The sequence below is a fragment of the Typopeltis vanoorti genome, chromosome 18 (genome assembly GCF_054136105.1).
Source record: "Typopeltis vanoorti isolate ZY-2024b chromosome 18, IOZ_Tvanoo_1.0, whole genome shotgun sequence".
Taxonomy (NCBI): domain Eukaryota; kingdom Metazoa; phylum Arthropoda; class Arachnida; order Uropygi; family Thelyphonidae; genus Typopeltis; species Typopeltis vanoorti.
In genome coordinates, this window is record NC_143566.1 from 40,091,464 (window position 1) to 40,962,500 (window position 871,037).

Genomic DNA, 871,037 nt, shown 5'->3' on the forward strand with positions numbered 1-871,037 from the left:
CTCCACTCTGGTGAACCGTAAGTTAATGTGGGTCTTACAATTGTTTTGTATATTCTTAGTTTGTTTTCTGGACTGACTTTGCTTCTTCAGTTGAGTAGAGGGTAGAGTTGAGCTATTGCTGAGTTAGCTTTGTAGCAGGCATGAGAGATGTGGGAGTTGAAGTTGAGTCGGTTATCTAGTTTGATTCCCAGGTATTTTACTTCTTTTTGCCTTGGGATATCAGTATTGAACATTGTGACTACTCCGTGGTGGTTTGCTTTCTTTTTTGTAAAGAGTATGGCTGTGCTCTTATCTGCATTGACGTCAATTCTCCCTTTTTAAAACCATTTTTCGAGATTTCTTGCTGCATTTTGTAGTCGTTGTGTGGCTAGGTGTGGCCTGAGTGATCTGGCTAGTATCGCTATGTCATCTGCATAAAAAGCCTTGATGGTTGATGGAGTGTTTTGGACGTCTGAGATGTAAATATTTAAGAGTAGTGGCGATAGAAGGGAGCCTTGCGGGACACCTGCTATGATACTCCTTGCGGAGGATCTGAGGCCACGCAGTTTCACTTGTGTTTCAAGTGTGACCACTTGAAACCAAGTTTTCTTGCGACCAAGTTTCACTTGGTCAGTCTATGATTTGGATGAGGTTTAGTGAGTATTTTGCTGTTATTAGTTTGTGAATGAGGCCTTGTGCACAGTGGCGCACTTAGGATTTAATCTTGGAGGGGAAGTTGAGTAGACGATTTGAGAATACACACTACGCATTGCATAAGAGCTATGACTGAGCATCTGCCAATACATTATACCCGTGATCTCACCTGGCCTGGCCCGGGCAAACGAAGTTGAGCCCGAGCACTACTTCGTTTGCCTTGCGTTCACAGCGACCAGGATTTCCGATCGCTATAGAGCATTCCCACTTTATTTGACCGCTAATTCATAAGTAGCATAGAAATAGAAGGCAAGACACAACATAAATTTAAAAAAAAAAATGAATGTTAATTAGGAAAAGATATTTTTGAAATTTTTCTAGTGTTTTTATCTTTTCTTTTTTTTTAATTTTTTTTTCTTTTGCGGGAGACAGGGCCCACTGGCAATTTCCATGGGTGCGCCAATATTTGTGCCACACTTTATCGAAGATTTTCGCCACGTCCAGGAAGATTGTCACTATATGTTGTTTCCAATTGAATCCGGTAGTTATGTATTCTATAAGTCTGTGAACCTGTTGAGTTGTGCAGTGACCTGTTCGAAAACCAAATTGTTCATTTGGGATTATGTCTAGATTGTCCGTTTCGTTTTGTAGGCGTTTTAGTATGACTTTTTCTGCTATTTATCCCATGCCTGACAAGAGGCTGATAGGTCTGTAATTCTGGAGGAACTGAGGTGCTTTTCCTGGCTTGTGGATGAGGATTATATCTGCTTGCTTCCAGCGAGTGGGGAAGTAGTTGAGTCTTAGCATTGTGTTGATGATAGCCACTAGATGCATTATTGTTTTGTGAGGGAGTGCCTTTATAATTTGTTTGAAATCTGATCAGGACCTGGTGCTTTCCTGTTTTTGAGGTTCTTGATGATTTGGAATATTTCCATTGGTGTAGTATAGCTTACGTTATCATGGCTGGTGGAATGATGAAGTGCACAGCGTACTTGCCTGTAGATTTTTTCGATGAAGCGCAAGTCCACATGAGTGTAGTTTGATTGAAATTGCAGCTCCATGGCGTCTGCAAAGGCTTCTGATTTCTCATCGTCTCGGTAGACTATGTCTCTTTCTCCATGGATTGGGTATATGTAGGGGCGGTCGCTGCGAAGGGTTTTAGTCATTTTCCATAATAAGTTGTCTTCGACGTTTAGTGATCGTAGTTTCTTCTCCCATAACTGTTTCTTAGTCTTTGATCGCATATCGGACTAGGTTTTTCACCCTGTTTAAATTTTGTTTATACTGGGGCGATAGAGTTGCATGGTAGCGACGTCTGATCCTGTTTTTGTTGTGGATAAGCTTTAGAATCTCTTTTGGGAGCAGATTAGCTGGAGCTGGACGGGTAACGGTGGAGGCTGTTGCACAGCCAGTTTGGATTATGCTTTCCTGTATATTGATTGCTGTTTCTACTTCTTTGGGTGAGGAGGTGGTTGGGACAGGGCCTGTAATGTTGCAGAGAGTTGCGTTGAGCTTTTTAAAATTTGTGCAGGACTGGTTGGGGATACTTTCTGTTTCCCCAACTAGGCTTAGTAGAACTGGGTTATGGTCAGAGCTGTGATCATTAACAGCCTGTAACTGGAATTGGTACGAGGTGGTCCTGAAGATGGCTATATCCAGCACATCAGGTTTGCCCAACGGTCCGTAGTGTATTGGTTCGGCAGGACCTGCTATGGTGATGTTTCTTGTCATAGCAAACTTGTGTAGGCTCCTCCCATTGTTGTTGGTGTTTCTACTATTCCACGCTGGTTGTTTAGCGTTTTAGGTCTCCTGCCATTATTGTTGCTTCATTTGTATCGAGGAGCTGGGAGAGATTTGCGGCTAGTAGTGATTTGCTTGGAGGGTTGTATGAATATAGTTTTAATCTACCTGTATTGTTGGTGTGTATCTCAATTCCAGTTTCTTCCAAGTTTGTGGTCGTTAAATTACTTGATCTCATTGTATCTGATGTCTTTTTTTGATGAAGATAGCTGTGCCACCCCTCTGGCGTTGAGCCTTTCATTCCTTAGTAGTGTGTAGTATCATAGTTTGGGGTTATCACATGGCCAGAGGTGAGTCTCGTTGATTTAAAGGATGTCAACTCTATAACGCGCAACAAATTGTTCCAATTCTAGGTGATTATTGTTTAATCCATTAGCTTTCCAGAATGCGACCGGTATGGAATTTATTGTGATGGTCGAATTATCTATTAATGATTGAGAATATGGCTTGCGTATTTCTAAGAAATCTGTTTGTATCTGCCTGGTTTGGATTTGATTTGCTAAAAGCTGTTAGCATTTCTCCTAATATTATAGTTTCTGCCGATTTCGTGTGTGAGGAGACCACTGAGGCGCACGATGTGTTACTTATAGAAGCTTGCGAACGGTTTTCTGGTGTAGGAGGTGTAGCATGGTTCTTAGTTGATGGGACTCCTGTTTCTCTAGCTTTAGACAGAAAAGATGGATGGGATGAGCAACCTTTGTAGTTCGCTGGGTGTGGCCCACCGCAATTTGCGCATTTAGCGGGAGTAGTGCGTGGTTTAGAACATGTATGAGAGGGATGATTGCCTCCACATTTAACGCACTTGTACTCTGCTCTACAAAGCTTCTGCGCATGCCGATATTTCTGGCAGCGGTGGCATTGACCTGCAGATGTTTTCCTTCTGAGTGGCTATGTCTTAATTACTAGGTTGCAAACAATTTTTAGGTCACATATTTCTCTCTGGTCTTTACTTATTTCTACTAAAACCAGAGGCATGGGACGTTTGTCTGCATGGTACATGCGCGAAACTTTTATAGGTTCTAAGCCTCGTGACTTGAGGCCAGTGGCTATCTCCTCTGACATTATGGTTTCCACGAGACCTTTAAGTTTTTCTCGATTTTTAGCTGGAATGTATGATATGGAACTTTCAGCTCGTCCATAAATTTAGTAAGCCAAAGGTAGTCCGATGCTCCTTCTGGCTGAATGCGGACACCTTCATCTGAATTTTTAGCTGAAGTGAACTTGATTTCGGTGTTCTTCATTACCTCCGCTACTGTCGACCATTTGTCTTTAGATCTAATCACTGGTGGAATTGTTTCTTTGGGCTGAACTGTTGTGTTCCCTGAAGCTGCTCTTTCAACGGGCTGTACGGATGTGTCCATCTGTGCTATCACATTTTTGGGCTGAGCCTCTGCTTCTGCAGTTGTTTCAGGTTCTGTAACTGAAAGACTCCTTCTTGCGCTTTTTTCTACTGACCACCTGATAGTCTGTACAGTCATCTGAGTCCTAGAGCTGGCAACATAATCTCCCTGGTGTTATGTTGAGAAGTGCTGGAAAGTGGATCAGGGGGTTGGTAGTCCTCTGATTCGACTTCAGTAATCTGGTGTATCTCTACCCTACTGGGCCATTTGGAGTTAAGGAGGTATCCAACATGTTTGAAAACTGCAAGGAGTTCCTTAAAGTTTAGGTCATCATATGGGGTGTTCATGATTAAGTCTAATCTGTAGTTTAAAGGGCGTTTCGCGTGAAACAGGACCTGCCTTGTCCCTTCCTACCACCGAGTGTAGACCGACAGTGGAAATCTCCTTTTTAAAGGCAGAAGACAACTGCCAGGCACTGGGCAGGAACAGGAGAGAGCCTGAGAAAATTTCAGTCAGATAAAATCTTACCTTGAACAAAATATAAATGAAAGAACGCTGTGTTGAAGATCACTATCAATCAAAACACTCCGACTCGAAAAATCTACCGAGCACGATCGTAATAAATTTTTCACAACGCAGTAAATATTTCCGAACGTGCTTGAGATCAGGCCTGTTTGGTGAGTAAATTTTAGGTTATTTATACTGAGGCGGAATTTTCTTATAATGTGAAACCCTAATCTGTAACTTGTCTAGCTTATTCATAAATCCAACCCTCGTTCCAGCCCTTATTGAAGGGGTTACTGTATACTACAAGTATTACAAGATTTACCGTTCTACACTATACGACCCACATGAACTTTGCACAATCCATTCCTCACTACACCATCCACTGTACAGTATTTTTGTCTGTTAACTTTATGTGTTCTCTGAACGATTTGTCCGCCTTATAGAATGAAGAACCCGAGTTTCAAGGAGGGAAAAAAAATCTGTTACCTGCCTAACAAATATCGGCTAACTCACCTTCAGCTGAAAAGATTCTTCTTTGACATTATCAGAGTGGAACTCAAGTCTTTTAGAAGGGCGTAGTCGGTCTTCTAAAGGCACAAAGAAAGAAGAAAAAAAAAGTGCAATTTTTTTTCCCCATATATGTCCAGTTTTTTACAGTAACTTTCTTCACTAGGAGTCAAACGGAATCTCAGTTTTCTGGAGTCTAAACAAAATTAATTCGGCGCTTTTTTAAATAAAAATTTTAAATCGACCAGTTTTAAAATCACTCTATTTAGTGATTTGTAATTTAAATTCAATTTTTTATTTTTATTTATAAGATATAAATATCTAAGAAACCAGACAAATATTTGCTTAATTTCTAGCTGCATCAAGTAGCGTTCATTCCATGACACTAGTTTTCTTAAGTGTGTAAAACATGCTTTTAATTTTAACATTTTAATTTTAAAGCAATTTCCTTGAATTATAGGAGAATAATTTTGTTTATTATAAAAGTTTTTGGGTATGCGTAACTAAGCTTAATTGAATAACCATTCGGTAAAATTTTGACCTGTTAATGGTTTTTCCCGTTAACACATGATCACTTTTTCTTATTCAATGCGTTCACAGTAGAGGCAACTGTACACAGAGCCGCACTTCTATTTCTTGTGAAGTATGCTTCAACCTCATATTCCCGCGTTAAATGTAATAATTTTTTGTATCCTTTCGCCAACGACTTGTGTAGGTGTAAATCATGGGTATTTAAACTCCTTCTTCCGAATTTTCTTAATCATTTGATTACTGCTTTACATTTTAGAAGAATACATATGCAAACTTAAAACTTCGTATAAGTAAAAACAAAGTTCTATTTCATTAAATGTGTCACTGCTCAAATTTATATTATTCTATTTACTTTAGCGGATATATATCTTTAGAACTATCAGCTGACAGGAGATAAAATTTCCCGCCAGTTATTGGTAAAGGAGTCCTCGGTGGTAGACTTATTACGGAGTGAAATTTTTTGTATATGTCGGTAATTCTGAGCTTGTATATTTTTTAGAATGTCAAAAATTAGCATTTCTAATGCTGTAGATCAAGATGTACAAAAGAGGATACAGGAATTATGTTTTGAGCTAAACATGGATAAAAATGCTTCCGACGAAGCGTGGCAATCATTTCAGAGAATTAGTACAACTTATACTTTAGAGGTAAGATTTTAATGAATAGCGACTTTTAAAATAATCAAGTAAGTAATTTGTGGATATGGAGAACTGGGGTGATGTTATGAGAGGTTAGTGCGAGTGTAAGCAGAAGCATCTCATTTAAATGTATGTATCGGAATAGGAAGATCCATTAGTGCTTCTTGGCATATTTATAAACCGGTATTCAATGAAACGAGAACAACTTATAATAAATATACTCGGCTAACTCTTGTAACTGCAGACAGCAATAGACAACGTGTGTGTGGTTTTAATTTAAGAAATGCTGACTGATCTCGGTCCTTATGTGATATTAAAAGTCGTCATCATTTAGGCGTACGTAACAGTCAGCTGTAACGTGGTATTAATACTAACGTTTTAAAAATTATAAGCTTCTAATATATTTCTAAAATCTGCGGCATTGTTGATAGTCTTTCCATACATGGAAATTCTTATGTGCAAATTTCGACATTTATGTCAATAACTGGATCTAAGAAATATGTTGTGTGGTAGGTTTGTGTGTTTTCCACCTCGGATAACATGCAAACCAACTAGAGAATACACCCAATTTACGTACATGACATATTCATTTGTCATAATTGTTTGATATATCAATCAACTGTACCTGCTTTTTGGCCCTCCATTGATTTCTGTGATGGTAAAATATTTGTTGCTTTTGACTGGTGTGCGAATCCAGGCAGACAGAACTAACTACAAACCATATGTTCATGACAACATTTTTCTCATTAAATGTCATTGTTTAGAAAATAATTGTAATTGATTAACTTTAAAAGTTTGAAATGGTAAAAAATCTCCTTTGTTATAAGTGTGACTTTTATTTTAAGTAATTTTTGGAATAAAGTGGCTTTTACTATTCCAAGCAGAAGCACAGATGAAAATATTACTTTATTTAGATTGTTTTAGAATTGTATAAATGTGTGTTTTGTAGTATTCCTTTGCATTAGAAACACAAACCAATCATAAGATATTTTGTGATGTGAATATCTAATTGTATGTTAATATCGTTACCAATTCTAAATGATGCTGTTGTCACAGGAGATTCAGTTTAGCTTTTCTTGTGTATCTTAAGTTCGTTGAGCATCTCAGAATGTGAGCACTACTTATTCATATGACATGTATGTACCCTTTAGTTATCTTGTATATTATGCTTAACAAGAAATTATATTCTTATTTTAATCCTTTACCTAAGCATCAGCAAAGAATGTTTGCATATTAAGTATCTTTACCACAACTTGTCTATTTACATATAGAGGCTGTTGACTTTATATCAGCTTGTCTTGGTTACCTGCTTGTGCATCTTTTCCCCTTCAGTAATTGTTACAAGAAATTCAGGTGAATTAATATGTGCAAGATAATCCATGTGGAATATAGTTAAAGCCTTATACTAAAGCTGTATAGCATTAGTATTATTTTCCTCTCTTTATGGAGTCGAGATTCATGGCAGAAGCAAAACTGCAAATCTTATCATTATACCTTACATTGAATATATAGAGCAGTGGTACATTCATCATCCATTCTGACACTGCATCTACTACTCCAAATAATCTTTTTTTTACTTCCTTAACCATATTATCATTACAGAGCTTCTAAAGATGATTTTGCACTACTTATTATTACCTGACATCTCCAAGGACTTATTGTAGGAGGGTCCTCCATCTACACACATCTTGTCACTATCTACTGGCCACTAATAATATTTCTTGTGGCATTGTTCTTCCTCCATCTGTGGAATGGACCCTCTTAGTAACCTATGGCTCAATCACGTCACCTTTTCTCTTATCTGCTAAGCTTTGACAGCAATCCTTCAAATCTGCTATATTATAATTAACGTTCCAGTTCTGAGGCAGTCACTCCTTTAGCTACTCTGATTCTCTCTAATGCTGCATGATCTGTGCATAGAAATCTAGATATAGCCTTATCAATGCCACTATAAGGCATTGTCACTTCCTTATCAGTGACTTCGCATGGACAGCAGCTTTCTGAATAATTTTTTGCAATTTTTGTTTTTTGTTTTCTGAACTTCTCTGTTCTCGCTATCTCCACAAATCCATTCGTGTTGGAGGTTTAATGGAATATTATCAGCACTGAGAAAGGATTAAAACTAATTTTAATGCTTCCAATATTTTGTCTCAATCACAGAGACATCTTCAGGGATTACAATAGCTTTTTGTAACAACACACACAAATACAATACAATGATAAGTAAAAGAAGTGAGTGAAATTAAAGTCCTATTTAGGTGGTGCACCCTCTATGGGCATTTGCAGGTGGCCTAAGATAGAGAGATCTCTGATAATTAACGTTTGCCAAATTTCGGGAAGTTTTATGCAACTTATTTGTTTAAATTAGGTAGATTCCTGAGTGCAGATGCAGATTCAAAAAACAGTCTCTTTTTTGAATTTGAACACAAGTCATACATTTGCAATCACAATTATGATCAATCTGGCCTTGCAGACCATGTTTTAGATACAACTCACAGGATCTCCTGGGAAAAAAACCACCATGCTCCACCATAGTAAATTAAAAAAAAAAAAAAGACTGTTTTTTTGAATCTGCATCTGCATTCAGGAATCAACCTAATTTAAACACATACGGCTGCATAAAACTTTACAAAATTTGGGACTCATTGATTATCAGAGATCCCTCTTTACATCCTAAGCCACCTTTCTAGAAATTAGGGTTCTCAAAGGAAATACAAACAGGAAGTTGCCGAGGACAAGTGTATCTTAAAGAAGAAAGAATTAAAGTGAGTAAGATTTGCATGCCTGGGATCCGTTAGCGATATGAAGAATTGCTGTTCAGAATATGGTTAGGAATCAGAGACTTGTCTAAAATATGGATTGCTATAAAAATTGAGACATAATAGGAAGAATTGAGGTTTAATTTAAATGACTTTATTTGTAAAATTTTCGACTAAGTTTCAAAGCCATTGTCAAAACAATTATAGGAAAACACAAAAAAGATAACAATTCAGTTGAAAGCATGATATTATGTGCACTGTCAGCTGCAGGAGAATAGCTCTATCTGCATAGATATCCTAAATAAATTACAATAAAATAATTTAACTAATAAATTATTTTTAAATATAAACAAAAAATTAATTACAAAATAATTCATACATGAATGGTGAGTATTAGTCCATATAACTTTCCAAAATTGAGAACATTTTAGGCAATCATTTTCGTTCAGGTTTGGGTTGTGAATGTGTTTCACAGCTTTCCTTGTACAGTCTTTTCAGAAGAAAATAACTTTTGTGTAACAGTTTGGTTTTCTTCTACTCAATCCTATTTTTTTTTTTTTTTTGTAGATAACTAGTGGCTGGCTAAACAGAATTTATTGGTTATTTAAGTGAAATGTATTCCTGAAGACAGATCTGTGCAGAATGACCAGTCTATCCATAATAACATAAACCACAACAGCAGGGGATTCTGTGAACTATTATTATTATTCAGGCCTCCATTGAGTCAAAAGACTCATCGTGGGAGGTCCTTCCTAAGAACATAAAGTCTGTCAAGACTCATCAAGGGGAGGTCCCCACTAAGAATCACAGTCTATCATACCACTCCTTAAATTCATTGACCGTTCTCGCTCTCACCACTTCATCAGGCAATGCATTCCACGTTTCAACCACACTCCATGCAAAGAAACCACTCCTCGCCCTCTTGCTCACATTTTCCTTTCGTAACTTCCAGGGATGGCCTCTTGTCATCACTCCCTCCCGCTGTTCAACCAAGCGAAAGAACTCCCCAGTGTCAACCCTGTAACCACCTCTCAACAGTTTAAAAGTCTCAGTCATATCACCTCTCCTTCTATCCACCAAACTCTGCAGTCCACATTCCCTCAGCTGATCCTCATCACCAAAATTGTACAGTCCCGAAACCATCTTTGTCATCAGTCTCTGTACTCTTTCCACAGTTAATTTATCCCTTTCAAATCCTGGGGACCAAATCTGAGAACAATAGTCTAAGTGTGGTCTGATCAAAGACTTAATACAACGTAATGATAACCCTTTTATCACTGCAGGTCAGTGTCATTCTCGTAATTGCAGCAATCCTCTGTGTTACCTTCACCTTTGCAATATGTCCCCTAAATTTCAGGTTTCTATCAATCATCAACCTCAGATTTCTTGTCTCCCCTACTTCCTCCAGTATAACCCCTCCTATAGAGTATGCTGCATCCCATCGATGTTTCCCAAACCTCAAGACCTTACATTTTGCTGCATTAAACTGACACCCCCATTCATTTGCCCATTTATCTAGCTTATTCAAATCCTCTTGCAGGGCTACCACATCTGCACTATTATTAATAATCTTTCCTAGCTTCGCATCATCCGCAAACAACTGAATATCCCCTTGCAATTCACTGGCAATGTCATTGATATAAAGGTTAAACAATATAGGTCCTAGTACTGAGCCCTGTGGGACCCCACTTGTAACCCTCTGCCTCCTTGAAACTGCTCCACCATACACAACTTTCTGATACCTATCAGGCAGCCAATCCTGAATCCAGTTGACCAATCGGACATCCAGACCCATGTGTTGCAACTTAAATATCAGCTTATCATGTGGCACCCTGTCAAATGCCTTCGCTATCTAAGAAAATTGCGGTATATGCCTTTCCCTCATGTAATGTTCTTGTAACTTTATTATAAAAGGCTAGCATATTGCTAAAACAAGAGTGCCCCTTCACAAATCCATGTTAACTCTCACAGATAACATTACCCTCATCTGCCCAATGCTGTATATGGTCCCTCACTACTTTCTCCAAGATCTTACTAACTACTGATGACACACAAACTGGCCTATAATTAGACACTTCCAGTCTGTTACCACCCTTATGCAGTGGCACTATCTTACCTTCCTTCCATTCCCTGGGCACCTTTCCCACAGCCAGACTTTCATTGAAAAGCCAGGTTAAAGGCACTGTCAATTCCCTAGCATATTCTTTCAAAACTCGTGGTGAAATACCATCCAGTCCCAAAGCTTTACTGACATCCAGAGTACTCAGTATCTGAAACACACTCTCCTCCTCCTGTAGCTCTAAACCTCGAACCTGCCCTATCCCTCTAACATTAAAACTGACTCCTCTAGGATGAAATACTCCAATAAAGTGTTCATTGAACAATTCCACTATGTCCTCTGCATCAGTCACTCTATTCCCATTTTTATCCCACAATATCATTCTTCCACAGTCATTTCTCCTCTTACTGGCCACATAGCTAAAAAATTCCCTAGGATTGTCTTTGTATCTTAGGGCCAATCTTCTGTCATATTCCAGTTTTGCTTTCCTTACCACACTAGTCACTCTCCTGGCCTGTGTCTTATATTCTTCATGCATCTTCTCTTCACCTGTCTCCTTATATCTCTTCCATAGCCTCTTTTTCGCATGCAATTCTTTTTTAATATTGTAACTATATTGTAACTAACTATAGGATAGAAAGAGGACGATATTTGTTTAGGTGAGATAAGGAAGGTATTAAGTTTGTGAACTGTATGGAAAGAGACTTGTAAGTTAATTATTTTTTTTTTTTCCCAAGACCTCATGGAGTCAAAGACTCATCCGGGAGGTCCTTTTATCACACATCTCATCATACCGTGTCTTAAACACACTCAAACTCCTTGCAGCACCGCACTCTCAGGCAAGGCATTCGAATCATTCACAACTCTGTACAAAAAAAACCTGCCTCTCACACCCTCTTTATACAGTTTCCAGGGATGACCTCTGGTTCTCCCCTGACCTCCCACTATTCTCTGTAGAACTTCTCCACCATTGATCTTATAACAGCCACTTACCAACTTGTAGGTCTCTATCATATTTCCCCTCTTCCTTCTCTCCACCAGACTCTGCAAATTCCATCTTCTGAATCTTTCCTCATACTCAACATTCCAGAGGTCAGAAACTACCTATGTCAGTTGCCTTTGGATCCTTTCCAACATCTCTTCATCCTTCTGAAAACCCGGTGACCAAATCTGGGCACAATAGTTCATGTGTCGCCTAATCAAAGCCGTATACAATGGAACAAGACTTTCCCTACTTCTACATGTCAGTGTCCTCTGCATCATTCCCAGAAGTCTTTGTGTTGTCTTCACAATTTTGGCGAAGTGTCCCCTAAATCTGTCAAAGTAGTCTTATTATTTTTTTTTTTCAAAGTTCTTTAACCTCCCTACTGGCCGAGGTGGATGAAATAGTGAGACCCAGTTACACTACTTATCCATGTTATTCAATAGGTGTTACAGAATCATATCCAGATTTAGCTGGACGTCTATAGACATCATCGCTGGTTGGGAGTTAACATACAGAATGCAAATTGTAATAATTTCTTATCGCAGGTTAAGACGATGGCATTTTATTGATTATTTTTTCGATAGTTTTTGCATTATAACCATTAGAGATATAATGCAAAAACTATGATCTGATAATAAACAGTTATTTATTATTATTACCCTAAGACCCCATGTAAAAAGTCTCATCTAGGAGGCCCTTTTGCAATACGCACAGCTCATTATACCATGCCTTAAACATTCAAATTCTCTGCTGGCACCACCCTCTCAGGAAGACATTCCAATAATTCACAACTCTGCATGCAAAAAACCTCCCTACTCTCTTCCTTACTCACTCTCCTTACACACCTTTCAGTGATGATCTCTGGTTCTCCCCTGATCTCTCACCATTTTCTGTAAAACCTCTTCAACATTGATCGTATAACATCCCCTTACTAACTTGTAGGTCTCTGTCATATTATCCCCTCTTCCTCCTATCCACTAGAATCTGTAAATTGCATCTTCTTAACCTTTCCTCATATTCGACATTCAAGAGACCTGAGTCAGTCACCTTTGGACCCTTTCCAATAGCTTATTGCCCTTTTGAAACCCAGGTGATCAAATCTGTGCACAGTAGTTTCATTGTGTCAAGAATCCCCTTATTTCTACAGTCGGTGTCCTCCACATCATTCCCAGAATTCATTGTGTTGCCCTCACAATTTTGGCAATGTGTCCTCTAAATTTTAGATCCTTATGTATTATCACCCTAATTTGTCCCCACCAAACATAAATTCCCCATTTCATCTTTGTTTCCCAAAATTTAGAACTTTACGTTTTGCAACATAGAACTGGCATCCCCATTCTCATTCACTCAATCTATTCAAATCTTCTTGTAAGGCCACAACATCACCTACTCTTCATAGTTCATCCCAACTTTGCATTATCTGCAAACAACTGAATATCCCCATCCAAATCTTTGCTGATATCATTAACATACAGGTTAAACAGCAATGGCCCTAAAACAGACCCCTGAAGTACACCACTAGTTACTTTTCTCTTCCTGGATATTGTTCCCCCATACACAACTTGCTGATACCTATCAGATAACCAGTCTTCAATCCAATGCCCGAATTTAATATCCAACCCCATCTGCTCTAGTTTCACTATCAACTTATGCATTAATCTATCAAAAGCCTTTGCTAAATCCAAGTATATTGCTGTGTATCCCTCTTCTCTGTCCAGTGATGCTGTCACCTTATTGTAATAAGTAAGTAGATTACTAAAACATGACTTCCCTTTAACAAATCCATGCTGTCCATCAAAGATAATATCATTGTTGTCAACCCAATTCTGGATCCTGGTTCTCACCAGACTCTCCAACACCTTAACCACTGGTTAAGGTGTTGGAGAGTCTGGTGAGAACCAGGATTTCATATGACGTGGCACAATCTTGTCCTCCTCCTGCTCCTTTGGAACTCGACCCTTTACAAGACTCATATTAAAAGAATGTCAAGAAAGATACCAGCTTCCTGGCATATTCCTTCAAGATACGTGGTGATATATTAAGTCCCACAGCCTTATTAACATCAAGTTTGCTCAATTCCCCATATACCTCTTGCTCACGTACAGTCAGTTTCTCCTCCTCATCAACTGCTCTCAAACTCCATGATATCACATTCACAAGAATGAAAGACCTTTGTAATAAAGTGTTATTTTCCAATATTATTATTATTATTACCACCCAAAAATCTCATGGAGTCAAAGACTCATCTGGGAGGTCCTTTTATCACACACACAGGTCATCATACAGGTCATCATACTTTTAAACACATTCAAACTCTTTGCAGACACCACATTCTCAGGCAAGGCATTCCAGTCATTCAAAACTCTGCACGAAAAAACCTGCCTCTCACTCCCCTACTCACACCCTCTTTATACAGTTTCTAGGGATGACCTCTGGTTCTCCCCTGATCTCCCACTATTTTCTGTAGAACTTCTCCAGCATTGATCCTATAACAACCCCTTAATAACTTGTAGGTCTCTATCATATCTCCCCTCTTCCTCCTGTCCACCAGACTCTGCAAGTTGTATCTTCTCAATCTTTCCTCATACTTGACATTTCAGAGGTCAGAAACTAACTTTGTCAGTCTCCTTTGGACCCTTTCCAACATCTCTTCATCCTTCTGAAAACCCGGTGACCAAATCTGAGCACAATAGTCCATGTGTGGCCTAATCAAAGCCTTATACAATGGAACAAGAATCTCCCTACTTCTACACGTCAGTGTCCTCCGCATCATTCCCAGAAGCCTTTGTGTTGTCTTCACAATTTTGATGATGTGTCCCCTAAATTTTAGATCCTTATCCACTATCACCTCTCTTATTTCCTCTACCTCCAACAATATATTCTCACGAAGCATAAATTCTACATCCCATCTTTGTTTTCCAAATTTTAAAACCTTACATTTTGCAACATTGAACTCGCATCCCCATTTGCTTGCCCAATCACTCAATCTATTCAAGTCTTCCTGTAAGGCCACAACATCTTCACTACACTTCACGGTTCGTCCCAACTTTGCATCATCAGCAAACAATTGAATATCTCCATCCACATCTTCACCTATATCATTAATACAAAAGTTAAACAGCAATGGACCTAAAACAGACCCCTGAGGCACTCCACTAGTGACTTTCCTTTTCCTGGATATCGCTCCCCCATACAACTTGTTGATACCTATCAGATAGCCAGTCTCCAATCCAATGCACCAATCTAATATCCAACCCCATCTGCTCTAGTTTGACTGTCAACCTATCATAAGGTACTCTATCAAAAGCCTTTGCAAAATCCAAGTATATTACTGTGTATCCTTCTTCTCTGTCCAAGGAACCAGTCACTTTATTGTAATAAGTAACTAAAACATGACCTTCCTTTAGCAAATCCATGCTGTCCATCAAAGATAATACCATTATTATCAACCCAACACTGGATCCTAGTTCTCACAAGCTTCTCCAACAACTTAACCAAAACACCTGACACACAGATAGGCCTATAGTTTGATGCTCGAGTTCGATCACCTCCTTTATGAAGTGGTACAATCTTGCCTTCCTTCCTCTCCTTAGGGACTTGACAGATTGCAAGACTCATATTAAAAAATATGTCAAGGCAGGTGTCAACTCTCTGACACATTCCTTCAGAATATGCGGTGATATATTATCAAGTCCCACAGCCTTATTAACATCTAATTTACTCAACTCCCCATACACCTCTTGCTCACCTACAGTCAGTCTCGCCTTCCCATCATCGACTGCTCTCAATCCCTCCATGAAGTCACATTCACAAGATTGAAAGATCTTTATGAACTACTCATTAAGTATCTCCACCACACATTCTGCATCAGTTGTCTTTATACTATTTTCTCCAATCAATGTCATCCTTCCATAATTATTCTTTCTTTTGCTAGCTACATATCGAAAGAACTCCTTAGGATTCTTTTTGGCTTCATTAGCCAACTGCTGTTCATACCTCTCTTTAGCTACCCTCACCAACCAAATCACTCTCCTTGCCTGGTCTTTGTAGACCTCATGGAATTGGTTATTTCCACTTCTCTTATGCTGCCTCCACAATGCCCTTTTTCTCTGTATCGCATGTTTAATCTCTTTATTCATCCATCTCACACCCACCTTATTTAACCTTCTCACCCTTGAAATACATTTAGACATTGCATCTGCTAAACAGTTTTTGAAAATCCCCCAAGCTGCATTGATCTCTTTTCCAGCTAACTCCTTGTTCCACGCTACACCTGCAAGCTGTCTCCTGAGCTCTTCATAATCACCCCCCTTGTAGTTCCACATATACCCTTTTCTCACAGAGGTCCTTGCACTGCTGGCAACCACCTAGGTAATCACCTCATGGTCACTCTCACCAATTGGTGAGTGATTTGACACCTCATTTATAATTACATCCTCTGATGAGATGACCAAATCCAAGACCCTCAATCCTTGTGTGCCCTCTGTTACATACTGTCTGAGGTAGTTATCCCTCAAAAACTCAAGAAACTCATTTTCTTTACTTCCAGTTGCTATCTCATCATTCCAGTCTATATTGCCATAATTAAAATCACCCATAATGATCACCCGTTTCTTATTTACTTGGCTAATTTGATTGTACATTTCATTATCACCACCATCCACATTACCTGGTCTATAACAACATCCCACCAAGTATTTGATTCCATTCACCTCTATCTCACACCATACTGCCTCAAAACCACTGGCACTATTTCCCTCTTGCATCTCTACTTTATATGGACATAACTCTTTCTCTATCATCAATAGCACTCCCCCTTCCTTTTTACCCCTTCTGTCATCACGAAACACATCATACCCTTCCATCTCTATTCCTGTCAGGATGTCATCCTCTTCCAACCATGTCTCACTTATTCCGACAATCTTTGGGTGAACAGACGTAATTAGTGCAACCATTTCATCTACTTTGTTTCTTATACTTCTAGCATTTGTATACAAACACAATAGTTCATTTCTGGATCTACAGCTAGTTTCACTGATACCACTCACTCGATGTGATCTCTCCATGCTTGACTGGGGCCATTTCCCTTTCTGCTTCTTCATTTTAAAACCCTTTTCAATTCCAACTGTTTTCTCTTGATCTCTGGTCATCCCATTCGTTTCCTGCCTACACATGCTCTCACCTCCTCTTGGAGCAACCACCTTTCTCATGCTGTGTACCCCTGTTCACACTGATCCTCCACGTTTCCCTGCTCCTCTTGCACACCCATTCTCTTATTTTATTTACTCGGACCACTCACTTTCCCATTCATAACCACCTCTTCAATCTCTCCTGTCTTACTCTCCCGCTCTTCCACATCACTTCCCACTCAGTCTGATTCATTCTCTTTATTCACTTCTCTACTTTCGAGCAGCAGTCTCTCCAATCGACTCACACCATAACCACTCAATTGCAGTCCATCGCTCCCATATAGCTCACTTTTGTCCCTCAAACTCATTCCACACATTAACAAACTGTACTCCCATCTCCTCACACATTTCAGCCAGCATATCATTCATAATCCTTGCTCTCTGCCTCATTTCACCACAGTCATACCTAGGCGACACGCTAACTACCCTTCCTGTCACACTATTCTCTTTTATCCTTCTAAGCAGCCTCCTGATATCCATTCTGACACACTCTTTGTGTCAGAATGGATATCATTCATACCAATTAATACTATTAATTTGTACGAATTAATTCAAATCATTTGTACTTATTAATACTATTAAGTCTTTTGCTCGCGCCTGCCTCATATCCAATGTCTCAATCACTCGACTCATTTTAGCGCCTGGAAAACATACCTTGTGCATTCTATCCTCCAGCACACCTTTAATAATGGAGTCACCATACAACGCCACTCGCTCATCTTTCGTTAACTCTTTCATGCCATCATTATTTATTTTAATAGTTTTTACCCGAATTTTCTTAATTTCATTTCACATCCATTTCATTTCTTGCCTCATCCAATTCAACTTCCGAATCTCATGGCACATTCTCTCTATCATTCAATCTTTCTAACTCTCAACCCCCTCTTCTCACTTTCACTCTCATTTATCCTTCTTTGTTTCTGTACTTTCGGTCCCACATGCGTCCAACTTTCACTATCATTCTTCCCATTTTCACACTCATTAATCTTTCTTTGTTTCCATGCTTTTGGTCCAACTTTCGCTATCATTCTTCCAATTTTAACACTCATTCATCTTTCTTTATTTCTGTACTTTCAGTCCAACATGCGTCGAACTTTTGCTATCATCCATTCTTTCGATTTTTGTCACTTTCGATTTCTGCATCACGCCAGTTCTAGTTTCATTTGTTCTCTCAATTTCGTTTCCTTCCGCCACTCTCACCTCACTTTCGTCCCTTTTAACATCCGTTATGGTTTTCAAATTGCTCTTTTTCTTTTTTTTACTGATTTTTTAACAGTTTTTTGCCTCTCTTGCTCACCATCCTTCTCTTTCAAGCATGCACTGATTTTCCCTGCGTCATTCTCGCTACTAACACTTTCTGTCATCAATTTTATATTTGCATTCATCAATTCCTCGTTCAGATCACGCTTCGCACACAACCTCCTTCCATCCTCACCAAATATCCACAAATCATTTATGTAATCGAAAGAATACATATAACAAACCTCATACTTAACGAAACGACTGAAATCTAAATTAAAATGACAATGCCACCGCCATTCTTTGCAAGTTACTAAGTCTAATAATAACAATTTCGTAATTAAGTTTTGGCAAAAAATAATCCCCCACACTAATAAAACTGGTAGCGCACAACGTTTACAGCCTCTCTTACTCAAACAATTATGCATATATATTTATTATTATTATTATTATTATTATTATTATTACGGGTATCTCCATGGAGTCAGTAGACTCATCGCGGGAGACCCAAACTAGCAAAACAATATCTGTCATATCTCTTCTTGAATTCATTTACAGACGAAGAGCTCACAACTAAGTCAGGCAATGAATTCCACTCATTCACCACCCTCCAGGCAAAAAACCTTGTTCTGACACCTTTGTTAACCACACTCTTCTTTAATTTCCAGAGATGACCTCTTGTTCTTCCATCACTTTCACACAGCTGAAACATTTCCCCTGCATCAATCCTATAAAAACCTTTTAGTAATTTGAATGTTTCTATCATATCCCCTCTTCTTCGCCTATCAACCAATCTCTGCAATCCACAAGCTCTCAATCTATCAATGTAGGGAGCATTTTTTATATCACTCACCAACTTGGTCACTCTTCTCTGAACCCTCTCCACAGCCTCCTCATCTCCAAGGAATCCAGGTGACCAGACCTGAGCACAGTAATCCAAATGTGGAAGTATCAATGCTTTATAAAGGGGAATAATAACCTCTTTATCTCTGGATGTCAGTGTGTTCCTCAACAACCAAGTAATCCTATGTGCAATCTTGGACACCTTGGCAATGTGTCCTCTGAACTTCATCTCCCTATCTACCAATACCCCTAAGTCCCTAGCCTCATCAATCTCTTGGAGTACCTTTCCATCTATGTAGTACACAGCTGGTAATCTTTTAATCCCAAAATGCATGACTTTACACTTTTCCACATTGAACTGACATCCATTTTCTTTTGCCCATTTTACCAGCTTATTTAAATCCTCCTGCAAACTTTCAACATCAGCTTGATTTTTTATTGCACTACACAACTTTGCATCATCAGCAAACAACTGAATATCTCCCTTTAAGCCGTTTCCTATATCATTTATATACAAATTAAACAACATTGGCCCAAGCACAGAGCCCTGAGGCACACCACTGGTCACCTAATTATTCCTAGAAAACTTATCCCAATCAGGAGCTCTTCTTATACATGTCTGCAGCAGCACTAATCTCAATATTATTTGTATTATCTCTTGGTTTATTTTTTTATATATGTAATATCTCTTTATCTTTACACTAATGTCTTTATTTTTTTTTTCTGTGCCTTATATACCGTTATTCTTAAAATATTTATCTTTATACTTTATTCTAATTAGTTGTGCATGCTTTCTCTCTCCGAATCTTTCTTGCTTATAATACTATGTACTATGTTTATCTACTCTTCGCACTACTGCCTAAGATACTAGAAAATTTATTTAATTTAGGCTGCGCCACTAATATATGTATTAGTGGCGCAGCCTAATACATATATTAGTGTATAATTAGCATAAAATTCAATAATTAGCATAAAATTTAATTAGCATAAAACTCAATAATACAGCTGGCAGATTTCTCTCTCTAGCACAAATTCCTTCAATAAAACTTTACACAAACAGTCATGGTCTATTCTTTTACTTAACTTTACGCTTTGGCTATCGCACTTAGTTTCCCACTCACAAGTCCGATTTATTTAGGAACAGTGCAGTTGTAAAAATAAACAATTAGGCAGCACTCCTTTAACAAAAAAATCAAAACTCATTTTATTTACATTACTATGAAATATACATGAATTAAACAATAGGGAGATTGCTTTCTTTATCCATTTATAAAAATTCTTTAGCACAAATTAAACTTTTTTACTTCAACATTAATTAATCTTTTTAACTCAAAAATCTATTAACTTTGCTTACAAATTTAACTTATTAAACTCCTAGTTTACTTGCAAAAAGATTAGAGTTATTTTTACAAATTTGATATCAATTTCCAACATGCCAATTGACTCTTGTTAAATCTGTTTTTCTACTTTTTATATCTTTATACTCAATTAGTTGTTTATTTAAATCTATCCTTTCTTACTTAAACCTTCTTCTATCAAAATCCTACCGGCTGCTCAATTGTTATATATTTATCTTTCGTTATTTATTCTTTCTTCTCTTACTTTAATCTTATTTTTATATCTAGGATTGTTTCCTCTTCGGATACTGGCAAATTTATATTTTTGCTGCGCCAGCCAGTATCCTATAGCAGAAAAGATCCTTGCTCAGGGATACAATACTAGAGTCTGAAGATTACCTACACAATATCTTATTTTAACTGCCGTATAGATTCAGATTATTGCAGTCGTAACCTAAATCTATATTTTATATTCACTCTCTAAATCCTTCCCGCCAAAATAGGTTCTATTTTTATAAGTGATAATTTGCAATCGTAATCAGGCATGACTCAGGTTCAGGTAAATATTATTATTATTAAACAAGACCCCATGGAGTCAAAGACTCATCTAGGAGGTCCTTTTATCTCACACACATCTCATCATACCATGTCTTAAACACATTCAAACTCTTTGCAGACACCACACTCTCAGGCAAGGCATTCCCATCACTCACAACTCTGCACGAAAATAACCTGCCTCTCACTCCCCTACTCACACCCTCCTTATACAGTTTCCAGGGATGACCTCTGGTTCTCCCCTGATCGCCCACTATTCTCTGTAGAACTTCTCCACCATTGATCCTATAACAACCCCTTACCAACTTGTAGGTCTCTATCATATCTCCCCTCTTCCTCCTGTCCACCAGACTCTGCAAGTTGTATCTTCTCAATCTTTCCTCATACTTGACATTTCAGAGGTCAGAAACTAACTTTGTCAGTCTCCTTTGGACCCTTTCCAACATCTCTTCATCCTTCTGAAAACCCGGTGACCAAATCTGAGCACAATAGTCCATGTGTGGCCTAATCAAAGCCTTATACAATGGAACAAGAATCTCCCTACTTCTACACGTCAGTGTCCTCCGCATCATTCCCAGAAGCCTTTGTGTTGTCTTCACAATTTTGATGATGTGTCCCCTAAATTTTAGATCCTTATCCACTATCACCTCTCTTATTTCCTCTACCTCCAACAATATATTCTCACGAAGCATAAATTCTACATCCCATCTTTGTTTTCCAAATTTTAAAACCTTACATTTTGCAACATTGAACTCGCATCCCCATTTGCTTGCCCAATCACTCAATCTATTCAAGTCTTCCTGTAAGGCCACAACATCTTCACTACACTTCACGGTTCGTCCCAACTTTGCATCATCAGCAAACAATTGAATATCTCCATCCACATCTTCACCTATATCATTAATACAAAAGTTAAACAGCAATGGACCTAAAACAGACCCCTGAGGCACTCCACTAGTGACTTTCCTTTTCCTGGATATTGCACCCCCATACACAACTTGTTGATACCTATCAGATAGCCAGTCTCCAATCCAATGCTCTAATCTAATATCCAACCCCATCTGCTCTATTTTGTCTGTCAACTTATCATGAGGTACTATATCAAAAGCTTTTGCGAAATCCAAGTATATTACTGTGTATCCTTCTCCTATGTCCAAGGAAGCAGTCACGTTATTGTAATAAATAAGTAGATTACTAAAACATGACCTCCCTTTAGCAAAAACCATGCTGTCCATCAAAGATTATACCATTGTTGTCAACCCAACTCTGGATCCTAGTTCTCACAAGCTTCTCCAACAACTTAACCACAACACCTGACACACAGATGGGCCTATAGTTTGATGCTTGAGTTCGATCACCTCCTTTATGAAGTGGCACAATCTTGCCCTCCTTCCACTCCTTAGGAACTTGACCAAGTGCAAGACTCATATTAAAAAATATGTCAAGGCAGGTGTCAACTCTCTGACACATTCCTTCAGAATACGCGGTGATATATTATCAAGTCCCACAGCCTTATTTACATCTAGTTTACTCAACTCCCCAAACACCTCTTGCTCACTTACAGTCAGTCTCTCCTCCCCATCATCAACTGCTCTTAATCTCTCCATGAAGTCACATTCACAAGATTGGAAGATCTTTATGAACTGCTCATTAAGTATCTCCACCACACATTCTGCAACAGCTGTCTTTATACCATTTCCTCCAATCAATGTCATCCTTCCATAATCATTCTTTCTTGTGCTGGCTACATATCGAAAGAACTCCCTAGGATTCTTTTTGGTTTCATTAGCTAACTGCTGTTCATACCTCTCTTTAGCTACTCTCACCAACCAGGTCACCCTCCTTGCCTGGTCTTTGTAGACCTCATGAAATTGGTTACTTCCACTTCTCTTATGCTGCCTCCACAATGCCCTTTTCTCTGTATTGCATGCTTAATCTCTTTATTCATCCATCTAACACCTACCTTATTTAACCTTCTCACCCATGGTATACATTTAGACATTGCATCTACTAAATAGTTTTTGAAAATCCCCCAAGCTGCATTGATCTCTTTTCCAGCTAATTCCTCATTCCATGCTACCTGCAAGCTGTCTCCTGAGCTCTTCATATGACATGACTTGTTTATTGGAATATCTAAAACACAATACAGAATTCATACACTCAATATATTCATACGCTCAATACTAAATAAAACTCGAACTAAGACATTAACACATTCAAACTATTTAAAACTTATAAGGCAAGCTAAACACAGTAATTACACATTGGGATATAAAGTAAGCGATGTTAAATTGAGCATATTCCTTTCAGTAGTATTACTCGTAAGAACAAAAATAACAACCATTTAAATGTTACTGAGATACTAAATTCTACTTTTCTTATCGTATCAAGTTAATCCTATCACATACAAAAAGATCTCTTCTAAACGATTCTTCTTACTCACAAATGAGGTTAACTTTCTGATTAGAGACTGTTCACAGAGTTCCTTAGAATAAAGTTCTAAATTTCACAATCGTAAACAATCTTCTTTCTTCTAATGAACATTTACACAAAATTAGAGCAATTACACCTTACCGACTTTTTCCGCGTCGTTCTGCACCACGTGTTTGTCTGGATATTTCTCATCTATTTTGGCTGTCTATATGCCAACGTAGGGGTTACGCTATCTTCATTCTTTCTGCTGGAAACGGACTCAAAATCTTTGCGTTTCAGGAACAACTCGATGGGGCTTTTTAGTGACGGCTTGATTCTGCTAGGACTGGAATTTTTACCTTTAGCTTTGCATAGAATCCAGCTTCATTTCTTTACGAATGCTCGCTGCCCGACATCGCAGACTTCACCCCCCCCCTTACACAAAATTGCCCGCGAACTTTCGAACCACCCAACAGGAAAACGATACGACAAGAGATCAAGAGAATGCCCTGTGTTCCAGGCTCAACCCACTTTTATACTCCTATAGGGCACCCTCTTTTTCAGTCCCTTTTTGCACACGATCCTTACTAATTTCACCCTTTGGCTTATCCTTCGTTTTTATTACGATGCTGTTATCTTTGGATTCGCAGAATACATGGCCATGTAATTTTCTGAGTAAGCTATAGCCCCCCAGCATTACACTGTACACGTGTAGCTTTAGGCCTTCCAGGAATTAATACTTAGCAGCTTTATGATGACTCACAGTAAATTTTACATAGCTTACGTAAGGCTTAAATTTAAATCATATTATCCCTCTTTTAAAACATACAAAATAATGAAATCTTAATATAATCACCACAGCTTAAATATAAGGTACTTAAAATGAAGAATACAAATTTTACATAAAGTGAAGGTTCACTCTTAATTACAACTGATGTGCAGGTATTTCTCTATGTTTGCAATTTTTATGTTAGACCTAAATGAATGATTTCTTTCCAAGATTCCTTCATTTAGGATCTAACACTCTCTTAATGACACTTCTTATCACTATTAAACAAAAATCTTAAACGTCCTTCTGTAACAACTATGAGAGGGAATATACAAAAGTGTGTAACTTACAAAGGCCCTGTATTGCACATTCAGTCAAAAGTCTTTCACTAAACGTTCTATGGCAATTCTTTCATCTCAGATCTCTTCAGGAAATTTGGCCTCAGTAGTATCTCATCGAAAAAATAGCTGGCTGTAAACAGCGACCTGCGGTACTCATGCAGCTCCGGCAAAACGTTGTTCTCCTACAGCAAAAAGAAAAAATTCTGAGTGAAGCTGCTTTGTGTAATTTACATCGCCTTTTCTCCTCTGCTTTGGCTCGCTGAAAATGCCTGGACGACTGCCGTCTCAAGTAGCTCCCGCCTTTAAGAAACTGTAATTGCTGCCATCTCTCTTTTGACTCTCGAATGGGATCCCTCTCTCTTCTCGGCGACTGGAAGCTCTTCCAATAACTGAAACTGTTGCCAGCTCTCTGTTTTGGGAATTTACATCGGCTTTTCTCCTCTTTCTTGGGATCGCCGAAATGCCTGGACGGCTGGAAGCTCTCTGGTGACTGGGAACGGTGAGCTCTGTCTGCGGCCTCTGGAAACCCTCTCTCTGAACTAGAAGTTGTCTCTTTCTAGCGACGTCTCGAACCGGGAAGCTGCCTATGCTTGGCTCTGTCCCTTTTTATTATGCCTTCTCTGAAACTTCGCATGAAGTTTGTAACCCCCAAAGAACTCGGCATGACTCTCATCTTAAGTTTCAAATTTGGCCTGCTCTTTGTTCTCTTCTGTGCCTTCTTTTGATTGTAAGTTGTTTGAACCTTTCTGACTGACTTTGGAGTGTTGATGTGCAGAGCTTGTAAGCCTTTCTCATACACACAAAATTTATAAACAACCTTTCTTATGCTGCCATGTAGATCTATTACATATAGCTCTGCAGGCAAAAACATTGCCTTTGTTTTTAACACTCTAACATATTCTTATTAAAGGAGTATATACAGTTAATTTCCAAAAGGCTAGTTACAAAAACATCTATTACAAAATATACAGAGACAAACAAGGTTTAATTTTACATCATTCTTATGGGACTTGACCTAAGTAAAAAATCGATGTAAATGTGCTTTGGAATATTTAAGCTACAATAGAATTTTTACACCTTTATGAACTGCTCATTAAGTATCTCCACTATATCTTCTGCAGCAGTTCTTATATCATTTTCTCCAATCAGTGTCATCCTTCCATAATCATTTTTGCTGACTACATATTGAAAGAACTCCCTAGGATTCTTTTTGGCTTCATTAGCTAAACTGATATTCATACTTCACTTTTCTTACCCTTACCAACCAAGTCACCCTCCTTACCTGTTCTTTGTAAGAAGAGAATTGGTAGAACATATTTTATGAGCTGTGTTGACTAAGATTTGATTACACCATATTTCTGACAAGGGATATGATGTGAGTTTGAATCAATATATTTACTAGTATGAGTTGGTTTTCAATATACTGTGAACATCCAGAAAAAGAAGACAATTGTTGTCTTCTACGTCCAAGTTAAATTTGATTCTTGTATTTATTGAATATTTTCAAGGAATTCATGAATATCAGACAAAGAGGAGTTCTGTACGGTAAACACATATTAGGAACACATTTTTCTTCCAAACCATCCATTTGGTACGGATATCTTGATGGTGTGTTTATTTTTTTATGTAGCTCCTACCCACGAAAAGTAATTTTACAGACCTATAGTACCTTTCGTATCCTGGATGGACTAAGGATTTTTTTATCAGTTTTATATATTTTTTGTATATCTAATTTTTTTTTTTTACATAGTCTGGAAATCCTGCTCTTGAGACTAAACATCGAACATGAAAAAGTTCGATGTTTAGTCTCAAGTTTTGTTTTTGTTCCACTTCAGGCTTCTAGTAAGCAGGTTAGTGGATCTCCCATTGGTCAATGAAATTCATCTCCCAAATTTATGTAATATTTGTAATAACAGGTTTAACTAGTATGTAAATAAGCTATTATTTAATGAAATTTGCTTTTTTCTTAACTGTCTATTGTTAAGATATATGTATATAAAACTTATATTCTATATAAAATTTTATTAAAAATTATCCTATGCATTTTACTTATGTTTTATATACTTGTACATAATGTTTTGTTTCTGTTCTAAAAATGTTATCATACTATGAAGTAAAAATATCAATAAGTATGTTTTATGTTAGTTTATTTTAGTTCTTAATGTTTTAATTTTCAGTTTATCCAGCTAGCAGAAAAAGAATACCAGCAACTAGTATTTTCTAAAAAGAGCACTGACAAAAATTGTTCTAAAATTCGAAAAAGCACATCTGTATATACTGAGTGCATAATCTTAATGGAGTGTCATACTTCACTATAACATTTTTTGTACCTATTTTTGCACTTCAGTAATACCTTCATGATATATCTTGCCACCTTGTATAAGATTAGTTGAAATATTAAAGGTTTCTTCTCTCTTACTGGAAATAAAGAAATCTAAGTAATACATAAATGTGAGGAAATAGGTAAAATTTGGAGCGCCTGAAGAAATACTGAACACACATTGTGCTAAATACGTATACTCTGACAGTTTGTGTATTCAGTGGTTTATTCCCAGGTATATATGTTTGTTGCTAATGCATGGCTTGAAAAGATTTCACTTGTGATTTGGGGTTGGGTGCTCAGAAAATCACTGTCAAGGAAATTTTTTTTAAAAATAGTAAGTAAACATCCACTGCACTAAGATGCTCCCAGCATGCTTCACATTCAAATTCCTAGGAATATGATATGCTTATGTGATCCAATTTAACATGCACATATCAGTCAACTGATCTTGAATATAGGAGTTTATCCTAATTCTGAATAGCAAATGTGATATATCTGCTAATATGCATGTATCAGTCATCTGATCTTGAATATAGGAGTTTATTCCTTCTCCTCAAAGTATTCCTTATTCCCCCTGCTACACATCATTCCTGTTTTGTTTATAATTGATGCTTCATTAGGCCACATTCATGTAAATCTAGCATCTTCAAATCACACGCACATCATTCTACTCTAAGTTCAGAAGTTTTGAGAATTCAAGAATAAGAATTTTGCTTTAAAACTTCAAGATTTTGAAGATAGCATTTTTATCTATTAATTCTTAATAATTTTCTTCTTTATATATATAATTAGGAATTTTGTTGACAATTGTTGTCTTTCTTATACTAGGATGGTGTTTTTTAAAATGCTTCTGTTATTTGTATTTTAATATGTTCCTTTGCCTGTCATTACTGTACTGAGGATATTTTTTATACTAAGGTAACAGTTTTACATATTTGAAATATTGATGCCTATTAGACAAGTATCCACTTCATTATCTAATTCAATCCATCCCAAGTTCTGGATCTTAATCCTTGTTGTCACTGACCAGTAACAGTAACGTTAATGACAACTGCAATTATACCTGCTTCATAATTTGAACGCAGACCAGCATCTTAGAATCTTATATAGAAAATTTCCTCATTTATTATTTTAAGACTTGCTGCTAATCTCTGTACTATTTCCTTGCTTTTTGTTTTGCACAAGGATGAAATATGTTTATAAATTGCCGGTTTAATATTTCAACTATATTTTCTCTCTCTCAGTTGAGAACTAGTTTCTGATATCACCCCATTATTTCTTCTTCTGACTACAGCCTTCAGAAGAAACTATGATACGATATATTAAACTTCTATGATTCTTTTTCTGGGAAGTTGATTGGTTAAGTGCTACTTGTAGTTAGTTCTTTGCTTTCCTTACCAATTGAGTCACTTCATTTGACTATCTTTCCAACCATCTTCTGCCTTCACAATGCCCTTTTCCAGATTATTTCATTATCTTTCATCCATTGAAAATACTAGTGGTGCTAGTGGTAGGTTAAGGTGTTGGTGTGGATGCTGGTATTTGTGGTTCGTTAAAGTTGGTGGATGGAGTGGTGAAAACAGAGTTGTAGAGTAGGTGATCTCCCTCGATGTGTCTTTGCACTCCCTTGAGGTGTATCCTAATAATAATTTTACTCCTGTTTAACCTTGTGATTTTATGGGATAGTCATTGTCGACTGAAATTGACCAGTGCCCGTTTGAGGATTGTGTGTATTCTTGTTATGAGTTATAATACAACTCATGTAGAGTGCTACTGGTATGTTAAGTATATATTATTTTTAAATGATAATCAGCTGAAATTGCTCCCACCTTCATATTTCTTTTCACCTTATTGTATGCAACAGAACTAATGGTACAGTTGTTGAATCTATTGCACAAATGCAGTTTTCAGTGCTTGCTCAACTTACTCATCCAGAGTAGATTTGTAAGGTTCCTGACTGCCTCAGCACCTTACCCATTTCAAACAATATCATAAAATAACTCCATCACTAAAGTTTGTACAGGAATTATGTGTTGGAAGGGAAGGTATGATTGTACCATCTTGCTTGAAGTCTTCATATCTTTGAATATTGATAAAACCCTTTGTTTGAAATGACCTTGGTCCCAGTTCCATCTGGGACATGAACCTTTAAGGGTTTTCAGCTGAAGATGAGTTTCTCATATGGAGTTGCTGGGCTGGAAACTATAGGTTTTTACTATAAATATACTAAGATGCAGATGAATGGAAAGATGAATAGACATGCAGGAGTATCAAAGAAAAGGGAACATATGTGGAATTATAAGACTGGTGACTATAATAGTCTTAGATATATATATATATATATATATATATACAGGGTGTTCGGGATAAATTTGACATATTTATAATTAATTATATTTTTCCGTAAGTTACATGTATTAACACACACTTCTCTTCATTTAAAAGTTTGGACCCTTCTTCATTCATATACAAGATGTCAGAAAGGATGGATAACTGGAACCCACCTGAATCATGGAAGAGAATAACTTGTATCATGATGATTCGTGCCCGCCATCAAAATAAGGATATTACGACTGCTGCCCAATGCTCCCTGAATACAGTAAAAACAATCAGGCATGAACTAGAGACTTGCAATGGTGACTACGAGGATGTAGCAAGAAGAAAGATCCCTAGCAGACGATCTGATTGCGTTCGTACAGCAGAATTCCTCGCAAATCTGCAGGAACAGGTGTTGAAGAACCCTGGCATTGGAATTCGGGCTTTGTTCGTGGAGTTGCTAACTGTAGTCAAGCCCTGGATAACAAGGGTAGCCAATGGTAGGCCGTATGTATGGCAGCAGGATTCGGCCCCTTGCCACACCTCTGGGAAAAGTCAAAAATGGTTGTCTGAAAATTTCTACGACTTCACCAGTCCAAATGTTTGGCCTCCAAACTCCCCAGACCTTAACCCCATGGATTATTTTGTATGGGGCGCAGTTGAAAAAGACACCAATCGCACTTCCAGTAATACAAAAGCCCAGTTAATGGATAAAATTAAAACAGTTTTTGCGGCCCTTCCCAGGGAGACTGTAGCATCAGCTTGTTCGAGGTTCCGAAGCAGAATTGAAGCTGTGATCGATGCTAATGGTGGTTATTTTGAGTAAATCTTGTTGATAGTATTGTAATTAACTCTGCCTGTAATGTTTTTTTGTCAATTCATTAAATTTAATAGATACAAAGAAGATTTTCTTTTTCCTTACGAAACTGTCAAATTTATCCCGAACACCCTGTATATATATATATGAGGGCAGTCTGACAAGTTCTCGACCATAGATGGCAACACCATGGGCAAATTTTTTTCCCCTGAGTTGGTACATCTGTCATAAGCATCCATGTGAAATTGCAAGTCATTCTATCAAGTTTTTTTTATATAGCTGTCTGAAGCAAAAGTGTTGTCTGTATCCCTTGAAATGGATAAAATTGAGTATCGTGCAGTTATAAAATTCTTTGTAAAAGAAGGTTTAACGACAAAAGAAATTCATTCTAAGTTCATTAAAGTTTATGGGCACTCTTCTCCTTAGTTTTCGACAATTAAGAAATGGACTGCCGAGTTTAAACATGGCCGTACCAGCCTTGAAGATGATCCATGTGAAGGACGTCCAAAAAAGTGTAACAACACTAGAAATCATTGAAGTGCACAATATAGTATAGGATGACCGGTGAGTCAAAATGTGTGAAATTGCTGACACTATAGGCATTTCAAAAGAACGTGTAGGATATATTTTGCATGAAGAATTGCAAATGAAAAATCTTTCCGCAAGGTGGGTGAAATCTGCATGAAAATCTCTGAGCAGTGCTTGGAGCATTTTAACAAGAATAAAACTGATTTTGTGTATCGATTTATTACTATGGATAAGACTTGGATTCACCATTACACATCAGAATCAAAACAGTGGACAGAAGCTGGTTGTTCAGCACCAAAGAAGACAAAGTTGGTTCCATCAGCAGGAAAGGCCATGGCATCAGTGTTTTGGGATGCTAAAGGCATTTTGTTTATTAATTATCTTGAAAAGGGTAAAACAATAACTGGTGGGAATCTGCAGCATGGATTGTTGGAACATCAACCCTATTCCCCTGATTTGGCTCCCTCTGACTTCTGTCTCTTCCCAAAACTAAAACTCTTCCTTGCTGGTCAGCGTTTTTCTTGGAATCAAGAGACAATTGCAGCTGTAGAGGGATATTTTTCAGATTTTACTGGTAACCACTACAGGAATGGGATAATGGCCCTGGAATAAATGTATTAGTCTTAAGGGAGATTATGTTCAAAAATGAAAATAATTTCGAAATTATAAATTCGTTAGGCCGAGAACTTTTCAGACCACCCTCATATATATCTAGTCTAGTCTATACTATATATATCTTAGATATAATAGTCTTAGATAACTTGGGGCAGTTCCATGGAGGTGGAATTGGAAGGCCAGGATGTCATTAGTGCTTGGGGCATTGTGAAGGGATATTTGTTAAGCAGCAATAGTAAGTTGTATTCCACGAGTGAAGAAGCGGACACAATTTGGTGTAAAATGGATGACAAACAGTATCAAATAGGAACTGCAGGAGAAAAAGAGGTTATGGAAGAGATATAAGGAAAGGGACTGGAGAGCAGATGCAGGAAGAATATAAGACACAGGCCAGGACAGTGACTAGTATGGTGAGGAAGATAAAACTGGAATATGAGAAGTGATTAGCACTAAGATCCAAAGAAAATCCTAGTGAATTTTTTAGTTCTGTGGCCAGTAGAAGGAGAAATGATTGTGGAAGAATGACATTGCAGGATAAAAATGGGAGGAGTAAATTTTAATACTAGAGTGATAGGACAGTTTAGAGGTGCAGGAGGAGGGCATGTTCCAAATACTGAGTACTCTGGATGTCAGTAAAGCTGTGGGACTGGATGGTATTTCACCACAAGTTTTGAAAGAATGTGCTAAAGAACTGACAGCTCCTTTGACCTGGCTTTTCAATGAAAGTCTGGCTATGGGGAAGGTGCCCAGGAAATGTAAGGAAGGTAAGATAGTGCCATTACATAGGCAGTAGCAGTCTGGAAGTGTCTAATTGTAGGTCGATTTCTGATCACAATGTGGAAAAAGTGAGACAAGGTGAGTTATATAATGGCATGCTAGAAACATGCCATTACATGATTATTTCTGGGAGAAGTGATCTTAATATTCAATGCATTTCCAGTAGCAGATACATTTTTATCTTTAGAATTGAGCTTGTAATACTTCAGAATTTGAAAATTAAATTGTCACTTAGTCTCAAATTTTGAGACTGTGGACAATGAAAAAAAAAGGTAAAATGAGTACTTATTATTTTAATGTCTTGCATTTATTGGCCAAGTAACACTAAATATGTGTAATGTATTTTTTTTAGGGTGATAGTCTTCAATGGGTTGCATGCGCTCTTTATGTTGCTTGTCGTAGTGGAGCTATTCCCACTGTTGGAAAAGGTTCATATGTCGAAGGCAATTGTGTCTCATTAACACGACTTTTACGGTCCTGCAAGTTAAGGCAAGTGTTTCAAAAAATGTTTGAAAAAATTTAATAAAATTATTAATGTTAAATTGCCTGCAAAAGCTTCCTTATAAAGAAGCTTTTGTAGTTTAATATATTACTAAATCTCATCCTTAGATTTGTCTATTATGAATATGTTACATTCCTTTTTATCACTGAATTTATTTATTTATTCATATGGGGTTCCCTCACCCCTGTTCCTTCATCACCCTTTAGGACTGGTTGAGCCCTCCTAGTGAGAGAGATTAAATATCTATTTTATGATTGTAGATCCAGTCACTGTAGATGTATTCACAGGCTGGTTTGCCTTTTATGAGGGATAAAAAAACCAGAGTTTTCGAATGAAAAAATCCTCTACCTCTGTATGAGATCAGCTAACTCACCTTTAGTTGAAAGAGACCAGATAAAGCTTCCTCACATCATGGATGGGAATCAAATTTAGGTCTTTTCGATTAAAGGGCAGAAGAAACTTTATCACTGAATTTACATTATGTACAAAAAGTCACATCTAAAACAGGCTTGTCCAGGTCTTGGCATGTAAATCAGAATGCTACACACTAAAGTTTTAATCAAGTCATTTATATTATCAAATTGGTGTAAAAAAAAAAAAAAAAAAAAAAAAAAAAATTGATCCTAAATTCATAAAAGTTTTATATGATAAAATATCTTTTTAGTTTATGCAGATTATCACTTAGTGAATGCAAGTTTGTGATAGATATTGTAATGTACAGTAAATTACTGTTTATCCGACCACATTGGGAAGGCAACAATTTGCCGTTCTAATAATTTAAGTACAATTACATGAGAATATACCTGATGTTGTACCAGAGGCTGTACCAGATAATTGAATCATCATTCATGTGTAATTTATGTTTTCTTAGTACTAGTGCATATGTTTAAGCCATAGAAGCTATAAATCGATCTCTGCCTGCATAGCCCATAATCATCAACACACTTTCTTTGTTGCTTTGATCATTTTTTAACTTCTTTGAGTTGAAATTTCAATGACTGTAATATGCACAGTTCTAACAAGCTGTCTTTTCCACTTATGCCAATCCTGTTTGAATGAAGGTACCAATTATTAGTAATAAACTCAGCTATGTATATAACCATTGTACCAACATTGTTGTTTGTCTTAATGTCTTTTTATTTTTTTTATGCTAATTTAGCATGTGCTACATTTGGAAACACATTGTACTATACTTCTGTAAAAAAAAAAAAAAAAAAAAAAAAAAAAAAAAAAAAAAAAAATGATGTGCTATTAATACCATTTCTGATTCAGTTAAGATAATAAACTTCCTTTATCTTAGAATGTGGTCTTACAAATCATTATCTTATATAAGTGTCCCTTGGCACTGTTATGTAGTGCCAAATATGATAGGTTAAAATAGATTTCTTTGGTTGGGCTGTTGGTTTCAGTTTTCCAGTCCTAAACTTAATGTATTTTTAATATTATTATTATAATATTGTATCTTCATGGAGTTAGGAAACTCACTGTGTGAGTCCTGCACTTCCAGTATACTTTCAGTGTGATAAACATAATATAATCTTTCATCTCTAAATGCATAACCTTACAATTTATAATATTGAATTGACAATCATTACCCTTCACCCACACTATCAGTCATCCTGCAGGATATCTGATGATGATGATTAGTTTCATCTGTATGGATGATAGGGGCAGCTATGCTACCATACTAGGGCAGTGACTATGAGCAAGGTGGTTTCTCGTTGCCTTCCTTGCCATACTATCCTATGGTTGTGTCCGGTTTGCCTGTTTGTGAGATGAAAAACCCCAGAATAAACTGGGGAAAAAACCCTACTGTCCATGCCTAAGACCGGTTAACTTGGCTATGGCTGAGAAAGATCCTTCATCTCCTCATGTCTCTGATGGGAATCGAACTTAGGACACTCCTTTCCCAGGCATATGGTTGCGAGGTGCACAGCCACTAGGCTAACTTTGCGGATTCAGGATATCTACATCACCTTTATCAGCTGTTACCAATGTTCCTTCTGAACTGTACACATATGAAACCTAGAGTGCACATGCCTGGTAACTGCATGCACAAAATTTCTGCTTTTGGAAATTCCAATTTATAGTCGATAATTTTTCAATGTACTATTAAAAAAGAAAAAATCATATTAATCATTATAAATCATATTGTCACTTGTTTTATTTAGTAATTTCTCCACTGTCTTCACTCCAATGTGACCCCAATCCATTCCAACTTAATACACCCTGATTCAGTGTTTTCCAAACGTTACTAACCTCAACCTACAATAAAAAAAATATGCGCTACTTCCTCACTTAGAATGCATGCAATTACTAAAATAAGAGCCAACAGGCTTCACTTCGGTGAAGTAAAATATTCAAAATTAAGTGGATATTGAATACCATATTATTTCTTAGCCGAATAAGAAACTCAAAGATAGGAAATCTAATCTAAGAGTTTCATGCCAAATATAGAAAACTATATAAAGTTCGGCGAGACCAAGTGTAAGCCAACACCTGGTTGTGCAATGCTGGCCAACTTGTAAAGGTGGAGTAAGCTCCACCTTTGCATGCAATACCAGAGGACTGAGGTACAGTATTAGGCAACTCACAGGAAAGGTGGATCAAGCCTGAATCACTTTGCCACCTTCCAAAAATCAATTTAATATCTGATACCCAATTGCCCAACATATAAACTTATTTTTGGAAGACAGCAAAGCTTACTCCCACAAATGAAAAGTGTGTGTGTACTGACCTGAAACAAAAGTTCCCCAAAACAATACATGTCCTTACTACATATAATAAAGTAAAAAAAAGTAATAAAGTTTAATGTCAAACATGAATTTTATTAATATTTAATAGAAAATAATTCAAACAGTAAAAACAGAAATTAGGAAATGTTTTATTTAATGTTGTTGCAATAAAACAGGATTCATTTTATTCATAGGAATAAACAGTTTTGCTCATTATACCTATTCTTTTGTATAATATGTTACTGTATAGTTCTAAATATCCTCTCCTCAACAGACATCAACTGCAAGAAAATGAAGTAGGTTTCTTGTACCACTAAATACACCATGAACACTATTAGTCTGTGTACTATATATAACAAAATGACCTGACTCTTGATAATGATAAACAATTTCCCTCTCACATACAGGATACATTAAGACAGTATTTATTTTATAATAAAAATTTAATCAAACTGCTCTAATTAGTTACTTTTAGCCAGTGCTATGTGGGCAAATGTACAGTTATCAGCAATTTGCAGTGGCATATTTATTTAGTGTGTGCTGTTTAGACAGACATTTTTTGAACCAGTTATGGTCATAACCACCAGTTTTTAAAAATGACATATAATAGAAAAGATCAGTGTCTCATTGATTTCTTAGCTTTAACATGTTCATGCTGGGCAGTTTCATATCCAACATATCCCTTCAAGAGGGGGAGGGGGACGCACTTGACAGTACATTATCTTCCTCGTTGAGCAGGTACATTTTTATGAGGTTTTAAATTTATATGGATTGTTAGTTTGAATGTTTTCAGTTAAATTTTAATTGTAAAACTAGTATCATTTGAATGATAATGTATATTGTCTGTGCTAAAAGCATATGAGGAGTGTACTCAATGGGTGCTGTTGGGCAGGAGGTCTAAGAATTAGTGTGCCAGACAACCATATTTATTGAGATTTGGTTGACTTTTAAATCTAAAAGAAGTCTTTCAGATTTGTGAAGTATAGTATTTTTCTTCCATTTCATTCTGTGCAAGATGTCGAATGCATGGACAGCCAGACCAAACTGTTCATACATAAGAAAGCAGATGCATTTCTTATGTTCTTCTAGGCATATATTTGCAGATTTCCCAGTTTGACTATAATATGATAAGTTACAAGAACAAGGAACTTAATAAAACACCTGGAATGGAAAGAGGAGGTAGAGAATTCTTAGGAGAGTGGACGAGGGCAGCCAGCTTCAGATGACGTTTGAATGTAGTGTAGAGATTGTACTTTAAAAAAAAATTTTTTTTTTTTAGAGTTCTGTCTATTTGTTCTGAGGTGCCCTTGGATATAAGGAACAATGATGGCATTACCATAGTCAGCATGTTAGGAGGATCGATTAATTTGTTGATCTTTTTGGCATTAAACCATTGGACAAGATCTGGAAAATAATGGAGTGTTCATCTGTAAGTTTAGCTTGGGTCAAACAGGGATTGGGGACTTTATTAACCAGGTTTTTGATAATACCATATTGTTGAGAGTAGAAGATGATGGGAAAGTTTATCCGCCTGTGTTCGGTGCAGTAGTGGAGAAGGAGTGTTGTATAGTAGGTGTCCTCCCGCGATGAGTCTTCGGACTCCTTGGAGGTGTCACGAATAATAATAATATGTTGGTGGGTTTTTTGTAAACAAAGAAGGAAAGGGTGCCATTGGGAAAACGTGATTAGAATAGCTAGAAAAGGTAGGCTATTATTTTTGTTTTCTATAGTGAACTGAATTCTTGGGTACTGTCTGCTGAGATGGAGAAGGAAGGAGTCTAGTGGTCTGAACCATGTGGCCAAATAGAGAACATATCAATGTATCTTAGCCAGAAAGAAGGTTTGAGAATAGCAGTATTAAGAGAATTGAAGGCACTACCATGGGTAGCCCTCTGTCTTCACCTCTGTCTCATCCATTCATCTCCGATCCTCTGTGGTTTTGTTATGTCGATGACATTTTTGCTGTTTGGCCTCATTCTAAAAAAGAATTTACCACTTTGGATCAATAGCCTTCACTCACACATTCATCATGGTAAAAGAAAAATGTTTGTAGTTTACCATTCTTGGACATCCTTGTGTAATTTGTGCCAGTCAGTAACCTGCTTTACTGGCAGATATATTCATCAAAAGTCTGCTCATCATAAGGGTTCCAATGCTTTATATTTCTGATATCTTTGAAGCTATTGGTAGAATTTTAAGAATTATCCTACATTTTCCTATCAACAAAATTTCTCATTTGTTACCATCTACAAAAGACAATGTCACTTATATTTTTAGTTGATGTTGTCTGCACAGTTAGCCTAGTGGCTTTGCGCTTCGCAACCATATGCCTGGGAAAGGAGTGTCCTAGGTTTGATTCTCGTCAACGATGTGAGGAGCTCAAGGAACTTCCCCAGCCATAGCCAAGTTAGGCAGTCTTGGGCATGGACAGCAGGAGTTTTTCCTCCAGTTTATTTGGTGTTTTTCATCCCACAAGCAGACAAACATCTGAGGACACACACGGATTACAGTCAGGAATACTGACCCAACCATAGGTCTAATTCGTCAGCCTATGCCGGTTCCAGAGCCCGGATAAAATTTGGGGGGATTAGATGGTACTATGAACTCACGGATAAAGGGGGAACGCTCTATCATCACACGGAATTTATTTATTTTAGCTGATGTTTACCAGATTCCTTGCAAACATAATTTGACATACTTTGGGCAGAGACAGGCCAGTCTGTGGAAAAAAAAGAATTAATGAAACCCCAAAAGTCTGGTCTGGCACAGCATAGTATTGACACAGTATCTTGCAGAATGAAACTTGTTTTCTCCATAGAAGCAGTTTTAAATATGAATACCTTTTCAAAGAAAGTTTTGAGGCGCCTTTACATCAGCTTAACCTGAATTGAGCCAAAACATACCCAGGGGCTGATATTGAATCAGACCCTGGGTATGTTTTTATCATACCCTGTGGTTTATAATGCAGCAATAAAATTAAAGAAAATAATGAAACCTATACACATATGATCTTGGCTCCCTTAAAAAAATCAAGAAATACGAGATATATTTTTAAAGGAACTGGCACAATCCACTGCTGTCGATGTTCTTGATTTCACCAAGTATTGTTACCTTGAAGATGAGATTGAGGATAGATAGCAGAAATTTAAAGAGGGCATTAAAAAAGAAAGCAGTAAAACAAATCATTCCCAAATTTGAGAAGATGAGTAAACCCCCGGATGAATGACAAGATACTGAAAATGATGGAGAAAAGAAAGAAACACAAAATTGAGAAAAACTGAATACAAGGCAATTAGGGAAAAATGCTGGTTTGCAAAAGAACTATGGCTCAACAATAAATGCAAGAAAATTCTTGCGAGAAATGTAAGAATAGCTTTGGACAAAAAACACGAAACCAAAGAACTTAATGAGAAAGTTAGGGAGCTAACTAGCAAATCTTGGAAAACTCTAGGCTCTCATTGCATTGCAGGTGCCAGTGAAAACATTCTAATAGAGAAAGACAAAATAAGGGATAGATGGGTAGAGTATTCAAAGGAGCTGTACAATCATGATAGAATAGATAAGCCATGGCAAGAAAATCTGGCGGGGGCTTACTATTTTTACTTGGGAAATAACAAATGCCATTAGGAAACTGAAACCAGGAAAAGCTCTAAGAATGTATGGAATTATGGCAGAATGCCTACTGGCTTTAAATGATAAGGCCATAAGATCGCTGACTGACATATGTAACAAAATATATGCAAATGGCCCTGCCAAAAGATTTTAAGTACTCGACATTCCTACCAATACCTAAAAAATCTAAGACAAACAAATGTGAAGAGTACAGAACAATCGCTCAGATGGCAAAAGTTATTCTATATATCATCCTAGAAAGAAATATTTATAAAATGAAATTGGCAATTAATAAGACACAGTCTGGTTTTCAGGAAAATAAAGGGACTAGAGAAGGACTCTTCAATGTTAGAACTATTATAGAAAGATATCTGGAGAAGCAGAAAGAAGTCTACTCATGTTCTGTTGACCTCACAAAGGCCTTTCACAATGTAGAACTAATTTTTTGATGCATTCTGATAGAATGCATCAAAAAATTAGGAGTAGATGGCAAAGACCAGATTATTGATAAATCTATGTTGCGAGCAAACTTTCCCAATAAAAATTGCAGAGAAACCTCAGAGGAATTCCCAGTAAAGAAGGGTGTCAGACGAAGCTGTGTTGTTCTTTCTTTTCTCTTATATTGTTTTACTTCTGTACTGAAAATATCTTCCAAGAATTAGCAGAATTTAAAGGAGTCAACATAAAAGGCAGAAATATAAACATCTTAAGATATGCTGGCTGAAAACAAAAAAAAAAAAAAAAAAAAAAAAAAAGAAAAACAAATCTTCGAAGTCTACTAGAAGAGACACTGAAACTAAGTGAAAAATATGGTTTTAACTTCAATTTAAAAACAAAACAAAACAAACAAACCTATATGGAAGCAGAAACCTGGAGAATATCAAAATATTGTGAAAATAAACTAAAAGCCTTTGAAATGTGGATCCTCAGAAGAATCCTTTATTCTCATGGACTGCCAAAAAAACTAATTTAGAGATATTATAGATAATTTTAGAAGAAAGGACCGTTGAAAACCATTAAGAAAAGGAAAATCACCTTAAAACCAAGGCATGAATCCCTACAAAACAATTTTAGAAAGAATGATACAAGGAAAAGAAGAGGAATACAAAGAACAGATTGGCTGGGAAATATCAAAGACTGAATCTTTTTGTTTTATGAAGAATATAAGAGAGAAGCACAAAATCTTATATGGTGGAAGTTCATTGTAGTCAACCTCTTGGAAGGAGATGACATTTGATAAGAAGAGAAACTTGATGTACTGTTATTTTCAGTACAAAATATCTGTATTTTCATTAAAGTTTATTACTGTGGTTATAGTGTAATTTTATTGTTTTATAGCTAAGCCACAAGTACCTTTTTTAAAGATTCTCCTTACACTCTCTTGAACTTGCATTGAGATTATTCTTGTTCTGAATTCTGATTAACTTATTTTCTGAAACTTAAACTGCCACTCCTGAGATATCTACAAATGCTCTCTCAGACTTGTAGCGACTTCTGTACAGTACAGTTGTTTTTTTTTTCATATAATCCAGTGTGATGGGGGGTGTATCCATTGCACTGTCAGGAAGTCCTGACACTTTTAGGATCGATGTTAAAGGATATATTGGTTTGCCAAAGTATGCTAAATTGCTGGTACCATTGAATATGATTCACGCCATAAAGTAGTGGACAAAGAGCTGATCCTTGGGACAATACATGAAGGTTGCTAGTTGGATACTAGCAACCTTCTTGATGTATGGGGGTGCAATATCCAGGAAAAGGAAAGTCACTAGTGGAGTGCCTCAGGGATCTGTTTTAGGGCCATTACTATTTAACTTGTATATTAATGATATTGGCGAAGATTTGGATGGAGATATTCAGTTGTTTGCAGATGATGCAAAGTTGGGACGAACCATAAAGAGTAGTGAAGATGTTGTGGCCTTGCAAGAAGACTTGAATAAATTGAGTGATTGGGCAAGCAAATGGGGGTGTGAGTTCAATGTTGCAAAATGTAAGGTTTTAAAATTTGGAAAACAAAGATGGGATGCAGAATTTATGCTTGGTAAGAATATATTGTTGGAAGTAGAGGAAATAAGAGATCTGGGAGTGATAGTGGATAAGGATCTAAAATTTAGGGGTCACATCGCCAAAATTGTGAAGACAACACAAAGACTTCTGGGAATGATGAGGAGGACACTGACGTGTAGAAGTAGGGAGATTCTTGTTCCATTGTATAAGGCTTTGATTAGGCCACACATGGACTATTGTGCCCAGATTTGGTCACCTGGTTTTCAGAAGGATGAAGAGATGTTGGAAAGGGTCCAAAGGCGACTGACTAAGGTAGTTTCTGACCTCTGGAATGTCGAGTATGAGGAAAGATTGAAAAGATGTAATTTGCAGAGACTAGTGGAGAGAAGGAAGAGGGGAGATATGATAGAGACCTACAAGTTGGTAAGGGGTTGCTATAGGATCAATGGTGGAGAAGTTCTACAGCGAATAGTGGGAGATCAGGGGAGAACCAGAGGTCATCCCTGGAAATTGTATAAAGAGGGTGTGAGTAGAGGAGTGAGAGGCAGGTTTTTTTCGTGCAGAGTTGTGAATGATTGGAATGCCTTGCCTGAGAGTGTGGTGTCTGCAAGGAGTTTGAATGTGTTTAAGACCCTTTATGATGAGATGTGTGTGAGATAAAAGGACCTCCTAGATGAGTCTTTGACTCCATGAGGTCTTGTTTAATAATAATAATAATAATAATAATACGTGGTGTGAAAGTAGCATGGAGATGATATTTACTGTCTTTTAGAATTGTACCCCAGATATAAGAAATATGAATAGTTTTATTGTGATCTTTTGTGTCAGGTGAGGGAGGGATGGAGACGTGTTATTTTTCTATTTTATAAGAATTATCTGAAAGATATGTCTGATGTCATTAGGACAAACATATAATCATAGTTCTGTGTTGTAGAAGTATTCTGAGGATGCTGTACTTTTGTGTTATGTGGGTGATAGTGTGATTGCTTTTGTAATTACCTTGTGTGTGTCTGTAGATATTCTAAATAAACAGGATACTAAGATAATAAACCATTTGGATGACCTTTAACCAGAAAGTTCTCCTTCTATTAAGTGTATTTTTGGATGTTGACTGTTTAAATGCACTACAAATGTATCTGATGTATCCATGCGATGAGACGTTTGGTTAAATATGCAAATACATCTACATATAGCCAGACTGCTGGGATAGATATTATTATTATTATTCAGGCCTCCATGGAGTCAAAAGACTCATCGTGGGAGGTCCTTCCTGAGAACATAGTCTGTCAAGACTCATCGAGGGGAGGCCTCCCCTAAGAAACACAAAGTCTATCATACCACTCCTTAAACTCATTGACCGTTCTCGCTCTCACCACTCCATCAGGCAATGTATTCCACGGTTCAACCACCCTCCATGCAAAGAAACCACTCCTCGCCCTCTTGCTCACAGTTTCCTTTTGTAACTTCCAGGGATGGCCTCTTGTCATCACTCCCTCCCGCTGTTCAACCAAGCGAAAGAACTCCCCAGTGTCAACCCTGTAACCACCTCTCAACAGTTTAAAAGTCTCAATCATATCACCTCTCCTTCTTCTATCAACCAAACTCTGCAGTCCACATTCCCTCAGCCGATCCTCATAACCAAAATTGTACAGTCCCAAAACCATCTTTGTCATCTGTCTCTGTACCCCTTCCACAGTTAATTTATCCCCTTCAAATCCTGGGGACCAAATCTGAGAACAATAGTCTAAGTGTGGTCTGATCAGAGACTTATACAACGGAATGATAACCATTTTATCACTGCAGGTCAGTGTCCTTCTCGTAATTGCAGCAATCCTCTGTGTTACCTTCACCACCTTTGCAATATGTCCCCTAAATTTCAGGTTTCTATCAATCATCAACCCCAGATCTCTTGTCTCCCCTACTTCATCCAGTATAACTTCTCCCATAGAGTATGCAGCATCCCATCGATGTTTCCCAAACCTCAAGACCTTACGTTTTGCTGCATTAAACTGACCCCCATTCATTTGCCCATCTATCTAGCTTATTCAAATCCTCTTGCAGGGCTACCACATCTGCACTATTATTAATAATCCTTCCCAGCTTCGCATCATCTGCAAACAACTGAATATCCCCTTGCAATCCACTGGCAATGTCATTGATATAAAGGTTAAACAATACTGAGCCCTGTGGGACCCCACTTGTAACTCTCTGCCTCCTTGAAACTGCTCCACCATACACAACTCTATGATACCTATCAGACAGCCAATCCTGAATCCAGTTGACCAATCTGACATCCAGACCCATGTGCTGCAACTTAAATATCAGCTTATCATGTGGCACCCTGTCAAATGCCTTTGCTAAGTCTAAGAAAATTGCAGTATATGCCTTTCCCTCATGTAATGTTCTTGTAACTTTATTATAAAAGGCTAGCATATTGCTAAAACAAGAGCGCCCCTTCACAAATCCATGTTGACTCTCACAGATAACATTACCCTCATCTGCCCAATGCTGTATATGGTCCCTCACTACTTTCTCCAAGATCTTACTAACTACTGATGACACACAAACTGGCTTATAATTAGACACTTCCAGTCTGTTACCACCCTTATGCAATGGCACTATCTTACCTTCCTTCCATTTCCTGGGCACCTTTCCCGCAGCCAGACTTTCATTGAAAAGGCAGGTTAAAAGACTGTCAATTCCCTAGCACATTCTCTCAAAACTCGTGGTGAAATACCATCCAGTCCCAAAGCTTTACTGACATCCAGAGTACTCAGTATCTGAAACACATTCTCCTCCTCCTGTAGCTCTAAACCTCGAACCTGCCCTATCCCTCTAACATTAAACTGACTCCTCTAGGATGAAATACTCCAATAAAGTGTTCATTGAACAATTCCACTATGTCCTCTGCATCAGTCACTCTATTCCCATTTTTATCCCACGATATCATTCTTCCACAGTCATTTCTCCTCTTACTGGCCACATAGCTAAAAAATTCCCTAGGATTGTCTTTGGATCTTAGGGCCAATCTTCTCTCATATTCCAGTTTTGCTTTCCTTACCACACTAGTCACTCTCCTGGCCTGTGTCTTATATTCTTCATGCATCTTCTCTTCACCTGTCTCCTTATATCTCTTCCATAGCCTCTTTTTCGCATGCAATTCCTGTTTAATATTGTTTGTCATCCACTTTACTCCGAATCGTGTCCTCTTCCTCACTTGTGGTATACAACTTACCATTGCTGCTAACAAATATTCTTTCACAATTTCCCATGCACTAATGATATCCCGATCCTCCAATTCCTCCCTCCATGAAACTTCCTGAAGTTGACGTCTAAGACTATTATAATCACCTGCTTTATAATTCCACATAAGTTCCCATCTCTTTGATACTCCTGCATGTCTATTCATTTTCCAAGTCAAAATCATATGTGTATGTGTGGCAGTTTTGAGTGCTTCATTTTTAGAAATTTCATATAGAAATTAGCAGGGGAGTGGGGAAAAGTATTGCATTTTCGTTTAGCTCTGTTCAATTTTTTCCTTTTCATTAAAAAGAATGTATTAATTCAAATATGTCACAGTGAAATGTAACTTAAGGTTAAAGGTTTGTAAATTATACATTGGTGTCCAAAAGCTAAGGAACAACTAAATTTTTAAGCGTACATGAAAAAATTTTCATGACTACAGCCAAATGTGGACATAAATTTATTGCCAGCATACTAATAAATTATATTACACAAAAACTGTGTTATAAATCTCTTACAAATTGAATTGCAGTACATTTTTTGAAAAAGTTGCAGATTTCCTAAGGACGTAGTTAAACAATTAATGTACAGAGTGCTTACAGAACATTATGTGGAGAGACATTTCAGTATGGAATATATCCATCCCAAATTGCAACAATGCAGCTCTCACAACTCAAGAACTCCTCAGGAGTTTTTGAGGCAAACAGGCCCACTCCTCCTTCAGAGCAAGGATAAGATCTTGTTTATTTTCTGGAGGGGAATTTCGAGCAGCAATTCATCTCTTTATTGCATCTGGTTGGCCAAGTGGTTAGCATATCCGCTCTCCAGCCAAAAGGCTGCGGGTTCGAATCCTGCCGTGGGCATTAATGTATTGTGAAAATACTAGTGGTTGTGGGCGGTAGATGGTGTTGATGTAGATAACAGTAGTTGGTGGAGACAGTTGGAAAGTAGGTCCCCTCCTTTAATGAGTCTTTAGTCTCCCTGGAGGTGTCACATAATAATAATAATCTCAAATGTGTTCTATGAGATTTTGAGATCTGGGGAGCATGCTGGCCACTCAATTTGATTAATATCCTCATTTCCCAGAAGTAGCTATGCTGCTCATGTACAATGTAGTGTGGCATTGTCATCTATAAAAATGAATTCTTCACCTACAGCACACACAGAACAATTGAGCATGACATTGTACAACTTCGTTGCAGTAACATCCATCATAATCCCTTTCTCCAGCACTTGTAGCTTAGTGCATCCATTAAGCATAATGCATGCCACAAACCCAGCACAGCCATATCCATTCCTTTCAAGAACATCCTCACGATAGTAAACAGTTCTACTTTCAAGTGTCGTCTAGAATTGGAGAAAAGACTAAAATGACACATCTGTAAAGAGTACATTAGCCATTGGTGTCTTGTCCAATTTTTATGGAAACACCACTGCAAACGTGCTCTACAATGAGCTGTGGATAAAGGGATGCAAACTACAGGCCTTTGGGCATATAGGCCTACTTGTTCCACATCTCTTGTCACAGTTTGCGTGCAATTCGAAAATTTAAACGTGTACCTACTTTCAACTTGAAATTTTCACTTATACAAGTTACTCCAAACTGATTCATCTGAATTTGTGATTGAAATCTTCAGAAAGTGTTTGTCCTCAGGTATTGGACACTAGTGTATGTTAGTAAATAAGCAAGTGATATCCAAGCTGACCATGATGTTTGAATTGGAAGTTTGAGTTGTTATCCAAATTTGGCATGCAATAATTTCAGTAATGAATTCCAATAAGGAAATTATGAACTAGAGCAAATCATAAAAAGGGAATTCCAAGTTGCATTCTCTGTCTTGGGGGAAAAAAGGTACATTTTCATGTGTCAGAGAATGCCAGAACTAAAATTTCATTACATGTAGCGGTGGATCCATTTTTAATGTTAGTATTAGGCCACAACATTAAAAATGGATCCACCGCTTTCAGTTGTTCACCTTTCCTCTCCCCCACTCATGATCCACAAGAATAGCTTATCTTTGGTTAATGGGAAAGATGAGTTAAATACAATAAAGATAGGCAGTTGGTAATGCTTGTGAAGGTGTTGTCCACATCAACTTAGTCTGATCATATTTGGTCTTGGAAACGTTCCTTGGATATCTTTAGGCTTCAAGAAATCACTGCACAGTAAGGTTGCAGCATTATTTGCTATCTCGAAAGCCCTCCTGATTCGTTACCATCATTTTCTCTTTCACATGTCTATCATCTATGTGAAACCACATTTTTGCCATTCTCTACATTTAGGGTGGATGAGGGTGGTTTGGTTGCTGCAGGATGTTTGGTACATCCTTGAATAGTACTTCGACACTGCATATAAAAAGGGTGTTGGGTGGGATAGCAGTGATAAACTGAGCCTTCCTTAGTTTCTTTTTCTTTAGTTGTTATAGAGACTGAACATGGCTACACCTACCACTGTCTTCAAATAAGCAAGTTGGTGATATTTCATTGGTTAATGAGCCATCTATCACCAAAAAGCCTAGTTAGCATTTCCCAAAAGTAGAGAAGGTATGCATTCATAATTGCAGTATTCTCTTGCAGGAGTTTTATTTGTGGGAAATAAAACTCCTGCAAGAGAATACTGCAGGTGTGCAGGAGTGTTATTTGTGGAAATAGTTCACCCATCAAGCAGGTGAGTTCCATTGCCCTGAAAGAGGGTGGTTGATAAATCTGAGTTTAGTGGAGCAGTCTCTAGGTGAAGGCATGTGATCAGTAGTGTATAAGGCTCCATAGTAGTAAATAAAGGTGATGGAGAAATCCAGTGGAATTGAATGGTATGGACAAAGGATAATAATTGCCATTTCAGTGTTGCCAAGTGTACAGTTATGGTTGGAGTGAGAAGATTACAGCTGTATGTTAAATTCATGGGATTGTGTTGCAAGGAATTGAATGAGGCTGAATTTGGCAGTGAGAGTTGAGGAGTTAAAGTTTGGGATGACATATTGTGAAAGTGGGCAAAATAGCCCAGATGACCACTTAGATGTTGAAAAACACTTCCAGCATAATTGGCTAAGTAGACATCACTTCTGCTTTTTAATCAGTAAGTCATGGAATTGAATTCCTTAATGCATACGGTAAATGCATTTTATTGCCTAGTATGTGTGAGACTACCATGCTGCTTATTGGAAATGTGACTTGATCTGATGTGAAAGAGTTCTGTGTTAGGTCCGTTTAGAGCATAACTTCCAGATTATCTAACATTTATCCCACCCGCTGTACTAAATATGTACAACCTTTGAGCAAGCATGGTTGAAAGGCATGAGAAAGGCGGCATAACAGGAGTTGGTGTAGTAACTAAACCAAATACTCCAAGTTATGGACTGCTTTTATTGCAAGTAGTATCCTTGACTTTTTGCAGTTCTAGTTCTAAGTTGAATGTTATCAATTTGACAGATATATTCAACAGAATGCAAACATACCATATGTGAAAGATTTGTTGAGTGTTTACTCTAAATTTGTTCAGAACAGATTTATAGTTTATTATTGAAATAAATACCAGCGTAACCAGAATATAATAAAGGAGGGGGATATGCTACTTCTGCAGGTTTCCTTATTCATATAATTTTAATTGAATTTGAAATAGTTTAATTCTTATATCTTGATGCTCTCATGAGAATTTCAGTCCAGTTGATGAAAGGGATGAACTGTAAGAGAAGGACAAATGTGGTTCTTAACCCTTTTACACACCTCTGTAGATTGTCAGTTTTGACCATATTTGGAAATAGCTGTTTCAGAAATTGCTTAAGATCCTCTGAAATGGTCTAGGTGGACTATAATGGAAACGAGAGAATTCTAAAGGTGTTGAATCTTACATTGATACAAGTAGCCTTATTTAGTTTCTACGACATTTGAAATATGTTTTATGTTTGCTAAAGATCTAAGAACTCGTCTTAACTGAATTGGCAGCTGCATATTCCAAAAATCTTTTACTTCTAAATGTCCTGTAATAGAACATGGTGGTTTTATTCATTTGATTCTGGGTGTGGTATCCAAAGCATGGTTTGCTACGCTTGACTGTAATCACGATTATGGATGTAATTACGTGGGTGGTCTGAAAAGTTCTTGGCCTCGACCATAGATGGCAACACTATTGGCAAGATTTTTTTTTTCTAAGTTGGTACATCTGTCATAAACATCTGTGAAATTGCAAGTCATTCTATCAAGTAGTTTGTTTTATACAGCTGTCTGAAGCAAAAGTGTTGGCTGTATCCCTTAAAATGGATAAAATTGAGTATCATGTGGTTATAAAATTCTTTGTAAAAGAAGGTTTAACGGCAAAAGAAATTCATTCTAAGTTCATTAAAGTTTATGGGCACTCTTCTCCTTAGTTTTCGACAATTAAGAAATGGACTGCCGAGTTTAACATGGCCGTACCAGCCTTGAAGATGATCCATGTGAAGGACATCCAAAAAAGTGTAACAACATTAGAAATCATTGATGAAGTGCACAATATAGTATAGGATGACTGGCGAGTCAAAATGTGTGAAATTGCTGACACTATAGGCATTTCAAAAGAACATGTAGGATATATTTTGCATGAAGAATTGCAAATGAAAAAGCTTTCCGCAAGATGGGTGAAATCTGCATGAAAATCTCTGAACAGTGCTTGGAGCATTTTAACAAGAATAAACTGATTTTGTGTATCGATTTATTACTATGGATAAGACTTGGATTCACCATTACACATCAGAATCAAAACAGTGGACAGAAGCTGGTTATTCACCACCAAAGAAGACAAAGTTGGTTCCATCAGCAGGAAAGGTCATGGCATCAGTGTTTTGGGATGCTAAAGGCATTTTGTTTATTAATTATTTTGAAAAGGGTAAAACAATAGCCGGTGAATGTTATTCCGATCTTTTAACCAGACTAGACGAAAAAATTTGTGAGAAAAGCCCCGGTTTGCAGAAGAAAAAAATCATCTTTCATCAGGACAGTGCATCTGCCCACAAAGGTGTTTTGGCAATGGGATAATTAAGGGATCTGCAGCATGAATTGTTGGAACATCCACTTATTCGCCAGATTTTGCTCCCTCTGACTTCTATCTCTTTCCAAAACTAAAACTCTTCCTTGCTGGTCAGTGTTTTTCTTTGAATCAAGAGGTGATTGCAGCTGTAGAGGGGTATTTTGCAGATCTTACTGAGAATCACTATAGGGACGGTATAATGGCGATTCAGCATCGCTGGAATAAATTGGCTACTCTTAAAGGAGATTATGTTGAAAATAAAATAATTTTGAAATTATAAGTTCGTTTTTTCATTGTTAGGCAGAGAACTTTTCAGACCACCCTCATGTTTTTTGTGTGGATGGTGGCTCATCTTCATTCTTTCCATAGTAGGCAGTTTACAGGAACACTGATCTTTGTATGCATCAGGAAGGAGATAGTTCTTTGGGGGAATGGATAAAGGGAACCAGTTACAAGTGAGGCTGAAAGGCAGTGCACAGATTGTATTTTTCTCAAGTTCTGGCTATTTTTCAGACATGTTAATGACACAACATCTTGCAATAGTGTTAATGGAAATGCAGGATAATAATTGATCCTGATTTATTTTTCATTATTTCCAGATACACCATCTTGAATGTTTTTTTTTTTTACTGACTCATTAAAGCTTGGCTTTGAAGGCTATAGGCTGTGCTCTGCATACTTGGAAGTAAATATCCTTCTCCTTCAATAATATTTGCTATCCATATGAAAGAATCCTTTGAGAATATATCTCTGTTTCTTAAATACACTAACTATAATGAATAAAAGACAGAAACATTTGAAGTAATCTTAAAAGGAATCCACTTTTAATGGGCATGTAGCTAGGCTTCATGATGCTTTTCTCCCATCATCTTAGGTCATCAAGCCGAAGACTGCACAATTATGCAGTTAAAAAATCATCAGTTTGAAGTTCATTGCCAGAGGTTAAAAGTGTTTCACATCCTTTCCTGTGTAACTGCTCAAGAAATGTTTTCCTTGCACTTGATTGAATGAAAAATTGTAAGGCTTCAAATAAGAATCATAACATTTTCTGATATTTAAAGGCAAAGTTCCAAAGTGGTCCAAAAATTAAAGGAGACAATTTTATTGGCTTACAAATGGTCATGTTTTTGATGGCTTCTTGAATGATGCTGAAAAATGATCGATGATTTTCTAAGCTACTGCCAATCTCTCACAATGTGCTAAAAGAGTCTTATGCAGAGATTTGCAATACATTCCAGATAAAGCAGCGAGATTGCAACATGTGTTACATATTGAATTTCCACCTGCACATTTGGATTACTTACCTTCTCACTTGAGTGCCATCTGAGTGCAATATTGCGAATGATTCCATCAAAAAGTTTATTATATTAAACACTAGGTACTCAGGTAAGTATAATTCAAATATGCTTGTTGATTTTTGCTGATTCTTAAAGAAATTTCTGATGTCCCCTTTAAAATCAAAATAGTTACAAAATTAAACTCGTGAACATGTTACTGCATGTTCATATAAAATGTAATCGGTATGTCAGCATATTTCGATTGCTACACCGTTGCTGAATGTAGCAATAACCTTTCTACCTTCCTCTGTTTCTCTCTATTTTCTATATAATTTCTATATCTGGCTTTTCCCGTTGGTATCTTTCCTGCATTGGGCTTCTTATTTGACGTCTGTTTTAAATTGACCTGAAGACTAAGAAAAGCTAAACCTATGGCCAGAAGGTTTTACCCCCCCCCCCCCCACTAGGTACCTGTTCATGATGGAAGGGGAGCTCCTAGTGATGGTACTGGTCCTTTACATTCCTCTTTCTTTGCTTTTTTTCCCATATTCTGCAATCTACTTCTGAGTCTTTTCACTTGTTTCAGTAATGAAATTAATGAGTAGGCATATTTAAATAATTATAATACTAGGTTAAAACTCGCGTATTGTATTTTATTACCATAGAATTTTTGCCTAAGTATCGTAGGCATCTTTGGTACAAGAACACATAAAGACATTTAAACAATAACAGCCATTTTTAAAAAAGTGTCATCTAAGTAGCTGATGTACGTTAACTGAAAAGGTCAAGAAATTTCCTAACTTGTTAAAAAAAAAAAACAATTCTATATATATTTAGACAAAATAAAGTTAGAAAAGATTAGCTGATTTGAAAAGTACTATTTCTCACAAAGGGAATAGACATAGACCATTGGATCCGTTTAAGTTAGGAGAGTGAAGTAAAGTTTCACATGATTCTTTATAACAGATTTATAATGATAGCCCTGCCGAATCAGAGGCAAGATGAGTGGTCCTGGGCAGGGTGACCACATCTAGTACTAGATCTAGTACGTTTTATAAATTTTTAGTGTTCTAGTACATTCACCAACAGATCTAGTACTTTCTTCCTTCCAAATAATAATAGCAACAACATCAGAGTTAGACATATGAGTTTAATGTTTTTCTCTTCTCTCACCTCCGCATATGTCACATTCAATGACACAAGAATGATTTCTCTTTTTTTCCTATCGCCAGTCTTCTCTCGCCCTCGATCCCATACTCACGCAATCCGACTGGCATTAGCCAATGAAAACATGTTCTTCGCTGTTCAAACACTTCTCATGCGTTATAAGAAGTCCAGTGTTTTTATTAATTTTATTAACAAAAACTTGTTTAATTCTTCATCGAAAATATTATTTAGATTTTACTTTTAAACATGGACAAGAAAAACTTTCTAAATTTAAATTTGATTCTAAATCTCAGGGGAAAATGTGTAGTGCGTGAGTCCGTAAAGTACATAAACAAACCACTGAAAATGAAGATCTCAATGCCAGCCCTTCCCACTCACAAGAAACCACTTCTGACACAGGTAATTCAGATAAAAGAGAAAATGATAATAGTTATGATTCAGATTCAAGGTTCATCCAAAAAGACGAAAAAAAAAATCATATAAGCAAAAATTCAAAAAAGACTGGTTGGAGGATCCCATTCTTAAATCCTTGATTTATTCAAGTAAAAGTAAAGGCGACACTGCTTATTATAAATTTTGTGATATAAGCATTAATGGTAGCAAATGTCTGTTGATTCGTTATGTAAATGCTCCAAAACATTAGCAGAATGTAGAATCTAAAAGAAGTCACCAGGTATAATGGCATTGTTTAAATCCAGTTCCAAATGCCAGTCGGAAAAACAAATTAAAGAGGCAGAATTAAGATTATGTGCATATGATGCACACAGGTCCCTTCTCTTCGGGGGTGCAAAGAGTACAATGAACCTAGGTGGCACAATTTAGGGGCAATATAATCGAACACGTTCATAAAAAATAGGGAATGAATAATACACTGAACTGTTTGTGCATATTTGTAACCTTCCAATGTGAGAGATTTCAGTGAGGGGGCTGAGTCGCTGGGTAGTTAAATAAATGGTACTAGCTTCAACACAACTTACTTTAATCACTGCTCTCAGCACGCTGAACAAACATTTAGGAGTTTCTTGTGTTTTCTTCTTGATGGACCTGTGTTTCACTCAGGATTTCTCCATGAGTGCAGGTTACAAAGATGCCTCTAACGATCTCGATCTTGAGCCTCTCTCTTCCATGTTACATCCATAGATTTCACTAGTGGATCTTCTCATCTTATAGGTGGTCTTCCTGGTTTTCTCTTTATTCCTGTTGCCAGTCTTGAGTCTGGCTATGTGACCTGCCTATCTCATCCTGCTTTCATATACTGCAGTTACCATATCTTTTATGCCTGATCTCTTTTTTAGTTCTGTGTTTCTAACATGTTCCGTTTTGCTGATGTTACAAATCCTACGTTCTATTGCACGCTGAGTTATTCTGAGAGTCTCTTCTTTTCTTGTCGTGATCCATGTTACATTATAGGAGTATGTTTGTTTATTATATAAATAAGTTTTTTTTTTTTTTTTACTATTTGTGTTTTTTCTTTATTTTGATATACATTCCTCTTAATGTGCAGTATAATAAAATGATTCGAAACGTGTTATTGTACTTCGGGATCCTTTAATTTTTAATGGAAAGGGGGCACAAAAATTTTGCACTCAGGAGTTGCAAACCCACGGAACGGCCCTGGATACTCTTCTTATGGATACCCTGGATACTCTTCTTATGGATACCCTGGATACTGTGGCTTATGGATACTCTTCCAACTCTATTGAAAACAAATGCTCCTGATAGTGAAATTGCTAAGAAAATACAGTCTGGACGCACTAAATGTAACTGTCTTATAAAAGATGCGTTGGCTGTAGATTCACACAATGAAATCTCAAAAAAAAAAAAAACACCCTTGATGAATGGACTCCTTTTGACAAAAGAAAAATGGAAACATTCATCAGCTACAGATTTTACTGTTTCTGAAGAGTTAATTTGGCAAAATCTGATAAAAATAATGAATAAATACTTCCAGTGTTTTTCTTGTGGGTGGGAACACCTGTATATATGTAAATAGCATAATAAATAACTGAAAAGTTAATGTTAAATTACTTTAAACACTAAAATGAGACTAAAATTATATTGTAAATTAATACACATGTGAAGTACTAGAGTTACAATTAGGACTTCTGTTATGATGATTGACAACTGCAGCTCTTGGACTCATAGATGATACAGTGAGGTGAGTTTTGACTTTTTTTCTTTTCATATTTGTTTTACATTGAGTTCATCTATGATAATAAGGTAGTAATATCGTACAATGCCCTAAACAGAGTGAAACGAAAACAAATGAAAATTTAGTACTTTTTTTTCAGATCTAGTACCTTTTTCCTGCATAAGTTAGTATAAAATATTTTTGCTGGGTGGTCACTCTGGTCCTGGGTGGCCTGGTCAGAATCAGTCGACTAGTGGGATTGCCTGCAAGGGTTGTCAAGGGTATTGCTGTAAGTCTCTCGCCTCATGGTCTGGAGTCGGGATTCAAGGCTTGCTGTGGTGCTGGTATAGTGTCCTGGGTGGCCGTGCTGTTCCACTCCCGAGCACAGTCATTTCTTGCTAGCCAATGGATGTCTGTGTAGCTTCATGATGGGTGGGGAGCTCTGGTGCTCCCCCACCTCAAATGTTTCAGGATCCTAACAAGCTCCCAAGTATTGATTAAATACTGATAATACTGAAGATACATCATTTGATAACAGAAAGAAAAAACAAAAGATGTGATATCATGTAGATGTACCAATTTTTCTGATTATCCATGCAACAGGTGAAAAGCCAATAGAGAAAACATCACCCTTTGTTATTTAAAAGGGTATAGAATGACTGTCAGGCTTTACAAAAACAGTTAATAAACTATGTTCTGCTGATTTTCTTGAAAAAATGTCAATAACATTCTGAAAAATGACTCGAAGCAACATCAGTGGGTAGAATACCAGTTACAGTAATACCTCATAAAATATTCAACTCTTTTAGAGGAGTGATCTGAGAATAGGATCTCCTTGATCTTTCTGATGAAGAGACACGTTCCTAACGTAAAGATTAGGGAGTGAAAGGTATGAGGCACAACTTGATTCGTAGGGATGGTCATTGGGTTCCAACCAGGAACATCATCTTACTTTTGGCTGTAAAAGCAGGGTATATCAATTGTCCTGTTAGACTGTACATAAGTAATCTACTAAGATTCTTCAAGCCACATTGTTAAATAAAGAGCATGACACATCTTGTTCTGCAAAGAAAGCTAAATATGTCGTCTGTCAAGGGGATCATCCAGCTTACTCCTGCAGAAGTGGAAAGATGAAAAAGAAACACAAAAGATTAAAACAGAAGAAAATATATCAGGATGAAAAAAAAAAGGAAGTTAACCACCACCACCACACCTGTTTTGAGATCCTCTTATGTTAAGTCGCAGTTAAGAAAATGTCAGCAGCATCTCAGATTCATATTTCTATCCTACCATCTGATAATTTCAACATATCTGAACTTTATTATCATCAGTGCTTCTCTATTCAGAAAATCAATCACATGACATGTGGTCTCACTCAGAAACAACTCTAAAAATGATTCCATTTGAGAACCCACTTTTCAAAAAAAATGACAAGAATATCATTTAAAGATAAACTTCCAAACATTTCCACTGAAAGTAAATTAAACTTGCCAATTCATAACGACACATCTGATGATGTATTGGATTTTTCTTTTAGTGGAAGAAATGGACACTGGCTGTCCATACTTCTCAAAATCATTTGATAGATATAAACATGATAAAGGTAAATCCTTGGTCTCCCTGAAATCGGACAAGTCTACAAAGCCAAAAACATTAGGAGAATTTTTACAATGGAACTGTCATTTTTTTTTCACCAGAATATCAGTGATATTATGATTTTTCCTGCATAAACACAACTTTCTGTTTCTATCTGTAGGAAACATATTTAAAACTTGGTGTGAAGACCCTATCTTAAGGAATGCTGTATGCAAGGACAAATCTGGAGATTGTCATGCTCATGGTGGATTAGCTATCCTAGAGGGCAATCAGTCAGATGGATACTCATTTCCATCTGACTGACTGATTTTCCCTTTTCAGTCGTTTCCGACCATAGGCGACTTTGTAAGCTTTTTGCCCACAAAGTATTCCTGGTGAGATTTTTACAGGGTAGTTCACCCCCCCCCCCCCTCCATTTTATCCAGACTCAGGACTGGCATATGGCTGGGACTTATTCATGACTGTAATCCATGTGTGTTCACGTGGCCTGTTCTGGGCGGTGAAAAACCTAAGTTTCTGGTTTTTCATCCATTTCATGTAAAAAAAAAAAAAAAAAAACCCTACCTCCATATGAGACTGGCTAACTCACCTTTAGTCGAAAGAGACCAGATAAAGGTTCCTCACGTCACTGACGGGAATCAAACCCAGGTCTTTCCGACCAAAGGGCTTAGTCTATACTGACTGAGCTGCAGGGGCTCACTCATTTCCATCATGTCTAGCTTAATACTGTTCTGTAAGCACAAATAAGCGATTCACTTATTTGAGCATTCTATCTCATTTTTAAGTGATTTGATTTTAAATGAGATGGAATTTGATAATCTTATGTTACCACTACCTTAGCCTATACTTTTTATGGGTGATTTTAATGGACACAGCACTCTGTGGGGTAGTGACAACACAAATGGATGAGATCGTGTCGTTGAGTGAGTCCTTGATAATAATGACATGATATTTCTTTTGTATAATGGACTCATTACCTGTTTCCACATACCTACTCACTCATATTCTGCAATAGATTGCACAGTCTGTTCTCTTGCTATTTTTCCACTGCTCACATGGGATGTTGAAGAGAACATATATGGAAGTGGTTATTTCTGTCCTTTGTGCAATGTCTTTGCAGGAACCATGCTCTCCTGCATGGATTGCCATGTGAAAAATGGAATGCTGGAATGCCTTTTACCATCTTGCCGAATTAGTCAAAGACCTATCTGTAAAGGATGTAGCAGATTGTATTGTCCAAGCAGCAACAGCCTGAATTCCAAAACATCTAGATTCCACTCTGTCCAAAGCTTTGGTGGAACCCAGAGTTGCCAGGTAGCCAAAAAAGAGATCAAGATAGAGAATGTTTTTTTTTTTTTTTATAGATACCCACCTCATCTAACTTAATAGCTTTTAAACATGCTCAGGCCAAAGCACATTATGTGAGATGTAATGTGCTTTCAACATAAAATTTTTGCACAAGTTGTTTGAATAGTCTTAGATCCATTTTACCTCATTGATTAAACTGTGCAAAAATTTTATGGGATAAAATCTTGAAAATGAAAAATAGATACCAAACAGTGTTCTGTACCTTAGACCTTAATGGATGTGTTGTTGCTGATCCAAAAGCTATCTCCTGAGTTTTAATATTGAAAGAGCAACTTAGAGAAACATCAGCTAAATTTTTCTACTAGTGGATTTTTGCCATACAATCAGCCATTTGTTAAATAGAAACTAAAGAGCTATTTTTTTTTCTCTCACCACAGTGCAGTGGGTCTATGATATCCATTATGAAATGATAAGACATCTTCTCAAATCAAATTATTTCCAATGGAATGGGAAAATCTACAAACAAATCTGGTTTTGCAGTGTGAAGTTCTTTATCTTCTCCATGTGCTGACTTATTCATAGAAAACTTTGAAAAAGATTTGCTACTATCTACAAATCCACCATCACTTTGGAGGAGATACATAGATGTATAATCTGGAAACAGTGTGGCTGAGTTGTGTGTTTTCTTTCATCTATTAACTCCTTCCACCATAAAATTAAATTCACTTTAGAACTTGAAAATGGAGGAAAATTACATTTCCTAGATTTTAATTTGAAAAAAAGCAGACGGAGGCCTCTCCCTTAGCGTACAGCAAGCCCATTCATACAGGTCGTTACCTACATTTCTCTTCATTGCACCATATATATCACAAAAATTAGGTATCATGTATACACTGAAATAAAAGAGGTGACCTCTATTATAGGAGATTAAGAAACACTAAAAGAAGAATTACATTCTCTTCTCCAACTATTGGTGAGCAATGGATATTCTAAAAAAATAGTACAAAGAACACTATTCTCTACCCCTTCTCCACAATAGATCCCTGCGCTACAAAGCCTTCGTTTCCATCCTTATATTGGCAAACTTTCTCTCAAAATTGCCAGTCTCATGATGACTGAACAGTTCTGTTATGTTCACTTAAGGACTACAACTCTTTGAACAAACATCCTGGAATTCGCAATACAGACAGCACCTGGGTTATGTACAACTTGACTTACAACGTTCCGTACTTACCAACGAGCTTTCAAGGCTCCATATAAGGATAATTAAATTAATAATTTGGGAACTACTTTCTTCCGCGCATGTAAACAAACCCGCATGGCGTTGAGTGGTCAGAGCTATGGAAGACAATGTGATGACCTTGAGAGAGATCTGGAAGAATTATAACTTCTAGGATGCCATCAAAAACATTGCTGATTCTTGGGAGGAAGTGAAGCAATCAACAATTGAAGAGGCTGTGGAACAAACTGTACCCTCAATTCTGTGATGATTTTTGTGGTTTCACAGAAGAAGAAGAAGGCATTGCTGAAGTCAGAAAAGCAATTCCTTGCCTCTTCTCTCCATGTGAATTTGTGCACATTTTTATGTTGGAACATGGTGTTAGTAATAACCAGTCCATGTCCTGAGCAGAAATCCAACAGGTATTTGCCATTATTATTAGCTTTGCTCTTTTCTCCAAATTTTCCCAAAATATTTTTGTATGTCTCACAATCATTTCCTACTGTGCTATTTAGATCCCCAACAAGGACCAACTTTTCCTTTTTCATTGTGTCAGTTGCTTTTTCTAAAGCATCAAAAAATTCCTCCACTTCTACCTTAGTAGAACCTTCTGTGGGACCGTAGCCACAAATAAGTCTCATTGTCCAGTTCCCCATTCTCATATTTGCCCACATTACTCTACTTGAGACTGACTGCCATTCAAGAAGATTAGCCTCTTATTTTGTGTTGAATGCTATGGCTACTCCTTCTTTTCCTTGATTGTCATTGCCTGAATATAACATTTTGTATTTATTGCTCAGAAACATCTCACCAGTTTTTGTCTTCTTTGTTTGTCACCCTCTATTATGTCAATCTGGTACTTATCTAATTCCTCAGCTAGCTCCATTTCTTTGCCATTCAGGCTTCTTATGTTGATAGTACCGATTTTTAACTCTGGTGATGTTGAGTTGGGGTGTGTTTTCAGATTTGTTCCAGTAGCTGACTTTTCGCTGTTCGCACCTGGTTCCCTGGCGAAAACAACGGGGGCCTTGTTTAACCGGGCGACGCCCCAGCTGGCATGAAATTTTGTCATGTTGTACCATCATGTTGCATTCAAACAAACAGCAATAGAATCAAATCCTGTTTGTTTAAATGAAAAGAAAGAGCATAATAATTTCTGTAACTTATTATTATAGTACAGGGGTATTATTATTATTATTACAGTATTACACTGTATTATTATTACTGCCACCATTATAGTTTTATTGTTATTATTATTTTTATTACTACCGCATGTGCACTATTCATCAGGGATCTTGTCTGTAACCCGAGGACTATCTGTGCTCCATGTTTTTTGTGGCCTTGCTTACAAAGGGCAGACATCTAAAAGTTTGGAAATTAGGCAAAAAGATCATATTGGAAACTTCAATAACAACAGAGAAGATAGCTCATGCCTAGCTTTGCACTTCTCCCACACTCTCAGCAATATTGAATTGGACAAGAGCTCCATGCCTTACATACAAGAAAACTTCAGTGCCTGCAATATCAAAGAGGCTATGATGGTTATCCACTCACAAAGCACATTCAACAGAAACCAAGGAATGATTTTATGGGTTATTTGGAAGTTATTTATTAGATCTTTCAACACGTCAGACTTTAACTTTTCTTCTTACTATCATGCCTATCTACTGAATAATGACTGACCCTTGCCAGTTTCCATAGGCTATGTGTTTCTGTGTTTACTTTGGTATAACACTTCCTATATGTTGGTTTTAGTTGTATAATGGTTCATGTTTACCATTTATGACGAAACTAATTGGTTATATTATGACCTATTAAACCCAGTATTAATTATCGTTTGTCACATTCATTTTTTGGTCAAGAAATCTACATACTCATCATATAACAGAATAATTATAGAGGAAGAGCTTCTAGGTCCTTGGCATAAGTCAGTTGTCATTGCTATCCCCAAACCAGGAAAAGATCCAACAAGCAAACGTGTTTGATTTTTTTTGTGTTGGATCCAATGTGTTTCTGTGTTTACTTTTGTCTAACAGTTTTTACATGTTGGTTTTAGTTATATAATGATTCATGTTTACCATTTATTGTATATTTTTTTGTTCTTCCTAACCCAGAAGAAGCTACCAGCATAAATGGCAAAACTAATTGTTTGCACTGTTTATATTATAACCTATTAAACCCAGTATTAGTTATCATTTGTCACATTCGTTTGTTGGACAAGAAATCTACATGCTCATCATATAACAGAATAATTATAGAGGAAGAGCTTCTGGATTCTTGGCATAAGTTAGTTGTCATTGCTGTCCCCGAACCAGGAAAAGATTCGACACAAGCAAACAACTATCGACCTATTACTTGACAATCTATCTGCCTTTGTAAGATATTAGAGAAAATGGTTAATGGCCAGACTTCTCTCCAATACACAATGTGGCTTTCTTTTGACTTTGGACCATTTAGAAATTTGTATAAGAGACTCATTCCTGAAAACAAAATCTGGTTTCAGTATTCTTTGATGTGGAAAAAACTTATGAAACAGCTTGGAGATATGGCATCTTAAAAGACTGCTATAACCTAGGTCTCAGAGGACTCTTTCCTGTATTTATTAAAAATTTTGTCTAGCTGAAGTTTTAAAGTCAGAATGTCAAGTATGCTATCTCAACTATATCATCAAGAACAGGTTGTTAACTAAGGTGGCTGTCTAAAGTACATTTTGATTACAAAGTTAACTCAATCACTAAACAGCTTCTTCCCACTGTAAGCAATACTCTATATGTTGATGACTTCACAGTTACTGTCACTCTCATAATATGAGTGTAATTGAAAGACAACTTGAACAAGCAGTTAATTATTATTATTTATTATTATTCAGGCCTCCATGGAGTGAAAAGACTCATCATGGGAGGTCCTTCCTAAGAAACACAAAGTCTATCATACCACTCCTTGAACTCATTGCATTCCATGGTTCAACCACCCTCCATGCAAAGAAACCACTCCTCACCCTCTTGCTCACAGTTTCCATTCATAACTTCCAGGGATGGCCTCTTGTCATCACTCCTTCCCGCTGTTCAACCAAGCGAAAGAACTCCCCAGTGTCAACCCTGTAACCACCTCTCAACAGTTTAAAAGTCTCAATCATATCACCTCTCCTATCCACCAAACTCTGCAGTCCACATTCCCTCAGCTGATCCTCATAACTATCATTGTACAGTCCTGAAACCATCTTTGTTATCTGCCTTTGTACCCTTTCCATTAATGTATCCCCTTTCAAATCCTGGGGACCAAAGCTGAGAACAATAGTCCAAGTGTGGTCTGATCAGATCTTATTCAATGGAATGATAACTATTTTATCTCTGCAGGTCAGTGTCTTTCTCATTATTGCAGCAATCCTCTGTTATCTTTGCCATCTTTGCAATATGTCCCCTAAATTTCAGGTTTCTATCAATCATCAACCCCAGATCTCTTGTCTCCCCTACTTCCTCCATTAGGGGAGACAATTGTGTCTCTTCGTGGGCTCTTAGTGATGGGTTCAGATTTTTAGCACAAAAGTTGTCTATGTGCACTTCTTCTAAAAATACACTCTTCACCTAGATCCTATATTAAGAATGGGACAAACTGTTATTTCAGTAGCAACAGAAGCCAAAGGAAAAGTGCAAGAGAGCATTGAATATTTTTCACCCTATTCTCTACTGAATGGGGTGCTGATATATTTGCATTATTTAGTCTTTATCATGCACTTATACATTCAAAGCTGGATTATGGGTCTCAAGTCTATGGTTCGGCAAGGCAGAGTAACCTACAATGGTTGGGTACCATACATCGTTAGGGTATATGGCTAGCTATAGTATGCCCACACTTTTGAGATCTCCACTTGGAAACTTGCCAAGAATAGTCAATTCATGCTGAAGGGGAGAAAGATATGAAGGACGTACGGATTGGTTGCCAACATGTAAATTTTTTCAACTGTTATACAAGCAACATAGTTAACTACAATGATCATAAAACAGAAGTTAATTTTCCGACGCGTAATAATAAACAACTCATCCTGCAATACAGATTGATTACCCTATTATCATAATGGATTCTCCTTTTTTGTGACTATCAATCATCAACCCCAGATCTGCAGAAGTGTCGAAGGATTTCTAATCGGTGGGCGAACTATACTGGTGCCTTTCACACATTGCCCACTCAAAGCTTTTAAGTTGAAGCAAATGCACCAGACATTGGGGGACTCAGTATGACACACATCAGACTGCTATAGGTCCTTTTGGTATGTTTTAAATCTCTTTAAAGATTCTGGAAGCTATTAATATGAATGTTGACAAAATTACCTGCACTAAACATAATGGCATTCCTCCATGGCAGGTTTGCACTGGAGCCTGCAACACCTCACTTTAACTATGCAAGTTTCATACACCATGTTTTTATGTTGCTCCCACCTGCAAAAGGTGATTTGTGAACCTGTAGTACATTTTGTTCCATGGGTGGCTAAAGATCTTATTTAATCTTTCATATTTTTTTGTGTATTTTAAATTTATTTATATAACCAATTCTGTTTTTACATGGCATTTTTTGCATGATTTCGAAATAACACGGTATAGAGAACAAAAAGAATTCTATTTTTACATTGTATATTTTGATTTAACACAGTTCAAATGGCTCATTTTTAAATTTTCTGTTTGAATTCAGTTCTGTTAAAAAGGGTATTTCCATTATAATTATCATTTCCTAGTACGGTACATATGTACTTAAACTTGAATTTTGGGGAACTTCCCTCAATGTTTTAAATATCAGGGATTACTCTACACTACAGAATGTAGACAAATGCCAAGTAGAACTTATATAGCGAAATCACAAAAAAGGGTGGCTTTAAAGCAGCTCAGGATCGTGTGACTCTATGATTTTGCAGCAATATTTCAGGAGATTGTGTACGAGTATTAAAACCATTACTCATTAATTGATCTCTACGACCATAGGTATGAAAGATGTGGATTTTAACATGTTACCAGTGTACTGGAAGGCAAATGAAAAAGGTTGCGTTACACAAGAAATTTTTAATGAATGGTTCCATGAATGTTTTGTTCTAGAAGTTAAACTCTATTTGATGGGTAAAAAATCTGGACTTTAAAGTTTTATTGATTATAGACACCTTGCCTGTCCATTCTGTTTTAGAACACCCAAATGCAGAATTTTGTTTTCTTCCACCTAATACAACCACTAGACCAGGGTGTGATTGTTACCTTCAAAACTTGCTACATAAGAAGAACATTCCAATACATTTTGGATAAACTAGATAAGGATAATTTACCGACAGTTATTGATGTGAAGAAGAAATTTTCTATTTTGGATTGCATCAGACTTGCTATGCTGGCGTTATCAGAATTGAACGATCAACTTTAAATGGATGCTGGAAAGCTACCTGGCCAGAATGTGTGAAAAAGAAAAACCCTATACCTTTGCATACAACTGAATATCCCAATATCATCAGATTAGCACATGTAGTTGGCAGAGAAGGATTCGATGATTTTTCATCTGCAGATGTTGAAGAATTGATGGTTGACAATGCTGTTAGTGATGATGAAATAATAGAAGCTATCCTTGAGAATCTCAATGAAAAAGAAAAAAGTGATGATGAAAAGATTCCACTCGCTGCGGGATTAATTAAAGAAGAGCTTCAAATGGCTAGTAAAATTGCAAAGTCATTTTCTTATGCATGATCCAAATACTGAATGAGCTGCAGTTTAAACGTGAATTGAAGTTACGTGTGGTGCGATAAAGAATTACACAAAGATCTAGTCAGAACAGGATTTCAATGATTAATTAGAGTTCATGGTAAAAAAAAAAAAAAAAAAAAATCAATCTTCAGAATTATTGGATTTAGTTCCTTTTACTGAAGAAAACGTTTCATCATTGCAGTATAAACAGGACGACCAAAGTGTTCCAAGTGATGGAAGTGATTTAATTCCAGTCTCTCACAAAAGAATGCGGCTACTGTCAGAAAGTGACAGTGAATAAAATTAATAACCATATGCACAGGTGTATTTGGACCTTTTCGAATTTCTGTTATATTAGTGACACACTATTTTCTTTAAGAGATGCATATATATATATATATATATATATATATATATATCTACTCTATACTATAAAATGATAAGCTGAAATTGGAAACGGATGTTGGCTGTAACGTTTTTGTCAAGTTATTTGAAACTCAGGGGCTACCCTGAGTGTCGAGTCTTCAAAATTCAAGGAGAACCGCCTACCAGTTCGGAACATGGGGGGGGGTGCCGTAGGCATCAGGGGCGGCAACCCCTAGCGTATATGCACACACACACAGTCATCCCTCGACTTGCGTTCCATCCGGCAGGATGTAAGTCAGTACATTAAATTAACAGAGTTATAGGGGTTAGGGACTTAACCATAATAAGTATACTGTCATTTTAATTGTAGAAAGTATTTTACCTTAGGTATAATAAATGTTAAAGATACCAAGCTATTTTAAACCTGGTTTTACTCCATTTCCCAAGTAAGCAAACAGACAAACAAGTCAAGTTTGCGACTGCAAGTGTTGCAAGTCTAGCTGATTCTACACGTAGTGCAAGACCAAGGCAACTCATGGTAAAAAGTAGAATAAGCTCTGATCACTCTTAATATTTACCCTTAATGCAAAGCACATCTCCTGGAGGAGATGTATGATGTTTTGTATTAAGTGGCCCCCTTGCCTTTAATACAAAACATCATACATCTCCTCCAGGAGATGTGCTTTGCATTAAGGGTAAATATTAAGATTAGTGATCAGAGCTTATTATACTTTTACCATGAGTTGCCTTGGTCTTGCACTATGTGTAGGATCAGCTAGACTTGCAACACTTGCAGGCGCAAACTTGATTTGTTTGTCTGTTTGCTTACTTGGGAAACCAGGTTTTAAATAGCTTGGTATCATTAACATTTGTCATTTTAATTTTAAAACCTTATAAAACTGAACCTACTATGCGTTACGGGCACTAGAAAAGAGGAGAATAATCACCGAAACCTTCCTCCGCAATCATACCTTCATTACCTTCCCTATGTGGAGGACCAGGCTGCGGCACTTCTGGTGTAACCTTTTTTTTTTTGATGAAAATATCCAATGTGCTTTGCTTATTCCTCTTCTTCTTTTCATCATAAATTTGTTTATAGCAAGCAAACGCATGATGTACTTTCGTTTCTACTAATAAGTAGCGTTCAACATCGAGGTCCATGTCTTCAGCCATTTTGAGAACATTTTTTGCAAGACCTTTCACTGTGAATTGTTTAACTAACTCTTGTTTCTCTATTCCCTCTTGCTTTTTTTCGTTCTTCCTCTTCTGCCAACACGTTGTTCCTCCAGTTCGACCAATTCTTCGTTGGTCTTCAGGGGCACTTTCCATAGGTTGAAATATCATCATTCACTTATTCAGATTGTTTGCTATGCCTACTATTTCTTCACTCAATTTACAAAGGTCTTCGTTTTTTCAAGACTTCCAAAATCATGCACAAACCTTTTTAGTGTCTTTTTCCATATACCATTCATACATTGAGAGGTCACTTTGTCAAGCCACAGCAATATTTTTAATAGCATGATAAATATTGAATGCTTTCCAGAATTGCATGAGAGTGTGGTCATTTCCTTCAGTAGTAGAAACGGCTTGTGGTAAAAAAAGTTCTCCATAGGTAATACGCCTTAAACACTACAAGAACCCCTTAATCCATCGATTGGATCAATGAAATAGTGTTTGGAGGGAGAAACATCACCTTGATCTCGGTGTGAAGATCACTGATGTAAGGTGGATGACCTGGAGCATTATCTAGAATTAATAAAATTTTAAATTCTACATTTTCTTTCACACGATAGCTTTCCATTTCACTTGCATAACAGCTTAAAGGAATCCCCAAACAATTTTTGAGTCATCCACGACTCCTTATTGCTCTAATAATGAATGAGAAGAGTATGCTTCCTAATGTTTTTGAAGGCTTGTGGACTCTCACTGTGCCATATCACAAATGTTTTCAGTTTATATCCAGCCACATTATCCCCTAACAAAATCGTAACATGGTCTGTTAGAGCTTTGAAACCAGGTATAGATTTTTAGCTTTTTGTGGATGAATGTCTGCTCGGGCATTTTTTTTTTTACAAAACAAGGAGGTTTCATCCATATTAAATATTTGCTGTGGCAAATAATTTTATCCAATTTCTCCACAAACTCCTTGGCAGCCTTCTCATCGGTACTTGCAGATTCACCATATATTTTCACTTTATGCAACGCAAAACGCTGCTTGAATCTCATGAACCAATCGGAAGAAACATTGAATTTGTAATTATAATCGGACCCTGCTTTCTCTTTCAATATGTTCAAGAGACTTAGTGCTAAGGGGTATGTGGTTTTGGTTCATGTCTTCTATCCATGATGCAAGTATCTTTTCCATATCAATGAATAGTACCTTGTCGTTGCTTTGTTACTATCGGTGATTTAATGGAAGCAGATCATTTCACAGGCTCTATGATTTTATCTTTATCATACTTATTTTTCAAAATGGTCATCACTGTGGAATGAGACTATCCATTCATTTGTGATCACATTGACTGGCTTACCAGCTTCATGTTGATTTATAACTTGTAACTTCGTTTCAAGATTAATTGATTGCCTTTTTTTCTGTGATTCTTCACTAGGTTTTTTGATTGGCTGTGTAGGAGCCATGTTCATAAAATATTGTGAAATATTTAACAATAAATACACAAATAACCTATTTCTCAAACACAAAAGGAACAGAGGAACTGTTGAAGACACATTGATTGTTGAGGGAGATTGCAGCTGAATGCGCAGTTGCCACTGCGCGTGATGCAATGATGCTAAATAAAAACAATTTTATTTTGCGCTTGCTGGTGTCTTGTTCAAAAGCCTCCAATATAATTCGCACCCCTGATTTTACTTTACAAAAGGTAGAGAAACATTTGCAGTCTGTGTAATATATTTCTCCACAAATAGTGCATTTAAAGACAACTGGAATAAAAATGGCACTAACTAATGAGTCACATGTCCCTCTCCCAGAGAAACTGCTGTATAGACTCGAGCAAAACCATATGCTGCACTGACAACATATGGTTTTGCTTGACACCACCCTGTCGTGGATGTATTAAAACTAAGATATGTATAGCGAATGTGTTTCAGATATTATGGAATTCGATTGATGAAAATTAGCATTTCAACTCAACAACTGTTGGCTTGCTTTGTCATTTGGTAGCGTGATCTTTTGTTAATACTGGATCAATCATATGCACTTCTTCAGAGCTGCTCTATCTCTACTGGCCTACCATTGCTGTCTATTTCATTCTTGCTTTCATTTCTCATTAGTAATTTGTGAAGGATTGTTCTTTAGGTATCTCAAGTCTAAATTACTGGTAATTTTTGCTTGAAATAATGAGAAAGATGACCTTGACGATGCACAAGGGAACTACTCTCGAGGCCAGAAGTAGTGTTATCGAATAGGAGATTCTTGGAAAGTCATATCCGTTTTCAGTTTTTTCCCTGAAAAGTAGTTTCCGAAAATCTCAGCATATATCTCACACCATGATTTTTTAGTTTTACTTTTGTGGGTGGAAAAGCGAAAGTTATATTCGAGTAAATACGGTAGTCGATGTTGATTCCCTTATGGCAGGGGTGTTCAACCCGTTGATCGCAGAGCAATTTTTGGTCGATCTCTTGTGTTTCTCCTTACTTACAAATTTAATTAAAACTGAAAATATTTTATTTATCATTATTTTGTATTATTTTTAATTCGCTTTAAGTGTATTGCTATTGTTTATTTATTTTTCATTAAAATTGTCAAATCAGTAATTTCTTATAAGTACGGGTAAATGAATTAATTTGGATCAGTGGAAGTCAAACAGCGAGCCGAGTGAATTCAATTATAAGCAAAGTGTAAAAACTCGATTGTAGCTTAAATATTAAATATTCCAAAGCACATTACATCAATTTTTTACTTAGGTTAAGTCCCATGTGAATATTGTAACAAAATAGACGTTGTTTGTCTTGGTATAGTTTGTATTAGATGTTTTTGTAAATAACTCTTTTGAAGCTAACTGTATATACTGCTTTAATAAGAATATGTTAGAGTGTTAAAAACAAAGGCAATGTTTTTGTCGCCGAAGCTGTGCATGATTGCATTAGAAAGATTGTTATTGAAACTTGTATGTATGAGAAAGGCTTGCATGCTCTTAAACATCTCCAAAGTCAGTCAGAAAGAGTTCAAACAACTTTCCGATGGCCGGGCAACTTACAATCAAAAGAAAGCGGAGGAGAACAAAAGGCATGCCAAAACTTGAAACTTAAGATGAAAGAGACTCGTACCAATTCTTTGGGGGTTGACAAACTTCATGCGAGGTCTCAGAGGAGGCCTAATAAAAAGGGACTGAAGCAAGCAGAAGGGATCCCGGTTCCAGAATTGCTGTCAGAGAGGAGACTGCCCAGTCCAGTGTCTCCTTCAGAGAGAGACTGCCCGGATCCACGTTGCTTGAGAGAGGAGTTTCCCACTTCCAGAAAGGGCTTCTCAGTTCGAGACATTGCTAGAGAGAGACTACTTCTAGGCTGCAGACAAGGTTTCAAATTGCCAAAGAAAAGTTTCCAGGCCAGGTTAATGTCAGACATTCACCAGTGTGTTGCGTTTTCATTACAATTTGATGAATCAAACGACTTTATTGATATTGCTCAGTTAATGGTATTTATTCGCATGGTATTTCAAGATTATGCAAGTAAAGAAGAACTTTTGAAAATTATACCATTGTTGGGAAGGACTAGGGGAGAAGACATTTTTTCAGCATATGATGAATTTGTGAAACAACACAAACTTCCGCTTTTTAAACTTGTGTCTATTACTATTGATGGTGCTCCTGCAATGATAGGTAATAAATCAGACTTCATTTCATTATGTAAAAACTATGACAAATATCCAGATTTTTTACATACCACTGACTGTATTATTTACCAACAAGTACTGTGTAGTAGAAGATACCAGAGGAATGGAGGAAAAGTATTCTCGTCACAATCTACAAAGGAAGAGGAGATGTTCAAGACTGTGGCAACATAGAGGAATCAAGCTGATGTCACACACACATTAAAAATATGGGAAAGAGTAATTGAAGCAAGGTTACGGCAGGAAACGAAAATTGGTGAAGAGCAATTTGGATTTATGCCGGTAAGAGGGACAACGGATGCAATATTTGCGCTAAGGCGATTGATGGAGAAATATAGAGAGATGCAAGTGGATCTGCACGTGGTGTTTATAGATCTGGAAAAGGCATACGACAGAGTGGCCAGGCAGGAGGTATGGAGGTGTATGAGGAAGAAGGGGGCGGAGAAGTACGTGAGGTTGGTGAAGGAGATGTATGAGGGAACAGAAACTCAGGTCAGGTCTAGTGTCGGCATGACAGAAGGGTTCCCTATTGTCGTAGGGCTACACCAAGGGTCAGCTCTGAGCCCCTACCTCTTTGACCTGGTCATGGATATACTAGTGGAGGATGTCAAGAAGGAGGCACCATGGAGCATGCTGTTTGCCGATGACATTGTTCTATGCGAATCATCCCGAGAGAAGCTTGAAAATACCCTGGAAGAGTGGAGAAAGACATTGGAGGAGAGCGGCATGAGAATTAACCGGGTGAAGACTGAATATATGTCAACGGGGAGTGACGAAGATATCGTCATACGACTCCAGGGTGAAAGGCTAATTTCAGGAAGAAATTCAAGTACCTTGGGTCGGTTGTCGAGAGGAATGGTGACCTAGATGAGGAAATACAGCACCGAATAACATGCAGTTGGATGAATTGGAGGAAGATGAGCAGGGTCCTGTGCGACAAGAGAGTGAGTTGTAAGAGGAAAGGAAAGCTCTCTAAGATGGTGGTGAGGCCGGCGATGCTCCATGGTGCAGAGACGTGGCCTATAACCAAGGCACAGGAGAGGAAGATGGAGATGCGGATGTTGAGATGGATGAGTGGTGTGACAAAGAAGGACAGGATAAGGAATTACTACATCATAGGGATGGTTAAGGTGGGACCAATTGGCAAGAAGATACAAGAAAGTGGGCTGAGGTGGTTTGGACATGTTGAGAGGAAGGGTGAGGAGTATGTTGGTAAACGAGTGGAGTGTATGGAGTTGGAGGGAAGGAGGAAAAGAAGCAGGCCCAAGCTCAGGTGGAGGGATAAGATGACAGAGGATCTTAGGGAGAAAGGATGGAGTCCGAAGGATGCCCTGGACCAGAGAACTTGGAAGAGGAAGGTTAAAGATTGGTGCGCCGACCCCGTTTAACATGGGATAAGGCAGAGTGAAAGAAGTAGACTGTGTAGTAGAAGATTAAACACAAAAGATGTTTTGGATATTGCATTTAAAATTGTAAATTCTGTTCGAGGAAAAGCCCTTCACCGGCGCTTATTTAAATTACAGACAGATGATGATAGGGAACTTCCGTTGTACAATAATGTTCGCTCGCTCAGCAGAAGTCAATTTTTAGAAAGATTTCTTGTATTAATTAATGATATAAAAATTTTTCTTGATGAAAAAGAAGATATTTATCCACAATTGAGTGATAAAAGATGGTTGTTACACATCATTTTTAGTAGATTTCTGTACGAAATTAAGCAATTTAAATTTAGAGTTACAAGGTAGAGATAAAAATTTAATTGACATGTTAAGTTCAATAAAAACTTTCCAACAATACTTACTTTTATTAAAGAAAAATATAAATGGCTTAAAAATTAGTGGGCTGTTTGATATAAACCAAGCTGAAGTAGAACTTGAGATAATAATCATTCAGAATAGTTTACATTTAAAATCAATAAACAATGAAGTCATTTGGACGTGTGCACATAAAAAATTCCCAATATTAACTGATATTGCGCAAAAAATTCTGTTGCGTTTCGGATCGATATACTTGTCAGAATCCGCTTTTTCAAATATGACCATCATAAAAATCAATTAAGAAACCAAATTACAAATGATCATTTGGATTATTGTCTGCGATTTGCCACTTCTTCACATCAACTTGACTATATGAAAATATTGCGAGGTCCAAACAATGCCAAATTTCACGTTAACTTTTTTTTTTTTTTTAATCAACCAGCATTTCCTGTAACTTGTGAGTTTGTAATCAATCTGTTGTTTTTTCTAACTTTGGTTTTCCAAAATAGAGAAATATTTTATTCCAATATATTTTTTTTTTTTTTTTGTTGTTGTATTAAAATATTTGTTATATTAAAATAATTAAAAGTGATAAATAAATTTTTAAATACACAAATAAAGTTTTTAGTTGTTTATTTGTGCATAATCAGATATCAGGTTGGGGGAACGTGATCTATATAAGAGAGTAGATCGGCGAATAACTTTTTTATAGAAAAGTAGCTCGCATAGTAAAGGTTGAACACCACTGCCTTATGGGATCATGGACATATCTTTGAGCGGACGTAAGTCGAGGGATGACTGTATACACATGATTTTTTTTTTTGCAAGTAACTTATTGTTCGTATCGAGTTTTCACATCTGGAATGATTCTTCTATTTTTTCATATGCACTGTGTCCTTTTTTTACATGGTTTTCATTTACACGATTTTTTCTGAAATCAATCTACTGTGTAAATGGAGAACTGGGTGTATAATCTGGCAACCCTGCTCTCTAGACCAAATGTAATTTTTTTGCAAGCCACTTCAGGTCCCTAATAAGCAGGGTGGTGATGTTGCATCAGACAGTTAAGTCCACCTCCCTGCTAAGACAGTTGCAGACATTCGTGCCCATGGTAGAATTCTAACCTGCAGTCTGTTGGTTGGAGAGCAGTTATGCTAACCACGTGGCCAACCAGGCTGTCTACCTTCAATTGTTTAATGCACACAGGACAGTCACTCTGATTTCTTCATCTATACTGATGGTTCAAGATCAGGGATCTCTGTTAGCTGTGCTGTTGTATTTCCTGATTTTACTATTTCTAACTGGATCCCACTTGATATCTCCTCTCCTGTTTATAATCCATATTCAGTGCTTTGTGAGGTTTGCAGGCTACTGTACAAAATGAATACCTTAATTTTGATGTTCGGTTGTGGTGGATTCCCAGCCACATTGGAATTAAGAGAAATGATGCTGCTAGATCAGCTCATACTTTTTTTCTTCTTCCACATACTGTTTGACAGTTCCTTATACAGACTGCAGACATTTTATAAGATTTTATAAGATACATTTTATAGGATGTTCACTATCTTTTCCGATGTACCTGTGATATAGGGAATAGAAATGGTCATGTTGTATTCTTGTGTATTAGGGGAGGGCAGAGTAATGGGCCTATGTAGTATTTTATCTATTTTGTAGGGATTGTAGCCGTTGGCTAAGAACGTATGGTGCAGGTATTAGAGTTCAGTGGTCAGAGTTGTATCGTTAGAACAAATGGCTCTGGCTCTGTGTGTAAGTGTTTTTAAAATGCCGTACTGTTGGACTGGATGATGATGTGATTGTTTATGTAGGTATCTTCCTGTGTGTGTGTAGGCTTTCTGTAAATAGAAAAAGATAGTGCACCATCTGAAAGGCAGGTGACTAATGTGTCAAGAAATGGTAAACAGTTATTTGATTCTTTTTCTACTGTGAAGTGAATTTTGGGGTGTTGGCTGTTTAGGTAGGTGACAAAAGCATCCAAAGTGTCTTGTCCATGGGGCCAGATGGCAAACACATCATCTACATAGCGTAACCACACTTGTGGCTTGTATGTAGCTGTGGTAAGTACTTTGTTTTCAAAGTGTTCCATGTAAAAATTTGCTAACGGGGAAGAGAGAGAGGGGGGAACCCATGGCAGTACCATTAATCTGTTTGTAGAATTCCCCCCCCCCTCATGTAAAGTAACCTGCATTCATGGTAAATTGAAATAATTCAAAAATATCTTGGGGAAATTTAGACTTGATTAAATCAAGAGTGTCTATAAGTGGTACATTGGTAAATAAGGAGGTGACATCGAAACTAACCATTATGTCTGAATCTTTTCGGATTAGATTTTTAACCAGTGTTTTGAAACGGATTGAATTTTCTACAAAAGTAGAGGAGTTGCCAGTAAGCGGGGCAAGTGACTTGGCTAAATGCTGGGCCAGTTTATGTGTGGGACTATCTATGCTATCAACTATGGGGCGTAGGGGAATATTAGTTTTGTGGATTTTTGGTAATCCATAAATACGGGGTGGTTTAACATGAATTGGTTTTATTTTCCTGATGATTTCTTTGGGCCATGATGTCACTTTTTTCAGTAATTTTCGGACTTTTTTCTTTTGAGACATCGTAGGGTCTCGATGTATAATTTGATATGTGGAACTGTCACATATGAGATCTTGCAAGTTATATAATAATAAAAATATTATTATTACAAAAGCCGATAAAGGAAATGCAACAGTTATCATGAATAAAGAAGAGTATAACAGAAAAATGCAAGATCTCATATGTGACAGTTCCACATATCAAATTATACATCGAGACCCTACGATGTCTCAAAAGAAAAAAGTCCGAAAATTACTGAAAAAAGTGACATCATGGCCCAAAGAAATCATCAGGAAAATAAAACCAATTCATGTTAAACCACCCCGTATTTATGGATTACCAAAAATCCACAAAACTAATATTCCCCTACACCCCATAGTTGATAGCATAGATAGTCCCACATATAAACTGGCCCGGCATTTAGCCAAGTCGCTTGCCCCCCTTAATGGCAACTCCTCTACTTTTGTAAAAAATTCAATCCATTTCAAAACACTGGTTAAAAATCTAATCCGAAAAGATTCAGACATAATGGTTAGTTTCGATGTCACCTCCTTATTTACCAATGTACCACTTATAGACACTCTTGATTTAATCAAATCTAAATTTCCCCAAGATATTTTTGAATTATTTCAGTTTACCATGAATGTAGGTTACTTTACATGGGGGGGGGGAATTCTACAAACAGATTAATGGTACTGCTATGGGTTCCCCCCTCTCTCCCCCGTTAGCAAATTTTTGCATGGAACACTCTGAAAACAAAGTACTTACCACAGCTACATACAAGCCACAAGTGTGGTTATGCTATGTAGATGATGTGTTTGCCATCTGGCCCCATGGACAAGACACTTTGGATGCTTTTGTCACCTACCTAAACAGCCAACACCCCAAAATTCATTTCACAGTAGAAAAAGAATCAAATAACTGTTTACCATTTCTTGACACATTAGTCACCCGCCTTTCAGATGGTGCACTATCTTTTTCTATTTACAGAAAGCCTACACACACAGGAAGATACCTACATAAACAATCACATCATCATCCAGTCCAACAGTACGGCATTTTAAAAACACTTACACACAGAGCCAGAGCCATTTGTTCTAATGATACAGCTCTGACCACTGAACTCCAATACCTGCGCCATACGTTCTTAGCCAACGGCTACAATCCCTACAAAATAGATAAAATACTACATAGGCCCATTACTCTGCCCTCCCCTAATATACAAGAATACAACATGACCATTTCTATTCCCTATATCACAGGTACATCGGGAAAAGATAGCCAAAGTATTGTTGAAACATGGCCTTCGCACCACTTTCAAACCTCATGTCAAGCTGGCAACTCTGATCCGCTCGCCTAAGGATAAACTTCACCCTTTAGCACACCCAGGAGCGTATGAAGTTCCGTGTGACTGTGATTTGGCCTATTATGGGCAAACAGGAAGATCAGTGAACATCCGCCTGGAAGAACATGAAAGATACATTCGCTACTATTACTATGGCAAGTCGGGACTGGCAGACCACGCTTTGGACACTCCTTCACACAGGATTAGATGGAGGAAAACGAATGTGCTATTTAGGAGTCGTTATAGATCTGAAAGATTATTTTTTGAGTCAGCAATGGCTTTGAAGAATTCTCCCAACCTTAACAAATATGGTTGCATTAATTTGCCAAAAATTTGGGAGACGGTTATCCTAAGAAAAACTCCTGGATAACTGCTGTTTTTTTTTTTTCGTTAGAGGGCGCCAAAAATAAGACTTTAGATCTTTTGTCTTTTGCAATTATATTGTTTCACTCGCTCACTGTCTCGTTTACATGTGTGTTGTGCTCTGATGATGCTGAGTTGAAAATCAGCGAAATATAAGCGTTAATAAAACATCTTTGTTGTTAAAAGTGTTTGTGGTGTTAATACCGTGAAAAATAAGTCATGAATAACCATCAACACCTAAGCTTTAGCCTATATCTGTTAGAGTGGAGGAGATCAGTTAACCATATAGGAGCAAAAGCATGAAAAATATGTTCTGTGTACACACTGTCCAATTTGAATTTCACCTTGCAGGCAAGTTTATTTTAATTAATGTTTTCGATCTTGATGTTTACTCACTGTACATCTTTATTATCTTTATTTCCCGATCTTTGCCCACCTAGTTAAATGTGAATAACATTGCTATTTTGTGGTCAAACAGGATCGTAGGTTCAAATCCTGTTGTAGCATAGTTGTTTATGGATGTCTCAATTCATGTGGACAGAGTTTTTATTTCCTTGTATATAGTCACCACTTCACTGGTTGGTAGCTGGTAGAAATGGTTTAAAGAGCCATAGACCTTGACTTTTTGCAGTATGATCTAACCTTTAGCCTATGTTATTTTACTAATGCAAATAGAGAATAATAGTACTGTGAGTGATAATGACAAAATGAGAATGCAAAGTAGATGTTGGAAGTAGTAGTCAATGCATGCATGCATGAGGATAATCAGTATGGAATGAGATGACCTGGGTGTACAGGGTGTAGTTGAGTCTGAAGAGATAAAGAAAGTGGTGATAAAGGTAATCAGGGATGTTTAGATATAGAGAAATCACAACCTACAAATGGCATGGGCAGGACTGCATATAGACCTAAAACTGAAATGCTGTTAATTTACAAATGCCAGGAGCATCAGAAATAAGGGAGATGAAATGGTTTAATTGATGGTTGGATAAGGATGATATTCTGATGGGAATAGAAATGGAAGAGTATGAAGGTGTTTCATGAGGATAGAAAGGACAAGAAGGGAGGAGGATGAGCTTTTGATGAGAGCAGGCAGAATTATGTCTGCACAAAGTGGAGATGCAAGATGTAAATAGTTGCAGTGGTTTTGAGTCAGTATGATGTGAGGTGAAGGTTGGTGAGACATTTAGTTAGATGCTGCTATATGCCTTGGAATGTGGAGAGCAGTGACGAAGAAATGTATAAGCAACTTGGATTAATGAACAAGTGAAGGGTGATTATAGGTGATTTTAATTATGGCAGTATAGATTGGAATGGAGAAAGCATTTGGAAATACGAAAAATAAATTCTTGAGAGACAGCTTTTTTTTTTTTTTTTTTTTTTCACACGAGAACAACATCTTAGGCAGTATGTGAAGAAAGGCACATGAGGATAGAGAGTTTTGTAACTGATTGTTTCATTAGCAGATGTGATTGTGAGTGAACATGAAGTGATCATCTGGATTGTTGCTAGCCATATGAATACTTCTGTAAGAAAAGGATATATGTGGAATTAGAACGCCGGTGATTATGAAAGCCTTACGTGAGAGCTTGCACTATGCAAAATGGAATAAGGTGTTAAGTGGGAGAGAGATAAATTCTGTGTGTCAACTAACCAAAAGTTATTTACAGCATTGATGTACGGATGTATTTTGAAGGTCAAAAGACTAAATAAGGTAAATGTCAAATTGATGAATGAAGGGATTAAGCATGACATTTGGAAGAAGAGAAGGATACTGTGTTGTAGCATAACATGAAAAATGGCAGCAATCAATTGCACAAGGAGTATAAAGAGCAGGCCAGGCAGGCGACTCAATTGGTACGAACAGATAAACTACAGTATGAGCAAATCAGGCCAAGAAAAATCCTAAATTGATTTTCAGATGTGACAAGTAGAAGAAAAAAATAATTATAGTAAGATGTTTAATAGATGAAAATGGTAGAATGGTTACTGCTGTAGAAGACAAAGTTCAAGTATTTGGTGAATAATTTGAGGGCGTTTTGTACTCATCGGGGGAAAAAAACTGAAGTGTAGCAGAAATAGGTGAGGATGGCTTAATTGTGATGAGTAGGAGGTATATGAAGAAATAAGTTCGATGGCAATAGGATTTGATGACATCACCACATGTCTAAAGGAATGTTCCAGGGAATTAACAGTAGCATTGGTAGGACTGTTTAATAAGAATCTTACAACAGCACAGGTCCCAAGAAAGTGAAAAGGAGGTAAAATTGTTCCATTTCATAAAGGTAGTGATAAAGCTTTGGCTACAAATTATAGGCCAATCTGTATATCTAGAGTTGTGATTAAGATATTGGAGAGATGGTGAGAACCAGGATAAAGGAATGGGTTGATAACAGCAGTATTCTCTGATTGTCAGCATGGGTTTGTTCAAGAAAGGTAATTTTTTACCTATAATTTACAATAACAAGGTGACAAATGTATTGGACAACAGAGATGCATAATGTGGTGGTGTATTTAAATTTTGCAGTAGCTTTTGGTGCCACATAATCTGTTGATGTACATAGGGTAAAATGAAATGGATGGGATTTGATAACAGACTAGCAAGTTGGATCTGTGACTGGCTGTCAGATGGGTATCAGAAAGTTGTGTGTGTAATATCCCAAAAGAGGAAAGTCGTAGGTATTGCCATAGGGGTCTGTACTGGGGCCATTGTTGTGCACTTTGTATATTAATAATATTGGGATTGAGTCAACTAGTGATATACAACTGTTTGCAGATGATGCAAAATTTGGGGGAGCAATGCAGAGTCAAGCAGATGTAGCTTTTACAGAATGACTAGAATAGATTGGATGGTCATTTCAGTTGATTTCCGTTTGCCATTGAGTGAATTTTTAGTGCTGTACCTCTTTCTCTAATTTAAACTCATCTGCATCAGTGGAAATTTTGTAGCTTAATTGGTATTGACAGTGCCTTGGGTTGAAAAGATCCAAGTTCAGATCCTGCTTAAGGTATGAAGAACCTTTATAAGGGATTTCTATTTGAAGATGAGTTATTTAGTGTCATACAGAGGTAGTAGGATTTTCCTTTTGGAAACTCTGGCTTTTCATGGAAGAGATATTCAAAACGATGAAATATATTATTTCATCTTCTTGGATATCTCTTCTTAACTGCTGATGCTAAAAGCAATACAGAATTCTGGCCTAAGCAATTAAAGCTATGAAGAACAGACATAATACATCTGGCTTTATAGCCTTAATTGCTTAGGCCAGAATTCTATATTGCTTTTAGCATCAGCAATGAAGAAGAGATATCCAAGAGGATGAAATAATATAATATTTTGCAACTGTTTGGGGTGAAACCTGTAATTGTTGTTTAACTATTAAAAAAAAAATTGTGAATTTTTTTCTCCCTTTAATAACTTGGAAAATTTTATAAATCTTATTCTGACATTATAACCTTATTTTAGAATTTTAATTCAGTATTCATTGATGTTTGCTGTTCATTACATTTAGTGAAGAATGGCACACAGCTAAGTTGCAAGAGAGAACAAATGTTACTCGTTGACACAAGTGAGTGAATGTCAGTAACATCAGCCAAACACAAAAATTAGTTTAATTCTTCAAGTATAGTTTGTTACATGTAATGAACATTGTTTTTATTTTCAGTTTAGTACAGTTCTTTAGTAAAATGAAAAAGTGGGCTGACATGGCAAATTTGCCACAAGATATGAGACATAAAGTTGATCGTTTGGAGAGAAACTTCAATGTTTCTACTGTGATATTTAAAAAGTTTGAGCCAATTTTTTTAGATATTTTTAAAAATCCTAGTGATGATCCTCCAAGGCCAACTAGAAGTCGAAAGCAAAGGTATTTGCAATTATGTTTGGTTTTTGTACTTTTAAGAATAGCTTCTTTTGATAATTGATCATGAATGTGCTATTACAATATGCATTTATCCTATAGTGCTATTTTAACTTAAAACATTTTTGTTTTTATGTTGAGTTAATGAGGTAAAAAAAAAAATACCTTACTGCACTTAAAGAAAGTCTCTGTAGCCCAGTCAGTTTCAATAATGCCTTTTGGTTTGAAAGACCTGGATTCAAATCTCATGGGATGTGAACAGCCTTTTATCAGTGCTTTTCAGTTGATGGCAAGTATTATTATTATTATTATCTAAGACCTCTAGGCTATATGTTTCCCAAACCAGCTATCATTTGCTCTAAATGTACTCACGACTACAACAGACAAACTATTTAACTCAGTCACTGCACTGTGAGAGAAAAATTTAGATCTTGCTCCTTTCTTAACTGCAAATGATCTTAACTTCCATGGATGCCCCAGTGTTCTATCCTCACCTTCTATATAGTGAAAAATTTCATCATATGATATCCTATAACACCCATTCAGAAGCTACAGACATCTGTCATATCATCCCTCTTTCTCTTGCTAACCTATCTGTAGTCCACATACTTGTAATCTGTCCTCATAATCTAAATGATATAATCCGAAAACTTCCAGGTCAGGCACATTCCACCAGATTGAGTATTCCTAGTAATTCCTAGTGGATTCACAGAAGAAACATCAACTCATTTGGATGATTTTTTGGAGACCAATGAGGAGAACTCACTAGAAATGCTTTGGGAAGGAGTCAAGGTGAGAATACAGGATACAGCGAAGAAGTATCTCAGCCCAATAAGAAGACCAAGAGACCCATGGATATCAGGTTCAAAATGGGAACTAATCAAAACAAGGCAGTTGGAAAAACAAAGGGACACATGGACTGAAGAATATAACAGATTACATAGAGAAGTCAAAAGAGCCATCAAGCAGGACAAGAAAAAGTTCTATACTAATAAATGTGAAGAGATAGCATTCCAAATGAGGAGGCACAATTATAAAAGGATGTTTTATTTAGTTCATGACTTAAAGCACAAGTTTAAGCCCAAATTGAATGTCATCAAAGACAGGAAAGAAGCATTAGTAACAGAAGAGTTGGAAATCAAAAACAGATGGAAAGAATACTGTGAGGAACTGTACAGCAGAGTGGATAAAGAAAATGTGGAGCCCTCTTACCAGGAAAATTTTGATTTGGAACCTCCTCCACTTAGGCATGAAGTTGAAAGAGCAGTTAAGCAGCTTAACAGCGATAAGGCCCCAAGTGCAGATGCAATCCCAGCAGAGTTAAGGCCACAGAGGATGGAGTGATAAGAGTGTTTCATAGATTGATTACAAGGATATGGGAGACAGGATCATGGCCTAGAGACTGGAAAAAGTCTGTTTTCATACCTCTAGGACCTCTACATGAGAAAGGTGATATGAAGGTGTGCAAAGAACTATAGAGCTATTAGTATAATATCTCATGCAAGCAAGATTTTACTGAAGATCACGTTAAATAGGATTGAGGCTAAAGTTGAGGCAAAGATGCCCAAGGAACAAGCAGGTTTTAGGAAAGGTAAGGGCACCAGAGATCGGATACTTTGCCTTAGACAGATCATAGAAAAATATAAAGAATCCAGACTCCCTCTTGTAATATGTTTCTTAGACTACTCTAAAGCTTTTGACTGTGTTGAGCTTGTGAAACTGTGGGAAGTAATGAAAAGAATGGGTTTTCCTCAACACACTATCAGGTTGATAGCTAAGTTGTACAGTGAGCAAGAAGCCACGGTAAGAACAGGTGTTGGATTGACTGACTGGCTTCAAGTTGGAAAAGGAGTTAGGCAAGGATGTTCACTTTCTCCTTGCTTGTTTAGTATATATGCAGAGGATATCATGTGTGAAGCATTGGATGAGCTCAAGACAGGAATTAGGATAGGAGGTAGATTGATCAGTAATCTGAGGTATGCTGATGGTATAGTGCTCCTTTGTAATGACATGGAAGAACCTAGGACTAATTCTTGACAAAGTTAACAAGATCAGTAATAACAGAGGACATCAACTCAATCCTAGCAAGACAAAGATCATGGTTCTCAAAGGAAATACAAACAGGGAATCTCTTGAGAAATAAGTGTACCTTAATGGAGAAAGAATTGAGGAAGTCAGCAAGTTTGAGTACCTGGAATCCATTATTAATGTGAAGAATTGTTGTTCAGAAGACGTCAGAAGGAGGTTAGGAATGGCCAAAACAACAGTTAGAGACCTGTCTAAAATCTGGAAGGATAGATCTATTTCCATGGGAACAAAGTTGAAGATTTTGGGTGCAGTTGTTTTTCCAACAGCGACTTATGGATGCGAGACTTTGAACCTAAAGAAGTCTGATAAGAAACGGATATCTGCTTTTGAAATGTGGTGTTACAGAAGGCTGAGGATATCATATAGTGAAAGGTGTACAAATGAATGGGTGTTAGAAAAGATCAGTAGAACTTTAAAGCTCTTTAAGGATATTGACAGAAGAAAGTTAAAATATTTTGGACACATTGAAAGGATGGAAGGGGGACTTCTCAAGAACAGTAATAGAAGGTAAAGTTGCTGGAAAAACAGGAAGGGGTAGACCATTAATGAGGTAGATGGATGGTGTGTGTAGTGACTGATCTTCAGAGAGTTGAGGCCTCCAGAAATGCAAACAACAGGACTACATGGCGAGGCCTGGTATGGCACATAACCGAACATCGGAGTGATCATACGGGTTCACTGGGCATCTTAGATGCCCAGTGAACATATAGATAGACTCTTCTTTGCACCCTTTCCACAGCTTCTTTTATTGTCTTGGAACCCAAGAGACCAAATCTGCACATAGCAGTCCTGTTCTGGTTCTTATCAGGATCTTGTAAAGAAGCAAAATTGCTTCCTTATCCTTGCATATCAAGGTTCACTTCAACATTGAAGTTATCATCTGAGTGGTATTTGCAATTTTTACTTGTGTGACATTTGGAGTTCTAATTCCTATCCACCATTATGTTAAGATCTCTAACCTCATCAGTTTTTTGTAGCATAACCCTGCATAATATAATATGCGCTTGGAAAGCTCAAATATTAAACTGATAAGCCATTTTCATTTACCCAAATATTCAAATTATTCTGTAAGTGCTAGATATCAGTATCGCTGATTGCCATGTCTATCTGTGCAGTATCAGCAAACTATTGAACATCTCCTGTTAGATCTTTCCAATTGTCATTAATGTATAGATTGAACAACAATGATCCAAGGACTGAACCATGGAGTATGCTACTGGTTATGTTAAATCTGGCAAATTCTGCCCACCACACAACTATTTTGGACATCTCTCTGTCAACCATCCACTTATCTTAGGCAAGAGTTTATATTTCAAACCCATATTCTTCAGTTTATGCAATAGCCTTTCATGCGATATCCTATCAAATGCCTTAGTAAAATCCAACAGTATCATTGTGTATTCATTCCCTTTATTCATCTCGGCTGTAATATCATTATAAAATTGAGCAAATTGTTAACACTTAACCTCCCTTTAGTATACCCATGCTGTTCCTTGCATAGTATAGCCTGTATGTGAGTTCTTGCCAACTCGTCTGAAATCTTCACAACCACAACAGATAATCATAGGCAATTGATGTGAAGTCGTTACCCCTTATATGCAAGTAGCCCAGTCATTAAGATACTTCATGTGCCACACTTTGATAAAGGATGAAACCAAGAATATAATTTTTAACATCTTTAATTTATAGATATACTCATAGGTTTGTAGTTACACATTGGCTTTGCACCACCCTTGTACAAAGGAACTATCATGCATTTTTTCCCCCCATTCTTGTGGTATATTTCTCTAGCTCAGGCTGAAGTTATATAAACATGTCAGAGACCAAGCTGATTTGGCTGAACGTGCATTTAGCATACTTGCTGATATTCCATCTGTCCCTATTGCCAAATTCTTATCCAGGTTATGCAAAAGCTCTTCAACCTCATTTTCACGCATTTCTAACTCTTCACATGGTGTAGTATCACTATGCATCACGTTACATGCACTCTGGTTGATTATCTTAGCAAAGTGAGCACTCATTAATTGAACAATCAATTCAATAATAATCTGACTGGGTTGACTTTAGCCCATAGCTAATTTTTTACATACACTGATTTAGCTTTATGCCTAATATTCGTTACTTTTCTGGCCCGCACTTTACATATTTCATAACTCTTCTGATTTTCTTTTCATATGATTATATAGAGATTTCTTGCTTAATTAAGTTGCACATCCATTTTACCTCCTACCATATCTATTCTTCGAACTGTAGGGATACATTCAGATACTGCCTCACTTAAGCACTTTTTAAAAGATTCCCATGTATTGATGATATCTTTCCCATTCAGTAACTGATACCATGGGACCAAAGATAGTGTTATCCTAAGTCGGTCATAATTTTCAGCTTTGTAGTTCAGCATGTAACCTGTCCTAATTGAAAGGTCAATATAATTAGCTATCTCACTGGAGTTAGTATTACTTCCGAGCCTTCATGGAGTCTGAAGACTTATCACTCACAGAGTACAATAACTATCATGCCTACCTTGAAGACATTCAATGTTGGAGTACTCATCACTCACTCTGGCAATGCATTCTGCTCATTAACCACCCACCAAGCAAAAAGTCTCGTTTTCACTTCATTAATCACATGATCTTTGTACAATTTCCAGAGATGATCTTTTTCTCACATCTCCCATTATTCTATCATTAGTTCCTCTGTTGGGTACAGAGAACCCAACTTATAGGTTCAATTATATCACCCCTTCTCCTCATATGTGTCAAGCTCTGAAGACCACATGCACTCAGTCTGTCTTTATACTCAATTTGCCAGAGTCCTGAGACAGTCTTTAATTATTCTCCTCTGCATCTTCTCCTATGTTTACTTATCACCAATATAGCCAGGTGAATAGATATGTGCACAGAAATCTAGATAAGCCAAATTAGTACCTTATACAGTGGAACTATCACCTCTTTATCCATATATACCAGCCCCCCCCCCGCGTGGTCCAGACTGGTAGGCCGGTTCTTATTGAATTCTGATGACTCGAATTTTGAAGACTTGACACTCAGGGTAGCCCCTGTGTTTCGAAACGTTTCAAATAACTTGACAAAAACGTTACAACCTACATTGGTTTCAAGCCAACGTCACATCAGTTTCCAATTTCAGCTTATCGTTTATAGTATAGAATAGATAACAGTGAACCAAGGACTGATCCGTGTGGTACACCACTGGTTACCTTAAATCTTGCAGACTCGCATCCCCCATATACCATTTTTTTGACATGTCAGTCAGCTATTCTCTTATCCATGCATATTTTCCAATTTATGTAACAGTCTTCCATGCTGTATTCTATTAAAAGCTTTACTAAAATCGAAAAGTATCATGGTTTATCCATTCCCCTTGTCTACCGCATTGGTAACGCTATTGTAGAATGTGAACAAGTTGCTAAAGCATGACCTTTCCTTAGTAAACCCATGCTGTTCATGCAAAGTAGAGATTCTCCGTCAACCCATTTCTGAATGCAAGCCCTAGGTAATTTTTCCAAAAATCTTCAACTCCACACCTTTGATACTGATTGATCGACAGCTGGATACATTGGTCTTTGTATCACCCTTGTGCTATGGGATTACCATACTTTCTTTCCAATCCTGCAGAATCATCCCTGTTCTGAAACTCAAATTATATAGACTGACTAAAGGAATAGCCAGTTCAGCTGAATCTTTTAGCATCCATGCTGATATCCATTCAGTCCTTACTGCTGAATTCTTATTCAGTTTGTGCAACAGCTCTAATACCACCTCCTCATACACCCGAGTTTCTTCATCCAGTGAGCTCAATGTTGCATACACCTGGTTGATAGCTTTTAGTGAAATGAGCATTATTAGTTGAACAGCATCTTCTGCATCTGTCACCCTCACACTATCTGCATTCAGTAGTTATTCTTTCATATTCATTCTTTCTTTTACTGGCAGTATGTTGATAGAATTCTTTGGAGTCATCTTTAGCTTGCAGAGCAGTTTCTTTTCGTATTCAGTTTTCGGTACAACAGTTGTGACTCTTCTGGCCTGCTGCTTATAATTTTCATAATATTTACTAAATGTCATCCTTATGCATACAGTATTCTTTCCACATCATCCTTTTCTTATGAATTTCTTGCTTAATAAGATTACACATCCATTTGACTCCTACCCTATTTATTCTTTGAACTCTCGAGACACATTCTGATATTGCAATGTTTAAGTATTTTTTTTAAATGCTTCCTATGACCTATTAGTATTCTTCCAATCCAGCAACCGATTCCATTGCCCCAAACTAAGTATACTCCTCAGGTGTTTATATGTTAAACAAAAGTGGGATATATATATATAAGCTATATCCCCATCTGACACCCTGATTTATTTCAATGACCTCTGTTAATTTATTACCTAACTGTAACTGTATTTTTGTATCTTTATATAAACTTTGTATAGCTTGTACCAAATGTAATGGATATCCCTTTTTTCATTATATTCCATAATTTATCTCTGTTTATTTTATCAAAATTCTTGTGTAGAGGCTTAAGTGCTGTGAGGACATTATGTTGGAGGTTTAATGGATTTTTTACAACACTCAAAAAGAATTAAAATAGAATTTAATACTTCCTATATTTCGTCCTAGTCACTAGGACATCTACGGGGATTACAAAGACAATTAATGTAACATGCACACAAAAACTTACAATACAAATCAGTATTGTAAGTTTTTGTGTGCATGTTACATTAATTGTCTTTGTAATCCCCGTAGATGTCCTAGTGACTAGGACGAAATATAGGAAGTATTAAATTCTATTTTAATTCTTTTTGAGTGTTGTAAAAAATCCATTAAACCTCCAACATAATATTTTATCAAAAGCTTTCTTGTAATCTATAAAAGCCATACGAGTCTCTAAATTAAATTCTTGTCTTTTTATGAAGAATTTGTTTTAGCACATAAATGTTGTCTATACATGGTCTTCTATGTCTGAAACAATTTTGCCCTTCTGAGAGTAGATTGTTTGCAATATTTTTAAGTCTTTCATTTGGGATTTGACTAAATTTTTAGACTGTTTAGTCCTCTGTAATTTCTACAAGTCTGTTCTCTCCTCCCTTTCAGTTCCATCATCCTACTTCTGCTTTTCTGTTTCATTTAATATTCAAAATGGATAATCTATTTCAGTGATATTTCTATTTTTAAGGGATTTTGTTATTCACTGAAAACTTTTCAGTTTAGTGCTTACATCTATACTGAAACTTTCAATTTTGTTTATTATTGTAAATTTGCACTTTTACAATATTCATGATGGTAAAGTGGAAAATTTTAGACTAAACATAAGCCAGAGGATTTTGCAAGAGAACTTGCTTTCCCCCTCCCCCCTCTTGGGAAAAAAAAAAAAAGTATGTCCATAGTTCAGAGAAAGGAATAAGGCGATGTACATATTCTTCACCAATGTATGAACTCGTGTAAAATTTTCCAACTGTTATACAAGCAAATTAGTTGCTTCAGGATTTGACTGTAATGAACTTGGTAAAATTATTACACGTCAGAAAATTTTTCATTGATCGATTACGCTATTATCGGAATGGTTTCTGTTTCTGGCATATGCAGAAGTGTCGAGGGATCTCGCTTCTCTGCTTGAACTATACAGTCAACCTATTTGCAGTACTGATGCTCTTCACTCATTAAAATATCAACTATGATTAGTGTTTGTCTAACAAACACTAATCATAGTGTTTGTTAGACAAACTCTTCTTATTTCAGAAGTTGCTTATTACCAATCATAATTATTATTGCAATAATCTTACATGTGGTTTTAAAATTTTCATTCTATCTTCTAATATACAATTTGCATGTATTTACTAATGAAGCTGTCATTAATATTTTATTTTTACAGAAGGCTTCCTTGTACACCTGCAGAAGTTTTTTCATTTTGTTGGACTTTATTTGTTCATGTCAAAGGTTTGTGCCAGTATCTTTTGTGAATAAAATGGTTACATAGTAAAATTTTCTAAATATAAATCATATAATGAAGTATATTTTTAATAGTAGCATTACTGAATAAAATACACGTTTCTTAAGTTTAGATTGACTTATAAAAAAAATCAAATTATTAGACTTGTTTGATAAATGAATATCTATAAAGGACTTCATTTAAAGGAGCTCTTCTTCCACCAAATGCTCTACATCTTTATCATCTCCAACTGTAACTCTAGTTAGCAGCACTATTTTGTCACCAATCTGTTGTAAGGCTTCTCATCCTGTGAATTCTGAACATGTATTTTCAATAAATTCTTCCAAATATCATTCATACACTTTGCTTTCCCACGCTACATACTGTATCTGTGAGATATTATATTCCAAAAGTGTGAGTGACAAGTTTCTCCCCTTCGTTAGCCTGAACAGAATTATTTCTTAAATGATATGTCTTGAAAATGGCAATAACATCCTTGTCCACAGGTTACTGGAATGAGATGGCATTCAGTGAATATGTTAATGGAGTGTAGTATGTCCCACATGTCATAAAGTTGAGGATCAATTGCATTTCATTATAGTATATATCATCTGCTCCTCATAACATGCTAGAACTAGTTGTTTTGCACAGCTAGCTTGGCTTCATATAAATTTAATTAATATCACAGTAGTGTATTTAATATTTAGTCTGCTAATTGTATACAATCTCAGACTAGTTCATCTGTTTCAAGAGATAGAAAAGGTTGTTAGAGGAAAGTCTCTTGCCATTTCCATTTGGTCAGAAGCCTCATCAGTTTTCTGCATTCCTTTAAAAGGCTATGTGGAGGTCTCCTCCCAGTTATACAGCTTTGGCTCCTAAGCACTCCACAAATCAAAACAAAGCAGTGTATAAAAGCACCAGTTAATGTACATGCTGATGCAGAAGACAAGAACTTTTGTTCTTGTCTTCTTGTCAAACAATTTGTTCTAATCTAGATATTTCAATTATTTATATTTATAAATAAATATAAATAATTATATTTATTTATATCATCAATAGCAGAAGCATTACAGCACTGTTATTAATGATATAAATAAAGATAACTTGACATTTGAAATATCTAGATTAGAACAAATTGTTCGACAATCCACTAGAGAATTAGAAGAAATTGAGAAACGTTTAAAAACCTCAGATAGGATAAGAAAAATGAGCAGAATAGGAAGAGACCGGATAGCAGTGAAGTAGGTAAAATAGCAATAATGAAAATAAAGTAAATCGTTTACTTTTTTTTCTGATGACGCTACTGCTTTAAGTTTCCTAGGAGTGAAAATTAAAGATATGACAAATGTAATTGAGAAACAGAAAAGAAAAATAAGCCATGTACTTGGGTGTGAGTGTTGAAAGGGAGTTGCTTTTATAGGGCATATTGTGAAGATAACCAAAACAACACTTCAGATTATATGATTGTTGAACATACTGACAAGCAGGTATAGAGGTTATTGTTCTCTATATAAGGCCACTTGTGGATTACTGCGCACAGATCTGGACTCCCAGATTCCATGGGAACAACAATGTTGTGGAGAGAATTCAGAAGCGAGTGACAAAGATTGTGGAATGCTCTGTGAGAATCGATTGGTCTGTAGGCTTCAAAAATTAGCCGATAGGCAAAAAGAGGAGACATGATAGAAACATTTATGCTTTATAGGAGTGACACTGAAGACTTCTTTTTCTATTTCATAGCAGGAAGGGAGATGAGAGATAATTCATTGAAATTGTGTGGCAGCGTGGTTAGCAAAGGTGTTACGATTAAATTTTGTTTCTTGGAGGATGGTGAATGTGTTGCCAGAGGTGGTTGTAGGTGCTTCATCAGAGAATGAGTTTAAGGAGAGGTATTGTCTGAATAATGGATCTCCCAAGATGAGTCTTCTGACTCCATGAAGATATCTATATAATAATAATAAAGAGGGTATATACTAAAATAAAGAGCCAAAAGGCTTTACTTCGGTGATGCAAATTTATAAAAATTAAGTGGATATTAAATCCAGCATTATTTCAAATCCGAATATAGAAACAATAAAAGTTTTGTATGAAATTTGACCAGAGAGCTTACAGGAATACACTCGCCAATATTTACAAGATACCCTGGCCGGACCTTATAGGAGAGATGATTGCTGCCTTGTAATTTTATAATAGTGGTAATTAATTTGCGGAATTAACAACGCATATAAAGTAAATTAATTAAAGATAACTTTAATGAATCACTTCTATATTTCGACAATGTCACATTGTCATCTTCAGGAACATAAAGATATGGTATGTGCACTAAAGGAACTAACAAAGCAAATGAGGAAGAAATTAAGACACTAATTTTGTTCCTAAAGTCCTAATGGTGCCCTCTTGCGGGCTAATTTGGTAGTCTTGGCCGTTGGGCTGAAGTTCTCATAATGAAAGTCTCCCAAATTTGGGGCAGTTTCATGCACCCAAATTTGTTGAGGTTAGGAACGTTTTTTAGAGCTGCTGAAGATTCTTTGAATAATCTTTCGTATTTAAACTTGCTGCGATGGATTATTTTTGTCTTCTTCCAACGAATTTTATGGTGGGTATCTAAGGCATGGTCTGCCAGCCCAGAGCGGCTGTACTGGTGAAACCGGATGTAGTCTTGGTGTTCTGAAATCCTGATATTTGTTGTTCTGCCTGTTTGGCCAAAGTAGGACAATTTGCAGCTGCAAGGGACCTGGTATACACCAGGTAGGTCTAGGGGAAGTGGTTGGTCTTTGGTAGAGCGGATAAGGGATGCCAACTTTTTATATGGTCTGTAACAGGAAGTAAGGTCATATTTCTTGAGGATATTAGTTATTTTTTCAGAGGTGCCCTGGATGTAGGGGATAGTGATAGACTTGGTGTAGTCTTTATTGTTGAGGGGGGGAGGGGGGGGTTGTGGTTTTCAGGTTTTAGTATTTTTTGGATTTTTTTGGGGTTATAGCCATTGGCTAAGAAAGTGTTGAGGATGTGGTTTAGTTCCATAGTCAGGGCCTTGTCATCTGAGCAGATTAATTTTGCCCTGTTATATAGTGTTTTTATCACCCCATATTGTTGTGAGGGGGGGGGTGGGATTGCTGGTGAATGTATCTGCCAGTGTGGGTGGGTTTTCTGTAAACAGAGAAAACCAAAGATCCATCAAGCTGGCGGGTGATTAAAGTGTCTAGGAAGGGGAGGGTGTTGTTTTCCTCTTTTTCTAAGGTGAACTGGACTCTGGGATGTTGGTTGTTTAAGTGTGTTAGGAACATCTGACGTGTGACGTCTCCTCCCTATTCACTAATGTCCCACTCAAAGAAACCCTTGAGCTCATCCAAGCCAAGCTTCCTCCCGATATCTCAGCCCTATTTCAGTTCACAATGAACTCAGGCTATTTCGTTTGGCAAGGAAAGTTCTACAAACAGATAGAGGGGACAGCCATGGGTTCACCACTTTCCCCACCCTTGGCCAATTTCTTTATGGAGACATTTGAAGAAAAAGCCTTAAACTCTGCCCCAAAAAACCGACTATTTGGCTTCGTTATGTGGATGATGTGTTTGCTATTTGGCCACATGGCTCAGACTCACTCCACTCCTTCCTAACACACTTAAACAACCAACATCCCAGAGTCCAGTTCACCTTAGAAAAAGAGGAAAACAACACCCTCCCCTTCCTAGACACTTTAATCACCCGCCAGCTTGATGGATCTTTGGTTTTCTCTGTTTACAGAAAACCTACCCACACTGGCAGATACATTCACCAGCAATCCCACCACCCCCCCTCACAACAATATGGGGTGATAAAAACACTATATAACAGGGCAAAATTAATCTGCTCAGATGACAAGGCCCTGACTATGGAACTAAACCACATCCTCAACACTTTCTTAGCCAATGGCTATAACCCCAAAAAAATCCAAAAAATACTAAAACCTGAAAACCACAACCCCCCTCCCCCCTCAACAATAAAGACTACACCAAGTCTATCACTATCCCCTACATCCAGGTGTAGGGGATATCACTATCCCCTACACCATTTTATTAAGCATTAATAAAAATCTCTGGAGGAGATATTGATGGGAATAAATTTTTAACTTGGGTATATTGTATATTAGGATAACCAAGCAATTTTTATTAAAGAGATTTTTATTAAAGCTTAATACACCTTTTTGCAACTTATATAGGTAAAGTTGATAACGCTCTGTTATTACTAAAACCTTGGTATTTAGGGTCTAGCTACTCACTGAGGAGACCTCAAAAAAGGTTGAAACCGGTCTGGGTAGTGACCCCACCCATAATGCATTGCAGTATACGTCTTCTAGTGAGATGTACTTTACATTATGGGAAAATACTAAGAATAGTGATCAGAGCTTTACCCACCTTTACAATGAGTTGCACAGGTGTTGTACCATCTTTAGACTTGAACTTTGTTTCAGGCGCAAACTTAATTGTTTGCATACTTGGGATTAGGAGCTAAAATAACCAAGCATATAAAATTGCTTGGTTATCCTAATATACAATATACCCAAGTTAAAAATTTATTCCCATATATATATATATATATATATATATATATATATATAAAATTTAGACTCTCAGGGGACCCTGTAACCCCTAGAGAGCGCGTCCCCTGGGTGGCGGATAGGAGAGCCCACCATGTGTGTGTGTGTGTGTGTACATGCGCGTGCGTGTGTGTGTGTGTGTGTACATGCGCGTGCGTGTGTGTGTGTATATATGGTAGGGTCCGAATATACTGAATAAGGACTCGTGGACCAACAGGGCCATAAGGGGCAATCGTCTTGATTGTAAGGGAAGCGGCTCTCCCATGGACTCCTAGCTGGATCTATCCTCTCCTTCTTCTACTTTGAGGAAGACCCACTTACTTTAATCCTTCCTATAAGGCCTTATCAGCCAACTCTTCTTACTTTATGACCCTTGTGCTATTAGAGTACTCGAGGGCCATGGGGTCTTTTCATTTCTGGCCTTACAACTATGTCCTCTCTATAAACCTTACTATATTTCTTCTATAATCTACCCTTTCCCCTTCAATATACCCTATTCCTCCTATGGGTTTAAATTCGGAAGCCTTAAGGTAGCAGCCCTACCACTGAACTATTCCATCGTCAGGCTAGTCCCCTGACATGGAGAACATAACCATACTTGTAAGCTGACAAAAAAAGATAATCGGATTGAATCTATGGGAAACGACCCTAGAATGGAAAAGGGAAAACGAAAATGGTAACGACAAAATATAATACACATAGCAAACTGGAATGTAAGAGGAATAGCATATAAAGAAATAGAATTAGACCAGTTATTAAATGAAAGAAATTTTAAAATAGCAGTAATCACTAAAACAAAAAAGAAATTAAAAGGAACTATGAGAACTGAAAATTTTAATGTGATATACAGTGGAGTTGACAGAGACCAAAGAGCACAAGCAGGAGTCATGATTTGGATTCATAACTCCCTTTCAAAACAGTTAAAACACTATAAATTATGGAATGAAAGAATATTAGAGGCTAGAATAAAAATAGATAGAGGCTATTTAACAATAATTGGTTTATATGCCCCAGAAGAAGGAAGAGAACAGGATAATATTGATTTTTATAATCAGCTACAAATCATATATAATAAAATAAATAAAAATGATTACATAATTTTAGCAGGAGACTTAAATGCAAGAATTGGAAACACGAAAATTAATAATAATATAGGAATACATGGAGAACACACTCTAAACAGAAATGGTAAAAAATTGATTGACTTTGTAGTTTATAATAACCTAAAAATAATGAATTCCTTCTATAAACATAAAGACATACATAAATATACTTGGGCAGCAAGAGGATGGAAATCAATATTAGATTACTTCATATTAAATGAAAAGACATCAAAATTTTCACTAGATGTTAGAGTTCACAGAGGATATGAAATAAGCAGTGACCACTTTCTTGTTAAAATAAAATTAAGATTACCACCTAAATGGCTACAAGTAACAAGAACAGAAAGAAAAATTGAAACATTTGTTTATAAAACTAGGCTATTGAATGACACAAATGTACAATGGCTATATGAACAAAGAATTAACCAGTATCTAGATAAAATAAAACAAAATGAAGAAATAGAAATAGAATGGCTTAATATAAAAATGATACTAAATGCAGCAGCAAATGAAAGCTTAGGAAAGACCAAAAAATTCAATAAAAGAAAAAAAACTGAAGATCTGGGATGATACAATCAAAGAAATAATCAAAAAGAAAAAAGAAGCCTATCACAAATAGTTAAGCAGTAAAAGATTAGAAGATGAAATAGAATATAAAAGAATAAGAGCCATAGCTAAAAGAGAAGTCAGAAAAAGACATAGAGAATCATGGAATAAATTTGTTTCTAATTTAGAACATGATTTATATAAAATAAGACCCAATGTATATAAGATTTTGAAACACCTAAATGCAGATACCAAAGAAAACATAAAATTAAACACTGAATTGAAATTAGAAGAATTTCTAAATTACTACACAGAACTGTGGACAGACAAATATTTTAAAAAAGACAACTGGCAAACAATTAACAAAAATGAAAAGGAAATAACTGAAGAAGAATTAGAAATCAGCCTGAAAGAAACAAGAAAACAAGAAACGGAAAATCACCTGGAGAAGATAAGCCAGGTTCAGAACTATATAAATATGCAGGAACAAGATTCAAAGGAAGACTCTTATTATTTTTAAATAAAATTTACTCAACTGGTATCCCCCCAATAGAATGGAAAAAAGCAATTGTGATTCCTATTTTTAAGAAAGGTAATAGAGATGACCCTAAAAACTATAGAGGTATCGGTATACTAAATTCATGTTACAAAATATATAGCAGAATCTTAAATAACAAACTAATGAAATATTCCGAAAACTTTATTCTAGAGGTACAAAATGGATTTAGAAAAGGACGATCATGTATAGACCCAGCCTTCTGCCTAAAATTAATAATAGAGAAAAGAAGAGAATATAATTTAGAAACACATATTGCATTTATTGACTTTGAAAAAGCATTTGACAAAGTTAAAAGAAACATATTAAAAGAAAGACAAATACCAAATAATATCCTAAAAGCTGTCACAAGTATATATGAAAATAATCAAATACAAATAAGATTAAATCACAAGCTATCATATACAAGAGAGATAAACCAAGGGGTCCGACAGGGATGTCCCCTCTCAGCAACTCTTTTTAATATCTACTTAAATGAAATAATAATAAAATGGAGTAAAAACTCACATCAAGGAATTAAACTTTCACCTACAGTTAACTTAAACACTCTCCTCTTTGCAGACGACCAAATAATAATTACAAATTCTGAAGATAACTTACAGAAAGCTATTCTAAATCTAAATGAGATATCCAAAGATTATGGTATGATAATATCAACGGAAAAATCAAAAACTATGGCCTTTAAAGGACAAGATCCAGCAAGAACTAAAATAGTATTAGATAACAAGATCTTAGAACAGGTGAATTCATTTAACTACCTAGGATGTATGATCACTTATGAAAATGAAAAAGATATAAACATAAAAATTGCAAAATATTTAAAAATAACAGGAGTAATTAACTCTATATTTAAACCAAACCTAGTTCAAAAACAAACCAGGCTAAAAGTATACAATACATTAGCCCTACCGGTCTTAATGTATGGAAGCGAAATCTGGACAATAAAACAAAAAGACAAAGATTAACAACAGCAGAAATGAAGCTTATGAGAAAAACTGCAAAGTATACCCTATTTGATCACAAAAGAAACGAAGATATGAAAGAATTAAACCAAGAACCAGTAATTGAAAAAATTAAAAAATATAAACATAAATGGATGGAACAGGTTCAAAGAATGAAAACAGAAAGATTACCAAAACAAGCCTTAAAGTACGAGCCATTAGGGAAAAGAAAACCAGGACGTCCTCTTAAACGATTCGACGATGACTTTTAAGGCCATACTAGGCCTAAATCCTTGATACGTATGATGATGATGCTGATATAATTTAGAATAATGCAGTTGTTAAACAAATAAATTTTTCTAAATTGCATAGTTTCAGAGTTGGTAACTTGTTTATCGTGGATAGACTAATAACAAACGTCATCACTAGCAGTGCGAACTTAAAGAAGATTATAAAGAATTAATAGCGAGGTCTATGTTAAGCAGATTATAGTTTTATTTTAGTAAAGTAGAAGAAATAAGTTGGGACTAAAGTGCACGTTTAAAAGAAATAAAAGGCGTGGTTGATAACAATATAAAGTTGATAATAGAAAATAACAATATTACAATGCCGTCGACAGTATATATTTACAGACTCATCATCAAATTCCTGACATGTACCCTCAAGGGTTGTCCAGGATATCATGATAGTACTACATGAAAGATCATCATTATCAATTTCCTGACATGTACATGAAAAATTTACATCATTACTAACTTCCTATCTACAATTTTCCTCCAAATCAGTCTGTTACTTGTCAAGACTCCAACATTATCAGATCTTGTATTTCTGTTGTCTAAGGCACTTTGTACCGTATCAATCCACCTATATCTTGGTCTTCCTCTGGGTCGTTTTCCTGCAAAGCTGGCAGAGAACACTTGTTTTGCTAATCTTTCCTCGCCCATTTTGTTTAAGTTACCATATCACCTGAGATTAAATCTGCTAATGCATTCCTGGATGCTGACAATGTCAAGTTCTTTCCTAATATCCTCATTTTTAATATGATATTGCCATTGATGCCATCTGTTCACTCTTCTAATCTTTCTCAGGACTCTCATATCTGCAGTTTCTAGTCTTTGTCAAGTGTTTTACTTCTGATCCAGCTCTCAGATCCATAAGTTAAAACTGTTTTGAACACTGTCTTGTATATATACAGCTAATTTAGTGTTCCCACTAATTTATCTCTTATTCCATATGAATTTATTCAATTGACTTCCTACCATACCAGATTGTTGATAGTTGACATTTTCAGCAATTCTACCGATTTTCATTGTCTTTGTCTTTTTAATGCTAACCTTCATATCATATCTATTACAACAGTTATTCAATTTAGTCAGGGAATCTTGCAAATTTATAGCAGTCGTATTTAGAAGTATAACATCGTCTGCATAAAGCAAAGAGCTGACATTAACATCTCCAATTTTGATATCATGTTTAATACCACTTTCCTTCATAATGTGATCCATATAGATAATGAATAACAGAGGGGATAATGTACATCCTTGTCTCACACCAAATTTAACATTAAACCATCTTCCTGTGCTTCCTTCTTTTCTAACTGCTGACTTACAACTCAAATAAAGACTAAGTATTGCTTGATATAATGCCCCATTGACACCATATAATTGTAGCGTATTGAATAGCTTCTCTCTTGGCACCTTGTCATATGCCTTTTCCAGATCGACAAAACTTAAATACAGATCTTTGTTATTCCCATGCTTTCTCAACTGTTTGTCGTAAAGTGAAGATCTGATCCTGACAGCCTCTATTTGGCCTGAGTCCAGCTTGTTCTTCCACAATTCTTCTCAACCATTTCTCAAGTATACTTACATAGATCTTGCCAGGAACACTCAGTAGGGAAATACCTCTGTAATTCTCACATTCAGTTTTATTTCCCTTTTTATATATGGGTACTATGAGAGCTCTACTCCAATCATCGGGAATTCGTCCCTCTGTCCAGGCTTTCTGAACTATGCAGTGCAGCCACTGGAAGATTTTTATACCTCCATACTTGAGCATTTCTGGTCGAATATCATCTACTCCTGCTGCCTTTCCACATTTCAAGCCTTGGATGGCTTTTTTCTACTTCAAGTATGGATATGTATTCCTGACTTTGTGCCTGTTGAGTGTTTTTTACCACTGTGTGGTCATCACTGCTTGTTTCATTTAGCAGTTTTTCAAAGTAATTACTCCATACTTCAAGGATATCTCTTTCTCCCGTTTTCATGTCACCTTTATCATCTCTATCTCCTTTTACAGCACTCTTTCCTCCATTTCTAAGCTTCTTCAACAACCTCCAGAATACTTTGCCACATTCTTGATATTTATTTTCTATATTCATTCCAAAGTCCTCCAATGAATTTTGTTTAGCTAGTTTTACACAGTGTTTAACATTCTTGCATTTGTCTCTGTATTCTCTAAGAGCACAAGCTGACTTATTTGCCAGGAACTTTTGATATGATTTCTTCTTTTCCTTCACTGCCTCTTTAACTTCCTGTGTCCACCATGGAGTTCTGATTTTTCTATCCTTGCAGACAACCTCACCACATGCCTCTCTGGCTGAATCAGTCAGGGTTTTCTTTAAGGCTTGCCACTGAATCTCCATGGTTTGGTTCCTGTTCTCAAACTCTTTCATTTTTTCTTCAATAATCTTTGTCTACATGAAAGATTTATGTCATTATTAACTTCCTATCAACAATTTTACTTCAAATCAATCTGTTATCTGTCAAGACTCCAACATTATCAGATTTTATATTTCTCTCTTTTAAGGCACTTGACTATATCAATCCACCTATATCTTGGTCTTTCTATGGGTCTTTTCTTTCCAACCTGGCCGATAATCTTTCCCATTCTGTTTAAGTGACCATATCACCTGAAATTAGCTCTGTTGTCACGTTCCTAGGCAATGTTAAGTTCCTTCTTAATATTATTGGTGTTTTAGATCTGAGGAATAAAGTTACTTCATATATGCTTTCTTGACTTAAGTAACAAAAAAAAAAAGCATATATACAGGATGTTCGTGATAAATTTGACAGTTTCGTAAGGAAAAAGAAAATCTTCTTTGTATCTATTAAATTTAATGAATTGACAAAAAAACATTACAGGCAGAGTTAATTACAATACTATCAACAAGATTTACTCAAAATAACCACCATTAGCATCGATCACAGCTTCAATTCTGCTTCGGAACCTCGAACAAGCTGATGCTACAGTCTCCCTGGGAAGGGCCGCAAAAACTGTTTTAATTTTATCCATTAACTGGGCTTTTGTATTACTGGAAGTGCGATTGGTGTCTTTTTCAACTGCGCCCCATACAAAATAATCCATGGGGTTAAGGTCTGGGGAGTTTGGAGGCCAAACATTTGGACTGGTGAAGTCGTAGAAATTTTCAGACAACCATTTTTGACTTTTCCCAGAGGTGTGGCAAGGGGCCGAATCCTGCTGCCATACATACGGCCTACCATTGGCTACCCTTGTTATCCAGGGCTTGACTACAGTTAGCAACTCCACGAACAAAGCCCGAATTCCAATGCCAGGGTTCTTCAACACCTGTTCCTGCAGATTTGCGAGGAATTCTGCTGTACGAACGCAATCAGATCGTCTGCTAGGGATCTTTCTTCTTGCTACATCCTCGTAGTCACCATTGCAAGTCTCTAGTTCATGCCTGATTGTTTTTACTGTATTCAGGGAGCATTGGGCAGCAGTCGTAATATCCTTATTTTGATGGCGGGCACGAATCATCATGATACAAGTTATTTTCTTCCATGATTCAGGTGGGTTCCAGCTATCCATCCTTTCTGACATCTTGTATATGAATGAAGAAGGGTCCAAACTTTTAAATGAAGAGAAGTGTGTGTTAATACATGTAACTTACGGAAAAATATAATTAATTATAAATATGTCAAATTTATCCCGAACACCCTGTATATATATACACACTCAAATAAGTGACAGTCAAATAAATATGAATAGAACAATGTAGGTTTATCATCTCAAATTAGGAGAAAACATCAGAATTGACTATTGTGTTGGAGTGTGAGGTTTTCTATACTGACTTTAAAGTGGACTGAGTGTTTTGTGTGTGAAGGTGTGTTGCCAATATATCATTTGAGTGCTTTGGGTAATTTGTTTGTGGTTGAATCAGTGCCATCCACAATGGGGAGTAATGGCCCATTTTGTTTATGTAACATATAAGATACCTTAGACTTCATCCAAGCCATATTTACTGGCCCTGTTGGAGTGATGTTCTCAAAAAAATGGCTCTATTATAAAATCTGCTGTAAAGCTGCACCAAACAGTAATTTTCAATGAATGTGATGGGAGTGCATGGGGTGATTCGGAAGTCCAAATTTGACTATTTTGGGCATTTACAGTTCAGTTCAGATTAAGATGCTTCGCATCTACCCACAAAATTTTCGAAGGCCATGTGTTGTCACCTGCCAATCTGCCCAGAGATGTTAGAGCAAATGTTGGTTGCTTATCATAATTGTGTAGCAGCTGCTGTATGCAGCAGATCTTGTATGGATAAAATGTAATAATTTTGTGCAAGACTTTCCATACCATGGAATATGGCATATCCATTTGTTGTGCTACTCTACAGGCACTGCTATTACAACAACATTTTCATGTGATCATGGCAGCTTTGGAAGTTTGAAGAAACATGATCTTTTGAAGTTCAACTGGTGGTTGAACTTCCAAAGATCCTGTTTCTTCAAACTTCCAATGTCACCAGTCTGTGTTAGCTGACAGTGGATCTTTATGCAGGTTCTGGTGGGTCCTAAGCTCTGACTGGTTGATGCATTATACTCATTAAGGTAAAATAACTTTACAGGTACTGCTCAGTAAGTAAAGTGAAGTGCATTTGTATTGATAGCATGGCTATCAATACAAATGCATTTGTGAAGTTTCTCTTTACTCTATGTCTTATGATTCCAGCAAAACAGGTGTTCAACTTCATTTTATGCAAATTATCAGTTTCCTGAACTGCAACAGCACCATATTTCCCTATCAGTGACTTTCCAAACTAATTTTTTTTTGTGGAATCCTTCTTTCTGTGTATTGATTAGTTTCACATGTCTTGATTAGTCTCACATTCAAGTAGACAAGCATGGTCTTTGTTGCTGAGATTGGATCCCAGTGCAACAACATCTAAGAGACACAATCTTTTGATGTCATGTGAAGGCAAAACATATATGCAACTTCTAAAACACCCTTATGATCGCCAGTCTGTAAAAAGCATCAACATACAACTGTTGAATTTGAAGACATCTTTAAAACCAAACCCTACCCTTTCGAGATCATTTACGATTCAAGAGGTAAATGAGGCTATTAAAATACTTAAAGATGGTAAAGATGCTGGATAAGATGGAATTTTTGCAGAATTTCTTAAAAATTGTGGCAAGAATGTCATAAAATGATTAACTAACCTATATAATATCTTGGTTTCAGGAAATCTTCCCTCTCTCTCTATAGAAGAAAGAAAATAATAACCATTCTAAAACCAGGTAAAGATCCATCACCAGGAGCTAGCTACCAACCCATAGCTCTGTGAGTGTTGCTCTTAAACTTATGGAAAGGATTATATACAACAGAATATCTCCCATTATAAACAACCTAATACCTCCTGAGCAAGTAGGCTTCACACCAGGAAGAGGATGTTGTGAACAAGTACTGGCTTTTAGATCAATGATTGAGAATGGTTTTGAGAGACATTTGAAATCTATTGTTGGGTTTATTGACTTAACATCAGTATGGAGAAATGGCCTGCTATTTAAATTTCTGAAGATGACTCCATGCAGAAGACTCGCCAACATATTGAACTTAATAACAGATGGATACAGGTATTCGCATGCAATTCAAAAAGTTGACCTTGCAAACTTCATAATGGACTCCCTTAAGGCTCTGTACTATCTTCATTGTTGTTTAATTTGTATATTTATGATCTCCCTCAAACCAGTTCAAGGAAATTTGCTTATTCAGACGACCTTGCAATAATCACACAAAGCACTAAGTGTAATAAAGTTGAAAAATAATTACGAATGATTTGAAAATTCCGGAATCATATTTCAAACGGTAGCATCTAAATCCAAACCTATCAAAAACTGATGCGTCTACCTTCGATCTTAATATCAGGCTAATTTCAGACCTACTGTCTTCTTCAGAGATACATTATTGAACTTGAACAGTACACCTAAATATTTAGGTGTTACCCTAGATCAGTGTTTCCCAATGTTTTTTGGATCATGCTCCACTTCAACGCCTCGAAGATTTTGAAGCCCCCCCCAGCATAATAGTCAGCCAAGTTCTGAAAAAGTATAATATAAATATGTACTTTAAATAAAAAAAGGAACATAGGTGAAACTGTTTTTAATTTGACTTTCTTCAATGAATGTAAATTTTATATTACACTTTGTATATTATAAAACATAAATCGAACTGAACTCGGGAAAATAAAATCCAAGTTAATGCGATCCTTGAGCTTGATGTTTGTTGCAAAGAGTTTTTATTTGTGGTGCTAATTTAGTCATTTTCAATCTGAAATCCCCATGGTTTATGATATCCAGATGATTTCTTTTTTTTCAGTAGCAAGTCATTTACAGCACTAAAGCCACATTCAACTGAACTTTATTGAACTTTAACAGTACACATTTAGGTGTTTCCCAATGTTTTTTGGATCATGCCCCACTTCAACGCCTCAAAGATTTTGATGCCCCCCCCCCCTCGCATAATAGTTAGCCAAGTTCTGAAAAAGTATAATATAAATATGTACTTTAAATAAAAAAGGAACATAGGTGAAACTGTTTTTAATTTGAATTTCTTCAATGAATATAAATTTTATATTACACTTTGTATATTATAAAACATAAATCGAACTGAACTCGGGAAAATAAAATCCAAGTTAATGCGATCCTTGAGCCTGCTGTTTGTTGTAAAGAGTTTTTATTTGAGATACTAATTTAGTCATTTTCAATCTTGAATCCCCATGGTTTATGATATCCAGATGATTTTTTTTTTCAGTAGCAAGTCATTTACAGCACTAAAGCCACATTCAACTAAATATGACGATGGGAAGGGAAACATTATTTTTTTTTTGCAAAATTAGTTGAATTTCGGTATTTCTGTCTCATCAGAAAGCCATGCCATTGTTCTTTTTATGTTGAATAAAGTTCTAATAGACTCATCATTTTGCTTTTCTGAGAGTTCTTCTTGATTTATGTTGATTGCTGTGCTATATTTATGTTGACTGCTGTACTAGCGATGTCAGCTTTTTTTCTCGGAAAGTCAGGGTTGCAACATCGACAATTGCGAGTGTTTTTGAGTATATCAGTGATGTGGTGACGAATGCAACATCATTTTCTAATGACCCCCTGTGGGGTGTATGCACCACGTTGAGAAACACTGCCCTAGATAGAACACTCGTTTTTAAAGAACACCTAGTGAAAAGTAGTTCAGAAAATAAAAACTCAATATAATTCAGAAGCTGGCTGATTCAACTTGTGGCATAGATGCTGAAGCCTTATTCCTATCAGATTTGGCCTTGGTTTATTCGACTGCAGAGTACTCCTCCTTAGTTTGGCTCAACAGTGTTCATACATAAGGTGGACACCCAACTTAACCAAACAATGAGAATAATAACAGGAGCTATTAGATCTGCACCAAATTATTGGTGCCTCCTGTCATCAGTAACATTTCACCTCCAGATTTATAAAGAAAAGCACCTCTTGCTAAATTATGGACAAATTTAACCAATAATGTTAACCTACCTATCTACAAAGGCATACAAAATCCACCCTACAAGGAGACAAATCAAGAAATCCTCATTGGAGAACAACAACAAAGGAATTAATAAGTCAATCTTTCAACTTGCCTGATAAATGGAAAGATGAATGGTACCAACACTATAACAATCCCAGATTAGCCATATCAGACACTACATCTAAACTACCTGGATTTGGACTACCATATCATCTTTGGACAACCTTAAACTGCATTAGAACTGGTCTTTGCAGATGTAAACACCATCAACATAAATGGAAATGGACTGACTCTCCTGCTTGTGACTGCAGCTATCACTCTCAAACTATTGACCATATTCAGTCTATACATTAATGATATTAGGAAGGATTTGACAAGCGACATACAGCTATTTGCTGATGATGCAAAGATAGGTAGGGTAATCAGGAATGCTGCTGATATGCAGTACTTGCAGAATGATTTGAATAGGCTGTGAAAATGGATGTCAGTAAATGTAAGGTCATACACTTTGGTGTGATTAGATACTCAATGTTGTATTATATTGCTGGGATTATACTAAAAGAAACTGATTAGGATAGGGATCTTGGAGTTTTGATAGACAAGAAGTTGAAATTCAAGGTTCATATAGCAAAAATTGTAAATACAACTCAGAGAATAATTGCAGTGCTGAAATGAACCTCAACATGTAAAGATAGGAATGTCATTTTGTCTGTTTACAAGGCTTTGATAAGACCTCACTTGGACTATTGCACACAGGTCTGGTCCCTGGTTTCCTTGCTGATTCTGGTACGGTGGAGAGAGTGCAAAGGAGATAATCAAAAATGATATTCAGATTATGAAATACTGATTATGATGACAGATTGAGAATTTGTCAACTGCAAACACAAGCAAACAGGAGAAAGAGAGGGTGATATGACTCAGACTTACAAACTTCTGAAAGGTTCATATAAGATTTCAATTGATGGAATTTTTCAGTTTATGGAGGGTGTTGGATTGTGATAGATTGGAATTTTAGGAACACCAATCTTATCACAGTCGAACATGCGTTTCCAAGCAAAAAAGGAATATAAATACATGTGATTGCCTCTGAGTATTAAATTAATGCTATATAAATATATCAAGCAAATTTTACTATGAGAAAACAAATAAGTGTGCATTTAGTACCACTCGCAAATGAGTTAAAATCAATAGTGGAAGTGTAAACCTTTAGCAGAGTTTAATAAAGTAATATGTATTAAAAGATATAGAATGTTAGCACAAATTCAAGATGGGGGAGAAGTAAAGTCCAAATGTCACGGAGCAGTAACGAGGGAGCGCAATAGCGTGATGTCAGCGCATGTGCGATATAGCGGAGAAGGCTGGACGCCGTGACGTAAGACCACTTGAGGGTGTTGGCTGGACATTACGGAATGTGAGAATCGCTGAGAAAGAAAAGTGAAAATATAAGGGTATAGCACCCCTGAGAAAAAGCTTTTTGTTCCTGGATCTCCTGGTGTGTTCATCTCGCGGTACTGTGAAGGGTGAAAGTGCCTCCATTCCGGAGGGTTTCGATAAAGGCAGCTGCAGAACTCGGCGGTCGTATCTCCACAGAAGGAATAAGCCCAGCAGTCCATAGAAAGCCAGATTGGAGCACGTGGACATTTCTTTTATGGAATGGCAGATTCCGGTAGACCATTGACGCGATACAGAACAAAAGGGCAGATAAGTAGACTTTATTTGTATTTTACTGATTGTGAATGAGAGATTTGTGCCACATAAAACACAGAAGAAAGAACATTAATGATATTAATTAGGACTGTGCTGCTATGAGTTAGAGAGGGTTACCTTAAATCTTACTGTCTCCTATTGTGATAGAGTTGCATAATATGTTATAGGAGGTTACTAATATGTCTAGAGTGAGGAATTGCTAATTTATGAAGGGATTGTAAAAGATATAAATGCTATCTTGTGTGGTTTGATTGCACTACTGAGAAATAGAGAGTTATTGTGATAATCATGCATGATTAAGGTATTTAAAAGTATAAATAAGAATCTTACTTTAGAGAATTACAGATTAGTCAGTTTAAGTACACTTATAGTATTGTAATGTTTTAACTCTATCCTGAATGCCAGGAACTCCTTTAAGATGGGAATTATGCTTATCGTATTGTATATACATATTTATGATATCTAATAAATCTTGCTTTTGTATCTAACTAAGACTATCTATGATTTTTGGAATCCGATGTACCTCTTATAAAAGTAATATGAACCTATGCGGGGAGACTAGAGAAAAGTAGAGTCTGGCCACGTCTGCAAAGTTGCAAGGTATCACTTAAGTACTGTCTTGAGATCACCTCTTGATTGATAATATTGTTTAATCTAATAGCGCTAAGTGGCGCAGCGAAATATAAACTTCCTTGGCGTTTTACGAGAGGTAGATCTCAGACACTCTGATACTCTGGTGTTGCGATCTTGAGGCAATTCCATTGTACCCCAGAGGTACCACATTATACCCGTATGAGAGTTTAATGGGGATCTGACCCAAAGACTAAAGGATAGTTATATGAGTAGAAAGCTGACACAACAAGGGTGGAAAAAGGACAAGAGGACATCCTTGGAAGCTGAGAATGAATGAAGAAGGGGATGAGGGCTAATTTTTCTCTCATAGGGTGTGTGTGACTGGAATGGATTGCCATTGGATGTTGTGAGTGCAAGCAGTGTGAATGAATTCAAGAATAAATATGATAGCTGGTGCTTGTAGTATGTGGCATCCCTTGATGAGTCCCTTACTCCCTGGAGGCCTCCCTTAATAATAATGGTAATAATAATAATATTTTACTGGACTGCTTGTATACATATGCTTTTGAGGACACTATACAAGATATAATGTTACAACAGAAGCTATAAACCGGCTTTAAAAATTTAAAATTTCTTTGTAAAAATTACTTTTATGTAGCTTTTAGTTGTCATACATCTGTTACATTGGTGTATTATGTTGCTCGCTGTATTTTACCATCATGCAATAAATAAATTAGTCTCCCCACTGAATTTGGTGACATTCCGGTTGTTAGATTGATCTACATAAAGAATGTAGATCAATTGAGCTCCGAATAGAGAAAGTTTAATTTTTGGCCACCCTGTAGAAGTGTATATCATCAAATTCCTGATATATACTCCCAGGGGATGTACGGGATGTTGTGATAATACTGTAAGAAAAAACTACATCCTTATGAACTTCTGATCAACAATTTCCCTCCAAATAAATCTGTTGTCTGTCTGGACTCCAACATTATGAGATCTTATATTTCTGTTGTCTAAGGTACTTTATTTTACTGTATCAATTTATTTACATCTGGGTCTTTTTCCTGCCATTCTGACAGAGAACACACGATCAAATTCCTGAAATGTATGTATCCTCAGGGAATATACAGAATAATTATGATAGTACTATATGAAAAAGTTACACCATTACAAGTTGTAAATGATGTCATGTCTATTTAATTATTTTATTTTGAGGTAACCAGATGCAGTCCCTTTCTTATAAAACGTAGGATTTATTCTTATCAGGAAAAAAACAATTTTTTTTTTTGGAAGATTGGAATGCTGATGTCACAATATTAATGAAAAACATTCCCACTAACCAACAGACACCATTCTGCAGTGGAGGTGGGGGGGGGAACGGCTTTATTGTATCATTAAATACAACATGGAGACAATTAGTCTGTGTACTATACATAATATACACCTGCGCCTGAATGCATTTGGTATCAGGAGTCTAAAAAAACTTGCAACTAGTATGAGACCTAACACAGACAGTCAGGGAAACTAAATTACAAAGGGAGGAATGGTGTGAATGTGAGTGTAAGAGCGACAATGTTATATAACTGTGTTAATGATGCGAATGGGCTTTGTCATGGAAATGTTGATGAGGAGAGAATGATTTTGGTTTTATGTTCGTCCGGTTCAGACCATCATGTGTGCAAAGATGTCTAGATGTGTAAGACATTAGAGAATAGAGATTTGCAAGTTGTCCAATTGTGTCAGGCAGACTGCAGACAAGACAATACAAAAGAACCAACAGGTAGATTATTATTATGTCTATACACGAATGCTAGAAGTATCAGAAACAAAGGGATAGAGTTTGTTGCCTTAGTCAATATGTTTCGACCTCAGATTGTAGGTATTAGTGAGACCTGACTGGTATCGAGTCAAGGGTAGTTTTTAGGAAGGATAGAGAGGATAGAAGGGGATGTGCTGCTAATGATATCAGACGACTTGAATCCAGTTAGAGTTGAGAACTATGATAGTATTATTACTACTAACAGTATTTCATGTGGCACTGAGTTTCAAGCCATCTGGTGTGAGGTGGAATCTAACAAGATTAATTACATAGTGGGGTGTTGTTACAGATCTGGTGGATCGGTTGCTAGTGATGAAAAAATGCATCACCAAATACAAAAAATGAGTGCAAAAAGATTAATCATAATGGGAGACTTTAATTATCCAAATATTGATTGGGTAGCAATAGAATCTCATGAGAAGAATGAAAATGTATTTATTGAGCTGTTGCAGAACAACTTCCTCAAGCAGCATGTGACAGAAGGAACTCGAGGGCAAAGAGTGTTAGATTTCCATTTTTGAAAATTATGGAGACAACTACCGTGTTTGAATAAAAACTTTAGTTTAATGTAACTAAAATCTACATTTGACGTTTCGACCTTTATGTCAAGTCATCTTCTGGACCCAACGTATTTCCACAACCAACAGATAACACTAATAATAGGACTCTAGTGTTGATGTATAATTTTTTTTTTTTTTTTTCCACCAGAGGTCAGGCCAACAATTGTTGTAATGGTTGGTTAGTGTCTTTAACAAACCAGTTTGATTGTAGTGTAGCTTGTTTCCTGTGTATAGTTGTATGCTCCAGAAGTTGACCTTGACATAAAGGTTGAAACGTCGAATGTAGATTTTAGTTATATTAAACTAAAGTTTTTATTCAAACACAGTAGTTTTCTCCTTAATTTTCAAAAATGCATTCGGATCACCATGTAAGCCTAAAAGAAAAGTGTTAGATTTGATTATAGTCAGAGGGCATTTCAGTTAAAGGCGTAACTATTCTGCCTCTGGTTAGTGACAGTGACCTTGTGGTACTCACTTGGGAAGTGACTAAGTTTATGAATGTTCCAATCAGGAATGGTTACATGCTGAACTACAAAGCAGGAAATTATGACCAACTGATGAATATACTGAGTTCAGTGGAATAGGATCGATTGCTGGATGGAAGGAATATCGACAGTGCATGGGAAGCATTGAAACAATACTTAAGTAATGCGATATCAGAATGTGTCCCGAGAGTTCGAAGAATAAATAGAGTAGGAGTCAAATGGATGTGTAATTTTATTAAGAGATTCGTAAGAAAAGGACGATGTGGAAGGAATACCATTTGCATAAGGATGACGTCTGTTATGAACGTTATAAGCAGTAGGCTAGAAAAGTCACAACTATTGTATGGGAAGCAAAGTATGGGTATGAAAAGAAACGGGCTCTGCATGCTAAAGGCAATGCAAAAGAATTCTATCGATATGCTGCAAGTAAAAGAAAGAATGAATATGAAAGAATAACTCTTCTAAATCCAGATGGTATGAGGGTTACAGATGCAAAAGAAGTTGTTCAGTTAACGAGTGCCCATTTTGTTAAAAGCTATCAACCTGGTAAACACAACATTGAGCTTACTGTTACTTCTTCAATAGATGAAGAAACACAGGTGTGTGAGGCCTAGGTATTAGAGCTGTTGCACAAATTGAATAAGAATTCAGCATTAGGGACTGATGGAATATCAGCACCTGTATTAAAACAGTGTTCAGCTGAACTGGCCATTCTTTTGACCAGGCTGTTTAATGAGTCTCAGAACAGGGAAGATTCTGCAGGAATGGAAGGAATGTATGGTAATTCCATTGCACAAAGGTGGTGCAAAGACTGATGTATCCAACTATCGACCAATGAGTATCTCAAGAGTGGTGGTGAAGATTTTGAAAAAAATTGGTTAGGGCTCGCATTCGGAAATGGGTTGACAGTGAATCTCTACTTTGCAGTGAACAACATGGGTTTACTAAGGGAAGGTCATGTTTTAGCAACTTGCTCACATTCTATAACAATGTTATATTCTATTAATGTCATATTATGTTAATTCTGTAACAATTGAACTAGACAAGGGGAATGGATACACCATGATACTTTTGAATTTTGCTAAGACTTTTGACAGAAAACAGCATGGTAGACTGTTGCATAAATTGGAGTAAAATGGGTTTGGGTTATACGATATTAGCATGGATAAGAGGATGGGTGACTAACAGATATCAAAAAGTGGTATATGGGGGGATGTGAGTCTGCAAGGTTTAAGGTAACAAGTGGTGTACCACAAGATCAGTGCTGGGTCCACTGTTCTTTAATCTGTAAATTAATGATATTGGGAAGGATTTGACAAGTGACATACAGCTATTTGCTGATGATGCAAAGTTAGGTAATCAGGAATGCTGCTGATATGCAGTACTTGCTGAATGAATTGAATAGGCTGAAATTGTGGGTATGGGAAAATGGGTGTCAGTCCATTGGCAAATTAACTCAAGTTCAATGTCAGTTCACTGCCATTTGGCAAAGATTGCAAATACAACTCAAAAGATAATTGCAATGCTGAAATGAATGTTCATATATAAAGATAAGGATGTTATTTTGCCTCTTTACAAGGTCTTGATAAGACCTCACTTGGACTATTGCGCACAGGTCTGGTTTCCGTTTTGATTAATATATTGGAGAAAGTACAAAGGAGAGTGTTAAAAATGATATCAGGATTGTGGAATACCGATTATGATGACAGATTGAGAATTTGCAGACTGCAGACACTAGTAAATATGATTGATATGATTGCAAACTTCTGAAAGGGTCATGCAGGATTTCAATTGATGAAACTTTTCAATTTTTGGAGGGTGGGTAAAGGACGAGAAGGCATCCTTGGAAGCTGAGAATGAAGTCCACCAAGAAGGGTGTAAGGGCTAATTTTCTTTCATAGGGTGGTGCGTGATTGGAATGGATTGCCATTGGATGTTGTGAGTGCAAGCAGTGTGAATGAATTCAAGAATAAGTATGACAGCTGGTGTGTGTAGTATGTAGGCCTGTCTCAATGAGTCTCTGACTCCCTGGAGGTGTCTCTTAATAATAATAATAATAATAATAATAATGACAGCATAAATTGAGACATCTGGAATGAAAATAATAACCTGCTTAATGAAAAACAACTCTCTCTCACAGACACAATATTGCATAATATAGACAAGTGAAATAGTTTTATTGTAGTACCAAACAGTAGTGTCTAACTAAATAAATTATCTTAACAACCTATTGCAATTTTCAGTGACATAAAATATATGCTCCCCTCCCCCAATCTGTTCATAATGACTGCATTAATTAATAAATTTAGTTTAATCCTTTATCCAAGTGTAAGCAAACAAAGTTTGCTCCTGGATTATCTTCAGGACTGAGGCAACTCATGGTAAAGGTGGACCAAGCTCTCATCACTCCTTGTCTTAGTATATAATTAGGCATCTGAGTTTTTCTGCAGGATTAAAGACATTTCACCAGTACTAATTTTACAAATAACATTTAATCGGCTTTCAAGCTGGCATGGCATATACATTTGGAACTCTTTCTAAAAATGCAACTACTTGTCACGGATGGGACATAATAATATACCATTAAATGATCTCTCACTAAAATATGCAGGGTATGATACAGCCTACTGTGAACAAGTAAAAACTGTAGAATCTGAGATACTCTGTTATTTTATATTCTATTTCATTAAAAAAAAATGCTGGTTGTGAACCTGCAATTTGAAAAATACGGCTTTAGTTTGCATGATGTTTCTTAACATTATTTATTTATTTAGCATATGATGTACAGGTCTCAGTTACATACATATTACATAAAGCAGCATAAAAACAATTATAAAAATGATATTAAAAAGGGTACAATAGGTTGAAATGATTAAACATCAAAATTAAGAGTTAATGAACATTGAGTTTATGAACAAATGGCATTGCTTAATCTCAACTAACTTGAGGCAAAAACAATGATATTGTCTTCAGATGAGTCCTTTAATTACATTCTCTATCCCTGCAAATACAAGTAGAGATTGTTAAAAGAGAGAATGCAGACATCACTTTTTTTTTTTTTTTTTTTTTTTTTTTTTTTTTTTTTTTTTTTTTTAAATCATAAAAACTGATTTTCAGATTCAGCTTGTTTGGGAGGAAGGAAAGCAAATAACATTGCTGTTTTGCAATAATTTTCATCTCCAGGTAGTCAAGTGTTCTCAGAATTTCAAAATTCTCCCCTATCCAAGGTATATGGCACCTTGTTATAGTACATAAGTAAGTTGGTGATCTCCTCCTTAACAAACCCATGATGATAACCACATTGAATACTGCTGTTATCAACCATTTCTATAGCCTACTTCTCACCAGTCTCTCCAGTATCTTCACAACTCCAGATATACAGACCAGCCTATAATTTTAAGTTACATCCTTATCACCACCTTTATGCAGTGGAACAATTTCACCCTCCCTTGGAACCTGTGCTGTTGTATATTAAACAGGCATGCCAGTGCTACTGCCAATTCCCTGAAACACTCCATTAAGATGCGTGGTGATATGTCATCAAATCCTATCACCTTATTTACATCAGTCTTGTTCATTTCCTCAAATACCTCCTACTCATTTATAGTTAAGCCATCTCCTTCCATGTCCTCTACACTTAAGTTCCTCATGATTCCACCCTGATCAGGATGAAACATGCTTATAAATTGATGAATACCTTAATGTCTTCTGCAGCAGTTACCATTCTGCAACTTTCATCCATTACCTTCATCTTATCATAATCATTTTTCCTTCTACTTGCCACATATCTAAAAAAAAACCCTCTAGGGTTTTTCTTTGTCTCACTTGCCAATTTCTGCTCATAGTCTACTTTTGTTTTCCTTACTGAGTCACTCTCCTGGCTTGTTCTTTATACTCTTCATGTTACTGATTATTACTATTATTCATCTTGTACTTCCTCCAGAGTACTTTTTCCATATTTCATGGTTAAGCTCCACATTCATCCATTTTACACTTACCTTATGTATGACAAGCTTAGGAGACAGCTTGGAGCTATAACATGGAATGAGGAGTTGAGCAGTAATGAAATAAATGTTGCATGAGAACTGATAAAGAAACAGATTCAATGCGTGAATCAATGTGTGAATGTGAATACATTCACACATTGAATCTGTTTCTTTATCAGTTCTCATGCAACATTTATTTCATTACTGCTCAACTCCTCATTCCATGTTATAGCTCCAAGCTGTCTCCTAAGCTTGTCATAATCACCAGTCTTATAATTCCAGGTGATTACTTCATGACCACTTTCACCAACTGGAGGAAAGTATGAACCCCCCCCCCCCTCACAATCACATCTTCTAATGAAATAATTAGATCTACAATTCTCAATCCTTGTGTGCTCTCCTTTACGTGCTGCCTACGTCATCTTTCTCAAGAACTCTAGAAATTAATTTTCCTTGTTCCCAAATGCTATCTCTTCTTTCCAATCTATACCTTCATAATTAAAATTACCCATAATAATTACTCTTTCTTTGTTCACTAATCCAAGTTTATACGTTTCTTCATTACCACCCTCCACATTCCCAGGCTTGTAACAACATCCAACTGAATATAGCTACCTCCACATTACACCACACTGCCTCATAACATTGCCATTTGTGGACTTAATTCCCTTGCTATCGTCAGCAGCAACACACCTCCTCCCTTCTTGCTCTTTCTATCCTCGTGAAAAATACTGTATCCTTCCATTTCTATTCCTGTTACAATGTCATCTTCATTCAACCATGTTTCACTTATTCCATTGATTTTGGGGCGAATAAACTCAATCACTGAAACATTCCCATTATTTCTGATACTACTGGCATTTGTAAACAAACACAGCAGTTCATTTTTAAGTCTATAGCCAGTCCTATTCAAGCCATGTGTTGGTTGTGATTTCCCCACCGCACCTGCCCAATCACCTTTATCACCGCTTATCACATATATCTGCTCAGTCTCAACTTCCCCACCCACATCACAATATGCTCCATCTTCAACATTCACTGTCACTTTCAATATCCACTCTCCCTATGCCACGTCTCCCTGTCCATCTGAGCTCTCCCCGTTTCCTCTTGCATTCCCATTCTCTCTTCATTTTCAGGACATGTTGTGACATTCTTGATATTTGTCTTTTCATGATTTTGTTTACCTGCTGTTATGAAAAACTTAGATGAGTTGCATTTTTTTTTTTTTTTCATTCATTCTCTCTGAGTCATGCTAACTTACTTGCCAGGAACTTGAGCATGGTTACATTATGATCATAACTTTCAGATTTCTACATGATCTTCAAGCACTGTTTTATAGGATGTTTGTTACAATTCCTGTGGTCCATATGAGTTTGTTGTAGTGAGTGTTGAGTGTATACATGTTAAAGCATTCTTTACCAGAAAATATAGGTTATAAGCAAGAATCTAATTACAATATTGTGTGAGGTGATCCACATTGTACAGTGAAGTTAATGTAAATATTTGATTTTATAAAATAAAATACTTATAATTTATTAGTAAATCTTGAGCAAACATTTAATTATGTAGTTTGCTAAATGGTTCTTATTAGTATCTGTTGCCAATTTAATAGCCACCAATGGTGAAACTGTTTCATTTGATTCTATTAACATTAATTTGGAATTTATTTAGTTAACAGTCAATACTGTACTTGTATATTTATTTGTTTGCAGTTCACATACAAAGAAGAATTACAATGTAAAGTAGAAATAATTCATGACACCAGAATCTACAGGATATTTAAAAATTTCTTTCTTATCCATATAAATTTGTTCAGCTAATTTCCTACCATACCAGTTGTCCATTTCCATATTTAATTTACCACCTTAACTAAAAATTGTGACTAGATAGCTGAAATGTTTCATTGTTTTATAGATTCACCATTCAGATACAATTGATGTGTTCAGTGTTTCTTCCTATTTTTATTGCTGAATTTCAAACCAAATTTATTATGATTATTCAGTTTAGTCAGGGAATCTTGCAGACTTTTACTGGATTTATTCAGGAGTATGAGATCATTTGCATAAAGTTAAGAGCTGAGATTATCATCACCAATTTTGATATCAGATTTAATACCACTTTCTTCATAATGTGATTCATATAGATAATGAATAATAGTGGAGATAATGTGCACTCTTGTCACACACCTGATTTTACCCAGACCATCTTCCTGTACCTCCAAATCTAACTGCTGACTTAAAGCTTAAATAGAGACTATGTAATGCTTGATATAATGTTCCATTTACACCACGTGTTTTGAAGAGATTTCCTCTTGGCACCTTGTCATATGCATTTTCCAGATCAACAAAACTTAAATACAAATCCTTGTTTAAATTAAGGGGATATTAAATCCCACATTGTTTTAAAATCGAATAAGAAACTCAAAGATTGGAATCAGAGAGTTTCATGCAGAATATAGTATAGTAAACTATAAAAGTATCGGCGATTACTAGCGTGAGCTAATACAAGTAATCCTAGTACGTAGTACAATCTCGGGCAACTCGCAGCAAAGGTGGTAAAGTTCTGATCGCTATTCTTGGTATTTTCCATAATGTAAAAACACATTTCCTAGGAAATGTATGCTGTTATTACATTATGGTGGGAGATCACTACCCAGACCGGTTTCAGCCTTTATTGAGGCTTCATCAGTGAGTAGCTAGACCAAATAAATACCAAAGGGTATAGCGAAAAGAACTTATATACTCTGCTATACGAGTTGTCAAAAAGGTGCAACCATTAAGTTACTTAAATATAAAGAGCCAGTAGGCATCATTTCAGTGATATAAACATTTAAATTAAGGGGATATTAAATCCCATATTGTTTTAAAACCAAATAAGAAACTCAAAGATTGGAATCAGAGAGTTTCATGCCGAATATAGTATAGTAAACTATAAAAGTATCGGCGATTACTAGCGTGAGCTAATGCAAGTAATCCTAGTACATAGTACAATCTCAGGCATGAAACTCTGTAATTCCAATCTTTGAGTTTCTTATTCAGTTTTAAAACAATGTGGGATTTAATATCCCCTTAATTTAAGTAATGTTTATATTGCCGAAATGAAGCCTATTGGCTCTTTATATTTAAGTAACTTAATGGTTGCACCTTTTTGACAACTCGTATAGCAGAGTATATAAGTTCTTTTCGCTATACCCTTTGGTATTTATTTGGTCTAGCTACTCACTGATGAAGCCTCAATAAAGGCTGAAACCGGTCTGGGTAGTGATCTCCCACCATAATGTAATAACAGCATACATTTCCTAGGAAATGTGTTTTTACATTATGGAAAATACCAAGAATAGCGATCAGAACTTTACCACCTTTGCTGCGAGTTGCCCGAGATTGTACTACATACTAGGATTACTTGCATTAGCTCACGCTAGTAATCGCCAATACTTTTATAGTTTACTATACTATATTCGGCATGAAACTCTGATTCCAATCTTTGAGTTTCTTATTTGGTTTTAAAACAATGTGTTGGATTTAATATCCTCTTAATTTAAATAATGTTTGTATCGCCGAAATGAAGCCTGTTGGCTCTTTATATTTAAGTAACAAATCCTTGTTATATTTCCACAATTTATCAACTATTTGTTTTAAAGCAAAAATCTTATCCTGACAACCTTTATTTGGCCTGAATACAACTTGTTCTTCACCAAGCTTCCCTTCCACAAATTTCCTTTGCTTTTCTCAAGTATACTTGATAAATCTTACCATGAACATTCAGTAGGGAAATGTCTCTAGAATTCTGCCAAGCCTTCTGAATTATGTAATGCAGCTGCTGTAAAACTTTTATGCCTTCATATTTGAGCATTTCAGGCTGAATTTCATCTGCTTCAGCTGCCTTTCCACATTTCAGGTTTTTGATGATGTTTTCTACTTCAAGTATGGATATGTATTCCTAGCTTCATTCCTGTTGGGAGTTTTGTACCCTTGTGCTGATACTGCTTGTTTCATTTAGCATTCTTTCAAAGTAATTACCACAGACATCTAGTATATCTTTGGTTTTCATTTCACCTTTATCATATCTGACCCCTTTTACAGTAAGTTTCCCTCCATTTCTAAGCTTTTTCTACAGTCTCCAGAAAATTTTTTTCTGCCACCTTGATATTTATTTTCAATGTACTTACCACAATCTTCCCATTACTTGTTTTCTTTAGTTTTGCAGGCTTTTGATGCCTTTTTCTACTTCAAATATGGACATGTATCCCCGATTGCATGCCTGTTGAGCGTTTTTACCACTGTGCCGTGACTGCTTGTTTCATTTAGCAATTTTTCAAAGTAATCACTATACATCAAGGATATCTTTTTCTCCAGTTTTCATGTCACCTTTACCATTGCATTATCATTACCTCTTATAGCATTCTTTTCTTCATTTCTGAGCTCTTTTTTAATAGCCTCCAGAATATTTTGCAACTTTTCTGATGTTTATTGTCTGTTTTTTTACCAATCTTCTTATGACTTGTTTAGGTAGTTTTGCATAGTGTTTAGCTTTTCTACGTTTGACTCTGTATTCTCTAAGAGCACAGGCTGATTTATTTGCCAGGAACTTTTGATATTCTTCTTTTCTGATTCTGATTTTTCTATCCTTGCAGACAACGTCACCACATGTCATTCTGGCTGAATCAGTCAATGTTTTCTTCAGGGCTTGCCACTGAATCTCCAAGATTTGGTCCCTGTTCTCAAACTCTTATTTTTTCTTAAATAATGTTTGTATTTTAGTCTGTTGTTCACATCTGAGAGCCAACCAGCTTTTATTCGCATTAAAACTTTCTTACATGTTCTTCTTTTGAATATGAAATTCAATTTTATCCTGATGAAGTCTAAATGGTGATCGCTTCCAATTTCAAATCCTCTTTACACTCTAGTGTTTTGCACCAGTGAGAAAACCTCACTGTCAACAATAACATAGTCAATGATACTCTTACTTTTTTGTCTCCCTGTAAATTTGTGTACATTTTTATGTTGGAACATTGTGTTAGTAATAACCAGTCCCTGTCCTAAGCAGAAATCCAACAGGTATATGCCGTTATTATTAGTTTTTCTCTTTTTTTTCCAATTTTTCTTAAAATATTTCTGTATATCTTACAATCATTTCCTACTCTACTATTTAGATCTCCAACAAGGACCAACTCCTAAGCCTCAAAAACTTCCTCTACTTTCTACCTTAGTATAACCTTCTGTGGGTCCATGTGCACAAATAAGTCTCATTATCTAGTTCTCCATTCTGATATTTTCCCACTAGAAAAGGAAGTGTGTTCTGCCTTTCAATTGTATGCATTTGTTGAAAGTTTATTTTCCACTTGGTTAGAGTATAATAAATTTAGTTTAATCCTTTATCCAAGTGTGAGCAAACAAAGTTTGCGCCTGAAAGTATCTTCAGGACTGGGTTAAGGTGGTACTACACCAGGGCAACTCGTTGCAAAGATGGAGCAAGCTACCAACACTCCTATCCTAGTATCTCCCATAATGCAAAACACATCTCCTTGCGGATATGTCTAATGTTATGCATTAAGGGAAGGGCCACTACCCAGACCGGTTTCGACCTTTATTGAGGTAGAATGGGAGTTCATGTCTCTCATCATTGGCCTTTGGAGAATAAAGCATGCTGAGGATCAGCAGACAGTAAAAGAGGAGTATGATATAAGATAGAGTAGGATAGTAGGAGGTAAAAAGAGGCCTCAGTCAACCTGTTTAGCCTTAATGGCTAATTGGTCTGTAACATAACTCAATTTATCTGTTAAAAAAAAAGGTTAAAGATGGACTTTTGTCTATAGTTCACGTATTATTTTATCTAAAGTAATGATTTACTCCAGTGTTAATGGAGGTTCTTTTTATGTTACTATATATAATATCCTTATTTTTATTCCAGGTAATTTTTTTTTTTTTTTTTTTTTTTTTTTTTTTTTTTTTTTTTTTTTAAACAAGATGTAAATAATAGGACTTATTTAAATATTTATTTTAAATCTAAAATAACAGGACTTAAGGTCCGGTAAGTAGGAGTGAATAGGAACTTTCTGAGGAACTTGTATACCTGGTACCACTGGGACTTAGAATGGGGAAGAGACTGGCCCGGGAGATGCCGCTCACGAGGAGCAGCACCGCCTCGCAGTAAGCCTTCGCCGCCCGGGTTCTCAGCTCTCCCCCCCTTGTTTGGAGTAAAGAAACCGTGCCAGCGAAAGCTTTGTGGCTAGGGGAGACAGAGTGGTTATTCTTTTTCCTGGGGTGGGGGGGGGGGGTGATGGTGGGTTTTTTTGGGTTCTAAAGAGATATACAGGGCCTGATGCGTCCCTGTATAAGAAAGCATATTGTCGGTGGTTTGCAGTATTGATTCACAAATTTAAAGTCTCCTAGTAAGTGCCTTTCTTGTGCAAGAAATTTGGGTAAGTAGAAAAAGAAACCTTTTCTTATTCTTGCATACATTAAATTTGCGTCTCGTACCTGGGATTTTTTCCGTACTTTCCAGATGTGATATTTTAGTACATTGATTAGGAAGATAGTGAACTTTTGGGTTTTTCGGACTGGTGGAGGGAATTGTAGTCGTACGACCTCTTCTACTGTCAGCATGGGGATTCCCAATGCTGTGCTGAGTCTCCGCCAGATGCGTTGGGCTGGTGGGCAAAAATAAAAGAAGTGGTCCACCGTTTCCACGTCCCGGCAGACATCGCAGAATGGGTCGCACGGGTTAGGTACATGCCGGGATTTCACCAGTTTCACCGGGAGCCGCCCGTAGGCTATTCTCCAGGCTAGATCCCGATGAAAAGGCTGTCCCCAGCTATTTTTGATGTTTCTGAAGAGAATTTCATTATTTGTACTAAGATTGGGTGTATCACGCCTGGAAAGTTGGAAGAAATCCCAGTATACTGCTTTGGGTTTGTGTGTGAGGATTGCTATTCCTCTGTCTCTGAGTGTTGTGATCGATTTCACTACTGTACGGTACCACTTGGGCACCCCCCTTGCGCGGGGTCCAGCATAGTCCGTGATCCCAAAGAGGGGGAGGAAAAGTCCTATAAAATATCTAATTAGTAGGCCAGAAATGTGGTTGGAGTTTAAGGCCTTCCGTACCGTTTTGAACGTGTTTGCTTGTAGCAAGCTTCTGTGATCGGGCAGAGCATAACCCCCTTCTTCCTGTTTGAGTTGTAAGTATTCTTTCTTTACTTCGCGTTTTCTCCCATTCCAGAAGAAATCCAGGAGTTCTTTGGTTAATTTATTTTCTTGTGCCAGTGTGATGCCTGTGATATTGACAGTGTGCATCAGCATTGGGGTGACGATTGTTTTTATTACTGTCGCTCTGCCATAAAAGGAGAAGAAGGTTGGTTTGAACAGCCTTATCCTTTCCCTGCTTGTCTCCTGCAATTTTTGGATTGGTAGTGCTAGGGTGTCTGAAAAGGGCACGCCTAGTATAGTTAGAGGCTGTGTCTGTAGCGTTAAACCGTAGGGAAGTCCAGTGCTATGGAAATTTCCGAAACTTTTGATTTTGGTTTTTTGTGCGTTAACGCGAAGACCACTGACTATGCTGAATTTTTGCAGCGTGTGCAGATAGATATAGATGGACTCAGAGTCTCTGAGTGTAGCCACTACATCGTCTGCATATGCCACTATTTTGCATTGTCTGGAGCCTTGGGGCAGTGGAATACCGTTAATTGCGGGGGTGTTATCAATTCTTTTGATTAGGGGTTCTAATACTAGGGAGAAGAGGAGGGGATTAGCGGGCAGCCTTGCCTAACCCCTCTCTTTATGCGGATTGGTTCTGTTAGAAACCCATTAATAGATAGTTGGGTCGTAGCTTCCGCATACATGTTTTTAATTGTACGCCGAAGTCTCGGGCCCACGCCTGTTTTTTGTAGGATGTTCTGCAAGTACCTGTGGTTGACGCTGTCAAACGCTTTCTCCAGGTCGGTGGAGAGAAGTGCCAGGGGGTATTTTTTCTCTTTAGCCAGATTGATCAAGTCTCTTAACAAAAAGAGATTGAATTCCATAGATCTACCAGGGATCCCGTAGACCTGTGAGCTTGTTAATTTTTTTTCGATACCGCCCTTAAGGCGCGTACAGATAATTTTTGCAAAAATCTTGTAGTCTACTTTGGTTAGGGAGATTGGATGCCAGTTGTTCGACAAAGTCCGATCTCGGTCTTTCTTGGGGATAAAGATGGTGTGGCACTTAACGAATTCCTCTGGGATGTTTCCCGAAGTGAGGAATTCGTTAAAGATGTTTATTAACGCTGCCAATGCAAATTCCCAGATAGATCTATAGAATTCTATCCCCAGTCCGTCTGGCCCTGGGGTCTTCTTTGTTTTCATCATTCTGCACGTGGCCTTTAATTCGGCTGCAGTTATCGGCCTGTCCTGCAGGGCACTAAGATGATCGGGAAAACGTGTTGCGTCCCACTCACTGAAGTCATCCGTGCCCTGCCGGTCAGAGAAGATACCGATATACTGCTGATGAAAGTGACGGAGTATTTCGTGGGTTGAGCGTAAAATCTGGCCCTTCTCCTCGATCTGGTGAATCGTTTTCTCATCATTAGCCGCCACCCGTTGTTGGTTGTAGAATGCGGCGGAAGGTGTTTCCAAATGTCTGAGATAGAGTCTCGTTCGAAAGTCGAGGTCCTCGACTCTACTCTGCCGCTCTTGCTGCAGTTCTATTTCTACTTGTCTGATGAGATCTCCGCAGGGAACTCTGCTCCGTTCGTTTGTCCGGTACCAGCCGAGTTCCCTGTAGAGATCCCTCAGCCGTTTGCGTTTTTGGTAGGCCCTTTCGCGTCCACATTTTTGGAACAGTTCCCTAGCCTGCCTCTTGAAGGTCAGCCAGTTTTCCCAGTCCCAGTTGGTGTTTGTCCATCTGTCACAGAGGTTCTGTAGCTGGTCGCTGAAAAGACTGGGGAAGGTGGGAGGGAGCCTCCAAGGACCTCTGGCTGTTTCCATCACCTCTGGGAGCGTGATTTTTAGAATGACCATCTTGTGGTCGGTTGTCAAGTTATGCACTGCGGTGTGACGTATCCTCTGAACATATTGTTCCAGGTTTTGGGACACGTACACCCTGTCTAGTCTTGTCGATATCTGGCCGCGGCCCCACGTAGTTTCTACTTTGGCGGGGTTATTCCGCCTCCAGATATCGACGAGGTCAAAATTTATACAGCATCGATTTAAAGCGGCAATGCCGCCAGTTCCGTTGTTTGCGTTCCCGCCTATTTTGTCTAGACGTGTGTCTTCCACACAGTTCCAGTCTCCTGCAACTATTAGGTGTTCTGCTCCCAGGAGATAGTTTTCAAGGGCAGAGAAGAAACCACTTCTGTGGTATGGATTGTTCGGGGCGTAAACTGCAGCAAGTCGGATGGTCCGGCCACCGTACTTCCAGTCCACCGTTACTAGGCGTCCTGCGGTGTCTTTTTGGATGTTGAAGAACCCCCCCCCCCGCGATTGGGGGGCGAATTAGTATCCCCACCCCTCGCGAGTGAGCGTCCCCGAAGCACCAGTAGCTGGTGACCGGATAGCTTCTTGAGAAGTTCTCCACGTCCCAATGCTTATAGAAATGGGTTTCTTGTATCAGGAGGATATTAATTTTGTGTGTTAACATTAGCCTCCAGACAGCGCTTTGCGCAAAGGGGTTGCGTAGTCCGTTAGTGTTTAAAGTTGCGATTTTAACTTCCATGGTGGTGTTAGAATGAGGGGGGGGGGGTGTTATCTGGTGTTTGTTTTATGAAAGCCGGTTCTGGTTCCTCGTCGTAGCTGGTTGCACTTTGAGCATCCGAGACAATGACGAGCCTGTCTGTAGAGTCCCTGTCTTCGTCAGAGTCCATTTCGTGGACTTGGGGTTGTGCCACTTGATCCATTACTGGGGGTAGGCTCTCTAACATTGTAACGTCAGTGTCGAGGGGCTTTGCGCCTATTGTTCGACGTTGACCTGTGGTCTCTGTGTACTCTGTTTCGTCCTCCGATGAAATCATGCTGCTTTGTTTCGCTTTTTTCTTTTCCTGTGATTCCGTTTCTCTTGCGCGCTTTGTTGGGGCGCTAGGTGTGACCTCTTCCTCTTTCCTGCAAGCTTCATGGTTTGCCACATTGATGCTGGTGATGTTCTGTGTGTGGCGACTTGCCTTGGGTATCTTTGGGGTTTTCGTTTCCGTTGCTGCTTCCTTTTCAGCCTGCTGGCCGAGCTCCGGAAAATCGCTCCTTGATATTTTCTCAGGGTTCCCGATGGGCGTTGCCCTAATCGGTGTTATGGTCCCTCCTATTGCTTCTGAGTGTGTCTTGTTCGGACATGTGTCCAATTTGTGGGTCAGAGCCCCACACTTAATACAGGGTTCTGTACAGCTTTCCATTTTATGCTTTGACGATTTTCCATTTCTGCATTGTATTCGAGGGCAATCTGCCCCAAGGTGTTCCTCCGAATTGCATCTAAAGCACCTTTTTTTCACACCTGGGTAGTTCACCATTACCCTCGTTCCCCCCAAAAAAACAAAATTGGGGACTTCTTTTTTCATGTCAATCAGGATTTCAACGTCTCCTGTTTTCCATCCTTTATAGTCGGCGTGCTCAAGTGCTTTAATCTCATGGATTTCCCCCCATTGACTGAAGAATTTCTTGACTTCAGGTTCATTCTCTAGGTATTCTAGAGGAAACCTAGTTATTTTTAGCGTTTTGCGTAGGCTTCCTACGAGGAATGGTCTGATTGTTTGTCCACAACAAATAAAACCTTCTAGTAATTTCTTTTTTGTTTGGTCGTTTTTGACCACTACTTGAAATCTATTGTTCCCATATGGTATGAATCCGTATATATTTTCAGCCCCTACTGTCTGGATTAGAGCTCCCGCTAACGTCCGCTGATCTACAGGCTTCGTGAGCTCAATACCGAGCGTCTTAGTTCTTGGCAAAAAATGCGACATAGTTACAGAAATTCCTGACTACAATTGTAGAGAGGGGATGTAAGGGAGGGCAAAGTCGAGGAACGCAGGGCGTTCCTCGCGGCAAACAAAACGAGACCAGAAAATGTGGGCAAAACAACAGATAAGGAGAGAAAAAAAAAAGAAAGGTCTTACCAAAGCTTGGGTTCTACAGAGGAATCTGAGCATGGAGCTCTCTCTTCGGGCCGCAGGAACTGGATCCTCTTTTGGACTGGTAGGCACAGGTTCTTTCTTCTTCGAACTGGAGCTCTCTTTGACGTCTTGGCGGAAAGGTCTCATCAGTGAGAAGGTTTTTCCACAAAGAAGAGAGGATCTTATTGAGGTCTCTTCAGTGGGAGCCAGGCCCAAGTCGAGATATCAGGCAGAAGCATTAGCAGGTCATCTCCACCTATAGGAATTGCCAATTGGTGTGCCACCCTTTTTTAATAAATTACTCTGGATTTAGAGAAAGATGTTGAAAGTTTATTTTCCACTTGGTTAGAGTATAATAAATTTAGTTTAATCCTTTATCCAAGTGTGAGCAAACAAAGTTTGCGCCTGAAAGTATCTTCAGGACTGGGTTAAGGTAGTACTACACCAGGGCAACTCGTTGCAAAGGTGGAGCAAGCTACCAACACTCCTATCCTAGTATCTCCCATAATGCAAAACACATCTCCTTGCGGATATGTCTAATGTTATGCATTAAGGGAAGGGCCACTACCCAGACCGGTTTCGACCTTTATTGAGGTCTCTTCAGTGGGAGCCAGGCCCAAGTCGAGATATCAGGCAGAAGCATTAGCAGGTCATCTCCACCTATAGGAATTGCCAATTGGTGTGCCACCCTTTTTTAATAAATTACTCTGGATTTAGAGAAAGATGTTGAAAGTTTATTTTCCACTTGGTTAGAGTATAATAAATTTAGTTTAATCCTTTATCCAAGTGTGAGCAAACAAAGTTTGCGCCTGAAAGTATCACACTTGGATAAAGGATTAAACTAAATTTATTGTATGCATTTGTGTTGTTTGTTTAGGTGGCTTAGGAAGGTGTCTATATCTGGCAGCCATGGGACCAGATAACTTCTAGACAGAACATGCTTCCTTTTCTAGATACACTTGTCACACTTCTTCCTTCTGGTTTCCTTCACTGTTTACTGGAAGCCTACACATACTGGCCAATATATACAAATAAACTCCTGCCACCACCCAACACAAAAACTAGTGTCATTAACACTAAAAACATGGCTTAGAAGATTTGCTCCAATCAACAAGCACTTAAAGATGAATTAAAAGGTATTAGCAATACCTTCCTAAAAAAAAAATGGCTACAACCAGTGGTGAGCTATAAGGGGCTTGCCCAAGCCCTTTGTTAAATTTTTCTCAAATTTTCGAGCCCCTTATTCTTGTTTACTTTTATTTTTTCAAAAAGAAAAGAAAACAAAAAAACATAATTGTTTGAAATATATTAAGCGACAAGCTCATACGGTAACCTAACAAAGTGATTTTATTAAATAAAATTATTATTATTATGTAACACTCCAGGGAGTCCGAAGACTCATTGAGGAAGGGCACCTACTCTACAACTCTCCATCTCCACCAGACGCAACTACCTTCATCATCTACACCAACGCCATCTACCGCCGACCACTTCCAGTATTTTTGTAAAAATTTGATGTAGCTTAATAATGCCAGAAAGCCTCGCATCAATTTTTATAGAAGTCAAGCCCAGTAAGATTGTAACCTGTATGTCTATGTATAGTTAAAATTGTTAATGTAAATAATCCCTATGGGAATTGTCCTTACTTGCTGCCCTAAGACAAATTCTAGAATGTGTTGAACTAAGGCAATACCATGCCACCAGAAAACCGTATGTGTTAGCTCCTTATAAGGACATAAAATTTGTTCAAGTGCACCTGTAAATACTCAAGGTCAGTGTTAAATGGACTGACATACTTCAGACGAATGTCCGCAGCCCGAATCAAATAGGATTAGAGGAGTACACCAGAAGAACAAAGAAAGGGTCTGTGTCAGTGGAAGAACAAGGGACCGCAGCGAAATGTTCGGGGTCCCATATCTTCGTGCAGGGATATGAAAGAAGGCGAATAAAAGGTATTGGCCCGAAGATAGAGTATCGGTTGTCGAGAGGTCATTATCAAGAAGTCGCCAGTGGGTGTCCGTCAGATGTAGGCCATCAAGGACACGACTCCAGGAGAAATCATGCCAGTGATCTAAAAGAAAGATGACGGAGGGGGCCGATCTGTCAGGCAAAGCAGATATTTGATGACAAATTGACAAATCTTCGCCAGGAGCTGCTGTCTGAGGGAAGAAATTGCTCCATTAGTCCAACGCGCATGCAAGCATTCCACAAGCCGATAATCTTCGTCCGAAGTGCGGCGAGTACAGCGTCCCAAGAAGCGTCAGTAAATCTATCGGCGGCGTAAAGGGGGAGAGAAAAAATGGTCAGGACTCCAGTTCGAAGCCAAGTACACAGTGGGTAGCAGCCATAAAGTGAGTTGATCAGTTTATTCAATTTTCATGAATTATAGGAGAATTTTTTTTTTTTTTTATTTATTTATTATTTATATATATATATATTTTTTTTATAATAAGTTTTTTTTTTTCACCAGAGGTCAGGCCAACAATTGTTGTAGCGGTTGGTCAGTATCTTTAACAAACCAGTTTGATTGTAGTGTAGCTTGTTTCTTGACATAAAGGTCTAAACGTCGAATTGTAGATTTTAGTTATATTAAACTAAAGTTTTCATTCAAATACGGTAGTTGTCTCCATAATTTTCAAAAATGCAATGAATTATAGGAGAACTTTATTAGTGGACTGTTGAGTTGAGACTGATGAATTTGAGCAGAGTTAATGGTTGAAAATTAGATGTTTTATAATTAATAGAAATTTATATGTGTAACAGTCAGAGGGTAACTGTTTGTCAATGGTGCATTTTGCCTATAGAATTATCTTAATATCGGAAGGAAAGAGCTTTTGTGTGTGATGATATTTTTTATGTGCATAACAGTTAAGAAGTAACAATTTATTAATAGGTACCATTGCTTAGGGTAGTAACTTGTATTTGGAAGTGAGTGGTTAATTTTGTGACATAATTTTTATGAATTAAAAAGGGCATTTTAAGCTAATTATTTAACTAAGCAAATTTTTCTTTATTGCAATAATAGTGTAAATTGTTTCGTGGTAAATGTGTTGTTTAAATGTTAATAGAGTGTTGCCTGATATTTAATTCTTTGATGCACTGTTCCAAAAAAATATTAGAGCCTATTAGCTGGAACCCAGGAGAAAGGATAGTAAAGGATAGAGAGTAGACCACGACTGCAGATATTAATTAATCAGGGATAATTTGAATGTAATAGGAAAACTACTGGACACATTTTGCACTTTTTGTTACTAGAAAACAGACATCAGTGGTGCAGCTTTTAATCAAATAAATTTTCTGGTGTTCAAAGAATAAGAAGGCAAGTGCGGAAGGCAGATCCAGAAAGAGATATTAAAGGGATAAAGAGATATCAAAGAGTGATAAGGAAGAATAGTTAGAAGTACATAATAATTATTGCATTAACGTATATACATAGAGTGGATGCAGAGATAAGATAAGCCAATTAAGGAAAATATATAATTAGAGATATAAAGAAGGGGGCCGATATAAATAAGGCAAGATATATAAATAATAAATAAATAGGACCCCCCCCCCTCCCGTTTACATTTTCACAGACAATCGCAAACATCCATGGCAGGATTCGAACCCGCAGCCTTTTTGGCTGGAGAGCAGATAATATTATAGTTACTGTTACCCATTTTACAAATGAGAATTCACTTTTGGTAATCGCATATAAATAAATAGGATTATAAAATATGCCCCTTGATTGGTACCATTGATTATCACTTGAAGTATAAAAACAAAAGAAAAATATAACTTACTTCAATATTATTGTGTTTAGATAATATTTATTTATTCTTTATAGATTGTTTGTCATAAAAACTTCTATCACAAACAAAAGAAATTTATTTTTTATAAAAAATGCGGGCTATTTCATATGTGCGATTATAAAAGATTTTATTCTTATTTTATTTTGATACATAAAAAATGTTTTTCTTATGTAAGATAAATTAACACAGATGATTGTTTAAAAATGTTAGCCTTCACAGGTTGATTGTACCCTCATACTTTTTGATTGACATTTGTACACAAGCTGTATTAATAAGTCTTTGTGTGAAATACGGTTTTTTTTTTTTTTGCTCGACGATGCGAGCCCTTTGTTAAAATTTCCATAGCTCCCCACTGGTTACAACCAAAATACTATCAACGAAATTCTTCACAAGACCTCGCCCAAAAACAAAAATAAACTAAACTACAATAAAACTGTAACCATTCCATACATTAAAGTGATATCACATAAAATAAACAGAATACTACAGAAAGACAACCTTAAAGTCACCTTTAAACCTCCTGCGAAATTAAAGAACTTGCTTAACTCATCCAAGGATCCATTTCCTCTGCTGTCCCACCCTAGAGTTTACGTATTCATTGCACCTGTAATTTTCCCTATTTAGGGGAAACAGGACCCATGATTCCTGTCCAAAAAAAAAAGGAACATGATCCGAAAAAAGAAACGGCACATTAAATTTAATAACTATTGTATAGCCGGCCTTTCTGATCATGCTCTGCATAGAATTGACTGGAAAGGCACTTGTTGTTTACATCATACCAAAACGTGGTATGAATGTAAATTTAAGTAGGCCTGTAAAATTCTTATCAACCACCCTAATCTTAACAATAATGATTAAAAATCCCAAGAATATGGAAGCCACATATTCTACATGCATAACCTTTCTGCCTAAAAGTCTATTATAAATACGATTATAGGTAATCCAGGATAACTCTAATATATTCTCATGTTAAATTAGGACATCACTTTTGCTGTAGTAAAATTATCTATATGAAATTGTTATCTGATGCTGTCATGAATAATTATAGCTTTGATGTGGTTATTTTGTTTATTTAATTTTTTTTCCCACTACAAGTCAATCCAGTAGAATAACCATTGATCAAATCATTGTCTCTTTGGCATACAGTGTGAAATGTAACATGGCTTGTCTTTATTTCTCTCTGTGTGTGTGTGTGTGTGTGTGTGTGTGTGTGTGTGTGTGTGTGTGTGTGTGTGTGTACACTCCGGATGATGACTTTAATAGGAAGGTTGAAATGTTGGGAAATTAAAATAATTATTTCGAACACAGTTGTAGTCTCCATAATTTGTCTGAAATGAAATATCGAAATAGACAACAGATTTAGTAAATCTGGTATGGTAGTAAGTCAGCTGAATAAATTTATATGGAATAAGAAAGAAATTAGTCAAAACACTAAATTATCTGTATACAAAATGGTGAACCAATTTTAACTCATGGATCCAAGAGCTGGGTTAGAAATATGACCTCTGATATGAGAGTTCTGAGAAAGATTAGTGTAGATAGTTTTCGGTATTGAGACCACATATTAATATAAAGAGTTTATTGAAAATAAGTGATTAAAAAACCTGACAAGTTTCGTGCATCGTAAGACTTGCATCATCAGGGGTAATGGTACATAAGTTTTACACAACAGAAGCTTATTGACATTTAATTACACATTAGATGTGTTTAGTAACTTCACAACTGTTAAATAATTGAGAAACCAGAATACAAATGATATATTCGTTAGTGTATGTGTGCTGGAACATTGCTAGTTGTCACTTTCTTTGGTTCACTATATTTGGTTTTGCTATATCCTAGGTCCGTGGCAGTTAAATTTTTGAAGGCAGACCACATGATGTAAAATCAAGCCTTGATTTTTATTGCACTGTGTAGGGATCCTAAGCATTTGTGAGGCTTCTTTAAATTTTCTTGTGAAACAATTATTATCAACATATGACATGTTTGTCTGTGGCCAGAGTACTTGATGGCCAGTAGTAGTTGTGTGAAATGCTAAACCTGATTTGTGCTCCCTTCTTTTTCAACGTCTTTTACATGCTCAGACATGCGGATCTCTCCCGACCTTCGTCTGGCCTACATAACAAATGCACAAGAGCAATGAATCTCATAGACGCCTGGTTTTTTCATGGGGTGATGTGGTGGATGTAGGCATCTTGATATTTTTTGTAAAGGTAGAAATGCCACTTTTATGTTGTACTTGCGGATCATCATAGCCACTTTGTCCGTGACCTTTTTTTGATGTACGGCAGCATGATTGCATTCTTAAAATCTTGTTTAAGTAAAGATTAGTGTAGTCAACAGATGGAATCAGTGGCAGTATCACATCAAAAATTGAGGATATTAGGGAAGAACTTTCTGTTGTTAGCATTCAGGAATGCTAACAAAATGTTAGAGCTAAACTCAGGTGTTATGGTCACTTAAACAGAATGGGAGAGGAAATATTAGCAAAACAAGTGTTCCTTGCCAGTTTGGCAGGAAAAAGACCTAGAGGGAGGCCAAAGATCTAGATGGATTGATACAGTAAGAAGTGCCTTAAAAGACAGAAATATAAGTTCTGATAATAATAACAGATTAATTATTGATGGGAAGTTAGTAATGGTGTAACTTTTTCGTGTGGTACTATCATGATTAGCCTGTAACATAACATATATTCTCTAAGAGCACAAGCTCTTACTTGCTAGCAACTTTCTATATGCTTTCTTCTTTTCTTTCACTGCCTCTTTAACTTCCTGAGTCCACAATGAAGTTCTGATATTTCTATCTTTATAGACAACCTCACCAACATGCTTCTCTAGCTGAATCATCCAACGTTTTCTTTCATTTTTTTCTTCAATTATGTTTGTTTATTTCAGTGTACAGTTCACCTATGAAAGCTGCTCAACCTTGATTTGTTTTGAAACTTTCTTACACACTCTTCTTTTCAGTATGTCAAATCCTTTGTATATTCTTATGTCCAGAGCCATAGGAAAACATCGCTATCAACTATAACATAGTCAGTGAGACTTATTTCTTGCATCTTCTCTCCATGTGAATTTGTATGTTGGGACATGGTGTTATTAATAACTGATCTATGTCCTGAACAGAAATCCAGCAGGTATTTACCATTATTATTAGCTTTGTGCTTTTCTCCAAATTTTCCCAAAACATTTCTATATATGCTAATGATTTTCTAATCTGTTGTTTAGATCTCCAACAAGAACCAACTTTTTCCTTTTTCATTGAGCCAGCTGCCTTCTCTAATGCCTCAAAAAAATTTCTCCATTTCTTCCTTGGTAGAACCCTATGTGAGATCGTAAGCACAAATAAGTCTTATTGCCTAGTACCCCATTCTGTTATTTGCCCACAACCCTTGACTTGAATTTGCCTTGAAGATGATTAGCTTTGTATTTAGTTTTGAATACTATGGCTACTCTCACTTTTCCCTGATTGTTATTCCCAGAATAAAACGTTTTGTATTTGTCACTTAGAAAGATCTCGCCAGTTTTTGACTTCTTTGTTTCACTCATACCTATTATGTCGATCTGGTACTTATCCAATTCTTCTGCTAGTTCCATTTCCTTTCCATTGATGCTTCTTATGTTGATAGTACCAATCTTGAACTCTGTTAATGTTGAATTAGGACATGTTCTGGGATTTATTCCAGTAGGTAACTTTTCGCTGTTCGTCTTGGTTCATGATGAAAACAACGGGGCCTTATTTAACCAGGCATTACCCCAGCCAGCATGAAATTCTGTCATGCTATAACATCATTTTTTACATTGTGGTTGAAGCAGTAAGAATACAATTTGGTCAACTAATTCTCAAATTTTCAACTCATTCTCATTTGTTCATTATCCAGATAGATACCTATCAGGGTGCACCACAAGAAGATGAGGATTGGACATTAAGTCAGAAGACTCAGTTGGTTCTCTGCATGGTACAACAACCTTAGCTGTTGTACCACCTGTTATATCTACGATAACAATTATTAACCTAGTGGAAGGGGAACAGAGAGAGAAATCCTATTTGGCGATGAGGAAGGGAGCAGCAGTGACTGCTTCCTCTCTGAATATTTGCTTGCATGTTCAGAATGATGAATCTCACAAATTACATTTGAGAATTTAAGAAATGAAGAAATAGTCGAAGGCTTGCCAGCTGCTCAGAAATTTCTCTTTCACAGCATAATATGTGCTCTTTAAAACAGAAATTTCTGAAGTGATTGATGGCTTGGCTTACAAAGTTATATCCTAATTAATTAGTATATAAAACATTTATTGGCATCTCTTTTTAAGATAATGAAAAAAGATCACGATATATATATGAAGTCTCTTCAGAAAGTAATGGAACTTAATTCATTTAAAATATATATAAAAACTTATGAGCTATAGGAACATATTGGCTTCAAAATATTTTCCTCCTGTCTCAGTACACTGTTTACAGCATTTTCCCACTTTTAGAAGAATCTCTGGAACTGTTCTAAAGGAATGGCTTTGAGCTGCTTGATATTTTCCCAAAAGTTGAGTCATTAGATTGTAGGTGCAGGATGTTGATGGTCATCTAGAGTGAGAGTTATCTTCAGTCGAAGTTCGACCATTTTTAAACCCTTCAAACTACTCAAATGTCTTTGAACAGCTTTAGGCATTATTCCTAAAAGCTGTTTTAAGCATTTGATAAGTTTCTGTGGCTTTTTCTTTCTTTTTTTTTTTTTAAACTAAACTTTGATACAGACACACATTCTTTATGAATTTCTGATATTGGGACACTCAGAAAGAAAACTTGTTCATTCATCAAAGCACTATGGGTGAATTATATGACATAATAACTTAGCTAAACATACACACATAAACCACGGTTAAATTTTTAATAAGTAAATATTTCGTCCTAAGTATCTTAGGACATCGTTAGTACAGTTATTTCTTACAATACTAGGAATAACATACAGTTAGGGCACATGCTTACAATGGAATCCCACTATGCATGCAGTAGCGTGTTATAGAATTAAATTAAAATGTCTGATAAAAGATAAATTAGATTCATTTTACGGTTATATGAATTGGTATCTAAAACAACAGTGGTATATCCCTTGTCAGCTCTCATGATGACTAGGTTTTTATTTCATTTTAAGGAGTTAAGAGTTTTCAATTTTGATGGTGTGATGTTCGTGTCTGAAGGTTTGGCATCATAGATTACTTTGGCTATTTCGAAATGAAGTCTATTGGCTTCCATATTGAATATGGAATACATTTAGGCGAAATGACAATCTTATGACCTCATACTAATACATTTATTTTATCTTCTGTTAACGGATGGCTAGATAAGTTGACAACCCATTTTCAGTTGGTAATTTTTCTTTTTCTTAGATCGTTCTAACAATGTAAGGTATTTTTTATGTCGATTAAGATTCCTTTTTTCAAATGTCAACAAGAGAAATACCACTGTTGTCTTAGATACCAATTCATATAACCGTAAAATGAATTTATTACTTAGAGATCGAAATACATACACCCAACTTGATTATGATCCTACAAAAAGACAGCTCAAGTTACTCGATGAAACCACTTCCTTAGATCAAAAACCATAAAAAAACTCAGAACATACCATCCTAGGTCTCCTAGAATATATGGTTCATCTAAGCTACACAAAAACAACATTCCACTCAGACCCATTGTGGATTCTGTTAGCAGCCCCACTTACAAATTATCAAGATTTTTGTCGAACCTTCTCCGTCCTGTCATAGGCCACTCAGCCTCATCAATTAAAAATTCCACAGAGTTTCACACAAAAATAAGATGTTTAACTGTCAGGTACTGACATACTAATTAGCTTCAACGTTGTCTCCCTCTTCACTAATATTCCCTACAAGGAAATAATAGACTTGCTAACTCAAAAATTTCTAACTGATATTGTGGAATTATTCAAATTTGTTATTACATCCAGATACTTCATGTCAAAAGAAAAAATTTACAAGCAAGAAAAAGGAACAGCAATGGGCTCTTGCTTATCACCAAACTTAGCCAACCTTTTTCTGGAACACCCTGAAGAAAAAACTTTTTAACGTTGTTAACTCAAAAATTTGGCTATGATATGTTAATGACGTCTTTATCTGGAGTCATTCTGAACAAGAACTATACCTGTTTCTAGATGAGATCAACATTCTTCATTCTCGCATCAAATTCACACTAGAAAAAGAATCTTTACAAGGTATCGCCTTTCTGTGTTTACACATTCAACAAAAACAAGATGGTTCCATCTCCACTTCTATCACAAGCCGACATTTTCAGCTCATCTGCCCACCATCCATCTCAAAAATATGACATCACTAAATCATTAGTAGCCACACCACACAGATTTTGCTCCTCCAAAGAATCTTTAAACTAAGAATTAGAAATCATCAAAAATACACGGGTACTAAATGGATACAATCCAAAAACAACTCAAAAAATCATCAGTCACTTCCCCCTGCACATCAACTTAGACAAGATCAAGCCTGTAGGATTCCCATACCATATGTCAAAGGCATCTCCAAACGCCTGTCAAAAATTATGAAGAAATACAAACTTGTTGCTACCTACAAGCCAATCAACCAGATCTATAATTTGCTACCTTCTCCTGAAGACAAACTCTCACCTTTGATGCTACCTGGCATTTATGAAGTTCTATGTTCCTGTAAGATGTCTTACTACAGACAGACAGGAAGATCTATTAGTAAACGCATCTCCGAACATCAAGACCATATCCGTCTTATCCGCACAAATCTGGCCTCGCACCCCACTGAGTTGAAAACCCAAACCAATAGGATCCAATGGAAAAACACCAGACTTCTACACAGATCCTTATATAAACATGAGCGTTTATTTATATAAAGAAAGTGCTGAAGCTACATCACAGACTCAATTTAAACCATAATGATGTTCTTACTATCCCTAAAGTATTTGAAATTGTCATCCTTAATTGTGTAAAATAAATTTATGTATGTTATTTTATTTTAATTTAATCTAATTTATTTATTTTTTATCAGATATATTTTAATTTAATTCTATAACACACTATTGCATGCATAGTGGGACTAGTGGGAATCCATTGTAAGCATGCACCCTAATTGTATGTTATTCCTAGTATTGTTTGAAATAACCGTACCGACTATGTCCTAAGATACTTAGGATGAAATGTTTAATTATGAATACTCCACAGGTTTCATTATATAATACAATAACTTAGGTCTTGTTTCATCATGTCAAGATGAGTGTAAGCATATCTGATTACAAAGCATACTAGTCTGCCCGTTTTCTTAAAAAAAAAAAAGAATCAGCTAACGCCTTTTTATTCCCGTATATAGGGAGTAGGCGAGGTCATTTAGCCCTATCTAACTTTTGGAGACTGAGTGGGCAGTTCAATCTCCATTGGTACCCAATCAGAAGGGAAAAAAAAAAACAGCTAACGCCTTTTTATTCCCTTATATAGGGAGTAGGCGAGGCCATTTAGCCCTATCTAACTTTTGGAGACTAAGTGGGCAGTTCAATCTTCATTGGTACCCAATCAGAGATAGCTGGCCCAAGGCTATCACTAATTAAGCGGCACGCAGTGAAGAGAGACGGCTCAACTTTATTATAATAATTGTCACAGTTAATTTTTGAACAGACCTCATGTATATAGTAATCTGCCATTTATCCAACATTGAAAACAGCAGCACTTTAAGTAACTGACCCTTGCATGTCAGCCAGCTTTTAGTACAGTGCCATTTAATTGTACTTCAAATATCCAACCCTTCAATTATCAGAATAGCAAATTGTCTTCTCACAATGCTTGGGTAAGCTGTGTATTACTGTAATCTGTTTATATTTTGAGATATGCAAGCACTTTATTTCAAATTAATTGTTAATTTTTCTGTAGAAACATTAACAAGGAAGTTTCTCAATATATGCAAAATTATATATATATATATATATATGATTTTATTGTTTATTGATATTTTGATGACATTATAGGAAATCGATGTTACTCTCCTCTACAGGTCACTTTCCTGCAATTTCTGATGACCTGGTGAACTCTTATCACTTGTTGTTATGTTGCATAGATCTTGTTTATGGTAATGCACTTTTATCTGAACGACGGGATTTGTTAAACCCAAGATTTGCAGGTTAGTCCAATTGTGATATCAGATTTGCAGGTGCGTTTGCTTTAGATATAGCTTACTAATACTTGTTTCCTTTACCTACTTGTAAAATAAGTACGATTGCCGAATCACTTGGAGTTTCTGAATCGTTGTAGGTCTATTGACCTTATTCCTCAATTTGCTAAAGGGGGGGGGGGACCCTAAACGTATGCCACCACACAATTTGAGGGCTAGTAGTTCTCTAGTTACTCTTCAGCATATTGTAAAATTCTCACATAACCATAAATTATTTATTTTAATAGAATAAGTTTTATGTTCTAAATAAGTAAAGTAAATAAAGAAGTTCTAAAATTTTCATTAACAACAAGAATTTATTACTCATTAAAATATGTAAAATGCACCTACTAGTTTCATTGCCTAAAATAGAACTTGTGGCTTCTTCAGAACTTAAACATCAAAAATATAAATACATAACTACAAAGTTGACTAAACACTAAAACCCATTACAAGACAAAAAAAATTCATGCAATGAATAAACGTAAAATCGCGTGGCATGCATTAACTGACTGCAGTTAATGACAGAAGGTGACTGTAGGCAAAGTTGAAATCTCTGATGTTAAAAGATTTAATAAGCAATTTCCATGTGTCACTTAACGGCAGTCCTTGATTTTTATTCAGTGATCTGCATGAGTGTTTAAAAGATTTCCTGTAAAGTCTGGAATTAAAAGTCTTTTCTGCATAAGGCTTGGTTGAAAAGTTCCAGTCAACTGTATGGTTGGTATTATTAGTATGGTATGCCAGACCAAATTTATCTTTTCTTTCTTTCTTTGTGTTCCTTCTTTCTCATCTCAAATTTGTCTGTTGTATGTAAGCTAAACCACAAGAGCCTGAGATTTATAACTCAGGCTATTTCTAGCAGAATGTGCTATCTTCAGGAGAACTCAAGAGGCTGCTAATGAGTTGGTTTAAAAATTGCTCTGATGTTGTGATTTTTGTAAAGAGATACTTTTAATTGATAGACTGCCACTATATAGAATTGTGTTTGAGTCTCTATGTTGAATATTGTTTATTTGAGAGTGCAGTAGGATTCAAAAATAAAATCCTGTCAACTATTTTTTTGGAATAGCCATTGAGCACAAAAAAAAAAAAGTCTGAAGTTCTGTCTTGAGTTGATTTGATCGTGATTTTGTATAATAGAAACAGCTAGATTCTTTTGGGTATGGATTGTGACTAATTTTTGAGAGGGATGGTTAAGGGTTGAGGCATGAGGATAATGTCCTGTATGTCTTGGTTTGTGATACACTTCGAAAGTAATACCATTTTAAAGATTTTTAGTTATGAGAATCAAGTAAAGGTAGCTTTCCAACTTTTTCAAGTTCTAATATAAATATAATAGTTTAACTGTCACCTTATGTGGTAAAGTATTCCTCTGGAATGCTTTATCTCCAATCAGGAGTATATATATCAATCCTGAGGTGGAAAATGCCATCAAAAACCTAAAATGTAAGAAGACTGTTGGAGTATATGATATTCAACCAGAAATGTTCAAATATGGAAGTATAAAAGTTTTGCATTGGCTACACTACATAATCAGAAGATCTGGTTAGATGATCAAATTCCAGATGATTAGAGTAGAGCTGCTATAGTGCCTATCTATAAAAAGGGAAATAAAACCAATATGAGAATTGCAGAGGACTACTGAGTGTTACTGATGAGATTTATTCAAGTATACTTGAAAAAAAGTTAAGAAAAATTGTGGAAGTGAAGCTTGAGATTTTCACTTTAGGACAGAAAAATTGAGATATTTTGGCACTATAGCAAGGATCTGTATTTAAGTTTTGGAATGAGGAAAAGTCATATGACTGTGCCTGGACTAAAGCTGTTCAAAAGGCTGCAGTTATGCCATAGATGGGACATATCAAGCAGCACATATTCTATATGAATTATAACTTATCAGTTATAATTGACGAAGGTATGGGAAGATAGTTTGCTGTTAAATCACAAGGGTTTATGTTATCTGCACTGTTATTCATCTATATGGATCGCATTATGAAGAAAAGTGTCATTAGACCTGATATCAGAATCTTAGCTCTTTATACAGATAGTGTTATACTCTTTAATAAGTCCAGTACAAGTGAGCAGGATTCCCCAACTAAATTGAATAACTACTGTGTTATAAATTTGGTATGAGAATTAACAATAAAGAGACAAATATTATGAAAACAGACAACAGAATTAGTGAAGTTGGTGTTGTAGTGAGTTAACTGAATCAATTTATATGGAATTGAGAAAAATTAGTTTAAATACTAAGCTATAAGACAGTGTTCGAACCACTTTTAATTTATGGATCTGAGAGCTGGGTTAAAAAACAAACACCTGATCAAAGACTGGAGACCAGATATGAGAGTTCTGCCTATTAACAAACAACAAGAAAAGTAACAAATACTTGGTTTAATGCATATAAAAGATGTATATGGAAAAATCCAGGTTATAACAAAAGACATTAATCTAATGTTAGTTCTGATCATTGTCTAGTTAATATGAAACCATGCTACACCTTAAAAAGAAGAAAAGGAAATGAAGCAGAAATGAAACACGGAAATCAAATCCTCAGGCTAAATTATATAAGAAGTGGATTCCAAGAACAACTGAAAAACAAACTGCCAAGAGGAAACAAGATAGTAGAAACCACTGGAGGTTAGTTTTTAAGGGAATCAGTTATTACAATTTTCCCTCTAAATCACGAACAAATGCATAAATCATGTCTTCTGAGCGACAATTGGGCTGATCTTGGTGGGGGTTGAAAAATAAATAAATAAATAGCATACTTTACATTTATAAATTCCCAGAAGCGTAAAAAAAAAAATGAAATTGCATAGTTTTGATTCAGCTGAAAATATAATTCTACATACAATACATAATCTCAGTTTCATCTAATGCATTTAGCTCAATAACTTAATCTTTCTGTGCCTTTTATTTTCTTAGTATCATTGTCTTGCACCAATCTTTTGTAGCATATGTTTTAGCATTTTTGCAGATCCAGACTTAAATCACACACACACTACTAGTCTGCTACTGTGTTAATACTGTGATAACAAAAATCCACTTTTTTAGTTTGTCATCTTTGACAGTGAGTAGGAGACTGAACCTTTTGTACATGTGTTGGATGGCTACTGCCCAGCTGCACATGTGCAGCTTAGTGGAGGCATTGATTACAGCTGCTAAATGTGGCATTGGATGCAAAGGAAAAACCAAGTAAACTTTGGATTTTCAAAGTACTAGACAGTATAAAGGAGTGTGAAGGGAAAATAGAAATAATATGAAAATGGCAAAGAAGAAATAAATTGAAATTGAAATTCACAAGTGCATGGAGGTTTGTTGTCTTGACACAAAAACTTAATTATTACACAAAGGAATCAAATGAATACAAACATAATGATGATCTGAAACTAATTGAATAACGGAGTTTCATTAGACAGTGGAAGGAATACATAAGAGCTCTGAGGAGAAAGATGGGATTTTATAAAATGCAGAGGAATGTATTAGTGACCCAACACAGACACTCAAGATGAATTCTTACCAGAAATGACCAAAGAGGAGTTTTTGATGGTATGTTGAAATCTCTTCCAAACATATGCACTAAGGATAGATGGAATCCTAATTGAATAATTAAAAGGTGGAGAAGATGATTCTTAGACTACAGAAACTTTTGATTATAATTAATGGAAGACAGTTGGCTGCAAGATTATTATTATATGGGTACCTCTGGAGTCTGAAGACTCATTGCCAGAGACCCAAACTATCCACACAATCTATGATACCGTTCCTCAAACCCATTAACAGACTAAACACTCACATCTGACTCTGGCAACCCATCCCATTCATTCACAACTCTCCAAGCAAAAAATCTAGTCTTCACACCCTTGCTAACCACACCTTTATTCAACTTCTAGGGATGGCCTTTGTTCTGGCTCCCTCCAGCCAAGTGCTGCAACATTTTCCCCTGCATCAATCCTATAAGACACTTTAAGCAACTTAAATGTTTCGATCATTTTTTATCAACCCCCTCATTTTTTATCAACCAACTTCTGCCATTCACATACCTTCAATTTATCTTCATAGGGAACATTTCACTGACCATCTTGGTCACATTCTTCTGAATCTTCTCCATCACTTTCTCATTCCCAAGAAACCCAGGAGACCAGATTTGAATACAGTAATCCAGATGTTCGTATCAAGGCCTTATTAGGAGGAATAACAACTTCCTTATCTCTACTTGTTTGTGTGTTCTTCAATGGCCAAGTAATCTCACCTTAGCAATATGTCCTCTAAACTTTAACTCTGTCTTCCACCACTCCTAAATCTCTAACTTCATCTATTTCCTGGGGTACAGTGCCATCAATGTGATACATAGCTTGTAATCTGTTTATCCCAAAATACTTAACTTGATGTTTCTCCACATTATACTGACACTCATTATGTAACTTTTTTCTTGACCACTTGTATTAGAAACTATAACTCATTTTTTAGGAATGTTAATCAAGTGAGTAATATATATGATCCGACTAGTTTCATCGATTTTTGCTATCGGCATCTTCAGGGATACAATTGGTAAGCGATATGAAGGTAACAGACTAGGTTTTAACTGACAGTTCTAATTCATAATTCTAATTCTAATTCATGGGACTTGTTCCTAAGAAACATCACTACGTTGTTCAATCATTGTTTAACTTCGAACTATTTTGTTTGGCAAAAAACCATCTACAAACAACTTACTGGATTAGCCATGGGTAGCCCTTTCTCTCCTTCTTGTGCTGACTTATTCATAGAAGTCCTAGAAGATAAAATCTTATCTCAAATTACCCCAACATCTACAACTTAGTACAGATATGTAGATGACATCTTTATCATTTGGAATCATAAGAAAGAACTAATGGAATATTTCAACAAAATTGATGGTTTCCACCATACTATCAAATTCACATCAGAAATTGAAAAAGATGAAAAACTTCCATTCCTAGACATCCTAATATAGAAACAAACATAACAGTATCAACCTGTCTGTGTATAGAAAACTTACGAATACTGGACGTTACCTCCATTTCAACTCGTCACATCATATATCCCAGAAACTTAGCATTTTCCATATGCTTAAGAAAAGGGCTATACAGTATACCACAAACCAAGATGACTTTCAAGAAGAATTAACTACAATATCCAGAGAGCTATCCTTAAATGGTTATCCTAAAAGAATCATCAACAAGATTCTCTTTCCAGATATACCACAAAGACAACGTGATGACACACAATACATCAGCACTGTAACTATTCCATTTGTTAGCACCATTTCCAAAAAATTGGCTATCCTTCTAAAACCACACAAGATTAGAGTAACATTCAAGCCAGTCAACACTATTCGGAAATTTTTAAGATCACCGAAAGACCCTCTCTGTTCTACAAGTACTCTGGAATATACAATATGCCTTGTTCCGGTGGTGTTAGTTACATTGGTCAGACCTCTAGAAGCTTCGAAACGAGACAGAAGGAACACATAGGCTTTGTTAGAAACAACAGACAAGATATTTCAGGCCTTTCTTCCCATTTCGCCACTACCAACCATCTTATTGAGTGGGATAAGAGTTATATGCTCTATGTAGAAGAGAACTACCATTCCAGAACCTTCAAGGAAGCTACTATAGTCACCCGTTCAACAGGAAACCTAAATAAGAATCAAGGTCTAATCCTACCTGATATTTGGAAAACTTTAATTAGATCACTAAACACTAAAGAAATGAACTTTCACGCCAATTACATTATGTCTCTCAACCGATAAATCATGTACCCGCGACATGCGTATTGTCTCACGCACAATACTAATTTTGTATGAATTAGAACTGTCAGTTAAAACCCAGTCTGTTACTTTCATATCACTTACCAATTGTATCCCTGAAGATGCTGATAGCAAAAATCGGTGAAATTAGTCGGATAATAAATATTACTCACTTGACTAACATTCCTAAAAAATGAGTTATAGTTTCTGACACTCATTATCTTTTCCCCATACTGGCAGCCTGTCTAAATCGTCCTGCAAGCTCTCTGCAGATTAACTATTATTCTACCTAATTTTGCATCATCAGCAAACAACTGAATATTTCCTTTCAAGTTATTTCTGATATCATTTATGTACAAATTAAACAGCAGTGGTCCCAGTACTGAACCTTGAGGCACACTGTTGGATTCTGATTATATAGAGATTGAAGTAATTATTATTTGTTTCAGAATCCAACATGATCTTCCATCACATAGGCAAAACTTGTAAATATTATTTAATGTAAATCACTTATTTTACAATTAAATATTCATATAACTACCTTAATTTTGTCTAATATTAAATTAATTAATCAAAGATATATGTATTAATAATGAAAATACTGTATTAAATATTATTAAGTTATTTTATTTATTACTATGTTAATATTATAGAATTTGTACTTGATAATTTTAACTGCATATTAATTGAAATGTAAATATTCTCTATTTATTTCTGTTATAGAAGTTTAGAGTTATGCAAAAGCTCAATTTTATTATTTTATTTGTTGTCATGGAGACGCATGAAGAAGCGAGCGCGAGTGGAACAGAGCGTGAGCTAGGACAAGGATAATAAAAAAAATTATATAGAGGTAACAAGAGAGAGTTGGAACGGAAATTTTGAAGTGAAAGGAAGCAAGGGTATAAACTAGAGAGGTGGAAGTAAATAAAAAGTTCTCAAGGGCAGAAGTTAAAGGGGATAATAATTATAAGCGAAAAAAGACGAAGTGAATTTTATAGTTAGCTGAAAGTAAAGTCAGCAATGATAATTAAAGGAATTTAATGCCGCAATCAGATAATATGAAGAAACTGGACGTTCAGTGCAGAATTCTGATTAAACCCAGTTAATCTAGAATTGCGACTTAATTCTAAATCGCCCTAAGCAGAACTGCACAGTGTTTAATTATTTAATGAGTGGTAACAAGGATAATCAAAGTACCTTACAGTTGATATCCATAGTCGTGAAGCGTGATTAATAGTGTTTTAGTTATAACTGCGGAGAAGTCTTATAAATGTGTTCTTAAGTGCAACAAATATATTTTGAAAGTTATTCGCAACGTAATTGATGTACTAGGAACTGTTTCTGGTAAGCACTAACATATTGATCATTTTCAATGTATGAAGAATTGAATGTTAGTTACGCTACGTTTAACCTAACTTTAACTGTGGAATTTCTTTGCAAATGAGAATTTGAAAATAAGAATTGTTGAGAGATATTTACAGCAATTAGTGCCTGCGGTGTTCTTTAAGCATATAGCATAGCTGAGAACTGTGTGGAAACCATTCAGATGGGAAGTTCTATTGTATTTAATTAAGTGTAGGAATTTTGTGACTCAGAAACTGAGAAAGTGTATGTAATCTTTGGAAGATTGAACTAATGTGATTGACTTGACCTAATATTTAACTTTATTCTATTGTTTAAAATTAGAGGTAGAATTTATGTATGTGTCATATAGCTTATATTAAATGTTTTATTTTGTTAATCTAATTATTGTGTTTGCCTGAATTCCTTTTTATTGCACCGTTCATAAAAATTCGAATCTTGTGGGAATCCCAAGGGGAAAATAAAATACCTCGGCCAGAATGAATGAGGAGACTGCTAACTAACTATGAATTGATCCTGCTATTTTATATAGACTAATCTAAGGATAGAGTGGCGCAGCATAATAGAAATTTCTCTACCCTTGGATTGGTGATCAATTTACAATTAGTTGTTTTTTTTTATGAAAGTGACTTGTAACAAGATGGCGGATTCGAACATGAAGAAGAGAACGTCACGACAACACCACTAGTCATGTTTTCGCCTAGATTCTGACCCACATATACCACTTTTTAATATCTGTCCAGCAACCACCCTCTTATCCACTTAACCAGTGTCATATCCATTCTCATTTGTGCAGAATTCCATGTGGTATTCTATCAAATGCCTTTGCAAAATCTAGCAGAATAATTGCATAGCATTTCCTTTATCCATCTCTGCTGTTACTCTATTATAAAAAGATAGTACATTAGTAAGGCATGACCGACCCTTCACAAAGCCAGTTTCCCCTCATACAGTATCATAGTTTTATCCAGCCATTCTTGAATTCTCTTTTTCACCAATTTTTCTAGTACTTTTACCACTATGCCTGAGATTAGTCTATAATTTGTTACTGTAGTCTTAGAATCTCCCTAGTGCAAAGGAATTATTTTGCCCTATTTCCACTCCCTTGGAACTCTACCAGAGTTGAGACTTAAAGAACCTAGTCAGAGGCATTGTCAGTTCCCTTGTACATTCTCATAAAACAACAGCTGATATCCCAACTAATCCCACAGCTGTATCCATTTTGAGATTCTGCAATATCCTAAGAACCTCTAATTCATTCACCTGTTCCCACATTAGTATCTGTTACATATGTTAAAGCAGTAATGTTACTAGGATGACATACCCTTGCTAATTGGTCACTCAGTAACTCAACTATATTATCTGCTTCAGTCTCTTAGTGACCATCACTCATTAAGGTTAATCTTCCATACCCATTCTTCCTTTACTTGCCACATAACGAAAGAACTCTTTGGGATTTCCTTTCTTTGGCCTGTTTGGCTAGATTCTTCTCATAATCCGATTTTGCCTTCCTTGTCATGCTGGTAAGGAAGGCAAAGAAGCCTTGTACTGTTCATGAGTTTGCTGCTCACTTTTCTCTTTATATGCCTTCCACAGCATTTTCTTCTTTTGCAGCTGGTGCTTAATGATATAATTCATCCATCTAATTCCACCTGATTAACCCTCCTTAGGTATACAATTTAATATTGCATCCTCTAGATGACCCTTAACTATCTCCCATGCACTACTAACATCTTTACCCTGCATGTTTTATGCCATGGTATAGATTTAAGCTTCCTACTGAGCTTGTAATCACCTGCCTTGTAGTCCACATATACTCCTTGTTGACAGAATATTCCTCATGTTTCACGCTCAACCACGTCAAGGCTGCATGGTCAATTCACCAATCAGAGGCAATGTGGTCACCTTGGTTAAGGATAGCTCTTCTGATCCCTTGATCAGGTCCAGTACTCTTGTACCTCTAGTCTCCTCCAAATGCTGCAGTGATTATTATTATCTGAGAACTCCAGGGAGTTAAGGACTCATCGAGGGAAGCTATAAATTACCCAAAGCATCTGTCATACCTTCCCTTAAATTCATTCACACTAGATGCAATCACTACCCCTAAAGGCAAACTATTCCACTCACTGACTACTATGTGAGAGGAAAACCTAGCTCTTATCGCTTTCTTGACTGTGAACAAACTTCCATGGATGCCGCTGTGTTCTCTCCATATAATGAAAAATTTCATCAGATGCTATCCTATAATGCCCATTCAAAAGTTTATATCACTCCTTTTTCTTCAGAGTCTGTAATCCACATACTTGCAATCTGTCCTCATAATCTAAATCCCATAATCCACATAATATTTGAAACACTTTTTATTTATGCCCTATCCACAGCTTTATCCCTTTGAAGTCTGGTAGACCAAATCTGTGCACAATAATCCACGTGTGATCTTATTAAAACCTTATAAAGAGGCAAAATGACTTCCTTATCCTTACATGTTAAGGTTCACTTCAACATTGCAAGTTATCCTCTGAGTTGTATTTGCAACTTTTGCTACCAACCTTTGAACTTCAAATTCCTATCCATTATTATGCCAAGATCTCTTGTCTCCTCAATTTCTTGTAGCATAACACCACTAATATAATATGCCACTTGAACTCTAATCACACCAAAGTGCATAACTTTACACTTACTAACATTAAACTGACAGCCATTTTCATTTGCCCAGATTTCCAGTCTCTTCAAATCATTTTGTAATTACTGAATATCAGTAGCATCCCTGATTGCCCTGCTTGATGTCATTAATGTATAGATTGAACAATAATGGTCCAAGGACTGAATCCTGAGGTATACCACTGGTTACCTTGAATCTGGCAGATTCACACCCACTGTATACCACTTTTTGATATGTGTCAACCATCCCCTGATCTAAGTCAATAGATAATATTCCAATCCCATATTCTCCAGTTTATGCAACAGCCTATCGTGTGGTATCCTATCAAATGCCTTAGAAAAATCCAACATTATCATAGTGTATCCATTCCCTTTATCCAACTCTACTGTAACATTGTTATAAAATATGAGCAAATTGCTAAAACATGACCTTCCTTTAGTAAACCCATGCTGTTCCCTGCAGAGTATAGAATGCTTATCTACCCATTTCTGTGTGCAAGTTCTCACCAACTTCCCTAAAATCTTCACTACCACACCAGAAATACTGATAGGTCGGTTGTTAGACACCAATTTTTGCACCACTTTTACAATGGAACTATCATATATTCCTTCCATTCCTGTGGTATCATTCATGAGCTGAGTCTCAAGTTATACAAACATGTGAAAGGTCTACCAATCCAATTTGGCTGAACATTCCTTTAGCAAACAGGCTGATATTTTTCTGTCACTGTTGACAAATTCTTATCCGCAATATGCAACAAATCTTTAACCTCATTTTCACACACCTCTAACTCTTCTTCCAATGTAGCAGTAGCACTGTGCACCATGGTTTATATATATCTTAGTAAAGTGAGCACTTATTAATACAACAATCTCATTAGCTTCTGACACTCGAGTACCATCTGCATTCAATAAGGTTATTCTTTCACATTCATTCTTTCATTTTGCTTGCAACATAATAAACTCCTTATGAATTGTAATAATAATAATAATCACTCAACCTCTACTCATACTAATTTGCCAATGCCTGTCTTCCAGATCATCCATGGAACTTCCTAGCCTGTAGCAACAAGCAACTGTATATTTTGTCTTACTGGCCTTAATCTCACACCAGACTGCTTCAAATGGACAGCCACCCTTTCCCCTATCTCTTATTCTTTTTGTTTGCAGTTCATCCTATCATCAGCAGTACCTCCCCCTCCCCATCTTTTCTGTCTTCCTTGAAAATACTAAACCATTCTCATTCTATCCTTGTAACTACATCATAAGCTGTTAACCAAGTCTTACTAATTCATATAACATATAAGGTGAGGTCGCACTAACCAATGCCATAAACTCCTCCTCCTTGATAATTTTGGCATTAGTATATAGAATTTGCAGCATCCCTTTAGGCTCTACCTACTTTTACTTTCTGAATTGACTATCCTATTTCTAATCATCATTTCTAATAATCCATTTCCTAAGGAAGTTGCGATCTTTCAGGGGTATTATTGTCATTATGCCTTATGCTTCCAAAAATACTATTGAAAATAAAGAACAGAATTGATGTTGTTATTGAAAAGTATATTAACAGTTTAGGTTTTGAAGCGGGTGGGGGGAGCAATAGCATCTTTTGGAATATTGGGACAGTTCGTATCAGCAAAAATCTGCACATTTTTGTTGACTTTTAAAAGGCATTTGACATAATATACCATTGAGGAGAATAATAGTATTAATCAGAATGAAGGAAAAATTAATAGATCCTGTTAGAAAACAGATTCCCAAAAGAAACCTCTTCTACCAAAGGCAAAATGCATTGGTTTTTTTTTTTTGGTTTTTTTTTAGCCAAAGACTTTGTAAACATCTGGAAAGGCATCGGGTATGGTTGTCTGATTATTACCACTCATACTTTTTGCAGATGACATAATAGAAATAATGTTTAGGAAAGAAAGAAACGAGGATAAATACCAGATTTAAGATAAACTATATAAAATTTTCAAATTTTATATAGTTTATCTTAAATCTAATTATTGGCAGAAATGAAATTCAAGAAATTGCAAATTCTGGTATTTAGAAGCCTTTTCACAGAATAACTTAGTTCTGGGGGGGGGGATGAAATCGAGAATAACTGGATAAATCGGTATTCATTGCTAAGAAGAGCTTTTACTACTATATCAAATATAAACAGATCCTTAAGGAGGAGAATGGTAAACTTGTCTGTGTGGTACTATATCTGTGGTGTGGGCTTTAGAAATGTGGATGCTGAAGAAACGTGAGAATTGGAAGTTTTCAAGATATGCTGCAGGAGAAGGAAAAGTTGAGCTGGATGGAGGAAAATAAGTTTTAGAAAGAAAAGGAAAGAAAAATTCTCACAATATTTCGATGAAAAGATTGAAATGGTTGTGACATCACCTCAGACATGACTGCTTGCATGTTTTGACAGGTATCAAAGGAAAACAGCCACAATTTCCGCAACAAATACCCACAACAGCCACACATTCACCACAATTCCCGTATAGATTATACGGGAATTGTGGTGAATGAAGTGGAGGTGAGTAGTCTATTGCATAACCTCAATGTCAATACATCTGTGGGGTTGGATGGTATACCAGCTCGTGTAGTATGAGAAGCAGCTAATGAATTGTCAGTACCCTTGACCATTTTGTTTAATTTGAGTCTTGGGTCTGGGTTAGTCCCAAGCGGGTGGAAGGAGGGGAAAATAGTTCCACTGCATAAAGGTGGTTCCAAGACCGCTGTTGTAAATTACCGACCGATTAGCATATCAGGAATCATTGTCAAGGTCTTAGAGAAATTAGTCAAGAAAAGAATACAGGATTGGATAGATGAAAATGGGATATTGTATGGGGGACAACATGGTTTTGTGAAGGGTAGATCATGCTTCAGTAACTTGCTCATGCTTTATAACACAGTGACAGCTGAACTGGATAGGGGTAATGGGTTTACAGTGATACTACTGGACCTTGCCAAGGCCTTTGACAGGATACCACATGGAACCCTAATCAGTAAACTGGAGCAGATGGGGATAGATATAGGGTTGGTAAGATGGATAGGAGGGTGGTTGAAGGAGAGATATCAGAGAGTGGTTTATTCAGGAGTGGAGTCAAAAAGACGTCTTGTGACTAGTGGAGTGCCGCAGGGCTCTGTTCTTGGACCACTGCTTTTCAATTTGTTCATCAATGATATTGGAAAGGATTTGAGAGGACGTGTTCACTTGTTTGCTGATGATGCAAAGTTGGGTAGAGCAATTGTGAGTGCACAGGATGTCAAAATTTTACAGGATGATTTGGATAGTTTGGGGGACTGGACTAGGAAAAATGGATGTCAGTTTAATGTGGCAAAGTGTAAGGTTATGCACTTTGGGGTGAAAAGAATAGCAGCAGTATATCGCATAGGTGGAACCGTACTCCAGGAGATTGATGAGGCCAGGTATTTGGGAGTGCTGGTGGATAGGGAGTTGAAGTTTAGGGGGCATATTGCAAAAGTAACTAAAACAGCTCACCAAATCACTTGGCTTATGAAAAATACTTTAACATGCACAGAGATGTTCCTCTGTATCGAGCCTTGATAAGACCCCATCTGGACTTCTGTGCCCAGTTATGGGCACCAGGGTTTCTTCGTGATGGGGAGGAAGTGTAGAGGGTCCAGAGACGAGTGACCAAGATGATAGCAGGTCTGTGGAATGAACCTTATGAGAATAGGTTGAGGATTTGTGGGTTGCAGAAATTGGACGATAGGCGAAGGAGGGGTGATATGATTGAGACATTCAAATTACTGAAGGGTTTTTATAAGATTGATCCAGAAGATATTTTTGAAAATATGACTGGTGGTGGGAGGACTAGGGACCATGCATGGAAGCTGGGCAAGAGTGTGGTTGATAAGGGTGTTAGAGCTAGGTTTTTTACTTGGAGAGTGGTGAATGAGTGGAATAAGCTTCCAGAGTCTGTTGTGGGTGCTACGACCGTGAATGAGTTCAAGGCAAGATATGATAGATACTGTGTGAATGTTGAATAGTTGTTCCAGACATGATGTTAGGGCCTCCCTCGATGAGTCTGTCGACTCCTTGGAGTTTCCCGGAACAGTAATAATAAAAAAAATAAAAAAACTGAAAGAAATAACATGTAGATGCCAAAGTAAACCTTTATCCATCAATTGCAAAATGGCCACTTTACCTAATGCTGCCATTTAGTCCTCCACAGATTCATTTTGGATTTCTTCACTCATTTATTTCTATCACTTCAATCAAAATTAGTTTCTCTATTATAGTACAAATTACTGAAATTAAATTATTAAGTGTATAGTAATGCATGTGTAGCATATATTCACTATTATAAACTAAAACAAGTATAATGAGCAGAATTAATTATCACAAACTGTTGGTGATGCTGTGTACATTTTGGCAACAAGTAAACTGTGATTTGTTTTTAAATCTTAGGATTGCCAAGCAATTTTGATAACAAGGATTATAAGCCTCCATATGACCCCCCCTGTATAATTGATTTCTTGTGTAAAAGCCATCAGGGTATAGCCGTAGAAGCTAAAGGAATCAAGGAACATTGGTGGAAACCACATATACGCAGGATGATGGAGAAGAAGGTAAGTGATTTGTTGAAACTGGAAATATCCTAAGTGTTTTTATGTTTTTTTAAAATTTTTTTTTAATATAAATCAGCATATTTTCTAGTTACTAACAATAATTACTAGTTTCAATATGCATCATATTGTCAGTTTTTGCATATTTTTAAAATTTTGTTTCAGTCCCATTCACAAAAAGTAAGGAGAGCTGTAGTACCTTTTAATTCTTTGGATGAAATAGCTGCCAGATAGTCATGAAACATTGCTCTGTTATACCGAACATGGTACTTCTAGCCACTTCAGGCTTCCATTAAGTATGGTGTGGGCCACATTTATTGGTGACCTGAAGTGGGCTCTACTATTTTCTTGCTTAGTGTTGCCTCCAGTGGTTAGTTGGCAAAGAAAATCCAACACCTAAGATGTTTAGAAATCATTGTCACATAGGGATATGAAACCACAGCAAGTTGAGTAAAGAGTTGTGATGTGCCACAACAAGTTAAGTGAAGAGTTGTGATGTATTTGTAGTTGTGATCTATTTGCTCAACTAAGCTTTTTGAAAATTTAAAGCAGGGTTTGATAATACAGGCTCAGGAAGATCATGCAACTCCAAGAATCCTGAAAATTTGTTTGGTTTGTCAAAAAAAAACAACCTATAATTTTATCACCTTTTCCCTACAATTTTATGTGGGAGGATTGCTTTTAAACTGTTTATATTTCATTACTGTAGATAAAGAAAGCTTCCTTTTTTTAATACTGCTGCTCATTTTGACATGAAATTCTAATGAGTGCCTGCATTTGAAATTATTATAATAAAACAAACCTCCGTGGAGTCAAAGATTCTTCATTACGATATTCACGTAAACATTAACATATCATCAATCTCCTAATATGTATCCAGAATGGAGTGTTCGGGTTACCATGACAGCACTATGTGATTGAATTTACATTATTATTAATCCCCTATCGACAATTTTCCTCCAAATCAGTCTGTTACTTGTGAGAATTCCAATATTGTCATATCTAACATTTCATGTTTCTAAGGGACTTTTAACTGAATCAATTCACCTAGACCTTGGGCTTCCTCGGAGTCTTTCTCTTGGCATCAAACACCTGTTTTTCTAATCTTTCCATTCAATTTAAGTGGCTGTACCACCTTAGATTAGTATTTTTTTTATTAATTTTTGAATGCTAATAATATCAAGTTTCTTTCTAATATCTTCATTTTTAATATGATTGTGGCATTGATGCTGTCTGTTCACTCCCCTAATTTTTCCCAGAACCCTCATATCTTTCTAGTCTATGATCAAGTGCTTTATTTTTCACCCAACCCTCAGATCCATAACTTAAAACTGGTTTGAACACTGTCTTGTATACTGCTAGGTTAGTGTTTTGCCTAATTTCTCTCTTATTCCATATAAATTTATTCAGCTGGCTATCCACCTTACCAGCTTTGCTTATTCTGTTGTCTATTTCCAGATTTAACCTGCCATTTTCACTAAAAACTTGGCCTGAATAGCTTTAATATTTTACATGTTCTATAGGATCACCACTCAGAATACAGCTGAAGTTTCTATGTTCTGCTTATTTTCATAATTTTGGTCTTTTTATTGATCATTTTCGTGCCAAATTTGTTGCAGCTGTTATTCAATTTAGTTAAAGAATCCTGGAGACTTGCACTAGATGTGATTAGGAGTACAGCATCATCTGTATAAAGCAGAGAGCTAAGGTTGACATCTCCAATTCTAATACAGTGGGTGATCAGTTAACGAACAGTTCGGACAACGAACGCTTTCGCGAAAGATTTTTATGTTCGGATAACGAACACCTCACAGAACAAACACAAGAAGAAGCGACACTCTGTGTAAGATTTGTAGAACTGTATTTTACTGCCATCTATGAATGGTTTCTGGAACGAGACTTTGACAGTTGTGTACATAACCTTTTTGTGCACTAGTTGATTTCTGTTCTTTGAATTTTTGTAAGTGCCCTTCTGAATTTTTTATTTAAAAAAAACTGATAATATTATGCAGCCTAAAAAGAGTGGAGTGTCAAGAACTGTGCTTACCATAGAAACCAAGCAAGAGATAATAGCCAAGGTATAGATTGTGCAGAAGATGTGTGATGTTACTAGGCAGTATGGCTTGAACAGGTCTACAGTAGGCACAAGCTCAGCTAAGAAAGATATAATCAAGAAGACTCGAGCAGCTAAAGGAGTAACGAAAATCACATCTGAGAAACAATGATGTGCCATCTGTGAAAAAATGGAGAGATTGCTTTTAGTTTGGATAAAAGAAAGGGAAATGAAAAGAGTTGTAACTAGTATGACTATCATTCAAGAGAAGGCTAGAGAAAGTTTTGAAGAACTGAAGAAACAAACTCCACATTCGTCACATGAGGAGATAGAATTCAAGGCTTCCACTGGATGGTTTGCAAAGTTTAGAAGAAGATATGGCATTAAACATGTGGTAATGCACGGTGAGTCTGCTAGTGCAGATAAAGGAGAAGCTGAGAAGTTCTGTCTCAAATTTCAAGAATTCATTAAAAAAAAGGATATTGTCCACAACAAATTTTCAGTGATGAAACTGGTTTATTTTGGAAGCGCATGCTGAGCCGTACCTACATCACGAAAGATGAGAAAAATATTCCTGGGCATAAACTCATGAAAGACCAATTGACGCTACTTTTGGGAGCTAACGCTAGTGGTGATATGAAGCTTAAACCGCTTCTTGTCTATCACTCTGAGAACCCTAGAGCAGCGCTTCCCAAACTGTGGGCTGCGGCCCCCTTGGGGGCTGTAGGTTTTGTTGAGGGGGGCCGTGAAATAATGAAAACACATTTAAAATGTTTTAAGACTAAGTATATTTTTTTTATTTTAAAAGAAACGTATTTAACTTTTATTATTTCTTTTTTGTTATTTTTTATATTTTAATGGAAAAATTCACACATTGGTGTTGGTTCACAAGCTTTGCTTCCTGCGTATTTCGGCGCTTAACGAATATTAGTAAATATTGCTTATTCATATGTTTCATTTCAAAGCAGTGGTTAATTGTATTTACTTCGAATGTTCTCCAGGGAAGTTCCAAATCTTTCTGTCCCTTTCATAATGTGTTCGTAATCAGGGACTGTTGATATTGACTTTATATACATATCGAAACTCGTTTTATATTATCACTGTCATCCAAGCTAGCTTTCTGTTACCAATAAAAGTTTCGCATATACTTCACACATGAAAAAAAGCTTAAACAAGTTCATGTGGGGATATAGTAACTCGCTTGCAGTGGTAAACAACACGCCCTCCCTAAGAGCCACTATACTGCAGAGGCAATAAAAATAAGTACTTTTATTATGCCAGTGAATAAGGTATGAGGAGTCCGTGTAATATATTTCTCAACAAATAGTGCAATTAGAGACAACTGGGATAAAAACACACTAATTAATGAATCACATGTCCCCTCATACAGAAACTATGCTGTATAGACTGAAACAAAACCCTATGTTGCATGGGCAAACATAGTATCTAACTAAAAACTATTGTTATTAATTAGATGTGTGCGAGTTCGATTTCCCAAGGCAGCAATAAAATTCAACCGAACGTGTTAAAATTCGTAAAAGTGTTAAAACTAAGTAATATATATATATATATATATATATATATATATATTAAATGTTATGGCAGTTTCACATATGGAATTCGGTTGAAGAGAGTTAGCATTTCAACTCAATTGTCAGCTATGCTTTTATCTTTCAGTTGCGCGATCTTTTGTTAATACCGCACCAGTCATATGCACGTTTTAATAAACAGACTGCCTTTGCTGTCTGTTTCGCGTTAGGCTTAATTACCGTAAAAGGAGAAATGTCACAAAAGTGAAAAATGTTCCTGGTCCGGGGATTCCCATATTCAGGTAATATTCACTAATTTCATGTTATCAGTCTGTGGTGTGCCAGTATCGGTAAATGGTGATATTATTTGATCTATTCTACGTTAAAAAACTTAACCCTGAGATGGATAAGTGGTTGATAAAAAATAAAAAAAAAATCCCGCGAACAATCAGAAGAAGCAGAAACAGACTAAAAAAAAAAAGGACAGTATTTCATATTTTACCAGAACAGACCGTATCGTCTTCAGAACCAAACGGTAAGAGGCAAAAAATGTAATATATGGATTTGATTTTTGCAATATTCGCTGTGTATGTTTTGTATTGAATATAAATACAATAAATATAATAATAATATATCTCTATTACGATTTTGTTTCGAGGGGGGGGCGTGAAATATTTTAATTTTTGCAAAGGGGGCCCTGACATCCAGAAGTTTGTGAAGCACTGCCCTAGAGCATTCATCAAAAATTCCATAATTAAAGAAAGATTGCCAGTGATGTGGAGATCGAATGAAAGGGCATGGGGCACAGGTTCTTTTCAATAAAGTTTGTGCCCCAAGCATCAAGGATTGCCTTCAGACCAATGAATTGCCATTGAAAGCACTGTTGCTATTGGACAATGCACCAGGACACCCAAAAGACCTTGAAGATAATTTGCTGGAAGACTTTCCCTGGCTGACAGTTCAGTTTCTGCCTCCAAATACCACTTCGTTGATTCAGCCAATCGATCAGGAGGTTATTGTGGGTTTCAAGAAATTGTACACTCGCGTGCTGTTTCGTCGCCGTTTTGAAGCATGCCAGTTCTCCTCAACAATGACATTAAAAACATTTTGGAAAGAAAAATTTGATATTCTTGAAGCTATCCAGACACACATATGTATTATTCAGGGGGACAGAGATGGTGTCCCTGAAATTATGGATAAAATTGTGACAACTGCTAGAGATCTGGAATTTGAGATGAATGAAGATGACATTGAAGGGCTCATAATGGAACATGAAAATGATCTAACTCCAAGAACTCTTTAATGAAGAACACCAAAAAACTCGGCGAGATGTGTTTTCTTCTGAAGAAGAGGAAGACGAAAGAGGACCAATGCCGACATCTGCTATTAAAGATCTTTGAAGAAGTGGGAGGATGTCAGAACAACGGTCTTAGAATGGCACCCAAATCAGGTTGGGGTCAATAGGCTTGGGGATCTCTACAACGACAATGCTATTAATCATGTCTGAAAAATCCTGAAGAGAGAAAAGCAACTGACATTGGACAGATTCTTTAACGCCCCACAAATGGGGAAAAAAAAAACATGACCGATGAAAATGTATGTATGTATTATTGTTATTATAAATAAACGTAGTAAGAAATTGTATAATTTATTATTATTTTTTCTTTTTGGGTCTCCAGAATGAATTAATCAAATTCCCATAAAAATCTATGGTAAATCGACGATCGGTTAACGAACAATTTGGGTAGTGAACATCGTCTTTGAACGGATTATGTTCGTTAACCGATCATCCTCTGTATCAGGCTTGAAGCCACTTTCTTTCATAATGTGCATCCTTGTCTTACCCATGATTTATATCAAACTATCTTCCTGTATTTCCTTCTATTCTAATTGCTGACTGACAACTTAAATATAGACTATGTATTGCTCTGTATAATGTTTCATTCAGCCTATATAATTGTAGTGTTTTGAAAAGCTTTTCATATGCCTTTCCCAGATCTACAAAACTTAAGTACAGATTCTTGTAATATTCCTACGATTTCTCAACTGTTTATCTTAAATTGAAAATCTGATCTTGACAACCTCTATTTGACCTGAACTCAACTTGTTCTTCTCGAAGTATCTCTTCCAATATTTCTCAACCTCTTTTATGCTTGCATAAATTTTACCTCGAACACTGAGTAGAGAAATTGCTCTGTAATTCTTGCATTCAGTTTTATTCCTTTTTTTCATAGATGGGTACTAAGAGAGCTCTGTTTGCCCTTCTGACCAGGTCCTCTGAATTATGCAGTGTAGTCACTCCAAAACTTTTATACCCATACTTAAGCATTTCTGGTCAAATATAATGTACTCCAGCTGCCTTTCCATATTTCAAGTTTTTGACAGCTTTAATATTAATATTTAACATTGACATTAATATATCAACACTATTTTTTTTATTAAAGTAATAACTTGTTCTCAGAATTTTGTGCTTCTTACTTAAAAGGATTATCAGCACAAAAGTATTAACACTTTAAGGTTCCGAGGAGTGACAGTACCTGTTATGTATGGAACCACTAGTTATTTTTAAATTCCATTAATTTTTTGCATGTCTTGATAGAGCTTCTACAAGCCTGTGAGTGCCCAAGTGGAAGGAAATCATAATTCCCCCCCTCCCTCCTTGCATACAATATACACAAGGAAGATGAATTGCATCCTGATTACCTTTTGCATTAATCCAAAAGAATCTGTCATGACAAGCTTGACAGAGATTTCAAAAATTTTTGAAATTGGTCAGTCATTTTCCTTTTTAAATCATAACTGAATAACACTAAGTGGAAACAGATGTGGTTTAGTTTAATTCCCCACTTACTGTATCGTGCTACATATTGTAGCATGAGCCAAGATGTATTTCCAGGGTAATATATCTTGACTGATGTGTCTAACTATCAACCTATCAGTATTTCTGCTGATGATGACAGTAAAGATTTTTGGAAAAATGGGTGAGATCATATACAGAAATGGATTGACAAATAATCTATACTTAGCAATTAACAGCAAATCTTTGGAAAGATAGACTAAAAGTGAAAAGGTTTAGATACAAGTGAATGTGTAAAAACCTCAATGTAGCTTGAAAATACCAAAGTGCTTTACATAGATTTTTACAGAGGTCAAGTCCCATAAGAACTGTAAATAACCTTGTTTGTTTCTATGTTTTTTATGCTAGATATTTTTACAAGTAACCCTATGGGGAATTAATTGTATTTACTCCTTTAACTAAAGTTTCTAAATGTCAAAAACAAAGGCAATGCTTTGCCATCGGAACGTTGTGTAACAGCTATGTATAAAGAGCACAAGAAAGTTGTTTTTGATAAAGTGTGTGTAAGAGGTGGTTGTGGGCTCTGAGCATAAACATCTTCGGAGTTTGTATCAAAGAGATCCGCTAGTTTTAGAAAAGTTTCCGCTGCCCGACAAAACAAGGAAAAAAGGTGCACAGACGAGAAGAAAGAACAGGCCGGCCTTATCAAAAGGATCAAGGAGAAATGCCGATTTTCTTCTGAGTTTACAATCCTTAGTGCAAGGTCCCGTTATCGCAAAATAAAAGGGGACTGAGCCGAACATCGAGAGACAGAGGCAAGGCCCCAGTTACAGAGGAGGGGCAGTCGTCGGCAGAGCGTCATCAGAAGTCGGCAAGAGGGGAGAGGCAAGGCCCCAGTTACAGAGAAAGACAGTCGTCAGCAAAAGAGCAGTCGGAACCAGAGCAGAGGCGAGCTGCAGACCATAGGTGGAGTGTTTATCTGTTGGTCTTTATAGGCTTTTTCTAAATGGAGATTTTAGTTTTTCAAACAAACAAGTGAGTGTTACATCAAGAAAAGGAAACAAACCTTTAACTTGCTAGTTTAGCTGATGACATGAAAACTGAAGATAAGGATATCCTAGATGTCTGGGGTAATTACTTTGAAAGACTGTTAAATGAACTAAGCAGTGACAGAACTATACTAGAAAAATTTCAAGAATACAAAGAGGAGTACATATCAATACTTGAGGTAAAAAAAAAGCCATCAAAAACTTAAAATGTGGAAAGGCAGCTGGAGTACACTGCATTTAGAGGGCCTAGTCAAAAGGTTGAATTTCCAGTGATTGGAATTGGAATAGAGCTCTTGTAGTACCCATCTATTTAAAAAAAAAAAAAAAAAAAGAGAGAGAATAAAACTGAATGCAAGAATTACAGAGCAATTTCTCTACTGAGTGTTTGAGGTAAGATTTATGCAAGCATACTTGAAAAGAGGTTGAGAAGGATTGTGGAAGAGAAACTTGGAGAAGAACAAGTGAGTTCAGGCCAAATAGAGGTTGTCAAGATCAGATTTTCACTTTAAGATAAATAGTTGAGAAATCATGGGAATATAACAAGAATCTGTACTTAAGTTTTTTAGATCTGGAAAAAGGCTTATGAAAAGGTATCTAGAGAAAAGCTTTTCAAAACCCTGCAGTTATATGGCAGTGAATGGAACATTATACAGTGCAGTACATAGTCTATTTTTAAGTTGTCAGTTAGTGAATTGAAGGAAATGCAGGAAGATATTTTGATGTAAAATCAGGGGTAAGACAAAGGATGTATATTATTTCCACTCTCTTTTATCATCTATATGGATCCCATTATGAAAGAAAGTGGCACCAAGCCTGATATTAAAATAGAAGTTATCAAACTTAGCTCTTTGCTGTATGCAGGTGATGTTGTACTTCTAAACATATCTAATGCAGGTCCCCAGGATTCTTTAACTAAATTGAATAACAGCTTAACAAATTTGGCATGCAAATGAGCAATAAAAAATGACCAAAACTGCAAGAGCATAGAAACTTCATCTGTATTCTGAATGGTGATCCTATTGAACAAGTAAAATAATTCATCTGTTTAGGCACAGTTTTTAGTCAAGATGGCAGGTTAAATCTGGAAATAGACAACAGGAAATTAACAAACTATTTCTTTATATATTGTTTTTATTAAAATAAGTCACTATTCATGCTATGGTCCTGTAAATGTGACTCAGTTTTTGTATACAGATTAATTCAGCAGTGCAGAAATCTTTCTCAGATTTGACTGTTGACCAAATGCCCATTTGGAAATGAAAAGCTGTTTTAAAATATTTTACTCTTATTTTTCTTCTGGAAAATACAAAGCCAAAAAGAGTAGAAGTGCATTAGGAGGACAGGGATGCAGAAGGCAGCTCATTTAAGGCTATCTGGTGTGGGATAGTCCTACAGGACAAAATATAATTAGTTGTTGCTATAATCCAAAGGGTATAAGAGAGAATTTAGATGCATGTATTGGCAAATTGGATGAGCGAAAGTAGAGTAATTATTATGGAATATTTCAACTATCAGGACATAGATTAGGAGAAGGAATGGTCACATGCAGAAGGAAATAGAAGTTATACAGCTCTGCTGAGAAATAATTACTTAACACAACATGTAATGGAGGGAACACAAGGTTTGAGTGTGTTGAATCTGGTCATAGCATCAGAAACCTTAAACAATAAGGTCTCTGTTGAGAGGAAGCAGTCATGTAGTCTTGACCTGGGAGATTGCAAGGCATGAAGAATTTTCTTTTACGATGGGGGAATAGGTGGCATTGCAAAGTAGGTCAGTATCACAAAATGAGGAGTTGGCATTCAGCAGTGCCATGGCAATTTGTAAGGAAGAGATTAGTGGTGTGCATGGGAGGTAGTCAAGGAGTGTTTGAAGAAACCATTATCAAACTCTGTACCAAATGTAAGTAGAATAAATCAGGTAGGAGACAGATGGAAGGATGGATAGCATCGTTAAACAGAAGTTGCAGAAAAAGAAAAAATTGTGGAGGAAGTATCAAGAAAAAGGCCATGTCCATGAGCAGTACAGGGCACAGGTAAGATTGATCAGTATGGTAAAGAAGGTGAATGCTGATTATGATAGAAAGCTAGTGGATGAGGCCAAAAGAAATTCTAGAGTTCTTTCACAATGTTGCAACTAAGAAGATTAATGACTGGAAGGATGACTTTAAAAAAGTGCTGATGGTTAATCAGGTAACAAAAGCAAGCCAGATAGTCATTTTGCAAGGTGGGCCTAGGTGGTGATAATGGTAATTCTCCCATTAGTCAATGGCATCTAGGTGGTGGGCATGCCATTGACTAATGGGAGAATGGAGTCTGAAGAACTGTAGGTGTTTAGGATATTGCTTAACCTTATTGTGAAATAGTCATCTATTAATAGAATGTTCATAATGTTAAGATTGACACTGAAGACTTTTTTTCTCCTAGTATATGGCAGGAATGAGAAGAACGAGGAGTTACCTGTGGAAATTGTGTGTGGTTAGCAAGGATGTTAGGACTTGATTTTTTTTTCGCATGAGGGTGGTGAATGGTTAGAATGGGCTGCCAGTGGGGGTAGTGAGTACTACGTCAGTGATTAAGTTTAAGGAAAGGTATGGCAGTTAATGTCTGAATAATGGGCCTCCCCACAATGAGTTTTGCCTTCATGTTGATACCCAAATGATTAATAATACTATTAACAGACTATTGCAGTTTTTTCTTCTTTGATAACAGCTTATTGAAGGATATGTCTGAAGTTGCAGCATTCTTGAATTTGGAATATCAAGCTACTTCAATTTCTTTCGTTGTATTTACTGTTGTTATTATTAGTAGTATAAATGTGTTCTAAAACGCCAAGTATCTTCATTATTGTATTTGCTGGTTTTATTAAAAATTTCATAATCTTTATCGTTTTATGTTTTGTGTGCATAAACATTTCAGATATATTTTAGCATTACATCCGTGACATACAAATTCATATTTTTGCAACATGCTTCAACAAAATTTATTGGCTGCATTGCTAATATTGTGTGAGAGAGCAGTTCACGTTCATTATCTGTAAAATTGGTCAGATTTCGAATTTGTAAGGCTGACACAATTTTAATCAATGAGAAGCTCTCAAACATAGCTATCAAATTATTCAATCTGTTGATAGATTGAACCTATTCAATCTATTTAACATACTCAACAAACTGAGTTTTGGAATACAGTATTAATGAAAATTTGTCGAATTCTTCCTGTGTTTTTGAAGTATTTGATTATTTGTTAATGATCTGTGGAACATTTTCACTACACATGGTATTTTTTGTATAAAAAAATACCATGCTGAATTTACATTAAAAAAAATGTTTTTAATATCTCTTTATATCAAATCACAGATATTTTAATTCTTTCCTTTGACTTTTCACTATGTAAACAATTGACACTGTCACAGTGATTAATCAGTACAAAAATCACCAAATATAATTTTATCTTTAATGTAGCCTCAGAATTAACATGTAATGGTCTATAATGATTATTGCTTGATACTTCAGCAGTTAATACTACAAAGTTAAATTGATCACAAAATATTTGAAGTAATATTGCTAGCTGTCAACTGCTAACATTACCATGTCGTTGCACAAACCATGACTCTTTGGTCAGAGTGCTTTATTTAAACAAGGAACTTTATTTTCCAAAATTAGTCAATAATGAAATTATTACAATATGCATTCAAATGTTTTTCATTTTAGTGAGTTTAATAAATGTATATTTTTCTTCTTTTGATTGTATTCTTCTAAGTGCCTTAGAAGAATGAAATGCTAGATATTGAAGTGCTGACAAGTGATAGACTAATTTGTTGGAAAATTGTTGATAGATTAATAATGACGTAAACTTAATCACATTGTGCTTTTGCCCTCTTTAGGGTACATGTCAGGAAATTGATGTTTTTCATTTACCAAAATACTGGTATAAAACGCCAAATTATTGGTAAATTTTTAAAGGATTTTTGTCCTGTTTACTGGTAAACTGGTTTACCAGTATTGAAAACACTAGTCCAGATTATTATCTAATCATTTTCTGGAATGTTTTGTTTCTTGTACGTCATTTTAGTAATTACATTGCATATTTTGCGTTAGGCATGAAGCATTTAATATTGATAATATAAATAACTATTTGCCAGTATGGAGTTCTTGTCAATTTATACTGACTCTAGATAGGCATCTTCTTTCTTTCATTTGCTCTCCCCCCTGCTCCAAATACTGCAATATACTTCACCATCTCAATATTAAAAAACTAAACCTGACTAACGCAAAATATGCATTGTAATTACTAAAATGACGTACAAGAAACAAAACATTCCAGAAAATGATTAGATAATAATCTGGACTAGTGTTTACAGTACTGATAAACCAGTTTACCAGTAAACAGGACAAAAATCCTTTAAAAATTTACCAGTAATTTGGCGTTTTATACCAGTATTTTGGTAAATGAAAAACATCAATTTCCTGACATGTACCCTAAAGAGGGCAAGTTCTCTGAGAGCACTATGTAAATGTAAATTTTTAAAGGATTTTTGTCCTGTTTACTAGTAAACTGGTTTACCAGTATTGAAAACACTAGTTCAGATTATTATCTAATCATTTTCTGGAATGTTTTGTTTCTTGTACATCATTTTAGTAATTACATTGCATTAGTCAGGTTTTGTTTTTTAATATTGAGACGGTGAGGTATATTGCAGTATTTGGATCAGGGGGGGGGGAAGCAAATGAAAGAAAGAAAGAAGATGCTTATCTAGAGTCAGTATAAATTGACAAGAACTCCATACTGGCAAATAGTTATTTATATTATCAATATTAAATGCTTCATGCCTATGACTAAGCTCATTGACTGCATCTTCTAAGAGAGAAGCTGTGACAATAGATTTTACTGTTGAAGAGATGCAAATTTTTTTCAGATGCAGTTCTTAACCATTTCAAATTTCTTAGTAGCAGCATTTTGTGAGATATTGTACAGAACAAACCACAGTTCTTATTTTAAGGATTTTCAAAAACTCTTCCTTTAATGTGGTGATAGCATCATTGAATTTAGCCAACTCAACCTGAGTGCTACTGATCTGTTCTCAAATCATTGCAACACTTGGCCACATGTAAATACAATTAGCTTTTGCCAAATTGAACTGCTTTCTGAATCTTAGACAGTTTGGAATGGTATTTGTGGCCTGGCATCGTTTTAGGAAGGCCAACCAATTGAGTTGTCACAACAATTAAAGTTTCCATTTACTTAGTTATTGTGCTTTGTGTGCCGCTTGGAATTTAAATACATATGGAAAGGCTTAGTTGTCGTTTATTATTATTATTTTAATATTCACTTTAGATTGTGTGAAAGATGTTTTTTGTGTGGATTTGTTTCCTGGCATTGTTTTAGTAAGGTTAGCCAATTGAGTTGTCATGACAATTTAAGTTGATCTGCTTTGTGTGCAGTTTCTTCTCTGTGCAGAATTTGAATATATATGGAAAGTTTTAGTTGCCATTGATTATTTTAATATTTACTTTTGATTGGGTGACAGAAGATGTTTTTTTGCAGAATTATGAATGACAGATTTTTGTGACAAAGGTTGTAGTTGGAATGGTACTGTAGTATAGGAAGTAGTTGCCTGTAGTTGAGGTTTGCAGAAAATTTTTGAAATGTAATAAAGAATTTTCTTCAGTGATGAGTAAGTTGGAAAGCTTTATTCAAGTCTTTGGTCTTCAGTTTATCTTAGTCTCACATAAAATTTGTAAGTTGTGTGAGAGGTTGTTAGTAATGGTTATGAGAAAGTTTATCCTGTGTATGATGTGGTATTATTGGAGAGCTGATAAATACCAGACTAGTTTGGATGAAATTGTTGATAGGAATTTAGTAATATGTAAAACCTGATTTTGTAGTACTATCGTGGTATTTTATGTTCCTTGAAGATACATATCAGGAATTGATGCTACCTGCACAAATCTTACCACCTTCTCTATCTGAAAATGTCACCCACAGCCAGTTTCATAACATTGTAAAAATAATCATATTAAAAATTCTGAATATTTTTACGTATTAATTATGCTTGTTAGTTTTTGTTTTCATACACGCAGTGTCTGCACTTGTGATGTGCTCGTTATGAAAATGTTATATTAGAAGTAACATGTAAGGAAGTAAAAATATTGAAGTACTTACTAAACTGATTATTTATGTTACTTATAAGAAAGTTTGTTGTATTTTAAAATGTTGAATTTTGTGTTTGTGAAAGACTTTCTTTTAGCGCTGATGGATACAGCGAGTCAGCCATTTTATTTCAGTGCGTAGTTTCTGACTTTTGTGAAGTGCGCATGCTCCCGGAGAGAACTTGATGTGTGATTGACAGCTGACAAGGAAAGCGTTGCGTATCCAAGTTACAGTTGTAAACAAGAGAGCGTTCGGTAAGTTTTTAGAACACTGGCTGAGATATATTCAAGTTGGAAGGAACTTGATTTTTTTTGTGCGACAGTCAAAAGGAAATTTCATAATATATTCCGAAAAGGGAATAGTGAAAATAATAGGTTTCAAGCAGGAATAAGTAAAGAATAAAAAGGAAATCTTGAAACTGTAAGTTTTTATAAATTGGCCGATAAATATTCAAGTTAGAAGGAACTTGATATTTTTTTGTGTGTGGCAGTCGGAAGACATTTCATAGTGTGTTCCGAGAAAAAGGAATAGTGGAAATAATATGTTTCAAGGAGAAATAAGTAATGAATAAAAGGAAATCTTGAAACTGTAAGTTTTTAAGGTGGAATAAGTTAAGACTGTCAATTTAGTATTGTGAATGAAAGGAGAACTTGTTGCTTACATTCTAAAGTGAATGTTTTTCTTAGAGAAAATAATGATAAGGAAGTTTTATAAGTATTAAGAATGCCTGAAAGTGAAAGTTTAGAAAATATATTGAATTAAGAAGATTTTTAGGTATTAGAAGTGCCTGATCTGATGAGTATTACTACTAAAAGGAAAACAGGATATAGTCAAGAAGACTTTGTGTGTTATATTGATTGATGAAAAGGATCCTGATAATGAAGTACAGAGCCTTGTAACTTCTGGAAAAGAGCCTTAACAGAAAGAGAAAAAGACTATGAACATTTTTTTTGTGATTGTGAAAGAAAAAGTGTTTAGTCTTAAGAGTAAGCTTATATTTTTAAATAAGGCCTTGGATCCATATAATATGTAGTTATAGTTATGTATTATTACTAGAAATGTATATATATTGTTTTAGTTTTATTAAATGTGTTTATTTTGTACTTGGTATTGAGTCAATGATTAGTTGGATTCTGAAAGAGTGAGTTAAAGTCATTGCACCAATTGGAGTGAACTCTTTGTGCAAATATAATAACATATAGGGACACTCGGAGTCAAAATAAAAATAATTGTTAGTAAAAGAAATTTATATAATATTTCATCTCATAAGTATATATAGAGAATAATAATATACATAAAGAGGGAAGTATATAAAAATACATGATAAATAACAATGGCGCAGCCTATAGGATAATTGATTATGATAACTAACAATGGCGCAGTCGACAGGATTCGATCCTGTGCAGGGAAACCCTAATGGATTTCCATTATGTTAGTTATAGGCTGCGCCATTGTTATTTATCATGTATTTTTATATATTTGTTTTGTTTGTTTTTAATATTGGCATATTATCCTCTACACTCCTTGAGTGTATCAAGAAATTAATAAGAGAATGAATGAAAGTAAGATGATGATTATGTGTAAGTCCTCCTGTATGTTGGTGGTGATTTTCATCATGTTCTACTTGGTTTTTAAGCATAGTCATTTCATATTTGAACTGTGAGTGGTTTATCTTTAATGCTATGGTTCTCTCACAAACACAAGAAGTGATGAATACACGTCCATATATATATATAAAATCATATTTCTAAATTTTATTAGCTTTCCAATTTCAGAAATAAAGGAAAAGTTTCTGGTCTTTTGTCACATTTTAAAGAATGCTTAACAGTTTATTGATTACTCCAACCTTTAAGTTTTTTCTCACAGTTCAAATTTTTATAATTTTTTTTTCTGTGCCTGTTATTAGCCACATAAAATTATTCACCACTCTGAGATTTCTGCTCACATGATAATTTAAATACTTTCAATTATCACAGCTTTCTATCTGTTGATAACTCATTAGCAATCTATGAAACTATCATTAGTGAAATATTGTTTTGAAATCTGATTTTCTCTTACAATTTTATATTACTGAAACACAGACATTTATAACCTTGTATTTGTTACCTGTATCTATTAACTATTATTTTTAAATATTAATTTCTTTTAAATGATAAACATTGGAACTTATGATATGTATTACATTGCTAGTTGCCATGTAATGACTTTCTCTTTAATTACTTGCTTTCTTATGAGTATTATTGATTTTCAGATATTAAAAGGGAAGATCGAGACATTTTCTTCACTGTTGGACATTAGTTGGTTTGAGCTTAATAAGTAAGTGATGGCTGCTATGTTTTTATCATAAATGTTGGTTTTTGCATATTCAACTCTAACTAATAGCAAACAATGTTATAACAAAGTCCTTTCCAAGCACCACAAGCAGTCGTATTCTGAAGGGAATTCTCATTACTCCTCCACAATAACAAGCCATCCTGTGTTCTCTGTGAGTTTGCTGTAGTGAATTATAACAAATTGCTCTCAAATAGTATAATTTTATTTTATTACTGGGTTCCAAGTTTGAGAATGCTTTCAGATTCTTGGCATGTTCTTTCAAATTTTCTGAAAGGAAAACGTGCATCTATACTAGTTCTTCTAAATGTTCCTTTCTTCAGTCTGTCACCTCAGTAAACTGCAAAGTCACCACCTGGATGATATATCCCTTACAAAGTGACACTTAGTAACTGAACTATTTCTTCTGCTTCTGTCACTTTCTTATCATCTGCACTGAGTAAAGTTATTTTTCCATAATAATTCTTTCTCTTATTTGCTATGTAGCGAAAAAACTCTTTTGGATTTGCTTTGGCCTGCTTAGCTAATTTTTTCTCAATCTGATTTAGCCTAACATACCATACTAATTACCTTTCTTGCCTATGCTTTGTATTGCTCATGAGCATGCTGATCACCTTTTTTGTTTATCATCCTTCTACTGTGCTTTTTTTTTTTTTGCAGCTCCTGCTTTTTATTGCTAGTCATCCACTTAATCCTCTACTTGGTTTATCCTCCTGACTCTGGGTATATACTCTGATACTGCCTTGCTCAAACAATCCTTGACTGCTTCCTATGCAATAAAGACATTCATTCCATGTAGTTTCTTATGCCATGGCACTGCTCCAAGTTGCCTCCTAAATTTGTTATAATCACCAGCTTTGTAGTAGTTCTGCCTATACCCTTTCTTGACTGAAATTTCCATGTTGAGCAACCTCCCAGGACAAGACTGCATGGTCACTTTCCCCAATTGGAGGTAGAGTTTGCTACTGTAGTTATAAATTTTTCTGATGCTGTTACCAGATCCAACACTCCCAAACCCCTAGCCCCCATCATAATGTGCTGTTTCAAATAATTATCTCATTATTGAAAGGAGGAAAGGACAAATGAAAATGGAATTTTCATTTGTCCTTTCCTCCTTCCAATCTACATCACCATAGTTGAAGTCTCCCATGATAATTGCTTGAGATACACTCATTATGCTAATCTGCTGATGCATGTCATCTACATCTTCTTCTGGAACCCCAGGTCTATAGCAGCAGCAACAAGCAATGCATTTTGTCCTATTGTCTTCACTCTCACATCAAACAGCTTCAAATGAACTATTTCCATCAGATCTGCACTCTTCCTTAACTTCTATTTCTGTTGGGCAAAGTTCTTCAGCTATCATTAATAATAACCCTCTTCCTGCCGTATTTCTCCTATCTTCTTTGAAAATGTAATATCCATTACATTCTATCCCTGTAACTACATCATTCTCTGACAACCGGGTCTTGCTGATGCCAATAATTTTTGGGCATGTTGAGCTGACAATGCGAAAACTCCTCTCCTTTATTTCTGATACTTCGGGTATTCATGAACATGCATTTCATCATCCTTTAGGCCCACAATTACCCTTATATAATCTCATTCAGATTCGAAACCTGGGAAACTGCACCAAGCTCTTCACAATCATTCCTGCACTCATATTTATCCCAGGAATGGTTATTTCTGCACAGTCATACCTGCACTCCTACTGATTTGTTATAGAGGTGGCTAGTCACATGCTTGTTTGCTTCTTCCCTAATATATCTAGTTTCCTTGGTTTGCACTTCCAAACTCTCATTGAACAACACTTTCAATAAGCACTTAACTCCAAAACCATTGAAGTGCATTCCTGAGATCCTTACATCCATCCAATTCACTCCACATCTATAAAGTGCACCATTTGCACTGTATTGGCTGAGTATGTTTTTTATTACTTTGATATATATTTTTTGTATTTAGTTTTTTTTTTACATAGTCTGAAAATTCTGCTCCAGGGACTAAACATGGAGCTTTTTCCAAGCCACTTCATGCTTCCAATATTTGTGGCAGTGAAATCATCTCCCACCTACTGTTCGCAAACATTCATGCTCACAGTGGAATTAGATTGCACAGCAGCATATTAGTTTGACAGCAGGTATGCTAACCATTCAACCAACCAGTCTGGCTAAATAATTTAAAATAATCATTTAATAATCTTTCAAAGTAATTAATCCAGACAGGATACCTTCATCTTCTGCTTTTATGTAATCTTATTTCAGATTCCTTTTATTACAGTAGTCACCTCCATTTTGAGGTTTTTTTGATAGTTATCACTCATACTTATACACATAGCTACACATAGCTGTTTTACAAATCTCTCTTTATTCTTTCATGTCACCATCAGAAACCATTTTAAAACAAACAACTCTACACCTCTACCTGAATCAGTGTTTTCTTCAGCTTGCCACTAATACTCCAAGGCTTAGTTCTGATTTCAGACTTTTATTTTTCCTTGAATATTATTTAAGAAAGCTTTATTGAATATGGAGGATGGTTGAACCATGGAATGCATTGCCTGATAGTGGTGAGAGCAAGAACGGTCAATGAGTTTGAGGAGTGGTATGATAGACATTGTGTTTCCTAGGAGGGACCTCCCACAATGAGTCTTGATAAACTTCTTAGTTTCTTAGGAAGGACTTCCAGTGATGGGTCTTTTGACTCCATGGAGGCCTGAATAATAATAAGTATTATTATTATTATTTAAGCAGCTTTTATAACATCTCTTAAAAGTTGCTAGACTTTGTTTTACAACTTTCTTATGCACTTTTCTATTAAATATGGTATTCAGTTTCAGCCTGCTCAAAACTAAATTGTAATTGCATATTTCAAATCCCATGTATGCTTTCCTGTCCTGAAGTAGAATGAAGATATTGTAATAAACAATGTATCAATAATTTGTCTATTTCTTCTGTCTTTTCTCCATAAGAATTAGTACACATTTATGTTGGAATGTGAACGTTTAGTGCACATTTATGTTTCCTATGCTCATCTGCTTTTTTTTGTTGTGATACTTATGGTGATAGTCTCATCTTCAGTTCCACCAGCATTTTCTGTTAGTTGACTTCTTACTGTTCATTCTGTCCCTGAAAACTGTTGGATTTAACTGTGGGATGGCCTTGCTTATCTTTTTGTACCATTATATTTGTGTGCAAGTGATTGCAGAAGTTTCCTTGACGCCCATGAACGGATCATGTCGCAAAACAGGTTTTGTACATTTGGTTAGATACCCAGTCAGAGTTCTGTATTCCTGTTTTTTTTTGGGGGGGGGGGTATTCTCCCAGTTGCCTAGGTTTGACTCTTAAGCTGGTAACGCATTAAGTGTAAATTGTTTTTCTATGAGTAAAGAAATTATTTTTAAATTGGTATTCCATTTTTATTTAAAATTCCAACTTTTTTCTCATTGTAAGTATGTCAGAAGTCACATAGTACTTCTGAACATTATTCGAATAATTTAGTGTAAATATTTAAATTTCTTGTGACACATAATGAAACTGCAGTTTATATTTCAGCAAAGCTGTTAACAAAGAATATGAAGAATATGTCCTCAACGTAGGTGATTTTGACGAACGCATTTTTCTGGGTGAAAATGCAAGTGAAGAAATTGGTACTGCCAAACAGTCATATTTTAGTGGGACCGAGCTTGCTGACAGCATGTTGATGAAAAAAAAATTACAGAAGCACATAGAAGAGGTGTGTGTGATATGTTTCTCTCCAAAAAAATTAATTTATTTTGTTTTGTTTTTCTGTATAATGAAATCTATGTTCCCTTCAAACTAAAGGGAGTCAAGTAAATATTTCCATAAAATTACAATAACATAAGTTTTCAGTCATATATTAAGTCATATATAATATCATATAATATCTCATGGATGTTACAGGAATACTAGGCTAGTTCAAGCATTAAGATTTTTCTACTCATTTCTTGTCAGTAGTTTTCCATCCATTACTTCTGTCTTTCATGACATCTTAAGGATCAATTTATCCACATCTTGCTATTTTCCCAATTAATTTTTTCTACCACAAAACCTTTGCCTGTTTTAGTGAACAGTTATCATTGATCACATTGTTGGTCTCCAATATGAATGAACTGTTTTATTTAGAAACTAAAAGTTTAATTCACATATCCATGTTAAAATTGATCTGATCTACAAATTGCTATTCCAGTTATTATTAAGGTGGATTTTTGATAAATAATACTGAAGTTATTGTTCTAAGATATGCCCACTTTTGAACACTAATTCTATATTGAATTAATGTTCAGCAATACAAGGAACTTTTTCAAGTCACTGCAGGCTTTTAAGAAGCAAGACAGTGGTCTCATTCTTTGAGACCACTGTCTATGAATTCATATTTGACTTAGACTTGGAGAAGAAAATTTGTATTAGTTTCTTTCCCCCCATCCACCCAGAGTGAGCATCAGTAACACAGCTGATGATGACATGTGCTTGAGCTAAAAAACCCTAGATTGAAATCCCATCTGAGATACAAAAAACTTTTATGAGAAATTTTCAGCTAAAGGCAATCTAGCATGTTCCTATATGGAGGTGGATGAGTTTTTCATCCCAGAAACTGGTTTTATATCATTTTGCAAGGCAGCTATCAGAAAATTTGCATAATTGACAGACGATAGCAAACAGATAGCTAATCCTGTCTGTAATACAGATAGGATTAGCTACCTTGTCTTATAATTGATTAATTTTATATGAAGCCAAGTTTAACCTATTTCATTCTGTTAATTTCTGTATCTTTAGGCGAAGAGGTTCTACTAGTAATTATCCTGGTCAATTCAAAGTTCATTCAAATCTCGAACCTCCAAGACAGGTTGTCTCATGATTACAGGTTTAGGTAATTAATGCAGCCAGCTTGCCATTCTTCTGCTGTATTCCCTAAGGACAAGTATTTTGTCTGTGGATTTGTGTTCACAGCACCAGTTTGCCTGTTCTATAGAATGTTCCTTCCAAAAATGTTCAATTTGTATGCAATACAAATTGAACTTTTTTTTTTTGTTGTTTAATTTTGTTATAATTTTCTAGTTTGCATTAAAATGCGTTGGATACGGTGTTTGTTATTTTCTGAAAGTTTTTCAGAAAATATATTTTCATTCAAATATTAATTTTTTTAGTGTTTTTTTTTAATCAAGTATAATTTGTGTATTTTAATATACGTCTTCTTGAAAAATAAATGTTATGAACACATTGTTTTTAATGTTCTTTGTTAAGCACCATTTGCAGTGTGGGCAATCAGACAATTCACATGTAAGTAGAAAAATTTTATTAGCAGAACATAATATATATGGAGAGTATGTATAGAACATATTTAGATGCACAGCAAAAGGCTAGTGTTTAAAGAACTTTTCGAAGTGCTATCCATTCACATTAATGCAGTTATTAAGTCTTTTCACCACAGAGTTGTTTAATTTCCTTAATTGTCTCATGTTTGCGAGTACCACATTCTTTAGTGTGTGTGTGTGTGTGTTGCAGAGGAAAACTAGTGTGGAATAGGATCTGGTGATCAGGTACGATGCTCAACTTATCAACAATGATACAGTAATGGTCTAGAGCTGCAACCACATTACATTGATATTTGGATAGGTACATTTCATGTAATTTATTGATTATATATATATATATATATATATATATATATATATAGTGTTGTCTATATTGTAATTAAATGGGATCAACAAAAGGTCACTAGTGAGCAACAAGGACTCCCCCCCCCCACACACACAAAAATTATCTAATCTGTAAACTAGTCATCATAATTACTTTATTATTATAATTTATTATTAACATCAAATGAAAGAAACTGAAATACAAGGTACATACAGCAATCAGGTTACCAATTAAAAACTAGTGTTGCATGCTACAAATTAATATATTAATAAATAATATTATTAAAACTATTTTTGATGGTTGCATAAAATGAGAATATCCCAAACTTTTGAAGAGAGAGAGAGATAATCATTCTGATTCAGATTTGGCCGATGTAAAAGTGCTTCGCAACTTTCTTTGAAAAGGCATTCATATTTAAAACTGCTTCTATGGAGAAGACAAGCTTCATCCCACTAGATATTGTGTTTAGTGTCAATACAATGTTGTGCCAGACCAGACTTTTGAGGTTTCATGTATTTAATATAATACTGATGTTCATTAATTCTTTTTTCCAACAGAATGGCCTGTCTGTCAGTATGTCAGACTGCATTCGCAAGGTATCTGGTAAATGCCAGCTAGTGATAGAGGTGACAGTTTATCACATGTTTTAGAGGTATATTTTCAATGAATGTATTTGCCAGTATAGGTAGGTTTTCAATAAACACAAACAAAATAAATTTTCTCAAGAAAATGTGTGGAATTCCTGATGAATGATCTGGATTGAGGTAGTTAATAAATGTGATAGAAATTTAGCAATTATATAGGTGGGAGAGTCAACACAATTCATGATGGGTCTTACTGGATAACCTTCTTTATGAATTTTTGGGAGACCATATAAACAAGGAGCTCTTCCAAAATGAGTGCAAAGTATTTTGATCCCAACTAACAATTCATCAAGCAGCTTATTTGTGTTTTTGTAGGTTTGTTATAACTAATTTCTTGATAGGTGTTATCAAGTCTTTAATTCATAGAGCACTTAATGTGTGCTCTTCTCCCTCAAGCTTACAACAAGACCGTCTCTCTATCAAAACTTGAATGGAATTTAATGGCTATTAAATCTGAATCGGAATGATTGTCTCTCTCTACGAAAAGTTTGGGAGATTTATCTAACCATCAAAAATGCTTTTAATAATAATATTTATTAATATATTAATTTCTAGCATGTGACAACAGTTTTTAATTGGTAAATTGTTGTTTAATTGTTGTATGTACCTTGTATTCCCCTTTCTTTGATTTGCTTGTTTCTACACACTGATGTACTGTTATTTTCAGCACAAAATATCTGTACCTTCATTTCATTAAAGTTGATTACTGTGGTTATCATGTAATTTGTTGTTCATAGTCATGCCACAGGTACCTTTTATATATATATATATATATATATATATATATATATATATATAATGACTAAATATATTTAATGGCTAGAAGATCAGAGTTACCAAAATAGAAAAAAATGCTGTTCATTATTTGAGCACACGACTAGTTTTGTTTTCTTAGAAAACTTCATTGGGTGCGTAACATGAAAGGAGAAATACAAAATACAAAAATACATTACAAGAGGTAGCTATAAATTAACTTGCAAACATATTGCTGACATGTGAAGGTGTTCTGGATGGCATAGTATTACTGGGCACATTCATGCTGGCATGATTTCATGTATGTCGAAGTTGGATAGCTGAAGAGTGACAATTAGATAGGTTATTGCTAAAGTTAGTATTAAGATGATTCTTATTTTTAGAGGAACCTGTGGCATAGTATAATTATTAAAAACAACACATAAGTCCACAGTAATAACTTAATTAATAAATAAGGTAGATATTTTGTACTAAAACTAATAGTACATCTTCAGTGTTATAAACAGATGGGAATAGAATACAAGTAACAAACATTCGGTGGATCACCTATTAAAATACAATGTTGTTGCGAGCTAGGAGATGAAAGAAATTAATAAATAATTAATATTTAAGATAATTAGTTTTTTAATGATTACATAAAATGAAAGTCTCCCAGATCTTCGAGAGAGAGAGGCAATCATTTCGATTTAAATTCGATCGGTGTAAAAAAGCTTCACAACTTTCTTTAAAGAGGCGTTCATATTTGAACCTGCATCTATGAAGGAGAATAGCTTTATCCCACTGGATATTATGGGTAGTGGTAATACTGTGTTGTGCTAGACCAGACTTCTGAGGTTTGTTGTAATCAATGTAATATTGATGTTCTTTAATTCTTTTTTCCACAGAACGGCCAGTTTGTCCAAAATAAGAAACATCGCATTCACACGGAATTTGGTAAATGCCAGCAAAAGACAGAGATGACAGTTTATCTTTTGTAGAAGGCAATAAGGAAGAAATTTTGTTGATAGGAATATAAGTGGGAATCGATTGGTACTTTTTTAAAATTCTATTTATAGGTTCTGAGATTCCTGGAATGTAGGGGATTGGAACTCTGCGAACTGTTGAAGAAACCTTAGGTATTGGAACATAAGATTCAATTATCTGTTGGATTTGATTAAGGTGGTAATTATTAGATTCCATTAACTTTTTAATGATGGAAAGTTCTCGTTGTAAGATTTCTGGAGAAGAGCAACGGGTACATAAAGTTTTGGTTATTACTAACATGGTGTTAGTAATAACCAGTCCATGTCCTGAGCAGAAATCCAACAGGTTGCCATTATTATTGGCTTTGCTCTTTTCTCCAAATTTTCCCAAAATATTTTTGTATGTCTGACAATCATTTCCTACTCTACTATTTAGATCCCTAACAAGGATTTAGATCCCTTTTTCATTGTGTCAGTTGTTTTTTCTAAAGCTTCAAAAAATTCCTCCACTTCTACCCTAGTAGAACCTTCTGTGCGACCATAGGCACAAATAAGTCTCATTCTCCAATTCCCCATTCTGATATTTGCCCACATCTCTCTATTTGAGACTGCCTGCCATTCAAGAAGTTGAAAGTTTATTTTTCACTTGGTTAGACTATAATAAATTCAGTTTAATCCTTTATCCAAGTGTGAGCAAACAAAGTTTGCGTCTGAAAGTATCTTCAGGACTGGGGTAAGGTGATACAACACCGGGCAACTCGTTGCAAAGGTGGAGCAAGCTAACATCACTCCTATCTCAGTATCTCCCATAATGCAAAACACATCTCCTTGCAGATATGTATAATGTTATGCATTAAGGGAAGGGCCACTACCCAGACTAGTTTGTTTACCCGTGTGTTGTACCACCTTACCCCAGTCCTGAAAATACTGTCAGGCGCAAACTTTGTTTGCTCACACTTGGATAAAGGATTAAACTAAATTTATTATTGCAATTCAAGAAGATTAGCCTCGTATTTTGTGTTGAATACTGTGGCTACTCCTTCTTTTCCTTGATTGTCATTTCCTGAATATAACATTTTGTATTTATTGTTCAGAAAGATCTCACCAGTTTTTGTCTTTTTTTGTTTCACTCACCCCTATTATGTCGATCTGGTACTTATCTAATCCCCTGCTCTTTAGTCAGAGAAAAACAGTGAAAAGTCGGTTACTTGAATAAACTCAAACTCAGCAGCTAGAAGAAGAATAAACTGAATCAGCAGAGCTATGGACAGGACCCATAGCTCTGCTGTATTAGAAGTATTAATGGAAAGGAAATTTAACTTGCAGAAGTACTAGAAATGTACCATATGGATATAATTGGCATTACTAAGACAAAACAAAGCGAGATCTTACTAAATAAATATAGGATGTTATATTTGGGCAATAACGATCAAGGAAAGGAAGGAGTAGAAATAGCATACACCAAACGTGAAGAATTTGATTAGAAAGCAATTTTAAGTCGTTATGTGGACCAACTTCAAAAAGGAAAAATGGACATTGAAACTTATTTGTGCCTATGGACCCATAGGATGTTCTCCTAAAGAAGAAGTGCAGGAATTTTTTTTGAGATATTAGAACAGGCAGCTGGCATAAAGAAAATGGAAAAAGTTGTCCTTGTGGAGATCAAAATAGCAGTTTAGGAAGTGAATCCCACTAGGCATATAGAAACTTTTTGGGAAAATTTCAAGAATAGGGTGAGGCAAATAATAATGTTAAGCATCTGCTCTATTTCTACTCAGAATATAACAGAAAATTTTGAGAGTTGGGCTATAAGTCAGATAGACTAGACTACAAACATGAGAAAGAGAGTGCTAAGAAAATTTACAAGTATTGTTAGCATTCATTTGTGTGACTAAGAGTGGATTGATGCAGTTAAAAGTGCCTTAGAAGACAAATATTAGATGTAACCAGTTGGAGATGCAGTAAATGACAGATTAATTCAGAAAAAAATTGTTAATAGGAAGCTAGTAATGCAAATTTAGTTATGTATTACTTTTATCACAGAGGTGGTTCATATCAGGGTTTCATGATAAATTCTGATGAACAGTGATCATGGAAACACTTGTAGGAATGCAAGCATCAGAAACTGAATGCTTATGTGAAAGTGATTGGAATTAAATGAGAAATTGGGTTATTCATTAACCTATTTTACTTGCTTCTCTGCTTATATTTAGTCCTTTTAGTCTCTACTTATTTTTAGTCCAGATTTGTGATTTGTATCTTTGTAATAGCTATTCAGAGGTGAAGTATGTCTCGACTGTGAAAGAGATCCTAATTTCTTAGGTTCTGTGAGGTGATATTTGTAATATGTGTATGATGAGAAAGATTGGTTATCCTGAGAGAAATGTGTGTGTTAAAAGTAAAACTGGAGGAGTTTCTCTTTTGAAAGAAATAGAGAGGATTTAGTTTTACTCGCACTGAAATTAACATAGTTATAAGAACCCTCACTGGTCTGATTGGCCGAGTGGATTGTGTATCTTCTCTCCAGCCAAGAGGTTGCAGGTTTGAATTCCACCTAGAGCATGAATGTTTGTGGTTGTCTTACTAACTCTTTGTAGAGTTAAATAACCCAATGAGGTGCAGGAGTGACCATAGGATATCAAAATGATGTTGCATGTGAATAATTAACTAATGAGAACCCTCTGTCGAATGGTTTAGATATCAGAAATGATGGTCATAGAACTTGGTATTCTGCAGTTGTGGTGATTTGTGTTGTGCAAGGTTTAGGAATGAGAAATAGGAGTGCAGTGTGTAGTAATCAAAATTTTGGATTGAATCTGGACAACGTTATTGATTTGTAGAAGGAAGATTGTAAGTGAAAGAACAGATCCTTCTGGAATGCCAGCAGTAGCGATTTGAGGATAAAGATCCATCGAGCATCATGGGTAATGTGCATCCAGACAAAGTTAGCAAGCTGGTTGCAGAAGTCGTAATTCAGCATATAAATAGGAGCTTACTAAATAAGCCTTTGTTCTAAACCTGATGAATTACCTTATAGAAACCCAGAGCAACTGCCTGTTCCCTAAATCTTAAAGTATTTTCTGCAGACGGGTGACATGAGCAAGATCCTCCTGTTGATCATCACTAGTGGAATCCATACTGGCAAGTATTGATTAGTTGAAAAGTTTCTATTAGTTTAGGAGACATATAAAAAAAAAAAAAAAAAACGGATAGTAATTTGTTCATAAAGATTGCTTGCTCTCCTCAGGAACATGTTGAATGTGAGCTGATTTCCATTCTGCAGGATATCGAAATAGGTAAAGAATAAAAGATACTGTTAGCACAGGAAGGAAACACCGCTGAAGCATCAGATATTTATCCTGGAGACTCATTTCTAAGGCCACATTTACCATGACTTCATTTCTACAGGCCCCTAGAGGGCACTTGTTAGGACATTTCCTGTGGTTTGTAAGACAAACCACAGAAATCAGATGTACATTATTCCCTCTGTTATTCATTATCTATATGGATCACATTATGAAGGAAAGTGGTATTAAACCTGATTATCAAAATTGGAGATGTTAATCTCAGTTTTTTACTTTATGCAGATATCATACTTTTAAGTAAATCCAGTGCAAGATTCCCCGACTAAATCGAATGACTGTTGTAATAGATTTGGTATGAAGGTCCACAATAACGAGACGAAGACAATGAATATAGGCAGAAGCATCAAAAATATCAACTGCATCGTGAATGGAGAAACTAGAACAAGTAAAACATTTCTGTTAATTATGCACAATTCTTAATGAGTGAAGATGGTAAATTAAATATGGAATAGACAGCAGAATCAACAAAGCTGGTAAGGTAGGAAATGAACTAAATAAATTTATATGGAATAAGAGAGAAATTAGTCAAAACACTAAATTAGCTATATACAAGACAGTGTTCAAAGCAATTTTAACTTATGGATCTGAGAGATTGGTTAGAAATAGAACACTTGACCAAAGAGTAGAGACCACAGATTAGGATATTAGGAAAAAACTTGACATTGTTAACATCCAGGAATGTGTTAGTAGAGCTAATCTTAGGTGATATGATCACTTAAACAGAATGGGAGAGGAAAGATTTGCAAAACAAGTGTTCTCTTCCAGGTTATCAGGAAAAAAGACTAAGATAGAGGTGGATTGATACAGTAAAAATTGCCTTGGAAGATAGAAATATAAGATCTAATAATGTTGGAGTCTTGACAGGTAACAGATTGATTTGGAGGAAAATTGTAGTTGGAAAGTGAGTAATTAAATAAGTTTTTCATGTACTATCATATCCTGTACACACACCTAGAGGGTACATGTCAGGAATTTGATTATGGTGGCATTTTGCAACATTGAACTGGCATCCCCACTTCCGTGCCCATTCACTCAATCTATTCAAATCTTGTAAGGCCACAACATCTGCTCTGCTCTTCATAGTTTTTCCCAACTTTGCATCATCTGCAAACAACTGGATGTCTCCATCTTAATCTTCATCAATATCATTAACATACAGGTTAAACAGCAATGACCCTAAAACAAACTTCTGAGGCACACCACTAGTGACTTTCCTCTTCCAGAATGTTACTCCCCTATACACAGTTTGCTGCTATCTATCAGATAGCCAATCTCCAATCCAATGCACTAATCTAATATCCAACCCCGTCCACTCTAGTTTGACTATCAACTTATCATGCAGTAATGTGTCAAACATTTGCAAAATCTAGATATGCTATTGTGTATCCCTCTCCTATGTCCAATGAAGCCATCGCCTTATTGTAATAAGTGAGTAGATTACTAAAGCATGATCTCCCTTGAGCAAATCCATGCTGTCCATCAAAGATAATACCATTGCTGTCAATCCATTTCTGGATCTTAGTTCTCACCAGCCTCTCCAACACTTTAAGTGCATCTGATACACAGGTATGCCTATAATTTGATGCTTGAGTTCATATATAAAATAAGTGGAAAATGAAGAATCGGAAGACCAAGAAAGAGATGGCCTAAAATCCATGTTAGGAAGAAGAGTTATATCACCTCCCTTCTGAAGTGGCACAATCTTGCCATCCTTCCACTCCTTTGGAACTCGACCCAGTTCGAGACTCATATTGAACAAATATGTCAAGGCAGTTGCCAACTCTCTGGTACATTCCTTGGTGTTATATTATCAAGCCCCACAGCCTTATTAACATCAAGCTTGCTCATTTACAGTTAGTCTCTCCACGTCATCATTAACTGCTCTCAAACTCTCCATGATGTCACATTCACAAGAATGAAAGACTTTTATGAACTGCTCATTAAGCATCTCCTTTATATCCTCTTCAGCAGTTGTCCTTATATCATTTTCTCCAGTCATCATCCTTCCATAATCTTTTTTTTTTCTGACTACATATTGAAAGAACTCCCTAGGATTCTTTTTAGCTTCATTAGCTAACTGTTGCTCATACTTCATTTTCTATCCTTACCAACCAAGTCACCCTTTTTGCCTGTTTATTTATTTATTTTTTTTTGTAATACTCATAGAGTTGATTATTATCACTTCTCTTATGCTGCCCCCATAATTCCTTTTTCATTTCCTCACTGAGGTCCTTACACTGCTGGTGTAAGGACCTCTGTGAGGAAATGACCTTGAAGTGATAACCACTCAGGTAATCACTTCATGGTCATTTTTGCCATCTTGAGGGTGATTTGATTTGACACTTCATTTATAATTACATCCTCTGATGAGATGAACAAATCCAAGACCCTCAGTCCTAGTGTGTCCTCTGTTACATACTACCTGAGGTAGTTGTTCCTCAAAAACTAAAGAAACTCATTTTCTTTACTTCAAGTTCTATCTCATCATCCCAGTCTATATTGCCATAATGATTACCCTTTTCTTATTTGCTAGGCTAATTTGATTATACATTTCATGGTCACTACCATCCACATTACCAGGTCTATAACAACATCCAACTAAGTATTTCATTCTTTTCGTCTCTATTTAACACCATAATATCTCAAAACTACTGGTACTATTTCCCTCTTGCATCTCTACCTTCTATGGGCATAACTCCATCTATCATCAATAGCACTCCTCCTTCCTTTTTACCCTTTCTATCTTCATGAAACACATCATACCCCTTCCATTCCATCTCTATTCCTTTCAGGCTATCATCATCATCTAACTATGTCTCACTTATTCCAACAATTCTTGGGTGAACAGACTCAATTAATGCAACCATTTCATTTGCCTTGTTTCTTACACTTCTAGCATTTTTGTACAAACATAGCAAGTTCCACTGATACCACTTATTATATTTCACTTCTCCATTCTTAATTCTTAACTTGAGCTATTTTTTCTCCTTATTCATCTTAGAACCTTCTTCAAATCCAACTCTTTGACCTTGATCCCAGGTCATCCCCTTCCCTTTTTGTGTACATCAAGGATGTGAACATAAACCTTTCTTATGCTGTGTTCCCCTGTTCACCCTGAGCCACCCTGTTTCTGTGTTTGTCTTGCACACTTGTTCTCTCATTCTCTATACTCATGTTACTCACTTCTTCATTCATAAAGTGAATGAAGAATTGAGTAGCATGCACTCTCTGCACTCATTTCTAAGTTCCAGCAGTGGTCTTTCCAAGTGACTCACACCAAAACCATTCAAATGCAGTCCCTCACTCTTATACAGTTCAGTTCATCGTTCAAACTCATTCCACACATTAACAAATTGCCCTCCTTTCTTCTCACACATTTCTGATAACATATCATTCACAATCTTTGCTCTCCACATTATTTCATCGCTGTTATATTATACCTGGGTAACACACTGACTACTTTTTCTATCACACTACTATCTTTTATCCATCTCAACAACCTCCTGTTATCCAGTCAAATCATTTGTCCCTATTACCACTACCAACTCTTTTGCTTACTTCTTTCATGCTGATATTATTGTTTTTATCGTTTTCACTCTTCCATACATATCTTGAATTCTTTTCTCTTAACTTCACTCTGCATCCATTTCACCTCTTGCCTCATCTTAACCAACTCAACTTTCAAATCTTACTTCACATTTTCGCTTTCATTCACACTCAAGTTTGTTGCCAGCCATACACACTTGTTTGCAATTAACTCCACTCGTCACCTTACCTTTAATTGCACTGTGTTTTTCAATTTTCGTTACATTCATATCGCTTTCGTCTTTCTTACCATTACTTATGTTTATCAGAACGCTTGTTTGCTTTTTTCCAAACTTTTTACCATTTTTTTTTCGTTGCTTTTTTACCCCATCCCTCTTCTCTATCAGTCAAGCACTCATCCTCCTTGTGTCATTCTTGCTACTATTACTTTCGGTTACCACTCAAGTCCTCATTCAGCTCACACTTTGCACACATCCTCCTTCCATCTGCCTTAAATATCCATAATTTATGTATATAATTGAATGAATACATGTAGCACATCTCACATTTTGCAAAACGACTGAAATTAAAATTAAATTCCTGCAAAGACAAAGCTGCTGCCATCTTTCCTTCTCTGGTTACTGTATTAAGCTCTAAGTATAACGATTCCATAAACAAACTTCAACAAGCCCACACACTTAAACACTGTAAGCGAATAACTTATTCATGGCCAAAACTCTGTTTTTCATATTTTAAGATTGCATAATATAAATTAAAATAAAAACGTCAGAGTGCTTTTAGCAAATGCAACAGGGCTTTTTATGGATTCATGCAAGCTAAGTGAATTATTTCCAAATACTGAAGCAAAACCATATATTTGGCACATCCTAATTAACACATTCCTGAATGCTGATAATGTGAAGTTCCTAACATCCTGATTTTTAATATGACTCTGCAACTGATGCTGTCTGTTCATTCTCCTAATCTTTCACAGAACTCTTATATTCGTGATCTCCAGTTTTTGATCATGTGTTTCATTTCTAACCCAGCTCTCAGATCCATAAGTTAAAACTGGTTTGAATACTGTCTTCTATACAATTAGTTTTTAGACTAATTTTTCTTATTCTCTATATAATTATTCATTTGACCTACCATATCAGCTTTCCTAATTCTGTTTTCTATCTCCATATTTAATTTGCCACCTTAAGTAAACATTGTACCTAAATAGTTGAAATGTTTTACTTGTTCTACAGATTTTATACAGGATGCAGTGGATGTTTTCAATGTTCCTGTTTTTTTATTCTTTATTATCATACCAAATTTATTACAGCATTTATTCAGTTTAGTTAAGGAATCCTGCAGACATGTACTATATTTATTTTAAAGTGTAACATCATCTGCATTAAATAAAAAGCCATGATTGCATCTTCAATTCTGATATCTAGTCTAGTGCCACTTTCCTTCATGATGTCGATCCATAAAAATGATTAACAGTGGAGATAATGTGTACACCTGAAAATCAGACCATTTTCCTATACCACCTTCAATTCTAACTGCTGATTTAAAGTTCAAATATTGATTTTATTGTTTGCTGTATTGTCACATTTACACCATATATAATTGAAGTTTTTGAATAGCTTTTCTCATGTTTCTCAAATGTTTGTCTTAAAGTGAAAATCTGATACTAATAAGTCCATTGACTCACACCTAACTTGTTCCTCTCAAGTATACTGCATAAATCTTATCAAGAACGCTCATTAAGGAAATTCCTCTGTAATTCTCATATCCAGTTTTGTTTCCTTTTTTCGCAGCTTCAGTTATGAGAGCTCTGCTTCAATCATCTGGAATTTGGCTCTCTCAACAGTTCTTTTGAATTATGCACTGCAGTAATTGTAAAACATTTCAATGTTTTTTTCAGCATTTTTGTTTGAACATCATCTCCTCTAGCTGCCTTTTCACATTTGTAGTTTTGATAGCTTTTTCATGTGACTGTTGTTACATCACTTTTATTAAATTTAGCAATCTTTTAAAGTAATTATTCGAGACATGTGGAATAACTTCGAATAACATGTAGAATAAAAATTAGAACTCCATGTCGCCTTTATAATTCATTTTATCCTACTCTTTCCTCCTCCATTTCTAAACTTTTTCAGTAGCCTCCAGAATATTTTGCCACCTTCATGCTTTTTCTCCACATAGCCTTTAAAGGAATGCAGAGAACCGACCAGGGCTTCTGACCTAATTTCCAATCCTCACCTTCTCGTGGTGCACCCTGTTGGGTATCTACTTGGATACTGAACAAACGAGGATGGGCTGGCAATTTGGGATTTAGCCGACCAAATTGTATTCTTATTGGTTAAACCAAAATAAAAAAAATGATGGTACAACATGACAAAATTTCATGCTGGCTGGGGTGTCGCCCATTTAAACAAGGCCCCTGTTGTTTTCACCAGGGAACCAGGTGCAAACAGCAAAAAGTCAGCTACTGAAACAAATCTGAGAACACACCCCAACTCAACATCACCAGAGTTAAAGATCGGTACTATCAACATAAAAAGCCTGAATAGCAAAGAAATGGAGCTAGCTGGGGAATTAGATAAGTACCAGATCGACATAATAGGGGTGACTGAAACAAAAAAGACAAAAACTGGTGAGTTCTTTCTGAGCAATAAATTCAAAATGTTATATTCAGGCAATGACAATCAAGGAAAAGGAGTAGCCATAGTATTCAACACAAAATACAAGGCTAATCTTCTTGAATGGCAGTCAGTCTCAAGTAGAGTGATGTGGGCAAATATGAGAATGGGGAATTGGACAATGAGACTTATTTGTGCCTATGGTCCCACAGAATGTTCTACTGAGGTAGAAGTGAAGGAATTTTTTGAGGCTTTAGAAAAAGCAACTGACACAATGAAAAAGGAAAAGTTGGTCCTTTTTGAGGATCTGAATAGCACAGTAGGAAAATGATTGTCAGATATACAAAAATGTTTTGGGAAAATTTGGAGAAAAGATCAAAGCTAATAATAATGGCAAATATCTGTTGAATTTCTGCTCAGGACATGATTATTAGTAACACCATGTTCCAACATAAAAATGTGCACAAATTCACACGGAGAGAAGAGGCAAGGAAAATTGTTGATAGTGATGTTTTCTCCCTGGTGCAGGACACCAGAGTGTATAGAGGATTTGAAATTGTAAGTGATCACTATTCAGTCTTGAGCAGAATAAAATCGAATTTCATATTGAAAAGAATAATATGTAAGAAAGTTTTAAAGCAAATAAAAGTTGAGCAGCTCTCAGATGTGAACTGTAGACTAAAATACATAAAGATTATTGAAGAAAAAAATGAAAGAGTTTGAGAACAGGAATCACACCTTGGAGATTCAGTGGCATGCCTTGAAGAAAGTCCTGATTGATTCAGCTAGAGAGGCATGTGGTGAAGTTGTCTGCAAGGATAGAAAAATTAGAACTCCATGGTGGATACAGGAAGTTAAAGAGGCAGTGAAGGAAAAGAAGAAAGCATATCAAAAAGTTCCTGGCAAATAAGTCAGCTTTTGCTCTTAGAGAATACAGAGACAAATGTAAGAAAGCGAAACACTGTGTAAAACTAGCTAAATAAAAGTCATGGGATGACTTTGACAAGAACATAGAAAATAAATATCAAGAAGGTGCTGTGATATTCTCGAGGTTGTTGAAGCTTAGGAATGGAGGAAAGAGTGCTGTAAAAGGAGTTAGAAATGGTAAAGGTGACATGAAAACAGGAGAAAAAGATATCCTTGAAGTATGGAGTAATTATTTCGAAAAATTGTTAAATTAAACAAGCAGTGATAAAACACTCGACAGGCATACAGTCAGGAATACATATCCATACTTGAAGTAGAAAAAGCCATCAAAGGCTTGAAATGTGGAAAAGCAGCAGGAGTAGATGATATTCGACCAGAAATGCTGAAGTATGGTGGTATAAAAAGTCTTACAGTGGCTGCACCTGCATAATTCAGAAAGCCTGGACAGAGGGATGAATTCCCGATGATTGGAGTAGAGCTCTCATGGTACCCATATATAAAAAGGGAAATAAAACAATGTGAGAATTACAGAGGTTTCTCTACTTAGTGTTCATAGCAAGATCTATGCAAGTATACTTAAGAAATGATTGAGAAGAATTATGGAAGAAAAGCTGGGTGAAGAACAAGCTGGATTCAGGCCAAATAGAGCCTCTATTTGGCCTGAATCCAGCTTGTTCTTCACCCAGATTTTCTTCCACAATGTCAGGATCAGATCTTTACTTTACGACAAATAGTCGAGAAAGAATGGGAATATAACAAAGATCTCTATTTAAGTTTTGTCGATTTGTAAAAGGCATATGACAAAGTGCCAAGAGAGAAGCTATTCAATATGCTACAGTTATATGGTGTTCAATGGGGCATTATATCAAGCAACACTTAGTCTTTATTTGAGTTGTAAGTCAGCAGTTAGAATTGAAGTACAGGAAGGTGGATTAATGTTAAATCGTGTCAGACAAGGATGTACATTATCCCCTCTGTTATTCATTATCTATATGGATCGCATTATGAAGGAAAGTGGTATTAAACATGATATCAAAATTGGAGATGTTAATGTCAGCTCTTTGCTTTATGCAGATGATGTTATACTTCTAAATAAATCTGCTACAAGTCTGCAAGATTCTCTGACCAAATTGAATAACTGTTGTAATAGATATGGTATGAAGCTCAGCAATAAAAAGACAAAGACAATGAAAATAGGCAGAATCATTGAAAATGTCAACTGTGTTGTGAATGGAGAATCTGTGGAACAAGTAAAACATTTCAGCTACTTAGGCACGATTTTTAGTGAAGATAGTAAATTGGATATAGAAATAGACAATAGAATCAGCAAAGCTGGTATGGCGGGAAGTCAATTGAATAAATTCATATGGAATAAGAGAGAAATTAGTTGGAAAACACTAAATTAGCTGTATACAAGACAGTGTTCAAACCAGTTATAACTTATGGATCTGAGAGCTGGGTCTGAAGTAAAACACTTGACCAAAGACTAGAGACCGCAGATATGACAGTCCTGAGAAAGATTATAGGTGTGAACAAATGGCATCAATGGCAATATCATATTAAAAACGAGGATATTCGGAAAGAACTTGACATTGTCAGCATCCAGGAATGCGTTAGCAGAGCTAATCTGAGGTGGTATGGTCACTTAAACAGAATGGGTGAAGAAAGATTTGCAAAACGAGTGTTCTCTACCAGGTTGGCAGCAAAACGACCCAGAGGAAGACCAAGATATAGGTGGATTGATACAGTACAAAGTGCCTTAGACGATAGAAATATAAGATCTGATAATGTTGGAATCTTGACATGTAACAGACTGATTTGGAGGAAAATTGTAGATAGGAAGTTAGTAATGATGTAATTTTTTTCATGTAGTACTATCATATCCTATACACTCCTTGCGGGTACATGGCAGGAATTTGATGATGATGACTAAAGTCTTTCTATGATGCTTGTTTAGCTATATTGCACAGTGCATCACTTGCTTACATTTTTTCCTGTATTCTGTCAGAGCACAAGATTGACTTATTTGCAGGAACTTCTCAATAAGTTTTCTTCTTTTCCTTAACTGCCACATGAACTTTGAATCTACCAAGAGTTTGCAGAAAACCTCACTGCATGTTTCTCTGGCTGAATCAATTCATGTTTTCTTTGGGGTCTGGTGCTCAGTCTTCAAGGTTTGGTTCTTGTAGAATAGTCTTCAAACCTAATTTTTCTGCAATGATATGTTTGTGTCGAATCTTTAGAGGTACCTGTGGCATAATAATTAATAATGGAACATGTATAGACCACAGTAATAGCTTTAATTAAATAAATAAAGGTACAAATATTTCGTACTGAAAATAACAACCTCGGTGTAGAACAAACAGTTAAATGAATGGAATACAAATTATAGAACAGTCAGTGGATCACCAAATAAATTGTTGCCACATACCAGAAGATTAATTACTAAAATATTATTAAATAATTCTTTAAAGATAATTATTTCATTGATGGTTGCATAAAATAAGAGTCTCCCAAACTTTTGGGGGGGAGAGAGAGTCATTTTGATTTAAATTTGGCCGATGTAAGATGGATTTGCAATTTTCTTTAAAAAGGCATTCATGTTTAAACCTGCATCTGTGGAGAAGACAAGCATTATCCCCTGGGTATTATGATCAGTGTCAATGCTATGTTGTGCTAGACCAGACTTATGAGTTTTCATGTATTCGATATAATATTGATGTTCTTTCATTTTTTTTCCCACAGAACGGCCTCTTTGTCCAGAATAGGATAAATTGTATTCACATGGTACCTTGTAAATACCAGCCAATGATAGAAGTGACAGTTTGTCTTTTCTAGATGGCAACAAGTGAGAAATTTTGTTGATAGGAAAATATGTGGGAACAAGATGATACTTCTTCAAAATTCTGCCTGTAGGTTCTGAGATGCCTGAAATGTAAGAGATTGGAACTCTGCGGTCTGTTGAAGAATCCTGAGGTGTTTTAACATAGGAGTCAATTAACTGTTGGATCTGATTAGGTTTGTAACCATTAGATTCCATTAACTTTTTTATAGTGAAAAGTTCTTGTTGTAAGCTTGATGGAGAGGAGCACACTTTATGTGCTCTGTTAATTAAAGATTTGATAATGCCAATTTTTTGAGAGGTGTGATGAGCAGAATTTTGATGAATGTATCTGCCAGTAAAAGTAGGTTTTCGATAGACACTTGCAGACAAAGTACCATAGGATGTGCTTGTAAGGAGGATGTCCAAGAATGGTAAACTACCAGCCTATTCTTTTTCCATGGTGAACTGAATGCGTGGGTGAAGGCTATTTATCTGTTGTAGAAATGTGGTAAGTTCCTCTTCAGCATGTGGCCAAATAGCAAAAACATCATCGACATAACGAAAAAAGAGGGTTGGGGATGAATGGATGAAAACATTGTGTCTTCCAGATGTTTCAAAAAATAGTTTGCCAAAGGTGGAGACAGAGGGGCTACCCATGGCAGTACCTTAAACTTGTTTGTAGATCTTGTTTTTCCAGCTGAAATAACCTGAATGTGTAACGAATTCAAAAGTCTTTGCAATGTCCAGAGGGTAATCATTATATAGTAAGTTGACACTGTCCACTAATGGAATATTGGTAAAAAGGGAAACAATATCAAAACTGACTATAATAAGTGAGACTCTTTGATTTGAACATCCTTGATTTTTTCGAGAAAATGTGTCAAATTTTTGATGAAAGATCTAGAATGTCCAGTAAGGGCAGTTAATGAATGTGACAAAATTTCAGCAGTTCAATAAGTGGGAGAGTTAATACAATTCACGATGGGTCTTACTGGATAGCCTTCTTTATGGATTTTTTTTGGAGGCAATATAAGCGAGGAGTTCTTCCAAAATAAGTGCGCAGTTTATCCACGAAAGTTTTGATCCCAACTGATAACTTCATCAAGCAACTTATTTAATTGTTTAATTTGCAAATTTGTAGGATTATGATTGATTTCTTGATAGGTGGAGGTATCGTGTTAAAGGCTGGTTAATTTTCTCTCAGTTAGTCTTATCCATGATCACAACAGCTTTTCCTTTATCGGCTTTTGAAATAGATATTTCATTATTTTTTCTTAATGAAGTCAGTCCATGGATTTCAGCACTCGATAAATTACATGGTGGTAACTTGCTTTTAAAAAGAGAAGCTGCAACTTCAAATCGTAGTTTATTATCATCTTCACTAGAAAGTCCTGACAGATTATGTTCGATATTATGCAAAAAATCAAGATATGGAATGCGCTGTATTACAGCAAAATCAAGGCCTTTAGCTAATGCACTAGTTTCAGCGTCAGATAATGGGTGTCCAGAAATATTACCAATCCATTTATTCGTAGGAGTGTTGTCAGAGATAACATTTTTCTTTTGTTTGTGGTATAATGATTCATATTTTTGCATAAGTTTGCAAGAATGTTTTTCATTGGAATGGGCTAAAGATTGTTTAGACACCCGAAGAACTATATCCAGTAATTCGTCATCCAGGACAGCTGAAATTTTTCTTTCAAGATCCAAAATAGAATTAATATTAGATGCTAAATCTTTTTTAGTCGCCCGAAGTTGGTTCCGTATCAAGGAAAAACTTGCACGAATGTAAATTGCGTGAATTTCTTAATTATTAAATGATTGAGTAATTATTTAATAATCTATCTTATTGTTCTAGTGATTATAACAACCTCTCCCACTAATGTCTTTTCAGCTTTTGATTTAATTGAAATTAACATTACACATTTTTCCCAGTGAAGATTGTTGATGAGTTTGTAGAATAGTTTATCCTTTTGCCTTGATTAATGCAACTACTTTTTATAGACAAAGTCTCTTGCACCAGCCACTCCGTTGACTGGAAGAAAATATCTCAAGGATAAGGAAGCTGCTTATGTAACTCCTGTTTCAACTGCCACTCAAAGTGTTATTCATTTACAGTCAATCCTGAAAGGTTATAAAACTTCTCCCAGTGATAATTTGATTGAAATTTTCAAGTAAGAAAATGTATATTTTATTCATTTAAAATATTGTTCAGAGCACTCTTTAATGTAATCCATGATTATGTAGTTTAACCTATATTTACAAAATGATTGCATAGCTTACGTGCAATTTGGTGTTTTATCAAATTTAGATGTTTTTGGAGAATTCCACTTTTTAGAAAAAAAAAAGGTTATGGATTATTTTTCCATTTTGAAAGATCAGTAAGTCACCTGAACTTCATGTATATGTCTGTACTTGTACTTCTTACCCATAAGAAGTATACCAGTGTTTTTACTGTGCTTGTGCTAATCATTGTATAATCTTGACTTACTCCAGACACTAAACTTTGAAATTTTTTGAGCAACTTCAGTCCTCCAATAAATAGGTAGGGTGGTGTTATTTACGTGCAATTTGGTGTTTTATCAAATTTAGATGTTTTTGGAGAATTTCACTTTTTAGAGAAAAAAAAAAGGTTATGGATAATTTTTCCCATTTTGAAAGATTAGTAAGTCACCTGAACTTCATGTGTATGTGTCTGTACTAGTGCAACTAGATGGAATAGGATCATAGCTGAAGAATAAGATAGTGCTGCATGCATTATGGAGGAGTTGGTGTGGAGGGGATTTCCAACTGTGGTCTTTTGGCAATGCATTATCTTTCATGCAGAATGAAATTTTGTACCAGGATGCAGTTCTTGTTTTATCTTTTCTTTTTTTCTGAACTACTGCAAAAATTTATTGTTCAGGATACTTGACAGTAATTAACCTCTCCTTTGGGACAGAATTTGTCATTACTGCTTATTCAACAATTCAAATTTCTCTGTGTGTGTGAAATGGGGGAGATAGGGAATTTGCATCATTTGTTGCAAGTAATAAGAAAAACAGGTTCAGAATTATAACGAATAAGCAGGCTCTTAAATAAACTAATAGAAGTTTTGCATTTTAGACTAATAACTCATCATTAGTACTATGTAGCAGATTATGTTGCGTGGTCTGCCATAACATGATTCATCGTAGGCCTATTTGTCTACTTGACTCCTAAGCACCAATTCCTTTTAATTCTTTTCAGATTCCCACATAATTGGAAACCAACTCACAGTTGAAAGTTGCATGTTTTTTTTTCTCCTTTCAGTAAAAAAACTTGATTAGTTCATTATTCTTCTTGCTTAAAAGTATCCATTTTCTATTATTGAAAACACGTTTATTATTTACCATGAGCTGGCCAAAAGATATTGTCATATGCATATTTCCTGTGTACAGGATTATTATTCCTTACTACACTTTCCCAAAAAATTTACCAGTTGATTCATAAATATGATTATGAAGACAATACCTTTTAATTAATATGTTGCTTCTTTCAATCACATTGTGTTCTTTATTGACAACTTCCAAAGATTGAGGAATGGTGGCAGTATAAGAAGAAAATTGGCAATGAAATGTTTATAAATATTGGAAAAAGCAGTGTTTGGATTCTTTAAAGTTTTATCAATGTCAAAATGTATGCTCTGTCCATAAATGCACACAAATCCTTTTTCACAGCTGGAGTTGTACACCAAAAAAATCTTCATTGTTTATAAGAGGAAATTTCATCTAATTGACTGATCTCATAACTCTATCTGCTCCATAGACAGGTTGGTATACTGGCATTCCCATAGTTCCTCTTCCACCCACTAAGCCTATAATAACACAAACAGCAGCTGTTCAAAATCCATTCACAGTCCAACTGCAGACTTGCCATACCTGTACTTTCATTCTATCTTTTACTGTACTCTAACAGTCTTTAGCATTTTCAAAGGACTTCCAGTTATTAATAAAGAGTGGTAGCAGATTTTCTTTTTTCTTTCTTAAACTTGTCCATTTGGTATAGACTACAGTCTACTGTGGATTAATATGAAATTTTTATAGTAATGACTTATTGCTTTATCGCATTACAGAAATAGACATACTAATGGGATGTTCAGGCTTTATCTAGATATTTGTGATATTTTCCGATAAATGTGCACTTCTTAGGCTCATATTCTCAGCAAAAGAGAGCAATTATCTATTTCTAGTTCTGTCTAGTTTTATATGAGAAATTGACTTACTAATGTTCTTTACCATTCTCATCATCAAATTCCTGACATATTCCCTCAGCAGGTGTACAGGATATTATGATAATACTACGTGAAGAACATATATCATTACTAACTTCCTATCAACAATTTTCCTCCAAACCAATCTGTTATCTTTACCATTCTCATGGTTTAGTAAATTAAAACTGAAATTTTAGAGTTGCAGCTAGCTGAAATTGCCACTTTGGCTGCTTGAGTATGCACATATATATATAATATGCATATGTTGTGATTTTATGTTTTATAACCAGTTATAATTGCAGATTAGATTAAAATCATTAGTAGGCCTTTTGCAATATGAGTCTTTAGTTGGAATTTATAGTTGGAATCCAACAAATTCAATTTTGAATTTGTTGGATTTTTTTTTAAATATCAGTTAAAAAGGACCGTACACTTTCCTTTTTAACTTTCACAGTTTTAGTTTTATTTGAATTTAAATTTAATGGTTTTACTGTAAATTTTCTTATCCAAAGCCAGTTCACTATAGTAGACATATTTATTACAAACTACTGCAAGTCAGATCAAAGTAATTGTCTGTAATTTGTACAGATAACCTTGTTTATATTTTTCTTTTATAATGAATGTTAAATATTAGGCTAATTTACCACCCTTGGGATTAAGAAAAGCTCTTAATTTATGAGTTCATATTTCTCACAGTTCATTTCTTGACTGATACAATTACTTGTGTGTGTGTGTGTGTGTGTGTGTGTGTGTGTGTGTGTGTGTGTGTGTCATGTTATAGCTCCATTTGTAAAGAAGTGTGCTATTTTTTCATGGAAGTTTTTTCACTTGGCTATGCTACCAATTATATATTTGGTTTAATCCTTTATCCAAGTGTAATCAAACAAAGTTTGCGGCTGAAGTATTTTCAGGGCTGGGGCAACTCGTGGCAAAGGTGGTATAAATTCTCATCATTTGCCTTAGTATCCCATAATGCAAAACACATCTCCTTGCAGACATGTATGATTCTACACATTAAGGGAAGGGTCACTACCCAGACTGGTTTTGGCCTTTATTGAGGTCTCATCAGTGAGAGCCAGACCCAGAGGTGGTGATACTAAGATGGAAGTAATGGAGAAGTCATATTTCTATACGAGTTGCCGAAAGGTGTTGCACCTTATCATTAAAATTCTCTGGATTAGAGATAAGTTGCTGGAAGTTTTTTTACTTGGCTATGCTACCAATTATATATTTGGTTTAATCCTTTATCCAAGTGTAAGCAAACAAAGTTTGCGCTTGAAGTATTTTCAGGACGGGCAACTCGTGGTAAAGGTGGTATAACTTCTCATCACTTGCCTTATTATCCCATAATGCAAAGCATATCTCCTTGTGGACATGTAAGATGCTATGCATTAAGAGAAGGGTCACTACCCAGACCAGTTTCGACCTTTATTGTGCTTTGCATTATGGGATACTAAGGCAAGTGATGAGAAGTTATACCACCTTTGCCACAAGTTGCCCAAGTCCTGAAAATACTTCAGGCACAAACTTTGTTTGCTTACACTTGGATAAAGGATTAAACCAAATATATAATTGGTAGCATAGCCAAGTGAAAAAACTTCCATCAACTTATCTCTAATCCAGAGAATTTTAATTATAAGGTGTCACACCTTTTGGCAACTTGTATATGGAAATATGACTTCTCCATTACTTCCATCTTAGTATCACCACCTCTGGGTCTGGCTCCCACTGATGAGACCTCAATAAAGGTCAAAACTGGTCTGGGTAGTGACCCTTCCCTTAATGCATAGCAAGATGTGCTTTGCATTATGGGATACTAACACAAGTGATGATAATTTATACCACCTTTGCCACGAGTTGCCCCAGTCCCGAAATTACTTCAGGTGCAAACTTTGTTTGCTTAAAGGATTAAACCAAATATATAATTGTTATTTTTTTCTGTTGATTAATATCATTAGTTTTTCACCTCATATATTTTGAATAGAATAATAGAATATATTATTTCATCCAGGGGCGGCTCATGCATAGGTACTGCAGAACTGCAGCACCCCCAGTTTTTCTCAATATATAAATATACTTATTAATATATTTACATAAATTTATTTATATTTGCTTGTAATATTTAATTTTATCATCAACAATCCTATACAATTCTCTTATTTTGTATAAAAAATAATAACTCCATCTTGTAGCACTTAGGAGGGCGAAAGACGCTAGCAGCACTGTGTTTACCACAGTGTCATATTGCTATGCTCGCAAGCATATGCATGTCATAGTGAGATAAGAGCTATTAGCCTGATGCGTCACTGTCTGTCGTGCAGTTCCACTGTTGTTTATATGCAGTTTTCACCAGTAGTAGAGTGTTCATAGTGCTTATCGTGTTTACTCCGTCTCTTTAAATATTTGGACTTTACAATTAAAGACATAAAATTTGTTATAGTTTTTATTTTAGAACATTATTGGGGTTATGATAATGAATTTTATTTTTAAGTAATTTTGAATTATACTAAACTATATAATTTTATCGATAATAAACAATATTTTTTCATGAAACAAAACAAGAATATATTTTATTTTTAAGTAATTTTGAATTATACTAAATTGTATAATTTTATCGATAATAAACAATATTGTTTCATGTTTCATTTTTTTTTTAAATTTTACCATAATTTTGATATTTTATCCAAACATGTATACACTGCACTTACAGTGCATATGTATATTTCAAATTGCAGCACCCCCACGATTTCAAGCCACGAGCTGCCACTGATTTCATCCACTGTTCATCTTTTGCTTCATTTTTTAAAACATTTTAAATTCTCTTTCTGCTTATGTTGTATTTCTTGTATTATCTTATTCCAGTCATCTGAATTTTGCTAATTTCCCTACCATCGCTTACATTTATTTCCTTATAAATATTCTTGGCAGCCATGCCTAATCTGTTAATCACAGAATAAAATGAAATCACATGGAATGCTTCCATTGTAGTAGCTGCCACAAATGTGAGTGTCCTTTTTAAATCCTCATTCATTACTCTACAGCTAATTTGTTTATTTATTTTTATAACCTTCCCGTCAGAGGTTATTCAACTTATAGTACATTGATACTATAAGTGAGAAGAAAGTAAAGAGAAAGAAGAAACTTGTTAATGTTGGATTTCAAGCTGGTAAGTTGCAACTACTCTTTAGGAAATGAGAGAAGACAGTTCCAAAAATGCAACAGTAAGAGGAAAATAAACGAGGAGGGAGAAAAAAAATTGTTCTGGGTGTGGAAATTAACTTTGATGGGATATTGAATAGCTACATGTATTTTGAGATTTAGAAGAGGTGAATTATTGATACCAGATCTGAACAGTGTATGAAATATTTGTAGAATGTGCAGGTAGCAGACGCAGCCTCATTGTGAACGAAAGTGAATTGTTGAGAAGGCGGTATATGTAATTTGTCAAGTGAAAGATTAAAGATTAGAGTAATTTCAAGAAGAGAAATCTTGTCTAAGAGGTTTTTTATACTTGAGAAACAAAACAAGATTGAGTCTTCCTAGCATTGAAAGTAACATTTATTATCACCCCATTTATTAATGGTTTGCATATTTGAATTGTATATGTTAATATTCTTGAAGTTTAATTTGTTAGTGCAAGATTTTCCACATAAGAAAAAGGAATGTATCATATATGTTTACCAGAAACTATGTATTAAATGTAGTTAACTGGAGAAAGTGTTTGATGAAGGAAGAGATCAGGTGAAAGAACTGAAGCTACTGGAACACCAGCATTGGTTGCAAAGTTTGAGAATAAAGCCCCATCTGCCATCACACATAATAATGTCCAAATAAAACTAGCAACCTAATCATAGAAGTGAAAAGAGACCAATTGATTCGAACTTATTAAATAGATCTTTGTGCCGATATGATAAAATATTGTAGTTATGTGAACAACCGTTACATTCCTCAAACTTTTCTGTGGTGCCCTTTATGCACAGGTGGGCAACTTGGGGTTGAAGGTCTGTTGTCGATCAGCTGTGGCCGAATCCATATCTGCTACCATCTTTTATTGGTTGAGTTATTGAGTAGCATATGTGTTAATTTTTCTTCATCGTAGAAAGAACTAAAATAAATAAATAAAAACTGCTAATGCCTTTTATTTCCCAAAGGCAGTAGGTGAGACCATTTAGCACTAACTTCCAGCAATGCGCATCCAATCTCTTCATGAGCCAATTACGGACAGCTTGACTATCAGTGATTTTTAATTGGCATCTGGGAAGGAGACTACAGCAAACAACTGCTACCATCTTGTGATCCCCGCCACTATATATTGTCTGAAAGGGTGAGAGTTCTACCGTCGACTTTCTTGAATTTGAGATGAAAAGCTCAACTTGTCTATACCAGAGATTGACTAACTAGGGAACCAGTCACAGAAAGATTGAGGTTTCTATAATTGCCGACTAGAATCAAACTTAAAATGGTCTTTCTTTGTGCAGTCTAGCACTGAGAATGCAAACTCCATTTCCAGGGCTACACTGGCCAATCTTCCTAAAAAAAACTAAAGTGTGTGAGATTGATGATTTCTTGTTGGGTGCCTTTGGAATGGATTGAATAACTATGGGTTAATTTCCAGTCTGCAAGATAGATATTAGAGCAAAATATGAGAATAAAAAGTGATGTTAACAGGCATGAGTATTGGAACATCACAAAAAAAAGTTATGGTTAATAACCTTGCCAAAAACAAAAAGCATCATGGCTGATTTTATCCCTTTCAAAATCATTTTCACATGTGTTGATAGTTTGCATGCACTTATTTTGGGCTTTAGTATGAACAGAAAATGAAGACAGATTTAGATGAAAGGCCATTGAGATATACCTGGTTCTTTCTATACAGCCTTGGTCCATTTTCTGGATAACTTTAAATAAGGAATGAAAAAAATGTGGAATGGGGAAATAAATGATTCTATGCAATATAAATTGCTGCAGTGTTCACTGTAAAAGACTGAAAAAAATAATCCAAGTCAAAATCTCATTGGAATTCTTTAAATGCTGACATCACATGAATGAGAGTGACTGTGCAAATATTTTCCATGGGAGAAGTCAACAACATATTGTGATCTGAATTGTCAAGCAAACAACATCCATGATGTAAAAATCTCTAGTGAAGAAGAGATTTCGTGTTCAGAGTGATTTAGGGTTATCTGGTGGTCATGTAAACAATTTAACAGTAAGTCATTGGTGATAGCAAATCTCTCATATTCTCAGCTTGCTTGATCTGTGAAGTTGGAATAGTAGAACCAGTATTTTTGAACACTAGAAAATCTCAAAACGAAATCCAAAGTTCAGAATGGTTGATGGCATTAGCTGAAATGTTCCCTTAGGGAAAATAATTCAGTTTTTGCAGGCAAGGACAGAGTTTCTAATGAGTTTTTGAAAACTTTAAATTTCTCATTAGAAACTCTGTCCTTGCTTCCGCCACATCTTACACTAGAAATACTTTATTTCTATACGTTCTCTTCAATTCATGTCTGGGTAGCACATTACATGGTATTTTTCTTTGTCATTATCCAGATCAGTTGAAAGCACCAGTTCTTGTCTGATTGCTGAAACTAAGCAATCCTAATCCGATTTAATACTTAGGAGAATACCTGGCAATACTGAATACTGTTGGCAATGAGATTTTCTTTCTTTTCCTCCCAGATACTCTGGTTTTTCATTCAACAAAACAGCCAGCTTGATGTATACACACATAATTAACAGACAATTTGATCTGGGTAAGCCTTAGTTACTTCATCCATAATTTCAGACAACTGCAGTCTTTCTTGTTTTAAGTAATCGGTATATTATTTTATGTCAATAGTTTCATTTTAATAAATGTTGTCTAATAACAAGGCATCAGTCGGGCTCCAATATTTATTTCTGCAAGATACTGTCTTAAAGGTTGCATTATTGAGCACTTTTTATAAGCTGATTTTTCTAGTCTCATAGGTTCCTCTTTCTTTCTTCATAACTTTTTTTACATTTTATTTGCTACCAAAGCACTTTATGGAACCCTAAAGAATATCAGATTTGCAAAATATTTACTTTGTTCTACCTTATTTATTGGAGTGCTTGGAGTAATGTTATAGGATTCCTAACAAATTTATGAAATTCGATTCAGGCGTACCCAGATCAGATGTATTTGTACCTTATTACAATCAAATACAGGAACAAAGAACTGGTACTATGGTATTGCCTTACATCCAAGGTTTCATTTAGCAGCTATTTTGTAAAAGTTTTAAGCTACATGTATTAGATATTGAGCTCATTTCTCTGCAATTTGTAAGTTATTTATCACGCTGTTATTCACTGCTGGGTGTTATCATTTTTGTGTGATTTTACACCTTCGTCTTGCACCTGAACTAACATCCAACAATCTTCCTGTATCCCCTTCATTTCTAATTTGCTAACTTAAAATCTAAATATAGACTATATATTGGCTGATATATTGTCCCATTTATCCATATAACTAACATTTCACACAGATTTTCCCTTGACATCTTGTCAGATGCCTTCTCAAGATCCACAGAACTTCAGGATTTCTCAACTATTTGTCTAAAAGTGAAAATCTAAGTACAACCTCCGTTGACCTTGAACCCAGCTTGTTCTCAGTTTCTCTTCAACTTTTCTTAGCCTTTTATGAAGTAGACTTCTATAAATCTCACTAGGAATGCTCATTAAGCTAATTTCTTTGCAATTCTTACATTATTTCCCTTTTGCAGCCTAAATTATGAAAGCTCTATTCCAATCATCTGGAATTTGGCCTCTGATTATGCCTTCTGAATTGTGTAGTGTAGGCACTTTTTTTATCTCCATATTTCAGCATGGTCGAATATCATCTACTCCAGCTACCTTTCCACATTTCAACTTTTTGATGCCTTTTTCTATTTCTAGTTTTGATATACAATATAGTCCTGATTGCTTTCCTGTTGAGTCTTTTCTACCACCATTGTGTCACTGCTTGTTTCATTTAGCAATCTTTCAAAATAATTACTCCAGATGTGTAGAATATCAATAGTTTCCATGTCACCTGTATCATCTTTGTACTCTTTCCTCCATTTCTGAATTTTTTTCACTAACCTCCAGAATATTTCACCATCCTGATATATATTTTATATGGTATTACTAAAAATTTTGCACGAGTTTTGTTTAGCTAGATTTACACAGTGCTTCACTTTCTTACATTTTTCTCTGTATTCTCTAAGAGCACAAGCTGGCTTACTTGCCAGGAACTTTGATATTTTCTTTTCTTCTTTTCCTTTGCTGCCTCTTTACTTCCAGAGTCCATCGTGGGTTCTGATTTTTCTATCCTTGTCGACAATCTCACCACATCCCTATTTGACTAAAAACAATTAATGCTTTCTTTAGAGTTTGCCACTGAATCTCCAAGGTTTGTTCTTTTTTTTTTTTTTTCAAACTTTCATTTTTACTTGAATAACATTTGAGTGACATTTCACCTCTGATTTCTACTCAGAGGTGAAATGTCACTTTTAATACTGTTTCTTTTCATATAGAAAGTTTAGATAATACCTGAATTCTGCTAGAATTCAGACATTATCAGAACTTATGTGCATCGTATACACTGCTTATTCTCCACTGATTCTCTGTTCAAAACAGAACCATCTTTTATTGGAGCTACTTTAATCTTCAGTGGTTACATCATCATCAATAAAATGATGAATAATTTTTCAGTGATTCTTCAGAGAAAGTTTCTATTGTTTCTATTCTGTATGTCCAAGGTGTATCTGAAAAGCATGCCAGATGTCTATTGTCAGTTTAACCTAGAAGCTTCTTTCTTCTGGTTCACAAAGCAAATTTATTTTTGCTTTCAACAGGATAAAGATTCCCTTCTCTATCCAGAAGTTTACAGAATTCCTTGCTCATGAATCTTCCTGTTATGGAGAAAGACAGTATTGTTTGCTCAAATACATGTAGAAGAATAACAGGATTACATCCAGCTTCATGATTATGTCCAATTTTTCCACTCATGCCATGTCTGCTGGACACAACATTCATTGGAATAAGACTAAAATGTATTAGAATAAGAATTACGTATTAGAAATAAATTATTGTTATTATTATTTAACACCTCCAGGGAGTCTAAAGACTCATCGAGGGAGAGTGTGCCAACAGCAACGAACGATTGAACCCCTTCCAACTACTAACCGCACTCAAACTTGCTTAACTTTTTTGCGGAGCCATTAGTAGCAGAGGTTCTACCAATCGACCAACCTTTGCTTATTCCAATAAATATTAGGGTATTTATTGGTGTAAGACTAAAATTTATTTTCTAATTAACATTGGCATTTTATAAAAGTTGAAAAAAAATTTCATTTAGAGTACAATACAATTTCATATAAGAATACACTTTCAAGAATTGACCCATGCTCAGACTTTTAAGAAAAGTTTTAAATTAATACTTTTTAATCTGTGAATAAGTCAGCTTGTTCTAGCCTTCTGGAAGTGTAAATTTTTTTGCTTTGCATTGAACCTTTAATTTTTATGACAAACATCATTTGAAAATATGACCATTTTCATACCTATTCGACTTTTTCATTACATTCGTCACTGAAATTCTATAGATTATGTGCTGAGTTAACATGTTTTGAAAACACATTTCCTGACACATACATACTGTCATCTTGTTCAGTAGATATAACTAAACAACAACAACAAAAAAAAATCTTAATTTATCTCACTCAGTTTTTTCTACAAAATAAAGGGGCCCTAAATATTGAACCATCCTGCTGTCTATACCAGTTATTTGTTCTGTACTTAGTATCCCTTTTCCACCCACCAGTTAATAAAACATTGTATCATGTGTATTTGTCATTTTTGTTTATCCTTTTTTCCATGATATTAATGCTTAGTGGTCTTGCTACTGGGATAAAGCTTGAGATTCTTTGAGAGACAAAATAAATTCTACTAATATTAAAAAAATATTAATGTAACTGTGTGTAAAATGTGTCTGACCAGAGCTTTTTAAAATTCATTCTTATAAACTAATTATCTAAAAGGCCTACAAATTTCACAGCAGAATATACAACTGTAAACATCTTACAAAATTGCTTCTAGTTTCCTTCTTAAAATGACAGGATTTGAAAAGAGAGAGAGGGGAAAAAAAAAGTGAACACTTGTTTTTTTGCTTCTCGTTCATGGGTTAATTTCAGTTTAATTACATGTCTTAGACTTGTTTCTTGCTTCAAATAAATTCATACAATGCACCACGATACCCGAGTCTAGAAGAAACATTTTGAAGCATTTCTTTCCTAGGAAACATAGCACTAAGAGAATTTTCAAGTTATTTTTTTGTTCTGAAAATTCTTTTACTATCATTAAACATGAAGTTCATCTTCCTTATTGAAAACATTTTAAAGTTGACTATTTAAAAAAAAAGACATCAGGAAAATTGTAGAATCCCATTTCTGGACAGTTTTATGCACATTCAACTTATTGTGTTTTAAAAAGATATTCATCTCTTATTACTGTTTGCTGAAAAGTTATTTGCTTCTCTCCTAATGACTTTATCCTCTAGTTGACCTTAAAAATGTCACTGTATTTCATTGTAGAAATACCATTTTACTGTATTTCTACCCCCTCCCCTTTGGGGGAAGGACTCCTTATAAACAGTATTGTTTTCCATCAACTACTGCTGTCAGTGAATATCAAAACTTCCCATTCAGAAATCATCTTAGCATAAATGGGTTTTTGCTGCCAAGCAACATGGTGATCAAAATGAGACATTTATTTTTATAAATATGGATACAATTTTTCAGTCCATAAAATGTAATTGGATATTTAATATTTATTTTCCTGTCAGGTTTTTAAATTGCTAAAGTGAACATTTTGACATGAGTCCTTTATCAATAAATATAAACAAATAGTGACAAGACCATAGATGTACAGCAATACTCCACCTAAAGATGCTTCACTTTATGACAATCCACTTGTACTGTGCTTTTCAGTTATGACCAATGCCCATTATTTAAAGAAGCCTCATTTGCTCATGTGATAGTTTTAGCAACATGACACTGCTGTAAATCAACTGATCTGCAGTAGTCATGAACTTTTTACTATTTACATCATTGCTCACTACATCTTTCCATGTTTTGGTGTTTGGCTGTGAATCATAAACTATTTATAATTTTATTTTACTGTAGTTAATAATGGCAAATAAAATTCAAAATACAGTTAAAAGAAGATGCACAAGCTGATTACTTTGTATACTAAGTTTAAAATTAAGTGATGAAAGATTTATTGAACACTGAGATAAATGCAGGCTAAATTTACCTTTCACTACTGTTGTTACAATTCTTTAAAGTAAAAGTTCTTAGTGAAGTGAAAAGTGCTACAGTCATCTATAAACATGACCATCTTGTTGTCAAAATGGGAAAACTTAATGGTGTAGATTGATGACCACAAATGCGGAGAACCGTCCACCAGGGCTTCTGACCTAATGTCCAGTCTTCTGACCTAATGTGGAATTTTTGATGCTTTTGAGAAAGCAACTGACACAATTAAAAATGAAAAGTTGGTCCTTGTTGGGGATCTAAATAACAGAGTAGGAAATGATTGTCAGACATACAAAAATATTTTGGGAAAATTTGAAGAAAAGAGCAAAGCTAATAATGGCAAATACCTGTTGGATTTCTGCTCAGGATTTAGACTGGTTATTACTAACACCATGTTCCAACATAAAAATATGCACAACTTCACATGAAGAGAAGAGGCAATGAATAAGAAAAGTCTCATTGACTGTGTTATTGTTGATAATGATGTTTTCTCCCTGGTGCAGGACACCAGAGTGTACAGAGGATTTGAAATTGGAAGTGATCACTATTTAGTCTTGAGCAGGATAAAATTGAATTTCATATTGAAAAGAATAACATGTAAGAGAGTTTTAAAGCGAATTAAAGTTGAGCAGCTCTCAGATGTGAACTGTAGACTAAAATACACAAAGATTATTGAAGGAAAAATGAAAGAGTTTGAGAACAAGAACCAAACCTTGGCGATTCAGTGGAAAACCTTGAAGAAAACCCTGACTGATTCAGCCAGAGAGGCATGTGATGAGGTTGTCCGCAAGGATAGAAAAATCAGAACTCCATGGTGGACACAGGAAGATAAAGAGGCAGTGAAGGAAAAGAAGAAAGCATTTCAAAAGTTCCTGACAAATAAGTCAGCTTTTGCTCTTAGAGAATACAGAGACAAATGTAAGAAAGCGAAACACTGTGTAAAATTAGCTAAACAAAAGTCTTTGGAGGATTTTGGCAAGAACATAGAAAATAAATATCAAGAAGGTGGTAAGATATTCTGGAGGTTGTTGAAGAAGCTTAGGAATGGAGGAAAGAGTGCTGTAAAAGGAGTTATCATCATCAAATTCCTGACATGTACCCTCGAGGGGTGTACAGTATGATAGTACTGCATGAAAAATTTACATCATTACTAATTTCCTATCTACAATTTTCCTCCAAATCAGTCTGTTACTTGTCAAGACTCCAACATCATCAGATCTTATATTTCTGTCGTCTAGGGCACTTTGTACCGCATCAATCCACCTATTTCTTGGTCTTCCTCTGGGTCATTTTCCTGCCAACCTATCAGAGAACACTTGTTTTGCTAATCTTTCCTCGTCCATTCTGTTCAAGTGACCATACCACCTGAGATTAGCTCTGTTAACTCATTCCTGGATGCTGACAATGTCAAGTTCTTTCCTAACATCCTCGTTTTTAATATGATATTGCCATTGATGCCATTTAACACCTCTGGTCTTTCTCAGGACTCTCATATCTGCTGTCTCTAGTCTTTTTGTCAAGTGTTTTACTTCTGACCCAGCTCTCAGATCCATAAGTTAAGACTGTTTTGAACACTGTCTTGTATACAGCTAATTTAGTGTTCCGACTGATTTCTCTTTTATACCATATGCATTTACTCAATTGACTTCCTACCATACCAGCTTTGTTGATTCTGTTGTCTATTTTCATATTTAATTTACCGTCTTCACTAAAAATCGTGTCTAATTAGCTGAAATGTTTTACTTGTTCCACAGGTTTTCCGTTCACAATGCAGTTGATATTTTCGACGATTCTGCCCATTTTCATTGTCTTTGTCTTTTTATTGCTGACCTTCATAACATATCTATTACAACAATTATTCAATTTAGTCAGGGAATCTTGCAAACTTGTAGCGGATTTATTTAGAAGTGTAACATCGTCCGCATAAAGCAAAAAGCTGACATTAACATTTCCAATTCTGATATCATGTTCAATACCACTTTTCTTCATAATGTGATCCATATAGACAATGAATAACAGAGGGGGATGATGTACATCCTTGTCTCACACCACATTTAATATTAAGCCATCTTCCTGTACTTCCTTCAATTCTAACTGCTGACTTACAACTCAAATAAAGACTAAGTATTGCTTGATATAATGCCCATTGATACCATATAACTGTAGTGTATTGAATAGCTTCTCTCTTGGCATCATGTTGTATGCCTTTTCCAGATCGACAAAACTTAAATACAGATCTTTGTTATATTCCCATGCTTTCTCAACTAATTGTCGTAAAGTGAAGATCTGATCCTGACAGCTTCTATTTGGCCTGAATTCAGCTGGTTCTTCACCAAGCTTTTCTTCCACAATTCTTCTCAACCATTTCTCAAGTACACTGGCATAAATCTTGCCCGGAACACTCAGTAGGGAAATACCTCTGTAATTCTCACATTCAATTTTATTTCCCTTTTTATATATGGGTACTATTAGAGCTCTACTCCAATCATCAGGAATTCGTTCGTCTGCTCAGGCCTTCTGAACTATGCAGTGCAGCCACTGTAAGATGTTTACACCACCATACTACAGCATTTCTGGTCGAATATCAAGTAATTACTCCATACTTCAAGGATATCTTTTCCTCCCATTTTCATGTCACCTTTATCATCTTTAACTCTTTTACAGCACTCTTTCCCCCATTTCTAAGCTTCTCCAGAATATCTTACCACCTTCTTGATATTTATTTTCTATGTTCTTGCCAAAGTCCTCCCATGACTTTTGTTTAGCTAGTTTTACACAGTGTTTTGCTTTCTTACATTTGTCTCTGTATTCTCCAAGTGCACAAGCTGACTTATTTGCCAGGAACTTTTGAAATGCTTTCTTCTTTTCCTTCACTGCCTCTTTAACTTCCTGTATCCACCATGGAGTTCTGATTTTTCTATCCTTACAGACGACCTCATCACATGCCTCTCTGGCTGAATCAATCAGGGTTTTCTTCAAGTTTTGCCACTGAATCTCCAAGGTTTGGTTCTTGTTCTCAAACTCTTTCATTTTTCCTTCAATAATCTTTGTGTATTTAGTCTACAGTTCACATCTGAGAGCTGCTCAACTTTTATTCGCTTTAAACCTTTCTTACATGTTATTCTTTTCAATGTGAAATTCAATTTTTTCCTGCTCAAGACTAAATAGGTATCACTTCCAAATTCAAATCCTCTGTACACTCTGCTGTCCGGAGAAAACATCACTATCAACAATAACATAGTCAATGAGACTTTTATTATTCCTTGCCTCTTCTCTCCATGTGTATTTGTGTACATTTTTATGTTGGAACATGGTGTTAGTAATAACCAATCCATGTCCTGAGCAGAATTCCAACAGGTATTTGCCATTATTATTAGCTTTCCTCTTTTCTCCAGATTTTCCCAAAACATCTTTGTATATCTGACAATCACTTCCTATTCTGCTATTTAGATCCCCAACAAGGACCAACTTTTCCTTTTTCATTGTGTCAGCAGCTTTCTCTAGAGCCTCTAAAAATTCATCCACTTCTACCTTAGTAGAACCTTCTGTGGGACCATAGGCACAAATAAGTCTCATTGTCCAGTTTCCCATTCTGATATTTGCCCACATCACTCTGCTTGAGACTGCTTGCCATTCAAGAAGATTAGCCTCGTATTTAGTGTTGAATACTATGGCTACCCCTTCTTTTCCTTGATTGTCATTGCCTGAATATAACATTTTGTATTTATTGCTCAGAAAGATCTCACCAGTTTTTGTCATTTTTGTTTCAGTCACCCCTATTATGTCGATCTGGTACTTATCTAATTCCTCAACTAGCTCCATTTCTTTGCCATTCAGGCTTCTTATGTTGATAGTACCGATCTTTAACTCTGGTGATGTTGAGTTGGGGTGTGCTTTGAGATTTGTTCCAGTAGCTGACTTTTTGCTGTTTGCCCTGGTTTCCTGGTGAAAACAACGAGGTCTTGTTTAACCGGGTGATGCCCCAGCCGGCTTGAAATTTTGTCATGTTGCCCCAACATTTTGTATATTGGTTTAAGCCAATAAGAATACAATTTGGTCGGCTAAATCCCAAATTGCCAGCCCATCCTCGTTCGTTCAGTATCCAGGTAGATACCCAACAGGGTGCACCACAAGAAGATGAGGATTGGACATTAGGTCAGAAGCCCTGGTCGGGTCTCCGCATTCCTTTAAAGTTATGTTGAGGTCTCCTCTCAGTTATACAGCTTTTGACCCTTAAGCACAGTTAGAGATTATAAAGATGACATGAAAACGGGAGAAAAAGATATCCTTAGAGTATGGAGTAATTACTTCGAAAAATTGCTAAGTGAAACAAGCAGTGATAGCACTGTGGTAAAAAAAACACTCGACAGGCATGCATTTACGAATATATATTCATACTTGAAGTAGAAAAAGCCATCAAAGCTTGAAATGTGGAAATGCAGCAGGAGTAGATGATATTCGACCAGAAATGCTGAAGTATGGTGGTATAAAAGTCTTACAGTGGCTGCACTGCATAGTTCAGAAAGCCTGGACAGAGGGACGAATTCCGGACGATTGACGTAGAGCTATAATAGTACCCATATACAAAATGGGAAATAAAACTGAATGTGAGAATTACAGAGGGATTTCTCTTCTGAGTGTTCCTATCAAGATCTATGCAAGTATACTTGAGAAATGGTTGAGAAGAATTGTGGAAGAAAAGGTTGGTGTAGAACAAGCTGGATTCAGTCCAAATAGGTCCTCTATTTGGACTGAATCCAGCTTGTTTTTCACCCAGCTTTTCTTCCACAATGTCAGGATCAGATCTTCACTTTACGACAGATAGTAAAGAAAACATGTTAATATAATAAAGATCTGTATTTAAGTTTTGTCGATTTGGAAAAGCCATATGACAAAGTGCCAAGAGAGAAGCTATTCAATATGCTACAGTTATATGGTGTCAATGGGGCATTACATCAAGCAATATTTAGTCTTTATTTCAGTTGTAAGTCAGCAATTAGAATTAAAGGAAGTACAGGAAGATGGTTTAATGTTAAATCTGGTGTGAGACAAGGATGTACATTATCCCCTCTGTCATTCATTATCTATATGGATCACATTATGAAGGAAAGTGGTATTAAACATGATATCAGAATTGGCGATGCTAATGTCAGCTCTTTGCTTTATGCAGACGATGTTATATTTCTATATAAATCCGCTACAAGTCTGCAAGATTCTCTGACTAAATTGAATAACTGTTTTAATAGATATGGTATGAAGGTCAGCAATAGAAAGACAAAGACAATGAAAATAGCAGAATCTTTGAAAATGTTAACTGCGTTGTGAATGGAGAACCTGTGGAACAAGTAAAACATTTCAGCTAATTAGACACGATTTTTAGTGAAGACGGTAAATTAAATATGAAAATAGACAACAGAATCATCAAAGCTGGTATGGTAGGAAGTCAATTGAGTAAATTCATATGGTATAAAAGAGAAATCAGTCGGAACACTAAATTAGCTGTATACAAGACAGTGTTCAAAACAGTCTTAACTTATGGATCTGACGGCTGGGTCAGAAGTAAAAAACTTGACCAATTACTAGAAACTGCAGATATGCAGATAGAGTTCTGAGAAAGATTAGAGGCATGAACAGATGGCATCAATGGCAATATCATATTTGAAAATGAGGATATTAGGAAAGAACTTGACATTGTCAGCATCCATTAATGCGTTAGCAGAGCTAATCTGAGGTGGTATGGTCACTTAAACAGAATGGGTAAGGAAAGATTAGCAAAATAAGTCATTTTCCTGCCAGGTTGGCAGGAAAACGACCCAGAGGAAGACCAAGATATAGGTGGATTGATACGGTACAAAGTGCCTTAGATGATAGAAATATATGATCTGATAATGTTGGAGTCTTGACAAGTAACAGACTGATTTGGAGGAAAATTGTAGATAGAAAGTTAGTAATTATGTTAATTTTTCATGTGGTACTATCATATCCTGTACACCCCTTGATGTACATGTCAGGAATTTGATTATGATGATGATTGTTTTAAGCTTACCTTAAACCATTCTGTATAGAATAACTTTCTTGCTTGCATATTTTACATAACTAAATACTTTATTTATGTGAGTTATGCACATATATGACTGCTTAAAAATGTTATTAAAACATTACATGCATCTACAAGTGGAGAGAAGGAAAAAAGGCAGCCATTTGGTATATGACAGTGGTCTGGAACCTAATGTCATATGACAGCCTTATGCCTGTACGTAAGGATTTTGTGTGTGCATTCCCAAAGTGCACTGAAGAAATATCACATTAAATTTTTAAATATAAAATTGGACTAAAGGTTATTTGCTCTTTCAAATAAGTTTTTGTATTAAGTTCAAAAAATGTGTAAAACTTAATCAAAGGATTGTATAGCTTTCTGAAATAATGAACAGTGTTTAAAATTTGTGAGCAGTGATCTTGATCTGCTTACAATGTTTAAGGCAGATTTAAATTTCGTGTTTATCAATAGCAGAGTTTCCAGAAGAAAAAAGGGAACTTTAAAATTAATGTATTTCCATGTTTCCTAGGAAACAAACTGAATTTGTTTCACAGAGTAATGTTACCATGTTCAAGATGTGCAGAACTTAAAAACTCATTTAAGAACTTGGTGACATGCATGAATTTTTATTTGCAAGAAAAACTACTATGTGATGTTGGAAGTTTTTTCCCACTTGGTCAGACTATAATAAATTTAGTTTAATCCTTTATCCAAGTAAACAAAGTTTATTCCTGAAGTATCTTCAGGACAGAGGCAACTCATGGTAAAGGTGGATGTGCTTTGCATTATGGGAGATACTAAGACAAGTGATGAGCATTTTGTCCACCTTTACCACGAGTTGCCTCAGTCCTGAAGATATTTCAAGTGCAAACTTTGTTTGCTTACACTTGGATAAAGAATTAAGCTAAATTTATTACAACTATGACATATTTGGCAGCCTGGTTGGCTGAGTGGTTAACATATCCACTCTTTGCATCCTGCTGTAGTGGATGTTTGTGATTGTTTTTAGGTGGGAGATGAACTTCATTGCCTAGTGTGAGACCATTGCCTGACTTTGAAGACTTGAAAAAGTTCCGTTCTTGGTCTTTAGTGCAGTATTTCTGGACTGTGTAAAAAAAAAATAAATACAGAAAAAAGATAAAAAAATTTTAGATCACCCACAGTAATATACTACAGGTTTACAATGACTCATGGAAGGAATGCACATAAAAGTAAGAAACCGTTCATTGTTGAGAGAAAGAAGCCAGTGTCTACCAAGATTAAAGGAGCTAACTGTAGTTATACTTATTTATTTTTCTTTTCAAGTCTTGTGATTTTAAAGAATAAATTGGAAGCAGTTTTGTGTGACGTTTATTTTCAGAGTTCTGCTGTATAGTTTCTAAAATGTATATGTGCTCTTAATACACATTTTATGCCTATATAGATTCCTGCCACTACAATTACATATATTTTTTTGTAAATCATGATGTTAATTTGAATTAATGTATTCAAATGTTTTGCAGAGTAATGTTACCATGTTCAAGATGTGCAGAACTTCAAAACTCATTTAAGAACTTGTTGACATGCATGATTTTTATTTGTTTGAATAAAAGAATAACAAGAATAACAATTCTTTATTTGTTATTCTTGTTATATTTGTTATGAATATTTTATTTTGTTTTTCATTCTGTCTCAAGTTTTTTCTTTTATAGAACTAAGCATTCTTGTCTTGAAAATAAATGAATAAATAAATCCCCTGGATAGGAAACCATGTTTTATTGTATGAGGGAGCGAATCTCATTAGGTTAATTACTTGATAAACAGCTGATACTATTTCAGTAGTTTGTATTCATTTTAATAACACTTTCTTTATTATATATATACTAGGGGGAGCTATGCCCCCTGGCAGCTACGTCGCCCAACCCTCCGAGTTCCTGACTGGTAGGCAGTTTCTCCTTGAATTCTGATGACTCGAATTTTGAAGACTCAACACTCGGTAGCCCTGAGTTTCAAAACATGACATTAAAAAGGCTTATCATTATATATATATATATATATATATAGGATAGATATATATATATATAGGATAGATATATATTAAATTTATTTAGCCAGAACCAAAGCCTTTACCATGAACTAATATAATTTGGTTATATGCATACTTCAAGACTTTAATAAAGAATTCATAATATTTAATATAATATTAATGATTTTAATTTGATTTATAATTTTGGAATTTACTGCATTCATCATAATTGGAAGTGTAATAAGTTTTATTCTAATTTTAGAGAATGTAGTAGGAATCCTCAAGAAATGATCATGAAAAGAATCAAGGAAATGGGTGAAACATTTTCCACCAGTTATGCCCAAGTTAGTGCAGACCGTTTGCATCATTATGATATGTTTAGTTTGTGTAACAAATGATTCAAACATAGTTATATTCAATATTTGTTTACTTTTTTTTGCATATAATCATGTTATGTTTATTATTTATATACAAACACAGTGCAAAAATTCTACAGTGACTATATATATTGCTAAGTAACTTCTGACTGTAGCCCACATCACACTTTCTTATCTCACATGAAATAACTTGTTAGTTTAATATTTTCCTGTAGGTTATTTGTATAAGTGCCATACTCTTAATGGCAAACAGGGACTATTTGAATAGGATACAGCAATTATGTTTGACCTTTTAATTTTATTGCAAAATTAGGAGTGAGGTTCTTTTAAACCTTTTTCAGTCCTTTTTTTTCTTCTTGTTCTTTTTGTCACAAGAACCTCTTCTGCTGTTTGTTTTTATTAATTTGCTTGTTTATCCATTCTTCCTTTATGTCAGAAGAAACAAGAATTTGAATGAGTGCTGACTCAGTTTCGATGGAGATTTTTAATACTATCTTTATGGAGTAAGTTTTAGAGTTTCCAAATTTTTCTTTTCATTAGATTCCCATGGTTTTTGTAATTTCCATCTTGCTTACATTGCTATTTTTGAAATTTACCAGAAAATAGTCTGAATATATGTCATTACATCTGCAAACTATTGTCTCTTACTTGTGAAGATAACTTTTTGTTTATGATTATGTAATCTATTAATGATTGTATTCCTCTGGCACTCTAAGTATATTTATGGGTATTTTTTTTTTTTTTTTTTTTTTTTTTTTTTTTTTTTTTTTAAGAAAAATATGTTTGATTTTTAATTCATAAAATGATGAAAAATCTCAATTTATTTCCATTTTGATTTAAATGTTATTCTCTGTATCTAACATTATTGAAGTCTTCTGCAATTATTAAATAACTTCTATTACAATGTCTCATCAGCTTTTCTGAATCATTGTAAAATATTTCACTTCTATTTTTCCTTCTTCTGGAGCATAAATTCCTATTATTTTTAGATAGCTTATTTCAAATTTCAGTCTCACAGCTGCTGTTCTTTCATTAATAAAAGTGTGGTTCCCAATTCTGGTCTTCCATTTTTGAACTCTCATTATAGCTACATCACATCTTGCTCTTTTATTCTGCGCTATGCCACTACATATCATTACATAATCTGCTATTTTTACAGTCTCCTTTAAATTTTTCTTAGTTTCAGTTAATGCTACTATATTTATCTTTTGACTACTTGTTGAGATCTGTTTTTTCCCTAGCTAAGCCCCTAACATTCCTAGCAGCAACATTTAATATCTAGTATTCAAATTGTTTGCTCTTTTTTCCTTGCCATTGTCGTTTTCAGTAAATCCCCCCCCCCCCCCACTCTCCCCATTGGGTACTTCTGAGTTTATCTGTTTTTTACAAGAAGAGGTTATCAGCCTCTTAACTCCCAACTTGGAGGACCAGAATATGTTTCTCTCTTAGTCTAGCACTTCTTCTGTAATTTTCCCAGCTAGGTTGGCCCTACTGGCAGCATAGCTCTCAGGGTCACTGATACATGCAAGCACCTCACCACAAAAAGGTGGAGATGCTGTCAAGGAGGGTAATTAAATGGAGGGCCACAAGGAGACTCATAGTGATAACCTTTTACAAAATTTAGCTAATAATAATTTATTATTGTTAATAAACTTATAAAGTAATCAGTTGTAGTTTTTTTATATGGGTGTGTGATAGACTGAATTAGTCTTATGTAAAACTTCTATATTTGTTTAAATTAGATATTGTTGGTATGGCACCGGTGTGGTGGCATCTGTAATGTCCTTGTGTAAATTGAATTGTGTGTGTGTCATGAAAGATGAAGGATTTGTGAAAAGAGAGCATTTCCTGGTTAGCAAGTGGGCAATGTTTTGAGAGTAAAGGTCAAGAGAATGTAGAGAAGAACCTCAATAATGAAATAGCATGCATATATGTAATCTTTCATATGAGCAAAGCACAAAATTGAAAAATTACAGAAACGTCAAGAGATCAGCAGAGCTGAGAAGAGAATAAAATAGGAGGTCCAAGGTAGGGAACAAGATCTTATGAATAAATAAGAGAAACAGTTGAGCGAGAAAATCTTACCCAGTAAAGAGATTCTATGATCAGAGGACTGCTTAATAAAAGAGTAATAAAATCTTATTTCCCTGACTCAAAAGTTAGTAGTAGTGATGCTGTCAAAAGACATAGAGAAGCAAGGTAAAATAATTGTTTTAAAATATTTGGTAAAAATGACCTGAGACATGAGAAATAGTCTATGAGAGAGGATGTGAAGTAGTCATTGGAAGAAGGAGGGAAAAAAAAGGAGAAAAAAAAAAATGAGTGTGAGAGTGAAGATTGTAAGTCTCTTGCCACACTTTGATAGAAGCAAAGTGAGTACGAGGAGGATGTGGATAACAAATGAATCGATATGCTGATTGTACAGAAGAAATGGAGAGCTTAAGGATCTGTGGTCTCAATTTGAAGGACAGAAGGATTTTTGTAATGCTCAGACTGCACTTAAATCAGGGTCATTGTCTACAGAGAGTTTTTACTGACAGTCCAAAAAAAAAGAAGTGCTCCATGAAATGAGCAAGTGCAAAAATGACCAAAATGTGAGTAATCTAGTCTCTCAAACTGTGAATATTAAATGGGGTAGTAAGTTCAAGATATAAAGGTGTTTGGGGATACTATAGTTTCTATATACTAATGCCAGAAGTATTAGGAAGAAGAGAGAGTTTGGGGCATTGGTTAGTGTAACCCCACTAAAAGTTATAGGTATTAGTGCGACTTGACTAATAGCAGATGGCATATTTACAGGGATGGAATGTGAGGGGTTTAGTATTTTCAGAGAGGATCAATCGGACAGATGGCAGTTCTTTTGAGATTAATTTGGTGTGATCAATCTGGTGTGAGATTGAGGCCAGGAGGACAAGTATAAAATTGTTTGCTGTGATAGGCCATCATGGAGTGCCAGGGATGTGAAGGCATGCATCAGCAGATTAGTACAATGAGTGTAGATTGAGTAATTATCATGGGTCAGCAGCTTAACTTTGGAGACATAGGCTGGAAGGAGCACTGGCAAGAAGGAAATGAAATTTGCACATTTACTAAGAGATAATTATTTAAAGCAGCGTATGATGGAGAGGGGACTTAGGGTGCAATAGTGTTTATCTGGTTATAGGATCAGAAGTTTTGTCCATAAATTAGTGCCTACATTGCCTCCAATTAAGATGAGTGATCGTGCAGTCTTAACTCGTGAGATAGTGAAATATATGAAATTTTTAGTTAAGAAGGGGTATGTGTGGAACTACAAGACAGTTGATTATGAAAAACCTAGGAGGCAGTTTGAAGCAGTGTCATGGCATAAAAATATGCAAAGGAAGGATGTTCACAGTGCATGGGGATATTCAAGGGATATCTGGAGGAAGCAATATCATACTGTATGCCCATGCTCAGGAGACTAAATTTGATAGGAGTTAAATGGCTGAGGAGTATCATTAATTAAGCATGAGCTAAAAAAAGAGAAAGACAGGGAAAACGTTGTGGAGGGTGTATAAAGAAAAATGTGACCAGTAAACTCGCGAACAGTGCACAGGTAATCAGTGTGGTATGGAAGGCAAAATCAGATGAGAAGAAATTAGCTGAGCAAGCAAAACTAAATCACAGAGTTCTTTTGTTATATGGCAAATAGGAAGAAGAATGACTATGGATGAAAAACTTTAATGAGTGCTGATGGTAGATTGATGAAAGAGGCTGAAGAAATAGTGAAGCTACTGAGTGACCACTTTGCAGGCTATAGCATCCTAGTGAGGCTTTTGCTGACAAAGACTGATGCAGAACAGAGGTTGATGAATTGGAGGTACTTAGGATATTGCAGAAACTGAATGTAAATGCAGTTGTGGGATTAATGGGATATCAGTTCACGTTTTATGAGAACATGAAAGAAAAATAGCAATGCTTTTGACTAGGTTGTGTAATTTAAGTCTCAGCTTTGGCCAGTCCCAAGAGAGAGAGAGAGAGCAAAATATTTTCTTTGAATAAAGGAGTTAAAACTTAGCTACCGCTAAATCTGTGGTAGCAACTTATAGGCTAATCATTGTCTTAAGAGTGGTGATAAAAGTAGTGGAATTGTTGGTTGGAATTTCAAAAAGAGAATTCATGAATAAGTGAATAAGAATATGATATTCTGAGGTACATCATGACTTTGTGAAGGGTCAGTCAATGCTTAATAATTTACTAACTTTTTATAATAGTGACAGCTGATTGGGATAGAAGGGATGGTTATGTGATGATACTTCTGGATTTTGCAAAGGCGTTTCACAGGATACTACGTGGAACTCCATTATGCAAACTGTAACCATTCGGGATGAATATCAAACTGGTGATATGGATACAAGGGTGGCTGATAGACTGCCAAAAAGTAATGTATGCAGGAGCAGAATCCAGGAGAAAGCAGATGACTAAAGGTGTGCTACAAGGCACTGCCATTTAAACTTGTACATACAGTTGAATTTTTTGTAATGAGCACTGAAACTTGGGTTTTTCATCCAGTAAACACAAGAAAATTGACCGTAGAACCCACACTATTATTTCAGACAGTAAGTTGTCATGTAAGGAATCAAAGATACCAAGAAATTATATCTCTTCTTCTTCTCTTCTGTCTAAGACGGGTTGAGTCTTCTCTTGAGCGGGCTTCTCTCTTCCAGTCTTCTCTATTCCTTGCTGTTCGAAAAAGTTCCTTATATGTTCTGCATCCCGAGATGTTCTTTATTAATTTCAGCAAGGTAATTCTTAGTCTTCCAGGTCTTCTTTTTTCAGTTGGAAAAGTATTGATTAGGATGTTAGGAAGTCTGTCTGCATCCATGCGTACAGTGTGTCCAAACCATCTCAGTTGTTGTTTTCTAATTTTTTCTATTGTTGTCTTTTTATACAATAGTTCTTGTCTGACTGTGATGTTTGTTTTCTTTTCTATCCAACTTGTTCTGTTTATTTTTCTTAAGCATTTCATTTCAAATGCCAGCAGTTTTTTCTCCTCTCTTTTTTTAACTGTCCATGCTTCTGCTCCATAGATGACTGTTGGTATAATTATTGCTTCATATAATTTGCTTTTGGCTTGTTTAGATATCTTGTTTGTTTTCCAGATTTTCTGTAATTTTCCCATAGTGGTCCATACTATCGCTATTCTGTGTTTGATTGTTTTGAGTTCATCTATTGTTTCTGTTAGTTTTGATCCAAGGTATATGAAGTTGTCTACTTGTTCTAATTGTTCTCCGTTTAGGGTGGCTGAGATGGTAGTTCTGTTCCTCCCTATTTTCATCACTTTGTCTTTTATATATTTATTGTCATGTCATATGTTTTACAGGTTTCATTTAGCTTGTTGATCAACTTTTGTAGTTCATTTGGGGTTCTTGCAAGAAGGACGAGATCATCTGCATATTTGATATTATTTATGTTTAAACCGTTGACATTGATTCCAGGCTGATTGTCTATTGCTTTCTTTACAACTTCTTCTAGATATATGTCAAATAGGCATGGGGATAATGAGCATCCTTGCATTACTCCTTTTTGGATCTCTATGGGTTCTGTTGTGAGTGTGTCCTTTTTAATTATTGCATTTGTCTTAGAGTAATATTTTATCAGAAACTGTATTATATATTTGTCTATTGCTTTTTTTAGTAGAATTTTGAGAAGAATTTCTCTCTTGATGTTATCGAAAGCTTGTTTAAAGTCCACAAAACAACAATATAGTTCTTTATGGTCTTCCCAGCTGAGTTCTGCTAGTTGGTGCAATGTGAAAATTTGGTCTATTGTTGAATAGTTTCCTCGGAAACCAGCTTGTTCTATGCCTATCATTTCTTCATAGGTGTTTTTTAATCTATTTTGTATAATTCTTATGAATATTTTATAGGTGTGAGGGAGTAAATTGATTGGTCTGTAATTTCTGCAGTCTCTTTTGTCTCCTTTCTTGTATATTGGGATGATCTTTCCAGTTCTCCAATCATCTGGGCTCTCTCCTGTTTGTATAATTTTATTGAATAGGGTTGTTAAATATTCTATTGATATGCTGCCTCCATATGACCACAGTTCAGTAGGGATAGTAACAATGCCTGGTGCTTTAATGTTTTTCATCTGTTTTATTGCATATCTAACTTCTTCTTGTAAAATTTTTGGGTGATCATTATTTTCTTCTATTGTTGGCATTGTAGTTTTGTTTCCTTGGTGGAAGATAGTCTTAAAATGGTTTGACCAGATTTTTCTTATATATTCAATATTCCTGGTTTCAGTCATCTTGTTGTTTATCATTGTTACTGCTTTTGCTGAGAATTCCTTTGTAATTTCTCTTACAGTATCATGGAAGACGTTTAGGTTGTTTTGTTGGTATGCTTCTTGGCATTTCTTAGCTTTTTCTTCTAAACATTTTTCTTTGGCTTTTTTGCATAGGTTATCAACTTGATTTTTTAGTGCTCTGTATTTTTCTCTACATTGTTTTGTTGGTTTACAAGTATCTTGGCCTCTCTTTTCTCTTCTATGGTAGCTATGATTTCTTGGGTTATCCACTGTTTGTTTATTTTGGGTTTGGAACCTAGAGTGTCTTTTGCAATTGATAACTGTTTCTTTTCCTTCTTCCCAGAATTTTCTGCTGTTCTGTAAGATGGAGGGTTTTAATTTCAAGCACATCTGTTCTAAAAATCGACTTCTGCTTGAGCTATCTTTTAGTTTTGATAGGTTGATGTTTTCTTCTTTTCTGATATTATTTTTCCTGTTGAAATTTATCTTCACTTTGGCAGTTAATATTTCGTGGTCAGTGTCAAAATCAAAACTTCTTAATGTTTGTACATTATTTACTGATCTTTTCCATTGTTTGTTTATGATGATATAGTCTGTGCAGTTCTTTATATTACCATCTGGGGATGTCCATGTATATTTATTATTAGGGCGTTGATAGAACAATGTGTTTGTAATCATTAGATCGTTTGCTTTACAGAAGTGGAGTAATTGTTCTCCTCTGTCGTTAAGCTCTCCGTATCCAAATTTCCCCATCACATCTTTTTTGTCTGCTGTGAACTGTCCTATTTTAGCATTAAAATCTCCCATCACTATCATGAGTTCTCTATTTTTGGGATTATCTATTTCCTGTTGTAGTTCTTCATAGAAATTTTCTATTTCTTCCTCTGAATGGTTACTGTCTGGTGCATATATTTGGATTATTTTAATTGTTTGACCTTTTTCTTTTGCTTGAAGTTTGGCTGTTATTATTCTAGGAGACACTGGGTTTATTTCAATTACTGAGTGTGTAAGTTTCTTTTCAATTAGTAATGCAACTCCTTCTCTGTGTATGTTATCTTTTCTTCCTGAGAAGTACAGTCTTCCTTCTGGTAAATCCATGAATCCATCTCTGCACCAATGTGTCTCTGATTAACCTAAAATACTCCATTTCAGTCTTTTTAAATTTTCCAGGTCAGTATAGTAATCTTATGTTGAGGGTGGCTACATGTTTCACATCCTTGGCTGACCACATTGCTGATTTCTCACCTACTCTATGTGGTCTTTGAGTAGGTGCATCGGTTGTCCCGTACGCAGTAGCACTATCTCGGTTTGTAGACTTTCTCTTGCTCATGAAAGTTACTGGCATAATAATGTAGCCAGCTTGCCATGCCTCTGCTACATCCTTTGGTCCACGGCTCTTTATTCTTTTTTTCAGAGCGACCCATTTGGGTTTCCTCCATCTGCCACCCGGGGGATGCGCCCGGTAGGAGTGTGGTCTCCCCCCAAGAGAAATTATATACTTGGTTTAATCCATTATCCAAGTGTAAGCAAACAAAGTTTGCACCTGAAGTATCTTTCAGGACTGGGGCAGCTCGTGGCAAAAGTGGTATGAGTTCACATCATTTGCCTTAGTATCTCATAATGCAAAGCACATCTCCCCAAGGAGAAGGAGATGTGCCAAATGAAAAACTTTCAACAAATATCATCTTAGGGTTAGGTACCAAGAGATGTCAGCACTTGTTTTCCAGTCTCTTCATCAGTTGCTGCTTATAATTAGTAATAGTCATGTGGCCATCTGTCTGTGATTGGCTTCCAGTGGAGATTGAGCAACCCACTCAGTCTCCAAAAGCTAGATAGGGTTAAAAAGTCTCGCCTACTCCCTCTAAATAAAAGGCATTAGCTGATTATTATTACATTCTGGATGCAATATGTACTTTTGATTATTATGGTCACTTTGATTGACCATATTAACCACCTAACCGGCTATTATGGATAAAATATGCATCTTCATACGCTTCATATCCATCATATATTTCAATGTAATATCAATGGTATTACAATTTTAATATGCACTTTGCATCCATGATAACCTTGACATCTATAGACGTCTTGGCCAGTAGTGTGGTTAATATATCATCCTATTGGATTATCAAAAGCTTATTAATAATGATAAATCTGCTATCTGCTAATGCCTTTTATTCCTGTATAGAGAGTAGGTGAGGCTGTTTTAGCCTTTTGGAGACTGAAGTAACCAATCAGAGATAGCTGGCCCAAGACTGTCACGAATTATAAACAGCGTCCACTGAAGAGACAGCTGACAAGTGCAAGTGGTCCCTAATTCTAACACTATATTTATTGTCTGGAATGGTGTACTCTATAGCTGATTTACTTGCATTTCTGGGATGAAAAACTGACTTTCCAGGAAGAAAAATTCACTATTCTGTGCCAGAGATTAACACACTTGGGAGCTGGTCAAAGATGGGCTTAGAAAAAGTTCTTCTAGCATTATCGTTGTAAAAATTGAAAAAATAGTTACATTTAAAAAAAAAAAAAAAAAAAAAAAAAAAAAAATTGGAACTCATAATTAACACTTCTTGGATTGCTTTAGCAGCTATCAGAGAAAGTTACGAATCCTCCTTTTGCCTGATACTTGGCTTTGTTAGTCTTCTGGTTATTTCCTAAATTAAAGACAAGGTGTCCATTTAGAAAATGATGAGCAAGTCAAAGCAGAAGTGAGAAAATTGTTCTAGAAACAATCAGAGGAGTTTCATATCAATGGCTTTGAAAAACACACAGTGAAATGCATGACATGCAGTTGGGGATGTCCAAGCCACTATCATTCAGCTAGTAGGCTTGCCTGCAAGGATCAATTGTATTACATTGGCTATTTCCACAAGATCCAAAGCTTGTTTGTAGTGATATTATGGCATTTGGGTGTGTGGTAGGGTTGAAATACCAGGTATTTCACTTGAATTTAGTCATTGCTTGCTTGATAGCATCCATGCCTGGCTCCATGGCAAGTAGGGAATTCCTCACTCAGCTGATAGTTTTTTGTGATAAATGTAAGAATGAAAACTGAATTGTTCATTCTTACCGTTATCAGGGCCCCTCACAATACACCCAGTAATCATATGATATACAAACAACAAGAAATAGAAGATATCTAAAAGCATGCCTCCTATAGTATCCAGAGCACTCCTTTTGTCCCTTGAAAAATAAGGGAAAGAATGTGATTTTTGGTGCATAACCTACTCATATCTTCAGCAGGTCTCCAAAGAAAAATCCTCTAGTTGATAGAGTAATGTCAGTGAGGGAAGTCGGCAACACAGATCTGTAACTTTGAGACTGGGATTGGCTCTGAAGACTGGGCCAATCAGACTTGGGGATCTGAATCAGGTATGGTAATGTACTAGTCTGGTTGAAACAGTTGATGTGATAGAATGGTTGATCCCCAACTAGCATCAGGGCCTTCTTGTGGAATACCTCAGCTGTGTGGCATGTTGGATGGCCTGTCTGGAATGACTGTTTCAGCTGGCAATAAACAATTTTTCCACAACTCCTCCATATTAGTGTTTACAAACACTAATATGCATGTAGACAAGTCAGTTATTTCCAAATACAAGAAATAGCACCTTCTTCTATATGCTTACCGAAATATTCACTGCTATCTACATAATCTCTTCTCCTCCCCTTTTCTGACTGGTTAACTGAGTAGTCAAAAATTACATCAATGGAAGTGATCATTTTCCCATGATATTCACTCTTTTTACATGTGCAGTTTAGTATTTCATTGTGGATTATCATATTTTGAAAATAAATCAAACTGACTAGAATACTTTATCATCCTTTGCAGAGTTTGATTGTGTAAAAGTCAGCTCCTTTTCCATCAGCAAAGCAGAATATTAGAGTGTATAATACAAGATGCATTAGCCATAAAACCTAGAACATCCAGCTGGTTTTTCTGGCTTTCTCCAGTCCATGTTGGAATGTATACATACCAGCTACTGAATTAGAAACTTTAATTTAATATCGTGTTGGACCTCATTTAGTGTTTTTACAAAGAATTAATTTATACAAACACATTTGATTATACATTTTATCAAAAAAAAAAAATCAGCTAATGCCTTTTTATTCCCGTATATAGGGAGTAGGCAAGGCCGTTTTAGCTCAATCTAACTTTTGAAGACTGAGTGGGCAGTTCTATCTCCACTGGTACCCAATCAGAGATAGCTGGCCCAAGGCTATCACTAATTAAGCAGCACACAGTGAAGAGAGCAGGTGCCGCCATCTCAGGGTCCCTAACGCTCGTATTTAATTTCTGAAATAATGTGGGTTCTACAGTCGATTTTCTTGAGTTTACAGGATGAAAAAGCAGAGTTTCTTTGAGAAAAAACCCGCATGCCCTTGCCAGAGAACGACTAACTCGGGAACCGGTTGAAAAAAGGCTTAGAAAAATTTCTTCTAGTCGCCGACTAGATTCAAAACCAAGAAGTCTTCCTTCATGCGGTCATGTGGCGTATACGTTTTATTTCATGTAAATACTGCATTGCTTAACTTAATTTTTGCACATAAGTATTATTTACTAATTTACTCTTGACTGTTTATTAATACCTTGTGTACTGCTGTAACTTTCACTGTAGTACAGTATGGCCTTTGCTGTCCTTGCACCAATAAACAAACAAACCAAGCTCTTTTAGCAACTGCCAGCACCTATTCTCTTCAATTCCCTGTGTATAGTTTGGTAAGATATTGGTTGGGAACAGCATTTCATTAAATGCTTGTCATTTGCTGCACACAGTAATTCTGTTTGTCCGGACAGACCTTCTCAGATGACTGCAATCTCGTTCCTGATAGATTGTCTTAAACTCACAGTTATGCCTCTTAGATAAGCAATGAAAGTTATTTTTACACTGATTAAACACTCAGGATATCTTCACCTTTTGAGTAACCAGTCAGCATTTTGCTGTGTTTCAAAATTGTGCCTCCAGCCAGATGGGCACCTACAATAAGCCTTTTATCAAACTCCAAAAGATTTTTGTTTTTCTATTTTGATCAACACTAATGATGATTACTTGACCAGCAACAGTCTTAAATAGTTGCCTAGAAAACGTAATGCTCATGAGCAAGTATTTTGCACATATGCTACATAAGTGTAGCATATGTTTTCATACATATGCATAAAGGTTTCTATTTCATTGGCCAGTATGTATAGAATGTACAGCAGCCAAGAAAGCCCAAAACAGAGCTCTGGGTATCTTCCACAAGTTATTTTCAAACATGCTACTTGTGCTTGAGTGCACAATACCAATTGCCATGAAAGGAATCTTGGATACAATTGACATTTGCTATAACCAGATAAATCAGCATGAAAGTGGTTGTCTGGGAAAAAATGTGTAAATAGATAGATATACGACCCATCCTGTTTTGATCCTTAAATACGACAGATGCGCATGCGCATTCACTAGCATGAAAGCAGTTGCTGATACTTTCATGAGGTGTGTTTTACAAAAAGTTGGAAGTTTTTTTTTTTTTTTTTTTTCCTCCCCAAATTCTGTTCTCTTCAAACTGTGTGGAACTTGATAATCGGCTATTCAAGGAACACAACGTGAAAGCTATTATGCTGCAAAGTAAACCAAGTGTTGTAAGATCAGATATCGTTCATCACAAGGCGTTCAAATCTTGTATGAATGCTATCTGTCACTGTAATCATCTGCTCTATCTCTATAACAGAATCTCTGAGAAGGAATTTCCAGATTGTTGGCAAAAGTCAAATTGTCATTGCCTTTTCATAGCCATTTAAGGATCCAAAATATTCCAAGTTATCATCCTGTACTTCTGATTGTGCAAGATCTTGGAAAAAATTGTTTAGTCATATCTTCATGGTTACTGGAGAGCAACAACTTTTTTCCAAGGCACAGTCTGGCTTTTGCAGAAATCATTCAACATTCGATTAGAGATGCTTCACTTAAAAAACACTCATCTGTTTTCTTTGACAGAAAGGAACATAACATACATGACTTGGAAGTTTAGTATACTTAAAGACCTATACGTTCGTATACTTAAAATATCTATACATTTTCATGAAAAGAGAGAGGTAGGTTATCAAGACCCTTGATTACAGGTACCAAGTTATGCTGCTGACCTGCATGCTATAGAGTTTGCACTTAACTCAAATTGAAACAACTGTTAATGTCAAACATGAAACTTTTTGAAGCCATTTCAGGCCTCCAATAAGTGGGATGGTGGTCACACATCAGGTGATGTCATTCATCTTTCAAAATAAGGACAATCACAAACATACATGTTTGTGATTGTCCTTATTTTTTTTTTTTTTTGTCAAGCATCAAGAATGTTTATGGTATTTCTTTGATGTACTATCCCAAATGCAGGAAGATTATCATAAGGTTAAGTGAGTTTTAAATTTTGCATTGAGAAGTAGCCAAGGTGTTACCTTGAGAGGAGAAAACTAGTATGGAGTGGGATTCTCTGGGCAAATAATCGAATCCTTTAATTAGGTAAATAATTACTTTTGCAACTGGCTTTGTTTTCTTCAGTGGTCAGCTTACTTGCTCTTCAATTAGTGGTCTGTGGATATGAATCCCACTGTGGGCATAGATGTTTCCTAAATGTTTGCAGACAATAGACTCATTTTTCATCTGGTGTAAAACCCCATCTTGGTTATTGAAGGCATGAAATGTCTTGAAATTTTTCCATATTTTGGTATCTAGAGCAGAATTCTTGATTAATACATTAGTAACCTATGTTACTAATGTATTATAAGCTAATAACCTGCAATGGTTAAGGAAAACATTACTGACTTTGAACCCCCTATTTAACAAAAACGCCAAAAAGTATACCACAAGGATTTTAAGCTGGAGTATATTCTGTCTGGTAGCACTTCTGGAATTGGAAGGTAATTATTATATGCATTCCCTTTTCATTTCTTTTTTAAAATCCACCTCTTTGTATTCACACTGATAAGATATGATAGATGTCTTGAAATGTGTCATTATAGTTAGTGTTATATCATGTTATGTCTCAACCACATTGGAGTGGGATTCTCTGGGCAAATAATTGAATTCTTTAACTTAGATCAGGACATGGACTGTGATATGGGACTGTGTGAGGAATTCACCTAAAATTCATTACACTTCCATACATTGGGTACACACCAGCTGAGCACCAAAGATGGATATTTGTTTCTAAACAGTACCAGACTAGTCTAGGATCCTGATTCAAATATTTTAGAGGCTTTCTTCTAATTATTTCCATGTATGTAGCAATGTGTATTATTATTTCAGTGACTACAAAATATAGAACAAGTCCTGATTTCTTAAAGAATTTTAATAAATGGGAAAAGAGCCTTTTATATTCTGATAAAATTTACATTTTGAGTTGATCTTTCTTGGCCTGGGACACTCATGCAATTGCTGTCTAGCAAATTAAGTTTTTCTGAAGCACAGTTGGAAGGATAGCCAATTGTTTATAATTCCCTTATATCAAGGGAGCAAAGATTTACTCACTTGACTAAACCAAGTAATAAGAACCATTGTATATGAAACAGAAAATTGTTAATCGTATCTGTTGCTGGTTCTGTGTAATAGATGAACATAACCACTTATTGTAACTGGTCCCATACAGCTTTGAAAAACACCAACAGGTTGAAAAATCTTATATGATCACCTTTCATTCCTATTTTTATAATCTGAGTGATGAGAGAAAATTAACTTCAGAATTCTAGATTATCTAACCCTTATCTCATGTATGTTACTGATGTATTATATGTTAATGACAAGTCATGGTTGGGGAAAAGGTTACTTACTTGAACCTCCTATTTAGCTAAGTGCCAAAGGACACGTACTGTTGGTATGTGAGTGAATGGGACACCCTACTCATGAAAGGTTGTAAATCTATTGTACATTAGTATTAGGACTGTGCCACAAAGCTGAAGTTATATTTTATTTTGCAACAGGAATAAAGCGATAACTTGAGAATAATGCTTTTATATAAATGTATTTATTTCTTATTTGTTTTTCAGTGGTACCACTGTAATTTGAAATCAAGCAATTGGGCCTCATTTCAGGTGAGATATTAATGGGAAAGTTCGTAGACCGTTAATGTATGTGAACCAGATTGAACTCCTACCCATTCAAAATTGGACTATCTATATGTTGTATTTCTTTCTTAGTTACCTGTACCTGCATGTTGGTATAAAATACTATTCTTAGTGTTGGTATTATCTTGAAAAGCAGAATTCTCTTCCAAAAAATTAGTGGTTAATGTAATTTAACATGAAAACTGAGCATAGTATCAGTTTATTCAGCAGTAGAGAAGAGACAACTGCCAAAGGTGTTGAAACAGGATTTGCACCAGCCTTTAATTAGATTAAGCGCATTGCCTCCTACCCACGTCATATTCTATTTCAAAGTTATTTAGAAATTGTCTTTAAAAAATATAATGTTCAGAATTTTGTTGAAATGAAAGAAGTCGAGTAACTCTTTACTGTTAAGACTCATTGAAGAAATGAGATCTGAAAGTTATAATATATACACAGTGTCCAAAAATATCCAGTTCACCCATGAAATAAGTACAGTAAAACCCCAAAGTTATGCGGTAGGTGGGACCAACAAAAAGCGCGTAAGTCGAATTCGCGTAACTCAGGGTATAATTTTTCATGTAATTTATATATACAAACATACAATTGGGACCAAAGGTTTACAAAAACACCTATATTTTTTAAGAAATATAATCATAATTATAGTTTTTCTCACATAAAAAAAAAGAAAGTTATTTCGATGTCGATGGTTTCATAAAATCTAATAGATTTGTCTGATGGCATAATGTCTTTTTCTTATCGCACAAAATTTCTTCATAGCAAGCTGATGATTTTTTTATTCCTTGCCTTGTGGCTATAATTCATTCCTCGTTAGAATCTATGTCCTCCAAAATCTGTCAACCTTCCTTTTATGATTGTTCTTACTGTGGATTCCTGTAGATCGAACTTCTTTGCTAGCTCACAAATTTTCATTCCGCCTTCAAAATCCTTAATAATGTTGAGTTTTGTTTCCAAAATCAATGTTTTTCTTCTCTTGCTAGTAGTAGAAGAATCGGACTTCCTTTTTTTGGATGACATTATTATTTTTTATGTGATAAAATTTTTATCAAGAACATAACATCAAACAATCACAAGGTTTGTAGACTATAAAAATCGTGTATGAATGGAGACCGCACGAAACACGTCGGTGCTTGTTCACATCACGTGCGACACTGGCGAATGCGGCCGGTGCCTAAAAGATACGACTAGTGGTGAGGTGTGAAGCGGGATGGGAATATGTACATATAAGAAACCGCGTAAGTCTGGGTATGACTGTATTTTACTTCTGGCATTTATATTCTCATTTAAATTTTTTTAATATTTTTTATTAAATTATTCAGGACTAAAAATTGCCAAAAACCATCACACATCAGAATTCAGAAAAAGCTCACCAATGACCAACTGTATGTGACAGCTTGTCAAAATAAGCAGTTTGTGGTTGGAACTTGCACTTAATCGAGGCATAATGATGATATGCTGCTTCCTACCATTTCATCAAAATGATGAAACAACATTTTGTCACATGAGCAATAGCATACCCTTCTAGATATTTTCTGTGTGTTATCTGATAGTATGTTGTGTATTTCAGAGGAATGGTAGAAAACAATATTCTCCTACACATTTTGTGTTCCTCATTTACATGCTATAAAGTATTGAGGAGAGGGTTAATAAAGAAAAATCACTGTTTACCCAAACTGGTCTGTTGAGAGCTGCTATTAAAAAGAGGGGAGGGTGCAAAATCTTGACCAATGATCATACCTACCATGGAAGCAAAAGTATTACATCCTAATTTCAGAATGAATGGTTGAAGATATGTTACTAGAAGGGAAATCAATATCTCATTTTAGATTGGCTGATTATCATTTGAGGAATTTAAGATAGTAGTAGTTTAACCCATAAAATTTTAAAAACAGAATTGAAACTTGAAGCACTAGAGAAGTTCTAAAACAGTACTCCATTGTTACTAGTTTCTGTCATGACTAAGAGATACAGGACATGTCTTGATTTCTTAATGGGAAAGTTCTTAGACTGTTATACAGCTAGATTTTTTCAATAAGAAAGAACAAAAATTTCTTATCTGTTTTGTGAATTGCATGACAAATTTTGGTCTGATTCACATTATTTAGCTTTTTTTAGTTACATACATGATAAATAATCAATCATGCAAATGTAGGTTTCTGTGGATTAGCACTTCTGAGGATTTTGGTATTGAAACCACATTATTATGTAATTAAAGAGTTTAATAAAAATAAGCAATTAAAACTCGACAAGTTTCGTAAGTCATATAATTTACACTGTCAGGGGTACTGATACCTAAAAGTTTTACGCAACAAAAGCCTATCAATTGATAACTTCGACTGTAACATATAATCGATAAACCAGAATACAAATGGCAAATTCGTTACTGTATACTTGTTACTGGGTTGGAACATTGCTAGTTGTTGCTATCAGGTCTCATGGTGTCATTCGTGTTTTATCCTAGATCTGTGATAGTTAAATTTTTGATGAAAGCAGACCATACTGGATGTAAAAAATTAAGCCTTGATTTTATTGTATTGTGTAGGGATCCTAAGCATTTACAAGGCTTCTTTAAATTTTCTTGTAAAACAGTTACGATCAATATATGGCATTTTTATTTGTTTGACTAAGGTACTTGATGGCCAGTGGTTGTGTGGAATGCCAGAGCTGATTTATGCTATCTTCTTTTTTCGATGTCTTTTACATGTTCTGACATGCGGATCTCTCAAGATCTTCCTGTCTGGCCTACATAAAAAATGCCACAAGTACCATGAATCTGAGATGCCTGATTTTTTTCATAGGGCGATGTGGAAGTTTTGGTGTATGTATGAATCTTGATTTTTTTGTAAAGGTAAAAAAGCCACTTTTACATTGTACTTGCGGAGCAACACTGCCACTTTGTCTGTGACATTCTTGATGTAAGGCAACGTGATTGCATTCTTGAAATCTTGGTTAAGTGAGGGAGTTGCAGGAGATGCATGAAGAATTTTTCTTATCATCTTGGGTTCAAAATCATTAAGTACGAGGTTTTGTTTCAGGTAGTGCAGTTCTTTTTTCCTTTTAATTGACGTGCATGACATAACGTATGTCCTGTCTTGTAAAGTTTTAATTATGCCTTTCTTTTGCAATGGATGGTGGTGTGAAGCCGCATTTAAAAATCTTCCCGTTGTGGTAGGTTTTCTGCATACGGACAACAATAACTTTTTTCCTCATTGTTTACTTCGATAAGGATATCAATTAAAAAAATATCTTTATGATCAAAACATCCATTAATCCCAAGAATTTATAGTGCTCCAAAAATACACAAAAAGGAATATTCTTATGGCCAGTTGTAGATGGGAGAGATTCTCTGACCTCAAATTTAGCAAAATATCTGTCAAAGCTGATATCAACCCCCTCCACACACACACACACACACACACACACAGGAAAAACAGAATCATGTAGTTGACATTTGATTGATAAAGTAAATGATATAAATATAGAACCTTCAGACATCTTAGCAAGTTTAGATGTCAGTCTCTTCACCAGTGTACCCAGAAATGAAATATTTCTCACTGGACATAGGGCTATTCAAACACTGTATGAAAAACATTTTCTCATATTTCAAGACAAATATATGGAATACAAAGAAGGACTTGCAATGGGTTCCCCTCCTTTCTCCAGCCTTAGCCAACTTGTTTATCAAAACTAATTCAATTAAAAAACTGTTAGAAAAAAACCAAAAATTTGGTTACCTTACATCGATGATATTTTTGTCATTTGATCAGGAATGGTGGATGAACTGACTGCTTTCAAAGATTATTTTGAACACCTTGCATCCAATATAAAATTCACTCTTGAACTAGAACAACACAAAAAATTGCAGTACCTTGATATCCTTGTCAAAGCAAATGATGAGGAAAGAAGGTTATCCTTTTCTATATACAATAAAACCTACCACAACACGGAATATTTTTAACTGTCACTTCACACCACTATCCATTGCAAAAGATAGGCATGATTAAAACTTTACAAGACAGGACATACGTTATGTCATGCACGTCAATTAAAAGGAAAAAAGAACTGCACTACCTGAAACAAAACCTCGTACTTAATGATTTTGAACCCAAGATGATAAGAAAAAATTCTTAATACATCTCCTGCAACTCCCTTACTTAAACAAGATTACTAGAATGCAATCACATTGCATTACATTAAGAATGTCACAGACAGAGTAGCTGCATTGCTCTGCGAGTACAGTGTAAAAGTGGTATTTTTACCTTTACAAAAAATATCAAGATTCATACATCCACCAAAACCTCCACATCACTCCATGAAAAAATCAGGCATCTGTGATTCATTGCACTTGTGGGATTTTTATGTAGGCCAGACAGGAAGATCTGGAGAGATCCACATGTCTGAACAAATAAAATAAGAGTGCATAAATCATTCCTGGCATTCCAGATAACCACTACTGACCATCAAGTACTTTAGCAACAGACAAAAAATGTCGTTTATCATAACTCTTCACAAGAAAATTTACAGAACCTTGCAAATGCTTAGGATCCCTACACAATGCAATAAAAATTAAGGCTTAAGTATCCAGTATGGTCTGCTTTAATCAAAAATTTAGCTGTCACGGATATAACACTCATGATACCACAGAACGTGATAGTAACAACTAGCAATGTTCAAACATGCATACAGTAATGAATTTGCTATTTGCATTCTATAAATTATGTTACAGTTGTGAAGTTATCAAGAATATTAATATGTATAATTAATTGTTAATAGGCTTTTGTTGTGTAAAACATTTAGGTACCAGTACTTCTGATGATGTTAGTCATATAACTTAGAAATCTTGTCAGGTTTTAATTGCTTATTTTTTTTTTTTATTAAACTCTTTAATTAAATAATGTTTGAATACCCAAAACTTTCCACAAATAATCAATCAGTTGTTCCTCAATTATCTCAGAATTGAGTTGATTCAGAAGTACAAGAAACAACTGTTGTCTCTTTTACCTTCACTTGAGTAACCCATGATTGCAATGATTAGGATTTAATGATTTTAATATTGATATATATATTTTCTCAACCTCACAGACAAGAGGCTTAAACATCCATAATGCTTCAGTGCCATGTGTAGACAAGTTATTTGTTTCCCGAAGAGTTTGTCGTTGTGTACTTTGGGGAAAGCAGTAGTGGGTGGACTGTCCCAAAGAACAGCCCTCACTCTACTGCTCCCTCTTTTTTTCTACATAACGTATATGGATTAAAAGAAAAGGGTGAGAATTTGGTTAAGTAAATATCTGGACCATATATGGATCTTTACCTATAGCTGCCCATATTCATATGTATAGGAAAAGTGGGAAAATGGTGGTGGTTAATTTAGTTGAGCAGCCTCCATGAAAACACTTAAAAAATAAAATTAAATTAAAAAAAAAAAAGACAATGCAGAAATTGTTTATTGGAAAGTAACTTGAAGAGGAAGGGGTTAAATCTGGAAATAAACAACAGAATATGAAAAACTTATATGGTGAGTAGCCAGCTGAATAAATTTATATGAAATAAGGGAGAAATTAGCATAACACCAAACTAGATATGAGGGTTCTGAAAAAAATTAGAGGAGTAAATCAATGGCAGAATCATATCAAAAATGAAGATATTAGAATTGAACTAGACATTATTAGCATTCAGGAATGTCTCAGCAGAACTAATCTAAGGTGGTATAGCCATTTAAATGGAATGTGTGAGGAAAGGTTGGTAAAACAGGTGTTTGATGGCAGGAAAGAAACCCAGAGGAAGACCAAGGTCTGGGTGGATTGATTCAGTTAGAAGTTGCTTAGTAGCACAATGTTAATATATTGAAAGTTTATTTTTCACTTGGTCAGACTATAATAAATTTAGTTGAATCCTTTATCCAAGTGTGTGCAAACAAAGTTTGCGCCTGAAAGTATCTTCAGGACTTGGGTAAAGTGGTACAACACTAGGCGACTCCTTGCAAAGGTGGAGCAAGATACCAACACTCCTATCTCAGTATCTCCCATAATGCAAAACACATCTCCTTGCGGATATGTATAATGTTATGCATTAAATGGGAAGGGCCACTACCCAGACTAGTTTCGACCTTTATTGAGGTCTCTTCAGTGAGAGCCAGGCCCAAGTGGAGATACCAAGGCAGAAGCATTAGCAAGGTCATCTCCTCCTATAGGAGCTGCCAAACAGTGTGCCACTTTTTTGTTAAATTACTCTGGATTTAGAGAAAGATGTTGAAAGTTTATTTAGGTTGAAACTAGTCTGGGGTAGTGGCCCTTCCTATTTAATGCATAACATTATACATATCCGCAAGGAGATGTTTTTGCATTATGGGAGATACTGAGATAGGAGTGTTGGTAGCTTGCTCCACCTTTGCAAGGGGTCGCCTGGTGTTGTACCACTTCACCCCAGTCCTGAAGATACTTTCATGTGCAAACTTTGTTTGCTCACACTTGGATAAAGGATTAAACTAAATTTATTATAGTCTGACCAAGTGAAAAATAAACTTTCAACATCTTTTTCTAAATCCAGAGTAATTTAATAAAAAGGTGGCACACAGTTTGGCAGCTCCTATAGGAGGAGATGACCTTGCTAATGCTTCTGCCTTGGTATCTCCACTTGGGCCTGGCTCTCACTGAAGAGACCTCAATAAGGGTCGAAACTAATCTGGGTAGTGGCCCTTCCCATTTAATGCATAACATTATACATATCCGCAAGGAGATGTGTTTTGCATTATGGGAGATACTGAGATAGGAGTGTTGGTAGCTTGCTCCACCTTTGCAAGGAGTCGCCTGGTGTTGTACCACTTTACCCCAGTCCTGAAGATACTTTCAGGTGCAACCTTTGTTTGCACACACTTGGATAAAGGATTAAACTAAATGTTAATATAGATTTTATTTCTGGAAAAATTCCCATGTTACCCCTCTAAGTAAATATTAATTTTATGGCTATTTAGCCTATTTTTGTTTAGTAGTGCCCATTTTTATAATATCATTGGCTTTTTACTCGATTTTAGGGCATTACTGAAGTTTAACATAGATAAATATATGAAGAATATAAGAAGGAAAATTTGGACATGCCTTTGTAGGATGTTGCAGGCTGTCTTCTTATTCAGCAGCATCCTGGTGTGTGACGATATACATTCATCTCCTGTTTGATGGGAGTATGATTGAAAGGAGTGGGGGGGGGGGGGTTGGAAAAGGTGGGAGAGTTATTGGTGAGGCAAGGGGGTGTGTGAATCTTTGTTTGAAAAACTGGGTTTTTTTTATATATATTATTATTAAGGGTGGGCAGAGAATACTTTTGGATGGGGTGAAAATAGAAACAGTTTTTTTTTGGAGAGGGGGAAGGATATGATGTGATAGAATAGGTTCAGGGGTGGGAGTAACGAGGTGCGAGCCGTTTCGACAGCGCGTCATCTCATGGGGAAGTGGAAGCTATGTCCTGTATGGACATAGCCTCCAATGGTATAGATGGTAAACTTCTGTCTTCCTCTTTTGGAATAAGCTGGATATGTGATTGTTTCCATGTGTTGGGATAAGTACCAGCTACTTATATTGAAAATTATAGAAATGATACAAGGCAGATGTTAGCTCTAGAGCACTGTTAGCATATAGTTTGGTGATTTGATAATCTGTGCTGGATTTGGATGAAAAGATTGATTTGTCTAGAGGTCACCTTTGTCTTTAGGTGCTATAGTTGTGCTATCTGAATAAGAGAGAGAGAGAGAGAGAGGTGGATGTTCACATGAGCAGAATTTTCTCTGGTGGCTTTACCAAGGTATGGAATACATGGCTTCTATTTATGCACGAAGCAAGTTTTCTGCTGTTGCCCGTATTAAGATTTGCCCTTTTAGAAAATATGAAAGTTCTTTTTTACATTTACTAGTGATTGTTTTGTGTTTCTTGTGTTCTTGAGCATAGGAAATAGAGTATGGAACTGAGGTTCTTGATGCGAGCTACCTGCAGTAAGCTGAATTTTATCTTCAGTCAATTTTGTACACTTTCTGTTGAACCAGGGCTTGGAAGGTGAATGAAAATATTAGGTAGAATGAAGGCCTTCATTCCATTGAGGATAATAGCTGTCATTCACTTGGAACAGGTGTTTAGATATGAAAAGCAGAAGCAGTATCGGTCCATGGAAAGGAATAGTAGAAATTCTGGAAGTTATCTCTTTGTAACTTTGTTAGTACCAAAGGACACAAGGTTGGGAGCAGTTGGAGGAAGGATGTTCTTTGAGAGAGAAGGCTTGCACAAGATTGTAATAGGAGTTACCAAGAGGTGGGGGGGGGATGACTTCTATAATGTATCTTGATGGAGACCTAGATAAAAAGAGATGAAAAGTAGTTGTTGTTGAGTCAAGAGGATTATCAGGAATTTGGGTAGGTAGATTTATGGTTTGCATTAGAACATTGACTTATGCTGCTTGTAACAAAATGGGAAGAAGGATTATCTTGACATGTCTATGGTGTCCAAAGTCTTATCATGGGAGGCCCACACTAACCATCATTCACAGGCCTGTTATACCTCACCTTAAACTCAACTGAAAACTTGTTGCCCTTTTTCAGTACTCTTCAAGCAAAAAATCTAGTTAAAATTATTAGAAACATATTCACAAGAATTAATATAATTTTATTATTGCAAATATTTCATCCTGAAACTAACAGGCCATCATCAGTGGACACTGTAGAAATACTTTAACACTCTTTTGAACAACTGCTCAAACTTAAACTGACACTGGTATAACAGGAGTTTGTTGGACCAGAGGATATTGTGTTCACTGTCCACTTTGTGCTGTGCCAAGCCAGAATTTAAGGGTTATTGTGGGTGATGTAAGATTAGTGTTCCTGCAGTTGTTGTTTTTCCAAATATTAGTGTAATCAATCACATTGGACCTTGTAACCACCAAGGATATCTTTTGTGGAGACAGTGCAGGCTCTAGGGTCCTGGCGCCACGATGCAATTTTAAGTTGAGTGCCCCTTAGTTTTTTTTATGCAATTTACAAGGTAAAAAAACTCAAACATATATTTTTATGTAAAATTGTGTACAATGAAAAATGCATATATTAACCTCCCAACTGGCCAGGATGTCTATGTACATACTCAAAATCTGGATACAATGCATGCTATCTGTTGAAAGAACATGAATAAGAAGTGTAATTTGGCTGTCATGTCCATTAGAAGGTGCGATAATCCTTTACACTGAAGAGAACACTTAACCAGATTATCTCGCAATCATAGCTGCGTCTCAGTTGCCTATAACAAGAAATGCAGTTCCTTGTTCCCTACTGGGTAACTGGACTTTTAGTCATGTTCGACAGAGTAAAAATGTAGAAATTATTTTTAAATTCATGATACCAAGAAATTATATACTTGGTTTAATGCTTTATTCAAGTGTGAGCTAACAAAGTTTGCGCCTGAAGTATTTTCATGACTGGCGCTTCAGGCGCAAACTTTATTTGCTTACACTTGGATAAAGGATTAAACCAAGTGTATACTTTCTTGGTATCTTTAATTTATAGCATAACCAAGTGAAAAAACTTCCAACAGAAATTATTTTTATTGTACAATTTTTAATGCCAGGACAAAATAAGAGATCCTTGCATACATTTTTCACTTAAATATTGGGGAATTGGAAACCTTGGAGAACCAATGTCATTTTTAATTTTTTGTGCTAATTGTGTCTAATCGCTTATTCAGTAATACATTTTATTTGTTCTCGAAGAACTTAATTCAAGGTAATTATTTGAAATAAATAACGACAGCCTTCACCCCGGGGGGTGGGGGTAACGGGCTGTCATCATTCCAGATTGTTATTTTTATTTTCATTCAAAGTTAAGTTTCGTAGCATACTTCACAGATTGCCTGTAGGATGCGCTTTGATGACTTTACTTTATAGATAATATAAAAATCTTTAAGCATATCAAATGTGTAGTGTACATACTGTGAAAAGTATGAAATACAAAATTAGAAGAGAGTAGATATTTATAATTCAGTTACTGTGAGCGGTCGCAGCAGCAGGAGATGGGGGGGGGTTAGAATACTTCTATTCCTTTCTCTATTTTCTATTCCTTTTAAGTTTTAGCCATCAAAAAACTTAAAAGGAATAGAGATATTATTATCTTCCAAGCAGACAAGGGCAGTGCAATGGTCGTACTAAATAAAACAGTTTATTGTAAAAAAAATCCTGACGTTACTAGAATCAGATACCTACTCTGAACTAGACCAAGATCCAATGAGAGAAATACATAATCGAATAAACAATCATCTCCTTAAGACGACAGTGGAACTTCTAAGAAACACACGTCTTTCTCTTTGGTCCTTACATTCACTTATTCCAAGATTATATGGCATTCCAAAGGTGCACAAAGCAAATTGTTGTCTGCTCAGGTCAATAGTTGATAGTATTGATTCATCGACATATAAATTATCAAAATATCTAGCATCCTTCTTAAAATGTCTAGTAGGAAAATCTTCCTCTTACATTAAAAATTCAAAGGATTTCGCTTCTAAAATTAAAGATATAAAGCTGAAGAATTCCGATATTATGGCAAGCTTTGATGTTGTGGCACATTTTTACAAACGTTCCAATGCAAGATGTTCTCAGTATTTTAAAAAACAAGATCTCTAAAAAGATTTTTGCTCTCCTCTCACACTATTAATTCGGTGTATTTTAAGTTCGAAAAGAAAATTATAAACAGAACAAAGGATTAGCTATGGTTAGCCCATATCTCCAGTGCTGGCCAACATTTTCTTCGAGGAGAAAGCCATCTCTAAAGCAACATTAAAACCTAGAATATGGCTCCTCTATGTGGACGATATATTCCTTATTCGGGAGCATGGTGTAGAGAATCTTCACATCTTTCTAAATCATTTAAATAACTTCCACCAAGACATAAAATTTTCCGTCAAGATTGAAGAAAATGGTTCCCTTTCATTTCTAGACATGAAACTTACAAAGATGTCTGATTCTTTAAAAATCTCAATCTTCAGGAAAGCAACACACGGATAGATACCTAAATGCATCCTCACATCGCTATCCTGCACAAAAGTTAGGTATCATTTCCACATTGACTCACTGTGCTCGCTCAGTATTGTCTGATGAAGAAGAACTAAAATATCTAGAGAGAACTTTCTTAAATAATGGATACTCTTCCAAAAACATTAAGATGCAATTATACCAGTGTCCTCGAAACAACAGAGATCCCTAACAACCCCGAGGTTATATTTCTTTTTTCTTTACCTTACATCAGCTCGCTCTCCCAGCAATTAGGAAGATTTTGAAAAAATTTAATATAAAAACTTGTTTTTCAATTCTTCCAAAATGAAGTTTAGTTCTAAGCCACACAAAACAAGCTCATAACCATCTTCAGTTCCCCGGTGTATATAAAATAATATGTGATTCTATATGATAGAATCAGAGCAAGTGCACTCTCAAGTCACGTCTTATTTTTAGTGAACACAAACGATGAAGGCTGCCAACACGGAGTAGATTGGAATGTAACATCAAACGTTTATTTTTGTCACGAAGTAGAACGCCGCATAGTTGAATCCAAAGAAATAGTCCTAGACTCTTCTCACATCAGCAGCAACCTCAGTTTATAGTCTATCTGATTTGCATAGTTCTGCCATTAGATACTGGCGTACGCTTGAACTCATACGCTCGCATTTGCACAACAGTAGAACTACAGAACGGACTATAACGACAATTCAAATTTAACTTCAGTTTACAAGTCTGTTATTATAATGGCACAGTGTTTTTAATTTGCTTTAAGTGTTGCCATTCCTGAAGAAGTCATTTTGATGAAATGTGTGCTCCATTAAATGAACTTGTCTATTTTCTCGGTTTCAGTCAGTCATAAAAAGATGAATATATATTGCTTCCACCCGTGAAAGGTTATTTTACAAAGGTAAAGAAACAGCATTATTATTGAAATGATCACTCTACAAATAACAATAATAGTAACAGTTTGTTTTTTTCAACTGAGAATTCATTTGAAATACTACCGAATATTATTTTGCGATATTTTAAAATTAGCTTTGAAGTAAGAACATAAGACAGTTTACATCTCTTGTTCATAAAAGCAGAAAGAAATTCTCTCAAACAGCAGCAGTATATCTAAATCTGTAAGCATAATAAGGTGACATGCATATTACCTTGCACTACATAGTAGTAGTGCAAGGTAACATAAAAAGTAATGTTCAAACCTTATTTATTGCAATAAATTTTGCTTGGTAGCATTTTCTAATTTTATTTTTTTTTTTGAATATTTTAAAAGAATTCTTTAACACGTGGAAATTAGCAGGAAAATGATTTCCACAATATTTTTTGTAACACATCTTCCAAAATGTTCACTTGGAATTTCCTGATGGAGGAAACTCCAGGTAACACAGGGGTTCCCTCTTCTAAGTCAAGAGATCATAAACATTACAGTCCGCTACAGTTAGTCATTCTCATTGTTTGCGATGTTCAGTTGACAAATTTTAATTCAAATATGCACTTTCATTTTAAAAAACACACAAAGAAAGTACATTATAAATCGCACTTCATTCTGAAATCACCACTCAATGAAAAAGAAAATACTACTTATTTTCTTCTTATCATTTCTTTTAGTACAAAGATGAAATCACCACATATTTGGAAAAGATTTTTTAAACTAGTTTTGATAGGTGGCAAAGTAGTTATGCTTTTACTACAGTTTTAGACTAAAATGTGTAAAACTGTAGTAAAACTGTCTTGTGAACAGTTTTGAAAATAAATTTCAAACATCAGCAGGATGAATTAGGTGGGTCTTGCTCCCCCCCCCCCCCCAAAAAAAAAAAAAAAAAAAAAAAAAAACTGGACACTGGTGCAACACATCACGTATTTTTTTTTTAAATTCAATTAAAATATTTGATTATTTCTTAAATAACTGCATCAAATAATTTTTAAGTTTTTGATAATAAAAGTGAAACTGTGAATAAAGAAATTATTTTGACATAAATATTGTATCAGGCTGTAAGAGAAATCTTGGTATTTCAGTTTAGGATATAATTGATGATGTATTATGCACTACTACTTTGAGGCTCTTTAGTGTGACTTCTGAAGTGGTCTTTCTTTCTCAGTAGCATTGAGAGTAATCTAAGCCTTTACCTTCAGCTGAGAAGATTGTCTAGTATTTCTAAGACAAAAGTTATTTCCAGCAGCAGTAAAAGTTGTCATATTTGGAATTTTTATCATCATCATCATCAAATTCCTGCCATGTACCCTCAAGGGGTGTACAGGATATGACAGTACTACATGAAAAAATTACATCATTACTAACTTCCTATCTACAATTTTCCTCCAAATCAGTCTGTTACTTGTCAAGACTCCAACATTATCAGATCTTATATTTCTATCGTCTAAGGCACTTTGTACCGTATCAATCCACCTATATCTTGGTCTTCCTCTGGGTCGTTTTCCTGCCAACCTGGCAGAGAACACTTGTTTTGCTAATCTTTCCTCTCCCATTCTATTTAAGTGACCATACCATCTGAGATTAGCTCTGCTAACGCATTCCTGGATGCTGACAATGTCAAGTTCTTTCCTAATATCCTCATTTTTAATATGATATTGCCATTGATGCCATCTGTTCATGCCTCTAATCTTTCTCAGGACTCTCATATCTGCGGTGTCTAGTCTTTGGTCAAGTGTTTTACTTCTGACCCAGCTCTCAGATCCATAAGTTAAAATTGGTTTGAACACAGTCTTGTATACAGCTAATTTAGTGTTTTCCAACTAATTTCTTTCTTATTCCATATGAATTTATTCAATTGACTTCCCACGATACCAGCTTTGCTGATTCTGTTGTCTATTTCTATATTTAGTTTACCATCTTCAGTAAAAATTGTGCCTAAGTAGCTGAAATGTTTTACTTGTTCCACAGGTTCTCCATTCACAACACAGTTGACATTTTCAATGATTCTGCCTATTTTCATTGTCTTTGTCTTTTTATTGCTGACCTTCATACCATATCTATTACAACAGCTATTCAATTTAGTCAGAGAATCTTGCAGACTTGTAGCGGATTTATTTAGAAGTATAACATCATCCGCATAAAGCAAAGAGCTGACATTAACATCTCCAATTTTGATATCATGTTTAATACCACTTTCCTTCATAATGTGATCCATATAGATAATGAATAACAGAGGGGATAATGTACATCCTTGTCTCACACCAGATTTAACATTAAACCATCTTCCTGTACTTCCTTCAATTCTAACTGCTGACTCACAACTCAGTTTTTAAGGGGAAAAAAAAAAGTAACTACTTTTTTTTTTTGCATACACATAAACGGTGTTTATATGGTGAAAATATAGAATAGAATTTCTAAAACTTAGTAGTGTCAACAGACAGCTGAACAAATAATTGTAGATTGCAAAGAAATAGTCCAGAATTAGAAGTATCTGCTTTGGGAGATAAAACAATATTATTGGCTTACTTTTTTTTATCAAAGTAAAATAAAATAAGATATTAAATACTGTCATAAAAATTTCAAACCAGTAGAAAATTAGATAGAGTAGTTATTTATAATTCAGTTCCAGGAGTTCCATTGTGAAATAAAAAAAATTTGGTAAGGCAAAAAATATATCGAAATAAAAAATTAAAAATAAATACTTAAAGAAATGCATAATTCTTTTTAAAATTTGTTAAGACTTAGGCTAAAATTTGAATCTGTTGACCTCAGTGTGAATTAAGTACACATTCACTATGTTTAGCAATCAGCAATTCAATAATTTACAAGCAGTGCCTGAATGTCACTTCGTAACTGGGTACACATGCGTGCCTCACATCCTAACTGGTGAATATGTGGTGCAAAAAAAAAAAAAAGACTGTAGTGAGGGAATCCCCGTAACGCAATGCCTCGGGTGAACACCATGCTTGTCTAGTGCTTCCACAAGCTCTATACTACACATAGCGAAAAACAACTTGCAGTGTTTGCTAAATGCTATTAAAAGTCACACTATTTCTTACAATATATTTAGTGCATATCCATATTTAATAAACGCTAATATTAAAATGTGGTTTTATTTTATTTTTTCTACTCACTTCAGCTCCCCAATGCGATGCATTGCCTGCTTACTGTGTGGAGGGTAACCAGGAGGGATTTTTTTTTTTTACAGTAAAGAATGCAAAATAAACTCTTTTCAGGATCTTTGCAATTGCTGTACAGATACCTGTGATGTATAGAATTGAAACTTGCTGCATAAGTTCAGGGTTCCTAGGGACAGGTTTGTAGCACCACTGATGCATCTAATCTTCTTTAAGGGGAAGCCATTCTGTAGTATGATTCTTGTATAGATGGTAATTTATCTCTAAACAAAAAAAATTTTGTTCTGCCTAACTTTTTACAGTAATCCACTCCAGAAATTTGAGAGAGTTTCATCCTATTATATTGCAATCAGTAATTCCCCTCATCTTTGTTCTTTCAACCATGTAATTCGGTTATTTTTAATTTTAATGTCATGTTATTTTTCAATCCCCCCCCCCCCCCCATTGTAAGGTGGTACTCCACCACATGGCTCAGATCTGTAAAGAGGAATAACATTCCATTGTGTTTGTGGCTTACCTTGTGATTATGCTTGTGCACTGATGATGGCTTGTTAGTTTCAGGTGGAAATGTTTGTAATAATAAAATTATTAATTCTTGCGTATAATAATCAGTCATAAGTGCCATTAAAAATTCATTTAAAAACTCTAGTTAGCACCCTTGCTAACTATGAGGCTTTGCTGCACAATTTTCATGGGTGGCCCCTTCTCTCCCTCATCTTGTATCAAAAAATTTCTTTTGTATCAATCATATAAAACCTCCTTAGTAACTTATAAGTTTGTCCCCCTTTTTGTGCCTATCAAACAAATATTGTAACCCACAAACCTTCATTCTATCCTTATAGCAAGCATTCTACAGACCTATCACTATCTTTGGTTACTTGTTTCTTGATCCTCTTCATCTACAGAAGACCCAGATGACCAAAAATCTGCAGTCAGAAAGTGGTTGTATATGTAATGCAACTTCCATACATTGAAAAATTCGTAAAAGAATGCTTAGTGGTGACCCATCAGTGTAACCTTAAAAATCAAGGGATGACACCATTATCTCTGAATCTTAAAAGAAATATTAACTTGTTCCAATTTTTTTTTTTGTTTGTTTGATTCTTAGTTTTTCAGATTTATTCACCTTTGAGATCAGTGACTCACCTGAGATTGAATATCGTTGCATAAGCTTATGTGGAAAGATGATGTACTAGGTTTTCTTTTGTTGTTGTTAAGGTAAGTGAGAAATTCTTCCAATTGAATAATAGACCTCGACCAAATGATGAAAAAGTCACTGACGTATCTGACCCAAATTTTAGGGGCTCAGATGAGCGTTTCTTCAACTCCATGAACAGATTTGCTAACAAGGGAGAGAGAGAGGAAAGAGCCCATTGCTAATCCTCTCTTCCTTTTCAAAGTATTCACCTTGGAATATGAAGTGAGTGCTATTGATGCAATGTTCAAATTGATTGATTGGTCTTGAGGTGTCTGGAAGAAAGAGGTCTTGTAGTATTAGCAGCAGTCGTGTGGTTTCTGTTCTTGGTTTAGGACTATGATGGCTTAAAGGTAGATCAGTAGATTTATTGTAATGTTTTGTGCACTCTATGAAGTGTCATGTTCTTTATAAAAGCTACTTTTGTCGATGTGTGGGCTTAGCAGGTTTGCTAGATATTTGAATGGCAGTGAAGTTGGAGAATATTGTGCATCAACAATAGGTCTCAGTGGCAAGCCCTGTTTGTGGACCTTGGGGACCCCTTAGATTCTTGGAACTTTTTTATGTTGGACCGATATATGAGAGGTTGGCTCGTCAACCTATAGTACATTAGTACCATATATGGGTAGTGGGTTGGGAAAGGAGAAACTTGTTTACATTTGATTTAAAAGCCTGTATTGTATTCCTTGGGAAATACATCAGGGGGGAGATTATTCCGCAGTGGCAGGGATGAAGGAGGAGGAAAAGAAACTTGTTCTGTGGGTTTCAAGGTGTACCATGAAAGGATGTTGGGCGGTAGATGTACATGTTCCAGTGGGGGAATTATTGATGCTGTTTCCGATGAACATTTCCCATGGAAATATTTATAGAATATACAAATTTCAGAGATCAAGCATCTATGTGAAAGTGAGGGGAGCGAGTTGGTGAGAGATAGGGTATCAGTCTAATTGCTCTCCTCTGTATTGAGTCGAGCATTTTGAGGGAGGTTTTAAGAGCCCCACCCCAAATGTGAGAGCAGTATTCGATAGCTGGGCAGATTTGTGATTTGTGTAATGTTAACAGCTGTTTAGAGGTGAAGTAGCGTCATGAGCGAAAGAGAAAACTTGGTTTTTTGGAAGCTAAGGATGCAATGATTGTGAGGTGTTTATGCCAGGAGAGGCTTGATGTCAGGGTAATTCCGAGAAGAGAAATCTCATCTTGTCTGGGAATTTGAGTATCATCAAAAACAACGATGGGGGAAAATGGTTCTTTTTTGTGAGAAATAAGACAGAACTGTGTTTTACTAGCGTTGAAGCTGACAAGGTTTTTCACCCCATTGGATGATGGCTTGGAGGTCAGAATTAAGGGCAGTGGTGGTTGAAGTGAGTTGTGTAGAGTAGGGTTTGTCAAATGAGAGGGAGGAGTGTAATGTGCTGCCTGCAAAACTGTATTGGGTTAGAGGTCATTGATATATAGAAGGAAGAGGGTCGGTGAGAAAACTGAACCTTGTGGGACCCCAGCATTAGTTGGATGGTGAGAGGATAGGGAGCCATCTACCATCACACATAGTGTTTGTCTAGACAGGAAGCTGCAATCCATTTGCAGAAGTCCTGATACAGTGCAAATGATTGGAGTTCGTTTTGTAAGCTTTTGTGCCAGACCTGGTCAAAGGTTTTAGAGATATCAAGTGCAACTACTTGGGATTCAGCGAATTTCTCCATGGCATTTGTCCAGCGATGGATGATATATGAGAGTAGAACTCCTGTTGATCGGCTTCGACGGAATCTGTACTAGTGGTCGCTTAATAGCTGGGTACCTTCAAGGTAGAGTAGGAGTTGGGAGTTGGTTTTTCTCCATCATTTTAGATAGGACTGAAGTGAGCAAGATAGGGCGGTAGTTAGATGGCAGTGATTTGTCACCCTTTTTAGGAATAGGTTGAATATAGGCCAGTTTCCAGGCTTTGGGATATATATACCAGTGGGTTAAGAGTGTGTGTACAGATGGCATAGGATAGGAGTCAGTTCTGGTGTGCAGACCTTCAGGACAATTGGAGGAATGCCATCAGGGCCAGGAGACTTTTGTGTCTAATTTAGACAACAGGTTTATGATATCTTTTTGGCAAAAGGATACAGGGGGCATTGTATGTTGGGCAGTTGGAATGACTGGAGGGCATTGTCAGTTATGTGTGCATTGGAGGCAAAGTGTGAAGCCAGGAGGTTAGCTTTTCTGTGGGTAATGTTGCAGTTGAGTCATCTGGGTATGATAGAGATGGGAATAGTGTAGGGAAAAAGTTACGACCAATTGCCTTGGCAAGAGACCAAAAGGTGTGACTGCCATTTGGACAGGTTGCAAGCTTCCTGCTTTTTGCTTCAAATTCTGTTTTAGAAGCATTGATAATTTTCTTGCATCTGTTTTGGGCTTCAGTATAGGCATTGAAGGAGGATGGGGGTTCTTGATTTGAGCTAGTTGTAGTATGCCTGATTTTTCATTTGTACAGTCTTGGCACATCTTTTGGAGAACCAGAGTTTAGTTAGGGGCAGCAATTCAAAGTAATGTTGGGGGAATGTATGTTTTCATGCTAGTGAAGATTATTTTGGTGATACGTTCGGTGCATATGTTTGGACTGGAAGAACCGGAAACAATAATCCAACCATGGGAATGAAGCATAGTTGTTTCGGAGACTGTCCAATTTGGCATTGTTGTAATGCCAAACTACCCAAACGTAGCCTGAGTAGCTCAGTGGATGTGGCATTTGCACACCACAGCGTTTAAGCGCACGAAGGAAGACTTCTTCGTTTCGAATCTAGTCTGCGACTAGAGGAAATATTTTGCTGGCTTCGTTGGCCGAGTGGTTAGTGTATCTGCTCTCCAGCCAAAAGGCTGTGGGTTCGAATCCCGCTGTGGGCATGGATTATGATGCCAGCCTGGCTGGTCGAGTGGTTAGTGTACAGGATATGATACTACATGAAAAATTTACATCATTATTACCTATCTACAATTTTCCTCCAAATCAGTCTGTTACTTGTCAAGACTTATGTGCGCATAAGCTCAGTCTGTATCTACAATTTACAATCAGTAAATTTAGTTCGCCAGCCGACAGTTGGTGACGCTTCGGTATTCTGATGTTTCCGGTGCACAGCTGTGCAGTTCATATTGCAATATAGATGGAGACAAACTAACGTACGGCTTATAAAACCTGTTTATTTGTGCTTGTTGTTAAATCTGTATTATATCAATACTATCGTTTAGAATTGTTCATAACTTTTGAGTGTTGCTTTCATACGAAAGTTCATCTTGTTGAATTAAAGTTGTAAATGAAATTATAATTTCATTTACAACTTAATTAAGAGATTAAACTGCAAGCCATGTCTTTAACAAAGAGTAAAAGAAAAGGAAGGACGTGTTTTTCAAGATAAATGGGAAACTAACGTACGGCTTATAAAACCTGTTTATTTGTGCTTGTTGTTAAATCTGTATTATATCAATACTATCGTTTAGAATTGTTCATAACTTTTGAGTGTTGCTTTCATACGAAAGTTCATCTTGTTGAATTAAAGTTGTAAATGAAATTATAATTTCATTTACAACTTAATTAAGAGATTAAACTGCAAGCCATGTCTTTAACAAAGAGTAAAAGAAAAGGAAGGACGTGTTTTTCAAGATAAATGGGAAACTAACGTACGGCTTATAAAACCTGTTTATTTGTGCTTGTTGTTAAATCTGTATTATATCAATACTATCGTTTAGAATTGTTCATAACTTTTGAGTGTTGCTTTCATACGAAAGTTCATCTTGTTGAATTAAAGTTGTAAATGAAATTATAATTTCATTTACAACTTGATTAAGAGATTAAACTGCAAGCCATGTCTTTAACAAAGAGTAAAAGAAAAGGAAGGACGTGTTTTTCAAGATAAATGGGAAATTATGTACTTTTCTCGTGTTGTGCGCAATAAAATTGGGTGTTTTATTTGTAATAAGGGAATATCAGTTCCAAAAGAATACAATTTACGTCTCCATTACGAAATGAATCATGAAGAAAAATTTGAAATGTTGGAAGGCAAATTGAGGGAAGAATAGTTTCTGAAATCTGGCTTACAATGACAACAAAATTTTTTTACTGAAGCAAATAAATCCAGTGAAGCAACAGTTCACGCAAGTTTTGCTCTCGCGCACATCATTGCAAAACGATCAAAACCATTTACTGATGGCAAATTTCTTAAAGGTTGCTTGATTAAGTCTGCTGAACTTCTTTGTCCTGACAAACAACAATTATTTAAAAATATTAGTTTGTCAGCCAACACGGTAGCAGAACTTATTAATGAAATCGCTAGTGATTTTCGATGTCAGTTAAAAGAAAGTATAGATTTTGCAGCATTCTCAATAGCAGTTGATGAGAGTATTGACATCACAGATATAGCACAACTTTCTGTTTTCGTATGAGGTGTTACTGATGAATTTGAAGTAATTGAGGAATTATTGGAAATAATTCCTATGAAAGGTAAAACTTTCCTTGCAAGGGATATTTTTTCTGAAATAAAAACTGTAATAGATAAATATAAATTAAGTTGGGATAAAATGGTTGGATTTGCAAGTAATAGTGCAGCTGCTATGGTCGTTAAAAAAAAAATGGAGTAGCGGTAAAATTTAGAAATATAGTCAAAGAAGAAAAATTTCGGAATATATTTTGCACTATACATTGCATTATTCATCAACAAGCACTGTGCCAAAAGTTTGCAGATGGATAATGTTATGGAAACAGTAACTAAAACAGTAAACTTTATCTGTGGACGAGCTCCGAATCATCGAGAATTTGTTGCATTGCTTGAAGAAATTGAAAGTGAATACGGAGAAGTGATTTATTATAACGAGGTGGGTGGTTAAGTCGAGCTGTATTAAAATGGTTTTTTGATTTAATAAATGAAATAAAAATTTTCATGACACAAAAAAATAAAATCGTAGACAAGCTACGTAATGATACATGGATAACAGATTTTGCATTTCTTGTTGACTTAACCAGCCATTTAAATATTCTCAATAAAGAACTGCAAGGAAAGAATAAACTTATCACTGACATGTATGATTGTATTAAAGCTTTTAAAGTTAAATTGCAATTATGGGAAACACAACTGGAATCAAAAAATTTCGTACATTTCCTACATCTTAAATCCTGCCTATTATTTCAAATGAAAAATCTCAAGAATACGCAAGAAAAATGTCATTATTATGACAAGAATTTGAGGAAATATTTAAAGATTTTAATGATTTGAAGTCCGATTTTACATTATTTTCATTACAGTGAATAACGCACCAGAAAATCTACATATGGAGTTAATTAATTTACAGTGTGATATAAATCTTATTCAAAGATTTGAAGATACAGATTTGATTAACTTTTATTCGTACTGGTCAAAAGATAAATACCCTCAGTTACGAATTTTTGCAATAAGAATAATCGCTTTGTTTGCGAGTACATTTATATGTGAACAGTTTTTTTCACAGTTGAAAATTAATAAGTCTAAGAAAAGAACCCAACTGACTGATGAGCATCTACAATCCGTGATGAAGATAATTTCTAGTAAATTTTTTCCAAGGTTACAAACTTTATCAGAATCGAAACGCCATCAAGTGTGAAGTTGCAGTAAGAAATAAAGAAGTTTATAATTATTTACATACAAACATGTGTCGAAGAAAAATTTAATAAATAAAAGAAAGAGAATAGGTTGTCATTATTTATTCTCAAGTTATAAAGGTTATAAAAGGGTTTCATAATTATAAAGGGGTGATATCCATATAATAGGGTTCAATATATATATATATATATTCATATTCGCTCTCATTTTGTTAAAAAAAAAAAAAAAATTCCGGCCTGTCAGCTGCTTTCACATTGTGTTCGGCCCGCATGCAATTTGAGTTTGAGACCACTGGTCTAAGGCACTTTTTGCCGTATCAATCCACCTATATCTTGGTGGATTGATATGGAAGATATCTTGGTCTTCCTCTAGGTTGTTTTCCTGCCAACCTGGCAGAGAACATTTGTTTTGCTAATCTTTCCTTGCCCATTCTATTTAAGTGACCTTACCACCTGAGATTAGCTTTGCTAACACATTCCTGGATGCTGACAACGTCAAGTTCTTTCCTTATATCCTTGTTTTTTAATATGATATTACCATTGATGCTATCTGTTCACGCCTCTAATCTTTCTCAGGACTCTCATATCTTTGTTCAAGTGTTTTACTTCTGACCCAGCTCTCAGATCTATAAGTTAAAACTGATTTGAACACTGTCTTGTATACAACTAATTTAGTGTTTTGACTGATTTCTCTCTTATTCCATATAAATTTATTCGGTTGACTTCCTACCATACCATCTTTGTTGATTCTGTTGTCTCTTTCCATATTCAATTTACCATCTTCACTAAAAATCGTACCTGAGTAGTAACTGAAATGTTTTATTTGTTCCACAGGTTCTCCATTCACAACACAGTTGACATTTTCAATGATTCTGCCTATTTTCATTGTCTTTGTCTTTTTATTGCTGAGCTTCATACCTTATCTATTACAACAGTTATTCAATTTAGTCAGAGAATCTTGCAGACTTGTAGCAGATTTATATAGAAATATAACATCGTCTGCATAAAGCAAAGCACTGGCATTAATATCTCCAATTTTGATATCATGTTTAATACCACTTTCCTTCATAATGTGATCCATATAGATTATGAATAACAGAGGGGATAATGTACACCCTCATCTCACTCCTGTTTTAACATTAAACCATCTTCCTGTACTTCCATCAAATCTAACTGCTGACTTACATCTCAAATAAAGACTAAGTATTGCTTGATATAATGCCCCTATTGATACCATATAACTGTAAGCGTATTGAATAGCTTCTCTCTTGGCACCTTCTCATATGCCTTTTCCAAATCGACAAAACTAAAATACCGATCTTTGTTATATTTCCATGATTTCTCAACTATTTTTCGTAAAGTGAAGATTTTAGCCTGAATCCTGCTTGTTCTTCACCAAGCATTTCTTCTCAACTGTTTCTCAACTATACTTGCATAAATCTTACCAGGAACACTCAGTAGGGAAATACCTCTGTAATTCTCACATTCAGTTTTATTTCCCTTTTTATATATGGGTACTATGAGAGCTCTACTCCAATCATCGGGAATTTGTCCCTGTGTCCATGCCTTCAGAACTATCCAGTGCATGCTGCTGAACAGATATCAAAAAAGTGGTATATGGAGTGGCAAAATCGAGGCAAAGACAGGTGACTAGTGGTGTGCTGCAAGGTTCAGTGCTGAAACCATTGCTGTTTAATTTGTACATAAATGATATAGGAAATATTCAGTTGCTGATGATGCAAAATTAGGTATAATAGTTAATCAAGGCAATGTGGAGAGCTTGTAGGATGATTTAAATAGGCTGTCAGTATGGGGAAAAGATAATGGGTGTCAATTTAATGTGGCGAAATGTAATGGTATGTATTTTGGGATAAACAGATTACAAGCTGTGATGGTTGACAGAGTTAAAGTTTAGAGTACATATTGCTAAGGAATAAGGAAGTTGTTATTCCTCTTGATAAGGCCTTGATGTGTTCACACCTAGATTACTATGTCGAGCGGTCGCCTGGGTTTCTTGGGGATGAGGAAGCACTGGAAAAGATTCAGAGGTGAGCAACCATTATTATTATTATTACAGGCAACTCCAAGGAGTCCTTAGATTCATCGAGGGAGGCTCAACATCATGTCAAGAATAACTATTCAACATTCACACAGTATCTATCATACTTCACCTTGAACTCATTTACAGTCATGGCATCCACAACTGACTCTGGCAGCTTATTCCACTCATTTACCACTCTCCAAGTAAAAAACCTAGTGCTAACCACACTCTTACCAAGCTTCCATGGATGGTCCCTAGTCCTCCCAGTACCAGTCCTATTCTCAAAAAATCTTCTGAATTAATCTTATAGAAATCCTTCAGTAATTTGAATGTCTCAATCATATCACCTCTTTTCCGCCTATTAACCATTTTCTGCAGCCCACAAATCTTCAACTTGTTCTCATAAGGTTCATTCCATAGTCCTGCTATTATCTTGGTCACTCATCTCTGAATCCTCTCCACCTCCTCCCCATCAAAAAGAAACCCTGGCGCCCATATCTGGGCACAGTAGTCTAGATTGGGTCTTACCAAGGCTCGATACAGAGGAACAATAACCTGTTTGTCTCTGCTCATTAAAGTGTTTTTCAGCAACCAAGTGATTTGATGTGCTGATTTTGCCACTTTTGCGATGTGTTCCCTAAACTTCCTATCCACCAACACTACCAAATCCCTGGCCTTGTCAATCTCCTGGAGTACAGTTCCACCAGTGTGATATACTGCTGCTAATCTTTTCACCCCAAAATGCAAAACCTTACATTTTTCCAAATTAAATTGACATCCATTTTCCTTAGCCCAGTCCTCCAAACTATCCAAATCATCCTGCAAAATTTTGACATCCTGAGCATTCACTATTGCTCTATCCAACTTTGCATCATCAGAAAAAGAAAACCAGGACGTCCTCTTAAATGTTTCAACAATGATTCTAAGGCCAGAACAGGCCATGCTAGGTCTAAATCCTTGATAAGCATGATGATGATGATGAACTTTGCATCATCTGCAAACAGATGCACAGTTTCTCTCAGATCCTTTCCTATATCGTTAATGAACAAAATAAACAGTAGTGGTCCAAGAACAGAACCCTGCGGCACACCACTAGTCACAGGCCGTCTTTGGATTCTACTCCTGAATAAGCCACTCTCTGATATCTCTCCATCAACCACCCTCCTATCCATTCTCATATGCTGCAGTTTACTGATTAAAATTCCATGTGGTATCCTATCAAAGGCTTTAGCAAGGTCTAGTGGAATCACTGTAAACCCTTATCCAGTTCAGCCATCACTGTGTTATAGAACGTGAGCAAGTTACTGAGGCATGATCTACCCTTCACAAAACCATGCTGTCCCCATACAGTATCCCATTTTCATCTATCCAATCTTGTATTTTCCTCTTTACTATTTTCTCCAAGACCTTCACAACAATTCCTGATATGGTGATCGGCCGGTAATTTTCAACAGCAGTCTTGGAACCTCCTTTATGCAGTGGAACTGTTTTCCCCCTCTTGGGATTAACCCATACCCGAGACTCAAATTAAACAAAATGATCAAAGGCACAAATCTTTAGCTGCTTCTCGTACGACATGAGCTGGTATACCATCCAATCCCGCAGATGAATTGACATTGAGGTTTTGTAATAGACTATTCACCTCCCCTTCATTCACCACAATTCCCGTATAAGCTGTTGGTTCTTCCATTTCTGCAATGTCACCTGATGATATGCTCTTTCAAAGTGCTCACTCAGTATTTTGGTAGACTCACTCAGGGTTTTGATAGACTGGAGATAGTAGTGGACACTATTAAGGTTAGAGTTGAGGCCACAGGTGTTAGTGAAGCAGATATGTAAGGCTCTGTGAAACATATATTTGACCACAAGAGTATTACATGTTTTTCTTATACACTTCCTGTATACTGGTCTTCATGGGGACTGCTAGTGGTGTCATCACTTGATTTCCTTGTATATAGTTGATGACCCAACTGTTGTCTCCATTTTGGCATTTTTCTTAGAGTTGTTGTCCTTATTCTCTGTGGGTGAAAGTTAAGTCAGGTCAAGCACATATGCACGATTGGGGGCAAATGCCTTTTGAACTTATGTGCTTGTCTGTATCACAAGGCATGAAAAGTTTGTTCCATCCTTTTTTTATTTTAGTCCAAAATGATGGCACCTGACAATATTTCTAGAATCAAAGTTGCATTCACCTCCAAATTTGCTGATGTTTTAGTTATTTGCCAGTTTCCATCAGATAGTTCAGAATAATTGCATTGAATTTCTTGATTTTGGCCTCGATTGAGTCATGTACTGTTCATGCAATTAGGTCATGGAGTTTGTAGCGTTGTCAGTTGTGTTGTGGTGCTGATAGTCAAGTAATTCAGGCTTAGATTTCTTTGTTCGAATTTTGGAGGAGAAAGTTTCATTCATAGTGTTAAGGTGCTGCTTGATATTTTTGACTTATTTACATAAGTTTAGAAGCTGCTTTATGGAAGGGAGGCACAGTGAACAGAAGAATGGCTGGTTGGGATTGATAAGTAGTTTGTACCCTAATTCCTCTATTTTTGCACATGACGCATGTAACCAGTGACAACAGAAATCACACAATATAACCTTTTTCTTATCGATAACATTAATTTTACAGCTGGGGCATTTTATATTATCGTTGGTCTTGTTGGTGATCAGTGGTGCAGCACTGGTGAGATACAATTTGCTCTTCCATCATTGGCCTTTGTTACTGCCTTCTTTACTTCACACGGTGGTTATTGAGTGCTTGCACGTGGCTGATTTTTAATTGAAAAGATAACTGATGCACTACAAATACTTATAGGTTGTGCAGTAGTTTCTTATCGGCTTCTTAGTATCTACTGTTGTGATTTCTGTTTATTGGTTAATTTGAGCAAAAAGCACTTATAATAATGACAAAATGGAGCACAAGTTCAGAGTAACTTATTCACAGGATCAAATGTCATTTAAATGTCAAATGATGGTGGAGTTTTGCTCTTGAGCCACTCATGTATGCTGGATTTTGTTTCCTTGACTGCATATTCACACTCGAAAACCACACCTTAGATAATGATCAGGGCTTTGGGGTGGATTGAGAGATGCAAGCCTTGATTCTAGTGACGATTATTTCTGTTGTTCGGTCTTAGCAAGTGTTTGCATCAGAAGGACGTAAAGCAGTAGTTAGACCCCGATAGGAGGAGGAGTAGAAGTTGGATCATGCCATTTGGTAACCTTGTAATACCAAATAAGGTTTTTTTTGGATAAGAGTACCCAACTTGGACTTTATGGATCTTTTCATTTTTACTTGGTGTGGATAATCAATCTAAAATTTGATAATGCTAAATCCATTATCCATTTATATATTATCAATCACAAAAAAGTTGAAATTTGTCTTTTTTTACTATTTGTACTTCTTGATCATCTTTATTAATTATACTGTTTATCATATCTATAATTCTAACACTAAACATAATATTGAATTTGGATTTAGAAAATATGTATTGGAGGTGAGAAACTGAAAAACATGTCACCAGTGCAGAACCAATCATGGCCTGACACACACACACAAAGAAAGAGAATTGAATGGTTTGGTCTGGATAACCAAAATGAACAAACAAGAAAGACCTCGAGCAAGATGGGTGTGGGTGACCATTTCCAGATTCAGCTTATGATAGTGATATCATAAGCTGAATCATGATATCACTATCATAAGCTGAATCTGTGCGGCCTGCACCAGGTCTGACATAAATACTGCAAGTATTTACCTGTGATTATGGGTATTACATCTAATTACTAAAGTCACTGAGAGATAATGCATAGACATTAAATAAAAATTATGAAGTTCAACAAAATAGGTTTCAGTTTTATGTAGATTTTTTTTTCCTCCCTTTTGTAATTTATTTTGCAAAACGTTTCAGATGTGAATGATTTCAGCATTTTGTAAACAATTAGCAATGTAGAGGATGTTTACAAGTTGCATTTGATTGTAGATATTTTTATACTTGTTCATTTCCTTTAAGTGTTTATATATTATAAATAATTCACATTAGATTTATTGAACATAATTTTGAATTAACTTTAATATAATTATTCTCAACAACTATAAAATAATTTGCAACATTTATTTTAGCCATCTGATGATCATCCTGGATCTCACCTAGAATTTGCTAAGAAAAGACTTCAACTGGGAGAAAAGTTATATTTTAAAACACTAGAAAACATCATGCTTCTTGAAAAGAAGAGGTTTCCACCAAAAACAGACCTTTCAGTAAGTCTTATACATTTGGTCTTATGTTTATTGCATTTTGAATTTCTGAGTTGGAGGTTTTTGTTTGTATAGTTTTGACAATTTTTTTTTTAAACTATGTTGTCTGAATTGCTTTGCTTTTCCTTCAGTGAGGTTTTTAACATATGAATTGCTTAAATTGCCATTACCCAATTCCTATAATTATGATAACTTAGTCATTCATTAATCTTTAAAGGTACCTGTGGCTTGACTGTAAATAATAAATTACACAATAACCACAGTAATTAACTTTAATGAAATGAAAGTATACAGATATTGCGTACTGAAAATAACAATACATCATCAGTGTCTAGAAACAAGCAAATCAAAGGAACCGGAATACCAAGCACATACAGAAGTCGGTGGTTTACCAATTAAAATCTGTTGTTGCGTGCTAGAAATTAATATTAATATATAACATTATTAACAATATTTTAAATTTAAAAATATAACATTATGAAAAACTGTTTTTGGTGGTTACATAAGAATTTGGGAGAGAGATATAATTGTTCCGATTCAGATTTGGCTGATGTAAAAGGGCTTCGCAACTTTCTTTGAAAAGGCGTTCATATTTAAACCTGCATCTATGGAGAAAATGAGCTTTATCCCACTGGATATTGTTTAGTGTCAATACTATGTTATGCCAGACCAGATTTTTGAGGTTTCATGTATTTGATATAATATTGATGTTCATTAACTCTTTTTTCCACAAAATGGCTCGTTTGTCCAAAGTATGTTAGATTACATTCACACGGTATCTGGTAAACGCCAGCTAATGATAGAAGTGTCAGTTTGTCTTTTGTAGATGGCAACAGATGAGAAATTTTGTTCATCAGAAAATATGTGGGAATGAGATGATACTTCTTCAAAATTCTACCAATCAGTTCTGAGATGCAGAAATATAAGGGATTGGAACATTGGAGTCAATTAACTATACATACACTTGTAAACCAAAATAATTAAATTATTTTTAATAAGTAAATATTTCCCATACATCAACCTAAACAAGAACAAGCCAATAGGATTCCCATAATGTATGTCAAAGGCATCTCCAAACATCTGTCAAAAATTATGAAGAAATACAAACTTGCTGCTATCCACAACCCAATCAACCAGATCTATAATTTGTTACCTTCTCCTAAAGACAAACTCACCTTTGATGCTACCTGATGTTTACGAAGTTCCATGTTCCTGTAAGATGTCTTACTACTGACAGACAGGAGGATCTATTAGCAAACGCATCTCTGAACATCAAGATCATATCAGTCTTATCAAACCGCACAAATCTGGCCTTGCACAACATGGAGTTGAAAACTTAAACTGTAGGATCAAATGGAAAAACACCAAATTTCTATATAGATCCTTATATAAACATGAGCCTTTATCTAAAGAAAACGTCACAGACCCAATTTAAAAAGCAATGATGTTATTCCTATCCCTAAAGTCTGGGAAATTGTTCCTTAATTGTGTAAAATAAATTTATATATGTTATTTCATTTTATTTTAATTCTATAACATGCTACTGCACACATAGTGGGATTCCATTGTGAGCATGCACCCTAACTGTATGTTGTTCCTGGTATTGTTTGAAATAACTGTACTGATGATGTCCTAAGATACTTAGGACGATGTGCATGGTACTCAAACAGGCTTAGTTGGCTTACTAGGGAAGGCTGGAATCAGTTGCCCTGTATTACACTGCATTATACATCAGGAGGCTCTGTGTGGTAAAATTCTGGAGATAGAGGATGTTATGGAAACTGTAATGAAGTGTGTGAATCTAATTAAGGGTGGAAATCGGGCCTTAAGACACTGCAAGTTTCTTTCTTTTCTAACAGAAATGGAGGCAGAATATGCCGATTTAGTGTTGCACACCGAAGTACGTTGACTAAGCAGAGGGAACTGTTTGAAATGGTTTTTTGCTTTGAGAAAGGAAATAAAACAGTTTTTAGAGGAACACGAGAAGACAGAACTAATCACAAAACTATGTGATCCTCATTTTAACAGCTTACTCACCTTTCTAATAGACATCACACACACACACACACACACACACACACACACACACGAATGAACTCAGCGTGAAGTTACAGGAACATAACCAAACAATCTCAGATTTAGTTGGACACCTAGATTAGTTCATAAGTCGACTGAAGGTTTTTAAATTCACCCTAGTCAGAGGAAACTTGATACATTTCCCTTCCTGCAGGGAGTTGATGGATGAGAGCCATGACGACTTCAAGTTTTCTGTGCCAATATTAGACCAACTTTGGAGCAATTCAGTAAGCGATTTTCTGACCAGTGACATGCAGCCACAACTGACATTATTTAGCAACCCAATGAAATGTGACATTTCAGAACAGCATGACACTATTGAATTGGAGTTGTGACCTTCAAAGTGACCTCTTTTTCCAGTCAAGGGTGGAGATAGACATTGACTTTTGGAAACTGGTACCAAGGGGAAAATATCCTGCAATGAGTGATTTTTGAGAATTGCTCTAAATAGTGTGTGTGACGATATTCGTAACAAATCCTGAAGGTGGTCATCAGTGCAGAGCACTGATGACCACCTTCAGGATTTGTTACGAATATCGTCATCATCGTTGAATCAACTTTGATGAACTTGTTGCTGCACATGAATGCCCACAGTGCTCTCATTAAGTTGTGTTACAGGTAAAAAAAAAACCCAGAAATATGTAATTAAATTTAATTTAACAACTTATATTTAAATCAATCAAGTATTTTATATTGTTCTACCAGTAGTAAAATGAGTTAACAAATATAGTAATTCAATACATATAACTATTGCCTTGAAAAAATGCAGAGTTTATTTTTATTTAAGTTCTATCCAAAAGTGTGCAGCCCGTGATGCTACCACTCATCATATATTGGTCCTCGTATAGAATGAAGTTAACCACGCTGGTGTAGTTTATTATTTTTAGTCCTTTCCTTCATGCTTACACAGTGATCAGAATACATTATGAAAAATTATGGAGGTAATTACCATGTTAGAGCAAAACTTTAGTTTAATATAAACCAAAATGAACACTCAACATTTCAACCTTCATATCAAAGTTGAAAACCTTCATATCTGGAGCACACACACACACACACAAAGAAGCAAGCTGCACTACAATCTACATGGTTTGCTAAGTTACTGACCAACCATTACAACAATTATTGGCCTAACCTCTGGTGAAAAAAAAAAAAAAAAACTTTACTACATCCAAGCTAGAGTCCTATCATTATTATCTATTAGGTTACAAAATTAAATTTGGCTGGAGAGCAACATGTTTACATAGTTAGTTTTATATATATATATATATATATAAAACTATGTAAGTATACATATAAATTTCAACCAACTGGCATGGAATAGTTTCCAATAAAAGCTTTAAATTGCTTAAAGTCCTAAAGTCAGAGTATGCTGGCAACTAAGTAGGCTGAATATGTGCCATCCAAATTCTTGAAATTTTTATGCCACCATTATGTTGAGATTAGGGTGGTTAATCAGAATTTCACAGGCTTCTTTAAATTTTTGTTCATACCAGGTTTTTGTATGATGTAAACAGCAGATACTTTTCCAATCAATTTGGTGTAGGGTGTTGAGAGCATGATCTGAGAGGCCTGCTTCACAAAAATTGTTATATTTAATGTGTCGTTTGTGTTCTTTTTTACGTATAGGAATTGTACGTTCAGTTTCACCAATATAAGGTAAGTTACAGGTGCAGTAGATGCAATAAACTCCAGGATGTGCCAATGGGAGAAGAGTATCCTTAGAGGAGTTGAATATGTTTTTTAATTTTATAGGTGGTTTAAAAGTGGCATTAAGATCATAATGGTGTTATCAGAAAAAATCAATAGATTTTTTCTGATATGGGATGTATCAGAAAAAATATGTATGGGATAACTATGGTTTTACTGTAATCTATATTCTTTTTTGATGAAATTTTATGAAGAACTTTATTAATAGTATTTTTGTTATAGCCATTATTTATAAATGTATTGCTAATAATCTTTAATTCTTGTTTAAGAACTTGTTCATTAGAACAAATTGTTATAGCTTTGTTTTTTTAAGGGTGTTAATGACTCCAGATTTTTGTGAAGGGTGGTGATATGAGTTAGCATGTATATATTGGCCAGTATGTGTCGGTTTGTGGTAAACTGTGAAGGATAGACTGCCTGAGGGAAGATGTGTGACCAGTGTATCCAGGAACGGGAGTGAGTTCTGATTTTCAATTTCAATAGTAAATTGTATGCGCTCATGTTGTTTGTTCAGGTGGCTAAGGAATGTGTTTAAAGTTTGTCGACTGTTTGGCCAGATAAGAAAAACATCGTCAACATATCTAAGCCACACTGTAGGTTTTAGAGTAAAGGAATCAAGAGCACTTTGCTCAAAAGCTTCCATATAAAAGTTAGCAATTGGTGTGTGTGTGGGGGGGGGGTAGTGGTGAGCCCATGGCCATACCTTCTTTTTGTAGGTAGAATTTATTTTGCTACACGAAGTAACCAGAATGTAGTACGCAGTCCTCTTTGTCCACATACTACGTTCCGATATGAAGGTCAAAACGTCGAGTGTTCGTTTTTGTTTATATTAAACTAAAGTTTTGCTCTAACTCTGTAGTTGTCTCCATAATTTTTCATAATGTATTATTTTTAAGAAATTACCAAAAGAAAATGTCAAATCTTATTCAACAACTAACTAGTAAAAATAAACCAATAAACATATACTGCTGCTTTTTTTTTTTAATTTCAGAATTACTTGTAGAGGAAAAAATAAATAAAATAAAAATATATATCGCAAAGGCTTTCAGTAGATTACCACGTGACAAACTAGTAGTTAAATTGGAGTAAATGGGGTTGGATAGTAGATAGTAATGTTGGATTGGGAATTGGCTGTCTAATGGGTATCAGAAAGTTGTGTATGGCAGAGTGATATTCCATAAGAGGAAAATCACTAGTGGTCTGTTTTGGGGGCCATTGTTTAATTTGTATGTAAATGACACTGAAAAGGGCTTAAATGGTATATACAGTTGTTTGCAGATGATGCAAAGTTGGGGAAGGTTAAAAAGGATAATTTGTTGTCTTTTTCAATTTCCATGGTGAACTTGATATGAGGATGTAAAGTATTGATTTTGGCTGAAAAGGAAGGTAAGGAATCTCTGTTGTGAGGCCACACTGCAAAAATGTTGTCTATATATCTAACCCAAAATGAAGGTTGAGGGTATATAGATGAAAAAGGATGTCTTCTAAATGAAAGTTGGCTAGAACAGGGGAAAGTGGACTTCCCATGGCAGTTCCTTCTACTTGGTTGTAGAATTTGTTTTGACATAAGAAATATCAGGAGTGCATTACAAAGCCGAATAATTTTACGATATCTTGTGGGAAGATGTCAGTAAGTAGTTGTAAAGTCTCTTTGAGAGATACATTTTTTAATTTGTTTATGTCATGTAAAAATAATAATTGCAAGTTAAATTTGCCTATATGTGATTTTAATAAGCTCGTTAAATATTTGGCTATGCAGTAAGTAGTTAAATTAATATACAGTCTACAATAGGACGGAGAGGAATGTCTGTCTTGTGGATTTTTGGTAGACCATAAAACCTAGGAAGTCTTGCAAAATGAGTTTCTGAGCTGCATCTGAACTTATAACCTCATCTAGAAGGGAATTTAATTTCTTCAGTTGCCTGTTAGGTTTTGATCCAGTTCTTGGTATGTTGAGCGACCTCGTAGTAAAAGAAGTTTTTCTTTTGTAATTTGAAGAATCCATAATTACTGTAGATTTTTCTTTGTATGCTTTAGTGATAACAAGGTGACTGTTGCTTCTTAGGGAATGTAGAACAATACTTGAAATAAAATAGCTTCTCCGAAAAGACTACACAACATCTTCGACTCCTACAAGCCAAAACAAAACAAAGAACGAATATGTCGAGTTCCAATCCCATATATCTCCAGAATTTCAGAACCAATTTCAAGAATTTTGAAAAAATGATCTAATAGCTGCTTATATTCCTATTAATAAAATATCCACCTATTTCCCCCTCATCTAAAGATAAACACTCAACTGTCTCTCTTCCTGGTGTATACCAAGTTCCACCTGGCTGACATCTTTCTTACTTTGGACAATTGGACTCTCTATGGAAAAAAGAATACAAGAACATCAATCTTATATTCTTCATAACAAATCCGATAAGTCTGGATTGACGCAACATGGAATAGAGACAAACCACAACATTATCTGATCCAAAACTCACCTTCTACACTGATGTCGGTATAAATTCGAATGCCTATTCAAAGAGAGTGCTGAGGCCTTACTTCAATGTCCTAACCTGAATCAGAATGACTGCCTATCCATATCAAAAATATGGGAAAGTTTGATCTGAATAACACATTTTTTTTTTTTTAAATTATGACCTAGATACTACATCTGTCTAATGACATCGTTATGATTTATAAATTAAGGTTTTTGTATGACATTGTAAATTTATACATGCAATTTTTTCTGCACTCTTATGTTTACCTTTCTTCAGTGAAACGATTTCATGATTAGCAATGTAACATTACTCGACTCATTCTAATTTTGAATGATCAATTGTTTTTATTCTACCTTGCAAAAAACTGTTTTCTGTCAATCCACTGATGATAGTTCGTTATTTTCAAACTGGTATATCAATTGTGCTAACATGTAGATAATTCTTAATTTCATGTCAGACGTTTCTCTCAAAAATAGAATAATGTAGATTTAGAATAGTTGGATTACTGATTCCTGTATTTCACGAAAATTGCATCTTCATGGAACAGTACACGTACATATACCCAGTAACTAAGTGGATGTGAAGAAACAAAGCAAAGTCTGAAGTCCTAATTTGCTCTGCTTAGTAGTCTTAATTAGTTGCTTTTGTTCAGCTGATTTCCTAATGATGAGTTTTTCCAGATTTTAAGCACTTTTGTGCATCCAATTTTAAGTTTCAAGTATTCAATATTATGTTGATGTTTGCTAATTCTGTTTTCCACAGAACAACCTGTGTGTTCAAAATATGTTAAATTGCATCCACAGGTGATCTGCTAAACACCAGGTAAAAACAGAGGAAACAGTTTATATTTTGTAGATAGCAAGAAAATGAGAAATTTTGTTAAGAGGAAGATATGCGAGAGTGAAATAAAACTTAAAACGGGGTGCCTATCACAGAAATATGTGATGGCACCCCGCAGCCTAGCAAAAAATCCTTTGGTGTCAGAACATAGGAATCAGTTATCCTTTAGATTTGATGAGGATTATGCACTATTAATTAATGACTTGACAAAACTAATTTTTGGGAGGTGTCATAAGCAGACTTTTGATACGTATGTCTGGCAGTAAAGGTAGGTTTGCAATAAATACTGGTTGACAAAGCACCAGAGGCCATGCAAATAAGGATGTTCAAGAAATATTATAAAATATATACACGTTTAAAGATATTAATTTCTGAATTAATATCTTTAATTTAATCATGACTCTGATAAAAAATGTTTACTCTTTTAATACTTGGCGATATGACATCACGCGGCTCGTTCTATTTGTGAATGATCAATTGTTCGTATTCCATCTTGTTTATTAAAACTATTCCTATGTAGCCACTGAAGATGGTCTGTTATATTCAGATTGAAATATTTGGCAAATTAAATAATATTCTTGTGTATACGTGTATATATTTTATAATCATAATGTCACAAGTATCATTAAAGAATCAAACGATATTTAAGAAAGGTAAACTACCTGCACTTTTCCCCATGGTGAACTGATTATGTGGGTGAAGGTTATTAATCGAATGTCAGAAGGTGGTTTGTTTTCAGAATGAATCTAGATGGTATAAACATCGATGGATGAATCCAAAAAGAAGGTTGAGGTTGATTGGATGTTAACAAGTAATCTTCTAGGTTGGTCAAATAATAATTAGTCAAAGATGGATACAGAGGGGAAGAGAGTGCTACCTGTGGTTATTCATTCAATCTGTTTAGATGTCTTGCTTTACAGCTGAAATATCCTGATCCAAATATCGTCACATCAGGAGGAAATAATCATATAAAAATACTAAAAACTATTGGAATTGGATTAGTAAATAGAGAAATATGGTTAATGACAATGTCTAGTTCTTTTCTTGTAAGGCTTGGATAAAACTTGGAATAGCAAATAAATGTTTTGAAACCAATTTAAAATTGCTTAACTGATACATTCAGATTGCAAATGTTTGAATCCAAAGGCTAAATAAACTATCAGACCATTGGAATGAGGCATAGAAGTCATCGAATTTTGGCATTCTTATAACAGCACATGGATGAAAAAGAGGAAGGGTTGTGTGAGTGTTCTTCCTTTTGAGAAGAAATGCAACACTAGATTGTGGTCTAAATGGCCTAGAGGACAAATAACATCCATGATATCCTCAGCATCTTTACCTACTTCATCTTTGCAGTTTGGAAAGAAAGGCCAATTTGAGTTGTGAATATTAACTTCTCTAAGGAAGATGATTTCACTATTAGGAAAGTTGGACTATTGAAAATTGGCATTTAAAGAAAACAAAATAGAGTTCACAGTGGCATTAGAAGAGTGATAGTAAATGAATTTGATAGAATAGAACAGGGAGATTTATAGCTAAAGAACATCAAAAAGAGGAGATGAGGAGATTCTGAGTTGGAATCCCTCTCTGACTTGGTATACCCCAGCAAACATATGCACCAATGCCACCTTTGAGAGACAAGAGTTGTGTGTAATTTGAGTAACCCTGTGATAAGTAATGCTTGAAGAGGCTAAAATTTGAGTTTCTTTTAAGAAAATTGTAGTTTTGCAGACTGAAGATGAAAATGAACATTGTAGAGGTCAGAATTCAGACCACTGTTAATCCCTTAAGGCATTAGAAGTTTTTTCTTATTCACATTGATATGATCAATAGTTTTAGCAAGTGACCAAGAAGAATGACTGTCATTTGGATATAATGAAAGGTTCTTACTTTTGGCTCTTTCAAAATCAAGTTTCGATATGTAATAATTTGTTTGGAAATATTTTTTGACTGTTATTATTGGCAGGAAAGGAAGCTGGAGAATTCAGTGGAAGCCTTTTGTTTTTGTTTTGGCACTCTTCTTAGACTACCAGGAGTTTGGGTTCAAGAATTTAAAATGAAATATGAATGTTTATATGATAAGAATTGTATAATGCATTCAGTACATGTGTTAGAAGACCAAAAAAAGAATCATCCAAAATAAGTCTTCAGGGGTTTCCAATGTTACTTCATTAATACAACCAACAGATCAAAGAGTAACTTCTTATGATCTTGTTTACATTTGCTGACCAGTGCACAGCTGTTACGTATTTTGCACAAAGCTCACTGAATGACTGAATGAATGTTAGAGATGATATGGTAATTGCTGCTCTCAGGAGTTACCAAGCAGCTGTCTATTTTGAAATGCTACTCGTTTGACTTACATGCGGCATGCTAAGCTGCTGTTGTGTGAAATTGAGTACCACTGATAAAGCTTTTCAAAAAAGAAGGGCTTTCTCCAAGTGCTATCAAACAGCAATTGAATTTGTTTATGGAGAAGCTTCTCTTTCATATTCCAACATGAAGGAATAATGGATTAAACACTTTGCCTAGGGAGAGAGCATTGAAGATCCTCATGATGGTCCGTCTGTGGAAGTGATGACTGAGGAAAATGTCTCTTTTGTTGAATAGGAACTGCTCATTAACAGATGTCCGAAGCTCAAAGAAATCTCAGCAAGGTTGGGACTTTCTGTAATAACCATTTCTTGCATCATTCATGAGAAGCTTCACATCGCAAAGGTCAGTGCAAGGTGGGTGCCCTGACTTCTCACTTCGGTTCATTGCTGGAGAATTGACCTGTGTGACCTGCTCCTGCAAGTTTTTAGAGGTTTGCGAAGGGGAATCAGAGAGAAATGTTGGAATCTTTTGTCAATGGGGATGAACCATTGTCCTTTATTATGATCCTTTTTCCAAAAGGAAATCCATGGAGTGGCACAAACCAGGCAAAGCATTACCGAGAAAAGTCAAGGTCACTCAGTAAACTAAGAAGATCGTGGCAACAATCTTTTTGCCAAGGAATTCTCTTGATTGAATTCAAGGAAAGGAATACCGCCTGTGAATGTGGAATATCATGCTTCACTCATGCACAAACTGCATGACTCCATAAAGCAGAAGAGATGAGGAATTCTGAGTCACAGTATTCACCTGCTTTGCAACAATTCTCCAGTGCATATGACTATTGTTGCAAATCCTGCATTGAAGGACTATGGCTTCCAGGAGATTGAACACCCACCTTACATCTAGGATGTAAGGTGGGTGTTCAATAGCGCCCAGTGACTGCTACCTCTTCTGAAAACTGAAGAAAGACCCTCAAGGAAGAAAATTTGCAGATCACAATGAGGCGAAAGATGCAGTTTTAGATAATTTTGCAGACAGAAGTACAGACTATTTTGTCAAGAGCATAGAAATGTTAATTCAAAGATGTGAAAAGTGTATTAAAGTAAAGAGATTATGTTGAAAATTGACAACTGTTTTCTTTCTATCACCTCTAAAAGTTAGTCAGGCCAGAAATATCTGCACTAAATACGTGCACACTAATCTTGTTTAATTATAGCCAATCAAAAAAAAAAAAGCTACACTTGATAAGTTCCTACAAAATTATTAACTTCTAAGAACTTCATGCATGATACAAATGAAATTATTTTAATATCAAATATTTTACTTTAATTAAAGCCAATTGTTAAAGTCTGTCAGTTAGTAATTTTGCTATGCAATAAATGAAAAGTGTGTTTAAACTTGCATTTTGTGTTATATACCTTTTAAATCCTTAACATGCAACTTTGTTTAATTGGGACAGCCACTTAATTGGACCAAATTATGCTATTCCTTGTGTGACCCAATTAACTGAAATCATATGAGAAAATGACATAAAGTGTTCAAAATTGTTGCTTTCCTTTAATCTTTCTTTGCTTTATCTGTTTATCATTTTAGCACAATTTTTATCATGACTTTCTTATAAATCCTCAATCAGATGAAATTTTCCATTTTTTGTTTTGTTCATTTTGATACTGTGATTAAAAGTTGCTGGATGTCTTCAGGCAGTTCTGAGGTAGTTGAATATTTTAAACACCCTCATTCACATCTTGTGTCACACATCATAAATTTTATTTTTTTGTGCAGAGATTTATTTTGTATCTTTTCTGGAAAATTTAATAATAAATTTTTACAAAAGTAATTTTTTTTATGTAAATTTTGTATAAACTTCATTTTTCTATTAAAAATTAACATTTTCAGTAGCATCTGTAATCCATAATTCAAGTATTTCGGGAATAAACTGTGTAGACATGACACTGCTTAACTTATAAAAATAGAAGCATGTTTATTTCAAAATGGATGTGGCGTGATAATTTCCCAGCGTACAAATTTTGATTTGATTCTACCTCTGGCATGGACTTGAGGGTATTTTTGATTCATCCCACCTATAAAACTTTGGTGCTAGAGTTAAATAATCTGCTCTAACAAACATGGAAGAACGTTAACTTTTTTTTTTAATAAAAAAAAAGGTCTCAAGGAAATAGAATTGGTCTCATGTTCTTCCTTTAGGTAATGAAATTCATCTGCCATCTAAGACACATAAATACCCATGCCATAGTAAAACTAAAACATGGCAGAAACTATCTACACTGCTGAACAGGCAGTAAATACAAAGCAATTGGTTCTTTTGTCCTAGTTATTCAGTTCTTGATGTATCTTTCAGGAGTAGATAATATTACATAATTAAGTTAAAATTCTTTCAAGAGCAAGACTAAATAACTTGGAGAGACCTACACATAGCCTGTTAGAAATGCAGAGAACTGACCAGTGCATATGAATTGATGTCTAATTTTAACTTTTTTTTTTTTTAATCTTATATCCCTTTTCTGTATATAAGCTCCTTAGCTATAGGGATGTTAAAGAATTGTATTGCTTCTCTTGGTTTGTACCTTGAACCACTTTCCCTGTTTTATATTCATTAATTTATATTCTATTGTATAAAGTACTTATGTCCCCAGATTGTGCTAATTGACATTTTTTGGGTTTTCCATATTTTTTTTTTTTTTTTTTTTTTTTTTTTATTTTTACTAAAGAAAGTTAAACCTTGAGCAACACATATTTTCATGGTCTAATGTAACCACCATAGTGCTTATTTGTTGTCCTGTGCCATGAGATGTTTCTTCAACTAAACATGAAAAAACACAAGGGATAAGTAACATTATTTATTTAAGGCCATATGTTTCAACCTGAATATTACTGGCCATCATCAGTGGCGACAATAGTTAATTATAAATTAGAATGCAAACAATAGATTGGTATAACTGAGGAAATATTGTAATATTAATAATTCATTGGATATTTAAATATATATTGGTGTGTGATTAAAATAAGGCTTTTCCTATATCTTAGATAGAGGCAGCTCCAGTTTAAGTTCAGATGGTGAAGTAAGGTATCAGTGAATTAAGTTTGTTTCACACCATAGGATGTTGTGGTTTGTATCTATTTAATGCTGTGCCAAGCCAGATTTTTCAGATTCAATGTTGCTAATGTAAGATTGGTGTTCTAAGTTATAGAAATGAAATCTTTCTAGATGAAGTCTAGAAAGTCTTCATCTAGAAAGAGTTCACTGAACTCTTTACTAGAGGAAGTTGTTGTTTAATCTAAGTCTCGGGTCTGGTTTTAGTCCCGAAGGTGTGGAAAGAGGGGAAAATAGTTCCACTGCATAAAGGAGGATCCAAGGCTACTGTTGCAAATTACCAACCGATCAGCATATCAGGAGTCATTGTCAAGGTCTTGGAGAAAGTAGTCAGGGGAAAAATACAAGAATGGATTGATGAAAATGAGCGGGGGACAGCATGGCTTTGTGAAGGGTAGATTATGCCTCAGTAACTTGCTGAAGTTTTATAACACAGTGACGGCTGAACTGGATAAGGGTAATGGGTTTGGAGTGATACTGCTGGACCTGGCTAAAGCCTTTGACAGGATACCACATGGAATTCTAATCCATAAACTGCAACATATGGGAATGAATATAGGGTTGGTGAGATGGATAGGTGAGTGGTTGATGGAGAGATATCAGAGAGTAGTTTATTCAGGAGTAGAATCCAAAAGACGGCCTGTGACTAGTGGTGTGCTGCAGGGTTCTGTTCTTGGACCACTGCTGTTTAATTTGTTCATTAACGATATAGGGAAGGATCTAAGAGGAATGGTTCATTTGTTTGCTGATGATGCAAAGTTGTGTAGGGCAATAGTGAATGCAGAAGATGTCAAAATCTTGCAGGATAATTTGGATAGATTGGAGTTCTGGGCTAAGGAGAATGGATGTCAATTTAATGTGACAAAATATAAGGTTATGCATTTTGGGGTGAAAAGATTAGCAGCAATATACCACATTGGTGAAACTGTACTCCAGGAGATTGATGAGGCCAGGAACTTGGGAGTGTTGGTGGATAGGGAGATGAATTTAGGGGACACATTGCAAAAGTGGCTAAATCAGCTCATCAAATCATTTGGTTGCTGAAAAATACTTTGACGAGCAGAGACAAGCAAGTTATTGTTCCTCTGTACCGAGCCTTGATAAGACCTCGTCTCAACTCCTGTGCCCATATTTGGTCACCTAGGTTTCTTCTTGATGGGGAGGAGGTGGAGAGGATCCAGAGGCAAGTGACCAAGATGATGGCAGGTCTATGGAATGAACCTTATGAGAACAGGTTGAAGATTTGTGGGTTGCAGAAATTGGTTGATAGGCAGAAAAGGGAAGATATGATTGAGACATTCAAATTGCTGAAGGGTTTCTATAGGATTAATTCAGAGGATATTTTTGAGATCAGGACTGGTGATGGGAGAACAAGGGGACATTCATGGAAGCTGGGCAAGAGTGTGGTTAGCAAGGATGTTAGAGCTGGGTTCTTTACTTTACTGTTAAATGAGTGGAATAAGCAGCCAGAGTCTGTTGTGAGTGCTATGACAGTGAATGAGTTCAAGGTAAAGTATGATAGATACTGTGAGAATGTCGAATAGTTGTGTGGACATGATGTTTAGGGCCACCCTCGATGAGTCTAAGGACTCCCTGGAGTTGCCTGTAATAATAGTAATAGTAAGTATCGATGGAGACACCATAGAAAAACTTAGAAGTTATTTTGCTAGACCCCCCCCCCCCCCCAGATTCTATGCAAAAAAAAAAAAAAAAAAGACATTTCTCTTTGTTCAGTTGTCGACTGCATAGATTCACCTACTTACCAAATAGACAAATTTTTAGCACACCTATTGAAAGCTCATATTGGCAACTCCTGCTCATTTATTTAAAAAAAAAAAAAATTCTTCCAATTTTCTAGTTAAAGTAAAAAATGTTTCCCTACAACCCACTGATATAATGGTTAGCTTTGGTATAGAATTTCTCTTCACAAATATTGCTCTTGAGGATACACTACATCTACTTTCAGAAACATTTCCACAGGATATAATGAAACTACCCAAATGTATTTAATTTTTATGGCTATTTTGCCTATTCAAATTTGTTATGCACTATGGATATTTTATTTGTTAGAATAAGTTTTACGGTCAAGTTGAAGGAACGACAATGGGAAGTCTGCTCTCTCCCCAGATTTTCTAACGTTGATTTAGAACATTTAGAAGACATGGAATTAAACTATCAAATAATATACAGCTAAATATAATACTTTATGCAGATGATCAAGTACAGTGGTGCCTTGTAGTTCATATTTAATTCGTTTCAGAAACCCATTTGAATTATGAATCGTTCGAAGTCCGAATCAAAATTTTACATAAGAAATAATGGAAAACGAAATAATCAGTTCCCATATCCAAAAAATTTCAATAATATTTTTTATTTTATCTATTTTAGTTTTTTAATGTTAATAACTTAGAAAAAATTAAACAAAATAATCTTATATTTATTTTATTAATTTTAATTATTACAACTTAAAAATAACAGTGAAGAATATTTTTTTAATATAAAAATCACAAAGACAAAAATAATGCTCCGGTTGTTAAGCGTCTTCTTTCTGCTTCTTAGCTGGAGTTGAGAATGCTTCACATTCTCTTTCTTCTGCAGAGAAGAATCTATCTAATGTTGTTTGGCACTGATGATTTTCTTTTGATATTTTAAAATAACCCATCACGTTGTCATCGAATAAGTTGATATTCCTGATCACTACTGTCTTATTAGGGTGCCATTTTTCCACAATAGCTTGTGTTCTAACCCAAACAGAGAATAATTCTTGAAGGTCAGCATTGGAAATGCATCCTTCCATAAAAATTTCTTTTTGTTGTTGATTGTGAAGGTGTTGAAGTTCTTGTGTGCTGAGTTCGGTTTTATGATCATCTATTAACTCCTCTACATCCTCATCACTCACCTCTAATCTCATAGTTTTACCCAAAGACACAATTTCATTTACAACAGACTTCTTCACAGCTTACTACTTCACTGACTGAAATACAATCTGGCCAGAGTCTTTTCCAAGCAGAAATCATTGTTTTAATAGAAACTTCTTTCCATGCCTTATCGATGATCTTTAAGCAATGAAGAATGTTTTAATTCTCTTTCCAAAATACTTTTTTAAGAGTCAGTTCTATGGCATTGGTTATTTCAAAGCACTTTTGAAACATAGCCTTAATATACAGTTTTTTGAAGTTTGAAATCACTTGTTGGTCCATGGATTGTATGATAGAAGTGGTATTAGGCGACAAAAACTTTATCTCGATGAAACTGAATTCACCAACTAAATCATCCTCTGGTACGATTTAGTTAATGAATGGTCTGAGCAGGAACATTGTCCATCACTAGAAGAGCTTTTAATGGTAGATTTTTTTCAGTAAGATAAGCTTTTACAGTGGGAGCAAATTCTTCATAAATCCACTCAGTGAAAAACTCTCTGGTAACCCACACTTTTGTGTTGGCCTTCCATATAACACCGAATTTGCTCTTTATGACATTGTTCTTTTTAAAAACGCATGGATTTTGAGAATGGTGAACAAGCAAAGGCTTTATCTTACAGTCTCCACTAGCATTACCACAATGCCGCAAAGTAATTCTAAGTAATTCTATCTTTCACCGGTTTATATCCCGGTGCCATCTTTTCTTCTTTTGTGATATATGTCCTTTTGGGCATTTTTTTCCATAATAGACCTGTTTCATCGCAATTAAAAACCTATTGAGATACAAATCCCTTACTATCCACGTACTCCATAAAGGTTTTTGCAAATTTGTCTGCTTCTTCTACATTGGTACTCGCAGCCTCTCCGTGCATGACAACACAATGGATCCCAGTTCATTTTTTGAATTTATTGAACCAGCCTCTGCTTTCTTTAAACTCCCCATTTTCAGTATTGGTCTCAGTTGTGTGTTTCTTAAGTTCACTATGCAGATGTTTGGCTTTCTCACAAATAATTCTCTCAGTAATAATGTCACCTCGTAATCGCTTCTTGTTTATCCACACTAAAAGGAGTTTTTCTATCTCTTCAATAACATGTGATCTCCTGGAGGTCAATGTTGTCACACCTTTAGCCACATTTGCTGCTTTTATTGCTTCCTTATTCTTAAGAATGCTACTTATTGTTGACTTTGACATTGTAAACATTGTCGCCAGATCCGTCAAACGTGTACCACTTTCGTGTTTTTCATGATAATTTCTTTTTTCATCTCATGTCTGTATTACAACTTTTCTTTTAGGTTTTGTTCTTTCTACATTCTTGGATGTCATGGGCAATAAAAAAAAAAAAAAAAAAAAAAAGCCAAAAACAGTTAAAAATTCTCTACACAAACGTATCGTGCAATGACTAGACTTTGTAAAGTATGGGACAATGCACAGTGGACTGAGACAGACAACACACTGCATAGGCACGGGGAAGTAAGTGAGGGAAATTAGTGGGGGAGAAGCATGCCGAAACTGTCTAATGCTTAATACTTTGCTTAATACTTAATATCCTGAGTTATTTAATTTAGTTCTGTTTGCTTTCTTATTAGAATATGGTAGAACATGATATGTTTCATCGATCTCTGTTTGTGTGCTGTCTGGAGATAGTGATTTTCTCATATAATTCTCAAAGGTAAGTGGTCATTTAATTTTAAGTTTTCAGTAGCAGGATAAAAGCACTGTATCACACTACACACACACACACACACACACACACACACACACACACACACACACACACACACACACACAAGGGATGTCCAGAAAGTAAGTTCCGATGGGCTGTCAGAGAAACAAAAATATACTTACAAAAAAAACTTTATTGGAAATTAAAGTAGGCATCTTTCACTACTTTTCTACATAATTTCTGCCATTGCTCAGGCACTTATCATAACGGGGCACCAAGAGTTGTATACATTCGTCGTGGAAGGTTGCTGCCTGTGACGCAAACCATGTATTGACTGCTTCTTTGACCTCATCATCTCGAAACTGCTGGCCACCAAGGAAAGATTTCAGATGTTTGAACAGGTGAAAGTTGCATGGCGTGAGGTCAGGACTATATGGGGGATGACAGAATTGTTCCCAGCCGAAGGTGGCGAGAAGTAGTTGTGTCATGCCAGCCGTGTGTGTGGGTGAGCGTTATCATGAATCAAAACAACGCCCCTCATTTATTCTGGATTGCATGATGCAGTTGCTTAAGGTTTGGCAGTACATACTCATGTTGATGGTGGAGCCTTGACCCAAGAAGTCTACCAGCAAAATTCCTTGTCTGTCCCAAAACACAGGGCACATGATTTTCCTAGTGGAAACCGGTGTCTTCAATTTCATCTTGACTGGTGATGAGATGTGCCTCCACTCCATGGACTGTTGTTTGGATTCAGGGGTTGCATGCGACACCCAAGCCTCGTCTCCGGTGACAAATCTGCTCAGGAAAGCATCGCCATCCCCAAACTTCTGGAATTTGCTTCGAGAGTGACGTCATATTGAATACCCTATTCTGTCGAATCTTCTCTTCAACTGAAAGCACCAAATCATCAGTCACTAAAGATGGTCACCTGCTCCGTTCATCATTTTGCACACCTCTCCTTCCTTCATTAAAAAATCTTGCCCATCTTCGTACCATTGAATCGCTCATTGCATGTTCTTCATAAACCTCAATAATTTGCTGATGAATTTCAGCTGCTTTAACATTCCTCGCATTCAAGAAACGGGTAACTTACCTAATTCCAATTGTGGAGGGTGATTCGATTTTCTTTGACATTATAAACACACACTAAGAAGCGTACACACTGTGAGAATGTCTGAAAATGGCACCAACGCCTTGCTAAGGAATCAACAAACTCGGCAGACATGCGCATTGCGATCGCAGTGCTGCAGTGAAAATATTTAAAAATTAAACTTCTTTCTGGACATCCCTCGTGTGTGTGTGTGTGTGTGTGTGTGTGTGTGTGTGTGTGTGTGTGTGTGTGTGTGTGTGTGTGGATTTCAACTTTTTTTTCCTAAATTACTAATGAATATTCTGTAAAGCATAAGATTTTATCATTCCAATAATTTAGTACCATTTTAATGGAATAACTATCTGGTTTGATTGATTTCATTTGTTATGATGATTAATTAATATTTATCTAATACAAATGTTAATTCATAAAATTTGTAAAAATTTCTGTAATGATACTGTGTGCTGGATGTTGATCCTATCATTGTCAGAAGTTCATTTTTTAATGCCATTGTTAATGTGCTTCATAAGAATTTAAATAATAATAACAAATCATTTGAAATAACCGAAAGGAAATATTCAGTGGTTTGCTGATGATGTGAAGTTAGGTAGAGTAATAGTTAATCACCCTGCAAGCTCTCCACTAACAATGTGGAGAGCTTGCAGGATGGTTTAAATAGGATGTCTGTATGGGCAAAAGATAATGGCATCAGTTTAATTTTTAAAAATGTAAAGTTATGCATTTTGGGATAAATAGATTACAAGTTGTGTATGACATTGATGGAACTGTATTCCAGGAAATGAAGGTAAGGATTTAGACAGAGTTCAAGTGTAGAGGACATATTGCTAAGGTTGCCAAAGTAGCTCATAAGATTACTTGGTTATTGAGAGCACAAGAACAATTAGAGATAAGTAAGTTATTCCTCTTTATAAGGCCTTGATATATCCACATCTGGATTACTGTGCTCAGATCTGGTCTCCTGGGTTTCTTGACAATGAGGAAGTGGTGGAGAGGATTCAGAGGCGTGCAACCAAGATGGTGAGTGGTCTGTGAAATGTTCCTTGTGAGGATAGATTGAGGGTGTGTGAACTGCAGATGTTAGTTGATAGGCAAAAAAGAAGGGTGTTATAATGATCTTTAAGTTACTTAGAGTTTTATAGGAGTGATGCAGGGGAAATGTTTCAGTGCTTGGCCAAAAGGGACAGAAGAAGTCTGGAAGTTGAGTAAATGTGTGATTAGCAGAGGCATGAGGACTAGATTTTTTGCTTGGAGAATTGCGAATGAATGAATGGAATATGTTACCAGAATCAGTTTAGCACTTAGTCTGTTAATTGGTTCAGTGAGAGCTATGATATATTGTAGATAGCTTGGGTCTCCCTCAGTGAGTTTTCGGACTTCGTGGAGGTGCTTGTACAATAATAATGATTTATGAAAATGAAGGGTTTCCAGAGATGTTAATGCCTCTCCGCCCCGCCCCACCTCACGTTTTTTTTTTTTTGTGTGTGTGTGTGTGTGTGTGTGTTTTTTCTCCCAAAGAATGAGTTTGAGAAGAGATATGATAAATATTGTGTGTGAGTAATGATAAATTTTTGTTTCCTACAAGGATTTCTTGTATTCTATGAAGTTCTGGTATAATAATGATGATTATTATTGCAACCTATATAGCATCCAGAACAGGATGGCAAAAACTCCAACACAAGAAAACCTTAATATAAGAGGTCCATAGAGATGTGTTTAATGTAGTTCTGCTGTAAAACTTTATTTTTATTTGTTACATTTTTTTATCTGTATATTATTATAGTTATATATAATTCATTTTATTTTATTTTTATTTTTTTCACCATAGGTCAGGTTAGGGTAAACTATTAAAGCATTTAAATATATATTGCTTTAGTGTCACGTAGCTTGTGTCCTTTGCATATGTATGTTTTTCTGATGATTACCTTAATACAGAGGTTGAAATGTCAAGTGTTATTTTTGAGTTTTGAACTATAGGAACTGGTAATGCATAAACTCCAAAATGAAACACTTCAGTTTTATTTAGACTTTTCTCTAAATGATGTGCACAGTACCACAGAAAAGTCTACTGACAAGTGAGCATGGGATTTGCAACATCTACTTACAGTTTATGTATGATATCATTGAAAGGTATAGTGCAGAGAGAGCAGTGGAAGCTTACTAAGTTTTCTTTAATGTATTTTTTCATTCATGAGATGGAGGAAGGATTGGTCACAAATAATGAAATAATTGATGAGTCTCTTCCTTGCACATTGAGTGACCTGTTATATTTTGGTTTAAATTTTCTTTGAATCAAGTTTTTTTTTTTTTTCACTATGTCTATCAACTCCACACACACAAGTGTAACATTTGTTTCATGTGGGTGATTAGAGAAAAGACAGGAATCTGTCAATGTAATTGTCAAAGAGGTGGGAATGATACAGAGAAGATTTTTCCATATACCGCAGAGTTATGTGGAATAAAGGAAGACGATGAGTAATTAACATACTACTTAATTGCACAACTAAAATATATCTATGTAATGTAAAGAATGTTTCTAAATATATTTCTTTCTCAAATACATTTAAAAGATTTGATTACTTAATAAAAAAAATGCTTTCTAAATTATTTTTTCTATAACAGAAATATTTTTCTGATAGACAACTTGCAGAGGATGCCTATTGCTTCCCGTTCTCTCTCTCTCTCTCTCTGTATATTTATGTCTTTGTGCATGTACAAGTTTACATATTTTAATCTAAGGAAATTGGCCATGCCGTTAGATACTTTCTGGTTATAATTTCAATTTTGGCTTTTCAGACATAATTTTTCTTTTTATTTTCCAACATAGAACCTTTCCTTGGATTCTTCAGATATTTGATCTCCAGCCATATTATTTTTATAAAGTAATAGAACTTCTAATCAGAGCCGAAGATGGATTGTCCAGAGATGTCATAAAACATCTGAATCATGTAAGTGTAATTCTTGTCAAAATTTCCACCTCATTTTCGGAAAATTAAAGAAATAAATTCAGTTTTGATTGTTAATATTTGGTCCTTTTTTATACTAAATATGAGACATTTTCTTTGGATTTTATTGAACCACGATTCTTTATAAATATATGTATACAATCGTCAACCAGTTCTGTCAGCTTGGGTCTGTCTGGTTTCTTCAGGACGAGAATGGTTACACTAACATTAAATGCTTCAACAGAAGAATGCAGTAACGACCTTAAAATCAGTTAAAAAAATTGAAAGGACACGCGACATTAAGAACATAAAGCATGGAGAATTAATCATTGTTAGTAGATCGCGTTTTATAGTTTTTCGCATAATTCAGTTCTGCTAAACATTAGTGAATTTATTAAGCTTTTCTAAATGTCTTTTAATATCATGACTTGATTTCTATTGAGATTGTATCCTGTACAGAGTACCACTGCAGCTTCTTTAAAGTTTCTACATTTGAAATCTTCTTCAATATACGGCATGGAGCTGTTTTCCCAATCAATGGAATGGTTCGAAATTGAGAAATGATGGACTAATCCTGAGGTGTCTGTTCTGTTGTTGTTGACATCTCCGATATGTTCTTTTTTTCAGATTTCTAGGCTTCGTGATGTTTGGCCTACATAATTCAGTCCACAGAAACATGGGATGTTGTATACTCCTGCATATTTGTAGAAAGCAATGATGTCCTTAGGAGATCTTAACATGTGCCATGTAGTTAAAATAGGTTTAAAGGCAACCCTGATGTTGAAAGACTTCATGATTTTTGCTATTTTGGTAGAGACTGAGCCCGCAGACCTGGACATTATCTTCATTTTTAAATCTGCTCATCACTATGCACAAAAACTTAGCATCATACATATGCTCAAAAACAGAGCAATAAATATCATCACGGAAGAAAAAGATCTACTTAATGAGCTCTCACTCATATCAAAAACTCTATCCAAAAATGGTTATCCACAAAATATAATTCAAAAGATTCTCTATAGAAACAGCCACAACCTCAAGTGACACAGTACACATCGTCATACCTTATGCAGGCTCAGTCTCCACCAAAATAGCAAAAATCATGAAGTCTTTCAACATCAGGGTTGTCTTTAAACCTATTTTAACTACATGGCACATGTTAAGATCTCCTAAGGACAGCATCTCTTTCCACAAATACGCAGGAGTATACAACATCCCATGTTCCTGTGGACTGAATTATGTAGACCAAACATCACGGAGCCTAGAAATCCGAAAAAAAGAGCATATCGGAGATGTCAACAACAGAACAGAAACCTCATTCGAACCATTGATTGGGACAACAGCTCCATGCCATACATTGAAGAAGATTTCAAATGTAGAAACTTTAAAGAAGCTGCAGTGCTACTCCATACAGGAGACAATCTCAATAGAAATCAAGGCATGATATTAAAAGACATTTGGAAAAGCTTTAATAAATTCACTATGTTTAGCAGAACTGAATTACCCAAAAAACTATAAAATGCGATCTCCTAACAATGATTAATTCTCCACGCTTTATGCTCTTAATGTCGCATGTCCTTTTCAATTTTTTTAACTGATTTTAAGGTCGTTATTGCATTCTTCTGTTGTAGCATTTAATGTTAGTGTAACCATTCTTGTCCTGAAGAAGTCAGACAGACCCAAGCTGGTGAAACTGGTTGATGATTGTATACATATATTTATAAAGAATCGTGGTCCAATAAAATCCAAAGAAAATATCTCATATTTAATTAAATTCAGTATTGCAATTCGATGTATTCCTTCAATATTCATGTATGTGTGTACACACTCTGTCAAGCAATAACGCTGACAAGAATGGGCTCTTTTGATTCATTATCCATACTATAGAATCAGAAGTTTTCAGATATAAGGTTTTTATTACATACAAATTTACCACTGGGTAAATTAAAAAAAAAAAAGGATCTTCCTCAGCCATAGCCAAGTTAGCCAGTCTTGGGCGTGGACAGCAGGGTTTTTTCCTCAGTTTATTCTGGGGGTTTTCATCCCGCAAAGCAGGCAAACTGGCCTTGAGAACTTAACACTACAGGCCATAGGATATACTGGGGCATAGGGCTGACCACCTTATCCTGTAAACGGATTGAGGTCTGATGATCAGTGTACCCTCGACACCACAAGGTAAAAGAGGGTATAAAGAAGATGAGATGAGATATTCATAAAAGTTGATTATGTTTGAAACAGGATGGTGATAGAATAAGGCATGAAGATAACCATATACAGACATATATCTGCATATTGTATGCCCATCTGAAAATTTTAGAATGGTCAGCACATCCAAACATTGAGTCATTTGTAAGTATTTTAAAATAGTAAACCATATTGGCTTCTAGTGTGGCTTCACAGTTATCTCTTAGCCCATTTACAGTAATAATATGTCCGTATCTTGGATACACAGTTATTCATTCTTAAGCAATACCAAATAAGTCATCTCTAAACCACTAACACACTAAATCACTGAAAAACATTTTTTTTCCCCCAAACCTATTAGGAGTTTGTAAGACAATATGCAACAGGATCAGGACACATCATGAATTGGGTAACACATACATCCAAACTGTTGTAGTGCTCTCTTCTCACAGCATATCATTGCAGGTTTTGCAGTATATCAGGGCACATCATGTTCATATTACACTGGAGCATATCACTAGAATTACCATAGTGTAGATTACTCGCAAGTGTCTATAATAACATTTAGAGTAATGTTTAGTTTCAGCTACCCCTTCCATGGAAACAAAAGTTTCCATATAAGGGTTAGCTCAAACTAAAGTACTCTTGGATATGTTTGTAAACAGTTCATCCTGTTTGATATGACCTTCACTGGGTTGATGAACTGTTCTAATTGTGCTACAGTCACATACTGAGATTACTAATATGGTAGCATGTAATCCTGTGCCCCCATTTCCTGTATTTTGCACCACCAGAGCCATTCTGTTGCATTTTTATACCTTTGCTTTATAACATCATCATCATCAAATTCCTGGCGTGTACCCTCAAAGGGTGTACAGGATATTATGATAGTACTACATGAAGAACTTGCATCATCACTAACTTCCTATCAACAATTTTCTTCCAGATCAATATGTTATCTGTCAAGACTCGAACTAAGGCACTTTTTACTCTATCAATCCACATATATATCTTGATCTTGCTTTGGGTCTTTTTCCTGCCAACCTGCCAGAGAACACTTATTTTGCTAATCTTTCCTCTCCCATTCTGTTTAACTGACCATACCCCCTGAGATTAGCTCTGCTAACAATGTCAAGTTTTTTCCTAATATATCCTCATTTTTAATATGATATTGTCATTGGTGCCATCTGTTCATGCCCCTAATCTTTCTCAGGACTCTCATATCTGTTGTTTCTAGTCTTTGGTCAAGTGTTTTATTTCTAACCCAATTCTCAGATCCATAAGTTAAAATTGGTCTGAACACTGTCTTGTATACAGCTAATTTAGTGTTCCGACTAATTTCTCTCTTATTCCATATGAATTTATTCAATTGACTTCCTACCATACCGGCTTTGTTGATTCTGTTATCTATTTCCATATATAAATTGCCAACTTCACTAAAAATTGGGCCTAAGTAGCTGAAATGTTTTACTTGTTCTATAGGTTCTCCAGTCGATTATTTTCATTTCTTTGTCTTGTTGTTGCTGATTTCCATACCAAATTTATTACAACGGTTATTCAATTTAGTCGGGGAATAAAAAAATCCAGTACAAGTCAGACTTTGTACTGGATTTATTTAAAAGTATAACATCATCTGCATGAAGTAAAGAACCGAGATTAACATCTCCAATTTTGATATCAGGTTTAATACTGCTTTCTTTCATAATGTGATCCATATAGATAATGCATAACAGAGAGGATAAAGTACATGCTTGTCTGACAGCAGAATTTATATCAAACAATCTTCCTGTACTTCAATTCTAACTGCTGACTTACAACTCATAAAGTATTGCTTGATATAATCCCCAGTGATACCATATAATGGTAGCATTTTGAATAGCTTTTCTCTTCGCACCTTGTCATATATCTTTTCCAGATCTACAAAACTTTAAATACAGATCTTTGTTATATTCCCACAATTTCTCAGTTATTTGTTGTAAAGTAAAAATCTGATCCTGACAGCCTCCATTTGACTTCAGTCCAGCTTGTTCTTCACCAAGCTTCCCTTCCACAATCCTTCTCAGCTGTTTCTCAAGTAAACTTGCATAAATCTTACCATAAATCTAGCCGAGTGGTTAGCGTATCCACTCTCCAGCCAAAAGGCCACAGGTTCAAATCTTACTGTGGACATGGATGTTTGTGATTGTCTGTGGAAATACTAATGGTGGTGGTCAGTGGTAGATGGCGTTGGCATAGTTAGTGGATTGAGTGGTAGAGACAGAGTTGTGCAGCGGATGCCCTCCCTCGATGAGTCTTTAGATTCCCTGGAGGTTTCAAATAATAATAATAATAAAAAGGAACACTCAGTAGGAAAATACCTCTATAATTCTCACATTCAGTTTTATTTCCCCTTTTCGTATATGGATACTATGAGAGCTGTACTCCAATCATCTGGAATTTGTCCCTCTGTCCAGGCTATGCAGTGCAGCCACTGCAAGACTTTTATACCTCCATATATGAGCATTTCTGGTCAAACATCTACTCCTGCTGCCTTTCCACACCAGGTTGATAACTTTTAACAAAATGGGCACTCATTAGTTAAACAATCTCTTCAGCATCAGTAACCCTCATGCCATCTGCATTTATAATCTTTCATATTCATTCTTTCTTTTACTTGCAGCATAACAATAGAATTCTTGTGGGTTGTCTTGAACATGTAGAACCAGTTTCTTTTCATATTCACTTTGCTTTCCGTACGATAGTTGACTGTTTCAGCCTGCTGCTTATAATTTTCATAACGGTCATCATCCCGATGCACTTGGTATTCCTTCAGCATCATCCTTTTCTTACGAATCTCTTGCATAATAAGGTTACACATCCATTCGACTCTCCTACACTATTTATTTTTCGAACTCTTGGAACACACACTGATATTGTGTCATTTAAGTATTGTTTAAATGCTTCCCATGCACTAGATATTCTTCCCATCCATCAACCAATCGTATTCTACTGAACTCAGTATACTCCTCAGTTGGTCATAATTTCCTGCTTTGTAGTTCAGCATGTAACATTTTCTGAACATTACATTCATAAACTTGGTCAATTTCCAAGTGAGTACTACATGATCACTGTCACCAACCGGAGGCAGAATAGTTGCATCTTTTACTGAAACGTTCTTGGACGCTATAATCAAATCAGACACTCTTTGACCTTGAGTTCCTTCTCTCACATGCTGCTTGAGGAAGTTGTCCCGCAACATTTTAATAAATGCATTTTCATTCTTCTCATAAGATTCTACTACCACCCAATCAATATTTGGATAATAAAAGTCTCCCATTATGATTACTCTTTTCACATGCATGTTTTCTATTTGGTGTTGCATTTCTTCATTACTAGCAACCGATCCACCAGGTCTGTAACAATACCCCACTATGTGATTGATCTTGTTAGTACTACAATCATAGGTCTCAACTCTAACTGGATTCAAGTCATCCGATATCAATTAGCAGAATGCCCCCCTCCTCTCTATCCTTCGTAAAAAAATACTGTACCCTTTACACTCGATACCAGTTAGTATGTCTGAGTCTTATAGCCAGGTCTCACTAATGGCTACAATCTGAGGTCGCAACATATTGACTAAGGCAACAAACTCAACCTCTTTGTTTCTGATACTAGCGTTGGTGTAGAGACATAATAATCTACCTGCATGTTCTTTTGTTGAACTGCATGCTCACGATGCCTAGCGGCATCATTGTAACTAGAAAACACCTGTCAAGTTCAGATTCCATTTATTTTTGGGTAGTAATGCTACACTATAGTAATGTCACATTCATAAATGTAGCATTACTATAGTGAACCACCAAATTCACAGGCCTTGGGGATAAAACCTATAAAGTTAGTGGTAAACTTATTTACATTGTAAAATAGGATTGGTGAACCAACTTTAACAAAGGGTGCAGTTGACAGGATTCAAACTTGTGTGGAGATAACTCAATGGATTTAATGGTACAATCACTGAGATGATTATTAAGAGAATATTAATCAGTTAAGAAATAGTGTTTATCATATCTTGTGTAGTTTTAGTATATTAGAATGATTATGAAAATGAATAAGTCTAGTGTAACAGGTGAAAGTTCTGCATCTTCATGACAAAATGAAGAATTTTTGAAGTATATTAACTTGAGTCATGCTATATCAAACTTTAATGGTGATTTTAATTAAAATATTGAATCAATTTTTGAAGATGCAGAATCAGTTAAAAAAAAAATTAGGTAGATGGTCTGAAGAGCAGATGCTATCAATTTTAAGGTCCAAACTGTAATGTTAAGCTTAGCATTTTGCTCAGAAGATTAAGATTAACTTCAGACTATATAACTTTAAAAGTAATTTGATTTGGGGAATTTTTCAGGAAAAAGGAACTTTATCCTTATCTTTGGAAAGTTCACGAATGTTTACAAATGCAAAATGAGTGTTTTCCCAATCTTATGATTGGTCAACTGTTACATGATTAAAAAATTTGTGATTATGGTATTGAATTTTTGGAAATAGTCCCGTATTTTTTTTTTTTTTCATCAATTCAGAAATGGATTGAAGCCTGAATTAAAAAGTTTCAGTTTACAAACAAGGGATTTATGATATTAAAAGAGCACTTGAAGCTGCTCAAAAGGAAGAGTCACTGATTCAGAGTTTGCATCCAAGCTAAATTTATTAATGCACTTGATGATTTAACTTCTCGATATCATACAAGAAAAATCCTTGTAAATCTAAGAGTATCTTCTCATGACAATGGCCCTCAAATGCAGAAATTTGATAAGCAGTTCGAGAAGCTGAAAAATGAATTAGAAAAGAAATTAGATAAGTAGTTATTTTAAAGACACAGGATGAAAATTTGAAATTAGTTTCAGAGCTTCTGTTTTTTATTGATCCCACACATGAAAGGTCACAAGACCTATAATACTACAGTCCCATGTGTGGGCAAGTGATTAAGGAGAAAAATGTAGCATTTTGCTATGTCATAAAGTGTGTGGGGGAGGGGTATACTTAGTAGAAAAACAGTATTGAGGAGATTGTTCCAAAGAACAAAGGTGGGTGGAATGAAAGAAGTTGATAAGAAGTTAGTTCACCGTGTTTGCAGCTGGGCACTGTATGGGTGTTGGCCAGTGGTGCTCCAGTTCTTCTGTAGTTAGAAAAAAGTGGAGGAATGGTAGCAACCAATTCAGAGGAACAGTACTCATGAAAGTATCTCAAGAAAAGGCATAGTGCTGAAAAAAACAACCACCTATGATAAAGTGACTGAAGGGGAAGGAAGAGTGTGTGTGAGGGAAGGGTCATCTATTAAGTGGATTGCCTGCTTCTGAATACCATCAAGAATTCTTAGGTCTTGGATGCTGCAAATTAGCTTAAAGCTTATTTGAAACCTGCTATGTCAATCATTGATAACAAGATAGGAGATGGACATGTCCAGGCAGTTACCATCTTTCCCTATATAGATAAATGGCTACAACATTGTAATGTAGTGCATATACATTAGAGGAACAATTGTTAAGCAAATACATGATAACACTTCCATGTGCTAACCTACATTTTCACTGGTAGTGACTTAATAATTTGTTCTCCATCTCTTTCCTCTGCTTCAATAGAAAGTTGAAAATAACATGTATGAGAGTGACATTTTCCCCATGACATCCAATCTTTTACATGACCAGCTGTATACTTTATAGATATTGCAGTGGAAAATTGAGCTGACTAGAACACATCTCATCTTCAACAGAATTTGATTCTGTAAGTCTGATCCTCTCCTATCAGTGATGCCATGAATTGCATTACACAGTGCCGCAACTGCAATATTCAGAACATTGAATCATTGTCCACTTTTCCTAAAACCACAATGGAATGCAGAGTTCACAGCAGCTGAGAGAACTCAAACTGTTTTCCACAGACATCTCATGACAAGAAACTTACTTTCATACTTGTTAGTACAATGTGCTACTACTACTACTACTACTACCCACATACCTATCGTATTCCTATCCATCCAGTCCTGAATTTTGCTTATAACTAAATTCTTTGTAAACCCTCACCACCGTGACTTGCTGAAATGCTGCTCGGTGAGTAAGTCGCTACTTCTGTCTTCAAGTCTCCTTTATGCGTTGTAATTATTTTCCTCTACTTCATTCTCTTGGGTGGGATCCTTTCTAAGTAGCATCTTAAACACATTAGGCACGTGGCATTCCCAGTTCACTTTCATATTCTCATAATAAGTTAGCTTCCCTCTCACACACATATGTTACTGTAATATCTCTACCTGGATGATACACTGCACCCTTGCAAAGTGATCACTTGGTAATTTAACAGTTTCATTTGCTTTTGTGATTTTCTATCATATCAATATTCATTAACGTTATCTCATCATAATCATTCTTCTTTTTACTTTCAGTATGCCAAAAGAATGTTTTGGGATTTTCTTTGGTTCACTCAACTAATTTCCTCTTGTACTGTGAATATGCTTTTAGGCTAGTCACCATTCTTGCCTGTGCTTTGTATTGATGAGCTTGCTAATCTCCTTAAATTTCTTCCATGATGGTACTCATTTATTCATTTAATTTCCATCTGATTTATCCTTTTGACTATGTTTACACTCTGACTTCTTTCCTGTTCTTTTGGGACTACTGCATTTCTCATGCACTACCAATGTCCTTCCCATCAGTTTCATATGGTATGACATTGCTCCAAGCAATCCCCTAGGTTTGTCATAACTACTAGCTCTGTAATTCTACATATCCATGAAAATTCCACACCTTTGGCTACCTTTCAGGTTATTTGGTCACATGGTCACTCTCTTAGTTGTGGCAGTAGCTGTGAAATTCCATTTCCTGCTTACCATGGTTTTGTCTGATTCTGATTTCTTTAGTTGAAGGCCACTCCTTCCCAGTAGTAGTAACTCTTTGGGTGCATGACTATTCCATTCAGGATTATTACCTGCAGAACCAAATTCAGCCTTTTTTTCCCCTTCATTTTCACTTGTTTCAATAAACTAGTGTTTGCGTGCGTGTGCATGCACACACACACACACTACTTTCATTGTGAGACGCACACACCTTCCCAGTGGCTCTGTTTTCCCTGATTTTGAATTTGCATCTCACATTCAGCAGTGCTTTTTTTTTTCTGAAAGCTCTATTTTTTTTTCCCTCTCACATGAGAAGTTCCGAGAGCTATACCATGACAATGACATGTGGACAAGCAATTAGAATGAAGAAAGGAATTTGTTGCGTTTTTTGAAGACCTTGTTACGTCGTCGTTTTCGCCAATAATTCACCTTTATTGTTCTTCTTTGTGCCTAATGAGATATAACTTCTAAACTGACCTTCTGGGGAAGTTTCCCGTTTTGAGCTCTGACAAAATTTATTTGTTTATGCTGCGCCAGTCAGAGCTCTAGAATAGAAATTCTTATCCAGAAAAACCTTCCCAGAAGTCAAGTAATACTTTATCTAGTTTAAGTAGTTAAGTAAATTTAAGAGTTCTCAGTGTACAGTCATGGCCTTGACAATCTTAAATTTCCCCTTTTCCCTCTAAGCATAGGTTTGATATTTTCGTGAGTGGCAAAATTCAATCTCTTAATCAGGTATACATGGGAAAGCATGCTTATTAATTATCTAAGAACTTTACAATTTGAACAACACATATATTCAAAGCTAATCAAGATCAATACTAAATTACATGTAAATCAAGGTAATGGTGATCAAACAGGCAAGTTATTTATACATACTCATGATTCATCTAACTCACAAACATGGCTCTCGATATCAAACTAGATTACTGCTACTAACGGCCGATACACATTAACTTGGGTTTAGGCAATTTATGAACGTAGACTACCAGTCCAATTCAATCAACATAGCACAGGAAACTGTCTCTAAAATCTCACTATCTTGTTTTCTAATCTCTGTCCATTTTACACATTCGTCACTAATAGATAATACATAAAATGAAGATTTGTACGTTACCACCTTGTTAGACGATTTCTCGATCCTTTCGTCTGTTCTTTGTTATGGATTGTTCCTCTGTATAGTGATCTGCTGTCATGTGGGAGTCACATGCTCATGCTGAATTAGCTCCCTTGTTTCTTCTGGGCTTATGAACTTTTTGCATCTCTACTTTTAACACAGTTTACCTTCAAAGGGAATCCTTTGCTGCTTTCTCATCAGTTAAATCCAGACTGATGGCCAAAACTCGAAACACTGCCATCATCTCATGCTAAACTTCTTTGATTCGTGCCACTCAGCAACTGGAAACACATTGCCGCTATGCCAGCTTCAGACATCTTATCGGATATCAGCCATGCTGACCCGCTTTGGAACTATGAGCCAGAAACCCACGTGGAGGGCACATGCGACTGGGGAACACCACAGGAAACAAAACCAGATGTGTAAAAGGAGCCAAAAGAGAGAGTCTCAAGCCATGTGAGTTCATTTTTAAACTCTTCTATAGCGCCCCTCTTCCGTACTCCAAGCTTGTCTACGACGCTTTCCTATTTGCTGTCACCGAACGATGTCACCTCCTCGCTGAATGAGGATTGCTCTCTTCGGGGAATGTGAATTTCGAGCGCCTTCCACGAATGCCTACTCATCGTTCGTTACGTCATCTTTGGTGGTCAAACTGCAACCTTTGAACTTTCATTCGCACGACAATATGCGATTTTATACATGCCATAGTTTAATATTGATGTTTTTGAAAGTTTAAGATTTCCATTTACTTAACAATACTTTAAACATAGTACAACCTAATACTTATTTCCTGCTTCGATTTCATTTTAATTTAGGATTCAATTTCTTTCTTTATATTTTAATTCCCTTCTTAAGCAAAGTTAACATCTGCATTTTCACATGTTATGTCTGTTTTGCCAAGAGTACAAGTGTGCTTTTGCTTGATATTGTTGTTCTTGTTAAATCTTGAATGGTGCAGTTCTATTCTTGATAGAACCATCATTCAAGATCTAACAACCTAAAGGTTATAATCATTGGTGCAAATAGTATGGGGAAAACTGTTGAAAGTTTTTTCACTTGGTAATACTATAAATTAAAGATGCCAAGAAATTATATTGTAGGTTTAATCCTTTAACCAAGTGTAATCAAACAAAGTTTGCATATGAAGTTTCTTCACAACTGAGCTACTTGTATGTAGAGGCTAATGACTTCACATCAATTGCCTTAGTATCCCTAGGTTAAAGGATTAAACCTAGAATATAATTTCTTGGCATCTCTAATTTATAGTATTACCAAGCAAAAAAACTTTCAACATCTCTCTCTGATTCAGAGTGTTTTATAATAAGGTAATACACCTTTTCAACACTTGTATATGGGAAATATATGACTCCTGCATTATTTCAACATTGGTATCTTGGAAGATGATTGCAAGATGGCAGCTCGCGTGTTAGTGTTTCATGTCGTGTATTATTGATGGTGAACTGTGAATGAATTTGACTGATACGTTTTTAGAGATTTATGCATATTCATTAGTAATATCAGTTAATTGCTTGCTGCCATAAACAGGCACTTTATTTTCCATACTGGTTCATCCAGGTAAGTCAATTGAATTTACAAGGGCGATACGCTAGGGCCTACTGCCGCTAGTATCGCCATTGTTGTATTTCATATCGTAACATCTTATTGCTGGTAGACACCTTAGTGTGTCTACAGGATTTGCTAGTGGACCCTCAAAAGTCCACAGGATTATCTTTACCTGCTCGGAACACCTGAGCAATCTCTATTCTTTCTCCATCCATGTCTTAACACATTTTCAAATTATAGTCATGGCAAAACTGCTGAATGAGGCCAAATTTGAGGAAGTATACTTCGAATTCCTCAGACTAGGAAAGCTGCTGAGTGATAATTAGCCAGGAAAAGTCAAACTCTTTGACACATTCCCCCCCACAGCAGTCTCAGGGGATAATATGGTTGACATGAGTGAAGAGCCCATAACTCTGACACAATCAGATTTAGTACACTCCCCAAGTATGCAAGATGCTACATCACAAGACAGCAGTTATCATACCTTGGAAACAGATACAGAGTTCCAATTGGTGAAAAAAGAAGAGGAAAATCTCCACCAATGCGGAAGAACCCAAAACAACAGGGAACAGTCATAAAGAAAAGATTCCACCAGTAATATTAAGGGATAAGGAAAAATGGATCCCTGTCTCATCAGCCCTAAGAGAACAAAACATCTCATTCTTATGGGCTAAAAACTCAGATGAGGGAGTTAAAATACAACCCACTATTGTCTCGGATTACAGACAGATGACCAGATTTATGGACAATGCTAACGTCCCATATAACACCTTCACTTTACCCAGCGAAAAGAACCTGAAGGTTGTTCTACGTGGAATAGCTGAAGGTATCACTCCTAAAGATGTGTCCACTGATCTCTCCAGACAGGCCCTGTCCCCAGTTAAAGTGAGCAGAATGCTCAGATCAGATAAAAGACCATGCCTTTGGTGCTGGTGGAAATAAACAACACACAAAAGCAGATCTATGAACTGACTGTAGTATGCAGTCTCAAAATTTCAACTGAGCCACTCAGGAAAAGAGCATCTGCAGGTCAGTGTCATAGATGCCAAAGGTTTGGTCATGCCCAAAAATTATGTAAGGCAGCCTTCAGGTGCTTGAAGTGGGGCGAGGGACACCAGACCATCTCTTGCACCAAACCTCGCACAACTCCAGCATGCTGTGCAAACTGCAGAGGACCTCACCCTGCCAACTACAAGGGATGCCTTTCCAATCCAAAAAATCGAGGACCAACAAAAGTCAGTCTTGCTCCGCCACGTAACAATGTTTTAAGCAACCAAACAAATCGTCTTCCAGTCCGAAACTCCTTTCCTTCTACCTCACAAGAAGGAACAACCATGACCAAAACATATGCTGAGGCTGCAAGAACTAAGCCTCCTACATCTCTCGAGCTAGAAAGCTCCAACATAACATCCATTTTAACAGCCTCACTTGCCACTATGCTGCAAGAATTCAGCAAGACATGTCCCTCAACATCTTCCAGAAAGAGATTCCTACAAAGCACTCAAAACATTATAACAGCCATCTGTCATGAATAATAAATTCAAACCAAAAACTCTTAAGATAATATGATAACTAATAATTAAGGAATTGACAGCGTACACTAGAAATATAAATTAAATAAACTTTAATATATACTTTCCGATATTTTGGCAAACGTCACGTCGCCATCTTCTTGGGAACTTATTACAAAGACAAGTGCACACAAGTACTACTTAACAGCAAATGAGAACTGAAGCTAGGAAGCTAACGTTTTCCTAAAGTCCTGATGGTGCCCCCTGGCGGGCTATATTGGTAGTTCTTGGCCTTTGGGCTGAAGTTCTTCTGATAAATGTTTCCCAAATTTGGGGCAGTCTCATGCATCCAAATTTGTTGAGGTTTGGCATGTTCCTAAGGGCTTGGAGGGTTATAAGCAGATTCCATGAATAGTCTTTCATATTTGAACTTGCTGCGGTGTATTATTGTGGCTTTCTTCCATTTTATTCTGTGGCGAGTATCCAGAGCGTGGTCTGCAAGCCCAGAGTGGCTGTACTTGTAAAATCGGATGTAATCCTTGTGTTCTGAGATTCTGATATTTGCTGTCCTGCCTGTTTGGCCAAAGTAGGACAGTTTACAGCTGCAAGGGACCTGGTATTCACCAGGTAGGTCTAGGGGAAGTGGTTGGTCTTTAGTGGAGCGGATAAGGGATGCCAATTTTCTATGTGGTCTGTAACAGGTGGTCAAGTCATGATTTTTTAAAATTTTGTTGATTTTTTCAGAGGTGCCTCGGATGTAGGGAATGGTGATGGATTTAGAGTAATCTTTTTTTGTGAAGGGGAGGGGATGGTGGGTTGTGGATAACTGGGTTAAGTATTTTTTGGATTCTTTGGGGGGGGGGGGGTAGCCATTGGCTGAGAAAGTGTCATGGATGTGATTTAGTTCAGTGGTTAGGGCTGACTGTCCTACTTTGGCCAAACAGGCAGGACAGCAAATATCAGAATCTCAGAACACAAGGATTGTGTTCTGAGATTCTGATATTCTGATATTTCGGCAAACGTCACGTTGCCGTGACGTTTGCCGAAATATCGGGAAGTATATATTAAAGTTTATTTAATTTATATTTCTAGTGTACGCTGTCAATTCCTTAATTATTAGTTATCATGTATAACCAGCGTATAAGCCTCTCAACAAGAACTTAAGATAATAGCATGGAATGCAAATGGATTGATGAACAAGATTTTGGAACTTCAAGAATTTTCAACTCGTCTCAGTGCTGATATCATCTTCTTTGGTGAAACACACCTAAGACCAGTTAATAACCCAAAAATCCGTGGATACACTATGTACCGAAATGACAGAATTGGCACAAGAGGTGGAGGCACAGCCATATATATAAAGAGTTATTTGAATCATAATACAATAGACAAGCCCAAAACAGTAAACTTGGAGGTGACCGGTCTGGAGGTACATACCTTCAATGCTTGGAGTCTCAAGATCTATGCTGCTTATAACCCTCCAAGCATTCCTCTGCTGACAACAGATCTGGACTCCATACTTGGTCCAAATGACTCCATAATAATAGCAGGAGATTTCAACTCAAAACACACATCTTGGAACAACTCATCAACTAAAACCAAAGGCCACACACTTTTCAACTATGCAATGCTCAACTCTGTTGTAGTGGCCGGCCCCAGTGAGCCCACCCATTTCAGCCCTTCGGGTGGCTCAGATGTGCTGGACATTGTCATCATTAAAAATTTAAGATACCAATTCAAATTGGAATCAGTCAACGAATTATCTTCTGACCAGAGTCCCATAGTGCTTAATCTAGGTTCATCAGATCAATTCTCTCCTCTGCACACATTCATACCATGGGTCAAGTTAGCCAAGGGTCTTCCCGATCATATTGGTCCGGTGCCCAATATCAGTAAAAAGGAAGAGATTGACACAGCAATAAATAACTTAACCATACAAATTCAGAAAGCAATTGAATCAGTCAGACAATCCACTGTCTTCAACCCAAACCGTATCCCTGAAGAAATCATGGATCAAATCAGAGCAAAAAATAGCCACGAAGAGATACCACAATACAAGAGCCCCACAAGATAAAAAAGTATTGAACAATCTAAAAAGGCAGGTCCGAGAAGCTCTTCAAAAGCACAGAAACCATCAATGGGAAACCAAATTGGCTAACATCAACACTGAAGATCATTCTGTATGGAAATTCTTAAGAGCAATCTGCACCAAAAAGCAACTCATACCCCCTATACAAACCAAGAACGGGACAGTTCACAAAGATGAAGAGAAAGCCGAAGCACTAGTAGATAACCTAGAATCTCAGTGCAACCCATCGTATACAAATTTAAATATCAACCTTATGTACAAGATACATCGTCATGTTAGGACAACCTTAAGACAGAACACAGGTAACTCCAAACATATTACTCCTACAAATCCAACAAAAATGATAAATATCATCTCCCATCTAAACAATAAAAAAGCTCCAGGACCAGATGGCATAACTAACAGAATAGTAAAACTACTTCCAAGAAAGGCTATAGTCCATCTCATCAACATTACAAATGCCATCTTTAGATTCCAGCATTTCCCTACTACATGGAAAACACCACAATCATACCACTGAAGAAGCCAGGAAAAAATGCTCACCTTCCCGAAAGCTACAGACCCATAAGCCTATTATCCAGCCTCGGAAAGGTGACAGAGAAAGTGATCCTCTCAAGATTCCAAGCAGAAACAGATAAGTTAGGAATTTTGCCTAATGAACAGTTCGGATTCCGTAGGGCCCATAGTACAGCTCAATAAGTGCACCGGCTGGTAGAAATCATTACTGAAGGTTTCAACTGGAAACTCAATACAGCTGCCATCTTCATCGACACAGAGAAGATGTTTGATAAAGTATGGCATCAAGGTCTTCTCTACAAACTGATAAAATTTAATTTTCCAGTCAGGTTAATAAAGGTAATACATTCTTACCTAAAAGACAGATATATGCAGGTCAGGGTAGGCAAAACGGTTTCGACCAGACTCAGGATCTCGGCAGGCGTACCTCAAGGATCTCTTCTGGCACCTCTCTTGTTTTCAATCTATGCAGCAGACATCCCTCTGACCCCAAGAACAACATTCACTGCATTATATGCAGATGATACTGCACTGATGGCAAGATCACTCAGCCCAAAATTGGCAACTAAAAGACTATAATCTAGCATACACACTTTAGAAAAGTGGATGGCAGACTGGAGGATCCAAGTTAACCTCCAGAAAAGCTCAGCTATATTGTTTACTAGAAAGAAAATCCATACAATGGAGGATATTTATTTATTGGGAATAAAGATTCCATGGCAGACTGGAGTTAAATATCTTGGAGTGATTCTTGATAATAAACTCCTATTCAGCAAACATATTAGTTACATTACCTCAAAGACATCCAACGTCTTAGCACAGCTCTACCCTATGATCAACAGACAAAGTAAACTGGACACGCAAACAAAATTAACAATTTACAAGATGGTAATTCTACCAGTTATCACTTACACATCGCCAGCAGCATGGAGCTACACCGCAAATTCAAACATTCTAAAACTTCAGAGATTACAGATTAAGTGCCTGAGGATGATTCTGGATGCCCCTTGGTTCATAAGAAACACCCAGATCCATAGAGAAGTTAATATCCCTTATATCTCTTCCTTTCTCATAAATCTAGCTGAGAAGTTCTTTACCAAGACAAGTAACCATCCAAACCCGTTAATCAAGGAAGCCTCGGAATATAATGAAGAAGAAATCAACAAATATAAAAGACCAAAATCTATTTTAAGTTAAGCTGAACACAATTAACTTCACTGTCCTCAATGGGTGAGCATATAGCTCACAAACACTCCATTCAAAGTTCTTCCATTACAAGACAAAGGGGAATATGAAAAGCAATTTTGCTTCACCCATCTAGCCAGAAATGTTAATGTTAAACATTGGTATCTCGGTTGTTTGCATTGCTGGAGTTGTGGTGATTAATACCCTTGGAGGGTAATGGATGGCAATGCTGTAGCCAATGAAGTTCTAACAGAGGCTCGGCTATTGCTGTTACCCTCCTGCCATGATCAGTGCTTTAACAGCATAATAACACCTTATCCCTACACTGTCCTCTACAGATAATGGGGAAGATGAAAAGCATTCTTGCTTCGCCCCTTTAAGCCAGTCCTTATAAGGATATTGGTATCTCTTCTGGATCTGGCTACCACTGATGAGACCTCAATCAAGGTTAAAACCATCTGGGTGGTGGCTTTTCCTATAATGCATAACATGATACATGCCTGAAAAGGAGTGTACTTTTGCACTATGGGATACTAAGGCAATTGATGTGAGGTCATTTCTCTATATACAAGTAGCCCATCATGAAAATGCTTCACATGCAAACTTTGTTTGCTTATACTTGGGTAAAGGATTAAACTAAGAATATAATTTCTTGACAGCTTTAATTGATAATAAGAAATGTTTACTTAGACACTCAGCTAGTGTAATGAAATCACTGTTTCATATCGGGAGATAATACTGAATAAAAAATTATTCAGTATTATCTGAATAATTTTTTATTCAAACTGGAGGGAGTCTTCCTGGAAGATGAGATTCACCCATTTGTCCTCACACCACTAGAGAATGGCAAATCTATTTAAGTAACTTCAGTTTAAACTTCATGAAGGTAGTAATCAAAGAATACAATAATAAATTTAGTTTAATCCTTTATCCAAGTGTGAGCAAACAAAGTTTGCACCTGAAAGTATCTTCAAGACTGGGGCAAGGTGGTACAACACTGGGCAACTCGTTGCAAAGGTGGAGCAAGCTAACATCACTCCTATCTCAGTATCTCCCATTATGCAAAACACATCTCCTTTTAGATATGTATAATGTTATGCATTAAGGGAAGGGCTACTACCCAGACTAGTTTCTACCTTTATTGAGGTCTCTTTAGTGGGAGCCAGGCCCAAGTTGTACCACCTTGCCCCAGTCTTGAAGATACTTTCAGGCGCAAACTTTGTTTGCTCACATTTGGATAAAGGATTAAACTAAATTTATTATAGTCTAACCAAGTGAAAAATAAACTTTCAACATCTTTCTCTAAATCCAGAGTAATTTAATAAAAAGGTGGTGCAGAGTTTGGTGGCTCCTATGGGTAGAGATGACCTTGCTAATGCTTCTGCCTGGTATCTCCACTTGGGCCTGGCTCCCACTGAAGAGACCTCAATAAAGGTCGAAACTAGTCTGGGTAGTGGCCCTTCCCTTAATGCATAACATTATACATATCTGCAAGGAGATGTGTTTTGCATTATGAGAGATACTGAGATAGGAGTGATGTTAGCTTGCTCCACCTTTGCAACGAGTTGCCCTGTGTTGTACCACCTTGCCCCAGTCTTGAAGAAACTTTCAGGCGCAAACTTTGTTTGCTCACACTTGAATAAAGGATTAAACTAAATTTATTATAGTCTAACCAAGTAAAAAATATAAACTTTCAAAATCAAAGAATACTTTTAATTAGAAATTCTATAATTCAGGAAAGTTGGTTGCATTACTAATAAATTGCTGGTTTGCTTTTATAAAGCTATAAGGAAGCCTTTGTTAAACCAAATTCTTTTTAAGGGTGTGTAATGGGTAAAAAAAAAAAAAAAAAAAAATGAGGAAACCCATAACAAAAAGAAACATACTTTTGTTTGTTGTGTTACCTCAAAAATGTGTTCAGTTTTATAGCTTGAAACTTGTATTTTTATTATGAATGCTGAATAACTGGTATTAAATGATTTTGTTAGATTGAGGAACAAATTCTGGAGAGTCTTGCTTGGAAGGCAGAATCTCCATTATGGGATTCTATTAAGGCATCTCAGTCTTTGGTTCCATCATGTGAGGAAGTAAGTGTCTGAAGCTTTTTTGTCTTATTTGAAATACAGAATATCATTTATTATTATTAGTGATTATATTGGAGAGGTTATTTTAGTGGTGGTATTAATTATAAATAACTTTCTTCGGATTTGTTTGATTTTCATTGTTATACTGTTCTAAATACAAGAAGAGATATGATTTTAAGTGTTATCAAAAATTCACTTAGTTAGTCTGTCTGTTACAAAAGTAAGAGTTTTTAATTTGCTGCTTCAGTGTTATGGTGAAATGTTATCTCAGTTATAGCACAATTCCTGATTGATTTTCCCCTTTATAATAAGGAATACTTTTATAGTTTTATTATATTATTCAAAATGTATTTTGCAATTTTCCATTCCCTGAAAATACTTGGATATGCATTTTGTAACACAATAGTTTTCAGTTATCCTTCCCAGTGCTTGAATTCTTTCTTATTATTATAGTATATATATATTTTTTTTTTTTTTCAAAATTCATTTTTACTCTGAATATTATAAAAAAAAAAAAAAAAAGTTTTTTTTATGTGTGTGTGTGTGTGTGTTAATTTATGCTAATATACAATTCTTCATATAAAACAAGGAAAATTATACATTTCAAATTGGGGTGATATTTAACATTGCATTTTCATGTTATCCAAATCATTTGACTATTTACTACCAGCTGTCTTTGATAACTTTAAACAGGTAAATACGTAATCACCATAATCACATACACACATGGTAGACACTCTTAAATTGCAAAATAGTATTGCCTAAAATCCATTAACAAGATTTCTTGTGTTGTGGATTTTCTACTCAGGTTTAAATGAAGTCTCATGATTTGAATGAAGTTTCATGATTAAACCTCGGGTAGCAAAGATGAGTACATTTCCTACCTGTAATTGAGAAAGGTAAGCAAATGTGTCATTATATATGAGGGACGTCCAGAAAGTAAGTTCCGTTTTTTAAATATTTTCACTGCAGTGCTGCGATCGCAATGATGCACATGCATGCTGAGTTTGATTCTTTTGCAAGGTGTTGGTGCCATTTTCAGACATTCTCGCAGTTCACACACTTCTTGGTGTATATTTATGTCTAAGAAAATCAAATCGCCTGCTGCATGTGGAATTAGGTCAGTTATCCGTTTCTTGAATGCGAGGAACATTAAAGTAGCTGAAATTCATCGGCAAGTTATTGCGGTTTGTGGAGAACACGAAATGAGTGATTCGATGGTACGAAGATGGGCAAGACTTTTTAATGATGAACGGAGCGGGTGACCATCTTTAATGACTGATGATTTTGTGCATTCAGTTGAAGAGAAGATTTGACAGAATAGGGGATTTACTATGATGTCACTCTGGCTGCAATTTCCAGAAGTTTCATGTTCATGTCTTCAGGAAATTGTGTCAGAGAAACTGAATTATCAGAAATTGTGTGCACGCTAGGTGCCTAAGTTGCTTACAGAACAACATGAAGTGAATCAGCTGAGCAGTGTGTTGGAATTCTTGACTCTCTACCATGAGGATGGCGATGCTTTCTTGAGCAGACTTCTCACCAGGGACAAGACTTGGGTGTTGCTCGAAATCCCTGAATCCAAACAACAGTCCATGGAGTGGAGGCACATCTCATCACCAGTCAAGACGAAATTGAAGACACCTGTTTCCACTCGGAAAATCATGTGCACTGTGTTTTGGGACCTTTCTTTTAGTGTTACACGGTGATCAGCATTCATTTTTGAAATTATGGATTCTACAACCGTGTTAAAATAACTCTTTTTATTATCCCAACGTTTCGATCTTCATATCAAGATCATCATCTGGAGCATACATAAATATACAAGACAAGCTGCGTTACATTTCAAACCGTAAGCTAGAGAAACAATGATTTGATCACATGCTAATCACTGGCATGACCTCTAGTGAAAAAAAAAAATTTTTTTTAATTAAAAAAAACATCAAGCTAGATTTAATTTATGATTACATGAATAAACATTCTTGCTTACAGATGATTTTCCTTCCATTACAATGATGTCCTATTTCTATTATTACAATTGTTATTTTTGATTTTAAAAAAAAATATTTATAAATTACAACATGAATAAACATTCTTTCTTATAGATTTTTTCTTTAACGGTGATGTCCTATTTTTTAGTATTAAAGTTATTTTAGAATTAGGATCCTGGATTTTCTACAGTCCTGTTTATAGTTGTTCTTAGAGAGGAAGGATTTGTAGGACGAATATATGTTTTCCATATGTATGGGATTTTTAGACCATCATTATTGTTTAGATTGGGGTGGTTCAAGCTTCCTTAAATTTGCGTTCACACCATGTTTTGGTGTGATGTAGACAACTAGTGCTTTTCCAGTCATTCTATGTAAGGTGTTCAGGGCATGATCAGAAAGGCCAGCTTCACCATAATTATTATATTTAATGTGTCGTTTATGTTCTTTTTGTCTGATAGGAATTGTGCATCCTGTTTCTCCTATATATGGTTTGTTGCAAGCACAATAAATACGGTATACTCCAGGGTGGGCTAGTGGAGGGAGTGGGTCTTTGGGTGAGTTGAGTAAGCTTTTTAATTTTGTAGGAGAAGAATTGTATCATTGATTGGGATCAATGACACACAATTCTTCTTTTACAGAACAAATTTCCTCCAGATATCACAGCGCTCTTTGCTTATGTATTACGTTCTGGTTATTTTGTATGGCAAAACGCTTCTTTCTGCCTACAAAAAGAAGGCAGAGCCATGGGCTCACCATTAACCCCCCCCCCCCCCCCGATTGCTAACTTTTTATATGGAACATTTTGAACAACGTGCTTTAGGTTCCTCCCTTTTAAAACGCAAAGTCTGGCTTAGATACGTTGATGATGTTTTCGCGATCTGGTCTCATGGCCGCTAGACGCATTCCTTAGCCACCTAAACAAGCATCACAAACGCATACAGTTCATAATTGAGATTGAAAAACATAACACAATGGTGTTTCTAGATACACTTGTTGTATGTCTTCCCTCGGGCAATCTTTCCTTTACTGTTTACCGGAAACCGACACATACTGGCCAATACATACACATAAAAATGTTGAAAGTTTATTTTGCACTTGGTTAGACTATAATAAATTTAGTTTAATCCTTTATCCAAGTGTGAGCAAACAAAGTTTGCGCCTGAAAATATCTTCAGGACTTCGGTAAGGTAATACAACACCAGGCAGCTTGTAGCAAAAGTGGCTAAGCTACCATCACTCCTATCTCAGTATCTCCCATAATTCAAAACACATCTCCTTGTAGATATGTATAATATTATGCATTAAAGGAAGGGCCACTACCCATACGGTCTCATGAGTGCGAGCCAGTCCCTGAAGTGGAGATACCAGGCAGAAGCAGTGGAAAGGTCATCTTTACTTATAGGAGTTGGCATAAGGTGTGCCACCGTATTATTAAATTACTCTGGATACTCTGGATTATAGTCTAACCAAGTGCAAAATAAACTTTCAACTTTTCCAAACTTTGTTTGCTTACACTTGGATAAGGGATTAAACTAAATTTATTATAGTCTAACCGAGTGCAAAATAAACTTTCAACATCTAAATCCAGAGTAATTTAATAATAAGGTGACACACCTTATGGCAACTCCTATAGGTAAAGATGACCTCTCCATTGCTTCTGCCTGGTATCTCCACTTCAGGGCCTGGCTCCTACTGACGAGACCTCAATGAAGGTCGAAACCGGTATGGGTAGTGGCCCTTCCCTTAATGCATAACATTATACATATCTGCAAGGAGATGTGTTTTGCATTATGGGAGATACTGAGATAAGAGTGATGGTAGCTTGGCCACCTTTGCTACGAGTTGCCTGGTGTTGTTATTAGCTTACCTCAGTCCTGAAGATATTTTCAGGTACAAACTTTGTTTGCTCACACTTGGATAAAGGATTAAACTAAATTTATCATATACATAAACTCCTACCACCACCCAACCCAAAAACTAGGTGTCATCAATACCCTAAAAAACAGGGCTCTGAAGATCTGCTCCAATGAACAGACACTTAAAAACAAATTTAAAGTGATCAGCAATATTTTTCAAAAAAATGAATACATCCAAAACACTATTAACAAAATTCTCTACAAGACCTCAATAAAAAACAAAGACAAACCAGACTACAGTAAAACTATAACCATTCCCTACATTAAAGGGATATCGGACAAAATAAACAGAGTATTACAAAAATACCACCTCAGTGCCACCTTTAAACCTTCTACAAAATTAAAAAGCTTACTCAACTCATCCAAAGACCCACTCCCTCTGCTGGCCCACCCTGGAGTATGCAGTATTTACTGCACCTGCAACATACATAGGAGAAACAGGACGCACAATTCCGATCAGACAAAAAGAACATAAAGACATATCAAATATAATAATTATGGTGAAGCTGGCCTTTCTGATCATGCCCTGAACACCATATATAGAATTGACTGGAAAAGCACTAGTTGTCTACATCAGCGCTTCCCAAACTGTGGGCCGCGGCCCCCTTGGGGGCCGTAGGTTTTGTTGAGGGGGGCCGTGAAATAATGAAAACAAATTTAAAATGTTTTAAGACTAAGTAGATTTTTTTATTTTAAAAGAAACGTATTTAACTTTTATTATTTATTATTTCTTTTTTGTTAATTTTTATATTTTAAAGGAAAAATTCACACATTGGTGTTGGTTCACAAACTTTGCTTCCTGCGTATTTCGGCACTTAATGAATATTAGTAAATATTGCTTATTCATATGTTTCATTTCAAAGCGGTGGTTAATTGTATTCACTTCGAATGCTCTCCAGGGAAGCTCCAAATCTTCCTGTCCCTTTCATCACCCGTTCGTAATCAGGGACTGTCGATATTGACTTTATATACATATCAGAACTCGTTTTATATTATCACTATCATCCGAGCTAGTTTTCTGTTACCAATAAAAGTTTCGCATATACTTCACACATGAAAAAAAGCTTAAACAAGTTCATGTGGGGAGATAGCAACTCGCTTGCAGTGGTAAACAACACTCCCTCCCTAACAGCCACTATACTGCAGAGGCAATAAAAACAAGTACTTTTATTATGCCAGTGAATAAGGAATGAGGAGTCTGTGTATATTTCTCAACAAATAGTGCAATTAGAGACAACTGGGATAAAAACACACTAATTAATGAATCACATGTCCCCTCATACAGAAACTATGCTGTATAGACTGAAACAAAACCACATGTTGCATTGGCAAACACAGTATCTAACTAAAAACTATTGTTATTAATTAGATGTGTGTGAGTTCGATTTCCCAAGGCAGCAATAAAATTCAATGGAACATATTAAAATTCGTAAAAGTGTTAAAACTAAGTAATATATATATGTAATGGCAGTTTCACATATGGAATTCGGTTGAAGAGAGTTAGCATTTCAACTCAATTGTCAGCTATGCTTTTATCTTTCGGTTGCACGATCTTTTGTTAATACCGCACCAATCATATGCACGTTTTAATAACCTGCCTTTGCTGTCTGTTTCGCGTTAGGCTTAATTACCGTAAAGGGAGAAAAGTCACAAAAGAGAAAAATGTTACTGGTCCAGGGATTCCCTTATTCAGGTAATATTCACTAATTTCATGTTATCAGTCAGTGGTGTGCCAGTATCGGTAAGTGGTGATATTATTTGATCTATTCTAATTAAAAAATTTAACCTTGAGATGGATAAGTGGTTGATAAAAAATATAAAAAAAATCTTTTACATTCATATTTTGCCAGAACAGCCCGCATTGTCTTCAGAACCAAACAGTAAGAGGCAAAAATGTAATATATGCATTTGATTTTTGCAATATTCGCTGTGTATGTTTTGTATTGAATATAAATACAATAAATATAATAATATCTCTCTCTATTACGATTTTGTTTCGAGGGGGGGGGGGGGGGCGTGAAATATATTAATTTTTGCAAAGGGGGCCCTGACATCCAGAAGTTTGGGAAGCACTGGTCTACATCACACCAAAACATGGTATGAATGCAAATTTAAGGAAGCTTGTGAGATCGTTATCAACCACCCCAATCTAAACAATAATGATGGCCTAAAAATCCCATACATATCGAAGGCATATATTCGATCCACGAATACTTTTTCTCTAAGAACAACTATAAACAGGACTGTAGAAAACCCAGGATCCTAAATCTAAAATAACAACTTCAATTCTAAAAAATAGGACATCACTGTTAAATAAAAAATCTATAAGAAAGAATGTTTATTCGTGTTGTAATTTATAATTTTTTTTTTTTTTTAAATCAAAAATAACAATTGTAATAATAGAAATAGGACATCATTGTAATGGAAGGAAAACCATCTGTAAGCAAGAATGTTTATTCATGTAATCATAAATTAAATCTAGCTTGATGTAATTATTTTTTTTTTTCACTACAGGTCATGGCAGTGAGTAGCATGTGATCAAATCATTGTTTCTCTAGCTTACGGTTTGAAATGTAACGCAGCTTCATCATCATCAAATTCCTGCCATGTACCCTCAAGGGGTGTACAGGATATGATAGTGCTACATGAAAAAAATTACATCATTAATTTCCTATCTACAATTTTCCTCCAAATCAGTCTGTTACTTGTCAAGACTCCAACATTATCAGATCTTATATTTCTATCGTCTAAAGCATTTTGTACCGCATCAATCCACCTATATCTTGGTCTTCCTCTGGGTCGTTTTGCTGCCAACCTGGCAGAGAACACCTGTTTTGCTAATCTTTCCTCGCCCATTCTGTTTAAGTGACCATACCACCTAAGATTAGCTCTGCTAACGCATTCCTGGATGCTGACAATGTCAAGTTCTTTCCTAATATCCTAATTTTTAATATGATATTGCCATTGATGCCATCTGTTCATGCCTATAATCTTTCTCAGGACTCATATCTGTGGTCTCTAGTCTTTGGTCAAGTGTTTTACTTCTGACCCGGCTCTCAGATCCATAAGTTAAAACTGGTTTGAACACTCTCTTGTACAATAAAAAGACAAAGCTAATTTAGTGTTCCGACTGATTTCTCTCTTATTCCATATGAATTTATTCAATTGACTTCCCACCCTACCAGTTTTGCTGATTCTGTTGTCTATTTCTATATTTAATTTACCATCTTCAGTAAAAATCGTGCCTAAATAGCTGAAATGTTTTACTTGTTCCATAGGTTCTCCATTCACAACACAGTTGACATTTTCAATGATTCTGCCTATTTTCATTGTCTTTGTCTTTTTATTGCTGACCTTCATACCATATCTATTAAAACAGCTATTCAATTTAGTCAGAGAATCTTGCAGACTTGTAGCGGATTTATTTAGAAGTATAACATCATCCGCATAAAGCAAAGAGCTGACATTAACATCTCCAATTTTGATATCAGGTTTAATACCACTTTCCTTCATAATGTGATCCATATAGATAATGAATAACAGAGGGGATAACATACATCCTTGTCTCACACCAGATTTAACATTAAACCTTCTTCCTGTACTTCCTTCAATTCTAACTGCTGACTTACAACTCAAATAAAGACTAAGTATTGCTTGATATAATGCCCCATTGACACCATATAACTGAAGCGTATTGAATAGCTTCTCTCTTGGCACCTTGTCATATGCCTTTTCCAGATCGACAAAACTTAAATACAGATCTTTGTTATATTCCCATGCTTTCTCGACTATTTGTCGTAAAGTGAAGATCTGATCCTGACAGCCTCTATTTGGCCTGAATCCAGCTTGTTCTTCACCAAGCTTTTCTTCCACAATTCTTCTCAACCGTTTCTCAAGTATACTTGCATAGATCTTGCCAGGAACACTCAGTAGGGAAATACCTCTGTAATTCTCACATGCAGTTTTATTTCCCTTTTTATATATGGGTACTATGAGAGCTCTACTCCAATCACCGGGAATTCGTCCCTCTGTCCAGGCTTTCTGAACTATGCAGTGCAGCCACTGTAAGACTCTTATACCACCATACTTCAGCATTTCTGGTGTCGAATATCATCTACTCCTGCTGCCTTTCCACATTTCAAGCCTTTGATGGCTTTTTCTACTTATAGTATGGATATGTATTCCTGACTGCATGCCTGGTCAGTGTTTTTTACCACTGTGCTGTCATCACTGCTTGTTTCATTTAGCAGTTTTTCAAAGTAATTATTCCATACTTCAAGGATATCTTTTTCTCCCATTTTCATGTCACCTTTATCATCTCTAATTCCTTTTACAGCACTCTTTCCTCCATTCTTAAGCTTCTTCAACAACCTCCAGAATATTTTGCCACCTTCTTGATATTTATTTTCTATATTCTTGCCAAAGTCCTCCCATGACTTTTGTTTAGCTAGTTTTACACAGTGTTTAGCATTCTTGCATTTGTCTCAATATTCTCTAAGAGTAAAAGCTGACTTATTTGACAGGAACTTTTAGTATGCTTTCTTCTTTTCCTTCACTGCCTCTTTAACTTCCTGTGTCCACCATGGAGTTCTGATTTTTTTATCCTTACAGATAACCTCACCACATGCCTCTCTGGCAGAATCAATCGATGTTTTCTTCAGAGTTTGCCACCGAATCTCCAAGGTTTGATTCCTGTTCTCGAACTCTTTCATTTTTTCTTCAATAATCTTTGTGTATTTTAGCCTACAGTTCACATCTGAGAGCTGCTCAACTTTTATTCTCTTTAAAACTTTCTTACATGTTATTCTCTTCAATATGAAATTCAATTTTATCCTGCTCAAGACTAAATAGTGATCACTTCCAATTTCAAATCCTCTGTACACTCTGGTGTCCTGCACCAGGGAGAAAACATCACTATCAACAATAACATAGTCAATGAGACTTTTCTTATTCCTAGCCTCTTCTCTCCATGTGAATTTTTGCACATTTTTATGTTGGAACATGGTGTTAGTAATAACCAGTCCATGTCCTGAGCAGAAATCCAACAGATATTTGCCATTATTATTAGCTTTGCTCTTTTCTCCAAAATTTACCAATATATTTTTGTATGTCTCACAATCATTTCCTACTCTGCTATTTAGATCCCCAACAAGGACCAATTTTTCATTGTGTCAGTTGCTTTTTCTAAAGCCTCAAAAAATTCCTCCACTTCTACTTTAGTAGAACCTTCTGTGGGACCATAGGCACAAATAGGTCTCATTGTCCAGTTCCCCATTCTCATATTTGCCCACATTACTCTACTTGAGACTGACTGCCATTCAAGAAGATTAGCCTCGTATTTTGTGTTGAATACTATGGCTACTCCTTCTTTTCCTTGATTGTTATTGCCTGAATATAACATTTTGTATTTATTGCTCAGAAAGATCTCACCAGTTTTGGTCTTTTTTGTTTCAGTCACCCCTATTATGTCGATCTGGTACTTATCTAATTCCTCAGCTAGCTCCATTTCTTTGCCATTCAGGCTTCTTACGTTGATAGTACCGATCTTTAACTCTGGTGATGTTGAGTTGGGGTTTATTTTCAGATTTGTTCCAGTAACTGACTTTTCGATGTTCGCCCTGGTTCCGTGGCGAAAACAACGGGAGCCTTGTTTAACCGGGCGACGCCCCAGCCGGCATGAAATTTTGTCATGTTGTACCATCATTCTATATTTTGGTTTAACCAATAAGAATACAATTTGGTCGGCAAAATCCCAAATTGGCAGCCCATCCTCGTCCGTTTATATCCAAGTAGATACCCAACAGGTTGCACCACGAGAAGGTGAGGATTGGACATTAGGTCAGAAGCCCTGGTCGGTTCTCCGCATATGCTCCAGATGATGATCTTGATATGAAGATCGAAATGTTGGGATAATAAAAAGAGTTATTTTAACATGGTTGTAGAATCCATAATTTCAAAAATGACTGTTTTGGGACAGACAAGGATGCTGGTAGACTTCTTGGGTCAAGGCTCCACAATCAATGCAAGTATGTACTTCCAAACCTTTAAGAAACTGCATCATGCAATCCAGAATAAACAACATGGCATGCTTACCAGGGGGCGTTGTTTTGATTCATGATAATGGCCACCAACACTCTACTAGTGCGACGCAACAACTTCTCACCACATTCGGCTTAGAACATTTCTGTCATCCCCCATATAGTCCTGACCTCACGCCAAACAACTTTCACCGGTTCAAACATCTGATATCTTTCCTTGGTGGCCAGCAGTTTCAAGATGACGAGGTCAAAGAAGCAGTCGATACATGGTTTGCGTCACAAGCAGTAACCTTCTACGATGAAGGTATACAACACTTGGTGCCCCATTATGATAAGTGCCTGAACAATGCAGAAATTATGTACATAAGTAGTGAAAGATGTCTACTTTAATTTCCAATAAAGCTTTTGGAAAGTTTTTGCAACTAATGAAACTTTGGTGTCCTGCACCAGAGAGAAAACATCACTTTCAACAATAACATAATCAATGAGACTGTTCTTATTCCTTGCCTCTTCTCTTCATGTGAATCTGTGCACATGTTTATGTTGGAACATGGTGTTAGTAATAACCAGTTCATGTCCTGAGCAGAAATCCAACAACTATTTGCCATTATTATTAGCTTTGCTCTTTTCTTCAAATTTTCCCAAAACGTTTTTGTATGTCTGACAATCATTTCCTACTCTGCTATTTAGTTCCCTAACAAGGATCGCTGTCCAGTTCCCCATTCTGATATTTTCCCACATCACTCTACTTGATATTGCCTTCCATTCAAGATGATTAGCCTCTTATTTAGTGTTGAATAGCTTCTCTTTCTTTTCCCTGATTGTTATTGCCTGAATATAACAATTTGTATTTATTGCTTAGAAAGATCTCACCAGTTTTTTCTTTTGTTTTAGTCACCCCCCTGTTATATCGATCTGGTACTTCTCCAATTCCTTAGCCAGTTTCATTTCTTTGCCATTCAGGCTTCTTATGTGAATAGTCCCAATCTTGAATTCTGGTGATGTTGAGTCAGAGTGTGTTTCAGAATTTGTTCTAGTAGTTGAGTTTTTGCTGTTTGCCCTGGTTCCCTGGCGAAAACAATTGGTGGTGGGGGATTGTTTAACCATTTCATGGTTATACAGCTAGCATGAAATTCTATCATGTTGTATGGATAGGATTGAGTTGGTAAAAGAGAATCTTGTGTGAATTTGGATTTGTGGTGGAAAGGGGTGTTGGGTGACAGCATTACATTTCAATGAATTTAGTAGAGAGGACAATAATTATTGATATTTTTCATGTGAACAATTTCCATCAAAATATTTGTAGAACTAAATGCCTTATTGAAAGTGTGTAGAGTGAATTGATGAGAAAAGAAAGGTCATTAATCAGCCTAATTGTTCTCTTCTGTATTAAATAAAGTATTTTTCAGGAGCTCTTAGGGACACCGCTCTAAATCTGAGAACATATTGGGAGGTGATTCAATAGTTAAGCAGATTTGTAATTTGTGTAAGATTAATAGATATTCAGAGGTAAAGTAATGCTTTAAGAGAAAGAAGAATCCTAACTTGTTTGGATGCCAAGGAGGAAGGAGGCAATGGTTGTAATGTGTTCATGCCAAGAGAGGCTCGATGTTGTGGTGGTGCTGAGAAGCAAATCTGACCTTGTATGGGAATTTGAGTGTTTTTTAAAGTAATACTAGAAGAAAACAGCTCTGTATTTGTGGGAAATAAGGCAGAACTGTATTTTGCTAGCATTGAAATTGTCAAGATTATCTGAGTCCCATTGAAGAATGGCTTGGAAATTAGAATTGAGGATAGTGAGGTTGATGCTCTCTCTCTCTAAGTTGTGATTTGTGTAGTGCAAGTTTGTCTAATGACAAGGAATGCAACATGCTGTCATTAGCAAAACTGTATATTAGGTTGGCAGCCAAGTCAACTAGGTCATTGATATACAGAAGAAAGGTGACAGAGAGAGAGAACATCCTTGGGAACCCCCCCCCCCAGCATTAGTTGCATGGCTAGAGGATAAGGAACCATCTGCATCCAGTCAGAAAGCTGGCAACCCAGTTGTTAGAAGTTGTGGAGCAGGCCATTATGGAAACTTGCTTAATAGGTCTTTGTGACAAATAGTCAAAGGCCTTTGAGATGTGAAGTGCAACAACTTGAAATTCACAATTTTCCATAGTGTTAGTCCAGATATGGATTACATATGTAGAACCTCAGCTACTGGGCGGGTCTGCAGGTGGTGGATAGCGGAACAGCTTGCAGGTATGTAAGCTAGCTGCAATGAGGGGAAACTTGATCAGCCCGAACCGAGGCGGTAGTGCTAATAGGGCACTAACAAACACTGTAACATGGTCAGGTCATCATATTGCATCGTCCATCGTGCGCCGTTCGGTTTTAGGCAGAAGGACCGGTTCGAAAAATATGTTATAGTCTCCCTTAGACACCATTCCTCAGCACTCTGCTAGAGGAAACTCCATCAGTGGGCTTGATACATGTTTGGGGAGGTGTTTAGGGGCAGCGCAAATAAATGGTTCTGCAAAAGGATGGAAATGGCAACGGCACCAAGCTATGGCTTTAGGCAACTGGGACATCTTTTCTCTGACAGGGAAGGAAAAGGAACTGGTCGAGGAAGCCAAGCGCTACCAACTAGATTTAGTCGGGCTTTCTTTGACCAAGAGGAGCAGTTCTGGAACTGTCGACCTGGATGAGGAGTGGAAGCTCTACTACTCTGGTGTTGAGTCCGACAATGTCTACTCAGGTGGGTGTGGGGATACTCACAAACCCCCAGCTGTCAGACTGTGCTGAGTGGATCCCATTGGTTGGACAGGTATGTGTGTTAAGGCTTCAGATGAAAAACCACAACTCGGCTGTAGTGCAAGCCTATGCACCTAATCTGGAGTCAGAATACTCTGCCTTCTTAGAGGAAGTAGTTGCTGCTTTTTGACAGGGTGGCAGACATGAAATCAGTCCTGTTAATGAGTGATTTCAATGCACATGTTCGAACAGATGACCAAACATGGAGGTATGTAGTTGGGAGGAATGGAGACCCTGACCTTAACGTGAATGGGTTGAAATTATTGGACTTATGCTGTACAAACAGCTTGTCCATAATGAATACCTTCTTCCAGCACCAAGAAGTCCATAAGTATACCTGGTACAGGGATACACTTGAACAAAGGTCTCTGATTGACTTCTTTATAGTCTCAGCAGATATATTTTCCTCAGTACTGGACATTCATGTGAGGCAAGGGGCAGAACTGTCAACTGACCACCACCTTGTTGTCTGCACTCTATGGCTACAGAAACCAAATGCTACCATCAATGCTGGTAGACCTCAGCTATACTGCTTGAAATGGGAAGCATTGGAGAATGAGGCTGTGAGGAAGAAATTTACAGATAACATCTCCATGTTCAAAGAGATTCCCAAGACCTGTTTGTTTTACATGCTTGTTCTCTCATTCTTTACACTCATGCTACCCACTTCACCATTCGTAAATGCCACTTCAATCTCTCTCTCTCTCTCCTTCCTTGCTTTCCTGCTGTTTCACATCACTTCTTAGATGTTGAGGAGGAGTGGGAGCTGTTTAGAACAGCTGTCACTGCCTCTTCACTCTCGTGCTGTGGCAAAAAAGCGGCTTGGCGTGGTGATGGGCACCAAAAGGTCCAAAAAGCTGTCCGGGCAAAAAAGGAGTCCTACCTAACATGGCTTAGGGTCAGGTCACCTGAGGTGCAAAAAGCTGCTGCTAAGGCAGTAAAGATAGCAAAACAGAGGGCTTGGGAATCCTTTGGAGAAAGATTAGACTCATCCTATGCAAATCTAGACAAGGTATTCTGGGACCGTCCACCGTCTTCGAGGGAGGAAATCATGCACAGCAAGGGCAATTAAGGCCTCTGATGGTGCACTTTTAACAACCGAGAAGGATTAACAACTTATTTGTTAATGGAATTAATTAACAACTTAGTTGTTGAGGGAATCCTTCTCAGTTTTAACAACTGGGAAGTTGTTAAAATTTCCCTCAATTTCCCTCCATTTGTGGATGGAATCCTTGAAGGATTCCCTCCACAAATGGAGGGAATACTTTGAGAGAGCCTTCTTAACCTGGGTGGCTCGGCAGCTGTGGACATCCAAGAGGTGCAGATCGGGGCGATGACTAGTCTCACAGCAGAAGAGGTCCATTTAGTAATAAAATAGCTAAAATCGTGCAGGGCTGCTGGTGATGATGAAATTCGGCCCAAAATGCTAAAAGCTTTAAATCGGGATGGCGTTCTCTAGCTGACTCGAGTTTGTCAGGCTGCTTGGATATCTGGGTGAGCACCAAAGCAGTGGCAGACAGGCATAATAATACCAGTCTTCAAGAAGGGAGACCAGAGAGATTGCAGCAACCATCGTGGCATCTCTCTGCTCAACCTGCCTGGAAATGTATATGCTAGGTGCAGGAGCATAGTTGAGTCAAAGTTCCAAGAAGAACAATGTGGCTTTCATCCTGGTAGAAGCACAACTGACCAAATATTCACTTTAAGGCAAGTCTTTGAGAAATCTTGGGAATATGCCAAGGATGTCTACACATGTTTTGTAGACTTGGAGAAGGCATATAACCGGGTTCCTCGGGATAAGTAACTATTAGCTGCCATCAAGTCCCTGTGTGAATGCCCAGAGTTTTGTGTCAGGGTAAACAGCACAAGGTCTGAACCTTTCAGTCTCTGTTGGTCTCCTCCAAGTGTGTTCTGCCACCCCTCCTTTTCATAATATTTATGGACTGGATTGACAGGCACAACCAAGGCAGTGAGTGTGTCAAAATTGGAAGATGTAGCATTGGACGTCTGCTTTTTGCAGATGACCTTGTCCTGCTTAGCTCTGCCACAAATGACCTCCAGCGGACCCTGGATAGGTTTGTAGCTGTTTGTGCAGAAGCCGGGATGAAGATCAGTGTGGCCAAAACGGAACCATTTGTGATTTCAAAGCAACCATCCCAGTGCACTCTATATGTGAGTGGAATCCCACTGAGGCAGGTGGAGAAGTTTAAATACCTTGGGTCCATATTCACGAGTGATGGAAAGTGGAACGTAGAGCTAGATACTCAAATTGGCTCAGCAAGCGCAATATTGCTGGAGCTTTGCTGTTCGGTAGTATTGAAGCGGGAGTTAAGCCAAAAGTCAAAGCTGGCCGTCTTCAATATGGTCTGTCCCCATTGTCACCTATGTTCATGAGAGATGGGTAATGACCGAAAAAATGTGGACACAAATCCAAGCGGCTGAAATGATGAAATGAGGTTCCTTCGAGGGGTTGCGGGGGCTGACAAGACTCGATAGTCAGAAGCTCTGCAATTTGGGAACCCTCAGTACTCAACCACTGCTTCTCCATGTTGAAAGACACCTGGTCAGAAGTTATTGAAGGTATCTGGTGTTATGGTGGGCATGTGAATGATTTGTGTATTTCAAAGTAAATATCTCAGCATTTCTACCTGCTTGCTCTGTGCTATTAGAAGAGTAATGCCAGTTGGTGTTGTTAACATTAAAATCTCCAAGGATGCTAACTTCACTGTTTGAGGAAAGTGGGACTAGAGAAAATTAACATTCAGAGAGAGGAAGTCAGAGTTCAAAATGGTCAGTAGCATTAAGAAATCAACAGAAACAGATGAATTTGCTCAGTGGGGCAGAGAGATTTTCATCCAAAGAATATCATAGTCAGTGATTCTAGGTTGATTCTTTGGCATAGTATGTCAGAGCAAACATGCATAGACACTGTGAGATGAGTGAGTGCTTTGAGTTTCTCTCAGTAAAAGTAATTTGGGTTTTGCAGACTGAACACAGATGTTGGAACTGACACCATGTATAATTGTGAAGCGAATTAGAAGTTTCTCTTGTTTTTGACCACTTATGTCATGCACTTTTTCCATGTAGTGCCTATATTCTGGCTTTCACAGTGACTAGTAGTAGAATTTGACTTCTGCACTAATATTCCTTTTTTTATTATTATTATTATTTTATATATATATAATCATTAATCCAACCTCAATCATGCCTTAGCATTTTTCTTTTAGTTGTTGAAGTTGATGCCATTGTTCTTGACAGGTGAAAGTAAAGTTGGTCTGGGCTTGTGATTGGGGAAGTACCTTTGAGCTTGCTGCTCACTACTGATGTGCTTCTTGATGCATCACAGGTCACTTTTATGAGGCGAGAGAAGTTTGTCCAGTTTTGTATGAAGTGGTGGCACTAGCTAACTTAATGATATCATCCTTTGTCACATTGTGACAACATCAAACTTGTAATTTTTTATAATGTATCATTGATGCAATGAGGTCACAGACTTTGATATCACTACTTTGCTTAATTGGAAGCTTGAAGTGCCTGAAAACCATTGACACTGTAGAGCAGTGGTCACCAAAGTGGTTGATATAACATTGTTAGGAGTCGATTCGGGCTCAGGGGTCGATAGAAAAATATAAGACATCATTGTACGGGTAATATTTAATTCGGTTAACTTAGATTACCTCCATCCTGAATGACAATGCAATTAAGAGTGAATCGTGGGAACAGTGACATGAATAGGACCTGTAAGATGGAGCAGGGTCATGAAAATAATTACAGAGGCCAATCATGTAGGCCAAAATGACGTATTTACCAATAAACAGATGTCCATGGTTCCTGCCCGTGGTACATCCTATATATACCTATAGGAAGCTTGTATTATTATTATTTTGTTATCTAAATTAAATTTTATATTTTACATATTATTTATCCCTCCTATCAAATATGTAATGTTAAGAAGGACGTCAAAAACAAAAACGTATCCCTTTGACGTTAAGCCAATATAATAATATATACTATATTATACATACAAGAAACACTGTAACTATAAAATAAAACAATCTAAAATCTCACATAAGCATCTTTTTTGCTTGTCCTATTATAATTACGTAATAGTAAAATAGAGGGGGTCGATAAAAATTCAAGAAACTCTTGAAGGGGTCGACGGTCAAATAAGTTTGGCGACCCCTGATCTAGAGCAATGGATCAGGTGTTCTTTTGCTTCTCATTTCTTTCAAATCAGCATAAGTGGTGTTTTCAAAGTTATGTCATACATCTGAAGAAATCCAGCATAAGTATGCAAGATTCCCTGACTAAATTGAATAACTGTGGTAATAAATTTGTTATGAAAATCAGCAATAAAAAAAGACAGACGATAAAAATAGGAAGAAACATTGAAAACATCGACTGTATCCTAAATGATGAACTAATAGAACAATAAAACATTTCAACTATTTAGGCACAGCATTTAGTGAAGATGGTAAATAAATATGGAAATAGCCTACTGAATTAGTAAAGCTGGTATGGTAGGAAGTCAGCTAAAAAATTTATATGGAATAAGAAAGAAATTAGTCAAAACACTAAGTTAGCTATATACAAGACAGTGTTTATGCCAATTTTAACTTATGGATCTGAGATCTTGGTTAGAAATAAAACACTTAATCAGAGACTAGAGACCTCGATATAAGAGTTCTGAGAAAGATTAGTGGAGTGAACAGATGGCAGTATCACATCAAAAATGAGGATATTAGGAAAGAATTCACCATTGTTAGCATTTAGGAATGTGTTAGTAGAGGTAATCTCAGGTGGTATGATTTGTCACTTAAACAGAATGGGTGTGGGAAGATTAGCAAAACAAGAGTTCCTTGCCAGGAAGACCAAAATGTAGATGGATTGATACAGTTAAAAGTGCCTTAAAAGGCAGAAATATAAGATCTGATAATATTAGAGTTTTGACAGATTACAGATTAATTTGGTGGAAAATTATTGATCCGAAGTTAGTAATGGTGTAACTTTTTCGTGTAGTACTATCATAATTATCCTATACACCCCCTGAGAGCACATATCAGGAATTTGATGATGTCACAGCATCGAGATCCCCAATGTTTCTTTTTGAGGATACAGCTATAAAATGGTTATTCCACAAATCGGCTGCTAGATAGTGTATTAAATATCATTTTAGGAGACAAAATTCTAGGTAAAGATAGCTAGTTTTGCTGCTACTATTCTGCCAGGTGTGGAGGAGTCTGAGTATTGACTAAGCTGGATTTCCGGATGAAAGGTGTTAAATCATGCATCCCTCAATTTCAGCTCGAACAAATATGAAAAATTGGCAAAAAGATTTAAATAGATTATACATGAAAAAAAGTTGAACTTTCTAGAGCCATTTACTCATATCATAAACATTCATGGTCTCTAATTCCTGACCCAAAAATGTTTACTTGTATTTCCAAATCAGCAAAACCATGTTTACTTTTCCTATTAGAAAGTAAATTTTTGCTTTTTCTAGCCTTATTACCCTCTGATACTTCTGTGTCAGAGGTGGAATTTGTGCATGTGTTCACTGATTTATATGGCAGTGAATGTATGAACATAAAGTGAATATATGTTCATGCATTCACTGTTTATGTATTACATTTTCTAACTTAGTTTCTCCTCTTTTTTTTTTTTTTATCTTTAGTTAAATATCTTGGCTCAATTTTATCGAATTAATTTGTTTTATTTATTACTTCTTTAATGCCATCAACCTTTCTGAAAATCATCTTTATTTTTGAATATTGATTATTTGCAAACCACTTTTCCTAATAGTGAAGTTACTTTCTTGAAGATGTTAATGCTTACAATGGCTTTCCTTTTAAAACTGCATTGATCCAGCAATTATACATGACAAAGTATTTATCGCCAACATACTCACAGATATTGTTTATCCTCCAAGCAGTCAGAACACAATCTAGCAGTAATACTTCTTTCATGAAAGAACATTCACAAATTCATCCAATTCTTATGTTATTAGAATATCAAGTGGGACTGAATCATGATTTCTGTACCTTGTTTCTTTGGTTGGATTGTTTTCTGTCTTTTGATCCAAACATTTCTTGATTGCATCACTAAAACAATTATTATTAATATAGGAACATTGGTTTGCTGATTCTACTTTAAATTCTTATCCCTTATCTTAAGCATTGGGGTATGCCAGAGGACTGTAAAAAAGAAAGAATCGAGTATATATCGTAGTTAGCTTTCATTGAAATTTCAGTGAATGATAAATGTCCTACCATTCTGGATAAGCTTCTTTGATCTTTCACCATAAAGTGATTATTAGGATCTTGTCCAGAGCAGATGTGTCCAGGTTTGATAGATTTTCTCCAGATGTTCTAAAGGCTTGTGCATCAGGGTTGACTCATGTTTTTTTGTCGCATTTTTATTTTTTCCTTTTCCACTGAAAATTATCCTGCAGCCTAGAAATAAATCCATTCAACCCATTCCTAAGACAAGCTGTATATCATCCAGTTTTCTCATTTTGGTTCTTGCTAAAATAATGGAGAAAACCATTGATAGAATTTTTATACTGGCTGAAAATCTCAAATAAACGATTACTAGTATGTATCACTGTTAAACAACAGGAGATATCCTTTTTTGTTGACTTTTGATAGCCTTATTAATTCCAGTGCTAGCAAAATTCAATCCTGTTTTATTTTTCAAACTTTTGTCTTTTAACAAAATACAGTAATCCCTCGATTAATGCGACCCCGATTAGTGTGTCATTTTTTTATAGTGTATATAGGCACACTAATTGTGTGCCTATATACATCTTAAAAATAAATGTTACAGATTTTAAAAATTTTCTATCTATACATTTTTATGGCTATGGCTAACTATTTTAAAAAATCACTCACCAGAATGAAATAATTTAGTTACCGATTTAAAACATTTTACAAAGTTATTTTTAATGATATACTACACTACTTCCCTATTTATACTATGTTCCAAATTTTTACTGCCAAAATTTGTCGTCTGCTATGGTACGCCCACAGATTCGAGACCCTTTGACACTTCTGTGCATCTCACAAAAAGGAGAATCCATTTCGATAATAGGGTAATCAATCCATCTTCTGGGATGAGTTGTTTATTATTACACATTGGAAAATTAACTTCTCTTTTATGATTATTGTAGTTTTTAAAGTGTTAACTATTTTGCTTGTATAATAGTTGGGAAATTTTATCTATAAAGCACGTGATTTCGCGTGTTGGCAACCAATTCGTATGTCCTTCATTTATTTCTCCCCTTCAATGATAACGTCCAAGAGTTAATTAAATCTCATTTTGAGGAATTGAGTGATTCCGACCTGCTAAATTTTGTGCACAGCTGGAAGATCCCGAAGAATATGAAGAAAATTTAACCACTGATAGTCAGCCAATAGAGATTTCACAGAAACAATTGGAAAATATTATTCCAAAAATAATAATAATAATATTATTTTACGAAATAATTGTACGAAAAATAATATTTTTCGTACAATTATTTTTAAATCAAAGTTTTTAAGCAGCAATGCTTAGAGGCTGACCCTGATGAAGAGAGAAGCAGTAAAATTTGCAGAAGAATAGAAGAGGCAATAGGGCCATGCCGTAAGTTGTATAAAAAAAAGAAACAAAATGCCTGCCAAACTACTTTACGTCAATTCATTGTTAAGAAGTAGAATAATAAATTTATATTCTGAATGTTATATTGTCTTCAGCTTCATGGTTTTCCTTTAACTAGACCCTGAGACATACCCTAATACTTTTATATAAAAAAAAAAATGAACTGTCAAAAACGAAATCTGAGAAACGAATTATACATTTTCCCATAGGTTATTATATTCAATTAGTGCATTTTAGATTAATGCGCCTGTTTTAAAGAACTCATTAGGTGCACTAATCGAGGGATTGCTGTATTTCTCTTCTTTGGATTACACCAATCTATAGTTCTTTTTTAGCATACAACATATTACAAATATAGCTTCTTCAGCATTCAAAAAAATTGTTTCCTCTTTTGTCCAAAGCATTACTTTACCTCTCAGTGAAATCCATGCAAACTGGTTCAACCATTGTGTTAATGTTCTCAAGTTTGGGGTGGTGCCTTTAAAAGCTCTCTAAAAATACTTTTTTCTGCAGAAGAGAACAAATAAGTTAATGACTCAAGCTTTCAGATGCCATTCAGTTTCTGCTGCTTACATGCTCTGCAAATACTTCCATGAACACTGTTCATCAGAATTGGCATTGATAATTCTCTTTCTCTCTTCGGAAATGGATTCAGGCATGTTCAGCAGCTACTCAATACCCCTTCATATCTGTGTTTCGGAACATGTGTTAGTCTTATATATTTCTCAAACAGTGTATTTAAGACCTTCAAATCTGATGGTAATAACTATTCTTCTTTCTCTTTAGTTTTGTGCCCTTTCATGGTACCAGTATAGGATTATCAATAAAAAAAATATAGTTTTAATGACTGCTAATTTAAAGAAAAACTTGCTATTGTGTAAGTCTAAAAAATTCCTTTTGATAAGCTATTTCTCTTTTTTTTTTTTTTTGGCAGAATGATGGGTAATTGGATACACAATTCATTACAGAATATTTATTGGATAGCTTCCATCACCAAACGATAGCTTCTTAAAATGACTAGAAAGTATTACTACAAAAAAATTTAGAAACATAGATGGGGAACAAAGAGAACAGTGGAAATATTTTAATTAGAATAGGCCATATATGTATGCAGTTTCATTGTTATTGATCTGATGAAATAGTTGGCTTAAGTCACATGTATCAATGTTTTTCTAGCAATTTTACTCAAGAACGATGTAATTTGCAGAGCTTTCATCTGGTAAACTGGAGGATAGTTAATTGTAAATGACTTAGCTCTGCTCAGTTAGCTAGTTGGATAACAAACCTTTTACTATAATATTATATATTTACATATTATAAAGTTGATTTAGATTACATACTTATGGCATTTTATCTCTGTTTTGAAGGGTAAATATTCTGAATTTTTATGTATTTTTTTTATATTAATAGAAATAATTAAAATTTTTCTACTGAATTCAGAAAAGCAAAAAAAAAAAATTTTTTTTTAGGTGTCCCTGCCTAGTCATCCTGGGTCCTCTACAGGAATAAATCAACCAGTGTCCTCACCTCTTGCCCATCCTGCTCTGCGCAGAGTTACTGGACATGAACGAAATCTCCCGTTACGAGGTAATTTTTATTTTGTTGTGTTGTGGCAGTCCAAATGTTGATGCAGTTTTTATATATATATATATCTGTACTTTTAAATATAAGTTATGGGAGAAGTTGATATACAGACCATAACATTTAATTGCATATTGCTTATTTGCATTTTCTGACACACTTTGCAATGTTTTTAGAGACTTTTCAGTTTGCTGGTGCTTCAACATCTTTTCCAGACTTAGACATAAATACTGTATGTGTAATGTGGCATAATCTGTTGTAAAGTACCTGTGTGTGGCCTACAGGTGTACTTTCTGGAATCAAGAATACCAAATGCAATCATATTTTAAACATTTTCTTTTTACTCAGTAATGTCACTGATATCATGGATTAGGCCAGTAGCTCTTGCAAGAAATGGCAAAGTATGGAATATCACAATCTCAAGTATCTTGAAACTTTTTATGTAAAATGTTTTTGTTTTCTCTCTTCCCTCTTTCAAGAAACAGATATGAAAAAATTATTTGTGTTGTAAATTTATGTAATTTATCATTACATAAACAGATCATTAGTATAAACATCTTCTATATGTACATGCATGTGGAAGATATTTATACTGCCAACACATGCACATATTGGCAATATACATTAATACAGTGTATCTTATCAAGAAAATTTACCCACCTCAGAAAAATTGTTTACAAGGGGAAATACAGAATAAACTGTTGGCTTGACAACAGTTGTCATTTTTTTAACAATCATTTCATACATGACATCAGTTCCTTTCTTTTGTCAGATTTTCAAACAATGTTCTGTCTACAAATTTGTCTGACTTTAACAAGTGCAGGTGGACAAAAACACGATAGAATAAAGCTACTATAGATTGTGCACTTTCCAAACTTTACTACTCCTGTTTAATCCTTTAGAGCAGTGCTTCCCAAACTGTGGGCCGTGGCCCCCTTGGGGACCGTAGGTTTTGTTGAGGGGGGTTGTGAAATAATGAAAATAAATTGAAAATGTTTTAAGACTAAGTAGATTTTTTTATCTTAAAAGAAAGGTATTTAATTTTTATTATATATTTTTTATTTTTTGTTATTTTTTATATTTTAATGGGAAAAAAATCCCACATTGGTGCGGGTTCACAAATTTTGCTTCCTTCGTATTTTGCTGCTTAATGAATATTAGGGGGTGCTTAAGGGTCAAAGCTGTATAACTGAGAGGAGACCTCCACATAGCCTTTAAAGGAATGCAGAGAACCGACCAGGGCTTCTGACCTAATGTCCAATCTTCACCTTCTCATGGTGCACCCTGTTGGGTATCTACTTTGATACTGAACGAACGAGGATGGGCTGGCAATTTGGGATTTAGCCGATCAAATTGTATTCTTATTGGTTAAACCAAAATAAAAAATGATAGTACAACATGACAAAATTTCATGCCGGCTGTGGCGTTGCTCGGTTAAACAAGGCCCCCGTTGTTTTTGCCAGGGAACCAGGGCGAACAGCGAAAAGTCAGCTACTGGAACAAATCTGAAAACAAACAACAACTCAACATCACCAGAGTTAAGGATCGGTACTATCAACGTAAGACGCCTGAATGGCAAAGAAATGGAGCTAGCTGAGGAATTAGATAAGTACCAGATCGACATAATAGGGGTGACTGAAACAAAAAAAAAAGACCAAAACTGGTGAGATCTTTCTGAGCAATAAATACAAAATGTTATATTCAGGCAATGACAATCAAGGAAAAGAAGGAGTAGCCATAGTATTCAACACAAAATACGAGGCTAATCTTCTAGAATGGCAGTCAGTCTCAAGTAGAGTAATGTGGGCAAATATGAGAATGGGGAACTGGACAATGAGACTAATTTGTGCCTATGGTCCCACAGAAGGTTCTACTAAGGTAGAAGTGGAGGAATTTTTTGATGCTTTAGAAAAAGCAACTGACACAATGAAAAAGGAAAAGTTGGTCCTTGTTGGGGATCTAAATAGCAGAGTAGGAAATGATTGTGAGACATACAAAAATATTTTTGGAAAATTTGGAGAAAAGAGCAAAGCTAATAATAATGGCAAATATCTGTTGGATTTCTGCTCAGGACATGGACTGGTTATTACTAACACCATGTTCCAACATAAAAATGTGCAAAAATTCACATGGAGAGAAGATTAGGAATAAGAAAAGTCTCATTGACTATGTTATTGTTGATAGTGATGTTTTCTCCCTGGTGCAGGACACCAGAGTGTACAGAGGATTTGAAATTGGAAGTGATCACTATTTAGTCTTGAGCAGGATAAAATTGAATTTCATATTGAAAAGAATAACATGTAAGAAAGTTTTAAAGCGAATAAAAGTTGAGCAGCTCTCAGATGTGAACTGTAGACTAAAATACACAAAGATTATTGAAAAGAAAATGAAAGAGTTCGAGAACAGGAATCAAACCTTGGAGATTCAGTGGCAAACTCTGAAGAAAACATTGATTGATTCTGCCAGAGAGGCATGTGGTGAGGCTGTGTGCAAGGATAAAAAAATCAGAACTCCATGGTGGACACAGGAAGTTAAAGAGGCAGTGAAGGAAAAGAAGAAAGCTTATCAAAAGTTCCTGGCAAATAAGTCAGCTTTTACTCTTACAGAATACAGAGACAAATGTAAGAAAGCTAAACAGTGTGTAAAACTAGCTAAGCAAAAGTCATGGGAGGACTTTGGCAAGAATATAGAAAATAAATATCAAGAAGGTGGCAAAATATTTTAGAGGTTGTTGAAGAAGCTTAAGAATGGAGGAAAGAGTGCTGTAAAAGGAGTTAGAGATGATAAAGGTGACATGAAAACGGTAGAAAAAGATATCCTTGAAGTATGGAGTAATTACTTTGAAAAACTGCTAAATGAAACAAGCAGTGATGACAGCACAATGATAAAAAACACTGACCAGGCATGCAGTCAGGAATACATATCCATACTTGAAGTAGAAAAAGCCATCAAAGGCTTGAAATGTGGAAAGGCAGCAGGAGTAGATGATATTCGACCAGAAATGCTGAAGTATGGTGGTATAAAAGTCTTACAGTGGCTGCACTGCATAGTTCAGAAAGCCTGGACAGAGGGACGAATTCCCGATGATTGGAGTAGAGCTCTCATAGTTACCCATATATAAAAAGGGAAATAAAACTGCATGTGAGAATTACAGAGGTATTTCCCTACTGAGTGTTCCTGGCAAGATCTATGCAAGTATACTTGAGAAACGGTTGAGAAGAATTGTGGAAGAAAAGCTTGGTGAAGAACAAGCTGGATTCAGGCCAAATAGAGGCTGTCAGGGTCAGATCTTCACTTTACGACAAATAGTCGAGAAAGCATGGGAATATAACAAAGATCTGTATTTAAGTTTTGTCGATCTGGAAAAGGCATATGACAAGGTGCCATGAGAGAAGCTATTCAATACGCTTCAGTTATATGGTGTCAATGGGGCATTATATCAAGCAATACTTAGTCTTTATTTGAGTTTAGTCAGCAGTTATTTATTTAACTGCTGACTTTATTTAAGTCAGCAGTTAGAATTGAAGTACAGGAAGAAGGTTTAATGTTAAATCTGGTGTGAGACAAGGATGTACATTATCCCCTCTGTTATTCATTATCTATATGGATCACATTATGAAGGAAAGTGGTATTAAACCTGATATCAAAATTGGAGATGTTAATGTCACAAAGATGTTTTGGCAATGGGAAAATTAAGGGATCTGCACTATGAATTGTTGGAACATCCACTCTATTCCCCAGCTTTGGCTCCCTCTGACTTCTATCTCTTCCTAAAACTAAAACGCTTCTTTGCTAGTCAGCGTTTTTCTGCGAATCAAGAGGTGATATTACAGCTGTAGAGGGGTATTTTACAGATCTTACTGAGAATCACTACAGGGATGGGATAATGGTGCTGGAGCATCACTGGAATAAATGTATTAGTCTTAAGGGAGATCATGATGAAAAATAAAAATTTTGAAATTATAAAATCGTTTTTTCAATGTAAGGCCAAGAACTTCTCAGACCACACTCGTATTGAACGATGAACAAGGACAGACTGAATAAATTCAAATAACCAAAGGAATTAGACAAGGTGGTTCATTAAGTGCCTTGATGAATCACCAAAGCTGGGGAATAGAGTGGATGTTCCAACAATTCATAGTGCAGATCCCTTAATTTTCCCATTGCCAAAACATCTTTGTGGGCAGGTGCATTGTCATGATGAAAGATGATTTTTTTTTCTTCTGAAAACCGGGTCTTTTCTCATGAATTTTTTCTTCTAGTCTGGTTAAAAGATTAGAATAATATTCCCTGGTTATTGTTTTACCCTTTTTAATGTATTGATGGATGAAATAATAAAAAAAAAATAAAAAAATGGAAAACTGTGGAATACAAATTAAGACTTAAAAATTATGTATACTTGGATATTAAGAATATTAGACGGTTGATGAAATTCAGATGTTTAATGCGTAATTTCTCTAGTAACTTTATTCTAAAAGCACTCACCGTGATGTTCTAGTGGTAGACGTAAGTTTCTGTGGTTTAGCAATTCATAAGAAAGATTCCGGTAATTGGAATATAACTGTCTAATATTCTTAATCCGATGTAGAGATAATGAAATCGTACCTAAGTTCATCCAAATCAAGCATGCATCCCATACGACCAAAGCTAACAGAATTTACCAAAGAATGGAACTAGCGATTTTGAGAGAAAGGATTACAGCCACTAGATCAGAACAGGCACAAATGAGCCAAGATACATTTATTCACCACAATGAGTTAGACACATCACTTCCATCCAACCTGTGGAACAACATTGACAATATCACATACAACAAAGCTGCAGCGATTTCTGAACAAAAGAAGCGTAATTTAATTAAAAAATTTAATGTACTACTTCACGAAAAAGAAAAACAAAGACAACATCTAGATTACTCTAAAGTAGTAATTAACCTTTCTTCAAGAACAGAAAAAAAAAATCTACTTCTGAAAAGTTTCAACTTCACTTTAAAGGCACGCTACTTACCAAAAATTGACATCATAGCTCAGATAGAAAAAGGAATACGAAATTTGCCTGGTGATACATCGGATCTCATCTGTATGCAGAGCACAGCATTGCTATTACAAAGCAAATTACCACCCAGGAACCTACCTTACACGGAATATACAGCTCTCAAAGATCTAAAATCAGACAAAATATCGTTATACTTAAGGCTGATGAAGGAAATACAACGGTAGTTTTGAACTCTGAGGATTATAACAAAAAAAATGAAAACTCTTCTTGAAGATTCTAATACCTATACACCTTTAGACAGAGATCCTACCTGGCATGCTCACAATAAAACCAGTGATCTAATTAAAAAGATACCCAATGGGACTGAAGAACTAAAAAGAACTCCACAATCAAAAAAACACCCATTAGTTCCAAGAATATATGGTGTTCCAAAAATACACAAGATAGGTATTCCTTTAAGACCGATAGTGGATGGAAGAGACTCTCCTACCTCCAATCTGGCAAAACACCTCACCAGCATGATCTTACCACACATAGGAAAAACAAAATCTTTCATTAAGAACACTACACATTTCATTGAGAAGGTAAAGGATATATGCATAGGACCTTCAAACATTTTAGCAAGTTTGGATGTAATCAACCTGTTTACAAATGTTCCCAGAAATGAAACAGTGAATCTCCTTGAAGACCTTATTCCTCCGGACATCGTTGAACTTTATAAATATTGCATAAGAAATACTTTTTTCATGTATCGAGACAAATTTTGGGAACAAAAAGGACTAGCTATGGGCTCTCCCCGGCTTTAGCTAACCTGTATATGGAACATTTTGAAAATAATGCTTTAAACAATTATCATAAAAAACTGAAAATTTGGCTACGTTATATAGACGATATTTTCATCATATGGCCAGGAACGACAGAAGAACTAACTGCTTTCAAAGATTACCTGAATAATATACACAATAACATAAAATTTACTTTGGAACAAGAAGAGCATAAAAAACTTCCCTTTCTTGGTATCCTAATAGAAGTCAATGAAAAAGATAATAAATTATCCTTCTGCATCTATAGAAAACCCACCAACACGGGAAGATTTCTTAATGCGGCCTCATACCACATCCTCTCGCAAAAAATAAGTTTAATTAAAACCTTGAGGGACAAAGCTTATAATATTTCCAGCACAGAAAAACAAAGAAATGAAGAACTTCAACATTTAACACAGATCCTCAAAAAAAAATGGTTATGAACCTAAGACAGTAAAAAGACTCATCAACACACCTCCTACAAGCATCTCACAAAAGCAATTTAAGAACGCAATCACGCTTCCATATATATTAAGAATGTTACAGACAAAATGGTCAAATTACTAAACAAACATAACATCAAAGTTGCTTTTCTACCTCTGGAAAAAATTTCAAGATTTCTACATCCCCCAAAAAACCTCCACATCATCCTTTAAATAAACCAGGTGTTTATAAAATTCATTGTTCCTGTGGCATCTGCTACGTAGGCCAGACGGGAAGATCAGGGGAAATTCACATGAACGAATACCAAAACAACGTGCAAAAAAAAAAGAAGAGAACACAAATCGGGCCTAGCATGCCATACAACTTCCACCAACCATAATGTACTCTGGCAAAAAACAAACATGTCTTACATTGAAAAAAATTGTTACATAAGAAAATTTATAAAGTAAATTCTGCAAACATGCTTAGAATTCCATTGCAATGCAACAAGAACCAGTGCCTAATTCTACACCAAGTTTGGTCAGCATTGATAAAAAATATACCCAAGTCAGACTTCGGACAATATGAACATGAACAATAGAACATGACAGCATCCAGCATTGTTCAAACTTAGCATTACACTGAATCTGCATTCGGATATTTAATTTAATGAACAGTTAGACGGTGAAGTATTTTGAGTAATTTTTCATTTCTTGTGTTTAAACTTTTAGTTGTCTTTGACTCCTGAAGATGTAAGTCAAACAACTTACGAAACTTGTCATTTTTTTTAATTTTTTTTTTTTATTGTTATATATCTTAATAAACGTGGTCAAATCACCGGAATCCTCCTCCTTATATTCTTCATATATTTATCTATGTAAAACTTCAGTAATGACCTAGAACTGAGTAAAAAGCCAAATACATTATAAAAAGGCACACTCCTAAACGAAAATAGACTAAATAGCCATAAAATTAATATTTATTTAGAGGAGTAAAATGATAATTTTCCCAGAAAGAAAACTCTCATATCGAAAGAAAGCAAGATAACAGATGGGTAAAGAATTGTACACCCAAGAGAAAGAAAGCAGAAGACTTAGAAAGATGGCTAGTGTGTGTGTGTCCACACACACATCACCACCATCTTCTTAGGCTTCTTCTCTGTTGGTGGTCTTGAATACAGTGTCACTACAAGCAATTAGGCTTAATAGTGAAGAAGAAAATATGATAAACTGGTAAATTCAAAAATACCAGCATGCAGTTAATGAACTATTAGTCAACACTTAGGTCATATCTGTAATTGACTCCTCCATTTTGGGGATTAAAAGATCAGATAAATTATTATATATATGTATGCAGGGATGAATGAAAAGTATTTTAATCATTGTTTATTGTGGTCATGAGTATTGTTATATTAAAAAAGGGCACATAGAGAAATGTGACAAATAAAACTTTTCAGAAAGAGAAAATAGTGCAAATTATATTTGCATTCTTTATAAATAGCTGAGCAATTTGTAAAGAATGAAAATTTATTTTATTTTGTGGGGCTCAATTCCATATGCAGCCAGGTCCTGGCAGGGAGGGAGGAGCATTTGGAAGCATTCATTCTATACTTCACTGTTATGAGTAGCATATATGTATGATCTGAAATGGAGATGTTTGTTTATATCTCAAATGTATGAGAGCAAATTTTGAAATGTAACTGCTGTACACATGAATTATATTTGTTCTATATATTACTTATCTGTTGAGTTGTACTCTGGAAATGCATTGTTTTATTTCATTCAACTCGTTTTCACTTATTTCAGATACATACCAATCTCCTGGAGGACCAACAATTACAGATCGCTTTCAGTCACCTTCTACAGGCAGTGCTCCATCTTCAGCAAGAAGACGACTTTTTGCAAATTCACCATCGCAACCGCAATCTAATACTGTTGCTGTAGCAATATCGCAGGCTTCAACTACTACTATGGCAGAAGCTGTTCAGACTGTCACCAATAGTTCTCTAATGAGTCCAGGAAGGACGTTGTCCATAACAGTTCAGAGTAAGATCACATATATATTTTATCTTCTTGCTGAAACTTGGGAAAACAATGTTTCCATAAAATTTTAACATATTTTTGAATAATACCCAGAATGTAAATTGTTCTAATATCAAAAATAAGGAAATATAGTTGTGGTTTCTTTTGATATAAATGTTTCCACATGCCAAGAATGAAGAGGTCCTAATCAGACTTATGTTACTCTCTCTATGTTCACTGGGCATCTACAGATGCTGTAACATCACTCCGATGCTTGGTGATGTTCCACACCAGGCCTCGCCATCTAGTCCTGTTGTTTGCTTTTCTGGCAGCCTCAACTCTCTGAAGATCAGTTACTCCACACACGCCATCCATCCATCTCATTGATGGTCTACCCCTGCCTCTTTTTCCAGGAACTTTACCTTCTATTACTGTTCTGAGAAGTCCTCCTTCCATCCTTTCTATGTGTCCGAAATATTTTAACTTTCTTCTGTCAATATCCTTAAGAAGCCTTAAAGTTCTACTAATCTTTTCTAACACCCATTCATTTGTACGCCTTTCGGTATATGATATCCTCAACAGCCTTCTGTAACACCACATCTCAAAAGCAGATATCCGTTTCTTATCTGACTTCTTTAGGTTCAAAGCCTCACATCGACAAGTCGCTGTTGGAAAAACAACTGCATCTAAAATCCTCAACTTTGTTCCCATGGAGATAGATCCATCCTTCCAGATTTTAGACAGGTCTCTGACTGCTGTTTTAGTCATTCCTAACCTTTTTCTGACATCTTCTGAACAGCAATTCTTCACATTAATAATGGATCCCATGTACTCAAACTTGCTGACTTCCTCAATTCTTTCTCCATTAAGTCTACACTTGTTTCTCAAGAACTTCTCTGTTTGTTTTTCCTTTGAGAACCATGATCTTTGTCTTGCTAGAATTGAGTTGAAGTCCTCTGTTATTACTGATCTTGTTAACTTTGTTAAGAATTAGTCCTAGTTCTTCCATGTCATTACAAAGGAGTACTGTATCATCAGCATACCTCAGATTACTGATCAATCTACCTCCTATCCTAATTCCTGTCCTGAGCTCAACCAATGCTTCATGCATGATGTCCTCTGCATATATACTAAACAAGTGAGGAAAAAGTAAACATCCTTGTCTAACTCCTTTTCCAACTTGAAGCCAGTCAGTCAATCCAACACCTGTTCTTACTGTGGCTTCTTGTTCCTTATACAAGTTGGCTATCAACCTGATAGTGTGTTGAGGAAAACCCATTCTTTTCATTACTTCCCACAGTTTCACATGCTCAACACAGTCAAAAGCTTCAGAGTAGTCTAAGAAACACATTACCAGAGGGAGTCTGAATTCTTTATATTTTTCTATGATCTGGCTAAGGCAAAGGATCTGATTTCTGGTGGGCCTACCTTTCCTAAAACCTGCTTGTTCCTTGGGCATCTCTGCCTCAACTTTGGCCTCAATCCTATTTAGCATGATCTTTAATAAAATTTTGCTTCCATGAAATATCAAACTAATAGTTCTATAATTCTTGCATACCTTCATATCACCTTTCTTGTGTAGTGTTATGAAAACTGACTTCTTCCAGTCTCTAGGCCATGATCCTGTCTCCCATATCCTTGTAATCAATCTATGAAACACTCTTATCCCTCCATCCCCTGTGACCTTAACTCTGCTGGGATTTCATCTGCACCTGGGGCCTTATTGCTGTTGAGTTGCTTAACTGCTCTTTCAACTTCATGCCTAAGTGGAGGAGGTTCCAAATCAAAATTTTCTTGGTGGGAGGACTCCATATTTTCTTTATCCACTCTGCTGTATTATGTTACTAACATGATTCAAATTTAGGAATCATTTGAATGGGCTGGAATTGTGGGCATGGGAAAATGGATGTCAATGTAAAGTCATTCACTTCGGCATGATTAGATATCCAATGTCATATTATATTGGTGGGATTATGCTTGAAGTTACTGAGACTAGGGAGGAGTTAAAGTGTTAGTAGATAGGAAGTTGAAATTCAGGGGCCATGTAGCAAAGATTGCAAATACAACTCAAAAGATGATTGCAATGCTGAAACGAGCTTTCACATATAAAAAGATAAGGGTATCATTTTGCCTCTTTACAAGGCCTTGATAAGACTTCACTTGGACTGTTGTGTGCAGGTATGGTCCTTCTGGTTTCTGATGTGATTCTGATATATTGGAGAGATTGCAAAGTCGAGTGTTAAAGATGATATCAGGATTATGGAATACTGATTATGAAGACAGATTGAGAATTTGTAGACTGCAGACACTGGCAAACAGGAGAAAGAGGGGTTATATGATTGAGACTTACAAACTTCTGAAAGGGTCATAATTTCAATTGATAGAATTTTTCAATTTATGGAGGGTGGGGAAAGGACAAGAGGGCATCTGTGGAAGCTGAGAATGAATGCCACTAAGAAGGAGATGTGGGCTAGATTTTTCTCTCATAGAGTGGTGCATGATTTGAATGGATTGCCATTGGATGTTGTCGGTGCAAGCAGTGTGAATGAATACAAGAATAAGTATGATAGATAGTGCATGTAGTATGTGGTCTCCCTTGATGAGTCCCTGGAGGTCTCTCTTAATAATAATATAATGAACAAATTCCTCCTTTTTTGAAAGATCTGTAGAAGCATCTAGAAGACTCACTCTATTGGAGTCTTTGATTTCCTTAACCAATTATTGTTTAATAACATCAACAATAACTGACATTTTGGTATCTTAATTCCTTCAAAATTATGTAAGATTATCTCCTGGTTGGAATTACAATTTATTTACTAGATTCATTATCAACTGCACCTGATAACTTGAGAGTGAATGAGATGTATTAAAAATAAAAAAGCTATGTAAGTTACAAAAGAAAATATTTTTAATGCATTTATATAGTTCGCCCACCATTTCTAGATCCCTTCTTGGCTTGGTGCCAAGAATAGTCGATTCATGCTGAAGGGGAGAAAGAAATGAAGGATGTACGAATTGGTCGCTGTACTAGTACTAGTTTGATTTTTGTTGTTCTCTTTTTGCATTATTTTTTTATTATTAATTTGTATGATGGATCCAGTACAGTCAACAAGTTCTGTTGTTAAAAGTTTCAGTAGCTCTTGCAAAAGAATATTGAATAATGTGCTGACATTCTGCGAAAAAGAATCGTCAGAAGGCCGTCTTCTTGTTCCCCTTTCTCAAGTCATAAAACGGGCAAGTGCAATTGCGGGCGTATCGGGGTCGACTGTTAAAAGAATTCGTAGGGAATCAAAAGGTGAAGGTAAGCCAAAATTTAAATCTCCTAAAAAAAGCGCCAGAGAAAGAAAACCATCGAAACCGTAGCTTTGAATGATTTTGATGTAGACGTTATAAGAAGAGCTATTCACGAATTTTATGTGGTCGAGAAAAGAGTGCCAACTGTTCCAAAATTGATTCTTGTGCTTAAAGAAAAAATTAATTTTCCTTGGAAAAGAGAAACTTTAAGGAAAATACTTCATGAAATCGGATTTTGTTTTAAAAAGTCCCAGAATAAAAGGAAACTTATCATTGAGCGAAGTGACATTGTTTTATGTAGAACGCAGTATTTGCACGTATTAACACTCTACGTACATTTTTCCAACTGTTATGCAAGCAAAATAGTTACACTTTAAAAACAGCAATGTTCGTAAAAGAAAAGCTAAATTTTCCGACCTGTAATAATAAAAACAAACTGAGTTTGTTTATTATTACATCCCAGAAGACAGACTGATTACCCTATTATCGGAATGGATTTTCCTTTTTCTGACATACGCAGAAGTGTCGAGGGACCTCAAATCGGTGGGCGAACTATAACTAGGCTGAAAATATACTCATCACTTGTCTCTGATGACGCTTGTGGCGAGTGGATTATTGGTTCCCTGTTGCTGATGCATGATATCTAAGGAAGGGGGGGCAGGGATAAAAGTTCTGATAACCACCTAGAACAAAAATTATATTAAAGCAACTGGATATAAACACAAGAAAGAACATATCTTGAAGCCCTTTAACTCCCATGTTTTTATCAACTTTTAATAATTTATTCTTTTTCTTTTAGAATATATAACAAGAGTCACTTTAATATCATTTTTGTTCTAGGTGTTTATCAGAACTTTTCACCTCCCCCTCGTAAATAGTATGTCACCTTCCAAGTTGCACAGTGTCTAAATAATACGTACCTATTATTTAAAGAATTTTTTCTTAATGTGACTTGCACCTATGAAAGGTGTGAACTTATAGTATGTTAGTACTATAAGGATTTTGCCTTGCCCTTGATACCAAATATGGAACCTTTTCAAGCGTTTTCAGATCTCAAATAAACAGGGAATGGTCTTACACTTCATTAAGTTGATCTAATGCCTAATAACAATCACAAACATCCATACTCATCGCAGGATATGAACCAACAATCTATTGCTTGGAGAGTGGATATGCTAACCACTTGGCCAACATGTACATTATCTTTATTAATCTCTACCTTTCCTCCATATGGTTACCACCATTATTTTTTAGTGTATATTGCAGGTCCGTGGAGTTAGCCTAGTGGCTATGTACTTCACAGCCATATGCCTGGGGAAGGAGTGTCCTAGGTTCGATTCCCATTGATAACGTGAGGAGCTCGAGGATCTTCCTCAGCCATAGCCAAGTTAGCCAGTCTTGGGTGTGGACAGCAGGGTTTTCCCCCCCAGTTTATCTGGGGTTTTTCATCCCGCAAGCAGGCAAACCGGCCCTGAATATCACCCTTAGGGGGATGCAGCAGAGGAATGGCAAACGGGCTGCATAACCCCTCATTAGGAGGGGACTCAACAATGTATAGGATATGATAGTACTACCGAAAAACTTGCATCATTACTTACGTCCTATCTATAATTTTCCTCTAAATCAATCTGCTACCTGTCAAGACTAAAATATTATCAGATCTTATATTTCTGTCTTCTAAGGCACTTTTTACTGTATCAGTCCTATATCTTGGTCTTCCTCAGTGTCTTTTTTCTGCCAACCTAGCAGAGAACACTTGTTTTGCTAATCTTTCCCTTCTCATTCTGTTTAAGTGACCATACCACTTGAGATTAGCACTACTAACATATTCCTGGATGCTAACAATTGTCAAGTTCTTTCCTAATATCCTGATTTTTAATATGATATTTTCATTGATGCCATCTGCTCACGCCCCTAATCCTTCTCAGGACCCTCATATCCGTGGTCTCCGGTCTTTGGTCAAGTGTTTTATTTCTAACCCAGCTCTCAGATCCATAAGTTAAAATTGGTTTGAACACTGTCGTTTATACAGTTAATTTAGTGTTTTAACTAATTTCTCTCTTATTCCATATAAATTTATTAAGTTGACTTCCTACCATACCTGCTTTGTTGATTCTGTTGTCTATTTCTATATTTAATTTACCATCTTCACTAAAAATCGTGCCTAAGTAGCTGAAATGTTTTGCTTGTTCTATAGGCTCTCCATTCACAATGTTGATATTTTCGATGCTTTTGCCTATTTTTACTGTCTTTGTTTTTTTATTGCTGACCTTCATACCATATCTATTACAACAGTTAAATCTAATGTATAGAGGTCACTTTTGTTTAAAAAAAAAAAAACCAAAGAGCATGTGTAGAGTCTATGCCATTACATTTAGCTGTAGCAATGATGTTGACTTTGAACATTATTTTTGTTCATACAGAGTTGAGAGGAAATGGTCCAAGTTTGTGACATGTGAAAAGGTTGTTCGTCATTTATGTAAGCATACCCCATGCAATAATGTCACCATCGCCTTAATCGAGAAGTTTCAACCTACTCGAGATGTTTTGATGCAATGCAAAGGGCACTCGGGGAAACCACGAACTGTTAACACAAACAACAATTACTGTTGTGTGTGTGTGTGCTGGAGCAAGTTTTGCAGTCAACATTGAACACTGGGTGCCTTTTTGTATGTCATTCAATTTGGTCAGTGTTTAACAACAATGGATTATGCTGCATAGCTGGAATACTGTTCATGCATGCTAGCCAATGTCTATGAAGATCCATCCTTCCTTCATAATGTCTGGTTTTCAGATAAAGTGCACTATGTGGTGTGCAGTTTCTGGCCATGGCATGATTGGGCCCTACTTCATTGAAGAGGATGGTGCAACTGTGACCTTGAATAGCAAATGCTACATTGAGAATGTTTTGGTTCCGTTCACCCAGGATTTGCCTAGGATGTGTCATGCAAAAAACATTCCATTTCATGCAGTCATGTGGTTCTAGATCCTATTTATCAGAACACTTCCCCTGGACGCCCATTTCGAGGTTCGCAAAATTCCTGTACCTTTCACGTTCTCCTGATATCACATCACTTGATGCAATCGTTTGGAGTATGTTGAAGGAATGGGTATTCCACCATGACTCACCTTCAAACCATGATGAACTAAGGGGTGAAATTACATGATGTGTCCAACGGATTCCCTGACCCTTGTTAGCCAAGTAGACAGAGAACCTTCGCATGCGCTACAAAACCTTTGAAAGACAAGGTGCCCATTTTGAGCATGTAATCTACCATTGTAATGCTTTATTTGACTAATATTCTACTGATAGTTATGGATGTACATATCATGAGTAAACATATATTTCTTTGTTAATAAACCCATTTACTCCATAACACATATCGTGTAGTTATTCAGTACTGGTGTTTTTGCCATACTGTATATTCAAACTTAACTTTATATAAATAATTTGGAAATACTTATAGTAATGAGGCAAATTATTTGAAAATAAATATGATTCAAATTAATAATTGTTTTTTGTTCTGTTTATTTGGCTGTAGCAGTGCAGAGTGATAATGGAATTACTTACATATTGCCGGCCCAAATTACTAGTTCATCTGTTTCAAATGCAACTTCGCAGTCTTTACCTTCAACAGTACCAAATTCATTACCTTCCAGTGTAACTAATACAGATACGTCTGGAACTACTACTTCAACCACCACCCCTGCTACCGCTAGTAAAACTGGAAATGAAAACAAATCCAATAATAAACCAAAGAGAACAGGTTCACTAGGTCTTTTTTTCAGGAAGGTAAACTGGTGGTTAAAATATGCTCTTATTACCATTTGTAATAAAATTAGCTAACATTAGTGGATACCATAAACCAGTGTTTGTTTGAAATATTTTGCACTTTTAAAATAACTTTTGAACTTAATTCATAATGAGATTTTAGGAAATATTAACATTTGTACTAAAATTATTTAACATTAATGAATATCATAAACTAGTTTTTGTTTGAAATATTTTGTGCTTTCAAGTAACTTTTGAACTGAATGAACTGACCGTCACATTCACTTAATAAGCTACATTTCTGTTTTACTCTGATAATTGTTTATAGTGTATGTTTATCTCTGACTTGCATCATGGATATCTATTCATATGAATAATACACTAGATTTATTTAACACTCCTGAGTGTCAAGAAGTTCATTTTAATGGAATCATCCAGGATTGGTTATAAACTTGTCTAGAAATTTTGGCCAATTAGAGTGGAAAAAGAAAATAAAATGAAGTAAGGGAAACAAACAGAAAAAAAATTTGTCTATACATTTTTTTTCATGAATTATTTATGGCTACATGCCACTTGTCTGGAAAGGAGACCTAAGTTTAAATTTCATCTTAATGGGGCTGACGAACAGACAGTTTTGGTTATCACCTCCTCCCTGGATACGATGTGTTAATTTTAATTGTTTTCTACCTAATTCATTTAATTTGGTGTTAATCCTGGCCATTCGATTAGAAACTGAGTGTTCATGAGCAAAATAAGGAAATATATAATGTAAAACTTTCACCCATATAATTGGTATTCAAGTACTGACTAATTGATATAACAGAAGAATCAATAATGCTAATAAAAAAATCATGAGTTTGAATAGAGCAAGTCTATACGCAAGTCTCTTTTTTATTTGATACATTAACCATCATCATCATCAACTTCCTGACATGTACCCTCAAGGGGTGTACAGGATATAGTACTACATGAAAAATTTACATCATTACTAACTTCCTATCTACAATTTTCCTCCAAATCAGTCTGTTACTTGTCAAGACTCCAACATTATCAGATCTTATATTTCTGTCGTCTAAGGCACTTTGTACCATATCAATCCACTTATATCTTGGTCTTCCTCTGGGTCATTTTGCTGCCAACCTGGCAGAGAACACTTGTTTTGCTAATATTTCCTCGCCCATTCTGTTTAGGTGACCATACCACCTGAGATTAGCTCTGCTAACGCATTCCTGAATGCTGACAATATCAAGTTATTTCCTAATATCCTCATTTTTAATATGATATTGCCATTGATGCCATCTGTTCACGCCTCTAATCTTTCTCAGGACTCTCATATCTGCGGTCTCTAGTCTTTGGTCAAGTGTTTTACTTCTGACCCAGCTCTCAGATCCATAAGTTAAAACTGGTTTGAACACTGTCTTGTATACAGCTAATTTAGTGTTCTGACTAATTTCTCTCTTATTCCATATGAATTTATTTAATTGACTTCCCACCATACCAGCTTTGCTGATTCTGTTGTCTATTTCTGTATTTAATTTACCATCTTCAGTAAAAATCGTGCCAAAGTAGCTGAAATGTTTTACTTGTTCCACAGGTTCTCCATTCTCAACACATTTGACATTTTCAATGATTCTGCCAATTTTCACTGTCTTTGTCTTTTTATTGCTGACCTTCATACCATATCTATTACAACAACTATTCAATTTAGTCAGAGAATCTTGGAGACTTTTAGCGGATTTATTTAGAAGTATAACATCATCCGCATAAAGCAAAGAGCTGACATTAACATCTCCAATTTTGATATCATGTTTAATACCACTTTCCTTCATAATGTGATCCATATAGATAATGAATAACAGAGGGGATAACGTACATCCTTGTCTCACACCAGATTTAACATTAAACCATCTTCCTGTACTTCCTTCAATTCTAACTGCGGACTTACAACTCAAATAAAGACTAAGTATTGCTTGATATAATGTCCCATTGACACCATATAACTGCAGTGTATTGAATCGCTTCTCTCTTGGCACCTTATCATATGCCTTTTCCAAATCGACAAAACTTAAATACAGATCTTTGTTATATTCCCATGCTTTCTCGACTATTTGTCGTAAAGTGAAGAACTGATCCTGACAGCCTCTATTTGGTCTGAATCCAGCTTGTTCTTCACCAAGCTTTTCTTCCACAATTCTTCTCAACCGTTTCTCAAGTATACTTGCATAGATCTTGCCAGGAACACTCAGTAGGGAAATACCTCTGTAATTCTCACATTCAGTTTTATATCCCTTTTTATATATGGGTACTATGAGAGCTCTACTCCAATCATCGGGAATTCGTCCCTCTGTCCAGGCTTTCTGAACTATGCAGTGCAGCCACTGTAAGACTCTTATTCCACCATACGTCAGCATTTTTGGTCGAATATCGTCTACTCCTGTTGCCTTTCCACATTTCAAGCCTTTGATGGCTTTTTCTACTTCAAGTATGGATATGTATTCCTGACTGAATGACTGGTCAGTGTTTTTTACCACTGTGCTGTCATCACTACTTGTTTCATTGAGCAGTTTTTCAAAGTAATTACTCCATACTTCAAGGATATCTTTTTCTCCAGTTTTCATGTCACCTTTATCATCTCTAACTCCTTTTACAGCACTCTTTCCTCCATTCCTAAGCTTCTTCAAGAACCTCCAGAATATTTTGCCACCTTCTTGATATTTATTTTCTATATTCTTGCCAAAGTCTTCCCATGACTTTTGTTTAGCTAGTTTTACACAGTGTTTAGCATTCTTGCATTTGCCTCTATATTCTCTAAGAGCACAAGCTGACTTATTTGCCAGGAACTTTTGATATTTCTTCTTCTTTTCTTTCACTGCCTCTTTAACTTCCTGTGTCAACCAGGGAGTTCTGATTTTTTTATCCTTGCAGACAACCTCACCACATGCCTCTCTGGCAGAATCAATCAATGTTTTCTTTAGAGTTTGCCACTGAATCTCCAAGGTTTGATTCCTGTTCTCGAACTCTTTCATTTTTCTTCAATAATCTTTGTGTATTTTAGTCTACAGTTCACATCTGAGAGCTGCTCAACTTTTATTCGCTTTAAAACTTTCTTGCATGTTATTCTTTTCAATATGAAATTCAATTTTATCCTGCTCAAGACTAAATAGTGATCACTTCCAATTTCAAATCCTCTGTACTATCATTTTTTATTTTGGTTTAACCAATAAGAATACAATTTGGTCGGCTAAATCCCATATTGCCAGCCAATCCTTGTTTGTTCAGTATCCAAGTAGATACCCAACAGGGTGCACCACGAGAATGTGAGGATTGGACATTAGGTCAGAAGTCCTGGTCGGTTCTCCGCATTCCTTTAAAGGCTATGTGGAGGTCTCCTCTCAGTTATACAGCTTTGACCCTTAAGCACCCCTTGATACAATAACAAAAAATAAAATTCATAGTCATTCTAACGAGCATTATCTTCCTCAGTGGGGAGGGGGGTAAAGAAAATCATCAAATCGCTTAAGATTTGGGTGATAGAGCAATGCTTCACAGTTTCTTTCATATAATCTTTCCATGAAGAATCTGTTCTTCTGCAGGTGATATCTAATTCCATTATAAAGAGTTGCTTAAGGATCAAAACTAAATGACTGTGAGAAAAACTTCACATGGAATTTTAATAGATGCAGAAAACCAACTGATTTCTCGGGTAATGTCCAGTCCTCACCTTTTAGTATGGGCTGGAAATTTAGCTGACTAAATTGTACTCTGCATTGGCTTAAATCAAAAGACAGTGATGGCAATACATGATAAAATGTCATGCTGGCTGGACCCATTGCCAAGTTAAAACAGATCCTGTTGTTTTCATTGTGGAATGAGTGAAAACAGCTAACAGTGAAAAAGCATATACTGAAACCCAAAATCAACAGAATAAAAGATAAGCTACAATCCGCATAAGAAGTATAAATAGAAAACAAGGGAACTAGCAGAATTAAAGAATAACTACAAAATGTTATATTTAGGCAATGATCAGGAAAAGGGAGGAGTAGCTATAGTATTTGACACTAAACATGAAGATAATCTTTTTGACTGATGTAGGCAAACATGAAAATGACAAATTCGTCGAGACTTCATAAGAAAGATTCCGGTAATTGGACCACATGTTTATTACAATAAATAACAATAAAAAACAACCCGACAAGTTTCTTAAGTCGTATGACTTGCATCTTCAGGGATCAAAGGTAACTAAAAGATAAAACACACGAAATGAGAAATTACTCAAAATAGTTCATGCTTTGCAGTTGTCTAACCGTTCATTAAATTGAATATCCGAATGTAGATTCAGAGCAATGCTAAGTTTGAACAATGCCGGATGCTGTCACGTTGTGTGGTTCACGTTCACATTGTCCGAGGTCTGACTTGGGTATATTTTTTTATCAATGCTGACCAAACTTGGTGTAGAATTAGGCCCTGGATTTTGTTGCATTGCGTTGGAATTCTAAGCATGTTTGCAGAATTTACTTTATAAATTTCCTTATGAAACAATTTTTTTCAATATAAGACGTTTGTTTTTTGCCAGAATACATTATGGGCGGTGGAAGTTGTATGGTATGGTCAGCCTGATTTGTTTTCTCTTCTTTTTTGCACGTCTTTTTGGCGTTTGTTCATGCGAATTTCCCCTGATCTTCCCGTCTGGCCTACATAGCAGATGCCACAAGAACAATGAATATTATATACACCTGGTTTTTTTAAAGCATGATGTGGAGGTTTTGGGGGATGTAGAGATCTTGAAATTTTTTCAACGGTAGAAAAGCCACTTTGATGTTATGCTTGTTTAGTGATTTGGCCATTTTGTCTGTAACATTCTTGATGTATGGAAGCCTGATTGTGTTCTTGAAATCTTGCTTTTGTGAGATGATTGTGGGAGGTGTGTTCAGGATTTTTTGATAGTGTTTGGTTCATAACCATTTTTTTTTTTTTTTTTTAGGATCTGTGTTAAATGTTGAAGTTCTTCATTTCTTTCTTTTTCTGTGCTTCAAATATTATATGCTCTGTTCTGCAAGGTTTTAATTAAACCTATCTTTTGCGAGGGGTGGTGGTGTGAGGCTGCATTAAGAAATCTTCCTGTGTTGGTGGGTTTTCTATAGATGGAGAAGGATAATTTATCTTTTTCATTGATTTGTATTAAGATATGAAGAAAGGGAAGTTTTATATTCTCTTCTTGTTCCAAAGTAAATTTTATGTTATTGTGTATATTATTCAGGTAATCTTTGAAAGCAGTTAGTTCCTCTGTTGTTCCTGGTCATATGATGAAAATATAGTCTACATATCATAGCCAGATTTTCTTTTTTTTATGATAATTGTTTAAAGCATTATTTACAAACGTTCCATATATAGGTTAGCTAAAGCAAGGAGGGGAAGCCCATAGCCAGTCCTTTTTGTTCCCAAAATTTATTTCAATACATGAAAAAAAGTATTTTTTATGCAATGTTTATAAAGTTCAACGATGTCTGGAGGAAAAAGGTCTTCAAGGAGATTCAGTTTCATTTCTGGGAACATTTGTAAACAGGTTGATTACATCCAAACTTGCTAAAATGTCTGAAGTTTCTATGCATATATCCTTTACCTTCTCAATAAAATGTGTAGTGTTCTTAATGAAAGATTTTGTTTTTCCTATGTGTGGTAAGATCATGCTGGTGAGGTGTTTTGCCAGATTGGAGGTAGGAGAGTCTCTTCCATCCACTATCGGTCTTAAAGGAATACCTATCTTGTGTATTTTTGGAACACCATATATTCTTGGAACTAATGGGTGTTTTGATTGTAGAGTTCTTTTTAGTTCTTCAGTCCAATTGGTATCTTTTTAATTAGATCATTGGTTTTATTGTGAGCTCGCCAGCTGTGATCTCTGTCTAAAGGTGTATAGGTATTAGTATCTTCAAGAAGAGTTTTCATTTTTTGTTATAATCCTGAGTTCAAAATTACCATTGCATTCCCTTTATCCGCCTTATTTATAACGATATTTTTGTCTGATTTTAGTTCTTTGAGGGCTGTGTATTCCATGTAAGATAGGTTCCTGGGTGGTAATTTGCTTTGTGATAGTAATGCTGTGCTCTGTATATGGATGGAATCTGATGTATTTGCCTGATGCATCACCAGGCAAATTCCATATTATCAGATCTCATCCAGGACCTTCAGACATCTTAGCAATTTTGGATGTAATCAACCTGTTTACAAATGTTCTTAGAAATGAAACAGTGAATCTCCTTGAAGACCTTTTTCCTCCAGACATCGTAGAACTTTATAAACATTGCGTAAAAAATACTTTTTTTCATGTATCGAAACAAATTTTGGGAACAAAAAGGATTGGCTATGGACTCTCCCTGGCTTTAGCTAACCTATATATGGAACATTTTGAAAATAATGCTTTAAACAATTATCATAAAAAACCGAAAATCTGGCTACGCTATGTAGACGATATTTTAATCATATGGCCAGGAACAACAGAGTAACTAACTGCTTTCAAAGATTACCTGAATAATATACACAATAACATAAAATTTACTTTGGAACAAGAAGAGCATAAAAAACTTCCCTTTCTTTATATCCTAATACAAATCAATGAAAAAGATAATAAATTATCCTTCTCCATCTATAGAAAACCCACCAACACAGCAAGATTTCTTAATGCAGCCTCACACCACCACCCCTCGCAAAAGATAAGTTTAATTAAAACCTTGAGGCACAGAGCATATAATATTTCAAGCAAAGAAATGAAGAACTTCAACATTTAACACAGATCCTAAAAAAAAAAAATGGTTATGAACCGAAGACTATCAAAAAAATCCAGAACCTACAATCATCTCACAAAAGCAAGATTTCAAGAATGTTACAGACAAAATGGCCAAATTACTAAACAAACATAACATCAAAGTGGCTTTTCTACCGTTGAAAAAATTTCAAGATCTCTACATCCCCCAAAACCCCCACATCATCCTTAAAAAAAAAAAACAGGTGTATATAATATTCATTCTTCCTGTGGCATCTGCTATGTAGGCCAGACGGGAAGATCAGGGGAAATTCGCATGAACGAACACCAAAAAGACGTGCAAAAAAAAAGAGAAAACAAATCAGGCTGAGCATACCATACAACTTACTAAATTACTAAACAAACATAACATCAAAGTGGCTTTTCTACCGTTGAAAAAATTTCAAGATCTCTACATCCCCCAAAACCCCCACATCATCCTTAAAAAAAAAAACAGGTGTATATAATATTCATTCTTCCTGTGGCATCTGCTATGTAGGCCAGACGGGAAGATCAGGGGAAATTCGCATGAACGAACACCAAAAAGACGTGCAAAAAAAAAAGAGAAAACAAATCAGCCTGAGCATACCATACAACTTCCACCGGCCATAATGTATAGTGGCAAAAAACAAACATGTCTTGTATTGAAAAAATTTGTTACATAAGGAAATTTAAAGAAGCTGCAAACATGCTTAGAATTCCAACGCAATTCAACACCAAGTTTGGTCAGCATTGATAAAAAAATATACCCAAGTCACACCTCGGACAACATGAACAACACAACATGACAGCATCCAGCATTGTTCAAACTTAGCATTGCCCTGAATCTACATTCGGATATTCAATTTAATTAATAGTTAGACAACTACATAGAATGAACTATTTTGAGTAATTTCTCATTTCGTGTGTTTTAACTTTTAGTTACCTTTGACCCCTGAAGATGTAAGTCATACGACTTAAGAAACTTGTCGGGTTGTTTTTTATTGTTATTTATCGTAATAAACATGTGGTCCAATTACTGGAATCTTTCTTATGAACTGATAATCCACAGAAAGGGGTGCTTAAGGGTCAAAGCTGTATAACTGAGAGGAGACCTCCACATAGCATTTAAAGGAATGCGGAGAACCGACCAGGGCTTCTGACCTAATGTCCAATCCTCACCTTCTTGTGGTGCACCCTGTTGGGTATCTACTTGGATACAGAACGAACAAGGATGGGCTGGCAATTTGGGATTTAGCCGACCAAATTGTATTCTTATTGGTTAAACCAAAAAAAAAAAATGATGATACGACACGACATGACAGAATTTCATGCTGGCTGGGGCATCACCCGGTTAAACAAGGCGCCCCCACCCCCGTTGTTTTCGCCAGGGAACCAGGGCGAACAGCAAAAAGTCAGCTACTAGAACAAATCTGAAAATAAACCCCAACTCAACATCACCAGAGCTAAAGATCGGTACTATCAACATAAGAAGCCTGAATGCCAAAGAAAGAAATGGAGCTAGCTGAGGAATTAGATAAGTACCAGATCGACATAATAGGGGTGACTGAAACAAAAAAGTCAAAAACTGGTGACATCTTTCTCAGCAATAAATACAAAATGTTATATACAGGCAATGACAATCAAGGAAAAGAAGGAGTAGCCATAGTATTCAACACAAAATACGAGGCTAATCTTCTTGAATGGCAGGCAGTCTCAAGTAGAGTAATGTGGGCAAATATGAGAATGGGGAACTGGACAATGACACTTATTTGTGCCTATGGTCCAACAGAAGGTTCTACTAAGGTAGAAGTGGAGGAATTTTTTGAGGCTTTAGAAAAAGCAACTAACACAATGAAAAAGGAAAAGTTGGTCCTTGTTGGGGATCTAAATAGGAGAGTAGGAAATTATTGCAAGACATACAAAAATATTTTTGGAAAATTTGGAGAAAAAAGCAAAGCTAATAATAATGGCAAATATCTGTTGAATTTCTGCTCAGGACATGGACTGGTTATTACTAACACCATGTTCCAACATAAAAATGTGCACAAATTCACATGGAGAGAAGAGGCAAGGAATAAGAAAAGTCTCATTCACTATGTTATTGTTGAGAGTGATGTTTTCTCCCTGGTGCAGGACACCAGAGTGTACAGAGGATTTGAAATTGGAACTGATCACTATTTAGTCTTGAGCAAGATAAAATTGAATTTCATATTGAAAAGAATAACATGTAAGAAAGTTTTAAAGCGAATAAAAGTTGAGCAGCTCTCAGATGTGAACTGCAGACTAAAATACACAAAGATTATTGAAGAAAAATTGAAAGAGTTTGAGAACAGAAATCTAACCTTGGAGATTCAGTGGCAAACTCTGAAGAAAACATCGATTGATTCTGCCAGAGATACATGTGGTGAGGTTGTCTGTAAGGATAAAAAAATCAGAACTCCATGGTGGACACAGGAAGTTAAAGAGGCAGTGAAGGAAAGGAAGAAAGCATATCAAAAGTTCTTGTCAAATAAGTCAGCTTGTGCGCTTATAGAATACAGAGACAAATGTAAGAAAGCTAAAGAGTGTGTAAAACTAGCTGAAAAAAAGTCATGGGAGGACTTTGGCAAGAATATAGAAAATAAATATCAAGTAGGTGGCAAAATATTCTGAAGGTTGTTGAAGAAGCTTAGGAATGGAGGAAAGAGTTCTGTAAAAGGAGTTAGAGATAATAAAGGTGACATGAAAATGGGAGAAAAAGATATCCTTGAAGTATGGAGTAATTACTTTGAAAAACTGGTAAATGAAACAATCAGTGATGACAGCACAGTGGTCAAAAACACTGACCAGGCATGCAGTCAGGAATACATATCCATACTTGAAGTAAAAAAAGCCATCAAAGGCTTCAAATGTGGCAAGGCCATAGGGGTAGATGATATTCGACCAAAAATGCTGACGTATGGTGGTATAAGAGTCTTACAGTGGCTGCACTGCATAGTTCAGAAAGCCTGGACATAGGGACGAATTCTCGATGATTGGAGTAGAGCTCTCATAGTACCCATATATAAAAAGGGAAATAAAACTGAATGTGAGAATTACAGAGGTATTTCCCTACTGAGTGTTCATGGCAAGATCTATGCAAGTATACTTGAGAAACGGTTGAGAAGAATTGGTGAAGAACAAGCTGGATTCAGGCCAAATAGAGGCTGTCAGGATCAGATCTTCACTTTACCACAAATAGTTGAGAAAGCATGGGAATATAACAAAGATCTGTATTTGAGTTTTGTCGATTTGGAAAAGGCATATGACAAGGTGTCAAGAGAGAAGCTATTTGATACGCTGCAGTTATATGGTGTCAATGGGACATTATATCAAGCAATACTTAGTCTTTATTTGAGTTGTAATTCCGCAGTTAGAATTGAAGGAAGTACAGGAAGATGATTTAATGTTAAATCTGGTGTGAGACAAGGATGTACGTTATCCCCTCTGTTATTCATTATCTATATGGATCACATTATGAATTAAAGTGGTATTAAACATGATATCAAAATTGGAGATGTTAATGTCAGCTCTTTGCTTTATGCGGATGATGTTATACTTCTAAATAAATCCACTACATGTCTGCAAGGTTCTCTGACTAAATTGAATAGCTGTTCTAATAGATATGGTATGAAGGTCAGCAATAAAAAGACAATGAAAATAGGCAAAATCATTGAAAATGTCAACTGTGTTGTGAATGGAGAACCTGTGGAACAAGTGAAACATTTCAGCTACTTAGGCACGATTTTTACTGAAGATGGTAAATTAAATATAGAAATAGACAACAGAATCAGCAAAGCTGGTATGGTATGAAGTCAATTGAATAAATTCATATGGAATAAGAGAGAAATTAGTCGGAACACTAAATTAGCTGTATACAAGGCAGTGTTCAAACCAGTTTTAACTTATGGATCTGAGAGCTGGGTCAGTAGTAAAACACTTGACCAAAGACTAGAGACCGCAGATATGATAGTCCTGAGAAAGATTAGAGGTGTGAACAGATGGCATCAACGGCAATATCATATTAAAAACGAGTATATTAGGAAAGAACTTGACAACATCCAATAATGCATTAGCAGAGCTGATCTCAGGTGGTATGGTCACTTAAACGGAATGGGCGAAGAAAGATTAGCTAAACAAGTGTTCTCTGCCAGGTTGGCAGCAAAACGACCCAGAGGAAAACCGAGATATAGGTGGATTGATACGGTACAAAGTACCCTAGACGATAGAAATATAAGATCTGATAATGTTGGAGTCTTGACAACTAACAGACTGATTTGGAGGAAAATTGTAGATAGGAAGATAGTAATGATGTAATTTTTTCATGTAGTACTATCATATCCTGTACATACCTTGAGGGTACATGGCAGGAATTTGATGATGATGATGAACCAGAAACCTTTGCATTCAATCATTGAGACTTGTTTGTGGTTATAATCCACAGAAGGTTCTGTGGAAGAAGTGGAGGAATTTTTCTAGTCATTAGAGAGAGCAGGAAGTGCATTAACATAAAATTATTGCTTTTAGGAGTGCTGAACAACAGCATATCATCACCCTCCCCCCCAGCACAGACATTTTAAAAAAGAATCAGTCAAACAAAGAGTTTTCAGATGTGAACTTATAGAGTCAAATATACAGATATTTTTTTAAAAAAAGAGATTTGAAAATGCTGATTCAGCCAAATGGGCATCTGGTGAAATTGTCTGCAAGGTAGAAAAATTAAAGCTACTATTATCACGAAGTTAGAGGCAGTCCTGAAAAATATGAAAGTATATTGAAGGTTTCTAGGAAGTAAATCAGCATGTCCTCTTTGGAAATGCAAAAAAAAAATTCAAAACAGCATATAAGATGAAGCAGTGTCTAAAAGTAGCTAAACAAGTGTAATGGGAAGAATTGTAAGAATACTGACTATATTGTTCTGCAGATGAGAAATGAATATAGAAGGAAAAAACAGATGGTGAAGGTGGCATAAAAATGTTAGAATGAAGTACGCTGGATGGTGGTTTTATGTAAAATAAGGCATAATTCAAGGGTGTAGGCCAGTGATCTTCAACGCATGGCCCACCGGCCATTTTGAAAAAAATAACTACTTAACATTAAAACGCGATTAAATAAAAAAATAATTTCAATGAAGTCCACTGGCCACTAAGCTATACTGCAGTATTTGGAATTGTAAGATGCTTTCCAGATTCACATGGAACGCTATGCATTTGATACTTTACATAAAATCCTATAAAAATTAAATATTAAATAGACATGCTTCTTCAGCCATCTGCGAGCGCCAAGCAGTACTTAAGTACTAGTACTAACATTGCAGGTGGATGACTGAAGCAGTAGTTCGTTTGAGTGCTCTGTCTAGTGCCTTCCAGATACATCTCGATACTTCATTATTTTCATATAAATGCAAGAGGATCTCATCCACAGTCAGTCGTGAACAGTGTGATATTCATGTATAAGCACACGTAGGTTTGTCATGTCAGCCATAGCTTATTGTGGTTTTATATTGCCAGACATTTTTCATTAGTGTGAGACATATTCAGTGGATAATAACTGTTACACCATTTTGGATCATTTTTGGGTTCACCTTCCTTCACTATGGCGTCTACGAGTAAAAAAGTATAAATCAAGTGATTCTTGTCGGGTTTTTAATGAAAAGTGGACCAATTTGTACTTTTTTGTGCCGAATGATGATAAGCCAGTGTGTTTAATTTGTCGTGAGTCAGTGTCAAAAGAATATAATATAAAATGACACTATGAGACAAAGCATGCATCCAATTTCGATCACCTTCAAGGGTGATTGAAAGCATATAACACATAATTTATTTCAGTAATTATTTAGGTGCAGTTTTTAGTGAAGATGGCAAATTAAATATGGAAATAGAGAACAGAATAAACTAAGCTGGCATGGTAGAGAGTCAACTAAAGAAATTTGTATGGAATAAAAGAGAAATTGACCAGAACACTGGCAATATAAATAACAAGACAGTATTCAAACCAGTTTTAACTTATTGATATCTGAAAGTTGGATTAAAAATAAAAAGTTGTAGACTAACACAGGTATGAAAATTCTTAGAAAAATGCGGGTAAATGAGCACATGGCATTATTAAGATTGAAATGATGATTTTCCTTTGTGTGTGTTGTATTCATCTGTTTTTTTATTGCTGAAATATTAATGAACTTCCTCCTCAGAAAATTGTATTACTGATCTCAGATTCAAGTGTTCATTTCATTACATAGAAACTTTATTTTATCGTGGTCATCTCTTAAGTATATCAAAGTAAATAATTTAATCATTAAAATGTTTACAATAATAATCATATACAACTCATTTAGTAAACATATACACAAGTTATTATACTGTAAACTATAAATTATTAATTTAATGACTTCTCTATATATGTTTCAATAATTTCAGTGCAATAAATCTGTACATGAGCTCAACTGAATTAAATACAATTCATAATTAGAATCATATAAGCCAAGAAATAACATTACAGTAATTCATCAGACTGCACTCCAAGCACCTTAAGTGGATTAAGCAGAGCAGCTAAATTATATCACTCTTTATATGGAAATATCAGTTTTGCTCTGTTGTCCTTTTCTTTTTCTAATGAGAGAGAATATTCATCAAACACTACTCCCATGCAATATTGTGATATTAAGAAATGACATTTTTACATATAGTGTAATGGAAGCATGCATTAAAATAAATTCTTTTCTTCTAATGACTAAATTATTAATTTGGATTAATTATCAAGAATTGCTTTGTTTCTTCGGTTAAAGAAATTCCTGTAAGAGGTGCTTTAAAAATGGCAGTACATTTGCCATTAAACAGCTGTATGGCTGTGTACTTTTTAATAAACCTTACATTTCGTTACAGATTTCCACTCTCTCTCTTTCTCATCTCAGCTGTTATTTTCTAGCATTTGATCATTGATAATCATACACTGCATGATGTCATGTGGGTTGCACTGCCACATATTGGGTTTTTCACATCTATACTTACCATTATCAGTGTCAACATGTGCCTTTGACAAGAAATAAATAACTTCAATAAAATGTATTATTCACATTTTTGGCATGTGGGTTGCACTACCACATATTGGGTTTTTCACATCTATACTTACCATTATCACTGTCAGTATTTTCTTGCACCATGCATTTGAAATCCTCCACCACACACTAAAAAAATTAGTTTCAGTTTTGGAATCAATCGCATACACTCTAAATGGCATCAGTTCATTACCCACTTTCATATTATCAGTATTTCACACATTACAAAAAATGTGTTATAAATAATTAATTAATCAAAGCATTGTGAATAAATGTTCAAGAAATGCATAGCATCAATTGCAAATCTTATTAGAAATTATATTAGGAAGTTGACTTTGTTATTATTCACAAAAATCTGAACTGAGCTGATCTCAGTCTTTGGAAACTTGTGTGAACTCCCCTTGTAGGTTTCTAAACCAGAAATATTTCAAGATGTATATTAAACTAGTAGCATCTGAGAAATAAGTGATTTCTGAAATGTTGTAGTTCTAATTATATTAAAGTAATATCTTTACAACCTCAAATACTTTACTTTGGCTGCCTTAAAAGATATCGTATCTGATAGGCCATCATGAGGAATAAAATCATTATCAAATGATCTACATTAACACCCCTTGCTAAACTGAACTGCCAAACGGAAGCTTTTAATGATATAATACAAAACTTCTGCTTAAGGATCTGTGATTCATCTATAATTTACTAGTAATGAAATCTCCATCCATTTCATTTTATAATTTAACTAATATTAATAATTGACATTTTTCAGTTTATCTCTAACTTAACACTGCTATGAAGATCAAAGATGCTTTTTTTGATTTTATAATAATACATCAAAATTCTTCCTTCCACTCATTTTTGCTTTCAGTTAAAGCAATTTCAATTAAAGCATTAAATGGAGAAAAGATTTAAGTAATGCACTTGGATTACTTAAATAAATCTCTTGCATTCATTTCAGTATTAAGATATGAATCACAGTTGTGGCAAAAAGTATAGCTAGAATAAGTAAATGGAATAAAAGGATTAAAAACTGAAATCATGTTTCTTATAATTGTAAATATTACTTGAATTGATAACAGCATGAATTTTATTAGAACAGATGGCTTAATATTTCTCTATAAATGGTATTCCATGTATTATAAAGTTGAATCTGGTCACCACTAATAGAATCTTTTAATGTAATATAAGGTGATATGCTTCATGTGATGAAGCTGTACAGTGTGTAAATGAATATTATGTACTCAAAAGGTTATTCATCAAGGAATTAAATGACTAATTGCAAGAATGTCATTCTTCATACAGTCAGTTCTCACTATAACAAAATTGTCACATTGAGTGAATTCACAACAGTAAAGTTCTGGCTAAATACCATGACACCAGTACTAAATTCATTACAACGAACTATTCTTTGTCTCCATACAAGTTCACTATAGTAGAAATTGACTTGATTTGTACCTTTCCATCTCTGAATTTCAAACTTATGGATATGCTTGAACATTAATTCTGGAAAAGTGTCGACTTTTAATTGATTTTTCCAGAAACCATAACATCAAACATGATTTCATTTCGGCTGCTTTGATGATGCTGAACTTAGGTCATTCTTTATTCATTATCATTGTTTATTAACTTCCAAGCTATTATTTCTTAAGACTTGAAAGCAGTAAAAATACTTGGTTACTAAACTGGACATAAGGTGTTCAGTATTCAGGCTGTTAGTCCATCCTTTCTGGATACACCCTAGCTAGATAAACCAAAAAGTCAGCGTGGTTAGCCAAGTGGTTACGTACTCTGCAACCATATGCCTGGGGAAGAAGTGTCCTGCGTTCGATTCTCGTCACTGACATGAGGAGCTTAAGGATCTTTCTCAGACATTGCCAAGTTAGCCGGTCTTGGGTGTGGATAGCAGGGTTTTTCTCCCCAGTTTATCTGGGGTTTTTCCTCCCACAAAGCAGGCAAACTGGTCTTAAGAACACAATGCTTCACAGACAATTAAACATGGTTGAGCATGGGGGTGACGATCCCACCTCGTAGTGAGTTATGAAACCCCAAAAAAATGGGAGGCCAAGGCCCTACATGGAGCTGTAGTGCCGAAGAAGAAGATAAACCAAATGAAATGTCTAAAGCTTGCATTCTGGAAAAGTGTCGACTTTTAATTGATTTTTCCAAAAACCATAACATCAAACATGATTTTGTTTGATGTTATGGTTTGCAAGTACTGTGAAAGCTTCCCAATGAGGCAGTCCTAAGACCCTTGGTGGGTCTTTATGGTTTCCATTACAACTCTGGATCCATAGTGTCTACTCTACTTCATTTAGACTTTGATTGACATTGAGATTGGATATTTCTATACTTTGAAAATTAAGAGAAACAGAATAAGACATAACATCACCCACAAAGGTAGGAACAATATGAACAAACATTCAAGCTTCATCACTTATGTCATAGTGTTTTATGTTGTTCTCTTGTTTTTAAAATCAGCATTTCATCTTTTGCATAATTGATATTAATCCTAATCAGTGGCATTAGCTAGAGCTTTTTCTGCCCCTTTCAATAACACCAAAAATATTAGAAAAAGTCAAAATGACGTATAGGGAAATAAATTAAAACACTTTGTTTATATTTTGAAGTAAAACTTTAATTTCAACATTCTAAAATGTTATTTTTCTTGCTTTTCTGTTAGAAAAATAGTCAATGACATTGGCAAAGTCTATTTCATAGTAATGTAGGTAATTCTTAATCAATTTTATTTAGAAACTCTCCTCTCACAACTAGCAACACTTACAGCAATTGTGAAGAAAATTCGCAGTAGTATTACAATATTTGGAACTGAGTTCTCGAGACTGTATTGAGAATTAACTGCAAAAGGTTCAAAGTGCCGCCCTTGGACCCCCCCCCCCCCCCACAGCTATGCCACTGATCTTAATTCGTTTATGTGTATATTCATTCTGAACACATGATTGGCTTTCACTGAATTTCACTTTAGTCATGATGTCCACCATGCCCAGTCACTTTTGAAATGTGGACTATGCAGTTATGTGATGTGTATGAATGACTACACCACACCAGGCATGGAAAGAATTTTGAATTATGCTATGAACTGCATACAATCATGTTATAGATTAATATATCGATTTATGAAGCACATAAAGTCAAAATGACTATGTGCTTTATGTGCAGCTCTCATTAAAACTTAAAAAGTACCCTTGGCAATTAGTGCTAACTCAATGAAAGCGACGACAGTAAAACTTTCAGTATAATAAAAAAAACTTTCATTGTTCACTCTAAATTCACTCTAGTAAGAATTTGACTGTACATAAGAATGTATGAATAAAATTAAATGGTAGGTTTGTTGCTTGTCTATCGATATAAGAGTGTCCATTTTATCATCCATTTATTATTATTATCTGATACCTCAAATTGTTTACTGCACATAATTATTATTATTATTATGATTCGTGACACCTCCAATGAGTCCGAAGACTCATCGCAGGAAAAGTCCATATAAAGATTTCTCCCATCATGATGAGAATTGAACTTAGGCCTTTTCTAATCGAAGGGTGCAACGTACCGTCGTTCTTCCACTTGAGCTGCGGAGGCGCTAATATTTGTACTAATATAAGTTTCTTTCAGGTAACCATTTTTTCCAGATCACTTATACTGTGTGGGATATAAAAGTTTGGCTTGTTTTGGCTGATGTAGTTCTTGTTAAAACCAGCAAAAGCCATATTTGTATTATTATCTGAGACCTCCAGGGAGTCAAGGACTCATTGAAAGAGTCTATAAATCACCAAAACCAGCTGTCATATCTTCCCTTATTTCATTCACACGAGGTGCACTCATTGCTCTGTGAGAGAAAACCTAGCCCTTTACCCCTTTCTTGACTGCAAACAAATTTAATTTCTATAGATGACTCCATGTTCTCTCCCCACCTTCCATATAGCAAAAAATTTCATCAGATGATATCCTATAACATCTATTCAAAAGTATATAGATCTCTATCGTTTCTCCCTTCTTTCTCCTATTAACCAGAATCTGAAATCCACATGCTTGCAATCTGTACTCATAATCTAAATCCCATAATCCAGATATAGTCTTTGTACCCCAAGAGACCAAATCTGTGCACAGTAATCCAGGTGTGATCTTATCAAAGCCTTATAATGATGCAAAATGACTTCCTTATCTCTATGTATCAAGGTTCATTTCAACATCACAATTTATCCTCTTAGTTGTGTTTGCAACTTTTGCTATGTGACGTTTGAATTTCAAGTTCCTATCCACCATTACACTAAGATCTCTATCCTGATCAGTTTCTTGTAGCATAACCCCATTAATATAATGTGCTGCTGGAAATCTCATCATGCCAAAGTACATAACTTTATACTTACTAACTTTTAACCGACGGCCATTTTTGTTTGCCCAAATTTCCAACCTATTCAAATCATTTTGTAAGTACTGGATATCAGTAGCATCCCTGATTGCCCTACTTATCTTCACATCATCGTCAAACAATTGCACATCTCCTGTTAGATCCTTCCTAATGTCATTAACTTATAGGTTGAACAACAATGGCCCAAGGACTAAATCTTAGATATACCACTAGTCACCTTAAGTCTTGTAGATTCACACCCAGCAATACCACTTTTGATTGTCTGTCAACCATCCACTTATCCAAGTCAAGAGTTTATATTCCAATCCCATATTCTCCAATTTATTTAACAGCCTTTCATGTGGTATCCTATCAAATGCCTTAGGAAAATCTAACATTATCAGAGTGTGTCGATTACCTTTATTCAACTCAGCCATAACATTATTATAAAATATGAGCAAATTGCTAAAACATTACCTTCCTTTGGTAAACCCATGCTATTCTTTTCAGAGTATAGCTTGTTTATCTTCCCATTTCTTTATGCAAATTCTTACCAACTTCAAAAAGTCTAGCCAATTCGGTTGAACATTCCTTTAGCAAACGTGCTGATGATATTCCTACTGTCCCTATTGACTAATTCTTATCCAGGTTATGCAACAGCTCATCTACCTCATTTTCATACACCTCTAACTCTTCATCCAATGTAGCAGTAGCACTATGTGCCATGTTATATGCACCTGGTTGATATCTTAGCAGAGTGAGCACTTATTAATTGAACAATCTCATTAGCTTCTGACATTAGAGTACAATCTGCATTCAGTAAAGTTTTTCTCCCACATTCATTCTTTCTTTTGCTTGCAGCATAATGATAAAATTCTTTTGGATTGCCTTTAGCTTTCTGCACGATACTTGTTACTTTCCTGGCCTGTGCTTTATATATTTCATAACTTATCTCACTCTTATTCTCACGATATTCTTTCCATACCTTGCGGATCTCTTGCTTAATAAGGTTGTACATCAATTTCACTCCCAACCTGTTTATTCTTTGAACACTATGGATGCATTCAAATACTACCTCACTTAAGCACTTTTTCAAAGATTTCCATGTATTGCTGACATTTTTCTCATTCAGTAACTAATACCATGGGACCAAAGCTATAGTATTCTCCTAGGTTGATTATAATTTCCAGCTTTGTTGTTCAGCATGTAACCTGTTCTGATGGTAACATCAGTGTAATTAGTTACTTCCCAAGAAAGCACAGCATGATCACTGTTCACCAACTGGTGGTAAAATAATCATATTCTTAACAGAGATCACTCCCCCCCCCCTTCTGGTGCTGTGAACAAATCTAACACTCTTTGATCTCAGGTTCCTCCTTTCACATTCTGCTTGAGAAAGCTGTCCCACAACAATTCAGTAAATTCCTATTCATTCTTATCATGAGATTTCTCTTCTACCCAGTCAATTTTGGATAATTAATCACCCATAATGATCACTTGTTTAGTACACATAAGGCTAAATTGGCAATGCATTTCTTCGTCCCCTGCTGAGCCACCAGGTCTGTAGTTACACCCTACCTTATATTTCATTCTGTTAGCCTTAAACTCACCACTACATGGGTCATTGTTACCATCATTGTTTTCTTGCATTTCTACTCTAACTGGACTTAAGTTGTCTGATATCATTAGTAGTAGTACTCCTCTCCTATCTTTTCTGTCATTTATAAAATTAGTATACCCATTACACCCGTTCCCAGTTACCATATCTGATTCTGATAGCCAGGTTTCACTAATACCAACAATCTTAGGCCACATCATATTCAATAAACTTTTGTTTCCAATGCTCCTTGCATTTGTCTATAGACATAACAAATTACCACCTAGCCTGTTCTTATAATTAGATGTGCAATCTATTTAGCCTTGCTATAGAACTTGCTCTTTTCTCTCCCAAGACATACTCAAAAGTTCTAATCCAAAGCATATATTTCCACCCCTTCACCAGATGCATAAGGATGTTCAAAGCCATTCATATCTTTATCATGTTTGCACACCATAGCTGAACTTTCACATATATTTTCCCATTCCTCCCTTGATCTACTTTCCCTGACTCTTTGCATTAGGTCTCATCCCAATAAGTAATTATTCCAGGCTCCTGATGCTCTGCCAGCTAACATACCCCATACATGTTGGAAGTTTTTTCCACTTGGTTAGACTATAAATTATATATTTAGTTTAATCCTTTATCCAAGTGTAAGCAAACAAAAGTTTGCTCCTAAAGTATCTTCAGGACTGGGGCAACTCGTGGCAAAGGTGGACTAAGTTCTCATCACTTTCCTTAGTATCCCATAATGCAAAGCACATCTCCTTGCAGATAAGGTGTGACACCTTTTGGCAACTGGCATATGGAAATATGAGTTCTGCATTGCTTCAACCTTGGTATCACCTCTGGGTCTGGCTCCCACTGAAGAGACCTCAATAAAGGTTGAAACTGGTCTGGGTAGTTACCCTTCCCATAATGCATAGCATTATACATCTCCACAAGGAGATATGCTTTGCATTATGGGATACTAAGGAAAGTAATGAGAACTTAGTCCACCTTTGCCACGAGTTGCCCCAGTCCTGAAGATACTTCAGGCACCAACTTTGGTTGCTTACACTTGGATAAAGGATTAAACTAAGTATATAATTTATACCCCATACATCTAAAAACTTGGATCCAGTTCTTCTACACAGCCTGTGTATGGAATCATTTGCTATCATTGCCCTCCTTAACTTGGTACTGTCATATCTTGGTAGCAAACCTACAATTTTTACTCTCTCACATTTCTTTCTTGCTTCTTCTAACAGATCTTTCATATCTTCTCTTATACTATATTTGTCGCTACTTAAATTATTAGTTCCTACAAGAATTGCCATCTCTTTTCTGTTTTTCGATTATGTTTGTCATATCTTTAATTTTATTCCCAAGGAAACTAGAAGTAGTGATTTCCTTGGCAAGTGAAAATTTTATGATTGAATCATCATACCATATTACCTCTTTTGTTTGTTTCTTAGATTTTAATTGACTTACCTTGTTGTTATTATGATTACTAAGTTCATTGCTTTCCTGCCTCTTCTTGTTCTGATCCTTTTTCTTATCCTGTCTGGTCAATTTTCTAATATTTTTTTATAATCAGATATCTTCAATGTCAGATTATCCTCAGATATATTATCATCATCATTGCAGAAATGCTTCTGCACAAGTTTAACTTGTGCTCCCTGTTGTGACTAGTAGTTTTTGGTGCTTTTCTTAAGAATAGTAAAAACTAAAATTATTTCTGCAATTATGTTATTAAATGCTGTAATACAATAAATACACTAAAAATACACCAATAAATCTAAGAAAACACTCAGTAAATCAAAAATCACTTCTTCTTTTTTTTTTTTAATGCTTGCACATAGTTCTGCAGGCTTTTAAAACTGAATAGAATCTAGCAGAATAGAATGCTTGCTGCACATTCCTCTGTGTACTGTGCCTATCAAGTGTGTGTATATTTTCTGGCTAGGTGAAATGAAAAACTCAATTTCCAGGAAGTAAAACCCTGCTACCAGTGTATGAAACCAGTTAACTCACCTGCAGTTAAAATGCCTTAGAATTTCATTTGAATCCGGGCATTTTCACTACCAACTGAGCTATAAAGGCTAAATATCTGTTATCCATTGAAAAATCTACTGCTAATTACTCTTAGATCAGAACCACTTTAGCAGATGTTTAGCCTTATTTTGCAATTCATTCTGTGAAGTAGCTTTAACTTGTTAGATATACAAAATTGATCATTCATATTGCATAGCAATTTGAAATAAGTTAATTTCTTACTTTTCAAGTAATCATGTATGTCTGTAATATATATAATTACTGTTTGTAAGTATATTCTGATTGTTTTCAAATTGTTAGGTTTATCACCTTGCTGGAGTTAGAATGATAGATCTCTGCGATAGATTAAACATCATGGATGATGATTTAAGGCGGAAAATATGGACGTGTTTTGAATATTCTTTGATGCAGTACATTGAATTAATGTGCGATCGTCACCTTGACCAGTTAATAATGTCTGCTATTTATGTAATATGTAAGGTATGAATACAATTTTTTTTTTCAATTAAATATTCCATCTTTAAATTTAGAAGCAGCTGTTTCTGTATTTATTGTTAATATTATCTTAAAATGGTAAGATATTACTTTGTGTAAGTTATATTTTTATATTTCCATCAGAAGCATTAAATGACTCATTGTCGTTTAATTGTCATTAAATGATTATTGCAGGCTTGAACTAGTTTCAAAAAGCACCATGTGTAGTTTCTAGAGCAGGTTTCCCAAAAAGTGTTCTGCGGGAAATGAATAAGTGTTCTGTGAAAAATTATCAAAATTAATATGAGCCTGGAATGGTTTTAAATGCTGCGATAAGTTCAAACATGTTTGAAAATCAGGTGCTCCTCATTTTGCATGTGGATTGTGCTGTTAAGGCCAGAATGTGCTGGCCTTGACTCAGCCGTCTGCAGTTGTCGACACCTCTAAGCGCGAGTGAAGTACGGAGGTATCTAGTATTCCAGGAAACGTGTGGTCACAAGCATGGTCAATGCGATACGCTGCAGCCTGGCACATCTGTAGTGTGTGCTGTCGCATTTTTGTAATACAGCCTGTTTCGGCGATAGTGTACGCTTAGCTTTACATTGAATACCAGACTGATGATACTGGACTCTAACCAAGGTGGTCCATCATAGGAAAAATTTGGGAAACTTTGCTCTTGAGCAGCGATTTTCAACCGGTGTGCTGTGAGATTTATGAAAACAAATTAATTGAAAGAAATAATGTCATAATTTGCACATTTATTTATTAGTGTCTGGTCTTCCATCTTCTTTTGTGTGTAATCAATCAATCAATCAAAATTATGCCTATTTTTTTGCCAGATCATCAAAAAAATTAAAAGAATATATTTTTAGTGTGCCCCAGAATTTTAATAATTAGTCTAGGTGTGCCGTGTTATGTAAAAGGTTGAAAATCACCACTCTAGAGTATAGTTATTGGATTATCAAATGCTCAACACGTCTGCAGTTCATAAGCAAGTGCTGCAGGTTTGACTTTTCTCTTGTGAATGGAATTTGTCATAAAAATTTTAAATTTGTTCATGTTTATTTGAGATTTCGCATTTAAAATTCAGTACTTTGCTTGTCTACTGGTTTATGAAGTAACAAATGAATGAATGTTATTTTCCATTATTTTGAATGAAATAACATTGGAACTTCCAGTTCTTCATTTAAAAAAAAAAAAAAATACACACACACACACACAGTCATCCCTCGACTTGTATCGGGGATCCATTCCATCTGGCAGGATGTAAGTCAATACATTAAATCAACAGAGTTATAAGGGTTAGTGACTTAACTGTAATAACTGTCATTACATTAAAATACTGTCATTTTAATTTTTAAACCTTATAAAACTCTACTGTGCATTACTGCCACTATAAAACAGGAGAATAATCACCCAAATCTTCCTCCAAAATCACATCTTCATTACCTTACCTATGTAGATGATCAGGCTGCAACTCTTCTAATGTAACATTTTTTTTTTTTATGAAAATGCCCAATGTACTTTGCTTCTTTTCTTGTCTCATCATAAATTTATTTATAGCAAGCAAATGAATCATGTACTCTCCTTTCTACTAGTAAGTAGCATTCAACATTGGGGTTCATGTCCCTTCACTGTGAATTGTTTAACTACCACCTCTTGTTTCTCTTTTTGCCCTTCCTTTTCTCATTTTTCCACTTCTGCAACATGTTGTTCTCCCAGTTTGACGAATTCTTCGTTGGTCAACTCTTCAGGAGCACTTTCTGTGAGTTGGACTATGTTGTCGTCATTCACTTTGAGATTCAGATTTTTTTCTAGGCCCACTATTTCTTCACTCAATTTACAAAGGTCTTCATTTTTTTTCAAAACTTCCAAAATCATGCACAAACCTATTTAATGTCTTTTTCCATATGCCACCCATACATTGAGAGGTCACTTTGTCCCAAGCCACAGCAATATTTTTAATAGCATGATAAATATTGAATGCTTTCCAGAATTGCATGAGAGTCTGATCATTTCCTTCAGTGGCAGAAATGGCTTGTGAAAAAGTTCTCCATAGATAATAAGCCTTAAATAACGAAAGAGCTCCCTGATCCATCAGTTGGATCAATGAAGTAGTATTTGGAGGGAGAAACATGACCTTGATCTTCGGGTGAAGATCACCAATGTAAGGTGGATGACCTGGAACATTATCTAGAATTAATAAAATTTTAAATTCTAAATTTTCTTTCACACAATAGCTTTCTGTTTCACTCGCATAACAGTTGATTAAGGCATCCTCAAGCAAATTTTGAGCCATCCATGCCTTCTTATTGCTTCAATAATAAACTGGAAGAGTATGCTTCCTGATGTTTTTGAAGGCCCATGGATTCTCACTGTGCCATATCACAAATGGTTTCAGTTTATATCCAGCCACATTACACCCTAACAGAATTGTAATATGGTCTTTAAGAGCTTTGAAACCAGGCATAGATTTTTCAGCTTTTTTTGGGGAGGGGGAATGAATATCTGCTCAGGGATTTTTTTTTTTTTTACAAAACAAAGAGGTTTCATCCATATGAAATATTTGCTATGGCAAATCATTTTCCTCCATAATAATTTTATCCAATTTCTCCATAAACTCCTTGGCAGCCTTCTCGTTGGCACTTGCAGATTCACCATACATTTTCATATTATGCAGAGCAAAACGCTACTTGAATCTCATGAACAAACCGGAAGAAGCGGTGAATTCCAAGTCATAATCACACCTTGCTTTCTCCTTCAACATGTTGAAAAGACTTGGTGCCTTAGCAGTTATGGTCCTAGTGCTAAGGAGTATGTGCTTTTGGTTCAGGTCCTCTATCCATGATGCAAGTATCTTTTCCATATCACTGATAGGACCTTTTCATTGCTTTGTCACTATCGTCGATTTAATGGAAGCAAATCCTTTCACAGTCTCTACGATTTTATCCCTATTTTTCAAAATGGTCATCACTGCAGAATGAGACCATCGTAAATCATGTTGCAATCACATTGAAGGGCAGCTTCATGCCGCTTTATAACTGGCAACTTCGTTTCAAGATCAATTGCTCATCTCTTTTTCTGTGATTCTTCACTAGGTTTTTTTTTATTAGGCATGTAGGGGCTGTGTTGCACAAAACATTGTGAAATATTTAACAATAAATACACAAATAACCTATTTCTCAAACACAATCAACAGAGGAACTGTTAAAGAGATGTTCCAATTGCTGACTTCCGAGGGAGGTTGGCACTGTTGCCACTGCATGTGATGCATTGTTGCTAAATAGAAACCTTTTTTACTTTACGCTCACTTGCATCTTTGGTCGAAAATATTATTTATTCCCTTATGGGATCACGGGCATAACTTGAGCAGACCTAAGTCAAGGGGTGACTGTGTGTGTGTGTATATATATATATCAGGGGTGAATATTCAGGGTATGCATTGCTCATCCACTGAATAGCGATATCACCGATATTATATTTTTTCATTTATTCCCATTAAAGACTCCCCTAATTGTTTCTTCGCTTCGTGTGATTCCTAAAATTAAAGATAATATACTAATGCTTCATGAAGAGGACACTTTTCGATGCATAAACATTGCATTATATTCGTGTTAATACTCTGGGTGTCTGTTCAAAATACATACACCTTTGAAAAGATGTACAGATGGCACAGCAGGTGAGATTCTTAGCATTCTAGTAGTTTTAAACTGCTCAAAAGGCAAGGCAGGGGTGATTTCTGAGACGATAGCACCTAGAGTCTGTGATTGGTTATTGTGTCAACTAATCCAATTGAACATTGTCATGAGTTGCTGTTTTTGTTTTCTGAGTTTCATCTATTTTGCATGCGTAAAGTGTGAACTGACGTGGTAGACAGGTTTTTATATATAATATGGACAAATTTTTAGTATACAATTTTTGATAAATTTATAACTTCTTTGTTCAAATTTACAATGGGAAGCAATATTGTAGTCAAAGGAGGTAAGCCTCATCCTCCTCTTCCAAATTTTACACCTTTGAGTAATTCAAATATGCCAACCAAATCCAGCATTCTCCTTCATTATTGTTTTCTAATATATCTTTACATCAAACACATTGTCCCCCACTCTGCGCAGATTTGGTTAAAATCAATTGCATTGGACCAAATAAGATGAACTCTGATGTGCTATGCACTTTTAAAACTATCATACATCGATAAAAGTACAATCGTATGCTCAAACTGACGTGAATTTTGTAGCGTGGGTTGCATAAGCCACAACACCACACCCAACTGAAATGACAATGCAATCCCACTGATGTGTGTGTATCAGGTGGGTATTACCATAACTAAGAGAATATACGAGTGGTATTGCACTCTCATATGGGACAGTAGGGTTTTTCATCCCAAAAATGAACTGGCCAGAGAGCACATGCAATTAATAGATATAAGAGACCACGAGATGGCGGCACTAGCTTGCCGCCTTCTTCACTGCGTACCAATGAATCAGTGATAGCCCTGGGCCAGCTATCTCTCTGATTGGCTACCAGTGGAGATTGAACTGCCCACTCAGTCTCCAAAAGTTAGACAGGGTAAACGGCCCCGCCTACTCCCTATACGGGAACAACATAGGCGTCAGCTGATTTTTTTTTTTTTTTTAGCTGAATATATTGCCCTCATAGCTTTAGTTGTTTCAGATGGCAATTCACGCTTGACGGAATTCCAAGTAGTATAAAAACATTTATTATAGTGGATTTATTCAATTAAGAGTTTATCATTGAAATTTTAAAGGGTTTTTTTTATCTGATCCACACACGAAGACCTATAATACACTAGTGGTGTTGGGGGAGGGAGTGTAAGGGGAATAGAAGAAAGGAGGAGACTGTTCCAAAGTACAGAAGTAGATGGAATAAAAGATGAGACAGCGAAGTTGGTTTGGTGAGTTTCAAGATGAACTATAAAAGGGTGTTCGGCAGTTCTGGACAGAATTGAGCAATCCCAGAGAGGATTTTGGTGCACCGCTCCAAGCAATATTCCATGGCTGGGAAGATTTGGGCTTTGTATAAGGTTAGCAGCTGTGAAGGTGTGTAGTGTCTTGTGTGAAAAAGTACAAGATTTTTGGCAGCTGCAGGAACTATAATTGAAATGTGGTTGTCAGGAAAGATCGGAGTTGCGAGTTAGTCCAAGAAGATAAATTTGATAACTTTTGGATATCTCAATATTACTGAAGGTAATGGGGAGGGATGCAAGCTCTTTCTTGTGACAGATCAGACCGAACTGAGTTTTGGTGGCATTAAAGTTGTATAGCTAGGAGATCTGGGTTCAGGTCCCTGATCAATGTAGATCTTGAGGATTCTAATACTTGAGCATTAACAGGTTTGTTGAATGAAATGGGGGAACAGAGTGGACTGTTGTCAGCAATGCTATGGTTAGGATTGGAAGTCTGTTAAAGCAGATCATTTATATACAAGAGGAAGAGAGTGGGTGAAAGAACAGAACCCTGGGGTACTCCCACATTGGTTGGAATACCTGAGGAGAGTAAGCCATCAACATGTAGTGAGTGACCAGTGAGAAAGTTGGCCATCCAGTTGCAGAGTGAGGAGGGCAGATCATAGGATGGCAGTTTGATGAGTAGGTCCCTGTGCCAAACCTGATTAAATGTCTTTGAAATGTCAAGGGCAATGGAGATATTCTCTAAATATCTCCATGGCCCGAGTTCAGAGGTAGGTGGTGAAAGCAAGATCAGCTATAGATTGCAGGTGGCAGAATTCATACTGCTGGTCACTGATTAGTTGGTATGTCTGTTGGTGGTTGTTGATGACCGTCTCCATAATTTTAGAGAGAAGAGAAGTGAGAGCAATTGGACGGTAGTTCATTGGTTGACTTTTATCACCTTTCTTTCAAATGGGCTGGATATGGACCTGTTTCCATGTTGTGGGGTAGATGCCAGTTGAATAGGATAGATCAGTGTTTCTCAACATGGGGCGTACACCCCACGGGGTAAATTTGAATATTTTGGGGGAAATTAGAAAATGTACATATACATATTATACTTTTTCAGAATTTGGCTGACTATTATGATGGGGGGGGAGCATCAAAATCTTTGAGACATTGAGGTGGAGCATGATCCAAAAAAGGTTGAAAAACACTGGGATAGATTAAAGAGATGATACAGGATAGGTGTTAGTTTGTGGGCACAATTTTTTAACACCATAGGTGGGATACCGTCAGAATCAGATGCCTTGTTTGTGTTCAGGTTTTTAAGTATTCTTCGAATTTCTTTTTGTCGAAAGGAATGAGAGACATGGAGTGGAGCGAACAAATCATCACTGCAGGAATTGGAATAGTGTTGTCAGTAAGTTAGTCTTGTCTTTTGGTGAGGTAACTACATTACTATCAGGATGTGAGAGTGGTGGAAACCTTGATGGACAGTCGTGCTCAATGGCCTTGGCAAGGGACTTGAAAGAACGACTGCCATTTGGGTAAGAGGCAGGTTTGCAGCATTTGACCCTTTTAAAGTGTGACTTGGACTTGGTGATGATGCTTTTGTAACTGTTGTGAGCTGCAATATAGGCAGAGCGGGCAGCAGGAGTTTTGTTCATGAGTTATTCATGGTAGGCAGAGGTTTTTTCTTTTACAGCATTCGTAGACTTTTTTGAAAACCAAGGCTTGGGTGGTGTTGAGAATTTGTAGTGGAATAAGGGATGAAAGCCTTCGTTCCTGTGAGGATGATTTCTGTTATTCAATCTGAGCAGGTGCTTGGATCAGAAGAACTGAAGCAGTAGTTGGACTTTGGGAAGGAGGAATAGAAGACTTTCTGTGGCAAAAGAAGACTTGAATAAGCTTCTGGTCTGAATTACCAATATTATAACTGACAACCCCAGTATACCTGAAAGGGGAAGCTTGTTAGGAAGTGGTCAAGTGTGTTGGCAAATTTGAGGGGGTTGTCAGGTATTCTGTTAGGAAGATTGATGATCTGAGTTAGGTCATTGCTGATGGCAAACACCTCAACATCCCTGCCTGCTTGGTCGGTCGGTGAAACAGAAGGGGAGCAATATGTATTTGTGGACATTGAAGTCCCCAAGAAGTATGACCTCATCATTGGGATATTTCAACTGTAGAAAGTCGAGCTTTAGAGAGAGAGAGAGATAGTTGAAGTTAGAGTGTTTGATTTTGGAGAGTGTTAAAGGGAGCATGTGAAAAGGGCAGGTTGATTTAGTAGAGAAATTTTGAGCCAAAGCAACTCAAACAGTGGGGATTCAAGGATTAGCAGTCTTTGGCCAACCTTTCTAAGCCCAAGGACCAGTAAAATGCCTAAAACAATTCTACGGACCACTGAGTTACAGAGGTGTGGGGTGGGCATCCGCCCTGGGCAGCACTTTTTTGGCATTTAAGAAATCTTGCCATACTGGCTATAAAACAGCAACTGAGTGATGAAATTGACTTCAACAATGTCATCAACGATTTTGCAAACAGAAAAGCAAGAAAAATAATATTTTAGAATGTTGGAATTAAAGTTTTACTTCAATTTTTAATTTATTTCCCTATACATCATTTTGACTTTTTGTAATTTTTTTAAAAACTTATGTAGGAATTACCAACATTTCGGAAAAACTGTGCCATTTATAACACATTAAATCTAAAAGTAAGTTTTGAATACATATGGAAACATAAATTAAAAGTGTATCATCATTGAACAAAGTCTTAATTTTTATTAAACAAATAAATAATATGATATAATTATGTTACTACTTACGTTTAATGAGGTGGTTGAGCTTCTTATCCCTTGCAGAGTTGCTGGATATCTGGCTCAATATTGGTCAACTTCAGTCGAAGATCGGCAGCACACTAAGACGATTTCTGTATTTTGTTTTTATTTGAAGGGCGATAAAAATCCTTTCTCACAAAGATAAGTTGTAGAAAACTGCATGATGATTTTCAGTACTTCTTTATATAATTCAGGAAATTCACTTCTCACTGAAGTCTAGATCAAAAATCGAGCCAAACCAAGATCACGGAATTTAATTTTAAGTCCACTGTCACTTGAAAGCTCAATTAACTGTTCTTTTTTCGATAACGAAAGGTCGTGCTTGTGATTGCAAGCCTAAAATGGGTCGCGAAACCACAGAAATTTCTTATAAAAGTTATTCGGAAAATATGTTTCAAAATTCTGTTTCAGATTTTTGAGGTTGTCACAAACTTTTTTCCAGAAACTCAAAATCAATAAAAATATCATTTTCCTAAAAAGGATTCCAATGTTGGAAAAGGTGCAAATTGTCTGTCTTTTACATAATTAATCCATAAAACCAGTTTTTTCTCAAATGCCTTTATTTTATTGTAGGCATCAAGAGCAGTTAAAAAATTTCCCTGAAGGGAGAGATTTAGTTCATTTAATTTCAAAAAAATGTACGAAAGATAGGATAGTGTTAATAACAATGCTTTGTCAACAAGGAGTGATGCAAAATCAGAATTACGTTCATTTACAAATAATAAAACTTCGTGCCTTAATTGAAATAACCTTCTTAGTACTTTGCCCTTGGAAAGCCAGCAAATTTCAGAATGAAGCAAAAGTTGTATATATTCACTGTCCATTTCATCGCAGAGCACTGAAAATAACCTGTTATTTAACAGTCAAGCTTGAATAAAAATTAACTAGCTTTACAGTGTTGTATAGCACAGTTTTAAATTCTGGTGGCATTCCTTTGGATGCTAATGCTTCCCTATGTATGAAACAACGTACCCAATTCATATCTGGAGCTACTTCCTTGACCATAGAAACAACCCCACTATGCCTGCCTGTAAGGGTGCAAGCTCCATCTGAACAGAAGCCTATACATTTTTTCCACAGGATCCCTTTGTGCATCATCATCATCATCAAATTCCTGTCATGTACCCTCAAGGGGTGTACAGGATATGACAGTACTACATGAAAAAAATTACATCATTACTAACTTCCTATCTACAATTTTCCTCCAAATCAGTCTGTTACTTGTCAAGACTCCAACATTATCAGATCTTATATTTCTATCGTCTAAGGCACTTTGTACCGTATCAATCCACCTATATCTTGGTCTTCCTCTTGGTCGTTTTCCTGCCAACCTGGCAGAGAACACTTGTTTTGCTAATCTTTCCTCTCCCATTCTATTTAAGTGACCATACCATCTGAGATTAGCTCTGCTAACGCATTCCTGGATGCTGACAATGTCAAGTTCTTTCCTAATATCCTCATTTTTAATATGATATTGCCATTGATGCCATCTGTTCACGCCTCTAATCTTTCTCAGGACTCTCATATCTGCGGTCTCTAGTCTTTGGTCAAGTGTTTTACTTCTGACCCAGCTCTCAGATCCATAAGTTAAAATTGGTTTGAACACAGTCTTGTATACAGCTAATTTAGTGTTCCGACTAATTTCTTTCTTATTCCATATGAATTTATTTAATTGACTTCCCACGATACCAGCTTTGCTGATTCTGTTGTCTATTTCTATATTTAGTTTACCATCTTCAGTAAAAATTGTGCCTAAGTAGCTGAAATGTTTTACTTGTTCCACAGGTTCTCCATTCACAACACAGTTGACATTTTCAATGATTCTGCCTATTTTCATTGTCTTTGTCTTTTTATTGCTGACCTTCATACCATATCTATTACAACAGCTATTCAATTTAGTCAGAGAATCTTGCAGACTTGTAGCGGATTTATTTAGAAGTATAACATCATCCGCATAAAGCAAAGAGCTGACATTAACATCTCCAATTTTGATATCAGGTTGAATACCACATTCCTTCATAATGTGATCCATATAGATAATGAATAACAGAGGGGATAATGTACATCCTTGTCTCACACCAGATTTAACATTAAACCATCTTCCTGTACTTCCTTCAATTCTAACTGCTGACTTGCAACTCAAATAAAGACTAAGTATTGCTTGGTATAATACCCCATTGACACCATATAACTGCAGCGTTTTGAATAGCTTCTCTCTTGGCACCTTGTCATATGCCTTTTCCAAATCGACAAAACTTAAATACAGATCTTTGTTATATTCCCATGCTTTCTCGACTATTTGTCGTAAAGTGAAGATCTGATCCCGACAGCCTCTATTTGGCCTGAATCCAGCTTGTTCTTCACCAAGCTTTTCTTCCACAATTTTTCTCAACCGTTTCTCAAGTATACTTGCATAGATCTTGCCAGGAACACTCAGTAGGGAAATACCTCTGTAATTCTCACATTCAGTTTTATTTCCCTTTTTATATATGGGTACTATGAGAGCTCTACTCCAATCATCGGGAATTCGTCCCTCTGTCCAGGCTTTCTGAACTATGCAGTGCAGCCACTGTAAGACTCTTATACCACCATACTTCAGCATTTCTGGTCGAATATCATCTACTCCTGCTGCCTTTCCACATTTCAAGCCTTTGATGGCTTTTTCTACTTCAAGTATGGATATGTATTCCTGACTGCATGCCTGGTCAGTGTTTTTTACCACTGTGCTGTCATCACTGCTTGTTTCATTTAGCAGTTTTTCAAAGTAATTACTCCATACTTCAAGGATATCTTTTTCTCCTGTTTTCATTTCACCTTTATCATCTCTAATTCCTTTTACAGCACTCTTTCCTCCATTCCTAAGCTTCTTCAACAACCTCCAGAATATTTTGCCACCTTCTTGATATTTATTTTCTATATTCTTGCCAAAGTCCTCCCGTGACTTTTGTTTAGCTAGTTTTACACACTGTTTAGCTTTCTTACATTTGTCTCTGTATTCTGTAAGAGTAAAAGCTGACTTATTTGCCAGGAACTTTTGATATGCTTTCTTCTTTTCCTTCACTGCCTCTTTGACTTCCTGTGTCCACCAGGGAGTTCTAATTTTTTTATCCTTGCACACAACCTCACCACATGCCTCTCTGGCAGAATCAATCAATGTTTCCTTCAGAGTTTGCCACTTAATCTCCAAGGTTTGATTCCTGTTCTCAAACTCTTTCATTTTCTTTTCAATAATATTTCTGTATTTTAGTCTACAGTTCACATCTGAGAGCTGCTCAACTTTTATTCGCTTTAAAACTTTCTTACATGTTATTCTTTTCAATATGAAATTCAATTTTATCCTGCTCAAGACTAAATAGTGATCACTTCCAATTTCAAATCCTCTGTACACTCTGGTATCCTGCACCAGGGAGAAAACATCACTATCAACAATAACATAGTCAATGAGACTTTTCTTATTCCTAGCCTCTTCTCTCCATGTGAATTTGTGCACATTTTTATGTTGGAACATGGTGTTAGTAATAACCAGTCCATGTCCTGAGCAGAAATCCAACAGATATTTGCCATTATTATTATTAGCTTTGCTCTTTTCTCCAAATTTTCCCAAAATATTTTTGTATGTCTCACAATCATTTCCTACTCTACTATTTAGATCCCCAACAAGGACCAACTTTTCCTTTTTCATTGTGTCAGTTGCTTTTTCTAAAGCCTCAAAAAATTCCTCCACTTCTACCTTAGTAGAACCTTCTGTGGGACCATAGGCACAAATAAGTCTCATTGTCCAGTTCCCCATTCTCATGAAGAAGAAATATTTCTTCTTCAGTTGTTCTGGATGGTAAAGTTCTACAAAACAGAATATCATGAATGTTGTTATCGTGCGCATATCTTATGTAGCATATTAACTGTGCATCATTTGTAACATCAGTAGTCTCGTCTATTTTTAATGCATAATAAGAGCTCTTCTTAACTCTTTCGATTAACTGAGATTCTATGTCACCTGCCATATCATTAATTCTGTGATTGACAGTGTCATTTGAAAGAGGAATCATATCAACATCTTTTAGTAACTTGTTGCCAAACATAGTTTTTACCACATCTTTTATAGCTGGAAGTAGCAAATTTTCCCCGATAGAATGAGGTTTCCTTGTTTTTGCTACGGGCAAACTTTTTTGTTTGCCCATAAGATGCTTCCAGTGCCTTGCTATTAACGGAACCCATGGCCGAAACTATATCTTTCCCATGATTTAATGTCCCTAAGCATCGCTGAAAAATTCAATTGGCTTATTTTTCACATCACAATGTTCAGTTTCTAAATGTTGTCAGAGTTTCGCAGGTTTCATGCACTCGTTTGACAACACTTCATAACACAAACCACATTGATGTTTCTGTTCACTTTCATCTCCACACCAAGTAAACTCAAATGCCACATATGAACTGTTATATTTCCTACTGTATTTTTTCTTTAAGCTGCATGTTTCTTCTACTTGGTGTAGAAGAAACAAGCAGCTCAAAATATACTAACAAAAAATACTAACCTTAATAGTATCAGATTTACTCGCCGTTACAACACGTATATCACAATTAAGGTTAGTATCACCTGTTTCAGTTGCTCTTCTTTTCAAAGTCCTAGTTCTAAGCCACTTTTCCATTATTAAAAAACGTTTCTGAAAAATATATAAATATTGGGATTAACTCATGACACACTTTGTCCAACTATCACTTATAACTTCTGAAGATATAGTGAGCCTTGGTTGAAGGGGGAAAACCATCAATAAACAACAACCAATTGGTTGAAATGTGGATAACACATGTTCACTTCAAATCTGACAAAATAGCAAGAGAAGGCGGAAGCAATAAAACTATATTGTTGTTCACTTCATCCCTCTTTTATTATTTGTCTTTCAGCGGCAGAATGATGAATAATAAAAAGAGGGGTGCAGTGAACAATATAGTTTTATTGCTTCCACCTTTGAATATTCTGATGCTATTTGTAGGATTTTTTTTTTTTTTGTTTCCATTTGATTTCAGTTACTTATTCAATTTTAATTTTCGTTTGGCTAATTAAAAATATATATTTATTTAATTAATTTAAGTCTTCCTATGGCCACCTCCCTCTCCCATCGTCGTGGACCACAGGTTGAGAAACATTGGCATAGTATGTCAGTCCTGATGAATGCACACATGCCACCCTTGTGGTGGAAAGAGTTGTGCAATGTGTAATTTGGGCAGTGGCTGTTGATAGAAATAGTAGTTCTGGTTTAGATGACTCTAGGTGATGGTGCACATCACCACCTACTTGTTTAGGCCAGAGATATTGGGGAAGTGGATGTAGAAACTTTTTGGGGGGGTAAGAATTAGTGTTGGTGGGTCGTTTGGTTGGATTTCTAATGTTTTTTATTATATTTTTTTAAGGATTTTTCTGAATTATTTTTTGTAGGAGAATTTTTGAGATCTGCAGTAAAATTGCATTTCTTTAGTATGTGGTGTAGAAGAGATAAAGAGGTAGTGGGGCATGCAGTGATATGTGATAGATTTGCAAACATACCACCCACACAGAGGGAATTCACTCTCCTGTCCATACGTGGCTCGACAGTTCCCCCTCCAGTCACAAACTGGCAAAATACATGGTTGCTGAATTTAACTCTAGCAGATTGGGAAGCCTCCAGATTCGTTACTAACTGGTTGGATCCCGTGTACTTTCCAGCAGCTTGCCTGCAGAACTGTTTTACTGCTGTACCTTTGAATGGGGCGGGAAGGTCTGGTCCCCTACAGTGAGGTTAGTATGTCATTGAGGGTATCACTCTCACTGCATGTGGGAAGAGTTGGATGAACAGAAACCTTAACCCTTGCCCTGGTGACCAAACATCGCTGCAGCCACTTCAGGTCTCTAATAAGCAGAGTCGTGGTATTTCAACTGGTGATGAAAGACATCTACCACTTAGAGGTCTGGTTGGCATTTCCTCCAACTAGGGAAGATATTCATTTGTGTGTCTGTGGTGCTCACCAGAGCCCCGTTTCTGGAAACAGGCTATACTGCGTGAGGCTATATATTGCACATCAACAGCCCTTAAGTAGCCCAATAATGGGAACTAGGAAATACAAATAATAGCATAATTGATGGATGTTTTTTCACTTGGCTATGCTACCAATTATATATTTGGTTTTATCCTTTATCCAAGTGTAAGCAAACAGAGTTTGTTCCTGAAGTATTTTCAGGACTGGGGCAACTCGTGGTAAAGGTGGTATAAGTTCTGATCATTTGCCTTAGTATCCCATAATGCAAAGCACATCTCCTTGTGGACATGTATATTGCTATGCATTAAGAGAAGGGTCACTACCCAGACCGGTTTCGACCTTTATTCAGGTCTCCTCAGTGGGAGTCAGACCCAGAGGTGGTGATACTAAGGTGGAAGCAATGCAGGTCATATCACTATATACTATGGCAAGCGATCAGAATTTATACTACTTTACCACGAGTTGCCCCAGCCCTGAAAATACTTCAGACGCAAACTTTGTTTGTTTACATTTGGATAAAGGAATAAACCAAATATATAATTGGTAGCATAGACAAGTGAAAAAACTTCCATCAACTATCTCTAATCCAGAGAATTTTAATAATAAGGTGTTGACACCTTTTGGCAACTGGTATATGGTTATATGACTTCTGCATTACTTTCACCTTAGTATCACCACCTCTGGGTCTGGGTAGTGACCTTCCCTTAATGCGTAGCAATATACATATCCGCTAGGAGATGTGCTTTGCATTATGGAATACTAAGGCAAGTGATCAGAACTTATACCACCTTTACCACGAGTTGCCCCAGTCCTGAAAATACTTCAGGTGCAAACTTTGTTTGCTTACACTTGGATAAAGGATTAAACCAAATATATAATTGGTAAATAATAGCATAAGAGGGGTTCATTACAAAGTAAAAAAAAAGAAGACTTTGAAAAACAATTCATTTCTTAAGAAAGAACAATTGGACACTAGCAATTCAGTGATCCGCTCTGTAAGTACAATAAATGTTGTGTTTCAGCTGTCAGGTTGGACTTAACAGTTAAATAGTACTTAATTTAATTCCATATAAAAACAAAAGACAATGATGTAGTAAATGTCTACTTTTTAATGGATAATTTTTTTAGATGTTGGGTGTTTTTCTGCTGAAGTAATGCTATTTGAACAAGGTGGCTGTGAAGTTCTTTCTTTGAAATAATTGCACATTACATTTTGTGAGCATTATTGAAATTACTCTGCTTTAGAATAAAGGTATACAGTTACGTAATGCGACTTACATAAATTCACAGTTATGTAATAAATCTACTAGCGTGTATGAACATGTTTGCAGCGTTGCGCGGGTGCATCTTTGACAGCCTTATTGTAGCACAGTAGTAGATGCCTCGTGCAGTTAGCTCAGTCACTTTTTATCACTGCTAGTTTTGTTGTTTTTTTACCCTTAAATTGGAATGCAAATGCAAAACTGAATGCACTGGTAATAAATCTAAAAAACAAAGGTCTGTAATTACTTTAGAAGAAAAGTTGAAAATAATTCGTATGTATGAAGTTGAGAAAATTCTATCAACAATAGCTCGGGAAATAAATCGACCTATTTCGACAGTGAATAGTGAAGGATAAAGTTTGCATTGTTGAAAGCTCGAAAGATGTGGTAGCATTGAAGGGCACAGTTATTACCAAGAAGAGGCTGGGTCTGATAGCAGACAATGACTGATATGGGTGCTGAGTTTGACACAAGAATTACAGCAGGTGATGGAGACGTGTGTGTGTGTGCAACTGGCACAGCAATTAGAGCTGGAAGTGGATAACGGTGACATTAACAAGCTTCTTTTGAGTCATGATGAAGAGCTAACTAATGATCACCTTATTCAGTTGGAGGCATTCCAAAGAAAATAGTTATCTGATTGGAACCACCAGACATAAAGAAATTTACAATGAAGGGACTAGCTGAGGTTTTTAACTTGATAGACATGCTGTTAACAAAATTAGAATCGATGGATCCAAACACTGTGCGGTTTGAAATGTTAGCTGTCGTATCTATTCTGATATGTCTAGCTACAAGGACAAGAAGCATGTGACCACACAATCTACTCTAGACATGTTTGTGAGATGCCGTTCACAACAAAGTCAAGATGACAACTCAGGCGACCCCGACTATCCTAGCCTTCAACATTGAAACGGGTAAAACTTTCCACAGAACAGCCAACTTAGCCATCACAAGACCTTTTTTTATTTCACTGTGAATATTTCAGTTTTTTATATTCTTTTAAAAAACAAATATTTCAGTTTGTTTTTATATTATTTTATATTATGTATTTTTCATACTTTCATATTTACAGCATGTATATTATTCAAATACAATTGATAATTTTTTTAATCATCCCAAAAATGAAAAATATTAAAAATGGAAAATATCTGATTAATGGCAAAAAAAATTAATGTGAGACAGCAGTATTGAGTAGCCATTGAACATTTTCAATGTATGTTTGTAATTTACAAATTCTACTTATGTAAAATTCGAGTTATGTAAAGATTTACGGAATGCATTACTTACATAGCTCGAGGTGTAACTGTATATAATTTCTAAATTTCCTTTTTTTCACATTTTACTGTAACTGTTATGATAATGTTGCTGTATTCTCACTTATGTAAAGATATTATAGGTGCGCATTTTCATTCTAAGTTCATATTTAATAGTTCGATATGTAATTGAATTGCAGGTTTTTAACAACTTAAACATATGCAGAAAATTTTAATAAATTTAGTTTAATCCTTTATTCAAGTGCAAGCAAACAAAGTTTGCACCTGAAAATATCTTCAGGACTGGGGCAAGGTGGTACATCCGTAGGCAACTCGTAGCAAAGATGAACCAAGCTCTCATCACTCCTTGTCTCAGTATCCCCCACAATGCAAAGCATATTTCCTTGCAGACATGTAAGATGCTATGCATTAAGGGAAGGCCCACTACCCAGACCGGTTTCAACCTTTATTGAGGTCTCGTCAGTGGGAGGCAGACCCAGAAGTGGTAATACTAAGGCAGAAGCAATGGAGAGGTCATATTTACCTATATGGGTTGCCAACAGGTGTACCACCTTATTATTGTATTACTCTGGATTTAGAGAAAGATGTTGGAAGTTTATTTTGCACTTGGTTAGACTATAATAAATTTAGTTTAATCCTTTATTCGAGTGTAAGCAAACAAAGTTTGTGCCTGAAAATATCTTCAGGACTGGGACAAGGTGGTAAATCCGTAGGCAACTCGTAGAAGATACCTGCCCCAGTTCTGAAGATATTTTCAGGCACAAACTTTGTTTGCTTACACTTGGATAAAGGATTAAACTAAATTTATTATAGTCTGACCATGTGCAAAATAAACTTCCAACATCTATACAGGGGATTTTTCAACCCTTGAAAACCTGTAGATTGTATACTTCAAGAAATACATAACAAAGAGAAGTTGTTTTAAATGGCAGAAGAGGATACCTCTTCTTCCTATGGCTCTACAGCTGAAATCCAGCCTTGGCTGTCTGGATTTTTTTTTGCTTCCAGCCCTCTCTTCTCCAGTTTGGATATTGCAATATTATGTTGCTATCTTGACTAATGGAATCTGTCCATGTTGTTCTTGTTTTCCTTTTGGTCTCTTTCCCCCCAAAATTTACTATTTATAGACTCCTTAAGTGTTATTTTTAACTATATAAAAACATGCCCTGCCCACTGCAAGTTTTTGAATTTGATTAAACTAAATATTGTAGGTTCTTTATAGAGTTGATATAACTCATGGTTGATCCTCCAGAGACCATTACCATTCACTGGACCATATATTTTTCTAATGATTTTCCTTTCCAATGCTGCAATCATTAGAAAAATATTTAGAAGAGAGGAGGCAATGCTGATGCTCAATTCTTAGTAACAGAAATGTTTAGAAAATGCAGACATCAGAAACTGAAAACTTACCGTATATTATCGCGTATAATGTGATCCACGTATAATGCGAATTAGAAATTTTGTTTGAAAACTAGCCCTAAAATGCCATGTCCACATATAATGCGATCTGTTAATCTTGTTCCATAACATTATAAATAATACAGTATGAATTAACGAAAGAAATATTTGTTTAAAAACAAATTGTCAAAATACAAGACGAATTAACGAAAGAAATATTTGTTTAAAAACAAATTGTCAAAATACAAGACGAATTAACGAAAGAAATATTTATTTTAAAATAAAATGTCAAAATCCTTTAAATTCTTCTTCATCTTTTGAGTCGTCAAACATTTCATTTATAAATTCATCTGTAGGGATTGCGTCATCAGTGTAGCAGTTGTCGTCATCGTCTTCATGCTCTCCAATTTGTTGTGCGTCATCCTCGCTTTCGTATATGACGTGATCTTCAGATCCATCCATTGAATTACTTATTCCACATTTAAGAAATGAGCGTTGAATCATTTCAGATGGTATCGAATCCCATGCTTCTTTAACCCAGCTGGTGACTAGGGTGATCTCAGGCTTCTGAAAATTCCCACCCTTTGCCATCTTCACCAAACCAGATGACATCCATTCTCTCAATTTTTCACGAGTGATCTTTAAATGGCTTATTCAAGCTGACATCAAGCGGCTGCAAAACAGAAGTTAGACCACCTGGTATCACTGCTAGGTCTGTACGTAGCTCACGTGCTTTCTCTTTGCTTGCCTCTGTTAAATGCGCCCGGAACATATCCCAGACTAGCATGTTTTGTTGACATAACAAGCTACCTGGACGTATGTTCCATACTTGATCCGGCCACGATTGTACACCTTCTTCATCCATCCAACTTTTCTGATTTGGCACGAACAATTACACCTGGTGGAAATTTCATATGCTTCGGAATTTTCTTCCTTTTAAACATCACTGTTGGCTTTAATTTGGTTCCGTCTGCCATACATGCTAGAACAACAGTAAAATGCGTTTTTTCATGTCCCGTTGTTTTTATGAAGACACCCTTTTCACCAACTAAGTTTACTGTTAGATTCCCAGGCATATCAAAGTACATGGGCGTCTCATCCATATTGCCAATTTGGGAAAGTTCATATCCGTGACACTTACATAATTTTATGATAAATTTATGGAAGGACTGCACTTTTTCTTCATACTTCTGCACAATTTTTGTTCGGTGTCGTATTGTTAATGCTTTGCGTTCCTTAAATCTGTTACACCACCCAGGCGAAACAAGAAAAGATGAAATACCTGGTGTGTCCTTGAATTTACCATTCTTGAGTTGTAGAGCTCGGAAAAGAATTGCATTTCTTGTTACTATAATGCATTCTTGTCGTTGCGTCAAAATCCATTCATTTAGCTCTTCTTCGAGTTCTGGAAAGGATGCTACATCTCCATGACAGGCACGTTTCGTTTTGGGGATTTTTTCAAGACTGTCTTTTTGCTTATGCCAAAGTCTAATATTACTCTCTGCTATACCAAATTCTCTCATAGCAACACTGTTATTATGTTCTTCTGCAAACTGCACGACATGCAATTTAAATTATGCTTCAAAAATGAACGTTTATGTTTCTGTTGGCTCATTTTCAGGCTAGGTTTGTTTAACGAATAATATTTAAAATGAACTGTGGTTAAACCGATATACCTAACTGTGCTCTATCATTCGGCGATGGAGAGTGCATGCGCAAATACGATGCGCGCTCGGTTGCCGAATGCAAGTGGGTCAAGTAGATTTGGTTGCATAGGCATTAGGTAGTATATATTGTGTGTGCAAGTCTAATAAGATGTTATATTTTTTAGGATCCGCATATAATGCGAAACCCTAAGTTTAAGTAGTATTTTTTTACCATAAATTTTTTGCATTATACGCGATAATATACGGTATGCTGAAAGTAAATAGAACAGATTGGTGAGAGAAGGATTATAGATTGCCTAATTGATTTCTTCTCTACTGAATTAAGAATTATTAGTTACTTTTAGATTAGCTAAAAATGTGAGAGCAGTATTCATTGGCTAGACAGATTTGTGCGGAGTTAATAAACTTCTTTAACAAACTTTTGTGGTGTATATTCATTTGGAAGGTATTCTGGAAAAAGCTATATATAAATAAGACTACATATTTTATTGCTCTATTAATTTCACATTCCATATGATAAGCTTCTTCAGGAGGAAAAAATGAAAAATCATATAAACTATTACACTTTTTTTATAATGTTAGTCAAGTGGCTTTTTAATTTATCGTCCTACATGTTTCGCCAATTTTTCTATCGGCATCTTCAGGGAATACAAAATTAGTAAGCTATATGAAGGTAACAGACTAGGTTATAACTGATGGTTCTGATTCATACAAAAATTAGTATTGTGTGAGACAATGCGCTTGTCTCGGGAACGTGATTTATTTGTTATGACTCATGATGTAATTGTCATGAAAGTTCATTTCTTTGATGTTTAATGATCTAATTAAAGCTTTCCAAATTTCTGGTAAGGTTAGACCTTGATTCTTGTTTAGGTTTTCAGTTGTGCAGGTGATTGTAGCTGCTTCCTTGAAGGTTCTTGAATGGTAGTTTTCTATATAGGGCATAAGGCTCTTATCCCACTCAATGTGATGGTTGATAGAGGCAAAGTGGCAAGAAAGGCCTGAAATGTCTTGTCTGTTGTTTCTGACATACCCTGTGTGTTCTTTCTTTCTCATTTCGAAGCTTCTAGAAGTCTGACCTACATCACTAATACCACATGAGCAAGGTATATTATATACTCCAGAGTACTTGCAGAATGGATGAGAGTTTTTCAGTGATCTTAAAAATTTCATGACAATTACATCATGAGTCATAACAAATCACATTCCCAAGACACCCGCATTGTCTCGCACAATACTAATTTTTGTATGAATTAGAACCATCAGTTATAACCTAGTCTGTTACCTTCATATAGCTTACTAATTTTGTATTCCCTGAAGATGCCGATGGAAAAATTGGTGAAACATGTAGGACGATAAATTAAAAAGCCACTTGACTAACATTATAAAAAAAAGTGTAATAGTTTATATACATAATAGTCTTGAAAAAATACCACACAATGAACAGGATCAACGAGATCACCAAACGAAAGGTACGCAATCTCGAAGGTTTAAAATGCAAAAAAGCTAGGTATTTAAACCATCTGACTTTTTTAAAAAGATGTAGAGACAATAGCGTGATCCCAAAATTTCTTCGTCTAAAACAATATTATAAAACTAAAAAAGCTAACATGATTTACCAACGAACTTCGTTTGCACTTCTCAGAGAAAGAATTAGCCATACGAGATTCTTGCTTAGCAAAATAGACTCACAGTGCTATAACTTATTCACAGATGTCTCTAATAACCTTGACGCAGAGACATGGCAACTATTAGATAATATGATTAGCAACAGTTTTACCAAAACCTTTAACCACAGCAAAAATGACACAAATTGATAAATTCAACATGCTGTATGATAATCATATCAACTACAAACCGTCTCTACCAAATAACCAAGTGATAATTAACCTATCTAAGCATGTTTTAACAAAACCTGAGATCTCAATTCTCAGAAAAAGGATTCAATTTTGCCTTAAAACCCACTGCCATTCCTAAAATAGATTTCATCTGCAACTTAGAAAAAGCTTTCTCATTGCTACCACTTCTAGTAGCTAATGACTTACGTTTAAAAAGCAGCATAATCCTTTCCGCTCCATCAAGATCTCCTAACACCAACTCTAACCAAATGGAAAGAAGAACGCTTCTCAAATTAAAGAATAACAAAGACAATCATACTTAAAACCGACAAAGGCAATAATACAGTTATATTAAATACTAAAGATTATGAAGAAAAAATTAAAACTGTGTTATCTGACACGTCTGTCTGTGAAGTTCTCAGTATGGATCCTACCCTAAAAAACCATAATGACACCAATGAACTATTATGTGGAATGACTAACTGGCCTATAGAAGTAATAAGAAAGCTAAAATCAATGCACCCGCTAACTCCAAGATTGTATGGCGTTCCTAAAATTCATAAAGAAGGTATACCATTGCGTCCAATAGTTGATGGAATCTATTCTCCTACTTACCAACTGTCCCAAGTACCTTGCAAAGATTTTACAACAACACATTCACGTCTTGGATACTTATATTAAAAACTCACAACATTTTATAGATAAATTAAAAAAACATCCCTATCTATGAAGATGATATACTAGCAAACCTGGACATTACATCTCTGTTTACAAACATTCCAGTGGTTGAAGTCATCAACATCTTAGACAACTTGTTCCCAAGAAACATCACTACTTTGTTCAATCACTGTTTAACTTCTATTTTATTTGGCATCTACAAACAACTCACTGGATTAGCCATGGGTAGCCCCCTCTCTCTTCCTGTATCTAGAGGATAAAATCTTATCCCAGATCATTCCAAAACCGAAAATTTGGTACAGATATGTTGATATCTTTCTCATTTGGGATCATACGAAAGAAGAACTAATGGATTACCTCAACCAAATCAATAGTTTCCACCATACCATCAAATTCACATTAGAAATTGAAAAAGGTGGAAAACTGCTATTCCTAGACATCCTAATAAAGAAACAAACCAATAATAGTATCAACCTATCTGTGTATAGAAAACCTACAAATACCGGACGTTGCCTCCATTTCAACTCGTCTCATCATATATCTCAGAAACTTAGCATTATCCATATGCTCAAGAAAAGAGCTATACTGTACACAACAGACCAAGATGACATAAAAACGGAATTAACTACGATATCCAGAGAGCTATCTTTAAATGGTTATCCAAAAAGACTCTACAACAAGATTCTCTTGACTGATATACCACATAGACAACATGATGACGTCCGCTACATCAGTACTATTACTATTCCATTTGTCAGCAGCATTTCCAAAAAATTGGCTAACCTTCTAAAACCACATAATATCAGAGTAGCATTCAAGCCAGTCAACACTATTCAGAAATTTTTAAGATCACCAAAAGACCCTCATCCATTCTACAAGTACTCTGGAGTATATAATATACCTTGCTCATGTGGTATTAGTTACGTAGGTAAGACCTCTAGAAGCTTCGAAATGAGAAAGAAAGAAACACATAGGATGTCAGAAACAACAGACAAGACATTTCAGGCCTTTCTTGCCACTTTGCCTCTACCAACCATCACGTTGAGTGGGATAAGAGCCTTATGCCCTATATAGAAAACTACCATTCAAGAACCTTCAAGGAAGCAGCTACAGTCACCCGCACAACTGAAACCCTAAACGAGAATCAAGGTCTAACCTTACCAGAAATTTGGAAAGCTTTAATTAGATCATTAAACATCAAAGAAATGAACTTTCATGACAATTACATCATGAGTCATAACAAATAAATCACGTTCCCGAGACAAGCGCATTGTCTCACACAATACTAATTTTTGTATGAATTAGAACCATCAGTTATAACCTAGTCTGTTACCTTCATATAGCTTACTAATTTTGTATTCCCTGAAGATGCCGATAGAAAAATTGGCGAAACATGTAGGACGATAAATTAAAAAGCCACTTGACTAACATTATAAAAAAAGTGTAATAGTTTATATACATAATTGTCAAGAAAAAATACCACACAATGAAAAATCATGTTGCTATAGGCATAGAAAACTGGCAGCACATTCAAACAGTAACATAACACTGTGATAATTTTACATTTTCAAATTTTACATTTTCACTTGTGTTACTGTATCAGTCATGTGTAGCATTGTTAAGATGCAGTGTGTGATGTTCATCATATCCTAGTTGTGTGTGTGTTTAGTCATTATTTAATGAACAAAACCAACACAGTTTGATATAAGACATTGCTTATTATTTCATTCATAACATTTTGGAGTGAACATCTTAATGTAGCTGTTGTAAATGGTGTACTTGATGATCCCAGGTTGTTATTGTATGGGAAGCACGATGCAACTTAGATTTTCTTTTCAATATTTTTAATGCATTCTACAATGCAGAATTCTTTCAAGTGGCCACGTTATCTTACATAATAAATGCATCTTGAGTAATAGATTTTATGAATTCTTTTTTTTTTATGGATGAGTGTTATAGTGGTTTGGAAAATGACATGGAAGTGTGATTCTGCATTGGGAATAAGGACAATCTATACCATTGTCCAGGTTGTTCTGACTATTTGAGATGCCCTGGGAGATTGTTGAAAGCTATTTTTCAGTTTTATGATTATAACTTTTTTGATATGATTATACCAGGGAGCTCTTTCTCACTTAAGATGTGTTGTCTGTCATGTTGGTTTCTGATTATGCTTTTTGTGCTGGATAATGGTAGGTGGCATATATTCCTTTAGACTGCATCAATTTACCCTTTAACTCCCATGAATTCTTCAATTTGTTTGGAATCCTAACTGTGAATGATAACAAATGTTAGTGCACTGAAGCCGAATCTTTAAAGGACTTGACATGACAGTTCTTTAAAGCCTGTCTTAGAAAGATCTCCATAAATAGCTTTGCTTGTAGCAAAGCTAGCCTGGTTAGTCTAGTGGAATGTTTCCCAAAATGATGTATGCATACTCTTGGGAGTATGTGAAAGGTTTTTAGGGGACACAAGGAACTTTTTTCTTTAAAAAAAAAATAATTTTGGATTACTTATTATATTTTTGTTGTCGTATTATTGTAGTTAAAGCTATTATAATTAATTAATTAGAATAATAGAATTTTTAAACAAAATGTGCCTATTGGCATGTGTCAACTGACCTCTGTTAATGCTACAATCTTGTTGACATGATCACGTTCCAGTGACATGGGTCAAACTGTTTGTATTAAAAGTATAAGTTCAAATAGTTTGAACCACATGATTGGAACTCTGCTAAATTTCAGAATTATTCATATCTTAAATTTTATTTGTCCTAGCGATTGTTTCACTACCTGTGCATGCATCCAGTGCTGTCCCTTAGTCAGGCAGAAGGGACTGTTACTCCAGGCACCATGCTTTAGAGGACACTGCATAACACATGCAAAAAAAATTCCTAAATAAAGAGGCATTAAACACAATATTCAGAATCAATCTTATAGATAAATAAATATTATGCAATAATAATTATGAATTATCTGTCTTTATTTTATTACTCATTCAAACATCGATGGCCCACAACAGAAACCCAGACTTGTGCAATAATAATTAAATTTTCAGCTTTGATATTTTGATATACAATCATAGCTTTACACATTTTTTAAAAAAAAATTTTGTTGTTATAAAGGAATATTTTTTCAAGGTAGTGACCTAAATAGTAACCTACATTAAGTAACTAAATATTTAGACATATAGTATTGGGCTTGCAAATGCTAGGGCAGGGCCTGCACGCATCTATTGGGTTTCTGCCCTTGTGGATCTCAAAACAAAAAAGAAACTGTCTTCTTGGTGTGGAGTCCCATCTGTAGCTGAAAATTTAAAAAAAAACATAATACTTATTTCACCAAAGTAACTCCATCCCGACAGAAACAGTTTCAAAAAAACATAAAATTTAAAAAATCAAAAATTTAAAAAAACATAGAGCTTATTTCACCAAAGTAACTTCATCCTGACAGAAACAGCTTCATTCGTCTTTTAACTTTTATTGTTGAAAATCTAAATTTCATAATTTTGTTTTTATACTGTATGTATATTGGATTCGTATAATATTTAATAAGTAAAATGCTTTTCTGTAGGAGGACATACTAAAATTTTTGCCAGTATTACTCCACAAGAAAGAATCAAGTAGCATAGAATACTATTTTATTGACAACTCCCCTAGTTTAATGAAAATTTTTCTGTTTCACATCAGGATAAATATCTGAATAAACTAAAGAATGGGTTATGACAGGTAACGTACATAACAAAAATATTTGAATAGGAATAACAGTGAACAGCAGCACACATTTGTTATGATGTTTGCTAGTTCATGGTCTGCTGCATACAATTGGTAAATAAGTGTCGTTGTGTTTAATTGAGAATACCAGTCTTGATGTAAAATCATCCCTTGTTTTTTGTTGCACTGTTGAGGATGTTTGATCATTTCGGCTGATTTTTTGAATGCTCTTGAGAAAGATCTGTAATCTATGTTGATCCCCCATAATACTTGATGTTTGGTTTCAGTTGCATGTGCTGTCAGTCCTGTCTTGTGTTTTTCGTTCTTGACATCCTTGGTGTTTAAATTGGTGTACCTCTCTCAACCTGTTTGTCTGCCCTATGTAATGTATTCCACAGCTACAGCTGATCTTTGAGACACCTAGTCGTATAAGATGTGCATGTGGAGGTTTTGGAAGTTTCAGAGGATTAGAGATCTTTTTTTAATGGGGTACAAGGCAACCTTTTGTATTTTGTTGATGCTAGTATTCTCGATATTTTATGTAGCTGATTGTATATAGGGGAGAATCACTGTTCCTCTGATATCTTTGTTGCTCATCTTCATCCAACTGACTGTCTTAAAGGTTGACATAGTATTTTGTTGACTAATGTTCTATTGTAACCATTCTTTGGTAGAATTATGCTCAATAATCTTGAAGAAATGCAACCAGTGATTGCATTCCTTCAGGATATTAGTTTTTCAAATTGATTACCCTACACATTCGGGATATTGTTACTTTCAGTTTTTTATATCACTTATGATCTTGCATTGAATTCCTACTGTGTGCTGTCAAGGAGAGTATACAGTCATAGTATTACATTGTAGTTTATATATTACTTGCTTTCTTTTTAACAGTTTTCTTCTAAATTAATCTGTCAGGACTAATTTTTGATTCTGTTAATTCTGAGTTTGTTCCAGTAGATAACTTTTCACTACTCATCCTTGGCAAAAGACAAAGGCCTTGTTTTTAACTAGTCAGTGTCCCAGATATTAAATTTTATCATGTTATATCATTTTTGGCTTAAGCTATATAGAATACAGTTTAATCAGTTAATTTCCAACCTATTCTTGTTTGTTGATGTCCAAGTGGATACACGATCCTTGTGATTTTTATGACCTCTTTTTGAACTTTTATTTTTTGTAGTATTATTTCCTTCATTTCTGAGCTTTCCTAGTAGTCTCCTAAACATTGCTAGCTTCATGATGTTCTTCTATGTTCATTCTAAAATCATGCATGCTGTTTATCATGTCACGTTAGTTTAGTTTAGCTACGTTTTATAACTTTGTGTCCACCACCATGGATTTCTTTGCACACAACTTTCCTGTCTGTGTCAATGAGCATTTTTCTTGATTTTGCTACTTCTGATTGAAAACCACACTCTTTACCTCCATCCCAATAATGATGTATTTTTGATTCAATAGTTGACATTGGAGAGTTATTTGCTTTATTGTTGGATTTTTTTTTTTTTCAATGATGTATTCATTTTTATCTTACCCAACTTAATTTACGGTCACTTATTGTTTCAGATCCCTTGTACAAGTAACTTCAGTCAGTTTGAAAACATTATTAACAATAACCTAATGACACTTTTGTGTATATATAAATATATATATATACAGCACCCCCTGTCCAATGATGTTTTGCTTTACAACAATCTACTCTTCTGATAATTTTCAAATATGAATAGTGCTCATTTATGATGGTGTCTTGAATCAGGTTATTTAAAACATCGATGCTTGCTGTATCTCTCTCTCTCTCTGTGTGTGTGTTTAAAATCACCATATTGGAACATGGTGGTAGTAATGACTGATTCATGTCCTGAACAATACTTTTTGGTATTATTAGCCTTGCCATTTTCTCCCGACTTTCAATGACTGTTTTTGTATGCCTGCAATGAGATATTCAACAAGAACCAGCTTTTCTTTATATCAGCTACCATTGAAAAATTACTCCACTCCTTTCACACTAGTACCTTCTGCAGGCACAAATAAGTCTCTCCTATTTTGCCTTCATTTTATGCATGAGATAAATTTGGAGGGTTTGGTATACATTATTTTTAACATATGAATCCCACAAATGAAAGGTTTTAAAATTTATAGCACATTAATGTCATGTGTGGAAACAGATTAACCCCTTAACGCACTCGACCAAGTTAACTCGGGTCCAAGAAACTGAATTTTTTCCGCTCACCTGAGTTAATACGTGTGACCGTGAATTTTGGTTTTACATATAAATACAACCGAATATACACGCTAGACAATTTTGTGCCTATTTCCTTTCAGCCGAGAAAAGTTGCCAATGGCGTATATCAGCTATTTCGTTTGCGTTTGCACATTTTTTGTCCATGATTATAACTGCCTAAATTTCTCTGAGGTTTTTTTTTGATCAATTGATTCAACGTGTTGTGGATGAAACAAATAGATATGCGAGGAGTCGTACCCATGGTAACGAAGACATCTTGGTATGACACAAATCCAAATGAAATCGGAGTATTTTTGGCTGTTGTACTTTTGCAAAGTATAGTAAGAAAACCCGAATATCGTCATTATTGGATAAAAAATCCATTATTATATACACCGTTTTTTCCAGATTGTATGAGCGAGAAACACTTCGAAGCCATAAAACAATTTCTACATTTTTCAAATAATGAGGAATTTGATCAGCAAATCACTCTCACCCAAAACTCAATAAAATCTGGCCAATTTATGAAGATTTTGAATAGAAAATTTGGCAGTTTGATTGTGCCAGATAAATTGATGACTATTGATGAAAGTTTATTGCTTTATAAAGGTCATCTGTGATGGGTGCAATACATTCCTCTCAAAAGGGCCAGATTTGGCATAAAAACATACTTATTATGTGAATCACAAAGTGGGTATGTCTATAATTTTATAATCTATACTGGCAAGATTACCATTCTGGACAGAGATTTTAGCAATCTTCCAATGCCTTTGCAAGTAGTGATGACTTTGATGAAATCTTTATTGAATAAAGGTTGTTTGACTGTGGACGATTTCTATAATTCACCTGGATTAGCAGATCTATTGATAATAAATAAGACTGATGTTTATGGAACATCACGCGTATCATGAAAAGAAGTATCCAGCGAATTGAATAAAAAATTGAAAACTGGAGAAGTAATTGGTTTTCAGAGAGGGAAAGTGTGTGTAATGAAATGGAAGGACAAGAAGGATATCTCCCTTATCCCTACCATTCACACTACATCAATGGTAGATATAGAGAAGTGCAAAGGAAGAATAAAAAAAATGCAACTTGTGTTGGATTACAACCATACCATGGGTGGTGTTGATCACGTTGATCAACACCTGCCTTCGTATGTTGTACCCAGAAAGAGAGACAAGAAGTATTATAAAAAGATTTTCTTTCATCTTTTAGACCTGGCACTATGGAACGCTTTCGTGCTTTACCAAAAATCTAGCGGTAAGATGGATTCACTTGATTTTCGCCTCAAAGTAATCGAACTCTCCATTAAAAAATATAAAACTACAAGCATTTCAAGATGTGAACGTCCATCAATTATCCCAACACCACTGAGATTATCTGCACAACATTTTCCATCTTTCATACTACCAACAGAAAAGAAAGAAAATCCAACTCGCCAGTGTTTCCTCTGCTCAAGAAAAGGGAATGAACACAATAAAAGGGTTTGCAAAGAAACAAGATATATGTGTACTGACTGTTTACTAACTTGGTTTAGCGAAGTAGATGCAGTTTAGTTAACTTTTTTTGCAAAAAGAGAAATTTTTTGTTTTTTTTTCCAAGATTTGTTAATGTTCTTTTGTGTATAAAGAAAATAAAGAATAGAAAAATTGGCAGAAAAACCTCTTTCTGATTTTTAATTAGTGCATTAAGGGGTTAGTGAAAAAGTATAAATTTATATATTTCTCAAACAGCTGCCCTCATGCTGTCTTTCCTTTCAAACACAGCATGAGGAGAACATTAATCCTGTACTTTGTATTTTGAAAGAGTATTATTATTACAGAAGAAGCATCCTATAACATGAACAATTCCACTGTCTTCACTACATCACACGCACACTAGCCACTGCATAGTTTGTTTTCTGGCTAATGTGCATCTTGGTAGGACAAACATGTGAATTTCTGGGAGTAGAAATCCTGCATATTTCTACGTAAGATTGGCTAATTCACCTTTGGCTGAAAAGCCTACGTAAAGATTTCTCTCATCATGACAAACCTTTGACAGTTAAGACACATCTCCCGTGGGTGAGAGACAAATTTCATTGCATGATATGAGACCACTCACCTGTTTATTGGAGACCTGAAGTAGCTTGAAAAAATTCCATGTTTGGTCTCTAGAGCAGGGTTTCTGGACTATGTCAAAAATAAGTAAAAAACAGAAATAAACTCCACAAATAATTTTTTTTTAGTGGGAGCCACATAACAAGTCTCATCATTCTTCTAGCTGCACTATAGAAGTGCTTCTATAATGAGTTCATATAGTATATTTGAAGGTAAACAGCTATTGAATGTTAACTTGCTGCTAATCTTAAAATGGATGGTGACCAGATCAGTGGACCATTTCCATAAAAATACCCATAGAAGAATAAGGATTCTCTGTTTTTAAGAGAAACAGAGCATCTATGATAAAATTGTAAATCTGTGTTCATATGTGAGGTCATATTTAAATGGATAGTCCTGTTCTGACTAGCACAAAGTTATCCAGCTCTCAAGTAACATATTTTTTAGGAAGGCCTCTGGAAGATGCATGTAGTGCTGAAAGCTATACAGATCAGAAGTACTCAGTGTCTTGAACATAAGTTTTTTGGAGTCTGAAAAAGACTGATGTGGTGTTGTAAGTCGACCCAAGACAAATTAATCTTGAATAGAGAATTGGGTATTATCAAAAGGGATAGTAAAGTGAGATCTTACAGGAAATAAGATTTCATTTCACAAGAGGTGTGAGTCACTCCAAAAAGAGAATAGAAGTGAAACTGCATTTTGGATAATGAATAGCTTCAAATGAATCCAATTCATTCCTTTGAATTGGTCATAGTGTGTAGCAGTATACTTTGAAAGATCAAGTTGATACAGTACCACATTGTATGGTTGATATTCTGATCTAAGGATTTAGTGAAGCTCATGTATGTCAATGAAATCCGTGTTGGCTCCAATTACTTGACATTAAAATTGATTTTTAATAAATTTTTGATCATGTTGATATTTAATGGTAGATCAATTTCACCTAGAGACCATCCCACCCTATTTATTGTGCATAGATTGTCTCCAGAGCCCTGCTCTAGAGATGAAATATGCACAATAATCTGGTTGTCTAGGCTACAGAGCAGGTAGCCTAGACAATCCACCTGCACTGCTTGGGTGTGTTGGTGGATTGACAGGCAGTTTAAATAGTATAGCCAAGATAAAAATAAAAGAAAGAACATGACAGTATTCAGTGTTTAGGCACCAGAAATGAAGAAAAAGAATAAGGAGTAATTTTACAATTTCAAGAAATAATTAATGCAAAAATGTCACTGTGATCTAAATGCAAGAATAGGTAAGAAACTAATTAAAGATTGTATGGGAGATAATGGGGAAACCATATCAGAACAAGAATGGACTTTGCTTATTTAATAATTTGGAAATAGTAGATTCCATTTATAGACATAAAGAATTACACAAATACATGTGGGAAGCAAGAAGACTTAAATCTATTATTGATTGCATAATAGGAAATATAAAAATAACAAGCCTAATAACAGATGTCATACTTTAGAGAAATTGACATTAAGACAGATCATTATGCAGTTATTGAAAACATGTCAGGATCTCCAAAATGCCTGAAGATGAAGACAAAAACATTACAAAGTGTATTTGAAATAAAATTGTTACGGGAAGAAACTCTCAGAAAACTATACCAAAGAAAATTCAGACAACTGACTAGAAATAAAGTTTAATGAAAATATTGAAAATTAATGAATATATGCAACAAAGAAAGCTGCCAATGATTGCCTACAAGAAAAGAGACATTTGCAATTGGAACAAAAAATTAATAATAAATGAGGGGGGGGGGGGTATGGAAAATGATTATCCACTGAAAATAAAATTATAGCAGGAAAAAATGGAAATAAGAACCTTACATAGAAAAAACTGGAATAATTACATAAAGAGCTAGAAAGAGAGTTAAATAGAACATTCATCAGCATATAAAATCCTAAAGAACCTGAACAAAGAAATTAAAAGAATGAAGTAATATAGATAAGGAAAAATGAATGGAATAATTGCTAACATTTATGGAATGATTTTAACTTTCACAGTAGCACGTTAGCAACTATAACATTAGATTAATTGAAATACTAGGGAAAATGAAACAAATTTGGAAATGATGCTATAAATATGCTTATTTAAATGAGCAGTTATGTAAATTTAATAATTAAATAAGCAATAAGGATTTAAATATGATGCCTTGGAACTACATAAGATATTAAATCTATTAAATAAAATTTTTAGATCACAAACAGCTCTAGATGACTAGAAGAAACCTGCTATATTGCTGTTATCGAAGGAGAGGATGGGATGGGATGAATGTGCCACTGCATAAAGCACTGTTCAGATCATACTAGTACTATTGTGCTCAGATTTGGTCACCTAGCTTTCATTGTGATGGCTAAACATTGGAGATGGTCCAGAGGCAAGTGACCAAAACAATATCAGGACTCTTGAATGTTGACTATGGAGAGTGGTTAAAGGAATGCAAATTACTGAGTTTAGTGTATAGGAGGTAAAGAGGTGATATGATAGACATTTGAGTTGGTGAGGAGATTTTATCAAATTAATATAGTGAGGATTATAAAAAATAGAAGGTGAGAGGAGAAGAACCAGAGGCCATCTCTGGAAGTTGTGTGTGTGTGATGATGAAGGATGTGAGAAGTGGATTTTTTTTACATGGAGAATTGTGAGTGAATGGAACATATCAGAACATGTTAATGTAGGAGGTGTCAAGGATTTTAAGGTTCAGCATGATACATATGTTGTCAGATGAATGAACCTCCCACGATGAGTATGCTGGCTCCTTATAAGTCATGATAATACATGGCAGTACTGAAAAATGATTATATAGAAAAACATTTAGAATAACAAAATGAATTTAGAAAGGGTTACTCATGTAATGATTTAATGTTTTAATTTCCATTTAAGTTATTTCCTATATCATTGATATACAAATTAAGTAGTGCTTCAAGCAGTGTCCTGTGGTACATCATTGGTCACTTGGCCTTCTCTTAAATTTTGCTCTTCCATTATACCTACTCTTTAGTATTTTCCATCAGCCACCCTCCTATCCATATCACTTCATAACCATCCCCATTTGTTCCAGTTTGTATTAACAGAGCTCCGTGTGGTATTCTGTCAAAGGCATTGACAGGATACCACTCCATAGAGTATTATTCTTATTCACCAATTCCTGAATCAACTTTGACCAGCTTCTCTGATATTACTACTCGTAAGATTCTGAATGATCTATAACTTGTTACCTGTGTGTTGGAGGTTCCTTTATGCAACAGAGCTGTTTTTCCCTCCTTACATTTCAAACTACACCAGAACTGAGGCTTATGTCTTAGTTAGATCAATGCCAATTTCTTTGCCCATTCTCATAATATGTTGCCTATATCCTGTCTAATTCCATGGGAGTGTTTGCATTGATTCTGCACTATTCAATTACTCCCAATTCATCAACCTCTTTGCCCACATTTCCTGTGAGATCTCATTGCAGTATCTTCATTTGGATGATAGTACTTTATTTCACTTTTCCTTATCCTTATCTCATTCCAGTATCTTCATGTGGATGATAGATTCTTGCAGAGTGTTACTCTTAACTCAATTATTTCATCCACTTCTGTCATCTCCCTACTATCAGCACTACTTAAGGTTAACTTTCTATAGTCATTCCTTTTACTCACCACATAGCAGAAAAACATTTAAATGAAACAGTTAAGTGTAAAACATAAATTCAACTTAAATATTCATATCCTATATCCTATTAATAGATTATGGGGAAGAGAAGGAAAAAAAATCTTTTTGATCTATTAAAAAGAAATAAACTGAAATATTAGTCAAAATCTCACAATTAATAAAAGCATTGGCAATATGCGTGACAATAATAGTGGCCTTTGATTGGAAAAAACCTTAGTTTGATTTCTGTAATGACAAGAGGAATCTTTACATATGGACTTTTTCAATTAAAGGTGTTAACTGATCTCATATGAAAAGGTAGCAGGGCTTTTTCATCCTCCATGCAGGCAAATCAGCCATGAGAATGGGCAGTAGATTGCATTGATGATAGTTGCGTGCAGGGAGAGAATTAAGTAGTGGGTACACGGTGAGATGTGTGTAGCTGAATGAAGTAGAGTGCCCTCCCACAAATGACTCCTTGGAAGTATCAAGTAATAATACTATAACAGTAAAACAGTGGTATAACTAGAGAATGGATAAAAACAGGGCCAGGAATAGAGCTTGTCTCTTTTTAATGTATGTATGTATGAATTATTGAAAGAATGGCAGGGTTATTTATGTTACATTATTTATCAAATAACGTGAACGAATACAATTAGAATGAAATTACCAACCTAATATGTTATTATATATATATATATATATATATATATATATATATAGTTTGAAGTTTTAATTACAGTAGCTGAACTGTAGTTACTTGTACACAACCTTGACAAGATCGTTACCTAGTATGACATGTGTGATGGCATTTGAAGGAAATCAGTCACTAAGAAGCAAAATAGTTACGTAACAAAAAGTAATTTTAATTATCTTAATTGTAATGCAAGCTACATTGAAGAAGAAAAAAAACAGATTCAAAAACTCAATTTACCAAAATTATAGGCATGGCTAATGAGATATATAAACCAAATTTAGTACAAAGAAATACAAGATAATGAACATTAATACACTATTTTAGCTAACCTCTTATATGGAAGTAAAATATGAACATTGAAAAAAAAAATAATAAAAATAAATAAAAAAGAATAGCATTAGCAGAAATAAAAATTTTGAAAACAGCAGATTGCACTAAACTAGACGAGAAACCTAAAAATTTTACAAGAACTAACTTTATAAACAATAGATAATTGTAGGAACAATTGAATATTCAATATTTTAATAGAGGTGCCACCCAAATAGATTACCAAAAGAAATAGAGGAATGCTTTAAAGAAATAGAATAAGACTGGTATGTACACTAAGCCTGATTATTAATTAACTTAAGGAATTCACAACATACACTAGAATATAAATTAAATAAACTTTAATATATATTTCCGCAACGTCACGTCGTTGCTATCTTCAAAGGAACTTAAAATGAAGACACGTACACGCAGGCACTACACACAGTAAAAATGTTTACTGTGTGTAGTGCCTGCTTGCACGTGTCTTTATTTTAAGTTCCTTTGAAGATAGCAACGATGTGACGTTGCGGAAATATTGGAAATATATATATTAAAGTTTATTTAATTTATATTCTAGTGTACGTTGTTAATTCCTTAAGTTAATTAATGTATAATCAACGTATAAGCCTTTCTACGAGAAGTACACTAAGCCTGATTCCTGTATATTTTATATACTTCATTGATTGATTTGATTGTTCCTTAATAATTTAAGTCATTGTTTTTAGCAATGAAGATGCTAATATTACACTAGAGAAATATTGCCTTTAATGAAGCTATTTTACTGAGTTCCTATTTAAATCCATTAGATATTATTACAATAATGTGATGATGAAAATAAGTTTAAATGCAAAATCTGTTTCTAATTTTTTTATGAGAACATTTTTTTATTTTAATTCAAAAATTTTACTTAACTCTTTTTATTATTTAATCCTCTTATTCTGAGTTGTTGAATATTTAATATAATTTTTCTGCTTTCTCTTCTTTATGACTGTATCACCAACAAAAGATTGAGAACATATATTAGCATATTAGTGGATTAGGTAAATTGACAATCCTACTCTAGAAACACTTGTTTCTTTTCATACTACTTTATAACTGCATTTAAACAGAATGGTGATTCTTGCAGTGGAAATAAATCTGCTTCCTAAAGATGCTGTTATCAAGAACCTCTTTCTTGCATTGTTATCATCAGAGTAATCTTCTAACTTTACAACTCTTTTAGTTTTAGCTTGCAAATCATCAGAGTAATAAACCTGTTTATGCTTTTAGACATGGAAAGATCACTAGCCTCTTACATAACTCACTAGTCTGTATTACTCAAGTATTCTTGTTAGGCTTATGACATTTGTCTTGTTCATCTGGTAAGGTCCTATTATTAGTTATTATTATTATTATTACCATCCCAAGACCTCATGGAGTCAAAAACTCATCTGGGAGGTCCTTTTATTACACACACACAGCTCATCGTACCGTGTTTTAAACACATTCAAACTCTTTGCAGACACCACATTCTCAGGCAAGGCATTCCAATCATTCACAACTCTGCACGAAAAAAAACCTGCCTCTCACACCCTCTTTATACAGTTTCCAGGGACCTCTTGTTCTCCCCCCTGATCTCCCACTATTCTCTGTAAAACTTCTCCAGCATTGATCCTATAACAACTATCCTATTATATCTCCCCTCTTCCTCCTGTCCACCAGACTCTGCAAATTACATCTTCTCAATCTTTCCTCATACTCGACATTCCAGAGGTCAGAAACTACCTTAGTCAGTCTCCTTTGGACCCTTTCCAACATCTCTTCATCCTTCTGAAAACTCGGTGACCAAATGTGGGCGCAATAGTCCATGTGTGGCCTAATCAAAGCCTTATGCAACGGAACAAAAATCTCCCTACTTCTACACGTCAGTGTCCTCCACATCATTCCCAGAAGCCTTTGTGTTGTCTTCACAATTTTGGCGATGTGTCCCCTAAATTTTAGATCCTTATCCACTATAACCTCCAGATCTCTTATTTCCTCTACCTCCAACAATATATTCTCACCAAGTATAAATTCTGCATCCCATCTTTGTTTTCCAAATTTTAAAGCCTTACATTTTGCAACATTGAATTCACATCCCCATTTCCATGCCCAGTCACTCAATCTATTCAAGTCTTCCTGTAAGGCCACAACATCTTCACTACTCTTTATGGTTCGTCCCAACTTTGCATCATCTGCAAACAACTGAATATCTCCATCCAAATCTTCGCCAATATCATTAATATACAAGTTAAACAGTAATGGTCCTAAAACAGACCCGTGAGGCACTCCACTACTGACTTTCCTTTTCCTGGATATCTCACCCCCATACACAACTTGCTGATACCTATCAGATAGCCAGTCTCCAATCCAATGCACTAATCTAATATTCAACCCCATCTGCTCTAGTTTGACTGTGAACTTATCATGAGGTACTCTATCAAAAGCCTTTGCGAAATCAAAGTATATTACTGTGTATCCTTCTCCTCTGTCCACAGAAGCAGTCACTTTATTGTAATAAGTAAGTACATTACTAAAACATGACCTCCCTTTAGCAAATCCATGCTGTCCATCAAAGATAATACCATTGTTATCAACCCAACTCTGGATCCTAGTTCTCACAAGCTTCTTCAACACCTGACACACAGAATGCAACAACCAACATATTGCTTGTGATATATATTAATTTGCATTTAGGTGATGTAGGGGGAACCTGTGTAAAAAGTTCAAATTGTTTCAGGAATTTTCCCTATGGTTATATTAAGATTTATTGAAATTAGGGTACATTGTATTTTGTTGCTGCAACAGAAATTATTGAATAAAACATCTTTATCTCCAGAATGATGTCATTTTGAAAGTTTGTGGTTGCCTTACTGATTAATTTCTTAAAGGAATTTTATTTTCAATAATGGTTTTTGTAATGTTTGGTCATATAAATAAAATTTTTTCATAACATATATTTTTTTTTAACTTCATTCCAAAAATAAATTTATTTCTGTACTTCTAATAATTTTGTCTTCCATAATTTTCCCCTTGTAACTAACAAGTATGTTTTTACATATAGGCACACAAGTGACTATTATATAGTGACTAATATATAAAATAAGTTCTGCATACCAAGTTACAAAATCTATAACACAAATAGTATAGATTAAAAAAAGTTAAGAAGAAATAAGCAAAGTTTGTTTTTTTTTCCAGAAGTCAACAGATTTCATAAGTCTGTCAAAATGTCATTGTTATGGACGATTTAAACCATACAAGACTTACAATATCTTTTTTTTTTTTTTTTTTTTTTCTGGGGAGTAGATTTGAATCCATTCATTGTACTGTGAATTGGCTTTACTCCTTTCAGTTATTCATATTCCATTTAGATTTTAGCAGTTTTAAGTGGAATACTTAGCCTCCATAGCTCAGTCAGATGATGATGACCTTTGGTTGAAAAGACCTGAGTTCAAATCTCATCTGGGATGTGAACCTTAATAAGGGCTTTTCAGTGAAAGTTAACCCATTTAATATAGAGGTAACTAGACTATATGAAATTCTCTGACAAGATTTTTTTTTTCAGCCAGTAATAATACATAATGTGTCTGTGAGGGTGCTAGTGGTGGTGGGCGGCTATAGATGGCATTGGTGTAGTTGCAGTCAGTTGGTGGATTGTGAGTGGTGGAGACAGAGTTGTAGAGTAGGTGCCCTCCCTCAATGAGTCTTTGGACTCCCTAGGGGTGACAAATAATAATAATAATACATTGGTTTAATTAAGGTGGTCCTGATATGCCCTCATGATTTTAACTGTTGTATCATATGCTAATTAAATGTTCTTGCTTTAATTTAAACTACTTCTGTCTGAGCACAAGACATTGATGATATATCTCTAACATAAAAATATAAATTATTCTCATTAGGTAACAAATGAGGATAGAAGTTTCCAGGAGATCATGAAGTTTTATCGGTTACAGCCACAAGCAGCTAGTCATGTAAGTATTTAAACAGCACAGAGTTTATTAAAGTATGACTCGTACCTTTCAGATCATAAGCCTGCAAGAAGTTACATATAAACACAGTATATTCTCAATTTAACATACTGACTGGGGAAAGGGGATGTCCTTAAAATCAGTTCACTAAATCAGAAAAATTCATAGAATATGATCTATGTAAAAGGTCTGTTGAATAAATTTAGTTGGAAACACAGCATGATCCTGGCTGAGTTCAAAACAACAAATTTCACTATATATAACATACTGTATATATTGTATTTATTATTTATTGCATAATAGCTACTTCATTAGGCAATAACCATAACATACATCACTTAAGTTTTTAACTGATCTTTAGCTATACAAATGTTTCAACCATTTATTGCTTCATGCCATATTCTTTACATGTGGTTCGAATTTCTGTTTTTTTTTTTTTTTTTTTTTTTTCATTTTCTATTTATCATGGATTAATTTAAGGGGGTAAAAAAAATTGTGACATTGAATAATAAACATGGCATTTATGTATACAAATCCATTAACTTCATGTTATGATTGCAGCATTATGCCCACTGGCAGCTAGCTTCCAATTTACAAGTTTTCTCAGTATTTCTTGAATTTGTATGGTTCTTTTAACTCAAATTTACCGCTTAAATTGATTAATGATATATAGATATCAGAGCCTATTTATTTACATATTAGACAAATCTTGGTTGCTAGTAAACAACACCCAACAGAAAACTTGCATTAATAAAGTCTGAAATCCAGAGTCAATTAAATAGAGGATATACTGTATCTTCTTCTACGCGTTATTCCCGCTTCCTATGCAGGGTCCGCGTGTTACTTTTAGATGCAACTTCTTGTTAGTACTACTCCCAACCGACCCGTCGCCTGGTCTGCCGCTGGGGGGGGGGGATATATTTTTGACTGTAGAGGCGTATGTTCACGGGGCCAATTTGCCTGTTTGCAGGATGAAAAACGGCAGATAAACTGGCGGGAAAAACCCTACTGACCGTGCCCAAGACCGGCTAACTTGGCTATGCCTGAGGAAGATCCTCAAATTCCTCACGTTTACAATAGGAATCGAACCTGGGACACTCCTTCCCCAGGCATATGGTTGCGAAGTGCAAAGCCACTAGGCTAACCGCGCGGTAGAGGATATACTGTATATATATATATAAAATCATGAAATGTTCTTGTTACTAAACTAGAAAATAGGTTCGCTGGACTTTTTGTTAATTATTAGCTTACACCTGGTTTCATCTATATGACATGGCTCTTCGTGGGTTGAAAGGAACATGAAATATAAGAGTTTATAAAATATGTCATAAAATATTACTCACAAACATTAAGAGTATGACAACAGCAAATATGGTATTGTAAAATATTTTGTTGTTATTTATTTATGATATGTTAATTAATTTGTTAATTGTTTTTTCTTCAATATCTGTGTCGTGCCTTTTGTATGTATTTTTTTTCTTTTGTCTTTAACCTTCCTATGTTACTGTACCTCTACTCTGTTAAATCTTTCGCTAAGTACTCTTTACCTTGTTCTAATTTTAGCCGATTTATTTAATCCCCACTTAGGCAATTCACGGTTACAATTAACTATCTTCCACACTATGTAATTCAGGGAAATTTATATTATTTTTTCGACTATGCCACCCCGAATTAATTTTATAGCATGAGAAGTTTAGTTAACACTTATAGAAAATATCAGTTTCTAAAATAATTCCTTAATTAGTCAGTCGTGGCAATTTCTCTGATTTAAGCACACAGGTTTGGTTGTTTTTATGAGACTGCATTGGTCAACGGTCAGGCAATAATTTAAGCAAACAAAACATGTTTATTCTATCTTAGGCATCTTTACAATATGATACACAGTTAACAATTTCTCTCTGATACCTATCTTGAGATCAAATTGTAACCTTACAAATTAGACCTGCTATTCACAATACTTGATTAACTTGCTGTACAAAATCTAGGCAATTACTGGCTGTTACAAACTATATCTTTGGCTAACATTCTTCTCCATATATATACTAGCTAATTCTCAGCCTCAATTATTTCTTATAGCAACTTATTCAACTATTTTAACAAAGCTACATTCAGCAGACATACAATTCTTAATCATTACCTCAGCGTTAATACAATAGAATTTACTCATAAATTCGTAGAAACATATACAGTCCTATCAGCTTTGAAGATTTGTGGTGGTCCTGTTGACTGCTGTCCTATATACTATCCTTTGCTGAACGGCTTTTGTTCGGTTGTCTTGGTGTAGTCCTCTTCCAGGAATTGTGGCATAGCTCACCGTCGTTCTGGATCCACTGTATCTGGGGCTTTCTTCTGCTCTTCCCATCATTATTCTCTCGTCCCTGACATGAGGTTCCTTGGAGTCTTTAGCCTTAAGTTCTTCCAGTTGTTTTATAACTGAATCAAGCTGTTCAATCATATGCTGATATAGTCTTTCCACCTCCTGTTTAATAAATGAACGCAACTTCCCCATGTTAGTGGTGGAGTCTACCTTGGGATGGTTAGTTTTTCGTCCTCTATTTTGTTAATGTTAAATGCATTATCTTGTCCTCATTTTTATCCTTTTGATTTATCTGGGTCCTTCTTGTGCTTAGCTTCGCATTTAGAATCATTCTCTTTCTGTATAGCATGCGAGGTCGCCTATCCTATCCCCTCTCTTTATTGCAAGGTAGCCTCTTCTAGATTCCTAATCTTTTTCTTGTATGCAGTCTCCCTAAGCTCTTCTCTTACTCCTAACCTGAATTGTTGGAATACAGCCCAGTCAAGATGGAGTTTTTCTTCCTTGGATACGCTCAGACTATTTGCCAGGTTTAATAACCAATTGTAAAAGTCTGAGACAGTCTCCTTCCTTTCCTGAGCTCCTTTTTGTAGTTTCCATAAGTGGACTTGCGTTTCGTACTTTGGAAAACTGGGAAATCATGGTGTCCTTGAACTTGGTGTATTCTAATGTGTCTCGAAGAATAGGAGATGAATGCAAAAAGTTCTTGGCCCTTCCAACCAGTTTATACCACAGCAGAATGAGAAGTTGAAAGTCTGACCAGTTTCCTAAATTCCCTAACTCTTCAACGAAATTGAAAAATGATAAAACGTCATCATTGTCGTCCCCAGAGAATTGAGGGATGATGAGGTGAGAGTTAACTGTTCTGAAAAACTCTGTCACCCATTGTAGCAGTACTTATAGAGTCAGAGTTTACACTTCTAATGCCTTGATCTTTATCCAAAACAGTCTCAATTCACAATTGCACAATTTAATTAGTTTGGATTACATCCTGTCAACTGCACTATTGTAAAATAATGTTATTTATTTTATATGTTGTTATTATGTTATTTTTCCTCAATATTATTTTATTTCAATATATCTATCTATGTCGCTCCTTTTGTATTATTTTTACTCTTCTTCTTTTGTCATTATCCTTTCCTATGTCTACCTTACTTCTACTTTGTTAAATCTTTCTGCTAAGTACTCTTTACCTTGTCTAATTTTAGCTGATTTATTTAATCCCCGTTTGTAATCCTTTATACTTTCCATGAGGGTTAGGGCTGTTAGTGAAAGGCCTCTGAAATAGGTAATTCACGGTTACAGTCAACTATCTTCCACACTATGTAATTCAGAGAAAATTTATATCGGTTTTCGACTGCACCACCGTGAATTAATTTTATAGCATGAGAAATTTAGTTATAACACTTATAGAAAATACCAGTTTCTAAAATAATTCCTTAATTAGTCAGTCGTGGCAATTTCTCTGATTTAAGCACACAGGTTTGGTTTATGAGACAGTGCATTGGTCAAAGGTCAGGCAATAATATTAAGCAAACAAAACATGTTTATTCTACCTTAGGCAACTTTACAATATGATACACAATTAAACAATTTCTCTCTGATACTTATCTTGAGATCAAATTGTAACCTTACAAATTAGACCTGCTATTCACAATACTTGATTAACTTGCTGTACAAAATCCAGGTAATTACTGACTGTTATAAAGTATATCTTTGGCTAACATTCTTCTCCATATATATACTAGCTAATTCTCAGCCTCAATTATTTCTTATAGCAACTTATACAACTATTTTAACAAAGCTACGTTCAGCAGACATACAATTCTTAATCATTATCTCGGCGTTAATACAATAGAATTTACTCACAAATTCATAGAAACACATAGTCCTATCAGCTTTGAAGATTTGTGGTGGTCCTGTTGACTGCTGTTCTATATACTATCCTTCACGGAACGGCTTTTGTTCGGTTGTCTTGGTGTATTCCTCTTCCAGGAATTGTGGCATAGCTCACCGTCGGTTCTGGATCTACTGTAGACAGCATGTATCTCGTCACACATGGCATGTTTCGTTACTGAAAATACATCTCTGTAGAATGATCTGCCTCTCCTGGTTTTCCCCGTGCCTAGGGGTCACGATCCAAATGAAATATGGAGGTCCGGACGGGCCAACAAACTGCAGCAAGACGAAAAGCTCTCACCTTTTCTTACAGGTTCTCAAGACCTCTTTTATATGATTCCGAGGTTCCTTGTTTTAATGTCGGAGACACCCGAATCTTCTGTAAATAACTGACGTCACTATTGTCTTGACCTTCAGTTTTGGCAGCAACATTTCCATATCTGAATGACCTTCAATACCTTTGTTCACTATCAAGTCACCAACATAATCTTGTCTAATCTCCTTTTTTGCTTGGGGCAGAAATACTTTTACATTCTGTTACCCTTACAACTTCACATCAGAACTTAACCCTTTAACTTCTGACTTTATATTCTACTGACATTGTCTCATGTGCTGAATTAGTTTTCCAAAAAATTTATAAATAAAATCGGTTAACATTCTTACTGAAGTAAGAAGTCCGGACAGCATCATACATTCCTGATATACACTTATTCATTCACAAAAATGGCAATAATAGTGTTTTATAAAATTTGTATAATCAAGGGGTGTCCACTTGATTATGCAAATTACACACATTAATTTATGTAGAATCACCAGGATCTTCATCTGAACACAATTCGCTTAACTTGGGCAACCCATTTGTTGTTAACAATATATCAATTTGATCATCAGTAAGATAACACGGATATTTACTGGTAGACACCATATTGTGATATCCCGGAAATCTCCGCATTCGCGTGGTTTATGCATCGTGCTGCATATTATTATTATTTGTGACACCTCCAAGGAGTGCGAAGACTCATCGTGGAAGGACACCTACTGTACAACTCCCAGTCTCCACCTGAACCTCTACTACCAATCATCCACATTAACGCCATCTACCGCCCTCCACCACAAGTAGTATTTTTTTGTCTGTAAATTGCGTGTGTTCTGAAGGGCCGATTTGTCTGTGTGTGGGTTGAAAAACCCAAGTTTCCGGGAGAAAAAAACTCTGCTACTTCTGTATGAGATCAGTTAACTCACCTTCAGTTGAAAAAGTCCATATATAAAGATTCCTCCCTTCACAACGAGAATCGAACTTAGGCCTTTTCCAATTGAAGGGCGCAATGTACCGTCGTCCTTTCAATTGTGCGACGGAGGCGCTTAATATGATTAGTTGCACCAGTTCAAATTTTTCTCTTTAGATGTCATACAAGGACAGAAACCCAAGTCAAATAAACTTCAATTGGTTGATAATAGATGAAGGAACCTACCCACAAAGTTTGAATATCTTATGAAGATTCTTTCCATACTAAAAATTGTCTGAATATGGGAGGCACGCCAACTGTTCAAATCGAGTTAACTTGATCGTAGCAAGGTCGCCATTTTTTTCCATGCTCGAGTTAATTCGACCGTAGCAGTTATTAATATTAAATCAACTTATTGTATAATTCTAACCTTTACATTTGTAGATAGGCTTATACATTGGTGACACATGACTATTAAATTATTTAAGGAATTTACAATGTATACTGGAATATTAATTAAAGGAACTTTAATAAATACCTCCTATATTTCGGCAATGTCACATTGCCATCTTCATGGGAACGTACAACTATGACACGTGCACGCAGTCACTACAAAAACAAATGAAGCAGAAGAGAGAAATTACTGTTGTTCCTAGAGTCCTAAAGGTGCACTCTAGTGGAGTATATTGGGCTGTCTTGGCTGTTGGGCTGAAGTTCTCAAGATGCAAGCTTCCCAAATTTAGGGCAGAGTCTTGCACCCAAATTTATTGAGGTTTGGAAAGTTTTTTTAGAGCTGATGCTGATTCCATGAACATTCTTTCATGTTTAAATTTGCTGCAGTGTATTAACGTGGCTTTCTTCCAATGTATTCTGTGGCGGGTATCTAGAGCATGGTCTGCAAGCCCAGAGTGGCTGCACTGATGAAACTGGATGTAGTTTTTGTCTGAAATCCTGCCTGTTTGGCCAAAGCAGGACAGACCTACCTGGATATAGCCCATGTAGGTCTAGGGAAAGTGGTTGGTCTTTAATATTCCAGTATACGTTATAAATTCCTTAAATAATTTAACAGTCATGTGTTACCAACGTATAAGCCTATATACAAGAATTATGATCATCCACGGAGTTCTATCACACTCAAGGCCCTCCAATACGGCAAACTAAAGCTGAAGATATCGAGACAACTAAATCGTTTGACCTTCTTAAAACGCTACCAGGATAATGAGGTAATCCCAAATTATGTAAAATTAGAGCACTGTTTCACTTCACAGAAGGCTCTCCGCATTTATAACCACGCAAGCTTCGCCCTACTACGAGAACAAATTACCGCTACGCTTATTCTCCTAGCTGACGTAAACAAAGCTATTCGGGCGCTAAAGTAGGAGCTTTCTGACATGCTGAACCACGACCTTTTGGACGATTCTCTATGACATCTCGTGTGCTTCAGTAGCAAAAGAATTTGAAAAGATACGAAGTCAGCATCTAAAAATTTGAAAACTTGAAAAAGGACTCTACCTCCGAACCTCAACAACCACTCAACACTGTAATCAAACTTTCTTCCGTTACTTTGAAGCCAGAGTCACTCAACGCACTGGCACGTGCCCACAATTTCGCCATATCTCCTAAGAAAATACCGGCCGAAGAAATAATGATTCAGATAGATGTTAGTATCCGCAATCTTCCAAACCATATCGCCAACAATATCAGACTGGATGTGGCCAGCATTCTCACCAAAAACCAATCTATCCAAAGGAGAATATAAAGCTCTACAAGAAATGAAGAAAAACAAAGAAATAGTAATCACCAAAGCAGATAAGGGAAATGCCACTGTGGTTCTCAACCAAACCAACTACACAGGTAAGCTTAATGCTTTATTGTTAGATCGGGCTACCTACCTCCATGTTGAGTATAATCCCATCAGAACACTCCAAATTCTCCTTAAGATGGTCACTTCTTGGCCTGTGGAAGTTACCAACAAACTAAAACCTTTTGACTCTTGACCCCATTTTACAAAGTTATTTTTAATGGCATACTACACTACTTCCATGTACTCTGTGTATACCATGGTTTCCCAAACTGTGTTCTGCAAGAAGTTCCTGGAATTTGTCAATTTAGTTTTCTAAGTATTTTTTATGAATAAATATTTTATAGTGGAAATATTCTGAGGAGAATAATATTCGAGAATATGTCGAAAAGCTCGGGCCCAGAACGCCTAATAACATTTGTGTATTGTTAATTTTCACACATCGAAACCTTACAACATTTGGGAAAGAGAATACTGCTGTTTATGATCGGTCATAAAAATTGCCTGCAAGTGGATTATAACAATCGGATGCGTATAATATTTTTCGTACAAGCGAAGTTTTAAAACAGCAATGCAGAGGCTGACCCTGATGAATTGAAAAGCAGTAAAATTTGCAGAAGAGGCAATAGGGCCATACTATCGGTTGTATGAAAAAAAAGAAACGAAATGCCCGCCAAACTATGTTAGCTCAATTCTTTGTTAAGAAGTAGAATAATAAAATTTATATTCTGAATATGTTTTATAGTCTCTCAGCTTCATGATTTTGCTTTAACTAGACCCTGAGACATACCTTAATTCTTTTCTAGTAGCAAGACTTATACGTTGGTTAGACATAACTGGTAATTAGTTTACGGAATTAACAACGCATATAAAGTATATTAATTAAAGGTAACTTTAATGAATAACTTCTATATTTCAGCAACGTCACATTGCCATCTTCAGGAACATAAAGATATGGTATGTGCACTCAGGAACTAACACAAAGCAAATGAGGAAGAAAGCAAGAAACTATTATTGTTCCTAAAGTCCTAATGGTGCCCTCTTGCGGGCTAATTTGGTAGTCTTGGCAGTTGGGCTGAAGTTCTCATAATGAAAGTCTCCCAAATTTGTTGAGGTTGGGAACGTTTTTTAGAGTTGCTGAAGATTCTTTGAATAATCTTTCGTATTTAAACTTGCTGCAATGAATTATTTTTGGTTTCTTCCAACGAATTTTATGGTGGGTATCTAAGGCATGGTCTGCCAGCCCAGAGCGGCTGTACTGGTGAAACCGGATGTAGTCTTGGTGTTCTGAAATCCTGATATTTGTTGTTCTGCCTGTTTGGCCAAAGTAGGACAATTTGCAGCTGCAAGGGACCTGGTATACACCAGGTAGGTCTAGGGGAAGTGGTTGGTCTTTGGTAGAGCGGATAAGGGATGCCAACTTTTTATATGGTCTGTAACAGGAAGTAAGGTCATATTTTTTGAGGATATTGGTTATTTTCTCAGAGGTGCTCTGGATGTAGGGGATGGTGATAGACTTAGTGTAATCTTTATTGTGGAGGGGGGGAGGGGGGTTGTGGTTTACAGGTTTTAGTATTTTTTTGGGGTTATAGCCTTCTTGCCGATGAAAACAAAACCTTACGGGCGCTAGAGGAAGAGCTTTTGAATACACTCGGCCTTGATCTATACTTCATGACATCTCATGCGCATCGGCAAGAAAGGAATTCGAAAAAATACGTAGTCAGCACGTGAAAAAATACGAAAACCTGACAAAGACTTCTACTTCCATACCCCAGCCACCACTCAACACTGTAGTCAACCTCTCGTCGGCAGTTTTAAAGCCTGAAGCACTCACCGCACTTTCACGTGGTCACAATTTCGCCCTAGCTCCTAAAAGGATACCTGCTGAAGAAATCATGATCCAAATAGAGCGTTGAATTCGCAACCTGCCTAACCATATCGCCAACAATGTAAGACTGGATGTAGTCGGTGTTCTCTAATTTCATCTCTAATTTTGATATCAGGTTTAATACCACATTCCTTCATAATGTGATCCATATAGATAATGAATAACAGAGGGGATAATGTACATCCTTGTCTCACACCAGATTTAACATTAAACCACCTTCCTGTACTTCCTTCAATTCTAACTACTGACTTACAACTCAAATAAAGACTAAGTATTGCTTGATATAATGCCCCATTGACACCATATAACTGCAGCGTATTGAATAGCTTCTCTCTTGGCACCTTGTCATATGCCTTTTACAAATCGACAAAACTCAAATACAGATCTTTGTTATATTCCCATGCTTTCTCGACTATTTGTCGTAAAGTGAAGATCTGATCCTGACAGCCTCTATTTGGCCTGAATCCAGCTTGTTCTTCACCAAGCTTTTCTTCCACAATTCTTCTCAACCGTTTCTCAAGTATACTTGCATAGATCTTGCCAGGAACTCAGTAGGGAAATACCTCTGTAATTCTCACATTCAGTTTTATTTCCCTTTTTATATATGGGTACTATGAGGGCTCTACTCAATCATCGGGAATTCGTCCCTCTGTCCAGGCTTTCTGAACTATGCAGTGCAGCCACTGTAAGACTCTTATTCCACCATATTTCAGAATTTCTGGTCGAATATCGTCTACTAATGCTGCCTTTCCACATTTCAAGCCTTTGATGGCTTTTTCTACTTCAAGTATGGATATGTATTCCTGACTGCATGCCTGGTCAGTGTTTTTTATCACTGTGCTGTCATCACTGCTTGTTTCATTTAGCAGTTTTTCAAAGTAATTACTCCATACTTCAAGGATATCTTTTTTCTCCTGTTTTCATGTCACCTTTATCATCTCTAATTCCTTTTACAGCACTCTTTCCTCCATTCCTAAGCTTCTTCAACAACCTCCAGAATATTTTGCCACCTTCTTGATATTTATTTTCTATATTCTTGCCAAAGTCCTCCCGTGACTTTTGTTTAGCTAGTTTTACACACTGTTTAGCTTTCTTACATTTGTCTCTATTCTACAAGAGTAAAAGCTGACTTATTTGCCAGGAACTTTTGATATGCTTTCTTCTTTTCCTTCACTGTCTCTTTAACTTCCTGTGTCCACCAGGGAGTTCTGATTTTTTTATCCTTGCACACAACCTCACCACATGCCTCTCTGGCAGAATCAATCAATGTTTTCTTCAGAGTTTGCCATTGAATCTCCAAGGTTTGATTCCTGTTCTCAAACTCTTTCATTTTTTCTTCAATAATCTTTCTGTATTATAGTCTACAGTTCACATCTGAGATCTGCTCAACTTTTATTCGCTTTAAAACTTTCTTACATGTTATTCTTTTCAATATGAAATTCAATTTTATCCTGCTCAAGACAAAATAGTGATCACTTCCAATTTAAAATCCTCTGTACACTCTGGTGTCCTGCACCAGGGAGAAAACATCACTATCAACAATAACATAATCAATGAGACTATTCTTATTCCTAGCCTCTTCTCTCCATGTGAATTTGTGCACATTAAGCACTTTAATGTGCACAAATTTAACCCTTAAGCACCCTTTAGAATTATCATGTGTTAAATAATTTTCCAATATCAAACATTTTTTAAGCAGTTCTGCTGAAGTAATTTTTTGAAATTCATATATATTTAAAAGAAAACCAAACTTTTCGTTAATTGTCGACATGTGCTTGAATTTTTCATCAACAGATGTAATTGCGGTATCAATAATTGAAAAAAAAAAGGCGTGCTTAAGGGTCAAAGCTGTATAACTGAGAGGTGACCTCTACATGGCCTTTAAAGGAATGCGGAGAACCGACCAGAGCTTCTGACCTAATGTCCAATCCTCACCTTCTCGTGGTGCACCCTGTTGGTTATCTACTTTGATACTGAATGAACGAGGATGGGCTGGCAATTTGGGATTTTGCCGACCAAATTGTATTCTTATTGGTTAAACCAAAATAAAAAATGATGGTACAACATGACAAAATTTCATGCCGGCTGGGGCGTCGCCCGGTTAAACAAGGCACCCCGTTGTTTTCGCCAGGGAACCAGGGCGAACAACGAAAAGTCAGCTACTGGAACAAATCTGAAAACAAACCCCAACTCAACATCACCAGAGTTAAAGATCGGTACTATCAACGTAAGAAGCCTGAATGCCAAAGAAAGAAATGGAGCTAGCTGAGGAATTAGATAAGTACCAGATCGACATAATAGGGATGACTGAAACAAAAAAGACCAAAAGTGGTGAGATCTTTCTGAGCAATAAATACAAAATGTTATATTCAGGCAATGACAATCAAGGAAAAGAAGGAGTAGCCATAGTATTCAACACAAAATATGAGGCTAATCTTCTTGAATGGCAGTCAGTCTCAAGTAGAGTAATGTTGGCAAATATGAGAATGGGGAACTGGACAATGAAACTTATTTGTGCCTATGGTCCCACAGAAGGTTCTACTAAGGTAGAAGTGGAGGAATTTTTTGAGGCTTTAGAAAAAGCAACTGACACAATGAAAAATGAAAAGTTGGTACTTGTTGGGGATCTAAATAACAGAGTAGGAAATGATTGTCAGACATACAAAAATATTTTGGGAAAATTTGGAGAAAAGAGCAAAGCTAATAATAATGGCAAATATCTGTTGGATTTCTGCTCAGGACATGACTGGTTATTACTAACACCATGTTCCAACATAAAAATGTGCACAAATTCACATGGAGAGAAGAGGCTAGGAATAAGAATAGTCTCATTGACTATGTTATTGTTGATAGTGATGTTTTCTCCCTGGTGCTGGACACCAGAGTGTACAGAGGATTTGAAATTGGAAATGATCACTATTTAGTCTTGAGCAGGATAAAATTGAATTTCATATTGAAAAGAATAACATCTAAGAAAGTTTTAAAGCGAATAAAAGTTGAGCAGCTCTCAGATGTGAACTGTAGACTAAAATACAGAAAGATTATTGAAAATCAAATAAAAGAGTTTGAGAACAGGAATCAAACCTTGGAGATTCAGTGGCAAACTCTGAAGAACACATTGATTAATTCTGCCAGAGAGGCATGTGGTGAGGTTGTGTGCAAGGATAAAAAAATCAGAACTCCCTGGTGGACACAGGAAGTTAAAGAGGCAGTGAAGGAATAGAAGAAAGCATATCAAAAGTTCCTCTCAAATAAGTCAGCTTTTACTCTTTCAGAATACAGAGACAAATGTAAGAAAGCTAAAGAGTGTGTAAAACTAGCTAAACAAAAGTCATGGGAGGACTTTGGCAAGAATATAGAAAATAAATATCAAGAAGGTGGGAAAATATTCTGGAGGTTGTTGAAGAAGCTTAGGAATGGAGGAAAGAGTGCTGTAAAAGGAGTTAGAGATGAAAAAGGTGACATGAAAACTGGAATAAAAGATATCCTTGAAGTATGGAGTAATTACTTTGAAAAACTGCTAAATGAAACAAGCAGTGATGACAGCACACTGATAAAAAACACTGACCAGGCATGCAGTCAGGAATACATATCCATACTTGAAGTAGAAAAAGCCATCAAAGGCTTGAAATGTGGAAAGGCAGCAGGAGTAGATGATATTCGACCAGAAATGCTGAAGTATGGTTGTATAAAAGTCTTACAGTTGCTGCACTGCATAGTTCAGAAAGCCTGGACAGAGGGACGAATTCCCGATGATTGGAGTAGAGCCCTCATAGTACCCATATATAAAAAGGGAAATAAAACTGAATGTGATAATTACAGAGGTATTTCCCTACTGAGTGTTCCTGGCAAGATCTATGCAAGTATACTTGAGAAACGGTTGAGAAGAATTGTGGAAGAAAAACTTGGTGAAGAACAAGCTGGATTCAGGGCAAATATAGGCTGTCAGGATCAGATCTTCACCTTACGACAAATAGTCGAGAAAGCATGGGAATATAACAAAGATCTGTATTTGAGTTTTGTCGATTTGGAAAAGGCATATGACAAGGTGCCAAGAGAGAAGCTATTCAATACGCTGCAGTTATATGGTGTAAATGGGGCATTATATCAAGCAATACTTAGCCTTTATTTGAGTTGTAAGTCAGCAGTTAGAATTGAAGGAAGTACAGGAAGATGGTTTAATGTTAAATCTGGTGTGAGACAAGGATGTACATTATTCCCTCTGTTATTCATTATCTATATGGATCGCATTATGAAGGAAAGTGGTATTAAACCTGATATCAACATTGGAGATGTTAATGTCAGCTCTTTGCTTTATGTGGATGATGTTATACTTCTAAATAAATCCGCTACAAGTCTGCAAGATTCTCTGACTAAATTGAATAGCTGTTGTAATAGATATTGGATGAAGGTCAGCAATAAAAAGACAAAGACAATGAAAATAGGCAGAATCATTGAAAATGTCAACTGTGTTGTGAATAGAGAACCTGTGGAACAAGTAAAACATTTCAGCTACTTAGGCACGATTTTTACTGAAGATGGTAAATTAAATATAGAAATAGACACCAGAATCAGCAAAGCTGGTATGGTGGGAAGTCAATTGAATAAATTCATATGGAATAAAAGAGAAATTAGTCGGAACGCTAAATTAGCTGTATACAAGACAGTGTTGAAACCAGTTTAACTTACAGATCTGAGAGCTGGGTCAGAAGTAAAACACTTGACCAAAGACTAGAGACTGCAGATATGAGAGTCCTGAGAAAGATTAGAGGTGTGAACAGATGGCATCAATTGCAATATCATATTAGAAATGAGGATATTAGGAAAGAACTTGACATTGTCAGCATCCAGGAATGCATTAGCAGAGCTAATCTCAGGTGGTATGGTCACTTAAATAGAATGGGAGAGGAAAGATTAGCAAAACAAGTGTTCTCTGCCAGGTTGGCAGGAAAACGACCCAGAGAAAGACCAAGATATAAGTGGATTGATACGGTACAAAGTGCCTTAGACAATAGAAATATAAGATCTGATAATGTTGGAGTCTTGACAAGTAACAGACTGATTTGGAGGAAAATTGTAGATAGGAAGTTAGTAATGATGTAATTTTTTCATGTAATACTGTCATATCCTGTACACCCCTTGAGGGTACATGGCAGGAATTTGATGATGATGGTGATGATAATTGAAAAATAAAAATCTACCTTAAATTTTTGTTTAAAATCTGTTATGAATTCATCCTCTGCTTCATACACAAATTGTTTCTTTTTTTTTTTTCTAAGTCTAGCTGTTTCTTGTTCAAAATTAGGTGTTACACCTTAAACCTCAGTGATTTTTTCCACATCTGTGAACTTTTTTTCAAATTCATCCTCATTTTGGATTTTCATTAAGAAATTATTTGTATCATTAATACAATTTATGGCACTATTTATATCAAGGCTTGTTTATTTCAAAAAGTATATTATACTACATTACTAAGGATGCGATAAATTTGAACTTCCTTAAAGTTTTAAGAAGACTGCTTGCATCTAATTTCATGGTATTTCCACTTAATCCACATAAACTATCATCTTGAGATATTTCTTCCAGTGCTTCACAAACATCGGACAAATTATATCTTAGGGGCTTTAATGAGTCAATTCGACTCTCCTATCGTGTATCACAGACTGGTTTGAGTGTAAAATTACTTATGTGTCTTTTGAGGTATTCCCATTGACGAGCCGAATCGGAAAAAAATATATATAGACGATGTATGTCGAAAAATGCTGTGGCGTCTAAAGTATTTGCAGTGCAATTCACTACTAAATTTAATGAATGTGAACTACAGGTTACATACATTGCTCTTGGGTTAATATTTGAAATTCGTCACTGCACACCTTTTACATCACCTTTCATATTACTGGCGTTATCGTATCCTTGACCTTGTAAATCTTGTAGTGGTAATGAAAATTTGTCTAGAGTTCCTAGTATTTCATTTGATAAAAATTCTCCAGTGGTATTTTTTATTTCTATAAATCCCGGAAAGTGTTCTTTTATAGAAACCGTGCTATTACTAGTGTCTACGAATCAAAGTACTATGCTCATTTATTCTGTGTGATGAATGTCGGAAATACAGTCAATAATTATGGAAAAATATTTTGCAGCAACAACAGATTCTAAAATTTTCTTTTTTATCGCATTGGCGAAGATGTTTATCATTTCATTTTGAATATCTTTTCGAAGATAATGCACATATGTATCTTTATCTTTTATTCTTCAAAAATGTTCATTCATTATTGCAGTGGTCTGCAATTGGAGGGCTGCATGCAGCCCAAATGTGCATTTTTTATGGCCAATAAAAGTTTGACCATGCTTACATGGCATGTGGCCCATAAAATTTTATCATCAAGAAAAGACGTTATGGACATTCAAGAAGATGTTATCTACTACTTAACTGTTGGATGGTTAAGTATAGGTGCTGTGCTAAAAATATTTTTTAATTTCTGTGAAAAAATAGATATTTTCATGACGAAACATGAAAATACTGTCCCACAACTATCGAATAAAAAATGTATTATGTCTCTTGCATTTATGGTAGACATAACAATTACCTTAATGAACTTAATTTGACCCTGCAGGACCAAGGTAAATTACTAGCAGAACTGTTTTCTGACATAAGATCTTTTTAAAGGCAAACTATGTTGTTGAAGAAACATGATGGAAGAAAATGTACATCAATATATTTGTTGCAAATCTGCATCTACAGTTGGATGGCAAACAAAAGGAAACTTTTGTTGGTATTGTTGAAGATTTACAAACATGATTTTCAACAAGATTTGTGGATTTTCATAAGAATAGCATCGAATTGCGATTATTTTTGCACCCTTTTAATGTCAACATTGATGATGTACGAAACTGACTATAGACGAAAGTTTTGGAATTACAACTCAATGAAACATTAAAGAATACATTTTCGTTAGAAAATATCCAAAAATTTTATCAATGCTTACAAAAAAAATGTTGAGGTTTAATCATTTTCTCAAAGAAGATGATGGTCACAATGTGAAGCACATACATTTGTGAATAAGCATTTTCTGCCATGAGTTTTATAAAAAAAAAAAAAAAAAAGAAGAAGAAGAAAAAAAAAAAGAAATTTCTTCTCGACTGACTGGTGAACATTTGCATGCTTCGATTCGAATATTCACCTTAGGTTATCAAGTGGATCTAGATAATTTGGCTGAGGGAAAACAATCACAAAAGTCACATTAAGCAGGGAGACACATATTATGATGCATAAACTATATTACTTTATTTTTGTGATAATTTTTCATTGAGTTTCATTGTTTCCTATCTCGTACTTGAAATTGTGTGTTTTAAGATTGATATAATAAAAATTGATAACTTAAGTATTTTTTTCACTCACTATTTTCTATTAATTAAATGCTTGCGGCCCAATTATTAAAATAAAATTTGAATGTGGCCTGCAAGTCTGAAAAGTCCGATCCCTACATTATTGGATCAAACTTGACTAGAAATTCGACAAATTTCAAAAAATTTCCATTTCCATGCGAAAACAAAGTCTCATTTGTTCCTCGAAATGATAAATTTTGAATAGCTAACATCTGAACTAAAGTAAAGAGTCGTTCTAATACTCGCACCCAATGTTTCTCCTCTTTTCTAATAACTAGCAAGTTCTCTTCATCGATGTTTTTCTTTTCTTTTATTCGAATTTCTAATTCTTTCCACTTATGGTAATTTTCAATGTGTTTTTGACTTTTTTCATGCGCAGCTAAAATAGAAGCATTTTTCCAGTCCCTCAATCTAGAATCAGCAAGATTAATCTGCCATTGATCAAATAATAAACAACAGAAGCAAAATGCAGAATCCATGAATTTTGAATACAGTAACCACAAACGCTGCATTGTCTCGTCGTTAAATAGTCTTCGAGTATAATGAGTCATTGAAAATCTATTATTGTTATCATTCGGAAAATCAAAATTATGAATCTGTTGAGGTCTATGTTCAACTAAATAGTTGACGTAATTGATTGATATTGGAAAGTTTTACAGGACACCAAGTTTTGGATCATAATTTAAATTTGTAAAATCAAATCCTTTTATGATTGGATCTGTAGAACAACTAGCTTCAGAATCAGCAATACTCACATGATCTGTAGAATTCTCCTCCAATTCATTAATCGAAACTATAGACGAATTATCCAACGAATAATCTTGAAGAATTTCTTCTTGTATGTGATTACGATCTTCTTGGCAAAGATATTTTAAAAATGCACCTTCTTGTTTTTTCAAACTTTCTTCCTTTTCCGCTTTATGTTTGCGATATTGAAAACCAGATTTCTTTTTATCCATTTTCAAAATCCAGTAACTGAAATATTTATAAATAAAAATAAACTTAATTATATTATAAAAACTATGCACTTTAAACTATTCAGTAATTCACAAATAAATTTTTATATATTTACTTAATGAAGTAATTATCAATTATATATACCTTTTAAGTTATAACTATATAACTTATCTATCATACATTTATAATATAATAATTCAACAATATCGTTTTCTATAAACATAAGTGAGAAATTTCTCAAATGCATCTGACTTAAAGAATTGTGTAAATATTTTTAACGCGTTTAAGTACAGAAAATGAGCGTTCACCGCTAGCATTACAAACAGGCAGTGTCCAGGGCTGCATTTATACTTTTGGAGACCTGAGGTGCAACATCATTATGAGGCCTCAAAAATAAGCACTTTTTAGTTTATTGAAAATAAAAGTCAACATTTCCATGATAACTAATTTTAATGACACAATACAACATTGGTATACGTATATTTAAATTTTAAAAAAAAATCAATAACTAAAAGGTTTTTTTTTTTCTGGCTTTGGTTTTAGCAAATATATCCATAATGTCATCATAATTAATCATATCTGATTCAAGGCATAATAACGACAGGTCACTTGTTTTATTTTGGTGCATGTTGCTTCTTAAATAATTGTATAAGGATAAAAGTTTTTTTTTAAAACAAAAAGAATTTAAATGCGATCAAATTAAGTTTGCTAATCAAGGTAAAAATAGGAACTTCATCAACTGTAAAGTTGAGATATTCTCACTAAAAATAAAAATTTTGAATTTACGGTAATAAAAATTGTAGCAAAAATAATTATATTTATGGAATTGCAACATGAATCTAAATATAAATATAAAACGTTTCAGTTTGCAGTAACATGCACAGTATGCCTCCCTGGTTGACAGATCTGCTTTCCAACCACCCAACTTTAGGTGAAAGGTAAATTTTGTCGCCTAGTGCGAGACCACCTTACTTACTGGAGGCCTGGAATTCACATAAAAAGCATATAATATATATACAGTCATACCCCGACATACGCGAATCCGGAGTTACGCGGTTTCTTATATGTACATATTCCCGTCCCGCTTCATGCCTCACCGCTAGTCATATCTTTCGTATCTCACCACTAGCTGGCCGCATTCGCCAGTGTCGCACATGCTGTGAACAATACTGACGTGTTTCGTGTGGTCTCCATTCATACTCGATTTTTATAGTCTACAAACCTTGCAATTGTTTAATGTTATGTTCTTGATAAAAATTTTATCACATAAAAAATAATAATGTCGTCCAGAGGAAGCAAGTCCGATTCTTCTACAGCTAGCAAGAAAAGAAAAACATTGACTTTGGAAACAGAACTCAACATTATTAAGGATTTTGAAGGCGGGATGAAAATTTGTGCGCTAGCAAAGAAGTTCGATCTACAGGAATCCGCAGTAAGAACAATCATAAAAGAAAGGTTGACAGATTTTGGTGGACATAGATTCTAACAAGGAACGAATTGTAGCCACAAGGCAAGGAATAAAAAAAATCATTAGCTTGCTATGAAGAAATTTTGCATGACAAGAAAAAGACATTATGCTGTCAGACGAATCTATTAGATTTTATGAAACCATCGACATCGAAATAACTTTCTTTTTTTTTATGTACGAAAAACTACAATTATGATTATATTTCTTAAAAAAATAGGTGTTTTTGTAAACCTTTGGTCCCAATTAACTAATATTTTGTATGTTTGTATATATAAATTACATGCAAAATTATACCCCGAGTTACGTGAATTCGACTTGCGCTTTTTTGTTGGTCCCACCTACCACGTAACTTCGGGGCATGACTGTATATAGGATTAATTCAGTTCCAACTTTATTGCACAATTATTGAAATTTATCCAACTCCAGATTTGATTTTTTTAAGTTGCAGCAATAAGCATAATAATTCCAGCTTTAGTTAAAACATAGAGGCAATCAATAGTAACGATAACTTGCTGTGCTCGCTAACAACCTTTAGGTCTCTAGGAACAACAGTAGTTTTCTCTCTTCTGCTTCATTTGCTTTTTATAGTGCCTGCATGCATGTGTCATAGTTGTATGTTCCCACGAAGATGGCAATGTGACATTGCCGAAATATAGGCGGCATTTATTAAAGTTTCTTTTAATTAATATTCCAGCATACGTTGTAAATTCCTTAAATAATTTAATAGTCTAACCTTTACAATATTGCATAATTTATGAACAATTCTTTTTCATTCTTTAGACAGTTACCTTTACAAGTTCACAATCAGTATTTCACTGTTAATATACACTAATGTACAATTTTATTCCTTTTACATGATTTGTGACTTCTGTAAAATTGATGTCGGAAATTTTAATAAAAATTTCACTGCATCGAATTTTACAATGTTAGCTCTGAAGCACAATGTTTGAGAACAACTGGGGCAGATACCATAGGACCAGAAGAATTTTTAGTATTCAAGTTATTTTGTAATTTTCTGATGTATTTTTTCGAAGAACTATAGGGGGGAGTGCTTGTATTCTGGTATGACATGAGCTGATTTCCCTTGGTCATTTATGCGGGAGTTTGAGGAAAAGGGTAATGCCAGGAGGTCAGGTTAGCAAGGGACCTTTGTTCCATTTGGACAAAGGCAAGTTTTCTGCTGTTGGCCTTTATGAAATCTGATTTGTATATATTGCATGCTTTGGTGTAGGCAGAGTATGAAGCTGAGTTCTTGATGCAAGAGGCATACAGTAAGCTGAATTTTTTTCATTGACTGCTTTGACACATTTTCGGATGAACCAGGGTTTGGAAAGCAAGTGTAGATTATGATTTGAATGGGAGATGAAGGCCTTCATACCAGTGAGAATAATTTCTATGACTTGTTCACTGCACATGTTGGGGTCAGGTGAGTGGAAGCAATAGTCAGACCAAGAAAGGGGTAGAAATCCCAGAGGTCATCTCCAGTTGGCTCCTTTGTAGTGTCAGAGGATGCAAGGTCAGGAGTGGTTGGAGGACATTCTGTGGGAAGAGGAGACTTGTACAAGATTGATCTGTGTTGTTGAGAAGAGAGGTGACTGCTATGGTGTACCTGGAAGGACATTTGGTCAAAAAGAGATCTAGTGTGTTTCGGGAGGTAAGAGGGTTATCAGGAATTTGAGTGGGTAGATATACGATTTGTGTTTGGTGATTACTTAAAACAGATATTTCTACTTCTTGTCTTGCTTGATCAATGATGTTGGAGTAGGGGAGCCAGTTGGAATTATGAACATTGAGGTCATTCATGACCTCACTATTTGGATAGCATGATTGCAGGTGGTCGAGTTTCATGGAAAATAATGTGAAGAGATCTGAGTGGTTATCAGTGTTTGCAGACTGGTAAATTTCCAACAAATGAATGTTACCAAATGGGATAAGAAAATCTTGAGCCAGAGAAGGTCAAAATCAGGACATTCTGAATTAGTCATTCTCTGGCAGGCTATGTCAGATTTCACAAAGGCACAGGTGCCATCCTTGTGTTGAAAAGAATCATGATGCATGTGTAGTTTGGGCACTGGAGGTGGATGGTAGTAGCTGTAGCTGCAGTCTGAGTTTCTGTCAGGAATAAGATGTCTCTCTGGATCACTGTAAGTGATGGTACAACATGATGAAAGATTAGTCCAGTTGGAACAAAGATCGTATTTTCATCAGATAACCAGGGTGAACAGTAAAGAGTTAGCAGTGGTAGAAAATATTCAATAATGTGTTATTTGGGTTATTTAGAATTACAGCCAAAGCAACTTGGCATCAAATTCCTGAAATGTGCCCTCAGGGGGGATGTACAGGATGTTATGATAGTACTCCGTGAAAAAAAATTAATCATTCCTAACTTCCTATCAACAATTTTCCTCCAAATTAATCTGTTATCTGTCAAGACTCCACTATTAACAAATCTTATATTTTGGTCTTGGGGTGCTTAAGAATCAGAGCTATATAACTGAGAGGAGATGTCCACATAGCCTTTAAAGGAGTGTGGAGAACCGACCAGGGATTTTGACCTAATGTCCAATCCTCACCTTCTCGTGGTGCATCCTGTTAGGTGTCTACCTGGATACTGAATGGACGAGGATGGGCTGTCAATTTGGAGATTTAGCTGACCAAATTATATTCTTATTGGCTTAAACCAAAATTTCAAATGATGGTACAACACGAGAGAATTTCATGCCTGCTGGGGCGTCACCCATTTAAAGCCCCTGTTAAAGGAACCAGCGCAAACAGCAAAAAGTCAGCTGCTGGAACAAATCCTAAAACCCAGCCAACTCAACGTTCAAGATCGGTACTATCAACATAAGAAGGCAAAATCTGGTGAGATCTTTCTGAGCAATAAATACAAAATGTTATATTCAGGCAATGACAATCAAGGAAAAGAAGTGGCCATAGTATTCAACAATAACTACGAGGCTAATCTTCTTGAATGGCATGCAGTCTCAAGTACAATGATGTGGGCAAATATCAGAATGGGGAACTGGACAATGAGACTTATTTGTGCCTATGGTCCAACAGAAGGTTCTACTAAGGTAGAAGTGGAGGAATTTTTTGAGGCTTTAAAGAAAGCAACTGACACAATGAAAAAGGAAAAGTTAGTCCTTGTTGGGGATCTAAATAGCAGAAAAAGATTTTGAGAAAATTTGGAGAAAAGACCAAAGCTAATAATAATGGCAAATACCTGTTGGATTTCTGCTCAGGACATGAACTGGTTATTACTAACACAATGTTCCAACAGAAAAATGTGCACAAATTCACATGGAGAGAAGAGGCAAGGAATAAGAAAAGTCTCATTGAATATGTTATTGTTAATAGTGATGTTTTCTCCCTGGTGCAGGACACCAGATTGTACAGAGGATTTGAAATTGGAAGTGATCACCATTTAGTCTTGAGCAGGATAAAATTGAATTTGATATTGAAAAGAAGAGCATGTAAGAGTTTTAAAGCGAATAAAAGTTGAGCAGCTCTTAGATGTGAACCATAGACTAAAATACACAAAGATCATTCAAGAAAAAATGAAACAGTTTGAGAACAGGAACCAAACCTTGGAGATTCATTGGCAAGAACTGAAGAAAACACTCATTGATTCAGCCAGGGAGGCATGTGGTGAGGTTGTCTGCAAGGATAGAAAAATCAGAACTCCATGGTGGACACAGAAAGTTAGAGGCAGTTAAAGAAAAGAAGAAAGCATATGAAAAGTTCCTGGCAAATAAGTCAGCTTGTGCTCTTAGAGAATACAGAGAAAGCTAAACACTGTATAAAACTGGCTAAATAAAAGTCATTGGAGGACTTTGGTAAGAACATAGAAAATAAATATCAAGAAGGTGGTAAGATTTTCTGGAGGTTGTTGAAGAAGCTCGGAAATGGAGGAAAGAGTGCTGTAAAAGGAATTAGAGATGACAAAGGTGACATGAATACAGCAGAAAAAAAAGATATCCTTGAATTAGTGGGGTAATTACTTCGAAAAATTGCTAAATGAAACAAGCTGTGACAAGCACAGTGGTAAAATACACTCAACAGGCATGCAATCAGGAATACGTATCCATACTTGAAATAAAAAAAGCAATCAAAAGCCTGAAATGGGAGAAGGAAGCAGGAGTAAATGATACTTGACTGGAAATGCTCAAGTATGGAGGTATAAAAGTCTTACAGTGGCTGCACTGCATAGTTCAGAAGGCCTGGACAGAGGGATAAATTCCAGATGATTGGAGTAGAGCTCTCATAGTACCCATATATAAAAAGGGAAATAAAACTAAATGTGAGAATTACAGAGGTATTTCATTACTGATTGTTCCTGGTAAGATATATGCAAGTATACTTGAACGGTTGAGAAGGATTATGGAAGAAAAGCTTGGTGAAGAACAAGCTGGATTCAGGCCAAATAGAGGCTGTCGGGATCAGGTTTTCACTTTACGACAGATAGTTGAGAAATCATGGGAATATCACAAAGATCTGGAAAATGTATATGACAAGATGCCAAGAGAGAAGCTATTCAAAACACTGTAGTTGTATGGTGTAAATGGGGCATTATATCAAGCGATACTTAGTCTTTATTTGAGTTGTAAGTTAGCAGTTAGAATTGAAGGAAGTACAGGAAGGTGGTTTAACGGTAAATCTGGTGTCAGACAAGGATGCACATTATCCCCTTTGTAATTCATTATCTATATAGATCACATTATGAAGGAAAGTGGTATTAAACTTTATCAAAATTGGCGATGTTAATCTCAGCTCTTTGCTTTAGCGGATGGTGTTATACTCCTAAATAAATCTGCAAGATTCCCTGACTAAATTAAATAACTGTTGTAATTGATATGGTATGAAGGTCAGCTGTAAGAAGACAAAGACAATGAAAATTGGCAGAAGCATTGAAAATATCAACTGCTTTGGGAATGTAGATCTATAGAACATTTAAAACATTTCAGCTACTTAGGCACGATTTTTAGTGAAGATGGTAATATTAAATATGGAAATAGACAACAAAATCAACAAAGCTGGTATGGTAGGAAGTCAACTGAATAAAGTTATCTGGAATAAGGGAGAAATTAGTGAGAACACAATTAGCTGTATACAAGACAGTGTTCAAGCCAATTTTAACTTATGGATCTGAGAGCTGGGTTAGAAAAAAAACACTTAACCAAAGACTAGAGACTGCAGATATGAGAGTCCTGAGACAGATTAGGAGCATGTACAGATGGCATCAGTAGGAATATCATATTAAAATGAGGATATTAGTTAAGAATTTGATATTAAATTCCTCAACTGTGTTTACAACATCTTTAAAAAGACCACTAGGCATTCTATCATCACTTACGTCTGGTGAACTTTAAATCCGATGATCCTTTCGTGTATTTGCCCATTACGGACAAAACGGGAAAACAGTTGATAGTTGCGATTTTGACATGACATCAGATGTTTCATCCAAAATAATGGCCACAACTGTAGCGGTAGCAATTTCTTTTTTTTTATAGCATCTTTAATCACATCAGATATAGCACTAATAATATCATTTTGTACTGTGGAAGAAGTTCCTTGAAATACAGTTGAATCCTTTAAATGACTGTCTAAAAGAGGATCATATTCAAGGAGCACATTTAGAAATTCTATATAATTTCCTCGATTAGCTGAATCTTCAGATTCATCATGACCTCTGAAAGGAAGCCTTTGCTTAGCTAAATGGCGTACAGTATCAATTAATCTTTTTAAAATGTCTCTATTTTTCTTTACCTGTTCATTATGACTGGTAACTTCAGTCTTTCATTGTTTGTTGATGAGAGTGTCAATTCTTTGTTTTCCAAACATCTTGAGATTTAGAAATGGTTAAACGTGATTGGGCGCGCTCATGTTTTTGCACTGCTGCTGTTAAGCGGTTAAAGTCAGAATATCCATGCTTATTCCAAACACCTCTCTCTATGAAAAATAATAAACATGGCAAACAAAAAAGTCTTGACCTCACTTCACATCCAGTTAACCTTCTACTGTACTATATTGTGAAACAGAGAAGTGCGTCATATACTCAGTTTTTGCATCTTTGTGCATGATCTGTAAATTTCGAAGAGGAGGACGAGGTTTACTTCCTTCAACTACAGTAATACAATCCGCAAATGTTCTGGCAGAAAACGGGACATTCAATAGATCCTCAACACTGCTTTCCATTGCAAATATGGGGAAAAATTATAAATCTATGGAAAATTATATATTAAAAACTTGTCTATATTATCATGTATAAAAACTTGCCTACCACGTCAGTTCACAATTCACACAAGCTGAATGGAATGAAACTCTAAACAAAAATGGAAACTCATGACAAATGACAATGTTGAATTGGATTGGTTGACAATAACCAATCACAGCCTGTGCTGAGTGAGCTTAAAATTTTAGCTTACCCAGTCTCTCCTTCTCAGTGGTTTTAAAATACTAGAACTGTAAGAATTTGACCAACTGCATCCTCTTTACATCTTTTCAAAGAGCTCAGAGGTGTATGCATTTTTAAAGCACACCCGGGCTATTAATGTGAATGTGACGCAGTGTTTACGTGTCAAAGTGCCCTCTTTATGAAGCACTAATGCTTTATTACCCTACTGAAGAGGGCAATAAAGCATTAGTATATTGTGTTTAATTTTAGGAATTACACGAAGTCTGCAAATAGGGGATTCTTTAACAGGAATAAATGCAAAAATATAATATCAGTGATACTGATATTTCGTGGATGAGCATTGCACACCAGGAATATTTGCCCCTGATATATATATATATATATATATATATATACAGGGTGTTCGGGATAAATTTGACAGTTTCGTAAGGAAAAAGAAAATCTTCTTTGTATCTATTAAATTTAATGAATTGACAAAAAAACATTACAGGCAGAGTTAATTACAATACTATCAACAAGATTTACTCAAAATAACCACCATTAGCATCGATCACAGCTTCAATTCTGCTTCGGAACCTCGAACAAGCTGATGCTACAGTCTCCCTGGGAAGGGCCGCAAAAACTGTTTTAATTTTATCCATTAACTGGGCTTTTGTATTACTGGAAGTGCGATTGGTGTCTTTTTCAACTGCGCCCCATACAAAATAATCCATGAGGTTAAGGTCTGGGGAGTTTGGAGGCCAAACATTTGGACTGGTGAAGTCGTAGAAATTTTCAGACAACCATTTTTGACTTTTCCCAGAGGTGTGGCAAGGGGCCGAATCCTGCTGCCATACATACGGCCTACCATTGGCTACCCTTGTTATCCAGGGCTTGACTACAGTTAGCAACTCCACGAACAAAGCCCGAATTCCAATGCCAGGGTTCTTCAACACCTGTTCCTGCAGATTTGCGAGGAATTCTGCTGTACGAACGCAATCAGATCGTCTGTTAGGGATCTTTCTTCTTGCTACATCCTCGTAGTCACCATTGCAAGTCTCTAGTTCATGCCTGATTGTTTTTACTGTATTCAGGGGGCATTGGGCAGCAGTCGTAATATCCTTATTTTGATGGCGGGCACGAATCATCATGATACAAGTTATTCTCTTCCATGATTCAGGTGGGTTCCAGCTATCCATCCTTTCTGACATCTTGTATATGAATGAAGAAGGGTCCAAACTTTTAAATGAAGAGAAGTGTGTGTTAATACATGTAACTTACGGAAAAATATAATTAATTATAAATATGTCAAATTTATCCCGAACACCCTGTATATATATATATATCCTAAAAGATAAAGAACAAATTATTGCAATGTGATGAACCATGATGGTTTAAGATATGTTCTTTCTTGTGGTTATATCAATGACTTTAATGTCATTTATGCTCTACGTGTTTCAGAACTTTTCAGCCCTTCCCCCCTGCTTATAGTTATCTTTAGAGTGTGCTCAATTGTACCATGAGATTATCAATTAATGGCGACACTGCATGCTAAAATAAATATGCAGCAGTCAGTGGTAATTATAGACTCAAGGTCTCTTGCTTTCCGTGTGTATTTGTGTACTTTATGCCTATAAAAGGAATTTGCTATTTTCACATTTTTGTGGAAGATGAATTTCATTGCGTGCCATGAGATCACAGCCATACCTATTGGAGGCCTGAAATGGCTTGAAAAGATTCTGTGTTTACTCTTTAGGGCAGGGTTTCTGGACTTCATAAAAATAAATTTTAAAAATCCATATCCCACTCATGGTACTATCATACTATAAGTTTATAACCTTTCATGAGTGGGAATTACAAAAAATAATAATAATTAATAAGCTCATTTCTTACTCAGTGTTGGAATATGCAGAATTTGACTGTTAATGGTGGATATTAAAACTTGAAAAGTGGAGAAAGTTTCCTAAAATCTTTCTTGATGTTGATTCTAACCGAAGTGTTTTTCCCCTTGATGAGTCTTGACAGACTTTATGTTCTTAGGAAGGACCTCCCACGATGAGTCTTTTGACTCCATGGAGGCCTGAATAATAATAATAATAATAATAATAAAATAATAATTATTTTCTGATTTGCTTGTGTCATATGACATCACTGACCCTGTCCATCCCATTGCTTCTGTGCCACTCAGAATTAAAAAATGCACCAATGTGGTTATATATGTGGATCTAAATGTTTTTATTGTTATTATTTATTGAAAGTTTCTATGATACTGAATGTTTTGAACATTAGTTTATAATGGCAGAGAAGAAACTGATTTTTTTCATTAAGTGATCCAAATTATATAGTAGGTGTTAGCAAAAATGTAGCTAAAAAATAGTATCATTAATAAAGTTTTTTTAAAAAAATATTTTTGTATCACTTATAAAATACAGGAATATTTTCTTCACCTATGGTAGTTATGCAGGGTAAAAGTTAGCCACAGCATTAACAAAAGGCTAGATCTGGAATTAAGTGTACAACTTATATATTAGGTGACCATGGTAGGGTATACCCAGGCTGACATTTGACTAGTGAGATATGTGCTTCATGTTTGGTTAGCCAGCATAAAATTTTTCATGTTTAATTATTTGCTCAAGTTGTTTGTAAAATTCATCTGATTCTGCTTCATTTTCTTCAGGGGCATAAATGCTGAATTCTGTCATGATTCCTCTTTGTTTTAATCTTGCTCCTGTTATTCTTTCATTCTAGTACTAAATAGTATTTATTTTATTCTTTCAACTTTTAGATATCATTAGTATTGTTCCTTATTTTGCACTTTTAGATTTCTCGACTCTATATTTGAATCCTTAATCCAAATTTTAGGTGGGAGATGAACTTTATCAGTGCGAATCTCACACTGGGTGATAAAGTTCATCTCCCACCTAAAATTTGGTTAAGAAATGCTTTATTTTGCTCTTTACTAACCTTTGTAGCCCATATTTGACGCAATATTGTTATTGTGTCTAAATATCTAAATTTTCTTAAAGAAATGATTGTCAGTGTCCCTGCTTGAAAAGTTGTATAATTCATTTCAGAATTTGAAAGTTTCTTTCTACTACCAAAGACTATTGGTTTAAAGTGTTCTTTTTGCTTGAGTACAGAAGCACACAATCATTTGAATTATACACAAATAGACATTCTCACCAAATTTAAGTACAAATAGTGAAACTTGTGATAAGGCAACATGCAAATATTTAAATCTCTCTTGTTCTGTGAAGTGCACTAAAGGTTTGATGAGATTCCAACAATTTGGAATGTATTTCCAAAAGAAATTTACCATTTCTATATATCCATACCTGCCTCAGTGATTTAGGTGGCGTTATGCCATCTTTATTAATTACATGTCCCAGCTCTTCGACTTCCCTTTAGGAAGGGAGAGCAAATTATAATAATGTTTAAATTTCCTTGGCTGCAGAGCTAGAAATCTGCTGTCTTGTGATAAAAGCAAATACTTGCTGTCTTCCTTCTTTAAAGGAATTTGAAAATATACTTAATTCAAATCAAGTTAGGAAAAACATTTTGCTTCATCAGAACTCACCAATAATTGCTAAATTTTACACAAAGGAAAGTCAGCAGGTTTGGTGAGCTTATAGCTCTTAGGTTCTAAAATGAATCTTCAATTTTCAATTCCATTTGGTTTTTCAATCAAAATAAAATGGACTGTTCCATGGTGAATTAAATCTGCCTTCTCATAATCCTCTTGGAATTTTTTTCCATATTTACATAAATTGGGTTCTCGAAAACATTTATAGAAAAGATTACTGTATATGTGGGTCTATAAGACATCATTTGAAGTTTAAAAAAATTTTTTAAAAATTACTGAAACAAGAGGTCTTTTACTCCATGTGCAAAATCTGAACCTTTGAATTCAGTGATGGAAAAACATTGTTAAGCAACCATCTGACACTACAGTAAGGGGTGTAGGGATATTATGTTAGACACATGTACTGTGTTCTGTTAAGCTTTTGCTTTTATAATATGTTAAATAGTGTGTTTATGTACTGATATATTAATATACTTTGTGTATAAATATTTGTGAGGCCTGTGTAGCTCAGTGGAAGTGGCGTTTTCATCCTCTGTGCTACGCTGCCTGAAGATAGACTGAGTTCAACTCTAGTCACTGACTAGTGGAACTTTTTCCAAGCTTTTCTTCAACCAATTCCCAAGTTAGTTGACCTCTGGCATGGGCAAGCAGATTTTTTTCTCTTGGAAACTCAAGAAAATAGACTGTAGAACCCATACTATTTTAGACAATAACTAATTTGTTAGAGTTATGGACCATGAGATGGCAGCACTTCTTTTACAGTCTCTTCATTGGTTGTCACTTATAACTAGTGATAGTCTTAGTCCAGCTATCTCTGATTGGCTATTGGTGGAGACTAAACTGCCCACTTAGTCTCCAAAGTTAGCTAAAAACAGCTTCACCAATTTCCTATAAGGGATTAGTTGATTTTTTTAATAAAAATATTTATATTTAATAAATGTATTCAACAGGGGGAGTATGCAGTTATTTCATATAAATCCTAGTGAAACCTTGCTTTTGTGACAACATGAATTATGATATATAAAACCAAAGACTAGTGTAAACATGACAATTTCCTGTCATCTTGCACAGGAAGATATCATTCATAAATTGCAGTAAAGAAAATGTCTGCTGTAATTTCAGTGCCTGCATCATGTTAAAGTAAAATAATGTGTAAAACGTGGTCAGCAGTAACTGTAAAATTTGTAGTAATCCAACAGTGAGTATAACACAAAAATGAGCAAATATATCGAAAATAAATTTTAGGGGTTGTCTTATATGCAGCACATACAATAATTAAATTTAGAAGAAATTTTAAATGCCATTTCATTCTTACTAGATCAGACATGCCTGTTATTAGATGAACACGAACATCTACTAAGTGCAATTTTTTTTTTTCCTAGTCTTTTTGTACAAGCCTTGTGCCCCTCATGGTGTAAGTCCAATAATGTGTGGAACTAGTTGGGTTATGTTTTATTTTAAGAAACCTGTTTTATGTTTAGAAACGCATCTCAGTACCAGAAATTAAATGAAAAAAATGCCTATTATTATTCTATCATTTAGTTCCCTGATTGCCAAATCTCTATCATTTGCAGTATTTTCAACAGATGGCAAAAATATGACTTTGTTCATCAAAAGAATCTTCAAATATAGATCTCTGTAATTGATTAATTGAAATTGCTACTATATTATTTACATAATTGGAAACAAATCCATATTTTTGTAGATCTGAACCACGTATAATCTGAATTGAAAGATTTTTAGCAGCAGGTGATACTTATAATTGACTGTTAACCTTAAGAGAAAAACATGGAAGGGAGGGAGATAGACATTTACAAGTTTTATAACTTATAATGCTAAGGCTGCAATTCTCTTGAGCTTCACTGCCTCACATAGATTATGAATATCCTTTGGAATAGTATCCTTAGCCCCCCCCCCCAACCACTCATGACGCTTATGACGTCAAGCTAAATCTGGATGCAATTCTTATCCATGTCACCCATTGGATGACATGGATAAGAAGTGCAATTTGGTCTCACTATTTCATCCACCTCGACCAGTAGGGAGGTTAACATCTCTGAATAAATTTCAAATTAATATACCGGGTGATCGTGATCCAAAAGTAACAGAAAAAGTAATAATTCGAAAAGTATAGACAGTAGCACGATGTGGTTTTCACAGAAATGCACAGAAAGACATGGGATTTTTTTTAATAATGAAAAATTTTATTGCTTGAATAGTTACATTTGCCACCGACAGGTGGCGCTTCAGTTGTGTCAGTAGTTTGTACAGTGGCCCAACGCAGCTAGGATTACAAATGTTCAATGTGACGCCGTCATTCATGAGAATGGCCATCAGACGTGGCACGACACTCTGCACAGCACCGAAGAGGGTTTCAGCTGTAATTCCTGTCACATGATGGCGAATAGCTTCTTTCAACATGGCCAATGACGTCGGCAGACCTCTGTACACCTGTGACTTCAAGTAGCCCCATAACCAAAAGTCACAAGGTGTAAGGTCTGGAGACTTTGGTAGACATTCGTGCGGGAAAGAGCGAATGAGGACATGGTCATCGCCAAATGTTGATCGCAGTAGGTGCTGAACAGGACCTGTGATGTGTGAAGGCGCTCCATCCTTCATGAATGTTACACTATGGAGCGCTTGCCTCTCTTGTAAGGAGGGAATGATGCTCGTCTGTGACAGAAACAGTTCAAAATGTACCGCTGTGGACTTCCTCAAAGAAAAAGGGGACTATAATGAATGACGCAGTGAACCCGCACCATGCTGTTGGCTGATGCAAATGGGTTTCCACAATCATGCGTTCTCTCTCGCCCAGATGCAGCAGTTGTGTGCATTTACACTTCCATTAAGTGAAAAGTGCGCCTCGTTAGTCCACAGGACATTTGACAGCCAGTCCACATTGTTTTCCATCTGTTGAAAAGCCCAATTTGCAAATTCATGATGTCTCTCAAAGTCGGTTGGTTTCCGTTCCTATATGTGTTGGATTTTGTAAGGATACCTTTTGAGGATGATCCTGTGTGATCGCCACAGTCCCGTATGAAATGCCAGTTCGTCTTGAAATTTCACGCGCACTGCATTCTTCATGTGTGGAAGCTGCCAATTGTTTGTCAGTCTCGTGTTCGACCTTGTGCACAACTGCAATAGTTTTTTTGGGTCTCTCGCTTCTTGCACGTTCTTCCAAACTGCCAGTGTCCTCAAACCTTTTCATCATAGCTATCAGTGAGGAATATAGATGCAGGTCCCTTTCCCTGCATTGAACGATAGGTGCGCAAAGCCGCACTTGCACATTCGGAGTTCCGATAATACAGCTTAACTGTGAAAGTGCTTTATCTCGTAACGATAACATGCCTCACCTTGACAGAACGTTTAACTTCGGTAATAAACGTTAAATGCTGAAATTTAACTTCAGTATTCTCTACATCTGAAATTTACTTACCTCATGGTTTAAATAGCGACAGGCAGCAGCTCCGGGACCGCTACAGCACCACCTGTCAGTGACAAGTGTAACTATTCTGGTAATAAAATTTTTCATTATTAAAAAAAATCCCATGTCTTTCTGCGCATTTCTGTGAAAACCGCATCATGCTACTGTCTATACTTTCAAATTATTGAATTTTTACTTTTACTGTTACTTTTGGATCACCCAGTATTTAATCATATCAATCTCTTTCCAGTTTTTTTATTATTATTATTATTTTATTTTAAGATTGTATGATACATAAATCAGTTAATTTGTTAAAACATCTGTTTGTCTGGAGTGGTGGTCAAATTGTTAGAGAGGCTAGGAGGATCAAGATTCAGAATTGGGTTGAGAAAGAATGATTAGGGAAGGATGATACTAGTTTGAGTAAATGGTAGAATGATAACCACTGAGTAGGATATAGTGGAGATGTTAAATATAAAGCTTTGATGAAACTGCATATGGATTATTGTGACAGATTTGGTCACCTGGTTTTCAAAAGGAGGAAGAGATGTTTGAAAAGGTCAAACAATTGACTAAGGTGGTTTCTGGTCTGTGGAATGTAATCTGCAGAGTCTAGTGGATAGAAGAGTGAGGACATGATTGAGATGTATAATTTGGTATGTGATTACTACCAGACTAATGCAGATGAGCTTTTTCATAGATTGGGTGGAGAGAGAGGAGTAGGCTTTTTTTGAGTGGGAGAGCAGTAGGTGGTTAGAATGCATTGCCTAAAAATGTGGTGTGTATGTGATAATGGATCTTCCATGATGAGTCATTTGACTCCATGGAGGTCTGATGATGATGATGATGATAATAAAATGTAATGTGTTTGAATGAAATTCAGTTATCCTTACATACTCCAGAATGTGGAAAAATGAAGTTTGGAGAACAAGTGAAGCTGGTTGTATTGTTTGAAGATTACATTTATGAAGAACTTTAACTATCTTTTCAATTGTGCCCCAAATATAGGGAATAGTTTTGTTGCGATCTTGTGTCAGATGTGGGAGAGAGAAAGATTAGTGGGGGGGGGGGGAACAGTCAGGATTTTGTCTGTTTTATAGGAGTTGTAGCCATTGGCCTGTTATTAGAATAAATAGCTCTATCTGTGGCTTTGTGTGTTTTGAGGATGCTGGGATGGATGCTTCTTATTTAAGTACTTTCCTGTGTGTGTGGAAGACTTGCATCCCGTTGGTTGGACAACTTATACATTAACCACTTAGCCAATCACGCTTTACTTTGAAAGATTGTTAAATGAAACGAAGCAACAAAGTAGTGGTGTATTCAGGAGTACGTATCAGTAACTGAAGTAGAAAAAGTCATAAAAAACCTGTAATGTGGGAAGAGGTAGTTGAAGTTGATATAAGACCAGAAAATTGAATGTGAAAATTAGAAGATGAAAAACTTTAAAAAAAATTCACTTTGAAACAGATAGTTTCAAAGAAATCATGGGAACATACCAAGGATCTGTGTTTTGTTGATCTTCAAATGTACATAATAAGGTGCCAAAAGAAAATCTATTTAAAACACTACAATTATATGGTGTAGATGGGATGCCAGAAGTTAAAATTGAAGTCCAGGAAGATTGCGTGATATAAAATCAGGTGTAAGACGGGGATATCATTCATCATCTATATGGATCACATTGGGAAAGAAAGTGACATTGAAGACGGCATCCAAATTAAAGATGTTGATATCAACTCTTTACTCTTTGTACAGATAATGTTATATTCCTAAATAAATCCACTACAGGTCTGCAGGATTTCTTAACCAAATTAAATAACTAATAAATTTGGCATGACCAATAAAAAGTGATTTGATAAAGACAATTTGGAACTTATTAGAATGTCAACCACATCCAGATACTGTTAATAGGAAGTAAATAGCTGGCTTCAATGGTAGAACCTTATTAAAAATGAAGATGTTAGAAAGGAATGTGATATTGTTTGCATTCAGAAATGTGTTAGTATAGCTAATCTCAGGTGGTGTGATCACTTTAAATAGAATGGGAGAGAAAAGGTTGTCAAAGATGTGCTTGGTAAAAAAAATATCTAGATTGATTGCATTTTTGAAGTCTCTCTGAAGAGCCAAAATATAAGCTCTGACAGCATCAGCATCCTGAGAGATAAAACTAATTTGGAGGAAAATTGTCCATAGGAAATTAGTCCAGAAAGAGTTTAACCTATTACTATATTAGTATCATGTACATCGCTTGAAGGTACATATCAGGAATTTAATGGTCAAGTATTATCAATGCTGATTATAATTTTGAATTTCTTAGTTTAAGATTTTTTTTTAATTAAAAATGAGTAGAATTCTTAATGGAGGGAGATTTGCCCATGAGGCAGGGAAATAATATGTGGGGTTAAAAAAGATTTTAGCCATACATTATTATTGTGTGATGCCTCCAAGGTCTCATCATTGGAGGTCACTACTTCACTATAACTCACTGTCTCTCTTACTTATTCCTCCAACTACACAACACTACTACCTTCAAGAGCAGAACTATTTACCATCACTAGTATATATTGTCTATAAATTGTGTGTGTGTTCTCATGGTCAGTTTGCCTGTATGGTGCTGAGTTTCTGGGAGAAAAAACCCTGCTACCCCCATATGAGATCACTCAACTTACCTTGAATCGAAAAAGTACAAATAAAGTTTCCTCTCGTCATGACAAGAATCAAACTTGATTCTTTTCCAGTTGAAGGGTACAGCGTACCGTTGCTATTCTAGTTGTGCTGTGGAATCACTATTAGGTATAGTTTAACATTTGATTCCCATCCATAAAAGTTTGTAAGCCTACACCACACTAGTACAGTTGGTGGGATAAGGATTTCCATCTTTATCATCCCACCAACATGTTTTTTTTATAAGTATATATATAGTTTGTATTTTTTATTTTTTTTTTCACATAATCCAGAAACCCTGCTCTAGAGACCAAACTTTTTCAACCCAAGTGAATCAATTGTCTTGCACCATGCATGAAATCCATTTCTCACCTAAAGATAATCACAAACATCCATACCTGTAATGGAATTTGAACCTGAAACCTGTTTTTTGGCGAGTAGATAGTAACCAGGCTGGCAATGTGGTAAGATTTTGGTTTTTTTGAGAATATCATTAGGACATCATTTAAGTTTTCAATAAGGCTGCTGTTTCTCTTTGTGAAATGTTGCTCTGGGCAATATGGAATTTATCAGAATGTCAGCCACATCCAGATATCATTGTGGGAGATAAATTGTTGTCTCACATTCAATGCTGGTCCTCATTTCTAAAACATACTTCTACAAGTGCTGGCAAAATTATGACCACAACTTTTGAATGTGTTGACTGCATCTTATGTTAAGTGACCATCATGATAAATTTGCTGCTTAGTTACTGCTAGGATGTTTTCCATTGTTGTAGGGTTTGGGATTTTTTTGTCGTGCTTCACTCCTTTACTTACCTTACATGTTTCTAAAAAATAATTTAAGACTGGTATTATTTCTGGAAAAATTTATGTTTAGGAGTATCCCTTAGGGCTACTCCTAAACAAAAATAGGCTAAATAGCTATAAAAATAATATGATACGACTGTTTTGGTGGTGTTGAAATTGACTACATTATTTTCACTCCACATTAGATCACTCTTTATGACATTGATTTATTGATTCTTTATTGATTATAGATCTGGAAACTTGAATCATTGGAACTAGAAGAATGAAATATATTGTCATCAATGAAACTATGAATAGGATTTGAGTTCAGTAAGAGAGGGTCATTAATGTATAAGAGGAGGGTTGCTGTAAGCACTGAGCCCTGGGTATCCTATCATTGATAGAGAAATCTAATGAGAGGAAATGAGCAATCCAGTTGCAAAGGGCATGAGGTTTCATGAAATGATTGCTTGGTTATAAGGCATCATCAGTCCTGATCAAATGTCAAGAATAACCACATTTCCCCAAACTTTTACATGGCTTGTGTCCAATAGTGGGTTTGCTACAAGTTCTTCTGTGGAAATAGCACAATCCATATTGACAGTCACTGATTAACTGATGAGGCTCCAAATACAGATGTTGACTGACTTTTAATCACTTAATTGACTGTTTATGACCTTTACCATTACTTTCAAGAGTATTGAGGTTAATGCAATGAAATGATAGTTTGATGGCTACATTTCTATCTCTTTAGGGACAGATGTTAAACATCTGTAGCAATACAGGAAGCATACTAATTCTTGAATGCATAATTGAGAGCTCAGAACAAGATTTATTAGTGTTTAGAATTATTCAGGATATTTCTGATATTTGTCTGTCTAATGACAGATTAGCTGAGACAGGTATGTTCTCCATGGCATAGTTATTGTGAGGGCTGGCTGAAAAGTTCTCGGCCCCGACCATAGATGGCAACGCTATCGGCAAGATTTTTTTTTTTTTTCTAAGTTGGTACATAAGCATTCATGTGAAATTGTAAGTCATTCTATCAAGTAGTTTGTTTTATACAACTGTCTGAAGCAAAAGTGTTGTCTGTATCTCTTGAAATGGATAAAATTAAGTATCATACAGTTATAAAATTCTTTGTAAAAGAAGGTTTAACACCAAAAGAAATTCATTCGAAGTTCATAAAAGTTTATGGGCACTCTTCTCCTTTGTTTTCGACAATTAAGAAATGGGCTGCCGAGTTTAAATGTAGCTGTACCAGCCTTGAAGATGATCTATGTGAAGGACGTCCAAAAAATGTAACATCACCAGAAATCATTGATCAAGTGCACAATATGGTATTGGATGACCGGCAAGTCAAAGTACGTGAAATTGCTGAGACTATAGGCATTTCAAAAGAACATGTAGGATATATTTTGCATGAAGAATTGCAAATGATAAACTTTGCGCAAGATGGTTGCTGCGCTTGCTCACAAACCGCAAAATATCAAAACTGCAATCACATGAAAATCTCTGAACAGTGTTTGGAGCATTTTAATAAAACTGATTTTGTGCATTGATTTATTACTATACACGAAACTTGGATTCACCATTACACACCAGAATCTAAACAGCAGTCAGAACAGTGGACAGAAGCCGGTTCAGCACCAAAGAAGATGGTTCCATCAGTAGGAAAGGTCATTTCATCGGTGTTTTGGGATGCTAAAGGCATTTTGTTTATTAATTATCTTGAAAAGGGTAAAACAATAACCAGCGAATATTATTCCAATCTTTTAACCAGACTAGATGAAAAAATTCACGAGAAAAGACCCGGTTTGCAGAAGAAAGAAATCATCTTTCATCAGGACAATGCACCTGCCCACAAAGGTGTTTTGGTAATGGGAAAATTAAGGGATCTGCACTATGAATTGTTGAAACATCCACCCTATTCCCCAGATTTGGCTCCCTCTGACGTCTATCTCTTCCCAAAACTAAAACTCTTCTTCGCTGGTCAGCTTTTTTTTCCCTTCAAATCAATAGATGATTACTGTAGAGGGGTATTTTACAGATCTTACTGAGACCCACTACAGGGACAGGATAATGGACTGGAGCATCGCTGGAATAAATGTATTAGTCTTAAGGGAGATTTTGTTAAAAAATAAAAATAATTTTGAAATTATAAATTCATTTTTTCATTGTCAGGCTGATAACTTTTCAGACCACCCTCGTATGTTCACATCTGAATATGAGAGAAGTGGAAGATGGGACAGAAGTTGCACTTTCCAGTAGCCCAAATAGGATCACAAAGCTAGGCTGATGTTTGAACAGTAGGGGATGCATTTTTTTTAGACTTTTTCAGCCAAGAATGTCAGAAAAATGATACAAATATGATATGTATGTTATTGTTTTATGTTAATAGTGAAAAATGCATACTCTATATGTGAGGTTTGGTTCACTTATGGAGATGTTAAGCAATGAAGCATTAACTATACTGTATAAGTTATGTGTATAGTCACTTCATTTTTGCATGAATCCCTGGTCTACATATATCTGTAATTTGCAACCAGAAAACTGTGGGTTCAAATCCCATCATGGGCATGTTTATTTGTTGAATGGCTTTAGGTTATAGACTGTCTTTATTACCTAGTGTGAGACCACCACTCTGCCCTTTTTCATTATATGTCTGGTCTTCAGAGTTGGGATTGGGTTCTGGCATTTCTTAGCCCATCTATGGGAATGTTCTATAGGATATTAGTACCATATAGGTTAGCTTTTTATGGGTTGAATTCACATGGGGTGAAAAATATGATTTGATAGGTGTGAATAAAATGAAGAATTAATACAGATATTCCTAAATTTTATTGGAAAAAGCATTCCCATTTAATCACTGGATCATATTTCTTGCATATTATTAAGTATTATATAATGTTTGAGGGAGGAAGAACTAACAGTTAGAACATATAGTAGATATAATTATTAATTATCACATTTGAGAAGTGGAGATTATTTTAGATAATAGCTTGTGCGGTGGAGGGGGGTTAATGACTAAATAGCATCTCAGTTTTTTAACCTATGGGCTCTAGATTTGACTTTCAGTGTTAATTATGGCATAGATTTGTAAAAGCAATTCAGTCATAGATGACGATTGCTTATTGGAACTTGAAGTGACTTGAAAAAGAACCATGTTGGACCTCAAAAGTGGCACATTACATTTCCAGATTACTCAACTTTGCATAATTGAGCTGATGATGCTATCAATTGCTATCCTTTAATGGATGGAATTATCTTTGCAAAAAAGTGTTGGGAACAGGATGGATGAATTCTGTAATGCTTTTTATTTCCCTAGAATGTGGAGGGAAGTTCTTATAGCCCTGACTACCCAAGTAAGTGTGATCAGCAGCTGTTAAACTTTCCATTCAGAAATGCATCATCTTGGTGCAAACACACTTCTTCCTGGTGATGTAAAGCAACATGGATGTGAAAAAGTGAAGCCATAGCTTGCTGCAAACAAGGATACAGTTTTACAATTGCAAAAACTGAGCAAGAAATTATAATATTTTCCTGTCAAATTCTTAAGTGACAGAAGTAGAAATTTTGAGGTGAATCCTTTTTGCTTTTTTGATATTAATATAAAATACGGGTAACTTTTTTAATTCTTTTTTTTTGTAAAAAAAATTGGACATTGATAAAATAAAAAAAATTAAAAAAAAAGAAAGAAAATTATAAAGTAAGGCACTATAAAATATCTGCTAAAAGCAGATACTTTATAGTGTCTTACTTTGGTGGGGGGAAAAAAAAATCGTGCATCGCTCATGCATCATGTCTGAAAACTAGAATCATGTTCGAGAGACCATCTGAAAACTCTCTGTTCACGACTTGGATATCTTGCAAAAGTCTATCCTATGGCAATTCAAAAGGAATAGTTTTCTGCCTCGTAAGACTTCTTAAGGAGGCAGACTTAAGACTGATAAGACTTCTTACCAGCAATGGTAAGAAGTCTTCAGATATCATCATAATATGATTAGGAACAGAATATGGTTTGTAAGGAGAAAGAAGTTTGGGGGAAAATATAGTGAAAAGGAAGGACTTTAAGCTAGAAAAGAGGAAAAAGTCAGAGGGAAGCAATTTTCTTGAATTTAACTGATGAATTTCTTTTATTTAAAGAACATTAAATTGAAAATGGGATAAATCTGATAAGGGATTGGACAGTCCTAATTTAAAATATGTGGGTAGCATTCTTATTGTGGTGAAAATGTTTTGAGTAGGAAAGAAGATAAATTTCATGCTTGAGGATAGCAAAGGAATTTTTCAAAAAAATTAGTTAAAGAAAGAAAAAGGAACTAGAATTATCTTCCTGCTATATTTTCTAGGAAACAAAGGAACTACGTGTGTTTCTTTTTGAACAGAGTAATTATGTCACATTCACATTGTGCCCTCTAAACTTCAACTCCCTGTCTGCAATCATCTCCCCCTCCAAGTCTTAGGTCTCATCAGTTTTCTGCAGTCCAGTTTCAATCTTAAAAATTCCCACTATCAGTATAGTACACAGTATGATCTCTTCCCAAAGTGCATCACCTTACACTTGGCCACATTAGACTGGCAGTGATTTACCTTTGCCTGTACTGCTAGTCTATTAAATCCTCCTGCAGGATCTCTGCATCACCTTCATTCCCAGTTTAGCATCATCAGCAAACAACTGAATATTTCCTGTCAGATCATTTCCTATATCATTGGTATACAAATTAAACAGCATAGGACTGAGTCCTGTGGCAACCACTGGTCAGCTGCCTTCTGGACTCAACTCCTCCATAAACCACTCTGTCTCCCATTTATGCAACCAAGTTTTATGTGAAATCTTATCAAATGCCTTTGTAGTCTAGCAGTATAACTGAGTAGCCATTTCCATTATCCAACTCCATTGTCACTTTATTATGAAAAGTAAGCAAATTGCTAAGACAAGACCTATCCTTCACAAAACCAACTTGTCCCTTTTAGAATATCATATCCACACAGTCCTGAATTCTGTCTTTTGCCGATTTCCCCAATACCTTAATCACACTTCTGAGATGCTGATTGGCCTATAATTTGCTACTTCTGTCTTGGAGCCTCCATTATGCAGTGGGACTATTTTGTCCTTTTTCCACTCCATTGGCACCTCAGTACTGAGAGTTAAATGGTACATCCTTGCAAAGTGCTGACTCAGTAATTCAACTATTTGCTTTATTTCTGTAACCTCCCCACCATTAGCACTTTTTAAGGTCATCCTTCCATAGTCGTTCCTCCTGTTACTTGCTGCATAGCAAAAAAAAAAAAACTCTGGAGTTCTGTGGCTTCATCAGCTAGCATTTTTCTCATAATTAACTTATTCCTTTTTTTACCTTTTATCAGCTAGCTTTTTTCTCATAATTAACTTCCTTTTTTTACTACTCATGAGCACGCTGATCACCTTTTTCTTTATATTCCCTCCACAACTTTGTCTGCAATTCTTGATTAACGATCATATTCATCCATCTAACTCCTACCTGATTTATCCTTCTGACTGTGGGTATACATTCTGATACGCTTTCTTCAAATACTCCTTGACCATCTCCCATGCATCATCTCTTCATCCCACCACTATCTCTTCCCCTCCAAATTCTTATACCATGATACTGTTGAAAGCAGATTTCTCAGCTTTCAGAAAAGGAGTCAACAGTGGGGCTTTTTTAGGCTTGTTTGTAGCTCCTTGGTAGTTTAACCTATGAGATTTGATTTAAAGTTTCATTTGAAGTCTTGTTTTAGGGCTGCCTTAGCAAATAAATTGTCCTCTGATCTAGTTATAATAGTAGTTTTAAAAGGTTGTGCTCTTGAAACTAGTAGGATCATGATCCAAAAAAGAATGTATCTAAGTAAAATAGTTGATGGATTTTGTTGTCATACTCATCTGCAACTCTGGGAACACATTCTCTAATATCACATCATTTAAGTATTTTTTTAAACACTTCCCATGCAACAACTGATACCATGGTTTTTTTTTTTTTTAAATAACGAAACCTGTGGTGCGATCATAATTAAAAGAAACACGTATTAACCACAGTGAAAATTATTTAATTGTAAATATTTCATCCTAAGTATCTTAGGACATCATCAGTACAGTAGTTTAAAACAATAATAGGAATAACATGCAGTTAGGGCGCATGATTACAATAGAATCTCATTAAACGTGCGTAACGTGTTATAAAAAAAAATAATAACTATTTAACAGAATTTTGTATGACAATTTCCCATACTTTAGGAATAGTAAGAACATTGTTGCAGTTTAAGTTTGGTCTGTGTAGTAGGACTTCAGAACTTTCTTTGTATAAACGTTCATGTTTATATAAAGATCTATGTAAAAGTTTACTTTTCCCAATGGATCCTACGGTTTGGATTTTCAATTCCGTGTTGAGAGAGGCCAGATTTTTGCGGTTTAAAAAGACGAATGTGGTCTTGATATTCTGAGATGCGTTTCTGAACAGACCTACCTGTCTGTCCAAAGTAAGACAATTTGCACGAGCATGGAATTTCATAAATGCCAGGCAACATCAAAGGTGAGAGTTTATCCTTAGGACAAATTGTTTTTTTTTTGTAACACATTACGCACGTTTAATGAGATGCTATTGTAATCATGCGCCCTAACTGTATGTTATTCCTATTATTGTTTTAAACAACCGTACTGATGATGTCCTAAGATACTTAGGATGAAATATTTGCAATTAAATAATTTTCACGGTGGTTAATATGTGTGTTTCTTTTAATTTGATACCATGGTGCAAAACCCAGCATACTCCTCGGTAGTCGTAATTTCCTGCTTTGGAGTTCAGCATGTAGCCTTTTCTGACTGGAACATTCATAAAATTACTCACTTTCTAAGTGAGTACTTCATGATCACTGTCACTGACCAGAGTCAGAAGACTTATAAACCCACTCTAACATATCTCAATAAATTCAGTTTCATTCTTCTCATGCAATTTCACAGCTCCCCAATCAATGTTCAGATAATTAAAGTCCCCTATTATGATTTCTCTTTTTGCACCCATCACCTGTATTTCATTATCTGTGTTGCATTTCTTCATTAGTAGCAACTGATCCACCAGGTCTGTAACAACACTCCATTATGTATTTGATCTTGTTAGACTCCACCTTACCAGATGGCTTCAAATTCACTGCTACATAAAAAAACTGTTACTATTATTATACTCATAGGTCTCAACTCTAACTGGATTCAAGTTATCTGATATCATTAGCAGCACGCCCCCTCCTCTCCTCCTTTCTAAAAATACTATACCCTTTGCACTCGTTATGATTTAGTATGCCTGCTTTTGATAGCCAGGTCTCACTAATGCCTACAGTATGAGGTCCCATTATATTAATCAAGACAACAAACTCGACTCCTTTGCTTGTGATACTTCTAGCATTCCTGTACAGATATAATTAGTCACTTGTATGGTTTTTTATGTACTCTTGTCTGTGATCTGCATGACACGTTTGACAACTTGCAGATCTTTGCTCTTATCTAGTTCCTTATGTATGCAGACATCTTTATATATGCTTTTTATGTCCGAACTGGATGAACGCAGAATCGTTCTCTATTCATAATCATTTCCATCATTAACACAGTTACCTATCATTGTTGCTCTTACACTCATATTCTATGATTCCCCTATCATAATTCAGTTTCCCTGAGAAATGTTAGGGCTCATAATAATTAATTTTTCAAGATTCCTGATTCCAAACTGCAGACTGTGCCTTCTGCATAGCCTATGCATTGAATCATTTGCCCTTCATAATTCATTTCCATCATATCTAGGTAATATACTAATGATTTTTTACTTTCTCACTCTTGACTCTCGCTTCTTCCAACAACCTTTTCATATTTGGGTGTCTGTTCACCCAAAGATTGTCGGAATGAGACATGGTTAGATGAGGACGAGTCTGACAGGAATAGAGATGGAAGGGTATGATATGTTTCGTGAGGATAGAAGGGGTAAAAAGGGAGGGGGGAGTGCTATTGATGATAGAGAAAGAGTTATGTCCATATAAAGTAGGGATGCAAGAGGAAAATAGTGCTTTTGAGGCAGTATGGTGTGAGATAGAGGTGAATGGAATCAAATACTTGGTGGGATGTTGTTATAGACCAGGTAATGTGGATGGTGGTGATAGTGAAATGTATAGTCAAATTAGCCAAGCAAAAATAAGAAAAGGATGATCATTATGGGTGATTTTAATTATGGCAATATAGACTGGAATGAAGAGATAGCAACTGGAAGTAAAGAAAATGAGTTTTTGAGGGATAACTACTTCAGACAGTATGTAACAGAGGGCACACGAGGATTAAGGGTCTTGGATTTGGTCATCTCATCAGAGGATGTAATTATAAATGAGGTGTCAAATCATCCACCAATTGGTGAAAGTGACCATGAGGTGATTACCTGGGTGGTTGCCAGCTGTGCAAGGGCCCCTGTGAGAAAAGGGTATATGTGGAACTACAAGGGGGGGGGTGATTATGAGTAGCTCAGAAGACAGCTTGCGGGTGTAGCATGGAATGAGGAGGTAGCTGGAAAAGAGATCAATGCAGCTTGGGGGATTTTCAAAAACTATCTAGTAGATGCAATGTCTAAATGTATTCCAAGGGTGAGAAGGTTAAATAAGGTAGGTGTGAGATAGATGAATAAAGAGATTAAGCATGTGATACAGAGAAAAGGGCATTGTGGAGGCAGCATAAGAGAAGTGGAAGTAACCAATTTCATGAGGTCTACAAAGACCAGGCAAGGAAGGTGACTTGGTTGGTGAGAGTAGCTAAAGAGAGATATGAACAGCAGTTAGCTAATGAAGCCAAAAAGAATCCTAGGGAGTTCTTTCGATATGAAGCCAGCAAAAGAAAGAATGATTATGGAAGGATGACATTGATTGGAGGAAATGGTATAAAGACAGCTGTTGCAGAATGTGTGGTGGAGATACTTAATGAGCAGTTCATAAAGATCTTCCAATCTTGTGAATGTGACTTCATGGAGAGATTGAGAGCAGTTGATGATGGGGAGGAAAGACTGACTGTAAATGAGCAAGAGGTGTTTGGGGAGTTGAATAAACTGGATGTAAATAAGGCTGTGGGACTTGATAATATATCACTGCATATTCTGAAGGAATGTGCGAGAGAGTTGACACCTGCCTTGACATATTTTTTTAATACGAGTCTTGCACTTGGTCAAGTTCCTAAAGAGTGGAAGGAGGGCAAGATTGTGCCACTTCATAAAGGAGGTGATTGAACTCAAGCATCAAACTATAGGCCTATCTCTGTGTCAGGTGTTGTAGTTAAGTTGTTGGAGAAGCTTGTGAGAATTAGGATCCAGAGTTGGGTTGACAACTATGGTATAATCTTTGATGGACAGCATGGATTTGCTAAAGGGAGGTCATGTTTTAGTAATGTACTTACTTATTACAATAAAGTGACTACTTCCTTGGACAGAGGAGAAGGATACACAGTAATATACTTGGATTTCGCAAAAGCTTTTGATAGAGTACCTCATGATAAGTTGACAGTCAAACTAGAGCAGATGGGGTTGGATATTAGATTAGTGCATTGGATTGGAGACTGGCTGTCTGATAGGTATCAACAAGTTGTGTATGGGGAGTGCGATATCCAGGAAAAGGAAAGTCACTAGTGGAGTGCCTCAGGGGTCTGTTTTAGGGCCATTACTATTTAACTTGTATATTAATGATATTGGCAAAGATTTGGATTGAGATATTCAGTTGTTTGCAGATGATGCAAAGTCAGGACAAACCATAAAGAGTAATGAAGATGTTGTGGCCTTGCAAGAAGACTTGAATAAATTGAGTGATTCGGCTAGCAAATGGGGATGTGAGTTCAATGTTGCAAAATGTAAGGTTTTAAAATTTGGAAAACAAACAAAGATGGGATGCAGAATTTATGCCTGGTGAAAATATATTGTTGGAGGTAGAGGAAATGAGAGACCTGGGAGTGATAGTGGATAAGGATCTAAAATTTAGGGGACACATCGACATAATTGTGAAGACAACACAAAGACTTCTGGGAATTATGCAGAGGACACTGATGTGTAGAGGTAGGGAGATTCTTGTTCCATTGTATAAGGCTTTGATTAGGCCACACATGGACTATTGTGCCCAGATTTGGTCACCGGATTTTCAGAAGGATGAAGAGATGTTGGAAAGGGTCCAAAGGCGACTGACTAAGGTAGTTTCTGACCTCTGGAATGTTGAGTATGAGGAAAGATTGAGAAGATGTAATTTGCATAGTCTGGTGGACAGGAGGAAGAGGGGAGATATAATAGGATAGTTGTTATAGGATCAATGCTGGAGAAGTTTTACAGAGAATAGTGGGAGATCAGGGGGAAGAACAAGAGGTCATCCCTGGAAACTGTATAAAGAGGGTGTGAGAGGCAGGTTTTTTTCGTGCAGAGTTGTGAATGCCTTGCCTGAGAGTGTGGTGTCCTGCAAGGAGTTTGAGTGTGTTTAAGACTCTGTATGATGAGATGTATGTGTGATAAAAGTACCTCCCAGATGATTTTTTGACTCCATGGGGTCTTGGGTAATAATAATAATAATATCCTCTCTTATACTGAATTTATTGCTAGTTAAGTTACTGGTACTTACAAACTCTTTCACTTTTCTTTTCTGTTTTTCATTTTCTTGCACTATATTTTTAATTTTTGCTCTGGGAAAACTTCACATTATAACCCGCTCAGCAATGGCATGTTTTATGATAGTCACCATACCAAATAACATCCTTCTTTTTACAATCAACTTTACTTACTTGATTTTCATTATTACACACCAGCTTACTTGATTCAGTGTTTTGTTGTTTTCCATTTTACTGCTTAACTTTTTTATTCTCCTTGCGTTCCTCTAAACCATAGGTTCCCAAACTTTTTCGGGCCACCGCCCACTTTGCAAGACATAAATTTTGTAACGCCCCTCATTATAACAGTTTTCCGCGTTCGAGCCGTTTGATATTTTTGACGTAAATAGCAACTAATGATACATTATGCCATTAAATTTTTAAAAAGAAGTGGCCAATATGTGCTTCATCTTGAACACAGTTATTGCTATACCGATTTTGGTGAAGCATAGCCCATATGTAAAGATTGTAAAATGTATGCTCGAATAACATTATACACAGTTTCATACAATGGTTTAAATATGAAAATGTGGAATACAATTAAGAGATTGCATTACATTAGTAAGAATCTTATTGTAATAATTAAAACACCATCAAATGTATTAGATGGTTTATTTCGAACTTACAAAGTAAAAATACAAAGAAAAAATAACAAATTAATGTGAAGAATGAGCCTGGTGCATTTTTAAAAGTTTGTTAATATCGGGCTCAACTTTCGTTAAAAACAGTCATAAATCGCCATGCTCAGTTATATGCAATCGGTTCCTTTTCTTAGATAGTAAATTCACTACAGCACTAAACCCATGCTCAGCCAAATAAGAAGATGGAAATGCAATTAAAAATTTCTGCACTATTTCCCATAATCCAGGGTATGTCAGTATTGATTTTTGAAGCCAAAATTCTTGGTATCCAGTTTTGAATTTTATTTTTAGTTCTTCATTTGTTGTGAGTTCTATGAGTTCCACTTCTGAATTTGATGATCCTGCTTTGCTTACCTGTGAGTAAGGATCTAGAACCCAATTTTGTATATTCATGTTTAGAATATCCTTAAATCGCTCATTGAAATCAGAATGAAGAACCTCCAAGTGTTGGCAGTATGCAAGTAAATCTTCCTTTTTGAGAGACACTGCTGATGAATTTGAAAAGTGGCTATATTCCCCTCGGCCCATATTCTGCTTGAACAGAAAAATTTCCCAACAAAAGCGGCAATAACCTTTTTTGTTTTAATTCAATTCATCATCTTGTAGTTGTAGATTGACTTCATTAAATATTTTATAGAGGTCTGTCAAATAAGCGATGTCATTTTTGATGTAATCAGGTTGGCCCACAATCTGTCGTCTCTGTTTTCTAGGAACTCTAGTACTGAATCAAGCAAATTGTAAAATCGATTCAGACAAATACCTTTTGAAAGCCAGTGAACTTCTGTGTGAAGCACCAAACAATTGAAATCTTCATTTTCACTACAAAGTTGGCTAAACAATCTGTCACTCAATGAATTGCTTCTAATCTTGTTGACTACTCTAATAACGTAATGTAGCGACGTGTGCAGGTGGTCACTTAAATTTTTCGCAACCAAATGTTGACGATGAAGAACACAATGTATAGTGAGTACATTTGGTACTGCTTGTTTCAAATGCACTATGAAACCCTTGTGGCACCCTGTCATTGCTCGAGCACCATCAGTATCAGCAGACAAAATATTACGAATAGGAATGTCTTTCTCTTGAAAAAACTTATTCATGAGATATTAAACATAGATTCTCCCTTTGTATCTGCTTCCAAGTTTTTTTTAGCAAATAATTCTTGACAAACTTTTTCTTCTTTTATGAATCATATGTATGATAAGAGTAGTGGTTCATTATTTGGGAGAGTTGATTCATCAAGTTGAATGGAAAATTGGCATGTCTTCAAATAATTGCACAATGATTTTTCAACGTCTTCAGTCATTTCATCGATTCTTCTTTGCACTGAATTATTGCTCAAAGGAATTTTCCTGATGATATCTGATGCTGGCTTATGAAGCACAGTGTTTATTACTTCTTTTACTGCCGGCAAGATTAATTCCTCACCAAATGTGTGTGGTTTTCCTGCTTTTGCGATTAATAATGAAATATTATAAGAAGCTTGTAATCCATCATTATCTTGTTTAGTGCATGACGTAAAAAGTTTTGATATAGTTAGACATAAATAAAATAAATCATCTAACGCCTTTTTATTCCCGTATACGGGGAGTAGGCGAGGCCATTTAGCCCTATCTAACTTTTGGAGACTGAGTGGGCAGTTCAATCTCCACTAGTACAAATCAGAGATAGATGGCCCAAGGCTATCACTAATTAAGCAGTACACAGTGAAGAGAGACGGCTCAAATGTGCCGCCATCTCGTGGTCCCTAACCCTAACACAATATATTTAATGTCTGAAATAATGTGGGGTCTACGGTCGATTTTCTTGAGTTTACGGGACGAAAAACCCGAGTTTCCGGGAGGAAAAACCCACTTGCCCGTGCCAAAGATCGACTAACTCGGGAACTGGTCGAAAAAAGGCTTAGAAAAATTTCCTCTAGTCGCCGACTAGACTCGAAACCAAGTCTTCCTTCGTGCGGCCAAGCACCGTGGTGTGTAAACGCCACATCCACTGAGCTACACAGGCTCCTAGTTAGACATTTAAAATATTTTTCTTCTAGTACTTGTAAATAGGACAAATCTTTATCCTTTTTGTCAGCATGCATTTTAGTCAAATGTTCTTGTAGCCTAGAAGGCTTCATTGTTTCATTTGAAAACACGTTTTGGCAAATCAAGTACATGGGTAATAATTGGTTTGTAGGAGACTGAATAAAACCATATTTCAAATACTCAATACTGTACTGTCGACATTTCTTCTTGTATTCAGACATAATGAAGTAATAAAATTTGCAAAAATATTTACAAAAAGATTTAATTTACACTTTGTATGACTCCACTTATCTATCACACTTTCGACTGATGATTGTTGGCAAAGCACACAAAAAATAATGAAACTTATTCCTAAACCACTGGTATTTATAGATTTGAAATCTAGCCTGAATCGACTTGCATGCATTGACTTGTTTGCGGTACTCGTGCTTTGAACAAGTCACTGCAAGCACCCATATTCCTGTCAAAACGTGCTGAATTGAGTGAATTACCTACGTAATAGTTGACCGACATACTACTAGTTAACACTCATCTGCTGCGTCGATAGACTAAAGCCTATATGGCATGATCAATTTTTACAATAGCAAAAAATTAATAAATTTTTTAAGTATATAAAAAATAGAAGTTAAAATATCCTCTATGACACATTCAATTTTTTATTTTGCACGCAAACGCATTTTGTTCGTCTGACCACAACATTGTCCGAATAATTATAAATAATAATTAATAAATAAAATAATTACACAAGATATAAACAACAAACCTACAAAACATAACCACAGAAAACAGTATAATAAGCTTCGAATAATATTTGCTTTGTTTTTTCCCCTCTAGTTAGCAATATAAGTTAGTACTAACTAGGCTAACTAAAATTTATGATTTTATTTCTTTCTTGCCATTATTATTTTTACTCGTAATATTAAATTATATAAAATTGGGTTTATCTTTGTACAAATCAATTAGAAAAGTGGTTTTATATATTTTATATATATTTTGAAATGAAATATAACGAATATATTTGCTACTGTAAACATAACCTATTATACACACATATATACATGCTCTGTTTTCTCATTGACATCTATTTCTATCTGACATGGTAAATTTTCAAATGATTAAATAATTGAAATAGAAAATTGATAAAAAAAAAAAAAAAATTGATTGTAAGACGGGCATAAGATGAATTAAAATGCAATATTTAAATTTTAAATGATTATCTAATCGCAAAATCACGAAAATAATTAATTTTTAAATATATATTATTAATTTCTTCTATAAAGAGCCACTGACCCCTAGACTGCCTGAACGCCCCCAAATGCTTCTGATCCCACTATAGCTCCCCCCCAGAAGGCTTCAGCGCCCACTTTGGGAACCTATGCTCTAAACACTGTTTGACTTTCTGTAATTCCCTCATCGTCTGTCTAATAATCTGCTTTAACCAAGTGATTTTGGAGGTTAAACAACAACAAACCTTGTTGTTCACTACTTTACTGTGTTCTTATTAACATTCCTCTGCATTTTTGGCACCATTTTGCAGCTGAATTTAATATTGCAATGTCACAATAAAAATGTTATAAATACACTAAATAATCAAAAAAAAAAAAAAAAAAAAAAAAAATCTACTCTAATATACTATTATAAAACGCTAATTTTCTAAGGGAAAAAAACACAAAGTAGATAAAAAAATCTCCAATTTTGCACTAGTGCTAAATACACTGACCACTCCAATATAACCTAGAACCCAGACTCAATTCCTGAGTAAACCTGTAACTTTGACAAATTAGATTGGTAAGATGAAAAAGTAGGGTGGATAAAAAATTAGTCAGTAAATAACATTTGTGAGTGAATTTTATTTCGACATTTCCCACCTTGTGTTATTTGTTTTAATCCTACTACATACATAACATGAGTCTTAATTTATAATCTAACTACAAAAATATGGTGAAGATTGGGCGTTATGTATAACATATCCTTACAATAAGTAAATTACATAAAATAAAATACTTTGAAGACTTTCTGTGAAATAATTTTGTTTTTGATTTAAATGGTAATTAATATACTCCTAGAAAAAGAGCTGGAATTCTGGAAGGGTTGATAATATAAAGTTTTTCTTATCTGTAAAATGTTTCGTTATAAATTTTTAATTTTTTTATATTGCCCGTTAGGTTTATCGTAGTGTGCTATTAAGTAGCAAAAAACGTCGTAATTCAGGAAGTAGTGATAACAGTAAAAATGGATCTGGTTCAAGTTCTCCAGTGCCACCTGAAAGGGATGAAAAGGAAAGAGGTAAAACTTTATTATGAACATAAATATATATATATATATATATATATATACTAATTGCAATTATGTGACATTCGGCACAAACTGGATTCAAACACATATAGTACAGTTATTTGTGGAATTTATTTTGTGATATTTAAACACCAAAGTGAAGATGTCACTTTGATGTTGGTTCTTTGCATGTGTAAAGTAAACAAGTAATTTAAATTATTCCAGTAAAGTTCAACATGACATTTAAAGTAAATCTCATTTAAAAACTCCTCATGTATCGTAAAATTTGAAAATTAATTCCATTCCCATGCTGAAAGAATAGTTTTAATGATGATACTCAAAAAAATTTATGTTGTAATGGTTCGTTTATTTTTAATGTTACTAATTTTTCATTTGAATGCTAAATGTACTCTTATTGTCCATTCTAATTAATTCAAAGTTTAGCCACCCAGGAAATCATCTTTCCATAAAACAGGTCAAACTTGTACTTTTGACCAACTTCTGGTCAAAATAGTACAAGTTTTGACCAACAAACCAGCTGCCCATGTGCCATTGCTGCCCGAAAAAGTAGAAAGAAATGATTTTAGACATAATTTGTGTTAAGTTGTTTTTATTTTTTTGTGTAGCTCACATGCTCTGCATTGGACAAACTTACAGATGTATAGGATGTCACTTTTATTTATTTATTTTTTATAGAATTTTGAGGTAAAATTAATGTTTTCAAGTTATTCCATTGATTGTTTTCTTAAAAGGCACTATTTCCATTTTAAAATACAGTAAACTCTCGATTTAACAGACTATTAGGGGCTAGGGGTCGTCCGTAAAATTGAAAGTGAGTTAAATCACGAATCTTATGTATTGAAAGTAAAACACTTTCATTGGTATGGTATTAATATATTTTAATGAGAACATTTTTATGTAAATACCATTTTACTGAGGATTGGGCTTGAAAAAAAGTATCAAGTTTCAGTTGCTTTCCACTTTTATACTGTTTCTTAATAATTAAAGATCGAAATTGCTACAAATGTTCATAATAAGCAATCACCTCTGGATCTGAAGATGCACCTATGAACAAGATGATGTCGTCCATGTGTTCTCTAACTACCAATAGTTTCAAACCACTGGAACCACTTCTTCTTCTTCCCCGTTGTCAACCTCCTGATCTCCCCACATCTTCAGCAATCTCTTCCTGGCTGAGAATTTGGTAGGGTCATCCTTGTCGATGTCTAGCCATTGTTCAATGTCATTCTCACTGACATAACTAGCACATATCAAAGTTTCATGGAAATCAGAGGTTTCAAACCCTCTGAAATCATATTCTGGTTCACTCCCATTCTGTAACTTGGTCCAGACATTGGCTAATGTTGTAGTCTTTATCTCCTTCCAAGCAGCAGCAAAATTAAAGATGGTGGACTTTATGTTGTATGCATGCAAATTTTGAAGTGTTCTAGCTCCTCTTATATCTTCTTTGGGATTGTTTTCATTCTCCAAGACAACCATAACCTCTTAAAGAAACTTCTTCTTATACAACCTCTTGCAGGCAACAGTGACTCCCTGTTTTATAGGCTGTATTATAGAAGTGGTGTTTGGAGGAAGATACATTTTATTCTTCCATTCCTACTAACCAACTTCTCAGCTTTAGGATGGGCTGATGCATTATCAAGAAGTAAAACGGCTTTTACATCTTCAGGAGAGATTTTCAGGACCTCTTCTTGGTAGTTTTGCACTTCAGGTATGAAGTGATTGAAAAACCAGTCGGAAAAAATGTCACTTGTAAACCAGGCATTCCATGAGCTGGAATAGATGACGGGCAACTGGTTCATGACATTCTTCAAAGTGTGAAGCTTTTGTGCTTTTCTTGCTTGAGGCAATGCGTGGCATTGGCACAAAGTAGGGCTGAAATGCGCTCCTTGTTTAATTTGCAGCTAAGCATGCTAATCTCATGTTTGTTTGCAAAGCTATTTTTGGGAACAGCATAATAGAACAGGCCAGTCTCATCTGCATTGTAAACTTGAGACAAAATAAGCCCCTCAGATTCAATGATACATTGATGTATTTTGGCCCTCAGATACATTGATGTATTTTCTGAAGGGCTCAACTTGTTCAATATCGGCGCTCAGTGCTTCACATGTTTGCCTGCTCGTAATGCCATGGTGTTTACAAAAGCATCAAAGCTACCCATAACTCGCCTGGAACTGTGTGTTGTGCCTATTTTTCAGCAGCCGACCTTAGTTCAACGTCACTAAACCGCTATTGAATAAACCACTTGTAAACTCCTTCTTCTTCTAAATTCTTATGCTTAGCCAACTTCACATGTTTCTTATCTGTCACAGTGAAACCACTTTTGGAGCTCTCAATGCTATATTTTAGCAAAAACTGAGTAAGTTTGTCTTTATTTTTGTGTATGTCCGAAACTGTTTGCTTTTTCACCACATAAAGTTCACAAACATGAGCAACAGATGCACCACTTTCCAACTTGCTTATTAACTCAAGTTTCTGTGCTATCGTCAAGTTTACTCATTTTCTTTTAATCCCAGTCATATTAACTGAAATTAATAATGATCAGTAACAGTTTAACTAAAAAATTAGTTATTCCAGCAACAGCCTAAACACCACATGTTTTGCGCTAGCAACATTACTGACGCTGTGCTACCAAACCAAAGCACATGCACACGTGTGAGCTATTACAAGTGCGCATGAAATATTATGAATATATGCAAATGTATCCAAAGACGTAATTTATAAACACTGCCAATCGCTTCTGATTAACCATTGTATTATATTTTTTTTATATTAATTATTTCATTATCTGTATTTATTTGTCAAATTATGTCCGTTAAATCAAGAGTTTACTGTATTTATTACCAAATGATCATTTGGTTTTGAAATCACTATAGTGAAAGTAAATATGCATGTGTAGTAAGATATAACTTATTTCAATAGCATCCTTGGTGCATAACAGCATTTTTTACAGAAAACATTAGTCAGATAATTGTAGAAACAATTCATATTGTAACAGAAAAAAGAGTTTATTTTGTCAAAACCTCTATGGCTGTTGGGTAGAATATAGTCTTACCCAAAATTTGGAAGAAATTTCTCCCAAATTAATATGTGAATTAATATGTTGAGATCAGATAAGTTCATTGATGCCAACTCAAAAAATAGTCTGACTTGTAATGTCTACTATAATGCCACTGCTCTCTAATCCTCATTTACCATATGGATTTCCTCTCCACTCTCTAACTAGCAGGTGGGAATTCAAATGATACTGTGGCATAGATATTTATGTAAATCTTAATTGACATTTTCATAGTGTGAGACAACCATCCTACATATTGGAGATGAAGTGACTTGAAAGCACATCAGTACAGTGTGGCTAAAAAGTAAGAGGGTAAAAAATGATTTGAGATTCAAGGAACTTGCTGACCATATTTTGGCAAAGACAGAGTTAGGAAAAGAACAGGTAGATGTAACAAAAGAAAGGAAGAGAAGTTGTTTCTGTAAATTTCAAGCCATATAGTAAATGGTTATAAGCTTCTTGGGTTCTTACAGTTTTAGAAGAAAATGGTGGAATGATGGTGGCTAGTTCAGCAGAACATTGGCCATGTCAATATCATGAATTAATCGAGTTGCTCTTCTGGGTACCATCAAACAACTTCAGAGGAGTTTTATTTACACATCCGTTTGGAATATATATAGGTATGAAGTGTAAAGTAGAGAGGTATACTAGGTTTCTTGGAGTCTGAAGAAGCTGTTGCTGAGTGTGTTTGTGCTAGGAGGCAGTGCAGAGTGGCAGTACCATCAGAACCGCACTTGTTATCTAATCAGGATTCTTCTGATGAAAATCATTGGAGATGTGCAGCAGACTATTCTTTTTTTTTTTTTTTTTAACATAGAAGAAATTGCAAATCTGAGAGACTTTTTCAAGTCAGGAAGTGCTACCTCATCATAAACCTTCACCTACACAAAAAACAAGCCAACATCCATCATCATTTTTCTGCTCACAGAATTGTAGTACTATAGATATTGCACCTTCTTGTGTGAGGATATATAGTACATATATACTGTACTTTTAAAGGCATCTCCACTACTCAGTAGGTGCTTGTAATCTCCTCATCCATTCCAGGAGCATTCTTGCAACTTACTGGCTTGCATCACCTTCACAACTCTTCCCCATGTGACCACTTCTCATGCGGTACCTGTCTGTGGTGCAGAAGGACCTCCTGGTGATGGTACTTGCCCCTTTTCTTTGCTTTTCTTCCTGTATTCTTTGCTCTACTTATCCTGAGTCTTTTACACTATCCTGTCTTCCAGAACACGATCACTGGGATCCAATGCCCTGCAACCATGCTTGCAACCTGTGAACATCCAGAAAGGGGGGGAGGGTGTCATGGTAGTTTTACACTACTTTAGCCTCTAGTTCAGCAACATGGACAGACCTGAATTGCCCAGCCAAGATCATTCAGCTAGTGCACTTGCATGTAAAGATCAGCAGTGCTGCAGTAAGTCTCCCACCCCATGGTCCAGGCTCAAGGCTTGCTGTGGTGCTGGTTTAGCATCTGTAGTAGCCCTGGTGTTCCTCTCCCAAGTGCAGTCATTGCTTGCCAGTGGGTGGGCATTCATGTGTGGCTCTGTGGTGGATGGAGATACTGCAGCCTGTTTAAAGCAAAAAAAAAAATGTTAGATGTAACATTTATTATCAAAAGATGTAAAATTTTCATACAGATCTGCTAGTCTGTTGTTACACTGTTCGAAAGCTATGTTTAGGCTTTGTATTATGGGATGGTTTGGTTTATATGAATAAATTTTGTTTCACTGATGAAAAAAAGGTTAGCCTTTTTAAAGTTGCAAATTTATACCAAGATGCTATAGATGATTTTTAGATATGCTATTTGGAATTTGAGAAACATAGTGAGAAAAATAATGATTCATTTTTCAAGTACTGTCAGACTCCAAAACTGAGGGGGGGGGAATCGAACAGTGCCAGAGAATTGTTAACAATTGTTAGCAAACTAACATACTAATGGATATATGATAAGCATAGAGACAGATATATGATTCTCTTCTTTTATGTATAAAAGGGTATTTATTGATCAAGGGAAGTTAAATATCTAAAATTAAAAAGACAAGAATTATAAGTACATCATGTAAACTATTACTTTTGTGTTAAACTTGGTTAGAGCTATCAGTGCTGGTATTTTATGTACTGAAATTTTGAAAATACAACAATAAGATTTACTCATAATTCCTTTTCATTTTAAGAATCAAGGAGGACAGAGCAGTTAAGTACCATTCGTTCTTCCAGTACATTGCCTGTTCCTCATCCTAGTAGCCAGCCACCAACACCAACTCGACTTGCAGGAGCCGGAACTCATTTTGAATTTGAAGAGAGGGGTGATCTTATAATGTTTTATAATACAGTGAGTATTCTCCCACCCTGATTTTAATATTTATTTATTTAATATGGTTTCCTTTGTAATATAACACTGTCAAATGCCATTTGCACAAATGGCAGTATAATAGTATCACTAATATTCTTATTAAAAAGCAAAAATTACATTTGTAAGTTTAATTCATGTTATATTCAGAAAAATGTGTCCTTTGGTTAGACCTAGATTCAAATTCTGTGTAGGATGCGAGGATCTCTTATAAGGGTACGTCAACTAAAGGTGAGTTACCTCATAGAAAGACATGCACACAACACACTTCCTAGAAACTCATATTTTTGTGTATCAATTGCATGCAGTTGACGCGATATATATCATCATCATCATCATCAAATTCCTGACACTCAAGGGGTATACAGGATATGATAGTACTACATGAAAAATTTACATAATTACTAACTTCCTATATACAATTTCCCTCCAAAAGTGTATTACTTGTCAAGACTCCGATATTATCATTATCAGATCTTATATTTCTATCGTCTAAGGCATATTGTACCCTATCAATTCACCTATATCTTGGTCTTCCTCTGGGTCGATTTCCTGCCAAACTGCCAGAGAACACTTGTTTTGCTAATCTTTCCTCGCCCATTCTGTATAAGTGACCATACCACCTGAGATTAGCTCTGCTAATGCATTCCTGGATGCTGACAATGTCAAGTTCTTTCCTAATATCCTCGTTTTTAATATATTGCCATTGATGCCATCTGTTCACGCCTCTAATCTTTCTCAGGACTCTCATATCTGCAGTCTCTAGTCTTTGGTCAAGTGTTTTACTTCTGACCCAGCTCTCAGATCTGTAAGTTAAAACTGGTTTCAACACTTTCTTGTATACAGCTGATTTAGTGTTCCAACTAATTTCTCTCTTATTCCATATGAATTTATTCAATTGACTTCCTACCATACCAGCTTTGCTGATTCTGTTGTCTATTTCCATATTTAATTTACCATCTTCACTAAAAATCGTGCCTAAGTAGCTTAAATGTTTTACTTGTTCCACAGGTTCCCCGTTCACAACACAGTTGACATTTTCAACAATTCTACCTATTTTCATTGTCTTTGTCTTTTTAATGCTGACCTTCATACCATATCTGTTACAACAGTTATTCAATTTGGTCAGGAAATCTTGCAAACTTGTAGCGGATTTATTCAGAAATATCACATTGTCCGCATAAAGCAAAGAGCTGACATCCAATTCTGATATCATGTTTAATACCACTTTCCTTCATACTGTGATCCATATAGATAATGAATAACACAGGGGATAATGTACATCCTTGTCTCACACCAGATTTAACATTAAACCATCTTCCTGTACTTCCTTCAATTCTTACTGCCGACTTTCAACTCAAATACAGACTAAGTATTGCTTGATATAATGCCCCCATTGACTCCATATAACTGTAGCGTATTGAATAGCTTCTCTCTTGGCACCTTGTCATATGCTTTTACCAGATCGACAAAACTTAAATACAGATCTTTGTTATTCCCATGCTTTCTCAACTATTTATCGTAAAGTGAAAATTGATCCTGACAGCCTCTATTTGGCCTGAATCCAGCTTGTTCTTCACCAAGCTTTTCTTCCACAATTTTTCTCAACCGTTTCTCAAGTATACTGGCATAGATCTTGCCACAAACACTCAGTAGGGAAATACCTCTGTAATTCTCACATTCAGTTTTATTTCCCTTTTTATATATGGGCACTGTTAGAACTCTACTCCAATCATCGGGAATTCGTCCCTCTGTCCAGGCTTTCTGAACTATGCAGTGCAGCCACTGTAAGACTTTTATACCACCATACTTCAGCATTTCTGGTCGAATATCATCTACTCCTGCTGCCTTTCCACATTTCAAGCCTTTAATGGCTTTTTCTACTTCAAGTATGGATATGTATTCCTGACTGTATGCCTGTTTTACCACTGTGCTATCACTGCTTGTTTCATTTTGCAATTTTTCGAAGTAATTACTCCATACTTCAAGGATATCTTTTTTCTCCTGTTTTCATGTCACCTTTATCATCTCTAACTCCTTTTACAGCACTCTTTTCTCCATTTCTAAGCTTTTTCAACAACCTCCAGAAGATCTTACCACCTTCTTGATATTTATTTTCTATGTTCTTACCAAAGTCTTCCCATGACTTTTGTTTAGCTAGTTTTACACAGTGTTTAGCTTTCTTACATTTGTCTCTGTATTCTTTAAGAGCACAAGCTGACTTATTTGCCAAGAACTTTTGATAGACTTTCTTCTTTTCCTTCACTGCCTCTTTAACTTCCTGTGTCCACCATGGAGTCCTGATTTTTCTATCCTTGCAGTCAACCTCACATGCCTCTCTGGCTGAATCAATCAGGGTTTTCTTTAAGGCTTGCCACTGAATCTCCAAAGTTTGGTTCCTGTTCTCAAACTCTTTCATTTTTTCTTCAATAATCTTTGTATATGTTAGTCTACAGTTCACATCTGAGAGCTGCTCAAATTTTATTCACTTTAAAACTTTCTTACATGTTATTCTTTTCAATATGAAATTCAATTTTATCCTGCTCAAGACTAAATAGTGATCGCTTCCAATTTCAAATCCTCTGTACACTCTGGTGTCCTGCACCATGGAGAAAACATCACTATCAACAATAACATAGTCAGTGAGACTTTTCTTATTCCTTGCCTCTTCTCTCCATGTGAATTTGTGCACATTTTTATGTTGGAGCATGGTGTTAGTAATAACCAGTCTAAATCCTGAGCAGAAATCCAACAGGTATTTGCCATTATTATTAGCTTTGCTCTTTTCTCCAAATTTTCCCAAAATATTTTTGTATGTCTCACAATCATTTCCTACTCTATTGATATCCCTAACAAGGACCAACTTTTCCTTTTTCATTGTGTCAGTTGCTTTTTCTAAAGCATCAAAAAATTCCTCCACTTCTACCTTTGTAGAACCTTCTGTGGGACCATAGGCACAAATAAGTCTCATTGTCCAGTTCTCCATTCTCATATTTGCCCACATTACTCTACTTGCGACTGCCTGCCATTCAAGAAGATTAGCCTCGTATTTTGTGTTGAATACTATGGCTACTCCTTCTTTTCCTTGATTGTCATTGCCTGTATATAACATTTTGTATTTATTGCTCAGAAAGATCTCATCAGTTTTTGTCTTTCTTGTTTTTAGTCACTCCTATTATGTCGATCTGGTACTTATCTAATTCCTCAGCTGGCTCCATTTCTTTGCCATTCAGGCTTCTTATGTTGATAGTACCAATCTTTAATTCTGGTGATGTTGAGTTGCAGTGTGTTTTCAGATTTGTTCCAGTAGCTGACTTTTCGCTGTTCGCCCTGGTTCCCTGGCGAAAACAACGGGGGGCCTTGTTTAATCGGGCGACGCCACAGCCGGCATGAAATTTTGTCATATGGTACCATTTTTTATTTTGGTTTAACCAATAAGAATACAATTTGGTCGGCTAAATCCCAAAAATCTAGCCCATCCTCGTTCGTTCAGTATCCAAGTAGATACCCAACAGGGCGCACCACGAGAAGGTGAGGATTGGACATTAGGTTAGAAGCCCTGGTCGGTTCTTCGCATTCCTTTAAAGGCTATGTGGAGGTCTCCTCTCAGTTATACAGCTTTGGTGAAACATAAAGATAGTTGTTTTAGTGAATAAACAATTAAATATAATTATTAAATTGAGGTCTTTATAATAACATAAATTTTAATTAAAAAAAAGTATTATGTCAGAGAAACATGAAGATTGTTGTTTTAGTGAATAAACAGTTAAATATAATTATTAAATTGAGGTCTTTATAATAACATAAATTTTAATTTAAAAAAGTTTTATTCTGTCAGAATTTTAGAATGCTTAAAGACCCTTCTGGTTCCTAAGTCCATTGGGCATGACTTGTGTCCACCCATTTCCATTGCTCTCATCCAAGTGGTACTATCGTAATATCACCCAAAAGACAAGTCTGGCCTACTAGCATCATTCATCTCTTTCAGTTTTCTGCTTTGATGACTGTGACTAAGTACCCCATTTTACTAAGAATTCCTCACTCTATGCTGCCTTTATTTTTCTGCAGAAGAATCCTGAAACCTTGAACACCAAAATATCTGACTCTGATAGTGTATTATGCTAAAAACTAAATACCTTGCCTATTTAGCTAAAATATTTTACTTATTCTGTACGCTCTCCACTGAAAGTGCAGCTGACATTTTCCGTGTTCCATTCAGTTGAGAAATCATAGGCATATAAGAGCAATCTTTTTAAGTTTCTTCCAATGAAGAAAGCTGCTCAAAACCCTAGTTATGACATAGAGAAGTATACAGAGCAATATACAGTATATCTTATACTCGAGATGTAAGTGCTGGCCTGGTTGGCCGAGTGGTTATCGTAACCGCTCTCCAGCCAAAAGGCTGCGGGTTTGAATCCCGCCGTGGGCATGGATGTTTGTGATTGTCTGTGAAAGTACTAGTGATGTTAGATGATGAAGTTGGTGGAGTAGTGAGACGAAGAGTTGTAGAGTAGATGCCCTCCCTCGATGAGTCTTTGGACTCCCTGGAGGTGTGATGTAATAATAATAAAAGTCATCTGTTAGAGAAAAATATACACAAAATTGTGTAATGTGAAGTCAGGAATAAGACAGAAGGGCATGCTATCTCCACTCTTATTCATTATCTTATGCATTGCCTAATGAAGGAAAGTAACATTTTAATCTGATACTAAAAATTGAGATATTATGCAGTTTTTTATTATACTACTAAATCAATCTACTGCAAGCTTTCAGAATTCTTTTAACTTTATTGAATAACTGTTAGACTTGTAATAAACTTGTCCTAGAAACAATAAAAAAGATAAAAACTGGATTGAGAGGCATATAGAAAATGTTAGCTGCATTTTCAGTTTACTACGTACAGAATAAGTCAAATATTTCAGCTGTTTAGGCAGTCTGTTGAAGATGACAAATTAAATAAATAGATAAGTGAATAATAAACTAGTATGTTTCAGTGACAAGCCAGAAGAGATGAGGAAAAATACTTTAACCAGGAATACCAACAAATAGAAGACCAAAACAAGAGATATTTTCAAAAAGATCAGAGAACTAACAGGGAAGTTTAGTGCCAAGGTGACAGTATTGAAAAGTAAACACAAAGGATATCTTACAGAAGCTGCAGACGTCAAAGAAAGATGGAAAGAATATACAGAGTCCCTTTACAGAAAGAACTCCAAAATTGCTGAGAAATTTGAAGAGCAAGGATTATACACAGGAGCCAGTACCACTGGAGAGTGAAGTGAGGTGGGCACTGCAACAACTATCCAGTAAGAAAGCACCAGGAGGAGATGGAATACCCATCGAGCTTCTTAAAGCCCTGGGAGAAGAGGCAGTTAAAATTTTAACAGTTCTATGTCAGCGAATTTGAATCACAAATCTTTATTGAAGAAAGGCGATGCAAGAGAGTGCGAAAATTACAGAACTATAGCGCTGATTTCTCATGCAAGTAAAGTCTTAAGATCATTCAGAAAATACTGGAACCATTCATGAAGAGAGAAATGGAACAATGGGAGTCCCAGAGCATTTCATTATCCTTCTGAGGAATCTTTATTATGAACAAGAAGCTACTGTCCGAACAGATCTTGGAGAAACTGAGTGTTTCACAGTAGGCAAAGGGGTGCGACAAGGATGTATTTTATCTCCATACCTGTTTAACTTATACAACGAATACATTTTAAGAATGGCAGGGCTGGAGGAGTTTCCAGTTGGAATTAAAATTGGTGGAAAAAATATTAATAATTTGAGGTATGCAGGTGATACCATCATGCTAGCAGAATGCAAAGAAGATTTGAAGGAACTTATTATGAAAGTTAAAGAAGAAAGTGCTAAATTTGGTCATAAACTTAACCTCAAAAAGACAAAAATAAATTCTACCTGCAAAAAGAAGGTACGTGACCGTACCTTCTTTTTGCAGGTAGAATTTATTTTGCCACACAAAATCTCCAGAGCGAAGTATGTGGGCAAAGAGGGCCATGAAATCATGCAGAAATATGTTCTGTATTAGAAGAATAGTATCATTGATTGGGACATTAGAGAAAAGGGCAGTTATATCAAACTGACTAATAAATCTTCATTGTCAAGTATGATGTTTTTAATTTTGTTTACGAAGTGTTGTGTGTTTTTTTTATGTAGGAGGGAGAATGACATACCAACTCCTTGAGTGTAGTCGCTAGTTTCTTGGCTGAGTCAAAAGTAGAATAATGTAAAACCTTGTAAAAAATGTTGTAGAAAAATATTATGCTTTCAAATATTTTGAGTGAACTATAATAAGTGACAAGTAGATTAGGACCAAACTCTCCTTGCTGAATCACAAAAGTTAAAGAAGTGATTATTGTGGCTGTCAGTTCCTTCAACTGTCGGTCATAGTGGTGTGTGTGTGTGTGTGTGTGTGTGTGTGTGTGTGTGTGTGTGTGTGTGTGTGTGTTTTGCATGTTTTAGGCATGCCATAAATTCTGGGAGCATGGGCATAAAGCAGTAATAGCTTTTTAATTGTTTCCTCTAGCCACCTGATCACTGACTTGATTAATTCTGTGGTTTTCTTTTTGATGTGGTTTGTAGGATTGCAGTTAACCAATTGGTATATGTTGTGATCAGACACGAATTGGTGCATTTTTCAAGGTAAATATAATATTAAGGCAACCCTTCAACTTCCTGCATAATTAAGAAGTATGTTCAGCTCATCCAAAGAAGCCTTTCCCTACCTTGCCCACCCGGAGATTTACAAAATTCAGCGCATCTGCAACCTACCCTACATAGGGGAAAGAGAGCTCACCATCCCAGTAAGAAAAGATGAGCATAAAAGGCAAATTAAATTCCTCCACTATGGTAAAACAAGCCTGTCAGGCCACGTACTTCAAACATGTCACAGAATCAACTGGAAAAGTACCAAGTCCCTATACCGCACCAAACTTGGTTTGAAAGAAAGTTCAAAGAAACCTGTGAGATGCTGAAACATCATCCAAATCTTAACAGGATTAAAAATTCCAAAAATCTGGAGGACCCATCTGCAATCTATATAGCATCCAGAACATGATGGCAAAACCCCATCACCAGAAACCCATAATATGAGGACTTCAGAGATGTGTTTAATGTAGTTCTGCTATAATTTTTTTTTTTTTTTACTTAGGTTTTTTTTTCTGTAGATTAGTATCTTCTTCATGTAGCTTCCTTGGTGAGAGAGTGCAGCACCATGTCCTTCCAATTCTTTCTGTTGGTGGCTTTCCTTTTCGTTTTTGCATAGCCATGTCCTTTGTTTTTTGCCTCTTGATTCTTTTCCCATGATTTTTCCTTCTAAAACTGTTAGTATTTCTGTAATGCTGAATCTCTCAGTACATGTCCTGCCAATCTCATCTTTCTGTGGATCATTTCCTGTAATAAAGATCTCTGTGTTCTCATTCTCTGTAGGACATCTGTATTTGTCACATGTTCTGTCCATGGGATTTTCAGAACTCTCCTATAGCACCACATTTCAAAGGCCATTATCTGTTGCCTTACTCTCTTCTTGAATATCCAGGTCTCACTTCCATATGTGAAAATTGGCCACATAATGTTCTTATCATTCTTTTCTTTGTCTTGATACTCACAGAACTTCTGAGCAGATCTTTATTTTTCCAGAATGCATCTTTAGCTATGGCTGTTCTTATTTTTATTTCTTTATCTTGCTTTCTGTCTGCAGTAAAGTAGGTGCCTAAATATTTATGTTCTGTTGTATGTTCAATTTTCATATTGTTTATGAATATTTCTGGCTCGGATCTGCTTTCTTTTGAGATTTTCATAAATTTGGGGGTTTTTTTGCATTAATGTTTAATCCAAATTCTTTACCTTCAATTAGTTGCTGCAGTAATTTGATTAATTTGTTTCTGTTTTCTGCTATTAGAATGGTATCATCAGCATATCTTAGATTATGGTATTTTATACCATTGATACTAATTCCTGTTTTTTGTTTTTCAGTCTTTTTCATCACTGTCTCACTATAGATATTAAATAGATTTGGTGAAAGGATACAACCTTGTCTACCTCCTCTTTTTATTTTCACTTCAGAAGTCTCAGAGTTAAACAGCTGCATTTTCTGTTTGGTGTAAATCATTTTTATAATCTTAAGTACATGATCTTCTATGTCTAATTTATCTAATATATTGAACATTTTATTATGTTTTAACCAGTCAAAAGCCTTCTGAAAGTCTATGAAGCATATGTAAATGTTCCTATTTCTTTCAAGTGATCTTTCTATTAGTATTTTTAGTTCCAGGATAGCATTAATGGTTCCCATTCCTCTTCTGAAGCCTTTCTGTTATTCACTCAATTCACTGCTTATGGTTCTTTCAATTTGTTTGTTAATGATGGTTAAAATAATTTTAGATGCATGGGATATTAGGCTCACAGTTCCTGTAATCCTCACAATTTTGTACATAATGTTTCTTTGGAATTGGTATGCAGATGGATGTTGTAAAAACTTCAGGTAATTGTATTGTTTTATAGATGTCCTGAATGGATTCCACTAAATAATTGTTATTATTGCCAGTCAAAGCTTTCAGCAGCTCAGCCGGAATATTATCACACCCAGGGGATTTATTATTAGGAAGATTCTTAATTACATGTTCTATCTCCTTTTTTGTGGGTAGAGTGGTATCTGTTGTTAGTTAAGGTATCGTGAATCATCTAGATTAGTATATTGATATGTTTAAAAAATCTATTTTATTTTATTAATTTATATTTTTTGTATATATTTTAACTATTATTTTTTTATTTATACATTTTTGTCCACCAGATGTCAGGCTATGGTAAATGATTAACGAAGCATTTAGATTTATCTTACTTTTGTGTAGTTAATGTAGTTTGTGTTCTGTACATATGTATGTTTTCCTGATGATGACCTCGATACAGAGATCAAAACATCGAGGGTTATTTTATTTTCTTAATTATAAATAAAGATGTGTGTTTGTGTGTCCATAAATACTTCACTATGAATGAGAACATCATCTGAGAATACAATATGAGATGTAATACATATACAAAAGCAACACAAAATTAAGTGAAACACGTGGACAAAAGATGAGAGTAGGGTGCCCTCTGGGATATCCCACTCTCATGTTGGCAGTCTAGGATGTGAACTGGGATCTCAAAGTATTAGTGTTTACTATATTTTGGAAAGGAGTGTACTGTCAATCAGCAAAACTATGGATAGGGTTTGAAGTCAGCAAGAGCAGGTCATTTATGCACAAGAAAAAGAGTGGGTGAAAGTAGAGTCCTGGGGTACTCCTGCATTGGTGGGGAAGAGTATTTATGCACAAATCTTTTCTGTACTAACTGAAAATTCACTTATTAATTTTTTTTTTCTCTCTTTTTCAGTTTCTTATCACCTAGAAAAATTTGTATGCACATTTTTTTCCCTTTTTCTAAATTAGTATGTTGACAGCTCTGTACTCATTGTATTTTATCTTCTAATCAAGGTTTCTGAATTACTGCATAGCCACTGCAAAACTTTTATACTACAGTTTTTCTGGTTGAATATTCTACTCCATCCCATACTTTCTCCCACACACACACACACACACTTCATGTACTGATATCTTGAGTTTTTGTGGTACTTTTCATGCCTAAGCCTTCGTTGTGGCCTCCAAACTAACACTAAATCTTGCAGTTTTCATGACGTTATTTTCTAGATTCTTTCTAAAATCTTCCCATAACTTCTGTTTAGCTACCAAATTTTTTCATAACCTGTCCTGTTTAGAGGAGGAAACACCCAACTAGGGATAATAATTGACTTCATTTAGTGATTAAATTATTAAACTAGTACTTTTGCCTTGGTTGCTAAGACATCATCCTGATCACAGATACAAACTATGCACATGTACCAAGGTACACTAGCAAGAAAGATAAACACAGGCAAAGCAAAGGTATTCATGAAGATACCATGGTGTTATTTAGTACTAAGGCACACATCGTAGGAGGCAAGAATTAGACATTAGACATCAGAGATCCCAGCTCAATGTCTTCATTTCTCATAAGCTACATAATATCTCTTTCAGTGATATTATAAACTTAAATATAATAGTTATAAATTATGTCTCTTCACTATATCATTGTATATCTTGGTTAATTTTTTAAATAAAAAATCATTTAAATCTGCACATGTCATTATAGATCTTTAGTGTGGAGAGTTCAGTTACATAGGAGTTAACTGTTTTGTATCTTGTATTTTTTTAATCATCATGGGACCTCATAGCATGAAACTATAATTAATATATGTGTTAGTATATATCATTATGAACTTCAAGAATTTGATCTCACTTATACAGCTTTCATTCTCACTATAGTAAATTCATAGGGACCACTAGTATGGTTTGCTATAGTGATTTTTTTTTTTTTTTTTTAAAGCATAGTATTGTACCTATGTGGTTCTGGTCACAATTTTTAAATAGTTTGTAGTCAGTGAAGTTGCTATAGCAAGATTCAGCTGTGCTTATAAATTATAACTTTTATTAAAACTTCAATTATAATAACTTATTATGACTGCTGTTTTGATGTAGTACTATTTACACATAAAACTAACCCTATTGTTTGCTCTTGCATAGGTATATGTCTATCACCTACAAAAATTTGTGTGCAAATTCTTTCAAACATCCAATGGAGTAAGTATCATTATGTATCTTTATTATTTCTTAAAAGGAGTGAATAAAAATTGAGAAACAACTGTTACACTTATCATATACATTGCTTAACCCAAAAATTAACCACCTAACACATTTGTTGAATTGCATGCATTTTGCTGTCTTTATGAAAATTGGATACAAAGCATTTGGCATTTGGGCAATATTGCTTATATTGAAATAACCTTGGAGAGGATGCAGAAACATATACAAAAATATCAGGACCATGCAGATTGATTATGAGGATAGAGTGAAGGCTTGCAAATAACAATTTGGTGGATAGAAGCTGGAGGGGTGGGGATATAATTGAGACATTTAAGACGTTGAAAGGTTATTATTGGATTGACTGAGAAGATTTTTCATATGATAGAATGAAGGGAAGGAAAACAAGAACAAGGGGCTATCTCTGTAAGTGGTGAGAAAGAGGGTAAGAAGTAAGATTTTTCCATGGAGACTGGTGGGAACATACACTGCATTACCTGAGAAGGTGTAGCAGTGCAAATTGGGATGAGTTTGAGTGATATGATAATGTGTTGTCTAGCTTTGACCTTTCCCAGTGAGTCTTATGATCCCATGGAGGTCAGGAAAACAATAATAATAAATAATATGGATGGGAAGTTAAAAGTATTATGTTTATTAGATAATGTCATAGTTTAAAGTACTCTGAATGTAAGTTACTCATGTTGTCTGCAAAGGCTGTGTTTTTTCTATGCATAGTAGAAGAATAGCTCATGTGAGTTATGCTAAAAAGCTTCAAACAGATATACTATACTTACACACCTTATATATGTGTGTGTATATATATATATCAGTGGCATTGTGTACCCATTTCAGTTGGGTGTGCTATCATGTGGCTTATGCAACCCACGCTACAAAATTCACCTTAATTTGACCGTGCAACCATACGGTCGCATAAAAGTTTTAAGAGTGCATAGAACATCAACGCTCATTTTAATTGGTCCAATGCAATTAATGGTAGTTGAATACTTTAATTTGTCAATTAATTGTAATCAAATCCGCATTGAGCGGGGGAATGATGTGTTTGTTTTAAGATATATTAGAAAACAGAATGCCATATTTGGTTGGTAATACTTGAATTACTCAAAGGTGAAAATATGTTAACCATGATTAATTAGTCATATGATTATGGGATATGTGAAGGAAAGAATAAGTGAGTAGAAAGACTCATTAATAGTAAGTGAATTACAAATAATTAACATTTGTGATGTGTGCCCTATAAGTTGCTGTGTAGAGCGAATAGCATGCGATCCTATAAAGTCTAGACATGAACAAGTGAATTTATGATGGCATAATTAAAAAAAAACTTACAAGGAGAGGAAAAGAGATTTGTTTGCAAAGTATAAATAACTAATCAATAATAAACAGCCACTATATACATTTAGTAGTTCAGTTAAAACTATAGGGAGAGCTAATCCATTGAATTAATAATATTGATCAGGTAATTCATTTAGGCATGGCAGAGATACAAGTGGTTGGATGGAGTAGCAAATCATCTTGTAAAATTTGTTGTGCATGTTAGGCGTATTTCTCTGGTTTATGTATATTTCGCCTTGTTTCTAAGAATTTTCTTTTGTTTACGAAGACTCAGTATACATTTTACACAATAGCAGGATACATAATGATATCCAATCAATGTCGGAATTATCCACACTTTCAGGAATCCTACATTCATTGGTTGTTATTTTAGTGTCAGTGGCTCTTCTGTCTTATCCATAATAGATATCTCACTTATGTTAGTATTTTGTTGTAGATCAGCAACTTCTTATAATACACAGAAGTATTCATTTTTATTCAGAAATAGATGAATTTTACTATGCGTGTTGTTTCCAAGACTAGAATAAAAATGTTCCAACCTCAACAGATGCAACTGCACATGCAAGAAAAACATCACTAAATACAGTAAACAGACATTTAACATCTGTGTGCTATATTTAGGAACAATTGATGTAATTGGAAAAGCACTCCACTCTCACAGACTATGCTGCATGCTTGCAAAGAGAACAGATTTACTGTAGCAATAAACATAGTAGCCAACTAAACGCATTTGCCCTAACAATAACCAATCAGCGCTCACCCAGTCTTGTCTTCTGGGTGATTTAAAACCACTGGAACGATAAGAATTTGACACCCTGCACATTCTGTACATCTCTTCACAGGAATAAATGCAAAAATATAATATTGATGATACTGCTATTCCACAGATGTGCACCACATACCTAGCACACCCTGAATGATCGCCCCGGATGTGTGTGTGTGTGTGTATTTCTGTTTCATAAGGGGGGGAAAAAAAGAAGGAAAGATGTTGAAAGTTTTTTCACTTGGTTATGCTATAAATTAAATATGCCAAGAAATTATATTCTTGATTTTATCCTTTATTCAAGCGTAACCAAACAAAGTTTGCACATGAAATAACTTCACAACTGGACTCAGCAGTGTAGCTAGAGTTTTTGGTGCCCCCTCTCAATACACACACAACAAAAATACTGCAAAATGTCAAAACGATGTATAGGGAAATAAATGAAAACACTATGTTTATGTTTATTTTAGTTGTAAGTATAGTTGTTAAAAATTAATTTTTAATTAAGTAATAAAAATTACTAAGTTAACATAAAAAAAAGAATCGTCGAAAAATAAAATTGTCTCATATGAAAAGTGCCATCCAGGACGGACCACTCCACAGCTACACTACTGACTGGGCTACTTGCATAGGAAGCTGATGCCTTCACATCAATTGGCTTAATATCCCATAATGTAATGCACATATCCTTACAGACATGTATAATACTATGCATTATGGGAAGGGCCACTTCCCAGACTGGTTTTGACCTTTATTGAAGTCTCATTAGTGGGAGCCATACCCAGAAGTTTTACACTTGGATAAAGGATGAAAGATGTCAAGAATATAATTTCTTGGCATCTTTAATTTATAGAAAAAAAGAAGGGCTTTTGTACCACAGTGATTATTGTTTTTATTGTAAAAGTGATGTGTGCCTTCAAAGTTGCCCCCAGATATGTATAATGCATTATGGGAAGGTTTACAACCTAGACTGGTTTCAACCTTTATTGAAATCTCATCAGTAGGAGCCAGACCCAGAAATTTTGTTTGTTTGCTTGCACTTGGATAAAGGATGAAACTAAAATATAATTTCTTGGCATCTTTAATTTATAGAAAAAAGGAAATTGCTTTTGTACTGCAGTGATTATTGTTTTTAGGGATAACATACTTCCTTTCAGGTGTGTATGTTGGTATGCCAAATCTAGTCAAATGGATTTGACCATGATTTTGCTGTTATGTATTAAAAATCATAATACAGATATGATCACAGTGACACCTGCCATCATACCTATACTTGCTTCTGAAGCAAGGTAGCCTTCTTGCAAGTATAAGACAATTTCTTTGTTTCCCTCTATGAGCAGGTACAGCCCCAAGACAGTTCATCCCTGTTAAACATAAACATCGTTAAAATATCAAAAGTAAGTTTAGAGTAGCTTTTCCCAGATTTTTCCTACGACGGAACACATCTTGGTTATTTTGTAATGTATTAATAATTAATTATGGCATAATCATAAAGAGTATTAGTACACTTATGTATATGGTGTGACATGTTGACGATATAAAATTACATTTAAATCAGTTATCAATCACTGAACTAATGAAGTCTTGTAGCATATTGTAGAGTCTTCAGTCCAATATCATTAAATTAATTTGTGCTGATTTTCATTGACATATACAATTCTGATCATCAAAAATTTATAATATTATTATAAGTATCAGTAAGGAAATACCGTGAGTAGACATATTACTAACTATTATAATAACGGAATTAACTCACGTCAATTATTTATTATTTTATTTTAATTATTTAAATTTAATTATTTAGTTATTTAATTATTCAATTATCATAATAATAAAATATATATATGTGTGTGTGTATATACAATTATATGTTAGGAAAGATTTGCTGCTTTATAAAGTACTATCTCCCACAGGGGGGGGGAAAGACGTAAACCATCGGATCTGTTTAGGTTAGGGGGAGTGAAGTAATGTTTCACATGTTTTAGGAACCGACTTTTGTGAATGACTTTTGTCTTGTTCCACTTAACTCTATGTCTGGTGTTGATGGCATGTTCTGCAATTCCAGACTGTTTGGATTCAAGGTACTGGATGTACGACTGGTGTTCTTCTAACCGGACCTGAGCCGATCTTCCTGTTTGTCCAAAATATGATAATCCACACGAGCAGGGAATCTTGTAGACACCTGGATAGCTGAGATGTAGGTTCTTGTCCTTTGGAGATATTAGGAAAGTGGAGATTTTTCTGACGGGTTGAAAAGCCACACAGATATTTAGTGGTTTTAGCACCTCAGCTATGCGTTCACTAACCCCTTGTATATAGGGGATAGGTATACATGTAGGTTCTTCTGTACTTGAAGAGGATGCTGGAGCATGACTACTTACAGCTCTTTTTATGAAGGACTTCTTATAGCCATTGGATATGAAGGAAGAATTAATATACTGTAATTCTTTTTGTAAAAGTTCTTCTGAAGAACAAAAGAAGTTGGCTCTATGAACTAGTGTTTTTATAGTACCTGCCTTTTGGCTGGGATGGTGATGTGATTCAGCGTGGATGTACTGGCCTGTATGAGTCTTTTTCCTATAGACTGCGAATTGTAGATAACCATCTGGTTGGCAAAGAATCAAGAGGTCTAGAAATGCTAACTGCTTATTTACTTCTACTTCTAGGGTGAACTGGATCCTTGGATGAAGTGCATTAATTTTTGAGAGAAACAGTTGTAGTTCTTCTGAGGTGCCATTCCATATGGCAAAATTTCTTCCAGACATTGTCAAATTATTTGAATTTGTAATAAAGTCCGGTTATTTTTCCTTCAAAAACCAGTTATACCAATAAATCGAAGGGACAGCAATGGGTAATCCAATATCTCCTGCTATTACCAACTACTTCATGGAGCATTTCGAACAGCATATCTTTAACAACATTACACCCAGACCTAACATTTGGTTCAGATATGTGGACGACATTTTTGCCATATGGAAGGGCACCTCAGAAGAACTACAACTGTTTCTCTCAAAAATTAATGCACTTCATCCAAGGATCCAGTTCACCCTAGAAGTAGAAGTAAATAAGCAGTTAGCATTTCTAGACCTCAATTCTTCGCCAACCAGATGGTTATCTACAATTCACAGTCTATAGGAAAGAGACTCATACAGGCCAGTACATCCACGCTGAATCACATCATCATCCCAGCCAAAAGGCAGGTACTATAAAAACACTAGTTCATAGAGCCCACTCCTTTTGTTCTTCAGAAGAACTTTTACAAAAAGAATTACAGAATATTAATTCCTCCTTCATATCCAATGGCTATAAGAAGCCCTTCATAAAAAGAGCTTTAAGTAGTCTTGCTCCAGCATCCTCTTCAAGTACAGAAGAACCTACACGTATGCCTATCCCCTATATACAAGGGTTAGTGAACGCATAGCTAAGGTGCTAAAACCACTAAATATCCGTGTGGCTTTTCAACTCGTCAGAAAAATCTCCACTTTCCTAATATCTCCAAAGGACAAGCACCCACATCTCAGCTATCCAGGTGTCTACCAGATTCCCTGCTCGTGTAGATTATCATATTTTGGACAAACAGGAAGATCTGCTCAGGTCCGGTTAGAAGATCACACCAGTCGTACATCCAGTACCTTGAACCTGAACAGTCTGGAATTGCAGAACATGCCATCAACACCAGACATAGAGTTAAGTGGAACAAGACAAAAGTCATTAACAAAAGTTGGTTCCTAATGGAACGGCTATACAAAGAAACATGTGAAACATTACTTCACTCCCCTAACCTAAACAGATCCGATGGTTTACATTTCCCCCCTATGGTAGATAGTACTTCATAAAGCAGCAAATCTTTCCTAACATATAATTGTATACACACACACACACACACACACACATATATATATATATATATATTTTTTTTTTATGATAATTGAATAATTAAATTTAAATAAATTTAGGAAATTTAACCTTAGCCACTTAGGTTGCGCTTTGTGAATATAACAGTTATTGTTTAATTAGCCTTGTACCTGATGATGTACTGATGATGATGCCTGCGATACTCAGGTGAAAATTCTACGAATAAAGAATAATTGACGTGAGTTAATTCCGTTATTATAATAGTTAGTAATTATTATAAGTACTTACAAGTGAATGCAGACTTTTTCTCCTGTGTTCTGGAGATCGTCCTGGAGTGATTCATCCACCTCCAGCCCTTTGTAGGCTGGAGATGGATGAATCACTATCAGTTGCATCACAAACACCTTCAATAAGAGATTTCTTAACAACAAAAATAAACAAAGTTCCTTCTCTCTTATTCATATTAGAATTTAAAATCTGTATTCCTATTACTTTAAAAAAAAATCATGGCACTACGGTTTCGAAATGGGCACTTTCACCCTACAATACGAACTTGCGAAGAAAGCATTCAGTGTTACTATATTCGAGAACCGGATACATACTACCCTGATCTTCAATTTCAGTGGAAAAATTTTCTTTATACTTCCTTGCTGATTGGTCACTAACATTTGCAACACAGATGTTATTTTGTTCAGTTTTGAGAACAGATGATGTGCCACCCATTATTGTAATCAGCTTGCAGGCAATTTTTTTATGACAGTCATAAACAGTGGTATTCCCTTCTCCGAATTACTTCCATGTTTAAAAATACACTGCTTGGTCACTGACATCATAGAACACTTATTCACTTTCCACAGAACACAATTTGGGAAACTCTGGTTTAGAGATGAGCCTCTATCATAGAATTTATAAGCAGAACTTATCTCTTTTGTTATATTATATCTATATGTTTCTTTGAATTTTCTCTAGGGAGAATCTCCTCCACTCTCTCCACTGCCAAGATTAAATGCCAATCCTTTATCACCATGGAGAAGAGTATCATCTAAACATTCAGTTTATATTTCACCTCTTACAAATGCCAATTTTCCACCTTCACCTAATAGACCATTATCATATAGTTTTAATAGGAGTCCAGCAAAGGTGAGTCACTTGTTAATTTTTGGTTGCAAACAGCAGATATGCTGAATTATACGTTTATTTGAAGCTGCATAAAACTATTTTAAGTGTTTTTACAAAAATGTTAATTATTATTTATTTACATCTGCCCTCCATAGAGTAAGGACTCATTATGGGCGGTCTATACTCTCACTGCCCTCTACTTTATGAAAAAGCTCCACATTAATCTGGTAACAACCCTTCACCAACATATATGTCTCAATATGCCCCCCCCCTTCTACTTATATGCACAAGACTGTAAGTTGCATTCTCTCAATCTCCTCATATCTAACATTCTGTAGACATGACACTAACTTAGTGAACCTTCTGAACCCACTCCAGTACATCCTCATCCACCTGAAAATCAGGCAACCAAATCTGTGTACAGTAGTCCATATGTGGCCTGATCAAAGCCTTATAAAAGGGAACCATAACCTCTTTGCTTCCATATGTCAATGTCCTCATTATTTTAATAATCCATTGAGATGTTGTTACAATTTTAGCAGTGTGCCTCCTAAATTTCAAGTCTGTTCACCATCACTCCCAGTCTCGTCTCTTCCTCCTCCTTCAAAATTTCTCCATTAATTGTATCCCAACCTTGAATACCAAATTTCAAGACTTTGCAATGTTAAACTGATAGCTTCACTCATTTGCCCACTCCCATAATCCATTCAGATACTCCTGCACGGCCTCAACATCTGCACTACTTATAGGTATTGCATAAGGCCTTGATTAGGTTTCTGTGCACATTTTTGGTCTACTTCTGAAAAGGACACTGATATATATATATATATATATATAGAGAGAGAGAGAGAGAGAGAGAGAATAGTTAAGATGGTGTGTTGCATTATGAGGGCAGGTCATTTACAAAGGTTGGTAGTCAGATGGAGTGATATAATTAAAATATATAAGTTGGTAAGGAGGGGATTGTTACCAGATTAACATGAATGTGATTTCCATAAGGTGGAGGGAGAAGGTAGAACAAGAAGCTCTCTCTGAAAACACTGTATGTGGAAAACATAAGCAGGGAAGTGAGTAGGTTTTTGCATCAAGTGGAATGCATTGCCTGAGAATATGGTGAGTGCAGAAACAGTGAATGATAAGGCATGGTTTGGTGAACTTTGTGACAACCATCATGGTTTTCTTTGTGTTTAAAGTAGTGACGATAATTATCTTCATACTAGACCTCCATGGTCTGGTATGAAGATACTGATCGTCATTGGTACTTCAGTCTCTTGTGACATAACTGGCCAAGTATCTTTTGCTTTCATAGCCTTAATTTAGAAGAATAAGGTGGTTAGGCTTATCCTACTGAATATATTTTGTCTGTAAATTGTGTTTCTCATGGCAACTTTGCTTATTGAAAAACCAATTTACTTGGCTGGAGAATCCTGCCACAGCTAATTTTACACAAACATGACAGTGCAGTATCTGTGAAGTTGATGTAAAACAATCTATTACACGCATAAGCACAAAATGTCTTTTGTTTCAAATGATCTGAGTCAAAATTCTGTCTTGAATACAAAGAATCTTTTATGAGAGCTTTTCAGTTGAAAAGCTCTCATCAAAGGGAATTAGCTGCTCTTGTATGGAGGTGGAAGTTTTTCCTCCTAGAAACTTAGTTTTTCATCATATTACTGAGAGAACACACACTAAAAGACATTGGTCCCATTGCCTTTGTTGCTTTGTACAAGTACAAACCATTAGGAAAAAGAAAACCAGGACATCCTCTTAAAAGATTCAACAATGACTTCTAAGGCTGGAACAGGCCATGCTAGGCCTAAATCCTTGATACGCATGATGATGGTGCCTTGTTGCTTTGGCTGTAATTTTGATAAAATCAAACCAAACGTGCACAACAATTATGGAATTAAGCATGATTCACATATGAGTTCTGCAGAACCAACAAAAATCAATCATATCAAGAAAAAGTAATCCTGGTTAAAACACATTCTTCAGCAGATTCTTTTGGATATGGAAGATCCTTCCTTCCTTGCTTATTTCCAACATAAAAAGCTAAAATATACAAGTCTTAGCTTGATCATGCTGCTGAAACAATAGAATCTGACAGAAAAGTATAAGTATAGATTCACAAAAGACATAAAAGGATATGTGCACATATCCTTTTATGTCTTTTGTGAATATGCGTATATATATATATATATACACACACACACACACACACACACACACACAAAAGACATAAAATAATTTGTCAAATCCTTTCGAAATTATCTAATCATGCTGTATCCTAATTGATAAATTTTTGGAGTACTGCAAACTTATAAACCTGAACAGTTTGCCCTGGTTAGCCATGTCAGAGGATGAGTCTCAAGAGATCGCAGTATGGTGGCTGCTCTTCTAAGCACAACACCCAGATCAGTACCTAGATTGTCTGCAAACAATTTGGTGCCCACGTGTCACACCTGAATGGTGTAGGTTGGGAAGCAGTGCTCGCATAGTCTCAACAGCTGTCTTGACACTTCCATTCTAGTGGCCTCATCACCAGAGTGATTGCACCATAACAGTGTGAAAGCAACTCTGGCTAGCGTTGCCTTTCAGTGTTCAAGGCACGAACTGTATTGCTGCAGTGGCGAAGCGGGATTCTTACTTAGAGGCGTAAGTAAGAATTAGTTTAGCAAGATTACTATCGCAACGACTAGTCATCAGCAGTTTGGACTCTCTCTTGGCACTGACTTAATGGGCAATTTCCTATCATCTCACATTAAGAACCTAAAGACGTTCAGTTCTTATTAAGTGATACATGAATCTAATAGCATTCAGTCATCATCCCACATCTCGAACCTAGAGACATTAACTTGGTAATGTATGTGAAGCATGACATGACATGACCATGCTCTTGCCAACCTTGGTCTCCTTTAACATTAGTACCATAGGGCAATGATGGAGTCCGACACCTCACTAATGCCAGGTGTCGGATTGCCCAGGTCAGGGCCAACCAGGGATTCAGCCAATCGAACTTGCACCCCTCCAATATCTCATTATTTTCTAAGCACATGATTAACATTCCCATCTTAACTTAAAAACTACCTTAAATCTATCTTATGTCTAGTTGCTATATTCCCCGCCTACTCCTATTTGAGAATATTATATTCATAATATGGATGTTATTCTCACATTAATACATTTGTGGCAGGTTCATGTTATGAAACACTAAATCAATCCAACGAGATCACTATTGCTAGAGAGTCAGACAAGAAGGTTCCCAATAATTGCTATGCTGGGACAGGATGTTAGAATTGAATGGAGTACGCAACCTCCTCGAAACCTAATGATGGTCGCTAGATAGCCAATTTTCCTACGAAAGGTCGGTGCACAGGTAGGGTAGCCAGTTCCTATGTTTCTAAGAGTAGTACTCGGCATTCTGTCTAGAGGATCCTCAAAGAGGTGTGCCAGACCTGGCCAGGCACAGGTTTTTGTTAAGTTCATTTCATGCCCTATATAACCAATGCAGTCTGGTAAATTACTCTTGGTAGAAAGCTGAATCTAATTTGGCTAGTTTATATGACCAGCAAGACCAGGGCTCTACCTGCCATGTCTAAAGATCGTCCATCTCATTGAAAGTCATGTTTACTCCCACCATATATCCCCAACCTTGATTGATATTCTTTCACTTAAACATTCAAAGCACTGGCCAGAAAGCACATTGGTGGCAACATCTCTCAAGCGACCATCAAATTGCTTTGTTGTAATTAGACAGTGTCAGATTCCCCTGGTCCGTTCCAGTTCTGAGTCGGCTGTTAGTTGCTGGCCGAAGCGGTCACACCAGACAGGCCATCTGACATGCCACGCAGTTGAGGCATTCCACAAGAAGGCTCTGATGCTGGTCTGGGCTCAACCATTCCATCACTGGTGAGTTTTGCCCAGTTCCAGTACAGTGCCATGCTCGCTTCGAACCTTAATCCTCAGAGCCAGTCCTTGTCCCATGGTTACAGATTCATCATGCTGACTTCCCTTACCTACATTACTCTATCAACTAGAGGCTGTTTACCTTGGAGACCTGCTGCAGATATGGGTACGGTACGGCATTAAAATTGCACTCTCCCCCCTCAGATATTCAAGGGCTGACCGGAGTGTTCCAGGCACTGTAGGAGGCATGGTGCTTAGTTCTTGAAGATGAAAGCTATCTATCCCCACTTCCATTCACTTCAAACTAGGAAGTATGGTTTTGCAGTCATAATACTCACCAGTTTCTTTAATGAAATGGGGCAATATCAACAAAGAAGTAGGCATGACAACTGACAAGGAGAGCCCATATACTATCATCATCATCAAATTCCTAACATGTACCCTCAAGGGGTGTACAGGATATGATAGTACTATATGAAAAATTTACATTACTAACTTCCTATCTAAATTTTTCTCCAAATCAATCTGTTACCTTCACAGGTAACAGATCGATGTTACCTGTACCTGTTACCTCTGACATTGTCAGATTGTATGTATATTTCTATCTTCTAAGGCACTTTTTACCTTATCAATACACCTATATCTTAGTCTTCCTCTGGTTCTTTTTCCTGCCAATCAGGCAGAGAACACTTGTTTTGCTAATCTTTCCTCTCCCATTCTGTTTAAGTGACCATACCACCTGAGATTAGCTCTGCTAACACATTCCTGGATGTTAACAGTGTCAAGTTCTTTCCTAATTTCCTCATTTTTAATATGATGTTGCCATTGATGCTATCTGTTCACACCCCTAATTTTTCAGGACTCTCATATCTGTGGTCTCTAGACGTTGGTCAAGTGTTTTACTTCTAACCCAGCTCTCAGATCCATAAGTTAAAATTGGTTTGAACACTGTCTTGTATACGGTTAATTTAGTGTTTTCACTAATTTCTCTCTTATTCCATATAAATTTATTCAGTTGACTTTTTACCATACCAGCTTTGTTGAATATGTTGTCTATTTCCATATTTAATTTACCATCTTCACTAAAAATCGTGCCTAAGTAGCTGAAAAGTTTTACTTGTTCAATAGGTTCTCTGTTCACAATGCAGTTGATATTTTCAATGCATCTGCTTATTTTCATTGTCTTTGTCTTGTTACTGCTGACCTTCATACCATATCTAATACAACAGTTATTCAATTTATTGTTGTTTATTATTTTAACGGTATAATAGAACACAGAAACTAAGTAAATAATTAATTTATTAACTTGATGCTGATATTTCGCTGGTATTATAACCAGCATCTTCAGAGCACAAAAACACTGTTTGTGCTCTGAAGATGCTGGTTATAATACCAGCGAAATATCAGCATCAAGTTAATAAATTAATTATTTACTTAGTTTCTGTGTTCTATTATACCGTTAAAATAATAAACAACATGTTCGACGAACACATAAGTCTGTCCACACGTTTAAGTTATTCAATTTAATCAGGGAAACTTGTAGTGGATTTATTTAGAAGTATAACATTGTCTGCATAAAGCAAAGAAATGACATTAGCATATCCAATTTTGATATCGGGTTTAATGCTGCTTTCCATCATGTGATACATATAAATTATGAATAACAGTGGACATAATATACTGACTTAACATCAAACCATTTTCCTGTACTTCCTTCAGTTCTAACTGCTGACTTACAACTCAGATAAAGACAAACTATTGCTTGACACCCCATTGACACCATATAACTGTAGCATTTTGAATAGCTTTTCTCTTGGCACCTTGTCATATACTTTTTCCAGATCTACAAAACTTATATTCAGATCTTTATTATATTCCCATGACTTCTCAACTATTTATCGTAAAGTGAAAATTGATCCTGACAGCCTCTATTTGGCCTGAATCCAGCTTGTTCTTCACCAATCTTCTCTTCCATAATCCTTCTCAACTGTTTCTCAAGTATACTGGCATAAATCTTACCAGGAACACTCAGTAGATAAATACTTTTGTAATTCTCACATTCAGTTTTATTTCCCTTTATATTTGGGTACTATGAGACCTCGACTGCAATCATCTGGAATTCGTCCCTCTGTCCAGGCCTTATGAACTATGCAGTGCAGTCACTGTAAGACTTTTATACCTTCATACTTGAGCATTTCTGGTTGAATGTCATCTACTTCTGCTGCTGCATTTCACATTTCAGGCTTTTGATGACTTTTTTTACTTCAAGTATGGATATGTATTGGGAACCCCTTGAGCATTATGAGTATCTCAATGAACAAAGCATATAAGGTGCCCCTAGTGTGTTCTTGTGTTCAAGTACACCAAAAAATTGTATTCCTTCAATTTTCATATTATCACAAAACATGGCAATGAATACAAATACAGATTGGCAGCAGCAAATAAAAAGCAGTTTATGAAAAAATAAAATTTTAAAAATCCAGAGAAAAGCAAACAAGAGAGGGGGGGGAGGAACTCTCATAGGTTTATTTATTTATTTTTTTTTTCCCCTAAAATTGAAAATTCACTTCACCAATATATACTGACTGGTTTCTAAATGTGAAGTTTATTTCCATCTCCAAACCTCAAGGCTGCAGTTACTCTTCTCATTTGAAACCCCGTTTTCAACTTTCTTGCCCTTTTTCCATAATTCTCTTTTTCCCTTGAAGTAAAAATAGTTGTATGTGTCTACTCTGATATCATGTCAGATTATGTAATATAGTCTTTACTTTTTATTTATCTCTGGCTTAAAATTTCCTTACTAATTATTATTTGCTTTTTCTTACCTTTTGAAATGTTTAATGCTTATGGAACCCTGAATACTACATGTGGACAAAGAATAGATAAACTAGCAAAATGAACAATGGTTTATGTTGAAAATTTTTAACCCATAATATTGTGCAGCTTGTTCATTTAAAGGTGACATAAGCCACATAGCATGCAGTTTGCTACTTGTGTTTGTCACAGTTGTGTGAGAAGGTTTGAAGAGAATTTTCCATGGAAGTAATCCACAGTATAAATGAAATGATAGAAAAGAATTAGCAGAATTACTTGGATTTATAGTGAATACATTTGTTATTTTGTTTGGAGTTAATGTTGATGGCAAATGTTTTTTGATATTATTATTGTACAGGCAACTCCACAGAGTGCTAAGACTCATCGTGGGAGACCCACGATATCTATACAACCCATTCCATTCATTCACCACTCTCCAAGTGAAAAATCTAGTCCTCATGCCCTTGCTAACCACACTCTTATCCAACTTCCAGGGATGACCATCTTGTTTTGCTTTCTCTAACCAAGTGTTGAAACATTTCTCTGCATCAAAAAATTAAAATCCTTTAAATAACTTAAATGTTTCTATCATATCCCTCCCCTTTTTTTTTGCTTGTCAACCAACTTTCAGAATCCACAAACCCTCAGTCTATCCTCAAAGAGAACATTCCTCAGTCACTTGCCTCAGGATCCTCTCCAAGAAACCCAGGTGACCAGACTTAAGCACAGTAATCCAGATGTGGTTGTATTAAGTCTATAAAGAGGAATGAAATACTGTGAATTTTTTTTTTTTTTATTGAAGAGGAGCTTTGACAGGAGTCTTGAGATTTTGTAGATGGGGCTGCCTAGGAATCCACAATAGGTCTAAGTGAACAATTACTTTTGTCTCGTTTTGGAATTCTATATATTATGGATGAGGGGCATCGCATGGTAGGTTCTGAACTTTTTAATAGTTTCTTGGTCCATAGATGCTGTTTTGCCCATTAGTTCAATCATCTTGTTTAGTTGGCTTTATTAATATAAGAGTATATATTTCAATCTCGTAGAATTAGATTCATTTTCCGTTCATAGGATTTGGAAGTCTGGGACTACTGTGGTGTTCCCTTTGTCAGACTTCGTGTAAGTATATTATTGCATTTTAAAGACCTCAGTTCACAGCTTTCAATTCAGATAGTGGTATGTTTAGTTACAGTGGGTGGGGTTCCCGTCATAAATGACTTTGGCAACCTCAAAACAGTCTATTAGCTTGATCACTGGAGTGACGATTGATGTTCTTTGTAGTGTTCTACATGAAGTTGAGATAGGGAATTTGTCTGGGAGAAATGACACATGGTCCTTTACCAGGACATTGTTCATCTTCTGTTAATGGTTGGCCAGATAGATTAACTATCCATTTGTCTGCAGTAATTTGGGTGTGTTTCTTTCTGCGATCATCCCAATAAGGTTGCTTTTTTTTCTTTATTAAGATTAACAGTACTTTTTTTAGAGTTCTTTTTTGAGATATTAATAATAACATTTACTAACTTAAATGTTACTTAAAACGTAACTTAAAACCGGACTTGAGGTGGTTGACAGATCTGCTTCCATTTCTGCGATTTTTATAATATTTAAAGCTAATTCTTTTTTTGAAACTTGTAAGTAAAGCAATAAAGAATTGCTGGTTTTAATACACATTTATGATCATCTGGTGATTTAATAACTTCTTTTATCTTAGCAGAGGTTGGTATTAGTTTCATGTGTTTGCATTTCTTTAAAATTGACATTACAGCACATAACTTACCTTTTTTCAGTTGTATCTTTCCTAGTAGATCACTCTTCTGTACTGTAAACTCCCTGTATAGGAATAAGGCTTCCTTGTCAAAATAAATAGAAAGAACTATTTTAATATAAAATTTTAACTTAAGTGCCATAGTTATCGGCAGTATAGGATTTTTTTATATTTATTTTGTTTATGCTAACGCTCAGTATTCCATTATTGAAACAAAGCTTCCATATATTGTTAGACCTGTGAAGTTTCCATACTTATATAATTGCACATGTGCCACAATGGAAAAATTATATTTATTTTACAAATATTTCGCCTTAAGCATCATAAGCCATCATCATTGTGAACAAAGAACAACAGTCAGGAATTTGAACAGTAGAGCACAAGTGCCAAATTAGACTCCCTCTATTTGTTGAGTTAAAAACTATTGTGCTGAAAATGATAACTAAGTTAATTCATTTTAGAAATTATGGACTTTACAACCGTGTTATAAATAACTCTTTTAATTTCCCGACATTTCGATCTTCATATTAAGATCATCATCTGGAGCATATACAAATATACAGGAGAAGCTGAGTTGCCTACATACAGTAAGCTAGAGAAACAATGATATGATCACAGGTTATTCTACTGGCATGACCTCTAGTGAAAAAAAAATAATTATTATTTTTATTTAGAAACTACATCAATCTAAAGTCTATTTATGATAACATGAGGAAACATTCTTTCTTATAAATAGTTTTCTTTCAGTAACAATGATGTCCTATTTTTAGCATTACAATTGTTATTTTTGATTTAGGATCCTGGATTATCTACAGTCCTGTTTATAGTTACTCTTAGAGAGGAAGGTTACGTGGGTCGAATATGTGCCTTCCGTATGTTTGGGATTTTGAGACCATCATCATTGTTCAGATTGGGGTGGTTGATGATAATCTCACAGGTTTCCTTAAATTTGCGTTCATACCATGTTTTGGTGTGATGTAAACAACTGGTGCTTTTCCAGTCAATTCTATGTAAGGTGTTCAGGGCATGATCAGAAAGGCCAGCTTCACCATAGTTATTATATTTAATGTGTCTATGTTCTTTTTGTCTGATAGGAATTGTGTGTCCTGTTTCCCCTATATATGGTATGTTACAGGTGCAATAAATACAATATACTCCAGGGTGGGCCAGTGGAGGGAGTGGGTCTTTGGATAAGTTGAGTAAGCTTTTTAATTTTGCAGGAGGTTTAAAGGTGGCTTTGAGGTTATATTTTTGTAGTATTCTGTTTATTTTATCTGATGTCTCTTTAATGTAAGGAATGGTTATAGTTTTATTGTAGTCTGGTTTATCTTTGTTTTTTATTGAGGTCTTGTAGAGAATTTTGTTAATAGTGTTTTGGTGTAACCATTTTTTAGAAAAGTATTGTTGATAACTTTAAATTTGTCTTTCAGTGCATGTTCATTGGAACAGATCTTCAAAGCCCTGTTTTTTAGGGTATTAATGACACCTAGTTTTTGTGTTGGGTGGTGGTGGGAGTTTATGTGTATATATTGGCCAGTATGTGTCGGTTTCCGGTAAACAGTGAAAGAAAGATTGCCAGAAGGAAGACTTGTGACAAACGTATCTAGAAACGGAAGTTTGTTCTGTTTTTCAATCTCAATTGTGAACTGTATGCGTTTGTGTTGTTTGTTTAGGTGACTAAAGAAAGTGTCTAGTGTCTGGCGGCCATGGGACCAGATCGCGAAAACATCGTCGACGTATCTAAGCCAGACTTTGGATTTTAAAGGAGAGGAATCTAAAGCATGTTGCTCAAAATGTTCCATATAAAAGTTAGCAATAGGGGCGATAATAGTGCCCATGGCTGGGCCTTCTTTTTGTTGGTAGAAAGCGTTTTGCCATACAAAATAAGCAGAACATAATACATGTGCAAAGAGCGCCGTGATATCTGGAGGGAATGCCAGTAGAATAACCTGTGATCAAATCATTGTTTCTCTAGCTTACTGTATGTATTGTAACTCAGCTTGTCCTGTATATTTGTATATGCTCCAGGTGATGATCTTAATATGAAGATCGAAACGTCGGGATATTGCTGATCACCGTGTAACCTTAAAAGAAAGGATAACTAAGTTAAATTACTTATAATACAATCTATTCAACACAATTGAATATAACAATTTCCCAAATCCTGTGAACAAAAATGAAACTACACTTACGAGATTATAATACATACCCTTACATTAATAAACATCATACCGAAAGCTAGCTTAATAAGCTATTGGAGGAAACATTTATAGACCAAGAAACTATTTTTAAAAAAAAAACTGAGAAAGAACTACCATGCAAGCACCCCTCCTCCACACCAGTAATATATACAGCACCAGAACTACACAAAAGTATTTGTCCGGTTAGATCTATTGTGGAGTCCATGGGCAGTCATGTCTGCAAAATCTCAAGACTCCTGTCAAACCTTCTCCATCATATCATTAGTCACTCAGCTTCTTCATTAAAAATTTCACACAATACAAGACATTAAACTGACATCTTCAGATAGATACGATGATGAGCTTTTACATAATGCCCATTTTCACGGATATTCCTCATACCAAAACAATAGGCATTCTAGCCCAGGAGTTTCCAACAGAAATAGAATACTTAACACAGAAAGAACATCTATACCAGCAAGTGAAAGGAACTGCAATGGACTTGCTACTATCACCTAACCTAGCAAACATTTATCTGGAACATCTGGAAGAAAGAATCTTTTGCTCATCCTAAAAATCATCTATTTGGCCACAATACATATGCCATATTTGCAATATAGAATCACACAGAACTAACTCCTTCATTCTTACAAAAAATTCACATTAGATAAAGAATCGAGAAATTTCCTTTCTGGATGTTTGTATCCAATGAAACCCATATGGATTGCTTTCTACTTATGCCTACGGGAAATTGACCTTTCATACTCATTATAATAAAGGATTAAAATATTATTTAATTCTTTCAGTATTTCATCTGTCTGTGAGACATTGTCAGGGAGTATAATATGTGACTTGTAACACAAGCACACGAAGATAACACAAAACTAGGTGGAACACCCTCTGTGTATCTGTACACAGTTTCAGATGTAAACTGGAATCTCGAATTATTAGTTTCAGACATTTTGGGAAGTTTTTTTGCAGCCATATTAATTCAGGTTAGGCTGATTTCTGAAAGCAGCTGAGGATTGTAAAAATACACTGGTGTCCAAAAGCTAAGGACGAACTACATTTTTACCTGTATATGAAAATATTTTCCTGACTACAGCCAAATGGGAACATAAATTTATTGCCAGCATATTAATAAATTTTATTACACAAAAAATGTGTTATAAATTTTGTACAAATTAAATTGCAATATGTTTTTGGCAAAAGTTACAAATTTCCTAAGGATGTAGTTAAGGAATGAATGTACAGTGCTTACAGAAAGCTATTCAGAGAGACATTTTAATATGGAATATGTCCACCCTGAACTGAGATGCAGCTCTCGCAATGCCATACCATTCTGGAAACTGCCAACTTCTCCTTCAGAGCAAGAATAAGGCATTGTTTGTTTTCTGGAGGGGAATTAAAAACAGCAACATGACTCCCTATTGCATCCCAAACATGTTCTATGGGGTTGAGGTCTCAGGAACATTCTAGCCACTTGATTTTATTAATATTCTCAGTCTTCAGGAGTATCTCTACTGCTCGTGTATGATGTGGTATGGCACTGTCATCCATAAAAATGAATCCTTCGTTTACAGAACAATCGAACATGACATTGAAGACCTTTGTTGCAGTATCGTTCACCAGTCATATCCCTTTTTCCAGCACTTGTAGCTCAGTGTATCCATTAAACATAATGCTTCACCACACCTTGACCTCAGCACTGTCATATCTATCCCTTTCAAGAACATTCTCGTGATGGTAAGCAGTACCACTTTCACACCAGATGAAGTGTCGTCTAGAATCAAATGAAAGACTAAGATGACTCTCATCTGTATAATGCTAGCTGACTTGCAATAGAGTACATTGGTGTCTTATCCAATTTTTATAGATACATCATTTAAAACGTGCTCTATGATGAGCTGTGGATAAAGGGACACAAACTACAGACCTTTGGGCATAAAAGCCTACTTGTCGCAGACGTCTTGCCACAATTTGTCAAGATATCCATGTATCTGTTTGAAGTTTTTCTGCTTGGTTATACTATAAATTAAAGATACCAAGAAATTATATACTTGGCTTAATCCTTTATCCAAGTGTAAGCAAACAAAGTTTGCACATGAAGTATTTTCAGGACTGGGGCAACTCATATATAGAAGCTAATGATTTCACATCACTTGCCTTAGTATCCCATAATGCAAAACACATATCCTTACAGACATGTATAATGCTATGCATTATGGAAAGGGTAGTACTATGCACTACTTGGACTGGTTTCAAACTTTATTGAGGTCTGACACCTTAGGATCACCTCTGGATCTGGCTCCCACTGATGAGACCTCAATAAAGGTTGAAACCAGTCTGGGTAGTGACCCTTCCCATAATGCATAGCATTATACATGTCTAAGGATATGTGCTTTGCATTATGAGATACTAAGGCAGGTGATGTGAAGTCATTAGCCTCTATATACAAGTTGCCCCAAACCCTGAAAATACTTCAGGCACAAACTTTGTTTGCTTACACTTGGATAAAGGATTAAGCCAAGTATATAATTTCTTGGTATCGTTAATTTATGTCCATGTACCTGTTGCTTGAATTTAGCTGACTTGCAAGCTGAGCTTCCATAGTGGGTTGATTACGTTTTGCTGTTATAAATCCATCTGTCTTCATGCTCCGTGGTAGCGCAAGGACAACCTCTTAGCAAACGTCTGGAACACATTCCATTGGTTTGAAATGCTGCGCAGAGCTTGGATCAACACTATGTGAGATGTCAAACTCTCTGGCAATATCAGTAATTCTGCAGCCTTCAAGCTTTCCAGTTATTCTTTCCTGTGTGAAATCATCTAGGTAATGTCTTTCAGATTACGAGACATCCAGGTACAACTTTATTCCTTCATGAAATATGATTCGCTTAGTGTAGTCTTTTGCCTTTTATCTTGTTGAGTGCTATCACACAACCCCTTTGCACGTAATTTGAATGTTTACTCACTTTCTACTCAAAATTGTCAGTTATACAAATTGCCACAAGCTAATTCATCTGGATTTATGTTTATAATCTTCAGAAATAGTGTTCGTCCTTAGGCTTTGGACACCAGTGTAGTCTTTCTCTTCTAAATTTACTGCGATGGAGCATTGTGGTCTTTTTCCAATTGATTCTGTGAGCTGTATCCAAAGCATGGTCTGCAAGGCCTGATTGACCTTAGTTGTGACTGCAGATGTATTTTTTGTGTTCTTTCATGCATATGTTGACTGATCTTCCTCTCTGTCTATAGTAGGCCAACTTACAGGAACAGAGCACTTTATATATGCCATGCACAGAGAGAGGAGGGAGCTGGTCATTAGTAGAATGTATAAGGGTACCAAGCTTTCGATGGAGCATTAAAGCTGTGCAGAAATTATTTGTTTAAGACCCAGGCTATTTTTTCTGAAGTGCCTTGGAATCAGGCCTGCCACAACATGAAATTGAAATCTCAAACCATAGGATCTAATTGGAAAACACAAACTATTGCACAGATCTGTGTATAGATATGAATGACTATTCAAAGAAGTATTGAAGTCCCACTTTATCGACCAAACCTTAATTATAACGACTGCATTAAATTATTATAATTTAACTTAATTATCATTTGCAACCCAATAGTTTTAACTTGACAACTGCATTTATAGAGTGATTTTAATTTGGCATGTGCACTCTGCTGTTCTATTGTTCAAATTCTGTACATTTTGTTTTTAGCTCATACTGATAGTATCTTACAAATACGAAGGACGAAATATTTGTAAAATGAATATAATTTTCTATTGTGGCACACATGCGACTGTATAATAATGTGTAGTTTGTAGTGTTTTTGTTGAATGTAGGATTTTTGAAGTTATTATTAGTGTGTTGAAGTCTGCATTTTCCAAGAAAGAAGTGAGCATATCTTACTTCAGGGAATTACAGCTTCCTTTGTGAAATTTGTAGTCTTTGATCTCTTGAAGAAAATTAAAAATAAAAAAAAAGCAGTCAGTCGCATTAATTAGATACAGAATTTTAAATGTTATTTTAAGACCATTTACAGTGCATACAGTTAGAGAATAACAGTTTAAAATTTCAGTACTTGTTTTAATACATGATTTTAAATGCAGTAGGAGAACTTGATCTGTTACTATTAGAATTCAGGAAAAGACACTGCAATTAAAATCACGCTATTTAACAGTCATGGGTTGAGCAGGATACTTTCCCAAAATTGTTAAAATTTTAGACATATCTGTTCAGGTTGAGGTGATGAATATTGGCTTTTGGCTGTCTTTTGACAATCCTTCTTATAAAAATTGGCTTCAGTGTAAAAACTGTGTAGTCTTATTCCAGTGCATCCTGTATCTGGTGGAGGTGGTATAATCTCTGTTCTTCCAAACATTCTTGAGAAGACTGACTTGCCTATCCATAATATGAGAGACTGTACAAGCAAAGAATTCTGTGTGCTCTTGGAGTGTATGGCCCCCTCCTCATTGGGCACCTGTCTGTAGTGAAGGGTACTGGCCCTTTTTGTTCTTCTTCTTTTTCTTTGCTTTTCTTCCCATTTTTGTCGCTCTACTAATCTTGTATAACAGTTTAAAATTTCAGTTTAGAATAACAGTTATATTAATAACAGTGTCCTTTCTTCCAGACCCCCACCAACACCTCTCTCTCTGTTTGCCATTCAGTGTAACCTATGGAATCCTCAAAGGGAGATCCTGGTAGTCTTACACTGCATTGGCATCTGATTTGGCAAGACAGGATGTCCTAGATGGGCTTGGCCAAAATCAGTGGGCTTGACTGCAAGGGTAAATGGTTTTGTGGTAAGCCTCCTACCTCATGGTCCAGCATAACCCTGACATTCCACTCCTCATCACAATCATTACTGGTAGTGGGCTTCCATGTGTGGCTTTGTGGTACATGAAGAGCTCTGGTGCCAAACAAAAATAAAAAAATCTCCAGAGCATAAATTCATCTCCAAACATTTCATGTGCCTCAATGAGGTCCCAACTAAATACTGGTACTATAGATACATCATTTGTTAACAGAAATAAGAAACAAAAGACGTGGTATCAGTATAAATGTACCAGTGTTTCTCATTATCAATGCAACAGGTGAAAACCCAATTGGAAAAATATCATCCTTCTTTATTCAAAAGGGTTAAGAACTGGTGTGATCTCCCACAACAGTCAAGAAACTACATTTGGGTGATATCCTTATGGAAACATGCACAACACTCAGAAAAATTACTAAAGGTAATATCAATTATAGTTGACACTTCATAAAACACTAAACTCTTCTAGAGGAATGTGATTTTTTTGATGTTCCAGATGAGGAGATATGATCAGAGCTTAAAGATCAGGGAGTGATAAATAATGAGGCATACATCCTAATATGTATGTATGCATGCATACCTCTATTTTGAATCCACCCAAGTCTCCAGTATCTATAAAAGCAGGGTATTTTAACTGTCCTGCTAAGCTGTATATCATAATGATCATGGTAAAAAACTTGCTCTGCAAAAATAGCTAAATGTTAACTGTTAGTGAGATCATCTAGCCTACTCCTGTGCATGTCAGAAGTGGAAGGATGAAAAAGAAATACAAAAGATTAAAACAGAACAAAAATATATCAAGATGCAAAAGGAAGTTGCTACCTTCCTTTTTGGATGGTAACAACTTCCATTGCTACTTCCATTCCAAGTAATGGAAGTTGCTACTTTCATTACCCCCACACCTTTCCTGAGATCCTCATATGCCTATTTTACCATCTAATAATTTCACAATACCTGAACTTTATGATCATGAGTGCTTCTCTGCAGAGTGCATCAATCACACGACCTATGGTCTCACTTCAGAAAAAAACTCAAATGGTCCAGTTCAATGAGAACCCACTGATTAAATAAATTATGATAAGGATATCACTTAAAGAAAAAGAGATACTTTGTTATCCACTGAAAGTTAATTGAACTTACCAAATGATCCTGCTGTAAAATCTCGATGTATCTTTAAAATACCAAAGCGCTCTACATCGATTTTTTACAGAGGTCAAGTCTCGTGAACTGTTACAAAAAATAATCTTGTTTGTATGTATGTATTTTATTAATGTAGTTAACCCTGTGTGAAGTGAATGTATTTACTGTTTTAATGTCGAAAACAAGGGCAATGCTTTCCCAGGGGAACTTTGTATATAGTTATGTGTAAGAGTGCAGGAAAAGTTGTTTACTAGTTTTGTATATAAGAGTTGCTTACTGCACTAACACCTTTAAAGATAGTATCAAGAGTGCCTCTAGGTTTAGAGAAGTTTCCGCAGCCCCGAAAGGAGAAGCAAAGTATCAAAGAGGTCAGCTAGTTTTAGAGACAAGTTTCTGCGCCCGGCAAAATACGATCAAAAGATTGCACGGAGGAGAACAAAGAGCGCGTTAAACTGTAAAGAAGATTAAAGAGTCATGCCGAATTCTTTGGGGTTTATTACCCTTAGTGCAAGGTCACGAGATCGCAAAATAAAAGGGACTGAGCCAAGCATAAGAGGCAGCCCGGTTCCAGTCATTGCCAGAGAGAGAGGACTTCCAGATGTTGCCGAAGAAGGAAAGGCTTCCAGACGCCAGAGAGAGGGATCCCGGTTGAGAGTTGGAAGCGGCAGTTCGAGCTATTGGAGACTGCAGTCATCCAGGCATTTTCGGCGAGCCAAAGCAGAGGAGAAAAGGTGATGTAAATTACCTGAGACAGCATCGCTCGGAAGTTTTTCTTTTCACTGTGGGAGAACAACCTTTTGCTGGAGTGGATGAGTACCGCAGTCCACAGTCCGTTATTTTCCCGATGAGATATTACTGAAGCCAGACATTCCTGAGGAAGCTCGAGATCTGAGATGAAAGAACTGCCCTAGAACTTTTTGTGCAAGACTTTTGACTGAATGTGTGATACAGAGCCTTTGTAAGTTCCATACTTTGCACAATTCCTCTTATAGTATGTTATAGAAAGACTTTTAAGAATTTGGTTAATAGCAGTAAGAAGTGTCATGAAGAGAATCGATTGGCATATTGGAAGTTGATATAAAAATTGTAAAGATAACTTAACAGAGAGTTAGCTAACTTCTTTGCAAGTAAACCAGAAGTTTAATAAGTTGAATTTGTAAGCGGAGAGTAAATAAGATTGTAAGTTGAAGAAGTTAATTAGTATTAAAGTAAAAAGGTTATAATTTATGCTAAAGATTTTATAAATGGATAGAGAAAGCAATCTCCCTATTGATTAATTCATGTATAATTTGCAAATAAATGTGTTTTAATTATTTGTTAAAAGAGTGCTGCCTGATCTTTTATTTTACAACTGCACTGTTCTTAAATAAATCCGACTTGTGAGCAGGAAGTAATTTAAGGCAATAAAAACACAGTTCAGTTACGTACGAACCACAACTGTTAAAGTATACATTGATAAAAGAAAGTTCGCTCGTGAGAGAGAGGGAAATCTACCGGAAGTTTTATTTAGTCTTATGCCAATTAAATGATATATTGGTGGTGCAGTCTGACAAATAAATTTTCAGTATTCATAGGCATTTGACTAGTAAATACAGAAGGTGGATAATCATAGTACGTAGTAGAGTAAGTGAGAAAGGTTAAGAGAGAAAAAGCACATTAGAGTAAAGCTATTATTTTAAAGTAAAGATATTACATATAAGAAAATAAATCAGATATTACACTGCCACGTGAGATGATATATTGAGCATTTTTCCAGAGGAAGAGATGGACATTAGCCATTCAAACGTTCCAAAATCAATTGATAAATATAAAACTGGCAAAAGTAAGCTCTCAGCCTCTCAAAAATCAAACATGTCTACAAAGCCAAAACAACAGGAAAATTTTTACATACAGTGTAACTATCATTGATATCATGCCAGAATTTCGATGATATGAAGATTGTGCTGCAGAAAGAATGTTTTCTGTTTCTGTCTGCAGTAAACATGTTTAGAACTCAACAAGAATCATATCTTAAGGAATTTAACTTTTAATAAGTACTGAACAACCACAAGGTTGTGAGTTAAATGAGATTGAACTGTATAATCTTATATTGCAAACTGCCAAAGCTCATACTTGTAACAGGTGCCTTTAATAGACACAATACTCTGTGAGATAGTTCCAACACAAATGCATGAAAACATATATCATTGAACAAATGATCGACAATCCTAATCTTTCCAATCTTAATAATGGAATCAGTACTTTCTTCCACATGCTTGCCTGCTTATGTTCTACAATTGATCTAACAATCTTTTTGTCATCCTGCCATCTTCCCAGTGCTCGTGTAACTTGTCGAAGAGAGAGAGAACATCTATGGAAGCGATAATTTTCTTGTTATTTGCACTCTGTCTTCACAGGAAACTTGTTCTCCTACACGAATGTATATGTGGAAAGTGGGCAAAGCTGACTGAAGTACTTTTTTCCCATCATTATTATTATTATATATGGCCATTCCATGGAGCCAAAAGACTCATCAACAAGAGACCCAATCTATCCATCAACACAGTTTCGATCATACATCTCCTTAAACCTATTCACTGTTGGGGCACTCATCACAACCACCTCTACCAATCCATTCCACTCATTCACCACTCTTCAAGTAAAGAACATAGTCTACACACCTTTAAGTGTAAAAGTAATATATTGCATCCCTTGTTTTCCCCATACTCCCCATGTATTGAAAAATTTCTTCAGTGTCAATCTTATAGAATCCCTTTAGTAAATTTAAGTTTCTATCATATCCCCCTCTCCTCTGTCTGTCAGCTAAACTCTGCAACCCATGCATCCTCACAGAGAACATTCCACAGACCTGTCACCAACTTGGTCTCGTTTCTGAATCCTCTCCACCACTTCCCGATCCCCAAGAAATGCAAGTGAGTGACCAAATCTGTGCACAGTAGTCATCATGTGGCCAAATCATAGCCTAATAAAGAGGAATAATAACCTCCATATCTTTACTTGTCAATGTGTTCTTCAGCATCCAAGTAATCCTCTGAGCTATTTTGCCAACTCTTGCAATATGTCCTCTGAATTTCAGATCTCTGTCCACCCTTAGAGACTAGGGATCACCTTTATATCCCTAGCCTCATTAATTTCCTGTAAACTAGTACCAGCAATATGATATAGAAGTGTGTTATCTTTTCATCCTGAAGCCTTACATTTTGCAACATTGAATTGATAATCATTGTCCTGTGGCCACACTGCCAATTTATTTAAATCATTCTGTAAGATATCTACATCATATCAACTGTTGCCCTCCTTAGTTTTGCATCATCGACAAACAACTGAATATCCCCCCTTCAAATATTCTACTATATCATTAATGTACAAATTAGAATAGTGATCCTAGTACAGAGCCCTGATCCACTAATCACCCTCATTTGCCTTGATTCCACTCCACCATACACCATCCTCTGATATCTCTCAACCGTGCCACCAGCCTTATATCCATTCCCATTTGCTCCAACTTATGTAATAGTTTTCCATGTGGTATTCTGCCAAATGCTTTTGCAAAGTCCAGCAGTATCATGGTATAACCATTTTCTTTATTCTGCTGTCATCTTATTATAGACCGTGAATAAATTACTGAGTCAGGACCTACCTTTTTACAAACTTATGCTGCCACATATAGAGTATCATATTTCCTATCCACCCATTCCTGAATTTTACTTTTAACCAACTTTACCAATACTGTAACCACCACCACAGAGTTACTAATTGATCTGTAAGTTGCTACTTCTGTCTTGGAGTCACCTTTATGTAATGGAACTATCTTACCCTCTTTCCGCTCCATTGGAACCTTTCCAGAGCTGGGATTAAACAACTTTATCAGAGGTACTGCCAGTTCACTTGCACATTGTCGTAGCATACAAATTTACATGCCATCCAGGCCCACTTCTGTGTTCACATTGATATTTTTCAATATACTTAATACCTCCAGTTCATCTACCGCAATGCTCACATCAGTCTCTGTTACCTCAGTAACTGCAAAATCATCACTTGGATTATATACCCTTGCAAAGTAATCACTTAGTAATTGAACTAATTCTTCTGCTTCTGTCACTTTCCTACCATCAGCAATGAGTAAATCTATCTTTCCATAATCATTACTTCTCTTACTTGCTATGTAGCGAAAAAAATTCTTTTGAATTTACTTTGGCCTGCTTAGCTAATTTTCTCTCAAAATCTGATTTAGCCTTCCTTACCATACTAGTTACCCTTCTTGTGCTTTTTTTTTTTGCAGCTCCTGCTTTATATTGCTAGCCATTCACTTAATCTCTGCTCTGTTTATCCTCCTCACCTTGGCTATTCACTCTGATCTGCCTCACTCAAACAATCCTTGACCACTTCCCCCATGCACTAATGACATTCATTCCATGTAGTTTCTTATGCTGTGGCATTGCTCCAAGTTGCCTCCTAAGTTTGTTATAATTGCCAGCTTTATAGTTCTGCATAAACCCTTTCTTGACTGAAATGTCCACAGGATAATTGGAGTTGCTACTGCAGTTATAGATAGATCCTCTGCTGCTATTACCAGATACAACACTCTCAAACCACTGGTCCCCTTAAATCATGTGCTGTTTCAGACAATTATCCCTTAGTAAATGTATAAATTCCATTTAGCCATGTGCCCTTCTCTCCTTTTAATTCACCATAATTGAAGTCTCCCCTGATAACTGCTTGGCATGCGCTTGTGCTAATCTGCTGATGTAAGTCATCCACATCTTCTGGACCCCCAGGTCTATAGCAGCAACCAACAATATATTTTGTCCTGTTGGCCATTGTTTGCAAAACATAATGCTCAAGGAGTCAATCAAACATCTATCAATGAAGCTGTGAAGTAGGTAACCAATTTAAATTGTACAGGTAAGCAATGGCCACAATTCCAAAAACATCGTGCATAGGTCACAGTCATCTTGCACATTAGTATTTACTGAGCACTGGTGACCTACCTGTGTGCAAACAGTGCAATAAGCATCTCACCATTTGTCATATTTTGGTGGAGTGCCAGCACTTCACTTGAGAAAGGAATGAATTTTTTGCTTATCTGTCTGAGCCCATATACCCTCAAGTAGATGTTATCAATTTATCCAAGTTATCAGACTTGGATAAATTGCGAAAAGTTTTTAACTTTTAAAAAATAATTAATTTATACAAACAAAACACACGCAACTTTTATAGTTTCTGTATTCGGCTTTGAAATTATGTTGGATTTAAAATCCACTTAATTTATATAATTTTGCATCGCCGAAATGAAGCCTTTTGCCTCTTTATTTTAGCAAAAAATTTGTTTGTTCTATTTATATGTAGATACTGATTTGGTTAACTTTTTTTTTTAATTTAAATTTTTTAAAAATGATTTGTGTACATAATGTCCTAATTTATATCTTTATTACTGTTTACTATTACATTTAATATTAAACTCATATTTAAAATTATGAGTTTATGTTAGTATATTATTAGTTTTGATTTTATAACACGTATTATTGGCACTTGCCATGTGCCTGTTATTGATATTATTGTTGTCAAAATAAAATGTAAACCATTTGAAAATTGATGTACTTACCAGAACCTGATAGTTGTGTTACTTTCAATCCTTTTTATTCTAATTTAAAATTATTAAGTGTTGTGTTTTGAAAAGACATTCTCATTACACTAACGGAGACAACGTATTAGCCATTATGATTATCTTCTTACTTCCCATTTATATGGAATGCACATGCTCGCTGAGGAGTTTAATGGGTGATTGACGGAGAGAGCTAATGGAAGTTTAAGAACACATAAAACTAAAGAAATTTTCATCTTAGGAAGTTGTCAAGTTCTATGTGACAGTCGGAAGAATATTAATAGAAGATTCCGAAAAGTGCCTCCGTAGCGCAGTTGAAAGAACGATGGTACGTTGCATTATGATGGGAGGAATCTTTATATGGACTTTTTCAATCAAAGGTGAGTTAGCCGATCTCATACAGAGGTAGCAGGGTTTTTCTCCCGGAAACTCTGGTTTTTCATCCCACATACAGACAAATCGGCCCTTCAGAACACACGCAATTTACAGACAAAAAATACTAGCTGTGGTGGTGGGCAGTAGATGGTGCTGATGTAGATGATTGGTAGTAGAGGATCGGTGTAGTGGTGGAGACTGAGAGTTGTACAATAGGTGTCCTCCCATGATGAGTCTTCGGACTCCTTGGAGGTGTCACTAATAATAATAATAATAAAAGGAATCGTAGAACTGTGAGTCTTTAAACTGAATATTATTGAAAGTTGAGACTGTCAACAATTATTCAGTAAATAAAAGAAGATATTGCAGTTGATGTTCTAATTGTATATTCGAGGAAATGCTGATTGGACAGTTTCATCTGTCTTAAGGACCGGATCTATTTGCTATTTCTACTGGAAAAGGCAACGGAATTAGCTCAACTTAGATATGTTGTTTTGAAGTAGAAGAAGAAACTTTTATTTCTCCAGTATACAAAAATTAGTAATTTATACATCAAACTGAATGCAGAACGTTACTGTCTATAAGGGTGAAGTATAATGCTTTTAATCCCTGCTATCTGATAAGGTTACTGTGTAGGGAGAAATTTATGAGCTACGTGCTCAGCTCGAGTTGGGCAAGTTATAGATCTTGAAAGGGAACTAGAATGGCCTTAGATCGTCTATATTTGCATAATTCCAATTCATCATAATTTGCTGCTTGTTGGACTAATTCATTTGGATGTGAGGACGATTTTGAGAAGTACTTTACTGCAAGAGATTGCAGGATGTAGATAGAAGGGACATATGTGTCTCGATGAAGTTGAACGTTTCTGATGTACCATGGTGCATTTAAGATCATGCGTAAGCATTTGTTTTGCAGTTTAAGGATATTTGAGCTTGAAGTATGGCTCCAGGCAGGGGACGCATAAGTGATAATGGGACTAATCATCAACTGGTAGAGGAGCAATTTGATTTTAATATCTAGTTTGCTGTTCCTGTTGATAAGAGGGTAAAGCTGTGATATGACTTTTGATGCCTTTGCACATAAGGATTTTATATGCGGGGCTGAAGGTAAGTTTTCTGTCTAGCAGTATGCCGAGATATTTGGCTTCTGTTTTCCAGGGAATCCTGATGTTAAATAGAAAGATGTCTTCTTTGGGAGATATTGAATTTTTGTGAACAGAAGAGCATTGCTTTTTTGAGGGTTTACTTGCAGTCTCCAAATGGAGAACCAGTGTTCCAGTTTCAGCAGGTTATCTTGTAGTTTCTTTGTAACAAGAAGCGGTTTAAGAGATCTGACCAAAATTGCTGTATCGTTGGCATAGAGAGCAATGATAGATGACATCGGATTATGTAGGATGTCCACCATGTAAATCGAGGAAAGTATCGGCGCCAGGAAGGATCTTTGAGGCACTCCAGCCAATATCCGCCGCTGGGTAGATTCCGCCCCATTTAGTTTAACTTGCATGCGTCTTCCAGAAAGAAAATACTTAATGAGGTGGATCAGATCCAATAGAATGCTGGCTAAAATCAGCTTCTATAGGAGTTCAAAGTGCCATAATTTGTCAAAGGCCTTTTCTAAGTCAAGAAAGATTGCTCCGGTGTATTGATGCCAGTTGAAGCTGGTGGTAATGTATTCAACTAATCTATGGATCTGTGGAGTTTGCAAAAACCAAACTGCTCTAAAGGTAGGATATTTAGCTTGTTTACAGAAACTTGAATTTTGGAGAGGATGACTTTTTCAGCGATTTTGCCCAAATTGGAAATCAGACTGATGGGGCAATAACTTTGTGGCAGCTGTGGGTCCTTACCAGGCTTATAAATAGGGACCACATCTACCAACTTCCAAGCATAGGGAAAGTATTTGAATCTAAACATGGCATTTATTATTGTTGTAAGATGTACGATGGCCTTTCGGGGTAGCAGTTTAATAACTTTATTAGGGATGCCGTCAGGTCCAGGAGCTTTTTTATTTTCTAAATTTTGTATGATGTCGTAGATTTTGGCTGGAGAAGTAGATGTGAGTTGGCTGGTACAGGTATCACACTGTTTTAGTATGTATCTGACGTGGCGGTGGATTTTATAAATATGATTGAAGTTCAGGTTATCATATGAAAGGCTGCACTGCTTTTCTAAGTTTTTGACTATAGTTTCAGCTTTATAAGCATCTGAGTGAATTATGCCTAAATCCGATTTGAGAGGAGGAAGAGTTTTATATTTGATATTTCTTAACAGTTTTCAAACGGTTTGATCACTGGGTGAAATGGAAGCTAATTTATCTTCCCATAGTTTGTTTCTGTGGGCCTTCAGTGCATCTCTCACTGCACTATTCAACCGGTTGAGTGACTTTTTATCTTGGGGAGCCCTGGTATTAAAGTATCTTTTTCTTGCCTTATTTTCTCCCTGATCAAGCTCATGATATCTTCTGGAAGTCTTTGAGGCTTAGAAGTAGGCGTATTTGAGGTGATAGATGATAAGGCTGCATTGATTTGTTGAGTAAATTTATTGACTGCAGAATCAATTTCTTCTTTAGAGTTAATATGAGGAACAGGACCAAAGTAGTTTGGCAGCACATTGTATAATTTTTTCCAAGGTGTGAGGCAGGGGGAACAGTCCCTTCTGATTGCCTAATTGGAGCAGAATAGGGTTGTTGTCAGAAGTTAATTCGTCAAGTGAATCCAAGTTGTACTACAATTTGACATTTTGGAGGACAACTATAGCTAGGTTGAAGGAGCCAATTGGACTGAGATGAGTTGGCATTGAAGGACCGGCCACAGCTATGCAGTTGGAACTTGAGTAGTTAAACAGTATGCGACCATTTTTGTTGGTAGATTTACTGTTCCAAGCACGATGTTTTGCATTGAAATCTCCAGCGCTGATGACCGGTCCTTTTATGCCAAGGATAGCATCCAGATCTGAGGTCAACGATGTTTTTGTTGGAGGGTTGCAAGCAGCAAAAATTTTTAGGTTTTCAACTGAGTTTGTGAGGACATTAATGCCTGTGATTTCGAGGTTGGTGGTTGCAGGGTTGGTTATTGAATGATGGTTTATATAGTTTTTGATAAGGGTGGCTGTACCTCCACCTCTATACCCAAATCTGTTGTTTCTGTAAACCTGATACCCTCTGATTTTTAGGTTGTCAGCAGGCTTCAGGTGAGTTTCATTGATTAGAAGTATATCTGAATTATATCTATTATTGAATTCCTGCATTTCCAACACTTTGTTTTGGATACCATTGGCGTTCCAAGCGATAATCCTAAGCGAATCTGGAGTGATTTTTTTCTTATGCATCAGAGAGTGCAGATAATATGGATTGAGTTTGCTGTAAAAATCTTTTTGTAACACTTAGTGATGGTTTTGTGTTGCTGAAATCTTGCAGCATATTTGCAAGAGAAGAGGTGATAATAGCTGATAGATTTGAATGTGGATTAGCCAGGTTCTGGTTTTGTACTATCTGTTTGAAGCGGGCCACATCGGCATATGTTCTCGTTTGATGTTGAAGCTTCATTTTCTTAAGGGGCTCAGTTAATGATGGGCGAGCATCTGTTGTCATATTCTTACTTTTGGAGGACCGAGGAGCTTGAATTTCAGGAACTCTCGTACTATATGATCAAGAAGAACCTCATGCTCGTAAGAAGCAGAAAACTCTCGCTTCTGAACCAACAAATGAAGTTGATTCGGACGAAGACTCTTGAATTTCAGGAACTCTCGCACTATACGATCAAGAAGAAACTCACGCTCGTAAGAAACGGAAAACTCTCGTTTCTGAACCAACAAATGAAGTTGATATGGACGAAGACGCTCCCAATTCAGACTCCTCCGCCTCTCCCAATGAGAAGGTTCCACCGATTATCCTACGGGAGAAGCAGAGATGTACATGGCTAACCTACAAATAAATTGTAGATTGGCCAAAAATGTAGATGAGGGCATAAAAATTCAGCCTGCCAAAGTGGCTGATTATAGAAATCTTACAAAGGAGCTGGACGCAATCAACTTCATTTGTTGGTTCAGAAGCGAGAGTTTTCTGCTTCTTACGAGCGTGAGTTTCTTCTTGATCAGTGAGATTAGAGGCAGACACTAGTAAATTGAACTTTTCCTCCATTTGAGGAGAGTCTTCATTTTCTTCATCATCAACTTTGGGTAAAGAATATAAGTTTAAGTAGCCGGGCTATTCTTGTTCAAATTTTTTAAAAAGCTTTTTAATGAAAGTGAGTGCTAGGACTTTGTCAAGAGAGTCGACGATGATGTCGGGATCAATCAAGTCAGCAGGCCATTTCAGTTTGAACTTCTTTTGAAGTTTATTAATAAGTATGATAGCCGGCTCTTCGTCAAGCAGGTCAGGCACACTCATATCGATTTAATTGCGTATGAGAGCAAATATAAATCCTGCAGGTCTAGAGATATGCCTGCAAAATTTATGTAGAGAATCCCGTAGCCGTAGAGAACTGCCAGCAATACCAAGCATTTACTAATGCAATAGTCTACCAGCTAAACAATATAAGTGCAAAAATAGTCACAAAACGAAGAAGCTTACCTCTAAAAATCATTGGGAATTCCCAAAAAAATATCACATTAATCAAAATGCAAGATTAGTAACAAGTACACATAAACTCTCTTCATGATGAACTGCAAGAGGTAAGAGTATTTATACTTCAGTGAGACAGGAGAAATGATATTGTATGCCACATAAAGGAGATGAGAAAGGATCTCATGGAAAAGAAGAAGAAAATGTTTATATTTTTGGAAAAGGCCCTAACAAAGAAACTGACTATGAACATTTTTGTTATCATGAAAACAAGATGTTTAGTTTAGTAGATGTGATTAAGTATATGTCAAACAATCCAATAATAGAATGAGTCAGAGAATGGGTGATATTTTTGGATAAGAAAATCTCTAAAGTGTAGATTATTTTAGAAGGCCTTGGATCCAGTATTTTGTAGTTATGTAATTTTATTTAAAGTGTATATATTGTTTTAGTTTTATTAAATGTATATTTTTTTATTTGGTCTTGAGTCAGTGATTTTCCTAATTCTAAAAGAAACGGTTAAGTCATTGCACCAATCGGAATTGAACTCTTGTGTTAATAATAAACACTCGGAGTATAAAAGCAATCTTTACAGATTAATAATCTTTACACAATGAGTACTGCTATAACCATTGACTTGATGCAATATAACCTTTGATATCCTGGTGCCAGTTAACTTCTAATTAACCAACCAACTCCTGGATAGGAAAGGGGAGAATGTTTATCCTTTGGTGAGTGCTAGAATGAATTTAGTATTTAATTTGCAAATAGGACAGAAAGGGAAACTTGAATACTTGTGTGGCATAGAAATCTCAGTCATCACACCTTTGACATATGAAATGGCAAAGCTAACTTTCCTTTGAGGAAGGACTGGGTTTATTGCCAAAATTATTGTGATTGTGGTCACTAGAGATGAAAGTAGCTGCAATGAGAGAGAGGTCTGTTTCGTCTCCAGTAGCTGCAATCCTAACATCTCTAAAATGACTGATAATTTGAGCCTCCATTCTGGTCTTTCAGAAGAAGTTTCTGGGGTCTCCATTCCATATGCCAAGTGTCAGTGAAGCTTGCCAGTCATGCCATATCTACTAGACACAGAATTCACTGATATAACTAAAGTTTAACACAAAGGCCTGTTTTTATTAGAAAGATTTTATAAAATAAGTAGTGAATTCCATATTCATCATTCAAAACCAAACAAATTATTTTTAATACCTGCTCAGCTTTGGGAAGTGATCCTCCCCATTATCTATCATGAGTGTATTAAATAATTATTTGATATTAATTTTAGTTCTTTTCCGTCATTTCTAGTAGTTACATATCAAGCTCTCTTCCTACTAATTTAATATCATATATTATAACACTTTCAGTTGTTTTATTCAATTTTGTCCTTAACTGTGTACACTGAAAATGGTTTTGAAATTAGACCAAAAATTCTACTTATTAAATTTGTTTCCATTGTAAGTGACTTGCATATCTATATCCTGCAAAAAAGCAGTCAGAATACACTTTTGCAAATAATTGCATTATGGCACTCTGTGAAAGTATAATTTTCCAGCCTATTATGATTCTGTTAGATTTTTTCATTTATTTTAAGGAAAGAAGAAGAAAGAAAAATCTGTGCCTATATGCAGTTTCATCTGAAAAATCATGTCTGTAAAACAAAATGCTAATGTTTCTAACACAAGAAGAAAATATAGTATTTATGTTATACGATATGAAAATTAATATATTAATACTATATTAAAATTTTAATTTAATTTAATTTTTAATACTATATTAAAGTATAGTATTTATTATTATAACAAAAACATTACCAAACAGAGCTGTCAATCATATTTTTCGTTTGATTTTTGTTTTTTTCAGTCCTTATTTTTATTATAACTAAAGATATTTATATTGCATGTAATGAAACTTTGCAATTGAAACATTTGAGACTGCTTTTGATAGTTAATTTGCTTTTTTTTTCTTTTGAAGGATTTGAGAGTAATTAACAATTATGTTAAATTGGGAGAGAAGAAAGTTGGAAAGAGGATTCTGCAAGATGATTCTGACAGTGAAAACCCAAAACGGTTATCTCCTGACCTTGCAGTGCGTAAGATCCAGAATGTTATTACTGAGCGACAGGGAGCTGTTGCTGAATGAGTGTTCAGAATGCCGGTTACATTGCATTCAACAAAAGTGTAGGGTCCCAAATGATCTTTGGATCTTTATAAAGTGAACAGTAGAACGTTATGGACTGGTTTGCTAGTGCTCATCCTAAAAACTAGTCTTAAAACTGTGGGTGTTTGTCTGCACATGTATTTACATGTGCATTGAAATGTATATAGCCCTACACTTTTTTTTTTTTTTTATATATAAAGTTCTTTATAGTATCATTAAATAGTTCTTGAAGTCATCTTCTGAGCTATTAAAGATTGCAGCTTCTTGTTAAGAAGTGCCGTTATTAAACAGTATTCTTATTTGTTCTTATTCTTGTTTTAAAACAAGCAGGGAAAACAAAATCATATGGAGCTGCAAAAATGTTTTTATTAACTCTACTTTTGGGGCAATTTTTTTTTCTTTTTAATTTAAATAAATAGGATTGAACATTGATTACTTGCTATTTGTGCAAGAGAGCATATTTTTTTAATCTTCCTTGGTGACTTGTTAATATCATTTTTGCTGGTTGATCAAGATTAAACCAGGTGTTAAACTTGTTCTAACCTCGGTCTTTTTTGTATGTGTATGTATCAAATCAAGTTTGATGCGATTGTTGATTCCCACATGTTTTAGTTTTGTATAATAGTTTTAATCTTTTTTTTTTGCTATTGCATAGTGTATATAGTTTGAAAATTCTAGAATAATAAGTGGGCGACGTGTATAATTCTTCAACACTAAATAAAAACTAAATACCCAACTTTTTTTTAGTGTATCTTTGTGAATAAGAGTGCCTTCTATGTAAAAATAGATTTGAAGGCAATTGTTACAAAAATTCTAAGCTATTCTACTGCCTCCTATGATAGATGACATTGGACCCTAACATTTGCACTTAGATATAATTATCATACTTATGCAAGTTTCATTTGTACATACTTATGGTTGATGTTTTTTCAGCAGATTTTAAAATTTTTTGATACTCACCTAGTCTGATTATGATCATATGAGATGATTATCAGACTTGCTACCACTAGTTTACTTACTGAATAGAAGTGGTACTTTAGATGGTACTACAGCATTCAAAACTTAGATAAATATGTATAATATTTAAATTTTCTCTGTTAAAAATTAAAAAAAAATTAAATTCTATACTGATTATTAAATTTGCTTATTTGCTAGTACTATTTCAAAAATATGGTATGCTAGACCTGTATTTTTAATCATTGATCAAAATTATTTTAATCAGTTGTTTAAATAGAAATTGTGCTATTTGTAGTGTAATTTTTAAGTCTGTTGTATATATTATTAAAAGTATCATGAATTTTAACTTCCTAATATATAGGAATTGCTAAATTAGCATGTAAATTTGATAGATTTTTAAACAAATGAGTGTACCGATTTGAAGAATCTCTCCTCTAGCAACTTCAGAAGACCTTAGTGTTTTTGCGATCTTGAAAACTTGATCATTGATGAGGATCTGAGATCATTTTCTTGGGTTAAAAGTGCCTGGTTTTCCTACATAATAAGGCTCCTTTTCTCAGATTCTCTTGATGCCCTTCTGATGCACTAAAATGTTTTTTTTTTTTTGTTTGTTTGAAAGCTTTGAATTTGAATCCCACAAAGAATGTGAAGAACATTTTCGATGTGTTTTGAACCTGAAACAAAGTTAATAATCCTTGGATGGAAATGGAAGTCCCCATCCTCCAGCAATTCAGCTTTTTTTTTCCTTTCTCTATCAAACAAATGAGTACACAGAGTTGACAAGCATATTATATACTAGATTTGTGGCCTTGGTTTACCTCAGTTAATTATAAATTCCATTCCATTATTGTAGCTAGTGTGTCATACCAGGTAGCCCTCAGCTTTAATACTAAATAAGTTGAATTTTGTATAGCATAATTTTTACAGCTGTATTATAATAAAACAAGTAGCATGATACTCTGAAACCAATTATGTATCAAATTCCCAAGAGAGCTATATCATTGCTCTACATTTACTGATATAGGCAATATGAAGTGTCTTCAAAAGTTATCTTAACATCGTGTATTATAGAGAGGTCCATGAAATCTTATTGTATTCACCTACATATATCGCTTTCCTTCCATTTTTTTTTTCTCTCCTACAATAAAAAATTTATTTTGACTGCGATTTGAAATAGCAGTATTTACAGCTGCAACATTTCTCACAAAGTTGTAAAACTTATCGATCTAAACATCAGAATGTAAGCAGACAACATAATGATAAAATTATTATACAGTAATACTCTGGTTATAGGAATGTGCTCTTAGAAAAACTAATTTATTCCTGGCAATTTAGCTGGATGGTTTTCTTTTTTATCATGGCAGATGGATGTTCTAAATTCTAGGGGGGTTTTAATGTGAATCACACCTATGAAAAGTTAAACTGATCATGCATCAGTACTATGGGTGGGCTGAGGATCAGATAATATGAAAACCTTACTATGGAGACCAAATGTAGAATGTTTTGTCCTGCCTCAGGCAGTAAGCATGGTGGAGTCTTAAACCAAGTAGTTGATACTGTACATACTCTCCAATCAACAGCTTTTTCCTGCTTATTGGAGGTCTGAAGTGACTTAAAATTTCATGTTTGGTTTCTAGAGTAGGATTTTCAGATTATGTAAAAATAAATAAAAGTAATAATTTTTAATTCTTTTTTTTTTATTACTTTTATTTATTTATATAGTTGCTTAAAAGAACTACTTGTGATTCTACTCTACTTTAGCAGAGTTGTTTGTGCTCATCACATTACAACTTTTGTGGGAGATGGTACATTTCTGCACTTCTCTCAGATATTACTGCTCCCCTCAAAAAATCCTTGATCATTTCCCATGCAGTAATGCATAGGAAATAGTCAGGAGTTGTTTGTAGGAAGTAGTATCAGATTCATGGGTCAGAAGTATAAACTATCTGGAAATTAAATGAATAAGTACCATCATAAAGCAGAAGCTGCAAAAAAAGGGGGCGGGAACAATTCTGGAGGGAATATAAAGAAAAAGGTAATCAGCATGACCATGAGCTATACAAAGCACAGGCAAGAAGGGTTGACCAGCATAGTAAGGAGGGCTAAATCAGATTATGATAAGAAATTAGCCAGTGGAAATTTTCGTATTTTCGCTTTGTCAAGAAAAAGAATGATTTTGGAAGGATAAATTTAATCATTACCAGTGATAGGAGAATCATAGAAACAGGAAAAATAGCTGTTGCTAAATGATTAATTTGCAGAGGGTGGAGGTATTCGTTGCCAGTGTTACAGAGACTGGTGTAACTACTTAAGGTTGGTGAGCTAGGTGCTCAGCTTATTGAGAAATAACAGTGTGAATAGAGCAGTGGGATTGGGTAGCATACAGGGCCCCATGTATTATAGCAATGTGCAAGAGAACTTGCTGTGCCTCAAGTCTCAGTTCTGGCAAGGTTCTAATCAAGTAGAAAAAAAAGAGACAAGATATTTCCATTATGTAAAGGAGGCTCTAAGACAGAAGTAGCAAATTATAAACCATTTGGTATCTGAGAAATAGTGACTAAGGTTTTAGAAAAGATAAAGGGTAGAATTCAGTAATGGATTGATGAATAGGAATGTGATGCTCGGTGGTGGGCAGCATGGCTTTATGAAAGGTGAATCCTGCCTTAATAATTTACTCATATTTTATAATGGTGATAGCTGAGTTGGATAAGCGAGATGGCTGCACTATGATGATTGGACATTACAGAGGCATTTGACAGAATACCACATAGAAGACTATTATGTAAGTTGAAGCATATGGGAATGAACATTAAGCTGATGTCATAGATTAGGAATGCAGGATAGCTTGACATATCAGAGAGTAGTATATGTAGAGAAGAATAAAAAAAAAAAAAGAGGACTAATGGAGTGTCTGTTTCTGCACTAGCCAGCACCATTTGATTTCTGTTTTAATGACATAGGAAGTGATGTGAATAGAAACATCCAATTGTTTGCTGATTATGCTATCCAGGGTGTGGAGAAGCTAGTAAAGGTGATGTGGAAATCTTGTGAGATGATTTAAATAGATTGGTAGTGTAGGCTAAGGATAAAGATTGTTAATGTGGCCAAATATAAGGTTATGCACTTCAATATGAAAATATTACAAGCTGTGTATACATTGATGGTACTGAATTGCAAGAAATTGACATGGGTAGAGATTTAGGGGAATGTAGACAAGGACTTAAGGAGTTGGTCATAGAGAATGTTGCAAAAGTGGGTACAATGAATCAAAGAATTACTTAAATGTTGAAGAACACCTTGAAAGTATTGATAAGGAAGTTATTAACCAAAATCTTTATAAGGCTTTGATATGTCCACATCTTAATTATTGCACATAGGTATTGGCTACCTTGGTTTTTTAGAGGATGAGGAAGTAGAGAGGGTCTAAATGTGAGTGATCAGATAGGTTTGTGGAATGCTTCCTGTAAAAGAATGATCAAAGGCTTGTGGGTTTCCAAGTTTGGTTGACAGGCAAAAAAGAGAGGACATGATAGAAACGAAGTTACTCAAGGAGGGGGAGCGTCTATAAGATGAAAGAAAAGAAATTTTTAGTACATGACAAGTAGAGTGAAAACTAAGGGTGACCCTTGGAAGTTTTGTAACAATGTGATTAGTAAAAGTTCTACTAGATTTTTTTTTTTGCTTGGAGAGTGGTGAATGAATTACCAGAAGTAGTTGTGAGTGCTCCAACAATGAATGTTTAAGGAGAGGTGTAATGGATAATGTGGGAGTGATGGCTGGTGTGGCTTTTGACTCTGTGGAGATATACCATAATAATAATGATTTTCAGAATAATCAGATTTTTCTTTTTAATTGTATCTAATAGTACTTATCTTTACATTTTTCTTGCATGATTACTTAGTTGAACGTATCATCGCTGTCTTGTTGAGACCTTTCTATGAAGTTAAAGCTTTCATAGCTAAATATAATGCAGTCATAAATATTTCATCACAACTCATCTTCCCTTGATTGCATTTGGATAGGGCAGATCATAACACATTAAGTTAATCTTGTTACCTATACTGTCATCCAGTTAAGATCACTTCATATTAATCCAATTAATACCACGATAGGCCAGTTGATCCTCACTACATAGTCAATTGCTTTGTGTACCATTGTATTCTCTGGCCAGTTTGGGATGAAAAACCTGTGTTTCTGAAGGAGAACTAAGATTTTTCATTCCTTGCCACTTCTGAATGAGTAACTCACCATCACTTAAAGCAATTGTAAAGGTTCTTTGCATCTTACACAGAATTTGAACCAGTCTTTCTAACACCGCCGGCAAAGGTTGGTCGATTGGTAGAGCCTCTGCTACTAATGGTTCAGTTAAGTAAGTTTGAGCGCGATTAGTAGTTGGAAGGGGACCAATCGTTCGATGCTGTTGGCACACTCTCCCTCGATGAGTCTTTGGACTCCCTGGAGGTGTTCAAATAATAATAATAATAAACTCTAGAAATTAAAACAGTTCATGTTTTACATTCTTTATCTAATTTTTTTCATGGATATATGAAAATGATAATGTGGCTATCAGAGAAACTGAATAAAAAGACAAGCAGTTTTAGAAAAAAATGTTGCAAATACAATTGCTAAGCAGTATTGAATTGCTCAAAAAAAAAAAAAGAAAGAAAGTGGGATTTGCTAGTCACAAATTGGGAGAAAGAAGCATTTTTCTTACTTGAAAACCAGAGTTCAGGAACAGTGTTCAAACCAATTTTAACTTATGGACCTTAGAATTGGATTACAAATTAAACACTTCATCAAAGTTGACCACAGATATGGGAGTTCTGAGAATTAGGAATTAGGGAGAGATGAACAGATGCATTAAAAAAAAAATGAAGATATTAGGAAGAAATTTGACGTTAGCATTTGGGAATGTGTGAGCAGAATAATCTAAGATTGTATGATCACTTGAATGCAAGAAAGGTTAGCAAAACAGGTGTTTGGTGCTAGGATAACAGGAAAAATCCAGGAAGAAGACCAAGATCTAGATAGATGAATTCAGTTAGAATTGCCTTAGAGGGCTAAAATATAAGATCTGACAGTCTTGGGGTCATGACTGATAAGGCTGATTTTTAGTAAAATTGTTGATGGGAAGTTGGTACTGTCATAGTATCCTGTACACCCCTTGTGGATACATATCAGCAATTTGATTATGAGAAATCAGAGTAGGAAAGTTAATATTTTGCTTTGATTAAATAATCAAAATTAAATAGCTAAAGCTTATTGTATATTTTTAATTATAAATAAATTAAAATTTCAAATAAATATTAATAAAAGCAGGAATGTTAAAAAGTCAAATATTTTTCAATCATCCTCTTAAAACTAAAGCCTGGATCTTCTAAAGCATTGAAGATCACGTATGTTCATCTTCAATAGAGAATGTTAATTAATCACTAGCCACTAATATGAACTCTGCCAGCCAAGATCCAGAGCTGATCTCCTCCTTACATATTTGCCTCAAGACATCATCTAAAAGGTTTGGATAAGCCTCTGCTGTTGCACTTTATATTTCAAAAGCATTTGATAGGGTCTGGTAAAGTGCTTCTCAACAGATTTACGTCTCTTCTACAACTTTCATTTCCATACCATCCTTCAATGAGGTGATGACCATCTGTCACCTTTAAATAATAAATTAATGAATCCAAACACAATTTCATCTTTTTTTTTTCCCTCGGAAAAAAAATCCTTTGTTCCTCTGTATTCCCTTATGATAATGCTCAGCTGAGCAGTCAGACCAGTCTTCTTGCTCAAACACTTTAATCTTAGCTTTTTATGTCCAGTTAGGACCTTTAGCCATTGGTTAAAATATATGAAGCCCTTTTGAAGTTTGTCAGTGGTATACTTTAGTTATGGCAACATTGGTCTGTTTGTTGTATTGTTTGGGTAGAAATGTGTAAAATATGAACTTTCTCTAAACTTAATGCAGTTGGAATTTTCCATGTGAATTCTACCCATTAAGGGCAGTGTTGATGAGTGGATGGACTGAGGGTTAGTTAATCTGGAAACTCTGCTCTAGAGACCAAACATTGAACTTTTCAAGCCACTTTTGGTCTCCAGTAAGCAGTGTTTATATCACACCAGGCAATGAACTTCATCTTCCACCTAGTGACATTAGTAAACACATCTTTGCCCATAGTGGGATTTGAGTCCATAGCCTGTTGATTGAAGAGCAGATACACTAACCATTCAACCAGACAACTCAGTGAAAATATCTAGGAAGGATCAGACTTTGGGATTTTCTCTTTCTGTGGTGATATTAGCTATGGAGATTCTGTATCATAGTTCTAAATGGAAAGTACAAGTTAAATTGGAAGTTCAAAATTTGGAATGGGGTTAAAATATCTCTAATGGGGAAAATAACTTCTTTTCCCTTCTCCTGTTTATGAAGCAGGTGGCAGTTTTGAAATCAACCATGATATCTGAATTATTTACAGTTTGGAATGTGGGATTTGAAAGATGTATGATTGTTGGGGGTGCTTACTTACATTTGCACTTGTTTTGTCTACAACTTCACAGTTGCAACTTAAAAGTTCTGGCATAGACCTTATATAGAGAATGGGATATTTTATATTTCTGATAGAAATTCCCAATTCTTCTTTTTCAGAACCAATGTGCTGCTTTAAAGTTTGCATTGAAAGCCAAGCACCTTAAAAGAATCCTAGAGTCCCCAGCACTAATCCCATCAAAACAAGAATAAAAGAAGTAAAAAGCACCATGACCCTCTTTCATTTCCATATACATTCCAAAATTACACAGACCTAACACTACTATAGCCATGATGTTAGCATAAACATCCCCTCTTACAGGTTATCTGGACAATTAGATCACTCATCTTGTCATATAAAAAATTAAATCCTACTGAAACTTGCAACCTAGAACCTAATCAAAAAAAGAAAATTCATAACATTGGTTTTTGCATTATAATTTCATGTAAAAAAAAAAGGTACTATTTCAGACTTTTTTTTTTTTTGTATATATTCTCTTAAAAAGATGTTTTATTCTCCAAAAACAGAAGTTCTACAAATTTGCCATTCTTGCTGACTGCTTCACTTGGAAGAACGTGATTTAGATATAGATAGATTCTACCAGACTGCTATGGGCAGAGTATGAATTCTACAGTTGAAATGTCCTTATGAAAGTTCATGCTTTATGTCAAAGGTGAGATTCATGCCCAAGTCTTTTCAACCAAAGAACATAATTGTTAACAACTCTGCTATAGAGGTTCTTGCAAAATCAGCTTAAGTGAACAAATAAAAAAATATCAGTATAGCAGCCATACTATACTGAAGCTGGTATATTAAAATGCTTTTCATAGAAAGTGCTTATACTTGGTTGCAATATATATTGTACTTGACAAGAAATTATATTGTTTTAATCTATGCCCAAGCATAATTGTAAAGTAACTTCACAGCTAGGCCATTTATATATAAAGGCCAATGATTTCACATCAGTCACCTTAGTATATGACATATTAACTTCTTGTATACATTTTTAGCTAGGACTAAGAAAAGTACTCAGTTTTTTTTTAATTTCTTTTTAAAAGCAGAGGATTAGTGAAATAATTTGGCAGTGAGTAATATAATATATAGAAACTAAATTGAAAAAAAAAAAGATTTAAGTAGTTTAATAGATGAAATTAACTTGTGTAAAATCGTGTATCACCATGTTTTAACTAAATTATGGATAATGCATTCAAAATCCATGGAAAGTTTTTTTGCAATGGGTCCAGTAAAAACTGATTTTTTTGGATAGTTAATCATAAATACACAAAAAAAACAAGGTATGTGTTGTATTTCAAGTGACATGCTTTCTAATGTATTGAATATTTGGATTGAGTATTGAATACAACTCATAGTGAAGTTCACTTTTAGTATACCAAAAGCACCATAGTCAGTATAATTTTATATGCAAACATGCTTACTTTTGTTTGTGTATAAAGTATTCCTGATTATTTTTAAAATGTCAGCTGAAATGCTTTGATAATATATTAGAACATACATCACGAATATTTGAGAATGCAGAAAAACATTGCCTGCATAAGTTGATATGTTTTAATTTACATCTTTCTCTTTTTATGTCACTAAACTTGTTCATTTCTTACATCATTAGTTTTGAATACCTGGTGAGCATATAGAATGTTCTCTACATTTATATATGAAAGATGACATTCTGCTTGTTATTATTAAACATGATTGTTGTTGCCCAAACAATTTGTGTGCAAATGAAATAGGATGTTAAGAAAAACTGTGTTAAATGTGCAACATATATAGTTAATTGACCATTATTGTTAACTTTTTTTTTCCACTGATCTGAATCTCAGTGTTATATGTTGCATCTGCAATATTGTTATGGAATTTATAATAATAATAATAATAATAAAAAAAGTTCTGTTTCAAAATTGCATCCCAGCATTTTTTCCTGGTTCCTGATCAGTAGAGATGATAATGTGTTTATGAGTTCAATAAATTTTGCTTTCTTTTTTTCTACCTTTTCTTGTATGGAGTTTAAAAAGAATGATTTTTTTTATACATTATTCCGACTTATGCATTGTCTTAGCATATTTCTGTAATTTTTGAACTTTATTTTCTTTACATTTTTATGGAAGTGATGGTTTTGCTTTATATGAATTTTAAATGTTGCTGCGTTTTCTTATTTAAAAAAAAAAATAATTCCTTTAATATATAAAACTATTTCTATATAGTAAAATCACATTTAATTTCAGGTTTTATTTAATTTGGTTTTCATTTTACATGAAAACTAAAAATTAGTGCAAGTTTGTTGTTCTGCACCATTAGAATGTGGTGGAGCATGTAATTTCTTTTCACATATAATAATTGTACAATTATGAATGCATTATACTATGCAATTTAAAAAGCTATCCATATATGAAATTTTGGAACAAGGTTCTAGTGTAAAGTTTTTTGGTGAATCCTTTATGTTCTGCAGAACATAACTGGAAACTGAATTATCACTTATTAGCTTTACATGAAATTTCAATTAATGTGACTTTTACATTCAGGGCAATTATAAAGTAAGTCTACATATTCAATGAGCTGTACGTCTAAACTTATAGGCACATAAGTAAAAAACTATGCAGTTATGCAATCTGTTGTTTAACACTAGGTGTCAATATGATTTGCTTCTTATATGTTGGGTTGTTGCAAATGAAATGGCCGTTGAATGACTTTCAGGTTTCTACTGGTTGCTGAAGAAACCAAGCGCTGAGGTATATGCAAATTTTTTATGTCATGTGACAGCGTCACATGTGGTTGATGCAATTGTAGTATTTGTTTCGTTCAATAAGCATTAAACGTTGAATACTACCGCCATCAAGTCAATCATGGAACCCAGTCAGTTAAGGTTGCTATACCTTTACGAGTTCAAATTGGGAAATTCTGCAGCAGCTGCAGTAAAAAACATTAATAAAGCATTCGGTGGAGGAACAACTAATGAGAGATCCACTTGCCGTTGGTTTGCAAAATTTTGCTCAGGAGATTTGAGGCTGCAAAACGAACCCCATGGTCATCATCCTTCCTCCATTGATTCAAATGAATTAAAGGATTTAATCAAATCAGATCCACAACAAACTGTACGAGAGATTGCCTAGACACTAAATGTACACTTCTCATCTGTTTCACAACACTTGGCAATAATAGGAAAAGTAAGGAAGCTCGACAAGTGGGTGCCTCACAAACTCACTGATGAAAACAAAGCACGCCGTTTGGAAGTGTGCTCTTCTCTCTTAAGAAGTAAAGAAGAAAGGTTCCTGCAACGAATTGTGACTGTGGATATTCTACGACAATTGTTAACGTTCGTCGCAGTGGTTGGGAGTGAAAGACGCTCCAGGAATGACTCCAAAGGCACCTCTGCATTCAATGAAGATGTTTACTGTATGGTGGTCTTCTGTTGGTGTTATTCACTACTCATTCCTTCCACGAGGTGAAACGATAAATGCAGCTCGATATTGTACAGATATGTGGCAAATGCATGACAAATTGTGCCTTGAGCAACCAGCACTTGTGAATAGACATGGAGTCCTACCATACAGCAAATCAACAATTTGGGATACAAAATTGTGCCTCATCCTCCATACTCTCCTGACATTTCTCCAACACATTACCATTTTTTCTGGCACTTGACCATTTTTTGTCCAAGAAATGCTTTGGCAACGATGCATCAATTTATCGGTCAGTTGAGGACTTCATCACTTCCAGGTATTCTTCTTTTTATTCTCTTCTTTTTCAATCATCCTTAAAATCGGCCATTTCATTTGCAACAACCCAATATATATATAATGACATTCAATTTATGTGCTTCCATTATCCACAAGTTGGTTGTTTCTAGATGAATCAACATTTACAGATACTCACTTGAAGTCATATCTCTACTGGTGGAGTCCTGGATCTCCTGAATACGATAGACTTTCAGCTGTTGTCATATCATTGATCCACTGATTTCTGCTATTTTGTTTACTCCCAACAGAAATGACATGAAATGATTCAGTTTTTCACAGAGTACTGTCAAAAAATGTTCATTTTATTTTATCGTTAACATTCAAACAGCATCTTTCTGTATGAAAATAATACAGGATAGTATGTTTTGTTATTGTAATGTTATAATTCTTTCAGAGGTGTATGTAAGGGAGACTAATAGAATCAGTCTAGTATTCTTAAGATGTTTACTGATATGAATGTTTCATCTATGTGATATTTTATCAAGTTATTTGAAACATCTTTCATAAATGACTAATTGGACAAATCCATACAGAAGGTTGGATGCTTGTTGGTGGCTTGATTGAATCTAATAGCAACTTCGGCCATTAGAAGTTGTCAGGTGTGTACTTATGTACAGGCAAACCTCTACTTACAAACTTTCAAGAAACAATTTATATTTAGAAATATTGCATGAACTAAAAAATTGTGACTCCCAGTTCATTTAACAAACACAGAGCCCTGCTCTTAAAAACATTTTATGTTTGAAGTTCATTGATATAGTATTTTATGATGTGCAATGGAAAATATTCAGTCCACTAATTGCTTCCTCATTCTGTGACAGTATATACTGAATCTTTATTTGAACATATTCTATGCATTGATATGTTCCTTTTTTTTTTTTTTTTTTTTTTGACACCCAGTTTCATATTTCACCATGCAAAACAAATGGAGACATAGTAATTGCAAATGTGAACCTAAACATGGGTGGGGGAGAGTCAATATCAACAGAAACTAAAATGGACATAATTAAGCATTCTGAAAGCTGCAAATTGCTTGCTTTGACTGGTTGGTCGTGGTTCATTTTATGTCAGTCATTTTTAAAAAACAAAACAAAAAATAAATTGTGGTTATTTCTGAAAATTATCTTCATTGAAGAAATGCTTTGTTTCATGGAATGCTGTTTAACAATTTGGATTCGGGATCAGAAGAGAAAAATGCTTGGTGTTTCTGCAAAAATGTTAGTAGAGAGTTGCCCTCTACAAACAAATGTATGAAGAATTTTTTTTAATAAAAATTTAAAAATTTAATTATTTTCAAATTATATATTTTTACTATGAACTTATTAGAATAAATTATTTTTAAATTATGCATTTTTTTATGTTTTTGTATTAAGGTAAGCCATTTGAGTAATGCATTAGCAAATTTAAAAATATATATTATGAAAAACATAAATTCAATTTATGAATATTCAGCTTACAAACATATTTCCATGAATGTTCGTAACTTGGGATTTCCTTTTCAGCTTTTGAGCCATGCTCTTGTGGTGCTTGCTCACTTTTATGCTACACTAACAGTTGACAGAAAGGGAGAATCAGTAATTTTATTATACCAAAGGATAATAATAGCATCAGCAACTCAATCTTTTAATGAATGATACCTATGTGAATCCCACTCACAAAAGGTGGTAAAACATATGGTTCATCAGTACTATTGGGGGACTAAACATTAAATAAAACTCTGCGAGACCAAACGAACTTTTTCAGACCACTTTAGCTTGTCTTCCCTATAAGTAGAATGGTGATCTCACACAAGGCAAGAAATTCATCTTCCAGCTAAAACTATTCACAATCATCCATGTATACAGTGAAATTCAAACCCACGGCCTTGTTTGTGGGTGTCTGTGGCCAACCACTCCATCAAATTGAATATGAACTGAAGTTGCACATGCAGATGAAACCTCTCTGTCCAAAATTTGTGATGAGAAACTTTTGCACTGTTGCAAACACTTGCCTTGTGCTCAGTTATTCAGTTGCTCTTATAAACTTCATTTATAAGTTTGAGCAAATTGTTTTCAGTTATTTTTATTTCATACTTATCAGTTGTTCTCTGCAATTGCTTTAGATTTTTTCTTACAGGTACAAATACTTGACCATTAAATTAAATTTCATAAAATGTATAAGTAACATTTCAATTTGTCAGTTTGAGCATTCATATCTGGATATAAAATTAGCTTAGAGAAGAATAGCTTTATAAAAAAAACATTTTTGCAGATTTTAAGATTGTTTCTTTATTCTTGTACTCTTACTTGTACTCATATTTACTAAGCCTTGAAAAAGTACACTTATGGGTTCTAGCTACTAACAAGCTTTTCCTGTCTCCCCTTCTCATTTTTCTCCTAATTTCATGATTATCTTATTAGTTATTTAGAGATGGCCATTTATTATTGTAGTTATTGATCCTATTAATAGTTCCTTGTAGCAGACATTGTTTATCTTCAGCTTTTGACAAACAACTGCATCTCCTGTAACTACAATGTTGTGTTACAGTTGGGATTTAAGTTCTAAATTTGTTTAAAACTGTCTGTTCTGAAAATTATTGAGATATTAGATTAGATATCAGATATTGGTTTTAATATTATCAGTCTTCTTTTTTGTGTTATAACCCAAGTTTCCATTACATCTTAATATTTTCTATGAAATGGTCTACTGTTATGTCGTTTTTTTTTCCCTCATTATTTTAATTGATTCTACACTCAACCATACAGTTATTTCTCCTCTGGTTTCTGTTATACTTTTTCAATCAAATCCAGTAATTCAGCTATCATTCTCTTTTCCTTAATCAAGCTATGATTCAGCCGTTCCTAAGATTAGTCACGTGTGTTTCTTTCATTCATTAGAGGCCTTGTCTAAGTTTGGGACAAAGCCCTTAATTTTACCTTCTGAGACAGTCTCCCTGTTAAATATTGACAAATTTCTATTATGCTGTGCCAGCCAATACCAGAGGATAGATGAGACTCTTATCCAAGGTGGCTCTCAGAATAATACACAGTAATGGATGTTCTAACACTCTTACTTAACTCATTCTACTCACTAATTCAGTTCACCTATTTCACTTTACTTTTGCATGCAGTCGTGGCCCATAAATTCCAGTTATAATCCTGTGTCCCTTCCGCTAGGTTCTGTAATTTTTTTATGAGTGGCAATTCAAATTCATATGACAGGCTGAATTCAGGTAAATGAAATAGGATATTTATTGAGGTCTAAGAATTACACATGAGATATATATCAAGCACATGGTTAACTTAATCACTTTCCTAGTGAAATCTCTACTAACACAATAGGACATGAATAATAACTTGCTCCACAGAGTTATCCATTAAATGTACAAATTACTGGCTTAAGTTATTAGATTTTAATCACTCAAGTCATTGATCATATCTCACAATATATCAGTTAATTCACATACAGATCACTTTTTGGGAGACTTTCTTCAAATGGGGGACAGGTCACTGCCAAATGTGGTAATCTCTAAAGTTCTCTATCAAATGTGTACACATAAATTAACATATAGAGTCCATTCATATCTCTAACTGAAAATAAGACTTAAACATTCTACATTACCACCCCATGGAAAGACTCTCTGTTCTATCAGCAGCCTTGTCTAGACATCAAGACAATTTTGTAGGCTTTCGTCCACGAGGTCACTTATGATGGCTGCACTGCCTGGTCTCCCCGAGTCGATATGGCGATGTGCCGCTTTGGTACCGCTGGCATTCATCTGTTTTGTCAGTTACTCGATATTGCTTAGCTACTCTGCTATGAAGAGTTAGCTAGCCTTGACTCATAAGCTACGGCAGACGACTCATGACCTCTACGACCGATTCGGAATCACCCCGTTGACAGAGGGAAAGCCAATGTCCAAGAGCACAGGAAACAGGAACCAAAAGACCTTGAGAGAAGGGGGGGACAAAACCCTTTTATACCACCTCCTTTGGCGCCCTCTCTTCACTACGTTTTTACCGTACGGCACTCGTCTATCGCGTGTAGCATCTTTCCGAGAATGTGTTCGAGCTTCACTTTCCGTATAAATTCTCCTTTCCTCAGGCCATAAGTTATACTGGATGGCTCAAGTGTGACCTTTGGACCCCAGCCTACATTCAACTTACTCTCATACACTACATAGGATAGGATATTCTAATTTAACTATAATTTTATATAAATTCCCCTTTTTGACTCTGTACAAAATAGGTTAAGTTTCACATTTCTAAATTAAACATTTCTTTAGTTCTGTTTTAAAGTTAGAATATACATATTTCCTTGCCAAAGTACAAGTTTCTCTGCCTACAATTAAGATTTGTTAGATCCTGAATGAATTAATCCTTGATCCAAATTTTGTTCATTCAGGACATAACACTACCACTTCCCATTTCTATAGTTGATAGAGATAACTGAGCTCTCATTTGGAAAAGGTATACATTTATTAACACTTCCTGAGATTTTACAATACAAGATGAAATCAAATCAACTAAATATCATATAGTATTTAAAAATTAACATCATTGGAAGGAAACCTCAGAAAGTTGTATACTGGCAGATTACAATGAATTTATTTTATTTGTGTTTTATTTATACTATAGGTAAATTGAGTGGAATTAAAATTTTTCTTGCCTGTTGTTTTTCTCTCTGTCTATTTTGTCTGTTACATTTTAGATTTATTTTAGATTTGTTTCAGACAGTCAATTTATCTCCTCACCTTAATGTGTTTGTTAGGCTCTCTGGTTTGTCACAGTGAAGTGATTAAGAATTAACTGTCCTATCATGTAAGCTTAATACTATGATGGGAAGTTTATCTTGTCTGCATAGCTTGCCATATTATTACATTAATTAGCATGTCATAGCAAATCAAATCACTTTCCATGAAGGAAAATTTTGCACCACTTATGAGACTGGCAAACTTGCCTTGTTGAAAAGACCTAAGATTTATGACATCCGAGATAGGATATGAACTCTGTTTTTTTTCCAAACCAAAGAGCTTCATTGCCACTGAGTGGCAGTAATTATATTCAAGCAGAATCGATTATGTATATTGACATAATTGTGTGTACACATAATCTTTTAGTGTAATATGCTGTACATTTGTAACTATTGATTGTAAACCTGGTAGGAAACATGCTCTTAACAGTTATAGCTTAATTCAGCTTTACTTAAATGTTGTTCTATAAAGTGTTGAATTCATAATGGTGGAAATAATTTTCTTTCGCTTAATTCTAGTATGGCACATTCTGTGGTGTATATTTTAAAAAAATTAATTAAATAAAAATTAATTAAACAAATCCATCAAATATTTTTCGTTGTTAAACTTGTAGGAAACTCACTGTTAACAGTTAATTTCTATTAGCAAGTTGTATTTTTTATGCCCTTTCTCTCTGCTGAAAAAAGACTTGGAATAAATCTTTAATTGGGAAATATCACTATTATGACATTTGAGTCATATTTTTAAGCTGCATGAAGGGCTTGTGCTACTCTACTCATTACTAAAAGACCAATACATTTTCATTTTATCCAAAGCAGTTTACTGCAAATATTTCATATTCATCTTACATTTTCATATTAATCTTTTCTGATTATGCTGTATTGTTCTGTTATGGTTGTGCAGATAAACTATTATCAAATTCTGATTCTTTGAAATGGGAGATTAGGTCTCCTCCTTAAAACATAGTTTTCTTATCTAGTACCGCCATCAAAGTTCAAACTTCAAAATATTTCTATTTATGACATAATCTAAGCATCTAACTTTTCACTGAAGTACATATTAAATAGTTTTAATTGAACATGTGTATCAGACAGATTTATAGAAATTTTCACAGATTACACATGTTAAAAAATATAGAATTTTATTCAAAAACTGATATTTCATCCAACATAGTATGGAGTTTTTGAATAAAATTTATATTAATTTTTTACATGAAAGTTTCTATAAATATGAAGGTACATATTGGCAAAGATATAACTTGCAAAATGAGGTTTCTTTAGTATTTTCATTTCTTGTAACTTTTAGCCTATGAAAATATTTACACATTTCACTGATTTTTTGAAGGTTTTTGCTTTCATGATATAACATATAAAAGCAGCTTATGTTTCTGGCTTTCTTAGACCAGATGAAACCATAAACTTTCAATACAAAACAGAACATCAATAATTGCCTGTGTAATTTTTTATAATGTTGCTAATAAATATTGTGATAACGTTGTATATGCTGTGTCAGTCACATCATGGACTGATAAACAATCAAATTTACATATATATTGAAAATTGTAAGCGATATTTTCATCGACATATTTTAAATATGCCCTTTATTTTTCATTTTTGCTTTGAATTACATTTTATCATGATCTCTAATATGTGATCTTTGCAAAGTGCTTGACATACAAGATCATGTCTATCCATGAGTTAGTATTGGGATTTAAACCATTTGATGGGTTTAATCAAATTTCTATGAGGACATTAAACCTGTCCTCATAGGTTGAGAGCATACTCTCGTATGCTCTCAACCAACCAACATGCTGCATTTGAATCCCTCTATGGCATGGATGTTTGTATAGATCCTTAATAGGTGATAGACATTTATCATCACCTGATGTGAGCTACAACTCTACTTATATTGGAGGCCTGAAATGGCTTCAAAAAATACATTGTTTTGCCTCTAGAGCAGGAGTTCCAGATTATGTAACTTAGTCAACAAGCTAATTTAATAATTAATATTTTCAATTTATTTATTCTTCATTTCTCTCACAGAACACATTCGTTATAAAATGAAATTTGGTGGAAGTAAATCTGTATTCTACAAATACACTTACGTGTCCATGTAATATATAGTAATTTTTATTTTTTGCAGTTCTGTTATATTTGCCTCATATTACTGTGACATACAATAGGTTTGCAACCTTTCATAAATGGGAGTCATATTTTTTTTAAAAAAATCATGGAGCATAGGCAGAATAATCTGTCTTTCCTCTGCTGATTTTTTTTTTCAACTGAAAGTTATTTAATCAATCTCAAATAAAGGTGGCAAGTGGTCTTCCTCCTCCTCAAAACAGAAAAACTGGCTGATTAGCACAGTCAGTAGACATACATTTATAACTTTTAGAGTAATATTAACACATAGTAACTAACTCAAATATTCAAGCAAAATATCAAATTTTCCTAATAATGTACATATGCAAAAGTGACTAACGTTATTAATTGTAATGAAGATATTAGTGATATCCATTGGTGATATTAGAGCCAAAATTGTTCCACACAATTTTCATAAAATTGAATTCAAAGAAATTTAAACTTCTTACCCCCATCCCTTTCTGCAAAATCAGTAGTACTGATATCACTCATTGTTTCCTGACTTTTCTCTCATTTCTGTCTTAGATTATGTGTGAACAATTCCTACTCCCTAATGTACTTCTATACAGTAAATCAAATTTTACGGTATGTTTTAATGTGATTTTTATTTATAAGGCTACAAAAATAATGACACCAAAACAAACTTATTTAGTAATTAATGTTTTCAATTTATTTATCCATTTCTCTCACAGAACGCATCAATTATGATTTTAAATAAAATTAGTGTTTTATTCCTTTATTCTACAATAGAAATTTACATGTCCATATAACGTATAGTAATTTTCATTTCTTGTAGTTCCATTATATTTGCCTCATAATACTGTGGCATTCAGAACCTCTCCCCCTTCCTTTCCATCAATCAAAAATTTTGTTTCCAAATCAGTCTTTTATTTCAATTTATCTGCCTTTTCTTTGTTCTAAAAATTTTTATTCCATTTATATATCTATAAACTGTGGTAGAGGATTTTTAATGCCTGGTATTACCTTACCTCCTTATTTATTGGAAGGACTAATGTGATGAAAGTCATATTAGCCTGCACAGCAGTATTCTAGTATATCTGACACTTGCTTTGCACATAATACTATTGTACTGTATATAGGTTTTTAATATTTTTGTGAGACAGGTAAAAATTAATAATTTTTGAACTTTTCTTTTATATTTGCATATTGCTGCATTTGATAATATGAAATATGTATATAAAATTTTAAGAAATGAAATAAGCTGCATTTTTTTATGGAAAGCAAAATAATTCATAATTAAAGCATACAGCTTAGTTTGGAAGTTTTTCAAATGCTAGATTTGGGAGGTTAATTGTTTTGAATTTTCAAAAGAATAATAAAACAAAATTAAAAATGAACTTTTATTTAATTTTAGATAGGCAGTAGTTTTTTTTTGTTAATACAAGTATTTCATGTATCTAGATTTTTATTATTCATTGTTCGTGTGTGTGTGTGTACACTCAAAAGTGCATGACATGTTTAGAACATGTAGAATAAATTGAACTGCTGCCCAGGAACTCTTTCTGTTGTATAGCAAAACATTTTTATAATTGTTTATTACATACTGCATTTACTTATGATTTTTTTTTTATAAGATGCAGGTTAGTTACAAAATAATCAAATATAAAATTAGTTTAGGCAAGTTGTAGTTCAGAAGTTAATATATGTTCAATCTCCATTGGGCACTCATATTACTAAAATAATATTAGGTTGGCATATCATTACAAATTCAGTTCATTAAAGTCTGACTTTTGAAATATAAAGGCATATTTCCAGTTTGTAATGCTTAAGTGTTATTGTTCCTAACCATTCTACTGCTAAGAAAATAGAAGCCAGGCAAACTCTCCTTGCTGACTTATTTTCAATTTTATTTTTTTAATGTAAATTATAATGCATAGTGGAAGAAGAATGTAAATTAATAATGTGCAAATCTTTAGGTTACTTGCTTTGAAATCAAGGTTAACTTAACATATGACACATGAACATTTTTTTTTTAAAGTCTTGCTTAGTATTTTTACAATGCTGAATATTCTGAATTAACCTCTATCACTCTTTCAAAATTTTTGCATTGTATATATATATTTTTTTTAAATGGAGTGGGTACACACATAAGCAGTATAACATTTGTCACATACATCTGTTTGCTCTTTTTTTTTTTCTCTCTTTCTCTCTCCAAGTGAAGTGTGTTTGAACAGTGCAATACTTATTAGGATTTTTCTTGGTTCTAGAACAGCCATAGTTGGGAAGTGTCTTCCTTTTCAGTCTTTAAGAGATTTATCACCAGGTAATAAACATTCCATTTTAGTGTTTGCTCTCAGTGAACGGAAACTTCAAAAAAAAATTTCCATCATGAGAGTGAGTTGAAAATTTGCAAGTATTATGTTTTTCTTTATACATCTGAGCAATGTGCAGGCAGTGAAAAAAAAAAAACTTTCTGTACTACTTCAAAGCATTATGCAAACATTCAGCAGAAGTACTTGTCTGACCAGTCAACTGGTCAGATATCAGTAGCTCTATCAATTTAACCTCCAATATTCTATTATATTGTACAATGGAGCTTCATTATTGGCTGGTTGGTCTGTCTTTCCTGATTATTTCACATAATTTTCAGGACATTGCACTCTTCCTGCTATTTTAACTATCTGTAGATAGGTGCAGACCATTTGACACATCAGAAAATTTTTTGTATGTGCACCATTTTCTTCTAGATAGTCATTGCTATGGTTGAACTGAATTATATTCAAATTGATGTCGCCTAATGCCTACAAATTGAAAATGTGTTTTTGGCAGCAGTTTTTTTAATACAGGTGTGCTCAATAATACTTGCTCAGCAAGGATACCATTTGTAAGCTGTTAGATGACTCAAGCTTAGCAGTAAAAAGGTTAATAACTACAGAGAAGTCTGACTTGAAGAAATTTTCATATGATTGTTTTTAATTTGCAAGAATTTGCTTCAATCAGTAATAATTCATTCTTTAATGAATGACTAAATTTCTTTTCATTCATTGATAAGCCAAAAAAATTGCATCAATTCATATTCTTATCAAGATATTGTTATTGAATATAAAAATAAATTAAATGTATGTTCGTGAAATATTAATTTTCAATAAGTTAAGAACATTCTCATATATATTTGCTAAAATAAAATCATAGCAATTTTTTTATTAATGGCTCTATCCTGATTTATTTATAAATAGTTATTGTTTTATTTATTATAAAACTTCTTCACTTCTATCTTTGAATATATTACTTAACCTAAAGTAGATTTGGAGGCTGTATCCAATGCCTTGTACAGGAATTTTATATAAAATACTAAATATTTTGCATTTTCTACATAAAAAAAAAAAAAAGTACTTGAAGGATTTCAGTAAAGACATGCAGCAACATTTTCTTATTAATTGGGTATCATATTTGTTAGTGGTTGGAGTAATTATGTAATTTTCATTTGTACAGAGTAAAATTTATGTATTTTATATATATGGCATGTAAATTTTTGAGAAAGGGTTTTGTAATTGGAATCTGGCATACAAATATCTGTTCTGATTTGTAACATAAAACATTAAAATGAAAGATCCCAAATGAAAAATTAAATAAGTGGAGTGTGTTTACCTCTTGTAAATTTTATAAATACATTCTGAAAAAAAGTGATTGTTTCTTTCATTTCACTGCCAAGACACAATTGTTATTACACTGCCTTTATTTAATTGTTTCTAATTCTCTATATGCTATTAATTATTATTATTATTCAGGCCTCAATGGAGTCAAAAGACTCATCGTGGGAGGACCTTCCTAAGAACATACAGTCTGTCAAGATTCGTCGAGAGGAGGTCCCCCCTAAGAAACACAGTCTATCATACCACTCCTTAAACTCGTTGACCGTTTTCTCTCTCTCACACAACTCCATCAGGCAATGCATTCCACGGTTCAACCATCCTCCACGCAAAGAAACCACTCCTCACCCTCTTGCTCACAGTTTCCTTTCGTAACTTCCAGGGATGGCCTCTTGTCATCACTCCTTCCCGCTATTCAACCAAGCAAAAGAAATCCCCAGTGTCAACCCTGTAACCACTTCTCAACAGTTTAAGTCTCAATCATATCACCTCTCCTTCTTCTATCCACCAAACTCTGCAGTCCACATTCCCTCAGCCGATCCTCGTAACTATCCTTGTACAGTCCTGAAACCATCTTTGTCATCTGTCTTTTTATCCTTTCCACAGTTAATTTATCCCCTTCAAATCCTGGAGACCAAATCTGAGAACAATAGTCCAAGTGTGGTCTGATCAGAGACTTATACAACGGAATGATAACCCTCTTATCTCTGCAGGTCAGTGTCCTCATAATTGCAGTAATCCTCTGTGTTACCTTCACCACCTTTGCAATATGCCCCCTAAACTTCAGGTTTCTATCAACCATCAACCCCAGATCTCTCGTCTCCTCTACTTCCTCCAGCATAACTCCTCCCATAGAGTATGCTGCATCCCATCGATGTTTCCAAAACCTCAAGACCTTACATTTTGCTGCATTAAACTGACACCCCCGTTCATTTGCCCATCTATCTAGCTTATTCAAATTCTCTTGCAGGGCTACCAAATCTGCACTATTACTAATAATCCTTCCTAGCTTCGCATCATCCGCAAACAACTGAATATCCCCTTGCAATGTTGTTGATATAAAGGTTAAACAATATAGGTCCTAGTACTGAGCCCTGTGGGACCCCACTTGTAACCCTCTGCCTGCTTGAAACTGCTCCACCACACACAACTCTGATAGCTATCAGACAGCCAATCCTGAATCCAGTTGACCAATCTGACATCCAGACCCATGTGCTCAGCTTATCATGTGGCACCCTGTCAAATGCCTTCGCTAAGTCTAAGAGAATTGCAGTATATGCCTTTCCCTCATCTAATGTTCTTGTAACTTTATAAAAGGCTAACATATTGCTAAAACAAGAGTGCCCTTTCACCAATCCATGTTGACTCTCACAGATAACATTACCCTCATCTGCCCAATGCTGTATACGGTCCCTCACTACTTTCTCCAAGATCTTAACAACTACTGATGACACACAGACTGGCCTATAATTAGACACTTCCAGTCTGTTACCACCCTTATGCAATGGTACTATCTTACCTTCCATCCATTCCCTGGGCACCTTTCCTGCAGCCAGCCTTTCATTGAAAAGCCAGGTTAAAGGCACTGTCAGTTCCCTAGCACATTCTCTCAAAACTAGTGGTGAAACACCATCCAGTCCCAAAACCTCGAACCAGCCCTATTCCTCTAGCATTAAAACTGACTCCTCTAGGATGAAATACTCCAATAAATTGTTCATTGAACAATTCCACTATGTCCTCTGCATCAGTCACCCTATTCGCATTATCTCACAATATTCTTCCACAGTCATTTCTCCTACTACTGGCCACATAGCTAAAAAATTCCCTAAGATTTTATTTGGATCTTATGGCCAACCTCTCATATTCCAGTTTTGCTTTCCGTACCACACTAGTCACTCTTCTGGCCTGTGTCTTATATTCTACATGCATCCTCTCTTCACCTGTCTACTTATATCTCTTCCATAGCCTCTTTTTCGCATGCAATTCCTGTTTAATATTGTTTGTCATCCACTTTACTCCAAATTGTGTCCTCTTCTTCACTCAGGGTATGCAGCTTACCATTGCTGCTAACAAATATTCTTTCACAATTTCCCACGTGCTAATGATATCCCGGCCTTCCATTTCTTCCCGAAGTTGACGTCTAAGACTATTATAATCACCTACTTTATAATTCCACATAAGTTCCCATCTCTTTGATACTCCTGCATGTCTATTTATTTTCCAAGTCAAAACCATATGGTCACTCTCTCCAACTGGTGGGAGAGATGTCATCTCGGTTATCAACTCTTCTGATGCTATAACCAAATCCAAAACTCTTGAACCTCTGTTACATGTTGCCTAAGACATTTTTCCCTCAAGAATTCTAGAAATTCCATTCCCCTATTGCTACATGCATCTTCCTCTCTCCAATTTATACTACTGTAGTTAAAATCTCCCATAATCATTCTTCTTGCACTTGCCAAACTTAACTGTCTAATCATCTCCTGGTCCCCATCCTCTGTGCTCCTGGGTCTGTAAAACTCTACAAGCTATGAACTGTTATAACTCCAAAGAAGTGAGAGTGGAACCAGATCTGTTTAGAACTATGCCCAGATAAATATTTAACAAATCGTTCTTTAGTTTTAACTATTCTTAAAAACAGCCTTTTAAAATAGAGTAAAAAGGAGAAAATTGGGCTGTCTGCAATAGTTGCAGGACTCAAAGGAAATGTCCCCATATTAATAACAATCACAAAAATAATTGAGATGCAAAATATTCCAAAAGTTGTAGGTGTAGGTTTCTGTAGTTTAGTTCATAAGAAAGATTCTGGTAATTGGACCACATGTTTATTAAGGTAAATAACAATAAAAAATAAAATAAAAGTTTCATAAGTCGTTTGACTTACATCTTCAGGAGTCAAAGGTAACTAAAAGTTTAAACACAAGAGAAATTACTCAAAATAGTTCATTCTATGCAGTTGTGGCTGTCTGTTCATTAAATTACTAAGTTTGAACAATAGTGGATGCTGTCATGTTCTATTTTTCATATTTACATTGTCCAAGGTCTGACGGGTATATATTTTTTATCAATGCTGACCAAACTTGGTGTAGAATTAGGCCCTGGTTTTTGTTGCATTGCGTTGGAATTCTAAGAAGCTGCATGTTTGCAGCTTCTTAGAATTTTCTTATGTAACAATTTTTTCGATATAAGATGTTTGTTTTTTGCCAGAGTACATTATGGCCGATGGAAGTTGTATGGTATGCTAGGCCTGATTTGTGTTCTCGTCTTTTTGGTGCGAATTTCCCCTAATCTGGCCTACGTAGCAGATGCCACAGGAACAATGAATTTTATGAACACCTGCTTTTTTTAAAGGATGATGTGGAGGTTTTGGGGGATGTAGAAATCTTGAAATTTTTTCCAGAGATAGAAAAGCAACTTTGATGCTATGTTTGTTTAGTAATTTGGCCCTTTTGTCTAACATTCTTAATGTATGGAAGTGTGATTGCATTCTTGAAATCTTGCTTTTGTGAGATGCTCGTAGTAATTGTGTTGGGGATTCTTTTTACTGTCTTCGGTTCATAACCATTTTTTTTTTTTTTTAGGATCTGTGTTAAATATTGAAATTCTTCATTTCTCTGTTTTTCTGTGCTGGAAATATAAGCTCTGTCCCACAAGGTTTTAATTAAACTTATTTTTTGCGAGGGGTGGTGGTGTGAGGCTGCATCATTAAGAAATCTTCCTGTGTTGTTGGGTTTTCTATAGATGGAGAAGAATAATTATCTTTTTCATTGACTTCTATTAGGATGTCAATCAAGAGAGGGAAGTTTTTTATGTTCTTTTTCCAAAGTAAATTTTATGTTGTATATTATTCAGGTAATCTTTGAAAGCAGTTAGTTCTGTTGTTTGAATTTGTTCTGTTCTGAATTTGACAAAACACCTCACCAACATGATTTTATCGCATATAGGAAAAACATCTTTCATTAAGAACAGTGCACATTTTATTGAGAAGGTAAAAGATATATGCATAGGACCTTCAGACATCTTAGCAAGTTTGGATGTAATCAACCTGTTTACAAATGTTCCCAGAAACGAAACAGTGGATCTCCTTGAAGACCTTTTTCCCGACATCGGACATCGTAGAACTTTATAAACATTGCATAAAAATACTTTTTTCATGTATCAAAACAAATTTGGGAACAAAAAGGACTGGCTATGGGCATCCCTCTCTCTCTGGCTTTAGCTAATCTTTATATGGAACATTTTGAAAATAATGCTTTAAACAATTATCATAAAAAACCGAAAATTTGGCTACGCTCTGTGGACGATATTTTCATCATATGGCCAGGAACAACAGAAGAACTAACTGCTTTCAAAGATTACTTGAATAATATACACAACATAACTTTACTTTGGAACAAGAAGAACATAAAACTTCCCTTTCTTGATATCCTAATAGAAGTCAATGAAAAAGATAAATTATCCTTCTCCATCTATAGAAAACCCACCAACACAAGAAGATTTCTTAATACGGCCTTACACCACCCCTCGCAAAAAATAAGTTTAATTAAAACCTTGAGGGACAGAGCTTATATTTCCAGCACAGAGAAATGAAGAATTTCAATATTTAACACATATCCTAAAAAAAAGGTTATGAACCGAAGACAAAAAAAGAATCCTCGACACAACTACAAGTATCCCACAAAAGCAAGAATGCAATCACGCTTCCATACATCAAGAATGTTACAGACAAAATGGCCAAATTACTAAACAAGCATAGCATCAAAGTTGCTTTTTTACCTCTGGAAAAAATTTCAAGATTTCTACATCCTCCAAAACCTCCACATCATCCTTTAAAAAAAAAAACAGGTGCTTATAAAATTCATTGTTCCTGTGGCGTCTGCTACAGGAACAATGAATTTGCTAGACGGGAAGATCAGTGGAAATTCGCATGAACGAACACCAAAAAGACGTGCAAAAAAGAAGAGAATACAAATCAGGCCTAGTATATATACCATACAACTTCCACCGGCCAAAATGTACTCTGGCAAGAAAAAACATGTCTTACATTGAAAAAAATTGTTACATAAGAAAATTTAAAGAAGCTGCAAACATGCTTAGAATTTCAACGCAATGTAACAAAAACCAAGGCCTAATTCTACACCAAGTTTGGTCAGCATTAATAAAAAATATACCCAAGTCGGACCTCGGACAATGTGAACATGACAGCATCCAGCATTGTTCAAACTTAGCATTGCACTGAATCTGCATTCGGATATTTAATATTTAATTTAATGAACAGTTAGATGGCAATAACTGCATAGAGTGAACTATTTTAGTAATTTCTCATTTCTTGTGTTTAAACTTTTAGTTACCTTTGACCCCTGAAGATGTAAGCCAAACGACTTACGAAACTTGCTGGGTTTTTTTTATTTTTTATTGTTATTTAACTTAATAAACATGTGGTCCAATTACCGGATTCATTCCAAATGTTGTCAATTCTACTTCTGCACTTGTCATGCCAGGTGCAAGTTATTTAAACTAGGTCACTAGCTATTTTAATATTTTTATATTTACATAGGACATAACGGTGCTGTGCATTATGGGACACAGGGTAGCAGTGAAGTAAACTGGTTGATGTGCAGGTGGCATAGTTGTGAAGTAGTTTACCCTCATAATACTGACATGCTATGTGTTTTGCTGTCTTTTCCTTTTCAGTAATATCTTGGATATTAAAAAGGGAGAATAATATATTACATGTAAGCTTCCGTTTGTTTACACTTGGGAAAAAATAAGTAGGAAAACATTTTTCATTAGTGTGATGTATAATTACTCTGACAAGTTAAATTTGTCAGTCCACTAGTGATGATTCTAATTTATCTAAAGGAAATAAACTTTTTGGAGGGTGTAGTGAGGGGTGAAAAAAATAGTTGTTTTTAGATGAATGGTTATCAAACTGAGGATCATGAATCATCAAATTACATATCACTTAAAAATAATGCAGTGAAGGCATAGCAAATTATAGCTCTGATGATCATTCAGACTTATTAAGGCATGAATGATCATCAGAAAATTGAGAAACATACTTGTTCTGTATAGTTATTATTGAGCCTTTGGGGTGGGGGGGGGATCAACAAGAGAGCAGCTGCCATACCTGTTCTTGAATTCATTCACAATACATGCACTCCCCACGTCCAATAGCAAGCCATTCTATGAGAGAAATATCGAGCTCTCAACCCCTTCATGACAGCATTCATTCTCAACTTCCAAGAATACCTTCTAGTCCTTTCCTGAAGCGGGCGCCGCTGCTGGGGTGCAGTTCATAAATTCATTTTCAAGAAACAATTTTTTATCATGAAAACAAAAAATTCTTAGAATTATCAATATTAAAATAAGGCCGGATACACCGAATAAAAATTTTTAAAAAAATTGTATATTGCCGCCTCTTTGATCAACTGGCTGTTTACAATTTTGCAGCGAGAGAAGGCTAAATGCTTGCCTACAGAATGTTGTGTCTACTGCAGTCTATCGAAAGTTAAACGGTTTTTATGCTCAGAAACGAATTTTCGTACAAAACATTTGTTGCTAGTTAACCAGTCATATGGTACGGATCTCAGTAGGCTACTGACAGTAGCGCAGTGCGGACTATTATTTCTTCTCTGTGTCGTGTTGTGTAATAATTTCTTGAGGGTATAAAATAGAAATGGAATCAAAAATTTTAAAAAAAGTTATCCGGTGCACAAAATCGTAAGCGTCATGCTGCGAAAGAAGCAGATGTTAATAAATTTGTTAAAATATTAAAATATTCTGATGCAGATTGTAACCAACTCGATACATCAGAAATCAGAGTTGAAGAACCGTGCACATCATCCAGTTTTCATGAAAGTACTATGGCAACTATTGAATAAGATAACAAGACGCATGATTTAAGTGAAAAACAGGAGAAGAATTAGTTGTAGTTGACCACGATACTAACACATTTTAAGTCTGCAAATTTAGAAGATCCATGTGAATGGGGAAATAGTGATGAAAAATTACGAGTTGTTTTAATTGAAATGGGGCCTGTTCAAAAGAAAAATATAACATATCCCAAAGATACGTATGGTCATAAATTTGGCGACACATATTATAATAGAAAAATGGAAAGCCTGTGTCAAGAACATGGCTCATTTATTTCGAAACTTTAAATTATGTTTTTTGCTTTTGTTGCAAACCTTTCGCACCTACCGAATCAAGAAGTCTTGTAGAAGGCTATAACGATTGGAGAAATGCAAGTACAACTTTGCATAGACACGAGACTAGTTTAACTCACACTCACATGAAAAAATTCTTAAAATGGAAGGAAGTTGATAAAAATTTAAAAAACAAAACTACTATTGATTGCCAGACTCAATGGAAAAGAAACATTGGGCGAGTGTTTTAGAATGCCTGATTGAAATTATAAAATTCCTTGGTAGCCAAAATTTAGCTTTTTGCTGATAATCTGATAAATTATATGAAAGGAATAACGGCAATTTTTTTTAAATTAGTCGAACTGTTTGCGAAGTATTATCAATTCGAAAATCTAAATATTATTCTATAATTTTAGATTGCACACCTGATGTAAGTAAAACAGAACAAATGACCATTATTATTCGCATTGTTTCCTGTAACAATGGAATTGTCAAGATCAGAGAAAACTTTTTAGGTTTTGCAGATATATCAGATTCCACAGGATGTGGTTTATGTGCAATAATAATGGAACAACTGGAAAAATGAAACATTCCCATTGAAGACATGCGAGGTCAAGGGTATGAAAATGGGGCAAATATGAAAGGGGAAAAATATGGGCTCCAAAATTTGCTTTTAAACAAAAATCCTCGAGCTTTTTACGTGCCATGTGTTGCTCATACTCTAAATTTAATCATTAACGATGCAGCCAAAGTGAATGCAGATACAATTAGTTTCTTTGCAATTATTCAAGGAATATACAATTTCTTTTCGTTCTCTTACAAACGTTGGGCAATCCTTTTCAAGTTCGTAAAAAATTAACATTGAAACAGCCATCAGAAAAGTGATGGGAAAGTAAAATTAATGCAATCCGCCCTCTATGATATCTGTTACGAGAAATTTACGATGCACTTTTTGGAATTTTAAATAATGAAGATTTTAATAAAGAAACTCAGCATGAAGCACAAACATTATATGCTAAAATAAAGGACACCACATTTATTTGCTCTCTTATAACTGGGAATGATTTACTTAACAGAATAAACCCTGTGAGTAAAATGCTTCAAGACAAAAATATGAACATTACATTAGCTTTAGTATCTATCGAAAACTTAAAAATATTCTTACAAGAGTATCGATCAGACACAAATTTTAAAGAAGTTCTAAAACGGCAAAAGAACTGAGTGAAGAGGTGGACGGAGAACAATAATTTAAAACTGGTACGGAAGTCCGACGACGAAAGAAGACACGACAATTTGACTACGAGCTTAATGACGAAACGCCACAATTGCCAGAAGATAAATTTAGAGTGAATATGTTTTATACAGAGTGAATGTGTTTTATACACTTCTAGATGTTGCAATGTGTTCGTTAATAGAACTTTTTGAACAACTAAAAACATATAATTTCAATTTCTTGTATAGGTTACTACAATTAATAACGAAGATTTACGAAAAAATTGTGACGATTTAGAGATTCTCTTGACGGACGGCGACAATAAAGACGTAAATGCAATAGAACTATATGACGAGGTATGTGCTTTCCGGGATATTTTTTCGGAAGGATGATTTAAATATTCAAAACCCTTTCAATATTCTTAATTTTATTGTGTCCAATAATTTATCTTTCCCTAACTTTTCAATTGCTTTAAGAATACTATTAACCTTACCTGTTAGTGTAGCGATCGGTGAACGTTCCTTTTCCAAGTTGAAATTGATTAAAACTTACTTAAGAACAAGCATGCCACAAAAAGGGCTTGTTAGTTTGGCGTTAATAGCTACTGAAAATGATATGTGTGCGGAATTTGATGATAAGACTATGATTTCTAATTTTATGTATATGAAATCAAAAACCCTAAAATTTTAATTTAAAAAATTTCGAATATATTTATGTAATTTAATTTATTTTCTGTTATTCTGTAAAGATGTTATTTTTTGAATAATTATATTAAATGTTCTAATTATTTCTGAATTATTTTCTTCTTTTCTCATCTATCTTGAGCTTCTTTTATTTTCCTAAAAGATAGTTTCACTTATAAAAATTAAAAAATTTTTACAAGTTACTAAGAATTTAGTAACTGGATCAATAAACCTGTACTTTATCTAACTTAGTTCATTTCACTGTATTGAAAATGGGGATTAAAATATGGATTTATTAAATTAATATTAAATAAGAATAATCAGAACTAATTAATGACTCATTGCTGTATTTAAAATATAATTAGTTTTGATTGATATTTGGTATAGTTCGTTATGTTTAATTTTTCTTAACAGTCAATAACATATTGGGAAAGTAATAAAAATGCAAGAATTTTTTATAATTTTGTTAGTGAGGCCTGTGTAGCTCAGTGGAAGTGTCGCTTGCGTCCTCTGTGCTTGGCCGCTTGAAGTTAGACCTAGGTTCTAGTCTAGTCGCTGACTGGAGGAACTTTTTCTAAGCCTTTCTTCGACCGGTTCCCGAGTTAGTCGATCTCGGGCACAGGCAAGCGGGTTTTTCCTCCCAGAAACTCGGGTTTTTCGTCCCGTAAACTCAAGAAAATCGACCGTAGTACCCACATTATTTCAGACAGTGACATATCTTGTTAGGGTTAGGTACCAAGAGATGGCAGCACTTGTTTGTAGCCTCTTCATCGGTGGCTGCTATAATTAGTGATAGACATGGGCCAGCTATCTCTGATTGGCTACCGGTGGAGATTGAACTGCCCACTCAGTCTCAAAAGCTAGATAGGGTATAAAGGCCTCGCCTACTTCTTATTAGGGAATAAAAGGCGTTAGTTGATTTTTTTTTATTTTGTTAGTGATTCGGGTCGGTTAGAAGGCTATAATCCCTGTATCATCATATTCAACGATTAAAGTGAATCAGCTTTATCAAAATTTGCTTTAACTTTTGAGAATTTTTTGAATATTCGGATTTTTAACGATTATCCTGCCTAGTCAACACCCCCGGTTTGTTACATTTAGCGAACCAACGTGTAGCTGTTATGTCAAAATTTATTTAAGAAATTTCAAATTATTTAAATTTTTATTATCGTAAATGAACCACACATGTCCGGATCGTTACTGGGCCGCTTAGATAGACATTGCATGCGGGTGGCAAAAGACCCTAGCGCCGGCTCTGCCTGATCCTCTGTAAAATTATATAAAATTTTGTCTACTCATATTCCACACATACCTGCTGCTGAATTAGTAACCTTTATGCAGATGTATATAAACATCACTTACACAGCATATATACAATATAATTGATCATATTTTCTAGGCAGCCATTTAAGAATGCTGCTGGTCAGTAATCATTAATATGCTAATCACAATGGACAGAACAAAGGATCTTCTTGAGTTGGATAAAGGACATATAGTGGGTGCCTGTATGGCTGGAGCCACAATTTTGAAAACAGCAGAACTGACTAGTTTCTCAAAAGGTGAGATATCCCAAGTGTTTCATCACTAAAAAACACGTACTAACCCCAGTAATGACTATTTAATTTGTAAATATTTCATCCCAAGTATCTTCGGACATCATCAGTACAGTAGTTCGAACAATACTAGGAATAACATACAGTTAGACCGCATGATTACAATGGAATCTCAATATGCGTGCAATAACGTGTTATAGAAGTAAATGAAATATAACTGGAAAAAAAAAAAATATATATATATATATATAAAGATTATTTTACACAATTTTGTATGAAAATTTCCCATACTTTAGGAATAGTAAAAATGTTATTGCTATTTAAATTTGGTCTGTGTAGTAGGGCTTCAGCACTTTATTTATATAAACTTCCATATTTATATAAAGATCTGTGTAAAAGTTTTGACGTCTTCTAATGGATCTATGGTTTGGATTTTCAACTCCATGTTGGGAGAACTAGATTTCTGCGGTTTGAAAAGACGAATGTGGTCTTGATGTTCTGAGATGCGTTTCTGAACAGACCTACCTGTCTGACCAAAGTAAGACAATTTGCAGGAGCATGGGATCTCATAAATGCCAGGTAACATCAGAGGTAAGAGTTTGTCCTTAGGAGAAGGTAACAAGTTATAGATTTGGTTGATAGGTTTGTAAGTATTGGCAAAATTGTATTTCTTCATAATTTTTGAAAGACGTTCGGAGATGGCTTTGACGTGAAGTATGGGAATCCTACGGACTTCTTGTCTGGGTTGATGTGTGGGAAGGTGACTGATGATTTTTTCAGTTGTTTTAAGATTATATCCATTTACTATGGCTGTATTTTTGATTATTTCTAGTTCCTGGTTTAGAGAATCTTCAGAGGAGCAGAATTTGAGTGCTCTGAAAACTAGTGATTTAATGATGCCAAATTTCTGAGATGGATGATGAGCGGAAGAATTGTGAATGTAGCGACATGAAAATGTAGGCTTGCGATGGAACCGTCTTCTTTTCTTTGAATGTGTAAATCCAGAAAGGAGATACCCTGTGGAGATTCTTTTTCTAGCATAAAGTTGATGTGGGGGGGTGAAGAAGGTTTATTTTATCTGGAAACAGTTGTAATTCCTGTTCGAGATGATCCCAGACTGCAAATATGTCGTCAACATATAATTAAATTTTTGGTTTGGGTTCAAAAGTGAATATTTTTTTCTTCAAGGTGTTCTAGAAACAGGTTTGCTAAGTTTGGTGATAAAGGAGATCCCATTGCTGTTCCTTCTTCTTGCTTGTAAATTTGACCTTTCCAGGTGAAGTAACGGGATGTAATAACATTTGAATAATTCAACTATATCAGAAGGAAATTTTTGAGTTAATAATTCTACGGTTTCTTTGTGGGGAATGTTCGTGAAGACGGAGACAATGTCAAAAGTAATTAACAAGTCAGTTTTTAACAGCTGAATATTTTATTTTTGCATGAAACTGGAATTTTTGATTGAAGAGGCTGAGTGGCCTATGTGAGGATGGAGAAGATTAGATAAGAATCTTGATAACTTGTAAGTTGGACTGCTGATAGAATCTGAGACGGGTCTGAGAGGAACATTCCACAGAGTTTCATGAAAAATAAGACATTCAACCGTTAAAAACTGACTTGTTAATTAGTTTCGACGTTGTCTCTCTCTTCACGAACATTCCTCACAAAGAAACAGTAGAATTATTAACTCAAAAATTCCCTTCTGATATAGTTGAATTATTCAAATTTGTTATTTCATCCGGTTACTTCACCTGGAAAGGTCAAATTTACAAACAAGAAAAAGGAACAGCAATGGGATCTCCTTTACCACCAAACTTAGCAAACCTGTTTCTAGAACACCTTGAAGAAAAAAATATTCACTTTTGAACCCAAACTAAAAATTTGGTTACAATGTGTTGATGATGTATTTGCAGTCTGGGATCATCCTGAACAGGAATTACACTGTTTCTAGATAAAATAAACCTTCTTCACCCTCGCATCAACTTTATGCTAGAAAAGGAATCTCCACAGGGTATCTCCTTTCTGGATTTACACATTCAAAGAAAAGAATACTGTTCCATCGCGTCTGTCTATAGCAAGCCTACATTTTCAGGTTGCTACATTCACAATTCTTCTGCTCATCATCCATCTCAGAAATTTGGCATCATTAAATCACTAGTTTTCAGAGCGCACAAATTCTGCTCCTCTGAAGATTCTCTAAACCAAGAACTAGAAATAATCAAAAATACAACCATACTAAATGGATATAATCTTAACCTCCCAACCGGCCAATGTGGATGAAATAGTGACACCAAATTGCACTTCTTATCCATGTTATTCAATAGGTTTTAGAGTTTCGTATCCAGATTTATCTAGACATCGTGGCCGGTTGGGGGGTTAAAACAACTCAAAAAATCATCAGTCACCTTCCCACACATCAACCCAGACAAGAAATCCATAGGATTTCCATACCTTACGTCAAAGGCATCTCCGAATGTCTTTCAAAAATATGAAGAAATACAATTTTCGCACGACTTACAAACCTATCAACCAAATCTGTAACTTGTAACCTTCTCCTAAGTACAAACTCTCACCTCTGATGTTACCTGGCGTTTATGAGATCCCATGCTTCTTCAAATTGTCTTACTTTGGTCAGACAGGTAGGTCTGTTCAGAAACGCATCTCAGAACATCAAGACCACATTCGTCTTTTCAAACCACAGAAATCTGGTCTATCCTAACACAGAGTTGAAAATGCAAACCATAGATCCATTGGGAGAAGTCAAAACTTTTACACAGTTCTTTATATAAATATGAACGTTTATATAAATAAAGTGCTGAAGCCCTACTACACAAACTAAATTTAAACCGGAACGACGTTCTTACTATTCCTAAAGTATGGGAAATTGTCATACAAAAGTGTGTAAAATAATCTTTATATATATATATGTGTGTGTGTGTATATATATATATTTTTTTTCAGTTATATTTAATTTACTTTTATAACACGTTACTGCACGCATGTTGAAATTCCATTGTAATCATGTACCCTAACTGTATGTTATTTCTAGTGTTGTTTGAACTACTGTACTGATTATGTCCCAAGATACTTGGGATGAAATATTTACGAATTAAACAGTCATTACTGTGGTTAGTACGCGTTGTTGTGTCGGAAAAAGTGATGAGTCATCCCTTTTTCACACCCAACGTTACGTTACCTCAGAAGGAAGGGATAAGGACATGCTTATACCTCCTGATGGGAAGTGTACCGTATAATGTCCTAAGAAAATGTAAACATCCAGATGTGTAAATTCCAAACATTGTTAGATAGCCCATATGTTTATTAAGATAGTAATTGTGAATGAATTAAAGTAGAAAGTTATGTAATATTAACAAATAAATATGTATAAGCTAAGTACAAGTTTTAAGGCATGTAAAGGCCATTCGTAGCCACGGCGTCCAATCGGCTGCCGCCGTATGCGTGACGACACCGCCGAGTGAGGGAGCTGTTCCGGAGTATAAAAGTTTCGGCGGGAGTTCGAATCGCTCTCTGAAACACTGGGCGGCAGAAATGCGAGTCGGTAGTATGTTCGAAATTAGCGAGTGTTTCGTATCGTGTATTATTGATGATAAACTGTGAATTTAATTGATATGTTTTAGCGATTTTTTATGTTTATTCATTGTAATAGTAGTTAATAGCTTGCTGTTATAAACAGTCGCTTAATTTTCGTCAGTGCATTATCCAGCGTCAACAGAGTGCTCGATCATCAGAGCAGGTAAGACTTTTATTTCATCTTCAAAAACATTTTTCAGGCCCTCTCCTGTTCCCTGCCCTGTGCAGCACTTGGTGGTTGAAGGGACAAGGCAGATCCTTCCCCCACTTCAAGCCTAGATTTAATTATGGATTCACCATATGAGGATCTCTCTTTCAAAGAACTTCTAGCTATTTTTCGGCAAATTGGTAACATTTTGCACACGAAATGGCCAGGAAGAGTTGAAGTTCATCAGATTATGGAGGTCGAGACAGAAGACCCTCAAACCTCCGAAATTTCTCCTCACAATACACATGACAACGTCACAACAACTGACATAGATTCCAATGATTATCAGGAAGTCAGCAGAAAGAAGAGAAAGAAAGAGTCTATTGCTGCAGAACCTGAATTTGTACCTCAAATGGACACATCAGCACAATCTAGCGCAAGAACAGAGACAAATATACCGACACAGCCCAAAGAGAGGATCCCACCAGTAGTCTTGCGATCTAAGGAGAAATGGTCATTGCTTGCAGAGACGATGAAGAAAAATAACATCAAGTTCTCATCAGCCAAAAACACAGATGACGGAGTCCGCATACAGCCTGAAGGAACAACGGACTACCGCCAGCTCACCAGACTTATGGATGATCATAAATTTCCATACCATACTTACCAACTCAAAAGTGAAAAGAACCTCAAGGTAGTGATCAGAGGATTGGTAGAAAACATAACATCAGAAGAAATAGCTACTGACCTTAGATTACAAGGCTTGGAGCCAATAAAGATTTCTCGAATGTATCGAGCAGACAAGCGTCCCATGCCTCTGGTCTTAGTAGAGATCAGTAAAGATCAGAGAGAAATTTATGATCTTAAAATAGTCTGCAATTTGGTCATCAAGACCGAGCCACTAAGAAGAAAGGCATCGGCTGGTCAATGCCATCGCTGCCAAAAATTTGGGCATGCACAAATGTTATGCAGAGCAGACTACAAGTGTGTGAAATGCGGTGGCAACCATCCCTCGCACACTTGCGTCAAACCAAAGTCCACACCTGCTAAATGTGCGAACTGCAGTGGCCCACATCCTGCTAATTACAAGGGCTGTTCTCTCTATCCATCCAACCTTCAAAAACCTAGACAGGAGTTAATTCAGCCCACACAGAAAAATATTGTGAGATATGTGCCTGAAATCAAAGCACGAAAAGTTACACCAGATAAATCTTATGCTTCTGTGGTTTCCTCACGTAACACCGAGGCACTCCCTGCAGCTAGCAGTCAAAATTCCTCAGCAATTCTTGCTGCCTCACTAGGGGAGATGCTAATGGCCTTCAGCAAAACAAATCCAAGCCAGGCCGATACCAACAAATTCCTTAGGAATACTCAAGTCATCTTCTCCATGATTAATGACTAATTCAGCTTCAACATCAAATTCTATACAGATAATATTCTGGAATGCAAACGGTCTCAACAACAAAAGTTTGGAATTACAGGAACTTACAGATCATTTACAAATTGATATTCTCCTCATAAACGAGACTCACCTACGTCCCTGCGATAATCCCAAACTCAGAAATTATTCATTACTTAGAAATGACAGACTCAATGCCAGAGGAGGAGGCACTGCCATCTTTGTAAGAAGAAACATCCGCTATAATGAGATTAAGAAGACTAATACGTCTAACCTCGAGGAGACAGGCATAGAAATTCATACCAACAATGCAGGCAGCTTAAAGATTTATTCTGTATACAACCCCCCTGGCAAACCTTTACTCCCCTCTGATCTCTCTCAGCTACTAGATACAAATGAAGCAATAATTGTAGCAGGAGATCTCAATTCTAAGCATCCTTTATGGAACAGCAAGAGTTTTAACAACAACGGAATGATCCTCTACAATTTTGCCTTGAAGAGAAATATTGTTATTGCAGGCCCAATCGAGCCAACACATTATGGAGCGATCGGCAGACCTGATGTTTTGGATATTGCTATTTTTAACAATATTTGTCATCAATTTCAACTTCAAGTGGTTGACGAGCTCAGCTCAGATCACAATCCAGTACTCTTAAGTTTAGGGGGGGAGCCTGAGCTCATTCCCAACCAATCTCACACTAATTTTGCAAAATTCAAGGCTAAAATGAACACTATCATAGACTCAGTACCTACTATCTCCACCTGTGAAGAAATTGACGTGGCAGTCAGCAATCTTGAATGTAAAATACGCGCTGGCTTATCCGCAGCTTGTTCTATTTCCACCCCAGCTCAAGTCAACTCACTTCCTGAAGAAATCCTTGTTCTGATCAGGAACAAAAATAGACTCAGACGCTGCTATCACAACACACTATCTCCGCAAGACCGTCGAGAACTAAATAGAGCATCCAACCAAGTTCGTTACGCATTAAAAGATCACAAAAACCAGCAATGGGAAAGAAAACTCTGTTCTCTCAAAGCTGAAGATAATTCTCTGTGGAAGTTGACTAAAGCTCTCCGTACAGATCGCTCTAACATCCAGCCCATTCACGGAGAAAGAGGTCTTGTTTACAGAGATAATGAAAAAGCCGAAGCTTTCGTTGATGCCCTCCAGCTTCAGTGCCGTCCTAATTATACGCATGCTGATCTGACCTTCATAGAGAGGATACACCGTCGTGTACGCTCTGCTCTTCGGAAACCTTGTAGCTGTGAAAATATCTGTCCCGCCTCACCTAAAGAGGTCTATTCAATCATTAGGAAGCTTAAAAACAAAAAAGCCCCTGGTCCAGATGAAATTACCAACAAAACAATTAAAGCCCTCCCACACAAAGCTGTCATGCATCTAGTAGCCATTATTAATGCAATTCTGAGATTAAATTATTTCCCCTCAAGATGGAAACAAGCTGATATATTCCTTATTCTCAAGCCTGGTAAGGCACCTCAAATGACACAGAGCTATAGACCTATCAGTCTTTTATCATGCTTAGGAAAAATCGCAGAAAGAGTCATTCTCAACCGACTTAATGAGGAGGTGAATAAAAATAACATAATTCCGAAAGAACAATTTGGTTTTCGTACCGGCCATAGCACTACACAGCAAATTCACAGACTGACTGAATTCATCACTACAGGCTTTAACTGGAAACAGCATACAGGAGCTATCTTTTTAGATGTTGCAAAAGCATTTGATAAGGTGTGGCACAAAGGTCTCATCTATAAATTAATTACAGCCAACATCCCTCTTTACCTTACCAAAATTATTAACTCCTTTCTACAGGACCGTAAAATCCAGGTCAAGTTGCGCGGAATTCGATCCTCAATGAAAAAAATCACTGCTGGTGTCCCTCAAGGCTCGCTGCTCTCACCGCTGCTTTTTAACATCTTTGTTTCTGATGTTCCTAGCATATCACTAACCACTATAGCTAGTTATGCGGATGATATGGCAATTCTTAGCAGATCTCTCAGGCCTAATATAGCTACTCAGCGATTACAAACTGCAGCAAGAAAATTGGAGGACTGGTTCAGAAAATGGAGAATATCTGTAAATGCCGATAAAAGCACTGCCATTCTCTTCACAAGAAGACAAGCATCTCACTCTGGAGAAGTTAAACTTTTTAACACAGCCATCCCATGGAGATCTACTACCAAATATCTAGGCATTCAGCTTGATAACCGTTTAAACTTTAACTCCCACATAGTTTATGCATGCAAAAGGGCAAACTCTGCAATTGTACAACTCTATTCTCTCCTCAATAGAAGAAGTCAAGTTAGCACTGAAAACAAACTACGGATCTATAAAACAATTATCAGACCATCGTTAACTTACAGATCTCCAGCCTGGGGTCACACTTCCCCCACCAACATCAACAAGCTACAAGTTATTCAAAACAAGTGCCTCCGTATGATTTTTAACGCTCCGTGGTTTGTCAGAAATGCTCTCTTGCACCGTGATGCCGATATTCCAGATATTCCCACGTTCCTCCATAACAGTGCTGCTGCTTATTTTGCCAAAGCAGCTGTTCATCCAAATCAACTCATTCGAGAATCTTCTAACTATGACGAACACGACAGGTGGAAACATAAGCGCCCGAAAACAGCTCTCCTTATCGGTTCAGGTTCCTCCATACAGCTCTAAATAGGGTGAGCCAAGTGCTCGCTAATCTTTAATGCAAGACTATTTCATAGAGACAAAGGGATTGGAGTCCTTGGGACTGATATCCATCATGCCACATCAGTTATCAGTTATCAGAATCGCTCTCTGGACTTTCAGGAGAAAAAATGGCGGCCCGTGTGTTAGTGTTTTGTGTAGTGTATTATTGATGATGAAATTAAAGAGTCAGCTGAGTCATTGTGTTGTTAATTAGTGGCGATAGTTTTGAATGATAAATGATATATACAGAGGTAAGTGTTCTTCATTTTCTAAGGTTTTTTAAGGTGAAATATTTGCTACCGTTGCTGGTAGATCGATTTGATCTACGGGATATATATATAATAGAGTAACATTTTATTGCTGGTAGACACCTAAGAGTGTCTACGGGATCTGCTAGTGGACCCTCAAAAGTTCACAGGATTGTCTTTGCCTGCTCGGGGCACCTGAGGGACCTCTACTCTTTCTCCATCTGTGTATCAACACATTTTTATTTCTTGAAATGACAAAACTTCTAAATGAGACCCAATTCGAAGAAGTCTACAGGGAATTCCTCAGACTGGGAAAGCTACTGAGTGATAACTGGCCGGGAAAGGTTAAACTGTATGACACGTTTCCCCCTGAATGTGTCTCAGACGCTGTCGCTGAAGATCATTTAGAGTCGATGCCTTCTACTCCTTCAGACTTTGCAGAAGTGCGTGCTCACAAAGTCGTCGCTGAATATCATTTAGAGTCGATGCCTTCTACACCTTCAGACTTTGTAGAAGTGCGTGCTCGCAAAAAGCGAAGAACAACAGAAGAACCGCACAATGACAATACTGTAATGGAACAGGATTCTCAGGGTTCGGACGCCGCTACCTCTCCCAAAGAAAAGGTGCCTCCGGTCATCCTTAGAGAAAAACAAAAGTGGGCAGCTTTACGATCCACAATGTCCAATCTGCATATTGGCTTCATTAAGGCCAAAAACATGGATGAAGGCATAAAGATTCAGCCAGCAACAGTGACAGACTACAGAAGGTTGACCAAGGAACTGGACAACAGAGGCATCCAGTATCATACCTTTGCGCTCAGTTCAGAAAAAAATTTAAAAGTAGTCCTTCGTGGTGTCTGTGAAGACATTGACACAGCAGAAATCGCTGCTGACCTAAATTCTCAGGATCTGCCACCAGTCAAAGTGAGCAGAATGTACAAAGCAGACAAAACTCCCATGCCATTAGTCCTTGTTGAGATTCACAAAATATATAAGGATATCTACAACTTAAAAACAGTCTGTGGTCTCATCGTCACACCGGAACCACTCCGTAAAAGATCATCTTCTGGGCAGTGCCACAGGTGCCAAAAGTTTGGCCATGCCCAGAATCTATGCCGAGCAGAATATAGATGTTTAAAATGTGGAGACAGCCACCCAACCAATACCTGCACTAAGCCAAGGACCACCTCGGCCAAATGTGCCAACTGCAGTGGCCCTCATCCGGCGAACTACAAAGGATGTACTCAACACCCAAAGAACAGACGGATGGAGGCAATCAATCAGCCCTCCTCCTACAGTACAAGAACACCAGCGGCCCAGACATCAAAACCGGAGACTCAGCGACCACAGTCGGAGACCTCCAACCAAAAGCAAACAAGAAGTTATGCCGATGTGACCCGTACAATTAGGCCAATTCCAGAACAAAATCAACCAAGAGCACCTAAAAACCTAACAGCTATTATCACGGCCTCACTAGCAAACATGCTACAAAATTTTAGCCTATCAAACCCTACTGAAACCTCCACTAAAAGATTTCTTCGTGAAACACAGGTCATCCTCACAGCTCTCATAAATGAATAGTAACAAACTCATTCCAGCATCTCTTCAAATAGTTGCTTGGAACGCAAATGGCCTCAAAAACAAAATCCTGGAACTCCGTGCCTTCACATCTAGGTATCAGCCAGATGTCATTCTAATCAGCGAAACTCATCTAAGACCCTCAGACAATCCTACAATAAGGGGCTATCACCTATACAGAAATGACAGATTACTCTACAGAGGCGGTGGCACTGCCATCATCATTAAAAACTACATTAAGCACCACTCTGTGAGCATTCCTTCAACCACTAACCTTGAGATCACAGGAGTGGAAGTAGTCACCAGCTCCACTGGCAAACTGAAAATCTACTCAGCTTACAACCCTCCCCAAAAATCTCTACTTCACTCTGATCTAAATTCCATCTTAGGCATCAGAGGGCCCACCATTATTGCCGGGGATCTGAATTCCAAGCATCCTGCCTGAAATTGTTCAACCACAAACAAGAATGGTTGCATCCTTCTCAATTACATAGGATCAAGCAACGCTGTTGTGGCAGGCCCCACCGATCCAACCCATCTCAGTACGTTCGGCACTGCTGACATCCTGGATATAACTATCCTGCAGGATATTAAACTTCAGTACAGTATCATATCTATGAATGAACTATCATCCGATCACAATCCAATTCTGCTGCAGCTGGGAAATCAGGAATTCCTGTGTCCTCCTTCTCACTCCTACATTGTATGGGAAAGACTGTCAGCAGCACTCAAGGATTATATTGGACCTGTTCCTCACATACGCACAAAAGAAGTAGAAACTGCAGTTACAAATCTCACACAACAAATTAATTCTGCTATAAAGGTAGCTTCCTCCTACAAATCTGCCCGCAAGCCAGATCGTTTGCCTGAAGACATCATGAACTTAATCAGAGATAAAAACAGAGCTCGAAAGAGATTCCGTAACACGTGTGCACCACAAGACAAAACAAATCTAAACAGACTAATGGGGCAGTAAGAGATGCACTGAAAGCTCACAGACTATGTATGGGATGAAAAGTTATCCTCCATTTCACCTAGTGATCACTCCATCTGGGGACTACTGAAAAATACCAAAAACAAAGGCAGATCCCTTCCCCCAATATAAACTGATCAGGGCCTTGCTCACACAGATGTGGACAAAGCAGAGGTTATAGCGCACAGCTTGGAAGAGCAATGCAGGCTTTCGTATGGAAACCTTGACTTTGACCACATACATAAGATTCACAGCAAGGTCAGACACTCACTCAAACTTCCTATCACCAGCACTGACCATATTGCATCAACATCACCTGCTGAGATATATGACATTATTAAAAATTTAAAGAACAAAAAAGCTCCTGGACCAGACGACATTACTAATCGTGTGATTAAACTTCTGCCCCGGAGGGCAGTAGTGTACCTGACCAGTATAATAAATGCAATTTTAAGATTTCACTATTTTCCTTCCACCTGGAAACTGGCTGACGTAATTCCCATACATAAGCCAGGCAAAGACTCACACCTACCTCAAAATTATCGTCCAATCAGTCTCATCTCAAATCTGGGTAAGGTTGCAGAGAAGGTCATCCTCTCACGACTTCAAACCTCAATAAATGACCTAAACATCCTTCCAAAAGAACAGTTTGGTTTTAGGCAACACCATAGTACTACCCAGCAAATCCACAGAATTGTTGAATACATCACAACCAGCTACAACTGGCGCCAGTGCACAGGCGCTGTTTTCCTAGACTTATCCAAAGCATTTGACAAAATCTGGCATTTTGGACTCCACAAGCTTATCTCACCTAAAATGGTTCATTTAATCCACTCATATCTTCAAAATAGATCAATGCAAGTAAAAATCAACGGTTCTACATCCTCCCAGCGCCACATCTTTGCTGGAGTGCCGCAGGGATCTCTACTGGCTCCATTCCTGTTCTCTGTATACATGTCAGACATCCCACACAATCCAATGACTTCCATTTTGGCCCTATATGCGGACGATACGGCAACACTAACCAGATCTCTCAGACCCCTTTTCATTACCAGAAAGCTTCAAGAAAACATTCTAAAGCTGGAGGGTTGGTTCTCTAAATGGAGATTAGAAGCCAACCCCCAGAAAAGCTCAGCCGTTCTTTTCTCAAAAAGGCCAATGTCTCCTGTAGGAGATTTGTTACTATTCAATATTAAAATTCCCTGGCAGTCAGAAACAAATTACCTGGGTGTAATTCTCAACAAAAAGCTATCTTTCAATCAACACACCAAGTCTGCATGCACAAAGGCATCTAAAGCCATAGCACAGATCTATCCGCTAATTAATAGAAATAGCAAGCTCAGCAACAGAATCAAATTGCAGCTATACCAGTTGACGATTCGTCCTATAATTACCTATGCCTCTCCGGCCTGGAGCCACACCTCTAATGCTAACATCAAAATACAGCGAGTGCAGAACAAGTGCCTGAGAATGATTTTGAATGCCCCGTGGTATGTTAGAAACACTCAACTCCACAGAGACACAAATATTCCCTATATCTTCTCTTTTCTACGATCCTTAGCCACCAAGTTTTTCCTAAAGACGTCCACACATCCCAATGATTTGGTTCAACAAGCTACAGCATACGATCCAATGGACATATTCAAATACAGAAGACCAAAAGCTATATTGGCCTCCTTTAGTGATGCATAATCTCCATGCCCAATCAGGGCGAGCATTCTGCTCATAAATTTTACCTTCACTGCAACCACAACAGATAGCGGGGAATATGAAAAGCATCTTGCTTCACTCCTAAAGACATAAATGTCAATGTCAATTGTCAATTGAATCGCTCTCTTTTCTCTTATCTCTGGTGTCTCGTCTTCGAGTTTCGTCGGTACCAAGTTTCCCATAGGAGAGCTATGTAGAGCTTGCCTCCACGTGTAGCAAGGATCTCCCCTTGCTATGCATGTTACATCGGTCAAAGCTGCAACTACAATGTGTTCAACACATAAGGAGAAAGAGTTGCTGATGAAATCTACGTCAGCGTACAAGTCTGTGTATGAGTGCTTTCAGTTCGTGTAGAACAAAGGGAACAAAGCTCACCATCAGAGGAGATACAGTGAACAGATCAGAATACCTAGTCAAAGCAAGAATGGTAAGCGAAGATTTTCTTATATTAATGTAGGATTAAAGTATCCGTGGAGTAAAGACACAGGAGTTAAGAACACACGCTATTTACGTGTTGTGCCACAAGAACAGGCTGCAATTTGGACACTTGTGTCTACTGTTAAGACGAAAACATATTAGGCTCCAGCCGAACAGGAGGCCAAGCTCCGAACTGTTTAAGTGATTTAAGAAAAGTAATGTCATATGATCAGAAAGTGATTAAGTGTTAACAGATATTTTGGGGGAGAGAATTAAGTAGAAATAAGTACTATTGTCCCAGAGAATTGCATGTCAGATTTATTGAATTGTCTAGTGTTTATATGTAATGTTTCATGTATGATATTATCAGGTAACTTAATTGTGAGCGTCTGAGGATAGATATATGTACAGAAGTGAGGAATTTATGCCCAGTAAGAGATCATAGTGCAGAAGTTTAAATGTGTTTAATTAAGTAAGGGGAACCCAGACTCTTAAGGTTAAGAATTTAAATAACATGTATACTTGTCTTTGTGGAAAAATAAATGTTTCTTTTTACATAATCAATTGAGTTTGTCATATCTTCTGCGGATTTGAATTACCGTTTGGAAAATTTCGTACCACTCATTTAAAGGGGAAACCAATAGCGATATGAGAATAGGGACCACTACTGCATATATCTTGATCCCTACAAGTTTCTTTAAGTATTTTAGATAGCGCATCAGAATTTAGTTGCTTGCTGGCGCAGTCTTAAATCTATACAAATTTATCGGCAACTGAAATCTGAGAATAAGAGATACAAAACTTAATGTTAAAGTTAAATAAAGTAAAGGCAATTAAAGATATTAAAGATAAAACAACAAGAAAAACGAGGATATAACAGCGTGTTTTTTAGTGATGAATTCATCACAGGTTTCGTTATATATAAAAAATCCAAAGTGTTTATTCAGTGGAGGAATTACCCACTTTGCTTGTCTAAGAGGTGTACCTGTAGTCTTAAGACAGTCTGTCAGGATCAAGATTGCTGGTCTGAGGGGCCTTTATTCCCAACTTATATCTCACCAAACTGTATACAGGAAACTGAAGATCGGTATTGGCAGTCACATGTCTATAAGGAAATCGCTGGTTTCTGCAAAGAACCAGAAAGTTTGTCTAGAAACACCAGAAAGTGGTGTTGTCAGGAGCACCATGATTGCATGCTAGAAGAAGGAAAAAGTCATGTGATCCGAGTCATGGTACATCTTGGTCTGTACCAGCAGTATGCAGAGTTTGGTAGGGTTCCCTGTGAAGCAATCAATGCAGCTTGCCTTGTAAACATGAAGTTTCTGGAGGTGGGGCATTTTCTGTTGGTATCAAATGGATTCCTTTATATTGCTGGATGGTCTGGTGTCCTTCAAGGAATATCTGAACATTATGGCCGATCAAGACCATCCTGTAATATCGACTTTTTATCTAGCAGGTGATGTTGTTTCATAGACTACAATGCTACTGTCCATTGCTCAAGAATTGTTTCTCAGTGGTTCCGTGAACATTACAGCGATTTCCACCATCTTCCCTGGCCACCACTAAGCCCAAATCTGAAACAGTTAAAGGACCATTTGGTGAATTCCTAGTATGTTGTAGAATGGAATCTATGCCAAACAGCATATGTGTTGTAATTCAGTGGCTGGTATGTGTATATAACCCATTCAGAAGTTTGTAAGTCTTAATTATATCACCCGTCTTTCTCTTGTTTACTAGTGTCTGCAGTCCACAAATTCTTGATCTGTCTTCATAATCTGTACTCCACAATAATGATATCATCTTTAATACTTTCCTTTGCACACTTATCAGAATCGCCACAAAAACCGGGTGACCAGACCTTCATACATCGAGGCCTCCTCATCTTTATATGTCAAGATTTGTTTCAGTATTGCAATTATCCTCTGGGTCGTATTTACAACTTTTGTTAAATTGCCCATAACTTCTCTACTAACATTCCAAGATCCCTAACCTCATCAGTTTCTTCTAGCATAATCCCACCAATATAATATGACATGGGATATCTAATCACACCAAAGTAAATGATTTTACATTTACTGACATCCATTTTTCCATGCTCAATGCCAGCCTATTCAAATCATTCTGCAAGGTACTGCATTCCTGATTACCCTGCTAATCTTTGCATCATCAGCAAATAGATGTATTCTCCTTTCAAATCTTTCCTAATGTCATTAATGTATAGGTTGAATAACAATGGAACAAGGACTGATTGCTGGAGTACAGTACTGGTCACCTTAAATCTTGCAGACTTACATCTCCCATACACCACTTTGCGATATCTTTTGGTCAGCCATCCTCTTATTCAAACTAGTAGTTTAAATTCAAATCCCTTATCTATCCTTCAACTTATGTAATAGCCTTCCATGTTGTATTCTGTCAAAAAGCCTTGCAAAATCCAAACGTATCGTGGAGTATTCATTCTCCTTGCCCAACTTAATGGTAACATTATAATAATGCAAGGAAGTAGTTCAAACATGATCTACCGTTAGTAAACCCATGCTTCATTGCAAAGTATAGATTCTCTTTCGACCCATTTCTATATGAGTCCTAACCAACTTTTCCAAGATTTTGGAAAAGTTGGGTAGGGCTTCCATTGCACATTGCATTGGTGCAAATACTGATAGGTCGATAGTTTTTTCAACAACTAGCTCTTATCCACAGTATCTTAATAATAAGGTGTGACATCTTTTCACTACTATATGGGAAATATGACTTCTGCATTACTTCAACCTTGGTATCTCTTCTGGGGAGTAGAGAGGTTCTGCTCAATGACAGGTTTTTGCCTGTCACTGGGTGTAGCCACTGCTGAGTTTCCTGTCCTGGAGCAATTCAGGTCAGGAGTGATCCCATAATACTTAGCATTATAGTTGGATATGTGTTTGCACCACTTTTGTGCAATGGGAATTACTATGCATTCTTTCCACTCCAGTGGAATCTTTCCTGTTCTGAGACTCAAATTATATAGCCTGGTCAAGAGAATAGCCAATTCAGTTCAAATGAACACTTTTAGCATTCATGGTGATATCCCATCAGACCCCATTGCCAAATTCATATTCAGTTTGTGCAACAGCTATAGTACTACCTCCTCACATCTGAGTTTCTTATTCCAGTGGAGAGGAAGCAGTGAGTTCAGTGTTGCGTACACCAGGTTAATAGCTTTTAGCAAAATGGGCACTTATTAGTTGAACTATCCCTTCATCTGTTGCCTTCACATCATCTGCATTCAGTATATAGTTATTCTTTCATGTTCATTCTTTTATTTGCAGTATAATGATAGAATTCTTTTGCATTGCCTCTAGCTTACAAATCAGTTTCTCTTTGTGTTCAGACTTAGCTATCTGTACACAACAGTAGTAACTCTTCTGATATATTCCTTATAATTTTCATAACTGTCATTATCCTTATGCACATGATATTCCTTCCACATCCTTTCCTTATGAATGTTTGCTTAATAAGATCATACATCCATTTCATTCCTACCTATTCTTTAAACTCTAAGGACACATTCCAACATTGATAATTTAAGTATTTTTTTTAAACTCTTCCCCTGTACTGTGGATATCCAACATTCCATGCCATAGCGCAGAACCTAGCATATCCCTAAGTTGGTCATAATAAATCATATAGGATAGCAAGATATGTACACACTGAGTTAACTCATTGACATTAAACAATAGTGTAAAAGGAGTTGTAAGAGGGAAAAGCAGAATTGCTGCAGTTTACTATTTTATTTCCCTATTTCCAGAAATAGGGAGTTCGCCAAAAAAAAAATTAGCTTCTTGCAGAGCTCAGATAAAACTATGGAGTGGTGCCTGATGTGATCACTCTTGATACTCTAATGCATTTGGCTCAAAGGCTCCCATGTCATATAGCAGCTTATATAACAGTATAATTTACCAGCTTTCTCTTTTTTCATACATTATGTGTGATGATGGATGGATTTTATCCTCAAACTTTTAGGATTAATACTATTATTATTATTATTCAGGTCTCCATGGAGTCAAATGACTCATCGTGGGAGGTCCTTCCTAAGAAACACATCCTATGCAACACCTATGCAAAAGCTGCCCCGGTCTATCAAGACCGGGGCAGCTTTTGCATAGGTGCTGCAGCACCCACTTTTCTCGATATGTAAATATGTTTATTAATTTATTTATATTTGCTTGTAATATTTAATTTTATCATCAACAATCCTATACAATTCTCTTATTTTGTATAAAAAATAATGAAATTTCATCTTGTAGCACTTAGGAAGGTGAGGGACACTAGCAGCACTCTGTTTACCACAGTGTCATATTGCTACGCGCCCAAGCATATGCACATCATAGTGAGGTGCGAGCTATTAGTGTAATGGGGCACTGTTGGTCACGCAGTTCCACTGTTGTTTATATGCAGTTTGCGCCAGTTCTAGAGTGTCCGTAGTGCTTAACGTGTTTACTTTGTATCTTTAAATATTTGGACATTACAATTAAAGACAACATTTGTTATAGTTTTTATTTTAGAACATTATTGGGGTTATGATAATAGACTTTATTTTTAAGTAATTTTGAATCATACTAAACTGTACAATTTTATCGATAATAAAAATATTTTTTTCATGTTTAATTTTTTTTTTTTTAATTTTTACCATAATTTTGATATTTTATCCAAACACATATACGCTGTACTTACAGTGTGTGTGTATGTATATTTCAAAAGTTGCAGCACCCCCAGGATTTCAAGCCACGATCCACCACTGATCAAGACTCATCAAGGGGAGGTCCCCCCCCCAAGAAACACAAAGTCCATCATACCACTCCTTAAACTCATTGACCATTCTTGCTCTCACCACTCCATCAGGCAATGCATTCCATGGTTCAACCACCCCTCCATGCAAAGACACCACTCCTCACTCTCTTGCTCACAGTTTCCTTTCATAACTTCCAGGGATGGCCTCTTGTCATCACTCCTTCCTGTTGTTCAACCAAGCGAAAGAACTCCCCAGTGTCAACCCTGTAACCGCCTCTCAACAGTTTAAAAGTCAATCATATAGCCTCTTCTTCTTCTATCCACCAAACTCTGCAGTCCACATTCCCTTAGCCGATCCTCTATCATTGTACAGTCCTGAAACCATCTTTGTCATCCGTCTTTGTACCCTTTCCACAGTTAATTTATCTCCTTCAAATCCTGGGGACCAAATCTGAGAACAATGGTTCAACTGTGGTCTGATCATTGAATGATAACTGTTTTATCTCTGCAGGTCAGCGTCCTCATTATTGCAGCAATCCTCTGTGTTACCTTCACCATCTTTACAATATGCAATATGTCCCCTAAATTTCAGGTTGTTATCAATCATCAACCACAGATCTCTTGTCTCCCCTACTTCCTCCTGTATAGCTCCTCAAGTAGAGTATGCAGTGTCCCATCGATGTTTCCCAAACCTCAAGACCTTACATTTTGCTGCATTAAACTGATATCCTCATTCATTTGTCCATATATCTAGCTTATTCAAATCCTCTTGCAGGGCTGCCTCATCTGCACTATTACTAATAATCCTTCCCAGCTTCGCATCATCTGCAAACAGCTGAATATCCCATTGCAATCCACTGACAATGTTATCGATATAATGGTTAAACAATATAGGTCCCAGTACTTAGGCCTGTGGGACCCCACTTGTAACCCTCTGCTTCCTTGAAACTGCATCACCATACACAACTCTCTGATACCTATCGGACAGCCAATCCTGAATCCAGTTGACCAATCTGACATCCAGACCCATGTGCTGCAACTTAAATATCAGCTTATCATGTGGCACCCTGTCAAATGCCTTCACTAAGTCTAAGAAAATGGCAGTATATGCCTTTCCCTCATCTAATGCTCTTGTAACTTTATCATAAAAGGCTGTCATATTGCTAAAACAAGAGTTGCCCTTCACAAATCCATATTGAATCTCACTGATAACATTACCCTCATCTGCCCAATGCTGTATATGGTCCCTCACTACTTTCTCCAAGATCTTACTAACTACTGATGACACACACAAACTGGCCTATAATTAGACACTTCCAGTCTGCTACCATCCTTATGCAATGGCACTATCTTACCTTCCTTCCATTCCATGGGCACCTTTCCCACAGCCAGACTTTAATTGAAAAGCCAGGTCAAAGGCACTGTCAGTTCCCGAGCATATTCTCTCAAAACTCATGGTGAAATACCATCCAGTGCCACAGCTTTACTACATCCAGAGTACTCAGTATTTGAAACACACTCTCCTCCTGTACCTCTAAACCTCGACCCTGCCTTATCCCTCTAGCATTAAAACTGACTCCTTCAGGATGAAATACTCCAATAAAGTGTTCATTGAACAATTCCACTTTGTCCTCTGCATCAGTCATTCTATTCCCATTTTTATCCCACAATATCATTCTTCCACAGTCATTTCTCCTCCTGCTGGCCACATAACTAAAAAATTCCCTAGGATATTCTTTGGATCTTAGGGCCAATCTCTCATATTCCAGTTTCGTCTTCCTTACCATACTAGTCACTCTTCTGGCCTGTGTCTTATACTCTTCATGCATCTTCTCTTCACCTGTCTCCTTGTATCTCTTCCATAGCCTCTTTTTCGCATGCAATTCCTGTTTAATATTGTTTGTCATCCACTTGACTCCAAATTGTGTCCTCTTGTTCACTCATGGTATAGTTCGCCCACCGTTTGTAGGTCTCTGCTTTGCGTCTTTCCAAGAATAGTCGATTCATGCTGGAGGGGAGAAAGAAATGAAGGACGTCCGAATTGGTCACCAACACGCGAAATCACGTGCTTTATAGGTAAAATTTTCCAACTGTTATACAAGCAACATAGTTAACTACAATAATCATAAAAGAGAAGTTAATTTTCCGACTGGTAATAATAAACAACTCATCCCACAATACGGACTAATTACCCTATTATCGGAATGGATTCTCCTTTTTCTTACATAGTATCTAACATAAGTATCTCTAATCGGTGGGCGAACTATATACAACTTACCATTGCTGCTAACAAATATTCTTTCATAATTTCCCACGCACTAATGGATATCCTGGCGCCTTCCAATTCCTCCCTCCATGAAACATCCCAAGTTGACATCTTAGACTATTATAATCACCTGCCTTATAATTCTACATACGTTCCTGTCTCTTTGATACTCCTGCATGTCTATTCATTTTCCAAGTCAAAACCATATGGTCACTCTCTCCAACTGGTGGGAGAGATGTCATCTCAGTTATTATCAACTCTTCTGATGTTATAACCAAATCCAAAACTCTTGAACCTCTTGTTCCCTCTATTACATGTTGCCTAAGACATTTTTCCCTCAAGAATTCTAGAAATTCCATTCCCTTATTGCTACATGCATCTTCCTCTCCCCAATTTATACTACTGTAGTTAAAATCTCCCATAACAATCATTCTTCTTGCACTTGCCAAACTCAACTGTCTAAACATTTCCTGGTCCCCACCCTCTGTGCTCCTGGGTCTGTAGCAACACCCCACTAAATATCCTGTCTTGCCCACCTCTACCTCACACCATATGCTTTCAAAATCATTAGTGTCACTGCATTCCAAAGTTCCACTCTTAGAGGGCATAAGTCGTCACTTATCATAAGCAGTACTCCACCACCACACTTCCCCTTTCTATCCTGCCGAAAAATGCTGGCCAACAACTTCTATCTATTCCTGTTATTATATCCTCTTCTGTCAACTACATCTCAGTGATCCCAATAATTTTTGGCCAGGCTGATGCTATCTGCGCCACCAATTCCTCTCCCTTATTCCGGATACTCTTGGCATTAGTATAAAGAATATAAATGCCGTTGTTTCTATACTCAGCATTATCCCCTCTACTCCACTAGAGGGGATAATGCTCTATCTAGACTCCACTGGGCTCAGTGTTACCTGATGTCGTCCCCCTTCTCCCAAGTACCCATTCCCACAAGAGGCCACCCTTGCTACCATCCTCCCTGTGACGCACTGACTTGTTCATAGTGCTTCATTATTTCACCTCTATTATTTCCTTCTGTGTATTAATGACTTCATCCAGTTAACTAAAAGTTTACTTTATAACCAAGAAAAAAAACTACAAGCTATCTCTGATCCAGAATGTTTTAATCATATGGTGATACATAATTGGAAAATATGACTTCTGCATTGATTTAATCTGTATCCATTATAATTATTACATGACATTTTCCTCAGTTTAGTTCCCACTGAGGCCTCAAAGTTTAAAACTGTTCTGGGTGGTGGCCTCTCCCATAATGCATAGTAAAATACACTTCTGACAAGAAGTGTGCTGCTCATTTTGAGATACTCAGGCAACTGGTGCAAAGTCAATAGCCTATAAGTACAAGTAACCTATTCAGAAAGTTACTTCACATACACAATAAGCATGGTTTGTATGTAGAATTGATGATGGCAAAACACTTGTATTGGAGTGATTTGGAATAAGAATTAGAAATAAGGAAATTATTCCTCTTTATAAGGCCTTGATACATCCACACCTGGATTTCATGAAGATGATTCAGAGGCAAGTGACCAAGATGGTAAGTGGTCTGTGGAATGTCCTCTATGAAGACAGATTGACAGTGTGTTGATTGCAGAAGTTGGTTGATAGGAGATAGAGAAGGGCTATGATAGTAACATTTAAATTGCTTAAAGGGTTTTATTATAGGATTGATGCAGGGAAATGTTTCAGCACTTGGCTGGTGGGTCATCCCTAGAATTTGAATAAAGTTGCAGTTAGTAGGGGTGTAAGGAACTGTATTATTTGCTTGGGGAGTTTTGAGTGAGTGAAATGGATTTCTAGATTCAGTTTTGACTGCTTTGTCTGTTAATGGGTTCAAGAAGAAATGTGATAGATTGCATGAAAAGTTAGGATCTCCTGCAATGAGTCTTTAGACCCCATGGAGGGTGCCCTTGCATTAATGATTATATAGAGGCTGAAATGGCAAGTGTTATTTGCTTATTTGTAAATAAGGCAATTATTCCAACAGGAGTAATTTGCCTCCATGAATTCTATACAATGAATGCTGACTACCGCATAACCTTGAAAGAAACTATGCTTGTTTGAATTTTTTTTTTTTAACATAAAATCATGCTCCTCTTTGTTTTTCTCTCCTTTAACCATCCAGTTGGCCATGATGTATACATGTCAAAGTTACCATGGATGTACATATTAAACTTGTAATACCATTAATATTACATTGAAATATATGATGGATAAAAGTGTGTGAGGAGTGATGTATTTTACCCATATTGACGTTGATGTGGTTAATAGACATATTAAAAAAAAGTGATTTTTTTTTTATATTTCTATGTCTCTAACAATGCTATGTCTAAACTGCAGTTTTCATAAATGATGCAAAATATGAATAGCATTGTGGTAGAGTTTTTGGAGCCCTAAAATTAGCCCTGTCCCCCATCCCTGGTGAGTAGATTTTGCCAGCTGGCAAGTAGCAGAAGACTGGACAAAATAGAATTTTGTGCATTGAATTAAAAAAAACTTTCTGAACAATACTTTTAAAAAAACAGATGCAGTAGCATTAATCACTTGATTGAACTTCTGTCAACTTACTGGGGCATAAAAATTTTTCTGCCTGGGATGCAAAGAATTCTTGGCATCCTAGGAAATAAAGTTAGATTTTGCCAACTAAAGTGCATATATATCTCTGATCAGACCACACTTGGACTATTGTTCTCAGATTTGGTCCCCAGGATTTGAAGGGGATAAATTAACTGTGGAAAGGATACAAAGACGGATGACAAAGATGGTTTCAGGACTGTACAAGGATAGTTATGAGGATCGGCTGAGGGAATGTGGACTGCAGAGTTTGGTTGATAGAAGGAGAGGTGATATGATTGAGACTTTTAAACTGTTGAGAGGTGGTTACAGGGTTGACACTGAGGAGTTCTTTCGCTTGGTTGAACAGCGGAAAGGAATGACAAGACCATCCCTGGAAGTTACAAAAGGAAACTGTGAGCAAGAGGGGTAAGGAGTGGTTTCTTTGCGTGGAGGATGGTTGAACCGTGGAATGCATTGCCTGATGGAGTGGTGGGAGCAAGAACAGTCAATGAGTTTAAAGAGTGGTATGATAGACTTTGTGTTTCTTAGGGGGGGGACCTCCCCTCGATGAGTCTTGACAGACTTTATGTTCTTAGGAAGGACCTCCCACGATGAGTCTTTTGACTCCATTGAGGCCTGAATAATAATAATAATATATATATGTGTGTGTGTGTGTGTGTGTGTGTGTGTGTGTGTGTGTGTGTGTGTGTGTGTAGAAAGTATCTTACCTTGGGTATAATAAATGTTAAAGATACCAAGCTATTTTAAACCTGGTTTTACTCCATTTCCCAAGTAAGCAAACAGGAGATGTGCTTTGTATTAGGGGTAAATACTAAGATTAGTGATCAGAGCTTATTCTATTTTTACCAAGAGTTGCCTTGGTCTTGCACTACTTGCAGGATCAGCTAGACTTGCAACACTTGCAGGTGCAAACTTGACTTATTTGTCTGTTTTCTTACTTGGGAAATGGAGTAAAACCAGGTTTAAAATAGCTTGGTATCTTTAACATTTATTATAGCCAAGGTAAAATACTTTCTACATTTATATCTCCTCCTGAGATTTTTACTTAATAAGGTTAAAACACCTTATGGTAACTTGTTCTGGTAAAATACTTATAAGCTCTGTATTACTAAAATCTTGGTATTTCTAGCCTGGCTCCCACTGATGGGGGCTGGCCTTGAGAGGCTCTGCTTGGGGATAGGTTTTTGCCTGTCTCTGAGTAGGGCCACCGCTGAGATTATGGCTCTGGCTGGTGGTGGGGTGAGCCTGCCACTGGGTAGAGCCAACGCTGAGAAGTTCTTCTCGGTGATGGAGTGAGTCTGTCACTGAGTGGAACAACGCTGAGTTGGACGGTCTTTCGGCCATTATTGAGTGGTGTAGGGATCGTCCTAATTTTTAGAGAGGTCTTTACTTAAATACACCTCAATAAAGGTCGAAACTGGTCTGGGTAGTGGCCCCCTTGCCTTTAATACAAAGTATCATATATCTCCTCCAGGAGATGTGCTTTGCATTAGGGGTAAATATTAAGATTAGTGATCAGAGCTTATTCTATTTTTACCAAGAGTTGCCTTGGTCTTGCACTACTTGCAGGATCAGCTAGACTTGCAACACTTGCAGGTGCAAACTTGACTTGTTTCTCTGTTTGCTTACTTGGGAAATGGAGTAAAACCAGGTTTAAAATAGCTTGGTATCTTTAACATATATATATGTGTGTGTGTGTGTGTATCATACAATCATGGAGATTTAAAAAAAAAAGGCATTAAACTGAATGATAAAATTTTGGAATGGTTGTTTTGTGTATGGCAATTTAGTCATGAAGAGAAACATGGATTAACTACAAAAATCTTCAAATTACAGCAAAATTTTAATATGTATACCTACCATGTCTTTCACTGAAAATGCTGAAGATACAAGCCACTGGTATTGCATTACATTCCACATCGTGAGAAAAACCTGAATCTCACATTTTAACCACATCCTTAATTCAACTTCAGGGATGGCTGTGTAACCCCCCCCCCCTCCAACAATCATAAAATCTCCCTTGTTTATGTTTTAGAATCCACTACTAACTCATATATTTCTGTCATTTCTTTTCTATTAGTCAAAGTTTAAAGATCACTTTCCCTTCAGTCTTTCCTATGTATAGTTATATAGACCACATAACTTAGATACATGGCACCTAGATCTCAAGTTTCTCCTCTGAACTCAACAATCATATTTGAGCATAGTCAAGATTTCATCTTATCAAAGCCTAGAAAAAATTAGAGAGTAACATTGTCTGTTAGTGAAGTCATCACCTCAATAACTAATGTGATGACTTAACCATCTTAGTAATGCTGTCCCCTAACTCTTCACCATCTTCCCACTCTCAAGGCCCAATTTTATTGATCAATTCTAGCAAATTACCATTTGTATAATACTCTTCCTGCACTGTCCTCAGTATAAAATGCATTATTACCTTAACTTTACATCATTGGCAAATATTTAATCCAGTCCCAGGTGGCATTCATATGATGAAAGCCAGGATATGTGATACTGTGGGGGGGGGGTGACACACTGTTGAAATGCTAAAGGCATGTGGGGGCGGGATCTGACAAACTTCAGGGCTTTTGTCTAGTTGGAGACATGGCCAAAGCAACAAAGACTATGAGGCTTATATATATAATGTTAGTTTTGTATGTCCTAGCCAGGTTGTTTTGCAGGTTGAAAACCCAAGCTTCTTGAAGGGGAAAAAGCTGCCGCTTCCATGTGAGACCTGCTAATCAAAAATGTCATGGTTGTAATGTAACAGTTGAAGAATAGCAATATTTAGGAAACTGCAAATGTAGGATGTTCAGAAGCTGTAGTTAAGATGTTCCAAGAATCAAAGAAGGGGGAAGATAAATTATCCTGCCAGTAGTGGTGGGCACCTGACCTCATTAGTTCTCATGGTGAATGCAGCTGGTTCCATCTGATGCAAGTCCAGATGAAAAACTGGAACAGCTGACTATGGAATTTATCAGAGAATAAATGGCAGTGTTTCTCAGACCACAAGCTTCTAAAGTAGGTGTCCAGTTGAAGAACCCATGCTTATTCTTAATTATTGATGATCATGTTAGTTTACATCAGAGACACCATTGAACTATTGAAGACTTGGAAAAGCTAGCTTTTTAAATGAACCTCATTTCCAGCCATGCTATGGTAGATGGAGGGTTAGTCAGAAATACTGAGAGAATTTACCCTGATCTAGCAGAAACAGGTTCAAGGTGGCAGATTGATGGTATAGCACAAATCTTCCATGGATCATACTGTGAATGCTAAAAAGTACCTATCCCTTAAGGCTCTGATAAGGTACACCTTCCTTGTGGTGATGACTATCTTCCCTGATGACACAAGTGTGCTCCATCAGGATGATGTGTTTTGCTATTATCCGCATTGAGAGTAGTTTTATGGAACACAGCAACCCCTTTAGCAACATCTGGGCTTTACCATGGCTGCTAGCTTTAAATCCTATAGATTATCTTTGGGATTATGTGAATTGAGAGAGAGCGAGATCTGCATTTAAATCCACTCTGAAGTAATCCTGATTGCATGAGATAGCATACCTGCTGCAATATTCAAAGTTATCCATACTACATAACATAGCATCTAGGGAGGGGGTGAGGGAGAGCTTACAAACTTCTCCCTGAAAGAAGCTCATTACATATTGAGCAAAATATATAGGACTCATAAGTTATATTTTGGTTTCTCTTACATGTGTGAAGCCGTTATGTCTATTAAACATCTAATAATCTTCTGTTCTAGCTCCACCCTAGAGTAATGGAATTGTCTTGCCTTCTACTCAGGAATTGTGCAGGTGTTGAAATCAGATTGAATAACTAAGTCAGAGGTAGTGTTTATTGGCAAGGGTGCTTATCCAAGAGAATAAACAGTGCCTTCAAATTAGTATTTAATTTGAGTCTTAATATAACTCTAAAAAAGACAAGGCAATTCCATTTTACAGGGGTGGAAACAGAACAAAAACATAATTATATTTGAATGAAATTAATAAAGATCACATTATCTTCACTCATTTATTTTAACCTCATTAGAAAAAATATGAGAACTGTAATAAAAAAAATTGTTTAATGAATATAAAAAATGTACAAATTTAATTTCAGAAATAACATATAACACTGCTTGGACAGCAGACATCCCAATGGGCAAGGTGCATGTGTTTATAGCCAGTAAAAATTGGAGGAATATGATGCTCCTAAGTCCATGTAGCAATGAAATGGCTGCGAGAATTGGAACAGATGGAGTTTGAAAGAGGCATTATGATAGGATGCCATGCTGAAGAAGCCTATCTGTTAGACAAATTAGGCTATTCTGGATCAACGAGTAATACCTTACTGAGATGGAAGCACACAGCAGTGGACAACTCGCTGAACCTGACCACTACAGTCAGGTTCAAAAAACATTCGTTGGCCGACATATTGAATGCAGAGTTCCTGGCATCATCTAGAACACAAATCTGCAAAAGCAGTTAGAACCTGAAGCTTACAACATGGGTTTCCATGGTAGGACCACAATAAGTAACCCCCACATTAACCAAACTAATATGCAGCATCGTCTTCGGTGGTGTAAAGAGCCTGTGCAGTAGTAAAATTTTTTTTAAATTTTTTTTTTTTAAACCTTCGGTCGTCCACCTAGATTGTATGGTCTTCCAAAAGTTCATAAACCAGGCATTCTGTTAAGACCAGTCGTAGATTGTATAGGTTGCCCCACTTACAAAATCTCAAAATTTTTATCAAATTTACTCTCCTCTTCAACTAGAAGAACTGATACGTATATAAAAAATACTTTGGATTTCAAAAATAAAATTTCAGATCTTCATTTGGACGTTTCTGATATCATGATCAGTTTAGATGTTGTTTCTTTATTTACAAATGTGCCTCTTTCGGAAAGTATTGAATTACTACAACAGGAATTTCCTTCAGACATTGTAAACGTATTTGATTTTGTAATAAATTCTGGTTATTTTTCCTTTAAAAATAAGTTGTATCAACAAATTGAAGAAACAGCAATGGGTAATCCTCTTTCTCCTGCTATCTCCAATTTCTTTATGGAACATTTTGAACAACGTATCTTTGACAACATTTCTCCCAGACCTACTCATTGGTTCAGATATGTCGATGACATTTTTGCTGCATGGAATGGCTCTTCGGATGAACTTCAACAATTTCTCACTAAGTTAAAAGCATTTCATCCTAGGATCAAGTTTACCCTAGAAGTAGAATCAAATAAGCAGTTAGCTTTTTTAGATCTTCTAATTCTTTGTCAACCAGATGGTAACCTACATTTCTCAGTTTATAGAAAGAAGACTCATACAGGCCATTATATCCATGCTGAATCTCATCACCATCGCAGTCAAAAGGCAGGAACTATTAAAACACTGGTTCATCGGGCTGAGTCCTTTTGTTCTTCAGACGATCTTTTACAGAAAGAACTACAATATATAACTTCTTCCTTTCTATCTAATGGTTATAAGAATTGCTTCATTAAAAGAACTTTGAGTAGTTTTAATGTCTTCCTCTTCAAACACAGAAGAAATAACGCACATTACTATCCCTTATGTACAAGGTATCGGTGAACGTATAGCAAAAGTTTTAAAACCACTGAATATTTTTGTTGCCTTTCGACTGTTTAGAAAAATCTCCACCTTTCTCACTTCTAAGGACAAGCGTTCACATCTTAATCATCCAGGTGTCTACCAGATTCCGTGCTCTTATGGATTACTTATGGATTATCTCATTTCGGACAAACGGGAAGATCTGCCTCTATTCAGCTAGAAGAACACCAATCTTATATTGAATACTTTAAACCTGAAAAGTCTGGACTTGCAGAACATGCCATCTTCACTAGACAGAGTTCATTGGAGAAAGACGAGTTCTTCACAAAAGTCAGTTTCTCATGGAAATGCCTTTATAAAGAAACGTGAAACTCTACTTCATTCTCCTAACTTAAACAGATCCGATGGCTTACATCTATCCCCTTTATGGGAGATAGTACTTTACAAATCGGCTAATCTTTCCTAACTTTTTATTGTATTGATTTTTTATTATTATTTTTTTTTTTTTAGGAAGGTTATTGACCTTTTTAGTTATCTTGCACCAGCTACTTAGGTGGCGCTTTTTGGAATTGTCAGTTATTATTTAATTTGAGCTTAATGTACTGAAGATGTCTGTTACACACAGGCGAAAATTATACTATTAATTAATCTTTGTACGTGAGTTTTTTTTTTTCCCGTTATTAATTTTGTATCGATATGTCTACTCATGGTATACCTCTTTTAAAACCTGTGCGGTAGGACGTGGAAGCTTGGAAGTGCTGTGTATTGGAGTGGCACCTGGTGAACATCTCTTACCAGAATGCGTAATCCCAACTATGAAATTTGGAGGTGGTGGTGTAATGTATGGTTTTTCCTGGTAAAAGTTTATAAGGTAGACCACTAGAATGTCTCTTACAAGTGTGTGTGCAACGCGAAATATGAAGGTGGTGGTGTGATGGCATGTCTCGGTTTGGCTTTGGACGTCAACAGGTTAGTGTTTCTATGCTGTTGTAAAATAAAATGTCTGGTATTCTCATATTTATTGAATTTAAAGAAAAACTTCTTTGCATTCTTGAGAATAGAAAATTACACCTTTTTAATTTAATATATTTCCAAAGAAATTTGACATTAATTTCTGGCAAAATGTAACTTCTATTCTCAACAGACAAGCAGATAGAATTTATGAATATAATATGCCTCTATAGCTTGGTGGAAGTGGTGTTTACACTCCTCAGCACTAAACCGCCTGCAGAAAGTGAGCCACGAATTCGATTAGAGGAGCTTTTTCTGATTTATTCGACCGATTCTCAAGTTAGTCGATCGCTGGCATGGGCAAGTGGGTTATTTTCTTCCATAAACTCAAGAACATCGACCGCGGAACCCACACTGTTTTCAGACATTAAAAATATTGTGTTAGGATTAGGTACCACGTAATGGCGGCACTTGTTAACCGTCTCTTCACTGCGTGCCACTTAATTAGTGATAGCCTTGGACCAGCTATCTTTGATTGGCTACAAGTGGAGATTGAACTGCCTACTCAGTCTGCAAAAGTTAGATAGGGCTTAAACGGCCTCGCCTGCTCCCTATACGGGAATAAAAGGCATTAACTGATTTTTTTTATTAAAAAAAACAACTAAATTCGTTAAAAAACGAAACACTGAAGATAAAACCTCATAATCAACATTTCGATAAAAAAAACAGTTTTTACTACATCAAAGCATGTCTTATCTATGGTAGAACAAGTTGTTTTCAGCAAGGGTGTACTTTGCAGTCAACCCTCGGAAAGTACCTAAAGAAATTTTGTTAACAAAAGTTGAATGAGCTACATCTATCTTATCTCCACAAGCGTCATCAATGGTACTGTTAAAATCAGCACTTGCTATAAATGCAGCGAAACCTAATTGATAATATTTCATCTATAGAACAAGCTGCTCTGAATAATCTTAGAAACAATTCTAACATAGTGATCCTGCCTGCAGACAAAGGAAACGTTGCGATTATCCTTCACTCAGATCATAACGACTATAAACTTAGACGCCTTGTTAATACTGACACTCCATTATGGATCATGACGTTAATAGAGATCTTCAGAATCGCACCAATAACCTTTTGTAAACAATCTATGATTTAACAGAAAAATCAGACTAGCTTTCCGATATATATATATATATATATATATATACATACATACATACATACAGTCGATTCCGTTTAATTAGGGCAGGAAAAAACGTGGCGTCTGCACAAGTTGGGCGCATGAGATATAAAATGGCGGCTCGCGTGTTAGCGTTAAAAAATCTGTAGATTAGAACTCTCCATTTTAAGGTGAAATGTTTGCTACCGATGCTGGTAGATCATTTGATCTACGGGATATTTATATATGGAGGTAAACGTTCTTCATTTTGTGAAATATTTGCTACCGATGCTGGTAGATTGATTTGATCTACGGGATATTTACATTGGGCTCTAGGATCCATTTCTCAAACTTTATTCTAATAGATAATAAAGGGATAAAAATCCTATGTTGTTATATAGCCAGTAAGTGAAACTAGATCGAGAACTACGATCTATGCGTTTCAATGCCGAAAAACTATCGGCGAAGGCAATATATATATATATATATATATATATCATAGATCGTAGTTCTCGATCTAGTTTCACTTACTGGCTATATAACAACAGGATTTTTATCCCTTTATTATCTATTAAGTTGCCAGAAAACTAGCCGTTTGGCTTTTCATTTTAATTACAATTTATTCCAATAGAGTTGTTGCCTTCTATCAGACATGACAAAACCTCTCAATGAAAGCTTATTCGAAGAAGTTTACAGAGAATTCCTAAGATTAGGAAAACTATTGAGCGACAACTGGCCAGGGAAAGTAAAGCTGTTAGATACATTCCCCCCTACAGCAGTCACAGAAGATAGGATGGATGATTTTAATGATGGAAGTATGTTGACTGAGCCAGAATTAAGTCACTCCACGAATATAGAGGATGCTGCATCTCTGGATAATACTCTGCAGTTTTTGGAAACCAACACAGAATTCCAAACGGTCAAAAAGAAAAGGAAAATCTCCTCTACTGCAGATACACCCAAAACAGTGGAGATAGAACCAGATAATGTAATTAAAGAAAGGGTACCCCCAGTAGTCCTAAGGGCCAAGGAGCACTAGACGTCCGTTGCATCCACACTGAAATCTTCAGATATCACCTTCATTAAAGCCACAAACACAGAAGAAGGGATTCGCATACAACCTAAAACATCATCAGACTACAGAAAAATCACCAAACTTCTAGACAACAACAATTTGCCATACCACACTTTTGCACTCAACAGTGAGAAAAATTTAAAAGTAGTATTAAGGGGAGTAACTGAACCATTACAAATAGAAGACCTCACTGCCAACCTCCAACTTAAGGGATTTAGCCCAATTAAAGTCAGCCGAATGCGGAGAGATGATAAAACACCATATCCCCTAATTCTGGTGGAAATAAGTAAAGACCAAAACATATATACAATCCCCAAACCATTGTGATCTAGTCATAAAAGTTGAGGCATTGAAACATAAATCAACTACAACCCAGTGCCATAGATGCCAGAAGATTGGGCATGCACAACGATGCTGCAAGGCTGAATTTAGTTGCGTAAAATGTGGTGGCAAACATGCATCAAATGAATGCCATAAATCTCGTACACTTCCAGTAAAGTGTGCAAACTGCGGAGGAGCACACCCTGCAAACTATAGGGGCTGTATAGCATTTCCCCCAAATCAAAAGATAGAACTCAAAACCAGTAAACCTCTTCAAGAACAGGCTTCCTCCCACCAAACCATAGTCTCCACAACGGATGGAAGATCGTATGCTGAAGTTACAAGATCAACCTTCCAAAAAGACCCAAAACCAAAGCAGTCACAGCAAACCAACAAACCTACCCTACTGAACATAACAAGCCACTTAGGTGAAATGCTTGCTGAACTCCAACAAACCAATCCAACTCAAGAAGCCAAGGATATCATGTTAAGGCATACACAATCACTCTTTATGGAAATTCTTAATGGATAAATCTAAAAGAAAACCGAAATCATTACAAATTGTTTCATGGAATGCAAATGGTTTATCTATCAAATTAAAGGAGCTGCAAGAGTTTGCAGCAGAAACCCAAGCAGACATCATCCTCATAAATGAAACACATCTTCGTCCAAGTAACAAAATCAGAATCAACGGTTATAGCACTTACCGTACAGACAGATGGTTTGCTAGAGGTGGAGGCACTGCCATCTTTGTGAAAAGAAATATAAAACATAATTCAATAGCAGAAACCCAAACAGAACACATGAAAACTACAGGAATAGAAATACATATGGAAAACAAGCAGCATTACGATATATGCAGCCTACAACCCCCCAAATAAAAAACTCCTTGAATCTGACTTAGATGTGATACTAAATACAGGCAGAGCAGTGATTATAGCCGGAGATTTTAATGCTAAACATTCAGTCTGGAACAGCAGAAACTCGAATATTAATGGAAGAATACTCAACTCTTACACCACTTCAAGAAATATAACAGTAATAGGACCCACTGAACCCACACATTACGGAGCTACCCGACCTCCTGATGTACTAGATATAGCTATATTAAAAAACATAGCGCATAGCTATCAGATACAAGCAATCAACGACTTAAGTTCTGTTCATAACCCCATCATATTACAACTAGGCACCATACAAGATTTAACAGAAAACACCACCACATTTATAAATTGGAAACAACTTCCCTTAGTCTTCTAGGAAAACTTTGGTCCAATACCGCTTATAACATCTGCCGAAGATGTAGAAAAAGCAGTGAAGACTCTTGAAAAACAACTGCTGACAATTAACACAGGTAACAAATATAACCAAATGTACACCATCAAATAAACTCCCAGAGGATATAAAACGTCTTATCCAAGAGAAAAACAGATTAAGAAGACAATATGAGAGATGTGGATGCAGTGAATAGAGCAACAAACCAGGTTCGATATGCCCTAAAGCAGTGCTTCTGGATGTCAGGGCCCCCTTTGCAAAAATTAAAATATTTCATGGCCCCCCCTCGAAAAAAAATCGTAATAGAGAGATATATTATTATAATATTTATTGTATTTATATTCAATACAAAACATACACAGCGAATATTGCAAAAATCAAATCCATATATTACATTTTTTGCCTTTAACCGTTTGGTTCTGAAGACGATGCGGGCTGTTCGGTAAAATATGAAATACTGTCCTTTTTTTTGAGTGTTTCTGCTGCTTCTGATTGTTCGCGGGAATTTTTTTATATTTTTTATCAGTCACTTATCCATCTCAGGGTTAAATTTTTTAACGTAGAATAGATCAAATAATATCACCATTACCGATACTGGCACACCACAGACTGGTAACATGAAATTAGTGAATTTCTGTTGATATCAACAGAATATTACCTGAATAAGGGAATCCCAGGACCAGGAACATTTTTCTCTTTTGTGACTTTTCTCCCTTTACGGTAATTAAGCCTAACGCGAAACAGACAGCAAAGGCAGGTTATTAAAACGTGCATATGATTGGTGCGGTATTAACAAAAGATCGCACAACCGAAAGATAAAAGCATAGCTGACAATTGAGTTGAAATGCTAACTCTCTTCAACCGAATTCCATATGTGAAACTGCCATACCATTCATTATATATATATATTACTTAGTTTTAACACTTTGTATGAATTTTAACACGTTCGGTTGAATTTTATTGCTGCCTTGGGAAATCGAACTCACACACATCTAATTAATAACAATAGTTTTTAGTTAGATACTGTGTTTGCCTATGCAACATATCGTTTTGTTTCAGTCTATACAGCATAGTTTCTGTTTGAGGGACGTGCTTCATTCATTAGTGTGTTTTTATCCCAGTTGTCTCTAATTGCACTATTTGTTGAGAAATATATTACACAGCCTCCTCATACCTTATTCACTGGCATAATAAAAGTACTTGTTTTTATTGCCTCTGCAGTATAGTGGCTGTTAGGGAGGGGTGTTGTTTACCACTGCAAGAGAATTACTATCTCCCCACATGAACTTGTTTAAGCTTTTTTTCATGTGTGAAGTATATGCGAAACTTTTATTGGTAACAGAAAACTAGTTCGGATGACAGTGATAATATAAAACGAGTTTTGATATGTATATAAAGTCAATATCAACAGTCCCTGATTACGAACGCGTGATGAAAGGGAGGACAGGAAGATTAGGAGCTTCCCTGGAGAGCATTCGAAGAAATACAATTAACCATTGCTTTGAAATGAAACATATGAATAAGCAATATTTACTAATATTCATTAAGTGCCGAAATATGCAGGAAGCAAAGTTTGTGAACCAACACCAATGTGTGAATTTTTCCATTAAAATATAAAAAATAACAAAAAAGAAATAATAAATAATAAAAGTTAAACACGTTTCTTTTAAAATAAAAAAAATCTACTTAGTCTTAAAACATTTTAAATTTGCTTTCATTATTTTACATTATTTCATTATCTCAACAAAACCTACGGCCCCCAAGGGGGCCGCGGCCCACAGTTTGGGAAGCGCTGCCCTAAAGGACCACCGTAACCAACTCTGGAATAACAAAATTTACCAATTAAACACAGAGGATCAATCAATATGGAAAATGATGAAATCACTCCGTTCAAAGCATTTTACATTTCCTCCAATCCAAGGTGAATCTAATGTTGTCTACAACGACGTGGAAAAAGATCAAGCATTTGCTGACTGTTTAGAAAAACAATGCAGCCACAATTATATCAATACAGATATAAATTTCATAAGTAAAATAACTCAATGCCTCAATCCAATCCAATAACAAATCCGTGTCACCAACAGAAGTATATGAGATTTTAAGAAAACTAAATAACAAAAAGGCTCCGGGTCCAGATGGAATAACAAACAAGGTACTCAAGTTATTTCCCCGCAAAGGGGTTATGCATCTAGTAGCCATCATTAATGCCATCCTCCAGCTAAATTATTTCCCACAGCGATGGAAAATTGCCGACGTTTTCCTAATTCCCAAACCTAGAAAAAATAGTTTCCTGAAAATTACAGACCAATCAGCCTTTCATGCATAGGTAAGATAGCCGAACGTGCTATTCTCACACGGGTTCAAGAGGCAACAGATATCAACCATATAATTCAAGATGAACAATTCGGCTTTAGGAAATATCACTCCACAACGCTACAAATGTACAGAGTTATCGAACATATAACCCAAGGGTATGAATGGCACCAACACTGGCGCAGTTTTCATGGACATCACTCAGGCATTTGATAGAGTGGCACCATGGACTAATTTTTAAACTACACGAAGTTGGTATTCAATTGTCACTAGTTCTACTTATCAAATCATATCTAAATAACCGAAAATTTTAAATAAAACTCAACGGTATCAGATCCACAGAGAGGAGAATCACGGCCGGAGTCCCTCATGGCTCTCTGCTATCTCCCCTACTCTTCTCCATATACATGGCAGATCTCCCCAAACTGTCTCCAGCTATCACCGCTATGTATGCCGACGAAACAATCATTATAGCCAGATCCCTCCGTCCACACCTGGCCACAATCAAGCTGCAGAGAGCAGTCAATGAATTGGAGGATTGGTACACCAAATAGCGTATCGCAATTAATCCAAACAAAAGCTCTGCAGTACTTTCACCAGACATAAAGCAGAACTGAATATAAGCATACAAATGTTTGGTAAAATCATCCCTTGGCACAATTCTACTAAATATCTGGGAGTTCATCTTGATAGACGTCTGAACTTCACGTCACATATGGATAGTGTTGCCACTAAGGCAAGTCAGACTATAGCACAGCTATATCCACTTTTGAATAGGAACAGCTTCCTAAGCATAAGCAACAAAATCCTCCTTTTCAAATCGGTAATCAGACCGCAACTAACTTACGCCTCTCCAACCTATGGTCACACGACTAAAAGCAACATCAACAGACTTCAGATAATACAGAATAAATGCCTAAGAATGGCATTTAATGCCCCATGGTTCATCAGAAACATCCAGTTACATCAAGAAGCCAATCTTCCAGATATTAAGACCTACATGACAAGCATTGCGGAGAAATTCTTCACAATCACGGATAATCACCCAAATCAGCTACAGGCAGCGGACTACAAGCCCTCAGATCGTTTCAAACATAAAAAACCGAAATCCACCATCGCAAGAGAAAGCTGATACAGCTTCAATGCTCACAATGAGCAGGTAAATTACCCACAATAATCTCATCACCCACAATCTAAAATCCAGATGAAGGGATGAAGAGTCAAGGACTCGGTCCATCAACCAATTAAGTTCAAAGTTAATTGGGGCAGCCGCTTTTTTGGGCCAAATCTCAAAGAACGGAAACCAAACCAACATATGAATACATAATTTAAACGCTTAATTGGGACAGTAGCTGAAAACGAATTTAGTAATTTTTGATATATTTTATGGATTTTTCGAAAATATGGCAACACTAGCGTGATGCGAATCAATTATCTTTCGTAGTGCGTCTGCTTAAGAATCTACCCAGCGATATCGATTTATTGTGTCAATTTTATTTAAAATTTTTAAATCTTTGCCAAGATGCCATGAAATGATTTTACACTTTCAAGTAAAATTGCTTTGCTGGATAAAATTAAAAGCTAGCCATTATATACACGCCATCGTAGACTTGCTGATATAACTGGTGTATCAAAATCTACCATAGCGCGTCTCCTACAACAAGAAAATCAACTGCATGAGGAGTGGACATTACAGAAAGAAATTCCAGGAACATCCAAAAGAAAGCGTGATGGAAAGGATCCAGAAGTCGAAGAAGCATTAGATCAATGATTTTCTATAGTTAGCAGGCGAGGCGTGAATATCAGCGGCCCAGTGTTGAAGGCGAAGTCAAAGGAGATCGCTAAAAAGTTGAACCACAACGATTTTAAAGCAACTGCTGGTTGGTTGTCAAATATCAAATTTAATTTGATATTTGACACAATATCAAATTTAAAAAAGCGCATGGCGAAAAGGGCTGTGCCGACAATGTAAGCGCTCAACAATGGCAAAATACTAAAATCCTTACTTTTTTAGAGAATTCTGTTCAGATATTTACAACGCTGATGAAACCGGCCTCTATTATCGTGCTACGCCAGACGGCTCCTTGTGTTATAAGCACATTGCACTGTCAGGGTATAAAAGGGCAATGGACCGCATTACTATGTTATGCTCTGCAAATATGTCGGGTACGGACAAACGAAAACTACTAATCGTAGGAAAAAATGCTAAGCCGCGATGCTTTAAGGGGTTAAGAATAGAGAGTTTACTAGTAGAGTACCATGCCAATAGTAATGCGTGGATGACTTCTGAAATTTTTCGGAATTGGCTTACGAGTTGGGACGTAGAATTACAACGTAAGCAGAGGAAAATTTCGTTGCTTCTCAATAATTGTGCTGCACACCCTCATTTAGATAATCTAAAAAATATAAGGCTGAAATTTCTTCCTCCTAATACAACCTTAGTGCAACCAATGGACATGGGATAATAAAAAATTTAAAGACGTTGTATCGAGGAAAATTGGTTAATTACATACTGGAATCCATTGATGAAAACCTATTAACAAGTTCATCAACAGCCAGAGAGATCAGTGCAAAAATTTCAATTTTGCAAGCAATGCAGTTTGTCTCTGACAGTCGAGCTATAAAAAGCAGCACAATACAAAACTGCTTGGTTTTTGCGGTTTAAAACATTTGGAGGTTCTTGAAATTTTGAGTAGTGATGCAAGCTCCTATCATGAATAATGAAGAATTTTCAACAATAGATGACAATTTACCATGTTACGATGAAAATGAAAACTTTGAAGATGCAATTGTTGAAGTCATTAAATCCAAACGTCAAAAATTTGACGAAGAATGCGATGGATTAGTCCCAACGTGTCCCATTTAAGCGGAATCGACTGTATATATTTTGTATTACTTCCTCCACGTCTACCTGGGAGGCCCAAAATTCATAAAGTACTCGTAGATTGTGTCGTAAACAACGAAAATGTCGACATTCGAAATTTCTGTACAGTTCTTAAACCTATATTGTTGGCAAACAGTTATGTATAGAGTATTCTGTTATTGTACATCTTTTCATTATTCTCTTATTTTCAAGAGTGCTTTAATTTTCGTTGTAAAGTCAGTTCTCCTTAGAATTCAAGGCTGATTGATATTTTATTTAAATTCGTTATCATTTTTTTATTGGCAAAACCATTTCAAATTATAATAATCCATCCTCCGCTTGAAGACATTTAATGATTTGCATCTATCCACTACTAAAATACACATCTCTATGTCTAATAGTAGAAGGAATAGATTCTCTGACTTATCTTCTTGCCGAATTTCTATCTCAACTACTAAAGGACCTGACAGGAGAATCAACTTCCTTTTTTAAAAACTCCGAGCATTTGGTTTCGAGCATCAGCAATATATCTTCTTGCCAAATTTCTATCTCAACTACTAAAGGACCTGACAGGACTCCAAGCATCAGCAATATAACCCTTAATGGACATGACATTTTAGCAGGGCCGGTCCGAGAGTATCTGATACCACTAGGCAAAGAAAATTTAGGCGCCCCTATACATCGTCTCTCTCTATATATTTTGTCATACTCACACAAGCACATATACACCTACACATGTGGATATTTATAAAAATAATATCATTATGAACATTTAAAAAATTTATTAACCAAAACCAATACATTTGTATACATATATGATTACTCCTAACAGGGCTTAATCTAAATATTAAGTCTATAGGGAATGAACATAAGAATGAGAACAGTTAGTTAGTCGCGACCACTGATTGTTAGTTTGAGGGATACCCCGGAACTTCCGCTCATCTTGGGACACATGCTAGAAGGAGGAAAAATCTCTGCACTTGAGGTTAAGTATACAAAGAGCAGGGAAGTGGAGAGAAAGGCGAAAATAATGTAGGATCATCAGCGAGCACCAGGACGGCTTGACTTATTTCAGTTTTTTTTTATTATTAATCAATGGTTTATTAATTTTTTTCGAAGGTTGTAATATTTCCCCGAACTATGTAGGCAAAATCTGGCGCTCTGAAGTCTTAGCGCCTCTAGGCGATTGCATAGGTTCACCTAAGGATAAAACCAGCCCTGCATTTTAGCAAGCTTTGATGTTCACCAATATTCCTACTGATGACCGGACATTTTACTATCGAGAGATAGAAAAATCAATTGAACGACGCATTAAAGGACACATTCGAGTTATTGAATACCATAATGAGTGAAGCCTCAGCTTTATCATCATATGTGCTTTCTTCAGCTGACTCACAAGAAGCTTTGTAAAAAGACATCAAGTTTTATGGGATAAAACTACTTGCACTTCTAAAAGATGAATTGTCTAAGAAGAGTATGGTACTCTTCAAATACTATATCATCTGAATATTTCAAATATAAAATACAATATACAAATAGAACTCTGGTCTAGTCATGGGTACACTGCCAGTTTTTAGCAAATCTTTATATGGAAACATTCGAAAACGCGATCCTAGAAGAATATCATCATGAACCAAAATTATAGAAAAAAGATACATTGATGATATATTCTTAATCTGGAACCAATGGCTACCTTAACTTCTGCTTTTTCTTGAGTACATGAATCTTCAACACTGTAACATAAATTTCACCTATGAAGAAGAATCTAATTTTTCACTTTTTTTCTGGATCTTCTACTATTAAATCTAGTAAATTAAAAGTATTTCGAAAGCCTACACATACTGATATACATATGCCTCTTCCCATCATTAAAGATGGGATCACTACTCCGATCCACAAAAACCTCACCTCGATACAGCCCACTTCAGTATCCGGGTGTTTATCGGCTATTGTGCGATTGCCGAACATTTTACTATGGAGAGACAGAAAAATCAATTGAACAATGCATTGGAGGACACGTCCGAGTTATTGAATACCATAATGAGTGAAGCCTCAGCTTTGTCATCATATATGCTCTCTTCAGCTCACCCACGACACACTTAGCAAAGAGATATCAAGTTGATATCAGTTGGCCCACTCAGTGGTTGATATCAACCAATGAGTGGGTTGATAGCATTTTAGATAGAAATTCACTTTTTGCTCTATTCAAGCCTTCAAGTCAGCAAAGGTTGGTCGATTGGTAAAGCCTCTGCTACTAATGGTTCAGGAAAAAAGTTAAGCAAGTTTGAGCGCGGTTAGTAGTTAGAAGACGACAATCGTCCTGGAGGTGTCTCATAATAATAATAACAATATCGTTGCTATGATACAACGGTGAGAAAAATCTGGTAGTCTTTGGAAATGGTATTAGATCCTAGACATCTAAATATTAACCCACGTATCAACTTGTCTGAGTAAATCCTAGCCTTCATTAGCCAATCACGTTCACGTGAATGAGTAAACGAGCAAAGTTCTGAACAATTAGAAATATTTTAAAATACCATCATTCTTCGCTTTTATAACCGTTTTGGTTATTTACCAATTTGTATTTTTACACTGGAAGAAATCCTGCGCACTTCGGTTAGGCGTCGTGCTTTCAGTTAAAATATGTTATTTTAACATTTCGGTGTTCTGCCTTTTAAACTCTTAGTCACATACTTTTATATATCCAATGCATTATTTTATATATATATATATATATATATATATATAAAGATAAGCCGAAATTTGAAACGTTTTTTGTCTTACCGACTTACCAGCTCGGGGCTTGGGCGTCGTAGGCGCCAGTGGAGGGGGCGATTTTCCCTAGTATATATATAAAAATGTGTGTGTTCTTTGACTTGTTCAAACAAAACAAGTCTTATGGTAATTATTTCTAGAAATTAAGTTTGTCTTTTCATTATATTCAGTTCCAAAAGAAGTCATCTCACTCCGATATTCAAATTCAAAGATAATATGATGATATGATAATCTTAGATAATTTTCTTTCTTTAAATTGGAGAAATAAAAAAATCCCCACCTTAATAAACTTTAGTGTAAACATCTTATCAGAAAAATTACCTTGCTTCAGCAAATCGTCCAGGAGGAGAAGCGCTTAGAATATGCTGTTGGCAGCTTGACAGTTTTCTAATAAAATAATTTTAAAAAATCCTTTTATACTGATGAAATCAGTGTTTTTTTTTGTTGTTGTTGTTCAAAGAGTTTCTTTTTTATTTGTAATATCAGGCGGAAACACAACTTTCTGTCTTGAAATAAAATGGTATCTTCAGGTTCATCTAAAGAAGAAAATAATCAAAGGAATTCACTTATTATTATTATTATTATTACGTAACGCCTCCAGCGAGTCCAAAGACTCATCGAGAGAGGGCACCTCTACAACTCTCCGTCTCCACTAAACGCAACTACCTTCATCATCTACACCCACGCCATCTACCGCCCATCACCACCACTAGTATTTTCAAAGCAATCACAAATATCCATGCCCAAAGCGAGATTCGAACCCGCAGCCTTTTGGCTGGAGAGCGGATTCGCTAACCACTCGGCCAACGAGGGCGGCAAATAATTAATGCCAACAGCACCCAGGTTTCTCAGGTCCTCCCAAGGACCTGAGAAACCTGAACTGGATTCAGGTTTGCTTAACTTCAGTGATCAGACGAGAACTGGTACTTTCAAACAGATGGGACCGCTTTTTTTTCCAAACGAGTACTGTTTACAACAATATAAAGGACCTAGATTTTTATCTTCTGCGGTCATTCACTGCATGAAAGAAAATACTTAGATAAATTTATAGGTTTCTGATTCTTTAACTTTTTAAACTCTTTCCCCCTCTCTTCTCTAAGAAGGAATCTTCCTTCTCATCCCAATTTCCACACAACGAAAACTCATAGTTGCACTATTTCCTCAGTGTCTGCTAATGCATATACTCTTATCAGGCAGCCAGTTTAAACTCAATAGCGCTTTCCAGTAGGTGGGTAGGGGGGAGCATATTTAATATCAAGTTTCAGTCTATGTAAGAAATATAATAATTTCTTCAAATATGTTGGCAGAAATTAAACGCAGTTCTTGAACGTGTACGCTGTTAATTTCTTTATCTCCGTCACCATTACGAAAAATGACAACAGAGATAATTTGAAAATTTTATAAAAAGATGACTTAGTATTTATTAAAATAAAGAGCCAAAAGGCTGCACTTAGTTTACTTAGTGACTCACATGTCACGTAATTTTGATACTGTATGGTCACTTCTGTACCTCACTGGATTTTGTGAGTAAAGCCTTCTGCTAGAATTTTTACGGTCGCAGATGTCCTTTACATAGTGAGTTAGAAGGACAATCATAGACATTCATGCCTCTGGTAGGATTGAAACCTGCAGCCTCTTGGCTGGGAAGCGAATGCACTAACCACTCTCACAACAATAAAATGATTTATTAATGTAATTTTTATTCTCTTTGGGAGATAACAACTGATATAACGATAAAAATTAAATTCATGATAGAGCATTAAGAAAATGAAATGCACTATATTACTATAAATGGAGCGGTGGAGAAATTATGTCTCATTATTATTATTGTTATTATCAGCATTACACCTACATGGAATCAAGTGACTCGCTTTGTGGGAGGTCCATCACGCACAGCTCATCATACTGTTACTTGAATCAATTCATTGTCTCATCACTTCCATGGAATGAATTCCATCCACCCACCCACAACCTTCCAAGCAAAAGATCCTAGCATCCTGCTTTTACAGCTTCTAGAGATAATCTGTTGTTCTTTCCCTGTCCCTACCCATTCTACGAAATATCTGATCCAAATTCAGTAATAATCATTGAACAATTGGTTTCGATTATGTCTACCCATCTTCTTTTTATCCCCTGACTGCATACTTAATGGTCCAGAGACCAGAAACCACCTTAGTCAATCGACTCTGAATAGTTTCCAACAACTCATCCTTTTGAAAACACTGGGACCAAACTGTGCATTGGAATCATGTCAGTGTTCTTCTCAGCATTGCCATAATGAGTGTCTTAAGTGCTTGGAAAAACGCATGCTAGAAGTTTAATGGAGTGAAACAGGAAGAGAATAATAAATAGTATTTAATTCTTCCAATATTTCGTTTCAGTAACAGAAATATCGTCAGAGAGTACAATATGAGACTTGCACACACAGAGGCAACACGAAAGTAAGTGAAACTTGTGGACGAATGTCCACATCTTTCCCAAAATATGAGAAACGCTAATACTTAGAGATCCCCATTTCCATTCTAGGTCCCCTACAGGTGTCCATAGAGGGGCTCCCACCTAGTTAAGACTGTTTTTCGTCCATGTAATCTCACTTAGTTTTGTGATACTGTAACGTAATGCTGTTTATTGCGTTATTGTAACGAAGGCTGTTTTGCCTATATTGTAATATCTTCTTTATTCTTTATACCTTTCTCACCTATTCTATTGCGTACTCTGTTTATCCACCTTTACTGTTTATTAGTTGTATGCCTATGAACACTGGAAAATTTATTTGTTAAGACTATGCACCAGTATTTCTATATAGGGATAAGACTCAGTAATACGTCCTGTAGATCTCTCTCTTACTAGCATAAATTCCAATAAATTCCATAAATACTAGCATGGATACATTCCAGGTGCATCTTTATATTCTCGTACTTCAGTCTAGAAGAGCTCAGTGTTTTCTATATTTGTCCATTTATTTAAGTGGATGGTATTGTATTCAGCAGCAACATCTTTTTCTGTTTTCAGCATTATTTCTAAGATGGGAGTTGCAGGTTCTTTTATATGTTTTAGGATATTGTCAACAGAAAAAGATGACATCATTCTTAAAATATTCAAGTTTTCAGGCAACCTTTGCTTAAGCTGTTTGAAGAGACCAAGAAGAAACTGTCTTGCTCTACTTCTAAGATTTCGCTCATCATTTTGCATTATTTTCTTTCGTATCATCAACTCTGAATTTTTCTTTCAAATCTCTAACCAAGATTTGGACTGAGATCCAAATAGCCATCAATCTCTGACTCTAGAGGGTCGACTGTGGATGATAGTAGCACTAACATATTAGCAATAGAGCGAATCAAACGAGAAAGCTCTTCAAATAATCTCATCTTATTTGCACTGTTAGATGTGAAAATTTTGTTAACTTGCTGAACTTGAACTAGAACAGGATGCAAAAATAAAAGGTACAACAGATTCCTTTCATCTTTGTACATCGCCCACAAAATTTGAGCTTTGTAATATTTCTCGGTCACACTCACGGCTTCGAAGTGAGTTTTTAATTCCAACCACTGGCTGAGAATTCTGTCTACTGCAGGTTTAATGGAGAGCCACCTTGTTGCACAATTGCTTACAATTTTCAGAGAAGCATAATTTTCGTTGATAGTTTGATACAGCTCTTTGTATGCTGCTTTTCTTGAAGAATGTGAAAACCACTTATGTTTCGGCAACTAAAAATTCTAATTTTTTTGGGAGAGATTGTCCACAGGTGTGAGACATTGCTAGTTGTAATGAATGGCATACACATCTAATTAAAATTATGGAGGTAATATATGCCTTCAGTTGTTCATAAACGCCATCATTGACACCAACCATAACACTGGCATTGTCTGTACCAATTGCAATGAGATTTTCAATGTCCAGTTTCTTGGTCAAGAGCTCTTTTTTCATTGCAGCTACAATACCACAGCTTCACACTTTTCTAGAACCACCATGCTCAGAAATGTATGCATAATTTTGTTGAATTTCCTGCTATAATAAATGATGGCCATTCCTAAAATCTTATTCACTGTGATATCATTCGATTCATCTACATCTCCAATGTCCGAAATTAGATCTTCAAAATGCTCACTTAGAATATTCTTTACAATTGCAGAGCACTTAGCTCGGTGCATTTTTATCTTTGGCATAATTTGACTGTCTGGGATGATATTTTTGCAAAGATCTAATAGATGATCGCAACTGTTGAATGATGAGTGACAACAAAGAAATAATGCTAACCTACCTTCAAAGTTCGCGGTCTCATCAGACTTTTCACAAGCATATTTGTAATAGGAACAGCCTTATATGAAACTGCAGCAAGATATTTCTTAGTTTCGCTATGCTTTACAAGCTGACAATATTTAGCAGTTATATCACATCTGCAAAACTTATAGTGGCATTTTGTAGCGTCACCAGGAACTTCACACAACCATTTACTAAACATTCCAATTTGTATCCACTCCCTCCTAAATTTTTGCTTGTAAGCTTTATTTTTCTCCTTGCTCATTTTTGAAGAAGGGTATACAACTTTACTGCAGTGAATTACGACCAGACTTTGAAAACTTCCCACTCGCTATCGTAACTACCAACCAGAACACCGTGCAAAGACCAACTTTTAGCGGTGCTATCAACTTTAAAACGACAAAATGGCAGTCTGTTGGGCAACGTGACTGATGACGTCATCATGCATTTGAAACGTGTACGATGCTCGTACCAAACGTACAATACAATTCTTTATCAAATGTGAACATCTGGAAATCTTTTAAAACAATTTCTTTAACAGTAATTTATAAAAACAACTAAAAAGAGCTGAAACTAGTTCTGAAGGAGCTAGGGAAGAAAAAAAAAGAGCCAGATCTAGCTCCAAAAGAGCTAAATTGGCAACACAACACTACTACCTATTTTTTATTATTATTATTATTATTGTTCCGGGAAACTCCAAGGAGTCAACAGACTCATCGAGGGAGGCCCTAACATCATGTCAAGAACAACTATTCAACATTCACACAGTATCTATCATACCTTGCCTTGAACTCATTCACAGTCGTAGCACCCACAACAGACTCTGGAAGCTTATTCCACTCATTTACCACTCTCCAAGTAAAGAACCTAGCTCTAACACCCTTGTCAACCACGCTCTTGCCCAGCTTCCATGCATGGCCCATAGTCCTCCCACCACCAGTCATATTTTCAAAAATATCTTCTGGATCAATCTTATAAAAACCCTTCAGTAATTTGAATGTCTCAATCATATCACCCCTCCTTCGCCTATCGTCCAATTTCTGAAACCCACAAATCTTCAACCTATTCTCATAAGGTTCATTCCACAGACCTGTTATCATCTTGGTCACTCGTCTCTGGACCCTCTCCACTTCCTCCCCATCACGAGGAAACCCTGGTGCCCATAGCTGGGCACAGAAGTCCAGATGGGGTCTTATCAAGGCTCAATACAGAGGAACAACAACTTGTTCGTCTCTGCATGTTAAAGTAATTTTCAGAAGCCAAGTGATTTGGTGAGCTGTTTTAGTTACTTTTGCAATGTGCCCCCTAAACTTCAACTCCCTATCCACCAACACTCCCAAATCCCTGGCCTCATCAATCTCCTGGAGTATGATTCCACCAATGCGATATACTGCTGCTATTCTTTTCACCCCAAAGTGCATAACCTTACACTTTGCCACATTAAATTCACATCCATTTTTCCTAGCCCAGTCCTCCAAACTATCCAAATCATCCTGTAAAAGTTTGACATCTTGTGCACTCACAATTGCTCTACCCAACTTTGCATCATCAGCAAACAAGTGAACATTTCCTCTCAGATTCTTTCCAATATCATTGATGAACAAATTGAAAAGCAGTGGTCCAAGAACAGAGCCCTGTGGCACTCCACTAGTCACAAGACGTCTTTTAGACTTCACTCCTGAATAAACCACTCTTTGATATCTCTCCTTCAACCACCCTCTTATCCATCTCACCAACCCTATATCTATACCCATCTGCTCCACTTTACTGATTAGAGTTCCATGTGGTATCCTATCAAAGGCCTTGGCAAGGTCCAGTAGTATCACTGTAAACCCATTACCCCTATCCAGTTCAGCCGTCACTGTGTTATAAAACGTGAGCAAGTTACTGAGGCATGATCTACCCTTCACAAAACCATGTTGTCCCCCATACAATATCCCATTTTCATCTATGCAATCCTGTATTCTTTTCTTGACTAATTTCTCTAAGACCTTGACAATGATTCCTGATATGCTAATCGGTCGGTAATTTACAACAGCAGTCTTGGAACCACCTTTATGCAGTGGAATTATTTTCCCCCTCTTTCCACCCGCTCGGGACTAACCCAGACCCGAGACTCAAATTAAACAAAATGGTCAAGGGTACTGACAATTCTTTAGCTGCTTCTCGTACAACACGAGCTGGTATACCATCCGATCCCACAGATGTATTGACATTGAGGTTATGCAATAGACTACTCACCTCCACTTCATTAACCACAATTCCTGTATAATCTACTGGTTTATTCGTTTCTGCAATGTCACCACCTGGATGATATACTTTTGCAAAGTGCTCACTCAGTAACTCAACTATCTCAACTGATTCAGTTACCTCCCTACCATCAGCATTCTTTAAAATCAATCTGCCATGTACATTTTTCCTTTTACTTGCTACATATCTAAAAAACTGTTTAGGATTCTCTTTAGCCTGCATGGCCAATGTTCTTTCGTAATCTTTTTTTGCTTTTCTTACCACACTCGTCACCCTTCTGGCCTGCGCTTTATACCGTTCATGTGCCTGCCGGTCACCCTTCTCCTTAAATTCCCTCCATAGTTGTTTCTTTTTTTGCAACTCAAGCTAAATGGTGTTATTCATCCATTTAACCCCTACTTGATTTATTATTCGGACTCTAGGTATACAGTCAGCCATTGCTTCATGCAAGCACTTCTTAACTACCTCCCATGCACTATCAACTTCTAATCCTTGCAGTTGTACATGCCATTGCACTGAACCACTTTTTATTTCACGTTCTATTTGTTAGACTTTTAGCATAAAGATACAAACTTTCCCTTTTCAATAGTAAATGGCTATACAATATAATTACTCAATTACTTCTCTGCTTATTAAATCAAATAATTGAAACTAATTTACTCACAAATAGGTAAGCTAACTGTGCTAAGTTATTTCACAAATCTTATGAGAATTATTAACATGCCAAATGACTCTCTTCTGGACAATTCTTATTACAATTAAGTTAATTCTTATCAGTCCATCTATAACGTATCCCCTAGATTACAAAAGGAATGTACAACAAAAGATGGAACAAACTGAGTCTCTGTGTCGCACACTCATCCAAAGGTCTTGCACTAAAGTCGTCCCTATGCTTTCCTTTCATCAAGAGGCGTTTCGTCGGGATATAGGCAGGCTTTGGACTGCAATTTTCCGGTACTCAAAAAACTTAGGCTGATCTCCTGTGGCAAAAAGACATCCGACCGACACTGCTTCGGGTATTTACATTCGCAATTATATCGTCATTCCGATCTGCTTCTCCTCTGGCATGAGTTCGCCATAACGTCTTGTCCTCCGGATCCTACTTCCGGTATTTCTTCCTCTAACTTCCGACTTCTCTGCCGAGCCTGATAACTCCGCCTACCACGATGTTCGGCTCAGTCCCTTTTTATTTCACGTTCTCCGAAACCTTGCACGAAGGGTTGTAACCGCCGAAGAATTCGGCACGACTCCTTGATTTTCTGTTAAGACCAACCTGTTCTTTTTTCTCCTCTGTGCACTCCTTTAATCTTATCTTGTCGGGCAGCGGAAACTTGTCTGAACGTTGCCAATCTCTTTGACGCTGACTTTGAAAGTGTTCATACGCAAAGGTCGCAAATAACTTTCTTATGCCCTTGCATAGAGCTATTATACAAAGTTCTGGTGGCAAAGCATCGCTTTTGTTTTTGACATTCTAGAAATTTTTGTTAAAGCAATAAGTACAGTCAATTCCCATAAGGTCATTTACATTAATATTTAGCATAAATCATATAGAGGCATACAAGGTTATTTTTGTAACAATCTCATGAGACGTGACCTCTGTAAAAATCGATGTAAAGCGCTTTGGTATTTCCAAGCTACATCGAGTTTTACAATACCCTTCTGAATATATTACAAGTCTGATGTTGTACTCCCAGGCGGTGTCTCAGTGACAGAAGTCACTCAGTGGAAGAGTTAAATACTAATTTTCATCTTTTCCAAGTGCTGTTTCACTTCATTAAACTTCTAACATGAATTGCCATGATGCTCTGTGCTGTACTCACAATTTTAGCAAAATGTCTCAGAAATTTCAGGTCTCAATCTGCCAACATCCCTCATTTCCTCCTCCTCTTCTAAGATATATCTACAAAATATATCTCTCTGTTTCCAATTTTTTTGTTTATTATAAGATTGCTTGACAGAAAATCGCTAATTTGTTAAAGCATAAAAGCTGGCACCTGAATGAATTCTATCATTCAGAACGGAAGTTCGACGACGAAAAAATACACGACAATTTCATTACGAGCTTAATGACGAAACGCTACAATCGCTAGAAGATAAATTAGAGTGAATGTGTTTTATACACTTCTAGACGTTGCAATGTGTTCGTTAATAGAACGTTTTGAACAACTAAAAACATGTTATGATAATTTCAATTTCTTGTATAGATTACTACAAATTAATAAGTTCTTTTGCTGTTTTTAGAACTTCTTTAAAATTTTTATCTGATCGATACTTTTGTAAGAATATTTTTAAGTTTTCGATAGATTCTAAAGCAAATGTAATGTTCATATTTTTGTCTTGAAGCATTTTACTCACAGGGTTTATTGTGTTAAGTAAACCATGCCAAGTTATAAGAGAGCAAATAAATTGGAAGTCCTTTATTTTAGCACATAATGTTTGTGCTTCATGCTGTGTTTCTTTATTAAAATTTTCATTATTTAAAATTCCAAAAAGTGCATCGTAAATTTCTCGTAACTGATATCGTAGAGGACGGATTGCATTAATTTTACTTTCCCATCGCGTTTCTGATGGCTGTTTCAATGTTAATTTTTTTACGAACTTGAAAAAGATTGCCCAACATTTGTAAGAGAATGAAAAGAAATTGTATATTTCTTGAATAGTTACAAAAAAACTAATTGTATCTGCGTTCACTTTGGCTGCATCGTTAATGGTTAAATTTAGACTATGAGCAGCACATGGCACGTAAAAAGCTCGAGGATTTTTGTTCTTGACTTCGCATGTCTTCAATAGGAATGTTCCATTTTTTAGTTGTTCCATTATTATTGCACATAAACCACGTCCCGTGGAATCTGATATATCTGCAAAACCTAAAACGTTTTCTCTGATCTTGACAATTCCATTGTCACAGGAAACAAAGCGAATAATAATGGTCATTTGTTCTGTTTTACTTGCATCAGGTGTGCAGTCTAAAATTATGGAATAATGTTTAGATTTTCGAATTGATAATAAAATTGTATCCCTGATTGCGTTACTTAAAGTTTCGAATATTTCATTTTGACTGTCTTTACTCAAATAGTGTACTCTATTGTTTCGTTGTAGGGCCATTTCAACATGATTTTCCATAACAGGATCATACTTCGCAAACAGTTCGACTAATTTTAAAAACTTTCCTTTCATATAATTTATCAGATGATCCGCAAAAAGCTAAATTTTGGCTACCAAGGAATTTTATAATTTCAATCAGGCATTCTAAAACACTCGCCCAATGTTTCTTTTCCATTTCATACATGCTTTGAGTCTGGCAATCAATAGTAGTTTTGTTTTTTAAATTTTTATCAAGTTCCTTCCATTTTAAGAAATTTGTCATGTGAGTTAAACTGGTCTCATGTCTATGAAAGTTGTACTTGCATTTCTCTAATCGTTATAATCTTCTACAAGACTACTTGATTCAATAGGTTCGAAAAGTTTGCAACAAAAGCAAAAAACCGAATTTAAAGTTTCGGAATAAATGAGCCGTGTTCTTGGCACGAGCTCCCTGTTTTCCATTTTTCTTTTATAATACGTGTCGCCAAATTTATGACCATATGTATCTCTGGGATATATTATATTTTTATTTTGAACAGTCCCCATTTCAATTAAAACAACTCGTAATTTTTCATCAATATTTCCCCATTCACCTGGATCTTCTAAATTTACAGAGACTATCAAAGTGTTAGTTTCGTGTTCAACTACAATTAAATCTTCCCCTAACTGTTTTTCACTTAAATCATGCGTCTTGTTATCTTGTTCAATAGTTGTAATAGTACTTTCATGCAAACTGGATGATGTGCACGGTTCTTCAATTCTGATTTCTGATGTATCGAGTTGGTTACAATCTGTATCAGAATATTTTAATATTTTAACAAATTTATTAAGAGCCCTAGTTTGTTTCTTAATATCTGCTTCTTTTGCAACATGACGCTTACGATTTTGTGCAGCGGATAACTTTTTTTTAAATTTTTGATTCCATTTCTATTTTATACCCACAAGCAATTATTGCACAACACGACACAGACACGAAATAATAGTCTGCACTGCGCTACTGTCAGTAGCCTACTGAGATCCGTACCATATGACTGGTTAACTAGCAACAAATGTTTTGTACGAAAATTCGTTTCTGCGCATAAAAACCGTTCACCGTTTCACTTTAGATAGATTGCAGTAGACATAACATTCTGCAGGCAAGCATTTAGCCTGCTCTCGCTGCAAAATTGTAAACAGCCAGCTGATCAAAGAGGCGGCAATATACAATTTTTTTTAATTTTTATTCGGTGTATCTGGCCTTATTTATTTTAATATTGATCATTCTAATTTTTTTTTGTTTTTATGATAAAAATTTTGTTTATTAAAAATGAACTTATGAACGGTGTCCCGGCGGCGGCGCCCCATTCGTAGCGACGCCCGCATGCACCGTATGCTTGGTTCCACAGCCCTGCCTCTCACCATCTTGGTCACTCGTCCCTAACTCCAGGAACTGGTCGAAAGGATTCAGATATAATATTCAACCTTCCTAAATAAACCCAGGTGACCAAATCTGTGCACAGTGAAGATGTGGCCAAATCATAGCCTTATAAATATGTCCTCTGAATTTCAACTCTTTATCCATCAAGTCCTTAGCTTCATCAATTTCCTGCAAACCAATACCATCACTATGATACACCATATGCAACCTTTTCAGCCCTAAGTGCATAACTTTACATTTTGCAACATTAAATAGACAATCATTATACTTCGCCCACGATGCCAATTTATTTAAAACATCCTATAGGATATCGACATGACCTTTATCAACTATTGCTCTCTCCAGCTTTGCATCATCAGGAAAGAACTGAATATCCCCTCTTAAGTCGTACCCTATGTAATGGACTAGTGGCCCTAGTATTAAACCCTGAGGTTCTGCACTTATCACCATCATTTTCCTAGATTCCACTCTACTATGTGCTACTCTAGCTGGCCCTAGATTATCACTAATTATAAACGGCAACTGAAGAAGAAACTGTAAAACAACTACCCTCTCTTGGTATCTAACACTACCAGGAGATGTTCTTCTTGTCTGAAATAGTTTGTGTTCTACGGTCAATTTCCCTGAGTTCAGGGGAAGAAAAAATCCGCTTGCTCGTTCCAGAGATCGACTAACATGGGAGCAGGTCGAAGAAGGCTTACAAAAATTTCCTTCAGTCATCGACTAGATATAACTAAGTTTATCTTCGGGTGGCCTAGTGCAGAGGATGCTAGCATTATTTCTGCCGAGCTATAGAAACATAAAAATAAAAAATACATACATAAACACAGTTTAAAGATATTTAATCAGATGCTTTAAATTATACAAATATTTGAACAAAAGTATTTTAAAACATCATAATGTAACGAGTTAGAGCCTCCGTAGCGCAACTGAAAGAACTACGTTACTTTGCGTCCTTTAATTGGAAAAGATACGAGTTCTATTCTCGTAGTGAGGAGGGAAATCTTTATAAGGGGTTTTTCATTCTGTGTATAAGCAAAATCGGTCATGAGAACACATGCAATTTATACAATGCTACTTGTGGTAGATGACATTAATTGTTGTAACTGGAAGAATAAGTTGGGTGTACAGGAGTACGAGGCCTCGGTCTCTTCCCCCCCCCCCCCGGGGTCCTCACGTAATAATAATATGCCCTTTAAACTTCAGGGTACTGTCAACCATCGCTCCTGGATCTCGAATCTCATCCCGTTCCTGTATTATATGCATAGTTTGTGTCATATGTTTTCATAATTAAAATATTTTGCTGGTAATGGTTCATAGTCATGATTCCTTTCCAATAATTGTTTATGAAATTTTTCATAGGAGTTCTGCACTCTCAAAAAGTTTAAGAAACACTGGATTAGATGTTGTAATCCTATCCAGGTAATTGTTTGATGCTCTGTCGCAGGCTACTTGTATTGTGACCTGGATCTGCTTTTGGGGTTAAATTTGCATACTCACCAATTGTATATCTTGAGAAAAATTGATGTAGTGTTTCTTCGCAGTAACGTATAACCTGATAAACTGAAGTATGCGCAGAAAGTGCGCATACATGCCGCGGAAGACTACACAAATCAGAAAAAGTCTACCTGATAAAACTGTTGAGAAGTTTTATGCGAGAGAAAAGTTGGTGATAATAGACGTCGATAGCCAAAAATTAGATTTTTTTTAAACATTTTCCCTGAATACCTCTTAAAATGACTCAGAAAGCTTACAGCAAAGGTAAGGTAAAAATTAAGTTCTTGGGCATAATACTTCCTTTCGAATTTCCAAATGGTTTACTTGCTACAAACCTTTTGGAAATTCGAAAGGAAGTATTATTATTGTGTCATCATCATCTGAAACCTCCATAGAGTTTCAGGATTCATCACAGGAGACCACCACCATACAACACTCTTCTGCCATCTCGATTATACGATTTACTGTCAATGTTACATAATCGTTTAGTTCGCTACTGTGTATTTTACCCCCGTTAATTGCGTATATCTTTTATTTTATATTTTGTTACTTATTATAATATAAAATAAGCCTTTTTTCTATCTGGAGTTTTAACGTACAGTAGGTTTACAGCTTTATGTTGGCGAGATTGACATATAAATGTGCAAATATCGAAGCAGATTTTAAACCACAGTGAGAGGGGGAGGGGATAATACAGTGGTTCTTCAGATGTGCAAAATTTGCAAGTAAAGTATTGTTATTATCTGATAACCCTCCAAAGTGGAAGCAGTGAACAGTTATATGAAGATTGTGTGTAAGCTAAAAGAGTGGCAAGCTAGTAAGAAAGAAGAAATTAAAGTAGTATACAAAATAGGCTCAGGGAAATCCTAGAGAACTTTTCCCACAGTGTCACTAACAAGAAAAAAGAAAATGCTAGAAAAGTTTGTTGGCAATGGTGGTGAAGTGACTGAGGGACAAGTTTTAGTCAAACTAATCTATGATTATTTTGTTATGTATTTCATACTAATAAAAATGTTCTGATGCAGCATACTTGAGGAATTGGCAGTATTTAAATTATGTATTCTTGATATAAATTAGGTGGTGTTGTTGTACTGAATATTTTCCAACCATGAGCATAAGGATGTGATAATACCTTATGTATTCAAAAGTATTCAAAATTATGTATATAAAAGTATTCAAAATGAATGCAGTGGGAAAAGGCAGTATTAAACTGTTGCATGAGAATTATTATTATTATGGGCAACTCCAAGGAGTCATTAGACTCATCGAGGGAGGCCCCTAAACATGATGTCAAGAACAACTATTCAACATCCACACAGTATCTATCATACTTTGCCTTGAACTCATTCACAGTCATGGCACCCAAAACAGACTCTGGCAGCTTATTCCACTCATTCACCACTCTCCAAGCAAAAAACCTAGTTCTAACACACTCTTGCCCAGTTTCCATGGATGGCCCTTAGTCCTCCCACCACCAGTCCTGTTCTGAAAAATATCCTCTGAATTAATCTTATAGAAACCTTTCAGTAATTTGAATGTCTCAATCATATCACCCCCTTTTCCACCTATCAACCAATTTCTGCAACCCACAAATCTTCAACCTGTTCTCATAAGGTTTATTCCATAGACCTGCTATCATCTTGGTCACTCGCCTCTGGTTCCTCTCCACCTCCTCCCCATCAAGGAGAAACCCTGGAGCCCAGATCTCATAAGAATACATAATTTAAATACTGCCAATTCCTCAAGAATGGAGAGAATCTTGAGCGGACATGTTTAAGGGATATATTATAAAAGTGGTAAAAGCAGCACAAGGAAGGGATATAGTGAGAAGAAAAGGCAAGTAAAACAAAGGAAACATTCATTGCACAGTATAAAGCATTCATGTTTTTAATTATGTATATCAACAAGGGAGAGAGGAGGAGGAAGAGTGCATGCTCCTTGGAAAAAAGGGAAACACTATGGTGAAGGCTGGTCCAAAGAACAGAGATGGGTGGAATAAGTCAAGGAACAGAATGGTAAGAGGTGTGATGTATGGAGACTCGATGATCAGTGGTGTGCAAGATAGGATACCAGAGAAGTGTTTGCCTATAGGAATGATAGAAAGTATGGCTATGGCAATTAAGCGGGGTGAAAGGCAGATGAGATGATTGCGATGGTGGGCACAAATGACTTGAGAGGCAGTGCAAATCGGATGATGAGAGATCTGAGATTCATGCTTGAGGTTGTACAGAAGAAAACTCAGAGGGAAGACAGTTCATGTGTGTTGCCCAGGTATGATAATGACGAGCTGAGTAGAAGAGCATTAATCATGAATAGCATGATAGCCAGAATGTGTCAGAAGAGAGGCTTGGAATACATGGATGTTGGAGGGCATTTGAGGACAGAAAGGAACTGTATGCGCGATACCATTTGCATTTGAACGAGGATGGATGTAGGCATCTGGAGAGATTGCTGTTCTCTGAATGAGTTGGTGTATCAATGCAGGGAAACTAGAATTAACAGGGTGGATGGTGGCAGGGGTGGATGTTTATAGGTGCTTCTCCCAAGCACCTATTACCAGAATGTGTATAAATATGCTTCTTACTAATGCCAGGAATATCCTGAATAAAGGAGATGAATTGGTGGCACTGATAGCAGCAGCATGTCCGAAGGTTATTGGGACGTGATTGACGGAAGATGATATAATAACAGGAATGGAAGTAGCAGGGTACAACATTTTTCGACAGGATAGGAAAGTAAAACATAGTGGTGGAGTACTGCTTATGATAAATGATGACTTATGTCCTCTGAGAGAGAGAGAGAAGGCTTTATAGGGCAAGTGCAAGAAGAATGATTGTTATGGGAGATTTTAATTACCACAGATTAAATTAGGAAGAGGAAAATGCATTTAGTAATTAGAGAATGCAATTTCTAGAATTCTTGAAATTATTACTGTTAGGCAACATGTAATAGAAGGAACACGACATCAGAAGAACTGATTATAACTGAGATGGCATCTCTTCCCCCAGTTGGAGAGGTCACCCTCTCCAACTGGGGAAGATAAATAGACATGCAGGAGTATCAAAGAGAAGGGAATGTATGTGGAATTATATGGTGGGTGAGATATCATTAGTGCTTGGGAAATAGTGAAGGAATATTTGTTAGCAGCAGCAGTAGTAAGCTGTATTCCACAAGTGAAGAAGAGGACATACAATATCAAACAGAAATTGCAGGCGAAAAAGAGGTTATGGAAGAGATATAAGAACAGGGGTGGAGAGCAGATGCATGAAGAATATAAGACTGAGGCCAGGAGAATGACTAGTATGGTGGAATTTTGCCGTGGGTTTTGAGTAGAGGATGTGCTAAAGAACTGACAGCTCCATTGACCTGTCTCTTCAATGAAAGTCTGGCTATGGGAAAGGTACCCAAGGAATGGAAGGAAGGTAAGATAGTGCCATTGCATAAGGGCGGTAGCAGACTGGAAGTGTCACATTATAGACCAGTTTGTTTTTCATCAGTAGTTGTTAAGATCTTGGAGAAATTAGTTAGGGACCATATACAGCATTGGGCTATTGAGGGTAATGTTATCTGTAAGAGTCAATATGGATTTGTTAAGGAGTGCTCTTGCTTCAATAATATGATTACCTTTTATAATAATGTGACTAGAGCAGTTGATGAGGGAAAGGCATATTCTGCCATTTTTTTTTGATTTTACAAAGGCATTTGACATGGTGCCACATGATAAGCTGATATTTAAGTTGCAGCACATGGGTTTAGATCTCAGTTTAGTTAACTGGATTCAGGATTGGCTATTTGATAGGTATCAGAGATTTGTGTATGGTGGAGCAATATCAAGGAGGCAGAAGGTTACAAGTGGGATCCCACAGGTCTCAGTACTGGAACCTGTATTGTTTAACCTTTATATCAGTGACATTGTCAATGGATTGCTGGAGAATATTCAGTTGTTTGCAGCAGTGGCGTAGCTAGGGGAGGGCAGAGGGGGCAGTCCACCCCGTGTGGCACTTTGAATCTTACCTTATACATTGTTTTGACTTTTTGTAGTATTTTTGGTGTGTATTGAGAGGGGCGGCAAACTCATTGACCGCCACAGGTGGCAATAGCTATAGCAACACCGCTGGTTTGTAGATGATGTGAAACTAGGAAGGGTTATTAGTAATAGTGCAGATGTGGCAGCCCTGCAAGAGGATTTGAATAAACTGGACAGATGGACAAATGAATGGGGATATCAGTTTAATGCAACAAAATGTAAAGTCTTGAAGTTTGGGATACATCGATGGGGAGGCTGCATACTCTGTTGGATGAGCTGTACTGGAGGAAGTAGGGGAGACAAGAGATCTGGGGGTGATGATTAATAGAAACCTGAAATTCAGGGAACATATAGCAAAGGTGGTGAAGGTAACCCAGAGGATTGCTGCAATACTGAGAAACTGCAATACTTCTCTGCAGAGATAAGAGTTGACATTCCATTTTATAAAGCCCTGATCAGACCGCACTTGGACTATTGTTCTCAAATTTGGTCCACAGGATTTGAAGAGGATAAATTAACTGTGGAAAGGGTACAGAAGCAGATAAAAAAGATGATTTCAGGACTTGACAATGTTAGTTATGAGGATCAGCTGAGGGAATGTGGACTGCAGAGTTTGGCAGGTAGAAGCAGGAGAGGTGATATGATTGAGACTTTTAAACTGTTGAGAGGTAGTTACAGGGTTGACACTAGGGAGTTTTTTCACTTGGTGGAACAGGGGAAAGGAATGAGGACAAGTGGCTATCCCTGGAAGTTACGAAAGGAAGCCAGCTTCCTTTCGTAACTTCCAGGTTATGATGGAATTTGTGTTTTCTAGGAAGGACCCCCACAATGAGTCTTTTGACTCTATGGAGGCCTGAATAATAATAAAATCAGGAGGAAGAGAAGTTGATGAAATTCTGAAGCTGAACTGCATTTTGATTTTGGACTGACAGCAGCTTGTGACTTTACTGACCACCACTATTCTTTACAGAATAGTGGTGGTCAGCGTCCAGATGAGAAAGGTGATTGAAAAGTATTTATGAGTCATCTGTTAAACAAATTGTCACGTTCTAAATAGTATCAGACATTCATAAGAAGGTATTTTCGGTACATCGACACAAATGTGAAAACAGTATTCTACAGTTACTAAATCTGATTTTACATGTATGGAGGTATTGTGGTGGTAAGCATCCAGATGAGACAGGTGATTGGAAGGAATCTGTGAGTCATCTGTTAAACAAATTGTCCGTTTCTGAATAGCATCAGCATTCTTAAGAAGGTTTTTTTGGTATTCTACATTTGGGCAGATTTGGGATTTGAATAGCATTAGCATTTATACATAGAGCATTTAAAGATGAGATGTACATTCGTCAAGGAAAGACTAGAGGTGTCCATTCAGGAAGAGAGATCTGATCCTCACTGGAGATCTGAATATTATCAAAATAAGGGGAAGTTAAGTGAGGACTTTCTTAAAAAAAAAAAAAATAATAATAAAATAAGAGTAATGTCACAAGTTCAGTGAACTAAAATCATCCACATAGATTATAAATTTTACTTCAAAGCTTTTAAAGATTTGTCTGAAATATCCACAACAGTACACCGAAAGAAGGCATAATATACCAAGTCCGGACATTAACCCACACAGAGAGCAGTGGTACACATAACACCAACATCATCAAGTTTCCACATAGCACATGTGCAATTCCATAGTTAGCCTTACTTGTACCTTAATTTTTTTTATTCACTATTATTTCCTGATGTGAAACAGTTATTTCATGAAACTAGTTGAGTGTCTAAGTAAACATTTCTTATCAAATAAAGATGCCAAGAAATTATATTCTTAGTTTAATAGTTTAACCAAGTGTGAGCAAACAAAGTTTGTGCGTATAGTTTCTTCACAACGAAGCTATCTGTATACAGAGGCTAATGACTTCACATATTGCCTTAGTATCTTATAATGCAAAGCACTATGGGTGTATATAGTGCTATGCATTATGGGAATGGCCACTACTAAGGCAATTAATGTGAAGTCATTAGCATCTACATACAAATAGCTCGGTTGTGAAGAAACTTCGATCACAAATTTTGTTTGCTTACATTTGGATAAAGGATTAAACCAAAATAAACATTTCTTATTATCAATTTCTTCTATGTCTTTAAATGCTGTCATTACATTTTATTATATCTTCATACTGCAGAAGCTTTCAAAACAAGAGGGGACATGATTGAGATTTTGGTTAGTGAGGGGTTGTTACCAAATTAATGTGGAGATTTTTCATAGAGCAGAGGGAGACAGGGGCAGAAGAGGCTAGCCGTAGAAGCCTTGTAAGGTGGTGTGAGCAATGGGAGTGATGAACAGGCTCTTTGCATGGATAGTGGTTGGTGAGTGGAATGTATTGTCTAAGAGCACGATGAATGCAGAAACTTAATATTTAGGGCAAGATTTTCCATGCCTTTTTTTGTGTGTGTGTGTGTGTGTGCGTGCGTGCGTGCATGGACTAACCTCCTGCAATGAGCATTTTGTCTTCACTTGAGGTCTGATGTTAATAATAATATCTCTTCTTGAGTATTTCAGATAATTATTATTATTTGTGACACCTCCAAGGAGTCCGAAGACTCATAATGGGAGGACACCTACAACTGTCTCAACCACTACACCGAACCTCTACTACGAATCATCTCGATCAACGCCATCTACCGCCCACCTCCACTACTACCACAACTAGTATTTTTTGTCTGTAAATTGCGTGTGTTCTGAAGGGCCGATTTGTCTGTCTGCATAAATCATATTTATTTTTATTTAAAGCATATTTATGCAAGCATTCTTGAGAAAGTCAAAGAAAACTTGTGGGCGAAAAGAAAAAGCTGGATTTAGGGCCAAATGTTGGCTTAGGGTCATATTTATGCTTTAAATAAAAATAACTGAGAAATCATGGGAATATAAGAAGGACCTTTATTTGAGTTTTGTAGATCTGGAAAAGGCTTATGACAAGAGAAAAGCTGTCCAAAACACTACACTTATATGGTATAAATGGAACATTACATCGAACAATAAATAGTCTGTTTTCAGTTTTTAGCCAGCATTTAGAATTGAAGAAGATACAAGAAGATGATTTTAAGTAAAATCAGCTGTGAACAAAAATGTTTGCTATATCCACTGTTATTCATCACCTCTATTATTATTACGTGACACCTCCAGGAAGTCCAAAGACTTATCGAGGGAGGGCATTTGCTCTACAATTCTCCGTCTCCACTACTCAATCCTCCTACTACAGTGAACCTCATCATCTACACCAGTGCTTCCCAAACTTATGGATGTAAAGGCCCCTTTGGAAAAATTAAAATATTTCATGGTCCCCATCGAAAAAAAAAAAAAATCGTGATACAGACATATATTATTATAATATTTATTGTATTTATATTCAATACAAAACATGCACAGCGAATATTACATTTTTAGCATCTTACATAAACATTTGACATGGCATATTATCTTATATTTTTATATAGATAGATATTATCTATCTTATTAGTCTTTAAACATTTTAAATTTGTTTTCATTATTTCATGGCCCCCTCAACAAAACTAATGCCCCCCAAGGGGGCCATAATAAATTTAGTTTAATCCTTTACCCAAGTGTAGGCAAACAAAGTTTGCGCCTGAAGTAATTCAGGAGTGAGGCAACTCGTAGCAAAGGTGGACCAAGCTCTCATCACTCCTTGTCTCAAAAAAAAAAAAAAACAAGGGGGGGCCACGGCCCACAGTTTGTGAAGCGCTGATCTACACCAATGCTATCTACTGCTCACCACCACTAATATTTTCACAGACAATCACAAACATCCATGCCCACAGTGGGATTCAAAAGCAAACAGCCTTTTGGCTGGAGAGTGGATACACTAATCACTCGGCCAACCAGGTCGGCACATGTGAACTCTATGGATCACATTTTGAAAAAAATCGCATTAAAGATATTAGAGATGTTAGTCTAGGTTCTTTATTTTATGCAAATGATGTTATACTCCTAAATAAATCTGCTGCAAGTCTTCAGTCTTAACTAAATTATATAACAGCTGTAGCAAAATTGGTATGGAAATCAGTAATAAAAGGACAAACTGCAAAAATATGCATGCGTATGGAAAATCTAAACTGCATTTTGAATTGAGAACTTATAAACCAAATAAAATATTTTGACTAGTTAGGCACAGTTTTAATGAAGATGGCAAATTAAATTTGGAAATAGACAATAGAACAATCATAGCTGGTATGAACCAATTGAATACATTTATTTGGAATAATAGAGAAATTAGTCAAAACAATAAACTATCTGTATACAAGCCAGTATTCAAACCAATTTTAATTTATGAATCCGAGAGCTGGAAAACAGTTGATCAAAAGTCTGTTGGAGGAATTGGGTAGACAAGGTATCTGGGAGTGATGACTGATAGAAACCTGAAATTCAGGAAACATTGCAAAGGTAGTGAAAGTAACCTACAGGATTGCCCTGATCAGACGACTCAAATTTGGTCCTCAGGATTTGAAGGGGATAAATTAACTGTGGAAAGAGTGCAGAGGCAGATAGCAAAGATGATATGAGAACTCTAAAATGTTAGTTATGAGGCCATGCTTAGGGAATGTGGACTGCAAAGTTTGGTGGTAAGAAGTGATATGATCGAGACTTTGTTGAGAGGTAGTTACAGGGTTGACAATGGGGGAGTTCTTTCGTTTGTGTGGAACAGGGGGAAGTAGTGAGGACAAGAGCCATCCCTGGAAGATATAAAAGGAAGTTTCATGAGCAGGAGGATACAGAATGGTTTCTCTGCATGGAATGTGGTTAAATCCTGAAATGCATTGCCTGATAGAGTGATGAGAGCACGAACAGTCAGTGGGTTCAAGGAGTGGTATGATAGACTTTTTGCTTTCTAGGATGGACCTTCCATGATGAGTCTTGTGACTCCATAGAGATCCTGAATCATAATATTAATAAAAACTAGAGACCACTGATTTTAGAGTTCTGAAAAAAATTAGGACAGTGAACAAATTTCATCATTGGAAAATTGATGATCAAAAACGAAAGATATTGGGAAAGAACTCGACATTTTGAGCATCCGATGTGAGTAGAGCTAATCTCTAGGTTAGTGAAACAAGTGTTTAATATCATGATGGCAGGAAAAACACTAACTGGATTACCAAGATCAAGGTGGATTAATGGGTTAAGAGGTGTCTTAGAAGACAATATTACATCTTGACAATATTGGAGTCCTAATAGGTAAGACTAATTTGAAGGAATATTGTCAATTAGAAGTTACTAATAAAGTAAGCTTTTCATGTTGTGCCCTAATTTCAATCTGTACACTACTTCAGGATACATATCTAGAATTTGATTAAAATTGTATTATTGTATTAGTCACTCTGTGCATACAGTGTCTAAACTTAAGCTGATTCCTCATTTTTTGTAGGTTCATCATTTCCTCCTTTGGAATTAGGAAAATTGAGATTGTACAGTATGCGATTTTGTCCCTATGCACAAAGAGCTTGCCTTACTTTATTGGCCAAAAACATTCCGTAATATTTTTTATATTTTAATGAAAATCATTTAATTTTTTTATATTCTTCCTATAAAGTAATATTAAAATATTTAATATTTCATTTTAATACAGTATTCTGGTTAATTGGTCCTCCACTCAGAGCAGCCATTTTATTAATTGGGATAAAAGTTACTGGCTGGCCCAAAGAAGAACAAAAACAAAATGAGAATATAACAGAATTTGCTTTATTTGGGCCAGCCAGTAACTTTTATCATATGATTGTTAGAAAAATTATGTAATCTTCATTAAAAAATTTAGTGCTGATGAAACAACTATTTTATTTTGCTACATCAGGTGATACCCTATGTTATAAACATGCTACTCTGTTTGAATCCATGAAAGCAATAGGTGGTGTGATATGCTGCTCAGATATGTCTGGAAGTAATAAACAAAAGTTGTTAGTTATTGGATGCTTTCAAGGGATTAGAATGGAGAGTTTACCAGTTCAATACCATGCGAACAAAAATGCTTGAATGACATTTATATTTTTTAAGACTTGGCCTATGTGTTGGGACATGGAATTACAACAGAAATTAAAAGAAATCTTTTACAAGCAATATAATGTGAAGTCATTAGCCTCTATGTACAAGTAGCATAGTGAAGATACTTCATATGCAGACTTTGTTTGCTTATGCTTGGATAAAGGATAAACCAAGAGTATAATTTCTTGGCATCTTTAATTTAATTTATAACCAAGTGGCAAAAGCTTCCATCTAGCTCTTATCCAGAGTATCTCAACAATAATGTGTGACACCTTTTCACTACTTGCATATGGAAAATATATGATGTCTACATTACTTCAACTTTGGTGTCTCTTCTGAGTCTAGTCAATGACAGTAGCTCGTTTCCTGGGGAGAGTAGAGAGGTTCTTCTCGGTGGCTGGTTTTTGCCTTCCACTGGGTGGAGTCGCTGCTGAGTTTCCTGTCCTGGAGCGATTCAGGTCAGGAGTGATCTCATAATACTTAGCATTACATTATATACACACACCCAGAAGGATATGTACTTTGCATTATAGAATACTAAAGCAGTTAATGTAAGTCATTAGCCTCTATATACAAGTAACTTAGTCATGAAGATATTTCATGTGCAAACTTTGTTTATACTTGGATAAAGAATAAACCAAGGATATAATTTGCTGTCATCTTTAATTTAATTTATAACCAAGTGAAAAAACTTTCAACAGTAATTAAAGCCAATTGTTTACAAGTCCAGTAATTTTGCTATGCAATAAACAAAAAACTGGTATTTACATCTTTTAAACTCTTGACATGCAACTTCATTTAATTGGGCCAGTTATACTGTTCCAACTGTGACCCAATTAACCAGAATCCATTGTTAATTTTATATTAATAAATATTTTGATTAATAAAATCTTTGATAAGTTTAATATTAAATAATTTTATTGTCACTTTAGTAGAGGGATAGAGCAGGTTCGAGGTTTAGCAGTGCAGGAGGAGAGTGTGTTCCACATACTGAGTACTCTGGATGTTAGTAAAGCTGTGGGACTGGATGGTATTTCACCTAGAGTTTTGAGAGAATGTGCTAAGGAATTGATAGTGCCCTTGACCTGACTTTTCAATTAAAGTCTGGCTGTGGGAAAGGTGCCCATGGAATGGAAGGAAGGTAAGATAGTGCCATTGCATAAGGGTGATAGCAGACTGGAAGTGTCTAATTATAGGCCAGTTTGTGTGTCATCAGTAGTTAGTAAGATCTTGGAGAAAGTAGTGAGGGACCATATACAGCATTGGGCAGATGAGGGTAATGTTATCAGTGAGAGTCAACATGGATTTGTGAAGGGGTGCTCTTGATTTAGCAATAAGCTAGCCTTTTATGATAAAGTTACAAGAGCATTAGATGAGGGAAAGGCATATACTGCCATTTTCTTCGACTTAGCAAAGGCATTTGACAGGGTGTTACATGATAAGCTGATATTCAATTTGCAGCACATGGGTCTGGATGTCAGATTGGTCAACTGGATTCAGGGTTGGCTGTCCGATAGGTATCAGAGAGTTGTGTATGGTAGAGCAATATCAAAGAGGCTGAAGATTACAAGTGGGGGTTCCACAGGGCTCAGTACTGGGACCTGTATTGTTTAACCTTTATATCAATGACATTGTCCGTGGATTGCAAGGGGATATTCGGTTGTTTGCAAATGCAAAGCTGGGAAGGGTTATTAGTAATAGTGCAGATGTGGTTGTCCTGCAAGAGTATTTGAATAAGCTAGATAGATGGGCAAATGAATGAGGATGTCAGTTTAATTCAGCAAAATGTAAGGTCTCGAGGGTATGGACACATCGATGGGACGTTGCATACTCTATGGGAGGAGTTAAACTGGAGGAAGTAGGGGAGACAAGAGATCTGGGTTTGATTATTGATAGAAAACTGAAATTTAGGGGACATATTGCAAAGGTAACGCAGAGGATTGTTGCAATAATGAGAAGGACACTGACCTGCAGAGATAAAATGGTTATCATTCCATTGTATAAGACTCTGATCAGACCACACTTAGACTATTGTTCTCAATTCTGGTCATCAGGATTTGAAGGGGGATAAATTAACTGTGGAAAGGGTACAAAGGCAGATAACAAAGATGATGTTGGAACTGTACAATGTTATGAGGATTGGCTGAGGGAGTGTGGACTACAGAGTTTGGCGGATAGAAGGAGAGTGATATGATTGAGACTTTTAAACTGTTGAGAGGTGGTTACATGGTTGATACTGGGGAGTTCTTTCGCTTGGTTGAACAGCGGGAAGGAGTCATGACAAGGGGCCATTCCTGGAAGTTATGAAAGGAAACTGTGAGAAAGAGGTTGAGGAGTGGTTTCTTTGCATGGAGGGTGGTTGAACCATGGAATGCATTGCCTGATGGAGTGGTGAGAGCAAGAAGGGAAGAGTTGAACTGGAGTAAGTTGGAGAGACAAGAGATCTGGTTTTGATGATTGATAGAAACCTGAAATTTAGGGGACATATTGCAAAAGGTAGTGAAGGTAGCGCAGAGGATTGCTGCAATAATGAGAAGGACACTGACCTGCAGAGATAAAATGGTTATCATTCTGTTGTATAAGACTGATCAGACCACACTTAGGCTATTGTTCTCAGTTTGTCCCCAGGATTTGAAGGAGGGTGGTTGAACCATGGAATGCATTGCCTGATGGAGTGGTGAGAGCGAGAACGGTCTGCATTTCAGGAGTAGTATGATAAACTTTGTGTTTCCTAGGAGGGACCTCCCTTGATGAGTCTTGATAGACTTGTGTTTCTTAGAAAGGACCTCTAATGATGAGTCTTTTGACACCATGGAGGCCTGAGTAGTAATAATAATAATAATAAAGTATGATTACAGGAATTAAGCAATAAAAAAGATAGTAGGGCATTTGCTTATGGATTGTTATAATGAAAACATATTTTTAAGGATGAAATATTGAATTTGGTATGGAACTTTATCAGATAAAATATTAAATTTGTTTCAAGAAAATAATGATAGTTGTAGTTGATGATATCATTTTGCAATTGACAGCAATGACTTTATTCCTTTCCTTTTTAGATGCAGCCCTGGAGATTTCCTTCTGTTTGATTGTTTCTAGTAGTATTTGAATCTTTATTTTTTTCAGTTGAAGATGAGTTAGCTGATCTCATGTTGAGGTAGCAGGGATTTTTCCCATCCTATGAAATGGGTATATTGATCAGAAACTCACCTTTAGTCAAAAGAGACCAGATAAAGGTTCCTCACATCATGGATGGGAATGGAACCAAGATCTTGTTTACCAAAGGGTTTTGTCTATACCAGTGCTTCCCAAACTAATTGATATAAAGGTCCCCTTTGAAAAATTAAATATTTCACGCCCCCCCCCCCCCACTGAAAAAAAAAATTGTGATACAGACATATATGATTATAATATTTACTGTTATTATTATTATTGCCCCAAGACCTCATGGAGTCAAAGACTCATCTGGGAGGTCCTTTTATCACACACACACAGCTCATCATACCATGCCTTGAACACATTCAAACTCCTTGCAGACACCACACTCTCAGGCAAGGCATTTCCAATCATTCACAACTCTGCATGAAAAAAACTTGTCTTTCACTCCCCTACTCGCATCATCTTTATACACTTTCCAGGGATGACCTCTGGTTCTTCCCCTATCTCCCACTATTTTCTGTAGAACTTCTCCAACATTGATCCTATAACACCCCCTTACCAACTTGTAGGTCTCTATCATATCTCCCCTCTTCCTCCTGTCCACCAGGCTCTGCAAATTACATCTTTTCAATCTTTCCTCATACTTGACATTCCAGAGGTCAGAAACTATCTTAGTCAATCACTTTGGACTCTTTCCAACATCTCTTCATCCTTCTGAAAACCAGGTGACCAAATCTGGGCACAGTAGTCCATATGTGGCTTAATCAAAGCTTTATACAATGGAACAAGAAATTCCCTACTTCTACACGTCAATGTCCTCTGCATCATTCCCAGAAGCCTTTGTGTTGTCTTCACAATTTTGGCTATGTGTCCCCTAAATTTCAGATCCTTATCCACTATCATCCTCAGATCTCTTATTTCTTCCACCTCTAACAATATATCCTCACCAAGCATAAATTCTGTATCCCATCTTTGTTTTCGAAATTTTAAAACCTTACGTTTTGCAACATTGAACTCGCATCTCCATTTCCATGCCCAATCACTCAATTTATTCAAGTCTTCTTGTAAGGTCACAACATCTTCAATACTTTTCATGGTTTGTCCCAACTTTGCATCATCTGCAAACAACTGAATATCTCCATCCAAATCTTCACCTATGTCATTAATATACAAGTTAAACAGTAATGGCCCCAAAACAGACCCCCTGAGGCACTCTACTATTGACTTTCCTTTTCTTGGATATCGCTACCCCATAAACAACTTGTTGATACCTATTAGATAGCAAGTCTACAATCCAATGCACTAATCTAATATCCAACTTCATCTACTCTAGTTTGGCTATTAATTTATCATGAGGTACTCTATCAAAAGCCTTTGCGAAATCTATGTATATTACTATATATCCTTCTCCTCTGTCCAAGGAAGCAGTCACTTTATTGTAATAAGTAAGTAGATTACTAAAACATGACCTCCCTTTAGCAAATCCATGCTGTCCATCAAAGATAATCCCATTGTTGTCAACCCAAATCTGAATCCTAGTTCTCACAAGCTTCTCCAATAACTTAACCACAACACTTGACACACAGATAGCGCTATAGTTTGATGCTTGAGTTCGATCACGTGCTTTATGAAGTGGCACAATCTTGCCCTCCTTTCACTCCTTAGGGACTTGACAGAGTGCAAGACTTGTATTAAAAAAATATGTCAAGGCATGTGTCAACTCCCTGGCACACTCCCTCAGAATACATGGTGATATATTATCAAGTCCCACATCTTATTAACATCTAGTTTACTCAACTCCCCATAAACCTCTTGCTCACTTACAGTCAGTCTCTCCTCCCCATCATCTACTGCTCTCAATCTCTCCATGAAGTCACATTCACAAGATTGAAAGACCTTTATGAATTGCTCATTAAGTATCTCCACCACACATTCTGCAACAACTGGCTTTATACCATTTTCTCCTATCAATGTCATCCTTCCATAATCATTCTTTCTTTTGCTGGCTATATATTATAAGAACTCCTTAGGATTCTTTTTGGCTTCATTAGCTAACTGCTGTTCATACCTCTCTCTTTATCTACCCTCACCAACCAAGTCACTCTCCTTGCCTGGTCTTTTTAAACCTCATGGAATTGGTTATTTCCACTTCTCTTATGCTTCCTCCACAATGCCCTCTTTCTCTGTATCGCATGCTTAATCTCTTTATTCATCCATCTCACACCTACCTTATTTAACCTTCTCACCCTTGGAATACACTTAGACATTGCATCTACTAGATAGTTTTTGAAAATCCCCCAAGCTACATTGATCTCTTTTCCAGCTAACTCCTCATTCCATGCTACACCCGCAAGCTGTCCCCTGAGCTCTTCATAATCACCCCCCCTCCTTCTGGTTCCACATATACCCTTTTCTCACAGGGGTCCTCACACTGCTGGCAACCACCCAGGTAATCACCTCATGGTCACTCTCACTAATTGGTGGATGATTTGACACCTCATTTATAATTATATCCTCTGATGAGATGACCAAATCCAAGACCTCTCAATCCTCGTGTGCCCTCTGTTACATACTGTCTGAAGTAGTTATCCCTCAAAAACTCAAGAAACTCATTTTCTTTACTTCCAGTTGCTATCTCATCATTCCAGTCTATATTTTCATAATTAAAATCACCCATATTGATCACCCTTTTCTTATTTTCGTGACTAATTTGATTATACATTTCATTATCGCCACCATCCACATTATCTGGTCTATAACAACATCCAACCAAGTGTTTGATTCCATTCACCTCTATCTCACACCATACTGCCTCAAAACCACTGGTACTATTTCCGTCTTGCATCTCTACTTTGTATGGACATAACTTTTTCTCTATCATCAATAGCACTGCCCCTTCCCTTTTTACCCCTTCTATTCTCACAAAACACATACCCTTCCATCTCTATTCCTGTCAGGATGTCGTCCTCTTCTAACCATGTCTCGCTTATTCCGTCAATCTTTGGCCGAACAGACGCAATTAATGCAACCATTTCATCTGCCTTGTTTCTTATACTTCTAGCATTTGTATACAAACACAACAGCTAATTTCGGATCTACAGCTAGTTCCATTGATACCACTCACTCGATGTGATCTCTCCATGCTCGACTGGGGCCATTTCCCTTTCTGCTTATTCATTTTAAAAACCTTTTGAATTCCAACTATTTCCTCTTGATCCAAGGTTATCCCATTTCTTTCCTGTCTACACATGCTCTCACCTCCCCTCAGAGCATCCACCTTTCTCATGCTGTGTACTCCTGTCCACTCTGAGCAGACCCGCTTCCCCGCTTCTCTTGCACACCCATTCTCTCATTTTCTATACTCATACCACTCCCTCATTCATAACCATCTCTTCATTTATTGTATTTATATGCTATATGTGCTCAAAGCACAGTTGCCCTGCACCCCAAGCTTATTTCTTTCTCGAGCATCGCCTGTACTTGTGTACACTAGCAATGAAACATTAATTTAAAGCGTGAAAAACTTGGCCGTTTCAACGGAGCGCAAGATTTTGTGTTTGTAAGCTTTTTTTTGTGCTTCTTATCAATACCTTTTGAAATAAAACATATGAATAAGCATATATTTACTAATATACAGGAAGCAAAATTTGTGAACCAACACCAATGTGTGATTTTTTCCATTAAAATATAAAGAATAAACAAAAAGAAATAATAAATAAAAAATTAAATATGTTTCTTTTAAGATAAAAAAAAAATCTACTTAGTCTTAAAGCATTTTAAATTTGTTTTCATTATTTCATGCCCCCCTCAACAAAACTAATGGCTCCCAAGTGGGCTGCGGCCCATAGTTTGGGAAGCGCTGGTCTATACCAACTGAGCTACGGAGGCTGTAGGTTCAAGGAATGTTTTTAACTCTAATCATTCAGAACTCAAACCTTCTTACCAATCCTTGTGAACAATTTAGTGGAGATATAAAAATTTTCTGTTGGCTACACTGTAAAATTTTCGCTTCCATATGTGAAATATTTGGTTGCATATCTCATTTCAGATTTCTGATACTTTTTCCTACCTCATGTATCGATATGCACTCCTAATTGCATTTCTCACAAATATTTCTATTATTATTTGTGTCATATATCTTTTCTTTACTGATATGTTACAGTACTAGTAATTTCATTTAAGTCTTTCAAAATAATCACCTCAGACACAGAATATCTTATCTTTCAGTTTTTGTTACCTTATCATCTCTGATTCTCTCTTCACAGTACTCTTTCTTTCATTCCTAAGCTTTTTCAGTCACCTCTAGAACATTTTGTCCCCTTCTTTAATAGTTATCTTTATATTCCTACCAAAGTCTGTCACTTTTTCTTGGCTACTTTTACATGTAATTTGGCTTTCTTACATTTCTTTTTGTATGTTCTTGAACATACTTTCAGAAGAATTTTCAGTATGCTTTTTTCTTTTCCAAGACTGCTTGAGTTCATCATGAAGTTGGGATTTTTCTCTCCTTTGCAAACAACTTCAAGATGTGCATCTCTGGCTAAATCACTCTGTTTTATTTTACAAATATTCCTATATAATTTACAATGCTTAGTTCTTTTTTTTTTTTGCTTTTTTTTTTTTTTTTTTTGAATAATATTCATGTATTTGAGTCCACAGTTCATTGCTGAAAGTTGTTTGGACTTGGATATTTTTCTTTTCAATATGATATTAGTAATTTTTTCCTGTTCAGAACTTGGTAATTCTTTCCTATTTTAAATTATTCTACATTCTCTTGTATCATAAACAGTGTGAACATTTTGCTGATAACAGTAACACAAGCAACTTTTCTTATTTCTTGTTTTGTTTCCATCTTTATGTTGGAACAAGGTGTTAGTGTTTTAAATGGAAACACTAACACCTTGGTGTTCATTTTCTATTCAGCTGTTTAGATCTCCAACAAGAACCAGTATTTTCTTTTTCTTTTTTTGCTTCCCTCTCTGATGAGTTTAAAAATTCCTTCACTTCTTTCTTATAGAACCTTTCGTGGGACCTTAGGCATCAATATGTCATTCTCCAATTCACAAATTTTGATGTTCGTTCAATCACTCTGCTTAAAACTCCCTGCCATTCAAAAAGATTATATTTGTGGAGTGTCGAATGCAATAGCAATTCCTGATCTCTCTTGCATGTGTTATAACTAACATCTTATTATTTAACAGAATCTCACCTGCTTTAGTGTTCTTCATCTCAACAGTACCAATTGTGTCAACATGACACTCATCTAATCCTTCCTCCCAGTTCCACTTATTTTCCTTTAATAGTTATTACATTGTAAGTGCCTTTCTTTGATTCAGCTGAAGTTTATTTGATTAGCCAACTCTGTAACAATTCACCTGGTTCCCTGATGAAAACAGTGGGGTGCCTTATTTAACTGGGCACCAGAAGAGATGGCATGACATTCCATCATGTTTTACTATCATCATCAAATTCCTGCCATGTACCCTCAGAAGAATCTTCAGGTGTACAGGATATGATACTGGGTGTATAGGATATGATACTACTACATGAAAAATTTACATCATTACTAACTTCCTATCAACAGTTTTCTTCCACATCAGTCTGTTACCTGTTAAGATTCCAAAATTATCAGATCTTATATTTCTATCTTCAAAGGCACTTTTTACCATATCAATCCACCTATATCTTGGTCTTCCTCTGGGTCTTTTTCCTGCCAGCCTGGCAGAGAACACTTGTTTTGCTAATATTTTCTTCCCTATTCTGTTTAAGTGACCATACAACCTGAGACTAGCTCTTCTAATGCATTCCTGGATGCTGACAATGTCAAGTTCTTTCCTAATATCCTCATTTTTAATATGATATTGCCATTGATGCCATCTGTTCATGCCCTCTAATCTTTCTCAGGACTCTCATATCTGCAATGTCTACTCTTTGGTCAAGTGTTTTATTTCTGACCCAGTTCTCCGATCTCTAAGTTAAAATTGGTTTGAACACTGTCTTGTATACAGCTAATTTAGTGTTTTGACTAATTTCTCTCTCTTATTCCATATAAATTTATTCAGTTGATTTCCTACCATACCAGCTTTGTTGATTCTGTTGTCTATTTCCATATTTAATTTACCATCTTCACTAAAAATCGTGCCTAAGTAGCTGAAATGTTTTACTTGTTCTATAGGTTCTCTGCATCTCTGTTGACTATTTTTTACCACTGTGCTATCACTGCTTGTTTCATTCACAATGCAGTTGATATTTTCAATGGTTATGCCTATTTTCATTGTCTTTGTCTTGTTATTGCTGACTTTCATACCATATCTATTACAACAGTTATTCAATTTAGTCAGGGAATCTTGCAAACTACTAGTGGATTTATTTAGAAGTATAACATCTTCTGCATAAAGCAAAGAGCTGAGATTAAGATCTCCAATTTTGATATCAGGTTTTATACCACTTTCCTTCATAATGTGATCGATATAGATAATGAATAACAGAGGGGATAATATGCTTCCTTGTCTGACACCAATTTTAACATTAAACCATCTTCCTGTACTTCCTTCAATTCTAACTGCTGACTTACAACTCAAATAAAAACCAAGTATTGCTTCATATAATGCCCCATTGGCACCATATAACTGTAGCGTTTTAAATATAGCTTCTCTCTTGGCACCTTGTCATATGCCTTTTCCAAATCGACAAAACTTAAATACGCATCTTTGTTATATTCCATGATTTCTCAACTATCTATTGTAAAGTGAAAATCTGATCCTGACAGCCTCTATTTGGCCTGAATCCAGCTTGTTCTTCACCAAGCTTTTCTTCCACAGGCCTTCTCAATTGGTTCTCAAGACTAAATCTTACCAGGAACACTCAGTTGAGAAATACTTCTGTAATTCTCACATTTAGTTTTATATATGGTACTATGAGAGCTCTACTCCAATCATCCAGAATTTGTCCCTCTCCAGGACTTCTGAACTATGCAGTGCAGCTACTGTAAGACTTTTATACCTCCATACTTGAGCATTTCTGGACGAATATCATCTACTTCTGCTGCCTTTCCACATTTCAGGCATTTTGTGGCTTTTTCTACTTCAAGTATGGATATGTATTCCTGACTGCATCCCTGTTGAGTGTTTTTTACCACTGTGCTATCACTGCTTGTTTCATTTAGCAATGTTTCTAAAGTAATTACTCCATACTTCAAGGATATCTATTATTATTATTTCGCAAGATCTCATGGAGTCAAAGACTCATCTGGGAGGTCCTTTTATCACACACACATCTCATCATACCATGTCTTAAACACACTCAAACACCTTGCAGACACCACACTCTCAGGTAAGGCATTCAAATAATTCACAACTCTGCACAAAAAAAACCTGCGTCGCACCCTCTTTATACAGTTTCCAGGGATGACCTCTGGTTCTCCCCTGATCTTCCACTATTCTCTGTAGAACTTCTCCACCATTGATCTTATAACAACCCGTTACCAACTTGTAGGTCTCTATCATATCTCCCCCTCTTCCTTCTCTCCACCAGACTCTGCAAATTACATCTTCTCAATCTTTCCTCATACTCAACATTCCAGAGGTCAGAAACTACCTTAGTCAGTCACCTTTGGATCCTTTCCAACATCTCTTCATCCTTCTGAAAACCCGGTGACCAAATCTGGGCACAATAGTCCATGTGTGGCCTAATCAAAGCCTTATACAATGGAACAAGAATATCCCTACTTCTACACGTCAATGTCCTCTGCATCATTCCCAGAAGTCTTTGTGTTGTCTTCACAATTTTGGCGATGTGTCCCCTAAATTTTAGATCCTTATCCACTATCACCCCCAGATCTCTTATTTCCTCTACCTCCAACAATATATTCTCACCAAGCATAAATTCTGCATCCCATCTTTGTTTTCCAAATTTTAAAACCTTACATTTTGCAACATTGAACTCGCATCCCCATTTCCGTGCCCAATCACTCAATTTATTCAAGTCTTCTTTCAAGGCCACAACATCCTCACTACTCTTTATGGTTCGTCCCAACTTTGCATCATCAGCAAACAACTGAACATCTCCATCCAAATCTTCGCCAATATCGTTAATGTACAAGTTAAATAGTAATGGCCCTAAAACAGACCCCTGAGGCACTCCACTAGTGACTTTCCTTTTCCTGGATATCGCACCCCCATACACAACTTGTTGATACCTATCATATAGCCAGTCTCCAATCTAATGCACTAATCTAATATCCAACCCCATCTGCTCTAGTTTGACTGTCAACTTATCATGAGGTATTCTATCAAAAACTTTTGCGAAATCCAAGTATATTACTGTGTATCCTTTTCCTCTGTCCAAGGAAGCAATCACTTTATTGTAATAAGTAAGTAGATTACTAAAACATGACCTCCCTTAGCAAATCCATGCTGTCCATCAAAGATTATACCATTGTTGTCAACCCAACTCTGGATCCTAGTTCTCACAAGCTTCTCCAACAACTTAACCACAACACTTGACACAGAGCCTATAGTTTGATGCTTGAGTTTGATCACGTGGTTTATGAAGTGTCACAATCTTGTCCTCCTTCCACTCTTTAGGAACTTGACCAAGTGCAAGACTCGTATTAAAAAAATATGTCTTTAGGAACTTGACCAAGTGCAAGACTCGTATTAAAAAAATATGTCAAGGCAGGTGTCAACTCTCTGGCACATTCCTTCAGAATACGCGGTGATATATTATCAAGTCCCACAGCCTTATTTACATCTAGTTTACTCAACTCCCCAAACACCTCTTGCTCACTTACAGTCAGTCTCTCCTCCCCATCATCAACTGCTCTCAATCTCTTCATGAAGTCACATTTACAAGATTGAAAGATCTTTATGAACTGCTCATTAAGTATCTCCACCACACATTCTGCATCAGCTGTCTTTATACCATTTTCTCCAATCAATGTCATCCTTCCATAATTATTCTTTCTTCTGATGGCTAAATATCGAAAGAACTCCCTAGGATCCTTTTCTTATTTGACTATACATTTCACTATCACCACCATCCACATTACCAGGTCTATAACAACATCCTACCAAGTATTTGATTCTATTCACCTCTATCTCACACCATACTGCCTCAAAACCACTGGCCCTATTTCCCTCTTGCATCTCTACCTTGTATGGACATCACTCTTTCTCTATCATCAATAGCACTCCCCCTCCCTTTTTACCCCTTCTATCCTCACGAAACATATCATACCCTTCCATCTCTATTCCTGTCAGGATGTCGTCCTCATCTAACCATGTCTCACTTATTCTGACAATCTGTGGGTGAACAGACTCCAGCTTCATGTCACCTTTATCATCTCTAACTGCTTTTACAGCACTCTTTCCTATAATTTCTAAGCTTCTTCAACAACCTCCAAGAATATCTTTCCACCTTCTTGATATTTATTTTCTATGTTCTTACCAAAGTCTTCCCATGTTTGTTTAGCTAGTTTTACACAGTGTTTAGTTTTCTTACATTTGTCTCTGTATTCTCTAAGAGCACAAGCTGATTTATTTTCCAGAAACTTTTGATATGCTTTCTTCTTTTCCTTCACTGCATCTTTAACTTCCTGTGTCCCCTGTGGAGTTTTGATATTTTTCTATCTTTGCAGGCAACCTTACCACATGCCTCTCTGGCTGAATAAATCAGTGTTTTCTTTTGGGCTTGCCACTGAATCTCCAAGGTTTGGTTCCTGTTCTCAAACTCTTTCATTTTTAATTCAATAATGTTTGTGTATTCCAGTGTACAGTTCACATCTGAGAGCTGTTCAACTTTTATTCACTTTAAAACTTTCTTGCATGTTCTTTTCAATATGAAATTCAGTTTTATTCTGCTCAAGACTAAATGGTGATCACTTCCAATTTCAGATCCTTTGTATACTCTGGTGTCCTACATCAGGGAGAAAACATCACTATCAGCAATAACATAGTCAATGAGACTTTTCTTATTCTTTGCCTCTTCTCGCCATGTAAATTTGTGCACATTTTTATGTTGGAACATTGTGTTAGTAATAACCAGTCCATGTTCTGACAAGAAATCCAACAGGTATTTGCCATTATTATTAGCTTTGCTCTTTTCTCTAAATTTTCCCAAAATATTATTGTATGTCTGACAATCATTTCCTAATTTGTTATTTAGATACCCAACAAGGACCAACTTTTGCTTTTTCATTGTGTCAGTTGCTTTCTGTAAAGCCTCAAAAAAGTTTTCCTTCTACCTTAGTAGAACCTTCTGTGGGACCACAGGCACAAATAAGTCTCATTGTCCAGTTCCCCATTCTGATATTTGCCCACATCACGCTACTTGAGACTGCCTGCCATTCAAGATGATTATCTTTGTATATAGTATTTAACAGTATTCAACACAGTATTTAGTGTTGAATACTGTGGCTACTGCTTCTCCTTGATTGTCATTGCCTGAATATAACATTTTGTATTTATTGCTCAGAAAGATCTCACTAGTTTTTGTTCTTTTTTTGTTTTAGTCACCCCTTTTATTATGTCGGTCTGTTACTTATCCAATTCCTCAGCTAGCTCCATTTCTTTGCCATTCAGGCTTCTTATGTTGATAGTACTGATCTTGAACTCTGGTGATGTTGAGTTTAGGTGTGTTTTAGGATTTGTTCCAGTAGCTGACTGTTCGCTGTTCACCTTGCTTCCTGCAAAAACAACATTGTACCATCGTTTTGTTGATTTTAACTAATCCATCCTTTCTTCTTATTTTGCACTTATGCATTGACCCACACCATACCATGCAAGCTTTTGAAACCAGATCAAGGGAATAGGGGTTATTTCTTATTCCCATAATCTCCCATGTCTGCATATTGTATATTCTTCTGGTCAGTTTGCCTGTTTTGCATGATAAAATACCAGATCTGCTGAGAGAAAAAAAACTTCCACATCTGTGTGAGACTGGCTAACTCACATTCACAAAAGCCCTGATAAAGGTTTTTTACTTCCTAGACAGGATTGAAATTCAGGTCTTTTCAGCCAAAAGGTATCATCAATACAATACAGGATACAATTTGGATCACAAAATCTTAAATTGTAAGTTCATTCTCTTTCATTTAGTCTAGGTAAATGCCTAGTAATGGCAAGCACGACAAGGTGGTGATTATTTGACATTAATTCAGAAGCCACAGTCAGTTCTCTGTGTGTGCAGGTTTCACTTTATCTGGCTTTCACCCTTTAGCTACCCCAGAGAATAAGAGACTGGATTAAAAATTATTTGGATTATCTGAATGAGTATTTGTACATATTCACACTTTTTTTATTGTACCTTAAATTCAAGGTTTACAAGATTTTGGATTGAAGGTTGAACTTGGAAAATAAACAAAGAGGAAGATGATTAATAAAATTTTATTACCAGACCCTTACTGAAGGCCATTAAACTCCTCACAGACATGATTTGAATGCGAGTCTCTCTTTCTCTCCCCTTTCTATGAAAATAATATACGGCAAACCATAATCATACACTCTTTCATGTAGTTCATAAATTAAGAATACTATACGTGTATGCTAATGAATACCTTATTATAAAATAAGTCATTTGATTTGCAATTTCAATGGTAATAGAAGTGCTCTTTTTTATTATTATGAACTTCTGTACTATATGTGAACATCTAATTATTAAAAAAAAAATGAAATAAATATTGGTATAAGTAATTTTGTCATGTTTCCATAGCACAGCCAGAACAATGTATACCTTTTAATTGGAAAGATCTGGGTTCATATTTTATAAGGCATTTTCTACTGAAAGTAGTATCTTATGGGTTTTTAACAGGCTTGGCTTAATGTGTAAATGAAAGATGAGATGTAATTTTATCCTATCCATGTTTTATACCAAGTTATGTAGCAAAATTTTATATGTATTTTGGTAAAGTCATAATATGAAAGAGCCTCTGTAGTTCATTTTGTAACAGTGATATCCCTTTGGTTTCAAAAATTCCTGTTCAACTTCTGTCTGGATGCAGAGATAAGGGCATTTCATCTGAAAGCGAGTTAGTTGATTGCCAATAAAGTTTCCACAAGACACAAACTAGCAAGTGAATACATGCATTGACATACAAGGTGATCAAAATTAAAGTATCCCTGTTTAAAGCATTGTGGAGCAACATCCAAGGATCCAGATGCTGTGAAACTTTGCAGAAATACATTGTACATCATGTGGAAGTGATGTTTGAGGGGAAAAAAGTTCCAAAATTCACCACCAGGGGCATTACAAACACTAAATGCATGTAATTTGCATATCATGCAACTCGGCAGATGCCAGGAAGGTTTAAAAAAGATGGACATAGGATTTTTCCCATGTCCATCTTAATACTGTCCACAGTGATGGCACTCACCTGATGTTCTTTGTTTGTGAAGCTGTACTACCTAAACAGTTGCAATGCTGTTGATGAACTCTGCAAATTTTGTCACCTGAACAAATGTCGATGAGGTTCACTATTTCCTCAGAGCTGTGAATACCCACAATTGCTAGGCATGGGCTATGCAAAACCCACATGCAATCCAAATTGCATGTGGGTTTTGCATTTTCCTTTGCATTCACTGAAAGTTACTGTTTAATGTGAGTTTACAACTTCATTTATCATTAGACTGTTTTTCTTTGAGGATATTTGCCAGTTGGATCCTGTGACCTGCTCAGTTATTGTTGAGAGGTATTGCAATGTGATAAACAATTTTGTTGTGCTACAGTAGTGCTTGTGCATGCTGTAGCACATTTTCATGCAGGATGGGGTTCTTTCACACATTGCAATCTGTACAGGAGGTTCTTTGAGAACATTTCATGGAAACCAGAGTGATCAGCCATGCATTTCCCACTGCATGGCCACCTCGTTCACCTGATCTGATCTGACCCCCTGTGATTTCTGGCTCTGAGGATTTCTGAAAGATAAGGTTTATCAGGATCATTCTGATAACTTGCCAGTGCTGAAAGATGGCATAATGCCACATGTACAGAACATCAGTCCTGACCAGCTGTGTTCTGGCATTGAACACAGCTGGTTCAGTTTATGGCATACTTGGAGGGACCAGCACATTGAACAGTACAGTCCACGAATGAATAATAGAAGTGAATAAAAATGTGTTATTTATGCCTTTGTCCTTTTCTCCTCTCTCTCTCTCACACACAAATTACTACATCTGCATTTTGGTACATCATACAGTGCCCCTGGTGATGAATTTTGAAATTTTTTTCCTCAGATATTGCTTCCACATGATGCACAATGTATTTCTGCCAAGTTTTGCAGCATTTGGATCACTGGGTGCTCCACAAGGCCTTAAACAGGATTACTTTTAATTTTGATCACACTTGTACATTCAGTCTTTGTAGACAGGATTAATTGCTCTGTTTTAGTATTATTTGGTGTACTTGGCCATTGAACATAATGCATTGAAGGAGATAAGAATATTAATTTGAAATGTATTCAGAAGGTTAATTTACACAATAAAAATTTATTTGTTTGCAGGCATGAACTTGTTAACATCAACTTACAAAGCAAACCAGAATGGCTATTTGAACGCAATCCACTAGGAAAAGTACCATCTCTTGAAGTAGATGGCAAAGTAATCAATGAATCATTAATAATATGTGATTATCTTGATGAAGCTTATCCAGAAAATAAACTTCATTCACATGATCCATATCAAAAGGCCCAAGATAGAATGATGATGGAGCACATTGGAAAGGTAATACCTAAAAAACACACTACTAACTTTATCTATTTTATATCATGAGTGTATGAAAGTTTTTGTGTGTTTATTATTAATTTTCTTTGAGTTATAGATTTGTTGCTGGAGAAAGTCACTGTCCCACTCCAAGTTAAATTCTTTTCTCATCATACTCTTATAGAGTGGCCTTTCTGTTCTTTTAACTTCTTTCACTATGTAAATAATATCACTGTCAAACTGGTAAGCTCCTTTCACTGCACTGAATTTACAGTAAAAGGAGCTTACCAGTGAGGGCTCTGGAGTTTGATGTTCTTGTTCTTATATAAACTTTTTTGCTATTAATTGTTAATATGCTATTAACTAATGAAACAGTAACAAACTTTAAATATAGTTTAGTATCACTGATTAATTATCACTTTGCTGTACTGATCTTTTGACAGAGTGGTGAGCCCTTAAAAGATGGAGGAGTTCACATCATTTGTACTTTCCCCTATTTGCTACAGTATCATAACTTATAGGTTGTGGTTATGTCATCTGTTATCCTAAACTGAAGAAGTTAAAGAAGCAGGTCCTGGAAAAAACAAAAGCATAGTGAAAGTTCCTGGCATAATGTAGCATATGGGGAAAAGTACAAAGGAATATGAACTCCCTGTCTTTTACAGGCTCACCACTCTCAGTATGTGCTTGTGGAAATACAAACAAAAATGTAAGAAAGTGAAGCAGTCTATAAAAGTATACAAAAATAGTGGGAAGAATATAGAAGATAAATATCAGGAAGGTGCAAAAATGTTCTGGAGATTATTGAAAAAGCTTAGAAATGAAGGAAATGTTGTAAATTTAAGAACTCGATTATAAGAAATATAAGGGACTTTGTGGCATGCAGTACTTGCGGCATGTATGCATCTCGAGAATTAGATATGTGGCTTGTTGAAGAGAGCGGAGAGCGTATGTGTGCAAAATGCAGGCAGTGGGAGGAAATAAGTGTCGAATTATCAATATCCAACCTTGTTGCTTCAGGAATGGGGAATGAATGTAGGAAGACAAGTAGCGTGATAGGAGCGAATGAAAAAAATATATGTATGAATGAGAAAATAATAGTTGAGATAGATGAGCTGAAAGAGGGAGATAGATGAGCTGAAAGAGGAGGTGGAATGTCTTGTGAATGAGAGCAGAAGTATGAAAGATAAGATTAGGAGAATGGAAGAGATAAATGCAAGCCGAATCAGTGTGGGGGAGAGAGAGAAATTTGGGAGTGTTAGAAGAGGAGAGAAAGGAAACAGAAGAGAGGGAATGAGTGAGAAGTATGTGGGTACTAGAAGAGGAGAGAATCGAAACAGTAGAAGAGAGAGAACGAGAGAGAGGTATAGGAATGCTAACAGACGAGAGGATGGAAACAGTAGGAGAGATGGAATGAGAGACAGATATGAAAGTGCTAGAAGAGGAGAGAATGGAAACAGTAGGAGAGATGGAATGAGAGAGAGATATGGGAATGCTAGAAGATGAGAGGATGGAAACAGTAGGAGAGACGGAATGAGAGAGGGATATGGAAGTGCTAGAAGTGGAGAAAATGGAAACAGTAGGAGAGAGGGAATGAGAGAGATGTACGTGAGTGCTAGAAGAGGGGAGAATGGAAACAGTAGGAGAGAGAGGTATGGGAATGCTAGAAGAGAGGGAATGAGAGAGACCTATGGGAATGAAAGAAGAGAGGGAATGAGAGAGACCTATGGGAATGAAAGAAGAGGAGAGAATGGAAACAATAGGAGAGAGAGAATGGTAAGAGGTATAATGTATGGCGACTCAATGATCTGTGGTGTTCAAGATAGGATGCGTGAGGAGTGTTTGCCAGGAGGAACAATAGAAAGGGTGGCTATGGCAATTAAGAGAGGTGAAAGGGTGGATGAGATGATTGTGATGGTAGGAACAAATGATTTGAGTGGTAATGTAAGTCAGGCAGCGAGAAATATGAGATTTCTGCTTGAGGCTGTATGGAAGAAGACAGAGAGATGAAAAATAGTGTGCGTGTTGCCTAGGTATGATAATGATGAACTGAGCAGAAGAGCGGTGATATTGAATGGCATAATAGCGAGAATGTGTGACAAGAGAGGACTGGTATACGTGGATGCTTGGAGTGCATTTGAGGAAAGAGAAGAATTGTATGCGAGAGACAGCTTACATTTGAATGAGGAAGGATGTAGGCATCTGGAGAGATTGCTGTTCTGAACGAGTCAGTGTGTCCCAGGGAGGATGATAGCAGGGGTGGCCTCTTGTGGGAATGGATACTTGGGAAAAGGGAGACAATGTCAGGTAGCACTGAGCCCAGTGGAGTCTAGAAGGGATAATGCTGGGTATAGAAACAATGGCATTTATATGGTTTATACTAACCAGGAGTATCTGGAATAAGGGAGAGGAATTGGTTGCACAGATAGCATCAGCCTGGCCAAAAATTATTGAGATCACTGAGACGTGGTTGACAGAAGGGGATATAATAACAGGAATAGAAGTCGCTGGGTATAGCATTTTTCGTCAGGATAGGAGGGGAAAGCGTGGTGGTGGGGTACTGCTTATGATAAGTGATGACCTATGTCCTCTAAGAGTGGAGGCTTTGGAAGGAAGTGAGACAAATGATTTTGAGAGCATATGGTGTGAGGTAGAGGTAGGAAAGACAGGATATTTAGTGGGGGTGTTGCTACAGACCCAGGAGCACAGAGGATGGGGACCAGGAGATGTTTAGACAGATAAGTTTGGCAAGTGCAAGAAGAATGATTGTTATGGGGGATTTTAACCATAGTAGTATAAATTGGAGAGAGGAAGATGCATGTAGCAATAGGGGAATGGAATTTCTAGAATTCTTGAGGGACAAATGTCTTAGGCAACATGTAACAGAGGGAACAAGAGGTTCAAGAGTTTTGGATTTGGTTATAGCATCAGAAGAGTTGATAATAACTGAGATGACATCTCTCCCACCAGTTGGAGAGAGTGACCATATGGTTTTGACTTGGAAAATGAATAGACATGCAGGAGTATCAAAGAGACGGGAACTTATGTGGAATTATAAAGCAGGTGATTATAATAGTCTTAGACATCAACTTTGGGAAGTTTCATGGAGGGAGGAATTGGAAGGCCGGGATATCATTAGTGCGTGGGAAATTGTGAAAGAATATTTGTTAGCAGCAATGGTAAGTTGTATACCACGAGTGAAGAAGAGGACACAATTTGGAGTAAAGTGGATGACAAACAATATTAAACAGGAATTGCATGCGAAAAAGAGGCTATCAAAGAGACGGGAACTTATGTGGAATTATAAAGCAGGTGATTATAATAGTCTTAGACGTCAACTTCGGGAAGTTTCATGGAGGGAGGAATTGGAAGGCCGGGATATCATTAGTGCATGGGAAATTGTGAAAGAATATTTGTTAGCAGCAATGGTAAGTTGTATACCACGAGTGAAGAAGAGGACACGATTTGGAGTAAAGTGGATGACAAACAATATTAAACAGGAATTGCATGCGAAAAAGAGGCTATGGAAGAGATATAAGTAGACAGGTGAAGAGAGGATGCATGAAGAATATAAGACACAGGCCAGAAGAGTGACTAGTGTGGTATGGAAAGCGAAACTGGAATATGAGAGGAGGTTGGCCCTATGATCCAAAGAAAATCCTAGGGAATATTTTAGTTATGTGGCCAGTAGGAGGAGAAATGACTGTGGAAGAATGATATTGTAGGATAAAAATGGGAATAGAGTGACTGATGCAGAGGACATAGTGGAATTGTTCAATGAACACTTTATTGGAGTATTTCATCCTAGAGGAGTCAGTTTTAATGCTAGAGGGATAGGGCTGGTTCGAGGTTTAGAGGTACAGGATGAGAGTGTGTTTCAGATACTGAGTACTCTGGATGTCAGTAAAGCTTTTGAACTGGATGGTATTTCACCACGAGTTTTGAGAGAATATGCCAGGGAACTGACAGTGCCTTTAACCTGGCTTTTCAATGAAAGTCTGGCTTCGGCAAAGGTGCCCAGGGAATGGAAGGAAGGTAAGATAGTGCCATTGCATAAGGGTGGTAACAGACTGGAAGTGTCTAATTATAGGCCAGTCTGTGTCATCAGTAGTTGTTAAGATCTTGGAGAAAGTAGTGAGGGACCGTATACAACATTGGGCAGATGAGGGTAATGTTATCTGTGAGAGTCAACATGGATTTGTGAAAGGGCGCTCTTGTTTTAGCAATATGCTAGCCTTTTATAATAAAGTTACAAGAACATTAGATGAGGGAAAGGCATATACTGCAATTTTCTTAGACTTAGCAAAGGCATTTGACAGGGTGCCACATGATAAGCTGATATTTAAGTTGCAGCACATGGGTCTGGATGTCAGATTGGTCAACTGGATTCAGGATTGGCTGTCTGATAGGTATCAGAGAGTTGTGTATGGTGGAGCAGTTTCAAGGAGGCAGAGGGTTACAAGTGGGGTCCCACAGGGCTCACTACTAGGACCTATATTGTTTAACCTTTATATCAACAACATTGCAAGGGGATATTCAGTTATTTGCGGATGATGCAAAGCTAGGAAGGATTATTAGTAATAGTGCAGATTTGGTAGCCCTGCAAGAGGATTTGAATAAGCTAGATAGATGGGCAAATGAATGGGGGTGTCAGTTTAATGCAGCAAAATGTAAGGTCTTGAGGTTTTGGAAACATCGATGGGATGCAGCATACTCTATGGGAGGAGTTATGCTGGAGGAAGTAGAGGAGACGAGAGATCTGGGGTTGATGGTTGATAGAAACCTGAAGTTTAGGGGGCATATTGCAAAGGTGGTGAAGGTAACACAGAGGATTGCTGCAATTATGAGAAGGACACTGACCTGCAGAGATAAGAGGGTTATCATTCCGTTGTATAAGTCTCTGATCAGACCACACTTGGACTATTGTTCTCATATTTGGTCTCCAGGATTTGAAGGGGATAAATTAACTGTGGAAAGGATAAAAAGACGGATGACAAAGATGGTTTCAGGACTGTACAAGGATAGTTACGAGGATCGGCTGAGGGAATGTGGACTGCAGAGTTTGGTGGATAGAAGAAGGAGAGGTGATATGATTGAGACTTTTAAACTGTTGAGAAGTGGTTACAGGGTTGACACTGGGGATTTCTTTCGCTTGGTTGAACAGCGGGAAGGAGTGATGATAAGAGGCCATCCCTGGAAGTTACGAAAGGAAACTGTGAGCAAGAGGGTGAGGAGTGGTTTCTTTGCGTGGAGGATAGTTGAACCAAGGAATGCATTGCCTGATGGAGTGGTGAGAGCGAGAACGGTCAATGAGTTTAAGGAGTGGTATGATAGACTTTGTGTTTCTTAGGGGGGATCTCTTCTCGATGAGTCTTGACAGACTTTATGTTCTTAGGAAGGACCTCCCATGATGAGTCTTTCGACTCCATGGAAGCCTGAATAATAATAATAAAAAACGGAATTGAGTTGCAAGACAGCAGTTAGAATTAGGTGGTTTCAGGAAGATTTAATGTAAAATTACATGTAAGACAAGTTTCATGCTACTACCTCCATTCTTATTCATCACCTATATGAAATATAGATGTTGAAGGGGTATTGTAGGTGTATCATTAAACCTGACATCAAGATTGGAGTATTAATCTCGGCTCTTTACTTTATTACAGATGATGTTCCTAACTAAGCTGAATAACTGCTATAACAAATTTCATGAGAATCAATAATAAAAAAAAAGACAATGAAAGTACTCAAGAACATTAACTTTAACTGACTTTTTTTTTCTTCTTTCGTATTTAACTATTAGATCACTAAGTTTAAAATCAGTTTGTATGCTGCTTTGTATATTGCTAGCTTGTTATTTTTTGACTTAATGCTTGTTTGTTCCACACAAATTTATTCAGCCAGATTTCCACTGTGCAAACATATGTTCAATTTCTGTATATATCATCTTCCCTAAAAATTAGACCTAAATAGCTAAAATATGACATGTCTCTAGATTTCATTGAGAATACAGTTGATGTTTTCCTATTTGTTTTCATAGTTTATTTTTTTATTGAGATGAGGAGGAGAGACTGACTGTAAGTGAGCAAGATGTATGTGGGGAATTGAGCAAATGTGATGTTAATAAGACTGTGAGACTTGATATATCACCACATATTTTAAAGGAATGTTCCAGGGAGTTGACATCCACCTTGACATATTTGTTTAATATGAGTCTTAAATTGGGTCAAGTTCCAAAGGAGTGTGAGGAAGGCAAGATTGTGCTGCTTCATAAGGGTGGTGACAGAACTCAATCATCAAATTATAGGCCTATTGGTGTATCAGTTGTTGTGGCTCAAGTGTTGGAGAGACTGGTGAGAACTAGGATCCAGAAATGGATCTTGGTTCTCACCAGTGAGAAAGGGATGTCATGTTTTAGTAATATACTAAATTGCTAAAGGGAGGGGAGGTCATTTTTTAGTAATCTACTTATTACAATAAGATGATGGCCTGATTGGACAAAGGAGATGGATACAAGGTAGTTATACTTAAATTTTACAAAGGCTTTTGATAGATTACCACATGATAAGTTAATAGTCAAACTAGATAGGGTTGGATATTAGACTAGTGCATTGGATTGGAGATTGGCTATTTGATAGGTATCAGCAAGTTGTGTATGGGAGAACAATATCCCTGAAGAGGAAAGTCACTAGTGGTGTACCTCAGGGATCCATTTTAGGGCCATTGCTGATATTGGGGAAGATTCGAATGGGGATATTCAAATTTTTGCAGATGATGCAAAGTTGGGATGAATTATGAGGAGTAGAGCAGATGTTTTGGCCTTACAAGAAGACTTGAATAAATTGAGTAAATGTGCAAGGGAGTCGGGGTGCCAGTTCAGTGTTGCAAAATGTGAGGTCTTAAAATTTGGGAAACAAAGATGGGATGTAGAATTTATGCTAGGTGGGGATATGTTGTTGGAGGTGGAGGAAATGAGGATCTTGTGGTGATGGTGAATGATCTAAAATTTAGAGGACACATTGCCAAAATTGTGAGGACAACACAACGAATTCTTGGAATGATGTGGAGGACACCGACTTGTACAAGTAAGGAGAATTTTGTTCCGTATAAGGCTCTGATTAAGCCACACACGAACTACTCCACAGTTTTGGTTACCTGGTTTTCAAAAGGATGAAGAGATGTTGGAAAGGGTCCAGAGGCAACTAAGGTAGTTTTTGATCTCTGGAATGTTGAATATGAAGAAAGGTTGAGAAGAAACAATTTACAGAGTTTATTGGACAGGAGGAACGAGGGGTGATATGATAGTGATATACAAGTTGGTAAAGGATTGCTCTAGGATTAACGTTGAAGAGGTTTTTCATAAAATGATGAGAGATCAGGCAAGAACTAGTGATCATCCCTGGAAACTATAAGGAGGATGTGTGAGCAAAGGAATGAAAAGCAGTTTTTTTTGCATGGGGAGTTGTGAATGATCGGAATGCATACTGAGTGTGTGGTGTCTGCAGAGAATTTGAATGTGTTTAACGCAAGGTATGATGAACTGTATGTCAAAGGGCCCTACTAGGTGAGTCTTTGACTCCATGAGTTATTAGGATAATATTAATATATAAGAGCTTTTAAATACCTGAAACAAAGCTATTCTTGCTTTAATATCCAGGTGTAAGCAGCAAAAGTTTGCATATGAAGTTTCTCTACATATAGGCTACTTGTAGCCTATATGTAGAGAACCCCCCACACACACATGCAGTGAGAGCGATACCCTCAAAGACATACCAATCTCACTGTAGGGGGCCTGAACCTTCCCCCATTCGAGGGTATAGCAGTAAAATGGTTCCGAAGGCCAGCCTGTCGAGGTCACGTATGGGCAGGAGACTTACTCCCCCTCTGTGTGGGCAGGGTGTTTGCGAGTCTGTAACCTCTAACTGCATGTCCCACTTCCTTTTTATCTCTTCCTCACCAAACACAATGAACCAAAAAAAAATGCTTTTTTCCTGCAGATCTCAAAAATTCTTCCCCACATAATAATTAAAAAAAAAAAACCAGAAAAACATCAAAAATCCTATCAAAAAAATTAGAATAATAAAAGATAACAGAAATCCAAACAGACAACCCACCAACACTAATTCTTACCAAAAAAAAAGTTTCCACATCCACTTCACCAATGTTCATGGCCTAAACAGTAATATAAACGATGTGCACTACTGCCTACAGTCATCTAAACCAGAACTACTATTTCTTTCAGAACCACAACTGGCATCCTCAATGGCTATCGTAACCTCAACTGCCAAAATGACACAACTCTTTCCAACACAAGGGTGGCACTTGTGCATTCGTGAGAACCAACCATTCCAGAGACTGCAAATGCTTGAATCCTCACTGTTTGATCTGCTTTGGCTCAAAATTTCTTTACCAAATCAACCTGCCCTTTTCATACTCTCTCTAAAGCTCGACTTTTTGCAGTCTTAAGTATCCCAATAATGAGGTCATCCTTCTTGGAGACTTCAATGTCCACAACTCATATTGACACTCCCTTTCTCCAGTTTCACTGATCAAGCAGGCAGGGATGCTGAAGTGTTTGCCATCAACAGTGACCTGTTTCATATCATCAATCTTCTCATCAGAATACCAGACAACCCCCTCCAATTTGCCAACACACTTGACCTCTTCCTAACAAGCTTCCCTTCCACGTATATACTGTGGTTGTTGGTTCTCCTCTTGGAAACTCAGACCACAACCTTCATACAAGTCTCTTTTTTTTTTTTTTTTTTTTTTTTTTTTCAGAACAACCTGTACCCATCAGTTCACAGTCCCATGTCCTTTGTAATGTTTATAATGTCCGTGACTTCTATTTCTCCTTCCCATGGTCTGACTATTACTTTGGGTCTTCTGATCTTTCATTCCTGTGAGGATGATTTCTGTTATTTGGTCCTTTCAAAGTCTGACTTGAACTTGATGATTCTTTTGAAACTGTTATACAGTATAGGCAGAGAGAGCAGCTGGAGTTTTGGTCTTGAGCCAATTGTGATAAACAGGGGTTTTTTCTTTTACAGCACTGGCACACTTTTTTGAGAACCAAAGCTTGGATGGTGGCTGAGAATTTGGAGTAGAATAGAGAATGAAAGAAAAACCTCTGTTTATCACAATTGGTTCAAGACTACAACTCCAGCTTCTCTCTCTCTGTTTATACTGTAGTCTGCAACAGTTTCAAAAGAATCAGACTTTGAAAGGGGCAAATGCTGCAACCTTGTTTCCTACCTAAACGGCAGTTGCTCTTTCTAGTTCCTTGCCAAGGCCATTGGGTGCAACTTCTGCCCACCCCAGGTTTCCACCACTCTCACATCCAGATGAGACCGTACTCACCTCACTAAAAGAAAAGGCTAACTTTCTTGCATCACTCTTCTCTTCCAATTCCTGCAATGATGACTTGGACAAAGTTCTCTCCACTCCACAAAGAATGGTGGCTCTCTACATGTCTCCCATAGTCTTCCAACAAAAAGAAATTCAAAGAATCCTGAATAACCTGAACACAAACAAGGCATCTGGTCCTGATGGTATTTTACCTACTGTGTTAAAAAAAAAATTGTGCCCCAGAACTAACACCTATCCTACATCACCTCTTCAATCTATTTGCCATCTACCCCACAACATGAAAACAGGTCCACATTCAGCACATACCAAAGAAAATCATTAACAACCAACTTTTGAATCATCTACAGATATACCAACTAGTCAGTTACCAGCAGAATGGATTCTGCCACTTGCAATCTATAGCTGATCTTCTTGCTTTCACCACCCACCTATGGATTCAGGTCATGGAGAAAATTTGGAGAAACTCATGTGGTTCCCCTCGACATTTCAATGGCATTTGACCAGGTTTGGCACGGGGCTTACTCTACAAACTGCCATCTCATGGTTTGCCTTCCTCACTCTGCGCCTGGATCGTCAACTTTCTCACTGGTCGCTCACTACATGTCATAGTGGATGGCTTACTCTCCTCAGATTTCCCCACCAGTGCAGGAGTACCCCAGGGTTCTGTTCTTTAACCCACTCTCTTCCTGTTGTATATAAATGACCTGCTCTCACAGACTTTCAGTCCTATCCATAGCTTTGCCGACTACAATACACTCCATTCCTCATTTTCATTCGACAAACCTGCTAGTGCTCATAACCTAAAATCTACCATGACTAGGGACCTGAATTCAGATCTCCTAGCTACACTAGTGGCCAAAATTGTGGAAACCTTTTGGAAAAAGTGTATTTTTGAGGTTTGATGGTTCATAACACCACTTTTTTTTTTGGTGTAATACCATAAAATTATATATCAATGGAAAGATAATTTAATCAAGAATATAATGCAATAACGTTTATGAAGGATTTTTTTATTAGAACAGCAGTTATAAAGAAGAAAAGTGAAACACATAGAAAAAATGAGATATACAAAAATTCTCATAATGTGAGTTAATACTTAGTTGGGTAACCTTTAGTGTTAATTATGGCCTAACAAAGCCTTCCCATGGAGTGAACTGAGTTTTTAGTTCTGCAGCTGTTATAATGTGAAACCAAGATTGAATTATTGCTTCTATTAATTGGATTTTATTGGTAGGTTGCTTCTGACTAACAAGTTTCTTTAGTCGGCTCGATAGATTTTTGATTGGGTTAAGGTCTGCCATTCCAGCAGTGGAATATGATTATCTTGAAACCACTTTTTGCACACAGCAGCAACATGACATGGAGTTGAATCCTGTTGAAATATAAATGCTTCATTATCTTGGAAAAGATCACGTGCAGAAGGCTTCATTTTGGGCTCAAGTATTTCATTTATGTATTTTTGGGCATTTATATTCCCATTAATCATGCAAATTCTGCCCACACCTTTTGATGTCATACAACCCCAGATCATAACACTAAGTGGGTGTTTCACGGTAGGTGTAATGCAATCAGGATGCAAACCTTCTCCGATTCTTCTTTTTACGTATTTTATGCCATCACTACCAAACAGGGAGATTTTGGTCTCATCATTCCAAATAACACTGTCCCATTGTTCCGCTTTCCATTTAACATGGGTTTTAGCCCAGTTTAATCTTTTCAACCTTTGTTTGAGATATAAAAATGGCTTTTTTTGTGGAATTCTAGCATTTAGACCAAATTCCTGCAGTCTGTACCGAACAGTCCTTGCACTCAACTTCACATTGTATTGCGCCATTTCATCTTGTATACACCCAGATGATCTTCTTCTGTAAACTGTAACCTTGTTCACTTAATAGTACTATTTTACATTGCTTTCTGGGTGACCAGTCAACTCTTTGCACCATTTTTTCTTTAATTTTATTATGTTTTACAAGCTCACTAAATGAAAGAACCCCAAAAAAACCAACCAACTTGATAGCAATCGCATAACACACTGACAAATGTCCTCCTCTCAGCTCCGCTACATGACATCAATAGCTGAATCCTAATATGACCTTATTGGCTCATTGCCAAAACAAGATGACATCTGTAATAAATTTAGTTTAATCCTTTATCCAAGTATGTGCAAACAAAGTTTGCACCTGAAAGTATCTTCAGGACTAGTACAATACCGGGTGACTCCTTGCAAAGGTGGATAAAGCTACATAACCCTTAATGCATAACATTATACATATCAGGAAGGAGATGTGTTTTGCATTATGGGAGATACTGAGATAGGAGTGTTGGTAGCTTGTTCCACCTTTGTAAGGAGTCGCCCGGTGTTGTACCACTTTACCCCAGTCCTGAAGATACTTTCAGGCGCAAACTTTTTTTGCACACACACTTGGATAAAGGATTAAGCTAAATTTATTATAGTCTGACCAAGTGAAAAATAAACTTTCAAGATGACATCTGATTGGGTCTCTAAACACTCATGCTCATTGGCTACATTCAAATGAAGGAAAGCTACGTCATATCAACCTAAGCAAGTTGTGCTTCTTTTTTCTGGTTATTTGGCTATAAGTTTTCATAGAATACAGATAATTGAACAAACTTTGTTGCATTACATTCTTGATTAAATTATCTTTCCATTGATATAAAATTTTATGGTATTACATCAAAAATAAATGGTGTTATAAGCCATCAAACCTCAAAAAATACACTTTTTCCAAAAGGTTTCCACAATTTTGGCCACTGTGTATACCCCAGTTGGACAAGGACAATCCTGTAAACTTCAATACCACCAAAACCCAGTTCTATCTGATCTCTTGTAAGAAAGAGCTTGCATCCCTCTCCCCTTACCTTCCCAAACACGATCAGATTTCTCTTCTTGGACTAACTTGCACCTCTGATCTTTCCTGGCACAACAACATTTCAACTATAGCTTTTGTAGTCACCAAAAAACTTGCCCTACGTTTTGGCACAAGACACTACTTCATGCCTTCATAGCTGCTACTCTATACAAAGCCCAAATCCACCCATCCATGGAATCTTGCTCTCATATTTGGGGTGGCGCACCAAAATCTTCTCTATGATTAGCCAGATTGCTCTCTTCTATCCAGGGCAGGCTGGCTAATTAATGATGATCCCCTCTCTCACAAACCCTCTTCAATCCCTCTCTCACAGACACTCAATTTCTGCCATGTGTCTCTTCTACAGATACTTTCATGGACAGTGCTCTGCTAAATTTATTGTTTTAATGATTTTAATAAAATCATTAAAACAAGAGCCACTTCTAACCAACATCTTTTTACAAGGGGGAGGACACATGGGAAGGCTGTTTCAACCCCCCCCATACCACATACCAACTCAAGAAAATACGTGTATGCTAATGACCTAGCAATCCTCCACCAGTCTACCTCCTTTGCCAACCTGCAAACACCTTTGAACACAGACCTAAACATCCTGGAAGTGTTCTTACAGCAGTATCTGAAGTCAAATCCAACAAAAACTGTGTCCACAGCATTCCACTTAAACAATGCAGAGGCAAATTGACATCTCACTCTCTTTCTGTGCAAGATGGTAGAACATGAGCTTCTCCCAAAATACCTTGGAGTGAGCCTGGACAGAAGCCTAACCTACAAAAGGCCCATGACTAACCTGTCCAACAAAATTAAAATGAGAAATGATATCATAATGAAGGGGATACAAATCCTTTGATGTTTATCTGCCAGCAAGCGAAACTCTAAGAACTAGGACTAAGATCTATGAGTTTCATACCGAAAAACTATCAGCAAATCCAACTATAAGTAATCGCTTGGTAGTACAACATCAAGGCAACTCGTATCAAAGGTGGAGCAAGCTCCCTCACTATCCTTGATATTTTCTCATAATGTAAAAACACAGCCCCTAGGGGATGTAATACTGTAATTACATTATGAGGAGAGGTCACTACCCAGACTAGTTTCAACCTTTTTTGAGGTCTCATCAATGAGTAAGTAGACCTGGAAGATAACAAGGTTTAAGTGAAAAGAACTTACATACCTTCACTATACGAATGCCATAAAAATTTTTCACTTAAACCTTGTTATCTTCCAGGTCTACGTACTCACTGATGAGACCTCAAAAAAGGTTGAAACCGGTCTGGGTAGTTACCTCTCCTCATAATGTAATTACAGTATTACATCCCCTAGGGGCTGTGTTTTCACATTATGAGAAAATATCAAGGATAGTGAGGGAGCTTGCTCCACCTTTGATACGAGTTGCCTTGGTGTTTTACTACCAAGTGGTTACTTACACTTGGATTTGCCAATAGTTTTTCGGTATGAAACTCATAGATCTTAGTCCTGGTTCTTAGAGTTTCGCTTACTGGCAGATAAACATCAAAGGATTTGTATCCCCTTCATTATTATTATGGTTGCCAGAAAAATAGCCTTTTGGTTTTTATTCTATGTAATAAAGAGAAATGATATCATTTCAAGGCTTGCTGTAACAACCTGGGGTTGTTGGGCAGAAGTCCTAAGGTCGTCCTCACTAGCCCTTGCATTCTCTGCAGCAGAATACTGTGCTTCCATCTCAGAAAGAACTGCTCATACTAACATCATAGATACCCAGCTAAACTCTACCATGTGCACAATTAGTGGGACACTGAGAAGCACCCCCCCCCCTCCTCTCCCAGGGCTGCCAGTCCTATCCAACATTGCTCCACCAAATATACGGAGAAGACAAGCCTCAATTAAAGAATTTAATAAAGTAATGAGCAACCCACTCCTTCCCCTGCATCGAACTCTCAAAAATCCACCTAGTCTTTGCCTAAAATCAAGAAACCCTTTCTGGTCCATGAATGAACTCTCTTCAACTGCCTTACCATCTACATCTGACACATGGAAATAACACTGGTCCAACAAATGGCTTCCTGGTTGAAGATCTCTGTGCTCTGTAGTCTTATTTTGTTCTTCCTAGGAAGATTTGGTCATCTCTTAACAGGATCAGAACTAACCAGGGCAGATGTGGCTACCCATTACACAAATGGAAACTCTCAGGTCACCATTACTGTGACTGTTCCCCATAGCCTGGACAATCAATCACATTGTGAACAATGTCCAAGGCACCAATTTCATGGTAACCTCCACAACATCCACGAGGTGACGGATGAGGCCCTAGATTGGCTTTCTGGACTAGACATTAACTTATAGTTGCATTGTATTCTTTTCACCACAAGAATAAATAAATAATTTCTGGAATTTTTCATTTAATATTTTTGGACTGGGGTTGACTGCAGGTAACTGAAACTGTGGATTGGGGGGGGGGACTACTGTATATATAACCTGGTTATAACGTTACTTAATCTTCTAACTTTTGTTTGTATGAGTGCAATTGATGTTTTCATTGTTTGTACTCATTTTTACCTACTGTGTTATTAATTATTAACTATCATTGTAGATAGTCCTAAAATCATCTACATCAGGTAAAAAGCTAAGTTTAATATTCCCAATTTTGGTACTGCTTTTCCTTCCTAATACCATTCATAGAGATGATGAATAACAGTGGAAATTTCCATTGGATGTTGTGCATGTCTCCATCGATGTGGCCTCACTCACGGGCATGTGTGAAGGTAAAATGGGGACATTTCAAGCATTGAGTGCTCTATATGTATGTTATATGTGTGGTTTGTATGTGCTGAAAGCTATTAATGATTTACTGTTTAAGTAAATCATTAATAGTGCATAAAGGTTTATGCACTGTTCAAGTTGTGACAGTATTTATGACTGGACAAGGTATGTCTCATTAGCTCTGATTTCTTTTTAGCTTGAACTTGCATATGCACACACAAATATGATTGTACAACATGAACTTTATTTTATTTTTTAAATTGATGTGTTGGGAGTTCTATTATCAGGAATTTGATCTCTGACTTAGCCGCTGAATTATGCAGTGTAGGTACTAAACCTTATATACAGGGTGTTCGGGATAAATTTGACAGTTTCGTAAGGAAAAAGAAAATCTTCTTTGTATCTATTAAATTTAATGAATTGACAAAAACACATTACAGGCAGAGTTAATTACAATACTATCAACAAGATTTACTCAAAATAACCACCATTAGCATCGATCACAGCTTCAATTCTGCTTCGGAACCTCGAACAAGCTGATGCTACAGTCTCCCTGGGAAGGGCCGCAAAAACTGTTTTAATTTTATCCATTAACTGGGCTTTTGTATTACTGGAAGTGCAATTGGTGTCTTTTTCAACTGCGCCCCATACAAAATAATCCATGGGGTTAAGGTCTGGGGAGTTTGGAGGCCAAACATTTGGACTGGTGAAGTCGTAGAAATTTTCAGACAACCATTTTTGACTTTTCCCAGAGGTGTGGCAAGGGGCCGAATCCTGCTGCCATACATACGGCCTACCATTGGCTACACTTGTTATCCAGGGCTTGACTACAGTTAGCAACTCCACGAACAAAGCCCGAATTCCAATGCCAGGGTTCTTCAACACCTGTTCCTGCAGATTTGCGAGGAATTCTGCTGTACGAACGCAATCAGATCGTCTGCTAGGGATCTTTCTTCTTGCTACATCCTCGTAGTCACCATTGCAAGTCTCTAGTTCATGCCTGATTGTTTTTACTGTATTCAGGGAGCATTGGGCAGCAGTCGTAATATCCTTATTTTGATGGCGGGCACGAATCATCATGATACAAGTTATTCTCTTCCATGATTCAGGTGGGTTCCAGCTATCCATCCTTTCTGACATCTTGTATATGAATGAAGAAGGGTCCAAACTTTTAAATGAAGAGAAGTGTGTGTTAATACATGTAACTTACGGAAAAATATAATTAATTATAAATATGTCAAATTTATCCCGAACACCCTGTACATCCATATTTCAGGACAAATATCAATTCCAGATCTTTCCACATTTTAGGTTTCTGATTCCTTTTTCTTCCTTAAGTATTGAAATATACTCTGAAAAACTATTACAGGGTAATAGTTTTTCAGAGTACAAAGAGTCATAGCATGTGATTCTCTCAGTCTTGAGGGTGGGGTAGGGATATTTACATTGTAAAAGTGATTCTTCTGATGGCCATTATTTTCAGTTTTATCGATTATAAACATTGCATTCACATTTTAACATTTGATTATTCTAACAAATAATGGACATAAGATTGTTTTTCAGTGGGTTTAATGTTTTTTGTGATCAATAAAACTTGCATGAAACAGTCAGTATTTGTATTTTTTTAGATTAGTCAAGAGTTCAGTGATTGAGTAAATAATAGAGCTATAAATAACAGATATAAAAAAAAATGAGATTTTCATATGTTATGTGGAATTTTGAAAGGTCATGTTGGTAGGTCTGATATCTTACTATATATATATATATATACACACGTGTGTGTCTACATATACGTGTGTGTGTGTGTGTCTACATATACGTGTGTGTGTGTGTGTCTACATATACGTGTGTGTGTGTGTGTCTACATATACGTGTGTGTGTCTACATATACGTGTGTGTGTCTACATATACGTGTGTGTGTCTACATATACGTGTGTGTGTCTACATATACGTGTGTGTGTGTACATATACTGTTTGTGTGTCTACGTGCGTGTGTGTGTGTGTGTATGTGCGTGTGTGTGTGTGTCTACGTGCGTGAGTGTGTGCGTGTGTATATATATACGCGTGCGTGTGTATATATATACGCGTGCGTGTGTATATATATACGCGTGCGTGTGTATATATATACGCGTGCGTGTGTATATATATACGCGTGCGTGTGTATATATATATACGCGTGCGTGTGTATATATATATACGCGTGCGTGTGTGTATATATATACGCGTGCGTGTGTGTATATATATACGCGTGCGTGTGTGTATATATATACGCGTGCGTGTGTGTATATATATACGCGTGCGTGTGTGTATATATATACGCGTGCGTGTGTGTATATATATACGCGTGCGTGTGTGTATATATATACGCGTGCGTGTGTGTATATATATACGCGTGCGTGTGTGTATACGCGTGCGTGCGTGTATACGCGTGCGTGCGTGTGTATATACGCGTGCGTGCGTGTGTATATACGCGTGCGTGCGTGTGTGTATATACGCGTGCGTGCGTGTGTGTATATACGCGTGCGTGCGTGTGTGTATATACGCGTGCGTGTGTGTATATACGCGTGCGTGTGTGTATATACGCGTGCGTGTGTGTATATACGCGTGCGTGTGCGTGTGTGTATATACGCGTGCGTGTGCGTGTGTGTATATACGCGTGCGTGTGTGTGTGTGTATATACGCGTGCGTGTGTGTGTGTGTATATACGCGTGCGTGTGTGTGTGTGTATACGCGTGCGTGCGTGTGTGTGTGTATATACGCGTGCGTGTGTGTGTGTACACACATTTTGAATGATCATAAGTTGGTGTTTATTATAATACAGTTAACTTTCACATTGTAAAGTACACTACATAAATGTACTTTTCGTCCCTCAACGTCTGGATTCAAACTGATGACCGTACTGGTCCAGAGCGTGTACTCTTCTTGGAATGTAACTTTTCTAATGACTGCGCTTCAACATGCGATGGACACTTGATTTTGATACTCCTATCTCATGAGATGCTTGTCGCACAGATTTTATTGAACTTTGACGATACATTTCAATCAACCTTTCTTCTGTTGCAGGCCTCGTAGCTGTTCGTGGTCTTCCTGAACGTTGCTTATGGACATTTTGAACAGTTCCATCTTCTTCAAATTTCTCTCTAATTCAAGTGATAGTAAGTCTTGTAGGTGGATCTCGTTGAAATTCTCTTCTAAACTGTCTTTGCACTTCCACTACGTTTTCATACTTCCAGTAGCATTTTAGGATAAATTTTCTTTCTTCAAAGCTTATTCTGGTTTCAGCCATTTCAAATCTGTTAAACCTGCAAAATAACGAAAATTAAGTGAGTTACCAGCTGTTGAAGTGTGTATACATTTTTTGAGACACCCTGTGTGTGTGTGTGTGTGTGTGTTTATTTATTTATTTATTTATTTATTTATTTTTTATTGTTAAGCACAACCAATGAAAACTACAAAACTGGATCAAATGCAATCACTTGAGAATAGCCCAGACTTTTCCATGGAATTTATCCAAAGGTTGATGACATGAAGAAGGTCACTTGTTGACTGCCATTTGAAGACTTGTAGATTCTACACTTTACGAAATGTATGACTGTTCCAAAACACAGCAGCAGAAAAAATGAATGAAGAAGAAGAAAGATTTGCAAATTTTGGAATAGCTGTTGAATGGGGGTTTAACAGATTTATGGGAGAACAGGAGAAATACCAAATGAATTCCAGTGAATGGACCTTGTAGAAAATACTTGCAGAAAATGCAAGAAGTAAGAGCTGAACATCTCTTTTAAAGAGAGTAGTGAAATGGGTAGAGAAGGGTTATTAATTGATGTAATTGTTTTCCTCTGTACAAAGTTGGATATTTTTAGGTGCTATTAGGATCACCACCCCAATTATGAAAAGAATATTCAAACGTTATAGATATTTGATTTGTATAAAATTAATAGTTATCATTGCATAGGCTTCTGTCAAGATAGGACATTCTAAGAATATGCTGTTCAGTATTAATCCACAAAAAGATATTCAATAGAAATATTTTTTTATATTCTTGTATAGTTTCGTGAAATTCTTTTGTTTCTCTTCATCAGGATAATTACACGAATAAACTAGAAAACAAGTAATAACAGTTAACAGCTCTAGTGAAAATATTTGAACATGATTAAACAATGGAAAACGTATATTCACTTTTAACTTGGCTGCTGGTTCATGGGTTGCTGTATACCACTGCCAGATAAGTGTGTCATGATGAATTAATGAACACCAAACTTGATGTAAAATCTTTCTTTTAAGGTTACACGGTGATCAGCATTCATATTTATGAATTTAGGGACACAAAATACTTTTCAACATGCATGTTTTGTGTCCCTAAATTCGTAAATATGGATTGATGTAAAATCATCCCTTGTTTTTGTTGCACTGTAGAGGATGTGTCATTATTTCAGCTGATTCTTTGAATACTCTTCAGAAAAAAATGGTAATCTACGTGGATCATTTTTGTTTGTTGCCATGCACTACTTGATGTTTTGTTTCTATTGTATGTGCTGCCAGCCCTGATTTGTGTTTCTTTCATTCTCAACATCTTTGAAGTGTTCCGATAAGCTTATTATTATTATTATTATTCCTGATACCTCCAAGGAGTCCGAAGACTCATCGCGGGAGGACATCTTCAACTGTCTCTACACCTTACCTCTACTACGAATCAACGCCATCTACCGCCCACCTCCAACACCACCACAACTAGTAATTTTTGTCTGTAAATTGCGTGTGTTCTGAAGGGCCGATTCTCTCCAGATCTGCCTGTTCTGTCTTATGTAGTGTTAACCACAACTGAAACTGATATTGTAGATGCCTGTTTTTTTAAGTGGCAATGTAGAGGTTTAGGAGGTGAGTTTCGTTGCCAAAGCAACCTTGCTATGTTTTATTTGTGACTGATTATATATATGGGAAAATCACTGCTCCTTTAAAGTCTTGGTTTTCTTGTTCATCTGATTGTTTTAGAGGTTGAAATATAATTTTTTGATTAATGTTCTGTTATAGCCATTTTTTGGTAGGACTGAACTAAGATACTGTAGCTATTGGTTTCTTTTATCTATGTTGGTGAAAATTCTGTAGGCCCTATCATGTAAGGAATTCTTTCTTTTTTTTTTTCTTTTTTTTTTTTTCTTTTTTTTTTAAGGTTACACGGTGATCAGCACTCATATTTGTAAATTTAGGGACACAAAAACTTTTTTTTTTTAATTTAATTTAATTTTTTTTAAATTAATTAATTAATTTATTTATTAATTATTTTTTTTATCACTAGAGGTCAGGCTAGGGAAAAGGATTTATTAACTACGTAGATTTAGTTTACCGGTATACAGGGCATGAGCATGTAGCTTGGTTCCTTATACACTTGTATTCTTCCGATGATGACCTCGATACAGGGGTCGAAACGTCAAGTTTTATTTTATTAGTAATTAATAAAATAATCTGTTCAACACGTGTGCTTTTGTGTCCCTAAATTTACAAATATGATTGTAAGGAATTGATGACTATTTTTTTTGCACTGGGTGGTGATGAGAAGTGGTGTGAAGGTAATGTCTTGTGTTTGTTTCCTATAGACTGAGAAGTTAAGTATGTTTTGTATGGATACCTCAACTAGTTTATTCAAAAACAGTAAAGACCTATTTGTTTCTAATTCAGCAGTGAATTTAATTCAAAGGTGAATATTGTTATTGAAGTAGGTGTTGAAATCTTCTAATTGAGTACTATTACCCAATTAGATATCTTTGCCTAATTTTTGGTTGTGTTCCATGAACAAGAGGGCTATTTTTTCAAACTTGAGCTTACTTGATATCCAAACAAATGCCTAAGAGATATGAGAGGTGGACAAATGAAGAGCAATCATTTGAAATTCCCAAACTTTTTCATGGTAATTGTTTATTAGTTTTTTAGAACGATTTGGAATGGAATTATTTCCTTCAATCCTTACGGATGGTAGAGGCAGCTATGCTACCTTACTAGGGAAGTGACTATGAGCAAGGTGGTTTTCCATTGCCTTCCTTGCTGTGCTATGTCCTATGACTGTATCCTTTGTGTTGATGGGTCCGGTTTGCCTGTTTACGGGATGAAAAATCCCAGAATAAACTGGGGTAAAAACCCAACGCCCAACCCTACTGTTGAAGCGCACAGCCACTAGGCGAATCGTGCAGACGTAGAGCTATTACAAAGTATAAATATTCAAAGTTAATAGTTTTGTCCTTTACTTCAGAAAGAATTGAAGTGCAAGAAATTGAACAATAATTTGGTGATAAAGATATTTGTTTTTCTTGGGATTGGGTTGAATATGGATTAATTTCCAAGCTGCAAGTTACCTTTGGAATAGGAGAGAATAAAAATGTGAATAGAACAGGAGTGAACTCTGGAGTACAAAAACCTTCAGACCAATGGGAGAAATGTCATTAGAACCAGAAAATTTATTGGCAGTCAGTTTGACCAAAATTCTTCTATTCTCATTCTAGTGAAAAATCAAAGATGTTTTGAACATTGTTTGTTTGGAAAGGTAAGAGGACATTTATCATGATCATGAATGCAAGAATAAGAGGAAAAGTGAAATGGCAAGAGATTGGCATTTTCTGGGGTAGCAATGCAATCGAACAATTTAAGAGTGAAATAACTGGAAACAGGGGTTGACAAATGTTGTGGTCAATAACCTTGGCAGGAGACCAGAAAGCATGACTACCATTTGGATATGATGAAAACTTCCTGTTTTTTTTTTTCTTTTTTTTCTTTTTTTTTTTTTTTCAAAATTAATTTTTGATGCATTGATAATTTGCTTGCAACAATGTAGAGCTTTTGTATAAACAGAAATGAGACTTTCACAAAAGCAAAATAAAGTATGCGTGAGTCTTCTCTTTTATAGCTTTCTTGGAAAATTGGTGTTTATGAGGTCCAACACAAAAAAAAAAAAAAAAGAGAGAGAGAGAGACTAACCCTATAGCTTGGGAATAGAGAATGGGAGGGAGAGAGACAAAGAGATGGTTACAGAGCATGTTCTAGCCTGTCACCATGAGACAAGGCTCGACTCTATCGCTTTACTCAGTATGAGGGAACGCATGTTCAAATATAGATGTTTTCTTACCCTCAGTCAGAAAATGTTGTAGTGCAAGAGTGAACAGTGAGTTAACATCAAGTTTCTTGTGAAACTGAAGAAATCCATGACGGAAACTTTTCAGTTATTGACTGAGGCTTACGGTGAAGAGTGCATGTCTCATGCATGCATTTGAATGGCACAAATGATTTTCGGAAGGCAGAGAAAGTGTGAAAGATGATGATCGCCCAGGCTGCTGATGCACAGCACTTACCGATGACAACATTAAAAAAGTGCTAGGTGTGATTCAAAAAGACAGAAGGTTGGATGTTCAAGCTGTAGCTGAGAAAGTTCATTTGGACAGGGAAAGTGTTAGATCCATTTTAACAGAAAAATTGAACACGAAAAAGGTTTATGCAAAAATGTTGTCAGATGAATGAAAAGAACATCCCCAGGAACTGTGTTTGGACCTTTTGTAATGCATTAAGAGTGAACCAGATTTGTTGAATTTGGTAATTATTTGTGATGAAAGTTGGATATTTATGTATGATCCGGAAACCAAGTGACAATCAATGTAGTGGAAGTCAGCAACATCTCCAACACCAAAAAAAGCATGCATGAGTCGTTCGAAGTTCAAGGCCACGTTGATTATTTTCTTCTATATCCAGGGTATTGTAATGGCAGAGTGGGTTCCCAGCGACCAAACAGTAAATCAGCAGTATTACCTTGAAGTCTTGATGAAATTGCATGAACGCATAAGAAGGAACCAACCAGAATTATGGAGAAATGGTTGGATTTTGCACCAAGACAACTTGCCAGCTCACAACGCTTTGTCTGTGAAGCAGATTTTAGCTAATCACAACATCACTGTGCTTGAGCACTCACTCTGTTTGCCAGATCTGGCAAATAGGTTGGGTGCCCTCTTCCCAAAGATCAAGTTGGTGCTCAAAGGAACCCATTTTTTGTCGGTAGAAGATGTGAACGCAAAAACGATGGAGATTCTCAACAGCCTTTCAGAAAATGATCTGCAGAATTGCTTTGAACATTGGCAGCATCGTATGCAGCTGTGTGTCAACTCAGAACGGAACTATTTTGAAGGAGATCATAGTTGATTTTCTCAATTTGTTAAGTAAAAAGAGATACAGGCACAGTCTCATTTTTTCTGTATCAGACCTCGTATGTAGAGGATGAGAATTTAAAGTGAATGGGAATTAATTCTTCCCATCCAATAAGAATTGTTTCAGTGATTAATTCAGTTCAGATGTTAATTGGAGAGTTGGAGGACTGAAAATAGTAAGTAATTCATACAAGAAAATGAGACATAGAAATGTCTAGAAATTATAAGTCAAAGATGCCAAGAAATTATATTCTTGGTTTCATCCTTTATCCAAGTGTAAGCAAACAAATTTTGCGCATGCAGTAACTTCATGACTGAAGTTAGAAATCTAAATAGAAATTTCGAAGTTTGTCACACTTGGCATTTTTATAATGCTAGGTGATGCACAAATGAAAGTGGCTATGTGAGTGTTGCTCTTTATGAAGAGAAATCAACAATAGATTGTGGTCTAAATATACTTTGAAAGGTCACTAGTGAGAAAGAGATAAATATTGTTTGAAGAGTGGTTAGGGTTGTCTAGTATTCTGGTAGGCACATTGAACAGTTTGTGTGAGATTGTTTATAGCAAATACCTTGGTAACTTCATGCTTGATCTGACTGAAAAGGAAAGCATGTAAAAATTTCATGTAAAAGCAAATAAACATTTCAGAAGTGGAAACTGTAACATGGTATATCAGAGTGTAAATATACACAAATGTTATCTTTGTGTAATTGGGAAGTAGGTGTCTTTTTAAAAATAGACAGAAGATGGAATGAACATGGTTGAGGTTGGAACTGAGCATATATATTAATATGTACCTGGGAAATTTGCCTTTTTGCAACCCAATAATTGAATTTGTTACTTGATTCCCACTAATCATGATTTTGCTATAACATGACAGTTTACACTCAGGCTGACATTGTCTAAGTCCCTTTTTTATGACCATTTTTGGTTATAGACCTCCCATTTGTCTCCATCTTTCTCTGCTGAACATTGCTGTTGGCAACATTCTCCAACTAGCTCATCTTTTCCGCTTTCTCTCTGGTCATCCAAACATTCATCTTGCTTTACATGGATGCTATTGGGTGACTGTCCATCTATCACTTTTCATTTGTGCAATATGTCCTGTCCATTTCAGTTTTAAAATCTTTTGTTTTTATATCATTCTTTGTCTTATAGTCTGATGGCTCAGTTTCCTCATTCAGTCCATTTCATTCTATTTGTTCGGTTATTGGCCATGTCTTTCTCTTTTCTGCATGTCACAACTAGATGATACATTTGTTGAAAAGTTTGACTCTATTTTCAGGTATTATTTTTATCGCATAGGATTTTTTTTTCAGTTTGCCTAAAGCCAACCATCTTAGCTTCTTTTCCCTACTATAAAAGTTATTCTAATATTCTTGTATTTGCTCTATTTTATTATTGTCAATTTTTTGTTATTTTTTTCTTCTGTTATTTTGATTTCTTCAATATTTGTCATCATTGTTTATTTATTTATTTTTTCATAGTTTATATATAACCATGCTTTATTTGGTACTGTATGTTATTCATTCATCATTTCTTTTAGCTCTTTTGTTGTTTCCTATTACTACACTGTCATCAGTGTTTAGCATTGTTTTCTTAATTTTGATATCTCTTTGTTACTTCAATCTAGTTTACTTAGGGTATATCAGTATATTCTAATACTGCATGATATAATTTGGACGAAATAGTATCTCATTGACCTGTCCTTTATTTTGAATTGGCTAGTTTGTTCATGTATGTATGTATGTATATATCATCATAGTTTATTCCAGAAGATGGCAATCGCAGTAGAGGAAGACCATGCAAACAGTTTTTGCAATACAATGTGAAAAGGGAAAAGAGATTTACATTAAAAATTAAAGATTGCAAATTATGGTCTTCCAAGTCTCTCTATCTCCAGCTAACTGGTAGATATCAGATGGAGTTTTACAGTTCAGCCTGTAGATGGTTTCACATATGTATTGCCAAAATTGTTTGCATGGTCTTCCTCTACTGTGATTACCATCTGATTTGTACAGGATGGGGGATTCCAAAAAGGATGAGACTTCAGGATGTGTGTGCGTGTGCAGATACTTGCAGTTGCTTTTTCATATATTTTATTAGCTGTATATAATTTTGGCTTATTTTGCATTTCTTCTCATTCTTAGAATTGCTTTTTTTTTTCAACTGAATCAGTGACTTTTTTTATAGTATATAAAATCTAAGTACAACCTGCATTGTATTGTCAGGAAAAAATTGACAACATAGAATAGTTAATAATTAAAATAAAATTTAAAACAGGATGACCTAAAGTCCTATAATTATGTCACCTGTTGGCTTTGATTGGGTGTTCTTGGCTGTTGGCTGAATGTCAGCTGATGTGGGTCTCCTATAGGAGAGGCAGTTTGATAAATACCATATTTGTTTAAGTTGGGATAGTTGGTGAGAACTGCAGCTGATTCGAGTAGAAGCCTCTTGAATTTAAATTTGCTTTGGTAGAGTACAAAGGGGATAGCATTCTGTGCATTTTTCTTAGTTGATTCCATGCCTCACTAATTTATAGGGAGAACAAGCTATAGGCCTGTAATTTTTTTTTTAATACTCTTTTTCTGAACAAGCATCATGATAGCATTGTTCTAGCTATTTAATATGGCTTTCTCTTTTGGGCATTTATTAAACAGATTTTTTATAGCTCTTTTAATATTTCTCCTGCTGCTTTTATCATTTCAGCTGTAATTCTATCTTCTCTTGTCATTTCCCCCCCCCCCCATATCTTTCATCACTTATTCTATTTCTAACTTTTGTATTTTTGGAATATTCTCTTCTTCCTGTTCTTCTGGCTTCCATGTAATAATGTTTTCATCAGTGCTTGTAGTGTTATAGTGTTATACAATTATGAAAGATACTCTCTATTTTTCTACTATACTTTTTTTTTTTATATAATTGGTATTTCATCAATTTTCATTTCCTAGTGTTTTTTTTTTTTTTCTTTGTGAGATTGTTTCATAGTGATTTCATATTTGTTGTCTGTTGTTTATTGTATCATATTATCTTTAATATTTATTTTGTAAATTCTACTGTATTTCTTTTTCCTTCTCCAATTTTTAAACCTTTTTATCTCTTGCAGTCTTATGTGCACTTTCTGTAATGATTAAATATTTTTCTGTATAGTATCCTTTTGTAGATTTGTTTTCCTTCATGTCATTTCTTTGATGGTATACTTTTTTACAATTTCTTCCTGATATAATTTTTTGTTGGCTACTAATGTATCATTTACATATTTTTTACTTTATTCCATTTCATCTCATTAATTTTATCCACTATTCTCTCTGCCAGTAGTCTTTCCTCCCTGCACTTTTAGCTCAGAGATCAGCTCATTGCTGGCAGAACACTACCTTTGATTCAAAACTTTCCCATGTCATACATCTTTTTAAATTGTGTGATTTACACTGTTTGCTACTGTTCTTCACAGACTCATGTGCATAGTTTTATTATCCAACTTTCAGCAATGGTGTGAAATGGTAGGCATAAGCACATTGCATCTTATCTGTGTGCTACCTAAATATTCAAGTAAATTAAATACCTTCGCAAATTTATTTATGCTATTATTTTAGGTGACTTCTCTTTCTTCTTCTGAATCTCTGTATCATTGTAGTAGTAGTAGTACCATTTAGATTATTTGGTCTGTTTAAATGATATTATATTTACACCTGGCTGTACCATGTAGTCCAGGTTGTGCTACATGTTATGCTATGATATGTTTTATTATAATGAATAGTAGTTATTCTTGTGTGACTTTTTTTTTTTTTTAGTGGAGGCCTGTAATAGTAATAATTCAAATTTCTTAAGCAAATAAATATTGAAAATTGATTATTACATGATTTCTCATTTTAACAAAATAAAATCAGAATGTAACAATATCTTTTAATGTTCCCTGAGTTGAAAAATATCTAGTATCTTGATACCTCTATCCTAATTATTAATAGATAGGTGGACCTATTTATACCATGTATAAAGGTGAATTAACTGAAGAAATATGGGAAGAGCTCCAGAACAATATGGGTATATATGAAGCAGATCTTGAAAGAAGAGGAACATCATTTTTTGGAGGTAAAATATCAATGACTTTCTGGACCTAAAGTTCATTTATTTTTGTATAGTGCTAATAATTGATTAGTATGCATTATATTTTTTGAAGCCCATAATTTTCAATGCCAAACCAGTATAATTTATCTATAATGAAATGTTAATAAATGATGGGTCCTGTTTACTTTGTAGATAATCTTATTTTCAATTATTTTTTTTGGGCTGAACTGTGTTTGAACATTACTGAAAAGATAGAAAATTTTTAGCCTCTGTACAGTCTTTGAGAAATAGTAGATATGATATAAATATAAATATTAACAGCTCAGAGAGTGAGAGAGATATAAAGTACAGAGAACTTTCATTTTTAAAATTAGAACCTATGCACAAAGTAGGATGATCATTCAAAATTTAAAGCAGTTGAATTGGATAAAAATGCAAGGAAAATACTTTTTGATCCCATGATGGTGTTTAGCCATTTCAATAGTTGTCATCAAATGTGGATGAAGAGAAAAAAAGGGTTTCATGAGGGAGCTGTGTTTTTCTTATAGGTAGAGTTAAGTAGAAAGTGCTTTGATTGGGAATTTAGAATAGTGCTTTGTTTAGCTGCTAATCGGATGAGATTATACAGTTTGAGAATTTGTCATTGTGATTTATTTTTATCGCGAAAGTTTCTGAAAGGTGTGTGTGTAGTCTTATTTCATTTTTATATCTAATATAATTGTCTTTTAATATCAGGAATGTGCTGATGCTGTCTTGTACGCTATGCTATTTCATTTGTTAGATTTGAGCATTCTGGACAGGATTATCTGAGTACTCCCAGGACTACATCATCATCATCATTCCTGATGACCTAATTACATCAAATAACAACAAACATGTCAATTTTGAATGTTGTTTTACCAATCTCTTTTATTTTCTCTCTGATGATGTCCTTTGAAAAATGAAATTTGTGTGTTTTATATGTACCAACCATTATTCATTTCTTAATTTAAAAAAAAAGTATATATAACTGAGTTGGATTCCAAATGTTTGAGGAGATAGTAATTTCATGATTTGGCTGCTAGTAACTTTGATGCTTCCCTGACTGTGCGCATCTTGGTGTCTAGTTATATAGTTCCATTTCTCGTCAGTGTTCTATTCTGTGTTTTACTGAAAAGATACTCACCAAGTTTTCAAACATCCACTTAATTTAACATTAGTACAAAAGTTGCTGTTGAAGAATGCTTACAGTGACATCTTGACCATATTGTCCTTAATCAACAACAACCTTTTTATTAATATGCAGGGTAACCAGATTATTTGGTGTTGTCTGAACATTACATTAATCACCAAGTTCAAAAGTACTTCAAGAATTGCAATGCAGCAGTCTACAAATACTCTGAATACCTGCATTACAATTCCTATAATGACTGTTAGGATAGATGCTAAGCAAAGAGAATTTATCTTTTGCAAGAAGATAGCACATTGTTAAATCGATGATACTGTATGATTTATATACTTAATTCGTACTTGATTCTTATTTATACTTTATACTTAATTAGTTGTTTACTTAAATCTATCCTTTCTTACTTAAACCTTCTTCTATCAAAATCCTACTGGCTGCTCTATTGTTATATATTTATCTTTCGTTATTTATTCTTTCTTCTCTTACTTTAATCTTATTTTTATATCTAGGATTGTTTCCTCTTCGGATACTGGCAAATTTATATTTTGCTGCGCCAGCCAGTATCCTATAGCAGAAAAGATCCTTGCTCAGGGAGACAATACTAGAGTCTGAAGATTACTTACACAATACCTTATAAACTGTCGTAGTTGTTTACTTAAATCTATCCTTTCTTACTTAAACCTTTTTCTATCAAAATCCTACCGACTGCTCTATTGTTATATATTTATCTTTCGTTATTTATTCTTTCTTCTCTTACTTTAATCTTATTTTTATATCTAGGATTGTTTCCTCTTCGGATACTGGCAAATTTATATTTTGCTGCGCCAGCCAGTATCCTATAGCAGAAAAGAACCTTGCTCAGGGAGACAATACTAGAGTCTGAAGATTACTTACACAATACCTTATAAACTGTCGTATAGATTTAGATTATTGCAGTCGTGACCTAAATCTATATTTTATATTCACTCTCTAAATCCTTCCTGCCAAAATAGGTTCTATTTTTATAAGTGGTAAGTTGGAATCGTAATCAGGCATGACTCAGGTTCAGGTAAATATGACATGTTTATTGGAATATCTAAAACACAATACAAAATTCATACACTCAATTACGCTCAATACTAAATAAAACTCGAAATAAGAGATTAACACATTAGAACTAATTAAAACTTATAAGGCAAGCTAAACACAGTAATTACACATTGGGATATAAAGTAAACGATGTTAAGTTAAGCATATTCCTTTCAGTAGTATTACTCGTACGAACAAAACTAACAACCATTCAAATGTTACTGAGATACTAAATTCTATTTTTCTTATCGCATCAAGTTAATCCTATCACATACAAAATTACAAAAAGATCTCTTCTAAACAATTCTTCTAACTCACAAACGAGGTTAACTTTCTGATTAGAGACTGTTCACAGAGTTCCTTAGAATAAAGTTCTAAATTTCGCAATCGTAAACAATCTCATCATCATCATCAAATTCCTGTTATGTACCCTCAAGGGGTGTACAGGATATGATAGTACTACATGAAAAAAAAATTACATCATTATTAATTTCCTATCTACAATTTTCCTCCAAATCAGTCTGTTACTTGTCAAGACTCCAACATTATCAGATCTTATATTTCTATCGTCTAAGGCACTTTGTACCGTATCAATCCACCTATATCTTGGTCTTCCTCTGGGTCGTTTTCCTGCCAACCTGGCAGAGAACACTTGTTTTGCTAATCTTTCCTCTCCCATTCTATTTAAGTGACCATACCATCTGAGATTAGCTCTGCTAACGCATTCCTGGATGCTGACAATGTCAAGTTCTTTCCTAATATCCTCATTTTTAATATGATATTGCCATTGATGCCATTTGTTCACACCTATAATCTTTCTCAGGACTCTCATATCTGTGGTCTCTAGTCTTTGATCAAGTGTTTTACTTCTGACCCAGCTCTCAGATCCATAAGTTAAAACTGGTTTGAACACTGTCTTGCTAATTTAGTGTTCCGACTAATTTCTTTCTTATTCCATATGAGTTTATTCAATTGACTTCCCACCATACCAGCTTTGCTGATTCTGTTGTCTATTTCTATATTTAATTTACCATCTTCAGTAAAAATCATGCCTAAATAGCTGAAATGTTTTACTTGTTCCATAGGTTCTCCATTCACAACGCATTTGACATTTTAAATGATTCTGCCTATTTTCATTGTCTTTGTCTTTTTATTGCTGACCTTCATACCATATCTAATACAACAGTTATTCAATTTAGTCAGAGAATCTTGCAGACTTGTAGCAGATTTATTTAGAAGTATAACATCATCCGCATAAAGCAAAGAGCTGATCTTCTTTCTTCTAATGAACATTCACACAAAATTAGAGCAATTACACCTTACTGACTTTTTCTGCGTCGTTCTGCACCACGTGTTTGTCTGGATATTTCTCATCTATTTTGGCTGTCTATGCCAACGTAGGGGTTACGCTATCTTCATTCTTTCTGCCAGAAACGGACTCAAAATCTTTGCGTTTCAGGAACAACTCAATGGGGCTTTTCAGCGATGGCTTGATTCTGCTAGGACTGGAATGTTTACCTTCAGCTTTGCATGGAATCCAGCTTCATTTCTTTACGAATGCTTGCTGCCCGACATCACAGACTTCACTCCCCCCCTATGCGAAACTGCCCGCCAACTTCCGAACCACCCAACAGGAAAACGATCCGACAAGAGATCAAGAGAAATGCCCTGTGTTCCAGGCTCAACCCCCTTTTATACTCCTATAGAGCGCCCTCTTTTTCAGCCCCTTTTTGCACACGATCCTTACTAATTTCACCCTTTGGCTTATCCTTCGTTTCTATGATGCTGATATACTCGGATTCATGGAATACATGGTTACATGATTTTCCGAATAAGCTATATCCGCCAGCGTTACGCTGTACACGTGTAGCTTTAGGCCTTCCAGGAATTAATACTTAACAGCTTTATGATGACTCACAATAGATTTTACATAACTTAAGTAAGGCTTAAATTTAATTCACATTATCCCTCTTTTTTAAGACATACAAAATGAAATCTCAAATTAATCACAATAGCTTAAATATAAGGTGCTTAAATAAAGAATACAAATTTTTACATAAAATGAGGAAGTTTTACTTTTAATTACAATTGATGTGCAGGTATTTCTCTATGTTTGCAATTTTTATATGTTAGACCCTAAATGAATGATTTCTTTCCAAGATTCCTTCATTTAGGATCTAACAACATTAAGAAGTAAATAATGAGCAACAAGTGAATTTTTGCTCCTGAGTGCTTGCAAATCCTAATATGAGCAGGAAAATACATAATTGTCAGTATGGATTTCACCTCTGTTGTCAACAGGGACTTTCTTGCTTATGTCACTCACATTTGAACAGATGTCATGAAAAAGTTTGGAAAAGCTGAAGTGGTTGCCCTTTATATCTCTTAGGTATTTGATCTGGTTTTTCACAAAAACCTATTTAAGTAAACTCCCACCATATGGTCTGTCTTTTGACTTCTGAAACTGGGTTTCCAGCTTTTTGTCTGGGCATACATTACTTGTGATGATGGATGATTCATTGTACTCAAACTGCATAGCATTTACTGATATTCCATAGGGCTCTTTTTTGCCAGCAAGCTTCTTTCTGTATATCAATAACTTTCTTCAGTTGACTGCAAATCCTTTACACAATTTTGATGCTGATGACAGTAACAGTGATGACAAGGTTTGTCAAATGAGAAAGAGGAACATATGATCAGATTCTCATCTTCAAACCATTCTTCATTGATGTTCTGAAAATCTTGTTAATTTCATTACTGGATTTAGTTGAGTGTAAGTTGTATTGATAATGTGTTTGGGTTTGAATTGGAAATTTGAATTTGAAAAAAAGACTTGGGTTTGAATCCCATTTAGGACAATCCTGGCAGGTGTGAGCCTTATGGGACTTTCAATACTGCATATACTTTTCTCCATTAAGTTTCCAGTTGTGTTAGGTACACATGATAATTGTGGAATGGCAGCCATATTTGCTTAAAAGTGATGTGAAAATAAATTTATATATTTAGATAGTGCATTTTTATTTGTAAAGGCAGTGTCAAAAATTAAGGAAAGACAAGTCTCGTCTCTATGATTTGATAGATGATTTTGCCATGCTTGCTTAGGAAAAGATTTCAAATGTTCACGATGGAAAAGAGTTCAAGATCCTTTCCAGATACAGCTAAGCTAGCTTGTTTTAGATACTCAGATAGAGGCCTGAGTTTTCCTCACTCCTAAAATATCTGACTTGAAGACAGTTGTAATTGACCAACAATTACAGCTTTTCTCAGGTCAGGGCAGTTATATGCTGATAATACCTCATGGCATTAAATTTCCTTTGAGAATTGTGTTATAATTCTAAAACAACAGCTTTATACAATAATAACTGAATATCAAGCATAAGCAAATCAATGCATGATAAAATAGATTTCTCTGTAAATATATTTTAAACACAGCAGTGTTCTGTATCCACCATCCAGTTGGGTGATATAGAAGTTGGGGACAAAGGAAAAGATGGAATGAGACCAGAACAGGCAATTGGGCCTAAATCCCTGAAAGGATGGTGAAATCTGATATACTGTATTCAGTTATAATTTAATGATGTCTAAAATTTCTTAAAAATATTGTCATAAGAGGTTCCATGCAATATATAACACATAAAGCATATTGAGAGTTTATTTTTCACTCGGTTAGACTATAATAAGTTTAGTTTAATCCTTTATCCAAGTGTGAGCAAACAAAGTTTGTGCCTGAAAGTATCTTCAGGACTGGGGTAAGGCAGTACAACACCTTACCCCAGTCCTGAAGATACTTTCAGGCACAAACTTTGTTTGCTCACACTTGGATAAAGGATTAAACTAAACTAAGTCTAACCAAGTGAAAAATAAACTCTCAACATCTTGCCCTGAATCCGGAGTAATTTAATAATAAGGTTGTACACCCTTTGGCAACTCCTATAGGTTGGGATGACCTCTCATTGCTTCTGCCTTAGTGTCTCCACTACTGGGCCTGGTGTTATATCTTTCTTTCCTATCTCGTTCTGATTTCTATGTCTAGTTTACCATTACATCTTATCTTTACTTATTTATCCTTTCTCTCTCACACATGCAAGTAAATCGTTTATCTCCTATCAAATGAACTTATTTGTTAGGATCTTTGCAGTCTTATTGGCCTCTCTATTTTCTAAACATCACTTTATCGCACAACAATCTGATGGAGTTCACCCTATAAGTATTAACACATTTATTTTTTTACTGCGCCAGCTAATACCTAGGATGCAAATGATTCTTGCTCAGGGTGACCTTTTCAGAGTGCCAAATGATATTTAGATCCAGATTAATCTTACCCTTCAAATTCACAGGTCATTACCATGCCATTCAGATACACGTGGCCATTAGTTAACACAACAGCACAATTTACACATTAAGTTTAGCATAATCAGATATCTACTCGGCCTCGTGGGCTAACAAATCTTAACACTGTTTCGGACTTATGCCTAGTTGTAGGCTACTCTTACAGTCCCTTAAGTTTCAGTCCAATATAAATGTTCTCACAAGGAATTCACTTTCTTCTATAACTGGAATTAGAATTTCAAAAGTCTACATTACTATCTCTGTCCTTGATTTCTTAAACTTGTTCCTGCCTTGTCTGGTCATCAAGGCCTTCATTATAATCACTTTAGAGGATATCTTCCGTAGATCTGTGCGAGTAGAATCTCCGCGGGAAAACTGGGAGGTGGCACGGTAACGCTGCCGGCATCAAATTTGGTTCTTCTGTCCCACGACAACGCACAGCTATCCTAGAGCACGGACATAGCTTGGCCCAATACGAATGCTACGACAGACGAACCAAATGCCTTCCCCGACTAGCCAGAAAACTTCCCCGACAACGACGAGCTCGACCACTGTCTGAGAGATCAGGAACCAGGAATCCAGGAAAAAAGATCTCGAATTGTCTTTGCAAGGCCTTTTTGTATAATTCTTTCCTCTCGGCAAATCTTGATCTTCGCGATGCGCCAACGCGGTCACGTGTGCCAACGTCGGTCACCTTAGCTCCCTCTATTTTTTTCGCACATGTGTCTGCCTTCCTTTCTTGGAAGACGCTTAGGTTTCCTTTTCCAATAGTTCTCTCCCTTCCTTCTCTTTCATATTGCAGGACAGCAAAGTGACCCTTGAACCCTGACTCATAGGCTTTGCTAATTTAGTACTAGAGACTGGCTTTTTCAAATGGATTTGCCAGCTTACATGGATCTCTATATCTGGTTCAGACTTAATACAGATTATATATAAAATATAAAAGTTTATTATACAAATCCATGAAATTCCTAAATTTTAATTGTTTTGTACTTGTAAACAGCTTACACTTATCCTATTGCCAACGTTCCATATTCTCTGCCTAAATTGTATTAAAGTTGTGACCTGAATAATTTACATTAAACATTTCTTACCTATTCAGGACACAACACTGGCTCCCATTGACGAGACCTCAATAAAGGTCGAAACCGGTATGGGTAGTGGCCCTTGCCTTAATGCATAGCATTACACATATCTGCAGTTGTGTAATGCTATGCATGTGCTTTGCATTATGGGAGATACTGAGATTGGAGTGATGAGAGCTTTCTCCACCTTTGCAATGAGTTGCCCGGTGTTGTACTACCTTACCAAAGTCCTGAAGATACTTTCAGGTGCAAACTTTGTTTGCTCACACTTGGATAAAGGATTAAACTAAACTTATTACATAAAGCATATTTTGTAAGATGCATTTTTGTTTCTGAAAGAGCCCAAAATTTGGGCAGTTGCATATGTTTGAAGTGAATATATTGTGCTAAACAACCTTTGATCCTGTGTATTGAACATCATGGATAATTACTGAAAGTTCTCCCACTCCTGCATAGATGACCAAGGTAAATAGCTTCATACCATATGCCTCCTGTGGTCTTTAAACCAAAAGACCTCAGAAGTATACTAAATAACTTGCACATCAGAAAGTCTTCCAGTCCTGGTGGCATCTCTCCATTTCTACTCAATGTCCCAAACTAACATCTGTACTGTATTGTTTCTTCAATCTTCTGTACTTTGCTGCAGGCATATATCCAATCGGTTCAGTGGCGAATTCTCCATGCTTGCTGTGCAAGCTCATTAATTGAGAAAGAAGTACTATTTTTTTGTTAATAAATGCATGCATTTATAAGCATTCCATTTAGGCTTTTATTTTTGTAGACAGAAAACGTCTTAAGCTTGCGCATCAATAATTGAGCTTTGCATTGTGTATCAAAGCCGATGCTTGCTCGTCTAGTCAAAATTACATTGGCTTGCTCGGTTGTAGGAGCTTACAGGTCCTTGCAGCAGCACTGTGATTTAATGCACGTGCATAGCCATTTCATGTCGTCTCACTCTGTTGCTTAAACCACAGGCCATATGCAGTCAATATAGCTCTAGCCAGTGAGCTTCAGCAGCCTTTACAAGTGTTGCATGTTGCTTGGGAAAATTAAGTTACAACCAACTTTTTATGATGATGTTATTGACCTATGGTTCATAAAGAAGAACCATAGGGTAGAATTTGTATTCAATTTAAATTGAAAAATAGAATATCAAAATAAATGTTGCATTTGTATGATTAAATGTACATAAATTTCTAAATATATCGTTTTAAATGGTCAGTACGAGTAACCCTCGTATAACGTGATACTCACACAATGCGGTTTCAATATAGCGCGGTCTACAAATTCGTCGCAGCAAGTTTAAATACGAAAGATTATTCAAAGAATCTTCAGCAGCTCTAAAAAACGTTCCTAACCTCAACAAATTTGGGTGCATGAAACTACCCCAAATTTGGGAGACTTACATTATGAGAACTTCAGCCCAACTGCCAAGACTACCAAATTAGCCCACAAGAGGGCACCATTAGGACTTTAGGAACAATTTTAGTTTCTTGCTTTCTTCCTCATTTGCTTCGTGTTAGTGCCTGCGTGCACATACCATATCTTTATGTTCCTGAAGATGGCAATGTGACGTTGCCGAAATATAGAAGTTATTCATTAAAGTTACCTTTAATTAATATACTTTATATGCGTTGTTAATACCAAAAGTGTTTTATTGTTGAAAATTGTCTTCGTTTTCTGCCAGGAAAGCACATTAAAAATCATAAGTGTGTTATCTCAAGCTGAGCACTTTATTTTCTGGTGAGTTACATACATAATTAATATGTAATGTTTTTTTATGTAAAAAAATTATTTTTATACTAATGCCACAAATTGCATTGAAAGGGAAAAAATGAATATTGAAAAGAAAATTCATCTCAAAGAAAAAAAATTAAAATCATGGATCGATTGAAAATGGAGAAAAACCAGTTGTTGTAAGGACTTTGAATTTAAATGAATCAACAATTCAAACAATCAAACACAATGAACATAAAATTCAAGAAAGTCATGATTTTAATTTTTTTTCTTTGAGATGAATTTTCTTTTCAAGAAAGTGTTTATTACTGAGTCAACGGTAAGTGCAAAGCTCGTTGCTCGTGTACGCAATTTTCTAAGAGAAAAATGAAGAAATCTCTAATGATTTGATAAGAAGATGCACTCAAAAGAAATTTCCTTTGGATGGAAATCTTATTAAACAAAAAACTTTCAAAGTTTATAAACATTTATAATGTGACTAGGTGTTCAGTGCTGATGAATCCGGGTTATATTGGAACAAAATGCCAAAACACACCTTTATTTTGAAAAATGAAAGATCAGCTCCTGGATTCAAAGTTTCCAAAGACAGAATTACTCTACTGTTTTGTAGTAATGCATCAGGTGATTACATGACAAAACTAATGTTTATTAACTGATCCTCAAATCCTCGTGCTATGAAAGATTAAAATATGCACTTATTTTTATTTTGCCTAAAATATTTATGCATTATGTGCAATGAAGCTTAATTACAATTTGTAATTTTTATAATTTTATACTTTGTATTTGTGTCATAGTTTATATGTTTTCTTAACTTACATGAATTACCTGAATTAAATAAAAATATATTTTTGTTGGATATGTCATTGTTGTTTATATAATTTAAAAAAAAAAAAAAAAAACGATTTCGGAACACAACCCTACTTTTTCTATGTGATCTGAGTCTCACATAACATGGCATTTCTATGGAACCTAATATCCTCATTATACGAGGGTTACCTGTAATTCGTTATTCCGATAATCAGATTTCAATCACACCTCTCACTCCCTAAATGATCAAGAGCAAGCGTGAATTTCAAGACCAGAATTCGCCCCTGAATCTGTTCCAAAAAAGGGAGATAGATCTGCTGTCAAAACTATTGACTGATTTTCTTCACTTGTGTCCTTTCCATAATAGTCAATCCATCCAGTACTGCTCGAAATTCCATCCAGCTGGAATTTCGACAGTATCAACTTAACAGTATCTGTTCTGCAATCTACAGGCAGTGGGTTTCGATCCCACTACAGGCATTGTCCCTAAGTTAAACAGTGATCAGCATTCATTTTAATAAAATGATGGATAATTATTAAAAATGTAAGAATAATTATTGTAATCACCCAACATTTTAACCTTCATATTAAGGTCATCACACACACACACATACATATATATATATATCATCATCATCATCATCATCATCAAATTCCTGCCATGTACCCTCAAGGGGTGTACAGGATATGATAGTACTACATGAAAAAAATTACATCATTATTAATTTCCTATCTACAATTTTCCTCCAAATCAGTCTGTTACTTGTCAAGACTCCAACATTATCAGATCTTATATTTCTATCGTCTAAAGCACTTTGTATCGTATCAATCCACCTATATCTTGGCCTTCCTCTGGGTCGTTTTGCTGCCACCCTGGCAGAGAACACTTGTTTTGCTAATCTTTCCTCGCCCATTCTATTTAAGTGACCATACCACCTGAGATTAGCTCTGCTAACGCATTCCTGGATGCTGACAATGTCAAGTTCTTTCCTAATATCCTCGTTTTTAATATGATATTGCCATTGTTGCCATCTGTTCACGCCTATAATCTTTCTCAGGACTCTCATATCTGTGGTCTCTAGTCTTTGGTCAAGTGTTTTACTTCTGACCCAGCTCTCAGATCCATAAGTTAAAACTGGTTTGAACACTGTCTTGTATACAGCTAATTTAGTGTTCCGACTAATTTCTCTCTTATTCCATATGAATTTATTCAATTGACTTCCCACCATACCAGCTTTGCTGATTCTGTTGTCTATTTCTATATTTAATTTACCATCTTCAGTAAAAATCGTGCCTAAATAGCTGAAATGTTTTACTTGTTCCACAGGTTCTCCATTCACAACACAGTTGACATTTTCAATGATTCTGCCTATTTTCATTGTCTTTGTCTTTTTATTGCTGACCTTCATACCATATCTATTACAACAGCTATTCAATTTAGTCAGAGAATCTTGCAGACTTGTAGCAGATTTATTTAGAAGTATAACATCATCTGCATAAAGCAAAGAGCTGACATTAACATCTCCAATTTTGATATCATGTTTAATACCACTTTCCTTCATAATGTGATCCATATAGATAATGAATAACAGAGGGGATAATGTACATCCTTGTCTCACACCAGATTTAACATTAAACCATCTTCCTGTACTTCCTTCAATTCTGACTGCTGACTTACAACTCAAATAAAGACTAAGTATTGCTTGGTATAATGCCCCATTCACACCATATAACTGCAGCATATTGAATAGCTTCTCTCTTGGCACCTTGTCATATGCCTTTTCCAGATCGACAAAACTTAAATACAGATCTTTGTTATATTCCCATGCTTTCTCGACTATTTGTCGTAAAGTGAAGATCTGATCCTGACAGCCTCTATTTGGCCTGAATCCAGCTTGTTCTTCACCAAGCTTTTCTTCCACAATTCTTCTCAACCGTTTCTCAAGTATACTTGCATAGATCTTGCCAGGAACACTCAGTAGAGAAATACCTCTGTAATTCTCACATTCAGTTTTATTTCCCTTTTTATATATGGGTACTATGAGAGCTCTACTCCAATCATCGGGAATTCGTCCCTCTGTCCAGGCTTTCTGAACTATGCAGTGCAGCCACTGTAATACTCTTATACCACCATACTTCAGCATTTCAGGTCGAATATCATCTACTCCTGCTGCCTTTCCACATTTCAGGCCTTTGATGGCTTTTTCTACTTCAAGTATGGATATGTATTCCTGACTGCATGCCTGGTCAGTGTTTTTTACCACTGTGCTGTCATCACTGCTTGTTTCATTTAGCAGTTTTTCAAAGTAATTACTCCATACTTCAAGGATATCTTTTTCTCCCGTTTTCATGTCACCTTTATCATCTCTAATTCCTTTTACAGCACTCTTTCCTCCATTCTTAAGTTTCTTCAACAACCTCCAGAATATTTTGCCACCTTCTTGATATTTATTTTCTAGATTCTTGCCAAAGTCCTCCCATGACTTTTGTTTAGCTAGTTTTACACAGTGTTTAGCATTCTTGCATTTGTCTCTATATTCTCTAAGAGCAAAAGCTGACTTATTTGCCAGGAACTTTTGGTATGCTTTCTTCTTTTCCTTCACTGCCTCTTTAACTTCCTGTGTCCACCAGGGAGTTCTGATTTTTTTATCCTTACAAACAACCTCACCACAGGCCTCTCTGGCAGAATCAATCAATGTTTTCTTCAGAGTTTGCCACTGAATCTCCAAGGTTTGGTTCCTGTTCTCAAACTCTTTCATTTTTTCTTCAATAATCTTTGTGTATTTTAGTCTACAGTTCACATCTGAGAGAGCTATATATATATATATATATATATATATATATATATATATACACACACACACACACACACACACACACACACACACATGGGAGGAGGGAAAAAAAATATAGCAGAGAACAAATTCATGTTTTCTTTTAATACAGCAGTAGTGGCAGCCTAATCAATCTTCTTCTTCTGCAGCTTTTCTCACTTAAGTAGGATCTGTGTTTGTGGTGAGTCTCCTCCACAACCTCCTGTCTTGGGCTGTAGCCACATCCAAGTTCTTCATCCTCAAGTCCTCCTCCACCATCTCCCTCCATCTCTTCTTTGGCCTTCCGTGCTTCTTCCTCCCCTGCACATCCATCTGCATGACCTTTCTTCCCACATACTCGTCTTCCCTCCTCATCACATGACCAAACCATCTCAACCTTGCCTCCTGTACCTTTGCTCCTAAGTTCGTATCTTTCACCGTTCCCCTTACGTAGTCATTTCTCAGATCTCAGACGATCCTTTCTGGTCACACCGCACATCCACCTAAGCATTCTCATCTCCACTACCTCCATCCTGCTGATGTTATTTTCCCTCAGGGTCACAGTTTCCATAGCATAAGTCATAGCTGGTCTCACTACTGTCCTGTAGATTTTGCCTTTTAGATTGATCGGCATCCTCTTATCGCAGAGCACTCCAGCCATCTCTCTCTCTCCAGTTCCTCCATCCTACTTGTATCTTGCATCCCACTCCCTTCTCAGCCTCACCATCCTCTTTCATTGTTGAACCTACGTATCTAAAGTCACTGACCTTCCTGATGACATTTCCTTCCACTCCAGATCTGTCTCCTGGCTGCCATCCGCTTTGCAACACATATACTCTGTCTTACTTCTGCTCAGTCTCATACCTCTCTCTTCCAGTACTTTCCTCCAACTTTCCAGTTTAGCTACCACTTCTTCTCTTGATTCTGCACACAGCACGATGTCATCTGCATACAACATAGTCCAAGGCGTGTCTTCTCTCACCTCCTCCATCACCACCTCCATCACAATATTAAACAGGAACGGACTTAATGCTGACCCTTGATGCAAGCCAACTGTCACTGGAAAACTTTCTGTCTCTCCCAGGCAGGTTCGAACTCTTCTCTTCACATTTCTGTACACCTCCTGCACCAACCTGACATATTTCTCTCATATCTTCTTCTCTCTCAGACACCTCCGGACTTCTTGCCTTGGCACTCTATCATATGCTTTCTCCAGTTCAATAAATACCAGATGTAGCTCCCTTTGCTTCTCTCGAAACTTTTCCATCATCTGTCGTAACCCAAAGATAGCATCGTTCTACCATTGACCTGCTGTGGGACAAGAGTACTTTCCCTCCATTCCTCAGGTATATTTTCCTGTTGACAAACTTTTATTAACAGGTCCCACAGCAGGTCAATTTCCTCTTCCCTCACTGCCTTCCATGCCTCCACTGGGATCTTGTCAGGGCCCACCGATTTTCCATTCTTCATCCTCTTTATGGCTTCCTTCACTTCCACTCTACTAATGTTCTGCACCATCCCCTCATAAGGCTCCCCATCTTCTCTGTGAGTCCTTGCATTTTCTTCATTCAAAAGCCCTTCAAAGTATATTCTCCATCTGTTTCTTATATCCACATCCCTCCTTAATACCCTTCCTCCAGAGTCTTTGATCTGCCTCTCATATACGATGTCCTTTGATGTGTTATTTCTACATTTTGCCAATCGATAAATCTTTCCTGTCCTTCCTTTGTTTCTAATTGATCATAAAGGTCTTGATATGCCGTGGCCTTCTCCTGTGGAACAACTCACTTGGCTTTTCGCTTTTTCTCTCTGTACTCCTCTCTGTCCTCTTCCACTCTTGACTCGTCCCACTTCTGCTTTGCCTTCCTCTTAGCCATCACTACTTCTTGTGCATTATTATTCCACCACCAACCCTCCTTCTGCTCTCTGATCTTTCCAAATGTTTCACCAAGCACCTCAATTGCACAGCCGAGAATTGCTTTTGAATTATGTCTCCACCAATCGTGTATATGTGTACACGTTCTAGTCCATCCAAAATCCTCTTTAACACCTTCTCCCTAAAATGGTTCCTCACACTCTCTTCTTTCAAGCGAAACTTAATTTTCTTCCTCCCATGGCTTCCAAAGGTTCTTATCTTCTACTTTATTTTAAAGTCTGCGCACAGTAGCCAGTGTTGAGACACCACTTGATCTGTTGGGATTACCTTACAATTTGTTACTGCCTTAAGATGTTTTCTTCTAGTCAAAATGTAGTCAATCTATGAACTATTGTTGCTACTTCTAAATGTTATCAAATGCTCTTCCCTCTTACAGTAAAAGGAGTTCACAATTGCCATATCAAATGCTACTGCAAAGTCCAAAATCCTCTCTCCTTCCTGGTTCATTTCCACTCCATGGCCACTATGCACTCTTTCACAGTCCCTATCCTATGTGTCTGTTCAAGTCTCCTCTGGCAATCATCATCTCGTTTTCTTCCAGTTCCCTCATTTCTTCATCTAGCACATTCCAGAATTCATCTTTCTCTTCTGCTGTACAGCCAACTTATGGGGCATATACACATAAGATGACCAGTTGTTCTTCTCCAAGGCCCAGTTTCATTCGCATGATCCTGTCATTCTTCCACTTCCAATACTTTGCTCTTCATTCTGCCACACACCACAATTCCAACACCATTTCTTCCTTCTTTATTTGCTCCAGAGTAGAACAATTTATACCCGTCTCCTGCACGCATAAAATGTCCAACTTCCTCATCATGTCTGCCACCTCTCTTCCCCTTCCAGTCATGCTTCCAACATTCAACATTCCCACTTGCAACATTCTTTTCACTTGCTGGACTCACTTCTTTAACTGCACCCTCCCTTGATGTGGTAGCCCTCGTCCACTTCTCGCAGCTGTAGGGCGATGTGGCTGCGCATTGCTCAAGGGGTACGCCCTAGCCCTTGTATCACTTTCTTTTTAACTCATCTGATCATAGCTAGAGCTGGCAGTGAAGTTTTATGACCAGATGCCCTTCCTGACATCAACCCTCGCCATTTATCCGGACTTGGGACTGGCACCTATTGGGGCTAGCTTGCCCCTTCGGTTGGCAGCCTAATCAATAATTTAACATAAATGTTTGTTATATTAAGGCTAAGGTCATAGAGTGCTAACAGTCATAATTATAATTTATAATGACATTTTTAGAACAAATGGTTATGTGCCATCCATATATTCTTGAGATTTTGAGACCATTATTGTTGAGATTAGGATAGTTGTTGGAATTTCACAGGCCTTATTAAATTTGTGCTCATACTAAGTTTTGGTGTGATGTAATGAACAGATGCCTTTCCAGTTTATTCTATGTAGAGTATCTTGGACATGATCATAGTTATGAAATTTAATGTCTTTTATGTTCCTTTTATCCAGATAGGAATTGTGCATCCAGTTTCACTTATAATATATAAGGCAGGTTACAGGTGCATTGCATACAGTATACTCGGAATTGAATAAGTTCTTTTTAATTTTGCAGGAGGTTTAAAGGCGGCATTAAGGTTGTATTTGTGCCGTATTCTATTTAATTTATCTGATATATATATATATGGAATGGCTACAGTTTATTGTAATCTAGTTTATTTTTATTAATAGGTGCAATCAGTCTTAAATTAAAAATGCCAAGAAATTATATTCTTTAATTTAATTTAGTTTCTTGGGATTTTTAATTTAATTTTTAACCAATTAAAAAAAACTTTCTACAACTAGGTGCAGTCTTGTGAAGAATTTTATTGATAGTATTTTTACTATAACCATTTTTAGGAAAGTATTGCTGACAATTTTTAATTTCATTCATGCTTAAGTGCTTGCTCACTGGAGCAAATTATTAAAGCCATGTTTTTTTTTTAGTGTATTAATGACATTTAGTTTTTGTATTGGTTAGAGTTTGTGTATATATTGGTCAGTATGTATAGGTTTACAATAAATAGTAAACAAAAGACTGCCGGAAGAAAGACATAACAAGCATATCCAGAAATGGAGGAAGTGTGTTCTGACTTTCAGTTTCAGTTGTGAATTATGTGTTTGTGTAGTTTGCTAGTTTTTTCATTAGGTGATAATTGAGATTGTCAGTACTTTACACTATCACCTGAAGTTGTATGTTTTCCTTATGAATTTTAGACAACTAACAGCCGACTCAGAACCGGCAAGGACCAAGAGAAGCTGTCTAATTAAAACAATGCATTGCAATGGCCACGATCATATGGTTGCAACCATGTGATCCCTGCCCGTTGTTGTGAATGTTTATCGATCAAGATCATGGGTGTATGGTGAGAGCGAACATGACTCACTGAGGCAGATGATTCTAGACAGTGGATTGAGCTCTGGTTCTGCTGACTGAATAAACCTTGTGTTTAAAATTCTGGTCAGAAGGGCAGGTTTAGCATTCCTCTCTTTATTGAGGATCCCCATAGAAAGAATGACAAGTGCTACTCTGAGAAATATGGAATTTGTTGCTCACCCTGGCATACCTGTGTGTCCATCACAGGCAACTGCATTGCCAGGTCGATGGTAGACCTGACCATAATAGTAGACTCTTCCAGTGATATGTTGCAAAGATGATCCTGAATAGGGCTGTTCTGGGATCAGAGTACTAGATATAAGGTACTGTGAAAGTTATAATAAGGTAGGTTAAGAAAGGATCGATGACCATGTGCTTGGCCTCATCAATTATCAGATAAAAGTGAGCATCTGACTGGCTGAATCCATGTTAGCCTTGACCTGGATTCAGCTAGCCAGGGCAAAGTATCAGACTCCATCACTGCACACATGACTGAAGATTTGGAGGCCATCCTTTGACTAGATACATGGCTATGTCTTGCTTCACATGCATTAGGAGTGAATGCCTTTAGGTTCTTAATGTGGGATGATGACTGAACACTTTCAAGTTGTAATCCTGTCCAGCCATTACAATGATATCATTTGTTTTTTGTGCATTGAAGGGTCGCATTAGCTGGAGTTACTTTCATACTGTTACAGTGTGATCACTCTGGCAATGAGGCCATTACAATAGAAGCATCAAGACAGCCATTGAGACTATGGAGCTACTGCTTCCTACCCTACACCATTCAGGTATGATGTATGGGCATGAAATCATCTGCAGATGACCAAGGTTTAGAAGAGCAGCTACCATACCACATAAAGAAAGTCACTATATGTGACTTTCTTTATGTGGGAGATGAAGTTCGTCACCTGGCATGAGACCACTACCCCATTTATTGGAGGCTTGAAAAAAAAAAAAGGTTTCATATTTAGTCTCTAGAGCAGAGTTTCTGGATGACTATCAACATCCCTTTATAGTGAAATGCATACTCCCCAAACCTCTTATTCCCAGTCATTTTTATGCAAATAATAAATAATACACACACACGAAGAGTGGTATGAAAAGTTCTCGGCCTAACAATCAAAAAACAAGTGCATAATTTCAAAATTATTTTTATTTTTTAACATAATCTCCCTTAAGACTAATACATTTATTCCAGCGATGCTCCAGTGCCATTATCCTGTCCCTGTAGTGGTTCTCAGTAAGATCTGCAAAATATCCCTCTACACCTGCAATCACATCTTGATTCGAAGAAAAATGCTGACCAACGAGGAAGAGTTTAAGTTTTGGGAAGAGATAGAAGTCAGAGAGAGCCAAATCTGGGGAATAAGGTGGATATTCCAACAATTCATAGTGCAGATCCCTTAATTTTCCCATTGCCAAAAACACCTTTGTGGGCAAGTGTTCTGCAAACCAGGTTTTTTCTCACGAATTTTTTCGTCTAGTCTGGTTAAAAGATGGGAATAACATTCCCCAGTTATTATTGTTTTACCTTTTTCAAGATAATTAATAAACAAAATGCCTTTAGCATCCCAGAACACAGATGCCATGACCTTTCCTGCTGATGGAACTGATTTCGTCTTCTTTGGCTTTGAACAACCGGATTCTGTCCGCTGTTTTGACTGCAGTTTGTATTCTGGTATGTAATGGTGAATCCAAGTCTCATCCATAGTAATAAATCGACACACAAAATCAGTTTTATTCTTGTTAAAATGCTCCAAGCACTGTTCAGAGATTTTCATGCGAGTGCATTTTTGATCTGCTGTGAGCAAGCGCTGCACCCATCTTGCACAAAGCTTTTTCATTTGCAATTCTTCATGCAAAATATATCCTACACGTTCTTTTGAAATGCCTATAGTCTCAGCAATTTCACACACTTTGACTCGCCTGTCATCCAATACCATATTGTGCACTTGATCAATGATTTCTGGTGGTGTTACATTTTTTGGACATCAATAATGTAATGCTTCAGGCAGCTATATAAAATAAACTACTTGATAGAATGACTTGCAATTTCACATGGATGCTTATGACAGCTGTACCAACTTAGAAAAAAAAATCATGCCAATAGTTTTGCCATATATGGTCGAGGCCGAGAACTTTTCAGACTACCCTTGTATAATCAATAAATATAGGGGAAAAAAATCCATAGCCTAACGTATGAATTTATTACAGGTTGACAAAACAAACTTTCACATAAAAACATTATTGTCAAAAATTAAAATTATTCATTGAAGAGTAATGAAATCAACTTATATTAAATACATATATGGCTACAGTGAATTTCCTTTATTTCTCATTCACATGGAAGCAAAACAGCATGTGGGAAATAAATGCCTTGTGTGGGCAGGGTTCTGGAGCAGAGTAATCTTGGATTACTTTGGAAATGCTTTGCAGGGTAGGCTGTTCCTCAGATTTGAGGTGGATGGAATAAAAATGACAGGGAATAAGAGGTTTGGTGAGTATGCAGTTTGACTGTAATGGGATGTTGAGTAGCTATTCCTTGAGTTCCTGTAGATCCAGTAGAAATGGGAGTCATAATGGATGTCAATCCTGCTGAACGGTAGCTATGGATCTGCAGAAGAGACAAAATGCAGAAACTAATCTCTAGGAAAATAGTTGAAGAGAGTACACAAGGGATGTCATCAATCAACTGAATTTCCAGGGAAGTCCCAGGTCCTTTAGTATAATATTATTACTCTAACGCTTTGGCCAGGACTTATTGATGTTTGTTATAGTGAATAAATGACTGCACCTACTATATAGTGAAAGTTAACTGTAATCTTCAATTATACCTAGGCTAGTCTAGCCATAAATATTGTCACAATTTGAACAGCTCATAAACTTTTAATCTATCAATAAATTATTTACAGCTTTCTGTACATACAAACCACATGGATACCGTGCATATGGATAGCAGCACTCAATGTTCGAAATGTTCTCCTTTTACCTTCGTACATGACCGAAGTCTGTGAGCCACATATCGATGGCGGCGTGCACAGCATCCAATGAAAATGTTGCCACTGCTTGCTCCTAATCCACATTCAGGACAAAACTGAGGTGTTGTTTCTTGCAGGCTACTCTCTCAAGCTCCAACCACAACTTGAAGTCCAACAGATTCAAATTGGACTTCCAGGCCAATCAGATAGTGATATATGGTTGGGTACATACACCTCCAACTACTGTTGTGTGATCCTTGCCTTGTGTACAGGCCGAGTCCTGTTGGAAGATCCAACAGGACTCGGCCTGTATTTCCCAAGGCATCCACTACCAACCATGAAACAAGGTGTTATTCAGAGGCCATACCAGTGTCTTGATACATTTTGGCAGAGGTGTTTTGATCCCTTTCTTACAGAAATTCAACTTGGATACTCCCCCTGATGTCAACCCCCACCACACCATTATTGACATGTGGTTGATAACTTCTCTGAATCCTGTGTGCTATGGCACGTGCTGTTCAACCCATCTGGGGCATATACCCAATAGTTTTGGTGGCTAAACAACTCTTCAGTGGTGAAAATCTTATCTGTAAAGAGAATATTTCTGTGTCTGTTGTTCACGTACTGCTGGAGAAGTTCCATTAATTTTATTACCCTCTGCTGCATAAGTTGTGGTGTTAGGAAATGTCCAGTAGAATGACAGTAGGCTCTTATCCCCAGATTATCAGTTAGTACATGTGACATTATTCTCTGTGAAATTTTCATCTCTTGTGACATCATTTTGTGCTCTCACAGGATTATGGTGGGGGTGTGCCTTCACAGCCCTCTCCAGCTGTTGTGTCCTAATTCAGTGTCGTCAACCTGTTCATTGGCAATCAGATACATCTTCTGATGTATCTGATTGTGCCAATGTTATAACACTTAATACACAAACATCCTATAGATCCCGAGTGTTTTTAGTGTGCTGAAAATAACAGATGGCTGCATTCCAATCTTGTGAATGCTGTTATGGCTACAAGTTCTCATAATCTGCCCACTGCATGTTAACTTGTACAGCTAGACAACTCTTGCTCTAGTCTACTGACGAACATGCAAATGTTGGCTGTGCACAGAATGGACTCAGGCTAGCAAAATTCTATGGATAGTGTGGGTGGAAGTTGTAACAGTATTTATGGCAAGACTGTGTATTTATAATTGTTGAAAGTTTTTCCACTTGGTTATACTATAAATTAAAGATGCCAAGAAATTACATTCTTGGTTTCATCCTTTCTCCAAGTGTAAGCAAACAAAGTTTTCACATGAAGTAACTTCATGACTGGACAACTTGTCACGTCAATTTCCTTAATATATTCCGGCCTGGTTGGCCGAGTGGTTAGTGTATCCGCTCTCCAGCCAGAGGGCTGTGGGTTTGAATCCCACCGTGGGCATGGATGTTTGTGATTGTCTGTGAAAATACTAGTGGTGGTAGATGGCATTGGTGTAGATGATGGTGGTAGTTGTGGTTCGTTGTAGTTGGTAGATTGAGTGATGGAGACAGAGTTGTAGAGTAGGTGCCCTCCCTCGATGAGTCTTTGGATTCCCTGGAGGTGTTATGTAATAATATAATTTCATGGCATCTTTAATTTATAAAATAACCAAGTAGAAAAATTTATTTTAACCCTTTATCCAAGTGTAAGCAAACACTTCTGGATCTGGCTCCCACTGATGAGACCTCAATAAAGGTTGAAACCAGTCTGAGTAGTGTAGGGATCCCAGACGTCCCGTTGTCCCGAGAAAAATCTTCAGGACAGCTTTTTGTCCTGTATTTTAGAATTCAAGACTGATTCCTGTGTATTCCTGGAACAAATGCGTGTGTCGAAAGATTATTTTCTCGCATGAACGCACTGTGGACTGATGAGAAAAACAAATTGTCTGTAAAATCAATGCTTATTGTAAAATCATTCTTCAGTGAGGATTGTGTAGCTTTTCATGACATGATTCTTAAAAACAAACAATTGTTAAGTGAAATTCATTCTTCAGAAAAGTACTGCAAGAGTGAGCAAGACTGATTAATTTTGTATCTATAATAGTAAGTAAAAAACCATTTGAAGGCAACTTAAAGTGGCTTAATGAAAATATGCAGCCTAACAATTTGATTTACTATTTGTTTACTTTTACTTAGTAAAGTGTGTGCATAGTAAACCTTACCACGCACACACTTGGAAAGTTAGAATAATTTTGTAAGACTGACATGTGATGGATGCGCATACTAAACTTTCACCCTCAGTCATAAGTGTCCCGTATTTTTTTCTAATGTATCTGGGATCAATAGAGTAGTGACCTCTCGCATAATACATAGTATTATGCATGTCCATAAAGATATGTGCTTTGCATTATGGGATACTAAAGCAAGTGATCTGAAGTCATACGAGTTGTCCTGTCGTGAAGTTATTTCATGTGCAAACTTTGTTTACTTACACTTGAATAAAGGATTAACCCATGAATAAAAGTTTTTGGTATCTTTAATTTATGTTAGCGATAAACATTGGTTGACAAATTACCAAAGGCCACACAAGTAAGAAGGATGTCCAAGAATGGTAGATAAAGAAAGTTCTGGTAGTTTACCAGAACTTTCTTTTTCCATGATGAACTGAATATGTGGACGAAGGCTATCGATCTGATGTAGGAAGCTTTGTTTTCAGAATGAGGCCTGATGGCAAAAATGTAATCAACATAGTGAACCCAGAAAGATGATTTCCAGATGAAGGCTATTGATCTGATATAGGAAGCTTTGTTTTCAGAATGAGGCTTAATGGCAGAAATGTAATCAACATAAGTGAACCCAGAAAGATGATTTCCAATTGGTTCAAATATTAATTACCCAAAGATGGAGACAGAGTGCTATCCAATGGCTGTGCCTTTTAATCTCTTTTTAGATCTTATTTTTCTAGCTAAATATCCTGATTATATAACAAATTCAGATATCTTCACCACAACAGGAAGGTGGTCATCATATAGAAGACTGATAATATCAGACAACAGACTGTTGGTCAATAGAAAAATGTCAAAACTGACTTAAGTTGTCTGACTCTTTTTATCAAGAAAATGTGTGGAATTCTTGAGCAATTCATATATCATCTGGATTGTTCAGTATGTGCACTTAGCAGGGAAAGAAACTTTGCAATTCAACATACAATTGACAATAGGTGTTAAAGCAGTGGTTCTTAACCTGGGTGGTAGCCCGGGTTAAGAATCCCCTGGGGGCTGTGAACACTGAGATGGGGTAAGCATTATAATACTACTAATATAATGAAAGCAAAAAATTCTGTATTTAATCTAGCATCCCCATTTATGTTGTATGTTTAGCAACACTGTTCAGAATATTGTATGTCTACTATTGTAATACTATTCAAATTTATTTGCTACTTGAATTTTTACATTGAAATTTAAGTAATAATTGGGCTACTTTTTGGTCTGAATTTTCTAAATAGGAAATAATATTTTTGGCTATTTTTAGCAGAATCCACTACTTTTCCTAATGCCTGTCTGACAACCCTGGTTTTCAGATTAAACCTAGTCCATGGTATCATGTGACATTGATATTGTGTAGCACTGTAGCCCATTAAAATGAGTGAAAAAAAGAAAGTGTTGTCAATATTCAAGTGAATATTTAAAATATGGAGTTATTCCATCTTATATAATGAGCAGTTGCAAATGTGCTTAACATGTAAAAAAAAAACTTTCTCAAACAAAGGAATGAAGTCTTCAAGAATGATTGAGCACTTAAAAACAAAGCATCCAAATAAAGCAAAAAATGATGTGGAGTACTTTTGCAAATTAAAGACTAAATTTAAAAATTGTCCTGGACTTTAAAGGGTTGGTTGCAAAACAAAGTAACCAACAAGAGAAGGGACTTGTTGTGTCTTACAAACTTTGAAAATTAATTTCCAAATGTGGAAAGCCACATACTATTGGCAAAACTCTCATCTTACTGGCTATAAATGAAATTTTAGATACGATGATTGGCCCAGGTAAAAATAATATGACGTCCTCAATTACTCTCAGCAATAGTTCAGTATCAACAAGAATTGACAAAATTTCAAAGGACATTGAAAAATCTCTGCGATGATTTAAAAACCATTAAATTTTCTTCCTTGATGAGACAACTTCACATGACAACGAAGCTTTGTTAATGGCCTACATGCATTATATAAATACTAATGAAGGAATTATTGAAGAGTTTCTATTTGCTGAACAACTGAAAATTGATACAAATGGTTCTACAATTTTTATGGTTGTTAAAGACTTTTTTAATGCTAAAAACATTCCTCTCACAAATATCATTGCATATGCAACTGATGGAGCACCAGTTATGATTGGTTGTCACCATGGATTTATATCACATTTAAAAGAAGCAGTTCCAAATATCTTTACAATTCACCGCATTCTTTATAGACAGCACTTAGCTGCAAAACATCTTAGCAGTAGATTACATAATACTTTGGATGATGTTATTAAAGCAGTGAATAAAATAAAAGCCCAGTGGAATACTCATATTTTTTCAGGAATTCACATATCTGTATCTAAAATTAAATGAGGCTAACATCTGCAGTGAAGCAACATGAATCTTATTAAAGCAAAGGGAATTATAAATGCTTTTATCAGCAAATTAAAATTCTACAAGTAGAGTTGCAAGATGAGATTTTCTGCAGTTCCCAAGTCTACAAATGATAGATGATGATGATTTAATTACAGATTTGGATTATTCCCATCTTCTGATGCTGAAAGAAGACTTGATGATCAAATTCAAAGACTTTGATGAGCTTAAAATACCCGATTGGGTCATAAATCTATTTCTTTCTGATGTCATTTCTGTTCATCCAAATTTGTGTGAAGAATTTATTGACTTGAAAAATGATTTTGAAGTTCAAGTACAATTTCAACAGCATGGGTATGAAAGATATGGCCAAAAATGCAATGCAAGTATCCTCAGCTTTGGCCAGAAATAAAATTACTGCTCATTGCTTTTTCTTCTTCATACTTGCCTGAGAAAGGACCCAGCATCATGTTGCAATTGTTACAGCAAAATAGATTGCAAATAAGTGAAAGTGGAGCCTTCGTTTGTCGAACATTTAACCTGATATTGAAAAATTATCAGGATCTCATCAGGGTAGCCATTAATGATTGGCTTATTAAATACAGTAAGTTTACATCTTTTTTGAGTAAAAATTAATTTGTATTAGTCATTAATTTTTAATTAACTATTTGTTTAAATATGTTGATGGTAATTTACTTGACTAATAATATATAATTATCTTATTGAGTCATTAACCTAGTATAAAATTGAGCAAGGAGTGCCAAGCAAAAAAAGGTTAAGAACCACTTCATGTTAGAGGTTTAATGGAATATTAACAGCACTGAGAAAGGATTAAAACTAATTTTAATACTTCCAATATTTTGTCTCCATCACAGAGACATCTTCGGGGATGGATTACAAAAATGTTTTGTAACAACACACACACAAATTTTGTAATCCCCAAAGATGTTTCTGTGACGGAGACGAAATATTGGAAGTATTAAAATTAGTTTTAATCCTTTCTCAGTGCTGTTAATATTCCATTAAATCTCTAACATGAATTCTTCATAGCACTTAAGCCTCAACACATGTTAAGAACCACTGTGTTAAAGGATGGCCTTCTTTGTACATTTTTGGGAGGACCATGTAAATGAGGAGTTCTTCCAAGTATTTGAAAAACACTTGGAAGAAATTACCCACTTGTTTTGGATTGGTACCAGCTAACAACTTTATCAAGGAGCTTATTTAATTGTCTAATCTGTGTTTTAATAGGGTTATAACTAATTTATTCATAGGTAATGATATCCTATAAAAGGTCTATCTTCCTCTTACAGTCTCTTTCCATTACAACTGTGGCTCTTCCTTATCAGCTTTTGAAATAGATATTTTTCTTTTGTTTCAGTGAAAATAGCACATGGAATTCAATAGTACATAAATTATATGGAGGTAATTTGATTCTAAATAGTGAGACAGTGACTTCAAAGCATAGTTTGTTAGCATTGTCACTTGGAAGTCAGAAAGATTGAGCTTGACATTATGCAAAAGATTGCGATATGACATTGTTTTGGATACAGCATCAAAATCATGCCTTGTAACTAGCATATTGATCTCAACATCAGTTAAGGGGCAATCGGCAATCGGCAATATATAACAAATAAGATTTTTTCTTAAGTCTGTGTGAACATCTTTCACAAGAAGGGTGAGTTAATAATTGTTTTCAGATATGAAGAATGATATCCTTCAAGTTGGTTCTGTACCAAGGAAAAAGCTTGTGCAAGCTTTTTGAGTGGCTAGTAAAGATTTACCAGAATGATTTCAGCTACTCTGGATGATAAATTATTTCATATCTCAGAACAATCATTAACCTTTCCTTATGAAAGCATTCACCAGCAAAATTCTGATTCTTTATATTGTAAGCAAAAATTTATGATTAGAAAACAGTGCTACTAATAAATATGGTCGGTGCTTTTTTTCTGGTGGTACGCAATGGTATGCAGTATCGGCACCTTTTTTCTTAAGTTTTTAAAATTTGCGATTTATTGACAGCAAAATGTATTAAAAATATTCCGGTAGATAGTACTGTGTTCACGAATTGAATTTTCAGTTTTGATTAGTCATACGTTTGTACCCTGCTGTCCTGTATCATAGGTTAGTACACAACCAGAAACAGGAAGTTGTGTTCACTTCTGATTTCTTCCAATATCGGTTTATCAGTTCTATATTCACTCTGCAACAGGCAGGTGTTCATGTGAGTTTTGAATTAATCTAAGTTAAATCGGCGCAATCATTGTTCAAAATGAGTAAAATAAGTAGTTACTTTATGCTAATGAGTAAAGAAAGGAAGGCTGAAGAAGCAGAAATTGTTGAATCTACTTGTGATCCTGTAAAACAGAAAACCAGCACCAAAAATACACTTGGTGAAGAGGATCATGAAACCAAGACCGAAGATCTACATGGTCAAAAGGAAGCAGATTCTGATAATGATTGGCCCGAATGTTGGACACTTTTGCAGAAAAATGACTTTTGCGAGAGAAACGAGTGGCTATATGTCAAGAATAAAATGTTGGGTTATAAAGTGTGTCGTGATGTCAGAAGTTTTGCCGTCGATAAACACATAGGAACAAAAATTTTAGCAGAGTGGTCAAATGGTAAAATCAGTCATTTTGGAGAATCTCGCAAATAACAGTTAATGTCATTAAGAAAAAAAGATTTACGATCATAAGGAGAGTGCAGCGCACAAAGCATGCAAAAAATAAAATCTGAAGCAAAACACGAAACATTAGAGAAAGTTTTCCTAAATACTTTGTCTCATAATAAAGATGTAACAGGAAAAGTGTTTCAAACAGCTTACAAAGGTGCGAGAAGAAATCAATCATTTAATAACTTTGAAGTGAAATTAATTTACAGGAACTTAATGGCCTAGACATGGGATATATTCTTCATTCTCATATGAATATGATATGGCTCATATTGCTAATGCTTGCATTAGCAATATGAGCCATATCGCAAATGAAATTAGAAAAACATTAATAGACAATATAGTGAACTCCAAGAACAAAATATCGTTACTTATTGATGAATTGACAACTGTGAGTAACACAACAACATTGATTGTTATTGTTCGTGTAGTTCTTCCTGAACTTTTGGCTCCTGTGAGTCTTTTCCTAGATTTGATCGAATTATCAGATGTAACTGCTAGAGGAATTCTGAACTCTTTAATTAGTCATCTTGAGTGTTTAAGATTATCTGAAGATTACTTAAAGGAGTATTTATTGTCTGTAACTTGTGATGGTGCAGCCGTGTTGTTTGGTGTGAGTAATGATGTAAGGAGGCTAATGCAAGAGAAGTTTCCAAGTGTTATTTTCTGGCATTGTGCTAGCCATCGCCTTGAATTGTCTGTTAGTGACACAGTGAACAATGTGGCAGGAGTGACTCGCTTTAAGAGTTTCTTGGACAAACTTTATGTGACTTATCATGCTTCACCTAAGAATGCTAGGGAACTACAGGTATGTGCAGCGACTCTAGAACTTCAACTTCTTAAAATTGGCAGAATTTTAAGCACTCACTGGGTTGCATCTAGCTTTCACACTGTTTCTGCAGTGTGGCAAGACTTTGAAGCCCTCATCCATCACTTTCTGGAGGCAAAAGAAGACAGCAGAAGAAGCAAAACAGATCAGTTTCTTTATGAGGACCTTTTAAGAAAAATAACGTCATGCGAGTTTGTTCTTGATTTGGGCCTTGTGTGTAATGCTCTCCAAGAACTTAGTGAGCAAAGTCTAGATTTACAAGAGAGAAATATTGACTTGCACAAAGCAGACAGGAAGATAAAGAATACAGTTCAACTTTTTGAAGAAAGAATTGAAAATCCTGGTCCGTACTACAGTATTTCTCTTCAAAGTCAGAAGAACATGAAGTTCAAAGGGATTGAGCTCCACAAAAATGAAAGACACAGTCCTCCTGCAATAAGTTCATCTGCTTTCTATAAAAGTCTGAAAGAAGCTGTTGGAAAGAGTCTGCTTGAAGGAGATGATGTTGATTTGCCTGAATGTGCTAAGATTTTAGATTCCAATATTAACCAGAAAATCCTGGGAAGCATCTGACATTTGGTGAAGCTGAAATTAGAAAGTTAGCACGCAAATTTTGCTTAAATTAAAGAGAAGCAGTTCGTGGTTTCCATGAATATCTTCAAGAAAATGAAGTCCCGGACATACTACTTCCTCTAAAGCACACTTTGGACAAAATTGCAATATCTTCCAGTGTATGTGAAAGGAGTTTCTCTCAGATGAATCTTGTAGTAACTTCATCTATATCATCTCTGCTTGTACGGACATCTTCTGCACTGATGTTCATCAGGATAATAGGACCTCCTCTTACTTAGTTCAACCCTAGTAAATATGTGGACTCATGGCTGCTCTGTGGTCAGCATTCTGCAGTTGATACCAAAAGCAAGAACGATCTAGAGATGACGAGGGTATATCAGAGGATATGTTAAAAGTGCGGAAGTCGCTGTAATAACATCTTCATGGTGAATACCAGCTCCTTTTTTCCCAGGAAAAAAGCACTAAATATAGTTAACATTTCTATTGCTACTGATAATGTTGCCATTGACTGATGCTAAGACTGGTGTGCAAGGTGGGGAGGAGGATGGGTTGCAAGTCCATGATATATGGAACAACGAATTATAGCATACCTAGGGTATACAATGTACCTAAGTACATCATCTTAGATATAGTATTTGTTGCCATAGTTTTGATGGTCTAAGTTTTTTGGAATATGGAGATCTTTGATTTTAGTGCTTTGAAGGACAAACTCTGAAGATATATCGTGCTTGCTACACTGTGGCAGTTTTGCAGAACAGATCCATATTTCTTTCAGCGTGACAGTTCTGCATGCTCTGCTATGTGTTTGCCATGCTCTGCTGCATAATGTGAGGAAAGTGTGGATTGAACTGGCTTGTATAAAGTCTCTACTCCATTAAACAGTATACTATTTGGGATGAAGTATACTGTTGGATGTAGACCAGACAAGTGCATCCAGCAGCACTCAGTGTACTGGGCATTAAAAAAAAAAATGGTTCAACATGCCAAATTATCATCAGAAACAGGGGAGGACTATGTCCTGTGTGTGTGGAAAGTGTCAAGACTTCATGCTATTGAGAGATACTCAGTTTACATTTCTCTGAAATAAAGTTCTGTTCCCAATACCTATTATTTTCAATTTATTATGGATGGTTATTTTTGAACCGTTCATTAAAACCAGCCATCTCTGTAATGATACAAATGAACAGTTCAAAAATAATCATCCATAATAAATTGAAAATACATTTGCTATCACTTGGGGTGGAAATTGAAATAGCTCATGCATTATAAATGGCTGAATAAGTGAAATTTTATTTGTTTATGTATTATGATACTTTATTAAAGTTATGTTGATATTATTTCTGTTTTAAAGAGGTCACTTGATATGTTATATACACTGTTGATCATGTTATATACAGATGAATTTTTTTCCTTCCTTCTTCGTATGAAACTTTGATAAGTTGGTCCTGAAAATCTTTATTGCTATAGTCTATATTGTTCAATGATATTTAACAAATAATTTAATTTTTGAGCAGGGGAGAAACCAGGAATGTTAGATTACATGATATGGCCATGGTTTGAGAGAATCTGGGTGGCTCATTGTACTAAACCAAATCTTCCTTCACTTACTGAAGAAAAACTACCTAACATAATTAGATGGATGAACAGTATGAAAGAAAATCCAGCTGTTAAAAAGACTGTTGTAGAAAAGGAAGTATTTGTTAAGTTTGTGAACAGCTATAAAACTGGTAATCCAGATTATGATATTGGTTTGTAAATTCTGTATGTTGTACAGATGTGCACATATTTTTATATGCAGTTTAAGAATTTAATCAGTGACAATTGATATGAAGTTTGTAAGCATATTTTCAATTGCATGTTTTGTGTTCACATACCATTGAAGTGAGCTAGTTTTTTGTGTTAGGGATAATTTTTAGCAAATTATTTTATATAATTCTGTTATATTAATTTTTACTGCTTAATAGAATTAATTTTTATAATAAATCTTGCTTCAGAATGTTCATGTGATCATTGCCTCTTACCTGTGTTTCAAAACAATTTGAATTAGTGACCAGCTGTGCACAACATAAGATTCCTAGAACTTGATCACACACAGAAATAATAGAAATAATGAGCACACCACCATTTTGTGTTTCACTAGGTAATAAACTCACAAGATTTTTTTTTTTTTCCTAACTGCACATTTTGCAGTCAGGAAAGATAAAAACTCAATACTATCATTCAATTTAGAATAATACTAATATTTTTTTAGAGGGATCATAATATTGGCAGAAACATCAGAGATGTTGCATTATTCCAGTGCCTGCTTGCACTTATACAAATGACAGTTTAGTTTCATCACTCAATTCATATAACTTTTCCCATTGCTCTTTTTTCCTAACATTAGCAGATCCTGAGATCTGAATTCAGGAATTCATGGAGTATTAATGTTCACAATTCTTTTGTTTATTTTCCATGCATTATAAAATTGATGAAATATGTATAGAAAAAAGTATGTAAAAAATTATATAATGAAAAAACAACCAAATTGCTCTTGTTATATGGCTGTTATCAAGCAACACAGTATAATAGTCAAAACGATTTATTATAATATTGCATCTACAGGGTGATCAAAATTAAAATACCCCTGTTTAAGGCCTTGTTATTTTACCCAGTGATCCAAATGCTGTGAAACTTTGCAGGAATACATTCATGTGTCATGAAGAAGTGATACCTGAGAATAAAAGTAGCTTCAAAATTCACTACCAGGGGATGATGTACCTAATGTAGATGTAGTGATTTTTCTGTGTGTCTAAGGAGGAGAAAAGCAACAAGCATAAATAACACATTTTTATTCACTTCATTATGCATTCATAGGCTGTACTGTTCAGCATGTTGCTCTTCCAAGTATCACACAAAATGCATCATTTGCATGATGTATTTAATGGCAGAACACAGCTGTCAGGACTGATGTTATGCATATGCTGCATTATGCTGTCTTTCATCACTGGCAAGTTATTGAGATGATACTGATAAACCCAATCTTTGAGAAATCCCCAGAGTCGGAAATCACAGGGTCATATCACGAGGCTGCCAATTAGTAGGAAACACATTGCTAATTACTCTGGACTTCTGTGAAATGTTTTCAAAGAACCTCCTGTACGGATTGACCGATGTGTGAAGAGACCAACTTCCTGCATGAAAATAACTGAATCCATGTGCAAGCACTGCTGTAGCTGTGGCACAATAAAATTGTTTATCATATCGCGATACCTCTCGGCAGTAACTGAGCAGGTCACAGGACCTAACTGGCAGATGTCCTCAAAGAAAAATAGTCCAATGATAAATGAAGCTGTAAACCTGCACCACACAGTAACTTTGAGTGAATGTAAAGGAATTTGTTGGATTGCATGTGGGTTTTGCATTGCCCGTACCCGGCAATTGTAGGTATTCACACCTCCGTTCAGGTGAAAGTGAGCCTCATCTCCCCACAAAATCGTCCATGGCCACACAGCATCTAACTCCACTCAAGCAAGGAATGTCAGTCAACTTTCATAGTCTTGTGTGTGCAACTCCTGTGTCACCTTGAATGGGTAGAAATGCAGAATCTTCTGTAGAATTTTTCAGACAGTTGTGTAAAGCACATTCATATGTCTTGATACAGCACATGCACTGCAGGAGCCAACAATTTTATTCATGGTCTGCTCCAGAATTGCAGTAACACCTTCATTCACTTGTTGTGAACAGATTGGCTTGTGATCTCTGCCAGGTCTAACTCTTGATGATCCTGTTTCTTCAAATCATTGTGGAGATAGTGGACCTTGTCAACATTTGTTCAGGTGATGAAATTCACAGAGTGCACAAGAGCATTGCAGTTGTTTAGGCAGTACAGCTTCATAAACATAGCACATTTGGACAAGACTAGTGTCATTACTGTGGACAGTATTAACAACCAGAATGAAGGAGAAAATCCTGACCCTCCTGGCACCTGCCAAGTTGCGTGATATGCAAATTGCATGCATTTGGTGTTTACAGTACTCCTGTTAGTAAATTTTAGAACTATATGTTCTCAGATATCACTTCTGGATGATGTACAATGTGTTCCTGCAAAGCTTCACAGCATTTGGATCACTAAATGTTGCTTCACAAGCCTTAAATAGGGATACTTTAATTTTGATCATCCTATACTGTAGAGTGGTTCCGTATGTTATATCCAGGCAGTAGTGATCAGAGAAAAAAAGGAATATCTGGCATTTAGCACAAAGATAAACTTTTTGATTGGTATGCAGTCTCAAGAAATCAAAAGGGCACATTTCAAAATGGGGATAATGAAACTTATTGTGCCTATGATTCCACAGAGATTACTAAGTAAGAAGTGAAGGAATTTTTTAAGTCATTAGACAAGGTAGCTGATACAAAAAACTGGTCCTCTTTGGAGATGGAAACTGCAGAATAAGAAACATATACCATACAGAAACATATGGGGAAATTCTGGAGGAAAGAGCAAACCTAATAATAATAACAGTAAGGTACACTGTCTGTTAGAGAATGGACTAGTCATCACAATGTTTCAAAATAAAGATGTGTACAAATCCATATGAAGCAAAGACATGAGAAATGTCTATGTTGTTTTAGTGACATCATCTTCTTGCTTCAAGACGAGTTATACAGAAGATTTAAAATTGGAAGTGATCATTTAGTTTGAACTCTGATATATAAATATTCAAGAAAAAATGAGAGTTGAGGAGAAAAAAAAATCAATGTTTTCTTTATATCTGAAGAAAACATTGATTCAACAAGAGAGGCATGTGGCAAAGTTATTTGCAAAGGCTAAAAAAATGAGAACTTCATGGTGGACTGAGAACTTAGAGGAAGTCCTGGGTAGGAAATAAAAGTATATTGTAAGTTCCTAACAAGTAAGTTCAGCATGAGCTCTGAAAGAAATACAGAGAAAAAATATCAGAAAGCGAAGCAGTGTGTAAAAGTAGTTAAACAAAAGTAATGCAAAGGCTTCAGTAAGAATATAAAAGGTAAATATTGTTTGCCATCATAGCCCTACTTCTTAATTCATTGCAGTCATCTTGGTAATGGAATAGCAATTTTCACTTTCTCATTTCTTCCGGCAATCCTTTCATGTTCTCTCATACTATACTTATTGCTAGTTAAATTGGTTGTACCTACACGAACTACAATCTCTTCTGTTTTTCATCTGTGTTCATTAAATTTGTGATTTTTACCATCCAGAAAATTGGAAGTAGTAAATGGTAAATGGTCATTAATGGCATGTTTTATAATAGAATTGCCATGCCATGTTACTATCTCTTATATATATATTCTACTTTACTTACCTGGTTATTTTTATACCATAATATCTTATTTGCTTGTGTTTTGTTGTTCCTCTTTTTACTGCTTAACTTTCTTGTCCTTCCTATGCCACCCTGATCATTTTGACTTTTTCTGATTTTTCATCATCTGCTGAATAATTGGTTTTAGTTTTGATCTTTCAAAAGTTCATTAATTTTCAATATCATTATCAATGTTAGTACAGGAATGTTTGTTCATTAGGGCAAGCCTCCTAACTTGTTTTTCTCTGCTTCACTACTATACAACAAATTCTTCTTCTTCTCCTCCTTTCTACGTGTTAGGCCTACTGACCTGTTACAGAGCTATCTTAAGCCCTTCTAAGTCATACCCATCTTGAGGATAAGGTGACTAGCTCTATGCTTCCTGGTATATTCACAGGGCCGGTTTGCCTGCTTGTGAGAGGAAAAATCCCAGATAAACTGGGGAGGAAAAAACCCTGCTGTCCACGCCCAAGACTGGCTAACTTGGCTATGTCTGAGAAAGATCCTTAAGCTCCTCACTTTGGCAATGGAAATCAAACCCAGGATACTCCTTTCCCAGATGTATGGTTGGGAAGTGCATAGCCACTAGGCTAATCGCATGGACTATGCTTCACTATTCAAGACTAGCATTCCTTTTTGTTACTGCTCTATTTATGTTGCACCATTTTGCAGTATTATTTTAACAAAATATCAGGAAATATACCAAACACAAATGAACAGTACTATACTATAAAAAACAAACAAACTACCATATTTATTCGAATATAACTCACTTTTTCCCCAGAGATTAAAGTTAAAAAATCATGGTGCAAGATATATGTGAGTATTTTTGGAAACTAAGTTTTCCAGGAAAAAAAACTAAATTGACATTTATAATTAAATCCTCAGTATTCATTATAATTTCTACTTGCTCAGATTAATTATAAAATAAATGCATTTAAATTTTAATTATCAATGTTATTTAAGCAATCAGTCGCTCACCTTCATCACGTGATATATTTGAATCTTTAGCATAAATTAAAACAAACAGTCACCTAATGAAGCGTCATCTTCACTCCCTTCCAGGGCATTAGAGATGGTGGTTTTAAAAAATTCTTGGCAATTATTCCTGGCGAAATCATGTCCTAAGCTCTCAAAATCCAGTTGCACAACAGATTCCTGCCAGTCAGGTCGTGACCCTTGCTGCCACTCCATGTAGAATCTAAACCTCACTTCATTCACTGCTCCACCTCCGCACAATCCAAGATCGAGCAGAAGTCAATGTTCTCACTCCTGCATTTCCTGTACTAGTTGCTTCCATCTCTCTATGCATATGATTGGTGCAGTATTAACAAATGATCACACGACTCAATAACAAAGGCACACCAAAGATTCTGAAACTGCCATAACAACATTCACTACCTATTTCTAAAAGTTTTAAACTTGTTTCGTGTGCAAGGTATATGCGAAACTTTTTAATTTCTTTTTTTCATAAAGTAAAATCAGGAGTGCAAGATATACGTGAGGGCGAGTTATATTCGAGTAGATACGATAATTATTCCAAAGGGGAGGGGACAGATAAAAATCTGTTTTTTTCTGTGCTGATCATCCATCTGGTCCTATTGCCAGATAGAATATCAGCAAGGATGTTAAGCGTGTTCAGCTGAACTTGATGTTCCTTTTACCTAACTGTATATTAGACACTCAGCAAAGGAAAGATTCCATGATAATGTTGATGCCAAAGACTGATCTCTGGAGTGGACTGGTGAAGATTTTGGAAAACTTAGAGATTGCATATAGAAATGGGTTAGAAAATCTATACTTTGCTTTGAACAGTTTGAGTTTACTAAGCAAGGGCATGTTTGAGTAACTTGTTCACATTTTATAATAATTTTATGGTAGAGTTAAACAAGGGAAAATGGATATACCCTGACTTTGGGGCTTTGCTAAGGTTTAATAGGATACAGTATGAAAGGCTAGTACATAAGTTGGAGGATATGGAATTGGATTATAAACTGTTGGCCTGGATTGCTGACTGACAGATATCAAAAATCACCCTTTGTCTATTGTTATTCGATCTTTACGTTAATAACATTGGGAAGGATTTGACAGGAGGCATAAAACTATCTGCATATGATGTAAAGATAGGTAGAGTAATCAGGAATGCAACTGACATGCAGTACTTACAGAATGATTTAAATAAGCTGGAGTCATGTGCATGTGAAAATGGAAGTTCAGTGTTAGCAAATGTAAAGTTATACACTTTGGTATAATGAGATATCCAATGGTGTATACTGGTGGAATAATGCTAGGAGCTTGACTAGGTTAGGGATCTTGGAGTGTTAGGAAGTTGAAGTTCAGGAGACATACGAGGTGTGGCTATTAAATAACGAGATTTGTTACAAAAATGTGGTTTATTATTACAATTGTACAACTTAATTGTTATCCCCTTCAACATATTCCCCTCCTCTATCTATACACCGTTGCATACAAATTTTCCATTATTGGAAGCAGTGCAGCAAGCCATCATGTGTTATCTGCTTCAGTAACTGCTATTTTCTCCTCATCCACTGATTGAAAATGGGTGCCCTTCAATGCGGATTTCAACTTTGGAAAAAGGTAAAAGTCGCGTGGAGCTAAATCCATCAAGTAAGGTGGATGGTCCAACAACAGCAAGAATGAGCAAGTCAAAACTGAAGGCAATACTGATCGTTTTTATATATATATATATATATATATCAGTAGTCTGGTAATGGTTGAATGGGTACCAGAGGGTCAGACAGTTAACCAACATTATTACCTTGAGGTTATTGCCAAGCTGAGAGAACAAGTGAGGAAGAAGAGACCTGATCTGTGGAAGAACAATGCTTGGATTCTCCATCAGGACAACGCTCCAGCAGACAGTGCACTGTCTGTAAAGCCATATCTGGCTGATAAGAAGATCCCAGTGTTGGACCATCCTCCTTGTGACTTTACCTTTTCCAAAGTTGAAATCCACATTGAAGGGCACCCATTTTCAGTCAGTGGATGAGGTAAAGGAGAAAATGGCAGCAGATAACACCTGATGGCTGTAAAGATAAGGAAGTCGTTTTACATCTTTAAACGGTTTTGATATGACTTCATCTGGACTACTGTGTACAGATCTACTATTCTGGTTTCCAAGATGATGGAGATGGCACAAAGAAGAGAGTTAAAGATGATATCAGGGCTGTAGAATGTAGAGTATGAGAAATTGAGAATTTGTGGACTGAAGATGCTAGCAAACAGAAGAAAGAGGAGTGATATGATAGACTTATGAACTTCTGAAAGGTTCATACAGGATACTAGTAGATGGAATATTTCGTTTTATAGAGGGTGGGAAGAGGGCATCCATGGTAGTTAGGAATGGCTTGCCTTTGGAGGTGATGAGTGAGTGCAGGTAGTGTAAATGAATAGGACAAAGGTGTGTGGGTGATGTGTGGCCTTCCTTGATGAGTCCCTAACTGCCTGAAAGTCTCTGGTAATAATAATAAATATCATGAAGGTGACAAATGTTCCAGAAGCTATTAAAAATGCTCAGAAATTGAAAGAATAATATTCTATCAAAGGAATCAGAAATAAGGGTAGCATGAGAACCGACGATGTTCTAGATGTCTGGAGTAATTACTTTGAGAGATTGCTGAATAAAACAAGTCGCAGAATATTAGTAGAAAATATTCAAGAATGTAATATTATGAGTGGGTATCAATAATTGAGAAGAAAAGCTATCAAAAAAACCTGAAAGACAGCTGGAGTAGATGATATTCATTCAACTATAAATGCACAGATATGGTAGGTGTAAAAGTTTTATATTGGCTGCACTGCATAATGCAGTCAGATGGTTGAATTCATGATGATTGGTGTAGAGCTCTTATAATTTCTATCTATAAAATAGGGAAATAAAAAAATGTGAGAATAACAGGAATTTCCAACCATATGTATTCCAGGTAAGATTTATGCAAGCATACTTGAGAGAGCCAAGAAAAATTGTAAAAGAGAAACTTGAGGAAGAACAAGCATTGTAGTTCAGGATAAATAGTTTGTAAAGATCAGACAGTTGAGAAATCATGCTACAATTACATGAAGTAAATGAACATATAGACGTAATGTGTATATGTCAGCAGTTAGAAATTGAAGGAGGTTCAAGAAAATTATGCAATGTAAAATCAGGTGTAGATGCACATGCCTTGTTCATAATCTATATGGATCACATTAGGCAGGGAAGTGATTTCAAAATTGGAGATACTCAGCTTAGCTCTTTGTGCAATTTTATACATGTAAAGAATTCTTGAGGCAAACTGGCCCACTCCTCCTCCTTCAGAGCAAGGATAAGGCCTTTTGTTTTGGGGAGGGAACTTTTGAGCAGCAATGTGTCTTCCTATTGCATCTCATACGTGTTCCATGAGGTTAAGATCTGGGGAGTGTACCATTTCAATTAATAACCTCGATCTCCAGAAGGATCTCCACTGCTCATGTACAATATGGTGTGCTATTGTCATCCATAAAAATGAATTCTTCGCCTATAGCACCATGGAACAATCGAATATGATGTTTAAGAACTTCATTGCAATATCCTTCACCAGTCATAGTCTCTTTTTCAAGCACTTGTAGCTCCGTGCATCCATTAATCATAATGCCTCTCCACACTTTGATCCCAGTATTCTTGTTGAGAGGCTTATACGCTGGTTAAACATGATAACTAATATTTAAGGAATTGACAGCGTATACTAGAAATATAAATTAAATAAACTTTAATATATACTTTCCGATATTTCGGCAAACGTCACGTTGCCATCTTCTTGGGAACTTAATACAAAGGCATGTGCACACAAGTACTACATAACAGCAAATGAGAACTGAAGCTAGAAAGCTAATGCTTTCTTAAAGTCCTGGTGGTGCCCCCCGGGCGGGCTATATTGGTGGTTCTTGGCCTTTGGGCTGAAGTTCTTCTGATAATTGTTTCCCAAATTTGGGGCAGTCTCATGCATCCAAATTTGTTGAGCTTTGGCATGTTCCTAAGGGCTGAGGCTGATTCCATGAATAGTCTTTCATACTTGAACTTGCTGTGGTGTATGACTGTGGCTTTCTTCCATCTTATTCTGTGGCGAGTATCCAGAGCGTGGTTTGCAAGCCCAGAGTGGCTGTACTGGTGAAATCGGATGTAATCCTTGTGTTCTGAGATTCTGATATTTGCTGTCCTGCCTGTTTGGCCAAAGTAAGACAATTTACAGCTGCAAGGGACCTGGTACACACCAGGTAGGTCTAGGGGAAGTGGTTGGTCTTTAGTGGAGAGGATAAGGGATGCCAACTTTCTATGTGGTCTATAACAAGTGGTTAAGTCGTGTTTGCTTAAGATTTTGTTGATTTTTTCAGAGGTGCCTCGGATGTAGGGAATGGTGATGGATTTAGAGTAATCTTTTTTGTGAAGGGGAGGGGGTGGTGGGTTGTGGATAACTGGGTTAAGTATTCTCTGGATTTTTTTGGGGGGGTAGCCATTGGCTGAGAAAGTGTCATGGATGTGATTTAGTTCAGTGGTTAGGGCTTGATCATTTGAACAGATTATTTTTGCCCTGTTGAATAGTGTCTTAATAACTCCATATTGTTGTGAGGGGGGGGTGATGGGATTGTTGGTGAATGTATCTGCCTGTATGGGTGGGTTTTCTATAAACTGAGAAAACCAAGGTTACATCAGGTTGGTGGGTGACTAGTGTGTCTAGGAAGGGGAGGTTATTGTTTTCCTCTTTTTCCAGGGTGAACTTGATTCTAGGGTATTGGTTGTTTAAGTGTGTTAGGAAGGAGAGGAGTGAATCCGGGCCATGTGGCCAAATAGCAAACACATCATCAACGTAGCGAAGCCATATGGTAGGTTTTTGTGGGGCTGAGTTTAAGGCTTTCTCTTCAAAAGTCTCCATAAAGAAGTTGGCCAAGGGTGGGGAAAGTGGTGAACCCATGGCTGTCCCCTCTATCTGTTTGTAGAATTTTTCCTGCCAAACGAAATAGCCTAAGTTTATTGTAAACTGAAATAGGGCTGAGATATCGGGAGGAAATTTAGCTTGGATTAGCTCTAGGGTTTCTTAGAGGGGTACATTCGTGAATAGGGAGGAGACATCCAAACTGACCATTATGTCATTGTGTTGCAGTGTAAGGTTTCTATACTGGCTTTGAAGTGGGCTGAGTTTTTTATGTGTGATGGTGTGTTGCCAGTATAGTGTGAGAGCACTTTGGCTAAATGCTTTGCTAGTTTGTAAGTGGGGGAATCAATGCCATCCACTATGGGACGTAATGGCACATTTTCTTTATGTATTTTAGGGAGCCCATATATGCGGGGGGGGGGGGGTCTAGAGTTATAGGGTTTTAGTCTGTTGGTAACCTCCACAGGCCAAGAAGTAACCTTCTTAAGGTGCCTATGGAGTTTTCTAATTTGTGAGTTAGTGGGATTGTAATTAATGGGGAGGTAAGTGGATCGATCTAATAGCAAAGCCTTGAGCTTACCTGTGTAGTCATTAAGGTTGAGTATCACAGTGGCGTTCCCCTTATCCGCTTTGGTGATCAATATTTCTTTGTTTCTCTTCAATTCTTGTAGTGACTTGTATTCACTAATAGATATGTCTTACTTTGTCTTACTTTGGCCAAACAGGCAGGACAGCAAATATCAGAATCTCAGAACACAAGGATTACATCCGATTTCACCAGTACAGCCACTCTGGGCTTGCAGACCAAGCTCTGGATACTCGCCACAGAATAAGATGGAAGACAGCCACAGTCATACACCACAGCAAGTTCAAGTATAAAAGACTATTCATGGAATCAGCCTCAGCCCTTAGGAACATGCCAAACCTCAACAAATTTGGATGCATGAGACTGCCCCAAATTTGGGAAACAATTATCAGAAGAACTTCAGCCCAAACGCCAAGAACCACCAATATAGCCTGCCAGGGGGCACCACCAGGACTTTAAGGAAAACGTTAGCTTCCTAGCTTCAGTTCTCGTTTGCTGTTATGTAGTACTTGTGTGCACGTGCCTTTGTATTAAGTTCCCAAGAAGATGGCAACGTGACGTTTGTCGAAATATCGGAAAGTATATATTAAAGTTTATTTAATTTATATTTCTAGTATACGCTGTCAATTCCTTAAATATTAGTTATCATGTTTAACCAGCGTATAAGCCTCTCAATAAGAATAATGATCATCCACGGAGATTCCTTTGCACGCAAGGCCCACCATTACAGCAAATTGAAGCTTAAGTTATCCAGACAACTTAACCGTCTGGCATTCCTAAAATGCTGCCGGGATAATCTAGTTATCCCAAACTGTGTAAAATTTAAACACCGCTTCGTCTCACAGAAAGCTCTCCGTATCTACAACAGGGCAAGCCAGGCTTTACTTCGGGAGCAAATTACCGCTACACGCGGTTCCCTAGCCGACATAAACAGAGCTATTTTAGCGCTAGAGAATGAGCTTTCACATATGCTTAATCAAGAGCTTTGGTCAGTCCTACATGACGTCTCGTGTACAGCAGCTAACAAAGAATTCGATCGAATACGGAGCCGACATATCAACAAGTTTGATAAATTAATAAAGAACTCGGCGTCCAAACCAACACTGTAGTTAACCTTTCTTCATTTATCTTGAAGCCTGAAGCACTCAATGCTCTATCACGTGGTCACAACTTCGCCATTGCTCCTAAGAAATTACCGGCCGAGGAATTAATGATCCAAATTGAACGCGGAATTCGCCAACTTCCAAGCCACGTCGCCAACGATATTCGATTGGATGTAGCCTGGTTCTCAAAAAAGCAAAACCTCCAAAATCCAACATATCTATTAGTGAATACAAGTCATTACAAGAATTGAAGAGAAACAAAGAAATAGTGATCACCAAAGCGGATAAGGGGAACGCCACTGTGGTACTCAACCTTAATGACTACACAGGTAAGCTCAAGGCTTTGCTATTAGATTGATCCACTTACCTCCCCATTAATTACAATCCCACCAACTCACAAATTAGAAAACTCCATAGGCTCCTTAAGAAGGTTACTTCTTGGCCTGTGGAGGTTACCAACAGACTAAAACCCTATAACTCTAGACCTCCCCGCATATATGGGCTCCCTAAAATACATAAAGAAAATGTGCCATTACGTCCCATAGTGGATGGCATTGATTCCCCCACTTACAAACTAGCCAAGCATTTAGCCAAAGCGCTCTCACACTATACTGGCAACACACCATCACACATAAAAAACTCAACCCACTTCAAAGCCAGTATAGAAAACCTTACACTGCAACACAAAGACATAATGGTCAGTTTTGATGTCTCCTCCCTATTCACGAATGTACCCCTCTAAGAAACCCTAGAGCTAATCCAAGCTAAATTTCCTCCCGATATCTCAGCCCTATTTCAGTTTACAATAAACTCAGGCTATTTCGTTTGGCAGGAAAAATTCTACAAACAGATAGAGGGGACAGCCATGGGTTCACCACTTTCCCCACCCTTGGCCAACTTCTTTATGGAGACTTTTGAAGAGAAAGCCTTAAACTCAGCCCCACAAAAACCTACCATATGGCTTCGCTACGTTGATGATGTGTTTGCTATTTGGCCACGGATTCACTCCTCTCCTTCCTAACACACTTAAACAACCAACACGCTAAAATCAAGTTCACCCTGGAAAAAGAGGAAAACAATAACCTCCCCTTCCTAGACACACTAGTCACCCGCCAACCTGATGGAACCTTGGTTTTCTCAGTTTATAGAAAACCCACCCATACAGGCAGATACATTCACCAACAATCCCATCACCCCCCCCCCCCTCACAACAATATGGAGTTATTAAGACACTATTCAACAGGGCATAAATAATCTGTTCAAATGATCAAGCCCTAACCACTGAACTAAATCACATCCATGACACTTTCTCATCCAATGGCTACCCCCCCCCCCAAAAAATCCAGAAAATACTTAACCCAGTTATCCACAACCCACCACCCCTCCCCTTCACAAAAAAGATTACTCTAAATCCATCACCATTCCCTACATCCGAGGCACCTCTGAAAAAATCAACAAAATCTTAAGCAAACACGACTTAACCACTTGTTATAGACCACATAGAAAATTGGCATCCCTTATCCGCTCCACTAAAGACCAACCACTTCCCCTAGACCTACCTGGTGTGTACCAGGTCCCTTGCAGCTGTAAATTGTCTTACTTTGGCTAAACAGGCAGGACAGCAAATATCAGAATCTCAGAACACAAGGATTACATCCGATTTCACCAGTACAGCCACTCTGGGCTTGCAGACCACGCTCTGGATACTCGCCACAGAATAAGATGGAAGAAAGCCACAGTCATACACCGCAGCAAGTTCAAGTATGAAAGACTATTCATGGAATCAGCCTCAGCCCTTAGGAACATGCCAAACCTCAACAAATTTGGATGCATGAGACTGCCCCAGATTTGGGAAACAATTATCAGAAGAACTTCAGCCCAAAGGCCAAGAACCACCAATATAGCCTGCCAGGAGGCACCACCAGGACTCTAGGAAAACGTTAGCTTCCTAGCTTCAGTTCTCATTTGCTGTTATGTAGTACTTGTGTGCACGTACCTTTGTATTAAGTTCCCAAGAAGATGGCAACGTGACGTTTGCCGAAATATCGGAAAGTATATATTAAAGTTTATTTAATTTATATTTCTTGTATACGCTGTCAATTCCTTAAATATTAGTTATCACTTTGATCCCAGTAGCACCGTATCTATCTCTTTCAAGAACATTCACATGATGGTAAACTGTACCACTTTCACTCCAGATCAAGTGTTGTCTAGAATCAGAGGAAAGACTAAAATGACTCATCTGTAAAGAGTTACCTATTGGTGTCTTGTCCAATTTTTATGGATACAACACCACTGAAAATGTCCTCTACAATGAGCTGTGAGTTTGAGAACGCATTCCATTGGTATGAAATGCAGCCCAGAGCCTGGATACAACACTATGTGTGATTTTAAACTCTGGCAATATCAGTACTTTTGCAGCCTTCTTCAAGCTTTCCAATAATTCTTCCCTGCATGAAAATCATCTAGATGATGTCTTTGAGACATCCAAGTTTGCAACTTTATTCCTTCACAAAAAGAGCTTCGTTCAAACACAATGTGCTTTTGCCTTTTATCCTGTATAATGCTACCATGTGACCAATTTGCTTGCAATTGAAAATTTTGATTGTGTACCCATTTTCTACTTGAAATCATCAGTTATAGAAATTCCTGCAGGCTGATTCATCTGAATTTGCAGATGAATGCAAATTCATCTGCAAATGCAATCTGTAATCTTCAGAAATAGTGTTTGTCTTTACTGCTGATTACAGATTACTGCATCTGTAATCTTCAGAAATAGTGTTTGTCCTTAGGTTTTGGACAAACCTATTTCTGATTTGTGGATTTAACACTAAATACAAGGATAATCTTGAATGACAGGTAATATCAAGTAGAGTAATGTGGACAGATATCAGAATGGGGAAACTGGACAATGATACTTATTTGTGTCTATTTCCCACAGAAGGTTCTATTAGGGAAGAAGTGAGGGAATTTTTTGAGGCATTAGAGAAGATAGCTGACAACTAAAAAGAAAAGCTCTCGTTGGAAATGTGAACAGTAGAGTAGAAAATGATTACCAGACATACAGAAATGTTTTGAGAAAATTTGGAGAAAAGAGCAAAGGCAATAATGGTAAGTGCTTGCTACATTTCTGTTCAGGACATGGACTAGTGATTACTAACATCATATTCCAACTTAAAGATTTTTACAAATTGGCATGGAGAAAAGATGCAAAAAATAAGAAAAGTCTTGTTGACTATGTTATTGTTGATAGGATATATTCATGCTGGTTCAGGACACAAGAGTATACAGGGGATTTGAAATTGGAAGTGATCACCATTTAGTTTTGAGCAGGATAAAATTGAATATATTAAAAAGAAAAGTGTGCAAGAAAACTTCATATTATTTCTGAACCTATGGCTCATGTAATTCCTTTTATAATATTTAATGTAAAGAGATAAGCAAAGCTTTATTTTTATGGTGCTCCCTTGAATCAGAACATGTATTCTGATTGCAGCTCTTTTTAAATTTAAAAAAAAAAAATTATGAAATGATCATAAATGTAGGTATTATTGTCTACCTTTGCTGTATTTTTGGCAGTTAAGTTAAAGAGTGAGATAAAACTCCATCGAATCTTGAAATTTTAAAACCTGAAATATGAGTAAGGGAGTCTCTAAAAGCATAAAAATGATTGAAGGATATGATTAAAAGATACAGTATGAACAAAGAATAAATTCAGTAATGAATGATATGTTAATAATAAATAGCCCCTTTTAAAACTTAAAAACCATAAAGGATGAAAAAAGACTAATGTAAAGGTCTGAGAAGTAGAAATATAAAAGATGAAATCCATTTATGAAGTAAAGTAAGGCTATTTGGTTATGGCATCATTAGAATCTTAATGACCTTACCCTGTAAATGGATTTTATCTGTCATCATATATTTTTATATTTATACTTTTGAGGCCTTTACATTAGACTCTTTTCCGTCCTTTGTTGTTTTTATGTCGGATGTAATTTACAGTTGTATCACGATGTCTATAACGTCTTTCATTGATAGAAATAGAATATCCCCATTTTCAATAAAGAAGTACCTGTTGTTCCATTCATCATTAAACCTTCTTCCTTCATCTGCAATTTTACGTTTTCTTGAACCCATTTTTGAAATTATTTTTAACAAATATATATCCTCTGAAAATAATAGTTGATGTTACTGAATTATATTAAAAGACGGACCAGGAATGCGACTGCAAGAGTGTGCCAAAATCTCGGGTTGTCGATGGATGAAGTCGACTTTGTTATCCCCACTCATGATGACTCGCGCCAAGTTGCACGGCGATATCACGAAGTATAGGTATAAAATTATTTTTAATTTATTATTCATATTATAAAATGCATTATTTAAATAATTCAACATACAGGCCACATGCCATGTAAGTATGGTCAACCTATTATGGGCTGCCAAAAATGCACGTTTGGGGCTGCATGCGGGCCGCCGGTTGCCGACCCCTGCTATATACTAATATACTAATACTCTTAATACCATAGGATGACGTATGTGCAACACTGTTTGACCAGGAGCAAAATGGCTATGGTCTTTCAACATCTGTACATTTAGGACTTTGTTTCCTGTGACTTCTTTTTTCTTGTTTGAATTGAAACATAAGTCAGTGATATCACTAAAAACTGAAAATGGACTTATCTAAAAAATATAACATATTTATTAATGAAGTCACATGATTTTGCCTTCATAACAAACCTATCATATAAAATTACACTTAAGAAAGCAATTGACTTAAATGGTAATAGAAAGTGCTAGAATTGCAGAATAACATTCACAATAATGGGCATAAGTATTATATATTATATATTACATAGGCTACATATTCCTAAATACTATTGTTGTGTCGTAAAAAGTGCTGATTCACTTTTTGATGAGTCATCCTTTTTCCGACCCAACGTCAGAAGGGATGGATAAGGACATACTTATACCCCAGATGGAAAATGTGCCTATTTATGATCTAGAACATGTATATATTCAGTTTTGTAGATGTTAACTAATGTTAGAGAAGCCTATAACTTGAACAGAGAATGTTTGTAAATTATTTAAGATAGGAAATCCATGTAAAATTGCTAAAAAGATGTATATAAATTGATACAAGTATTAGGCCATGTCAAAGACAGTTTAGAGCCGTGGTAACCAATCGGCTGCCGCCGTATGCATGATGACACCACCAAGTGAGGGCGCTGTTTTGTGGTATATAGGTTTCGGCAGGGAATTCAATCTCTCTCTTTTTCATCTGTTCCTGGTTTCCTGAGCGGAGAGCTGTGTAGCTGTGAAAGCTTGCCGCCATGCGCAGCAAGAATTTCCCCTTATTGTGCATGCCATGTGGATCATAGCTGCAGCTAAAATGCAACCAGAGTTCCAGAAGAAAGGGTCGCTGGTGAATCAACGCCAGTGTACAAGTCAGTGAAAGAGTGTTCTTTTCGAGTAGAATAAAAGAATAGCGGAGACGCCATTGAAGAAAATACGGTGAGGAGATCCGGAATCTAACTAAGAAGGTCCTAAATCTACTAGATAAAGCAAGAATGGTAAGCTGAAACCCTTCTGTATTAAGATACAGTAACCAGAGAGGAATGAGAAACTGAACGTTGAGAAAATAGCAGATTTCCATGTTGTGTTTAAAAAACTGTCTTTCTTTGGACATTTTGTCTACACCTAAGGAACAAGCTTCATCTTAGGCTTGAGCCGAATAGGAAACCGAGGCTTCGGACTGTTTGTATTGGAAGAAGGAAATAGATGTTATTATGTTGAGTTTAATATTGAATGTTAGCTAAAATTCTGGGGGGGGGGGGGATAAAGTTTGAACGTAAGAAGGAATGTTATCTCATGTAAAAATTTGCCAGACAAAACACGTCTGATATAATCCATGCCAGGATTGTAGAATAAGCCTGTATATATATATATGTATTTTCTATGTATGATAACTGAGCAGCTAAGTAGAAATTAACAGAGTCTGAGAATAGATATATAAGGAAGAGTGCGATTTTGATAGTATAAGAGATTATAGAGTAGAACCTTTTGGATGTGTTAACTTAAGAAGGGGGGGAAACTCAGACTCTTTTAGAATTGAAAGTTTGACTAAAGTGTATCCCTATGTTTTGCCAAAATAAATGTATTTCTTCTGTGAAAACCAAATGAGTTTGTCATGTTTCTGTGGATCGAATTACTACTTGAAAAATCACGAACCGTGCATTAGAGGGAAATCCATTAGTAATTAAAGAAACGGGACCACAACTGCAAACCTCTTGATCCCTGCATTCTTTTCAGTAAATTAAGATTGTATATCAGAATTCATTTGCCGGCTGGCGCAGTCATAAAATAACTATAAATTTGTCGGCAAACGGAATAACTGATAATAACATAAGATAGAAGATAAAGGATAAATTAAGGTAAAGTTAAAGATAACAACATATGAAAAAAATCAGAGATATAACACTATTATTCTTGTGAAACATCAAAACAGCAATTTAAATTCCCACTGCATGTTCTTTTGCATGTAAGGCTTAATAGTCTGTCACAGCCAAGTGACTTGGCTTATTTTAAACCTATTTAATGCTCTAATAAAGCATAGTGTATTGTGGCTTTCAATTGTGTGTGTTATCCTGGTCATTTTGCCTGTCTTGCATGATGAAAAACCCAAGTTTCAAGGAAAGAAAACTCAGCCACACTGTATAAGACTGGCTAACTCACCTTCAGTTGAAAAGCCCTGATAAAAGTTTTTGGTGTTCTAGGGGAGGTTAAAACCCAGGTCTTTCCAATCAAAAGACGTTGTCAAAAACAACTGAGTTAGAGACTTCTGTTTAAAATTATAATGCCATCTGTATTGGGGGGGGGGGGGTTGTGAACAAATTATTATAATTTGATGAAATATGGGGCGAGGTTAAAGGGCTTTAAGATGTGTTCTTTCTTGTAGTTATATCAGTTGCTTCAATATAATTTTTGTTCCAGGTATGTTAGAACACACCTAGAACATTTGTCCATGTGAGGACAAATGGTTAAAGTCTTTTTTTCTTAAGGAACTAGAGATCTAGCCCTTAGGGAAAATTCTGAGACAAAGGCAGAAGGAAGGGTAACAAATTCATTTGTTAGTTTTAAAATAGCTGAGCAGTGAGTGAGAGGATACTGATCAGTAGTTGCTCATATATTTAAATATTGAATGGAGGGACTCAACTGAGTAGAACAGCAACCACAAAAAACAGAATATGAGAAAACGAATGCAGTAAATTTGTGAGAGAGGTGTTATCAATTAAATAGATTAGCTTACTCTGGAAAATATGGATTTATGCCACGTTAGAGGTTATAGTGAATGGTAGTGTGCTTTAATAAATATATATACCACACTGCTGCTATTTCCCCTCCCCCCCCCTTTTTTTTAATATATATATATATATATATTTTTTTTTTTTTTTTTTTTCTGTTCTAGTTTCATTCCATCTTTTCCTTGGTCATCCCTCCCTTGTATATACTCCTTAAACCTAATTATTAAAAAAATGAAATGCATATATCAAAAGACAAAATACAAATCATGGCTTTTAAAGGACCATCTCCAGTCAGAAATAAAATCATGATTGAAAATAAAATTTTAAAACAAATTAACTGCTTCAAATATCTTGGCTGTACTGTATCATATAAAAAAGAAGCTGTCACTGATATCAACATTTAAAACTCCCTGAAGGTAACAAGAATGATTAATAGTATTTTCAAACCTGAAGTCCAAAAGCATACAAGAATAACAGCTTAAGGTTTTGGCAAAACCTTCTCTACTATATGGAAATGAATTTATGGACCATAAAAAAACAACTGGAGAATTAAAAAGAATAGAAATTAGAGAAATGCAAAGGACAGCAGTCTATGCTCTGGGCCAAACAAAATAAGCACAGAAATACGGAAAGAACTAAAAATAAACTCGGTATTGGGACAAAATATATGAATGCCAGATAAGTGGATCGAACCTATTGAAAGAATAGACAATGCAAGACTACCCAAAAATGGTACTCTCATATACCACCCAGTTGGAGGACACAGAAGTCGGGGATGACCAAGGAAAAGATGGAATGAAACCAGAACAGGCCATTGGGCCTAAATCCCTGAAAGGATGATGATATATATGTAAATGTTGTGCGCTACCGGTTTTATTAGTGTGGGGGATTTTTTTTTGCCAAAACTTAATTACGAAATCGTTATTATTAGACTTAGTAACCTGCAAAAAATGGCGGTGGCATTGTCATTTCATGACTTTAATTTAGGTTTCGTTAAGTGTGAGGTCTGTTATATGTATTCTTTCGATTACATAAATGATTTCTGGATATGTAGTGAGGATAGAAGGAGGGTGTGTTCGAAGTGTGACCTGAATGAGGAATTGATGAATGCAAATATGAAATTGATGACAGAAAGTGTTAGTAGCAAGATTGTCATGGGGAAAATGGGTGCACATTTGGAAGAGAAGGATGGTGAGAAAGAGAGGCGAAAAAATGTTAAACAATCAGTAAAAAAGAAAAAGAGCAATTTGAAAACCGTAACGGATGTTAAAAGGGTTGAAAGTGAGGTGAGAGTGGGAGAAGGAAACGAAATCGAGAGAACGAATGAAACTAGAAATGGCGTGATGCAGAAATCGTAAGTGAAAAAAATTGAAAGAATGGATGATAGTGAAAAAAGAATGAACGATAGTGAAAGTTCGACGCATGTTGGACTGAAAGAACAGAAACAAAGAAAGATGAATGAGTGTGAAAATGGGAAGAATGATAGCGAAAGTTGGATGCATGTTGGACTGAAAGTACGGAAACAAAGAAGGATGAATGAGAGTGAAAGTGAGAAGAGAGGGTCGAGAGTTAGAAAGATTGAATGATAGAGAGAATGTGTCGCGAGATTCGGAAGTTGAATTGGATTGGACGATGCAAGAAATCGCGCCGTGCAACTTGGCGCGAGTCATCATGAGTGGGGATAACAAAGTCGACTTCATCCATCGCCAACCCGAGATTTTGGCACACTCTTGCAGTCGCATTCCTGGTCCGTCTTTTAATACAATTCAATAACATCAACTATTATTTTCAGAGGATATATATTTGTTAAAAATAATTTCAAAAATGGGTTCAAGAAAACGTAAAATTGCAGATGAAGGAAGAAGGTTTAATGATGAATGGAACAACAGGTACTTCTTTATTGAAAGAATGAAATTAAGAAAATTCAGGTAAAAACTATTAAAATAAATAATGATGGAATGAAAGAGTTAATGAAAGATGAGCGAGTGGCGTTGTATGGTGACTCCATTATTAAAGGTGTGCTGGAGGATAGAATGCACAAGGTATGATTTCTAGGTGCTAAAATGAGTAGAGTGATTGAGGCATTGGATATGAGGCAGGAGCGAGCAAAAGAGTTAATAGTGTTAATAGGTACGAATGATTTGAGAGAGGTTTTAAAATGAAATGACACAAAGAGTGTGTCAAAGTGGATATCAGGAGGCTGCTTAGAAGGATAAAAGAGAATAGTGTGACAGGAAGGGTAGTTAGCATGCTGCCTAGGTATGCCTGTGGTGAAATGAGGCAGAGAGCAAGGATTATGGATGATATACTGGCTGAAATGTGTGAGGAGACAGGAGTACAGTTTGTTAATGTGTGGAATGAGTTTGAGGGACGAAGTGAGCTGTATGGGAGTGATCGACTGCATTTGGGTGGTTATGGTGTGAGTCGCTTGGAGAGGCTGCTACTGGAAGGTAGAGAAGTGAATAGAGAGAATGAATCAGATGGAGTGGGAAGTGATGTGGCAGAGCGGGAGGAGAGATTGAAGAGGTGGTTATGAATGAGGAAGTGAGTGGTATGAGTATAGAAAATGAGAGATAGGTCTGCAAGAGGAGCAAGGAAACGGGGAGGCTCAGGGTGGACAGGGGTACACAGCATGAGAAAAGTGGATGCTCCAAGAGGAGGTGAGCATGTGTAGGCAGGAAAGGAATGGGATGACCAGGGATCAAGAGGAAACAGTTGGAATTGAAAAGGGTTTTAAAATGAAGAAGCAGAAAGGGAAATGACCCCAGTCGAGCATGGAGAGATCACATCGAGTGAATGGTAGTATCAGTGGAACTAGCTGTAGATCCAGAAATGAGCTGTTGTGTTTGTATACAAATGCTACAATATAAGAAACAAGGCAGATGAAATGGTTGCACTAATTGCATCTGTTCACCCAAAGATTGTCGGAATAAGTGAGACATGGTTGGAAGAGGGTGACATCCTGACAGGAATAGAGATGGAAGGGTATGATGTGTTTCGTGAGGCCAGAGGGGGTAAAAAGGGAGGGATAGTGCTATTGATCATAGAGAAAGAGTTATATCCATATAAAGTGGAGATGCAAGAGGGAAATAGTGCCAGTGGTTTTGAGGCAGTATGGTGTGAGATAGAGGTGAATGGAATCAAATACTTGGTGGGATGTTGTTATAGACCAGGTAATGTGGATGGTGGTGATAATGAAATGTACAATCAAATTATCCAAGTAAATAAGAAAAGGGTGATCATTATGGGTGATTTTAATTATAGCAATATAGACTGGAATGATGAGATAGCAACTGGAAGTAAAGAAAATGAGAGTTTTTGAGGGATAACTACCTTAGACAGTATGTAACAGAGGGCACATGAGGATTGAGGGTCTTGGATTTGGTCATCTCATCAGAGGATGTAATTGTAAATGAGGTGTCAAATTATCCACCAATTGGTGAGAGTGAGCATGAGGTGATTACCTGGGTGGTTGCCAGCAGTGCGAGGACCTCTGCGAGAAAAGGGTATATGTGGAACTACAAGGGGGGGGGGTGATTATGAAGAGCTCAGGAGACAGCTTGAGGTTGTAGCATGGAATGAGGAGTTAGCTGGAAAAGAGATCAATGCAACTTGGGGGATTTTCAAAAACTGTTTAGTAGATGCAATGTCTAAATGTATTCCAAGGGTGAGAAGGTTAAATAAAGGTGGGTGCGAGATGGATGAATAAAGAGATTAAGCATGCGATACAGAGAAAAAGGGCATTGTGGAGGCAGCATAAGAGAAGTGGAAATAACCAATTCCATGAGGTCTACAAAGACCAAGCAAGGAGGGTGACTTGGTTGGTGAGGGTAGCTGAAGAGAGATATGAACAGCAGTTGGCTAATGAAGCCAAAAAGAATCCTAAGGAGTTCTTTCGATATGTAGCCAGCAAAAGAAAGAATAATTATGGAAGGATGACATTGATTGGAGAAAATGGTATAAAGACAGCTGATGCAGAATGTGTGGTGGAGATACTTAATGAGCAGTTCATAAAGATCTTTCAATCTTGTGAATGTGACTTCATGGAGGGATTGAGAGCAGTTGATGATGGGGAGGAGAGACTGACTGTAGGTGAGCAAGAGATGTATGGGGAGTTGAGTAAACTAGATGATAATATGGCTGTGGGACTTGATAATATATCGCCACGTATTCTGAAAGAATGTGCCAGGGAGCTGACACCTGCCTTGACATATTTTTTTAATATGAGTCTTGCACTCGGTCAAGTTCCTAAGGAGTGGAAGGAGGGCAAGATTGTGCCATTTCATAAAGGAGGTGATCGAACTCAAGCATCAAACTATAGGCCTATCTCTGTGTCAGGTGTTGTAGTTAAGTTGTTGGAGAAGCTTGTGAGAACTAGGATCCAGAGTTGGGTTGATAACAATGGTATTATCTTGAATGGACAGCATGGATTTGCTAAAGAGGGGTCATGTTTTAATAATCTACTTAATTATTACAATAAAGTGACTGCTTTCTTGGACAGAGGAAAAGGATACACAGTAATATACTTGGATTTCGCAAAGGCTTTTAATAGAGTACCTCATGATAGGTTGACAGTCAAACTAGAGCAGATGGGGTGGATATTAGATTGGTGCATTGGATTGGAGACTGGTTATCTGATAGATATCAACAAGTTGTGTATGGGGGAGCGATATCCAGTAAAAGGAAAGTCACTAGTGGAGTGCTTCAGGGGTCTGTTTTAAGTCCATTGCTGTGTAACTTGTATATTAATGATATTGGTGAAGATTTGGATGGAGATATTCAGTTGTTTGCAGATGATGCAAAGTTGGGACAAACCCTGAAGTGTAGTGAAGATGTTGTGGCCTTACAGGAAGATTTGAATAGATTGAGTGATTGGGCACGGAAATGGGGATGTGAGTTCAGTGTTGCAAAATATAAGGTTTTAAAATTTGGAAAACAAAGATGGGATGCAAAATTTATGCTTGGTATGAATATATTGTTGGAGGTAGAGGAAATAAGAGATCTGGCGGTGATAGTGGATAAGGATCTAAAATTTAGGGGACACATCGCCATAATTGTGAAGATAACACAAAGGCTTCTGGGAATAATGCTGAGGACACTGACGTGTAGAAGTAGGGAGATTCTTGTTGGCTTTGTATAAGGCTTTGATTAGGCCACAAATGGACTATTGTGCCCAGATTTGGTCACTGGGATTTCAGAAGGATGAAGAGATGTTCGAAAGGGTCCAAAGGAGACTGACTAAGGTAGTTTCTGACCTGGAATGTTGAGTATGAGGAAAGATTGAGAAGATGTAATATGCAGAGTCAGGTAGACAGGAGGAAGAGGGGAGATATGATAGAGACTACAAGTTGGTAAGGGGTTGTTATAGGATCAATGTTGGAGACGTTTTACAGAGAATAGTGGGAGATCAGGGGAGAACCAGAGGTCATCCCTGGAAACTGTATAAAGAGGGTGTGAGTAGGGGAGTGAGAGGCAGGTTTTTTCGTGCAGAGTTGTGAATGATTGGAATGCCTTGCCTGAGAATGTGATGTCTGCAAAAAGTTTGAATGTGTTTAAAACATGGCATGATGAGCTGTGTGTGTAAGAAAAGGACCTCCCAGATGAGTCTTTGACTCCATGAGGTCTTGGGGTGGTAATAATAATAATAATATATGCACACTACCTTTCATTATGACTTCTAACATGGTATAAATCCATATTTGCCAGAGTAAGCTAATCTATTTAATTGATAACACCTGTCTCACAAATTTACTCCATTTGCTTTCTAACAGGTATTCTGTTTCTGTCTTATCCTTCTTCTGTAGGCATTTTCATGGTTGCTGTTCTACTCAGTTGAGTCCCTCCATTCAACATTTAAATCTATGTGAGCAACTGCTGATCAGTATCCTCTCACTCACTGCTCAGCTCTTTTAAAACTAACAAATGAATTTGCTACCCTTCCTTCTGCCTTTGTTCTAGTCTTTGTCTCACAATTTTTCCTAACGGCTATGATCTCCAGTTCCTCGAAAAAAAACTTTTTTTCTTAACCATTTGTCCTCACATGGCATCACATACTGTAGGTTTTTCAACCTCTTGCATGTTGCAATTGGGGAAAAAAAAAAAATTTTTTTTCAAAATTTCTTTGAAAAGTTTTTTTTTTTTCTGACAGATATGGTGTCTTGAAAGTGTGATTTACCAAGATTAGAATTGTTATATTTCTGGATAACACATGTAGTGGTGGTCTTTTTTTTTTTTTTTTTTTTTTTTTTTTTTTTTTAATCAGCTTCCCCCCATGCACACACAAAAGGTCTCAAGATCTATGACACAACAGTGCTGAAGAAGAAAGGAATTTGGTTGTAATCATTGGGGAAAACATTTATGGGGAAGATTGTTCTAATAGTTGCTGACCTCTGTCTACTCCATCAGCATTCACATAGCTATCTGACCTATTCAAAAATTAGCATCTTTCATTAATGCACCCAAGAATGTATCAGCCTCGCTGTCCTGAAGTCTAACAAGGTCGTGTAGTTAAACGTATTTTGGATAAACAGTGGGATTAGTCAGCTTTTCAGGTAAAATTTAAAGACTGAAGTAAAATATATATATAATGTATTGATCACACAATTATAATTTAAGCTGGTGTTATAATTTTCTATAAGATGAATAATGCTTAAGATTGCTACTTGTATAATATTCTTATCACATCCACTGTTGCTAGATTTTATTCAGGTGTCTTCTGTTTTATCATTTAAATCACATGCTTGTTTGTTGTATTATAATTTTACACTAATGAGGTTTTGTTAATAAGTAGAAAATGTTTGTGCATTTATTAATAAATATCTTCTTTACATAATGTGCTTTGAATTTCGATGACAACTTCTTTTTATTCCTGAAGATGAAACTGCTATTCAAAAACACATATTTGAAGATTCTTCAGAGACCAAGAATTGCAGGTAGTAGTGAACATGATCTCAGAAGAAGACCAAGCACTTTTATGTTTCTGGCAGTTGCAAAAACACTGGATTATATGAATAAGTTTATAAGGAAACAAGAACAGTCTGCAAATAAGTTCAGTTATTTATGCCCAGCTGGGACTTTTGTTTCAGTAAGCATTTCAACAAACACTGACTTGTTTCACTATGTTTTTTTCACAGCATTCCTCATGATAGAACTTCTTCTTCCTCAGCACGTTTTTCCCACTTCCATTGCAGGGTCCGCCTGTTACGTAGATACGACTTTTGTTAGCACAACCCCCAGCTGGCCTGCCGCTGAGGGGGAAATGTAATTTTTGACTGTAGCAGCGCATGTTCACGGGGCTGGTTTGCCTGTTTACGGGATGAAAAACCCCAGATAAACTGGGGGGAAAACCCTGCTGTCCACGCCCAAGACCGGCTAACTTGGCTATGGCTGAGAAAGATCCTTAAGCTCCTCACGTCGTCGACAGGAATCGAACTTAGGACACTCCTTCTTCAGGCATATGGTTGCGAAGCGCATAGCCACTAGGCTAACCGCGTGGACGTTCCTCATGATAGAACTGTACAGCAAAAATTAAAATGGAAATATATCCATTCTTGTTAAAAGAATAACAGTTTATATATATATATATATATATATATATTTTTTAAATGAAATAACACTTCAGAATTAAGATCGATCAATACATGTGATGAATGTATTATTATGTGACACCTTCAAGGACTTCTTGTGGGGGGGGGCACTATTCTGCTACATACATCTCACGTCTCCCCTCCTACTTAATTCACCAACTACACACAATGACACTACTACCATGAATGCCATCTGCTGCCTACTACCACCACCACCAACAACAGTATTTTTTGTGTGTAAATTGCATGCTCTCATGGCCGATTTGCCTATACATGGAATGAAAAATCTGAGTTTCCAGGAGAAAAAACCCAGCTGTCTCCATATGAGATTGGCTAACTCACCTTCAATCTCCATATAAAGATTCTTCTCATCATGATAAGAAATCAAATGCAAGTCTTTTCCAATCAAAGGATGCAATTTCCTGTTGTTCTTCCAACTGTGCTATGGAGGCACTTATCATACATTTAATTTATTGTTGAGAATAACTCATAGGTGTTATTGGCAATGTATTTAGTGAGTGTTAGACAAAAAAAATTGCAAATCTACAGTACTAATGTACTATAGATGTGCATTTCAACATATTTAGTACATCCACTTATCAAGACAACTTTTTTTCAGACATCCAAAGTGGTATGAAGTATGCAAATATGTTTATTTATTTTATTTTATTTTTGTGTTGCTATCATTAATGTAATGTAAAATAAAACATTTAAAGATAAACATTCATTTCTCTTTCTAAGAATTCATTCACTCTTTTACATTCTCCTTTGGTATTGTCACATGGTGCACCATTCAGGATTCTTAAGAAAATTGTCTTGATAGTTCCAAATATAGTGAATAATGCAACAAAAAATTGCAGTTTTCTTCATTTTCAAAAGGCTGAAGGAATGAAAATAACAGAATGGGGCCATTTTAAATTATTCCCCCTCTTTTCTGTGCTATTTTATATATTTTCTGTGCTTTCTATATATATATATAGGAAATAACCTGAAAGGAAATATTCAGTTGTTTGCTGAAATTAGGTAGAGTAATAGTTATCAAGGCGATGTGGGGAGCTTGTAGGACAATTTAAATAGGGTGTTAGTTTAATGTCGAGAAACATAAAGCTGTGCATTTTTGGATAAACAGATTGCAAGCCGTGTATCACGTTGATGGCACTGTACTGCAGGAAATAGATGAAGCTAGAGATTTAGGGGTGGTGATAGACAGAGAGTTAAAGTTTAGAGGACATGCTGCTAAAGTAGCCCATAAGATTACTTGGCTATTGAAGGATACATTAACAAGTAGAGATAAGGAAGTTGTTATTCCTCTTTATAAGGCCTTGATATGCCCACATATGGATTACTATGCTTGAGTCTGGTCACCTGGGTTTCTTGGGAATGAGGAAGCATTGGAGAGGATTCAGAAGCGAGTGACCAAGATGGTGAGTGGCCTGTGGAATGTTCCCTATGAGGATAGATTAAAGGTGTGTGGATTGCAGAAGTTGGTTGATAGGAGGAAAAAGAGAGGATATGAAAGAAATGTTTAAGTTGCTTAAAGGGTTTTATAGGATAGATGCAGGGAAAATGTTTCAGCACTTGGCTAGAGGGACCAGAACAAGGGGTCATCCCTAGAAGTTGAATAAAGGTGTGTGGTTAGTAGAGGTGTGAGGACTAGATTTTTTTGCTAGGAGAGTTGTGAATGAGTGGAATAGGTTACCAGAGTCATTTGTGAGTGCTTTGTCTGCTAATGGGTTCAAGGAGAGGTATGATAGATTGTGTTTCCTGCAGTGAGTCTTCAGACTCCATGGAGGACACTGACGTGTAGAAATAGGGAGATTTTTGTTCCATTGTATAAGGCTTTGATTAGGCCACAAATGGACTATTGTGCCCAGATTTGGTCACCGGGTTTTCAGAAGGATGAAGAGATGTTGGAAAGGGTCCAAAGGAGACTGACTAAGGTAGTTTCTGACCTCTGGAATGTCGAGTATGAGGAAAGATTAAGATGTAATTTGCAGAGTCTGGTGGACAGGAGGAAGAGGGGAGATATGATAGAGACCTACAAGTTGGTAAGGGGTTGTTATAGGATCAACGCTGGAGACATTTTACAGAGAATAGTGGGAGATCAGGGGAGAACCAGAGGTCATCCCTGGAAACTGTATAAAGAGGGTGTGAGAGGCAGGTTTTTTCGTGCAGAGTTGTGAATGATTGGAATGCCTTGCCTGAGTTGTGAATGATTGGAATGCCTTGCCTGAGAATGTGGTGTCTGCAAAGAGTTTGAATGTGTTTAAAGCATGGTATGATGAGCTGTGTGTAGAAATAGGGAGATAAAAGGACCTTCCAGATGAGTCTTTGACTCCATAAGGTCTTGGGGGGGGGTAATAATAATAATAATAAAGACATTGTGCAGATAATGTAGACGTTTAAAAATTACTGGATAGCTATGGTTAGCTTGTAATGAATGAAGATTACAAAAATTGGTAAAGCAAGTACACGGTAGATGGACCAAAGTCCATCTGTATAAACAATTGTATTTGGTGGGAGAAATATTACCTCTATGGGAATGCTAATAGGAAGGCTAATTTCAAGATTTGAAATGCAGTTCTGAATATTTTTGTCCAATGGTAATAATGGTTCCAGTTCAAAATTATTTTTAGGCAATAATGTCATGTGCTGTCTAAAATATTTCTTGGAAAAAAAAAAAAAAAAGCTAATTTCATTGTAATGAGGTTTCATTAAGAGAGGTATGGCTGTATACATAGAATCCGGTTGTTTTTATTCTAGTTATGTTGACCAGTGTAATAAGTAGTAATATCTCATTCATAATCACCAACTGAACTCTGTTTCTGATTATATGTTGCTATACCAGCAGGAGCAATAGAATTAGTAAATGCATTATGAAACATTATTATTCTTGCTCCTTTGAATGATCAAAATTAAGTAAATTAAATATAGTGAAAGAAGAACTTGTATCTCATTTCCCTTACCCCCCCCCCCCACACACATAACTAAATTAATTGCTGGTAACTGTTAAGATGAAGCAAATCAAACATAAAAGAAATTGCAAAAAGAAAGATCTGATGCATAAACTCAAAATTTTATCTGATTTTTGCAAAAAACAAATCATTTGTGGTCAAAAATAGAAGTTCAATGATATTTTGAAATACTGGAAAGAAACAAACAGCCCTTGCAATAATCGTAGTAGCATGCTTTATAACCATTCACATTTATATAAATTTGTTACAGAAATATTTACAAACTGGATCTGTATAATTCCATGTGAAATTATTTTTCCAAGATAGGAAAATTGCATGCAACTAAGTTCTGAAAGATTAAAAAACTTTGTTAAAGTAAACAAATTCTGTTTTTTTACACTGTTTAATAAGTAAAATTTATGATGTATCCTGAAGTGGCTTATTATTTAATTAATATTTTTCAAATTTAATATTTGCTGGTCTGGTTGGCCGAGTGGTTAGTGTATCTGCTCTCCAGCCAAAAGGCTACAGGTTCGAAGCCCATCATGGGCATGGATATGTGTGTGATTGTGATCTGTGAAAATACTAGTGGTGGTAGGCAGTAGATGCTGTTGGTGTAGTTGCAAAAGACATGAAATAAATTTATTAGCTGTAAAATTTTTGCCAAGTATCAAAGTCATCTTCAGTACAATAACAACAATGGAACATAAAATAAATTACAATAAAATAATCAGTTTTAAAAAGCACCACTACAACATTAGTGTGATGACGGTCAGTAAATTCCCAATTAAAAAAAAAAAAGATATAAGATAATAATCAGGAATTTGCATAAAAACTGATATATTAATAACATTTCCCATAAAGGGGATGATAATCAAAGGCAATCAGATATGTTTAAGTTTGGTCCTTGTAGAAAGTCCTCACAGCTCTCCTTGCATAACCACTCCACTAGGAATCTACTTTTACATACCAGTTTAGTTTTCTTCCATAGAACCCTATGTCTTGTCAAAATTGCATGTTCTGTTAGGCCAGACTGCTCACATTCAAGATACTGAATATATGATTTATGTTCCTCATGACGGCTGCAGATCTGCCAAATTGTCCAAAGTAAGATCCCTGCTCTCTTGTCCACTGGTGCAGGAATCTGATAGACCCCTGGAATGCTGAGGAGAGAAAGCTTGTCTTTAAGTAAAGAAAGGAAGGTAGAAATCTTCCTGACAGAACAAAAGGATACTGCAGTATTAAGAGGTCTCAGAACCTTAGCAATACATTCAGAAATTCCTTTAATATACAGCAGTTTAATCTTTGGAAGAAAAGTAAACTTTTACATAAAAGTAGATTTCTTACAGAGATGTTACAAGGAGAGCTGCGAGGCCTTTCTACACTGACCAAACTTAAACAGACCTGATTTCCTTCAGTTATCCCTTTTTATGGGAAATATTATATCAAGTTTATGCAAATTCCTGATTCATTAAAGGATGTTTTTTTTTAACTTGGGAATTTTTACTGACCATCTCTTGTCCTACTGATGCTGTAGTGGTGCTTTTTAAAATTGATTCTTTTATTGTAATTTATTTTGTATTCATTGTTATTATACTAAAGATGCTTTTGATACTAAGTTGAAAATTTTACAGCTAATAAATTTATTTCACATAAGTTTTTTCCATCTTTAATTTTTCCAAGTATGACAGCTTACATACCTATATTGAAGCAATGATTTGAAACATTTAGAAATTTATTACAGAACTTTTTCTACTTAAAACTATTTTGATGTTATTTCCCAACCATTTTGTTTAATTTTTTTAAAATCTGGTATATTCTTAGACATTGATACTATGTTCAAAATAAAGTACTATCAAAAATATTTGTATCCTGAACTTGCAGTGATGTAAGATGTTATGATTTCAGTTTTAGACTTTCTTTGTACTGATTATATTGAATTTAATAAAATATTTTCTGTAACAAAATATTACAATAGAATATTTTAAACTTCTTAGTGCAACATGTCGAATGAAAAGTATGGGTATTCTAGTGTTTAGACTTATAAGCTGATTCTCTAGCATTGTATATTGTTTAAGGAAATTAACAATGTATTTGTTAATAAATAAAATTGTTTATTTTATTATCCTATATTTTGCCGAAGTCAAATCAGCATAATCAGGGATTAATATATTTGTATTAGACATGTGCATGCAGGCACTCCTCAGTAACAAAGATGAAAAAACTGGAGAGATACAGGAAGACCTAAAGTCCTACAATTATGCTGCCTGTTAGCTTTGGTTGGATGTTCTTGGTCTGCGGATAAGGGTTTCCCCATGTGAGGGGGAGTCTGATACATCCATATTTGTTTAGGTTGGGAAAGTTGGTAAGAGCTGCAGCTGATTTGAGGAAATGCCTCTTGAACTTAAATTTACTTCAGTGGAGTAAAAAAAAAAAAAAAAAAAAAAAAAAAAATCACCTTACTCCAAAGTAAATTCAAGTTTGAGAGGTTTTTCCTTGAATCAGCTGAAGCTCTTACCAACTATCCCAACTTAAACAAATATGAATGTATCAGACTCTTCCTCACATGGGGAAACCCCTTATCCACAGACAGCCAGTCCAATGACCAAAAACACCCAACCAAAGCCAATAGATGGCATGATTGTAGGTCTTTAGATAATCCTGTATCTCTCTGATTTCTTCATCTTTGTTACTGAAGTGTGCCTGCCTGCACATCTAATACAAGTATATTAATCCCGATGATGCTGATTTGACTTCGGAAAATATAAGATAATAAAGTAAAAAAATTTATTTATTAACAAATACATTGTTAATTTCCTTAAGCAATATACAATGCAGTTGGGAATTTAAAAAAACAAAACAAAAAAACATGCAGTTATGTTTTATGCTAAACAATCATAACTACTATGATTAAGTATACAATTTAATAAAACATACAAATATTTAGTTTAAAAAAATTTGTATATTTTCCTAAATTATAGACTAGTATATATTAAATTAGTAAATAACAAATTTGCATATTTTTAAGAGCTTGTATTTGTGTATAGGATAAAAAACAGTTGGTCATAAAAATTATAAAAGGGAACATACATAAGATATTCAATGTACATATTATTCAGTCAACCCTTGATTATATGTTCAACAGTTATTTTCAGTTCACAAGCTACATGTGAGAGATCCACAACACTATCTACCATTTCCTGCACTGCCACAACAGATGGAAACTGAACTGCTGCTTTTTTAGTAGTGTTTACAACTGCTTTAAGTGAAGTACACAAATTATTTGTACATTGCATTATATAGTTTTTGATATCCACATTTTGTATGTTACGATGCATTGTATCACCAATATAGACCAGTTTATGGCCACTTACTATTATAAACTTGCTGTGTCCTACAAAAACTTTTGGTGGTTGATTATTTTTGATGGTTAATAAGAAGGCATCAATGGCATTTGTCAGAAGCATAGTATGCGTTTGAAGCTGAGCTGAATAAAATTGCAACAGCTGCAAATCACTATGATCTAATATAACTGAATGGTTTTTAAACACTTCTGCTGGAGCAGCTACAACATTACTATCTACAGGTATCTCTGACTGTCGAATTAAATCATCCAATGACTTCTGCATTTCTGGGGGTAAAGCAGCTCTGATTGCTTCACTTTCTTTTTCTACAACTTCTTTTGATTCTAAATTGACGTATTCATATTCATTTATAATGTTTCTATCATTAATGTCATTGTTATCATATATCACCTGAGATGGAGGAGGAGAAGGAAGTGGTCTTTCTTGCATTTTTGGAGATTTAAAATCATAGTTAATTTTACTTTTCAGATCAGGCTTGGGAGCAATAGGAGGTTTAGCTCCAGGCTTGGCATCTTTAGAAGCTTGAATACGTTTAAATAATAATGTAGAATTTCCTTGGATGAAAGATGCTACCTGACGTACATCTTCAACTAGATTTCGGGCACAAGCTACCAACTGATCTAGTTCATCTTGAGTATCCGAGTCTTCTTCTCTAGCTAATCTTACAACATGCCATCCTTTCTCATCTAAAGAATTAACAACAGTCTGTACAATAATGCTGGAATCTACTAATGGTTTTATTAGTTTGCTTAATTTTGGCAAGAGAGACTTATCTGTTGCCTGGGAAGAATTAGCCAGAGTTCCCTCAGCAAATTCTAGAAATTCAGTGAATGAAGTTTGAATTTTATGGCAAGTTATTTCAATGTCAACAACCTTAGTTTCCAAGTTTTTCTGTTCCCTCCAGGTATTGCTGACAAAACTAAATAATTTAGAAATTGCACCTTGCACTGTCTCTTGTAACTGTCCTAAGGTTTCCATTGCAGAGTCTCTATCTAGTAAAAGCTCTCTACCCTTTCCTTCTGACTGCTGATTTTTAGAATAAATATTTCCTTCCAAAATATGAGCTGTATTGGACACAGAATTTTGTTGGACTGAACCACTTTCATGATGAATTTGTGGGGGAACATCATATAAATCTGTAATTTTAGTAATACTCTTAGGCACAGAAGGAATATCATAGAACTGAATAGCAGCATTATTTGGAGGCACATCATACATTTCACCCATTAATGTTACATGAGAAGGCACTGTTTTATTCTGATTTAAATATGATTTAATTTCTGAGACAGGGCAAGGTTCTGGTGGTATATCATATAATTCACTAGGATGCTTTTCCAAACTGGAACGATTTGAACCACTAACACTAGATACTGAAAGTGTATCCATACTAGAATGGCTTCCTGATGAAGATTGAAATGATGATGAACTAGATGATATGCCAAATGCAGGTGTATCATATATAGATGCTTTATGTGCAACTGGTAATAAGGTTTCATAGCTGTCTGCAAGAGTAATAAGATGGGTTGAAGCATCATTCACATTTCCACTGTCTCTGTCATTAAATTTTGTAACACCTGGAATATCATAAGAACTTTGATCCTCATTATTTGGGATATCATAATCATGATGGCCTGATGTATTCACAGTAGCTTCTGCATGAAATGCACGGGACTGAGGTTCATTGTAAGCTGCCTGGGATAAGACAATGCTTTTACTACCATGGCACCTTGGCTCATCATATGGTTCATTAAGTTTCACTACTCGTGGACTAGATGGAGTATCATAATTGCTACCTAAAATAATACAAAATAATATTTGAATTACAATATAATCAAGAAAATGTTCTTATTGATATTTATTTAATAATTAAATTAACCACTAAGTCATTAATATAGAAATTGCTGCAAAATGTCTAATAAGAGTATCCAATTTTAAGTCTAGGGGAGAGTGATCATGCATTCTTGACCTGGCAAGTAGCTATGCATGTGGAATTTTCAGTTAAGGAGTATATGTTGAACTACAGAGCTGGTGATTATGACAAACTTAGGAGGCAGTTTAATGCAGTGCAATTCCATAAAATAAGAAACTACAATAGATTGTGAGAAATGGTGAAGGAGTAATTGAAGGTAGCAGTTCCAAACTGCATACTCAGAATTGGGAGGATAAATCAGATGGGAGTTAAATTGATGGGTAGCATCAGCAAGCTGGAGATGAAAGACAAGAAAATGTTCTGGAGAGAGAGTTGATGCACAAACTCATAGGCAATATAAAGTATGGGTAAGTAGTGATCAATATGGTAAGGAATATCTGATTTCCAATAGGAAATCCCCAAAAATTCTTTCACTATGTGGTGAGTAAAAGGAAGAATGATTATGGAAAGATAACCTGAATGAATGCAGCTAGGTTGGCTGAGTGGTTAACATATACATTCTCCAACCAAAAGGCTTTGGGTTTGAATCCCATCATGGACATGGATGTTTGTGTGAATGTCTTTAATCAGAAGATGAATTTCATCACCTGCTATGAGGCCACTGCTCCACTTATTGGAGACCTGAAGTGGCTTGTAAAAAGTTCCATGTTTGGAGCAGGCTTTCCAGACTATGGAAAAATAAAATAGAAAAAAAAAAACTCCTTAGTCCATCCACACTATAGGTTTACTAAAACCTTTTTTTGGGTGGGGGTCACATAAAAAAAAAAGTAAGGAAGTGAGTGGTGGAATTGCTAACTGATTAATTTTTTTTATTTTTTGATGTATCTCCCACTCACGAAAAGTTTTATTTGTAAACCTATAAGTACATTTGTACTATGGGCAGGCTAAGGATTATTTTTTTTATTTAACTGATTTTATACATAGTCCAGTAATCTGCTCTAGAGACCAAACATGGAACTTTTTTCAAGTGACTTTGAGCCTCCAGTAAAAAGGGAAGTGATCTCCCACTTTGCAAAGGTGTATTATTCCGTTGAAGATAATGCAGTGATAGATGTAACAGAGATTAATATGTGAATAGAGATGGGGAACTGGATGTCCTTAGGATGTTACAAAATCTCAGTGTGAATTATTATTATATACAGGGCTTGACAAATACTCACTTGTGGCAAGTAGATTTTGAAAGTTTATTTTTTACTTGGTTAGACTATAATAAATTTAGTTTAATCCTTTATCCAAGTGTGAGCAAACAAAGTTTGCGCCTGAAAGTGTCTTCAGGACTGGGATAGGGTACAACACCGGGCAACTCGTTGCAAAGGTGGAGCAAGCTAACATCATCCTATCTCAGTGTCTCCCATAATGCAAAACACATCTCCTTGCGGATATGTGTAATGTTATGCATTAAGGGAAGGGCCCAGACTAGTTTCGACCTTTATTGAGGTCTCTTCAGTGAGAGCCAGGCCCAAATGGAGATACCAGGCCTGGTATCTCCATTTACACTACCAGGCATGGAGATACCATGCCTGGTATCTCCACTTGGGCCTGGCTCCCACTGAAGAGACCTCAATAAAGGTCAAAACTAGTCTGGGTAGTGGCCCTTCCCTTAATGCATAACATTATACATATCCGCAAGGAGATGTGTTTTGCATTATGGGAGATACTGCGATAAGAGTGATGTTAGCTTGCTCCACCTTTGCAACAAGATGCCTGGTGTTGTACCATCTTATCCCAGTCCTGAAGACACTTTCAGGCGCAAACTTTGTTTGCTCACACTTGGATAAAGGATTAAACTAAATTTATTATAGTCTAACCAAGTGAAAAATAACCTTTCAACATCTTTCTCTAAATCCAGAGTAATTTAATAAAAAAAGGTGGGACACTGTTTGGCAATTCCTATAGGTAGAGATGACCTTGCTAATGCTTCTGCCTGGTATCTCCACTTGGGCCTGGCTCCCACTGAAGAGACCTCAATAAAGGTGAAACTAGTCTGGGTAATGGCCCTTCCCTTAGTGCATAACATTATACATATCCGCAAGATGTGTTTTGCATTATGGGAGATACTGAAATAGGAGTGATGTTAGCTTGCTCCACCTTTGAAACGAGTTGCCCGGTGTTGTACCACCTTATCCCAGTCCTGAAGACATTTTCAGGTGCAAACTTTGTTTGCTCACACTTGGATAAAGGATTAAACTAAATTTATTATTGTGGCAAGTAGATTTTGCTAGCTAGTGAGTAGCTACACACTGAACAAAATGGAATATTTATTATGTCATAAAAATAAATAACTTCTCCAACCATGGTACAGCACTACTAATTTTGTGGAAGCCTTATTGACTTATTGGGACATATCATTAACAAAAAATGGGGTAGGAAGGACTTGGGTGAGTAATTTATTTTTGATTGGTGAGTAGGGTTTTGCATAATTTGTCAAGTCCTGATTATATGTAGGTGTCTCCAGGGAATCTGAAACTCATTGGGGGGATTGATCATTAATTGCCTTGCCAACCATCATACCCTCTCCTTAAAATTCCTCATTCACCAAAAAAGACACACTCACAATATCTACAGACAGCTTATTCCAGTCACTCACCACATACCATGAAAAGAACCTGAATCTCACATGGTTCCTGGCTACACCTTCATCTTCTAGGGATGGCCCCAGTTTTCTAACCACCTTCTATTAGCTGCAAAATTTGTCCTCTATCTACACTGTAAAATCATTTTATGAAGGTGATCTGAAAAGTTCTCGGTCTAACAATAAAAAATGATTTTATAATTTCAAAATTATTTTTATTTTTCAACATAACTTCCCTTAAGATTAATACATTTATACCCTGATGCTCCAGCACCATTTCCCGTCCTTGTAGTGGTTCTCAGTAAGATCTGCAAAATACCCCTCTACAGCTGCAAGCAATCACCTCTTGATTCGAAGAAAAACACTGACCAGCAGAGAAGACATAGAACTCAGAGGGAGCCAAATATGGGGAATAGGGTTGATGTTCCAACAATTCATAGTGCAGATCCCTTAATTTTCCCATTGCCAAAACACTTTTGTGGGCAGGTGCATCATCCTGATGAAAGATGATTTTTTTCTCTTCTGCAAACCGGGTCTTTTCTCATGAATTTTTTCGTCTAGTCTGGTTAAAAGATCTGAATAATATTCCCCGGTTATTGTTTTATCCTTTTCAAGATAATTAATAAACAAAATGCCTCTAGCATCCCCAAACACTGATGCCATGATCTTTCCTGCTGATGGAACTGACTTTGTCTTCTTTGGTGCTTTACAACGGGCTTCTGTCCACTGTTTTGACTGCTGTTTGGATTCTGGTGTGTTATGGTGAATCCAAGTCTCATCCATAGTAATAAATTGATGCACAAAATCAGTTTTATTCTTGTTAAAATGCTCCAAGCACTGTTCAGAGATTGTCATGCGAGTGCATTTTTGATCTGCTGTGAGCAAGCATGGCACCCATCTTGCGCAAAGTTTTTCATTTGCAATTCTTCATGCAAAATTCCTGCATGTTCTTTTGAAATGCCTATAGTCTCAGCAATTCCACGCACTTTGACTCACCGGTCATCCAACACCATATCATGCATTTTCAATGATTTCTGGTGTTACACTTTGGACGTCCTTCACGTGGATCATCTTCAATGCTGGTACAGCCACGTTTAAACTTGGCAGTCCATTTCTTAATTGTCGAAAATGAAGGAGAAGAGTGCCCATAAACTTTTATGAACTTCGAATGAATTTCTTGTCGCGTTAAACCTTTTACAAAAAATTTTATAACTGCACGATACTCAATTTTATCCATTTCAAAGGATACAGACAACACTTTTGCTTCAGACAGCTGTATAAACCAAACTACATGATAGAATGACTTGCAATTTTACATGAATGCTAATGACAAATGTACCAACTTAGAAAAAAAAATCTTGCCAGTAGTGTTGCTATCTATGGTCGAGAGCAAGAACCTTTCAGACCACCCCTCGTACTAACTTGTATGTGTTTCTGTCATCTCTCCTCCTCCTATTTCCCAAACTTTGAAGGTCACACTTCTTCAGTCTGTCTTCATATGCTAAGTTCCACAAGTAGACATCACTTTGGTAGGCAATGCTAGATCTTTCAGACTGTTTTTTTTTTTCATTTCCATAGAACCCAGGCATCCGCATATGAGCACATTAGTCCAGATGTGGTTTATCAAGATATTGTAAAATGGGAGAATTTCCTTATGCCTACAAGTTAGTGTTCTTTTCAACATTGCAGTTACCTGATGCGATGGTTTACCACCATAGCAATGCGGCTTTTAAACTTAACTCACTATCCACCATTACTCCTGCATCACTAGTATCATCAACTACTTGCTGCAAATTTCCATTAATATAATACTCAGTCAGCAATGTGTTCAGCCCCTAATGCATAATCTTGCACTCAGCAACATAAGTGACATTTGTCCATTAGAATCAGTTTGCAAGGATTCTGCATTAGATGTGTTCTTGACCTAACTTTGCATTATCTGCATATAATTGGACATTTCCCTAGTACAGAGTCCTGTGGTGTTATCCCACTAGTCACTAATTCTTTTACATTCAGCTCCTCCATAAACCACTATTTGTAACCTGTCAGACAGTAAATCTCCATTCCATTCCATAAATCTGTTTGTTATTATACAAACTCTCTCAGTTTGCATAATAACACTGTGTGGAATTCTGTCAAATGCCTTGATGAAATCTAAAAGAAGCACGGTATATCCATTCCACTTATGCCACTCGGCTGTCACTATTGTAAAGCATATAGATTGGTAAAACAAGATATACCTTTAACAATGCCATGCTGTCTTCTATCAGTGATCATCTACTCATCTCTGGATTCAGTTCTCTCTCTCTTCAAATACTTATCTAATCTCTAATATCTTAACTACTCCAGAGATATATGGATTGGTTTATAATTGGTTGCATCAGTTCTGTAGGATGGAATTATCTTGCCTTCCTTCTACTCATTAGGAATCATGGAAGTGTTGAGACACAAAACAATAACAATTACGTTCGATATATAGCTAATTCTCTAGTACATGCAGATGATTTAAATAGGTTGACAATGTGGACAAAATATAATGGTTTGGGATAAAAAGATTACAAGATATATATTTCATTGAAAAAAAAACTGAATTAAAACTAAAAGCTGAGGAATGATGGTGGATCTCCTGCTCACCATCCACATGGTAAACAGGGAGTTGAAGTTCAAAGACATCGCAAAAGAAGCAAAACTGCTCAAGAAGAAACACTGATATGTTGAGATAGAGAAGTTATCCTTCTTTATAAGCTACATCTGGTTTATTGTGCACAGGTTTAGTCATCAGAGTTTCTTGGAGATGAGAAGTGGTGAGGAGAATTCAGAAGCAAGTGATAAAGATAAATAGCAATATGTCTGTAAAATACTTCTTTTGAGGATAAATTGAACATTTCTCAGTTATAAAATTTGGTTAATAGAAAAAGAGAAAAGTATATGATATAAATATAAATTTACTAAGGGATAGGTATTAGATGCAGAAGAATTTTTTCAATACTTAACAAGAGGGAGGGAATAAGTGGCCACCTCTGGAATTTGTTTAAGAGTGTAATTAACAAGGGCATGAGGCCTATATTTTTTGCTTGGAGCGTAGTGAATGGAATTAATTGTTAGAAATAATTGTGAATTCTTTGTCAGTGAATAATTGAAATGAAGTGAACTGAGAGGTATGATAAGCATTGTGTAAATAATGGTAACGTAGGACTCCCCAACATGCCGGACTCCATGGAGCCAATAATAATAATAATAATACTATTTTTATTAATAAATCTATTTTGCACCAGCTTCTTATGAATGAAATAGAAAACATTTAAAATATCAAATTATTAGAGCTTAAAATTAATGTATACAGCATTAATGAAATAATACAGATATCTTTATGATTTGTTGGTTTTGCTATCAGTTGTCTGGAAGTGACCTCATGCAAAATAGACAAAATCTATGTATATAAGCATTTGAAATATATATATATATATCATGCATGCTACCAACAGCACTAGCTAGAAAGTGACAAAATCACAGGTTTCTAAATTGCAATCAGCCTACAACAGTGAGAAAATGACTTACTGAGATGATAACAAAATAATTCAACAAATCTGCTTAGCAAAAAAATTATCTTTAGAATTATCTTTTAGAATGATTTAGTCACATTTTAACCAAAGCCCATAGTTCATATATTTATTATACTATTGTTTATAAATACTGTCAGTTTTTAAAACTGAAAGAAGAATATCTTTTTTTCTTACTGTTATTCGTTTTAATTCTTCTCTTCTCCGCCTCCATAGCGCAATTGGAAGAACGGCGGTAAGTTGCGCCCTTCGATTGGAAAAGGCCTAAGTTCAATTCTTGTCATGATGGGAGGAATCTTTATATGGACTTTTTCAGTTGAAGGTGAGTTAGCCGATGTCATACGGAGGTAGCAGAGTTTTTTCTCCCGGAAACTCGGGTTTTTCATCCCGCATACAGACAAATCGGCCCTTCAGAACACGCACAATTTACAGACAAAAAAGTGGTAGTGGTTGTGGGCAGTAGATGGCGTTGATGTAGGTGATTGGTAGTAGAGGTTCTGTGTAGTAGTGGAGATGGAGAATTGTACAGTAGGTGTCCTCCTGCGATGAGTCTTCGGACTCCTTGGAGATGTCACGAATAATAATAATAATTCTTCTTGAATATTCTGCAATTGAGCAGGTTCTTCTCTTAGTAGCAAAAACTTTCCTTCCACTCTCTTCTGCTCTGAGTGGAAGGAAATCTTTTTCAATGTTGTGTACTTATCTCCATTCAGCATGTCATCTAGCATTGTTTTCCTTACGCTTCCTCTGGGTCTTTTTCCATCTATTTTTTTCCTTTGATGGCATCTCTGATGATTCCATTCCCTCTCAGAATATGTCTAATCCAGTTTCCCTTTCTACTCTTTTTAAGGCCTCTTCATTAGTTATTTTATCTGTCCATTTGATTTTTTTCCATCCTTCTCCAAATCCACATCTCAAAGCTTTCCAAATCTTAATTTCTTCTTTCTTCAATGTCCAAGTTTTTATTCCTGACAGTATATCTAATGAAGTAACGTGCAATGACAAGTGCAAACGAATATCGGCGTTAGATTGCAGTGCATTTGTTTTGTAATCTAAAGCATTAATCGAACAGTTCCAATTATTAACTATTCAATCAATGTCAAAACATAAGCTGTAACCTTTAACATGTTGTATTGCATTTATATAATGTTGTAAGCATTGTTATTATTTATAAACACAAACAAAATTTTTTTTTTTCATTTTTTTACTTGGGGGTGCTGCAGTGTTGCAATGCTTATGTATGGGCCGCCACTGGTTTTTCCCTACTCTAGTACCTCTTCATTTGTCTTTTTGGGATATTCCTCATGAATCTCACACCAGAATGTTACAAATTCAACAGCCATCCTCCCACCTATCTCTGATTGTTTTTGGCTGCATTTTATCTGCTATCATCAACAGTACCCCTTCCTCATCCTACCTTCCCTGAAAATACTAAACCCTTCACATTCTATCCCTGTAACTACATCATCTACTGTTAGCCAAGTCTTACTAATGCCTATAACTTTTGGCAAGGTTGCACTAACCAATGCCAAAATCTTCTTCCTCTTGTTCCTTATACTTCTGGCATTAGTATATAGAAACTGCAGCATCCCTTTAGGGCCCCCCCACCACCAACGTTTAATTCCAGAATTGACCACCCTATTCAATATTTTTGCTTGAGAGACTAGATTCTGCAGCTGGTCATTCTCACACTCACTCGCCTCATGAGTGCCTCACACAAACTCACCTGCTTCCACCCTAATTGCTTTTCCTGAATTTGCGCTTCAGCATGCTTGGTGAACAAAGGTCTCTCTAGACACAACACCAAAACCATTTAGATGCAGTTCATCAGCTTTGTAAAATCCTTCTTTCCATCAAATGCATACCACAGATCTACAAATCTTATATCATTCTTTCTGCACAACCTATGTATAGACTCATTAACTAGCAATGCCCTCCTCCTCAGTTTGCCTCTATCATAGCATGGTAGGGAACTTACAATCTTACCTTGCAGTGTTCTCTACTTTTATTATACTATACACCTCTATTATACACTCTACTTTTATTTCTGACAGTATATCATCTTCCATCAACTATGTCTCACTGAGCCCAATAATCTTTGAACTGGTTGAAGTTATCTATCAGCACCACCAATTCATCTCCTTTATTCTGGAGATGAATCAACACACTGTCAGTATTTCTATACATATTATTCCCTCCAGACCCTACTGGATTCTGCATTATACCATGTATCCCCCCTTCTCACAAGTGACTATTCCCATAAGAGGGCATTCCTACTACCATCCATGCTGATCATTCTGGTTTCCCTGTGACCAACACACTCACTTGCTTAGAGAGCAGCATTCTCTCTAGATGTCCATGTCCATCATTCAAATGCAGGCCATCTCTCTCTCTCACACACACACGGTTTTATTCTGTCCTCAAATGCACTCCAGGCATCCACATAATCCAAGCTTCTCTTTTGACACATGTTGGCTAACATACTATCCATTTATTATTGATGCTCTTCTCCTCAGTCCTGCATTATCATTCCTGGGTAATACTTACTATCTTTCCTCTCTCACTCTCCTGCATTACAACCTCAAGCATTAACCTTAGATCTCTCACCACCTGATTCACACTGCATCTCAGGTCATTCGTACCTATATCACAATCAGTTTCATCCACACTTTTACTTAATTATCATAGTTGCAATATCATTCCTACAGGCAAACTGTCCTCTGGCATTTTATTTTGCACTCCACACCTCACACTACTCTGTTCTTTCCCTTTTTAACTTATTTGTCAATGATATTTCATATGGACTGACTAGGGATCTTCAAATGTTTGCTGATGATGCAGTGCTGTGCCATGGGTAGGAGGCGCCCTTGTGCAAAACTTTTTTCAGCGCCCCCATAAAATAAGTTTCCATGAAAAATTTTACTTTGTTAAAAGTACAAAACAATTTATACGCATACATAAAAATAATTTTTATTTAACAGTAGTAGAACATTGTAATCACTGAAATTCATTAATAAGGAATTTTTAATAATAAAAATGTTTATTCCTTAATATATAAATACAACAGAATATATATATATATAAACAAAAATTACTTTTATGTTGCAGACACCAAGCAATTTTATAAGCTAGTTTTTTAATCCTTTTTCCCAAGTAAGCAAACAGACAAGAAAGTCAAGTTTTGTGGCTGCACGTAGTAACTTGACTTACTTGTCTGTTTGCTTACTTGGGAAAAAGGATTAAAAAACCTAGCTTATAAAATTGCTTGGTATCTTTAACATAATATATACCCATAATATAATATAAAAAGAAATATAACATAACAAAGATAATTTGGAGATATGCTTTTAACTATATAACAATTAGTATAAATATAGATTTATTTTACATATTTATCTGTCTTGCTTTAGCCGCGACAAAATTTTAAATAATATCTTTAGTGTCGAATGAATCCATAATATTATTTTCAATTGATATAATTGATAAATCCATTAGACTCTCTCCAGACATTGTTGACTGCAAATAATTTTTTATTAGTTTCAGTTTTGAAAAACTTCTTTCCTCTGATGCTACGGATATCGGTAATGTTAAATAAATTACGCATCACAATCGCAGTATTCGAAAATATATCAGTTAATTTATTTTCGTATATATAATTTAAAACATCCTGAAGAGCCGACTCTTTTTTAATAAAACATTGCAAAGTTTTTAATTCCTCAAATAAATATAAAATCAATATCTTGATTGTCGCTCAGTTTTAAGTGCAAATCTTTACATTGTTTCATTAAATCTTCATCGCTCCAATCTTTACAATGTTTCATTAAATCTTCATCGCTCCAATCTTTTAATTTGCTAATGTCTCTTATAACTTTAACTCGCTATGTTGTTTTAAGAGTATGAATCTTTCCGCGGCTGAAGTTATTGTCATGTCTAAAATTGCGAAGAAAAAATTAATTTTAAAATTTTGTTTAGGATCATGCGTTGTCTCATCTGATGCTTCATAACCAAACATTTTTGTTTTTGTTCTTTTGCGAATGTCTGGAAAAATAGAATCAATATTAAGATCGTTTGCTACTTCTTTTACAGTTCTAATAATATTTTCAAAATATTGGTCTGTTCAGCGAGTATTTAATTCTTGTATAACATAATCAAGATTTTCTGTAATTTTTCCTATATCAAATGTCGGATTCTGCATTATTTTGCTTGCAACATTTACGAGACTTAAGATTTCGTACCAAACATGAACAGAGCAAATAAATTTAAATTAATAAATCTTTGAAATTATGTTGTCTGCCTGAACTCTAGAACCGATATCTTTAGTTTCATCTTCCGTAATATCAAAAAGAGCCTGGTAAATTTCCTTGATATTATTTTTAAGTGGCTTTATTGCTTTTACTCTACTTTCCCACCTAGTAGCAGAAGTGGTTTCAAATTTAAAACACGAATATGTTTTTTTAATATAGCCCAACACTTCACGGATATTGAAAAATAATTATATAATTCCTGTATTACCTCCAAAAAATGTAGTTTCATGGGATATCTTAGCTGCATCATTAACTACCAAATTTAATGAATGAGCAGCACAAGGAATAAAAAAGCCCTTGAATTTATTTCAAGGATTTTTTTCTGCAGTCTATTATGTTTGCCTCGCATATTTCAACCATTATCATAAGCTTGGCCGCGTAAATCTGAAATGTTAATATTCAATAATTTTATATAAATTGAAATAGTCCTTGCCAAGTGGTATCTTCCACAGATTGAAAACCCAAAAAATGTTCATGAATTTCTGCTATATTTTGATTAACAAATCTAATAACAATAGATAATTGTTCTGTGTTGCTTATATCTGGAGTAGTGTCAAGAATTAATGAATAATATTTTGCCTCTTTAACCATTTCTAAAATTTTTTTGTTTTATAGCTTCAGAAATTATACAGATGATTTCATTTTGTATTTTATCACCTAAATAATGAACAATGTTCCTTTTTTGTGATGTTTGGATGTGATGCAAGCATTCTGCCATTATCGAATCAAATTTAGCGACAGTTTCTGTGTTGCTTATATCTGGAGTAGTGTCAAGAATTAATGAATAATATTTTGCCTCTTTAACCATTTCTAAAATTTTTTTGTTTTATAGCTTCAGAAATTATACGGATGATTTCATTTTGTATTTTATCACCTAAATAATAAACAATGTTCCTTTTTTGTGATGTTTGGATGCGATGCAAGCGTTCTGCCATTATCGAATCAAATTTAGCGACAGTTTGCCGTTATCATATTCAAAAAGTTTCTGTGAAGAACCTCTAAAAGCTATACGCTGTCTTGATAAATATTGTATTATGTAGATTAACCGTTCTATAACAGATTACCAATATTTTTTCTCAGTTTCGTATAATCTTTGTTGTGAGCAATCAATAATGCATTTCTTAATCAACGACATTTTAAGTTCGCTGTATTTTGAACAGTTTTTAATGTGCGCGGAACTTGTCTCGTGTATTTTTAGTAAATGACTTAAATGTTGCCTGATTTTCAAACTTAGCAAAAATATAATAGATATAGAAAATACTTGCAAGAGTTGCCTCAGTCTTGCACTATGTGCAGGCACAAACTTGACATACTTGTCTGTTTGCTTACTTGGAAAAAAGGATTAAAACCTAGTTTATAAAATTGCTTGGTATCTTTTGTTACACCTGATATCTTAAGAATGTAGAATTCTCAGCTATCATGGTGTAACATGAAGAATAAATAAATTAAAAACCCTGCATAAAAGATAATAGATGAATTAATTAAAAGAAAAAGAAATATTCTTGCACCCAATAAAATATATAAAATATAAAGGTGTTTGTTGAACTAACTAACAAAAAGAAAGAATATATTAATGTTGTAATATGATATAAAAGAGAAAATTTAACTAAATAAGACAGAAAAGGATTAGTCATAAGAGATGGTATGTGAGAGGCTAGAGATTAAAATATTAAGTAAGTTCATAGAGAAATTTTGGAAAGGGGATTAAGTTAGAGGCTAGCAAAAGAAAACCAACAGACTATCGCTCAGGGCCAATTCCCAGATTAAGACTGTTACGGGTTCGCCAACCAAAGGACATTTGGCAGAAAAAACGCCACCCTAATTGGTCGGTGAAGTAAAATCAAGTAGGGGGCGGAGAAAAGAAGTTAAATAGGGTGCCGTTAGGAAAGGAGGTATAAAAGGGTTGGAAACCCCCCCCCCATTAGGACTTTTAGGCTTTTTTGGTTCTGTTCCTGGAGAGTTCTTCACGAGCTCCTTCATATAGGTTTCACACGGTTTTCCTGAGTGGCGAGATAGGGGATATATCTCTGTCGTCACAACACGAAAACGAAAGTGAGCGGGATTTCGATTCCGTACTTCATATGTAAGAAGTGAAGAATGCCATATACTCAAAGAAAAGAAAGCTTATTCTTGTGTTTCAACTCCAGTGACAACTACGAGAAAGGGAAAGAAGTAAAGAAATCGATGTCCACGTTGCGAGTTGTACAGCCGTTATATAGATGATTCAAAGTGTGTCCTAAGTTACGAGAGGTTAAGACTGTGTATGCATAGTTCAATTCCAAAAGGAACATAGATTATCGGAGAGGTTATACCAAGATAGTTCGATCAGAAAAAGGTAGAGGCCAATATGGAAAAATCAAGAAAGAAAGGTACTGTAAAATATATCTCGTGTTAATTATAATTCATCTGTAATAGTTATCATTATTCTAATACTGAACTGTTGAAGTGACCAAGGAAAAATTTATACTAGGACTTTAGTATCTGACAGAATATAATGAAAGTAAGCTTGCTAATATGAATATTATATAAGTAATTACGTGTCCTAAGAATTTTGCATGTCCATTGTAATGTATAGAAAATTTTAGATGTCATAGTTATGTGTTAGTGTAGTAAAAGGTTTAGTTAATCTACTTAGGTTTGGATAGTTAAACAGTGTGAATTAATCTTATATGTCCATGTCATATGAAATTAAGTGTAGAATTTGTTATGGCGGCATGATCGTGATACCTATTATAGGATCATAGCCTAATTACTTGTGATTAGCTAATGTTAGTTTGTAAATATTTAGTATAGCATTGAATTGAGTAATCACAAAAACTGAATTGTACCATGTTAAAGATTTTAATAAACCTTTTCACATTCAAAATACGAACCTAATCACAGGGGAAATGAATGTGTTAAGAAACGAGATAAAGTGTCACGACTGCAACATTGTTTCACTTTCAGACATATTTTAGTTCTTTCTCCTTGTTTTTGGAGAAAGGGGTACTAAGGGAAGAAATAACTTAAGTATTAGTAAATTTTTTGGTGATATCTCGAGCATAGATGAGAGGAAATTAGTAGTTAAAATCAATAATAGTAAATTGGGACACAACACTTTAATATATAATAGATGTACTTACTTTACGTGAATAATAATCCAAATTCACAAAAAATTTACTAAACAACAATAAATATATCTTATAAAACAAAAGGCAACTGCACTGTTGCCTTTTGTTTGTGAATTTGTACGTTACACTTACTGTAACGCACAAAATGAAATGATGCAAAATACACCAAAAATGTCAAGAAAGGGCCAATTGTCAGTATGTGTAAACAAACTTAGATCATGTAAAGAGTTTTATAGCTCATAAATAGCCTATGTTTATTAATTTAATTTGAGCTGCGGTAGCATGATGCGCCGATAGTCTACCCCGCATATATACGGGATTTTTAGCTATGGTCCCTCAGCTGATTAATATGTTTATAATTTATAAACTATTATCTTTAAAATTTTATTTGTCTATCAAAAATTGTCCAAAGTCACTTAAACACAGAATACACAATACACTCAATATGTTTCACATTCAAAATTGAAATGACGCTGAAAAAAATGTAAGTAGTGCATATTTGGATAGACGCTATTTCATCTATCCAAATTCAAAGCGGAATTTAAAAAAACGACCATCATAATATACACCTATGTTTCAGACTAAATATTTTTGGATAGATCAGTGTTTCTGAAACTTCAGATATCCATGTACCCCTTCTTTAATTTTCATTATTACCAAGTACCTTTTCAAAATACCCTTATCAAAATAATAATAATAATAAATAAATAAAAATATATTTCATTGTAAATGTCTGTTTTATTTGAATTTAGATGTACATTTAAACAAAAAAAAAAATTTATTTTTAATAGAACAAAATTTATAAAGATACTATACATTTTTTACTTAATATAAATAATTTATCATCAATGAGAGGAGTGAAATTGCTTATTTCTATATCTGCTATATTGCTCGCTTTCGTGCGTTTTATAAATCCAGTCTTTAACCAATTATCCATACTTAACAATTTGAAAGCTAAACAAATTACCGTATTTACTTGACTATAACTCGCACTTTTTTTCCCAAAATTAAAGCTAAAAAATCATGCTGCGATATATGCGGGGATTTTCGGAAACTAAAGTTTTCAGAAAAGAAAACTGAAAATAGGTATGACTTACCAAGAATTCTCCATTACATCTTCTGTCCTGGAGAGTGGTTTCTTTGTGTGCAACCAAAAATTACCAGTAATTTAAGACTTGAGATATGTAATGAACAATCCTTGACAAATTACTAATGAGAAGTGAAAGATGTGCGTGATTGTAGGCCAGTAGAGAAAAAAGCAACTATTAAGAAGTGCATATGATTGGTGCGGTATTAACAAAAGATCGTGCAACCCAAACAAAACAAGCTGACAATTGAATTGAAATGCTAATTCTCTTAAACCGATTTCCATAATATCTGAAATGCATTCACTATATATTTCTTAGTTTTAACATGTTCATGACGGGCTGGGGTTGTGTCAAGCAAAACCATACGTTGCACCTGCAACATGTGGTTTGCTTGAGTGTATATAGCAGTTTCTGTTGGAGGAAGGATGTGATTTATTAGTTAGTGTTTATATTCCCAGTTGTCTGTAATTGCACTATTTGTAGAGAAATATATTACACAATTAAAAGAAACACGCGTATTAACCACAGTGAAAATTATTTAATTGTAAATATTTCATCCTGAGTATCTTAGGACATCATCAGTACAGTAGTTTAAAACAATAATAGGAATAACATACAGTTAGGGTGCATGATTACAATAGAATCTCATTAAACGTGCGTAACGTGTTACAAAAAAAAAAAAAAAAATTATTTAACACAATTTTGTATGACAATTTCCCATACTTTAGGAATAATTAGAACATCGTTGCGGTTTAAGTTTGGTCTGTGTAGTAGGGCTTCAGAACTTTCTTATATAAACGTTCATGTTTATATAAAGATCTATGTAAAAGTTTAGACTTTTCCCAATGGATCCTATATATAACCATAGGATCCATTTGGAAAAGTCTAAAACTTTTACATAGATCTTTATATAAACATGAACGTTTATACAAAGAAAGTTCTGAAGCCCTACTACACAGACCAAACTTAAACTGCAACGACGTTCTTACTATTCCTAAAGTATGGGAAATTGTCATACAAAATTGTGTTAAATAATTATTATTTTATTTATTTATTTATTTATTTTTTTGTAACACGTTACGCACGTTTAATGAGATTCTATTGTAATCATGTGCCCTAACTGTATGTTATTCCTATTATTGTTTTAAACTACTGTACTGATGATGTCCTAAGATACTTAGGATGAAATATTTACAATAAAATAATTTTCACTGTGTTAATACATGTGTTTCTTTTAATTATGATTGCACCACAGGTTTCATTATTTAAAAAAAAAATATATATATATATATATATCACATCACACAGTCTGCAAATGTCTGTGAACCTTATCCAGTGACATGATAAAACTAATTGGTTTTTGTGTTTCTGCAGTATAATGGCTGTTGGGGATGGCATATTGTTTACTGCAGGGAGCGAGTTATCGCTACCATGTGAAATTCGGGGAGATAGACTCGATTTGAGTAGGAGAATTCATGCATAATATAATTTAATATATATACTGTATATATATATAGACTATAAAAGTTTATGAAATTCACATCGTATGATGGGGTGGTGAAGCGCAATACATAGCCTCTCCCACTCAAATGTCAACCTCACCTTCCCGTGGTCCATCCTGTTCTAAAAGTACAAACGAGGCACTGGCGACCGAGTATGGGCGGTATAACCTTAACACCCTAACAGAGTAAATGCTGTTAGATCTGCCTGTCCAGAGGCGTTAGGTAGCAGCCCTACCACTGGACTTACCCAGCGACAGGTTAGTTACCTGCCCTGGGGAAATTCAAAATACTTTCAAGTTTCATGCAAAGAAAAGCCGGACGGACTGTCAGGGAAAAGACCGCAACCCAGGAAACGGTAAACGAAATTGGAAAAAGGAACACATAATGAAGATTGCAACATGGAATGTGAGAAGCATTGCACACAAAGAAGAAGAACTTTATAAACAACTAAACCAAGCTAACATAAAAATATGTATAGTAACAGAAACAAAGAAAAAACAAAAAGGTACAAAAGAAACAAACAACTATATACAAATCTACAGTGGGGTAAAAAAAGAAGAAAGAGCAAAAGCAGGTATAATGATTATGGTACATAAATCCCTAAAGAACAATATTGTATATTACAACTATTTGAATGAAAGACTAATAGAAATTAGACTCAAGACATTAAGAGGCCACATAACAATAATTGGTGCATATGCACCAGAAGAGGGAAAAAAAGAAGACAGTAATATATTTTATAAAGAATTACAGAATGCCATAGATAAAACAAACAAAACTGACTATTTACTGCTAGCAGGAGATTTAAATGCCAGAATAGGAAACAAAAAATACAAAACAAACATAGGTAAATTTGGCGAAGATACATGTAATCAAAATGGTCGCAGATTGCGCGATTTTGTCATTTATAATAATATGAGAATAATGAATTCAATGTTTAAACACAAGGAAATACATAAATATACTTGGTCAGCCAGAGGATACAAATCAGTAATTGACTATGTTATAACAAATTTTAAATTAGCAGAGTTAATTTTAGATGTAAGAGCATATTGAGGCTTTGAATTAAACTCTGATCATTATAAGGTATCAGCAAAAATTCGTTTTAAACCAAAGTGGCTAAAAACACATAGAATTGAAAATTCTTACCAGCCAAGCTACAAAATTTCTTCATTACAGGATCCTCAAGTTAGACTACAATATCAAAAATGCACAAACTTAAAAACAGAAACCACACATGAATCAAGGGACATAGAAGATGAATGGGAAAATTTGAAACAAATTCTCACAAAAGCAACAACAGAAACCTTAGGAATAAAGCACAAATGGATTAGAAAAAGAGGACTACGAGACTGGAACAAAGAAATAGAAAATATAATAAAAACCAAAAAGGACAGTTACCAGAAATGGCTAAATTCCAAAACAATAGAGGCAGAAATAGAGTATAAAAGAAATAGTGCAATTGCAAAACGAGAAGTAAGGAAAAAACATAGAGAAAGATGGAACAATTTCGTAACAGAACTAGAAAAGGATTTATTTAAGCCACAACCCAAAACCTATAAAGTAATAAAATACATGAATAAAGAAATAAAAGAAAAGATAAAAATACAAACAATAGATTTAGAAAAATGGGTGACCTATTTCCAAAATCTCTGGACAGATGAGAACAATGAATTAAAATTTTATAAGACAAAGAATGACCTAATAGAAAATATCACAATGTTAGAACTGAAAAATATAATAAAGAAGATGAAAAATAGGAAAACGCCAGGAGAAGACAATATAAATATAGAACTATACAAAAATGCAGGTGAACAATTTAATGAAAGACTTTTGAAATTTTTTAATACGGTTTGGATGTCCGGAAAAACCCCTAACTCTTGGAAAAAAGCACTGGTCATCCCAATCTATAAAAAAGGAAATAAAGACAATTGCAATAATTATAAGGGGAATTAGCCTGCTGAATACAGGATATAAAATATATGCAGGAATATTAAAAGAGAAACTAAGCAGCATTGTAGAAAACAAATTACTAGAAGAACAAAATGGCTTCCGAAAAGGCCGATCCTGCATAGATCCAATTTTTACTTTAAAATTATTAATAGAAAAGAGAAGAGAATTTCAAAAAGAAACACATGTGGCGTTTATTGATTATGAAAAAGCTTTTGACAAAATTAGTCGACAAAAATTGTTTAAAATATTAACCAATTTAAACATACCAAACCAACTTTTACAATCTATTCAATATATACAGGAAATAAAATAGCAGTTAAATTAGAACACACCTCAGAATGGAAAGATATATCAAGAGGAGTACGACAAGGATGTACCCTCTCACCTCTGCTTTTCAATATATATATAAATGAAATATTAACAATCTGGAAACAGCATAACCCATTTGGTATACAAATGACCCCGCAAATGAAGATAGATACACTACTATTTACAGATGATCAAATAGTATTAGCTACATCAGAAGATGACTTACAAAGATTATTAAAATCATTAAATGATATCTCAAAGCAATATAATATGACAATATCCAAAGAAAAAACAAAAATAATGGCATTCAAAGGAGAAAACCCAATAAGAAGTAAAATAGTGATAGATAATAAAATACTAGAACAAGTAAACACTTTCAGATACTTGGGATGTGATCTATCATACGAAGAAGAAAAAGACATAGGCACTAAAATATCAAACTTTGTCAAAGTAAATGGCATAATAAACAGTATATTTAAGCCATCCCTGGTACAAAAACACACTAGAATCAGACTATATAATGTCTTGTCAAAACCAACTCTACTATACGGAAGCGAAACATGGACCATGAAAAGGAAAGATGAAAAACAAATTCAAACAGCAGAAATGAAGTTCCTCAGAAAAACAGCTGGATATACCAAGTGGGACCACAAAACAAATGAAGAAATCTTACAATCCCTAAAAATCAAACCAATTAATTACTACATAAGACAGTATAAACAAAAATGGCTAGAACATTTAAATCGAATGGTCAACAGCAGACTACCAAAAATATTATACAGATACAAAATAAGTGGAAAAAGAAGAATCGGAAGACCAAGAAAGAGATGGCGTGAGACCGGAACAGGCCACATGGCCTACATTCCATGTTAGGAAGAAGAAGAAGAAGACATCGTATGATACTTTATGGGTTGTTTCCTTAAGTATCTAATAAGTGGGGTTCTAAAATGTTTAGTTTTAGTATGTATGACTATAATTTTTTTTATTAATAAAATATAATAACACATATTTAACTGTCAATGGGAAATGGTGCCTTTTTTATTTGGTAAACTAAACGCTGTATTTTTGTAAAATATCTTTTACTGTAATACGGCTGAACGAGCGCCCTTATTAAGCAGCCGTGAGGCAGGCTGCCTCTATGCTACATCCTGTCGATGGTACTGGGCAAAGCACAGCATAAGAATGAATTCACAGTCTGTCTTAAACTAACAATTTCCACTAAAAATATAATAAACAATCGAAAATATTTATAAAATTTTCACTGAGTCGACCCTGTGAAATAAAATCTGTGGTAATATTGATAGTGTTTCACTTCAAACAAATTATAATAAAACTGGTGATGTATTAAGTTAAAAATATTGTTAGATTATTATTATAATATTTAGGATTCTCTTTAGCCTGCATGGCCAACGTTCTTTCGTAATCGTTTTTTGCTTTTCTTACCACACTCGTTACCTTTCTGGCCTGCGCTTTATACCGTTCATGTGCCTGTCGGTCGCCTTTCTCCTTAAATTCCCCTTAACTTAAAAATATTAAGTTGATAGTGCATGGGAGGTGGTTAAGAAATGTTTGCATGAAGCAATGGCTGACTATATACCTAGAGTCCGAATAATAAATCAAGTAGGGGTTAAATGGATGAATAACATCATTGAGCTTGAGCTGCAAAAAAAGAAACAACTATTGAGGGAATTTAAGGAGAAAGGTGACCGACAGGAACATGAATGGTAAGCGCAGGCCAGAAGGGTAACAAGTGTGGTAAGAAAAGCAAAAAAGGATTACGAAGGAACATTGGGCATGCAGGCTAAAGAGAATCCTAAACAGTTTTTTCGATATGTTGCAAGTAAAAGAAAAAATGTATATGGCAGAATGATTTTAAAGAATGCCGATAGTAGGGAGGTAACCGAATCAGTTGATATAGTTGAATTACTGAGTGAGCACTTTGCAAGAATATATCTTCCAGGTGGTGACATTGCAGAAATGAATGAACCAATAGATTATATGGGAATTGTGGTGAATGAAGTGCAGGTGAGTAGTCTATTGAAAAACCTCAATGTCAATACATCTGTGGGATTGGATGGTATACCAGCTCGTATTGTACATGAAGCAGCTAAAGAATTGTCAGTTCCCTTGACCATTTTGTTTAATTTGAGTCTCAGGTCTGGGTTAGTCCTGAGGGGGTGGAAAGAGGGGAAAATAGTTCCACTGCATAAAGGAGGTTCCAAGACTGCTGTTGTAAATTACCAACCGATTAGCATATCAGAAATCGTTGTCAAGGTCTTGGAGAAATTAGTCAAGAGAAGAATACAGGATTGGATAGATGAAAATGGGATACTGTATGGGCAACAACATAGTTTTGTGAAGGGTAGATCATGCCTCTGTAACTTGCTCACGTTTTATAACACAGTGACGGCTGAACTGGATAAGGGTAACGGGTTTACAGTGATTCTACTGGACCTTGCCAAGGCCTTTGACAGGATATCACATGGAACTCTAATCAGTAAACTGGAGCAGATGGGGATGGATATAGGGTTGGTGAGATGGATAGGAGGGTGGTTGATGGAGAGATACCAGAGAGTGGTTTATTCAGGAGTAGAGTCCAAAAGACGGCTTGTGACTAGTGGTGTGCCGCAGGGTTCTGTTCTTGGACCACTACTTTTCAATTTGTTCATTAACGATATAGAAAGGGTCTGAGAGGAAGTGTTCACTTGTTTGCTGATGATGCAAAGTTGGGTGGAGCAATTGTGAGTGCACAGGATGTCAAAATTTTGCAGGATGATTTGGATAGTTTGGAGGACTGGGCTAGGGAAAATGGATGTCAATTTAATGTGGCAAAGTGTAAAGTTATGCATTTTGGAGTGAAAAGATAAGCAGCAGTATATCACATTGGTGGAACCGTACTCCAGGAGATTGATGAGGCCAGGGATTTGGGAGTGTTGGTGGATAGGGAGTTGAAGTTTAGAGGGCACATTGCAAAAGTGGCTAAATCAGCTCATCAAATCACTTGGTTGCTGAAAAATACTTTAACAAGCAGAGACAAATAAGTTATTGTTCCACTATATTGAGCCTTGATAAGAACCCATCTAGTCTACTGTGCCCAGATATGGGCGCCAGGGTTTCTTCTTGATGGGGAGGAGGTGGAGAGGATCCAGAGACGAGTGACCAAGATAATAGCAGGTCTGTGGAACGAACCTTATGAGAACAGTTTGAAGATTTGTGGGTTGCAAAAATTGGTTGATAGGTGGAAAAGGGATGATATGATTGAGACATTCAAATTACTGAAGGGTTTCTATAGGATTAATCCAGAAGATATTTTTGAGAATAGGACTGGTGGTGGTGGGAGGACTAGGGGCCATACATGGAAGCTGGGCAAGGATGTGGTTAGCAGGGGTGTTAGAGCTAGGTTTTTTTACTTGAAGAGTGGTGAATGAGTGGAATAAACTGCAAGAGTCTGTTGTGGGTGTTATGACTGTGAATGAGTTCAAGGCGAGGTATGATAGATATTGTGTGAATGTCGAATAGTTGTTCTTGACATGATGTTAGGGCCTCCCTCGATGAGTCTGTCAACTCCTTGGAGTTGCCCGAAATAATAATAAAAAAACAATAATAATTAAGAATTCATAATAATTTGACTGATTTAAAATTTCATTTTTATTGCATTAACTATAATTTGTAATTGTGTAATTTATATAGTACGATATAATTCAAAAATAAGAAAATTTATATTTTTTTTATTATTTCCGATGGTGAAATGGCGTCCCTATCTTCAAGCGCCCTTGTGGTGTGCACAATCTGCACAACCACACAGTGCGGCATTGTGATGATGTAAAGCTAGATAGAATTATCAGGAGTATTGTTGATGTTAATTCTCTACAGGAAGATTTGAGTAGATTTTTAGCTTAGACAGATGACTGGAGGTTGTTGTTTTAATATTAATAAATGCAAGTTGGGGTGCAGAGATATAATGCTATGTATAGTATCGGTGAAGCTGTACTTCAGGAAGTGGATGAGATTTGGGATCTTGGGGTGGTGGTAGACTTGCAATGTTCCGAGGGAACATTGCACATGTTGTGAAATGTGTTCACAACACATATCAAAATGTGTTCACAACACATACCAAAAACTACATTGATATGTAAGGATAAGAAAGTGGCGATGCATCTATAATAAGGCATTGGTCCAACCATACAACCATATTGTTCACAAATTTGGTCACCTAGTTTTCATTGTCATAAGAGGAAAAGAGAAGATGATAGAAACCTTCAAGTTAAGGGATTCTACCAGATTAATTGCAGAAGAAATTATAAAAAGAGTCGACTAATGAGAGGCTTTCCCTGGAAGTTGTATAAAGATGTGGTGAAGAAGAATGTGAGGAGTAGATTTTTTTACATGAAGAGTTGTTGGTGAGTGGAATGCATTGCTGGAGTGCACTTTGAACGCAGGGAGCATAAATAATTTCAAATTTCATTATGATAGATATGTTGCTGGTTGAGTGGGCCTCCCATGATGAGTCTGTTGACTCCATGAAGGTTACTGTAATAATAATACTAATAATGTTGTAGAAGAAGGGAAATCTCACCCCACCCCCAGGGTTATATCCTGGTTACAAAACCATCTAAAACTTAATACCAGGCTATTTGACAGTAATAGCTACCATACTTGGTAGCTATTACTGTTTAGGAAATTCCTTGACAAATTTTGTAAAATACATAAAGACAAAAACTGATATACCTTGTCTATCCATAGATGCATCATTGCCATGACCCTGGTATGGCACAGGCACAGAACTATAACGACATAATTCTATTTTCTCAAATGTTCTTATGCCCACTGGAGCATCATATAAATATATGTCTCCAAACTTCTGAGGAGTGATAACCTACAGAAACAAAATGTCTGGTTAGAATATAAAGAAACATTTTTACAAATATTATTTTAATAGGTTCAAAAAAAAAGTGAGCAAAAGAGTTAATAGTATTAATTGGTACAAATGATTTGAGAGAGAACAAAGAGCATGTCAGAATGTTTATCAGGAGGCTGCTTGGAAGGATAAAAGAAAATAGTGTGACAGGAAGGGTAGTCAGTGTGTTGCCCAGGAATGACTGTGATGAAATGAGGCGGAGAGCAAGGATTATGAATGATATGCTGGCTGAAATGTGTGAGGAGATGGGAGTACAGTTTGTTAATGTGTGGAATGAGTTTGAGGGACGAAGTGAGCTGTATGGGAGCGATGGACTGCATTTGAGTGTTTATGGTGTGAGTCACTTGGAGAGACTGCTGCTGGAAGGTAGAGAAATGAATAGAGAGAATGAAGGAGAATACAGATCGAGAGGGGAGTGATGTGGAAGAGCAGGAGAGATTGAAAAAGTGGTTATGAATGGGGAAGTGAGTGGTATGAGTATAGAAAATGAGAGAATGGGTGTGCAAGAGGAGCAGGGAAACGGGGAGGCTCAGGGTGGACAGGGGTACACAGCATGAGAAAGGTGGATGCTCCAAGAGGAGGTGAGAGCATGTGTAGGCAGGAAAGGAATGGGATGACCAGGGATCAAGAGGAAACAGTTGGAATTGAAAAGGGTTCTGAAATGAAGAAGCAGAAAGGGAAATGGCCCCAGTCTAGCATGGAGAGATCACATCGAGTGAGTGGTATCAGTGGAACTAGCTGTAGATCCAGAAATGAGCTGTTGTGTTTGTATACAAATGCTACAATATAAGAAACAAGGCAGATGAAATGGTTGCACTAATTGCATCTGTTCACCCAAAGATTGTCAGAATAAGTGAGACATGGTTGGATGAAGACGACATCCTGACAGGAATAGAGATGGAAGGGTATGATATGTTACGTGAGGATAGAAGGGGTAAAAAGGGAAGGTGAGTGCTATTGATATCTGCCTTGTATGGACATAACTCTTGAAATAGGGCCAGTGGTTTTGAGGCAGTGTGGTGTGAAATAGAGGTGAATAGAATCAAATATTTGGTGGGATGTTGTTATAGACCTGGTAATGTGGATGGTGGTGATAGTGAAATGTATAGTCAAATTAGCCAAGCAAATAAGAAAAGGGTGATCATTATGGGCGATTTTAATTATGGCTATATAGACTGGAATGATGAAATAGCAACTGGAAGTAAAGAAAATGAGTTTCTTGAGTTTTTGAGGGATAACTACCTCAGACAGTATGTAACAGAGGGCACAGGAGGATTAAGGATCTTGGATTTGGTCATCTCATCAGAGGATGTAATTATAAATGAGGTGTCAAATCATCCACCAATTGGTGAGAGTAACCATGAGGTGATTACCTGGGTGGTTGCCAGCAGTACAAGGACCCCTGTGAGAAAAGGGTATATGTGGAACCAGAAGGGGGGGGGTGATTATGAAGAGCTCAGGGGACAGCTTGCGGGTGTAGCATGGAATGAGGAGTTAGCTGGAAAAGAGATCAATGTAGCTTGGGGGATTTTCAAAAACTATCTAGTAGATGCAATGTCTAAATGTATTCCAAGGGTGAGAAGGTTAAATAAGGTAGGTGTGAGATGGATGAATAAAGAGATTAAGCATGCGATACAGAGAAAAAGGGCATTGTGGAGGCAGAATAAGAGAAGTGGAAATAACCAATTTCATGAGGTCTACAAAGACCAGGCAAGGAGGGTGACTTGGTTGGTGAGAGTAGCTAAAGAGGGGTATGAACAGTAGTTAGCTAATGAAGCCAAAAAAGAATCCTAGGGACTTCTTTCGATATATAGCCAGCAAAAGAAAGAATGATTATGGAAGAATGACACTGATTGGAGAAAATGGTATAAAGACAGCTGTTGCAGAATGTGTGGTGGAGATACTTAATGAGCAGTTCATAAAGATCTTTCAATCTTGTGAATGTGATTCATGGAGAGATTGAGAGCAGTTGATGATGGGGAGGAGAGACTGACTATAAGTGAGCAAGAGGTGTATGGGGAGTTGAGTAAACTAGATGTAAATAAGGCTGTGGGACTTGATAATATATCACCACATATTCTGAAAGAATGTGCCAGGGAGTTGATGCCTGCCTTGACATATTTTTTTAATATGAGTCTTGCACTTAGTCAAGTTCCTAAAGAGTGGAAGGAGGGCAAGATTGTGCCACTTCATAAAGGAGGTGATCGAACTCAAGCATCAAACTATAGGCCTATCTGTGTGTCAGGTGTTGTGGTTTAGTTGTTGGAGAAGCTTGTGAGAACTAGGATCCAGAGTTGGGTTGACAACAATGGTATAATCTTTGATGGACAGCATGGATTTGCTAAAGGGAGGTCATGTTTTAGTAAACTACTTACTTATTACAATAAAGTGACTGCTTCCTTGGACAGAGGAGAAGGATACACAGTAATATACTTGGATTTCGCAAAAGTTTTTGATAGAATACCTCATGATAAGTTGACAGTCAAACTAGAGCAGATGGGGTTGGATATTAGATTACTGCATTAGATTGGAGACTGGCTATTAGATTACTGCATTAGATTGGAGACTGGCTATCTGATAGGTATCAACAAGTTGTGTATGGGGGTGCGATATCCAGGAAAAGGAAAGTCACTAGTGGAGTGCCTCAGGGGTCTGTTTTAGGGCCATTACTATTTAACTTGTACATTAACGATATTGGCGAAGATTTGGATGGAGATGTTCAGTTGTTTGCTGATGATGCAAAGTTGGGACGAACCATAAAGAGTAGTGAGAATGTTGTGGCCTTGCAAGAAGACTTGAATAAATTGAGTGATTGGGCACGGAAATGGGGATGTGAGTTCAATGTTGCAAAATGTAAGGTTTTAAAATTTGGAAAACAAAGATGGGATGCAGAATTTATGCTTGGTGAGAATATATTGTTGGAGGTAGAGGAAATAAGAGATCTGGGGGTGCTAGTGGATAAGCATCTAAAATTCAGGGGACACATCGCCAAAATTGTGAAGACAACACAACGGCTTCTGAGAACGATGCGGAGGACACTGACATGTAGAAGTAGGGAGATTCTTGTTCTGTTGTATAAGGCTTTGATAAGGCCACACATGGACTATTGTCCTCAGATTTGGTCACCGGGTTTTCAGAAGGATGAAGAGATGTTGGAAAGGGTCCAGAGGCGACTGACTAAGGTAGTTTCTGACCTGGAATGTTGAGTATGAGGAAAGATTGAGAAGATGTAATTTGCAGAGTCTGGTGGAGAGGAGGAAGAGGGGAGATATGATAGAGACCTACAAGTTGGTAAGGGGTTGTTATAAGATCAGTGGTGGAGAAGTTCTACAGAGAATAGTGGGAGATCAGGGGAAAACCAGAGATCAGCCCTGTAAACTGTATAAAGAGGGTGTGAGTAGGGGAGTGAGAGGCAGGTTTTTTTTGTGCAGAGTTGTGAATGACTGGAATGCCTTGCCTGAGAGTGTGGTGTCTGCAAGGAGTTTGAGTGTGTTTAAGACATGGTACGATCATATGTATGTGTGATAACAGGACCTCCCAGATGAGTCTTTGACTCCATGAGGTCTTGGGGTAATAATAATAATAAATAATAATTGGTTCATTACATAACAAAATGCATACAAGGATATAACAAAATACGTTAGGTAATTACCTAAAACTGAAATGCCTGTTCTTACCCACCCCATGCTGCGTGTTTGGTATATGTCCAACTTTATGAAATGCTGGATATATATACCTATAAACAATGATAGTTAAAATGCATATTGTAATTTTTTTTTTTTAATCCAGACGAAATTAAACATATGTAATATAAGGTAAATGAAATATGGAATTTAGATTAAGGTGTTTCTTAAGTTATACTTGACATATTATTGTTTTTATCCTTACTGAAGTGTAAGCAAAGTATGCACATGAAGTATCTTCATGACCAGTCTTCTTGTACATACAGGCTGTTGACTTCACGTGCCTTAATATCCCAATCTGGGCAGCTCCCCCCCCCCCCATAATGCAAAACAATATACATGTTCAAAAGGAAGTGTTCTTTGCATTATTAGGATACTAAGGCAACTGCTGTGAAGTTAATGGATATACAAGTAAACTAGTTGTGAAGATACTTCATATGCAGGCTTTGTTAGCTTACACTTGGGTAAGGGTTAAAACAAAAATATAATTCCTTGTCAATATAATTATTATACAGGCATCTCCATGGAGTAGAGGCCTCATTGCAGGAGACCCATTATTCACACAATACTTATCATACTTCTTAACCTCATTTAAGTATTCACAATCACCTCTGGCAATCCATTCCCCTCATTCACCACCCTCCAAGCAAAAAATCTAGTCCTAATACCAGATACAGTTTCTATGGGTAGCCCCGTACTCTCCCTTCCTGCCTTGTACTGAAGGGGAAAAAAAAGTCTTCATTGTCAATCCTATAGAACCTCTTTAATAATATATGTGAGAGGCTGAAAAGTTCTGATAAACTTAGAACAAAAATTATATTAAAGCAACTGATATAACCACAAGAAAGAACATATCTTAAAACCCTTTAATCCCCATGTTTCATCAAATTGTAATAATTTGTTCTTTTTCTTTAAGGATATATAAAAAGACATGTCAGACAGAGGTTTTGAAGAAATTCGAAGAAGAGACGACAGAGTGTGGGCCATCATCAAGTTTTTCATGCTGCAAGAAAAGTCCACAACTGAGATTCACCAAACTTTGTGTGAAACTTTAGTGGACTGTGCCCCAGCATATCCAAGAATTGCCAGACAAGTCTAAAAATGGCATCCTGAGACAACAGATGCTCCAGGTAAGGGGAAACCTTCTACAGTGATCGGTCATCCCCATTTGCTCCCATTTATGCAACAGAGTTTTATGTGGAATCTTGTCAAATGCCTTTGCAAAGTTCAGCAGTATCACCAAGTAGCCATTTCCCTTATCAAACTCTATTGTCATTTTATTATAAAAAGTAAGGAAATTACTAAGTCAAGACCTATCCTTCACAAAACTATGTTGTCTCTTATAAAATATCATATTTCTGTCCACCAAAGGAAAAACGTCTTACAAGATGCATCTTAGTGTCTCAAAACTTAATACAGTTGTCATAGGTTTTAATAGGCAGTGCACTGGTAGTCATATTTAAAATGACTATGCAGAGAAAATATGTTGTATACATTATGGGTTAAAATTAAAAATAAAGTGCTTTGTTGCAATAGCACACATATAGATATGATATAGAACTGCCAATAAATATACAGTTTGTAAGTAGCATACAGTGCTCAAATGAACATATTGCATTTATAAGAAACCAGTAGCAACTCTAATTTCAATGACTGTTGATTTGTGTACTGTACTGTTTTTGCAATAATCATCAAGGTGAGCATGATGTGGGTTGTGTGCAGTGAACACACAATGTTGTAAATACTGCAATATCACATGGAATTGAAGCATTAAAAGCTGCAGTGACTACAAGCAAAATTATTTATTATGGATTTAATTTCCATTCTGCCTTGATAATCATTTACTAAAGCAAAGCATCTACTAAAGTAGATAAAAAAAACATCTGGCAAGGAACTGTTTAATATATTAATATTTTTAGGCCTTCATACATCATGACCAAGAGACAGAAGTAATTCAACAGTTCTGATAAATAATACAGAGTATAACTGCTAACTCACTGTTCTACATAGGGAAGGATCTACTTCTACTGTAATCAGCAGAGACCTAATGTAATGTCAACTAAAGCATTAAATAAATGAAATATAATGGTGATGCTAGCATAGTGCAGAGTAGAAATGGTGTTCCTCATATCCTACAGATGTCTTTTATTTGAGTGAATATTAGTAATTTTAGACATTATTTTTGGTTATATCTTTCCAGCCTGCTTGGCCAAGTGGTTAGCATATCTGCTTTCCAGCCAAAAGGCTGCGAGTTCAAATCCCACCATGGGCATGGATGTTTGTAATTGCCTGTGAAAATACTAGTGGTGGTAATGGGCAGTAGATTCTGTTGATGTAGAAGATGCATTTCGCTGTACTTGGCGGATCGGGTGGAGGTGGAGAATTGTAGAGTATGTACCCTCCCTCGATAAGTTTGGACTCCTTGGAGGTGTCAGTAATAATAATAATAATGATATCTTACTTTAGACTGTAAAGTTCAGTGTGTATGTGCATTTCAAAAATTTTATACAGGATATCATTTAGAAAGCATTTTTTCATAATACTGACATGTACAAGGAAAATGGTGGCCAAGACTTCCTTGTTCACCTAGTTTAGCATAGGGATTTTGTACAATGTAGTGTATGTATTCATTGCCAAGAGTGAATAGGTTATGGTACAAAAGCAAAGGTGGAGAGAGAGTCATAAATGTTTTGTGTGCAAGTGCAAGAAATGTGAGTAATGTGTAAAGTGAGAAAATGAAGTGACAAATATTAGCAATATAAAGAAAGCAAAACGTGTTCTGGAGAATGTGGAAGTAGCGGATGCTAGTGCACAAAATATGAATGAGAACATGAAGCGGCTGAAAGTAATCTGGATGATGAGGTGTCAAGTAAGGAGTGAAGTAGCACATTTATCTGGTGCCCTTCACAGTACAAAATGTGAGTTAAAGCAACTATAGAAATGATTGTTGTGTGGGACAGCAGGCAGGGGAATGGGGAAAGTTGAAAGTGTGAGAAACTGGAAATAGGGAGTAGATATTGTATGGAGATTCAATGATAAGAGGGATAATTATGAGAAAATTATGAATGCATGTTTCTCAGGTGCAAAGATTAAGGATGTTAATGAAGCTTACTTTGCAGAAGGGAGAAATGAAAGAGTTGATTGTTTTGGTGGGAACAAATGATTTGAAAGGGGAGAAATATGCCATGAAGGAGGATGTGAAAGTGTTGAAAGAAGCATAAATGAAGAGTAAGAAAGTAAAGATTGTGAGTCTGCTGTCTTGGTATGACAGGACAGAGTTGAGAAGAAGGGCCATGACTGCTAATGAATCAATGAGAGATTGTGCAGGAGGAATAGTGTGCAGTTTATAGACGTATGGAGTGAATTTAATGGATGGAAGGAGTCATATATGCCTGGTGGACTACATTTGAATAGTTTGGAACTAGATGTTTGGAGAAAGTGTTGTTTAGTGAGGGTTTGAGTGAGAGTACAGAAATGATTGTGCTATCGGAGAGCTCCTGAGAGAATTGTGGTTTTTGTTGATTTATTGGTGTTTTGGATTCAATTTAATGGACTTAAGTGTTTAATTTTGGTATATTATTGGAGCTTTATTAGCGTGGTTAGTGTACTAAAGTGTTTTATAACATAATCTATGTCGGGAAGTCGCCGCTAGATGAATTCGTAATGTGTAGTGTTAGTGCAAGCTCCAGATAAGATAAGTATCATTTTCAGTTATCGATACAAATTACTTAATATTGTGTAGTTTTGTTTTGTTTGCCTTACGTATTTTAGTGCGTCTATTTTTGGTGTTATAACGTATAATTTGACAAAACACGTTACAGATAAGTATGGCACCTGTGCGAAGGAAAATGGCGGCCAGTAATGAAGGTTCGCCATCGTTATCAAAGAACGGTAGCATAAAAGAAATGAGTCAGTGTACTAGCTGTGAAATGTACGCTTTGCGGAGTGCAGTCGGAGTGTGGTTAGATGATAATAAAGGATTGAATGTGTGTAGAAAATGTAGGGAGAATGCGGAATTGAAGTGTATTTCGGATCGTGAGTGTGATATTTTTGTCAACCTTCAGAATGAAGGAAATAGGGATATGACAAGAAACGGCAAGGTTGTACATGAAAATTGTGAGAGTGTGAATGATAGTATAAATGGTTTCTCAGAGAACAAAAAAGATGAGATAGATGCATTGAGTGAGATCGCGTTGTTGAATAGTGCGATAGAAAGAGCAAAACAGCAGCTAGAGTGCATGAACAAAAGTAGACTGAATGAACCAACCAATAATAAAAGGTATGACAGGAAAAATAGACATATGAATGTGAACATGAACAAAATGAAGGATAGAGTGCTGTATGGAGACTCGTTAGTACGAGGTGTGTTAGTAGAGGATTTGACAAAATCGTACCAACCTGGTGCGACCATAAAGGACGTAACTGCGTCTATTAGAGAGCAAAAGGAAAGGGTGAAAGAAATGATTGTTGTGGCAGGTACGAATGATTTGAAAGGAGATAAAATGGAAATGATAGAAGACCTGAATGAATTGTTTGAGGTAGCAAAAGAAAAGAGTGAGAGAGTTAGAATGATTAGTCTTTTGCCACGGTATGACAGTGAAATGTTTAAAAGGAGGGCTATAATTGCAAATGACTTTATGCGTGGGTTATGTATGACGAGTGGTGTGGAATTTGTGGATGTGTGGAGTGAGTTTGATGGGCGAAAGGATCTATATAAGATGGATGGCTTGCATTTGAATGGTTACGGTGTAAGAAGACTTGAGAAAGTGTTGCTGAATGTAGTGGATGTGCAAATTCAGGGAAACTACATTTGTTAGGGGGGGGGGGGAGTAGAGATACAGTCCTTATGGAGGCAGTTGAATGTAAGAATGAATATAATATGCCAGAGCAAATAAGGACAACAAATCTGAGTGGGATAGTTAATATAAGGCATCAAGGTAGGGTTGGGGCTAATGGGGGTCTTAAATTCATGTACACCAATACTAGGAGTATTAGGAACAAGAAGGAAGAGTTTTTGGCCATGGTTGGCACTTCCAGACCACAGGTTATAGGTATTAGTGAAACATGGCTGACTGTAGATGATATAACTAGTGGGATTGAATGTGATGGGTATAGTGTGTTCAGGAATGACAGAGAGAATAAAATGGGGGGAGGAGTATTGTTGATGATAGCTGATGAGCTCCAGCCAAGGAGAATAGAAGTTGAATTGCAGGATAGAGAAAAGAGCACATTTGAGGCCATTTGGTGTGAGATTGTGGCTAGCAGAACTAAATATACAATTGGGTGCTGCTATAGACCAGGTGATGGAAAAGATGGTGGTGACAGTATGCACAAGCAAATAGAAGAAATGGGTGGAAGGAGGGTGATTATTATGGGAGATTTCAACTATGGTTGCATTGATTGGAGTGAGGAGAGGACACACGGGAGGAAGGAACTGGATTTTATGCGGTTATTAAGGGATAACTATCTGCGACAGCATGTAATGGAAAATACTAGGGGTCAGAGAGTGCTTGACCTAGTAATTACATCTGAGGATTTGGCTGTAACAAATATGACCACATTGCCACCAATCGGTGAGAGTGATCATAGGGTCTTAACTTGGGAGGTGCCTAAAGGTGTAGAATTTTCAATTAAGACAGGGTACATGTGGAATTATCGGGCTGGAAAGTATAACAAACTTAGGAGTTTGATTGGTTCAGTGCCATGGCATGTACAACTGCAAGGACTAGAAGTTGATAGTGCATGGGAGGTAGTTAAGAAGTGCTTGCATGAAGCAATGGCTGACTGTATACCTACAGTCCGAATAATAAATCAAGTAGGGGTTAAATGGATGAATAACACCATTAAGCTTGAGTTGCAAAAAAAGAAACAACTACGGAGGGAATTTAAGGAGAAGGGTGACCGGCAGGCACATGAACGGTATAAAGCGCAGGCCAGAAGGGTGACGAGTGTGGTAAGAAAAGCAAAAAAGGATTACAAAAGAACATTGGCCATGCAGGCTAAAGAGAATCCTAAACAGTTTTTTAGATATGTAGCAAGTAAAAGGAAAAATGTACATGGCAGATTGATTTTAAAGAATGCCGATGGTAGGGAGGTAACTGAATCGGTTGAGATAGTTGAGTTACTGAGTGAGCACTTTGCAAAAGTATATCATCCAGGTGGTGACATTGCAGAAACGAATAAACCAGTAGATTATACGGGAATTGTGGTTAATGAAGTGGAGGTGAGTAGTCTATTGCATAACCTCAATGTCAATACATCTGTGGGATTGGATGGTATACCAGCTCGTGTTGTACGAGAAGCAGCTAAAGAATTGTCAGTACCCTTGACCATTTTGTTTAATTTGAGTCTCGGGTCTGGGTTAGTCCCGAGCGGCTGGAAAGAGGGGAAAATAGTTCCACTGCATAAAGGTGGTTCCAAGACTGCTGTTGTAAATTACCGACCGATTAGCATATCAGGAATCATTGTCAAGGTCTTAGAGAAAATAGTCAAGAGGAAAATACAAGATTGGATAGAAGAAAATGGGATACTGTATCGGGGACAGCATGGTTTTGTGAAGGGTAGGTCATGCCTCAGTAACTTGCTCACGTATTATAACACAGTGACGGCTGAACTGGATAAGGGTAATGGGTTTATGGTGATTCTACTGGACCTTGCCAAGGCCTTTGACAGGATTCCACATGGAATTCTAATCAGTAAATTGCAGCATATGGGAATGGACATAGGGTTGGTGAGATGGATAGGAGGGTGGTTGACGGAGAGATATCAGAGAGTGGTTTACTCGGGAGTAGAGTCCACAAGACGGCCTGTGACTAGTGGTGTGCCACAAGGATCTGTTCTTGGACCACTGCTGTTTAATTTGTTCATATATGATATAGGAAATGATCTGAGAGGAACAGTTCATTTGTTTGCGGATGATGCGAAGTTGGGTAGGGCAATAGTGAATGCAGATGACGTCAAAATTTTGCAGGCTGATTTGGATAGATTGGAGGTCTGGGCTAAGGAGAATGGATGTCAGTTTAATGTGGCAAAATGTAAGGTTATGCATTTTGGGGTCAAAAGATTGGCGGCAGTTTACTGCATTGGTGGAACCCTGCTCCAGGAAATTGATGAGGCACGAGATTTAGTAGTGTTGGTAGATAAGGAATTGAAATTTAGGGGACACATTGCAAAAGTGACCAAAACAGCTCATCACTTGGTTGCTGAAGAATACGTTGACAAGCAGAGACAAGCAGGTTATTGTTCCTCTGTATCGAGCCTTGATAAGACCCCATCTAGACTACTGTGCTCAGATTTGGTCACCTAGGTTTCTTCTTGATGGGGAGGAGGTGGAGAGGATCCAGAGGCGAGTGACCAAGATGATAGCAGGTCTGTGGAATGAACCGTATGAGAACAGGTTGAGGATTTGTGGGTTGCAAAAATTGGTTGATAGGCGGAGGAGGGGAGTATGATTGAGACATTCAAATTACTGAAGGGTTTCTATAAAATTAATTCAGAAGATATTTTTGAGAACAGGGCTGGTTGTGGGAGGACTAGGGGACATCCATGGAAACTGGGCAAAAGTGTGGTTAGTAAAGGTGTTAGAGCTGGGTTCTTTACTTTTAGAGTAGTGAATGAGTGGAATGCGCTCCCTGAGTCTGTGGTGGATGCTGTGACAGTGAATGAGTTTAAGGCGAGGTATGATAGATACTGTATGAATGTCAAATAGTTGTGATGAATATGATTTGGGGCCTCCCTCGATGAGTCTAATGACTCCCTGGAGTTGCCCGTAATAATAGTAATAGTAATAATAATAGTAATGTGGAATGCAATTTCACAAGTTTCAGATTTAAATTGATTGGTAATGACATTACACAAGGGTAATAAGGAGGATGTTGAAATGCATATGCATGAATGCCAGAAGTATCAGAAATAAGGAAGAGGAGTTTTTGGCATTGTCAGCTTAACTTGGCCAAAAATTATAGACATCGGTGAGATCTAGTTGACAGAAAATGGTATAGTTACAGGGATAGAATATAAAGAGTATTGTATTTTCAGAGAGGATGGATAAACAGAATAGAATGGGAGGTAGGGTATTGCTAATTACAGCTGAAGAAGTACAACCAAAAAATTAGAAATTAAAAAGGATTCTAGTTCTTGGGAAGATGGTTCATTTCAGGCTGTCTGGTGTGAGATAGAGACCAACAGGACAAAATATATTGTTGGTTGCTGCTACAGACCAGGATATCCACAGGAAGATTTAGATGCCATGCATTGGCAGATTAGCATGAGTGAAGGCTGAACAATTATTATAGGAGACTTCAACTATGGGGGACACAGATTGAAGGGAGGAAAGGGGGCATGGTAAGATGGAAGTGAAATTTATACAGTTACTAATGGATAATTACCTGAAACAACATGTTATAGAGGGAACCAAGGGTTTGAGAGTGCTGGATCTGGTAATAGCAATTAGAAGATACAGGGTGATTATAATTAAAGTTCACATTTCTAAAGGCTGTAACTGGGTAACTACTCAGCAGGACGATTTAATATTTAACATGATGATGATGTGTGTGGCAATGGAATTTTTCACAGAAATCAGCATTAGTTCTAAAAGTTGCCACTAGGGTGATGCATGGCACTACAATACATGTAAATTATGTATGATACTCCTGGAATGCAGTACTATTATTGCAAATGCTCCCAATGACATATGCTTCAAAAGAAGCTTCTATAAAAGCAGGTATCTGCGGAAATGCATCAGTCCATTGCTGTGAGCAGACGTGTTAATGCACAATGTCACTATTACCAAAGGATCGCGCACTTCTCGTGAAATTGCTTTACCAAAATAACACCTGTGCCTTGACAGCATAGTAAAAGTTCAGAATGTTAAAGTGATTAAAAACAGGTCCTATGACTGCAAATGGTTTATACAAAATAATCCAGAAATTTGAAGAGACAGAAGTCCGTTGAAGTTGTAAGGCAAATTCTGTGCTGTTATTCTTACAAGATTTCTCACGTTCAGCATTTGTTTAATCCTGACCAGGGTGCATGAGACATTTGCCTTGCAGTTTCTTGCTCAGATTGAACTGGACAATGACTTGCCATGGAACATTTTCTGGACTGATGAAGCTCACTTCCATTTGGACAGCATTGTGAATATGCACAACTGCAAACCCACACATCGTGCAACAGATTCCACTTCATTCCTCAAAGATCACCATTTGGTGTAGTTCTACCTCAGAATTCCTTATTGAAGCTTTTCTTTTTTTGGTCTTGCTGGTCTCATTACTTGCACTGTTAATGACCAGCAATATGCATCTCTCTTAGCCAATCAGGTGACTAACATTTCAATCGCATCAGTGCCTGGATTCAACAGTTTTTGTAATGGTGCCCCTTCTCACATTGCCACCCCTGTCAAGCAGTTCCTTCAGACCTATTTTACCAAGGACAGAATCATCAGCCACCATTTTCATACAACATGGCCAGCTTGCTCACCAGATCTGAACCCCTGTCTATTGTGAGCACATAGCCAACTTAGTGGATCTCAAAACTAGTATTACATGCTATATCCACAACATTTCAAGTGAACCGCTGCGTTCTGTGATTGAGCATGTGATTTTGCAATTTCAGCATGTTGCCGACTATGGAGGATAGCATATTGAACATTTTGTTGTGTAACCACACAATGCGCTGTGTGTACCCTATTTTGTGATGTTTTGAATTACCCACTACAGTATTGCAGTGCCATGTATCGCCCTAGTGGCAACTTTTAGAACTAACGTTAGTTTTTGCACACATCAAATTAAATATTAAATCATTCCACTGAGTAGTTACTCAGTTACAGCCTTTCGAAATGTGAACTTTTAATTATAATCACCCTGTATATATATAAAACCAAAGTAGACACTCCAATCAGAGAAGGTGACCAGTCTTGTTCTGGGAGGTCACTAAACATGTGGAATTCTCTGTCAAGAAAGGGTTTATATTGAACTATAAAGCTGGTAATTATGACAGTCTTAGGAGGCATCTTGGAGCAGTGCCATGGCTTTAAAAGTTACAAGGAAAGAATGTTAGTGTGCATGAGAAGTGATCAAAGATTGGTTGAAAGAAGCAGTATCAGATTGCATACACAAGGTCAGGAGGATAAACTAAGTGGAGATTAAGTGGTTGAGTATAGAGATATAAAGCAAGAGCTGCTGCAAAAAAAAAAGAAAAAGAAAAGATAGAAACACTGTGTGGATACAATAAAAAAGAAAACAGTGATCATCATACTCATGAGCAGTACAAAGTGCAAGCAAGAAGAGTGACTAGTATAGTATGAAAAGCCAAATGAGATTGAGAGAAAATTAGCTAAGCAGGCCAAAGTAAATCCACAGGAGTTTTTTTCAAAGTAAGAGGAAAAATGACTATGGTAGGATGACTTTAATCAATGCTGATGGTAGGAAAGTGACAGAGACAAAAGAAATAGTAGAATTGCTGAGTGATCATTTTGCAGTTGATGTGACAAAGATGTATGTCAAAATTGACATTAATGAACAAGAGGTGTTCAACATGTCAAAAAATATCAATGTGAATACAACAGTGGAACTGGATGATATGTTAGCCCATGTACTACATGAACGTGCAAGAGAAAGTTGTTCAATCTAAATCTCAGCTTTGGCAAGGTTCCAAGCAAGTGGAAAGAGGGTAAGATAGTTCCTTTACATAAAGGTGGTTCTCTACAGACAGAAGTAGCAAATCACAGACTAATTAATACATCAGGAGTGAAGTTTTAATGGTAAAATCCAATAGTGGGTGGATAGAGATAGGGATAATAATTTATTCCTGTTTTATATAACAGTGGGACTGGATGGTATGTCAGCCCATGTACCACATGAATGTGCAAGAGAAAGTTGTTCAATCTAAATCTCAGCTCTGGCAAGGTTCCAAGCAAGTAGAAAGAGGGTAAGATAGTTCCTTTACATAAAGGTGGCTCTCTTTACAGACAGAAGTAGAAAACCACAGACTAATTAATACATCAGGAGTGATTGTTTAAGTATTGGAAAATTTGTTAATGGTAAAATCCAATAGTGGGTGGATAGGGATAATAATTTATTCCCATTTTATAATAAAGTGACTATTACAAAAGTTTGAGCAAAGGAGAATGGATATAAAGGTAGTAGTAAGGATGGGAATGGTGGCTGAGAGACAGACACCAGACAGTAGTATACAATTGAGTGGAATCTAGGAGAATGAGAATGAGTGGTAGAGGGCCTCGGGGTCTGTAATAGGGCCACTGCTCTTTAATTTGTATATCAGTGATATAGGGACAGATTTCAAGGGGGGGATATTCAGTTGTTTGCTGATGATGCAAAGCTGGCAGGGCAATAATTGATAAAGGTGATGTAGATATCTTGCAGGATGATTTAAATAAATTGGCATTGTGTGCAAAGGATAACGATTGTCAATTTAATGTTGTAAAATGTAAGGTTATGCACTTCAGATTGAAAAGGTTGTATATTGTGTGTCACATTGACGGTACTGCATTGCAGGAAATAGATGAGGCTAGGGAATAATGGTGGACAGAGTTGAAGTTCACAGGGGAAATTACAAAAGTTGGTAAAATAGCTCCAAGGATTACTTAGTTGTTAAAAAACATGCTAACAAGTAAAGATAGGAAAGTTATTATCTCTCTTTATAATGCTATGATTGAGGATTCAGACATGAGTAACCAAGCTGATGATAGGTCTGTGGAATGCTCTCTATTAAAGTAAGTTGAAGGTTTGTGGGTTACAAAGTTTAGTTGATAGGTGGAAAAGAGTGGACATGATAGAAACTTATAAGATATTAAAGAGGTTTTATAAAATTGATGCAAAGGAAATTTTTCAATATATGATGACTAGAAAACTAGGGGTCATCCTTGGAAGTTGTGTAAGAGTGTGTTAGTAGGGTGTACAGATTATGTTTTTTGCATGGAGAGTGGTGAATGATTGGAATGGATTGCCAGAATTAGTTCAGAGTGCCCTGACAGTAAACAAGTTTAAGGAGAGGTATGATAGGTATTATGTGTATAAATGCTTGTGTGTGTTCCACCATGAGTCCCTGCACTCCATGGAAATACCATATAATAATAATAATCTTCTTCCTTCTACGTGTTAGGTCTACTGGTCTGTTACAGAGCTATCTTAAGCCCTTCTAAGTCGTACCCGTCCTGAGGATAAGGTGACTAGCCCTATGCCCTCCAGTATATTCTATGGCTGTAGATGCGTGTGTTCATGGGGCCGGTTTGCCTGCTTGCAGGAGGAAAAACCTCAGTTAAACTGGAGAGAACAACCCTGCTGTCCATGCAGGGTTGTTAAAGATTACCATTTACATCTGACAGATAACTGTATTGATTCTCCCACTTACTAGCCCCCTAAATTTCTTTTAAGTATTCTTTGCAATCTTACTGGCCAATCTAGATTTTATATTAAAAATAGCAGATATCAAAGATAAAATTATGGTTCTATGTTTGTGTGATAATGATCCTTATTCACCAAGATATCGTTAACTTATTTAAATTTACAATTGATGCAAGCTGTTTCAGTTGGCAAAACAAGTCATATAAACAACAGAGAAAATAGCTATGGGCAGTCTCTCTCTCTCTCACATTAGAAGACTATTTTACAGAATGACCGGAACCAGTTTTTTAACACCATATTCAATTAACCTCATGGTTTCATTTATCTTTGCCATATGGTCACATTCCGAGACTGAATTACTATGATTTCAAAATTATAATAATGGAAAAACTCACGTAAAATATTATTTAATAGTAAAATTTTTGCCTATATATCATAGGCATCTTCAGTACATTTATAAAGCTAATCGAACAATAACTGACAATTCCAAAGGGTGCCACCTAAGTAGCTAATGTAAGATAACTAAAAATATCAATAAATTCCCTAACTAAAAATATATATATATATACATACAATAAAAAGTTAGGAAAGATTAGCTAATTTATAAAGTACTATCTCCGATAAAGGGAATAGACGTAAACCACCGGATCTGTTTAAATTAGGAGAGTGAAGTAAAGTTTCACATGTTTATAAAGCTGTTCCATGAGGAATCGACTTTTGTGAAGGACTCGTCTTGTTCTAATGAACTCTATGTCTAGCGATGATGGCATGTTCTGCAAGTCCAGACTGTTCAGGTTCAAGGTATTGAATATAAGACTGTGTTCTTCTAGCCAAATAGAGGCAGATCTTCCTGTTTGTCCAAAATAAGATAATCCACAAGAGTAAGGAATCTGGTAGACACCTGGATAACTAAGATGTGAAAACTTGTCTTTAGAAGAAGTGAGAAAGGTGGAGATTTTTCTGAAAGGTCGAAAGGCAACAGAAATATTCAGTGGTTTTAAAACTTTTACTATATGTTCACTAATGCCTTGTACATAAGGGATAGGAATGCACATTATTTCTTCTGTATTTGAAGAGGAAGACATATTAAAACTACTCAAAGCTCTTTTGATGAAGGAATTCTTATATCCATTAGATAAAAAGGAGGAAATAATATATTGCAGTTCTTTTTGTAACAGATCGTCTGAAGAACAAAAGGGGTGGGCCCAATTAACCAGGGATAGGAATGCGCACCTACATCATCACTAGAGTCTTTCACAGAAGTCGATCCCTCATGGAACAGCTTTATAAAGAAATATGTAAAACTTTACTTCACTCTCCTAATTTAAACAGATCTGATGGTTTACCTCTATTCCCTTTATGGGAGATAGTACTTGATAAATCATCTAATCTTTCCTAACATTTTATTGTGTATATATATATATATATACACAATAAATTAGCCATCACCTAAGTAGCTAATGTAAGATTACTAAAAAGGTCAATAAATTTCCTAACTAAAATATATATGTGTATGTATATATATATTTTAGCTAGGAAATTTATTGACCTTTTTAGTTATCTTACATTAGCTACTTAGGTGGTGGCACCCTTTGGAATTGTCAGTTATTGTTCAATTAGCTTTATAAATGTACTGAAGATGCCTGTGATACACAGGCAAAAATTTTACTATTAAATAATATTTTACATGAGTTTTTCCATTATTATAATTTTGAATTCATATGTCTGCTCATGGTATTTCCTTATTAAAATGAATTGGTGCAATGATGATTTTTAAATAAACTCATCATTGCACCAATGAACACAAATCAAACAAGATATAAATCATTTTTCCTTTTAAGGTTACACGGTGATCAGCATTCATGTTTATGAATTTAGGGACACAAAACACACGTGTTGAAAAGATTATTTTACTGATTAATAATAAAATAATAACTTTACGTTTCGACCCCTGTATTGAGGTCATCTTCAGAAGGATACATTCAGAAGTATAAGAACAAGCTACATGCTGTTGCACTCTATACAAGTAAATTACATCTATGTTGTTAACTAATCTTTTCTCTTAGCCTGCCCTCTAGTGGAAAAAAAATTAAATAAATAAAAATAAAATAAAAACTACAATAAACTCTGCTAAAGTCTTCACGTACTAGGATTCTTCTGGAATTATACAGTTTATATTGTTATATTATCTTCTGGATTTGTACAGTACAGGTTGCTATTGAATATTCAAGAAAGAAAAAAAAACACTTCACTAGTCTTGTATTGAGATTTTTCTTCATGGTTGCTATGATGGGTCCTCCACATTCTTGGAATTGTTAGACCATCATTTTTATTCAGATTCGGATCATGTTTGAGCATTTCACATGCTTCCTTGTATTTCCGCTCGAACCAGGTTTTGGTGCAGTGTAGGGACTTGGTACCTTTCCAGTCAATTCTGTGGTATGTTTGGAGTGCGTGGTCAGAAAGGCCGGTTTTTCCAAAATGGAGGTATTTTATGCGACGTTTATGTTCATCCTTTCTGATTGGAATGGTTCGCCCTGTTTCCCCTATGTATGGTATGTTACATGTGCAATCTATTTTGTAAACCCCTGAGTGGGCTAAGTGTGGCAGGGGATCCTTGGAAGAACTGAGTAGGTGTCTTAATTTTGTCGGGGGTTTAAAGGTGGTTTTGATGTTGTATTTGTGTAGCATTCTGCCTATTTTTTCTGAATGCCTCTAACATATGGTATAGCAATAGCATTCTTGAAATCTTTTTTGTTATTAGTGGTATCTTTGTGGAGGATGTTATGAATGATTTTTATACTGTATCCATTTTTTATAAAGGTATGTTTGATGGTCTCATATTCATGGTTAAGAGCTTGTTCATTTGAACAAATGGTTTGAGCTCTGTGTTTAAGGGTGCTTATGACCCCTAGTTTTTGTGTTGGGTGGTGATAAGAAGTTTTGTGTATGTACTGGCCTGTGTGTGTAGGTTTGCGGTTTGGCCTGTGTGTGTGTAGGTTTGCGGTTAGGTCTCATATTCATGGTTAAGAGCTTGTTCATTTGAACAAGCTCTTAACCATGAATATGAGACCTAACCGCAAACCTACACACACAGGCCAGTACATACACAAAACTTCTTATCACCACCCAACACAAAAACTAGGGGTCATAAGCACAGAGCTCAAACCATTTGTTCAAATGAACAAGCTCTTAACCATGAACATGAGACCATCAAACATACCTTTATAAAAAATGGATACAGTATAAAAACCATTCACAAGATCCTCCACAAAGATACCACTAATAACAAAAAAGATTTCAAGAATGCTATTGCTATACCATATGTTAGAGACATTTCAGAAAAAATAGACAGAACACTACACAAATACAACATCAAAAACACCTTTAAACCCCCGACAAAATTAAGACACCTACTCAGTTCTTCCAAGGATCCCCTACTACACTTAGCCCACCCAGGGGTTTACAAAATTACACCATCCCAATCAGAAAGGATGAACATAAACGTCACATAGAATACCTCCATTTTGGAAAAACCGGCCTTTCTGACCACGCACTCCAAACATACCACAGAATTGACTGGAAAGGTACCAAGTCCCTACACTGCACCAAAACCTGGTTCAAGTGGAAATTCAAGGAAGCATGTGAAATGCTCAAACATGATCCGAATCTGAATAAAAATGATGGTCTAACAATTCCAAGAATGTGGAGGACCCATCTACAACCTTCATAGCAACCACGAAGAAAAATCTCAATACAAGACCTAGTGAAGTGTTTTTTTTTTTCCTTGAACATTCAATAGCAACCTGTACTGTACAAATCCAGAAGATAATATAACAATATAAACTGTATACTTCCAGAAGAATCCTAGTATATGAGGACTTTAGCAGAGTTTATTGTAGTTTTTATTTTATTTTATTTATTTATTTAATTTTTTTTTTTCACTAGAGGGCAGGCTAAGAAAAAAGATTAGTTAACAACGTAGATGTAATTTACTTGTATAGAGTACAACAGCATGTAGCTTGTTCTTATACTTCTGAATGAATCCTTCTGAAGATGACCTCAATACAGGGGTCGAAACGTAAAGTTATTATTTTATTATTAATCAGTAAAATAATCTTTTCAACAGTTGTGTATTTTGTGTCCCTAAATTCATAAATATGAAAGATATTAATCAAGCCACATTAATAGCCTGTGCTTCCACATTGAATTTTCCATCTACTGTAACCTTTTATTGACCAATATGACCATCCATCTTCACATCATCCATCATAGAACATATGTATTATTGTGCAGTAGGCTCACTCCATCTAGTCTAATAAATCCATCAATAAGACTCAGAGTGTTAACAAGCATTCATATTTAAAAATGTATCAATGAATCAATCATCTCTAACAGGAAATCACAAGTATTAAGCAAACAGTGTCCATAAATGGTTTCAGTGCAGAGGTGACTCAAAAATTTACCATTTCTCTCTACTTCCACAGATGTCATGCATGATAGGCATCCTTGAATATGTTGTGAAGTTTCTCAAAATGTTGTTTCAATTCACTGCCATGTTCAAACCCATCAAAAGTCATTGAGTCACCTCTGCACTGAAACCATTTATGGACACTGTTTGCTTAATACTTGTGATTTCCTGTTAGAGATGATTGCTTCATTGATATATTTTTAAATATGAATGCTTGTTAACACTCTGAGTCCTATCGATGGATTTATTAGACTAGATGGAGTGAGCCTACTGCACAATAATACATATGTTCTATGATGGATGATGTGAAGATGGATGGTCATATTGGTCAATAAAAGGCTTCAGTAGATGGAAAATTCAATGTGGAAGCACAGGCTATTAATGTGGCTTGATTTATATCTTTCATATTTATGAATTTAGGGACACACAACACACAAAAACTCAAAAATTTACCATTTCTCTCTACTTCCACAGATGTCATGCATAATAGGCATCCTTGAATATGTTTTGAAGCTTCTCAAAATGTTGTTTCAATTCACTGCCATGTTCAAACCCATCAACAAAATCCACCAACTATTATCCTCTCTTAAAGACAAACTTGTCCCATGCTCTTGCAAGCTTTCTTAATTTGGTTATATAGGTATTTAGCTGAGATGTAAATCGCTGAACATCATCATCTCTGTATTCAGCTGATAAAACTCATAAGTTCAGATTGATCTAGCATGGAGTTGACACTAGCTATAGGATCCTTTGAGATAATACGAATATGAATGTTTCTTAATTACACCATCCAAATCTTAACTGCAAGGATAGACTTATGATTCTCCAATTATAGTATTTACAAGTAGTATAATGGTATTTACAAATGGTGCAGTTCCCTTCTAATAACGTTATAGTTTGAATCTCGGATGCATGTGGTCGCATTAGTAAGACATCATTATTACATCAACAGCATGCAGTTATGATCAGTTGTTATTTTTATACACCAGTTAAGTTATGTGATACTCAAAATGAAATATCTGATAACTAATTTAGTCAACTGTATATTCTCTCTTTTCACTGTGGTCATGTTCCCCAATAACATGCTTCCATTTTGGACTTAAACATTAAATATTAAAAATTATCATCTCACAAAATATCATAGATTGATGATTCTTTGAAGTTATTTTTCTTACTTTATTTGAATTTGGATTCCATGTACGACGACGAGATGGTTTCCACTCTTGATTTTGTTCTGATTTCAAACTTACAGTTACATTCTGAGGAGGGGGAGGGGGTGGAGGCGGAGGAGGAGGTTGAGCTCCAGGATTATCCTCACCAGCATATCCTAAACCTGATGGATCATACATTCCTGGCAAAAGTCGAAGTCTATTCCCAGGAACAATACCCTGTCGTCCACGAAGTGAACATAACCACCATCCTTCCAGGCCATTGGTGTTTTGCTCCAAAACTGTGAGGATATCGCCTTTGTGGAAGGCCAGTTCATCTGGCGCTTCTGAAATGTTGTCATAGAGGGCCTTAGCAAGGCAGTTCTGAAATAAAAGTTTGTCTTAATTAATCAATTGTTTTAATTATGTCTTAACTTAATCTTCTTAATTTGTTAAGTATTATTTTTAATTATTCAGAATGAATTCAAAGAATATCAGTGGCATGGTAAATCAACAGATAAAACACCAGATAAGGAAAACTATGCTGGTTATGTAACTAGATTAAGTGCACTAGGAAAACAGATGGTCAGTAAATTCCCAATTATATATATAAAAAAAATGTAAATAATATAGTGATCAAAACTTTGCATAAAAATGATATAATAATATTTCTCATAAAGGGGATAACTGAAGGCTATCAGATGTGTTTAAGTTAGGCCAGTGTAGAAAAGAGAGCTGTGAGGCTTTTGTACACCGACCCAACTTAAATACATCTCATGGCCTTCAGTTATCCCCTTTATGGGAAATATTATTATATCACTTTCATGCAAATTTCTGATTGTTATATATATATATATATATATATATATTTTTTTTTTTTTTTACATAATTGTGAATTTACTGACCATCTGTTGTTCTGTAGTGGCCACTTTGATATCAATTCTTTTATTATAATTTTATTTTGTGTTCCATTGTTGTTATCATACTGAGGATGCATATGATACTTATGAAAAAATGTTACAGCTAATAAATTTATTTCACTTAAGTTAGTTTTTAATTTTTCCTAAGCTACTAACTCGATACAAATCACAAATCTGTCTGCCCATTCAATACCATTCTCACATTTGGGATAATGACTAGGAGTTCTCTCAAAAATACTTGAATCAGAACAGAAAGAGCAATTAGAGTGATTAATGACCCACCTCTCATGAATTTTCCACTCTTTCATATAGACATTCAGTCTTTGCTGATTTACATTTTGTACAACTATTTTCACACCTACTGTTCATCTGAATTGAACATTGGTAATCCCCCTACCCACTCACCTCTAAATCTGTTAAAATACACGCTATGGGTATCCAACACTCCTTTGCAGTTCAACTCCAAACTCACAGAACAAATTTATTCCTTTTCATTCATTATACTGCTGTCTTGTGGAATGGTCTTCCCTGTTAAATATTTCCTAAAAGAGTATGAGTTACAAGTCTTCAAATCCAAGTTTTTTCTTTCTCCTCAACGTTCTGCTCATTCACAGTACTAATGTACTATAGGCTGAGTAATATCCTCTTCTGTGTGTATATTGGATTACCATTAAAAAAGAAAAGAAAAGAAAAGCCGGCGTGGTTAGCGTATCTGCTCTCCAGCCAAAAGGCTGTGGGTTCGAATTCCGCCTTGAGCATGGATTTTTGTGATTGTCTGTGAAGTACTGGTGGTGGTCGATGGCATAGATGATGAAGGTAGTGGTGGAAACGGTGAGTGTTGTAGATTAAGTGTCCTCCCTGGATGAGTCTTTGGACTTCCTGGAGGTGTTGTGTAATAATAATAAAAGAAAAAAAAGAAAGTTGCACTTCAGTCATCCACTACACTATTATTGTATAAATTAAACAGAATAGACCAAAAGCTGCTCAGATACTTGATGAAATTTGGATTAAAAGTGGTTTCTTGGAGTATTAAAGGTCCCTTGACAATTTCTACACAACTGGACCCCACCAAAAAAAAATTAAGGATTTAGCCTATAGAACAGGGAGAAAAAGAGTAAAATACCATATATATATATATATATATATAAACACACCATTATAGAAGGCATAATTCAGCATATTTTTTACAATTTATTCCTCAAATGTTTTTCCTCATTCATTATAAAATATATATTATTTCATTAAAAAAACATAACACAATAATAACAATATATTTTTATTCCTTTTATTTCCCAAAGGAAGTATTCAAGGCCATCTAACCCTAACTTTTGGAGACTAGTGGACAATCATTCTCTACCCTTAGCCAGTCAGAGATAGCTGGTTCAAACTTACCTCTGATTGGCTAAGGGTAAAGAGTGATATTAATTTACAAATTAAGTGCACTAGGGGAAAAAAATGGTCAGTAAATTCCCAATTATGTTAAAAAAAATCTTAAAATAATATAATGATCAGAATTTTGCATAAAAATGATATAATAATATTTCTCATAAAGGGAATAACTGAAGGCTATTAGATGTGTTTAAGTTAAGCCAGTGTAGAAAGGAGAGCTATGAGGCCTTTATACACCTAACTTAAATACATTTCATGGCCTTCAGTTATCCCCTTTATGGGAAAACAATATAGCAGACAACTGCTGCCATCTCATGGTCCGTAACCATATATACTAATATTATTCCAGTACAAACAGTAGAATAAAAACTCAAAAAATTTGCTATAGTCAGCAACTAGAATTGAAAATGGTTATTTGGCTGACATTTATTGGTTAATTATCAATAACATAAACTACCTTCAGAAATATGAGCAACACCACAACAGCAGCAACATCACTTAATAATGTCAGTAAAATGGTTGCTTCTAAAATTGCAACTAACTAACCCCTTTGCTGGCTAATATTTTAATTACCTGTTCACACAAGATTTTTTTTTAAATCTTGTGTGAACAGGTCAAGGTCTTGAATATAAATTAGAAACCTTAACTACAGAACCAGAAACAGATATGGAATGTAGTTGGCACTTCCACAATTTTAGCTTCCTTTCAATTTGCAGAAATCTTATCTACGTTGAGATTCTATCAAAGATTAACACCATGAGGTGCACAAAAAATTAAATATAATCTAGAGCTTACGAGATGGCATACAGCAGGTAATTTGAACCAAAATTAGTGTACACAAAAATTTATTATATGCATTTCCTATTAATCAGTTAACAAGGTATAAATCAGATGCAGATTCACATTTTTGTCTTGACCACATAAATGTCAAATATGGATTTGATTCCATATTTGGTTGAAAATTATTTAGCTCCTGCACAAAGTCCTGAAAATCACTGTAGAAAATCACTCAATACTTCATTCCCCAATTCCACTAACTCTCCATTCTGACCACTAAATGTATTTTTGTCTAAGAAGTGGACATATCTGCTATCTTCTTGTCTGTTTTCTAGGGAGAAAAACCCCTTTCACCTCTGTAGAAGTGTAGTTAACTTGAATTTAAATTAAAAAAGCACTTATCAAAGGTTCTACATGTGATGAGATTCAAACTCGGGTCTTTTATAATCAATGATGCCATTCAGTGGTGTAGCTAGAGGTGGGCAGTCCGCCCCAGGCGGCACTTTGAACCTTTTTGAACTTTTACAGTTAATTATAAAATGCAGTCTCAAGAACTGATTTCCAAATATTGTAATACTACTGCGAATTTTTCTCACAATTGCTGTAAGTGTTGCTGGTTGTGAGAGGAGTTTTTCTAAATAAAACTGATTAAGAATTACTTACATTACTATGAAATAGACTTTGCCAATGTCATTGATGATTTTGCTAACAGAAAAGCAAGAAATATAACATTTTAGAATGTTGAAATTAAAGTTTTACTTCAAAAATAAACATAGTGTTTTAATTTATTTCCCTATATGTCATTTTGACTTTTTGTAGTATTTTTGATTTGTATTGAGAGGGGCAGCAAACTCAGGGACTGCCCCAGGTGGCAAAAGCTACACTGATGCCATTCACTTCAACTTTGACTTCTAGAAATATAATAAATAAAAATAAACCTTTTATGGAAATTATTAAAGCTACATTACACTTCTATTGAGTCCCCCGGACTAGTTGCAAGAAGCCACTGCACTCTATGTCAGTCTACCTTACAAATGTATGTTTTCTGTGTCTGCTCATTGCATGACCAGTTTGTCTGGCTTGCAGGAGAGAAAAAAGTCCTGCTACCTCCATGAGACCAGCTAGTTCACCTTCAACCAAAAGAAACTTCTATAAAGATTCTTCATGTCATGATAAGAATAAAATTCATATATGAAAGACCTACATATTAATGAATTAGGCAATGAGAGAAGTTGCACAGTACATTGCAACAATCAGCCATGTGTCTGATATCTCGATACATCATTCAACATCTAATTTATGTTCATTCGATGTATAACAAATATTAATTTAGAAATCTTTCTGCTAATACCTTTTTACTATTTGTATTTAATATGAAGATGCACATGGTAAGATGTATGAAACTAGTAATTAAATATTTTTACTTTCAAATAAGTTGTGTGTGGTACTCACCAGACAAAATATGTATGGACATTTCAATCCATGGAAACCTCAGTTCAAAATAAAAAAATTTTTAAATGCATTGCAAATGGAGTGCTAGAGAACTTAGAAAAAGTCATTATTATTTCTCTAACTCTCCATAGCATACACGAAAATTCATAAATGCAAGATAAGTGTATGTCAGAGTTTACATTATTTTTTGAGAAATTTCCTTGTCAAGAATGCTTTGTAAAATGGCATATCAAAATTATTAAACATAACGATGGTTATTATGGTTATTAAACATAACAATATAATCACTGCAGTTCTGAAATTCAAGTCATCAATATGGCTCAGCCTATTCAAAAAACAATATTGTGTGATTTCAGCAGAAAGAAACAGGCCTTGCATAGTGGATCGGATAATGCCACAATTCAAATTAAAGATACCAACAGTAACAAAACTTCCCAAAAACAATAATTCGTGATTTTGGATTTTGTCTATAGGGAAAGATCAAGCAATGTTTTATTTTCGAATGGTACATAATTTGATTTTTTTTAAACCTTCTTATTATAGTTTCAATAAAAAAAAATACTGGTATTTGGATTTTTTAAAAAAGATTTTTTGTGAATTATGTGTGCCCTTCTATTTCAGTCAGTGAATGTCAGGATGAGCATTTCAGTGAAGTGCTCAGTGCGATTTATGATATTTAAGATTCAAGTGAGTAAATTCTCACTTAGATTAACCTATTGGGTTCACCTAAATTCTCATGTGCAACAAGAATTTAGATGAACCTAATGGCCTAATCCACCAGATGATGAATGTAGCAAACAGTGGTATAATCAAGTACCAGTAGTATTGAAAAGCATTGAATATATCCAGAATATTCATGTGAGAGTCATTTTGATGAAGTTTGAAATCAACTACTACGAGTACAAATTTGGGGTTGGTATTCCTCGGTCAGCTGTTCGCACAAAATGCTTCTAAAAGATTGCAGTATAAGCCCTGTAAATTATATTACTGAAATGGATAGATAACTTCATCTTCACTTTGCTGTGACAGAAGGCAATTTCTTCAGAAGAGCCATATATTTATAAAGCAACATTTTAGAGAATATAAACCAGTACAATTCAATCAAGGCTCGACTTTATCTAATGAATATCTAAACTCCAAAAGTGATCTCTCCTACCTCCTCTTCCCTCCTCCAAAGTGAACATTTTGTGGTTTACAATTACAAACACAGAAATGCTTGCTGTTTTTTTTTATTCCAGAAATAAAAAAAAAAGTATTCGGGTTTTTGCAAAATGCCAGTGTATCCCTGTTGAAATGGCATTTTCAATCATAGCTTTAGACCACCGAAAGAAAGACTATATAAGGTTTGATTCTAGCTGCAGACTAGAGGAACTTTTTCTTAGTCTTTCTTCCACCAATTCCTGAGTTAATTAATCACTGGCACATTCAATATGCCCCCGTTGGAAAGTTTTTAAACTAGCATCTCAAAAAATCAAATGTAAAACTCACATTACTGCAGACAAAAAAAATATGTATTATGAAGTAGGGCCGCAAGATGGTGGAAGACCTACCTATTCCCCTCCTTTGGGGAATAAAAGGCATCAGAGATTTTTTTTTCTTTCTTTACTTTAAAATACAAAACACCTATCGAATCCATTTCATCCATCAGTACGTAAGTCATTCCTAGACTAGTACTGAATGAATTTCATCAAAATTGGATTATGGGAATTCATACAACAAGCCATCTCTATTTGTGAGATTGCACAACTATCAATCGAACCATTTTCAGGAATAAAACGTTTCAAAATTACATATGGCAATAACTCCACCTGATTGGATTTAATATAACTTGGTTTTTAAGATATATACTAGAATATGTCCACATGATTTCATTTTGATTACAACTGCATCACTTTTAGTGAAATTTAAATGAAGTTTAATATTGAATGAAATTTGGAAACTTAGTAATGACCCTAAGGATCATCTAGGAAACTATAGATGACACCTCTTTGCTATAAAGATCCGAACCATTTTAACATCATTTGCGAAGATATGGTAAACCAAGAACGAATCTTGGCCCTCCCAATGTATTACAGGTTTTCATGTTAGAAAACCGTAGCAATTGATTTACATACTGTAGAGTTTTGTAAGTTATTTATTACTAGCTTCACCAGAAATGGTGACAAGGAGGATGGAAAGCAGATGGACAAAGAACTAGACGGAAAACAGGGCAGACCAGCTATATCATGAGATGACGAAATAAGATATTATAGTTATGTATGAAGATGTACAAGATCAACTAAAATGGAAGAAACATGGAGAGACATCTGTTCAGAAGAAATCGAAAAGAAGCGAAGAGCAGAATCTACTACAACATTTCTTTAATTCCTAAAAATCATATGGTATATTAATAAATTAAATACTTAATTCTGTATGTTAATCAAGTAAATAATAGTTTAATATCCGACGTTTCACTGACTAATATCTGTCAGCATTTTCAAAGGATACACTAGTAAGCAATAGAAAGTAACAAAAACTAGGAAACTAACCGACAATTCTAAAAATTATATAAAGTTATCACTGTGCGTGATAACAATACGACATGTGATACAATACGCGTGTCGCAAGTACGTTTTATTTGTTGAGATATTTATTGTAATTTTCATGAAAGTTCATTTCTTTTTGGTTAAATGATCTGATTAGAGTTTTCCATATATCTGGTAGGATTAGGCCTTGATTCTTATTTAAGTTACCTGTTGAACGGGCGACTGTAGCAGCTTCTTTGAATGTTCTGGAATGGTAGTTCTCTTCTATGTAGGGCATATGACTCATATCCCATTCAATATTATGGTTGGTAGAGGCAAAGTGGAAAGAAAGGCCTGATATATCTTGTCTGTTATTCCTTACATAGCCTATGTGTTCTTTCTTTCTTGTTTCAAAACTTTAGATGTCTGTCCGATGTAATTGATACTGCATGACCAGGGTATGTTATAAACTCCAGAGTATTTGTAGAAAGGATGGCTATCTTTCGGTGATCTTATAAACTTTTGAATGGTCTCAATAGGTTTGAAGGTTACTCTGATATTATATGGTTTTAGAAGAAGAGCTATTTTTTTGGATATTGTACTAACAAACGGAATTGTTATAGAGCTAATGTATTGGGTTTCATCTCGTCTTTGTGGAATGTAAATATCTCAACAAATAAAACGTTGTACTTGCGACACGCGTATTATATCGCATGTCGTATTGTTATCACGCACAGTGATAAGTTTATATAATTTTTAGAATTGTCGGTTAGTTTCCTAGTTTTTGTTACTTTCTATTGCTTACCAGTGTATCCTTTGAAAATGCTGACAGATATTAGTCAGTTAAACGTTGGATATTAAACTATTATTTACTTGACTAACATACAGAATTAAATCTTTAATTTATTAATACTAGTGGTCAAGAAAAAGGTCATAATATGTACAGATGGTATATTATTATATTTTAAAAGTATGAATTTAAATACATGAAATAACATCTCAAAGTAATGTTAAGTTTAGAGAAGTATTTCTCAACAAGAGGAGACCTCCACATAGCCTTTAAAGGAATGCGGAGAACCGACCAGGGCTTCTGATCTAATGTCCAATCCTCACCTTCTCGTGGTGCACCCTGTTGGGTATCTACCTGGAGACTGAACGAACGAGGATGGGTTGGCAATTTGGGATTTAGCCGACCAAATGGTATTCTTATTGGCTTAAACCAGTCTAGAAAATTATGGTAGAACATGACAAAATTTCATGCCGGCTGGGGCGTCGCCCAGTTAAACAAGGCCCCCGTTGTTTTCGACAGAGAACCAGGGCAAACAGCGAAAAGTCAGCTACTGGAACAAATCTGAAAGTACACCCCAACTTAACATCACCAGAGTTAAAGATCGGTACTATCAACATAAGAAGCCCGAATGGCAAATAAATGGAGCTAGTGGAGGAATTAGATAAGTACCAGATCGACATAATAGGGGTCACAAACAAAAAAGACAAAAACTGGCGAGATCTTTCTGAGCAATAAATACAAAATGTTATATTCAGGAAATGACAATCAAGGAAAAGAAGGAGTAGCCATAGTATTCAGCACAAAATACGAGGCTTATCTTCTTGAATGGCAGGCAGTGTCAAGTAGAGTGATTTGGGCAAATATCAGAATGGGGAACTGGACAATGAGACTTATTTGTGCCTATGGTCCCACAGAAGGTTCTACTAAGGTAGAAGTGGAGGAATTTTTTGAGGATCTAGAAAAAGCTACTGAAAAGGAAAAGTTGGTCCTTGTTGGGGATCTAAATAGCAGAGTACTAAATGATTGTCAGACATACAAAAATATATTGGGAAAATTTCGAAAAAAGAGCAAAGCTAATAATAATGGCAAATACCTGTTGGATTTCTGCCCAGGTCATGGACTGGTTTTTACTAACACCATGTTCCAACATAAAAATGTGCACAAATTCCCATGGAGAGAAGAGGCAAGGAATAAGAAAAGTCTCATTGACTATATTATTGTTGATAGTGATGTTTTCTCCCTGGTGCAGGACACCAGAGTGTACAGAGGATTTGAAATTGGAAGCAATCACTATTTAGTCTTGAGCAGGATAAAATTGAATTTCGTATTGAAAAGAATAACATGTAAGAAAGTTTTAAAGTGAATAAAAGTTGAGCAGCTCTCAGATGTGAACTGTAGACTAAAATACACAAAGATTATTGAAGAAAAAATGAAAGAGTTTGAGAACAGGAACCAAACCTTGGAGATTCAGTGGCAAGCCTTGAAGAAAACTCTGATTGATTCAGCCAGAGAGGCATGAGGTGAGGTTGTCTGCAAGGATAGAAAAATCAGAACTCCATGGTGGATACAGGAAGTTAAAGAGGCAGCGAAGGAAAAGAAGAAAGCATATCAAAAGTTCCTGGCAAATAAGTCAGCTTGTGCTCTTAGAGAATACAGAGACAAATGTAAGAAAGCTAAACATTGTGTAAAACTAGCTAAACAAAAGTCATGGGAGGACTTTGGCAAGAACATAGAAAATAAATATCAAGAAGGTGGCAAGATATTCTGGAGGTTGTAAAAGGAGTTAGAGATGATAAAGGTTACATGTAAACAGGAGAAAAAAATATCATTGAAGTATGGAGTAATTACTTCGAAAAATTGCTAAATGAAACAATCAGTGGTAAAAAAACACAGCAGGTAGACAGTCAGGAATACATATCCATACTTGAAGGAGAAAAAGCCATCAAAGGCTTGAAATGTGGAAAGGCAGCAGGAGTAGATAATATTCGACCAGAAATGCTGAAATATGGTGGTATAAAAGTCTTATAGTAGCTGTACTGCATAGTTCAGAAAGCCTGGACAGAGGGACGAATTCCCGATGATTGGAGTAGAGCTCTAATAGTACCCATATATAAAAAGGGAAATAAAACTGAATGTGAGAATTACAGAGGTATTTCCCTACTGAGTGTTCCTGGCAAGATCTATGCAAGCATACTTGAGAAACGATTGAGAAGAATTGTGGAAGAAAGCTTGGTGAAGAACAAGCTGGATTCAGGCCAAATAGAGGCTGTCAGGATCAGAGCTTCACTTTACAACAAATAGTTGAGAAAGCATGGGAATATAACAAAGATCTATACTTAAGTTTTGTCAATCTGGAAAAGGCATATGACAAGGTGCCAAGAGAGAAGCTATTCAATACGCTACAGTTATATGGTGTCAGTGGGGCATTATATCAAGCAATACTTAGTCTGTATTTGAGTTGAAAGTCGTCAGTTAGAATTGAAGGAAGTACAGGAAGATGGTTTAATGTTAAATCTGGTGTGAGACAAGGATGTACATTATCTCCTCTGTTATTCATTATCTATATGGATCACATTATGAAGGAAAGTGGTATTAAACATGATATCAGAATTGGAGATGTTAATGTCAGCTTTTCTTGCGGATGATGTTATACTTCTAAATAAATCCACTACAAGTTTGCAAGATTCTATGACTAAATTGAATAGCTGTTGTAATAGATATGGTATGAAGGTCAGCATTAAAAAGACAAAGACAATAGGTAGAATTGTTGAAAATGTCAACTGTGTTGTGAATGGGGAACCTGTGGGACAAGTAAAACATTTCAGCTACTTAGGCACGATTTTAAGTGAAGATGGTGAATTAAATATGGAAATAGACAACAGAATTAACAAAGCTGGTATGGGTAGGAAGTCAATTGAATAAATTCATATGGAATAAGAGAGAAATTAGTTGGAACACTAAATTAGCTGTATACAAGACAGTGTTCAAACCAGTTTTAACTTATGGATCTGAGAGCTGGGTCAGAAGTAAAACACTTGACTAAAGACTAGCGACTGCAGATATGAGAGTCCTGAGAAAGATTAGGGGGTGAACAGATGGCATCAATGGCAATATCATATTAAAAACAAGGATATTAGGAAAGAACTTGACATTGTCGCATCCAGGAATGCATTAGCAGAGCTAATCTCAGGTGGTATGGTCATTTGAACAGAATGGGCGAAGAAAGATTAGCAAAACAAGTGTTCTCTGCCAGGTTGGCAGGAAAGTGACCCAGAGTAAAACCAAGATATAGGTGGATTGATACAGTACAATGTGCCTTACACGATAGAAATATAAGATCTGATAATGATAATATTGGCGTCTTGACAAGTGACAGACTAATTTGGAGGAAAATTGTAGATAGGAAGTTAGTAATGATGTAAATTTTTCATGTAGTAGTATCATATCCTGTACACCCCTTGAGGGTACATATCAGGAATTTGATGATGTGATATTGCCCCTGGGGGTGAAAATTGTTTCTTCGATGGTGGAGGGGGAACAAAATTAGTTTTTTTTGTTGCGAAAAATTATTAGGAATAATGCCACAAAACAAATGAAGTACACTCTTAATTTCTAAAATAGTGAATAAGTAATAGAATATCCTTTTGAAGCATGCTGTATAGGATATGATTTATAGGCAATATATTCATTACTTAAGTAATATATACTGCTTTTTTTTATCACAATGTTTCATATATGCCATCCAGCAGGAACGACAAAATCATTAGCCTCGCAGAGTCCTTTAATACTGCAGTTTCCTTGTTCTTATTTGATTTCATAAATACAACAGGGTGAAAAAAAGTGCAATAAACCTTTATGAAAATAATATATTGATATTGGAAATTTTAGAAGTGATTAGAAACAGTTTAGAGGACAATTAGATAAAAATGGACTAAAAAAAGTCCTCTAGGGGTTGATAACTAAAGGAAGGTTGATAAACAGTGGTTCAGAGTATGTTAGTCGAGTAGGTAGTACTTCCACTTTGATACGAACAAGATGAGATTCCAATCCACCCAGAATGAGTGCTTTGAAAAATCTTTAGGATGAACTACTACTGAATTGTAACAACTTGATAAGTGAAAGCCTACAATAAAAAATAAAAAAAAAAAAAAAAAAAGTTTTATCCGGAGTGTAAGATTCCTGGTTTAGCTTTGACCTACCTATGATAATGTAGTACACGTTTAAAGAATCCATTTGTGAAATTAATATGTCGCTGATGAACATCTGTGAAAGTGTTTATTAAATTATATCAGAAACACAAATATGAAAATTACGTTTGAAAATCCATACACTTATGTAGATATTTATTTTGTTGGTAATAGTCCACTTATTCGTCACCTGCAGCCCACCAATTAATCGGTATGCATTTAACCACTCTAAATCAATATCAGATTGTCTAGTAAAAATCATCCACCTCTGGTCGCATGCCAAGGAAAAGTTTAATGTACTGTTGTTCTTAGTATACCCGAGGTCTGGCATAGAAATCTGCTGAAGAACTGCCATCCTATATGTTGACTGTTGAGTTGCCATTACAATCTGCAACTCGACAGTCAGTTTTTTCTCTCTCATTCACTACATGTTATGTGAACAGCCTCCCCTCTTCAGATTTTTCTCTGCTGGTGCAGTTTCCATAAGACTGCTCTGTCGTCTTTCTTCTACATATAAATGATATTTTTTTTCACTGACTTTCAGAATTTTGTTGATGACCATTCCCTACTTCTTGAAAACTTATGGTGCTCAACACTCAAGCTTTAACATTTTGTGCAGCCAATGCTTTACACACTGATCTCCATGCTATCGGTGGAGTAAAGTCAATCTAGTTGTCATGCCAAAACACATTTCAGTCTTCTACCCCCCCACACACACACAAAAAAAAAGTGATTGCAGTTGACCTTCCTTTTACTTTCTCAGAATAACATTTGCCTATAGCCTCTCTTGTTACAAAACAGGAACGACAATTAGCAACTTCCTCAGCTTTCAAACCTTAGCATCTTTTTTTTCTGCTTAAGAAGTTATATTTCACAACTGTAAAATAAAAATAAAAAATCTTTACGCTGTTCCTGAAGAAGTCTGTTTGGCTAATCAATGACCCTTCTTACAAAACACCATAACTCACTAAGACAATGCCTAGGAGAGGCAAGTTTGGAGTGCTGCAAAAATCGGTCATATTTTTTTCGAATTTATGGGTGGAAAACTAGTGCTTTCTTAGGAGCAACATATATCCTAACAATGGTCCTGCTCTTACAGATGGAGAGACGGGAGGAGAGAGAGAGAGAGTTTTTTTGTGACTTTGATGAGATCGGATGTGTTATTTTAGGCTGTGCCTGATTGAATTTTATACAAGGTTTTTTGGGAAACTCGCATTGCACTGCCGCTAACACAGTTTGAAACCAACTGTCTCCCCCTCTGCATGAAAAATGCATGAGGTCTGATGGCTGTGTAGGCCCTGCCAGCTATGAGGACGAGTGGTGGACATATGGTATTTTAGGGATGTAGGTTTTCGCTCTGTGGCCAAGTGGGCTCTTGACATTCCTTTTCCCCTTTATTAGGGCATTACAATTATAAAAATTGCTTCTACTTTGTGCGTTTTTCCAATGCTCGGTTTTGTTGGCAGTCCTTTGCAACTGCAGGATTCTCTCTGCAAGTAGACCATTGATTGGGTCTACAGGATTTTATATGGACTTAAGGACCCATGCTCTTAAACAGTGCTTTTACACCTCATTTTCTCATAATGAGTGAAACTGATGCCCTGGTAGAGTCACTTGACAGAGGACTGGTCATAAATATTCTTAAAAAATTTGAAATCAATTTTTATTCTATGTCGAGGGACAATGAAGAGGGTGATGACAATGCTCCAACAGAAGATCATCAACAGAACTTGGTGATCTTTGCCCCCCCTCAGACTTCACAGAGGTCAGAGCGCACAAGAAGTGAAAAACCACGACCTCTGAACCACCAAAAGAGGATGAAATGGAAGAAGGTGGTCCAGTTGTGGACTCATCTGCCTCCACTAGAGAAAAGATACCTCCGATCATACTCCGCAAAAAACAAAGATGGATGTCTCTTAGGGCCACCATGTCCAATCTACAGATCTCTTATATTACCGCCAAAAATGTCACCAACGGCATCAAGATTCAGCCCACCACAGTGATGGACTACTGAAAATTGACAGGAGAAATGAATGCCAGAGGCATTCAGTATCACACCTTCTTGCTCGGCTCAGAGAAAAATCTGAAGGTGGTGCTCAGAGGAGTGTCTGAAGATGTATCCAACGGAAGTGGCTGTTGATCTATGCCATCAGGACCTGCCACCCATCAAGGTCAGCAGAATGACCAAAAAAGACAAGACTCTGATGGCACTAGTATTAGTTGAGATCCATCAATCTTACAAACAGATTTATGACCTGAACTCAATCTGTGGACTTAAAATCAGCCCAGAACCCTTAAGGAAAGAAAGGCTTCAACAGGTCAGTGCCACAGATGTCAAAAGTTTGGTCGCACCCAGAAAATATGTAAGGCTGAGTTTAAATGTCTAAAATGCAGGGACAGCCACCCAACCAATATCTGTACAAAGCTGAAAACCACCCCAGTTAAATGTGCCAACTGCAGTGGCCCACACACAGCCAACTACAGAGGATGCATTCAAAACCCCCAAAAACAGAAGATCGGGGACAGACAGTCTTCCTCCCCCAGTAGACGCACACCAGAGGCCTCAGCTCCACAGGCTCTCAATGACCAGTAAAAATTGTCAGAAGTCCATCTCCCACAGTCAGAGGCCTTTAAAAGAACAACTCAACAACGACAGACAAGGACATATTCGGATGTAGTCTGTTCTAAACAGATAACTCATGAACAGGATCAGCCAGTATCACACACACAAACCTGACAGCTATCATCACCTCCTCTCTGACAAATATGCTACAACACTTCAGCAGATCCAACCCTGTGCCATAAGGTTCCTAAAGGATACACAAACCATCCTCACAGCGCTCATTCAAGAACAGGAATAAACTAAATCCAGACATTATCACGTGGAATGCGAACGGCCTCAGAAATAAGGTCTTAGAGCTCCAAGAGTTCACCCATAGACATCAGCCAGATGTAGTTTTGATAAGTGAAATGCATATGAGACCATCGGACAACCCCAAAATTAGGGGATATCATCTGTACAGAACTGACAGGCTGAGCCACAGGCACTGCCATTTTCATCAAGAATTATATTAGTCATCACTCTGTAAACACGTAGTGAGAGTATTAGAGTGCAAAAACAGAGGGTGAAAGAATTAATAATTGTGGCGGGTACGAATGAATTGAAAGGTGATAAATTTTTTATGAGAGAGGACTTGAAAGTATTGTTAAAGGTAGTGAAAGAAAAGAGTGACAGAGTTACAATGGTGAGTCTGTTACCTCGGTATGACAGAGAGGAGTTTAGAAGGAGGGCCATAATCGCAAATGACATTATGCGCAGGTTATGCGGACGGTGTGGTGTGGAATTTGTGGACGTGTGGAATGAGTTTGATGGGCGAAAGGACTTATACAAGATGGATGGCCTGCATTTGAATGGACTTGGTGTGCAGAGACTGGAAAAAGTGTTGCTGAATGAAGTGAAAATGGATGTGCAGAACCAGGGAAACTAGAACTACCAAGGAGGGGGGGGGGGAATGGATATGCAGACATCAGTGAGACAGATGAGTGTAAAAATGTATATAATGTACCTGAGCCAGCACTAAGGACAAAAAATGGGAATGGGACATTTAGAATAACGCATCAAGATAGGGGTGGGACAAAGGGATCACTGCAATTCTTGTATACTAATGCCAGGAGTATTAGGAACAAGAAGGAAGAATTTTTGGCCTTGATTGGCTCTTCCTGGCCACAGGTTATTGGCATTAGTGAAACATGGCTGATGGAAGATGATATAGTTAGTGGGATACAATGTGTAGGTTATAGTATGTTTAGGAGGGACAGAGAGAATAAAATTGGGGGAGGGGTGTTATTGATGATAGCTGATGAACTGCAGCCAAGGAGAATTGAAGTTGTATTGCAGGATAGTCAAAGGAGCTCATTTGAGGCTATTTGGTGTGAGATTGACACTGGCAGAATAAAATATACAGTTGGGTGCTGCTATAGACCAGGTGATGGAATAGATGGTGGAGATAGTATGCATAAACAAATTGATGAAATGAGTGGAAGGAGGGTAATTATTATGGGGGATTTCAACTATGGTAACATTGATTGGAAGGAGGAGAGGACACATGTGAGGAAGGAAATGGATTTTATTCAATTATTAAGGGATAACTATCTGAAACAGCATGTAATTGAAAATACTAGGGGGTGTGAGAGTGCTTGACCTGGCAATTGCATCTCAAAATTTGACTGTAATGAATATGACCATGTTGCCACCTATTGGTGAGAGTGATCATAAGGTCTTGACCTGGGAGGTGGCTAAAGGTGTGCAATTTGTGATTAAGACAGGGTATATGTGGAATTACCGTGCTGGCAAGTATGACAAGCTTAGGAGATTGCTTGGATCAGTGCCATGGTGTACAACTGCAAGGGCTGGACGTCGATAGAGCATGGGAAGTGGTCAAAGAGCATTTACAGGAGGTTATGGCTGATTGTATACCTAAGGTCCGAATAGTGAAACAAGTAGGGGTTAAATGGATGAATAACACCATTAAGCTTGAGCTGCAAAAAAAGAAACAACTATGGAGGGAATTTAAAGAAAGGGGTGACCTGCAGGCACACGAACGGTATAAAGTGCAGGCCAGAAGGGTAACGAGTGTGGTAAAAACAGCAAAAGCCAATTATGAAAGGAAACTAGCTATGCAAGCAAAAGAGAATCCCAAACAGTTCTTTCAATATGCTGCAAGCAAGAAAAAAACTGTACATGGCAAAATGATTTTAAGGAATGACGATGGTAAAGAGTTCACTGAACCAGTCGATATAGTGGAGTTACTAGCGCGCACTTTGCAAAAGTATATCATCCAAGTGGTGACATTGCAAAAAATGAAGGAACCATTAGTTTATACGGGAATTGTGATGAATGAAGTGGAGGTGAATAGTCTATTACAGAACCTTAATGTGAATACATCTGTGGGATTGGATGGTATACCGGCACGGGTCTTGCATGAAGCGGCTAAGGAATTATAAGTGCACTTGACCATGTTGTTTAATCTGAGTCTCGGGTCTGGCTTAGTCCCGAAGGCGTGGAAAGAGGGGAAAATAGTTTCACTGCATAAAGGAGGATCCAAGACTATGGTTGCAAATTACCGACCGATCAGCATATCAGGAGTCGTTGTCAAGGTCTCGGAGAAAGTAGTCAAGGGAAAAATACAGGAATGGATTGATGAAAATGAGATATTGTACAGAGGACAGCATGGCTTTGTGAAGGGTAGATCATGCCTCAGTAACTTGCTCAAGTTTTATAACAAGGTGACGGCTGAACTGGATAAGGGAAATGGGTTTACAGTGATACTGCTGGACCTGGCAAAGGCGTTTGACAGGATACCACATGGAATTCTAATCCGTAAACTACAACATATTGGAATGGATATAAGGTTGGTGAGATGGATAGGTGGTTGGTTGATGGAGAGATATCAAGGAGTAGTTTATTCAGGAGTAGAGTCCAAAAGACGGCCTGTGACTAGTGGTGTGCCACAGGGTTCTGTTATTGGACCACTGCTGTTTAATCTGTTCATTAACAATATAGGGAAGGATCTAAGTGGAACAATTCATTTGTTCGCTGATGATGCAAAGTTGGGTAGGGCAATAGTGAATGCAGAAGATGTCAAAGTCTTGCAGGATGACTTAGATAGATTGGAGTTCTGGGCTAAGGAGAATGGATGTCAATTTAATGTGACAAAATGTAAGGTTATGCATTTTGGGGTGAAAAGATTAGCAGCAGTATACCACATTGGTGGAACTGTACTCCAAGAGATTGATGAGGCCAGGGACTTGGGAGTGTTGGTGGATAGGGAGATGAAGTTTAGGGGGCACATTGCGAAAGTAGCTAAATCAGCTCATCAACTCACTTGGTTGTTGAAAAATACCTTGACGAGCAGAGACAAGCAAGTTATTGTACCTCTGTATCGAGCCCTGATAAGACCTCATCTCGACTACTGTGCCCAGATTTGGTCACCTCGGTTCCTTCTTGATGGGGAGGAGGTGGAGAGGATCCAGAGGCGAGTGACTAAGATGATAGCAGGTCTATGGAATGAACCATATGAGAACAGGTTGAAGATTTGTGGGTTGCAGAAACTAGTTGATAGGCAGAAAAGGGGAGATATGATTGAGACATTCAAATTGCTAAAAGGATTCTATAGGATTAATTCAGAGGATATTTTTGAGATCAGGACTGGTGGTGGGAGAACTAGGGGACACCTATGGAAGCTGGGCAAGAGTGTGGTTAGCAGTGGTGTTAGAGCTGGGTTCTTTACTTTTAGAGCGGTAAATGAGTGGAATAAGCTACCAGAGTCTGTTGTGGGTGCCATGACAGTGAGTGAGTTCAAGGCAAGGTATGATAGATACTGTGAGAATGTTGAACAGTTGTGTGAACATGATGTTTAGGGCCTCCCTCGATGAGTCTAAGGACTCCCTGGAGTAGCCCGTAGTAATAATAATAATAATAACATCCCACGTACCACTAATCTTGAGGTTACAGGTGTGGAGGTTCTCAGGAGCTTGGCTGGTAGACTAAAAATCCAGCATACAATCCTACATTAAAATCGTTACTGTCATCGAATTTGGATGCTATCATGGGTCATCAGAGAGCCTGTCATCATTGCCAGTGACTTAAACACCAAGCATCCTACCTGGAACAGTATGCTTGGTATCTATACAGGATCCAACAATGCGGTTGTGGCAGGTCCCACTGAACCTACCTATCATAATAGTATGGCACTGCTGATGTCTTGGACAGAGTCATACTGCAGAATGTGAGACTCCAGCACAGTTTAATGACACTAAATGAACTTTCATCTGATTATAATCCAATACTGCTGCAGTTGTGAACCCAAGAAAACTGTCCTCCCCCACACTCATTCATATCATGGAAAAGGTTGTCCAAAGTACTCCTGAAATATATTGGTCCTGTTTTGCTTATAAAATCCAAAGAAGAAATTGAAACAGGTGTTAAAGATCTTACCCAACAAATTAACACAGCCCTTACGGCAGTCGCTACGTCCACAACTGCCCTCAAGCCCAACCACTTGCCAGAAGATATCATTAACCTGATCAAGGAGAAAAATAAGGCTAGAAAAAGGTTTCATAATACCCACAAGACAAATGAATCCTGAATAGGCTCGATTCTGCAGTGAGAGATGCTCTTAAAGCACATAAAAGTCAACTTTGGGAAGAAAGATTGAATTCTATCTCTTCTGAGAATCACTCCATTTGGAATCTAATAAAAAAAAGATCAAAACAAAAACAAATCTCTTCCCCTCAAGCAATAGCAGAAAACGTAGACAAGCAATATAAACTCTCATATGGACATATAGACTTCAATCACATCTACAAGATCCATCAACATATCAGATGTTCATTAAAATCTTCTGTAACCTGCTCCAATAAAATTGCACCAACATTGCCAGCAGAAATATATGACATAATCAAGAAATTAAAAAACAAAGAGGCTCCTGGACCTGATGACATCACCAACAAGGTGATCAAGCTGCTGCCTCGTACAGCTATTGTACGTCTGACCAATGTAATTAATTCCATCCTCCGTTTCAAACATTTCCCTTCCTGCTGGAAGGTGGTGGATATAATTCCAATCCATAAGACTGGAAAAGAACTGCACCTGCCTCAAAATTATCGGCCCATCAGCTTCATCTCAAATTTGGGTAAAATCACAGAAAAAGTTATTCTCACCAGATTCCAAGCCTCTGTACACATATTAAACATTCTTCCTAAAGAGCAGTTTGGATTTCGTCAATTCCATAGTACCACCCAACAGATACATAGACTAGTCGAATACATTTCCATTGGATACAATTGGCATCAATGCACTGGAGCTGTTTTCCTTTAAATCATACCTTTTTTTGACAGGCATATGCAAATCAAGATCAACGGTACAGTATCAGCCCAGAAACGTATCTTGGCTGTAGTCCCACAAGGATCCTTACTAGCTCCGATTCTGTTTTCCATATACATGACTGATATCCCACACAATCCATTGTCATCCATCATGGCCTTCTACGTGGATGATACAGCAATATTAGCCAGATCTCTACAATTACATCTTGCCATCAAAAAACTTCAAGAAAACTTACTACAGGTTAAGAAATGGTTCTCCAAATGGAGACTGCAAGTAAACCCCCAGAAGAGCATAGCCATGCTATTTGCTTCCTAAAGGGAGGCATCTTTCAGTTTAACACAAAAATCCCGTGGCAAACAGAAGTCAAATACCTTGGTGTACTACTGACAGAAGGATAACTTTCAGCTGTCATACCAAGGCTCACTGTGCAAAGGCATTAAAAGCCATTGCTATACTCACTTATGCTTCTCTGGCATGGAGCCATACCGCTGAAACTAATATTCTCAAATTACGAGTGCAAAATAAATATTTATGTATGATCCTAAACACTCCATGGTTCGTTAGAAATGTACAACTCGATCAGGATACAGATGTTGCCTATATTTACACTTTCCTGCAAACTATTAGCAACAAAGTTCTTTTCAAAAGCATTTGCACACCCCAATAAACTGGTTCAACTAGCTGCAAATTACGATGCAACGGATTTCTTCAAACATAAAAGACCAAAAGCTACCTTAAACTCCAATTCTGATGTTTAATCTCCAAGCCCACTCAGAACAAGCAATTGGCTCATAAATCTTTCCACTAACTGTTTCCCTATCAGATAGCGGGGAGTACGAAAAGCATTTTGCTTCACCCTTGAAGTCAGAAATGTGAATCATGCTCTTATAGATACCGTAGTCCATTTTTGCTTTATGTCTTTTCTATAGGTATTTCCATGGACTGTTACACTGAATATACAGCCATCATTGCCCCACTTTTTATTGAGTCTATAATAACATGTGCAGCTGCATAGCATCCATTTAATGGCAAAATAGTGTTTTCCTAGGGGAAACATATATCCTAACAACGCTCCTGTTGTTACAGATGGTTTATTTCTGTTTTTTTTTTTTTTTTTTTTTTAGTGTAGCTGAAATACAATTATTTTTGCCACACTTTTTTTGGCGCAGTAGCTGCCCAACATCCATTTATAGTCTAATTACTGAGCCTGCTTGTCTTTCATTCCATTTGTCTATATTCTCTTAAAGGTGTGCGAACTGTGTGGTGGCACAGGGCCCCTGCAAAGCACAAAAAATTGAAAAAATAAAATTAATTTTTTTAAATTATTATATAAATTAATATTATAATTATTATATAAAAATATTATTATATAGAAAAATATATGTATATAATTTTACAACCAACTATTGTTGTTGTAGTAAGTGAAATAAGATCGTAGAGGTAGAGCGGTAGTATTTGAAACTACTCTAAGATATACAATAATATCGTAGAACACGGGTGGCGAACAAAATTCTCAAGGCATGCCTGAGAATTTTGCTGGCACGTCAACGATTTACATATGGTATCTTTTTATACGCTTATAAATTATTCAACTTGTTTTTAATTGTTACAATACGTACAAGTTAAATTTTGTTTTACAGGAGAGAGCAGCTATGAAGACATGGATTCTATTGGTGTGGTATTATTAGTTCGCCCACCGATTTGAGGTCCCTCGAAACTACTGCGCATGTCAGAAAAAGGAGAATACATTCCGATAATAGGGTAATCAGTCTGTCTTCTGGGATGTAATAATACACAAACTGATGTAATAATGAGTTTGTTTATTATTACAGGTCGGAAAATTTAGCTTTTCTTTTACGAATATTGTTGTTTTTAAAGTGTGACTATTTTGCTTGTATAACAGTTGGAAAAATGTACATAGAGTGTTAATACTTGCAAATACTGCGTTCTACATAAAACAATGTCACTTCGCTCCATGATAAGTTTCCTTTTATTCTGGGACTTTTTAAAACAAAATCCGATTTCATGAAGTATTTTCCTTAAAGTTTCTCTTTTCCAAGGAAAATTAATTTTTTCTTTAAGCACAGGAATCAATTTCGGAACAGTTGGCACTCTTTTCTCGAATACGTAAAATTCGTGAATAGCTCTTCTTATAACGTCTACATCAAAATCATTCAAAGCTACGGTTTCGATGGTTTTCTTTCTCTGGCGCTTTTTTTTTTTTTTTTAGGAGATTTAAATTTTGGCTTACCTTCACCTTTTGATTCCCTACGAATTCTTTTAACAGTCGACCCCGATACGCCCGCAATTGCACTTGCACGTTTTATGACTTGAGAAAGGGGAACAAGAAGACGGCCTTCTGACGATTCTTTTTCGCAGAATGTCAGCAGATTATTCAATATTCTTTTGCAAGAGCTACTGAAACGTGTAACAATAGAACTTGTTGACTGTACTGGATCCATCATACAAATTAATAATAAAAAATAATGCAAAAAGAGAACAACAAAAATCAAGCTAGTACTAGTACAGCGACAAACAAGAAAGCATGTGATTTCGCATGTTGGCGACCAATTCGTACATCCTTCATTTCTTTCCCCTTCAGCATGAATCGACTATTCTTGGCACAAAGCCAAGAAGGGATCTAGAAATGGTTGGTGAACTACACAAAAGATCACGCGACCCTTTAAAGACAAATGGAACCGACAATTTTTGAGTTGAAATGCTAATTCTCTTCAACCGAATTCCATAGCATCTGTCATAACAATATTCACTATATATTTCTCAGTTTTAAGACATTCACAACGGGGTGTCGTTTATCGTTCCAACAGAACTTCTCATTACCGGCGGGCTCTACTCACACAAAGTTTCAACCCTTGGTTGATTTTTATTGCCTTGTTTGCGTTTGAGCTGGAAGAGGAACTCACACAAGCATTATATTATTATTATTATTATTATTATTATTATTATTTGACACCTCCAGGGAGTCCAAAGACTCATTGAGGGAGAGTGTGCCAACAGCAATGAACGATTGACCCCTTCCAACTACTAACCACGCTCAAACTTATTTAACCGAGCCATTAGTAGCAGAGGCTCTACCAATCAACCAACCTTTGCCGGAATTATATGGCATGTTTCAATTCGTGGTAGAATTTTATTTGAAGTAAGCCTTTGTGATCTGTCATAATGACATCAAGAATTTCAAATGCAATCAAACAAACTTATTTCATGTAATTGAAAAATTAGACAAGAGTTTTAGTTAGATACTGTGTTTCCGGTGCAATATATGGTTTTGCTTGTATCTATACAGCCTAGTGTCTGTGAGAGGGGTATATGTAATTCATTAGTTAGCACCTTTTTATTCCAGCTGTCTCTAATTGCACTATTTGTTGAGAAATATATTACACAGACTGTAAAAGCCTATGTACCTTATTCAGGGATACAATAAAACTTTTTTTTTTCCTTGCATCTACAGTATATAATGGCTTGGGTAAGGCGTGTTGTTTTTATGTGGGAGGTATATGCAAAACGTTTTAATGTCTTTTTTTGTAAAGTGAAATCAGGGGTGCCAGTTATATTCAACGGTAAGCGTTCGCCGATAAGTCGACATCCTTCTGCTGCTTCCCCTGTTCTACTGACTTCTATGATGAGTTACAATGCATAAATATTTTTCTCACTACCGAACATCATTAAAATCAATTTAATAATACAATAATCAATTTTATACTGAATAATATAAATTTTTGGTGATCAGAATGGGAACCACAAGTTAATTTAATTATGTTGGCCTGAGGAAACTACAATATTGTAGCATTAGTCCTGTGATTGATAACTAATTTAAATGCGTCTTTTATATTTCTCAATATGCTACACCATATACATAAGTGTACTAATACTCTTTATGATTATTCCATAATTAATTATTAATACTTATTTACTAAATTAAATAGCCAAAAGGCTTCACATCGGCGATACAAAATTATATAAATTAAGTGGATATTAAATCCAACATTAAACGGAAGTTTAACGTATGAACTTTAAAAAAATGGGAACGGTATTTACGAGTAAATTTGTTGGGACTGGGCCCTCCCTCTAATACAGTAAGAATAAATATAAAAAAAACTAGCGATGGCTATATTATAAATTTTCTCCTCTACATATGCTTGTGAGTCATTATTTTTCGAAATGAATTTTATAAAAGAAAGTTTACGAAATAGAATGACTGATGAATCTCATTCGGCGTCTGTATTACTAACAGTGACAAAATATGAACCTGATATAAAGCATTTGGCATCTAATGTACAACAGCAAAAATCTCATTAATAAATTGATATTAATCAATTAATATGTTGATAATAGGTTGATATTGATTTGTATACAACAATGTGTATGCCAAATTATTAGTTCATTTTTATGAAATTCTATGTTAATTTTTAAAGTTGTCTCAATAAATTCTGCAATTAATTTTATATTAATTTTTCCTCTATTAAAAACTTATTATATGACTTGCCGTGTTATTATAATAACATGGCACGTCAGCAACTCGATTTGTAAACTTTTGGCACACGCACATAAAAAGGTTCGCCACCACTGTCGTACAACATAGTGTTAAATAGGGAAAAGTGCATCTAAAAACAGGTGTTTGTTTTTAATAATTTTAAGAAGTTTTTTGATTTTAGTTTATGATTTTATGAACAAGTATAAGTATACACGTACTGTCATGGCAATTTTTTTATGTGACATTACTTGCAAAACATCTTAAGAAATATATTTTGTAAACTGGTTTTTAGTTATCCAACATCAAAATTTTTCTTCAATAGCAGTTTTCAATCTATATTAGATTTATTTATTTTCTAATATTATCTATTTTAGATATATTTTATTTATCAGGTAAGTAATTTTGTTTTAATTTATTAACCTATTTTATAATTAAATCTATCGTACTTAATTCTAGAGTATGACTAGTCGTGAGAGAGATTATTATGGAAGAAAATACCCAAGTGGGCATGAAAAATGAAAGCGAAAACAAGAAAAAGAAGCGGCTGAGGAACGTCAAAGAAATTCATTGTTTAAATTTATGAAGTCAAACTCATATTTTGTTCAGATATATCAGTTGATAACGGGAGTTCTGAAATAACTACAAACAGTTCTTCGGCTTCAAAGCGGAGAACATGACGCGTTTGGTCAAACAATGAGTATTGAAGATCCTAAAACTGAGACACCAGAGGAAGGTGAACTATTTACTATTGATGATCCAGCAACATGGCCCAAAATTTTGAACAAACCAACACTAACATAAATTGTACAACGTGGTCTACCGTCTCCTACGACTGAAAATGATTTTCCAAAAGATGACAAGAGGTGTTTTTCCACAGCTCACTATGTTAGGACAATTGCAAACGGAGAGAAGCAAAACAGAAGATGGCTTATATACAGGGCTGGCGGAAGCGAGCATGCAGAGCATGCGGGCGCCGCCGCGAGGGAACGGTTCATAAGTTAATTTTTAAGAAATAAAATTTTTATCATAAAAACAAAAAATTCTTAGAATGATCAATATTAAAATAAATAAGGCCGGATACACTGAATAAAAATTAAAAAAAAAAAAAGTATATCGCCGCCGCTTTGATTAGCCAGCTGTTTACAATTTTGCAGCTAGAGCAGGCTAAATGCTTGCCTGCAGAATGTTGCGTCTACTGCAATCTATCTAAAGTGAAACGGTGAACGGTTTTCATGCGCAGATTTTTCGTACAAAACATTTGTTGCTAGTTAACCAGTCATATGGTACACATGTCAGTAGGCTACTGACAGTAGTGCAGTGCCGACTATTATTTCGTCTCTGTGTCGTGTTGTGTAATAATTTCTTGTGGGTATAAAATAGAAATGGAATCGAAAATTAAAAAAAAAGTTATTCGGTGCACAAAATCGTAAGCGTCATGCTGCGAAAGAAGCAGCTATTAAGAAACAAACTGGGGCTTTTAATAAATTTGTTAAAATATTAAAATATTCTGATGCAGATTGTAACCAACTCGATACATCAGAAATCAGAGTCGAAGAACCGTGCACATCATCCAGTTTGCATGAAAGTACTATTGCAACTATTCAACAAGATAATTGAACATGATTTAAGTGAAAAATAGTTAGGATTTAGTCAACTACAACAAGATTTAGTTGTAGTTGACCACGAAACTAACACATTGTTAGTGTCTATAAATTTAGAAGATCCAGGTGAATGGGGATATATTGATGAAAAATTACGAGTTGTTTTAATTGAAATGGGGCCTGTTCAAAATAAAAATATAATATATCCCAGAGATACATATGGTCGTAAATTTGGCGACACGTATTATAATAGAAAAATGGAAAACGGGAGCTCTTGCCAAGAACATGGCTCATTTATTCCGAAACTTTAAATTCTGTTTTTTGCTTTTGTTGCAAACTTGTCGCACTTACTGAATCAACTGAACCACCTACTGAGTCTTATAGAAGGTTATAACGATTGGAGAAATGTAAGTACAATTTTACATAGACATGAGACTAGTTTAACTCACATGAAAAATTTCTTAAAATGGAAGGAACTTTATAAAAATTAAAAAAAAAAAAAAAAAACTACTATTGATTTCCAGACTCAAAGCATGTATGAAATAGAAAAGAAACAACGGTCGAGTGTTTTAGAACACTTCACTGAAATTATAAAATTCCTTGGTAGTCGAAATTTAGCTTTTCGCGGATCATCTGATAAATTATATGAAAGGAATAACCGCAATTTTTTAAAATTAGTCGAACTGTTTGCTATGTTTGATCCCGTTATGGAAAATCATGTTGAAAGTGCCCTACAATGAAACAATAGGGTACACTATTTGAGTAAAGACAGTCAAAATGAAATATTGGAAACTTTAAGTAACGCAATCAGGGATACAATTTTATTATCAATTTGCAAATCTAAATATTATTCCATAATTTTAGACTGCATACCTGATGCAAGTAAAACAGAATAAATGACCATTACTATTCGCATTGTTTCCTGTGACAATGGAATTGTCAAGACCAGAGAAAACTTTTTAGGTTTTGCAGATATATCAGATTCCACAGGATGTGGTTTATGTGCAACAATAATGGAACAACTGGAAAAATGGAACATTCCCATTGAAGACATGCGAGGTCAAGGGTATGACAATGGGGCAAATATGAAAAAGAAAAAATATGGGCTCCAAAATTTGCTTTCGAACAAAAATCCTCGAGCTTTTTACGTGCCATGCGCTGCTCATACGCTAAATTTAATCATTAACGATGCAGCCAAAGTGAATGCAGATACAATTAGTTTCTTTGCAATTATTCAAGAAATATAAAATTTCTTTTCATTCTCTTACAAACGTTGGGCAATCCTTTTAAAGTTCGTAAAAAATTTAACATTGAAACAGCCATCAGAAACGCGATGGGAAAGTAAAATTAATGCAATCCGCCCTCTACGATATCAGTTAGGAGAAATCTATTATCCACTTTTTGAAATTTTAAAGAATGAAAATTTTAATAAAGAAACTCAGCATGAAGCACAAACATTATGTGCTAAAATAAAGGACTTCAAATTTATTTGCTCTTATAACTTGGAATGATTTACTTAACAGAATAAACCCTGTAAGTAAAATGCTTCAAGACAAAAATATGAACATTACACTTGCTTTAGAATCTATCGAAAACTTAAAAATATTCTTACAAGAGTATCGATCAGATACAAATTTAAAAGAAGTTCTAAAAACGGCAAAATAACTGAGTGAAGAGGTGGATGGAGAACAAGAATTTAAAACTGGTATGGAAGTTCGACGACAAAAGAAGACATGACAATTGGACTACGAGCATCATGACGAAACGCCACAATCGCCAGAAGATAAATTTAGAGTGAATGTGTTTTATACACTTCTAGACGTTGCAATGTGTTCGTTAATAGAATGTTTTGAACAACTAAAAACATATGATAATTTCAATTTCTTGTATAGATTACTACAAATTAAAAACGTAGATTTACGAAGAAATTGTGACGATTTAGAGATTCTTTTGAAGGACTGCGACAATAAAGACGTAAATGCAATAGAACTATATGACGAGTTATGTGCTTTCCGGGATATTTTTTGGAAGGATAATTTAAATATTCATAAACCCTTTCGATATTCTTAATTTTATTGTGTCCAATAACTTATCTTTCCCTAACTTTTCAATTGCTTTAAGAATACTATTAACCTTAACTGTTAGTGTAGCGAGCGGTGAACGTTCCTTTTTCCAAGTTGAAAATTGATTAAACCTACTTAAGAACAAGTATGTCACAAAAAAAGGCTTGTTAGTCTGGCGCTAATAGCTATTGAAAATGATATATGTGCGGAATTAGACGTTAAGACCATTATTTCTAATTTTGTGAATATGAAATCAAAAACCTTAAAATTTTAATTTAAAAAATTTCAAGTATATTTATGTAATTTAATTTATTTTCTGTTATTCTGTAAAGATGTTATTTTTTTGAATACTTATATTAAATGTTCTAATTATTTCTGAATTCGTTTCTTATTGTCTCATCTATCTTGAGTTTCCTTTATTTTCCTAAAAGATAGTTCCACTTATAAAATTTATTAAAAATTTTTTACAAGTTACTAAGAATTTAGTAACTTGTAAAATGAATTTTTTAAACTTTAGTTCAAATAAATTTTAACTTTAATTAAAATTTATTTTAATTTTGTTAGCGATGGGTCGGTGAGAAGGCTATAATCCCTGTATCATTATATTCAACGATTAAAGTGAAGTGACTTTATCAAAATTTGCTTTAACTTTTTAGAATTTTTTTTAATATTCGGGTTTTTAATGATTATCCTGCCTAGTCAACACCCCCGGTTCGTTACATTTAGCGAACCAACGTGTGGCTGTTCTCTCAATATTTATTTAAGAAATTTCAAATAATTTAAATTTTTATTATCGTAACAGGACCACACACTCCCGGATCGTTACAGGGGCACTTAGATAGAAATTGCATGCGGGCGGCAAAGACCCTAGCGCCGGCTCGGCTTATATATTCAAACTCTTCCAACTCTATTTTTTGTTTTTGTTGCAAATTATTTTCTTCTGATGATAATTTTTTTATCTAAAAATGGTTTTTCTGACTGGCGACATGTAAGTGAAAGATTAAAGTCGCACGAACGAAATCCAGTGCATATGAAATGCATGTATTCATGGACACAAATGGAATGTAATTTAAAAAATCACAACATAATTGATCAGACAAATCAAAATGTCATAAAATTTGAAGCAGAACGGTTAAGTAATGTTTTAAGACGAATAGTAGCAGCAATTCTTTATTTATTCGAACATAATTTAGCTTTTAGAGGTAATTTTGATACTTTGTACACAGCGCATAATGGTAATTTTTTTGGAATCATAGAATTAATTGCAGAATTTCATCCACTTTTAAAAGATCATTGAATGCGATGTTCAGAAAAAAAAATTATAGGTAAGAAACAAAATACGTATCTATCACCCATTGTGCAAAATGAATTAATTGTTGATATGGGAACCAAAATTCAACAAAATATTGCAAATATGATACGACAGGCAAAGTACTATTCAATACTCGATTGTACTCCTGATGTTAGTCATCAGGGCCCAATTTCAGTAATTTCTACATATATTTGAAGCAGATATTGAAATTCGTGAACACTTTTTGATGTTTTTAACAACTAATGACACTACTGGTAAAGGTATATTTGAAAATATAAAATCACTTTTGAATAAATTAAATCTTAAATTGTCAGATTGTAGAGGACAAGGGTATGATAACGGAGCGAATATGCAAGGAGTATACAAGGGAATCCGTGCTTACATTTTAAATGAAAACGAAAAGGCATTTTATACTCTTTGCACCTGTCATAATTTAAATTTGATTTTAGGGGATGTCGCAAAATCATCAATTATAGCAATAAATTTTTTTAATGTTATAAAATATCTATCTATATCTATAGTTAGATATAAAGATATTTCGTATAACATTAAAAAAATGTATTGCTATAATTGATGATTTTGCGACATCCCCTAAAATCAAATTTAAATTATGACAGGTGCAAAGAGTATAAATATAAAGATATAAATTATAGATATAAAGAGAGGGGTCCGCCAAGGCGATATGATCTCCCCAAATCTATTTACCAGCACTTGAGAATACATTCTGAAAAAATTGACCTAAACGGAGGAATAAGCATAGATGGTGAAAAGCTACAAATTCTTATGTTTGCCGATGATCTAGTACTGATATATCCCACAACCCAAAAGACCTAGAAGAAACGGGTGAAAAAGTATACACAAACAGCAGTAAGATAGGCTTAGAAATGAATCTAGAAAAAACAAAATGGATCAGAAACATCTACACAAGTGACAGTCTCCTATGTATTGATAACATCCCTATAGAACAAGTTGACTCATACAAGTACTTAGGACAAACATTAAAAATGAATAACGATTTATCTGAAGAACTAGCAAAACGAAAGAAAGCTGCATGGCTGTCATTCAACAGACTAAAAGAAACACTTACTGATCGAAATCTTGACATCTCTCCGAAGGCAAAACTATTTAATAGTGATATTCTACCATCACTCACATATGGATCAGAAACATGGAACACGACAAGAAAAGAAGAAGAGACTCTCAGAATAACTCAGCGTGCAATAGACGCAGGATTTGTAACATCAGTAGAATGGAACATGTTAGAAACACGGAACTAAGAAAGAGATCAGGCATAAAAGATGTGGTAACTGCAGTATATGAAAGCAAGATGAGATGGGCAGGTCACATAGCCAGACTCAGGGATAACAGATGGACATATAGAATACTCAACTGGCAACCAAGAATAAAGAGAAAACCAGGAAGACCACCTACAAGATGGGAAGATCCACTAGTGAAATCTATGAGTATAACATGGAAGAGAGAGGCTCAAGATCGAGATCGTTGGAGGCATCTTTGTGACCTGCACTCATGAAGAAATCCTAAGTGAAACACGGGTCCATCAAGGTAATACAAATATATATACATTATTTTGCTGCCTCAACGTGAAGTTGAGGCAGCAAAATTTGTTAAACAATTCACTCCAAAACCGTTATGTGATACAAGATGGAAATGTAGAATAGAATCAGTTAGAGCTGTACGTTTTCAAATTCCAGAATTTTTAAATGCACTAAAAGAATTATTTAAAACTGCATCGGATAATACTATCAAAGTAGAAGTGGTTTCAATATATGAACAAATAGATTCATTTGAGTTTATACTCAACCTTGTAATTTGGTATGAGCTTTTGTTAAAAGTTAATTTAGTAAGTAAAGTATTACAAAATGCAAAAATTCCCATAGACGTAGCAACTAAGCATATTAAAGAGTTAGTGCAGTACTTTGAAGAGCAGAGAATATCAGGATTTGATAGGTGTTTTGAGATTGCTAAAGAACTATCAAATCTATTAGAAATAGAAATTAAATTTAAAGAAAATCGAGTACATCGAAGAAAAGTATTTTTTGATTATGAAACGCCTGATGAATCACACAAAGGTGATAACAAAGATAATTTTAGGATAAATTTCTTTTTTGTAATTTTAGATACTGCTCTACAATCTGTCAAAAAAAGATTTGAATTCTATGAAATTCACGAAAAATCATTTGGATTTCTTTATGATATGAAATTAATAAGAAAAATGACAGAAAATTAATTAAAATTTTGCTGCAAACAGCTGTATAAAAATTAAATACAGATATTGATGAATCTGAATTTTACAATGAATTAATTATTTTTAGAAACATTGTTCCAGAAGATGCACCCATTAATAATTTAAAATTCATAATTGCAAATAATTTGTCGAATATTTATCCAAATATTTCTACGAGATTTAAAATAGTATTGACCAGTCCAGTTACGGTCGCATCAGCAGTAAAGTCATTTTCCAAATTAAAATTAATAAAATCCTATTTGCGATCTTCTATGTCTCAAGAACGTTTGTCGTCCCTGGCAATAATATCTATAGAGCATGAAATTGCAAAAAAATTTGAATTTTGATAGCGTTATAAATGATTTTATTGATAAGCGCATTAGGTTAAATAAAATTTAATATATTAAGATTTCTTTTAAATCTTATAAGTTGTTATACATATATTTCATTCTTTATAGAAAATGGATATTTTTTTCATATTTTTTATTATTATTTATATTATTAAATAAATCATTGTTCTGGAGTATTTATATGATGTGTACTTACATAATAAAATAATATATCATGTACATACAAACACATTTATTTTTTAACTAATTTGTTCCCTTTACTTAAATTGATGCTAAAGAGCATACTTGTTTATTTATGTGAATAAATATTTTTCATATTTGATTTAATTAATTAATTAACAAGATATCCGTTTAAAATTTACATAAAAGTTATAACTTTCAGGGACCCCGCTTTTCCATTTCGCACAGGGCCCTGCAAAATGTAGAAACGGCCCTGACTATAACCTCCGACTATTCAAAAAAATATTATTAATAGGTTCCATTGCCTTTCTTAAGCCTTCTGTCCACGTGGCACTAAATGTGCTAAAGTTTCTGTATGGATATATTATTTGAGATTACTTTGGTATTGTGTTACATACGTTGCCGTTCTCCATCTCTAAAACATGATTTATAGACAAGTCGTCGAAGTTTTGATTTATGATTATTATTTGGACACCTCTATCAAGTCCTAGAATTCGACGCAAGATTCTTACTATCCATTGATAATTCTACACATTAAATTTTCGTGTAACCAATGGCAATACTTTTATTTGACTTTCAAAAAATTTCTTCTAATCAATTCTACAGACGAATAAAATTCACCAGATTAATAGCACTGAATTAGTTTTCGGATTTTAAATAAGGAAAAATATTTTGCTTGCAATGGTAAAAACTTAAATATCACAATTGAAGATTTCATTCAGCGCAACTAAATGACAGTGATTTACGGACATGTAAACATGTCCGTAAATCCGTGTTTAACACTTTCATTGCCAAGCTGAAAATTGGAATTTCGTGTGGTGGCCAAAATTTTTTTTATTTTTTTATTTAGTTAGCGATAACGCGTGATCGGCCGTTTGGTGAGAACTCGCATCGCGCGATATCGCGTGATTGGCAATGAACGTGTTAAAAAATGTAATACATATGCGTAGGGAATATTAAAGCAGACGGGAAAAAAAGTTATTGAAATTTTGTGAGTTATTATAGTTAAAGTTGATTTTGGAGATTTTTTTATTTGACAAACACGAAAATACGATGTTTATGAAATAGAATCAATCAATATATAAATTTAAGCGAAAAATTAACCTTACAAAAATGCACTATGTTAATTTTTCATAAACCGAATATGTAATGGTAAAAACAAAATGATAAAAACTTAAATATCACAACTGAAGATTTCATTCAGCGCAACTAAATGACTGTGTTTAAAAAATGTAATACATATGCGTAGGGAATATTAAAGCAGACGAAAAAAAAAGTTATTGAAATTTTGTGAGTTATTATAGTTAAAGTTAACTTGATTTTGGAGAGTTTTTTATTTTTTGACAAACACTAAAATAGAATCAATCAATCAATATATAAATTTAAGCGAAATTAACCTTACAAAAATGCACTATGTTCATTTTTCATAAACAAAATACCAAAACTTTTTTTTTACTTCACATCAATATGAATATAATGCCAGACTACAATGGCTTACTCTGTTTTGAATTCCTTGTTCACGCTGCATACCTACATGACGTCAAATCTTTGTACAACGCTTACTTGTAAGAACTGATTGGCATCACCATGAAAATACATATATAGTTAATTAAAACAGATATCGTAATCCAATAGGTGAATAAAGGGCGCTCACAACAAACAAAAAAGCCTTTTTGAGATCTCATGGTTGAAACACTGGGCTGCCAGCGCATCTATCACCGTGGCAACGTGAAGAACACCAGCTGCTGTAGAAGAGACCCACAGAAATCCCGGCGCCTAAGCATGACAGCAAAAGTATTGACAGGGCAACGCGATCAATACTATCATATGATTCACTCGAGTGTAATTTGTATAGAGAAGTGGGGTAGATATACGTATATGTAAGATGTCTTTGTATCTTTCCGTGACATCTGAAAATGGTTAAACTTATACAGGAATGCTAATTGCTGCTATAAGCTAAATAGGCTTAAAATTTAAGAATTCTCATATGATGAGCCTATGAAGAGTAATTAGTTGAAAGTCATTAATGTTAAATGAATAGCAAAAAAATTACGTGTGCTCCGTTTTTAAATTAATTTAAATATGGAAAACACGTTCTTAAATTATCACACAAAAACTACAGTAATGCTAACAACAATAATAGCAGAAGTGGCGGGATGACATTAGTAGTATAATAGGATGAATCGGGTTGCATTTAATAATCGTGGTTATCAAGCTTAAAAACAGTATTCCAAAAAGAAATTTAAAAAGATACCGAATACGCAATTATAATAAACCCAAGAGAAAGACAAAGGCCATTAAAAGCAAAGGACGACGAAAAAAAAAAAAAAAAAAGGGTCAAGATTAAATGATGCATGAATAGAAAAATGGACTACTTGAATCAATCGGTAAGATGGCTAACTTTAAATTCATTGTTCAATTAATTTCTAAATTATGCATGCTAAACTTCCCACAATGAACAATTTATGTTTGAGTTCATATAAAAATAAAAAGCTATCTTTGAAGGGATATCGATGATATACAGAATTTAGCAAATAGAATCATAGTGTGAACATTGTAAACAAGGGTAGCATTCAGGACACAGCAATTTATAAAATGTTAATGTTCTCCACATAGTTTTCTACAGTATGGGGGGGGGGGGGGAAATGCAGTCGGGATCCTTAAGTAGCCGAAAATAAGATAACTGATTTCCAAGGGGATATAAAAGCTGCGGAAAGGGTGCAAATAAGAGTTACAAAGATTAGTTATATGACTAACAGGCTGGAATATCTAGATTGTGGAATGTAAATTATGACTATAGTCTCTGGTTGACAGGAGAAAAAGAGAATGATATGATAGAGGTCTATAACATTCTGAATGGTTGTTACAGGATATTGTCTGATGAAATTTTTCGTTATATGAAAGTTTTTTCGCGGTTAAGAAAGGGTTGAGAGTTAGATTTTTCTTCCATAGAGCAGGGAGTGAGTGGAATAGTTTGACTCTTGAAGTGGTGAATGCATCTAGTGTGAATGAGTTAAGAGGAGTATGACAGCTGGTTTGGGTGACGTATAGCCTCCCTCGACCTTTGACAACCTTGAGGTCTCAGAATAAAATAATAAACAATAAAACATCCAGATCGCCAGTGGCGCACCCAGGGAGGGGGACAAGGGGCCCTGGCCTCCTCTAAAAGAAAAAGAAAAAAACACTGGAAAATTTTCCAAAAATATTTTCCTAATTAAAATTATTTTTTTTTATTTATGTTGCGTCCTGTCTTCTATTTCTATACTACTTATGAATTAGCGATCATTGCAGATGCTCAGTCATATGTTGTATACGATGCGTGGTGTGTATGTATTCTCAAATCGTCTACTCAACTCTCCCCCCCCCCAAAAAAAAAAGATTAAATCTTGAGTGCACCACTGCAGATCACTATTGTATTTTAGTTGTAATTTTCATTTTCTTTTATTAATTATAAAAAATAAAACATTTAGTTTTAGTTCTATAACATTTTCTCATTCCAAGGGGTTAAGCAACACTGATTTAGCAAATATATTTATTTATTTTCCAACTGGTTACCAAGTTAATCGATCTCTTGAAGGGAAAGTTTTTTCTCTCGGAAACTCGGGTTTTTCGTTCCGTAAACTCAATAAAATCGACCGTAGGACCATACTGCGTTAGGTGAGGTACCATAAGAGATGGCGGCACTTGTCTGCCTCTCTCTCTCTCTTCACAGGATGCCGTTTATAATTAGATTTAGTGTTGGACCCGCTATCTCTGATTGGCTACTTATGAAGATTAAACTGCTCCTTCAGTCTCAAAAAGTAGCGTTAGCAGATTTATTTTATTTATTTATTGGTAGCCAGTTTATTTATTCTACTTTTCAGCATCGCCGACAGTGAGTGCATTTCCACAGTGGTAAGAAATGATGCTCCTAATCCTAATATTTATTTGTGTGCTGTCGTTGGTGATTTACGAGATTAGAAACCAGAGTTTTTTGAATAAGTAAATAAAAGCTACTTGCTGCGACAAACTTTAAAATCGGTTTAAAAAAAGTTTCTGTACTCGAACAGTGGTCTTTCTTAAGTAATCCTAGTACAATCGAAATTATCACAAAAGCTACGCGAGCATATCTTATTAATAAATAGTAATAAATTTACATATTTAAATTACATGATAAAATAGAATTTTTTTACAGTATTTTTTTCCAAATATTAAGAAAATTTTGTATTTGATGTTTCAAATGGCGGTCCGCATCCAGACTACCGTTTGTGAATCCTTTTTTTTTTTCCCCAGATGTTTTGTGATTGAGTGTATTTGAAATACTGAGACAGGCAAAACTCTCGTAGATAACATGATTATCTACGAGTAATCATGTTATATGATTATGAATTTTTTCTGATTTTGCAAAATAAAAATAATCAAAACGATCACCATTGAGATCAAGATGCTTAAGAAATTTAAGCATTCCTTCAGCCGTTCGACACTGCAGAGCGTATTAAATTTGATTTTGTAATTTTCCGCTTCAGTGATCGAGTGGCATCTTCGTGAAAAGAAAAGAGCCCGGGATTCAAATCCGGTATGTGACATTAATTTATTTGCTCCCTTTCGATTAAGGGAAAGTATCCGATCTTAGACAACGATCACAGAGTTATCTCTGCTTGAAAAGTCGGGGTTTTCACTTGCAAATCGCACTTATTCGATAAAAGTAGTCAAGGTATAGAATTGACCATTTCATCCTATTAGAATGGGAATTTTATGTTAATGAACTCGATAATAATAATCACCGGTAACCGGCTGTAGTTATGAAATATTTAGATCAGTTTGCCTGCATTGTAAATAAGCTACTGTTTTGAGAGATTATCATGCATTTGTTAAACTGTATGAGGGTAGGAGGAAAACTGGTAAATTTCAAAACTGCCTGGAGACGAAGAAATATGTTCAACACAAAATTTCTTTGAATAACACTTTAAGCAATATCATTGTGTACATATGAGACATATGAGAAGTTTTCGTTCTTACGGAATAGTGTGAATGATTCAAGCATATCATTACTCAGCCGGTTTTCAAAATGAGTGAAAGTAAACAGGATATTAATGATAAAAGTCATTGTTTTGATTTATGTAAGGCGATGAAAAATAATACATATTTAAGCAGTTGTCACTCTTCACATGTACACAAATAAAAAGTAAATTATTATTATTATTACATGATACCTCCAGGGAGTCCAAAGCCTCATTGAGGGAGGGCATCTACTCTACAGCTCTCGTCTCCACCAACGCCATCTACCGCCCACCACTAGCATTTCCACAGACAATCACATGCAGGAGATTCAAACTATTTGAAGATTTATTGCTAAACTTGTTTAAATTGTTGTGCAAAATGAAGTTCCTTTATTGAGTAGGTACTTAAAAAGTAGGAAAAACTGTGCGTTTTAACTACCTTATCAGCGATTATAATTAAATTATATCATAAAATTAAATTATGATTATTCATTTCCCCACCATAAGCTAATAGCAATATTTCTGCGGCAATTCGAAGGCTATAAGTTGCAAAATCCATAGAGCATATGGTATACAAAATATACATATATGGTATACAAAACCCATAGTATACAGTGGCGGGAAGAAAAAAAAGTTAAATGATCCAGAGTCCAAAATTTTTCGTGCCGCTTTGGGCCATCAACAAGCAAAGTAGTATTGTCACACCAAGCAATAATCATTATCAATGTACATGTATGTTAATTGATTGCTTATTACTATTACTATTACTATTATTACGGGCAACTCCAGGGAGTCATTAGACTCATCGAGGGAGGCCCCAAATCATATTCATCACAACTATTTGACATTCATACAGTATCTATCATACCTCGCCTTAAACTCATTCACTGTCACAGCATCCACCACAGACTCAGGGAGCGCATTCCACTCATTCACTACTCTAAGAGTAAAGAACCCAGCTCTAACACCTTTACTAACCACACTTTTGCCGTTAAAACGGCAAAAGTGTGGTTAGTTCTTTGGAAGGTTTAAAATATGTTGAATGCTACTAATTTACACAGCAGAGATTTTTTTTTTTTTTTTTGCCATTTGGATTGTTCTCAAATTCGATGTTTGATTTTGATTTAAATTGACACGTGATTCATTTAATTTTCGATAAAATAAAAACGTTATACAAAATATCGGACACATAAAAAGGAATAAAAGATTGCTTTAGCAGAAAATCGTCCAATTTGAAATATGAATATGGTGAGATATTTACCTGTATATATATATATATATATATATATATATAGATTATTTTTATCATTAAAGCTTTTAATTAATTCTCGATTTTTTAGTCATTAAATATCTTTCTATATATATATATATATATATTACTCATCATATGATGGTTATCTCATCGCGACTAATGGAAGTGAGCACCCAGTAAAAGTAACCTCTCACCCAGATTATTATTTACCTATTGTTAATAAAAAAAAAAGACATACAGAAATTGATCATAAGCATAAAAACCAAAATGCTTGACAACATTGACAAACAAAGGACAAAAATAACAATATAAGGTGAGAGATTATTTTCATCGGGAGCGTCATGGAGTGAATGGATGACAACTGCGATTAAGAGGACACAAAATAATAGAAACCGGCACCCAAGGGGGAAAAACATGCAAAATTTAAATAGCCAGCATTGTGTATAAAGAACTTTTGTAATGTCATCATGTATAATGGAATGACATCAAAATCTTAATACACATAAAAAGATGACCTCACTCTGTTGACAGGAAAAAAACAATAACAGGCGCCCAGTATGTACTGATTTGAGTTATGCACAAAGAAAATACATCTCCTCTGTCCTTTATATAAATGATTTAAGTGCAGCATGGCCTTCCAGGCGAGCAGTTTCCTTTCCTCTAAGTTGGAAACACACTGATTCAAATCCTGTCGGGGAGAATTTTCTAGATAATTTTTACTTGGCAGTTAATTCTCTCGAAACAGAAAAAAACATGTATTGATATGCATGAAAAGACACAATAGGTATCAAACCAATCCATTTGGATGAGGACTGATAATTTGCCACGTAAAGTAAGCATCCCTTCTTCCCTGAGTTAACAATGATTATCAAAGTCAGAGGTCAATTAAACTAAGCCACAAATACTTAAATAAAACCAAAGTACATAATTTTGGGATTATAGGCCTTGATTTCATTTTTACGTTTGATTTTTACCTAAGTATATTTTTAACAAAGTGTTACAAATATTTTCAATATAAAGTAGATGTTATTTCAAGTCCACAAAGCAGTCATTCTCTCGACTTGGAATAAGATGTATGTTTGCTCTTCTTCTTGGGTGAGAAGATTAGTTGGTGGTAGCAGTACGGATGTACTGCTACCACCTAACATTCATTTTTAAAATAACTTTTTTATATAAGTTAACATACGTTTTGAGATATTAAAACATTTAAAATTTTAATTCTAAAATAAGCGTTTAAAAACTATTTTTTAACAACTTCCATTCTCCTAGTTAGAAATCAGTCCCGCGTTGATACACACATTTCCCAAAGCTTTACATAGGTCAGAAGAGAAGAAATTATGGAAGGAGAACATCGTAGCAATGCCGCTGCATAAAAGAAAGAGGTCAGGTCACCGGTGCATATCTCGTCAGAAAACTACATCATGAAGTGGAACACAGCTACTAAGAAGAAAATTGCTTATCATGGGTTTTAATGAATCGTTAAGTTATTTGATCACATAGAACCTTTAAAATTTTTCAGTTGATAGTTGAAGCGGACAGCAAAAGCATTTGCAACAAGACTTGAATTTACCATACGTCTAACAGTTGTTGATTGTTAACAGCATTAAAATCCTCGTTGCGTTTTATATTAACTAGTAATCCCTAGAAGGGGGAGGAGATAAGAGGCTGGAAACAAAAAGAACTGAAATGTACTCATGAAATGAAGTACAAATACCCTTATGTCGTTAAAAAAATTGGGATGAGTTTAAAAAAAAAAAATTAAAAAGAGGGTAGCTAAAATCTAGAAATGGCAAACGGTCCACGATTTTGCATGTGAATCTTACATACGAAAAGTTGTACACCTCCATATGGTACATTAGTACGATAAGTTAATTGGCGTAGTTTGCTTGCTAATATCCGGAGTTTGTTGTATAAACAATTTATATGGCTATTCCAGTTTAGATCAGCATGCAAATGAAGTCCCTAAGGTATCGTGTTGTGTTTACCTGTTATGGTTGTGATTTTAATAGGATTAGTGCTTTGTGTATAGGCCCAGGGGGATGGATGCAATATAGCGAGATGCTTAGTTTCTATGGGCTGGATCTGTGGGATTCGAATATCATCAGCTTTGTTTTTTCAAAGTTTATGTGTATGCCGTTTTAGGTTAGCCAGCTGGTGACCAGATTAAGGTCATGTTGCATGTTTGTGTAGACTGTGTTTACATCATTATGAATGGACATTATGGTTATATCGTCTGCGTATTGGAAGTAAAGAAAGTTGGTTACTGTTGTGCGTGTGTATGAGAAAGAATAACTTCTTGTTGTACTTCATAAGTTACCGGTAGCTCTCTACTGTGCTGACGCTATGTGTGATGTGTGCTTTCCATTTTCCATGTACACTTTGAACCACAAGAGCAGAGATCCTACAATTCCAACAAAGTTTTGTGTGTTAGTGTATCGAACGCTTTTGTTACGTCAATAAAAACAACTAATACTCTTTTGTTTTATTAACCCAGCGTTTCGGGAGGATGATACGGAATTTTTCTATATATGCGGAGGGTTTATATTATACAATGCGCTCCATAATTTGGTTGATTACTGACAATGTAGTGATAGGCTTGTGGTTACTTTTGTTTCTTTTTCCGTGTTTATGTATGGGAGTGCTTAATACAATCTTGAGTGTATCAGGTATGTACCCCGTTTCGAAGATTTTTTATTAAATTCTAAAATAACAAGAGAGTCAAGTTGAGTGTCTTTTGATCTGATTCCATCTATACCTGGTCCTTTGCTGGGGGCTAATTTGATTAACTGCGAATGAGAGCTTCCTATGTTACTGTTTGGAACAGCATTGGCTGTAATACTCGTGCTGTGTGTGCGGGGGGGGGGGATATTTCCTGCAATTGTCGAGTTTACAATAATAAAAATAATATTAATACCTCACTGTTTTGTAAAACATTTTAACGTACTAATCTAACCCTTTCCAATATAGTCGTGATACTGTCAACATGCTTGCGCAACATTGTTTGATCTTCACTGGTATATGACATTGTCTTCTACTCATTTAGTTTTCTGAAACCAATCGTATGAAATGTATTGAAGTGGGATTTTTCACTTATTTTCTGGACAGGTTCATTTTTTTTTTTTTTTTTTTTTTAAATGCAGTATATGGTTTCAGCATTTAAAAATACATTATTATTTGAATGCATGTAGTGATATAGAGTGATGCTGCTTATGTACTGTATGTACAATTTTTATGCAATATTGCAAGTAATCCTTTTATTTCGCTGCTAGTTTACATGAAATGCAACCTATCATTAGGCAAGTCTCTATTTCAATCCCGCAGACTCAACTCCACTTGTTAAAGAAATACCATGTGTTTATTCATTTCTTAAAGAAATGAATAACCACTTTACGAACTATGGCACTTGTGATTTTGATCCTACAGACAGGACAAATACGTGTGTCACATTCCGTGGATTAAAAATTCGATATGTCTATATGCAGTAAATGAGGACGAGGTAAAGAGTGTAGTAATTGGATTTAAAGAGGGGGGGAATATGATCGTGTATTTTTATCACTATTATTAATAGAAACCTCCAGGGAGTCAGGGACATCGAGGGAGGCCACATACCACACGTACCAGCTGTTATACTTGTTCTTGAATTCATTCACCCTGCTTGCCCACACAACATCCAATGGCAATCCATTCGAATCACGCACCACTATGTGAGAAAAATCTAGATCTCACCCTCTTGGCGGCATTCATTCTCAGCTTCCAAGGGTGCTCTCTTGTCTTTTTCCCACCCTCCATAAAATGAAAAATTCCATCTACTGAAATCCTGTGATCCTTTCAGAAGTTTGTAAGTCTCGATCACCCCTCTTTCTCCTGTTTGCTAGGTCTACAGTCTACAATTTCTCAATCTGTCTTCATAACCAGTATTACACAATCGTGATATCATGTTTAACAATTTCCTTTGCGCTCTCTCCCTCCACTGTACAACGGAAACCAGGAGACCAGACCTGCGCACAACAGTCCAAGTGAGGTTTTATCGAGGCCTTGTAAAGAGGCATATAAATGCCGAAAAGCTACATATTATAATTAAACATAAATTAAAGTTATTTATACATATCATTAATAAATCTTTTGAACATGGGAAATTTATAGAACACTTAAAGGTTGCTTCAGTTCTTCCGTTATTTAAAGGAAGTAACAAAAATTATAGAAATCTTTGTTATTTCTATAACAAAGGTTATAGAAATTATAACAAAGAAAACCAATTAAATAGCTACCTAATTCCATATTTTTTAAGCTCCTAATCAGAACGGGTTCAGATCTGGATCAATACGGAAAAAGTACGTGAGGAAAAAGTTCAACTCCCATAAAATAGTTTACAGTGGAATAAATAGAAGAATGTCTATGGCAGCCATTTTTCTTGATATATCTCAAGTATTTGACTGTGTACATCGTGATTTATTTACTCCTGAAAATGTCTAGATACAGCATTATAGGTGTTACTAATGACTGGTTCAAATACTATTTGAATATCAGAAAATATATTAGCTATGGCACCTTAATAGCGTAACAAAAATAATAAAATATGGAGTCCCATAAGGTTCAATGTTGGGACCTATCTTATTTTTAATATATGTTAATGATTTGTGTGAGTATAAACTCTTTGGCAAAATGATATCGTTCTCTGATGACACGGTATTAATATACACTGAAACGACACTTGAGGATTTAGAAAATCGAATCAATCATATGTTGAAACTAAGTAAGTGGTTTTGCAATAATGGCATTAAAATTAATACTGATAAAACTAAATATATATACTTCACCTTAACAGATAAATGAGATCATAGTAAAAGAATGAAATAGTATGAAACGAAATGTAGTGATATCGAAAATTGTAACTGTAGCTTAGTCAAAATAATAATAATAATAATCAGTCAAGTATTTGGGACTTCACATCGACAGCATCTGAATTGGAACTACCACATATCACATTTAACAAATAAGTTGTTGAGGTTCGTAAGTAACATGATTACAGTACTATGTTAAAAATTTGTTAATGCAGCATGTTTTAGATGCTTATACTATTCTTGGTAAATTCTTAACTGCAAATATACAAAATAGAATAATGAGCTATAGTAATCACCAATTTCTTCGCATATTCAAGTAGTGACCCGTTTGCCATTCTTAATATTTTGCCCTTATAGAAACTATCTTTATTGTTGTATATTATGTGAAAGAAATAATATTGTAATTTTATCTGTACATAATGTAGACCAGTGGTTCTTAACCGGTGTTCCCCGCGAACTGGTTACAAGTGTTCCGCCGGTGAAAGATTTCACGTGATACTTTACACCGAAGCACGCCAATCTTGCTTTTTTTTTTTTTTTTTAAATATGTTGGGCCCATACACAGGAGGTTGGTTGGCCAACTACCACTACCCATACAGTAGTACATTACTACTGTATGGGTAGTGGGGTTGGGAAAACGCCAATCTTGCTTCAAAAACTAAAGATTATTTCAAGAGATTGTTGGACATGCAAGTTAAACAAGTAAAATATTTTGAAAAGACTGTTAAAATTTCCGGTAAGGAACAAAGATAGCTGAATTAATTACTGTAAAATTAAAACCACATACTATAGCAGAGTTTCTTATTTTACCAGCATGTTGTGAAATAGTAAACATTATGTTTGGCGACGAAGCAATAAAGGAAATTATGAAAACTCCTCATTTGGACGATACAATAAAAAATAAAATTAAAGATATGTCAGATGATATTGAGAAAACAGTTACAATAAACTTTCCAAACAACATTTTGCTTTACAAATTGACGAGTCCATTGACATTAGAGGTAAAGCTCACATATACTAGGATTCGTTCGTTTCATTAATGAAAACGAAATAGTGAATCAATTTCTATGCTGCGAAGAACTTACCGAAATGAAAAACAGGACAAGATATTTTTGACTCTATTACGTCATATTTAGAAAATTTTAAAATTTAATGGGAACTGTGTAGGAATTTGTACGGACGGTGCTCCATCAATGGTAGGCTCTATAGAAGGATTTGTTATCCTTGCAAAGAAAATAAACCCAAATATTATATCTACGCATTGTTTTTTGTACAGAGAATCCCTAGTTTCAAAAACATTACCGACAATATTAAAACCAGTACTAAACCAAGTTGTAAATGTGGTAAATTACATCAAGTCAAGACCTTTAAAAGCACGCCTTTTTTAAAACACTTTACATATCTGTGGAAGCCAAGTACAAATATTTGCTTTTGCACACTGAAATAAGATCGTTATTCAGGGGTAAAGTGCTATTCCGAATTTTAGAACTTAGAATGAATTATTGTCCTTTTTTCAAGATGAAGGTACAAATACTTTTGTAAAATGTCTTCAAAATGATATTGGTGAGCTAAAATGGCATATTTAGCCGATATTTTTAATTACTTAAATAGCGTTAATACAAGTATCCAAGAGAAAATTGAAAATATTTTGACCTCCACTGACAAACTGTCAGCTTTTCAGAAAAAGTCTCTCTTTGGAAAAACCGCATATCAGAAAAAATACAGTAGATATTGGTATTATTTCTGGGAAAATTCCCATGTTACTCCTCTTAAAAAACTTTATTATTAATAATAAATAAAAAAAACTTAAATTATTAATACGGCTATTTTAGCCTGTTTCCGTTTAGGAGTGTCCCCTTATTTTAAATACATTGGCTTTATACTCAAGAATGTTTCCTTCAAATTAAGGAGATAAAAATCCCTTATTATTTTACAGCCAGTATACGAAACTCCGAGATCGAAAACTACGACCTAAGAGTTTCATGTCGAAGACCTATCGGCGAATCCAAGCGTAAGTGAACACCTGGTAATACAACACAACTCGAAGGCAACTCGAAGCAAAGATGGTGCAAGCTCCCTCACTGTCCTTGATATTTTCTCATAATGTAAAACACAGCTCCTAGGAGATGTAATACTGCCTTACATTATGAGGAGAGGTCACTACCCAGACTGGTTTCAACCTTTTTTGAGGTCTCATCAGAAGACAGTATTACAGTAAGGCAGTATTACATCTCCTAGGAGCTGTGTTTTACATTATGAGAAAATATCAAGGATAGTGAGGGAGCTTGCTCTACCTTTGCTTCGAGTTACCTTGGTGTTGTACTACCAGGTGTTCACTTATGCTTGGATTCGCCGATAGTTCTTCGGCATGAAACTCTTAGATCGTAGTTTTCGATCTCAGAGTTTCGTATACTGGCTGTAAAATAATAAGGGATTTTTATACCCTTAATTTAATTAACTTCGCCAGAAAAAATAGCCGTTTGGCTTTTTATCTATAATGTTTTCTTCACTCCATAATAAAAATGTCGAGGGAATTATTTCCGTTATAACAGAACATTTACAATATTGGAAGAAAAGATTTCAAGTTACTTTCCTTCCTTAAATACACAAGTATGACTGGATACGAAATCCATTCGGCACAGTTAACACATCGAGTTGTGAATTTTCGTTCTAAAAATGAAATTCTCTGAAATAGCTCTTGAGGAATTTTGGATTTTTGTCCGAACACCCAGCTCTGTCCACAACAGCACTGAATATTTTGTTAGTTTTCAACATCATATTTGTGTGAGCTCGGTTTCTCAACATTAACCCATATAAAAAATGAAAAGCGTGAAAGACTTACTAATATAGACAAAGAGATGAGGGTAGCGATATCACATATTAGACTTGATATTGCTGAAATCTGCAAAAGCCGACAAGCTCAAGTATCGCATTAAAATAAGGTCCATTTTTATATAAGGCAAGTTTATGCATATTTTTATTGTTAGCTTAATGACCCTAATACTTTTGATGTTCCCAAATTTTTCTTATAATCAAAAGTGTTCCGTGACTTCGAAAAGGTTAACAACCACTGATGGAATTTTTTTCACTTGGCTATGCCACCAATTATATATTTAGTTTAATCCTTTATCCAAGTGTAAGCAAACAAAGTTTGCGCCTTAAGTATTTTCAGGACTGGGACAACTCGTGGTAAAGGTGGTATAAGTTTTCATCACTTGCCTTAGTATCTCCCATAATGCAAAGCACATCTCCTTGCAGACATGTATAATGCTATGCATTAAGGGAAGGGCCACTACCCACACAGGTTTCGACCTTTATTGAGGTCTCATCAGTGGGAGCCAGGCCCAGAGGTGGTGATAATAAGGTGGAAGTAATGCAGAAGTCATATTTACCTATACCAGTTGCCAAAAGGTGTCACACCTTATTATTAAAATTCTCTGGATTAGAGATAAGCCGATGGAAGTTTTTTCACTTGGCTATGCTATTATTTAGTACGCCCACAGATACGAGATCCTTCGACACTTCTGCGCATGTCGAAATAAGGAGAATCCATTCCGATAATAGGGTAATCAATCCATATTGTGGGATGAGTGTTCATTATTACACGTCGGAAAATTAACTTCTCTTTAATGATCATTGTAGTTTTAAAGTGGTAACTATTTCGCTTGTATAACAGTTGGAAAATTTTACGTATAAAGCACGTGATTTCATGTGTTGGTGACCAATTCGTACATCGCCTTCTTTCTTTCTCCCCTTCAACATGAATTGACTCTTCTTGGCAGTCTGCCAACGACAGCTCTCGTTTATGTGGTCGGACTATACCAATTATATATTTGGTTTCAGTGGCGCACTCAGGATTTAATCATGGAGGGGGTCAAGCACTCAAGATTTAATCTTGGGGTGGGACGAGTTGAGTAGACGATTTGAGAATACACACTACGCATTGCATACAAGCTGTGATTGAGCATCTGCAGTGATCGCCAATACATGATTCGAGTGGTGAGGATGTCCCCTTTCCAGCCAACGGGTTGAATCAAACCAGGATCATGTTTGTGATTGTACTACTAAATGCTTGTCGAAAGGTCATCTGCGACCGTACTACTTCTTCTAGCAGAAGGCCTCACTCCCAATGAAGTACGACAGGTGACCATACCGCGTCAAAATGGCGTCACGTGTGATTTTTTTGACGGGAGGAATCTTTATATGGACTTTTTCAATTGAAGGTGAGTTACACGGAGGTGGCAGTTTTTTCTCCCGGAAACTCTGGTTTTTCATCCCGCATACAGACAAGTCGGCCCTTTAGAACACACGCAATTTACACACAAAAATACTAGCTGTGGTGGTTGTGGGTAATAGATGGCGTTGATGTAGGTGATTGGTAGTGGAGGTTCGAAGTAGTAGTGGAGACGGGGTGTTGTATAGTAGGTGTCCTCCCGCGATGAGTCTTCGGACTCCTTGGAGATGGTCGCGAATAATAATAATAATAATAATAATAATGATACTCGTGATCTCCTCTGGTCCAGCTCGGGCAAACGAAGTAGCTCCCGAGCACTACTTCATTCGCTTTGCGTTCACAGCAGCCAGGATTCCCGAGTGCTATAGGGTATTCCCACCTTTATGTGATCACTAATTCATAAGTAGCATAGAAAAGAAAAACACAACATAAATTTTAAAAAATAATAATAATTTTAATTAGGAAAATATTTTTGGAAATTTTTCTACTGTTTTTTCCTTTTCCTTTTTTTTTTGGGGGGGGGGGAAGGGCCCTTGTCTCCCCCTCCCTGGGTGCGCCAATGTTTGGTTTAATCCTTTATCCAAGTGTAAGCAAACAAAGTTTGCGCCTGAAGTACTTTCGGGGCTTGGGCGACTCGTGGTAAAGGTGGTATAAGTTCTCATCACTTGCTTTAGTTTCTCCCATAATGCAAAGCACATCTCCTTGCGGATATGTATAACGCTATGCATTAAGGGAAGGGCCACTACCCAGACCTGTTTCGACCTTTATAGGTAAATATGATTTCTCCATTACTTCCACCTTAGTATCACCACCTCTGGGTCTGGCTCCCACTGATGCGACCTCAATAAAGGTCGAAACAGGTCTGGGTAGTGGCCCTTCCCTTAATGCCTAGCATTATACGTGTCCGCAAGGAGATGTGCTTTGCATTATGGGAGATACTAAGGCAAGTGATGAGAACTTATACCACCTTTACCACGAGTTGTCCCAGTCCTGAAAATACTTCAGGTGCAAACTTTGTTTTGCTTACACTTGCATAAAGCAGTGTTTCTCAAACTTCAGATATCTGCGTACCCCTTCTTAAATTTTCATTATTACCAAGTACCCCCTAAATGATTAATTAAAAAATAAATTCATTAATTAATTAAAAATAAATAAATTCATTAATTAAAATTAATGAATTAATTTAAAATATTAATTAAAATTAATGAATTAATTTAAAATATTAATTAAAATTAAATATCTATTTTATTTGAATGTACATGTTCATGTAAACAAAAAATATGATTTATTTTTAAATTTTGGTTCTCTAGAGATGTTAGACGACACACTCTTATCAATTTCATTCGATCCAGATGCAATCAACGTTTTCTTGTTGCTTAGAGCTACTTGTATTTGCTATATTGCTCTCTTTTGGGGGTTTTATAAATCCAATCTTTAACCAATGATCCATACATAAGAATTTGAAAGCTAAAAAAAAATACTGTATTTATCGAATATTATTATTATTATGTGACATCTCAAAGGAGTCCAAAGACTCATCGAGGGAGAGTGTGCCAACAGCATCGATATAACTCTAACTTTTTTCTCTAACTCGAATATAACCCTAACTCAAAATTAAAACTAAAAAATCGTGTTGCGAGATACGTGCGGGAATTTTCGGAAACTAAAGTTTTCAGAAAAAAACTGAAAATGGTGCAACTTACCAAGAAGCTCCTACTCGCTATCATTACTTTTGGCATCGAGAACAGTTTCTTTGTGTGCATCGTCAAAGTCATCTACCCAAATTGTGTCATCTTCTTTCCCATTATTTCAAGCAAAAATTACCAGTAATTTTTGAGATACGTAAAGCAGCGAAGAACTGCATATGATTGGTGCGGTATTAACAAAAGATCGCGCGAACCAAAGACAAATTAGCATTTCAACAGTTGAGTTAAAATGCTAATTCCCTTCAACCGAATTCCATAATATTTGAAACACATTCACTATATATTTCTTAGTTTTAACATGTTAACGACGAGGGTGGTGTCAAGCAAAACCATATGCTCCACCGGCAACATATGGTTTTGCTTGGTCTATACAGCAGTTTCTGTTGGAGAGGGGATGTGATTTCATTAGTTAGTGCCGTTTTATCCCGTTTTTTTTTTTTTTTTAATTATGCATAGCCGAAAATTGCCACGTACCCCCTAACCACCTTTCGCGTGCCCCCGGGGGTATGCGTACCACACTTTGAGAAACACTGGCATAAAGGATTAAACCAAATATATAATTGGTTAAGAACCACTGATGTAGACCAGGGGTAGGCAACCTTTTCAGACTCGCGGGACACATTCAACTTTTATTTTTAATCATCGGGCCACAAGCGTTTAATTAAGAGAAAATAGTGAGTGAAAAAAAATACGTAAGTTAGCAATTTTTATAATATCAATCTTAAAAAACACAGAAATATTTAAATTTCGAGATTACAGGATAAAGTACGACATTCTAGTAATGACGTCTAATATTATATTCTTTCATAACAGCAACACTTTTATGCAAATTAGACAAAGGGGATTATCCCAATTTTCAATAAAGAAGTACTTGCTGTTCCATTCAGCATTAAACCTTCTTCCTTCATCTGCAATTTAACATTTTCTTGAACCCATTTTTGAAATTATTTTTAACAAATATATATCCTCTGAAAATAATAGTTAATGTTATTGAATAATATTAAAATATGGACCAGGGAACGCAACTGCAAAACTGCGCCAAAATCTCGGTTGTCGTCAGATAAAGTTGCTTTTGTTATCGCTACTCGTGATGACACGGTTGACTTACGCCAAGTTGCACGGCGAAATCACCAAGTATAAGTATAAATATGAATTTATATTTATACTTATTTATATTTATAATAATAAATATAAATATAAGAATGAATTATTGAATTAATGAATTAAATAAAAATAAAATTAGCATACGGGCCACGTGGAATATAAGTATGGTCAACCTTTTATGGGTCGCCAAAAATGAACGTTTGGGCCGCATGCAGGTCGCCGATCCCTGATGTAGAATGGTTTACGAACTTGCTAATAGTTCCCAAGGTAAACAAAGGAATTTTTCATAAATCTTTTGAACACCTGGCAACAAGCAGCTATAATAAACTATCTAATGAAATCGTTAGTAACTTAAGAATATGCTTTTAGAAAAAGATTGAAAGACTACCTCATGGGTCTAAGTAATGTTGACTTATTTTAAATGTATATCATAAGAGATCACTATAACTGTTATATACCATGTCTAAGTATTACTCTAACAGATTATGACTAACTATACAGTATATTATATGTTACGTGAACTCTCACATATAGTTATTTCATTTTGTAGTGTTGACTGTATCGCCTACATTTATACTGTTCTAGTGACTACGACTATGGTCCTCGGTTACACACACATTGTGCAATTCCTTCTATTTCCTTTTCATTATTCGATGTCTTTTTCCTTAATCTATCTGTCTCTATATCGCCACATAAACAGTAATTGTGTTATATTATATTTATAAATGATGTCGTATTAATTTTTACTATATTCTATCAGCACTTGTATTACTGTAACACTTGTGTTGCATCAATATTGTATTATATTATCATTTGTACTACTTCTTCAGTCTTAAAAATAAAATTCCACTAATAAAAAAAAAAGTCTTTAATGAATGTATTCTATGAATAAGGAAGACAATTATTTCATGTTTATCTCAAGCGCCTTCGGCAAGAAAGACCTGGGGTGGAATCCTACCTTCAGCATGAGAGAAAAAACTTTTATAAAGCAGTTTGATTGAGGATATGAAAATCAGTCTCACACGGACTGATTTCATAATAGTGTATTATCACGCATACCAAGTAAATTCCGGGCTTACCGCACGCAATTAAACTGCAATTCTTACTAACCCAAACCGTTCATCTTATCTTAGTCGAACTTATTATTTACTACATTAAAAATAATAGATTAAATAAATAAAAATTCATTTATTTTATTTTATGTTTGGAGAGCCTTCGTAACTCAGTCAGTATCGAGGATGCTCTTTGGAAAAACCAATGTTCGAATTCAGTTTAGGACGCGAAGAATCTTCATCAGAACTTGTCAACTGAAGGCGAGTTATCCTGTATAGGAAACTCGGGATTTTCATCTCAAAAACAGACAAATCGGCTAGAACACACATGCAGTTTCGATCACGGCAGACACCAGAAATAGGATTAACCGGCCTATCATAAGCAGTAAACAGGTTTCTAAAACAATATATTTTGGGGGGGGGGGACAAGAGCACAGTTGTCATTTAATCGTCATAAGGCCACGTTTGCATGCGAATAGCGCCCCGTATTTGTTTCAATTTATTCATAATTCAACCAAGAAACATCAGGTTTAGATCTTCCTTAGAATAAAGTGATTATGTACTTTTGTTGACTAGCATTTAAATTCATAATAGTGCATCAATAAAATCCATCACTGTGGTGATCAATCAGATCCGAAAGCGATTTAGACTTAATTTTCATTAAGCTTTTCACCGGTACATTTTGTGGCTAACAAAAGACAAAATGTGGCGTTCACTAAAACGAAGGTAAATTATAGAACATTTTTTTTATTTTTATTTCTTAATACCGACAAGATAAAAAGTAGATAAAAAGTAGTTCCAGTGAACAGAAATGAATCATTTTTATACGGTGACGATCTCAATGACACCTTGGCTCTCTATACGACGTGTGCACTATGCATATAATCTATCTGACTTAGATTTTTATAATTAAGACAATATGTATTAAAATAAATATAAATGTATAAATAAAATGTACAGTAAAGGTATTAAAAATCGGTTTGCATTATTTCGTTGTTAAAAAAATATGCTTACCAAGTCGGGATAAGTTGTATTACACCGAAGCCATTAGGATTACGAGGCCAATAATGATCATAAGCATCCATGTGAAATTGCAAGTCATTCTATCAAGTAGTTTTTTTATACAGCTGTCTGAAACAAAAGTGTTGTCTGTATCCCTTGAAATGGATAAAATTGAGTATCGTGCAGTTATAAAATTCTTTGTAAACGAAGGTTTAACGCCAAAAGAAATTCATTGTTTATGGGCACTCTTCTCCTTCATTTTCGACAATTAAGAAATGGACTGCCGAGTTTAAACATGGCCGTACCAGCCTTGAAGATGATCCGCGTGAAGGACGTCCAAAAAGTATAACGACACCAGAAATCACTGATCAAGTGCACGATATGGTATTGGATGACCGGTGAATCAAAGTGCTGCTGAGACAATAGGCATTTAAAAGAACGTGTAGGATATATTTTGCATGAAGAATTGCAAATGAAAAAGCTTTGCGCAAGATGGGTGCCGCGCTTGCTCAGAGCAGATCAAAAACGCACGCGCATGAAAATCTCTGAACAGTGCTTGGAGCGTTTTAACAAGAATAAAACTGATTTTATGCGTCGATTTATTACTATGGATGAGACTTGGATTCACCAGAATTCAAACAGTACTCAAAACGGTGGCCAGAAGCCGGTTGTTCAGCGCCAAAGAAGACAAAGTCGGTTCCATTAGCAAGAAAAGTCATGGCATCGGTGTTTTGGGATACTAAAGGCATTTTGTTTATTAATCATCTTGATAAAGGGTTAAATAATAACCGGGGAATATTATTCCCATCTTTCAACCACAGTAGACGAAACAATTCGTGAGAAAATACCCGGTTTGCAGAAGAAAAAAAATCATCTTTTATCAGGACAATGCACCTGCCCACAAAGGTGTTTTGGCAATGGGAAAATTAAAGGATCTGCACTATGAATTGTTGGAACATCCACCCTATTCTCCAGAATTGGCTCCCTCTGACTTCTGTCTCTCTCTCTCCAAAACTAAAGCTTCCTCGCTGGTCAGCGTTTTACTTCGAATCAAGAGGTGATTGCAGCTGTAGAGGGATGTTTTGCAGATATTACTAAGAACCACTGCAGGGACGGGATAATGGCGCTTGAGCATCGCTGGAATAAATGTATTAGTCTTAAGGGAGATTATGTTGAAAAATAAAAATAATTTTGAAATTATAAATTCACTTTTTTCATTGTTAGGCCGAGAACTTTTCAGACCACCCTCGTATGACCGTTTTTGCATGTTTTGCGAGATGATTGTAACGAAACCGCTGACTTGAGCTGATATATATATATATATATATATATATATATATATATATATATTAACTAATTATCTTAAATTAGTGGCCCGCGTTTGCTACGACCGGACTGAGTGCATAATCTTCTGTTCAAGAGTAATAAAGATAAACTTGTAAAATGATCTGAGTGCACTGATCTTCTGTTCAAGAGTAAGTAATAAAGATAAACTTGTAAAATGATCCACACGGTGTTCAGGCACTGGAGCTACACTTGTGACTGTATTACCATTATTAAAAATATATATCAGCAGGAAGTTGTACCTGGATGCGCATTTTTGTTCACATTCCAAATGTAAAAAGAATGCAGAGAGGCATACCACAAAAAAGTAAGTCCTGCAAACAAAAAATAGGTTTTCCAGGGCAGATGACAATAAAAAAAAAATGACGATGTGGAATTCAACAACCAACAGAATACTTAAAGAAGTATTCTGTTGAATTCGTTTTGCTTTTCTTTACATTGGTAAAGAAAAGCAAAACGAAATACCAAGCTAAGCTTTCAGATTCTTCTGTAGGAATGTGAGCTGTATAAAGGAATAGTATCTGAATAATAATCTCCGGTTTTGTATATGAACAATCTGTAATTAGTCCTAGTTGGGCACATGCATTTTTTTAACCTCCCCACAATAAGTATTAAATGCAAAAAGCACAATTAAAACATGCTTATTCTTATTTTCTTTCTTATTCCTTCCATCTTTTTTTACCTTGCGGTGGCGAGGATTTTTCTACATTTAACCGCTACCGTGTAGATGATTAGGTGGTTAGCCTTATACCTTCCGGTTGTCCTATGTCTGTAGATGCGTGTGTTCAAAAGCCGGTTTGCCTGTTCTGGGTGACGAAAAATCCGAGTTTCAGGGTGAAAAAACCCTACCTCCGTATGGAATGAAATGCTTGAATGAGATGTTAACTCAAGGAAATGTTCGTAGAAAAAGAAAATTCAAAAGAAACAATGCCTATTAAAATCGTTGATAGCTAACTGTGTCTGGTAAGGTGGAGAATGGCCGCCCATCAGTCTTCAAAAAAGTTTGGTTTAAACGACCTCGGCTATTTCCTTTTGGGGAATAAAATGAGTTAGCGGGTTTTATTTTATAGTTTGCGGTGGATAAAAGTGGAAACTCCAGAAATTGCAGTAGTACGGTGCGATAAAATATCGTCTTTTTCGTTTCATTATTATTAATGATAATTTTGTAGCAGGGTTTCCACCATATCACCGGGGGAAAGAGGGAAGTTGCAAGGCTTAAACTAAATTTATTATAGCCTAACCAAGTGCAAAATAAACTTCCAACATCTTTCTCTAAATCCAGAGTAATTTAATAATAAGGTGGTAGATCGGTTGGCAACTCATATAGGTAAAGATGACCTCTCTGTTGCTTCTGCCTTAGTGTCACCACCTCTGGGTCTACCTCCCACTGACGAGACCTCAATAAAGGTCGAAACCGGTCTGGGTAGTGGCCCTTTCCTCAATGCATAGCATTATACATGTCCGCAAGGACATGTGCTTTGCATGGTGGAAGATACTAAGACAAGGAGTGATGAGATCTTGGTCCACCTTTGCTCCGAGTTGCCAACAGTTGCACCACCTTGCTACAGTCCTGAAGATATTTTCAGGCGCAAACTTTGTTTGCTCACACTTGGATAAAGGATTAAACTAAATTTATTATCTCTCTCTCTCTCTGTAGTAACGTCACTGATTTGAAGTAACAGCAGAAAATTTTGTGAAATCGTCAATACAAAATATGCCAAGTAATGGTGTGTAAGGGAAAAAAAAAAAAAAAAAAGGAAGTTTAGCAAGCAACGCATAAAGAAAACACTAAATGTTATTGCAAATTACTAGCAGTTGAGAAAACTCTCTTTCCACTTTGTAAATAACTGATAAACAAATCATTACTTCCAAAAGTCCAACCAAGAAAAACATAAATATTTATAAGAAATAATGAAATCAAAGATATACCAACGTCATTAGCTATTTGTTGATGTCACTGTGTTTCTATTAACCTTGGAAAAACTTTCTCTAACACATAAACAACTATTTCATAAACGCTTTAGACACAGTGTAGAGAAGGAAGGTTGTCATTTCAAAACATATACTAATCATTCATCATCTTTTCTTTAAGAATCTTAGTACATCTCTAACACAGGTTCACTAAGAAATTGAAATTAATATACGTTATCATTAGTTTAATTTAAAGACTTAATATGTAGGAAGAAGAAACTTCAATGTGCTTATATTTCCAAATTTATACTGCAGCTAATCTTAAACTGTTCACACGAGTAAAGGATGACCATATCTTAAAAACTGAAAAACGGAACATGCGATTGAACTACACAGACTATTAAAACATCGCGCATGATGTGATGTGCAACGTATATATATATATATATATTCACGATACCAAGTAATTTTATATAAACTTGGTTTTTAATCCTATTTCCCAAGTAAGCAAACAGACAAGAAAGTCAAGTTTGCGCCTGCAAGTAGTGCAAGACCAAGGCAACTGGTATAATACATAACGAGCTCTGCATTACTTCATCCTTAGCATTTTCAGGTCTGGCTCCCACTGAAGAGACCTCGATAAAGGTCGAAACCGGTATGGGTAGTGACCATTGCCTTTAATGTTTAGCATCATACATCTCTGCAAGGGGATGTGCTTTACATTAAGGGAAAAATACTAAGGAAAGTGATCAGAGCTTATCCACCTTTACCACGAGTTGCCTTGGACTTGCACTACTCGCAGGCGCAAACTTGACTTTCTTGTCTGTTTGCTTACTTGGGAGATAGGATTAAGAACCAAGTTTATATAAAATTACTTGGTATCTTGAATACATAATATACCCAAGTTAAAAAACTTAAAAACTTTCTACATATATATATATAATAGAGGCCACTTACTTGCATTTTTTTAAATGGAAATAAACTTTTTAAACTGGTCAAAATATATGCATACTAGAAGTAATATGTAAATCAAGAATTCATTATCTGCGATTCCATTCTTTATCCTCATGTCGTTTTAATGAACATCATGCTTGTTGTTGCGGTAGGCCGCACGTAGCAAACTACCCAATTTGTGGAGGGCTTTATAAGGGCTTTTCAACTGAAAGTAAGTTAGCCAGTCTCGTACGAGTTGGTAGATACCTCTCACAAAAACAGGCAAACCGGCCAGAAGAACACATACAATTTACAGACAAAATACATTGGCCTTTGGTCGTAAATAAACATAATTGCAAATGACATTATGCGTAGGTTATGCAGACGGTGTGGTGTGGAATGAGTTTGAAGGGCGAAAGGACTTATACAAGATGGATGGCCTGCATTTGAATGGACTTGGTGTGCGGAGACTGGAAAGCGTGTTGCTAAATGAAGTGAAAATGGATGTGCAGAACCAGGGAAACTAGAACTACCAAGGAGGGGGAGAAGTGGATATGCAGACATCAGTGAGACAGATGAGTGTAAGAATGTATATAATGTACCCGAGCCAGCACTAAGAACAAAAAATGGGAATGGGTCATTTAGAATAACGTATCAATATAGGGGTGGGACTAAGGGATCACTGCATTTCATGTATACTAATACCAGGAGTATTAGGAACAAGAAGGAAGAATTTTTGGCCTTGATTGGCTCTTCCTGGCCACAGGTTATTGGCATTAGTGAAACATGGCTGACCGAAGAAGATATAGTTAGTGGGATAGAATGTATAGGTTATAGTATGTTTAGGAGGGACAGAGAGAGAATATAATGGGGGAGGGGTATTATTGATGATAGCTGATGAACTGCAGCCAAGGAAAATTGAAGTTGTATCGCAGGATAGTGAAAGGAGCTCATTTGAGGCTATTTGGTGTGAGATTGAGACTGGCATAATAAAATATACAGTTGGGTGCTGCTATAGACCAGGTGATGGATAGATGGTGGAGATAGTATGCATAGGGAAATTGATGAAATGAGTGGAAGAAAGGTAATTATTATGGGGGATTTCAACTATGGTAACATTGATTGGAAGGAGGAGAGGACACATGTGAGGAAGGAAAAGAATTTTATTCAATTATTAAGGGATAACTATCTGAGACAGCATGTAATTGAAAATACTAGGGGTGTGAGAGTGCTTGACCTGGTAATAGCATCTGAGAATTTGACTGTAATGAATATGACCATGTTGCCACCTATTGGTGAGAGTGATCATAAGGTCTTGACCTGGGAGGTGGCTAAAGGTGTGGAATTTTCGATTAAGACAGGGTATATATGGAATTACCGTGCTGGCAAGTATGACAAGCTTAGGAGATTGCTTGGATCAGCGCCATGGCATGTACAACTGCAAGGGCTGGACATCGATAGAGCATGGGAAGTGGTCAAGGAGCATTTACAGGAGGTTATGGCTGATTGTATACCTAGGGTCCGAATAGTGAAACAAGTAGGGGTTAAATGGATGAATAACACCATTAAGCTTGAGCTGCAAAAAAAGAAACAACTATGGAGGGAATTTAAAGAAAGGGGTGACCTGCAGGCACACGAACGGTATAAAGTGCAGGCCAGAAGGGTAACGAGTGTGGTAAAAACAGCAAAAGCCAATTATGAAAGGAAACTAGCTATGCAAGCAAAAGAGAATCCCAAACAGTTCTTTCAATATGCTGCAAGCAAGAAAAAAACTGTACATGGCAAAATGATTTTAAGGAATGACGATGGTAAAGAGTTCATTGAACCAGTCGATATAGTGGAGTTACTAGCGCGCACTTTGCAAAAGTATATCATCCAAGTGGTGACATTGCAAAAAATGAAGGAACCATTAGTTTATACGGGAATTGTGATGAATGAAGTGGAGGTGAATAGTCTATTACAGAACCTTAATGTGAATACATCTGTGGGATTGGATGGTATACCGGCACGGGTCTTGCGTGAAGCGGCTAAAGAATTATCAGTGCCCTTGACCATGTTGTTTAATCTGAGTCTCAGGTCTGGCTTAGTCCCGAAGGTGTGGAAAGAGGGGAAAATAGTTTCACTGCATAAAGCAGGATCCAAGACTACGGTTACAAATTACCGACCGATCAGCATATCAGGAGTCGTTGTCAAGGTCTTAGAGAAAGTAGTCAAGGGAAAAATACAGGAATGGACTGATGAAAACGAGATACTGTACAGGGGACAGCATGGCTTTGTGAAGGGTAGATCATGCTTCAGTAACTTGCTCAAGTTTTATAACAAGGTGACGGCTGAACTGGATAAGGGAAATGGGTTTACAGTGATACTGCTGGACCTGGAAAAGGCGTTTGACAGGATACCACATGGAATACTAATCCGTAAACTACAACATATGGGAATGGATATAAGGTTGGTGAGGTGGATAGGTGGTTGGTTGATGGAGAGATATCAAAGAGTAGTTTATTCAGGAGTAGAGTCCAAAAGACGGCCTGTGACTAGTGGTGTGCCGCAGGGTTCTGATTTTGGACCACTGCTGTTTAATCTGTTCATTAACAATATAGGGAAGGATCTAAGTGGAACAATTCATTTGTTCGCTGATGATGCAAAGTTGGGTAGGGCAATAGTGAATGCAGAAGATGTCAAAGTCTTGCAGGATGACTTAGATAGATTGGAGTTCTGGGCTAAGGAGAATGGATGTCAATTTAATGTGACAAAATGTAAGGTTATGCATTTTGGGGTGAAAAGATTAGCAGCAGTATACCACATTGGTGGAACTGTACTCCAAGAGATTGATGAGGCCAGGGACTTGGGAGTGTTGGTGGATAGGGAGATGAAGTTTAGGAGGCACATTGCGAAAGTAGCTAAATCAGCTCATCAACTCACTTGGTTGTTGAAAAATACCTTGACGAGCAGAGACAAGCAAGTTATTGTACCTCTGTACCGAGCCTTGATAAGACCTCATCTCGACTACTGTGCCCAGATTTGGTCACCTCGGTTCCTTCTTGATGGGGAGGAGGTGGAGAGGATCCAGAGGCGAGTGACTAAGATGATAACAGGTCTATGGAATGAACCATTTGAGAACAGGTTGAAGATTTGTGGGTTGCAGAAACTAGTTGATAGGCGGAGGAGGGGAGATATGATTGAGACATTCAAATTGCTAAAGGGATTCTATAGGATTAATTCAGAGGATATTTTTGAGATCAGGACTAGTGGTGGGAGAACTAGGGGACACCTATGGAAGCTGGGCAAGAGTGTGCTTAGCAGGGGTGTTAGAGCTGGGTTCTTTACTTTTAGAGTGGTAAATGAGTGGAATAAGCTGCCAGAGTCTATTGTGGGTGCTATGACGGTGAACGAGTTCAAGACAAGGTATGATAGATACTGTGAGAATGTAATCGCATAGTTGTGTGGACATGATGTTTAGGGTCTCCCTCGATGAGTCTAAGGACTCCTGGAGTCGCCCGAAATAATAATAATAATAATAAATACAAACCAACTAACCAGTCCCGATTATGATGTCGAAACCGTTCTCTATTCCGTGTTAGTTATGCTAGAAAACGCTCATATCAACAAGTATAAACCGAAAATTGTATAACTGTTTTTTTTTAATACATAAAAAAAAAAAGTTTTGGAACTTAGATAATGTTGAAACGGGATATCTGGTAGTCCTGCATAGAAAACGGCCAGCGTTCTTCCCCCCCCCCCTCCCGCTTTTTTTTTTTGTTGTTGTTCGAATTTTGCATTGTTTATTAAAGATTTATTGATATAAAATGCTTATTTGTTCATGTCAAAATTTGTCTTTAGCAAAAAAAAGTGTTAAAGTACGTTAAAATACATAAGTACTGTATTTTTATTGTTATATCAAAAGTTATTAATTTTTGCTCAGGGAGAGGATTATGTGATAGTCGTTGAGAAGTTTGATTCATCATACAAAATTGAAAACTATCCTCACGTGCGAAGTTGTTCTGATAGGTAGACAAAGCGCCACCTGTTCTTACGAAACATGCAAAAACACGATTTTACCTACATATGAAAAACATTGAAAATGAATAAATATACTTCGGCGCGCGCACAGTTTGAATGACAATTTTTACAGAATACGATTATAATCCATTAAAATATTTATAACGAGAATCATTTTCAAAAAGTAAGCTTCCAATATTTTTCAAAATAACGTTTCAATTTGTTTAAAACTGGTCGCCAGCAGCGACGTCATTGCTGGTTTCTATCTAGGATACGAGAGCGTCTCAAGTTCAAAATGGCTGATAATCCAGAGATGCATTTTAAGCAGAGCTCTTACGAAGTTTTGAGTGAGGAAGGACGAATGAGCGATCCATTCACAAGTGTATATGGAAATAACTGTTGTCAGTGTTACGAAACGTTGCACTAACGAGTAGGCAGGGTTATAACGGACTAGCAATGCTTTACGCTTCACATACGTTGCTCTGCTCAACTTGGAATGAAAATATACGTTTCGACACTCCTAATAACACGCTTCTAAAAATGGCAAAATATTTTTCTTATATGCAGAATAATTTATGATACTGTCTACTACACTGCGCATTCAAGTTATTTCTGAACAGTAATAAGAAACTAAAACGTTACGCTATCAAAAAAAAAAAAAAAAAGAACACGCTACTTTCTTGCGTACAGAATGACTGTACCGTATGCAACTTTTGCAAAGCTATCTAACCTGTGCTCACTTACGTGTGTGTTCTATGGACAAGGTAGCAGCCACCTGCTCGTAATGACTGTCATCAAATCTTGAAACACATGCGTGCATGTATGTATGTATTTCGTATAGATAACTTTTGATATAGTGACTATGTTTATCACGAATGCAAGGTGGTTGTACAGCAGGTTTTTATTATAGAACGTGCACAACAGAGAATGGCGCGTATAAAAACACAAACTAAATGACTGTAGCTGGTAACCTTCTAGAATCTAATTTCCGAGAACAAGCATTTATTTTCAGTTACGAGAAGAATTAGCGTTCTCACGTGACCAACGACATCTTTCGCGATGGTCGCAATATAAATAATGATGATCTTTTTGTATTATATGCCTATTTTTATAATTATTTCTTTAATATTTTCAATAGGAATTTTTATATAGCTTATTTATTTTTATAACAAATAGGCAAACTAACATGAGGTAATACAGTTAATAAATTAATGAAACGTAATTTTAAAACTGTACATACAGGGCCGGATTTATGCATAGCCTAGCAAACTACACGTTAGGGCCCTGCACACTATAACATTATCACCTGGATATAATTATATCCATACGAAACATAAATTTTGGGTTAACACATCATAACAAAAATGTATGATGCGTCAGAGTGACTGGAATATTCATTAATTTCAATAGAAGTTGAAAGTAATGAGTCACTTCTTTACATGCAAATCCATGGAAATATTAAATTGAATAAGCAGTCCATGGGAATATTAAATTGTCATCTTTGAATTATGTCAAGATCTTTGTATTCCTGCTTCCACCCCATCACAATGTATCACAGAACTTTCCCTCCTCTGTTACATAGCAATAATAACAGGACGTGACTAAGAAGTTTTGCCTTTCAAATTCCAGGATAAATATGTTTCCATTATCGTAACTTATCATACCGAACCAACAGATTTTGAAATAAGAATAAAATCAATATTATAACTGAATTATAAAGCAGTCATATTCAGCAATTTTAGAAGATTGTAAAAGAGGAAGGGAAAAAGAAAGAAAGAAAACATTTATTTATCAACTGTTTAATGGAATAGCAGGCAAGATGGCCGGCCTGGGAAGTGGATAGCGTATCTGCCCTCCAATTCAAAAGGCTGTGTACTCGAATCCCGTTGTGGACATGGATGTTGGTGAACATCATTAGTTTGGTAGATAAATTTCATCGCCTGGTAAGAGACCGCCGTCCAGCTAATACTGGAGGTCTGATGATATAGCTTGAAAGAGTTCCATATTTGGTTTCTACAGCAGGATTTTCAGTCTATGTAAAAGAAAAAAAAGAAGGGGAAAAAGAAAGAAAAGAAATAATAAAATAATTTATTTCACCTGCAGTACTTTGGGTTCATAAAGTTTCATGGCAATAACAAGATATTTAAGTTTTTTAATTAAAAATAATTTAAAAACTTAAATGCCTAGTTATTTTCTTCTTTAATATGTCAAAACTGGATTTTTATTTATTTATTTTTAATATATGACTTCGACAACAGCAGCTGTTTGGCAAAACTGTAAAAATATTTGTTTACTAATAGTACTGTGTGATTGCTTTATAAAGTCCTTTATTTGTGCAGAAATAAAGTCATCAGAGGCCTAGAAAACGAACCTTATATTTTGATATTACTTAATTATCGGGTCTTGTCAGTAACACAGAAACTGAAGGTGCGATACTGTCAGATAGTTAATTTTGCATTGATAATTATCAATGCCAAATTATAATTGAGTTTTTTTTTTTTATTGTTTGTGTATTACCTCATCTACATGTGTTGGGTCATGGATGCAGTTGTGTTTTCTTGGTGACTGTTTCTGTTTCCTGTTTACTATTCATAATCCGCACAGTCATCATGATGGCAAATATTGCAGTGTGAATCTCCATCTCGTTTATCATAAGAAATTTCGCCTCTCCAAAACATAATACAGGACCTGTTTACTTTGACTTTCGTCTAGTCACATTTAATAGTATCCAATGAGCGACTTTTATTGCCGAGTCCTTTTGCAACTTGACTAAAATTCATTGTCAATACTTAATAATGAAACTTTTGAGAGGTTTAAACGTGCAATTAAAAAACAACAACAACAACAACACAAAAAAAAACTGCTTATTTTCCAAACATTGAGTGTACAGTATTGCACTGAGTCTGGATTTATTGTACAAAAGACAAAAGCACCTTGCATAACGTAGCCCAAAAATACCCATAAAACGAAAACACACTAACATAACAATCTTCTCCTTATAAAATAAATATAAAATATGTAAGTTACGTGTGAAAACCAAACTTTTATTGATATATGTATATATAAAGTGAGAAAACGGAGTCAGTATAATAGTAAAATAAATAAAAACTTTGCACGAAAGTATTAATCTTTACATAGGGGTATTATTTTTTGGCTGTTTTTAATGAGTTTAAAACTTATGGGAGAGAATTCATTAATTTTACATTATTACATAAACTTGCCACATCGTATTTTCTTTTTTAATGCATGGTCATAACGATCGATCATAAAGGTTTGCCAATTTAGGACCAGAATTATTTTAATCAGATACTACCGATTGCTTCATAACCTTCATAGTAGATGTGCAAACTGTTTTCTTCAATTTTCCTTGGTCATCTCGATACTGGTCACGTCGTGAATGCATTTATACACCATAGACAGTTACAGTTTCAAAGAGTTATACTTATTTGGAAATTTCGCTGGAATATGATGCTATTCGGTGGATCAAGCCATATGAAGTTAGCTATTATACCCTATACCATCAAAAGAACTCTGGCTTAAGAACACTGTTTAACAGCGAAATAAATATACGGATCCACCTCATGTCTTCGTGATTCTGTGTAGAAAATTTTCGACAAGTTCACGATAGCAAGGAGCTGGAATTCAGCATCTCTCTCTCTCTCTCTCTCTTTTTTTTTTTTTTTAATGCATGGTCATAACGATCGAAGTGACAACACAGGCCAGGCATTACAATCTGTGGAGATTTGTTAACACACAAGAGTTTACTGATAGTGCATCGATAACTATACCTTTTCTAAAATAGTCCTGATCCATTTCTAAAATAGTTATTTATAAAATGGGATATCTCCATAAAATGTTTCTTTTATTCATAAAATTTTCATTATTGAAAGGCAAATCATAGTAGAAGCATATATGCCAGAGGATTAACAATGCAATAGGGAACTGTGAATTGCAGAAGAGCAACACAGTCTAATCACAATCTGAATTTATAACCTGTTCAGATTAGAACCATGCAGTAATGAGCTTTATAGCTTTCCTTAGTCTTTCTATAATAAACTTATTTTTATACAGGATTTCGGTATTTTTTTGCGGAAAACTATATGTTGGAGATATTAGGACACGCACTGCAAGCGCAGACCGTTCTAGTTTATGGTACAGTTCTTTTATGTGAATTCCACCCATGAAAGATTGTAAACCTATCATATGAATTTATTACAATAAATTCATATTACAGGTGTGCCACTTTTTTTTTTCTTAAACTGAACCCCTGAATTCCGTGCCGTTTTTTTTTTTTTTGCTGAAACACGGTTGGTCTGTGCGGTGAACATCTGAAATCACATTGTAACAGAAACATAAAACTTAAAATAATACAAAAAAAATCATTCTTTTTCACTTTTACAATTTAAATGTGTTACAATTGTTAATTTGATTTTTTTTCCCAGAAATCCCTAGTCCATACCAAAATGTAATAGAAAAAACAAATAACATCTTAGAAAAGTTTCTGTATCGTTCCAATATTTAAGACTCGTGACTCACCCTTGCATTAGGGGGTTGTATTCTCTTCCTTCTCGAATTCAATGCCGATGCTAAAAGAGCCGAGTAACAGCCTACGTGATGTGCCTTGTACTGCAGTATGTTTAGAGGCGTGTGCATAAAAGATGAAGACAGACATGCCAGAACTCGGAAAAGCATTACACGAAAAGCAGACATGCACTCAAGTGAGCATACATATTTAATCAATAATGAGATCTTAGTGAAAATTTTAATACGTAGCGCTAATGCCCTTACATATGTTACAAGATTACTTGCTTTATGAGATTATCTAAGTGTAGATGATTCTACCACTTTATAAATGCAACTCACGTATATTCATAACCTTGTTGCAAGTTCTTAAATGCCTAAACTGTTGCTTATGAAAAATAATACCATGATCTAAAATAGTATCCGTATCTTTGTATTGCCATTTTAAATGTCATAAGTTAATTTTACACTCAAACACAATAGACAATTTTAAACATTAATGGCATTAATAAATATAATAGATCATTATATAAAAGTGATAATTAAATGGAAATTTAATGAAACGTGAATTTCAAGTGAATAGAAATTTATTCATGTGTATTTCAATCATGCTAGCCCAAAACGAGACAGGAATTCTTCAAATAAAAAATGAGTATTAATCTGCTTAATACATATTATGAACTAAATGTTATTCATTGGCCGACCATGCTTTCAAATCACTTGAAGTAGGAATCCGAACAAGAAATCGATTGTATCCTTTAGTGAAAAAACTGAAGAGAAAATAAAAATCATTGAGCACATCCGATGAGTGTCCAAAGAACTGTGCCAGGATGCGAAATAATCTCGTTTTCAAGAATGGTAAAATGTATGGGGCACTCTTTCACTCTTTCATTATATTGTACATCGATTTGAAACTGAGAAGTGAGAATCGTTATAGCATGGATGTTTGTGAATCATCTCCATCTCTTTTAGACCAGTGGTTCCCAAAATTTTTCTTTTCACGGCGCCCTTAGTGTATCAGGATTTTTCCACGGCGCCCAAAGTCAGAACATAGACCTACCTAACAGTTGAAGTGCGCAATCGGTGCGATTAGGTTGATTAAGTTAAAAAATAATGAAACACGTATTTCAAATTCACAAACAATTTATGTAAAAAGTATTAAATAAGTACATATTTTGAATAATCAAATCATTGAATAAATAAATCGTAATTAGTGGGACGGATGAGTTTGTTATTCACTGAACATCTTCTCAAATCTTGGAATCAAACTGGACCCAGCCACCTGTTTCCTGTTCCACGTTGATTTTCGGACGATATTTGCTTTTTATCACAGCGACCGCCGAAAATCCAGCTTCTCACAAATATGACGTCGCAAATGGAATTAAGATTTTCTGAGCTTTACCACTTAGCAATTGCTGGGTCATACCAGGAATCGTGTCGTTGGATTAAGGAGGCGGTTAGCAAACATACTGGCTTCTGGATGACTGTGGAAGTCAAAGAATAATGGTAAATCTCATCGTGATTCATGATTTTTGACCACTTAGCAGCGGATATTCATCTTTCACTGATATCCAAAAGTCAGTCAGTTCCAAGCTGCCACATTTTGTCTTCAGTATATTGTCGCAGGACAGCTCAATAAGATTTCAGTGAAAATATTGGAATATTTCGGGGCGCCCCTGGGCTCCGCGGTGCACAGTTTGGCAACCAATGTTTTAGACAGTAAATGATTTTCATTGTCTTACACCTCATTGAAACAAGATGTAAGACCCATCTTGTTTCAATAAAATGAAATAATGGAACCTTTTGCTTGCCCATCATGAGAACGATATAAGTTTACAACAATCAGGATTGCCATTAAGAAAAAAAAAAGTGTCTGAAAATGTATAATGACAGATGCTTGTAAATTAAGTAATATTATAGATAACTTAAAAAGAAACTGTTAGTGACGTCCTATATATGAAGCCTCCGTTGCTCAGTCCGTGACGTGAGGAACCTTTATCTGGTCTTTTTCGACGAAAAGTGAGTTAGCCGGTCTCCTACGGAGGTAGGGTTTTTTTTTTCATCCGGAAACTCGGGTTTTTCGTCCCACATAACAGGCAAACCTTCCCCGTGAACACTACAGACATAGGACATCCTGGGAGGCATAGTGCTAATCACCTTATCCTTGATTAATGGTTGTAAAGTCCAAGAATAGTTAGAAGGTCGTGGACACTTAAGTGCTTGTTAGAACCACTGATGAATGAACGAATATACATTTTTTTTCCACAATAGGGAATTTTAGAATTATGCTAGCTTTCGCAATTAAACACATTTCTCTACCCGTGTTATTCAATAGCAATGGGTCTTTTTTTTTTTTTTTGGTTAACTTGTATCTAATGAGATTTTATTCTAGCGACTGATTGATCAGAAAGTTTATTGCTAAAGGCGTTAAGAAATAATATATGCATTCTGCTAATGAAAAAAAAAAATTAAATTAAAATTTTTTTTTTTAAAATGACGTTTCAAAAAATCAGATTCGAATTCTGTTTTATTTATTAGCGGGACTTATGATACGTGTGTATTTCCTAAGAATTTACTGATGATATACATATCCTCGTATCTTTGCTGCAGTAGTATAAGTAAGCAGAACTCTTGCCATCGCAACATGGATATTAAATATATTTATTATTATTATTATTATTATTATTATTATTATGACACCTCCAGGGAGTCCAAAGACTCATCGAGGGAGGGAACCTACTCTACAACTTTACTGTGCTTATAACATTTATTTCATAATGGCGAAATAAATGTTATAAGCACAGTAAACGGCAAATCCGTGGCACGCTAGATAATACTGCTGACATACTGTTGAAAAGCGTTAGCTAAAAAAAAAAAAGGCTCATAATTAAACGAAATTCAGAAATAACGTTTCGCCGTATAATTTACATAACATAGAAAGAGATAGGGAAGGAAGGTAAACAATCTCGAGCTTCCAGTCGACCTCTTTTTTTTTTTGTTTTATTCGTAATTGTTATTATTTTGTGAAGAAAACTTAGTGAATTTGGCCAAATGCACTAAGTCTGTGAATGTCTGTGAAAATACTAGTAGATGGCGTTAGTGTAGGTGATGGTGGCTGTGGTTCGTTGTAGTTAGTAGTTTCACAGACATTCACAGACTTAGTGCATTTGGCCAAATTCACTAAGTTTTCTTCACAAAATAATAACAATTACGAATAAAAAAAAAGAAAAAAAAAAGAGGTCGACTGGAAGCTCGAGATTGTTTACCTTCCTTCCCTACCTCTTTCTATGTTATGTAAATTATACGGCGAAACGTTATTTCTGAATTTCGTTTAATTATGAGCCTTTTTTTTTTAGCTAACGCTTTTCAACAGTATGTCAGCAGTATTATCTAGCGTGCCACGGATTTGCCGTTTACTGTGCTTATAACATTTATTTCGCCACGTTTCTCGTATATTACTACTACTATCAAATTGCAGACCACCGGTGAAACCAGGAGGAGAAAAAATAAAGGAAGGGAAATGATATAATTAGATTTGAATTTCATCGCTCGGAGTGAGATCCTGCTTATTGAAGCCTTGAGGTGGCTTGGAAAAAAAAAAAAGTTCCACGTTTGGGTTACAGAGAAGGGTTCTCTTAGTTCATTCACAGCACTAATGCTAAGGTATAGGTTTCCAAGCCTTGCGCTGGTGGGAGTCACAAAAAACTCACTATATGGTGTGATAATTTAATATATTCTAATATCTAATTTCAATAATTTAAATATGTAGCAATACTTTTCAAAAATAATTATTCATTTCTGATTATTGCAATGTCAGGAGTGCATTGTAGAAAGACGTCTGGTTTGAATACAATCACCAGGTATCTGAGTCATATCCGGAAATCAAGCTTTCCTTGTACTCTTCGCGGCCTTGGATCTTAAACTGTGTCAAGTATCATTATAGTCTCTATAGCATACAGTCATTATTGCAAGCAATAGTCCCAAATTCAAAAGAACAATAAGAACAATGTGATTTTAAGAAAGGACTTGCATTGCCTTTGTCAGTATGCTGTAAGCACGTGCAGGTTTAATCAAATTATATATAATACTTATTATACAGTAATACTTGATACTTATTATAGTGTATACTTAATACACTTATTATACTGTATAGTTAATACTTATTAATAATTGTATATAATACATCTAAAGAAATATGTAAAAAAAAGTAATAATAATCTCTCCAGTAATAATCTCTTGCCTATTGGTAAAAAAATAAAATAAACCTTAGTTTTGGAAGTGGCTTTAAAATATTTATCAGGTTTTTAAATGTCCTTTATTAACATAACCAACTTCACATTTTAATTAATTACTTTAAAAAATTTATTTATTTTTCTTTTGACTAAAATGTCAGATTATTTTTAACTGATTTTTTGAGAGAGGAAGCAATCTCCCCCCTCCTTTTGGATCCGCCACTGCTTGCAAAGTTGTTTTAGTAACAAATGTCTAACGGGAAAAAAAAAATCATAATGGTGAATTCATCCAATAGTACAACTACGAAGTTTCTCCCCCTTCCTCCACAAAAAAACCCTCGATGTGTCCTTTTCAACCTTAAGAATTTGTTGTGCTCTCTAAGCTCGCGAATCAATCCTTTCTCTTTAATTGTGAGGTTTCGCACTATGGAAACAGTGCCTTGGAAATTTATCCAAAAGTTTCATACAGCATTTATATTTTAATACCTTTAAGAAAACGCGATACTGCATTTAACTCTGTATATCGTCTGCCGAATTGAATTAAATAATAATAAATCATAGGTGAACACAAAACGTAGCATAGGTGAACATAAGAATAATACAGTAATGGTAGGTATCGTGATAAAAAAAAAAATCTCTCTATCTCTCTCTCTTATTATATATATATATTTAAGATCGATAATTTGGTTGAAGAAGTTTTAATGCCTTTTCTCAATTTAAAAACAATTTCTTTACCAATGAACAAAGAAGACAAATATCGTTTCAATTAGTGTTATATATAGCGATAAAATCAAAGAAATTAGAATTAATAACCGTGCACGCTCATTTGCATTATTAACGATAATAAATTGAAACACAATATTGTAAGCTGACCTCGATTTATGATCAACTTACCTTTGAGAAAAACTCCAACATTTACTCGGACATGCAAATAATACTACTTAGCAGTCGTTCTTTAAAACGCTTCGTATAGAATTTCCTAAAACAATGCCGTCTAGAGCTACGATCGTGCACTAAATACCGTTTATACCAGTGGAAAGGGGAAGTGTTGCAATTGCAATGACTGCGTTCTTATGCATATACATGTACTCTACCAACAGAATCTTATTGCACTGAAGAATTAATTCATGGAGCATAACGGTAAACTCCGGGAAGAAAACCAGATAGGCGTAACGTCAACAAAACATGTGAAAGGAAAAGAACTGTATATGTAGATTGGACACTTTTCGATATGCATCAATGACAATGTTTTTAGCAGAACGAAACCTTCAAATGACAAATAACCTAGCTCTGACGACAAGTTTTTGTAAAGTACTGAAGATAGCATTTATCTGATAGAGGTATATTAATTACCTTTTATCCAGCATAACCTTCGCTTTATGTGGATCGAATGCTGCGTATTCGATCAACGAAAAATAATAAATAAAAAATAGTGACTCAGGAGCATAGTCAGGATTCTTGGAGGAGAGAATGGGGGGAAATGAAACAATAGAATAACTTCCTCATTTTTAGAAGAACGGCAAAGCAGCACAGGATTTTGTTGTTGTTGTTGTTGTTGTTGTAGCATTAGTATTTTAGCGCTTAAGCTGCCTGCCATGTAAAAATATATGGAATAAGGTTCTAAATTTTTGAGTGGGGGGGGGGGGGCGCAAACTGGATTTGCAAATCAGAGTGTGATTTCAGTCAAACTTTAGTTTGTGAAAGTCTTTAGATGGTTTCGTCGCTTATGATGAGACGATCCTGCTTATTAAATAGTTCTATACCACTATAATTAAAAATCAAGTTTGGTCTCTCCACATAGATTTAGCTAACCCTTAGCGCGCCCAAAGTACTAATGCACTAGTAACTTCAAAAGATATTGTGGATATGCTTACTATTTTTTTTTTAAATTAAAACACAATGCAACAGTATCCTGTTGTTGTATCCTATTTCCCAATCCGGAAGAAACTAGCCAATCGTTTTATCCTCCCAATGTACATATTTAGCATATCTCAGAATTCTGTTTTATGGCTTTCATTTATCCTCCCATTTCTCTATTTCGGCTCTTCCTTCTGTCCTTCACATCCTCTTTTTCATGATGTAATAATTTATCCTAAAGTTAAGAATGAATGCTGTTTGGAACACGCGCGCACACACACACACACACACACACACACACACACACACACACACACACACACACACACACACACACACACACACACACACACACACACACACACAAAATAAAATAAAGTTAGAAAGAAAGATTAGCTGATTTAAAATAAAAAGTACTATCTCCCACAAAGGGGGATAGCGGTAGACCATCGGATCTGTTTTAGTTAGGAGAGTGAAATAAAGTTTCATATGCTTCTTTATAAAGCCGTTCCATGAGGAACCGACTTTTGTGAAGGACTCTTGTCTTGTTCCCATGAACTCTATGTCTAGTGTTGATAGTAGCATGCTCCGCAAATCCAGACTGTTCACGCTCAAGGTATTGAATATAAGTCTTGTGTTCTTCTAATCGAATAAAAGAAGATCTTCCTGTTTGTCCGAAATAAGGTAACCCGCAAAGGACAAGCTTCCACATCTTAATTATCCAGATGTCTACCAGATTCATTGCTCTTGTGACAAAGTTCATTGGAACAAGTCAGTTCTTCACGGAACGGCTTTATAAAGAAACGTGAAACTTCACTCTCCTCACTTAACAGATCTGGTGGTCTATGTCTATACCCTTTGTGGGAGATAAGAAAGATTAGCTGATTTAAAAAGTGCTAACTTTATTTTATTTAATTGTGTGTGTGTATATACATATAAGTTAAGAAATGTAATGACCTTTTTAGTTATCTTACATTAACTACTTGGACTGTCAGTTATTCGATTAGCATTTTACATGTATTGAAGATTCCTTTGATACTTAGGCGAAAATTATAATAATAATGAGTTTATTCCGGTATTATAATTTATTAAAATAATTAATTATAACACTTACATGAAATATATTTACAAATAAATTTTGGAATAATAATAACATAAGAAATAAAAACCTGTCTTTTTTGGGGAAACGATGATACAAGCCCAACACTGCAATAGAATGAATCACTTTTCAAATTTTAAAAAAGTGCAAAAACTGCCATTATTACTTCTTCTTCATCTTCTAAATCCTAAAACTTGAATGCCATGTGCAATAGATATACTATCAATTTAGTAGTCAAAATTACTACTAAAAATTATATAGGATTTTTTTTGAACTGCTGAATTGATTATTTTTATTACAAGTGCATATCAAAAAATGACTTATATTTTTACATTCCACACATATTTTTGGTCTATATTTAGCATATTCCAAATGGCTATTATCAGGTCTCTTTTGTAAAGAACATATAGAACGTAATTTCTCTGTAGATGGTAACTTTGTCGTCTAAAGATGCATTTTGATTTTCCGGTGGAACTTTTAAACATTCCCAATAACCACACAGATCAATCACTAGAATAAGCTGGTATATGCAGAATTGAAATGGCAGACATTCGTCAATGCCAATAAAAAGTAGCATATTATATTTAAAAACCTCCATACATTATTTTCCTATCAAGTACATTGTTTATGAATGTTAGTAATTAACTTTTTTTTTTTTTTTTGGTATTTCACACCCATAAATTCGCGTTGCATAGGATGGGATGTCACATGCTATAGAAAACGTTTGGGTTTTATACCGTTTCCAGTCCGAATGAAATATTATATAACTAATTTAAAAATCCTTGCTGGGGATAATATTTCTCCCAGCTAGCTACGGATGAGAATTAAAGTTTGGTGTTAACTTAATCTTTACAGGATTAGTTAAAAACAGCATGATTTGCACATTATGTAAACGAAAAGAATCACGTAAATATATTTTGCCTTCCAAGAGTTTGGAACGAAACCATTATGGAAAAACTGAATGTGAGAGAAATATGGTGAGTCGATTGGAGCATCAATCTTTACAGTGGCACGGGCATGATCAACGGATGCTCCACGAGAGATGACCAGGGTGATGATTTGGGTGCAACCAGTGAGACAGAAGAGAGGACGACAATTCAATGATTTGATGACTACGAAAGAAAGAAATAAAGTCGACTGCGTAGATTAAAAAAAAAAAAAAAAACTGTGATAATTTCTTCGTTGTAGGAGTCAGGAGTAACGTCAGGTTTCCGACAGTCAATCATCGTCCGAGTTCTCGATCAAGTCAGAATAAAACGAGTACAGTACCTTAATAATAATATCCTTTTAAGGAAGAGTTCACAAGAAGGCGTGGAAGTTGTAGCAGCGAAGTGAGAAGTCTTACATTTGTATGTGATTGGGAGAGAGAGATGAAAACATTTTTCAGTTCCTCTTAACAGGTGCAAGGAAATCAGGAAACGGTCTGTCTATCTCTCTCTCTCTCTCTCCCTCACTCACACATACACACAACCATTAAAAAAGTATATATCTAGAAGCGGAGAGAACGGAACAGTGCTCGAAGAAAGAAGAGAAAATTGAAATAAAGAAGAGGCATTGAAATATTTGGGTTTAGAAATCTTTTGGCAGTCGATCAGAACAGACTTTTCCAAACTAATCTGGCCACGGAATGATTCTGGGCTTGTCAATATAAGTCAATATCTTTTTGTATCAATGGGAGTACTTCCTTGGTACAGTAAAACATGAACTATCTGAAAACTTCGCGGTACTTTTAATATATATTGTTTAATTCTTTTGGATTTTACCACATTAATTCTGGAAGTCAACATTATTTTTCTAATTATTTATTTATTTCGTATGGGGTTTTCCCATTTTCCGTCCTTTAGGTTGAGCCCTCCTAATGAGGGATTAAGTATGCATTTTATGACTGCCGATCAGTGTGTTCACGGGGCCGGTTTGCCTGTGCTGAGGGACGAAAAAATCGAGTTTCCGGGTGAAAACCCCTCTACCTCTGTATGAGACCGGCTTACTCACCTTTATTCAAAAGAGATCAGATAAAGGTTCCTCACGTCATGGACGGGATATATATATATATATATATATATATATATATATATATATATATATATATATATTAGACAATTATATCTTGACAATTTTTTTATTGATTTCTTCATGGGCTTATCGTTAATAGTCCAATGCGATTACATTACTTACCAGTTTGGTAAGCATGTGTCAGAGTGAATCTTTGCAGTATAGTAAGTTCGCTAACTGAGCATCTTTCGATATTGTTATCCTTTGAGTACGACAAAACATTCTCTTAATTTTTATTAGAATTCTCTTGTATGGCAATGAAGAGTTGCCTACTAGAAATTGATAAGTCAATTAATCAGGAAATATTTACACCAGGTTTATCGAATTGTTAACTGTTGCTGTAAAACCCAGAGTGAAACAATAAACATCGCTCGGTTTCTAAGATTATAATCGCAAACAATCTGTATATACAATTATTAACACACGTATACAATTATTAATGGTCATTGTGTTAGTTACTAACTAGAACTTTACGCTTGAAAAATTTAAATAATCAAGTTCCCAACATAAATGTACAAAATTTATTAAGTAAAATCTATCGAATTAAAAGGTAAATCCTTTGTTTTAATTAAGAGCAAAGAAACTTGTATTTCTACAGGGTGTCCCCAAATTCACACAAGATTTAAATTTAGGGCCATTTGTGCGGTAAAGTGTTGCCAACGAGAAAAAAAAGACAGCATGACAGCTGACAGTTCAGGGTTATTAAAAATGGAGCGCTACACAAAAGAACAACGCATTTTCATTGTTGAGCAATGTTTTAAAAATAATGAAGGTTTGGCATCTACAGTTCGCTATTTTCGTACAAAATATGGTCGGAATAGTGATTTAACTTCATCAACTGTGAAAAGATTAATTAAAAAATTCAAGGAAACTGGATCAATTAGTGATCTTATACACTCTGGCCGTCCTTCAACAAATCGTTCAACAGAAAACATCGAAGCAGTTCGTGAGAGTGTTGCTGAGAGTCCAGGAACATCAATTCGGCACCGTGGTCTTGAATTGGGCATTTCGAGAAGCTCTCTACAGCGTATTCTCACGAAAATTTGCATCTTTATGCTTACAAAGTTCAATTGACTCAAGAACTGGAGCCTACTGACCACACACAGCGAAGAGAGTTCGTTGAATGGATTATGGAACAACAAGAAGTGGATGCTTATTTTTCGAACAAAATCATCTTCAGCGATGAGGCTCATTTTCATCTTGATGGCTTCGCTAATCGACAAAATTGTCGCATTTGGGGTTCAGAAAATCCACGAGTGATTGTTGAGAAACAAATGCATCCACAACGTGTCACTGTTGGGTGCGGAGTTTGGGCTGGCGGCATCATCGGTCCATTCTTCTTCGAAAATGCGGCTGGTAAGGCAATAACAGTTAATGATGCTCGCTATCGCGACATGACAATTCAGTTTTTTGTGCCTAAATTGCAAGATATGGATGTGGACGACATGTAGTTCCAACAAGACAGTGCCAAATGCCCTACAGCCCGAGAAACAATTCAATTACTGCATGAGTCATTTCCTGGTCGTGTAATTTCCCGTTTTGGTGATCAGAATTGGCCGCCCAGATCATGTGACTTAATGCCGTTGGACTTTTTTCTTTGGGGTTTTTTGAAATCTAAGGTTTATGCCAACAAGTCCACGACCACCCACGCCTTGAAGGAGAAAATTGAGCGCTGTATCAACGAAATTCAGCCACATTTATGCAAAACGGTCATGGAAAATTTCGACAAAAGAATGCGTATGTGCCAGCAAAGCCGTGGAGGCCATTTACCCGATATGCTATTCCATGCATAACCCTATACTGTATACTTTATGAATCAATAAGAAATTACAATTTTTAATTAAAAACCTGTGTTTTCTATCAAAATTACTTCTTGAGTGAATTTTGGGACACCCTGTAGAATGAAAATGCGTCATCACAACAAAATACAAAAGTAGTCAAATAAAATAGTGAGGGGAATAGAAGTTTTTTTTTTTTTTTCTGTTGCAATAAGATGAAACATAGTTCGAGATACTTTCTCAGAAAGAAGAAAAACATTATCATTTCTTCACATCTCATAACCAACCATATAAATAAAATACTGGTTTTTAGATTTTTTTCAATAACAATTAACGATCACAGATGATTTCCATATTCAAACATAGAGGGAGCCAATATGAGACAATTCTTTATATTTATTACGTTTTATATGCCATTTTTAAGTGCAGTTCACAAAATGTTTAAGATTTGTTAGATTCGTTTTTGTCTCTATAATCAATGTTATTCCTCAGCTCTTGACTAGATGCGTTTCACCGAAAGTAGGTATTTTGGAATCCTGAGGAAAATTTGTGGGCTATCTCAGATTTCATTCTGATCCGTCAAATGCTTCGAAATGGTGTGCAGTAACCACAACGCTGTGGCTGTGTGGAATTTAATGAAATTTGCTTTTCATGTTCACTTAAAAATTTGTCGTGCAATCTCCATCTGGATTATAATCCAAGTTTTTCAGTAGAAAAAAATTCCATATTTTTTTATATCTACCTACATATGAAAGGTTGCAAAACCTATAGCAACATCAATGTTGTCATGTGTGGGCAGATGAAATAATGATTATATGTCCTACAATACATAACAAGTAAGGAAATGACTGTACACCACCATCAAAAGGTATTTCGCAAGAGCATTCTCGTTTACACTGACACCATTATAACAGATTAACCTAGAACGGTTTTGGCATGTGTACTGTACACACTTTTATTTTATTATTAAAATGGACCAACCAACACGACTAACAAAATATAATCACCAACAACTTGTGTCGGTCCACTGATAAACAAATGTCTCTCCAGGTTTGGAAGGACAGGGACGTGCGCGCTTCGATCTGAAAAGACCTGGGCTCCATTCTCGTCTTGACGAGAGGGAAACCGAGTTCTCTCTCTCTCTCTAGTTGATGGTGATTTAGCCGGTCTCATATGGGAGGAGAAGGCATTTTTAGTAGCTATTTACAAAAATACTGCACTGGATTATGTAGTATAGATGGTGGATCGTGTAGCATCTAGTGACCTCCTGAGATCAGTCTTGGGACTCTGTGGAGGTGTCATTCAATAATAATAGTAATAATAACTGACCAATCTTGTACCTCTCTATTCTAATAATGTCCATCATCTCGTTTCAATGAGTAATTCTATCTTAATGCTAGTCTCTCTGGTCTTTGCTACTTAGTTATTGAGTATATTCCGTTCTCTTTACCCATCTGTTGTCAGCCGCTGTTACACATATCCTGCCTAGCACAATTTACTTTTTTTTTTTTTAATACTGCTGCAATATCTCTTCCCTTTATTTCCTTTCTACACTCGTTAGCCTTTATCCAACCGTGTCATTCCCCGAATACCTCTTTCCATGTTTGACTTATTTTTCTCTCTCACTGATTGCCTTTCATAAGGTCTCAAGTAACGTTATCATACATTATTGCTACACTGATAAATTTCTTTAAATATATCTCATATTGGTTAAAAGCTTTCTATTCTGTTGTTATACAGTTGATATATGCATATACATCAAATTTATTTTCATATGTAATTAACTGTTTCAGATATTATATGAATTCACTATCTTAATTTCTGTTTTGTATTTATTCCTCCCTCACAAATAATGTATATATTATTTTTGATTATCTTTGTCTATCTCTAGGCTTAATCGTTCTAATTCTTTTGTTGATGTTACTACTATTAATAATAATCGAATCATATGTAACTCAAGTATCCTCACTTGAAGTAATCTAGAAGAAATGAAGTTTATTTTATACCTCATTCCTCCCACTTAGTTTTCTTTTCGCATAACATAGTCAAGAGTTGCTGTAAAAAAAAAAAAAAAAAAAAAAAATATATATATATATATATATATATATATATATATATATATATATATATATATATATATATATAGAGAGAGAGAGAGAGAGAGAGAGAGAGAGAGAGAGAGAGAGAGAATTTCTTATTCAAAATAAAAACACCTTGTATAGGTAAAGGTGATAAGGCTTTGTATTACTAAAATCTTCATATTTAGGGTCTAGCTACTCACTGAGGAGACCTCAAAAAAGGTTGAAACCGGTCTGGGTAGTGACCTCCCCTATAATGTATTGCAGTATACATCTCTTAGTGAGATGTGCTTTACATTATGGAAAATACTAAGAATAGTGATCAGATCTTTACCCACCTTTACAATGAGTTGCCCTGGTGTTGCACGACCTTTAGACTTGAACTACGTTCAGGCGCAAATTTAACTGTTTGCTTACTAGGGATTACAAGTAAAATAACCAAGTTTATAAATTTACTTGGTAACCCTAATATACATTATTCCCAATTTAAAAAAAAAAAACTTATTTACATCTATATCTCCTCCAGAAATTCTTATTCAAAATAAAAACACCTTGTAGCAACTTGTATAGGTAAAGTTGATAAGGCTCTGTATTACTAAAACTTTGGTATTTAGGGTCTAGCTACTCACTGAGGAGACCTCAAAAAAAGTTGAAACCGGCCATGAGACTCTGCTTGGGGATAGGTTTTTGCCTGTCTCTGAGTGGGGCCACCGTTGAGATTATGGCTCTGCTTGGTGGTGGGGTGAGCCTGCCACTGGGTTGAGCCAATACTGAGAAGTTCTTCTCGGTGACAGGGTGAGCCTGTCATTGAGTAGAACAACACAGAGTTGGGCGATCTTTCGGGATCGTCTTATTTTTAGAGCCCGCTTCACTTTTACATTAAAAAAAAGTTGAAACCGGTCTGGGTAGTGACCCCACCCATAATGTATTGCAGTATACATCTCTTAGTGAGATGTGCTTTACATTATGGAAAATACTAAGAATAGTGATCAGAACTTTACCCACCTTTACAATGAGTTTCCCTAGTGTTGCACCACCTTTAGACTTGAACCCTACGTTCAGGCGCAAACTTAACTTTTTGCTTACTTGGGATTAGGAGTAAATTAACCAAGTTTATAAAATTACTTGGTAACCCTAATATATATATATGTATATATATATATGAAATGTCCCTTTCTCTTGCTTTATTACTGTTCTCAATATCTGTTAAGCTTTACGTAATAATAATGAAAGTTTCGTGTATAAAGAAACTATTTCGGTGACAGCATTTGATAAAAAAGATTCGAACTAATATTAATAATTCAGCACTGGCTGGACATAATTTAATGAAATTTAGTACTTAGAAATTCCATGAAAATGTTTCACATCGCTTTAATTTTGGTTTCATCTGGATCATTGGCAGTGGAAAAATTATTCATATAAGTATAAAAACGGATAGACGTTTCATAAACACTATAACTTTCGACATTTGTCATATTTTTGATAAAAGAACACAACACAGAGCTATCTGAATATCGATCATCACAGGCGTGACAGCTCTCGCAAAAATAATCGCAAAATTGACACTCGAAAATTCAACTCTGAACATTCTGTTGTACATTCAACTAGCGGCTGGTTGATGAAAGACTCTCCCCTCCCTTTAGAATTGAGTTTTTATTGAAAAAACAATTTGAAAATAACGCTTTTCCTTATTTCTCTTATTTCTTTATTAAAAACGATCCAGGTATTTCACCTGGATCGTTTTTAATAGCAAATGATTATAAATAACCCTAATATCGTTAGTAATATCCCCCCCCCCTCATCTTCTATCCTTCCTAAAAATACTATACCTACCATTTACACTCAGTTCCAGTCACTACATCTGAATCTGATAGCCAGGTTTCATTAGTGTCAATAATCTTAAGCCAAAACATATTCACCAAGGCAATGAACTCTACCTCTTTGTTTCTGATGCACCTGGCATTTGTGTATAGACATAACAAGTTACCTCCTGACGTTTTCGTATAGTTACATCTATAGTCTGTTGGGAAAGAGAGTATTGGGAAAGATGGTATATGCCTGATTAAAAACTTTCTCAGTATATCCATAGACACACTCAAAAAATCTAAACTGAAAGCGTAAATATCCACCTCTTCAAGAGATTCATAACTATATTCAATGACAACACTGTCACGTTTGCACACGATAGCCAAACTTACACATTTTCACTCTTCCTCTCACTATGATCTAGTTTCCCCTATCTGCATTAGTTCTTGAATTCAATTTTTATGAAAGTTAGACCCACCCTCTGCAAAAAGTATATGTCGCCTGAGTGTTTCAAAAACCTCAATAAACTGCACTTGAATGAATTTGGCATCAGGAACCTTGAGACAAATCCATTCAAATGCAATTTATTGAGGTTTTCGAAACACTCAGGCGACATATACTTTTTGCAGAGGGAGGGTCTAACTTTCATAAAAATTAGATTTCGGTTATTTAATAGTATCAATCAGGTAGTAACAAAACTTTTATGATGAACCAACATTACATCATAATTCAGTGCACCATCGTCATTTTTCACATATAGAAGTATACAAGATATCCAAACAATAAATAAATATTAAATCCCCTTACGTATTTTATTCTAAAAGGGAGTAGGCGAGGTCATTTAGCTCTAACTTTTGAAGACTAGTGGTAGCTAGCCTCCATCCATAGCCAATCACGGAATAGCTAGCCCAAGAGTATCAGTGATTTTAATTGGCATCCAGGGAGGAGTGTACGGTATTCCGAGAGTACAGCAAGAGTGGTGGCTCTTATAACCTTATGTATTATTGTCAGAAATAGTGAGTTCTTCAGTCGATTTTCTTGAATTTATGGGATGAAAAATCGTTATTTCCGAGAGGAAAAACCAGCTTCTCCGTAACATGGGTAGTAAAAGTTTCTTGTCGGCAACTAGGGGAACGTTTTTAATACATTCTTTCTTCGGGTGGCCTAGAATTATGGATGCAAACCCCATTTCCACGGGTTATACATACAAGCCAAGATGTGTCCAAAATTCTGCATTTTTATTTATTCATTTATTATTTCATTTTTATATTTTTTATTTTATTTTATTTTATTAATATCATTTATATGCTATTCATTTCAAGTTTTTGTTGCATTATTCCAGTTGGTGCAAATTTGCACCAACTGGAATAATGCAACAACAACAACAGCAACAACAAAATTAAAACAGAATGTAATAAATGACGATGGTCTATTGATAAAATGGACAGTTTGCAGAATGCAGATGTTTACTACCCATTCCCAACAAAATCACGGAATTTTGTTTTCAAATTTTAAATTTACATACTTTATTGTTTCGATGTTTTGAATTTATGTTTTGAATTTATTTATCGTATTTATCCATTGTCACAATATGAATTTAGAGATGTGGTTGATACCCCTGCAACCATCAGCTCTTATAGCTACAGGGAAGAAGAGCTTGAAACCGGGAATTGTAAGACAAGCACTACTACTACTAAGGTAGTATATGAAGATAATATCCCAAACTCTCCAGGGAGGATGTTCTCAGATGTCCCTTGTCTGAAAACCAGGAGCAATCTCTTGAAAATAGTAAAATGGAACGTCAGAACACTCTACGAGGCAGGCAAATGAAATAACCTACTCCAGGAATTAGAAGTGATGAAGGTCGATATTGCAGGTATCAGTGAAGTGAGGTGGACAGATACAGGCATAATAAGAAGAAAAACTCACACTATAATCTACTCTGGCAGTGACTTACACCTTAATGGAGTAGCGCTTGTCCTAAGTAATAGAAATGCAAAATCTCTACAGGGATATTGGCCCATAAATGACAGAATCATAACAGCCAAAATAACTGCACAACCATTCGACCTGTATATTATCCAAGCATATGCGCAAACCCAAGATCACCCAGATGAAGAGTTGAAACAATTTTATGAAGACATCCAAACTGCAATCTCCAGTGCTAAGTCAGATGATGTTATTATAATGATGGGCGACCTAAATGCAAAAGTGGGCTCAGAAAAAATCTCATTTTGCATGGGAAACCAAGGGCTTGGAATCAGAAATGAAAGAGGTGAAAGATTAATTCAATTCTGTGAAACCAATGATCTAATAATTGTCAACACACTGTTTAAACATTCTCCCAGAAGACTATATACCTGGAAAAGCCCTGGGGACATCTATAGAAACCAAATTGACTATATAATAATAAGCAAAAGATTCCGAAATGCAATAACACAAACAAAAACATACCGTGGAGCAGACATGGGATCAGACCACAACCCAGTGATTACAAAAATCAAAATAAAAATTAAGATACCAAGAGATCCATTTTACTCTATGAAGTTGAAAATGCCGTCAGAAAACTAAAACCACATAAAGATGTAGGAATAGATAACATCTTGGCAGAATGGTTGAGGGCTCTCGATGAAAACAAAAGCTACAAGATGTGAAGAGTTCAGGACAATCAGCCTCATCAGTCAAGTATCAAAAGTCCTCCTATACGTTATTCTTGAAAGAAATAAAAGAAAAATAAACAAAGAAATAAATGATACAGAAAGTTGCTTCAAGGAAAATGTAGGTACAAGAGAAGGTATTTTCAACTTCAGAACCATCATAGAAAGATATCTAGAAAAACAAAAAGATGTGTACCTTTGCTTTATAGATTACAAAAAAGGCATTCGAACAATGTCCAACATGAACAATTAATTGAAATCCTTTCAAAAATAGGCATGGATGGAAAAGACATTAGGCTATTAACTAATCTTTACTGGGAACAGACTGCATCTTTGAGAATAAATAGAGAGACCTCAGAAGAATTCCCAGTTCAGAAAGGTGTGAGACAAGGCTGTGTCTTTTCTTCGATTCTCTTTAACCTGTACACAAAAGAAATATTTAATAAAATTAGTAACCTCAAAGGAATCACTGTAGGGGGCAGAAATATTAATAACCTAAGATATGCAGATGACACGGTTTTTCTAGCTGAAAACAAATATGACCTCAAAACTCTTATCGATGAAACCCTCAAGTATAGCGAACAGTATGGCCTCAGTTTCAACTTTAAAAAGACAAAAATCATGATAATTTCAAGAGAAAAGAAAATACTAAAAATATGCATCAATATAAAAGGAAATAAATTAGGACAGGTGCAAAAATACATATACCTCGGACACATGATCACAGAAAATGGCAGGACAGAAGATGAAATTATAAAAAGGTTTGAAATTGCAAGGTCAACTTTCAACGGGATGAAAAATTTACGAACATCTAGAGAATTAAATCTGAAAACAAGACTAAGAATCTCCAAATGCAACATATAGTCTACATTATTATATGGAGTAGAGACATGGACACTCTCCAATCTGAGTGTGAAAAAACTGGAGGCCTTTGAAATGTGGATGCTGCGAAGAATTATGAGAATATCATGGAAAGACAAAAAGACAAATGAAGAGGTACTAGAGATGGCAGGCGTAAACAGGAGCCTGATGAAAGAAATTAAAAAGAGAAAAGTCAGATATTTTGGACATATTCTGAGACATAACTGCCTTCAAAAGATACTTCTCGAAGGAACTGTTGAGGGAAAGAGAGGAGGAAGACAAAGACTAGAGTGGATGAAAAATATAGAAGACTGGACCTATCTCTCATATGAGGAATGCAGCAGAGAGGCGCAGAATTGAACATGGTGGAGACACATGGTAGTCAATCTCCTGGAGGGAGAAGACACCTGACAGGACAGGACAGGATTGTTTCGATACTTTTTTTTTTTTTTTTTTTCCCGCTCATGTAATTACGTCTTCGATGTAATTATAGCTGCTGTGAGAAGTATTATCTTTCTTAATAAATGCTATCGGAACATCCGCAATTTCGACCTCCTAGGGATAGTCGTTATCATTAAAATAGCACTCCATCTATTACTTTATTCTTCGGGTAAGCTGAAATGTAATTTACGGCGTAGCTCCAAGGACGCTAGAAGGCCTCGTTCATTAGCGTGAATACTCTTATCAGTTGTCATTTACTGATTTAGTGGTTCAAGGCAAATGAGAAATACTTCGCTTAATTTAGTTGCTGGCACGCGATAACAGGTACTAATTATAAAGATGATGTAGTTAGTAATAAAGGCAATTATACTTTTTTTTTTTTCCTGTTAATAATTTTCGGGTTTGTTTCCATTTCACTCTCTAAAAATGAAAAGGAAGAAACATGTATAACAGCTAAAAAAAATTAAAATAAATCAAATCGTGTTCAAACACAGAAAATGGGTTGAAGAAAGCATAAGATTAAATTGAAATGAATCGGCATAATTACATATTCTGGAAAGATCACTTTAATTTAATAAATAAAATACTTTCACTGCGACCATAACTACTTTGAATTCATTTTGACCGTCACACACAGAAAGTATTGTAACACTATACTAGATTATTCGGATAAAAGCAATTTGTGAGCATGCACGACTACAAAAATTAAATACATCAATAAAAACATTTTCAACACCTCTGAGATGTAATTTTGGTTATTTGGAATTATCATTAAGGCCATTCTTTGCAAATTATAGCTGAAGCAACTAAGTCTATGAACCCATGTATTATGCCTGTTAATTCTGTTGATTTTCTTATTTTACAGGGTGAAAAACTAGAGTTTCGGAGAAAAAAAATTCTTACCACCTTTGAATGACACCTTAACTTTACTTACAAAATTTCCTGAAGTCCTAGAGGGATTCGAATCCAGGTCTTTCAGCTAGATTAAAATGTCACAAATGTCCTTAAAGGATAGTGTCACTCAATCATTAAATTCATTTGGGTAATATATATGATGTAAATATAGAAATACAAAAGAGTTTTCAAGTTGTCTTTTTTCCCCCTTTCCTTTTTTGTGCAATCGTGTTGAAAATAACTGTCCATTTTCAAATATGCATTCGCAATTGGGTGTTCTGAAATTGAGAAGGACGGAACTGGATGATGGATATTCAGGACCTTTAATAAAAACTGATGCAGCCGTTTCACTTTTAATTAAATTAGGCGAAACTATTGGAAATTGTACAATCGTTCGGACAGAATGTAACGAAAGTTGTATGTATCAGCATTAATCTCATGCACGAGAGATCACAAAATATATAACACAAATAGTATCCTGTGTGGGTAGGTGGGTGAAGAGAAAGAAGAATCTATTAAGACGTCTTATAATGTTGTGGTTGTATTCGTTGGAGAGGAAAAAAAAAAAAAACAGTATGGGGAAGACTGTTCCAAAAACAGAGGTAGATGGAATAAAGGAAGAAGAAAAGTTAGTTTCATAGGTTTGCAGCTAAACTGTGGACTTACATATAATGACTGGGAGTCTGTGAGAGGGGTCACCTCTCACTTTCCAGTTTAGGATAAAATTTGAAGCAGCTCAACTTTGATTTAAATCAGGCCTTATTTTTGCGTAAACAAAAAAAAAATCAAGCAACTGATTCGAAATAACAAAATTTATATACTACAAATCAGAATATAAAAACTAAGTTCTTAAGTTCAACTGTGTGATGCTGGATGATATTATTACAGAAGCTATTGAGAAACGCACCTTCTTACGATTGCCTTGTATCATTTTCACTTATTAACAGAGGGTAAGACCACATGCAGTAGGTCTTATGTAATGGTCCTTTTTGCTCTCAGCCAGAATTTTTTAACTTCGAACTGCCTCATCTCAGATATGATAGTGTAATGACATAATGAGATCTTCGCATGCTTGTTGTCCATGAATATGAAAAAAGTTTTTGTTGTCAATATTTTTTTAAGTATTTTGACTTGCAAATCAGGATGTCTTGCAAATCTGAATCTCCGCAGAAGAATCGTTCATCTACATCATTCTGCTACACCATTAAAAGCTGCAACGATTCCGAATAAAATTTCATAGCACTACTGATTTCTGCAATAATTTGAAAATTGCACAGGTTTCTACTTTACTATTACTTTTGAAATGTCTCTGGTTGGAGGAAATCATACTCGTTTCAAAAAGGAATGAATATAATGTTCCAATTAAGTTAGTACACCACTGATTTTCAAAAGGAAGCATGGAATAAGAATTGAGAATGTATAGAAGTTAAATGATCTAGCAGTGAGTCCCAAATAGTAGCTTCGCAACAACAGTTCGATATTAAGCCGAGCAGGGCGAAAGATTAATGGGTTGGGATTCAAAATTTTCTTTTAAGAACTTCAAGCACGATTTCTGCTCATGGCCTTACAAAACAATTATACTTTAGTTATTTGGGATAGTTCACAAACTATCATGCTAATAAAACCCATAGGGATTCTGGGTGGATAAAACGGCTGCTCTTCCTCTTACGGTAGGGCAGAGCGGCTGAGGCCATATAATTATCGACCAAGAGATTATGGTCACTCGCCCATTAAATCCTCTGCCTAATACGCAAGTTTCTTTACGTTGTCAGCTGTTGCTTGCTATTGCCTGCTTGATGCTGTTATTTGAGGAAGAGAAAGCATCTAAATGACAAATTTTCAAAATTCTCTCTTCAAATTACAGTATGTGCAGCGTTGCAGATAAAGTAAATATAAAACTGAATACTTGGATTTGAAAGATTTTTAGAACTAAGGATTCCAAAATCATGAAGTTTTTTCAGGAAGCGAAAGAATAATCTGGATATGAACCATTATATTTAGATAAAATATAAGCTTACTGTGATATGAAGTAAATTTCAGTTTCATGAGTAGAGTATGTAATGGAGACAACAGCCGAATATCAACAATACAGTTGGGAGCAATAACGCTGAATGAGGTGAAAAACTACTAAGGCACAGTTTTAACCTAAAATATACCCCCCCCCTCTCCCTTCAAGTTCAAAATATTTCGAATACTTTAAAAAGATATAATTTTATGCACTGTTTGAAATATGGATATTTTACTTTCTGTTGTAAATATTTAAGTTACTTATCAAGAAAAAGAAATATCTTATATAATTATCTCTTTTCTCTCTCTCTCTCCCCCGTTAAAATAATGATTTTTGCTTTCCAGTCGACAGCAAATTAAGAGGTACATAACTATCAACATGACTACTAAAATTCCTTTAAAAAAAAAAAATTGATTTCTGGGATGGAACAATCTCTCTTGCCCCTGTTTTCTCCTCTGTATGGACCTTCCCTGTTTAGAAAAGAATTGGAGTTCGCAGTAACACTATAAAGTTATTGAAACACAAGTGAAAGCATAGTCCTCTTCGTGGTCAAATATTACGGCAACTCATGTACATGCATGCTCATTGTAATGATTTTTTGGAGATACGCAATTCTGTGTTGCTTGGTAAGAAATATCCTTCTAAATAGTTTAATTGGAAAACGAGATCCGTTAAGGCTCTCCTTAAAAATAACTTTTTTTTTTTTTTTTTTTGCTAGTTTCAACACGCAGTACACAACTGCAAAAGTTATCAATACACAAGCGGCTGTGTAAGACGTTAAATATTATTATGGCACAAATCTCAAAGAAGAAATACAATATTCTATCATCTTTCGATACCAGATGGCAGCACACCCCGTGAGCAGTGCAGTGTATTTAAAAATTCAACCAATGTCATGAAGCACACATCATAAGAAAATTCTGAATTTTAACTTTTCTCACTACATTGTATTTTCTAGAGTGAGCATCTGCGATCGTTACGATCGCGGATGCTCAGTTTTGGTTAGAAAGATCTAAGGTCTAATACAATTAAGGACACAGACAACATTTTCTAGTTCATTCAAACGAGAGTCCAACGAGCCTCTCTTAGGCAGGATTGGCTTCTCAACGAAAACATCAAATCGATCTGAAAACACAATTAAAAAAAAAAATACATCTGCCTCGAAAATAATTACTGAATAACCTAGCCAACTGACAAAAAAATTTATCTCAAGCACTTTAATCCTATACAATTTCCTATATCTGATCCCTACACAGAGCAAATGCTAAGAAATGGAGAATGAAACTGTTCCAACAATACTTTGTAACTAGTTTAAAAATAATAATAAAAGAGGGGAGGAATTCATGCTGTTAGGCTAATTACGTAGTGCTATCTATGGAAATTTTTCAAAATTTTTTTTCCAGATCCAGAGAAAGAAAAAAAAAATGGTGGCACCCGAAAAATAAGACCCAATATCCGCATGCTTTAGAGCAGTGGTAGGCAAAGTGGTCGATATCGACCCCCAGGGATCGATATAACATTGTTAGGGGTCGATAGAAAAATATAAGACATCATTGTATGGGTAATATTTAATTCGGTTAACTTGGATTACCTCCATCCTGAATGACAATGCAATTAACAGTGAATCGTGAGAACAGTGACATGAATAGGACCTGTAAGATGGAGCAAGGTCATGAAAATAGTTACGGAGGCCAATCAAGTAGGCCAAAATGACGTATTTACCAATAAACGGATGTCGGTGGTTCCCGCCCGGCTGGCGCGGCGGGAGTGAGATTGCAACACGTGCGCGGTTGCTTATTTACTTATACTTACAACGTATTCGATCCCAGTCTCATTTTTGCGCATCGACATTCAAGTGAGCGTTAATGTTCTAAAATTCATCAACATACATATTAGAATTCAATCGTTATTCATTCACGAACTAAACTTCTCTATGTTGAAGAGTTGAGCAGGGCTGGTAGTTTTGTACATCCTATAGAAATACGTGAGTAGGTATATTATTTAGACTTATTACTTTTGCTTACTGACTTCAATTTTAATTATTTTGTTACAACCCCAGTAACCACAATGGCAGCTTCAGATTCTGAAAAGAAATGCAGACAATATTCGTTAGAATATTTGAAACTTGGGTTTATTGCTTCGTTAAGAAACGAAACAAGGCCTATGTGTCTTCTTTGTGAAAAACTTTCAGTAACGATGCAATGAAACCAGCAAAAATGAAAGATCATCTTCAAAGCCTCCATCCTGATAAGAAAGATAAAGATCTTGACTTTTTTTAAAGAACAGAAAGAGAAATACGCACATCGACCAACTATAAAATCATTTATGAAAGCACCTGCCGAAGCTGACAATAAACAAGGATATAAACAATAAACAATAAATAAACAGCCTCCTACAATATTTCTTTTAATATAGCAAACAAAGGAAGACCATATACAATTGCAGAGGACATTGCTATACCTGCAATCTTCTTCTTCTTCTTCTTCTGCAGCTTCTCCCACTTAAGTGGGGTCACTGTTTGTTATGAGTCTCCTCCACACCTTCCTGTCTTGGGCTGTCACCACATCCAAGTTCTTCATCTTCAAGTCCTCTTCTACCAGCTCCCTCCATCTCTTCTTTGGCCGCCCACGCTTCCGCCTTCCTTGCACATCCATCTGCATGACCCTTCTTCCCACATATTCGTCCTCCCTCCTCATCACATGACCAAACCATCTCAACCTTGCCTCCTGTATTTTCGCTCCTAAGTTCGTAACTTTCACTGTTCCCCTGACATAGTCATTTCTCAGATGATCCTTTCTGGTCACACCGCACATCCACCTAAGCATTCTCATCTCTGCTACTTCCATCCTGCTGATGTTATTTTTCCTCAGGGCCACAGTTTCTATAGCATATGTCATAGCTGGCCTCACTACTGTCCTATAAATTTTGCCTTTCAGATTGATCGGCACCCTCTTATCACATAACACTCCAGCCATCTCCCTCCAGTTCCTCCAACCTGCTTGTATCCTGCATCCCACTTCCTTCTCACCTTCTCCATCTTCTTCCACTGTCGAACCTAAGTATCTAAAGTCTCTCACCTTCCTGATGACATTTCCTTCCAGCTCCAGGTCTGTCTCCTGGCCACCGCCCACTGCGCAACACATATACTCTGTCTTACTTCTGCTCAGTCTCATACCTCTCTCTTCCAGTACTTTTCTCCATCTTTCCAGTTTAGTTTCCGCTTCTTCTCTTGTATCTACACACAGCAAGATGTCATCTGCATACAACATTGTCCAAGGTGCATCTTCTCTCACCTCCTCTGTTACCACCTCCATCACAATATTAAACAGAAACGGACTTAATGCTGATACTTATTGCTATACCTGCAATCAAAGAAGTAATTAAAACCATAATGAAAAAAGATTCTGGCCTGTTTTAAAATGCTTACCATTGAGTGCGAAACCGTGAAAAGACGTATTGGTGAAATGGCTGAAGATGTAGAAAAAACTGTAGTATCAGAACTGAAAAATATTAAGTTCTCCATCCAACTTGATGAATCTACATTTGATAGTTCTATTTTTATGGCTTATGTAAGATATTATAGTAAAACCAAACATCAAATTATTGACGAATTTTTATTTGCAAAATATCTTGAAAGTGATGGAACGGGTTGACAATTTTTCAGCGATTGGAGGAATATTTAAATAAGTCTGATATTCCATTTACTAATATAACAGCAATAGCCACAGATGGCGCACCTGCAATGGTGGGTCTTTTTTACTTTTTTTGTTTTTTTGCTTGTCCTATTATAATTACGAAATAGTAAAATAGAGGGGGGTTGATAAAAAGTCAAGAAACTCTTGAAGGGATCGACGGTCAAAGAAGTTTGGCGAACCCTGCTTTAGAGCAAGCACTCACTCATGACTTTATAGCAGTTGAAATACCTTAGTTTAAAATCCCTTCTATCTCTACAACAGTGATTAGTAAGGCGTGTGTTTTTCAGAGTACGCTACAAATTTTCGCAAGATTTTATTATTTTTCTTTTTGCCTCTATATGAACTCTTTCTGGATTTTTTTATACTGCTCAATATTAAAACTAAAACGTCGCAAGTGAGCCTCTGCAGCTCAGTTTCGATTTGCTTTTCGGTTGGAAAGTTTTGGGTTCGAATCCTGTTGATGGCGCACAGGACAATGTTTAAGGGATTTTCAACCAAAGGCGAGTTAGTGGTCTCATGCGGCAGTAGCAGGTTTATTAATTTTTTTTTTCTTCCTCAAAACTCAAGAGCTGAATAGGCAAAGTAGACGATCAGACAATCTACACACACACACACACACACACACACACACACACACACACACACACACACACACACACACACACACACACACACACACACACACACACACACACACACACACACACACACACACACACACAGCCAGTGATAAACCAAATGGTACCTCTTGACTGAGACAAATGCACTTCCATCTCCACTATGGGGGACACGACAACAATAGCAACAACTACAGCATTAAAATTAAACAAAGAGAGAAACTCACTCAATGGAGAATGAAGTAAAAATAACACAAAAGAATTAAAGGTGTCAGGAGGCTAAGAAGGTCTTGTGGTAACTTTCATGAGTATTTGCAGAAGAAAGATGATCACAGATATCGATGTCAATGAAATCGAGTAGGATGAACACATAAATAATTACTAATTAGAATTAGGAAACATTGCATCTTGTCTAGGGCGCCGTGGAAATGCATTTAATATCGCAGTGGTGTAGACCTGTTCTCTACTGATTTCCGAAAAACTGGAGACTAAAAGGTGCCAATAATTTTTTCACTAATCCTTTTTGTTCAATTGATTTATTTTTAACATCTGCGTATTATTATATTACTAGCGGTTGTAGAAAATTCTAACATATTAATATAGGATGCATTCAGCTTAAAAACTTGAAAAACCACTGTTGTAAAAGACAGCCCAGCTTGAATACGACACAACGAAACACACTACTAATCTTCCAAAAAACGAAAGCAGCGTATTTGCTTTCCACCTTAGTCTAGCGGGAAATTCTTCATGATGGTTGCTAAATGATCTTTGAATTACCTGTTATCAGGTCACAGCCATGACATTTTCCTTCGCAATTTCAGTTTTTCTCATAAAAGTGTGTGTATTGCAACATTTATGTATATATAAAATATTTCTCCTTCTGATGCCAACCATAGTTACCTGTTGTTATTGGCATGAATAAGAAAGCATTGAAAGACGCCCTTAGTCCCAAAGATATTTAAAAGAACCAAATATTTGGATTTCTTGTGAAATACTCGCCGTAAACACGATTTGCAAACATTTACCAGTAATAGATAATTTGAGATACGTGTTCTCTTTTCTATGGTTTAAAAACATTCAATTTATTGCATCTCCTGATAGTTATAATACATTCAAACAAATGAAAAAATAAGACAACAAACTGACCTAGAGGAACATATAAGACAACAGGCCTAGAGAAACGACGGGTGGAATCTCTAGGCCTGAAGTTCTAGGTTTTTGAAAATGATCAGAAGGCAGATCAATCAACGAGGTTACTGCTGACGTTGCTTTCATTATTTATTTTGCATGCAAATACAATAATGAAGAACCGTTGTTATAACAAAACCGCAACATAAATGATCTTAAAAATAACATAAATTCTTGAGTAATGAAAGAAAATGTTCAGAAATGAAATAACTATTTCCGAAAGACGAGATAAAAGCAGCATAAGTATGTAATATTCCAGACCACACACACATACACTTGGCATGCGATGCATTTAAGTATATTCATCATTTGACAAAAATTCTGTAAAACTGGTGACATTTAAGCGGATAAAAACTATCACGGTCTCTCTCCGGAAGAACACATCTAATCTATATATATTAGCTTTCCTTAAAAAAAGAATTGTTTAATGTTTTAATGAAAAAATCATACAGAAGAAAACTGGTGAGTAAAATATATTTTTTCAAGTAAATTAACATAAAAATTAAGGTTTCGCGAAACATGTACTGTATATTCTAACTGTTAATAGTTTCAATAGTTCAATTAAATTCAATAGTTTTCCCTTTTCTCGAAATAATAATAAAAGTCAAAGGTAAAAGACATTTTTCTTTAAAATACTTTCCATTATATCTTATTTCTTTTAATATATTTTTCCGTGGCAGAATCATCATGCAAAAGAAGACAAATTTTAACAGGCAGCAATGAACTCAGAAGGGTTGAAAACTGGTGTACTCTGACCACAGTGACCTCCATTATGAGTGCTGCATTACAAACCTGTCATTGTTTAACAAGGGTTACTTCATTCTCTTAAGGCGAGACTTCTAAGAATTGCCTTGAGCTTTTATAAACAAAGTTTGAAATATAGTATGGCAGCGTGATATGTTCATCGAAATTACTGATAAAACTGATTCGCCTATGTTATAACTTAATAATCGGAAGTTATGAAAGGGAAAAAAATCGCAAAAATGTTTTCCAATCTTTGAGTTTCTTATTGGGTTTTAAAACGATGTGAGATCTAATATCCCTTTAATTTAATTAATGTTTCGAAAAGTTTCATTAATTTAATTCCATGTCTAATATCAGCGAGTTTTTCAGATTTATGATGTTTTAAAACGAACTTGATGAATTTTAGCTTCATCAAATCCATAATATACAATACGCATTTATTGTCTGGATCAAAATTTTAAAATAATAATAATAATAATAAAATAAACTATTCATTTTAATGACTAAAACGTCATTTGTATACGGAGAGATTTTTATTGTAAGCAGGAAACTTTTCGATGTGTTCATCCTTTTCAAACAATATTTTATTTGTTTTTGCTAATGAATTGGTTTCGTTGGTTTCGACGGAGTCCTCTGCTTGAAAAGACCCTGGTCCGAATCTCTTCTATGACGCGAAGAACCTTTATCAGGCTTTTCATTAAAGCTGAGTTGGCCGGTCTCATACAATGGTGAGGAGTTTTTGGTCCTTCAAAACACACATCTTTATAAAAAATACGCGTCCTTAGGGGATGTCAAGTCGGCTGCTTGACACTCCTAAAAAACGTTCTGCATTAATTACCTAAAACCTCTAATTAAGGGACTCAACTCCTCTCGGACGGACGAAAAATGGATCAGAACGAATGAACCCCCCCTCCCTTTTCAAACTCATGCGGTTTGATGTGTAAACTCTGAATAGTCAATTGCCTTGAATAAGTGCTATAATCAGTTACAAATGAAGAGTAGAATGATACTATTTGGTGGATTGCAACAGCATTATGGGAGTTCAGCTTATTAATAGTACCTAACGAGTGTTCAAGATGTCTTTGACAACATGCAGTAAGCCTTATTAATACCAACACTAATGGAATCACTGCTACTCAAGTACAAATGCCCCATATCACAGATTAATAAAACATCAGTGTTCTTATTAAATATTTTCACTATTTTTTAACTATAACGACAAAAGGGTAACGGAATTAGCCGTGATAAAAGTATATTAGAATTATCTGCGACAGCCTTATTTTCAGTTGTTCTATTACGCTGTATTTCAACTAGCCTTCATGCTATATTATTTGAGGGGGGGGGGATAATAACCCTATGGTGATGAATTTCGGTGATAAATTCATAAAAATTAGCTTTCCTTCCCACCCATCACAGTTCACTGTATATATATAAATATTAAAACACCTTCTGGCAATGTTTGACAATCAAAAATGTCAAACACTAAATTGTCGGCATGTACAAATGTGGCGACCTTGAGGCAACAAAGGCAACCGTTTATTTCGAAGTACTGTATACATTCAGCAAGTCATATTGAGTACTGCAGGAGAAATCCTGCATTTTTTTTTTTTTTTTAATATGATGCACAATAAATATGAGAATACTTTTCGCTTGTGATGACAGCTACCTAATTATTTTCATTAAACGTTCTTTTGGCGTTTTCCCTAATGATCTAAGATTATGGCTAGCAAGTGGCGCACCCAGGGAGGGGGCCAAAGAGGCCCTGGCCCCCCAAAAAAGAAAAAGTTAAAAAACACTAGAAAAATTTCCAAAATACTTTTCCTAATTAAAATTCATTTTTTATTTATGTTGTGTCATGTCTTCTATTTCTATACTAATTATGATTTAGGGGTTACATAAGGTGAGAGAACCCTATAGCAGTGTTTCTCAACCTATGGTCCGCGGACCACAGGTGGTCTGCGACGATGGGTTGAGAAAAATTTGCTTAAATTAACCAAATAAATCTATATATTTTAATTATCCAAACAAAACAAATTAAAAATGAATAAGTAAAAATTATTAAAATAAAATGAATACTTAAAAAAAAATAGCGGCAGAATGTTCATGGAATGAACATTCTGCCACTATTTTAATTTGTAGCAGCAGAATGACGAATAATAAAAGAGGGGTGAAGTGAAAAACAATATGGTTTTATTGCTTCCACCTTCCCTTGCTGTTTTGTCAGATTTGAAGTGAACATGTGTTATCCACGTAACCACATTTCAACCGATTGCTTGTTGTTTATTGATTTTTATTGTTGAAGGTTTTCCTCCTTCAACCAAGGCTCAATATATCTTCAGAAGTGCTAAGTAATACTTAGACAAAATGTGTTGTGAGTTAACTTTAGTATTTATATATTTTTCGGAAATCGCGCGAAAAGCAAGCTGACAATTGAGTTGAAATGCTAACTCTCTTCAACCGAATTCCAAAATTCCAATAATATGTGAAACTGCCATAACAGCATTCACTATATATATATATATATATATATATATATATATATATCTTAGTTTTAACACGTTTACGAATTTTAACATTTTCGGTTGAATTTTATTGATGCCAAGCGAACTCACACAATCTAATTAATAACAATAGTTTTTAGTTAGATACTGTTTGCCGGTGCAACAAATGGTTTTGCTTGAGTTTATATATACAGCATAGTTTCTGTATGAGGGGACATGTGATTTATTAATTAGTGTAGTTTTTATCCCAGTTGTCTCTAATTGCACTGTTTGTTGAGAAATATATGACATAGACTGCTTACACCTTATTCACTGACATAATAAAAGTACTTGTTTTTCTTGCCTCTGCAATATAGTGGCCATTGGGGGACGGCGTGTTGTTTACCGCGGGAGCAAGTTACTATCGCCCTGCTCTGAACGTGTTTCAGCTTTTTTCATTTGCGAGGTATATGCGAAACTTTTTAATTTCTTTTTTTCGAAAGGTAAAATCAGGGGTGAGAGTTATATGCGAGTAAGTACGGTATTTCAATTATGGATAAGTACATTGGTACCTTCTTTAAACGGAAAAAAGCTCGGATGACAGTGATAATACAAAACGAGTTTGTAATGACAGTTTGTGTGTCTGAAGAGAAAGAAGTCTGTAAGGAATCCACAGAAACACAGAATTCCCATCAGTTGCAATGCGATAATATTAATACACTGAACGAAAGGAAATATTTGCTGGGCACTCGACCAGTGGATCGCATTTAAAGGTAAATACAGTTGGTTATTTTGTATGATTTTTCTCCCTTCACGGTAATTATGCCTACATTATTGTGTTATTATTCAACAATTGTTTACAGGTTTGAATGTGTATATAAAGTCAATATCAACAGTAGCCTGATTACAAACGAGTGATGAAAGGGACGGGGAGATTTGGAGCTTCCCCGGATAGTATTCAAAAGGTAAATACAATTGGTTATATTGTATATTTTGTTATATTGTATATTGGTTATATTTTGTATAGGGCCCCGAAACTTATTAGTTTAGAATTTAATCACTGGGAAAGGGTTGTGTCTACCTCAAAACTCTGAAACAGAATTTGGAAACATTTTCCGAATAACTTTTTATAAGAAATTTCTGTGATTTCACGATCCATTTCAGGCTTGCAGTCACAAGAACGACCGTTCATTATCGAAAAAAGAGCAGCTAATTGAGCTCTCAAGTGACAGTCGGCTTAAAATGCAATTCCGTGATCGTGGTTTGGCTCGATTCTGGATCTCGCCTTCAGTGAGAAGTGAATTTCCCGAATTATTTGAAGAAGTCAAAAATCGTCATGCAGTTTTCTACAATCCATCTTTGCGAGAAACGATTTTCATCGCTCCTTCAAATAAAAACAAAATACAGAATTCGCATTAGTGTGCGTGTGATCTTCGACTGAAGTTGACCAATATTGCGCCAGATATCCAGCAACTCTGCTAGGTCGAGAAGCTCATCCATCTCATTAAAAGTAAATAGTAACATAATTATATCATTTTATTTGTTTAATAAAAATTAAAACAAAGTTTTAATTTTTATTCACATATCCGGCCTGGTTGGCCGACTCTCCAGCCCAAAGGCTGCGAGTTTGAATCCCACCGTGGGCATGGATGTTTGTGATTGTCTGTGAAAATACTAGTGGCAGTGGTCGGTGGTAGACAGCGTTGGTGTAGATGATAATGATTGTAGTTGTGGTTGGTGAAGACGGAGAGTTGTAAAGTAGCCCTTCTTCGATATGTCTTTGGACTACCTGGAGATGTTATGTAATAATAATATCGACAAGCTTTATATGTTCATTGTGCATCACATAGTTTGAATTTGGCACTTGGAAATGCTATATCTATCTGTGACAAATAAGAAATTGCATTGGCATAATTGAAAAGGTACACAATTTCTTCAATATCCCTAAAAGACAGGACATCCTTGTTGTTTATAATATTATAATATTAATATCTGTTAAGATTTATAATATCTTTATTTAGCTTGCAAAAAATATTTGCATGCACCTTACCATTGTCTAAAATAATGCAAAAATCTGACAGTGACCTCTTAATTGCCCTAAATTTTGTTGATGATGTTGTGGCTTAATTAAATACCGTTCGTGAAACACCAGATTCTTCATTTAAAGATATTTACGATGAAGCATGTATAAAAGCCAATAATTTTAATATTGACATTAAAAAGCCAAGGACTTCATCAAAACAAACATTAAGGTCCAATGTTCCAGCCGAATCTGTAGAAGAGTATTTCAGGAGAACTATTTTCATTCCATTTATTGATCAAATATTGACTCAACTTCATGAACGTTTCACTCGCCACCGCAACATTTTGAAATATATTTTTTTCTCTTCTACCAAATGGAAAAGATGATCCAACAGCAAGTGCAATGGAAGATTTTCGTCAATTGTGTGAATTTTATGCCGGTGATTTGCCTTATACAAATCCAGCAATTTTAACGCCGAATTCAAGTTGTGGTATAAGAAATTTGAAAAACCGTTTGCAATAGCTCCATGCAAAAATGCCGTTGATGCAGTTTCAAAGTGTGATCCTAACATCGATAACTTATTAAAAATATTTGCAACACTTCCGGTAACAACATGCGTCAGTGAAAGGTCATTTTCGCCTTTTAAAAACCTATTTAAGATCTACCATGACACAATCACGATTGAACTGACTGGCTTTGCTATATATATACACACAGAGAGAGATTAATGTAACCACGACTGAAATAATTCAAGAGCTTTGTAAAAAGAAAAGAAAACTGGATTTTATTCTTTAAATAAATTTTTATAATTACCTAATGAATTTTATTGAACGAATGAAATTTAACGAATTTTAGCTGAACGGATAAAAATATTTTTAATGCAAATTCATTGTATTAAAAATATTTTTATCCGTTCACCCCCACCTCCAAGATTAAATCCTGGGTGCGCCACTGGTTGTTACTAAGTTGAAATTCTGAATCAGTCGTAATCCACTGGCCACACAGCACTATCTCCTACTGGCAAGACAATTAGTGATTTATGTTTGAACGGGTTTCTATCATGACACGTAAAACAGTCTTGTAGGAAGAGAAAGGAATTCTAATGTTTACACTTTTATAAGGTGACCAGCTAAGCAGAAGCGAAGCGACAAAGTAACAACTTGTTTATAGAGACTTCTGCATTGAACTAGAGAGGTTGAAGTGAAGGCAGTAATGTAAATTCGCCTACTAATATTAGTTGTTTGGTGTGAATTGCAACAAGTGGTGACAATTAAAGCTAATATGAAATATAGCGAATACTTAAAAAAAAAACTATCTGGAAACTATTAGCACTTGTAACCAATTACCGTTAATAAATTACAGTATGCTTATTTCGGAACAAATTTCTTGTTCATTCGGTTTATGTATATTTTACCGCCCATTGCAAACTACATTATTCTGCTGGTTACAGCAAGTATTAAAACATGAGTTTGGCACGATGCTGACTGAATAAAATCAGACGCATACATGGTCAAGTGTTTATTCAAGAATTTACAGTTCTTGTTTACAACAGGGGTTCAAAAACACCACTCACAGCATCAGTGCGCAATGCAGCGAGTTGACATATCAGAAATCTGGAAGCAGCAAAGTTGCTCTCTCACCATAAACAACAATAAACTGCAGTGGCTAGTTAGCCACTACAGTTTATTTTCTCTTACATGCGCATATGTAGTCGATCTTTTTCTGAATTCAAGTATGATCTCCAAGTTAATGCCAATATGATGTATGCTTATGGATTGAGCCAGAGAACGTTTTACTGCAGGTGCTAAATACCAGCGATGTTTAACAAACTGATGAATTCAGAGTGCGTTTAGTAGTTTTCCAGAAACTGTGAAATATATATGTATATCGAGGACAAGGATAGCATTTTTGAAAACCTAATATACAAACGAATTGTAACGTCTTTTATAAACAGTTGACCACGTACGTACATGTTTATTTTCATTTTTATCTTCGAAAACTTCCTCATCTTTATAAAATCCAAACAGATCAACTCCGTAAGCGGTCAATACCGAGTTTATGCTCATATGATTTTTTTGACTTAAAAAAAAAAAAAAACGACTTCTGTCCCTGAAGTCATGAACATTCCTCATGAATTCATAAGAGTATGTGAATGGATCAAGGCTTTTACAATTCAAAACAGGCCCATATTTCAGTTAAATTAATGATATTCTTTGTCATAACACAATAATTGCTACACGGAATTCCCATACATAAAATAAACAAAACGTTCTCCCCCACCACACACACACACGTCATTTCATCGTTTGCATATTTGCTATTCATTGTTTTTGCATTATTACAAAACTTTCAAGATATATAAAGTAAGGCTAGTAACATTTCTGATTAATTTAAAAATAATTTTTCATTTCTCAATGTGTTGAACCATTCGTGAAACGGCACAGTTTCCCGTCATACATCCTTGAATTGCACAAGTGCAGAAGAAAAAAAAATGTCAACGTACATGGTGCAAATTATAATTTATAGGAAGACAAAGAATAGCTAATCTGAATAATGAAAAAGAAGAAAGAAATGGAGGATGTAGTTGTCTAGTTTTTCCTACCCGTAATGATTTATAACAATAATAGTAAAATGTCATCAAATTCTTAAAGCTCTCGATCCCACAGTGAAGTCACTCAACGGAAAAGAAAGTAAGAGGAATGAAACGGGGGAAAGGCGTGCCCGTAAGGTAAACGGGTGGAGTATCGTAGCTGTACAAGAGGCCTTAGGGCATTACCACTGGTACGCTGACACTTCCCTCGAGGTTTCTAGCTATGAGAATCTCCAAGAGAAAAAACAATTCCAGAATTAAAGTTTTTTTTTCTTTTTTTTTTATTGAATTTGTATCGGGACAATTTTAAGTGAAGTGATTTATTTTTTCTAAATCAGAATTTTTAATGAAAATAATCAATGAATGATATATTTTATAACAATAATTAGAAAAGAGAATTACAAGTGACATAAATTAACTATAGATTACATACCCTGAAAGAAAATCCATCTGAAAATCCAAATCCTATTTAGTCAATGAAACTTATTTGTAAAGTTACCACAAATTATCACTATTTATTGCTTGTTTTCTAACTCAAACATTGTAATGACACTATGTAATTGTAGTGTCATTACAATGTAATTGTAATTGTAACATTGTAATGACACTATGCATAAATAAGAGAGCCTCCATAGCTCAGTCAGATTCGATGAAGCCTTCTGGTTGGAAAGACAAGTTCGAATCTCATTTAGGGAGAGAAGAACCTTTATCGGGACTTTTCAACTGAAGGTGGATTAATCGGTCTCATATGGAGCCTAGAGTTTCTTCCAAGAAGCAGATTTTTCATTCTCAACCTGAAAAACTGACCAGGAGAATTTAGACAATATCCAAAGATTGTCGACGAAAGCCAATCTCTTAAGGGTAGTGCCCTTAAGAGCATGTGAGTATCGAACATAAATAACATTTGTTAATAAAGTTAAATAACATAGCATGTAACGAATTCAAATAATAACCTGGTCTGTTGCCGCTAAGTTAACTTGGAATTTCTAAACCCTTTACTAACAGGGCGGTCTGAAAAGTTCTCGTCCTCGACCATAGATGGTAACACTATCGGCAAGATGTTTTTTTCTAAGTTGGTACATCTGTCATATGTATCCATGTGAAATTGCAAGTCATTCTATCAAATAGTTCGTTTTATACAGCTGTCTGAAGCAAAAGTGTTGTCTGTATCCCTATTAATTATATTGAAAAGGGTAAAACAATAACAAAGTCTGTTAAAAGATCGGAATATTAATATCGGAATAATAATATTATTCCGATCTTTTAACCAGACAAGACGAAAAAATTCGTGAGAAAAGACCCGGTTTGCAGAAGAAAAAAATCATCTTTCATCAGGACAAAGCACCTGCCCACAAAGGTGTTTTGGCAATGGGAAAATTAAGGGATCTGCACTATGAATTGTTAGAACATACACCCTATTCCCTAGATTTGGCTCCCTCTGACTTCTATCTCTTCCCAAAACTAAAACTCTTCCTCGCTGGTCAGCGATTTTCTTCGAATCAAGAGGTGATTGCAGCTGTAGAGGGGTATTTTGCAGACCTTACTGAGAACCACTACAGGGACGGGATGATGGCGCTGGAGAATCGCTGGAATAAATGTATTAATTTTAAGGAAGATTATATTGAAAAATAAAAATAGTTTTGAAATTATAAATTCGTTTTTTCATTGTTAGGCGAGAACTTTTCAGACCACTCTCGTATGTTATGCTAATCTTATTACCACAGTCTATTAATATTTCAAAACTGCGTTTCTCCTGCCAATTTGTTCTTCTGGAGAATATGCGTGTGTGTGTGGGGGGGGGGGGGGGAGACTCTGCCATCTCTGTATGAGATTTGGCGTTTTCTTTTAAAAGGGAATTTTTATCCAATCTATGAAAAAAGGGGTAATATGGTATGGTGACTCAATTTTAAAATTTGCGCTTGCCGAGGGAGTCACCACTTCTAGTTTCCCGGGAGCGAAATGTAATTGAAAACCAAAAAACAAATGTAAAAGAAATGGTAGCGCTGGTAGGTACAAATAATTTAAGTGGTGACAAACACAGTATGAGAGAAGATATGAAAGGTCTGTTGGAAGAAGCGAGAAAGAAATGTGAAAGAGTAAAAGTTGTAAGATTACCACCTAGATATGATAGTTATGATAGTACTCAGTTAAGGAGGGCGATGATAGCAAATGATTTCACGCGCAGGCTATGTAGAAAATATGGATGTGAGTTTTTAGACGTGTGGGATGTGTTTCATGGCAGAAAAGATTTATATAAGAATGATGGCCTACACTTAAATTCATTTGGCATCAGAAAGCCTTGGTATGAGACTTAATGCAGAGAGTCAGGAAAACTAGATGATCAAGGGAGGAATGGGAAAAATGTGTGTGAAAGTTCAGCTGTGGTATACAAACGTGATAAAGATATAAATACCTTTGAACATGGTTATGTATGTGGCGAAGGAGTGGAAAAATATGTTTTGGGTTCGGACCTTTTAAGTATGTCTGGGGAGGGAAAAGAGAAAATTCTAGAACAAGACCAAATAAATTGTATATCTAATTATAAGAATAGGCTAGGTCGTAATTTGTTATGTCTATACACAAATGCCAGGAGCATTAGAAACAAAGGGGTTGAGTTTGTTGCTTTATTGAATACGATGTGGCCTAAGATTGTTGGCATTAGTGAAACTTGGCTATCAGAATCAGATATGGTAAGTGGGATCGAGTGTAATGTATATACTATTTTTAGGAATGACAGAAGAGACAGGAAAAGAGGAGGAGTGCTACTAATGATATCAGATGACTTAAGTCCAGTTAGGGTAAAAATACAAGAAAACAATGGTGGTAACAATGTCCCATGTAGCGATGAATTTAAGTCTATCAGGTGTGAAGTGGAGGTTAACAGAATGAAATGTATGGTGGGTGTAGCTACAGATCTGTCGGCTCAGGGGACGAAGAAATGCATCGCGAATTTAGCCTTATGGGTACCAAGCGATTGATCATTATGGGTAACTTTAATTTTCCAAATATTGATTGGGTAGAAGAGAAATCTCATGATAAGAAAGAACAGGAATTTATTGAATTCTTGCGAGACAACTTTCTCAACCAGCATGTGAAAGAAGGAGCTCGAGGTCAAAGAGTGTTGGATTTGCTCATAGCATCAGAAGGGATCTCTGTCAAGAATATGGCTATTTTACCTCCAATTTGTGATAGTGATCATGCTGTTCTTTCTTAGGAAGTATCTACTCGTATTGAAGCTCGGATTAAAACAGGCTACATGCTGAACTACAAAGCTGGAAATTATGATCGACTTAGAAGAATACTATCTTTGGTCCCATGGTTTTCCATTCAGTTACTGAATGGAAAAAATGTCAGAAATGCATGGGAATCTTTGAAAAAGTGTTTGAATGAGGCAGTATCTGAATGTATCTCTAGTGTTCGAAAAATAAATAGGTTGGGAGTGAAATGGATGTGCAGCCTTATTAAGCTGGAGATTCACAAGAAGAAGATGATGTCGAAAGAATATCGCGAAAATAAGAGTGAGAAGAGTTATGAAATATATAAAGCTCAGAAAAGTAACGAGTATTGTGAGAAAAGCTAAAACGGAGTATGAAAAGAAATGGGCCATGCAAGCTAAAGGCAATCGAAAGAATTTTATCGTTATGTCGCAAGCAAAAGAAAGAATGAATGTGGAAGAATAACTTTATTGGATGCATATGGTACACGAGTGTCAGAAGCTAAGGAGATTGTTCAGTTAATGAGTGCTCATTTTGCTAAGATGTATCAACCAGGTGTATGCAGCATGGTGCTACGTTGGATGAAGAGTTAGAGGTTCATGAAAATGAGGTTGAAGAGCTCTTGCATAATCTGGATAAGAATTTGTCAATAGGGACAGATGGAATATCAGCCCGTCTGTTAAAGGAATGTTCAGATGAAATTGGCAAGGCCTTTCACACATTTGTATAACTTGAGTCTCAGCTCAGGAATGATACCACAGGAATGGAATGGAAGGAATGTATGATAGTTCCATTGCAGAAGGGTGGTTCAAAAACTGATGTGTCTAACTACCGACATATTACTATCTCTGGTGTGGTAGTGAAGATTTTAGAGAAGTTGGTAAGAACTCGCATACAGAAATGGGTAGACAAGCATTCTATACTCTGCCATTCTATACTCTGCGTGGAACAGCATGGGTTTGCTAAAGGAAGGTCATGTTTTAGCAATTTGCTCATATTTTATAACAATGTTACGGCCGAGTTGGATATGGATACACTATAATAATGTTGAATTTTTCTAAGGCATTTGATAGGATACGACACAATAGGCTGTTGTGTAAACTGGAGAATATGGGATTGGAGCATAATCTATTGACTTTGATCAGAGGATGGTTGACAGATAGATATCAAAAAGTGGTATACAGTGGGTGTGAATCTGCCAGATTTAAGGTAACCAGTGGTGTACCTCAGGGTTCAGTCCTTGGACCATTATTGTTCAATCTATACATTAACGACATCAAGCAGGGTCTATAATCAGATTTGCAATTGTTTGCTATGATGCGAAGATAGGCAGGGCAATCAGGGATGCTACTGATATTCAGCAATTACAAAATGATTTGAATAGACTGGAAATCTGGGCAAACGAAAATGGTTGTCAGTTTAATGTTAGTAAGTGTAAAGTTATGCACTTTGGCGTGATTAGAGTTCCAGCGGCATGTTATATTAGCGGAGTTATGCTAGAAGAAACTGAAGAGGCAAGGGATCTTGGTGTATTGGTGGATAAGAATTTAAAGTTCAAAGGTCACATAACAAAAGTTGCAAATACAACTCAGAGGATAATTGCTATGTAGAAGCGAACCTTGACATGTAAGGATAGGGAAGTAATTTTGCCTCTTTATAAGGCTTTGATAAGACCACACTTGGATTACTGTGAGCAGATTTGGTCACCCGGGTTCCAAGGGGATAAAGAAGCTGTGGAAAGGTTGCAAAGAAGAGTTACAAAGATTATATCCGGATTATGGGATTTAGATAATGAGGACAGATTGCGAGTATGTGGGTTACAGACTTTGGTTAATAGGAGAAAGAGGGTGATATGACAGAGGTCTATAAACTTTTGAATGGGTGTTATAGCATTTCAAATGATGAAATTTTTCGTTATATGGAAGGTGGGGAGAGAACACGGGGGAATTCATAGAAGTTAAATTTATTTTCAGTCAAGAAAGGGGTAAGAGCTAGGTTTTTCTCCCAGAGAGCAGTGAGTGAGTGGAATAATTTGCCCTTACGGGTAGTGAGTGCATCTAATGTGAATGAATTCAAGGGTGGGTATGATAGCTGGGTTGGGTAATTTACAGCCTCCCGCGATGAGTCCTGGACTCCCTGGAGGTCTCAGATAATAATAATAATAATAATAATGACGAGATTCGAACCCATTCTCCCCCCTCACTATCTAACTAGGCTAATTGATCTTCCGTTACTGTATACATAAAATATTTACAAGAAAAAAAAAGCATATCGTCAAGTCTAAATTTAACTCAATTTTATTTTCTTTAGGAGAGGGCCCATAAAATGCCATCCGTTGCATCCAAGAACGTATGCATGCTAGTATAAATAAGTTAAGACAATTGTTACCGCCACTTTTCGGTCTTGCTCATTAAATTAAGAATCAATGCCATTTTTACAATAAATAAATTCATCTTAAGTAAAAGAACCCCCATTGTAATCCAGGTCGGATTCTCTTAAGATTGTGTTTTGGAGTCTAAATTCCAGTCTGTTTTTCAATGCATCATTTACACATTCACAAAATATAAAATTATGCATGACTCCAACATAAAGTTCAATAATTTATTTATTATTTTAGGGTTCATTACATGTTTAAATAAATTTTAAAAGATATTCAAACGCTTAAAATTATACACTATTTAAAATAATTAACTATCTGGCGTGATTCGCAGCTGATATGGATAAATATGTCACTGCTTATAACGTTATTATAAGGCTGCTTGAAATTTTGCTATTTTCAGCAAAGAGTATAGAATCCGAAACAAAGCTTAAGTAGCATTATTAGATTTTGTGAATGGATTTCAATATATTTCAAAATACACGTAATGCTAATCATCAGTTCAATTAAATTAACTGCGATTCGTAATATTACAATTAATTTCAAGATTATATGTATATAAATTTTAACAATTAGCTGTAAAAGTATATACCCTATATATATATATATATATATATATATATATATAAGAAAAAAAAATCTTGGGTGTGCCATGTTACTACTAAAATGGTACGAACTTCAAAAGTCTAAAGCTAAAGATTGATGCTTCAAGGTAAGCGGAATAGCCAGAGACAACTAGTGAAACCACTTGTTCAATAAAAAAAAAAAAAGTGAAAGACAGGTGCAAAGGCAAACCTACGCACTTACAATATAAAAAACAGCGTGGGAAGAGATGTGTGTTCAGAAGACGTTGACTACATACTGCAGGATTATAAGATAAGAGTAAACTCAAAAAAATACGAAGAGATTAACAGCACATATACTGTGTCACAGAAATTAGGACAAGGTCTCAATAGTAACGTCAATTTCTAACATTTGACACCTGTTAGAAAATAAATAAATTAAAGATTTAAGAGACGCTTCTGCGTCTTTATGCTCAGAGCTTACCTTACCGTGCCTTACCTAGCACGATTTTCTTTATGAGTTCGTTAAAACTGCCCTTGGAAACTGGAGAAACAAGAGTCAGATTCAACGAGTTAATGAAAAGCTGAAATACAATATTAAAAATACAAAGTACAGCGATTTGAAGTCATTGATAGCAATGCTGGGTTGGATTAGTTAAACTACTGATTTTTAGGACTGATTTTTTGAATTATTATCTATTCGAAATCTTAATCCCCCCCCCCTGCTTCTTTGGAGAACTTTTTTTGGTAATAAGCAGAGAGCCGACTCAGCTTTCATTCATTATTGATCACAGTTTAATGTATCTCTGTGTGATTGAGTTTTCGGAACTGTGGACTCAAAAAATCAAGTTTACTTTCTTTTTGGAAGCAAAAACTGTTCGAAATATCTAAGTCAGGAATCAGCTGAAAGACATAATATACTGGACAAATAAACATCGATAAATTAATGCTTGAGCAGGCCTTTTATGAATTGCTTCATTGCACTTATTTGTTCCTTGTTTTAAATTATCAAGGCCAGCCACTCAACGTTGGAGACTCCACTTACATACAATCCTATTGATGCTATAATTTCATAGAGAGGCGCAGATTTAAACGTATTTATCATTTAAGAGATACCGAAATAATATCGTCATCGTCAAATTCCTGATATGTACCCTCGGTGGGGGGTATACAGGAACAAAGAGAACTCTTGATCTATTTTAGTATATTTTGTTAATATCTAAATTGTTTTTAGCTGTTGTCTTATCTTTCTTTTTGGTTAATACTTTTAGTATTTGTTTAGGTCCTAATGATAAAATTATTTCAAAAATATGAACACACACACACACACACACACACACACACACACACACACACACACACACACACACACACACACACACACACACACACACACACACAAATTACTGTATATATATTTTTTGTTGACACTTTTAAAAGATGCAGTAATTCAAAGGACAGAGGGAAGAAGCCTTTTATTTCTGTATATTGATTTCTGCACCTGTCACTTCAGCATTTCTGATGAAATAATATCTGACGCAGAAAACAACTGCTATACTAGCCCTAACGCAAACCACAAATTTCATTCCATGGAAAGAAAATGTTAAGATACGGTTACTGTGGGTAATCTTAATAAACAACAGATCTGAAACCTCCAGAGGCAAAAAATATATAATTAATTATCTTTGCAATAAAATTATCAAATCAATAATTCTTCCTATAAGTAATTTTATCCAATTCTTCAAGATTAGGTTTACGAAATTTTATATTCATTAAAAGAGAATAATTCTTTCTTGACTTCTGTATCAATCTGCTTTAAAATATCAAATTCGAATAAAAATCTCTGAAATTTTTTATATTTTTTTAGGTTATAATATATGACAAATTATCAGCAGATTATTAAGGCCACAATAGTCAGTTTTCACGCATGCATTATTAAATGGGTGTATAGGTTAGCAGTGCCTCTCTCTCTCGCACGCGCGCGCACGCACACACACACACACACACACACACACACACACACACACACACACACACACACACACACACACACACACACGATATTTCTTTTTATTTTAGCCCTCCAATCATTAAAATGCTATGTTGGAGTTAATGATTTTGTTCTGATTAATAATCTGAAAATAGCAATACACCAGGGAAGCAAGAGGCCTTAAATTTATTATTGATTGCACGATTATCATCATCCTCCCCCATCCGCCTGGGGGTGCTACCATGAACAACAGACAATGATCAGTGAAACAAATGAAATCTCCAAAACAGCTGCCCCCCCCCACCCCCCCCCCCCCCCACCCCCCCCCCCCCCCACCCCCCCCCCCCCCCACCCCCCCCCCCCCCCACCCCCCCCCCCCCCCACCCCCCCCCCCCCCCACCCCCCCCCCCCCCCACCCCCCCCCCCCCCCACCCCCCCCCCCCCCCACCCCCCCCCCCCCCCACCCCCCCCCCCCCCCACCCCCCCCCCCCCCCACCCCCCCCCCCCCCCACCCCCCCCCCCCCCCACCCCCCCCCCCCCCCACCCCCCCCCCCCCCCACCCCCCCCCCCCCCCACCCCCCCCCCCCCCCACCCCCCCCCCCCCCCACCCCCCCCCCCCCCCACCCCCCCCCCCCCCCACCCCCCCCCCCCCCCACCCCCCCCCCCCCCCACCCCCCCCCCCCCCCACCCCCCCCCCCCCCCACCCCCCCCCCCCCCCACCCCCCCCCCCCCCCACCCCCCCCCCCCCCCACCCCCCCCCCCCCCCACCCCCCCCCCCCCCCACCCCCCCCCCAATATATATACATACACACACACACATATATATATATACATACACACACACACATATATATATACATACACACACACACATATATATATACATACACACACACACACATATATATACATACACACACACACATATATATATACATACACACACACACATATATATACATACATATATATATATATTGCATTTATTTCTTCTTTACATAATCCAGAAATCCTGCTCTAGAAACCAAATACGGAACTTTTTCAAGCCATTTGGGTCTCCAATAGCAAAAGCGACGATCGTACGACTGGTGATGAAGTTCCTGTCCAACTTAATAGTGATCATATAATTATTAAAAAGAAATGAAAAATAATTATTTTATATATTCAGGGTTGCAGAGTACAACATGTAAACTCTGATCATATGTTAACAATGGTAAAAATAAGATCAAGTTTGATAAAAAAAAAAGTAGGAAAAGAGAAAACGACATCACATACATAAGCTTATAAAAATAACGTATGAGTGCAAATGAAATTACTAGAATAATAAAAAAAAAAGACTATACGAAGAAAGTGAAACATTAAATGATAATGAGAAAAAAATTAAATAATCGGTTCGAATATTACTTTGAGTCAAGATTAGAAGTTAAATAATGCAGTTCTCCATAAACAGAGGAGAGGAGAGAAATCAAGTATTACAAGAAAACAACAAAAATAATTGAATATTTATATTTAAAATAAATAAAAACTTAACCAGAAAAAATAAACTCGTTCTTATAGAAAATATGGCCAAAAAAAAAAAAAAAACCCTCAAGAAATAACGCTAACGAAATATTTAAAAAGGGCAATGATATATTAAATAATAATTGACAAGTAGAAAAACCGTAATTATATTGTATAATATAAGAACGAGGGATATAACGAAAAAAGAAATTATTATTCTTATTAAGAGAGAGAGAGAGAGAGAGAGAGAGTCAGACTCATCGAGACCCACACCAGCTTTTTGTAAAAACTCGATTGGAGCTTAAATACTCTAAAGCACATTGTATCGATTTTTTACATAGGTCAAGTCCCATGAGAATGCTGTAAAAATAACTTGTTTATCTCTGTATATTTTGTACTAGATATTTTTGTAAATAACCCTTTGGAAGTTAACTGTCTATACTCCTTTAATAAGAATATTTAAGAGTGCTAAAAATAAAGACAATGTTTTTGCCGCCGAGCTGTATGTAATAGATCTACATGGCGGCATAAGAAAGGTTGTTTATGAAATTTTGTATGTATGTGAAAGGCTTACAAGCTCTGCACGTAAACACCTCCGAAGTCAGTCAGAAAGGTTCAAACAACTTTCCGATGGCCGCAACTTATAATCAAAAGAAAGCGGAGGAGAACAGAAAGCGGATCGAACTTGAAACTTAAGATGAAAGAACCATGACGAATTCTCCGAGGGTCACAAACTTCGTGCGAGGTCTCAGAGAAAGATAATAAAAAGGGACAGAGCCAAGCATAGAGGGCTTCCCGGATCCAGAAGTCACGAGAGAGAGAGAGAGAGGCTGCCCGATTCCAGTCGCCACCAGAGAGGAAGCTTCGAGTCGCTAGAGAGAGAGAGAGAGAGAGAGAGAGAGAGAGAGGCTGCCCGATTCCAGTCGCCACCAGAGAGGAAGCTTCGAGTCGCTAGAGAGAGAGAGAGAGAGAGAGAGGCTGCCCGATTCCAGTCGCCACCAGAGAGGAAGCTTCGAGTCGCTAGAGAGAGAGAGAGAGGCTGCCCGATTCCAGTCGCCGCCAGAGAGGAAGCTTCGAGTCGCCAGAGAGCTTCCAGTCGTCGAGAAGAGAAAGGGATCCCATTTGAGAGTCAAAAGAGACAGTTGGCGGCAATTACAGTTTCTTAGAGGCGGGAGTTCAAGCTACCTGAGACGGCAGTCGTCCAGGCATTTTCGGCGAGCCAAAGCAGAGTAGAAAAGGGCGATGCAAATTACCCGAAGCAACTTCGCTCGGAAGATTTTCTTTTTCGCCATGGGAGAACAACCTTTTGCCCGTCGCAGTCCACAGCCCACTATTTTCCCATTGAGATATATTACTGAAGCCAGGCATTCCTGAGGAAGCTCAAGATCCGAGAATGAAAGAAATGCCATAAGACTGTAGTAAAAGACTTTTGACTGAATGTGCGATGCAGAGTCTTTTGTAAGTTAAAACCTTTTGTATATTCCCTCTCATAGTAGGTTGTAGATGGACTTTTAAGAGATTGTTCAATAGTAGTAAGAATTGCCATTAAGAGAATCGATTGGCATATTGGAAGTTGATATAAAATTTGTAAAGATAACTTAACAGAGAGTTAGCTGACCTCTTTGCAAGTAAACTAGAAGTTTAATAAGTTAAATTTGTAAGCGGAGAGTAAATAAGATTGTGAGTTAAAGAAGTTAATTAGTGTTAAAGAAAATAGGTCATAATTTATGCTAAAGATTTTATAAATGGATAGAGAAAGCAATCTCCCTAATGTTTAAATTCATGTATATTTCATAGTAATGTAAATAAATTGTTTTGTTCTTTTTGTTAAAGGAGTGCTGCCTCTTTGTTTATTTTTACAACTGCACTGTTTCTAAATAAAACGGACTTGTGAGCGGGGAAACTAAGTGATATGGCGGAAGCGTAAAATTAAGTAAAAGTATAGACCACCACTGTTTGTGTAAAGTTTTACTGAAGGAAATTGTGTTAGAGAGAGAGAGAGAAAGAGAGAGATCTGCAGGCCGTATTATTGAGTTTTATGCTAATTAAATGATATTAGTGGTGCAGTCTAAATTAAATAAATTTTCTAGTATCTTAGGCATAAGACTCGTAGTGCGAAGGGTAGATAAACATAGTACGTAATAATATAAGCAAGAAAGATTCAGAGAGAGAGAACGCGTGCACAGATAAATTAGAATAAAGATAAAAAGATATTACTTAATATCGGCAGAGTAAGAAAGAAAAATATGTAGAAAAAACGTGTAGAATAGTAAAGATAATAAAATAACGCATTAAAGACAGCAGCAAATATTACACAGCTATTATACCTGTTCTTGAATTCATTCACACTACCTGCACTCACCACCTTCAATGGCAATTCATTCCAATCACACATCACTCTATGAGTGAAAACTCTAGCTCCCATATATGCTGTCTTCTTGACAGCATTCATTCTCAACGTCCAAGGATGTCCTCTCGTCCTTTCCCTACCATCTATAAAATAAAAAAAATTCCATCTATTGATATCCTATATGACGCTTTCAGAAATTTGCAAATCTCAATCATATCACCTCTCTTTCTCTGTTTGCTAGTGTCTGCAGTCCGCAATTTCTTAATCTTTCATCATAATTTGCATTCCAAATTACTAAGGTCAGTCCGCGCGGTTAGCCTAGTGGCTGTGCGCTTCGCAACCATACGCCTAGGGAAGGAGTGTCCTAGGTTCGATTCCCGTCGGTGACGTGAGGAGCTGAAGGATCTACCTCAGCCATAGCCAAGTTGGCCGGTCTTAGGTGTGGACAGTAGGGTTCCCCCACCCCCAGTTTATCCTGGGGTTTTTCATCCCACAAAGCAGGCAAGCCGGCCTTGAGAACTCAACACTACGGACATAGGATACACTGGTGGAATAGGGCTGACCACCTTATCCTGTGAACGGTTTGAGGTCCGGTGATTAATAAACCCTCGCCACCGCAAGGTAAAAGAGGGAAATAGGATGATGAGATTACTAAGGCCATAAAACAGGGGGGGGAATGGAAAAGCGGAAGCTTTGATAGTATAGTATGTATTTCACCAGATATTAAAAGTGGATGGGGAAAAACTGAAAATATTATAGCCGCCAGTAAGAACAGGTATGGAGAAAAGAAGACTGATCAAAGAATGTAATGTGGCTCTACTGATAAAATAAAAATTGGAGCATTGAGTAAGTTATCCACTAGGACAGATTTTACTTGAAAAAATAAAAATGAACTTAAAATATTAAGATTATAGCAAACAGATTTCAAAACAAAGCTATCCCGTAATTATCAACGTACATGTTAAAATTGGTTTAAAAATTAAGAGAAATGCCGAAATATGATGACAGACAAGACAAATGGAAAAATAAAAATTAGATGGAGAATCGCTGGAGCAAGTGGACGGTTTTATTTATTTATTTGGACTCAGTAGTAAATACGAAGTGTAGAACATATGAAGATGAGACGAGAATTAAAAACAAGAGAAAGCTTTTAATATGTTAAACAATTTGAAATCAAATCAATTAACAATTAAAACTAAATTAATGTAAGGTAGCACCATACAGATTTGAAAATAGCCTTGCTCTAAACAAAAACTGGGGAATTAAAAAAAAAACACTCAGCTGGATAAAGATAAATATAAACGTATGGAAATTAACAGAAACAAATAAAGCAAGAAATTATATCATCATCATCATCATCAAATTCCTGATATGTACCCTCGGGGGGGGGGGGGAAAGCATACATGATAATTATGATAGTACTACATGAAAAATTTATACCATTTAAGAAATTATATTTATAAAATAAAATAAAATATCTAGAATTCTCAGACTGCTAGAAAAATATAGAATAAAGAAAATTGTTAAGAAAAAAACTTTTTTTTTTTTAAAGAAAATTTCTTTGATGTTTTCACCAGGAAAAACAAACAAAAGTTAGACCAAAGATGACCTGGAAGTGAAAACTTGAATAAATAAAATGAAGAAATCCTGAAAAAAATAGGATAATGCATTTTAGAAAGTATACTAAAATAGCAGATGCAATGTATTGCTTTCTATTTCAGTTGTGACATTTAAAATCACTCGCCACAAATGCATTCGAATGGATGAAATAGGTCCTCCAGTTAAATATTATACCAAAACAAAAGCAAATTATCATACAATACAAATTAAAGACTTTATTAAAAATTAAATACAAATTAATTACTACTAATAATTATTATTTACTAATAACATTGAGCAATTTCCTACAAAGAACTTTTTTAGTAACAAAAAATAGTGTGAATGCTCTTACAGAATCCCCACTGTTTTCATCTGATTTAGTCTCTTACCCGAAAATAAGACTCAAACTGCAAATATCTATTTCAGTTTCTAAACGTGTTACTAACTTGTTAAAGAGAACCTTAAACGAATAGGTCAACCATGACGATAAGAAGGAAGGTGGAAGGGGAGAGGACTAACCGCAAAATGTCTCAAAGTAGTGTTCAGCCATTGATTTCTACTTTGTTGAATGCCAAAACAAAAGGCATTTCAAGTGTTTGTTCATCGAGAATTTGGTGGATCAAATATACCATTCTGCGACATTTGGCGGACATAATGGTAAGGCTAAGATTTTTTTCTTGTTGTTTCTGTCGAAAATTAGATCTATGAAAGCCAAATTACTTGTATTTGTAATCCAAATTACTTGCTAATTCAAGTAATTGGCTTTCATAAATCTAATTTTTGTGTCATATTCTTTCGTATTTCGTGATTATATATTCTTTCGTGTCATGCGCAGTGCAAATAATTTTCATTAAATATTATTTCACTAGACTGTTTCATCAAGATGGAGGATACTATCCACTATTGGAGATAGTGGATTGTGTGGAGTGTTATGTAATAATAGTAATAATAATATTGTTACAGATGACTGCATCTTCAAGGCACCACTGATTTCAATTGGAATCGTTCGTTACATAACGGAAGCGTTTCACTTCATTAAAACATGCAGCACTGTTTACTTTGCTTTTTTTTATTTTATAACATTTATTGTTATTACTTGATAATGTACGAAACTGTAAAACGTTGCTTTGTGATAGTTGTGCGACACTCTTAGGAAAAAAAATGTCATCTTGATTGATCCGGAGATTTCCACCATTTCTGTACAATGATATCGTATATGAATATACAAAACTCAGGAAAATAAAAGCCTTTCACATAGAAGCAGCTTTCGGTTTACAAATAAATAAAATAAAATCGTTTAAGTAATTAGTTTCGTTTTACAAAATGAATGCTTTGAAATTTTATCTTAATGCTAAGAATCTTTTACCGCTAAGCGATTCTTCCCTTCCAGCTCGACCCATTCTTTAACTGAGAAAGAGCACCCCGCCCCAACACACACACCCATCCAGGGATGATTAGAATATGAAATGTGAACAAATCATCCTCTTTAATTGAGGAAAACTAATGCACGATGATCCTCAATGGCAATGTACATGCTGTCAGCGACGTTCAATTTGGATCCTGAAAGCGCTATCAAAATCTATCTTGTTACCTGTACGTTCTACTGTTTTCACATTGTTGCTTTCACTTTCATTACTTTGGTTTTTCTATTCTTATAAAGTGCGTACAGTTTAATGCAAGCCATGTGACTTGTGATATTTGTATAGAGAGGCAAATAAGTGTGTTGCACTTATCTGCCTCTCTTCCAATCGCTCTCAGACCATTACTTGTACAGTATTGCTTACGTAAAATGTGACGCAATTGTGGAATATCACAAAATTGCATATTCTCATACCACAGCGTGGCAATTATCACAAAGTTGGGATACAGTAGTTAAGTAATTCTCTGCTTTTTTTTAAATTTTATTTTATTATAATACCTTATCTTTACCGTAGCGTGCGTCGAGTTTATAGTTAGAGGTAAAGGGTATCCAAATCTCAAAAAAAATTTTTAAAAATAGTTTCTTTCATGAAACTATTTTTCAAGATGAAAAATAGTTTCATGAAAGATTGTTTCGATCCCAATCCGTAACAGGAAGCTTATTGATTAATAAGATCCAACATCATTTTTGGCTATTCTATTAGGTTTTTAAACATGAATTCGAATCCGCAATAACCTTTATCCATTCAGCTACAATGCTGAATTTCGTCCATAGATTCTAGTAAATATTCCAGATACCGAGTTTCATTAAAATCGAGCAAGTGTTGAGAGAAAACACTTAACACTTGCTCGATCTTGCGTGCTACAGATGTCATTTAGCCAATCGCTTTGCGGGTGAAGAAAGTGATTTTGTAAACAATTGCCTCATCTAAAAGTTGAATAACAGTTTATCCACCTTTGTTGCAATATTTGAAATCACAATTGCAATTCGTTATTCGTCATAGTATTTCATTAAAAGGAAATGAAATCAGCATAATTTTCTGTACGTAAATCAATCTCACCAAGAAGTTACGAAAATAACAGAACTGTTGTTGGAGAATGACAGTCATTTCTTAAGTATTTAAAATCATTCGACAATACACAATAAATGCGATGTCTCTCGAGAAACATGAAAGCTTATAATATGGTAAAACATACTTGTCAGAGCGATTGTGAAACAAGCCAACATCAAACTGCCTTGTTGACAAAGTGCGATGCATACTGACAACCCCCCCCCCCACACACACACACACAGACACGATAGAATGATAGACTGAAAATGAACAAAATAAAATAAGAAAGAAATTTTTAAAAATAATAATAATTAATTCCAAATTACTATAGTGAGCAGTTTGCTGGTGTGTATCTAGAATCCAGACTTTATGTTTTCTGGACAATACTGTAGCAACTAATAGTACTTTGAAAAAGCGTCACAGACGTTAACTGTCTGTTCCACATTTGAAGTTACGTAAGTTTGCAGGATGCGTAATATTGTAGATTACAACGTAATTCGTTCCGATTGAATTTCTTAAAATAATAAGGCCTAGTCGATTTTCTCGAATCGGGTATATTTTCTTATTACGGACTTCACTATCCCCATCTTCACGCACTGATGAGTCGGGCTGAGGTTACAAATATTCAGTAACAATCCACTGGCTCAGAAACAATAGCCACATATTCACGCGAGAGTTAACTCTAATGAACGAATGACGTTCACGAAGTATATTGTAGCTGCAAGCTGTTTCGTATCATTTCGCAAAACGGACATATCTTGGAATATACTTAAGGGCCGGTGCCAAATCCAGCCTTCTTGTTACAGTATACAGTGCAACCTCCGTTGTTGAACGACTCTCATCTCGAACAAATCGGTTCCCGAACAAAAACCGCACTGGTTTCCGAACAGAATCTCGATTCCCGAACAGGCAAACCGGCAACCACGTGCTGAGATTACGGCGTGAGAGCGTCAGTTACTCCTACCCTCTGCTCAGTGCAGACACCTACTCGAATTTGCAGTGCTTTTTCCTGATTTTCTTTGTGTTTTATTGTTTCTTTATAAATTATTATTAAATAAGCTACCATGAGGCCGAAGAAGGATATTGATAGCAGAAAAGCGAAAAGAAAAGTTGTTAGAACCACGATAGAGGTGAAAAAAGAAATCATATCCAAACATGAAAATGGCGTTCGTGTCTCGGATCTTGCTATGCAGTTCAGTATGGCGAAATCAACGATCTGTACAATACTCAAAAATAAAGAGGCGATCAATTTTCGTTTATATTTTATCTATTTATTGTGTTTATTCTCTTTGTGTAAGATTTTATGCATTTTCATTGCTTTTGTATACGATTTTATGGATGAAGTACAGTTATAAAGGTTTTAATAAGCAATCATCTGGGGTTCGGGAACGGATTAATTCATTTTACATTAATTCTTATGAGAAAATGGTTTCAGTTTTCAAATAAATCGGTTTCCGAACAGCCTTCAGGAACGAATTATGTTTGACAACCGAGGTTCCACTGTGTGTGTGTGTGTGTGTGTGTGTGTGTGTATATATATATATATATATATATATATATATATATATCAAAATCTATAACAATTACCAGTTGATCAAATTCATGTCTTCAGTATTAAGCATGACAGCTAGGGCTTATAGCCTGAGTTGTCATTTAGTTTTCCAAGTTTAAGTTAATATTGCTTTCCTCTTTTTCATTTGCAAAGTGAAAAGGAATTGCATTCTAATAAATTATTCTAATGAAATGGCATTAGAATAATTTACGTAAAACTAATTTGGCGAAATTCATTTCCTTTAAAATTATAACTAATTCTTCTCAGGGGAATAAATCTATTCATAATAATTCCGTGACGCTCATTAATGCAGTGAAACAGCTATGATAGCATAGGGAGAGCGTATCTGAATGTCTCATTGGATTGGTCCGATATTCATACCTGCTTCATTACGTTCCCAGAACATTGCGCATATCAGGAAAGTATTTTTAACACCTAACTTGAAACTGTTTAATAGGGGTAGGAGCGAAGACAAGATCGTGAGGAAAAACATTATACGAATTTATCACACCAAAATTGTAGGCTTAATACATAATCTAATATATATTATATTAAACAATATACAATTAAACAATACCAAGGGAAATATTCCATATAGACTTATACTTTCTCCTCCCCTCTATCTCTCAAGCGCACACGTCACACACACACACACACACACACACACACAGAAAAAAAGAAAGAAAGAAAAATATTAACTTTTGGTGAATGTTGTTTTATTATTAGGGAAACGGCTCTTTCTTTTTCTCATTCAGAATGCAATAAAACTATAAAATAACATAACGTTTCAGAATGCAATAAAAATATAAAATAGCATAACGTTCTTAGAAAATACGATCCCAGAAACACAGAAAAAGTAGAGAAATGATGAATTCCAGCATCTTCCTGTTTCGTGCTGGCTCACTACAGGCTCGTGGTTGCAACCAATGAAAATACTTGCAGTACGAGACATGCAATTCAGCTAAAACTAATCACGAAACGAAACAATTGATGTAACAGGCACGTTTTCAATAATGGAGCCTTGAACTGCTGGTGCGTGATTTCTCAGCTGGCAATCTCGCCGACAGCGGTGGTAAAACGTGTGGATGCGGGAGGGGTCGTCGAAGTCATTTGGCTTGTATTTATTTATTTATTTTTAATGTTTCCCCTCAGTATTTAATTTAAAATTACTTAAAAGAACCATATTAAGCAAGCATTGACTTACAATGAGTTTTAATACCATACTGCTAGAATGTGAAGAACTGTTATATTTATTGCTGGGAACAGTGAATAATTACTCCAATAAATTAACTACAATATCAAAACACAATGGTTGGCAATTTCCTGGAGGAAATGAATTGCCATATAATAATGCGGTATTAATATAACAACCGAAGAAATTAACCTTTGCACAGTTGTTTTTACTGCAAAAAAAAAAAGTAAATTTAACAAGTTCCGCTTTCACTAAAATAAAATGAATTAAAATAAAAATTAAATTCTTTCGAAACAAGGTGCTCTAGAACAAAAAGAACTCCATGCAACAATTGATATACATGAGGAAATGACCAGTCACGAGACACCGATGTATATGGGTAGGACAGGAAGGAGCAACCATGCATAAGAATCATTATACTGTCATACAGGTTAACGGATAATATCCACAGAACATATGATTGTTATCGATCACGGGATGTGTTTCAACCAGTGGCGAATCAAGAGGGGGAGCGATAGGGGCAATGCCCTTACCCAAGAAATCGAAACAAAAAATGTTGCAAAATTTCTAGCTATATATCAAAACCACAAGTTTCGTTTTTGAAGAATATGAAATAAATGCTACTAGGGAAATACTGAAAAAAATTATGTACAAGAAATGTTAAAAAATATACTAAATATTTAACTTCCTTCTGATACTTCCGATCGTCTTTCTCTCCCTCCCTTCAACCCCAAAACAATCTGGATTCGCCCCTAGCGAACGTGCTATTGCCCATTCCACTCACGGAATAGCGATGACAGAAGCCTTGGGCAATAATACCCCTGAGGAACTAGAAAGAAAATAAAAGGAACGACTTAAACAGATTATACATGATATAATTATCCGAAGTTTGTCTAAATTTGGCATTTAAATTTAAGAACTGAGAACTAACTCCAAATAATTTTTTAAGAAATTTTTACTGAAAAAAAAAAAACATCCTTAAAATTAACTTTGGAAAAAAAGTTTAAAAATTACCCAGATTCGATTTAGCAACTAAAGTTGTTAAATAATTAACTGCTATATGAAGACTGCTATATTACGGATAACGGATAACAACCATTATCTAATTAATTTCTATTTTTTTTTTCTAGCTCATAAAAATGTGAGCTAAAAATTGGGTGCTGAATCTATTGCTCGATCACGGGATCGAAGAAGAGACCAAGCTTTTAGCAGAATAGCTTCAGTGACCTTTATAAAATCTTAATCACAACTATTTTAGTCAGTTAATCTGTTTAAAAATTGTATGTGAAACATTATGTGAAAGAAGCCTTGACAACCAGAAAAGCATATATCTTTGTTTTATTGATTACACCAAAGCATTTGATTCACTAGATCACAAGAAATTAATACATATCCTGCAGAATAATGGGTTAAAAGGAAAAGATCTACGTATAATTACAAATATATAATGGAATCAAATGGCCTCGCTAAGATATAAAAATACATATTCTGACAACTTCGAAATCAAAAAAGGAGTAAAGCAAGGATGTGTCTTACCACCCTTACTATACCTAAAGAAAACAAAGTGCATGATTATTTCAAAAGAACCAATAAATAAGAAACTGAACATAACTGCTAACAAAAAGAAAATTGAACAGGCTCAGTCTTTTATATATTTGGGACAAATGTTTACAGACAGAGGAAATTCCCTTAAAGAAATAAAAAGAAGAATAGAGAAAGCAAGAAAAGCCTTTACTGATATGAAAACTGTTCTAACATTCAGAGACATTAATACAGATACAAGAAAAAGATTAATAAAATGCTATATCTGGTCACGCCTTCTCTACAACAGTGAAACTTGAACTCTAAATAAAGAAGCAGAGAAAAAATTAGAAGCTTTCGAAATGTGGACCATCAGAAGAATGTTGAAAATACTATGGACAGAGAAAATGAAAAACGAAGATGTTTTAAAGAAAGCAAAAATGAAAACAACATTAATGAAAATAATTAAAGAGCGAAAACTTAAATATTTTGAACATCTAACTAGACAAGAAGGCATTCAGAAATTAATATTAGAAGGAAAATTGGATGGAAAAAGAGGGAGAAGTAGATCCAGGAGAATGTGGTTCGAAGACATTAAGGACTGGACTGGCTTGAATTACCATAAATGTTCCAGAGCAGCAAAAGAAAGAAAAAGGTTCCGTGACATGGTTGCCAACCTCCTTCTAGGATATGACACTTGAAGAAGAATCTATTTAATCTAGAAGTAAAATAAAAGACTTCTTTTTCTACGAATTTATCGTGTTTTATATCTGGATCTTAATTTTTAACAGTTTGTAGGATTGCTAGATTATGAGAACTCTTATTTCATTTTACATTTTCATTTGTAATAAGGCTGGGCTTATAACCTCAAGGAGTTATACAAATTGGTCCTGCACAAGCTTTGACAAACAACCGTACCTTACGAGGGGTTCAAATCCCAAGTAAAAAACGAACAAACAAAAAATACTGGAGTACTTTCTTCTGATTTCTTTCTGTTGTTGTCTAGATACGTGTTGGCAATTAAAACTATAAGGCAGTATAAGTTCTGCGGGGAAGAAGAGAGAGAAACTTGCCGCATCTATATGGGATCAGCTCATTTTGTTGAAAACCTCTTATAAAAGCGTAGCCTTGACCGAATTCAAAGATTACTTTTCTAACCACAGGGCGCATGCCATTCTTCTTACTGTGCTATGTGGGTAGCAATTGTATCAGTGACAATTCGATTATATACCATTAAAACATCCGCCGAGTGTCTTGGCATTTCTAATACACATGATACAGATAGCCATTTGATTAAATATAAGATGTGAATCGGCTGAATGCCATTATTTTATACAAAATCATCAAAACACTCCATATTGCATTTTGGGAGAGTACTTCAAGAACTGCGCGATATATTTTTCTATTTGGATATTTCGCAACTATTTCCAATACTCAGCATCATTCTACATTATCTTCGTTAGTTTATGTAGTACTATTTTGTCATAAATCCTGACGAAACTAGCACTCCGATATCTGTTAAAATTTTTTTTATTTCATTTATGTTTTTTTTTCTTAATTACAATAAATCAATTTATTTTCGAAAAACCTCATTACTATCGCAAAGAATTTGTAAACATGATATTGTGTGATTAAACTGGTCAACAACTGCCTATGCAGGTAATCATAATTTATAGCGATATTTGCAACTTCCTACCTGGAAATTAGACGAATTTTCAGGAAAATTATGTCACTTTTACGCCACCATTCCAGAATTCGGAACTGAATCCTGGAACAGTGGCGTAAATCCGAATTTTTTTTATATTAAACTGCAATTTTTCTACACAATTTCAAAATGTTCTCAAAATCAATGGTTCCAGAACTCGGAATTAATTTAAAGCATTTTTACCAAATGATTAAAAGCAGTGCCACCAAACACAGTAAGAGCACAGTTATTTAAATTTTATTATCAATCATCAATCAATTTCCTGATATATATGTATCCCCAAGGGATGTTCAGGTTACAATGACGGCACTACATGATTAAGTTCACATTATTATTAATCTCCTATCCACAATTTTCCTCCAAATCAATCTATTACTTTGAGCACTCTAATATTTCGTGCTTCTAAGGCACTTCTGACAGAATCAACCCACCTAGACCTTTGTCTTCCTCTGGGTCTCTTTCCTGATATCTTGGTATCAAACACCTGTTTTGCTAACCTTTCTTCACCCATTCTATTTAAGTGGCCATACCACCTTAGATTAGTTCTATTGACACATTCTTGAATGCTAATATGTCTGGTTCCTTTCTAATATCTTCATTTTTAATATGATTCTGCCATTGATGCCATCTGGTTCACTCCCCTAATTTTTCTCAGAACCCTCATATCTGTAGTCTCTAGTCTTGGATAAGTGCTTTATTGCTAACCCAACTATCATATTCATAACTTGAAACTGGTTTAAATACTGTCTTGTATACTGTTAGTTTGGTGTGTTGGCTAATTTATCTCTTATTCCGCATAAATTTATTCAGCTGTCTATCCACCATACCAGCTTTACTTATTCTGTTGTCTATTTCCAGATTTAACCTGCCATCTTCACTAAAACTGTGCCTAAATAGCTGAAATATTTGACTTGTTCTATAGGATCTCCATTCAGAATGCAGCTGAAGTTTTCTATGCTCCTGTCTATTTCCATAGCTTTGGTATTTTTATTGCTGATTTTCATGCCAAATATTTTACAGCTGTTATTCAATTTAATTAGTGAATCCTGGAGACTTGCACTAGATCTGTTTAGGAGTACAGCATCATCTGCATAAAGCAAAGAGCTAAGTTTGACATCTCCATTTTCTAATATCAGGTTCGATGCCACTTTCTTTCATAATGTGATCCATATAGCTGATGATGAATAAGAGTGGAGATAATGTGCATCCTTGTCTTACCACTGATTTTGCATCAAACCATCTTCCTATATTTCCTTCAATTTTAACTGCTGACCGACAACGTAAATATAGACTATGTATTGCTCTGTGTAATGTTCCATTCACCCCATATATAATTGTAGTGTTTTGAAAAGCTTTTCTCTGGGCACCTTGTATGCCTTTTCCAGATCTATGAAACTTAAGTAGTACAGATCCTTGTCATATTCCCACGATCTTTCAATTATTTGTCTTAAAATTTAAATATTAGTAAAAACAAATTTCAGCATCGTACTCAAATTCGGATCGGTAAAATACTGAAGGTTACGAATGAATATATTTCCCTTGACAGAGAAAATGGATCTACTGTTTTTTTTTTATTTTTAAGAAAACACTCAAGGAGCCTCCACTTTATTTATTTAGACAATAAACTTTTCGAGTACAGTGTAGGAAAATATTACTTCTTAAACATGATTTAAACCTGAAGCTTTTGCAGCAAACAAATAATGATTTTTAGCGATGTGCACACCCGGCTATTTATTTAGTGTTATAGCCGAAAAACAACTTGGGCTGTAAGGCTAGTGTATTTTTGTAAATTGCATGTTTTCTCATTTAACCTGTTTGCCCATTTTGCGGGAGGAAAAATCCAAGTTTCCGAGAGGGGAAGTCTTCAATATCCGTATAAGACCGACTAACGCACCTTCAAATGAAAAACTATGATAAAGGTTGTTCGAATCCCAGATCTTTCCAACCGAAGGACATCGTTGATACCGACTGATCCATGGAGGATTATTTTCATAACCTTAGCGTGTTCTGCTGCGCTGTAATAAATAGCAGCATCTGATTTTTAATAAGTTTTTTTTTTTTACTTGATTACAATTAAGTGTTGAATAATTTACTCTTAAAGCGGAGTACTTAATTTGAAAATGCTGTTTTGCTTTCTCTATGCATTTACTGAAAACACTATTTTTTGCATTCAATTTAAATCTTGTCCAATTTTACTCGTTGTCCACTACATAGAAAATAACATTTTTAATTGATTATGGATTACTGCGAATCTAACAGGTGTTGATTATATTTGAATTAGAAAATACAGTGAAAAGTAGTTTAGACTGCTATTAGAGGATGGTCAACAGACGGAAAGAATTAAATCCTGTTCTGATAAATGACCAATCTACTAACTACTTCCCCATCCCTCCTTTGCATGGTTTAATAAGATATTTCACTGCCACGAAACCACGCCTTTTTTCCATCTTCTTTCCCTCTTGCAGTTCCCTCCCAGCAGATAATATTGTGCAACAGAAGACACAATGAGAAGATAAGCGCAGGGCACTGGCCACATTTGATTATTCGTTTAGAATCACATCCTTAAGTGGCCAAGGTTACGTAGGAGAGCTATGCTATTTGGTGCGGTTAACCATACATCCGACCCTGCAGCAAATTCTTGATGAGTTTAAGTAGCTTGAAGGTAACCTCCTTGCCTGAGATCCTATTACCCTAACAATGCGTGAGCAGTTGTACTGTTTCATGCTGCATGAGAGAGACAGATAGACAGACAGACAGAGATTTGACTTTTTTTTTTTTTTTGAGTCGGCAGACAAATGAAATTTCTTTTGTGAAACTTACTGGTACTTAGAAGTTTAGCGAATGCATTTTTGTAAATACAAAAACCATTACTAATTATCATGATTATCAGCCCTAGTAATAGTTAATCTGGTTAAAAAGACGAATGAAAAATTTCAAAATCAGTTAAAAATGAAGAATGAATTGTACTTTTAAATAATTTTGAGACAAAGAAATAAATAAAACGTTTTTAAGATGCGTGTTTCTTTATGACATATTTCGCATAATTTTTCTTTCAAATTTCGAATCCCTTAAGGGAGAGGGGATACTTATGATTCTTGAAAACTTGAATCTATTCACATTATCACTTCTGTGGTTTCTTTTCTATTATCCGCACATTCAAAGATTCTGTAAAATCTAGTTAATTATTATAACTGTAAATTTACTTTAAAAGGTTATTATTGTATTTTAGAGACAAATTACTCTTATCAGTGAAGTAAACTTAATAATTAAAAGGAAAATTATTATGATCAGAGGATTAAGCTTGACTTGAAAACAACATAAAATCATTTTTATTGTCGCCATTGAATTCTTTTTATAGCATTTCCACCCAAGGAAAATGGAAACATATGTTAGTATTCTGTGAGAGGTCTAACTTTCACAGTATTAACATATATTTCAGACGATTCGCCCAATGTTCGCACAAACATAAACTTAAGGAGATGATTTTTTCATCTCCTACGAAATTTACATTGAACATGTTACTGAAATTGTCTTTGTACAATGGATCGCATCAAATGCTTTCTTTCGAGGTGACATTTAAAAATAAAGCAGAACCTACAGCAGTAGAAGGAATATGTGCAGAAGCGGATCTAGTTTTTTTTTTTTTTCGTCGCAAACAAATTTTTTAAACCATTTTTCCCTTTCTGTTGATTTCTGCATTTTTACTGAAACATTTAAAAATTGAAAATATAAAATGCATATTTCATGAAATAAAAGCTTTTTCCAATAACGTAGTCATTTTTATTTTAATATAACTAAAAATTTTAATTATTGAAGACTTCGATTATTTCTTTATTTATGGAATGTCATAAATAGCAAGCGAGCGATTACTTTGATGTTGCCTGGAACCGGTCATGCGATATAAATGCAAAACTAAAAATAAATAAATAAATAATAATAATTCACTAGTGTTTTTATATTTACATACTCATAGTTTAAACAAACAACCCTTCTTTTCAAATAACTATATAATTTACTTCATAACGCGTTTCATAGCAGTATCTGGGCAGAGCACTAGAATGATGGATACTGGCTGCATTTGTGTTGGTTTACAATTTTTCATCATTCTGAAAAAGGCATAACAGTCAGAGAAGTATCCAGTGGCAATAAGTGTCAAAGTATAATAAGTGGCAATAAGCGGAAAACAACTTATGCCCACGAAGGAATAATGACCAGGAAAGATTTAAAAGGCAGTGTCGCTAAACAACAGATCACGCGTCAGTCTAAAATTACCAGGACCGAGTGGCGTAACTACAACTTTTGGCCTCCCTCGGCAACAAATTTTTGAGAGGCTCTGAATAGCTTTCATTTGACACACATACACACACACACACACTAAACTCCTGGATTCCTTCTCTGCTTTAGGAAGTTTACGACATTACAAATCATGAATATATATATTGAACTTGAACTTGAACTTAATTGGTTGATGGACTGAGTCCTTGACTCTTTATCCCTTCATCTGGATTTTAGATTGTGGGTGATGAGATTATTGTGGGTAATTTACCCGCTCATTGTGAGCATTGAGGCTGTATCAGCTTTCTCTTGCGATGGAGGATTTCGGTTTTTTATGTTTGAAACGATCTGAGGGCTTGTAGTCCGCTGCCTGTCGAACTAACTGATTTGGGTGATTATCCGTGATTGTGAAGAATTTCTCTGCAATGCTTGTCATGTAGGTCTTAATATCTGGAAGATTGGCTTCTTGATGTAATTGGATGTTTCTGATGAACCATGGGGCATTAAATGCCATTTTTAGGCATTTATTCTGTATTATCTGAAGTCTGTTGATGTTGCTTTTAGTCGTGTGACCCCAGGTTGGAGAGGCATAAGTTAGTTGCGGTCTGATTACCGATTTGAAAAGTAAGATTTTGTTGCTTATGCTTAGGAAGCTGTTCCTGTTCAAAAGTGGATATAGCTGTGCTATAGTCTGACTTGCCTTAGTGGTAACACTATCCATATGTGACTTGAAGTTTAGACGTCTATCAAGATGAATTCCCAGATATTTGGTAGAATTGCGCCAAGGGATGATTTTACCAAACATTTGTATGCTTGTATTCGGTTCTGCCTTACGTCTGGTGAAAAGTACTGCAGAGCTTTTGTTTGGATTAATTGCGATACGCCACTTGGTGTACCAATCCTCCAATTCATTGACTGCTCTCTGCAGCTTGATTGTGGCCAGGTGTGGACGGAGGGATCTGGCTATAATGATTGTATCGTCGGCATACAGAGCGGTGATAGCTGGAGACAGTTTGGGGAGATCTGCCATGTATATGGAGAAGAGCAGGGGAGATAGTAGAGAGCCTTGAGGTACTCCGGCCGTGATTCTCCTCTCCGTGGATCTGATACCGTTGAGTTTTATTTTAAATTTTCTGTTGTGTAGATATGATTTGATAAGTAGCACTAGTGGCAATGGAATACCAACTTCGTGTAGTTTAAAAATTAGTCCATGATGCCATACTCTATCAAATGCCTGGGTGATGTCTAGAAAAACTGC

General features: G+C 35.9%; 3 protein-coding genes across 7 annotated transcripts in view; 2 read left to right on the forward strand and 1 right to left on the reverse strand.

Annotated features, from left to right (window-relative positions):
- The first annotated feature begins 5,786 nt into the window (after nucleotides 1–5,786).
- LOC150096609 (retinoblastoma-like protein 1) lies at nucleotides 5,787–494,376 on the forward strand. 3 transcript variants are annotated; one of them, XM_090408756.1, is made up of 25 exons: nucleotides 5,787–5,965; nucleotides 32,173–32,309; nucleotides 78,274–78,474; nucleotides 86,447–86,511; nucleotides 134,040–134,165; nucleotides 148,427–148,587; nucleotides 164,413–164,477; nucleotides 168,044–168,224; nucleotides 187,790–187,959; nucleotides 208,634–208,715; nucleotides 223,036–223,080; nucleotides 251,165–251,302; nucleotides 268,352–268,434; nucleotides 272,364–272,484; nucleotides 291,500–291,598; nucleotides 313,444–313,561; nucleotides 321,579–321,818; nucleotides 328,631–328,881; nucleotides 351,011–351,190; nucleotides 389,668–389,739; nucleotides 441,022–441,142; nucleotides 446,393–446,550; nucleotides 457,182–457,238; nucleotides 464,179–464,349; nucleotides 493,469–494,376. In XM_090408756.1, exons 1-25 carry the CDS (start codon nucleotides 5,819–5,821, stop codon nucleotides 493,634–493,636), a joined length of 3,357 nt encoding a protein of 1,118 aa, XP_090264882.1. In that variant the 5' UTR covers nucleotides 5,787–5,818; the 3' UTR covers nucleotides 493,637–494,376. The 3 variants fall into 3 exon arrangements, with proteins under 3 accessions (XP_090264882.1, XP_090264883.1, XP_090264884.1); XM_090408757.1 differs by having other exon boundaries at nucleotides 328,634–328,881; XM_090408758.1 differs by lacking the exon at nucleotides 223,036–223,080.
- Nucleotides 494,377–579,269: 84,893 nt separating this feature from the next.
- Nucleotides 579,270–664,300, forward strand: LOC150096610 (pyrimidodiazepine synthase-like). The gene is made up of 5 exons (XM_090408752.1): nucleotides 579,270–579,445; nucleotides 588,644–588,749; nucleotides 605,909–606,128; nucleotides 633,253–633,376; nucleotides 663,815–664,300. The coding sequence occupies exons 1-5, from the start codon at nucleotides 579,421–579,423 to the stop codon at nucleotides 664,054–664,056; spliced, it is 717 nt and encodes a 238-aa protein (XP_090264878.1). The 5' UTR covers nucleotides 579,270–579,420; the 3' UTR covers nucleotides 664,057–664,300.
- Nucleotides 664,301–696,068: 31,768 nt separating this feature from the next.
- Nucleotides 696,069–871,037, reverse strand: part of LOC150096611 (breast cancer anti-estrogen resistance protein 1-like) — a 216,716-nt gene continuing 41,747 nt past the window's right edge. For 2 of the 3 annotated variants that reach the window (XM_090408380.1, XM_090408378.1), the window contains exons 2-4: nucleotides 743,366–743,722; nucleotides 721,485–721,632; nucleotides 696,069–698,221 (exon numbers count right to left, since the gene is read on the reverse strand). In XM_090408380.1, coding sequence (XP_090264506.1) covers nucleotides 696,183–698,221; nucleotides 721,485–721,632; nucleotides 743,366–743,539 — 2,361 coding nt within the window. In that variant the 5' untranslated portion in view covers nucleotides 743,540–743,722 and the 3' untranslated portion in view covers nucleotides 696,069–696,182. Of the gene's footprint in view, nucleotides 698,222–721,484; nucleotides 721,633–743,365; nucleotides 743,723–813,495; nucleotides 813,576–871,037 lie in introns of those variants that run through there. The other variant, XM_090408379.1, reaches the window with a different exon arrangement.

Bases quoted from the DNA above. Each gene is read 5' to 3' on its own strand.
- LOC150096610 (XM_090408752.1), top strand. From the start codon at position 579,421: ATGACTCAGAAAGCTTACAGCAAAG. The intron at 606,129-633,252 runs GTAATACCTAAA...AATTATTAATAG, and splicing joins TGATGGAGCACATTGGAAAG to ATAGGTGGACCTATTTATAC. The intron at 633,377-663,814 runs GTAAAATATCAA...ATTTTTGAGCAG, and splicing joins AGGAACATCATTTTTTGGAG to GGGAGAAACCAGGAATGTTA.
- LOC150096609 (XM_090408756.1), top strand. From the start codon at position 5,819: ATGTCAAAAATTAGCATTTCTAATGCTGTAGATCAAGATGTACAAAAG. The intron at 5,966-32,172 runs GTAAGATTTTAA...TATTTTTTTTAG, and splicing joins GTACAACTTATACTTTAGAG to GGTGATAGTCTTCAATGGGT. The intron at 134,166-148,426 runs GTTAGTCCAATT...TTTAAATCTTAG, and splicing joins GTTAAACCCAAGATTTGCAG to GATTGCCAAGCAATTTTGAT.